Here is a 1,153,433-nt window from a genome sequence, read left to right on the forward strand (position 1 = left end):
GGGGACAATAAAGTCAATGCTACCTCATTAAAATCTAGACAGTCTTCAAAAAAGTGATCTTTGAATTATATCTCAGTAATGAATAAATGTGTTTGTCCAATAAATGCAGGAGTAGAGAAAGGCCTGGAAGCATAGTGTCAGGGTATCTTCCGCATATTGTGAACTGGTTCAGTATAACCAATGTCAAAATTGAGAAGTAGGAATGGAACAAAGCATAAAAGCATGAGAGTAAGATGGGCCAGAACACGAAAGCCTTGGGTGATCATATGAAGGCCTTCAATTTGATCCTACAGGTCAGAGATCATCTGCCAACAATCCTGGTCTAATTTAGAGTACCACATATTTTAATGAATCTAAATTCCCCTAGGAAGGACATGGTAAACTCTGATTCCCTTCACCAGAGTCTCCCCTACTCCTTTTTGTCTTGAACAAAGCCACTTCATACATTTGAATTACCTATTTGGTCTGGATACCAGTTGACTTTAGAATGTGGGCAAGGAGAACCATCAAAAACTTTTATTGCAACAATATCACGATCAGATGTCTGTTTTAGAATAGATCACTCTTGCAGCAGTGTATGATTGACAGAAAGATGTCGGAACGGACATAGGGAAAAGAATTAAGACTGGATGTGAGGTGATGAGACCCCTGAACTAAGGCAATGACAAGGAGGAGGACATAGGAAATGTTGAGAAGCATATTCTTCTAGGATATTGACCCAGATTAAGTGTGGAGGGTTTTTCTCACAGGAAGTCTTTCCTCTCCTCGGCTCCTTAACCTTTCAGTTTGATTCTTGTCAGATTCTTCCACCTCCATAAAATGTTCCTTCATCTAAATTAGCACTTCTCAAATTTTACTATGTGTCAAGATCATCTGAAGGGTTTGTTACCACACAGATTGTTGGGCTTCTCTTTTTTGAAACGGGGGCTCTACAATTGTCTTTTTGACAAGTTTTCTAGTGATTCTGATGTTCTTGAAGGGCTGCAACCCCTCTCATTGCTGATGGTCTTTATTGAGGTCAACATTTTCTTTTTTGTGACAAACAAGAACTTGGGGAAATTTTAGTGGATTCTTTTTTACTTGAGAATAATGACACTGTGTCTCAACTCTAAAGAAATTTGTACTCTATAAAGCTGAATTCTCCAGGGGAGAGTCATTATACTGCATTGACAAATCAAATAAAGAATAAGAAGTTCAAAGCTGGTTTAAGACATACTTTAGTTGTTTGAAGCAATAATGAATATAAAGAGATTAAGGGTAACTTAACATCTTTAACTTTTCTAAAGGTACTTAAGAATCAAAATATCTTCACCTTCAATGAAAGAAACAGACACGAGAGTGAGACAGAGTATGAATTACCTTACTTCGTTTGTAAAATGGTGTTATCCAAAAGACTGTACTCAAGAACATTTCCCCCGACTTTCTTTGCTTTTCTTTCTCTCCTTTTTCTGCTACTCCAAGACATTACCAAAATTGTTAGTAAAGAGAAAATTTGGAAGGTCTTAAATTGCGGGTGATTTAAAAAAACAAAATGGTGTTTTCAATGATTTTTGTGGATGGTACATTTTTATTGTAATAATAATGCTATGGCATTAGTGTCCAGACTTGGTTCCTATGGCTATCCTATCTTTCAAGGGGGAGGCTTAGCTCATAGCATTCGGACCCTCCGTTCCCTTCCCATGCTTCAGTTCCTGAGCATTTCAGCTGTGGTGTTTGGTATACAGAGATTCTCTCTGATTTGTTTAAAATAAAGGAGAAACGGTGTCTGTTGTTTGACTAGAGTCCCCTCTCTCCTCCCAGGTCGGGGCCGGACTTCAGGCCCCGCCCCTCCTGGTCCAAGGCCCCGCCCCCATGGTCAGAAACCGCCCCCCGACTCGAAACAGCCGCCGCCCTTGGCGCTCGACCCCTCCCCGGCGCTCGCGCCCTGCCGCTCGCCCCGCCCTCTCGGCCGGCTGTCGGGCTGGCCGCGCGCGGAGGCGCCTGCTCAGTGCGGCACGCGTCGCGCGAGGGGCGGCGACGCCCGCGGGCGCTCAGGCATGGCGGCGGCGGCGGCAGCAACGCTGGGCAGCTGCTCCGGCGCGGCGTCCCCGGCGGTGGCCGAGCTCTGCCAGAACACCCCGGAGACCTTCCTGGAGGCCTCTAAGCTGCTGCTCACCTACGCTGACAACATCCTCAGGTGCGCGCCGCGGGCAGCGGAGGCCCGGCCTGGGCGTGCCCGGCCGGATTCTGGAGCGCGGCGAGGCCCCGAGAAGGGACAGGGGCCTGAGGGCCTCCAGGCCCACCCCTCCCGAGCAGAGGAAGTCCCTCTGCAGTTGTGACTCGGCTCCGCTGTCAGGGTGCCGGGGCCAGCTGCAGGTCTCCCGGGTGGGGCCGGTGGCCGGGCGGCGGGCGGGCGCGCCCCAGTCTCGGCCGCTCCTCTCCCGGTTAACCGGCTCAAGTGTCCAGACGTTATCGGTAACACGTATGCTCTCCACGGCGTGGATTTTACCCAGCCGGGTGGCCTACATTGCCATTTGCTTCTCAGAAGTTAGACACTGATACAGTGATGTTTTCCTCCCATTTTGTGAATATCCTAGTACTAAAGCATAAGACAACTGAACGGTGGATTTTCAAATATTTGTGGCTTTTTTCCCTGCCCTTTGTTGTCGTTGTTGTTTATTGAAACGTTATAATAATTTAAAGTCAAAAACGATGATAGAAATGGCTGGATTCTATTTTTTTTTTTCCTACCGGGAAGTGAATCCAGGGACTCTTAACCACTAAGTCACATCCCCAGCCCTTCTTTGAATTTTATTTAGAGACAGGTTCTCCCTGAGTTGCTAAGTGCCTTGCTGTTGCTGAGGCTGGCTTTGAACTCAGGATCCTCCTCCCTCAGCCTCCCTAGCCCATGAGATTACAGGCATGCGACACTACGCCCGGCTGGATTCTATTTTTCAAACATGACCCTGTAATTGAGTACAATCACCTTGGAAGGGAATCATTTGTTTCATTCTCCTGTGAGCAGTACTCTGCTAGAACTCTTAAGGACCCTGTCAGATTGGGGAATTGGGAGGCAAGTTTGAATATTCGTTTCTTGAGTCTTTACCTCAACTCCTCAGATCAAATGATGTGCGTCTTAAAGGACGGTAGTATGTGGGGAGGGCAGTGGAACAGGAGGTTCAAGGAGCTCTGGGTGCTTTAATGATTATCTCTCTAGACCTCCATGATATCTAGGTTCTTTTTTCCCCCTTAGCACCTTGGTGCACTGACTATAATTGATGGTATATTGACATGAAGCCTAAAAAGAAATTCTCAAAACTTAAGGCTGTAGATTTCATGTGACCCAATTTTTAGAGACACTAGTTTCAAGTATAGTTTTAAAATTCTTGGCAGTTAGGGAACATTTACTTTGAAGTAAATTGAAGACTGAACATATGAGCCCTTGCTATGTGCCAGATGCTCTGAGGGATGCAGCATGTGGCCTGATCACAGCTGTATAATTGTGACCTGTGTGAGGGTCACTTTCCTCTTCTGTGACACCTCAACTTACATTTTCTACCTTGGGAGAACTTTACAGCTCTTCAGAGTACAGGGATGCTGATAGACTGTGAATGAACTCAGGCAAGGTTTTCCAGGCCCCATCAGCTGGAAAGCCACCAAACTCTCTAACCCTCACTGTTCTGTAAAGGGAGGTGGCCTTGTAAAGAAGACTCCTACTTTCAGTCCTGGAAACCAAAAATGCTGAGATTACCATTTTTTAAGGAAGGATAGCTTTGCTTGCAAATAACTTTTGGCATCATAATCATTATTGTGAACATTTACTAAACTTTTAAAAGAAACTTAGCCTGCTGTTAATTCATGTTATAGTCTTTTATGGCTTACATTTCTGATCTTAAAAGAGTTTTTTTCCTAAAAAGAGAATTAGGTGTTTGGAACTCATACAAATGGTATGAATAACTACCCTTTTTAGTTTGTCTCAAGTAATAGTGTCCTGATCCTTATACTCTTAGAATTGAAACTTTTTCAGGGTTTTGAGAGACTACCCTTTTTTCCTTGTCCAAATTCAGTGACTTCCTAACCTCTTAACAGAAAAACTTCCTTTTTGGTCCCCAGCCACACATTACAGACAAGCTCATTTAACTTGTTTGAAAGTAGAGAAAATTGAGACTGTTTTCTGTTTCTTTTGCTGTTTTGAGAAATCCAGTAACATTAGAGGTGAGGCACTATGAAAGGGTGTTTGTGTCTCTTGCTTCTAACTCAGTCTGACATAGTATTTTATAGAATGACTGTTGAAATGAGAATTTCATCAGTAGATTTTTTAAAACTATCCTTATTGCTATAAACACTTAGTTGCAAGTAAAAATAATATATTTGGTTAAATTTTAAATTTCTGCTTTAGATTATGTTTATCTTATCCCCATCTAAGATTCATAAATCTAATTCAATTACAGAACAAAATATAGTCTATATGCAAAGATGCCATTCACTTCTAGATAATCTGTCCTCTGATGTCTACTTTCTCAGAAAGCTTTACTAATTTCACTGACATCCTACATGAGTTTCTTTGCTAACTTGCTCCGTTCATTCTTCAAAATACATAAATTTGATTTTTCACTAATTTATTTTGCAAACTGCACACAGTAATTGATTATGAACAGCACAGGGTGTGACTAAGAAGAGTCAACAAAGTTGTTTCTTCAAAGAACAGAAATATATTGGGGAGAAAGATGGGTAGAAAGCAGCTGTGACATAAAAATCTAAAAATAATTCCAAGACAATATTTAAGAATTTACATGTTTATGTAAGGAGATAGCAGGGAGACATAATGTTAAACACTTTTGGGAATAGAGGTTTGGTAGGGTGGAGTTGCAGAGAATATATATCTGGCATGGTAGGCCAAAGAAAGCATTTGTAGTTTCTGGAGTCGGAGGCATATGAAAATTTCATGAGAAATAATAATATAAGAAGACATAAGTCTTCTTATAATAATATAAGAAGACATAAGACATTGATTTTAGTTGTGAAGCTATTGAGTAATTGTAACTACAAATACAGACGGAATGGAAAAAGAAGTATTATAGATAAGGATTGACAGTTCTTAATGACTGCAAGGAGTGGAACTGGAATGGAAAACAAAATCGAAACTATCTTCAGATTTCTAAACTAAGTTATACTGCCACCTGGAGAAATTGAAAGTGAGTAGTTAATTGAGGATTGGTGAGGTTGCAGGCAGCTTGTGTGGTGGAAAGTATGTAAACTTCATAATCTGACAGTAAGTTTATATTGTAGTCAGCTGTTTTCCTTAAAAAAATATATATGATCACATGCAATTTATGTACACTTTCTGGGTTTCATTTTCCTCATTTGTAAAAGAAAAGTGCCTACGTGATGATATGTGATGATCTTTTAGTGATCTGGAAACTAAGGTGTAAAAATTTTGTCTGATGATAGCAACAGAGAATGGTAGAGTTAGAACCAGAGATCATTCTCACATCATTCTTAAGGCTGGAAGCTGTTTTTGAAAAATTTAGGTGTATCTCAGAATAGCAGTTTTCCTTACAGATAAAGTTTTTAAATGAACCACAAACTGGCTTTTGTGATTAGTAATAAAAATAGACTATTGGATATACTCATGTACTATTGGATATACTCATGTACTATTTTTATTTATGTGAACCCTTTCTGGGATTAGGCATTCTAAAGAGGAAGATGGCTAATAAATGATCAGATACACTCAGTTCTCAGCATTTGTGAAATTCTGAAATAGGGATGAACATTTTTTTCCTGAGATGCTATTGTTACTGTCTTCTGTCTTACAATTTTAGAAATACAATTGATTTTTACTTTTAAAGTGAAAAGTATGACTTTCTTACCACTCAATTATAAAAGCAAAGTATATTTTCCCATAAGTTAATTTGGTAGGTAACTATGGGAGTAAGACAACTAAGAAGACCCGAAAGTATGTTCAAAGTGATGGTGCCCTCCAAAAGAAAAAAGAAAAAAAAAAACCAAGCAAAGATGCAAAGTAATTGCTAACAAGCAAGATAAATATTACCAGTTGCAGAAATAAGTTAATGGACAACAGAGATTGAGAAAACACACACACACACACACACACACACACACCAAACAGCAAAACTGAGAAAACGAAGTTAATGGATGAAAATCAAGGAAAAATTAAGGTGAGCCTTAGGGGTATCTTATATAGTGCAGGATAAAGAGTACAGTAATGAATGAGCTCAAGGATGGTGGACATGCTGAAATAATGCTGAAAAGTACACTTTTCTAAGGACAAAAAAAAAAAGTAGGATCTGGTGTGTTTGAGATCTGGTGATCCTTACTCCAAATAATCCAAGTCTTTGAAGGCTTTGGAGGCAAACTTTTTGTATCAGTCTGTGCTTAAGACCATGCAAGTCTGCTCAACACATTACTAGAAAAAGATAGGATTGGGGAAATTGGACATGACTCTCATTGTTGGATCCTGTTTGTAATATGAACAAGACTAATGAATGGTATGTGATGATCATGTGGAGATCTGGAAACTATCGGGAAAAAATAGATAATTAATAGTAGAATATGATAATTAATAGTAGAATATATCATCTGGTGTTACTGACTTTTTTTTTTTTTTTTAACTTTGTGGCATGTGTCAAGTATCATGAAAAGTTGTTTCACTTATTTATAATAAAATAGATATATAATGCATTTTATAATGTTTGATTAAAAAGGGAGATAACACTTATGACACAATATGGCATGAAAACCAGGGATGCTGAACATTCTGCTATGCACAGGAACTGCCCCCAGCAACAGTGACCCCAAAAGTCAGTAGTGTCAAGATTGAGAAATCCTGATCTAATCTAATACACTGGGGGGATGGGGGAGAGGAAGGATAAATTTTTCTTTGTGTTTTTCAACTACCTATGATCCTCAAATTACATGTGGTGAATGACTTTTTAAAAATATTTCCAATTCTTTGTGGGCCTATAACTTTATAAAACACAATGAAAATATCAAATTGCCATGAAAATGATTGAAAACAATTTCTGTATTTCTCACAGAATGGTAGCAAAGAGTTTGTAGAACAGCCACCAATCAGTGACATTTTGAATAACACTATTTAGAATTTTGTCTCTGAATATTCAGTAATAAACAATTTTTGAAACTGGGGGAAAAGGTTTAAAAATGATTGATTTAGTACTTATGACAATTTGGCAATAGGGAATTATTTGATGGAAGACATGCACATTTTGTTAAAACTTGCACTTCAATTAAATTTTTTTTTTTTGTTTTGCTTTTATATCAGATTATCTAGAGAACATAGGTAGTTAGGACAAGGTAGTTAGGACAGTTGCTAGCATTTGCTTACCCCCTATTCAATACCCTGAGCAGATAGTCTTAACCTTCCTTCCTGTGAACCCCTGAGGTAGCCACAAAATCCAGCTTAACTTAGTGCTTATGGGATATAGTACCATTTTAAGGCAGTTGGTATTATCATCCTAAACTATGTTGTGAGGTCTTTTAAGTTTAATACTGTGATTATCTTGTGTTTTCTTTCTGATTTTTTTAAGTCTTTTTTTTAAAGAAAGGTTATTAAGAGATTATTAAAATTCTCACATCAAAGCTTTTCATGTACTGATTATTCAGCCCATTTATACTATTCAAAATCTCATGTATGAAATTTTTTTATATTTTCCTTTTACCACCATACCACCATACTTCCTGTGTCAATAATATATCTTGAACTAAAGCAGAATCTATATTGAAAATGGTCCTTAGTCTAGGGAAGAAAGATCAGGTGAGTATAAAGGTATATCTAGGTTCCATGTTTATTGGGAATAAAGTCTTTGAGAAACTGTAATCCATTCTTATATAGATTTTTAGTTTCTTCTATTCATTCATTGCACAAATATATATTAACCACCATCTATGTGTCAGGCATCATACTAAATGATGGGGAGTCCTTCAGAATAAAACAGACAAAATCTTCCACCCCCTGTCTGGAGCCTATGTGGCTGTTTTGTTTTGTTTTGTTTTGTTTTGTTTTGTTTTGTTTTGTTTTGTTTTTTAGAAACCTAAAAAGACTCAAAAAAGTGTCAAACTGTAACAGCACAGAATTAAAATGTCTCATGGATTTTCCTTATGGTGGCAATAGTACTATTAGCTGTGACTCGAAGACTAAGGTTATACTAAATAAATATGTATACCTAGGTAAGAATCATAAAATTATGCTACTTTTCCAGACTGCTGCCTCTTTCATTAAAGTTGGAGTCTGTATTATGTAGGAGTATAGCCAATACAAAATGCGAAATGGAATGCAGAATGACTGTGAAAAGTATAAATTGTTATATGTAATCTAACTTGTTTTCTTGACAGAAACCCTAATGATGAAAAATACAGATCTATCCGGATTGGAAATACAACTTTTTCTACTAGACTCTTGCCTGTCAGAGGAGCTGTTGAATGTTTATTTGAAATGGGCTTTGAAGAGGTAAGTATGTGTAAGGGTTTTCTCTCCCCTCTTCATGTACAAAGCAATCATTTTAATGTTGGTAAATAATTGTTTGCATAAGATAATATATTTTAATTAAATATATTATAAATATTTTATAAATATAAAAAATTATTGAAATATAAAATAAATATATTATAAATATAAAATGATATTATAAATATTAAATATCATTTTGAAAATCTGTAGAACTAATTATTCCTTTACTTATTAGGTTTTGAAAGTTACAGTAAATGTATTTTAAAGTCAAGAGTAAAATAACAACTCTCCACAGGAAGTTTCTTACAAATCTCGACACTTAGGAAACATGAAATCCATGGACCAAATGTGATTCACTTCAGACTTTTAGCAAAAATATGATTCATTAGTAAATAAGAATACTAGTAGGATTTAACCACCTGTCTCCAGTAGGAATGAAGAGTCTGAAGTAAACAACATCTGAGTTTGTTTATCACACAAAAGATTTTCTTCTGTGACAGGAGTACTCTCAGTGTGTTTTCTTGTCTTATTTCACAAGATGACTGTGTTGTTTCTGTCTTTTGGAATCTTATATAGTTTACTTTTATAACACAATAAAAGTAGTTGTAAAAATTATGAATTTTTGCACAGTATGGTGGCAAACACCTGTTATTCCAGTGGCTCATGAGGCTGAGGCTGAGGGAGGAGGATCAGGCGGTTAAAGCCAGCCTCAGCAACTTAGCGAGGCACTTAGCAACTCAGCGAGACCCTGTAAATAAAATATAAAAAAGGGCTGAGGATGTGGCTCAGTGGTTAAGCACCCCTGGGTTAAGTCCTCAGTACCAAAAAAAAAAGGAAGAAGATTATCAACTTTCTTTGTATATCCTTAACAGTTGAATCAGATTATGGAGATTCAGTTGTCTTGTCTGCAGCAGTCTGACTGCCGAATTGTTTAAGAGATACTTTGAGCTACTATAGGATTCACTTTTTTTCTGTCTCTGCTTTCCTCCCAGATTCTATTCCAGGCTCTGATGAAACAGTAGTAAGCATATATGATCAAGTATATATGGAGCTTGTATTCTAGTAGATTAGACAGTAGACATGGACTCGAGAGGTGTGAAGAAGAAAGCTCAGGGTAATGAAATTTAAAAAAAAAAAAAAAAATGACCAGAATGGCAGACAGCTGTATAACAATGGTCTTGAAAGCCTCTGATGAGATAAAGCCAGGAACTGAATGACAAGAAGCAGCTCAGGTACTTGAAACTTTTCAGGCAGAAGGATTAACATATGCAAAGGTTTTCTAGTAGGAATAGCTGTGACCCAAAGTGGTTACAGAGGTAGGCTGGCAGGAACCAAAATAGGGTTTGAGAACTGTGGTAAATACTGGACTTTATTCTAAGATATAAAAACACTGAAAGGTGTTAAGCAGGGAAGAATATTTTTTAAAGATTTTTCTAGGTATTTTAAAGGGAATATTCTGGCTTTTTGGGAATAGGGGCAAGGGATGGTGCAGGAAGACCAATTAAGAAAACTTATTAGTTTACATAAGGGATCGTAATGGCTTGTAAAAGTTCCTTGAGGACAGAACTTTGAGTATTTTTTTGTTTCCTGTGTTGTTAGCTCCTGGAGTAGTGCTTTTAAACATTAGGTATTCAGTATTTGTTGAATTAAGTACTGATAGCAGTGGAAATGGGGAGAAATCGATGGATATAGGATTTCTTTTTGAAATGGAATCAACAAGTTGTTGAATTGGATGTGGGGTATAAGGAAGGGAAGGAATCGGAGACTTAGAGGTTTTGGTTTGTGAAACTAAGTGGACAGGAATACCATTTAATCGAGATGGAAAATTCTTGGAGAGCAGGTTTCAGGAGAGGAGTCACTACCTGTGTTTTGGACAAGTGTAACTACTTGACCGTTAAATACTATTCATGTACAGGTATTAGGCAGTTAGATATATGAGTATACAACTCTTAACAAGGGTTTGGGCTGGGGATGTAAGTTATGGTGTTACCTGATTATAGAACACAGAGACATCCAGACATAGAGAATTTGAAATTATAGAGGGAAAAAAATGAGAGCATCACTGATTTGTTCAAGGAGATGCAGATATTGAAACTCAAATTAGGTAGGAAAATTGGATAGTTGACAACTGTAGACTGTACCCATATCTCATTGTTGAATGTTGTCACAGATTTGGGATCATATTTGTCTTTCATTCTGTAGATGTTTGAGTGCCAGGTAGGGTAACCAACTGCCCTAGTTTGCCCAGTTCTGTCCTGGTTTTAACACTGAAGTTTCTATATACCAGAAAACCCATCTCTGGCAAACTAGATGGTAGGTCACCCTGGTGCCAGATAAAAAACTATTCTGAGAATTGGTGTTGTATTTGATGCAAATAGAGTTAAAATTTCAGAAAAGGTTGGCATGTTTTGATAAAAATAAATTGTTCTTAAAATACATTATCTTTAAACTTCACATATCAGGACATAATATTAAATAAATGTTTTATCAGGGGGACTACATAGTGAGAGGAACTAATGGAGCAGAAAGTAAACTCTACTATCAAAAATAAATTTTTAATTTTTAAGTATGAATATAAGATCTACCCTGAAATTTGCAACTGAACGTTACAGTCCTAGACACTTATAGATCCTCTTGTCTCTGAAGCTGATTCATTTTAATGAAAATTGTGAAAACAAGGTTGAGAAAGACTGGATCCAAATGGATATATGACCCTATAGTTTAGCTTAGTAGAGTGGTTCTCATACAGGAGCCATACCTGCTTTCCACCTGCACCCTCTTCCTCATCCAGTGAAGATGGATCATCAGAGATTTGTGAGGGCAGTTTTTATTGTCTTAATATCTGAAAGATACTGCCAACATTTAATGAACAGGGGCAAGGTTTGCTAAGCAGGGAAGGAATCACTACCTATGATTAAGAATTATGTGCAGTGAAAATTGTCTCAGCAAAAATTCAAGTTTGTTGAATCCTGGAATTCTTGTTGACTTTTTAAAATGTTCTTGGATCTATTGCATTAAACCTGTATTTTTGCCCTTTTCTGAAATGATGGTGCTCTTGTTTAAACGTTTGGCCACACCCATATATTCTTTGAGGACTGATTGTGAAACACAGAAAGAAAAGGAGCAGGGCAGGGACAGGGCAAGAGCAGCATCTCTGTCTTACTGGGGCCCTCTCTTAGGTGTCGACTGAGATCTACATCCAGATACCTGACCTGCTGTTTTTCATATTTCAATTCAAAATCTCACCAAATTTCTTTTTGGTAGTAGAGTTCAATTTCAGCTCCTTTAGATCCTTCCATAACCTGTTTACCTGCCTTTCTCAATGCTGCTAAACTAACAGTGTGTGACCAGATGTCTCCATATCTGGAAGCTACGTATCTAGTCTCTTCCCAGGCTTTAGCATAAGATATGAAGTGTTTCCTTTTTTAAAAAAATTTTTATTAATCTTATTTTTTATTTGATACATGATAATTCTACGTTTTTATAAGGTACCATGTGATATCTCAATTGCTATGTAAATCAGGTAATGATCAAATCAGGGTAATTAATATATCCATTACCTTAACCTCTCACATCTATATGGTGTGTACATTAACTATTTTGAGATATTACAATACATTGTTATCAACTGTTATTTTGCCATAGAACATTAGAATTTATTTCTCCTAATTATAGCATTGTACCCATGTACCCTCTCCCCAGTTCCCTTACCCCTGGTTTCTATGTTGGAAACATCATTGTGTGTGAATTTTTGCCAAGCATTTTGTATGTAGTTATCAAAGTTGTAGATATGTTCTCTATTTGTACATCTCTTGAACTGTTTGTGCAAGCTTATGGTTTTTGATCTCCGTTCAGTCTAAGATGGGGTCAATTATAGCAAAACAATTAAGATCATACTGTTTGAAACAGCAACTTGGGAGGATAAGGTGGGGAGACTGCAAGTTTGAGACCGGCATGGCAACTTGATGAGACCCTGTCTCGAAATAAAAAGATTCAGGGATATAGTTCAGTGATTAGAGCACATCTGGTTCAATCCCCAGTACAGCCAAAAAAAAAAAAAAAAAAAAAAAGATCATTCAGTTTGAATCCTTCCTCTGCTAGTTATTCTGTAGCATCAGGTAGGTTATTTAACTTCTCTGAACCTTCATATTTTCATATAAAATGTGAAGATAAACATAACAGGGTGGGTTCAATGTGATTGTGAAAAATCTTTGAGATAATGTATGTAAAATGCTCGAATAGTACCTGTAACTTTAACGCAAATGATAGCAGTGTTTTGTTGTTGTTGTTTTTATTTTTTGTTTGTTTTTTAAGCTATTGTGGATAACACATGGACCTTGCTGACCTCTTCTAGCTTTTTTAAAATGCTCACCATCTACAAGTCTTTCTATACTACATAATGCAAAAACCTTGTGTCTCATTTGCAGTTGGCAAAATTATTATTTTATCACTGTAGGTTCTTAGCACTTTGAAATGTGAGTATGTTTTCATTTCACTGTTTTCTTGGTTTTCTAATTTGCCAACTATTTTAATTGTGTGTTTAGTTATATTTATTTCATCTTAAAGCCTTCTGATTATACTATGGGTATTTATTAAATGATTCTAAAAGTATGTTTTTGTTTTGTTTAGACCACATTTTTATTACTGTTAATAACCCATAGATATGGGCTGTAAGCTCAATAGTAGAGCACTTGTCTAACATGTGCAAAGCTCTGGATTTTGCCAGCATTGCAAAATAATCCAGTTTTGAATTGACTCGTAGTGAATACTTCGAAGCTAGTCTTTAAAGACCTGAATTTAGAAGAGTCATAGGCTCTTATATAACTTCCTTTTAAAATATATTTTAATTTTTAATTGACATAGTAATTACACATGTTTATGTGATACAATGTGACATTTTGATGTGTATACAGGGTGTAATGATCACATCAGGGCAATTGACATATCCATTACCTTAGACAAGTATCATTTCTTTGTTTTGGAAACATTTAAAATTTTCTGTTAGCTAATTTGTTGAAGTAGTCAATTAATAATTAATTGACTACTTTAATTATTAATTATTGTTTTAGTAATTAATAAAACAATAATTCAGTTAACCATAGTTATCCTGCTGTGTTATATAAATTCTTATTGCTCCTTTAGTATGACTTTCTCTACTATTGTTATTATTTCGTAGGGAATAGGAATATGTATTTTGCAACTCTTATTCCAAAAAGATATTTTTCTAAAGGTCTTTTGAACTGTATTAAACAAGCTGAGTGTTATTTACTAACAAGAAGACAAATTTTCTTAATTTTCTGGTGTGGGTTTAGGCATTATCTAGCTTTGTATTAAAAAAGAGTTATTATGTTTAAAAAAAAAAAACACAGTTGTTAAAATATGATGCATTCATTGATGTATTAGGCCAAAGGGCATGTTGGAGGAAAACTGTTCAACTCTTGGTGGCCAGGAAGCAGAGCGAGGGAAATGTCACTTCAGGAAAAATGGATTCTTCCAGGTCTTGCCCACAGTGACCTACCTCCTCCAGCCATGCCCCACCTACCTGCAGTAATTGCCCAGTTAGTCCATTTAAACTAGGATGAATTGATTAGGTTATAGCTCTCATAATCCAAACATTGCACCTTTGAATATTCCTGTATTAACACAAGAACTTTAGGGAATACCTCATATCCAAACCATTACATTTGTCTTTATTATATATATCAGTATAAAACAAAGATTAAAATTTTTTCCAATTTTATCCATTCCAGGGAGAAACACATCTTATATTTCCTAAAAAAGCTTCAGTTGAACAACTACAAAAAATTCGTGACCTGATTGCCCTAGAGAGAAGTAGTAGATTGGATGGATCAAGTAAGAGCCACAAAGTAGAATCATCTCAGCAACCTGCAACCAGTACCCAGCTTCCTACAACACAGTCTTCAGATCCTAATGGGGTAACTCAACACACAGGGGACCATCAAGGGCAGTCATCAAATCTACCCTCTGCTTCAAAGGTAATGTTAGAATTAAATCTTTTTTTTAACCATTCTCTCAAAGCGTTGGAACAGGAAAAGCTTTAGAATATGTTATGATTTTTTTCTGAATTTATGGCTCAGATATTCTTGGTTCTTACAATTCTAACATATCCAGATTTCTTCAGTGCTTTAAATTGTTAAATTTGTGCAGAAGTAGAAGAAGAAATAACTTTTATTTATATTTTACAACTTGTGGCTTATTGCTTCTGAGGTTTCTTTATCATTTATAAATATATCTGTTATCTTGCCTTAGGACTTAAATCAGTTATACAAATTAGCATGTTTTTAACTTAAAACAAATGGACTTGCTGAATAGGAGTATCAACATCAAATTAAATTTTCTCTAATTCACTGACATTTTTATTTGGTGGTGCTGGGGTTTGGCTCACACATGCTAGGCACACACTCTACTACCAAGTCACATACCCAGCCCTTTTTATTTTATTTTATTCTCTTTTGAAACATGTTGTCACTATGTTTCCTACATTGACTTTGAACTTGAAATCCTTTTGCCTCAGCCTCCAAAGCTGCTGCAATTAAAGGTATGTGCTATCTCACCCAGCTTATTGCATTGATGTTTCTAATCCAAATTTTACCTACTGTTATTTGCCATGAGAATTATTAATTCCAACAGCCCAACCATTGTCAACATCTTAACTAAATGAAAAATTAACTTATTTGGATTTTAGGTAAATAAAAATACATTCATATATTAATAGTGGATGCTGGAAAATTAGTGAAGTTTAGTTATTGGCATACATAGATGTATACTTCAAAGAACTGAAATTGATTTTTGGTATCTTACAGATATTCTTTATAAGCCTAAATGATTCCATTTTTTAGAAAATATTCTTTTATAAAAATTCCTTCTGATAGAGCTCAATAAGTATTCTCCCAAAAAAAACTTGACCACATTTTATTTTACAAAATATCTTTCCTGAACTAAGTTGTATTTTGATAGTGTTCTGGCTCAGGAAATCTCTTTATATTTCCTAAATCTTCTTTAACGTTCCTTTTTTTGCTTCTTACCCTTGCAGTTAACCTGGGCACCATTAAAAAACATAAGGTCATTCTATTGCCAAAACTAACTCTATAGTTTGGAAGAAAATAAGCTTTCTCAGAGATGTATGCGATTAATAATCTATTTTTTATCAACTCTTACTTCTCCAGTCCTGGAAACAAAATATTTTTTTCTGTGTTCGGTAAAGGAGTTGGAAAAAAATTGAATGACTCTTGTTTTTTTTTATAGGATCCCTGGAATATACATTTTTTTCAACATATCTGTAACAGTTTATTTAGAGAAATAATAGGTCACCATCAAGTTGGATTCCAGTAATGCAATATATTTTTATACTTTGTGTAATTTTTCATCTTAGGCGAATAAGTAATGAGCAAGTCACTGTGAGGGAGTGTGGCACATAAAAACAAATAATTATATAGTCTTCAGGGATCTTAAAATTTTGTTGGAGAAACAAATTGAACAACATCAGAAATGTAAATAATTCATGATATGTATAAGAACCATTTAAAGGTACTAGGTTGCTGTGCCTTTTTTTTTTTTTTTTTTTTTTTAAAGATGTTTATAGTTATACATAGTAGTTGGGTTCATCCCAATAAACTTACACCTCTATGGAAATTGATTTCAGTTCATTGATCACCCTGTTTTCCCACCCCTTTTCCCTCCTGTCTTCTCTCCCGTCTCCCATCTCCTTCTGCTACTTCACTTGACTTCCTTTCACTCGTCTGTTAATTCATATTTGACTTTTTTTATTTTATCCTATCCTTCCCTCCCCCTTTCCTTTATTTTACTTTAGCTTTGACATATGAGAAAACATTCTACCTTTGAGTTTCTGAGTTTAGCTTATTTCACTTAAATATTCCCTTTTCTATCCATTTAGCAGCAAATGCCATGATTTCATTCTTATTTTAATTCATTCATCTATTGATGGACATCTGGGTTGGTTCCATAATTCACCTATTATGAATTGTGCTGCTATAAACATTGAGGTGACTGTATCACTGCAGTATGCTGATTATAGATCTTTGGGGAAAATACCAAGGAGTGGGATAGCTGAATCATACTTTCATCCCTAGTTTTTTGAGGAATATCCATACTGCTTTCCAGAGTGGTTGTACTAGTTAGCAATCCCCCCCAAAATGTTCAGGTACCTTTTTCCCTACAACCTCACCAGCATTTATTGTGGTTCAGTATACATATTCCTTAAAGTATTTTGTTATTTAAACTTTTAATCACCATTAGTTGCTGCCATACAGAACTTAATAGTTATTTTCTCCTGCCTTGCCCATCTTGAGTGGGACTCCAGATAAGGTTATGATGGACCAAAGTCAGGGAGCAAGAGAGAGATTTAAACATTTAACCTGTATATAAACTAGATAAATCCTGATGAACTTGTGTAATTGTAGTTCTTTGGTTACAACTGTATCAAGCAAAATTTTGAAAATATAAATCAAGATGATAGTCATTGTTGAAATATGCTCTAGTGCTTTTCCTTTAAGATTCAAAACAGCAAAAACAATTTTTAAAAGTTAAGAGTTCCAGAATATTAGATGCATTATTTCCAGTTTTATGATTTTGTCTAAATTGAAAGCGTTCTGAATTATGATTTGCTTAAAATATATATTCAGCAGTTTACACAGTCCAAATGTATGCAATTATTTGACACATGACTACTTTTAGAATGTATACGAAATTAGGAATTTTTTATGAACTCTCAGTTACAGTTGTCTTTGAGGTGTACTGGCATGTATTTATTTAAAAGGATTATAATTTGTGATTATTTCATTGAAATTTTTAAAAGAATATAGTATTGACAGTACTGATCAAAAATAAAATGAACTTGTTTTGTTTGGGGGTTTTTTTCATTTGCTTTTGCAGTGCTGAGGATTGAATTCAGGACTCACACGTGCTAGGCAAGCATTGTTCCTCTAAGCTATGTCCCTACCAAGCTAGTTAATTTTTAAACTAATTTTACCTCATAAATCAATAATAAGGCAGCATTTTAGTCTGAATCTTTATAAGAGAAAAAATCTTCTGTTTGGTTATAACATTTAAATGTTCAGTTTCTTGTTTATGAAACTACCACTCTTAAAGTAATACCTATATGCCCTTCATTAGGGGATTGTTTAAATTGCAGTATGTCCTTATATTGGCATATTTAGTATCTGTAAAAAATGATATTGGCTGTTTTGAGATGAAAAGCATTATTATATGGGAAAAATATAAACTGAGAATTCTAAAATTAAACAGCATAAATAGTTTATATGTGTGTAACATTTCAATTTCTCCTATTTAAAACATGCATTCTGTCTCCTAGAGATAAACCCGCATTCTCCCTTGAATGTGTATTCCTTGCTTTACCCCAAAGGTTGTTTTCTTTTGAGATCTCCCCCATTCTCCCTTGAATATGGATCTACTTTCCCAGCTACACCACTGTCTGTGCCCTTTAGAAAGTAATAAAAATAGAAACATACATACATATATGTGCAAAACAAGAAGGTTTAGAGAGCACTACATGGACATAACCATAATTTCTTCTGAGTAGTGAAGTTATGGGTTATTTCATATTATTTGTACCATTCCTGAATGTTTTGCAACAACATTTATTACTTTTATCAATAGGAAAAGAAGTTTTTTTGGTAAGAAGTAAGTTTATTGAATTCCAAGTTGATTAAAAAGGTCATTTAAAATGTATTATTAGATAGAACCTTTGTTTAAAAACAGACTTTAAATTTAAAAGCCACAAAAATAAAAGGATGCATAAAGGTTGAAAGAGGACTAGTGGGCTTATAAAGCCTTGCTCCTTTATCAAAGAAGTGAATTTACTAATCCATCTTCCACTGATGATATCACATGATTTGACAGAATTACATGCATTGAACTTTTCTTATAAAGGCTTAAATATATCTCACATCAGAAACCAAAATAATTGGAAGTATGATTAGTGAAGAAAATGTCTCTAAAACAGATTTCACATTTTAAACTACCATTTATACTCCAAATAACTTTTATTCTGTCAGGCAATTAACTGCTGCCTTATGTAGCATTAGTACATGGTTACCCAGCTGCTGTAATCGCCATGCAATCAGCAACCTTCTATTTTTATGGCTTAGTTGTTTTCAGAGTTGTGCCAATGAATATGTAAAGAAATAAGGCAAGAAAATAAACTATTGTTCAAGATCATTTGGATGCCATTAAAACCACAATGAATGAGGTAATTTCCAGATTGAAAAGGATTAAATTGAAAATAAAAATACTCTGGATGAGTTCTTACCCTTTCAGTAAATGAAAATCTGCATATAAGAAAAAGATACCACTTTAAATACCTCATTTTTATAAAAATTCTGAATAAAAATGTAAATTTTTTTTCTGGCTTTATATTGGTTCTGCTAAAGAAGCATATTCTTCTCCATGAAAATTCCCTGTATTTCTTATCACCAAATTAGTATCAGATTTCTTCTGTCTGCAGTTGGCATTCATCCCTTCTGTTTTTAGGGGTTTTGTTGTGGTGGTGGTTTTGGGGTTTGGGATGTTTGTTTGCTATGCTGGGGATTGAACCCAGGGCATATGTTCTACCACTAAACTACATCCCCAGTCCTTTTTGTAGTTTTATTTTGAGACAAGGTCTTGCTAAAGTGCCCAGACTGGCCTTGAACTTAAGATCCTCCTGCTTCAACCACCTGAGTTGTGAAATTACGGGTATGTGCCACTCCATCCAGCTCATCCCATAGTTCTTTATAATCTGTTTAAGCCATAGTTGAGGCTTAGTTAAAACTACATCATATAATCTATAATCCATTTAACCAGGCACATTTGAACTTCAAAACTTTGTAACATGATAACTGCAAAAGGAAGAGTGAGCATGCCATTAAGCATGTTACTTTGAACCCCCTCTATTTTGTAGCATTTTCTCCCTTCCTCAGAGTAGCTTCTCCAATCTGTGAGGGAGCCACTATTAATCCACATATTAACTATTATTATAACTTAACTGCTTTACTTTTTGGACAAAAAACAAACAAACAAATAAAAGTTCAGATATTGTTTTCCCACATCCCAGTGGAGTGTTCTATACTTATTACCAAACCCAGGTTAGGAGGCTCATCCCATGGAAAAACCAAGGTCCTTGGGACTAGGGAAGAAAGAAAAGCTTTATTCAGTGACTAAAGAATGGACGAGTGGAAACCTATGCTTACAAGGCAACTTCTCAATTCCAGGGAGTTGAGGGATTATAATATAGAGTAAGATTAATGAGGGAGTCAGGGGCTATAAAGGGCAAAAATATTTATGTCTTTTCTGGGAATAGGTGCTACTTTTTTTTACTCCCTTCATGGTGTAATGTTTCCAGTCACTGTGGCTGGTAGGTGTCTTTATCTTTGATGGGGAGAGTGGACTTTTGAGAGATGAAGCAAGTCTAGGTCAAGTTAACCCTATGTTATTATATTATTATAGTATTAGACAAAACACTTCTTGAAAGATCAACATGTCTGCTTACAGGGCTGAGTAGAATCTGACCTTCAAAGGTTAAACTTAGAAAGGAGACAGACACAGTATAAAAACAGATGCTAAGCCTTTTCATCCTATTCTAGTCACCCATCAACATCCAGCAGAAGCACACTTCAGGTCCCTGAAGAGTAACCTAGTCGACTGCTATCATCATAACCCACACATTAGAGGTGTTCTGGTACAGTAAAGATAATGGGAAACTAATGTATTTCCCAGCTGTGTGATATCCCAAATCAGTGATTTTTAAGTCAACTAAAAGCAAATGAAGCTAGAGAATTGATTCCCACCCTCCTTGGTACCACCTTGGTGCACTTAACCCACTCTGAAACACCACTTGTACAACTCAGTCTTTTGAAACTTGCTTTCCTTGTTAACACTATTTATTACAAGACTGTACTTATTAAGATCAATGGTCTCCACTGTTGCCAAATTTAATGGATTTATTTCAGTTTATTTTTACTTAACTACTCAGTGTCTTTAGCTCATTTGGTCATTTTCTACTATAAGTGATTCAACTACTGATCCAGTTGCTCATGTCAAAAATCTGTTGATCATCCCTGACATATTTCACTCCTTTTCTAACTGCTTCTTGATTCTACTTCCTAAGGTTTTTTTTTTAATGTCCATTCACTTTTTCTAACAGTATTTTATGAGTACTCTAGTTTAAGCCCCCACCTTTCTTGGAGTTCTCCAATAAGCCACTCTCAGATTTTCTGATGTCCCCTTTTTCCACATAAAAGGTAGAGTGGTATTCCAAAAAAATACAAATCAGATCCTTTTATTCCCTTGCTTAAATCTCTTTAATGTCTTTTATTATAATGGAAAGAGACCAGAGAGATCTAGCTACTTCTCAACCCAACCTTATTCTCAAATTTCTCTTTCCACCATTTTCCCCTTAGTGTTTACTCTGTGTACTGAATATCTTGATTTCTCTGAGCCTTCAGACTATGCCAAGTATATCCTCCTATGTACATCCTCTCCAGCTGCCTTCCCTTGATTATTCTGACAGGAGTGGTCTTTTTCCTTTCTCTCTGCTAGCCTTTTCTTTTCCTTTATATTTTATCACAAATGTCATTTCTTTAGGGAAGTCTCTATATAGAGCCCCAGTTGTAAAGTCTCATTTTACCCTTTGTATTTGCTTTATAATGCTTACATATCTGTGAATACAGTTATTTAACTTACATTATATCCCCAGTACCTAGCAAATAGAGGATCAATAAATATTTGAGTAAATGAACTTTGTTGTATTAGTATATATTCATAGATTGCTTGCTCTTTGAAGGTAATGTCCCTGTTTATTTTGATCTCCATTATTTTTCCAATATCTAACACATTCACACAGACAAATATTTGTTGAGTTACAATAGTAGTTCTGTCATGTAATGCTTTTTCTGTCTTACATCCATCCCAGTGCTTACTTAACTGTATTTGACAATGGTTTGCATTTTTTAATTGATATCTCTACCTTTTAATATGTATATTTAACCAATTCATATTTACTGTAGTTGTTAATATGTTTGAATTTATTTCTGAACCTTATTTTGTGCTGCTAATTTTTTTTTTCCTCTTTTTGTTTTGTTTGGCTCAATCAAGTTTTCTTCCATTATTGCCCTTCTTTAAGAGTTAGAAAATCATCATCCTTTCACTTTTCTAATTATTGGTCTAAAATTTCTAATGCAAATATTGAATTTTGTATTTTTTTTCAAAAAAAAATTTTTGTTCCTTTGTCACCTTGCTTATGAAAAAAAAAAAAAATGGGAGATTTTGCTTTCCAGTTGTGACTAAGTACTTAGACCAATCAAAACTTAAGTTTTGCCAGTTTTTGTTTGTTTAATTGATTACTTTTAATCCCATTCCTACTCTTGAGTGTCTTATTTATTTATACTATTTATGTAGGCTGCATATTCACATACTTTTTAGTGGTACTGGAGATTAAACCCAGTATATGATATTTTTTGACTAATTTACCTAATAATTCTTTTAGGTAAGATTTTTGGAGTGACATTTTTTGTGTTATGCTACATCTAAAAGTGTATTTATTTTGTTCTACATGATTTGTTTGGCTAGGCATGAATTCTATTATAGTCATTTTTTTTCTCAGAATTTCAAAAATTTTGCTTCTTTACATATGTTTCTTATTGCTTAATGGCTTTTAGAAATTTCTTTTTTAATGATGAGCTACCACCATATATGCCTAATTTTTGTTTTGTTTTCCATTCATACTGGTTATTCACTATATGAAATTTACTTCTATTATTTCTTTGAGAAGTTTCTTTCTTACATTGTTTCTACCCTCTTTCTAGAATTCCTGTTAACCAGATTTGGAAACTTACAAATTTATTTTCAATGTCTATTCTTTTTATGTCTCATTCTTAGAAAATGCCTTTGCTAAGTCTTCTGATTGATTGATAATTCTTTTTTTGTTCTTTTTGGTATCATCTACGCTTTCATCATTTTGGTGTTTAAATTTTTATTTCTACGATCCGTAATTGAGTCTTTGAATACAGATGGCTTGAGTTAAGGTTTTCCAACTTTACGATGGTACGAAAGAAATACAATACATAATCAGTAGAAACCATACTTGGAAGTCTGAATTTTGACTTTTCTTGGGCTAGTGATAATGATGGGCAGTGGCAATGACAGTGACCTACAGATTCCAGGCAGCCATCATCACAAGGTAAACAACTTATGCTCCAAAGTACTGTCTTGCTACACTATAATGTTCAGTAGGTTGGGTATATTAAGTGCATTTTTAAGTTAAAGTATTTTTAATTTATGATAGTAAGTTTATCAGGACATAACCCCTTCAAGTCAAGGAGAATCTGCACAGTAAATCTCAAATTGCTGAAGGTACCCTTTTTTTAGTCTCTTCTGTTTAAATTTTTTTTTCCATTTTTTAGTTGTACATGGATATAATACCTTTATTTTATTTATTTTTGCTGGTATTGCTGTAGGATTAGTTCTTCTGATATTGATTCTAATAACTCTCCTTAGCAGTATGAGTTGCTTTTGTGGATCCATGTGCACTTGACAGTTCCTGCTTGCCTATATGTAAATAATTGCATTTGTTTCCAGGAACCTTGAAGGGGGGTCAAGGCAGGCTGCATGATACAAAGTGTCAGAAGCGACTGGTTCAGATAACTTGGTTACTCCTTTTCTTTTAGGAACCTAAGCATGCCTCACAGCTCAAAGGCATATTTTTTCCCTCTATTGAGGATATATTTAAACAGGAATATGCCATAGATTCCAACAGCAGAAAGAGACCTTGAAGTAAATAGTAGAACGGCTGGTCTCTACAGGAAAATTATGTAGTCATTTTGGCTTTTCCCTCATTGACGTGCCAAGACTCCTTTGCTCTTGGAATTTAATTTTTTTTTTTTTTTTTTTTTTTTTTTTTTTTTAGTTGTGGATGGACACAGTGCCTTTATTTTATTTATTCTTTATTTTATATGGTGCTGAGGATTGAACCCAGAGCTTCACACATGCTAAGCAAGTGCTCTACCACTGAGCTATATAAACACAGCCCCATCTTAGAATTATTTTGAAAACATTTTTAACCTTTCATCACCACTCAGTCTAGGGGTGCATGTTGCCTTGGTTCTTCCTTTATTCTATTCATGTCTGCTTTTCCTCTTTTAGGAGTTTCTAGATTTCCTAATCCCTTAAAATCTTGCCACCTGTGTTAGTATCTTGATTTAAGCAGCGGTTAAGAATTCTGCATATTCTTGTTTAAATATGTCCTCAGTAATATAAGTAATATATTTAGAGGGAAAATATAGATATATGTTAGATTCTGAACCAATGTGGCTATAAGGTATTATATTTGGGGTATAATTATTGTATCTCAGTGAATCCATACCATTTCACTCTATGAAATCACAGAACTATAGAGGTTTTAATATGTTTCATTTTTGTAGCACATAGTGAAAAGCTAATTTCAGAATTTTTTTTTTCCTATTAGGTTACTGCTGATTCATCCATTCTAAAAGTTCTTCAGTCCAACATTCAGCATGTGCTACTCTATGAAAATCCTGTTCTCCAGGAGAAAGCATTGACTTACATTCCGGTCAAAGAACTAAAAAGGAAATCACAAGAAAAGTTGTCCAGAGCTAGAAAACTAGATAAAGGTAGTGGCTTTCCATAAGAATATATTGTTAAATATGCATCATTGCTAATTAAATACTGGACAGTGCCTTTTTCTTATACTCTGTAAATAACCCATTACTATATAGATTTTTTTATGCTGTTATTTTGTTTAGTTTTATGTGGTACTAAGGATTGAACGCAATGCCTCACACATGTTAGGCAAGTGATCTGCCATGGAACTATAGCCCCAGCCCACTATATAGATTTTTAAGAAGTATAATTATAATAGATATATCTTAACTTGTTAAGAAAATTATTAAATTATAAAATATGCATACTATTCTAACCATTTTTAAGTATAGAGTTTAGTGCTGTTAAATGTATTCATGTTGTTACAAAATCATGACCACCATCTAGCTCCATAATTCTGTCTTATAAAACTGAAGCTCTGTGTCCATTAAAATGATCATCTGTGTTCCATCCACCCCCCAGCCTCCAACCTTTGGTAATCACCTTTCTACTTTCTGTCTCTACAATATTGACTACTGTAAATATCTCATACAAGTGGAATCAATGCAGTATTTGTCTTTTGGGGACAGGCCTTTTTTCCCTTATCATAATTTCTTCAAGATTCATTCATTTTGTAACATTGCAGAATTTTCTTCATTTTAAGGCTGAACATTATTCTGTTATGTATATATACCACATTTTGTTTATTCATTCACCTGTTGATGGATACTCAGATTACTTTTATGTTTTTATCTATTGTGAACAGTGCTGCCATGAACATGGGTATAAGGATATCTCTATGAGACCCTGGTTTCAATTATTTGAGGTATATACCCAAAGGTAGAATTGCTGGATCATATTGTAGATCTTATTTTTAATTTTTTTGAGGATCTGCTGTACTCTTTTCCATAGAAACTGAACCATTTTCTTTCCTTCAGTGCCCAGGGGTTTCAGTTTCTTTACATCCCATCCAGCATGTACTATTTTCTGGGGTTGTTTTGTTTTGTTTGTTTCCTTTTATAGTAGCCATAATAAGGGTAAGGTGGTATCTCATGGTAGTTTTGATTTGCCATGATGTTGATTGGTCATTTGTATATCTTTGGACAAAGAGCATTCTTTTAGAAAGCTCTTTTTTTATTTAACAAATATGTATATTCAGTTTAATCATTGATAATGGAAATGTTTTTAGGTAAAGTAGAACTTTAACCCATGAAACAGATGGTAGCATTATTAGTAAATTTAAATTAGTGAATTTTAAAGTGAATCTGACAAAAACCATTTTCAGAATTAATCCATATGATCAGATCACTGACTTTTTGTTAATAGAGACATTATTGAGTGGATTTTGAAATTGTTTGTATAAAGTCAGTGCTGATACTTATTGTTTCACCAAGCAAGTAATTTAATCTCTATGCCTCAATTTCTATTGAAAATGGGAATGATAATTTTAATAAGATAGTACATTTAAGCGACTCAGATACAATGCCTGCTGCATTCATCGTCATTGTTTGTTATTGGATGGTTGGTTATTGGATATTTGTTGTTATTGATGGTCCTAGGATTTTAATTGTTAAATTTTCCAACTACAGTATTTTTACTTTGAGTTATTATGTAATTGGTTCTTATCTCTAAGTCATTTTCTAATACTGTATTTTCTAGGGCAAAAATTGGGGGTGGGTGATTGCTCTGGTTTATAATAAACAATTTTAACTAAGTCAACCTTCAGAAACACTATACTGCTTTATGTTTAGTGCAGGTACTTTTTAAAAGAATTGTCCCAGTTCTTTCCACCTATCCCTTGTGATGTTGCTGTCATTTATTTTTGCTTTTCTGTTTATTGTGATTACCCAACACATTGCTATTGTTAAAGTCATGCTTTAGATCAAGTAAGAATAAGAAAAATGTTTTTATTGTACCTTCTCTTATTCCTTCTCTGTTATTCATTCTTTTTGTAGACCCACTTTTTCTGACCTATATCATTTTCCTTTTCCCTAAAGAACTTCTTACCATATTTCTTTCACAGCAGGTCTGCTGGAGGTGAAGTTCCTCACTTTTTGTTTACCTGATAAAGTATTTATTTCTTCCTCACTTTTGAAGGATAATATCACCAGAATATAGAATTATAGGATGGTGGGTTTTTCTTTTAACACTTCAAATATTTCACTTTATTTTCTTTCTGCTTGCATTTTTTCTAATGAGAAGTCTGTTGTACTTTCTGTCTTTATTCCTCACTCAAGATCTTTGTCTTTGTTTTTCTACAGTTTGAACAAGATATGCCTTGGTGTAGATTTTTTTGTATTTGTCCTTTTTGATGTTCTCTGAGCATCTTGGATCTGTGGTTTGGTGTCTTTTGAGAATTATTAGACATTATTACTTCAAATATTTTTATGCTTCCTCCTCTCTTCTTCTCATATGTCAGTACATTTTATTTTACCTTCATTTATCTCTGTGCTTCAGTTACCAGAGTTTTTAGATGTTCTGTTTTATTTTGAAATTTTTCTAGTGTTCTACAATGTTCTGTGTCTTTTTCTTTCTTTTTCCTTTGCATTCCATCTTGGGAAGTTTCTGTTGATCTGTCTTCAAGCTCATTGATTCCTTGACTGTTCCCAGTCTGCCTATGAAAGGCATTTTTCTTATGTGTTGCAGTGTTTTTAATTTTTTGCATTTCCTTCAGATTTATTTGTTATTGTTGTTAGGGTTTCTGTCTCTCTACTTACATTACTTATTTGTTCTTATATGTCATCTACTTTTTCATTAGAACCCTTAACATTTAAATATAAACCATGTAAACATAAAACATATAAGATGGTTATTTTAATTCCAAAATATATGCTATATCTGAGTGACCCTAATATTTGCTTTGTCTCCATAGACTGCTTTTCCTTACCTTTTTAATATGCTTTGAAAGTTTTTTGTTAAAATTTGATCATAATAGGTAATAAGAGCTGAGGTAAACAGGCCTTTTGGGTAAAGATTTATGTTACTCTGACTCAAAGACCATGTTTAACATGTTACAGCTGTAGGTATCACAGGCTTTATATTCCTGAGGTGCTCTGGTCATACTAGAGCCCTTGTTGGAGTATTGGTGAGGTACTGGGAGGGTGTGCAAGATCCTTCGTTCAATCCCCAGCATCTAAAAAAAAAGTACAGGGGGGGCTTGATAGTGTTTGGACTAAATCTCAGTGCTTTAGTGAGCTTTTATCCCTGGGTGTTGCCCTTGTTGATGTTCCTTGTTGATGTAGCTTCTCTTCCTCCATAGGTTAAGACAGAAATCTATTGGGGGCTAGATTCAGGGAAATGCCGCTTCCCCAGTTTAGTTAATACTCTCGTAGAATCCTTTTCCCTGGATATTAGGCCTTAATTGTGTAGAACACTTGGGGTATAGCTCACAATTCTTATTCTTCCCTTCTCTTTCAGAATCATAAGGAGTCTTTTATGTTTATTATGAGACCCTTGAGGTTCCCCAAAGCAAAATGCACAGAAGTGTGGGAAACTCTCCCAGTACTGTATTTCTTATTCCCAAATTAGACCATACTCAGTCTCATACTCTACATTTTGTCAGTGTTATCATTTAAGCTGGGTAGTGGCACATACCTGTAATCCCAGCTACCCAAGAGGCTGAGGCAGGAGAATTGCAAGTTTAAGACCAGCCTGGGCAACTTAGTAAGATCCTGTCTCAAAATAAAATGTCTTAAAAATGTCTGGAAATGTAGCTCAGTGATAGAGTGCTTACCTAGCATATGCAAGACCCTGAGACCAATTCCCAGTATTTGGAAGCAGGGGTTACCATTTAAGTGTTCTTAGAAATTTATAGATCCAGGTAAGCACATCTTGGACACAGTTCTCTGAGTTGGCCTGTTTCTTAGGATTTGGGGGTGACCCTTGCTTCTGTGACCTCAGCTCTCTTTTGATTTCAGGAACAGTCATTGATTTTCAGTTTGATGGCTACTTGGAAGAAACCAGAGCTACAACTGAAAATGCCTATGAGAGTTAGTTTGGTTGTATTTATTTATTTATTTATTTCCTATTTTAACCTTTTTTTTTGGGGGGGGGCATCAGGGATTGAACCCAGGAGTGCTAACCACTAAGTCACATTCTCAACCCTTTTTATTTTTAGAAAGGGTCTCAGTTACCTGGGGCCTCACTAAGTTGCTGAGGCTGGCTTTGAACTTGTGTTCCTCCTGCCTTAGCCTCCCAAACTGCTGGGATTATAGAAATGCACCACCATGCCTGGTCTTTTTCATCACTTTTTCCATATGTCATTTGCTCCCCCTTGTATTTTGGTGGTCTTTTTATTTTAGTGTTACTCTGTGCTATTTTTCATGTTTTTGATGACTGACCTAAGTCTTAGACATAATTCTGCTTTCATTCTGCTGACTTTGAAATCATTCTTTTCTTCTTATAGTAACAGGTTTTTTTCCTACCATAAAGTAACAGTGCATATCAGTATGTGCTCATGCTTCAGTGTAATATCATCTTTTATACACCCTATATAATTGCCTATATATCAGGTACTTACTGAATACATTCTGTGTTTGAGTCATTGGTCTGGGCCTTACAGAAGAGAGACAATAATGTAGCCTTACCTTAAGATGCAACTGAACAGGGAATGAGAATTAAAATAAATTAGCAACTGGGTGTGAGGCAGGTTCCAGAAAATGTAAAATGTGAAGTGCAAATTTAAAAAAGAATATGTTGCCAAATGAATAAATTGCTGGGAGAAATATATCAGAGACAGAATGCTTTAGTTTTGTTCAGTACATTCTTTCTCTCTAGGCCAATAATGTTTAGGAAATAGCTTAAGGAACAAGAATCCACAGAAAAGGAGCCTCAGGTGAATGGTGTGGTTATCCTGATGTTTTTGTGCATTTGTCCTCACCATAGGAATGGTCATGGCAGTGTACTAAGAACCCTTCAAGTTCATTAGTTTAGACTTTAGGTCCATTTCCCATAAAATCTACTGATGATCCCTGTTGACATTTGTCCCAGAATTTTTCCCCCTCAATTGTTATAAATGTAATTGCATGGGTGTGTTTTTGTTTGTTTTGTTTTGTGGGAAATAGGGTTGAAGATAAATAGTTCACAACTTCATCACATAGGAATATGACTTTTAAGATCTATATAGATACTTTTTCACACTTAAGAAGTTTTAACTGAAATAGGAAAGAAGGAACATATCAGTTGGTAGTGGAGTAGAATGACAAATGAGTAAAAGATCAGGCTTTTCTTTAAGGGCCAAGAAAATCAGTGGGATTTATAAGCTGAGATGTTAAAGGCCATAACAGGACAGGAAATTTTAGTGAACAGCATGTGTGTGAAGGCAGAAGAGTGCAAGCTATTTGGGAACAGTAGTAAAGTTTGGCCATGTGTAGGGTAGGATGTGTGTAAAGCAGTAATGGCAGATCAGATAGGTTGAGACCATATTTTGGTTGATTTTCAGTCTCAAGTAGATCATTTGATACTGAATTTGTCTTTAATTTTTCCAAAAAGAATTAGAGTTAAAATGAAACAAATGATATTTCTAATAAAGTTTGAAATATAAAATAAGGAACCAAGAAATTAAGAGGGATCACATATCTTAGCCAAATAGCTAATCCATATTGTTACTGATTGAGCATATAATTGATATAATATATAATTCATTCATCAGAAAAGAGGAAATAAAATGTTTCTTAGGAAGTCACAAAGTATGCTTAACTGTTGAAGTTTTAATGAGGGACATCAAAACTGTGGTTAAAGATTCATCTTTAATAGTTTGTAAGATGAACTGAACAAAAATCAAGAGCATGGAGAGAAGAACTGAAACATGATAATAATAGAATTTACATAAGAGTGTGAACAAGGTGACTGCAGGGAAGAAGGCAGATATAAAAGTTGTTTTGGTGATAGAAAATATGGTATAAGGAGGCTGGGGTTGTAACTCAGTGGTAGAACACTGGGTTTGATCCTCAGCACCACATAAAAATAAGTAAATAAAATATACTGTGTTCATCTACAACTAAACATTTTTTTTTAAAAGGAGCTATGTATACATGAGGAGGATGTCAAAGATGACTGTCTAATTTTGAATGTAAGTAACTAGAAAATGAGAGGTGTCAATGAGAACAGGGTTTGAAGAAAAAAAGTGACCAGTTTGAGGTATATGTTGTACATTTTCTGAATTGCCAAGTGAAAACATAGGCCTGAGATTTTGATAAGGGGTCAAGTCTTGAAAGGCACTTTAGTGTGGTAGGAAATGAGGTTGCTGAGATTGAAAACAAAGGGATCTCAGAGGTTCTTGAAAACACTGTAGCACTAGCCACGTATGGGTATTTGCATTTAAATTGGTTTAAATTACGTGAAATTAAAAATTAAGTTATTCAGTCACATTCAAAACATTCCAGGTACACAATAACTACAGGTTGTTAGTGGCAGCCCTGTTGGACAGTATACTTTGAAATTATTTCCATTGTTTAAAGTTCTGTTAGATGGCACTGTTTTAGAACAGGATACAGGAATACGAAGAGTAATAAGTAATTTTGAACATTTAGTTAAATAAGTGGTGTTAATGGTATAATGAATGTATTAATTAGGTAATGTTTGGTTAGGCTATTAGTAATAATAACTCCAGTGGCTTAAGGATTATAATTTTGTTATGTAACAAATTATTGAGATAGGGCCGGGCACAGTGGCGTACACCTGTAATCCCAGCAGCTCGGGATACTGAGGCAGGAGGAGCTTGAGTTCAAAGCCAGTCTCAGCAAAAGCAAGGTGTTAAGCAACCCAGTGAGACCCTGTATCTAAATAAAATACAAAAACACAGGGCTGGGCATGTGGCTCAGTGGTCAGGTGCCCCTGAGTTCAATCCCCAGTACCTCTTCCTCCCAAAAAACTATTGAGATAAGAAGTGTGTTGTTATTGGTAAGCTATTGTCAAAGACCTATAAGCCCTTCTGTCTTTTGGCTCAGGCATACGTGGTTTTCATCCTCCCCATCATCTCATAACCTAATCTGTCTGGTGGAGTACCAGTCATTACATTTGCTGACCAGACATCAGGAAGTAAGAAAGGAGAAAAAGCAATAAAGAGTATACCTCGGATCCGAGCCTATTCTCTTGAAGTAGTCCTTCTTTGGAGTCACACAAAGCCTAGTCATTTGGCTAATCTTAGGTATAAGAGAAACTGGGACCTATAGTCTTTTAGTTGGTACATTGTCCTCACCTCAACATTGGAATTCTATAAATAAAGAAGTAGGAAATGTACATAGTGTGACAATTAGCAGTCTCTGCCCTAGTACTTAGCTATCTGACTGAGATGATGACAGAGCCTCTACTGGCTAGGTTGGTAATGTTCTTTCATCTGTGCAGTGAGTTCTTTTGTTCCTTTCCAGACAAAAATCTTACTTGGTTTTATGAACTAGCACAAATGTTCTTATTTGAAGTAGAAGTGTGGTCCTTATTGGCCTATGCACTGAGACACTGCTAGAGGTAGTTAAAGGCTCAGAAGCATGGTTTGATAATCAGCCTGGTAGAATAAAGGTTTCTCCTGATGAAGTGCTCCAGACACAGGTAACGTACTATTTTGGAGAAGTGATAATTTATGTTGGCCTGCTAAATTGAGTATGAGTACATGGGGTATAGACTGTTGAGACATAGGGCAAGACTATGTCTACTGAGGATTCTTACCTGTTTTTTTCTTATTCACTCTCTTTTATACACTGATGTCATAAGTTTTCAGACAGTCGAGTTAGGGCCTAAAATTGTTAAATTTTGTTACTGGGAAATTACTAGAAACCCATTTATGTTTATATTTATGTGGTATTTTCGAAGATGCTAATAAATTTGTAAATGTGAAGTCTTAGTTGTATTTTTAAAATAAGCTCTCCATTCTCTAAATAGTGTCTTCATAGGATTTAACATCTAAATCAGACCTCCCATTAACACTCATTATCTCTTAGATGAATGAGTAATTATCCTGTACAGACTGGGATCCACCTTTCAGAGCTGCTATTTAGGATATTATTTAACCTAACCAAGTAATACTGACCCTTAAGTGGGCCTGACTTGGGGAGTCATACTTCTCAGAAATACAAATATACCGTCTTCCTTTCTCTTCTTTTCCTGTCTTGATAATGCCTATTTGGGGAACAATATCAATTCTAAATAATATCTTGAGAATCTTCTGTTTGATTTGTCATTCAGATATGTACTGAGCATCTCTAGAATAGCAAGTGCATCTCTAGAATAGCAAGCGCATCTCTAGAATAGCAAGCGCAGCTCTAGGTATTAGGTATACAGCAGAGAATGAAACAAAGTATTTGCTATCATGGGGAGAGACAGACAAGGAAAAATAATAAATACTTAAGTATTTCAAGTAATAATGAGTGCTGGAAAGACAAGTCAGGATAACAGAAAGGAGAGTGAGTGACTAGGAAGGATGCTGTTTGGTATAGAATTATCAGGAAGTTCTTTCTGAATAGCAGTTATTTCCCTTTTCAGTAGAGAGCAGTAACAATGGCCTCATGAGGTGAGAATGAGTTTGGCAAATTTAAGGAATGGTGGGCTGGGGAGATGGGCATTGTGGCTATAGAATGATCAAGACAGGTAAGAAAATATATAAATTTCTTATGTCTTACTAGAACAAATTATCACAAACTTGATGACTTTAAAAAAACAAATTTATTCTCATAATTCTAGATGCCAGAAGTTTAAAAATTGGTATCTCGGGGCAGAATCCAAGTATGAGCAGAGCCGAGCTCCTTCCACAAGGTGGAATTCATTCTTTACCTTTTCCAGCTTCTGCTAATTCCTGGCAATCCTTGGTTTGTGGCTATATAACTCCAGTGTTCAGGCCAGCATCTTCAGAAAACTCTCCGCCCCATCTTCACACTGCCTTCTCTTCTGTGTGTAAAATCTCCTGCTTTCCTCTTATGAGGATATATGTGGTTATTAAGGGTCCATCCATATATTCCAGGATAATCTCAGCAGTGAAGAGCCTTAACTTCATTACATCTGCAGTTTTCCCTCCATATAAAGTAACTCTATAAGCTCCAGGGATTAGGATATGGATATCTTTTGGGGTCTGTATTTCAGCCTATACAAGGGTGAACTAGAAAAGCAAGAGTAGAGATTTTGAATTTTATTCTGAATGAAGTGGGAGGAAACCAATTTATTGGTTTTGAGTGACATGATCTGGCTTTTCTCCCTACTTTGGTTTTGGAGATGGAACCCAGGGCCTTGTAGGCAAGTGCTGTACCACTGAGCTATCCTCCAACCCTTGCTTAATTTTTAATACGATCACTCTGGCTACTAAATGTAGGGACTGGACTGAAGAAGAGGATGGCAGTACTCTATTTCTAAAAGTTTGGTTTTAATGAAACTAAGTCATATTTAGCTTCCTCTCAGAAAACTTTCATATTATACAGGAACTCTCAGTCTGTCCCATTATTCTTCTATAGGTAACAGCTCTTATAATGTGTTCTTTCTCATGTCTTGTGTGTTCACACATGTAAGTAGCTACCTATAAAATAAATTTGGGTTTACATAAAATTTTTAGATTTTGTCAGCTTTAGGTCTTACTTGGTTCTTTTTTAACTTCTCAGGTACTAATATAAGCGATGAGGATTTTCTTTTGCTGGAGCTTTTGCACTGGTTTAAGGAGGAATTTTTTCACTGGGTGAATAATATCTTGTGTACCAAATGTGGTGGACAGACTAGATCTAGAAATAAATCATTATTGCCCAATGATGATGAACTGAAATGGGGTGCAAACAACGTAGAAGATCATTACTGTGATACATGCCAGCTCAGCAATCGATTCCCAAGGTGGGTACCTAGAAAATAAAGTCAGAGTAAGCTCTTAATGAAATAGTTAGAAGTGAATTTTTATTAAATGAACTTTTTAAATCTTCATATTAATTATGAGAAATGTATTTCTCTGGAACTGAAGTCTGCAAACTGACTGGCAGGCTAAATCCTGCCCACATTGTGTTTTTATAAATAAAACTTTATTAGAACACAGTAATGCTGATTCATTTACTTGTAGTCTGATTGTTTTCAGGCTACAACCACAATAGAATACTATTGACAGACCATATGACCTGCAAAGTCTAAACTATCTACTGTCTGTCCTTTCACAGGAAGTTTGTTGTATCTTGCTTTGTATTTTGAATTTTGAGTGTTGGTTAAAGAAGTATTTTTAATCCTGTAAATCTTGTACTTTTAATATATAATTTACTTTTCAGATAACTAATAATGATACCTAATAACAATACTAATAATTCTGATTATTGTGATACTAAATATAATATGCTGTACTTAATCATAAAATAATAATATGGAAGATAAAAGTATATAGTACAGTATGGTCATATTTTCTTAACAAAGACAAATTTGTTTTAATTAGGAATTTCCTCTGCCCAACCTCACCTACTCCTTTATAGCTCTAAATTTTAATCTACAGAAGTTTTATTTTTCATTTAACTTTTCCCATCTTTCAATATATATTTTATATGTATATATCAGATTTTTCTTAATTGATAATATTTGTAAAATTTGGTTGTATTATCAGGCAAGATAAGATATCTTATTTTTGAAATACTTAATTTTGGGGGCTTAGGGGCTCATTTCTGTATCTAATTTGGAACCAGCTCTATGTTATACAGAATCTAATATCCAATAATTATCTAAAAATTAGTGTTATTTCATCAGTTAGCATGCTTTTATTTGCATAACCCCTTTACAGAGGTTAGTAGATAAATAAATAAATAAATATATATATATGTAATTAAATCTTTCTCCTCATAAACTTTTTCTAGGCAGTTGGATTTAAATGAATAATGCTGTGTGTGGGATGGCAAAGACTAGCATAGATATTTATGCAAAGTGTTATTTTCCTTTCTGATCGTTGCCTTTTTCATTGCTAGCTGGTCTCTATAGGATTTGAATAATAAATTTTTTTTTTTTTTTCTTTCAGTGCTAGGGATTAAACCTCAGAACCTCAGGCATGCTAGTCAAGCACTGTACCACTGAGCTATATCCTCAACCCTGAACACTATTAATTAGAAGCCAATCTTGTCTTTTTAGTGCTAGGGATTGAACCCAGGGCCTTCCTTGTGCCTGCTAAGCACAAGCGCTACCACAGGGCCCCTAATCTGCTCCATTTGACTTTGGCAACAGTAGTGTGTATAGAAGAAGGAGACGTACGATGCTCTGATTCTGTTATTACCCCTTGATGAAAATTTATACTTTTTTCAATTACTTAATTACCTAAGTTCTAAATTCATTTAGCTTAGCATTGGCTTAACAAACTTGTTATTGCAGGGCCAGTTCATTCATACCACTGTTCCCTTTTCTTCCCAGGTTCATAGCTGACATCTCTGCTCAGCTGGGGTACTTGTACCTGCTTAGTTACATCAGCTCAAAATTCTTCTCAGATACTTTTGATGTTTTCAAAGTACCATTCTTTTGATACTTTTATAATTAATTTTTGAAAAGAATGCAGCAGGCATCTTTAAAAAACAACTTCCAAATAAGCACCCTCCTTTAAATATTTCAAAGGAATAAAGTTTTAGTCAATTTTAGAAATAAACATACCTTTTTAAGTAAAGTTAAACTAAGCTGAAATCTTCATTGGGTAGTTTGTTAAATACCTTTTAAAACACAATGAGCTAATTATATCACCTTCTAGAATAATGTTTAATAACTTAAGCAGATTTCCTAGAGAATCTGCATGTTCAAATCTTATCTTTCATAGCCCAGTTCAAATACAAGCTGTCCTCCACAACCACTTTCCCATAATTCCAAATCTGACCTTTCGTATGTTTTGTATCACATTCTGCCATATAATAAAATCATTTATGTTCATTTTTTCTTTCTCTTAGGACTATAAACACCTTAAAGGATATATCACTGTTAAGTCATTTTTCACCAAAGATTCTAGCATAGTATCTTATATACTCTAGGCTCTTTAATCAATATTTAAAAATAAGAAATTAAGAAACATAATGTTTAGCATAGAGGTAATATAAATTATTTTTAAACCTTGATATTAGTAACTCAAAACTAGTTTCCTTTTTTTTTTTCTTTGTTTGTTTGTTTGTTTGTTCTTGTTGTTTTGAACCAGGTATAATGACCCCGAGAAACTTTTGGAGACCAGATGTGGACGGTGTGGCGAGTGGGCCAATTGTTTTACACTGTGCTGTCGAGCTTTAGGTTTTGAAGCTCGCTATGTTTGGGATTACACAGGTACAGAATGTGGTATGAGAGGAGTGGAGTAGGGCTTTGTAGACTCACATTTCAGGTTTATAGTCTGAACCCGTCATTTTTCTTACTCTCTGGCCTTGTTATTCTGAGTTTGCATTTGCCTTCTATAAAATAATAGCAGTACCAACCTCATAGGTTTTTTTGAAAAAAATCACATGATTTTTGTAATATACCTAGCACTGTCTGGTACTTTGTACTCTAAATATTCTTTTATTAACACTTTACCATAGCATTTATAATAATTTTTTAATGTGCTGTAAAAATCTTTTTCAGAGAGATTACCATAAATGATTTAGTAAGTTATACAAAAATAAAGTAAGAAAAGCATGTATTTTTGTATTGTCTTTGTTTAGAAATGATTCATTGTCTACATGTTAAAAAGTTGTCTTCTTTGTTTAGAGTTTTACTTGTTTCCATTGTTTTCTTGAATCAAATGAAACCACAGTTAATGGTTCTTCTCTTTACAGTCAAATACAGAACATCACTATCAGGAGATCCTGTTAGATCTTTGAGTTCTGAGTCTTAGTGTCCAGAGAGAGACTACAATTTGAAAAGTAGCATTAATTTTTTTTTTTCTTTGTATTGGGGATTGAACCCAGGGGCACTCTACCACTGAGCTGTATATTCCCATCACTTTTTACTTTTTATTTTGAGACAGGGTCTTCCTAAGATGCCCAACCTGAACTTAAATTTCTGATCATCCTGCCTCACCCTCCCAAATCACTGAGATTATAGGGGTGCATTACCAGCTAAGCCAGATGTTTTTGATGCTATTGTTTAATATGTTTATCTTCCTTACAATTACAACACATTTTTAATTAAAACTAAAACTGTATGAAAGGAGAGTATTTCAACAATGTTCTCAAGGATTTCAAAGAGAAAGAGAAATTAATACAAGTATGCTTGAGTTGTATGGCACAAAATACTCATTAGCTAAAATTTAGAATATTAAATTCATTAAATAATTTGTAGGAGTTTGTATATAGTTATTGATTTTATAAATTTCATTTTATTTCCTTATTTTTGTTCTCTTGTCTTACTCGAGTAGACCATGTTTGGACAGAAGTCTTTTCTCCTTCTCAGCAGCGGTGGCTGCACTGTGATGCATGTGAAGATGTCTGTGACAAACCACTTCTTTATGAAATAGGATGGGGCAAGAAGCTTTCCTATGTCATAGCATTTTCTAAAGATGAGGTAGGGCATGTGAGAAAAGTTTTTTCAAGAATAAAATATATATTTTAACTGTTTAATGGCATATAATAAGCTGCATACATTGAAAGTGTATAATACATTTTTTGACCTATAAAATCATTACTACAATTAGTATTCCACTGTTTGGATGCACCATAGTTTGTTTATCCATTTACCTATAGATTCATACTTAGGCAGCTTTGAGTTTTTGATATTTTAAATTATCCTGCTTGAACATTCATGTATACAAATCTTTATATGGACATGTACTTGCTTTTCTCTTTGCTTAATTCCTAGGAGTAAAATGACTGAATCATGTGGTAGGCATACATACAACTTTTTAGAAAACTACTGACTGTTTTCCAAAGTGATTATACCATTTTACATTCTCACAAGCAGAATGTGAGAATTCCCAGTTTTCCACATCCTTGCTAACCTTTAGTATGGTTTAACCTTTTAATTTTTGTTCTTTTAGCAGATATGTGTAGCAGTATATTATTGTACTTATACTTTCCTAATGACGAACACTATTTAACATCTTGTTATGTATTTATTTACCATCTGTATGTCCTCTTTGCTTATTTGTTTTCCATTGATGAAATCTTACTGTTGTGTTTTGAGAGTTCATCATATATTCTTACATAAGTCCTTTATCAGATATGCTTTGCAAATATTTTCCTCCTTATCTATAACTTTTCATGTTCTTTTGAAGAGAAGAAATCAATGAAGTCCAGCCTATCAATTTGTTCTTTTAGAGATTGTGCCTTTTGATGTGGCTAAGAAATTTTTGCCTAGCTCAAGGTCACAATGATTTTCTCTTAAAATTTTATATTTACAGTTTTACATATTAGTGTGTGATCTACTTTGAGTTAATTTTTGTATATGGTCCAAGGTATAGGTTGACATTCATTTTCAGTGTGCAGATAGTGAATTATTGTAATATCATTTGTTTAAAAGACTATTCTGATTTGTTGAATTGTCATTGTACTTTTGTCAAAATCAGTTGTTTTGTAATATAAATTTAGTACAATAAAAATGGAAATTTGTTTAATAGTATAGAATCAATTTTATAGATAAATTTTGACTCATTCTGAAAAGTTCATCTTTTAATCTTGGAATAAACCTGTACTTCTTGAAAGTACACCTGTACAGAAATGAAGAAAACATTCTTTTCGGTTTTCTTTATAGGTTTTAAAATTTTAAACAAAGGATAGTGTTTTTTAAATTGCATTTAAGAATCATGCATTCTAAATATTTATCTAATAAAAGTGGATGATTATAATCTTTTTAAATATTTACATTCTATAATTTATTTCAGGTAGTTGATGTTACTTGGAGATATTCTTGTAAACATGAAGAGGTGATCTCCAGAAGAACTGAGATTAAAGAAGAATTACTTCGTGAAACTATTAATGGAATTAATAAACAGGTATATGATGGCTATTTGTCATTTTTGAAAGAACATTAGAAATTTTTTATGTAATAAAGAATAGCCAACTTTTAACCCACTGAAATGTTTAAAATTATAGCTTTATTTTGCAAGTAAGAATATTTTTCTTTTGTTGTTGTTGTTGTTGTTTTGTGGTGCTGGGGATTGAACCCAGGGTCTTGTGCTTTGAAGCAAGCACTCTACCAACTGAGCTATCTCCCCAGCCCAAGTAAGAATATTTTAATATATTAAATGTCTTCTTGTTCATTGGAAATTTTGAGGACTCACTTAAAATATTATGGATTTTTTAGACTGAATTTTCAATGAAGTTCAGTGAAACAAAATTTTAATATTTGTCATACTTAAATAAAAATGTTTATGAAGGCAGCTGTACCTTTATAATAATATATACATAGTGTTTTTTTATGTATGTACATACATATACAAACACATTAGTGTATGAAAGTTTCTGAAATAAGGCCAGGAAATTACTGTGACTGCCTCTGAGGAGAGGAAGAGCTTTCATCTCTTTGGTAGTGTTAAAATTTTAAATTTAAATGTGGTTTTTTTTCATAATTTAAAAATAAATAAGTTTGTTTATGGCTAGCAACTGGAACAGGGCAGATCACCTTAATTCATTTATTGATTGGCCTTCACAGTTTCAGTTCATTTTTAATTTGCTCTTCTAAGATCTCTATTCTGTTTGCTCTTAATTTTCTATAGCCCTTCAGAGATCCCACCCTGAAAACCCAGAGTATTTTTTGGAGCCCTTTGTCTCAGAAGACTCTGAATACCATTTTATTTTCTTCCCTGCACTTTGATTTTGCTAAGAATTTTGCTTTGGTTTTCAGCATTTGGGTCACCATTTCGTACTTCAGTTCCCAGACCTTTCCCTTAATGCCACTTCATAATTGGCAAATGCCTAGAGGAAAGGAGAGATGCAATATGTTCCCTTCACCTCAATTCCTTTCTTCTCTTGGGATCTTGACTGGCTGCCTTGGTAGCTTTCTGTTGCATACAAACAGGTGTTTCGTATGTAAGTGTCAGTGTGCTTCTCTAGCTTTTCTTCACAAGACAGTTGGTATAACATAAGCTAATTCATCACAGCCAGAAGCAGAAGGTGCTACCTCCATTTGAAATCTAAAATCATAGAGGTGTGGTGAGTTGGAAATAGTTGTTAAATGATTTCCCAACACGAAATTTATAAAATCAAGTTTTCCAGTGTCTTTTTTATTTTCCAAATAATGTATGTATGGAAATAACATTGGTTTCTTCTTTTAAGACCTCTTAAATGCAAATGTTTTAAGTATATTCTTGCTTGGAGATGGACTTCTACATTCCCCTAATCTTAACTTTGTTTTTTGAACATTAATTACAGAGGCAACTATCTTTATCAGAAAACAGAAGAAAAGAACTTCTTCAGAGGATAATTGTAGAGCTTGTTGAGTTTATATCTCCCAAAACTCCTAAACCTGGAGAACTTGGTGGAAGAATATCTGGATCAGTGGCTTGGAGAGTAGCCCGAGGCGAAATGGGTCTAGAGGTATTTAATTTATTCTAGAGTGATAATTTTTTTTTTTTTTTTTTTTTTACTTTCCTGCTTCCTTTAGTGTGCTTACAGATAGAATAGATCAGTAATGACCTTTCAGTTAACTTTGCAATGTAGTTATTTAGAAATGCACACATTTGACAAAAACCACTAATTGACTAACCGTATAATCACATAAAAAGCAAAGCATTTTAAAGTGGGAGTTTTCTGTTGTTTATGTTGTATTCTTTTTTGCAGGACAACTTGTACTGAAGAATATACAGAAAAAAATGTACAAATTAAGCTACTTAACAATTTTTTACAAATTTAGCACCCATGTAATCACTAGCCAGAATAGGTAGAGTACCAGAACCCCAGAAACAAGCGTGAATTCTTTCCCAGTCACTACCTTCCACCCCTGTAACGATTGTCCTGACTTCTAACATCACGTCTTAGTTTTTCCTATTATTGTACTTTATATAAACGGAATCATATAGTATATACTCTTGCTGTATAGCTTCTTCCACAACAATGTATAATGTTCCCTTGTGTATTTTAGTTCATGTTTCATTGCTGATAGACATTTGGACATGGGACTTGGATGTTAAAAATCGTACTGCTGCCAACATTTATTATATATGTGTTTTCAATGAATATATTTATGCATTTCTGCTCTGTGTATACCAGGAGTGCATTTGCTAGGTAATAGAGTATTAGTGTGTTCAGACTTAGTTCATACTGACAAACAATTTTCCAAAGTGGTTGTGGCACTTGAATGTAAACTAGTAAGTACTAGCAGTATGAAAGATTTTTTCCACATCTTTACTTACACTTGGTATTGGTTGTCTTATTCAGTTTAGCAGTTATGGTGGTATATAGTACCATTATAATTTTAATTTGTATTTTGATGATGACTAAATGGAAGATACATGCTGATTCTTCACATCTTAGGTATCTTTTGTGACATGCCCATTCAGATCTTGTAAAATAATATTTTGGTACATTTAAGAGAATCCTGTTTTACTTTTTGTTTCTCCCCTAAGAAAGCTTTATAATGCACAGTGCGGAAAATGTACAATTTGGGTGATTCACGTAACGAAAGTGTATATTTCTTCAGATGTACTTGATTACGTCTGGTATTAGCAAAAAATTATTGTTGGTGTGATAACTGTTCTCAGATTTTTAGATTAATTATCATTTGGTTAATCTTCAAAAATTAAATAACAATGGAAATTTAATTTCTTAGTTAGGTTCTATAGTTAGGGACCAGGAGAAAGACAAATATGCTAGGTTCTGTAATGAACATACAGTATACTTCTGTAAGAAAGTACAATGGACTATCTCTTTCCTTAGGGACTTAAAGTTAAATCACTGGACAGTAATTAATATAAATATCTAGGAAGATATGTAATGAACAGTACAAAAGGACAGTAACCCATCGCATGTTCAAGATCAACAGTTCTAAACAAATTAAAGTTTTATATCGACTTTCTCTAAATTTGCTATTGTTACAATTCTCTAATGAAGGAATACATCCAAAAGGAGTGATTGTCCCCAATAAATTTTATGTTTGCTTTTTCTTTTTAATGTTTGCTTTTTAATTTGTCCCATCATCTGTAGCAGGCAGTTAGAAGTGTTGGTTCAGCCATAGAATTACAAAACTAAACTCAACAAATAATTCAAATTTACTGCTGATGCAGTGCAAGTTACAAGTATAAATCTAAATGAAGCCACTTAAAAAGAGCTAATTTAATTCACAGCTGTGTTCAGTTTAAAACATGGATATTATTTAGGTCTCCATTTCTTTCTTTTTTTTTATGGATCTGTGCGCTTTCTCTTGCATGGCATATTAAGTTGATTAAACTTTAAAAGTATAAACTGTGTCATATATCCAGATTGTTTTCCCTTTTGAAAATTTTTAGAATTTCTCAATTGCTAAGGACCCATCTTAGTGCCATAGATTAAAAAAAAGAAAAAATTTTCCCCTTTAGAGATGAATGTTTTATAAGGGCATAGAAAAATATTAATCCTAAACAGTTTTGGAACTAAATCTCAGAATCATTTGGAAAAATTTCCAGGAAGCAAAGGTTTAATCTTTTGTGAAATGTTAGTGTTACTCTTACCCCACAATGCTTTTGTCCAGTTGCATACATGATATGTTTAGTTATATACAGTTATTTTTGTTTTCCCTTTAGTGATTAGTTATCATTTATGAAATAGTAGATAATCCTCCTAAATTTTACTTCCACTTGATTTGTATCAGCACTCTGAAATATCTTTGATAAAGAGGGGAAGAAGGTCTGGGAATGTGACTCAGTGATAGAGCTCTTCCCTGGCATGCTTGAGGCCCTGGGTTCAATCCCCGGCACTGCAAAAAAAAAAAAAAAAAAAAAGAAGAAGAAATTGGAAAGTATTGTTACATGCTCATTGTGACATGTATACTAACTCATAGTTATAAAATAAATTTCCAAAAGTAATAAATTACCTTGTTTTCCTTTATTGCAACAATACTTAGGTTCTGCTAGAGAGTCATTATCTTCCTTCATACATTTAGTGTTACTATTTTCAAATTTTGATAGTGATGTTGATACATATATAGATGGAGTTTAATAGATATATATTTCTCTACTTGTGTTTAAGATCTTTTATATTGTGCCCAGTGCTTTGTGTTCATTTGATGTTTTTATGAATTTTGTAATACCTAGTGCCCAAAATTTTTAAAAGAAGCCTAGTGTACTATCTTGGTCAGTTAGCATATACTATAGCAAGATGTTGACACAGATTATCTCAACAATGGATTTTTTTTTTCTTCTCAGGGGCCCTTTAGCAATATCTGAAGACATTTTAATTGTCACAAGTTGGGGGAGGGTATGTCACTGGCACCTAGTGAATAGAGGCCTAGAATGCTTAACAACCTGCTCTGTACAGGATAGTTCCCACTACAAAGAATATCTGACCCAGAATGCTGTTTGTGCCTGTATCTTAAGGGGGATAAAAGCCACTGAGCCAGGGCACTGAAAGACACAGGATAAATCTATCTTGTCTTTGAAATGTTAGATGAACTTAGTGATTTCAGGAAGTAGGAATTATTTTAGATTAAAGCAAACAAATTTATTTTTGGAATAAAACATAAAAATTGCCTGGAATTTTAAGGTAAAACTTGAGCTTTTGTGTAATCTCACACATTAAAAAGACTACTTTAAACCTTACTTCTCATAGACACTCTCCTACCTTAGGGTATCAGGAGAGGAAAATGATAAAGTAGCTTTAGGTTGAGGCCTAAAGGATGAGAAAGAATCAAGTACATGGTGATTAGAAAGAATACCAGCCTAGACAGGGAGCTGCATGTGCCAAGGCCCTGAGTCAAGAACCAACCAGACCCTTTTGAGGAACTAAAGGAGAGTAATGTGATAGGAGCCTTAGAAACACTGGAATAATAACATGGGATTTCATTGGAGAAGTTGGACAGGGTTAGAACACCTGGGGCCTCTGAGTCTTGGTGGTAAGTTTGGAGTTTAAGGACTGCATGAAATCAGTGAAGTGAGTTAGGCAAGAAAGAGATATAACCCAGTTTATAGATTTTTTAAAAATCACTTTCAGCATGGATAGAATAGGTAAGAGTTGAAAGCTGGGAGTCAACTTTTAGAGACTCTTGGAGTAATCCAATGAATAGACGGTAGTGGTGGTGGTAGAAAGGGAGAATAATGAATGAATTTAGATACATGACGAATCACAAAAATTAAGAGAGCTCATTGTTCTTTCTCTAGTAATGTCTCTTATTATATCAGCATCATACTCATATTTAACCTATAAAATTTAACCAGTGTGAGTTTTCCATTAGCACAATTTTTTTTCCCTTTTCAAGTTGAAGATAAATCTCTTACTTATAGATATAGTAGTTCCTCTAATGTTGAAAAACTAATTCTGCTTTCTTTTTAAGAGAAAGGAAGCCCTGTTCATTCCCTCTGAAAATGAGAAGATTTCTAAACAACTCCACCTTTGTTACAATATTGTGAAAGATCATTATGTCCGAGTTTCAAATAACAATCAGACCATTTCTGGATGGGAGAATGGTGTGTGGAAAATGGAATCCATATTCAGAAAAGTTGAAACAGACTGGAACATGGTAACTTAATACATAAAACTATTTAAAATGTTTGTCATTGTTTAAATAAATATAGATTGGCTTCATTTTTCAGTTTTGTATAATGGAAAGCTGATATGCCAAAATTGTTTTTACTAATTCTTTAACTGAGGAAAGAAAGTCCTCTTTCTAATGTGTAATCAAAAGTACATTAGGAATTCTTGCATTTATATCAAGAAAATATCCATTTTCATCAAAGAGTCTGAATTTATTTCATGGGAAATAGGTCATCAGTTCACATGACTGTGTTTTGCTTGAGTACATAAAGTGTACTGCTATTTGATTCCTTCACAGATGTCTGTTACATTAGGAGTTGTAGTAGATTTAGTCCAAAGGCCCAGGAAGCTAACCATCTAACAGGCTTTCATTTCATAAAAATATGAGTGAGTAAGCAACAATACTGGTTATTTTATCTCTGTGTCTTAAAAATACATAAATAAAAGGAGGCCTGGACTATAGTAGTTCACTTATAAAGTCAGATTACACATTATTATCAGTAACAAGATAACTGACATCTTTAAACATCCCTGCTGCTTAGAAGCATTCCATAAACAAACTCTGAGCTATTCAAGTGACCCTAATACATATTATGGATTAATTTTAACAGGAGCCAGTTACCTTACAGGGCGCTTTTAAAGTTAACTTGCTAAGATATTTAAATGGGAAGGGAAGTTGGTCATTGTAAGACACATTGGATAGATTAAAAAAGTGAGTCACAGATGGAAGGACTGCTAGTGTTTATGAACATTACTGTATGTTATCATTGTAGTAGGTATTACTCAGGTACCAAAGACAAAGAAATAAGGTTTCTACTTTCTTTTTTCCCCAATCATAAGATTTTTTTCCAAAACTTATCTTTTACTTAACCTGTAAATATCCTGTTTAAATCACATTCTCTTTTAATAAAAGTAAGGAACTTTTTATACGAAAGCAAGAATAACAGGATTACTAAAATTGTAAATTTGGGGATTTTCTTCTTTCACCAAAGAAGTACATAAAAATTTTAACATTTTTAATTTCAAGGTGTGTATATCTGTAGTTTATATAGTTAATCTTTTGGAATACTATCTTTAGCCTAAAAAACTCCTAAATAGAAAGCAGGGTAGAAGTATTGTATAGTTAAAGTCTCTGTGTTGGCTAACTGAAGAATAATCATGCATTTCTTCCTAACCAACAGTGTTAACAAGGAAAGTAATGGTGGAGAAAATAATGATGTGTTGCAGATATGATGTTCTGATAAACAGGGCAGTCCTGAAGCATATTTCTTCTCTGTTTTATATATTTATTTGTCCATCAGCAAATATTTACTGAGTATGTTGTGCCAGGCATTACTCTTAGTTACATGAATAATAAAATGAAGATACGGTTCCTGCCCTCACAGTCTAACAGGGGAAACTGAAGTGTTAGCATCCCTCTTCACCACCATACAGAGTGCTATAATAAGAATATCAGCACATTACTATGGAAACACAGAGGTGGAGTGATTAGCTCTAGCTGTGGGAGTTGGGCAAAGCTCCACAGAGCAGGCGACATTTGAGCTGGACGCTGAAGGATGAGTAGGTGTTTCTCAAGGAAACAGTAGGAAAAAAGCATGAAGTACGAAGCATGTTTTGAGATCTCTAAATAGAACATTGTGGCTAAAAAGGGAGTATTGTATAAGAAAGAGTTAGATGATGTAAATGAGATGTGAAGGCATTAAATGGAAAACAGACCCTTATTTGAAAAAAGCTTATGCCTTGAAACACTTTTATATAAGGCATCATTTCTTAAAATTTGAATGAATTAATTTCTACCTACAATATTTAGTATCAAATGAATAAAAATACTAGAATCTTGTAGAGAGTGACAACCCAGAAGTAACAGTCATTATTAAGCGTGTATATTCCATTTTAAAATCAGTAGTTCTTCACTAGCCTGTCTGCAGTTAGGAATTCTCTGGCTCTGCATCTTTCCTCAGGAATCTCCAACCTCGTATCATGACAGATCACTTACAGCCTGCTCTTGGATTTTTAGAACATATTTTTACCCTCTCAAAGAGGTATTTTCCCAAGGTCATGTGGAATTACTTAGCAAGAACACTGTTCATTGATACCTGAATTAAAAGGAATATAGAAAACTAAATCAAGAAGACCAGTATACTTTTGGTGGGAGGCAAGTGATAGCACCTTAATAACAGTGATGTTAATAAATTCCTAACTGGTCTCCCTACATCTGCCCTGGTCCCTTTAATGATGCACTTCATTCTAGTAACTAGAGAAATGTTTTCAAAACCTGAACTGTTAGAGTGCTCTTAGGGTAAGAAACGTCTCTGGAGGCTAGCTTCCTTCTGTGACTTTGCGTTGCTTTATGCTACCCGTTCCTCTGGGCATTGCATCTGCACTGTCCATCTTCTTCACAGAACTTCCTTTACTGCCCCTTTTATTTGGTTATTTGACTCTTATCCTTAGAACCTCATTTAAACCTCACTCCCTCCAGTCCCAATAACTGGATCCATTTCACCCTTTAGGATTCATTGCACCACAGTCCTCTCCTTTGTGACATTTGTTCAACAAGATATGTATAAGATTAGATTATTTGTATCTCTTCCACTAAACATTCCTCAAGCAGAGACCTTCAGGAGCTATTACAACCCTTCAATTGCAGTTATAACCACAGTTCTGACCTAGACTTTTGTACTCAAGTATCTAGTATAATGCCTAATCCCTAACAAAAGATAAGTAAAGATTTTGATTGTAAGAAAGAATGAATGCCTATGGACTATAGATACTCTACATTATTCAGTGTCCCTTGGATGATCGCAGATACTTTGGATTTTTGAGCAGTTTTATCACTCTGTCACTAACATCATTTAGGACTTTTTGGTGCATGGGCATTTTGTCAAGAATTCATTCATTTAGTCATTCAGCAAACATGCACCTCGCCAAACATTGTGCTTGGTGTGCAGGGAGGAATGAATTTAAGAGGCAAGCCTCGAGGTGTACATTGACTAATGAAAGACATGGGGGCCAACTGTTGAGATTAATGGAGTAAGTGCTAGAAGAATATGAATCTGCATTTGATGCCAAGGAAGGGAAAACAAAAGGAAGAGCTACTAACTTCCTGAGTCAGAGAAGTCCTTGCAGAAGGAATTATATCTGAATGGCTTTTGTAAGAGGAGAAAGAGGGAGCGTTTCTCAGTATGAGTACAGAATGTAGAATGGGAAGGTTTGGGGGCATGAGAAAGAGTATATGCAAAAGCACTAAGGTAAGAAACATCTGGTACATTGGGAAGAGTAGGTAGTAGGGAATGTGAAGGAGAATAGTGGGGAATGAGATTAGAGCAATAAATAGTTGCCAGGTCCTAGGGATTTTTGAATTCCTGACAATTATGTACTAGGAAACTATGGAAGGGTTCAGGCAGGGGAAGACATGATCATAATGGTGTTCCAGAGAGGTAATTCCAGAAACTATAAATGAACAAAATCAGAAATATATAATAGATTTAATTACAGTGGCAACAAAGTGGATTCATGCTTAATTTCAGTGATGAAATGGAATAACCAAAAAGAAGATTCATGAGAAATGCCAGTTTACCAGCATTGCATTAAAATCCCTTGAAGTACAGCTGCTCTGCTGGATATCTTGTAGGAATGACTGACTGCAGGGTGCCTGCTGTATGGTGAACTTAATTAGAGCGAATGTTAGCAACCTAAGCAGAATAATTTTAATAGAGTACTGAAGAATGGCTTCAAACAGTGCACTAAAAACCAAACCTCCAGGAAATCATAGCAGCCTGACATGTAGTAATCAAAAAATCTTTAAGCAAAGGTCTTCTGTATTCTACACAAAAAAACATAAGAAGATACTTACGGATTGTTCTCAGTCCCAGAGATGGTGATCCTAGACCTTATATCACAAGTACACTGGTCTTGTTCTCACCCACAGGTTGTGTATGCCTAGCTTACAGATGCCAAAGGAGGGGCAAGGGTGGGTCACTGGTGATGGGGTAGGTGATATATATATATTTACCTGGTACATTGGGAAGAGTAGGTAGTAGGGAATATGAAGGAAAATAGTGGGAAATGAGATTAGAGCAATAAACAGTTGCTCTGATCAGTCTAAATTCAGTCTACAGGAGACAAGCTGCATAATTTATGATTTTACTAGCACTCTTAAAGTAGAATAGCAACGTTTATCTCCTAAGTAGATCCACAGATTGCAAAACTGAGCAGGTGGTACTATACATAGTAAACTAAACCTGTGAATTTAAAAAGCCAGTAAACAAAAACTTGTATATCAAATAGGAAGTTAGGAACAATCAACAATTGCAATAAATGGGTTTTTCCCCCCTCTAGACAAATGAATATTTGAGAGCTTAGAAAATGTTTTCCTCTAAGATAAATTACAGTTCCTGGTTCTGTTGGTATTTATCATGTAGAGACAGGACCATGATTGGATTTTATATAAATCCTATTATTTTGGCCTACTTTAAATTACCAAACAGTGAGTATCTTCTTCATCACTTCCTATCATCACCTCTACATAATTTCTTTCAGTTGGTTAAAATGATACAGACATAATGTATTATGTAAAATGATGTGGATTTTCAATCTGATATCCATAAACTCTAGCATAAAAGAACTCTTTATTTCCTCACATTATGTTTGTGTATTGAAACACTTAAGAATTCAGTCATAAACTCCATTACATCCTTTTAACTTTCTAAGATTTTAAAAGCTAAAGCCTTTAGGACATAATTTAAGTCCTCAAACAAGCAGTTATTTTAGGTGTGTTCAGGAGCTATGGCAATTTTTGGAGTAAGCTAGAAATCTAAAGTTGACCTGATTTCAGACTATCATATATCTATATTTTGGCGGCAGCGGGGGGCGGCATTTGTAAACTACTGAGCTGTGAAAAATACGCAAGACCTAGAATTACATATTGAGATGTAAATATGAGTTTATCTGTTTCTGCCTTAAGATTACTTTCCCCAAGTCTTCTGGTTTCTTCCAACTTTCTTTCTTTCAGGAACCCCTTTGTTTGTCTCATCTTTTCCACATAACCGCCTTTACTAGCCACTTCCTTGAAAGAGTAATGAAGCTATGGGTAGTCCCTAGACAGATAGCCAGTAGTTTAGGGTTGGTAAAACCAGCAACTTTAAGGGAACACCCATGTAGTACTGAGCCCCACATTCTCCTTACAAACAGCTGTAAGAGGAGCACACAGTAGGTTGTTTTTTTGTTTGTTTGTTTGTTTGTTCGTGATGCTGGGGATTGAAACCAGGACCTTGTGCTTGTGAGGCAAGCACTGTACCAACTGAGCTATGTCCCCAGCCCAGGTGCACATAGTAGGAACATGTGAGCCTGAGAGGGTGTTACAGCGGTGGCTTTCAATGTGAGTGTAGCAGTCACAGTCCATACATCAGTTTATCAACAATGAATAACAGTTGACTGTACACATGTAGTCTGAGAAGTTCAAGACCATTTTCCTTGGAGAGTGATTGTTCAGTTGTTATGTGAGCTCTAACTTATTGATCCTAAAAACTTTCAAATTAAATTAACCTGGTAGAAAACAGCTATAGGTCACCAAATAGAAACTAGAATGTTAGCAGTGATGGATTTTTTTAACTTGATGAGTAAAGACTAGAATATATTGTAAGATACTTTCATAGCAGGTGTTTTATATGATACTTTCAAACATGTTTACCCCAGACTAAAGAGAGTGTGGGTTAGGTGTCTAAAAGTATGGAGTCGCTTGAATATATGCATTTGTATTCAAATTTTTAATAATTAATACTTAATATTTCCTCCTTTTTATATCCAGAACTTGTGCCTCCAAAGAGTTTACAATTTGGTTAAATTCAGTCAGACAAAAACACATGTAATAGTTATATTTAGGTAAAGAAGTATTGGAAGTTCAAGGTGGGGTGAAATTATGGAGGATTTTGAAAGTTAATAGTTTAGACTTAAGGCAGAACCAGGTACTTGCTGGGTGTTCTAGACCAGACAGGTGACATGAAGACAGTGGAATTTTAAAAACATTAATTTGATCAGAGTAATAACTAGAATTGAGCAGCATAGGCAGTTGCAGTAAGACGAGTATAAACTCTTTATACAGTATAAATATAAAAGTTTTTTGTTTTCGTTTTAAAGACATTTCAAAGAAGTACGTAGATTTTTGTGTGAATGTAGACATGAGGGATAAATAATTGAAGAGTCAGATCCTTTAGGGTTTAAGCTTTAATGAAAAGTTGCCTGTGATAGACTAAGGTTGTGGATAACAGTTTTCATGTCACCATATTGAGGAGTATAGATGAAATTACAAGAGGGAATGAGCTGGAAGCATCCAGTAAACTTGGATGCCTTAAATTGTGTACATATAACGTGGTAAAGAGTAGCCAAGCATGGTGGTACATGTCTGTAATCTCAGCAACTCAGAGGCTGAAGCAGAAGGATCATAGGTTCAAGGACAACTTCAGCAACTTAGGCCATAAGCAATTTAGCAAGATCCTGTCTTAAAAAATAAGAAGGGCTGGAGATGTAGCTTAGTGATAAAGGGCCCCTGGGTTCAATCCCCAGAACCAAAAATAGAAGTGGTGAAGGGAGGTATTGATGAAAGAACAGGGAGCTAAGTAGAAAAGTGGGTGTGGATGTTACCTCTTGAACTAGTAGTTAGCAATGGTTAAGATATCTCAATTTAGAGACTGACCCGTCTCACTCTAGGAAAGCTTATGTGAATATCCAGTCTTAGAAGATAAATTAAGGAATAGTTACATTTAAAATAATACTTTTTTCAGCAATATTCATTATAAAGTTCATTTTATTTATTTTTTAATTTATTTTTATTGTAAACAAATGGGATACATCTTGTTTCTCTGTTTATACATGAAGTAGAGGCATACCATTTGTGTAATCATACATTTACATAGGGTAATAGTTTTTGACTGATTCTGTTATTTTTTCCCCTCCCCCCCACCCCTCACCCCTCTTTTCCCTCTATACAGTCCCTCCGTCCTCCATTCTTGCCCCCCTACCACCTCCTATTATGTGTCATCATCCGCTTATCAGCAAGATCATTCGTCCTTTGGTTTTTTGAGAATGGCTTATCTCACTTAGCATGATATTCTCCAGTTTCATCCATTTGCCTGCAAATGCCATAATTTTATTATTCTTTATGGCTGAGTAATATTCCATTGTATATGTGTATCACAGTTTCTTTATCCATTCATCTATTGAGGGGCATCTAGGTTGGTTCCACAATCTAGCTATTGTGAACTGAGCTGCTATAAACATTGATGTGGCTGTGTTACTGAAGTTTGCTGACTTTAAGTCCTTTGAATATAGGCCAAGGAGAGGGATAGCTGGGTCAAATGGTGGGCTGTATCTCTGTAGTATGCTGATTTTAAGTCCTTTGGGTATAGGCCAAGGAGTGGGATAGCTGGGTCAAATGGTGGTTCCATTCCAAGTTTTCTAAGGAATCTCCACACTGCTTTCCAGAGTGGCTGCACTAATTTGCAACCCCACCAGCAATGTATGAGTGTACCTTTTCCCCCCATCCTCGCCAACACCTGTTGTTGCTTATATTCTTGATAATCTCCATTCTAATTGGGGTGAGATGGAATCTTAGGGTAGTTTTGATTTGCATTTCTCTTATTACTAGAGATGTTGAACATTTTTTCATATATCTGTTGATTGCTTGTAGATCTTCTTCTGTGAAGCGTCTGTTCATATCCTTAGCCCATTTGTTGATTGGGTTATTTGTATTCTTGGTGTAGAGTTTTTTGAGTTCTTTATAGATTCTGGAAATTAGTGCTCTATCTGAAGTATGAGTAGCAAAGATTTTCTCCCACTCTATAGGCTCTCCTCACATTGCTGTTAGTTTCCTTTGCTGAGAGAAAGCTTTTTAGTTTGAATCTATCCCAGTTATTGATTCTTGCTTTTATTTCTTGTGCTATGGGAGTCCTGTTAAGGAAGTCTGATCCTAAGCCAACATGTTGAAGATTTGGACCTACTTTTTCTTCTATAAGATGCAGCATCTGTGGTTGGATTCCAAGGTCCTTGATCCATTGTGAGTTGAGTTTTGTGCAGGGTGAGAGATAGGGGTTTAGTTTCATTCTGCTGCATGTTGATTTCCAGTTTTCCCAGCACCATTTGTTGAAGAGGCTATCTGTTCTCCATTGCATATTTTTGGCACCTTTGTCTTGTATGAGAAAATTGTATTTATTTGGGTTTGTGTCCGTGTCCTCTATTCTGTACCATTTATCTGACAGTCTATTTTGGTACCAAAACCATGCCGTTTTTGTTACTATTGCTTTGTACTATAGTTGAAGTTCTGGTATTATGATACCTGCTGCTTCACTCTTCCTGCTAAGGATTGCTTTAGCTCTTCTGGGTTTCTTATTCTTTCAGATGAATTTCATGATTGCTTGCTCTATTTCTGTGAAGTATGTCTTTGGGATTTTAATTGGGATTGCATTGAATCTGTATAGCACTTTTGGTAGTATGACCATTTTGACAATATTAATTCTGCCTATCCAAGAACATGGGAGATCTTTCCATCTTCTAAGGTTTTCTTTAATTTCTTTTAGTGTTCTGTAGTTCTCATTGTAGAGGTCTTTCACCTCTTTTGTGAGATTGAGTCCCAAGTATTTTATTTTTTTCGAGGCTATTGTGAATGGGGTAGTTTTCCTAATTTCTCTTTCTGAGGATTCATCACTTATGAATAAAAATGCATTATATTTGTGAGCATTGATTTTATATCCTGCTACTTTACTGAATTCACTTATGAGTTCTAAAAGTTTTCTGGTGGAATTTCCCAGTTTCTCTAAATATCTAAAGTTCATTTTAAATAGCCTTATTTAACTTCTTAATTTAAAAGAATGATTTACCAAAATTTTATTAGTATGTTGTCTTTTAGAGCTGTACTTGTGGGGCACCTGCATTCAAGTGACTGGTCTATACCAAAAGAAAAAGTTGGAATAAAGTGAAAAAAGAAATGTTAGCAGGAAGAATCGTTCTTCAGCAGGGCAAACTTAGTTTTTAAATAATTGTACATTGTGCCTTATGGCAATAAAAGACCTTTCACTGTTTTTTACACTATTTGATTATTTCTGAGAATTCCTTTCTCCCCTACCTATTTTATAGGTGTATTTAGCCCGAAAGGAAGGATCATCTTCTGCTTATGTTTCCTGGAAGTTTGAGTGTGGGTCAGTTGGCCTAAAAGTGGATAGCATTTCCATTAGAACAAGTAGTCAAACCTTCCAGACTGGAACGATAAAGTGGAAATTGCAATCTGATACAGCCCAAGTAGACCTGACAGGCGGTAAGTAAGCATTTGAATCATGAAGTGTTTATTTACCACATAAGACTGCTCGTACTTGTAGCTGACCTTTTCATAATGAAAAGTTACTCATACTATTGAGGTAAAAATATTTTAAAAATAAAAACCTGTTTAATCTCATTGGATCAGAAAGGCTGATGTTTTTTGTGGTGGAGCACAAATGCAGAGAGAAAAAACATTTCTTTGCGTCAAAGGATGCATTTCCTCCATAGAGAATAATATGTATTTGTTTTTTTAAGGGTTTGATTTTAACCTACAAGTCACCCTATAGAAAATGCATTCTAAAACTATTTCTTCTATTTCTTTATGTCTGTAAAATACCAAAAGCAAAGTGTTAATTTTTTTTCCCCCTCCAACAGATAAAAGTCTTCGCTCCTATCATGATTTTTCTGGTGCCACTGGAGTTATTTTGGAAGCAGAATTAAGCAGAGGAGATGGTGATGTTGCTTGGCAACATACCCAGCTGTTTAGACAAAGCTTAAATGACCATGAAGAAAATTGTTTGGAGATAATTATAAAATTCACTGACCTTTGAGAACCTGAATATTATACAAAAGCTGGCAATAATCAAGGACTTACCATGGCCTAAAGTAGTCTGTTGATTCAGTGCATGCTTAGTTGGCAATTTACTACCCTCTGCTAGCATATTTCTTTTGCTGGCTGTCCATCATGTAACCCTCGTTAAAATATATCTTTATACTGTGGACCATAATGAAATCTTGAATTAAAAACTCCCTTCCATATGTGATCGTATTGGCATAACATCTTGTGCCCCCATATAAGATTTTAATCTAAATAATGTAAGTATAGTTTTAAAAGTAAAATGATGGTATTCATGATTAAATGCTGTTCATGATTGTGATAAAATCTTGGGCTAAAAGTAATTTAACATTTTCTGATGAGCCATTAATTTCTTTATAGGTGGTTGAATTAGATTTTCCTAAGATTCTTAATTTTTAACAAATGTGAAAGTATAGTATGTCATAAGTTATATAATGCATGAAAATTTTTATGATTGTAAATATGTAGGCATTTAAGAAATAAAATGAATTATTTTGCCTTACATCTTTTTAGTGGTTCCTTTGGCTAAATATAAAACTTTACTATGTATGCTAAACCTTGAAAACCACTTAAATAGATGTGATTATGAGAGCATCTAACATTGACAGCATGCATCAAATATGCCTTGTAAATTCCATAATGTGGACACTTCAGTGCTTTACCTTTGAGTTGTATTTTTATCTACCTCATTGAATAAAATAATCTTAACTTTGAAACTTTGTAATTCTATTATACAGTATTTATATACTATATGAAGTTTTTTCTAAGTGTTCTATATTGCCTCTCTAATTAAATGAACACCTATTAAGCGTGTGTGTACAAAACATTATGACAGTACTGTGGTGGAAGGAGTAGTAAAAAAGACACAGCCCCAGGCCTCCACATGCTTTTGTGATATTCTATAAAGGAAGTTCTCAACTCTTCATACATGAAAAGAACATTGCCCAGGCTGCCTCAGCCTCACAAGAAGCTGGGATTACAGGCATGCACCACCATACCAGGCATGTTAATAGACACTATACAAAAGAGTTTAGAACAAGTAGAGAGATGAGATGGAACAATTCTCCAATAGTGTATAAAGTTAAATCGCAGTAAACTTGAAACTCTTAATTTATGCCAAAAAAGTGTGATAGTACAAAGCCCTTGATAAACTAGTACTAAGTATAGGCTCTACTATATGTAGTAATCATTTAGCATCTTCTAACTTAAAAGCACCTAGTCTGTTGTGACTAAAGAATGAATGCTAAGGGGCTGGAGTTGTGGCTCAGTAGTAGAGCACTTGCCTGGCATGTGTGGGACCCTGGGTTCAGTGCTCAGCACCACATATAAATAAATAAAATAAAACATGATCCATTGATAACAAAAAAAAATTTAAAAAAAGAATGAATGTTAGAGCACTGCATGAATAACTACACCAAGTTCTTGATCATACTTCTGATTGATTGACTTTTCACTGCTGTCACTCATGTTTAAGACAGATTTGTGCCTTGATTTCGGGTGAGATCACATCATGATGAATTCCACAGTCTGCTTTATATTGCAGTGTGTTTTGGGTTATTTTTTCTTTCTTTTTAAATCTTGCTACAAATTACATTCACAGGGTGAACAAGATATATTTCTGATGCTTTGATCAATTTATAAGGAAAAGAAGTACCTCTAATTAAGGGAGAACTACAGAATATTTTATCATCCTATACTTTTGTGGCAGGATAGAGGTTAGAGAGTAGAGGTTAAAGATTTAACCCAAACTTCTCATTTTTCACTGAGAAAAACTCAAGCACAGTGGTGGTAAATGACCAACTAAATAAATTCAGTGATAGTGAATAGTGAATAGAATAGTGATGTAGGCAAGATTTACTTAAGTATCTTTATATCTATCAAATTGCAAGATTATAGAATCATGGACTTGTGTGTGGGTTGCTGTTTTAGTAGGTGTTTCAGGAATACAGAGGTTTTTATAGGAATGTTCAGGTTGAGAAGGTATTATGCTTAACTTCTCAAAGATTTTTCTTGTATAGTTAAGCTTTTCTAAAGATACTTTGTTCAACAACCCAAGTTGTGTTTTGCTTTACAGTCCAAGCATATAAACTCTGACAAACTAATAACTCTGATCCTATTCTGCCTTCTTTAAAATATTCTTGGGGAAGAACAAGAGTAAACAAGTTTATCATGATTTTTTTTTTTTTTCTGCTCTGTTACAATGACATTCTCTTTTGATTAAAACAGTGCTTTATTTCTGATAAGAGGTTTAGAATGGGCCCAAACATTGTGACCGCTTTTTGAGTTTCTAATGAGAGCCAATGACTTTTGGTGTCTTATTTGGTCATAGTGACATTGGAGATAGTAGTCAGTGTTCCATATCCCTGTTGTACAGATGAAGAAACTGAAAGGCCAAGGGGGGCCAAATACTTTGGTGTCTGCATATCTGACATCCCTTTCCTATTTGTTTCAGTGCAAGTAAAAACAAATTTGAGGGCAGCAGACTTGCTCTCTTAATTTTTTGACATGCTCTGAGATCAACAAAATTGTAGGTAGCATCAACTAGAAAATAAATAAGCCAGAAAGACCCTCTGAAAAACACAAATCAGAAAGTCTGACCACATCTTTTCTACAAGAGGACATCTCAGGTTGTCATGCAAGCCCTGGTCACAAATTTAAAATGTTTAAATTATTAAAGCCATTTTTGTTAAAAGTTCAGTCAAAACAGTCATAAAGTAAAAGTGCTGCTTTCACTCCCCATACTACACTGCTTTCTGAAATAACTGCCAAATTTTTTATGTGTCCTTTCAAAAGTTTCCTGTGGATTTTCATATCCATACATGTATACACACAAATCAGTTTTCATGTGTTTGATTTATTTCTATTTCTGTAAATGAATGTGTATTCTTTTCTTCTTGTGTTTTGTTTTTTATTTTTTGTGGTGTTGAGAATGGAACCTCTGGTACCCAGCATATGCTAATCAAGGGTCTACCACTGAATTACATCCCCAACCCCTGTGCTTGTTTTCTTAATAATGTGTCAAGATACATAGATTTTTTTTCCCCCTTGTTGTTATAAGCACTGATGCAATGAACATCCTTTTTACATGTTTCCTTAACATAGTATGTGTATAAAGACGTGCTTTTTAAATCTTAGTGGCTATTGTCAAATTACCATTTAAATGAGGTACACCAATTTACACACCCAGTAATAGGCATGTGAGGGCACTCATTTCCTCCCATTTGAGCCAAAACTAAATTGTAATTGTGATAGCCAGCCAGTGGTCCTTGCCTGCAAACTTTCATGCCTTTGTGCTGTCCCTCCACACCATAGAGCCGGCCTGTGTGTCTGGTGGAAGCAACTGTGGTATTCTGAGACTGGACTTTGGCTCTCTTTGTTCATTCTTCAGCAAGCCAGTTGCCATGCCACCAGGACAGTCAAGGTCTGTGGAGAGGAACTGCAGCCCCTTTCAACTTGCCGACTGTGGAAATGGATCCTCCAGCCCAAGTCAAGCCTTGAAAGATTGCACCATTGTGAGAATGAGACACCCCAAGACAGAATTGCCCAGCTAGACCCCCGCTGATTTCCTAATACACACAGAAACCATGAGAGAAAATAAATGATTTTAAGATATGTGTTGGAGTATTTGCTTATATAGCATTAGGCTTCTAAAATAGCAATACTATTTTTGCCATTGTGAAGGGTAAAAAATATCTAGTTCTAAATTACACTTCCTTGTTTACTTGTGAGATTAAAGTTTTTTATGTCTAAGCCATTTTTGTTTCCTATTTAAATTTCCTATTTATAAATTTTATAACAAAAATACATATTAATGTATATCAAATACATCCATCTCTTAAGTATTGTTTCCTTCCTGTCAACTTGAGTTTGCTAGATGATGGTAATGTCTATCTGTCTGTCTCTCTCCCAGACTAATTAGAACTTTCCTAGACATCCCTTGAGTTAACCTGTTTTCTCCTGGATTCTATCCCGTTGTTCATCTTGGTTCTTTTTCATGTTACCAATGTTTTCGAATGTTTACTCTGCTATATGTGTGGTGAAGGACTATGCTGATAATATCAGGTAGCTGTCCTGGGATTCCCATTCACTGTGTGATTATTTGCTCAGTAGAACCCCTGAATTGGAAGGGACAACATAAGTGAGGGACCCAATATGCCAGCCTTGTGCTTCACACAGGTTGTGTGAGCAGACTTGCTGAGAGCCCTCAGACCATCTCTCCCTGCTGAATGTTCATTTTGGTTTGTTTCAGTGAATTCCTCTTTTTATGATTTAACTTTTTCTTATGTAAGACATTTACCTAATTCCAGAGTTAACTGTATATCAAGGTGAGTTCCCAGAAGTCTTGACTTCCACCTGTGTTCTCCCTTAGTTCTGCCCTTCTTTCACCCACCTCACCTTCATAGGTAACCATATTTATTCATTTGGGTTTATTCTTCCATTTTTTTCCCTTTTTGAAAATAAAAACAAAATTTCCCCCTTTCCATCACGATAGATACAATACTATATACTGCAATATTTTGCACCTTGCAATTTTTTGCTCAGTATTTTAGAGTGTCCCCATCTTTACAGCTGTGTAATATTTTGACGCCGTCCAGCAGCATTGATCTGGTGCAGGGATAAACGAGTAGCGAGGCTCTTGAATTCAGAACGGTTTATTGTTGAATCAGGAAACCCGGGAACCCTGGCTCTGGAACCTGGAACCTCTGACCTCGAACCTGGAACTCGAACTCCGAACCCTGGCGCTCGCCGCGAGAACCGGCTTATATCCCCTCCAGGAGGTGACGGTTAGGACTGTCGCCAATTATGCGAAGATTAGGCAAGGAGCTAGATGCCCAATCATGGCAAAGGTCAGAATGAGCAGGCACGATCAGGAGCACTTGGGAACACTGTGCACACGTTGTGTGCGTGGACTTAATTGAATACGTACAATGATAAATCACCTGGGTGTGCTTATGTTAATCAACCTCCTCACTACCGATGTGACCAAAACAACTTCTGGCTGGCTACCAGGCGCCATCTTGGCGAGTCCGCATGGCATAGCCCCCAACAATATTTCTTCATACAATAGTTCACATTTTGAGCTGCCTCCAATCTTTTTCAACTAATATTTAAAATTAGTATATTTAATATAAAGTATGTGTCTTAGCTATTTCATTGCTGTGACTAAATGATCTGATCAACACAATTATAGAGGAGGAAAGATTTATTTGAGGCTCACAGTTTCAGCGGTCTTAGTCCATATAAGGCTGACTCCATTCCTCAGGGCTTGAGGTGAGGCAGAAGGAACCAACATGCATCATCAGGAAGTGGGTGGGGAGAAAGGAGAGAGTGAGTCCCAGCCACACCCTACCACTTCAATAAATGCCATCAGGGGTTAATTCACTGATTAAAGACTCTTACAACCCAATCATTTCTCTGAAGAACTTTCCTGCATTGTCTCACGTGAGCTTTTGGGGGACACCTCACGACAAACCATAGCAGTATGCATTTTCAGCTTATGAAAAAATGGGATAATGTGACAATGCTTTGTCCATAATTGCTACATGGAAGCAGTTGACTGAGCCTAACTAGTAGCTATGTCTCCTTCAAAACAGGACCTGGCAGCACGAAGTGGCTCACACCTGTAATCACAACTATTCCGGTGGATAAGGCACAAGGATTGCAAGTTCAGGGTCTTTTTTGGGAAAGATTGCTGTCTTTGAGTTTGCAGGAACTAAGAACCTATCAGTAAATTACTTAAGATCGTGGGAATGATTACTTTTATTAAATACAAAATGTTGGAGATTTACCAATTCTTGTCTTAATTTCTGTAACTTGTACCTTTCAACTTCTTTCAATTTTCCATGAGGCAAATATACTCAGTTCTTGTAATCATCTTTGGATTTTTGTAATGAGTAATTCTCAGATGCTTTGTAAACATCACCACTAAGTTTTGAGAAACTAGCTCTGCTAAACTGGCTAACAGTTTGAAGAACCACCCCTGGTAGTTGTCCCTCCTCCCCCAGACATCCCCATATTATTTGTATCCTAGTTTTAAAAGTCTTGAAAAACACAGTGAAGAACAAAGAATAATATGACATAAACCAGTTCACTCTTCACTCAAGAGTAATATAAATTTCATGATTCATTTGTCTCATCTTCTGATGGAAAGCAGACCAGCACTGATGAATCTGAGGTCTCCTGTGGACTCTCAGCCCCATTCCCCTTTCTGCCTTCTCCAGTGGCACCTGTAATCAGGAATCTTGAGTTCATTTATTCCATATCTTTTGCTGTATACATATGTTAACTGATACATCATATTCACTTGTATGACTTTATAGAAGTAGTAATATATACCATACACAATATTCTGCAACTGTTTTCAATCATTTTCTATGCCCATGTTGATACACACAGATCTTAACCTCACTGATGAATAAATGCCACACCTAACAGCACCTCAGTTTATTTCTCCTACCAACTTGATGGAACTTGAGATTAGTTCTCAGATATAGTATCGTACAACAGCAGCCATCTTTACCAAATCTATTTATTTAGATATGGCAAAATCTATTTATTTATTTAGAAGGAAAACAACCCTTGACTTCTTTTATAAACCCTGAAACCGATCCCCCTAGGAAAAAGGCTTTGTAAGAAGAAATAAAAGTGGTATCTGGTGGCAATAAAGAATAATGTGCTAAATTCCTGGTGACCTTGAAATATAACACTGAATGGAATTCCATGTGTGATGGCGGCATGCTCATAATTTGGAGAATATTTGGGCTTGGAAGTAAATGTTTGAAAATGAAGGCATTTTTCTCATGCTGAATTCCTTGGTGGAAAGACTGTCATCTGAAATGTTATGTCATCCCTTGCAGATGTAAAAGATTTTAAAAGCAAAGAGGGTCTTTGATCTTCAGTTAATAAATACAGAACCATCAAAGCTCTTATACTTCTTGTAAACTTAAATTTGAAACAGATTAAATGCTAAAGGGGAATGATGGCAGGAGAGCTTTGTAAAATTAATCATGGAAGTCAAATTTCAAAAAATTCATGGTTGAGGAAATAAAGGCTGTAATTTCATTTGGATTCAAATCATCTCACAGGATGAGGAGTGTTAGCATTGAATGGCCATGCAATCAAGCCATGCCTTTTTGCTACAAAGGGACAATATAGTATTTTTATTAAAAAAAAAAAAAAAATACTCTTTCCTAAAAATGCCCTGTGGCAGAGGAGTTGCCCAAAAGATGTCATGCAAACCTAAGTTACCATTTTCTTCACATCCGGATGTAGGAGTATATGTGCCTACATACAAGTCTTAGGTTCCCAGGCTGCCTGATCCCCTAGTTGGGGACCAGGATGCTTTGCTTCCTGTTCTTTCTTCCATTCCTCTGTAGAATACTTCCATGCCAGTCCCTGGGTACACACAGAAGCTGTATGAATGCCTATCATGCATACTAAATAACCATGACTCCTAAAATGTATTTTTCATGGGAGAGTGGAAACATTCTGCATTTGATTTCTCAAACTTTTCTCTCCACATCATAAATCGTGAATTTTGTGGAAACTTTGTTTTGTTTTTGAGTACAAGTTAATTATTTTTCTCAGTTTGAATGCAGCATTGTTTATGCCTCATTTTTGATAAAAGTACAATTCTGATTTCACTTTCAGCAGAAGAAACTGCATACGGATTAAATTATACTTCGATTTGTGAAATAATTCCTCCTGTAAATGATGTGTGAATGTTTTACAATAGGAATACATAAATAGATCAAAAAGAAAGAAATGACAAGATGAGTATTTAATATTTCTGCTATTTCACTTTTGTAAAGGAGCTTTGCCTAGGGCATGAGTTCTTGCAGGCAGGTCCCCTGAACAAAGAGGCATCACACCATATTATAGGGGTTCGTTTAAAATGCAGACTTCTGGGCCTCATGCAGGAAATTTCGAGCCAAAATCTTTGGGTCAAAGCTAGGAAATTTGGTTGATTAACAAGTTCCTCATTCTTATATGGACAATTGAGAACTGTTTTGATGCTCCCCTTTTTATGATGAGGAAATTGAGAAGTTTAAGATACTGGCAAAGGTCATACGACAAGTTAGCAATTCCTTGACTAATGCCTAGTATTTGAAAGACTATAATGAATAACCACCTCATGCTCACTTTTACCAATATGCTACCAATGTGTTTTGTGGTGGTGGTTTTCTTTGTGTCATTCTGTGCTGGCTACTTTTTTAAAAAGTATTAATGAAGGAGTATATTTAGCTTTTAATGAAGGAGTATATTCAGCTTTTTCTGGTTTTCCCAACTCATTTCAAAAGGAGGAAGGGATTCCAGCAGCTCGGGAGACTGAGGCACAAGTTCAAAACCAGCCTTAGCAATTTACCGAGGCCCTAAACAACTTAGTAAGAGCCTGTCTCTAAATAAAATATGAAAAAGGGCTGGGGATGTGACCAGTGGTTAAGTGCCCCTGGGTTCAATCCCAGGCACAAAAAAAGAAGGGAATGGGGTGAGAAATGTTGTTCTTGACAAACTGTTCCCATTTCTTTCCACCCTTTGTCATTTGAACGCACCACACTTTAGCTTTTACCCATCCACTCTGCTGAAATGTAAAATGGCATGCCCATTACTTCCAAAAATCATGTGTAACTCTCTTTTTATAACCTCTACTAAGCACAGCACCCAAGTGGAATATAATAAGAGGCATAAAACAGTAAACAAATGGCAGAATAAAAAGAACCCAAAGTGGATTCCCTGCCTTTCCAGGGAGTTGCTGGTCCTTTAAGGTGTATCTAACTGTTTAGCTCCAAGATCAATTCCAAAAATTTTGCAACTACCATGCTGTAGATTCTTACACAAATTTGTGAGATGTATTGAAGATCCATTTTTGTTCTCTGCTTTATTTTAGTGTTTAAGAGTAGTCTCAGAAATATGGATCTCTGTCAACCTGAGATTTGATTTCTTTTCTGATCAAATCTCTCAGCATAATTCAAGTCGGCTTTCTTATATCCTACTCAGTTTAACAAGTACATTCATTTAGTAATATTTAAGTTTAAAATCTGTGGTTAGAATCATCACCAGGATAGTTCAATGGCTAGTGGCCCATGCTATCTCTCTCAAAACTTTTTTAGTCATGGTCAATTCTGATCCATCTTTCAGATCTTCCTAAGTAAGTTCCTTTGACAAAGCTCAGTTTTGAGTCTTCTTTCTAATTTCAGTATTTCTCTTAAAGAACTGGACATATCTCTTAGTTTTACTGATGAACCTAAACATAGATATCTCCTATAATTAAACTTAAAACTGACATCGCAATGATGACTGAGTTCCAAGCCTCCAGCCAGCCACCAGAGGGCCATTTCCATACAGATATCTGGATCACTGCCATTCTCAAATACAGTCCAGTCTTCACTATGGCTAACTTCATGTTAGAAACTGCATATGAGCCATCTTGATGTCCATCATGTAGTTGATTCATTCATTCAATAAATACTATTGACAGCTTACCTGCATCAGGATTTACTTTGGGTACTGTGTATACAGCAATGAATAAAACAGACAAAATTCCCTGTTCTCATGAAATTTATATTGTACAGAAGGAGATGAATTTTAAGCCAGTCACACACATATTTGGATAGTGATGGATATTTAGACAGTAGTAAATTTCCAAGGGAAAAAAGTGGTGATTATTATTTTTCCAATACACAAAATCCAGCTGAACCAGGAGTCACTCACTTGACTGATGAACCCAGTTCAAAGCAGAATGATTGACAATGTGGTGGGGTTTTGTTGTCTTTACTCTCCTCTGCTGGTTACCAGGAGGACACTACTATCTGAGAGAGATTTCATATAAAGCAGTAGCATAATGCTTGGGGACAACAGGATTCAGTGATGGTGGTCAGTGTGATTGATTTTTCCTCTCCTTAGAGGAACAGACCTGGACAAATGGCACTTCCTTCCAGAATTTCAACCTTGATTGTACCTCTTCAGATGTCTTTCTCCTCATTCATAATTGCTTTGATTTTTTTTTTTTTTTCAGTGCAGGGGATTGAACCCAGGGCCTTGTGCTTGACAGGCAAGCACTGTACAAACTGAGCTATATCCCCAGCCCAAATTGTTTCAATTTTAACATTTCTTTGTAAATCTGCAATTGTTATTTTCAAAACTATAACAAGAAGAGACATTTATCAAATTGTTAGCCCCAAACAGCATGCAGTAAATATTTTAATAACTTGAAATAATTAAAATTTGTTTTGATTTTTTTCTTATAACTATTTATTAAAAATGACCTGTAATCACATTGCTTGGTTAGATTTTGGTATGTGTCTTTATCAAGACACCTATTTATCTAAACTACAGATGCATATTTTTAATTTTTTTTTTTACAGAAATAGATCACACCATGAATAATGTCTTGCATTATTTTAAATGTGGGAATATCATGAGCTTTTTTTGTACAATTTTTTATGAGCGGGAGGTAATCAACTATATGGATAATTGTAATTTGAAGCAAACCAATCTCCTGCTGCATTTTTAATGTTCAATTAGTTTGCTGTTTTGTTTTTGCCAGTATTTTGTTTGTTTGTTTGTTTGTTTTTGTACCAGGGGTTGAAGCCAGGGACACTAAACAACTGAGCCACATCCCCAATTCTTTTTATTTTTAATTTTTAAAAGTTGAGATGGGGACTGAGGTTGTGGCTCAGTGGTACAGCACTTGCCTAGCATGTGTGAGGCACAGGGTTCAACTCTCAGCACTATCTAAGAAAATAAATAAAATAAAGATATTGTGTCCATCTACAGCTAAAAATATTTTTTTTTTAAATTTGAGACAGGGTCTCACTAAATCGCTTAGGGCCTCACTAAGTTGCTGAGGCTGACTTTGAACTTGTGATCCTCCTGCCTCAGCCTCCTAAGCTGCTAAGCTACTCAGATGACAGGGGTGTGCCACTGCACCTGGCTTTTGCCAAGTTTTTTTAAAAGAAAGAAGTAAATGGCAAAAAAAAAAGCGCAAATTTAAAAAAAATCCAAACTTGTCCTGAGATGTTATAGCTATAGTCCAGTTACTTTAGTAACTTCTTACTGATGTCACCAACTTCTTGATACTGTCACCAAAACACTTCATTCCTCCATTTCTCTTTCTATTATTACTGGATAACTCCCAAGACATATCCCAAGTACTATAGTGGGAACTGAGCATACAGCTCCAACTTTGAGGGAAGCACTCTGCTCATTAGAATAGAACTAATACCTTCAGGGTGGGAGATTTTTTTTTTTTTTTTTTTTTTTTTTTTGGGTGCTGGGGATCGTACCCAGGGCCTTGTGCTTACTAGGCAAGCACTCTACCGACTGAGCTATCTCCCCAGCCCCTAGGGTGGGAAATATTTAAGCAGGGTTTTAAAAAGATTTTTCTGGTTTTCTTTACTATAAATGAAATCAGTCGGATTTTGTGGCACATAATTATAATAGAAATGTTCTTTATATATGAATCTCAAATTTATTAACTAGTCTAAACATACAGAACATCAAACATACCATTTCCTGATTTTTTTCTTTCCTATATTCTATGTAACAGAGATACATGAAATATGAGAATTGAAAGGACTTCCATAATCTGTGGCAGACATGTTTGGCATTGCTGGATGACAGTGATTTTGAAAGGGGAAGTGAGATTAAAATCAAGCTTGATGGCTAAGTGCAGGCCTGGTGGTCCCGGAATTGTAGTCTGTTTACATGAAAGCATACGTGTGTAGGCTCCAATTTCTAGAGTCCAGAGTACCACACAGACCTGAAGTCACTGTTCTCTGAGCTGTTTTAAAGATTGTGGCAGGCTGTGATTGGCTCAGCCTCATGCAATCTAGCATAGGCCCCACTCTCCTGACAGGTTACCAATGGGGGCAATGTTTGAATCTGCCAACTGATTGTATATGGATAAAATATAAACAATATTTATTATATAAGAAAGTAAGGGCTGGGGAGATAGCTCAGTTTGTAGAGTGCCTGCCTCGCAAGCACTAGGCCCTGGGTTCCATCCCCAGCACTGCAAAAGAAAAAAAAAAAAAAAGTAAGATTTCGAAGATATAATTACACCTACCATCCCAGCATTCAGAAGGCTGAGGCAGGAGAAGAATCAGAATTTCAAGATCAGCCTCAGCAATGTAGCAAGACCTTGTCCCAGAATTTTAAAAAAAAGAAGGGCTGAGAATGCAGCTTAGTGGTAAAGCACCCATGGATTCAATTCCCAGGATGGGTGTGGCAGAGGGAGGAGGAAGATAGTTAAACTCCAGGTTTTGGCAGTAGATAGTACGCCTAACTAGTATTACTTAGCAGAAGGTGAATGTGTAAAAATATAAATAATAGATTGCTTCTTTCCAAAGTCATCCTCATTACTTCAGAAAATTGTAATAGGTGCCACTGGGAAGCAGTCACACATTTTTGGGGTTCTTATTGTAAATTAAATTGATCCTACCAACCATTAGATGGGCCATCATCATCTGTAATTGAAGGTATTCCACACCAACCCCAAATCGAACCCTCTCATCTCCAAGTGATTTCCTTTCCCATCCTTCCTAATTCTCTCAATGATGTTTTCTTATACCATGAAACTTTATCAAGTTCATCTCATCAATTCTTCATATAAAATATCCCTCTTCCAATCATTACTTCCTAATTGCACAAGATGGTACATGTCCTCCTGCTACCCTGCTCAGGTATCCCTCTCTTATAATGATATTCCACATATCACTATAGAGCAAACTGTGACCTTTCAAAAACGTTTATTTGATCAGATCAGTTCTTAGCTCAAACTCTCCTTGGTTCTTCACCAGAAAATTTTTAATTCAATCTGTGGCAATTGTTGATTTTCCAGATATGTTGACTACCTGATAGACTAACTTACTGATTGTTTTCCAAAATGTGACATTTTTGTTTTATTTTACCTCATGTCTGTGAATCCTAAGCTTGAACTTAAAACTGATACTTTACTTCTTCCAGGTTATTTTCATTTACCACTATTAAGTGAAATTGACATCATGAAATGATTATTAACAGAGAAATAACACAGGAGATTAAAGCTTTAACTATACCTCTGTCTTAAAAAATTACTTGAAGTTACCTCATTCACATTATTAAGATACTGATTTTTATAATCCTCACTTGGAAACCAGTTTCATTATTTTCTACTTCCCTATGTATACTCAATCCTTCTCATTTTTTTGTTTGTTTTTAGGCCCAGCCAACTTGTCAATCATCTGAGAGCTGCTCATGAGCAAGACTATCACTTAAAAGGATTTTAACATTAGCGTTTTCAGTCACTGCATAAATGTTTGTAAATCAGTTGAATACATTGAGCATGTGGAGTTTGTTTTATATAGAAGAGAAATTTTAAATGCAATGTAAAATGTTTGTGGGATTGGTAGTGTTTTGTCTTTTACCTACTGTCCCATTTAGGATTTCCTAAACTTGTGATAACTTAATTGCAAGCAAGACTTAATAAAAGTTTTAGAATAATTATGTATCTCAGATAAACATGATCAAAGTTTACGAATGGAATAAAATTAATGAATTGGTTGCAACAGTTTCTAGGATGATCTGATGTATCACCACCTCTCAGTTCCCCCAGCTGATAACCACTACTAAGATTATTCATCAGAGTTGGGTTTCAGAGCCCTAAATAATAGCTGATAAGAGAAGCTCCACTTTTCCTCAGTTTAATTTTCTGTAAGTACTCCTGGAAGATATGCAGATTGCTGATCACTGACTGAAAATGAGGGAAATGAAATATATATCAATGATTCTGGCTAATATTGGATGATTCTGGATAATTGACTCCTGAATAATTGATTGAAATATGTGCTTTTTAAAATTTCTGGTTAGAAGCTCTTTTAACATTTCTGATTGCACACTCCATATTTTCTAATTGCAGGGTTAGTGTCGAGTTGCCCATATTCCAAACACTGGGAAGAAATGTGAGAAGTTATGTTTCAAAGTTATTTAAGATGTACATAATTCTTTGAAGTGGTAGGAGATTATTTTTGCTAATAAGCTAAGTATAACATTTCCCCTACTGTACTCCAAATTGCTATTGTGTAGATTAGAACATTAAAGATTAATTATATGTTCAAGAGCTTCAAGTCAAATACTATACATGTTTCTTAATAGTTTTGCCTACAGTCAGTGTGATAATGCTAGAAGTTAACATTCTTTTTTATTTTTAATATTCAATTATATATGACATTAGAATGTATTTTGGCAAATTATATATACATAGAATATAACTTATTCTATTTAGGATCCCACTCTTGAGGTTGTACATGGTTCAGATTTACCCTGGTCATGTATTCAAATATAAGGCTAGAAAAGCTATGTCTGATTAATTCTGTCTTTCCTATTGCCCTCCCACATCCTATTCTTTCATTTCCTTTGTCTAATCTAATGGATTTCTATTATTCCCCTCCCCAATTCCCTTGTTTTGAGTTCGCATCCATAAATCAGATAGACCACTCAGGCTTTGGTTTTTTTGCGGATTGGTTTATTTCACTTAACATGATATTCTACAGTTCTGTTCATTTACCAGCAAATACCATTATTTCATTCTTCTTTATGGCTGAGTAATGGTCCATTGTGCAAATTTACCACATTTTCTTTATCCATTCATCTGCTGAAGGGCAACTAGGTTGGTTCCATAGTTTAGCTATTGTGAATTGAGCTGCTATAAACATTGATGTGACTGTGTCACTGTAATATGCTGTCCTATGTAATATGTTTTTAAGTCCTTTGGGTATAGAATGAGAAGTGGGATAACTGGGTCAAATGGTGGTTCCATTCCAAGTTTTCTGAGGACTCTCCAAACGGCTTTCCATACAGGTTGCACCAATTTGCAGTCCCACCAACAATGTATGAGAGTACCTTTCTCCCCACATCCTTGCCAACATTTATTGTTACTTATATTCTTTATAGCTGCCATTCTGACTGGAGTGAGATAGAACCTCAGTGTAGTTTTAATTTGCATTTCTCTAATTGCTAGAGATGTTGAACATTTTTTCATATTTTTTGATCATTCATATTTCTTCTTCCATGAAGTGTTCGTTCATTCTTAAGCACAAGACAACACCTGTATCAGAATCTGTATAGATCCAACTAGATAACTAAAGTTATTCCTGCTGTGGAATCAGCAGAAATGGATGATGTAATAGATGAAAGATGCCGGCACTTCTTTGATATGCCTAATGGTGGGATTTATCTTTAAAAATCTTTTTAAGGATGATTTTTCCATGTCTTCTGCAGAAGCTTTTATTTCTAGCTCACTTTAATATTATCATAATAGCCTGTTATTGGGATTAGAAAATGTCAAAATAGTGTGTCCCACTGTTGTTCAATTCAGCTTGTAGCAAAAAATGAAGAGCATTAAATGTGGTAATCTGAGGAATATTTACTAGAGATTTTTGGAAGAGTTATAGTAGGATTTTTTATTCTTTTAAAAATATGACTTGGTTCTGACATTCGTGAATATAGGCTCCAATTTACTGATTTTTTTTTGTTCCCTAAATCTGTTCTGAAGTCAGTTTGTAGACGTAATAGAAAGATAAAGGATTTGGAAGTAAGCCAAGCCTGGTCAAATCCTATTTCTATTAGTTCTTAGCTGGGTTGAGTCCTTTTGCCTTTTAGAATCTCTTTTTACATGTGTAAAGAAGGAGTCATATCTTCCTTACTAAGTTATGAAGATTAAAAAAAACTGTGAATAAAATGCACAGCAGTTTCTGGGATATAGTAAATTCAACTAATAATGGTAGATTAGCAGTCATAGATAGAGCTATAGTTGTTATTAGAACTTAGAATTAATACCAGAATATAGGTTACTACACTATGAATTAAACTAAGTGTGGAGCAACCTAGAAAAGCCATCTTATTTAAAACCAAGGTGAACACAATTTTTTACAATGTTCAATTCTAAAAAAAAAAGTCAATTCCATAATTTTTAAATTTCATAATGAAATTAGCTTTAGCTTATAGGGCAGAATATGTATTTTTACAAGCTAGATAAGCTGTGTGTGTTTGTGTGGTGAGGGGGCTACTTGGGGTTGAACCCAGGGCTTCTTGCACTAGGCAAGCACTTTACCCCTGAGCTACATCTCCAGACCACTTTTTAAGTTAATTTTGAGACAGGGTCTCACTAAGTTGCCCAGACTGGTCTTGCACTTGTGATCCTCCAGCCTCAGTCTCCTGAGTAACTGGTATGACAGGCCTGCACAAGCATGCCCAACTTAAGACCCTTTTTGTTGAGAAGAAAGCCATTAAGACTATCGATACTGTTTTTTTAAACAATAAAAGTTGGATATCTCGTAATATATGAAAATGAGCAAAACAGCAGAAATAAGTAATTCTTCACTGCTTTGTGTGCATAAAACTTTAGGGTTTGTAAATATGTTCCCAGACCTTATCTCAGGGTAAATATGTTCCCAGACCTTATCTCAAGGGTTGTTCCCACTTTGTAGATAAATACACTAAGACTCAAGCAAAATTACTTACCTGAAGTTATATAAGCTAACAGCAAAATAAAATCAGTTTATTTAATTTATGGAAACATTTCCTGAGTGAATGACAACCATGGGGATTTGAAAATAAATACATATCCCATGACTTTCTCCTGCCAACACCATACACAATCCAGGTCTTCCTCTTCAATGATTTTTAATTTCTTCTCCATTTGGGCAAGGAATGGGAAGCCATGCAATTGGGAACAATCACTGCGCATGCTAATTATAAAATGTTCAGTAGTTGTCTGTCATTAAGCAAGAAATCTCTTGGTCAGGGGACACATGTTTTTTGTGCATACATATCCCCAAAAGGTCCTGGAACGGAGAGATTTTCTTTTACAACAAGGTGGATGTTATGGTTTAGATATGAGGTATTCCCCAAAAGTTCAGAGGAGAAATGATTAGGTTGTAAGAGTCTTAACCAAATTAGTGATTTAATCCCCTGATAGGGATCAACTGAGTTGTAAGTGAAGTGGTAGGATGTGGCTGAAGAAGATGGGAACTGGGTGTGGCTTTGGGTATGTATTTGTATCTGGCAATTGTAGTCTTCTCTGCTTCCTGATGATGCAAGCTGCTTTCCTCTGTCACACTCTTCTACCATGATATTTATCCTCTCCTCGAACCCTGAGGAATGGAGCTGGCCTTCCATGGACTAGGACCTCTGAAACTGTGAGCCCTCAAATAAACTTTTCTTCTATAATTACGCTGGTCCGATCCTTAGAGTCACAGTGAAGTATCCCTGGGATTCTCCCAGAAAGTCTGCATCACTGACATTTGGGTATTTTGTTAACTCCACAATAGTTGAACACTGACAAAACTGACAAGCTGGTATCTCTCAGTGCACCTCAGTTAATGCATTGCATTTTTCATAATTTAGTTCTATGGTGGTGGTTCTCTTTCATAAGGTTTTTAAGAAGTTTTAAAAATTTTAAAAATGCATTTTAGTTTTAGAAGGCTGTAGCTCAAAGTTGCAACAGCATACAGAAAACATGTCTAGGATATGTCTTAGTTCTTAAGATCAGGAAGTGTGGCTTTACCTTTTTTTTTTTTTTTTTTTTTTTTTTTTTCTTTTTGTAGTGTTCACAACATTTTAAGTACAGAGCCCATGATTAAATAAAATGAGGCTTTGAGGTTTTAAGAATTCAGATCATGAATGGGTTTTATTACTTTTCTCCAAAACACAATATATTACTGGGTTTTTCTTCCAATATCCAAACAGCTAATAGCTTTGTTGAATGGTGTTCTCTTCCCCAAAAAGGAAATTCTAATTAACTCAAGCATTTGATTCAACCTCTAAGCAATTTTAAGACTGGGGGTGGTGCTAGAGTTGGTCTTAGTTTTTCTAATGTCCTTTGTTAGCCTCATAAAAACTCCTATGGATATGAGTCTTAATAGATTTCAGTTCTCTTCCATTTTCACATTCCTGCTTGTCCTGAGGGAGTAGTATAGTTTGGTTATTGTTGGTCTGGCATGCAGCTGGAAAAAGAATGTGGAATTTATGGGAGCAAGGGGCCTCTCTTGCTTGTTGCTGCTGCCAGAAATGTATATCTTGCAACTCAGAGGCTTTGTACAAGACTTGTGTTATAAATCGAACCATGCACCTTGGCGGCTGCCAAGTGAGTCCATCAAAGTTGGACTTAGTTGTGTGTAACTTATTTTGCCAAGGGGTAGATAGAAAACTGCCTGTATTCTAGAGTATCTTCTCCCCTCTTTCCTCCTCCTGTTCTTTCAAATAGCCTGGCTTCAAACTCTGGAGCTACTTGTTTGAGTTGAAGAAATGTCTTTTTTTTTTTTTTTTTTTTGGCGGTGCTGGGGATTGAACCCAGGGCTTTGTACTTGCAAGGCAAGCACTCTACCGACTGAGCTATTTCCTCAGCCCAAGGAATGTCTTTTGAGGAGTTCTCTTAACATGTCTGTCAGATAACTTGCTCATCCAGCAGAGGCTGGAATCCTGGCATAGTTGCACATGCAATGCATGAATTTTGGAAAGGGCATTAAGGGACGGATTTGGGATTACACAGCTGGTAAATGTAGCTACACCAAATCCCTGATTTCTATATTTTCTCCAAATCTCTCAACTCACTCATGCCATTGCTTCCTTTCCTACTTAGTCTGGACTCTGAGCGGAATCATTTCAGATTCTACCTCACTCACTCTATGGATCTTCATCCCTCAACTGGTCCATTCTCACCTGTACTACCTGCTCCTTGTCAGGCTGCTAGTGAAAATTACAATCAAGTAGACCTTCTTGCCCTACAGCCTCACTCCACTTTTCATGCTTTTCCTAGCCAGTGCAGTATAACTTCACCTAAGAGACTTTTGCTGGCATGTTGCAAATTTTTACCTGCAGCCCAGGCCTCTGTCCTGAGTTCCAGACCTATCTCCTCCCATCTAGTGGAGATGCATTTATATGTCCCTGATGGAATTCACTTACTCCTCTCAGATCTGACTCTCCTACTAGAGACAAGACCCTACGATCCCTGGAGAAAACAAAAACGGCCAAGAAATCAAAAGCCAAGAACACGATGTCCTTAAACTCCCCTCACAATCAAGCTTAATTGAAGCCTAGTGTTGTCACAGGTTTCCAGCCAGCATTCTCAAACTTTCACCTGTAACTCCATGATCTCAGCCACTGTGGGCAGGCCCAGGGCTTCAGGATGGGACATGTTGCTTCATTCTTTAGGCATCATTAATGATGCTAGCTGTGGGCCTTGGATAAGGAGAGTTACTTAGATAAATAGTGCCTGGGTGTGCAATTTTCTTTATAGGCACTGGGATGTGTTTTAAATTTCCTGAAAAACCAGTCTCCCTGGAATATGTGCACAGTTCCCCATCCCTCCCAACATGTGAGTCATTTGTATTTAAAGCAGGATCCTGAACATATACCTCTGGAAAGGAGAGCACTAAAGACCATTGATTTCCTTTGGAATTGATATAATAAATGGCATATTTATTGCGATTGGGGGGAAAAAATCACATGTTTCCATAAGGCAAGAGCTATAGGGTTAGATATGATTAAGTCTGCCTGCAGGGCTGAGCTGTTTGAGGGGCCTTCAAGTTGTGGGGCAGGTTTTGCTGTGTGACGTGGCTTGGTCTACCATATTTACTCAGACTTACACACTTCTGTGAGCTTGGTTTCAAGGGCTTTGGGGCATGCCTCGCCCTTGCCTTTACAATTAACATGTCTTGCCGATCCCTCTTGAAGAAAACAAAATGATGATTTAGTGTTTACTTTTTCAAAAAAGGTTCTTTAAAAATACAGGCACACCTGCCGCACTTTGACTTTTCTTCAGGGACACATTAAAGTGGATGAAAGCAATCAGCCAGGAGGCAGAGTGCATTCCTGTGAGCTGTGTGCTCTGAACCGGGTGACTTCATTTCCCCAGCCTTGGTTTCTTGTTCTGTGAAATGATGATTTCTGTACTTCTTGTCAAAGTCCCCTCAGATTTCCAACAGAACACTCAGGAAATTCATGGCTTTGTGATAAAGATGTTTTCACAATACAGAAAGACCAACTATTTGACTTAGAGATCTCTGTTACTCGGATTCTAAGACAATTCCCCGATTGTCCTTTATAAAAAAGTTTTTTTTAAAAAAATCCATCAGTTTAAAGTGTTGCTATTATTTATTGGATTTGAAAAAAATTAATGTAAAAGCTATGGTTATAGCACTATAGGGCCTCCAAAAATTATAGTGTATTAAAACTGAAGTACGGTCCCATCAAAAGACCAATGACGTTCTTTATGGAACTAGAAAAACAGTCCTAAAATTCATTTGGAAGAATAAAAGAACCAGAATAGCCAAGGTAATTTGAAGTCAAAAAAGCAATGCTGGAGGTATCACAATACCTGGCTTCAAATTATACTACAGAGCTATTGTAACAAAAACTGCATGTAACTGGCACACAAATAGACATATTGATCAATGGAACAGAATAGAAGCTATAGAGACAAACCCACACATCTACAGTCATCTGGTCCTTGGCAAAGGTGTCAAAAACATTCACTGGAGAAAAGACAGCCTTTTAAACAAATGGTGCTGGGAAAATCTGAGTGTCCATATGTAGAAGAATGAAACCAGACCCTTATCTCTCTCACACTGCACAAAAATCAACTCAAAATGAATTAAAGACCTAGGAATTAAACAAGAACCTAAGAAACTCCTAGAACAAAACATAGGATCAACACTACAGCAACTTTCTCAATAGAACCACTAAAGCTCAGGAAATAATGCCAAGACTTAATAAATGGGATGTCATCAAATTAAAAAGCTTCTGCATAGCAAAGGAAACAATTAGGAATGTGAAAGAGAATCTACAGAATGGGAGAAAATCTTGGCTAGCCACTCTATTGACAGAGGATTAATATCTAGGATACATAAAGAACTCAAAAAACTTTACACCAAAAAAATCAAATAGTACAGTGAATAAATGGGCAAATGAACTAAACAGACACTTCTCAAAAGAAGAAATACGAGCAGCCAACAAATGAAAAAAATATTCAACATCAGCAGCAATCAGAGAAATCCAAATCAAAACTACACTGAGATTTCATCTCACATCAGTCAGAATGGCAATCCTCAAGAATACAAATAATAATAAATGCTGGAGAGGATGGGAGAAAAAGGAACACTTACACTGTTGGTGGAATTGTAAATTAGTACAATCACTGTAGAAATAAGTATAGAGGCGCCTCAAAAGAACTAGGCACAGAACCACCATACAACCAGTTATACCACTCTTCAGCATTTATCCTGAAGAATTAAAGTCCGTATACTATAGCAATGCATGCATACCTATGTTTATAGCAACACAATTCACAGTAGCCAAAATATGGAATCAGCCTAGGTGCCCATCAATGAGTGGATAAAGAAAATGTGCTATATATACACGATAGAGTTTTATTTGGTCATAAAGAAAAATGAAATTATGGCATTTCAGGAAAATGGATGGAACTGTTAAGCAAAATCAGAAAGGGACATGGATAGAGTTTGGGTGTATTTGAATTAAGTCCAAACATAGCACACTCTTGCTCAAAACTCAGGTGACTCCGATTCCATTCACTGTAAAAACAAAGCCCTTCCTACAGCTCACTAGACCCCTTTTCACCTGGCCCCTCAGTCTCCTGTCATTGTCTCTTCTCATCCACTTGCTCTTGCCTGTTGTTTCTGGGAGGCATCGTGCACTCCTGCCTCATGCTGCCTCAGGGCTTTTGCACATGCTCCCTCATCCTGGAACTGTTCCCCTCTGTTTCAATGCCTTCAGGTCTCCATTCACATGCCAGCTTACCAAAGGGGGCTTTCCTGACCACCACACATAATAGAACACACCTTCCTCCACTCCTGGCTCCAGCACCTGCTCTCCCTTGCTGTTGCTTGATGTGGATTATTGTTTATTGCCTATTCGCATAGTGCCCCCCACCATAAGCTTCAGGAGCTCGGTGGGGGTATGCATTCTTATTACTGTATCCCCAGCACCTAGAATAGGCTCTTGGTAGGTACTCAATAAACTTAATATATATTTATTGAAAGAAAAAAGAAATTAGTTTGGGACATGCTGCATTAAAGTTGCTTCAGTTATATCTGAAAGGAACCACACATAAGCACTTGAGAGGGCTGAGGACCAGACTGGGAATCATCAGCATGTAATGGAAGTAGTTGAGATCATGCAGTGAGCAATGAGAAAAGGGAAAGGCCGGGGAAAGTATCTTTGGGAACACCAACCTAGAGAGACAGAGAAAACAGATACATAAAGGAGCATTAGAAAACGTAGCAAGTGACTGAAAAAGAAAACCAGGGGGCAAGGTATCCTGAAAAGAAACGATCCCATTGAAAGAATGACAAACAGCATCTGTTAAATGCTGCAGTGAGATTGGTTCCTTGGAGCAGTGTCCTTGGGATGACGAGAGGAGAGGCCAGGCTGTATCAGAGAATGAGAACTGACTCAGAGTTGAAATGGTGAGGACAGAAGCTGGAGGAAAAGAAGAGAGTTAGTTGAGGCAGTAGCAGAGGCATAGTTAAATGAAAATGGTAAATTAATTTTGTTGAAACAGTCTGGAGTGAGGGAGGAGGAGAGAGATGGATTTGAGTATACAGAGGACTAGGTGTGGGTTTGTCTTTGTGTTTTCTACGCTGTTCCATTGCTCTATATGTCTATTTTTATGCCAGTACCATGGGAAAGCCTCTTCTATTGCAAAAGAGAGGGAGAAAGTAGTGGACACAGTTGTAGGAGAAATTGAAAATTGAACTGGAATTTGAGCAGTGAGGACTGCAAGAAGAACTTCCTGCCAGAGGCCTTCTATTTTTTTCAGTTAAAAAAAAAAAAAATGCTTATTTGCTATTTTTGACAAGAGCGGGAAAGTAATGGATGAGTTTCCATAAAGAGGATCAGGTTTTAAATTGTAGTTCTGGGGAAAGGAGTCACATACTGTCTAGGGTGTCCAGAAGGGCAGAGGTCGCTTCACTGGAGACCGTGATTCCTACAGTAACACCTGTTTTCTGTTATGTTTGCTAATTTCAATGTACATATAAATCACCTGGGGACCTGGTTCATTTGCAGGTTCTGATTCAGTGGACCTGAGCAGGGCTGAGATTCTGCCCTTCTACAGGTTCCCAAGTGATGCTGATGATCTCCGAGTACATGATTTTTGCCATTTTCTCTAGCACTGCTCAGGCCTAGATCAGATTGGAGCTCAGGGAGAGTTGAAGTCAGGGCTGGAGTTTTGCCAGGTGGACACAATAGAAGGAAAAGGAGGAAAGGGAAGTTGAGAAGGTTAAAAGGAGAAGCAGGAGCAAGGCAAAGTACAGTTTGAGGAGGGTGAAGATCTTGAAGACTGGAGAAGGTGGGGTGGAATAGGAAGTCAGAACTGAAGGTAAGTCCAAGTTGTCAGATATACTTTGCAAGGAAGGTCAAAAGCAAGTGATTTCTGGGGCTAAAATAGAAATTCAGCTTCCTAACATTGGCATACAAACTCAAGGAAGAATACTACTCACAATGGGTTTAGACTTGTCCTACACACACAAAATATTAAACAGTGTCTTAAAATTCTTCTTACCCCTTTCTTTTAATTAGTCCTTTTCCCATGTTATCTTCACTTTAGATTTTAAATTTCTAATGAGAAGAAATTTTATTTTGGGGTTAACAATTGCACAGCACTGCACTGCACAGGGAGCTCGGCTGATCAACGTGCTATCTTAATTTTTGGACAAATAAGTGGACTTGACTGATCCATGAATCTACTAATGCATTGTCAGAAAAATGTTACCATAATGTAATCCCATTATTTTACAGTTTATTCTTCTTTTGAATAGGGCATCACCTCCATTCTTAGAAACATAAGTTTTTTCTATAAAAGACTCAAATTATGTGACAAGCCCATGGTCCAAGTATTACACTTAATTAAACTGTACTTATAACGAAATTCTTTTATATGTGAGCATATTATCAACAATCTTTAGGAAGTGGTTCTGCATGATGGGAATACAAAGAGATATGAGGTGCAGTTTTTTTTCTTGGTTCTGTTTGGAAATCAAGATATATGTGAATGAAGCTATATAATACCAGGCCGAATGTTCATTAAGAGCCATAATGGAGGAATGAGAAGTTCAAACTCAAGGGTTTAGAAAGAAAAGGTAAATATAGGTGATTCAAAGCTAAAAGCAGTTACAGAGTTTTTGACTTTAGAATTAATTGAAGGCATAATTTTCAATTAGTATTTATTCTAAATCTGCCTTAAGCACTATGCTTTTTCTTTCAACCTGGAATCAATAATATTAACAGTTGTTATAAACCAATGCTAAAACTGAATAATTTGAGTACCACCTAAAATCATTCATTATAAAATTTCAGACATGCAAAAAGCATAAGGAACAGATAATATAAGAAATACAAAGTAATTGTTTCATATTCACCAATCTTAAGCCTAGCAGGTACTCAGTAAATGTTTGTTGAATGAATAAATTATTATCATTTATTATTAAATGACTTGTCTCCATACTTATAATATCCTTGGAGTCAAGGACAATGTTTCAAATTGGTCTTTTCTACGGTGCCTATATAAAGATGGTTACATGGTTGGTGCTCGATAAATACTTTTAGGTTGGTTGATTTATTCAAAGTCTGTTTGTAGGTCTCATTAAGCTTGAACCCTAACCCTTAGCTCTCTTTACCCTAACCTAATATTAAGCCTAATTGAAATTACTTTAATTATAACACATTCTGATGAACTATACCTCTACAACACTAAATGAGAAAAGTTGAAAATCATTTAAACTATGGCTTTTCATTTATTATAACATCCTTTATACTGCATCCTATGTTTAGTGCTTGAATTAGAGAGTTGCTCAAAGTCCTGATTTTTTTTTTTTTAAATTGGAATAAGTAAAAATCTTACATTGCAAAGTGGTTAAGCATAGATTTTTCTTTGGGGCAGGGGGCGGGTACTAAAATTTTAAGAGCCATCCTGTAACTACCCCGGATTCATCTCCATAAAGTTCTAGAAATGATTCACACAGTTCCATTTGTTTGATGCTGCTGCTTATAGTTCACTGTTTTAACATGGAGTTCAAGGGCTGATTGCATTGGAATTGTCTTCCAGTGCTTGTATAGGTTTAATGGATTACAGCCAGGGCAATAAGGGTGACAGTTTGGCACCCACATTTTTTCAGTTTTCTAGGTGCTGCTTAAAGATGCTAAATTATAAGAAATTGGCATTGATTTTGTCTTGGCTGTGCTTCTCTTGTTTAACTTCTCAACCTTACATTATCTTCATATTCCTGCTCCTCTTCTTTCTCTCCCCAGTCCCTTTCACATCCTACCTGCCTTCCAACTCTGATACCTTCCTCAGGCTCCACCTGCCAATATGGAAACTCTGAAGGAGCCACTCATGCGGGATTATTTGCGCTTCTCACTCTGCTCTTGGGACCTGCAGTCACCAACCACACAGGAAAGAAAGTTTTCTGTTTGGAGTGAATGTTGTGCATCGCAGTTACTGACCAAAACCTGTGTAGGAGACGGAGCTTGCACTTTGTGGACTGATAACAAAATGGTTCTATCAGGGGAACCATTTCATTGACCAGGTTTTTGAGAACTGCTACAGATTTTGGAGTGGAATGGCTTCCTTGAGATACAATTCATATATCATACACTTACATCCATTTAAATTACACAAAAAGTATTCACATTGTTGTGCAAACTTCATCACAATCAATTTTAGAGTATCTCATCCCCTTAAAAAAGGAACCCTGGCCCCTTAACCTACCACCCCTCAATCCTATTTTCCCCTGCCCTGAGCCTTAATTACTATTCTACTTTCTCTCTGTATTTTCCTGTTATGAATATTGCATATAAATGGAAACATATAATATGACCTGCTGTGTCAGGTTTCTTTCACTTAGGATAATGTGTTCAAAATTCATCTATATCGTAGCATGTATTAGTACTTCATTCCTGATATGGTCGAATACAAGGAATTTTGTTTTATACATATGACACATTTTGTTTGTTCAGTCATCATTTGATGGGCATTTGGGTTATTCCCACTTTTTAGATAATATGAATAATGCTGTTATGAACAGCCTTGTACAAGCTTTTGTGTGGGGACATATTTTCAGTTCTTTTGGGTATACACCTCGGAATGAAAATTGCTGAGTCAAACGGTAATTACGCATTCAAATTTTCAGGAACTGTCAGACTGTTTTCCAAAGTGGCTGTACCATTTTACACTCCTACCATCATATGAGTGTTGGCTAGAAATTTTCTACATGCTGGCTACCATTTGTTATCTCTTCGTTGCCATCCCAGAGGTGTGAAGTGGTATCCCATTTTGGTTTTGATTTACATTTACCTGATATTGAGTCTCTTTTTAATGTGTTTGCTGGTCATTTGTATACATGCTTTGCAGAAATGTCAGTTCGGATTCTTCGCTCATTTTTACATTGGGTTGTCTTTTTACTGGAAATTTTAAGTTTTCTTCATATATATTAGATATATAATTTGGTGAATATGTTCTCCCATTCCATGTGTTATCTTTGCACTGTCTTGATAGTATCCTTTTCAGCATAAAAGTTTTTAATTTTAATAAAGTCCAGCTTATATTTTTGTTGCTTATGCTTTTGATGCTGTATTTAAGAATCCAATTCCAAATCCAAGGTTACAAAGATTGGCTCCTAAGTTTTTTCAGCTTTACTGTTTTTGACTCTTTCACTTAGGTTCTTGATATTTGAATTTTTGTATATGGTATGAAGTAGGTGTCCACCTTCAGTATTTAGCATGTGGTTATGTAGTTGTTCCAGTACCATTTATTGAAAAGACTAATCTTTCTCGGATGAGATTAGTACCCTTGTTAAAAAGTAATTGGCTATAGATAAATGGCTTTATTTCTGGAGTCTAAACTGCATTCCATTCATCTGTATGACTGTCCTTATGCCAGCTCAACAAGCTGTGACTTTAAGTTTTGAAATTGAGGTGCAGGTCCTCCAACTTCATTCCATTTCAAGATGATCAAGTCAGTCTAGGTCACTTGAATTTCATGAGTTTTAGGATCAGCTTGTTAATTTCCACAAAGAAACCAGCAGGGATACTGCTAAGGATTGTGTTGAATTCATAGGTCAATTGGGGAGTATTGCTATCTTAATAATATTGTCTTCCAATCCAGGAACTTCATGGGAAGTCTCTCCATTAATTTAGATCTTATTTCTTCCAACAGTGTTTTGCAGCTCTGAGTATACATTTTGTACTTCTTTTGTCAAATTATTCATAAGTATTTTACTCATTTAGATGTTACCATAATGGAATTTCCTAATTTCATTTTGGCTCATTCATTTATAGTGTTTACTCCTTAGGGATATATAGAGGAAAGCTCGACTATTGCAGGCAAAAGGTGGCTGGTGGTTTGTGAGCATCTCCAAAACATGGACTTCTTGAGATTCTGTGTGGAGGTAAAAGTTCTATGGTCAAATAATTTTGGAAAATACTGTGTATATTTATGAAGTCCATAAACACAGAAGGCTCTTAGAAGTCAGGCAGCATCTTGAAGCTTTAGATCCTATAAAAATCAAATCCCTTTGTCTATTTTGAAATGTTTAATCAGGAATGCAAATGATTCCTAGATCCTTCTTAAAATGTGATAAGATAGAGTTTATGTGGCTGAGGTCTCAAAAAATCAAATTATTTCTTAATTTTGTCTAGAGTAGAAGTTAATGGTTAGCCATGATTTGTTGTAAAATGCACTGTAAGTGCCAGTAAAAAAGCTTCTTTTTTAAAAAAAGTGACATTCAAATCAACTAGTAAAATACTGTTTTTTTTTTTTTTGTTGTTGTTGAATTTCTTAGAGTCAAGTGTCCTACATGAAGATTCTCAAACTAAATGTTTATATCAATATTGTACAATGGAAAGAGTGAGATATTTAGGAATGGGAAAATGGGGCATGGGTGAGCGAGTCGATGGACTAACATACAATCATTTTAAATTTAAGAAGGTAAGGTTTCAGAAAGTAATGTGGCTTTAGGAGCTGGACATAGTTCTAGTCCTGTATGTCTCACTGAGTGATGGTAGACGTATCTGATGGCCTCTCAAAATCTGTTTCATCACTTTAAAATGCTCTTAATAACAGTAACACTTTATAAGGTACATAGCACAGAACATACATAACTCAAGTGTAAATGACTTTACCCTTTAAAAGAGGGGTAAAGTATTCATAATTCCATTTTGCCCAGACTTTGCCTGTGTCCTCAAGGTTTAGCTCTGGAGATTTGTGTCTGATTTGAAGGACCATCAAAGACTGAATTCTGTGGCCAGCTTAGAATGCTTAAATGAAGAGAATTCAAGGATCCACCCATCTTAACAACACCCAAACCTGTCCTCAGGCAAACTTTCTCTATTGTTCCCCCAACTCTCGGTCTTCTTTCTTTATAACTCATTCCTTTTGTCAGGGAGCCCTGACAAAATCAACTTTCTGGAAAATGAAACACAAAGTCAAATTGATTCAACTAGTCACTTACAGTAGGGATATTTGCAATTTTTCTGTCTAGTCACTTACAGTAGGGATATTTGCAATTTTTCTGTCTTCTCCAAATATGGAATGGATAGCACTATTTCTAGTTAAAGAAATTCTGAAAGTTTGTCATGGATATGGTGATAAGACATGGAACTCAATTTTGATTGGGTATTTTCTTTTTCCTATGCTATTTAAAAAAAAAATGTTTGCCTAATGTTATGGGTTAGGTGTGATGGGTCCCCAAAAAGCTCATGTATGAAACAATGCAAGAATGTTTAGAGATGAAATGATTGGATTATGAGAATTGTAACCTAATCCTCCATTGACATGGATTAACCGGATAGTAACTGTAAGCAGGTAGGGTGTTACTGGAGGAAGTAGGTTACTGGTGGTGTGCCATTGGGGTTTATATTTTGTCCCTGATGAGCGGAGATAGTGTTCTGCTTTTCTGGCTGTCATGTCTTGAGCTGCTTTACTCCACCACAATGTTCTGCCTCCTCTTGGGTCCAAAGATATGGAATCAGCCAACAGTGCACTGAATCTCTGAAACCGTGAGCCAAAATAAACTTTTCCTCTAAATTGTTTTAGTTAGGTATTTTGGTCACAGTGACAAAAAGCCAACTAAAACTCCTGATCACCAATTTCAGTATACTTCTTCTATATGATGCTAAATTACCAACTTTCTAGGGCAAATAAAGCATCAAACTTGGGTTCTTGATTTTTTTTTTCTTTTTTTTTTTGGCTTTAACTCTGGCATTAGGAAGTTGGGATGGGAGGTACAAGAATAGTTAGTTATAAAGAAACTGGGCAGACAGATGGAAAATATGAATAAAATATAGGCCCAAGAATAAGTCACAAAATTGTTGCTGCTTGTCTTCATTATTACAGTTTCCATAAGTTTTCTCTCCTCCCCACCTTTGTATTAGTGATAACTTTCCAAACATATGTTTATATGAAAATGGGCTTGTATAGTTAGTTACTGGGGACTATGGCATTGTTTCTTATTGTTGGTTTCTATTTTAAACTTTGTATTCTTAACGATCCTATGATTTGCATTTATTAGCAAATGTTCTGATTTTTTTGAACTGATGAAAACAATATAAAAAAACTAGTCAAGTAATAGAACTAAGGAGCAGCCAAAAAAAAAAAAAAAAAAAAAAACAAAACAAAAACAACAACAAAAACAACAACAACAACAACAAAAAACACCAAATCAACCTAATAAAAATGTATGCATTCTATGTGGAGACCTTTAAGAGATAAAATCTAGATGTCTCTTCTTTGGGAGAAGTGAGGCAAATGGTCAGCTCATACAAGGCCCAAACTCTAGCTCTAAGATACTTGAGGCTCAATTCTCAGTGGAAAGAGGAGCTAGATGACAGATGGGAAGGATCAATAATTTCCTAAGTGTAACTTTTTGCTAAATGACCTTTCAAGAGGACACCCTAACAAAAGAGCAATATACCAAATTTTTAAAACAACCACAGGCATTTTTGACATTTCAAAAACCAAGCACAAAATGGATCTAGTCACAGGTCTCTCTTTTTCTCCTAATTGTTAAACTAGAATATTTTATTTTTGAGCCCTAATGGTAAACAATGGATGCTCTCATTCAGTGCTGTTGAAAGAAGTCTGGCTGTATTCATTCTTTCAGAAGCCAACAACATGGGTAAAATATGAAATATTGGGTATCAAGTTACAGAAAAGAAGGTTCTCAAAACAAGTTGGGAAGGGGCAAATGTAACTCATTGGTCATATTTCTCAAATTATTACTCTTCAAATAATGAGAAGAGTTAAAAAGTTAGCTAGAAGGGAATATCAAGTTCAAATCCCTTTTGTTTTATGAATGAAAAAACTAGAAACCGAGAGAAATTATACTTTGAAGAAATTATACTTTGAAGAAATACTTTTATAAGAAGCTTCCTTATAAAATTGAGGTTGAGGAATTAAAAACAGCTGTGAAATTTCATGTTCAGTTTGTTATTGGAGACAATTGAACAAACAAGAGACATAAAATGAAAGTAAAGGTAGGAAATAGCTTAATTAAAGAATAGGAATTGTGCAGTGTGATAAATGCCTGAGAAATTCATAACAATGGTAATGTCAAAACACTTGAAGATTTTACTCTTCGGTATATCAGATGTTTGTAGTCAAGTGAAACAGTCCTCACAAGTTCATCAAAGACCCACTGGAAGGGTCAGCTCAGCGATTACAGAGATTAGTTCACCACCAGTAAGATAAGAAAGTAGTAAGTTTATAGATGAGGTATTCAGGAAAACAGACTTTAAAATGATGGCCCACAGTGGTGGTTGTCCGGACTTCATATTAGTCTCACTGGGGATTTTTCTACTTATAACTTTATTAGCAATCATTCTTTATCTATTATATTATACTTTAACAGGTTATTCCTCATAAATAATATTCTTATTCACAGAACAAAATGGAAATGGAATCAATAGCAACATTAGTAACACATCCTGTGTTAGGCTTTCAAGGGCTTGGTTCATGGTTTCAGCAGAAGTGACAATCTTCATAAGAAGACATTTCTAAGGGCAATATTGTGAAGAAGTCCTCAGTTGTTCATAAGAAGGAGATAAGAATCCTGGCCTATGTTATTTTTCTGGTAATGAATACATTTGAGTGAGCAAGCTAGTTTAATTTCTCTGATGTGGTCTCTGATCTTAGTTTTTTGGAAGACTGAGATAATCAGAATATTAGAAAATAGAAAAACTCCAAAGGTAATTATGACATACCACTGCTTAAAAATTCTTCAATGGTTTCCCTTTGCCAGGGGTGAAGAGCAAAGATAAGAGTCCCTAACATGAACCAGTTGGCCCTGCTTGATCTGGTCTCTGTTTTCCTTTCTTTTAGCTGTGGTTGTCTTCTCTCACTTTCTCGACTATGCCCTTCTCCATCCTGCCTCAGAATGTCTCCCATGTTATTGGAGAGTTTGGAAATATTAGCTCATATTCCCTCCTCAGAGCTCAATATAATTTCCTTCAGAAAGTCTCCTCCCTCCAACCCCCACCCTTTTTATGTTTCCCCCTATTTATTCAAGCAACTAGTTATTTCATGTCTTTTTTCCCCATGTGCTTCATAGAGGTGTGCCCTGTCTCTCGTTTATTCCTCTATGAAGCACTTGTGACCCATCTGACCACACAGAAGGCACTTAATAAATATTTGTGGAATAAACTGAGACAACCGATATAAAAATTTTAAATGCCTGCTACATAGTAAGTATTCAATATTAACAGCTCTACTAAATTTGCATTTGTTTCACTCTGCCTCTGTTGCTTATTTGTCTTGTCATCTTTCAAGATATATGACCAGCATTGGGGATGAAATCTGGAGTATGTGGGACTAGCAGTGTATCCTGATGGTGATAATGATTCCAGGCTACCAAGCCTGGAATGCTACAGGTTACTGATCTTGGACCGATTATTCCTCTAAATTAGACTCACTCTCAGGGCACTTCAACATAGTTAAATAAACAATCTGTGGTGAGAGCACATTAACTATTTGTTTAAAAATTCTTTGCATTTTTCTGTTTGGTTAAGATGTTTATCACAAAGAACTTTTTCTGCTGTGAGAACTTTATAGAAACCTGAAAAAAAAAAATTCTGAAGTATGCTGTCAGAGCTAAGGTACTTTAACATTTATTTTTACTCTCAACAGTACTAATATTCCACTGTTCTGACCATACCCTTTAGCGTGGTCTCTAAAACCTGCTGGGTAGTAAAACTTGAGGAGAATGGGAAAGGAGATGGAAACCACAAACTATGGAGGAGACAGATCTGTGTTCAAATCTTACATCTATTTCTCATAGTAATGGAATTTTGGGCAGAACCAGCCCCAGTGTTCCCATCTGTAAAATGTGGTTTATAATGAATGATAAGGTGAATCCCACTGTTGAAAATAACACAAACATCCTTTATACTAGTGGTTCTTGGCAGTGAAGGAAGGGAAGGATATTTTCCTCTCATGGGACAGAATGTCCGCAAATGTTTTGTTTGCCACCATGAGGATAGTGGTGGTGGCGGCATGGTATACTACTAGCTTCTAGTGGGTGAAAACCAGTTACATTGATAAGCATCTCGGAATCCCAAGGCATAGAACAGGTGTTTAGAGAAGTATCCATTCCAGAAAGTATCCATCATATGTACATACAATGTATCCATTCTATTATTGATGGTCATGTGCACTGTTTCTAGTTTGGGGACTACAACAAATAGTGTTGCTATGTACAATCTAGTGTGTGTCTTCTGGTATATGCATTTCCATTTGAATATATTTAGGAGTGGAATTTCTTGTTCCTAGGATATGTGAATGTTCGACTTTAGTAGATACTGAGAAATGGTTTTCCAGAGTGTAAGAGAGCTTGTTACTCTACATCCTCACTGATAGCTGAACTTTAAAAGCCTGACAATGCCAATGATTCTAGTGAGAAACATTTATTTTTAATTTGAAATAATTTATTAATGCCTATTGTTAGTGTTTTTTTTTTCCCCACCAGAGATTGAACCCAGGAGTGCTTAGCCACTGAGCCACATCCCTAGTTTTTTTTTTTAATATCTTGAGACAGGGACTTGTTACGTTGCTTAGGGCCTCACTAAGTTGCTGAGGTTGCCTTCGAATGCATGATCCTCCTGCCTCAGCCTCCCAAAGCTTCTTGTATTACGAGTGTGTGACTCCACACTCAGCTATTTAGTTTTTTTTTTTTTTTAAAGTACATGTTTTTGAACACTTATAAAAAGGAGTGAAAAGATATTTACCAAACTGTTGATAGTAATTTTCTGGGTGGCAAAATTGAAGGTCATTTTTACGCTTAGCTTTTTATTGGTACTTTCTAATCTTATAAACATGTTCTAATAACAAATATAAGATGGCTGTCATTTTGCAAATCTTTTCTGAAAAGCACAAGTTTCAAGGATGTTAATGGATATTCCTAGAAATAGTTTCAAGACTAAATAGGGTTGACTTATTTATTATAGGTTTGTTCAGAGATTTAAAAAATATCAACAGGCTTTATGAATCTTTTCATGGGTATTTTACAATAATGTACATGGTCTCATGACTTATAATTCACCTCAAGGATCTAATGTACCATTTTTAAGGATTATTTACAAAATGCTAGCATGGGAGAAGCCAAAATACAAGACATAAAATAGATTACAAAAAAGCAAATAATCCTTGATAAGTGATGGAATATCCACAAATAAATGTTTCCTGTATGACTAAACACCTTGAGACATTTTTATGCTGTTCTAAATATCTATGAACTTGAAGTTGTGCAAAATGTGAATGCAAGAGTGCCATCCCAGAGTGTGTCTGTGTTTTTACCTCTGCATTTAAGTTAGCCACCTAGAAGATATAGCCTTCCCAAAATAAGGACACTGGATTTGGATTATGAAGTTTAAAGTTGCACAGATGGTGAGATGTTACAAGAGCTGCAGGACCTTGGGCCTCAGGTTCTCTTTGATGATCTTTTGGATATCAAAAAGCAATTTACTTATAATAAGGTAAAACAAAGTGGATTCAGGCTGGTTTCAAAGAGAACCTTTAGTCAATGATTTGTAGATACTTGTCACCATAGCTCAACAATAAAATTTAACAACCACAGGATTTTAGTGAGGGCCAATGGCTAAAATTATTCACTGTTGTTGCCAACTTCCTCACACATCGCCAAATATGCTAAATGGCCAAATGTTAGTCAGTGATGCAGTATGACAAAAAGGTGTGGTTTGAAGTAATAGGCTTGGGTTTGAATTTCAGTTCCACTACTTATTCAGTTCTGTGACTTTCTATGGCTTTTCATTTCTTCACTAAAATTCAAAGGATAATACTACTTCCCTTAGGGTTGATGAAAATTAATTAGGCTAATATGCATGAATGAGGCTGCCCATTACCGTTCTAACCAGATCCTGGGGTACTTGATGGGATTTTCCTTCTTAGTGAAATGAGGTGTAAGCATTGGCAAAGGCTGTAGCTGATCTTCCATAGACAGAATGTTTCCTTCTTTCCACTCAGTTTCACAAAGTTGGATGTTCTGTTCTGACTCCCTTTCCTTGTCCTCGATTCTTTCTCCTGGTACCATTACTTCTTCTTTTCCTCATCACACCATCCCATTTTTCATTCCCACAGAGAAATGATGCTTTAACCAATTCTTATTTTTTATTTTATTTATTTATTTATTTTTTGGGGGGGTTCAAGAGGGCTGGGCGCTGGGGTCGAAGCTCAGTGGTGGAGCGCTTGCCTGGCATGTGTGAGGCCCTGGGCTTAATCTTCAGCAGCGCATAAAAATAAATGTAAAAAGCTACTGTGTCCATCTACAACTGAAAATGCTTTAGGAAAAAAAAGACGTGGTGCTGGGAAGGGCCACAAGAGGGTGGCGGAGTGGGAAGTTCAAAGCCGTCAGCCTCCCTGGCACCCTCACGGAGCCACCCACTGGCTGGGGCTGCCATATGGGGACTTTGGTTGGGAAGGGTTTGCTTTTTTGGTACCGGGGATTGAATCCAGGGGCATTTAACCACTGAGCCACATCTCCCTAGCCTCAGCCCTTTTTATTTTTATTTTAATTTTATTTTATTTTTTTATTGTAAACAAATGGGATACATGTTGTTTCTCTGTTTGTACATGGCGTAAAGGCATACCATTTGTGTAATCAAAAATTTACATAGGGTAATGTTGTTTGATTCATTGTTATTTTTCCCCTTCCCCCCACCCCTCCCACCCCTCTTTTCCCTCTATACAGTCCTTCCTTCCTCCATTCTTGCCCCCCTCTCTAACCCTAACTCTAACCCTAACACTAACCCTTCCCTCCCCCCTTTATGTGTCCTCATCCACTTATTAGCGATATCATTGGACCTTTGGTTTTTTGAGATTGGCTTATCTCATTTAGCATGATATTCTCCAATTTCATCCATTTGCCTGCAAATGCCATAATTTAATCATTCTTTATGGCTGAGTAATATTCCATTGTATATATATATATATATATATATATATATATATATATATATATATACACCACAGTTTCTTTATCCATTCATCAATTGAAGGACATCTAGGTTGGTTCCACAATCTGGCTATTGTGAATTGAGCAGCTATGAACATTGTTTAATCAATTCTTGATCTGATAAAGTATTTCACCCTCTCTGGTATTTAACCCAAGACCTCTGAAAAAACACAAAAGACTTTAGAATCCTGAATGAATCTCAAGTGGCTAAGTTTCAGTGTCATCATGCATGGTGGATGAGATGTTTTCCTTTGATGGGTTTATATTAACATTTCATATTTATTCTTTGAGCAATTACTTACTGAACACTGACTATATGCTAGTCATTTGCTAAAACTAGCTAGGACCATGTAGAGTACCATTTACTGAGCACACTGTTCTTGTTCTTTTACTTTTCCCAAATAACATTTTAAACAAGAAATATATTCCTTTAAAAAAAATCTGCATTCTTCAGCTTTCTTTCTTCTGGATTGTTTTACATTCCGACACTCTCAAAGTAAATAAAGTTAATAGACAAAATATTAGTTATATAAAGTAGGTGGGCTAATCTCCTATTTTTGTTAAATACCATACTAAAATATGGTGTCTTTTCAAAGTTTTGGTCTTTAACACCTTAGATAATTTTCAGCTACCTGTTTGGTTTTGTTCTAGAAGCTCCTCTAATGTAGAAGCTTTACATCCTAAATTGTTCTGGGGCCAATACTTCTAACCCTTCCTGACTCCCTCAACCTCTTTGTGTGTGTGTGTGTGTATGTGTGTGTGTTTTGTACTGGGAATTAAACCCAGGGGCCCTTAACGACTTCCCTGCCCTACCCTCCCCCCTTTTTGAGATAGGAGGTGCTAAGCAACTTAGGGAAAACCTAAGTTGCCGAGACTGGCTTTGAACTTGGGATTCTCCTGCCTCAGCCTCCAGAGCCATTGGGATTACAGGCATGCATCACCATACCTGGCCCAAGTTAAAAAAATTTTTAATATATCACAGAATGAAAGCAACTTGGCAACTATCTGTAGTGTTCCTTGCTCTTCTGAAATCGAAATGGCTGAGTTAGTGCCTGTCATTGCTATCTCATTTCTTTAGGTCTGAATCTTATAAACCTATGGAGTAACTGAATCAGATGAAACAGTAACCAGAAACTTCAAATACAATGTAGCAACACACACATGCTAGGATTGTTCAATGTTCTGTTGAGGTAACATCTGATGTTCCCTAAAGCAGGGTTTTCTAAGAAAAAGATGCTTCTCTGAAAGTCCAGCCTATTATGAGCCTCCTTGCAAAGGCCAAGAACTGCTTTCTCAAATAAGGCATATCTAAGTATATTCTCCACTTTATATAATTCAGTAGAGCAGCTAAGAGCTCTGAATTATTATTGATGTATATCATATAAAATAAATGAAGATGGTCCTTCTGTCTATATAGGTAATTAGAACCTTATGAAATCAGTATAGCTTACTTGGACAAACCTAATAAAATTAAACACTTGCAAAATAAAAGTCAAGCAAAATACCCTACAATTATAGATCTTAGTTTTTGTCTTCACTGTGGTAATAGTACTCAGGAATATGGTTGTCAAAGAGATCTTCAGTTTTCCACAAATACTTGCTACCTTTAGTACTTAAGTACCTTTCTTTTTTTTTTTTTAACAAATTTAAAAATCAACTTATAAAATGTTTGGAGCAATTAGTCTGAAAAATCAATCTAAATTTACTACATAAATGCTGAAAAAGAAAAAAAAAAAAAAAAAAAAACCAAAAACAAAAAAAAAAAAAACACCTACTTTGAAAGCTTTTTTTCCCCTTGAGCTCACTTCTAAAGAAATGGAGCAAACCAAATTACATTTAAACATTTTGTCATTGTTCAGATAACCACATAGTATATTCTAGTCCAGATGTTGCAATTTTTTTTCCTGTTCTTAACTTAGCAACTTTGTATAAAGTATACACAACAACTAACAATGAGAAGGGAGAGGACAATGACAGACATTGAATTTTGAATTTATTTATTAACTGCTTTAAATGTTCACTGCGTTAGGATTAGGCCTCTACCTTCTAATTGAATCTCAGTGTGAACAATGCATGATTTTAGTAGAAACAATTGAAACTTTGCTATATACTTCAGGTACTTCAAATGCTTGCAAAATGAGTGTTTTGAATTGCTGTCTTAAATAATTTATTGATTAAATTACCTACTGTGTATAAAAGTGTAATGATTCATGTAACTCATTGAATAAACTATTGACTAGCAAAGGAGTAACTATAAAACTGCCCTTGGACCTAAATTACTAACTCAAAATTATATAGGTATGAACTCAATGCAGAAACTATTTCCATCACCTTTTAAAATTCTCAGATCCTTAGTATTTAACACAATACACTTTTTTTTTTTTGATTGATGCAATAGGGAAACACGATCTAAAAACAAATTCTGAAATATTTAAGATAAACTCTCATGGAAGCTACTCAGAACTTTTGATTCAAGTTATTTTTACAGTTTACAGAAAAAAAAACTTTGATTTCTACAATTTTTCATTTTGGCTTGTGCTTGCTATGGGGTGGAAATTCTTTAAATGTTATACATAGGGACTGGGCAAGGTGGCACATACTTGAAATCCCAGAAACTCAGAAGGCTGAGACAGGAGGATCCCGAGTTCAAAGTCATCCTCAGCAAAAGCAAGGCACTAAGAAACTCAGTGAAAACCTGTCTCTAATAAAATACAAAAAAGGGTTGGGGATATGGCTCAGTGGTCGAGTGCCACTGAGTTCAATCCCCAGTACCAAAGGAAAAAAACAAACATATAAAAGAACACAAAAAAACAAACATAGGTTTGTTCTGTTTTTTGTTTTTTTTTTAAATATTAATTCCTGCTATAGAAGCTTCTTAATGGAGTAATTATTGTTTTTATAAATGAAAATTATTTGCTATTACCCCAGAAGGGCAAGCTGTGCTCAAGTTGAGAACAATTAAATTTGTTATAAAAATGTATTTGCTGCTCACAGTTAAAGACTAACAGTTTTTTAGAAGCTGGGATGCTTTTTATCTAGATACTTTTTACCATTTATCACAAATCTCTGCTTTAAAATGTTGGTTGCTATGTTGTATTCAGTAATTCTTTTTTAAAAAAATTTTCGTAGATGTTGATAGACCTTTATTTTATCCATTTATTTATATGTGGTACTGAGAATCAAACCCAGTGCCTCACACACGCCAGGCATGCACTCTACCACTAAGTCACAATCCCAGCCTCAATAATTCTTATTTGTGAGTCTCATAGGTAAGTCAGCATTTAAGAAATAAACTCATTTATTAACAGGTTTATTTATACTTAAATGGCTAAAGACACAATACTGCCTCAAAAGAAGTGAAACATGGACATTATTTGCACTAAGCATTTTAGTTTTGACTATATTCTCTTCAAAATCTGAAGCTGAATAGTTTTGAAATTGAAGTTTAAAAAAGGAGATAGCTATATTTTATAATTGGGCTTCTATTTGATGTATAGATATTTATAAAAATTCCAACCCTTAAAATTATTCCCTTTTCAAATATGAAATATATGTGTACTTGAAGATGTCACCAAAAAGAGTAAAGAATCTCATTTTTAAAAAGCCATAAACTGGAGAAGTTAAATAACAAAGCCATGGATATTTAGTTGGTCAGGTTCAAAGCTCAGATTGACCCTAGCCTGTCTGATTTACAAGTTTGCATCCCAAGTTCAAGGTAAAGAAAGACTTCACTGTTCTGAACCAAAGTACCCCAAAATGCCAAAATTATATGGCCTCCAGGGAGCTAATTAGGAACAACTATGTTTAAATTATTTCCATGTTTCGGAGCTCCCCACCACTGGACTCATAGTGCAGTTGAAAAATGTGACCTGAGACATTTTTGTTTTCCCTCAAAAGGAAATACACAGTTGGAAGAGAAGTTCACAAAACACTTTCATGAAGCAGAGATTGTGTGTGTGTGTGTGTGTGAAAATTTTTGTGATAGTTAACTCCCTTTGAGTCTGTCTTACAAAAACAGATTACAAAGGGCTTGAAACCAGAGGCTGTTATAATTTTGAACCCATTGCAGAGCCTGGCACAGCGTGACAGAGTGTGTGCCCAAAGAAATACTTGTTGAATGGAATTACATTGAAAAGCGGGATGAAGTAAAGCCATCTTCCATCTGCCAAAGACTTTGGTGTTGCTGTATGGGTAATTTTTTTCTTAGAAAGCTTTAATGTGAATGAAACTATTCCTTAGTGTGCATTTGAAAATCCCACTGAAAGCAGTTGAAAGAAATTAAGTGGTCCCCTTTTGAGGTAGGGAGCACATCTGGAGAGTTGAAAAAAGTGACAGCGACACCTCTGCATTGTTCGAGGAGAGAAAGGTCAACCAGGAGCACAAACAGAACGCTCAGCTCTCCCTACATTCTTTCCCTGGAAGGCTCTCTGAGCGTCCCTTACTTATTTAAGCTCTGTAAATGCAGTGGTCTTGAGACTGACCACCTCCCTGTTTGCGGGTGGGTTGGGCTGAAGGGCAGGAAAAGGAGGAAGGAGATGAAGAAGGTCTAAGTAGATGGTTTTGTCAACAGCAGTGTCTACTTGGGGCCTTTCTTACTCTAGGGGTGTACAACATCTTGCCTGCGGTTTATAACCGCTCTTTAAAAATAATTTCCCTTTGGGACGGCCCCAGGCTGCTTCCTGCCACCCCTACCCCCACCCTTAGAGGCCCCGGGTAAAGAAACGCCTTGGCTTTCCGTTCAGGTCTTTAGGAGTAAACAGCACGCTCGAAGGATTACAATCGACCCGAGGCCAATTCGACCTTTTCCCTTTGCCGCCCTTAAATGACCCTTGACAGCAGCCCCTGCTCTCCCTTCAAATGGAAAACCCACAAGACACACACACAAACAAAAAAACCCAAGTCTTCCTTTCGGTTGCTACCCGCAATGACGTTTCCCCCTCGGGTCCCGCCCCTCCGGGGGCTTGGAATTTGGGGATTGGTCAAGAGGCTGTGGAGACAGGACTCCGATTGGATGCAGGGAGCTGACTGACAGCATGGGCGGCCGCCGCGCCCTCCCTCCCTCCCCGGTGTGCGAGTGAGTGTGTGCGGTGTTATGCCGGACAAGAGGGAGGCGACCGTGGCGGCAGCGGCTCTGTTTATTGTCCCTCTCCGTGTGTGGATGTGAGGAAGCCGGGGCTGAAGCGCGGCGGACGAAGGCGGCCTTTGAGGCAGCAGCAGAGACCTCGTCGAGGACTCGGGCGACCTGAGCAGCCTGCCTTCCAGGAGTGTGAGAAGGACAAGGCGCCTCTGCATCCCCGCCACGTCCGGACGCCTCGGGCTCCTCGGCCGCACTCGCGCAGCTTGCACCTCCCGGAGGGCTTCGGTCCCGCTTGCTGCTGCGCCCGCGGGCAGGCAAGAAGGCAGCGCTGCGGCTCAGCCGCCGCCGGCCGCCTCCCGCTTTCTCTTCCTTCTCCTCACCGCGGCGCTAGGCCCGGGCGACGCGACCGCCGCGCCTCGAGTTTGAGGGCGGCGGGCGGCGCGGCCTTCTCGCCGGGCTCGGCCGGACGTCCGCTCCGGGTTCCCGCGATGGGGCGCGGGGGCCGTCGAGGCTAGGAGCGCGGTGAGCCGAGTGGTCGGTGCAGAGCAGCGGGCCCGGCGGACCCCAGGGAGGCGGGAGCGGCGGCCGCGGCCTCGGGGCCTGTGAGCGGGAGGCAACCCGCCATGGCCAAGTCAGGCGGCGGCGCGGGAGCCGGCGCTGGCGGCAACGGGGCACTGACTTGGGTGGTGAGTGGTGGGCCTCCCGGGGCGGGCGGGGGTCCGGGCGGCCGCATTGTTCGCGGGCCTCGGCGGGGGAGGAATTCCGCGGCGCGGGTGGGCGGGGGAAGGGGAAAGAGGGAAATCCCGTCCAGAACGCGCGCCCCATCGGGGCTTCTGCCAGCAGAATCCCACCCCCGCTCCCCGCGCCTTTTCTTTCTTTCTTCTCTTAACCCCCTGGAGGCTCCGGCTGCAGGAGCGTAACGTGCAGTTGAAACTTTGGGGTACGAACCACGAAATGTAGTATGTAGCCTCTGTATCTTCTCTCCCTAACTCTTCTAGGACAGTCGGGCAAGAGATGGTGGGGATAGCGAAAATGCATGTGTGTCTGTGTGGGTCAGTACTTTCTACAAGTGTGGTTTAAGAAAATACTGGACAACGGGTGTGTGTGTGTGTGTGTGTGTGTGTGTATTCTAAATGCAACCGTTTCTGGTGGTCTTATCTCTCAAAGTACAATGGATTTGGGCGACTACACCAATTTGCGTTTAAATTTGCAAAGTCTGATTCGATTGATAGGGTATTTTAGATGGCTGTTTCTTCGCAGTTAAAATATCGTACATATCCATCTGTCAGGTTGAGATTATTGAAAGAAGTGCTTACCTACGTCATCATCGCAGGTGAAACGGGGTGGGAGCTGAAGCGATGTCCTCCAGAGGTGACTAAAGTGCTTAGTTCTGGAGTTAAAGGATTTTGGCGCCCTGTTCCTTCTGGGAAGTAGAAGCAGCACTTGAGGGGAAGAACTGGTGAGACCGGATTCCCACGACAGATCGATAATTCACCGGCAGGCATTTCACTTGCTCAGCATAGAGTTCAGACCAGGGTCATTTCCTATACGAAAACCCCAGCTAAGTCAACTGACTCGGTATTCTAGAGAAGAATAAAAAGTGTTACACTTTGTAGGAACTCAATGCATTACTACCCCAGGGAACTTGTATATTGGCATTTTTGTGACTTAATTCTTCACTTTCTCTGTCTCTCTGTCTCTCTTCTCTCTGTCTCTCTTCTCTCTCTCCTCTCTCTCTCTCTCTGTTTAGATGAGTTGACTGAGAGTTGGGCCATACTGACAGGTGTTCTTTGTAAAAAGGTCATTACATCAGAAAAACATTTTTAACCATTTTATATTTGGGTGCCAAAGTATTTTGCAAAATAATTTGCCAGTTTCTTGTTGAATCTCTGAATTTTGTGTACCTCTGTTAATGTATGAAAGTATGAACCGAGAGGAAATGTTAATAAGGTGGTGGTCCTTGTGAACATGAGGAAGGGAGATGGCATGCATGAAAGGAATGACTTCTTTTATTTTTTTTTTAATAGATGACCTTTTACCTTTGTTACTAAAATCAAACATCCGAAAAGGAAGCTAGAGAGCTACAAAGTACTGTGAGTTTTAATTCACTCTTTGGAATAGTTGAGGCCTAAAATGTGTTTCCTCTGAGGTCTTCTGATTCAATAGCAGTAAATATTTGCTCCAAGTTGGATTGGTTGACTTTAACATTTGATAGCAATATTTTAATTTACTGTTACTTAACCTTGCAGATAATTTAATGACCACTTTTCCTTTCAAGCTCAATAGGAAACTTTCATTTATATAAGAAAGTTAGTAAAACTTGATGGATTTCATTCAACATTAGAAAAAATCCACTAGAAACGAAAACTAAATTCAGCATTATACTAATTAGGGGAAATACTGTAAAACAGAAGTAAAATCACTTGGTCTTTTATTTATAAAAATTCTTATTGAATTAGAAGTCTATTTAAAAGATGATGATTATAAGTTATCTTTCATTTCATGCTTTAAGTTAGGTTATATAAACATTCTAGGTCCATTATATATCATTGTTCCTAAACTGACTTTTCTGGACAGTAATATGAGCTGGTTATGGACTTTGGTGTCAGATTGATATAGGTTCGGATTCTGTTGTTAGCACATATGTATAATAGATTGACTTTTTGCAAAAAACCTAACCTTTCTAACCCTGTTTTGTCAGTAAAATAATGTTGCATTGAGAATTAAATGAAATAATATATGTAGTATAGTACCAAGCCTAATGTTTGTTATTAATGGCAAAGTTAAAGAAATTCACCCCTAGGAATAATTGTTCATAGTTAGTTCATTTTATATAAAATGTGTGTAAAACGAATTAATTTTTCCTTTGTAAGAATTTGGGGTTTATTGCAATGTCATCTATTTTCAAAGAGGGGTAACTTTATCTGCATTATAGAAGCTGGTGTTACGTTGCCACCTGCTTGTAGATAATAGGAAGAAATAAAAATGGAATTAGTCTGTTATTTTTTTCTGGGTGAGGAGTTGATGCCATGTGTTGCTGGTATTAACAGCTGTTGGGATGCATGTCAGCATGCATTAATTTTGTCATTGTGTGAAAGTTTACTTTTCAGTGTCAGAAAGCACAAAGCAAAGTGGTTTAAGATTGGCATTATTTTCTCCCTTTAATAATTTATTTGGTTTATGTTTGATTTGCAGTATTTCAACCAGATTTTTTATAATTAAAAATGAAAAATATATATTTGGTCATCTATTTTGAGTTAAAGTTAATGACTATAAATGCTTTTTTGAATCAAACGGAGTTTCTTGAATTCTTAATTTGTAAAACCTTGATTAGTAGAACCCTCAATAGTCTGTTTTATTCTCAGTCTTTTATCTTGTTTTGAGTGCTTGTAGCACATTTGTGAAAATATTAGAATATAGTTATGATTATAGATTTCCTTTTTCTAGTAATATTCTAACTTACTGGATTAAAAATTCTGTAATGGAAGATGTTAAGCCTCTGAAGCAATTGATAGCCAAATGATATGATGATCCTCCTTCTATCATCAAACTCCAGTAATACTCTCTAAAAGTTGTTTCTTATAAAAATGTAACCACAATTAACATAGTGTCTGTTAAATTCATTGTATGTAACATTTCTTCTGTGACTATTTCTAATTAAGGAAACATGACTGTATATTCAAATGCCATCTAAAGATTTGTTTTAAGAACCATTCTTTAGGAGTTCATTATTGCAGGTCCACATTCCATAACCAGACTTTCATAAACAATGTGCCCTCCCTATTAAAATGTATTTCCTATAGTCCCCATAATAGACTTATCTCTTCACTCTTTCTTACAACAAACCATGCTCGTTTTTGTCATTTTTACCTTTCATCAGGAGTGCTTCTTTTTCTTCTCCTTAGTAGTCTAAATCTTTACTGCTCTTCAGGGCTTTCTGAGCCTCACCAAACTTATTTTTCAGCTTATCCCCATCTTTTTCTTTCATTCAATTTCTGTTACACTTATCAATCACAAAACATATGTCTTTTAATGCAACTTTCATGTATAATTTTGTCTTTCAATGATATACACTTCTGAAATTAGATCATAAAATTTTCTTTGTGGTGTGTGTGTGTGTGTGTGTGTGTGTGGTGTTTTGCAAAGATCTGGATACATAATTCAATCACAGTTATTGTTAACAAATTGGATAACTGACATACTAACTTTCTGAAATCTACTATTAGTAAGATAGGTAGCAATGTTCTTTAGGTGTATTATCAAGTAAACATAGCAGTATTTAGAAGCACTTTGTATAAACTGAACTTTTCCTGAATAGAAGTATTTTGTTCACCTGTAGTTTCAGCTCTGTTAGGTACTTGAGTGGTGACAACAGTTGCATTTTACCAAATACATTTTTTTAAAAAATGTCTTGTATTATTTTTAAACCTTAATATAAATAAGACCCCCATTTTAAAGAAAAGTTGAGATATAGTTTTTGTTATTCCCATTTTCAGAGAAGGAAATGGGGATTGAGAGATTTGGGTAACAAACTGTTAGGCACATGACTAAGGCAAAAGTGGGTTTTAAACCAGGCTTGTGTACTTAACTATCATTTACATAGTCTTCCAGTTTATAAACATTTTTAAGAAACCCTTACTTTTTATACCCTGATATGACAGAAAAGAGACTTCTAGGATATACATCTCCCTTTCTCCTAACCTTTTGCTTTCACACAAAAAGCTAAGAAATATCTTTTTCAGAGTATACATATCTAGTTTAGCAGAATGCTAGGAGGATGGCTTATGAAATCAGATTATCTGGTTTTATAATTCAGCTTCTTCCAGTGCTATCTTGTTAGCTTTGGCAAAACACTTTTCTGGATCTCAGTTATCTCATCTGTACAAAGGGAGTCGTCATAATAAGTAGCTATTTCATGGAACTCGTATAAGGTTCAAGATTATCCATATAATTTTCCATAGGGCTTGGCACATGGGTGCACTTGTGTGTATATGTGAGTGTTCACTCATTTGACATCTTTTTAAATTCAATTGTAAGTATTTTCATACCTTTTACAATAGATAAACATTTTTTTTTCACAGTAGAAATCTAAGCTTCCTTGCCCATTACAAATATCCGTCATTTTCTACCTCTTTCCTTATCCCTTGGTATGGGAGGGTATTTCTGGAGGAGCATAGATAGGGGACAAATTGTTGTGAGTAGATTACATGGGCCCTCAACACTTTTATATAGGTGATACATGGTTACAATGAACATTAAGGGATGGCAGCCTTGCGGGAGAAAAGACATGGAATAGATGTTACGAAGGTTAAAGTTAAGTCTGAGGGGACTGTACAGATGGTGAAAAGAAAAGGTTTGTTGCTAGGCTGCCAGCCCCCAGTCCCGTTCTTGTTGGCTTTGCTGATTATATGAGTCCTTTTTTAGTACCAACTTGTAAACATCTCTGTTCTGCTATTTGGCATCATTGTGTTCTTCCACCAAAAAACAGGAATTGCGAGTGATTGCCCAAATTGCTTAATCTCAGGTGACAACTCTGTGCAAGAATCTTTTTCATGAAAAGATTTTTGTTATGTACTCATTCTGAAAAATAGAAGCTTTTCTTTTGGTAGTTGAAGTGTTCTTGATAAAGGTCAAGTCACGGATAAAGATTGCATCTGTTTTTTAATTTGGAGCTAGCAATATTTCATAAGTGTTACAAATAGATTAACATTTAAAATGATTTTATATAATTGTTTTCATTGTCATTTAAAACTCCCTTAATAATGGTTTATTTGTCAGCTACCTTTTGAACTTTAGAAAAAGTCAGCTAAGACATCAACATACATATAGATGACAGTTAAGAACATCTTTCAGATATATGTAGGATATTTCTCCTAATGTGGAGATTATTTTACATTTTGTCTTGAGTTTTATTTAGGGTGAACAATATTGCCTTGTTTTCTTAGATTTCAGTGTAATTGAGGGCTTGACTTATTTTTTACTATATTTCGGTGATTTGACCATCCAAATAATTTAACGTAGTTAAATAAATTACAAATGAACTTAAATAATACATTTTAATTATTTAAACATAATGCAAATTTACTTGCGGATGCTCTTGGTCATTATTTTTAAAGAAATATTGCTTTTTTATTTTTATTTATTTTTGTGGTACTGCGTTTCAAACCCATGGCCTTGCACATGCAAGGCAAGTGTTCTACCACTGAGCTAAATCACCAGTCCCACACTATTAATTTTTATTGACTGTGGAATACTGAATGGTATCTTATTATTATGACCACATAAGAATAAGAAAAGGTTAAATCAGAAGACCCCAAATTAGCATAATTCTCTTATGCTGGAGGTATCAAATATACATTGTTCTTTATCATCTGAACTTGAGCATGCTTTTATAAATGTATAGATGTGAATTTGCTGGTCTGTTTGTTCAAGCTAATTTTCTGTTTTCTCTATAGTGTATTATCAGCAATAGTGTTAAAATAGAAAAGTTACCTACGGCAACATTTTTGTTTTTAAGAGATGGAGATTATGATGACAACAGTTGGGGAGAAGATGCAAAACATATTTCTTATTAGCTTCTCTCTTCTAAGACTAAGGGTGTTTGTATTGTATTTTTATCTGTTCTGGGGATAGGATCATCCCATAAACTAGGGGAAGAAAGTTGCCTTCTCTCTCCTTACCCCCAGATTTTGACTTTTAGTGGCCTGGATATTACTTAGGAGGCTTCTTTCTGCTAATATGCAGGAGTTGAAAGAGCCCATTATTCCAGTTTGTTGGAAAAGCTTATAGACATTTCAGGGGGCAAACCTCCTCTGTTGGGTGCTAGGGAGCCTGTGAACTGTGCAAACTACATTTGTTGAGAATGGGAACATAAAGACAAATCCGACTGCAATGTTAGTTTCTACTCTGTACCTTGCTAAGGCTGCCAGTCTTATTTGTTTATTTTGGTTTCACTTACCTGTTTGCCTAGATCTAGTGAGAAAATTGAGTCTGCGAAAGTAATAAGTAGGTATAAACAGTGCTCTAGAAAAAGAAACCTTCAGTTTTATTTGAACGTGTTTTTTCACAGATATGGAATAATAAACTTTTGGCATTTGTTTTGTATTCATTGGAGAAAAACTAGAAAATATGTATCAAAAAAGAAAAAGAATGGCCCACATTTCTACTTTCTACAGATAATTTGTTTTGGTCCTCTTTTGGGTATCTTATTTTTTCCTATGCATACATACATTTACATATATTTTTTCCTAACAAAAAGGGCTCATGTTTTATATTCTTTTGTAATTTTGCTTACTAAACAGTATAGTTTTAATTTATTGCTCAACAATGTAAAAATACTTGATTACTAATGTAAATTTATATAAAGGCTGTAGCAATAGATGATTCAAATTTACACAAATATTTTTCAATATGATAATTATAAATATTTACTAAATGAAATATCCAGGGCTTTACATCAAGTTTTAGAAATTATTTTAATATCATAATTGAGAGTTGATTTGATATCTACAAATAACATTTAAAATATCTATTTTATTATAATATTAAAAAAATATATTCTTTAATGCTTTTTGTTACTTTAAATAGAAAGGTACCTCTTTGTATTTCCCTCAACAGCTTGTCATATGTCATTTAGGAAAAATTTTTGGCATAAAATGTTTTAAATATATCGTCAGTTATAATTTACATATTCTTCATAGGGGAAATTATGAATAATAATTAGAGAAAGCAACCTACATTTCATATTCTGATTTTTTTATAGTAAAAATTTTATTATAACCATTTCTAAATATGGAGTTCAATAGTGTTAAATATATTTACATTATTATACAACAGAACTTTAAAACAATTTCATTTTGCAAAACTGAAATTCTACACCCTCTAAACACCAACTCCGCCATTACTTCCTCCAGCCCTTTAACCACCTTTTTACTTTGTTTCTGTGATTTTCACTTAGCTACTTCATCTAAGTGGAATCATACAGTTTGTCCTTTTGTGATTGACTTATTTTGCTTGTTCATGAGCTTCATCCGTATTACAGCAGGTGATAGAATTTCATTGTTAAACCTGCATAATATTCCATTGTTCTTCATACCAGTACCACATTTGCTTTATCCATTCACCCATTATTGAACATTTGAGTTGCTTCCACCTCTTGGCTATTGTGAATAATGTTGTGATGAATGTTGGGTATGCAAGTACCTCTTTGAGATTCTGCTTTGAGCTCTTTTGGATATATATACCCCAGAGGATGATTAGATCATATAGTGATCCTATTCTTAATTTTTGGAGGACTTTCTTATCATTTTCCATGATGGCTACAACATTTTGTATTCTCACTAGCAGTGCGCGAGAGTTCAGATAGCTCCATATTCTCATATTTCTTATTTTCTGATGACTGTCTTAATAGATGTAAGATAATACTTTATTATGGTTGAGTCTCTTTTTATTTGCTTGTTGGTCATTAGTATTTGGAGAATTGTCTATTCAAGCCTTTTGCCTATTTTTTAAAATCCAGTTATTCTGTTGTTGAGTTATAGAAATTTACATATCCTGGTTATTATTCCTTCACGTAATTCATTGATAATTTCATTCCATAGGAAGGAAGGTCTGGGGTTTCCTCTTCTGCCTATTCTATTTTAATGTGTTCTTGAATTAGGCTTAATGGTATTTTATTGGGAATTTTTGTATCAATAGTCATCAATCTGTAGTTTTATTTTATCTTTTCTAATTTTGGTATCAGAAAACGGATAAAATGCTGGTCTTATAGAATGATTCTAAAAGTGTTTTCTGCTCTTTTTTTGTGGGAGGGAATAGATGGGGGAAGAGTTTGAGGAGGATTGATGTTAATTCTTGGTAGAATTTCTAGTGTTGCCATCTGATCCTGGGCTATTCCTTGGGAATAGATGGGGGAAGAGTTTGAGGAGGATTGATGTTAATTCTTGGTAGAATTTCTAGTGTTGCCATCTGATCCTGGGCTTTTCCTTGTCGCAAGGTTTTGATGACTGCTTCAATTTCCTTACTTGTAGGTGTGTTTAGATTTTTTTGTTTCCTCATGAGTTAGTCTTCTAGGACTTTTTCTATTTCCTCTGTGTTATCCAATCTATTGGCATATAATTGTTGAATTAAATCTCTCATAATTCCTTTTTTCCCCTTTGTGATGTCCCCTGGGCAATTTTAATTGTCTTATCTCTCTCTCTTGTTTATGTAGTCTCACTAGGAGTTCATCAATTTTGATTTTAAAAAAAGCAAATTCTTACTTTCATTGACTTTTTCCCTATTTTTCTCTTCATTTATCTCTTCTATAGTCTTTATTATTTCCTTTTTTCCACAATTTTGGATTTAGTTTCTTTTTGTGGTTCTTTGAGTATAAAGTTAGGTTGTTGATTTGAGATCTTTTTAAATGCAGTATTGCTTTAGCTGCATCCTGTAAGTTTTATTTTTATTAACCTCCATATATTTTCTAAATTCCCATGTGATTTCTTCTTTGATTCATTGGTTGAATGAGAATGTGTTAATTTCTGTTTATCTGTGCATTTTCATTATTGATTTCTAGTTTCATTCCATTGTAGACAGAAAAGATTCTTTGTATGATTTTGTATGATTTTAATCTTAAATTTGTTATGACTTATTTTGTGGCCTAACATGTGGCCTGTGTTAGAGAATGTTCCATGTGCGCTGGAGAAGAGTGTATTCTGTTGTCGAGTAGAGTGTTTTGTATGTCTATCAGGTCTGATTGGTCTGTAGGGGTTGTTCAAGTCCTGTGTTTTATTCATCTTCCATCCCGTAGTTCATCCATAACCGAAGGTGGGCTGCTGAAATTTCTTACCATTATTGTGTTGCTGTCATTTTCTCCCTTTAGTTCTGTCAATTTTTGCTTCAGGTATTTGGGTGCACTAATGTTAGGAACATGTACTTTTATAACTATTATCTCTTGTCCTTGTCTCTTGTGACAGTTTTGTCGTAAAATCTATTTTGTCTAATGTAATTAGATAAATTAGATTTCTGTGCATGGAATATCTTCTTCCATCCTTATAGCCTTATAGTGTTCTTAGACTTAAAGTGAGTCTCTTGTAGACAGCATGTAGTTGGATGTTTTTATCCAGTTGACCAGTTTATTTCTTTTAACTGGGGCATTTAACCATAATATTTAAAAAGTAATAATTGATATGGAAGAACTTTCAATGGCCATTTTGTTGTTTTCTGTACATCTTATTGTTTTTGTCTTATCTTTCCTCCCTTGTTGCCTTCTTTTTATTGATTTTTCTTTATAATGATATGTATTAGTTACGTTCTCATTTCCTTTATGTATATCATATAGATATTTTCTTTGTGGTTATCATTGCAATTACATTAAACAGTTTAGGGATAGCAGTTAATTTTAACTTGGAATACCCTCATTAGCATTTCTTGTTGGGCAAATCTAGCGATGAATTCCCTTCCATTTGTTTTATCTGGAAAAGTATTAATTCTTTCAGTTTTGAAGGGCAGTTTTGCTAGATATACTTGCTTGGCAATTTTTATCTTTTAGTGCACTGAATATGTTGTCTCACTCCCTTCTAAACTGCAAAGATTTCTGCTGAGTACTTGGCCGATAACCTAAGAGAAACTCTCTTGTACATGATGATTTGCTTTTCTGTTGCTGCTTTCAAGATTCTTTGTGACTTCTGACAGTTAGATTATGATGTGTCTCAGTATAGGTCTCTTTAGCTTTATCCTTGTTTGAATTCTTTGAGCTTCTTGAATTTGTATATACATTTCTCTGCTCACATTTGGAAAGTTTTCTGTCATTACTTCTTCAAATAAACTTTTTACTTATTTCTCTGTTCTCCTTTGTAATGTGTATATTGTTTGATTGATGTGACCTGTAAGTCCTGTAAGTCCTGTAGGCTCTCTTTTTTTGAAAAAAAAAAAAAAAAAAAAAAAAATTTAGTTGTAGATGGACACAATATCTTTATTCATTTATTATTTTTTAATATGGTGCTGAGGATCTAACCCAGTGCCTCACACGTGAGGCAAGCGCTCTACCACTGAGCTACAGTCCTAGCCCTCTGTATGCTCTCTTCATTTTATTCTTTTTCATTTTTTCTCCTCTGACTTTCAAATCCCTACTTCAAACATTCTGATTTTGTTTTTGACATTTGCCTTTTCAAGTCTGTTGTCAAGTCCTTCTGTATTTTCTGTTGTTATAATATTTTTCAGTTTCACAAATAATGTTTGATGTTTCCTAATAGTTTTTAAAATTTTGTTTTTACTATTTTGTTTATGCATTCTTTTACTAATTTTTTTTTCTTGAGATGTCTATCTGCCCATTTAATTTGTTGAGCATCCTTTTGACAGTTATTTTGGGTTCTTTGCCTGGTAGTTCATGTGTCTCCATTCCTTTAGTGTCAGTTTCTGGAGATTGAATTTGTTCTTTTGAATAGTTGTTATTTTCCTGTTTCTTTGTATGTCTTATTATTTTCTGTTGAGACTTTGGCATTGAAGTACTCGTCTACTTCACTACTCTTTGCAGTTTTCATTCTGGGAGGACATTTGCCATCCAAAATTATTCTATCCAGAGAATCTGGAGACTTTACAATTTCTGGAAATGTGTCCTCTCCAGGCTTGTGCACATAACCTCTTAGTTGCCTATATTTACTCAGGAGCACTCCCTAGTGTCTGTCGCCCTTTCTGTGCCTTCTTGCACAGGCTGTCAGTAAGCCATGGAACTTGGGTTCCACCTCGTGTCTGGTTTTGGTACTGCAGATTGTGATGCTAAACCAAATGACTGCTTTTGTTCTGTGACTCATAACCTAGAACGCTGTTCCTGTCATGATTAGATTTAGGCAAGATGAAACTAGTCTCTAGGGGTAGTTAGTACTCCTCTTACCCCTTCATTGGATGTACCATTCCAGTTCTTTCCTGCCATAGGAGAAGTTGGAAGTTGGAAGTCTCTTCTCAGTCTTGCCTTGCTGGGAAGGGTGGGACAGTAATGGGTTTGATGTAGTGTAGGATCTCTTAAGTGGTTTCTGGATTCTCACAAAGGGAAGTAGTTCATATATTGTTGTTTAATCCATGTTTACATGGGGAAGAAAGTCCTGGGCTTCCCTGTTCTGCCATCTTGCTGACATGTTTTCTGATTTTTGAGACATCCTCTGTAAGAATGACCACTTTCTGAACTTGACTGAAGCATTCCTTTTTTCATATATCCGTTTAGGATCAGGCATAGAACAGAAGAGGCAGTGACTGTTTGAAAGGAGGATGTAGGGAAAGAAATTTGAGCAAATTGTATCCTGTGCTTGTATGAATATAGCCTAATAAATCTCATTAAGTATAATTTTAATGCACCAATAAAAAATAAAGAAGGATGTTGGGAGCTGAAGAAATAGCTCACTTTGGAGAGCGCTTGCCTACCAAGCCCAAGGCCCGTGGTTCGAATCCCTGGTGCCTCAGATGAAAAAAAAAAAAAAAAAAAAAAGAAGGATGTGGGAAAAGTGGTAAATTGACAACAGAATGAAGAGGTAGGGCTTTTATTTTGTTGCCCATTCCCATGTGGCACTTCACTGTACCTCAGTAAGGCCAACTTGTGGAAGTCCAAATTACATAGAAATGAGACTTCAGTTGAATTAATCTTAAAAATATTTTGTTGTGATTGAGTTTGTTTTGAGGAGTATCTTGGATAAGAAAACTTTTACTTATATAGTTATTATATGTACCAAACCTTGTTGTTTTTTGGGGGGGCATGGGGTGAGCTTCTGTGGATCCAACCTAGGGGCGCTTTATCACTGAGCTGCATTCCCAGACCTTTTTATTCTTTATTTTGAGACAGGGTCTCGGCCTCCCTAGTTGCTGGGATTACAGGCATGCACCACCATGCCTGGATTGCCCCTAACCTTTATGCCACTAATCGAAAACTTAGAAGTGTAGTTCTTTTACTTTTGCTTTTTTTTCCTTTGGTACCAGGAATTGAACCCAGGGGCACTTTTTCTTTTATGTACTTCTAAGTTCAAGTAGTAGAAAGTTACTCACCTTCGATTCTGTAGCTCCTGTCATCTTTAAGTATTTTCTTAAAGAGAGTGATCTTGGTCATTGTGATCTTTGTCATAGCTATTCTAGGATCCATTTTAAAAATCAACTGCTTTCATTGTTAAATTTGTTTTTATAAATTAATCACTTATCTCACAGTTAGAAATTTGGAGACTTTTTAGTGTTTTAAACATATATTTCATATTCTGGCCAGCTAGTTCATCATTTAACTCTTGACAATAATAGATTTTGAATAATTATTTTCTTTTGTCCAAAGACATTTTAAATGATGTCAGCAGTACTAATGATAACATTATTAAATAATTTATATAAAATTTATGGCATTAGGAAATTATAGTTTGAACTTCCTTAGTGTTTGTATAATTGTTAGGTTTGGCTACTCAAAATCATGTATTTTTATTTTTGAATGTAATTACATCTTAAGATAATAACTTTAAAGATGATGCTATGTTTTTGTCTAGGAATTGGATTCAAGTTGTATACTATTTGTTTAAATGTGCAAAATCTGCCTACTATTATTTATCTTGTATTTTTTCTACTAAAGTTCAAAGGCTCATGAAGATATGTCAGTTCTCCTTGTGCTTGAGTTTTTTGACTCTGAAAATATAGGCCATCACAATATCCTTTCTAGTGGAATGTCGTATTTGTTAGTATTAGGAATTCCAAAAGGATAATGTTCTCTACTGCTATTAAGAATACTGGGAAATCATTAGTCTTAGGAATTTGATTTGTAATTGTTAGCATTATGACCTACTTCCTTAGAACTGGCAGAGAAACTGAAATCATAGGACGTCTCAACGTTGAGGCACCCAGAGCTGATACTGGCATGATCTACAAATGTGTGACGTTCAAGTATTTTATAAACCATGCTATATCTGCCATATCAAGTGTTTATTAAATCCATAGGTTAATATTTGTGTAGGTTAACTTTATCTACATTTTACTAAAGTCTTCAATAACTTAATGGTAGGGAACCTACATCTAGAAGCTTTTGGGACTCCTGCAGCCACCCAGATTTAGTGGTTGTGATCCTATACCTGACCTGAGCTCACATTTCTTGGGAAGTTTTAAGAACACAAAAATTAACTTGCTATCTTATAGAATTAGATAATGTTTGTATTCTTAATTGAGTAAATGGAGGCTATCCTAGTGATTCTAGTGACTGTGAGTACCCACATTTTGGGCTCAGTCAAAACTGCCACTTCAAGTTGTATTGTAAACAAACAAAACTAGAACTAGATAGATTTGTGTTCTTTAGGTCTCAAACATCAGTGATCTTTGAAATTTTTTTCCATTTAAAATAAAAAAACCCATTTCATGTGTCCATACATATTTTAGTTTACCCCTTGATAGGTTATTTAAATTTGATTTTTTGGTTAATTTTAGACTCTTTTTGATCAGAACAATGCTGCAAAAAAAGAGGAGTCAGAAACTGCAAACAAAAATGATTCTTCAAAGAAGCTGTCTGTTGAGAGAGTGTATCAGAAAAAGACGCAACTTGAACACATTCTCCTTCGTCCTGATACATATATTGGTTCAGTGGAGCCATTGACACAGGTAATTGTCGAAATTGGGAAATGTGTATCTCTATCTACTTTTTAAAATTTAAATTTTTTTAATTGATTACACATGACATGCATTTCGACTCCTTATACATAAATGGAGCACAGCTTTTCATTTCTCTGTTTGTACATGGTCTCTACTTTTTAATATATTGACCAAATTATTCTGATTTAATGGGCTTTGTAAGTTCGTAATTTCGTATCTCTATGATCATGAGTAAATAAGGGAGAGAGATCTAGGTCTTTTTTTTTTCCCCTCCTGGAAATAAAAACTATCAGAAGAAGTGTAGAGTAAAATGGTGCCTTGTGGACTTTTTAAAAAGATTATAAGTTCATGCTGTGGTTTAATGGTAGTACCTTCTAGAACATCGAATGTTATTTAATGCTCATTATGCACCTGTTGTACATATATTTGTTTGATCCTAACAATTTTGGGAAGTAGATACTGTTATTTCCATTTTATAGCTGAGGAAAGAGAAACTTAAATAAATTAAACTAACTTGCCTCAGATCTCTCAACTAGTTAGAACTGGGCTCCAGGATAGGACTCTGAGTTCAAAATCATGTTTTGTTCATATCATTTCACTCTGTGCTCCTGTACTATAGAAAAATATAGAGCATGAAGTAAAAATGTAAAGTAAACATGTACTTATACTTTTCTATTTTGCTTAACTACTGTTTCTAATGATTCTTGGTGCCTTAAAGAAGAAGACAGGGAAATCACTAGACTTTGGGAATTTGATCTGGGGTCTTCATTTTCTGTAGGAATGACTAGAATTAGGATCACTGAACTGGCAGAGAAACTAGAATCATCATAGTCATTGTTGCTTTTTGTTTGTGTTTTCTTTGTTGGATGGAACCCAAGGCTCCATGAATGCTAAGCATGAGCTCTCCCACTGAGCTATATCCCCCATCCTTGTACCTTACATTAAAGCTGACTTTATGTATGAATAAAAATATAGATTGTAAAAAATGAACAACTTCTCAATTTTGAGGCTAAATTCAACATGAATAGTGAACTTGATTATAGCTGAAATGGTTTATGTTCCTTTATTTTGAAAGCATATTTCCATAGAGTAAATGACAGAATGTGGATTTATACTATGTAAAATTGATGTTAAGAACTTATGAAGTAAAAATATGTTTTTGAATTTCTCTCAACGCAGTTAATGTGGGTGTACGATGAAGATGTAGGGATGAATTGCAGAGAGGTTACCTTTGTTCCAGGTTTATATAAGATCTTTGATGAAATTTTGGGTGAGTACTTGCTTAGGATGTAATGCATCTATTAATGTCATTTTAATGTCCCTGTGTGTATAAAGCTATATTTATAGTATACAATTTAAAGGTATACCTCTGGCTTTTATGCTGAATATAAATGTTTTTTGGAAAATTTATATCATTAGCTGTAATATTTTCATATTGCTCTCCTCGATATCTTTGGATTTCACTTTGTTCATCTGTAAAATGATTGTGTTGTATTTGTAATCCCATAATTGGTTTGTGCTCCTGTATATGTAGTCATCTGGGGTTTGTTAACATTACAGTTACATGTTAAATATGGAAATTATAGGGCCTGATCTTGGTGGATTCTGGGAGTTGGAAGTAAAACATTTAAATTTTGTTTTTCACCAACAAATCCAGTATTTTTGTTGGGCAGTCAAGTTTAGTAACCGGTGTTCTAAATGCTGTGTCTCTTCCAAATCACATGATTGATTAGAGTCAAGTCTGACCACATAATTGACTCTTAAGAATGCTTATACTTTGAAAATGGTTTTAACCTTAAACTTCAGTGTAGAAATTATTCTGCCACCTCATTTGTATAACTTGAGGTTTCCTGGACTGTGGGGTCATGTGTATTTCTGAGCTTCTTCCTGTTGGTACTTGGAAAAAGAAGAATATGATTGGTTACGTTTTGTACTTTTACATTTGCCTCCTGACTGTCCACTTGGTTTTACTATTTTAGGTTTATTACACAGTGTTTGTCAAGGACACATTCCTTCTGTGTTCGAAGTTCAACTTGACAACTAACTTGTGTTCATATATTCTTCAGGCAGTAGTTCATGAAAACAAAATATTTTTATCTTCAGCTATAGTTCATAAAGTTAAGCATTTTTATTTCTAGGGGTGTTAAAGATTTTAATTAAAAAAATAACTGGTTGGTTTCAATTCAATCTGCATATAAAATCACTAGTTTATTAAAGGAGATTAAGATAAAGTAATTATTATAAACAAGATAAAATATAATTAAACCAAATTTTTATTTTTAGGACTGAATTAGGGGATTAAGGGTAAATGTTTTTGCTCATATTTGTTTTTACATATCACTAAAACATATCCTCCCTCCCTTTTTTATTTTGTGGTAGAAAACAGGAAATTCATTTGGGGTGATAGAAACTTTACATAAGACTTTTTAGAAGTTAATTTGCACTAGCTATTATTACCATATAGATGTTTATATTAAGTAGTGATACAGTTATGTTCAAATATTTGTTTATATAACTGTATATTTTATTACACATTGATATGTTTAATTTTGTAGTTAATGCTGCTGACAATAAGCAGAGGGATAAGAACATGACTTGTATTAAGGTTTCTATTGATCCGTAAGTATATTTCAAGTTAATTTTTTATACTAAGTTGTTGTCAGTTAATCCCCAACTTATGAACACTTCTCAAATGCATAGTGTGTATGGTTAGTACATTTTTGCTTCAGACTTTGTTGTTTTTGCCTTTTTTCTGTCATTTATGACCTTTCCCGTCACAGTTCTTCCCTATGGAAGCTATTAGAGACGATTTCTCTTTGATGATATTAGTGTCATTTTAGCTGCTAAAGTAATCACTTTATCTTTTCTTTCTGCCCTTACTTTAGGACTTAAGACTAAGTGCTATTAATGCTATTCCAGGTACTTAAGTTAAATCTATCTTTTATGACCAGCTTTTAGACTTTTACATTATATATGTCATGGTTGAAGATATTAGGTATGGCTGATTTTCAGAATATATAGTAGGTGTTTATGTTGACTTTTTTGAAGGGTGAATACACACAAAATAATATAGTTTTACATTATAAACATAGTTTTTTTTGTTGTTGTTGCTTATCCTGTTTTCACCTGAATCCCTTCTATAAAATATTTCTTTTTAAATTTCATTGGAAACTTGACTTTAAGATTAAAGTCATTGGAAATCACTTTAAGAATTTTCTATAATAAACATGAAGGATTAACAATTCAGGTATAGTCTTACTGTCTGTAATTTAATTCCAGAAGATATTGTTAAGATTATTGATATAACAAAACTATATTTGGTAATATCATGAAATTAACTATCTTATATAAAAATGTTACCATATGACTGTGTTACTGAAGGACTTGAGCTTTCAGTCTTTTATTTTTTTCATTTGGGTCACTTCTATAATGAAAATAATCTTGAGAACTGATATGGTTAGATGTACAGAATGTTTAAAAGTTTTATAGAAGTTTAAGACTTTTCTAAGGAAATTTTGTCTGTTAAGATTTCTCTTTTATTTAGGAAATTTTCAGTTAAATACAATACCTTGATCATATATGTTTTAGGAGGTCTAGTAAGATATAATAGATATTAAATATTTAATAATTTTTAAAATTCAGAATTAAAATATTCTGATTGACAGCTGAGAATTTTGCTTAAATCATTCTTGGCGCCATTACTTAATACCTTTATTTTGATTGTTCTAGACGCATTAATCCAACAATATTGAATTTAAAAAATGGATTAAGAATCTTATCATAACAAAGTGAAAAAGAAGTGAGATATACTACAACTCTTTAGACTGGATAAGGCTTATCAATTTATTACACATTCTATACAAAGAGTGATTCTCTGTAACTGGTGCTTTTATCATTACCTTTTAAATTCCCTTTTAGTCAACAAACATTTTTGTGTAGGCATAATAGTGAGACAAAAATTTTAACTTAAGTTTATTTGTTTTTTAATGGCAATGAGATGTAAGTTCTTTTTTTCTTATTACCATCATTTCATTTTTAATTACCTCTGATGCAAAATTCTTTCATTTCAATATAAAATAAAAAGTATTAACTAAACCAAGTAAAAAAGGATGGAGATGGTATATCTTTCACCCCTCCTTTTAAAATTTCTGTTGCTGCTATTTATAAATCATTGATGGGAGAGTTGTTGAGTCTCTGCCCTGTATTTTATATTTACCCAAAATGGATAATCATATGCATTTTGTGAGAGGTTGCAGATTCTTTTATTTTTAAATTTTAAGTAACATTTTGACTTTTGTGAATTTTCTCCCATAAAACAATTTTATTTACTATGTAGGCTATAGAATTAGTGTTATTTCTATTAAAATAAATTTTATTTCATAGTTTTAATTTTTGCTTAAGTTTTTCTAATTTACTAATTCATTTTTTGAAACAATTCAAATAGGACAGAGTGCTTGTATGGTGTTTATTCACTTGACCCATTTTCTCTGGCTTGTTTATGTGAAAAGAAAAACCATAGCTGATTTCTTGTAAAAATGTTATTCCTTTTATCCTTTCCTTGGAGGTTGAGAAGAATTATTTTTCCTGAGAAATTTTGTAGTATTATCTTATAGATCTTAGTGATCCTAATTTGAGTGATGACTCAGGAACTGAAATGTGTGTCCTTAGCAAGTATTTTCTTGAAAGATAAGTTTGTGGCTACAATTGATAATGACTGGCATCAGACTTACAAACAGTAAGATTTATTCAGGATAAGATTACTTTTTATGAAAATTAATGTATGTTTAATTTTAAGCTCTATACTCTGTTATTTACAGTGAATCAAACATTATAAGCATTTGGAATAATGGGAAAGGCATTCCAGTAGTAGAACATAAAGTAGAGAAAGTTTATGTTCCTGCTTTAATTTTTGGACAGCTTTTAACATCCAGCAATTATGATGATGATGAGAAAAAAGTTACAGGTAAAGTCTGAATGGTATTTTGATTGAAAAATACTGTTTTTTTTTTTTTAACATAAAATCTCTCAACTTTCTATTTTTATATAAAATATAAGAAAGGAAACTTGTGCAGTATTGGGAGAAAATCCATTTCAGAATTACCATTTATATAAAAAAAAACTCACATGTAATTGTTGTCTTCATTGTATAATCTTGACAGTAACATTTTAAAAGTCTGATAATACACTAGCTTTTAAGTTACAACTGCTGAAACTCTTAATTTGACTGACAGTTTGAGTTATATGTTAGGCAAGACTATTATGGTACTTGTATATATAAATCTGTTATTACAGAAGCACATATCTTTGGGTATTAAACTACTTCTAAACTCTTTTCCTTAAGAGGGCCAAAATTAAAAGTCTGGACTCCGTAAATAAGGTAGAAAGGGATCAAAACAAATGTTTTCCTACTTATGTTGCTCAAGTAGATTGATAGTTTCTTTTAAAAATCAAGACTTGGAAAATGATACAGTTAGTAGAAAAGTGATTTTGATTGAAAGTTCAGATGTCATACTTAACAGAGATTTACTGTGTTTTAAGAAATACCAAGTTTAACTGGGCGTAGGGGCACATGCCAGTAATCCCAGGCTAACACAGAAGGATTGTGAGTTCAAAGCCAGCCTCAGCAATGGCAAGGCACGCTAAGCAATTCAATGAGACCCTGTCTCTAAATAAGATACAAAATAGGACTGTGGATGTGGCTCAGTGGTTGAGTGCCCCTGAGTTCAATCCATCCCTGGTACCAAAAAAAAAAAAAAAAAAAAAAAACACAAACAAACAAAAAAAAGAAATACCAAGCTTAATTGTTTTCAAATTATGATGAAGATAATCTGTCTTAATTATACTACTGTATACTAAATTTTAATTTTATCTTTAAATGGAAAAAATATAAATATGTTAAAAAATATTCAATGTTTGATAAGATACAATAAGTCAAACTGTTTTGCAATAGATTTTTCTCTATGATAGATAAGTTATCAAAGTTTCTTTAAAATAATTTTCACTAAATGTTTCACATTTAATTTAACAGGCGGTCGTAATGGTTATGGTGCAAAACTTTGTAATATTTTCAGTACAAAGTTTACAGTAGAAACGGCTTGCAAAGAATACAAACATAGTTTTAAACAGGTATGATTGAAATTTGTATTTCATTTTAAAAATATTTTATTGTTTTGCTGATACCTGTGTAACTTTTTTTTTTTTTTTTTAAGTATTAAGTAAGTCACCAGAGTAAAGAGAGACATCAGAATGCCTGGGAGATTTTATATGTCTATCTTCCTATAATTCTCTTAAAGCAAAATTATTTGTTGAACAGATTTCTTTAACCTTGTCAAGTATTAGTGAAAATGTTCTAAATATCATAGACTAATTTAAATGCAACCACTTAGCATGCTTGAAATTTTCCTTAATACAATGAATCTTCAAATTTATATTTGGAACTTTTTGGCAGGCCATTAAAAATAGTTTGAAATTTTCTGTAAGCTTAAATAATTTTGTCAGAAAAAGCATCATACTTATTTTCAATATTGTTCTGATAGTAATATTAACATTTAAAAAAACTCTATTAGTTTTGAGGATTTGTTTGATTAGTTGTAAGGTTGGAAAAAATATACATGTAGTTGGTAAATGAATGTATTTCATGAACTAAGTTTTTATGTTTATTAAGTAATGAACTAAGTTTATTATAAAATGTGAAAGCTTTATAGAAATACTTGAATATTTTTTTAAAGACATGGATGAATAATATGATGAAGACTTCTGAAGCCAAAATTAAACATTTCGATGGTGAAGATTACACATGCATAACATTCCAACCAGATCTGTCTAAATTTAAGATGGAAAAACTTGACAAGGATATTGTGGCCCTCATGACCAGAAGAGCATATGATTTGGCTGGTTCATGTAAAGGGGTCAAGGTCATGTTTAATGGAAAGAAATTGCCTGTAAGTATCTTCTAAAATAATACAATGTTATATTGTAGATAGAATATAGTTGGATCTTGCATTTTAAATTTAATCTGACAATCTCTTTGACTGATGTGTTTAGATGATTAAAGTGACTATTGATTTATATGGATTAAATTCTATCATCTTGCTGATTTCTGTTCCTTGAATTTTTTCCTTGTTTCTTGGTCCTCTGGTTTTGAGTATTTTTAAAATTAATGTATTTTTATTTTTTCTATTTACTTATTTGTTCTTTTAAAAACCTTTTTAGTGGTTCCTATAGCATTTAATAGACATACTTTTCTCAGTGGTTTGAGCCCACCTTCAATAAGTAATACTTTATATGTAGTGAAAGAACCCCAGGTTCTCCCTTGAGTTATTCTCATCATAGATTTCACTTTTACAATGCTGTAAACATCAGACAGAGAAGAAAGAGAATGAAGTAGAAGAAATATTTTAAAATGTAATGGCAGAAAAAAATTTTTTTGAATAGTGACATTTTTATTGCTTTAAGCAATTTTTTTTTCTTTTCTTAAAATTTTTTAGTTGTCAATGGACATTTATTTATTTATATGCAGTGCTAAGAATGGAACTTGCCTCACACATGCTAGGCAAGTGCTCTACCACTGAGCCACAACCCCAGCCCTTAAACAGTTTTCTTATGGAGAAATTAAAAATATAATAAAAGATTATGTTTCACATTTATTCAGTTTCCATTGTTCTTTATTCTTAGAGTAGATTTCAGTTTCTGCTCTTTGTGTGTGTGTGTGTGTGTGTGTGTGTTTGAGTTTGACAGGGTCTTGCCGTGTTATGGGCTGGCCTGGTACTCCTGGTTTCAAGCAATCTTCCTGTCTCAGCCTCCTGAGTAGTTGGAACTATAGACATACACGTACCACTGTAAATATCTAGTTTGTTTCTGATCTTAATCATATTCCTTCTGCATGAAGATTTTCCTTTAATGTTTCTTATGGAATAGCTGGCAATGAATTCTGTTTTTGTTTGAGAAAGTATTTTTTCACTCTCAAAAGATATTTTCACTGAATATAGAATTGTGGATTAACAAAGTCATGTTCCTCTCTTGGTGTTTCATTTTCTTCTAGCTACCTTAAGAATTTTCTGTTTATATACATTTTTTAATATGATATGCTTATTTATGCTCATGTGATATTTTTTGTTTTTGTTTTCATTATCCTTTTGGGTGTTCTTTGAGTTTCTTGATTCCACCATTTGTTGTCTGTTACTAATTTTGAAAAATTTTAGCCATTACCTCTTCACATTTTTTCTTCTGACCTGTTCTTTCTTTTCTTTTTGATATACATTATGTCTAAATTTTATTGTTTGATACTATCCCAACCTCTTGGATTGTTTCCTTGTTTTATTAAAAAAAAATTTTTTTTTTAGTTGTTGACAGACCTTTATTTTTATTCATTTATTTATGTGCAATGCTGAGAATCAAACCCAGTGCCTCACATGAGGCTTGCTCTGCCACTGAGCCACAAGCCCAGCCCAGTTTCCTTGTTTTATTGCATCTATTTTCTCTTCGTATTTCAGTTCTCTTCCTTTTGCACTGTTTTCAAGTTCATTGGTTATTTTTTTCTTTTATTTCTTTCAGTAGACTTAATCTAGTCTACTGATGAGCCTGTCAAAGGTGTTATACTGCTTATTGGATTTTTAGCATTTCTATTTGGTTCTTTCTTATTTCTTTCTCTCTGCTGAAGTTGCATGTTTTTCTACCTTTTCCACTAGAGACCATTAACATAGTAGTCACAATTATTTTAAATGCCCTTTCTGATGCTTGTTACAACATCTGTGACAGTTCTGAGAATTGATTCTGAAGATAGCTGTCTTTTCAAACTTTTCTGCCTTTCATATGCTTGAAATTTTTTGTTGAAAATCAAGTAGGTCATATAGGACAGTAGATACTGAGGTAAATAGGGTTTAGTACGGAATTTATGTTAATCTATCCATAAGTTGAGGTTGTGTTTGAAGTTTTTTCCAGGGACATTAAAATTCTTCCTTATTTTTGTCTTTCCCTTTGGCTTTAGTATTTTTCTTCGGGCTGCCTCTCAGAGGTGGTTTGTCTCTTCTAGCTTTTCTAGCTGAAACCTCTTATTATTGGAGGCTTATTAGCATGGGGGTAATTGTGGGGGAGAAATTCTCTGTCTGATTAGAATCCCAGTATTTGGAGTGTGCAGTGAGCCTGTATCTCATAGATTAAACTTCAGAAACACTCATTCTCCATAGTAGAAGTTTTCCTCTGTCTTCTATTCATTTTACCCAACTGCAGCAGATATCTATCAGTGTTCAGTCCTTGTCCTTTGGGCCCCCTGCCCTGCAGAATGAGGAATAACCTTTTCTTTTTTTTTTGGGGGGGGGGTAAGGAAAATAGATCTGGGTAGCTTTCCCGGTAGCTGCTGTCCTCTGTCCCTGAGCAGTACCATGGGGGATCATTCTTTTCTTCCTAATCTAGAAAACCTTGCATAGTAATAGGAACTCTTTATGACTACAGTCTTCAGAAGCTTCCTATGCTCACTAGTCTACACAATTCTGTGTTGTTAAAAATTCTAGTTTAAGCTTTCTATTGGTTACTAAACTTCTGCCTCAAGTAAATAAGTGCTTAGATTCTGTGGTTTTCTACAGGCACATATCTCCCTCCAAACTGATCTAAATTCTTTGATGGGTTTGTGAAAAATTATTAATTTATTTGATACTCTGTTTTTTGTATAAGGCCAGAAGTGACTTATGTTTCTTCTCTTTTTGTATCTGAACTCACACTGGCAATCTCCTTTGTCAATAATTTACCCATCCCTTATTCTCTTTATCAAGTACAATAGAAATAAATCATTTTTAAAGAGCAGGAATTAAGAAATAGAATAGGGAAAAGTCATGAAGGTTTGTATTTGTGGGGTTAGAGTTATTGCAAATGAGAAGAGGTGAAGGAATGAGAAGTACCTAAAGGCATTCACCTATTTGTGTTGCCAATATAGGATTGTTTATTATTTTTGTTTTTTAAATTAATAGGTAAATGGATTTCGCAGTTATGTAGACCTTTATGTGAAAGACAAATTGGATGAAACTGGGGTAGCCCTGAAAGTTATTCATGAACTTGCAAATGAAAGATGGGATGTTTGTCTCACGTTGAGTGAAAAAGGATTCCAGCAAATCAGCTTTGTAAATAGTATTGCAACTACAAAAGTAAGTATGCAAATTCTTTGTTTCAAGGTCATTTGTAAACAACGCTGTATTAAAAACAACAAAATAAATACTAATAAAAATATGTTTTTGTTAAAGAAAATTGAGTTATAAAAGTGAAAGCTTATTTTCTATACAATAGATAATTTACGATTTATTTAACTGTCCATTGAGAATTAAGTTTATGTGCTTAATGTTTATAGTTATATATATTTTATGAAATTTAGAATAACATTCATTTTCTGCATTCTGAGTTTAGGGTATAGTATAGAATAATAGATAAAATTTGGGAGGAGTCCGACTGTGGAACATGTTATTTTATTTGTCACTCTGTTCTGTAGGCTTTTGAAGTTTGAAATCAAAAGACACCCTTCTCGTCTAAAAGCACTTAGTGTGCTGGGGTGTAGCTCAGTGGTAGAGCCCTTGCCCAAGTGCGAGGCTCTGGGTTCAATCTCCAGTTCCATTTCTACAAAAAAAAAAAAAAAAAAAAATTATCTACTGACCATAATAAATTTCTGAGCAGTACAAGCATATATCCTGAAATAGTTTAAAGCGGTGATTTGTTACTCTTGTTCAAACAAAAGTTTTAACTTCTTTTAATGTATAATTTTTTTAATAGCATCACTTTTTCTAGTCAGCAGAAATTCTGAGTCATTTATGATTGCATTTTCTTGTGTGTAATAGAAATTTAATTAAACTGTGAGTTAAACATGTGAAGGTTTTATTTTTTTCCTGATAACTAAGGACTAGGGATAGGCAGTATTAGGCTATTGCTGTGTCACTGCAACACCACCAGGGACCTATGTTCTTTCTGGCTTTCTTTTCTGCCACGTTTAGCATGTGATTTCATTCCCATCCCCTCAAGATGCTAGCTGCACCCATATGCCTCATTTCTAAGTTCTAGGGAGATGAAAATTGGTTTGAGCCAAATCCCTCTGTCAGTTGGAAATACAATACTTTTTCTAGAACACTCACATAGTAGATCTCTGCTAACATTTTACTTGCTAGAACTGGATCATATGACTATCCCTAGCTACAAAGGAGTCATGGTTTGTGAATCTTTATAACTGGGTGCCAGTTAAAAGCAATCTGTGTTTGTTAAAAATGTAATGGGAGAATGGATAATGGATGGATAACTAACAATGGTTGCACAATTCCTAGGCTCAAAGCCACCATCCATGTGAGTTTTCATTCTTACTTTCATGTCTTATTTTTTAAATTTTTGGCAATGCTGGAGATGGTACCCAGGTCCTTACATGTTAGGCAAGTGTTCTGCCACTGAGATACACTCTCAGCCCCTACTATATTGTTTCCATTGCATAATAGAGTTGGCTGTGTGGAGTTTTATATAGTTGAACAGAATAATAAGAAATATACATTTTGGTCTTTGTCTCTGATTCCAGCACAGAGCTCCCTGAAACTTATAATTTCCTGAGTAGTAAGGATCATAGGAATATCTTTTTTGTTCTCATATTTGATCGTTGTCCCTGGTTCCTAACACAAAGCTCCTAAATCTGTTAGGTGATAGGAGTGTCTTTTGTTCTAATATTGCAGCATGTGGTGGATGCACAGATGCCTTTAAGATGAGGCTGGTTGTCTGAAATAACAAACATTGATTAGTAAACCCTAACCACTTTTGGTTTCTGGGAAGGGAAGAGAGATTAGAGATTGAGTTTAAGATTATACTTATATGATGAAAACTTCTGAACAATGAGGTTCTGAGAGATCCCAGGTTGGTGAATATATTGAAGTGTTGGGAGGGTGGCATGTTTGGAGAGGCCATGGACACTCCATGTAATCACCACCTACTGCCCCATACCTCTCCCTCTGCACCTCTTCCATTGATTGTTCATGAGTTATATATTTTGTAATAAACTGAAAAATGAAATTAAAGTGTATTCCCGAGTTCTGTGAGCCATTCTAGCAAATTATCAAACCTGAATAAGTCATGGGAACCCCCAATTTATATCTGTTTGGTTTGAAGTATAGAAGGCCTCACTCTTGAACTGGCATTGGTTTATTGGTGCTGTAGTCAAAAATATCTAATTTAAAAAATCTTGATGTTGTCATTCTGAGACTTATATTACTTTTCTAGAAAACAGGATTAATAATACCAAAATCACTGAAAGTTGTTGGCTACCCTAATTATAGAAGTTTGGGGATTCTGAGATCTTTTTTTTTTTTTTTTTTCCTCTTTAGGGTGGAAGGCATGTGGATTATGTAGTAGATCAAGTTGTTGGTAAACTGATTGAAGTAGTTAAGAAAAAGAACAAAGCAGGTGTATCAGTGAAACCATTTCAAGTAAGTGATGCTTTATATATTCTGTTGAATTTCTAAATAATTTTAGTTTTGATGTTGACTTTTTTTCCTGTTTTTCACAGGTGAAAAACCACATATGGGTTTTTATCAATTGTCTTATTGAAAACCCGACTTTTGATTCTCAGACTAAGGAAAACATGACTTTACAGCCCAAAAGTTTTGGGTCCAAATGTCAGCTGTCAGAAAAGTTTTTTAAAGCAGTGAGTAAAACTTGTATTATATTTCAAGGTGGGAGTTAAGTAGTTTTCTTGATTTTTTTATTTGTGATTACTTTGTCTTATATTAACTGTGAATATAGCCATGTTTGCACCACAAATTAACATGCTTAATTCTAATATTTTCAAAGGGTAGACTTTATTGTTTCATCAAACCACTGATTGTTTACTAAGGATTAAAGTAAGAAATTATGTGACTAATTGTGTTTTTAGTTTTGCACTGGTCACTGAAAAGCTCAGATTTCCCTTTTAACAAATGTACAGGTCCTTTTGGGGCTCAAGTTTTCATCTTTTCTACTCTCATTTCAAATTCATCTTGTGATTTTAACATTGCACATGTTTTTATTATAGTAAAATACATGACATAAAATTATTATTTTCTACATACTTTAAAATTTCATTTTACTTTGTACATATTTATTTAGGCTACCTTTTTGAAAATAAGATGAGGGTATAAGTCAATCTTATATTTGCAGCTGAATCTTATGGTACTGTTAGCTCCTTGTAATCTATTTTATATGATCAAGATTTGCTTCAGTTCCCTTGTTCAGCAGTGCCATCAGTAAAATTTATTAAATATGTGTGAAGTGCCTACCCTTAAATGTGTTTGACAGTGGAAATATAAAGATGAGTAAACCACAGCTTTTCCTCTTTGGAAGTTTAAAGCTTGGTGGGAGAATACTATATAACTGCCATAGAGATAGCAGATTCCATTATTGAAATTTCCAAAGGAAGTTTCTCAGAAACAAGGTTTTAGGTTCTGGCTTACTGCCTATGGAAACAGTACTTTTGAATCTAAACATATTACCTTTTTTTTACCTTCTATTAATGCCTCCCCAAATTTCTTGTACTTGTCACACTAGTTCTCACAATGAAGGAATTTGATTTTAGATTTTACACATCTTCTTTATAGGTGGAGTAAGTTTATATTTGCCAGCATAGTTCACAAAACTCTTTTCTTTATGTGTTAAACAATCCAGAAAACTATTTTGTATATCTTAAATAAAATTATGCAGGAAGAGGGATTCCCAGCTCTGCAATAAACCTACTGCTTATTAAAAAAAAAAAAAAGAAAGAAAGAAAGAAATTATATAGAATTGGAAATGCTTAACTTTTTTGGTTAATATCTTGTCACATGCTGCAGGGTATAAACAGTATGTAATGTTGAAGTCCTCATCACCAAACTAAAGAAAAAGACCAATTCATAAATTTCCAAGTTTATTCTAATGTTCCCTTCATATTAATTTTTATTTGTTAGTGAATTCAAGACTCATATTTTATACTGAAGGATATCAGGCATATCAGTGTCTAGAATTTGCTAGTTAGTAAGTTCTTAGGTGGATCGACGTTTACTCTTATTAATTTTACAAACTTAACTTACAACTAGCAATGCATATTTCTTGTGGAGTTTATTACAACAGAATTTTCTCATGTGTAGTACATTGGCCCTTTTTCATATTTATACTTCAGTATAATAGGTCATTGTATATATTGCTGACCGAGCTGATTTTACTGTAGTTGATTAGAATTTACTAGCATGTTTTATTATTGTCATCATTGTTTTACTGTAAAATTGCCCAGATTCCAGGTGTCACAGTAAGCCTTGTAAATTTTAATTAAATTTGTGAACATTTGGCTTGTTTATATGCAAATTTTTTTTCTTCTTTTTTAGGCCTCTAATTGTGGCATTGTAGAAAGTATCCTGAATTGGGTTAAATTTAAGGCTCAAACTCAGCTGAATAAGAAATGTTCCTCAGTAAAATATAGTAAAATCAAAGGTATTCCTAAACTGGACGATGCTAATGATGCTGGTAAGATTCAGATTATTTTCTTTTAAAGATCTTTATTTAAATTTAATTTTTAATTTATCCAGTTACAGAAATTTTCATTTAGATTATAGTTTTCTACCTGTTAAGAGTATAATGTGACTTCATTGAAATTGCCACATGTACTACCCATTACTACATTTTAGGGAATAGAAGTTTATTTAAAACTGGCTTTGTTTTTCTCATCTGTAAAGTGAGAAATTCAGAGTACATTTACTCTTTACTTTTTCTCAGGTGGCAAACATTCTCTGGAGTGTACACTGATATTAACAGAGGGAGACTCTGCCAAATCATTGGCTGTGTCTGGATTAGGTGTGATTGGACGAGACAGATATGGAGTCTTTCCACTCAGGGGTAAAATTCTTAATGTACGAGAAGCTTCTCATAAACAGGTACATATATTTACATGTATATATTTCCCCACACATTTATGACATTTTAAATACCAAAATTGTTGAACTTTAAAATGTAAATTCTGACTTAATTTTTTGTATATTTCAATGCTTTTGAAATACTTTCAATAATTTTCCTTTTTGTACAGATCATGGAAAATGCAGAAATAAACAATATTATTAAAATAGTTGGTCTACAATACAAGAAAAGTTATGATGATGCAGAATCTCTTAAAACTTTACGTTACGGAAAAATTATGATTATGACTGATCAGGTTGGTTTGAAAGTCATCGCATATTTAAAATTGATATGTTCAGATTTTCCATTTGATAATTGTTTTATTGGACTTGTTCCAAGTTAACATTAAGTGAAAGTGATTGTACATCAAGGAGCAGAAAACACATTTTGTAATAGAAACATTTGTGTTGAGCACAATTTATATCATTTAATATTTGGGTATTGATCTTGGTTATTTAAATTCAGTAAATTTGAGAAGAGTAGGACACAGTATTGTATTATAGTGACTACGCCTACACATGAGTAGAAATGAAATGATGGAGTTGACAAGTGGGAAAGATTAATCAATAGACTAATGGTTAATAGTGATATATGATTGCATAAGTTGGGATTCACAAAAATCAGGAGGACTTCAATAGCAAAATGGGAGTAATCAAGAAAGAAATAAAAAGTTGAAAAGGAAGAATTTCATATGCATCTAAGTGTTTTATGTACTCTTGGTAAAGCATCATTAGAAAAAATTTTAACTGACAAAACTGCTATATGTTTTTAAGCAGAATATTTATAATTTCTTTTTGTCAAGTGAAGACTTGTAAATGCCTGTGCTCCTTGGATTTCCTCTTCCATTGTACAATGAAGTGGCATTATAACCAAGTTTTATTTATTTTCCATCCTTAAAATCATTCTTTTAGTGAAAGAAAAAAAATGATAAAACAGTCATAATTATATTTTATAACGATCGGAGAATTCAGTATATTGCTAGTTATATCTTTATTTGCATTTTAAGAAATATTCCTTTACTGTGGTCATCTAATGTTTTTGTAAATGCAGTTCTAAATTTTTTTTTTTTTTTTTGCATGGTGCTGGGGATTGAACCTAGGGCCTTGTGCTTGTGAGGCAAGCACTCTACCAACTAAGCTATATCCCCAGCTCCAGTTCTAAAATTTGAATGGAATTTTGTCTCTTTGCTGCCTTCATGTATGTATGTTTTGAGAGCTTTATTTTTTAAATTTGTTCTAATTAGTTATACATGACTTTGATATATCATATATAGATGGAGTATATAATTTCTTATTCTTCTGGTTGTACGTAATGAATCCCGCTGTCCTTCCTTCCCCCATACACCTCCCTTCTACCTAATCTAAAGTAACTCTATTCTCCCTAGCCACTTCCCCCTTATTGTGAATTAGCATCCGCATATCAGGAAAAACATTCAACCTTTGGCTTTTTTGGATTGGCTTATTTCCCTTAGCATATTTGGCTCTACTTATATAGTTACAGTTTATAAAACTTTTATAGGAGGTTTTATACTTTTTTTTAAAAAATTTTAGGATCAAGATGGTTCTCACATAAAAGGCCTGCTTATTAATTTCATCCATCACAACTGGCCATCACTTTTGAAGCATGGTTTTCTTGAAGAGTTCATTACTCCTATTGTAAAGGTACTATTTACATTATTACATTTTTATATTATTGTCTTAATGAGCAGCAGAAACACTAATTTTCTTTTTTAATTAATTTAAGGCAAGCAAAAATAAGCAGGAACTTTCCTTCTATAGTATCCCTGAATTTGATGAGTGGAAAAAACATATAGAGAACCAGAAAGCCTGGAAAATAAAATACTACAAAGGTTTGTGTTTTAATATATTTAAGTTTTGTGAAATGACTCCTGACATAAATTTGTTTTTATAAGAGCAATATAAAAAATACTTCAAAAGTTTCTCTTGTAGACTTCAAAAACATTTATTGCTGATCTTTAAGCAATTTTCATAGAAGTCTGTAAAAATATAAAGTTATATAATGAAATCCTCATGCACTTTAACAATCACTATTTCATTAGTCAGTCTTATTTTATCTAAACCTCTTATCACCATCCCATTAGTTTTAAATAAAACCAATACTTTAACATATTTAAAAATCCAGTCAGTGTTAAAATTCCTCATTATTATATTAATATATAAATAACAACAAAAATATAAACGTTTTTAGTACAATCATGAGGAATATATATTACATATTTTATCTGTATGATTGAGATATATCTATGTATCTACATATATATGTACATTTTTTTTTTTTTTCCTTTTTGTTAAGATCCAAACACAGTCCATTTGATTGATAGGTCTCTTAAATCTTTTAATATATTGTTTCTCTTTTCATAGTTTTTCTTGTAATGTATTTATTAAGCTAGTTGAATTGTTTGTCCTGTGTAATTTCTTACATTCTGGATTTTGTCCATTGTATCCCTATAGTTAAATATGTTCTTCTGTCCCCAGCACCATCAAAATAAAACAAAAAACAAAAACCCTTACTAGATAGCTTCATGTACTTATGTTAGGAAGCATGTAATATCTGGTTTGTCTTTCTTTGTCTATTGAGATTGATCTGTTGTTATGGTGGTGCCACTTCATGTTTTATCTTTCCCAACAAGGTTTTCATTCAGTAGTTTTAATAGTTATTGATATTTGCAACTCACTTTTATTTTTTAAATTGTGCAGGATTGGGTACCAGTACAGCTAAAGAGGCAAAGGAATATTTTGCTGATATGGAAAGGCATCGCATTTTGTTCAGATATGCTGGTCCCGAAGATGATGCTGCCATTACCTTGGTAATTAAATTAATTTTTAAAACTCTTTCATTAGCCATCACCTACCTGACATATATTTCCTCCCAATCCTGATTTCCTGTGATAAGTTTATTTTGAAATTTAGTGCCCAAAGAGTAAACTTTTAGTTTTTTTCTGAAGATTATGCCTGTCATTCATATTTCCTTAATGGACTAAGTTCAGGCGTATTTTTGACAAAAGCATTAGAAAATACCTTTAATTTCCCTGAGGGTAATAGTTAGCTATTTGCTGTTTGTGAATATAAATTTTACAATTAGTTTTATTTGTAACATAAGAAATTATTACTTGGGCTCTTTCAGGCTTTCAGTAAGAAGAAGATTGATGACAGAAAAGAGTGGTTAACAAATTTTATGGAAGATCGAAGACAGCGTAGGTTACATGGCTTACCAGAGGTTAGTCATAAAGAACAGTCATAAAGATTTGGGGAAGGAGAGAGACTAAAATTTTTGTAGTAATGACAATACTGCTATGTAACTTTTCTCCTAGCAATTTTTATATGGTACAGCAACAAAGCATTTGACTTATAATGATTTCATCAATAAGGAATTGATTCTTTTCTCAAACTCAGACAACGAAAGATCTATACCATCTCTTGTTGATGGTGAGTATCCTGTTTAAAAGGGTTTTTTGGGAGGTGGGGATATTATTGAGTATTGTTCAATTTCATGTATTTTAGGTCATCCTTAATGATTTATTTAAAATTCTTACAAAACAGGTAAAGAACTGATTCAGAGGAATTAAACCTTTTTGATATTGCTTTTGAGATATGTTAAGGCTAAAGTTTTTAATATTCCTTATTTGAAACTTTAAAACCCTTTTTGAGTTTAAGGAAATTTGACTTTTAGGCCAGTCTTTAAAGCTTTGTCTCATTGATTACAGAATTTCTGAAATAAAAAGAGAAATAGAACATTGATGATTTCTAAAATCTTTATCAGAGAATAAACTTTAAGAATATACTCCATTACCTAAAACCTAGTGTTTTAACTTATTTGGCTTTGACCTAGTTTAGAAACTGTTTCCTATTAGAGAAGCTTTTAGTGTCTTCTATTAGAGTTCGTTCGTTCGTTCTTTCTTTTCTTTCTTTTTCTTTCTTTCTTTCTTTCTTTCTTTCTTTCTTTCTTTCTTTCTTTCTTTCTTTCTTTCTTTCTTTCTTTCTCTTTCCATTTTAGAACTTTTTAGCAAATTTGTTGGACTTTGTAAACCTTGTTTTTTTCAGCTCACAACAGTTCTGTCCATCTGTTACTTTTTAGCCTAAATTGCCTGCCTTTTATGAAGTCTTTTCTACCGATTTCAGTCTAACTTAATTTCATGTGCCTCAATTTCTAGTCAATTATTGTGCACCTCTTACTTTACCTATGTTAATTTTGCCTCCTCAATTAGATGATAACATTTTCAAGGAAGTAGACATATTTTATCATCTTGACTTCCATTCTCTGGACATGCGATGCTGATGACAATAGTTAGTGTATACTAAAAAGTTTATTACTAAGTTGATTGCCCTAGAGCAAGAAGCATGAGAAGCAGAGTGCTTACATTATCTCATGTAATCCTTAAGATCACTCTATTAGAAAGGATATTATTTCTATTACTCTGAGGACACTGAGACTTATTGGTTTGATCATTTGCTCAGTTACCTGGTAAATGCCAAGTTGAGAAGAGTATCTAGATTGGTTAAATTCTAAAACCTACATAAAAAAAACCACAATGTATCTTTATAAGAATCTTTCTGATTTGGGATACTTTAGTAATAGTTGTCAGGCTCATCAGTGATTTGATGATACTTTAGTTACATTTGGCATTTTGGTCTTATTGTTTGGAGACTGTTGGGGAAAGAGTTGGTACCACTGGGCAATTCTTTAAGATCAGAAGATTGTCATTCTGATCATTGGCAATTCACTTTTACAATAGAAAATGTATTAGTGACAATAGAAAATGTATTAGTGTATAGTCATATTGTTGTAGAATTTCTAACAACTTTAGTCAACTGTTCTTCAAAGTCAAACTGCATCTTTCCTTTTTTTTCCTCCTGTATATAGAGTATTGTTGCCACTTAAAGAATTGTTACAACTATATCTTAAAGTAATATTTTTAAAAGATAACTATTCTTTTTTAAAAAACAGGCTTTAAGCCAGGCCAACGAAAAGTTTTATTTACCTGTTTCAAGAGGAATGATAAACGTGAAGTAAAAGTCGCCCAGTTGGCTGGATCTGTTGCTGAAATGTCTGCTTATCATCATGGAGAAGTAAGCATTAAGTTTGGAGTGAATTGAGAACTTTCATTATTGTGTGAAGAGTGATTGCTATTCCTAATAATAAAGCATTGTTCTTTTTATAAGGTCTTTGGAAATGTAATAGAATTATAAATTTAGATTTTAATACAAATTGAATAATTATAGAAAACTTAGAATATTAATGGTATATTCTGTTTCTGTTTTATAGCAAGCATTGATGATGACTATTGTGAATTTGGCTCAAAATTTCGTGGGAAGTAACAACATTAACTTGCTTCAGCCCATTGGGCAGTTTGGAACTCGGCTTCACGGTGGCAAAGATGCTGCAAGCCCTCGTTATATTTTCACAATGTTAAGGTAAATATTTGCTGATTTAATACTATAAAGTTAAATTTGAAGTTTATTGGAATCACCTACATGTTTAATAGAATTATAACTGTGGAGAGATGATTAGTTAATTTGCTGAGAGTAAATGTTCCAAATTATTTTATCACAAATAGAATGAAATCCATTGACCTTAGTTTGTATAAATTCTTGACGAAATCAATCCCAATGAATGTAAAGATTTATTTCTGACACAACCTTATTCTATAGGTTAAAAATGGATTATATGCTGTATTCCAAATAATAGGAAATTACTAAAAAGCTGTTTAGCAGTATTAAGAATTTAGGTAGAAAAGTAATAATGTAAGTAATAAAATAGAGCCGTTTCACTTTGCTTATGCCTAAGAGAAACATTTAATATTAACATTGTTAATTTTACTGTTAAACCCATTGAGTCAGTGATAAAAATTTCATTCTTTCTAGAAGATTTTTTTGAAATGTAAAAATCTTTATAATGTTTAAAGTATTATTCCTCAAAGCCATGCCACTTTTCCATTTTCTTTTTCTTTTCATTAGCTCTTTAGCAAGATTACTTTTTCCTACTGTGGATGACAACCTGCTTAAGTTCCTTTATGATGATAATCAGCGTGTGGAGCCTGAGTGGTATATTCCCATAATTCCCATGGTTTTAATAAATGGTGCTGAAGGTATTGGTACTGGATGGGCTTGTAAACTACCCAACTATGATGCTAGGGAAATTGTGAACAATGTCAGACGAATGCTAGAAGGATTGGATCCTCATCCCATGGTAACTTTTTAGAATTTATTGTTTATTTAACAATAATGTTTAAACAGTAAAGTTCAGTCATTTTAGAAAAATAATGGAATATTTTCACTTTAGACCTACTGCAGACAATAAAAATATTTTATGGTATAACTTCATATGTACTTTTATAATAAAAGATATAAAGGAATAAGTCTGGAAGTAAGATTTCTGGGGAGAAACTGTTGAAATTCAAAAATACCCCATATTCCAGGCTTTCACATCTCTGAAGTATACAGAGAATAGTGCTTTTGCAATAAAATTATATGTAACTTTGTTTTTGTTCTCAAACTACCAAATCTTGGAAATTTCCCTTGCCATGTTACACTAAACAGGGTATTATAAAAATAATAATACTCACTGTGGAAAACACAAATAAGCAAAGAAGAAAAAAAAAAAAAAGCCATAAATCTACTATATAGACACAAACTGTTAACATTTTGATGTATTGATTTCCAAGTATTTTAAAATAAAAAGTGAATTATTACATGGTTTATGTACCACTTTATCCATACTTATTTCTAACAGAAGTATCAATTTACTTTTATGATGATAGTGTTTCATTTTGATTATTTTAGATACATGTTAGAATTCTAAGCTAGAGTTTTATCAGTACATGTTTGTTGTGTACCTGCTATATATATGCCTCTGTGCTGACTGGTGAGCTAGAGTATACTTCTGAAGTGTCAGAGGAAATGCCCTATGCTATTTGCCTACTTTCTTGGTGACAATAAAGACATGAATTTTAGAAGGAGGAGTAGTATTTCTTAATTGGGTTGGGAAGGATAAGTAAGTTTGTGTAGATGAATGGAATTGGGGGACCAAATAATGTATTCGGGTGAATGGATAGTGTCTTATTAGTCTATTTTTGTTACTGTGATGAAACACCTGAGGTAGGCTGTTTTTGAAGAAAAGATGTTTATTCTTTCTCATACATCTGCAAGTGCTAGGTCTAAGAGGTACCATCTGGTGATAGTCTTCTTGCTGGCACCATCCTGAGGTGGTGCAGAACATCACCTGAAGAGACAGCACATGTATGCATCTGTGTCTATCTGACCTCTCTCATTGTTCCTATACAACTTTCAGGATTTAATTATGAGGCTCTGTCCTAATGACAGTGTCCAATCCTAATCAGTATCCAAAGGTTCCAGCTCTAAACAACATAGTCCAATTAAGTTTCAACCCTCTTAATGCCTAACAATAGGAATTAAGTGTCAACATGTGAAGCCTTGGGAGACACTCAGACCATATCCAAGCCATAGCAGAGAGAATGAAAATGAGAATATTCAAAATATTCAAGCAAACTATAGGAGAAAAGTAATGATTCTGCAGGATTCAAATCATCTGACAAAAATTAGAACATTACATTTGAACTTAAAAGGATATCATTTAAAGGAAAAGAAGTTATGGGGCAATAGACTGAAAAAAGTGCTATTCTAGAAAGACTAGGAAAGATGATGCTAAAATGTTGAGATTGGGAGATATTCAAATTATATTAACAGAAGCTGTGAATTCCTTATTGAATTATCATCTAGAGAGGGACTGTTGAGGATTAGGAATTCAGTTTCAGTCATGTTAATCTGCCACTATCAGTAGACGTTAGACTAAGGGGCTTTCAAATATGGGACCTGGTACTTGAGCAAAGTCAAAGCTTAAGTTTTGTTTTTTGTTTTGTTTTTCTGTAGCTTCCAAACTACAAAAACTTTAAAGGCACAATTCAAGAACTTGGTCAAAACCAGTATGCTGTCAGTGGTGAAATATTTGTGGTGGATAGAAACACAGTAGAAATTACAGAGCTTCCAGTTAGAACTTGGACACAGGTTAGTATAAATATGTGAACTGCCCATAAGAAGAGCATTGCATTAAGCAAGTCTTTATTATAAGACTGATCCATAATTGTTCTGTATAGCGTTTAAAAATTCCTGTATATATTTTTATCCATTCAATTGAATTTTGCATTGAATTTTCAAATAGTTAAAACATTTTAATTAAAACTTATCCAAATAATATAGTATGACTTATGTTAGATGAGTGCTTTTTTAAGAGACTGTATCTTTGTATTTACCTTAAAATGAAAGGAATAGAATAACAAGTAGTGTTTTGAATCCTTATAAAATGGTTAGTAAGTACAAGTCAGTGTCAGCTGTTATAAATCTAAATAGATGCATATAATTTTTGTCAGTTCTAGTTAATATTATCCTCTGCATACTCTTGGACTGTATCTTGCCCTTTCAAGTATGAGTAGATCAGAACCATTACCTTATATGTCTTCTCACCACTGAGGATATCCTCACATGTTCTTTTCTATAGTGTTTGAGCAAGAGGCAATAGACAAAAATTTTCCTTTCCCCACAGGAGTTGAGAATTTTTGAAAGATTGCATGACTTCTAGTTAGAGAACATGAGATAAGTCATAAAAAATTGCTGATTTTTAAATCTTTTATAGGTATACAAGGAACAGGTTTTAGAACCTATGCTAAATGGAACAGATAAAACACCAGCATTAATTTCTGATTATAAAGAATATCATACTGACACAACTGTGAAATTTGTGGTGAAAATGACGGAAGAGAAACTAGCACAAGCAGAAGCTGCTGGATTACATAAAGTTTTTAAGCTTCAGACTACTCTTACTTGTAATTCCATGGTAATATATCAGATTTGCTATTAATCTTTCTTGCATGTCATACAGGGGTTTGTTGTTGGATTCATGATAAGAGTGACTATATGTAAGTTTGCATGCATTTTTCCACCTGTATAGTTGTTGAAGAATCTAGGAATACATTCCTTTCTTCAATTATCCACTACCCTTACTTTCAACTTTGTGTTTATGTATCTGGGTGTAAACACACAGGATACACACACCTTTACTCACACTCACTAGGAGTTGTAAAAGTGATTATTGCAGGGTTTGTATGTACTCATGCCCATTTCTATTAGCATTTTAACTGTAGGGTACGTATCTTTTTATAACTCTAATCAGCTTTGTTAAGCTTTATTTTTTTTTTTTTTTGGCTTTGTTAAACTTGTACATTTATGTTTATATGTATAATTGGGGAGCAAGGTAAAAAGTTGGTATGATTACCCAAGTTCCATTCCTAATTAACTTTTAGATTTTAAATAGATTAAAAGAAAAAAAATCTAGTAGTAGCACAGTGGCTGAAAAAATGTGTCATAATCTACTAAGAAAGACTAATACAAAAAGAAGAAAAATGATAGAGTTTGAATAATTGAGTTATAGCACAAGTAATTATAAAAGAATGTGGCAAATGCACATTTGCTGAGTACCTGAGGGACTGAGAACTTAGAGAATATGTATGTTTTTAGTTTAAAGCAAAAATATTTTGTGGCTCTATAGCTAATTTAAGAATGTGTTTTAAAAAGGACTTATTTTTATTTATGAAAATTATTATTTTAAATATTTTCATAGTTTTTGAGAATTGAATTTATTGGTTTCTTATAGCACCAAAGGAATAGAAATGTGCTTAATGATTTGTTTCTGTTTAATGGCTTTTAGGGGTAGTGTTTATATATGTGTATTATGGTTATTCTACATACCATAGATGTTATATAAATTAATATATCAGTATGAATTTATATAATCTAAAAAAAGCTTATCTTTTGCTTAGGTACTCTTTGATCATATGGGATGTCTGAAGAAGTATGAAACTGTACAAGACATTCTGAAAGAATTTTTTGATTTACGATTAAGTTATTATGGTTTACGTAAGGAATGGCTTGTAGGAATGTTGGGAGCAGAATCTACAAAGCTTAACAATCAGGCCCGTTTCATTTTAGAGAAGATACAAGGGAAAATTACTATAGGTAAGATGCAACCTTTAAAATTTTGAACATTAGTTAAAATGGAAAAAAAAATCTTTATTAATAGAAGACATTTTTATCAGTAGAATATAAACAAATACAAATTGAATCTCTTTTCTTGATCCTAACTTTATTTTTCCCTCACATAGAGAATAGGTCAAAGAAAGATTTGATTCAAATGTTAGTCCAGAGAGGTTATGAATCTGACCCAGTGAAAGCCTGGAAAGAAGCACAAGAAAAGGTAATCATTTGCAGAAAAAAGACATTCAGAGAAGCTTTTAAAAGCAACTTCCAAAACAAACAAAAAAACCCAACCCCTAAATTTTAAATTTAGTGTTGATTGGTAAAGGTGCTGAGTTGTGTTTGGAGACTGAAGTCTTCTGTTTATCCACAGAACAGATACATTACAGGAATTTGCAGTGCACAACCCCCACAAAGCACTTTGCCAGTGTGACTCAACCAGGGCCTGGAGAAATGACTCCAGGTGTGAGAAGGTAGCTCAGTCTCCTTGGCCTTTTTTTGTTTCTGAGCTTGCCATTAAAAGGGTGTCATTTGTGGTGGTGGTTTTTGTGAGGTGCATGTGTACTATCTGGGAGTCAGACTGGTAGCACTCAAAATCATTTGGCAATATTGAGTCTATGATCACAATATGGCATCTGGTCACAGCTCACTTGATCTTGTTTTGATTAAGACTGGGAAGACAAGAGACAAAATGGTTATTATAATATTTATTGACTACCAACTATGCACTCTACCTCCATGCTTAGATTTTTGATCAGAGATTATATTTTAGAACTTAGATTTAAAGTCTGATGTCTTATTATTTAAGTTGTCCATTTCAGATCATAAAGTAGTAATATTAATTCAATGAATAGAATATGGAAACTTTGAGAGTCCCTTCAGGAGTTAGTTACTTGATTTTATATATAATTAAAAGATTAAAAAGGCACATAGCATTGTGATTGAGAACAGAAATGTAGAAAAGGAAGAAAATTTGAAATAACTTTTTAGATATTTAAATGGGTTAATTGAATATATGATATTGATAATGTTAACATCTTTTGAAAATAGTTGACTATGTGACATAACTTGAACTGAAATTTTAAACTTTCCTACACTTTAGAGTTCTCAACCATAATGTTTTCCTGTTTTCCACCAAACTACATTGAAATTCTGCTTTTGTTCACATTATTTAATCTTTTTTCAATTTTTAGTCAATAAATGCCTAATATTAAAGTGAGTAAAAGTTAAGTAAATTGAATGTTAAGATAATAGGCTTGTTGATCATTTGAAGAAACTAGGGTAGGACAAGATGGGCAACACTTAAAATTAAGATGACTGGAGCACTTTGTTTTCCTCTTAGTGTGTTTTATTGTATTGTTAAACTCCAAATTATGGTTTCTGCACTACTTGCCCATGTCTGTATCACCATTGGTTTAAACTATACCTTTAAAATATTGATTAGTAAGCTAATGATTTTAATGCTTAGTTTGGAAGGGTAAAAGTGGCTGTGGCTTGAGAATGCCCTTCTGGTAAAAGTAATATTTGTGGGTAAAGGCTAAATTGATATAAGTAATTGCACTATCATCATCAAAATTTTTTTGGCATGTTGGCCATGTTTATACTTGAGAGGGGGTTCAGTACTAAAAGATAATGACTCTTACAAGAGTGTTCTTTTATATCGAGTTGAAGAGAGTTAGAATGATAAAGGAATTAATTAGAAGATTGAGGCTCTTCCTAAAACGTAATGAAATTCTGACATTAGAACTCGAAAATCTAATTTTTATTCATTTCTAAAGATGTTCTTAGTTATATTCCTCTTAACAATGAAATATACTTATATTCGTAGAGTGCTCATTTATAATACTTAAAGTGTCATTAAAACCTATGCAGAATGGACTTCTCAAGTATGGGTCTAAACAGGATTTTATGGCATCCTAATAATATCCTTCAGTAGTCTAACAACCTAAGTTCTCCCTAGCAACCCATTGTCTCATGAATAATTTTTAAAAACTAGAATAATTGATTTGTCATGAGTTATCTAGGCACTTACCAATCATCTATTAACAACATTCCTTATTTGGCTCATGTCGCTTAATTGAGTTAGTTTCATTCATATAATGAAGCATCTTGCTTTGCATTTTTAATTTTTATTCTTTTATTTCTAAATTATACCCGAACCCTATTTTATATGTATTTATATGTATTGTTAAAATTTTTTAATTGTAAAGCTAAGTTTTTTTCTGTTACAAAAGTGAATTTTTTTGCTTGATGGAGTATCATTTTTAATTATCTGAGTGCCTTAAACAACATGGATGCAATTTTATGAAATGTCTACTTTTAAACTTTTAAAGGCAGTGTCACCTAAAATAACTTTTACTAAATTCATTAAATTTTGAAATTTAATATTAACACAGGAGGAATTTTTTTGCCAGTTTTTATGAAAAAAAAAAAAAAAAAAAAACCTTATGAATTAAATTCCAGTAAAGCTCTAACACTTCTAACTCTAACCAACTCTTAAATTCTTGAGTGAATTTACTTGATTTCTAACATGAATATTTTTGCTTTAGAGAATTTTTATTAAGAATTCATCCTTATTGATTATACTTTATTATATTACAAGTAAACACATTTTTCATAATGATATTTATTTTGCCTTTCAAATTTCTCATTCATTCATCAGTATAAAAATCTGACAACATGCAGTGTTACAATATTAGTTCTCAATAATTTTTTTAGATAGTATCTTCTTGTTTCATGACTCAGTTTCTGGGGAAAGCATTTAAATTTTCCTCAGATTCCTGGGTGAATAGGAACCAAATATACTATTGCTTCTAAACATTTTATTGTGCATCTTTAGAAAAATCTTAATTTCCACCTTCCCTGCTTCTGGTACTGATCAAATCCAGAGCCTCACACATACTAGGCATATGCTATACCACTGAGCTGTATATCCTCAGCACTTAAACATTTTTTATAGGAAATATATGCTTATAGGTAATTTTGCAGATAATCTGGAATAATACCACCACCCTGAAGGTGTAGCACTTGTATAGTTTTTAACTCGATATTCAATAAATTAAACACTCATTTGATGTTATACAGAACTTTAATATGAAGTTTATTATTTTTTACAGGCAGCAGAAGAGGAAGAAACACAAAACCAGCATGATGATAGTTCCTCTGATTCAGGAACTCCTTCAGGCCCTGATTTTAATTATATTTTAAATATGTCTCTGTGGTCTCTTACTAAAGAAAAAGTTGAAGAACTGATTAAACAGAGAGACGCAAAAGTATGAACTTTTGTGGGTTAAATAATTTGAAACTATTTCAGTATTGCCCATATCTTTTTCTTTTTACAAATATAAGTATTTTGATTTACCCTTTATACATTTAGAAGTTATTGAATGTTAAACTCTACTACTTTTTTATTATAGGGACGAGAGGTCAATGACCTTAAAAGAAAATCTCCTTCAGATCTTTGGAAAGAAGATTTAGCAGCATTTGTTGAAGAACTAGATGTATGTTAAGTCTCTATTAAAATATATTTGGAAAAGTAATGTTTGTGAGATGAGAATGAAAACCTTTAAAATCACCTCAGTTTCCTTTACCTTTATTCACTTAACAGCTAAGTTAGCTCTAAGCTAAGCTATAGAGCTATAAATTTATAAAGAAGTTATTTCAAATGTGTGTGAATATAAATGCTAGAAATTTAGAATAAATTAATTCTAATACTTTCTATTAGTTAAAATTTCTTAACTACTTCTTATTCAACTAATTGAGTAATTTTAATGCTTTTCTGGAAAGGGAGCAATATGTATATATAATTGTATATATAATTGACTTCGGGAGTAGAATGATAGTCTCTTTAGACTTATAACAAACAAAACTATTTTATAGTTTTCTCCAAGTAGAATTCTAATTTTAAAATAAAAGAAAAAAATGTATACAAAAATATAAAATGCAAACATTTTCTAAAATTGTCCACTTAAAATATTAAATTAATGGCAGCAATTTCAACAACTGATTTTGAGTAGCAAAAGGTAAACTACAATTTACTATTACTTATGTAATACTACTTTTTTTTTTATTCTTTTTTGTTACTGGGGATTGAACTCAGGGGCACTCGACTACTGAGCCACATCCCCAGCCCTATTTTGTATTTTATTTAGAGACAAGGTCTCACCGAATTGCTTAGGGCCTTGCTTTTGCCGATGCTGGCGTTGAATTTGTGATTCTCCTGCCTCAGCCTCTCAAGCCACTGGAATTACAGGCGTGTGCTACCACGTTGTTTTTTAAATTGTTTCACTGATTCATTGTCTACATGCTCTAGTTTTTTATAGTTTATGTCAGAATTAGAATCCTTAAGTTTGATATATTACTTGATAGAATTTCTGAAATTGTTTAATGCTACTATTGTTGTTCCCTCAATTGATCTTTTCAGTGCTACAAGTATACCTTGATTTATGCTTGTTAAATATTTTTCATTAATTATACTTTTTAAAAATCTGAGATACATTTTTTTTTTTTTTGCTGGTTTATACATTACAAAATTAATATTGGACTGACTAATGGGTATATCTCAGAGGTAGTGAACTTGCCTAGCATGTATGAGGCCCAGGGTTGGATCCCCAGAACTGTGGGTGATCCACTTAAATGAAGCAAGTCTATGTTAAAAGGAAACTTACTGCTCCTGATTAATATTAATGTTATTCTGATATTGCTTTAAATTTGATCACTGACTAAGAATGAAATGGGAAACTTTTTGTGGTTATTCCCATGAATTTTTTCATTACTGAAAAGTCATCATTCAAAGCAGTCTCAGCCAAAAAAAAAGTGTTCATTTAACTTTTAATTCATCACCTTATCTTATTATAATTAACAAAGTAGATCCAAGCAACTTATTTAAATTCTAGTTATAGTATTCTTTTAACATCTAAAACAATTTAGACTTAAATTTCACATCTTTCTGTATCATTTACAGTCTAATGATAACATTAATTGAATATTGTATGCTGGCACTATATTTTATATAGTTCTCAAAGTGACCTTACCCCCACCTAAGATGAAAAAGATTATTATTAAACTATTATACAGATAAGGATCCAGACCCTAAAGAATGTAAGTAACTTGCTTAGAGAGGAGTTATATCATTATGCTTAAGAACAAGTATTTATTCTCTGAGCCCCTCATCACAAAATGAGGATCACAGAAATTTTTAATGCCTGGTACATGGCTCTGTAAATTAAATAATTTTATAATTAAATATCTTTTTTAATGATACATATTAGTATGTGGAAATGCCAAGGTCTTGAAATCCAGGTCTCTGATTAAAAAACTTATGTTATTTTAATTAAATTATTGTGTTTATCAATCTCTTTAAATATCTTTCAAGAGATATCATTTTCCCTTGTATCTTTCAAAACTTAAGTATTTCAAAGAATAATTTTGTAAAACAGAATATATGACATTAATCATGATTATATCATCATTTATTGTTACATAGAACCTCATAAATTCAATCTACATTTCTTGGGACTTTGAATTTTTCATACTTTCTGATTTTGCATTTTGCATAATGAACCATTATTATGGCTAAAACAATGGAAAGTAGCTTTACACTTCTTAATAGAATTGCCTTTGTGTGATTTGTTGGGCTTCTGATGATACCAGGTCATCAGAGGTCTTGATCCCATAATAAATTTATCATAGGGTCCTAGAATTGGAAGGGTAATTTCAGTCATTTAGTCACTACTACCCCTTTGTATTAAAAATGAGTTAAACGAATTGGGGTTACAACTTGGGTCTTCTTCACTTAGAATTCTTTGGTTTCTTTTCCTTTACTTAATTTCAGATTGATTGAAAGACAAGCTTTATTTCTTAGTAAAATTTGTTTTAATTTTTTATGCTGTAGTTTATCTTTTTTTAAGGTGTTGTTTATGCATCCCCTATCCCCTTATAATTATACTTCAGAAAGTGGAAGCACAAGAACGAGAAGATATTCTGGCAGGAATGTCTGGAAAAGCAATAAAAGGTAAAGTTGGCAAACCTAAGGTGAAGAAACTTCAGTTGGAAGAGACAATGCCCTCACCTTATGGGAGACGAATAATTCCTGAAATTACCGCCATGAAGGCAGATGCCAGCAAAAAGTTGCTGAAGAAAAAGAAGGTATAGTACATCTCTTGTGTTAGCTTATTGGTAGAGTCTATTTCTATATTATATAAAAATATATTTATTTATATCATTTTAATTTTACCATGTGCTTAATCATGCTGTATTTTTTTCTAATATATTTTAGTTGTGATTAGGAAGTCTTATTCTATGAGAGCGTTGATCCATGGAAAGAACAATATATTGATCAAGGATCACGTACATGTGAAAAACTTGCTTACTTTTAATTCAGGATTTTTGTTTTTGTTTTTTTAAGATGGAGGTCTCACTCACTATGTTGAACAGGTTAATCTTGCACTCCTGAGCTCAAGCAATCCTCAGTCTCCCAAGTAGGTGGGACTTACAGGTGCATGCCACTGCACCCAGCTTTAATTCATTTTTAAAATGAATTATTCAGTATTCCACTTAGCAACTTTCTAAATTAAAATCTTAGAACAAAAGAGTTTATTAGCTTTAAAATAAAACTTCATTTCTATATCATGACCTATTAAGGAATTTTTATAGAAGGGTTGGTTTGGCTTTCAAAGTAACTGTCATCTTTTAATATTCATCTATTTGTTTTTGCCCTTAAGTAGTAAGCACATCATTGGCTCTAGTAGGTGTTATTGAGGATTTTAAAAACAACGACGTTTACCTGTCCTTGAGCAAGATGGGCCAGGGTTAGTCAGAAGAAGGAAAGGTTGGAAAGAAAACAGGATGTATGGTATGTTTAGGTTAATATTTGTGGGCAGGTTGATTTTAGAGTCCAGGGAATATATATGTAGATATGTAGGTATGTGTGTGTGTTGGGGGGGAGGCACTGTATATGGATATAAATGTAGGTGCATATGTATGTATATATAGATAGATAGATACATATGTAGATATATAGATAGAAGCATATAGCTACATATGTAGGTATATATAGGTAGATATGTAGGTAGTTTGGAAAAGAGAATTAGTCTAATAGAGCTAAGAGCTAGAGTTTGGAGAGTTCTCTGTACAGAGCTAGTATTTGAAGCATAGTAGCATTGTGACTCTAGAGTAGGCAGTCTCTTCTATTCTGATAAACTGTGGTCTTTACCACTCTCCTCTTGGCTTTCTCATCACCACATGCACACTTGCCTTTCTCCATAGGAAAAATAGGTTTTCTTCTTTTCATTTGTTATTTATCAGCTGAAGTTCTCAGCACTCTTTTCTCCATTTTATACATCTTCTCCTCAAAGAACCATGTGTATGCTCAGAGCTTTTTCCACTCTCAGTGATGACTCTTAAATCTGTGTCCCTAAGCCAGAAGATGTTTTCAGGAGTGCCAGGCTTAAATGCCCCTGAAAAGCCCCACACTCCTCAGACTTAGCATGTCTAAAACTGTACTGATTGTTCTGATTTCAAAACCTGCTCTGTGCCTTCTCTCATGCCAGCACTAATGGTCAGAAACACAAGTTTTCTCATTTAAACAATAAATACTCTGGACTGCCTACTAAGTAATTCCAAAAATCCACACCCCTTACCTTTGGTGCCCTTTGACACTGCCTTAGAATTATGTAAGTTTTCTCTGAGTACTTTAAAGTGATCCTCTTAACTAGTCCTCCATTTCTAGTTAGTTGTGATGTCTGCTTTTTTTCTACTTCATTCATTTCAGATTTTTCTTTTACCACCAGAATGATATTTCTAAAAAGTAAGTGACTCTCCACTGCCTACACGCAGAGTCTGGTATATAGTGGTTTTAATACCTGCTCGCCTCCTTATGTTTATCCTCCAGGCTTCTCTTCCTTCTCTCCTTTCCTTGAATCACAGTGATCTATTTCCTATGTTTAAAGCCTAATAGATTAAACATATTGTAATATTTCATGCCTCTTTGCCTTCTGCTTGTGATGCTCTTCACTCTTCGCTACTTACCTAGCAAACTTACATAATTCCTTCGAAACTCAATCAGAATGGCTTCTCTATCGACCCTTCCCTGACCCTGCATTCAGCAGTTTCTCACTTTCCACCTTGTTTCACTGCCATTCCTCCTTCTGTATTTGTTATTTGTATTATAATGATTTGTCCTTCTCTCTCTTTGCCCCCATAGTCTTAGGGTTGGGGACTTTGCTTTATAGTGCCTAACCTTTCATGACATGTGTTGCTTATTTCCCTTCAATAATTTCAAGGTCTTTTCCAGTATATATAGGCCTTGACTATAGGAACTTATTTTGCAAGTGCCTTTTAGTGTACTTAGCTATTTGAAAGTTCCTTTGATCCTCAGATGCTGACTTCTTACTTTTTATGGTTACTTGTAGGCATAAGCTGTGATCTCACTGAATGTACCAGAAAATTAGATTTGTAAGCAATATCATTTGCTACTGATAAAGTAAAACATAATCAGATCATAGTCATTTTTTAGGACCTCAGCAGGATACAGATTAGTGGAATTTGTTATTACACATTCATTCATACATGCATACAACATAATTTGGTCAATTTCATTTCTACTTTTTCTTTTTCTCCCTTCCTCTCTCCCCTGTTCTTCTACTTTTCTGGTCTCCCTTCTATTTTTATTAGATTCCTCCCCTGGCCCCTTCCTTTTTTCTCCCCTTTTTTCTTTCTAGCTTCCACATGAGAGAGAACATGCGGAAAGCCGCTGCTGTTTGCCAACGGGTTGCTTCAAGCGGCTCATGCTGCTCTTACGAAAGACCGCAGCTTCTTTGCCCATCGGCTCCAAGCGGCTCCGCTTATGGAAAGCCGCTTCTTGCGCTTTTGCCCAACCAGGGGGACAAAAGACACGTACTCTTTAGAAGTTCATGAAGCAGCTTCCCATTTATTCCAATAACATCCTCAATATATAAGCAGTCTCATGCATAAGCAATTGTAACCAGATATGTCCATCCAATCCTGTTAAAGGTCAAGCGATCCCGAGCTCAAGCACACATGTAAAGTATATCTGTCCACATGCTAGGCAGCTGAACGGATTATCATACAGCCAATTGTAAACCCGTTCTGCCTTTCTCCATGCATATTCAGAAGGCCGTTTGCTCTCTGCCAGTGGCCATCTTTGGATGCACGTGGTGTAACCCTGGGCCCCAGGTTCTGCCTGCCACATGAACATACAACCCTTCACTTTGAGTTTTCCTTATTTTGCTTGACAGAATATTTTCAAGTTCCATCCATTTTTCTATAAATGGCATAATTTCATGGTTCTTTATGACTGAGTAAAAAACTCCAGTCTATGTATTTCACATTTTCTTCATCTATTCATATGTTGACAGGTACCTAGGCTGGTTCCATAATTTGGCTATTGTGAAATGTGCTACTATAAACGTGGGCATGTATGTATCGCTATAGAATGCTGACATTAATTCTTTTCAGTAAATACCAAGGAGTGAGATAGTAGTTCCATTCTTAGTCTGTTGAGAAATCTCCATAGTGATTTCCATCAAGGATCACATTGTTAAAGAACATACTCCATGTAAAGAGACTATTTATTAACTGGAAGTATATTTCTAAAATATTTTGTGTTAATTTAATTTTTATGTTTCTTCTTGGTTTGATTTTCTTTTCAATATGTAGGGTGATCTTGATACCACAGCAGTGAAAGTGGAATTTGATGAAGAATTCAGTGGAACACCAGTAGAAGGTACAGGAGAAGAGGCATTGACCCCATCAGTTCCTGTAAATAAAGTTCCCAAACCCAAAAAGGAGAAAAAGGAACCCGGTGAGAAACTATTGGGGTGTGTGTGTGTGTGTGTGTGTGTGTGTGTGTGTTATACACAGAGATAGAGAACACTGTGTACAGGGTATTTCTAGCATTTTTTAATTGTGCTTTTTTTTTTTTTTTTTCAAATAGAAGTTGCCAGTAGTTGAGTAATATTTTCAATTTTCATGAACATTTGTTTTATAATGAACTTTTCATTAAACACTTATTACTAATGACATTTGTATAAGTATTTCTATATATCTTATTACTGTTGTTTTGCTTTTAGGTACAAGGGTTAGAAAAACACCTACATCATCTGGTAAACCTGGTGCAAAAAAAGTGAAGAAACGGAATCCTTGGTCAGATGACGAATCCAAGTCAGAGAGTGACTTGGAAGAAACAGAACCTGTGGTTATTCCAAGAGATTCTTTGCTTAGGAGAGCAGCTGGTATTATGATATATTTTATATTTTTTGTTTATTGTATAGTTTGACCTATAAGTTAAAATTAGTATTATCTATGTTGCTAAATTTATAGTAAGACAAAAGAAATTATAGTAAGACAAAAAAAATTCCAGAATAATCTTTTCTAGAAAAGTTGGACACATATTTTTCTAAAGTTAATCACATTTTCTTATTGAATCTTATGAAGTTTGGGATATTTTCCCTCTATAACTTTTTTAAGATATTTGGTTTAAAAAAATGTGCCTTGGTAGCATGCCAGTGATGGATTAGAAGACCTTTGTACTTTTGTTTTTGTTTTCTACTACTTGTGTCATAAAATTTTTTCTCCTAATTTGTCTTTTTCCATGCAAATAGGTCTCTTAGATAATCACAGAGGTAAGGTTAGGCTGTAGAATCCCATTTTGTTATTTTAAATTTCTGAAAGCATGTGACTTGATCCTTTCTGTATATACAGGAACTCAAAGAGTTCAATTAAAATTTGATGTGTGTCTGGTTTTATCAATTCTTCTCAAATTTTCCAAGTCCTAATTTATTGAAGTGAATGATACAATATCATGGTTGTTTAACTCTGGCAGATATATTTTTAATTATATGTCAGTCCTTGTAGTCTTTGATTTTCTAATCATTAGGTGATTGAATTTCTTTTCCTAATGTGTGTGTGTGTGTGAATCTTTTACAGAGGTAACATAAGTTACATGATAATTACTAATTAAGTGCTTTAAAATATATTTAGGCTTTTCTATACATGAAAAGTGAAATATAAAATTTTATAGCATATAAATGATTTAAAAATTTTATTCCATAATACCTGCTAGAAATTATAATAAAACTAATTTACATTATACCCATGTCTTTCCCCATACTTGGTATCTTTTGCATTATATTATTGTTTTATTAACATATTGAGGTTTAATGTTTCCTGTCTTTTCTCATTTATCTGAAAATTTACTGTCTTTGTTATTTCATAGTAAAATGAACCCTAAAGATGGAAGTTTTTAATCTAAGAGGTTAATAGAAAGCTTAACACTTTAAAGAACCATAAAATTTGTCATTTGTAACTGTAAAAAAATGGGAAATCTTCATAGTAATTTGTACAGGGTTATATGGGATAAGGCCTTTTGAATGCTTTCCTTTTTTTTTTTTTTTTTTTAGTAATATGTAAGTATAACAAGCAGCATCCTAATCAAACAGTCCCATCAATTTATGTTTTAATATGCAGCATTGTGTACCCTCCTGGAAAGTGTAAGACGGATTATAACACTTTGAGGCTAAAATTGTTAGTTTTTATTCTCTTAAAGCTTGTTTTTTTTCCTCAAATTTTAAAAAATATTTCATGTGGGTAAAACTAGGATTTAAATTAACATTCTTTTGTCTCTTTTTGAGATGGGATCTCATTATGTTGCCTAGGCTGGGCTCAAGCCATCCTTCTCCCTTAGTCTCTCAAGAAACTGGGACTATAGGTCTGTACCACCATGCCTGACTGATAATCATTTGTATTCTTGTAGCTGAAAGACCTAAGTACACGTTTGATTTCTCTGAAGAAGAGGATGATGATGCTGATGATGATGATGACAATAATGATTTAGAGGAATTGAAAGTTAAAGCATCTCCCATAACAAATGATGGGGAAGATGAATTTGTTCCTTCAGATGGCTTAGATAAAGATGAATATACATTTTCTCCAGTCAAATCAAAAACTATTCCAGAGTAAGTAATGAAGCAGCTGCTGTTCAATAATATGATACAGTTGTTACAGTTGTTCTAGGCTTTTGCCAAAGATCTTATAGTGAGTTCCAAGAAATTATCATTCTAGGTAAGGTTTTCTTCATGAATTAATCTTGTGACTATTGTAACTGTTCCCACAGCTGTTGCTGTAATTTAGAGGAAGGTTGGTAAAGTTTTTATAAAGTGACCAATAGTAAATATTTTAGGTTTTGCAGGCCATATGGTTTCTTTCATAGCTACTCATTCCTGCCATTGTAGTGAGACTTGAGCCATAAACATTATGTAAATAATTGAGTGTAGTTATGTTCCAATAAAACATTATTTGCAAAAATACACAGTAGGCTCATGGGATATTGTTGGATAACTCTTGATTGTGAGAAAGGTTACTAAATCTTTTCAAACGGGGAAGTTTGTTTCTTCTCTAGATTTGACCTTGATTGATTTTTCTTGCTATTAGTGACTATCAGTACTAAAATGCAAACTCTTTGAGGTTTTGTGAAGAAGTATTTTTTTCATTTAAAATAATTGGCCTTGACCAAATCCTGAAATAATTTCCTACCTGTGGCCTAAGATAAAAAAAAAATAATAATAATAAGGTTATTGGCTGCTCTAAAGGGGATTCAGCTTTCTCCTTGGGTCTTTGCTAATAATTTGCTGATGTTAAATTCTGGAATGATTATTTCTGTCAGCCATAGAATTTAGTTTAATGGTATTCTGAATAACTTTAAACCATTGCCCAGTTCTTATTTTATGTTAAATCATTGATTTATCATGTGTGTCTGTGTGTGAACATCATTTGTGTACAAGTGCACACTTGTAAAAAGGGTTTTTTGGTCCTGTCTTTAACAGAAAAAGAGAAAGAAATTAACAAAAGTTTTACACTCTGATAATAATCCTTCAATAGATATTATATAACTTATCAGGGTTAAAAACAGACATTTTAATTATATCCTCTTTGTGGTGTTTATTTTCTTTCTAATAGAAAATCTTCACATGACAAAAAAAGTCAGGATTTTGGAAATCTCTTCTCATTTCCTTCATACTCTCAGAAGTCAGAAGATGGTATGCTCATTTAGTCTTCTCATTGTTAATTATTATTGCTGTGTTTTGTTGGAGGGAAATTGGTAGATAAATTGTTAGGTCAGGATTTAATTAAGAATGATTTATGACTAGGGAGCTTACTTTTTCACATTTGCTCAGTATAGTAAGGTTTATTTACTTTTCCTGAGGTGATTCCCAACTGATTTGGTCGGAATAGGTGTTATGGAACATTTAACATAGACAGCTAGATGCTAACCTATTTACGTTTAGGGTATGTATATAGTGTTTTAATAATGAGAGAAATTTTAAAAATTTTGGAAAATGGAAACTTGATTATCATGGCATTGTGAATATATGTATAAATTTATAAGGGTACCAATATAGATGCAGATTTGTTCACTACATTGTTAGCTAAGAAACTAAAACCTTCAGAGGAGCAAATTTAATCAGGGTGTATGTTTTTTATTCCCTGTATTTCTTATGTGTGATATTTTCACTTAATTGATTCACTGTCTTGCATTTTTAAATATACATGAATTTAAATACACACAGATAGATATTACCTAGTACATGTTTTATATGTATAGATAGATGTTCATTTTGACAACATGTCAAAATAGTTATGTAAAAATATTCACTTAAATCCAAGTAGCCATTTTAAAAGTTCCTGCTATGGTTTGAGGGAGGAAAGAATTGATTGTCTAATTAAACTAATTTGTATACAAAAATTAACTGAAGGTAAGTCTGCATGCATGCCTTTTAAATTAATCTCCAGTGACTTATTGATTTTAAAAATATGGAAGCCTACTATTCTTTTACATTTGAATATTATTACTAATATTCCTGAAAGGTTAGTGGTATTATTTGTTTAGATACTAAGATAATCACTATGGAGTTTTTCATATGTCATTTTAAAATAAGTCAGCAGTACATATATTTTTAACTAGTCAAGTTTTAAATGATTAGCTTTTGGGTACTACTCTATGCATTTCTGTATTGTTTCACAGCAGAGTTAATATTTTTGAGGTATAACATTGATATATTTTTTATTTTCAGCTGTTTGTATATTGTGGATTATATGATCACAAAATAGAAACTTACAAGATCAATTATCTAGCTAAAGAGAAGTCATCAGTTAAAAGAATCAAAGTTTACTCAGAGGTCTTTATAGAATCTCTTTACTAAAAACAGCTTTGAAATTTTTAGATTCAGCTAAATTTGACAGTAATGAAGAAGATACTGCTTCTGTTTTTTCACCATCATTTGGTCTGAAGCAAACAGATAAAGTTCCAAGTAAAACAGTAGCTGCTAAAAAGGGTATGTGCTTTTATATGATTGTGTTAAACATTGCACAAATCATGTAGAGATAATGTAAAATGAAATTTAATATAATTTGAAACTATTTGCACTAGGATGTCACTATAAAAATGTTAAAGTTTAAATGACTATAAGGAGAATCCCTCATTTTAGAAAATTGGAGACAATTTTTAAAATGTTTACAAGATTACATTTTAAAGCTGTTGTAATTATAATCTCATGCATTGATATCTAAAAGTAGTTTTCTGATAAAGTTCCTTGTTAGATTTTAAAGTGGATTGAAATTTTCTCTTGCTCTAGTAAGTAGCCTGATTATTTTATCTATGGCAATCTTGCCTCGACTCCTTACATGGCAGATTGGTCAGTTCAATTAGATCCTCCTTTTCTTTGTGAGTCATGTAATTTTCTTCTTTTCCTTAGCCTTAGATTGTCCATGAAACACTGAGTTGGTTTATAAATCTATTACTAGCACCAAAGTATATACCTTGGTCTTTTTGAAGATCAGTATTAGATTTTTTACGTTTGAAAGATCATACTTTACTTTGAAAGATTAACTGAGATGCCATATAAAACAACAAATAAACAATATGGGCTGTTCCCTCAAGGATCTTAAAAATTGACCCTGTGCAACACCATTATATACACTTGTGTGTTAAGTGTAGTAGAATAACTATAAAAGTCCCTACTTTTTCTGAATATCCTAGGACAGTAGTGACATTGGTTGTCTATAAAAGAGTTTCTCTAGCCACACTGGGTGACATATCCATATCCAGTTGCCCTTACCTCTTCAGTACCCATTGACCAGTGTCTACATTCTTTGATGGAGGACTTTCTCTTCACAGCTTTGCTGGAATATTAACACTTTCCTACCCCCCAGCTGTCCTTAACCAGTGACTGAAGTATTCTGGTCTGTAAATAGCTTAACCCTCAGGTGAGCTAATTCTGGGACATATGTTTTACATTGGCTTTCCCAAATTCTCCCTGTAGTGTTCTTCCAAAATATAATTCCATAAAATATTTCAATAAGAAGATATATCATGTCTCTCATTCAGATTTTCTGTATAATTCCAAATTACACATATTACTATACAAGTTAAATTCTGTAGTCCCAGTTGTTTATGGCAAAAAGGCAGCCCATGTACTCAGATAATTAACTATATTTGGCTTTTAGTGTTGAAAGTGCCACTGCACTACAAGTTTGGAAAATCTGCCAAATAAAAACATAGTCACTATTACCCAGCTATATCACATTTTTGTTCCTCCCATAAGGAACCTTCTTATGATTCTTGTGGTAGATTTAGTCATTAGGATTCAAAGCAGGGAAAAGCCATAGTCCTTGGCTGCTGCCACCATAAAGAAGTACAGTTCCTCCTGCTGTTGGCTAGTGAGGGACCTTATCTCTACCATCTTAATTGAGATTTAGGAATATGTTTTTCACAGAATCAGCACTGAATTTTAATTTTCAATAGAAAAATCTGCAGTTAACTTGGATCTATTCAGTACATTGATTTCCAAATCAGGTTTTACTACACAAGTAAAAATCATAAGTTTTTCTAAAGAACTGTAGATGAAACTAAAAAAATATGATCTATTTTTAAAACAAAGTAGAGACTTTCTATTTCTTGTCTACTTATCTAGGATTTTCCTATTTTTTTTTTTCTACATAAAAATGCCAAGTCTGGATTTCACTTTTTTAATGGAAGTGAATTCCTTTCTATTCATCATATTGGAGGATCCTATAAAAATGCACTTTTCCTGGCTGGAGCTGTGAATCAGTGGTAGAGTGCTTGCTGCAGTTGTGTGAGGCACTGGGTTTGATCCTCAGCATCACATAAAAATAAATAAATATATTGTGTTCATCTACAATTAAAATATTTTTTAAAATGCACTTTTCCTACTGTTTTCAAAGTTAGAACTTAATGTGGTTGTACTTGGATTATAATTTTTCAAATGTTAATTTTTTGTCATGACTGTTTAAAACTTACTGTTTAATTCATTTTAATAGCTGTTGCTTGAAATATCTCAACTGAATTATCTAAAAGCAAATTATGCATGATTAAATAAAAAGCATGTTGTCATCTATAAGAAATTGTTTGCCTTTACACTAGCATCATGCAGAGAGAAACCATTTTGTTATTTAGAGCCACTCAATTTTTTGGTCAGCAGTAAGAAATTTCATTGTTACAGAACTCACTTCAGCTTATTTTGTTGGTCAGTATATTACATTGACCAATGAAATGGATATTTGCTTAATAGGCAAACCATCTTCAGATACAGGCCCTAAGCCCAAGAGAACCCCCAAACAGAAGAAAGTAATAGAAACTGTGAACTCTGACTCTGATTCAGAATTTGGCATTCCAAAGAAGACTACAGCACCAAAAGGTGAGGATTAACTTCCTATAACCCTTTAACATGTGCCATGTGGAAAAGATTGATTTTTTTTTCCCACTGGATTTAGAGAATCTGGTACCTATTTTAAGCTGCTTTCCTCCTCAATAAGCAGTCTAAGAATCAGTGTTTAGTTAAAGTCTAAAGGAAATAGAGCAATTAGTCCCATCACTTTGTTTTACCCATTAAAACACTGAGACATAACTAGGTTAGTTAAGAATTCCTAAGAATTATTTAAAGACCCCCACACAATTCACTAGAAGTTGTTATTAGAAAGGAAAATTAGGACTCAACACTTAAGTGTGACACTCACTGAAGTGGACTAGATCTAGGACTCTTAGACCAGAACCTTTTCCTCATCTACAAAACATGGCTATAGTCAGAGCCACACAAGGAACTCGGTGCTCAGCCTTCTATAAAACTAAAGAATATTTTTATCAGTGTATGTGTTTTTAAATAATTTTATCAGTGTAGGGGTCTTTAAATAATTCTTAGAATTCTTAACTAACCTACTTAAGTCTCCGTGTTTTAAAACACTTAAAGCATTGGTTGGGATAAGGAGCTACAAACCTACAGGGAAACTCGAACTCACAAGAGGGTAGAAAAGATTCATGGACTTGGGGGGACAATATAGTTTGAAACCTTCATAAATTTAAAAGTGCTGTTTCATTGATTCATGAGATTAACTATGACACCCAAGATTATTTAGGCTGTTTTTTTTTTTTTTTTTTTTTTTTTTTAACCAGTACAGTGTAGATCATAACTGTCATGGAATTTAAGATTTAGAATTGCGGTACAGTTCCATTTTCTTTTCCTGGCATTATTGTTCAGTGATTATCCACCACTTAAGTATTATTTTTCCTTTCCTCCTCCAATGATGAGAATACTCCAGTGATAAGAGGTTAAGTAGGTTAAAAAAAAAATGTTGACAGTGGTAAGCATAAGTTTGACAAGAAATATGGATTTGACATGTTATTTTTATAATACTGGGAAATTTATTCTAACACTGCTACTCTGAGTGGGATCTATAGTTTTACTTATCTGTGATAAGTAAAATTGAGACTATGCATTTAAGGCTTTATAATAACCAGGTGTTAATTAAACATGCTAATTTTTAGTAATTCATGTTTTATATTTTTAAAAGTATTGTTCTATAACAAATTGAAAATTAAAAAAGTTTTTCCCATCACACATACTTAAACACTCTTCAAAGAGATTTCCTTCCTAAGCCCAAGGACCACATATATAAAATGCCAGGATTTTATTATCAGGGGCTTGGTCATTAAAATTTGTCTCCAGTATTTTTCCACTAGTTTTAATGTATTTATGAAATATTCTTCAGTCATACTAACATGCCAGAATTAAAAAACAAATTGTATGTCTTCTTAGAGATCAGGATTACAATGCTCCATTGATTGGACATACCTAAGAAATGATGTTTCGATTTGTTTTTATGTTGCACTTACCCTTGGGAGGAAAAAACCTTTTGTATTATTTTAAGGTAAAGGCCGAGGGGCAAAGAAAAGGAAAGCATCTGGCTCAGAAAATGAAGGCGACTATAACCCTGGCAGGAAAACATCTAAAACAACAAGCAAGGTAATAAAAAAATATTGTTTTAGTGGATGGTTTTATTTGATAATCTGACTTAATTGATTTATTGTTGTCTTGTAACACCTTGAAACCTAGCACCTCTTATCAATAGGAGGCTTGTATAGAGTTAAAGAATTACAAAGTACAAATTTATATAATTAGGTCTAGTTCTTAGATAAGTGTGCTATCAATTAACTTACTTAGAATCTTCCATTTTATCTGTTGAGCTGTAGTGGTTTTTATCTTACTTGAAAAATAGACTTTCTTTTTAACTTCACTTGAGGCTGATTTTCCCAATTAATCTGACCCCTCTCCAGAAACGCTCTTTTAAAGGCATCAGATGTTTCTCCCCACCCTGTTTTCTCTTCCTATTAGAACTTAAAAATACAAATGTAGACAATTATAACTGTGCTACTTTTTACATTTATCTATTCAGTTGTCTTCTGTTCTTCTCTGGTTCACCTTAGTGACTCTTCTACATTTTTATAAACTGTTTTATACACTGTTCACATTTTTCTCCCATGGATTCTGAGACATACTCAAAAAGGGACAGTTTGAACTTTTACTAATCTGGGCATTACGCATACCTGTTGGGTAATGTATAATTTCAGAATAGTGGTATTAAATGTACAAAACCACCAAAGTGGCAAATTTTATATTGAATCCTTTTATTCCTTCCAAAATCAGTCTTAGGCTTAGCATTGCAATTGATATTAAAAGCACCTTTATTTGTAATACTTGTTAAATGTAAGTGAAGTGAATGTAATAGTTCTTAACACTGTATTTTCCTTTATTTTAAATCAAAATGCCTAGAAACCGAAGAAAACATCTTTTGATCAGGATTCAGATGTGGACATCTTCCCCTCAGACTTTACTTCGGAACCACCTTCTCTGCCACGGACTGGTCGAGCTAGGAAAGAAGTGAAATATTTTGCAGAGTCTGATGAAGAAGAAGACGTTGATTTTGCAATGTTTAATTAAGTGCCCAAAGAGCACAAACATTTTAACAAATACCTTGTGTTGTCCTTTTGTCTTTTCTGTCTCAGACTTTTGTACATCTGGCTTATTTTAATGTGATGATGTAATTGATGGTTTTTTATTATTGTGGTAGGCCTTTTAACATTTTGTTCTTACACATACAGTTTTATGCTCTTTTTTACTCATTGAAATGTCATGTACTGTCTGATTGGCTTGTAGAATTGTTATAGAATACCGTGCATTAGCACAGATTTTAATTGTCATGGTTGCAGACTACAGACCTGCTTTTTGAAATGAAACATTAAAAATGGAACTGTGTTCTCTGTCTCTTTACTGAAGATTTAAAAAGTAGTAAAACCTCCCACACACCTTTAAAATAAATATATTTTATTCTTTGCCAGGAGACTCCATGGAAAAAGGTAAACAGTATATGAACATAGAAAGCATTGTTAAACAATCTCAATGTACAAACAGAGCCAGTGAAAGTACATCACAGACTTGCTAATATATCAAAAAAAAAAAAAAAAAATCCACTAGTGCTTAAATGAGAACTAAGAAACTGACACTTGTATTTGTTAACCACTCTACCACAGCTTTCACTCTGCTTCATAGTGATTGAACAAGGTCAAAGGAGGCAGATTCAATGCCCATGCCTTTGGGAGTTAATGTTAGCCCCTTGGCATTTAAAAAAAAAAAAAAAAAAAAACTGGAAAAAAAATCCAAATATCAGGCATGAATCAAGAAAGACACTAGTGTTACATGGTCCAGGTGGTAGACCAGCCTGCTAATTATCCCATGAAATTTTCCTAATGGCTTGTGAAACAGGTAAACAAAACCTTATTAACACTGAAAAGTGTTTTTGCCTTGAAGGCTATCATTACTGTAAAAAATGTATATTTTTTTTTGTTTTTATTGTGAAGTTATGTCATTGAACAAGTAATAAACCACTTTTAAGTTAAAGTGACATTAACAATCGAACAAATGACATTTGATTAACTGAACTGGCAGTTACACTGATACAGAATTCGCTTCTGCTAGTGCAGTGAATTTGTATACTTTTACTGGGCAACATGAAATAAAAGATGCAATTTGAGAGCATCAAAAAGAGCAAGGACAAGCTTCCATACTAACTAAATTAGAATATCTTGTCATACTGTACAATAGTCCTATTTCCTTACCTTGATGTCTTGAGTATCCATGAAGAAAGCAAGACAATTATCTTTCTGAAACGTTCTTAGGTGGACACGTACAGTAGTCTATTTCATAACCTTGGTGTCTTGGTTATTGAGTATGCAAGACAAAAGGAAAGCACCAAACATACAGTATAGAAAGAACAGAGCCGTACTTCTGTATGTACAAAGTCCTCAAACTTAACCAGGGCTAACTCATTTTGACTGGGTCTTTGCCATGCAATCTTGACTGTTCAAAGAGGAAAATAGAAGCTTTTAGTTAGTTTCTGGTTGCATGAAATGGCTGATTTTTAAGAATTTGAAAAGTCTGTATTTCTAGGTAAGTTACACAGTGAGGAGTATATATATTGATACATACGAAACTTCTTGGTCCTTCTTGAATTTTAGTATCTTTTCAGTCCAAAAACTAAGCAGCAGTAAAAATGTTTTTCCTTGCATTTTAAATCCCGGAACTGAAGGTACTGAGGAATGTTTGAAGTAGCTGGGAAATGTCTTATTGCACCAGTGGTGACTGACTGACCCCGCTGTTTTCCACTGAGCTGGGTGAGATGCTGGGACTGTGCTCTGCTGTGTTCCCACTTGAACTTGGGGTCAAGGGTTCATGTCCTTCAGAATTCTCCAGCATTTCCTGAATGAGAGGTGGCATTGATCCAGGAATTTCCATTTTCAAGGTAATTACACGTTCTGCACCTTTTCAAAAGAGATAACAGAAATCTGGCTGAGATAAGGACTCATGCTAGATTAAAAAGGGATCAACTTTTCATCTACTTTAACAAGGGTGTTTCCTCAGAATTAAGAATGCATTATAAAATAGAGACATCAAGTGGCTTTTATCTTTGTTGAAAATGATGCATTTATTATTGTAGTTCTCAAATACAAACACAAGAATATTTGGGAATAGCATCCAGCAGAAGTGATATTAATGCATTGTGCAGTTTGAATCAGATGGGGTTCTTTTTTTGGGGTGTTCTGGAGATTTAACCCAAAGGCACTTTACCACTAAGCTATATCTCCATTCCTTTTTTCAATTTTGAGATAGTTGATTGGGGCCCAAGTTGCTGAGTCTGGCCTTGAACTTGCTCAGCCTCCCATGCTGCTGGAATTATAGGCATGCACCACCATGCTCAACTTCACACTGGGTTCTTAACCAGCTCAGGGTCACAGCATTTTGATAGAGGGCCTGCTTCTGTGGAAGCAGCAGCTCATACTATTGCTCCTCTTGAAAACAGAATATTGTGCAGACAATACCTCCAAAAGGCTATTCTAATTTTACAACAGTAAAACATTTTTACAGAAAAGCAGCAGAGATGTGGTGACATGTTTACATTTGATAGTTCCAATGCCTTAGTCAGTTTCAGGAGACAGCATAATTCACACAGGTAAGTTCCCAATAAAAGATGAGAGTGTGTCTTAAAAATGAGACTCTTGGAAAAATGCCAGCTATCCACAAACGGAGGGATTGACTCGCATAATCAATGTGTGGTGGTTTTCAAACACTTAATCTAGCGTTGCAATATCCCATACAAAAGCCAATAGCCACGTGTGGCTAAACAACTCCATTAAAAAAAATACAATTAGAAAAACAGTGCCTCAGTTGTATTAGTTACATTTTGATGCTTGAGAATCATGTGGCCAGTAACTATGGTATTAGTGTACATTGTGGAGTATTTCTATAATCACAATAAATTCCCTGGCCTATCTCTAGAAAATGGTAGTTTAACACTCTCATTTAAAAAAATAAAGATCTATTCATAATTCCATTTTTTCAAGCACTGGTATCTGTTTTTTGCTTCTTCATTCCATGTTAGGGATGAACTTAGAATCTCTCATTGAAGAAAGCTCTTAGGAGCTTGAAAATTGAACCAAGCCAGTTCACTGGTTTTAAGCATTCCGACATGCAGTTTGTTCCTTTGCTTGGCAAGGTCTTCAGGTATAGATGATGCAAAAGAAGCCTGACAAATAATAGCACAATTGGTAGGGGGTAGAGCTGCCGAGTGATCGCTTTACATAGAAAAACCCTACTCTTAACAATTGTAATATGGCTCTAGATACGTGTGTAATTCCTCCAGTAGCCACAAAAATTGAAAATCACTAAATAAAGAATATAGTCCTTAGGAAGGCAAGCAGTCCTTTGCTTACAAAAGTGCAAAGTAAATCTACCTTTGCACAAAAGAGCAATGGGTACAACGATGGAGAAAAGCTTAACCAGTAACAATATTCCCAAATTCTGTTCATTTTTCTTGGGTTTGGATGTTCAGGGAAACTGATCAAGTTTATATAAACCAGAAATGTCTGGAAAGCTGGAGTGAAATGTATAAAACCAGAAAATTAAAAGGGCTGTCATTGTATATTCTCTTGAAAACAATGTTTTTCTAATTAGGCATCTGAATTTTAAAACTCAATGATCTATTAAGATTACTGAGAACTGGTATGTGCTTTTTTTCTCCTACTCTTAATCCCATGCTAGATATTAACTCAACATGTCTCACTGAAGAAACTTCTTAGAAGAAACTTACGAATTGAGTAGGGTAAGATTTGAGGTTTTCTTTTGTGTGTGTGGGTGTGTGTGTGTGTGTGTGTGTGTGTGTGTGTGAGAGAGAGAGAGAAAGAGAGAGAGAGAGAGAGAGAGAGAACTTAATTCCTTCTGATTTCAATGAGATATAAGTTCTAACACTTTAAAAAAGCGGCTACTAAACATCCTGAATTAAATCATGGGGTTTGAAGAAACATGCAACCTGGTAAGGCCCTCAGATCCACTTTGTGACTATACAGTGCCTCATGAAAAGACATACCTTTAGCACTGATGCTACGGAGATCTGTGATTTTCATTAAGATCTTTGGAAACATGTGAGGCTTGCTGGGTCGTCTTTTTCTGATGTAAATTTTTAGCGCTTCCAGCAATGGTTCTTGTAGTTTATCTACCTTTGTTGGTTCCTCAAGGTCCTGGCGGTCTAGATACCAGAAAAGGGGTATTAAACAGTATCAGGATGGAAAGGTTAGAGGATTCCTGCCCATTTCCCCTCTTCCTCATTTCCTGTTCCTACTATATCATGACTTTATGAATTTGATGATTCAGTCATATTAGTTTGAATACATGTGCATTTGCTTTAAAAAGTGATTCTTGAAAATTGTCCCACTCGGTCAGAAGCACATTGGATGCCTTGGTGACTTTCGTTCCAGGGAAAAAATTACTTCTCATGACCAGGAGATGTCACTACTTAACTGAACCTTGAGCCTTATGGTTAGAAAAGCAAGGTAAATCTGCCCCTTAATTAAAGCCATTACTTTTTAACCACTTGAGATTCAGCCTCCTGAACCAGCAGGGGTCACTACAAAGAAGAAAGCCATATTTCTTCGCAGTCCTCGAAGGATTGGCAGAGGAGCCCATGCAATAACTTGTATTCCCAGCTACTATATTAACAAACAGAACATGCACGTCCCTGGGGTCATCATTAAAATGTCCCTGAGCAATCTATTTTACAATTGTCGATCCTCCCTTTAAAAAGTACTGTGGCAATTGGAAAAATAGCATTTTGGCATTTCTTTCAAAGCAGAAGGATCCCAAACACCATTATGTAATTTATCTCAATATGGAAAAATACCACAAACCCAGGCATGAATGCTTTATTCGCATGCTGTTCCCCATGCACAACTCCAAAATACAGAGGAGGGGTTTCCCATAAATTATAAGCTGTTCATGGAATCTCATGAGCATTTTCTAGTTAGTTGGTACCTCCACAGATTAAGCAGATGGCACTGAGAAGGCCTGTTTCTGTGTCATCCATTTCCAAAGGCAGGAGCTGGTTGGCAAAGGTGAACACAAGATCAGTCAGAGGGCCAAATCCAGCATTGTGCATCTGAGTTCGATTTAGAGTAAGGCCATCTGAAAATGTCATGGTGTCTTGTTCTGGGGTATACCTGGTGCAAATTCTAAGAATCTGGAAGAAAAAACATATGTTTGATGGATTATCTATGCCGGCCTGTCCTGAGATAATCAAGCAGATGTAAGCAGGAAAGAAGTGAAGATTTCCAAGGAGCGCAAGCATGACATGGGGTAGTCTGCTCCATTCTGGGATGGTGAATGTCTTCTCCAACTCTTTTCATTAAATGACTACAGAAGTTTAAAAAAGAAAAAAAAAAAAAAAAAAGGCTATTTAGGGAATAATAAATAGAACACAAGACATTGAGCAATAACTTTGTACTGAAAGTAATCCATTTAATTCAAATAAACATTTACTGAGTACCTACTTATCTCTTGGGCACTGGGCCAGGTGCTAGGGATAAGATGAATAAGATTCTATCTTAAAGAGCTTATTGTGTACCAAAAATAAATAATAACTACCATTTATTAAATGCCAAGTGTTGGGCATACCCTGTATTCAGTCTCTCAAATATTTTGGTAAGGTATTACTTTTGTTTTAAGATGAGGGATATAAGGCTCAGATAAGCTATGAGAGGTACCTGATGTCACGGCATCAACATGTAACTGAGTCTGACTTGAACCAAGTTAGGCCCCGTCTTCCGTGATGCCTCTGCCCACACAGACACAGGAGCAGGACGGGTAAGGCACGAGGGAGCTCAGAAGGAAAGCTCAGGCATAGCCAGGAGGGAATCAAGGGCAGATCCATGAGGAAGTGCCATTTCAACCCCGCCCTGACATCTAGGCAGAATTTCTATGCGCAAGAAGCCTGGGTCACTGCAGTTTCTTGGTCCTACTAGATGTGCCCTTCCTGGGAAGCCTGTTGCCAAAGAGACTCAGCTCACTGCACTGTGCCCCCGGGCCTCACTGGGACCGTCATCAACTCATATGAACACCTTGCTTCCACGGACTGACTAGTTCTCACGTTCCCACTGCCCTCAGTCCTGCCAAGTGGCTCTGTGCATTCCAGAGCACTCACCCACCTAGAACCACACTTCTCAGCCAACAAGGGGGAAGGGTCTCTGCAGAACAGGATTCTGAAGGAAAAGTCTCAGAGCTGCCCGGAGCACAGAGAGATTGAATGCACCCTGGACAGAAGTGACTAAGCCAGAAGATCGAGGGAACTCAGAGGGTTTTTTTCTAGATGCTGTACCCAGTTTAGGAGTGACCCTCATGAATGTCCACTTTCGTGTTAACCTGGTGGAGGACAGATGTGATCAGAAAGGCCTGCGTTCTTGCAGCTCCATGGCCATGAGCAGAGAAGTGGCCCTCTGAGGAAGACGTATGGGGGCTACCTACCTGGGAACTGCTCGGAGGAAAGCCCCCTCTACCCTGCCCGCAGTTCTACCAGCCTTCCTAAAACAAATACTCGTGCCACACCTTTCGTCTTGTCAGGGAACTGCTGGGGCTTGGAGGAAGGACGTTTCCATGGGAAAGACCATCTTGAGAGGCAATATGACTAGCAAGAGCCTCATGTCCTCTGGACTCCATTAACCAGGGGGCAGGGCTGTTGCAACTAGAAAGGTCACATGCTCCTGTCCTGGCTCTGGCAACCTCCAAAACAGTGAAGCAGGAGCTGGCCCTCCTTCCACATACAGGATGCCAGTGTGAACCTGGAAGGCGGCACCAGGACACCCTGTGGAGAGACTTTGCTCTGCCAACAACAACAAAAATCTACTGGGAGCTAGAATCCTGAGAAGAGCAATTAGCACTTCTTCTCCCCCCCAACATCTAAAAGTCAAGGTTTTATTCATCTCCTACTACATTCCAGGTCCTGGGCTAAGTAAGAACTTGCGTGTACTATTTCTCATATCGATCCCTGAGGGAAGTAATACAGTCACCCCATTTGACAGGTAAGGGAACAGAGCTGAAGAGCTTATCCTAGGTCACATAACTACTTGGAGGTATGATTTGATTGAGGCTTGTTCCCTTACCCATTGCTCCAAAGTTGCCTCCTCTCTTTATACCCATATCCAAACTCGGGCCCCTCTCTGAGGTTAGCTGGCTCCTGGCCTAGCGTTGACTGGAGGTCAGCCTTAATTGTCCCATTGGCTCGTGGCTCTGTCTGCGCAGCACACAACCTGTACAGCTCTTCTGGTGGCCTACCTGGTGTACAGGAGCCTGGAAACAAAGTTCACTGGCTATGGGGAGGGAAGAGTAGAAATACCTAAATCAGGACCTGTTCTCAAAACTCCTTAGTGTCCCTGTTGGATGACCATGTGGCACAGTGAACTGGAAAGGACCCACTGAAAGATGAACCTGAATGATTATCAAAATACCACAGTGATTTTTCATCTCACCGGATGGGTGGTCATTTTTACCTCTCAGATATTTGTCTAAGGACCTCTCTGAGGCAGTCCAACCATTTCCTGTAGGTGGCCAGCTGGCTGATCTGTTTCAGCTCATCTTGGTAGCAGATGGGGTACAAAGCCATTCCCCACCTGAGTAGCAAGGAAACCCAGATGTCACTGGGCACACGCATTCCCTGAAAGCCCAGGACATAAAGCGTGGTGCCCAGAATCACACAAATGACAAAGATGGAGAGAGCCTAGGATGCAGGTCTCCGAACCTCTGCCTCGAGTTCCCTGAGCTCCTGGGAGGAACATCGGGAAACATGTCTACCAAGAAAGTTCTCATGTGACAGAGTCAGCAAGCGCAATACCTGTGGGCTGGAAATCTCCAGGCACATTTATAGTCTGGAACCACCTGGATAAATAACTCTCTGCACCTTTAACATCCTGCTGAGATGTGCACACATAGGGTCTGTCCACCACGAGAAGGAAGGAACCCAGGGATTGGCTGGGAACAGAACATCAGGACTTAGGTATTTGAAAGTTGTCAATGGCTCACTTGAAATTCAACTGCAAACTGCAGCACACAAGCCTTTCTATTCTGAAGGATTTTCCTCCTCGAACGTTGGAACATATCTGAATTCTGATGAAGCATTGAAACTATGCTCTTTCTCCCAGGAAAGTTCAGAACCGAGCATAAAGGGTGCATCCAGAGACAGATGCACATGGCCTGAGAAGGGAGAGGTTCAATGTCGCCTTTTATCCAAGGGGCCTGCCTTCCCTGGCCCTTTCCTGAAATAGGACAGGCTGTGTGTAGCAGGCGCCCGCTGAACAGCTCCTGGTGGTGGCGGCTGCCTTTGGAGAGAAATGAAGCAGTTTCATTCTGTCACACTCAAGTCAAATGCCAGCGGCAACCACCACGCTCTTCTCTGGGATGAAAACGATCTTTGTTTGAAAGGAGGGTCCCTCCTCTAGGAAGACCAGCACGCAGGCCCCACGAGAGGGATGGAAATAGCCCGAGCAAGGCTGACGCACCAGAGGAGGATCCTGCGGGACAGCACAAAGCTCTCTTGATGCTCCAAGCTGATCCGCTCCAAGGCAAAAGAGCCCTTTCTTCCTGCCTTTGCCCAAGACAACCACGTGTCTTTCCAGGACTGTGGATGAGCACGTGCATGCTGCGCACCTCCTAGGAGCAGCCTGCTTGAGACCGGAGGCTCAGAGTCAGAGACTCGTCCAAGCGGCCATCGCTCTCCTCTGGTGAGCGCCTCTAGGGAATCCTTTACTTCCACCCCTGCTCGGGGTCGATCCACAGCAGACAGCACACGCCATTCAAGATGTTCACCAGGGGGAAACCGTTCCTTCTCAAACAAGCCTAACGGCTTCCAGTTGGTCATCTTGAGATGCTGCAAGGCACACTGTTCCCTCTGCCTTGAGCACTTTTCCCTCCATCTTCACGTGCCTGGTTCTTCTTAAGCAGAGCTCGGCTTAAAGTTCACCTTCTTAGAAAATGCAGTGGATGTGTTTCCTAAAACCCATTTCTCCCTGGCCATAGACTGTCAAGTCCCCATCAATCCTTCTGACAACTAGGGCTCTGGCTGGGACCTGGACTGCAACTTTATGCAAGGTGCTGAGCCAGGACCACCCTGCTAAGTCAGCACCAGACTCCTGACCCGCAGTGACATGTCAGATGATGATGCTCATTTTTTAAACTGATAAAGTTAGTGGTTATATTATTATGTAGCAACAGATGACTTCTTAGAGCTGTTTATCCTGTTCTTGAACTAAAGACAAATGAAACTATGCTGATATTCTCTTTGTGCCTGACTTTTGTTCACTCAATATGATGTCTGTAAGACATGTTTGGTGCATGCAGCAGTATTCATTCTTTTTCTTTGCTGTATAGCATTCCACAGCATGACCCACCAACCTATTTTATTTTCTTTATAATATTTTTTGCTTTCTGGGTTTATTGGCCTATCTCCCTTCTAGAATATAAGCTCTGAAAATGAGATTTCTCTTGATCTGTCTTGTTTTCTGTAGTGTCATTAACATCGAGGACAGTATCTTCCACACTGTAAGTGGTTAATGAATATCTATTAAATAAATGGACAGGATTCCCCTTTCAGACCCTCTTCCACCTCATAAGCCCTGGAGTGGGGCATTCAGGAATCGCTCAGCTTTTCATCAAAGTAGAAAGTGCAAATTGCTCAACCCTCTTGGTCTCTATGCTGATTGTATTTGAAAGTTATGGGAAGACACTGATCTGATTTGACTGCTTGTCCCCAAGTGCCTGTGAGAAAGTTTTGGCAAGATAATGACAACAATGACACATATAGGGCATATACTACTTGCTCTGACGAACTCATGGGAGCAGGACATTTTCTCAGGGGGCCTGCCTTCCCTGAGAAGGAAATGCACGAGCCGAACTGTACTGTACCTGCTTTCTAGACCAGCACTCTAGCTGGCAATTCAAAAAAGAGAAACAGGTGAAATTATTTTAGTGATATACTTTTGACACAGTATATATCCAGAATTTTTTCAAAATGTAATCCATATAACAGTATCATTAGAGTGGAACAGACATTAGTACCTCCTGTACATGTAGACTGCCTGACCCATGTGATCCGCAAAACGAATAATCAGAAAACCGAGAGATGGCACTCCATTGACACATGATCTATCAAAATGAATAAACGCAGTCTACTGTCATGTACAGCTAATTAGAACAAATACGATTAAAAGATTTTAAAAAGTCATCAAGAAAATGGTCACACTTCTGAATACTAAGTCAGGAACCCAGTGTGGTTTCTGCGATTGCAGTACTTCAGCCACGGGGCAAGGTGCTCCCCGTACAGGTGACAGTGGCTACTGCAGAGGGCGGGGCAGCGTCCACGCCGCTCAGCACCCCACAGGCCAGGTGACAAGGGGCTGTCCCAGCACTCATGGAGACGAAGACGCGACTTGCTTGAAGAGGCCCTTGCTAAGCCAGGGATTCGTGCATTCTCCCAACAACCTAACCGGGAAGGCGCCACCATTACTGCCATCTCACTGACGAGTGCCTGAGGCTCACCAAGGTCGCTTAGCGCCGAAGCCTGACGGTTTCTACGCTGCAGAGCTGAGCTCACTGACGCAGACGGAGCCCGGCCGAGAAGCCTGCTCCTCGCTGGACTTCCTCACGTGGCTGGGCAGGAACTAGGTCCAAACCCAAGTGGGGAAACCGAGGCTCAGAGAGGCACCAGACCTCCGCCTGCCGGCTTACTGGGGTCCAAGACAAGAACTCGCTTCCCTGCAGCCTGGGCTCTCGTCTCCATCAAGTCCCTGGGAAGGGGACTCGGGGTTTGCACGGGAACGACCTTCCCTGGCTGCCCCATGGTCTCCAGGACCTCAAGACTCACAAATCACGTTTGGAAGTGATGCAGGCAGTCCTTTCTGCGTCACCGGGAGCCAGGTGCCGCTGTGACCCGCCTGGGAATGTCTGCCTTGGGGGAAGGGCGGGCGGCCAAGCCTCCCGCAGGGCAGGACCTCACCGGAGGCTGCGCAGAGGCCCTGCTCAGAGCAGCCGGCGCGAAACTCAGCCACTTACCCGCCCTACAGAGTCGCAAAGGCCTCTTCCTGCCTCAGAAGCCAACCCCAACATAGCTGCTGCCTCCCTGAGCCACCGGTCCCAGGCAGAAGGTGCAGTCAACCCCTTTCTAAGTACACAACGTCTTCAGGGTGGTGAGAGCGCCCCGCAGTGAGGCCGGGGACCGGGTGTGGGCAGGAAGACTTTTCTGGAGACCTGGCATTGAGGCCAGGGAAAGGGCCGGGGAGGCTCGGGGCTCCAGACGGAAGGAGTTGAACGGGCGGAGGATTGGTCCAGGGAGGAGGGACCTCCCGCCTCCACTCCTGAGCAGCCACGAGGGCTGATGCGAAAACCCTGACTTGACAGTGAAGAATCCGTGTTCCCATGTGGTTTAAGCTCAATGTAAAAACTAAATCCACCACAGACTTTTTTGGGGGGTGTGGGGAGGTACCAGGGATTGAACTCAGGAACCCTGAACCATTGAGCCACATCCCGGCCCTCTTTTGTATTTTATTTAGAGACAGGAGCTCACTGAGCTGCTTAGTGCCTCGCTGTTGCTGAGGCTGGCTTTGAACTCCGGATCCTCCTGCCTCAGCCTCCCGAGCATCTGGGATTACAGGCATGTGCCACCACGTCCAGCTTCCACCACAGACTTTTAACAAATCATCTTCTCATCAGAAAATTGCTCAGGGTATCCATATTCATGCAGGTAATTTTACTTCCTATTATGGTTTGGGTATGACGTGTACCCCCAGAGGAAGAAGGTTCAGAGGAGAAATGATTGGGTTATGAGCGCCTTAACCCAAACAGTGAATTAATCCCAATGGGATTAATTGGGTGGTAAGGGAAGGTGGACAGGGTGTGGCTGGAGAAGGTGGGCATGGGGGCGTGGCCTTGGGGTCTATATTTTGTATCTGGCAAGTGGATTCTTTCTTTGTTTTCTGATCATCATGTGAGGCCCTTCCTTCAGCCACACTCTTCCGCCATGTTCCGCCTCACCTCCAGCCCTGAGGAATGGGATCAGCTGTCTATGGACCAAGACCTCTGAAACTTTGAGTCCCCAAATAAACACTTCCTCCTCTACAATTGTGCTGGTTGGGTCTTTTAGTCACAGAAGCAAAAAAGGTGACTAAAATACCTCCTTTATCTAAAGGAGGCTAAAAAACCCACACAGGACCCCTATGGGTCTTTGGTTCCCCTTGCATCTCAGGAGCCTTGTTTATAAAATGTGGATCATAACAACCTGTGAGGATGTACTGAAGCTTAACAATTGTAACATGTAAGGTGACCAAGGCCTACAAGGCACTGAACACTGTACTAAACCCCAGGAACCACATTCCACTTTCTCCAGACCCTAAAAGGAAACTAATTATCATCTTCATCTTAAATATGAGGAAACCAAGGATCAGAGAGGGGTAGTAATTTACCCAAGGTCACACAGCTAGTAGGCAGCAAAGCCAGATTATGAGATTTCAGAGCCCACTTCTGTAGCCACTATCCAGAACTGGGGCAGGATGAATGTGCAGCCGTGTGTGTGTGTGGATGGAGTACAGGGAGAAAAGTGCTGTGGTAAAACTGGGGGCAGGACCAAGCCAGGCGGAAGGCCAGGGCCACTTCTCTTCTGGCCACCATCATGTTCCCAGTGCCTGGCACATAGTAAGTGCTCAGCAAATATGCGTGAGGATCATCTCTTCAACTAATAGGTACTCAGGACCTTCTGATGATACAGAATGAACTTTTAAACCACAGACAGACCGTGGCATGGCCTGCTCAAAACCCAGGATGTTTATGGCCCTGACAATGGCAATGGACGGACATCCCAGGCTCCACGTCCTCCTCATCTCAGCTCCTTTGGTTTCTATTTTTCCGGGCAACACGTAAGACGCCGTCCGATCTATTGATGTGCTTCTTTACTCCCGAGAGAGGCCCGGGAGAAGGAGCGCGAGAGGGAGGAGGAGGAGAAAATGGATGAAGATGATGCAGGAGAACCAGCAAGAACCCAAGGAGACGAGGACGGAGCTCAGGTGAGGGCCGCCCCGGGAGCCCCCTTGCGGTTCCTGACCGTGTGCCAGGGACAACGCGAGTCGTGGGCGAGGGAAAGAGGGTCGGTCTACCTGCCCTTCTTGTGAAGAGCTCGCCCACCAGAGCAGACATTTCGGCTGCCTGGGCTCTAGGTGAGGAGACCGTGTGATCAAAGCCAGGCCGGAGCACCCCTGTCCCAGCCCCGTGTGTGACGCCTGGCCCCGAGCGCCACGTGGAAGGGAGGAGGTCCCCCTGGGGGTGGTGGGCAGGTGAGGCCTTCCTCGCCCTTCTTCCTGGGTCACGGGCTCCTGCCCAGAGACCTGCTGCCTGAGCAGCGGCCGATCCTATCTTCCTGGTCCTCGTGTGAACAGAGACAAATGGACCTGTCTTCTTGGGAGGCCACACACAATACAGGGGGATGGTTGGCTCCAAATGGGTGGCATCTGAGCCTGGTGACCCTTGGGACAACCTCCACTTTGCTTTCTAAGGACTGAGAAATCTCTATCTGGTCCGTCTAGCTCACTCTGTCCGTCCCTGGCTTCGATGATAGTCATCCGAAAGATGCTCTTTGAAGTTGTGCCTTGTCTAGGATCTTGTGATTAATTTCCTTTGCTACAAATTCTTAGAAAGGAGCTCTTGTCTAGGATCCAGTACGAATGCCTTCTTCTCTGTCTCATGTGACAGGAGGTCTCTGCCCCCCCCCCCCCCCCCCCCCCGCCCAGGACTTTGTCCTCCTCCATCAGTCACACCCCAACCCATGCCCTTGAGGCCAGGAAGGAGTGGCTGAGGGCTTCCTGCACAGTGTGTCCCCAGCTTTGCCCTCACTTTCAACACCAGTGGCTGAGCACGTGGTAGGTGCTTCTGTCCATGACCGTATATCATCCCATTTAGGAACCGCTATATTCAACATCTTAGTTACCTGTATTTCCTTCTTTACATAGGTAAACGGAGGCCTGGAGAGCTTCCGCTTTGCTCACTGAGGGGCTGCGGGCTGATCCTTGGATGCACAGGTCAGCGAGAGGAGCTCTGCAGGGTGGGGCCAAGATGGCTGCAGGAGGCTGGGAGGGGGTCTTAGGGGAGATTTAAATCTCATGGAGACCACACCCTGATTACTGAGCATGTGACTTTGCAGAAACAAGATGCTTTCCTAGAGAATCTCAAAGCATCAAGCATCTCTCTTATTCCATCTTTCCAAAAGGCTTGGGCTGGGGCTGGGGGCAGAGGTGGATCACAAACTATTACCATCTTGCAAGACTGAGTGAGAAACAAGCAGAGGCCCAAGGTCAGAGCAGGAGCCTGGGGAACTACAGGATGGCTCCATCATGCAGGGGTGTCAGAATTACACCGGGTTTCCTGGTGTGGGGCTTGAATTGCCGTGTCACTTCCCAGATCACTCAGCCACTGTGGGACTCTGAGGCCGCTCTTATGTGGCAGTAACCCCAGCACTGCTAATATCTTAGAGGGCATCCTGAGGCTTAGCTGAAATCCTACTGGGCCTTACATTTTATGTCAGGAACGCACTATCAAGTCCAGCATGGCTACTTAGGACTCTGATCGCTCACTATCAACATTCTTAATGATTTGCCGAAGTGTCTGTCAGTCTGGCTGATTCTCTCCCTGTGGCCCATACCTCTCTCACCTCTGCCACTCCCAAGGGCTCCTGTTCGTTTCCGTCCTCTTTTATACCTTCTTTATGACTCTGGAGTCAACGTGCGTGGGTTTGGAGTATTGGCTCCAGTACTGACCTGACTCGGTAACTCACCCAGCCTCTAGCCCCGGATCTGTAAAACGGGTGAATGTCCATCCCTGCCAGAGTTCTGTGAGGCTGAAAGGATGAGGTGAGCAAACTCTACAGGAGAGCGCTGCTCTGATGTTTGGCTCTGCTGAAAGCTTCTGAGTTCACCCCAGACCCTCTGACTTCTTTCAAGAAGAAGACATATGCTCTCAGGATCTCTGGCACCTGTAGGCGACTGAGCCTCCAACAACACCCTTCCTCAGATCGAGCTAGAAATTCGAGGCCCACGGAGACCTTTGTTTCCTGAATGGCTATCCTATGACTTGAATGTGTCTTCTAAATTTCAGGTGTTGGAAATGGACATGAATTCATATGCTGATTAGAGGTGGGTCTTTGGGAGGTAATGAAGACTAGATAAGGTCATTAGGGTGCGGCACTCATGAAGGGACTGGGGCTTTATAAGAAGGAGTGAGGCCTGAGCTGACACATTGGCTCTATATCACGTGACATGCTCTGCCATGTCATGATTCGGCAGAAGGCCTCTGTGCATGCTGGGCTCTTGAGCTTCTCTCTGGAACCAAGAGCCAAATGAACTTCTATTCTTTGCAAATTATGTGTCTGGGGTATTTTGTTATAGCAACAGAAAATTCATCAAGACATACCCCTGAGTGGACTGTGTATGTGTGTGTTTAACTGTAATAATGGTATCTGCTTTGCAGAAGGGTTTATACCCAAAGGTTTGAAAGACATAATAAAAAGAAAACTCCATGCTTTCAGAGCATGGAACTCAAAGGTTCTCTCTTTCCTGATCCATCCCTTCCACTGCCTCCACAGGCCTCTCTGCACACCCTCCACCCCCAGGCAGGGCACATCCTGCTCTCGTGCCCAAGGAAACAGTCCTGGGCAGAACTGGCCACCCCATGCCTGAGGCCTCCACCAGGCAGAGGAGAAATGGACATCTGGCCAGCAGAGGCCAGCAGAGACCAGGCAGGATGAGATGTGGCAGCAGCTTCACCCTCTAAGGCTCTAGAAGCTGCAGTGTGACCATGGCAGGGAGCCCAGAGGCGTCAGGAATCCCCCTGGTACACTTGAGGAAACAGGCCCCCTGGTCTATGGACTAAAGGTGTCCTGTCTCTCGTATTCTGAGGTTGAACCCCAAATGCCCCAGGAGATGGTATTAGGAAAATCAGGTTTAGATGAGGTCACACGGGCAGGACCCCATGAAGGCAATGGTCCCCTTGTAAGGAGATGAAAGGACCAGAGGCAGGCTCTCTTCTCTCACTCTCTCTCTCTGCCTTGTGAAGACACAGCAGAAAGCCATTCATCTGTGACCCAACAGAAGGGCCCTCGCCAAGCACCCTCAGTCCTTGCTCCCTGAGAACTGTGAGAAAAACCTGTTGTTGCTGAGGCTTCCTGGTGTCTGGCTGCAGTAAGGCAGAGGGAAGGGGTTTCCCACGGCCACAGACACAGAGGGCGGTGGTGTAAGGCTGGGCGTAAGGGGCTGGAGCCCGGGCGCCACTGTGCATCTCCAGTTAGCTTGGCCTGGAGAATTCTAATGGTCTCTCAAACACCTCCATGGCTGTCACATGAAGTGTCCCCTGAGGCAGGGGAGAATGAGCAGAAGAGAGGAAGGTGGTCTTTCTAATGGCTGGCCTGGCCTGCGCTGGAAAGAGGTCTCTTAGGAGGCCTGGGATGGGCCCCTCTCCCGACATCACACAGGGGAACGTTCCTGCACTGGGCATAGAGGGAAGGAAGGTCTGTCCAATACCAGGGGGCCTCTGAGCTTTTGGTTATCAATGGAGAGAGGAACAGATAGGATGGAACTTGGTGGGCACAGGGGGCAGCAGACTCCCAGTTCCCTCCTTCCACCTGACCACCCCAGGAGAGTTTATAAAGCTCATACCAGGATGTCCAGGCAGGCAGCCTTCAGCAGGGTGATTTGGTCTGCGATGGTCAAGCCGGTGAAGCCTGGTAGGCGTTTTGCAAACTCCACGATTTTAATAATGCACTTGGTGGCCAGTTCACTGAATTTGTCCCAGAGGCCCAGGTCCAGTCGAACTCGATGGTCAGCACTGGAATTCTTAGAGAGAGAGAGAGAGAAAATGCAATCAGGTGTGGTTTCTGGAAGCCCAACACAGGCAGGGAGCTGAACACGTCTTCTACTGATGGGCTCACACTTCAGCTGTGACCTCGGAACTTCTTGGTGGCATGGATACATTTTTAGCCTGGATTCATCCTTTTCAAATGCTCAAAATTGTCTACCTGTACCACCAGATCACCGCAAAACAGATGAGGACAAGTTTCTGTGTGTGTAGTTATCCAGAGAGTAAATGAAGAAGAGATGACAGCATTAGGATTTACTACTCATAACCCTGTGAAATAGTGACACTAGGCATGACCATCAGTGGTTACTAATGTCTTAAAAATGGGTAACTGAGGGCTGGGTGTTGTGGCGCATGTCTGTAATCACAGTGACTCAGGAGGCCGAGGCAGGAGGATCACAAGTTTGAGACCAGCCTCAGCAACTTGGTGAAGTCCTGTCTCAAAATTAAAGTTTTTTTTTTTTTTTTTTTTTTTTTTTTTTTTTTTTTTTTTATAATTAAAAGGTCTGGGAGTGTGGCTCAGTGGTAAAGCGGCCCTGGGTTCAATCCCCAGTACCAAATGCACACGCGCGCGTACACACACACATGTAGCTGGCCCACGGGGATCCTGGTGAAAATGCACACCCCACCACAGTCTGACCCAAAGCACACTTGCATCAGATGGAGACTCTGATCTAACTGGAGGAAATCCAGGAACATGGTCAGTGACACTGTGGATATGCCACTGTCCACCTCCAGCATACCAGAAACCCCACGGAACCAGTGAATGGGTTTCTTTAACAAAGGCATTGGGGGAAAAAGAAATGGAGAGACAGTTATAGATTAAAAACCCAAATGCTCCAATATTGACAGATGATAGATCTGGAATGTTCCCCAAAGCTCACGTGTTGAAGGCTTGATTCCCCAGCGCAGCAATGTTTGGAGGTGGCCCTGGGGATGTGATTGGATCACGAGGGCTCTGACCTCATTGGTGGATTAATCCATCAAGAGATTCATAGCTGAAGTGACTCTTGGGCGGTGGTGGAGGCTGAAGGGGGTGGGACCTTGGGGACATGCTCTTGGGGGCTCAATATTGTTCTTGACCCCTTCCTCTTGCTGTGCTTCCCAGATGCCATGAGGTGAGCAGCTCTGCCCCATCTGTCCCATCTGCCATGATGTTCTGACTCACCACAGGCCAAGCAATGGAGCCAGTCAAAGCTGGACTGAAACCTCTGAAACCATGAGCCCAAAGGAAACCTTTCTCCTTTAAAATGCTTTTTCTCGGAGATCATGTCACAGCGATGAAAAACTAGCATGATAAATAAATCACGCTAACGATTATGCGATGGCTGCTAGGCAGCATTAACGGGAAGAAGACAGGGATACACGCCATGATGTGGATGAACTTCCAAAGCATCATGCTAAGTGGAAGAAGGCAGACTCAAAAGCCAACACACAGCAAAGCAACTCCATTTAAACCGCACTCTGGAAAAGGCACACCTATTGCAACAGAGGACGAATCAGTGATTTCCAGGGGCTGGGACTGGGTGGTGGTCAGGTTGCCCATGAGGTGTATGAGGGAACTTTCTGGAGGGAAAGAAAAGTTCTGCATCCTGACTGTGGTCAGGCTTACCTGACCACACTTTTACCACACTCATTGAACCACCGTATCCTTTAAAAAGATAAAAATACACCACGTAAATCATATTCCAAAAACTCAATTTCAAAAAATACATATTTAGGAGATTTGTCAGATGAGGTATAAACCTTATCCGAATCCTGATTCAAATAAACTGTAAAGAGATTGTGACAGATATGAGAAAACTAGAAATTTGAGAGATTAAGGCATTTGAGATGTCCTTTTTATTTTAGGAGGGTAAAAATGGCACTGATGGCTTGCTTTTGTTTGCAGAAGTTACTCTGCTTTAGAATAAATGTTGAAATATTTACAGATAACATGATGAGAGGTGTATAATTTACTTCAAAATGAGACGTAGTGAAGGCTTTGTGTGTGAGGGCTTTAGAGATAAGATTGCCCATAGAGTGATCACAGGGCTTCACGATACTGTTCTTCTAACTTTCAGGTTGTATTTGAAATTTTTCACAATAAATATAAAAGACAAAAAAAAAAAAATCCTAATCATCATCATAATTCCACAACTAAAAGGCTGAGATTGGGGCTCTGGGTGCTTCTGTGGCCTCATGCGTAGTAGCAGATAAGCCAAGGCCCCCAAAAGGGGAGAGCTGTCCCGTGGCCTGCAGCTGACCTGGGTCTCGGGGAGACTCTGGTTTGGTCAACCCTAGTGCTCCGGCCTTATAGACGTGGTGACTGGTTAGGGAAAGAGTATGTGATCCAGAGCAGGCCAATGAGGCTCAAGTCTGAGACTTTCTGGTTGGAAGAACTGAGAAGAATTCTGTGTCAGTGAGAGCAAGCCAGAAGCTTTCAGGCTGCCTACAAATGAGAAAAGACAAGATGAAAGATTTGAAGGGAGGGGAGGGAGGGGTGGCTCAGTCTTAAAAACGATGGGCTGCTGGCTATAGCCTCACTTGAATCCATTTAAAAAAAAAAAAAAAAAAAAAAAACTAAGTTGATTTGATTTCTATCCCCTGCAATAAGAATTCTGACCAATGCACAGTTCTGGCTTATAAGCATTTAGGTCTGAGAGTGTCACATTCTTCCCCCTCAACCCCCAGGGACCATCGAGACTCAGAGAAGAGGTTCTGTCTCCATTGCTACTCTTGCCTCCTGCCTGGATTACTGCAAAAGCCTCCTCACTGGTCGGTTTTCCTCTTCCCACTCTGTTCTCATCAAAGCAGTTCGTCCATTCTGATCAAAGCAAAAAGGGATCCTTTAAAAACACAAGTCAGAACAAGCCACTCCTAAAATAGCCCATGCTTTCTCATTTCACTCAGGCTAAAGCCAAAGTCCTCTCAAGAGCCTGCAGGGTTCTCCCAGATCGGGTCCCTCTTCCCTCTCCCTGTTGGTACCTTGCCCCAGCCACACAGCTCTCCTTGCTCTTCCTGAACAAGCCAGGCATCCTTCTGCCTCAGGTATTTGCCTTGGCTGTTTCTCTACCCAGGTTGCTCTTCCTCAGATTTCTGCTGGGTGCTCTCCCGTCTTCCTTCAAGTATTTGGTCAAATGTCACCTCTTGTGCCTCCCCTGGGTCCCTCTAAGAGGCTTCCATCCCCAGGAGGCCACAGCAGGCCACAGCAGGATAAATCTGAGCAATGCATAATCATCGGTTCATTCATCAGCATCTCTTGTCCGATTCTGTTACTGCCCAGATTGGAACAGTGAGGGTCCAGTAGCAGCTCAATAAATACTGTTGAGTGACTCAATGAGTGAAGCTCCCACAAGCTCTCGCTTGTCCGAAATGCCCCAGGATGACTAATTTGGAGGCTGAGGCTCAGTGATGCTGGGTGCTACCCTGGACCTGCTGGTGAAGCCTGGAGGTCTGTTGCCTCCCGAGGCAGGACTGAGCCACCCAAAGAGATCAAGGTCCCCAGGGCTGGAGTGTGGCCATCTGACAGACACATCTAGCTTAATATAGGAAACTCTTGCATCTCAAACCATCATCTTGAGTTCCCCACCTCCGTTAAAATCAGTTTGCAGGCATCCATAAACCCAGTGGTTGCTTTTTGCATCAGCAAGGAGACCCAGAAGAGTCTGCATGAGGGAGGGCGGCCACAGAAGCCTGACCACGGTGGTGGCCGTCGCTGCCTTCTACAACATTCCTTGCAGACAGTAGGCATGCATCCTCCAGATTTATTTCACTCCTTCCTCAAGGACCTTGGTGAGATACAGTACACTCGGGGGAACATAAGATCAAGATGTGTGGCCATTCAGGCTGTAATTAAATTTAATAGGCAGTTTATCCGGTTCGTAGGAAGATGACACGAAAGAGAGGGACAGAGAGGCAAGCTGACGGCGGAAATCATTTCACAATGGAGTATCCATCTGGAAAGAAAGACATTGCCCGGCCCAGCAAGTGTGAACGAAATCTTCATCAGCGTCCATGGGGTCCCTTCATCATGTGCCCGGCCAAGGCAGAGAAGCCTGTCGCACCTTCTATTAAAAATAATGCACAGCCGTCGTAACGGCATGTAAATCTAACTCACTATTATGCAAACTGAAGGGAAGAGGCAGTTAATAAAACATAAAATAACCTGGTGTTTTATTATACTGGTTGCTGGATTCATAGGCACGAGGCTTAAAATGGCTTATATATGATCTTCCCGCTGCAGCACACACAGCCCTGGCCTCTTTGGACTGGTAATGAAGGCAGCCGTGGGGAGCATGGGGATCAGATGGAGGGTCTCGGGAGCATTTCTAACTGTGCAGGGAGGAAAGCCAGGTGAGGAAGGAGGGAGACAGGAGGGGACAGGAGGTGATGGACGGCTCCAGCAGAAGGGCAGGGGTGGCTGATGGGCATTCGCGGTCCTCCCTCAATGCTGAGGGATGGCCTGGGCTGGGCCTCCCCAGAAAGACCCCTCGGGCAGGAGCTCAGGCCTGCCTTCCCAGAATGCCACGCAGCGGCAGCCCATATGGAGGAATGAGCTCTAAGGCCCCCCAGGGCCATCTTAAGCCCAACCCCACTATGCAATCCAATTAAATGGTAATTTTTTGCCTGGCAAATGGGTCCCTTTCTTCTGTTGGTTTGGTTTTCTGCTGCTTTTCTGGCTGGCATTACTCTCAGGAAAAGACCCACAAATGGAGGCTGAATCGACAGGGTTTTTAAAACCATGCTGATGGCAGCTTCTGGCTACTACTGTGGTTTATTCCAAGCTAAGGAGGAAATGCAAACTTTTTTTTTTTTTTTAAAGAAAAAAGGAATTAAAGTTCTGTAGGAATGTTGGGAGCATCCATGGGGGCAGCCTCCTTCTTCCCGAGGCCTCAGGTCTCTGGAGCATTCAGAGAGATTGCAGTTTTCTCAAGTTCTAATTGCAGGATGTTCCTACTTTTATTTTTAAACACACTCTCACACATACAGATAGATATCTGTGTGTGTATATATATGTGTGTGTATGTGTATACATATATGTGTATATATGTAAATTATATACATATAATTTACACACATGTTAATTAATAATTAATTAAAATTTATTTAATATTAATACTGACAGTCACTCATTATCTAAGGCTTACCTCGTGCCAGGCACCATTCTGTATGCTTACAATTAACTTATATCCTATAGCACTCCTGTGAGGTAAGTACTATCCTGGTTCCATTTGGCTGATGAGCAGGCTGAGGCCCAAAGAGGTCCAATCACTTGTGCAAAATACCTCAGGTCGAGCAGATTCAAAATGTGATTCGCCAAGGTGGGCAAGCTGTGGCATCTGTGCTTCCCCCCTGTTTACCACGTGATCCCTCTGGCCCTTGATTCTTCATGTATTCTACTTTCTGCTCTAACCTTGTGTCTCCTACAGTCTGTTGCAACTGTGATCTGGCTTCCTGGTTGGAATCTCTGGGTGCTTCCTTGAGATGGCTACAAGGTCCCCAGCACTGTTATGAAGAGAATGTGAGGTGCCAGACCAGTATCTCTTTGTGATTAATGTATTTCTAGGCACTAGGACAACATGGCTTCCAGAACATACCAGTGGAGGATGAGACAGAGGCCCCCACTCACTGGTGGCTTTCTCCTGTGAGCCAGATGCCTCCACCCATGAGCAGAGGAAGCTCAGAAGCCACTCTGGAAAGGTGGGCATCATCTTAAAGGCACAACGTGGCACATGGTGGAGAGGGCTCTGTGGAGTAGGCAATGGGCCGGGGGCAGGTAGGGAGGTCCCTAAGAACTTCCAAGTGTTTCCTGGCTGTCTGGCTAAGAGCAAGATGGATGGTAAAGAACTGTCTTGAGTGTAATGCTTTAGGGGTACCCCTGGACCTCTGTTGCCTAAGATTCTTGGCCCTGGACCAAGCCTGGAGAGGCCCCTCTGCATAGCAGTAGCCTCTTCACTTTGCAGGTCTGCAAAGCTCCAGGCCCGTTCCCTTTGTTCCCTTTGCTGGGAGTATCTTTTCCTTTTTCCACCACCCAGCAAGACCCTGGGAACTTAATAGTGCCTAGAAAATACTTTTCTTCAAAAGATGAGGACCTAAAAGTTCACAGCACTCGTCACAAAATTTGATCTTCAGCCAGACTTTGCAACAGAGCTGCAAGTATAGAAGGGTCCACACTGTCACTCCAGGTCTGCTCTCATAGGTGTTATAGATTGAACTGTGTCCCCAAAAAGATAGGTTGCCATCTGAACACCCAAGACTGCAGAGGACTTTGCTTGGACATAGTCTTTAGGAAGGTAATCAAGTTTAAGTGAGGTCACTAGGGTGGACCCTGATTCAGTATGAACAGTATCCTCATAGAATGGCAGGAACATGGGTACATACACTGGGAATGTGACCTGAAGACCCAGGGGGAGAGGAAGGCCACAGGAAGATGGAGGAGCAAAGTAATACACCTATAGGTCAAGAAGTGCCAGAGGCGGCCTTCGGCATCAGAAGGTATCAGAGGCGGGAAAGGATTCCCCCGAGAGTTGCTGTTGGAAGGAGGGAAGGAGCGTGGCCCTGGACATGCTAATTAGCTAGTGTCGGGAGAATTAGCTAACGTTGTCTCAAGTCCTCCAGTGCCATTCCTTTATTGTGGAAGCCCTAGGGAATGGACACAGTAGGTAGGCAGTAAGCATGCACTGGAGGATCAAAGAAAGTTCTAGGGATATGCACCAGGCAGGTATGCTTACTGGCAGGAAACAGAGGCCTATGAAGTTACGGGCTGGTTCATGGTGAGGGAGCTGCGAGGGGACAGAGCAGGAATCAGGATTCAGATCTCCTGACTCCCCACTTACCTTTCACCTCACCTGGTGCGCCTTTCCTGGGAGACCAACCACCCCGAGTTTCAGGTTTTGATTATCTGACTGATCACAAATGTTACCTGCCTAAAAAGAAAGCCAAGTCCACAAATGGCTGGAATTGCTTACGTATCCTTCGTTTTCTAAAGCACAGCCTAGATAGTCTTTATATGGCTTAATGATTCGGCTTGTGGTCACTTTTTTTCTTTTTTTTTTTCCTAAATGCTTATTTTTTTTAAGTAACTTTATTTTTATTTATTTATTTTATGTGGTGCTGAGGATCAAACCCAGGGCCTCACATGTGCTAGGCAGGTACTCTACCACTGAGCCACAACCCCAGCCCTGTTTGTGGTCATTTTTCTGAGTCAATTTAGGATTCCTTAAATCAGTTCAAATTCACGAGCCCTGCAGAAGTCGTCTTAGGTGCCACCAGCCCTGCAGGGTGATGAACGGCGGCACAGGGCTGGATGGCGGGAGTGGAGAGCACATAGCCCGGCTGGGGCTACGCTGCCTGGAAATCTGGGCTCACACCTTCCACCTCCCTCTGCTAGAACCTGGGTACATGACTTTAAATAACGACAGATGCTTTCTATAGGCTGGAGAGGAGAATGCTTGTTCCTCTGTACACCTCCTGTCCTCCAGAAACTGCGTGAGACCCTCAGATGCAATGTTCTCATTGAGCCTCTCGGGCAACCCCATGAAACAGGCGCCATTACAATTCCCATCATACCAGCGAAGGAGCCGAAGCTCAGATGATGGTGTAAAGTTTACAAGGTCGTGCGACTCCTAAGTAGCTCAGGCGAGGTTTGGATCTGGGTTTATGAAGCCCCCCGACCCCAGTGACATAGTTGCTAGGGGCAACAGAAGGAGGCAGAGTCAACATCCTCCAAGTGAGGACATTTCCTCCGTTCCCTTCTTATACAAGCTACTCCTCCGCTTTCTACCTTTACACAAGGAGTTCACCCCACTTCTTTTAGTGGAGAGGGGTCTTTGGTCAGACAACTTCCCAAGAAGGATGCCAAAGCTTGTAGGTGGGCACCCTGCCTGGGGCTGGTGGGCATATGTTTCTGCTTCCATCATCCATTCCTGCCATCTCCTGGTACCTGACCGTTTGTCCCAAATCAGCCCTAATTAGGGAAGGAAAAGGAGCTACTCTGAAAGATTCGTAGGTGGGCGGCTGGCTGCCTGCCTTTTTATATTCCTGTCTACCCACTTATTCTGAAGGCATCTGACAAGGATGCCACTTTGGTGAAGGTGGCAGGAAGTTTCTTGCCATGGAAGCAACTGCCTATCTAAAAAAAGCGCTTTGAAAAACGGCTCAACTGGGAGCTGAGTGGCAGCAGAGAATGTGTTATGGCTTCTGTTATTTATTTATATTCCCACCTACTTCCAGAAAGGATCTGAAGTCACTTACAATAAAAACAAAGCTCGATATGTTTGGAGATAGTAGAGTTACAGAGAAAGGCCAGCTGAGATATGGCTTCCAAGCATCCCAGGGCAGTGAACGTGTAGTGTGCATCTCAAAGGAGGTCGGGCTGCCCAGTGCTTAAGGTCTAGCCTCTGAGATGAACTTGTATTTCTATTTTCTCTGCTTGATTGAAGGAGGTACAGAAATGTCTCTGTGAAGTTGTTGTGATTATGAGGTATCCTCCAAAAGCTCATGAGTGAGACAAAGCAAGAATGTTCAGAGGTGAGATGATTAGATTATGTGAGATGTGACCTAACCATGGATTAATCCACTTGAAAGGATTAACAGGGTGGTAACTATAGGCAGGTAGGGTGTGTCTGGAGGAAGTAGGTCACTGGGGGATGCCTTTAGAGTTTATATTTTGTCCCTGGCACCTTGTACGCATGCTCCGTCTCTCCACTTCCTGGCTGTCATGTCCTGAGCCACTGTCTTCTGCCATGCCCTTCTGTCATGATATTCTACCTCAGCTTGGGCCCAAAGCAATGAAGTTGGCTTTGGACTAAATCTCTAAAACCCTGAGCTTAAAATAAACTTTTCCTTCTCTAAGTTGTTCCTGTCAGGCATTTTGGACACAGTGACACGAAGCTGACTAAAACAAAACTGCTTAAGATGATGGTCCCCCACTTGATAGATGGTATCTCTTCCCCAAAGTGGGGTGAACAGGAAAAGGCCCAAGAGGCCCAGTGGACAGCCCCTCTGTCTTGGGCCAGAAGATAAGACTGAAACTAGAATTTGAATGCAAATAGTTTCTGTGGGAGGAGATTCCAGGAAACCATGGACAGCAGTGGGGAAGGGTTGAGGGAGGATGGTAGTCAGTAGATCATCACTGGGCAGTCGGGCCTGTGCTTCCTGTGGAACTCTGGGAGATGGCTTAGAGAGTGCCTGAGAGTCATCCTGCCCACAGGGTGAGAAGGGGTGCTGACCCATCGGCTTCTGTTTATCTGTGGTCGGAGGCTGCTCCCAGGAGTATCAGCGCCCCACATGTGAGCCACCCCAGAAGACCAGTCCACACCAGGGGGTGCTCTAGGGGGAGGGCAAATGTTATATACACTGTGTGCAACCTGACCCTCTGCAGATCAGAATGGGGGCCATTGCACCTGGTTGCCACATAAGTCAGGGACTGGGGGACTGACTAGATCACTCTAAAAAGAGGAGAGATGAGGGAGGATTAGTATTTCCAGACACTGGGTCTCACCTCATGACCTGGCTCAAAACCTCTTCCTTCAGGAGGGCCTCCTTACTCTGGTCTCTTTTCCTTTGCTGGAGAGAAAAGATGCCTCCAGTGGTTCCTGCTTCCATTCTACCTTGTCCACTGACCTCTTGGTCTAGTCTGTGTGGAGAGCGGTAGCTGAAAGATCTGCCCCTGGAATTGAACTGTTCGGGTTCAAGTCCTGCCTCTACGGCTTGACTCGCAGGCAGTAACAACCGAAGAGACTTCTGCTCATAGACTGCCCATTTTCCCCACTATTTACGGATGACACACAGACTCCTGGAGTGGCGTTCAAGATCCTCTGGGACTTTCCCCATCCTCACTTCCACTTTCAACTCCGCACAGTCCTGCCATCCCATAGTATTCTACTTTCTTAGTCTCTCCGTTTAAAGAGGCCAAACAGCATTACAGTTATATCCATTCATTTGTCAAATATCTGCGGGTACCTGCTATGTGCCACAAGCCAGGAATAGATAGCCCTGAATATAATACATGCAAAAACCCCTTGAAAAATTAAAGCGCCTCGTGATATCTCCAGCAGCACCTACTAGACCAGCCGACCAATGCCTCCCACATTGTCATCTCACCTCTCTCCTTTGCCCCTTCTCGATTTCTAATGGTGGTGAAAACCATTTATCACAGAATAGTGAGAAGCACAGGGGGACCATGCACCCATGGGGACTTCTTGATCTTGCTTTTCCAGGCCCTGACTTGGGTTTATATACACACATCGACTCCCCAAAGCCAGACCCTGTCCCAGGAGATGTTCTCAGTAATCTTGGTTGGGTTTTAGAACTGAATTGGTGTTTTTAAAAGACTGGGCCCCCACTAGGTTCTGTCCAGGTGTGTGCATGATGCATGTAATTCTTTGCTGGCTTGATTGATTTCCTTTGTTAGACCAAAGTCTCTGAGAGCAGAGGCAAATAGTTAATGTAGCCTAGCCTACAACCTGGCATATAGTAAATGTTCAATCAATGCTTTTTTTGCAGTGCTGGGGACTGAACCAGGGCCTTACACATGCTAGGCAAGTTCTCTTCCAGACCAATTACTGCTTCTTGAGCAAATGCAAGCATGCATGACTAATTGAACCAAGGAAACATCCATCTACTCAGTGACTGGCCACCCACTGGGGAGAAATGGCCACTGTGTAGCCCCACTTGGCTGACATGCAAGTCCTGGGTCAAGTCCTGGGATGTTCCTACCAGAGCCAAGGCAGTGTGTGTGTCAGTGAGGGTCCCTGCCCACACTCTCAGCAGCTGAGAGTCCCTGCCCACCTCTCAGCTCAGGTGGGAGCGGCTCTTACCGTGGTGTATTTACCCAGCTGGCAGAGTGAGGGGAAGGTTTCCTGGTGAGCTTTTCGGATCTTCTCTGTGAGATCGTCCAGCTCTGCAGTCATCTCATAGCTCTCTGTACATTCCTGCTTCGAAGGCTCCTTCTTCTTCTTGTTTCTGTCATTCCTGACAGCTGGAAATGAGAGAGAGGACAAATCAGAGATCCCTAAATGCTGCCTGGGCCAGGAGTTTCCTCTCCCAAGGCCGCCCTGGAATCATCTAACACTTGGAATGGGAACCGAAGGGACTGGTGGGAGAAGAACATCCCAGGGGAAGAGGGGCCGTGCAGCCGGGGGCCTGGACAGAGAGCCGTACGTCTGTGTGTGCACAGGCCAGTCAGCTCTCAGGAAAGCTTAGAACAGCCAGAAAGCCGAGTCTTGGCTAGTGTGAGAGAACTTTCCATGTGGACTGGTTTCCTCGAAGAGCGGAAGATTCTTCCAAGAGCACTGCTCCAATTCCAGAAGGGACGCCCTGAGAGACACCATGAGGGTACCTCCTTTGCCGGGGAGTCAGGTCCTTGAACAAAGCCCCTGTGGCTTCAGGGCTGATACTCCCCAGCCCAGCAGCTTGGCTTCTTTGCTTTCCAGCTTCCTGACTGAACTGTCACTTGAAGAGATGTGTCTTAAGAATAGTAAGATACTGGTTTTTATCTTCTCATGTTTTTCTGCTTGGAACATTTTCTTTAATAACCAGATAGTCTTTTGTTATTTATAATGTCATTTTAAAGGAGTATGAAACCCTTGGCCTGGAAACCCGTCCATTCATTCACCTGTTCATTCACAGGTGCTCCATCCGGGCCCTGTCTGGCCTGCTGCACCTCAGCACGGCCAGTCGGCTCCTGCACAGCTGGGCTCAGGCCTGGGTGCTGCAGAAGCCTGTGCTTCTTCCCACAGCATGGGCCTCTCGGATGACGGCAAATCTGAGTGTAACTCAACGCTCCAGCCCCTGGCTAGGATCTCCTGGGGAAGGAAACTGAAACCCAGGAAGGCAGACAGGTGAAACCAGACCATGCAATCCTCTCGGGGGAGTCCATGTTCCCTGGGGACCCAGGGGGGTGCCAGGCTGGACACTGCCTGGCTGTGTCTGCCACCACTGTGACCTGGGAATCTATGCTGCAAAATGACCCAGGGCATAATCTGATCTGTCCTAAGAGGATTTGGTCTGGGTTGCCCACGCAAGGGCACGCCCGCCATTTGAGAACTGGCAGGCCCCTGGGTCCAAGCTGGGTGAGTCCCCAGGCTGTGTTTGGAACAGAGTAAAATAAAGACAGGAAGAGACGAGAAGAAGTGAAAGGAAAGCGGGAGCTGAGAAGGAGGACGGGAAGAAGGAGAGGTGAATGGCCCTGAGAAATTAGAGCCCAGGAAGAAGGGCAGTCAGGGAGAGGAGGGCTTTGCTTGGATATCTTGGACACTTTCCTGGCAGCTTGGTCTCCAGAATTTCACTTAATCCCCTTATCAGGCGAGCGATTTTAAACCCATTCTACAGGTGAAGAAACTAAGTCCCAAGGAGGCTGAGGAATGTGCGCATGTTTATGTGACCAACAAGTCTCTGCTCACTTGGACTCACTTATTCCAAGGAAGGGACATGTTTGAGGAGAACGTGGATCCCTCAGGACCCTGAAATATCACTGTTCTAGCCCTGGGGGTGGGGTGAGGGGGATCACTGGGTACTCGACCTCAACCGTACTCTTTTCTAGTACGAATCTGTGACTAGGCCCTTCCAAAGGCGGAAGCTTCCTAAGTTGATGGGAAAATCTTCCAAATATGTGGCTTGGCAGCTACTTTGGTGTGGCAGGGAGGGCAAAAGGCATCACATCGGGTTTCAAGGCAGGGAGAAAATAAAGAATAGAGAATAGAAAATAAAGTGGGCAATACGTGGTGCTTCTAGGGAGGGAGTCAGGGTGTCGCAGAGGCTGGGTAATCATCAAATCTAAGCAACAAAGGTTTCCTGCAAACAGAGTCCCAAGGAAAAGTGTGACGGTTCCTCCCGAAGTTACACCATTATCATATGGATCCAGCCATTCCTAGGTAGATACCTAAGAGAACTAAAAATAGATGTCCAGGTAAAACTTGAACCTGACTCTTCATAGCGGCATTATTCATAATAGCTCAAAAGTGGAAACATGGGGCTGGGTTTGCGGCTCAGTGGTAGAGCACTTGCCTGGCACGTGTGAGGCCCTGGATTCCAGTCTTGGCATCACATATAAATAAAATAAAGGTCCATTAACAACTAAAAAAAATTAAAAAAAAAAAAAGTGGAAGCAACCCAAATGTCCATCAAATGATCAATGGCTAAACACAATGTGGTCCAGCTATACAATGGGGCATTATTTGTCATCAAAAGGAACACAGTAGTACTGATGCGTGTTACAACACAGATGAACCCAGGAAACATGCTTAGTGAAAGAGACAGTCCCGTGTTGTATGATTCTATCTACAGAATCAGAATAAGCAAATTCATAGGCCCAAAGTGGACTGGTGGTCGCCGAGGGCTGGGTTACGGAGGGAAGATAAACAGTGAGTGCCAATAAGTATAGGGTTTTCTTTGAGGAGATGAGAATGTTCTGGCCTCTGTGGAGAAGGTGGTAACATTTTGTGAATTTGCAACATTGAAGTGTTTACTTTAAAATGAAGTATACCAATACCATGTGCATTACGTCTCAAAACAACCACCCCCAAAATTCTAGGGCCACAAGTGACTGAACCATGGGATCTGCCTTAACTCGACTCAGAAGCCAAAACAGCACCTTCGACCACTCAAATGCAAAGTGGCAAGAGTAATAAATACTAGTTAATGATCGTGTATTCCAGGGCCAGCCAGCACCTAAGGAAGTTTAGGTCTAGCTCATGGAATTCCCGGGGTAACCCGGGTGAGGTGGCCATTATCATCCCATTTCCATAGGCCCGAGAACACCCTGTTTGAAAGCAGCCCAGTGAGGAGTTCAGGGGAACGTGCAGAAAGGCAGACAGGGGCCATCAAACAAGCACCCTGGCATTATCCAGTTACCCACGGTCCTGGGCCAGCAGGTGTGTGGGCCTGTGCTCCTGCAGACTCCACCTCACTGCTCCAGCTCCAAAAACTTACTTGAGCAAATACAGCTCTACCTTCCAGGGAGGGGACACTCTGAGCTGTCACCATGGGGCATCTGAACGAAGCCAAAAGAGAGAGTCCAGGTCACATGGGAAGCAGACCTTGGTGAGGTTCAGTGGGGCACCAACAAGGGGAATCCCTGGGTTGTGTGGTGACAGCATCCGCCATTTGCAAGACACCAGCTCCAAAGCTGGAGCACCATCTTTTGTGCTTTGGGGTCCAAATATGAGCACCCTCAGCAGCTGGTTGCCAGAGACCAGTGCATAACCCCAGGTCACCCTCCAGACCCCTCTCATCCTCCATAAGTAGCATCCCACCACCTCTGCCTATCTGAGGATTCCTGGGACCCCAGAATCTCCTCCACACCTGTAACATGAAGCAATGCTACACGAAGCTTCCTAAGCTGAAGGAAAGTCTTCCAAATATGTGCCTTTGGCCGCTACTTTGCTCCGTGGTTTTTAAACTATGGTGGAAGACAGATGTGGTATTTGGACCAGGCATGGGGATGACTGCCAAGGAGCATTAGAATCAATGAGATGACGCAGTGCACAGGAAGCCATGGCCCTGAGGATGGGGGCTCTGGCCAGCTGCAGGGGATGATTGGCCTCTCTGAGGCCTCCTGGTCAGGAGCTCCTGGCAGGGAGAAGGGCAGGGGCTCACCACCTGGTAAGCCAGCAGTGTGGGGAGGGGAAACCAGAGATCTGCAACAAGTGCCAGCTCCACGCTCACCACCTGGGGTGGAGCCCAGCGGTGTCACCTCCTCTCATAGCCCAGCGGCATCACCTCCTCTCATAGCCCCTCTTCCCAGACCGCAGTGTCACCCACACAGAGTTGGACGGATGTGGCGCTAGACGAGAAAGAGGAAGTGCACTGTAAGGGCCAAGGAGGGCTCGTTATGCAGGAAGAATTTAAGGTCCTTCGTTGTAGCGATGGGTGGACCTGAACCTGGAGAACTTATGGGGGTCAGTGTAGGGCCGTGGCCCATCGGGGGCAGAGGAGACTTGCTGTAAGAAATGATGCTTTCAACGATGCACAACAGCCAAACTAGGGAACCAGCCCAGGTGTCCGTCATTAGATGAGTAGATAAAGAAAATGTGGTGTATATACACAATGGAGTTTCATTCAGCCAGAAAGAAATATGATATCATGGCATTTGCTGAAAAATGGATGGAACCAGAGAGCATTATGTTAAACGAAATAAGCTGAGCTCAGGTCAAGGGTCATGTCATCTCTCAGAGAGAGATCACCAGGGGAGGGAGGAGAGGAGGGAAAGGGGAAATATTGCTATATTGTGTGCATGTGCTAATATGTAGCAACAAATCCCATCATTATGTACGACTCTAATGCACCAATAAAGTGGGGAGAAAAAAAGAGATGATGCTTTCAGAGCAGCTATCTGGTGGTGGCATCAAATGAGCGGATGGACTCATTTGTTCCTCCACTGTTCTGTTTATTTGTTCATACAATGGATGTTTACTGAGCACCTACTATGTGCCATCTGCTGTGGGGGGTGAAATAGCAAACAACACGGGATGGCTCCGGCTATCAGGGAGCTCTTTTATGTTGAGACAGACATTACTCATAAAGTGCTATCGGTGCCACTATTATTATAGGCACTGTGATTCACAACCTGGGGTATTTTTATAACAATATTGGAAGTGTTAATTATAAGTATGGTAGGTGCTACCAGGCACTTACCGAAACCCCCTGTTCATCCTAGGTTATTCACCCCTCACCACAACCTGAAAGGGTGGGTGTCCTCCGTAGGCCTTGTTATGCAGATGGGAAGCAGACACACAAAGGGGAGGACTTCCCCAAGGCCATGCATCCGGTAAGCGCTGCCACCTGCCGGGTTCTGAACTCTGCAGGCTCCGCTTCAGGGCTGGCCTGCGCTCTGCTGCGTGTGTCCCACGCGTGCACGGCGTAGTGAGTGCGTGAAGGAGGCTGCGGGGAGCTCTGCACAGGTGTTCCTGTGCCGGTGGGGGTTCCCCATCCCAGAGCGGGGAGGTGAGGCTGGGAATGGGGACAGGCGTGGAGGGCAGCGCGGGCTTGCGGGCAGGGAGCCTGGGCTGTGCAACGCTGCTGCCTGATGGCCACCTCCCGTCTCGCTCCAAATACACCTGGCCGGCAGGCACGAGCACCGCATATCCACGATGGGGCTTGACGAGTAGCTTTCCGCCACAGTCTACCCTGGAAGGCAGCGGGCGGGGTCCGCACTGTCACCTCTACTTCAGAGCCGTCTCCGCCGCCCGCCCGCCTGCTCTGCGGCTGTCTGGGTGGCAACAGCCATATTTCATGGGCCTGTCTGTGCCCGGGGTCCTGATAGAGCACCTGGTCCACAGTGGGGGCTCAAAAACTGTTTTGTGAACCACAAAGTGGCCACATGGCCAGATGTGACGTTCTACGCACTATCAGAGCCTGTGTGGCAAGTCAGAGCTCACCTGAGCCTCCTGCTTCCAGAAATTAAGGGTTTCACTGTCACCTTGGCAGCCACAGAGGCATCACAAACTGCTCTCTACCCCTGCGGCAGTGGCCAGGAAGCGGGGTGGGGGGCATCCACAGGGTCACGAATGTGATTTACACACCTGATAGAACCCAGCCCGATGTTTTCCAAGCGCTTCTTGGACTAAAGGTGCTCCATAAAATATCAAGCATTCTCCTTGTGAGGGGCTAAGTGCTACAAATCAGATTTGGTGGCATAAAAGTAACATATTTATGATCCACTATCATATTGCAAATGAAATGAATGTAATAAAAGTGTCACTTATACAAATACCTCTGATGTACGGATCTCGACCTATGAATATGAAAACAGACACCCAAGCACTTTTATTTGAATGTCTAATCATGGAAATAAATGAAGTCGTGTTCATTTTAATGTGTGCACTTGTGCATGTATCTGGAATATTGATTTCCATGCACACAATAAAAATTTAATGCAGGAAACATGCAAAAAGATGTGGATCTCTCTTGGACTCTGGAAAAGATGAAAACAATGCTTCGCTACAAATTCCTTGGCGTCAAAAATTTTAAAAAGAAAGAAAATGCAATCAATGGTATTTTTTTTGTCCATAAAGTATTTTATATTCAGTTTAGCAAGGGGAGCATAATGGTCTATTTATTCTCGCTTAAAAATTAAAGCCTGAAATTTGCCCATCTTGACTCCTCAGCTCCTTGCTAACTACAAGAATAATGGGTCACAGTTGGTGATTGGAAGCTATCTGCTTGTCGTGAGTGGGGGAGGGCCCGTAACGAACATACTGATGGACTCAAGAGAAAGCCTGCAAATACTGTTTCATCTTAGTGTAAAAACCATTTTCTGAACTAATTATGTAAATGAACGACCACGGATCTGAAGGCAGGTGGGGCTTTTCCTAATTGCTACAGACACACATTTCCCACTATTTGAGGATTTGGGGATTAGTGCTCAGGCTATGAACACAGCAGTTCCTGAAGTAAAAGTGGGTACAGGAGGGGTGAGTGATTACTCCCTCCACATCAGACTGTCTTGAAGGTAGAGATTGTCCCTTTCCTGATACAGTCCCTGCCTGCCACAGTTATGCGCGGAGATTCAAACACACACGCAGAGAAAGAAGGCCAGAGAAAGAGGCTGGGGCTCTATTTTCTCACCACTAAGACAGGTGCCTCTTGGAGCAGTGTGAGGGCAGGGCACCCAAGAGTGTGTGTTGAACGAATAAAGTCCTTTCCTTCCTTGGGACCTTGATTTCAGGGTTTGTGAAAATGGACTTCGAACACGTCTCCAAGCCTGCAACATGGGTAGGCACGTGCGAGGACTTGCCCAGGCGACAGGGAGCCCCATCCAGCTGCAAAGTTTAAGGGATGACCTGGCGTCCACGGTGCCAGTGAGCAAGCAGGGAGCATACTTAGGATTTTTATAGACTATGAAATATTCCAGTCTTGCGGGAAATCGTCTGGACGTAGCATTTCCAGAGTTTAACAAGGATCTTCTAGCCTAGCTCAGCTTCGTAAAGTTATTCAGAGCAGTTGCGGAAAATCCCTGAAATATCTGAATGTACAGATGCCAGAGGCTTCCTATTAGTTCGAGTGGTAGGCTATACGAATGGAATGTTCAAAACAATTCTAAACACATTTCTCATTCGCGGGTGGCTTTTGTATAGAGTCTGCCTCTGCTTGAGGGTGGAGGGTCCCAGATCCTCGTTTCTGCCTGTCTGGGCTGGGGTGAGCAGGGTTGCCCTGAGTGGGTTCCTTTCAGACAGGCCAGCGTGGTGGCCATCCTTGAAAGGCAGGGGACCTGGAGTCTGGAGGCTCCCTTTTAAGTGACATATTCTTTTCTTGAACTCTAGAAGATATCTTCAGTTCCACTGCAGAGATGGGCAAGAGAAAACATCCCAGAATGCCCTGCAAAAGCGGGAGCTGGTCGTGTGTAGCTGGGAAATGGCACACACTCTCAGATGCTTCTCTGCAAAATCAGCAGTACTTGAATCCTGAATCCTCTCAGCAACAGGCCATTCTTGACATTAGCTTTTCCTAAGTCCTGCCTACAGGTGGCAGACCTGTTTGTAGTTTCGTGTTTGTGACAAAAATTACCCAACGTGGGCCACGAGGAAGGGCACACACCTGTAATCCCAGCTGCTCAGAAGGCTGAGGCAAGAGGATCGCAAGTTCAAGGCCAGCCTCAGCAATTTAGCAAGGCCCTAAGCAAGTTAGTGTAGACCCTATCTCAAAATAAAAAATAATAATTAAAAAAGGACTGGGGATGTAGCTCAGTGGTCAGGCACTCCTGGGTTCGATTCCCAGTACCAAAACAAACAAACAGTAAAAAAAAAAAAAAAAAAGAAAATTCCCAAAGTGAATGGGGCTGAGATGAAGACCTTGGCTGAGGGTATAAACCTGAAAGATGGAAAATGGAAATTTAAGACCTTGGTGCTGGCCCCTCTGCTTTTAAATCTGGAGTAAACTTACACACATACGCCATGATCAATTCACTTGTTTTTAAAGCTTTCCAAACAAGAAGGGGAGTTCAACAGTCACTTCCACAACCCATTTCCACAGGCAGGAACTTCTTTGCTACGTGAAGCTGAAGTTCACCTTGGCTGCAACCCCAGCTGCCCTCATGTCTCTGAAATGATGTTTTATGAGTCTTTTAACTTTTGGGGGAAAAAAGGCAGGCAACCTCAGAGTCAGGAATCAATAATCTTAAAAGAGGGTCACATATATCTCAGGTAAAAAGTTGAGCAGGCGTACACACATGCACACACACACACACACACACACAATTTATATTTCTTTCATGGAGTGGGTTACACTGCCTTTGAGAAACAGCATCTGATCTGACAGGGGGCGGAAGGGCAAAAAGAAATTTCCTGGTAGCAGATGGTTCCAGATAAACTGGTATCTTGTTCTGAATCATATATGTTCTCTATAGCAAGTTATGGGCTTTCACATATTAAACAATAAAACCTATCATGATAAATCCTAATGGCTACATTTTTCATTTCCTACTGTCCTCTGAACCCAGTTAATTTTCAGCAAATGAACTGATGTTTTCCCTGACATTCACATCATCCTTTTCACTTAAAATGCTTTTTAAAAAATTTTTAATAGAAATGATTTTTTTCTAAGCTGGGAAAAGTTCTGAAAAGCAGAAATTCTGAGAGACCATGAGAAGGAGAGCCTAGTTATTCCAACCAAGACTGTCCTAGACCATCCTGGAACCAGCCTGCCCCTAAGCCTGGGAAAGAACATGGGTATGGACAGCCAGAATTGCCTACCCAAACGGTAACTGACCACAGACTCATAAGGGGACCAAGCAAGCCCTGAAGTTCAGCCTGTCTGACCCATTGTCTTGTGAGCAATGACAAGTGCTTATTGTTTCAAGTCACTGAACTTTGGGGTGATTTGTTATACAGCTACAGCTGACTGATACAGTCTGTGAAAGAGTGGTTTCATATAACAGCAGCACACACCCACGTGCCTTATACCACATGGGGTATTTGAATCAATGATTGCCTTTGTGCAGCAGTTAAGGCAGAAAGAAAATAATTTGTCACTCCTGCAATTCAAAGTTTCAGATTGTGCCCAAATCAATTACCACACATGGAAATGATGGAACTGTTCTCTGTAGATCTTAAAATGGAAGGAACTCTGGACATGTGAAAAGGAGACAGTGGTAGAATTTCAAAGGCCTGCAAATTCATGATAATCTCTTAAGGTCTTTGAGTCTCAGTTTTCTCATTTAAGAAGTGAGGACATTAATTTTTTCCCATCACACATAGGATTTTCATATCTACTTAGGTCTATAAATGCAACACACTGTAACATATTCAAAAATAGTTGGAGTCCTATACCAAAATTCACTTATTCAATGAATAATTATTGAGTCCTGGAGCTACTGGAGATAGTGAATCAAATAAGGAATGAGTTTTTCTCATGATAAAGGAAAATAATAATAAAGAAAATGCTCTTGACATATAAATACAAGTTTGATGTATGTGGAATGTGCTGAAATGTAATAATATTAAGGCAGCAGTGGAAGAAGAAAGAAACAAAAAGATATTAAAAAAAGAGAGGAAGGAAAAAGGGTGGGAAGGAAAGGAGAAAATGAGAAAAGTAAGGAGGAAGGAATTTTTATCTAAGGCAAGACCAATGCTACAGACTGGTGTCAAATTACTGGAGATTAAGGGGAAGACAAAGCATAGGGAAACCAGTTTTTATTTTTTCAAAAGCTTCAACTCTAAGTAGAAGGACTATGGATCTGAACTTGGCTTAGTAAACAGAAGTGACCATGTTTACCTCCTTGGACTTTAAACTTTTAAGAACAGCTTGACACATTTGATGAATCTCTTCATGAGCTATCCATGTGTCAAGAAGGCATTTGAAAAAGATAAACAAATAGCCTGCAAGTTTTCCGGATATTTGCCAAATACCCTATCTAGGATATTAATGTGGAGAAGTTCTTGCACATTGTCAAATAAATTTTAGAAACGCAAATCACTGGAGAAAAGTTCTACGCGTAGCTGCGTGGGTGTCCATATTACATATTTAGTTGAAATGGAAAAACGAAAAACTCTCACTTGACAGCATTTCAAATGGCTTATGCCTGTTGTGTACCCAAACGATTCTCAACAGGGTTCTTGAAGCTTTTCCTAAAGGTCTTCAGAATCATCAAGTGTAGTTCTTTGGTATAACTTTTGCTCTAAACACATTCTATTAATTTTATTTTTTAGAGAACTGGCAAGTGATGTACTAAATATATGCCAGTCCATGACTGGATTTAATTATTCAATTAACCATAGGTTTTTCACTAATAGTGATGAATCTGAGTATATTTTAACTGTTTTTCCAATACATCTATCTGTCTGGCCATCTCTTTGTCCACATATCTATTCATCCATGTGTCTATCCAGTCTTTCTGTCAGTCATTCATTTAACCATCCATCTGTCCATCCTTCCATCTACCCACTTGTTTACCCATTCAGCTGTCCATCCATTTGTACCACCTTTTCATTCATCAATCTGCCCATCCATCTATGTGTCCATCTATTTATTTGTCTGTCCATCCATCTGTCCACCCATCCATCCATCTGTCCACTCATCCATCCAGCCATCCCTCTATTCATCCATTTGTTTCTTCTTCTGTTAAAATAGGAATATTTACACTGTGTCTGGTACTGTGGCCAATGTTAAAGAAATAATCGAGGGTATTGTTTTAAGAGATTTGCATCCTAGGGAAGGCAAAATCAACTAACAACTGACTGTCATGCACTAAGCTATACGCCAGTCACTCATTGATTCAGGTAACAGGCAGACCACATCTAAGGAGTAGGCGATGAGATGGAACTCAGATGATAGGACCGATGGTTTAGCCTGTGGGGTCTTGAGCTCTGTGCCTTGGAGGGGTGTGCCGGTCTTATTCACTCAGTATCCTTAGTGCACAGCGCAGTACCTTTCCCATATGGGATGCTCAACTATATTTCTTAAACAAGTGGAGCTTAGAGGCAGTAAGAATTGAGGGTGAAGAGGAAAATACTATTTTTACTTTTCAGAAACACTTTTTTTTTTAATTGGTGGTGTTGGGGATTGAACCCGGGGCCTTGTCCGGGGCCTTGTGCATGCTAGGCAAGCACTCTACCAACTGAGCTACCATCCCCAGCCTCTTGGCTGAAGAGAACAATGCGTGCCAAGGCGTAGGGGTGAGACGCAACATGGCTACCTGACGGAAGTTAGTTTTGGGATGGCCTCAAAGGATGGGGTGTCATTGTGGGAGGCAAAGAGGAGGAGGGAAAACATTCTGAATGTGAGAGATGGGAGCAAATAACCCAGGAATGACAGCATCATGTGGGAAAGAGAAGGGGGTGTCTGGTCTGACCATAGCACACAGTGGAAACCAGGGCCTGGTAAGGAGAAAAAGACGGGATGAGCATACAGAAGAGGGAGCAGGAGGGACATGGAAGGAGGGCCTGCAAGGAAAGGTACCGTGGCCTTGAGAACACCCTCAACAGGGGGACAGAGAGTGAGACTTAGAGGGAACAGTAAGCTTTTAACCCTGGCACGGGGCTACCCATGGTACCACACCAGAGGAAAAAACTGGTAGCCTGTAGGGAGTAGAAAATTATGGTTTGAAGAGAGGTAAATAAAAAATCCAGGTGACAATTCCAGAGGCTGTTAGAGAGATAGCACTGTGAATTTAGCTAGAGAATGGCTCTTAAATTAGATCATTTCGGAGTCCAGCCCTTAAAGATGATCGTTGAAGTCATGGGAGGAGATTGATAATGTAAGAGAGAAGGGAGAGGTGGGGACGGGCATGAGGAACTGACCTTCGGGAGTGGCCAGTGGTCTGGTGGACAAGGGAACAGGCCACCATGATAAGAAGAGATGAAGAATGGGCAGGAATCCGAATAATAAAGAACCAGAGAAACCGATAGAGAAAAGAATCTGAAGCAGCAGCAGAGTCTGGCCGAGGGTCCACTGTAGCTGCCGGTCAGAGAGAATGAAGAGGGAGCAAAGGTCACTGGTTTTGGCAATGGAGAAAGTAGACACTTTCAAGAGAAGATTCAAACCAGAGCACTAAGGAAGGAAGCCAGACTGAGGGTAAGAAGGTTAAGAGGAGGCCAGAGAAAGTCCTTCAAAAATCAACCTAGCACCTAAACTGAAGTCCAAGCACTTGGAAACATGGGTTTCCAGAATCAAACCTGTAAGGGGTCAGTAAAACCACCCAGGTTGACAAGCACGAAAAGGATACGTGAATTGCCCAGAGTCTGTGATGGCTGATTTGCAGAGGCTCCCTGCAGAGTCAGCCTGGAGCAGCGGGATCTCAGAAGATGCCTTCACTTAAGAGTTGTCTGCAGCAGGATCCAAAGCCAGAGGCGGCTCTGGCCGGCCCCAGGCTGGAAGACCAGTGCTTTCCCGGGTGCAGACAGAGGCAGAGCAGATCTGCAGGCCCGGAGCAAAGGGCTGCGAGGAATGGGGGCCGGCCATGCGGTTCAGGCTTGAGGCTGGACCACAGCTCGAGCTTCACGTGTGAGCTAGAAGCCCTGCCAAGGTCATTGCGGTGGATGCGGGCAGTGATATTATGAAAAGGGTTTGTTTGTTCATGATGAAGAAATGATTGGGGTAGAGAGATAGGCTGAGGTGGCTGCTAGAAGTTGCAGGTGGAAGAAGAGGGATGTCTGAATTAGGGAAGGGCCAGAGTAAGGGATGCCAGGAAGGGTTCCATATGACAGCCTGTCGCAGCCTGCACGGTGGTGACCAAAGAGGGAGGAGCAGACGTGTGGGGTCCAGGTGCCGCGCGCCTCCAAGTGGCCTTGTGATCTGCGCCATGGACAAATGGTGTCCACTGAGGACCAGAATGGTCGCCATGGGAAGCGATGGCGAATCCCTTCGTCCTGCATTTTGCTCCTTCCAGTTCTTGTCTTCTAGGAATTAACGTGATGTAAAAGAGGCTTGGCACAAAGTCAAACTCCCTGCTTTCAGGGAAATGCGTGGGCTACATGCGTGGGGGAGGAAGAGCATAATGGCATGTGGAAGCAAAGCGCGGCCGGGACCTTACGGACAAAACGTTAACCACCCCTTCCCGTCCTCTCTGAAATGCAAAGATGGGAGAGATTCCAGCCCACCTTGGAAATTCAAACTCCAAACATCCCTCTGTCACAGCTTCTCAAATCACTAATTTGGTACGTGATCCAGACTTCTTGCACCTCTGCCTCAGCTAACGGGCAACCCTCCCTCCAGGGGATTTCCTCACTGTGCTGTGCTAAGTGCTTATCATATATTATCTCATTTAATGCTATAGCAACTCTGTGGTAGGTGGTACTGCTACTGGGTTTCACATGACAAAGACGGACCTTAAAAGTCACATAGCCATTCACTTAGAGGGGCAGGATTGGAACTCAAATCTACTGAATTCCAAAACTACATAGTGCTCCTGAAAGAATTCTTCAAACTTTATTCTTTCTCCAAAGATTAGTGTTCCTAATGAGAATGTAATGAGGACTGTAACTAAGGAATTTCTCCACTTGCTCTTGGCTACCCTGAATGCCACTGCGGGGTCACTTTCAGGCCACATGTGCTACTCAAAGAAAATGTTAGAAAAATGAACCAGCAGAAATAAGCCACGCCCCCAAGTCAGTCTGAGCACTTGAAGTGTTGGCCAGAATTGTAGACAACTGAGCCTTCCCCCGAGGGAACTTACCAGTTTCTCAATATAAATAGATCATCCTCAATTGCCTCCTCTGTAAAGGATTGCTGAATCCTATTTAGTGCACAAAAATCCTCTTACTGCCCTATAGAACTTTAATTCTCAGGTATTTATTCCTCCAGAGAGTCATTTGGAAAAGAAAGCAAGCCATCTTTACCATTCTCTGCATAGTTTACAGCCACAGACTTGGATGTCTGACTTTAACAGAGAATCCCTGGGAATGCTTCTGCAAGGGGTCAAAAAAGTGCAAGACGACCAAGAAATAACACGCAGAACGTCCCTGCCAGAGCCTCACAGTGCACTTCCTGTGCCCTTCCTCTAACACCAACGCCCAACACAGAACGTGCTTTTCCCCCATTTTTAATCAAACGGACATCTGCTAATGCCTTCTACGGTAGAGAGGAGGCTACGCCACCCCACGAAGAGCAAAGGCAGCTCCCGGAACAGGAAGCAGGGGAGCCGAATCCCAGCACCCGTGGCCACCAGTTTATAGGTCCATACCTGGAGGTGGAAAATCCGCGCCAGGCGGCATTTAAGTGTAGCAGGGAAAACTTGGGTACTTACAAAGAAGTCCCAGGGTGCAGCAACCTATGCTACATGTGCTCGGCCATACTGACTGAGTACCATGTCCCAGGGACCGTTCTAGGCCCTGGGGACAAACAACCTACTCAACCTCTTGACATTCATTTCCTTGTAGAGGGAGGCAGACAATAAACAAATACATGTCCAACATTATGTCTGATACTGGCAAGTCCAATAACAGTAAGAATAAAAAAGTATAGGAGAAGGAGATGTGGAGGGGGCAGCGGTCACGAAGCGTGGGCAGAGGAGATGTCTGCAAGGGCCGGGGAGCAGGTAAGTACAGTTGGTCTCCGTTCCTGTGGGCTCCCATTTGCAGGCTCCATGGAAACCATCTTTCAACAACTGCATCTGTACTGAACATGCAGAGACTATTTTTCTTGTCATTATTTAAGTAATACTGTTTAACAACTATTTACACAGCACTGGCATTGAATGACATATTGAAGTAATCTTGAGGTGATTAAAAGTATACAGGAGGGTTTGCACAGATTATAGGCAAACATGGCACCATTTTGTACAGGGGATTTGAGCGGCTACAGATTTTGAGAGCCTTGGTATCTGCAGGGGTCCTGGAACCAACTCCCAGAGGATACCCAGGAATCTACTGTATCTATTGATGGAGATCTCTTATAGATATTGATGAACAGAAAGGTTTGCTTATATTGGGGAAAATAGCTTTCCATAAATTAAATACACAAGCTAGAGTGGCTATCGGTCAATTTAGTTATTTGTCCACTCCCTAACCTTACTCACATATTCATAGTGACCAATGCTATGCTGTGCCGGGCACTGCAGTGGATGCAGGAGAGGTTAATAGTGAAGGAGGTGGATGTGGATGCTCATGGAGTCATAGCTACACCAGGGAGGGGGGCTTTCCCCCTAAAATATTGTCCACACAGAAATATTTTAGGCTCTGAGGACTGTGGTAGTCTCTGTCACAACCTCTCAACTCTGATCTGTATAGTCCAAAAGGAGCCAAGGCTCTGTAGACAAATGCACTGTGTTCTCAGACAACTTTCTTGACTAAAACAAACCACAGGCTGGATTTAACCCATGGGCTGCCATTTACCAATCCGTGTGCTAAAGAATGTCGTTAATTGTTTAAAAAAAAAAAAAAAAAAAGTTATCTATGCAATAAATCCAAATTAGGGAAGAGAGTAAATGTAATAAATAGGAAAAAAATACTCATCACTAACCCTGCCCCCCCCCACCCCCCACCCAGTGTGCTTTTCAGGTTATTTCCATTATTAGGCAGTGGAGTAGAAGTCAATCATTTTTTTCTGCACAGCAATGGGGACCCACCCTCAGCTTCCCCCAGACATTTTCTATTGAGAAATCCCCTTTCCCCTGCTCTGATAATGGTCTGCAGCGTTTCCAGACTCCTGGTCTGAGGTAGATGCAGATGCTCCTCACCCAACCACACACAGATGGATGTACCTTTACAGCTGGGAACATTGATGGGGGAATATTATAGCAGACTTGTGTGACGTAGGCTTCTGCCCAGTCAGAGAAGCAGGGAGGCGGTTGACCAGAGAAATCTTCACAGGGCAAGGAACATTTGAGCCAAGTAGCAGATAACGAGGTGAAGAACATTCTGGGCTGAGGGAAAAGCTTCAGTCAAGACCTTGGTAACAAGGAAGGCCAGGAGCAGAGGCTGAAGTCTCTAAAAGGTGTGTCAGAAATGCAGAGGATGTTTCGGTTCTTAGAAAGCTTAGCCTCCAAAACGGCTGCGATGCAGTGAGGACCCAAAGACAATTCCTACAAAGGCATTTAACACGTGGGTACCAGACACTGGAGGGGACAGATGTTAAGGTTGAGGGAGCATCAACACAGAAGATATGATGAGTGGGGTTATTCTTTGCTCTAAATTGTTAGGAGTGACATCTCAGATGATCTGGGGTCAGAGACGGAGTCCTCCTCCCGAAATTCTTCCTTCATAAGCATTCAAAGCCTTTGCATGGCCTATTGCTCTTCTGGAAGGTAAACTAACCAAAAAGGGACCCTCACGAATAGCCAGATGTGATCCACAGAGATGGAGAGGAAGGCTGCAGTGATCCCAGGTACTCTTTACAAAGATGTTATCTGCTACCCTATCCATCATTCTGCAAGTGACGGGGAGACTACCTGAGTGCCAGAGGCAAAGACCACCCCCACCCTGCCAGACAGAGGCTCCCATCCAATAAAAGGTCAATAAGAGACTAGGTAGCCAGGAAAGTTCTACAGACAGCAACCAAGATAGCTCTTATATGTACTCAAATCTTTCCTTGAAAAAAAGAAATGCAAAATAGGGCAGAAAATAAATCATCCTCCTAGAACTAAAATTTTAAATATTTAAACACTTTTACTTTTCATAATATTTGCATTTCATAATATTCAGCAAGTGAATTATACGCACCTTCTTCTGTAGGGTCTCTGTTTTTCATCTTAAACCTTCAAAACTCATAATCATCCTTCACGGCATGTTGTTAATTTTTCTACTCCTGACAACTAGAATATTTATATTTAAAGATGTTTATTATGAAAGTCCAAATATCCCTAGAGAGCATGATAAGGAGCCCCATTCATTCAACCTCCAGTTTAGTGCTCAACTCATGGCTCATCCTTTCTCCTCCCCCTAGACTATTTTTGAAGCCAACCTTAGAAATTGAGTCTTTTTCATCCATAAGTGTTTTAAAAGTTTTTCATAACTTTTATGGCACCCTTGCTTCATTTTAGGGGAGGGGAGAAGTATTACCTCCTTCATGGAGATTTTGGTAGAGAGAGAGAGAGGTCAAGGGTGAGACTGACCTTCCAAAAACCTGAGCTGGGGAACCAGACTGGAAGAGTTGTGTGGGGGTGTCCACCTGATGGACAGACTCCAGGCAGAGTCGGCTATTCTGGAAACATGCCCGACACAGGTGGGGTGGTCAAGTTGTGAGGATGGTCTCCCTCCCCTTCACCAAGTCCCCTTTACTTAACAACCAAGTCACTTCCAATAAGAGCTGACAGCCCTCCCCAACCCTGCCAATTTCATTGTCCTGAGGCCTAACTCTGCATGCACTGAGGGTTGGCCAGACCTTAAGCTGGAAAGGAACGCTGGACTCTAAAATAGTATTTTTCTCATTAATTTCACCAGACTTTCCTTCCTCTGTCTAGCCTGTTCTCCTACTTATCCCCTAGTCTTTTAACCAAATTCAGGAAATTGCATCATGGTTAGTCAGCGCTAGTAACTGCCATTTTCAGTCATGTAGACTATTTTTACTACCCTGCACCTTAACTGCAGAAGGACTCGTGGTCAGGTATGATTATTGGCTTGGACATCTCGTCCTAGGGCTCTTGCTCATATCCACGTTTATTTAAAAACAAGGCAAGATCAGTGGGCTAAGGAACCTCTTAGGTTCCTCCTAACTTTAAAACAATAGCCAAGAATGATGAAACATGGTTATTAAAAAGTGCCTCAAGCTAACTATCCTCAAAAGGATTCCCCATTCCCCCTCTTAGAACTATTGCTGACTCCCAGGTTGATGGAAAAGAGTTTTGAAGACATGATGGAGAAAGCATAGGAACTTCAACTTGCTAAGCCTTCATCCTGGGATTTCTTCAAGGCCTATCTCCCAGTCCATCCAAAGGATTCCCTATCTCTGGAGTGTCTTCTGTCTTTTTTCTTTATTTTTTGGTGGGTGGGTAGGTGGTGGGGGAGCGGTACTGGAGATTGAACCCAGGGGCACAGAACAACGAAGCCACATCCACAGTCTGTTTTTTTAATTTTTTTATTGATACACAGGATCTTGCTAAGTTGCTTAGGGCCTCACTAAGTTGCTGAGGCTGGCCTTGAACTTGTGATCCTCCCGCCTTAGCCTCCTGAGCAGCTGGGATTACAGCCATGTGCCACTGTGTCGGGCCTTCTCTCCTCACTCTTGAAGTGATGATATATGTGGCCACTCTCTCCACCAAGGAGCACATGTATTCCAAAGCCTCAAATCTCCACCTCTAGGCCAGATGAACTGTTGTCGGCAAAGCATCATCCAAAGAAGGAATGGAAGGGTGTGCTGAAACCTAATCCCCCATGTAATAGTATTCAGAGGTGGCTGGCTAGGAGATGAGGAGGTCATGAAGGTGGAACACTTCTGAATGGGGCTAAGGTCCTTCTAAGAGTCTCGACAGAGTTTACTTCTCCTTTCCAACATGTGATGTTGCAAGAAGATAGTTGTTTATGAATCAGAAATAAGGTCCTCACCAGACATCCCCAGAGCCTTAATCTTGAACTTCCCAGCCTACTGAAATGGGAGAAAATTTCTATTTTTTTTAATGATCTACCCAGTATACACTATTTTTGTAGACTGAGTAGCTCATCTTACAACTTAGATGGAATAACAGAGAGACAGATGCATACACCCTTTCCTCAAGGATCTAGGAAATCTTATGTCCCAAGAATTGCTATTTTCCAGTGTGGACAATTTTTACTGCCAAGTATCATAATTATCAAGGGCTCCTGTTTATTCAACTTCACTTACTTAAGCAGCAAGTATTCTCAGATTAACCTCATCTTCTTTTGAGTCCTATGAGAGTATTCTCTCTTTATGTTTGGATTGCTTCCAAATATCAGTGATGATTTTGAGCACACATCCTGAATAGAGACATACAGAATTCTGCAGTTGGATCACCTAGAATTGATCTACAGAGAAATCTCAGTTATGGTAAGATCACAAGATCCAGGTGGGAGGGACAGAACTGAGTTTAAATCCTGACTCTGTAACTTTAGCAGTTATACAAATGTAGGCGATTTACCTGGTGTTTGTCACCATGACTATTAAAAAGTGGGAATCTCGCAGAGGTGCTGCAGAGATCTGTACTTGACGGACAGCAGCAGACTTTATAACTTTCCTTTTTCTCCTAGGCCCTCAAGTAGTTTAGAGGAGGGAGCTTCTCCTTACATCTACTTTCTTCCACCTATGAATTTCCATGTGTTCACTTGCATCTCAGTCCACAGCCTCACAATCTCACGCCATCTTGTTCCACTGCTTTGAAAGATGTTCAGTCCTAGGTAACTTCCCTCTTAAAATGTGGCGCTAAAAACACAAGACAATTATGTTTCAAGGTGCCCCCATCAGCTGCAAACACAGACGGATATGCGGACTTTCACTCTGATTAGTCAAACACCTTAAGAGTGAAGACATCAGTACTGAGACACACCCATGGTGGTCAGATCTTCAGCTCTGCTCTTCCCCAGTCTGTGTGTCCACCACTGACTTAGCTGAGTCTGACTTAGGACCTGACATTCATCTGTTAATTGGTATCTTGTTTGGACTGATCTGTCATTTACTTCAGCTTTAACCCTCTGGAAACTTCAGATCTTCTGCAGTTCTCATATGCCAGGGTCCTGTGTGTGTGTATGTGTGTGAGTGTGTGTGTGTGTGTGTGAGTGTGTGTGTGTGTGTATATATATATATATATTTTTTTTTTTTGGTACCAGGGATTGGACCCAGGGGTGCTTAGCTACAGAGCCACGACCCCAGCCCTTCTTATTTTTTATTTTGAGACAGGGTCTCGCTGAGTTGCTGAAGTCCTCACCAAGTTGCTGAAGCTATCTTAGAACTTGTGATCCTCCCGCCTCAGCTTCCCAAGCCGCTGGGACAACAGGTGTGTACCACCATGCCTGGCTGCCAGGGTCATATCTAAGACCAGTTTTAGAGTGGGTCTTATGTCTAATCTTCCTTTAATCACAGAATGCCCTTAGGCTGTGTACCACTTTATTCCCCTTTGTTCTACCTGCTGCTCCCTCAGGTCCCTCCCCCTGACCATAGCATAAAAGGAAAAACCCCTTCAGCTCTACTGCTTGGGGGCCACCAGGTTGTGATACTATTTCATACCTGCAAGATCATCTAACTGAGCGGCACACCATGAGAGAATTCATAATTACTGACCTAGATTTGGACTTGACTGGAATTGGTTCCAAACCACAAATATAAAAAGCACAACTTACTTCTCAAAGTGAGTCAGTTGTCAAAAACAAAAAAAAAAAAAAAAAAAAAAAACCAAAAAAAAAAAAAAACAAACCCACAGTAAACATAATCAGGTACATATTAGGTTCTAAATATAGAGCCAGGCCCTCCTCCAAATTAGACACTCCAAGGCTTCCCCTAAAACCTCCCTAACATCAGCTGCTGCCACCTTGGATACTGGGAAAATATTTAGAACTAAAATATGGTATTTCTCCAGGGAATGTATATCAAAACTGAGGAGAAAGCAGCAATTACTAGAGAAACTCAATAAATAACTTGGCAAACTGTCACTTTTCTCCAGGTGCACTGATAACATATATTAAAAGGATTCAAAACTTGCTGTTTCCTCCCAAGAATTTTTCCTTGGTGGGGTGAAGTTCTCTGGCAAAACTCCATTTGGATCATTATCAGGAAGAAAATACCCGATATCATACAGGTAAAGATGCAAAATGTACATCCCATTTAAAGGAGCGGATTCATCCAAGACCTTCCCTCAGCATTGCTTTAAAATCAAGCGAAATTGAATGCTGGTCTTCCTGTATTATTCATTACATAATTGCTGTGTTTTATTAGAAATATGATCTATTATAACCTTGAATGGAGTACATTAAATGACATTGAAAATTAGATTATTCTGATTATTAGAGAAGTGAGAAATGTGCTAAACATTTGTACGACTGATAATCAATCAGGGTATCCATTTGAGTGTAATAAAAATCAATCTAGAGCCAGTGTGTTTAAATCTAATTTTTTAAGCATGACATTTTCCTTAGAGTTTCTTTCTAAAATGTCACCATCTTCTACAACAGTGATTGATTCTGTCTCTAGGGAGAGGCACTCACTCCAATTACTTCATCCACTGCACACAAAACATGGTCCACTTTAAAAAAAAAAAAAAAGCCAAATGAATCACAGTAATAACAATATATTTTATGGGGGGGGGGGGCGCACAGATTTACGTCACTTAAGCTGGAAAGTCACCCATCTTCCTCTTCTAGGCTCAAACAGATAAAACATGTTCCCTAGATCATAATGTGGCTCTTACTTTCATACAACAGAAGTGAGGGATTTTATATTAGCTTTTTCTTTTTTGGGGTGGGTACCAGGGATTGAACTCAGGGGTACTTGACCACTGAGCCACATCCCCAACCCTATGTTGTATTTTATTTAGAGACAGGGTCTCACTGAGTTGCTTAGCACCTCACTTCTGTTGAGGTTGCTGAGGTTTGAACTCGCGATCCTCCTGCCTCAGCCTCCCAAGCCTCTGGGATTATAGGCGGGTGCCACTGTGCCTGGTTATATATTAGGTTTTCATTTCACCTGAGAAAAAAGATGAAACTACACTGGCTTATGTAAAGTCCTTGTTCCTCTCACACCTTTTCAAAGAAAACAAACAAACAAATAAACAATGATATAATGACATCACCTTAACTTGCCCTTCCTTTCTTCTATCCACTCACCCTCTGCCCTTCTTTCCTTTCTTCCATTTTCCCATCTTTTCATCCATTCATCCATCCATCCGTCCATCATTATCAAACTCCAGCTGAAGTCACTAAGATACTAAGTGGCTTGGGGAATCCTTGCTTTTATCTCTTAAGTATGTTCAAATGCACACCTTGACTGCCTTCGATCATTCGAGAGCGGTCCCACATTCTTTACAGGGTTCACTAGGTTGACACAAATAGAAACAACTATCCAGTAATTCATCTTGGTCCCTTAGATTGGCACAGAGATATAGTCACTTTATGAAATTTTGGTATTTCCTGGCAATAGTAGGGAAGTGGCATTTGCCAAGGCCATGTAACTTGAAATTCATTAGTCCACTGAGTTCCTGGTGTTCAGAGGGCACCTCTGCTTCCTGCCTTTGATTTTCTTTCACAAGGGTGATGCTTCTGGCCTCTTTCCCCACCTCGCCCTCTCACTGCCAGGGGAAGCTACTTTGTTGAGTCTCGGGGAAGGCTCCTGGCCTCGTGGGTTCCAGCCCTTCAAGCCTTCTCCATGTCTGCCTGCCTGAAGGAAAGGGCTCAGAGGCCTGCCCAGAAGGAGGTATCAACCCTGCCTGTGACCAGGCAGCTAAGCTTATTTGATCTGGAAGTTTTAAGAACTGCAGCCAGCTGTACTGATAAGCCCCATTTTGCAGTAAGCAAATGTCTACATAAATTAATTCACAATAGTCTGAAGGAACATGATACTGCCAACAAAATGATTTTCTCAAAGACATTCAATGACACAGGGAATATTCCCAAGGTTAAGTTTAACTAAAAAACGAGGTCAGAAAAATTTGACTATGTACACATGCAGAAAAAAAGGGACAGAATAAGTAAAGTATTAATTAACAAGGCTTATTTCTAGAACATGGGGTGATGGCTTCTATTTTCTTCTTTATAAATTTCAGTACTTTCCAAATTATCTGCAGGATCCTCCATTGCTTCAATTAGTGTTAAAAACAGTTTTTCTTTTTCTTTTCATTCAGAAGATAGTAGCTTTTCCCTGGCACTAACAAGGCCCTGGGACTAAATGGTGACTTGGACATGAGTGGCAGATTTTGATCTCTGCCTGTTTCCTGCAGCTCTTCAAAGCTGGGCCTGGATGCGCCAGGAGAAGAGAGGGCGTGAAGGACACACCGCGGCCTGCAGAATACCTCCCAGGCTCCGGGCAAACAGGACTGCTTCCTGTGGCCTCCCTGACTCCTGAGGCCCCGTGTGCACACAATGGCCTCCTCAAGGGTCCCCAGACACATCCCAGCTGGGCAGGAAGGAGCAACTTGCTAACCCTCCCTCTGGGGCTTCAAGTGGCCCAGGTGGGAGCTGCAGGAGGGGAGCAATAGCAGAGAGGCATGTGTCTGATCAGCCAAGCCCTGATCCCAGAGGCGTGGGGTGAAGGAAGGCCAAGAGCGTGCAGTCATCTCGGGCCTGCAGAGAAGGGTCTATTCTGAGTCACACTGGTATAACAGTCTTCACTCTGGTTCTCCTGTAGCTTTGGGCTTTAGAGGGGAGGATACAACAGAAAACCTCAACAAACCGCAAGGCCTGACTAAGGCAGATGCTTGAGCCACACAGACCACCTCTGAAATGTGCAAAGACTTTTCCTGAGATTTGATAGGACCCATCATTGCCAAGGTATGCACGCCAAACAGAAGTGTAGAGAGAACAAGACACACAATTCTCTTCTATCCTAGTTCTTAAAACTAATGACTCAGGTTACATTAATGCAACTATGACAAGAACGGATTCTGCCACAGGCTGCTGCCTGAAAAGCTGATCCCAGTTTAGGACAAAAATCTATAGACTCCAGAGAGAGAGCAGGGATTAAAAAAAAAAAAAAAAAAAAAAAAAAAGGAATGGGAGATGCTGAGAGACAAGCGTGGCCCCTGGGAGGCATGGTCTGCAATATGACTTCTGGGGACAGCTCCTTGGGGAAGGGGTGAGAAACAACCATGTCCAACACACCAGACAGCTTCACCTGTTTTCCAAATTCCAGATGGGCAGTTATGCAGCATACCAGCAGGAGGAAGAGGAGGGGCTCTCTGGCATGCTACTAAACATTGGGGTACATGTGACAGAGGACATAGGCACCGGATCAACTGGTTTAAGTAATTCTCCAGTTAGTATGGGTCAAGTGTCCTTTATTCAAAATGTTTGGGAGCAGAAATACTTCAGATGTTGTACATTTTTAAAAAAATTTTGAAATATTTGTATATACATCATGAGCTATATTTACAATGGACCCAAATCTAAGCAGGAAATTCAATTTTTTATTTTTATTTGCTCTTTTTAGACATACATGACAGTAGAATGTATTTTGGCATATTATCCATACACAAAGTATAACTTATTCTACTTAGGATCATATTCTTACGGTTGTACATGATGTAGGGTTACCCTGATTGTGTATTCAAATGCAAGGATAGGAAAGTTATGTCCAATTCATTCTGCTGTCCTTCCTACTCTGTCCTCCCTTATTTTAGGTCTATAAGAAAGGACTTAAAGTCAGCATATTATAGTGATGCAGCCACATCAATGTTTACAGCAGTTCAGTTCACAATAGCGAAGCTATGGAATCAACCTGGGTGTCCTTTAACGGATGAACGGATAAAGAAAATGTGGTATCTATACACAATGGAATACTACTCAATCACAAAGAAGAATGAAATTATGGTATTTGCTGGTAAACAGATGGAACTGGAGAATATCATGCCAAGTGAAATAAGCCAGTTCTAAAAAAACAACGGCTAAATGTCCTCTCTGATATGTGGATGCTAACCCACAACAAGGAAAGGTTGGGGATGAAAAATTGAAGTCCATTTATGTTTTATGTACACCTTGCACACAGCCTGGAGGTGATTTCATACCATTTTTTTTTTCACAGTTCTGTATACTTAGCCTATAATCCATCATGTGAGGTCAGGTGTGGGATTTTCTACTTGTAGCGTCACGTCAATGCTCAGAAAGTTTCCAATTTTGGAGCATTTTGGATATCAGACTTTAAGAACTGGGATGCTCCACATGTAACTGGTTTTTGGAGAGAACAGCTGCTCAACTAGGTATTCACAACTAGTTTCGTAGCGTCTCTGCACAGTATGAGAATCTCAACAGCTGCAGGAAGAAGCTACTTTCTTTTGAAAGAAAAAAAAATTACCATTTAAAACATGGCAACATAGGCTCACTGCCTGTTGGAAGTACCGAAATTTACAAAGAAGAAAATATAAATCATGATTAATCCATGTTCCATAAATAGGCACTATTAACATGCTGATTTATTCTGCTCTTTCTTATGTGTAATTTATAGTTTTTTTTCCAACACAGATAATACGGTTTTCAAATTTTCTGATCTTGTTTTTCAAAAACTTAATATCAGGGATATCAAATAGCCTTTGAAAACACTGCTTTCAATGTCAGTATGATATTCCCTTCTATGAGTGTGAATTAATTTACACAACGATTCTTTTTTGGTAGTCCCTTATGTTACTGCCCATTTTATGCTAATGTACATAATGCTACAATGAACATCTTTATACATCATACTGTACATATTTTTATTTTTTTATTTTTTTTAAACTAGTTTCTGGGAAGGAAATTTTAAAGGCTTCCGAAATGCCTGACTAAATCACAGCCAGTTTCTAGGATTCAGCTTGGATCTCTCTTGCTTTCTTTGCAGGTCAAGGGATGCAATCTAAGGAAGGAAGGAGGCTACTCTTGCAATTTCCAGTCTCACTCATCTTTTCAGGAGAGCAGAGAGCTCTACTCCTGGCAGAGCAGCCCATGTGCCAACCCCCACTGGCAGGGCTATTACCCTATCCTTCTGGTCAGCCCATCTATCATTCCAATGAACACTGCTATCATTCATCTCACTTAGGTCAATGCTACTAGCTTAAAGTTTCCCCTTGGGCCACAGACGGCCAGGGGGAGGGTATGGCAACCTAATCTGATTGTGAGATAGCTGTGACGCCCCCCCCCCCCACTTTGGTCAACCTCAGAGTTGCTTTGCAAACAGCTACCCACCTGGTGGGAATGGATGGGCCAGACTGCAAAGTTCTTGAGGTACCCCAGAAGGACCCTCTTGAAGTCCAGGGGTTAGTCAGTTTCATGGTCTGAACAGACTCATTGAATTCTGGTTCTCTCTGGAAGATGTATGTCAAAGAGAGAAGCAGGGGGTGCGGGCGGGGAACTTTAGGAGGGACTTCATTCTGGCAACTCCTAGTTCAGGATATCTTAGTAGCCAATTCTTATTGAGAGTAAGCTTCCATTCTGAGAGTCATGTCATTGGCATGTTCAGATCCCAAAGCTCTGTGGCTACATTTACACGGTCCCTGACCATGTGCACACATGGGTTTCTCCACCAAAGCATGACTGACAGCTGTGACCAGAAAATTCTTTGTTGTACGGCCTGTGCTCTGCAAGAGGCTGCTTAGTGGCACCCCTGGCTCTGCTCACCTCCCAGTAGCACCTCCCAGTACTACCAGTAAGAGCCAAAAATGTGAAAAGACATTGCTAATGCTTCCTGGGGGTGGGGGGCAAAATTACCTGCAGTCACAAAAGACACCTGGCGTGCACAAACGTTATGCTCTTGCATTAGTAAGTGGCTAAGAGTATAGGCTCAGGAATAGGTGCATCGCCATCACCGTGGAAGCCAATCACGGAGCTGCCATTACTTCCCACTTCTCTGTAAGCAGGAACAATCACACGTGCTGCAGAGTTGTAAGGAATATGCAAGAAAATGGATGGACTTGCTCGGGCCCTTCATGAGCGCTCCTTGAATGGCCGTCACTAGTACTATTAGGCATGTTTGCCCACGGACCCAGAGAACTGCCAGCTGCGCTAGGGCCCAGGTGCCAACGACTTTCTCAAAAGTGCCTGCAGGCTCAGGCGCAAAGGTTCATGGCACTGGATTTTGGGTTTTGGCTACATTGCAGCCGTCTCCAACCGTTCTGAGATTAATTATGACGCGGCTGAACAGTTTTTGCTAAGACTACTGTTGTGGGAGGATCAGTTTCTAGGATCTATTTCTCCTCCTTATCATCAAAAATTACAAAGATCATATAAAAAAAAATTGTCCAGGCTCAGCAATAGAAACATCCTGATTCCACTGTATTTTTTTTTTTTTTTTTTGCTTGCTCTGTTCTCTTGTGACTTCCATGAATTTCTCTCCTTCCATCTTCCCCAGACTCACTCTGCTCCAGCTACTCTGGCCTCCTTGCTATTCCTTGGCTACATCAGGCATGTCTCTACCTCGGGGCCTTTGCACTTGCAGATTCTCATGCCTGGAAAACTACTCCTGAGATTTCCACCTTCCTCATTCCCTCATTTCCAGTTCTTCACTTAAATTTCACCCTCCCAGTGGAGACATGCCTGATGTAGCCAAGGAATAGCATGTCACAGTTATGTTTACTAACCTCTGATTTCAGTTAATATTACTAAACTTAAAAAATTTTTTCCCTCTGTAGAGTGGTTGGATTAGAAATCAGAATGCAAAGCTTTAAGAAATGAGTGGGTTACATTGCTGGTGGGGTTGCAAATTGGTGCAACAACTCTGGAAAGCACTATGGAGAGTCCTCGGAAAACTTGGAAGGAACCACCATTTGATCTAGTTATCCCACTCCTTGTCATATACTCAAAGGACTTAAAATCAGCAAACTACAATGATAAAGTCACATCAGTGTTTATTAGCAGTTCAATTCACAATAGCTAAACTATGGAACCAACCTAGGTGCTCTTCAACAGATGAATGGATAAAGAAAATGTGGTATATATACACAATGGACTATTACTCAGCTATAAAGAAGAATGAAATTATGGCATTTGCTGGTAAATGAATGGAATTGGAGAAGATCATGCTAAGTGAAATAAGCCGATCCCAAAATACCAAAGGCTGAATGTCCTCTCTGATATGCAGATGCTAACACATAATAAGGGAGTGGGGAGGGAAGAATAGAAGGTCATTGGATTAGACAAAAGGGAAATAAGGGAAGGGAGGTGGGTAGGAATGGGAAAGACAGTAGAATGAACAGGACATAACTCGCCTATGCTCATATATGAATACGTGAACAGTGAAACTCCACATCATGTACAACCACAAGAATGGGAAGTTATACTCCATGTATGTGTGATATGTCAAAATATTCTACTGTCATATAAAACTAAAAAGAATAACATTAAAAAAAAAAAACACAAAAATAAATAAATAAATAAAAAGGATTGGGGATGTGGCTTGGTGGTTAAACACCCTTGGGTTCAATCCCTGGCACAAAAAAAAAAAAAAAAAAAAAAGGATGAACAATTAGGAAAATGAAATGTCACTCCAATGTGGCAGAAATGCCAACTTGCCAAGTTTCTGGATGCCTACTCTCAGGTTTTGGCCCTGCCTCACTGGCTCTGGTAGCAGTTTACCAACCAGCTCTGATCCACCAACCACACTTTGAGTAGCTATACTCTAAAATGTTGAAAAATACCATAAATGGCACTGCTGTGACATTAAGACTTGGGAAAAAAAAAAAAACATGAAAAACCCCCGACAAGAAGATGGTAGAATTCCAAACGATCTTTATCAACCAAAAGGCCCCCTTTCTCTTTTGATAACCAAATGGGTTTAATGATATTTGCTGAGCTAAATTACAGGAATAATAAGGAAATTCCACAATTGGGAAATAGGTTTAAGTCTCACGTTCTGTCAGGTGGATTCCAATATTCCTGGACGTTGATAAAGCATTAGCGATTTTACTTAAAGACCTCTCACGACCAGAAATGTTGATTTTGCTTAGTATCTGATAAAACGGTCACACAAATAGCCACGTGTGACTGGGAAACACCATTTCTTTCTACAAGAAACTAAAAAAGGGTGTTCATTGTTGATTTTAAACCCAAATGATGACTTAGAGTTCTCTGAAAACTTCCAGAGACAATGCCCTGGACACAAGAGACTCCATTTAGTAAAGCAAAGAGGCAGCAGTTTGTGCAGAGTTAACTCAATAAAACAACACTTTCTACTTGGATAAACTGACCTAGATTTCCTGATTTCCATGCAGAAACAAAATAGTCAGGCTGAGATGGTGGGAGTTATCTGTGAAGAAAAGCGGGTGGGAGACCAGGGTGGGGTAGCCCTGGGTGATGAACAGCCGCATCCTTCACTTTCTTATAGTTAAATCTTCTACCCTCCTCCTTGTGAACGGAGGGGGCCTGTTCCAGGCTTTGACGGAGAGGTTAGGAAGTCAAATGCCATCATGACTCACAGTTTTCCCTTGTCTGAGTCAGCGTTTGTATCCCTGTGACCAGAAGACCTGAGAAGAACAACTTAGAGGAGGAAGTTTATTTTGGCTCATGGTTTCAGAGGTTTAGTCCATGGACGGCTGGCTCCATCGCTCTGGACCTGAGGTGAGGCAGAACTTCATAGCAGAAGGGCATGGTGGAGAAAAGCTGTTCAAAATACAGACCCCAAAGGCACACCCCCAGCAACCCGCTGCCTCCAGCCACACCCTCCCTGCTTACACTCGTAACCCAGTTCATCCATATCCATGGATTAATCCACTGATTAGGTCACAACCATCATAATCTAATCATTTCACCGCTGAACATTCCTGCTTTTGGGGAGTATCTCACAGACACACCAGAGCAGGTTATGGAAGGGCACTCCCTATAAAAAGGGGCTGCAGAAATACACAGTTATTCATGCCTTCACTTCCCCCTGCACTCACTCCTTCCCCATGACCTGGCAATGTGGAGTTAGAATTAAGAAGCCACAGTCAGAGTTGGGGCTGTAGCTCGGTTGGTAGAGTGCTTGCCTCACATGCACAAGGCCCTGGGTTCAATCCCCAGCAGCACACACACACACACACACACACACACACACACACACACAACCACAAACAAAACAAAAAAGAAAAAACAAAAAAAAAAAACAAGCCACAGACAGGCCTGAGAAGCCTCCGTGTTTACATCTGCAACATAGGAATTACAATACCTGCTACATTAAATAAACTTTTGTGAAAAGTAGAGAAATCCATGTGTAGTGTTGGGAATGTAGACCATAATCAATAAATGGCATATGCACACCTGCACACACCCACAACACACAATACAACTCACTCAGGGTCTATTCAAACACACAACCAGTCTTGAACTGCAGTGTAAGGCATCCCAGGGGAAGAACTATATACAGTTGAAATAATTTACAAGAACATAAGCTCACATTACTCAATTAGCTTGGCATGAGTTTAAAGCATGACATGGCCCTTTCCAGATGCTTCTTGTTTTCAGCTGCCTTCCTGTCAGCAGGCCTCTCCCAACCAATCTCCCTTCCTCTCCACTAGACCAAACCACACTTTCAACTCTCCGTCCCTATGGGTTTGGGGTCTTTTCTTGACTCAGTTCCAAACCACCCTCTCCAGCCTCCAACTGCAACAGGCCCCTCCTCATCTCCTAGAGAGACCCCTTGAGTCAGCTTTTTGATCTGAGTGCTCCCCAGAGGAAGTCTTTGACTAGTTTGTCTTGTGATTCTGGAAATTCCATCTCTTACTCAATTTCTCTGAACCGGACTCACCATCTTGTGTGGCACAATGCAAGTTTCATTTCTTTCTCAATCCAAGATTTCACTGGAAAACTCCCCAACTTCCTTTTCCTGGGCTTTCTAGTAGTCTTGTTTCAGGGGGACTCGCCTTTCCTCTCAGCAGCTCATAAAACTCCCCATCACTTCCTCATAAACCTCACCCCTTCTGCCTCCAACGATGAATTTCTGAGAGATTATTTCTTCCAGAAATATCCAGTCAGATTTGCTCAGAACAGTAACACATCTGCATTTTATTTTTCACTGCAGTTTAACTTTTTTTTTTTTTTTTTTTAACTGTAATGAACTAATTCCCCCATATCCACCAGAGCTCAGAGATAAACATCTTTGATTAGCATTGTTCTTGTACTGCGGATGGAACCCAGGGCACTGTGCTGCTGAGACAGGGTCTAAGAGGCTGGGACTGGCCTGGAGCTCATGATTCTCCTGCCTTAGCTTCCTGAGAAGCTGGGATGACAAGCATGCACCACCAGGGCTGGCATGTTTGTTTTTGGAAGCCACGAATCTTATCCAGTTTTGCACTCCACTTCCTCGGGAATGGTTTGATTTGGGGACATTTTAGTATCGTGATGGGTGAGGATGGATGGGGGACCTTGATATCACCAAGGCATATAAAGGTTATATGCCCAATGTCTCAAGTCATTTGGGGCTCCAGCTACTTGGGCCATGTTCAGATGGTGGAGCCAGGAGCTAGGAGTCAAAGCAAGGTTGTGCTCCTGAACCCCAGACCACACTGCTGTGTTGGACATCAACACAAGCAAGTGACTACAGACCCCAACCAAGAGATTTCCAATTCAGAATTCATTGACACTGATAAAGAAACAAAACAAAATATGTGTGTGTGATATGCATATAATAGGACTGAATAATAGTTTACAACTATTGGCCCAGAGTCCTGAGAAACTAAATAACCAACAGACATGGAGCTGAACCTATTAATAGCTGAATTAAAACCCAGCCTCTATCCTTCCTTGCTGATCCACTGGGAAACCCAAATCTGACTTCTGTCTCTTCCATATCATTAATACAATAAATCTAACCTGCTTTAATTTATTTCTCCCACAGCCACATCAATATTTTGACCATTCTCATTCACTTTACTGGCAAACACACAAAATATGGTTTTGGCTTCTGAGTGGCACCGCTGGGTCCTCCTGTAGGAAGACTCTCTGAAGGGGCTAATGGGGTGCCACGCCAGCAAGAGCAGGGACTTCTTACAGTTTTTGGAGCACTGGCAGCCCAGCTTTGGTCTGTCCTTTTAATTAAAGATGACCAACTATTTGATGCTGATTCCAAAGTCAGCGACTGAACACTTTGCATAAAGTGAAACGTAAACTTGAAATGTTGTCAGACGTGGTTTAGAAAGTCTTCTCTGAAAAGGAATATAGCCTCTGTCAAGAATAATTCTGCATCCAAACAGGTGTTTTCAGCAAACACTATTCCAAAGGACAACAAAGTCACTGATCAGGGAACTGGTTATATCCAGATACGTAATTGGGCACAGTGGTCATACCCATAATCCCAGCGGCTCAGGAGGCTGAGGCAGGAGGATGGTGAGTTCAAAGCCAGCCTCAGTAACTTAGCAAGACCCTGTCTCTAAATAAAAAATAAAGGGGCTGGGAATATGGCTCAGAGGTTAAGCATCCCTGGGCTTAATTCCTAGTACCCCCCCCCAAAAAAAAGAAAAAAAAATGTTAGATATTTGATGGAAGGAGAAGTAGAAAGACTGAGGAAAGCACATGTGATCATCCCTCAGAATCTGTGGAGCAGTGATATTTCTCTGCTTTTACTTATGGTATAAAAAAGAAAAAGTGGACTGGAGTTGTAGCCCCTGGCAGAGGGCTGGCTTGTCATACTGGGGCCCTGGGTTTGATCCCTAGTACTGCACAAAATTAACTAAAAATTACATAAAAGCCTAAGAATCCTAATACTCCTTAGATTCATGTAAGGTAATTGAAGACCCACTAATAATAGTAATAACTAATGTTTATTGAAGTGATCTCTGGCACACACTACCTAGCATTATAGGTAGGTTCTATTCAATCTCCTCTGCATTTAAGGTAGATGCTATTATCACTTTAAGTTTACAAATGCTCTCAATTATCTGCTCCAGATCTCACGGTCAGCAAGTAGTAAAACTGGGTTTCCAACTCACATGGGCTGATTCCAACATCTAATACCTGCTTTTTTTTTTTTTTTAAGTTGTAGATGAACACTATACCTTTATTTTATTTATTATGCAGTGCTGAGGATCGAACCCAGTGCCTCACACATGCTAGGCAAGCGTTCTACCACTGAGCCACAACCCCAGCCCCTATACTCTTAATATTCTTGCTTTCTGATGCTGGGGTATGAGAAAATAAATTGAATGTGCAATTCCATAGGAAACTAGGACTGGGTTGAGTGAAATATCATCTGGGGATCCTTCAAATGGTACATGATGAAATCTTTTCTTAAACTGGGAGACACGGAAGACATGAGGAGGAGGTTAACTTTGTATCTATGGGGACCTCTGAGAAGCTTCAGAACAGCCCTGAAAGTTTCAGTGGGAGTCAGTGTCACAAGAGAGAAAACCAAGGTCTAATTAAAAATTAACCCAGAAAAGTTAAAATGTTAGGAAGTAAGGTATTTAATTTTTCGCAGAAGTTCACATTTGTTTAAATTGTGCTCTGTATTATATAACTTAATAACTTACTTACACAAACAGTTCTTGCTTCTAACTGAAACTTGTAAGTGGCTTTGTCGTTAAGTACTTATCTGCTAGAAGATAAGTTGCAAGCCTACATTCCTTTCAACCAAACATTACTGTTCAATCCATGTGCTGGTACCCCCCCATGGAAACCTCAAAGCCTAGGATGTAAAATGATAAACAATGCTACCCCTTGTAAAATAACAAGCAACGGAGCCAGGCGACTCATCAGGTGTTAAATTTGACTCACTAACTTGGCGTTTTAGATTTACTTTAGTACTAGTATAATCCTCCTATTAATTTCTTTTCTTTTTTTTTTTGTTTTTGGGTGCTGGGGATCAAACCCAGGGCCTTATGCTTACAAGGCAAGCACTCTACCGGCTGAGCTATCTCCCCAGTCCTCTCCTATTAATTTCTGAAAGAAATATATTATTTTATCTATGGGATTCCATGTTCATTTTTAGGGTTAGTAAAACATAACCATATAACTTGTCATGTCTTGCTGAATTGTGGTATAAAGTATAATATTATGCTGGGCATGGTGGCACGTGCCTATAATCCAAATGGTTTGGGAGGCTGAGGCAGGAGGATGGCAAGTTCAAAGGCAATCTCAGCAACTTAGTGAGAACCTGTCTCAAAAATAAAAAAGGACTTGGGGATGTGACTCAGTGGTTAAATTCCCCTGGGTTCAATTGCTGGTGCCAATAAATAAATAAAGTATAATATTATGCTTATGTAAACAAAATTATATATTATATCTCCATACAGAATTTCATTATAATTATTTCAACATATTTATAAAAATAGAAATTTTTGTTAGTCTGCACTGATACAACCTTTACAACAAACGCATTAGATTTAAACATTGAGACAGTCTCTATAGTATTTTTAGCAAGTCATTTTCTTTCACAAAGAATTCTCTTTTGAGTCTAATATCTTTTGACTCATTATCTGCATCAAGCTGTGTATAGTAGGAAGTGTGGTGTGCCCTCAGTCCTGCCTGCCACCTGCTGTCAGCATGCCTAAATTGCAAGCATAGGACTTGAAAGCTGGTTCAGAAATGGTAGAAACTAGACTCTAAATGAATCTTAAAAGGCCCAGAAAGCAACACCTTTCTTTCCAAAATGTCCAATTGTGTTCCCCGGAAGGAATTTCCTCATTATGGCACCGTCTGGACCACTCTCCATCAAGATCGAAGTTAAATTCTAACTTCAGAGACAACTAGTTACGGGAAGCCTCTTGGGGCTCTAGCCATTTGAACCATAGTCTTAATAATCCAAGAGCCGGATCTTTAGCTCTTCTTCTTGGATGTTAGCCAGGGACCATTTGTGAACCAAATCAGTTGGTCAAGCATTTTCACATAATATACGGCAGATTTCAAATATACATGGCCCTTGGGAGGCAAAGTGCTACAAAAATAAATTATCACTAGAGAAACTATCACAAGCGTCTAAAATACTCTTCCCTCTTTTGCCTTGGGAATACAGCATCATAAATAGGAGACATTTCTTTTAAAATAAAAAATACTATTTGTTTTTTAACAGTTCCACCCCCTCCTGTTTCCCACCCCCTCTGCTGTTAATAATATCAGATGCTACATTTAAGCAGGAAGAAAATGTAGTCACATGATTTAAAAAGCATGTGTTTATGACTTGCCATGTTTAAGCACTGCTGAATAAATGTATATTGAAAACATATTTCAAGTGAGAAGCCATAATAAGGGGTTTAGGGATATTCAATATTACTCTACGAATTCATAGCACACCATAATTATGGAATGCGTAGACTTTCTAGATGTAAATTATAATCCACGACTCGGTAAGAGCCCTTTGCAGTCTCCCTCCGTGCAATGCCACCACATTACACACTTCAGGCAAATTGACACAAAATAGAATAAATCACGTCAAGAGCTGTATAGCACCATTATTTCAGTCTTAAACATTTCATTAACACTAAACAGTTCAAAATTTCCTCTCCCCACCCCCACATTTCAGCCTGGGTTGAAATGAATAGGTTCGAAGATTCTGAACAATGCAGCTTTTTACATTTTTCCAGGGGAAAGATTATTTTTACCAAGGAAACTAAAACTAAACTAGATTTCTGTTCTTGCCCCTTCAGCAAAGACCCTGAGGGAAATTAAATTGAGCTTTTCTTTGCCCCCTTCCCATATTCCTACCTGGCAGAAAAGATTCCTGACACACAAGTTTTATAATTTGTAGGTCAAGAAAGTGGTTTTCACTTAAAAAAAAAAAAAAAAAAGTCTCTTTCCTTCTTTTCAAACAAAATCTATCAACATATGAAACAGAAAACTGGAGCACTTCTGGTTGAGGTGGAGATGGGGTGGGTACTTTTAAGGAGCCTCCAGAGGTCTCTATAGAATCCTTTGGAAAACTGCTAGAAAGTTCCAGAACTCTCATTAAAGGATGCCCTTCAGTTATAACAGTCAGATTTCCAAATTCTAATACAAATTCTAACAGATGTTGTTGGTACCATATAGCCTATCCTTCCATCCATCCATCCATCCATCTCCCTCCTTCCCTTACTCTTGACTTTTTCAGTACATTCTGACCTTACTTCTAACTAAAGCTCATGTTTTCTTTGACCCTGGTGTCTGAAGGGGTTCACAGGTCCTGGGAATTAAGTTCTCAGGAGAACAGCTCTTGAACAATACCCAATATTTGTGGAGGGTAATTGTGAGACTCGATTTTCCGCCACCTCTCACCTTCTCCAGGTTAAGCTCCACCTGCACACAGTAACTGCCTTGGAAACACACTCTTTATTGTCTGTGCTTGCTCCCCTGCCACCTTCCCCTTACATACCAGTGTTTCCAGGGAATATGCAAAATAAAAAGGAAATAAAAGAAAAACTATACACACTCAAATCCTCATCTTAGCATCGGCTTCTGGGGTGTACCAACTGAGACTTAAATCGAATGTGATCCTGGAATCTAGGAGGGAGCACTTTCTTCATGCTTTCAATCTCTTAGATTTCAGAAGTTAATTTTATTTACTCTTTACCAGTTGGTATACCCCAACTCAAAGATGTCCGCAATCCTAATCTCTGGAACATGTTCTGTTACGTGACAAGGGAGAATTAAGGTTGCAGAGGGAATAAGGTGGTTAATCAGCTGCTCCTAAAATAAGATTATCCTAGATAATCCAGGTGGGCCCAATGAAGTCACAAGAGTCCTTAAATGTGGAAGAAGGAGGCTAGAGAGTTTGAATCTGAGCAATGCAATAGGAGAAGAAAGTGACCCGCCTGCCATTGCGGGCCTTGAAGATGGAAGTGGGCCAGAAGACAGGGAATGTGGGCAGCCTCCAGGAGACAGAAGAGACCAGGAAGTGGATTCTCCCCTAAAGTCTCCAGAAGGGAAGGCAGCCCTGCTAACTTCTTCTTTTATTTATTTTTATTTATCTTTTAATTTTTTACAGACTGCATTTTGATTCATTGTACACAAATGGGGTACAACTTTTCATTTCTATGGTTGTGCACGATGTAGATTCATACCATTCGTGTAATCATACATGTACATAGGGTAATGATGTCTGTCTCATTCCACCATCTTTCATACCCCCCTCTCATTTCCTTCTACATAATCTAAAGTTCCCCCATTCTTCTCTCTCTCTCTACCCCCTAACTTCTTCTTTTAACTCAGTGAGCCCCATTGAATCAACTTTAGTCCTCTAGATCTACAGGATAATGAGGTTGGGTTGTTCAAGTCACTAAATTTGTGGTAATTTATTACCAAAGGAGTAGGAATCTAATAAACCATGTAAACTGCAAAACTGACACGTTTGAAGTGCTTATCACCAGGTGTATTTTTCACTCCCACCATATCTTTCCATTAATTTTCCCTCCTACAGAATCAAAGGGGATGCCCATCTCAACAAAACCGCATCACGCTTCACTAAACTCCCATTATGTGTCAGGCTGTGTGTGAGATGACACCATGTGGATACTGCCCAGGCAACTTTCAGTCCAGTGGCACACAGGTCCATGGACAACTACCATACAGGAAGAGCAGCCCTGTGACAGCCAGAGGGGGGCAGCTATGTATATGTGGGTAAGGCAGGGGCCAGGACATGAAAGGTACCATGGGTCACGTCAACAGCTTAATTCTAACCTGAGGAAAATGTTGAATCATGGAGGGGTTTTAAAAATCACTTTTTTGAGTAAATTGAGTTGATAAATACAATAAATAAATTGATTAGGCACATGTATGTGACAACCACACACTGTAACAAGAAAAAGGTTTTTTTTTTTTTTTCCAACTGAGCTATGATTTAATATCAAATCTGCCATTTTGTCATCAGACATATGAGTTCTGACAAATGCATACATCATGGAAACACCACCACAATCAGATATGGAATAGCTCCACCAAGACCCAAACTCTCCCACATACTTTGAAGACATGGTATATCATGTTTAACTTTGCCATTCCTGGATGCCCTCCCCATTCCCTTCCGGAATAACCTTAAATTTTGGCCTTTTCATTTCCTTAGTTTCTTTTTTAATTTTAATTTTTTAATTTTATGAACTTTTTATCCATAAAGGAAAGGTTGTTTTACATATTTCGAAATTCATGTAAGTGAAAATATTTATTTTTCTGTAGACCAACCTGACATTAGGGTGAACCCTAAGATTCATCTATATTCCCTCCTAAACAATTCTGTGTTGTATTTCATTGTTGCACAGCATACATCCTACTGCTATTAAAATTTGAGTTGTCTCTAGCAGTTTTCTACTTTGAATAGAGTTGCTAGGAACATTTTTGTACACATTTTCTAGGGCAAACAGACATATGGACCTAAGAGATGTGCATATATATATATATATTTATATTTCCTGGTTACTAGGTATATGCATCTCTCACTTTATCAAATAACATTAAATTGTTTTTCAAAACTGTTGCAACCATGTGAATCATATTCTAATTATTTCTCATCTCATTATCTGCTGACCAAGTTTGAACAGGAGAGAGCTGTGATTTTTTTTTTCCTTCGCGAAGACCATTCTGACGAAGAGGAAATAAGAGAGAATGGTGTGGTGGAAAACTTCTAACTTGGGGCGGTGAGAAGGAAAGAGGGTGGAATGAGACAGACATCATTACCCTATGTACGGGTATGATAGCCCGAATGGTGTGAATCTACATTGTGTACAATCAGAGAAATGAAAAGTTGTACTCCATTTGTGTACAATGAATCAAAATGCATTCTGCTGTCAGGTTTAACTACATAGAACAAACAATAAAAATAATGTAAAAAACAAAAAACAAAAGAACAACTTCTAACTTGAAAAGATTAGATCACATCCATGGGTGGGTTCCTAGTGAAGTGGGTCTTTCTGTTTCAAGAACTCTTGCCTATTAGATGTTGTTGGCCACTTCTGGAAGTGGCCATATTGGAAGTGGCCATATTGAGTTAGTCTGTGCAGAGAGTTCCACTAGAGATGTGCAAATGTTGAAGAAGCAGCTTTCTCTTCCTCAGGACTGCCCACTTCCAGCTTCCCTCCTGCAGGGAATGAGAAAGCCTGGAGAGGAAGAGGGTACTTTCATTCAGACCCCAACTGCAGGAGGAAGGGGAAGGAGACCACTTTGAGGTTTCCCCTGATTGGATCATATTTGAGGTACTGCAGGGCCTTCACCTGCTTACATTCTCCTCCAGAGAAAACCAAGCATGAAAGAGGGAAGCAATCAGGCAGATGAGTTACCTCAGCTCAACAGCCAGAAGAGAGGATCCAGATGCCACACATAGCTGGCCCTGGAATTCCCCTGACTTGCCTTCCTGGCGGGTGCCACTGACACGCAGCAACAGGGACTCAGGCCAGTTTTGAGACCTGGCTCACATTCTGACCTCCGTCTCCTGCAGTCCCACACTGCTGCAGCAGATTCTGGCAACCTGGGCGTAGTGTCCTTCAGAGCCTTAACTGACCATTTCAAGACAGTTTGACAAACTTCCTTGACTTCCACATTGACTAGGTAGGGCCTTTCTCCAGAACTGCCACACTTGGCTTTAAGTCTGTCTTCCTTCATCAACATCCACCGCCTTCTTAGTTTCTTTTCTCCTGGTGCCAGCTCCCCAGACATTACCAATTAGTCAAACATGGGTGTTTGGCAAGCTCTTCTCTAAAGCTTCTGGCTCTGCTTGTGGAGCACCTCGTTGCCGGCTTCCCGCCTGGCTTTGTGAAGGCCTCACTGCTAAAGCAAAAACAGTGCTCATTTCGCTCTCAGCAGAAGAGGCCGAGGAAAGAAACAAGTGGTAAGAAACTGGGAGAAAGGCTTCTCTTTTAAGGTTTACAGAACATGTTGTTTGTTTGTTTTCCTTAAGATCTACAGAGGCATAGATAATTGCCTACTGTTCATTTTTACTCCCTAAAGGAGACATAATCTCATTTAGGTCTGTTAGAAAATGCCAAGAACATCTTACCCTGAAAAAATCTCCAGAACCCCTTCTTAAGACACAGGCTATCATAGTTGCTCTTTGTTCTGTTTACCCTGTGCTTGGAAGGTTCCAGACTAAATACTTCACGTACCAGCAAATCCTCTCATAACACACTACCCCATTTTGTACTTGAGGAAACTCCAGTTTCCAGAGTTTGAACTTGAGTTCACAGTCCAATTTTTTTGACCTCTATCCTAACAGGAGTTGGTTTACCTAAAAAATGTAATACCCTTTCATTACCCTTCTCCCTACTTCTCAATCACAGCCTTCTCCAGGTACGTCTCCCCATGGAGTGAAGTCATAGACAAGGGTCCATCACCAAGTTTACAGAAGCTGCTCAAGTCTTTGCCTCAACAAGGAACGATGCCAGAACAGGGCGTAGCTTAGGGCTGAGATGCCGACTTTTGGCCACCTAAAATGCCATAGAGAACCAGAATTTGAAGGACTGGCTAGGGAAAGTGGACCCTGCAGCTGCTTCTCACCTGCACACCTGGGTCTTGGAGGGAAACATTCCAGCCACTGACTTGCCTTTTCTAGGCTTTAGGTTCTTCCTCTTGACAAGAGGCTGGATGGCCCTGGGATGAAGTGGCCCATGAATAGCGGCTGGCACAGTGCCTCACCTAGCACACAGTCTGCAGAAGCTGCCATTCACTTGCTTCCTGTGATCCGAGGATCACAGACACAAGAACATGGAGCTGGGGTATCTTGGATACTGACCTCATGGACACCGAGGAATGGCAAAAGCCCTCTGTCAGAAAATGGTGAGTCAAGAGCCCAGTTAGGCTGGGGTAGGGCATGTTGCTCACTTCTTTCAGTGCTAAAACTCCTGTTCAGTTTTGTCCCCATGGCTTCACCTTAAAGACAAAATTCCAATCTCTAGATCATGATTAAGAAGGAAAAGACAGCACTAATTTGCACCAGGCACTAACTTGCATCCTGACTTTCTACAGGATGCTTTATGCTTTTATTCCTACTTTCATCTCTTGCCCCAACAGTGCCCAGGGAGGGGAAATGGCAGGTACCTGGGCTGAGGGAGGCTGGTTCTCCACATGCCTTGCTGTGTTTGGCAGCTCCTGAAACCTTCAGCAACTGCCCCATCACATCACCTGAAGCAGCTCAGAAGCTCCTCTTACACATCCATGAACTACAAGGTGCTCACCCCCTTCCCCCATACCTGTTCCTTGCAGGCACATTCTAGCCCCCTACAGACTCCCGACCCCACTTGTATGCAGTGTTCAGGGACAGATTTTCTAAATTAAGAGGATTCTTCTCCTTGTCCTGGGCTCCGCTCTTTCTTCTTCATTTCTCTTTATTCCTTTTCCTTGTTTTCTTCTTCCTCCCTTTCTTCCATCTTGTCTCATTTTCCTACTATCATTGTTCCAGCTTCTCCACTAACTCTGTCTTTAATGCTTTCTCTTTAGTCCTTGATCCCCTCTCTAAGGCAAGGTCAGCCTGGTGGACTGGCCCACTGCCTAATTTTATAATAAAGTTTTACTGGAATAGAGCCACATTCATTCCCATAGGTAGGGTCTACGAGGGCTTTGATGTTATAATAAAAGATTTGAGTAGTTGTGACAGAGACCATATGGCCTGTGAAGCTGAAAATATTTGCAATCTAGCCATTTGCTGATGACTGCTACCCAAAATGGGCTTTGAAGACCAGAAGCACCAGCATGATGTAGGAGCTTGTCAGAACCCAGAATTTCAGAATAATCAGGATCTGCATTTTATCAAAATCTCCGGATGACTGACATGTATCATTCATTTGAAAATCACCCCTCTAAGCAACTCCACCATTCACTTTGCTGGCTCTGAATCTCTCTCTCTCTCTCTCTCTCTCTCTCTCTCTCTCTGTCTTTCTCACACACACACACACACACACACACACACACACACACACACACACACACACACACTCGCACACAGAAGACCACTTCTCCTAGTTGCACGCTTAACTACAAAGAAGGTTTTCTGGCAAGATCATTGCTAAATAATGTATACCTTCACCAGATGAACTACCACTAACGTCACAAGTATGGAGACATGGGAAACCAGGATGGCCTGAAGGAGGGGATACCATTACCCACTACCTTAGACTCCCCCTGCTCTCATTAAATTTTGAGACTGGCCATCAAAATCATGCTGGAGACCAGAGAGCAAGTGGCTGCCCACACCCCATCCACCCATTCACTTACCCATTTACCCATCCAGCCATCATTCTCAACGTGCTTTTATGTGTCATGTCACGTTGGTTCATGTCCACTTTATTCATCAAAATCCATTCATTTCCCCCTATTTGGGGATTGGGAGTTACTGGGCATTGAACTCAGGGGCACTTGACCACTGAGTCACATTCCCCAGCCCTATTTTGTATTTTATTTAGAGACAGGATCTCACTGAGTTGCTTAGCACCTCACCATTGCTGAGGCTGGCTCAGAACTCAGGACCCTTCTGCCTCAGCCTCCTGAGCTGCCAGCATTACAGGTGTGCACCACCATGCCCAGCACATCTCTGTATTTTTAACTCAGTTTTTCACTTCCTTTTACCCCACTGCTACCACTTTGCCCACTATCATCTCACGCCTGGACTTCTTAACCAGTCACTCCACTTTCATTCCTGGACCCTTCCCCAAACTACTGCACAGCAGACCGAGGCATTCATATTTTCAAACTGCTACTGTGATCATGTTGTTCAATGTTTATGACTGATCAGTGGTGCCATGTTACCCTGAGAACAAGAATCGGACTCCTTCCAGTGAGTCCAAGAGCACTGGCCTCTGACTTCCTCTCACTTCTGCCTCGGGATCTTCTTTCATTTGGGTTCCTGGAAGACTCCAGCCTCAGTCCAGCCTTGGAATCATCTGTGATACCCTCCCCTCCACTCCATGTATATGGTCAGCTCCCTCTCCTCTTCATCCTCCCTCATAGAGGTCTTCCTCCATTAACCAGTGTTAAGTCCCTTCCTCTACTTAATCGTGCCTTGACTTTCCACTGCATATGTATTCTTTGATTCCTAGTGTAACGTCTACCTTTCCTATAGAACAAAATTGCCAAGAGCATTAGCCATGATTGTGTCTGAGTTGTTCATTCTCAACCCCCAATACAGAGCACAGATTCTTCTTTGCATCTTTCTTTCTCTCTGCCTGGAACACCCTTTCCTTAACATCTGCCAGGTTTGCTCCCTCACTTTCTGTAAGTTTCTGCCCAAATGTTACCTTCCCAGACAAACCTTCCATGATCACCCTGTACTAAACATCTCCCTTCGGCCCCATAATGCTCTGCTCTACCCTTTCTTTACAACTTATGTGGCTATCGCACTCTACAGCACAGTTATAAGCAGTGAGGACCACCTTCCATATCATCTAATATGGCTTATGACTTACACCCGTCTCCCGTCTCCCCTACCCTGACTTCAAGGAAGTCTTTCTTTGAATGTTGACTCTAAGTAAAACAGCACCCAAGATAGAGTAGATACACAATAAGTACTGGTTGTTGAAAGAGTCAAGAAATACGTGAATAAATGAGTGAACTCATGAAGACAGACGTCAGAAACTTTGTTTGCTTAGAGGTCTATGAAGACAATGAAGGTGAGTTTTCTGACCTGGAAGAGCTTGCTATTGGAGATGGAAGGTGGGCACTCCGGTGACATAGTGTCTACCCTTAGTCCTCTTTCGGCACGCTCTCTCCACTTCTCCACACCAGCACCCTTGGCCCCTCCGTCCCTCTCTGCCTCTCCCCTAGAACCACACCAGGCTTCAGTTTTGCTTATTTTGTTTTTGCCTACAAGATGCGTAGGATAACCCAGCATCCTGGGAATTTTCTGCCATACAAATATCTTGGCATGTTCCATTTTTCCCTCTCCATTTAACATCAACAGCGTGTGTACTTTTTGAAGAGCTTTGTCAGTACACTTTAGGATGTTATGCAATAAACTGAAAATTGAAAATTTCCACATGAAATATAATTCCTGATTTTGTTCCCATGAGCCATAAAAGAAAACTTTTTAAAAAACGTACAGAGGAAAAAGGAAGAGAAAACAGAGGAGCAGGGAGGGAAAGAGAGCGAGAGGACCAACTTCCTTTGAAGGTGTTTGTTCGTCTGTGGTTTAATTCCTTAAAGCTTCCTAAGATGAAAGAGATCTGCAATAAATTACTTAGAAGCCTCATCTCTATTCCCATCAAGATGAAGAAGATAATGGTAATGGTGATGCTGCTGGTACTTTTCAAAACCCACCCTAATTCCTGCTGGAGAAAGGTTCTGATTAAATTATCCTTTAGATCTTATTTTTCTGTCCAACACCTTGACCTTGACTTTAAAAGTACTTTTTGTTCAATCTGATTTTTCAAGTAGTTTCAAATGAACATTTATGCCTGGTGCCGTGGTAACTAAAGTAGGTCGCCACGATTTGGTCGCGCGTCTTTCTGAGTCCATTAGAACCGTTATGTTAGGTGACTGCCCACACGCGAACTCCTCGGAAAGCGTGTGTTTCTATCAGCCACATGCTGTGCAGAGGGAAAGGCCACGTTCCATTTAGTTCTGATATCAGAATGCATCTTGCACACTTTAAGATTTCCCTTCGTTTTTTAAACAAATGTCCTACTCGCTGCAATGAGCAACTTATTCTGGATTGAGGGCACAGCAATGAAGCCCACAGAAAATTCAATGGGCATCAGCCTTAAGCATTGCCCATAGGATGTAATGCTATGACTTTTTAAGAGGCAGTTTTCAAATCGTACTTTATATAGGAATGGGAATGAGGTCTTTATTTTACCCCCTAAAAATGACTCATTTTAAAAAGTGTGCATTGTGACTGATTGGTCCTGTGCAGCAGAAAAAGAGTCTGTAAAAATGACTGCAGAAGTTTTACGTTTATTGTCCCCCACCCCTTTGATTCTAAAATGGGGACTGAGGGCTAATTCTTTATTCAAATAGGGACATGTACCATCCTTTTCTCATCCTTTTCAAAATGCATTTGTAAAGCTTGTTCTGAGGGAACCACAAAAAGGACATGGGGAGACATTGGTCCCTGACTTCTAGAAGCTTCTAAACCATAGTGTTTTCAGATCAGCTGGTGAAAATGTTCTCTAGAGAGTAAGATGCTGTGGCAATAAAGGAACTTCCCTTAGGGTCAGGACAGCCAGGCTGCATGCATCGCATAACTGTTTATCAGCCATCAGCAACACTGGCCAAGTCATTATACTTCTATAAATCTGTATTCCTGAGTCTTTAAAGAGGATCTTCAGTATTTCTCTTCTTCACCTTTCATGATACCTGCTGAGACCAAATATCAGGAAGTGATTACCAGTACCATGAAAGGATCTCTCAGTTTGCAAAAAAGTTCACTCCTTACTGTCTTGAGACACTGATAACACCTGTATCTGAAAAAACTAAATAAATAAAAACCCTCCCTATTTGTAAGGATTTAACTTGTATCATAGACCAGAAATCAAATACAAACAAGGGCAAAGAACCACTCCCCTAGGCAAACCTCTGCCTTCCCTCTTATATAAAGAGGTCATGCTTCTGATCCTGCTGGCAGAACTTATTGGTAATCAGCCATATTATCAATATATTCAGACACAGGTCTATTCTGATCTCACTGTGTGTTGAAGACTGGGTGTTTGAAAAAAGTTGTGACCAACTCAAACATTTCCACGTGTAAAATACGAGCCCTGGTGACTAACAGAACTTTCCAAGATAGCCCCATAAAACAGGAGAACGAGATTCTGATCACGTGTTACTCTGTTCCTTATCCTGTGCCTGCTGGAAGTCATGCCCTGGGGACTGATCATCTGGGATCTCCTGCTCTGCGGACAGAGTTTTGAGTCAAGAATCCCATAATCCGTAAGACCAACACCCCCAGGTGCGGTATAGGTTTGGTCAGGAGGGCGAGACAGGGGCCTCTGGGGAATAGAGATGCCATAGGGTTCTGAGGGAGCTGCGGACCTCTCACTTGTCCAGGGCTGGCTTCCAGACGGGAGTCCTGTGCTGCAGCTGATTCTGAGCCTGACCTTCCCAGAGTTCTGTCTCTGCCCCTCCCCTTTCTCATTTGCTCCCTCCTCTGAATGTGGTCCTTCAAAGGAGACAGTCTTATTTCCCCTGACGTGTTAAGAAGCGATTCAACCTGCCACCCTTGGAACATCCGATTTCATGGTATTTTTAAAGAAACAACAGATTGAAGCCTGTAATGTTGAGGATGGGGAGCCAGTAACAGAAGGCTTTGGTCTGGGACTTGGGTAGTGGTAATGGATATATAGTGTCACCTACTCGTAAGCTGTGCCCTGCTCTCTGTGCCTCTGAGCTTAAGCCCCATCCTCTTAGCTTCTCCCTTCCAACTAGAGTCAAATTGCCAGGGACAGAGTCAAATGGCCAGGGACAGAGCAGGGACAGATCTTCTGATGGACTTAAAAATCTACATATTCATACTAGAACCCTAGGAAATTTATTTTTAAAAGTGCGTAATTATAACTTTATCTCCCACACCAAGCACGCAGGTCTTCCCCTCAACCACTTTTGCTTCAAGTTTTTTTTTTTTTTTCTTTTCCTATATTTTCTCGGGCAAGATCATTAGCCTCTTTGTGCCTCAGGTATTTCATCTCTAGAACAGTGATATTCCTTTACAGCACACCATGACAGAAATGTTCAGAGATCCCCACATAAAAGGTGACACACGAGACAAAAGCAGCAAGAAAAGTCAATCTTGGCACATCATTAAGTTCGAAAACCACTTAACAACTCTCTGTCTACTTTATTAGGAGAAGAGCACAGTATGAATTAGGTTTCACTGTAATTATGTCCTAGAAGCAAATATGATTTTCAATGAAGTGATTTTACTGACTCTAATTAAAGGATGTTATGAGTCTATTGTCTCAGATGGTGGAATGTCTGGAAGGGCTCTTACCAAGCATTGCCTCAATGCCCTTGTTTAACAGATGGATAGCCCCCAGAGAGGTTAAGTGACCCACCCATGGTCACCCGGCTCAGGGCATAGCCGGCTCCTAGGTCTCACATTCTGGATTCACAGTGTAGTGCTTTTCCAACAGACTGCCATTCCATTAGACGGAGGGAGTATGTTCATGCCTAGTGCGTGGATCACTTCTCCTGTTTACTAATGGAACCAAAACCCCAGTGGATTCTCAATTCTCATTTTTTCCCCATACATCCTAGAAACTGTAAGAGAAACCAGGAATAGCTCAAAAGCTGCAGTCAGCTCTCTGCAGCAGCAAAGTTCACACGTTGACTCACGCTTGGAACAGGAACCTGGGTGAGGAGTCTGGATGGGAGGCGGCGCTTGGTGTGTACGCCCTGGTTTCATATAGTTAGATCCAGGAGAGAACTCTAAAAAAAATGATTCTACCTTTTAGATGGGCAGAGTTGGAGAGCTACGTGGACCGGGGGAATTCTACCGTGACAGGAATAAGTACAGCATGTGTTTCTCCCTGCAGACATGCTCTGCACTGCCCAGAGGAAGCCCTGGTGCTGTGGGCTTGGGGAGGACAGCAAGGCCCTGTCCTGCTAGGGGAATGTGCATGCAGTCTTTGGACCAGGAACACTTACAACCCAATTCTCTTTCTAACACAGTTTGGTTTGTTAAAGTGCTTTCGCAGTCTTTTGATAGATGCTCCTGATATTTGTTCTTACAAACTCCCTCAGAGGCGGGAAGGGTGTATATCTGTGTGTTACGGGTGACAAAATGCAGGCAGGGACCAGCCACTCTGTCTTAGAGTTCATGTTTAGAATGGGCCAGTGCACTGTGCTACTTTGCTTAAGTGGATTTGTTCTAATGCCTTTTGTTTGTTAAGGGCATCAGTGAAAGGTAATAAGTTTGTCATGAGCTGGATGCAACTCTTACAGCATTTCACTACATATAATGTGTGGCTATAAGTGGGTGAGGTTTTACATAGTATATGGCCATTTCAAGCAGAAAAAAAAAAAGTCATTCTGGGATTATTTATCATTCCAACTCTAGTGCCACTGCCAGAGTATTTTTCTCTTTCCTTTTCTAGAATTACCTTCAGGGCCAATTTCTAGAGTCTCAGGTTCATCTATTTGCGGTCACTACTTATTTTTAAAAAAGAAAACGTTCTGCATCTGGAACGTCTAAGTTCTCCTCTGTGTTTTAAGAATGACATGACATCACAGCTGCATGCTATGCACAACTGACTCTTTGTGTGTCTCTTGTACCTAAAATGACTGGATTTTGGAGTGGAACCGGGAGAGGATTCGTTTATCAACTTTCAGTCCAACAGTGAAATCAGAAGGTCCCCACTGAGTGATCAAGATATAATCGTAAGGCATGTTACCACGAGTAGGTTTTATGAGTTGGACACGAAGGAAGTCTGCAGCTATGAATGGTGCATATGTTTGGCATGGAATGGAACTCTCATTATCAGAGTCTGAATTAAAATAGAAAATTTAAAGAGAGTCAATAGATTGTGGCAGTGGTTGGCGAAGTTTTTCTGGGAAGAGCCAGACTGTAAATATTTTAGGCTTCACAGGCTCTGTGGCTCTATCATGACTCCACTCGTGTTGCTATGGCAGAGAGGCACCAGCAGACAGCACATAAACGAACATATGCGGCTGTATTCCAATAAAGTTTTATTGTTATTGCTAAAAACAGGCAGCAGGCCAGATTTGGCCCGCAGGCTGAAGTTTGCTGCCCCTGGTGAAAGTCTTTGATGTTGAAGTCAATGTGGGTATTGCTGGGGTTTGGATGTGTCCCCCAACGTTCATGTGGCAGGAGCTTGGTTCTCGGTGTAATGATGTGAGAGGTGGTAGGCCTAGTGGAGAGAGAGAGAGAGAGAGAGAGAGAGAGAGAGAGAGAGAGAGAGAGAGAGAGAGAGAGAGAGAGAGAGAGAGAGAAAGGCAGGCCTATATTCTGAAACTTCCGGAACTGTGAGCTAAATAAACCTCTTTTCTTTGTAAATCACCCAGCCTTAGGTATTCCATTATAGTAACGGAAAAAAAAAAATACAGATGCTATCTTCAGATCCTAAGATGTCTAAGTATATAAGACTGGATTTGATCCTCTCTGGTAAAACAAATGAGGAAGTCAGTGCAATTGCAGTAATGGTATCAATTTCCTCAACCATAATCATCTAAAGTACTGTCAATAATCAATGTTACTTAAAGTGTTAGAAGCTTAGTAAAACCAAAGTTCCACCTCTTTTTAATCTGTTAACCATTTGAAGACAGCTTTACTTTTTATGTTAACACTAACAAATATGCAATACAATTAAGCAATAAAATAAAAATTTAGATAAGCTTCAAAAAAGAATAGCTTTTACCATTTTGAACTGTAGCTTTTAAACTTTGCATCTTCCTAAATTCAAGATCAAATTGTGCATACTTTTGCTTTATATTTTCTAACTCGACAATGAGTTTTTTGTTAAATTAAAAAGAAATGTAATGTCTTTAGTCATTAGGAAAATGCAAACTAAAACCACAAAAAGATGCCACTTCATACCCAGTGAAATGTCTAAAATTAAAAAGCTGAAATATCAAGATTTGGCAAGCACATGGAGCAAGTGGAATTCTCATATGCTGCTAATGAGGTGTAAAATGATAAATGGAACATCAATTTAGAAAACTGTTTTTATTAAAATTAAATGTGTGCGTATGACCAAGTAATTCTACTCTGGGTGTAGATGCAAGAGAAATAAGTGCCCGTGTCCCCCCAGAAAGCTAGTACAAAGAACTGAGAGCAACTCAAATGTCCACTGGAGTGAGAAGTGTATATCTATAAAATGGAATACTATGCAGCAATCTAAGGAGCAAACTGTCCACACATGTACGAGCATGAAAAAAATAAAAAATCCTATAGACATGATAAAGAGTCAAAGAAGCCAGACACAAAAGAACAAAGAAATTCCATGTCTTTAAAGATCAGTGAGCAAAACTAACCCCTAGGGACAGACTTTGGATCCCTTGACTTTACGCAAAACCACCACCAGACTCAGATGTGAAATGCCCAACCCCAGAAGCTCCCGCAACACTCTTTCTAATATGTTCACTTGGGAGGTGGTTCAAAGCATGAAAATATGTATCCAAACTAATTAAACAGTACACTTAAGGACTGTGCTATTAAGATGTTTAAGTTAATAAGGAGAAAAAGTGTTCATGAGAGAGGAAAAAGGTTCTAAAGTATATGGTTGATTTTTACCTTAAGAACAAAAATCAAATAGAAACCGAGATGATATCTGTAAAGATGATATTTGAAGGAGTGAACTTTTAAATGAAAAAATTTGAAGTGGAATGAACAGAACAGTCATCTCTTGTTTTGATGAGGCTGTCTATAATGTGCTCTCTTCAATTTCATGCCTGTCATTATTTCTTTTGGGATCTAGGGTCCTAAAGATCATCTTGTTTTTCTATGCCATTTTTTATTCCAGCTTGGAAAAGAGATGAGATTTAACTTCATGGAAAGATGTCATCAAAAAAAGAGCCACGGGAGGGGTGGGGGGAAGGGAAAAAAATAACAGAATGAATCAAACAACATTGCTCTATGTAAATTTATGATTACACAAATGGTATGCCTTTACGCCATGTACAAACAGAGAAACAACATGTATCCCATTTGTTTACAATAAAAAAAAAAAAAGAGCCACGAAAAAAATGGTCAAGGATATCCTAAATGATGCCTTCCGTATTCTTTTTATAAGAACCCATAGGAGACATTCTTCTCCCATCTCAGTATCTGAAACATCTGCAATTCTTTGGCCAAACAGTTTTCCAAATCTTGGTTTGATTTATACTTCTACCAGCCACTTTTGAGAATTCGAGTTGCTTCCATCTCCCCAACACCTGCCATTGTCAATCCTTTTAAAGCCAGTTATGGGGTGGAGAAAAGCACTACATTTCAATGTGATGGACATAATGCTGTTATTAGGGACCACAGAGCCACACAGAGGACACTGCGCCTGCAAAGCCGAAATGGGCCTCTGCATTCTACACACCTGGAAGAACTATCATCCGGGGGACTGTGGAGAAGACCATCTCCACGCCTGATGAAGCCTGATGTGCCCCTTTCTGAAACAACTCGCTCAGCCGTGCATTACAGCACAGCAGAGGACATTCTGAGCCTGCATATTTTCAGATTTCTGAGAGTTCAAAGTCCAAGGGCACCATAGCCAAGTTTCCATTCCGTTTAAAGTTGCTCAAGAGCTTTGTCCAACACTTTCAGGAGACAAAGTGGGAATCCTTCCCTCATTACGTTTCGTGCTTGATTCTCTCCCGCTCTCCTTATATCTCCCCAGATAGACAGAGTTAACTAGAAGCAACCTGCATCTTTCCCTCTGGAAGGTCTATATCATGACTGGCTCCCAATGGTCCATTTGGAAATGGCAGTGAAATTCCTTAGTTCTATTTAAAGATTTAAACAATGTGGCTGAATCAAAATATTGTTGACAAGTCAGATCAAGTGGTGAAGTAGAAGTTCTTCCTCCAAAAAAGTAAGGAGGAATTTGCATTTTCTACATCAAGATAACATTTCTCTGTTCTAAAATCATTCTGAAAATAAAACAACAAGAATTAAAAAAAAAATCATGGAGCTATTTAACAATGGTCAAATCAAGTGTTGAAGCAACTGAGTGTGCATTTGAAACAAAACAGTCCTTCTCAAGAGGAAAGAGGATGTGGGCTTTCCTTGGTCCCAGCACTAAAAGATGCCTGTCTCCATGAATCTACTTCATCAGAAAATTGCTCTACTCTGTTTTCCAGCTGTAAAGGGAGAAGGATGAAAGAAGGAACTGGTGTGAGATAGTTAATATTTTGCAATGGCAGAGGGAGAACAAGCAGGGGTTAAGAGCTTGATGCCACTCCAGGAAGAGCAAATTCCAGACTGTACTCTATGCATGGATTTATTGAGCAATTTAGGTAGCCACCCTCCAGAGAATTGCTGTCACTAGGAGAAGGTACTTAAAGGGCCATGTTCATCGCCCCAGAACACAGGGCCTGCAGGAGGATTTTGGGTTGCTATTTTCACAGAGACATTTGTTTCCAAACAAAGGGCTCTCTGCCAGCTATTTTAGAAGCACTTGCATATTTATTCAGCCAACTCTCTGTGCTGGGGATTGTCTCTGGGCACCAAGGTTTTATCAATGTCTATTTAAAGCAGATTGAAAAATAGCTCAAGATGAAAACAGAAAATTTCCAGTCCAGAATGTGAGATGCTTCCTTTTTCTTCTGGTTTCTCCCTCTCTGAAATCACCACCTGTCTTACTGTGTTTGATGTGTCTAAGCCTAATTGGTGCTGTTGTCATTTTAGGGGTCCATAAAATAATAACACATTCTAACAAATTACAGATTTGATGAAATATTTGTGCATGCATGTGTGTGCGTACAGTTTTGAGACAAAACAAATCTCTAGTACAACATAGTGGTAAGCTTTTTCTGTTTATATCCACCATGGAACAAACACTGGGGTGTCATGTCATGAAAGGGTAACATGCTATTATTACTCATGTGGTACAAAATAGGAAAAGAGAGAACGTGGAAATGGGCTCATTAAATCAATGGGACCTAAAGTTTTCTTGAAATTATATTTAAGTTCATGTGATTCAAATCTCTAACTCTTGGAAAAATCAGCCAAAAGTCACTGATTCAGAATCTACAGGCCTCAAGTACCCCTTGATTCTAAGGCATTCCAGAAATATCTTTCTAGTACAAAGCCTTGAGGAAGCAGGCAAGCAAGAATCAGACTCTGTTCCTGCCCTCAAAGTACTTAGGGTCAGCAGCAAGAGATCCTGTGAGGTGCATTCTCTTTCACACACACACACACACACACACACACACACGCACGATCTCCTGGACTTTAGAACAGTGTGACTTCAAAAGTCATCTCAACAGAAGTGCCACAAACCATCAATCACACTGGGACTTGGTGAGTGGTCCACTCGCTGTCTTGGCTGTCAGCCAAGTGTGTTCTGTAGTGCGTGCATGCATGCATCTGAGTGCAGGTGTGCATGTATGCTCATTTAGATGAAGGTGCCAGAAGGAGGATCTGGGAACGTGAGCAGGGGAAGGACAGTGCGGGCAGAAAGAGCAACATGCACACCCTGAGGCAGCAACACCTGACACCAAGTGGCTCCCAGTGGCTAGTGCATGGCACCCTGGGGGAGTGTGACAAGAGATCAGCATCCGGGCAGAGTGGGGCACCTGTGCTGGGTTATGCCCACGCTGAGACATTGGAGCCAATTCTGCAAGTAATGAAGGGCCATGAATCCCAACATGGGATCATCTGACTCAGAGCAGCAGCTTTGCCCCTGGTCCCATCTACCTATCACTTTGCTTTGTGGGCGTAGATCTGAGCCCCCAAGGACAAATTTCAAGTTCAAGAATACTTGTTGTTTTGAGTAAATGGACCAGTGGACCAGCAGGAGCATTAGCTGTTCTGTATAGTTACTAAAGACCAATGATGATCAAATAAGCTATTTTTTGGAGGCCAGCATGGCTCAGTGGTATGGTAAGAGGAATAGTAACAGGAGCTAACACTTAGCTAAGAACTGTTTTTAGTCCCTGCCACATATCAATTCATCTACTCCTTGCAATAGCCACATGAAGAAGGTACTATTATTATCTTCATGTCACAAAGAAGCTGAAGCACACAGATAATCAAAACCTGCCCAAGATCATACAGAGCCAAATGGCAGGCAGGAATCTGAACCCAGGCTGCCCCTTGGGCCTGCGCTCTAAGCCGTCAGCTTACCATGTTGCTCTTTAGGAGATGGAGTACACAGAGCGATCTGGGGGCTCCCTGTTTCTCATATGCCTTCCATCAGTTCACCAGGATGCTTTAAATCCCACCATGAAGATCTGCCTATTCAATTATCCTGTTTTATAAGGATAGTACTCAACCCCAAGGATCCAAGGAAAGCAAGACCCAGTCACCCATCCTCAAATTGTGCACAACTCTGGAGGTGAAGAAGGGTTGGGGAGGAATATAGCAGGATAGAGGCAACTGGGGGGTGGGGGGAGGATGACCAGAAATCAAGGTACTACAGAAACTCTGGAATGGGCCCAGACTGCAGCTCCAGGCTCTGTTTCCATCCTTGTTAAAACACAAGAATGCTTACTTGACCAGCTAATGATGAATGCAGGATTTCCCAAACTTCAGCCCTTTCCTTCACAATTTCTCACATATTCACAGACTACTATCCTCTTATAATTTTATTTTCAATTGATTTTTTTTTTTGCTTGAATAAAATTAAGAGGATTTTGGTGCTGAGTATAAAGGGAAAGGTAGTATCATTTATCATAAATGCAAAGGTTAAAGATAAACAGGGTTTTCATGTCAATGGTCTGTTTTTGTAAATAAAATTTTATTGGAACAAAATCACGTTCAGTCGTGAAGTTCTCATGCTGAAAGAGTAGAATAGTGAAAACAATCGCCAAGAAGCCCTGCAAGGTTGAAAATATTTACTATGGATAGCCATTTCAAAATAAGTTTAAAGATCTCTGAAGTAATTACAATTCAATCCTACCTAGATATTTTTGCCTGTCTTCTTTCTGTTAAAAAGAGAGATTAAGAAAAGCTTGAAAAGTATTAATTAAGATGTACTGGCATCAACCTGAGATTTTTCTCATTGGTAATAAAAGATTAAATGAATATTGAATAGGGAATAACTTTATCACTATATGACTTGATACTACTCCATGCCAACTTCAACATGCTCTAAAATTATATTTCATATTACTGTGGGCAGTTTACAGAGAAGTCCTGCATTAAACTAGTGTATATATCAAATAAAGTCACATTTAAATGATAAAACGCTTGATCTAGGAGCAAATATGGGTGAAGATGCAAGCATGTTATTGTTAGAAAAGCAAAGTGTAGATGAAAGAATTCTGGGATTGAAATTAAGACACAGTGGTATAAGTCAGCAGTATGACTTTAGGTAGGTCTTTTTATCTCTCTGAATTTCAGAAAACTGAGGGCGAATATCACAGCTGTCTTATCCACCACACAGAATGACCTGAAGTCTTGGACCCCTATTAAACTTAGGATCTAAAATGTCCTCCAGCTAGGAACGGTGACTCAGGTCTGCAGTGTTTGCTGTTTGCAGAGCTGAAGGTTGAGGCAGGAGGGTTGCAAGGTCAAGGTCAGAACCTTCCACACTTGGAGAGACCCTATCTCAAAATAAAAAAAAATAAATAAAAAGGGTAGGAGTGTAGCCCAGTGGTAAAGCACCCCTCGGTTCAATTCCCAGAACCAAAAACACAAGTAAAATAAAATATCCACCAAAGACTCAATTGTTGAAGCCTTGGTCTCCAGAGTAGCACTAATGGTAGGCATGGAGCATTCAGGATGTGGGGTTTAGTAGAAAGAAGTTAAAGGTGTGCCCTTGAAGAGGATGTTGGGACCCCAGACCCTTCCCCTCTCTCTCTCTCTCTCACTTTGCTTCCTGGTGGCCCTGAGGTGAGCAGCTTTGCTCTACCACAAACTCCCCGCCATGATGAACTGCCTCACCACAGGCCCAAAACAGTAGAGTCAATCAAGCATGAAATGAAAACTTCAGAAACCATGAGCCAAAATAAATCCTTTTCCTCCTGTTGTCTATCTCAGGTGTTTATCACAAGAACAGAAAGCTAACACAGACACTGTGCCTCTGGTAAAGTACTTTGTGACTATCCACAGTCATGGTACTAGTGACATCCTTCGTGGCTTTCTTCATAATGACTGGCTGCAAAAGCAGCCCTGCTGAAGAGGCCAAAGGGTGGCTAAGATGTGATTGGAGAGGGGAGATGACATGGGGAAAGCGGGTCACAAAGTCCCAAATAAAGCATGAGGAGATATGGAAGGTGCCAAATCAGACAAGAAAAGAAGATGCTGGGAGGGAGGGAAGACTATGCCTCCCTGTGACTCAGCACTGCTTGGGAGACCCTGATGGCCTCACCTTGAGATGACTCATGCAGGAAGGGGACAGGCATCCTTTCTAATACCCTAGTTCGGTTTTCTTCCTGGAGTTGGGTTCCATGATACCAGGATACTTTCCCATTCTCTGATTACACATGTCTCGGCATCTCCAAGCAAATGAGCCATCTGTCTCCTGGTTTACAGTAGCTGAGGAAGATGGTTATGTATTTTAGAAAGCATGCTGGCCAACTTTATGTTTCATGCTTTGACATAATATTTGGGTCTGTCCATCTATATTGTGGCATTAAAAACAATTCAAAACCAACAGGAGCGCCGCTCTTCACTTTTTTTTCCTAAAGTGCAATCAAGGTCATAGTTATTATGTAATAACGACCAAAAGCTGTGCCAGCAGCAATGGCACCACAAAACTGTGTCACCACCGAAGAACCTGAGAGAATAGCTGCCACTTTTTAGCACCTACTGTGTGCCAAGCCTGTTGTTAAAGGCATTACCCTCATGAAGTTGGATCCACAAAACCACCCTGCAAAGTTGCTGGAACAAGCCCCATGGGTGAGTTCGCTCTTTGCAGATGAAACAAAATTATGCAATTGGCTTAAACTGAGACACTTAGTGGGTAGGGCTAGATCTGAACCCGCTCAGGCGAACTTCAAAGCCCTTTGTTCTTTCTCTCACTCTGTTCTGTTGTGTAATGGAAATCTCTCATTTTTCTAAGGTGAGACTCTATTGAGTGTCCCCTCTCTAGGAGAGAGGCAGCGGGGAGAAATGTGTTAGTAAAGCTGAAGGAATTTTAATACTTCCTCTGCAGTCTGCGTGTTAATGGGCCTCAGGTCCCACAGTGGCATTGACATCACTGGTCTGCTGGTGCCCAAACGGAATCTGCTTATTTTTTTGGTATCTCCAAGACGGATGCAGGAAAACATTAATATCTGGCAAGTGGAAAGGGACAGCAGATTTTTATTTTCCAATTTCTATGACATTTTTAGATATAAAAGTTTCCAGCCTTTCACTTACTTTGGGGTTGGGGTTCTTTGGGGACTCATGTGCCTTGGAGCAAAAGGAGAAGGTGGGGGTTAATGGTACATCTCTGTGGAGCAGAACAAAATGATCACAATGAACCTTGGAAATGCAGTAACAAGCTGGGATGTAACATGGGGACAGATGAAGAAATAAACTAAAATTAGAAAGACATTAAGTGTCCTGATGATGATTTTTATGTAATTTCCCAAGTACACAGGGCATCTTACAATATGAATTTCCTTGTTATTAAGCCAGTAAAATCCAGCAGTAGAACCAATGAGCACATCAATATAATTTGTACACCAGCAAAGGTGATTTTAACTGGGGTTAAGTGCTTTTGCTCCAAAAGGTTTGTTTTAATGTAAGTTTAACACTAAGCGAGAAACAAGAGAAGCACAGAACCACAAAATTCTCCAGTGGAAGTTTCTAAGCGTCTGTACACAGCACATTCATTTCATCCCATCTACCCAAGGGGGAGTTCATGTCAAAAGTATAAATCAGAATTTTGAGACTTTGTAAGAAACTGTTTTTAAGCTCAATGTGCCCCAAATGAGAGAGTGTCCATGAGGGCTTGGGGACTCCTAAATTCAGAGATAATTCAATTGCTCTCTTCTACAAATACATTTATGAGACTGTCAGAGAACAACAACAAAAATATGCTGTGAAATAAACACTAAACAGCATCCTCGAACAAAATCAAAGATAGGTTTTGTCCACCACTCAAGGATGTAAACCACATAAACATAATCTCACAAAGCCATGTAAAGAGGTTCCCTTGGTGAATCTGTGGTTCTCAGAAAGAAAAGCAGAAATAGAACATGGGTCGTCCCTCCCATAGCAAGATCGTTCCAAGTCCAAGGTGTGTGGGGGTCCAATCTGTGAGGACAGTGGCCATGGGAACCTACTCAAAGGTTAGAGGCCCTCAGGATCCACCATGGACCCTTCCTCGCTGCTCATGAGACACGATTCTGCCCTAATTCTTATCTTCCATCTTCCTCTGTACCTCCAGATCTCCATGTACAGCCTGTCCCAGGGTCCCCTTCTTTTGTTAGTGAGCAACTTGGCAGCCAAACTATAGCAAAGGTGAGACCCAAGCCCCTCCATCGGTCCTCTCAGCTGCCTCACTCAGCTGGGCTCTTGCCTTATACGGTTAAACAAGATGCCTGCTCACTGGCAAACAGGCTAGAGGATCTAATGTCTTCCAGGGAGGGGACTGGAAAGAGGAAGCAGTGTGTGGAGACAACTCTTGTCTAAACAGGATTAAAAGCATCAATTCTCATGCCACACCCGGACTCTTGGCCAACACTAATGTTCCTCTTATCCAGGTAGAAAACATGAGCCTAGCAAAGTTGAATAACTTGTTCTGTTATTCAACAGATGCGGGACGACATTTGAATAGATACACACCCAGAACTGTGTGTCTGACCACTTTTCAGAAATGGAAAGCCAGAGAGAAGCTGGGTTTGGTTGTCTTTGCAAAAAGGCCACATTCAGCCATCTGCCCAATCTAACTTCCCCGAGCAAAGCATGGTGCTAAGTTTTGAGGTTAAAAAGAGAGCATGACATGAGGCTTACTTTTCAGGGATTTCTGCTACATTCAGTTTTAGCCAAAAGGCCAAGAGGGATAATTTAGGAGTTTATAAACAAGCCAGGAAGACTCCCTGAAGAATGACCTTGTAATATTAGGAGTTTGTGGTCCCTGGGGAATGTGGGAAGCACCTAGGGAGAACAATACCTTGGCGAGCTGGGTGGGGTTGAGGGGAGGCTCCAAAGAGGAAATGGTGACTACAGTCACCTGGAGTTCCACTGGAGGAGGAGGAGTTGGGTGTGAATGAAAATATAAGACTGGTGGTCCAGGGTGGCTAGAAGTGTTGTGTCCCCTGGAGAGCCCCGACTGAGATGACGAGCAGTCATAAGTGGCAGATAGGCACTAGATAAACCACTTAAAGGGGAAGTTGCTTTACTATAGCCAGTTGGCCAAACCCAGTCCTTGTCCTGTTATTAAAAATAAAGTTTTATTGGAACTTTATAACGTTTGCTTGTTTGTTTAAATATTGTCTATGACTACTTTTGTGTTCTGATGGCAGGGATCACATTGAAATTTTCTAAAATTTCAAACATTTTAAAAATGTTTGAAAACATTAAAAAAGCCCTTAAAAAAAAAATTGTCTGGTCGGTCGCAGTGGCACAGACCTGTAGTCCCAGTGGCCCAGGAGGCTGAGGCAGAAGGATGGAAAGTTTGAGTCCAGCCTCAGTAATTTAGCAAGGCCCTAAGCAATTTACTGAGAACCTGTCTCAAAATAAAATAAAATAAAATAAAATAAAATAAAATAAAATAAAATAAAATAAAAAGGACTGGGAGGTAGCTCAGTGGAAAAGTGCCCCTGGGTTAAATCTCTAGTACCCCCAAAAAAAGTTTTTTGACTCCTGGCTTAAGGATCTGAATGATTCTTTTGAATTTCTGTGACTGCTTATGATAGAACTTTCTAGGGCCTTATTTCTATCGTCTCCCAATGCATCATCTCAAATTTTCTCCCACATCATGGACAATGAGCTGTTCATCTATATCATAAGCTGGTTGCCTGGACACCTTTGCAATCCCAAATGTTATGGCTTCGATTATCGTTTCTGTTTTTAATTTCTTGTTGATACTATGGGTTTTGGCACACACTTTCCTTGGCTGGTGTTGTTACAAGTCCCCTACCCCACCAGGAGAAGTTCATCACTCAACATGGACTCATTTTGCTTCCTTTTCCTCCTCCTCCAATTCTTCATAAATTTTTGCACCACTTTTAGAATGCTGCTAAAAATCGATTTTTTTCACTTGCCATTACCACTCTCAAATTCCATGCTCTGACAGATAGCTATTCCTCTGAAAAAAAAAAAAAAAAAAAAAAAAAAAGAAAGAAAAGAAAAAGATTTCCCTGGCTCTATAAAGCCCTTGGAAAATGTAAGTTAAATCCATCAGCATTTACAAAACAGGAAAATGCAGAAATAATCATAGCTTTCCAGTAGGCCATGCTAAAGAATTTCTTTTACTAGTAAATCCCCTTACACATTTAAAATCAAATTTGATCTATAAGAATTAAATTTGCACATGATTTTCTAGGGAATACATCTCTAATATAAAACAAGGAGTGTGGTTATTGTTTTATTAACCACTGGCAATAAAATAGAAGAGAAAAAATAATTCAGAGTTTTAAAAGCTGCTTTTTATAGCATGTGGTATATATTTGGTTTGAATACAGACTTTATAATCAAACTGCCTTGTTCTAAACCCCAGCACTGCCCCTTACTAACTGTGTTACCTTGAATAAGATAATTAACCTCTCTGTGCCTCACCTTCCACAACTGCCAAAAGAGAAAGGAGAAAAATTATAAATAAACTATCTCCTAGGACTGCCACCAGATCAATGGGATAAGGCATTAAAGGTGTGTGATGCAGTACCTGGGACGTAAAGAACACTCTGTGTGGTTAGCTATGAACGATGGGTCTCCGGCATGCTAGGCAAGTGCTGTACCACTGAGTAACACCTCTAGTCTACCTCCTGTCCTTCTGACCTCCCACTGAGGAACAGTTCTCCCATACTCTGGCCCATATGGTTTAGGTGGAGTCAACCTTAAGTCTGGGCTTGGGGGACTGACTCATGATCCACACCTAGCTAATGACAATGTTCCTAGACAAAGCAAGCACCCAGAGCAGGGTATATGACCCAAGTAAGGCCAGTGAGGATGTGTCTCTAGGCTTGGAGGGATGCTCAGCACAGGAGAGCTTTTCCCTTTGCTGGGTAGATGACCACCCTGGCACTGCTGCTGGTGGCTGATCCAGCCAGCCACAGGGAAGATCTTCCAAAGGAAGCCCACATGCCAGAAAAGAGCTGGAGAGAGACCATGCCCTAAAAACGCACATATGTCCTTGCATTCAGATGTGCTCCTTTGGACTTTATAGTTACATGTGCTGACTTTATTTTTTATTTTATTTTATTTTTTTAGTTTAAGTCAGTTTGAGCTGGGTTTTCTGTCACTGGCAGCTAAAGGGTTCTGACACATACTCATGAATTACCACGTCCTCTGGTGAGAATGGAAGGTGAATCTTACTGATGTTTCTGTGGCAGAAAAAGGGGGAGAAGAGGTGGCGGACTTGAATTGTGGACTTGGTTCTGTCTTTAGCCAGAGATTGCTGGGAAAACAGGTTCATCTTTCTGGGTCCTGCTGTACTTGTGTGTCAAATAAGAGGGGAGTGAAAACCAATCTCCAAGCTCCCTTTTCAGCTCTCACATTCTGCAAGGATCTATTAATCTTGGGTTCATTTCAGTGGCGTATACTGTGGTATAATTGGTTACTGATTCTCACATTTGCCTGCTTCCCTCTGTTTCAACTTTTAAAATATTCTATTAGACTCTCCATTCCTATACACCAAGTGTTTATTCCCCCTTCAATTTCCTTCTAAGAGAAACATATTTATTTTTGTGTACTTGGACATAATGATTCCATTTTCTTACCATTTCTATATTTTTAAATCTAATTAAGGTGATAAGTTTCTTGAGAGTTGAAGCTAGAGTTTTCCTGTGGGTGTAAACATTATTTTTTTTAATTGCCAACCAAGCTGCCAGTTTGTACAGAGCAGCAGGATATGGGTTTTAAGTAATGTAAGCAGGAAATGGGTCTCCGGCCCACACAGAATAAATGTAAAAGTACTGATTTTCCCTGAGTTCACATCTGGCTTACTCATTTATAATTTCAGTCTGAACTGAAATTCTCCCACAGAAAGGCAGTGTTGACATTCATGTGTATGGAACGTCAGACCAAAATGGAGCATTAGGTGAACCATCCTGTGAAGCTCACACACAGAAATAATCTGGCTATTTCAGGTCATGTTTTTCTCTCTCATGTTAGAATGTGGGCCCAGAGAAAATGGAATATTAACTTCACATCTCCCCATTCATTGATTTCAAATAATGCAATAGCTCATAAGTTAGAAGAGATCAAAAGAAACTGGATGAAATATGGTCATCCATATTTCAAAGTAACCCACTACCTGCAGGAGAACTATCTGGCAGGGAGTGGTCTTTGCCGGATGCTACCTTGACTAATGACCTAGCCTGTTCTAGCTCATGGGGAATCTAAAAATGACCAGGATCCCACCTCTGAAGGACTTAATGGGTACTTGTGGGCAAATAGAACCTTATGGCCTGGAGGCAGTGTTTCAGCAGGCTGGATGGTTGAGCCATTCAAGGATGCTATTAAGGGCTTAATGTCTGTCTTTCCATTTTTCCATTCACAGCTGCTTTATTCTTCGGTTGACTTCCCCTGGGGTAGGAGCAGAGCTTACAGGGGCACTGGTACCTACTTGCTTCCCTGTTTACATGTGTTGGAGAGGAGGGTGCTTCCATTCCAATATTCTGAGCATGAGTCTGGAATTGCCTTCTCCTAGACTGGCCTCAGTTTCATGTTCACACACAAGGAACTGACAATTGTGGCCAGAACAGAGAATATGCTGGAACTGCCTTGAGAGTTAACCCCAACCCTGCAGTGTAGAAACCCAAGGAGTTCAGAAACAAAATAAATCTGAGTACAGTTATGAAAGAGGGCTGCAAAAAACATCTACTACCAAGAAACATGCACTGCAGTCCCTGACTTGCTGCAAGCAGAAAGAGTCTCAGCCGAGCACACTCAGAACAATACTGCTTGGTACAGGCACTTTCCTTCTTTGGTCAGTCTTCTCCCCAGGGCCCCATTTCCCAAGTTCCAAATCAAGGAACCTTGGATTCATAACATGGTTCTTCTAAACCCATTGTATAATCAGGGTTGGGGGCCTGGGTTTTTGTCCCATACTCTTATAGGATGCTAATACACCTCAGGCATCTCCAAAGTCCCTGTACAGCACCCAGTCCAACGATTCACACACACAAGGGGTCTTCACAAATCGTCAAATGATGGAATGAATTACAAAGTGCTTTACCCAGCATACATCCCTTTGACTTCCTTAGCCCAGTCAAGTTGTTCCTCTCACTTTCTGATTTCCTACATTTGAAAGCATCAAAGGGAAAACACAAATAATAAAAAAAATTGTAGCTTACACAACCTTGTTTATATTGAAGCATATATATTTCAAGTTCCCATTATTAGATAAGTATGGACCAATAATCAACTTTTAATGTATTAAAATGTTCTCTCGCACATGTATGATTACATGAATGGTATGAATCTGCCTTGTGTACAACCATAGAAATTAAAAGTTGTACCCCATTTGTGTACAATGAATCAAAAATGCAGTCTGTAAAAATAAAAATTAAAAATAAATGTTCTCTCGCATTGATAAAATGTATTATTGTTTGAAAGGGGTGACTTGAAAGAAAGAAGCTAAATCAAGTTGGGGAAAATGTCCATGCCCCAAATTTTCAAAATGTTCCTTGTAAAATAAAATCTATACAATCCTTCCCAAAGTAGGGCAAATGACTACATCTGCTAATATTCAGGTTTCTCACCTCATTTTTATCCTCACTGATACAAAGTTCCTTATTCCCACGGTCAAGATGGGAAAATGGAGTCACCAAGTGACTTATGGTATGCCTGGGCCACTCACAGCTCTGCAGTACACAGTGAGTCACTAACTGTTGTGAATACAGATCTGCCTTCCACAGCACCCGACTCCTGCCTTTCACCAACTGCCACTCAAGTCTTATCTGAAAATCTCCATAGTTATTCAATTTTCATGCCATCTCTGTTTATACCTACCTTTGGCAATATATCATTAGTGTCATGTCTGAATTTTACATATTGTCGTCCTTCATGATTTGACTTTGGAAGCTGAGCAAATATATTTATAGATAAGGCAAACAGGGAAAAACTTTTTTTTTTTTTTTTGAGATTCCACTTACATTCTTTGGACATTCCCACTTCAAAGCACTTCTGGAGTCGACAGTACTGGCATCGATTCCTGGTGACTTTATTAATAACACAGTTCTTATCTCGGTGACAAGTGTAAATCATGTTCTTCTGAATACTTCTGCGGAAAAAGCCCTGCAAGCAACAAGAGGATGAGCAAACTAAGTGAAACAGCTCAGTTTCATGAGAAACCAAACCAACCTGACCAATGCATTGACTGCTTTTTTTGATTAATATAGTGATGGCAGCAGAAAAGTTAACTTATTAAAACTTGAAAACCCTTGTGAAATATTAATAGCTCTCCCTTTGTTGTAAACCCAAAAGCCCCTTTTAATCAAAACTAGACAAGACCATTATTATCTTGCTAAAAGAAAATGAATACCAAGCTGATTCATTTAGAAAACATCATGCGGAGTTGGGATCCCTCCAAACTGCCTGAACTTAACTAGCTCCCTTGCCAAACAGAACAACTTCAGGGGAACCCGCTACCAAGACACCCAATACACGAGGCATTGCATCTGCAAAAGAAATTATTTGCTTCATGAAAGAATTAGGTTTTTTCAAGGAGTCTTCTCCAAGTTCTTTTACACATTTAAATTCTATCATAACATTTAAAATATGACTTAATCTATACAGTGTTTAGAAAAAAGTATCCAAAATTGAAAACAGAGCATAAAAATGAATGCCTGCCTATTTAATGGCACATTGGAGGCACGCCAACCAGTATGGTAGCTATTAGTCACATGTGGCTATTTAAATCAAAATTAGTGAATATTAAATGAAAATTTAGTTCCTCAGTTGTACTAGCCACATTTCAAATGCTCAACAGGCACACCTGGCCAGTGGCTGTTCTACTGGGCAGCACACAAAATAATTCCATCACTACAGAAAGTTCTACCGTGCAGCACAGCGCAGCAGCACTGACTGACGAGCCCACCGAAGGGCATTGGATGATGTTGCGAAATAAAACTTTGTTCAACATACTTTTTACTACTGACTGAACCCAGATTCTAATTATTTAAAGTATTATTTATTTAGGTAGGTAGTTCTGGGGATTAAACCCAGGGCTTTGTGCAGGCTAGGAAAGTGTTCTACTATGAAACTATACCCCCAGCCTTGACCCAGACTCTATAAAGATTGTAGAGGACTGGCAAATTACAAAAATTTTTATCTTGTGTAAGTACAGAGGAGTTCTGTCCAAATGAAAAGGAATTCCTACGATTATTATTACTGTTTTCTTGTCTTGGAGGACAGTAACCACCTTTGCACCTATCTCTGCAATCTTATTCCAGTATTCTACTTTCCTTGCTCCATATCTATGTACCTGCCGACATACCTGGGTATTTATCTCCTACCAACATTTGAACAAGGTTTCACATCTACTATTTCCCTCATCAATGAGTTAAATACAGTTTTGACATGTGCTTACTGAATACTTTCGGATTTTATTTTTTAACTCTTGAAAATTATATTTTGACCAAAAAAAAAGATTTATCTCAATTTCTGTGCAACATTAATGGACTAACACAGACTTTAGACCCAACCAGCAAGAGTTCTTAATGTCTCTTTCCCTCCTTCATTTCTACCATACTGTTTGGCAGATGATGGATAATCGAGTGATGCTTACTGAAATCATAGATGAATAACTGATAAGTGGAAAAGGACATATCTGCTATTTTGTCTCTCTTTCTCTCTCTTTGGTACTGGGGATTGAACCCAGGGCACTGTACCACTGAGTCATATCCCCAGTCCTTTTTATTTTTTATTTTGAGACAGGTCTTGCTAAGTTGCTTAGGGCCTCACTAAGTTGCTGAGGCTGGCCTTGAACTTGTGATCCTCCTGCCTCAGCCTCCCCAGCTGCTTGGATTACAAGCATGTACCACTGCCCTCTGAATCTTTTCTCTCTTAATTTCCCAGCAGAAGCCTCTCTGTTGCTGGACGTATTAAAAGCCAGTAGTTTCACTTTATCAGTTGTGACATGACTATACTTAGGCTAGAAATAATTCTCGTGAGTGGAAAATACACACTAGTGAATGTACTGAGCAGAAAGTGAGTCTTAGCATCTGAGTGCAGCTTTCCCCAAAGTACATTAACACTGCAGGAGCTAGAACCAGCACCGTGCAAAGCTAAGGCACATGAACAAAGAGAGCTCGTGGGACATACATTGTTTAGGATATTTCTGTGGGCACCCTAGGATTCTAGTGTCTAAACACACATATTTTTACTGGCATGGATCAACTGCAAGTACCTGGAAACCTGGTTTAAAGCTGCACCTCCTGTCCCATATCCCACACACATTTTCCAAGAAAATAGAGTTTATTTTTATACCTCTGGAGCTACAAATAGGTTCAGAATCTAAAATAACAGGTTACGAGTATTCTAAAACCCTGATGGAACCTCTGTGGAGTGGTCACCTCAAAACCTGTCTTCCCTTGCAAGAAATACCGACGGGACCACTTTTGGCTTCCAGATGCACAAATTCAATTTACAGAAATTTCCAGTGCTTCCCTGCCAAGTAGCATGGCTAGGATGAGAGATCTGGCCTTTTCTGAACGCGTGGGAAAGGTGTGGCAGAGCAAAGGTGACCTTCCCTGTTTATTAAAAACCAAATATTCAGTTCAGCAAATTCTTAGTGAGTGACCAGGGAGCAGAGCAAAACAATCTCATGATACTCAAGTGAAAGAAGAAGAGAAAAAGAGAGAATTAAAGAACTTTATATGTCACTAATTAGCCAGTTCATGTGGCTCAGTAACAACGACGGCAGAAACTGAATAGGACTTCTTGGTTTTCCAAATCAGATATTTGGCTGGATTTCAGGAGAAGGTCTAAGTTTCAGTAAATCATTTCCACCATGGTAGGATTCTTGCTGACTAAAACATAAGCAGTAAGGTATTTTATACACAGTTTGGATAAACAGAAATGTCCTCTAAGCCTCAGAGAAGTTTGCATCTACAAAGCCTTCTCCTCTTCAATTGCCCTTGTAAAGTGCTAAATAAATTTTTCTCCCCTGTAGATCACTGCTTAGAGAACCTAGTGTTTGTGGGGAATGGGGGTCATATTCCCATTATTAATTTTTTTTTTTTTTTTTTTTTTTTTTTTTGGTGCCAGGGATTGAACTCAGGGACACTCAACCACTGAGCCACATCCCCAGTTCTATTTTGCATTTTATTTAGAGACAGGGTCTCACTGAGTTGCTTAGTGCCTCACTTTTGCTGAGGCTGGCTTTGAACTTGTAATCCTCCTGCCTCAGCCTCCCAAGCTGCTGGGATTACAGGCCTGCACCACCGTGCCCTACATTTAATATTTTTATTAATATTTTATTTAATAATATTTTTATGTAAGTTGACACCTCCCTTTTAACATTATTCAAAATGGAAACTTTAATCTCTGGCTTAATTGGAAAGCCAGCACCAAGTGTCCACATGAGAAGGTACTCATAAAATAAATAAAGTCAAATAATACAATATTCAGATGTTATTTCACTCTCACTGGATACTGGATCTACTGAAGGCCAGGAACCCTGGGCCTCCTCACTCCTTGCTGAAATGGGAGCTGAGCAGGTGTTAAGAGACATATCAGCACTGACATGAGACTTTCTCCTTGAGGAATTCTGTGAAAGTAAGCTTCTCACGGTGGGATTTGTTGGGATTGAAAGTCACAGATCTATCCAATCTCAAATCAGGAGCCTTATAAGTTAAGAAACAAAACTTTGATCCAAAACTTGTCATATGTAAAAATAGGCTTTAGAAGTATATACTACGTTCAAGTGTAACAGTTCATGGATGGGGGACACATCTGGAGGAGAAAGAACCAAAGAGCTGAGCATGTAGAAAGAAAGGATTTGGTTCCACTTGGAGGACTGAGCGGTGGGGGAGGGGAGATAGCAGGCAGTGGAGGAAGAACCCTAGAGTTGCGGGGTGGAGCCCCTGGACAGCAGCCTCCTCGTTACCACTGTGAGGACTTCAGTTAGTCACAACTCTAAGGAGCTAAGCTCTTTCATCTCCTAAATGAGGGGCTGGGTGATTTATCTGCAAAGTCCTTTCCAGCTATAAATGTCTGGATTCCAAGTGTGCCAACACAATAGGGAGTAATGGGTTGGAAGAGCTTGGGAGTGAAATGAGGGAAAAAACATGGAAAAGGAAGAACTGATGGTAGAAGACTAAGGAAAAGAGACTCTCCACCCCACAAGGCAAGAATGGTCATTTTTTAAGACCAGCCCAGAGCTGAAAGGAGCCCAACAAGAGGGCTTTACATTTATCTTAGACATGAGTCATCAGGTAGTAGTACCTTAGGCAGGTAACCTATGACTAGATTGACATTGCACACTTCTATACTGTCCCAGTGGCTTGCAGTAAGAAGCCTTGGGACCTGATTTTCTGACACTAAGTCTAGGGCTGCTGACACCATGTCATTACTCCTTCATTTTCTTGGAAACCGGGAACATTCTATGAGGTGCCCTGTCAAGGAAGACTTCCCTGGTAGATCTAAAGACACACAAATACTTCCTCTTCCAGGCAACCTTGGTATTTTGCTTTTCCTTTTGTATTACACTACTCCAAGGTGATATTTAAAGTATTAAACAGTAGTCCTACTGCAGAGGTTATATGGATGACATATAACCAGTCTGTGGTCAGTGGTCAGAGCTTCAAGGAGCTCAGACACTGTGCCACCACCAAGGAGCTGACTCCCTACTGTTATCCATGCTTCTCTGCCAGGGGAGAAAGATGGGCAGGGAGGCTGGCTCCCACAAGCTACAGCAGACAAGTTGGTGGCCTCCAGGCAGTATCCAGTATGGCTTCCTCAAAATGAAGACAGTGAATATGGAAGCAGTAAGGGAAAGATACAAGGCAATGGTCATCCAACAATTGGTAGGAAGTGTTTCAATTTTCAGCTTAGTGAAAATATATTAGTATATACCATAAGAGTATCCTAGGGCTAGGAGAGAACTCGAGACATAGAATATATTCAAAAGATAGTGGTTGATTGATTTAAGTCCCAGCTCTAACCAGAGTAAACACGATAGTCCTCAATTTATCAGACCTTAGTTCTTTAAAATATTCCTCAATATTAAACATCTCTCTCAAGGATGAGATTACCTCTACTTAAGAAATGAAAGCACAAGATTTCTGATATTAGTGGAAGACTCACTGATTTGAGTAGTAATCAGGTTTGTCAGTAAGTACTTTAGTTGGTTAACCATGACTTGAGCAAGTTAACTATAACTTGTGTTGTCAATCATACCTTCTATCAGCTACTCATGCTTTCTTTTAATCAATCACGACATCTTTTGGATAAATAAGGTTTTGAGTAGTTAATTATGACTTTTGTTGGTTCATTTATGACCCTTATGATTAACCATGATTTGCTAAACATGACTCCTGTTGTTTGTGACAGTTAAAGCCAGTAACACAATGAACCCTAACTATCCAGTTCAAGAAGATAGTTCTACATCAAACACAGACGTACCTGAAAAACTGAGTTGTGTTTTCTAACCATGAGTTATTTTTTTCAACCTTTCTTATCTCACACTCTTCTAATCCTGCTATCAAAGAACCAGAGTCCAACCCAAAAGGTGGGGACCCTCATATGGTGAATAAGGCCATGTGTGCAGATTAGAGTTATTTGGTTCATATACAAACAGTAATCATAGACTAATGCTCACTACTCAGATTCCTTTCCCCTCCCCCTGGGGTATGAAGTATCATTCTTCCAACATATCCCCTATTGTCTACAGCACAGAAACCATCCTAAGTCAGAAGAAAAGATAACTTTCTCTCTTTTATACTTAACTATCCTCCTATACCTAAATACTTTTAATTTCTAATTCTTTTGATGGACTAGTCTTAAATTCCGATCAAGAAAGGACATGGAGAAAAGTGACTCAGCTCCCTCCTGTCTTCACACTTTGACATAGGACCAAGTTGGGCCACCTTCTCTCTTCTAGTTCTTTGGAATCAAGCTCTGGGTCCCCCCACCCGGCTACCCAGGGCCTCTGTCACCTCCTAGCTTTCAGATGTTATCATGCATCACATTCTCGCCCTTCTCCCAAAGAGGAGGACTTTTGCGGGTTTAGATAGTAGCCTACCAAGTGGGAATTAGGCTTTTGTTCAGGTGCACGTGAATCTGAATTCTGACTTTGTCATTAACTACCTGTGTGACCTTAATTGAGTTATGCTAAGGCCTTAATTTCCTCACATACAAAAAGAGAATGCCAAAACTCTCCACCCTTTCAGGTGATCACTGTATACATTCAACAAGGGAATGCATACGAAATGAGCAAGGCCTGGAACATCCCAAGTGCCCAATTAATGGTAGTGCTTGTTCTGGACAAAGCCCCTTTACTCAAAATTTTCTTTTGGGAAAATTCCCATACATATTTTGTGATTAGAATGAAAATTCCCAAGCAGAATAGAACAGTGTTCTGAACCTCTGAGCAACAGAGGCTTTTGTAGGTAGGCAACCTCATGATTCTCAAAGTCAACTCCAAATTCACTCATTCACCTATCGATTCAATCACTCATGCCCATTGGTTGGTGGATGTGGCAGGCTTTGTCGGGGCCTATGAAGATATCTGAGGTGTGGTCCTATCTTTCTCAATCTATAAGAAACAAAGACAAGTGAACACTAAAGAGCAAATGCCACCAACCAGTTTGATAAGAATTTTAATGGAAATAGAAAGTGAAAAAATGTGTGGTATAGCGTTTGGTGCCTAGTAGTTACACATCAAGTATTTATTGAGTAAAGGAAGGCCATGGGAGTTCAAATGAGTTAAAGGGGAATTGATACCTGATCCTAGCCCTAATGAAGGGGTAGCGTTTGAATGGCAGGCTTTTCCCCAAGGAGAATACTGAATGTAAGCAGCAGAGGTCAGAGATAAGGAAACACAGGAACAGCCAGTGGCCCAGGTTGGCTGAGATGCAAATGTTGGGGTATGTGTGTGTAAGGTCCAACTGGAAGAGAGGACTAATGTTCAGGCTGGGGAAGGTCTTGAAGGCATGCCAAACATTTTTAGGAAGACACTGTACCCATCTGTGCAAGAAAAGACAGGGTCAGAATCATATTCTGCCAAGATTGTTCAGGGAGCTCTGTGTCATCGACTCAGTCATGCATTTATTTAACACATGCTGAAACACATATCGAGATCTGGTACCAATACAAATACCCAATACTCTGAGCTGGCCCTTGGGACTGGGCAAGAATGTAGCCCAAGAATCCTTGCTTTCTGAGATAACAGTGCAATGTGCTGACTCATATTTAATCATACAGTTGCTTGTGAGGGTTCAAACTGTGCCGTTCTAAATGGAAGTTGTTTTTAAGCCTTACAGCCATTTACATTAGGTTTAACATGTGTGGAATGCATTCTGATTATTTGAAGAAAGACACTAAGTAAAAACTTTTTTATTTTTTCCAGAAAGACGATTTGGCATCATACCTAGTCATAAAAAGTGTGTTGGGTTAAGAGAAATTCACCCAAAAAAGCAGTTTGAGAAGCACATCTATTTGAACCAAGCTGCTGCCAAGTTAATTTCTATCCCATGCAAAGTCCAAAAGGGTCATTTCTCCTTCTAGAGCGAAAGAAGAGGGGGAAAAGCAAGGGGCCTTACTTAGTCCTTGTTCCTTGGTGATCAAGAGGCAAAGATTCCAACCCCATCTCCATTAAAAAGTAACCAGGTGACTATCCCAGGTACTCCTCCACCCACCAGCAAGCCTGTGTAGTGGGACCCAGGCTGGAGCAGAGCCTCAGGTTCCCCCTTTCCAGCCAGAAACAAAGCTGCTGCCAGTGGGAGGTGAGTTTGGAATAATCCCATCGCAGCCACTTTGGGAAGCACGGTTTTAAGACCAGGAAACAGGTTGCCTTAAACAAACAAAAAAACGCCCTCCAGAGAGAGTGGAAGCCGATGCGTGACAACATCTGAAAAGTTATTAATAGCAAGATTTGGGGGGAGAGAGAGAAAAGTGAAGACCTTTTCACCCCACCGAAAGACAATGGGTGCGAGGGAGGGAGAAAGTAGAAAAACAGCCTCCTATTTTGATGACAGAGGGTTTCCGCCCAAGCAGGGAGGGTGGGCACCAACCTAAGGCAAAGAGCGCTGAACAAGTCAAGTTCAGGAGGGGACTGGACTCGGAGCCAGAAAAGGAAAACAACACAAAACTCATATTCCAAACAAGAAACCTGAGTTGTCCCGGCGGTAGGGGTTCAGAGTTGCTTATTTTTGGTTAAAATAAATAAATAAAAGTACATAAATAAAGCAATCCATCCCCACCTGGACTTGGTCCCAGGATTGGGAATTCAGCAAAGATGAATGAATGACCATGGTAAAGAGGGAGGTGCCCAGACTAACTGCCATGGTTTCCAAGATTCCATGGCACCTCTTGCTGCTAACTTGGAAGGCGCCTTCTGTCCTTTCCCTCAGAAACTGACTGTACATTTTAGGCCTCCCCGTCTCCTTTCAGCACCTTTGGACCAGAAGCTTCCTCTTGCCCAAGGTAGAAAACCATATTCTGTGAGATGCCTGGGAAGATGGTTCTAAAGAAGGCAGTGATTATAGATTTAGCAAAAACATTGTCTCTGTGGGAACTAATCTTTCCGGAAGAATATGATTACGGCATTTTCCCGGACTGTCAGGTGAACCCCTGAGAGCTCAACCCCTGTTAGATCCAGAGGCTACAGCTCTCAATCCTTTTAATCCCCAATTAATTAAAACTCCCTGGGAATACCAATGAAAAAGTGGCCCACATTCTTAACTGAGAACCTGAACACACATCGTCAGAGATCAAGGTCTAAACTTCCAAAGTCTATGATGTCCCAGGAAGGCCCAGAGCCAAGGCATTCAGTTTATGTTCTGTTTTAGAGGAACATGATCCAGAGAAGAAATGCTACTGGGCAATATAAACTGGAAATCAACAATAAAGGGAGATTACTCATTTGGGTAAAATACCTTTTAATTTAAGTGGAAAAGAAATGTCTTTTTATATTTCCAAAGCATGACCTTGGCTAAAATCATTTTTTCAAAATGACCAGGTATAATACCAGTCTGATTATCACAATCCCATTCTAATTGGTAGGCATGGAATCCACCAGGTTTTGTGACCAATCATTTTAAAGCAAAATTTTCAGGGAGACTGTTTCCTAAGGCAACTAAACAGTGCTAGTTAAACTGTTGCTAAAAGGTGAAGAGGTCTCTCCTGGGCAGGGTTGGCTTCAGGGTGTGTTATCCATGCAGCCTTACAGGGTCCCTTATTCAGAATGACCCTGGGCTTGGCTTACGCCTCTGCTGTCACTGTCTTGGAATTTGAAATCACTTTGGAACAAGAGACAAGCATTTTCATTTTGCAAGGAGAGCTGCAAATTACATAGCCAGCCATGACTCTAGAATCATCTATAGCAAGAGTTTGCAGCTTTTTTCCTTCATGAGGCTCTGGAAACCTCTGGCAGTCTCTCTTCTCCTCTGATTGACCTTAGGGTTGTTTAAAGACTATGGATCAGACAGAATTAAGTAGTCACCACAGTCACACTTATTCTCCTCAGGAGCCCCCTGGGATGCCTCTGAGAAATTCCACTACCTCAGCAAGAGCCAGAAAGGAAAACCTTTGGGGAGGTATTTTATGTTTCACTACCGCACTTTATTTCCCATGTAAGGGACGCTGGGAGCTGAGGGAGTGGGGCAGGGGGCCAAGGAGAACACAAAGAACATTTTCAAAATTGGATAAAATTTCCTCCCACAGAGCACACACATCTAGGCACGATTTCAAGAAGATGCCCAGAAGTTCACTCAGACCTCCAAGGTGTCCCTGAACCCCACTGGGGGACCATCAGAATGAAGAATTAAACAGAAGGTAAAGAATATGGGGTTCAGTGATTAATTGCTTATCCAGAGAATTTTTTGCAGGAGGTTGGATATTAGAAAGATGCTATCTGGAGAACCCCTTCACTTTTCTTCAAGAGTTTGTGTTGAGGGGAGATGAGATAGAAGAAAAAAAACCAGTGGGACGGACAGGGAAAGCCCCCTAAAATGGAAGATTTCACTGGGCTCCACAGAGCTTTCTTTAAATCTGGTCTTCAGAGTTTACTTCAAACCAACTGAAGACATCTGTTTTCTAGATTACTTGGGTCAGTTATTTTGTGCCCTTCCACAGTGAAACCCATAGTTACCGATTTATTATCAGGATTACTCTAAATATAACAGGGCAAGAAGCCAATGAATCTTAAGATTTTAAATTCTCAATTACTTTACTGAGAAAAAATGCACCAAAATAGCTCCTAAGCTTCAGCCCAGGAGTTAGGAGACCCCTGTTGCTTTTCACATTAATTACTAAATCTTGCCTGGATCCAAATTAAAGACTCTCATCTGTACTGAAAAGGTGGGTGGGGGGTTCAACAGAAGGAAAAAGAGTCAAAACATACTCAAATATACTTAAGCTCCTTGCCAAAGAGCATGAATTTTAAAATGTCTTTTAGAAGTCTGGTGTGCAACATTCGCCATCAACAAAGCCCGGGCTCAGCTCTATCATAACACACGAGTTGGTGACAATGCACATCACTATGGCAACTCTGCATATTGCACAATTCAAAGGCCTTTCATAGACACCAATAATTATGATGTACTTGTAATGTTTTAGGACATGAAGGACCTAAATTAGTACAGGGGGGATTAAAAAAAACAAACAAAAAACAAAAATGCTTGTCCACAATTTGGTGTATTTCTTGTAAATGGACTAATTTGCAGAGCCTTTTGGATTTTCCCAGTGGAATTTTTCTCCCTTATTTTATACCTGGCATAAAATCTTGAACCAGAAGTAAAAAGGAAGTCAGAGAGGATGTGAGGGCGGGCGAAGGAAGCCAGTCAGGCATTCACACTTAAGTCTTCAAAAGTCGGACAACTGGAAAATAACAGGATTTATGGGATGGGGCCTTCTGCTTCTCCTCACCACAGACGTTGCTCTGACAGAGCAAAATCTCACTAAGTTTATTGGGAAAATATTGCTTGAGCTCCAGCTCTGCAAATGGATTTTTGTCCTTGTATGGAAAAACCATGGCGACTCTAGGTTAAGGGCTGATAATGCTAAGAGCATCCCCCCAAATCACAGCCTGGCAGCACCGAGATGGTCAGCAAAAGCATTGAGAGGTGCCCGCTCCTTGAAGCTGCTCATGCCTTTGCCCAATCATATTATCCAGGCACCCCAAGCCCACAGTATGCCCCCTGCTCTGTGGCTTTTCAGGTGCCCTGTGACTCCAAAGCACTTCCCAACCTTGCCCTTCAGTTCACACCAGCTTATGCTCCAACACCCAGGAGGGTTCAGGTCCCAAGAAGCCCATGCCATCAGCACATCCTGTGGCAACCCTCTACAACACTGCAATGATAGATCTGTTTGTCTCATTCTTCCTCAAGACAGGAGACCTATGCAGGCAGGGATATGCCCATATCATGTGAGGACAGAGGACATGCCACTCTTATAATCAAAAGCTAGATTGTGATCTAGGGTATGGCTATTCCAAGTGGAAGGAAATGTAAGGAGAGAGAGATCAGCAAAGAAAACTATATTCAACATCTCCCTCAACCACCCAAATTTTTTAAGGAAAAGGAAAAAGGAAGTTATGTTTTCAGTAGTAAAACTCCAATATCATAAATTTAGGCAGTTATGTTAATTTAATGATTTATTTCAACCTCCTTCCTTTCTTACTCCAAATTAGCAAAAAACAGGCTCAAATTTCACCCGCCGGCTCCTCTTTCTTGATCTTTAAAATTAAAGTAGCTGTATTATATCAGCACGGTGCCAAGATTTGAAATCAAATAGGTCCCCAATGCAAAAGGTAAAGTTCTTTTAAACAACATGAACTTGCCTGCAATTAGCACATTATAGCTTCCACCTAAGCACCAGGCTATATAAAAATACACTCCCAGAGCTACTGCTATTTCAAAGACCTTAACTTTTACCCACCCTGATCCTATTTTGTAAAAGAAAATTTAGCAGAATACATAAAATTAATTTTTTAAGTGTACCTCTCTGCTTTTCCATTCCATACCTGACTCTCACTGATAAAGAGTAGCAGCCTTTCCATTACACCGGAGAGAAGGGGAAAAAGCCCCTGTAATAAAAGAGGTACCTGCCAATTAGTTAGATTGTTCTCCAGTTTTCAATTAAAGGCAGCCTAATGGATGTTGGGGGACCTGTTTTATTTTCCCTTACAGAGCTCTTATTTTTAAACTCTTCGCTTCATTTTCCAAAATTGCTGGCTTTGGACAGAAGAAACATATATCATGAGTGAAAACCTGTACTGATCTTCTTCCATTTCCTGTATCAAAATTGCATTTTTGTCCTCGGTGACTACTTCCCATCTGGCTTTACAAAGCTTTCTGCTGCCCAAGACAGGCTTGTTAAGGGATGGTGGTCCCTGACAGACTGCTCCTGAGATTGGGGTATCAGATCCCACCCCTGGAGCCAGCAAAGCTCATCTGGGTGCCTCAGGGGTATTTCACCCCAGTTTTGCTCTCTTTGGATGATAGTCCCAGAGAACTTCATTCATCTGCTAATTGTCTCCAGAAGGACAAAGAAGATAACTTCGGAGGGTGTGTTTATTTTGAACTCATCCAAAAGTACTTTAGCTTCTCTGAAGCATCTGCCTGTGCATGGAATTTGGGGATTATTTTCCTTAGATCAAACAGGACTGAAAATTTCCTCGGACATGGTTGGCCTCCTTCCTTGGAACACACACATTTTCAGGGTGGATATTTTTATCCATCGTTTTCTCAAATGAATAATTAGAAGATGTCCACAGGCAGGTGTAGGAAAAAAAAAAAAAACAGAGCTAGGCTCCCATAAATCATGATTAAACTATATTTAACCACCGAAGGACCAGATAACCTTCTGTAAAGGAGTTAGCACTTTTGCCCCTAGCCATGGGGTACCTGTGGGGGTAATACCCTTACCACCAAGAGGAGTCACGGCAGCTGAGTCCATCCTACAGGGTTGGAAAATAAATTCTGAATCCCATTATCCTGATAATCTGATGTATTATATATCTAAAGAGGGGAGAAATAACGCATCATATATTGATTCTTTTTTTTTTTTTTTCAACATTGAGGTTTACTCAGTAAAGACCAAAGAGGCTGGACTGGGGTTGGAGCTCGGTGGTAGAGCGCTTGCCTAGCATGTGCGAGGCACTGGATTCGATTCTCAGTACTGCATGTAAATAAATAAAATAAAGGTCCATCAGCAACCAAAAAAATATTAATAAAAAGAGATCAAAGAGATTCCAAGACACCCCCAAGGACCAAGCACCACATACATCCTCAGGAGCATTTGAGCAGACTCCGAGAAAACGTCAAGTAGTGACAGAAACGCTTTCAACTTGCCAAGAGAGCCGAGAGTGCTTTTAGGAGCCCCTCAGAAATAGAGTCTGAATGAAGTGTAATTTTGAGTTTCCAAATGGCTTTTATGAGCTTGCTTACCCAAAGTATTCCAGAACAGCATCTCTTTAAATTTTTAATTTTTATCTGCACTGTACACCAAAAATACACTGATCTGAATCATTGCCTTTCGTCTTGTTATCTTAATGGGCAGAGGATAGAGTGTCACACAGGCCATTCCGCATTAGGTGTCCTCATTTACAGATTGGGAAAAAAAAAAAAAAAAGTGCCTGACATAAATTATTTAAAATCTATTGTATCAGTGTGTGTTCTGTAAGCATTCACTACCGGCAAAGCAGACGGATGATTTTTCACTTTTAATTGTGTTGATACCTTATCTGCTTTGTTGAAAGTGGAGAGTGGTAGGTGAAACCGCATCACGCTCTGAGGAACGGCGAAGCTAGGGGGTCTATTATTTAAAGCCAGAGTAACCCATTTAGTAGACGTTAACTTTGACACACTGCTAAGGAAGGGGAAACCTGGAGCTGCTGTTTACGTTTGTAATGTGCGTCTATTACCATGTCAGCATGTAGGAGGTAGCACAGGGCAGGGCCTCTTAACGAAGCACTCTGAGACTGAATCATTGACACCAGACACATCCCATCGCCACCCAGGCACAAAGGAAGCCACTGTGTATGAATGAAAAGCGGAACTCCCCTGTCTTCCTCTTCCCCCTCCAAATCTCAGGTGTGTAGTAAAGTAACATAAATCAGGGGAGAGCCAAAGTAGGTATGCTTGACCTAATCTCGACCTTGTCCTAGTCTATATATTTGAAGCAATAAAATATATACCTACAGAATACATTACTAACAAGTGATTGGAACCTGATTGAAATAAAATTGTACATAAGGTAGGATTCATTACAAGAAATTCAAAATGAGCCTTAACTCTCCTTCTCCATTTGACTTCCAAGACCATAACCAAGAAATGTACAAATAAGCCAGGTGTAGTGATGAGTACCTGTAATTCCAGCTACTTGGGAGGCTGAGGCATGAGAATTGCAAGTTGGAGACACGGCTCAGCAACTTAGTAAGACTCTATTGCAAAATAAAAAGGGCTGGGGATGCAGCTCAGTGGTAAAGCACCCCTGAATTCAATCCTCAGTACCAATAAATAAATAAACAAACAAACCAACACCAGCCTACTGGATATGTCAGTATGATGTGCCCAGATACCTCACCATTATTGAATTTCATTTGGCTCAGGAATTCATTTGGATGACCGAAGAATGGGAGGGTATTTACAGATGATGTCTATAGGACTGTTCTGAGCTTGTTTATTAGTTCAAAGATCTGCCATAACTCTTTAGTCTCTTATACCCTCAGCACCAAGTTCAGTAACCTCTCTGGCTTATAAGAATGGGTGGAGGGAGGCAGGGGCAAAGACTCCACTTGCTCAACACCCTCTACCAAGGCTGCAGGAGGACTGAGGAGCGGAAGGTGGAAATCCAAGCAGCTGTGGGCTAGTTCACACTCTGCCTCTACCTGGCTTTGGGACCCTAGGCAAAGTGCTGAACCACCCCTGTGGTTCCATACTGCAAGTCTAAAATGACCGCAATGTGCCCTAGTCTAGCACTGAGGTCTGTGATTTCCACGTGTCTGAAGACGGGAGAACTCCTTCATCATGTCCCCAAGATGATCTGCCTTTTGTGGGACATGGCTGATTTGGCAAGATACAAAGAGCGAAGAGAGCCCAAAGTCTTCCACAGATGGGTCCTTTTGGCATTGATACAAAACCCAGCCAAAGGACAACCCCCAGCAAAAGACTCAAGTTGACAACAAGACACAAAAATAAACTGCGTCGTATGTGACAGTTATGAGTTTCATTTCCACACTGTCAAATATAATTTGTGGCCACCCACTTCAGAGAGAGGCCAGTGTTAGCCACCACACTGTTCCTAACCCTCCAAACTTTGCCACCCCAACCCGAGTGAGCTCCAAATTGAACTCCTGACCTCTCCAGCAATTTCCCTCAGAATCTAGATAGCCCCATCATCACCTCAAGCCAATGTGTGAGAGCAACAGCAGCCAGGAATGTTCTGCCTTTGTTCCCGAAGGGGAGCAGAGTGAGGGAGACGATCCTGCTTTCATTTCCATCTGGTTTCTCCAATAAAAGGGAAGAAAATAAATGGAAATGAAAAGTATACAATTAAAAAAAATGACATTTAACTTCCTTTTGCTAATGTCTGTAAGATGATTTTTGGCCTGGCAGGAGACTCCAGATGGGCTGTATAATGAATATAATTTAATACGGAGAACCAGAGTTCACAGAAACACATTTCTTCAACTCAGAAGGTAGTGGGTCGCCCCTCACTGTTTAATGCACAACACCGGGGCAAGTCCCTGTATTTCTTTTCTTATTGCACATTGGCCTTTAAACCTAATATTGGAGTGGTCAGACCTACAGCCATCAAAACCAGAAGCCATCACTGTCCAAGACCGGGCTGGCGCACCACCCAAAAGGCTAGAGACCACTAACCGCTCAATGTGTTTTTCCTCCGGGGTCTCAGGATTTATACCACCAATTAAGGCCATAATGAGTGCCCCAAGTTGACCTCCTAGGAGCAAGAATTAATTAAGCACCGTATTTCTTAGTGAGGAATGACATTTCTCCAAATGAGTTATACTTGGTAGCCCTATTTCCTGATATTACCGGGCTTCTACGTGTGATTCCGAATTGTTAACACAAACAGAAAAAAAAAAAAAAAATTCAGGGAACACAGTTTTGTTTATGTTTTTAATTTGACAATAAAAGCAAGCAATTTTTATTTTTATCCTTATTTGGGGGCAAAGGGAACGCTTTGAGTATATATTGTGAGGATGAAGCACGAAATTATTTACATTAGTAATATAATGTTACTTCTTTCAATTATTAACATCACCACAAAAGGAAGTAGACTCAATCTTCCCAGTTTCCAAAAACTGGAGATTTGGGTTTTCTATATATTTGTCACTCCCAATTCTTATGCTCGTTGTGAATTTTTAAAATTGCGGTGAAAAATTAGGTTGTAAGTTTTCATGTTGTAAACTACACCTGGGGTAGTCCAATCTGGAGGTAGGTGGACTTCTCTAAAGGGCTACATACAAACATTTTAGGCTGTGGACCATACAATCTCCATCTCAGGTAACACAACTCTGCTGTAGCAAGGTGAAAGCAGCCATACACCACACAGATGTCAATAAATGGACAAGCCTGTCTTCCAGGAAAACATTATTTATAAATATTGAAATTTGAACTTCATATAATTCTCATGCATTATATTATACTTTAAATTTTTTCATATATTTAACATATTAAAACTATTCTTCATTCTTGGCCATATAAAAAGAGGTAGGAGACAAGATTTAGCCTGTGGGTCCCAGTTTGACAGCCTCTGGTCTAAGAACATGTACATTTTTAAGTAATTAGTGAGGTTTGAGAAAGCCTGATCTCCCCAACACACATACACACACACACACACACACACACACACACACACACACACACATGTAGGCATACATACACCCTAATTATCAACATCATGGTCTCAAACTGTTGATATAGTGCTGAAATTTAAAAAAAAAAAAATGTGCTTCAAGCATGTCTCCTTATTACTCTGATACAGGACATAAAGAAAAAAGCTCAGCCTTGAAGAAACAAGATTAAGAGCATAAGAAAAAGAAACCTCCCCAATGCAGTGGCACACACCTGTCATCCCAGTGACGCAGGAGGCTGAGGCAGGAGGATGGCAAATTCAAAGCCAGCCTCAGTAACTTGGTGAGGCCCTGTCTCAAAATAAAAAATAAAAAGAGCTGGGCACCTAACTCAGTGGTTAAGCTCCCCTGGGTTCAATCCCAGTTACCAACGAGTAAAAGAAAAAAGAAACCTCTTTCCTTCCTGCCCTTTCTCCTCAGGAACACCCCCAGTCTATGTTAGAAATCATCTCCTCTCCTCCTTTACGGAGTGAACGTAGTCAGCATGGATCTGGAAATCCCTGCAGCCTACTTGCCAATTAATGTATTTAACTCTAAAGAGCAGGGGCTTTTTAATTTAGCTCATCCATCACCAACAGAACATTTTGGTAGAAAATATTAGGATTTCCAAATAACTTTATAGCTCTGTAAATTGCCAACATACCATCTGCAATTGAATTAACATTTATAACCAAACTGAAATAATAAATAAAGCAAATTACGCTGCAAATATTCGCGAGTGCCCAATATGCACTTGAGAACGATAATTAGCATTTTATAATCACGCTTCATTTTCTTTATCCAACTTCCTGTCACATTAATGATAAAATATTTTAAACTATGCTCTATCAGCAAGCGGCAGTACAATCTCTAGATTAGCCATTAACTAACACGGGGAATGAAAAGTTTGTGTTGCTGACATTATTTGTTCAGAGAAGTTTCACTCCCAGTCACAGACTCCAGTCTCCCTTGTTTCTTATCTCTGGGTTTTTGGGGGTTTCCTCTCTTTGCTACCAAAACAAGACCCAGAAAGCCAGTGCTGATCTGCACCATCCAAAACTGAAGTTCTATAGGACCCAAAGGCACCCATTCACTCATCAGCAGGAAGAAAAGAAATATGATTTTAAAATTTATTACATTCTGTTGATCTAGAAGACTGAAAAGGGTCTAGAGGTCGAAAAGCTTAAGTCACTCAAAAGGAATAATTTACTCTCAAATAATTCTTTCTGAAGTTCTCATTATGACCTGACTTTAGAATGTGTAACTCTTTTTCTAGCCCAAGTTGAAATTAATTCAGCTACATAAATCAATAAATACATACACAGTTTCAACTAGATTTAGCACCAATTAGCAGAATTTCCCCAAAGCTTCCCATTACCTTCCTCCGAAATCACTTCCTTAAAATATCTGTATCCGAATTCTTTCTTGAGTCTTCTACTTTGTCCTCCATTCCTGTTTGCACTTTAAGGTGCTTCTTGGCTGCAATTCCAATATAGCACCAGCCCGGAGTGGCTGTTAAGCATTTGAGATGTGGCTAGTTCAAATTGACATGCATGGCAAGCCCGGAAGTTCCTTCCAGTTTTGAAGACTGAGCATGAACAAATAATGTGAAAAATCTCAATAGTTTTATATTAATTGTTGGAGTGATAAACTTTTTTTTATTTCAAGTTAGAGAATACCTCTGATGGAATTAATTTGGTTTTTAATTTTAAAAAGTGTGGCTACTAACTGGGCATGTTGGCACACACTTGTAATTCCAGGGGCTCAGGAGGCTGAGGCAGGAGGTCAAAGCCAGCCTCAGCAACTTAGGGAGACCCTGCCTCAATATAAAAAAATGTTTTAAAAGGGCTGGGGATGTGACTCAGTGGTCAAGGACCCCTGGATTCAATCCCAGGTATCAAAAAAAAAAAAAGGGGGGGGGGTGTGCTACTAGAAATTTTAACTTGCATTTGTAGCTATCTTTCTATCTGTTGGGCACCTCTAGCCTCTGGATGCTAAACGCCATAGTGCCTGAAATTTTTATTGATGTATTGGTCAAATATGGTTATTTTAAAAAAGTCAAATCAAGAGAAACCTTTTTTTTTTTGGAGGGGGCTACCGGGGATTGAACTCAGGGGCACTTGATCACTGAGCTACATCTCCAGCACTATTTTGTATTTTATTTAGAGACAGGATCTCATTGAGTTGCTTAGTGCCCCGCTTTTGCTGAAGCTGGCTTTGAACTCACGATTCTCCTGCCTCAGCCTCCCAAATTGCTGGGATTACAGGCTCATGCCACTGCATGCCATGTCAAGAGAAGTTTTGGATGAAATACATTTTATGAGTTCTATCAGGCAACTTTAGATATCTCAAAAGGCCATGATCCTGCATGTAGTACACCATCAAACTTTTATTAAAATAAAGATTGGATGAGCCAGGAAAGTAGAAGTGACTCTGTAGGCTGCTCTGTGATCACCCTCCCCATATCCAAGCTCAGTAGCAAAAATGAGGGTCTGGAAGTTGTACTGCAGAGGCAGTCTAGTGGCCGTGGGCTTGAGTGTTGCAGATGGACAGCATGGGTTCCAGGCTTCTCTTCGCCTATTACTACCTGTGTGTTCTCAGACAAATCACCTAATCTCTCTGAACCTTGTTTCTCTTTTCACTGGGGATAATACTATTTTCTCATAGGTTGCTATGAAGATCAAATGAGCTAATACATGCTAAGAGCCATAACAGTACCTGGCACAGCATAAGTGTTCAAAAAACATTAACAATAATATATATTAATATTACCAGTGTACCTTTAGGAGTAGATGGAAGCTTTCACAAAACAAATGGAAGTGGCAAAAGGTGTGTGTAAAGCTGAGGCAAGAGTTGGGCGAGATCAGGAAAGAAAGCAGGTGAGATATACCTGCAGAGAAGGAAAAAAAATGACTAGAGGGTACCACATGCCTAGTAAGGGGAGAAGAAAGGCAACTCCGTGCTGCCGGGACCCTGTATAGCAACAGGCTGGCCTCCCAGTGACCACGATTCACAGGCTGTACCCACACAACTCAGGCTATGACCTGAGAAAGGACCTGCGGGTTTCCAGACCAGTTTTACCTTAGTTCTGCTAATGTTCTTCGTGATAGTTTAAATCGCCATAAGCACAGTCCTTGTATTCTCCTCCATCTTATCTCCTCTGGAGTCTAGAGCAGAGGCTGTGCACTGCCATCTGCAAGCTGAGTGGAAGGAACAGACGTGTTTATTCTGGCTCAGACGGACACGGCCAACGCCGTCTTTTACAAAAACCTTTTAAATTTGTTGCTACTACCTTAAAAGCAGGAGATTTCAATGGCAAAGGAGGTTGACTTGATGTTCTTTCTTGACATTTTCTTGCCAGAGCATTATGTAACCTGAGTACTTTGCGGTAGTGAGAGGTTTGGAGAACCAGAAGATGAAGATGCCTCAAAAAAGTCATGGTCGATGAATAATAGATTCTCCTGAAATATTGGAAACTGTCAGTGCTAGTCCACATCCCCATAAGGCAGGGACCTCAAAATGTGGTCCCTGGATTAACACCCTGAACAGCCTAGAGATTTTTTTTGATTCAAAATTCTGGCAGCGAGACCCACTAACCTGTCATTTAAGGAGCCATCCAGTGATTTGAACCAGGTTAAAGCTCCCACTACACTGATTGAGGGTGGTGACGAATTAGAAGAGAGCAAGGACCCTGCCACACTCTCCAAAACAGCCAGCATTATTCACTTACCGCCTGGTGCTCCCAATGAGCACCTGAATTCTCAACTCCAATAGTCAAATTGACTCCAACAAGAAAAATAGTCAAATTGACTTCTCAAGGGACTGATTTCTATAGCTAATGATCAAGCATCCTTTTACCCTAAACTCAGGCAAATGAACTGAAATACAGTGACTCTTATATTAAAAACTGAATGAGACATGACCAAATGCATCCTTGCCTCAAGTCAGAGAATGAGAAAGACAGATGATAGAATAACTTAGCTACCGTGTGAACCTATCCCGGCTCACATCACAGGTAGAGAATCATATTCACAAAGGAGAAGGAAAAGAGAAGTAACCTGGAAGCCCACTGACTTGGCCCAGGTACCACACCCTACCTGGGAAATGTAGCATTAACAGGACCTATTTCATAAAGCTGTTATGAAGATTAAATGAGTTAAAATAAGTTGGGCATACAGTAAATGCTAGACAAGTGCTTAGTTACTACTAAAGAAGATCTGTGTGTGTGCATTATTTATTTTCCAAAATAATTGCAGTGCACAGAGGTTATTATTCTTATTCCACAAAAGATCAAACTGGTTTCAGTGATTTGTCCAAGAAAGTGATGGAGCCAGGATTTGAACTAAGACCCCCCAATTTCTCGTCTAAGGGAATTTTTATTAGCAAAGACTAAAGAGATACACATAAATAATAGCAAAAGCAGGAACTATATCAGACTATTATTTCACCAAAATTAAGTCTGCTGAGAAGTATTCAAATTTTCCCTTTTCAAACAAATCCAAACAACCTTTCAAATTATGGGGTAATTGTCATTTTGTGGGCTATCCAGATTTTTTTCTGTCTTCCTGGTCACTGCACTGCTCATAATCACTGCACAGGAGCAAGGAGCTGGTGGAACCTGTTAGTCTGTTTCTGTGGTTGCTATTCAAAAACATCTTGGAGGGGAGAGGTTGAGTCCCACAGAGGGATCTACGTGACCTGTGGATTCTGTGATCAGGGACCATTGAGCCTCCTTTACAAGAGAAAGAAGCCCTGACAGATGGTATCCTCAGTCGTTTGAACCAAGTAAGACATCTGAAGTCTTCAGAGATCTCACAGTTCTGCCTAACCAAGTAACAAAAGCTGCCAGGAGGCTGTAATCCCAGCTTCTTGGGAGGTGGAGGCAGGAGGATTGAAAGTTCAAAGCCAGCCCCAGCAACTTAGTGAGGCCCTAGGCAACTTAGCGAGATCCAGTCACAAAATAAAAAAATAAAAAAGGCTGGACATGTGGGCTCAATGGTTAAGTAGTACCTCTGGGTTTAATCACTGGTACCAAAAAAAAAAAAAAAAAAAAAAAAGCCTCCAGGAACACTTTCCTCATTCTAGAGATGTTCTTGAAATCTACAAAATACTATACATTAAAGATTCATTGTTCTGGGCATGGTGGCACATACCTATAATCCCGGCAACTCAGGAGGCTGAGGCAGGAGGATTGCAAGTTCAAAGTCAGCAATTTAGCAAGGACCTACACAACTTAGCAAGACCTGTCTCAAAAAATGAAAAGGGCTGGGATTGTAACTCAGTGACAAAGTGGCCCTGGGTTCGATCTCTAGAACAAACAAACAAATAAAAAAATTCATTGGATGTACTTTATTTATAACAATGTGAATAAAATTCAGCACAATTTCATTTGATTTTGTGCTAAAATTTTATATAGGAACAAATAATAAACAACTTGGGGTTAATTCTAATTTGAAAGTTAGAAAAAGTTCACGTTCAGAGAGAGGCATGGATTGTGTGATAGTGTGCACAGCAAGACTGAGATTTTTTAAAGTAGTCATTTAAAATACAGTGAGATGGGAATTTTAAATTTTCAGAATATGGTATTAAAACCAGTGTGAACACACCATGATGAACTCACCGAGTAATTTTTAAATAAATACCCCTGCATATTTTCTCACTGCCCTTCCCTTGACATGTTGTACCTCACAAAAATTCATGTCCAAGTTCAAAGAGGGAAAAAAAAAAAGACAGACATACAGCATTTTTTAAACAGCCCAGCCTTAGAAATATGTACAGAATTTATGCAGGTTTATGCTCTTTCTCCTTTGCCAGAGGGTGTAATTAAAAGCCCATCGACAACTTCCAAACTGAGGCCAAAGAGAATTTCGGATGAAGTCAACGGGAGTTCAGCAACCTGGTTGTGCTCAGAAATAGATCTCAGGAAGGAATATATTTAATGAATGCTTTTGGTATTAGAACCCACACTTAGTAAAAATAGAAATTCATTAAATGGACTAGAGTCAATACAATAATGGTGGTACAATGTGACGTAAGCCAGGAGAGAGCAGGGCCTGAACCCAAGACCACTTCCTGGGTGATAAGCAGGCAGAGCTGGGCCTTGCTGGGTCTTGACTGACTCTTCTCTTTGTTGCTGTAGGCATCACGTACACTGTAAGTTAACTGTGAGGTCATACCACTCACAGCAGTTTAAAGGCAGGTGGCAGCCACATGCCCACCTGCCACTTAGTAAGTCTGTGCCCAGAAGTGGGGCAGAATGGGTGGTATGAACCCAGGGTTCCCTCAGCCTGTGTCTGTTCCCATCTGCTTTTCAAATTGAATCACAAGCCTTTCTAGTCCATAAAATTACATATTTTTCCTACATTTTCTTAAAAACAAGCCACCTTCTTAATTTGGTACATAATGGAAGAAGGAGCCTGTGGTTCAGAACAAAACCCAGTTTGCAGCAGACTGGATTTTCCAAAGATGGCCATGATGATGTCTTCCATCCCAGCTGTTCTTTCAAAGTGACTCTGGTACCATTCCAGTAAGAGAGAGTTTGTGTGCCCTTCCATTGAATCTGGTGGGTTTGTGACTGCTTTTATCAAATGAATTCCACAGAAGAAATTGTGGGACAGAAAAAGTCACCTGGTTTCCACCCTGTCCTCTATAGATTTTGCACCTCTGAGCCACCATGGAAGAAGTTTGATGCCTCTGGAGCTGCCATGTTGTAAGGAAGCTCTAGCCATGTTGGGAAGCTACTCATGTTCTGGTATATAGCTCTAGCTGAGAACCTGCTCCACGGGAGATATGACTTATCAGAACCATTAGTGAAAGCATCACCCAAGGATTCTACCTTCCAGGCATCAAATCATCTCCAGATGCTGAGTCCTACCATCTGATGCCACAGACTGCATAAAATAAAAATGAGCTATCCTCACCTTATCTAGGTTAGTGACCCAAAGAGCCAGTGAGGGAAAGGTGGCTTTTTTATACCATTTAGATTTGGGATGGCAGCCAGGCATGATGGTGCATGCCTGTAATCCCAGCTTCTCAGGAGGTTGAAGCAGGAGGATCACAGTTTCAAGATCAAGAACGGGAAACTTAGTGAGACCCTGTCTCCAAAAAAATAAATGAAAAGAAAGAAAGAAAAATAGGGCTGGGGATGGAGCTCAATGGTGAATTGTCCCTGGGTTCAATTCCTAGTATGAGAATCAGGGGAGATGGAATGGTTTGTTATGCAGTAACAGTAACTGAAACATAATGTGTGAAAGATCTAAGGGTCATTTTAATCATATGCAACTTTCACCTCATACTCTTATTTTAGATGTTAAACCTTGGGCTGGGGTATAGCAGGTAGGTCAGTGGTAGAGCACTGGCCAGGTACATGTGAGAATCTGGTTTCCATTTCAAGCACCTCAAAGCAAAGCAAAGCAAAGCAAAGCAAAGCAAAAGCAAAGCAAACCAAAAACCCTTATGTAGACATTAAGCCCTAAGGAAGAAGACGTTCGACTCTTTCCATCTTACCTTCCTAAGAGGGCAGTTATAAAAGACAAGGAGATGCTGTTTTCATAAACCCTCAGGAAACTACAATATGTCCTGTACTTATAGGATCTATCATTTCAAATTGAAAAGAAGGCATCTATTATTTCACTGTTGTGTGTGACAAATGGGGAAAGACCAATATATGAAATTAGAACCAGTTCAACTTGGGCCTAAGAAGTGACCCTAGTATTTGGTAAGTTCAACCACCCTATCAAGAAAATAATTATCCTTGGCCGACACCAACAGGCCATATCATCATGCAGCAAATTGAGCCCAAATGTTCTCACCTTACCTGCCCCATGCCCAGAGCAGGTGGAAAGGGGAACAGGGAAGAGACAGTAAGACAGATGGAGAGGGCAGCCTGCATAGCGCTGGATGTTCAGAGGAGAACACGTCTCCTAAAAATAAAAATAGAATGGAGAAGGATTCCTACTGAAAGTGTCAATCTTCCTTTCGTTTCTGTTGGGACACGCTTGGCTGGCATTGTCCTAGACATGTCCTCCATCTGCCCCTTAGCCTGTGCTCTATGATAACTTGGACCAAGCACACATGTGTTCTAATCCTGTTTTCTTCCTCCACCTTTTCTGCATGTTATTTATTATTGATTCATTAAACAAAGTTTTTTTAAAATTTTGCTTTTTAATTTTTTAAAAAAATTAATTTGTTTAATTAGTTGTACATGATAGAATGCATGTGTACATTTTGATAAATCATACATAAATGGAGTGTAACTTCTCATTTTTCTGATTGCACATATTGTAGAGTGAAACAAACATGTATTGAATGCCTACGTCATGCCAAGCTTTGTTGGAGATGCTTAGACTACAGAAATAAACAAGACTCACAAAGTTCTTATTCTCCTAGTATTTATATACTAGTGGGAAAGGAAAAGCAGACAATTAACAAAATAATTTCAAATGACAGTAGGTACCACAACAGAAGTTACACTACAGGAACCTGCCTGGCACATCGGGATGGCTATTAGTGACGACTCAGCACGTCACACTAGAGAAACGGTAATTATACAAAATAGGGAGGGTGTATTTCTGAGACAGGGTTTCCCACATATAGACAAAGATAGCAGCTTCCCCTTAACTTTTAGGGGAGTTCCCCAGAGAAAGAGGGGGAGGTGGGAAATTATTGAAAATTAAAATGAGCCATACATTAGGATCATGAGTTTGGGTGTGATGCAATGCTTCTCTGTAAACTTACTCTATGAACTATGCTTAAGGAATCTGTAAAACCACCTACCAAGAATATCAAATAAAAGTAGAGGGCACAACCAAATACAAAGGTTTTGCTCAAAGGGTTCTACACAAGTGCCTGGTTGGGTCTGATGCTGAAGGGACCTGTCCTCTACGTTGGGAACCATATAATCATGGGGAAAGAAACAACTGTGGTGATTCTTGGGGAAGAGGGAGGGATAAACATGACTAACTGTCCATTCTCCTCCCTTTAGACACCTGGGAAGATTGCGTTTCTCTATTCCATTTGGATAGGGCAGGGACAGGAGAGTTGGTTTCATCAGTGAGCTGTGCATGGAAGTGACAATGGCAATCAGAGATCCAGTAAAAGGAGAGAAAAGCTGAAAAAAATTTTTCAAAAGATATTTCTCACTCAAAAAAAAAAAAAAAAAAGAGATAATGATAAAAATAAATAAATAAAACTTAAAAAAAAAAAAAAAAAAAAAAGCAGCAGGCAATGCCCCCTGGTTGTTCACGCCTTGATGCAAAGGACAGTGATGTTCTCAATGTTGGTGACACTCAGTCTTGATTCCCCCAGTGAGGATGACATGGAGTAGGGCTCTTGTCTATCCAAACTAGACCTGTGGCAGGAGGGACCAATAACCACTGTTCTCAGCCACTGTAATTTTGAGTATGTTCCTGCAGCATCATCTGGCCTTATCTTGACAAAAATGGGAAGAGTTATGGCCCCAACTGGGATGGAAGGAAGGATGTTACTGTGAGAATAACAAACCACAGACTCACTTCCTGCAGGAGTACCAGGACCACAGAACAGGGGGGAGCAGACTCACTTCCTGCAGGAGTACCAGGACCACAGAACAGGGGGAGCAGACTCACTTCCTGCAGGAGTACCAGAACCACAGAACAGGGGGAGCAGACTCACTTCCTGCAGGAGTACCAGGACCACAGAACAGGGGGAACAAGAAGGAGACTGAGCTTGAATGCCACCTCCAAGGCAAAGGGCCCTCCTAATAGAAGAAGAGAGTTGAATCATAACCCAGCAAGGATTCAGAACCAGGAATTACCCACACCTCTGTGACTGAGCTCCTCTTATGACCTAAAGAGAAAGCAAATGTTACAAAGATAACAAATTCCCCCAAATTTTGCTAAACCATTTTTCTTCCCATTGAAATTGATTTATATGTCCTTGCAGGGATTTCAGTTTTATTATTTAAAATGAGTTATTACTATACTAGATAATTAATACCAATACACTTAAATATAATTTATCTTCAGTCATTTTGTCCATCTCTCCTGTTATGTGGACATGATAGTCTGCCCGCTCCAGCACAGTGCTACAGGATTCAGCTCCATGGAGGTCACTGTTATCATCCCTCTTCTGATGCTCTTATTTCAAATAATGTACATGACAGAGAATGGGAATACTCTTTCTGAGGCCCAGGACTCATAAAAGAGGGATGAAAAGAATAAAATAACAAAGGAAGAAGTACTTCATCCAGACACACTCACTCAAAAAGACTCTTTTGAGTTTCTTGCATCACCAGGTCTATGACATTAATCTTGTGAAGTTTCTAAGAGCATATGTCTTGCACATGGGTATAAAGGAAGAAATGATTCCATTATGAGTTCGTATATTAAGTCAAATATACTCTCTGTGATGACAGTAAGACTCATTTAGGCTTTGTGATGTGTTCGATGATTTTCTGGCGCTCCTACGTACCACAAATATCTCAGAAATAAATCTCTTATCGCTATGTGTTTTCATCAGCCTTTTTGTCACTGTGACCAAAAGATCTTACAAGAAAACAGGAAAGGAAAAGTTTATTTTGGCTCACAGTTTCAGAGGACTCAGTCCCTAGAGGGCTGACTCTATAACTCTGGGCCTGAGGTGAGGCAGAACATTATGGCGGAAGGGCATGGTGGAAGAAAGCAGGTGAGGACATGGTAACAAGGAAACAGAAAGGCAGTACCACTCATTAGGACAAAATATAAACCTCCAGGCACACCCCAGAAACCTACCTCCACACCTTACCTGCTGACAGTTACCACCACCCAGTTCACCCCTATCAATGCACTAACCACTGATTAGGTTATAGTTCTCCTAATCTAATCATTTCACCTCTGAACATTCTTTTGTTGTCTCATACATGAGTTTTTGGTGGACGCCTCATATCCAAACTATACCAGTATGTACAAGAAGCAACTCGAATTTTTGGTTGACTGGCAAGAATGAGCACCAAATATGCATTTAAAAAGGCCATACTCTAAACTTCTTAAACAGGCAGTAATAATTTAAGACTCAAATACAATTGGATGAGGAATTGTACTTTAATTCCATTTCAGGGAAAATAACCAGAAATAGCAGAATCACTGAATTTCTGATACCCTGTCTCAAAATTGCTGATATTAGACTGAAAACTTTTATACTTCTTCTACCACACTTCAATACAACAAACATATTGAAAGATATGCAAGAATTTTAGCATGGGCTGGGGATATAGCTCAGTTGGTAAAGGGCTTGCCTTGTATGTACAAGGCCCTGGGTTTAATACCCAGCACCACAAAAAAAAAAAAAAAAAAAAAAAAAAAATTAACATAAAGCTTTGGATGAAATTACCAATATGACATATTGTGGACTAACATGGAATAGATGCCATCAACAGATACCTTCAGAGCATCAGGATTATGGACTGGCTAACTTAGGGTCAGAACCAGTTGAAGAAGCTTCAGCGGTGACAGGACATGTCTCTGGAAACTGATAAATATCAATGACCACAGCTCCCCGCAGAATATTACTGAAATGAATTATTTATGTTACTTAGAGGCAGTATATATAAATTGGGGCAGCAGCTTTCAAAGTATTTCTTGGCAAAAAGTGTGCCCAAAAGGGACACTCCCAAAGTCCCTCGATATAGCATAGCTCATCTACAATTTGAGTACAATATAGAGGCTAAAACTCTCATTTCCTTGAGGGACAATCAAATGATCTCTGCTGAGTTTGAGTAACAAGGACAATTTTCATGATTTGGGGGACTTTCCGGGGGCTGTATGAATGGTGGTGTTGTGTAGTTTAGAATGCTGCTATTTTCAGGTTCAAAAGCCCAGAGAATTAACATTGCTCGGTCATTCCAGCTTCTCCAAATTTGTTTAACCATGAAAATCTTTCATAAAACCAAAGCATTCTCCCTGTCACTGACCTACCTCGGAGTTTTCTTCTGCTCATTACTTTAGGGCTCATAGAACCTGAGAAGTACATTACATGCTCCACTTCGGATGCAGACAGGCAATTTAAAGGACTATTTTTTTCCCCCTAAGACATAGAAAAAGCCTCCATAGAAGCAGAACTGAGAGGGTCAGTGAAGATTTTGTTTTTTCTTACTGGGATATTTACTTTGCATATCCACCAAGCTCTGTTATACATGAAGCATTACATGAAATCCTGAGAGAGGAGGAGCTTATGTTCAGACCCGAGGCTGCCTCAGAACATTTGAGAACAAGGTAGGAAGCTCAACGTACTGCACACGACTTCTCGAATTTTGACACTAGCCAACGGGAAGCAGACACCCTGGCAGAGGGACCACCTGACTGTACTGACAAGTTTGACAACCAGCTCTGCAAAAACAGTTCTACCTAGTACAGATATACAGTCTGCACTTTGCTGTTTTTGAAGTAAAACTAAACCAACCCAAACAAAAATGCCCCAGGCGACAGTGCTGGCCACAGAACTGGTGCCAGAAATCCGGCAGGACATTGCTAGCAAAGGAATGTCATCTTTTCAATATGGAACAAGGGACAAGGCTCTAATGGGGCAGGCTTGCCAGAACCCCAGCTTTTCCCCTTTACCCCAGACAATGCCAGCATTGTGCAGGCAGAAGAGGCACACAGATTGCAACTCCCTTCTCCAGATATTTTTTTTCCAGGGATGAGTTCTGGGGTCCACAGAACTTAAGTTTCCTCATTCTGGTGTTGCTTATCCATATCCCACATCTAGTCTTCATTCTGAAGTGGAAAAATACTGAACGACAATAACAAGAAAAGGCATAGTTCATAAAAAACTCAAGAGAAATTCCAGTACCGAAGAAATTATGATAGGTGAAGTGCAGGAACAAGGAAACATCCAAAAATAGTGTGGTTTTCATGACACGTGCATTGTGTTATATGGTACGATTCTTGTGCTTAAGGACACATACCTTTGGCACGATGAGAACAGAAAATAACTATTTCACCCGGTATTTCAGGGAGGGGACAGCAATCTGCAAAGCTGAAGGAAGGACTGGCTTTGTAGGACCTAATGAGAGATATATTACAGACTCTAACAGTTTACTCTCCACAGGGATTTTCTGGGGTCATTTTGTGTGTGTGTGTGTGTGTGTTGTTGTTGTTGTTGTTTTTTTTGCTTTGTGGGTTGAGACTGGAATCTAACTCCGAGTAAGATTTTTCCCAATCTCTCAAAATGTCAAAACATAGCATACTAGGAATTTGGAGATGTTTAGAATCACAGGCTTTGAAAAGACAGTTTGATGAGATTCAGGGAAAATGTAAGTGCAGAAAATATATCCAAGGAGATATGGATATATCCAGTGGTTCTACAGTAACCATTCAGTCACAAAATCAGATCATAAGTCAAGGCCACAAGCAAGTTAGAACTTTATCTTATTAGTTCCTGTTTTCCTTATCTGTGCAATGAATGAGGAGAAAAAAAAATTCCACCTTCTTTTCTATAATTATTAAGGTCAAATAAAAACCAAAGAACAAAACAAAACAAAAGAAACCAACCAATGGTAGAAATTATTAACCCCCACCCAACATCCATCACTTCTTTCCATGAGGGCTATACCCAGGCACATGGTTGGACTACATCTCCCAGGCTCCTTCATAGTTGTGTTGGTCACATGAACTGTTCTAGCCAATGACATAGCGCTCCAGGACCAGCTTTTAAGAAGCAAGTGTGCTGCCTGCTCCAGGCTCTTTGACCCATTCCAGTAGTTAGAATCAGATGAACTAAGGAACTAGCCAATGCCAAAGTACAACACTGGATGCAACCTGAATTTCTAGTTCCTATGTGGAAAAGAGAAGGTTTCCAGCCAGAAATATGTGCCTTGAACTGTTATGTAAGAAAGAAAGAAATTCTTTGGAGTGTGTGTGTGTGTGTGTTTATTATATTAATATATTACAATATATTAATTTTTTAGTTGTAGATGGACACACCTATTTATTTATTTATTCATTCATTCATTCATGCAGTGCTGAGCATCAAACCCAGGGTCTCATACCTGCTAGGCAAGTGCTCTACCACTAAGCCACAACCCCAGTCTCTGGAATATATTTCTATTTTAGCTAAACCCAACTGAATTTCATTACATACATGAAAATGCTTTCAAAACACTGAGACTATACAAATATATTTTTATTGTTTCTGTGGTTTTACACAGATGATATGTTGGGACAGATATACAGGTGGCAGCTGTGGAGAGTGGGAAGACCACAGGCTCATGGTATTGCCCTGGTAAAGAGAAGGTGAAGGGAATTAATAAAACAGAAGGGCCATATCCAGGCACAGTGGTGCATGCCTGTAATCCCAACAGCTAGGAAGGCTGAGGCAGGAGGATCATGAGTTCAAAGCCAGCCTCAGCAACTTAATTAGGCCCTCGGCATTTAGCAAGACCCTGTCTCAAAATTAAAAACAGAAAGGGCTGGGGATGTAACTTAGTAGTTAAGTGCCCTTGGTTTCAATCCCTAGTACCAAAATAAAACAAACAAACAAAAAACACAGAAGGGCCTTCCCAGATAATTTCACTTCTTTTTACCTCTGTACACAGGAGAAGGGAAAACAGAATGGAAGGCTCTCTATTCAACATCTTCAGTAAAAGGGTCATAAAGAAAGAGGACTGAAATACTCTTCTTCTAAAAATGACTAAAGCATTATCTACTAAGGTATACATTTTTTTTGACGGAAAATTATTTTCAGTCATGATTTCTATCACTCTTAAAAGTCCACTTTAATCTCGATGACAAAAATAACATTTTTAGGGTTGTTTTTGTTTTTTGGTTTGGTGTACTTGTAATACATGGTTACCATGCAATTTTAGAAGATGATCCCTAGGAACTTTGAGAACACAACTTATTTAGTTTCCTACCTACTATTTGCTTGAAATTAGAAAATGGAGTATTGATATTTGGTGATTTTTGTAATTGACCAAAATCATCATGAAACAGATCCTTAAGACATCACTGGGAGGTAAGCCATTTTCAAATTGATAGGTTAACCATGAATATTGGGAATTCTTCCTGTACTTGATGACAAGGCAAAACCTTCACCAAAAATTGTAGACCTTTAGTTTGTTTGATATACAAAAAGAGCAAATGAGAGTAATCTAGATGTTTTCAAATAACAAACATGGAAAGTAAACATTTAAATCAGCATTCCTGAACTTTCAACCATCAAAAAACTATAAACCACTTAAAACCACCAAATTTAAATAAACTATTTCACCCGGGCAACATGAGGGGGAAAAAATACAGGGTTGCAGACTAATTCAGAATTTGCCCTCTACTTCCTGTTTATTCATATACCAGAAAAGGGGGTGAAGGGGAGCAGAGTATTCTGCTTTTTCTATCCAAAGTGATTTCTCAATTTAGAACAAAATTCATGCAGAAGAAAAATGTTTTCTCCTCCATGGGATCTATCATTAGAAAAGATAGACTGTCACTCCAGCTGCCCTGATGTTCCTGGATATGGAACTAGATTCTACGTGCTGAGATTTTTCTTCTTTAAAACAGAGTCCCCCCACCCCAATTTTGATACTGGGACTTGAACTCAGGGGCATTGAACCACTGAGCCACATTCCCAATCCTTTTTTATATCTTATTTAGAGACAAGGTCTCACTGAGCTGCTTAGGACCTTGCTAAATTGCTGAGGCTGGCTTGGAACTCGCCATCCTCCTGCCTCAGCATCCCAAGCTGCTGGGATTACAGGTGTGGGTCACTGCACCTGGCCCTTGGGTGCTCTCAAGTATATCATTCCAGTTGCTAGTTCTTGAAGACGATAGCAAACAGAACGTATCTTTTGCAGTGAAGAGTTAACTTTGAGGTAGAAGGCAGAAATTACTAAGAAAATCAGTTGGACTTTGGCCACCAGAGGCCTCATCCTGTTTATAAAATTTCATGAAAGTTTACATGAATGTATCATTGTAAACCCTATGTAATTAGGTATAATTTATTATCTAATTGGACAAAATGAATAAAGTTATACTTTTATATGTATCATTATAACTGATTTTTATGTGCAATGTATGACTCTACTAATTACTGAACACTAAGGTTTGATTTATATTTTACAAGCACATGCACTGAGGCCCTACTATGTGCATCACTTGTGTTATGCTACCCACTGGCAATTGGGTTGTGAGGAGAGAGACGGGCCCCGGATCTTCTGGAGTTGGAAGTCTGAAGGAGGAGACTGATACTGAACAAATGACTCAAAATAGTAACATTTTTGATTATGAAAAGTGCCACAAAAAATGTAAAGAAAGGGAGTCCAGCTGGGGTTCCAGAGGTTTCCTTGAGGAAATGAGAACTAGCCCTTTTGAATGTCTGGTGCCTTGCCTGGTGGCTTACACAGAATGGCCTTTCCATTCTGTCACATAATTCTTCCTAGCTGTTTCATTCTACATTCTCTTATCTTCCTGTCCCACCTTCAACACTTTTTTTTTTTTTTTTTTTTTTTGGTACCAGGGATTGAACCAGGGTGCTTCCCACTGAGCCACATCCCCAGCTCCCCCACCTTATTTTATTTTATCTAATACAGGGTCTTGCTGAGTTGCTTAGGACCTCAGTAAGTTGAGGCTGGCTTTGAACTCTCGATCCTCCTGCCTCAGCCTCCTGAGCCCCTGGGATTATAGGAGGAGCCACAACACCAGGCCCTGCCTTCAGCTCTTGCCTGGACCGCTCCTTTCCCCTACCCGTGTGGAAAGTGCTTACACAGCTATAAAATTAACTTTTCTGTACAGCCTCCCCTGAATGTATGAGGGGAATCCAAGGCTCCTTCTTGGTGCCTACCAGCAACTCCTCTGCCAGTCAGTCATTTGCAAATACTTATTATGGCTCTGTCCTCTTGACAGGCACTGTGTTGGGTACTTTCTAGGCTCTAGGACATAACACTGGAAACAAAATACTCCCAGTATTCCATTTCTATGTCCCAGAGCCTGCTTCAATACATTTGATGAACCAGAGAATAAATCCATTCTCCACTGGTGGCTGAGGGAACCTACCAAGTGTGATTCAAGGACTATCCACGATAATGAACTTGAGGGATGGCTTCATGATCCAGTTTAGTACATGGACACCATGGTATTTTTGCTACTGTCTTTAGTAACGTTATATTGTTCTTGGGGCTCAGTACTATAGCGAACCCCTAAACAGAAACAACTCTTAGGGTGAAGAAAGCGGTTCTCCCAACAGAGCAGAACGTTCATGTTTATCCACGCCAATTCTTAAAAATATAGTTTCAAATAGCCTTGGTCAAATAAAATCACTAAGCACATTTATAGTATTTAATAGAAGTTCTAAAATTAAGTGCAGACATCCATCTTCCTGATTGAGAACCTTTTTGTAAGGGAACATTCTACTCGCTTCTTGCCAGGAAAAACCTTGCCCAGCAGCCGAACACTGTCACGGGGATGGGGGCCTCCTTCTCCTCAGAGGCAAGGAAAACAAAGGCGGATGAGAAAATGGACAGAATTAGCCCTGAGGGACTGAGGGGGCTGGTGGAGTTGAATCTTAACGGCTGCTTTAAATAGAAGGTGACCAATGTGACCTGCAACAGCATTTCCTCTGCACCCTTGTGGAGATGCCCCATCATGGGGGTGGGGGGTGGGGCAGCTGCCTGCTAACTGTCCCCTAGGGAAAGACCATCTAGGGAAAGACTGTAAGCTCTTCTTTTTTTGATCTTTTGTGACAAAGATGTCACTTCTTTTGAGATGATCAAGGTGATAGGGTGTTTCAGTCTGCTCCTACCTGTATTTAGTGGCCCATCAAAGCCCCAGACCATAACACACCACCACTTCCTACCTCCTATTTGAATGCAACTGACCCAGTGGGGTGTCTTACAGCAAGTTCAGAACTTGAACCCCAGCTCCAGCAGAGGGCAAGTTCTTAAACTTCTCTAAACCTCAGTTTCCTCATCTATAAAATGGGGTCAGAAAGCCCACCATGCAGAGATGCTATTGGAATGAAATGGGCTACGGGTAGACAATGCCCAAATGCCTGGGGAAGAGGAGATAAGCAGCAAGGGTTCCCCTACTCCACACAGGGACTTGGAGACAGTGGGACTGCAACCCCAGACAAGCCATCCCCAACCCTGCAACGACAGGGTACACTGCTTTTATGTTTGTGTTTGGCATGGGATGGGGGTTCAAGCTTGTGGATTTGCTAAGGCCCAGAAAAGTCAATTAACAGACACAGCTGGTGGAGGTAGAAATGACCCTAAAATTCACGTGACCTACAATGTGTCATCTGATTTCTTCTCAACCCTAAGATTCTACCTCCTCCTATTAAATCAAGTACCCCTCAATTTTTTTCTTTATCAGACAGTTTTGTTAATTTTCTTCCAACTTTATCCTCTGTCTCTGGTATGAGACAGCAAGTTCAATGTTCCCTAAGGAACTTTGTTGTATTCACTAGCACCTGACCGAGGCCCTGAAACCCGGTGGGTATTCAACGCAAAAATGCTAAAAGGTGACTGAAGAGTGAACACAGTTGTAAGAGACTTGCCCACGAAACTAGGGAATAATAGAAGACAGTAAATAAGTACAGGTTGGTTCTGGTGGGCTCGCCTTTTTGCAAGGTGGTTTTGTCACTTGTCCCCTAACACATAGGCTGTTTCTCCACCCACTGAATCTAGGTTCAGTCATGTAATTGGTTTAGTCGACAGGACACAGCCAGACTGCTGCAAACAGAGGGTGAACAGGGTTGACATGTCCATGATGGTCCTCTCCCTGGTGGGAAATGGTTTGACCCCCTTGTCAACAAGCCCCGGTGAGGCTAAAGGTGAGTAGCAACTTTTGGGAAGAATCAGAAATCTAACCAAGGCCCCAGTCAGGTGAGTGAGGCCATCATAGACCATGTGATCCAAGCCCAGCCAGCGGAGACAAGAACACTGCCCAGTATTGTGATCCAGGCCCACTGCAGTTAGCCAATAAGCAACTGGGTTATTTGCCAAGCAGGAAAAGCTAACTGACACAGCAGCTCATAGTACACAGTCTAAAAACCTTTCCTAAGTGGGATGCCAGTTATTTCTGAAACTAACTCGATCACAAGGAAATCACTGATTTTTCTGATTTTTGGACAATGAGAAACTACTCATTGAGTGTAAATGAGGGGGAAAAGGAACAACCAGACAGTGAGAGTGGTCTGGAGTCTATCAAGTCATGAAGCCCTGGGCAGGTATGCAGCATCGCTTTTTGCAGTGACGAGCGGTTCAGCAATCCCAGGCCTCAGGTCCACCAGAACCAGCTGATCTGCATCTGTCACATGAGCACTTTGGACTATCAGCTTCTGAGTGTTAGAAATTGTGAGAAGGAACATAACACCACGTCTGTGGCAGGGGTCAGAGAACCACAGCCCAAGCAACAAACTTGGCTCATTGCTTGTCTTCCTAAGTAAACTTTTGTTGGAATAAAACCACACCTATTCTTTTGCATCTTATATGTGGCTCCCTTCCTGCTACAATAGCAGAGTTGAGTCATTATGACAGAGGGCCATATGACCCTCAAACCCTAACATATTTACCCTATGGCTCTCTGCAGAAACAATTGCCAATCCCTGTTCTACAATAATCCAGGGAGGCTCAGATTGGGTCTTGAGTGTTGAATGAATGAAAGAGGCAATGTGTTTTCCTTTTCTTCTTTTTTTAATTTTGAATAAAGGAATGAGGAAATGATGTAAGAATATTATGTGAGGAGTCCTAAGATTAGAACTGATGTTACCATACCGTGTGCAAAAGTAATTATTATAAATTCATGCTAATACTAATAATAATTAAGCACAAATAGTCATTATGTGCCAGCTACTCTTCTATATGCCTTATATATAGAACTAATTTTATGCTCACAACAGAACTGTGGAGGAGGTAACATTATCTCCATTTTTCCAGATAAGAGAGAGAAAGAAAATTTAACTTGCTTGGCCAAGAACACCAAGCAAAAAAGTAGCCCAGCTAGGGTTCAAGTGGTGTTCTCACACTAGACTCTACACTCTTTGAAAGCTAAGAAAAAATAGAAGTGTAAAATATGATTAAGGCCAAAATTGTGCATAAATTTTAGCCCTGAGTAATGAGACTGTTTCCTAAAGACACATTATTTTATATTGTCTTAATTTATTTTTTATTGTCTTATTATTTTATTTTAACATTGCTTTATGATTTTATATTGCCAAACCTTCCTGGCTAACCACACTGAATGTTCATTTTATGTACTCTTTGTGCCCTGCATAAAAAAGAAACTGTCATTGCTCAGCTGGAAATCCCCTAAACGGGACATCCCAAGGGCGTGTCTAGAGGTTATGTTGCCATGGTGATGTTGTGTCAATACAGCAACCACTGACCATTCCCAGAGGTGAACCACAACCCATTCATTAAATTCTGACCATCATCATATGTCTGCAACAGTGGCTGAGATTACCACCTGGTCCCTAGGAAGATGAAAGGTTCTCTTTCCCAAATAATGGTCAATAAGGTCATCCTGGTTATGACAAGCAGAAGCCACTGTATGCATTATTTTTTGAAGATATATTCTGAGTTCTGTTTGGGAGTCATACTTTAGAGAAGAGGCTCCCAGACCAGAGCAGTGACCTTGGTCTCCAGACAAAAGGTAGACCAGCATCTATAGGTCAACCATGGGTTCACTGGTGAATCTGCTGGTTGCCCAAAATGATATCATACATATGGCCCATTCTAAATATCACATTATATATAGGGAAAACTCCAAAAGAAAAGTTGCTTCTCCATCCATGACCCACTTATTACAAGGGAGAGAGTCCAAATAGTCTTCAATAGGATTAATTTTTTCAGACTAACAGAGCATAGATTGACATGTATTTTCTCAAGACATTTTGGATATGTGTATCAAAAGCCTTAAAAAAATGCATAAAACCACTTAGAACGTCCACTTCTACTAATTTATCCTAAAGAAATTATCAGAGGTACACTAAAAGGCATATGTTTCTAAGGTTTTATTTATAAAAGAGGCAAACTGGGAACACCCTATATACAATTAAAAACCAATATGCAACAAAAATCCTATTTTTATAAAACTTTTAAAAAACAACAATGCAAATACTCATAGAAAGACTGAGTTTTAACAGGGGTTTTCTTCCAAGGTGTATGTATACACACACACACACACACACACATATATATATATGTATATATATACATACACACACACACACACACATATATATATACATATATATATAATATACATACACACACACACACACATATATATATACATATACAAATATAATAAACTCTTCGCTGTGTTGGTAATTTTTAAAAATAATCCATAAGATTGTTTTATACTTTAAAACTTGTGTGTCTTTCTTAAGCTGCTATATTCTATATTTGCCTTCTCATGTTTTTTAGTTTTGTGATTTTTTTTTCACTATAGATTCCCAGAAGTAAAAATGCAGACTAAGTCTTTCTCCACAACCAGGAAGAAAGGCATTCTGCATGTCCAGAGGCCCACCAACAACACAAAAATGATCAGATTCAACATCTGGCTGGAGAATTCATCTGATCTGGCTGAGTTTATGGTTCTGTTAAAAAGATATACCATCCTGTGTCTCTGGACCACTTAGCTGAGTTTATCCAAGCTATTTGTGCTGGTATGGGTTTTGTTTTAGTTGGGGTTTTTCCTAAAGAGTCAGAATCCCAAGTTAAACCAAGAGGTCAGAGAACGAGCTGACTGTGGCTGGTAAAAACCGTTTGCACTGTACAGACTGGGAAATGGCTCACTCTGCACGTCCTGGCCTGGGCCACAAGGGAGGACCACGTTGGATTGTTTCTTTCCCCAGGACATTATGAGAGCAGGCAGACAGAGAAACAACACACTCTTCTCAAATTTCTGGACATGAGATGACTTAAAAGTTTTTGGATATAGAAAAAGCATCTTTTCATTTGACTTTTGAATGAACACCAGAAAATGATTTATTTGTAAGTTCACAGCAAATGGACAAAGTGAACTAGCATTCTGCTGAAGCCTTCCCAAATCTCAGGATACATTTCATTAGATGCAGCTAAGGGGCACCGATAGTAGAATGATAATTAGATGCACTTGCTCTTTAGCCAATAATCAGCTGGCTTCCCATTTAACTCTTCTCTCCACCACACTGAAAGCTACTGGAAGAAAGGGAATTCCTTGAAAAAGGCATTCAAAATCCCAGAGGGCGAGAGGTGTTCCTAAGTCTTCGGTGAATTTCCCTGAGTTAGCATTACCCTGTAAAATGACACATGCTTATCTAAATGATCTGAAAAGAAGGGGATGAGTCCCATCATTACTTTGAAGGGCTGAGTGGCATTTACACGTTTGTTCGGCCTGTATTTTTAACACTTACTATATGCCAGATCATGTGTGAGGAGCTGGGCCACAGAGCTAGGGTCCCTACCCACTTGTGTTCACAGGAATTAGATAGACAAGGAGTGGGTAGACTAAATACAAAAATGACACCTACTTTTCTTCCCCTACGTCCATTCCCTTTATAATGTGACTTTGAAGCTCCTCCCACTAAAAATATTCCCACCCATCGAATCTAGACTGACAGGAAGGGGTTGCTTCTGCAGCTAGGCACCTGTGTGCTTCTGTGCTCTCCTCTGGACTCCTGCCTTTGCCAATAACCTGGGCTGACCAGAGACACATGGGGCAGCACAGCTGAGACCAGATCAACCTACCAGACAAGCCTGGCCCAAACTGCCAACACAGAGAGTCAAAGCTAAATAAAAGACTGCTGTCTTGCTGGGCATGGTGGCGCACACCTGTAATCCCAGCGGCTCAGGAGGCTGAGGCCGGAGGATCGCAAGTTCAAAGCCAGTCTCAGCAACTTAGCGAGGCCCTAAGCAATTCAGGGAGACCTCATCTCTAAATAAAATATAAAGCAGGGCTAGGCATGTAGCTCAGTGGTTAAGTGCCCCTGGGTTTGGTCCACAGTGAAGACTGCTGTCTTAACTCATTAAGATTTAGCCTTTTTTAAAAAAATACAACGGGGCCTAACCAACACATAGAGTGAGTGAGGAAGTACTAATTCTGATAAGCCAAAGGGAAAAGCGCTGTGGAGCACGCGTAATACTACTCCAACATGTTAACAACTACGAATGAATCATGCAATTTAGATGTATAAACAACAGAGCTGAGCGGCCATCCAGAGAGGACTTAAATTAAATGTCTAGGGAAGGACTGTCTCAAGACAGCCACAGTTCCTTCGAGAAACTCTGATATGGAATTTGCCTATGAGTCTTTTTTGTTTTGTTTTGTTTCTTTCTCTTTTAAGAAACCCAAGCTCTTTCACTCAATTAAGCCTGTTGGACTTGATAACAATTGTCTAGCTTGATTCAAAGCAGCCATATCCTCTCTGACACACGTTCAGCCTCCAGTACTCTGTAGGCAGGAACTCTAAATCCAACTCTCTTGAATTTATGACACACATACAGTAGCAAGTCCCTACAGGCTGAAAATCAAACTGTAATTCAAAGGCCACAGGGCTGAGGAAACAGCCAGGAGATAAATCCTAATTTCAACCTTGGATTGTCTGCAAGTTGATTCAGCCGACTGTCAGTCATATTTAAAAATAAAATAAAACTACAAAGATACCAGATGGCATGTTCTAAAAAGAAACAGGATGATGCTTTTCAGGACTCCTTCAAAAGGTTCTTATCATCTAAAAAGAACTGCTATGTGGGGTGTTTTCAGGGCCGTAGCATCTTTAACCCCAATCAGTCATTTGCAGATGTTTCTGAATTTTAAACTAAAAAGAGATACAAGGAAGCAGTGAAAGCCATCAAATGCAACCTCACCCATCACACTGACTGGAGGTGACCCTACAGATGTCCGAGCGGCCCATTTCTGGAGCTGAGTAGGTCACCTCTTTCGAGCGCTGGCAGACTGACGGCCCACGAGCGTGGGTACTCACCTTACAGCCCTCACAGGCGCTGACCCCATAGTGGTACCCTGATGATTTGTCCTGGCAGACGAAGCAGGGCTTGTACACCCGAGGCGGGGGGAGTGGAGATGGAGGGCTCGGGACCAGTTCCTCAGAGCTGGTGCTCTGGGTTTCGATCGCTGCAATGGAGGTGGGCGGGAGAGAGAAAAGAGAAGACGCATTTCAGTTCCTTCATTGTCAGTGAACTCGCGTGCCTCTGCCCCAAGTTCAGCAAGAACAGGAGCGGGGATACGCTCATACAAACAGCTGTCACTGTAGGCCTAGCAGGAGTGACGCTGACATTGACGTGGTACCTGTGGTTCACAGAGCCATCTCATGCATCTCTAATCTGAAGCTCCCCGTAGCACCATGGGGGTGATGATTTTTATCACCAATTTGTCCTCAAAAGAAACAGAAACTCAGGGAGGGCAGGGACTTGTCTGAGACCAGCAGGACAGTGGCAGATCCAAGGCCCTAATGCACATCTCCTCACTACCATTCCCCGGAGTTTTTGACTCTTCTGTTTCACCTAGCTTCTGCCTCATGTAGTCTCAGAGGACTTGTCTGATCTGTTGCTCACTTAATCACAAGTTAATTTCCTTAGGCAAAAAATGAAGACAATTCCTAAAATTGGTCATTCCATGAGTATATGGCAAAGGTTTTTTTTTTTTTTTTTTTTTTTTTTTTTTTTTTTTTTTTTGTGCTTGCTGGCAAAGGTTTTTAACAACAGCTTGTAGCTGAACTCCATTGACAGAAATACAAGTAAGACCTCTGCTTAGAGAACGGTCTTTGGGCCAAAAGCATCAATATCACTTCAGAGCTTATTAGAAACTATAGTATCAGGCCTATGAAAAAAAGTTTGCATTTTGACAAAACACCCAGGTGTCTGAATGTACAATTAACGTTTGACAAGCAGTGGGTTTTACCTAATGATGGCACAGAGGGCCATGGCTCACTTCGGATTATGTTGCTCTTTATTCCAGATTTTATAATAAACCTAGCTTAAATGACATGATCCCCCATTTCATTATCTAACCACCCAAATTCCAGGGGATATGGGAATTCACAGAACTGAGACCAGAGTGTCCTCCCACCCCTATTCTCTAGGGTTATATTCAAAGTCAAAGCAAGAACTGGCCCTACTCCTACTGCAGTGTGTGTGGGGGGACATATAGAGGATATATGCCATAAAACATACAGAGGATAAATAAATAACATTCCAGGGTTAAGTAACGTTCCAGAATCTTCCAGCCTCCAAATCACTTTACAATATACAGAACATTTCTCATAGTACCAAAGTTGCTCCGCTGCTTATAATTGGCCAGATTAGATATTTTACTGTTTTCTCCACTAACCAAACTTCTACCAAGTCAGGTAAACTCCAACCAAAGAACATGTTGTTAATCCATCCCCATCTCATTACCCAGCTCCTACAACCAGGCCAGCAGTCACCTCAACTACTACAACAGCCTTCTCATTGGCTTCCTGTGCCTGCACTTGCTACCCTAAGAGATATTCTTCAATCAAGCAGTCGAGATCGTTATTCAAAAGTTAAAACTGGCCAGGTGTGGTGGTGCACACCTGTAATCCAGCAGCTCAGGAGGTTGAGGCAGGAGGAGAACAAGCTCATAGCTAACCTCAGCAATGTAGTGAGGCCCTAAACAACTTAACCAGACCCCGTCTCAAAATTAAAAACTAAAAAGGGCTGGGGACGTGGCTCAGTTGTTCAGCACCTCTGGGTTCAATCGGGGGTACCAAAAAAAAATTGAAATTAACCTCTCTCACTTGGCTATCTAAACCCCCCACCAGTCACGAATCTCATCTAAGTCAAACCCCTTACTGTGTTCTACAATGCTTTTCATAACATGCCCCCTTACCAACATCACTGTGTTCAATGATTCCCCTCAATTACTGAGTTCTAAATAATTGGCTTCTATTCTGTCTCTTGAATAGGCCAAGCTCTTTTTTTATATTTTTTTTATTCTTTTTGGTACTGGGGATTGAACTCAGGGGCACTCAACAACTGAGCCACGTCCCCAGCCCTATTTTGTATTTTACTTAGAGATGTCTCACTGAATTGCTTAGTGCCTCTCTTTTGCTGAGGCTGGCTTTGAAACTCACAATCCTCCTGCCTCAGCATCCCAACCTGCTGGAATTACAGGCAAGTACCACTGCGCCTGGCTAAGCCAAGCTCTTAATCAATTTGAGACTACTGTACTGCATCTAGGTGTAGTGGCCTTTGCCTATAGTCCCAGCAACTGGGGAGGCTGAAGCAAGAGATTTCTTAAGCCCTGGAGTTTTTAGGGAAACCCTGTCTCAAACAAGCACAATAATAAGCAGATAAATAAGACCATTGTACTAACAATTTCCCCTACCTGGAAATTCTCAGAACTTCATGTGTCTGGCTATTTTTCATCTCTTAGATTTCAGAGCAAATGTCACCTTCTCAGAGGTGATTTCTGTAACTAAAATGCCCTTCCGAGGTTGGGGGAGAAGCTCAATGCTAGAGTGTGTGCTTAGCATGTATGAGACTCTGGGTTCAATCCCCAGCACAAGAGAGGACAGAAATGACAGAAAATGTCCCTTCCACTCCCCATCACTCTATTCCATTATTTTATCTTTCGTTTTATAGCACTTTAAATGTTGTCTAAATTCATAAAATTTATCTGCATACATATTATATTACACACACACCCCTGGCCCACACATACTAAATATGGATTTCTCGGGACTAAGAAACCTACCTGCCTTGTTTACAACTGTGTTCTGGGGCTAAAAGAGGTCCTAGCACATAGCAGATAATCAATAAATATTTGCTGAATTAATTCATGAACTTTTTCCTTTTCCTTTCTCATTTCAAGCATTAAGTGCCCCTCGAAGTAGTTAAATGAAAAAATTAGAAATCAAATAGCTCTCTTATACTCATTTGCTTCCTTAAAGAAGTAATTAATTAGCCCTTTGGAACAGAATCAAGTATAATTATAGTATTTTCATAATTCAGAAGAATCTTGGAATGAATTCATTGGAGCAATGAAGGTCCTAGTAGATAAATCTATTAGTCTTTATTAGTTAGACCCAAGATGTTTGGAACTCAGACACCAATCTCAGGTGCAACTAGAAGCCCTGATCTTGTGGTACAGAGATGCCAAGTGTTCACAGAAGGGTAGCTTCTGAGATGTCACTAACGCTTACCAGCTATCCAGCTGTAAATGCAAAAGTGCTCCTCATGCTGAGCTAATCAGCTTCACTGAAAGCAAACGAGGAATAATGACATCAACAAGAAAACACTACTTGTTAAAATTAAAAAACAATATACTGATCATAGCTAAAATCCAAGAAATTGCACACACAGTCACCCACATTCTTTTACTCAAAGACACCCTCTGCGGTCATCTCCAAACACATCCGGCCAGACTTTTTCTGTGCACAGAAAAGTGGTTTTGCCTGTTTGCTTATTCACCAAAGTAGAATCATCCGAAGGTTGTTTGGGATGTTGTCTCTTTAATTTATGATGCCCTGAGTTCATTTCCTTGTCGATAAATATTTTTCCTGCAAAACATTCCATTGTGACGAATATCTTTGCAGCTGATCTCAGCACATCTCCAACTATGTCTTCTGATAAATTTTCAGAAGCAGAATTATTAAAAAGGATGCTATTTCAAAAATATTTTGTTAGCTTTTATTTCACGTTGATAAACTGACTTCTAGAAAGACTGGCAATTTACACTCCTCCTGTTGACATGAATGAGTCCCTCACTATATCCTTCCAAATCTTGGGGGTTGGTTTGATTTGTGTGCTTCTACTTTCACTCATATGTGTCAGCGGCTCTGACAGAGCCATGTCATCACCACTATGATCAATCCTGCATTGTGTTCTTCAGAGAAACAAGGTGTGTGTGTGTGTGGGGGGGGGGGTAATGTTCTACTTGCTCCTGTAGAACAGCTAATCTGGCTTGTCTAGGAAAGTTGTAAATAGATTTCTGTTAGGGCTGGGTTCAGCTGTCAAGAGTTATGCTCTGAATTTTAAAAGTGGGTGGTGATTTCCATAAATATGCCACTTCCAATACGTGCACTGAGGAGAGTCCAACACGTCCTCCTCCCAAAGAGAGGACACAGAATTATAGGCAATGTAATGCGGAAAAATTCAGGGCAAAGCAAACAAAAACGCAGAGGCTTATAGGATGTTGAAAAATCCCAAAACATGTTTATTCACACACACACACACATATTTTTGCCCCGCTTCAGTGCTGAGGATGGAACCCAGGGACTTACACATGCTAGGCAAGCACTCTACCACTGAGCTACATCCCCAGCTTGACATTTTACAAAGGTTGGTAAAAGCTTTTTTCTAAAGATGAGAGTCATTTGTAACACATGAATGAATCCAGAGGGCTTTTCCTAAACAGATGCCATGAATGAAAATGTCCTGTTGTGAACAATCGATGTGAGAGCCCTGGACTTTTAAGGCTTTGGTGAGTTCACCAGTAACGCTAGGGGCTTTCCCATATTAGCACAGTGGAGTCTCCGATTGTTTATGTGTTCAACTGTTTATTTCACCGACTAACATACCAGGCATTGTGTGACACGCTATGGAAAGTGCATGGTGTAATCCCTCATCCTTGACAAGTTCCACCTAATAGAGAATAAACCGATGATTAGAATATAATAAAGCAGTTCCCAATTGAGGTTTCACATTAGAGTCACCTGGGGAGCTTTTAAACTATCTAACACCCAAGTTATAACCTAGACCTCTTACCTTAGGAATGAATCTCTTCTTAAAAAATTCATTCCCACAGTAGAATGAATTGGACATGACTTTCCTATGTTTATATATGTACAACAAAAAAAATGGGAAGTTATACTCCATGTATGTGTGATATATCAAAATATATTCTACTGTCATGTGTAATGAAAAAGAATGAATTTTTTAAATTAAAAAAGGGATACTTAAAAATTTGAATAAAATAAAATCATTTCCAGTGAATCCAAATTGAAATAGTTTGACAATCACTGATATAATGATAGGGCCCTACAGGCAGTATTTAGCTCAGAAGAAATCAAGGGAGGCTTCCCAGAGCGGGAGATGGGGCTATGCTCTGAAAGATGAGTTGATTCTTCCCGTTGTGTTTTGTAATTTAAGTCCTACAAATGTCATTAAAGAATCCAACGCTGAAAGAAACAGAAAAAAAAAAAAAAAATCTTACATATAATGAGTAACAGTGATCTTCAAAAAAATTTTCCCACTGAGGGTAAAGAATTAAATATTTAGCTATACATATTCAGATATGATCCTCAGAATTGGCAGTCTATGGTCCTTTATTTCGTCTATGTGGTCTATAACTATGAAAATAACACAATCCCAAAAAGGAAAAACGAAAAAAAAAATTCAGTGGTATACTCAGATCACTAAAGCTGGTCTTGGGACAACATGCCAAGACAAGTTCTATAATTATAAGCAGGATATGGCAGCAAGATAAAAGATCTGTACTTCAATGCAAACTCTTGCCTCTTCAGTAATGTAGCAAGAACGGACCCTGACCAGGCTTATTCGGGATATCTGCTGTGTTCTCCTCCCCAATAAAGACAGTGGGAAACACGGTGGGGGGCCAGCCAGTGGCTCCCCTTTCACTGGGCATTTTTGGTACTTAAGGTAGATACAGAGAGCTCTGCCATTGATCTGTTCACTGTCATCCTGCTTAAATCAATAATCTATTAGTCCCTTTAAATTAGAGTTAGATTCATCAAATGCCCTTGAGAGGCCTCAAACATTCTGTTCCTTATTCCAGGCAAGTACAATCAGTCTATGGAATGATAAAATTTTTGCTCAAAAACTCTGCCGGCTCAGCAGACAATGTGTTCTGTATTAGCTCATTCAGCGATCTCAGGCAGGCCAAAAAAGCAGTTTTGAGGCTTCCCAGGGGGAAAAGAGCCTTGTGTCATTCAATAAAACAACTGCACTCCAGCCATCCTGATGTGATTTCAGTTTGGGGAAGCAGTCTTTGAGGAATAATTCGGATCTGCTTTTCGCCTCCTGCTTTTATTTATTTCCTTGCTTACTTATCGACTTATTCAGTTCTGTTTGGCGACTGCTTCCCCAAAAGGCAGAGAGGGTCCAATGTGGTATTCAAACAGCTAAGCAGATGGACCACCTTGCTTGGTCAGGGAATGGCCAAGGCAATGGCACTTCTTCTGCACCTTTGGGCAAGATGGATGCTTGGATCTCTGGGTCCCTGCCCAGAGCAGCGTCAGCAGTGGAGATGCTGAGAGAGCATCTCTGAGCTGCAGGCCCAGGGAACATTGAGCCTTCAGGTAACCTACAGTGAACGAGCTTGCACTGGCAGAAGCTCCTGGCCCACATTTACACCTTTACAGCCCCATAACAGAGACGACAGTCACTGAAGAGAACACAGCTAGAATCATCTTCCTTGTAAAATTAGTCGAGAACCTTGTTTGCCTTTAAATCAAAGTTCCTTCAAGTGTGGTCCAGACCAGCAGCAGAATTCTTACGGGTGGAGAGACAGACATTGTGATTTTCAGGCTGTCCACGGTGAAGGATCATCACATACTTTCTCCCCATCCCCCATCCCTCATGGATTGCTCAAATTCAACAAAAGAAAGTCTCTGGAAGAAAGCAAATGAGGAAAAACTAAGATGCCCAAAGCACAAGCTCCACCTTTAAAAAAAAAAAATTGTATTTGACAGACATAGAAATCTTCTATCAAATTGCTATAAAAGTTTCAAAACACTTGCTCTCAATTTCTGCATTTCTCCTGCTGTGAGCCAGCAACAGGCAGCTCAGACACCAGTCCCTGGACCAAATTCTGAAAAGCTCTGCTCTAAAGCCACTTCACACTCAGAGGTTGTTTGCAGACAAAACAAAAATAAAGCTCAACAAAACCTGCGCCGATTGGAACTGTACAAAAGCAGAATACCAGTGTTCCCACTGACGCAGCTTTCTCAAACACTGCCACAACTCTGGGGGTGATTCACTGCCTAAATAAAAGCATAAGAGTAATGACGCTGTTGCCTGTGAGGAGGCCTTGGCACCTAAGAACTCAACTCACCTGAGAAAACACAGTATAAATGTCCTTGTCGTTACAACACACCTGAGTGTCATTTAAACACAGAGAAAGTCTCCAACAATAGTTCCCTTCACGATTCCTTACATGCTTGGCATTTTTCTAAAGGTTAGATTAAGCAGCAGATAACATTTTTTAAGAGTGCTCAGTATACTTTTCTTTCTTGGTGAGACTTAATTTACGGCTGGCTAACCCCTGTTGACAGACTGCAGGATTTTATGTTGGGCCTGATTAGAGAGAGGCAGGCAGGCATCGGGCATTATGAAAGTCCTGACTTTTTACTAGAACCTTCTATGATTAAGACAGTCTTTTAATGCACTCTCTGGGCAGCTGAGCCTTAAAAGAAAAAGGACTTGTAAAGCAAAAGGCATTTCCTGCATGGCCCCAGGGGAATTTTGAGCCCAGAGCTCCGGGGTCCCGGGGGCGGCAGTAATTTCAGCTAATTAAGGGAGAATAGCAAAGTGTTGCATTTGATCGAGACTTTCAGTTGGGCTGCATTTTTGTTGGCACCAAGGAGGGCCTATCTGGATGCCCCCTTCCCATTTTCTGCGGATTCACTGCAGGATCGCAAAGCCCACAGCTCACATACATTAAGGAGAGAGTCAAAGGAAACGCCAAAGTTCAACTAAAGTACAAGTAATTAGAACCAGATTCTCCGCTGCCGCTGGTGGGTGCGCATGCGTGTGTGAGCGCGTGTAGACGTTTTATTAAAATGTCATTTACATGCCTCCAAATGTTCAAGTGTGGGGGGGACTGTGTAGTGTCGCTCATTGCATTTTCATGTCACCTCTTCTTGAGAGGTTCTGCTTTTAATCGTCTTTCAGGAGAAGCGGTTTGTTTCCACACACATGGGTTTTGCAAATCTGTGAACCGCATTCTGAAATTAGGTAATTGTCGAACAAGAAAAGCTCTGCTTTGAAATTGTCTTGCCTCACTCTGTGGCTGCTTTTGTTATTATTAAGCAGCTCCAAGATTAGTCCCGGGTTTGGGGCAGGCGAGGAAGGGAGGGGGCGGGAGCGAAGGAAAACATCGTTGCGGCCCTTGGCAGTCTTGACTCGGTAACCTGCCCGTGACCCTGAAGAAGTGTGTGTTTGCCCGGGTCACTGTGGATCCTGGCCGAGGGCCGGAGCTGGGTTATGAGAATCCCTGCTATTCTGACCACACATGTAACAGGTGCTGGACACAGGCAGGGGACAAAAGGAGGGGTCTGGGGGGAACACTTTGATTTTTGCCTCTTTAAAGAAAGCCTTGCTTTTCAAAGTGTGAACCTGGACCAACAGCATCATGGTCATGATCTGGGAAATTGTTAAAATGCAGAATCTCAGCTCCACCCCAGACGTGTGGCATCAGAATAGGCATCTTAGCAAAATCCCCTGGTAATTCCTACACACATGAACGTTTGAGACACTAATATTAATTAAAAAAAAAAAAAGGTCTTTTCATTGCCCTACCTGCCTCTAACCTCAAATTGTTTGCTGAGTCAGTTTGGCGTGGGAACTCCATCAGCTTCCCCTCTATACACGTCTGTACTAAGTACTCCACCTTGTTAAGTGCCTAATACATTAAGATCTTCAGGCTGTGTTTATCCTCACCGTAAACTAAAAGCCTTCCTTCTCTCCCACAGAATTTTAGAAGCAGCTGTTAGTTGGCAGTGGGTTCAAAGTTACACAGGAAAAGCCTGAACTAATAGTAACTACTATTTATTGAGCACTTACTATGCGTCATGGGTCCTGCTAAGTGCTAAGTGCTTAATGCATATTAACTCATTTGCTCCTCCACAGAGCCACAGGAAGAGGAAGGGCCAGGAGCTCTTCACCTTAGGATGAGGAGATTTAAAATACAACAATGCTTTTAGCCTTTCCAATTGGCTGAAATATGCATGACTATTATTTCATTAAAATCCACAGCTTTCTAACTTTACATTTACCATTTTCTTTGTTTGTTTAGGCTTGAAATGTCACCGGGTGGGGTCTGCTTGGGCCTGCTTGCTCGAATTGGAAAACTGCAGAACTATGTAAACTCTCTTTCTTTTAATTCATGGTTATGATTTTCCAGAGCCTGATATGGTTATATGTGACAAGCCAGTCTGGGCCTCAGTAAGAGGGGAGGCTCAAGACCCATTCCTCACTCTGGCTTGTAGCTGTACCTGTCTGGGCTCATGACCAGCAGGAACCTTGATTCCTGGGACTGACTTTTACCATGGGGAGCGCTTTCATATTGTCACAAGTGACCAGGACACATTCAATACCTACATTAAGTTTTCATAATATGTATTTTTGCTTCAAGGAATTTGTTCTAAAATTATCTCATAGGGAGTTTTGTGTGATGCTTTAAATCACTGTTTTCTAGAACATAATGAGATAGCTTATGAAGGGGTTCAAATAAATTCTCCCTTAAAATCACTTACCGGGCAGACACATTTAACTGCTTATTAATGATCTGAACTGGGAGGCATCAGAAACGGAACTGCATTAAGGGAACAAACGCTGAACAGGTCTCGGGAGTCATGTGTGGATGAAGCTAATTGCATAGCAATATTAAGGTCCCCCTGAAGAGTTTATCTCAACACCAAATGATTCAGTTCCATCGTCCCCTTCTAATCAGGATTCCCATAATTTTTAAAGAGCAATTATCACAGTAATAAATGGCATTCTTTTATCTGTTCAAATTTCCCGCATGCAAAATAGGCTGAAACGAGAGCATTAAAGTCTATGTCACTTCAGATACATATTTTTTTTGCTTATGTATTGTAAACACATTTGAAAACCATGTTAGTATTAACCTCATCAAAAAGTAATGGAATATTTAAGGAAGACAACAATAGAACTATGTTTTGTTACATGCCTTATCCACTTCTGACTTCTGAGCAAGTTCAAGTATGATTGATTATGCCAGAATTTAGTCAAACCCTTCTTTCTTGAAAATAAATATTGCTCTGGGTGTTTAAGCTACCAGTTTGCTACAAAATAGTTCTTCTGTTTTGACTTGTGTTTTACAGGTATGTGCAATGTTAACAACCTAAAATAACTGTGAAACGAAACGAGTTTACTCTTCCCAGTGTACGTTTTCTTGGTTCCTAAAAGGAAAGAGAACATCATGAGCTTACGTAAAACGGAGGTGTTGGGAAATTCATGAACTTTGCTCCCAGGTGAACTTGGACTTGATTTCCCTTCTGCCACTTGCGAATGTAATGGCCATAGAGTTTTCTTTACTTTTCTGAACCTTAGTGTTTCCTCCTTGAAAATTCAGATAATCCTAAAATTCTTGTTGGTAAAAGGGAAACAATGTTTGCGATTTGCATGGTATACAGCAAGTGCTCAATAAATGATAATCACCTTTTCACGCATATCTCCAAAACATTTCTCCTCCATTGTCTTTAATCTGGGACAGGGTTTCTAATCTAGGGCAGGATTTCTTGACCAGCACCAATTTTGCCTCTTAGGTATACATTGTAATAGCTGAAGACATTTTTGGCTTTTGCCATTAGGGGCTGCTACTGGCATCTATTAGGTAGAGTCAGGGAGGCTGTGAAACATCTCACAATGCATAGGGCAGGTCCCTTCCCCCTGCCCAAAGAATTATCTGGCCCAAATTATAAACAGTGCTCAAGTTGAAAACCCCTGATCCAGGGTGAGTATACTGCTCACGGGGAGGAGTATAGACAGCAAAGAAAATAATTTCCTATCGTTAAGGTGAAGTGAAAACTGCCGAGTCCTAGAGGACGGAAGGCAAAAATTCAGCTCCTAATTCTGGCTCTTACCAGCAGTCACTCGATCTTCCTGATCCTCAGGCTCCTAATCTAAGGAATGGATGGTGTGCATGGGTATAACATTGCAGGGGTTACACTTTGTAAACTAAAAAAGTCCGAAAACACACAAAAAATAGTTGCCAACATTTTTATTATTAGAGTACTGGGGAGAAGTGGCTAAGTCCACACCTTAATGATACAACTAAAATTGTCACTGTCGGAAATGACAGGAAAATCTGTAGTCTATCAACTCTGTAGAGTCTATCAAATCTGTAGAGTCTATCTGTAGAGTCTTCAACAAGAGGAGGAAACATTTTAGTACGCTAAAAATCGCCCCTATTCTGCTTTAAGCATTTTACATATTTTAATTCATTTGATTCCCACAGTGACCCTATGAACTAGCTAGTTTTAGTATTTCTTTTTTACAGAAAAGAAACTAGAGGCTGAGGGAAGCTAGATAACTTGCTCAAGGTGATGCAGTTGGCAAGTGATGGGTATGAACTTGAACTTAACTGGTCTTCAGATCAGGAGAACAGGTTTGATCCAGGGGCTAAGAGAAAATGGTGGCATCCTCTTTTCTGACTGCCCAGAACTTTTAGGAGCAGCTTTTACCAGCAACAAGTTCCAGAATCAGAGAATTAGCCCTGCAGAAGGACTAAAAGTAAAACCGAAAAACTACAAGGAAAGAAACTAAGGAGATAAAAAGAATGCCCTTTTTTTCTTTCCAGTCAGGGCTTTAAAGCAGGAAAGTCCCCCAGAAGCAGACAGGGAGTTAGAAAGCACTCTGCACACCCACCAGCCCCTCCCACCAAGAAATCAACTCCCAAGAGGCAGAATGTCAGCCTCAGCCTCAGGTCCCAAAGGACGTGGGCATTGGTCCAAGGGTGTGTGACTGAACCCCAACAAGGGATCAGAGGCGGTCACCAGGCCCAGCCCAGGGCTGGAGGGCTCAGCTGAGAGGAGCAGGGGGAGATTCTGAGGCCACCACCCCTGGCTGGTTCTCCCTCCATCACCTGAAGGCCACACACACTCCCTTAACCAAAGCTTTTTTGGCACAAGAATGAAAATAAGATCCAGAATTCTGAAGTTGTGCTCTTCTGTCATTGTCTACAGAACTGGAAGGCCCCAAGGGAGGCACTGAATTGTTCTCTTCCCAAGAGAACTGGGGAGGGTGGGAAGAGTGCCTAGAAACAGACACAGAGGGAGCATCCCTACAGTACCTTCTAGCTGATTCACAGGATGAAGATTTTATTACTCTTGGAGCCCCGCATCATGCATCAGTGCAAAAAGACGTACTTGCTGATATTCCATTTAAAAAGATTCTCTGCTTTCTCATACGCAATTATTCAGATTATAGAACAGTGCTATGTTTTCAATTTGCTATGATGATTTTGATTTTTTTTTCCTGTTTCCTAACAGTCTTTTCTTTCTTTTTTTTTTTTTTTAATGGTTTTTAGTTGTAGATGACACAATACCTTTATTTTATTTATTTATTTATTTTTTATGTGGTGCTGAGGATAGAACCCAGGGACTCACATGTGCTAGGCAAGCACTCTACCACTGAGCCACAACCCCAGCCTGTAACAGTGATTTCTTGCTATGAGAAAGTTGAAAGTTTCAATGCACTTTAGTTTTATTTCTTTAAAAACTTCCAAGGAAAACTTGAAAATAAAAATTAGTCGAAGACATTCACAAACCTTCCAACTGTGAGGAATTTCCCCTACTCAAGTTCTTTTGGGATATTCCCAGAATTAGTTCATCTTCACAGACCACTTGTTTGAGACAAATGGTTGGAAACATGAACTGTGAAACCAGTCCTCCTAGATTCAAATCCTAACTCTGCTATTTATGAACTGTGTGACTTTGGGCAAATTACTTAACCTCTCTGAGCTTCAATTTCAGCTGGTATAAAATGATAGTGTGTCTGTCAGTGGATCATTGTGGGGATTAAGTGATGCAGCACTACAAAGTGCTCGTCACCAATGCCCACCACCTAGTAGTGCTACACGGCACTATTTTCAATACTGTGTCAAACATGTGCTGAGGAATCTCAATGCCATTCACCTTCCCATCTATCTCCTGTACATCAGTCTCGCATCTTGAGTTACTGACCTTCACTTCCCTTTTCCCTCTCAAAATAGTCTTCCCTCCTCTTGGACCCAAGAGATTCTCTAGAAGCTAAAGTGAGTCAAAAAAAAAAAGTGGTGCCAGTTTTTCCTGCTCATACCCTCCCTCATCTGTCCCTTCCTTCCCAGACCTACGGGCATCGATCCAAAGTACGGCCACAGCCCTCTCCTCACGGTTTTCCCTGGTAAGTCCCCAGTCCGGGCTGCCCAGCACCCTCCAAACAGCTTCTTTTCACACTCCCTTCCACTGTGGCCTCTCCTTTGAGAGCTCAGACCCACAATCTGTGCTGCTGTGCTGGATGCAGGCGTTGCAGAAGAGAGGGTACGAGGGAGGGGGTGGAGGAGGTAGGAAGGGTGGGGAGATCCCGGAGATGAGCAGTCAAGCATGCCAGCGGCTGACCAGGACTCTGCGCCCCTGGCAGAGGCTGAGATGGCCACAGATCCCGGGGTCCACAGAAGCAAGAAGACTCTGTTCCCTGTCCACCAAACAGACAACTAAAAACTACCAGACATCAAATGTGGCCCAAACTAGAGGAAGGATTTGATTTGGGCAACATCGCAGACACACGCATAAGCCTTCAGCTGTCTTTTCTCCCTGCTGCCCACCCCAGGGACAATCTACCACTGAGCTCCATCTCCAGCCCTTTTAAAGTTTGAGACAGGGTCTTGCAAGATTGCTGAGGGTCTCACTCCATTGCTAAGACTGGTCTCAAACTTGAGATCCTCCTGCCTCAGCCTCCCCAGTCCCTGGCATTACAGGTGTGCGCCACCACACCAGGCAACTTTAAATACCCAGGGCTTGAAAAAGGTGCCCGGTACCTAGCGGAAGCTCCATAAATCCTTCTCTGTGCTATCAAATGAATGGCGATAGCTCCAAACGACTTGGCGGATCCACATCCCACAGAGGCAGAGGGAGGGTCTGAGGCATTCCCACATTGCCCTACCTGCACCTGCCTCAGGGCAAAGGTGTGAAGGACATCAGAGATTACTATCATGATCAGTTTGTTTTGTCTTCCATATTCATAAGGGGGAAACTGAAGTTTATTTTTTACAGATTTATTTATTTTCTTGGGTTCATACACAGAAGTGAAATTGATAGATCATGCTGTAGGAACTGAAGATAAGAGAAATTAAATGACTTGGTCAAGGACACATGGTTAGGAAATGGTGTGATCCAGAATTAGCCTGAATCGACATCTGGGATTAGTATAAAAGAGCAATCAGGAACTCAGTTCTATTCCTAAGAGCCCGGTGAATATTTGTGTTTCAGGCAGGGTCAGCCAACATGTGTATAACAAAGGATCTGACAGGAACTATGTCCAGGCTTTGTGACAGCCCCTGAACTCTGCCACCGAGAAGAACAGCTATAGCTGAGATGTAAATGAATAGGTGGGGCTTGTTCCAATAAAACTTTATAAAAACAGGCCACAGACCAGAAATGGCTCAATTTGCTGACTCCTGTTTCAAGATAAAAGAAATTTAAACTATTTCTTCTTACAGTGACTACACGTTACTATAAAATTCATGCTTTTCCCCCACTTTCAGGGTAAAGATAGTGCATGATAGCGTATGTCACAGAGATGTGGGTAATCTTTTAAAAATCCAAACACTACAGTGGGCTGTAAGAGGCTGCACATTTCCTTCAAAACTAACCTCATGTATACATTTTTATTAGTTAGGGAGGTCAATATGTCTACCATAAATACACTTTAAAATTCCTTCCTACATATTCTGTCTATTGGGATTATTTATCATGCCTTGTTCCCTGGCCTAGAGCCAGGCAGAATATGGGAGTTTTAATACCTTTAATCCATTACATGGACTTTTTAGAGCTCTATAAGACAAAATAAAATGCATGCTCATGGTCATATATGCAATAAACCTGATCTGTCACTTAATATTTCATATCCCAATTTATATTTCAGTTGTGACTATTTCCAGCTTACAATGAGCACAATGACCCGATGTCGGCCACCTTCTTGCTCCGGATTTTTGTTTATTCAGAGAATTCCCAACAATTCATAAATATAAATCTCACTGTGGACTTCAAGGGGTGATTACTATTGCTCCCCAATATCCTGATGTTTAAAAATAACTGTCCACAGCTATATATCACCTGGTATATGATAATATGGCAAATTGGTCATGTTTATTTTTATTGGGTCAGGTCACCTTGTTTTTATTTTGTTCATTTTATTTTGAATTTTATTGCCTTGATTTTTATTTTGTTCATTTTAAAAGTTTTAGTCGCCTTGTTTTGAAAAAGAGGCACGTATTATTTCTACACCTAGTTAGGTCCGTGACATTGGTCCCCAAAGCAGGCCTCCTTCATGAACCACACCTCCCAGCATGCAGGGGTCTAGTTTTTTTTCCTCAAATGGTTGATAAGATGCACACATCCTCCCAAACACACATGCGAATGCCACCTGCCTGTCACCTGCACACCCGCTTTTATTGTGAGATGCAGATGTTCACTTATAAGACTCTTGAATTTTCATTGGTTCCTCCAGGGGACAAATTGAACTCTCTTCACACTGGACATTGCAATTCAAAATAATAGCAAGAGACCTGCAGGTAATGGGCCATAATGCTCACTTGATGCCCACTAACATAGGGTTTAGATCACTGTTCTCTGTTACCTTTCGTGAAACATCTGTTTCAGATGAGCCAGTTAAAAGTGCATACATCTGTAAATAATAAGCCTGTGTGTGCACATAATTTAATGAATTAGGACATAAAAAGGAATTGAACAGTAGGGGCACAGCAATTAGAGTAACTGCCCATTTTGTTAAAAATGTATTGTTTTCAGCTTTCACTTGGGAACTCTTATTACCGTGGGTTCTGAGGCTTCCAACCTTCCCTACCCACCTCCCCCACTCCTCGCAAGGAAAATAGGCATTTACTTTGTATGGCGGATGCAGAGAAGGACCTCGACATTACGCAGAGCAGAGAGGGCAACCCTCATCTTCTTTTCTACTACTTAGGAGGGATGAGCTACTGGAACCTCTCCGTACTTAGGAATTGTCATCTGCAAAATGGGGGTAATCGCCGTGCCTGTCCCTTTGGGCTGCTGTAAGTGTGAGAGGACGTAGATTATTTCAAGCCCTTGGCACATAACCCGCACTCAGTATTAATTGTGATGATGGTGATTGTTTCATTGTAATAAAAATCAATCACAACCTGAAACCATTACAGGGAGGAAGCACGCCTTGATTCAGAAGTTTCTCCTGATGGTTTTACTTTCATTTTGTTTACTTTCTTCACACCGTTTCTAGGGATGGACAAAAAGGGGGGAGGAGAGGCCCGGTAATGTCCCGGTTGACAGAACCGTCAGAAAAACTATTTGCATGACACCCTTGTGAGTGCCAGAAGCCCAAAGAAAATATTTTCCCATTTTCAGGGGGTGAGTTTCCTAGAAAACACATTTGCAAGGACTGGCCATAACAGCCAAACTTGAACCTTCCAAGTTTTTTGGCAGCCTCCTCGAGATTACTTATGGTGTTTTGAGTAACCCCCAAACAGATAATCAAACAAAAGCAGAGACCACTTGAGATGCTCTGAATTTCAAGTCCATTTCCACTGAACTACACTCGGCATATTCTCTGAGTAGTTAGTATACGTCAGGCAGTGGGTTACAAAGCCAGGCACACAGATGTGAGCAGAAGGCCTGCCTAGCAGAGAGTGCATGGGACTTTCTAGAAGGCAAACTAAAGTTTCCATAGAGTATGGCCTGTTCACCTCCCTCCTCCCTGCAGTTTGTTGAGCTGTTCAGGTTGATCTGAAAGTACCTGTATGCATTTGAAAACCAAGCGTATGTAAAGCTAAGGAATACGAGTTATCTGCCACCATATTACTGCTACAAGGAATGAAATTTAAGTCCAGCCCACTGGGATTCTGTCAAAATCTTAGTTTTGCTTTGCAAAACAAATGTTAACAAAAAGAAGTGAGAAATACTTGCCAGGCCCCAGGAAAAACTGTTCCACCCAGAAGAAAGAGCAGTTAAACAATGACTGAAATCACCACCCTTCAGTATTCTGTTTACCTTCTCCTGCAGTCTATTTACCATCTACATAAAGACATAATTAGACCTTGCTAATAGCAACAGAAGAGAACAGGCTAAAGGGAAAAGGGAATTAAACAGAATGAACAAACACGGGAAAGAATAACAGCTGGAGTATAGAGAGCTGTGTTGTCCGACACAGTAACTACTGACCACATATGGTGATTGCAAGTTAAATTAATTACCACGAACTAAAATTAAAAATTCACTTCCTCAAATATATCAGCTACCTCTCAAGTGCTCAGGAGCCACATGTGGCTAGTGCTCACCACATGAGAAATGTAGATTTGACCGTCTCTATCACTGTTAAAAGCTCTGCTGGATGGAGGTGGGGGGTGTACCTGAGCATGCCCCTGATGTTCCAGTTTACTGAGTGCTGGCCAGGGACCAAGACCCATACCAACCCTGGAGAAGCAGGTAACACACACAGCCTGACCTCAGAGACTTTCCAGTTTACTGAGGGAACCCGGTCAACAAAACACACACCCCAAGGGAGAAGTGGGTAGAAACACAGAAAACAGTCCACAGTGGGCTGGACTAATAGTAAACATGGTGTCAAGAATCCAGTTGTCCAAGGTAAATGTGCTCCATTTTTCCACATCTAAAAAAAGTTTTCATAATACAACATTGGGGAAATAGTCTATTTATTGGGTATAATATGTCAAATATACTCCTTTTGAATAAGACTTGGATCGTAAGGGTTATGGATCCATTTTGCAGTTGAAGCTTACCCACAACAGAGGCAGTGGGTAAAGTCTCTGCCTTCCTCTGCCAAATCACATGGCCTGTACCACAGGGCCCTCCACCAATGAGTCAGCATTTTCCCGGGTCAGACCTGCTTCCAGCTGAAAGCCACTACATCACTTCCAGCAAATCACTCCACTTTATCTGTCCCTATTCCCTCAAAATAGATACTTCAACAGCAATTCCATTTCTTAACATGGTGCATAAAAATCCAAAACACTAACAATATATTTAAAGTCACTAAAAAAGAATATTTGCTGAAAGACCTGGACTAATCATTATGATGCACAGAAGTTTCGCTGATGAGTATCAGTTAAGCTAGGTTTGCGATCCTGCCAACACAATAGAGATTTAAAATAGGTGGCAAATATAGAAATAGCCATTCAAGTCCACTCTTAGAAAGTTTTCTTCCTCTTTTTTTTTAAACATTGTAGCAGGGCTGATCAAAGTGCACCCTCTTACCTGAACACTAGTACCTGTGTTTAGATGAACTACACTAACACGAAAAGCCACGCTTCCCATCTCTCATCTTCCTGAGAATCCTGGGTAAGTACTACACTAATCCTGCCCCAGCCCTGGGAGCTTCGGCAGCCACGACTCAGCCAGCACAGTCCTCAACAACAAACAGGATGTCAAAACAAAGGGACAAAAGTGTAAAATCCTTTGGGCAGAGTTTCCTCCACAATTTGAGGCTGTGGTTTATATTAGAAAAATAATGTAATCAGAGGAAATTATGTGAGCCACAGTTCTTCACCTCGAGTCTGCCTTTTCCTCACACCAAAATACTCCCTGGCTCATGGCATAATTAGGATTTTTTTTTTTTTTTTCGGTACCAGGGATTGAATCCAAGGGCGCTTAACCACTGAGCTACATCCCCAGCCCGTTTTATATTTTATTTAGAGACAGGGTCTCACTGAGTTGCTTAGGGCCTCACTAAGTTGCTGAGGCTGGCTTTGAACTCACAGTCCTCCTGCCTCAGCCTCCTGGGCTGCTGGAATTACAGCATGAGCCACCAGGCCCAGCTATAATTAGGAATTCTTCATTGAGCTGGAGGAGATGACAATCAAACTGCAGAGGCTGAGGACCCCTATGGGAGAAGTTGGAGAAAAGAGCACCTGGGATTGGAAACCTGTCTCTATAACTTACTATCTGTGTGACCTCAGTCATGTTCCTTACCTTCTCTGAGCCTCATTTTCCTCATCCATAGAATGAGAATTTGGTATCTGCCTCATAGGGTTGTGGGGATTACCTAACAATGTATACACACTCATGAGGACAGAATTTTGTTAAATATTTAACCAGTCAAAACCCAAGCTAACTGTAACTCCACCATCGTGTAAGCCTCTCTCCAGACAAGATTTTCTTCTCAGACTAGGGCTCTTATGCTATGATTGTTAGGGTAAACTGCCACATCCCCCCCCCCCCCAACTGAGAGGCAGATTTATTGAATCTGGGCTGGTCCTGTGACTGATTAACCAGAATACAGTGAAAGAGACTGTCCATTCTGGACCTTGAAGAGCACTGGAAACTTCCATTTCATCCTCCTTGGGCCACCCCTCTCAAAATATGGCTGCCATGCTGTGAGCAGCACAAACCACATGCTGACACTCCAGGCGACAGCCCAGCCAAGCTCCCTGCCAGCAGCCAACATCAACACCAGGCCAGCCCCGTGAGGGAGCCTTTCTGGAACGCAGCCCATTTAGCCCTGGATAATGTGGCCCCGTGAAGATCTGCCTGGCTGAGCCCAGTCAGTCCACGGGATAATGAGATAATAAATTGTGAGGCCACTAAGTTTGGGGATGGTTTGTTACACAGCAATAAATCGCAGAAGCAATCACAAAGAATAAGAGAACTTAAAAAATCTCATCGCATCAAATTCAACCTAAAAAGATTACCATTACATTACAAACACTCCAGAAATATACGTATGATATTTTCAAGAAGCAAGCTCTGAAGGTGTGCATTTATTGCACTGCTTATGATAGGTTTTTTTCCCTTTTCTTTCTTTCTTTTTTTTTTTTTTTTCTTTTTTTGCAGTGCTGGGGATCAAACCCAGGGCCTTGTGCTTGCAAAGGCAAGCACTCTACTGACTAAGCTATTTCCCCAGCCCTTCAGATAGGTTTAAAACTCCTTTTTGGACCACGTGTAGGGGTGCACACCTATAATGCCAGCTACCTGGGAGGATGAGGTAAGGGGATCACATGTTCAAGGCCAAACTGTAACTCAGTGAAACCCTGTCACAAAACAAATCAAAAAATAAATAAAAAAGGGCTGGGGTTGTAGATCAGGGTAGAGCACCCTTGGGTTCAATCCCTAGTGCCGCAAAACAAACAAACAAACAAAATCCTCTTCCTGAAATCCTTTTAGAGATGATCTCTGAGTCCTCATTTTGTGACAAAAATGAGCACCCCACTTGACCACCTGCCTTGGGCACCAGCTGTGGTTCCCAATGTGTTCTCGTTTCCACCATCAATCTTGGGTCCAAAGTCCTGAGAAGATGTTTGTGTTATCAGGGGGTTGTGTCACCATGACCTGTGTGCTAGTCTCTTCCATTGTATTGTGTTTCAGAGGGAGCAGGGACAGTGTCTGATTTGTCCTCTCAGGTCACATCAAGAAGCCGAGCACACGGTAGATACCCGAGACTGAACACGGTGAGGTCTAATCCATCAGTGAGCCATAAAAATGAAGGGTGCCACCATCAGCGTCTCTGGACTAAGTATACTGCGACAACTTTTGACAACATTGAAGGTGACAAGGCTCACTTGTAAAAGTCAGTCATTTGTAGAAAGTCGGGGGGCAGGGAGAAGTGGGGTTAGGAAATGGATGTCTCGGAATCAGGACCACAGAGCTTCCCAAACTTTGACAAACAGGAAGGACTGGTACCTAGGTCACGAGCTTCAGGTAGAGGAACCACTTTACTGAGGAAAGGTGATATATAATCTAGAGAGAAATTTAGAACTATAATTTAGAGAGAAATTAGAATTTGCTATCAGCAAAGGTGCATAAGCCACCTTTGGTGTCACGCCAAAACGAGAGCAGAAAATCTACCAACGTCTGTGTGTTTTCATGATGAGAACAGAATGTTAATCTACATGATCTCTAATCCTTCTACGAATCCTGCAAAGGAGACCTTATTATTCCCATTTCGTACCTGTAGAAATCGATCCTGTGCCAAGTCAGGCTATTTCCATCATCTCAGACCATCAGGCACTGAGGAGGAAGCAGGGGTGGAGAGGGGCAGGGGAGGGTCATGGATGGGAGAAGTGGTAGAAGAAGAAATAAAACTCTTAGCCCATGACTACTTTTCATAGCCTCTGCTGAGGGCAGGGAAATTAATACACCTCTTCTCTAGAAGGCCGTCGCTGCCCAGGTGATAGGGTATTTGTAACTTCTGCCCACTAGAAGCCCAACCGACATGGGTCTCTGGAGACACTTGCCCAGTAGCAAGAGATGCCCATTCATCTGCATCCTCCAACTTTCCTCGCAGACTCAAACCTGTTCATCCTATCTCTAGTTCTCATTGTTTCCTCTGATAAGCAGGGCCCCAGTGAACAATTAAAGCTTTCAATAAATAATCTCTAAGCACATTCATGTGATTGACTGTTATTTGATACAGCAGTTAGTTTCAATGGGGCAGTTAATATTGATCACATAAAGTACTCCAGACAAACATGAAACAGTTCCAGAACTCCATGGATTATTACCCTTTATCTGCCAGTCATCTGGGTTACTTGTAATGGTCATGGAATTTAAAATCAATAATAACAATTAGTGTTCTGTACACCAAAACGGATGAATCATGTGAAATGGGTTTTCATATAAAAATCAAAGGGGAAGCAAGCCTGTAATACTGAAAAGGCTCTCGGAACTTCCAGTGCACACTGGCAAAGGCACGTTCATGCCAGCTTTCCGCGCAGGCAGCTAGAGAGAAGGAAAGGTGTTCAGGAGAAGACATGGCCATTGAAGACCCATGGGAAGCCCCCAATGGTATTAATCCAAAAAGATGAAGCATCAAAGATAAAAGTGATCACAGAAGAATGCTAACCAATGTAGTAGAATTAATGGAGCTGCCAATTTACTTCCGCAGAGATGGGCATCTAGCTACGTTTTCCAGCTTTCAATTTGTCGGCATTAATTGTGATTATTATTATTATTTTGGTAGTAAAATGGCAACAACGGTATATTAGCTCCATGGTACCAGTACTGTGTTGTCTCCATAATTAAAATGCAAAGCAACAGAGAAATGTTTCATTGTTAAACTGTAACCAGCACACTCTGTGAAATCATCCATTCCAAAGACTTGTTTTTCATCAATTATTTGTTATTTATCTGATGTAAATATAAGAAGGACTAATTAAAATGTATGTCTTTTTATACGGCTTCTTGTCATTAAAGCCAATGAAAGCATTTTGAGGACCATAATGAAATAATTATGTTTGCCTTTAAGAATTCTCTTCAATAACACATGGTAGTACTGAGCTAAATTAAAACATCAGGAACTAAATTTCGCTGCCTCCATTTCCATTTTAGTTAATTATACCCCCAAGCTTTCCAATAGACCAGACCCTAAAAAAAATCTTTTGAAGCTGAAACGGCCTTCAGACCATCAGCCTTTTTTATAATTATGGACTTGGATGACATGACAAAGGTAGTATTGTTGAAAGCTGTAATATTTTTGAGAAGGATTTATTACATGATGTCTTCATTTGCTCTGGAAATTGGAGAAAAATTGGGATAAATATGATCCAAATCTTTTTCTCACGTTAACTGATGCTCTTATCTAATTTGCTCTTGATCAGCAGTGTTTTAAATTCAGTTTTTTGGGTTTTTTTTTTTTTGGTCTGATTTGGTAAAATTTTAATCTGTGGCAAATCAGTAATTGATCAAACAACAAACATTTCACAAAATCTGGGCAAATTAGAATAACTGCTTATTCAATGTGAAAACTTAAAAAAATTGCACACAGTTTTAAGACAGTTGTGGACTTAAAAAAGAATCTCGGAATTAAAAAAAATTAAAATAGGACCTTTTCATTTGAAATTGTCCTTCTCCAAACCTCAGATCAGAGATACTTCTGAAAGAAAAAAAAAAACAAAAAAAGAACCCTAAGTTTAAGAGAAAAGGAAGACCAAAGAGAGAGAACTGCTGTGATTTCAGGGCTGGCGCAAACGAAATGGCTTTAGTAATGTTGTCATATGATGCAGATGGGGGTGGGAATTTTGTACTTACTAAAGTAAATAGGAGTCCCGGGGATTAACTCTGACAATGTGAATTCCCTCACATTTTGCTCTACACGGAGGGCTGGCAAGGTTTGTGGGTGGATAATATTTGGTGATTGCAGGATAGATTGTCTTAGACAACAGCAGGAAATTATTGACAGCTGGGGACAAATGCCTCTGACATGACAACGTAAAACTACAACTGCAATCTCAGAACCGGCATTTATTAAAATCACACGCAGTCCCACGTTATCTTGCATTTCATTTAGAGAAATCTGCTTTTGGGAATCCGGGGCACGATCACCCACCATCGCTCTGTCAAAATCAGCCTTCTGTCTCCTTTTCCTGAGCTGGTTCGCTCCATCAGATGCTTGTGGGAGGCCTGGGCCTCTTGGAATCAATGTGCCCCGACTGGAGGAAATGCTCGGCCAGGCTGGGTCGCCTCCCTGACGTCAGTTCCTGTTATCCTCGCCTTATCTTACAGGGGGCCAAGAGTCTTATCTTACTGAATGGCCCCCTTTAGCTCCCTGCCCGGCAAGGCCAGAGAAAAGGCAAGTCAGCAGTTCCAGTGCCTGTTTGAATTCTAAGAAGTTCTGAAAGCCCAAGGCAAATAAAAGGCCGGGAGACTTACCCTCTACTGCTTCCTAGTACAAAGAACTTGTCCAACTTTATTTTTCATTCATTTGAAGGGGTTGGGGGTGGGGTGGGATGGCAGGGGAGTCCTGCTACTCAATGATAAAGCAAAGAAGGCAGGGAGGAAAAGAGGAGAACTCAAGCAACACATTGACTGATGAGGTGGTGTTATGAGATCTTACAGATAGGGCAGGTTATCACATTGCCTATTTAACAAGAGGTACTTAGGCCAAGCCACTTACAGACAGGATACTGATAAATCTGAAACCCGAGTTGACTCGGCCCTCCTTCCTCTAGCACCTCTAAGTAGAACTTTTTGAGAAGCTGGCAAAGGGCTGGTACAGATTTGTTCATGACGATTCAATTTAATTCCCCCCCCCCTCCTCCATCCCAACACACACACACACACACACACACACATACAGAGCACAGAGGTGCTCGAGAGGCACAGTCCCGTCCATTTTGCAGGGGATGCTTTCTATTTACAGATCCACAGTTTGCTACAAAAGGAATTCATGTTCAGAAGAATGACCCAGAAACACAAGGCAATATTCAGTCATAATGGAAAAATTAAGCTGTGAGCGCTCTAGTTATATTGACCATAGAATCCAAACAAAGACTTTCTGTGCCACTCCTGAGTTCAAGGGGCGGACTAGGAGATGTCGTAATAGTGAAATATCTGGCATATTTCAATGATTTATGTGGGAACTGTGGCAGTAGATTTGAAAGTGGGTTATTCTAGAAAATCAGAGATTCATGATTGCGATAACCATCCAGTAATTTGAAAGGCAAGAATCTACATTAATATCTTTGGAAAGGTTTTTAGTCAAGGTTTTTCTGATTAACCTTCATCAAAAACTCCCATTTCCGAAATAATGTATTTAATTGATAGTTAACCGGATTTATATTAGAACATTTAAAGTATAAAAATGTCATTTAGGAATGAATTTATTGGCACATACATGTAACTGAGAAGCTACAGAAGATTTTTAAAAAGAGGTTCTAAAATGAACACTACTTTATTGTTAAATTCCTGTGCAACTTAAAAAGAGCTTTATACTTTGTATGTTGGTTTTTACATCTCTGTCTTCCTCCCACATGATAATCTTCTAATTGAAAAATTCCCAGCTTCTTTTTTTTTTTTAATTCCTAGCTTTTTAAAGAATGCTTTAAGAATTATAAATTTCTTGGGAGCAGAATTTATCATCTTTATCACTTATTGTATATTTACCTTCAGGGAAAGAGTTTAGCGATGTTTGTGGAATGTGAACAGGAGAAAACAGTAAGGTTTTCTTTCTTTTTTAGCTCCTGGGGTTTAACATATGTGGAAGGTAAGTTATATGTGTCTGATATCTAGAGGAACTTTCTTTAATGTTTAGGCTTAAAGAAATATAAACAAACAAAAAACCTCCCTGACAGTATTGACTGGTTGTATATGGTCAGAACCAAGCTTCCAGAAAAGAGAATGAAACTTTTTGATTCACGTCCCTCATTTTACCCGAAATCAACATTCTGGCCATTTATCTTTTAAGGAAAAAAAAAAAAAAAAAAAAAGGTCAGATTCAACGCAAGGGCTTTCCATTCTGGCTGGCAAATCAAATTCTAACTAAAGCTTCCAGATCAATTCCATTGCTTGAGTTTAAACAAATAGATGTCTATCTCATCCACTGTTTCCTCTGGTTCTTTAGAATCCACCCTTTTCTGGTGATAAAACTTAAACTCATGCATTTTTTTCCTTATAAGTTACACATCAATACTTCCCTGTCAAACATAGCAATTTTTTCTAAATATTGACAACAATTTAATATTTCTTTTCTTCTACAGCAAAGGAAAACTTTGTGAATCTTCCGCTTATTTTCAAAATGACCTTGTCCTGTGCTCTTTTTGAGACTTAAGCAAAAGTCCCTGTTCTCTTCTTTCTCATGGTATTAGTTACCACAGTCATGTGGCGGAGAAGCAGAAAATTATGTCCTACTTTAGAAAAACAATTGGGCCTTTTCACCGAAATATTTATTCAAAACCCCATTCAATTCATACTGTGGCTGTCAGTCTTTATTTAGTCTCTCTTTCAGAGGGTATCTTTGATTTTGCCACTTTGACCCCAATTTATATCTCACTAGGAGAGGATTTAGATACTGTTTAATACTTAAAATTTAGGTCCCAAGGCTTGGAGAAGAGGGCTTTTCTTGTTCCTTAATCACACATCACTGTTTTAAAAATAATTTCTTCTCATTAATGGGCAAAATCCTATTTCAAAAAGAAAATATTTTTTTTTTCCCCTTTCTCCTTTTGATGTGTTGAGTAGGGAGAAGACAGGGAAAAGGGCCAAGAAGTTGTCACACTCAAAATTTCACCAAAAGCAACTATATTTAGAACAAAAAGTATTAAGATTTATCCCATGCTCCCTGAGCAACTGATGCTGCAAACATCTGGAGCAGCCTTAAACCAAGATAATCCTGGAGGCATCAGAGTAGAAACTTGGCGACTCGCATACCTGCCAGGAGCAGTCTTCCTTCCTATCATCAATACCACATTCCCTGAGTACACCCCTAATCCTGACTTTGCATGTTTATAGCAAGCAATTTGGAGGCCTTGGGAGAGACACCCGGCAGCTGGTTGGCATGCCATTTTTTTTTTTTAAATTAAAAAGAAAATAAAAGGCATATCCTAGCATCTTTCAAAGTGAACTTGGGGTGTAATCTATGTTCAAAGGTTTGATTCTATTTCCTACACACACACCCTAAAAATCGAAGTAGGATCTCAAAGTAGAAAGCAGTATGGGTTGGAATTTAGTAGTATTTTTTTCCCTTTCTTTACCCACTGTTCCCTCTATGTTAAGAGCACAAACAGATCTGCTTCTCATCAAAACGGCCATTAAGTACAATGGAAAGGGCTACGTTTTTTATGTTCTTACTTATACAAATGTACCCTAATGTACTTTTATTTCAAAAGCCCCAACTAGCTATTCCACTGTGACCCAACACGGCTGCCCCGAGTGGCTGCGCAGACATTTGTTAGAATCTCTTTTTAAAGTCTTTGAGTTTTGTTTATGCTTAAAAACTTAATCGTTTGAACCAACTAAACTGACTAGTCATACAGTGGTTTGGAGAGAATAAAGCAGCTCTGCAGGGGCACAAACAATATTTACATTTTATTCATTTAACCTGAAGTTGGGGTGTGGGATTTAAACCCTTGTGAAATTGACCACAATAAGCACTAATTGCCCTGCTTACAAAAATAAGACACTGGAATTTCTGAAATCCTTTTGTCAGAAGGCTTTATTTACTTTGTCTAATGCAAGTTTCTTTGATTAGCTAAACTTGGCTGTTATCAACACTTCTTGCTTATCGGCTAGCCCTGGGCAAATGACACATTCACCACTCGCTCTCCCAGATAAAGCAAATCCCTTGTTTAACTTGTTCAAGAACAAACAAAGCTTTTCCCTCTACTCTTACAACTTAATAGGCACGTTTGGAGGGCTAATTACAAAAGGGAGATTGTCTTTGCATAAAAGCTCTATTAAGTTGAATAACTTTCCAAAGGATACCAAGCCATATTTTTCGGGTAGAAAACATGTTTCCTTACAAGTTTCTGCAACAAAAGTTTCAGAGTGCCCCAGTTCCTTGGGATCCCAACTGAAATTGTTCATACTGTTTTAATTGCTACAGAGAGAACTCATCTAAAAGATCTGTGAGCGACTGGAAAATTATTTTGTAACATTTAGTTTCTCTGAATAAGAAAATAGGCAGCAAGAAAGAAAAGACATTAGGGAGGAGAAGTTAAAGATTAAGACGCCTTCTGAAAACATATAGATATAACTACATATATATACTATATATAATATATATATATATTTTTTGCTCTGCTCATGGCTGTATGAAATGTTAAGTTCGACAGACCATTGACATCAAATGGTTATTGATTTTTCAACTACAAACCTGTTGATTTCCTGGTCCAAGAACCAAGTCTTTTTTTCCTTAAAGAAAAGTTTCAGACAGGGCAGTTTAAATCCCGTCTTGTCCCTTCCTCTTTTCCTTCTCTCTCTTTAGATAAGCCACCATGTTATTAGGAAAACTCAATTTCTTCCAGTTAAACTTTGACCTCTTTGAAAACAAAGATTTAAAATGTCATTTTCAGGCTAATGCTCCAATGAATTGTCAAATAAAGTACTAAAAACATTTTGATAGATAGCTGAGCCATTTATCTAAATCACTGTCAGGGCGGCAAAGCATCCTGCAGCTCCCACTGCAGCCACCCGAAGGTGGAATTCTCTGGGACTCCTGGTCATTTCTCAAGCCTGCAGCCAAGCTACTGTTGACCAGATGCGTGCCTCGGCACCGTGTCAGCATCAGATAACCAAATAGTCAATATTTTTTTAAAAAACTGGGCTACCCCACTTATATTTCCTTTCATTGAGCTCATGTCCAGGCTCCCGGCTGAATAGAAAGATATGGAAATAATGGATGGCTCAGCCCAAGGGGTGTTCATTGCCAGTAGTTTTCTAGCAAAACAGCAACTTCTTAGACCAACAAAGTGACTTGGAAAGGTGGCAGCAGGGTCAATGCTAAGAAATATTGCCTTTCCTTAGCAAGGAAAACATTGGAGGCAGCAGCCTGAACTGGTGGTTTATGAACTTCGGGAGCAGCAGCCACCTTAATTAGGCTAAATTCCTTGCAGGGAAGATGTCATATTTTAATTACTTTGGACTGCTGAAATACACAAGAGGGGGATATATACAACTAGGAGCTAATCCAAAGAACAGCAAAGTTAAATTCCTCTCGGCACACATCTTAGTAAAACCTGCACAATGTGTCAAACTGCCCTACTTGAAGAAGGTTTCAAAGTCCTGTGGTCACCCTCCATTCCCCCCTCCTCCCTCCAGGCATATTTTAAAAAACTGTTTTCAAGAGATTATAAAGGGGTAAAGAGAGGAGCATGGGTTGTGGGAGCGGTTATTTGGGAAGCAAACATCTAACAGGAAATTTTCAGCAAAGGGAATCAATATGCATGCCTGCATATCACACCCCTTCAGCATTAAATCATTAAATCCTTTGTCTTGCTAGCAATGCAGTTTATTTCCAATGTCTTTATTGCATGCAAGAGAAACATTTTTTTTTTTCTTGGTAGAAGAAGGGAAAAAATAAACCTACATTGAGCAGTGTGCCGATGCTGCCATTCGGTTTGGGTCAATCCACTGAAGCATGCTTTGAGAGCTTTCTCCTGGAGCATGCAGGAAGACGGACTCGCAGTGTAGAAATCCAGGATTTGCCCAGGACTCACTGACAGAACATCCATACAGTCAAACATGATCTCCCCTGCACCGAATGTCTGTAAAAGTGCTTATCCTCTAGGTGTGGAGGCAAATGGCATAGAAAAGTCCACCCAACTCCATCAAACTCTGCCCCTTTTTTGGCACGTAGGCTGTTGGTCTTTTTCCCAGCCCCGAATCATGAATTATGACAGACAAGCCAGCTAAAAGCCTGTAATTGATCCAAATGATCATTTACCATTTTCCAGGCTTGCTCGGCCAATCCAGCCGGGGCGGGGGGTTCCCAGAAAGATCCCAAGTTCTCCTTCCAAGGAAATGCCTGCAAAAAGCCTTCCGAATGCGCTCCGGTTCCTACCCCGACGGTGCCCAGACAGACCCTGCCCGGCTCGCTCGCGTCCTCGGCATCCCAGTCCTCAAACTGCTCGCCTGGGGGAATTCTGGTCCCCCCTTTGGCAAAGAATAGACCCTCCTGCCTCTGAACAGCTCACTTCCTACTACTTCTGTCACACAGAATGAAAGATTGAATTGCCTAATATATGCGAGTGAACTTTCGGTGAACCCTTCCCGGGCTGCTAACCTTCAAATGACCCAACTAGTCTGACATCACCAACTCCCAGGATTCTCACAGAGCTTAAAAACTCCCAGCAGCCCTGCAAAAGCAGACAGCCAGAGAGGCAGGCAGCGAGTGCACAAGCCGGCGCTTTCTTTCCCATTTCTCACCTTAAAAACAATGCAAGAAGTGCTTTTAAAACGAGCAGGGGAGGAGCCAGGCGGCCGCTCCCGGCTCACGTTGAGCGCCAACTTCGCTCCCTTTACGCCTTTTGATTCGCGGCGCCTCGGCCAGCGTGCAATCGGGCATCCCCCCAGTCGCCGCTCGCCCCCAGCCCACCCTTTCAATTCCTCCCTGCGCCTCTCTGTCTGTTACATTCCTCGTAACTTGTGTATTTTTCCACTGTCGAAAAAGCACACGCAAGCCCTAAACTGTAGAACAGAGGACGGCCACCCCTCGGGGAAGCCTTGGGTTAAGAAACTTTCCATTCCCTAGTTCCTCCTCCCCCTTCTCCCTCTTGCAAGCCAAGGCCGAAGGGATTGCATTTGCTCTGGAGTGAAAAGTCACCTTTCTGGTTACTTTGGAAAAAATTTTCCAGTCTGTAAGCCACATATGGAGTAGTCTGGAATTACCAACCGTCCCCCCGCCACACACACAGAGTCCGTCCCTCCCTCCCTCTCTCCCTTTTCACACACAGACGCACATAGAAACAGGATTTTGGAATCTGATCTAAGAACACATAGCATAGTGGTCAAGAGCATGAATTTGGGAGTCAAACTGAACTGAATTTCAATTCCAGCTCTACCCATGACCAACTGTATGATTTGGGATATGTATTTAATTTCTCTGGGTCTCAGTTTCTTCATCTGTGAAATGGACATATAATACCACTCATGTCTGTGAGTTAATGCAGGGACGGAAGTCGTGTTGGTAGGGTCCTCAATAAATACGCAGGAACAAATATTAGCTCTGACTCCATCTGGTTCAACTATGGGAGCAGTCTACCAGGCTGACAGACCAGCCCTAGGCTGTGCAGTTTAGACCATGATTAGAATCCCGATCCTGCCATCTCAATTCAATGTGAAAGTTACTTTGCTGGGCCCACAGCCACATACCCTAAATAATGTGTTGGTGGCCTCTTTCATCTTAGGCGTACCACACTGCATAATTAAACACATATTTTGAAAACTGGTTAAGTTTGAGGTTTTTTTTTTTTTTTTTTTCTAAAGGCCATACCAGCCTCTGCCCAATCTTGGCTATTTATGAAAATAATGTTTAGAGAAATGATTTTTTTTTTTTTATACCTCTCACACTGACTCAACAAAGAAAGAGATTTCCAGACAGCCTTAAAACTGGGAGAAGAACAGAGGCAATATATACAAATAAACCGAGGCAGGGAGAGGGCTTTAAAAGGGAGACGTTCTACCCTGCAGCCATTTCACAAGGCTTGCCTGGAGAAGCTAGGTGCATCAAAAAAAGGAAACTCCCTGGGGGAATTAGCATGCTCTCCTTCCTCCACTGCCTCGCTAATATTTGCTAATCATTTTCCCACAAAATAGGATGGGCAAGTAGGTGTGAAAGGAGGGACAGGCCCTTGCCCCTCCCAGGGAGGAGCACTGCTCTGGTCATCTCCTCTTTGTGGACAGTGCTGGAATGTGCATCAGCATCTAGGTGTTTGAAAAGCCTGTTGGGATGAGGGTGCACCCCATCCGCCTGTGAAATACTGCACTGCCCCGTGGAGTTGCTAAGTGGCACTCCTGGTGTAAATAAAAAGTATGCCCTGCACACACAGTGACCAAGCCAAAGAGCCTTTCACGAAGGTACATTAAAACAATCTTCAGTCCAGCATATTCAGCTCTTGTCACTGAAAGGTTCAGGGTGATAAAAGGGTGAGATTTTGCTGAAGCTATGTGATTGTTACTTTGTTTTCTCTTTCACTTTTTTTTTGTAACAGAGTCTTATTGTAAGAAGCTTTTACAAAGAAAACACACACTTTAAGAAAGGAAACTCAGAAGAATTTGAAAACATTCAACACACAGCCATTAAGATAGCCGTAAAGATACAGAAAGCACCACATCATGTGCCAACTTCTACTTGGTCCCTGAGACTTATAACTCCAAATGTTTAATGTAAACTCCCCAGAGGTCCTTGGAAACTGGGCTCATTTGGACCCAGTAATGACGTGGATGAAAAGTTGCTGATTGACAGAAGAAAAAGGCACGAAGTATAAAACAAGGAGCTTAAGTCAGAGCTGAGAAAGAGGCCACCATGGAGAGGTGTGTGTATACAGGTATCTGCTACCTGAAGCAGGCTGCCGTGATTTTTTTTTTTTTTTTTTTTTAATTTATGTTTTTTTTGTACCGGGATTGAACCCAGGGGCACTTAACCACAGAACCACATTCCCAGCCCTTTTCGGTTCTTATTTTGAGACAGGGCCTCACTAAATTGCCGAGGCTGGCTTTGAACTTGTGATCCTCTGCCTTGGCCTCCAAGTCTCTGGAGTTACATCTTTGTGTCACCATGCCTAGCTTGTCATTCATTCTTACTGTCATATTTCCAAAGGGTAGGGATGCACGAGTTATAGGGAGGTGAACCTTAGGTAAGTATCTCCCAAATTCTGTTCATTCTCATTTCATTGCTAGAAAATAGGCTCATCTAGGAAGGAAGACAACTATCCCTGAATTTCTTCCCCCCTACTGTATTTTCACACAAAAACAACAACAACAAAAAGTTGGTGTGTCTAAATGTATGATGTGTTTAGGGGACTTGATGTTTTCTTTTTTTGGACAAGAAGATTTAAAATTGATAATCACCTTGAGATTCTTTTAACTGTAGGGAAATGAACTTGAGCTCCGAAATGAATGATCAGTACTTAAATCCTTGTGAATAGAATATTATGGGTTTCTTATAATGTAACAGTGTTCATTAGTCAATTCATCATTTCTCATCATGAATTAATTATGCTGATAGCAATGATTAGAGCTATTACATAATCCAAGTACTAATTTATAAAGCTGACTCACAATTTAGCCACACGCTTCTTATCTGTTCTTCTTCAGTAAATCTAATTCTTATACTTCTTGAAAATGTGATTCTTCCTCTAAATTCTTATTTATGTAAAATTAAGACACACAAATAAGCCACAATTCCTTAAGTATATATATATATATATATATATATATATATATATATATATATATATATATCCCTGTACTCTGAAGATTAAAGAATAGGGCAGAAATTTAAAAATGAACTAGTTAATTTGTTCATAATGAAGTTTAAATTATTGACACCCATTGTAAACATTAGTCAAATAGTTGGAAGAAACCTTCCCAAAATACCTTCCTACTATGACCAAAAAATAACATTCTAATATGTGTCATCTCCTATATTTTCTTTGTGTTTGATCAATGATCTAATAAAAGTTTTCTCAACTAACAATCAAACAAAAAGCAAAAGTTTGAGAGCAAAATCCATTTTGTTTCAGAGTAACTGTATATTTGTCAGTGTGACACAGCACATTTGAAACCCATAATCATAAAACAAAAATTTATAGCCAGGGTTCAGGGTCTACATCTGTTTCTCTGGTTTTCCGTACAGCAATTACCCACTGGACAATCCAGAAAGAAACACCATGAATCATGCTCTGCAAACATGTTTGAACTGGAGAGTTTCCTGAAGAAAGAGCAGGCATCTCTGTGCACCAGTTTTGCAGCCAGAGTCTTCAAAATTAGTTGAATACCTTGTGATGTCTAAATAAGAAGAGTCTCACAGGCACAGACACATCCACCCAGGCCAAAAGGCATGCAAAGTGCAGGCAGACCCAGATTGTTTTTAAAGGCATGCCTACCTCCTTTGTGGTTTTGGACTTTTTTTTTTTTTTTTTTTTTGTGGTACTAGGATTGAACTCAGGGGCGCTTTACCACTGAGCCACATCCCCAACCCTTTTTTGTATTTTATTTAGAGACAGTTGCTCAGGGACTTGCTAAATTGCTGAAGCTGTCTTTGAACTTGTGATCCTCCTGCCTCCTCCTCCTGAGCCACTGGGATTACAGGTGTGCACCACCGTGCCTGGTTGTGGTTTTGTTTTATTTTTATTTTGTAAAAATGTTCCTGTTAGCGCCATATAAACCCCCCTCGCCACAGTTTTGTCAGAAGAATACATGGCTAGTACTGGGTGATGTGTGTGCTTCTGCAGGGAAGCCAAGGCGGGGATGTCCCCAGTGCTGATAGTCTGGACTATTCCCAGATCTGCTTTTCTGCCGGTACCTGGGGGAAGTTCTAACACAAACCAGCACGTAGAATTTTTGCTTCTAGCCCTTCACTCAGAACTCCTGCTGATATAATAGAGTTGTGTATGAACTAATGGACATGGGTATGTTTCATAAAGCTTTTTTTTTTTTTTTTAATATTTTTTTTCAGTTGTTGATGGACCTTTATTTATTGATTTATTTTTCTTTGGTGTCACCTGTGTTAGGCAAGCGCTCTACTACTGAGCCACAACCCCAGCCCCTTTAATAAAGCTTTATATATACAAAAACTGGTACTATACTAGGTTTGATCTATGGCAGTAGTTTATCTGTGTTTTAGACCAACATTTCACAATTTCATTAAATTCACATTGCCTTGTATTTTTCCTAAAAATACCTAGATATATATAGACATTTGGGTTTTGTTAATGATTTTTTTTTTTTTTTAAACAGTAACAGGGATCAAACCCAGAACCTTGTACTTGCCAAGCAAGTGTCCTACCACTGAGCAACTGCATCCTTAGTCCCCACCCCACTTCTTTCTTTTGTACTGGGGATTAAACCCAAGGTGCTTCCCCACTGAGCCAAATCCCCAGTCTTTTTAATTTTTTTTTACTTTGAGACAGGGTCTCACTAAGTTGCTTACAGCCTCTCTGATTTGCTGAGGCTAGCCTCTAACTTGTGATCCGCTTGCCTTAGCCTCTTAAGTTGCTGGAATTACAGGTGTGCACCACTGTACCTGGCCATCCTTGGCCCTGTTAAAAATTGCTAACTTTCAGACAAGGTCTTGCCCAAGCTGGCCTGGAACTTGTGATTCTCCTGCCTCCACCTCCTGAATAGCTAGAATTACAGTATGCCACCATGGCTGGTGTAATTTTCCTTCTTCTTGAAAAGCCTTTCAACTTGTGTATCACAAGACAAATGAATCATGTGGTTCCTGTTATATTATTTATCCAGAATCATCTTTGTCTCTTGACTCAGTTTCCCAACTCTCTACTCTCTTCACTTCCTTCCATAAGACAGGGTACTGCATCTCCACCCTCAAAATGTGCACAGATGCCCTAGTTCTTTCTCCAACACCAAATCCTGCTTGAAAGCCCAGAATTTCAACCCCCCCCCCACACACAACATTTATATGATGAGAGTATGTGGGAGATGGAAAATATAACAATCACACCTGAGAATGAATACCAGTGGAGCCACCGAGCAACAACCTGTTCACAAATGCCCTGTTTTATTCTGCCTGAATTGTTTTTAATCTCATCTTAATACATTTTCCAATGAGCTAAGATTAGATGTACCACCTACTTGGCAGAGTGCTTGGAATAGCTAGAGTCTTCAAGGACATAAAGAAGTACAAAAGATTCTAAGAGTGATTTGCAATTATTTCATGTTAATATTATTAATAAGGGATATTGTCTATTACTGAGATGCCTGCCTTAATTCCTAGTTCAGCACTTCATTTTTTGAGATCACATGTATGCATGGAGACTATTAGTTGTCTCTTAAACTGTGCTGCTTAAACTAATTAAAAAACAATGAGAAACTCAGTTCCTCGGTCACATTACCAAATTTCAAGTGCTCAGAAAGCTCGTGTGTCTAGTGGCTATCACATTCATATGATGGTGAGGACACAGACTGCTTTTTCAGTTTTAAATTGGTGTATTATAATTATACATAGCACTGGAAATTGGTGTTACATATTTGTACATGTCCATAATAGACACAGACATTTCTATCATTGTGGAAAGTCCTGTTGGACCATCATGCTTTAAAAGATGAGCTTCATGATCAGAGAGGCAGTGTCACAGAGTAGGTGGGACACAGAGTCTGGGATACCAGCCGACTGTGTCTAAGCCAGGGCTTCACCCTTTACTAGGTCTCTGACCCCAGGCAAGTTGTTTAACCTCTGTGTGCCTTAATTCCCTCACCTAAATGATGGAGATGTTAATGGTACCTATGTCAAAAGATTGTGGTAAAATTAAATGAGGTAATACAAATAAAAAGCACTTAGAACATCACCTGAGATATTGTAAATACTTTTAAAATGTCAGTCTGAAGTTTGCAAGGAGAAATGAAGTTGAAAAGACATGGCTTAATACTACTCAACTACTACTGCTACCAGTTCTAGAGACTCTTAGTCATAGCATTTATTTTCAACCATGGTGAATGTTTCAGGCTGCAGTATCCAAGAATATGTATGCAGTTAGGGCAAATTTTCCAAGATGGTTTCTGCAAATGCCAGGTTAAGTGCTATTGTGTATATAGTTGCTAATTTATGAGGGTTTGACCTATAACTTTTTGACTTTACAGTTGTACAAAAGCTGTAAGCATCCAGTAGAAACTATACTTGGAATTTTTTTTTTCCTGGACTAGCAATATGTAGCAAAATTTTCTTTTTCTTTTCTTTTTTCTTATTTCCCTTCCTCCCTTCCTCCCTCCCTTCCTTTTCTTTCTTTCTTTCTTTCTTTCTTTCTTTCTTTCTTTCTTTCTTCTTCCCTTTTTCCCTCCCTTCCTTTTCTTTCTTTCCTTCCTTTCCCTCCCTCCCTCCCTCCCTCCCTTCTTTCCTTCCTCCCTTCCTTCCTTCCTTCCTTCTTTCCTTCCTTCCTTCCTTCCTTCCTTCCTTCTTTCCTCTTTCTTCTTTCTTTCCTCTCCCTCTCCTGGTACTAACCCAGAGCTGCTTTACCACTGAGCCACATGCCTAGCCCTTTTAATTTTTTGAGACAGGGTCTTGCTAAATTGCTTAAAACCTCACTAAGTTGCTGAGGCTGACCTCAAACTTGTGATCCTCCTGTTGCAAACTCTGGAGTTGCTGGGGTTACAAACGAGTGCCCTGGAGTCAGGCTAGCAAGATACTCTACTAATACAGCAAGCCACATGATCATGAGAGTAAACAACTGATGTTCTAAGTGTGCTGTGTTGCTAAGCCATGATGCTTGGTACATTGGGTATATTAAATTTTTTTTGGTACCGAGGAGTGAACTCAGGGACACTTAACCACTGAACCACATCCTCAACCCTTTTTTGTATTTTATTTAGAGACAGGGTCTTACTTAGTTGCTTAGGACCTTGCTTAGTTGCTGAGGCTGGCTTTGAACTCGCAATCCTCCTGCTTCAGTCTCCTGAGTCGCTGGGATTACAGGCATGTGCCACCGTGCCCACCTTCATTAAATGTATTTTTGACTCAACTTATATTTCCAATCTAAGATGAGTCCATCAGGACACACCTCATCGTAAGATGAGCGGCATCAGTACTACATGAAGAAAAATGGTTTCTTTTATCTTACAGCACAGACATGGAGTCAGAATAGCAAAGAAATATTTGACAAGCCTGACCTGCTATTCCTGTGGGGGAGTCAGGAAATAGATCACGTGACTTACTCTTCCCTGCAGAAGTGGCGTTCAGTCTCAGGAACCAAAAGTCCATTAGAGTTAATTAAATGATATTGCATAGGACAGAAGACTTGCATTATTGCCCTCTACCTTTCTAGTTATCCACTCTCTTGTCCATCCTCCCCATCCAGTCATCAATCCATCTGTCCATCTGTCCATCCATTCATCCATCCTCTGACCCATCTTCTACCCGTGGATCGAACCACCAAAGGTGATTTCTTGGCAGACAGTATGCAGAGTAGGTGGAGGGACTAATACAACACTACTCAGCTCCTGCATGTATCTTTCTCTAGAATTCTTGAAAAGGATTTGCTGAAAAGATGTGTTGGCAGAAATAAAGTCAAAGGCATTGACCCCTGGGGATTTCACTTAAACAGGATTGATAAATCCAGTTGGGACTGGAGAACCTCTAAAATCTAACACCCCTCTCTAAGAGCATCCCTGGATTTGAAATGCTAATGAAGCCAGTTTATTAGCAACACAAAAGTTTCTGACTCTGAGGCAAAGCGCAAAGCCCAGAGGAATTTCCTTCAGATTCTTCTGGGAGACGGAATGTAAAAGGGACAGTGGGGAGGGAATGGAGTGTGAATTCATCCTCGTCTCTGACAGGAAAAAGCAAATAAAAAAGCCCAATGTGATTGAGTGGGAATCGTTTGAGTAAAACAAAGCCCACCAGAAATCCCTGTGAAATTTCGGCTGGGGATACATGATATGTATACAAGCCCATTACACATACACATGTAATATGGATACACTAAAAACATTTTTTCATGAAAAAATAAGTTCTCTTTTCAAATGGCATGGTGTGAAGTCACCTTCACAACATCTCCCTCAACCAAGGCTTTTGAAAATTTCTCTTTAAGAAGACAATGAAGTGGCTTTCAAAAATCTGTTTTTGGCATTTTTGCCCTCGTTTCTTTCTTGTTTTTGAGTTTATGATGCTTCGAAAGAGATCAACAAAGCTATTTCAGAAGGCAACAGTTCCAAACTCTAAGGTAACACATAAACATGGGCGGGCCAGAAAGAAAAAGGACAGGCAGAAAGATGAGCTCTCTCCCCTTGAAATGGAATGTGGGCATAAAAGTAGGATCGAGTAGTTTGTGCCCAAGTGTGGCACGCCCAGGGCCACTTAGTGAAAATTTCCCGGGTTGGAGTCCAATAATCTGCATTTTAATTACACTGCCAGGCGCTCTGATCTGATGGGATATTCCACTTGCTGGAAACCACGGCAAGGGGAACCTTTAAAGAGAGTTCCATGTGACAAGGACCCCCTTTGACTGAAAGTTTAGTTAGGCCACACTCAAAGGCACATGCCTGTGATTCCAGCTGCTCAGGACGGGAGGCTGAGGCAGGAGGATCACAAGTTCCAGGCCAGCCTGACAACATAGGGAGAATTACCAATGGGTCCCTCTGAAAGATTGGGTAAGGCTACCCATTCCCTAGGCCAGGGGTTGGTTGACAGACTCCAATAGACAATTCCAGCTATCGGAAAATAAAATTTTGTTGAAGTACAACAAACTGTTCTTTGTTTACATATTGTGTGTGACTGCTTTTGTAAGATGACAGAGTTGAGTGATTGCAACAGAAACTGTGTGATACGCAAAGCTAAAAATATTTACAACCTGTACCTTATTGGGGGGGGAAATGCCAGGCATGGTGGTACACACCTGTAATCTCAGCAACTCAGGAGGCTAAGGCAGGAGGATCTCAAGTTAGAGGACAGCCTCAGCAACTTAGCAAGGCCTTAGCAACTTAGAAAGACCCTGTCTTGAAATAAAAAAATAAAAAGGACTGGGGATGTGATTCAGTGGTTAAATGCCTCTGGGTTCAGTCCCTCATACCAAGAAAGAAAAAAATAATTGCCAAGTATAGGCGTTTACTTCAAATCTACTGAATAGGCCTTGCAGAGGAAATCTATCAGCAATCCTTTTTTTTTTTTTTTTTTTTTTTTTGCAGTGCTGGGGGAACCCAGGCCTTGTGCTGATGAGGCGAGCACTCTACACTCTACCAACTATCTAAGCACTCTACCAGCTGTCTCCCCAACCCAGCAATCCTGAAACTAGATAATATCCAGGGTTTTTTCAAGGTCTAAAATTCTCAGTTCAAATACCCTAAGAATCTTCTGTAGCACCAAATACATTTCTTCAGTGCCTTTGAGTTTATTTTGTTCTGGCTGAAAATACTTTTGCTTAAATATCAACATGACTAGGTCCATTACTTTCTTCAGTTCTTTTTGAATATGTTACCTTAATTGAGATAGTAATGACTCTAATGAAAACAAGACTGTGAGTCTTATTTATCACTGTGTGTTCCTTGGCCTTGTATGTTTAATTTATAGCTCTCCCTGGCAGATATTTACTCTTTACCAGTCTTTACTGTATGAGTTTGATAACTGAACATAGTTTCCTCAAGTGCAACAACTCATTCTGGTTTACTGCTCTGACCCCATAATGAGAACAGTGTACAACACACACAAAAAAACTCTCAATAAATACTTGGTGAATAAATGAAAGAATAAATAGTCCTTCTTGGAAGATACTGATTAGCAGAATTTGTGTACAATTTGTACACAAATTGTACTGGGCTGCACTTGGAGAGTATAAATTGTACAATTAGTGTACAATTTGGTAGAAATTTAAAATTGGCAGAAAGTCCTATTTCAAGGCAATTAGAATAACCCTACTGTAAATAAAATAAAATTAGGATCAATTATTAGAATCAATAATGAAAATCCGTGGCTTAGGCCTCATACTTTGAACTCACTGATCAGGAAGTTTTGTCTATATGCAGATCAGGGAAAAGTATTTTTTAAAAAATGGTGCTGGGGGCTGGGGAGATAGCTCAGCTGGTAAAGTGCTTGTCTTGCAAGCACAAGGCCCGAGTTCGATCCCTAGCACAGCAAAAAGAAAAAAGAAAAAACAAAAAACAAAAAAAAAACCAAAAAGGTGCTGGAACAATGACATATCTATGGCAAGCAAATAAACAAAAATAAAATCAAATGATTCATAGCCACTGTATGCACAAAAAAATAACTAAAATGGATTATGGGCTTAAATGTAAAATACAAAACTAAAAACTTGTAGAAGAAAACATAGGAGAATATTTTGTGGCTTTGGGTTGCATAAAAATTTCCGAGATATGACATCAAAACATAACTCATAAAAAAATCAAAATTAGAATTGAAATTTATTACCATTAAAAACTTCCATTATTTCAAAGAGTCTACTAAAAATGATCAATTAAACCCTAGGATAAAAATTGTGCAAAGCTGGGCATGGGAAGAGGTGTGTGTTGAGGGGAAGGCGGCACACCTATGATCCCAGCTACTCAGGAAGCTGAGGCACGAGGATCTCAAGTTTGAGTCCAGACTCAGGAACTACTGAGAGACCCTGAATCAAAATATAAAATAAAATAAAATAAAAAAGAAGGATCAGGGGGATCTATGAGTTTAGCTCAGTGATAAAGTGCCACTGGGTTTAATCCCCAGCACCAAAGAAAAAAATTGTGCAATGCATGCATTTGATAAAGGATTTTTATTCAAAATAAAGAAATCCCAAAATTCAGTAATAAAGCAAACACCTTGCCCCTACCCCAATGGATAAAAAAAATTTGAATAGAAATGTCACCAAAGCAATAAACCCATGAAATGATACTCAACATCATTAATTATTAGGGAAATGCAAATGAAAATCACAGTGTGAGATGGCACTACACACCTACTGGAATTGCTGAAGTTAAAAAAAACTTCCATACCTAGTGTTGCTGCATGTGTAAAGAAATGGACTCCCATAGACTGTTGCTAGAAGTAGAGAATCCTGCAACCACGTTGAAAACAGTTTGGAAATGTCTTCAAAATTAAATGCGCTCTTACCAAAAGTTTAACCATTCCACTTCTAGATACTCAAGAGACATTAAAGTCTATTTCTAATAAGTAGCATGATTGTTCATAGAAGCTTTATTTGTAATGATGCTAAACTTAAAACAATCCAACTGTCCATCAACAGGTGAAATGATAAACTGCACTACATCCAGGCGATCACAAACTTCTTGGCAATAAAAAGGGTAGAAATGTTTGCTATATGGTACAATATAGGTAAGGATCTCACAGTAGTTACACAGAGGGGAAAGAAGATGGACATAAAGTAGTACCTATTTGTATAAGGAAATTCTAGGAAATGTAATTTAATATCCAGCAGCAGAATGCAAATCAGTAGTTGCCTGGAGACAGGGCCTGGGGAAGAGGGAAGAGCAGGAGGATGAGATTGCAAAGGCACACGGAGAAACTTCTGGGGTCTGGTGGTAGATATTTTCACTTGGTGACTGCCAAGATGGTTCTACATGTTTATGCGTGGGTCAGATCCTACAGATTTCGCTGTTTAAAAAATGTGGTTTATTGTATATTGATTATACCTTAATAAAGCTGTCATAGGAAATAGTATTTAATAAAATATTAAAGAATCTATAAACTTCAGATACTAATCCTTAAGAATAAATACTGGCCATGCCAAATACCAAGCAGCCTTGTTTGGGAAGGTGATCAAGTTTACTGGTTGAGAAACAAGGTCTAAGACTCTAATGCAATAGCAGTGCACATCCAACAGTGTAGCTAAACAGAAAACAAGGAAATGAACAAGATACCAATGGGTAATGAAGATGTGGAAAAACTGAATTTTCATCGAGTACCAGGGGAAATGGAATTTGCACAGCTCTTTTGGAAAACCCTTTTTCAATATCTGTTGAAATCTGACACACCTTCAAAACTCTGGGACTCAACAATTCCAGTCCTACACACATAAACAATAAAAACACACCCATTCATCCATGCAAAATGCTACATACAAAAAAAAAGGGGTGGGGGGGCTAGTGAGATAGCTCAGCTGGTAGAGTGCTTGCCTCGCAAGCACAGGGCCCTGAGTTCGATCCCCAGTACCGCAAAAAAAAAAAAAAAAAAAAAACCAAAAAAATAAAATAAATAAAAAAAAAAAAAAATAAAAAAAAAAAAAAAATGGTCACAGTAGTACTAATTGTAAAAGCTCCAGACAAGAAAACAATTCCAAATAATCATCAATAGAATGAATAGATAAAATGATATAGTCTATTATGGTTTAGATGTTAGGTGTCCCTCCAAAGAATGCTGAGGTGAAATGATAAGATTATGAGAAGTGTGACTAATCTGTGGGTTAATCCACTAATAAAGATTAACGGATGGTAACTGTAGGCAGGTAGGGTATGGCTGAAGGAAGTAGGTCACTGGGGAATAACTTTGGGGCTCTCTGCTTCCTGGATGGGAGGTCCTGAGCTGCTTCCCTGTACCATCATGTTCTGCCTCACCTTGGGCCCAGAGGTGTGAAGCTGGCCAACCATGGTCTGCAACTGTAAAACCATCAGCCAAAATATACTTTCCCTCCTCTGTGTTGTTCTTGTCAGGTCTTTGGGTCACAGTGACACAAAGTTGACTCCAACAGTTACACAGTAGAATGCTGAGGTCCAGCAATGGGAATGAATGAACTACAAATGTGAACTTCAGTGTGAACGGATGGCACATGCATGAGAGAAGCCAGGGACACATGAAAGAGTGGGGACTCTGGTTCTAGTCATATCAAGTTCAAAAAAGAGGTGCAGCAAATCTATGTCATGAGAAGTTAGGCTACTGAGTCAGGATCGGAAGGAGGGTTGTAGAGGCTTGGGTCACATTCTGTTTCTTGACCCGTGTGCTGGGTAAATGTTTGTGCTCAGTGGTAAAACAAGAAACCACTTGTGATTTGTGCACTTCTTTCTATGTATAGTTCCATAAAAGTGTTTAGCTAAAAAATGAAGAATGAGGTGACTAGCAGATTTTTAAAAACTCTCAACAAGGTCCTTGAACTGGAAAAGTTTGAGAACAACCATTAGGGTCAGCAATCTTAAGAAGGTAAAGAGCTCTGGCCATCAGCAAGCCCCATACTGGGGGTTGGGACAGAGAAGACTGGGAGTCTCTCCAGCATAGCTTTGAATATTTAACTCCAAAGTACAAAGGGCATGTTGAAACCTCATTCTTAGCATCTACATAATTGTCCCCTTGTTAGTAGCAACATCCAATGAAAAAACACTGAGCCCTCCATATATTAAAATGCTAAAAATATATAGCATATGGCCTTTAAAACAAATATATAATGAGTTAAATTCAGAAGAAAGAAAGAAATGAGGGATAGAGGACAAAAGAAAAATAAAATAAAATATCCATTTTCCTCTAGGTAATTATCTACTATCAATTCCAGGTTAAGAAGCACCTTGACCACTTGGTATTATTAAAAGCCAAGAGCCAATAGATAATCTGCAGAGTCATTTCCAGGGAGTCTCCAGTTCTGTAAGGCCCCATAATGACTGCCACTCATACAATTCCTGGATGAAAGACAATGTTTAAAAGCAGAATAGGCAATTCATCTTTCAGTTTCCCGTTTCCCCACATGGGCTGCTTCCACCCTCTTTCCACCCAGCCTCCCAGTCCTGTCCAGCACGTTGCCCTGTCCCTCCTTCACTAGGACCCTGTTGTCTCTCCTAAAGTTGTTCCTGCATCTTTTGGACTTGTCGAGTGTTTGGGTAGCTCAGGGCTTTCTCTCTGGATGTCCAGGGATCACTGTCCTTGCAGCCAGTAAATTTTCCTTTCCTATATCCACCCACCAATACAAACCAATGCAAAGGACACCGGCAATGGCACTGAAGGGGAGGGTCTTTGGCCTTGACTTAGAGTACTGAACCTCAATCAGGTTGGCACTGTTCTAGGGAATCTTTGGGAGATACTTTTGGTTGCTTCTTTGGGGCTTTATGAGCATTGAGTAGGTAATGCCAGAGATGTCAGCGATTCTGTGCAATGAATTATCCATGTCCCACATGACTTTAGAATGCAAGTAATTTGTGCAAGTAAATTACCTGAGCCTTGGACCTAATTCCTTTTTTTTTTTTGCGGTACTGGGGATCGAACTCAGGGCCTTGTGCTTGCGAGCCAAGTACTCTACCAGCTGAGCTATCTCCCCAGCCCCTAATTCCTTCTTATATGAACTATTTTTTTGCATGATTTTAACATGTATTGGACTTTCCATGTTTCAGTTACCTTATGGATTGAGGGAAGATTGTACTTTGCATTGTGCTGCATTGACCAAGAGTTGATAATTTCAGAAAATCATGTTGATTTACCAAAACTTCCCCTGTCAATCTGCATTGTGACTGCAGTTTTCGTATGGGTTCTATACAAATGCAGGCATATCTAGCTTTATCAACTTATTCAACTTATCTTCTAGCATAATCATGCTTAAGCATTTGCATATTAAAATACAAACTCTTTTTATTATAAATTACTTTCCTTTAATTTTTCCTATCTAATATCATTGGAATGTTATATCAATTTTTAAAAAGTTTTTACACAGGTAGCTTATATTACCCATGAAATTGGATATGTTGGAATACATTCATTAAACAAAGACCTGGGATTCATTGATTTAGAGAAATAGTTTCAATTTCTCTGAAAATTGTTCAAATGCCTCTGTAAGGCCTTGACTTCTTATATCAAATATAGTCTGACCTTTGCCCAGTGGTGTGTTGGTAAATATTTAACAAATGACTAGTAGGAGAGGTAAGTGGGGGGAGGAAGGGGACAGCTCTGATTTGCAGTGTTTGCTATTTTTCATGATATAAAGACTCAGACTATGGTCAATTGCAAGAATCAAACAACATGACATCACTGGACATAGAATTGGATAGATATACCAAATATTTATTCTAAAGTATTTGTAACAGGTGAGGGGACCTGAGAAATCATGTGCTATCAAATTTCTGCTTAGACACCCCAATTTTTTCTAGGTTGCTCTAACAGGACTCAGGGGATCATATAGCAAATTAAGCAGAGCAAACCAACCAACCCCAAACTTATATGGAAAGAAACCAGAGGCCATGAGTCTTACGTAGTTCCCTGCTCCAAGATGCAAAGGGAATAGAGTCAAGTGAATTAAGCAGTACTTTATAAAGTCAGCTAATGTCAGTCATAATTCCAGGATAAAAAGAACTGTCACGTTCACATGAGAACTATAGGACCCAGCAGTACGTTCCTAGTATTTGTTCTGCTGCCAGCTCCAGAGAAAACACTGGAGACAGATTTGCGATACTGTTTAAGAGCAACACCCTTTAATTCACGAGGCAATGGAAATTCATGGAAGGCAGACTAGGCCTACTTAGCCATATCTCACCGTCTACTTGCTAGTCAAAGAAAGGGATGCCTATTGTGAGTGACGAGAATAACCCACACTCAATTGTTCTGTTATCAGTCATTTTCAGGACTAGGGCTTTCTGGCCACGGTACAAAATCTCATCAAGAGAGAATGATGAATGGATTATTGGCAAAGGACATTGATGGAAACAAGATCTGAATTGGTGTAAATGGTGTTCAAACACAAAAAAGTGGCCAAGAGCCACGACAATGGGAAACGCACTACAAATACTTGTCTGAGCATCAGGCTAGGACCAAAATTAGCAATATTTCTATTGTTTCTGCAACTCCCTGCTAGAGAACACAGATGGATTCCTGGACTGTGAAAGAAAGACCTCATTACAGAAAAGGCATTACTTTCTGTACCTCTGGACATATAAACAGTGACATTTCTAGAGAGTAGATGTGGGAGAATCACTCCGTTTGCTTGCACCTGGACCTCAGTTTTATTGGCTACTTTGAATTCATCACATTATTAGAGAGGATACCAACACAAAGTTCTTAGTATTTAAAAAAAAAACCCAAATTTTGCAGTTTACATTCGGCATATCCCTTTATTGCTTTCAAATCTTCAGAAATGTTGAGTAGAGTCTCACATTGGAGGTGCTACTGGCCAACATTAAGAGGGATAATATTCTGGGATTTCACATTCTCTATGAATTCCAAATATTCAGTTGATCAGAGAAGATGCTTATACCACATGGCACAACAGAGTTAATTCAAATTCTGAATAGTCTTGAGTCTATGATGAATGTATTACAGACACCAAAAAGTTTACAGAGACCATCAACCAGGAAAATGTGCGATCCTAGCAGATAATGGCATATGGTGTGTAATCTGATGGGAGGGAAGAAGGTTAGCAGAGACTTTGCTAACAGATGCTCAATGACAAAAGGAAAGTCAGTCGCAAGGTCTCTCGGGAAAACATCAAAAAAACATAGGTGAGATGATTTTTTTTGTTATGTCAGTGGAAGATATTTATGAGCTATACATTTTTCTCTGGTTCAAATAATGGACTCATGGCAATGGGCTTAGACCACTGTGATGGAAGGGTCCCAGGTCATCAGAGAGAATCACAAAGAACCTGCTGCATTGACACTTTCCAGCTTGAGCATTTAATCGCTTTTGCTGTTTTTACTTGTTAAGTACCATAGAGGCATTTATTCTGTATTAGCTGGGTATGCCATCTGCCCAGAGCCAGGCAGGTCTCCCTTAGTAATTCTTTAATGGCAAAAAAACTTCTGGTGGCACTGAAGATATGCGTGAACCATAACTTTGACTTTCTCATGGTGACTGTCTGGAGTAAGCACCAGCTGTTTGCACCCTATTGTTAGTATTACTGAGGAATCAAGAAATGAGGGATTGGATCTGTTCAGCATAAATGATGAAAGATGACACCTTTTGTTTGTGTTTTAGAAACAGACACTGAGATGAGGTTTTGAATGCAAGTAGTTATATGAGAGCTCCCAGGAAGCAGTGGTAGAAAAGTGAAGAAATGAAATGCCGAAGTTTTGGAGACAGGTAGAAGACATGCTATTGGCAAGTTATCACTTTAGGCAGTTAGAGTTCAGTTCTGCTGGGACCTTTGAGAGACCATGTAGAGTACCCTTGAGTTATCTTCCTAAAGAGAAGAGAGCTTGAGAATTTATTTACCAACTTCCCATCTGTTCTTATATAGGAGTAATCACTTTTGGGCGGGGGGGTAAGAGCAGGGATTCTCAATAAGTTGGTACTCCCACCACATTAGTGCCTGATACATCACAATGCTTATAAAATGTTTGTGGGCTGATTATGGCTACAATTTTGTCTTGGATTATTGACATAGAAGATTATTTGCCAATCTTGTAATCCCAAAGAAAGAGTTTTCAATGATATTCATGAATTCTACTAGCTGCCAGATCTCTTCTCTAGTGTCCAGGAAGCAAGGGATAGCTAAAATATAATCTGGGCTCCTCAAGGCTCAGGAAGAAGGTAGAGAAATGGAGTTAGGTTCACCTCACAGACCTGCAAATGACATTTAGCTAGACCTAAGGTCAGCTTTAGGATACCCATGATTATATTCATCATATATTTTTTTCCCCCTCAGGTTCCCATAGAATCAATTTTCTTTTCCACAGATAGGATAAATGTGGAATAAACGCTGACTGGGCAGGAAATCATCTGGATTCCTTAAAAAATGTAGTAAGCAAATTATGATCTTTCAGAAACAATCAATAACTGGGGTTAGGGATACAAGAGGAGTGAGGGGTGATAGCCCAGGGCAGAAACTTTGAAATCCTTCATTTGTTTCATGTGACTTGACACGACTTGATTTACTATTTTAGAGAGCCTCTCTCTTTGTGGGCAACCTTTGAAATACAAAGGCCATGACTATGGAGTGTTGATCAGAGTCCCCTTCCTGCCATCCCATCACCAGGGCCCATCCTGGGGACTTGGCCACAGTAGGTGCTCAAAAAATATCCTCTTCATTCTCTAGAAAAGAGAGAGAGAGAGAGAGAGGGAGAGAGAAAGAGAGAGAGGACTATTTACTTTCCACCTGGGTCAATTTTCTACTCCTTTTGGTCTAATGGACAGTAACTCTTAGGAAAAACAGTGGCTCTGTGAGTTTAAGGAGGATAAGCATTAGCAAGTCAACTCTCTACCGGGGAGCATGTTACTGTTGGCTGTAGACACCTCAGGCCAGCTAAGCTAACCCTGTTGGAATGTGAAAGGAGGGAAGCCAACACCTTGTAACCATGGAAGGAAAGCATGGATGCTTTGCCAGCACTCATCAGTGAGAAGGGACCCTGGAAAGAATGAAGTAACGAAAATCACTGCAGAAAGCTGACAGCAACCCGAGACTCAAATGACATGTTGACAAATATCACTCCTCCCCACTTTCCTCAAATCAGAATCAAGCAGTTGAAGCACAAGCAATTTCTAAATAGGGTTTCCGTGGTCCAAGATGGGGCTCCCCCTTGCCTTATCAACAGCTGCTGAAAGGTTCCAGGTGGATCGCATCCAGGAAAAAAAAAAAAAAAGAAATCCTGAAATATTCAGTGAAGAACCATTAGAGAAGCTTTTCCTTCCAGCTATAAGCTTCTGGAAAAACACACTCAGATTTCTTTCTTTCTTTCTTTCTTTCTTTCTTTCTTTCTTTCTTTCTTTCTTTCTTTCTTTCTTTCTTTCTTTCTTTCTTTCTTTCTTTCTTTCTTTCTTTCCTTCTTTCCTTCCTTCCTTCCTTCCTTCCTTCCTTCCTTCCTTCCTTCCTTCCTTCCTTCCTTCCTTCCTTCCTTCCTTCCTTCCTTCCTTCCTTCCTTCCTTCCTTCCTTCTTTCTTTCTTTCTTTCTTTCTTTCTTTTCTTTGTAAGCTTATAAAACCTGGAATCTTTTTAAAATTTTAAAAAAGTTTTAAATGAAGATTAGAGTTGATTATTTTAAAAAAATATTTTTTGGTTGTAGGTGGACACAATACCTTTATTTTATATTTATGTGGTGCTGAGGTTCGAACCCTGGGCCTCACACATCACACATGCTAGGCGAGCACTGGACCACTGAACCACAACCCCAGCCCCTAGAGCTGATATCGTAAAAGAAAAAAAAAAAAAAAAAAGGAAATGACAAGGTTAAGTACTGGTGAAAGGAGGCAAGATTTTCCAGGAAATTATTAGAACTGATAAAAAACAAACAAACAAACAAACAAAAAAAACCTGAAAAAAGTTATTAGGAAGATAATATAGGCTGAGACATAGTCTCTTCTTCAGAGAATATTTTTTTTGAAGTGAAATCACAGAACTGGAATTTTAATTTTTATTCTGGCTCTAAAATTAAGCCAAGGGCAACTATATCCCAACCTGATCTGCCAAGATCACTCTATTTTATAGGCAAAGGTGAGGCCAGATTCGCCACTAGCATTTCATTCTCTACTCTGAATCACATATATTCAAGTGACTTCATATGATGTTACGTCTAATCCATGAACAAATAATTAGAGTTGGACAAAACTGGTTTTGAGTATTTGGGTTTAATCCAGTTTTGGATTTGAGTCATGTGCTTTAACTTTTACTGGTATCTTCTTTGAATTTTGGGAAAATTTGTGAACTTTTTCTCTTTAAAATTCCTTCTCTTCTTCTGGAAATTTCAATATGTACATTAATATGTTTCTTTGCCCTTTTCTTCAATTTCTGTTCTTTAACCTCTTTGTGACTTACCCTGAATACTTTCACATGACCTGTCTTAGAATTCACTAATCCACTCTTCAGCTGGGTCTATCTGCTATTAAACTTATTTACGAGATCTTCATTTCAGTTAATATATTTTCCAGTTCTAGAAATTCTACTTGATTTTTTTTGTTTGTTCATTTCCTTTTTTTTTTTTTTTTTTTGTGGTGGGCAGGGATCAAACTCAGGGCTTTTTGCCTGCTAGGCAAGTACTCTATTCTTTAGCTACATCTCTAGTCCTGTCTTTAAAAATCAAGTTCAGTTTTCTGATGAAATTCTCCATCTTACCAAGTATTTGATTATAGGAACCCCATTTATTTTAAAAGAAAGTCCTATATCTGAACCACCTGTGGGTCTGTTCTATTTATTTTTCTTGGTCCTGTTTCTTAGTAACATCTGCTAAGTTTTGACAGAATAAGGTACGTGGTATATAAAAATTTTCAAAGGCTCTGGAAGGTGATACCTTCCTCAAGAAAACGCCCTGGGCTGGGGTTGTGGCTCAGCGGTAGAGTGCTCGCCTAGCATAAGTGAGGCACTGGGTTCGATTCTCAGCACCACAAATCTATCAATCAATCAATCAATCAATCAATCAAATAAAGGTCCATCAACAACTAAAAAAAAAAAATTAAAAAAAAAAAAAAGAAAACACCCTTACTGAAAGACCAATGTAGATATTGAGAGTGGAGGGAGCTTGCCTCAGTCTGATCAAGGACTTAGCTCCAGAGAAAATGCTTTATCTTTCCCAGGCTGAATCTGCCTGAGGTCTACCTACTCAGGGAATTGCTCTCTAGGAGAGAATTGGGATGTTCATTCACTACAGTATCACCTTCTGAAATGCAATTTGTGTCTTTTTGACATTGTAAGGTTCAGAAAACATCTGATCTTTAGCAGCTATTCTTTTTCCTGTCTTCTTAACCTCTTTTCTTATACAACCAAGAATGAGATCATTAACCATTAAACAAGAGGAAAACAGTTTGGGGTTTTCCTTTCATAGAGGGCTCAGTCCCTCCTTAAGTATTGGATACTCTGGCAGATTTCCGATGCTTCAAATCAATTTTTGTTTTAATTTTGTCTGCCTTGTTCTTCCTGAGAGCAATGATCTACTAAAGGTTACTTCGTAAGACTCCAAAGAAGAAGTGTTAAGAATTGTGCCTTTTGCAAAGGTAAAATCCCAGCAACAGAAAGTGATTAAAAACAAACAAACAAACAAACAAAAAAACCCACTAGGGAAAATTAATGCCAGGAACTGTATATGTACAGGGGTTTTAAAATAAATAATATCTCTATCCTGAGGGTATTCACATTCCATCAGGTTTTCTAATATGCATTTAATTCCATTCTATTCTTATTCTCTTCTTTGTTCATTTTTAATACTTAGTTCAGGACCTCAGATAAGCTGGTACTGAAAGATTTAGGCAAATATTGAGATATTCTTTCTCTGAAACTGATGCTGCTTATTATTAGCATCTCACTGAGCAACATGTCATAATGCTTGAACTGTTTAGTGAACTGTTCTTTATTCCCATGCCCTGCCCCACCAGACTGTATTCCTTGAAGAGCTAAGGTTTGATACTCTGTAACCTCTGTAACCTCTGTAACTAATAGATATCATTGGTGAATCACTAATAGATATCATTGGTGAATCTTTAATAGATATCATTGGTGAATCACTAATAGATATCATTGGTGAATCTTTTTCATAGGATCACTCCTTAGAAAAACTTCTATACTCTATTTCTAAAGTGTGGAAAAGAATGTGGAGAAGAAAGGGACCTCTTTATGGGGTCCTGTCTATGGAAAGGGAGTAATTAATGGGACTGTGTCTCTGGGAGTTAGTTTTTGTTTGTTGGTTTATACAGGGTCAATAATGACTGGTTTCTCTGTTTCCAGATCATAATACTAATGGGTAGCATTTATTAAATATTTCTAGTGAGCTCGATATTATTCTAAGCTCATTGCTTGTGCTATCTCATAAAATTCTTAGAATAACCCTAAGGGGTAGGTTTTACTATTATTCCCATAAGGAAATGAAGACATGGAAAGACAGACTTACAAAATCCACCATAAGGCTCATTTCTTTGGAGACATCAGTGAGACCCTATTTCAGTGCATTCCTGGTGGTGGGCCCTAACCAGAAATGGGTAGTTGGTAAGAGACTTGCTGGTCATATGCAATTGTATGACTGGAAGACAAATGTTGGATTTTTCTACTGGTTCCGTCTAACATTTTTATTCTTCCAAATTTTAGTTTATTTTATTCTATCAACCAGGACTGAGTTCAGTCACAGCAGTACAGTGGCTTCACTTGGATCCATGTTTTTCTGAGAAGAAGAGATGCAGAGGTAGGCAATTTAGGGCAATTTATGGTGAACTCTCTAATTCCCCAAGGGATTCAGGCTCTTCCTACCTTTCTATTCTCTTAATTAAATGTGTAACTTTTATCTGCATTTTTTTATGTTGGCTGCTACCTCTTCAGCATTGTGTCTACATTTCAGGTAGGAAGAAGAAAAGTGAAGAAGATGAGTAAAGTCATTACTTATGCTCCCATCTAACCAGTTCTCCCAGAACCCTGTGCAGTGAACTTTCTTTACAATATGGCAGCCCATACTATGTCAAATGGCTACACCTAGCCGCAAGACAGCCTGAGAGATGGAATTCCTTGAATGGGCACAATGCTACACTGAAGAAAATCAAGATACTTTTAGTAAGAACAAAGGAAGAACAGCAATCCAAGATATTTGCCAGGGTTATTAAGGTTTTAATTGAAGTCAAAAGAAAAAAATTATCAAAGACCAGCACACCCAGTAGGGCATATTTCTTGGTGAAGCATCACAGTGATGCACAGAGTTAGAATAAGAAACCCTTGTCCTTCTGGATCAGGTCTATCTATCTTCCTATTTGTAAATGATCTTATGCTGCAACCCCAGGGTGGTATAGTGAAAAGAATCTTGAATTTGGAATTAGAGTAGAACCATATCCTGCTTTTGCCACATGTAACCTACGTGGCCTTGGGCAAGATATTAACTTCACAATTCTTATTAGTAAAATGGGCAGAGTTGCATATGTCTTATCCATGTCAGAAAAATGGAAATACCAAAACAATGAAAGTGGATATGATTTTAAATCTAGTTACCTATGTTTTAAGGATTCGCTATGCCATGTTTAAACACTAAGAATGGAGAAGTATAAACAGAAACATAATTATTTAAAATAAACTTTCCTTTATATAGGTTATCTTAAATTACCCATGAAAGTAAGTTTATAACATTTATACATCTAAATCATATACAAATATAGACAATTTTATAATGATAGAATGTATACACACACATGCATGAATGTGTATGTAGTTGCTTAATAAAACTTTATGATCTCTCTCATGAAAATCAAATGGAGATCAGTAGAAGAGAAGAAAGGGACCAGGAATCAGGGAGGAAGGAAAAGAAGGAGAAAGTGCTGGGAAATAATTTTGGGCAAATTACATTGTTAAATTATGTGCATGCATGTACAAATATGTAAAAACAAAACTCACCATTATTTACAACTGTAAGATACCAATAAAAAATAAATTAAAAAAAAAGAAATTTTATGATATCTTTATAATGGAACTTGGTAGAATCTATAGTGTTTCACTTTAGGACTTAAGCTTCTGGAACATACCTGGTTGCCTAATCCACTTCCCATATGGGGGGTGGGGAGGGGAAAGAGGCCTTGGAATTATCAGTGTATCTCAGCATTAAAACTGTCATCTCTCCCATTAGAAATATGGCAAGCGTGTTGTGTTTTCCAAGATATATGCCAGCAATATTTCAAAATATGATTAACAGTGCCAATAGCTTGTAAAGTTGGGCACATCTTTTCTTGTTTTGTCTTAGTGATACCGTCTATCTTTGTGAAAGCTGATACATTAAATAGCTTTTTAAAAGCCTTATTGCGGCCTTTCTTTCCCCTTGGTACAGTAGTATAACTTTTATCGATAATAATGGGAGTTATGTTGGAGCATACCGGGTGGTTATGTGGCTTGTGTAGTTAATGGTGATGGACCAGCCTTTAACACACAGCCTGGAGTTCAGGAGCCTGTCTCAATTATTTAAACCCTCAGGGGGGATGGGAATGTGTCTGGTTACATTTCTTTTAGCTAGACCCCAAACCTGGAGCTTTTTTGCCTTTTCAATCTGGCAAAAACAAACACGATGGACACATAAATTAAATGAGATGGAATGAAAACAAATTTCACGTAAAATCATGTAATACCCAAATCCAAAATCGGGGAAACTTTTCCCCCCAAAATTGCTTTACTTCAGCCTAAATTTTAGTGAAAGAACACATTAAAAATTATAACCTTATAAAAGTTATATAAAAGTTCCAACCAGTTAATGGTTATATAAGCCAGCCCTTAAAATGTAAGAAAAAAATTTTCTAATCAAGAGTCCACTCATTTTCACACAAAAAAGACATTTTTGAGTTGCTGAAGGGTTGTGAAATGGACTCATTTTATAGATGAAGAAAACAAGGTCTACTGGGATTCAATGAATTACCTGAAGTCATGCAAGTAATTCTAATCTCTGACCACAGACACAGAAAACATTATGATAATTTGGAACTTAAATGAACAATATATATGCATGCTTGGAACAGAATGAACATTCAGTTAATACTTTTTAAAAATCAATTCAATAATGGGGCTTGTGAAGTACAAAGTACAGAACTAAACTAATATAAAACCATTTTTGTCAGGTGTGGTGGCTCATGCCTAGTGACTCGAGGCAGGAGGATCTCAAGTTCAAAGTTAGCCACAGCAACTTAGAGAGGCCCTGAGTAACTTAGCGAGACCCGGTCTCAAAATAAAAAAATAAAAAGGACTGGGCATGTAGCTCAGTGGTTAAGCAATCCCTGGTACCAAACATAAATAAATAATAAAATTTTCCTGTTTTGCTGAATAGTACTAGAAAAAGTCAAACTATTAGAGTCACAGAGGACTTAGTAGGATGTTCAACATTTATCATAAGCTGAATACATATTTGTTGACTAAAGGATGTATATTGAAAAGTCATTGTAATGAAATACCTGAAAAGAGTAATTTTTACAGCTATACATTTTTCAATTGATGATGACTTTTATTGTGAAGTCAAAAGTTCATGAATATAATTGGTTGTGCATTTGGTTATTCCATTTGGAGTAGATTTCTACTACATATTCTAAAACCTGTACAATTTTTTGAAAAGGAAAGATCATGACTTCTATTACTCATACAGCTACCTTTGTTTTGTTTTGTTTTTCTTTTACATCCCATGAGTTATCTTTTACCCAAAGTCTTAGTCCATTTGGGTTGCTATAACAAAACACCTTATCTTAGGTAATCAATAAATACCAAAAATTTACTTTCTCATGGCTCTGGGAGGCTGGGAAGTCCAAGATGAGGGCCATGTAGACTTGGTGTTGGGTCAGGGCATCTCCCTCATAGACAGTGCCTTCTCTGGGTCCTCATTGGTACAAAGGTCAGTTAGCTCCCTTGGGCCTTTTTGAGAAGGACACTAATTCCACCTGTGAGGGCTCTGCCTTCATGACCTGCACCCATAGAGGATTAATTTTCAACATAATAAATTTGGGAGAGACACAGAACATAAAACTCTATAGCCCCAAGCTGTCAAACACGTTTCCCAGTCCTGCCTTATCTTTTTAGCCACAGACAACCCAAACTTCCATATCTCTTTAATGCCCATCTTTTTATTATTATTATTATTATTATTATTATTTTGCTGTACTGGGGATTGAATCCAGGGCCTTGCACTTGAGAGGCAAGCACTCTACCAACTGAGTTACATCTCCAGTCCATAATGCCTGTCTTAAACCTTCAATTTTGGTCGGGTTGTAGCTTAGAGATAGAGTTCTTGCCTTGCATGTGTGAGGCACTGGATTCGATCCTTAGCACCATGTAAAAATAAATAAATAAAATAAAGGTATTGTGTCCATCTACAACTAAAATTAAAAACAACAACAACAACAACAACAACCACAAAATCCTTCAATTTTGCTATACTATCTGTGTTAGTATTTTTCCTCACCTGGTTTGCCTTTATTTGAGAGTGAAATGCTATTTTTTTTTTCTCTTTTAGGCCTCTTTGAGCACTCTAAGGTTTTTCTTCCCTTCTGTCCCTATGCAGTCTAAAGATTTATTTTTACTTTTATTTTTATTTTTTTGCAGCATGGGGGATGAAACTCAGAACCTCTCATATGCTAGGCAAATGATCCCTGGCCCTTTTAAAAACATTTTTTTGGTACAGGGTTTTGCTAAGTTGCTCAGGCTGGCCTTGCACTTGGAATCCTCCTGCCTCAGCCTCCTGAGCAGCTGGGATTATAGGTGTGTACCACTGTACCCACTGATAACTAGTTATTTTGATTATTTCAATGCACACCATTGACTATTCTGTTAGATTGTGAATTTTGAGAGGGTAGATACCCATATGTTCTATTTCTGGGTCCATAGAAAATTACCCCTGTATTGAAAACAGAGTGTGCGCTCATAAGTATTTGCTGAATGAATGAGTTACGAGTGTCAAGGCTTCCTACATGCCTGTCACCCAGTTTTCTACACTGCTCCTGTCCTCTGAGTACTATGACATGTTCAAGCAGAGTTGGGCAGAGCTGGCTGCAATGCATTACTGCTTTTTATCCTCACAGCAACAGCACATACTGGCTCTATTCTTGACCTTTTTTTTTTTTTTTTTTTTTTATTGTAAACAAATGGGATACATGTTGTTTCTCTGTTTGTACATGGCGTAAAGGCATACCATTTGTGTAATCATAAATTTACATAGAGCAATGTTGTTTGATTCATTCTGTTATTTTTTCCCTTCCCCCCACCCCTCCCACCCCTCTTTACCCTCTATACAGTAGTTCCTTCCTCCATACTTGCCCCCCTCCCTAACCCTAACTCTAACCCTTCCCTCCCCCCCATTATGTGTCAACCTCCACTTATTAGCGATATCATTCGTCCTTTGGCTTTTTGAGATTGGCTTATCTCACTTAGCATGATATTCTCCAATTTCATCCATTTGCCTGCAAATGTCATAATTTTATCATTCTTTATGGCTGAGTAATATTCCATAGTATATATATACCACAGTTTCTTTATCCACTCATCAATTGAAGGGCATCTAGGTTGGTTCCACAGTCTGGCTATTGTGAATTGAGCAGCTATGAACATTGATGTGGCTGTATTTCTGTAGTATATTTTTAGTTGTCAATGGACCTTTATTTAATTAATTACTTTATATACTTGTAGGTGCTGAGAATTGAACCCAGTGCCTCACTTAAGCTAGGCAAGCCCTCTGCCACTGAACTACGACCCCAGCCCTATTCCTGGTCTTTTATTGGTGAAGAAATGGATTCAAGAGATGTGTAGCAACTGTCTCAAAGCCACACAGTTAGTTAGAGCTATTTCCCAAGTAGTTGTTTTGTGGAAAAACTAGTGAAGAAGCTTAGACAAAATGGAGCAGGTTGGGTAAAAGCCACAATAGTAACCAAAGCCATGTAAACCAAGCTATCACTCAAACAGCAGCAAAACCAAACGGCCCCTTCTGGAAGGTCTGCATGCGGGAATGCGTCCTTCAACCAATCTAAAGGAGGCACGCTGCACTCTGAGATCCACACGTTCTCTGATGCTATGTTCACCTTCCTCCTTTGCCCTTCCTCTTGCAATCAGAAGAAATATGTTTCTGTCCCCTAGATAATTTGGAAGGATCAGGTGTTCCTATTCCACAAAACACATCAGTGGCATTGTCTGCCCTGAAGTAAAAAATCTTTGTTCTTATAATTCAGAGAAAAACCTGGTAATGTTCCAAATAGTTTAAGATTTTTTTTTTTAATGTCCAGAAATTCACTGGCAAAGGAGATAGAAAAGAAACTTTCCCTACCTATGCCATGCATTTGTGAACATTTATGAATAACACTGTTGTGGTTTATGGTGAATTTTATCAGCAGGCTTCCCTAGTACAGTTAAACCTCTTTCTTACGCTAAGCCCTCTGTGAACTGTCAGGATAGTTAATGGGGAATTCTCTATCAAATAGTATTTAATTTTAAAGCATTTCTGTCTAATTTATTACCAATTACAAATTTCATTTTGCCAGGGCAAAAGACAATTTGTTTGTTTCATGTTGAAAATAGTTTTTCAAATAAATTCTGATGGTACACTTATCAGGCCCTCTTATCTTTCATTAAACTAATGCTTTCAAGCATAATTAAGAATGGGCTAGAAAGCTAAGTATATTGTAATGCTCTGATATTAAAGAAGACATATCAAAATGAATTTGCAATCATATCATGACATCAATCTCTACTATGACTGCAATCGTATTATAACCATAATTAATTAGCTATGGTACGAATCTCTAATAAATCTTTAGAAATTAAATGCCTAATTTTTCAAAACCATATGTCTTTGTAAATTGATTATTTAGAATTTAGAGGCTTTTTAATTAGGAAGAAATTTATGCAATGCTGTATGTAATAATTAGGAATCAGCTTTTCTGCAATACTATTGAACATCAGCAAAAAATTAAATCTTTGGAAAATAGTCTAGGTTAATTACAGTATTTCACTGTCAAATAACAACATATAGGTAAAATTTAGAGGTTAATGTGGCCTTTCCATTTCTTTAACTTCCACCTAGCCTTATGTTCTCAGGGCTGGAATCATTAACCGAATCCAAAAATCAATAGGGGAGGGAGTGGGACTCTCCCCAGTGATTTATGCCTCTAAGAAAGTTTTCATTTTATCCAATAGTTTCAGCAAATCTCATCAATCCAGGTTAAACATTTAACACTTCTTTCCCCTCCTATTCCCTAAGGATAAAGCATGGATATTTCTGAGCCTCACCATCGTTTTTTTGGCAAGTGATTATTTTGACATAAAACACAAAAGCTGCTTTGTCAGGAGGGTGGGAACCTCATTTGGGGTCAAACAAAGACATTGCTGAAGTGAGACCTCATTATGTGTGTGGTCAAAAGACCCAAAGAAAGGGCAAAGAGGACCTGATGGGTAAGCCACTTTACAGTCACAGGGCCTGTTGGGAGTGGATTTCAAAGCCAAGGCCCTCTTGTGTCCAGAAGATTGGCAGGAGGTGGCCTGGGACATATCTTGCTTGCCTCCACTAAGAAGTTCATAGAAGATACTATCAATGAGAAGGGAGACTATACAAACTGAAGGAAGGATGGTCCACGCAATCCAGAAACCAATTTGTCTTTTCTTCCTGCTTATCTCTTCCCTACTTCAGTTCTCAGAATGGAATCCAGTATGTGCATTTGGCACCCTGGGGTGCTACAGGAATAAGGCCAAACTGGGGGAAATTCAATTTTGCTCATCTAAGCACTTTCCCTTATGTCTTCCTTTTGAATTCATCCTCCTCCATGAAGAGCAGGCTCCCACATTCTTCCCAAACAGTGTCCTCTTGTCTACCCAGGAAACAGAACTATTCTTCCCTGCTAGCTCCCAAAGTGAAGTCCTTGTTTCCTCCCATTGGATTTCCTCTGCGTTTCCATACCGTTTCTTCATCTGAAGAACTCCTGGCAAGCCTATTAAGCCACCTGAGCATATGACTCAAGAGTGACAGTGGTTCCCAGATGCATTTGTACTCTGGCAGAATTGGTCTTTAATTGTTGCTCTTAGGAGAAAGGAAGAACAACCTTGGTGCCTCCGTTCACTGCTGCTGGCAGATAACAAACTTGAGATGAAGCCACATTTATGGGGGAAAAATTGCTTACGCCTACAGAGTGAAATTTCAGGTTTTGACAGCTGCTGGTAAGTAAATGAGAATCATTTTATTCTGGGTAAATGCAGCACCTAGTACATCTTGAACAATGAGGAGGAGTTGGTGGCCCCGAGGGCGGTGACACCCCAGATTGACTCAGAGGAGTCCCTCGGGAGGAAAATACCCAATAAATGGCCAAACAATCACCCCCTTATTGAAACATGCTCCTCACAGGGAGCCTTGGAAAATGGCTTCAATTCTCTAATTTTCAATTCGACAGATAAACATTGCCCTTGGAGTCTGAGAAAGTCCTGTGTGAAAAGCTCAGGTCCCTGCCCGAGTCCAGGATTCCTCTACTGCCTGCATGCATGTGTCTCACAGCCTTGCAGTTGTCCTCCTGACTCCAACCTCCATCCTACAGCCAGGGCGAGAAAAAGCCTTCCAAAAGGCTACTAGTCCCCTTTTTTATTTTTATTTTTTACAGACTGCATTTTGATTCATTGTACACAAATGGGGTACATCATTTGATTCCTATGGTTGTGCACGAAGTAGAGTCACACCATTTGTGTGATCATACGTGTACATAGGGTCATGATGTCTGTCTCATTCCACCATCTTTCATAACCCCCTCCCTCTCATTTCCCTCAACCTAATCTCCATAATCCTCCATTCTTCTCTCATCCTCCACCCACATTATATATCATCATCCACTTATCAGGGAAAACATTTTTCCTTTGGTTTTTTGGGATTGGCTTCTTTCACTTAGCATATTCTCCAATTCTTAAAATCACTCTGCCCTACTGGCAGAACCATCCCACTTCTTGAAACTTACACAGTTCTTGATGAACTTCCCAGCCTCATTTTTACTGTAACTCCGTCCCCCCCGACCCCCCAGGCTTTTGAGGGGCTATGCCCTCTGCCCACCTCCCATCTACTCTTATGGCTTCGGTTTTCATTTTATTTCCTCCTTTCCCCATGAGGCCTTTGAGTTCCTCAGGGGGGTCCGGTGGCCCTATCCTGTGCTCTCCCACCCCTCTCTGGACCCTCAGTGTAGCTTCATCAGACTGCAGAGTTCTTTCTTTGGTGTCTGGATTTTTCAAGGTTGCAAAGAACAGAAATCCGACTTGTATCGGCTTAAATTAAAAAGGACTTTAGTGGAAACTGGAAATTTAGCTCACAAGATCAGACTAAATTCTAAATAATCTGAGAAAAGCAGAGATGGGAGCTTCTTCCAAATCCCCAGATCCTGCATCAGGGCCCTGAACACTGGTCTTGGTGTGCAAGAAGTCTGACTGCTCCTTCTTGGGTCACGTGTTTGCTCTAGACCAAGAACTATGGCCCTGGTTTAGGGACAATATAAGAAAATGACAGGTCCCACGAAGACCACTTTTCAAGTCTCATATAGAGGAAGGCAGATGGAGGAAAACAGAGCAGGGTAGGATGGGGCTGGTTTGTAGATCATGTATTGCCATAAAACTGACGACCATAAAATCTCAGTGGCGAACATCAATCAGCAGTTATTTACTTTTTTACGTGAGTGCAGGAAGTTGACCGGGGAAGTCTGGTGGTCAACTTGCATCTGCAGGTGTGACTGAAGTAGGCTTCTTGCCGTGAGTGGAACTGAGGCCTGTTCCATGTAGGCTCATTCTGGGGCCCAGGTTGAAAGAGAAGCTCTTCTTAGAAGGCAGCGGAGATGCCAGAGAGGAAGGGAAAGCCTAGGGATCTTAAGGACCAGGCTTGACGGCAGCACCCTGAATTCTCCATTGCTCTTCTATGTGCCTGAGCAGGTCGTCATAGGGGTGGAGGAGAGCGTAGCGTCTCTGGTAGAAAGCACCGCAAAGATGATGGTTTCTCAGGATCCTAAGTCGAAGGCACAGCTCCTCTCATGGGAAGCCTATGAAAATGGCTTTGATTCTCTAATTTTTGGTTCAACAGAAGGAGTGTGGGTACTGTAGGGGGTATGTTTCAGGGAAATGAAGACTGGCATGTGATTTCCCTAGGACAAACTGAGAGGAAAGAGCATTCTAGAGATTTTCCACATGTGGTTTGTTAGGTTGAAAGCACAGAGAGATGTAGGTAGAGGCTGACAGAACACGATTTGGACACAGGAAGCTAGTCTGCACCTTTTCATTATCTGGGTCTTGCCTAGTGACTAACACTTAGCATGGGTGCTCCCTAAATGTGAGCTGAATAAATGAGAAAATGAATGGTTCTTTCTACAGAACATGGAGAAGCCAGGAAAAATCACTTCAAAGGGAATAGTCTGAATCTGGTATAACAAGAGGCAGGGCACACCTCAGAAATGCCCAACAGATGTCCACTTAGACTACCAGGTATATGGAAGGTGAGGCAAATGGCAAGGTCAAGACCATAATAGGGGATGAGTGTGGAAAGGTGTTTATGTTTTATTCTGTGGATAAGTATTCATTAGGGCTGGGTTAGTTAGTTTTCCATCACTATAACATAGTACCTGAGATAACTTATTAAGAGAAAAATTTATTTTGGCTCATAGTTTTGGAGCTTTCAGTTCCTGATTGATTGGCCTCACTGCTCTGGGCCTGTGAAGAGGCAGCACATCATGGTGGAAGCACATGATGGAACCAAAGTGTTTGTCTCATGACTGGGAAGTAAAAAGGAAGAAGGGAAAGGGTCCAGGGTCTCACTATTCTCTTTAGAGGCATGCCCCCAATGACCTGAACACTTTCCACTGGGTCTCACGTTTTAAAGGTTCTACAATCTCACAAAAATGTCTGACTGGGACTAAATATTTACTACATGGATCTTTGGGGAATATTCCAGATTTAAGCTATAGCGAGGACCATGGGGAACAATTCAATGTATGACCCCGTAGAAAAGAGTTTGGAATGCATTTGTAGCAGAATGCATTGTAGATGCTATGCAGTATAATTTGAAAGCTGTGCACCTGCACCATTTTTTATTCACAGCCTGTTAATGCAGGAAAGAAATGCACAAATAATTGGGTAAACAATTTATTTCTTATCCTCTTTTTACTTTCTGAATGAGCAGAATTTGGCTAGCTGGTCTTCTACCCTTCACAGCATAAAAAAGACTAGACTGTCTGAAATTGTTCTTTTCTGAAGAGTACATAGACAGGCGAAATAAACTGCAACTCACTAGTGCCAAATATATCACACATCAGCCCACCTCCTGCCACTGAAAGCTCCTAGCAGAGAAAAGCATGTTCTCAAGTGAAGAGGGATGTCAGCTTTATTCTAGAGAAAGGGGAGCCAGTCCTGTGCGTGGGAGCAATTCCACAGCTAGGGTTCTGATGCTCTGAGGAGAGAGAGAGAGCTGAGGATCAGGTCCCTGCCCTGGTTTCTAACACCCAGGCATCAAACCACTATGTGTGACCATTACCATCTGTATCTTTTCGTGTTTAAAGACAGAAGTTGAGAGTTCAGTTTATAATCCTTAACACAAGGCCTCTTCCCAACACAGAGGGCAGCCCTTTCGTTGTTAGTTTATATACTGGTTCTTATTCCATCCTTGTTGGCTAATAGGAAATAACAACAATAAATAAAGCTTGCTCTGTGGGTCTGTGCGTGAGAGAGAGACAGTCGATCAATCAGCGTGGGCACACATGAGCATGTGTCACTGGACTGACGTTTTGGGTAACAGACAACTTAGCAGCCACCATGCAGTAGTTGAGACGTTCTGTTGGGAGCACTTGAACCCTGAATCATACTAAACAAACTAGATGTTTGGGGGGAAAATGGATTCTATTTGTTCAATCATTTCAAGAGGTTAAGTGAACAGAAGTTAAATTAGGGTTTTACTGCTAAAACCCAAGGGAGGCAAAGGAGCAAGAAAAGGAAGGGGACCCAATAACCCCTTTGGAGGGTACACTGATGACCTGGGTCCTGCCTCTTAAAGGCTCCATTAACTCCCAATAGCGCCCCACTGTGGAGGACGCCTTTAACACATGAGCCTTGGGGGACATTTCAGATCCAAGCTTTAGCAAGTGACTTGCCCTAAATACTAACAATATCAAAAAAAATTCCAAAAGGGCCAACCTGCACAGGTAATTGAACAATTGCTAGGTAACCTGGTCATCTTGAGAGGGAAAAGCACTGATGTTTAAGTCTGGCTAGCCATGTAATCTTCTGGCCCATTCCATGAGGATGAAAGACATAAAGACATGTCTTTTTTTTTTTTTTTTTTTTTTTTTTTTCCCTGTGCGTGGGAGCATGTGAGCCTGTGGCGGGGGAAAGGGGATTGAACCGGGGTGATTTACCACTGAGCTACATCCCCAGCCCTTTTTATTTTTTTATTTGGAGACACAGTCTTGTTAAATTGCCCAGGTTGGCCCTGAACTTGTAATCCTCCTGCCTCAGCTGAGATGCCCCAGTCACTGAGATTACAGGCATGAGCCCCCACACCACCCAGGTCCTTGTTTTGCTCTGTCTTCATCTATTACATCATTTTGGAGTCCTATTCTTTGGAACCAAAGAAATAAGCAACTCACCACCACGGGCAAAAGGAAGAGATTATTCTAATATTCTTCGGTCAGAATGTTACTACCTTGTCTCCATAGCTTCTTCCAGTGGCTTCAAAGATCATGACACAGACCACATAAAACCTCACCATGATGTTGGTGGTCGTGGTGGGGCTCTGAGGTGGATACAGTTATATTCTGCATTTTCTAAGTATCTTTAGAGTAGAGAGGGTATCTACCAGATGGTGGCAGTTCTCAAACTTTAGCAACATCAGAACCAGTTGAAGTTTATTAAAACTTAAATTTCCCAGCCCCATTCATTAATTCAATTGACCAGGGGTGGGTTAGGGGCAGGGTCAGAGAACGTGTATCTCTAACAGGTTCCTAGATGATGCTGGTTCATGAACAAAACCGAGAAATCACTGCTTTAGGGCCTTCTTAGTCTTGATCCCAGATGGACTGTGCAAAGGGAAGTGATGTCTCAGACTGTCTATTTCCTCAAGTTCAATACTAACTTGCTCAAGTTAAGCAAATGGTATACTAACTATACATTAATAAACAGTCTTAACAGTTAATACTATATGTAGTCATGCTTACTATAAATAGACCATACTGTATTCCAGACACTGTTCTAAGTACTTAAGCATATTAACTCATTTAATCCTCACAAAAGTTGTATAAGAGAGGTATTATATTCTCATATTTATTATTATGTGCTCCAGAAAAGTGATGTTCCTGAGGTTCAAGGGTGCATGGGAATTGCTATCTGAGCACAGGACCTCTACCCACCAGAGAACCCAGCTACTGTTCTACCCTGCCTCTCCCACCAAGCCCCTTTTCTTTCTCAATATTATCCTCATCCTGGGCAAGTAACCATGTTCCTTTAAATGAGGACCTTCTTGGAAGCCTCCCTTAAATGTGATATGAACAACCTCAAGGCTGTTGGACCTTAGGCTTGGTCAAGTTTATTTTTAATACATAGTAACTCATAACAGAACAGCTTCTCATTTGTCTATTCTCTGTCATTCCAGGAGTAGTCTTGACTCAAAAATTATTATTTTACAAGGGATGTATAAACACTTGACAAATAGAAAAACGGAAACCGAGTGAGGAAAGAGAAATAATAAACAGGAAATGGAAAATAATAAAGCAATAGGAAGGAGGGTAAAAATAACTAGATGGAAAGGTCAAGGTAGATAAAGCGTAGGAAATAAGGATTCTGTAGGAGGAAAAAAAAATCTGGAAACTAAACATGTGTGATATAAAAGTCAAACTCTGATAGATATACTTAGAAAATGAAAATATAAACCCAGAGTAAAATTAATCAAGAGGAGAGAGAGCAGGGAGGAATGAAAGATGCCACTGACTGGCTTCGAACTGCAGTTTTAATCATTGTAAAGTTATGCTGTCTCAAAATTCTTCTTCTTTTAAGGACATCGTGTAAGTTTAAAATACAGGAAATGCCATTTGATTTTGTCCCAATGCTGGTCACTCAAGTCCTCGTTTCTTGTTTATTTTTTCTTGAGCAAAAGACGTTTCACTAAAGGTTGGCATGTGGGATAAATCTTTGAGAGGAAAGAGGGAGAAATAATTCAATAGGAAGGAAGGATTCATTATGACAAGGGCTGGGTCAAGAAAATGGCCACATAGCTGCATTCCAGAAAGCAAAGGCCTGCGAAAAACTAAACCTGCTTGAAGGTTGTGTGCTCTGCCCTGGGACTGAGCTGGGGTCGCTTTGGAGGCCAGTCAGAGCCTCTGAATGTTCTGGTTTAGATTAAGAAGTGGGTTCACTCAAGGGGTACAGAGTGGTTAAGAGCAGGTACGATGCCTGGGAGTCCGAGGGCCTGCATCCCATGGACTCTCGTGAGATGGTGGGTGGGGTGGAGGGCAGTGCTCACCTTTTATTATTCTTTTCTCAGTAGCTGTCAGATTTTTTTCTTTATATTTCTATTGTGATGTAATAGGACATTCTTAAATTTTTAAAGTGATAAGTTTGCAAAATTCATTACCTTTTCTCCCCAACGAATCCCTATCCAGTCCAATGTTAATTTCCAGTTAATGACAAAGTTCCTCTTTCTGTGGTCTTTCAGAATCTGTCTTTTGGAGATCCATCTCCCTCTTCCTTTGGGTCCCTTGATCCCAGAGGAGAGTTATCTGTGAGGCCATATTACTACATTTATGGAATCAAAGTGTAAGAAAGAGGCACCATTAGTTAGTTCACTTGCCACTAAGAAAGAGAAGCTTTGTTCACTAAACCAAGAGACACCTTCAGTTATGAGATCAAGCTCAATTTCAGAGATTCTTCAATGCTAAGCAAACACTGTCTTGAATCCATGAAATGTGCCATCTCCTCTCCCCAAATGTAGGCTCCTTGAGATGGTGGCTGAGTCCTTCACTTCTGACTCACTCCCAGGCAAACAACCTTCTGTATTTCCCAAGTCAGCTTGCTAACAATTTAGAGGAAAGAGTGAGAGAAAGAATGTATTTGGTCATGCATTTGTCTAGAGCTTATACCCAATCTTGTCCTTAAAATTTCCCAGGTGATTCAGGAACTGGGCAGGCTTTGAATTATTCTCCCGTTTTATAGCTGAGCAGCCTGAGGCTTCCTTAAGGACATGACCTGATGTACCCCTGGTCATATCACCAGGAAGAATTGAAACCAGGACCTGAAGCTAGGTTTCACATTTAAAAAATGCTAAACTTTCCATGTTCAGGAAATTGTAGAATGGAAAAAGAAGCAGACTCCCCACTTCCCACGACAGCTCCTGAGGAAAGCCCTGTATCTGTTTAGAAAATAACAAATGTCTCCATGCCCCTGGATGCTCTGGCATGGGTTCCCTTATTTTATCTCTGTCAACATGTGATGCTTGGAGCTGATGGTGGGGAGTTTGTACACACCAAGACTATCTAAACAGACCATTAAGTGGTAGTAAAGCAACACATGTGAACGACAGGTCAATAAATCCCCAACAACTTATGTTGCTGCAAGGGGCTGGCTGTTGCCCAGTGTTGGTGTGTTTACATAAAATCAATTTTACAAGTGATCTTAAATAATTAGGGAAGACATCATCATAGAGAGCATATTCCACATTCACTTTAACAACTTTGGCGTTTGTCTCATTGATCCCTTTTGTTTGATATTATGTGTGGGCTTTTATTTTTTTTCTTCCTATCCAGCTTCTATCTTCTCTGATAGCTTCTTTATGAGATACTGAAATACTACCTGGTGAGGAACCAGGAAACACATCCTTATCAGCATTTTACAGATGAAAGACCTTGAAGTTGCCTATTAGCTGTGTCTTCATGCTCTATTTTATATGTATTTCCTTTAATTGTCTCATCTCAAAGCCCTAAAAACATCTGGGGACAGATTAATTGGGGGAGGAAGCAGGTATTATACTAAGCAACAAAAGTTGGAGGGAAAATAAAAATTATGTTGGATTTTATAATAGCAGAGACTATTTAAACCAATGTGGGTTTTCTCTCAATCTTGTAGCTTTCTGGGTGACATGCATTTGTCCTTTACAAAGCTTCATAAAATAGACTTTTCATTGATATCAAACATCCATTGATGATAAATTGCAGGGATACAGGATGAAGCCAATGATCCCACTTAAAAAAACAACAACAACAAAAGAGTTTCCTTTAGGGACTCCTGTGCCAGTGATTCACCAGCCAGAGGTATTGCTCCACTTTAGCTGTCCCATCAGGTGGAAGGGAGCCACTCTGGCTTGTGACTCTGCTGCCATAAATCCACATTTACCATGGGATGCTGCGGGTTCCATCTGTTCCCTAAAGTACCCACATAAACTAAGTCCCTGCAAGCCATCTGCAAAGTGCCCTTGTGCATGCACGCCAGAGTCTTGCTAATGCAACATGGTGATTTTGCAACTTCCAATAAGGTTCATTTTAATTGTCATTGTTAAGATCAAATGCTTTGCAGCTGTCTCTCTTCTGCGGCTGAACAAACATAACTTTGATGGCTAATGTGATCACTCCTGTGTTCTATTTTTTTTTCCACCTAAATTGCCATACTTCGGGGTCTGTGTTTAGTAGGTGCTTAACAAATATTTTTGAATTAAAAAAAAAATTTTTTTTTGATTAGGGAAAAGTGGCGGGTAGCCATATGGGATAAATCTAAGATGCTCAGATTTTTGAAAAATGGATTCTGGCTATTGCTTGGCTGTAGATGAGTCATGTGATCTTGGCTGTGTGACTGAGCCTTAGGGGCCTCGTTTTGCCCACTGGATAATGGGTATGTTGAGTTAAGTGACTCAAAGTTCTCTACTGACTCCAAAATTTGGGCTCTAAATTTTAACTATATTTTTTAGTAACTTTAACTTTGTTTGAATTTTCTTGTTTGGGGAATGTGACCCAATTTAGAAATTGCATCTTCTCCCTTTTTCTTTATTCTTTAATTTCTCAACTAAACTTTTAAATAAGCCAGCCCAGAGATTTTCAGCAGTCATTAATTCTCTATTTTAAATGAAACTACTTGCTATAAAAGATGACTTCATTAACTTTGGTTGGACATTTTTAATCTGCTTAAGGCAACCTATTTTCTGTTACTGTACTTTCAAAATATAAAAGCAATTTATGTAAAGAGATACCTGGCCCACACTGTGCCACACCTGGTGTCTAAGAGTGCTGTGGGGATCATCTCTGTGATCTTTGCATGTGTTGATCTGCTGCACATTTCTCCCTCTACTTGCCTTGCACAGTAGAGAAGCTATGCATACCTGTTTTGTTGAATTCCCTTTTCAATATGGTTGGTATTTAGTCTAACAAGAAAAGCAAAGAAGGATTAGACAAAGTCCAGGAGTACCTGTTCTTTTACTGCTGATAAGCTCAGTTGCGTGGGGCATGTCTGAGCAGAATCTGTCACTAACACAATGTACTATTTGTCTAAACATCTGTAGGTCACATTATTTCTCTACAAGCCAGTGAGAGAAAAAGCAAAACCAAGACAGGTTATTAATCACTTACTCAGTATTTCTCAGCGCGCGTGTGTACGCGCGCACACACACACACACACACACACACACACACACACACACACACACAATGAATATAACAGATTTAAAAAAAAGAAAAACAGGGCATTTTTTCCTTATTGTGAAATTAGACACCCAGATTCCACCAAATCCATGTTTTACACATGGCATACTGGGTAGGCTCTGGGGCCATGAAGGGTTGGAAATGGGACCAGTGCCTAACTGGGGACATCCTAGTAGTTCTCATTTCTTTCAGAGGGAAATGGAAATTGAGATTTGCACATCTTTTCTATTTGTTTTGGAATTGCTTCCACTGGGGATATAGGAAACTCAAATGGATGGAATGAGCCAAGCCAACTTTAGGGATAGCCTGATATCTTTAGAAATAGGAAGACCAGGGGAGAAAAGTTCAAGTGTCCATTAGTGCCAACTGAAAAGAAATAGTGTGGTTTCCTGGCTATCCACAGCTGTCATGGTGATAGGGAATTTTATAGGTAGGTACACTTTTACACATCTGCCAGGAGAAATCTGTTTCTAAATAACAAAACAAAACAAAGTGCAGTACTTGGGAACAGCATGTGTATTGTTGACCCTCCCAGGAGGACTTCAGGTTCATAGAGCAAGGAGTGGATTACAAAGTGACATAAAGATGTGTTGGATCTGGAGTCCTAAGAGCCTGGTAGTTACTCAGAGACAAAAATTTTCTCCTTCCATGTATTCCACACTAACAAAAAGGTAGCATGTTAGACAAATTGGAATTGTGTCCTATTGGACTACGTGCATACCCCACACACAGATGGAGTCCCTACTATGTATTCTGCAGTAAGGGAGGTTTCTGGGTGTTTGCTAATGAATTTCTGAATAGGAAGGGAAGTAGCATTGTTATGGGTAAGGAGATGGTAACATATCCAAAGTGGACTGAGCAAAATATCATTTTATGAGGCCAATCCTATGTAAGTAAATTATAGCTTGACTTGGAGGTTTTCTTAATAAACAGTTCAATACAACTTTAAGCCTGCAATAAAGAATACTTTAAGAGGTAACATTTACAGAGTACTCCCTGTGGGCCAGGCATGGTTTTAAGAGTTCTACATAGATTAGCTCATTTATTCCTCATTAATCCTGAAGAGGTAGGTGTAACATTATCCCCATTTCATAGTTGAGGAAATTAAACCATGGGGAGGTTCACTAAACCTCAAGGTCACAGAGCTAGTAAGTGGAGGTGGAAATTTGAATCCTGGGTGTCTGGCTTCAGAATCTCAGCCTCTCAAAAAACTGACTATAACTGACCACAAATAGTTGCTCATTTTATCAAAATGATAAATGGGTGCCTGTGCCCCAGCAATATACCTGTACCTTCACATATAGAGAATTCACAGGTAGAAGGGAGTGTACACATTCTCTCAGTGTGTGAACATCTGGCGCCTGATAGATAATGTAGACCCCCCAAAGGATTTGAGTTATCCTGAAATGCATTCCTCCTTTAATTGATATATATTATCCCATTAAGTCCATTTATCTATCAAAATTGTAGAAGGGGTACATCTTCAATCTCAACACTTAGTCACAGGAACCAAGAAAATACCCCATAGAAGGGACCCTTTGCCTAACTCAGCAGTCGCCATATTACTGCAGAGTTCCTTGGCATGTGGTAATGTTGAATTTAAAACAACAGTGGCATCAAGTGCAGAAAACCTGCACAGTTAAGGATCAATGCCTACAACACCCACTATTTCAAAACACAAAATAGATCACCATTATGAGTTCACGGGGCTCCAGTGACAGGGTGGTAGAAATATGTTGTTATTATTGAGAAGATGTTGGCTACCTAATATGCGTAGGGTCTAATATTTATTATTGTTTTTGAGACCAATGATTTTTCAAAGGTGGATATGCTGATGGAAGACAATTTTCCAGTCTTTATTTCTACCTAGTAGATTTTCTGTAACACAGTTTTGGTGGCTAGTCCCATGAAGCAATGACTTTTTATTGTTTGCTGCCAATCTGGTTTCTTTCTCTCTGCTTAATTTTTCAGGAGCAGCTCTTATTGGCCTGGAAGATAATCAGGGCACCCTGTACTAAATAAATGGTGTGAATTTCAGAAAAGATGCCCAGATACAAAAGGATAAACATGAAATAATCTTAGAGTCTTCCCCAAGATGTTTTGCTGGATATGGTCCTGTAGTTCCTTGGTAGGCAAAGTCAAGGTTAGAACTGTTCAGTATAGAGAAATATCTGCTGAAATCATTAGCATCTGAAGAAAGACACCTGCTCACTCTGAAGAGCAGAACACATGTGTAGGCTGAAGGCATCATGTGAGGGGGAGTCTGTCTGGGATGTCTTTGTCCCTCCAGATCTGTTTTCTGCTCTTTGTCCCATGAGGCTAACAGTGAATCTGGCTTCTGGTTGACGATTGATTGGCAGTAAAAAAGCAGACTGAGGTTGAGATGTTGATTCTTTCAGCTCCCTCCCACAGGCTGGCTGTGTTCTGTTACTGAAAGCCTTTAGCTTCAGTGGGGTGGCTCTCCCCAAAATGCTCCAGAATCTGGTAACTTCCCCTTCACTTTCCAACTCTTGGCATGACCATGAAGCTTTGCTATTGCTAGTCCTAGGACACTTCATTATCTTATTGATCTCTCTTAACTCCACTCACATCTTTAGATTCTCCTCAATGAGTCTACTGGTTTCCTGCTAAGAACTTCCCTGATGCAAAGTCCTGTCCTTGGTCAACTGGTCCTGAGACTTTCCCACCTACCTGTTCTTAGTTCTCAGACCCTGTTTCTTGGCATATTCTTGGAGCCAAAGTGTGTGAATGTATGTGTGTGCCTGATTGCTCTCTAGATACTGACCCCAGCCCCAAGTTTCCACATCTAACTATATCTACTCAGTCCTCTACTCTGACCATCCTGCTTATCACTCTGCTTGGGCCTCTGGAGGCTAATTAGGATTCTAATTTGAACTTGACTTTATCTGCCAGTAACTTGAAATATCAAAATATATCTAAGAATTAATATAATCTTGAGCATCCCTCACTTTGTTTTTGATAATTTAATATATGAAGTTTTCCCAATCATGCACTCTATATTTTGTCAGGAATTGTTACAGTTTCTTATCTGTGAGGTACTCTGATTTCTTTTTCATTCTTTTCCCAAATATTAGTCCCTGGTCACCAAGAGCTGGATATCAAGTCAGGACAAAGACAAATGCTTCTCGTCACTGTCTGGAAAAGTTCAAGTCACTGACAGATAGCTGTAAGAGCATTGATTCACAATGGTTATTCACAAGGGTGAAGGGTTATTTGGTCTATTCCTGCCATGGTAGTAGAAGGGAGTTTATATTTTTCTTTCAATTACCAAGGAAGATGATCACCAAAAATTGTAGATAACAAGTATATGAAGCAATTAGTGCTTTAAGTGTGAGAGATCACTGGGCAATTGACCCAAGACTAGATTTCATGGCTAAAAATGATTAGGGAAGAAGAAACAGTAAGAAAGAAGAATGACGGTGACTTAGCATCGTTCCTTGTTTTTCCAACTCAACAAATTCAACACCTCAAACGTGTAGAGGTCTCCCATGAACCTTCTTATGTTCTCCATTGCTTTTCTGGAGGCATCTCATTCATTAGCTTTTCTTTCTTGATTTCCACATTGATTTTTGCCTGACAGAAACTTAATTGTGATAGACCCCAAGCTAAATTTCCCTAATTCCTTGTTCAATTCCGTCGTCTTCTTCCTTCTTCCTCCTTCTCCTCTTTCTTCCTCCTCCTTCTTTCTCTTCTTCTTTTTCCCCCTCTTCCTCCAAACTTTTTTCTCTTCTTTCTCCTCTTCTCCTTACTCTTTCTCTCTTACTTCGTCTCTCTCAGAAAGGTCATCTTGACCAAAGTCTTAAATACCATTTACATGCCAAAGACTCCCAGAATGGTTATCTCCCGTTGTGATCTCTACCATAAACTCTAGACTTCTATATGTAATTATCTACCTGATTTTTGTGTCCTTATTTTCCTTGTCTACCTATATTTCTAAACCTTCAGTAAGTCCTATAACTCTACCTCCAACATATATTCTAATTCTAGTCCTATAAGTCTCCCTTTAATTAAAACTAGTATCTTCTCTTGCCTGGAGCATATCACAGTCTCCTAATTGGTCTTTTGGCTTCCATTATTACCTTCCCTACAAAAATTTCTCTTTGCAGTAGCAGGCAGTAAGTTAGTTAAATCAGTAGTTTTCATCTGGGGGTTATTTTGTACCCCAGAAGGCATTTGGCAATGTTTGGGGATATTTTTGGTTAACATAATCATGGAGAGCAGGTTTTACTGGCATCTAGTGGGTAGAAGCCATGGACACTGCTAGACATTCCTACAATACACAGGACAGTCCCTGCAACAAAGAATTGCTTGTACCAAAATGCCAAGGTTGAAAATCTATGATTTAAATGAAACTGGACCATGTCATGCTCTTGTTTGAAATCCTCCAATGACTTCTGTTTGTATTTAAAATCCAAATGTTTTACCCTAACCTAGATGGCCTCAAATGGCACTTCGTGGGGCCAAATTACCTGCCTCTAGTTTCCATTTTCTGTGACCCTCAAACAGGTTAGGCTTGTCCCTCAAGATGTTGGCACGAGCAATGAGCCTGAAATGTCCATCATGCAGATTTTCCCAGGATTCCATGCCAAAAAGCACCTCTTCAGTGAGGCCTTCCCTGACCACCCCTCGTACACTTTCTCACAACTGAATTTACTTTTTGTATGTATTATTCTACTTTCTAGTTTACGTATTATTTATTGATTGGTAGCTCATGAGAGCTGGGAACATTTTCAAACTTTATCCATAAAACCACAGTAAATGCTCTATAAATATTTGTTGAATGAATTAACCTCATGTTTATACAGTAAAGGCTGACTGGTTAGTGTGTTTTTGAGAAGCCTAATAAGGAACAACTATATGCAAGGATAAATTTTACCCCAGAGCCAGCAATCATTCAAAAACATACTGAGTACCTCCTACAGGACAAGCGCCCTCCTTATCTCCAGACATTTGCAATCTTTTCTTCACTGGTTTGCAAATTCATTTATTTATTTTTCTCAATTTAATAGTTAGCAAGTTGGAAATTGTGAAAGGTGCTTTGTTCTTTTGATGACCAAGAAACATTGCTAGTCATTGAGATGCCCTCAGGATTGACCTGCCAGCACCATCTTCAAAGAAATAAATCTGGTAAAAATTATTTGCAACGTGCTCCAATAGTACAATAATGGGTTGAATGGTGCTATCCCTCCCCAGAGATTTCCCCACATCCAAACCCTTAGAACTTGTGGATGTGACCTAATTGGAAAAAAGGGTCTTTGCAGGTATAATTAAGTCAAGAAGTTATAGATGAAATCATCCTGAATTATTCAAGTGAGTCCTAAATCCAATGATAAAGGCCCTCAAAAGATACAGAGAAGAGGAACACATGGATGAAGAGGAGAGGGCCATGTGAAAATGGAGTTATGCCGTCATATGCCAAGACAAACCCAAAACTGGAAGACAAAGAAGATGCTATGGCTTAAAAGTTTTCCCTCCAAAATATAGGTCTTGCCAACATGATAATATAAAGAGGTGGCCTTTGAAGATATGATTAGGCCATGAGGACTTCTCCCTTGTGAATGGGATTGAAGACCTTATAAAAGTCTTCCTGCATTGTTAGGTTAGCTTGCCCTTCCACCTTCTCCCATGTGAGGGCACAGTTTCCCCCACCTCCAGAGGATGCAGGATGGAGGCGCCATTTTGGAAGTAAAGAGTAACCATCACGAGACAACTAAAGGTGCCCATGCCTTGATTTTGGACATCCCAAGCTCCATAACTGTGAGCAATAAATTTTGTCCTTTATAAATTATGTAGTCTGTGGTATTTTATTACAGCAGCACAGACAGAGACAGAAGGATTCCCCTGTAGAACCTCTGGAGGAAGTGTGGCCCTGCTGTATTTGGGAGTTTTGATCTTCAGAACTGTGAGAGAATAACTATCTGTGGTTTTAAGCTATGAAGTTTGGGTAATTTGTTATGGAAGCCACTGAAGCTCCTACAAGTACACTCCCAGCTCCTCAGCTTGAGGCTGAGGCTTTCCTGGGTTTACTCTGCCTGTTTTCTCAGCCTCATCTGCTTTCAAAGCTGTGCTCTGCCCCCAACCCAACACCACCACACAAGCCACCCTTGAATCAGATGGGATTATTTATGCTCTTCGAAACCCTCTTCTAAAATCCTCTTCTATACTTAAGCTAGTCTTTTTACTTGCTCTGATCCTCCCATTCCTTTCCACTCTAGTTAAGCCAGAAATCTCCTCACATTTCAAGGCCCAGGTTAGATTTCCCTGTTTCTTTGCTCTCCTTTAAGGTGCTGCTGTAAGCACCTTACTGCCCTCATGGTACCAATTACTCCTTTTTCCCCAGTTTGGAGTTCTCAATGGAAGATGGAACTCAGGGTGCTCTACCACTGAGCTGCATCCCCAGGTCTCCCTTCCATTTTTTTAACTTTTAATTTTGAGATGGAGTCTTACTAAAATTCCCAGGCTGGCCTAAAACTTGCAGTCCTCCTGAGTCCTCAGCCTCCAGAGTAGCTGGCATTATGGGTGTGCACCACCGCGCCCCTCTGGACACACATTTTAAATTTCAGCAAATACAATAAAATCTCCCTTCACCATGACCTTGACAGTAACCATCTTAGGGAGGTAGTTACCTCCACCTTGAGAGGTGAGAGTAACCACCGTAGGGTTTTCAATTGACTTACCCTCATTTAAGCACCATGAGGACCAGCACGTTGCTTATTCTTTTCATGGTCATGTTCTCAGCTCCCTAGAATCGTGCCTGGCATCTAGTGGGTACTAGATAGAAATGCTGTGGAATGGATAATGATTTCTCATCTTGTGAACTTCTCTCAGGCAAATTTAAATGGCTCACTCCTTTCTGTGTACCCAATAACTAACAGTGTATCAGACAAACTAAGTGCTCAAAATATTTGTCGTTGGGTTCATAGAAACATACTCAGCACTATCACTGTGTGCCCTGCTCTTCAGTTCTTTGCAATGACCACCTATGCACTTATCAAAATCAAAATAGGTAAAAGAAACTGCAATGTAATTTTAAGATGGAAAGCATGTTCTTGACCTAGTGCTGCCCCCATTGAAAACAATCATAATTGAGGATTTCACACATCTAGCATAAAAAAATGCCACCAGCATTTTAAATGCACAATGTTTTATGTGTAAGTAGGGTTATTTTGAGAGTATGTACCAACGATGTGGCTCAACTTCCTTGTCATTTCACAAAAGTGTATATGGACAGTTGAGTTTACATCAGGGAATTACTCAAAGGGGTCCAGATTATCTGTTAGAATTTGCAGGTGAGAAAAAGAGGTTAGGGATAGAAGAATAGAAATGGGTTCCATTGGCTGAACCCTGGGCCAGCACCAGGTAACATCATGCAGAGTCCATCTGAAATATAACCAATATACCTGGAAATCTACTTGCAATTAGAAATGGATAATGAGTTGACCTCTTAAGGCTCGGGTTTATTTGTCAGGGGCTCAGGATGCAGAGCAGAATCAGGAACGGCTTGGGATGATGCATTTTCGATGTGAAAACATGAACAATTCCTTAAAAGCAGACTGCCACCTTTTGCATTTGTATGAAGATATATTGATGGTTTTAGGCTAAATGAAAGTGTACAGATGCACATTTAAATAATGTATTACAGTGAACATCCCTGAACTTGCCTGCTTTTATATATGTGCAGTATACATTACATTCCTAATTATGACATATATAAATATTAAGTTTTTCTCAAATTAGGTGGTATACCTATTGATTACCAACTTTGATGCCTATTGTACTGTTTAGAGTGCTTTAGATTTTCTTTTTTAATGCAAGAGAAAGGTTCTCAATTGCCTAGTCATAGAAATTCCAAGACCTTCATATGCCATGGAATGATTTAAAAAAACAGCAAATGAATAAATTAATTTAGAGACAACTATAGCTTGCCAACTGTCAATTCTGCCAAGGAAGAGTGTTACAAAAGAAAAACAATTCTTATTTATTGCTACCACCAATTCATAAAAGGAAAAAATTTTATGCCCTTACTGCCCCCCTCTATAAGAAAAGGTCAAGAAGAACATTCTCAGAATCAAGAGAAGTCTTTTAGTTTCCAGAAATTGAAGTTTATAAAAACTTAAAGTTTGTATCTAAGTTTTCTTATATTTTATGGAGGCACGCTGTAAAAACTTGATCACTCGTAGAAGAACCACTATTGGAGAATCCCAGTCTGATTGCCTCAAAATAACACTCATGCTTCTGGAATTCTCCTGTGAGATCCCACCACACATTTTGGTTAAGAGACTGACACACGCCCCCAACATTTATTGAGACCCTTCTATGGGCTCAGCTCTGATGCAGGTATTGTAAGTTGTCTTCATTCCTACTCTGCCTTTTGCATTTCAGAAGGAAGAGCTCCTGGCAAGAACCAGAACATGGGAAGAAAATTCTTATGACAAAGTATGATTGATGCTATTATCTTGGGTGCCCACAGCAATTGCTCAAATGATATCACAGCTTGGAATTGTCTGCCAATGATACCCTGTGCCAACACTGAAAACTCAATTTGTTTTTTCAAGTAAGCATTGATAAGCATGTCTGTCTTTTGCTTTTCAAGCGGTTATTCCAACCTGAGGAAATACAAGAGAGAATCTCTTCAGCTTTCTAGTTTCATGTGTCTAGACTGACAAGAAAGAAACAATGAACTCTCTTTCACTACACACTCCAGGCAAATGATTCCTGCTAAACCTCTAACTCATACCTCTGAATCTTTGCCTATGCTGTTCTATCTGTATAGGACACAGATTCTTTATCCTTGAGTTCATGGATGAGTTGTCAGGTGTGTATGTGCCTCCTGGAAGTGAAGGCAAGGTTTTATGTAAACCTACACATGGGCATCATTCTGGGAATAAAGTATCTAGGCTTTAAAGGAGGCTATAAATGAAGGTTGTTTAGAAATGTCTCCTTATCTCCTTACTTTGGAGTAACACCAGCTTCCCAGGAGTTCACTTATTCATTGATTGACAAATACTTATTGAGAGCCCACTATGTATCAGACACTGTTCTAGGCACTTGGGAGGGGATATATCACTGAACAAAAACAAATGAGAATCTTTCCCTCTGGGAATTCATCTCTAGCAGGAAAATGTAGAGAATATATTATAATAAAGAAAACAAACACAAAAATGAATAAATAAATAGCATGCAGAAAGATAATACATGCTGTGCAAAAATTTAAAAAGAACCAATACAGAGAATCAAAAGTGCTAAGGGGAGAATTGGAATCTTAAATAGAAAAGTCAGGAAAGAACCAATTAAGAAGATGACATTTGAGCAATGCCTTGAAGGAAGTTAGGGGATGATCTTCATGGGTATTTGAGCGAAGGAGCATTCCAAATGGGGGTGGGGAAGCCAGCTCAAGGATCCTGAGATAGATCCTGAGATAGGAGTCTGTCTGGCATAGAACAGCAATAGCAAGAAGATCAGTGTGGCTGGAACCAAGTCAGGAAAGGAGAGAGCGGAGGTGAGGCTGAGGGGACTGGAGAACATGTAGGACTGTGAGAGAAAGAGGGCCATAGGAAGATTCTTAAAAACAAGTGATGTGATCTCATTTGTGCTATGTTGAGAAAAAGGTGTAAGTGTGGAAGGGTGGAGGTAAGGAAAACAGTTAGTGGGCCACTTCAATAATCTAGGTGAGAAATAATGGTGGTTTGGATGAAGATGATGGGAGCAGAGACATGATCAGATTCTGGTTGAGGAAGAAAGAAATGAGACCAAAATGATTTCATGGCTTGTGGCCTAAGCAACTGGAAAGATAGAAGTGCCATCAACCAAGATGGGGAGAACTGAAGGGGGTCAATGTTGGGAATTCAGCTTTGGACGGGCTAAGTTAGATATCTGAGCAGACATGTCTAGTTGGTAGCTGAATGTCTGAGTCAGGAGTTCTAGGCAAAGATTCTGATGGAGAGAAACCATTTGGGATCTAACAATTATAGTTATTATGGTGAGACACTGGCCCTAGAGCCTACTTCCCTTCTCTGACCCTCTATGTGCTTTACTTGTACTTTCTAAAGAAAAATTTTACACTTCTCTTTGTATTCTATTTTTTTTTTTTTTTTTTTTTGTATATACTTTCCACCCTTCCAGGAAAACAAAGTCCTCAAATTATGTCTTATCCAATTTTATAACCTTTTATTTTGCCTATAAAAATACTGGATACAATAAATTATAATATTCTTTTAAGTTTTTCATTACACTTTCATATTTCAAGTGCTAAGACCTGTAGATGGGTTGAAAATAATAATTTTTCTTTTTTTCTTACTCATTAACATTTGCTATAAAACTCAAACTGTTTTCAAAAACTGAAAATTATTAAGGTGACATTATTAAGATGGTTAGAGGTACCTAGTGTATATCACTCAACAAGGGCCAAAAACAAAGGAAAAATAATTAAATAAAAAAAACCCCATTCAGCTATATTAATGGAGTGCTCAAGGCAGGATGTTGAACTGCAGTGGAGATATGGCAGAGAGGTGCAGAACATGGAGATACATGATGACCTTATAAAGGGAACTAAGCACATACTATCTACCATTTCATCTCTGGAGATCAACCCTGAACTAAGAGGAACTTTGTTCTATGGGAAGAAGGTTAGCAGAAGAACCTACTCATGCCACAGGTACCTGAAATACTTACTGTGGGAGAACCCTGCATCCCCATAGGCCCTGATCCTAGTTTATGGGGCTGCTGGGCTACCATACTGAAAATTGCCCTGAACAAAAAGCCTAATATATGTTGTACTTTGTCCACCCAGGTTCTCATTACATGGGTTGATTATAAGACCAATTTTTCACAGGTCCTGTGAAACAGCTGGACAGGTGCCCTTAGAAGCTCTGCTGACCCAGACCTGTTAGTGAGTCAGAAGATCCTACCCATCTTTCCACAGTCCTGGAAATAACCTGTGTGACCCACCTTGAGTGTCTTGTTCTATAAGTTACCCAGGAAATAGTCAGGGAGCTCTCTGTCCACCTTCTGGGTAACCCAAAAGCAACCAAGGGGTTCACTCATATATTCTTAGCTCCAAGAAGCAGACAGTCAACCATCTCTGAGCAGCTAGGGCTGCCAAGTATCCCAGGAAGCAGCCAGCTGGCTATAATGCTGATTAAAGCTGATGAAGCTACAGGGACCCTAAAGAACCACCTGGAATCAATGCCAGTGAAGCATATTCAACCAACACCCTAGGAAGCATTGTTAGCAGGGAGTCATTTACTAGAAAAAACCCACAGAAAATTGGTAGAGGCAAAGGACCTACCAGATGTACAAATACCAACATAGATACACATAAGACATGAGGGTAAAAACAAAAAGCAACAATAACAAGTAGCATGATGCCTCCAAAGGAACTCATTAATTTTCTAGTAAGAGACCTCAGAGTAAAGGCAACTGATGGGTGACCTGACAAAGAACTTAAAGAAAATGATTTTAAAGAGAACTTAATGAGATACAAGAGAATACAGACAGAAAATTTGACAAAATTGGAAAGACAATTCATAAGCTGGAGACTATATGAAAGAACCAAACAGAAATCTTAGAGCTAATATTTCAATAAATGGAACAACAATCTAAAACAACAAAGTACAATTAATAGCTTCAATAACGAATGAATCAAAGGGGAATAAAGACTTTCTGAGTTTGAAAGCCCAGTCAAATAAAAAAAAAAAAAAATCAGGGAATGAAGAAAGTCTTCAAGATCTATGGGACATCATTAAATAAGAAAACTTTTACATTGTGGGTATTCCAGAAGAGGAGGGAAAATACATATAAAACTTAAATAAATAATGGCTGAAAACTTTCCAAATCTTGGGAAAGATACAGATATTCAGAGCCAGGATGCTCAAAGAACCTCTAATAAATTTGACTGGAAAAGATCCAGTCAAAACTGTCAAAAGTTTAAGATAGAGCTGGAGATGTAGCTCAGTTGTAGAGTGCTTGCCTAGCATGCATGAGGTCCTGAGTTCAATCCCCAGAGCCAGAAAAAAAAAAAAAAAAAAAGGAATAAGACAAACAGAATTATTAAATTAGCAAGAGAATACCATTAAGTCACATATGGGTGAATCTAAATAAAAAAAAATCTGAATAAAAACTTTACAGGCTAGGAGGAAATGGAAGGATATATTGGAAGTCCTGAAAGAAAAAAACTGCCAATCGAGTACACTATACTCAGCACAGGGATCCTACAGAAATTAAGGATATATACTTTCCAAAATAAGCAGAAATTGAGGGACTTAACCACTTTGAGGCTGGCCCTAGAAGAAATGCATAAGGGAGATCTACCTAGAAAGAAAAAGATGTTAACTATCATTATGAGAATATGTGAAAGTATAAAACTTGGCATTAGAACACATGAACAGAAGAGAAAAAGAACTAAACTCAACCTGTACAGAAAATCAGTAAACCACTAAGATGAAAAACTGGAGAGGAAAGAACAAAGCATACACAAAATAACCAGAAAAATTTAACAGAATGACAGAAATGTCTTTACTTGCCAATGATAACCTTGCATGTAAACATATTAACCCCCTCCCCCATTAAAAGACAGACTGGCTAAATGGATTGACAAAACAGTAAACTAGACTCAATGATATGGTATCTATGAGAAATGCACTTGAGCAGTAAAGATAAGCAGATTGAAAGTGAAGATATGGAAAAAGAGATAACATACAAATGAAAATGAAAACTGAGCAGAAGTAGCTATACTAGTACCATAAAAATGGACTTCAGTCAAAAGGTGTAAAAAGACAAGAAGGTCACTTTATAATGGTAAAAGGATCAATTCAAGATGAGGAAATAACAATTGGAAATAACAAATGCATCCAATGCTGGAGCACACAATTATATAAAGCTAACATTATTATATCTAGTAGAAGAGAGAGACTTTGATATAGCAGTAATTTTGAACTTTAATACCCCACTTACAACAATAGATAGATCATCCAGATAAAGAAAATCAAAAGGACACATCAGAATTAAACTATACCACAGACCAAATAGCCTTAACAAATTTTATACATAAAATGCAAATACTTATTCTTCTCATTAACACATGTAATGTTCTCCAGCATAAATCACATGTTAGGCCACAAAACAAGTCTCAAAAAATTTTAAATAAACTGAAATTATAATGTTTCCTCTTTGATAACAATAGAATAAAACTAGAAATCAACAAGAAGAACTTCAGAAATTATACAAATACATGGAAATTAAACATTCTCTTGAATGACAAATGGGTCAATGAAAAAAACCAAATGGGAAATCAAAAATAATTTAATGACCCCATTTGTTTATAATAAAAAAATTAAAAAATAATTTAATGATATAACTCAAGGAACTAGAAAAGTAAGAATAGAACAAACACCAAACTAGAAAAAAATAAAAAAGGCCAGAGCAAAAATAAATGAAATAGTAAAAAGAAACTATAAAATTAATGAAATATTTTTTGAGATGATAAACAAAACAGACAAAACTTTAGCTAGAATAACCAAGAAAAAAAAGTAGATGCAAGTAAATAAAATTAAAGACGAGAAAAAGAAACATTGCAATGGATAGCATGGAAATACAAAGATCATTAGGGACCATTACAAAGAACTATACATGCACAAATTAGAAAACCTAGAAGAAATGGATACATTTCTGGACACATATAACTTATCAAAATTGAACTATGAGAACAAAGGAAATATGAAGAGATGAATAATGGGTAATAAGACCAGACCAGTAGTAAAATTCTTTCCATCAAGAAAAGTCCAGGATAGAAGGCTTTACTATAAAATTTTACCAAACTTTTAAAGAAGAGGTAATAATTTTTCTCTATTCCAAAATATTAAAAGGGAAGGAGTCCTTCCGAACTCATTCTACAGTAAGGCCAATAAAGAAAACTATAAACCAATATCTCTGAAGAAAAAAGGTGAAATTTTTCTTCACATAATACTAGCAAATCATATTTAACAGCACATTAAAAAAAAGAATATACACCATGATCAATTGAGATTTATCTGAGAGGTGCATGATTGGTTTAACATATGCAGATCAATAAATGTAATGAATCACATCGATAGAATGAAGAACAAAAACATATGATCATCTTAATAGACACAGAAAAATAGTTTAATAAAGTCTACTATCCCTTCATGATAAAAACTCTAAAAAAATTAGGTATATAAGGAATGTAGCTCAACACAGTAAGGGCTATACATGACAAACCCACAACCTACATTATACTGAACAGAGAAAAGATGGAATAGTTTTCTCTAAGATTAGGGGCAAAAAATTCACTCTTATTACTCTTATTCAGTGTAAGAGTGAAAGTCTTAGCCAGAGCAATAAAACAAGAAATAAAAGTAATTCAAATAGAAAAAGAGGAGATCAAATTACCCATTTGCAGATAACATGATTTTTAAAAAATTATTTAGTTTTTTATTTTTTATAGACTGCATTTTGATTCATTGTACATAAATGGGGTACATCATTTCATTTCTATGGTTGTGCATGAGGTAGATTCATACCATTCATGTAATCATACATGTACATAGGGTAATGATGTCTGTCTCATTCCACCATTTTCATATCCTCTCCCTCTCATTTCCTTCTATATAATCTAAAGTTCCTCCATTCTTCTCTCACTCCCACCCCCCACCCCCATTATATATCATCATCCACTTATGTACGTTGATTTTGTATCCTGCAGCCTTATTAACTGATTTATCAATTCTAGTGGGGTTTTTGGTGGAGTCTGGGTTTTTCTATATATTAAAATCATGTTCTGTTTTTGATGGAAGGAATTGATAAATCAGTCAGTAAGGCTGCAGGATACAAAATCAATGTACAAAAATCAGAAGCATTAAAAAAATACACCAATAATGAATAGCTGAGAAAAAAAATGGAGAAAGCAATTCCATTTCTAACAAAACAAGAAAAAGCAATAAAGTAAATTTAACCAAGGAATTGGGAAGCAAATAATCTCTACAGTGAAAATACAGTACAATGATGAAAGAAATAAGGACACAAAAGAATGAAAAGATATTCCATGTTCATGGATTGAAATAATTGATATTGTTAAAATGTCTATATTACCTAAGGTGACCTACAGATTCAATGCAGTTTCTATCAAAATACCAATACATTCTTCCTAGAAATAGAAAAACAAAAGACCCTCCTCACATTTATTTGAAACTACAAAAATATTCAGAATAGCCAAAGCAATCATGAACTAAAAGAACAAAGCTGGAAGCATTACAAGACTCAACATTGAAACATACTATGAAGTTACAATTACCAAAACAGTATGGTACTGGCATAAAACACACAAACAGACCAATGGAACAGAACAGAGAACTCCCTAACTTATATACCTATTTACAGTCAGTCGATTTATGACAAAGGCAACAAGAGTACACACTAGAAAAAGGAAAGTGTATTCTATAAATGATGCTGGGGAAAGTGGCTATCCATACGCAGAAGAATGCAACTAGATGCCTACCTCTCACCATATACGAAAGTCAACTCAAAACGGATCAAAGATCTAAATGTATTAATGAAAACTATGAAACTACTAGGGAAAATATAGGGGAAATGCCTTAGGACATTGGTCTTAGCAAAGAATTTTTGGAATATGGCCCCAACAGCACAGGCAACAAAAGCAAAAATTGAGAAGTTTGAGTATGTCAAACTAAAAAGTTTTTTTGCTACAAAGGAAGCAATAAGAGTGAAGAGACAATTTACAGAGTGGGAAAAAATACGTACAAACTATTCATCTGACAAGGGATTAATTTCCAGAATGTATAAGGATCTCAAATATGTAAATGAGTATAGTCGTTATGGGAAACTGTGTGAAGGTTTCTTAAAAAACTAGAATTAGCATGAGATCTAGCAATCCCACTACTGGGTAGGCACTAAAGGAAATGAAGTTAGTTTATTCATGTGACGTTTGCACATTCATGTTCATTGCAGTACGACTCACAATAGCCAAGACAGGAATTGACCTAGGTGTCCCTTCAGAGATGAAGGGATAAAGAAAATAATGTAAATATATACGTGGAATATTATCCAGCCATACAAAAAGAATGAAATTCCCTAATTTGTGGCAACAGGATGGAACTGGAAGACTTAAGTGAAATGTCAGGCACAGAAAGACAAATATTGCATGTTCTCAATTATAGGTGGAAGTTAAAAAGTTCATCTCATAACAGAGATCTCAGAACACAGTACTGATCACCAGAGCCTGGGAAGGGAGTCAGGGAGGGAGGGAGGATGGTTAATGGATACAGGGGTACAATTAGATTGGAGGAATAACCTTTTAATGTTCTCTAAGACAGTAGGCTATCTATTGTTGAAAATAATTAATTAGGTATTTCAAAATAGCTAGAAAAGATTTTGCATGTTCAACACAAATAAATGATATATGTCTGAGGTAACGTGCCAATTATTCTGATCTAATCATTATGTGTTGTATACATTAATTGAAATGTCACACTGTATCCCTAAATATGTATAATTGTGTATCATTTAAAATATATTTAAAATTGACTTCTTAAAAACTAAGTATAGGTATTGCAAATAAAACTTAGAAGAAATGTCAAAAGGCAATTCTTAAACCTTTTTTCTTTCCCTTTTAACAGTCTTCTCGAGAATTAGCTTTCGTACTCTGCTTTCATTTAACTGTATGTGCTAGCACGGTGGGTTTCAAATTTCTAGAGAGAGAGAGAGAGAGAGAGAGAGAGAGAGAGAGAAAGAAAGAAAGAAACTGGGCTAGAGGATTCTAAAATTCCATAAATTCAGAACTGCTCTGTCAAATCACTAAATTTGCTAAAGATAACAGGATTTGTGCTACTTAAAGTTCAATATGATCAGAACAAATGTCAGTAAGAAACAGATTTTTGCACTCAATGATCATTACTGCAACTTCTATTAAACTTTCAAATAGAAGGAGGCTTCTAAGAATCATATTGAGCATTTTCTATGTAATGGTTAAAAAAGTTTTTGTTCAAAGTTACTGTATAACATTTAAAAAAGTTAATAAAAGTTAAGTTATAGCCACATCTGATTAAAAGAAAAAGAGACTGAATCACAAGGCAAGTAACACTTAGGATACAATTTACATGACTAAACTGGATCTTGAGATTTGTGCATTAAAACTATCATAGCTAATTATAGAGTTTTAAGAAGTGTTGTGCTCACAGTGTTTTGCCTTTTTTTATCTTCAAGTTTAATAAAGGAGGTTTATATTTAACCATGAACGTTGTGGTGACTTACAAATGGCTCTTCTCAAAACCGATTTGGAGACAATATCTGCAGAATAAAGATAATTAAGGAAAAGAAGGCTCAGTGGTGGAAGGCAAACACAGGCAGAGACAAACTGCAAAGAGACTCCTGTCAAGAGAAGGCTAAGTGGCTTTGACTGAAGTGCCTCATTGTGTGACAAAGGGGTTGAAACACAGGGATTCCATCAGCTTATCTCAGATCTGAAAGTCCTTGGAGCTTGGGATACCAGCCAAGGAAAAGCTTGCCTTCAAATGAGATGGGTGGAAAAGATTAAAAACAACAACAACAACAACAAAGCCAAAACCACCCGCCCCCAACCAGAGAGAGAGAAGGAAATGGGGTGGGGGGGAATAAAGACCCACCAGAACCAAATATTAGACCCAGTGGTGGTAATCAGGTTTCTCATGCTGGAACCCGTAGGGATGTACCAATACCAACCTCAACATTACCTTCTATAATCAGATTTATTTAAGACATGTACATAGCACTCTGTACGTACGTGCTGGGCTTTATTCTAAGAGCTTCACAATATTACCTTATTTAATTTCCTTCTAAACCCTTGGAGGTAAAGAGTAATAGTACTGCCTTTATCTAAGCAGACACACGGAAGTCCTAAAACCCACCCAAAGGACACAACTCACTAAATGGCAAAGCTGGGAGTCCAACCTGGACAGTTGAATCCAGAGTGTATGCTCATGGTTACTGTGCTAAGCTATGCTGGAAGAAAATGGAAAAAAGACATTGCAAATGAATGCATGTGGTTCAAAACTCCTACTTTTCCCACTTTGTGAAACTCTGTAATCCTAATAGGGTCTTTCAAGAGTCCAATAGCAGCAAAGCACAAGGTTACTTTTTAAAGGAGGGTCACTTCCATGATCCCCAAACATGTCTAGTTTTGTTACCAATAAATCAAACCCAGTAGAGGCAAAACAAAATAACTGGGTTATTTAAGGCAGGAGAGGCAAGTGGGACACACTTTGGTTTTCACTGAGTACCTGACGGGTGGGTGTGGAGGGAGACCAGCCAGTTCTATAGCATGTGAAGACCAAGGATCACTTGGTTACTTGTACTATGGGAAGTTTTCCCATTACTTATCATAGTTCCTTTTCTCCTTTGTCCAAAATAACATCAAATTAAATAAATGAGTAGCTTACACTTCTGGGTCCAAAAGGATGTTGATGTAAGTTTTGGAAATGAGAAGAACAGACCACCCCAAGAGGAAATTCCAGAGAGGAAAAGCATACCATCAGGGCACACACGATCATACCCTGCTTTAGCATCCTTTAAAACCACATTCTCCTCAAGGATTTTCCTGATTACTGTCTTCAGAAGCATGAAAAAGTTCAATGGGATTTTCCTGATTATTGAATGCAGAAGCATGAGAAAGTTCCACGAGTCACATAATATACTTGTCTAATTTGAAGTTTACTGCCAGGCAGTTTGGAGGGTTACATTTTTATTACTGTACATGACAGTTCTGAGAACAAGAAAACATGTTAGTCATAAGAAATCACATTCTCCAAGTGGACCAGAATTTTTTAATTGTATATTCTTAACTTTTGGGGGTGGGTAAGAAAGGAGATGGGAAGATCATGAATTCCTTTGTGAATCTGATAAAAGTTATGAGTGTACTCTCCAGAAAAATGCATGGGAATATAGCCATGATAGACTGCACTTTATTTTTGGAGTTCACAAAGCTCTTAATACCCTGTGTCTTTAGAAAACGTTTTATGTATTCAGGACCTAATGGAATTCTATAGATGGCTTAAAAAGATAGTATCAAGCTACTTGAAGGATCAGTTTATTGTTGAAACTGGGTCAAAGACTGCTGGGATGATCTTTAGTAACTCTCTGGTCTCCTCATAATTGAAGTATGGAAATATTCAACTATCATGGCCACCTTCAATGTTAAGCATTGTCAGAGAAACAAGGCATAATTTGAATTTTGCTTTTGATTATTTTGTTTTTTAACAAACATTACCAAATCTACTTAGGATAAAATTAAAATATCTCAGCAGATGCTTTCCCCCAAAAGATACTGGTTTTCTTTTAAAAAGAGAAGGGGGGTGGGGCTGGGGAGATAGCTCAGTTGGTAGAGTGCTTGCCTCATAAGCACAAGGCCCTGGGTTCAAACCCCAGCACCACCAAAAAAAAAAAAAAAAAAAAAAAAAAAAAAGAGACAGGAAAAGAAAAATAAAACAAAACAAAAACCCTTCATAGGCATCCCTATTGATAGTGGAAAGCTCAGGATACTAATTTAAATGATCCAAAGTAGAATTTCATCATTGATTGGCCCATTCATGATATAATCATGAATTATTTAAGTTTTTCTTGAGATTCTACTTTGAAATGGTCTTCATGATACAGTGATATGCAATTAATTATTCAACAAAATACTGTGGGATTCTAGAGCCAGGCCCACCTATTGATGTCAACTTCATCCTCACCCATCAGTGGAAGTGGTGAAGAAGACAACCAAAACCAAATTATGGGCACCACATTATTATGGTCTGGACTGTCAGGCAACTGTGTGTTGAAGATGACAAAACCACCTTCAAAGGGCAGGTAGGGAGCTCAGCTTATTTCTCCATTCTAAGTCCCTCTTATGTTATTTGGCATCTGATAGGTGCACAAAAGGGTTTGTTAAGAAGATGAAAGCTTTTGGTTCTCATTTGGTTGTTCTGTGATTTGGTTGTTCATAAGAGTGAGAGTAATCATGATCATTTCTATTATATAGATGAGAAAACTGTGTCTTAGAGAAATGAATGTCCAAGTGTAGCACAGTCTGGATACTCAGATGAACATCTAAAATTCCAATCTTTTCAGCTCTTAGTTCAATATTCTTCCCACCAGGGAAATAGAAAGTAATTGGTGATTTTTGGGTATTTCTAAAATAGATGCAACAAATCATGGAAGGGGAAGGTTTGTAAAGTTGGACTGAGTCGCTCAGAGCTGCCCGATATTGATGTGCCGTTGATATTGCATGAGTCAGTTTTGAGACTAATAAGGAATAAGCTAATTAGTTACCAATCTGGAAGAACAGAAAGAAACAGACGAAACAGAAGAAGAGAAAGAAAAAGGACAGGCAAATTGTTAAGTTCTTTACAAAGTGGGGCAGGTTAAACCTACAAAAATCAGAGGACCAGTGGTGAAGGCAGGATTGTCACACAGGGGGAAATAAGGTGATAACACCAAGTAGTTTTAGGGTCAGGAGCGTAGCTCAATAGTACAAAGATTTTCTAGTATGCACAAGGTCCACAAAACTGAAAAAATAAAAAATAATAAGATTTTAAAAAATAACAAGTAGTTTTAAATTAGCTTCTGTTCAACTTCTATCATCAGAGAACTCAAAAATGTTGCCACACCCAAGAAAATCTAAAACTGTTTGCATCTCTCTGTTTTTGAGAACCAGGAGGCAAGTTCACATCAAGAAATATGGGGACTCAAGTAGAAAGAGAGGGAGGAAGCTGATGTGATTCCAAAGGGGACTGGGGTCCACGATCTTTCTTATGTCTAGGTCTCGCCCTGCCTGTGGCCATCTCTGGGTTGACTTTTGGGAGTGAGACTGGTCTATTTCAATGCACAACTCCAGATTCAACAACTTATAAGAGGCCTGGAGTGGTATCTGCATTCATGGTCCAAATTCTGGGGGACATTGTTGGTCCTTTACTTGGGCTTAAAATATACATTGTATTCTATGGACGCTAGAGTCTGAAGTACCTCAGAAAGTTCTGGTTCTCAGCTATCCCACGTTTGAAGAACTTGGTTAAGGTCACTGTAGTGAGAAGTGACATTCACATCCATGCTTCTGAAGAGCACTTTTTGCTAGATTCCTTTCTCCTGCAACCAGAAGGACTGGGCTGAGGCGTCTGTGGGTTGAACAGCCACACGCCCCCAATATGAGCAGAGGCATGAATCGAAGTGAGATGGGAGATGGAAGGAGAAAAAAAATACAAGGACTTGGAGGAGAATAACCAGGACGCTGAACATCAGAAGCACATAAAAATCATTTTTTCAAGGCAATTTATCAACCTCACTTGAAAACACACAAATGCCCTCAAGGCTGGTCAAATGGTTGAAAACCACAGCACTGAGGATCGCTTTGAATGGAGCCAGGATGAATGGGTTTCAGACGAAGACTCCATGAAAGATAAGAAACAGACTGGGCATTCAAAGGAAAGGTCCCTCAATGACAGCTACGAGTGACCTGTAACCACATCAGATGCAAGGACATAAAATTCACGGGGGAAATCGTAATCGTTTTTTCTGAGATCGATTACCAGTCAAAAGAGCAAATGGACAGGAGCATGTGCACAAACAAGGATCCTAGCCTACAAGACCCAGTTTTCAAGGGGACCTATGGAAGAAAAACAAAGAGAGAAACCCACAGATGGAGAGGGAGAGACGAGAGCGTACGTGTGCACAGAGCAGCCCTTCTCTGTATCTCAGGGAAAGGAAGAATATAATGAAAAACTATCTGGTTAAGCCTCTTTTTAGGAATGAATAGCTAATGCCCGCTGACCAGTTTTAGCAAGGATGAGGATAGCCAAGTTTTAATTGGAACTAATATAGCATTGCACTAAAGGTTTTTTCCTTAAAACCGAGGTATTAGATAAAGCCAGTTCACGTTTCTGCCACCACCCTGTTTGGAGGGGAACACAAAGCCTAACAGACCAAATAAAGGAACTAGAAGCTGCACAGAAAACACCCTCTAAACTCATGATTGATGTCCACTGACACCTCGGAACAGTGACACCATGGGAACTGGCAGAGGGTACACATCATACCCAACAAGGGGACAGGTTGCTCAGGACCTATAGAGGAAAGGCCATCCCCAGCCACAGCCCTGCATCTCCGCAACTTATTCTGGAGTTGTCATGTCTGCCTCACAGGCATATTCTCAAATATGAAATTTATATACTCATTCATTAAATATTTATGTAGAGCCTTCCATGGGCCAGACAGTGACCTCAGGGCTGGGCATCCCGCTGAGAGAAAAGGAGAGCGGGTGCCTTCTTCTGAGAGTTCTGTATTGGAGTGGGGGGAAATAGATCATCATCAAGTAAACAATTCCTTAATAAAGCATGAGGCAGTGGGGGAGCTCTGTGAAGAAAAACAAATCTGGCAGGATAATGGGAGAGAGAATAACTGGAAGATGGTTGGGGCAGGAAGTTGGAGATGCCTGCTCAGTAGATACACATTCCACACCCTGACGATTCTCTCTCAACTGAAGTCAAAGCTGCTTTTCCCTCTTTGGTAAGCACTATGGTCCACCTTGAGATTAACGACCTGACTCATGTATGCTGATCTGACCCACCAGTGGTATGGAAGGCAAAGAGCTCTGATTGAGAAAAAAAATCCAATGTCACGATTATGGCAGATGGTTGCTTTGGTGCACAAACCTCTAAGACCCATGCTTCCTGGTGTCGGTGCCCTTGTGCAGATTCTCCCCTTGAGTTTGGACTGGCCTAGTGACATTTTTTTTTTTTTTTTGGGTGCTGGGGATCGAACCCAGGGCCTTGTGCTTGCAAGGCAAGCACTCTACCAATTGAGCTATCTCCCCAGCCCTGCCTAGTGACATTTTAACCAACAAAGTACAATGGAACCAATGATGGGACAGTTTCAAGTTTAAGCCTTAAGAAGATCTGGTAACTTCTGCTTTGTTTGCTGTGCGAGGCCAGGGACCCTGCAAGTCCCACTACCTTGAGACCAACTTGCCATAAGAAGCCCAACCTTATGATGTGGCGAGGCCAGGAGAAGAGGACCAACGCCCAGTTCACAACACCAGCATAGATGTGGAAACAGATGGTCATGCTTCAGCAGAGCCCCTAGCAGACCCCACACAGAGCAGAGCTCTTTCAAGACTGGATAAATCTGCAGAATCGTGGGCAATGAAATAAAATGGTGGATGTTTTACTTAAGCCATTATGTTTTGTAAAGTTTGGTTACTTAGCATTAGTTAATCAAAACAATGAATTGCAATTTCAGATATAACTTTTTCACATATAGCCTTGTGTTTTTGTTGTTGTTGTTTGTTTGTTTAGAACTTTCTTCATTCCTTGTCTATGCCTTTGATTTTAAAATATTTCATTTGAGGACATGAATTGCTAGATGTCAAAATCAGGGAAAGATATGCTCTAATTTCAGGCTTAACAAGAGGTGTCTGCTATCAGGAGGACAAGAATACTTTTCTGCTGACCTATTCATCTTATGCGGGCCAAACTCATGTCCTGTCATAATTTTGTAGGTAGGAAACTGAACTAGAATTGACCTTGCTTAGCATTTCCCAACTCAAGTGACAATACCCCACCCTGCAATTCCTGAGGACACTATCAACCTCATCCAGCAGCCACTTGCTGGCCATTCTCAAAAGTGCTGGCAATAGGTCTCATTCAAACAGAAGAGACAAATCTGCCTGGCTTCATGCAAAGGAAAAGGAAAAGCGAGGCAATTAATTCACCCCAGGGAAACATGCTGAGGCCATGAATTCACCAGGTAGTGCAAACTGACAGCTGCTTGCACAAAGAGGATGCTCTATCCTTCCCTTGTCCCCTGGGCCTTTTCCGTCCATTGGGGTGGCAGGGAAATTTAAGACACGAAAAGGTAATACCAATTGAAATATAAAAACACCATTTCTTGATGGTTCTGATCTTAACAAGATTTGTGTTACATCAAAGATCTTGGAGAGTTTGCAACCCAGCGAGTCTTCAAGATGATCTACAGCAGTGTTTCTCCAAGGGCCGTCCCTGAGAACAGCAGCATGAACATCACCTGGAACCTGCTAGAAATGTAAATTCTTGAATCCTACCTCAAACCAACTAAATAAGAAATTCTGTGAGTGGGAAGCAGCAATCTGTGTTTTCACAAACCCTCTAGTTGGTGTTCATGAACATTCAAGTTTGGGAACCACCAATGTGTTGAAATTCAGGAAGAAAACATTAACATTCCTATTTATTTTTAATCTTAGAAGGAAAAACATTATGTTTTACTAACATTTAAATTTACTAGTCTTTAACATTACTAACACTTAACATTGTCTTTCCTGTCATTTGATCTGTAAGTTCTTGTGTCCTATGTGATGTGCAATTTATAAAATCCCAGAGATTTGAGATTATTATCCATTTGCTGTTTACTATAAAGTATTACTCTTATGCCCAGTGGTGGATTTGCAAATTATATTACCTAGTTTTAATTTTGCTAACCTGTCTCAAATGACAAAGTGGTTTAAAGGATTCCTGAAAAGAAGCCACTAACGGCTGGGGAAGTAGCTCTGTCGCACAGTGCTTGCCTAGCTGGAGGCCCTGGGTTCAATCCCCAGCACCACAAAGTTCAAAAAGAAGTCACAAAGCCCTAGCAATAAAAAAAAAAAATAAATAAATAAAAGTAGAGTTGACACTTTTATAATCTGCTCTCCAACACATTGTTCCCACTATAATTATTATTGAAAACAATATTTTAGTGAGCACTAATATATTTAGGTTGATTATACAAAGTTGGAATCAGTTGAGCATTTCTGTTAATCAGAGTTTGGGAAGATACTGAGAGGACAGGTCAGTAGTGTCCTCAGGGAATCTAGGCTAATTGACAACAGCAAGGCCAGATCGGGTAGAACTTTCTGGAGATTAGTCTCCCATGATTTTTACCAATGTAGGAAGTACTCCTGTGATATCACCAGTGCTGGGATTTGTCATGTGTCTTTTGGGCAATGAATGACCATGTGTGAATGACCAGCATTGTCACTGTATTAATTCTTCCATATGTCATATTGATTGCTTTCTCAATAAAATGCATATCCTGAAAACTGGCATGGATATAAATAGCATGAATTTCCAGGCTTCCACAAATGTCACAAAATTTCTAAACCTGAAGTTTCTGTTACTAACATATCTTTCCACCTTATTTTGCCTGCTAATTTGGACTCCTTTGCCATAGTTTGGAGAAATAAATTAGAACAAAATAAAGTTCATAAAATAAATAATAAACGAGAGAAAAATTAAAAATCTAAGTGTGTTGAAAGGGCATTTTGTTCATTATACGTGATTGATGATTTTCTTGGAACCCTGTCATCGAGTATTGTTTTCAGGTGAATTGAATGTCTAGCTTTAGATAGGTTGGACCACAGATCAAGACTGCCAGCTCCTTCACAGCTCAAGATGGCTGGCCAAGCCTTCCACGGAAGGGGGGGCCCTCGTTCTTTTTTCATTTGCACACCTGGGCTGGCGGCGACATCACATCACATCACTTCAGAACCCCCTTGCCTGTGCTGGAAATGCTCCTCCACCTTGGTCATTTCATCATATCAACCAGTATCACCCAAGTCTCCAGTATATCTACTTGTCCAATAACTTGGGTTCCATATCTTAGCAGCTGAGCCTTGCAAGGGAAAAATTCATGGTAGATGCATGGAGTCAGTTTACTCTGATCATCTGGTCTGTTTTCCTGGTCAAGCTGCTCTTCATGTTCAGTCACCACAATTTTAAGCCTTCTTTCCTTTCCTCAAGCTTATATTCCTAGTGCTTTCTCTTTACAACAATCATCAGAATTTATACCAAGATAACTAATCAGCACTTCTCTTACCACCTTGAGAATAGCCTTTTCCAGGGCAGAGTTGGCATGGATTCTGGTCAGAGGAGAGTCTCCTTTTGGGAGCCCAATACACATCTGAGTGTTTACTGCTTGATGAGAGATGAGTGGTTGCTTTCAAACCTTGACCCCTGAGCCCTGCACCCCATCCTGAATGCCAGCAAGCCTTGTAGGGGGCCTCAAACAGCCTTGTCCAAACAGCTGTGTCAAAACATCCTGTGTTGATGGAGGCAGCAATCAGTCACTTTGAGCTTCCTGATTAACTGGTGAGGGACAACCAGGGCACATTCTGCAGTGGCTGCAGAGTTTATAAGTGGTGTCCCACATTAGCCACAGGATGAAGTTTCAAAGGGCAAAATTGTCAGGGACTGGTGAGTTCATCTGAAACATACAGGAAACAGGGAGTAGAAATAAAAAGCAATAGATTCAATAAAAATGATAATTCATTTAGCCATCAATTTTTAATCATTTGACCATCTAATTAATTAATAAATTAGTGTTGTTTGGACTATGACTCCTTCCTGAAAGCAATTGGAGTCGATGGCTATAAAGGACATAAATGCAATAACCCTAAAGGTTATTAAAGGTAAGTGCAGAGCAGTGTTGGCTTTCTTTTTACTTCTTTTCTCAAGAAAATCCAGGCAACAGAACCAAAGGTTGTTGTCCCTGGGGATGCTTTAATATGATCCAGATGAAGAAAATTACAAAAGGAATTCAGAAACATGGAGAGACTAAAAATAAATGCATAAGGTTTGGAACTTGTGTCTGAATAAGAGAGCACATGGGGAATGTCCTCAATTTCCTTGGCCATCCTACAGCAGACAGCCCACAACTAACCCATCAGTTGACACAGATGCACGAGTGGACCCAGTGGAGATCAGTCAGCACTAGTCCAGTTCATAATAACCATTCACGGGAACAATCCCAGCTTCAGACCTGCAGACCCACGGGCTGATGAAGGGGTGATTGTTTTAAACAGCAGCTTTTGGAGGTGTCTCTTATTCCGCAAAAGCTGTCTGATAGAGTTCATTTCACACACAATCAACTTCTGAGAAACAAATACTAATTTACTTTAATCTTCAGCTTCAGAGAATGGAAAAATCTTTTTAGCCTTTCCTGAGTCCATTTAAATTTAGACTTTTGATGAATTTCTTATGGTGTAATCCTATCTGCCAATATTATGATTATTGGTCATAATAGCTAGAAGGGAAAAGTAAAGTGCTCTGAATTTCTACTCAGCAGGCTCAGTTGCTTCTTTTTCATGACAAAAACAAAAACAAAAATTCTCCAGAGGTTAAATTTGACACCCACAGCACTGAACAAACAGCTTTGGTGAATTCTGTTTATTTAGGCTTTTCGTGGTTCTGGGGGCAGGGTGATGGTAGTATTAATACTCTTGAGTTTGGGTTGAAAACACTTTTTTCTCCTTGGGAGCTTGAGTCAGGGACTAACCTGAAAATCAACACCCAGTTATACTCTACAGGGTGGCAAATTGAACAATCCAAACTTTGGCATGTCAGCTCTCCCATCTTAAGATAGTCTACATTTGTAAACCAAACAAGCATAAAGGAAAAAGAAAGAAAATGCCTAAGAACAAAAATGTATACTTTAACTTCCAAATGCAAACATGCCAAATACTTTTCAGAGAGCATGCATGAGAATGACAATTTAAGCGTAAGCCCTAAAAGCTTTTCACTCTCTCTGGCTCCCACATGTATATGAAAGGTTTAAATGAACAAGAAAAACATGTTGGGATTAGGATTCGATTCCAAAAAGCTTTTATAGTCATATAGAATGACTAGGAGTTACACTAGCTTCAAAAGGCACACCAAACAAAAACTGATATTTATCAAATAGCATTAATACTTTATGGGCCAAAGTTGTTTTCACAGAGTATTTACATAATAAGGAGCTTGCCAAGCTGGGTAAATGTTTATGGCTTTAGGGTTCCCATCTTAGAGCTTTCAAATGCAGTCCAAAGGGAAAACCATGTGTTTATTTGAACATTAAATTTGTCAACAGAAATCAAACTCAACACTTCTGAAACAGAAATTGTAAGCTCAGTTCTGAGTCAATTTACTACTCTGACATGGTTCTTCGACTACTTTGACACATACCACTCTAGGGTATGGCAGACACATTTTGATATAATTTCATTTTTAATTGGTCCAACCACTGGAAAAATCTCTTAGATGTAAAGGTTACTCAGAATTTGTTCTTGATGTGTTAGTATGAAGACTTGCCCAATTTGGCCTCAGACAAAAATTAATTGTTTTTAATACAAAGTATGAAACCTTATCATTCCTGTTATTTGACTGTGTTCTTGAAATAATGCAAAAGTTCTCCATCAACTGAGTTTCTAACTCATTTTGAATGTGATTATGTGAAAGAAGAAATGAAGAGCTGAATCATGCCCCTTACTCCTCTGGCTATCAGTTCAGAAAAGTGACCCAAGACAGTTAGAAGATGATTATGGAATATGCTGCCAGGCTCTTGAGTCTCAGCTTAAAGTTTCTGCCTTTCTTTGGTTTCTGTTATAGTTTGGTTATGGGATATGTCTCCCAAAAACTCATGTGCTGAAGGTTTAGTTCCCAGTGCTGGTTGTACTAGGAGATGGTGGAAACTATAGAACTGGGGCCTAGTTAGAGGAAGTAAGTCACTGGCAACATGTCCTTGAGAGGTTTACCTTGTCCCCAACCCCTTCCTTGTGTGGGTTCTCTCTCTCTGCTTCCTGGTTTTCAGGAGGTGTATAACCTTCTCTGCCACACACTCCCACTGCCATGATATTTGGCCTTGCCTCAGGCCCAAAACAATGGAACCAGCTGACTTTGGACTGACACCTCTGAAACTGTGAGCATAAATAAATTTTTAAGTTGATTTTCTCAGGTATTTTGTCACAGCAACAACACGTTGACTAATACAGTCTCATGTTTAGAGATTATTGTTACAGGCACAAAACTTCCTGTCATTACTTTTGTCTTTTTTTTTCCTTCCTGAAATTTCCCATTTTTGTTCTACCTTCTCCTTTTCTTTAGTCCCTTCTTCCATACCTCTCTTTATTTTCCTCATTAAAATTCTTATCATCTAAAATGGTAGTTCCCAAACTGTGCCACAAGTGAGCAAATGACTAAGCATTCTTCCATTATTTTGCTTTGTTCTTAAATCCTTCTCTGAGGGCTGGGGATATAGCTCAGTTGGTAGAGTGCTTGCCTCACAAGGCCCTGGGTTCAATCCCCAGCACCACCAAAAAAAAAAAAAAAAAAAAAAAAAAAAAAAAAAAAAAAAATACAATTTAAATCCTTCTCTGAGTTACATAGTTCAACAGAAATTTAAAGAGTAGAAAACCATATACCTCTTAAAAAGACTAGCACACACTAGCATATCAAATATGGTAACTGCTTAAACCAGTGTTGCCCAAAGTAAAGAATTTATTTATTTAGAATAACTGGATTCTGGGGAATATAATTTGTGAAAATTTCCTATTAAAAATGTTCTTTTCTTGGATAAAATTTTTTCTTAAAGCTATTTCCTAACTCCATATTCCCTTCTATTTAATAGATAAAAATGACTGTTTGAGGAAAAGAAACAGAGATAAGGGGAAAAATTAACCTCTTCCTGATTTTTATCATCTCTTCTATGTGCAGCTATGTACTTTAAGGACCCTGGGCTAGAAAATCACAATACAAGGATTTGATCAGGAAAATAATGACTGAGAATATCCTGTAGGCATGGCACACTGCTGGCACAGAGAAATTGAGAGCAACATGACGTGGGCCTTATCTCTGAGGTTCTCAATTCACTATAGAAGAGTAGAGTGAAAGGCAGAAAGAAGCATTTATCTGCAAAAGTTTACAGAGCAGCCACTTCATGGTAAGGTGTTTCCTTCTACATAGAACCTTTTAAAATGCGTCTGAAAGTCTCACCTTTCAACCACCCCTCGCTACCAAGGGGAAAAAAAAAAGTGCCTGCAAATGGGAAACCAGCCAGATGCACACTGTATCATGAATACTTGATTGTTTTGTCTCTTCTTAAACTGTGAGCTAGCATGTCTCTTTGTTTTACTCTCTGCAAAGTAGTACTGGACATCACTAGTCATCATCTGTCAAGACCATAGTCTCTATTAATTTAGATTCTTTTATTTTCTTTGGGTTTCAGAGGAGTTTAAACCCACGCCATGTCATGCTAGCTACCATTTCTGTTTCTGCCCTTTTAATGCTAAAAAGACTCTGGAGAAAGATTAACTGCCACAGCACAAGAAGGGAGCATCAGGTGGGACCGAGCCCAGTTGCAGGTAAGAGAAACATGACTTCAGTTAGCTCAAACAGAGGCGAGTCATTTTTCTTACTTATTAAATAGTCCAGGTGTGGAAAATTTGCTGATGTAGGTTCCAACCAGGAGAAAGAAGGTGGTCAGTGTCTGTTCGTCCCTGTCCTTCATGAGGAAAGCAAAAGTTCTCTAAGAACTCCTGCCTCAGAAGATCTTTTATTCCATTAACTAAGACGGCATCACGTGGCTGTAAAAAATAATGGGACACTGAGCTGGAGTAGGTGTCATGGTAACTGATGGGTTTTGGCCACATGATCAACCCTAGTTCAACCTTCAAAGATTTTTTATTTTTTCATGGTTGGCACCCAAGTTCCTCCAGTGATATAGTGACAAAAGGCCGAAATACTGCAGTAAAACTATAAATTAAAAGTGTGTACAAAATGGAGTTTCTGTATTAGTTCTACCTTCCCACCATAGCACTGAGAAAATCATCTCTCTTGAAGTGAAATAGGGGAGAAACTCAAGACCACCTGACAAACTCCTTGGGCTTCCTGAAACCACAACTCTACATAATAATCTGAGGGTCTCTTTTGCTTATTTTCTAATATTAATCACTTCTTGATTCATTCATTCAATAAGTTTTTGCTGAGAGTCTACTCTGTGCCAGGCATTTTGATGGGTGCTAGAATGTGTGGGTGAATGACATGCACACACTTTGTTTGGCTTTGGTAGAAGAGACACATACAAAGTATTTCATTATAATTGTGATAGATGCTATGGAGGGAAAGTACAAAGTAAGATGAGATTAACATAGTTTGGAGTGTGTCAGGAAAAGCTTCCCCAAAGTTTACTGAAACCAAGCTTTCTAAGTTTCAGTACTTCTAACATTTTGGGTGAGACATGTCTTTGCAGACCTGTCTTGCTCCTGATACAGTGGTTAGTAGGAATGGTGGCCTCTACTCGCAAGATACCAGCAGCTTTCTGAACACCGATATATACCACTGGGGGACAGAACAGTCACCAGTTGAGAACCACTGACTTAAAGTCTTGAACGATGAATGGGAGACTCAGTCACACCAACGGAGAGAGAGGTCATCGATTCCTGCTCATCTTTTACCCCAACCTCTTTCCTTGGTAAATTCTTTAACCCTCTCGCTTTATTCAAAGAACATTAAAAACTACTTCTAAGAAGTCTTTGCTGAATAATCAAAAAATGGATGACAAATGCCTTCTGGTTCCCACACACAATCATCAGAAATCCTATGACTCTTTTTCTGTATTCACTATTTCACAAACTATAGGGTGTCCTTGAAGTCTGGAGACGTAGGTAAGACGATCTCCCTTTCTCACGATGGAAGATGTCCTTAATGACATTACGAATATTCACCTCTGTTTCTAGATTTTATGGAAATCCTTTGAACTTATTTCTTTGAACTTCATCAAGGGCCTGCTTCATGCCAGTCACTGTCAGGGATCCTCCAGTGATGGAGGTAAGAAAGGAAAATCCTGTCTGTGTCCCGAAAAAACTCACGTTCTAGTTTCACTTGTGTTCAGTGTGAGAGGACTGATAGAGTCTATGCTGAATATTTAAATCTGTTATTTTCTGCTAGCTTCATGGTCTTTCAAATGGAAACAGATTGAGAGGAATGGCAATTCCTACTTAGCTCACATTTCAGCACCTACGACATTATAGAGGAAACAGCGGAAGATGTGATTGATGATAATTCTGATATGAAATGATTAATGACCATGATTCTGTTCTCTGACCATATGCACTGAAGTGGAAGTCCACTAAGCTTGCTTCTTCATAATCATTTGCTGAATAAATTGATACTTGATTTTCATTTGCTTCAAGCTCTATTGACCAACTCCCCCAAAGTGAGATTCTCCCCAAAATTCCTCGCTAGGCTTTGACCTACTTCCTTCTTGTTCCTTCTCCCCCAGACAGGGCTTCTCCCTGTAATTTCTCTTGTTTATCACCTGTCTAACTAAGTCCGCAGCTAAGGACAGGAAAGCTGAAGTGAGGTAAAGTATTTCTTTCCGGTTTTGTAGAGCCAGATACTTTTAAGTGAAACAAACAAAAGTCCTCTCTTGCTTTCGAAGTAATGGTTTGTTTTGGTCAAAACCACATGGATTCACATTATCCCAGCTGTCTGAAAAATAAAACCAGAGATGTAAAGGCTGATAAGAACACGTATTTGTATTTCCTTTCCTGCAGTGATGGTGATGGTTCATCTCTTGTGAACTGAAGAATGGTATGGGAATTTTAAAGATAACAGGGTTCGTGAAGGGAGGGATGGTTACATCTAGTACTCAAGTAATTGAGAAATTGAACTTCTATTCCTATGGAGGTGAAAGCAACTCACCCGGGGAATTCCTTAAAGGAATGTCAATTGCTAAAACAGCAGGATTAGGTAAGTATAGGAGTACAGAAAGACACCCCATTTCCTTCCATTGTTCCTTTAGAATCCCTTGGAGTCAGCTGTAGGGAGTGACTGAGCACATGAGCACTCTTTCTGAGAGGAAGAACTGTATCAGCAGGCCTCTGCAGTTTAGTGTCAATGACTTGTGTCCTGAATGTTCTCTCTTGCTTTCTGTGTTTGTTGTCCATAGCCAGCAGGCAGAAATTCTTTTTTATAAGTTCATTGCAGGGACCTTTAAACTCATCTGGGGGCTTCTGCACGCCTCAAGCTCATAGCCGACTCCCCTGAGCGGCTCTTCTTTTTTCTGAGAAACTGTCTGTATCAGAGCACAGAAACTGTGGCCAGAGTAATTGAGATTCAAGCAACCACACGGAAACACCCAAGGGCTAACTTCTTTCCCAGAAAACAAGCAGGTTGCCGAGTGTTGCTCACGTGTGAGATGGACCCCATTCTCTGGAAGTGCAATGCATGGGGCCTGGGAAGGAAGTGCAGTTACAGCGACGCCTGCATCCCAGCCGTGGCAACAGTACAGGAGTGGAGAGAGAGGGAGCCCTGCGCATTTGGGGGTGCATGTGTTAAGCCCTGAACATTTCTTTAATGGAGATGCTCTCAAATGAGGGTGAAGGCAACAAAACCAGAACGAGGGAGCTTTTTCACCTTTGGGTTATTGTAATATTTTCAGATCACATGACTTCCATCTCTGTTAAGTTAGCTGTAGATTTGTTACGTATGAAAGGACACAGGATTTCCAAATGAAAGTTTTATTGCTATTATGGTCCCAGATGGGGTGATATTCAAATATTTATCATGCAAAAGGTGGTAGGCACTAATTCTCAGAACAGACTCAGCTCTTCTCTCAGAGACTAGTTCCTAAAGGCTCCTGCTGTACCAGGTTAATGTCTGAGTGGAGTTTGGGGAAGATCTGGTGAAGGGTTCTCTTGGGAAAAACCCAGGTGACGCTGTGGTGGGAGGCTCAGGAGAGTGATTCTTTACCAAGCAGTATATAAGTATTTCAATATTTAAAACCGAGTAGAGCCATACTGGCACAAGTTGTTGAATGTCAACCTTTCTGGATGAAATTGAATGAATGAATGTTTTAGACTGACGAATAATCAGGTTGTCCTGGGTCTTTCAGAAATCCATAGAAGCGTTAATGGGTGAGTTTGGTTTATTGAGTCTTCCCTTTTGAACTTTCCTGTGGCGAGAAGGGAGCTTCCTAGCAGCTGGCAGCTGCCTTTTGGCCACATGTCAAAGTAACTAGAGAGTGTAAATGATTCCAGCCAAAGCTATCAATAATTGACAGTCAGTAATTCAGTACATGCACACCCCAGCCACCCTGCCTCAAAGGTGGCAAGAGATGGTCTCTGTTTCTCTTCACCCATTCAATTTAGACACCAGCCCACCCTCAAATAGTGCCACACATTCCAATCATGAAAAACAAATGGTGTGACAATAGCCAGGGGACTTGCAGACCAGAACATCCCCTCAGTAAACACAGCCTCTGAATGTTATCTCCAGTTCTCCCACGGGATGCGAGCTGCCAAAGAGGCCGGAACTCAGAAGTTCACTGGATTTGGAAACCCAGTGGATTTTAGCATCTCCATGACCAAAATGTAGTTCATGAATCCCAGATACTTTCATATATTGTTACTTAGATGTGTCTAAAGTGCCTTCATTCTGAAGTCTGAGTTTCAATGAAAAGTACAGAGTTAAATATTTGTAGAGATAACCGACACTTTTTAGAGCTGATTTTCTAGATATTTAAATTATTCTAAGTAACTCAGTTCAATGAAGTTTACTTATTTATTAATTCATCAAATCCTTACAGAGTCTTCACAGAACATTATCTGTTCTTCTAGGCCTTGGGGATACAGAAGGGAAGACGGCAGACAAACCTATACCCTTGGGCCTCACGTTCCAGTGGGAAAAACACAGTAAATATTCATTTTATAATTTCAGGTACCATTAAGTACTGTAAAGAAAAATACAGCCGTGAAAGGGGTTTAGAGGCCGTGAATATCTTACTAAGACTAAACATAGAAGGTCTTTGTAAGGAGATATGATTTGAAAAAAGAACTGAAAAATGTGAGATGGGGAAACACGTGAAGATTTGGTAGAAGAACATTCCAGCAGACAACAAAAAGTGCAAAAGCCTTGAGTGATCTTGGGGTATTTCAGTCCTATCAGGAAGTCCAGAGTCCTGAGTAGACGGGAGGAGGATGCAGGTGTAGGAGACAAGCCAAATGTAAGTCTTGCCAAAGCCCCTGCAGATAAGTTCTGCCAGATCGAGGGAGCTTCCCATTAAATGCTGTGCATTCTCTATGAAGCACAGCATACTTTCTAAGTTTACTGCAATGGAAGTGAACAGGATTCTGAATTGGAGAATCACCTTCCTAAAAAAAATGCTTTATCGTGTTTTGCGTGGTGTGATTTGCCATGCTATTCTATAGTGAACATCTTTTGAGTGCATGTATGTTTGGGGACGGGGTAAGGACCAGGATGGTGGCAGCAGGAGTGGACATGCCTGAATATGAAATAAATGTGCATGTTACTTCCTGCCTCTTCCAATTTAGTGCACAGTTCCAAAGTCCTCATTGACATCCCGTTTTAATTGACACCCCATTTCAATACACTGAGATCTAATGGAGTTTCACTCTGTGAAAATATACTTTTGTTTTAGCCCCAAACTAGGTTTTATTTTTTTTAAATTCATTTTTATTGTAAACAAGTGGAATACATTTTGTTTCTATTTGTACATGAAGTAGAGTCATACCAATTGTGTAATCATATATTTACATAGGGTAATAGTTTTTGATTCATTCTGTCATTTTTTTCTCCCCCTCCACCCCTCCCACCTCTCTGTTCCCTCTATACAGTCCTTCCTTCCTCCAGTCTTTCCCCCTTCCCACCCCCTATATGTGTCATCATCTGCTTATCAGTGACATCATTCATCCTTTGGTTTTTTTGAGATTGGCTTATCTCACTTAGCATGATATTCTCCAACTGCATCCATTTGCCTGCAAATGCCATGATTTTATTATTCTTTATGGCTGAGTAATATTCCATGGTATATATATATATATATATATATATATATATATATATATATATATATATATCTCACCGATATATATATATCTCACCGTTTCTTTATCCATTCATCAATTGAGGGGCATCTATCTTGGTTCCACAATCTGGCTATAGTGAATTGAGCAGCTATGAACATTGATGTGGCTGTATCTCTGTAGTATGCTGATTTTAAGTCCTTTGGATATAGGCCGAGGAGTGGGATAGCTGGGTCAAATGGTGGTTCCATTCCAAGTTTTCTAAGGAATCTCCATACTGCTTTCCAGAGTGGCTGCACTAATTTACAGCCCCGCCAGCAATGTATGAGTGTACCTTTTTCCCCACATCCTCTCCAACACCTATTGTTGCTTGTATTCTTGATAATCGCCATTCTAATTGGGATGAGATGGAATCTTAGGGTAGTTTTGATTTGCATTTCTCTTATTACTAAAGATGGTGAACATTTTTTCATATGTTTGATGATTGCTTGTAGATCTTCTTCTGTGAAGCATCTGTTCATATCCTTAGCCCATTTGTTGATTGGGTTATTTGTATTCTTGGTGTAGAGTTATTTGAGTTCTTTATAGATTCTGGAAATTAGTGCTCTATCTGAAGTATGAGTGGCAAAGATATTCTCCCACTCTGTAGGCTCTCTCTTCGCATTGAAAATATAATTTCTGGGAGGGCAGGGGCTTGTCACCGCATCCGTGGTGATTGATAAACAGTACTTGAATCCATGCACACGCTCTGCCCAGCTTAGCTTACTTCCTTGTCATCTGAACCCTCCCAAGCCTTACTGTGTTGGACGTTGCTCTGAGGGGAGCACAGCAGGACACTCTGGGTCTCCCCCATGAGCAATTCTACAGTGTCAATCATATCTTCTCATCCTGAACATAATGTGCTACAGACCATTTCTTAGAAAAAAACCCCAGTCCCCCCGGCACTGTGTGGCCACATTAACCTTTAGGTAATGGGCACTAAACTTAGGAACAGTTCAGTGGAGTTCCAGGTAATGAGAGAGGTGGCCACACTTTGTCCAAGTGGTTCCTGTCATTGTGGAGGATTTGTTCCAAGTGTCTTAAGTTGATTGGCAGAGAGGAAGGGAGACACCCCTTCTCCTGTTCAAAGCTGGGATGTTTATAAACAACTTCCATCAAAAAGAATCATGAGATACTTGGTTCTTGTCCACAAGAGGTTTAAAATCTACTGAGAAAAAAAATGGGTGTAATAAGATCCCATTAAATGAATACCAAATGAATAAAATACATTTCATTACCAAAGTGCTCTGAATTCTAAAAGCACCTAATAGAATATTAAAAAATATTATTTTTAATATTTGTATGAGTATTATTTGTGGAGTTAAGTTTCATTGGGTTGTTGGAGGTTAATACAATTTTTTAAAATTTTACTTTAATATTTTTAGTTGTAGATGGACACAATACCTTTATTTATTTTTATGTGGTGCCGAGGATCAAACCCAGTGCTTCACACATGCTAAGCAAGTGCTCTACCATTGAGCAACAACCCCAGTCCAATATAATTTATTTTTAACTCACATTTTTTCTTGTGATAAAATGAACTTTCTATATCAAAAAGAATAAAGAAAGGGAGGAAGAAGACAGAAAAAAAAGGGAGCAAGGAAGATACTAAAAAACTACTCAATCTCTGAACTCAGAATTACTTCTGTCAACATTTTGGTTTATTTCCTTCCAATTGTCTTTTTAAAAATTCTTATATAATTAAAATCATATGGAATACATAATTTTATTTGCTTTTAAGATTAGCATGTTTTTCAAACCTCTGTTTTAGAAGCTGAATAATATTTAAATAAATGAAATGTTGTAACTAGATTTTGGAAGCTTAAGTAGGACTAGATTATTCCATATCTCAACAGGTCTCTAGATGTGGAATACTTGACATTTTCTACTGTGCTTTCTGGTGAGTCGTTCCTTAGTTATATGGGTGACAAAATATCAGTTCAAGAAAGGAATGCAGCAGAGATCATATTAGGTGAGGCCGCCAGAGGCAGAAGCTCAATGCTTCCCTGTCTGGCCTTACAGAAAGTAAACATGTGGGATTCTGGCAATTTGGCTGGGTTATCTGGTCTCCAGCAGGGCCCCTCTCAGGAAGTGAACTCACTGTGGCCTTTCCGTCGCCTGCCAGAAGATGGGGTGAACGCAGTTAGCAGCTACCCTAGGGCAGAAGCCTTAGGAGGTGGCTGCAGGAGGGCAAAGCCAAGAGAAGGTAATGAAGTGCCAGACCTGGCCTGAAATGCACAATGCAGGAGACAGAAGCCAAGAAAATACAGGCCCATGTGCTGGGCTTCCGAAGTCTGCGAACAGGGGATGACTTACTGCAAAGCTTTGCGGGTCAGATTCAACGCCCTGTACTTAACAATCTTCTTCATCAGGGAATTGTTGTTTTGGCAGTCCATGGACTCTGCTTCCTGAGCATTAAAGTGGCCTGGCACTGCACTGACCATTTCATGATGTGTGTGTTATTAACCAAAATAGAACAATTGCTGCTTACTGAGCATTTAGTATGTGCCGGGCACGGAAGCACTCACTGAAGCCCCCCTATACAATGTGCTTGATCTATCCCAACCCCACAGACGGCTGAGAACGAGAACGAAGCCTGAGCCAGCCAGCGAGCATGTGTGGAGAATGGAATCACACCTGTCCATCTGTTTGACACCAGGTTCCATTCTCTTTATTGACCAAGTGGGCCCCATGAGGACCATAATTGTGTCTGAGCTCACAACTCACACTGCCTTCAAAGAAGAAGGTGAGCAACAAAGAGAGGTAGATTAAACAGAATCAAGATTTTGAATAGCCTCCTAATTTCCTTTTTAGTTTCTTTGTCCCAGTCCTATACATACATACTTAAAAATAAAATAGTGACAAAAGAAATAGAACAATTAAAACAAAATTCCTCATCAACATTACTGAATTCCCACTTCTTTTCCGTCCCCATTCAATTTCTCAAAGGCAGCCACTTAAATCTCTTAGCAATGTATTCTGATCTCCAGATTGACAAATATCTTATATTGTTATTTCTTAATACATCAATTTTATACTATATAATGTATATAACACATATGTTTATATCTTTATGAGAAAAAATGATGGAATTCTTTTATACCATTCTCAGTCTCACCCCATAAAAATATATCCTGATGATACATTAGGGATACAATAATTTCCCCTTATCTTTAGTTTTATTTTCTGTGGCTTCAGTTACCTGCAGTCAAATGTGGTCTAAAACTATTAAATGAAATTTCCAAAAATAAACAATTCATTAAGTTTTAAATTGAGCCCCATTACAAGAAGCACAAAGAGAGCTCTTTTATTACAATGCATTGTTATAACAGTTCTATTTTGAGCTACTGTTGTTCATCTCATACTGTTTGTAATTTATAAATTAAAGTTTATCATTGGTATGTATGTTTAGGAAAAAACCCCCAGAAATACAGGATTAGATACTATATCTACAGTTTCAGGCAATCAACGGGGGTTTTGAATCACATTCCCTGTAGATAAAGGGTAACTACTTATATTTGTAATTCCTAATAAAGTTCTTAAATCAACAATGTTTATAAGAACTGTTTTATTTACCACAGAGTCAACTAGTATGTTTAATTTCTTATACAAGTGTTCATTTTTCCATGAGTTCATGATTGCTTCTCTTTTTAAATTTGCTTAATTTTCTATGTTATCATCATTAATTTTCTTTCGTATGCTCTGTTTAGTATTATCTTCCAGTAGTCAAATAGACCCGGTAATATGTCGATTCATTTTTTTAAAAAATTCAGTTTGAATTTGTTTCTTTCTAGATCCATGTTGCTGCTGTCAAGTGGAACTTTAACTTTTCCATCATCTGATTATGGTTTTCTATTTCTGATTTCCTGTGTTGGATACTTAGTTTCATGGAATCTTTCTATTTCAAAGTTAACTCTCATTTGGCTGAAGCCCAAACTCCAGGATCAAAGCAGGAAAAAGGACAAGGGAGAGAGATACCCGGAGACCTTGCATATCTGAAGGTGTCTTTATTCCATGCTCCTCCTGATTGAAAGTTTAGGCAGGGTATAGAATTCTAGGTTGAAAATCATTTTCTCTCAGAATTAAAGAAATATTGCTTTTATGATTTTCTCTTTTAATGTAGCTATTGAAACTCTGATGTCTTTCTGATTTCTATAACTTTGAGCATGACTTTCCCCTTTCTTTTTGAATGTTCTCAAACTTCTTACATCTGTTATTTTGAAATATCCTACTAATGATCCTTGATGTGGGTCTTCTTATTTATTGATGTTTTGATATTCTACCTAAGTTCTTATGCTCTGAAATATTATACCTTTCAGTTCTTAGAAATGCTCCTCTTTCTTTTAAAGTAATTTCCTCCCATTCATTTTCTCTCTCCTCTTATTCTGAAACTCCTTCTGCTTAAATGTTAACCCTTCTAGGTTGAGTTAAATCTCTATTCTCCCACCCACTCCCCTTTCACAGACCTTCTGTCTTTTTGGCCTACATTTCGAGAATTTCTTGGTACTGCTATTTAGCCTACCTACTAAATACTTCCATTTCTACAAAAGGGTATTTTTTTTTTTTTTTTTTTTTTTTTTTTTTTTGTGACTTTCAGACTGTCTCATCATTTCCAGAGAGACCCTGAGAGAGTTGAGAGTAGAAGTACCAACAGATCCTCTCAGGAGATGCTAAAGAAAAATGAAACCACAAGTGTAGCTAGTTTAATGGGAAAAAAATGTTGAACATGTAAGGTGTAAATCATGAGATCAGGAAGTTGTTTAGTTTATTTTTTTAATATCGTGGCCTGTCAACCATATTATTTTGAATATTTTCTTCCTGCCCTTGAAAGGAACTTGGGCCATATCCAGGTATTAAAAATAGTCTCAATTAGACAATAGTCTCAATAGACAATTGGGGACATCTTGCCCTTCCGGGGGTCGCCTTCAGGATGACTGTTTCTGCTCTTTCCCATGGTTTTCACATGCAACCCATAGAAGCTTTTGTCCCTTCATTAGAGAAGTGCCGTGAGCTCTCATTGTGTCCCTTTCTCTCTGTTGATATGAAATGTGTTGATTTGAAATGTGTTGTGATATGAAATGTGTTGATCTTGGACATAGCTAACACTGAGTCCACAAGAAAATGCTCATTCTGCATTACTATGGAAATTCTATATTTCTATAATTCTATCTTTCTTTTTCTTTTCTGATACTAGGGATTGAACCCAGGGGTGCTTAATCACTAAGCCATACCCCCAGCCGCCCCCCCCCCCCTTTTAAATATTTTATTTAGAGACAGGGCTCTCTAAGTTGAGTTAGGGCCTCACTGAGTTGCGGAGGCTGTCTTTGAACTCAAGATCCTCCTGCCTCAGACTTCCAAGCCATTGGGATTGCAGGCCTGTGTTATTGCACCTAGCTGGAAATTCTCTATTTCTAAGAACTCTTTTTTGTATCTTCTTTTCTACTCTTCGTTATGTATGCTAACTTCTAATTTATCTGAGACTCCAAATTAGTAATGTTCACCTCTTCCCCTTATTTTGTTTGCTTTAGGTCCACATCCTTTGTTTCCATTTACTCTCCAGACCTTCAGAGGTTTGCTCATGTGTCTGGTGTCCTTGTTTGGCCACTGTCACTTAAGACTTCAGTACAGAGATGTGAGTGCATTTAGAAAGGTGATAACCTTGTTAGATTGGCCACTTTTAACTGATTGGGATTTGGGATCATCCATTTATTTTAATTTCTAAATTTATCACTATATCCATGCATTTCAAGGCAATGCTTTGTGATTTTTCTACAGATCTTTCTATGGTGTGCACAGAAGTCCAGTATATAAATGTATGGCCCTCTGTTACCCAGGAAAATATGAATTTTCCCAAAAATCCCAATTAGAACTTTCTACATTACAGACAAAACATTTCATATAAGTGGATGAAGTGTAAGCCAAAATTATGGCTTCCACTTTCCAATTTCATGCACAATTTTCATTGGGGGAGATTTGGGATAAGCTGACAAAAACCAAAACCAAAAACAAAAACCTTTGGGTATTTAAATTGAGTGACTTATGATAGTTTACAGTCATTCTTAGATGACTATGTTTTGTTTAGTATGAATGTCGGGCACAAATGGACAAATTCATCTGTTGGCTAAATGTGGCACATATCAGAGAATTACATTGTGATACATTATATGAATGTATTTATTTATTTTGGGGGATACCAGAGATTGAAGTCAGGGGTACTTGACCACAGAGCCCATCTCCAGCCCTATTTTATATTTTATTTAGAGAGAGGGTCTATTGAGTTGCCTAGCAGCTTGCTTTTGCTAAGGCTGGCTTTGAATTCAAGATCCTCCTGCCTCAGCCTCCCGAGCCACTGGGATTACAGGCATTTGCCACGGTGTCTGGCATAAGTATTTATTTTTAATTTTTTTTTATTGGTGCATTATAATTATACATAATGGTGGGATCCATGTCATGTTTATATATATTCATAACATAATTTGTATTTATTTTTGAGAGGGGTCTTGCTATGTTCCCTAGGCTGGCCTCAAACTCCTGGGCTCAATCAATCCTCTTGCCTCATCCTCCTGAGTGGCTGGGAGTACAGGTCCAGGGCACCACGCCTGGCAGATTGTTTTTAAAAGTGACCACAGTGGTTCTTTCCATCCCATGTGTCCTTTTTCAGCGTGACTGTGCCTTGTCTCCTATTATGAGTTCATTTCCCCTTGAATCTGGGCCAGCCCTGTGACTTGCACTGAACAGAAGGTGGGAAACATGATGTGCTATGACAGTTGAACCCCAGCCTTCAGCAATTATATGGCTTCTGTTTTTTCCCTGAGCTTTCAGGTAAGTAACCTGGGGTATTTGGTTAGAAAGGGCTGATAGGAGAGCACTAAGGCACCCCACTTAGAAGCATGACCAGGACCCCAGACAGGTAAGTGGGGCCCTCTGACCCCAGTAATATGCAAAACTTGAAGCAGAGATAAGTTGTACTTGCCAAATACTGCCTGAATGTCTGACATGCAGGATCATAAGCAATAAAGTGGTTGTAGTCTTAAGCCATTAAGTTTGGGGGTGGTCTGCTATGTAGCAATAGATAACTGTCACTAGCTCACTTCAGAAGTATTTAGGGCGGGATTCACAACTCACACAGCATCTTGGTATCTGTACGTATGCACACTCATTAGGGGATAGGGCCCAGAACTTCTGATTCTTAAAGGAGTCTTTGTTTCCAAAAAGAGTAAGAACCACTGATTTATGGGCCAATCACAAAGTTAATGTGTTTTAATTTTTGTTTATTAAAATAATGCATGCCTGTACTATTATAAAAACATGATTACAAAACTATATTGAATAAAAGATTACCCTAAGGCCATGATGAAAAATTTGGTATAAATCTTCTAATAGCACGTCAACATTAGGAATCTATTTGGAGAAATTAAAAAGGTATATGTGCGTGAGTCTCCATGTGTTCATATATCAATGATGCACTTGGTTCAACGAGAATATCAGACCTTTGAAATATATATTGCAAATATACTAGTTTGTTGTTGGTTTTTTGACTTCTGATGAGAATTGGACTTTGTTTTGTGGTCAAATATATCGATATTGTACTTAATAGCTCCTGCACTTCATGTTGCTTCTAGAAAAGTCCTTGTTTTCTAAGTATAATATGCATCGTTTCTTTTAGAACTTTATAGTATCAATTTTTTTCTATTACTTATCCCTATGTGGTTTATTTAAACCTTACTTTGATGGAAGGAATGAGATAGGAAGGTTGCATTATTTTTTCCTCTAATGTTTATCAAATGAAACATCTTTTCACCTCTCATTTGAATATCCACCTCATGTACTGAATTTCTGTATGTGTGTGGGTCTCCCTCCTGACTCCCCGCTGCTCATTCACTTGGCTACTCCTGCAACAATGTAATAGTGACTCACTGTTTTGATTCCTGTTGCTTGAAACATAATTTATTATATAAAAGGAAATCCTCCCTTCTTTTATTTCTCTTTACAATCTTTTCCCCTCTAACAGACATCTTTTAATTTTTCCAGATGAACTTAAGAATAATTACATTACATTTGCATCCACCCTCCAATTGCCTCCACAAATTCCCCAAACATCCCCTCTCTCGCTTTTTTTTAAAGTTTGGAGAGCATCACACTCAATTTGTAGCTCTTTCTGGGGAGAAGTCATGATTTCCCAATACTGAGCTCTCCTCCCAAGAGGAACGTATCATTGCATTTACTCAAGAATTACAATGACTGGTAGTAGAATTTCAAAGTTTTCTTCATTTGGTCTCCACTAAGTTTGTCCATAGATAGTCTAACTATTTTTGGTCAGCCAAAAAAGCAAAAAAGAGTGAATACAAATATTCAGCCACCTCTGGCTTGGATGAAATAGATGCATTATCACTCTATGCAAGTATATGTGCATGATTTCTCCCCATATACTGTAAAGTCATTTTGGTAAAGTTCTCAGAGTCTAAATGCATCACATATAACTTTTAATGAGTCATTTGTCCTGTTTAACTCAGGAGTAATTGAATTTGACAGTTTCAGTGATTCCAAACTTGTCCTAAACCCATGTGCCTAGTACTGAAAAGTCTGCCTGTTAAACCCTGGTAGAGTTCCACACTGGGGGTGTCACACTTGGAAAAACAGTGCTCCCAAAGAAAAATCCAAAGATCCCTTGATGGGCTTATATATCTTATAATTTGAAGGAAGATATAAACAAAAACATTTTTAAATATCAATGTTGGGCAGATACTTCAAATTTCTCCAATACCATCCTCTGTTCTATATATCAAAGTTTTCAAGGAAGTTAAGTGACACATGGGGCTTTATCTGGGATCCTGCTACATGCTACAAGACCGATGGAAGGAGTCATTGCATGAATTCCTTGGGAAAGAAGCAAAAGCATATTTCTGGTTGAAAAAAATATGTAAATCCTCAGTTTCAATAAACAACCCCATTAGCACTTTTCTGAGAGATGTTAAAATCAGTAATTTTACCTATGAATTCTCACATAAGTGGAGGTCTGGATTCTAAAAATTACTTCAGTGTTAGAAGTAAGACAGAGAACTTAGAAGGAATAAAGTAGATATTTGGCATGATGAACAAGTTAAAATACAAGGCTATGAGGGAAGCACAGTCAAAGAAATGGGAGGGAGGAAGAGAGAAGGAGAGAGGGAAAGAAGAGGGAGAGAGGGAGAGAGGGAGGGGGGGGGAGAGGGGGGGAGAGAGAGAGAGAGAGAGAGAGAGAGAGAGAGAGATCGATCCTTGGAAATACTGGATGGTGTGAGTGTGTGTGAGAGAAAGGGTAGGGAGAAGAGGAAGGGAGAAAGAGAGCGAATAGGTAATGGAGCCAAGGCAAAAGGGTCTCCCAGTGGCCAAACTTCAGGATTATGTGCTCTTGCCCCAGCAATCTCCTTTTCTGTAGTTACAATTCTATGGATCAGTTCTGAAGATGATCAGATGATCAGATTCAAGCTGCAGCTGACGGGAGAGCTTTGAGGCAGAGAAAACAATACCTTGTGGGGTGGTTGAGAGATCTTATGAATCATTTCAATTTACTATAATATTTTGAGGGAAAATAATAAAGGTATAAGAAGAAATAAACCCCTCAATATTCTTTATGAAAGCATCCTGACAGTGTTTAATGTCTACATAGAATTTGATGAGGAGGGAAATCCTAAAAAAAAAAAAAAAAATTCTAAAATTCAGGAATGGGGTGTGGAGGTTGTGGTGTTTGGGGGAGTTTTTATGGTCAGAGGTATCTCAGCAGATTTTGACTTAGTCTTTTCTAGCATTATGAAGAAATCCAAAAGCAACACATCCGTAAGTGAAAATGAGTCCTTATTCCTTTCATTTTTAGTTAATTGTAGAATGTGCACACTTTCAGAAATGCTCATTCACAAGCTTTTGACCATCCAAATTAAGTTACAACATTATGATTTGCTCATTGATTTCTACAATGAATATTTTCAGGCTACATCACCTTATCAATACAAGAGTAATTTAAAAAATGGCCTGCGAACATATCCTGACTAAATAAACATCTGCCATCCACACAGTACAGAAGGCACTGTAAACATTTTCCTGTTCTGGAATGCAAACTCCTTAACTCCACAAGCACAGTGTTGTCTTTGTTATCAGATTGCTTTTTCATCATGACCCATGTCTTTTCAGGCAGTGGGCCACCCTGCTATTGAGGAGAAAGAAATTAAAATCGCCATGCTGATTCAAAATCAGTATGATGAACTGGGTTCTTGAACTTGTGAGGGAAAGACCCTCAACTGTGGTTGTGTATTATTTGATAGCCCCTCAGTTTTGTTTGGGCAGATGAGCTTGTCTGGGCTGAGGGATGCAGGAAGACAATTCAGAAAGTGTTGAGGAGGACAGTGGTTAGTGGAGTTGATGACAGTGTTACCCATAATGCTGTGGTTGGACTCAAAATGCTCAGGGCTCTCACCACTTCCTAGCATGGCCACACCACAGGAGGGAAGCTAGCTATCTTCCCAGGGAATAGGGGTGCTATTAAGATTATCCCTTAAGAATTTAGTTGTTAGGTGGGTATTGTCTAAGTCATTGAACTGTTTCTCAGAAGGGTCATGGGACTAAGATCACAGGATCACAAGGATCAGAGAGTCAGAAAACATTCCTATCCAATCCCTTATTCCTCATGCTCCCCCCAGTTTTTGGAAGATAGGACTTAACCATTGACCTGAATCTGTCATTTGCCAGGTAAGAATTTCCTTTCTTCTCCCAGGTTTGAGAACGCAAACTGGCCCACTCTATCACTGAAAACCATTGTTAATGTTGTAAATAAGAATGAAAAGCTAACTCAGGCCTTCTTAAATCTACCTTATTGTCAAGTAATGAAACAGACATGGAGTCAGTGAAAAGACATAGGATGAGTTACTACATATCTGGGCATGACGAGAGCTAGAAAGTTGGTGAACAGACGTGTAGGGAAGGACATTAAGGATATTATCTGAGGACAATGGTGAAAAAAAAATCAAAATCTTTCTGCAATTCTGCTCCATCTAGGCAGTCATGAGAGAGTCTCAAGGTGATCATTTTAAAATGTGGGGCCACTTACTACTTTGCTGCTCAGCACTGTTATTATAGTTGCCTTGTGGTTGGATGGAAATCATTCTTTTATGAAGATCAAAGAATTCTGCATTTTCTCCTAAAGAGACCCTTCTTTAATAAGGACTTGAGCAGATCCCTGTCATTGTTCTAGATAATGGATTACCTACACATACATTTCCAAGTGTAATGACACTCCTGCTTATTAAAGACCTCTCAGCTGAAGGGGCAGAATATTATGAACTGGCCAAGCCATTCATTTTCTTGAATATGTTATTCAGTATTTTATGCTAAACCAGCAATACACCATCCATTTTAGTACAATGATCCTTATGTTCAATAAAATTGAAGTGTCGCATCATAAATCATTATAGTCATTTATTTTACATTAGACACATTAGCCACTATATTCCATAATCTATTACAATAAGGTGGATTTAAATGTACCCCAAGGAACTGCAATAATAACTCGAGAACCAAATATAGCAATTTATGGATAAAATATGCTTAACCTAAAACTGCACTAGCTATCATGACGGCTGTGAACTCTGAATGGAATTTAGTGCTGATGGCGACTGAACTCAGCTACATATCAAGAGAGAGAGAAAAGAGGGGGGAAATGGCAGACCTTCCTCTAATTTTCTGTTCATTAGTTTAAAAAATGTACAAGATTAACAATTACACAATTAATCAGCGAGACTGATAAAGTTTGCTGGAGGAATTTATGCTCACTGAAACTTCTAAGTAATACATGCTCATGATGCCTACTTAACTGTTCTATGTTATATTGTGTCCTAAAACAGTAGCAATCCTGGAAGGTTTCATCATTCAGACTAATTCCACTAATCCAAATTTGTAAAAATTCACACAGGCTGGGTAGAGTGCAAACAGAACAAAACATCTGCTTGTTTAATTAATAGTGTAAAAGAGATGCCAGGAGTGTGTTTTTATGCCAGAGAACTATTTAAAACATCCTTAAGTTCATAGGAGGCATCCTTTTATCTATAATTGAGATGATAATTAAGAAGTGTTATCAATAATGAGAGTTTTCTCCAATGATCTCTCATAGGTGATTTTTTAAGCCTATTTTCATTTCTTATCAACATATCTAAAAGCAATAAAGCCGTGTTACATAATTCAGTTTCTTCACTAACTTGGTATCCTCCACTTACTCATGGATAATTTCTTGTTGGTAATCATAGGCAAATGGTTATTGTCCAAGCTACGGATATTCCTGGATACCGTTCTTGGTAATCTCAAGACTTTGAGATTTGATTATGCAAGGAGATTACTTTATTGTATTTACTAGTAGAAATGTCCTTGCTATTCATGAATTGCTGTGTTCAATTTGAGATAGCATGGCCCAGAACGGGCACTGTCAATTCTTCCTCAGGAAATGAGAGAACAGATTTTCCTTTGACAGTCACTCATTCCTCCATCAGTCACCCACCCACCCTCTGTCTTGTCCCTCCTTCCTTTCTCCCTTCCATTCATTCAACTATCCAATTATCAACCATCAACCAACAATTCAGTTGGCAAAAATCCAACATCTACTCAATGCTGAGCACTCAGCACACAAGGTGAGCACTCAGGACCCAATAAGGAACTAGACAGGGCTGAGACATTTCCAATGCTTATGTTATTCTTTTAGTCTATGCAACAATGCTGTTGCTATGTCACAGCATTTATAATCATCAAATAAATAACTTAAGATCAGTTGTAAGTTTTCCTTTAGTCAACATTTATAGAGTTAAAAATTCAAATGTCAACCAAATTCTGAGTGGCATGGGGAGAACATGTGTGGCTGAATGACCTGTAGTGAGTTACTATCCCTGACCCTTATTCCTCATCTGCACATGGAAGGGATTAACCAGGTAGTTCTAAGGTTCCTTCTCAAATTTTAGGATGTGAATCATTATTTTTGTTCTTCCTTGTAATTATCAGTTTCATTTATTGAAATGCTTCTAATGTAAAGAGACAAAAAAAGTAAAAGAAAAAAATTGTATTTTTTTCATTGCATCTCTTAATCCCTTGCAATTCAATTCACACTTCTATTATGAGGATCAAATTTGATTTTTGCTTTTTTTTTTTTTTTTTCTGCTCTCTTATTTGTTTTGCCATCAGTTTATGCCCTTTAAATTGTCACCATCTGAGTACAATGCTAATGCCAAATTTGCTCTCCTCTCCATTCTAATCCTCATTCAGCATCAGTATCATCCTGGGGTTTCTCTTCTACTGTTATTTCTGAATTATATATTCTTTCCCCCCAGGCGTGTTTTTCCAAATGATATAAAGTTTCATTTTGTGTTCCTCACTCTAATCCCACTAGATTACTTAGCTTAAAATATTTACAGACACAACTTTGCACCACTATTTGTTATAATTTGGCCTTATTGTATGCATTATTATGTCATGTGTTTTAGGGGGTTCTGGATTGTGCTCACCCACACTTGAGGCTTCCTGCTAATACTACATGTCACCTTTTGAGTGCTGTCAATTATGGAGAAAAATGATGCTATCTGTAGTAGATTGAATAAAATTTATATAAATACGTAATAAAGATAGGAAAACATAATGGCCCACAGATTAACCTGTGGGCTCAATGAGGTGCCTCATACACAAAGTTCACTAAAGACAGCAGGAATCTATCTGCATGAGAGCTTTAGGCCAAATTCAAAAATGTACCATTATTTCTGAGCATATTTCTTTAAGCAAAAATGAGTGTAGATTAGGTCACACTTAGGAAAGCAACCCTACTCTAGGTGATCCAATAGAATGAATACAAAACTTTCACTAGTTATAAATGTTTTAGATGATCTAAAAATGGAATGGGATGGTGATAGAGGTGACCACAGGCAGGAAACTCTATGTCCTATAGCCAGAAGGGCAAAGGAGGAAGTGGCTTTAGCCAAAAGGTCAGGAGCCCTCCCACCCTTTGCCTTGACCTCCTGTAGGACCAGGCCAGGTGGGGGGTTGTGAAAAATGCATTGAGAGGGAAGCATGGGAGGCATAAGCTTCAGGGCCTCTCACTGTGCAGAGCCTTTCCAAGACCAGGGAGGTGAACAGGGTCACAGACAGGCCACATGGCTATGACCACCTTCTTCTGGCATCACTTGCACTATGTCTCCTCTTGAGTTATGAGGGGTCGACTTAGGGTTTATCTAGGGGAAGCTGAGCTGGGGATTCATTTAGCTCCAGCCAAGTGAGTCATGCATATGTGGTTCACAGTTACTTCTCTACAGACCTTAGTTATTGGCTGTGGTTGTCAAAAGGATCAAGGATTGCTAGCACCACTTAATTTGGGGTTGCTAGATATCCTGTGGGCATCGGATTGCCCCACGTGCCTAAGAATGTTTCCTCACCTGGAATACTTTCTTGGTGTCTTGTGGTGGGAATAGATTATATAGTAACACGTGACTGCCTGAGAGCAACTGTACCTGGTGTTGATGTTAGGTGTCAATACCAGGACAGTGAAGGCAAACTCGTTGATCATAATTTAAAGACGTTTAAATTGCCTTAAAGTCTTGCTAAGAAAGCAATCTGACAGACACGACTAACAACAATCCTAACAATTTACGGTAACCCTAATAATACTATAAATGAAAACACCTCTCAATTGCCAATGATAGAGAATTAAAGTCCAATCAGCATATTGAGAAAAGACTGAATTATATTTCTTCTTTTTCTATAGAAAATTATTGTCATAGGAAGAAGCAAGCAAAGAGTAAGCCAAACATTCTACTTATGAAATTATAAGAGCTCTATCTCAACAGTTAACTAATAAAATGAACTTATTTTACCAGCTTTGTGATTATCATTTGTTCTAGTTTTTTTTCCCTATCCTAAGTAATCTTATAAGATTCATAATTTGTCATGACTTATTTTCTCACAAAAAATAAACATTCCCTTTTGCACGTAATTTTGTATTTATAAATTTTTATTCTTTTTATTAAAGAAGGCCACCACATATAATAAGCTTTATTTAGCCTCTACAAATCTGCCAACCCAAGAGCGTGGGAAATGAACTTGAAAATGGTCCTTTCATATCTCACAGGGAGGAACAGAAGGTGGGGAGTGGATCTGAGAGCCAATAGGCAAAGGAGAAGCAGTGCAGTGCACTAAGGTGCTCACAGATCTCTGAGGGCCCAAGAGCCAGGCATGAAAACTCACAACCAGATAAAATCATGGCAGGGAGCAAGGGGAGTTCAGATGTCTTGTACCCTGACCGACGCAGCACAGCTCACACCAATGTAACATGAGCGATGGATTTCAAATGGCACCCTGACATATCAGCTAGGCTGGCCCTGAAAGCTTGAGGGAGCCACAGGAGGAACACACACAGGTACGTTCCCTTGAGTCACCACCTGTAATTCTGCATCTGCTTCATCTGCATTTGATCAGAGGAGCCAAGGTCTGTGCAACCTGGGAAACCAGGTTGGGCCTCCTTATCCCCATAGGATGGAAACTTCCAAGAAAGGAATAGCATAGAAAGGAAAATAAACCCAAATAGCCACTATAGTGCCACCACCACCATTTCTGTCCTATAGAAGTAATCTGCCTACATCCATACAGCAATAACTGGACAGAGCCAAGAGGCTGTTTCCAGATCCAAGGACACAAATTCCAGGATCTCCAGAATCCAAAGAGAAATGGAGAGGGTCAGGAGAAACACAGTGGTACAGGGTGATGAGAAATATCAAGTGGTCACTGGTCCCCTCGAGAGCTCACATTTAATGCGGATGGCTGCTGCTAAGCTCCTTGTCTCTCTATCAGGAAATACTAGTCCATGGGGCCAGATATACTAGCTGGAACAGAGAGACCAGAAATTCAAATTTTATTGCAAAATATTTAAATGATTTTTAAATGCTATCAAAAAAGTTGAACAAAACTGTGGATACTGTTTAGGTCATAATGGTGCAAATGCATCTGCTACTAGATTCCAACCCCAGGCCTCTATTTGCTCTTGCTGCCCCAGAGTGAGCTTTGCTCACTAAATTACCTTGCCACAAGTCCTCTCTTAAACACATTGCCTTTTATAAACCTACTGTTAATTCCCTGACTTTGCTTCCCTTCTATATTTGACCAGATTAGAGTTTAAAGGCCTGGGTGTTTAATCTTGACATAATTGCCTATTAGTTGTAGAGTCTTGAGTAAGTCCTTTAGTTTCTCAAAATCTTAGATTCACATCTGTAAAAAGAAAATGAAGAAAAAAAAAATTGTCTTTGCCTTCCTTCCAGGGTCATTTGCTGGAATCATGAAATAACGGTTGTGTATATTCACTATGCATCAATTAAATGACAATATATTAAAAACAACAGATCTGAACTCACTTTGAACACTCAAGATTTATAGAAAACTCAGCATTTTATTTTTAATGATTGCCTTAATTTTTAGAAAGGCAATTAGCGAAAATTCCCCCTTTGCATTTATGGGAAATAACACCTTAATTTTTCTTCCGTCTCTGATTCTATGCCTGTTCTCCTTGGCATTTCAAAATGATTGCCTTGTATTTCAGGAAGGTCATTAACTACTTCCCTTAATACTGCAGGAAACAACTCTTGTGCCCCAACTAACTTGCCTTTTGAACACAGAATTTTTTTCCACATACATTTTGCACTTTTTTAACCAAGTCAGATATGAGTTATTAGTTATGTTATATGAGTTATGTCTTTCTTGAATTTTTCTTCAGCGACTCAGAATTCTCTAACTTGGAAGAGGAGGTGGACGGACTTGAGGTCAACAGACAGGCAGAAAAGGGGAGCATGCACGTCAGTGTCTAGATCAACCCATTGTCATTCCTTGTGTTTTCTGAGAGTGTGTCCTGAGCCTGAACTGCCTCTGGACCCCTCATGCCCTGGAGAAAGCCACTTTTGTTGAAAGGCTAAATGAACCCATCACTTATGTGAAGAATGGGACCCCAATGGTGTCCTTCCCATATTCCCCCTCCCCAAATACCTTGTTACAGCACAAGACAGGCTTACGCTTCTGGCTGCCTTCCTGGTGGAGGCCCTCAGTTGACCTGCATATACTAACCTAGCAATATCTGACACCAACATGAGAAATGTCCAGAAAGAACATCTCCGTGTCCGATACTGGCTATTGTGTTAACTAAATAAAAACTGCAAATGAACAGAGAACAGAGAATCTGTGATAAAAGGAAAAAGGTTCAGATCCCTAAAGCTCATTTTTTCTTTTTCTTTTTAACTGTGGGAGGCTCTGTGCTTGAGAAGGGCATGAAGATATCTTTTCCTACAGAGCCAGATAGTAGGGTAGCTGGGATTACATCTTGTAAAATCATGTCAGTGGAGTCCTCTAAAAATTCTCCACACAGAGCAGACTCCGAGCCTCAACCCGTTTTTTCTCTTGTCAGATGAGACTCCTCACGCTTTCACAAATATATCACATTCATCCCTACTTTGCCATCCCTGGGGCTGCTCATCTAGTCTTATATACCTTTCCCTATGCCCACCACCTACCTATGATCTAAATCTTCCATGACTTGGCACTAATCCCATACCCTCCACAAAGCCTTCCTTGATTACAGCAATCCACACTAAACTTCTTTCCCCTGAATATGACCCACAATTTAATAGCACATGTCATGTCCTAGTACCTAGAGGACAGACTTATCTATCCGTTTGGACGTCAAGTTCAGGGCTATTGCATATACTTCTCCTCTTATGTCCACATTGCCTTGTTCAAGGCAGTGTTTGGCACAGAACAGGAATTCAGTCAAAAAATTAATTTACATGAAAATTCTGGCCTTGAGTTTCTACTACAAAGGGTAATTGGCTCTATCTATAGGTTTCCAGAGCTAAAAAACTTCAGAGGAAAAAAACACTGCAGTAAGTCCAGAGACAAAACTCTGCCTAAGGAAATGATGAGCATCCCATTTCTGAAAAGATTCAAGCAGAGGCTAGACAACCACAGGCACAGATGGTACAGAATGGAATGAAGCAGGAGTGGACAGGGGTAAAGGGAAGAGTGGCCCCGACAGGTGAAAGGATCAGTCCATACTCACACTGAAATATTAGCACCTGAACCCTGGCTCTCCAGCTCCCGCCTTCCTAAGGGCATTGACGATGACTCACCTGAAGACACTTGAGCACACTGCTTTTATCTCTGCCACACTGTATCTGGGGCTTTGGGTCTGAAGTGGCCCGTCCATTAAATGTTCAAACTTCTGATTTGCTCACTGTGATAGATCAAGTGCTTTTTCATATAGCAGGTACTTGCTATTGTTTGTATCTGGTATGTCCTCCAAAGGCTCATGTGTTTGAAGGGTTTGTCCCCAACTGGTGGCACCATAGGCAGAGGGAGGTGGCAACAAAGGTAGGACCAAGTTGGAGAAAGTAGGTCACTGGGGGTGTGCCATCAAAGTATGCATCTTGACCCCATTCCCTCTCTTTTTCTGCTTCTGGCTGCCATGAAGTGAACAGCTTTGCTCTACCAGGCTCTTCTGCCATGCAGTACTGCCCCAACTCAAGCCCAGAAATAATGGAACCCAGTGTAACATGAACTGAAACTTCTGATGCTTTGGTGCCCAAATAAATCTTTTCTCCTTTAAGTTGATTTCTCTCAGGTATTTTATCACAGCAATGGACGGCTGACTATTACAGTATTACATAAGTATTCACCTAATGTTGAATAAGTACCTGGAAAATGTTGAGTATCAGTTAAATAGGCTCAGTTAAGTTCAAAAACAAACAATCCCAAATTCTAACCATTTTACAAAATGAAGGATTATTTCTCACTTGTGCTCCACAGCCACCATGAGTTAGCAGGACTCTCCTCCATGTTATATTACTCTGGGATTCAAACTAGTGAAACAGCCAGCTTCAATGCTGTTGGTCACCAAGTCAGAGAGAAAGAGAACACTAGAGGGTTTAAATCAGCAGCTGGTCTGGAAGTGACACTATCATTTCCACTCAAAATGTAAAAGGCCAAACTTCATCACAGGACCTGCCCAACCAAGGGCAATCCTGCCATGCTACCCAAAGGAGAGGAGTCAGAATAAACATAGAACTGCCTTTGTGACCCTCACGATTGCTCTTGATTCCTCTACTTCTACTTACTATAGGTAAAGTAGGTGGGACAAGAGTAAATAATTTGGAAGAAGCCACCCTTCTTCACATGTATGGATGAAGGAAAAAAGATTTGGAAAAATATGTTTTATTCCTTCCCAGGTAAGAAGAAATTATGAGATGCCAAGGAATCAGATTCTGCTGCACAAATAGGAGCAGAGTCTAAGCAGGAATGAGGGGGTACAAAAAAGAGGGACAAAGTTAGGAAAAACAGTGAGATGATTTTCTACACATCAACAAAGTGTTTTGATTCCATGCACAGTGAATCAGCAGGAATATGTGGTTTCTCCAAAGGTGAATTAGATTTTAGTTTAGCAGATCTATAATTTCTAGAAGAATGGAGGTGATAATTCTGCCAAACCTTACATTGGTAAAACCACGTCTGCAATACTGCATTAGTACCTGAGGAAGGATTAATGCCTCCACAGGAACATGACTGGATTGTCCAAGTACTCAATACTCTAGCATAAGAGGAACAAAGCAAGTAAACTGGAAAACTGGATTTGAAGAAGAAAACACAGAGAGAAAATAACAATGGATTTCAATACGTGAATGACGACGGCACTGAAGAGCATCCATACCTGCCAAGGGAAAGAACTGCACAACTCTAGAGATAAGTAAATACAAAATGGCATGTTTGGAGATTTAATAGTTTCCTCAATACCAGAAATACCATTGCAGTAATCAAACATCAATCTGTTGGGAATTAGGACAAGGTCATTTCTAAGATTTCACCTTGCTCAAAATTTCATGATTTTGAATTCTATAACATCTCTCTACTCCTATGCTCACTGCTTGAGGTACAGCAGTGCCTACTCTTGGACACTATAATTTAGGAAAAAACTGTAAATGAACACAATACTGGAGGCTAGGGATTGGTAGACTTTTTCTGTAAATGGCCCCACAGTTAGTATTTTAGGCCTTGCTGGATATATGGTCTCTATGACAACTCTACTATTGCAGTTCAGAAACAGCCACAGAGAACACGTAAACCAATTGTGTTCCAATAGAACTTTATTTATAAAGTAGGTGTTAGGTGGCATTTGGCTTGGGGAAACCATAGTTTGCTAACAGCTGTAGACCATGAGAACTCTAGCTAGAGAAGCTTCTTAACTGGGGAAACTATGCTCTTTGAATACTTTGTGCTCATTCTAGCAATAAAGATGTCATGATAAGGAATGAGGTCACAGTATTATAGGACATATTCATCTCTGTCTCCAATCAAGGAAATCAGGCAATCTCTGGTTTAACAGGAGGGAAAGATCTGAGCAAGACACAGAGATTTGTGATAATGGCTTGAAAGTACAGAAGAATACAGTGAAAGGAAATCATTTTTGAAGAAAGATATTTCTGGTAACTTTCAAACCTGGCACATGGCACGTGGCTAGGAAACAAAGACTGCAACCCAAGATGTGATTCAAGCATCCACGTCAGTTGGGGACTTTGGAGATGGGCAGGAACGGTGAAATGCAACCAAGACTGTGCCAGGAACTCAGGTCTGCGATCCTCAGCTAACTGATGCATAACCAAGAGGGACCATCCATGTTTCCAGACCATGTCAAGACCACGTGTATGGAGGTCTCTGGCCCTAAGGCAATGAGAAGGGATTTGCCTTAGCTTGGATGCTTAATGCTCAAACTTAATGAGCCTGGACAATGAGCAAGTCCTGCCAAGGATGAAGCCAGACAAGCAAACAATTAAGAGAGACAAATGGCTTTTGATTTGAAATAAGAAAAATGTTCAGCCCACTCTACTATCAGCATGTTTAGCTCATAATCAGGCATTATTATAATGGTATGCAAATTATGGAAACAGCAGACATTCTTTCTGACTACGTTTTCATTAAAGATTCCATTTTTTTTCCTCCAGAATAATAGTAAATGACATGCGAACTTCATATGAACTATAGGTCATGAAAGGATTTAGTATTGGCATTTTTAATCTAAAAAGTCTAGCGCCAGAAAATCAATATGTTTCAGTTGCAGCATTCGGGATGCAATTTTCCTCACGTAACAGGGTTTCTTTCTTTCCTTCTTTCTTCTTCTTCTTTTCCTAAGTCTTTTTTTTTTTTTTTTTTTAAAGAGTGAATAATTCCTGGTTTTTCTATGAAACAAGCCGCTGTATTATAAGGTAATGACATCAATAACACATTACATGTAAACAGAAAATGAACAAAAAATCATTCAAGGCCCTTTTGAAACTGGAGTGCTTTCCATCAGCCCCATTACAGGTTCCATTCACATTATCGGATTGAACCATCCTGCATAACCGAGGTGCTGACAAGTCCTGATTACCCAATAACTCCTGTATCCCTTTCAGGCAGGTTCACGGAGAGGACAGGAACACTAGGCCTTCCTGGGGGGCAGCCGCCTGCCACGCAGACCCAATCAATGAAACTCAATGCCCTCTCTCTCCCCTTCTCCAAAAACTGGGTGCTGTGCTTCCTTGTGTGTCGTGGGGCCTATTCTTCTGTGTTCTCACTTGTTAACAACTGCTTATAATACACTGGAGAAGAGGCCAGGCTGAGACTCCTTCCCCCCAATAGTTAAAGCCTCTAATTAGACCACCTGTGTGGCAAACCGGAGGGTATTGTTCCTGGGTTACTTTTTTTTTTTTTTTTGATACCAGGGATTGAATCCAGGTGTGCTTAACCACTGAGCCACATCCCCAGCCCTTTTAAATTTTTTATTTAGAGACAGGGTCTTGCCGAGTTGCTTAGGGCTCGCTAAGTTGCTGAGGCTGGCTTTGAACTTGCAATCCTCCTGCCTCAGCCTCCCGATCTGCTGGTATTACAGGTGTGCACCACTGTGCCAGGCTCCTGGGTTATTCTTAAGCAGCAGAACCAGCAGAAGCACCTGAGCGCTTGGGACAGGAGGAGACCCAGACAGCGTGAGTCTGCATGAATGCATGTTTCCGATCACCCATCTCTTGCCTTTTTCTTCTCAATCTTGAGTGTGTCACAAACTCCATACCCCAAGACTCTTCTCCTTCCCTGATTTTTATACCTCTGGGTAACATCTTACTTTTTCAACTCCACTTGAAGCCCAAGCTCTTCCTGCTACTCCACACATGGAATCCCTGCCCTTTACAAGAGGGAGTGCAGGGGTGCCATTGCTCAGGTGTGGCTGTAATGAAAGCCAGCTGCCTGGCTGGCCTGCCCGTGAGCCTGGGCCAGGGGTGATCCTTCCAGCAGTGCAGAGCCTCTGGGCAAGACCACAATTCCTCTTCTCCAGACAACTTTTCAACCCTCACACAGAAACTGCAGCCCTTTGCTTGTGGTGTAGCTCTGAGAAGCAGCCAAGCCAACCTAAAACAAGCCTTTAAGCAAGCAAACTGTGGTTTTGCCTTTTGGGTGGTATATCACCATATATTTGACGTAATCTTCGGCCTGGGAGAGATCATATTTTTAAAACAAATTTCTTGGCTCCCAGCTTGGCTCTGGAGCATTGCTGTCGGAGGGACGTGGGCTTCCCTGATTAACGCAGGCTCCATCCTTTCAAACTTTTTCCTTCCATAAAACCTTTCCTGGTACAGTTAAATTCACATGTTGATACATTTGCAAATGTAAGAAACCGAATACAGTGTTGGACTCCTTACTGAAATACTTTAAATTAAAATGAAGTTCTGTCAGCATGGCTTATAGCACATTTTAGTATGTCCAGAGATAGGATGGGATAATAGTTGCCAGCGTGGACTCCTGTGGTTCAAATCCTGGGTCACCCCTTACTGGCTGTACACACTGTGAAAGTTTCCTAACCTCTCTGTGCCTCAGTTTCCCAATTGTGAGGCCAACCCTGAGAATACAAAAGGCTTAGAATAGTGTCTCATGCAGTATAAACCTTTGTAAAATGCTATTCTAAACTTCAATAGTAAAATCAATGGAAAAAGTATGGATTGCTATTTTAGCTTGCTGAGATTTGGATTTACTTCTAAAAGTGATGGGAGCGTAGGAGACCTTCAAGCAGGGGGCAGCATGATTGAAATCACATTTTAAAAGGATCACTCAAGGTGCTGTGCAGAGTACAGTCCATAAGAGCAAGAGTGGCAGCAGGAGACTAATGAAGCAGCTATTACAATAATCAAGTGGGTCAAATGACAACTTGGACTGGTGGGGGCTGGCATGGTAAGCAGTGGCTAGATTCTGGAGAACTTTAAAGGTAGGGCTCATGGGACTTACAGGAGGATCCGATATTGGACACGAGAGAAGATTATTCTAAGAGAGGGTAACATTGAGGAGAAACTTCAAGGAGTAAAAGTAGAGACAAGGTGAATCCTGAAATTGGACTTAAGGCCATTTGAGAAAACAATACTAGGCACTGATACGAATGGTGGATACAGCACAGAGTGGGTGGGTTTGGGGTCACACGCAAATGGAAGGGATGTGAAAGGCTTTCTGTTATGGTTTAGATGTGAGGTGTCCCCGAAAAACTCATGTGTGAGACAATGCAAAAGTGTTCAGAGAAGAAATGATTGGATTGGAGAGCCTTAACCCAATCAGTGAATTAATTCCCTGATAGGGATTAATTGAGTGGTAACTGAAGTGTTAGGGTGTGGCTAGAGGAGGTAGGAATTGAGATGTGACTTTGGGTATATATTTGGATCTGGCAAGTGGAATCTCTCTCTGCTTCCTGATCAACATGTGAGCTGTTTCCCTCTACCACACTCTTCTTCCATGATGTTCTGCCTCACCTTGAGCCCTGAGGAATGGAGCTGGCCTTCTATGGACTAAGACCTCTGAAATCATGAGCCCTGAAATAAACTTTTCCTCCTCTACACTTGTGCTGGTCGGGTCATTTAGTAGTGAGAAAGCTGACTAAAACAGAAATTGGTACTGAGAGTGGAGTCATTGCTGTGACGAACCTAAGCATGTGGTTCAGAATTTTTTGGAGCTCTTTGGAATTGGTGGGAGGAATTTTGAGATGTGTAGCAGTGTAAGCTGAAAATGCTTTAGGTTGCTGTAAGTTGAGCTTAATGGCAGATTACTGTGGGATTCAGAAGATCAGCGTGTCGACAGGACAATGGGCAATGAAGACAGGCTCAAGAGGGTTCAGAGGAGGACTCTATTAGAATTTGGAGTAGAGACTATTCTTGTTATGTGCTAGCTGAGAAGTTGTCTGCATTTTGCCTGCATCCTGAGACTTTCTGTGAGGCTGATTTTAAGTGTGATGGACTTGTTAATCTGGAGGAAGAAATTTCTACAAAGCATAGCATTCAGCTGGTGGCATGGATAGTGCTGGCAGCTTTTAGCCGAATTTATTGTGGTAAGCAGGAGCAGAAAGAAGAGCAGAGATTTGGGAAAAGTAGACTTGAAAGGCCAGAGTACAACTAGGGTTAAGGAAGTTGCAGTTGTTAAAGACATTACTGCCACTACAGAAATGCTAAAGACTTTGCCTAGAGACAATATGAAAGATGGCTTGAGGCCATCTCAGGAGATGCCAAGACCACACCTGTCTCAACTTCAAGGGAGTAAAGTTGAAATTTCTCTTGAGAAGAGACAGTGGGACATCCTTCTTGCACAAGGGGGCCTAGGGAGCTTTTTAAAACATGTTCAGCCACCCAGACAGTCAGAGGCTGCTGCAACCAGGGTCCCTGGAGGCTGGGCTACTGCTCAAGATGGCAGCAGACCTTGGCACCAACAACGTGGTGCTGGTTCTGCAAGAATGCAGGATACTGGAATTAGGGGTTCATGGAGGTTTCCACCAAGATTTCAAAGAAAGGCATAGGAGGCCAGGCAAAATGCAGCAGGGCCAAAGTCCCTGCAGGCACCCCGCTGAGAAGTCAAAGTTTGGAGATGTGAGGAGGAAGCCGAGGCTGCAGTGGAGAACCCCGAGATTAAGAAATGCCAGTAATATCATCCTAGGAAAGCTGCAGGAAATGATCAGAGACAAGCCAACAGAAAGGCCACTTGGGCTGCAACAAACAAGGCCACAGAGGCGGAGTTACACAAGCCCTTTGGAGAGAACATCAAGACACCATGTGCCCCAGATGCCAGTCATGGAGCTACAGGACTTGTTTGCCCAGCTGGATTTCAGTCTTGCTTTAGTCCTATCCCTTCTTTCTATACCCCCTAATTTTGTGAATGGAAACGTTTTTTCTGTATCATTATATATTGGATAGTTGTAAATTGCTTTCAATTTTACAGGTGCTCACAATGAGATTGCCTTGAGCCTCAGAGAAGACTTTGGACTTGAACTTTGAGCAGTCTCAGAACTGATGAGTATATGGGGACTCTTGGGAATGGACTAAATGCATTTTGCATTGTCAAATGAGTGTAAGCTTTTCGGGGCCAGGGGTGAAATGTTTTGGATGTGAGGTGTTTCCCAAAAGCTCACGGGTGAGACAATGCAAGAAGAAATCTCCAATTTCTTTGGAGAAGAAATGATTGGGTTATAGCCTTAACATAATCAGGGAATTAATCCCCTGATAGGGATTAACTGAGTGGTAACTGAAGTGGTAGAGTGTGGATGGAGGTGGGAATTGGGGCATGGCTTTGGATATATATTTCATATCTGGCAGTGGAGTGTCTGATTCCTGTTTATCATGTGAGCTGCTTCCCTCTACCATACTCTTTCGCCTCACCCCAAGCTTCAAGAAATGGAGCCTATTTCTATGAACTAAGATTTCTGAAAACATGAATCCTCAAACTTTTCTTCCTTCAAGTTGTTCTGGTCATGTTTTTAAGTCACAGATGTGAAAAAACTGACCAAAACACATTCAAAGCAGGAGAAGGTTAAGCAAAGATATGGAAGTGGGGCAGGCATTTTACAAGTAAAGTGGAGACTTGAACAAGGAAGGGCTCCTAGGAATCACCCAAGACCAGGCTAGAGGAGTCAGTGCAGGAGGTTTGGAAGGCCTGACTGCCTGCCAACACTGAGTTCTGCTCGGTGATGGACTGGAAGTCTGCATACTTGGTTTCTGGATCTAGCTAGGATTGGTACATCACATGAGGGATTGCTTTATCCTGTGAATCCTAGGAAACTTGTTTAAAATGCTTGTTTCTACCTGAGATCTGCTATGAAAACTCCCAGATCTTAAAATCGACACTGGGTCATTCAAAAATTGATTATTTAACAGCTGTTACCTTCTACATTTGGATAGTAGAATCCCATTTTCTGTGCATTTCAAGAACCTGAATTCCACTCAGTGTGTGCGCTTGGTTATTTAATTAACATAGCACATTTCTGTTTTGCATATGTACCATTTACTATATGCTGTACATTTCTAGGTGCATTAAGCATCCTCACTTATATTAGTTCTTCAGGGCTATAGACACAAAGCCACTTATATTCTACTTCATGGGCAATTTAAAGGATTTTCAAGGGTAATTTTTTCTAGTCTCAATTTTTGCCTTCGATATTAGTATGGAAGCCTTGAATAAGGATGCAAATCTGCTTCAAGACACTGGCTCACAACCTTGACTGCACACTGGAATCACCTGGGGAGCTTTAAAAAACTAGTGACTCCTGAGCCTGAGGCCTACAGATCCCCATTTAACTGATCTGAACTGAGACGTGGGCATTGGTATTGTTTCAATCTGGGGTGATTTTATTGTCAGCAGAGCTAGAGAACTACTGCTCTACATCTATTTTGTTTATTTTAAGGATACATGTCTTTTTTTTTTTTATGTTTTTAGCTTTGAGAGGTGAAAACTTTTTTATATATACTTTTTTAAAAATTGTAAACAAATGGGATACATGTTGTTTCTCTGTTTGTACATGGAGTCAAGGCATACCATTTGTGTAATCATACATTTACATAGGGTAATGTTGTTTGATTCATTCTGTTATTTTTTCCTTCCTTCTCCCTCCCACACCCCTCTTTTCCCTCTGTACAGTCCCTCCTTCCTCCATTCTTGCCCTCCTCCCTAACCCTAACCCTAAACCTAAGCCTAACCCTAACACTAACCCAGGATACATGTCTTACTCATGTCATGTCATGTCCTGATGCCCCTATAAGGATCTACATGATTCCTATTTTTCTGGAGCTTTGGAGCTTCTCTGTATTCTTTTCATAGCAGGTATCACCAAGCCTCAGGGGTGTCTTGGACAGGACCTGGTAGTACTTACAAGCCCTGTTAAACCCATGGACCACCCACAGTCACACTTTATCCTTGAACCCTAGACTCTGCAGTTTGCAATTAAGGAACAAACCAAAAAGCAAACAAAATAAAGTAAAACCTTCTGCCAGGCTGGCTATGGCTCTATGGTACTCCAAAGTAGCTCCACTGAAATTCTGCCAGAGACCGTGGGTAAACTGTTACTGTACCCAAGCGCCACAAAGAAGGAAACCTGAGCATCTAAACAACCCATTTATTTAGACAAGGAAGATGATGAACACCAGTATGCAGAAAAGAAACCATTTTTACTTGATGAGGTTTCAGCCATGTGGTGGATGCTTTCTGATATCTGCCCACTGAAGATCAGAGATGAGGGAGAAAAACTTAAGTCAGGCAGGATGCCGGTCTCTATTTCATTCTGTCACAGGATTTGTTTCACTATTTGGCCTAGTTCAAAATAGTTATTTGTAGTTCAGCTTTGCTACTGTTGTTAAATGTTATGTTCTGGGTTAACTAGCTATTCCTAAACAGAAAGGCCTGTGACAAATTAAGTCAGCCAGAGTTTGTAGTTAAAAGCACTTGAAGAATCAGATTAAATGTGCTTAGCAAACTGTGAGGATAAAAATCAATGTCAGTTTTTTGTTTTTTTGTTTTTGTTTTTTGCTTCTCAGGTCACTGTCTCCGCAAGCTTGGATTTTCTCATCTGCAAATGAAATAATGATACTTAAGTTCTTCCCATTGTAATAGGCTTTGGGGTTAGAATGCTATGTACGTCATGTCATGACATTGTGCAAAGGACTAAGGGGCCTCCTGGGAAAGAATTCAAGGGAATAGGGAATAGAATCAAGCTCTGATAGCCCATCAAGAGTTGGAGCCATTCTAAGGAGAGCATTGAGTTTGACTCTCAGGTTATCTCCTGGTCTGGAACCCTTGGAAATTGAGAAACTAGTATGCAAAGGGAAAAACAGGAATAGTGTGTACACGCTCGCTCTCTCTCTCTCTCTCTCTCTCTCTCTCTCTCTCACACACACACACACACACACACTCACACACACACACACCGAGGAATAAATTGTTACACATGCAGATTAGCACTTTAATATGCCAATCACAGAAGTACAGATAGGAATTATTCTCCCGGGATTCTGCATGCCCCCATCAAGCACCACTCAACTTTGGCAAGACCATTCTTTTGAATAACAGTTTAAGACAAAATTCATACAAGATAAAAATCCACCCCTTTAAGGTGTACGATTCTATTCCCACAATTATGCAGCTACCACTATCATCTAATTTTGGGACATTTTCATCATCCCCCAAAGAAGCCCCAAGCCCATTAGCAATCACTCCTCATTTTCCACCATCTCCAATCCCTGGGAACCTGTCGTATTAACTTATTTTGGAATTTTATCTAAATGGGACCCTACAACATGTGTCCTTTGGGGACGGGTTTTTTTTTTTTTTTTTTTTTTTTTTACTTCACATCTTATACCCCAGTCCGTCTGCATGTCAGCAGGTATGAGTGTTTCACCTCTCATTACGGCTGAATACCATTCTACTTTATGGATAGACCACATTTGTTTATCTGTGTATCAGGTGATGAACATTTGGGTTGTTTCTACTATTTGCTTATTGTGAATAATGCGGCAAGAATTTTCATGTTCAAATTTTCAGGCAAACATGTTTACAACTCCCAATTCCCCTGGGAATATCCTAAGAGTGGAATTGCTGGTTCACACTCCTCTTGCGTGTTTATCCTTTTGAGAACTGTCAATCCCCCAAAGCTACTGCACCACTTCACAACCCCACTGGCACTGTGCGAGGGCTTCCTGTTCTCATCTGAGCTAATACTTGTTATCCTCTCACTTCCTGGTCTCAGCCATGCTAGTAAGAATCATATCTCATTGTGGTTTGCCTTTTTTACTCATCCTGGCATTACTGTGAATTTAGCGTGAGGACTCATGTCGTAAAGAATTCACAGTCACCATTGTTTCTTCTTGTTTCTATTCTCGTTCTGTATAATTTATTAGATGATTTCTGGAAGTTCTGGATTTTTTTTTTCCTATACTTCCTACATCATTATTTAGCTCTACGTCAGAGATTTACTCCTCACTAGATTCCAGTATTCAAATTAATAATATTTTGCTGGTTGAATCTTTTATTTTTTCTAAGTGCTCTCATTTTTTTCTTTTTACTATATAATCTATTCTGATTTTAATGATGGGATTCCCTTCTTTGGCTCTCTGAGGCTCTGATGTTTTTCACAAGTTTTAAAGTTTTTTAAAAATGACTTTCATATTCCTATTTCATCTGGTCTTAGTTCTTCCACGGGCTGAGCTTGTAGCCTTCCTGGGGAGTCGGGGGCAGGGGGTCTCCTTCGGTTACTTGGAGGCTCTTGGTTTTATACTCATCTTCCACAGGAGAGCTCTCCTCTGCTGGGGCTGCCTACAGTGGCCTTGTGACACTGTGGGCCTCACGCTGTCATGGGAGGTGCAGAGGTACAGGTCTGTGGATGGACAGTTGCGGCCACCTTTTTATAACTGAGTTCTCTACTGTTTCATGGAATAAATCCCTCTTTATGTTTTATTATAGCGTATGGATACGTATTTGTTGATCATATTTTTTTTTTTTTACTTTTTTTTATTGTAAACAAATGGGATACATGTTGTTTCTCTGTTTGTACGTGGCGTAAAGGCATACCATTTGTGTAATCATAAATTTAGAGTAATGTTGTTTGATTCATTCTGTTATTTTTTCCCTTCCCCCCACCCCTCCCACCCCACTTTACCCTCTATACAGTACTTCCTTCCTCCATACTTGCATATTTCTTATTTCTGCATTTTGTGCATTTGTAGGTATAGAGTTGAGTTTTTGCATGTTCCATCTGCCCTCTGAAACTGGAAATCTAAGCGCACTTTCAAGTATTCAGGAGTTCAGAATATTAGTGGGAGTTAAGGTGCCGGTCTGGGCGGGGGAAGATTCCTCTGATCCTAACCCTTGAGGTCTCTGGGGTGGTAGTTCCCACTAACTTTGTAACTGGTGCCACAGTGGGAGGTATCAGCAGTATTAGATCCCTTGACATGGGGGCCAGTACCACTGCATTACCATTGAGGTCACAGTGTGGGGACCACTCCTCCAGCAGGTCCAGAAATGGCAGAGAATTCACTAGTCACCACCCAACAATGACCCCCATGTGGAGACAGTAAGCCTAGATCAGACACCTGCAGGGAATGCCAGGAAGCTGTTCTCTGTGTGGGGCTGGGGCTGTTGACACAGAGTGACAGGGGATGAAGAGACTCCTATAAAGAATCCCCCAAAAGAAGGCTGGCATCAAGAATATTGCCTTGTATGGCCCAGGGGGAATCTGAGGATTAAATGAGACAACATATGAAACATTATCTAACACAAAGTTACTCAAGTCAATAGTCCTCTTATGCTCTCTGAATAAGCATTTGAAATAATGATAACAGCTACTCTGGTCATCTTGCTTGGGTTTTGACGCCAAGCAGGAGCACCAAAAGGATACTCTGTCATTCTTTACAGGACAGTGCAATGGTTTATAGGCATGTATTCCCTAGAATTCATACATTGGAACCTAAAATAGTATTGAGATGATTAAGTCTTGAGGATCCTTCTCTAATAAATGAGTGTTAATGCCCTTATAAAAAAACTCAAGGAAACCAGCTAAGTCCCTTTTGTGTTTCTGCTTTTCCATCATGTGAGAGCATGCTGTTAGTTCCTCCCACCACAAGGTCATGCAACCAGGCACCATCTTGAAAGCAGACAGCAGCCCTCACCAGGCACTGAATTTTCTGGCATCTTGATTTCCAACTTCTCGGCCTCCCAAATTATAAGAAATAAATTTCTGTTCTTTACAAGTTACATAGTCTCAGGAACTCCGTTAGAGCAGCAACAACAGAACTCAGGCCTCGAGAATGGATGTAGCCCTGGCCTCCCTGAGTAACCGTATGGACTCCCCTTTTGAAGTCTTTACAAACCTTTTTACAGAAAGTTTTAACTGCACCCATTCTTGTCAGAGACCTGCCCTTCTACACGGGTGTCTGCAGGACTGTTGGTACTGTGGGACCTTGTTTCTTTGGCCTCCCAAATGGATCCAAAGGACATCAAACTTGGACAGCCATATCCTAAGATTTGGGATTCATGATTCAGAAACTAGATTTTCCTCTGTTAATGGTCAAAGAATGTGTGGGCGTAGAAGCTATGGAGTAACTGTGTTTCCATCTTGTGCACTGTGAAAAATTGGAGTACTGTTCAGCCTTATTCCCTCTCCTTGCGCTACAAAAACACAATCTACAAGTTGTGCCACATTTTTACGGCATCTTAATCATTTTTACACATTGAGGAGTGTGTGTTTGTGCTGAACAAATTATAATACAAGGACATTTTGTAGAAAACAATGTCATCTTCTGTCATATAAGAGAGTGTTTATCAGACGCAGCGCAGCAGTGATAATGGAAACAGAGATTAAATTTAGAACAGTGGTTCTCCAGTTATTTCATATGATACCATCTACTCCTCAACCAAATCTCACTAAGGTATAAACTATGAAACTATGAAGACTATGCTTCAGTGAACAGAGCTTGCTGTTGAAATCAAACCAAATGAACTAAAAATCAATTTGACACATATTTAATGCTGTGCATAGTTATAATTACACTGCATGGCAATTAGACATAAAAGGCAAACTGTTCAGGTAGATTCCTACAATTATTATGCCTTTTCCATAGTCAGTTGAGGAAGGTAAAAAATTCTTGAAAAGGAAAAAGGATTATTATTTCTTAATCTTTAACTTTTTACAACAAAATCTGCCCCCCTCCCCATAGACCCTATAATAGGCTACCAGGGCCTATAAACTCCTTCTCAAAATATTGTTTCTAAAATAAAATATACGATCACAAAAGAAAATAATAATATTAAAGGACAAGTTTTAAAAAATTTGTGATCTGGTAATAGATGCTCCTCTTTACTGACTCATCAATAACATATTAGTGGCAGGGCTTCATGATCAGCATGACTTTGAAATAGTGATGAATGTGAACAATATTTTAAAATATGATGACAATTAAGTATAGCATCAAAACAAACAAACAAAAACAACGAAACCCAAAATACGAAACAAAAAACCCACCAGGCATGACTAGAAATACTATGGTTGTTCATTATTCCAAATTTTAGTTAGGAGTGAGTGATAAGGAAGATGTGTTTTTCTCCCCATATTAAAGCTGAAGGATCCTCTGAATTCAAGTTAAGGAATCTGTCCTGAGGGGAGACATCAAAAACAATTAACTACCATTTTCTAGTAAGTAGTCATTAAATGTTAGCTCTTACATATTATAAAAACAACTGCACAAATAACAACAGTTTTTATGTTATCTAAACCTGGACCAATAAACTGACCATGTTAGAAGTCACATTAATGCTGTTGGCCACAAATCTGTTCTAATAATATTCCAAACCTCTGATAGCGGTGCTATGAACGGTGTCCCCTTCCATGTGGGATGCCCGTTAGCACAGTCATACATGGTGCTGTTGGTGTGGGGCAATGGCAGCAGCATGCAGGACTGACTGCAGCTGTTGTGATTTGCTAAGATTTGGATTTCCCCCTTAGTCTCAATAAAATCCTTGGGAGTTCTCAGATAATTTGGGGAAGGGATTGAAAGAAGAGGCTTGAAATTCTACAAATCAGGTTGTACCCAGCAGTTACTGGAAAGTGTTCTGGAACGTTTTCATCTCCACCCTCTCCCAGGGAAGCTGAGAAGTTTCCCTCCTTGGAGTCAGCAACCCCCTGCATCCAGTCTCCTGGGGCTCCCAAGAGTAAGATGGGTGTGGGAGTGGGGAGATTGCTGGAATCCCCAATGTTTTTGCTAGAATCCCCAATGTCAGCCTCATACCTGGGACTAGAAATCTGAGACCCGTCTGACCACTATGTAAATCACTGTCCTGAGGTTTGATTCTAAAACAGGGACACACAATGGGTTGTTGAATTAAAGGAATGTGGGAACAACCAGCCCTGGCTCTTTATCACTGTATCTAAGACTAATTTTTAAGGATACACTAAAAGATTTGGTAGCAACTCTTAATAAAATTATATGAGTGTTTACACAGTCGAAGTCGTCCTTGGGTAAGCTGTACAAATAAATACTATTCCCCCTACCCTGAGCCTCTGCTTTGAAGAAAGAACACATGCTTAGCTGTCCTTTGTCCTATATTACAAAAGAAAAGCCCCTTTCTGTGGAATATCTGAATCACCCACTTGGCAGTTTCTCAAGGTAAACAGAGTAAATTAAAAATTAATGTTTCTCATATGTACACACAAACACAAGCAAATGCAGTTCTTCCTGGCCCCACCAGGCATTAAAGCAGCTGAGCCCCTCTGTCCTTCCAAAAAGCCACTAAAACATAGAAAAGCTAGGGCAACATCAAAAAAATTCTGAAAACAATCTTCCGGATAAAGATAAATGTTCTTACAGTGATTTGTCTTGTCTAATTAGTCCCATGCGTGAGACTAGACTGGAGGATGAGGGAGAAAAATAGAATGACTCTTGCTTTTAATAGGGGAGAAAACAAAAGGAGAAAATATATAATACTTTAGAGTCCTGATATCTTAAAGGAAAAAAAAAAAAAAAACCAACTCATGAAGATCTATTTTTTCCCATATATGATTATTCTCTCCTTATGAATTAGGTTTTTGATAAAAGCTGCTTCAGATTACAAGAAAACAAACCAACCATGATTCTCATGAGTTCATATTGTATTACATCTCTGTGGAGGAGGCAGAATGCCTTTGACCAGTCTAAATCCAAAATAAAATTAAAGGTAAACTGCAAGATGGGAAAAAGAAAAGTGGTTTTTAGGCCTTCCGTTTGTTGTTGTTGTTTGTTTGTTTGTTTTCTCAATTCTGTAATGTGAAGAGTAGGGAGGAGAATGTCGTAGGGTTTAATAAGTTGATTGTGAGTTCCTTTCTCCTGCTAATATCCTGTTTCAGCTATAGGTCTGATTATTCTGATGGTAGGAAATCTAGACCTAAATTCCCTTACTTTATCCTAAGCCAGTTACTTTTGAACCATTTGGGAGTATGAATAAAGCAATAAATCCTCTCTTAAGAATGATTTGTTCTAGCTAGTCATGGTAGCACAAGCCTGTAATCCCAGCAACTCAGGAGGCTAAGGCAGGAGGATCTCGAGTTTAAGGCCAGCCTTAGAAATTTAGCAAGGCTCTAACTAACTGACGTGACTCTGTGGTAAAGCACCTCTGGGTTTGATCCCTAGTACAAAAAAATCCCAACCAACCAACCAACCAAAACCAAACTGATGTATCCTTATGTGGACAAATTTCGTTTTATAAACCAACTGAAGTTTGGGACCCCCTAAAAGCCTATTTACACAGAACTTTTGAAAGTCCACAAAGACCACATGAAAGGCCAAGATCACCAGCTGTTTTAAAATCCATTTAATTCTTTTTCCAAATCATGGACTTTGTCTACATAGGGAATGGGAGCTCTATAGAAAACTCAAATTCCACAGAAGTCATCCAGGTCTCCGGGCATCTCCTTGCCCCTGTGGGAAGTCTTCCCCAGAATAGCTGGGGGTAGCACGCTAATGAGATGTCAGCTCACTTAAATAATGGATGCAGGTGGCAGGAAAACAAAAATGACAGAGACCTAAATTCTAACTAGCAAGAAGGACATGGGCTAGTTCATGAGCCAGGTTAGAGACTCATTCTGTGAACAAAGGAATTCAACAGTAAAATAGTTTGGACAGGGAATACACAGATTCTCGCAGGTAAAATGAGGTTACCCCTTTCAGTGATCCAGAACATGCCCATCCTTCTCTTCTAGGTCTTTATCACCAAATAATTAAAATAACTAAAATAAGAATCATTTAATCTTTATAAGCCCACTCATGTACAAACTCATTTTAACCTCACATCAACTTGAAGAGAAAGACACAATCAAAATTGTCATTCTATAGGTGAGGAAATGAAATTACTCACAAAAGGATAAATTACCTGGATTTCTAGAGCCAGGAAATGGTAAAAGTCCTTCCCATCCTATCTTTCTTGTGGAGATGATCAACCCAATTTTCCTTTAAGCAGCAGTTCCAGCAAGATCCTAATTCCCAGCTTCTTCAGGAATTTTTTTTTTTTTTAAATACTTCAGCTGCCTTGTCCTTCTGATTTTCTACTGCAGGATGAGACGTGAGAAGAGTTTGCTGTCTCTGGAATATTTCAGGATGTATTCATCTTCCAACCCTTTCCTAAGTTTCTTCCAAGGCCCATCTCAAATTCTGCTTCTTTTCATGTCTGTCCCTAGGATTCATTTTCTTTTCTTTTGGCAGGGGGTACCAGGGATTGAACTCAGGGGTACTCGGCCATTAAGCCACATCCTCCGCTCTATTTTGTATTCTACTTAGAGACAGGTTCTCACTGAATTGTTTAGCACCTCACTCTGGCTGAGGCTGGCTTCAGACTCTCCATCCTCCTGTCTCAGCCTCCCAAGCTGCTGGGATTATAGGCGTGCACCACTGTGCCTGGCAGGATTCATTCTCTTATGTAATATTATGCATACTTAAATGTATTTCTCTTAACCAACTCAACGAGTCTGTCAGTTTCTGATATTGAAAACTACTGCCATTCATCAAGTTAGTTAGCCAGACAACTTTTCGAGAAACACCTTGGTGTCCGAGAGAGAGCTCCCCTTTCTCCAAATAACCCCTCCACAATTCTTTGCCTCTCCTGTCACGATGGAATCCTCCTTGAGGTTGTTGCTGCAATGGTGTTTGCAAAGTCCAGGAATTCCTTCTCAACATGTTTGTTCCTGCTTTTGATGATCAGCTTCATACTTAGTTTGACATTTAGAATCTAACCTATAGGTGCCTTAGTCAAAACTGAGGCATTTTTCATCTTATCACAAAAGGAAACTGGGCCTCTGATGTCAGAATGTGAGGCAGGACCTAGAAAAATGGTCAATTAATATCTAGGAGAGTAAAGCCCTGCCTATTTGGATGGATAAAACTTGAACACCCTGATGTTAGTGCTCTTCCTAATCCTATTGACAAGAAAACGGAGGAGCATAGAGTTTAATGTCTTAGTTCATTCAGGATTCTGTAACTATACACTTTATATGACCTTGAGACTAGGTGAATACAGAAAACAGAAATGTATTGCTCAGAGTTCTGGAAGCTCAGAGGTGCAAAATCAAGGTGCTACAGATTTAGTACCTAGCAAAGCTCCGATTCTCACAGATGGTGACTTTTGCTGTGTCGCCACATGGTTGAAGGGTCAAATGGGCTCCCTCAGGCCTCATTTGTAAGAAGGCTAACCCCATACATAAAGGCTTTGCCCTCATGATAAATCTCAAAGGCTTCGCTGCTCAATACCAGCACTTGGGGATTCCGTATTTCAACATATCAATTTTGGAGGGACACAAACATTTAGACCACAGCAGTTGAACTTGGCCCAGCAGGCACAATTAGGATTTGAACCCAAGCACTGAAGGTCTTTTATTCCTAACCATTCCATGGTGTTGACTCTAGCAAAGAGTTAGATGGCAAATGGTAACTTGTAAGTCTAGCACTTAAGGTTACATGCCTTCCTTTTGGGAAAATGAATGGATTATGTCTATATTTAGAGGAAAAAACAGAGATGCTTTCTGGTACCCTGTGAGATTTCAGGACTGATCACATAGTACAGAGGTAACTGAGGCACTGCTGTCTACATGTATGCCGCCTAGCCAGTGATACAGAGCAGAGCAGGAGGGCAGGGGATGTATCTGAGAGCACATCTTTAAGGCTTAAGAATATTCTTACTTTTTCTTTTCCTATAGGATCCAGAGGGAAAAGATGGGAAAAGCATGACTCCACAGTCAACTGGCTTCCAAGAAGTTTCCACCAATGGGCAACAGGAGAGAGGAGAAGCCAGGTCATCTCTCCTATCTCCCTCTGCCCTGGGTGGCTTCCCCCACAGTGACAGAATCTCCCCCATGGTTTTGGCTCCCACTATCTTCTCAGCTCTTACCCTCCAGTGGAACCCTCTCTTCCTGATGTTACATTGCCTAGGGAGGTAGAAGCTTGTTGCAGCTAATGTATGGGCTGTCCCAATTTGGCACGTTCCTCTTTTCAGCCCTTCCATGAACTGCATAACCAATTTCCTATGTTAAATGCCTTCTGTTAGAAATAGCTAGAATGAGGGTCTGGGGATATCCTTCTATGGTAGAGTGCTTGCCTAGCATGCATGAGGTCCTGAGTTCAATCCCCAGAACCAAAAGAAATAGCTAGACTGGAGTTTATTTTTCCTTATGAGATGCTGACTGAATAAATAGCTGGAATGAATTCAAGACTGAGACTTGCTGAAAGCCATGTACTATGTACTGAAGTTCTTGGGGTTCAAGAGTCTCTCTTGAAACCACTAGCATATGCTGCTTCTCAGTGAATACCTAACATGGGCACATTTAATTCTTCACTAATGACAAAACAATACTGTCATTAGTTCCCTCTGGTTTCTTAATTCCATGCATCTTTTTGGCATGTTCTGATTTGCTCACAGTAGTCCTATAGATGTGGAGCTCCTTCCTGGGAAGCAGGCTGTATTTTCCTTGGCAAATCCTTTGGTGGGACCCCAGCTCACCTCTTCTGAAGTTATTGTCTCTGATGCTTGGGCTGAAGCTGGGGAGGCTTATTGAAAGGAAAAGAGTCTTAGGACAAATGAGCAGAGTGAGGACTCATGAGTCCTGAGTAGCCACTCCTGGTCGTAATGCATGTGAGATGAAGCCACAGTGCTCTTGGCTTGAATTCCAACAACGTAACTAGTTCGTGATCTTATAAGACTGGCAAAAGGCAGGGGCAGAACCCGTTCTTCATTTTGGTGGCAAGAACAGGCAGAAGATGCACATAGAGCCTCCTCAGCCCGAACTCTGAGCCCAAGGTATTTCCATCAATTGTACTACAGACAAGATGGACCAGACCATGGTTCTAGGCAAATGGAATTAGTTATTGTCATAGACACAGCTGCTTCCTATCTCTGGATTTGTGTAATGAAGTAAAGGAAATTCTCTTTTTATGTCCAGTGTTCTGCAAAATGTCATCTGAACTTGAAAAGATGTTGTGTTGTACGTTGGATAATAGGAATTTTTTCCCATAGTCAATCATATCAATAATACCACAGCATCAACTATAAGAGAAGCATGAAAAATATTAGTAACAACTTAACAGTTGAGGGCTCATGGTGTTCCAGGTACTGTCTCATGGTACATTATATAGCCTTGCCTCTTCCTAAGGACTCTAAGAAGTAGGTTTTGTTATAACCTCATCTTACAAATGAGAAAACTGAGCAGAGAGAGGTGGAGCCACTGCTGGTGTCTCTCAGTCAGTCTGCAGCAGAGCTGGGGACAATTCAGTGCCTTTGCCCAAGTTTTTAGCTACTAGGTTGTACATGCTGTCTCTCCATGAGGGTGTGTGACCCCACAGGCAGGCTGTGAGTCACTAGTGTTGCTAACGGTTTTACTCGGCTTTTTCTGCTGCTGTAACTAAAGGACCCCGACCAGTACAACTGTAGAGGAGAAAAGGTTTATTTGAGGGCTCATGGATTCAGAGGTCTTAGTCTTAGTCCATAAAAGCCTGGCTCCATGTAAGCACAAGGCCCTGGGTTCAATCCCCAGCACACCAAAAAACAAAACAAAACAAAACAAAACAAAAACAAAAACAAATACAAAAAAAAAAAAAGCCTGGCTCCATTCCTTGGGGCTCAAGATAAGGCTGAACATCATGACAGGACAGGGTGACAGAGGGAAGCAGAGAGGGACGCCACTCAACAGATATAAATATATACCCAAAGCCACACCCCAATTCCCACCTCCACTAGCCACACCCTACCACTTCAGTTACCACTCAGTTAATCCCTATCGAGGGATTAAATCACTGATTGGATCGAGACTCTCACAGTCTACTCATTCCTCCTCTGAACCTTCTTGCATTGTCTCACACGTGAGCTTTTTGGGGACACCTCACATCCAAACCATAACACTAAACATTTGTCTCTATGAGATTCTGAGCCACAGAAACAAAATGCCAGTCCCCTTAAATGTGTTTCTAGGTTTTCCCCCCAAGTTCTTGTGGGGATCTCTGTGCTTAGTCTAAGCTAAATTTGTGGGGAGGCTTCAGACCTGAATTATTTTTAGGCTGATGCTAAGGCCAAAGCTATTTCCAAATGACCAGCCCTGAATAGGGCAATACCACTTTTTCTTATAAGACAATGCTGTAACTAAGATCAAGTTTCTAAAATAAATTTTTGAAAAGAGGTTAAGAAAAAAAAAAAAAAAAAAACATGTTTAAACACACCACACCCATTTTGAAATCTTCCCAGGCCCCTTCAGACCCCACTTGCCAGTGGGGACAAGTGACCAGATCATAGGGAAGGCAGCCCCTGGTTTCTGAAGACTTTGGTTTCTGAGGATTTGAGACAGCTAAAGAAGAGGCATTAATACAAATCTGCCCTTGCCCAACTGTATCTGTGATAGGGAGCTACACAGAGCAATACCAGCTCCCTCTTGTTTTAGAAGTACTTTTTCATCTTATAATCTACTTACAATAAAAAAAAAAAAAATCAAAACACACACACACACATAAAAACCCACGAAGGTTTTGTTCCTTCAGGCTTTCCCATCTCCTCTCCTTACCTCAAAAGTAGACAGGGCACAGGCATGGCACCCGCCTTGAGAGAAGCTCACCCTTTGCTCAGTGATGTCTCAGTGATGTGTATGGAGGGGCTATCTGTGTCCCCACTTTGCCTTGTACTTAGTGGCATTGGGCCGGGAGGAGAGGTGCTTTCTGGACTCAGAACATTTGTTGAAGACATTTTCCCATTACATTTTGGTGTCGCGGCAAGGGTGCAAGGGGACCACTTTGCCGTCAATGACCCTTACCTCACCGTGTCACAGTGAAGAGTCCCCTGTATCTTTGTTCGTCAGCCAGACTCTCCTTTGGGGAACAAGAGAGCTGACTCCCCTCATCAGCAATCCCCGAAGCAGAGGACTCTCCGGGCATAGGGCAGGGAGTTTGAGAAACAATCCATCTCTATCAAGGTTTGGCACAACAATGGGAGGAAGCCTCGCTCCCCTCTTCCCACATATGAGAAACGATGACGGATTAGATTGGTAAAATTTTAGCGAGAGGAGAGGTTCTGTCCAACCCCACAAGAGGGGGAAAGTTTAAGTCCTGGGTTAAAGATTAATATTCAAAGTTTGGAACAAAAGGTGCTCTTTTGTGGCTCTGTGCTTATGCCTCTGAATGTAAACATTGTTCTGAGAGCCATTTTTTCTTTGCCAGATCTTTAAAGGGTAATAAATTAGCCCGTGGACAGCCATACAAGCTGCTACTAGATGTGAATGCGAATGCGTCTGAAGAAAAGGCTGACTTTCAATCAAAGTCTATTGAAAGAATGGTTGGATTTTCTAAAGAAGCATGTTGTGCCTATTAACCAACTTACAAAAGGGGCCATTTCCTTGATTTATGTTTGGTTGCTATAGAGATCCTGCAGCCCAGACTGGCAGGTGAAGCTCCCCTCTAACAATCTCAGAGGTTTTTCTTAGTTATCCTCCAAGTCCGAATCACGGCAGCGGGTAGAAGACAGTGCACAAGCAAGTTGTGTTAAAAAGAAAAAAAAAAAAAAAAATCAAACATCTGGCTTAAGCATTTTCACACATATCTCTTAAATCATGACTTATTATACCCAAGACTTAGAGCGAGCAATTTTTTACAGCACTTAAAATATAAGAGTACAAAGAAAAGTTCATTGTCCTATTTTCAGCCATTAATGACTGGTTTCTTCAAGTGCAGTTGAAATTATATCACAGAATGCAGAGCATTCCATGTTTGAACTCAAACTGATCTGCACGCATGAGTTGTGCCTTCAGGACGGGAGGGAGACAGCTCTGTGTGTAGCTATTTGTGTATTGGGGTATATTTTGGTTGAGCAGATGGATTTGAATCATTGCATGACAATGCTGGAAGGATCTTAAAGATAATTTTGCCTCCACTCTCAGAAAGGGAAACTGAGGGATTTCAGTAGGGGATCCATGGTAGAGGGAAAAAAGTCTCTTGGCCAGTAATACTCTTGCCATCATTCCCCTACCACAGTAGTGAGCTATAGAAAATTTTAGGTTCAGAGGTGAGGAGACGACTTGGGTATTGATGGTGGTGTCATTTCACATATAATTTGCAAGAAAAGTATTATCACTGGGACAATGACAAATCAAGAAAAGGGGGAAGAGGAGAGGGAGACACAGAGGACTGAGCAGAAGGCTAAGCACACTCTCCAGTGTCAAGGAGAAAGATGTCCTAGAAAGAGGCGGGGAAGAGGCTCTGTCACCTCAGGGTGGTAATGGCATGACTCCTCTGCCTTGTTCCCAAGTGTTCAGTGGACCTTCCTGATGTTGAGGTCCAGTTTGTCAAGCTATCTGAATGTTCAGGGGAGGACCAAGAAGGAGTCCTCTGCCCAGTCATGAGGCTATGCTACCTGCATAACCTCCACACAGTATGTGAGTTTCCTAGGGCTGCCATATCAAAGCACCATAGACCAGGTGGTTTGCATAAGTTAATTTACCCAGTGTGACATCAAGGTGTTGATAGGGCTGTTCTTCTGAGGCCTCTGACTTGTAGCTGTCAGTCTTCTTTGGGTGTCTTTGCATGGTTTTCCTCCCAGATATGTCCATGCCCTCATCTCAGCTTCTTATAAAGACATGTTGTATTAGGGCCCACTATGATGACCTCATTTTAACTTTGTTATTTCTTTAAGGACCCTCTCTCTACAGTCACTCACATTCTTAAGTATGGGGAATAAGGCTTCAAAATATGAATTTAGGGGGAAAGATTTTAGCCTATAACATATGATTAAAGGAAATTTCTATGTGAACAGGCCAATACTTCATTAGTCTAAAGAAGAAGGGAGCACTTTCCAGAAGGTTCTCTTAAATTCCTCCATCCCAGGACACAGAAGGGGACTTCCACAGGCCCTACCAGTACGTACCAGGGTCTTTTTTCTTGTTTCCAGTAAAACCAAGATTTCTTCACAAGCTGAGAGCTGTGGTGACAACTTTCAGTCACTAGAAATTCCTGGTAGCCTTTCCCCACAAGACCTTGGCATCAGGCACAGAACTGTTAGTGACAGAAAAATGATTTCCAAAAATAAATTATTTATGGATTATTCCATTGCTCTCTTGTGTTTCCAAGAAACTGAAAGGAATGATCCAAATAGGCGGAAAAAAGTCCTTTCCCTCCCACTCCTTTATTATGCTATAAACATTTGTTAATAGAGCAATTATCTTTTCAGTTGTAAAGGCTAAGTAAGTATGAGGAAGAAAAGGGGGAAGGAAAGTGCAATTCTTCAAGCTTAATGAAGTCCGGTGGAATTATTTCAAGTGGACAAGAGTTATGCCAAAGTTTAATAAATGAGAGCAGGCTATTTTGTTGACCCAAACCTCCTTACAGCTTGGGTTTGTCAGATAACATATACAAGTACACAATAAAGTCATCTGTGGACAAACCTGGCCTTGTGCAAAGGAAACTCTTTGTGCAGGAGGGGTGGTTGGTGTAATGGGGAACACGCATGCTGTTTGTTGGATGGCCCCTGGTGAATGAAGCCAGCTTCCCTGAGCTTTTGCCAAATGTCCACCAATGGGTTCAGTATATTACATGCAAATCTCATTCCATCCTCACAGCATCCCCAAAGGGGAGATCTTATTTATCATTTTTGGCAAATAAGAAAATACAGTCAGATATACTACAGATGCTGGGCAGGATTTCACAGTCTACGGGCAGTGGAGCTGATATGCATGTTAACTTTGACTCTGAACCTGGTATCTAACCCACTACGTGATGCATGTGAAAAGGCTTCTCAACTGGTACAGACACCTGCATGCACTTGACCTTGTAAAACATGGCCTCAGTGGGGGAACTGTACAACTGAATTATCATCATTGGTTCATGGGCTTGTTATTATAGAAGTTAAGGTCTCCAAATACAGGTATAGTACCACAGGTGGAACGTGTTAGAGGATTCCTGTACTCAGTCCTTTTGGAAAATGGCCACTAGATGGGAAACCTGCACAAAAGGGAGTGATGAGGAGAAGGGGACAGATGGGGGTAAAGATCAATGTCTCAAATTGTTTGGCTCTCCTACTATTTCTGTTGCAGGGAGTTATTCAGGATGGTCAAGAATGGAAGCATCCTGAGTGGAGAGAGTGAGTCTGTGGCCAGGTAATCATTCACCCAGTGGACACCAGCTCAGGTAGAGCCTATGCAAATAGGTCTGAATCAAATCCTGTCCTCACGGGTTATTTGGCTGAATGAGGCTGGATCTGATTTCAAGTGGCAGCAAAAATAGCAAAAATACCAAGAAAGTATTTAATCCTAAAGGAAATAATGCATTGATTGTGTCTCTTCTGCTTCCATTAGCTCCAAAATTCTTACAGTCATTCTCACTAGTAGCTTGGCTTAATTAGAGAGAGAAGAACCATCCAACTGTTTAATGATCTGCTTTTGAACTCAGCTCCAAAATTTCTCCAGATCATTTCTTTGCTGCTGTTTTTTTTTTTTTTTTTTTTTTTTTTTTTTTTAAATATTCTGGGCCATCTTAGCCATTTCTTTCTTTTCAAACTGGGGTTACGGTATAAACAAAATTTACTGCTAAAGGCAGCATGATCTAGAACCCACACTGGACAATTTCCCTGCACTCATTTTATAGTATTTGCAGAACGGATTTCTTTTACAACATAGTGCTACATTTGACACTTGCTTTGAATACTAACCTTGACATTTTAAACTCTATGGACACTCTCGATTCTTAATTTCTATTCAATATGAATTTTCTTTTTAAAAATCTATGGACTTTGTGGAAAATTTAATAGTGAAAATTCTACTGCCTTTAATGTACACTGAATTAAGTTTTTGATTCTATGGATGCTCTCTTAACATTTAGAATCACAGCTCATCTACTTTTATCAAGCTCTAGGTGAATATGGCTAAGAGCGAATGGAAGATAAATGCTTCTATCAAAAGCTGCAATTATTTCTCAAGTTTGCATCTTTCCTGGATGTAGTTTCTTGAAAAACTGAATAGTGGAAAATATGCTGTATGCAAGACATTATATTTAAGTAGGATGCTTTCCAATTTACAAAGGGTTTTCCATGCATTTCATCAGTCGACAAAGAAAATCCTGTCAATTTTCTGAAACCCACACAAAAGAAGTTGGAATTTGTGAGGTAACTCTTGAAGCTGAGGAGTGCTGCTTGGCCCCACACTAAGAGAGTGAGGGTGTCTATCACGTGTGGACCAGGATGGAAGGATGGAAGCCGTTACCATCCACACTTCCCCCTCCTGCCCTCCTAATGACCCCAGCTCTGGCCGGAGGGACCAACATCCCTTAGAATGAGAGGTTATTTAGCTTTGATATGAGTGCAGCCTTGGGACTCCCTGCAGAGAAATTGCTTATTCCAAAAATTTAGCTTCTTTTTCTTGTAACTGGAAACATAGGAAGAAATGTGGCTTGGTATATGGGAAAAACAAAGCTGTGTTGGAAATGAGTTTTGGATGGAAAAATGAGGATAAATGTGTGTCTTCTGCAGTGAGGAGCACCAGTGACTACAGAGAAGTATCATGGCTAACTTGGCTCAAGACAATATGCATTTCAATAGTGCATTTATTCCAAGATGCAAGACCTGCACCACTGGTAGGATGTGAATTAATTTATCTGGTCCCAAATACAAATGACAAAACTGAGTCACACTGAGAAACAAATCGCCTCTTCCACCACTTCTAATTGCAGCCAGGAGGAAGCGCTCATCTTTGCAATGTATCCTTCTCTCTCTGAGCTCCCCTTAACAAAGAGAGAATATCATGAGCTACAGGAGTTCTAATTAGTGGCCATGATATGCAAACTTTCTTATAAAATCAATATATTAAAGTAAAAATTATAGATTTATTTAAAGAGAAGCATTGAAGTTCAGGGGCCACTTATTGGCTGTGGACTTAATCTCTTTGAGCCTTGATTTCCTCCTCTGAAAGGTGAAAATGCTAACCTTGCAAGGTTATCATGAATCTTAAAAAGAATGTTGTCAACTCATTTCCCATTCAAGCATTCAAATGACCAGTTGGGAGGAGAAAAGATAAAGGCACTTTGGGGGAACCAAGAATCATAAAGAACAGATACTTGGGGAGTAGACTCTACAAGGTCTGAGTGTCAGAGTGAGAGGCAGAACTTCGAATTTAGGTTGTAGGGGGCAATTGATGTTTTTGAACAGGGTGCGTTCTGATGAAAGAGGTGGCTGAAGAAAATCCATCCAGCAAGATCGCACAGGACATGCTGGAGGAGAAAGAGGCTGGAGAGGAGAAACATCAGAAGCCACCATACTAGTGCTTCAGAGGTGGCAGTTGAGAAGGCAGCAGGATGCTACATTCAAGAGAGATTACAAGGGAAGAATCATGGGAGCAAGATGGCCTGCTGTGCTACTGTAGAGCAGGTGATTATAGATAATAATTTTGTACTGTGTATTTTGGAAAGCTGAAAGGATTCTGAATGTTTGCCCCACAACAAAATGATCAATGTTTGAAGAGGCACATATGTCTAATCTAACTTGAACATCACACAATCTGTACGTGCATCAAAACATCACACGGCACCCCAGATATATGTACAAATTTTACATTTTTATGTATCAATTAAAAATAAAAATAAAGCTAATACAAAAAAAAAAAGAAAAAAGAAAAGGGTCAAGATTAGCAGTTGGTTTGAATGGGGTGGGGTTGACAGATTAAAAAACAGAAAATAAGGAAGGCAGAAAAAACAACTGAGTTTAGAAAAAGAAAACTTTTCTGAGTTTGTGTGTATGGGCACACACATACCTATGTTATTGATCATGTGTGGATGTATTTGTATTGTGTACTAGTAGTTTTAGGGATGAATATAGGAGGAAGAGAAAGGCCGCTCTCATGTCAATTGTCTAAAATGGAAATTAACTTAAACCTTGTTTCTTCTTTTGGCTCTGCCATTGACTTTCACACCCTCTCTCTGTCTGGATGCCTCATCTGTAAGGTGGAGAGGTTGGACCACCTCTTCAGTATCGCCTCCAATCCATCAACCAACCTGTCTACTTCACTTGGTAAATCTTTCTTAAAACACTCCCCTCTCTCCAATCCTCAGCCATAACTTTGGTATAAGGAATCACTTTCTCTTATCCAGGGGACTTCAAGAGCATTTTCATTGGTTTTCCAGGATTAACCCAAGTTTCTAAGTAGTTATCCACATCGTAGCCAAAGTGACCTTTTCAAAAAGTAAGTCTGATCATACCACCATCAACTGCCACTCCTACCCCCAATGGCTTCCTTTTGTCATATGTCCTACAAACCCCTCACAACCTGGTTCCCACATGCATGTTCCGTTTATCTCCTCTCCTCTCTTTCCAGTACAGAAGAATGGGCCTTCCCAGCCTTGGGTCTTTGTAAATAATACTCCTTTTGACTAGAATGCTTCTCCTTTCCCACTGCCCTTGGTTAACCCACTCTTCTGAATTTACCACAGCACTTCCATGGCAAAGCTATCCCTGTCCCCAACCCAATAGGAGTCAAGGTCCTTTGTTGGGACTATTCCTTTCCTTCAGAAAACTCATTTCAGGATTTAATTGTATGTTCATGATTGAGATCATTGAGGTTAAGCTATGCTCAGCTTTTTAACTGTCTGTTCCATGAGGGCTCCATGTGTCTTATGCAGTACTTGAAGACACAAAGGTGAATAAATGAGGGGACACATGAATGCACATGGAAAAGAATGACTACCTGGGGAGCTTATGTGACAGAGCTACTCTAAGGGCACTTGGTCACTACAACTACTATTCAAATATGAGTCAAGTTTTTGACATATAATCATGAATGTTCCCAGGAAGATCTCAAAATGGATAGTAATACCCATACATTTGGTACCTTTCCTCTTATTGGGATTTATGGAATACTGAGTGCCCATATTTTAGAATGTCATCTCTTTCTCTATATTAGTTATCTATGACTGCATAAGAAAATGACTCAAATTTCAATGACTTAGAACAACAGCATTTATTATTTCAAGTTTCTGTATGTCAGGAATCTGGGCACAGCTTAGCTGGGTTTTCTACTTCAGGGTCTTTTACAGGCTATGGTCAAGAGGTAGACTCTACTGCAGTCATCTGAAGGCCTGATTGGGGAGGTTTACTCTGAAGTCCTTTGAAGGACTCAGTTCCTTAGGAGCTACTGGACTTAGTCTTAGTTCTTCAACAGGTGTTGGTTGAAGGCTACCCTCAGCTCGTTCCCATCTGGACTTCTCAAATATGGGAGTTTGTTTCCTCAAAGAAAGCATGATAACAAGAAAGGAGGGGAGGAGCCCTCAGCAAGACAGAAGCCATAGCCTGTAATAACCTCATCTTGGAAATGACATCCCATCACTTTTGCTGGGTGATATACTTGTTAGGAGAAATTCAAGAGGCCCATTCCATGCATACAAGAGGAGGAAGTTGTTCAGGAGGTACAATATCAGGAATTAGGGATTCACTAAAAGCCATCCTAGAAGGTTGCCTAAACTAACCATGCAAATGCTCCAAGGTGGAGTTATATAGCAATCATGTCTCCAATCCTGCTTGGGCCTTCAGTGCCATTCACAAATGGGCCCTTCAGAAATACTTGTGGCTATTTCTCATGATGGAATAATCCAACTTAGCACAGTAGCCCCACAGCAGATGACCTTATTGATTCACAACTTAAAATTTCTCTGTTTCTTCACAAGGTGTGTCAGGGAGAGAAACAGTCAATCTGACCCAGCAAGGTCACAGTTACTCCATTTCCATTAAATAAATATTCACAGACTCTAGCGGCCACCTCTAAGGTGTCAGATACTGTGTTTTAATTTCAGCAATTACATGGCCTCCTGTCAGATTGATGTGGCTCTGGTATTGAGATACAGAAGAACTAAAGAATTTCTACTTGGGGTCAGGCCCAAAATAGAGAGGGAAGTCATTTAATGTTCTTCAACCTAAGTGGATTGGATGTGATAGCAAAAATGACCTGCCACAGAAAAGGCCCATGCTGTGAGTTACTATTCTCAGAGATCTGATGGGTTTCTACAAGCTCAGCTCTGTTTTCTTGTCTGCTTCATGTTGGCCCAGAGGTCACCACCAGAAATCCAGGAAAGGGCAAAACCTTCCTGAAGAAAGACTTAAACTCTTGATTTTGGCCTTATTAGTACCAAGTTGTGAGTAGTCACTACAGAATAATGTACAATAAAAGAAGGACTTCAGCATCAGGAGAACCAGATGGGTAAATACGGCTGGGTGACTTACCTGAGAGGAGCAAGTTGTAGGACCTCTGTGAGATGCAGGATGCTGGTTTGGAAAGAGGTGAGACATAGCCCAGGCCATGTCCTCCTGAAGTTCAATGGGAGATGGTTGGATTGACTTCCCCAGCCTCCACTTCACCCTTCTGGCATTGGAGGAGTTGGGAACATAAACTCTATATTTGTCAGATTGTCTTCCTTAGGTTTGGAAGGTGGAGGTGAAGCAAAGGCCATCATCCTGTGGCATTGCAAGCTGACTAGGAACTTCCTAAATATGTGAGTGTTTGCTGTGGTGAACTGTCTGGGTGGTTCATTGATCAGCGAGTTCCCTGCACTATGGGGGTGTGACCCAGAACCCTCAAGCCCTGGCTTCTGCTCACTCAGCTCTGCTAATGGTGCTGTCAGCACCTAATTCACTCAGCAAATATTTCTCAAGCACCATCATTATTTCAGGCACTAATTTATGTCCTTAGAACGCATCAGCAAACAAGAGACAGAATTCAACCTATGGAGCTTACACTAGACTATGTGAGGGAATAAACACAAACCATATTAAGTAAATATTTTGTATTTTAAAAATTAACTGCTATGAAAAAATAGGAAAAACCAATACAGTATAAGGGGCATCAAAAGAGTTAGAAGTGAGAGTAGCAATTTTAAACAAAGTGGGGCAAGTTTTGCTGTACAGGTGACATTTGAGGAAAGATTTGAAGGAAGAGGGAGTCAGTCACATGGCACCTGAGGGAGGGACTGTGCAGACAGAGGGAAGAGTGAGTACAGAGGTCCTTCACTGAGGGCATGGACTGGGGAATTCAAAGAAGAGAAAGGAATCAGTGTGACTGTAGAAGGGTAAGGGAGGCAGGGAGAATAGATGAGGTCAGTCAGGTAATGGAGGGTAGGGTCTGTGCCTAAGTCCCTATGTTAAATCCCTTTCTGTTCAAAACAACTAGAATGATATCTTTTTTTCTTTACTAAACTGGGACTGAGACATACAGTCAAAGTTTTATCCTCACCCTTATAGAACTGAATTGATACTATGCTTGTGTGTTTGTACCAACTCCAAAGACAGTGCCTCATTAATCTCAGTACTCTTAACACCTAGCTTGGGGCCTTCCAGAGCAGGTACTTAACACAACCTGAGCATAGCTCTTTCCAAACCACTGCCTCTTCCAAGCAGGACACTTGTGCGTGGGAAGATGAAGCCTCCCAAATGGCTGAATGTGTGGGGGGATAAAGATCTTCCTTGTTGAAGTAATACGTTTAGTATTCTAATGAAGTAATTATAAAAGTAAGTAATTATTGAAATAACCACATCAACTCCCAGTCATTAAAATCCTCCTAAACAGAGCTGGCATGATGGCTTAAGCTATTAGAAACCCTGGCAACCACCCAACGCCTACAATAGCTTCTAATTAATTGATCTCACCTCTAATCTGCTATTGTTAGCTCAGCGCTGATCATTTGTTTGGCCTACAGATCCTATTGCCCCTTCCTTTTGATTGTATTTGTTACTGTACCCTCTCTATCTCTTTCAATTAAGCACAGGTTAAGTGGTTCACCCGCAAGAGAATAGGAGATAATGGCACCAATCAAAGTAATCTCTTTAATTTGCTAAATGGATTACAGGGAAACCCCAGCCAAAGTGAAGTCATAGCTAGTGGCCTTCACTTGAACTATACACAAGGAGTATCTAATTATTAACCCATCAGAAGCCAAACTTCATTGTGGAATAAATGTCTACGAAGTTAGCAAGGTGTAAGCAGTCTTCAGTAGAAGAGATGGCTTGTCCAACTAAATTGTTCCCAGGGGAAAATCTTCCCCTGGCTCCCTTCCCAAATTTCTCGCTTGCCTTAACTTTCAAGTGCAACACACATCCTCATAGACCAATCAAAGGCCTGGCCAGCACTCCAGTCAAGAGAGTGGATTTATAATCTCTTTAAGGACATGCTCCAGCTAGAATTCATTTTTCTTATTTGTACTATAAATGCAAATGCAGTTTCATAGGCACCATTGCTCTGGCTTTTGCTGACTCTGAAGAAAATGTATATTTAAGAGTAAACAAGTTTGTCCTTAAGCTGGTAAATGATCTTCCTTCTTTTTGTACCCCCTCCACCCTACCCGGAGACTCAGGGTAGGGTAGAGCACATAAAGATTCCACGCACCAGAATTCTGGCTTTTCTATGTCTTTGGTTGATCGTGCAAGCAAGCTAGCAAAAAGTGTTAAATTGAGTCATTTCCAGAAGAGTAAGAGCGAGGGATAACTGCAGAATAAAATGGAAGTTGAAAAAATACAAAAATAAAACTCTTAAACTTCTGAAAGATTGAAGTACCTGGATCCCAATTTGAGTAACTCAGTTATTGCTGAAACCTCGGTCTGTCTGGGTTTGTGTGCACATTGCTTTTCTCAGTGTCCAACTGGGAGGATTTGCTCCTCCAACATCACAGGTTCTGCAGGAAATCTAGAGACTTCCAACATTCTGGAGCACTCTTAAGGGGCCTCACCAGCAGCTTGTCTCTCCTCTTCACTTGGATGGAGTCCAGGGCATGCTCTAAGTACAAACTGTGGCAGCCTGGCATTGAAGAAAGTGTCTCCCACCTTCCCCTGCCCTTCTCCCCTTAAACAGGTCATGAAACTGTCATCGAGAGGTGCGTTCCTGTACCTGGAAGAAAGGAGAGTCTTTCTTCCTGAATACGAAGTATCACAGAGAAACTGGACAAGAATGTCTTGCTAAGTTCCACTGATTTATCACTTTCAGAACACACCTACCTTGTCCAATCACACTTCCTCATAACTGTTAACTTCTTCATCAAACACAGCAAAATATATACAAGTTTTCCTGTATTGTTTTGGGGGGAGGCAGGCGGAGAATCTTTTTATGCTTACGAAGGCTCCTATGTCATATAAAGCTTATATAAATCCATATGTTTTTCTCTCATTAATCTCTCTTTTGTAACAGAGGAACCGTCAGGAACCTAGTGATGCTGAGGGAAAGAAATCTCTTCTCTTCTACAACTCCATCCCTTAACCCACCCCTTTCCTGCCACCTCCCCAGAATTTGACCGGATTCTTGTCTTCCCTCTTCAGACCAAACCGACCTAACTCACTTCCTTTCATTTCCTAAAATGCCACTGACACAGGATTATGCAATATGATTTTACTGACATTTAGGGCCAAATCATCTACAGGGTTTTTATAATACAGAACAGAATAATGCCTAAACCTTAATACAGGTGTTACCAGTCCCCAGCCATCCTCACCACAGGGACATTCTCACTGGTTGCACTTCCTCTTGGATCCGGCACACACCTGATTCCACACAGCACTCGAACCTTCTTGCCCATTTTTTCCCTTTAATCCCACCTTTTCTCCTAAGCTGTTAGAGAAAAATATTAACAGTTCTTTCATAGATCAGTAATAATCTGTCTTTTCTCTAGATTTGTTTTGGGACCTATTTTTGTACATTAAAAAGTTTCCTTAAAATCTTTTCTCTATCAGGAGTCTCTTTCTTTTCCAGAGAATACAAAACTGAACAACCCAGCACAACCTATTTAAACTGCAAGCAGTTTATATAAATAAAACAGTATATGATAAATAAACATGCGGTGGATAGGCACCCACAAATCTAGGCAGAGAACAGAAGGGAATTGGGGGACAGAAGGTTCAAGTTTCAGTGTTGGTTTTATCACTTGATAATGCATCCACAGACAAGACAGGCAACCTTTCTGAGTTGTGGTTTTAAATAAAATAGGGACTTGAATTCTCCATTCTCAGCCTTGTTTCTGAAAAGATAAAAGGGAATAATGCATATGGAAGGGTTTTGGGAATCATAAAGCCCCACATAGGTATAGGGTGTTATATGGAAAATGTGAAAGTAACAGAATAATTAGTTCTAAGTAAACTCCCCTGTGCTGCACAATCTTTCAGGGTTCAAATGCTAAACATGTTGGTGTCATGCTTGGAAGAACTCAAGAAACTACACACTAACCTTGTTAAAAATCATTACAATAGAACAGAGCCACATATATCTCCCCAAATCTTCACAAGCATTTAGCTTTCATGAATGATCTCCTTTAGTAGGGTTTCTAGGTAGAATGCTGTTGCCTCAACTATGTTCTCTCATGTGCTCACATGGCCAAATTCTCACACTCTGATAAATGTTTTAGTTGACTTTTTCATCACTATGACCAAGAGACCTGACAAAAATAATTTTGGAGGAGAAAAAAATCTATTTGGGGCTCACAGTTTCAGAAGTATCAGTCCATAGATGGTCTATTCCATTTCTCCATGCCCAAGGTGAGGCAGAACATCATGGTGAAAGGGTGTGGAGGAATAAAGCACAGGGCATGATAATCAGAAAGCAGAGAGAGAGAGAGAGAGAGAGAGAGAGAGAGCAAGCTCCACCAGGTACAAAATATATACCCCAAGTCAGACCCCCCAGTGATCCACCTCCAGCAACACCCACATGCCTAAAGTTAACACCCAGTTAGTCCCAATCAGTGGATTAATGCACTGATTAGGTTAAGACTCTTGTAAACCAATTATTTCACCTCTAAATTTTCTTGCATTGTCTCACAGATGAGCTTTAGGGGGACACCTCATATCTCAATCATAACAACATGCAATTGTGACATGTAGCCAGACTGATTTTTCATTGTATGTTTCTGCTTCTTCCAAGAAGCTGTGTCTTGGTTTCCACCCGTTTAGATGACCTACCAAGGGTCTCTTTGATAAAGGTCTGATAACCTAATGGATTCTTAGACATAATAGAAATAAAATCTACATATTAAGACAAGTTTAATGATGTCTTTTCATTAGAGAATGATGCTGGCTGAGAATCACTATCACAGATCCTTCGGACTACATGGGTTTGGGACACCTAAGAGTGGTTAGAAAAAGATGTTGGACACTAAACAGAAGGTGTATCTGAAATACTTTTGTTCATATCATACTTAAAACTTACATAGTTCACTATAGATCATCTCATGTCATCTTTACAACAAACTATGAGGTTGACATCACTTTATATTTCCCAGCTCCAGGAATGGACATTAAGGGAGATAAACCAACAGAAATGTGTACACAGTCACCCCCAAAGAAATGTATAACATGGCTTGTAGCTGTGATGTTCATAATGACCTAAAGTTGAAATATCCTGAATATGCGCCATTGTGAGGATGAATAAACTCAAACAGAACACAGTTCAAATATCATGGTAGCAACAAGAGACTCAACCACAATAACCTGCACAAATGCAGTTAAGTCTCTCAAACATCATGTGGACAGAAAGAAGGCAGACACAACAGAAAACGTGGTGTGGTATTATTCACATAAATACAGGAGCTGACTGTCATAAGTCAGGGTGGTCACATCTGGGAGAGAGTGGTGCCTGGAAATAGGATGGAGGTCTTTGGAGGTATGAGAACTTCTTTGTCTTGACCTAGACTCTGTTACTGCACCAATATTAATCAAGTGGTGTTCTTATCTGCTATTCTTCAGTAAAAATTTACACTAAAAATGTAGGAAGACCCAAATACAGGCTGGGCAACTTCCAGTTTGCTGTTTTGGGGTGGGGGTGGGGGTAACACTGATTACCTTATGTTATTTTCATAGTGTGTGTGCTGCTAGAACAGAAAACCCAAGACTAGATAATCTATAAATAACACATTGGATTGTTTTCATTTCTTTGACTGTTGTAAAAAGTGATTCAATAGTACAGATATTTCATTAATATGGTCCTTTTATTCCTTTGGAGATATATACATATATACTAGTAGATTGCTGAATCATCAGTAGGTCTACTTTAACATAGGTTGGCTGAATCCAAGGCAGAAACATGGCTGAAGGGATGACAGACTAAAGATGCTTAGCTCAAGGCCTCTGAGAAGCAGAGAGAGAAGAGAAGAGGAGTGTGGGGAGAAGCCAGGGACAAGATATAGCCCCCAAGGGTACTTCCACAGGGACCTACTTCCAACAACCATATTTCCCCTGCCTATAGTATCCTCTACCTTCCAGAAGTCCATTCAACTATCAAAGGAATAATTGACTAATCACTTTTTATAAGCCCCACCTCTGAACATTGATGCATTGGGGACCAAACCTTTGACACACGAGCTTTTGGGGGACATTCCTGATCCAAACTATTACAAGAGACACATCTTACCTACTATTTCAATCATCAAAATATTAATTTGTCTCTCCACTCATTCTTTTTAATATTTTTTTATTTGTTCTAATTAGTTGTACATGACAGCAGAATGCATCTATACCTTTTGATAGATCATATATAAATGGAGTGTAATTTCTCATTTTTCTGATTAGACATACTGCAGGATCACATCAGTCACGCAGTCATACTTGTACAGGAGGTAATAATGTCTGTTTCACTCTACTATCCTTCCTTCCCCAAGACCCCTTTCCCTCCCCAAGACCCCTTTCCCTCCCTTCACTCCCCTCTATCTAATCTCCACTCATTCTTTTCCCTCTAGTCTTTTCTCCTTTACTGTCCAATCTCTTATCAACCAGAAAAGATGACCAGAGCTAGAAATGGGACATATACTTCTTATTTATGGAATGTCATACCAACTACAGCCAAAATACAGTGTATCTGTTTTGTTTTCTTGATCCCCAGACCAAACAGTCACAGAAGGCACTGATCTGACCAGACTAGTTCTTCACATAGACTTTGGCCTAGTACTGAGGACTCTTGTCTTCCTGGTAACAACTGGAGTTTGAACTGGCTTTGCTTCTCTCTAGGTCTTTCCTATGCTAAGCATTCATCCCATCATCTCTATGATCACTCTTTGAAATTTGAGGTACAGCATCTTTTTTTTTAATTTTATATTTTTAAATTTTAATTTATTTTTATTGTAAACAAATGTGATACATGTTATTTCTGTTTGTACATGGAGTAGATGCATACCATTTGCGTAGTCATACATTTACATAGGGTAATGATGTTTGATTCATTCTGTTATTTTTTCCTTCCCCCCCACCCCTCCCACCCTCTTTTCCCTCTATACAGTCCCTCCTTCCTCCATTCTTGCCCCCTCCCACCCCCCATTATGTGTCATCATCCGCTTATCGGCGAGATCATTCATCCTTTGGTTTTTTGAGATTGGCTTATCTCACTTAGCATGATATTCTCCAATTTCATCCATTTGCCTACAAATGCCATGATTTTATTATTCTTTAATAATATTAAAGAATAATATTATTATTCCATTGTAATATATTATTATATTGGAATAATATATTATTATAATGGAATAATATTATTATTCCATCATATATTATTATATTGGAATAATATATTATTATAATGGAATAATATATTATTATTCCATTGTGTATATATATTCCATTGTATATCTACACCACAGTTTCTTTATCCATTCATCAACTGAAGGACATCTAGGTTGGTTCCACAGTCTGGCTATTGTGAATTGAGCAGCTATGAACATTGATGTGGCTGCATCTCTGTAGTATGCTGATTTTACGTCCTTTGGGTATAGGCCAAGGAGTGGGATAGCTGGGTCAAATGGTGGTTCCATTCCAAGTTTTCTAAGGAATCTCCACACTGCTTTCCAGAGTGGCTGCACTAATTTGCAGCCCCACCAGCAATGTATGAGTGTACCTTTTTCCCCACATCCTCTTCAACACCTATTGTTGCTTGTATTCTTGATAATCGCCATTCTAATTGGGGTGAGATGGAATCTTAGTGTAGTTTTGTTTTGCATTTCTCTTATTACTAAAGATGGTGAACATTTTTTCATATGTTTGATGATTGCTTGTAGATCTTCTTCTGTGAAGCATCTGCTCATATCCTTAGCCCATTTGTTGATTGGGTTATTTGTATTCTTGGTGTAGAGTTATTTGAGTTCTTTTTGATTCTGGAAATTAGTGCTCTATCTGAAGAATGAGTGGCAAAGATATTCTCCCATTCAGTAGGCTCTCTCTTTGCATTGCTGATAGTTTCCTTTGCTGAGAGAAAGCTATTTAGTTTGAATCTATCCCAGTTGTTGATTCTTGCTTTTCTTTCTTGTGCTATGGGAGTCCTGTGGAGGAAGTCTGATCCGAAGCCAACAAGGTGAAGATTTGAACCTACTTTTTCTTCTATAAGAGGCAAGGTCTCTGGTCTGATTTTGAGGTCCTTGATCCATTGTGAGTTGATTTTTGTGCAGAGTGAGAGATAGGGGTTTAATTTCATTCTGTTTCATATGCATTTCCAGTTTTCCCAGCACCACTTGTTGAAGAGGCTATCTTTTCTCCATTGCATATTTTTGGCCCCTTTGTCTAGTAGAGAAAATTGTATTTATTTGGGTTTGTGTCTGTGTCCTCTATTCCATACCATTGAACTACCTGTCTATTTTGGTGCCAATACCATGCTGTTTTGAATTCTTTATATATTCTGGAAATTAGTGCTCTATCTGAAGTATGAGTGGCAAAGATTTTCTCCCACTCTGTAGGCTCTCTCTTCGCATTGCTGATAGTTTCCTTTGCTGCGAGAAAGCTATTTGGTTTGAATCTATCCCAGTTATTGATTCTTGCTCTTATTTATTGTGCTATGGGAGTCCTGTTAAGAAAGTCTGATCCTAAGCCAACAAGTTGAAGATTTGGACCTACTTTTTCTTCATAAGATGCAGGGTCTCTGATCTGATTTCAAGGTCCTTGATCCATTGTGAATTGAGTTTTGTGCAGGGTGAGAGATAGGGGTTTAGTTTCATTCTGTTGCATATGGATTTCCAGTTTTCCCAGCACCATTTGTTGAAGAGGCTATCTTTTCTCCATTGCATATTTTTGGCACCGTTGTCTAGTATGAGAAAATTGTATTTATTTGGGTTTGTGTCCATGTCCTCTATTCTGTACCATTGATCTACCTGTCTATTTTGGTGCCAATACCATGCCGTTTTTGTTACTATTGCTTTGTAGTAGAGTTGAATTCTGGTATTGCAATACCCCCTGTTTCATTCTTCCTGCTAAGGATTGTTTTAGCTATTCTGGGTTTCTTATTCTTCCAGATGAATTTCATGATTGCTTGCTCTATTTCTGTGAGGTACATCATTGGAATTTTAATTGGAATTGCATTGAATCTGTATAGCACCTTTGGTAGTATAGCCATTTTGACAATATTAATTCTGCCTATCCAAGAACATGGGAGATCTTTCCATCTTCTAAGGTCTTCCTCAGTTTCTTTCTTTAATGTTTTGTAGTTTTCATTGTAGAGGTCTTTTACCTCTTTGGTCAGATTGATTCCCAAGTATTTTTTTTTTTTTTTTTTGAGGCTATTGCAAATGGAGTTGTTTTCCTCATTTCCCTTTCAGATGAGAGGCACAGCATTTTTTGATATCTCTTCTCTCTCAAAACTCTTACAAGTAGCGATTGAGAGAGAATTTCTTTGACTAGTTCATTATTTACTAAGAGAGGGAAAATGAAGTGAGGGATGAAAATAAAATTTTCTAACGAAATCCCTTTTATTATGTTTTTCTTAATTTCAGCTTTCTAGGTTTCCATTCTATGAACTGTTTTACTTAATGGGTTTTTATAACATACACATATTCCAAGGTTTTTACATGAATTATCTCACTTAATCCTTACATGTCCCCAAGATGTAAACATCATATTCTAAACCTCATTTTCTAATTTTATTTTTTAATTTGTTCTTTTTAGATATACATATAACTGTAGAATGTATTTTGGCATATCATACATACACGCAGTATAACTTTCCTTTCTTGTGGTTGATCATGATGTGGAGTTACACTAGTTGTGTGCTCATGTATAAACATAGCAGAGTTATGTCCCTTTCATTCTACTGTCTTTTCTTTTCCTATCCTTCCTCCCTTCCCTTCATTCCCCTTTGTCTAATCCAATGAACTTCTGTTCTCTGCACCCCTTCCCCCTTATTGTGTGTTAGCACCTGCATATCAGAGAGAACATTCAGCCTTTGGTTAAACCTTATTTTACAGAAGGGAGACTGAGCCTCAGAAAGAGTAAGTGACTCAGAGATACCATAACTTCATATGAGATCCTGTATATGGCTTTGGTCTTGCTGCCAATGCGGGATTATTTCATTCAATCTTATCAATGTTGCTATTATTATCAACATTTATAAATCAATGTTTATTAAAGGCCCATGACATATCAGTTACTGATCTTAGCACTAAAGACTCATAAACAAGATGTGTCTAGTTACAGCCCTATGGGGCATGTAGGTTACAGGATAGATAGATATTTAACATGTATGTGTCTAAGGCTGGTACACATTATCAAAGAGGACAGAGCAAAGTGTTCACCCTGTGACTAACAACATAGGGAGGCTGCTTCTAGATGGTTCAGGTAGTGAACCAGGTACTAAAAATACCCAACTAAATATGTGAGGGCTTGGTTTTCTCAGGGTGTTGCCTTGAGAGCTGGTGAGTACAGACTGATAACTACTATAACTGAAAATGTGCAGGGACCTCTCAGCACAGTGGAGGAGCACCATGGGCATGGAGTCTGGAGCTAAGCATTGAGAGTTGATTGCACACCACTGGCACGTGGGGAGAAAAGCTAATGTGCCCGTCCCAGGCCTGGTCCTGATTCTTTACACATTACTTATCCCCCTTCCACTATCATCATGAGAAGAACATCTAAGCAGCCAGCTGCTGGTGCCATGTACAGCAAGGTCAAGCTCAACTGAAGTTTGGGCCTGCAAAAGCCTAGCAGAGCCCAGCCCACCAACAGAAAACACTGTTAAGAACCACTAAGATTTGTGGCTTGATTTCATAGTCGTCTTATGGCCCACGTATACAGGACATGTCTTATACCTTTCCAGATAGTCAAAATCCAAGTTTGTCCAAGTTTTTCTACCCTCTCAATAGCCTTGGATAGGAGAGAACTTCCTTATTGCCCTCTATAAAGGCAAGCACCCCACAGTCTATTCCCTTTCCTCCATTGTTTCTTATAATGTAAATGACCATCAGACACACACACATACACACACATATATGATACGTGTGTATGTTTGTGCATGCATGTATGTGTATGTATATATATGTGTTTATATGCGTGTGTGGTGTGTATATATGTATATGTGTGTGTATATGTACACACACACACACACACACACACACACACACACATATGTAACACATCTATTTGTTTTCTTTCTCCACTCCACCAGAGATCATTAGTGGATACATATTTTGCTGGGTGAGTGACTCAGTCTAGAAGGGTTCCTGGCCATGGCTGCACATTGGAATCAAGGCATTTAACACACATACTGCCCTGTAAGCAAAAGCCTGCAATCCAGCAAGATTCTGATCTAATTGGTCTTCAGTGCAACCTGACCTTTGGGTTTTTAAAAAATCTACAGGTGATTCTAATACTGAGGACCAGAGAGGAATGAAGATATTGAGAGGGGAGATCAGAGAAGGTTTCCTAAATTACATGGCACCTGATCTGAGTCTTACAAGAGGAACTGGGCGAAACCTGGTGAAACCAATGGGAAGCATTGCACAGACCAGTTGTGTAGCCTGTAGTCATCAGCCACATGTAGCTAGTGAGCACTTGAACTGTGTCTACTCCAAATTGAGATGAGCTGTAAGTGCAAAATACACACTGGATTTTGAGGATTTAGTACAAAAAAGAGAATGCAAACTATTTAATAGTTTTTTATACTGGTGACATGTTTAAATAATACAATTTGAAAAATGCTGGGTTAAATGAAATGCAGTTGGCTCTCTGTCTCTCTGTAAACTGAGCCACCCATGGAAAAATATATTTGGAAAAAAAATTGTGTCTGCACTGAACATGGACAGATTTTCCCCCTTGTCATTATTCCCTAAAAAATATAGTTTAACAACTGTTTGCATAGAACTTATATTAGGTAAGTAATCAAAAGATGATTTAGAGTACATGAGAAAATGTGCATGGGTTATATGCAAACATTATGCTATTTAATAGAAGAGATTTGAGCATCTGAGGCTTTTGATATCTGTGGGAGATCCTGGAACCCATCCCCGACAGATACAGAAAGAGGACTGTGTGTATTGCTGAAATTAATTTCACCAGTTTCTTTTTCTTTACTTCAGTGACTAGAAAGTTTCAAATTACATATGGGTCTCTGAGTATGTCTACTGGCAAGCTTTGTGCTAGAGGGTTTTCCAGGCAATGGATCAACATGAGCGAAGGCCAGAGTGAGAAAGTCCCAGGGTGGGGTGCATGCAGGGTGAGCCATGCCAGGGTGGTAGGCTGGGAGGGTTCACCCAGGGCAAGCCAATGAGGCCGGAATACCTTTCTTAGGGGCTGCAGCCATATCCTGGAGGGACGTGAAAAAGATCTTTCTAGAAGCAGGATGCCTGGATGTTCCGTGGTGAGTTATGAGAGGCGACTGGCAGACATTGAGGAAGTGAAATATTTGTAATAGTGGAGTCAAGTGCTGGCTGGCAACTGCTTTCCTATTCTAAGGCACTTACAGGTTGATTCATGGGCAATTTGAAACCATAAGCAGTTTCGGTGATGAAACATACAGACCAAATGATATCACATTCCTTATCTTTGCCAGCGAGCACACTTTCCCCTCCACCCGCTGTCACACACACTGTCACCTTGAAAGGTGTTATCCTATCACTGTCTCTGACGGGCCGAGCAGGGAGACGTCACTTCTAACAGCACCATGAAGTATGGGCCCATTCAGAGAAGTATTAGGCAGCCTCTCAGAAAGTTAGCCTGCTTTGGTGAAAGGCAAGAGAGAAGAAACTCCAGCCATAACCACATTAGAATATCATGATAAATAGCACTTTCACCTTAGTGCCCAAGAGGTGATGATTTCAGAGACGACTTATAACAACTTCTGAAGTAATGAAACGATTGCACAGGGAAACAATGGGGAAGACTTTGAAAGTAAAAAGAAACATTAATTTATCACATATAATAGCCAAGGCCAGTGAGAACCCTTTGTTAGAATCATCACAAACATCAGTGAGATTCTACACTTACTACCACACCATGATCCACACAGAAGCTAATAAATATGTTGGCTTCTAGACACAGGGTCTGGAACTGTTAGAACTGGTCATTTCATTCCTTCAGGACTTTGAGCAAGCCAGGGGCTATTTGGGTAGGCTCAGAGCAAAGCATCATCTTACAGGGAAAAGGAGAGGGCTGGAAATCAAACCTGAATCTCCTGCAGCCCTATTCAGTGCTCTTATGTAACTTGCAGCCTGCAGCTGACCCAGGGGCTCCAATGTCACAGAATCAAACTATTTGAGGTGCTGAGAACAGGCCTTTGGTGGTTCTCAACCCTGGATGCACAGAATAATTTTCGAAAAACCCTGGCCAGATACCAGAGCAATTTAAAGCTCTCTAATATGTAGTTGAGAATTACTACCTGAAGGGAAAACACCCAGCTTCCAAAGGCAGCAGCCCCTGAGATGACTTCCATGTCAGGGTCTATCCACAGAGGCCACTGTTAGGGTATAGATGTCAAACCCACGATATCATGTTGACCACAATATTTTAATTTTTTCTTGCCAGATAGACACTATTGAGTTGCAAAGTCACCTTCCTGTTGCCCATAGAAGAAGCATGGAGCACATCTGCCAGTGCTGATCAGCTTAGGAGCTTTGTTGGTGTAGAAGTGACTTTTCCCATGTCACTGCTGCATGCTTAGCATAGTACCCAACCTCAGATGGACAAGATTTTAAAGCAAATATATTCAGCTCTAAAAGGTCTGTAATAACAAACAGCAGGCACAGAACTTTTCTGCATTTGATGGAAACATTTTATATTATCTCTACTCTCGAAAACAGTTACCACTAGCTATTAGTGCCTGCTAAGTACTGTGAACATCACAGGTGTGACTAAAAAAAATCCCTAAAGTTTAAATTTATTTTATATTTCAAACACTCATATGTGCTTATCGGACAATGCGAGGAAGATCTCAGAACTGCCCCAACCAAATGAGAGACAGAATTTGTAAATGACAAAGAAAACTATTTTAACCTGTGTTGTTTGCCTGCCACGACTTTAGCTTATTCAGCAAGATGGACATTAAAAAGAAATACCTTACTAAACAATGGTTTTGGACAACAAAGGCACAGATAACACTAATTTTTAAAGTGCTTTTGTGTGTGTGTTTTAAAAAATAAACAAGATTACTGCATTGAATGAGAAAATTCTTACCTTGAATATTAAAGAAGATAATGAGAATGGATTTTAGGAATAGCAAGTATTGCATAGTCCTCCTACCAGATGCTGCAAGGCCATGCTGTAAGAATGCTGGAGCTGTTATTTCATCTAATGACCACCTTTCCACAGACACTCTTCCAAGAGAGAGTGAGTTGTATGCCAATATCAACTTATTCCCCCAGCAACAGAGAGAGCACCAAAATCTCCTAATGCAGTGACTCTTGGCCAAGGAACATGACTCAACTTTCTGCTCCTTTATTTCAGCTGAAGAAACACTCATTCCTTTGTAGAGCCTTCATTTGAGATGAGATTCTCGAGATGCTGGTATGCTTTTTCTATACTGCATTCCAATGGTTAGGTTATTATTTTTGGTTAGCACTTTATTTTTCATATGAAAAACCATATTATGCCCTTGAAACTGCACATCGGCTGCCAATTTTATCTTGCTATTTGATCTCCTTCTCAAATACTTGACAGTGTTTCTTGATTTACACTGATAAAAACGGAAGGAACAAAAATAGGAGACAGATTCCAGCCTACTTGGAGAATGTAGTACCTCTGACCAACGTCACTCTTAGATCGTAAAGTCGCAGGTTGTAAGAGACCCCTATCTTTTTGCCAATGCTAATGTCCAGGAGTACTGCTTATATTTCACTGAAGGGTAGAATGATCGATTCATTTACAGAATAAAAGAAGAACTGGTCAAGGAGCAGCAGGGAGAGAGCACAAGGGTGGGAACCTTCAGGCTGTGGTTTAAGTCCTATCACCAAACTTACCGATAACAACCGTTCGACCTCTGCCCCACCACCCCCAACCCCTGAGGTCTACTTTCCTCATCTGCACTAGAAGAATAACAAAAGGATTACTTCAAGAGGGGTCCATGAGACTATCATGAGGCGATGATGTATGTTCTTTGTAAACCCAAAATATCATCCAGGTGTTGTCAGTGTGGGATGACATGGCCACTTCTTTCCCGAGTGATTCTATCTATCACCCTGTTTTGTTAGGTCTGTGGTGGATTTGAATCAATGTGTATGCATTCTATTTACCTCAAATATGACAGGTTTTTAAGAACGTGTGTGATGGTTCATGCCTGTAATCCCAGCAATTCGGGAGGCTATGGCAAGAGGATCACATGTTCAATGTCAGCCTCAGCAACTTAGAAAGACCCTGTCTCAAAATAAAAATTTTCTCAAAAAGGGCTGAGGATGGAGCTCAATGGTAAAGCACCCCTGGGTTCCATCCCCAGTATCTCCATCTCAAAACTGTATGTTTTTAAAATTGTGGTAAAATATACATGACATGAAATTGATCGTTTTAACCATCTTAGGGCATATTGTTGGGTGGTATGAAATTCACATCATTGCACAATCATCATTACCATCATGGAACCTTCTCATCAGGTCCTATAGAAACTCCATACCTCTTCACCAATCACTCCCCTCCCCTCCCTCCAGCCCTGGCAACCAGAGTCTACCTTCTCTCTGAACCTGACTACTCTGGGTTGTGGAATCATGTTTGTCTTTTTGTATCTGGCTTTATGTTCTCAAGCTTCATCCACACTGTAGCAAATATTGGAATTTTATTCCTTTTAAGATCTGAGTCATACTTTATTACATGCTTATACTACGTTTTCCTTATCCATTCATCTACCAATTGACCTTTGGGTTACTCTACCTTTTGGCTATCATGCTGCTATGAACACTGGAATACAAATATGTTGTGTCCTGGTATATACTCACATGTTGAACTGATGGACGACATGTAAATTCTATGTATATTGTTCTTAAGATTTGCCATACTGCTTTCCACAGAAGCTGCAGTATTTTATGTTCATACCAGCTGGATACAAGACTCAAACTTTTCTACATCCTTGTCAATACTTGCTATTTTCGGTTATATATATATATACATTTCATATGTATGTTATAAATACATACATGTATGAACATAAATATATACACACATGTATATGTGGCATGTGTGTATAAAAGTCATACTACATCTTGTGCAGTGGTAACTCCCTGTAGTTTTTGACTTGCTGCTCCTTAATGATTAATGATGTTGAGTCTCTTTTCATGTTCGGTTTGCCAGTTTTTTGTCTTCTTTGGAGAAATGACTATTCAAGTTCTTCACCCATTTAAATACAACTTAGTTGGCATGGATAAATGTATATACATTCTGTTAAAAATAGTTTAGAATCTAACAGCTAAGTCATAATACCCTTGAAATGGTTAGTCTATCATTTTTACTACTTTTTGATCTTTTACAATTATTACTGCTATTTTATCTAACATGACTGAAGACTGTTGTAGGCACTATATAAATTAATTTATTGGTTCTTCACATCTATTGCATAAAATTAGTCTAGCTAGCATTCCTGTTTTATAGCTGAGGAAACTGAGGCATAAATAAGCTAAGTAACTTGCCTAAGGTCATGCAGCTATTAAATGGAAGAAGTGGGACTTAAATCCAGGCAGTCAGACCCCACAGTTCTTGTTCACTCCCCAAGTATATTACTACCTATCATTGTGGATGCTGCTGAATGACCCACTGATGAATCTTATAGTGCATGTGCATTACAGAATTATAAATAATAGGTTATTTCTCATGATCTGTCATTTCAGAATGCATAAGAAGATTAATAGACTCATTTCTATGATGAATCTATGGACTTGTGAAGTGAACCACCAATGTGGCTATTCATTTCCTATTATTTAACAGCCCAGAACTGAGATATGTTTAGGCACATACTTAACTTGGCACCTACTTGAAAAACATTCCACCATACCACACTGCACAGGCATGACAGTTTACTAGAGGGTGAAAGACAAGGCCATAATTAGTTTTGGTATTCACCATTCTTAGATACTACGGAAAGAGAACATTTGCACCTTATCTATTTATCACTAAATCTTTATTGCGAGCATATCATGTCCTAGCTACTCTCTCCAGTTCCAGGTGTACAAAGGGATAAAGCCCTATTTAAGTGGGTTGGGAGTGGGTCATAATAGGCAGTGAGCACACAATGACACAAGTATTTCAATGCCAAGTAATGGTGTGGATTAGGAAGAAGAATAAAGCAGGTAAGAGGAGAGAAAGATCCTAAAGTATTGGAGAGAGGTGGACAGACAGTACTCTTGGGGAAGGCTTCTGTGATTCCATGATGCTTGAGAGAGACCAAAACAAAACAAAACAAAACAAAAAACCAAATCAAACAAACAAACAAAAAACCCCACAATGAATAAAAAGCATCTCGGACAAGGGATCAACCAATGCAAAGACCTGAGTCAGGAACCTCTCAAATATTTATACAAGGAGTGTAGTGGGAGTGAAAGAGCGTGAAAGAGGGACTCAATTCGTTAACCCTGACATTCCTGAATTCTTCATGAGAATAATACAATTTGTCAAATGAGAAACTTTTGCAAGGACCAAAGGTCAAATTATCCCATTTCTAAGACCTGAGTTAGGGGAAATAATATGGGAAAACATGGATGTGCTATTGTAGAGCTCATGGTACTTTGATTATTTTTTATATTTTTCAGGGAAATGTGAATCATAACAAAAAGTAATTATCCAGGGAGTATAGTATTTCTTAGTCTGGATTAAAGATATTATACTCATTTACTCCCATCACATATGTCCAACATTAAGTTTAGGGACATTCATCCTCTATCAATGAACTCTTCAACTGTGGATCCACTTCCTCTGTCAAGAAACCAATGATGGTCACCAAATCCTCTCTAATGGAGAAAGGAAAAAGAAATCCACCACTGAGATTTGTTAAAAGATTACAAGATGAGGGTTTATGGGATTCATGCTAAACTATGAACCCAATCAATTTTTTGTCAGACTGTAAAGTTCTACTTTAAAAAGATCTACCATTAAATTATATGTTCCAGGAACATATAATGTCAAGAAATTTAACATTGTAATCAGTAAAGATTTAAGAAACATAACCTTCTCCTAGATTTGATAAAAATCTGAGATTATCAAAATTAAGAAAATATGTTAGCTTTAGCATTACATATTTTCATTACCAACTTTCCATATTAGCTTTCCAAAGTCATTTCTGAAGATCTCAACCTATAAGAACTGGAAAACATGAGTACTTAATTCTATGCCATTATTATGTATCATCTTCTGTTTTTTATTATATATTTAATGCTAGAGTAACAAAGTATAGACCTTCAGTTCATATAGAATGAATTCTTTCCCAGAAAACTTTCAATTTGAAAAAGTTAAAGGACTGAAGTACAATACTCAAATATTAAAAGTATTTTTCCAAAAGGAGTGTATTGCATTTACTACAGAATGAAAATAACCCCCCTTAAGTGTGGGGAAGAAAGGCCTCTCTGGGATTCTAGCCTCTCAGCACCACTGTTAAGCACACTTTTATCCTAAAAAGCACAAAATAACAAATAAGAGATGAGAAAACCAAGACAGAGGGATGAAATAGGTGGAAGAGTGAAGGAAACGGTTTAAACATAGCCTAAAACCAAGAAGCACATAGGCCTTCTGGGAAGGGAGCAGGCATGGGTGGAGGGGGCATGGTGGGCACTGCCGAAGACTGGAGGGGAGGTGAGCACCTGTCTGGGGCAGAGGGGCGGCGCTCCACTGTGGCTGGGCTGCTACTCTTTCCTCACCAATGCTTAGTATCCCACAGCAGCTCAGAGTTAATACTCTCCACCCTGTAAATGAAGTCTAGGTAAAATGCAGTTGGTTAATATCAAATCAAAGCCAAATTCATCTTCCATCTTCAGAATGTGTCACAAGGAGCAAGCAGCACAACCCGCCGGGGCTGGCTGAGGACTCCGTCAGATGACTGGCAGGAAGTTTTTCTTACATATTTATTCCTGGAGAACTTTAGGAATGGAGTCATGTCAGAAAAAAATTAACTATGGACAGCTAGTAACTGCATACTGGTGACTATGTGGGTGTACTCAGGCTGCCATGACACAATGCCATCGGTTATGGGGATTAGGCAACAGAAATTTATTGAAATTCTCAGGTTGGAACTCTGAGATCACACCCGCATAGTCGGGTTCTGCTAAGGGCTCTTTCCCTGGCTTGCAGAGATTTCCTCTTTAAAAGGACACCAGTTCTCTGGGATCAGGTTCTACCCTTAGGACCCTGTTTATCATTAATCACCTCCTTAAAGACCCTACCTTCAACAGTCACATGACGTTAGGTCTTCAACATATGAACTTTGGAGGAACACAGTTTAATCCATAATCATGATGGTTTAAATTCAAAAATAGAACAATAAATCCTGAAGGAAAGGCCCAAGGAATGTGGGCATTAACAATTTTAAACTTCTGAACAGAGACCATAAATAAACCAAAAGAATGTGAAATCGAGAAAAGTATTCACACTACTACATGACATACACATATAACATATAAAAATCTCCAGTAGATAATTAATAAATGCAATGTAATAAAGGGAAGGGGTATGAATAATCCTGTGACAGAAAAAGAACAAAAATAAAAATGAAAGGATGCTCACATTATCATCAAAATTTTAAACTAAAGTAATATAAAAAAAATGTCCACTTTAACTTCAGGAAGTATAGAATCTCCAGTGTTGTGTTAGTTGGACTAACACCCAAAGATGTCAATGTCCTAATTCCCAGAACCTGTGAGTATGCTAGGTTACACAGCGTTCAACCTATTAGGTTCCAGATGCAATTAAATTTCCTAATCATGACCTTGATAGATTGAATTTATCCTGGACTAGGAAGGTGGGTTTAATGGAATTACAAGGATCCTAAAAAAATGGAGTAATGAAAAGGGAAAGCTATGGAGAAGGCAGCATTAGAAGGACTAGGCTTAACACAGCTGGCTTGAAGTGAAGGATTGGGCTATGAGCTAAGAATGACCTCCACAAGCTGGGAAATAGCAGAGAAATGAACTTTACCCCAGAGCTTCATGGGAGAACCTTGCCCTGCTGATGCCCACGCCTCCCCTCCCTGCTTCTATAGCTCAGTGAAACCCATTTGGATTTCTGACCTCAATAATTACAAGATAATACATGTGTATGGTTTAGGTCACCAAATTTGTGGTCATTTGTTAAAGAAGCAAAAGGAAACAGCAAGAGGGGAGACTCTCATTGGGTTATAAATTGATAAAAAAAAAAAAAAAAAATTTGTACAGTGGCCCCCACTGTATTGGGCTACTTTAGAGCTGATGTGAAGTGTCAGTCTACTGGGGTTGCTGTAACAAGATACCGTATAGTGGGTGACTGAAAACTAACAGGAATTTGCAGGGCATGGTGATGCACACCTGTAATCCTAGATACTCAGGAGGCTGAGGCAGGAGGATAGCAAGTTCAAGGATGGCCTGGGCAACTGAGCAAGCCCTGCCTCAAAATAAAAGAGAGCTGGGGATGTAGCTCAGTAGTAGAGCATACCTGGGTTCAATCCCCTGTATATTCCCCTTCCCCGCCCCTGCCACAAAAAAAGAAACTACAAAATTTGTTTCTAGCAATTTAAGAGACTAAAATGCCCAAGATGAAGGTGCAAACAATATGGTGTCTGGGAAGGGTTTATTTCCTGGTTCATAGATTATAAAAAAAAAAAAAAAAAATTTAATCTTCTCATTGTATCCTCATGTAGTGGAGGGGGAGGCACTCTCTTGGGTTTCTTTTATAAAGGCACTAATCCCATTAATGAGGGCTCCACCAATGTGACCTGAGCACCTGCCAAGACCCCATTCCCAAATACCATCACCCTAAAGATTAAGTTTCTAAATATGAATTCTGGCATCTACATTCAGTTTATAGCACTAAGGATGAGAAAGGCCAATGAATATTCAGAGCAAAAGCTCTTCACTGAGTATCATTACAGAAAACATGTTCTCTGTGATTTTAGTTTTAGGCAAAAAGGGTATATACACACACAGAAGGGAAAAGAAGTCTGGAAGGATATATCCTCCTACTATTAGTAGTGTTCTTGTGGATGGAAGCACAGGGAAATGCCAGATTCTATTGTAATTATGCTTTTAGAGTGTTTCAGCTTTAAAAAAAAATGATAAATTTGTTAATTTCTCACTTTATAAAAAGAAAAGACATTTGCATTAAATTACACAAAAATGAAACAGTATGTAAATCTGGCATCAAGGTAATTAAGAATAAGTTAATCATGAAAGCGTAATTCAGTTAGTACTCTCAGGCTGTCTGAAGATGCCAACAACACAGCAGAAAAAGACTGAATTCACACAGCATTGCAAGAAGCTGTGCTTCTGCCCTTGCGCCACCCAAGAACATCAAGCAGTGGATCTTGCCCACCGTGTACTCAATGGAGGGAAGCCAGTTTCCTGTTTACCTCAGGGTTGATGGCTTCAACTAAATGTCATTCATGCTTTCTTCCCTGCTTCCTCAGGTTGCAAATCAACCAGGCTGCCATTTAGCAAGAGCTTTGAATTTAGTGAAAAACACCTTCAGCTTTGTAAACAAAGTTGTTTGCAACAAAACGGAATGAACCTCTTAAGGAAAGAAACCAAAAAAAAAAAAACAAAAAACAAAACAGCATCCAGACTAGCAAATGCATATTTTTAGTGTATCCTGCCACTAATTAAAACACTGTTATAAGTGAAGTAGTCATCTGAAAACTTATGAATTCTGTTGCTGTCGCGGAAAACAACCTCCTAATATCCATTGCCTTTGATGGTTTCTATTACATTCTAGAGCTCTGAGAGAAATAAGCTTGTCAGTACCAAATGCCTTAAAGGGCTCTCCGCCTTCAAAACGGCTGAGAAGACGTAGAATTTGTTGACTGAGAGAAGGCGATCAGTGTGTCCCCCAGAGACAGCATCAAAGGCAGATGCTGTAAGCAACCGCAGATTTAATGTGCTTCTTCCCTCCATCTTTCCTCCCTGGCACACTGGCCTTCCCCTGAGACCAACTCTCATCAACCTGACAAAATGATCATATGTGGACTCACCGTTAGGCCCAAGGATTTTCCCAAAGACCAAGGTGGCTTTGAAAGATAATACACAGCTCATTTTTACACTTGAGGCCCATAGCCTCTATGTCTTAGAAGTTGGCTGGCTGAAAAATCTCAGATGGAGCCAGCTAACTCCCCCAGTGTTTCTTCTTAAACCCATGAGGCTAGAGGCTATTGGGTTTCATGAGAAATAAACAAAATTTCAAATTAACTACAATGATCTCCCATTTATGTAGACTGGCCACAGAAGGGATTGTTTGGGTTGGCAGAATCCAGTGGTTAACTTAGTTACTGTACACTAAGCTGTCTGACATCAGGCAAGTTATTTAATCTTTGGTGTCTTGGTTTTCACATTCATAAAATGGACAATAATAATTGCACTTACATCAGAAGTTTCTTGTAAAAGCTAAATAAGTCACTACATGAAAAGTATTAAGAACAATGCCTGATATGAGACCAATGGATTTTAGCCACAACAAAGAGTAATGTCATTTATATAATAAATGTCACATATTAGATGATACATTTTCATAAATGGAATTATTAACACAAATAACTCTATATACTGGACACAGGATAATCTCTCTCTACTGTGCTAACCCTAGGTTAACACTAGGTATTTGAATTATCTATATTATTTTAAAAACACTTGGAATCTACTATTTGCTTTTATAAGGATTCAAAGATGAATAAAAACATTAAGAAAGTTAATCAGGGATATTAACCAATATACAAATGCTGATGATAAGATTTATTATACAGAATGATAGCTATAAGCGGAGTTTTATAGGAGCAGGGGATGAGACACTGGTGGACTGAATAACAGCCCACCTAAAGATGTTCATGTCCTAATTCCCAGAACTTATGAATATGTTTCCTTGCAAGGTAGAAAGAAAGAAAAAATGAGAAACCAGCTGAACTTAAGATAGGAAGATTATCCTGGATTTTCTGAGTGGGCAGAATGTAAACATGAGGGTCCTTAAAAGTGGAAGAGGGGACAGAAGACTAAGTGGTCAGAATGATGTGACATGAGGAGTCAGACAGGAAGTACTGGACTTCAAGGAGGAGCAAGGGGACCATGAACCAATGAGTGCAGGTGGCTTCTAGGATCTGTAAAAGACAGGGAAACAAACCCTATTCAAATCTTATAGTCAGGAATGAGCCCAGGTGACACTTTGATTTTAGTCCAGGGAGACCATATTAGATTTCAGACATATGGAACTGTAAGAAATTTGTGTCATTTTCAGACACTAAATTTGTGGTAATTTGCTTTAGCAGATACAGAAAATAACTACAGAATAGAGCTGAACCAACCAGCAGACTAGAGCAGTGGAGGACAGAGGTCAGAGGATGGAGGGGGAGAAGGAAAGGGGAGACACTTGGGAATGAAATTGAGCAAATTATGTTACCTGCATGTACAAATATACCACAATGAATCTCAGTATTATGCATAATTATAACATACTAATAAAACATTACAAAGTAATTTAAAAAAAGAGTAGAGCTCTACATGTAGGTGGAAAGGAAGATGAGTGTTGGGACAGAGAGAAGTTTCCTGGAAAGGTCACATCTGAGTTGAATGTCAGAGGATGAATAGTAGATATGTCCCCAATATTTATGTACAGTGAGGGCACTCACTGTGGGCAGGGATGCCAGTTTGCATAAAGACTAAAAGGTGACAGTTCCACTGATCCAGTGGATGTATTTTGAAATGACTGAAAATGAGCCTGAATTGATAGGCAGGAATCCCATCCTATTAGGGAATCTGATCTTAGCCTACAAAATATAAATAAACAGAATAATCAGCTTTCTGTTTTGGTGATTCTATTGGGGTAGAAAGATGGAGGATGGGTTTGAAAAGGGCAGGTGAAGAGAAAGGAGGCTGTGTAAGAGGTCCAGGTGAGAGATGGTAGAGATGGTATTAGGATAGTATGGGTCAGGAGAGAAAGGGAGCACCAGATTTGAGGAACACTAGCCAGATGGTGGCATATATCAGTGATGATCCAGAAGTGAGGCAGGAGGGTGAAGAAAGAATCCAGAATGACCCCTGGACTTTTTAGCATGGTGATCAGGGAGATGAAGATGACCTCAAATGAGATACAGAATGGAGGAGGAGGAATTGGTTTATGGGGAAGGCAATGAGTTTCCTTTTGGGTGATCAGATGAAGACACACAGCAGACAACCAAATAGGTGCCTATGGAACCTATGGGAGCCTGGAGTGATGAGATGGATTTGATATGTGGAATGAGGAGTCACCATCAATGTAATGTATAAATCTGCTCCCCCACCCTTTCTGGTGCAGCCATTTTCCCCGCCTCCCAACCACTTGTCAATCTGTGAACATCCTAGCTAGCTATTGGTTCATCAGTCAGCTTGCAAGTATCCTCTCTGATATTGGTCCCCTGTTAGCCCGGAGGAATTCAACCACCATCTTTCCTCTCTTGCTTTTCTCTCCCCCTGACTCTCTCCTCCTCGCTTTCCACTCTCTCTAGTGCGCGCCCTTTCTCTTTCCTTTCTCTTTTCCTCTCATTTTCTCTCTTACCCTGCAGGGAGACACTCCGCTTGCTTAATAAATTCCCTTATGTGATTTCCCGTGTCCGGCGTGGTTTCCTGGGATTCCCTTACAATCAACATATGGGGGATACTCACTCATCATAGTGTAGACTGTTTAACAGACTGGATGACCTCACTTCAGACTGTGAAGAAGAGTAGGCTGAAGATAGGACTTGGGTGATGGCAGCACACAAGAGATGCTACAAAACAGAGATGGTCATGAACAAGATGAAAGAGAAATGAATGGGAAACAGCCCAGAGAACTAGTAAGCATGGTATCCCCAGAGCAAAGGGAATAGAGAGTTTCAAGAAGAGAAGCAGAAATAGGATCAAATACAACAAGTTCCAGAAAGATAATGATGGACATGAGCATTATCATCTAATTAAAATAATAACTTCAGCTAGTACTTCTTGAATATTCATTGTGCAGTAAAGATCATGACTCTGTTAAGCAGGATATAAACAGTATGTACCTCCTACCAGACTTTGTGAGTTTTAATTCCTTAATTCTTAGAATGATCTTGAGAGGTAGGTACTATCATTAGCTCCATTTTACAGATTAAAAAAGTAGAAACATGGAGCAGTTCAATGACTTGCACCTAATTACCCAGCAAACTCTCCAGAGGCTGTGTGTTTCACCACTAAGCTTTGCTGTCTCACGTCCTATCTCATTTAGTTTTCACTATCCTTAAGCCAATGTGTGGGTTCCACCATCATGTCGATTATATATAAAACAATTACCAACTTGCCCAAGGTCACCCAGTCCCAGTGGCTGGCCTGGACCAGGTTGAATATGGTCTGCATGGTGAAGCCAGTCAATGTGAAGAAAGGAACAGAGGAGGCTACAGGTCACCTTTCTCGGGACAGATGGTATCCCCTTTCCTCTGGAAGGCATACAAGTTCAGGAGCTGGTTGGGATCAGTTGCAGTTTTTAAGTGGTTAATCCTGGTTTGTTTTCATCCCTTGGGTGTGGCCTCTGTGGTTCTGCTTGAGAGCCAAGTGGGTATCTATCTCTTTTGGGGTTGTGGGAGATTCTGTTTTGCACTTTGGAGATTTAATTTTTTTCTTTCACTTACAAGGAGTGTGAACAAATCCTAACTAATTGAACTTTTTGTTGTTTGGTTTCTGTTTACACGGTAGGCTAACCTATTTTGGGATGGTCCTTTTTTAAATTAAGCATTCTTTATTGGCTTAAAATAGAATGTAGAGGTTCCAAAAACACAGATCTGCATGCTTTTTACTCAACACAAATACCGCCACTCTCCTCTGTGAACAAAGCCTTGGTGTTCTTGCATGAGCTGTCTCCCAACCAGGCTTAGAGGAATGCAGCTGGGGGTCCCCTATTCCAGGGAACGCTGACCACCGGGTATCAGAGACTGATCTCAGAACAGAGTCAGTACAAACAACAAACAGAGCTGAAACTCAGCTGGGCCTGGTGCCCAAGAAAACCAACCACACACGAACTCACACCATGGGGGAAGGAGAAAGGGAAGAAAGTTCTAAAAACAAACCAAGGGGAGAAAGGAGCTAGCTGGGAAGACGGCTCCATACTGACTGCCTACCCCCATGGGTGCCTGAGAGACAAAGGCTGAAAAATGACAGCTCCCCTCTTCTTGCCCAGGAAAGACACTTTAGGCTCTTCACTTATTTGGAAAGCAGTGACAGAGAACAAGACTCTGGCTCTGCTGAGAAAGGAAATGCCTTTGACTCATGCATAAAACAAAATGTGTTACTTATAAACTTGGCAATGCTTTAACACCTTCTGTATTATGCATAGGTAGAAATCACCTTGACGGAAGCATTTATTTGAACATGGATAAATTAGTTAAGATGCTGTTAGATAAACCTGAAAACCTGGTAGCTTCACACAACAGAACTTTATTCTTTTGCTTATAGAAAGTCCAATGAGTAGATGGGAGGAGGTGGTACAATGGTGTGTATCCGCCTGTCACAGGGACCTAGGTTAAAAGTAGCCCTGTCAACTGTAGCAGGTGGCTTCCTGGGGTGTTGATATCCAGCTGGCAGTAAGAAGAAAGAGAGGGAGGGTTTTACAGGAGATTTTCAATCACTGGGTCATCAAGCAACACCTGATATTTTTCATCAGTCAGACAGACTCAGTCACATGGCTTCATCTAAATGCCCAGAATACTGGGAGACGTAGTCTCTGCCTGGACAGTCACTTAAACTTCATTGTATAGAAAGTGGACATTAATCATTGGTGGAAGCAAGGTGGCTCTTCCAGAATAGACTTGCTGTTCTTCACCACATCTATTTATTGCATTGATTTAGTGTTTCTTGGGAGGAGTACTATCGACATTTTAGCTGGACATTTTCTCATGCTAAAATATGATTATTTTCTTGATCCCTGTCTACTAAGATCAGAAGCACTCCCAGCTACCATATACTCCAAATGCTCCCTTTGAGGTTGGTACCCCATGGCTGAGAACCACAAATAGAATTTCAAAGTATTAGTTATTTCTTTTTTTTTTTTTAAATATTTTTGGTTATACATGGACATAATAACTTTATTTATTTATTTATGTGGTGCTGAGGATTGAACTCAGTGCCTCACACAAGCTAGGCAGGCACTCTACCATACAGTCACAACCCCAGCCCATTAGTCTTTCTTTCTCTCTCCCTCTCTCCCTCCCTCCCTCCCTCCCTCCCTCCCTCCCTTCCTCCCTTCCTCCCTCCCTTCCTTCCTTCCTTCTTTCTTTCTTTCGGCAATGCCGAAAATTGAACCTAGGGCTTGTGCTTACGAGGTAGGCACTCTACCACCTGAGCTATATCCCCAGTCCTAGTTATTTCTTAATCCTTGCGGATTCAGGTTATCAGAATCATCTCATCAAGTGAGCTTCCCAATGGTTTCCACTATGGTTAACAGTTCCCCAAGTTGTCATGCATTCTACCTACTTTATATCATCACTGTGACCATAAAACAATGTGTAAACATCACACAAAAATGGTATCCACTCAGAATAGTCATCTTGGAGCAACTAGACACTCAGCAGTACAAAGTGAACATTTCTTCAAATGCTTTTGCAAGTCTCCTTTTGGAATCACCTTCAGAGACGGTACTGTAGGAACACCGAATTGTTGAGTTTGGGGGAACCTCAGAGGTTCACCACTCCAATGTTCTATCTAAAGCTTCCATCCTTTCCACTAAGCCTCTGCAAGCTGTTTTTCAACCTTTATTCACTCTTTCATCATGTATCTTGGGGCACTTGAAGCTAAGGATGAGGTGGTAATGAATAGCAGGATCCCGGACTTCATAATTTAGTAAGAAAGACTATTATGCAGATAGATTATTACAATATAAGTAGGTGAATACCATGGCTGAGGCAGGACATACAAATACTGGAGGACTGTACTAACATTAGGTGTAGATATTTGATTTGTGTTTTGATGGAAAAGACTCTCAATTTTCCAGACTGAGAAACTTGGGTTGAAGTAGGGGCATTGTCAAGGGCTTGGGGGCAGAGAGGGGTTAGAAATAAATAATAAATAGCTAAGGAAAGAAAGGAGGAGAATGGGAAGGATAAAGAGAAGTTGGAGAGGGAAGGTCTGAGTGGTTCATGAAAAAGTTGGCAGACAGAGGGAAGGAGTGAAGGCAGCAGGTGAACCATAGGACGTAGACAGACCTGGAGATGGGGCAATCTATGCAGCCAACTGCACATCGGGACAATTTTAGATGTTATCAAGGTCTTCCTAACATTTATCCAGAACCTGCCCCACATTAGTTCCTATTCCTTTGTCCTGATTCTGCTCTCCTTGACACAGAAATCAATTGTAACTGCTTTTTCCAGAGCTCAGTCCTTCTAGAATCTGAAGACAATTACCACATCTCCATGTATGTCTCTTCTCCTCCAGGCTAAATGCCCTCTTCCTGTGCACTTTTCTGTGAGGTTGTTTGCAACTCCCTTTTCCTGCTTATCTCAATCCCTCTGTGCTGGCCATACTCCATTTGGTCAACATTTCCCTTAAAATGTGGTACCCGGAGTGGAACACACACTACTCCAAGTGTGGTTCACTAGCACAATCTTTGATCTGCATTCAAGCATCAAATTAAGTTACCAAGCAGACATACCACACCACTGAGTCATGCTGAACTTACTGTCAACCACCATGTGTGCTGCTGGTAAGCTCATTCCCTATTCCATTTAGGGGCAGATGTTTTTTGAATGTGAGTGCATAATTTTACATTGATCAACTGACATTTCCCTTGGTAAAATTTGCTCCATTTTTCCCAAGCTGTCAAGAGCTTTTAGACCAGTCCTCTTAGTTTTATGATGCTTTGGGCAAGCATGACAAGCATGAAGCCAATGTTCTTTTCCAAGTTCTTAATGATGAAATTTTATGAGAAAAGACTGAGACTCCTCCATAAACTACCACTCCAGACCTCTCAAAAATAGGCTGACTGTTCCACCCTTATGCTTCATCTTTGGATCTTCTTATTTTTCTCACAATTTAATATCCTCCATTTTTATATGTGGGTGCATCAGGGAACTTGATTTGCAGCTAAAATGGCTTCTTAAGTTTCCTTTGTCTTTTTGCTTCATGGATCAGTCAGAATTTCACTTCTGATACCCTCCTCTCCTTTTAGAGAAGAATTGCATTTGTCCATCATGCATTTCTACTTATAGTGGCTAATATATTTAAAAATTCTGAAATCCTGGTCATATGTCTGATGATGAACCATTTCCTAGCACACTGATTTTTGCCTCTTCCTATGAACCTTAAAACAAAATGGACACCCCTTGAAAGGATCTCTCCCTTTAATCAAGCTCTTAATTCTTTTAATTCCTCCTTAATGATTAAAAAAGTTTCCTTCATAATTTTTCTTGCTTTCTAGGAGATTATGTCAGCAGAGTTGGAAAACAAAGAAACTGACTACCTATACTGAAAGAGGATCATGGGAAAAAACAGAAAAGGTAACAATGTTTTCTACAGATTCATTTTTGTTATGGTTTGGATATGAGGTATCCCCCAAAAACTCATGCAAGAATTTTCAGAGGTGAAATTAGATTATGAGATGTGTGACTTAATCAGTGGGTTAAACCACTGATATGAATTAACTGAACAGTAACTGTGGTCAGGTGGGGTGTGGTTGGAGGAAGGTCACTGGGGGTGTGCCTTTAGGATCTATATTTTGTCCTTGGTTAGTGGAACTCTTTCCTCTACCATGCCCTTCTCCATGGTGTTCTGTCTCACCTTGGGCCCAGAGCTCAGAGTTGGCTGATCATGGGCTGAACCTTTGAAACTGTGAACCCAAATAAACTTTTCCTCCTCTTGGTTGTTCTTGTCAGGTTCTTTGGTCATAACAAGGAGAAAAAAAAAAAAAAAAAAAAAAGCTGAATAAAACAATTGTATCTACATGTTTGGCTCATTCTCCTGAATAGACTGGAAATTTTCTTAAAGGCAATAAAAGGACCACCTCTTTTCTGTGGAATACTGGTTCTTTTGCTTCTATCATGGTGGAGTAGCCACACAACTCAATGACTATTTATAAATAATGAAAGCACAGTTTGTTGTTTAAATAGATACACTTTCATGCACTGGTTGAAGGAATTTAGGTACTAGGCATTTTGTCAATTTGTAATGCCATTCCCACATAGAAATATTGGTAGACAAAGAGAACATTTACATGTTACCTCAAGAGATAGTCACGAATAAAATTTAGAAGGAAATGGTCACTCTTAAGAAACCTCACTGATGATTCAGGTAAATACATGTGAAATAAACACCACACATGTATTTTTGCATTAATAAATCTAAATGGATATTAATTATTAAATGTATTTAAAATATACATTTTATTTGTACCAAGTATATAAAAGTAATATTTCTTAATCTATTAAGTTATAGATTAAGAAAGACTAGGTTCTGGTTGCCTTTGGATTTTATCAGCTCAACAAATAAATTAACATTGCACAAACTAATATGATATGAAATCTCTATAAACAGAATCTAAGAATGTTTTTAAAAAATTCGTATTATGAGCTATTTGAGAGCCCTATATGGCAAGTACTGACTCTTGTTCACCAAGATAAAGTATTAGCTTTTATGTTTTTCACCTACAAGGTGCATAATTATTAAGGATTCTGGTTGCCAAGGGTGAAATGCTGTTTCAAATTTGAAGTACAATTGTTTTTTGAATTTGTAATTGTACCCTTTCTGAGGGATGGGGAAGGCAGAGGAGGAAATTCACAAAATGACACAAAGCAGATAATAACAGAGCCCCATGAAGGATGCTTAATGATATTCAAGGTGTGAGGGAAACAGTTTTCACCACAAAGAGTAATCTCTGCTCACCCATCACTAGTCACTGCTAAGGCTGTAGATCTAAGGACATACTTTATGTTCCCCAAACAGATTAAACACCAAGTTCCTGACCTCCAGAGAAAATTTGTATTTGTCTGGATCTATTCCTGTGTTTGTGAAAGTGGGGAGAGGATTATATGAGAGAACTAACGAGTCAGTCACTTGGTGCTCAGGCCTGGTGACAGGAATGTGTGGGTGTTATCCAAAAGACAAATCCAAATATAATCTGGTCTGCAATACTGATCTCTTAGTCCATATTGAGGAAACCCCTAGATCAGACTGCAAGTGAACTGCAAGAATGCTAGTATTTATTGAGAATGTTATGGGTAGCACTGTATTGGATGGTCTTTAAAAGTCCATGTCAATCAATTCGAGAAATGATTGAAATCATGCTCGTTCAAAGACAAGAACATTAGCATGGCAGTAACGTATAGGATGCCTGGAGTTGCAAAGCAAGTTAGTAGTAGAGATCACAATCAAAGGCAGTTTTTTGTTTTGTTTCTGTACCAGGGATTGAAACCAGTGGCACTTAACCACTGAGCTACATCCCCAACCCTTTTTTATATTTTATGAGAGACAGGGTCTCACTGAGTTGCTTAGGGCCTTGCTAAGTTGCTGAGGGTGGATTTGAACTTGTGATCCTCCTGCCTCAGCCTTCCGAGTCACTGGGAGTCGCCACGCACCTTCCCACACCCAGCCCCGACAAATGCATCCAAGGTTTTGCCTTGATTTAAAACATTTTCAGCATGATTCCAATAGCTTTCGTTCAGGTGATACATTTAGGGAAAAATATCTGACAAGGTAGCACCTCAATGATGACACTATTGTGGTGGGATTCTCATTATCCTGGACCAGATTCTCAAGTCTCCAAAGCCAGAAGCAGGATGTCATTCATTCATTCAGAGTTCATCAGGCTCTAGCTGACTAGCTTCATCCAGCTGGTAAGAAACTGATTCCTAACATAGACACTCATTTAGTAAGTTAAGTGGAAAAGCTACTTGTTAGAAGATGTAAATCTTGATCTCCATGGACCTGTTTCTCAGTATAGGGTACCAGAGAAAATGAAGAAGAGAGGAAATACTCCTGAATCTACCATGGTGGTTGCAGTGAAGCCTGATTAACAATCTTCATTACACAGAAAATGTGGACCTCCACCAGCTATGCATATTTTTCTCCTTTGCATAGTGCTCAGGAAATATGGACAAATTTTAAATATTACATTCCTTTTTCTTATGACTCATCACAGTCTCGTGGTATTGTGCCATCCAATTGAAGGGGTTGTTTTCTTTCAGAGCATTAAACTACAATTTCCTTTTAGACCATTCCACCATAGAATATATGAATCTAGCAATGTGTTTGCAACTCTTCTCTTAGGCAGTGTGGTCTGATTAAGTTCACTCATTACGTGTTGATTTTTCAATCTCAGAAGGTGCATTTTCTTACTTTGTAGATAAATACTAGGATGCACCTTAAATGAACTCTTTAAGTACATTGACGTGTTTTGATTCTCTAAGGATATAGTTCCCCCGCTGATATTCAAGTCCTTCTAGGTAATGTTTGTTTTTATTAGGGGCTCCCTAGAGATATTGTTTTAAGCTGAAGATGTGACTCTGAAATATAAGCCATTTGATAGACCACTGGGTTGGTTGGTTAGCATCCTTCAAATAATATAACCTTTATGGCTTTCTTGTCAATGGCAACTCATACATGTATAGATAATGGACTATCTATTGTGATAAAAAATAGTTTTTGACAATTTTCCTACAAGTAGACATTTTTTCAATTTTATAGTAAATATAATTTATTCTTTTCTTTCTTGACTTGTGATAACTCATTGATCCATTTTTTCCTCTCCTTTCTACTATTTCTCTCTACCACATTTGAAAATTCAGTGTATTTCTATTCAGAAAATACATAAATTGCAATTGGGGCCCCTCCCATTTTATAGTATTGTCTGCTGCTCTTTTTATTTTATTTTTTTAAATATTTTACAGACCTTATTTTAGTTCATTGTACACAAATGGGGTACATCATTTCATTTCTATGGTTGCACATGATGTAGATTCATACCATTTGTGTAATCATACGTGTACATAGGGCAATGATGTCTGCCTCATTCCACCATTTTTAACACCCCCCTGCCCCTCATTTCCCTCTACATAATCTAAAGTTCCTGCTGCTCTTTAAAATCTAGTGTCTGGCCATTTGCTACTTCTTTCAGTTATTTTACAGATCCTTTATGGTAAAGGGATGTCAAACACAACCTGCAGTCTAAGTTTTTTAAGTTTTTTTTGTTTTTAAGTTAAGCCAAGTGAATAGGATTTCCCAGAATATTGAAGCTTCCTTGCCAATGCTGGCTGTTTAGAGCTGTTCTTTTAAGAAAGGAAAATGCAGACCTAAGACTTGGCCCTTTTTTCCTCCAGGTTTTGATAGTGAATAAACAGTAGAATGAACAGCCACATGTAGATCAAAGTGTCAACATTATAGCGATTACAAGTGCCCCACGTCCAGAGAGCTCCAACCGTCCTCGTAGTTGGCAGCACTAGAAGGTAGATTAGAGACAAGGCAAATGGGATAATGGAAACTTTTGCCTGCCAATTCCCATATGTGATCTAGGTTTTGAAATCCTAGTATCTTTGGAGAAAGCTCAGCTTGACTTACAGACCCAGCCACAGAGAAATTAGTGCAGAGAGCAAGAGAGTGGGTCACTTCCACTCCTTCACAGACTCTGTGCAGTTGGCATAACACATGGAGTCTGGTTGCTGAGGAGAAGGCAAGATGAGAGCCCACTCTGCTAGAGAGAAGAAGATGCACAAGACAGAGCCTAAATACTGACTCGCACCTTGCGTGCCGGGCTCCCATCAATCAGATGAAATGCTATCATTCTCCTGGAGAAGAGGAAGTGTGGGCTATAGATGGATTGGAAGAGCTCCCCTCCACAAGAGCATTAGTACAATATGTGAGTTCAGCAAGGTTGCAAAACACAGGAGCAACATACACAAATGAACTCTATTTCCATAAACTGATCATGAAAAATATGAAAATGAAATTAAGAAAATAATCCCAATTATAATAGCATCAAAAGAATAGAATACATTACAATAAATTTAACCTAAGAAGTGCAGAACTTATACACTGTAAACTACAAAACATTACTGAAAGAAGTCACAGAAGACCTAAATAAGCAGAAAGATAACCCCGTGTTAATGAATTGGAATATTTAATATTATTAGGATGACAGTATTTCTCAGATTGATCTATAGAATCAGTCAACCCCTGTCAAAAGCCTAGCGGCCTATTTTTTTTTGTTTTGTTTTTGGAGAGATTAACATACTGATTCTAAGATTTCTGTAGAAATATAAAGGTTTCCAGATAGCCAAAAAAAAAATCTTAAAAAAGGAAACCAAAGTTGGAGAACATACACTTCCTTGTAAATTTACTTCAGTGATAGCAATCAAGACATTGTGGTACAAACAATAATAGATGTTGGCGTGCATGTGGGGAAAAAGGCATACTTGTACATTGCTGGTGGAGTGGCAAATTGGTATAGCCACTCTGGAAAGCAGTATGGAGATTCCTCAGAAAAGATGGAATGGATCCACTTTTTGACCCAGCTATCCCACTCCTCGATTTATACCCAGAGGACTTAAAATCAGCATACTACAGTAACACAGCTACATCAATATTTATAGCAACTCAATTCACAATAGCTAGATTGTGGAACCAACCTAGATGCCCTTCAACAGATGAACCAATAAAGACACTGGTATATATATGCAATGGAATATTGTTCAGCTATAAAGAATAATAATATGGCATTTGCAGATAAATGAATGGAATTGGAGAATATCATGCTAAGTGAAATAAGCCAATCCCAAAAAACCAAAGACTGAATATTTCCCCTGGTAAGTGGATGATGATACATAATGGGGGTGGGGAGTGTGGGGGGTGAGAGAAGAATGAAGGAACTTTAGATTATGTAGAGGGAAATGAGAGGGAGGAGGGGGCGGGGCTATGAAAGATGGTGGAATGAGACAGATGTCATTACCCTATGTACATGTATGATTAAACAAATGGTATGAATCTAAATGGTGCACAACCATAGAAACAAAAACATGTACCCCATTTGTGTAAAATGAATCAAAATGCAGTCTGTAAAAATAAAGAAAATAATTTAAAAAAAGACATTGTGGTACTTGTGTAACTATAAAAATACAGATCAAAGAAACAGATGCAAAGGTACAGAAATAAGCCTGTATATTTCTGGTCAATTGATTTTTGACAAGGGTAACAAGACAATTTAAGGGGGAGGGTGTAAATAATCATTTTTTTCAACAGATGCTATTGGGACAATCGAATATTTACATGTAAAAGAATAAGACTGCATCTCTATCTTGTACCAAATACAAAAATCAACTAAAAATCAATCAGGGACTTAAATATAAAAGTGAAAACTAGAAAATGTTACAAGAAAACATAGGTATAATTTTTATAACCTTGGATTGGGCAATGATTTCTTAGCTCTGGCACAGGAAACACAGGCCAAAACAAACAAATAGGATTTTAGCAAAATTGAAAACATCTGTGCTTGAAATGATACCATCAAGGGAAAACATAACCCAAAGAACAGGAAAGTATTTTCAAATCACATTCACTTGGTCCTCTGCATCCACGGAATTCACATCCCAATTCTACCAATCTTAGATTGTATATGATATAGTTAGGTATAAGATGGTTGAATCTAGGGTTGGGGATATAGCTCAGTTGGTAGAGTGTTTGCCTTGCATACACAAGGCCCTGGGTTCAATCCCTGGCACCACACACACACACACACAAATGGTTGAGTCTGGATATTTTTTTCTTGTTATTACCTAAATAATACACTATGTCAATTATTTATATAGCCCTTATGTTGTGCTGTATATTTTAAGTAGCCTTGACATGATTTTAAGGTCTATAAGAAATATATTCATAGGTTATATGAGAATATAAAACCATTTTATATAAAGGGACTTCTGTGCCTATGAGTTTGGAATCTGAGAGAAGGTCCTAGAACCAATTCCTCCATACCGAAGTATGATTGTATTTGGTAAGAGACTTTAATTCAGGGTATATAGAGAACTCTTAACACTCAACAAGAAAAGGACAACCTAACTAAAAATGGGCAAAGTATTTGAACAGACATTTCTTCAAAGAAGATATGCAATTGACCAATAAAATGCTCAGTATCATTAGTCACTAGGAAAATGCAAATTAAATCCATAAAGAATGCTACTTCACATCAGTTAGGATAAATAAAAATTTAAAAAGGTGGGCAATAACATGTGTCAGAGAGCAAATGGAGAAACTGAAACCTGCATATATTGCTAGCAGAAATGCAAAATTATGAGATGCTTTCAAAAACAGTTTGATAGTCCCTCCAAAAGTTAAACATGGAGCTATCACATGAACTAATGATTCCATTCCTAGGTATATATCTGAGAGAATTAAAAAAATATGTCCACACAAAAACTTGTACACAAATATTTATAGGAGTATTATTCATAATAGCCCCCTCAAACAACCAAACATCTATTGAATGAAGAATGGATGAACATTGTACTATATTTAACAACAGAATATTATTTAGCCATAGAAATAATGAAGAACAGTCCTCCATCAATATATTTGGGGACTGATTTCAGGACCCTTCCTGCATACCCAAATCCATGGATGCTCAAGTCCCTTATTAAAAAATGGTATAATATTGGTGTACAACTTATGCACATCCTCTAGTACACTTTAATCTCCAGATTACTAATTATACCTAAAACAATATAAATGCTATGTGAACAGCTTTTATGCTGTCTTGTTTACAGAATATTGACAGGAAAGTCTGTAATATTCAAGACAGATACCACCAAGGTAGATCAAACTACATAATAATACATGTCAGAAAAAAACCTTTTCCACCAATATTTTTGATATGTGGTAATTTGTGGATGGGGAACCTGTGAACATGGAATCCATGGATATGGAGGGTTGATTATATGGATGACATGCTAAAATATGAATAACCTCAAATCTATTATGGTAAGTGAAAGAAGCCAGTCACAAGAGATCATTTATATGAAGTCTCCAGAACAGGAAAGTACATAAAGACAGAGAATACAACAGTATTTGCTGAGAGCAGAGCAGAGGGGAGATGGAATGGAGACCCACTGTTCACGAGTAGGGGGTTTGTTTTGGGGGCGATGAAAACATCCTGGAATAAGAAACTGGTGATAGTTCTGTCACTGTGAAGAAACTAAAACCCACTGAATTGCACACTTTAAAATGATGAGTTTTATGATATGTGAATAAGGGTTCAATAAGGCTATTTCAAAAAAGAGTATCGAGTTACTGACTGAAAGTTTGTACATTTTATTTTTGGAGGGCAATTTTTAAACAAAGATTAGCAGCCCGTGTAAAACAAAACAAAACAAAACCTCTTTAGAGGGTACAATTTTCTCCTTTGTAAGATAACGTAAAATGTCATATGATATTTCAAGTATTGCTGTGAAAAGAAAATACAAGTGATCAAATAAGGAAAAGAAATAGTGTGTTAAAAGATTATTCTCCTTACTTTAGGATCACTTTATAGTGCTGTTTTGGGAATCACCCCAAGGGACTAATAAATGACACCAACTTATTATGAGATCATTTTAGTTCTTTGGTAACCAATTCTCTAAATGGATTAGCTCAAGTATATTGAATATTGTTCTATATAGAATTCCTCTGTTGTGAGGTATTAATGCAGGAAAGCTTTTAACTGTTAAAAAAATCTTTTCAGATAAAAGGAGACCTTTATTAAATGGAAAGATAGCAATTATGATAATAGCTTAAGATATCCTCTTTCAAGCATCCCCAAAGTACAGAAAATATCAAATGTGGAAAGTACATAGATTGATTGACTCAATGCTGGAAGACCTATAGCTTGTATTTAGAGTCAGGTAGGAAAATCGAAGGATAGAGAGCAATTACCAGCATAATGCTATTTTTAAAAAACTCTACCATTTTAAATGAATATCATAATCTTAGAAAAACATATTAACCATAAAATAATGCAAGAACTTCCAGATAAATAACAACACCTGAATTCCAAAAAAGGTCCTGGCATTTATAAAAATGAACAGCATGAGGAGTTCTGCTGTCTTTTTTTCTTATAACCCATACCAATACTAAGTATTTGAAACAGTGGTAGGAATATGTTGGGGTGAAAGTGGGCGTTTATTTTCTCTGTTGAACATGTACATGTCCAAATTAACAGAAGCACCAGCACTTTCGCGTGTACTAAGGTATGCAGCGAGGGGAGAAGAACGCTTCTCTCCTTTTCCTCCCTCCCATCCCTCTTCCCTCATCTCTCCCACCCCATTCCTTCCTTCCATTTTTATAAGATAAATAACTTCTATTTTTATATTGTTTGCGGTTTTTGTTTCACAAGGATTCAAGACTGTTGAGAGGAGGACTACTTGGTCTTTAGAAGATCAGCAGAGGGGCTGGGAAGATAGCTCAGTTGGTAGAGTGCTTGTCTTGCAAGCACAAAGCCCGGGTTCGATCCCCAGCACCGCAAAAAAAAAAAAAAAAAAAAGATCAGCAGAATGGATATTTGACCACAGATATGTAAAGTGACAAATGACCTGTTAATATGGGGTAAGAATAAATGGAATACTAGTATCTCAAACTGTCTGGAGCTTAAATGCTGCTGCTGAGTACAGTTAGGTGGGTGCTCACATAGTTATCACATCTATTATTTTGCTTCCAAATTCTAGCAATTAGCACACTGTTCTTGGTACAATTCATATTTGTTGAATGAATGTAGTCAGGCACATAGCTGTATTTACAGGGTCACTCATATGAGATATAACTACACTATCAACATCTCAGAAACATCAATGCTATTTCTGAGAAATACACAAAGCAGATACCTACAAAGATCAAAGAAGAAAGAGCTGAAACTAAGATCCCTTGAAACAATTCCTTTATATCTTTTTGCAGGCTTTGTGGACTTTAAGTTGATAATCTCAGAGTTTCTAGACAAGTTTGACTTATATGACCCTAGAGATAATTTTGATATAAAAAACAGAAATGATGAAAGTCTAATATTTGGCATTACTTATTCAAAGATGCAAGTACTATGGGGAAATTATGAAATTTTTATTTATATTTCAATGCACAAACAAGCAAGCAAATAATAATCAAAGAAAGGCTTTTGTAACAAAGCCTGGGTGTGTGCACACTCTGCCCTGTTACCTTGTACCCTCACTCGGGCTGAAATAAGTAATAGAAAAGTGGTTGACCACATGAGACAGCAGACATGCTCATTACAGCTATGAAATGTTTTGTCTGTGATTTGAGTAAAAAGCATGATGACTATTACAGACACAGAGGAAAAAGGCAATTGAAATTCAACCATAAAGAAGACATCCCCCTCCTTTTTCTTTTCTTTTTTTTTTTTTTTGCTGAGACTCTGAAAATACTTCCAGTCTGTTTTTGGTGAGGAGAAAGGGATTTTTATCGTGGGTTTTTTTTTTTTTATCTTTCAGTATTCTAACTTACCTCAAATGTCTCCAACTTAAAAAAAAAAAAAAATCTACTATCATTTTAATCCCAATTTCTAACAGCTCCTCAGTCATCTAAGTAGAATTTTGCTTAAAGGGTTTGATGCTGAGAATTTGCAGTGCTGACCAAAACAGAGCAACTCCACCGGATGCTCTCTCCACATATTGCAATCAAATAATTTTGGTAGAATACAAAAGACAACTACATCAAGATCCTGAAAAACCAACTGCAGGCAGATGAGGAGGGAAGTAAAAACTGAAAGATTGGCCAGTATCACTGTGTTTTCTGGTTTGTCAAGGACAAGTCTGGTGGCCTGAATTGAGCAGGGGCACAGGTGGCAAAGACTCTGAAACAATCCTGTTTCTCCTGTTTCTGGATGGATGCAAAAAAAGGAGAGGAGGGTGTTCTTGAGAGTTGGAAGTTGCTGGGGGAGATACCTGCTTCCCCCTCACCCACTCATCTTCCTCACCTCCCCACCAAGTCTGTCCCTCAGAACAGATCTAACTCTGGAGATGCACTGATGTGGCAGGGACATGGGTGTGTAAAGCCTACGAGAAAAGCCTGCCTCTCTAGAGAGAAGAATCAGAAAAAAAAAAAAAAAAAAAAAAAATGTCCTGAGCTTTGAAGAATGTGTGGAGTGTAATTTGGAAGTCTATCTTTTATCCCACTTTTCTCTTTTTGCTTCACCTTAAAAGCAGATCTAGTAACTCAGAAATGTGCAAGAGTTTAAGAGAAGAAACACATGGTCAGAGGGAAGCGGGACCACAGAAAACGGGAAAATCCTACAGAGAAGGCTATTGGAGGTGATCCTTGAATCTATACTATAAATGGAGGCGAGTCCCAGGCCCGACCTCAGCCATGCATGCATGGAACAGACCCAAGCAAAGAAAAACAAAATTATTGATACTAGCAGAATTGGAATGAAATTGAAAACAAAATCTATAGAGAAAAATTAATAACAATAACTGGTTCATTGAAAAGCTCAACAGAACTGTGAAACATCAAACCAGATTGGCCAAGAAGATGGAGGAGCACAAACTTACCAATAGTAACAGTAAATGAGGGGATATCACTGGATGAAATGGATCAATTTCTTTAAAGACAAAAACTACTAAAACACATTCAAAAAGAAATATGTAACCTGAAAAATCTGTCTCTCTCTCTCTCTCTCTCTCTCTCTATATATATATATATATATATATATATAAAACATTCAATATACAGTTAAAAACCTTCCAACAAAGAAAACACCAAACCCTCATGGTTTCCCTGATACATTCTGGCAAACAGACTAAGAAGACATAGTAATTCTACACAATATGTTTCAGAAAATAGAAAAAAAATACTGCCCAACTCTTTTCATGAAAAATACACCTTTCATTATTCTGACAGTAAGTTATGGACTAATATCCCTCATGGGCAGCCATCAAAATCTTCAATGAATTTTATCAAACTATATGAAGAAAAATGTAAAAATAACAATAGATCACAATAAAGTAAGTCTATCCTATATAAGGCCCACTCAATATTAATAGATATTTAAAAATTATGTTAAAACACTGCAGAAAAATATTCAAGAGGACACAAGCAAACATTAAAAAAAAGTGAAAGATACGCCATATTCATGAATAGGAACAAAGGAACAAAGCATTTTGTTAAAATGACAATACTACTCCAAATCACCCGCATCTTCAGTGTAATCCCCACTAAAATATCAATTATATTCTTCATAGAAATAGAAAAAAATTCTAAAATTCATATGGAACCCCAAAGACCCAAAATAGCCAAAGCAATTCCAAGGAAAAAATAACATCAACAAGAAACACAAAATAAAAACCCTAGAAGTATTACAATATCTGACTTCCAAACATACTATCAAGCTAACATAACTAAAAGAGCATGATATTGGCATAAAAATTGATACACAGAACAATGGAACAGAACAGAGAATCCAGAAATCAATCCACATATAGAGAGTTCATCAATATTTTTTTAAAAAACAAATGCAACTAGAACAAACATTCAAGAGAGTCTCTTCAATAAATGGAAAACTGGTTATCCATATGCAGAAAAATGAAGTTAAACTCCTAACTTGCACCATATACAAAATTAATTCAAAATGGATCAAAGATCTAATTGTAAGATTTGACACTATGAAGTTACTATAAGAAAATACGGGGTTACTTTGGCTATTCGGGGTCTCTTATTCTTCCAAATGAATTTCATGATTGCTTTCTCTATTTCTATGAGGAACATCATTGGGATTTTAATTGGAATTGCATTGAATTTGTATAACACTTTTGGTAGAATGGCCATTTTGACAATATTAATTCTGCCTATCCAAGAACATGGGAGATCTTTCCATCTTCTAAGGTTTTCTTTAATTTCTTTCTTTATTATTCTGTAGTTTTCATTGTAGAGGTCTTCCACCTCTTGTTAGAGTGATTCCCAAGTATTCCATTTTATTTTTTTAAGGCTATTGAGAACGGGGTAGTTTTCCTAACTTCTCTTTCAGAGGATTCATCACTTAAGAATAGAAATGCATTAGATTTATAGCCAAGGCAATCCTCAGCAGGAAGAGTGAAGCAGGTGGTATCATAATACCAGACTTTAAGTATACTACAGAGCAATAATAACAAAAATGGCGTGGTATTGGCACCAAAATAGGTAGGTAGATCAATGGTACAGACTAGAGGACACAGAGACAAACCCACATAAATACAGTTATCTCATACTAGACAAAGGCGCCAAAAACATACAATGGAGAAAAGATAGCCTCTTCAACAAATGGTGCTGGAAAAACTGGAAATCCATATGTAGCAAAATGAAATTAAACCCCTATCTCTCACCCTGTACAAAACTCATCTCAAAATGGATCAAGAACCTAGGAATTAGATCAGACTCTGCACCAAATAGAAGACAAAATAGGTCCAAATCTTCATGATGTGGGCTTAGGACCAGAGTTCCTTAACAAGACTCCCAAAGCACAAGAAATAAAAGCAGGAATTGATAAATGGGATAGATTCAAACTAAAAAGCTTTTTCTCAGCAAAGGAATCAATCAACAATGTGAAGAGAGAGCCTACAAAGTGGGAGAAAAATCTTTGCCACATGCACTTCAGATACAGCACTAATCTCCAGAATCTATAAAGAACTCAAAAAACTTTACACCAAGAATACAAATAACCCAATCAATAAATGGGCTAAGGAAATGGGCAGACACTTCATAAAAGATCTATAAGCAATCAACAGACATATGAAAAAGTGTTCAACATCTCTAGTAATAAGAGAAATCCAAAACTACCGTAAGATTTAATCTCACCCCAATTAGAATGGCTATTATCAAGAATATAAGCAACAATATGTGTTGGTGAGGATATGGGGAAAAGGTACACTCATACATTGATGGTGGGAGTGCAAATTGGTGCAAGCACTCTGGAAAGCAGTATATATACACAATGGGATACTACTCAGCCATAAAGAAGAATAAAATTATGCCATTTGCAGGTAAATGGATGGAGTTGGAGAATATCATGCTAAGTGAAATAAGCCAATCCCAAAAAACCAAAGGCCAAATGATTTCTCTAATAAGTGGATGATGATAAATAATGGGGGAGAGGGTAAGGGAAGAATGAAGGAAGGATGGATTGTGTAGAGGGAAATGAGGGATTGGGAGGGAGTGGGGAGAAAGAAAGATAATGGAATGAGACGAACATCATTACCCTATGTACATGTATGATTACACAAATGGTGTGACTCTACTTTGTGTACAACCAGAGAAATGACAGTTGTACCCCATTTGTGTACAATGAATCAAAAAAGGAAGGAAGGAAGGAAGGAAGGAAGGAAGGAAGGAAGGGAGGGAGGGAGGGAGGGAGGGACGGAGGAAGGAAGGAAGGAAGGAAGGAAGGAAGGAAGGAAGGAAGGAAGGAAGGAAGGAAGGAAGGAAGGAAGGAAGGAAGGAAGGAAGGAAGGAAACAACACAGGGGCAACACTTAAGACACTGGTTGTTATGGTTGAGATAGCGGGTGTCTCCCAAAAGCTCATGTGTGAGACAATGCAAGTAAGTTGAGAGGCGAGATGATTGGGTTGAGTGTCTTAACAGTCAGTGCATTAGTCCCCTGGTGGGGATTAACTGGCTGATGACTGTAGGCAGGGAGTGTGTGGATGGGGAGGTGGGTTCCTGGAGGTGTGCCTTTGGGGTTTATATTTTGTCCTAGTTGAGCGAAACTCTTTCTCTGCTTCCTGGTGCCATGTTCCCAGTTGCTTCTCTCTGCCACCCGCTTCTGCCATGATGTTCTGCCTCACCTAGAGACCTGAGGAATGGAGCCAGCAGCCTGTGGACTGAGACCCCTGAAGCCATGAGCCCCCAGATAAACTTTTCCTCCTCTAACTGCTCTTGTCAGGTCCTTTGGCCACAGCGGTGAAAAAGCTGACTAAAACATTGGTCTAGGCGAAGATTTTTTTGGATGAGACCCCAAAAGTATAGCCAATGTAAGTAAAAATAGACAAAAAGCTGACACACAGCAAAGGAAAGGATCAACATAATTCAGAGACAACCAGAAGACTGGGAGAAAGTATTTTCAAAATGTTCATCTGACAAGGATTATCAAAGAGAATATATGTTGAACCAAAACCCTTCAATAGGAAAATACTCAAATACTCCATTTTAAAAGTAGGCAAATGATCAGAATAGACATTTCTCAAAAGCTGACATTCAAATGGAAGAAGTATTCAAAATCATCAATAATTAAGGAAATGCAAATCAAAACCACAATGAGATATTTCATCCTAGTTAGAATAGATACTATAAAAGACAAAAAAAAAAAAAAATACAAAAACAATGCTGGCAAGGATGTGGAGAAAGGGGAACCCTTATACACTGTTGGTGAAAATGTAAATTAGCACAACCATTATGGAGATTCCTCAAACAAACTAAAAACAGAATTTCCATATGATCCAGCAATCTTACTACTGGGTATGAAAATGAAATTATTACATCAAAGACACCACCAGCACTCCCAAGTTTAGGGTAGCACTATTTACCATAGCTGAGATATGGAACAAAGTTGTTCACAATGGATGAATGGATAAAGAAAATAACACACACAGAGGAATATTATTCAGTCAAGAAAAGAATGGAATCTTGTCATTTCTGTTAAAGCAGATGGAACTGGTGGATTATGTTAAGCAAAATAAGCCAGACATAGAAAGACAAATAGCACATGCTTTTTATTCATTTGTGGAAACTAAAAAAAAAAAAAAAAAAAAAAAAAAAAAAGATTTCATAGAAGAGAGTGGAAGGGTAGAGGGGACAGAGGATGGAATGAGGCGATTAAGGGACACCAAAACACTAATAGGTGGAATTAGTTCTTTGGTTCTGTAGGGTAGTAGGGTGACTGTAGTCTACAACAATTTAGCTTTCAAAATAAGTAGAAGAGTCCAAAGTTTCCCCAAAGAAATAACTAATGCTTGAGGGGATGGAAATGCTAATTACTCTGATTTGATTATTACACATTTTATCATGTATCAAAATACTGTATTATACCTGTAAAAATGTGCAAATATAATTAATAATTGCTCTTAAAGAGCAATTAAATTAATCAACAGGGCAAGGAAAAATACAGAAAAAAAACCACTGGACAAAATTTAACATCCATTCATGATTAAAAAATATGAGAAAATAATTCTGTCATGTATAACTAATTGAAACAAAAAATAATTTAAAAATACAAGAAAATAAGGAAACCAGGAATAAAATTGAATACTTTAATAAAGAGCATCTACGAAAAAGAACAAACATTATATTTTAGAAGGAAAGACTTAAAGCTATTTTCTACTATCAGAAACAGGACAAATATGTCTTTTCTCACTATTCCTATTCAACATTATTCTGAAGTCCTAGCCATACAATAAAATAGACAAAGGAAATAAAGAGCACAAAGACTAGAGAGAAGGAACAAAACTGTTTCTATTCACACAGGAGATGATTACCTACATGAAAAATTCCCCACCTCCCCAACACACACCTCCTAGAATTAACAAGGTATATTAGCAGAATTGCAGGATATAAGGTCAATATAAAAATATGTATTTCTATATAGTAGCAATCCATAATTAGAAATCAAAAATTTTAAAAGTACCATTTACAATAGCATAGACCAAAGTCTAAAAAAATGGAATGGACAGATTAATATACTGAAAATCACAAAACATTGGTCAAAGAAAGAAAGTGTAAATGACTAGATACACTATATATCTATATTATACTCTCTCTATATATATATAGTATCAGAATACAGTATACTATTTTATATATATATATATATATATATATAGTATAGTATCAGAAATCTTGGTATTTTCAGGATACTATAGTCCTTCCCAAATGGACCTGTAGATTCAATGGAACCACATTCAGAACCAAAGGAGGTATATCTAACACTTACTTGGAAAGTCAAAATGAAAAACAAAATTGAACCAATTATACTTTTTGATTTCAAGATTTATAACAAGCTGTATCAATAAGTGCAGTTTAGTGCTGGTAAAAGGATAAAGACATAGATCAAAGGAATAAAATAGGGAGTCAGAAAACAGAACCACACAATATGGTCAATTAAGCTTTTGCAAGGGTGCAAGGGTGATCAAATGGGACATTGATATTTGTTCTTAACAAATGTTCTGACATCTATATGCAAAATGCAAAAAATTAAAAAGAAAAGCCCCCCAAAATTCAATACCTCATAGGCCTAAATATTAAAAATAAAGCTATATTACTTTTAGAAGAAAATCTTTGTGACATTGTTGAACAAAAAGAACTTTAATAAGATACCAAAAGAAAAAAAAATGGATAGATGAGAAAAATTAGACTTCATCAAAATCAAGCACTTTTGCTATGTGAGACTATGACAAGATTAGAAAGACCAGCCATAAACTGGAAATACTTCCAATTTCATCTAAAAAAAAAGTTATAAAAATAGATTATGTAAAGAATTGTTAAAATTCAAAAGAAAGTGGGCAAGCCATCTCATTTTTAAAAAATGCACAAAAGATTTTAACAGATGACTCCTAAAAGAAATATGGGAGGCAAGTAAATATGAAATCATGCTCAAGTTCATCAGTCATTCAGAAAATGCAAATTGAAATTGAAATGAGATAGCATTACACACCACAATGGCTATGCTTAAAATAAAAGATTTTCCAGGTGCTAGTGAGATGTAGCTCAACAGGAACTCTCTCATGTTGATAGTCAATGATATTGTGCTTAACTTCTCAAAGGAACAACCTTCTCAGGGAACAGACTGCTTTCTAACACTGTAGCTTGGTTGTTAGGAAGTAAAACTAAAAGTCTCCTGGGATTTCTAGGTTTGATTTCAGAAAGCTGGAAGAGACCCAGCAATCCAGAAGGCCTTGCCATGGTCTTGCTTCTCAACAAGAAGGACCAGCATGCTAACACCAAATAAGCTAACTGCAAGGAAGATGCGAATTCTTCCATTTGCTGAGAAAGTCTGGCGTAGCTTCACTGGGCTGAGTCTTGATGCATCATTTCTGTAGTAAAAATTTCCAGAAGTATTGAGTTCATTTCAAATGACTTTTCAGAATAACTCTTAAAATGTTAGCAGCAGACTGTAAATTTGTTCTTGATTATGAGTGTAAGATATTTGTTTCCTTTTTCTTTTCTTTTCTTTTCTTTTTTTTTTTTTTTTAAAGGGGGAGGCATTCAAAGACACTTGGGGCCAATAAAACAAACTGATAAAGAGCGTTCTTTATTTTGTCAAGATGTTCTTATTTTCATAAGAATTTTATGGCTACAGGAATTTATAGTTATTGTAGTTCTTGCTCTGTGTACTGGTTATTTCTATGGCTTGAATATGTCCCCCCAAAAGCATGTGTTGGAAACTTGATCCCAATGCAAAAGTGCTAAGAGGTGTCCTAATGAGAGGTTATTAGGTCACAATAGCAGAGAGAAATGGGTTCATGCTGTTATTCCAGGGGTAACTTTATGTAAAAGGGGAAGGCTGGCCCTGTTTTAGACTCCCTCTTCCATTTTCTTTGCCTTTCTGTCTTGCACCATGGATGACACAAAACAGCCCACTTCAGATGCAAGTCCCTCAACTTGGACTTCCTAGACTCCAGAACCGTGAATTTTTTTTTTCTTTATAATGTACCCACTCTGTGATGTTTTATCTGCACAAAACAGATGAAGACAGCTGTCTACCATTGTAAAACTGAAGACAAAAAAGTGAATCTTAAAGAAGACCAACTGCATACATTTTCTTTTTTCTTTTTTTCTTTTTTAAATGGTAGTTCTGTGTGGCTATTTAAGTTTGAGAGGAAATAAAGTTAACAGCTCATTTTTCTCAGTCACAGTAGCCACATGTTATGAGTGAGTATAGGCAATGTGCAATAGCTCCATGTGGCTGGTGGCTACCACACTGGACAAAGGTTAACAGTACAGTATAGAGATGAATACGGTTGGCCCTGCATCTGAAAGGCTATGGTTTCATTCTGGCTGTAAACTTCAACTTTCTGCAAACTAACAAAGAATATCTCTTCTCTGGTAAGATTAAACCCAAGGATGTATGTAAAATGCCTATTAGTGTGTTGACACATCATATTAGTGTGTTGACACTTAATAAATATTAACTATAATGATCTCTATTGTTAGAAATTGATCACTAGGCACATATAACCTGCCTGGACTAATTTTTGTTTGAAATGGTCTAATCCAAGGTTCACTAACAATTTATGTTGGTGAATAGGACATTATATTTGTTTGTTTACATCTGAGATTTGGAAATTAAGGGGAGAAGGAAAAAGTATGCTCTTTTTATTTGTGATTCTGTAAAACAGGGAAGGACAGGTTGAACACTCACTTGACCTCATTTTCTATGAATTCTGTGAGTTCCCAGTATGGGAAAAGGCATGAGATTTTGGGTTTTGGGGGAAAAAAGTCACAATCCAGGTGTCCTGAGTAATGATAAAATCACATTCCTCCAAATAATTATTATAAAAATAAAACCATTTGCAATGGAGTGTGCTTGTACAGAAAGAGAATGGTAGAAGGCACAGAGAAGGGACTCTTATTAATTACCAGGGATTCCTAGGCTAAAAGTTGAGGATAAGCCTATCTCATTCATTATTTTTATTTCTTTGATGTCACCAGCACCATCATTCATAATATATTTACTCAAGATCCTTCCCCACTCTAGAAATATGTTTTACAATACAAGTCTTTGATGATCTCAAAAGCTATAGTCCACTTCATTACAGAGTCCACTGAAGGAGAGGATGAGCTTCAGTGGGGTGACCTGTCACACCCAGCTCATCCATTACATCTCTTGTCACAACTGTTTACTTTTTCACACTGTGCTGAAGCCATTAGGAAGAAACACGAAGGTAGGATTGGCTACATGCTGTTCTCCTCTTGACCTGCCAGGGAATTAATCTTGAATGCTCAATTTAATGCTTTCTAACCACGGCTGTTGGGGTGGGGTGGAGGAATCTGTTGCATTAAAAAATAAAAGAGAAGAGAAAAGAAAAGAAAGGGCATCCATTTAAATCACAGAGCTTAATTTCACTGCAATAACTTCTCAGCATTTTATCTTTGATAGGGAAATAGCAGCAAAAATTTATACATCTTCCTACCACTATACCCTATAGCCAGTGATTACTGGAATCTAATGCTTACTTATCAGCAAAAGATACCAATTTGTAAATCATCACTGCACATGGTCCTAGTTTATGGAGAACTATAATTTTGTACCATTGATTTAAGAAAGAACTTTAAAGGTTTTAGATTTATCAAATTCAATGTAGGAATCTTTTTATTTTTGTATGCCTTTAAGAAGTCACATGATATTCACACAGTTAAAGATGATAAAGTAAAAATACATCTATTCTTTTTCCTGCAATTGATGGAAATGATCAAAAGGAATAAAAAGTAGGTTAGGAAGGGTTATTTGTAATTAAATGAGGAAACAACTGCAGCCACAAATCATAGACTAAAAAGAACTTGTCCAAAACTGTGACATTTGCTCCAAATTGAGGTTAAAAAAATACAAATACAAATTTCTCTAGCATGATGTAGATCTTTCTGATAGTGAGGTGGCAGGTCCTGAAAGACCTAAGCAGCAGTTTAGCCCTCCGAAGACTGAGGACTGAGTTAATAGGACATCAGTGACAAAGAAACATCCCTGAAGAGCAACCTGGAGACACTTACTAGGGAGAAGATGAACCAAGAGGAAAGGAAAAAAAAAAAAAAAAAAAAAAAAAGAAAGAAAGAAAGAAAAAAAACCCACACACACAAAACAAAACAAAAGAAAAAAAGGGAAATGAATCTACTTAGGAAATTTCACTAGGAGTCACCACATTCACGGCCACGGTGATTTGGTCTCTCAGAAGAGCAATATTTTTCTAAGGCAAAAGGTATTTTGTGAGGGTGTTTCTGCAAATCTCAATTTCCTCTCTGCATGCATGATTCTGCTTATACCAGGGGTGAGCAGACAGTCACACACAGAGGATGTACTCAGCCAGGACCAACGAGGCACCTGCACATAGTAACTGGGGCTCTTCCTGTCTCCCACCAAAAAAAGCCAAAAGGGAATATAACTAATCCATTCATTATAGGAGATTGGAAATGAGGAGAACTACAGATAAATACTCCTCTAGACTCTTAAAAAATGCAAGGAGACATGGACTCTGGAAGTTGAGGAGAGTATCAAAGAATCAATAGAGAAGAAGAAAGAAAAGATGAAATTAAGAGATGAAAGGTACTCTGGTCATGCTTAGGAAAGAAATGAAAGAAAGCCATGAAACCATTATTGAAGGAAAGGAAACCATATTAGAAACAGAAGTAGAAGGGATGCAGCCAAAAATAGAGACAATCACAAGGAAGGCAAGCATGAAAAAATAATACATATAAATTAAAACTAAGAGAGATACCGTTAGTAAGATGACTTCCTGTGGAAAATGAGGAAAGCTGCTAACTTACATTTCCACCATTCCTATCACAACCATGCTATGTCTGCTGCAGACTGGCATTAGCGGAAATGAAAGAAAGCTGCTGTGTAGTATGATACTAATTATGAACATTGGCAGTGTCGGGGGGATCGGCAAGAACAGAGACCTGTTAACACTTAGAAACAGTATGAAATTTCTGCAGTGCTTTTATAATTAACATCAGATAAATTCCCCTTCTGAATGGGACAATACATCATCTGTGCTTAGTCAACATGTTGAGCTGATGATTTTAGTCATTTTGTGTGTAACTTATTTCCCTTGAAGCATTGAGTCTAGCTAAGGTGCGATTCTGCATGATTGGCGAGTTCCACAGTCTCTACCCTTGGCCCTCCTGAACCTGTCACATCTTGATCTGTTTCTGGTGTGTCTCCTTGTGTTTGCTTCACAGTGCAGCCTGATGAGGAAGGACATGGAGTTTGGGAGAACCTGCCAGAAAAGTAAAGGGAGATACTATTTTTGATTGACTGTCCAATGGCAATCCAGACAGCAGGCAACTTGCTTGAAGACAGGTGGAATGTGAAATCAAATTCATCTTTCTCGGTAGATGCTGTACTTGTTGCCTGTCATGTATGTGGTATCAATTGAATTAAGACATTAGGATTGGCAGCTTTGCAGGTTTTATTCTGAGAAAACAAGAAAATTTGTATAGAGAGCTCCACAACACTTTTGAACAATTCATCATACAGCTGACTTTAAGTATTCTTTCAAGAGACACTGGTCCTAGTATATTTTTCCCTAAAAAGAAATATTCCAATAAGGCTATTTAAGGGTAAAACTAAATTATTCTGAAGTCAGAGCAAGTTCACTGCTATTTTAAAGTAATTGTAATCTAGCTTCATTGTTTGTATAATAAGGGCTCTTCTAATACCTACTAAAATAAACTTCAATACTGTAATACAAGTGCCTCATTTTACAGAGTAAACATGAAGTCTAATTGAAGATATTTGTAACTCAACTGATTATCTGAGTGAATGAGGAAAATGCGATGTTCAGAAAAAAAAATCTCGTGGCAAATCTTTTAGAAAAGTAGAAACTCACTTCTCTTATGTATCCTAGAAAACTGAAGTTTCACGTGGGGTAATCTGCATAAAAATTGGTCAAGTTGTCTTTATCAATTCTAGCTATCAAAAACATTTAAGTAACCAGGGATTTAGGCATTACTGTTCTTAAAGAAAAGCATATGATTTTAAAATTTTTATGACATTACTTTTATTATATATACATTTTCTGGTTTTAGAGATCATAAAATACATCCTTATTTAGAAGATGGCCAAACAAACTTCCAAAACAAACATCTGTAGTAAGTACTCATTTGTTGGGTGAGTTGATGAATTTGTTGGGAGAGGTAGTTCAAGTCTAACTTTCCTTTAAAGGTCTACTCAAAGGTATCATCATGCAGTTGAAGCAAATTAAAACAATTTGGTAGTCAGAAATCACTACTGTCAACACTGGCGTTGGTGATCTCCATCCCAAGTATGAGTGTGCAAGCGTATCTGTCTACATCACCTGTACCTAGTTGCCAAATGGCATGTCAAATTCTGTATTTCCTTTAACACTGCATCACGAAATGCCTGGCAATCCTTTCTTTTTTTTTTCCCTCCCAAGTTAGGATAGTCTGCTCTATCAATATCCTATTTTGAGAGACTTCAAGATTTTTATTATGATGCTGCATATTAATGATTGGAAATTAAAGGATTCCAGACAGTATAGGGTTTTTCAATGATACCAAGTTTTTTTTCACTTTGTGTTGAAACACAGTCAAAGTCCTTTTGACCTACATTCATGCACACCTCCCTTTGAAATCACTTATAGTCTTCCCAGATGGAACCCAGATTGAAGACACCCCAGACATGGTCCTTTCCATAGAGGTTCTTTGCAGCCCCTCGAATTCCCTTCCTCATGTGAACTAAAATGCCTTTCTGCTCACACAGGCCCTGCTTACAAGTCACCTCCTCTTGAGGTCTTCTAACTTCCTTTCCACATGGAAGACCTCTTCCCTTTGCGCTATCCAAGCATTTTATTTTATGCTACATGTAGTAAGCGTTTCTTGGAAATTTTCTGAATTGCTTGATGAACGAATGGTTCAGGGAAACCAGAATTTCCTCTAGTGGCAAGGGGCCACCTAAAGCCCTGGCTTGGGCATCACCTTGCTGGACTTGTAAAACCAACACAATTTTAATTATCTTAACTGTTCACCGGATTTGTAAAAATCAGAGAATAACAGAAACCTACACCTGAAGTTGTTTTATCTGCTGAATTCAAATCTTTGTGGATGATAAACTGCATAGATATAAGTAACAAGAGCCAAAATTAATGTATTAAGATTTTAGGTGAGAGGCTAGGGCTGTAGCTCAGAGTTTGAGCACTTGCCTAGCACACGTGATCACTGGGTTTGATCCTTAGCACTGCATAAAAACAAGTAAAATAAAGGTATTGTGTTCATCTACGACTATTTTTTTTTTAAAGTTCTCTCTAAAAAATTAAATGGAATTTATTTTCTACTTGAAAACCTAGGTTTTGACTTCACAAAGAAAAAACAAACAAACATCTTAAAGGCCAAACTAAGTAAAGTTTACCTTAAAGTTAATTGATTAACCTAAAGCTGTTGGTTTATAGATTGTGTCATTCACTGAGATGTCTTGGAGAGGTGAGACTTGGTCTGCTTCCAGCACCAGTCTTGGCTTTCTCTTATCTATGTGTTGTTCTTGCCTTGACATAAATTCTAATTCAAACCCCACAGCTGGCTCCTTGTGAAAGTTTTTCTTCTTCATGTGCTACAAAGTGTCACAGCACCACAGAACACACACTCCCAATTCTCCTAAGTTTAGATATGAACAAGTATACACAGGAAGAGCAGTTCACTTCTGCAAGTTACTTGCTTACTGGGATTTACAGACGATTACAAATTTATCGTCAACTACACAAAATTTGCCACCAAACTTTGTGACTGGGCGCTGCTCATTCTCTAGACTTTCATTTCCTCCTCAGTTAAAATGAAGACATTAGAATAAACCATCTTCAAGTGCTGATATGCGATGGGGTTCTGTTTCCAAGAATACCATTTCTGGGTTATACTTTCATATGTTTAAAACATCACTTAGAACTGAAGAGTGTACATGATTCAAAAAAAAATTAGTAAATATTTAGAAATACTCTTGGGGCCAGTAAAGGACAATAGATGGTAAATGAACTGAGAGGGTTGGGTCAAAGCTGGGAAGTCAGGATACAGCACACTGAGTTAAAAAGGTTTTAAAAATACAAAGGTAATAGAGCTAAAAATAGGTCAGCAAGGAATTCGAAATATGCTTAGCATTCCAAGTCACTTTACAAGCACTCCTATGATAAGGGCTCAGGGAGTGGTGACCAAAGGAAATTTTCTATTTTACTGTTACGTATTTTGTGGGACTCCTCTGCTCTCATTTGATCAATATACAAAGATAATGAGCATCTGTTAGTGTCACTCATTTAACACTAATTTATTAAGCATCTAGCAAACGTAGGCACTAGGCTAGATGTTGCAGATATAATGGCAAGCTAAAGAGCACAATTCTTACCGCTGCTTGATTTGCAAGCTGGTCATTGTAACGTATGAAAAGAAACATTGGAATAGAAGGGCATTTGATCTCCATGCAAGGACAAATACAAATGGCCACCTCCCTGCTTGCTATCGAATTCCTGTGCATATTCCTTGTATCTACAAGGCTTAATATCCTTTAAGTTTTTTTTTTTTTTTTAATAAATTCTAATGAAGGGCTGGGGAGATAGCTCAGTTGGTAGAGTGCTTGCCTTGCAAGCACAAGGCCCTGGGTTCAATCCCCAGCACCGCAAAATCAAATCAAATAAATAAATAAATAAATAAATAAATAAATTCTATGAGACATTACTTAGCAATAAAAATAAAGAAAATATGGATGCATACCATTATATAGATGCTATCTGAAATTAGTCCAACACAAAAGACTGCATACATGATTCTCTTATATGAAATTCAACAACAGGCCACATCACAGGAACAGAGAAGAGACCGGTGGTCTCAGGGCTGGGCCGTGGATTCATTGTGAAGTGGCAGGTATCTGATGGTGATGGTGGTTACCTAATCATATACAGCCACCAAAATTTACCAGAATGCATCCTTGCAAAGGGGGAGGTTTACTACTGGTAATTGTACCTCAAGAAAGCTAAAATAAACCATGAGTTGCTATTATGCATCATAAAAAAAAAGTTTTGAAAGAAATGATATTAAACTGTACCAAAAAAATAATCCCATTTACTTCTACAGGTTTTCTAACTCTGTTCCCAAAGTCATACACTTGAAGAGCATTAGCTTTACTTGACACACAATCCTTAATCTGATAATGTTCTAATTATAATTACCCTTAGCTTTATCAAAAATTAGAATTACTATGAAGAATGTGACTGCATTTTCAGTGACTTTAACCACTCAAGGCAAAGTCTGTTGAGTTCTTTAAAGTTCCCTATATAAGGATCTAAATAAAATATTTTTTAGAGTTTAACATTAGAAAGTTTCTAAACAACTAGTGTTTGTTCTTTCAATCCATCATCCCTTTTTTTATTTTGCTGCTAGGGAGCTCCAAGACAAATATACTCCATGGCACCAGTTACATTATTAACTAGGACTTTAGTATCATTTGTTCTCATCTTATTTTTATTAGCACTGTATCATTGTGTAAGAGCCTTTTAGAAAAATCTTACCTAATTCAGAATTGTATTAGTTAAGAGCACTAATCTCCAAAATTTATAAAGAACTTAAAACACTTTACACCAAAAATACAAAAAGCCCAATCAATAAATGGGCTAAGGAACTGGGCAGAACTTCACAGAAGAAGATATACAGGTGATCAACAAATATATGAAAAAGTGCTCATCATCTCATAATTAGAGAAATGCAAATTAAAACCACCCTAAGATTGCATATAACTCCAATTAGAATGGTTATTATCAAGAGCACAAGCAATAATAGGTGTTGGCATGGATGTGGGGGAAAAGGCACACTCCTACATTGCTGGTGGAGTTGCAAATTGGTGCAGCCACTCTGGAAAGCAGTATGGAGATTTCTCAGAAAACTTGGAATGAAGCTACCATTTGACCCAGCTATCCCATTCTTCAGTTTATACCCAAAGGACTTAAAATCAGCATACTACAGTGATGCAGCCACATCAATGTTCATAGCTACTTAATTCACAATAGCTAGATTGTGGAACCAACCTAGGTGTCCTTCAACTGATGAATGGATAAAGAAACTTTGGTATATATACATAATGGAATATTATTCAGCCACAAAGAAGAAGAATATTATGGCATTTATTGGTAAATGGATGGAGTTGGAGAATATCATGCTAAGTGAAATAAGCCAAGCCCCAAAAACCAAAGGCTGAATGTTTTCTGTGATAAGTGGATGATGATACATAATGAGAGGGGAGCAAGAGAAGAATGGAGGAACTTTGGGTTGTATAGTGGGAAATGGGGCGGGAGAGGGTGGGGGAAGGAAAGATAGTAACCTGAGAGACAATATTACCCTATGTACATTGTGTACATCTACAGAAATGAAAAGTTGTACCCCATTTGTGTACATGAATCAAAATGCAGTCTGTAAAAAAATAAATAAAATAAAAATTAAAAAAAAGAATCTCATAGTGATTCATAGGCACTTTGACTATGATAGCTATGAAACCAACTTTTCTTGAATTATAACTCTTCAGGAAAAAAACAAACAATGCAATCACACAGTAATATCCTTGGGCAGTAAAGGGATCAGGGATTAGACTGAAATAAAGACCAAGAAGAGTTGGAGACCTTTGGTCATTAATGTGGAGACTTGAAAACAGCAAAACTTGGCACCAGCAAGGAGGAGGTTGGGGGAAGTCCATTCTGTGGAGCCCGAGGCTATCGTCAACAGACATCTGCCCCTGGATGCTTTCTATACAGGACAGCCCTTGTTAGTGGGCTTCACCTGTTGATGGATTACACTAATGCATCATTAGAACAGCAGGTCGCACCGGCGATGTATTGCCAGGCAACTTAACGAGAGTGATAGCTCATTGCTATTACACTCCCACGTTAAGGCAGGAGAACTCATCAACAAGTCGATTCTGCTTAATTACAGGATACTACACATGCTAATAGTAATGTCAAGATGTTCCCTGGCACCAAGTTTTTGGCACTGATCAAAACACAATTTACTGCTTTGCTTCATGTACTTGGAAATCTTCGCACAGGATGTACAATCTCGAGATGAGGAGCAAGACCCCCTGGAATCCACTTGGTTTCTAGGCTGGTGAAACAGCCCATTTCAACTGTGAGTCTGAGTGCTTGTGTCAATCAAGTTGCCCTAGAAGCAGCATTTGGCTCAAAAGAGATGGGGTTGGGGAGACATAATACGACTCCTCTTTAAGCCTATTCTGGCAGAAACTGTTTATTAGACAAATTGCACCTTCACAATGACAGATTGCTTTGATATGGATTAGATGTAACCAATCCACTAATGTTTTGGTCTTGTGCAGAATTTTGACCGTTCTGGCATCAGCATAAGCATAAAAAACATAATAGAAAAAAAGAGGATTATTTATGAAGTTTCTAATGATTATTTACTATTAGTTGCCTACTACGGGTCAGGCAAGGGCCCAGACCAGACACCCTAGTTTTATAATTACCCTAAGTACATGTATGATTACATGAATGGTATGAATCTACATCGTGCACAACCATAGAAACGAAATGATGTACCACATTTGTGTAAAATGAATCAAAATGCAGTCTGTAAAAAATAAAATGAAAAAAATTTTTAAAAAGTATTTGAAATGACTTATCAAGCCTGTGTTAAGATATAAAGCAACCTTAGTGGCACTTAGTTATGAACTAACATAAGCACAAGGAACAGCAGGTTCTCTCAATCAGACTGGGAAAACCATGACAAACATGTGTTTTCCCTTTTACCATGACTACTAGGAAGCTTAGATAATTTTATGTTTGGTGTGAGTGGTTTCTCCTAATTTCTCTTGGCTTCATTATCAGACAGCTATTTCTATATACTTGGTTTTTCTTTTTTGGTTCTTTTATATCATATTGTATCAAATTGACTTCATTATTTTTAGAAGCGGAACACAAGTTACAACTGAGAAAGAATGGATGTGCAAAGCTGCTGAGTGTCTGTTCAGTGCAAGGGCTTAAAAGCAAAACCAAAAGAATCACATCTTACATCATCCGTTGCTTTATGGTTCTGCAAGTGCTGTTTGTTCATCCCACTTGACCCACATCAGTGACCCCATTAGGTAACCAAGCCCAGGAAGCACCATCCCTGCTTAATAAATGACTGACCCAGTATCACGTAAGGAATAAGTGGTTGAGTTAGCTTAACTATAACCCTATCACTTAGTTCTCTCTCCCTTACATAACACTTTCTTGAAAAACGAAAACACCCCAAATAACAATACTAATCAAATGATTTTTAATAACTGCTAAATATTGGTTAAAAACATAACATTTAACTGATTGCAAGATAAATTATCAGATAAATGATTCTGATTTTTCTAAACCAAAGATGATTATCTATTCGTTGGTATCTGCAAAGGAAAATACAGCTGTCAGACTGACGGACTTAGAGTCAGTCAGTTTATAATATTATAATATTTAATTATAATATTTATAATATTTATTATAATATTTAATTGTAGGCTGCACCTGAGGATTTACAAAACATGCATAGTAGTGGGTTTCTTGTTATGTGAGATGATATAGATGTATTCTTTTATTTAAAATAGTCCAAATCCCTATCCAATAATCATATTTAGGAAAAAGTAAATTCAACTCAACACATTTTTCTGAAGTATTATATTCTGAGCATAGCAATCCGGTTTTAACGTGAGCTGTGCATACCATACTACATTATGTAGATTCACTTTGGTTCCCGGGTTACTTTTGCTTATCAAGGATCACACTTAACTCTTACATGGATCTAAAACCCTTTCTGGAGTGGCAAGGTGTGTGTAGAAGCCTGTGTTCTGACTTTCCAGGCAAATCTCCTGTGACTCCCTGAAGCCCTGAGAGGTTACATAAAAAGTCACATAAGGGGTGGGACAGGCACATGGGTGGTGGGTGGAGGTGTGAGGCTGACAGACAGCTTCAGTGTTTTTGAAAGCACCCCCCTTGAGGCCGGGTCCTTCCGGCTCCATGAAAGTGGGGTCCCTCTCATCTGCCTGGGAAGCCCAGGGTGCTGGAGTTAAGAGCAGTCTTTTCAAACACAGAAGCTGGTTTGCCTTGTGGCTTCTAGGAAATGCCAGTTAACTCACCTTGGAAAACGAGGGGAAAGAAAATAAACTTTATTGACGGGCAAGGATGAAAACTTCATTGAGAAGAGAACAAGAAAAAGGAAGAAAAGAGGGGGAGAGTGGGGACTCACACACATGTATGGACTTAAATCTGAACATGTCGCCCAGTGGATGACCCCATGCCTAAAGAACTTTCAATTTCTCATACACTCGCCCATGGCTAGGCAGAGCGCTCACTGCCTTTAGGGCTCTGCATGCATCCCAGGAGATTGCCAGGTGGGGCTCAGGAAAAGGAAGAACCTGCACCGGGCATCTGCTATGCATGCGACAGTGTCCTCTGCACATTCTCAATTCACAGTTACATCAAGCTAAGGCAAATGTTACTGCTGTCACTCTTGCAGATGTGGAGAGTCTCAGAGAGGTCAAGGAGAGACAAAGGACACACAGCTAGTATGTATGAATAAACATGGAAGACCGGGGTTCCTGTCAGGGCTCTGAAATCTGGACTCTCTCCACCTTGCCTCCCTCAGCTGTGACTTTTAAGGATCAGGAGGGAAGGGTGGAAATGATCAAGCTCCCTTTGTTCTTTCTGCATCATTCCCCAGGCGATGGCTAGATAGGCATCATGTTGGCCATGTGTAGTCCTGAACACATTCTCCAAAGAGAGGGAACAACTGTGATAGATTGAAACAGATAAAATATTTTTTATGAGCTCCTAATAATATAAAAATTTAACTTATGATCTTTTGGGGAGCGTGCTAGGGAAATGGTGGTTTTTTAAAAAAATTTTATTTGTACTACTTAGTTATACATGACAGCAGAATGCATTTCAATTGATTGTACACAAATGGAGTACAACTATTAATTTCTCTGGTTGTACATGATGTAGAGTCCACACCATTGGTGTGATCATATAAGTACTTAGGTAAGTGAAATCAATCACATTCCACCATCTTTCCCATTCCCTAGCCCCTTCCCTACCCTCACTCCCCTCTGCCCAATTCGGAGTTCCTCCATTCACCCCCGCTCCCCATTATGAATCAGCATCCACATATCAGAGAAAACATTTGACCTTTGGTTTTTTGGGATTGGCTTATTTTGCTTAGCATGATATTCTCTAACATCATCCATTTACCTACAAATACCATAATTTTATTCTCCTTTAAGGCTGAGCAATATTCCATTGTATATATATGCCACAATTTCTTTATCCATTCATCTGTTGAAGGGCACGTAGGTTGGTTCCATAGTTTAGCTATTGTGAATTGAGCTGCTCTAAACATTGATGTGGCTGTGTCACTGCAGTATGCTGATTTTAAGTCCTTTGGGTATAGACCAAGGAGCAGGGTAGCTGAGTCAAGTTAGGGCTTATTTTGAACAGTGGTAAAGTGAAATATTCAAGCATTTATTCTGCTGTTCTTCTGCAAACCATATCGCTAGGGAACAAATTGGTGAGGAAGTTTCTTTGTGTAGAAATATTCCAACAAATATATGAATTATGAAAAGATTGCAAACTCATGCTTTTACTCCTCATCCCTGCATTTTTGGTACTAGAATTGAACCCAGGACTATACCCCCAGTTCTTTTTTATTTTTTGAGACAGACTCTTACTAAGTAACTGGGGCTGGCCTTGAACTTATGATCCTCCTGCCTCAATCTCCCGAGTTGCTGGGATTACAGACACCGTGCCTCCTTGCCTGGCTTTATTATTTATCCCTAATGAATTCAGGATGTAAGGATGGATACCAGTAGCTGCTTTTAAGGCAAAACAAGAATTAAACAGTATGCACCTCTTGGTGAAGAACACACTACCTCCAAGAAGGCATCTTCAGATGATCAAATGTGAATGCAACCAGACCAATTGGGGGAAACTGGCCAGAGATAGATGGAAATCTCCATGGTGACGGTGCAAGGAGCAAAATCTCAGCTGAGGAAAACTATATAGGTAACCTGGTTTCTTTGACAGATTGTGAAGGAGTTAAAACAAAAGCTAAAAGAACAGTGCAGGCCATATAGCCCATCTCGTAGAGTGCCTGCCTCTCATGCGGGAGGCCCGGGTTCGAGTCCCCAGCCCTCTGAGATTGTGGAAATAACAAACAAACGAAACCAAAAGCTAAAAGAGCAAAGCTATAGATCGGAAGAATTTTAAATATTAAAAATAAAACAGACAATGCTAACTGTAGTGTTGATGGTTATACGTTTGGATAAGAACATAAAGAGAAGCAAAAAAAAAATTGAATATCATAGAAGTCAAGAACGTGTGGTTTCTTCTGTGGGAAAGGAGGCTATGTTTGGAAGGAGGCCAGAGGAAGTTTCCTGGGGTTTCTAGCAAAATCCAGACACTTCCATGGAGGTGGTGCTGAGTGTCCATCTTTAATAACTACACTAAAGGGCTGGGGATGTAGCTCAGTTGGTAGAGTGCTTGCCTCACATGTACAAGGTCCTGGGTTCAATCCCCAGCACCATAAAACCAACAAACAAAAACTCTAAGCTATACATTTGGGTCATTTTAACAGCAAGTTTTCTGCATACCTGCTCTTTTGCACTTGCTCCAGGCATCTATTTTTAAATCTGGGACTCTGAAAGGGTTAAGCCTTGTCCTGGAGTGTGAAACACACCTTTGTGGAGGATTCCTTTAAAAACTGTTTTTTTTTTTTTTTTTTTTTTTTTTAATTTTTAATTGTTCTAATTAGTTGTATACGAGAGTAGAATGCATTCATACATTTTGATAGATCATACATAAATGGAGTGTAATCTTGCATTTTTCTGATCAGACATACTGGCTTATTGAAGGTGGTCTGTCTCTGTAGGTTTTCAGTGTTGGGTTGCTTTAACCAGTTCTGGGGTCTGACACCACACATGCCAGGCATTTGCAGAGCTGCTCCATTCATAGGGCATTCCAGGACACACTCTGCCCCACTCACTCCAAGGGGCCAGTGGCCTTTTGGTCTTTCCCTTCTCTGTACAGTCTACTGCTGGCATGTCTTCATTCCACAGAGGGAAGGCCAGAGAGACTATGATGGGCCGATCATCAGATAAGGTTGGCTTCAAATCACCAAGAAGACAGAAGCCTCAGCCTTCAGGTGCCCCATATCTGGGGGACACGTCTTCCCAAGCCTGGCCTTCCTTCTGCTTGTTCCAACTCCAGTGCTTCTTTGCCCTAGCTGGAGTGATAAGGCTCACACACTTTTTAATTTAATTTTATTTTAAATATTTTTTAGTTGTCAATGAACCTTTATTCTACTTCTTTATACATGGTGCTGAGAATCGAACCCAGTGCCTCACACATGCCAGGCAAGCGCTCTGCCACTGAGCCACAACCCCAGCCCAAGGCTCACACTGTCTCGGGTCCACATTGATAACCAGGTGGACAGCAAGCACTGCAGACAGACTGCCTGTCAGATGGCTTTCATAAATCACGTTCTGGATCCATTCATTTATCATTTTATTGAAGTACCAGGTGTAGGACAGTTTATAATTTAACTCTTTCCCTGAGACATTTTCATGCTTTAAAAAAAAAAAAAAAATAAAGTCGCATTCATGATTGAGATTTTTCAGTGTCCGGATATTTAATATCAATTTGTGGTTCTCAACTCTGGCTGCAAGGAATCGCCTGGGAATTGTTTCAAACATACCCGTGGCTCAGGCTTCATGGTCAGCTGAATAAGCGTGAAAAGGAGGCGCTGACACCTGGGCCCCAGTGAGCCTGTGCGCTGCTGGGATCGGGATCTGCCTTACTGACTGGGCAAAATCAGCCAGCCCCATTTAATACATGGATTTCCCCTCTTCTTCTTCTTCTTTTAATTTTTCCTTTGTGGATTTCAACTTCCATGTGTTCCAAACACCATTCTCTCCTTACCAGTCACTTACTGTTGTGTATGGTTTAAAGTCACCCTCAGAAAAGGGCTTCCTCCCCGAGTTAGGAATGAGATAACAGACAAGGAGTGAAGGTCATGGCTGGATTGGGTGAAGGTCATAGCTCTACAGCCTGTTAACCACAGGTGTGCTGTGGGCACCAGGGAACAGGCAGGAACTGCGACAGCTGAATATATGCATCCCCTATGACTCAGCAATTTCATTCAGTGGTCATTTTGTGCATCCGTGGTCACCACAAGACATGAGCCAGAAAAGTCAAGGTCATCTTATAGGTAATAGTCCAAAACTGGAAACTGGTTCCTGAAGACCTATTAAGAACAGAGTGGATACTGGGCACGGTGGGACAGGCCTGAAATCCCAGCAGCTCGGGAGGCTGAGGCAGGAGGATCTTGAGTTCAAAGTCAGCCTCAGCAAAAACAAGGTGTTAAGCAACCCATCTCAAAATAAAATACAAAATAGGGCTAGGGATGTGGCTCAGTAAGCACCCCTGAGGTCAATCCCTGGTACAAAACAAAACAAAACAGAATAACGAATAGAATGTGGCACATGCATACAATGGAATAATCCATGTGAATGAAAAGGACAAGCTATAGCTACCTGTGACAATATGGATGAACCTCACACACATCATTTTGAGTCAAAGACGTCAGATTTTAAAGAGCCCAGACAGTGGGACTCTAGTACCAGGAGTACAGGAACAGGCTGCCCTAATCTACAGTGGTGACTCTCGGGAACCGGGACAAAAGCGGAAGAAAAGCTGCTTCTTGGGTGTTGGCATTTTCTTTTTTAACCCTAACACCGGTTACACAAGTGAATCCATTCAACTGTAGTCTTTTAGATAGATAGATACAGACAGATAGATACATATATATTTAGAGGTATTATTCTCTATGTTGATCATGCTTCCATTCAAAGTTAAATAAAAAAAGCTGTAGTGAGCTAAGTAAGAAGCAAAGGATGGAATTTAAATTTAAACTACAAGCCCTCTGAGGAAAGCCCATGCGGCTCACATGAGAGCCGAGCTCAGGATCAGGATGCTCAGGGACAGCCCTTTTTGACCGAGGTCTAGTTCGGGTCTCAAGCAAATGACTTCTGTAATTAGCATTTTACTCTTCGTACCTTTACTTGGAGATTTCCTACCTAAATTGCTTTGGTCTTTTTGTTCATGGAGAATTGGACTTCCAGCCATAATCAGAGGTTTTAAAAATATTTTTGCTTTTCCATACATAAAAAGAAATAAAACAATCCATACATTCATGGAAATAGCACCAGACTATGATATAATTTGATAGATGATATCAAGATTTAGAAACATAATCATCAGGATGGCACACTGTCTCAGAGTTAACAAGATATATATTCTTTTAAATAATAGAGTTGATGTAAAGTAGCAAGTTGTTGGAATTATTGATGCTCAATTTAGCATAAACAGTCTCTATTACTGAATTTATTTCTGCATTGAGCTTATTTATTTAGGTAATTTTTTTCATTTTTCTTTCAGTTTCATTCTACAAATGTGAAAAATGAGAGAATTTAGGTAAACTTTTTAATAGTAGTCTATTACTGTGTTTTCCTCTCCATTTGTATTTGACAAAGTCATTTTAAGTTATTAGCAAAAAAATGATAACATTCACCACTCCTCCAACCCACTTAAATTGCAATACTTGACAAAGAAATTTGAAATTCTCTTTTCTTTCAGATACACCTATGATCTAGGCAAATGGGTACATTAAGGGGGAAATAAAGTTGTATACATGAGAATCAAAAGAGTCATGATAAAAGAAAATGAAAACACCATTTGTCATTATTTAAATCATGAGCCTGCAAATTATGGAGCATGCATCAAATCTGGCCCTGTACCTAATTTTATAAATAAAGTTTTATTGATACACAGTCACAATCATTCATTTACATATTATTTATGGCTGCTTTTATGCTACAACAGGAGGCAAATAGTCGCAAGTGCTATCATGTACCCCTACCAAAGCCAAGAATATTTACTTCCTGGTTCTTTATAGAAAAAAGTTCACCAACCTCTGGTTGAAATCACTAAGCTTACATTTATATTTCAAATAGCAGATTTTATTGCTCCTGCAATATATTGCAAAATACACTATATGCAGGTACTGTGTCTTCTAACACTTAGCAATTAATCTCCAAGGCACAGTGATGATACATATTTTTTAAAAAAACTTCTTTGTAGAATTGGCTCAACTCCATGCTAACCAAGAAGGCTTATAAAAATTATTTCCTTTTGCTTAGCACACACCCTACTGTCAGGCAGCTTTTGTGATCTTGTTCCATTTCATGCTCCTTCCACTCTAAAATACAAAAATGTGATAAAGTGCCTTGAATGTGGTTTGGTCCTTGCTAACAGGAACACATTTTCAGATCAATCTAAATAAAATGATCTGATGAATGAGAGCTACCATTTGTTGAGACCTTACTAGGTCCCAGACATGACTCTGAATTCTCTCCTTAATTAATCATTTCAACTGCATGAGATAGGTAGTTATCTCTGTTTTATTAAGATGAGGAAACAGTCACAGAAGGACACTCCACCCAAAGTCACATGCTAAATTAGCACCTGTACTAGAATTCCTATCAGTCTTTAAAAAATAATACTGTATGCTCTTTCATAGGGTGGATCTCTAGATAAAATTAGCTCCTCTGACAGAAACATGAATCTTCCAATCAAATCCAAAACAATAAAAAAGTGCTATTCCTATAAAGTGTCTGTATTACATTCATTAATTCAATGAAAATTTACTGAGACTCTGGATACTATTCTAAGTGTTTGGAGTATGGCAAAAATAGTGTGCATGTGTGCACACACACACACACACATACACACACACAGATTTCTTATTCTTTGGGGAATTTCATTCTAATAGGGAAAAATAAATAAATAAATGATATGGTATATTCAAAATTTTAAGTAGCATAGAAAAATACTGCAAAAGCATTAACATTTCATCCCAGCTTTGGGAGGCCATTGATCTCGGTGTAAGGAGTAAAACTGGATGAGGAAAAGTACGGCCAAGGCTTGGGGAATTTCCAGGGATAACGGAGCATCCACATCACCCTAACACTGTGGTAGCACTCATTCTACCATGCTTTTTTTCTGGAGAGAATAATTTAGGTGATTCTAGGCTACCTCCCTCTACCATAATTCCCAGTGTAAATTTTGTGTATCTCATTAACCTGTTGCCTTACCCAAATATTATTAACTTAGTAATCTACTTGTCTTTAAGTGGTTTTGCAAGCATCCACAAAACTTAGAAAGAGAAGCAATTTGGAATGGGTAGGTGAACACAGGGAATATCCTTTACAGAGTTCCTCAAAATGAACACATATGTAGTAGACCTGAGCTGGAACTCTACCTACACCCAAATGGTCCCATTATTTTTTCCTGATCAACCACCCAAATCTCCAGCACAAAGCAATAGTGATTTACAAAGTTTGACCTGAATGTTGACATAGGCCATGAATGGTTCCGGAGTAAGAACTAGCAAGCAACAGAAATTTCCTATTTGGAATCAGATATGTCACTTGGAGATTTTCAAATATCAACTTAATCAAGAATGGCAACTCAAATTCTAGAGAAAGATTTTTACATTGCAGGAGCAAACTGAACCAGAGAATGGTTCATCTGAGACAGAATTTCCAAACACCAGAAAACTGGAGTCTTGGGCAAACATTTAGTTATACTATTTCTCATCTATTGTAATAGTTGGGCAATTAGATACAAGAGATTAATTTTAAAAGTATTGTAATTAACATTCCAAGGGTAGGTATCATAGACACACACACACACACACACACACACACCTATGTATTTTGGGGTTATCATTGACCTTAAAAATGGCAGAGTACTTTAAGGATCAAGACTAAGTGGACACTAAGTAGTAAGTCTCCACTGTGGGAGACCAGCCCTTATCTCCATGGGATTGATCCTTTCTATATATCTCAACTGCCAGCCTCTGCAACTCTTTGCCAGAGAGCTTCTCTGGCCACCCAAATCCAGGGCACTATGGCTGTGGTAGCAAGAAGTGCTAGGGTTCCCTTCCCCAGCCCTTTGCATTCAGTCTAAGGTGCTTGCCCCTTGGGTGGAGTACCTCCAAGATGCACTTTCCCTCAAAGTATTCCAGAAGGATTAAGCTCTAGTTGCTCACATAATAACTTGTGTAATGTGCGTGTTATAGGCTTTTCCTTTTTCCCTCTCTCTCTTTCCCCTTCCCATATAGTAATTTCTTGCACATCTTAATATAAGTACTTGCACATGAATCTCTGTCTCATAGTCTGCTTCTTGGGGAATCCAAACTAAGAAACTACCAGATCCATCTGGAATGCTTTATGTCTTCCTTTCTTCCTGGTCTATAATAGCTCACCTTCAGTGACCTAACAGCAAGGTTTAAGAATGTCCCACTTAAAAGGCAGGCACTATGTAGCAATATTCATCTACAGATACAAGAAACAGCAGAGCAGGTTCTATTAATAGTCTACATGATAAAGTAAGCTGTAAGTAGATACTGACCATGATGAAGGGTTTTTAAATGACTTGAAACCTACAGAAGAAGCAAATATAACCACGAAACAACCAAATAGCCTCTTTTGCATTAGCTCGCTAACATAATAATTGATTTAAAATAGTCACAAAGACTGCTTCTAGGAAGTTAAACAGATTGCACAAACTTCAGAGATATTTCTATATTTAGCTCTGGGTATCATACAGAAGATGTTTACACTTTGATATTCTATCACTACCAATATTTTATCAAAACATTATGGTTTTTCTTCAAATCTGTGATTAGATCCACAAAACTTCAACAGATAATTTTAACTTAGACCTAACATTCCTTTCCATTTGAGAAGTGAAGCTATAATCTAACAATAAGTCGATAGTCAAATACAATCCCTTGAACTGAAATTCATTATTGAGTTAAGTTTTTAACGTACCTTGTTCCATCAAAAGCATTTTAAACTTGCTAAACTTTATAAGGTGCTAAGAAAATTCTTGAGAACTCAGTCAAGATGGAGAATATGACATTCGAACAAAATTTGATGGGCTTATCTGGAATAAATTCATAAATATGATATCAGGGATAACTAGGCAAATCACACAGCACTTTTTTTAATGTTTGAATCATATTAATAAATATTACTTTCCTTTGAAGTCAGGTAGTATGATTTCTCCAGCTTTGTTCTTTCTGCTCCAGATTGCATATTGAGGTTCCAATATGAATTTAGATATATATTTTTTTTAATTTCCGCAAAGAATATCATTGGTATTTTGAGAGGAATTACATTGAAGTTTCCTTTGGGTAATATGGGTATTTTAATGATGTTGCATCAATCCACATACATGGTTTTGTTTGTTTGGTGTCTTCAATTTCTTTTATTAATGCTTTAGTTTTCATTATAGAGAATTTTTACCTCCTTGGTTATATTTGTTCTTAGGGTTTTTTTTTTTTTTTTTTTTTTCACTATTAAAGTTCACAGACTTTTTTTTGTTATTGTTCTTAGATTTTTTTTAATGATTGTAAATGGGATTATAGAAAGCTAGAGTAACCAAAACAACATGGTACTGACAGAAAAACATAAATAAAGATCAGTGGAGCCAGGGACAGTGGCCCACACCTGTACTTCCAGCAGCTCAGGAGGCTGAGGCAGGAGGATCTCAAGTTCAAAGCCAGCCTCAGGAAAAGCAAGGTGCTAAGCAACTCAGTGAGATCCTGCTTCTAAGTAAAATACAAAATAGGGCTGGGGATGTGGCTCAATGGTCGAGTGTCCCTGAGTTCATTCCCCAGTACCCCACCCCCCAAAAAAAAAGATCAATGGAAAAGAAGAGGGAGACAATAAATGAACTCACATCTCCAACAAATTGATTTTTTTGGCAAAGGTGCCAAGAGCACACATTGAGTGGGAAAGAATGTGGTTGGGAAAACTGGATAGTCACATGTAGAAAAATAAAATTAGACCTTTATCTGTCACTGTTTGCAAAAACCAATGTGAATGGATTAACGACTTAAATTTAAGATGGAAAACTGAAAAAAACTAGAAGAAAACAGGGAGAACACAATCTGAAGGATTTTTTTTTTTTTTTTTTTTGATAAGGAATCAAAAACACAAGCCAGATTGCATTAAAGGAAAAAGCTTCTTCAGGGCAAAGGAAACAACATAGTAAAGAGATAACATACAGAATGGTCTAAAATGTTTGTGAACTGCACTTCTGACAGGGGCGGGGGTTAAAGTGCAAAATATACAAGGAACTCAAACAATTTAATTGAAAAAACAAACAAATAATCCAATTTAAAAATGAGTAAAATTTCTGGGCACAGTGGCACACACCAGTAATCCCAGCAACTTGTAAGGCTGAGGCAGGAGGATCAAAGTTTGAGGCCAGTTTCAACAATTTAGAGAGACTGTTATCAGAAAGACAAAAGACAGCAAGCATTAACAAAGGGTGGAGAAAAGGGAGGCCTTATCCAGTGGTGGTGGGGATGTAAGTTAATATGGCCATTATGGAAAATAGCAAAAAATTAAAAATAAAGAATATTCTATGATCTAACAATCACAATGCTGAGTATATATCCAAAGGAAGTTAAATTAGTATTTTAAAAAGTTATATGAACTCTTTTTTTATGAATTCATAGCAACATTACAACAGCCAACATATGGAATCAACCTCAGTGGCCATCAACAGATGAATGGATAAAGAAAACATGGTATGTGAAAGTAACAGCCAGAAGGAAGAAGGAAATCCTTCCATTTTCAACAAACAATATGGAAGAACCTGGGGGATACTATATTATGTGAAACAAGCCAGGCACAGAAAGACAAACACCACATGACCTCATTCATAGGTGCATTCCAAAAATGTCGATCTCTTAGAAGAAAATAATGGTGGTTACCAGAAGTTGGGGTGGTCAGAAAAAAGGGTGGGGGAGGAGATGTTGGTTAAAGGATGCATCATCACAGATTAGTAGAATTAATTTCAAGAGACCTACTGTGCAGCAAGGTGACTGTGGATCACGACAGACTGTGTTCTTCTTACACTTTAAAAAATGTGTTCTAGTTAGTTGTACATGACAGTAGAATGCATTTATACATTTTGACAGATTATACATAAACGTTGTGTCATCTATTATTTTTCTGATTATACATATTGCAAGATCACATTGGTCATGCATCATACATGTACTTGAGGTAATAATATCTGTTTCACTCTACTGTCATTCTTTCCCTCATACCCCATAGCCTCCCTTCACTCCCCTCTACCTAATCTAAAGTAACTATTCTTCCCTAGATATATTGTGTTCTTAAAAGAAGGTAAACAAAGTAGATATTAAGTGTTTTCACTGCCACGCAGGAAAGAAATATTAACGTGCTACTACTGAAATCACAAGTCCAAAGCCATTGAAAACCTATTTCATTAGCCCAAGAATAACTACAAAAAACTTAAAAATCTTTATTTTTATGTGGTACTGGGAATTGAACCTGGTGCCTCACACATGCTAGGCAAGCACTCTACCACTGAGCCACAACCCTAACCTAATTTTTTTTTAACATATTAGTGAAATTAGTGTCAGAAATTGAGCACAAAAGACATTGTAAGTATAGACCTCAGTTGATGGGGAATTAGTAGGCACCTGGGAAACACCTAAAGGAAAATCTGGAAGAGAAATTCTCAAGGCTGACAGGGCAGATAGGCAACAATCTATGACAGGATTTCAAGTGGTCTTATGAAGATCTTCTGTACCAAGAAATATTCCTTGCCTTCAATTACTGATTTATATCAAACACCTGCTTTTGGAGAAACATTTTAAAACTTACTTTTTGCTAAACTTTTGTTTTTTGTTAAAAGAAGACATCCATGACAAGTATAAGATGCCAAGCCATATCAATCATTTACCCTTTAGTATGAATTATTACATAACCCCCTACACTTTCTCAAGCATGCTTGATGAAAACAGTCAGAGGAAGAAAGTTTTAAGTAGTGTTCAGGAAGCCCAGATCAGAGTAACAATCATAAAAATGTGATACTGGAATTCACAGACAGCAGCAGCATATATCAAACATATTTTTTTGAGTTTACAAAAGCAGAATTTTGTTCTTTTGAGTTCGGAATGCTCATAAAAATATATTACATGCTTCTGGTCGGTAAATATTTGTTTGGAACTTCTGAACCATAAACTGGAGATTTAAAGATTGGAGAAAGAGAGACCCTGTCCTTAAAGAACCCATATCAGTATTTATAGCAGCTCAGTTCACAATAGCTAGATTGTGGAACCAACCTAGATGCCCTTCAACAGATGAATGGATAAAGAAACTATGGTATATATACATAATGGAATATTATTCAACCATAAAGAAAAAGAATATTATGGCATTTGCAAATAAATGGATGGAATTGGAGAATATCATGCTAAGTGAAATAAGCCAATCCCAAAAAACCAAAGGCTGAATGTTTTCCCTGATGAGTGGAGAATGATATATAATGGGGGTGGGGGATGGGAAAGGAGAGAAGAATGGGGAAATTTTAAATTATGTAGAAGGAGATGAGAGGGAGAGGGTATAAAAATGGTGGAATGAGATGGACATCATTGCCCTATGTACATGTATGATTACACGAATGGTATGAATCTACATCATGCACAACCATAGAACTGATGTACCCCATTAGTGTACAATGAATCAAAATGCAGTCTGTAAAAAATTAAAAGATTAAAAAAAAGAACCCTTAGTCTGATAGAACTGATACTCTTATGAGTATTTCTTATCTCCAGACACTAAGGCCTTTCACCATATACATTTAATTGTACATCTTTAAGGTGGAGAGCATGTTTTGATATACACATATAGATGTGTACAGACATGTGTGTGATAATTGTATGTATCATCACTGTGCCTTGGAGATTAGTTGCTAAGTGTTAGAAGACACAGTACCTGCAATATAGTATATTTTGCAATATATTGCAGAAGCAATCAAATCTGAAATTTGAAATATAAATGTAAGCTTAGTGATTTCAACCAGAGGTTGGTGAACTTTTTTCTATAAAGAACCAGGAAGTAAATATTCTTGGCTTCGGTAGGGGTGCATGATAGCACTTGCGACTATTTGCCTCCTGTTGTAGCACAAAAGCAGCCATAAATAATATGTAAATGAATGATTGTGACTGTGTATCAATAAAACTTATTTCTAAAATTAGGTACAGGGCCAGATTTGATAACTGTCAAATTATCCTATCCACCACTTTTCATAGTAACCTTTTTTGTGTGAATGTGTAAGACATCTAAAACCTATTCCTTAGCAAATTTTCAGAATACAATATTATAGTTGCATGTGTCATATTAGCTCTTTAAACTTATTCATCCTATGTAACTACAAGTTGATACCCTTTGACCTTTCTCTTCATTTCCTCCCCTCCCTACCCCTAGTAATGATCTTTCAACTCTATTTTTCTGTATTCAGTGATTGTATAGACTCTATATAAAAGTGAGATCACTCACTATTTTTCTTCCCATGCCCAGTTCCTTTCACTCAGCCTAAACGAGTCAACCAGGTTTTTCCTACTAGCAGCATTTCTTTTTTTAAGGCTACTTAATACATCATTGTGCATTTACACACACACTTGTGTGTGCACACACACAATTTCTTCATTTACTCCTCAGTTAGTGGATGCTTAAGTTGTCTCAGCTTGGTTATTCCAATTAACATACAGTCTAATCTTAATACACAAAATCTTCCATCTTTATTATGTAAGTAAATTATCATTTTACTGACTGCTTGATATTAAAAATGATTTTAAAAATTAATTGGTATGTATTTTGAGACTAAAAGTAGATAATGCACATGTACATAATATAAATACACAGAATGTGTACTTTGTACATGTTCATATAGTCTCCTTCACTTTCCTTTTCCCTTTCCCATCTGATCATTTTCTTTCTTACTCTGAATAGCAATAATCTACATACATAACTGGAAGAAAATCACAATGGAAATTGTTAAAGTATCTCCCAATAAAATACATCACAACAGCTGCTAACAAAGAATATATCCCCAAGTACCAGGAACAGATAAGAGGAACAATAAAATAATAAAATGATGAACAATAAAATTTGATAATTTCTACTCTTTTTATGACAAATTTATTGCTGAGAATGAGATGCTGACAAGCAATTACAATCAAGTTAATTGAAACATATAAAACAATAAAAAGCCAATGAGATGGAGGGCTGATGAAACAGAGCTTATTCAGAAGTGGTTTCTCAACTTTCTACAGACTTAATGCTTTGGTGTTCCTCTCTTTTTACTCCCTGCAAACAGATATGTTGATCGGCCTTAGATTTAATTGTAGAAGATTTCTTTCTGTTTTTGGACAATCTTTTAAGAATCTAAATACACAAAGGCAGTTGGCCTTCGTTCCACCAGAATATAATTTCCTTTGGATTAGGAAGAACCTAAAATCCAGGGGCTGGAAGAAGTTGCCAGCAGTGGTAAAGGGAGACACCTAGCAAGCCAGCAGGGGTGAGGTCCAAAGGGGTTGGTGGCACTCACTTTGAGGTCCTCATTTCTGTAACTCAAAGTTGCCTTTGCCATATTTGGTTATAGGGTGAGTCAAAGTTCACTGCTTACTTTTTACACCTAAAAGGTCCGAAGCAACTTTTATGAAGGGCCCCTCTCTAGAATGTGAGCGTTAGGAGTGTTGGCTCTCAGTTGCACACCTAGAAGAGGATCTGCTGCCCGTAGGTACTCGGGAGTATCTGTGTACAGTGCGCAGGATACAGGCCAATGACTGGGTCTCAGAGTCACCATACTTATATTGCTCAACAGAGGTTATTGGAGTTTGCACAGAGCAAGTTTTCTTTTGGTTGGTTTCCTTGTGGGGCAGGATTGTCGAGAGCAGTACAGACCCTGCCAGGTCCTCAGCAAGGTCTCCCCCAGTTATCAAGCAAAGCAAAAATCTCCCACATATTTTCAATTGCCTTCTATACCCTCACTGAGAATGGCTGGTGGGAAAGTCAGATGAGTGCAGGGAGCTCCTCAAGGTCAAGTTACCAAATAGCATGATGGCGTTTCGTAACAAAGTTGCGATTCATATTATAAGCATATTAAAAGCTCTTTCAGTGTCTGGACAGTATTTTATTGCCTTGACATCTCTTATTTTCAATCATGTGTCTTTCATTAACCAAAGAGAATATTTACATTGGTTTTGGATTTCTGCAGCTCAGATTCATTTTGGCCCAAGTCACACAGAAGTAGTACCTTCACTGAGCAGGCTGAACATGCAGCTTCAATTACTTCATGTCGCAAGTAAATTTTCCATAACAATGATTTCTTTTTATCTCCCTGTAAATACTATTAAGGATTCATTCTCTTCCTACTTTAAAGAATAAGATAAAATGAGGTTGGGATTGGTAGTCAGTATAAAATCTTTGAACCAATCGTTTCCTTCCTGAAAGTTTATCCAAAGAAAGCAGTTTGAAAGAATGGGATAAAAATCTGAAGGTGACAGTTTATTCTATTATTTTTTTGCACTAGTTAAAAAGGGGGGGGGCACTCAAATGCTGGATGTCATGGTTCATCTACACCACAGATATTATGCAGAAATTAAAACTATAATTATGAGGAGCATCTTCCAAGAGATAAAAAAAAAAAAAAAAGATTTCCTCAAGAATTTTGGGCAGTTTATATAATATAAATAAAAGGAGATGTAAGAAACAGCAAAATAGCAAAGACAGTAGAACTGGATGTATGAAAAAAGGAATATAGGAGAGGAAGTTAATATGAAAAGTGTTCATCACAATTATTGTACTTAAAGTACTGGTGCCTTCTAGGGGCAAAGAGAGAGATGGGATCAAAGGATTCTCAGTGGCTTAAAAAGTACATTTTTTTCTTCACGGTAGGTATGGTTATTTCTCCTGTTGAGATCAGGAAAGATATTTCCTCCATAATGACTCATAAGGAGAATGCTGTAGGATATAGCAAGCCCTATCCTCAATGTCATCCAACATAGCAACAGTCAACAAGCATGGATTCATAATACCTAGTAAAAAAGAAACCACAATTTAACATTACCTTTCCCCTAGGACTATAATATAAATTTTATATGCATATGGTCCAAGACCAGAACACATGTGAGGAAAAGAAATACAGCTTGCTTAATTTTTTAGGGTTTATTTTAGATGAACCCCTTATCTCTACATCCTAATATTGGGACATTTCTGAACTATTTCTATTCAGTAAATGCATGCGTTACATAAATTGTAAGCTACGGTATCTATTAATGAACATGAGAAAATAATCTAAGTATTAGCAGCCAATATCTAACTACCTTTACTGTAGATTCAGTCCCTGTAAACACAGCTAGCTCCAAAAAAATTATGAACCAGCAGTTTAAAACTAATTACACTGATTTCATTCAGAATCTTTTAAAAGGGTAGCAGGAAATCTACAGATTCATTAGCTTATGAGAGGCCCCAGGAGGCTACAATACTTTACTTTGTTTGATCTATAAATTATTTAACTAGGAAATGTTTAAAGGATCACACCATAATGGTTTATTATTCCTATTCTGATATTTAGAGTCATTATTCATAGATACTACCTTTTTGGCCTATTAGATCCCGAGATGAAGAATCATGTCAATATTAGATTTTGAACATTTAAAGCTCTCAATCACCATTACACTTCCACAAGGCTGTTTAAGTACTTCCAGAATAACGACTGTGACTCTGCATTGTATTAATGCTCCATCTCCTCTTCCAGGCCCCTACCTGCTCTGCCTACTAGACCTTAAGGAAAACCTACACATCAGCAAATTCACAGGATTCCTTGACTATGTAATCAAGACAACATGGGAAAATTTTCCCCAAAGATTTACCATCAAAGCACACTACTGTTGCCTTGTTTACCCTGGATTATAGATATTTTCATATCCGTTGAGGGACTACAACTTAGGAACACAGAATTCCTGGTTTAAGAAGTGCCATTTCAAATCCTTGCAGAGATGATCCTTGCATAAATTGAGTTAAAGTCTTCCCCCCAATGCAAGTTACTTAGTTTCTGCCCCACTTAGTTACTGTAACACAATCTAAGTTCTTCAAAAGCTACCTATGAATCTTTTCATTTATTCCCCTGCGTGCTCTGGAATGAATGTTCACGGTCATCCAGTTTTGCATTCTTTCTTTCATTCACCAAAATCCGTGAGACTGTCCCTGGTGAAAGGCACCATCCACAGTGAGGTAGGAGATAATGTGGTACTTTCTCTCAAACAGGGATGATTTCATGGGAGGAATGAACATATCAACCAATGACCATGTCATAAAGTGAAATGAACAGAACCCTTTATTAGAGACATAAATTCCTCTGATGGGGGCCCAGATTAAGTAAAGATGGATTCTGTGGGGATCTTTCATTCAAAAGAGAAGAGAGCTATTCCATGTGTAACTTGTGAGCATTTATGAAGTATTGGCACTAACGTTCTGAGCCATGTCCATATAAGAAATCCATTTGTCTGGGACTTTTTAAACTTTCTCCTCTTGCCCTTCCATTAAACTGAAATACCCTTTCAACACATCAGAGCAACATGGACGTTGAATCAGCTCTGTAGTATCTGGTGGCAACCTTCAAGAACTCTGTATTGACAGATTTCTTTGTTTTCTACCTGCTGGAACAAGAGGATAAAGAAGAAACTGGGCGAGGCCGTGACACAAGTCCCTGCAAACCAATCAGTTGTCTTCAGGGAATTAATTGACTCTGACTCGATTTATCACAAGTTTCTGAACCGGATGATTTTTTTTGATGGCACATCTGGCAACATCATAAAAAGTCCAGATCCCAAGCGATTAGACAGGAATTACTTTTGTAAATCATTTATGACTATTACTGATGTGAGCTCAGCCTGTGCAGCGAGCGACAGAAGTAGCCAAGGACAAAGGAACACAAAGCTGAGGGTGGGGAGAGAAGACCCCTTCTCTTCCAGAAGCCTTTTAGAAGGGACTGCCATTTATCATTTGAAACCAGAAAATTGCCGTCATTACTAGATTGGAATTAATTAAGCATACCTCGAGGAATCACTCAGCAGTCTCTTTTTCATTTGGCTGTTAAAGAAAAGCATTCTTTAGTTGAGCAGTTGAAGCTTTCTATGAAAAAAATGTGGCACCCTGTGACCTCAGACAGAACTTGCCCGTGGAATATCCCCTGCTGTGCTCTGTAGTGGAAGACCCGCAGTTAGATTAGAAATACTTTTTATTTCCCCCCCAAATTAAAATAACACACATTGTTGCACATATCAGTACCTTAATGATCAGATGAAAGAGGGCATTATGGTTTGGAAACCTAAACCAGCTTTTCCCATGAGTGTTTTTGTTGAAAGTGTCTGTCGGGTGTGGATCTGGGAGGGGAGGGTACAGGAGCGAGGGAGTACATTCATCGACTGTTCTTCCTGGGTCCCAAGGGAACTAATCCAATTGAGAAAAATGTACTCTTGAATCTATTTGCTTCTATCTACTAAGACAGTGGTGCTTCCACCAGTCTTAGGTTTAGACACTCTGATTTCCTATTTGTGCTTAATCTTTCTTCAACTTCTTCATTTTACTCTTCTTCTCCCAAACCCTCACTGTCCAAATCAATAAACGGATCCATGCTAAGGGATCGATTGGGCTTTACTAAACTCTGGGCCAAGCACCTCCCGTGCATTCTTGGGTCCTAATAAAGCCCAACTGTGAGGCAGACACACACACAAAGCCAAGAGTGGAGCAACAGGGGAAGCGTGCATCAGGAATCACACAACTGGGCTGCCATGGAGATTTTTCTGACTCCAGGGTCTATACTTTTAAACACACTGCTCTACATTTTACATAGTTGGAGCCGATTCAAAATAGTTCTAGAGGAGAACACTGTGGGCTTTCTCTGGGTGCTGCCTGGGCCCCTGTTCCTGGTTGGGTTGGGACTTTGTCTCCTCAGGTCCTCCTCCAGGAATTTAACCTCAAATCCAAGGCTTCTCAATGCTTGCAAAAATCCTTCGCTGAGGAAAACAGTTCTTATGGAGAGCTGCCTGAAGGCTACAAAGACCATTTATTTATCTTGACACTCTAATATTTATTTTTGGACTAGGTTCAGATTGTCAGAGAGCTATGTACCTGGAGACACTGTTTTGGACCCCTGCAGGGACCTGCTTTCACTGACGGAGCTTTGGGATGATTAATTTGGCCTATACTGAGGGATGTTATTAAAAACACTACACACATAAAGACTCATATTTACCGTAAAGACAGAGTTGGGATTTGATTCGCTATACAGTCATTTGTGTTCCTCTGAGTCTGGGTGACTTCATTTTATGAACCTCTTAACCTCATGACTGTGTGGCTCCTCTTCCTGGGATGGGCTTCTAAGCCATTTGAACATTTATCATCTCCATCATTGAATGCACTTTCATGCACTGGCCTCATGTCAGTTTTAACCCATTTCTGCATATTTATTTTCTCCCCCCCCCAATGTTCTCCATTACAACTTCTAAAAAGTTATGCAAATAATTTTTTGTAAACAGTCAAAAATCTTTTTTTCCAAATATGGTATCATAAAAAGTTAATTCAAAAATTTTTCATGTATCTATTGTGAAAAAAATGCATTAATGTATATAGCTTCTCAGAGAGGCACTAATTATGATTATTATAGTAATGATAACACTTATAATCTATCTGGAGGTCTGCTAAAACAGAGAGGGCCTTAGTGGTAGATGAAGTACATAGATACCAGATGGTATAATTTTTAAAGAAGCTGACAAAATAGTTTTCTACTCCAAATTATCTCCTTGGAAATTCTACCACTGCAGAGTCAGGACCTTAGCTTAAAAGTTAGTGTTTCAAAATGCAAATGTCCTTCTGAAGGGTTAATTCTCTGGAATGAAATCAGGAATGACTCTCTTCAATGTGACATGTAGCTCTTGGAGAATTAAGGATCCTGATTTAGGTAGCTGGTTTCAGCAGAAGGCAACAAGCTTAGCTCCTTTGAAGATCTTCATTCTTTCATTTTAAGTATTTCCACAAATTATTATTAAACACATTCATTCATACGACAAACATTTAGGAGGTACCTATACTATGTGCCAAGCACCAAGAGATGAGCAAGATGTCCTGGTCCCTCAACAAAGAAACTCTCATGGTAATCCCATAACCCAGAAAAGAGCCTAGTAATATGCCTCCTGAACTCTCCCCAACCCACACACCCCAAAACATATGCAATACACATCTGCTAACACACAGAATGTTAAGCAGTCTTAATACTTAATTCTTAATATTTAATTGTATGATGCAACTTGTTTTTACCATTGAACATTTTCATGTCAATATAGTAATTTCTCCATCTACTCCATTTTCTCAGAATCAGTCACCTTTCATTAGCCAGGGAAGTTGCTTCCAACTTTTTATTTTAATTAATTAATTGTCTCAATTTTTGAACCCAGGGATGCTTTACCACTGAGTCATATTCCCAGCATCCTCTGCCTTTTTTATTTCTATTTAAAATTTTTCATTTTTTAAAAAATTTTTTTTTACCAGGGATTGAATTCAGGAACACTGAACCATATTACTTTTTGAGACAGGGTCCTGCTAAGTTGCCTTGGGCTTAGCTAATTTGTTGAGGCTGGCCTCAAACTCATCATCCTCCTGCTTCAGCCTCCTGAGCTGCTGGGATTACAGGTGTGTGCCACAGCACCTGTCCTGGTTCTATGTTTTTAGTTATAAATATGTCTGTACTAATATCCATATTCTCTCAAACACACTAAATATTGTTTTTATGGAAAAAAAAAAGAAACAATATGCAAGTCCACAGTTAAGAATATTGCAAGGCCCTTGATGATCACTGCAAATTATCCTAGAGAAAGGAGATATTTAAGTTCCTTCTCCCCATCAAGGCCATAGATGAGTGTTCATTTCTCTGAAGCCTGTGTAACACTGGGAATCTTTCTTGTAAATCTTTGCCTCCTCTTAAGCAAGAAATACAAATCTCGATTTGCATTTCTTTTCAAAATTGCATTTGTATTTCTTTTCAAAATTGCATTTGTATAATCACTTCTAAGACTGAAACATTGAAAACATTTTTATTAGACACTTTCCTTTTTATAGCATGCAAATACTCTGTTCAAGGCTATTGCTGTTCTTGCCCTTTCTCCTAACTCATGAAGGATATCTTTTCTGTTTTTAGTGTACAAAAAGTGTGACATGACGTATGCCCACAGCAAAGCCTACTGGAGAGAAGAATACCTGGTTCTTTACAATCTTATCCCTCCTTCTGCTTCTGCCCATGTGTTCCTGCCCTATTCCCATACTGGCCTTTCCCACTGGACTACCAAGAAGCATCTGTTGTCTGAAATTTAGAGTTCGTGATTCCTTGATTTTTTTAATGTGTAGTTTTGTTAAAATACCTATTGTTCTAAATAAAGTTTATTTTAAATTTTGATAGGGGATATATCTGCAAAATATTGTGTCTTAGCATTTCAGAATACAGTTGATGCTGAAAGCCACTTCCCCTCTCCCTTCTGTCCTGAAGCAGGCCATAAATCCTAGGAGGGGTCATAAGATCCTCCACAGAGGAGGACCCTCCCTAGACCTGGAGGAAAGGAACATCCTTATCTTGGAGGACTCAAGGACACAGTGAAGAATCTAAACTTAGCAACACACACACACACACACACACACACACAGAGGTTTCCTTGTTTCTTTGGGTTTTTATTTGCTGAAGTTTCCAATGTCACATAAAGCTTACATTAAATAAAATTATATGTTCTTCTCTTGTTGATCTTTTATTATAGGTACTTCCACCATGAATCTAGTGATGGGCGAAAAATCATTTCTCAAAACTTATTAAAATGTTAGCATCCTGCATGTAGTCTTAAGGAAATTGCTTTTTATTCAATGTCATATTTCTATAATGTATCCATGTTGTTGCCTGTAACTTCATCTTCTAATGAACTAATGAATAATATCCAATTTACTGAATATACCAGCATCTTTGCCTTCATCTACTCTTAGATAATTGGATGGTATCCAATGTTTAAATTCTATGAACAGTGCTTCTATTAACACTCCTAAAAATGACTCCTGAAGTACACATTAAAAAGTTTCTGGATAATGCCTAGAAGTTCAATTGTTTGGTTATAGGAAATCTGAATATTCAATTTTAAAAGATAAAGTTCTCAAAGTGATTATTATAATATTGATACTCACCAGGAGTATGTCTCAATAAATCTTTTGATTTACAACCTAACAATTTTTACAACTTTACTGACTACAAAATCGCATGCCTGGTTGTCTTGATTTGCATCTCCTTGATTCAATGTGAGGTCAATATGGGATGCTTGAATTCGCATAGTGAAATAAGGTATTATTTTAGTCAGCTTTTTTGTTGATGTGACTAAAAGACCCAACCAGAAAAATTGTAGATGAGGGCTACAAGGTTTCAGAGGTCTCAGTCCATAGACAGTAGGCTCTATTCCTTGGGGCTCAAGATGAGGCAGAATATCATGGTAGAAGAGTGTGGTGAAGGGAAGCAGCTCACATAATGATCAGCAGAGAGAGGTCTCCATTTGCCAGACACAAAATATATACCCTACAGGCACACCCTCAATGACCCACCTCCTCCAGCCACACCCTACCCGCCTTCAGTTACCACTCAGTTAACCCCATCAGGGGATTAATTCAGTGATTGGGTTAAAGCTCTCACAATCCAATCATTTCTCCTTTGAACCTTCTTGCATTGTCTCACATGTGAACTTTAAAGGGACACCTCACATCCACACCATAATAGGTATTTTATTTTTTGAGTGGCCTATTCTTCTGATTTATGCGTATTCTCTACACATTCTTTTATATTCTGTCTTTGTCAGTTGCATTTTTCAATCAGAGTGCAGTGATTCCTCAAGTCAAATCTTAGTCCTTCTGCATTATTCTGTAAGTTTTACTGTTACCCAGTACTAGACCTACACTTCTGTATTCTGGTCCCAAAGTGAGGATCAAAACATTATGACGAGTACAATGTTAAGCTTTGCAGATACACACACACATGTACATGTGTGCAACTAATGCATTTATGCTGAAATCTAGTTGAGGATTCAGAATTAAACAAAATAATATTACCATTAGTTAAATATGCATGCTTTGATTTGTCGTTTGGCCTTAATCAGTCCTGGAATAAGATTAGGAGCAGAAATGCCTACAAGAGGTCATCACAGGAGTCAATGGGGTTTAGAAGGTCACTTTGTGTCTCAGTTATCTCTCAGGATGCACAGAAATTCCTGTGTTGTCAAACATTCTGGGGAAAAAAAAAAGCTTTGCCAAATAGACTTAAGGGTAGTGGTCTCTTCCACCATCTGGTTGTTATTAAAGTACTATTTACTTGTGTGAAATGTCAAGGTTAACTTTTTCCCTTAGGTATCTTATTTTGGATTTGCTAACTTCATAATCATTAAGCAATTAACATTAGATTCATTTGGTATTGATACAAACAATCCCACAATGCGTGATAAGTACGTTATTACAAACATCTCTAAAATGAAATCAAGCGGTAGTAGACTGTTTACAGAGTGAGCTGCAGATCCTGTAGGTCTGAGGAGAAAAGAGTTCAGCATTTGACTAAGTTCTCTGACTCCAAAGGAAGCTCATCTGTGAAAGATAACCTTAAATGCATGTGCTTTTTTGGAATGCAAACTCTGTTACATATACCGAATTATTCATCAGGCCATGCTCACTCACAAAAAAATATCTTTACCAGTACCCAAATTTAAGTTATTCCCTGGAGAATTTTAAAATTTAAAGGCAAATTCTGGTTGTACATAAACTCTATAAAGTGAAAATTTCCTCACAGAGTCTGCAGAAATATGTAGGAAAATACATACGAGTGCAAAAACAAAACAAAACAAACAAAACAAAAACAAAACCCCTTTACATTTAGTGCTAGGCAGTGCAGCATGCCTGTAATTCCAACAACTCAGGAGGCTGAGGCAGGAAGATCACAAAGTCAAGGTCAGTCTGGGCAACTTAGTGAGACCCTATCTCAAAATAAAAACAAAAGGACTGGGGATGTAGCTCAGTAGGAGTGCAGGGTTGGGGATAGGGAAAGGAATGGAAAGAAAGACTTTCTCATTTTGGAAGCAAATGTTAGAATGCACAGTGGATGGATGACTATCTAGGGATAACAAAGGGTTTTTCTTAGAAGAGGACAGTTTGTGATTACAGAGCATGGACAAGAATAACGATTAGTATTTGCTGAGTTGTGACTGGTGTAATGTTGTTATATGTAATTTCCACCTGTGGACTGTTGAACACTTACCATCTTTGGGCGGGGGATGCCATTGTTATCCATAGTTGACACACAAGCTGAAGCAGAGAGATGGAAAGTCTTGTTCAAAACTGGATCTGGAAGCAGCCACCTCTTTCTGACCCAACTCCAGTTCCATCCCTCTCCCCTGATTATCTTCATGAACACCATTTTTGCTAGACCAGAGCTCCTAGAGGCTGGGGCAGCCTGGGCACAGTACTTCTCTCAGGGCCACATGAAATTCACTGTGAAACAACGACTGGATAACTTCCTGCCATGGACAGTGACCACAGGGCTTGGGTAACCACTGTCCTTGTTCTCACAATATTCCCACATTTGTTCATTTTGTCTGTACTTTTTACAAATTTTATGAGCATTTTGGCAAAATATCCCATCACTGAAGTAAGAATAATATACATTCTCAGTGGAAAATGGTCATTTTCAATGAAAACTATATGGCCTTTTAAAGATTTGGGCACTAATCTAGAGAAAAGTCATTATATTTGCAGATTTTCATACTACGTTTCATTCACTTTATTATATGAGAAGGCAGTGGGTAATGAGGATAAAGCTAAGCACGGAAGGGTTTAGTTAGGCTTGGAATTCTTAAGTAAAGTTTATATATAGTGAAAACTTAGGTTTCCTCAAAAAACCTTAAATTGGGTTTTGGCCATAAGAAACTAAAAAAAAAAAAAAAATCTCAAATAATAGAGAACTAATGGGGGCATAGATACACAAGCAGTGGATAAAACAAATTAAATAACAAAATAAGATTCAAATATAAAAGAGAAGAGTTCATCCTGAAAGGAGAGATACCAGGGGCTACACAGGGAAGTCTTTAAAATCCTGCTGCTACAAGACAAGAAAGGTCACCAAGAAATCTGGACACTGGAAGGTCAGACAAAGTCAATTAAATTTACAGCTCACCGATGCTAAAGAGAGACTGTCTGGTGAGCCAGTCAAGTGACATTCAAGATAATAAAGCACTGAAAATTATAGTGATAAGATCACTACCACCAATAATCCCTCAGTGACTAGAACTTGAACATGAACTTGCAACCTGAATGATTCTTCTGGAGCATCTCACCATAGGGCAGTGCTAGGCAAAACCTTCAAAATTAAGAGTTAAAGGTATTTCAAAAGTTCATGTTGCGGGCAAGATGCATTTGCCCTGAAATCATAAGACAAAAAGAAAGCTAGAAAAAAATAAAGAAAATATTCATTAAAACAAAATTGTGAATGTTGTGTCATGACCATGTCCTTATAGCTGCCAGAATCAAGAGAGATTAGCTACATTGGTTATGTAGGGGGAAAATGCTTTCTTCAAATATTACTCACTAGTTCAAGGCAAAGGAGCCACATAAAATTGAGAAAGTCATTGTGAGGGTAAATTTATGAGAATAGGTATTTTTGGAGGGGGAAGAAAGATGGAAAACATTTTTCCTTTCTCAGTGGTAATAAGTTATAATTCCTATATTAGTTTCCTATACCTGCTCCTACAAAATACCATAAACATTTCTGGGAGCCACAAGTCCAAACCCAAGATGTTGGCAGAGTTGGCTTCTCCTGAGGGCTGAGAGGGAGGATGGGTTCCATGCCTCTCTACAAGCTCTTTGCCAGCAATCCTTGATGTTCTTTGACTTGTGATAGCACATTGTGCTTTCTAAGTGTGTCTATGTGTGAATTTCCCCTTTATCTGAGGACACAGTCATATTGGATTAGGACCCACCCCCGTGACCACCTCATAACTGGAACATCTGCTAAGATGTCCAAGTATAGCTTTATTTGCTGGTAGTGGGTGATTAAGACTCCAATGTCTTTTGGGGAGACACCACTCAATCCACAAAAATTTCATAGTTTTTCCCAGCAAATCCTAAAATGACATCTCATGAGAGGTAGAATCTGCCATGACACACTAGTGAGAACTGGTCATGCTGACAAATTTACCTACGCTGTGAATCTCATGCTGTGAGATTTACCCTCGCAGAGTCTGAGATGCCCAATGCAATACCTGCCACATGTGTTGGATAAATATTGAAAGAGTAAATTCATGAATAACAATGCCTTTGATTCCCTTTTGTACACTGTGGGGGCACTGGGTACACATCAAGGGTTGGGTGGTTCATCCCTACACCCACATATTGTGCAAAATAAGAAACTTAAAATATGTTATTACTTTGCTGGGTCTTCTGCACACGGCTTTACCCACTACCATGTCCGCTGCCCGATGCCTACCTGGCACAATTATCAGGTGTGATTTTATAAGCCTTTTCTAGTTCATTCCACTTATAAACTACCTTCCTCTCTTCTTATCAGTTAAGGAAGTTATTTTCTAGGCAGTTTGACACTGTTGGTTATTTTTACCTAATTTACTCATTCACTTCAGTGATCTCCAACATTTTAGACCCAATGATCCTTTTAGTAATGCAGTTCACAAAACCATCTATATTATTCCAAGATTAAAGTCACAGGTAATATAGTTCTCCTAAACATATAGGCTCAAAAAAGTTAATATGATGCCCTGAAATGTCAAGGATAAATGAAAATGAAATAATTTATAATAGTTCCATGTGTAAATGCTCAGATATAAAGTTTGCCCATATGTGCAAAGTGACAGTGCATGCTTTAGCTACAGGTGCAGATTGATAACAGTGTGTGGCATTGATGATTCCAATACTAAGAACACACTGGCATCTGTGACATGGTTTTCTGAAGTGGTGAATGACTCTTAGAAAAGTTCTAAACAGAACAAACACTATCTTTACAGCACCATCAATTCTAAATAATTCAGGGTATAACAAAATCATATATCAATATATTTCATTTGGGTATAGAATGAAGTTCTGGTTTAGGTTCAGCTTATCATAATTTTTTTTTTTTCTGGGAGGGACAAGTTTATAACATGAGCATCTGATGGGATACCAGCAAATCAAGAGGATGCGAGGCAATTCTTTATCACTTGCAAATACCATGTTGCAGGACATTCAACCTTCTGGCCTCTACCCAAGCTCCCAATCAGTGTGGCTTCCAAACATACATCTATGAGTTTCCAAAATTCCCCCACCAGCAAGGACCATGAATTCAGTCATTCCACAAACATTCAGGTACTATGTCCCAGGTATCAGAAGAACAAATGAGCAGAAGAGGAAAAGCCATGGAATCAACTGAAGTTAGCAGAATAAGACAGTTCTAGTAAATCGAAGCATGTACAACGCTCAGTGGGTACCCTGGGGGAGTGGATGTTACAAGATTTTCAAACTCCAGGTCTCAGAGGGCAAAGAGCATTCGGTTTTAGATCTAAATGATTTTAGGTGATTATGACTGCCCAGGAGGAGAACATGATGCTGAAAAACAGACAGTGTTTCAAAAATCTTTGCATGTCCTCCCTACGCTCAGCAAACATGGAGCTGTGAAAACAAGACTGGCCTTGGTCAGAACATGAAGAGTTCAAACCTATGCTCACCATCTTGGTTCGAGCAACTTATGCAAACTTGGTTACCTGGGTCTTACTTTCTCCATTGCCTTTTCCTACTTGGCAGCTAGAAGTAACATGTATAGCATGCTAAAAAAAACAATGGTTATTTTAAATGCTTATTATCATGTTGAAGTAAAAAATATAAGTAAAAGCCAAGAGAGATGATGTTCATTGGTTGGTCTTGTGGTTTCAAGTTCTTGGAGGTGGCCTGGATCTCAACTAACATGGTTAACTAGATTCATTTTCTTTCTCTCCTCCCTTCCTCTTTCTCTCCTCCCTTTCTCCTCTATTCTCTTTCCAGTTTATTTTTTGATTGACATAATATCTGCATATATTTATGAATACAATGTGATGTTTTGACTCACATTATGTTTTGGGTAGTGATCGACTCGGTAATATACCATATCATTCAAATGTCAGAGCCAAAGCAGAGAATGAAGCAGAAATAAACCTTGAAACTGAGCTCTTTAGTGACAGAGTATAAGTCACACAGCTTCTCTGGACTGCCTGAGATGCATCCTAGAGGTGGCCCCTATTCTCATGTTCACCTACTTATATGGAGGTTCATCTTACATTACCCAAGACCATCTGAATACAGTTCATCTGAAATCTATAGCAGCAGAAGTCTAGGGCACAACTTAGGGACACATAGGAAGTTTCATATCTCATACCTAAGTCAGCCAAATCAAGTCTGTTGTGTGATTCTAATTTTTCAGAGATTTTCATGAGGTAAAAAATGTTCTATTAAAATGTTTCTGTTTAATATAACTACCTAATAAATATTAGAATATTTTTTGAGGAATTAAAATCCTAAGTCTAAATTCTCTCTCTTCTCCACTCTTGGTCTTTCTTTCCTTGTGTATATTTTTAACATATTCCCTTAAGAAAAATTATTGGCAAGAATGACTTGGAGAAAAATCTATTCCTGTTCTTATGATCATCTCCATGGACCAAACAACTACTTCCCTTCAAGAACTCATGTCCGTCCACAGTTGGGACTCTCCATTGAGTCTTGTAGTTAGTTTGATGAAATGGAACAATAGCCTTTTAGTTTCTAATTCATGTTTATATATTTTTGATGCCTTTAGGGTTAAGTTCAACAAACAGCAGGAGCCCTACTCCCCATGAGCACTATGCCAAGGACCTCGGTCACACTCATGCAGAGTTTGGGGAAATAGTAGAGACATGGAGAGACACAAAGATTCCTTTATTTGGGAGGAACATAGGTACTGAAGTATTCAAAGCCTGTCCACCATTAAGGAATGGCTGTGGGCCTAGGCAAGACACTAAAATAGTTCTATCACATCAAAAGTGAAAACTCTATTTCTCAAACATTCAGGGAAAGCCTTTGACGTCCATAAGTCAATAATCAAAGGCAGATGAAATGGGCAAAGTGTTAAAACCAGGTTTGCAAATTCCTCACAAGTTTCTTTTATTTTTATTTAGCTTAGCAGTGAGGGATGCATGGATATGAACCATTCTATTATATTTAATATCCATGAAAGAACAGCAATATATTAAACCTCAGTTGTCTTAAAATCAGGTATGATCCCTGCTCAGTGGGGTCATTATGTAAGTAAGTTCAAGGACAAATAAAATTCAGCAGAAAAAAAACTAGAGAGCAAAGGGTGATGGATAACGGGAAGGAATGAATTGGCTTTAATTGCCATCCATCTGCAGGTATCTAAAACAGGAGTCACACCTCTGGGTCTAGTGTCCTTAATATTTTGAGTAATATTTTGGCTGCATACCTTGCTTCAGAGGAGCTAGGTAACAAGGCTCCTCTTAGTTTAAGACAAGAAATAGAAATAAGCCTCGTTTTATGTCCTGTCATTGGTAATTCTGAGACTGCACAGCCTGTCTCTCCAGAAGGTTGGGATTTTTTAAGCAAATACACTATTTTGTGATTTTGACAGGAGAGCACTTTCTGAGCATTAAAGAAGCAAGGGAAAAGAGCTCTCATTTTAAGATGCCAGAGTTAAACTGAGATCATCTAGGGAGAAGCTCTGCAGCCAAAATGCTTAACAATATTTTCCAGCTTGTAACAACCTATAAAAAAACACATGTGCAGCAATAAAACAGAACAGGCAGCCATGCAAGGAACATAAAGAGAGACAGACGGACAGTTGTCCAACTTTCAGAAAGCCCTGGAACATAAAATTTTGAGTGTTCCCTGGCATAGCTTATCAGGCTGTCCTCCCATTGGAAGTCACGCCCCCCAGAGGCATCTGCAGGAGTGCCCTCACCATGGGTTCCACCCAGAATGCCTCATCTGATGAAAAATGGACAGCTGCTTCCACAGTAGTTGGTGAAACTGAAAAGGTTGTAAGGTCCCTCAGATGTCCATCATCTTCAAGGAACTCCCTGAAGCATCATGGGAAAGAAACTCCTGGTGGAGCTGTGAACTATCTAAGGGTTAAGTTGGCCTCACTGTCTACCACAGCAGGAGGGGCATGCACTCTGGAGTCCTGAGAGCTGGCTTTGGAACTCAACTCCAATGTTAACTGGCTGTGTAAGTTCTTTACTTTCACCAAGCCTCACGGTCTTTATCAGTAAAATGGGATTTTTGCTCATGGCCTGATGGCAAAGTCACAAGGCCGCTACAAAAATTAAGAATGACATACATTAAATGCTGTCTGGTTGATCCAGGAGGAACTCAATGCATTCTCGTTTTCCTTACTACACATGCTAACTCAGTCTTTTATCATGTTCCCCACATTCTAAGCTTATAGAGACTCCACAGTTTTAAAGTCGTCAGAATGCAGAGGCAAGGACATGCACACAGAGAAGATGGTTTCAAGTTCACTTAACTCCAACAAATAATTTATTTTTAACTTAAGGTAGAAGATTCTAGAAATTTAACTTTAAGTGACGAAATCTTTCCCTGTGAATTGTATGGGGTCCTACCAACAGCCAAGTACTCCATGCTGTGAAAGAACAGGGACCAACTGGAGCACAAAACCAAGGAAAGATGAGTTGTCTACCCACTGGAGGCATGGGGACCAAGAGAAGGTCTAAGTGATACAGAATCATCACCTGTGGAGTTGGAAAGATCTTGGAGAGGATCTGGTTTCAACCCTTCTGAGTACAAGTTTTGCTTCTAATTTATCCCCTACTTCATCCCCAAAAGATTTAAATAATTAATATAAAATACTATCCTATAAATAAAAATATTTCATAGTTGGTAAAAACAAATTCAGAAAGGTGACATAACTGTAACCTGGAGGTAGAGTCAAGGATATCTTTATAAGTGCAAAAGGGGACATTGTACTACAGACAGAGAGAAGTTAGTCTACAGAGTTCATCAGGCTATAGGTTCTGGTCTAGAAGACTAGAAGTGAAGAGGTCAAGAATAAGGAGCAGGTGTAACATCAGGAGCTACTCTGGAAATTGTTCTCACTTGCTTTGAGGTAGGAAGGTTTTGAGTCTTCACAATTATGTGGTGCTGACAGAACCTCATTACAGGGGCAGGAGAATTTATTCGTTCTGGCTGAGCTGCAGAATACAGATGTGTATAGATTGTGGAAAAAAACACCAGCAAATCTCATAGTTCAATAACATGAATCTCTTTATGGAGTCATTGCCCAACACGTCTGTTGCCTTTTTAGTCTATAATTGCCACCTCTTCCACCCAAGTATGTGTGTCATTATTGAGGATTTATGACATTTGGCTACTTCTCGAACTAATTTCAGAACATCAATAAAACTCTAAGTTTACTTTTAGCCAAGAGAAAGTCTGTGGGTAACTTTTAAGGCTTCACCCTTCTTCTAGGATCTAAGAAACAGGCTTTAATAAAGACAATTCCCTCTTTGAGGGCCAACTAACGGACGTCTTAACAGTGGCTTCCTTTAATGAATTTCATCTGAGCAGCTTTCATGTGCTTTGACTGTAGCGAGAAATAATAAAACAAAATATTAGGGAATGAAGTCAGCCAGCTTTGAGGTTCCCAGCCTGAACTTTCTGTACCTCCTCATTTGTCTGCCCCTTCCCCCACCATCTTTCAAATGTAGTTATTTGGCAAGGCCTTAAAACAAAACAAAACAAAAAACCCAAAACTTGTCTTCAGTTATTTTACACACACACTAACTTCAACCCCTCTCCTTCCAAAGGTTGAATCCTAGGTAATTGCCAATATCTGACCAATTCTGACCTACAAAAATGGCTATGGCATTATGGTTCAACTTAGTAGTAAGAACATGTTGTGCATCATTGGTAACTGAAACAAAAAAAAAATAGTTGCCTTGTATTTCGGAGTGAATGGAAGCAGGGCATGGTGGGCTTGGCTGTGATCCCAGTGACTCGGGAGGCTGAGACAGGGATCACAAATTTGAGGTCAACTTTAGAAACTTGGTGAGGCTCTAAGTTGCTTAGAGAGAATCTGTCCCAAAATAAAATAATAGAAAGGGCTGGGATATAGCTCAGGGCAAAGGACCCCTGGCTAAAATCCCAGTATCAAATTAATTAATTAATTAAAAAAATAATGAATAGAAAATGGAACCTCAGATATGATATATCCTGGCTCATGCAGGGTATAGGCTGAGCCACTGAGACTCAGACTGGAAGAAGGAATTACAACTCACATCACCAGTTGCAGAGCCTGGGTTAGATTTGGGATGATTTGACTATGTCAATGATTATATGTCCATAGCAGGGCTCAGCAAACTGTGTCTTTAAAGGAGAGCAGTAAATATTTTAGGATATGTGGGCTTGAAAGTCTTGCTGTAGCTTAGGAGCAGCTGTACCCAATATGTAATCAAAGCAGCATGGCCACATTCCAATAAAACTTTATTTACAAAATCAGAGGGTGAGTTGGATTTGGCCTACAGGCTGTAGTTCATCAGGCAAAGCTCTATAGAATTCTTAGACCAAAGATAACTGCAGGCAGATGAGTGAGGAGTTTGTATACCGAAAGCCTGTTCAAGGGTTCAGGAATAAAGATCAGCAGAAAGATTTCAACAATCCCTCCGTTGCTGGGCTCTGCATTTTCCTTAAGATCAGTACCTGACATAGCCCAAAGTCATTTGATCACCTTGGGGCCACAGGCTACCTAAGTGTTTCTAATCTTCTGGATTGGATCACCCAGGAAGGGAATTATACTCATGCCTTTACTCCTTGATTTCATTTACAAGAAATGCTTCTGACATGGGAAAAGGAGCATGTTAGACTATTCCTTCTATCTGGATGGCTGAGCTATGGAATGAGATATGCAGGCTCTTGGGTGACTTGTCACAGCTTTAACAATCCTGGAGATCCCTTGTGTTATCTGAGAAGTAACTCCATTATATCACTTACATACTGGTGGAACATACATGGTTTAAATTGGCACTTGGATCAGCAAGGTATTTTAGGTGCACAAACTCTTGCCAATTCTCTGCAGCTGAGAAGCCATTTAAGTTACATCTACTTTTAATCTGAACTTCACAAGCATGGGAGAAGGTCATTATGCTACTTCAAAGACTTTATTGGTTCCATACTCAGACCAGAAATCCAAAACACAGAAGGGACAAATTATATTCAGGTCATTCCAAGAAAAAAAAAAAATGAGAATTTACCAAGCATGATAATACTAATGATGGCCATTGACAGGCCTGCCGTGAAAGTCTGTCCATCTGTCTGCCCCTCCCTACTATTTTTTAAGGAATTGCATCAATAGCTAAGGGATACTACTTAGGTGGAACAGGATTCCTCTGCCCTGTGAGCTAAGGATGTATTGGGAGGGAAATGTTAAGGCACGAGGAACACAGTACAACAAATTAAGGCAGAACTTCAGATGATGAACTTTTAAGTGACAAACCAATGTTTGGGGGAAATCCTTAAAAAGAAGCAGCATGTGAAATGTCATCAGCAAGAGTTACGCAGAGGTCCAGTAATGATGTGAACCAGGAATAACTCAGAACACACCGTGGACACAGCTTTGTTGAGTCACTATGCCTTTTCACCCCAAGTACCAAACCACACAAACTTCCTAAAATATGAAAGTGCTCACTGGCAACTATGGCTTGTCCACAAATAGGAAGGACTTTTTTTTTTTTTTTTTAAAGTTGCATAATGTGGCAAAGCCCATTGGTCTTGAAGAATTCTCTTACTTTATAGTACTTTATATACACAAATTGTGGTAAGAAACAGCTTAGCACAAAATCCAAAGCCAAGGGTGGAGAAAATGCTTAATGCAATCTGAACTGACAGCAAAGTTCTGTGGGGTGTGGAGAACTACTGCTGATACTACCCACAGACAGTGAAGAAGAAGAGACCTCATGACCAAAACAGATTTGAATTCTAGTGACAACAGTAGTGATTTTTATGGTGTCATCTCCTAATTCAAAGTTCACATTATGAATCACCATATTAGTTCACTCTATTAGTCACAGCTGCTGATCAATTTTTGCAATTGCATTGTATAAACAGAGCCAAATACCAAAGCAGCTTAGAATGTACCAAATTCAAAAATTCACCATTTATCTGGTCCAAAGCATCTTTCCTCACACAGTACTAAAGGTAGAATTCTAGACCAAGAGAAACAACACCAAAGTAAAAGCTTAGCCTGGATACCAACCACCCTGATTTCTGAGACCCATTAAGCCAATCAATCAAGAGTGTAAATGGAAGCAGTACTCACTTGCTGGCGAGGGGGTGCTGCACCCACTTGGCGGAGGGTGGCCGTGAAGACCATGGAGGGGAGGCAGGGAGAGTCCTCCGATGACAGGTGGGAAGAGCAGCGGGTAGGGGGTGGCGGGATAGTGAGCCATGTGTCCGTTCACTGCCGGGACGGGGCATGAGTGGCTACTGGTGGTCATGTTTCACAGAATAAAAGGTGCTCTGGGGCAGGAATACATCACGCCAGTCCCAGTGAGAGGGAGGTAAAACGCAGGGCAGGAGCTGAGACCCAGTTGTGCTTCAAGTCAAAGGCGAGATGGTTCAACCAATGACCTGGCTTCTCCCCACCATGATTTCTCCACCTCTCATTTTGCCATGTTGACAAGAAGGATGCCTTGTTTGCTCAGCTTCTCAGTTTAAGGCCGGGGCGACACAAGCACCTTCAAATCCCAGGACAGTTAATCCTGTAAGAAAAAAAAAAAAAAAAAAAAATATATATATATATATATATACATACACATAACAAAATATTCCCTCTATTGAGTTATTGTGCTAAAACCTCTCATCTTAACTCAGCTCTCTGAATTCCTTGTTGTTTCTCTGCACTGACTATTTTGCAGTCTTAATTTTATTAAATTCTCACATTCTAACGTAGGCTAAAACTTCTACGATTCTCTCATTTAAAAAGAACTGATCATCCTTCATTGGACAGCAAAATCCCCACTCCTCTCAAACCCTTTGGTACCACTCAACCTGCTAAATTTTTCTTCATGGCTTTTAAACAACTTGACACAATATATGTGGGAGTGTTTGTTTTGGTCTGTCTCCCCCATTAGCAGGCACTCAGAGTGGTTCTCTATTTTGTTAACAGTTATGCTTCAAGATCCTGTAAGAGCACCTGATAGAGGAGGGACACTTGGTAAATACTTGTCGAATGAATGAAATGTTTGTCCTGTTCTTTAGGGAAATTGATTGCTTGCTATTTTGATCCATGTGCCTCCAAGACTGTACATATTTTATATGAACAACTTTGGATTCTAAGGCAGCCATTTGGAACCATATACCCAACAAAATAAATGTAATTATAGGAGAAAAGTACAATATAACTTAATGAAAGGTGAGAGCCAGGCGCGGTGGCACACACCTATAATCCCATCAGCTCCGTACGCTGAGGCCGGAGGATCCTGAGTTCAAAGCTAGCCTCAGCAAAAGTGAGGCGCTAAACAACTCAGTGAGATACTGTCTCTAAATAAAATACAAAATAGGGCTGGGAATGTGGTTCAGTGGTCAAATGTCCCTGAGTTCAATCTCTGGCACCAAAACAAACAAACAAAGATGATAGACACAATTATTAATTATTAACATATATACATTTCTTGTAAGAACACCATCCATCCATTCATTCATTTCTACAACCATCATTCAGTCCTTTGTTGTCTGGCCAATCACCTATCCATCAATGAAAACTCAACTTACTATCATGTCCTAGGTACCAATGTAGTGGCCAGAGATAGATAATGTGGAAGAACACTGATGTGATTCCTGTCCACACTGAGTTTCTAGTTTTAACAACTCATGATTAAGGTCATATCCATAAGTCTAAACTGCCCGTGCTCCCCACAGGACTTTCCAGGGATGCTCACCACCTAGGATTCCTTGAGAATCAAAATGGAAAAAGCCTAAGATACATTGTAGGGTGGACTGGCTGTGGATTTCACATGCTAACCTTGCTTTCAACAACCAATATTCAGTAAGAGCTCTCCAACTCTGGATCCCACTGAATGGCAAGCTCTGGATAGACTCTGGTGGCACTGAATAAGAGCAATACCTCAAGGCCAGCAAAAAGCAGTTAAGAGTGTGATTCTAGGATCAGACAGCTTAGGTTCAAATCACGATTCTGCACCTTGAAAAACTGTCTTACCTCTTAAGGTGTCTGTCTGTTCTGCATGATGAGGTTAACTATAGAACTTACTTCAGAGGTTTACTGTGAGGATTAATGAGGTAAGACTACAGAAGTAGAGTACCTGGTACATAGTCAGCACTAGGTAAAAGTTTGTTATTAATATATAAGTTATCTCATTGGTGGTTGCTTCTGAGAAAGAGGCTGCTGGAATCCACAAGAGACTTTGGGACTAGGGCAGGAAGGAGACATCACAGTAGTCCCAGAAAAAGAATATTAGGTTTACGTCAGGGAAAGGAGAAAAGGCGGGATCTGGATCAAGTGAAAACAAGGAGTTATTACTGATTCCTCAGTTTGTGAAGTGAGCCAGTTTGACAAAGTGTTCTCATCAATAGGTACTTCCATTTGTTCTTTCCCGTGTGTCAGATACTTTACTTATAAGCTCCAAGTTCTAACCCTCAGAATGGTCTTACGAGGCAGCTCTTATCCTTATTTTCCAAATGAGTAAACAGTCTGTGAGAGGTTAAGTCATATCTCTGCAATGTCACAGAGTCGGTCTGTGACTGGGTCAGAATTTGAACCTGGGTCCGGATGCTTCACTATCTCTGTTCTTCTCCCCTTCTCGGGCTGTATTTATAGACATCAGGTGCCCGTGCCTGGCATGACCCCGGTTGTAACCTATAGAGGAAAAGCTCTGGAGCAGTTGAGAGGTCAGCTTCTGTCCTCCTCTGATAACATCAGCCCCAGAGCCTTGAATCCCCAGCCTATCGACATTCAGAAGAACACTGTCAACAGTGAGACTCCATGGTCTCAGGCTCCCCAGAGCTATGCTGAACCTCACAAAGCAGACCACATTCCCAGCTGGCTTACGTAACAGCTAACTCCAAAAGTGATGTTCCATCCAAAATACCAACAACCCTTTCAGACTTTCAAGACACAACTTATTTCTCAGATGGAAGGAAAGTTAATGGATTGTGCATCCATTTTATCTCAGAGGTAAATGCTTTTGGTGCTTTGTCTCCTAAAAAGCACACACCATTCAACATTTTAATACTTTTATTTTGTAGTTTGTTGCAAATTAATTAGAAAATAAACAATGCCATTTACTATTTGCTGCATTTCCACTCAATTTGATTTTTAAATCCCACACAAAGCCCAGCATTGTTATAAGTGGTCTTTTTTATCTCCATTTGACAAACTACCTCATTAACGGGTGGAACTGACAGTTCAGCAGACCCACCCCCGCAGGGCACAATTCTCGGATTTTTAAAGCTGTTTGTTTGTTTTTTACCAACTAGGGACTCTTTCTACCCTCAATAATCCTCAATTTCTCTTTGCTTTCAAAAGCTTCAGATTGTCAGCATCCTGCCTGCCAGGTTGAAAGGTCTGGTATCATGCCCGGGATCTTAAAAAAATAAAATTAAAACAACAACAACAACAACAACAAGCTACTTATACTGATAATAGGCAAAAGAAAGAAAAAAAAAAAATCAATGTGCTGGGAAAATCCTGTTATGTCCGTGGAAGATTGAGCAGGCCTCTGGGTCTGTGTTCACATATGTGACTGATTAAGGCTATTCCTGGAAGCAGAGAATTCCCTTTGTTTCAGGCTTTTAGAAACAAAGATGGTTACTGGTATTTGCAGGGCTTTTTTTTCTTCATGCTTGATTTGAGTCTGGGCTCATTTGGGGTTCTTTCCCTCGCCACCTGAGGCAAAGCAAACAGGAGGTGGGTGGAAGAGGGGAAGCAAGCGGGTGGGGTCAGGAGGTCCTGGATCTTTTGAGGTTTTTCAATATCAGTTTCCTTATCTGTAAAAGGGGCCACCTGAATAGGAGGATTTAAATCAAGTTTCTCAACTGCGGTGTCCAGAATTCAAGTGCTTTATAAGAACCTACTAACTTGAGGGGGGAAAAATTTTTAAATCATGTTTTAGATGAACAAAATAAAAAGGATTTTTAAATAACTCTGTGCATTGCTGACACTGTCATACAATAATCTACCTTTGAGGAACAAGACGTCAGACAGAAGGTAGCATGATAGGCCTACCCACTGACCTTGAGGATGATACAAGCACATGTAAGGCTCTTGGCAATCTTAACAGTCATGCTATACCTATGATATTTTATTAATAAAGCTATGTTTTCTTAATGTTTTTGTTACTTTAAAAAATCATTTTAGTGGCATTTAAAAGTCATTGTCATTCAGAAGTTTTTTGTATTACTTTAGCTCAAAATAATATGCATACTTCCAATCTTGTACTTCTCACCTTTTAAAATTCATTTTGTAGTCATATTACTTATATACAATTAAAAAAAAAAAAAAAAAAAAAAAAGTTCAGATAGTCCTGGAAGACCAGTGGTTCTCAAAGTGGGTCCTTAAGCTGGCAACATCAGTATCACCTAGAAATTTATCTTACAGCCAAAATTTCCAAGCCCCACTCAGTAAGAGACTGAGTGAATCAAACACTGGGGTGAGTCTTGCAATCTGTGTCCTAGCAATTCCTCTGGAGGATCCTGAGGCACCCACAACTGGAGAACCACTGCTGTAGGCAAGAAGTTGGCAAATTTCTTCTGAAAAGGGCCAGGAAGGAAATATTATAGATTGTGGGTCATACATTCTTTGTCACAATTGCTCAATTCCGCTGTTGTAGCAACCACTTATGGCACAAAAGAAGCCACAGACAATCTATAAATGAGTGGGCCTGGCTCTCCTCCAATAAAACATGGCTTACAAAAAACAGGCAGCCAACTGAATTTGACCATGGCCTGTGGCTTGCTGACCCCTGCTTTGGATCGACACAAAACAGCTCTCCAACTTCCCCCATCCTTAAGTCCCCTCCCTAGACGCCACCTACTACTTGAAGCTATTTTAGCTGGGCTTTTCCTTGTTGTTGTTAGCACTCGTATCTCAATTTCTGGATAATGTACTTAGAATCTTTTTTCATAATTTGTCAAATTTTCTATCTTTTGGTGTCTACTATAAATACGATCTAGCTCTTTACTCTGAACCACTGAGCCACATTCTCAGCCCTTTTTAAAATTTTTTATCTTTTGAGAAAAGGTCTCACTAAGTTGTTTAGGGTCTTGCTAAGTTGCTGAGGCTGGCTTTGAAATCATCAATCCTCCTGCCTCAGCCTCCTAAGTCACTAGGATTTCAGGCATGTGTCACTATGCCCAGCTCAGAAAAATTATTTTTCATGTTTCATTCTTCTCACTATATTGACTGATTTCATTCATGTTTTTTTGTTTCCCTTCATTGTTTTTCTGTTATTTTATTTCTTATCAGATAAACTTCTAATATGTCATATGCCAAATTCTTTAGTCTTATCCACTCATATTCAAAAAAGAAAGCTTATTACAAGCTACCTTCATAATCAGGCCTTGTCAAATGAGTTTCATGATAAAGTGATCAAATTGGGAAATTTCTTTGTGGAATTCCCCAAATGTCAGATTTATGAATTATTATTATGTGTGTGTGTGTGTGTGTGTGTGTGTGTGTGTGTATGCAGGGACCTTGATAACACTTTTGATAAATTTCTAAACATCTGCCTAGAGTGAGAATGAAGGAACAAATGCTATTGAAAGGGTCCGGGTGATTGAATGGACGAATGAGGCTGGGGTTGCTGATGGACTTATTATTAAATATTATTATTAAATTATGTTGACTTATTATTAAATTCTTCTTGCTATTTCAGTCTATTACCACCTCCCATTCTATGTTCATGCCTGGTGTCCAGGAACACTACTGGCTCAGTTTCTTCAGGGAGTAGACTTACCTTCTTTACCAGGGGTGGGTTATGGTAACTACCAGAACATAACAGGCAGATGAATAGATTTACTTGCTCCTTGTTCAGAACATCAGCACATGTTCCTATCTCTGTCATCACTTCCACTTTTCAAGATGTCTGATACCTTTACTCTCTGGGACTGGCCAAGAAGCTTGTACATTTTTACTTCTCCTTTTCATTTCTTTCTTTAGACACTTAGTGATGACTTTCTGTACCTTGTTAATTTATTCACCGCTGCATACCTACTTTCCATCTTCAAAGTTGTTACCATCTCTTGTATGTGATTAGTATCCTTTGTGTTGTTATCTTTGATGATTTATACTTCTTACCTCTGCCTTTCCATTATTTTAGTAAGTGAGAATGGGATAAATGCTTGTCTTTAATTCATCAGATTTCACTAGAAGTTTATAAAATGGGGAAAAAAAAGTGATCTCTGGCAAATAAGTTTGAGAAATCTAGAGTGGTTTGTTCTTTATCCTTTCAGATTTAAATTCCTCCTGTAAAAGAGGAGCTAAAGAATAATGTAACTATGAGGAAAGGATTCACTCAAGACTGTAGTTGTGTTAAGATGTGGTCAGTGATGACTGAATTGCTAATCCCACGTGGCAAGAGGAAGACAGTCATGGCCCCACTCTGAAACTGAATAAAAGTAATATTTCTCTGCCATCATGTCCATGCGGGGGCTGTGTCCAATGCCTTAGGTAATTAAATAATAAAGGTGAGATGTGACCTGCCTTATCCACGCACCTGCAAGCATATTGGAAAATTAGGAAAGCCATTTAAAATCATAACTTGACATGTGCTTTTTTGAAGATTCCGACTTGGAACAAGGACTTCATCCTTAGAGCCTGCGTAAGACACAGGAGCCAAAAACTCAAATATGGTGAGAAGTATTAGTTCTATCCTGAGCTCACTTCAAGTGTAATCCAAGCCACCGACAGGATTTCTAAAGAAGGTGCATTCATTTCTTCCTACTGAAATTCAGTGGCAACAGGATTGATGTGACTAACACCAAAAAACAGGAAGTGAAAAAGATAAATTTTTAAACATCTTGTGATGTAGTACACAAATGTTTCTTTGTGTCTTTGACTGCTTTAGAGCTTGGTTTGTGGTGATCTTTGCTTCAACACATATTCCATGAATATTCCCTCTTCTTCCAATGTACTTTAGCTCAGACCTATTTATTTAAGGCACTGGTTTCAGGTAATGCCACTTAAAATATTTCAAATGTATTCGGTTAAATACCTGTTTTCAGCAAAAATACCAAGCTCAGCACAAATCCTGTCAGTTGCTTTTGCTGCTGTTTCTGATAGAAAAGAAATATGACTGTAAAGAAGTCAGGTTCGCCTGCCTGGTGGGTTTGCATTCTTTCTTCTATTCAATATCATCATCACAAATATTGCCAAAAAAAATATGTTTAACCTAAACCAAAGAGAAGCCACAAAGGAAGAATTAAAATTTGGTCAAACTGATGCATCTCTTACCTTTTTAAAAACTGAATTTAGGAATGAAGGAGATAGGAGAAGGTGGTCTAAAGGGGACAATGCATTTAAAGGAATCTCTTAGACGACCAAGTGAGCACAGAATGAGATCTGAATACCTTTCTCTACAGCAGGAGAGGTCATCTGACATATTAAATATTCCTTTTTAAAAATAATATACAGAATGTCCCTGTATTCCCTTTTTAGGTCATTTTTTATTAGATTCCATCTGTTAAAGAATCACAAAGTGAAAATAGAACTTTCAGAAAAATAGTCAGAAATACATATACATTAGAATGTATAACAGTCTAAGATTTTAGTTCTATAAATTGTGGAAGCAGTGATATAAATATGGGTGTTTAGGAAATCAACACTTAACTCAAAGTTATTACACATGCTAGCATTGTATACATATCCTAAAGAGACAGGTTTTACCTAAAATCTTTCACATAACATAAAATACAGGGTATATAATGGACTAAATTTCTGCTAGTACCTTTATTGATTTTGAGAAAAGATGGTCGCAGGCAATTCTCATACAATGGTCTTCATACTTTGTATCATGGACTTCTGTCAAACCAAGTGGAATGACCAGAGAAGAGATTCACTCTGAAGGGCAAGTCAGCCATCTCCAGACTGGTGAGTGGACTGTGCAATAGTCTAGAAGTTTTCCCACTGAAGCCTCTACCCTGCATAGTGACCCACTCATCCATTCGTCTTTCTGGTTAATGGTTGTGAATGTCCAACACACCCAAAAAGACAGACAAGACTGGCATAGAAATGGAGAGATAAAAAAAGAAGTTGAAAGGGACCAGGAGGCTAGAAAACCAGGTGTGAACAGGAGACACCAGACAGGACAGAGAACCTATGTATTTGTAGATAGAAATCAAACAAGTCAGTAGCTACAAATATGCTTCTAAGGTTAACTTTAGGGTCAAGAAAAGCACTGCAGGTTTCTTGAGGTCTGAGTTTTCAACATTCAAACTGTTGTGTATTTTTTCTTTCATCCTTAACAACAAATTCCAAAATTGTATCTCTAATCTTTGCTAATCCAGTACTTAACTCTACAACTTTTGGTAGGACAAGACAACCAGTCTTCAGTCAACTGTGGCTATAGACCAGTGATCGACTGTCAACTTGCTTGTGACAGTTAAGATTTATACAATGCTATCAAGTGGGACTTGTAAGTGTCCACTTATGAATGACACTGTGCCGGAAAACAGCTAAAGAAAGGTTCCTGGCCCCTTGCAATTTATAATTTTACCATGGAGAGTATACAGACAAACATAGCAGACCTTGCTAGAGTCAATCAACTCAGTATAGGTACATATCCATTTTCACTTAAAAAATCAACTTATGGCACCTTTGTTTATTCAGTTTAGAAAAGGAAAATTCAGAAAATAGAAGTCATGATCGGGCCCCCACAGTAGTGAATTTAAATAACAAGTATTTAGTATTGTTTACATAGTATAGCATGTTTATATTATGGGGGAACTTCTCTATCCTAGAAAGTAAGATCTAACTCTAAATACATTTTTTAACAAACATAGATACTTGCATTCACAAAGTCAAGACAACAGAACAGCCAAAATTTTCAAGGTACATTTGGGTTGGTCAAATAAATGATATGGGCACAGATGGTTTCCAGATTAATAAGGAAAACTATCAGAACTACTGCAGAATCTCTGGGCACTGAAGACACAGGTCGCACATGGCCACTCCAGATCTACTCCAGCTCTGGCACTCAGGCTGGCCTCGTCCCCTACATTTGAACATCAGATTGTTCTTGCTGTTCAGTGTCCTGTGGATGAGCAATGCTTGGACCCATTCTCATTAGGATTCCTGTCCCCTGACCCACTTCCCCTCCCGCCTCCCCTGCACATTCTTGCTAAGGTCAAAATACCCAACTCAGCTCTTGCCAAATGCCCTCTCCTCAGTGGCTGGACCTCATCCCTGTGCTCCCGAGACCTATCTGTATATTTCTGTCAATCTGGAACTATCACCACACAGCCCTGACCTACTACCTCAGTCTATACTCTTTGTAACTTGGTTCGTACTCCTTGGTCCACTCTGGGCCACCTTGGAGAGGGATCATGCCCATTTTAGAGACCATGTGTCACACTGTTAGCTATCTTGAGAACAAGCCCTATGGCCAGACAAGTTACCTTGGCTCAGGTCTTTTGTTGTACTATGTTCTTTACATTCTCCATTACCTTTACCTCCTGCGGTCAAAAGAAACATCATAGCTGTATTTAGTACAATACAGCTCTCTAATTGGTTCCAGAAAATGAATTCAAATATATGCCTGTGACTTTGATCTCCCCAACCTCTCGTGGCTTTGCAGGGCTTGAGGGTGAGGTAGGGAGAATAGAGCCCTAGGCTCACTACATTCCTCCATTAGCAGACTGTTCCCAACATGGGTCATGCAAACATTATTAATTTCTGCTTAACATGGCATAAGAAAAGGCTGGGAAGCCCTACATTAGAACTATGATGTTACACAGGAAAAGCACAATCAAACCAAAAAATTGATTTTTTTAGGTGTGGAAGAAATGGTTACTTTCTGTATTTTCTTTAAACCAGATTTGATCAGACTCTAAATCCTTACACTGGCAAATGTCAGGGATTTCATTCTATTGTTATTAGGATCTTCTCCCCCTTTCAGGGTTATGCAAAAAGCCAGGGTTTCACACAGTGCAAGCCACTGTGGTGGCTTATAAGAAAAAAAAGACAATAGCAATAGTTGGAGGCATGCGTGGACATTGGAACACTTCAGCATTGCTGGTGACCAAGTACAATGTTGCAGCCAGTTTGGAAAACAGTTTGACAGTTCCCCAAAGTGTTAAAGATAAGATATCACATGGCGCAGCAATTCCATTCCCAGGTTTTTTTACTCCAGGAAATATTTTAGAAACCCATATAAAATCTTGGACACAAGTGTTCATAGCAACATTATTTATGATATCCAAAAAGTAGAAACAACCAAATATCCATCACTTGCTCAATAGACAAAATGTGGTTTATTCCTACAATAGAACATTATTTGACCCTAAAGAAGGAATGAAGTAGTGATACAAGCTGCAACATGAACTTGAAAAACATTGTGCTATGGGAAAGGAACCAGATATAAAAGGCCACATAGTGCATGATTCCATCGGTGTGAATCATCCCACACAGGCAAATCTCCTCACAGATAGTACACCGTGGTTCGCAGGGACTGGGGGCAGGAACGAATGGAGAGTGATTGCTAATGGGTAAAAGGTTTCATTTTGGGGTTATGAAAATATTCTGTAGTTAGACAGTGATGACAAAGGCACAATTCTGTGAATATACTAAAAAGCCACTGAATTGTATTTATTAAAACGGTGTCAGGTGAGTTACATCCTAATACTTAAAAAACAGAAATAGATACGTACACACATTCACCCACCAAGCAACCAACCAAACTCTGGGGTTGGGCCTAGGTTCTGCTAATATGTGCCCAAGGACAGAAGACAGACGGCCCTGTGTCTGGCTGCCTCGGTCTCCAGACACAGGGTCCAGCCTCCCGCTGAACGCCATGCAGTCATTTCTCTTGGACGGGCTCCCACATCCACGGGCTTTGTCAGATTAGGCTCGGGTCTTTATCACTTACAGGCCTCATGGATTTCTATCCTCTACTCCAGGAAAACTTCCTTTCCTTCCTTCTTCACTTCTTATGCATTCTCTTAAATTCTTATGTTTAGGATTTTTAATGTCTTTTTATAATTTTTTTTTTCCTGGAAGGCATTTTGTTATCAACCTGCATCTGTTACTTAAAATATACTCCACATTAAAAAAAAAAAAAAAAAAAAAAAAAAAGAATGGAGTGACCAAGATACTCATACAAGATACTCATACACAGAAAACTGGCTCTGCAAAGAGATATGCATTAAAATACATATTATGGAAAGTGGGAAGAGAATGATGTCAGTTCTGCATTTTTGAGCCACTGGAGGCTCTGAAGAAAGGCTGGCAATGCAGGAAGGGTGTTGATTTACTGTCCTATGCTTATAGAAGAGGATGTGAACTTAGGTCTATGTGGGACAGAAGCAGCTGTGGCAGATTGAATAATGGCTCCCCAAAGCGTCTATGTCCTAACTGCTAGACCCTGGTAATGTTACCTCATCTGGTAAAATGGAGTTTGAGATATGATTAGTTATGCATTTTGAAATGAAGTTTCTATACTGAATTATCCAAGTAGCCCAGTGTAATCACAGGGGTCCTTATAAGGAGACGCAAAGATAGATTGGACTAAAGAAAAGAAAATGGTGCGAGGGAAACGGAATTGGGGAGAAGTGCTCTGAAGGTGGAAGAAGGGTCACAAACCCAAGGACTACAGGCCACCATTAGAAAATGAAAAGGTTAAGTAAACATTCTCCACAGAACCTTCACAGAAGGACCAAATCCTGGAGACACCTGAACTGTAGCCCAGTAAAAAGAATTTTGGATTTATGGTTTCCAGAGTTGTCAAGATGAGAATATATTTGTGTGATTCTAAGTCTGTGGTAATTTGTTATTGCAGCAATAAGAAACTAATACATTGGTCCCCTCAGAACCTTAAAGGACCCAGTCAAAAGATGAGCCACAAACAATGACAAATCATGCATCCTAGAGCTAGTAGTCAATTTCTTCCAGATTTTTTTTTCTTTGCATAAGGAAAAAGTCAATGATGTGGTTGATATTGGTCTGTGAGGAAAATCTTGAAGATGTTCACCACTGGCAACTAAAATTGCTACAATGCTGAAAGAGAGGAAGCCAAATTATATCATTTGTACATGGATATGAACTCTAGAAGCCAGGACTCAAGTAATGCCAAGAGGAAAGGCAAGAGAGTCGTAGCTTTGTTGGGAATGCACAACTGTTCTTGAACAAATAGTTAACAATACTTGACTATTCTACTTTTCTCCCATGCCATGTGGAAATTATGCAAGGTCACTTATATAATCTGTGGTGTGAGAGCATCTCTCTGGAAATTGCCAGAATCAAGACATAAAATGCCAATGTGTAATCTGAAATGTACACAATGGGGACAGTTAAAAGAAAAAACAAGAGGGTTTGTATATCTATGTGAATTTGTAGAGTCTGAAACAAAAACAGCAAATTTGGTGGTGGTATTCTTATTTTTTGGTACTAGGGATTGAACCCACAGGCGCTTAACCACTGAGCCATACCTCCAGCCCTTTTTATATTTTATTTTGAGATAGGATCTTGCTAAACTGCTTAGGGCCTTGCTAAATTGCTGAGCTTGGCTTTGAACTTGCAATTCTCCTCCCTTGGTTTCATGAGCTGCTGGGATTACAGGTGTGCCCCATCATACCTGGCTATTTTATTTTTTTACTTTTTGTACTTTATTTCCCTTCCTATCTTAATTGCCCTACCTATGGTCTCAAGAGATTTAGTGATAGGAGAAAAAGAGTGATGATCTCCCTGCAAAAAAAAAAGAGAAAAGTGTGTTTGAATTATCTGCTCTTAACTCCTTAGGGGGAGCAGGCTGGATAAAGCCAAGAAGAAAAAGGAAAGGTTGAACTTTATTCATACACTGAAGTTTGATCTCCCATGTTTAGGAAAGACTTATTTTCTTTGTAGGCCAACCCAATGCTTTCCTCTCCCTAAGGTGAATTGTTGTATGGCCTCCATCTCCTCATAGGATCCCCCCGCCCACAACCTCCACCTTGCTCCAACCTTTCTCTTTTTCAGAAAGACCTCTAATTTAACGATTGACAAGGAGAATAAATCTGGAACTTCTTTGCTTACCTCCACGTGCAAAGTGGATCAAATGTAAAACCAATGTAAGAAATCTAGCAGAAGGCACTTCTAGATGCTCCTTTCCTTCTAGGTTACCATCCTAAGAGACTCAGTCCTCTATTCAGATCATGCCACTATTTCTCAAGATATTTTTAGGATGTTTTTGTAAGGGGACTGGGTAGGGGGGAATACCACTGGAGGCAATACGGCAGAGATGCTGCTATAGTCTCACCAATGCCATCTCCCTTTCCTTTCCGGGCATACACCTGAACTGTATTTCCTAACTTTTCCTGCAACTGGGTGTGGGACCTAAGACAGAGCTGTGGTTGGTGGGAGGTGGTGACTGTGATCAGTGCCACTCACCCCCACAGGTGATTCTCAGTGAATCCTTCAGGCGGTTTTCCTTCCTTCACTGGTGGGACACAGAAGGTCCAGGACAGAACTCAAGGACCTCGACATGAAAGCAGTCTGGTCCTTGACTGGCTGTGTGGAGCAAAACCTTCCTACTGACTGGCATTGAACTGTGACCTCAGTGAGAAATAAACCTGTACTATGTGAAAGCCACTGAACTTGGGAGGTTTGTTAGAGTGAAAATACCAACACCGCTGATGATATCAAAAAAATCATGACTTTAAATTTGCACTTCAAGGTTTGATTCCCAAATCTTCCCCACTATTGATTAAACTTTTTTTCTGAAAAAAAAAAAAAAAAAAAAAAAAAAATTTTGTAAGGCAAATCTATCTCAAGGATGAAGAACTGCCACCTTGCCAAATAAACAAAGACTTGCTACAAAGGCAATTAAAAAGAAGAGTAGTTCCAAAAAGAGTTTGATCATTAGTGACACCACTGAAGCAGTTCCACAGCTTCTCCAAGAATTGTCGTCTTTTGAGACCCACAGCATTCCCTTTCGAATTCATAGGAAAGTGAAATTAGTGAAGGCCTGGACACATCTAGACATAGCTTTCCGAAATAACCAACTGCTTTAGTTGTTTTTCAGGAAAAGCCTCCAGAATTAATTCAAGGACAGTTTGAAATGAGCATTTCAAGAATGGACATGGATAGAATAAGCCAGCTTTTCTGATCAATGACCTTTTCATGTCATGAGCTCGAAATCTTCTGCACAGATCATGGTAACTGCCCCCACTCTCACTACCCGCCCCCCCCCAAAAATAAAAATAAAAATGTCACTGTGAAGAGGCATGATGCTGTATGCCTGCTTCTAAGAACTGGAAAATTCCCACATCTGGTCATTCATCAATATACTTCTCCCCTCCCATAAATTCCCTGATACCAGCTAACTTGGGAGTCAGATTTGAGTCTTTTCCCCCACAGATCCTGGCCTCCTGTACTTGCAATGACAAGTTCTTTCTTTTTGTAAATACTAATGGCCACGTGCCTGGGGCAGTGAGACCTTGCTCAGTATCAAGCGTTTCTAAGGAATTGTTACAGTAAGAGCTCAAACCATGGAGTTACTGTATCTTTCAATGATCACCATTTAAATAATCATTCTACTAATCATTCTAATAATGGGAGCATGGTTTGTTTTCTGTATGGTATAAGGCAGTGACATGATCTCCCAACTATGGCAGCCCCATCCCCAAGATAAAGACAGGAGAGGGATGTTTATAAGGACATACAGCAATATGATCTTGAGACTTTGGCTGGTTGCGCATGGGCAGTAGTTTCTCGATTGTTTATATGTTTGAGCAGGAAATTGTGTTGAAAGCATTTACCTGCAATTGTGCAAATATGAAATTAGGGATAAAATGCTATTTACTAACTGTTACATTTTCTTTTTTTCAAAGTCAAGATATTTAGAAAAGTTTCTACCTTTTGGAAAAGTTATTAATTCAGAAATGTGTCAAATTACAGACATTGTTGATCGACAGTAGTCTGCTTCATCGGTTTTGGTGTGTTTAGTTAAAATTCATAGGCACATTGGTTTGCAAGTTCACACCTTGCAAATACAGGTAAGTCTTATTCTAGGAACTGAGGCACACCAGGAAAGCAACTCTCAGAGGCAAAGGGTGAAGTCTCAATTTCATTGAATCTCAGTTTCCTGATTTAAAAAATGAGAACAACAGTACTCGGCTTACACGCTTAGGATGAAGATCAAATGAGTTAATGTATGTACTTGCAGCTGTGTCTTGAATCTAGGAAGCACCAGTCATTCTTAATATAGTGGATTCCATGAAAACGCCTGATAGTTTAAACATATTTGATTCAACCAGTTCATATTCATGTGTACCTGGAAATAGAACAAAGCACTTTCCCCCCATATTTATTTTTTTAAAAATACTCTAGTGTTTCCTATATTTCCATCTTTCTGTTTATATCAGGTTATATTTACATACATATATGCATACGCACATAGATTCTTTTCGATAGTCCAATTTCTTGACTTAAAGATCAATTTAGGACATTTCTTAAGAAAATGACAAATGTATGAAAATGATCCTTATTTCCCCTGAGGTTTTACAAATGTTTACTGCGATCTCCAGTCAGACTTGGCTCCAGCATTCCAGCTGTCCAGCTAGCCAGATCTTCAATGGAAGGCCTGCCACATTCTTAACTATTGTGTCACTGCAGCAATCTGCAAGAGACAGCCTCTTTTAGCCCTGTTCTAGTTAACACTTGGCCTGTTTGTCTATTGCTCAAACTGCATTTCCAGGAGGAAAAAAATTTACCCTCAAAATTCCCCTGGGCCAAAACAGAGCCTTGGGCATCTTATGCTAAGAAGAACTCAAAAGATACTGGCTGAGGCATTTTTCAAATCTATTGGAGGGTGGGGAGCATCTCCATTTAGAGTCTGCATTCTTTTTTTTTTTTTTTTTTTTAACTATTTATTTCTGTCTCTATGAACAAGCACTTTAAAAATTAAGATAAAAAATTAAGCAAAAACTTCAAATGCTGCTTTTATTTATATTTTTCCAATTGGTACAAGAATCTGTGTGATTAGAGTCACTTAAAACTAAGAAAATTAATAGCCAGAAAGCTCTCACTGGTGATGTGAATGAATGGCCACATTTGCATGACATTTTACTGCATCCACTCAAACAGATGGGATTCCAGGGCTAACTGGCCTCTGTTGAGATGAATGAGATTCCACAACTATTAGCACATTGGCATAGAAATGGGCCAGATTCGGTTGCAGGGGTATTCTTACAGAAACAAAGAAGATCACAAAGCTATCCTGCCCCCAGTGTCTATCAATGCAGACCCATTCGTTATCGAATCCCATTCATTCCTGTTACGGCTACATTCAATATCAGATGACACTCTGCAGGCACCTCGTGGAAATCCTGAGGATTTGATCATCTATTAACTACTATTGATGCTGATGTGGCTGATTTGGCTACAGAAGACCAAACAGCACTCTCACAACTGGTGATACAAGTCAAAAAAGTCTCAGGCAGAAATCAAACAGGCAGAGAAAGAAAAGAAAGTGGACTCACCCATAAGCAAATGGACTAAGGCCTCCTGTGTTGGCAAAGGTCACCCAGACATTGAAATTCAATGAAGGGGGTTTTAAGTTAAGGAAAACAGGCAAGCACCAGGGAACCTATCATGTAAAAAGGCTGGGGACCAATGCCCCCTTTCCTATAGAAAGGCACCAGCATGGGGTATGCTCTGCAGATGGGCTGGGGTAGCAGACAGGCTACAGAGCACATCTGGCACACAGGTGTATGGCCTGGTATTCCTAAACCAGTCATCAACAGTCATGTGCAAAGAGTCCTATTGCTGTTTTGGGTGGAAAGCAAAAGGAATTATAGCTTAGAGTTCATAATGCTTTAAAAAAAAAAAAAAAAAAGTACGTAGATCCTAGCCAAAACATTCTTCCTCCAGCATTGTATTTTCAATCCACCTACTCAATTAACTAGCTCCTCAGTGGATCAAATGATATTAGTGAGTTAGAGTAATATTGCCACTGGAGCAGCCATTTAATTCTGGCAACTCTAAAGCAAATTATTTCATAAATGGAGAGTTTATTCAATTCAGTTCAGTTCCAATTCAATTCTGAGCCCCTTCTATGACCAAAGCCACTGAGGTGGACCCGTGGGGAAACAGAGCAAGGGAGAAACAAACCTTGCACACAACCTAACAAGGGAAGGGTAACCTCTTCACAAATACTAGCAATGCAAATAAAGCATGTACTCAGTGGGTGGGTGGGGGGCATAGTCAAAGAAGGGAGGGATCTCATTCCCCTGTAGGAAGGCAGGAAAGGCTTGATGGAACAGAGAGCATGGAAGATGAATATGGAAAGAAACCAAAGGAGGAGTGGAGCAGATACAAGGTAGACAGAGTGGTAGATCGTCCATTTTGGGTGGAATCTATCCAAGAAGAGAATAGAGTGAGGTAAATCTAAACTAAAAAATAGCAAAGAGAATAAATAATGGGGGACAGATATGAGAATATTGTAAATTTAACAAGTGACAGAATGAACTGGACAAGTGTCCTGAATGTTTTCAAGGTGTTATGTCTTACACCGGATATTGGGATACAAAAATGAAAGACATGCTCAAACCATCCATTTCCTCCCAGGTAGCTCACAACCTCATGGGAGGAAAATAACTCTGCGGGGTTGCTCCCGGCTCTGTTGGAGGCAGATGCCCATTGTGAAAACAGAGGGTGAGCATCTGAGCCAAGAAAGGGCTGGTGGGTGACAAGTGAACTGGGGCAGGGTCTTCTACAAAGAACGTGGAAAATGCACAGCATCAGGCCGAGAGTAGTAAGAGGTGAGGCTGGAAGGGAAGGAGCTAGATGGACGGACCCTGCACACATCGTCACAAAGACTGGAATGCCGTCCTGTGCGTGCCCATGGTGAGAAATGAGTGGGTTTGAAGCAGGGAAGTGACATTATAAGATGTGCACATTACATCTGTGCCATTTTGGCAGCTGTGTGAATAATTTGCTGGCAAAGCCCAGAGGCTGACAACCAGATAGGAGATGGACAACTGGACAGCGGTTCCCCTGAGGGCCTGAAACTTTGGTTTATGGCCATGATGAATTCAAAGGATATTAATGGAAGTGGAATGGATAGATTGGACACAGGGGGTTAAACAGAGTGAAGAATCAATGCCGACTCTGGGATTCTGGTTTTAGAAACTAAGCAAGTAACCTTCATCACCAGGGATCAACAGAGAAAGATGAATGTAGTTTTGAATGAGTTGATCTGAAATGCCTGCGGAGCATAGAAGCAGAAATGTTCATTAGCAAAAGTTGATGCTAAAACCAGGCAGAATTCTTATAGGAAAAGGAAAAAACAAAACAAACCAAACCAACAGGGTATCTCTAATGGCATACCCCCACCATAACTAGCTCCTTAAAAAAATCAGTGTTATCACAGAGAATAAGTGAGAATGAACAGGATACAAGTGAAAAGCACACAAGGGTAAAGTTCAAATACCAAACACTTTAATGCCTGGTGAATTCTCTGCACTCTTTCAGGTACCTCTATGGTGACAATGGTGTTGACATTTACTGAACCCTAAACAGGGTCTGATCTCTAATTTGCCTGTATCTTTTATTTAAAAAGCACTCAATAAGTGGTTGTTAAATACAAGACAATGCACAATATTGGGAAAGGTGAGGAATATCCACATGGACAAGCTCTTGTTCCTAATAGCAGGACTTCGCCCACTGTAGCTGACAAATGATCATAACACACAATAAAATCTGGTTGGAGATGAGGAATGAGCCAAATGCTCACTTTAGAGCCATGTGAGTAAGAGACAAGGTCAGAGTAAATGGGTGTCATTGAGCTGGTTCGTATTTAAATTTTGACATGTTTTCATTATGGAGGCTTTTTCATTAATTGTGACTTAAAATTTCACATCAAAATATTATTTTCAGCTGGAAACAGTGATGTATGCCTGTAATTCCAGCAACTTGGGAGGCTGAGGCGGGAGGATTCCAAGTCCAAAGCCAGCCTTAACAACTTAGTAAGGTCCTAAGCAAATTAGTGAGACCCTGTCACTAAATAAAAAAAATTAAAATGGGGATGTGGTTCAGTGGTTAAGTGACCCTGGTTCAGACCCCAGTACAAAAAATAATAATAATAATTTAAAAAATAATATTTTCATTGCTGAGTATACTGGCACCCCTTTATATTTTGTTTCTGAGGTGAGTGCCTTACTTGCATTATCCCAGTCCTGGTTCAGAAAAGATTCTCCATGATTTAGATGAGGCACTCAAAATTATAACTTTCCCCTAAATTATTCTAATTTCAGAATTACTCTATGATCCTTAGGTGAGAATAGCTGCCCCTTCAAACTAATTCAAACAAGGACTAATTATATGATCTGAACATTCTTTTGGAAAAATCATCTATGATGAATTATAAGGAAGAAGATGATACAATTCTGATATCATTGATTAGCTCAGATTTTACATTTTGCTTCTTCTAGGAGTAATTTTTAAATCAACATACATACATGTTTTGACTTCCTTTAAGACTATTATTTCCCTCCATCCTCCAACAGGTCTATGCATTTCAGAACCCTATAAAAAAATTTTGAGCAAAGAAAATTAAAGTGTGCTGCCTACGATCCTGAGGATCAGAATTCATATAGCACATGTACTGCTGCATCCCCAGGTTTGGGCCTGGACCATTGGGTACTTCATAGACATTTACCTGAATGTTGAGAAATTGGAGATTCTTAACTACAGTAACTTTATAAAAAGAAAAATCAGAGGTTATCATGTTGTTTATTTGTTACTTTTTTATAGTAGTCTTTTACCCACACATATTCAAGGTCCAACATTCCAACCCTAATGTCCACTGCACATCAGCCTAGTGGTCTTTGGTCAAAGCAGCTGTACAAATGGACTGGGGTCTTTATTACTCAATGGGTACTTTATTATTCAATGAAAATAAATTATCTCTGCATGTTCTTGGTAAGAATGAAAATTTGAGCCATGTTTGGCAGACATATGGTATGTTAGTGATATTTTGATCACCAAGAGTCTATGGGAATTACTTATTAAGATTCTGGGAATGATGAGCATCAAAGAAAACGTGTCTGGGTGCCTGTGTCCCTGTGTGTGTATATAACTGCTACACTCTTATTTTCCAGCGAAGGACCAGAGTTCAGGACCTTTATCCACTGAAAACATATACAGCCACATTCACCAGTCTTGACTCTGCTACTCAGTTGGTGTGGATTACAAATGCTGGGAAAGGGATAGAGCATTCCATGAAAGTAATAAATGGCACTTATCAATAGATGCAAAATTCCTCTGTGCTTTTCCCTTGAAGAATCTCACTCCTCCTCTCCCTTTAAACACTTTGTCATGGTCCCACCCAAAATAATGTGCAGAGAAAGCTGTTTAGCACTGTAGTCCACATACTTTTAGAAGCTTTGGATTTTCTTGGGCATTATTGTCTGGCAGAGGCCCCACATGACTCTTTAGTTTATGATTTCTGATGAGCACATAAGTCAAAGCATTATGCTCTAAGTAGTATTTTAAATAATTTTTTTTTTTTTTTGTACCAGGGATTGAATTCAGGGGCACGTGACCACTGAGCCACATCCCCAACCCTATTTTGTATTTTATTTAGAGACAGGGTCTAAGTTGCTTAGTCCCTCTTTTTTGCCGAGGCTGGCTTTGAACTTGCAATCCTCCTGCCTCAGCCTCTGGAGATGCTGGGATTACAGGCTTGTGCCAGCTGCCAACAGTCACATGTTTGGTCTCTAAAGTATAGAGACTGTAAAGTCTTTGAAAATATCTAGTGATTTTAATGTATCAGGCCTTGGTATATCTTGCTCTGTGTGTGTGTGTGTGTGTGTGTGTGTTTATAAATACACACAACATAACAGATAATATTGTATACACACAGATACTATACATACACATATAGGGTTTTATGGAATAGAAGATTTATTTCCTTCCTTAGTTAAAGTTTTTATCTAATAAATTACACTTTTCTTTTCACTTTAAGTTCAATATAAATAAAAGAAAGAAAGACAATGGTCATTACCCCTTAGTTGTTTTATCTTTACAATAAAACAAAACTTCCTTGGACCTGACCAGAACCGAAAAGTATCGATTACTCATCTACTTTATAACATAACAGTTTCTACCAACATCAAAACAAGTTAACCACGCGTTCTCTGGGAAAGGCTAAAATCTTCAACTAACTCTCCCTAAAAAGACAAGTGAGTTGAGAGCACAGCAATTTGAAATCAAAAAAAAAAAAAAAAAAAAAAAAAAAGCCCCAACTTTCCCAACGCACAGACACACACACATCTAGAGAGTATTTAAACTATTTCACTTTATAAACTTCAACAGGGATATGATTTCTGGTGTTCTGGCTTATAGAATCACTTGGGAATGAATAATTCATAGGCATTTTACCAAGCCCCAGTGTAAATCAGTCAAATATAGCAACATGATATTCATGCTGAATTTTTAAGTACTTAAAACATTTAGATGGAAACTTTTTCTTTTTAACAGAGAGTAAGAATGTCATTTTCCCTCTGCTCACGTTGCCCAGACACACTTTCATTACATACTTAAAAAAAAAAATCTATAAAGAGGGATTTAATTAAACAATAAACCAGTTAATGGGAGAAGTAAAGAAAAGCAACAACAACGAGAAAACTTTCTCAGTGTTATGTTTTCTTTATTAACATACTGATGTGAAACTAAACAGAAAAAGCAATCTAATAACAAACATTCCTTTGAGACATGTTCAGGGAGCAAAAGGACATCCACTTATTGTTCCGCCCATCCGATTGGTCCATATATGGCAATAAAGGTACAATGGACGGAAACAGGAAACAGACTGGCACATCTGTAGTATCTTATTAGCAGCTAATGGATATCTGAGAAGAACACGCATATAATGCTGAATCGTCTGTACCAATCTCCTAAGCAATTACTCTTAATTAGTGGGTTCTGTTTATAGATTCAACTTAGTGTACCCTTATGTATCAAAAGAGACGAAGGCAGCTGGAGAGGAAGAAATGACGCTCTTCAAGGCAAAGTATTGCAAGATGTTAGAGGATTTCTTTTTTGTGGAGTAATACTTAATTTCTCTCCCTGCCCTGGCAGAAGCAGGCTTTCTCTTTTTTGTGTGAATGATTCAAAAAAAGGTAGACAACATCTACCAAGGCAGGCAGGGTGAAAAAGTATTCCTGTCACTTGCCTCAGGAAAATGCAAAGAAAATCAGTGCATGCAAATAATAATGCAGGACAAAAATACTCCCTCTGTACTGTAACTCTGAACACTTCCAGAAGGCTCCATCCTCCCGCCTCCAACCAAATGCAGTGCTTTAATTCAGAGATGCGGCACCTGCATTTAGCGTCTGCCAAATTGGAAGCCAAGGGGCAAAATGGGCGGTGTGACCAGCTGTATCTCCATAAAAGAGAGAACGCAAAATGGGTTTTCCAGGCCAATATAGTCAAAGGGGATCTGAATATATACATAGAGCCACAGAGCCAATTGCCCACTTCTGTAAATGGGAAAATATTGTGTACATCGGCTCCACCCCTACCCAGTGCGACAGACCTGCCTTATGAACAAAATGGAGAAATTCCTTGTGGGTCATAGATAACTCCATTTGTGTGTTACTTGTTCCCATGCTAACAGCTGTTTAGGTATATTTCTGAGAGCCAAAACTGGTTCTGCCTCTTGTGTTTCCTAAAGTACCAGAAGACTGGATTCTTTCAGCATTTCTGATTATTTTGACAACAAACTGTTCCACTCCCTCAAAAGTCAGAGGAGTTCTTTCCTGGTCTGTTGGAATTCTGTTTAGGAAGACCATGGCGAATTCACAACCAGTATATTAGTATATAGCCTGTGATTGTTCTCTTGGATGATAGTACTCTGTGGATAAGAAAACTGGACTTTTTCTTTTTTGGTTTGGGGAAAAGGTAAAAGAAAATACTTGTTATTTCTTCATATTTTACCACAAGTAAGCATAGAACAATCTTTTGGGGATCTGTCATTCAGAAGGTCCAGGACTCTGATAGTATTCCTTCACTATCAAAAGAATCCAAAGAATTAACCTTTTCTGATGGCATGAGTGTCCAGAGAAAAGACTGAGGAGTGTGAGCCAGTTGTGGGGGCTGTAGGAGCTGGTGACATTCGTGGTCTCTCCTGGGAACCTTTTCCCTTCTGGTAACCAGTTCTAGAGTTGCACCTTTGCTTATCAGATGAACCAGTCTCTGTCAAAACAATTGCTCTGATTCATCATGTTATACGTTTGAGTTTCCGTCAAGTGCAAAATTTCAGATTTTCTGCAAAACGTGCCACTGCTGATGGAGATGGGCAAAGGTGTTAAAATGAAGTTTAAAAACATTTTTCTGACTTCATCTTCTGAGGGGTATGACAGAGTCTGAATCAAAGAATGACACACACTTAGAGAGTTTCTAATTCACACACAAACTGTCTGAGCCATGTGAGGTAAGTGAGAGACAGAAACCACTCATAATTCCATCTTTGCTCTGACTGAGTTTGAATCCCAGCATCACTGTGCGATGGGGAGACAGAATGTGGCATATCCTAGAAAGCCTCTCTCCCCATGGATCTTTATATATGTATGAATATTGCCTTACCTAGTACATGATGGCTGGCTCACAGAACCAACTTGTCTATGACCGCATTTACTGTCAAAACTGTGGTTGGCATATGTGCTCTTTATTATATACCATATATTAGTCTAAGCTAATATACTTACATATTTATGTAAGTATATAAATATGTATATGTAAATATATGTTTGTATATATATTATATGTATATCATATATACATATAATACACACACACACACACATACATATTACATTACTGCACAGGATTGAAGATAACAAGCCACACATAAATGGTCCTCTTTATGAGTGATCTCCTTTTCTAGGTCACATTGCCATTTGTCAAGTAGAATCATTCGTCACAAACTTTAGAATCCATTTCTGTGGAAGATTCACCGTAATGGTGTCCGTATGTTCTAAGAGCAGATGACGACTCTCCCCACTCTTCTCTCACCAAAATGTATACGGTTGGTAATGAATTTCTCTTCCTGGCTCAAGAGTGTTATTTCTGGAAGAAGTTCAGAGGGTGGCAATGGAGTGGCCGTGTTGCTAGATGGTTTCCAGAGTATCTCCTGAGCAGGTTAGAATGAAACTCATTCTTCACTTATCAAGTGTCTTTCTCCTGCTCAGAGGCTGTAAGGACAGGTCAGACACAAGGAGGAATGTTTGATGTAAGCTCAGGGGAAGGAGATAAAGTGGGGAAAGATAGAGGAAGAAGCCACTCACAACCTCTTTGGAAGGGTAAGCTGTGCAAGGTCAGGCACGAAGCTGCATCTGTGAAAGCCGAAAGGAAGTATCTGGCAACTGCTTACTGCATAGAAGGCTCTTCAGTATGCATCTTACGTAGAGAGAATTTTTTTTCAATCCTTTCAGTAATGCTTAGAGTCAATGCATTATCAACTGTATTTTACATTTAAGGAAAGTGATGCACAGAGAAATTAGATAATACATTCAAGAGCACAAAAACAGAAGGTTTTAAACCAGGGTCTGTACCTATATTTTCCATACCACATGCTCCCATTAAAGAACAGCCATAATGATGACTTAGTAATTAGTGATCAGCTCAATATTATGTCCCTATAAGTGAATTCAAAAATCCATTACAGAAAGCTGTAAAGTCTTGAAAGAACCGTCTAAACTCACCAATTCAATGGGATTCACTAACCCAATGATTTTTGTAACACATCAAGATTAAAATTTATGATACTTTTAAAAAAATTATTTGTTCTAATTAGTTGTTCATGATAGTAGAATGCACTTATACATTTTGATAAATCATACTTAAATGGATGATTAAGTAATTTCTCATTCCTCTGTACATATTGCAGGATCACATTAGTCATGCTGTCAAATATGTACATGTGGTAATAATGTCTGTTTCACTCTACTATCCTTCCTACCCCCATACAACTTCTCCTCTCTTCATTCCCCTCTACCTAATATAAAGTAACTCTATTGTTCCCTATTCCCCCACTCTTATTGTGAATTAGCATCCACATATCAGAGAAAACATTTGGCATTTGATTTTTTGGGTTTGACTTATTTCACTTAGCATGATATTCTCCAACTCCATCCATTTACCATAAATGTCATAATTTCGTTCTTTTTTAAAACTGTGCAATATTCCTTTGTATAGATCACATTTTCTGTATTCATTCATCTGTTGAAGGGCACCTAGGATGGTTCCCTAGTTTAGCTATTGTTAGTTGAGCTGCTATAAACATTGATGTGGCTGCTTTACTGTAGTATCTTTACACAAGCACCTCATATAAAGCACTAATCTCCCGGATATATAAAGAACTCAAAAAACTTAACACCAAAAATACAAAAAACCTAATCAATAAATGGGCTAAGGAACTGAACGGGAACTTCAAGAAGAAGAAATACAATCAATCAACAAATATATGAAATAATGTTCAACATCTCTAGCAATTAGAGGAATGTAAATCAAAACTACTCTAAGATTTCATCTCACTCCAATGAGAATGGTAATTACCAAGAATACAAGTAACAGTAGGTGTTGGCAAGGATGTGGGAGAAAAGGTACATGCATACATTGCTGGTGGGAGTACAAAATGGAGCAACAATTATGGAGAGCAGTGTGGAGATCCCTCAGAAAACTTGGAATGGAACCACCATTTGCCCCAGCTATCCCACTCCTCAGTTTATACCCAGAGGACTTAAAATTAGCATACTATAGTGATGTAGCCACATCAATGTTTATAATACTTTCATATACTATTTTTGTAAAGTAGCTCCCACATTCGTTGGCACATAATTTTCTTTTAGAATTTCTGCCCATTATTAAGTGAAAAAAGCCTGCCACTGGTGAATGCATCAACAGTGTACTTTTTAGACCTGACAGCAGAGTACCCTCCTGGCTGGCTCATTCAGAAGGTTTACATCATTACATTATTGTGTTAAACTCTCTTAATCACCGCATCTTCTGTAATATAGGAAGGTGTAGTTTAAGTATTCCAATTAGGAAGTCTTTTGGAAGCAAGTAATAGTATTTCCAGGTGGTTTAAATAGAAGAAATGTTTGAGTTGGTTACGTGAACAGCAACCTGTTGACCAGACAGACCAGAAAAGGAGCAGAGAGTATTTTTCTACCTTCATTAACACATTGCTTTTAGCCGCAGGGTGACAGATGGTAACTATATCCAATGTGGGAAGAAAGGGGAGAGATTATAAAAGGGTATGCATATGTAATCAAAGCCTTCTCAACAGGACTCTGAAGATTTCAACTCACATCTTACTTGTCAGAACTGAGTCTCATGGCCAGCCATCACTACTGGGGAAACTGGGGAAATGAATACTTTTTCCAGTCTCTTTAGAAGGCAATAGGAAAGAATGCCTGAGTATACCTCACACCACCTTACTATCACTTATAAAGAGATGGCAGGTCTTGCATGATTTCTGTTACTCTTCCATACCCACAGAACAATGACCATCTCCTTGGTTCATACAGTAACGATTTTCTTTCATTTAAAACTTGGATTCTTACGTGAAAATGGAAGCAGCATAATACTTCAACTCAGTCACCCAGGAAAACCTGTGTCACATGGTGACTGGTTCTTATTTGAAGCATAATTCGAAGTTTCTTGTCTGGAAGTAAGTCCCTTATCTAGTATGCAGCTCCACCAAAATGTGGCCACAGTGTATCTAGAACAATAGGCTGCCCTAGAATGGATAAAGTTACAGGGTGGAGGGAGGTCATAGTGTTGGGAAGAACATGAAGAAAAAGTAAGATTTAATAGAATAAGAAGGGAGGAAAACATTCCAAATTTGCCTCAAAGATAAGAATCATGTAGAGTTCTTGTTTAAGATAGAGATTCCTGGGTTTCAGATCAGAATTGAATCAGAATGTGGAAATCTGTTTTGTTGTTGTTGTTGTTCTTGTTGTTTTTGTTGTTTTTTAAACTAGATGCCTCAGAGCCATCAGGGGCAGTTGGAAACATGTAGTGCTGGGGTTCTCAAGCCTGAATACTCCTTAGAATGACCTGGAGAGTTTCTGTAAAGAATAAACAGCCAGAGCCCTACCTACAACCCAAATATTAGAGCATACAGCAGTCGTATTATTAAAAACATTGCTGGCAAGGTCACTGTGCAGGTTGATAGCAGCAGCCTCCATCAAAGGCAGAGGACTGGTATAGAAGAGGATCTGTATAGGGGACAGGTATATACCACAGCTTGAACAAAGAGCTGGGTAGCCAAATGAGCTATTTCCAGGGTTGGAGAATCATGGCTTATGGGTTACCTCCTTCCCCCATGGTCTTTTTTATTTTTTATTTTTGTACTGGGGATTGAACCCAGGGGTGCTTTACCACTGAGTCACATCCCCAGTCCCTTTGTATATTTTATTTAGATACAGGGTCTCACTCAGTTTCTTAGAAGCTCGCTTTTAACTCAATTCTCCCGCCTCAGCCTCCAGAGCTGAGGTGTGCACCATAGTACTCAGCACCCCATGTGTTTTTGTAAATAAAGTTTTACTGAAACATAGTCATGCCTTTATAAATACACACACACACACACACACAGAGTCTATGGCTAACTGACCACCCTATATTGATGAAACAAGAGTTGCAGTAGAGATGATATGTGGCCCACACAACTCAAAATAGTCACCATCTGGCTCAATATAAGAAAAGCTGACCAACTTCCAAATTAATTCAATACTTAGACCAGGAGTAGACGAATAATAATAGCAATCATTATACATAAGACATAGTTCTGAGTGCTCTGCATCTATGTAGTCTTTAATCTTCATTACAATAAGGAAATCAAATATCTGGGAATTCAGGAAATTGGCCTGAGTTTTCAGAGCTGGTAAGAGGCAAGGCCAGGCCCCGATGCAGGCTGTCTGACTCCAGGACCTGTTATATAGTTTTGGCTTCATCAGTAGGTCTCTTAGGTGTGAATTTTTTGACAAGGTGTAAGAAGCGCAATATCCTCCAATTTTGTAGCTAGTGGTGAGTCAAGAGGACAGGCAGATGTCTGAACAATCTAAGCTGCCACTTGTCCTTTTCCTTGTGCCTAATGTCCACTGGAGCAATCAAACTGAAAAGGACTCATTCTTTTAGCAAACTTGAAAAAATGACAAGTGCTGAACTGTACAATTTCTTTTTCTTTTGTGAAATTTACAATGTTCAATATGACTAACTCTATAAGCTGGAGCTCTAAGAATCACTCAAGGCTCCCAGACATATGGCATTATGATTACTTCCTTGGCTGCATTAAGCCTCACACCCTTAATTTGTTCCGTGATATATTCAATATGTTCCCAGTTTTCCACAGGGTCAGCAGGATAGACAGTTTGCTGGTAAAGATTACAGACATTATTCTGGAGTCACCATTTGCCGTGACTCTTTGTCAAGGGAACAGTGAGGCCATTGGAAGAGAAGAACACGCATCCATTAAACACAGAGGAACAAAGACAGTGCGGCAACTGGGAAGACAAAAATAGCAATTTTATTGTCAATGTTTTGCTTTACAGGGAGCCAATAAAGCGATTGAAACCTATGAACTATATGCTTCAATTTTGGAGATAACCAGTTCACAGGAGGGCTTGGGAGAGCTTCTGCCTCCAACTATCGAGCCCACCTCATCTTCCGTGCAAAGACAATATAGCCCACAGGAGGTCTGAGATTCTCTAATCCATTTGCATTCCACAATGCTCTATTTCAAAGATAGGCATATTCTACTCCAAAATGCCAATCAGATAAGATAAATAAAGTTGGACATAGTCCTGAGGTTCATACCCCACCACCAGATCCCTGCTCTCATTGAATTTATTGGACATTACCTTGTGCAGCCTTAAGATGCACAACCTGACCATGAGCTCAGATGGCCCAAGGGACCAAGCTCTACACTTACTTATCACCCATTCATGCCAGGAAGTTAAAATAGGAGACTCTTAATCAGCTTTTTTGCTGCTGTGACTAAAAGACCTACCAGAACAACTTCAGAGGAAGAAGAGTTTATTTCAGGGCTCACGGTTTCAGAGGACTTAGTCCATGGAAGGTCAGCCCCATTCCTCTGGACTTGAAGTGAGGAAGAACATCAACCGGGAGAGGGTATGGAGGGAAGCAGCTCACATGATGACCAGGCAGCAGACAGAGACTCCACTTGCCAGATACCACATATATATACCCACCCCAAACGCACACCCTCAAGGACCCACCTCCCCCAGCCACATCCTACCTGCCTTCAGTTACCACTCAGCTTTAACCTAATCAGCAAGTTATTCTTCTGATGGGATTAACTATCATAACCCAATCACGTTTCTCCTCTATACCTTCTTCACTGTCTCACACATGAGCTTTTGGGGGACACCTAACATCAAAACCATAACAGAGGCTATGGGTAAGGCTGTCAAAATGGTTACTTGCCAACAGGGGAACTTCACTATGTCTATTGTTATCAACATCAGTTCAAACATCCCTGGTGAAGCTCAGGCACTGTATGCAGGAACCAGGCATTAATTTGTAGAATATATGCTTTAGTCAAACTTTTTTTTTTCTGTTTTGCTCCTTCCCATTTATTCTATCTAATGTTGAATTATGTGGATTTGGTCTGAAATCTTTAACCAGAGGATTCCGATCTCATTGCTTGCTGACCTTCTCCTGCCTCAACTTGCCTTGTGGCAGCCCTCTCTGCCCCACTCCATAACCCCCTACGCCTTGCTTTTGTCGCTCAGAATTCCAGGAAAGGGACCATTAGCCTCTCCTCACCCTGAGGGTGGCAATACTGTTTTCATCAAGAAGCCCCTTTGATTCTCAATCCACGGTTGTACCGGGTCCACACTCTTTTCAAGCCCTCTGCCATATTCTGTTTGAATGAGCTTCTCAAACGCTTGTTACGTCTCCCCTGCAAGCACGTACAATCCTGAGGCTAGACACTTTGCTTAAAGAGCTGCTTAGCAAACTGTGCTGAATGGATGAATCAAAGGTTGTCAGCAACAGATGAACCCACCTGGATCAAGAGGAAAGCAAATCCATTCCGAGAGTAAACATTTCTGTTCTGGGACCCTGGGCTCCTGCAAAGTGAGGACTATTTTAGGGAAAAGGAAGGAACATTCCCAGGCTGACCACTGAACTTCAGCCACTGTGTTTTCCCCCTCCCATTCGTTACTCCGTTTATCCTTCACAACATTCCACTACCCAGATCAGAAAATTAAAGCCCCTAAGAAATTAAGCCATATGCTTAAAGTCACATAATTTCAGGGACCAGGGCAGTATGTCAACCTAAGCAGTGTAATTCCCAACGGCACTGACTCATCCACTGAGTTATACTGCTTCTAGGCCTGAAGACAGGATGGTTCTGGGTCCTAAGTGGCAATATCATCACAGAAGGAAGGGAAAAACCTAGAGAGGCTGGTGGGTTATGTGTGGGCATTTCAGTCAAGGAGGGGTGCCTGGCTTTGCCTCAACTCCAGCCTGTACTTAATATGCTCATGCAACACACCTTTACAGTGTCCCCAGGGAGACTGCACTGGCATCTGTGGGGGTGGGTGGACCTTGGTGGAAATCGGAACACTAGATCACACTTAATTACACAGCTTGGCTAAACTGCATGCTAGAAGGGTTTTAGAAATGCTAACAAAAAATACATACACATTGTTTCTAGTTGGAATTTACACAGGAAATCCAGTTCTTATAGTGCCTCAGCAATTCACCTTCCCTCTTCATCCTCACTGTCAGGCTAGCTTAGGAGCTGCCTCTTTCAATTTGCCTCAATGCATGAGCAGCTGCTAGCTAAATTACAACCTCGAAGAGACTAGACCGCTCGCGGTGCAGGGGAGAGTGTCGAAGCACAGACACCTGAATGGCGGAGCGAGCAAAGAATCCATTGGCAGGAGATGATTTACCTGCTATCAGTGGGTTCTCTAGGCTACCTTCTACTCAGAATAAATGCCCCTCAGCTAAAAGCTCAACTTTTCTGCCTGCCCTAGCATTTAATTCCTCTTTCAGAAACAGTCCAGAAGATTCATATCACTGGTATGACATTCTTTAAAAAAAATTCATCCATATTTCATGTATATATCATTATCTCTGAGGTTGGTTCCACCCCTCCAGCAGAGGCCCAGGCATGGAGATGGCTCTGGTTTTGTTTACTGAAGTCTGTAATTCCTCAGAGTTTCCATTTTCTCCCTGGTCTTGACCACAGGTCCTGAGGTCAAGTGCAGACCTGCCAGCCATAGGACTGCGGCCTGTTTGCTTGGTTCCCAGAGGCTTTCTGGGGGCAGCATTCCCTATGAAAAAGGCAACTATACCAGGTACCTGCCAGCCCTGTTACCTTTCCCCAAAGCTAATACTGATGGTAAATAGCCTTGGTCTCAGATGTGCCACTTATAGGATATTTACAGAAAGACACCGACGGTGGGGTCTTGCACTGGGACAGAATGTTAGCAGACATGGGAAGGACACAGAGCTCATGGCTCTGCCTGATAGTGCCGTTGTGAGGAATAAATGAACCAGTGTAGGCATAGTCTATAAACAGGGGCAGCGGGTAGCAACTTCCCAACTTCCCTGTGTGTGACACTCACAGTTTTTCTTACAATGCAGATTCTACCTCAGGATTTCTGAGGTAGGGCCTGAGAGTTTGCATTTCTAATAAAGGTTAAGGGTTGGGTGGGGAGGCCCATGCTGCGGGTCCTCCAACACCACTTGGAATAGCAAGGCTATAAGAATATGCCACGAATGGATGTCATGAGTATTAACATTTGCAATGCCAATCTTATAGTCCACAAAGGTGTCAAACACAAATACCTCACTGGCCCAGTTCCATGCCATTCTGCTGTCTGTAGGTGAGGGAGTTGCTTCACTGACTGTAAAAGCAGCTTCACTTAATAAAAATCTAGATTTATCAAACTGACTTAGGCCTCCTGAAAAAAAAAAAAATTCCCTTTGGGAGTAGAAAGCTCTCCTACTAGGAAATACGGTTTCCTTTTTAAAGTCCTAATTCAAATACAGATGTTTTAGAAGGCTTTCACAATTACATTGGGAAAGCGCCGAAAGGAGTTACCACCACTGGACTGAAATGATAGCCCTTTTATGGTCTCACCATTTGGACTGCTACATCTGTTGTGATGCTAAGGCTGGACCATGGCATGCCTTGAATGCCAAGAGTTGGGTGGATGCTGGTTCTCCAGAGACTCCCTGAAGCTGGCAGGTCATTGTACCTACCAGGGGCCACCTGGGAAGTGAAGGGATTGGGCCACTACAAATGTGTCAGGGGCTTCTTCAAACACTACCTAAGATCTAAAGTTAACTGAAAAGAAGCCAAAGGAACCAAGAGTGATTTTATTTTTACCATCCTTACACCTCCAGTATATTGAATTCAGAGAGTAGCAGAATCTATATTTGTCACTGTCAAAAGTTATCCTAGGAAAGGGAAACATCTTCTGGAAACATTTATCCATTTCCAGATACCCTGAGTTTCATCCCACAGTGTTTTTGACACATCTCTTCATGAACTGTATAATACGTAGCATCATAGGACAAAAGAGATAAATTTTTTGTATATAGAATTTTTACTGTTAACTAATTTAGTCAAGATCAGGTCGAAACTAACAGTTCTACTTTTTGTTCAGATGTGGTCTCAACAGGTAATGATTGTCTAAGCAGATACATGAAATTGATGACTTTTACAGAAAATTGACAGTTGTGTCAATCATAAAATAATCTTGCACGCCCACCTTGATCTTCTTCTCTTAGGAATTAGCATTGTTTTTCATGTCCACTCTCACGCAAACCCATTAAGAACAACGATTCCCATTCCTAGTTAGAATGCTGAGTTCAAAGCTTAAACAGAAACAGTAAAAAGGAAGTGCAAGTTGAATATTGTTGTTTTGCATTATTCTGTACACCTGGGTACAACGATCCAGAGGTGGGAATTGAGAGTAGTCCTTTTTAAAGCAGTGTTTGAAAGTAGTCCTTTTTAGAGCAATGTTCAATCTGGAAACTGGTGAAGTTTTCCTTAGGCATTTTTCAATATCTCAATCATGGTGCTATTTTTAAAAGGATGTATCATAGCCTAGAGGCAAGATATAAACATCTAACTTTTAGTAATTTCTTCACAGATACATCTGCTTTCATCTATACACAACTGTAATTTGAGCATTCGCCAACAGTTTCCAATCACCTTGTGACTCTTGAGCCATGCCAGATGTTGTGGGATTGCTTGAAAGGCAGGCTTGTAGTTCCCTGAAGACTGGAATTCCCAATAACCCCAAGGTATATCATCTGAAGTCAAAACAAAGCCTTCTTGACTTGCGCTGCTAGAGTCTTTTATCTCTGTAGTTGCCCGGCCATGCCTGCCTGAATGAGATCTCAAATTTGATCTTAGGTAAAAAGGATGTTTTGAGTATCTTTACTTCTGTGTAGACAATAGCTATTTCAGAAAGCTCTGGTCTTTCAAAAGCAGAAACTTCTTTTAAACTCAACTCACCCCTGCCTTTGGGTTTTACAAAGTGGTTCCGCTCCTCAGTCACGGCAGAGGCTGAAAAGACGGGGTCACTGCGGATTAGAAAGGGGGACTCTTTGGCCAACATTCCTCATGAAAGTGCCAATGGGACCTTCAAGTGAGTACATGGCTTCTTATTACACAGTTATTTAAATAGCAATGAACAAAGAGGCACTCATGGTTCTGGCAAATCTTGCTCTAAGACACTAATTTCCCCTAGAAATACAGAATCAGGGTCAAATTCAGCAAGAACATATCTACCAGATATGAAGTGCTTCAAACTTTCACCTCCTCAAGGAAAACAGGAAGAATTGCTACTGAAACCCAACCTCCTTTGCTTCCTCCATACCTGACCAAGCTCACCTTATTGGGCTTTTCTAGAAGTCACTGCAAAATATTAATAAATAAACTCAAAACTCACAAAATATATAACCCAGTATTTCTCCATTTTAACATTAATAAGCTTTTTCAAGGTAAGAATAAGGTGACAGAAACCACATCCTTTGCTCATGTTTCATTCCACCAATGAAGCAGAACTCATATCTTATAATATCAAGCTACATCTTTGGAGAGAAATTATAAGCCTTACAGCTGCTTTAAAAATTCCTTGAATTTTAAATCCTTGCCACTTGTTTTCTTTGGCTGTAGAAAACTCTTCTCAATGCAACTCAGTCACAGTGAAAAATCTTTTGAAATGGGAGAAATATTCCGTATTTCAAGTCAATTATAGGACTTGGGATTTCATTCAATGGCCTGAGATTGGCTCACCTTCTTTGGAAAGTGCCATTTGAGTACCTTGGTGATGACACAGTGTGAAAATCCACAGGCTGCCAGCTCTTGTTCCTTCTCCAACAATTTAGGTACAATCAAACCACTGGCTCTTTCATGCTCCCAATAAATCTGCTTGGTATTTGACGCCATTAACCATCTTGGCCCAACTCTCCAAAGATATGGCCCTCCACTTGCCTACTTAATGATCTGCTATGGACACCACTACTTCCTCTCCCACATTTCCTTAACCCAGCTTCTAAGCTGAATATGGTTCTTCTAAGACCTTCCCTCTTCATACAACACTCATCCCATTCTTCGGTATGAAGTCTAGTCCTACCATAGCTATTTTCTTCTTTTTTTTTTCCTTGCCAGTGTAGCACACTGCCTGTGTGCACATATTTATTTTCAGGGCTGGGACTGAACCCACAGCCTCTTCCATGCTAGGCAGGCACTCAACCACTGAGCTACATCCCCAGCCAGACCTATGTTCTATTAATTGAAGGTCTGTGCACATGTTATATTGAGCTTTGTGCTGATTTCCTCTATTGTGGGCTTTTGGGGCCACATCAATCATTGTCACATAATTGGTGATGCGTTATATTTTCACAAAGTTGTTACCTTACTAATGGAAGTCCTACCATTTATAAAACGATATATTCCAACATGCTTTTGGGTTACATATACATAAATATTAAACAGATGCCTCCATTAAGGTAAAAAATACATCTTTTCACAACAGTTGTATACTCACTAAAAGAGGGACTATGATGTGACTTGTATGCAACCATTTTTCTTTTTTACATATCAAAAAAAAAAAAAAAACAACAAGAAAATGGTTCATCCATGCATTCCCTGGCTTTTGATAAGTGTCAATCATGCAGGTGACCTGCACGTACTATCTGCAATAGGGCCTTTAATAAGCCCTTTGATGAAATTTCAGCCATGGCAATATGCTTGCCAAGGGTTCAGTCTGTTCTCCGGGCATTCTGAGGGACAAATGGGCCAACAAATACTTTCCATTCTGAGGTCTGTGGACTGCATGCCACTCTTCTATTGTAAGATGAGTCAGCAAGGAAGCTGCTGAAGTTAAGAAGGTGGGGGCAGATAACCAGTGGTTTCACATATCGATATTGCTTATCCCTCCAAATGCCAAGAATTCTCTTAAGCATTTTATAAAACACTTAAAATATTATACTTTGCTTTATGGAAGGAATTTCAAAGAATTTTTTTCTCCACAAATTTGTTTCAACATTAGGAATGCTGCTCATGAGACTGTGACATTCACTGGAGCTTGTGCTAAATTGAGCTTTTCCCCTTGGTGAATGGCCTCGGATTGATAGGTCCCTATAGTTCTACTGTCTACTTTTTCTGTTTTATTTCATTTTTATTTGTGCTTCAAATACTGCCTGTCTCAAAAACATGACTTAATGCAGTACTTGTTTTTTAAGAAAGTCTTTTGCTCTTTTCTTTCTACCATTCAGCTCTATCTTCTTGCTGACATCCAAGTTTCTGGCTTCGCTGGCTGTTTTATTTCACACACAACTGTTTAGCTGAGAGTCCCAGAGTGGCTCAACCTATCATGTTGAGAACACACTTTGACATCATCAAGAATCATTTGTAGTGAAATATTTTGTAGCATTATAATGGTATTTGACATTCTGAGGCTCTTCCTACTTATCTCTTGTTTCCAGCTAGCAGATGAATGCTTACATTTCCTAAAAATCAGATGCCCAGATAAGTAAGGTCATTTCTATGATTTCCAAGAAAATAGAAATGCTTTGAAAAATGCTTTAGAACTGTGCCATCCAATATGCTCATCATGTGTTTCATATAGCTATTAAAATTAAAAACTAAAGTGAATATTTAAATTTCCAGTTACACTAGCTATATTTTGGGTGCTGGATAGTTATATATGGTCAGTGGCTACTACATCATATCAGAAAAGAAAATATTTCTATCATCACAGAAAGTTTTGTGGAATAGTATGCTCTGATGGATTATGGGAAATATGTTTCTAGGCCTATTAAGACAAAAAATAAAAAAAGTCTTTAAGAAAAAAGGCACAGGAAAAAATGTTACACCTGTACTAAATTCTTGCCACTTAATTTTTAAACGGTGCCATCACGAAGTAAAACCTAATTTTCATATAGCATTAGTAGATTTGAAGTTCATAGAACAAAAAGCTATTCATGAGGAAGTTGGTAATGGTAAGAAAGCTTCACATGTAATTTTTGGTTTCATGATTCAGACCATGGAGAGACAGTGGTAAGATCTGGTTGATCCTTGGATACATTTTCATTGTTCTATAATGAATATGTTGCCTGAAATAAGTCAAGAATCCAGTTTGACAAAAACCAAAATCCACACCATTCTAACCCAATCTGGATTAAAGTAGAACATGGAGCTACTGGGAAGAATGGAAAATCATGTGCTGATAAAATAAGCATATTTTAGTTGACATAGAGTAACCATATAGAATATTACTATGCTATCATCACAGATAACACATTTGAGTGATTTTTATCGACCAGTACTTTACACGTATTGGTTCTTATATGTCTTACAGCAATTCTGTCAGGAAGGTCCTTTAATAGCCTTTTTTTTTTTTTTTGCATCTGAGAAACAGGCACAGGAAAAAATAAAACCCAAACCAAAAACTTACTGCTATGACTTAGTTGTAGCCTAAGTGTTCCCCAAGGGTTCACTGGGACTAAAGGCTTGGTTTCCAGTGGTGATATTGTAAAGAATCTAGTGGAAGGACCCAGGGTCATTGGAAGTACCCTAGGAAGAGACTGTGGGACTATCTCTGACTTTCTGTTTGGTGACATAAGCTCTTACACCACACACACACACACACACACACACACACACACACACACACACATACACACATTCTATTTCACCATGATATGCTGATATCCATCACCCTCACCAGAGGTCAAAGCAACAGAGCTGCCCAATCTTGGACTTTGAACCTCCAAAACAGTGAGGTATATAAGCCATTTTTTTTCCTTTATAATGTAGGTGTGTCAGGTATTTGGTTATAGTAAAGGAAAGCCAATATGCTGACCCATGTGATTTAGCAAATAAGCCATAAGAAGTACTCAGAAGCCCAGGTAGAATCTGGGTTCACTCTACTCTATCTTTTGTGCCATTCAAGAGCTTTGGAGTTCTTCACCAGACAAAAGACTTCATATCATTCCAAAATCCTACCAAGCATCATTTAGTGTTTTCTCCATTGGCACAGAAAATAGTTAAAATGTTACCAAATCTCCTGATTTCCATCATAAGCAACAGTTTCCACTAAACTAATGATTTCCAAAGTGTGAGTAACCAAAGAGATTTGGTTAATAAAATGCCAAACAACTAGTTTACTCCTCTATCCATGCAAGTAGGAAGAAAACATAAAAAGTAGAGCTGAAGATCAATAGGGATTGCTGAAAGAAAGGAATGCTGTTTTACATTATAGCAAATGCCCCCTTTCCTTTTCTTTTCTTTTTTAAACAAAAACAGTGCTCTCCAGGAAATCTCAGTTTTTGTTTTTGTTCAACTAGGACTGTAATATTTAATTAACTTCACAGCTGGATCAACATATTTATGACATTTTATACTCATTTTTCTTAAATGTTTCAGTGCCAGGTGAATAATATTTCCAGGGATCCTTTCCCTTCTCTCCAGTTCACACACTTGCTTTTATTTCTATCAGTGCTGATCAACCCTTTTACTTGGAAGAAAGTGTGTGTGTGTGTGTGTGTGTGTGTGTGTGTGTGTATACAGCTTTTCCAATAACTATTGAATCATACTGTCAGACTCTACTCTTGAATTTTTAAAAGGCTGCTATATAAAAAACAAAATGGATTATGTATAATTATAGAAAACATTTTTTTAAATGGACATAAACTTTTTAAAGGCTAAGTTTTATCATCAGAGTGAATTTTCTAGATAAGTTAAACCAGAATAAGAATTTGCGATTTATTCTCAGCTCTACCTCAAACCAAGGAGGCAGTAAACCACACCTCATTGATTCTAAACCACATTCTTGCTCCCCTTTTAACATTTCTGCATGCAGTTACCATCCCCCAGGGGGCACTGGTAATGTGATTGTCATTGCCTATGTGTGTCTCTCAAAACTTGCAGAATAGGTATCAGAGGTTGTGGGGGAATTCTGGCTAAGGTGGTGTAGCAGGGTTTCAAGGTAAGTTGTATACCCATGTTCTTGATCATGATCATCACAGAGGATGGTAGTATTTGGGCAGCAATCGGAGATTCTGAGTGGAAAAGTAATTGAGAACAGTCTCTAACTGTGGAGTCACTTAGGAACATCTTAACTAATTTATTTCACCTATATTTCCCTTTTTCATATGGTTAAAGGTGACGTATGATTTTAAAAAAAATAAAAAAAAAACAGCTGTAACTCTGCTTTAAAAGTCCTCTTTCCATGTTAAAAAGTTAAAAAAAAATTCAAAGTGATAAAAAAGCATTGTACCATGGTTTAACTAGGAGTATTTTAAATTTCTTATTGGCACATAAAATAGTGGTGTGTCTTACAGTGGTACTTTCTTAGATTTAATGAAGTACCATAAGAGAGTGCTTTAGAACATCAGTCACACACACCTAGAGTAAGTCCTCAATCTTTACTTCATTCTTGTGAATCCTTGGATGAATTACTTTACATATTGATTTTAAATTTCATTGTCTTTTAAATGAGGACAGAAAAGTACCAATAATAGTTTGAACACAGTAATGCAGGGAAAGTACCTGAGCACAATACTGCCACACAGGCAAGACTCCATAAATGCTAACTGCTGCTATATTAAATGGGTTAATGTGGGCAAATTGTTTTCTTATATTTTTTTCTTTTTTTTTTTCTTTTTTTTTTTTTTTTGTGGGGTACCGGGAATTGAACTCAGGGGCCCTCAACCACTGAGCCACATCCCCAAAGCTATTTTGCATTTTATTTAGAGACAGAGTCTCACCAAGTTGCTTACCACCTTGCTGTTGCTGAGGCTGGCTTTGAACTCACAATCCTCCTGCCTCAGCCTCCCAACCCAAGAACACTTACCACTAAGTAACACCCCCAGTCCTTTTTATTTTTATTTTTTAATTTCACAACAGGTCTCCCTAATTTGCTTAGGGACTCGTTTAGTTGCTGAGGCTGGTCTTGAACTTGTGATCCTCCTGCTTCAGCCTCTTGAGTCACTGAGCTTGCAGGCATATGCCTCAATGCCTAGCTTGGGGTACTGTTTTCTCAATTGTCAAGTTGAGTCTAAAACACCCTGCTGACCCTAAGAGCTGTTGGGATGGTCAAATGCAATAATACTCATGAAAACAAGAAATGACAAACTAACAAACAAATATACTATTACTGTTCATAATTACAGCAGCAATTGGTGCTATGAGCAATACAGATGATTCTTTCAGGATCGTGAGCACATGGGAACTGAAAGGAATGTATTCCTTAGGCTCAAGTGCAAGTTGCAAGAAGGAAGAGATTGTAACCTCTCCTGGAAAGAAGAAAAGGTGGGACAGACCATTCCTAAGGTCCCTTCCATTTGTAAAAATTTTTGAACTTGAGTATCAATATTGTGTCATGAGTCAAGACTGAGGAATTTGCAACAGGCAAACATATAAGTTCCTGAAGGAACCACAATCTTTAGATATCTGGCTTCTTATTTTCTTGTCTTTAATTCCTTCTCTTCTCTCACCCTACCTTCTTTTGCACTCTCAATCCCATTTCCTATCCTTTCTTCTAAAATCCCACAATTTCCTCTGCCTTATTCAGTTTCAAATACATCTAGTGCTGGTAACCATGAGAAACTTCTTAGGTCTATACTTTGTTTCCCATAATTTTATTTATTTATTTATTTTTTGGCGGGGGGCGGCCATTCCTAATGGGAAGGGGCAGAACTATTGATCTTGGCACTGAGTCTCAAATCAGAATTGTAAATGTGATTCAGTCCTTGGGGTCCTCTGCCACTGGCCAGCCTGGCAAATGGTTTCCCTCTACTCCCTCAATAAATTTCCTAGGGCGAGTGGGATCCTTCATAGATTTTTGATTCCTGCAATCTAAAATCTTTACAAATAGATTTTTCTTAGCAGATGAGGAACTTCGAAAAATTATAGTATGCCAGACGGGTTTAAACAATTCATCTGGTATGTTGAAGCTAATTAGACATGCAACATAAACACCGCCGTGATAAAAATGTACAGAAAAAGGCATTTTACAAACAATATGGCTATAAAACCGTACATCTGATCAAAAATGTTTAAAAAGAAACAAGACTGTGCCAAGATTATTTTCCAAAGTCCATTATTTTTAGTGCAATATCTGCAGAGGGAGCCAAGCACTGAAGAGCTCGATGTTAAAGGGTGAACGACTCTAGCTAAACAGAATGAGGAGGAGCTGAGGCAGGCAGCAGGCCTCAGCCGAGTCTGGCTATTCTTGACTCTTAGCTCATGAATTTTGCTCAGAAGGTGGCTTTTTCTGTAGGCACTTCACTTTGTATAACTTTGGGTTTGACTTCTGGGTGTGTCCAAAGATCTTCATTGACTCACTTCGGAAGAGAGAGGTTGTTTTCACGTTAAGTAATAAAGATTAGAAGAACTTAGGATGAATGGCTGCTGAGGTCTTTGGACACACTGACATACAGTGAGAAGACAAGTCATTCCTTCAGAATTTCTAGATCAAAGAGATTCTGTATGCAAGGGTGGGCAGAGTGAGATGGTACTTTGACCTCTTAAGAATTCGTTGCAAGGAAGTGACTATGAGAGGTGGCACGTTGCTCTGCATTGAATTCAAGCAGAAAAGACAATGCCACCCTCCCCCTTTGGTTCTCCAATACACTAAGGTTTGATAGGAGATGTAATCCAGGGTAGCAAGAGTGAGAGAAGAAACTCAGTGAGACAGGTAGGAAGGAGGGTCAGTACCAGGTGGCACATTGCTAATCTGCCTGCAGTTTTATTTTTAGAAATTCGTAACAGGCTCACTCTTACTGAAAAAGTGGGATAGAAATGCAACACCTTAGAAAATAGTCTTTAGCAACTCACCATCCAAATTGGTTACACAGGGGGAATCTCAACACACTCTCTAATCAGAGTTCAGCCAAGAGTGTTCAGAGAACACTGCATGCCATTTTAGCTGTAGCTTAAAAATTAGGAGGGTTCCAGTAGGTTCTACAGGAGAAGGGCATTCAAAGATAGTAAGAGGCATGTGGACACGTGCTCAGCTGAAGATGTACTATTAAAGGAAAGATTGCTTTGTTCTCCTGAATGGAAAAGAACAAATCAGGCCACACAGACCATGGGCCTGTCAGTCCTCTGCCACAGGCTTCTTTGGAAGGGAAAAACATATCACTAGTTTCCCCATACTAAGGTAGTAAAATCTAGACAGGGCCTTTAATGGGTCTTGCTACCAACTACTCCAAGTTAAATCCCTGAGTCCAAAGATTTGATCCTGTGACTGTTCAGTGAAGGAAAAGTGATATGAAGGGAAGCTCCCAAGTAAAATCATGCAGAAATCTATTTTCAATTAACGTAAAATTTTTCTAAACAATTTCTAATCATGTGCTGCCTTTCACTACTCTACACCCAAAGGGTATGAAGCTAACACCAAAAATGACAACACATGGTAGTTACAACACTTAGGGAAAAGAGCAGATTCAACCAGAAGTTAAAACATCTTTTGAGTTTTTAAAACTTTTTAAAATTAATCTTCCTAAATTTTGATATTGATAGGAGCCATTAATTCATTTGACAAGTATTTATGAGGTAACAACTATTTGATATGGTATAGTTATAACTCTGACCTTAATGCTTACTTACAAAGAAATATTTTAGAATCTATATTTTGGATTGAAATGTTAATGAAATAATAAGTCTAAATACTGTGACTGGGACTATTGAAGCTATTCCAATTTGGTCTTGATAGTAGTTATTTTAATATAAAGTGAAACTATATAACCTGGATCTAAATATGTCTATACAAAATGTATACTTCAAAGTGTTTTAAATAAATAGAAGCTCAGGAAATTTGAAACCACTTCTGTACAAAAAAACACAAACTCTCCGATGTTCTAACATACATTGAGGATAAAGGAAAAAATCTATCTTTGTAAGAAAACTCAAATAGTAATCATGGAATAGAAATATTTACAAACAGGAGAACATTGATTAAAATTCTGGAATTATTGAAATAATCATTTTCCCACTAAACTTGTCTTCTGCTTTTAATAGTTTGCTCCTTACCAACACACAAAGTAAGAAACACACCTTGTGTAATAATAAAAGGAGAAAAAAAATTACTTCCCAAACATAAAATTTTAACTTGTTGAATTTCTAGAATGGGATAAGTATTGTTTTTTCAAATATGACCTTGTCTGCATTAGGACTTACATTGGACCTTTTTACCCTTTCCTTCATGCCTTTAAGTTTGTTTTGTATTTTATATTCCATCACTATGCCTTCTTCAACTTCTTATGTAATTTCTTCTCTTCTAGCTTCCAGTTAACTCATTCTCCCTTTAGCACAATCTAATCTCTTAATTGCCTCAGCCATTGAGGTTTTATTTTTAATTATTGCAATGTTTGACTTGATTTTTCTTTAAAGTTTCTTAAAACTTCCTCAAGTCTCCATTCTTTTCTTTCTTTCTTTCTTTTTTTTTTTTTTTTTTTGGTGATCAACTTACTACTTCCCCACATAGTTGTTTCCATGGCGAGGACTATTCGGAGTATCTAGACACCGTGGCTGCCTCCTTATATAACTCCATGGCACCATTTAAGTCCTATTCCATGTAAAGTGATGTCTCCTAAACTAGTGCTCCTGGGAACCATTTACATAGAAATAATGTAAATGGTCAGGCTGATTACATAGATTGCAAAATAAAGATGTTCCTGGAATGTTCTGGGCTCCATGTCTGCAGAAGTAAAAAGTATTATTAGAAATACATATGTATGTTAGAGAGCTCTAAAGGCTTCAAAGAAATGTAAGGCTAGGTACTTTCCACAGATGATTTAAAAATCTCAAAAAAGAGCCTTATTTTCATGTTTCACCATTTAAGACAATGGTGGCCCAGGATGGTGTAGGAACTTCTGCAGTTAAATGACCATTAACTACTGAGCCCAGATTTGACAAGGGAATTTTGAAGTGCACATTCTTTGCGACACCTGCTATGGACCTAACTACTTCAAGTGATTTCTGCCACTTGGTCATGGGTTGTCAGCTGACGGAACTTGGCTAAGGCCAAGATGAGGGACCAAACATCCGAGCCAACCGGACCGCCTCATTCTGCCCTAAGAACCACAGACTGATCCTAGCCTGAGGGGACCATTTAGCAAATATTGGCTCTTGCTTCCCCCATAGGAGGCCTAGAACAAAGTCATTATCCACAGGGACAAACTTCATTAGGAGTGCCATTTTTATGTACATATCCCCAAATGCTGCCTTTCCCCCCCACTCCAATTCATATTTGAGTTTCAGAAAACAAAAATTAATGATGTTACTAAAACTCAAGGTAGGAACACATTTTGTAAAAAGAAAAACACTTTTTGTTAAAAAAAAAAAATTCACATTTAAAAGTCTTTAAATTGTACATGGTAATTTCTGTCACTGTCTCCTAGAGCATGAGGAAAGAATAATTGCAAATAACACTCAGTAAATTGAAAGAGGGCACATTTTGATCGAAGGTAGGTGGATTGGCTGTGCGCCTTCACCTGACTCCCTCCTTCCCACTCACTCCCCTCTTAATAAACCCCAGGCCTTCTTGGAGTTTATAGCCTGGTGTGGTGCTGGGGAAGCAAAAAAAAAAAAAAAATGATAGAGATGTAAAAACAGGTATTTTCAGACAATGCCAAGGGCTAAAGAGGATGCAAAGTGGGCAGATGAAATATGAGACAGAAGGTTATCGTAATTTAAATGGGTCTTCTAAGGGACTGCTACAGGATGAAAAGACACCAGTGCCATAGGACAGAGCCAAGCACCAGTGCACAGCTCAGAGGCCGGAAGGAGCTGGGCCTGCAGTGTTCAAGGAGCAGAGGCAAGCCTGGCAGACAGGGTCAGACAAGGAAAGGGGCTGGAAAAGAAGAGGAGTGTGGACACCACACGCAGCTCTTACATGCCTTCTCATTGGTTTGAGTTTCATTCTGAGAACATAGGAAACAGTCGGAGGGTTTTAAGCAGAAAGTGACAGTTTGCTTTATAGTCCTCAAAGCTCACTCATAGCTGCTGGTTGGGCAAGAGTTGAAGCAGGGAGAAGAGTTACCAGAGTCTTTCAAGCCTAGCTGAGAAATGCTGATGGATCTGACTGCAGTGAGGTAGCAGAGGTGGAGAGAACAGGATGGAAACCAGGGGCCATTTGAAAGTATGGTTGACAGAACTTGCTTAGGCACTGGATGTGGTGTGTGAAGGAGAGGGAATATCACAGATGACTGAAGGTTCTGCTCTGCTCTGAAGGTTCAATTAATTCTCAGTTGAAAGAAGCATATGCTGATTAACTCACCTGAGAGGTCCTGGCAAGTTATCCAAGACACACTCCCAGGACATGCAAAAAAAAAAACAAGCTAGATTGTAAACACAAAGTTCAGTGTTTCACTGACCAGTGATGCATGTTCCCTTTCCGGGGACGCAGAGTTATCATTTACAAACTTGGTACTTAAAGCACACAGGGCAGACCAACTGTAGGATGACCTGGTTGGAAATCCACAGACTTGGTCGCCACATAAGATCCACTGAATCAGAATCCACTTTGAAATGCTGTGGGAGGGGATGTCAAAGAGATTTTCCAGTTGATCAGAGAACACCTCCTTTGTTTTAAGAAATTTGCAAGAACATCATGCTTATTTAGCATTAGTGTCATCAAAAAAGAAGTTATTTTCATGGAAACAACAAAAATACAAAATAGAACACTAAACCCAGCTTCTACCAGCTTGCTTCAAATCACCTCACTTACCAGATTTCTTTCCTTTTCTGGTGGTCTTACTCTCCCATCATTTCCATAATTGCACACAAGAGGATGGAAATCTGCACAAATCTGGTTAGCAGGCTTCAGCGACTTGTGGTCAGAAATACCGCTCTCCAGTAATGTTTTAAAGGAAACATTACTTTCTTCAATTATAAATAGAGGTCACAGCAATTTCTGCACAGACCCCTAAATGTTTTATGATGTTTTTAATGAAAAAAAGGCAAAGGAGCCAGCACTTCAATATATCACACCAACCAGAGCAGCAAAAAAAAAATTATAATAAAAATCTATGTACTCCACTATATTTTCAACTGACAGTGAATCTAGTGTGAGTGGAACCATTTTTATGTAGCTCATTCCTTACTTGAGTGCAGGGGAACCTCACTGAGAGGCACACTTCCCCCAAATCTGGGATTCCTTCTTAGAGAAGTCATTAAAAACAGAATGCAGAAGCCATGTGTTTAAGAACGAAATTGAGATGTTTTCCAGGATACTGATGCTAATATCACTGTGTTAGCTTGTGCAGAGAGGTTATTAATCAAAGTTTGGAAGAATCAAAGTTCAAGTCAACAAGTATTTATTGAATACCTATAATACTTAGATTTGTTTGAGTCATGAGCCTGTAAAGCTACTGAAATTTGTGGATTGAGAAATGTCCACAGTGAAAATGTCAAAGCCAACGGAGTAAGTAACTTTTCTTAAAACTTGTAATTATGGAGATTCAACTTTGAGAGCATTAAATTATTACTTTTTGTCCTCTTGTTTTAAAATATCTGAACCTAATGATGCTGTTCAAATGCCTACTCCTCAGAGGAATGTTTTTGCCCACCCAATGGAACACTGATTTTTCTCTTGGTTATTTTTTCATATAACCTAGTACTTTCCTTTCATAGAAGCTCATACACTTAATTTTATTATGCTTTATCTTCCCACTAGAACACACCTCATGGGAACAGGGGCTTGTCTGATTTTCTCTCCAATGAATACCAGTTGCCTAACTGAAACACCCTCCAGACAACAAATATTTGTTGAACGAAAAAACATGAAAGTGTTGAACTATCAAAATCTTGTCTGTCCCACTGAGTACCTCCTCATTTCAGACACTCTGATTAAACCTAACCTTTTCTCTGAATTTCTTACTCATCTTTTTGTTCACTTAGCGAGAGCACAAATGTCTGGGTAAAGTGTATTTTTTTTTCCTAAAAGAAAATAAACATTTTTGAGGCCTCTTTCCCTAAATTTAAGCTCTCCTGATCCATAATTATAGATTAATAGAACACTTTCATTGCTGTAAATAAGTTCTGATTTTTCTCAGTAAACTCAATGATCTCCATCAAGAATTTTCATCTGTTACTAAAAGCTAAACCGTTGAGTTCAAACTGTAAGTCAAGAGTAGCAAAATTCCCAGAAACATTTGCCTTTTCCTATACTAACCAAATGAATTGCATATTCCAAAGATGAAAACTGAAAAGATTGATCTATTCGGAAAACATGTAGGAATACAGACAAAGGTGAGCTGATGGTAGGGTGTCCAATTTGTCTCTGGATTACAGTTCAGCAGCAGAAAGGCTGACAGCAAATATGAGGCAAATAAAACCAACGGGCCACAAATAAGGACCATAAATCAAACGGAAAAAGAAAGCAAATACCTCAATCTACACTTGTCTCCAGGTCAAAACCTCAAAGCTGCATTCAGCGGATATGTTTAAATGGTTCACAGGGAGCCAAAACAGAAGTTTGGAGAAATATTAAGAAAAATTTCTGAAATGATATTGTTTCCGGGGGCAGGGGTGTGGGGCATCTGTAACAGGCCATATGAATCCCCAGATCTATTAGGGTAGGAGGAGGAACTCTCAATGTACTTCCCAAGAAATGCCCCGTACAGGTTCCAATTCCTTTTAATTTATTGAGTATTTTTCATTCAAAAATTAATAAAGATTATTAAAGAGAGTTTGGGATATAGAGAAATAAAGGGTACCATCTCCCATTGCTAACATCATGAGGTCACTAATTGACTGATCATGGTAAAAAGGGGCAGCAAATAAAGTTTGTCTTCCATTTTTCAGCTCAGTATACTTGCCTGCCAAGATTATCAGAAGGAGCTTAGTGTATTGATTTTAAAAGGGGGCCATTGAATGCATTTAAGTTAAGAAAGGAAGTTTTATTATAGTTATTTATATATCCTATCTTTTCACAAATTCATGGCTAAATAATCAGAGGTCTGACACTGGAGAGATTTTGAAAGACCTTTGAGGTCATTATCCTAAGTGTGTTCTCTCAGTTCTCATTTGTAGTGGACACAGGATGGATATATTATTTAAATATCCATTCTGTTCCTCTGTGGCTGAGTATGGGTAACACAGTTTGAACAATTTACCTCTACTAAAGTGATGAATCTGATTATTCTAAAGTTATCCTTGGTACTGATTGGTTTGAAGCTGAACTGTTTGGGCCAATAAGATATAAGAAGATGTTTGCTATTGGCTTTTTGAAAGTTTGAGAGAAAATCACAAGATATGAGCCTTTCCCATAGTCATGTCAAGAACTGTCTTTAAAAATAAATCAGCATTATAGCTAGTAGATAAGGCAGATGAAAAATATCTAGAAGACATGGTTGAACAGATGGATTTCTACCCTGATAGATTCTAAGAGCCAGAGTATAGGTGGGTGTTGGCTGCTCTTTGCTGTTTTTCCTACAAGAGGAGCTTCAAGAGGTTCCTAGTCTTCAGGTAGAAACACAAGGGAATGAAGTTCATCCAGTAAGTAGGTGCTAGGTTATATGGTGAGAAAAGGTGATACAGCTGCTATTTTCCTCCCCAAAAGACATGTGTTCAGTGGCTTTGATATAGACACCATCAGTGTAAATGAGAGGTAGAGGTAGAGCCAGCAAAAAAAAAAAAAAAAAAAAAAAAAAAAAAACAAATAGAAGAAACACACCTCATAAAGAGAAATTGGTGTGTCACTTCCTGGCACTGGGAAGTGACATGGCACAAATAAATGAGAAGCCTACTATGATTTTGAGGCCAAGAAAGGGGCAGTCAGGGAAAGAGTCAAAGACACCAGAAAGCAGTGGGTAAGGGAGTTTTATTGAGATGACAGAATGGTAAAGGGACTCCTGCCTTCCAATGCCCTGGCCAAGCCAGTGTATCCCAACACCTGTGCAGGAGAAATGCTGTGGAGCAATTCTCCATCTGATTGGCAGTTCTTACTGAAGTTAAATTACCCTTGGGAGACTGCTGTGTTTGTATGTGTGTTGCTGTGGTAGTGGGTAGAAAACTTGTCTTTTATCATATAGATGCCCAGATCATGATGGAAATAAATTAGCATCACCAGAGATCCTGGATTTAATCTTGATGCAGTATTTGGGTTATTTATTTATTTATTCATTTATTTATTTATTTATTTTGGTGGGAGGGGTACTGGGGATTTACCCCAGGGGTGATTTTACTACCGAGCTACATCCCCAACCCTTTTAATTTTTTTGTTTTTGTTTTTGTTTTGAGACAGGGTCTTGCTAAGTTTCTTAGGGTCTCACTAAATTGCTGAGGCTGATCTTGAACTTGCAATCCTCCTGCCTCAACTTTCCAAGTCATTGGGATTACAGGTGCATGCCACTGTGCCCTGCTGCTTTTGGGGTTTCTTACCTTGGGGAAGGGGGAGGTATTTTACATGTGGCTACAGGGATGGACTGTAGCCAAGGCTCAGATATCCACCAAAATCTCTTCTGTTCTTCTGTAGCTGCCTGGCCCATGACTGTGCTACATTTTCTAGCTGCATTTGCTATTCTTATGATCACTGAACTAAGATCTCGCTGATACACTGTGAGTAAAGCAATATGAGGACACCAGTTGGGACCTTTGAGAGAGTGGACTTGCCTCTCCCGTACTTTCCTTTCCCTTCTCATTAATCTGAGCATGGACAGGACCCCAAGGCAGCTGTTACCATGCATCTGCATACAGTCATGCTCCAGGGCAGAGGTTCCCAAACTTCCTCATTTTAAGGCATCCTTAGGCTTAAGTCATCTTTCCTTAAGAAATATCTAAGGATTCTACTTAAAAGTAGTTAGGTTCAAAAATAGGTTCTTCCCAGCGCTAATACGCAGGCATATGGATTCACACACTTATTTCTCTCACAGTGCTCTTCAAACTTCGCCATCATTTTTGGGTTGATGACCTTTCTTAAATCAGGGGTTGGCCGACTCTTTCTATAAAGGGTCTGATGATAAATGTCGTAGGCTCTGTGGGCCAAAAGATCTCTGTAGTAACCATTCAATTCTGCCTTAGGATTGGGAGAGTGGCCACAGACGATATGTAAACAAATTGGTGTGGCTCAGTTTCAGTAAAACTTTGACTGTGGCTAGATTTGGACGAGAGGCAGCAGTTGAGGACTCCTCATCTAAATCTGTAAGACAGTTGGTCCCCTGTTGCTTATGAAGTCTGCTTAGGTCATTTCTCTGCAAGGAATTTGCTGGGTCCTCTTCAGCCATTTCCCAAAATTTTGTGGGGATACTTGAAAAAAAAAAAAAAAAAAAAAAAAAAAAAAAAAAAAATCCACTTTGGACTGAAAAGTTTTGGAAATGGCTTAGTATATAATTCACAGTCAATGTGAACCAGGTGAACTGTGTGTACCAGGAAATCACGTGCCTTCACACCCACAGATGTGTTTTCTTTGGTCTATGGTGTTGACCCAGAGAGTGTCTTACATTTAATTGGTTAATACTTTAAAATAGAGGTATTAACAAATTGTTAAATAATGTGCTTCCTATTTTTCTTGCTAAACTGGAAGGCATGGCTACACTCTCTCCAATTTTACTTATGCCAACAGTCCACTGGATCTGAGCAGCAGGTGACCCCTTGAACAAAAAAAACATGTATGGACTGGGGATGTAGCTTAGTGGTACAGAGCTTTCCTATCATAAGCAAGACTCTGGGTTCAATTCTCAGGACAGGGGCGGGGGGAAAGACCAACATGTAATCTCTAGTTTATCACCTCCAGTTTGTTTTTTCAGTCATCTTGTACTCTTAGTCTCTCCAACATCCAGTGCAAAAGCCAGTTGCAAACACCCATTTATCACCTTACACCTGCCCAAACTCTTTTCCTTATGTTATGTCTGGTTCCTGTTGTCAGTTGGGTTTATAACTCGTGGTATAGGTAGTAAAAATTGCTATGAGATTTTGACCACAAATCCTTCACTTCTCTTGGACCCATTCATGCTAGCTTTCTGTTCTGTGTACTCAGGATTAGGCACGCCAAGTTTTCTGATGGGTGAATCTTGAAACTGCATGCTGTGAAGCTGGGAAGTTCCCCAACTTCCCTTTATGTTCTGTATTAGTCGAACCATTGCTGCTTCTTGATTGTTCACAACCTTATTTATTATCTCATTTATCTGCTTGTCAGATTCCTTTTTAAAAATGTAAATGTTCATTTATTTTTTCAATCATTAAATACAAATACCAGGTATGAGCCTATTAAACTGTTAGAAAATGCATCTGAATGTTTGTTGGAGCCATTTCTTGTTCCTATGGGAATGACTAGATTTTTAAATAGGAAGGCAACTTTCTAACTATTGGCAGGCGAGCAGTGTCCTTGAGATCACTTTCTCACTAGCAGCCTTGGGTTGGACTGAATCACACCCATTCATCTGGTTCACCTCCTGCCCTGTCCTGCAGTCGACATCTGTGAGATGGATGGGGTCAGGGCTTATATTTTCGGCAAGACCAGTGACAGCAGCCAACATATATGGAGCAGCGTGTGTACTTGAGATCGCCCTGAAATCTCTTATTTTGTTTAATCTTCACAATATAAACACTGTAGGGTATACTATTGTTACATTCATTATATTGCTATGGAAACTCTAGCCCAGGAAGTTCATTTGCCAAGGTCAAATAGAGAAGCTGGGATTCGAACCCAGGGAATGATTTTGAAGCCTATTCTACTTCCCACTGACCCCCAGGTATGGCTAACTGTCTACTAAGTGAGCTATCAAACTAAAATCTGCCTGTTAAAAATACTGCATTCCGGAACTACCCCTATTGTTGACTGTCTTGCTTGGTAATGAAAAAAGAAATGATTTACTGTTTCTAGGTTTTCAGCAACCTGGGATCGTAGTGAAATTTTTGATGGGAACTTTAAAAAAAAATTGCATTATATTTTTTCGGCCTACACTTGGAACGAGACTGCACAGAGCTGGAAGTTCTCCGGATACTCTATTCACTGAGATTTTTATTTTTTTATGGGCAAAGTGGGCATTTGGTTATAGCTGCTTTAAATTTTTTTTCTGAAATAAAGATTAAAGTTGTACCTTAAAACAGGGAACTCTGGGACCTGCATTTCCCATTTGTCTGTATTGTAATGGACTCAAAAGGACTTTCTGGGGAGGATTCTTGGTTGCCTGGGACTACGCCTGTGGCTCATTGCTAAGCAAAACCAGGAATTCTTCTATTCAGACATATCTCATTGTGAAATGCTAGAACTTCCATGGGACATTATTAATTTCACCCCCAGCTTAGCTGAAAAAGCACATGGCTTAGCACTTCCTGACAAAACCGAGCAGCTGTCCTCTAAGTCCTTCTTGAGAAATAAAACCTTCAACTCATTATTGATCCAGCAATATCTTTAATAAACTTGACTGAGAGAAGATGTATTTACAGAGTGTTCCCCGCAAAGCTACATCTATATCTGGGCACCCTGTGGCCTTTACTGTTTTGGCATTCACAAAACAAAAGCCCAAGAATGTGTGTACTCTTTACCAAAGTTCAGGGACCTCACAAACCAAAAAGGTCTTCCATTTTCCATTCGGGGATTGATGGCAGACCACAAGAAAGTGACAAATCTGGATTTCTGGTCGAATCTGATGAAAACACTCCCTTTTTTCATGAAATTGATTTTCAATCAATTTTACCTTGGCGAATGCTCTGGTCCACATTGAGGGACAGTACAGGAGAGAGCTGATGAAGGTTGTCACTGTGTTTATGATATTATACAGTGTCCTCTCTAGAAAACCTTATTGGAGAAATTTCTCTTTGGGTTCAATATCAGGTAAGATGGAGCCTCTCCAAGCAATTGGTTTCATTTCACTTATGAAAACGATGAATCATGTTCGCCTCCTACCTTGGGCTACTGAGAAGCTCAGTGTCACATGTGTGGTCCTCCTCTACAAAGGAGGTTAGAACTCAGTGATGAGCAGGTCCAATCCTGACCCCGAAGGGTGATGCTTTTGGGCATCATTTTTGTCTTTCTTTCATCTACTGATTTTACTTTCTCCTGTTATACTGAACAGATTTTAGAAACACATTTCAGTAACATTTTTGGAAGAAAAAGAATAATTCCTTTGATGTGTTGTCCCCAGTGAACTCTAAAGATCCAGTTGCCAATTGGGCATGGTGGTGAACACCTGTAATCCCAGCAGCTTGGAAGGTTGAGGCAGGAGGATCGAGAGTTCAAAACCAGCCTCAGGACCTTAGGAAGGCCCTATACAACCCAGCAAGACCCCATCTCTAAATAAAATTTTAAAAAGAGCTGGGGATATGACTCAGTGGTTAAGTACCATTAGGTTCAATCCCCAGTACAAAAAAAGAAAAAAAAAAAAAATCCAGTTACTTTCACTAAAACTCTGAAAGTCATCTTTGACCCTTCCTTCTTATGCCTGCAATTGGTTCTGCTTAAATTTAGTCACCTAAATCCTCACTGCTACTACCCTAAGTCCAGGTCACCAGCTAACCTCTCCAGGGTCACTGCAATAACTTACTTGCTCATATCTAAGCCATTCCATGCCCAAACTCTGAGCTTCAGCCATGCTTGAAACCCTACATGACTTCCTGTTATCCTTAGGATACTGTGCACTCCCTAGCCAACATTACTAGCTCCCAGGAAATCTGTAATGAGCATTCTTGGACCTGGCCCATGGAACATCTCTTTGCTATCTCCCACTTTGGACATTTTCCCATTCTATACCCTTTGCTGGGAAACTCTTATGCTACTTTCCTGGTTAACTTTTACTCAGTTCTCAACTTAAATGTTGTTTCTCAGAGAGAATTTTTCTGACCCTTAGACTTGGTTACTGATTCTTGTTATATACTACCAGGAGTGGTTATTACCTGAGAGGTATAAGCAATTGCATTTGATTTGAATTACTTCCTGCTATGATCTAGGACAGGTACCATGTCTGTTCACTACTCTATTCCCTGTGATAAACACAGGACCTAGCACATTACAAAAACTCAATAAATACTGGTTCACTGGATGACTAAATGAAGTAAATCATCAGTAAAGCATTAAGAAGAAAAGGCCAACACAAGATGTCTGCTGGGTATTGCTTTAGTAATGTATCAATAAAAAACAAAATTAATCTTCAGATATTGTTCCTCCTATTAAGGGATACTGAGGCATTTAGACTTAAAGGTAGGCATTGATTTTTTTGTGTGTGAGAAAGAATTGAGGAAAGAGATGGTAACCTCCTTTCCTGTATCCTCTGTACTCAGCCAATACAATAAAAACTAGGTATGACATCAAACATTTCCATATTTTCTTCAAATAATTATTGTTACCTTTTCTGCATATTCCACAATACACGACAACATTACAGATGTCCATTTTGGAACAAAAGTGCTCAAGTTGACCTGGGATGGACCAGTCTCACTTCATTATTTCTTCTGTTCTCAACTTGCTACTGAACTTCAATAAGATATTCCTGTTTGATACATGTGGGGGGTCACTTATATTATGGCCTCCATAAAACACAGCAAAAGTGGGTCTAATTATTTTTGTTTCTGTTAAAACAAACATTTTTAACTCAAGGTTGCTTATGAAGCATTTCTAAACTAGTTAAAACTACTACTCAATTTCTCCAACTCAACTGCATCTTCATTGCTGGGTTCTGTGAGATGCCTTCTGCTCTGTAGTGACTTCTGTTATTTGCAACAGAGAGAACTTGAACTACTAGAGCAAGAATTTAGTCAATGAGATATCAAATACACAAGTTGCCTGAAATACAAGCCCTATTGAAAAAGCCGAGAATCATATCTTGAAATTATCTTTGTGCGAAAGAATCCTCAGGGCTCACCTTAAAAAGAAATGAAAATTATCTTCAAAAATGTAACAAACAAACAAACAAAAAAAAACAAAAAAACTACAGAATACTAAGTATAATTAGAAATGCTGACTTCTGCACATAGGTTCAGTCCAATTAAATAACCATCTCTTCCACATGCATAGACCCTCAACTTGTTATCTGCTTTTTCTAACTACTGACTTTTATAGACTTTAAAACATCATTACAGTAAAGCACACTGCTTTGTATGTTCTAGTAGGAAACAGAAAACCCTGCCAATTAAATGGTGATACAATGCTTTCTTGCTCTTATTTTAAATTTTATACTTCTTAAATGGCTCTTCTATATTCACAGTTTTTTTTTAAAGAACTTATCCTATAGCACCTAAAGGGATATTCAAGTCAAATACATTAGTTGAGGTACTTGTTAAAACTTATTTTCAGAGTCCGAAACTTTCCAATTGCTTTTCATTTTTCCACAAGTATTTTTTTTTAACACAGTATCATCTTCTATGACATTAAAATCAGTGGTAATGTAGTATTTCTTCAGAGTGCCAACCATCTTTTGGCAGACATTTAATGCTGTAGTTTTCTTAATTTTATAAGAAGGTGTTCATATAGCACCCAGATTATGATTTTAGAAACAGTGAACGTGTGTGTTTGTTGGGGCAACAGTTTATCTTACAACCAGTAAAATACAATGTTAAAGACTCACACCAGAATACAGAGTAAAATCCCTACAAGAAAGGATCATTTTTACTTCTGCTAAAGCAAATATTTTAGTTGCAGGATACTTTTAGAGCTTTCCCAAACGTAACCAAATTCTCAGTTACTTGCAAATGTAGACCAGCTCAACAAAATAATCAGCTGGAAGCGTCAACTATCCTCCAATGACGAGTTTGGCCATGTAACTCTTCTTTAATAAAAAGAACCTGGGGGCAAGTAGGACTGATTCAGAGGAGACAAAGGTCATGAAGAACAGCTCCCACTTCCCTGAGCTACGAAGAACCAGGCAGGTGGAATAGAAAGACTATTCATTTTTTATTTTCAGACAGAGTCTCACTACATTGCTTAGGGCTTCACTAAGTTGCAGAGGCTATCTTTGAACCTGTGATCCTCCTTCCTCAACCTCTAAGCGGCTGGGATAACAGGTGTGCATCACTGTGCCAGTCATGGAATAGAAAGACTTTAAATACCAATGTCTCAAATACATCACTGCCTGTCTCCACTCCCCATTCCTCCCACAAACAGTGAAGAGGATTCAAGTTGCATTCTTTTTGAACACTTAAGAGATAAACCACTTAATGAACCACTTAAGTTGACAAAATACCTTCTATGTACCATATTTGAATTTCTCCATCATTTTGGGTTAACTCATAAGCTTCCTCAAACTTAAAATCTAGGGATGATGCCAACTATTTTCAGGGGAATAGGACAGGCCTTTCTAGCCTCAAGGGATCCTTAACACAGTCTCTGAACTCTGCCCTCTCAGGGAGAAGGGCATTGTCAATGCAGACAACCGTTCCTTTTCTCCACAGGGTCCATTTTTCCTGCCTTGGTGGCCTTTGCTTGTTGCTGGGGAAATTTTCAGAACTGCTTTCTAATCATCACCCTATAAGATTCTTTCCTAAATCTATTCTCATATCTCCACTGGAAGAAAAGACTGTCTGACACCCCACGGCAGTGACTATCCCAGAAGATTCCAAGGACTGGGAACTAGCACTCAGTGAAGATTATCAGAAATAGACAATGCTAATGCATTAAGCAGCAGTTCAATTATTAGCAGGAAGTTGCACAGAAAAAATAATCACATATTATTCTTTTCCCGCAAAATAAAGCAATGATCTTTTTCTTAGACCTTATCTAAGACTTCATTTGCCAAAGAAGAAGAAGAAAAAAAGAGTATTTCCAGTGCATTTTTATTAAGAAATCTTTGGTTTTAGGATTGTCAAAATAAACTAGATATAGATAATATTAGACTGAAGAAATTCACAGTGATTTTGAAATGTATTGTACCAAGTGGTAATTTAATTTCCTTATCAGACTCTACCAAGAGAAACAGGGAACAGAATGTGTCCAAGTCTAAAAATTCCTGAAAAGAATGCATAAAAGAAACTAAATTGCTTATTGAAGCAATTGGGACCAGACCACATTGGTTCAGATGATACAGATACAAGGGGGCAAAAGCCAGGAAGGGATCAGTGAGCAATGAGAAGATGAAGAAAAAAAAATCATAATAAAAATAAACAAAAAGGCAGTTTTCCTTATAATGCGATTCATTTCTAAATAAATGGCAAGTGAAGATAAAACCATGTGAAAACAAACTGACTGTCAGTCGTGCTGAATTATCTCCTATCAAGGACATTGCAAAAACAGATACTTGACAGATAATGAAAATACCCTAAATTTCAGAAAAAATCTTTTTAAGGATATAGCTAAAGAAAGAATGCAGAAGACTTTATGGTCCATGTAATTTTTAGGCATTAGACTGATGTGATTCTGCTCCCAAAACAGAATACTGGATATTGATTTCCTATACAATCAGAGTTAGGAAAACAATTAGTTTTATATAGTTTTAATACCCCATAACACAGTCCAAAACAAAAGTTAGTATATAGTACAAGGAGACATCTCTAATTTTAGGTTTAATTTTCAATGAAAATTTAAATTGCTTCATACGGTTTTGAGAAATGTATTAAAACTGGAACATAGCAGTTCAAGTGGATTATGTTTAAGAATTTGAAGGTTGCTGGTTGCAGGTATCAGGAAACCATAAATGTCACAAATGCTCCTGGGCCAGTGTGTTTGTTCGATCAGCACTGCTCAAATTATACACTGTGCACAGATCATCTAGGGAGCATTGAAATGCAGAGTGTGATTCAGCAGGTTAAACTGAGACCTGAGAATTTGCATGTGCAGGAAGCTTTTCTTCTGCAACCTGTGACTTGAAAACAAGGCCAACCTTACCTAAGGGCCTCTATCATGGGGTCCTTCACCAGTGACATGTGGACTAAACGGGTGGTGCATGTCTGGCTCAGGACCACGTCAGTAACTTGACTCTGCTGTCAATTGTGGGCCTTGCTTTAAAATATCCAAGTCTGAATAATTGCCAACTTTTATAAGAGCTGGTCCTCTAGTTTATTTAAAAATCATTATCATAATCAAAACACTGAACAGCTGCCTACTATCTTATGGGTGGCAGGTTGGACTGTAAAAGGAAATATAGACTCCTCCACTTAGGAGTTTATCATCAAACATGAATACATTGGTGTTGATATGTATGTGATATTTCAAGGAGGACACCATAATGAATTGATATATATCTTCAAATGACATCCAAATCAAAGGCTTAATTTGTTTTTGGAATAAAATGAAGAGATATGAATACAAAATGTGATAGAGATCAAGGTATCTTGACTTAGGAAACAAATTGCATTGCAATGTATATTACAGAGTTGTCAATTTTCTTTTGGACCATCATGAAAAAGAAGTGACTTAAAATTCAGTTTGCTCGGGTGCTAGGGAGAGAGACTTTCCAAATGTACACTGTGGATATCAACAGCACTCTAAGTGCTTAAAAGAGATACCAATAGTGGTTAAGATGATAGAGAGCTAAAGAGTAGGTACTAGTAATCAATTCTTGAAATAAAATACTGTTCTGACTTTAAAATATACTTCCTAAAATTATGCCACTAAATTTTCCTCCAAGATTAATATAAATATATCTCTTACTTAATGAAATCAAAACAGTATTAGGATTGATTACTTGCATCTGAAAAAACAAGATGGATCTGATAATGGATTCTGGACTCCCTTGCTGCCACAGCCCTACATGTATTTAACTGGTAAGAAAATAATCCTGCCAAGCCCTCAGGAAGACTCTGGAGGCTGGAAAGAGTGCCAAGATGTTAGAAATATCTCCCCAACCCCACTGTTCTCCTTTCTGTCAAACTCATAAAAACGTACACAATCTGTACACATTTGTAAAAGTACACTCTATGTATGTCAAAGTAAACTTAAACTTGGAGCTCATATGTCTTCCACATAATGCAGCTCATTGTTTCCTTGAGAAATGAGGATGAGATATTTTGATACCTGGGGCAATGCTAAGATTATTCAATTTAACTGGAGTAATTAAGAACAGATTCTTAGTAATTACACTTGATCAGCTTAAACTAAGTTACAATTCACAAAATACTCCTTCCTGAGATTTTGAAATTTAATATCTTATAAAATGGAAAAGCCAAAAATTATTTCTTTCCCAGAATAAGACATAATTATAGACTTCTGAGGCTAGCTGTAGCTACAAGACTAAACTGAGCAAATTTATTGGATATGGTTCCCCTTTACTATGTCAACTGCTGCCTAATTCCCTTGCTGAAGTCTTAATATTTGAAACAATTTGCTGTAAAGTTTAAAAAAAAAAAAAAACTGGTACCTTTAGAACACTGAAAGGTATTTATAGTGTAGAGTAAAACACATTGAATTAAAACATCTGAACTTGAAACCGAGGTTCTTCCATATACTGATTTTGGCCATATCATATGATGAGTTTCCTCATCCTTAAAGTTCCTCAGAGACATGAAACAAGAATTAAAAACACATGTGAATGCTCTTGGAAAAATAAGTATGTTCTAAATATGTTGTTTCATATCATATTAAGTCATAACAAGAGCAACAACAATTAAAAAACATAGAATAAGAAGTGTTGACATATAGTTAGCTTAAACACAGTAAACTGTCAGCTTATAAACAAAACAACCACCATGTCCCATTTTAGGGTTTGTTTCTGGGGCCATTCCTGATGGGAATTTCCACATAAGTCAGGAGATGGAAACACCACCAGATAATTTAACAAATAAGATTCAATGTCATGAATTGTTAACCAGACAAGAGAGAAGAGAAAATGTCCTAAGATAATAATTGCAGGACTTGACTGTCACTCATAGGACGGGGAAAAAGGGGAAAAAGATGGAATCCTTACACCTTAGATCTTCAAGGAGGGATGTAGTGGGGCTGGGACCAAATAAACTCTTCCTCTTCTACAGTTGTTCTGGTCAGATCTTTTAGTCATAGTAGTGGAAAAGTGACTAAAATACCCACCATTTCTTTATCTCTTTCCTCCTCCTCCTCAGGGTGGACTTTGATAACATGGAGATTCTAAGGGGTAGAGGATACCTGGGTTGAAAGAGGCCTGGAAAGCTAGATCATCAAGTGAAAGATGATCTACCTGGTGAGTCCATTCTATGTTAGACTTTTCCGTTTGTGAGAAATAAACTTCTATGCTGACTTAGTCATTTCACGTTTAAGCGTATTTGTTCCTATTACTTAATTAGCCAACACACACACATACACACAGACACACACACACACAATGTTTAGTAATTATACTACTAAAATAATATCAGCTGATATTTACCAAGATCTTACTAAAATGTTAGGAAGTGCTATAAACATATTCCATGTATTTATTTGAAAAAGAATTTGCCAGGCTCTTTCTCAGAACCTCTCAAGTACACAGCATAAAAGAGCCTAGTTAGCTGGTCTACAGTTAAAGTTAGACTAGAGGAAGAAAATCAGAAAATAAATAGCAAATCAATCTATACATAAAAGCACTCATAGAAGAACCGACAGCTGATAGCTTTACCACCGAGGATGAGGCAGAAGGAAAACAAACTACTGCATTCGGAGGCCACTTGGTGTAGGGTCATAGCTCCACCAATCCTTTCCAATAACCTTTGAGGGAAGCACAATATAATTGCTTCATTCAATACTTGATGTTTATAATGGCTAAGTCATCAAAAATTAAATTACATTCCCCAAACTCAGTTTAAGAAAGCAGGAAAATGTTACAATATATCTATGAATATTTTCCTACTGACATGGTCAAGATAAAAAAGAAAACAAAATCCTGCTACTTAAAGGATTTTTTTTTTTTTTTTTTTTTTTTTTGAACAGGGATTGAACCCAGGGGCACTGAACCACTGAGCCATGTCCCCAGTCCTTTTTATTGTTTTTATTTTGAGATAGGGTCTTGCTAAGTTGCTGAAGCTGGCTATGAACTTGCCATCGTCTTGCCTCAGCCTCCAGAGTTGTTAGGATTACAGGCATGCGCCACTATGCCCACCCAGGAATGTGTTTTTGTTAGCTGGAAAATTTACTTACATGAATAGACATTTCTAAACGACAGTTCATTTATCTGAGAAGCCATCTTTGAAACATCACAACTATAAAATTCTGTTGGAAACTCAGATTGAGTATAGATTTGATACAGTGCTGAGGATCATTAATAGTCTTCCTGTTTTAATGCATTCCTCTTTTATGGGAAACAAGCCCTTCAGCTCATGTGAGTCATTCTCACAAGATGTTGCCTAGGCTCACAGTCTGCCATCTTCCCATTGCTGTCATTCTGGGGCATCTACTGTGAACTGTGTAACTGATCTGTGCTGCTTTTCTGCTGGAATCAGTAATAGCCATACTACCAAACAGTACTGTGCAATTGACCTGGGTGCTGCATTTAGATTACATTGGATTTCCATACCTGCGAAATGCATGCTTTAATCTTCCTTTTATGTTAAAATTGGTAATGCATAGAAAAGAAGATGCCTGTTCATGACGCTCACTTTACAAAGGAGGTATGATGTGCTCCTAATAGCAATGCCTATACCACCAACTTCTGATTTAGACCAGCCGGCTTATGGAGGAGAGACTGTCCAGTGAAAATACCAGAAATGGGACACGATTCAAACCACAGGGCATGTAAAAGAAAATGCTTCCTCTGACATGGCAGGGAAATGTCAGCAGAGTGCAAATTTGGTAATCATATGTTCCCAGTCCCTCCCTCCAAATGCACTGAGGCCTATAAACAGCAAAATCCATTATTCACAAGATAAAGGCCAAGGAAAGAATGAAGACTATTATATCAGAAGCAGTGCAGTCTTACTTGGCAAAGCGTATGACTGATGCCCTTTATGACACCACAAATCTTGTAGTTTTTTGTTTTTTGCACATGTATACACTAAACAGCTGTCACTTCTTTTTATACCTGTTATGAATTTTTTAAAAGTGCTATCAAAGCACTTGTTTTACTATCTTTTCTTTTTACTGTCTTTTTTTTTTTTTTTCCTTCTCTTTTTACAGTGGGTCTCAGAGAAGCCTGGATGCACATCCTAAAGCTCATTAGGTAGGGGTGGAATAAAGTCCAGCCGTGTGTAGGTTCTCTGTGGGGATTCAGGATATTTGTATGTGGTGTAAACTGTGGGGAGCCAAAATAAAAATTCCCTAACTCTGAAAATAATATAATTATGAAAATATTTTACCTTTAGAGTAAAAATGTTTGAATTAGAATGATGTCTTCATCATTAAGAATTTTTAATATTTTATACTTTTTAATTAAACTATATATACTTATGGAAAAGTGCACAAAGTGTGTAGTTCAATGAATTTTGCACCCAACACCCACATGACCACCATTCATATTAAAAAATAAAGAACATGATCAATAAATAGAAGCCCCCTGAAAATTACTACCTCCATTCCCCAGGGTAAACACTCCCTGACTTCGAACATGGGACATCAATTTGCATATATATATATATACATATAGGCATCAAATCATATGCACTATTGTTATGTATGAATTCATCTAAATTGCTTTATGTCTCTATCATTTGTTCATTCTCATTGATATGTCAATATTTCATTGGGATACACCTCTATTTTTCAGTTCTAATTTCGATGGGCATTTGGGTATTTTCTAGTTTAGAGTTATTAGGAATATTATTACTATGAGTATTTTGTACTTCTTTTGGTGAACATACTAACTAATGCTTTTTGTTAAATTTATACCTTAGAATGGACTCAGTGAATCACAAGACACATACACATTCAGATTTTACTGTTACTGAGAGTTTTCTAATGTGTTTCTACCAATTTAGTCTCAGACCATCCATGTATGGTAGTTCTGGTTGCACCTCATCCTTGCAAAAATTGTTGTTTAAGACTTTTTTTTTCCACTGTGACCAAAAGACCTGACAAGAACAATTTTAGAGAAGGAAAAGTTTATTTGGTGCTCACGGTTTCAGAGGTCTCAGTTCATAGTTGGCCAACTCCATTGCTCTGTGCTCCTGTGAGGTAGAAATCACGGCAGAAGAGTGTGACAGAGGGAAGCAGCTCAGACCATGACAATTGGAAAGCAGAGAGTGTTCCTCACCAGGGACAGAATATAAAGTGTCTAGGCACGCCCCCAGTGACCCACCTCCTGCAGCCAGACCCTACCTGCCTATAGTTAGCACCCAGTTAATCCCTATCAGTGGATTAATGCACTGATTAGGTGCAATCATTTCACCTCTATATGTTCTAGTATTATCTCACACATTAACTTTCGGGGATATCTCACATCTAAACCATAACGTCTGTCTTCTTCATTTTAGCCTTCACATAAGTGGGTGGCAAAATCACACTGTGGTTTGAATTTGCATTTCTCTGCTGATTAATGCTATTGGACACACTGAGATTTTTAAATATATTTCCAAATAAATGCATATTTTACATAATCCTGAGACAGTAAAAGATTTCAAAAGTGCACCAGTCCAAAGAGAGCCCCGGGGAGCCCCCACACCACCTCTGCCAATACTGTTGCAATACATCATTGATCAATCACCCAAATTCAGCTTCAGAATCCTTCTCAGCACAATTCATCATACAGGCATTTTCAAGCAATCAGAATAAACTCTCACAAAGAATCTTGGTGGGCGGTGAAACTCATCAAAAGCAGAGGGGCAGGAAGAGTGGAAAAGGATAAAATAGACTGTTCTAGGTTCAAATTTCAGGCATACCATTCATTATGGAGGAAAAGAAGATCCCTATTCATGATATTAACTTTACAAAGTGGATATGACTTGATGGATAGCAGCATATTCAATTTGCTGAGCTGATGACATGGGCAAATGACTTCATTTCTAGGAAATGTTTTGAGGATTAGTTGAGAAAAGATCTGAACTGTTTCTAATTCTATTCTTCCCCCTGCTCAAGGGTGGTGTTCTGTCTCCTGGAGACAAATATTTCTTAATTTCTGCTAATCTATCTGTTCTTGAATTAGTATACTCTTGAAAATCCTGCTGAAGATAGCATGAGTTTAAATAATTACTAAGTCATCAAATGAGTAAGAATCCCAAATTTTATCTAAAGCAAGGTACTTTCATTTGGGTCTTTTAAGTCATCCCTAATCATTTAAAAGAAGGAAAGAGGTTTAATGATGAAATTAGGAGAAGGTATGACCTCATTTACCCATCACATACAATAGTGCTTATCGCCTTTGATATATTTTGGGAATTACTCATTTACTGAGTTCTTAGCAGAACTCCTCAAACTGATAGTCAACCATTGTTCAATAGTACAAAGTTGTACTTTCCCTCCAGAAACAATACAGAGTAGAGGAAACAAATCAGTTGCTTTTTATAAAGAAGCAGTTCTTTATAAAAGATCACATTATCTTAACTGCAATTCTGAAATCCCAAAGTCAGAATGCCCAAATTTGTCTTTCATAATTCATTTGGAGGCAAGACCTTCTTTAATCTGAATGTATTCCATGTCAAAAACCTTTTCTAAACCAATGCAAGGGTATTTATTATCTTTAATGACACCATTTTGTTGGGACATCTGTGTACTTAGTGGTAGAAATATTGGTGTATTGGCTTAAGGAAGTGCTGACTTGGATTGGGTTGTGAGTTATACCTTACTTATGGCATCTGTATGTATTATCTTTTAAAATTTGAAAGATTTTTGATTTCTAAATAAATCTGGTCCCAGGAATGTGGCTTGAAGGACTAGGGATCTATACCTGGCTTAAAACAGACCTCCCTCTCAAACTCCATATCCTAAGAGTTTACCCTTTAATTTGAACCATTTATTTATTTAATTTGAATTATTATCACTTCATAGAGCAGTTGAAATGTAGCCAGGTGAATTACCCAAGGTAGAAGCAGACATGGGGAAATAAAGGACCTCATCTGCTCTTGGTGGAAATGCATGTCGATGAAACTTTTTGAAAAGCTGTTTGTAATTTTCTTTGAGGATTTAAAATACATATGCACTTTGATCCAGCAATTCCACTACAGGATTTCCATGGGATCATGAAAATAAAAAAAAAAAAAAAATTGCCATGGATATGCCATATGGAAAATAGAAAAATATGAAACAAGTTTACCAACAAGAGACTGGTTACATATAATTGGGTGTAACTACACAGAATAATATAATGCAGCCTTTAAAAAAGTGAAAAAAAAAAAAAAAACACGGATCTGCATGGAATGATATGGAAGGGCCTCTAGAATAACTCTTTAAGTGAAGCAAGTTTGTAGAATAGTATATATTTCACAAGTTCTTGACCACTCTTTCCTTCCACATATTTTTCTGGAAGGTGCCAGGCAATGGTGGTTGGAGATGAAAACAAGAGAAGGAAGCTTTTGTCTCTTGTATGTGCTTATTACTGTTTTTCTTTCCCATGTCCGTGTTTTGCTCTTCTTATTGGTTCTCAGTTTTTGGAATTCTCACAGGCTCAGGTATAGTACAGATTATTGACTGTCTTTCCTGAGACTAGGAGTGCTATGCAGGGAGGCTTCTAGCCACCTGATAAACCTCACCATTTTCTGACTAATCTGATTTCCACTAAATGATATCATGGAATTCCAGTGAGGATCTTCTGCCAAAACAAATCTAATAACCATCCCCATCTCCTCATTCACTGCACCCTGAGCAAGACAGGCCAGCTGTATTTTGGTCTCTACTCCCATTGCATACTCTCTGCTTAAGCTCCAAGTGTAGTGCTAAATGCTGACAACAGCCCATGTTGGATGAATAGAAATGAATCTCTGCCTGGGTGCAATGTTCACATTCTTCCACTTCCTGTTTCCCTTTTTCACCCCGTATGTAGGAGATAGCATAAACCTTGGTATGTAATGACCTGAGTGCTGTCCCCTCCAACATGTCCTGAGTGGCCAAAGGAATCTCATTTAAACAGGACAGTAATTACAGATTGAAAATTTCCTATGGACTCTCTCAAATTTATTCCAAAAATTTAACTTTGCTCTAAATTCACCTGGTATTACCATTGGAATAAAAAGGCAATAATAAATAGGAGAATGACCTTCCACTGCCAGACCATAATACTGTGTTTAATACTACCACTTCTGTCCAGCAGACACATAAAATGAAAGAAAGCAATTTGATGATTGGTTATGCTACTGGCAGAAACGTGTAATCTTAATCAGATACTTGGCTATACTTAGGTTCTATTATTCTGAGTTTAAAGTCTTCTTTTCCTAATTACTCATTTTCAAATAATTTTTTAAAAATCTAAGTATACTGCAGGCTTCAGCTGACTTCTATATCTAGAACATCCTTCCTGATACTGGTCAGGTTGGTCCCTTTGTTATTTACATCACAGTTTAAATAGCACCTACATTTGTTCCTCCAACCAAGCACTGTCACATATAAAATTGCATAATACTTATCATTATTTCTTTCACTTGCTAATTATTCAATTAATATTGGTTTATCCCCCACTTGCCAGGAAATAAATGTTCTAAAAACAGAAATATGGTCTGCTTTGTGGCTCTACTCAAAGTGACTATTGTGTTGTCACTTTTGGAAGAATGTTTCAATCAATAGAAGGAGGAGTGAATGAATGAGTACTTTGTCACCTCATCTCCCAGGAAGTACCCAGACGCTTCAGTGGTAAAAAAGCTTTTGTTTAGTAGAAACCAGGAAAAGAGATTTTCAACGAAGACCTACGGCCATAGTACATCCATAGGAAAAGCATTTACAAACAGACACTGATGTCAACCCACTACTCTCCTGCACACCTGAGTCAGAGGAATATACTCATACATGCAGGAAAGTGTGCAGAGTGGAGGGAAGCCCAGCTCTCTAGGAGCACTTCCAAAATGCACTGAGTTCAGATCTGTCCATGATTACTAAGCACTGGAAGAACCGAAACAGATAGCAAAGGCCAAAACGGAGAACTCCAATGACCTTCCCTGGCCTGGCTGGCATTGATAAAGTCTTTACATAAATGTTTAGGCATCATCTACCACAGAATGAAAGCTTTTCATTTTTATCCTGAAAATACGCATGAGAAAGTTAGAGGAAAATTGACAGTAATGGAAAAATGTTAATAGTATCATAATATCTAAGAAGATGTAATTTGATTCAATGATACATATGCATCTTAATCTTGGTACTTTTCAGATGAACTTTTTCCCTCGGTAGGTTGTTCTTTTCTAAGACATTATAAATGAAAGGCTTCACTCAGAACATTTGAATTATGTTCTGTTCATATTTTTCCTTTGAGAGTGAGTCCTGGCAATTCAGCCCTCCCCTTTGCTCATGTTGCAGAAGAAAACCCAAGCACGTTCACAATAGGTCCACGTCTCCCCAGCACAATGCTGCCTCTAGGTAACATTGGAATTTGGTCCAGAAGGCAGAGAAGGTAAGCGAGGTAAGGGCAATTGTCCACAGGGATGAGAGACAAATGAACTTGCTCTAATACCAAGGGGCTGGAGTGCTGCCAGTTTGTTCTGTTACTATCTCTCCTTGAGTGCAACGCCTCCAGTCATGACTACTTGACCACTGTCTCCTCAGGGTCTTCTCTTGCATGCCTACTCTGTGTTGGTCACATGGTCAAACACTCATGTTGAAACTGGGGAAGGACCCAGGCTCCTACTTTCATGGGGCTGACATTCCAGTCCTTAGAAGTAAGGGTGCCACAGAGTGGTGGCACCTTAAATATCTTACATGAAAACATTTTTTTAAAAAAGTTCTTAAGTGATAAAGCAAATACAATGAAGAATATTTATAATTTCAGTTGGACTCAGGGGTAGAGGTTTGGCATTGAGGAAAAATGAAGCAGTACTGATCAGGTTGACTCAAGACTAAAGATAATAAATATGTGCTAAGTGTATAGGCCAAGGTCACTAATACTTCAAGCTTTGTGGGCCAGATAGTCTCTACTGCAGCTATGCAACTTTTCCATTGTGGGACAAAAATCATCCATAGACTGGCATCATGGCTGTATTCCAATAAAACTTCATTCACAAAAACATGTGGCTGGCTGAATTGGTCAGCCCTATTACAATTTGCCAATCCTGACCTAGGTTTTTCTTTCCCTAGCAATCCTTTACAATGAAGAAACAACTTTAAATAGGTGGAATTCTTACCCATGTTACACTGGTAGCAACTGCTCTGGCTCACCTTGCTTCCCTGACTTTATGTAGTTGATGCATGAAGTCAAAGAAGCAGAGAAATAAGCATTGATGATACAACATGGTAGAGGTCTCTGATCTTTAAGTTATGCACTATAATTCAGGTAAATCATTGCCATTAAGAGCATCAGTTCAGTTCAAGCTGAGTAGTTATGGAAATCTTTCCAGAGAAGGTAGGCTGCAAGAATTCCTGCTGTGGAAAATTTATTCTTTCTTCTCCCATCTACTTTCACCTGCCTGTGAAACAACCACTCAATCCTCAGGTCTCACCTCCAGCTTCACCTACTACGAGAAGCATCCCCAGATTCTCAAGGTACACTAAGAGGTTCCTTTATGCAGCATCTCCATCACTCCTGAAGAAAGCCCACAGCACTAAATGACTCAAAAAATTGACAGTACTTATCATGGTACTGTGTACTGTTATTTCCATGCTTGAAACTCCAAAGAACTGTGGGAAACTCAAGGGCAGGAACCGCCATTTTCCTTTTTAGTTCCCATTCCAACTCAATGTTGGCAAGTGGCATATGTGCAGAATTCATGAGTTAAAGTAGGGTAAGACTCACCTGAGTATTAATGGGAATGAAAGTACATTTCCTAGTCGGGGAATCATCTATGACATAAGACTATGACCTTCAGGACTGAGCATGACAAGGCAAGAATGGTGAAGAGTTGAGATGGATTGCCTTTTGGGACAATTCTAGAGAATGCCCAGGAGTATACTGTCCCCTTATCAGTGTACTGCCATGTTCCATGAGGTAACATTTTGTGGTTACAGAGCTGTGAAGTATTTTTTATTTCAGGCATTTCTTTTTGAAATGTTAAAATTGATTTTCCCTCCATCCCCAATGATGAAGCTATATTACTATCTTATAAAAAACATGCAAGTAACCACCTACATGTTTTCATGTTGCTCTCTTTTCAGTACCTGGGAATTTCCCTTGGCAAGATTTCTGATTCAATGTATGCTTCTTCTCGCTCCTTTATTTTTAATTTCTTCTTCAGTTTTTCTGAATGGTTAGGGCAGCCATCAAATAGTTTTTGGTCTTGTTTCAATGGGTCTTGGAGTTGTGGTGCCATAGTAGAAATAAAATGGGAAGAATCCTCACTGTACTCTCTCTGATTGCTTGTTCTTCCTCTAATCTTCAAATCGCTAGCACCCTTTAGCTAAATTACTACAAAAAACAAGAAGGAACAACGTGCAAAGCAAGGTTACTTCAGCGTGGGAGACTCCTCTTTTGTTCTTCATTATCAGCAATAAAGTTTTGTCTACCTCTCCTATTCAACCACACAGACTGGGAAAACCTTGATCAGAGAGTTTTCAAATAACTAGAAAAAAGCACCCTTTTATATCCCACATCACTTCAAAGTTGATGAAGTAGTTGTAAGTCATTTTCCTAATATAGGGCCTCTTCTGACAATGTCATGCCTAGTGCTTATGAACACATTAGTCTTCCCAAGAGCCTCAGCTGGCAGATAATTCATATGTGCAAGCCACCCCCAATTCGTCATCTGGAGGTACAGAGAGATGAGACACATCTGTCCAGCTCAGGTAAAAGCTCCTAACCTGCCCTCTTCCCCACCCTTCATTGCTTCTTTTCCTCAGTACATTTTAAAACATAGGTTCCTCACTACCTGATACAAACAGAAAAAAACAATGATATCGAAGTCAAAATAAAGTCAGTGATTGGTTAAAAAATGATAAAATTAAAAATAATAATTTTCTAAATTATCGGGGGATGTTCTGCATTTAGAAAGCATCTTAGAATTGGTAGCTAATGACTAATGTCAAATACCTGAAAGTTCTGATTTTGTACAATAAATTTAGATACCATCTCTCCCAAACTTTTTCTACAATCTTGCCAGTCTGGCATAGATTTTTCCCTTCCCTCTCTCCCTTCTTGAGGCTTCATGTGAGTTCTCAGTTTAAACAATTTCACTCCATTAATTTGCCCACCCAATTTCCCAAACTCTTTAGTTCTTTTATAAACCATTGTCATAAGGACCAGTTAAACCTAACCCAAGCAGCCACTGAGTGCAGTCCAGTGGGGACTGTGTGTACTATGACAAAAGCCAGCCACACTGAGTGATCGTGCAACAATGGACGTTAGGGAAATTAGTTAATATACTCGTTACTTAAAATTATAATGTTGAAAAAGTAAATGCGGCAGTGGGGAAATGATGCCAATTAAGTAGTCCAGTAATAGGAAAGAGGCAGGACAGAAGTCACTTCAACATTTATAACCCAGTTCCTTCACTTCCCAGGCATTTAGTAAATGCCTATTTTCTGCCACCAGTGCAGAACTACTTGGAAGATTTCAACCATATTAAGGTTGGTTTTTTTTTTTTTTTTTTTTTGAGAAAATAAAGAGTGCCAGCTATGAAGACCTCACCCTTAACTTCAAAGCACAGGAAGGAAGGACTGTAAATGACTCAAGTGAAGTCAGATGACAATACTTCATGCTTTCCTTTTCTCCAGAGGCCAATTTCTTCCTTTTCTTTTTGATGGTCCAGTACTCTGGCCACCCCCAGAAAGATTCCAAAATCCTCCCTCAGTTTTTTATTCCCACTGTTGGCAACCTACTCCATCAGGAAATCCATCTTTTAATACAAATCTAAATGCCTTGTACTGTCATTTGGGTTTAAATATATTTCTCCCAAGCTCTGACTTCAGTAAAAATAGCAGACAGCTGGTCACCATGTTCCACATCATAAACCTGTTGGGAGGATGGATGGCCAAGAAGGTTGGCTTGCATCAGAATCACTTGGAAAGCTCATTTCTGGCTCCACCCCCAGAATATTTGTTTCATAAGTCTGTTGTGCAAACTGAAAATTTGCATTTGTCACTTGTTCCCAGATGATGTTGATGCTGCTGGTCCAGGGACCACACTTTGAGAAAGACTATTCCAAAACAATATCAAAACTATTATCTCAAAAGCTAGAGCAGTGGTTTCCAAATTCTGCTGTGTAGCAAGGTTCATTGGTGAGCTTTCGAATATACAATGCACTCTATACCAAGTAAATCGGAATGTCCAGGAGTGGAAGCCAAGCATTCGTATTTTTCAAAGGTGTCCTAGTGATGGCATCATAAAGACAAGCTTAAGAACTACTGATCCTTGGGACTAGGCCTTGAACTAAAGGGACAACACGTGAGACTAAAGACCAGGAGGAGAAAGAGTGATCTTAATTAACTGTGATCTTTGTAAGATCCCTCTATTTCCTTAGGCTCTCTTTCTTCATCTGTCAAATGAGACAACCATCCCTTACATTCCTTTCAAACATCTGTAGGAGGGAAATACATTAAACAAAAGGAAAATGAAATGAAGTGGAAATCAGGCAACAGCCCAGAGATGTGAAGAATAAATAGCAAGGCAACCTGTCTTGATGGGGTGGAAGAAATGCAAGGGCTTTGGCATTAGGAAGACGTGGGTCAGAACGAAGCCCGATACAGAGTAGCTCTGTGACCTCAGCAAATTGTGTAACGACTGTGATGCAGTTTGTTTTATGAAATGAGAATGGCAATACCTTCCTCACGGTGTTCCTCCAGAGTAATTTTGCCGTTTTCCCAGATGGAGAAGGTGTCCAGTAAGTCACTAGGAGGCACGTTTGCTGGGTATGTCTACTGTACATGCCATCACCCCTTGAAATGGAGACGGCATTCTCTTGGGAGAATATTTACTAGAGGCTGGTGATATTAACAAAGGACAGGCCAGAAAATAACATCAACTAGATTTCCTATGTGAGGACAGTGACAACTGTGGACACATAAAGAGTCAGCTCAGTTTAAGTAACTCAATGGTGAGGTTTTAAGGCAGCAGTGTCTTCAGAACTGCTGGGTCCCATGGCCCTCTCCTCTGGGTCTGGACAATACCCACTTCCAAGCTAGCTTGCTTCTCAGACATTGTGTTCTGAATTGTCAGCCTGAACGTGGGGGAACACACGGATCTTGTATGTGATATTTTGTTTTGTGTATATATGTTTCTCCTGGACCAAACAATAAGCTCCTTGAATTTCATGACATTCATGTATTCCTAAAGCGCCTACAAGTTAACGATTCTAGGTGATCTGTTATGGGCTGGGCTTATGGGCAATGACCAAACAGACTCCAAGTCATGTAGGAAATGCTTTTCCCGTGGGAACACCCCCATCTATACCCATCAACAGTTGCTTAGCATAGCAAGTTTGGCAACACAAAATGGCAATTCTTATATAATGTAAAATTGTTCTCTTTTTGGTTCCTATTTTTCTTGGACAATGTCCCCTGTCAGAGAACGATTGTCTAGATGTTAGTAACCATTCTTTAATTTGTACCCAGCAAACATTGTTTTGATTCACTTCCCCTTCTGCTTATGATTTTAGATCTCATGATGTTAGTTCATAGTTTTGAATCGTAGCAACAGCCACTAATGATTAATGCACTGACATGCTTTACTTATGGTATAAAAGGTGTAGTCTTACCCCCGGAGGGGGGTTGAAGGGTGTAGACTTTCAGGCTGCCCCTCCATCCCGCCAGCTGGTGAATAAATATGGTTCCATCTTCTGCTTTAAGATTGATTCGGTGATTAATTGCAATCTCACCAGATTAATAGTTATAAATTTCTCATCTGTTTCCAGAAGACCCCTTTTTAATTGAGCTTCTACAAAGTTTCCAGAATAATCTTTCAAAAGTCTAAAAGTCATCTCTCTACTTAAAAGCATTCCATGGTTTCCTGCTGGTCTTGGGATCCAATTTAAACTCCCTGGTATGGTTTACAAGGTTCTTTGTGATCTGGCCTTTGCTTACTTCTCCAAGCTTGGCAGGGGTCCATACCCAGGGCTTGCTGTGATTGTGATTTTAGCTTCAAGTCCCCCTCAGTCTGATATTATGTGTATCTGCCAGCATATCCTGCAATCTCTATGAATCTCAGTTTATCTGAAAAAATGAGGTCACTATCACCTTTCTGGGGGTTAAGATCAGAACTAATGCTTGTGAAATGCCAGATATATGACATTTAAAAAATGAACACAAATATGAATTTTAAATAAATAAATTCTTATAATTCAAATGTGTAGCTCCTGTACTGGAAAGTTTAAGCTCTTTCAACTCTCTATGCTACATTGTGTCTCTTTACCTTTGAATGGGCACATTACTCTCTCTCTACCTCAGCAATTTGGAAACTTCTCACCCTTTCATAGAACTATATCACCTGAAATGATTCTCTTACCCAAAAGGAGCAAAGCTGCTCCCTTCACTAATGTCACTGCCCAGTTCTGCCATCTCTTATTTAATTGATGGTTCCATGATTGTATCTCAACCCCAAAAGATGGCTTTGTAAAGATTGGAAACTATTCCACATTCATTTAACAAAGTGCATGACTTGCACGTATAGGTGATTTATGTTATCGATTATGGTTTAGATATGTGGTGTCCCCCAAAAGCAAGTGTATGAGACAGGACAAGAATACTCAGAGGTGAAATTATTAGATTGTGAGAGCTGTAAACCTGGTCAGTGGATTGATCCATTTGAATGGATTAACTGGGTGATAACTATGGAAAGGTAGCCTATATGGCTAGAGGAAGTAGGTTACCAGGGTCTTGCTTCTGGGGTTTATATTTTGTCCCTGGTGAGTGGAGATCTCTCTGCTTCCTGCCTGTCATGTTCTGAGCTCCTTTCCTCTGCCATACTCTTCCATCATGATGTTCTTCCTCACCTTGGGCCCGGAGCTATGGAGTTGGTCCACCACAGACTGAACCTCTGAAACTACGAAACCAAATACATTTTTCTTCCTCTAAACTTTTCTTGTTGGGTCTTTTGGTCACAGTGATGAGAAACTGACTAATGCATTAGCTAAATGTCCTCCGCAGTTTCTCCTCTGTCATGTGCATGAACTCCTAGATATGCCGTAAGTTCAGACTAGGAGTCATCTTATAACAAGGTGCCTTTCAGAGTCAAAGAATATCAGGCCCCTCCCCAGCTTCCTGCATCAGAATCTGTATTTTTAACAAGATTCCCAGGTGATTTAAATGTGCATGAGTTTGAGAAACACTGTCCTAAATACCTGTACCCCCAGAAGCACCCAGTAGGCATTTGATAAATGGAAGAGAATGTGGATGATTGATCAGGTATTAGTGAGGAAGTTAAAGAATTCAAAGTGCATTTCAATCCCAGCTAAATAGAGTCCTACATTTTAGTCCATGTAACACTGTGTCAGTGATTCCCAAGTTCCATTTTCACAGGAATTCCTGAGAAGTATTACTCCTAATTTTCAGTAAAATAAATACATGAAAAACAACAGCAACAACAGTATGTCCCAACCTATACACTTGCATGAAAGGAGACATAGCATAGAGATTTAAAAAGGGCTGGATCACAGAACTAAAAACATAACAACTCAAACCTCATTTTCCAGTGGAAAGGGTAACAAAACTCAGAGTAACTTGTCTATCATGAGCATGAGAATTCCAATTTACTACCTGTATCAGAGCATCCATGATGTGAGTGATCTAGAGTCAATGTCATGTGAGCAACGCCAGTGCTTTCAGTGGGAGTGGAACTCTCAATTGGAATATTGTAGTCTAAAACCCTCTTCCAACAAATCTATAATGCTATAAGGAATGCCTTAGTTTTTCTAAGTTGCAGAATCAGTCCTTTTCCCCTACCTCCCAAATGAACGTTAGAGACCAAATAAGGACACAAAGAAAAATGACAGTTATTCCTTACCCTCAAAACTCATGTTCAGGTGTCATTATCTGGGAACCCATTCAGAGGGAAAATGTTCCCATAATCAATAGCAATTACCTAGCAAGATAGCATACTTCTAGGGGCATATTTTATCAAAAATAAAATATTCACAAAGCTGCACAATTATATTTCAAGCTTGTAGAAATACATCGAAATGATTTCTACTGTCATAACGAACTAAAAAGAAGAAATAAAAATTTTTAATAATGTCCAATATTCTTTGCTTTAAAGAAATATTGGAGCAAGCGTATAATTCAAGTGTAAGTTTACAATTTCCGAGTAGCAGCTGAATTTGGTGGTATGGGTAAAGGGCTGGAGTCAAAAGAGATTATATACCTTACGGGCACAGTGAAAACAATAGGATTAAGAAATGGCAGTAAAAATTTTAAAAAGAGAGAACTCGTTTTTGCTTAAGTTTCCTCTAAATTTTGGAAGAATGCCTGCTTACAAACTAGCAGTATAGAAATACCTTACATGGGAACAGAGCCCCACTTCTCCCACCCTCTTTGGTTAAGATCTTGGGCAAACAAATGAACAACAAAAGTTCTAAATGAAACTAAGAGAAAAAGGCATTTGGAGTATTTGCTTGGCTATCCCGTTCTCAAAAGAACTAAGCCTCCCAAGACTTTGCAACCTTTTTGGTTGGACACTTTTTTCCCCATCACTTAACAGATGGGAAAGATTTTGTGAACATTTCTGAGCAACAGACAGGACCGCCTCTTCTCTAAGTGCCTTGTCAGCAGATTCCTGGAGCCTGGCTGTAAAATCACTTGCTTCCACTTTTCCCCAATCTCAGAAAGATGCCTCTTAAGCTATAGTGAGGCAGAGCACAGGCATTCAATTATCCAAATACCACAAGTCTATAAAAGAACATCATACTGCAATTGGTTTCTTAATTTGAGTGAAACGGTATGCCCCAACACCTTCCCTCAGATCCTGCAAACCAATCTCCAAACACCACCATCTGATTCAACCACCTTGCAGGATGCATTTTTATCAATTTTGAGATAACTTGCAGAATATGCAGACCCAACCAACATGATCACAGAGCACCACAGAGGGAAACATAAACCCTACACTAAACCTTTTTACATGAAAACTGACAGTAGCACTAACATTATAGTTTTTGCCTTTTTTTCTTTTTTGATACAGATGTTCAGATTTCAATTTCCAGGAGGCTTTTAAATGTATCCAACTGTTTAATGTGACAAATGTCTTTTAGTGCCCACTCCACAAATATTCCAGTCATACTTAGCTGCATGCATTTATGTCTACGACCACTCAGAGAGTAAGTGGGGGAAAATCTAAACAAACTAAAATCTAATTGTGAAGTCTATAAAATTTATATCTACCCCATGTGAAACAGATGGTGGATTCTGTAGAAGGCATAAAACAAAACGAGCTGTCCAGTTTAAAGTTTGGTTGGAAGCCGCTATTTTCTAGGGGAAAAAAATAGAAAGGCAAGTCTTACTCCATTGCTCTTTCCTGATCTCCACAGATTCACCTGTGCCTAAGAAGAGAGGAGTAGCTTGAGAATTCATTTCCCTAAGAAAATCCTAAAATCCCAGGGAGAGGCTGATTTCAACTTCCAACCTTTGCCATCAGGAGACAAGATCCCCTCAAATCTCAGGAAGCATCCGGATAGCACTGCACACTGACGTCTCCGCACACCTTGCAATAAATAAATACCTCTCACTCACCCATGCCCATCTCTTTATTGTAGTTGACATGGGCTTGCCCAGGGGACCAGCTTGTTGTTCCATAAAGATCCCTAAGTAGGCACAAGTGATGAAACATTTAATCCAAGCCCCAGGATCAAATGGCTACTCCTTCCAGAGACAATGACAGAAAAATCTACTCTCCAATTAAATAACTGTATGAGAAGCTATAACAGTTCATGGTGTCCTTTCACCTAGTTCAACTTTCCTGGAACACAGCCAATCATCTTCATGTTTTATTTTAATAATAAGCATGTAGTACTTATGAGATCATGGACTACTTTAAACCTTTCTTGAAAGAAACCATCTCTTCCCCCTGACGTGAAAAATGAGGTGCAAGTTTGAACAAGAGATGGTTATTGAGACACACCACAGGACAATTTTTCACGTACATACTGTTTCTGAAATTCTCTGCTTATGGATAAAGTTTAGACTTAATTTGTAGAAGGGGATTTTTGTCTCTTTGGTATCATTATTAATATTTTATTTTTGTCTAATCTGGACTTTGCATAAAAAACAAAATTCAGTGCCCACGTTAAGGGGTGGCATACTAAAAGTCTAATAAAAATATTTTCCTCCAAGGGAGAAACATCCACTTTATATGACAGTACAAGACATCAGGAAGGTGTTCAATAGAACATATTCACAAAGATATTTTGTTCTGGAACTTTAATCTTCAGAGCACAGGGGAGTATAATGGAAGTGACAGTGGCATTTTTTTTTTAAAGTAGGGAAGTTATATATTGAACAAAGGTAGTGAAATGTTTCTTAAAATGAAAACATTATACAAAACAAGTTAAATATTAGTTTTGCAATGCAAAGCTGTTAGAACAATGAACAAATACCAGAAGTATGGAAAAATGTTTTGTTTTGTTTATTTTTGAACTCAGGGGTGCTTAACCACTGAATCATATGTCCAGCCCATTTTTGGATTTTATTTAGAGAAGGAGTCATGTTGAGTTGTTTAGGACCTCACTAAGTTGATGGGGCTGACTTTGAACTCTCGATCCTCTTGCCTCAGTCTTCCAAGCCGCTGGGATTACAGGTGTGCGCCACCACACCTGGGAGAAAGAGATCTTATTAGAAAATTTCCTCAAATTTTTATTTTTCTTAAAGAAAGAACTAAAAAGCACTAGAGTGCATGGGTTATCACCTTTACAGAAGGTTTATTTTGAATGAAGTTTTATCCAAAGGTGCCAAGAGGTAAACTGGCTCCTCAGAGCTTGCCTAGTGCCTTAAAGGGAATGGATTTTTAGTTCTTCAAAGATGACCAATATCTGGAGTACTGTGTACGTGCATTTGATTAACTATGGATTTTAATTATTGCTTTCTGTCATTTGTTTAATGAAAAATTTTCTAAGGCCTATCAGAAGAACTGGATTGAAGTTACATCCTATATCAGGTCAATGTTAAGGAATTGTTCTCCAAGGCCCATTGATTCTTGAGTCAAGTGGGGACTCTGAGGACCAACAAACTGACATCTGGGAGCTATCTTTCTCCTAATTTCAAAGGATTCAGATTTAACTAGGAATCTAGCAATTTATCTAGCAATCTACGAAAGCACTCTTTCCATTCTGACTCCCAGCATCATTCATATGGAAACTATTTATCAGTTCAAACTCCTTTAAAGAGGAGGAAATGAATTGTAAATGATCTTGGCTTCTCTTTCAAAGAAAGGACTTGCTATTGCTGAAGCTCACTGAGAAAAAACAATGCAAGATAAATAAAAATAATGCCTATACCAACAGGTGAATGAAAGAAAAAAAATGGACCATAACATCTTCACTTCAGACCACTTCAAGGTACCAGCTGTTAACTTACTAAATAGAATGAACAGATATTAGCTAGCAGTTCAACCTATTCTTATACTTTGGGATATATTCATGGAATATGATCCAGTGTACATCACTGCTTATATATATATTTTTTGTTGTTACTTCTTTTATTTATACACCAGAACAATATTCTCAATCACTGAAATACTGGGCATAAAGAAACCATGTAAAATTTGCGGTACACTCTAATGTACTCTGATTTTGTGTTTTTGTGATCTATTATTCAAATTTGGGCATTAAAATTCATTTGCAAAAATATATACTTTCTCTTGATCATGAAATATCTTTCACTTGCAAGGTGACTTTTATAGAAGAAAACAAAAATAAACCAAAAATAAATTCTGTTCTTCTCAATGGACATTAAAAAAAAAAAAGTCTCACTCTATTTTCTTTCTTTCTAACCTTTGTGAAGAATCTGCAGTTACTTTCAGAAACTTAGTATCAATCTTTGCATTCTAAAGAAATGTCAACACAGAAAGTTCTACAGCCTCCTTTTGAAGTTCCACTAGAGGGGGCAGGGTGGGGAAAGAGTGTGGCATTAAATTCAGAAAATACTAGAATGACGGGTCTGCAAGCTACCCTGTGATAAAGCTTCCAAGAAAAAAGTCTGTATTTTTCTTCTTTTTCATTATCAGGAAAAAAAAAAAGAGACTTGTGCCGTTTAAAAAGAGCTTTCAGTGGCTCCCCAGTCAATGACTTAGCAACTTGTCAGGGACTGGGGAACAGCTTTTCAATACTAATAACTTCAAGTACTAATGTCAAATTTTGTTTTTGGAGTAGCAAATATATCTGGTTCAGCCAATAGCTCAGCATTTCTTTGGAAATGCCCCACAATGAATACATTAGCTTTAACATCTATTCTTTGATAAGCCATCTTGAGGTGGTCTGACTTTTGTTTTCTTTACTTTCACAAACACACTCCTCACCATGATTAATGACCTCCCATTGGGTATATGGAAAATTTCCCAGCCCATTCCCTTGAGAATGCTCCACTACATGGATTTCTAAGCAAAGCTAGATTAAAAGAGGAGGAGCATGAGCTATAGTCCCCCTACCCCACAGCCATCAATTATATACAGTTATAAATCAAAGTTTTCAGCCTGAACAAAGACCAGTGTGGCCAGCAAACAAGGGCGTTCACGGCAGATTGTTTTGAGAACGAATAAAACTCTTGACAGAACACAATGGAGTTGGGAAAGCCACTGCCAATATCACTCTAGAGTTGAGCTGATTTATGAAGAATTAGACATGGTGTATCAAGTCACTGCAGGATTGATAGAGAAAACAGCAAAGAGAAGTGTGAATGAGCTAACGTGAAACCAGATGAAGCTCTTCCTTTGCTGCAAGAAAGATAAGCCAAATAACCTTTCCATCCGTACAAATTTGACCCCTTGCCTTAGATTCCTATTGCGAAATCTGGATCCCCCCCCCCCCCGGGCCCCCTGAAATTTCCTACAATTTTTGGTCTCACTGCTAGCAAAACCCTTTGCAACCATCTTGTGAACCGTGATCTCAGGCTCACACCTTCCTTCTATTTGGTTCCTACACTTGGGAGACTTTAATTTCACTTGTTTCAGATACTGCTTACATGCTCCACATAAAAATCTATTTTAAATGGAGAAACAGGAAAATATTGACTTTTGTGAAAATAAATGGAAATACCATCAGAAGGCAGTCAGCAGCAGAGGGCATGAAATTAAATAGATGATGCTATAGTTTTTCGGGTTTTTTTTTTTTTTTAAATCAAGTCCTCCCATATATCAAGAGTTTTCTTTTTTAGAGGTAAAAATGGCTCACACCTGTAAAACATGTATGTACTCAAGTGAGAGAAAAATAATTCTAATGAGAGCAACTACTATTACTATTAGATAACATGAATTGAGCACTTACTCTAGACCAGGAGTTCTTCAAAGACATTTATGTGTATTTTCTCATTTATTCATTAGAAAATAAAACCCATGAAGTATTTACTATTATCCTCCCCAATTTAATGGTAGAAGAAATAGATATATAAAATGGGTAATTTTATACAAGACACCAGGGATTCTGATTTTAACCAAGGAAGCAGGGCTTTTTGAAAACTTTAATCTTAACTTCCTCACCTAATCTGACCTGTGGGATAAAAATCAGCCATGCGTGTTCTTGCAATCACTCAAACTTGATTCCAAATCTTTATGAGGTAAACAACTTTCCTGAGAGAAAAAATATCCCAACTTCCCCCAATCACTTTCTTACTTTATAGCAAGTTGTAAGAATCAAATCAAATGACAGAGTATACAAATATAAAAGGGAAATACCTTTAGGAAGAAATGTAAATCTCAAGTTTTCTTGCTCAGTATTGTTTCCCTTGTCCTGATTAAAAAAAAAAAAAAAAAAAAAAAAAAAAAAAAAAGTGGTCTTTCCTATGGATATCTCTTTCCATGTTCTCCCTGGTGGCAGGGGGTGGGTGGGTGGGGTGAGAAGGGGCTGAAGATGGGGTGGGTATATGATGAAGGCCTAATTAGAACTCACTATTTCCACAGCTGGGTATAATGTGAGTGGATAGAATGTGGCTCACTTCAGGCCAAGGCCATTAAGAGGTGAATGAGTCCCATTATGCTCTTTGTCTCCAACCAAAAACCTGGATCTGATGCCTCACTGTGAACATGCTCACTCACCAAAGGTACAAGAGCAGGGGAGGGTGGTGGCAAAGTCACAAGATGAAGGAGGCCAAGCCCCTGGATCATTGTGTAGAAAAGAGCTGCTTCCCACCTATTGCAGGATATTGTAGACAAGAAATAAGCTTTGTCAGGCTTAAACCTTAGCTTTCTGGTCTAGGTGCCATAGCAGATTGGCCTCTCACCATGAATGCAATAATAGCGCAAATCAAGTTTAACTGCACTTGAAGTCATTAGTCACAATGAAAATCATGGCAATGGGTTTGAAAGAAATCTGAGCCATTATGGAGGAGCTGGGTCACCAGCACACAGCAAAGATGATGCATATGGGAGCTTCTTAGGTGATCATTTGGGAGGAAGGAAGCTGTAATCCAGACAGAGAAACTGTTGGTTATTTGTTTTATTGTTTAATTTTGTTATACCAATCATTTCCAAAGCATGCTCCTTATCAGAATTTTAAAAATCCCTGAGCAATGGTTTAGTCAGTTTTTCCCCAGTCCATGAAAGGGTGGATAAAAGTAACTCAACTGAGAATAATTAGTTCTTGCTTCAAGGTAGGATAATGCAATAGTGTGGATCTGGAATGTACCAAAAGGCCCCTGTGTTGAAGGCTTGGTTCTCAGTGGGGTGCTACTGGAAGGTGGTGGAAACTTTAAGAGGTGGGCCTAGAGGGAGATCTAGCAGGCTGCTGGGGTATCACCTAGCAGCAGAGAATGGGATTGCCCTTCTCTTCCTTTTTCTTTTTTTCACTTCCTGGCCATGAGGTGAGTAGTTCTGTTCTACCGCATTCTCCCTGACATGCTCTGATGACTTTCTGCAGGACTCAAACTAACAGGAAGATCAACTGATCATACACTGACACTCCACAACTGAGCAAAAGTAAACCTTTCCTCTTTATAAACTGACCATCTCAGGTATTTGTTATAGTGATGGAAAACTGACATCATTCTGTTATCTATATCTCACATTTGTTAAAGAAATTGCTTAATTTTCAAATTCAGTTACATTATTAAATAAATCCTAATTGATAATCCAGTATTTTTTTTTTTTTTTTTACCTCACGGAGCACATCTTCTGTGATCACCTCCTGGCATTCTGCTTTTGAAATAATGCATGCCTCATGCCATCTTCGAATAATGGATCCTATGAATCTATAGCTAATCCAACTTTAAAAGCTGCAAGCTCTGCTTTATAATTTTATATTGAAAGGATAATATACAAATGATTTCTTGTCTGTCATGATTATTATAAAAATGTATTGTGAAGTGGTGGTGAAAATGCTGATATTTAAGGGATAAATCAACTTATGTTGGGGGTCTATACTTCTTGGTAAATGCTCTTTTAAAATGTACTCAAAATGAGTTGACAAAATACAATTTAATATTATATATTTAAATAAACATATATATGTAAATAAACATATATATGTATATAAACATTTATATATGTATGTAAATAAACATATTTATATATGTAAATAAACATATATATTTACATATATAAATTTTGACATCAAATTAGAAATAAAACCCAGGGATCTGGAAAAAAAAAATTAAAAGTCCTAAACAGATGGGATATAAAAAAGGGAAAATGCAATAGTAATATGAAGTCAGAGAAATAACAGCAAAAATTTCTCCTTGCATTTTCCAGTGAATCCCAAAAGAACAGCTCACACATCCCTTTTAAAATGGAGTTTTATAGATTCCTCCCCAAATGTCAATAATTTTCTAGTCATAAAAATATCTGAGAATAGTTTGTTGTATATAGAAAAGTTAATTATGTGTAAAGAATAAATGTGGATTTCAACATATTTCCAATTCACTAAACAGATGATTAAAAATCAAGAAAAAGATAAAAAGTTTATAACTGCATTATGAATTTAACAGCCAAAAAAATAAATAAATAAAGTATCCTTATAGATAACAGTTATGACAGGGTGACATTCAACCTCTTGTCATAAGCAAGTCTGAAGCTGGACAAAACCCACAAAGTCACTGTTTTCAGGCAGTGGACAGTTGAAGACTGTGGTCATTGAGGGAAGTGAAACACATGGCTGAACAGTTTCTCCAGGAAAAATTTTATCTACTGTGTCATAGAGAAAAGGAACTTGAACAGAAAGCAGCAGGTTCTCTGGACAGAACAAAAGAAGATTAGAATTAGAAACTGCTGAGTTACATGTAGTTCAAGGAGTAGGGTACCAAAGAGGAGGAAGATGCATAGGTGGGAGCCCTTGAGAGTACATAGAGGTCCAGTTGAGTTATTAGCCAAATGGTAAGATGTCCAACCAGAGGATGAGACTGAATGAGGTCTTCCTGAGAATAGCCACTGGGAAAGTAGGACACGAAAGATTCCAAAGGTCACATGATACTGGACATGCCAATTATACCAATGTGGACAGACATTGCTCAATGTCCAGAGCATCTAGCTGAAACTTTATAAAGGTCACAACTTAGAAACATGTCAACTCCAGTCCAATAATAAGAATTACGTCAAATTTTCCTGAACAAAACCTAAAAAGTAAAATACTTGGGAATCAATCTAACCAAAAAGGTAAAAGATCTCTACAATGAAAACTTCAAAACATTGAAGAAAGAAATTGAGGAAGACCTTAGAAGATGGAAAGATCTCCTATGTTCTTGGATAGGCAGAATTAATACTGTCAAAATGGCCATACTACCAAAAGTGCTATACAGATTCAATGCAATTCCAATTAAAATCCCAATGACATATCTTACAGAAATAGAGCAAGCAATCATAAATTTCATCTGGAAGAATAAGAAACCCAGAAATGCTAAAGCAATCCTTAGCAGGAAGAATGAAACGGGGTATCGCAATACCAGAACTTCAACTATACTACAAAGCAATAGTAACAAAAACGGCATGGTATTGGCACCAAAATAGACAGGTGGATCAATGGTACAGAATAGAGGACACAGACACAAATCCAAATAAATACAATTTTCTCATACTAGACAAAGGGGCCAAAAATATGCAATGGAGGAAAGATAGCCTCTTCAACAAATGGTGCTCGGAAATCCATATGAAACAGAAAACTGGAAATCCATATGAAACAGAATGAAACTAAACCCCTATCTCTCACCCTGCACAAAACTCAACTCACAATGGATCAAGGACCTTGAAATCAGACCAGAGACCTTGCATCTGATAGAAGAAAAAGTAGGTCCAAATCTTCACCTTGTTGGCTTAGGATCAGACTTCCTTAACAGGACTCCCATAGCCCAAGAAATAAAAGCAAGAATCAACAACTGGGATAGATTCAAACTAAATAGCTTTCTCTCAGCAAAGGAAACTATCAGTAATGCGAAGAGAGAGCCTACAGAGTGAGAGAATATCTTTGCCACTCATACTTCAGATAGAGCGCTAATTTCCAGAATCTATAAAGAACTCAAAAAACTACACCAAGAATACAAATAACCCAATCAACAAATGGGTTGAGGATATGAACAGACGCTTCACAGAAGAAGATCTACAGGCAATCAACAAACATATGAAAAAATGTTCACCATCTTTAATAATAAGAGAAATGCAAATCAAAACTACCCTAAGATTCCATCTCACCCCAATTAGAATGGTGATTATCAAGAATACAAGAAACAATAGGTGTTGGAGAGGATGTGGGGGAAAAGGTACACTCATACATTGCTGGTGGGGCTGCAAATTAGTGCAGCCACTCTGGAAAGCAGTGTGGAGATTCCTTAGAAAACTTGGAATGGAACCACCATTTGACCCAGCTATCCCACTCCTTGGCCTATACCCAAAGGACTTAAAATCAGCATACTACAGAGATGCAGCCACATCAATGTTCATAGCTGCTCAATTCACAATAGCCAGACTGTGGAACCAACCTAGATGTCCTTCAACTGATGAATGGATAAAGAAACTGTGGTATATGTATACAATGGAATATTACTCAGTCATAAAAAATAATAAAATTATGGCATTTGCTGGCAAATGGATAAATTGGAGAATATCATGTTAAGTGAGATAAGCCAGTCTCAAAAAACCAAAGGACAAATGATCTCACTGATAAGCAGATGACGACACATAATGGAGGGTGGGGGGGGAGCCAGAATGGAGGAAGGAGGGACTGTATAGAGGGAAAAGAGGGTGGGAGGGGTGGGTGGGAGGAAAAAATAACAGAATGAATCAAACATCATTACCCTTTGTAAATATATGATTACACAAATGGTATGCTGTTACTCTATGTACAAACAGAAACAACATGTATCCCATTTGTCTACAGTAAAAATAAATTAAAATTAAAAAAAAAAAAAAGAAACCAAGGTCCCAAGAAGTCAAATGATTTGATCAAAATCACATGACTAATAAATAGCAGACCCTGACTGAAAGCTGACTCTATGTTACTTGGAAAAAAAAAAAAAAAAATACTAAAATCAAGTTGAAATTCTGGTCACTTAACAGCCTACCAGAACAAAACTCAACTATTTTTTGAATAAGATAGGATAGTTAATGGGGTTCCAATTAAGGCTTTTTTTTTAAATGTAAATGCCACTCTATTACATTAACCTGTAGAAATATTCCAAATATTCCAGCCGATTTCTTTGTCCCTGAGCAGCAGGAAAATGGAAATGCAGGTGCACCAAATGTAGATTACAGGAAGGTTCAAACTCAAGGGCTAACAGGGCACAGCCAACCAGAAGGTCATGGGCCAAGCCAACTGCTTTGGTACTTTCCCAAAACCTGTTTAATGTAGATTTTAACCACTAATCTTAACGCTTCTCCAATACCTGTTTAGCATGGACTTTAATCCACATCCTGACCCAGAAGTTACATAAGTTCGTAGACTAGTACATCTAAGTGAGAAACCTGCTATCAGGTACCCTCACACATCACAGGAGTTATCTCTCTTCATCTCTAATCCTACTCCTTCCACTCTTGTCTTCTATTATTGTCTGTAGATTTTGTTCTTCAAATTTGTGAGACAAGAACTCAGAAGAAACTGGCAACGAGCTGGTGGGATTGACTGTGATGCTGAAGGGCATAGCCCACCATTAATAGCTACAAGGCACCACTAAATAGTAGTGGAAAAGAATCTAGCTTTGAAGGCTGAGATCTTTAGAACTGCCACCAGCAGGCATCCCCTGCAACAGTTAGCTGCTGACACTAAAATGGGCTTTCTCAGCTGCAAAAAACCTGCAATTTAAGCAGACCTCACCCACCAATAGAAGCAGATAAATCTAGTTTCATCTCAAACTCCACTTGCATTTTCAAAGGATGGTATTACAACCCAGAGTCCCAACAATAAAGCATATACAATATCCAGCCTATACTCACTAATTACTGGACAAGAAAAGAAAAAATGATCATGAGAGATAAACTGAATATAGAATCAAAGGTGATACAGATGTTAGAATTAACAAGCAAGGATTTAAAAAAAAATTTAAATAAATTTAGTATATTGAATAAAGGACGACCAAGAGTAACCAAATGGCAAGTCCCGTGGGAGAAACACCAACCACAGGAGAACCAAATAAAAATTCCAAACCGAAAACACTGTCTGAAAGGACAAAAATAAAATAAAGCAAAAATCAAACAGAAACAAAACAAAAGCCACTGTATGAACAACAGACTAAAAATGAGAAAGGAAAAGGTCAGTGAATGTGCCTAAAATTAAACACTGAAAAGGTAACAGGAGTTGGGGGGAGTAGAGCATCAGCCTTAGTTCTGTGGAAGAACATAAAATGGATTATCATACATGTAAATGGAGTCTCCAAAGAAGAAAGCCATTGAGGTAGAAGAAATATTTGGGTCTCATATTATATGTAATATGGATAGGGTAGCTTATAAGAATTTCTTTTTTCTACATTTCCTGATTTAGGAAGGATGAGCAGGTGGAGGTATAAAATATGTAGTATGGCTATTAGTGAATCTGTATGTACTTAGGTTTAGTACTGGCAGCCTATGCAAAAGAACAAAAATCTTGTTCAGGTCCCCAAAGAATCAATGAAATCATTCTCCTTTTCTACTAAATAAATTAGATTGTTTTATATGTAGTTGTATGAATTCATAATTAAAAATATACAGGTTATTTAAAAAAAAAAGATAGCTTCTAAGTCAGGATTTGGTATCCTACAAAAACTTATTCAAAAGTTAAAGTGGCATAAAAATATTTTTGGATTATGATTGTAAACTTCACTAGTAGACTTGTAATATCTATCTATATATCTATTTGTATATCTATAGAGAATGTTATATAGATATAAATATAGATATATACAAATAACTCCAACACCTGGAGACTAAATAATAAGCTATTGAATGAAACATGGATAACAGAAAACATTAGGGAGGAGATAAAAAAAATCCTTAGAGGTCAATGAGAACGATGATACAACATATCAAAAATCTCTGGGACACTATGAAAGCAGTATTAAGAGGAAAATTCATTGTATTGAGCCCATTCAAGAAAAGAATGAAAAGTCAACAACAAATGACCTAACATTATAGCTCAAAGCCCTAGAAAAAGAAGAACAGAATAACAGCAAAAGTAGTAGAAGACAGGAAATAATTGAAATCAGAGGTGAAATCAATGAAATTGAAACAAAAGAAACAATTAAGAAAATTGACAAAACAAAAAGTTGGCTCTTTGAAAAAGCAAACAAAATAGACAAACTCTTAGCCACACTAACAAAGACAGAAAACTCAAATTACTAAAATTCATGATGAAAAAGGAAATATCACCACAGACACCACTGAGATGCATAACATGATGAGAAGCTACTTTGAAAATCTATATTCCAACAAAATAGAAACTACCAAAGACATTGACAAATTTCTAGAGACATATGCTCCTCTCAAACAACCAGGAGGACATACACGATTTAAACAGATAACATCAAGCCAATGAAATAGAAGAAGCCATTAAAAACCTACCATCCAAGAAAAGCCCAGAACCAGACAGATTCTCAGTCGAGTTCTATAAGACCTTCAAAGAAGAACTCATTCCAATACTTCTCAAAGTATTCCAGGAAATAGAAAAGGAGGGTACCCTACCAAACTCATTCTATGAAGCTAATATCACCCTCATACCCAAACCAGGAAAAGACACATCAAGGAAAAAAAATTTTAGACCAATATCCTTGATGAATATAGATGCAAAGATCCTTAACAAAATATTGGCAAACTGTATCCAAAAACATATTAAGAAAATCGTGCACCATGATCAAGTGGGGTTCATCCCTGGAATGCAAGGATGGTTTAACATCCGTAAATCAATAAACATAATCCATCATGTCAATAGACTTAAGGATAAGAATCATATGGTTATTTCAATTGATGCAGAAAAAGCGTTCGACAAAATACAATACCCCTTCATGCTCAAAACACTAGAAAAAATAGGGATAGTAGGAACATACCTGAACATTGTAAAGGCTATTTATGCTAAGCCCATGGCCAACATCATTCTTAATGGAGAAAAACTGAAAGCATTCCCTTTAAAAACGGGAACAAGGCAGGGAAACCCTCTTTTACCACTCCTATTCGACATTGTCCTCGAAACTCTAGCCAGAGCAATTAGGCAGACCAAAGAAATTAGAGGGATATGAATAGGAAAAGAGGAACTTAAGCTGTCACTATTTGATGATGACATGATTCTATATTTAGAGGATCCAAAAAACTCCTCCAGAAAACTTCTAGACCTCATCAATGAATTCAGCAAAGTAGCAGGCTATAAAATCAACATGCATAAATCTAAAGCATTTTTATACGCAAGTGATGAAACATCTGAAAGGAAAATGAGGAAAACAACTCCATTTGCAATAGCCTCAAAAAATAAAAAATAAAATACTTGGGAATCAATCTAACCAAAGAGGTAAAAGATCTCTACAATGAAAACTACAAAACATTGAAGAAAGAAATTGAAGAAGACCTTAGAAGATGGCAAGATCTCCCATGTTCTTGGATAGGCAGAATTAATATTGTCAAAATGGCCATACTACCAAAAGTGCTATACAGATCTAGTGCAATTCCAATTAAAAATCCCTATGACATTTCTCATGGAAACAGAAAAGGCAATCATGAAATTCATCTGGAAGAACAAAAGTCCCAGAATAACCACAGCAATCCTGAGCAGGAAGAGTGATGCAGGGGGTATCACTATACCAGATCTTAAACTCTACTATGGAGCAATAGTAACAAAAACAGCATGGTATTGGCACCAAAATAGACAGGTAGACCAATGGTACAGGATAGAAGGCACAGAGACATACCCACGTAAGTACAGTAACCTCATACTAGACAAGGGAGTCAAAAACTTACAATGGAGAAAAGATATCCTCTTCAACAAATGGTGCTGGGAAAACTGGAAATCCATATGCAGTAAAATGAAACTAAACCCCTCTCTCTCACCCTGCACAAAACTCAACTCAAAATGGATCAAGGATCTAGGAATTAGACCTGAGACCCTTCACCAAATAAAAGAAAAAGTAGGCCCAAATCTCCATCATGTTGACTTAGGACCAGACTTCCTTAACAAGACCCCCATAGTGCAAGAAATAGACGCAAGAATCAAATAATGGGATAGATTCAAACTAAAAAGTTTTTTCTCAGCACAGGAAACAATAATGTGGAAAGAGAACCTACAGAGTGGGAGAAAATCTTTTCCACACACACTTCAGACAGAGCACTCATCTCCAAAGTTTATAAAGAACTTAAAAAACTTTACACCCAAAATACAAAGAACCCAATTAATAAATGGGCTAAGGAAATAGGCAGACACTTCACAGAAGACGACATATGGGTGATCAACAAATACATGAAAAAGTGCTCAGCATCCCTGGTAATTAGAGATATGCAAATTAAAACCACCCTAAGATTTCATCTCACTCCAATTAGAATGGCTATTATCAAGAACACAAGCAATAATAAGTGTTGGTGTGGATGTGGGGGAAAAGGTACACTCATACGTTGCTGGTGGAGTTGCAAATTGGTGCAGCCACTCTGTAAAGCAGTATGGAGATTCCTCAGAAAGCTTGGAATGGAACCACCATTTGACCCAGCTATCCCACTCCTTGGTTTATACCCAAAGGACTTAAAATCAGCATACTACAGAGATATAGCCATGTCAATGTTCATAGCAGCTCAATTCACAATAGCCAGATTGTGGAACCAACCTAGATGCCCTTCATTTGATGAATGGATAAAGAAACTCTGGTATACACACACAATGGAATATTACTCAGCCATAAAGAACAAGAAAATTATGGCATTTGCTGGAAAATGGATTAAGTTGAAAGATATCATGCTTAGTGAAATAAGCCAAGCCTAAAAAAATCAAAGGCCGAATGTTTTCTCTGATAAGTGCATGACAAAATGTAATGATAGGGGTTAGCAGGGGAAAGAAGAATGAAGGAACTTTGGAGGATGTAGAAGAAAAGGGGGTGGAGGAGGTGGGAATAGAAAAACAGTAGAATGAAACAGTATTAGCGTATATATGTGTATGATTACATGAATGGTGTGAATATACATTGTGTACAACATAGAAATGAAAAGTTGTATTCCTTTGGTGTAGAATGAATCAAAATGTGTAAAAATAAAAAATATTAAAAATATATACAAATGTATATATATATAGATGTGTATATAGATATATACAAATATATATCTGTATTTATATCTATAGAGATATAAATATACATATATGAAACATAAGAGAAAATTCTTCAGGTTAAAGTGAGATAATTTCAAAAGAAATTTAAAATATGTCTGCAGAGATAAAGATCTCTAGAAAAGATGAATGTATGACTAATCATAAGCAATATTTTTTGTTTCTTAATTTTTTAAAAGAGTGATTATTAAAGCAAAAATAGAAACAATGTGACTGAAGTTGATAAGATATCTAAAATGAAAGATATTAGAGCATTGACATAAAGGACAGGGGAGGTGATAAATGAAAAGCTAGGGTTTTTAGCTTTATACTTGGAGACATATAATATTAAGTCAAGATAAACTAATGTGAGTTAAAGATGCATACCATTATCCTTAAAATAAGAACAGATATGTAAGAGGTATAACAAATATCTAGAGATAAAATGGAATAATGAAGAAGCAAAACAAAACCTGAATTATCCTAAAAAAGGCAGAAGAAACAGTTACAAAGAAGAAGTCGGGGGAAAAAAATACAAACAGCAAGATGGTATATATAAAACTAATCATATCAATAATTACATTAAATGTAAATGGACTAAATCATTAAAAAGAATACATTGACTGACTATGGAAGGAAGCAAGTCCCAATTTTACTCTTTACAATTATTTTCCACTTTACATTTCATACTTCACCTTCTCCATATAGAACTTTAAAATAAAACTTGAAAAAATATATATTGAAGAGGCATTTTAAGAAAGCTGAAGTGACTCCATAAATATCATCAAAGTAAACTTCAAGACAAAGAGAATTAGCAGAGATAGGGATAGTTCATTATGATGAAGAGCATACTGGTCAGGAGGAGATAATAACCCTAAATGGATATGTACCTAATAACACTTAAAAATACAAACAAACAAAAAAAAAGCAGTAAGGGTCATAGAAGACTTGGAAAACAGTACTGATCAGTTTGGTCTAAGTGATATTTAACATTACAAAATACATATTCTTTTCAATAGCACATGAAATGTTCCCTATGTGAGACCATATGGCAGGCAAAGAAGTCTTAATAAATTTAAGTTGTCAAATACAATATAGTCTATGTTTTGATAGCATGCTAGACTATGGATGAATCTTGAAGACATTCTGATAAGCCAAATAAACCAAGGGCAAAATGGTGACTATTTTATGAGTCTCCATATATGGAAGACCTACAGCAGGCACATTCATGGAGTCATGAAGTAGATTAGAGTTTAACAGGGACTTGGGGCAGAAGTGGGGACAGTTATGGCTTACCTGTTAGAGTCTCTGGAGTGATAAACACATTTAAAAAATAATGGTTATGGTTGTACAACATTATAAATTTAAGTCACTGAAGTGTACACTTAAAATGGCTAAAATGGCGAATTTTACAAGGAAGAAATATCACATTTACACAAACATTTTCAGAAAATCATGGGAATGACACTGTGCAAGTCAGATGAGGCCCAGATAATCCTTTAAAGAAAAACAAAAAAGATCACAAGAGAAAAAATTTACACGCTAATATCCCTCACAAACAGTCAAGAAAATCTTAACAAAACTTCAGGAAGTTGAGTCCAGCAATATTAAAAAAAAGAAAAAGAAGAGATATCTCATGCCCAAGTTGGTTTTATTGTAAAAATAAAGTCTATGTTATGGTTTCAATATTAGGTGTTCCCCCAAACTCATTTGTGTCGATGCAAGAGGGTTTAGAGGTGAGAAGATTGGGTTATGAGTGTTTTAATCTAATCAGTGCATTAATACCTTGCCAGGGATTAAGTAGATGGTAACTAATGGCAGGTTGAATGTGGCTGAGGAGGTAGGTCCCTGAGGGCTGCCTTTGGGGTTTGTATTTTGTCCTTGAGCAGAGCTCTACCTCTGCTTCCTGGTGCCACATTCCCTGTGGTTTTCCTGCACCGTATCCTTCCACCATGATGTTCTGTTTCACCCCAGGCCCAGAGGATTGGAGGGGGCTATGGAGCTTTGAAACCATGAGCTCCCAGTTCAACTTTTTCCGGAGAAAATAAACTTTTCCTCTAAATTTGTTCTTGTTGGGTCTTTGAATCAAAGTGATGAAAAACTGAGTAAAACAGGCTAGAAATACATTAAGAGTCTATTGGTGGTTATTCATCATATCAACAGAATAAAGATGAAGAAACAAAGGATCATCTCTGTAGATGTAGAGAAAGCACAGGCCAAATTCAAGGTGCATTTATGATAGACACTATCAGTAAACCAGTAATTGAGGGGGCACTTAGTCTGAAAAAAGGACTCTATGTCCAAGAAACATTAGCATAATGCTTAAAAAGAAATTACTTTAAAAAATTAGTTTTAAAAAATCTAAATGCAGAGGTATATCAAGTTCATGTCTTATCAAACTCAATATTGTTAAAATGTATATTTTCTTAGACGAATCTATATATTCGACATAATTCCAGTCAAAGTCCCAGCAGGCTTATTTGTGGTGTTTGACAAGCTGATTCTAAAATGTGGAAATTTGAAGAGCTACAGTAACCAAAACAATCATGCAAACACCCCACAAAGTTGGGGGACTAGAACTACTTGATTTCACCTTAAAGTTACTATAATCAAGAGAGTGTAAAATTGTCATAAAGTTGGACAAATATGAAAAAAAAAAAAGCCTAGGAAATTCAGAAATTTAATTGTTTTTTTTGTTGTTGTTGTTGTTGTTTTTGTGTTTTTTTTTTTTGTACCAGGAATCAAACCCCAAGGATGCTTAAGCACTGAGCCATACCTCCAGCCCTTTTTCTTTTCTTTTTTATTTTGAGACAGGGTCTTTCTAAGTTCTTAGGGCCTAAATTGCTGAGGCTGGTTTTGAACTTGCCATCCTCATGCCTCAGCCTCCTGAGCTGCTGGGATTACTGGCTTGAGCCACCGTGCCCGACTTGGCCAACTGATTTTTTGACAAAGGAGACTTAACAATTCAATAGGGAAACACGCATCCATATAACAAATAGTGTTGTAAAACCTGAGTACTAATAATCAACTTAAATCCTAATTCTATACATAAAAATCAATTTGTAAAGAACCTAATATAAAAATGTAATATTCTAGCTTCTTGAAACTAACAAAAATATTTTTTAATCTTTTGGGTAAGCAAAGATTTCTTAGGATACTGAAAAAAATAACAATTAAAAAATGGTAAACTATATTAATTAAATTGAATAACTTCTACTCATTAAAGTCAAGAAAATGAATTAGAATCCCATAGACAAAGTATGTTTATACAACTATATTTATCTATCACTATCTGTATGTGTCTAAAAGCTTTATATCTACAATATATAAACTTTGAACTCAGTAATAAAACTCAATAATTAAAAAGAGAAAACAGTTATACAGCCAATTTCAAAGGAAGAATTATTAATAAATAATAAGCACATAAAATGGTCAGCTCATTGCTTTGCAAGGATATTCAGATTAAAACCAAATTCAGCTTTTGCTTCATAACCAAAACGAGGCTGCAAGAATGGAATACCAGGCATTGGCAAGAATATGGACAATCAAAGGTGTCATTCATCATAGGTAGTACTGGAAGGTAAAACCATCCTGAAAATGTATTGGTAATTTTGTGTAAAGTCATATATATTTGTGTGTATATACACACACACACACATACTATATACACATATATATTATATAAATTATATGTACACACATATACAATTTTTTATATAATACAATTCTACTTCTATAGACATTCAAGAATAATGAAAAGATAACCATCAAATTTTGTATAAAAATGTTCATAGAAGTTTTATGCATAAAATCCCATGCTGGAAGTAATCAGATGTCCATCCATGAAAGAATAGATAAATAAACTGTGGTACATTAATACAATGGAATGCCCCTCAGCAGGAAGGAACAGACTGCTGAAACATTACCACATCATGGACACGTGGATGAATCTTACAAAACAACAACAAAAACCTTAAGGCATTGGGGAACAAAATTGATCGAACTATGTCCAGATGCAAATATGGCATCATGAACCCCACTCTTATGTACAACTATAATGCACCAATAGAGAATTAGATACAAAAATGTAAATTAATTTATATGAAGTTTTAAGCCAGACAGCATTGATCTTGGACAACAAAAATCAAAACACTGGTTGATTTGGAGAAGGGAGAGAGATTGAGGACAGGCACAGGAGAACAGAGGCATAGACATCGATTTTTTTTTTAATTACTTCTTTTTATTTATGCATGACAGTAGAATCCATTTTAATATAATTATTCAAGCATAGAATATATCTTATTCTAGTTAGGACTCCATTCTTGTGGATACACATGAGGGTGGGATTCACTGATATTTTCATGTGTGTATATGGGAAAATTATGCCAAATTCATTCCACTGTCATTGTCTGTTGCTCATGTAAGTGTGTTGAAATTCCTCAAATTCTATCATGGATGATCTGTGCCTTTTATTGTGTGTGCATTGCATATTGTTTATTAGAACTGCAAAAATAATGCTCCAATGTACTTCATTTATAAGAAACAGTTTAGAAAACAGGAAAATATGCCATTTGGAGCATCTTAATTATCAATACTGATTTTGATTCTATGGGGAGGAACAGCTTTTTTTCTTCTAGGTGCCCACAGTACAGTTAGCTCAGTTTAGATGGCATGCAGCAAAGAGAAATTGTTCTTTTTCCATACAAAGATCTAAACAACTGGGAAAGTAAAAAGAGGCCTGACATGCTTGGCTACAGTGATATCCATCTGTAACTCACATCACGTGGGACCAAAGTTTCTCTCGGAAATCTCTTCCTAAAGGAAAAGGTCTTCTGGGAAGCACTGGGGTTCATGAGATAATTCCATGTTTCCTCAACACAGTGAGGATGGTTTGTTCTCCACATAATTGGTCAGATTGGAATAAACACTGCAGTGTTAAGAAATCTTTGAGAACACTATTTTATTTAAAGAACATTTGGAGTTTTAAATTAATTTCAATATGACCTTAGAATACTTAATAAGCAAATGATCAGGTGACTTTGAAAATGGGAATACCCTGGGCAAACTTCTCAAACCTACCTCATTATGGAGTCTTTTATTCATTTAAAATCTCAGCAAGAGGCTGGGTGTGGTGGCACATGCCTGTAATCCCAGCAGTTTGGGAGGCTGAGGCTGAAGGATTGAAGGTTCAAAGCTAGCCTTGGCAATTGACTGAGGTCCTAAGCAATCAGCAAGACCCTGTCTCTAAATAAAATCCAAAAAGGGCTGGGGATATGGCTCAATGGTTAAGTGACCCCGAGTTCAATCCTTGGTACCCCCCCAAAAAAAATCTCAGCAAGAGAAGTTCCATGGAAACCACTCTTGAGAAATTCCAAGAGAGTTCAGATTGGCAGGTAAATTTGTATAGTCAAAAAAAATAGTCAAAGAATTCTAGCAATTGCCATTTTCTGTGCAAAGCATATATAATGCTCCAAATTGAAATATCAACTTCTGCAGATACTACTGAGTGTTCAATTTAAGGGTTTGTTAATTTCACTGAGGTCTTAAACCATTGATTAGATTACTGATTCATCTTTACAAAGTTACTTAAGATCAAACCACAAACTATATCTAATTTTTAAATATTCATTTTGGTGAGGACTCCTCAGCAGTAAAAAGGATCAGACTGCTTAAACATTACTGTAGTATTAATATACCTCAGTGACTTATTCTCTGGTGGATGGGCATTTGTAGGTTTTCTAACCTCTCTCGGACAGCCAATGGCACAAATAAGCAATTTGACAGTCTCAACTAAAATATCAGGGGATGATTCATCAGTCTGTTGATTGCTATGGTCCTCAGCCTGTTGATGGACCTAAAATCATTACTTTTTGCATACAAGCTCTTCTACAGAAAACTCCCAAGTTCATCTTTTTTCTTCCCTGCCAAAAAACTCCCAGTGTGCTGGAATAAAATTGTATCAGGGGATTCTGCAACAAATGTCATACTCATTTGCTTGTCAAGGTTTTGAGGGCAATTTTCTCACTAAATGGTCTCTACACCACAACCCAGACTCTCTATATAGATAATAAAAGGGTTCTTAGCAATTAGCTGAGTTGCAGTAAAATATTTTCCTGAGCTATAATGTAGTAATGACCAAGAGAAACCAGGAGAGGGATTTTTTTTTTTTTTCTATCTACTTTAATAAGTGTACATCCAAGTGGGGCCATGCAGGGTGTCAGCCCCAGGCTGAGCATCCATCTCTCTGCTGCTTTACCACTTCCAGATTGACAGCTAAATTACTGCACAGAAAAAGGTTTTCCTGGGCTGTAACCATAATGCTGCCACTGAAACTAGTTTGTTGGCTAAACGATAAATGGAGATTTGAAGGACAATTTTCATTAACAGAGAAAGATGCTGTATGGGAGAGCAGAGCAGGATCTGCATGGGAAAATGAGCTGAGCGACTGCAAGGACAAAATGCAAATGACATACGCTAATTGAGTGGTAATTTTCCTGTCAAGTGGCAGGCACTTGCAGAATTCTTGGATGATCCCCAAATCTGCATCCTAGATTGTGTTACACATTCTTGGTATCCAATGGCTAAGCAACAGAGGAGTTTCTTACCTATAAATGGAATTAAAATTAGAGCAGTAAACTAAATTGACAAATCGTTTGCAGGAAAATGAACCTTTGTTGAAATGTCATCGAACAATAGGACTGGGAACGAAGATAGAGGAATAGGAGGAAAATTGAGTTCATGTTCAGTAAATTATTTGGCTAATATGCAGAAATCACTGCACTAGGTGTAGAGGAGATAGGGGTCCTGGCCTCCGTGATCCTGTAGTTTAGATGGAGCAGAGGGAAGATAAAGTCGACTCTATACTAGTTTACAAGTGTCAGGCTGGGAGGAATCACATTTATCTTGGGGTCTGCTTCACCTCCAATTGCCAATAGAACAGAGCAATTGTGCAGCACATATGAAGGGCTCTTAGTATACATTAAATAAATTAACGAATATTTCTTATAATAAACAATAAGATAACAGCAGCATGAGACAGTCACAGATAAGTGACTTGATATGTTATGAAGGATAAAGCATTTATTTCCATTTGGAAGGTCAAAGATGACCTTATAAAGATGTGACATGAGATTTGGGCCTCAATGTTACATTTGGAGGTTCAGAGTGACCCTGAGGAAGACTAAATAGCAGCATGAACATAGAAGTGGAGAATTCCTAGGGATTAACAGAAAAAACAGCCATTGTATTCTTAATTGTTAGCAGAAACTGTCTAGCATAAAATGAGCACATCTTGTTATTCTGATGGAGAAGCAAGTGTGATTTGTAGCCACTAGTATAACTGAAAACCACCCATTCAGATTCTAGCAGGACTCTGTAAATGGTGTAGACCAGGCTATTTTTTCTTTTTTTTCAAAATGTCAGAAAAACCCTATAGAAGAGTTCCCTTTGTATGCGAGTAGTTTTCCACTGTAATAAATTATGAATTGAACACACACATTTTAATTGATCTCTGGTTTTGGGTGGGAACTGGCATTAGCTGTGGCAACAGTTTAATTCAGACTGTACTCAGTGCCTGGCATATTCCCTGGCACATAGCAGGTGCCTGAAAAAATTTGAATGATTAATGTCAGAAGTTAAGATTTTATCATATACTAGGGAATAAAGGATCTTCAAGAGAGATGAAGGCTTGACTTTATTGTCTTTAGTCTCACACTCTCAATTTAAAATGTGGAAGTACGAACACTGTTAATGGTTTAGATACGACGTATCCTCAAACGCATACATGTCAGACAATGCAAGAATTTTCAGAGGTGCATGATTAGATTATGGGAAGGATGATCTAATCAGTGGGTTAACTGGCAGTAGCTGTAGGTGAGTAGAGAGAGATTGGAAGGAGGAGGTCACTGGAGACCTCTCCTTTGGGGGTTTATATTTTTTCTCTGGTAAGCAGAGCTCTGCTTTCTGGTGGCCACGTCCTGAAATGCTTTCCTCCTCCACACCCTTCTTCTATTATTTCTGCCTCACCTCATGCCCAAAGTAGGGGAGTTAGTCATCTATGAACTGAGACCTCTGCAACCGTAAACCAAAACATACCTTTCCTTCTCTAAATTACTCTCGTCAGGCATATTGGTCACAGCAACAAAACCTGACCAATACATACCGTGAATCAGACACCATTACCCTATGTACATGTATGATTACACGAACAGTATGAATCTACATCTTGCACAACCATAGAAATGAAATGATGTACCCCGTTTGTGTACAATGGATCAAAATGCAGTCTGTAAAAAATAAAAATAAATAAATTTAAAAAGTCTAATTCACAAGGTGGCTGATGAAGAGGTCAGAATCATTTCCCACTTCTACCCTATATGATCCAGTGTGGTTTCTAACTTATCAAGACCACTTATAGGTATCCTAATAAGTAAGAGATACTATTTGCTTGGTTTTCAACATCTACCATTCCCCTAGGATTTTCACTTACAGGAACTACACTCCCATTATTTATTGCAAAGCAAATCATTGTGTGGTTTTCTAAAGCCCTTTGATGAAATATCCACAGAAAGGGGGTGCAAGGGTCAGAGGAGTTTGGGAAATGCTCGATATTCTGAGCTTACTCTCAGAGGTTCATTTTGTAAGTAATATGCATAAGGTTCTGAGAAACTCTGTGGTAGAAAATCTGATCACCTCTGTTTAACCCAGTGTTTTTCAAACTGTTTCAGACCTATTCTGAAGGGCTTTCACTATCTTGCAGAACGAGTGTCCCGAGGTCTATCCTTGAGACAAAAAGGATCTCTTGTGGAGATTACAAATTGATGACCTGCATTGTATTTATATTTTAAAACAGAGTGACCATATACATTAGGATAAAAAGCAGGGAGAGAAATGTAGCCCCATTGGTCCGGCAACACAGGGCCTGCGTGTTCAGGTAGCTTCAGACTATCTCTTTTATGATGGATGTGCTTCGTCTACTTCATGACGGCTCTGACATTCCCTTCCATTACTCCCAAATCACTTCAGACATGCCCATCACTTGTAGTCCCCATAGATATGATTTTGGAATTTTGTCCTTGGGAGTCTTAATCATTTAGTTGTCCCAAATACTCTCTTAGAAATAAGTAATGCCAGCATTCTAGTGATAGGAAATGTCAGTGTTATATAAGATGAACACCCTTTTGTAGCAAGAAGTCTTTGCTATCCATGTTGGACTTTATGGAAATAGAAGTCCCTAGATCAGAACATTGGCTTCCAAATGATCTTTATCCCCTTCTCTGCATCTGAAATGCATAAAGCTCTTACAATTATATGGGGGTATTGGAATGCTACCAGTTAGTTATCTCTATGAAGTAGTTTCCTTGTGTTCCCCAGAAATGGACTTCCAATGAGATGGCTCCTCACTTCTGGTTTTGTGTCTTCTTAGGCTCACACCTCAGTGGCTGGCTGTTCTGATGGTCCATGGAGTTCCAAAATGTACTGTCATCCACTAAAACATGGCCCTGGGTCTTCACTGCACGTTACAGTCAGAGTGAAACCACTGGCTCCCCAGAATGAGTTTTTAGTTCTCATTTTCAGAAATATCATCCATACTTTTCTGAGCTAACATGTTGAACTGGTCAGTTTTGTGATTTAAAAGCTCTCAGCTACTGAACTTATAAGATCAGTGCCTTCTCTAAGTATTTTCCATTTTGCACCTTTTACCATTTTAAAAATGGCAGAGGTCAGTGTCCCGTGATTCATTAACATCCCTCAAAGCCAACTGATTATATTGTCACCAGAAAGGATGTGACCTTATGGTCTGGACAGGAAGTCAAAGGACTATGGCTGTAAAGAAGGTATTTCCTGTTTATATTTCCCTCTTCTGGCAAGGTGGAGTTTAAAGCAGGAATACCACACACACAACCAACCCCTCAGGTCAGGCAAGGCACCTGACTTATTAAACAATGACTTGGTTGTAGAGGGAAAAGCACATTGCTTAGCTTTCTAGGCTGCTTTTGTTTCAGACAAGTCTCAGTTCCAATATCTATACTTTTATCTTATTGTTTAAGTAGATCGTTCATGGTTATCAAAAGCTAGTAATACCACTTTCTCTAGTATGACCCAGACTTTGGATCCAAACTGCCTGCTCTTTACTGGCATTCATTTGTTTCACAAATATTTATTGAGAACCTACTAGGGGGGCAATTATTCTTTCAGGTGCTGCAGAAATAATAGTGAAGAGAGAAAATTCTTAGCTTTCAAGGAGTGGTGTTATTTTTAATAAGACCTTTAAATTATTGTATGTTATTGACTCTACTTTGCCTGCCTTTCGTCAGTAGCAATCAGGAAGTAGACAAACATGGTGGACCCAGTCTAATGCCTGAATCCTCCCTAAACTGCACAAAAATGCAATGGAGATAACACTGCTAGCACATTGGCCATGATAAAGTAAGACATGACCAAGGAGTTCATTTTACAAATGGAATGACTGCAGGAACTTAAGAAAACCTTCAGGATGTAAACTCCATAAAAAAGACATTGCATAAGGTGGGGGATAGGGAAGAATAGGGTTACTTTATATTAGGTAGAGGGGAGCGAAGGGAGGGGAAGGGGTATGAGCGAAAGAATGATAGTAGAGTGAAATGGACATTACCACCTCATGTACATGTATGATCGATGACCCATGTGATCCTGTAATATGTATAAGAAAAATGAGAGATTACACTCCACATATGTATGATCTATCAAAAGGTATAAATGCACTCTATTGTCATGTATAACTAATTAGAACAAATAAAATAAAAATTTTAGAAAAACGGCATTGGCTGCCTTGTACTTACCACATAGGGGTATCACAAGGGTGGAATGATAGCAAAGCACTCAGGGTTGTACCTAGGAAATATTTTTAGGCTACATAAATTTTAGTTGCTATTATTAATCACTACTGCATCCTGTGTGTTTGGGGTTTTAAGTACTAAAATGTTTATGTAATTCTATTTCTATCTAAAGATCTTTAATAAAGGGATACTGTTATTCGTATTCAGAAGGTGTGTGGGCTTTTATTTTGATCATCTCATCTAACTCTTAGCAAAGTCCTTCAATGATTCCTAGTCAACTGATTATTGAACTGGATTAGAAGAGTGGCTCCAAGTCTGTTCAACTAAGACTTCAGACAAATGTCTCTTATAGTGACTATTATGGGTTAGATTACATTTATGCAATCCCTACCACCCTCAAAAAGACAGAAAGACAGATTTAAGTCCTAATGTGACCTGCTGCAGATGCCACTTTTAAGATGAGATTATACTGGAGTACGGTGGGCCTCTGATTCAATACGACTAGTACCTGACAGTAAGACAGTCACATGAAGACAGAGGCATGCAGAGAAGGCCATGTCCTGGTGCATGATTGGAGCAATAATGTTGCAAACCAAGGAACTCCAGAGGTTGTTGGCATACAACCAGAAGCTAAGAAGAGGCAAGGACAGATTCTTCCTTACAGGTTTCAGGAGAAGGATGGCCCTGTTGGCACCTTGATTTCAGATTTGGAACCTCTAGAACCATCAGACAACACATTTATGTTATTGTAAGCTAAACCATCCATGTCATTTTGCTACAAGAGTCCTAGGATCTACAGTCATAATTTAACCTGAGTAATTTGCATCAGTAGTTGGGTCAGATGGTCTTCCCCTGCAGAGGCCAAGCCACAAAAATGCACTATTTATTTTGTAGCTAAACATTTGTGCATGAAATACTTGTTATGGAAGGGTCAAAACAGACTCAGTTGCCCCAGCAAAAAGATGGCTCAATCATTTAACTTTCCCTGCCGCCCTCCTGTTTCAGATGTTCCTTGAAGTATGCCAGATAAAACATCATGACAGTGTATATGCAAGAGTCTCACGGGCTGTCACGGGGCAATCCCACTGAGATTTACAGTGCCCTCACCTTGCATAGCCAGGCAGGTCTTCAGTGAGACATGGGGTATGTGAGGCCAACGTGGGAAACCAGACTGCTCTAGGAAGTGAGACTGGTCTGGGAAGTTTCCAGAGTTCTCTGGGTTCCCTGAGAACTCTATTCAATATGAAATCATTCCTTGTTTGGGTGGAAAGATGAAGGATATAAATTTGGTACAATATATGCCAGTTAATTCAACAAAATGTCAAACTGTCTGGGAAAGCCCTTAGAAAGGTTTACTTTCTGTGTCACCAAGGAACTGAGTGATAGGGTGGAAAGCACATGAAAATGAGATTTTCTCTAACTTCTGCCTACAGTGAATAAATCAGTGGGATTTTTCAAGTCCCCTAAATATCAATGAGTTTATTTCATAAACAGGCAAGTATTTACGGACTCAAAACATCTCTCTCCAGTCTTTCTTCTCTTCTCATTCCAGTCTAATTTCTTGCTTTCTTCTTTCCCCCATTCCTTACCCTCAGCTTTGCATAGCTATAGGGGAAAGACCTGACCATGGATCTCATATATCCTAGCTTCTAAAAGCCATGATGAGTAGGGGGGGAAGTCTTGACTCTTAAAAAAAAAAAAAAAAAAAGATTTAGTCTCCCTGCCCTGAACTGGGTTTAGGGTAATTGTGTATCTGCTTGAGGGCTGAATGCAGTCTCTAGCCTTTTTCATAAAGTTTATGGCCCTGGTGCCCCTTTAAAGGTCTCATGTGGCTGATTGATAGGCTCATTTCTGATACTAACCATAAAGAATTGGCCATCCTGAAGATAAGCCGTTCCTCCCCTGAGCATTACAGGAGGTAAAGGCAGGCCGCCATTATAGATGATGCCACTGTTATGGATGGCGTTTCTTTCCTCAATCAGATTCATCCTTCAGCAGTCCAGGCAGCTCTCTGTGCTGGGGGACTGCACCACAGGACATATCCACTCAGTCCAGTCCTTTTAGTTAATGGGTATCTAAGGATTAAAGCATCATCATGGATGAGTGGAGAAAGCAACAGTTAATACTTCTTTTCATAACTTCTGTTAATTTTCTCTTGGTGCCATTAACCCAAGTGAGCAGAACCAAGAATATGTAACATGAGCCTTTTTATTTACTCTAAGTATTCCCCAGAGATCACCACTTTAATATTGTCCTGTTTCCATCTCAATCTATCTTTTTCTCCTCATTTGAGTGTCTCTTAATGGGATAAGTGTGGTGATGGACGATGCTTATTTTTGCAACTTATATATTCTATACCTGAGATGTCTAGGTCAAAATAGCTTTTGAATTCTTAGAGAAAGGCAAAGGAGAGGAGGAAGGGAGAAAAGAAGGAAAGAGAAGATGAGTTGAAAGAGGGATGAGACATTCTTGGGATGGAGAGAGGAAGATGTTACGAATGTTTAATTCTTAAGAGTTAATTTCATAGAGCAAGGGGAGTTAAATTGTCCCTTTTCCAAAACTGACACAGAGAGAGATGCTGCAGAGAGCCAATATAACCTGACAGTCTACTGCTTGCAGGAAGCAGGGGCAGGAAAAGAACCAAAGAGTAGAAGGAAATAGAGCTGAAAAAACAGAGAAGCACATTTGCGAAGTATGAGTTGCCACAAAGATATTGCCTGGACACTTTTCACAGGGTAGATATGACTTGAGGACTAGCAATATTAGAGATAAGACATAGCCTATGAACATAAGGAACCCACCGTGGTTTGAAAAATGGGAACATTAGAACTATACATCAAGTAATTACATTTAAATGTTAAAGTGTAATAAAAGGCATGTAGAAATGGTTTCAGCACCTCTACACCCACACCTGTCTGGTTCCTTCTTGGCATTCCATCCTAAAATAGATCTTGTCAGTGTCTGACTTGATGGACCACTTCCTCCAGCTCAAACATCCTTTTCTTGTGATTTCTGTGTACGACATTACTTCTTTGTTTCTTTTGCAAGTTTAACTTCTCTTGTCAACTCTTAAACATGATTTCACCAAGGTTTGGTCCTGTGCTCACTTCTCTTCTCCATGCTCTTAGGCTGTGCCATTCAACCTTTGGCTTCAACTACACTCAAAAGATCTCTTCACTCCATTCTCTGCAGGCCAACTTCTGCTTCCACAATCATCATGTGGAACGTTTCCCTCTCCCAGCTGCCCATCCAGTATTAGCAACACCCTTGCTGGGGAATTTCTCAATGGGGTGGGTCTATCTTTATCTGTCAGTCAGGAACTATGCCACTTTTTAGTCGTGTGGTGTTTTCATTGTTCAACATGGTGTCTGGCATGTGTCCACTGGTTACTCAACTGATGTCTAGCACTGGGACAGGGCTTGGGGGAACAAACCAGAGTACCACTCTCCATACTGGCTCTGGGTCCCTCTGCAGCTGCACTGTGACCACAATCAAATGAATGTGCTAAGCTAGTTAATGAAAAGAATAGCTTTTCAGATGGTAATCTATTCGTTATGAGAGTTTCAAATAAAATGAGAAAAAAGGATTGGAGAATCATCTCTTGGTATTGATAGGGGTTGGTTCTAGGACTCATTGTGGATACCAAAACCTGTGGATGTCCTTTTGAGTCCCTTCTATAAAATGTGGAATATTTGCATTTAATCTATGCATAACCCCCTATACTTTAAATCATCTCTAGTTACTTTTAATATCCAACACAATGTCAAGGCTCTGTAAGTAGTTGTTGTACTACATTGCTTAGGCATAATGATAAGAAATATAAAGATCTGTACATATTCAGTCCAATTTTAAAAATATATTTTGGATATGTGGCTGGTTCAATCTGAGGATGCAGTACTCATGAATATGAGGGCTGATTGCATCTGGAATTAATAAAGATAACTTTTACTTTAAAAATTTTTTGTATTATTAGAATTTTCCACACTGTAGATACACTACTTTTATAATGAGGTCCTCTTAAAACTTGAAGTTCTTTTGAAATTAGCTTTACATATTGATGGGCGAGAGGTATATGCATGTACACGTGTAGATACACATGTGAGTGAAACACAGAGATCAGTGAGATAGAAAAGAGGAACTTTAACCAATAACTAGAATTCTACGAGTTGAAATTCCAGGAATTAGGACACATTCTTTCATTCTAAATCGTGTTGCCCCAATTCTTCCATCAACAAGCTTCCCAAATTGCTTTTGTTTGTAAGTGACTCTTAGTGGCAGGGGGTAGGGGAGGCAAAGAGAAATTGTATACTCAAATGGCCTGTCACTTCTTATTTTCAAGTATTAAAAACAGAAAAGTATTTACAGACACTAAATTTGATAGTAACGTGCTCTCTCAAATTTTAACTCAGTAAAAAAATCTTGATGATGAGGACCAGACACGGACATCCTAGTCAACTAATTGAAGCCATCAAAATAAACAACCCCTTATGAAAATGAAAATTGAATATCACAGTGGAGAAATTGAAAGTATGTTTTATCACAGGCAATTTATTATCTGACGACTTTGGAAAATGACAGGAAAATTATGTTTCTCACATTAAATGGAAAAGGCAAGAGTTTCTTTAGGCAACACAGTAATTATGAAACTTGGTCATTCAGAAAAAAAGAAATGTGCTTATTGTAGATTCTAGCACTGTCTGACTTTTTCTTCTTTGCATTTGGTTGGGAAAATAGCATTTTACTATGCTAATTAATGGATGACAGGAGAAAGCAGTACCAATCTATTTTCAAAACTTCTATCTTTATTACATAAAAGAGTGATTCCACGGAGCTACCTCAAAAAGCCATCAAAGTGTTAAAACTGTGGGGTGTACCAGGAAATAACAGCTTCCTTCTCCATTGGGATCAGAGCCAACAGCTACCCTGCCTCCATCCAGTTATCAAACTCTAACATAGTTCCTCCTGTACATGGTCCATGTGAGCTAGGTAGTGTGGGCCTTCACATCCTACCTAGCTCCTCTGCTATGGTACCAAATGTCACACTCTCATTTGATGGATTTCTAATCTCTGTCCACCGGGATAAGAAAAGCCATGAATTCTGGGCAGGCTGCAGGTGGAATTGTCATGTTCATGCCCATGTCTTGCTCAGAGTTGTTGATTGTATGTACAGCCACAGAAATCTTTACTAGAACGTCTGGTCCAGCTAGTGAAAACACTTCCATATTGCTTGAATTGGTGAAATACCAGCAGTGGTGCTCATAGCTAGTGATGCTTGTGTACTTCAAAAACTCATTTATTTTGCTACATTACTTCAATAACATTATCTGAATAACAAAACATATTGTTTTTCTTTTGAAATGGACTGCCAACCCAGTACCTGGCTTTTTAATGCTAACATTTCAGAAATCTAGAGTTTTGCAAAAGCACTACTTGATATAGGAAAGAAGTGGATGTAAACCAGGAGAATTCCAGATACTTTGCAAAGGATTTTAATAATTAAAGTGATTAAAAAAGTCTTCATGATAATATAGGAGTGATCACAGAAACTTTAACAAATACATAATGTTCTAGAATAGTACTTAAAATCAAATGCAATTAAGTAAATTGTTTTCCTCCTGTTTTTCAAGTAAATAAACTCATTGACTATGGCATTGGAGTGGCTACCTTGGTATCGGACAGTGTCTTTGAGTGAAATATTCCTGCGACTAGGAAGGCTGACCCATGTGGCAGTGATCTGGGTACAATATTTAGAACTGCAAGTCTAGTTGGGAAAGACAGACACAGGGCCCTGCCACCTTTTAGCTAGGTGGTCTCAGAATCTTAGTTTCCTAAAATATAATTTGGAAAAAAAAAAACCACATTTGCTTCTAGTACATAAAATACTATCAAATAAAAGGATTAATTCCCTACCTAAGTTTTACAATAGTGCTGGGTGAAGCTTCCTCCTCCCATGGTCCCTCCCCAACTCTCAGAAAAATTAAGTACGTGAGTCGTGAACATGACTTGTTAACTCTATAAGGGAGTTCCAGGAGCACTAAGCAGGAGTCCCTTTTCTGGATAACTTACAACTGAAGGTAAGAAAATAAAAAAATCTTTTTTAAAAAAATGCTGCTTTTGATTGCTGATGTCATGGACATTGGCAAGAATATTGCAGCTGTACATCAAAAAGATATTTTAGGAATAAGTCAGCATAAGAATAAAATAGAGCTCTCGTAAAATTGAGAGATCTCTTTTGTATCAAAGTATATTTATGAGGTAATATTTCAACAGAAATGGAGAAAAAATGGAAATCCATCGCCATTATATTACTATTTTGTTGAGATGGCAATCTTATAATGAAATCTGAAATTCCAGCTCTCATATCCTAAAGTGGATGTCTGCTTGCTTTAATCTTGGTTATCATTATAATATTGAAGCAATCACCAAAATTAGCTTTGACGTTTACAAAAAGGCAGGCTGGGTTCAAATCTTCTTCTTCATGTAATCCCTTCTCTAGTTCTGTGGCTGCCCCGACAACCAAAGTTCAAGAACACCCAATTACAACCAGAAATGAGGTGAGGATTGTGATTTGGTATTTGGTACTTAAAGTCTTTCCTAATAGTCTCACTAAGTCAAAACAGAGTTCTGAATTCTGGTTCAGCTCTTCCAACTATAATTTCTGATTTGCTCCTTAGAGGTGAGAAGGAGGAGGAGGAACCAAAGTTCTGTTCTCTTGAGGCTGAATCTGAAAATGAGACCATGGTGATCCCCTGCAAGGTCCTAACCTCTGGGTTCTGTTTCCTGTTGAGAAACAAGTGTTTAAAACCTGGTGGTCTATGGACCCCTCTGAACGCAAAGATTTCACGCCTGTAGAGAGTTTAAGCTAGTACTTCGGCTTCTGCTCTTCAAATCCCACTGTATGAATATGCGTTTGTCCAAGCAACTCTCACTGTCGTTAAGTGTTTTTATTTAAATTTGCACGCTTTTTTTTTTTTTTTAACTTTATTAAACACAGTTAAGATGGACAAGTCATAGCACTGCCACAAATAGGACCCTGTCTTGTCTTATCAAATAAAAGGAAAAGGATGCAAATGAACAAGACAGAGGCAAAACAGTGTCATTGAGTACTGGTTGAAGGCGCAGCCTAAGCAAAGCTGTGAGTCTCAGCACTGGGATCTCTCTGTTAGGAAGAGCTATAGTGTGCAAGGCCATCGAACTTCCTTTGTTTCCAGTACTTTTGGAGAACCAAAAGGGGAATAAACTAATTTCCTTACTACAGGACTTAATATGATTGCAGGTACCACCTCTGGGAAAATGTCTGTGACTACTAAAAGATTATTCAATGCTTTCACACTCAACTCCAGACCCCTGAAGCACAGACACTGGTAACATTTCTTACTCTTTGTCTCTGAGAAGCTCTCGGAAGTTGTCTTCATTCACACAATTCTCATCTTTTTGTTGTCTGAAAAGTGACAAAAAAAAAAAAAAAACTTCGTGGACTCCATGAACTGTGTATCCCCAGTCTCCTCATTGTGAATTTTAAAAATGCACACTTGAAAAAAAATCTTTATGGGGACATCATTCACATATTATATGATGCACTCATTTCAAACATACAATTCAGTAGTTTCAGCATATTCACAGAGTTTTGCAACCATCACCAGAATTTAATTTTAGGACATTTTACTTTCCCACAAAAAAGAAGCCTCATACCTATTAGTAGGAATAAATTCCCATCAGACCCATCCTGGCCCCAATTGTAGGTAACCAAAATTCTCTTTCAGTCTCTATTAATGTGTATGCCCTGGACATTTATTTTGGAGGGGGTGGGGGGGTTACCCAGGATTGAACTCAAGGGCACTTGACCACTGAGTCACATCCCTAACCCTATTTTCTATATTATTTAGAGACAGGGTTTCACTGAGTTGTTTAGTACCTTGCTTTTGCCAAGGTCAGCTTTGAGCTTGCTATCCTCCTGTCTCAGCCTCCTGAGCTGCTGGAATTACAGGTGTGCATCGCAGAGCCCAGATGGAATTTTCTTATAAATCAAGTCATAACAGTGTTATTTTGTGATTGGTTTCTTTTTACTTAGCATAGTCTTTAAGGTTGGTCCAGGTTATAGTTTGTATTGGTACTACATTTCTTTTTAATGTTGAATAATATTCTGAGTTATGGAAAAACCATGTTTTTATTTATTCATTCATCAGATGGTAGACATCTGGGTCATTTCCCCTTTTTGACTATTATGAACATTTCTGCTACCAACATGTGTTTAGGAGTTTTGTATGGATGTCTGTTCTCAGTTTTCTTGGTTACATCCCTAGAAGTGAAACTTCTTGAAGAAGTGCATTTTTCATGAAAACTTTAAGAGTAATATATCAAAACAACTTTACAATCAAGCAGCACAAGAATAAAATAATCCATGTATCTATTATCTTTTTGTTCTACTTTTACTCTTCTATTTTCCATGTTTATCTATTTATTTTATTTGAAAAACAAAGTAAAAAAGCACCTATAATTAGAACATGTATTAAAAATAATAGAAAACAAGTGGATGGAACTGGAGAATATTCTGCTAAGTGAAATAAGCCAATCCCAAAGATCCAAAGGCTGTTTTCTCTGATATGAGGATGCTAATTCACAATGGGGGGCAGGGGAGAATAGAAGTATTTTTGTACTAGACAGAGGGGAGTGAAGGGAGGAGAAGGGGCAAGGAGGTAGGAATGAGAGTAGAATGAATCTGGCATGATTATGCTATATACATATATGATTACATGACCTGTGTAACTCTACATCATGTACAACCAGATGAATGAGAAGTTATACTCCATTTATGTATGAGGTGTCAAAATGCATTCTACTGTCATGTATAATTACTTAGAACAAATAAAACATATTAAAAAATAAAAAAATAATAGAAAACAAAATGGGTCATCTACCACCCACTCCTTTAATTCCATACCTGGAGACAAGCATTATTAAAACTATTGTTTTGAATACAAATAAAATTATGCTACCTATGAGGCTTGCATTTTTCACTTCCCATGGATGTATTTCCATTTCACCTGATGTAGATTTATTGCATTTTAATGAGAATTATAGATTATTTCATTATACCAATATAGTGATTAATTTATCCATCCTTCTATTTTATTTTTTCTACTATAAAGTACAAGGAACATCTTGAACACATTGTATCTTATGAACCTGAGCAATTATACAGACTTCCTGAGAAGTGAGGCAGTTGGGTTTTAGGATGCCTGTAATTGAAATTTTAATAGATATTGGCCATTTTTCACTCTAGGAAAAGTTATTTCACTCCACATCCCACTAACAATGAGAGAGAGTTCAGATTTCCCCATGGTCTCGCCATTGCTAGATATTATAAAGGACTCATTTTGCCAGTAGAAGGCAAAACACAGTCTAAAATAGAAAATTCAGTTTTTATATGTATTCAAATCTTAGTGTATTTGAATACTTTTTTCATTTTGTGTACAGGTCATTGATATTTCTTCTGAGGATATCTAATTGATATTATGTGACTATTTTTCAACTGAATTGTTTATATTATCCTTAATGGATTTGTTTACATAAATATGTTCTATTTTTGTTTCCAAAAATGTTTTAGCTTTATTTTTCCTTTGCCATAAGGATATTTTATATTTTTATGTTCCCCATTCTCTCTTCACTGATCCTTGATTCTACTATTAATTTCCTATTAAATTGAAAGAACATTTTTATCCTTTGTTAAAAATCCCAACATATAAATTTCCTTCTGGACTATACTCTGTTCCACTGACCTCTTTGTTCTTTAGCCAGTGCCAAAATATTTTAATTACTTAAATTTTATTGGAACATGTGCTACAATATTAGGTTGGGCAAGTTGTTTTTACAAAAATGTCTCAACTATATTCACATACTTATTCTCACAAATGAACAATTTATTAACTTGAATCACTTAACAATTTTTCTCTATTGGCCACAGGCATTATTGATAACATTTAACTAGAGTAAAATGCTATTTTCTTCAAAATATAAAATTAAGGGGATCTATATATTGGTGTTAAACTGCAAGAATAAATTAATAAAATTCTTACTACAACAATAAATCAATAGAATTATTTTAGTTTAGGTTAGGGTGAAAGAAGCTAAGTCTGAATTCCTAAAAAACAACAACAAAACAAAACAGAAGGAAGCAGTCTATGCTCAAATCTTTAAGTACCCAACTGAAAGTTTTACTACACTAAGCAGAGAAGAAAACGAAGTCATCTAGTCGTAAAAAATACATTAAATTCCAAATGAATTAGAAAAGGCAATAAAGTTATTTGGAAGTGCTATAGAAATTGTCTTAAAAACAACCAATGGAACTCACCAATGGGGTCACTCAAAAATTAAATAAAAATATCATTGCAGTAGGGCAAATTTATAGTTAGGCATCATTATAGTCATTTCTTATTTTCTCCCAATACATTTTCATGTTTTCCTTTAATATTCTTTGTACATACTTATCTTCCCAATAAAAAATAATGAAGGAAATGATGGGCAAATGAAATTTTATTTTCAACATAATTAGATTTCCCCTCTCAAAAATCTTCTATCTTTTTAAATCACTGTGAATTAAACTATAGTGTTTCCTTTATTGCAAAAGTTCCATGCCAAGCAAGTTAATCCTTTCTCAGGAAACATCCAGACCATTCTGGCATAGTTATATCTACCCAACCTTTGCCAGCAGTTTGAAACACAACTTTGAAGAGAATCTTTGTCATAGAATCTTTGACTTACTGAGATAACAGTAAATGTTGCCATTCCTTCTTTGCTTAAATGTTTCATCCATGTGAGTATATAAATTTTGTGTTTACCCTCATCCCACAGTGAAGAGAACATTCATTCCTACCTACCCATGTGATTTACATAAATTATTTGATTTAATCTTTACAATAGCCCTCGGATCTCGAGTATTAGTGCCTATACTTTATTCATCAGGCCATTGAAACTACTTACCTTATCCAAAGTCACACCTAATAACAAAAACTCAAACCTGGTTTCCTGCTATCTATACCAGGGATGTAAACCATGCTTCCTCTGCAAGCTACATGGTTTACTTAAGTAATTTAACTTCTTTTACTTCTATATTTCAGAAGTTAGCTGCTAAGTAAAATGTACTAGGCAAATGTTGCCTGCTTTTTTTTTTTTTAATAAATGAAGTTTTATTGGGACATTGGCACACTATTTGTTTACATATTTTCTGTAGCTGCTTTTGCAGTACAACAGCAGAGGGGACGGGTTGTGAAAGAGATTGTAGGGTCCACAAAGTCCGAAATGTTCGCTTTCTGCCACTACGAAAAAGTTTGTCAGCCTTTGCTCTATTCCACCTACATGTTAGCTAAGAGAGTATAAGACACTCTAGCTATCCAAGATATATGCAAAAGGGCAGTATCTATAATATTTTTTTCATGTAGTATAATTCCAATTTGGAGAAAAAAAGGAACATATACACACTTTTAAAAATGTACATGACAAGTTATGGTTGTACTTGAGGTGTTCGACTATAGGGAAATTTCATATTGAAAAATATTTTTTAATTAATTGATTTCTGCTGTCACTTACCAGGTTTGGATCTTTGAGCAAGTCACTTCATCTCTGCAGTATGCTATTTCATCTGTAAAATGAAGGGCTTGATTAGACAGCCTTCCAAATTTCTTTTAATTCTAACATCTGTCACTGCAGTTAACATAGCCACTCAATTTTCTGGGTATCATTTAATTTTGGTAACCACTGGTAATAGAGAAAGATGTTTGTCAGGGATCCTGTGATTTAACATTTTCCATTTATCATTTCTAGCAGAAGGCATAGACAACTCACTTCTTTCAGATTGTGCCACTTTAATCTCCTTTGAGGGACTAGCTCCAGGAATTCTGAGATACCACCAAATTTATCACATTCAACCTAAAAATTGATTTCTTAGAGATTACAGCTAAGTCTGATTTGGGGGGACAAGGAATTTCCTATTTTGATTTTATTCTTTAAGACTTCTTGTTGTATCCATTCTGTTACTTGTGCTCTCTTTTTTAATATGTTGCTCTGCTTTTTCTGAACAGCATGACCTTGAACTTTGTCTTCAGAATGCTCCTATATTAAGAAATTTCCATTTCCTCTAAATTTGATTGTTTCCAGTTTTATTGCAAAAGCAACATTATGAATATTAAAGCACTATTAAATATATATTATAATTTCACAAGAAATAGGAAAGTGTAGAACACTGGGGGTTTTTTGTTGTTGTTGTTTTGATTTTTTTAGTCATTTTGTGACCGTTGAAATGACAATGTTAAAAATCAAAACAAGTACCTAGTAAAAGTGAAGTATGGTAAGAGTGTGCCTGGTTCCAGCGAGTGAAAATCCACAACATCGTGGGCTTGAGGGGGATATTTTCATCATATATCCAAAGCCTCAGGAGTTTCACCAAGCAATTCCACTCTCAGGAGTGTGCCCTGAGGAAATAATTAAAATAAGGAAAGAGATAGACTTGCCCCAGTATTTATAAAAGTGAAAAAATGAAAATAACTTACATGTACATAAATAGAGGATTGAACTAACTCAACTGAAATAACAAATTAAATATGCAACCATTAAAATTATATTATAAACATGTAAAAGATCATAGGAGAGAATCTCCATTTAAAGAAGTGGGAAATGACTATAAAATCGTGTATGCACTAGAATTTTATTTCTTGTACAAATGCATAAGATGCATGTGTCAAAAATTGAGAATACTGGACAAAAGGTTAAGACTAGTTACTGCTTGGTGGTAGAATTATCAGTTATTTTTGGATTTCTTTTTAACTTCCAAGTTTTTTTGTATTGATCCCATGTTACAGTATTGTAAGATTTAGAAGCTATGAACTATAAAGGTAATTTTTGAATGTCTAGACCTATTTGGAACCAATCACTTCAAAAATTCGAGAAACATTGTTTTATTAGAAATAATTTTGATCTACTACATAATGAATAGTTTTTATTTGTATAAAATAAAAATTAATAATGAACAATAAAGTGAATAAGATAATAAGATTATCTACCTCCTCAAGTCCCTCTCTTTCTTTATAGATACCCAGTCCTTAATTTTCCAGCATTTTTTCCCTTTTTCTGCAAGTTTAACAATTGAATTTCTTTGTTTTTTCACTTGGTTTTCACCCACTAAATTGCGTGAGGAGAAGGACTGTATTTTAATTTATGTTTTGGTTCATTTAGTAGAGATTTCATTAAATATTTGTTCAATGGGAAGAAAAAAGAACAAAGTTATGACTTTTAACAACTTAAAATCCAAAGTCATTAGCTTGGAAAGATTCTGTAACCTGTGTGACCCAAGGTTGGTAGACTCTTCCCTGAACTTGGAGCTGATACAACCCAATCACACAAAAGCCAAGGGCGCTATATCAACATTCAGTATGTTGATGAAAAACAAGACCATCAATCATGATGATTTAGGCAAAGTTAACCTTCTTTACCTGTACTGTCATTATTTAATTTTATGCCTTTAAAAGATTGCATCTGATAAATCAACCATAATCAAAACTTTGAACTCTAAATATAATTAACCAAATAGCAACCCAGTACCATTTAGGTGAAAGTTAATGGACAGAAAGTTTATGCTCCAAGTCAATTTTTATAACCTTGGCAAAGTGGAGGTGCATAATTAAATGCTGGCGTGTGTGGTGTCAAGAGGGAAAAAGTTTAATTCAGAGAAATAAAATATAATACTAATTGTTCAGGATTGTATCTTTGTATCACCTATAAAGACAGATTTCCAGTGCAAATTAATAGTGTAGGCAATCTATTTCTTAAGCATATATACTATATAAATCATTCTCATCTGAGTAATAATTCAATTTCTTTAAAAGCTTTTTTAGAGGACTTTATTGGTTAAGCTCCGAATACATTGTCCATGGTAAAAATATTAAATTGCTTTTTAAATAATTAATTCAAATAACTGTCCAATGGCCAGAGACAAAGGCATTTGGACTAATCTACCTCTAGTAAATCTGAATAAAGTTTCATGATATTCCTAAATCATAAAAGCAAGCACAAATGTAATTAAAAGGCCAAGAAATTGAAGGAACAGAAGTCCTTCTCAGTTTTCCTCTGAAGTTGCTCTCATCCCATAGGATCCACAAATGAGTCTTTCCTAGGCCAAGCCTCCAAAACAAAAACCGAAGCAGAAAGTTACTGAATTAGCTGGCACAATGCAGTCAGCAAGGCAAGCCGACCTTAATGAATTGAGGCTTTACTTTTGTACCTATTTTTTATTATGATTTTTCTAAGAGATTAAGAAATAAAAATTTAGTCTCTAGGATAAGTATTTTGTTTTGAATTTTACACAGGAAAACGTGGCTAGGATACCAACCCAACCCCCATTCCCAAATATAACTAGAAAAATTAGGGAGATAACCCCAAGTTTCTTAATGATGAAGCATCGTACATTCAGTCATAATGTGTACATGAGAACGCTTATTGCAAAAGATTCTTAAAACTCTATTCCTACTGGTTGATAACTGCCAACAAGAGCTATTTTGTGTGTTGAATGCAACAAGCATAGACGTTTCTGGCAGACACATTTAAAATGCTTAAACGAAACAGCAGGATCACTTAGGCTCAGTCCATAAGCACCAAGACTAGAAGTTAAGGCTTTCAATGATCTGCCTGATTGTAGATGGCAAGAGAAAAAGTCCATGCCCTCGCATATGGGGGTGGGGGGCGGATGGACACAACTAGAGAGCTCTACCATGAAATACAATTTTGGGAAGATCTAACAAGAAAAGTTCACATACTCATGGCATGGTTTATTTTAAGGCTTAGTAATTAGTGCTGTATTCAATCAGTTTACATGGACTTTACTGGGTTGCTGGCCATTAAGGAGGTTTTTCTCTAATGATTGAGGAGAGGCAACAGACAGATTGCACAAAAATAGTATTTTATCTTTAAGGGACAAATAACACACTCTTCCGAATAACTAAATGATTTCTATCCTCCCAAAATGTACCTGGAAAAACCATCAGCAAAAATAAGGTTTTAGAGGTGTCAGAGAGAGAATATTACAGACTTAAAATATGAGAACTAAACCCCAGATTCAAATACTGATTTTGTTCTAAGTAGTTACACGTGACAGTAGAATGCACTTTGACATCATACACGAATGGAGTATAAGTTCTCATTCTTCTGCTTGTTTATATGAGAGGATACAATTCCAACATTTCTGAGAAAGTGAAAGGCACTAAGGTTTCAGTCCCTAGAGTTATTTGGGGGAAAGCTTCCAGGTTTTCCCACTATTAAAAATATACATTATGTAAGTGCACTAGTGGCATTAAAATCTAGCATTTCCCTTTTTTTTTTTTTTAAAGCCTCAAAGTATGTTGGGCATCTCTGTTCACAGCAATGCATTAAAATTTATTTTACCCCTTTGGATGGCTGCATAGAATTTTCTTGCACAGCTTTTCTTTGAGGGGGAGGTGATCACAATGTTCTCATCTTTTTTGTGCTGGTGGTGACACAAGCATGTATGTGTACCCAAACTCAAGGAACTGTACATGTCAAACAGATGCATTTTATTTGATGTAAATTGTGTCTCAATAGAACTGGTTCAAGAAAGCTAATCCCTCTTTGAAGTTTCTACTTTGGCCATGTAAAATAAATCATTAAAGCAAAAAAAAATATGTGGTTTGGATTCTCTTATTTTACATACATGTATATAAAACATAAGCAAATATATATATTTAATGCAATGCACTGCGATACATGTAAATACATACATTGTATATGTATTATGTATATGCATATATCATATACACATATGCATATATATATGATTTTCATTACAATGAAACTCACAAATGATATAAACTATTGCTCTGGAGCAGAGTCCTAACTTTTATTCTTTTATTTAAAAAATTTTGTGTGTTAACTGGGGATCAAACCCAGCAAGGTCTCACACATTCTAGGCAAACACTCTTCCACTGAGCTATAACTTCAGCAAAATCCTAACTTTCAAACACATGGTAAGAATTCAGTGGATTCAAGTACTTTTCACCATATACAGTAGTCTCCCTTTGTCTGCAGGGAATACATTTCAAGATGCCCAGTAGATGCCCAAAACCTTGAACCCTATATGTTTTATATATGTATATGTCAATACTAGATATATTATATATGTATACACAGATAATATATGTGCATGTACTATACACATGCACACACACACACCCACATACCTATGATAAAGCTTAATTTATAAATTGAACAAGATATTATCAATGATAACTTACTGTAGACCTTAGCAACATCAGCATGCAATTTTCCCCCCTCAACTTGAGCACATTTTTACCTTTTCATTAAAGGCAACACTTTTTGACTTCCCTCTGGCATATCCAACAAGACACCATCACCTCCCTTGCACTTCTGAGCCATGTTTAAGTAAAACGATCATTACTTAAACACAAGCACTCAGGGTCATAGCCATTGATCTGATAACACAGATGGCTACAAACTGACCGACATACAAGGTACATTGGGATACACTGGAAAATAGAATGATTCCTGCCCCAGGACCAAGTGAAATGGCCACTTAAATTGCAACATGTGATTTAAAAACCTGTGAATTACTTCTTCACTTTGCATTTAATATTTTTGGACCACAGTTGACTGTGGGTAACTGAGACTTCAGAATCAGAAATCGCAGATGAAGGGTAATTACTGCAATGTTCTGTGATCTGGGAAATTTCCTACCTATGTCCTAACTGTATTTATGCACACCTTTAGGCATTTAGACATTCATTGTTGCTAACTCTTAGGCTACTGGGCAAATTGTGTTCACAAGTGTATTTTGGGGGTAGCACCCTTCAAGATTGAATTCATTGCTTTCAGGTGGGAATATGTCTCTGGGATTTCAGAGTCTCTCCTTTCCCCTGCTGCCAAAGACTGAGCCATTCGAGAGCTTTCTCTCCTTGATGCTATCTGCCTGGCCTCTCTGAAGGCAATTGAGATGGCGCCTCTTCTCATTTGTTTCCTAACTGAGCTGCCTACCACATATGGAGCCTTTCTGGCCAGCCTGTTTTCAGCAGAAAATTGGTTTCTTGGTCCCTTGGAAATCAAGTTCTGAATCAAGAATGCCAGAAGATGGGCATGGTTTCCTAGCACAGTGATAATGAGTTTTTCAGTGTTGCCACAGATTGTTAAAACGAAAACTGTCCCCAAAGCATTTGAAGATACTCAGAGTATGTGATATGGCTGATATGGCAGATGCTGCCCATGTTTCCCCAGATCCCACTACCATCTCACCACAAGCCAGTTCCTCATGCCCTTACCCATCCAAGAGCCAGCACCTGTGACTGTTGGTAGATCAGCACCCAGAAGAGATATAAACACAGCAACTTCTTGTCCCTGATTAAGATGGTTCTGGGGTATGCCCTGCACTAACTAGAGCAGAATGGAACCAAAGTTACCCTCTGCATAACTTTGTTGGAGACCACTCCCTGTATGGTCTCATTCCCTTTACAGTCCCCTCTTCACCCTAACTTTTCCTCATTACCTTCACTGAAACCTCTTCACAAGCTCTGTATCCAGGGAAACTTAACAGTTTTCAGAAGTGACAAGGAAGAAGGCTAAAGGGTGAATAACTCTTCCAGAGACCTGTGTTATTCCAATAAAATGACTCAGTGGGGATCTGTATGAGTTACAGAGTATGTACCATCCCTGTACATAGGGATGCTCCTCAATCTAGAATATGGTTAAGACTTGATAAACCCCTTAGTTGAATATGCATTTAATACATCTGTTATGGTTTGAATGCTCCCTCTAAAACTTATGCTCAAATTTAATTTCCCACTGGGATGGTATTGGGAAGTGGGACCTTTGAGAGGAGATTGACTTGTGAGGGCTCCACCCTCCCAAGAGGATCATACCCTTATCAAGAAGTGATTTATCACAGGAGTGACTGTTACCCAAGTGAGTTCTCTTTCACACAGATATTTTCTTGCTTTTGCACTTCCTTTTTGTACTTGTCTTTCCACCACATTATAATGAAGCATGAAGCACTTGCCAGATGCTGGCGCCATGTTCTTGGACTTGCCGGCCTCCAGAACCATGAAAAATCTCTTTTCTTTATAAATCTACCAGTCTCAGGCATTGTGTTAGAGCAGCAGGAAATAGACTAAGGTGGCACCTAACCTACCAAGTGTCATACCTCAACCTAGCCAAAAGTAAGCATGCTCAGAACACTTATACTAGCACACAACTTTGCAAAATCATCTAAAACAAAGTCTATTTTGTAAGAGTATTGATTATCCCAAGCACTATTGAATAGAAGTATAAAAAAGAAAAACAAAACAAAAAAACCCAAAAAACCAAAAAACAAAAACAAAAAAACTCGCTCGCAACACAGCACTCTGTTGTTGTTTATTCTGTGATTCTGAGGATGACTGTGACTGTGACTTGCTCCCACAGCCAGGCATCTTGAGTACAGTACCATGTATGACTAGCCCAGGAAAAGATCAAAATTCATAATTCAAAGTATGGTTTTTACTGAATGTGTGTCACTTTTGCTCCACAGTAAGGGTGAAAAAATCTTAAGTCTGAACCATCCTAAGCTGGAGACTGCCTGTGTATTGTAATTTCAATTCTTAAGGGCTCTCAGTACATAAATCAGTTACACAATGATGCTTGTTGTCAATAGCTGAACCACTTGTCATATGCATGTACAGTTCTTGGCAGCAGGTACTCCGAGACAATGCCAACTTTGTAACAATATGCAAAAGTTTTCTATGGCTGTCAATAAACTCAGAATCTCTCACAAGGTCAGCTTCATCTTTTGTTTTGCTTTAAATTCAGTAAATGACAGGATTAATGTACAGCCCCAAATCTCAACATGAACACGTCTTTAAAATTTTGAATAATATATCTGAAACTTTGACTTTTAATTTGTTACTCTTGAGAATTGCTTTCTGGCAAAAGCAGAATGAATAAATGCTAATGATCTAGAAGACCCTGGTTCAGAGACTGGTGTTACAATTTTCTAATCCATGAAGTATTTAAAGACTGATGAGACAGTACATTATATCTGCATGGTAATTTAGTTCAGAAGTTCACAATTATTTTATTTTCAATATTAATTGCTTTTGTCTCTCAATAAATGACTCTGTAGGAAGTGGAATTCAATTTCATTCATTTTCAATAATCGAGATTGCTTTGAACTAGCTCAATAACTCTCTGCTCCTCTTGGCCTTCGATATATTGCTGGTGGTAGCACATAAATAATCTGGGTTTTCTTTTCAGATTCCTAAGCAGGGCTGGCTGGCCTTTGGCAAAAGAGCTAAATAGACACAGTTTTCTCTGCACATTCCCACCCTTATTGCTTTGTCCACTTCAGCATCCACAGTCCCTCTGCTTCTCAGATTTCTCCTGCCCTGCTTCCTCCCAGGGGCAAATGGTAGGAAAAATATATTCACACTGTTGAGATTTCCAGCTTCCCTGCCTTTGCTCATCCTGTACCCTGTCTGAAGTAGCCGTCTGCCTGCATATCTAAACATAGAAAGGCACAGTTCACACAAAAGACCACCATCTCCACAGAGCCTCCAGAGACCCCCACTAGGTAGACTTAGAGGTACTCACATGGCTCTTTCCCCTAGTTGACTACAGTTTCCCAAGATTATCAACCACGAGTCATTCATCCATATATTTCATGGAGTGCTTAGCTATATTCCTTGACCTCCCACCCCAAGAAAAGTCTGAATGAACAAACCAACCAAAGGATGAATTAAGGAGTATTTAGTTTGACAGAGGTTGATCTAAGACTATTTTTTAACCACATGACCTATTTTAATTATTGCAACACAAGTCTCACTAATTAACCTCAGAGGCTTGTTTATACATACTAGTAACCCTGACCAAGTGTACTAGAACTGTGTCAACATGGATCCCCATTTGGCCCCCACTAGACTGGGAATTCCTCAAGAGCAAGGGGAGCCTTCTGCAGCAGGTCCAGTGCAGGAGCTCAGGCCATTTCTGCAGAATGAACAAGATCATGGTGTCCTGTGATTTCAACAGTTTGCTTTTCCCAAGGATACATTTCAAGACGTTTATAGGCAGGGACTTCTTGGACCACTGCACTGGAAGTCACATTATAAGGTCAGTGAAGGAGAGAGATAGTAGCCTTATCCACAAATCCCAACCTTGCCCCAGTTCTCTATTGGACTGAAGCTCTCTACAGAAGCTTAAAAAACTTTTATCTGGCATTCAAAGCAAAGTGACTTTCAAATCCACTAACCTATCAGCACTCCATCAACGTATGGAGCACATGGTCCATATTTACTGGTGCGGGATTTCCTTTTATCTATTTGCAAGTCATTTTTAAGAGGGCCTGCAACTGTTTCCTTCCATAGATTGTGGGTTCCTACAGGAAAGGATATCTGATTTTTCTTAAGTACGGTCCCAGCTGGAATGTCAGTGCGATGTTTTGCATTTATATTTTAAGAACTGCTGCCAACTAAATTATGTTATGTGCATGTACAAATATGTCACAATGAATCCCACTATTATGTATAATAATGTACCAATGAAAAATTAAAAGAACTGCTGCCAAGGATTCAATTAGATTCAATTCAATTCAGTAAATATCTGTGAACATGCTAAGCAAAACAAACTGCTTTTAGATCAAGGATGATGCAAATATAAATAAAATCGGATAATTACTCCCAGAAAGCTAACTGTTTTGTAAAGCAAAGATAGGTAAATAACTATATTTGATACAAAACAGAGGCAGGAAGTTGTAGCAGCTATTCTTAAGAAGTTCAATGTGATTGTGTGAGGAGATTGAATTGAATCCTATAATTCAGTGCATATTCAAAGACCTGGAGTTTTGCTATGTTCCTGGTCTTGTTCCCTATAATCAAATAATTATCCAAGAACCAAGCCAAAAAGTGTCATCTGACTAAGTCTTTAAAGTCCTAAGATAGGGAGGAAAAAAAAAAATGTGTGTGTTGGGGAGGGGACCTGGCATGTCCCACAATGTTTCTGTCACCATCTGAGTTAGCTAGCTTTCCCTTATTGTAACAAATGCATGAGATAATCAACTTATGAAGACAAAAGGTATAATTTGGCTCACTTCTATAGGTTTAGTCCATGATTCATTGGCCCCCCTTGGTTTGACCCTCTGAGGCACATCATGCAGGGAGCATTGGGCAGAGCCAAACTCTTTGATTCATGGCCGGGGTCAGAAAAAGTGAAGCAGGGGCCAGGGTCTCAATATCCTCTTTACAGGCATGGCTCAATGCCTGTAAAGTCCCACCAAGTCCCACCTCCTGTGGTCTCCACCACCTCCCAATAGCGCCAAGCTTGGGACCACACCTACAGAGTGCCTTAGGAGCACATTCAAATTTCAACTATGGCACCATTAAACCCTGTCATAAGCCCATGTGGCTCAGGGTACAACTATTTACTAGGCTTCTAGGTGCTTCTGTTTACCCCAAATCTGTATCATTGCCCTTCAGCCTACTCCAGTTCTTTTTGCCTTTCCTTATTAGTATACATTCCAATATCAATTATTTTCAACATTATGCTCTGAACTCAACAGGAATATCCCAAACTATAAGTAATAAACATGGCTAACAAAAATTGAGTCCAGGCAACCTAGAAGGATGATGATCTCATTGCTTCTGCCCAGACTGTCTTTTTTCTCAGCATCTAAAGGTCTAAAAATCTTTTTCTTTTTTGAAGAAATTTGATTATTTCACCCCTTACTTATACTCCCAGCTTCACTTGTCATGTACAAGAGGCCACTAATAAAAAACATATCATATATATGATATGTATTATATGACATATAATACATATTTCTAGATGGAAAACATGAAACTATCTCTGGCATGAGGAAAGGGAATTTTGGGAAAAGGTAAGAGAGAAGATCACTGTTATCTTCAGTATTTGTCCTTGAAGGCACTTGCTCCAGGAGATAATCTTCAGGAAAATACTTACAATTATAATCTGATCCACTCCTTTCTACTGCTCATTGGTTGTCCACCAAAAGAGTTGACATTTTCTATTGTTTCAGTTCTAATAGGCTGTACTGCAGGATTGTCACATAATGGGAAGAGCCATCCAGTTAAATTTGCATTTTTGATAGATCATTTTTATTGTAGTATGTCCCATATATGATATGGGATATTCTCAAACTAAAAAGTACTTGTTTTTTATCTGAAGTTCTAAATAGCTTTGGTGTCCTCTGTTCTACTTGCTAAAGCTAACAAAAGGTACTTCCTTATATCTTGAGATTGGGTTTCAATGATCTTTTATGAAAATTTGGGAGACAATTTAGTGATGTCAAGAATGGAGGGCCATTCTTGTTTTAAAAACAAATGTTCTTTTGCTCCCCTCCTCAAGAAGCAAGGTGCAATTTCACTTCCTCTGGTTTACATTAGATGTGACCAGTTAGCTTTTGCAAATGAAATGGGTGTAGGAGTCCCTTCCCTTTTCCCTCCTTTCGTGATCCAGGAAGCATACTGAAATGGAGTCTGGGGGAACCTGGGTCCCTGAGAACCTACAATATGTGGGGTCTCTTACACACTGGCCATGTAACATGAGAAACATATTCAAGGTGAGAGTAAACAGAGCTAAGTCAGTGAGTTTTGTAGGATAACCTAGCTTGGGAGTGAAGGTGTAATGAATTTTAAATCACAAGACCTACACTTAAATCTTATTAGCTCTGCTACATTTGGCAAATTGAGTCTAAACATCAATAGTAAAGTGGTGCTGGGGATTCTTTCTCAACCCCAGGTGAAGTTTAGTGAGCATTTACTCAGTCCTTATTTTTTATGCTGGTTGATGATAAATATAAAATGTAATAAGATATGACCACTACTTTTTTGTAAAAGTCAAAGTTAACCAAACCTGTAAGAGCTAGAACACTTTTTCTTTGTTCTAAGCATGTTACAAATCCAACTCAGGTGATTCTCACAACAGCCCCTTGGGGTGCTACTTTATCTCCATTTTACCCAGGAGGAGATAGCCACAGGGGAATTAAGCAGCTTGCCTCAATTAATAGACAGTCTTCATTATAAAGGTTTGGTAATAATGTCAGAGGTACTAAGAGCATCAGCTGATGATGAGACAAGGCACACCAGCCAGAATGTAAATCAACCCACTAAGTATTTCACTGATAAAGTTTAAATTGCTTTTTGTGGGGGAGGGGGTCATTTGAACTAAGTGGGATGTGATTTACCTTCTGGCTGATGCTCATTTTCACTGGACTCACACTTTTAGCCCTGATGGTCTTCCTAGAGTCTAGATCTGCATTTCCATGCTCTTGTGGAAATTTTCCCAACGTTAGCCCATCAAGACTCCAAATTCATCATGGCAACAAACAATTCATGTTTCTCCCCAGTTGCTGCTTCTAATAACTTTTCCATTTCTATGAATGGAGGGAATATTGATGTAGTTATCCAGATTTGAACCCCTGACCTCTCACTGTCCTCTCTGATCCCTCTTGGACCTGCCCTGGAGCATCAGTCTCTGCCCCCACATCTCCCATCTTTCCCCAGTCACTGTTCACACGCTGCTTTAAACTTTCCTTCCTACTTTTTAGTTTTACAGACTGCATTTTGATTCACTGTACACAAATGGGGTACAACGTTTTGTTTCTATGGTTGTACACGATGTATCCTTCCTACTTTTATCCTACCTTCTGACTCTACCTCTATTTCCATCATCCTGTTCTAGGCTATTTTACCTAGAGTTGCCCAATTTTTCTTCCTAAATGAAAGTGGAGGACACATCCTCCTTGAAAGTTTGCATTGGCTCTCCGGGCTCAACTGAACTCCATACACACTCTTCAACCTGTAGTCAGTGCTCCTGGGGATTGGAGCAGGGCAATTCTCCACATCGTATTTCCATCGAAGGAATTCCCGTCTTTCATAAGAGCAGTACTGGCAAGAATATTCACTTCTGCCAAAGGTCACTGTGTGGATGAGGTAACAGAGCTCTGGCTTGACTGCCTGGGAAGTGGTCTCTTATGAGATGCCCCTATTCTCCTTTTATCCACAGATTCCACCCATTTGATCCATATACCTGTGGTTGTCTACATGCTCTGCGAAGACCAGGTAAGCAAAAGTCAAGGAAAGCTGACTCACCTGCCCACCCCCCTTCCATAATACATTGCCACACTGGCAATTCTCCTGGTAATGTAATCTACATGATTCCTATTTCTAAATGTCAAAATGTTCAAAACCCATAGGTGAAGGAGTATGGCTGATGCCTTACAGACATTAATAACATCCCGCCAAAATTTGTTATCGATCAATCTCATCAGTCATTTTAAAATCAACCTTTCAAAATATCAACCTGAAGCAGTATTGGTATTGATATCGGCTGTCTTCCAAGTGCATGAAGGTATTTCATGAGTTTATGGCATTGGGTATTTTGTGTTCTTCACAATGTGTTTCCATTTCAGCATCTAGAAAATGCCGTTTCTTTCAAAGCCCACCTAAGATGTTGCATCTTTCAACATGAAAGAAGTTCCTCATCTGCATAAACTCTCAGCTCCTTTTCCCTCTGTCTTTCCTCTGTATTTACAAGAGTTTGCCTTGTATTCTTTATACACTTGTGTCTCATTGATCTTTTCTGAACTGTAACTTTTTTGAGGTATCTGTTCTCTGGTAGCTCACCATTCCTAATGAATTAAAAATAGCAGCTTTAACAATATTGATTGATGGTGTAGATGTTTTTCTTTTTAAATTCTAATTGCACAAATTTATAAGGTACAGCATGATAATTCAATATGTGTGTGGCATGTAATGACTGAATCAAGGTGACATTTCCCTCTCAAACTTCCTCAAAACTTTTTTGAATAACACTAGTGTACACATTCATGGGGTACAGAGTCATACTTCAATACATGTAGTCTTCTGTAGGTAAGTGAAAAAGCTCTACTCAAAATTCTAGTAATAAGAGAAATGCAAATCAAAACTACCCTAAGATTTCATCTCACCCCAATTAGAATGGCGATTATCAAGAACACAAGCAACAAGAGGTGTTGGCGAGGATGTGGGGAAAGAGGTACACTCATACAGTGCTGGTGGGGTTGCAAATTAGTGCAGCCACTCTGGAAAGCAGTATGGAGATTCCTCAGAAAGCTTGGAATGGAACCACCATTTGACCCAGCTATCCCACTCCTTGGCCTATACCCAAAGGACTTAAAATCAGCATATTACAGAGATACAGCCACATCAATGTTCATAGCTGCTCAATTCACCATAGCCAGATTGTGGAACCAACCTAGATGCCCTTCAGTTGATGAATGGATAAAGAAACTGTGGCATATAGATGCAATGGAATATTACTCAGCCATGAAGAATGATAAAATTATGGCATTTGCAGGCAAATGGATGAAATTGGAGGATATCTTGCTAAGTGAGATAAGCCAATCTCAAAAAACTAAAGGATGAATGATCTTGCTGATAAGCGGATGAGGACATACAATGGGGGGTAGGAGGGGTTAGCGTTAGGGTTAGGGATAAGGAGGGTGGTAAGAATGGAGGAAGGAAGGACTGTATAGAGGGAAAAGAGGGATGGGAGGGGTGGGGGGAAGGGAAAAAATAACAGAATGAATCAAACAACATTGCCCTATGTAAATTTATGATTTTTAATAAAAAAAAATGGGAAAAAAAGATACAGTTATATAGGAAGATAAAGTTCTAATGTTCTACCACAGGTAGAGTGATCATAGTTTACTACAATTTATTATTTATTATATTTTTTATAAATAACTAGAAAAGTTTAAAGCTTTTCAATGCAAATAAATAAAGTTTAAGGAGTGAGAAATGCTAAAAAAAAAAAAAGAAAGGTAGATGCTAGTGATAAATCATGTAAGTTTGAGAGCAAAAATTCCATTTTAGAGAGTGGACAACATGATAGGAAATAAATGTGTGTGTATGTAAAAAAAATTAAAATTATTCCTTTAATTCAGAGATTTACTATTTGATGATTGCAAATATTCTTAGCCTCCTCTCATTCTTTTGCATGTGAGATTCAGAGGTTGGACTCTTGGTTTTCAGAAATGTAGCTTCTTTACACAGTTCTTTGAAAGTATTAACACGTTTCCTTTTTCTTTCCTTATAACCATCTGATCAAGACTTATACCAGAAACACTCCCTTCCTCCTACATTAACAAAGAGAATGTTCATAGTGACAATCATACTTTTCTATTCCTCCCTCAGATGCGTACTCTATCTGTGTTTCTTAGGATCCCTGGCCAGGAGTTTAGATTCTGCTTTATCTCAACACCTACTTTTCCTCTGTGATGGGCAGTCCTTCTCAAAATTCTGTTGCTTGCTTTTCTGTGGCCCTGCATAGAAAGCCTCTTCTACTTTGTTAAATGCAAAACCAAAGATACACATTTGTCTCTACCTCATTCCCAAAGGCATGAATTCATAAGTTTAATAGGAATGGGAAAGGATACCACAGCTAAAAAACAACAACAACAAAAAAATTGTACTTGTGAAGCATATTGGAAACTTTGAAGACTGGAGAGAATTAAAACATTAAATTGCAGAATTGAAGAACAGTTGATGATCAACAGGCACCAAGCACATTTATATGACAGGTAAAGTATTCAAAGTGAATAGCAACATCATGTGCCTAGTCTTATGTATATATGTTAAATATTGGTTAAAAATTGAAATATAAATAATTTTGACAATAGAGATGGGGAAGTGAGCATACAAGATGGGAAAGAGTTAAATTCTTGTCTTCTGTGATGGGGTGCCAGTAAATGATGCCTAAAACTAAAATTTTAAATGTGTGAACAAGTAATTTAGAAGTACTAAAACAGAATAAAAGAAAAAATGCTGAAAAACTAAAAATGGTTGCCTTAGGGGAGCAGGAATCAGTGCTGGAAAATGGTGTAGCCTGGAATTGCTGTGTTGTGCCTTGGAGAACTATCTGACATCTCATACCGAATACATGCAATACTTTTTTTCTAAGACCAAATCGCTTCACTGAAGTGTAATAGGATATAATTTAAAATTTTTTAAAAAATGAGCATTTTGAGAAGCAAAATTTTTGAAGTATTAGCTCATGGGTTTTATCTTTGGGATGGACCCCTGTATCCAGTATTGACCATTTCACAATGGTTTTGGGGGTACTTTGTGTCTCCTGTACTCCAAGGCAGCTAACCCTGCCAAAGAGAATGAGCTGCCTTCTAGAACAACTTCCAGATTTCTAAGTTCCATTCTTCAGTCATTCCAACATGATGTCTTCTGTGGTGTCATGTGACATTGATTATAGAAGTCTGTCACACACAAGCTTGGCATATGCTTTCCCATCTCCTCAAAATACCTTCCTCACCTACCTAGAAAATGTTTGCCTTTAAAATTTAAACTAAATGCTCCTCCTTCTGTGAACCTGCCCTTCCCCAAATAGTTAATAGTGTCTTTCTCCCATGTGTTTGGTTATAGCGTTTACCACATCATAACCACACCACATCACTTGTAATTCATATCACTGTCTTCCCTTTTACTAATCTTTGATATCTTTGGGAGGTAAAGAACTGCATCATACACATTTTTTTTATTCACTGTACCAAAAATTTTTATATAATGAATAAGTTCAGGAAGTTAGGCAGCTCTTATCAAATATCTGAAATGTTCATTAAATTTACGGGCAATCAGCCATAAGCCATAGCTCACCATGAGCTTCTATCTAAAAGCCCAACCAATCTGAAGATGCTAAGCTAAATAATATGCTTTACATTTTAACACTACATTAGAAAGCATGGGCATGAATACAACGACAGAGCCAAAATGCTCTTAGTATGCATTCCAGCTATATAAATCTCAGATTGTCCCAGAAATTTTAGCAGCTTCTTCATGACAAATATCTCAACTGGAAAAAGGTTGAAAGTTGTGTAAATAAGCAAGGATGATTTGCTAGACCGAAATGTACAAGTTCCACCAGATTCAGTACTGGAATTCTTGGAACCCTAAGTCAGTATTTGGTGAACCTTTGACCATTCTGAGTCACACTACATGAATGCAAGATAAGGCAAATTTGTCCAGAATTGGCTTATCTCCTGACGAGCCTTAGCCTGCCCTCTCAAGCCTATTTCCTTTCTCCCAGTTCCTGGATTTCAGTTCTTCATAGGTTCCCCTAAAAGCACCCCACTGTATGTTTTGAGTTACTTCAACCTGGCCTATTCCACAACATTTTCCCACATCAGCTGAAAACTGGCTCATATTTCTGTCCCAGGGACAATTATTATTGAACTAAAGGGAAACTTAATTTCTTTCTCCATTATGTAATGCTTTTTTGTCCCCTAAAACTATAAAAGCATGGCTGAATTAAGCAATCAGATGAAAATTTTAAAAATTCTGACAGTAAGGATCATGGGCTAAAGAAACAAAGAATCTGTTATCACAAGAATTACAAACACATCCAGAAAGACCAGGGACATGTAGACACAATTATAAATATTTTTACCAACTAGAGTAAGCAAATCCACACAATGAAATAAGCCCATTGACAACACAATACATTCCCTCAAAATATCAACATTCTGTTTTTATGGATATGTATTAGTATGGGAAAGTTTGATGTGTTTAATGAAAGTTCTATATTGGGTGGGAGGCTGCTTTGTACAAAGCTTTTATCAAGATACAGCTTTTCACAACAGTACTCTTCCATGTAACCTCTGAGGCAGTAGAGAGGTAGATGTGGGGTCTACTGGGCTATGCCTCAGGGTTAGTGCCTTCAGGTACACACAGGGATGAGCCCTGAGTTCAAGTAGACTAGGGGCTAAGGGATCACACTAGAAGCAAAAGCATTCATTATATGACTCTTCACACCAAGAAAATATGTAAACGATTTCTGTTTCATACCAGACCTTACTTCCCTGGTTTCCTGAAAGTTCCAATCTTCCCCCATTGCTGCTAAGGCTAGAAACCCTATCTGCGTTTAGCTTGTTTGGAACTAGAAAGTCCCATTTCTATCACCTGGCAAGGAGGAAGCCCGGGAGTTACGGTAATCCCCACTAAATATAGGGCTAGATGGTGGAGCAGTGATTAGAAAATCACCAAAACTTTGCATTGACTCTCAAATACATATCACAGTAAGCACTGGTTATCTCATTGTCTACTGTACTTAGTGTTGCATTATCCAGGACCAGATGAAGTATTTGTCCCTAAACTGAATGCATGAACTACCTTAAGTATAAAAATCAACAAGTGTTTGGTGATATAATTGAATTGTTAAAATGTATATATATGTAGCCATATCAGAGCATACAGAATTTCTCCTTTTTTCCAAATAAGTTTTCTCGTTATCCTTAAAAAAAAAAAAAAAAAGAAAGAAAGAAAAAAAAAGACATACCTATTCAGAACCACCATGTACACAATCCAATGGGTAAGTTAGATGGCTCAAACCACCAAGTTAACTATTTTTCAGTTCATGGTGCAGACAATATTTATAAATAGTGAGAGAAATGAGCAATTATCCTGCTAGTCCAAACAATGGAACAAAGGGCATAATTCAGCCCCAAAATGCTGGCCATGAGTATAGATTGAGTGGGAAGAGCTACTGCTAGAACCAAGGACCTATGTTCAAATTCTTTGAACCTCTCAGTTCATTCATCTGGAAGATGAGGGAGAACAAAAGATTCACCATACTGAGTGATTAGGAGAGAACACCTAGCATGGACTCAGTGGATAATGGTGATCACCCCTAAATATGCCACTGGCCCTCATTCACCCATGTACACATGGGCTGAAGTTACTATAAAAATACCACTTTGCTTCATGTTAGGCCTGGCATCCAATATAATGGGTGTAGAGTCTGCATGTCTTTAAAAAATTTTTATTTTCTACTGGGTTCTTTTACATAAACATTTTTTTTAATGAACTCCCCCCCCCCCCACCCCACTACACCAGCCTTTCCTTATGGATTGTGCCCCTGACCTAATTACATAAGTACCTGATGGGCTGGAACACTTCCAAAAGGGCCTCTTAGGAAAAACAATCTGAAGGGTTTTCTTCCCCTTCTTTTGTAATTACATAATTACTCAGCTGACTAATATGAGTCACCGTGTGCCATTCTAATCTCCCAGGCACAAAATAGTTTTATTATTTTCCTTGGAACTACCTAATTACCCAATGGATAGCAATAACTCCCGGGCTCTTTTCAGTAAGTAATCTGTAAAGCTCAAGGCTGAAATTCCTCTAGAAGTCTTTTGCAAATGGAGGAGAATTTAGAATAACAATCATTTGCCACAGGAGACACTGGAGGTCTTAGTGACAAGGGTGGTCTAATCATACACCACAAATAAATCTGGAGAAAAGTTGAAAGACTCTGGGCACGAGTAAGTTAATGAGGCAGATTCTCCCTGCTGGGTCCTAGGAAGTAAGTGTTCCTGAGCCAAAGCAGCAGCAGCCCTTGAATGAACATCTCAAGTTTAAAAAAAAAAAAAAAAAAATTGTAAGGTACTTATTTCAAATTTTCACTGTATACCTAACTCATTTGAAGATGACATATATCAGCTATGGTTGACCCATACATGAACCATTCACAAAGCTTAATAAACATTTTGATAAAACATCAATTCTAATAGGAATTATATTTTTCCACTCCACAATGGTATCTTAGTGTATCTGTTTCAAAGAGTGTTGTTTTCCAAATACTCAAGTCTTCAACATGCTCTAAAATTGGTCTGTGACTGACTGTGGTTATTCAGTCTCTCTTCACTTAGGGAAGTATTTAGGAGACTGTCAATTTTAATTCTCCACTGCATTTTTCAAAGGGACACAGGAGGAAGTTGGGCAACCCTTTGAACACATCAGTCTACCACAGGACACTTCCCAGGGGATGCTCAGGAACCAGCAGGTACAGTATTCTGCTCTCCATGCTTTTCCTGACCTCCCTCTTCCCCTAATTTCCTCCAGAAATGGACTTTGTGAAAGCCTCTTTCTAATCTGAAGTCACAAGGGTTGGGCAGACTACATGATTTACAAAGCCAACATGTTGGCCTATGCCCTAGATATGATAGCTTTCTAATAAAAATGAATGCATATTTATCCAAGCTATTGAACAGCTGGGTCTAATCGATGTTAAATCTGATCAAACCGTTTTCCAATGTATAATAAAATACTAAGTCATGTTCATGATTTAACTGTATTTAGAACTATCCTCTAGAGTTCACCTCTTTTAAAACGTTTTAAGAAAAAGGCTACATTAAATTTTATTTTAGAACTAATAAATATTGAGCCTAAAGAACTTGGGAAGCTTTGCTAGGGCAGCCAAACTTAATACACTTGTAATTTACTGAAGTAATTGATTCAAGTCCAGGACAAGGAATTTTGTATTCCACAGCTTCACTGCTTACATAAAAAAAAAAAAAAAAAAAAAAAAAAAAAAAAAGTTTCATAAGGCTTTAGAAAATATAAATCTGGGGAAGCACTCAGTCAAGTTTGATTGTTCTGGTACACAAACCAATTCATAGACAGCGGAAGTAGCAACACTGAAGTAGTTTTGACAGTTGAACACAAAGGGAGATCCCACAGAGTAGTACACTCCCCTGCAGGGAGAGAGTGAGCTCTGGCATTGCTTGTCCCTGTCCATGAACTTAAACCTTTCAGACACCAACAGTTGTCCAGCTTGCTCTCATGGAACAGTCTCCTGATCAACACTCTGCTGCCCCAGTCACAGACACCCCCCTCCCCAATCTACTTTAGCTCTGCTAATTATGAGACAGAAAAAGGAGAAAGCAAGCTTATAAACATTCCCACAAATGCACAACATCGCCTTCTGTCTTCCCAGAAGACAGAGTTGAAGACTCACCTTTCTCCATCAAACAGCTAGGAAAGATGCTTTTGCAAGGAGACCCTTCTACCCCTGCTACCCCAGCTTTCAGACAAGTTATTTCCTAGATAACAGACCTGACATCCACCTGTCTTGTCAGACCCCCCGGTGCCACCAAACTCGACTTTTCAGATTTTTTAACTTTATCTCTTACAAATCCATTCCTTCAAAACAAAAACTGCCTAGAGGCTGATGATTATGCCGCTTATGATTCCTCTGCAAACTATAAAACTTCAGATGTAAACAGGACATTCACTGAGAAGAATGGAGATGAATAGAAAGATAGGATGATGTCTTGGGGAAGGAATGACTCAAATATTCCAGAACTGGCCTTACATAACCAAATGGCTATTACGTCCTGTAAGTCCCAGAGCTGTTAGGAACAAGTTTTCTATAGCTGTAGGTTCTTTTCAGTAATAGGATATTTATTCATCATGGATAAAAAATTTAAGTACCTACTATTTTCCAAACAATATTTACAAGATACAAGAGACACATTCATTTACATCTCTAAATATATTTCAAATATTTACTAAATATCAGGCATGTGGTGGTCACCCACCATAGGTCCCAGAACACAGAACCTCAATGTGTCAATTCCAGGTTGGAATTAGTATAGTAGGGCCTGACAAGGGATAACTTGGTTTTTTCATGATCCCCAGAACACATCGAAATAGACTTGCTTCCTTCCATCATTTCCATATGTATAATGAAGAGTATATGGTGGGTGGAATGCTGAGTACTGAGACTCCAACAGTTGGCCAATCTGGATTTGTTACCTGCTTGACATTTTCAAAAGTTGACACAAGGCCAATTTCTCACACAGTTCTTAATTGAAGAGTAAGATATTAATGTAAGAACCACACATACATCTAATGTCACAGCTGTCATTTAGTCCTTGAAGGTGAGGTAGGGAGAGAAGTGTGGCATTAAATACAAGTTTGATCAAAGAAGAGAGAAGGGAGAGCTGGGGCTGTAGCTCAGTGGTAGAGCACTTGCCTAGTACATGTGAGGCTGTGGGTTCAATCCTCAGCACTGCATAAAAATAAGTAATTAAAATAAAGAGAGAAGGGTTATTAAGAATTGACTGAAAGGGTCTTGCTGTTTAAAATTCTTCCCTGGATTTGTTTTACTTTCTGTTGATTCATTTTCACTTACTTTAAAGGATTTCATTGGACTGAAACTCTCATTTGAAAAGGAGATGGGAAAACCTGAGAGGTCTGCAGAGCATCAGTTCCCCGGTCAGGACGCTCCACGTCCTCACACACATGGTTTCTATTAAAGTCATTGAGAAGCCCTTCTGAACAGCGTCAACCACACATTTCCTCAATGAGCCACAGAATCAAGTGCTATTAATTCTCACCGATATTCATGCAATGATTGCCTTTTATTGCATACGTCTAACCTCCTCTCATGGTCTTGAGGTTTCCCGTCTCTTCCTGACCCATGAGCAAGCCTCTTTTGCATCTTAGGGAGCATGGTCATAAAAATGTTTAAGGCTGCCTTTAGTTAAAAAGTCTATATGCCAAGCAGATAGAAATCATCTTGATGCTATTATAAATAGCCTTTTTTTTTTTTTTAACGGCAACACGTAGTGCTTATTTTTCCTTCTTTCTTCCTGAGCTCCATTGTAAGAGTAAGCTTTCTTTTCTACAGAAAGACATTCTTTTTGAATCTATTAATGCATTACTCAAAAATGTCCTTTTTTTTTTAAATTCACTTCCAAATTCTGTTAAAACCTTTTTTTAAAGTTATTTAACACACACACACACACACACACACACACTACATTTTACATTCCCTCTGACCATTCTCAGGTTACGAGCCTCTGAAGTGTGCTTGGCTTGTTGCCGGGTGTATTTATTACTATTAATAAATGAGTCACCGGTGTAAGAATGCAAATTTTATGTGGCCCATGTATAAATGGGCCTGTTAAGAATGACCAGATACACATTTTATGTGACTGCTAAATAATTATGTCATAGAAGTACAGCTTGTGAATTCAACATTAAAAGAAGAAATGGATTTCAATAACGTTGGAATGAATATTTGTCAAAACACGGTTTTGGTGAGTTAAGGCAATGAAGAAAAAGAACAAAGTCAAATAATCAGGTTATAGAAAGAGGGACATGGAAGCTTTGGCTTCCCACGACAGCCTCTGGCTGCCACTTTTCTGCCTCCACCCCACTGTAGCATGAAGCACATGGGCTCGACAAACCCGCTCTTTGGTTTTCCACATCCCCTTCTGTAAAGACATGCACTGGACAAGGCATAGCTGGATGCTCTGCCTGCACTGAGCAGCAAAATCTTCCCATCAGAACTGGGAGAATTAAAAAGGCAGAGAACAGAATGGCGGTTGCCAGGAGCTGGAGCAGGGTGGATGTATTGGTCTCATGTACAGTGTTGTGACTACAGTTGATAATACTGTCCTGAGTACTCAAAATTGGCTGAGTATATCCGAAGTGTTTGCATCACACACACGCACACACATATACAAAGGCAACTGTGAGAAATGCTGTGTTAATTATCAAGTGGTGGTGATCATTTTGCAATGTTTAGTTGTATACCTTAAATTCATACAATTTGTATGTGTTGATTGTGCCTTAGTACTGTTGGAAAGATGAAAGGAACAAAGAAATGAGGACAGGCTCTGGATGACTAACCTCCATTTTCTCTACAACCTCACAAACAAAATGACAGACCGTTATTTGCTGCGGTCTACTCGTTATCTGCAAAACTAATTTTAGAATGAGCAAAGCACTGTCAAGGTGGTCTTTAAACAATGTGTTTCCTTGCAAAAATGGTGACATGATTGGAAAGTAGATTATTTGGTAAAATAATTCTGGAAGACAGAAATGTTGACATTAAAGACATATAGGAAAATGAGCACGATTTCCGAAGAGTTAGTTCACATTCATTTTGGCTTTTAATCGTAACAAGGAGTGAAGTGGTAAAGATAGTACAACATATGGAAAAAATCAAAGTTCAACTTAAGAATTTGGGAAAATATCTCCAATAATGGAGCCATGGCAGTGAAGGGGACAGATATGATCTTGAGCTCACATTCACATTGAGGTGGACATTCAGTAACTAATCACCCAGTGGATGATATTCTTATAATTGTGTTGCTTTATTTGGTGTCTATCAAGTGGCACAAAGATGGGCTCTCCAAAGTGGCATTTCTATATTAAGCTGTCCCCTTCAATCAGAAGCCTGGGAGTTAGTTTCTACCATTTCTCTAAGTCTAAGCCTAGCTGGACAGCTTCAAATAATGAGAAAAGACCCAGATCAAGTAGTCAGAGACAGGGTAAGGAATAGGCACTAAGGTGTTCTGTAGAGCAAAGGACTATGGAGCCAAAAAACCTCCTGCTACACGAGTTGTGTTCTACAACATCTAAGTGTGACAGTAGTCGGTCTTGGCTTTATACACGGTGTCAGAACTTCATTTCTATTCCCAATGTCTTCACCAACACAAGTGACTCAACACTGCAGCATCCCATCTCTTTAATTGGCAGACCTCTTGGTAAACAAATAGATCTTGGGACAATTTGGCCATGCAATATTTTTAAAATATTAGAAATCACTGGCAATGCTTACAATCAGAGTTCATGTAAACAATTAGATATCCAGCTTATTTTGAGGAATGAGGTCTGGCAACATTTCCATATTAGCACCAATCAGAAGGAGCACAGTGGCATTTGACTTTTGAAGGAGATATACCATCCACTTGACCAAAACCTCTCTTAGGTGCTGTCATGGACTTTATGTGTGCCCTGCCCTAGGGACAACTTATTTGTAAATTAATTAATTTATTTATTGTAGATGGACACAATACCTTTATTCCATTTATTTATTTTTATGTGGTGCTGAGGATTGAACCCAGTGCCTCACACATACAAGGCAAAGGCTCTACCGCTGAGCTAGAACCCCAGGCTTATTTGTCAATTTCAATCTTTCATCACATCATTGATTCACATAATCTGCCCCCTTGAGTGTTCTGTATTCCCCAGTCCCAAGGGTGCAACATTAACACCCTTCCTGTATTCCTGGGTTTCTGCAGCAGTTCCAACCCAACCTCAACTATGCATTCATCCCATCTATTTTAGTTGCTTTATTTCATTATTTTGTATTAGGAGGAGAGGGGGAAATGATATATAAGGCATACTCTCTTTTTTTTTTTTATTTTTGGTACTAGGAATTGAACCTAGGGGTGCTTAATCACTGAGCCACATCCCAAGTCCTTTTTAAATATTTTATTTAAAAACAGTCTCTGAGCTGCTCAGGGTCTTGCGAAGTTGCTGAGGTTGGATTTGAACTCCTGCCTCAGCCTCCTGAGCCACTGGGATTACAGGCATCAGCCACCATGCCTGGCAACAATCTCTATCATTAAGAACTCCATAATCTGAAAGAGGAGTTGAACAAAGTAGCAAGGATTTTTTTTTAAATCCTTATTTAGAAAGCCAAGCATCATTCTATAAAGTTTGCACTTCTGTGTATCATAGAATGACAAGGGTGAAAACTTTTATTTTCCTTTTTCAAATATCCTCCCTCTCAACTCTCTATTCTAAAGTCTTCCCCCACCTCCTTCCACTTTAAGGAAATAAGACAAGTTATTTGGGATAGGGGGCAAACAGAGTATGTATTTGAGAGCTAGATACACAGATCTTGTTCTACGAATTTTCCAAATTAAAGTTCTTATGATGGCTTCCAATATTTAAATTCTAACTGGCAATCTTGAAAAATTTTGTGCGGAGCATGAATCAGCAGAAAAAATTAATCCAGAATGGAATGTTAGAGTTAGAAAAGACATTTCATTTTGCCAGTGGGGAATTTAATATGGTCAGTGGTATCATGGTCTTGAGATAGTTACAGCCAGAGCTTAATCTCTGGTTTAAACATTCCCAAAGATTTTTTGCTTTTAAACACCAATGGCAATACAGAATGTTCGATAATCTCATTACTTACCACCCTACCCCCTTTTTAACTTCTAAGGGGAGAGTAAAATTAACAGTAAGATTTTAATCATTAATAAACTCAACAGACACTGAGGGCCTTCCCTCTGGCAGGCAATATTCTGGGTGCTGGAGATACAGCAGCAGGGACATGGCCCTAAGTCTGTGCCTTTAAAGAGCTCATGTTCCAATAAGAAGCTGTCTTTTCACCGTCCAGGCTTACAGGACTGTGGACAGACCTCATACCAGGCAGCATGTCCAACTCCTAGAACTGTTATGACTGGCTAAGAAAATGTCCAGAAAATTCTTTTTAACATTAAAAGGTTCCACAAAGTTTGGTTTTAAATTTTAATATTTCAAGGACTGTCTCAGCTCATGTGGACAGTCATGATGTAACAGAACCCACAGTAATGGATTTCATCTTGTTATGAACCACAATATGTACAACATATTCCAACAGGCTTCATCTTAAGCCAAATCTGATGCCATTCTGTTGAACGAATAGGACTAAAAAGAAAGCATAGTCTTTTTTATCAAGTCTTAGTGCTCCCACTGAAACATCCGAACTGAATCATTTGTTCCCTAAAGAGATTCACTTCCCACTTCACTTTGATAGAATTTTTTCCCCCGTTGCTTCCACAACATTTCAGACCAGATAACAATGGATACACAACCCACATTACCATAAATGCCCGTGGCCTGGCCAGCAGGGCTTACCTTCAGGACATCAGGAGACTGTCACCACTAAGTTTACTTTCTCCAGTTAACATCTCTCTTTTTTTAGAAAGTCAAACTCTCCTCTAAGCACAGTTGCCTCTTCTTCTATTTTCCAACCTGTAAGAGCCTTTTGTCTTCGTTCCTGCTGAGTGGGTCAAATCTAATTTTCAGCAAAAAGTATAATAAGATTCCCTGCTTTCTCCACTTCTCTCCAAAGAGGTCCCTGTGACCACACTTGACATTTTGGGAGAACTTCTAGCAGACAGGACTCGGGAAGATAAAAGCTCTGCTTGGTACCCAGAATTCCACCTTGAAATTAACTGTAAACAGGTAAACAAGAGTTTCTTATCCTTTGAACCTCAGTTTTCATCCCCAAATGGTTTCTTGACTTTCCATAATTTTTTTTTTTTTATTTGTACTGAGGCAGCCCTTCAGAAAGCACAATGTTTTAATGTTCAACACCAACATACATATAACTGATAATCTTTTTTAAGTTTATTTTTTTTAATTTTTTTATTCTAATTTGTTGTACACGACAGAATACATTTATACATTTTGATAGATTATACATACATATATACATACATACATATAGATAGATCTGATTATACATATTGTAGGATCATCCTGACCAAAAGTAATTAAAACAGGGCCATAAAGGGAACTAAGATTAGTAAGCACCTTGGCCAAACACATGAAGGGAATAGTTCCCACATCTGTCCGTAAATTTTAAGAGTGCACAATGTCAATAATTTAATCCACTTGAGATTAGTTGTTTAATGTCCTGTCCTGCCAGAATGTGAGCTTTAAAATTATATCTGTCTCTTACTACTAGGGCTCTATTGCCTGGTGAGTTTCTTGGAAGATTGGAGGTGCTTAAGTATTTGCTGAATTAATAAATGAATAAGTGAGGGAACACATCATTTGAACCAGTGACTCCCTCTGACCAGGCTTACCTAGAACAATGTATCTTTCGTCATCAGAATAAAAAGTCGTAATGACCTGCCTTGCCACTGTCTTACTTAATTCGGAGCCTATTTTCCATTGGGGTTTGGTCTCCAACCATTTCCTGCTATTGCCACAGGACCTACCGTCCTCAGCTCTCCTTCCCTGCCCCCTCCCCTCTTTGTTTCCTAAGTATCCTTCTAATCTAAGGCAGAGTGCATGAAATATGATATGTGGTTACATTAGCACAGCTTTATTTTGATGTATTTTTGTCAAGCCTGTAGAGACAAGTGGAAAGAGGAGTGAAACAGAAGCTGGGAAAATTCTGCCAGAAATTATGTCAACAAATAACTTCAGAGTTTGCTTTCCCATTAGTTATCAACCCTTTAGGCAAAGTAGCTAGTCCTTTGTCTACAGGTCAAAACCTGAACCTGAATTAGGGGGAGAAAAGGCAAAGCAAATCCTCAACAGAACATTTTTCATCCTATGGTCTCAGAGATTAGATTTCTTTCTATTTTTACTTAAAACAACAGAGGTTTATGCTTCCAGGTCTTTCGGAATATTACCCAGAGGTTGGCAACAGGGCTCCAGTTGTAGTTAATAAATCTCAAGTAATGTATCGATCACTCTTCATGAGTTTTTCTATTGTTCTTAAAACATGAGAACTGTCTCATTATGTTAAGAAAAAAAAGGGACAAGTTTCCACACTTAAATGCCAACCAAGGAAAGAAATCCCTGGGAAGCTAATAATGAAACAAAGGTGGTTTTCTTCAGCAGAACTGTGTGTGCTAAATTGCACTTTTATGTGATTTTTAGGGCAATTTGCCACTTTCTTGGCACCACTTCATCACTTTTCCTTCAGCAACAAAGAGAGAGAGAAGGGCCACAATGACCCATATATTACAGCTCTAACAATGTGTGGGGGTCGCTCGCCCCCAGTGTATGACTCACACTTAATCATGGATAGTTCATCTTCTTTCTTAGGATAGGAAAATTTGAGGGTACATTCTCATTCCCTATAGAGGGTCCCATTCTTCCCAGCACGTCCAGAACATTTTTTTACCTTTAACTATTGCCAACAGTGGTGTTTCCAACATGTTCCTTAGACATTATGATTCGTATGCAATATGTGACTCCATTTTTACATACATCCCTTGGCTTCCCAAGAGGTTCAATTCTGCAAGTATCTACCAATTTCCTCATCACCACCATGGGGAAACTGAGACCCAGAAATATAAGGTGACTTATCTTTACCCATGCAGAGCATCAGTACTATAAGACTCTGGGTGTTCAGTTAGCTTGTGCCTAACAATGGTGATGATGGTTCATGGCTGGGTGAAACTGGACAGGTTTATAAGCAATTTGAATCTCATCTTCTCCCTTTATATGGAAGAATGCCTACCTTGCTGGGTTGTTCCATCTCTGGGGACTTAAAAATAAAAATCTCCTACTCCTGCTTGAAATGTTACAGCTTTCCTCTCTTTGGTCTTACTTTCTCAGTTAGGTATGACCATTTTATGTCTTGTGTCAAATTTCATGTTTCTAGGAAGCTTTTACCTGATCTTCCAACTGAGACAGGACCACCACCAGCATGCAGTACAACTGGGATATCTCCATTGCATGTCAATCACAATGGTGATTAAATAATGTGTAGGGACATAAGCCCCATGAGGCAGTGGTCCGGTCTTCATGGCTGGGCTCTTGCACTCTGTACAGTGTCCTGCCCCAGACTCCCTCCCCTTTCCCATAGTAGGTGCCCCATAAAAACTTGCTAAGTGAACACCGCAATACAGAGGCAATAACAACTTTTCCCCAGTTCTACTTGTTGTGTTGAGAAACACATTTGTGACTATTTTTTTTTTTTTTTAAACCTTTCTTAAGTCAATCCTTTCACCTCTGTTAAAGTTACTCAGTTCATGATTTCTGGTAGAGACTGCAGCTTCCTGATGTCTGAGGTTTGCTCTCTCATTTCAGTGTGAACAAAACAGCTGAGGAAAAGTCACTTCTGTGCTTAGCTCTTTTGGCAAAACAAATCTCCCTCCCCCTGGCTCCCCCTCACCCTACATTTGCCCTGAATTTGACTTCACCACAGTCTACATTAAGAAGAACAGCAGCTAAAAACCTTCTTTGAAACTTTATTCACCATGGCCAACAGGGAAAAAAAAAAAAAAGCTGGTAAAATTCCTTTAAAATGCGCTTTAATCTAGCTGGAATGCCATAAATTGCTTCCAGATGTGCACGATACAAAAGTCAATCAAAGCTATTTATACTGACACTCTACAGTCCAAACAATCTGAAGCCAAATGCCATGTCTCCGCTTCAACAAAGCTATAAATGTCAGTTTTGTTGAATTTGGAAAGGTGTTGAAGAGTTCATGCAAGTTTGAGTTCTTGACTCTTGTAGAGCCAGCAGTGATTTTGAAATAAAACCATCACACATGCAAACTTTTGTAAATCCCCATCCTCACAGAGCACACCTCTCTTATGTGACCTTGAAAGTACCACAGGTTAGAAGACAAAACTCATTTTTATAAGACTGAAGAATGCAGTTCTTACACAAGTCACCAAAGAGGCCCAAAGAATCTGGCTGGGACCTCAGGCCCCACCCTGAATAAACAGGCACACTTAGGAGTTCGTTGGCTGGCAGTGATGCCTTTTTGACACCCTGGTTGTCCCATTGCTTTCCAGAACACCATGTCAAACAAAGACAACGTATGCATTGGCACCATACTCAGGAACTGGCATGGGCAGAGCCTGAGTCCAGGAAGCTGATTCAGGGGTTGGACCACTTAGAGATGTTTGTCTTCTCCCTCCCCTGCAATAATTACCAGATTCTTGTTTCTACTTCATACAGCCTCACATGCCCAGTGCCAGGCACATAGAAGGCCATTGATAAATAACGTTGAAAAATAAATACTTAAAGGAAAAGATGACCTGTTAGTCTAGTTGTTTCTTTTCAGGAATATATTGAAGATAGGTGAATTCAGAATAGAAATGTCATACATTTTTATGGTAAAACAAAAAGTTTGGGATCCAGGTTTATGCTAACTTCCCATGAATTAATAGCTTATTCAGGGTGGGGCTGGGGTTTTGGCCAGATTCTTTGGTGTCTTGTCTAAGAGATGCATTCTCCTGTCTTGTAAAATGCAGTTTTGTCTTCTAACCTGGCTACCATCAAGGGCAGGTATGAGAGGTGTGCTGAGGACAGGGGACTTAACACACTGTGTATGTGGCCTGTATTCTCTCCACAGGAGACAGACATGATGTTTTTTATTTCATCCAACTGCTGCAAAGATGCCATTTCTTTGTAGGCCTTTAGGATGAATGTCTTCATACATGCCCCCATAGATGGCATTTCAAGTGTTTGAAAAACCCAAAGGATCAGAAGCAACTCAATTTTGAGACTAGTAATAAGTGACTCAAAAACAGACACCACCCAATTTTCATCCACAGAATGGCACAGTATTTGGGTTCAACAATATGAAATTTCCAGTAATTGCAGACAGTAATTCCACATGGTTTAATGTGCTGTGAAGGATCATCAAAGACCACATTACAGTGTCCATCATCCTCTGTGGCAGAGCATTGTTGAGGATCTGGATATATATCCACCTTTGGTTCTTAGTCTCTGAAGCTCACAGGCTCTGGCATAGACTAATGGTTCCTTCACAAGCTGTAGGCTATAGACTACACTCACTCACTGCCTCTTTTGGGGAATGAAGTTTTATCGTAATACAACCACACTCATCCACATCCATTTATAAATATTTATATGTATTCATGTATCTTCATATATACCATATTCATATGTGTTTACATGCATGCATGCATACACATATAATTAGGTATTGCATCCTACAAGGGCAGAGTTGAGTCACTGCAACAGAGACTATAGAGCTCACAAAGCCAAAATTAAATTGTTTACTATCTGGTCCTTTATTAAAAAAAAAAAAAGTCCACAGGTTCCTATGTAGACCCACTGCTTAGGTATAGCAAGGGCAGCATAATGTAGGCAGCCCTGACATACAATGGTTCCACTTATGATAGTTCAACTTTATGATGGGGCAAAAGCCATATGCAGTCAGTAGAAGGCATATTTGAGATTTTGCTCTTTTCCCAGGTTTATGAGACACTTGTACAATACTCTCCCAGTCAACCAAGTGATCCAAAGGGCAAATGAACAATCTGTAGTATACTGTGCAGCTAAGCTATGATGTTTGGAAGGTTAGGTAGAATCAGTGCATTTTCAATTTTCAATATTTACTGGAACACAACCCTATCATTAGCCGAGGAGTAGCTGTATTCATAAGCAAAGGCTCTCAAGTTAGTGTTTTCCTGTACCCTAATTCATATATATGAGAATAAATTTGTGAATACATTTCTAAATGCTGGTCACTGATGGAAAATGTTTCAAATCTTTCTCTAAGCCAAAAACAATACATGCAGGTTCATTCTTATTTGTGTTTTTATTGATATTTGGATAGACAAGAGAGAGGAAGAAGGAAAGGGGAAGAACTTTTTGTATTTGGCACTGAAGATGGCATTGTGTTGGAACTGACCTAAAACAGGTTTGAAGGTTTGCTCTTTGCACATCTACTTTTGTGATACTTTACTATGAAGTGCATGTTCATGTTCCTCTGGAGAAACCACTGTCCATACACTTCCATCTACTCATGTCCATTCAAGCATTTGTTTTGCATCTACTATGTCAAAGACAGTGCATTTTAATGTGAAGTTGTGAAACACTCTCCAAGTCACAAAGCCCTGGTCCTCTTGACACACCTGAGTGATCTGAGACATATTCAAGCATCTATCTTTGGCTTCCATAGTGAGCAGAAGAGTGGAGGCCCAAACACATCCTCAGAGTGATGCAAGTTCAGCTCAGGGTGATCAGGTCCCACAGATTCACAAAAACCTGAAGATTTTTTTTTTTTAAATCAGCCATCGGGGTCCCTATACTTTAACAACACTTAAAGCATCTACTTCTAACTTCCTCATGAAGAGGTGAGGACTAGGAAAGGAACATCCTCATAGTCTCTTGAAATACATTTGTTGAATGGGGGATATAGCTTAGTTGGTAGAGTGCTTGACTTGCATGCACAAGGCCCTGGGTTCCACAAAAAAAAAAAAAAAAAAAAAAAAAAAAAAGTACAGTTGTCAGTAACATAAGCTAGGAGGCTAAGGCTGATAAATACTTATTGCAATACTTTGAACTGTGTTAACTTGGCTAGGCTGAAAATGGTTTTCCAGAATTCCCCCTTCCCATAGAGCTTCAGGTTATAGTTAATATAAAAAAAAAAAAAAAATTCACCCAAGAACTGGAAGGTAGAAGTAAAGCAGCAGCCAGTACTCTCTGAAGTCCTTGTGATTCCATGGCTTGTCCTTGCCCTACCTTTCATGTCAACTTCTTGTCAGCAGTTGGACCTGCCTGTCCAACAGTGTCCTCATGTGTCTCTGCAGATGCCTAGCAGCAAACCCACGCAGCAGTAGCTACATAGACACACAACTTCCTCCAGATTCCTTCCTTCCACTGGTTCCTTTTGAAATCTCAACTGGGGGTCTGGAATGTTTATTTCTCAGAGATATTGGTTGGTTTCTTTCTGAGTCACCATCCCTCCATTTCAGACTTTTACTTTTTCTTCCCAGCTCCTCCCACAATTGAGAAAGGTTTGATTCCTACATTAAATCACTTATTCCAATACTCAGGATGGGCCTCCCAGACTGAACCCTGATTGATACAGCTAGCCTATAATTGATGCTGCTTTATCACAACTCCACTCCCTGTAAGTTCCTGGGGACCGGGACTCCCTTTTCCTTCCTAAGGCTCTAGATCCACATAAAAGTATCCACACAAATACTAATTGAATAAAGGAAGCAAAATCATTAAAACCATCTGTACCACCACGCCACCTCTTCGTTTTAAAAACACAAGTGCAAATTTAATTAGAACAAAAACCTAGATGAATACCTGGCAACCAGAAGACTTTTAATAATTACCTGAGTACAAGGAATGACTTAAGCTGATAGGATTGACTTTTCAAGTCAACTTTAACAGTTTGCACTGAAAGCCTATGGTTGCAAAATACTACATTCATTGCATGAAGTACATTTTTAGTTTTGTTTTCCCCCACCAACAGAGGATTTTACTTTTTAATACTTACAGACTGCATTTTGATTCATTGTACACAAATGGGGTACAGCATTTCCTTTCTATGGTTGTGCACAACGTAGTTTCATACCATTTGTGCAATCACACATGTATATAGGGTAATGATGTCTGTCTTATTCCACCATCTTTCATACCCCACTCCCTCTCATTTCCCTCTAAGTAATCTAAAGTTCCTCCATTCTTCAACAGAGGATTTTATTGGTGGTAATCTGCTGCATGGGTTTGAGGTGCTTGACTGGCAACTGCTTTTTTTTAAACAAACATTGTTACCACCACACAACCTTGTTCTTTGTAAACTTTTATGAATCTTTTTAGGAATTCTCTGAAGTCAGTTACTAGAACAAAGGATTTCGTTGTAATTCCCGCCCTGGCATACTACCTCCCTCACCTCCTGCTAAAATATGCTCTCATGTAGGTCTACCAATTAAGTCTTCCACCCAGTGTTTAAAAGTGTCTCTCCCACACACCCTGACCAAAACTATGCATTTTCCAATGTTTTGTCCTCTGCCCATCTGATAGAAGAATAGTACCCCGCCAGTGTGGTTGAAGGTGAACACTGCTTTTGAATATGCAATAGCACCTGAAGGTCTGTCTCTGCTTCACTTCAGATCCACATAATCAACGAACAAGTCAGTCTCATCCTGGGATGGGATTAACTTTATAAACCAACAAGGGATACTTAGCATTTATGTAGCACTTCAACTAATGACTGGAACTGGCTTTGGGGAAAAAAGTGCTGCTACTAATGTTCAAAGCCCACAGGGACATTAGCTTTTACTGTCTTTGTTTTACTGTTCTCGTCTTAGGTATGTGGAAGGTGGGGGAAAGACAGGCTCCATTATGGGTTAATTAAGACAAATAAGACAGTTCACTGATTGCCCATGTCTTTTACGATCCAATTTTAATGGTGGCCATCAGGGCCGACACCGACTAGTGTTAGGACCACAGGAAAACAATTAGCAAATTTATGAATTATGGACCTATTAATAGTTTTTTTTAGGGGAAAAGAAAATAATTTCAGCTTACTTGGTCATCTGTGTTTTGACTACAGCCTTTGTAGATGGGTATGGATGTGTAGGAGAAAAAATTCCTTCTGATGGCTTTTCATCAAGACAGAAGTCTCCTAGGAATAATAAGGAGAGCAATAGGGTATAATGAAAAGTCAATTTTATTAATTTTCTTGTTGTGTGTTTTTCCTATTGTGGATTCTACTCAGGTCAGGCTTAGATTTCAGTTTTTTTGTTTGTTTTGTTTTTACTAGAGTAAAAACTTGGAAGAAGTACGTAAACATGGAATTATTCGCAACTGCCTTCTTAGTTGTTCTCCCTTCATAGGGTGGTAAGACAAAATAAACCGATATCCTCAAGTGTGGATGATGGAAACCAGACTGTTTTAGGACAGTTTTCTTCCCTAAGTCGCCCCAAGTGCTTTTTACTTAGTGAGGAGAAGTGGGGAAGAATCCTCAGGTAAGAGGAAGCTAGGGGTCAGTGGAGGAGACAAACAGGATTCAACCTACTTAGTTTCCACTGTACTCTTTGCCACCTCACCCCCACTCTTCCCAATTTTTTAAAATTTTAAGCAAAAGCAAAAATATCCACTTCTAAGAGGTGAGGCTTAGAACACATTTAAAAAAAAAAACCAAAAAACAACAACAAAAACCATTCTCTTCCCTTGGCAATTTGTAGGAAGATCTTATGGGCCAAGAGGGCAAGTAACCTGGTTCAAGGACTGCCCCACGTTTCCATTTCCTGAATTTTACAGTGTGAAAACTGAGCTGTGTGTTTTAAATGGCATTAAACTAGGCCAGCGATTCTCAGGAAGGGTGTGGGTATACGTGTGTGTCGGGAGGAGGTGTTGCATAAAGAGTAGTGATTCCCCCCCCCTCCACCTCCAGGGGACATCTGGCAAGATCTGGGCACATTTCGGGGGGAAATCACAACTTGGGGGAAGGTATGCAGTTGACACCTGGTGAGATGATGCAAACATCCTACAGGACACAGGATAACCCCTCGCAACAAAGCTCCTCATGCTCAAAATGTCAATAGTGCTAAGTAACCCTACATAGCCCATCGGAAGACAGGGTCACCCTTCTGTTAGAAGATGACTAGGAAGAGACCTCCAGAATAAATACTCAGAGACTTACTTTCTGCTTCCTATCAATATTGAAAGGGGAAAGATGTTCTTCTTTTGTCTTGTGGTCCTGTGGATGGAATCATTTATACTAGGCCAGTGCTTTACCAATGAGCTACATTCCCAGCCTTATTGTTTTTCAATTAACATATATTTCAGCATCTAAAATGCACTGAGAACAAACCAGAAAAAAAATTCCGAGATACTTGATCTTCAATGACTTAGATTTAAGGTTGTAGAAGCCCCAAAGATCCATGGTACGCTGAAGAAACCCCAGAATATGAAACAAGAAAGAGTCAGATCTTCAACAGGGCCCCAAATTCTCCACAGCTTTTCCAAAAAGCTACAGGATTTCCTCAATGTTACGTGACAAAACACCAAAAATTCCCTTAGGCATCTCAACTCTGCAAAAAGCTCAACTTTTCTAGAACTTAATTTATCAATTTTAATGGTTGCCAAGAAAAGGCAAGAGATAAAGTAACAAAAATTATAAACTTCTACTAAATTAACCCTCAGAACTGTTTTCCTCATTCAAAAATTTATTAACCATCTTTGACATCATTATTACGAAAAGATCATGAATATATTATTTAACCAAAACTGAATCTACAGGAGAGAGAGAATTAAATATTGGTATGTCCCACACTCTTGCTTGATTATAAATCCCATAATTACATTCCCAACTAGCTTAATGACTTAAAAAAAAAAAATAAGACAGACTATTTTGGGGTGATTATTTAAAAAAAATTAAAACCATCTTTAGTTAGCTTTGCTGGTTTCCACATGTATAAAAGCAGAACATAAAATAAAGTTGAACAATTTAGTGCTTTTCCTCTCCTCAGTCTTTCTCCACCTCACAGACTCAAGCAGAAGATAATAATTATTTTCTAGTAACATAATAATAGAAAAGGTATTGACCAGCAATGCAATCTACTTGATCACCCTGCATGACTCCATTCTCAGCACTGAAACTCAATTTGATGGCATAAGATATCTGTCTCTCAGAGGAATAAAGGGCTTTCGAACTGCACTATAACTGAAGGATGTGATTTGTCTCACCTGACACCATATTCCATGTGTCCCCAAATTCAGTGGCCCTGCCTCATACATCATCAAGCAGGTATTTTCATTCTGGCAAGGTTTCTTGGACCCAGCGTTCTATGGAAGCTAAATGCAACTAAAGGATTTCTGGCTTCCACTCTGTCCCATGTTAATTTCCCTTTCCCATTTGGATGAAATAGTAGCATGACCCTCATTGCCCATTCCTAAAATGAAAAGTGCCCCTGCTGTGCTACACGTGACTTATTCCCTGGTTTATGGACCCAGATCTCTCAAAGGGTTATCTTTAATACACACGGTATCCTGGAGTGCTAAATGGTGCTTCAGGGTGTCAGTGAAGTGGGTGAGAAATGAATCAGAATCACGTGGAGCAAGGAAGCTCCCCACTGGCCACACATTTGAAAACGCTAGGAAGACTCATCAGCCAAGACCTAGTGAAAGGCTCCCGTGGGCTATTTATCTATAAACAAAACCTGGAAATACCTTCCACTTGGAATTTATTCCCAGGTCACTCGTTTTGAAGCAGTTATGCAAATCAGAGTTGAGCCAAACTAAAGACCCAGTCATCTCATTTATCTTTGGAGTTTGTCTTATTTTTATGAGGGGTTCTGCTTTCTAAGGAGACAATTTTCAGTCCTTGGACTCAGGTTCCTCAACCCTGACCTATGGTTTTATGAGAGTTGGAAGGATATTAGTAGGGAAAGCCCTGGGAGGAGGAAGGGTTACCTGTTAATTTCAGCTGCAGATTGGGATTAAGTGCTGTGCAAGACAGTTTCCTCCCCTGGAAAATGTCCTCTTTGCAATTAAAGAAACAATCAGTTCACTGCCTCTATTTCACACACAAAGTCCTACAATGAGGTAGAAGTTAGACTATTACAATCAAAGCCATGTTTTTCCAGGAGCCTGTTCAAGGATATGCCCTTCTGATGCTTTACTGGAGCATGAGAAGGGATCCTGTCCCAAGGTTGTGGTGAGACCACATCTGGGTCCTCCAGGGCCACCTCTGTGCTGTGGATTGGAGCCGAAGAAGAGTCTGGCAGGGTGGAATGGGGATGACAAGGTTTAAGCACATTTGGTAAATTCAAAAGTGTCCTGACATAAGCGGAAGCTAGCTCTGCAACAAAGCTCTTCTAGAAAGCTGCAGGATCTTCTCCACCACTTTTCCAAGAAAACTGCAGGTTGTGCTTAAAGTTCTATGACAAAACACGGAATAAGCCCTTAGGCACAGGAGAAGGTGGGACAGCTGCACCTTTGACTTCCATGAAAATGGACCTCTTACACCAGCTTCTCTCTCCCCCAATGACCAGTTATCCTAACACTCAGAACCAGCCTTTCTCCTCCTCCTAAAATCCGCTCAGATATATTCCAAGCTTGTATAATTATACAACGTATTCTATTATCATGTATAACTCAAAAGAAGCAATAAAATAAAAATAAAATACACGTCGTCCACCAAGTTCAGACTAAGGTTTTCCTCTACCTGACTCCAAAGGGAGTTACCCAAATCTATTGTGTCAAATAACATCTTGGCAACAATTCTGCCCTGTTGAACCCCAGCTTTTGGATTCCTTTTGGAATAGTTCTGGGTCAGACCCAGGAATGTGCCCTTCTAGAGGTGCCAAAGCCACTGCTGGTCCAGTGGCTCCAGGTGAAGAGCCACTGGCTGAAAGAGGTGAAAAAGTAAGAGAACCAGAATCGTTCCAGTTTTCTATGGTAGAGCTTGCCACCAGTTGCCTGCATCAGAAACATCTGGAGAGCTTGCTAAAACAAATTGCTGGGCCCTTTCAGCAAAGATTCTGTTTTCAATAGGTCTGAGGTAGGACTGAGAAGTCCCATTTCTAACACAGTTCCAGGTGATGCTGCTGGACCAGGGAACACATCTTGGAAAGTACTGAAGGAAGGATCCTATCACAAAATGAACCAGGCAGGGTGACCAACATGTTATAAGCTGATTATTTTGGTTTCTAGAAAATTATGTTGCCTAGAACCATTTGAGACAACTTAAAAATGTTTATAAAGACATATTATCAGAGATTTTTTTAAAAAAATCCATGAGTTAATGAAGGTCTTTTTTTTTTTTTAAAGAGAGTCTTAAACACATGAACTCTCCATTTTTCTTTTTAAATGAACTTCTCAAGAGTGCAGCAACAAGGCACCGTGCCATGATATAGCCAAATCATAAAGCACACTCAGAGGCTTAACCACTGAGCTGAAAGCAGAATCCCTCTGGGGTTGCACACCGAAATGGGTTGCTTGTAACTGTCTTTGGGCGTCATCGGGGGGAAAGCATTTTGACGGAAATCTCCTTTATGATCTACTGTTAGGTCCCACAGAATCAGAATCGTGTTTTCCCTTTTCTTCAGCATATTTTCATAGGTGAGACACACACATATGCCTCAATCACAAATTTTTTTCTTTTTTTTAATTAAAAATCAAATTTAAATAGGGCAATGTTGTTTGATTCATTCTGTTATTTTTTTCCCTTCCCCCTACCTCCTCTCACCCCTCTTTTCCCTCTATACAGTCCTTCCTTCCTCCTTTCTTACCACCCTCCTTATCCCTAACCCTAAACCTAACCCTAAACCTAACGCTAACCCCTCCTACCCCCCATTATATGTCCTCATCCGCTTATCAGTGAGATCATTCATCCTTTAGTTTTTTGAGATTGGCTTATCTCTCTTAGCATGATATCCTCCAATTTCATCCATTTGCCTGCAAATGCCATAATTTTATCATTCTTCGTGGCAGAGTAATATTCCATTGTGTGTGTGTATATATATATATATGCCACAGTTTCTTTATCCATTCATCAACTGAAGGGCATCTTGGTTGGTTCCACAATCTGGCTATGGTGAATTGAGCAGCTATGAACATTGATGTGGCTGTATCTCTGTAGTATGCTGATTTTAAGTCATTTGGGTATAGGCCAAGGAGTGGGATAGCTGGGTCAAATGGTGGTTCCATTCCAAGCTTTCTGAGGACTCTCCATACTGCTTTCCAGAGTGGCTGCACTAATTTGCAACCCCACCAGCAATGTATGAGTGTACCTTTTTCCCCACATCCTCTTCAACACCTATTGTTGCTTGTGTTCTTGATAATCGCCATTCTAATTGAGGTGAGATGGAATCTTAGGGTAGTTTTGATTTGCATTTCTCTTATTACTAGAGATGTTGAACATTTTTTCATATATCTGTTGATTGCTTGTACATCTTCTTCTGTGAAGTGTCTGTTCATTTCCTTAGCCCATTTGTCGATTGTATTATTTGTATTCTTGGTGTAGAGTTTTTTGAGTTCTTTATAGATTCTGGAAATTAGTGCTGTATCTGAAGTATGAGTGGCAAAGATATTCTCCCACTCTGTAGGCTCTCTCTTCACATTACTGATGGTTTCCTTTGCTGAGAGAAAGCTATTTAGTTTGAATTTGTCCCAGTTATTGATTCTTGCTTTTATTTCTTGGGCTATGGGAGTCCTGTTAAGGAAGTTTGATCCTAAGCCAACAAGTTGAAGGTTTGGACCTACTTTTTCTTCTATAAGATGCAGGGTCTCTGGTCTGATTCTGAGGTCCTTGATCCATTTTGAGTTGAGTTTTGTGCACGGTGAGAGATAGGGGTTTAATTTCATTCTGTTGCATATGGTTTTCCACTTTTCCCAGCACCATTTGTTGAGGAGGCTATCTTTTCTCCATTGAATATTTTTGGCACCTTTGTCTAGTATGAGAAAATTGTATTTATTTGGGTTTGTGTCCATGTCCTCTATTCTGTACCATTGATCTACCTGTCTATTTTGGTACCAATACCATGCCGTTTTTGTTACTATTGCTTTGTAATAGAGTTGAAGTTCTGGTATTGCGATACCCCCTGCTTTGCTCTTTCTACTGAGGATTGCTTTAGCTATTCTGGGTTTCTTATTCTTCCAGATGAATTTCATAATTGCTTGCTCTATTTCTGTAAGGTACATCATTGAGATTTTAATTGGAATTGCATTGAATCTGTATAGCACTTTAGGTAGTATGGCCATTTTGACAATATTAATTCTGCCTATCCAAGAACATGGGAGATCTTTCCATCTTCTAAGGTTTTCTTTAATTTCTTTCTTTAGTGTTGTATAGTTCTCATTGTATAGGTCTTTCACCTCTTTTGTGAGATTGATTCCCAAGTATTTTATTTTTTTCGAGGCTATTATGAATGGAGTAATTTTCCTGATTTCTCTTTCTGAAGATTCATCACTTATGTATAAAAATGCATTGGATTTATGAGCATTGATCTTGTAACCTGCTACTTTACTGAATTCACTTATGAGTTCTAAGAGTTTTCTGGTGGAATTTCCAGGTTCCTCTAAATATATAATCATGTCATCAGTGAACAGGGATAGTTTGAGTTCCTCTTTTCCAATTTGTATCCCTTTATTTCTTTGGTTTGTCTAATTGCTCTGGCTAGAGTCTCATCCTTAGTGAACTTTGATGCAAAAATTCTCAACAAAATTTTAGCAAATCACATGCAAAAATATATTAAAAAGATAGTGCGCAACGATCAAGTGGGTTTTATCCCAGGGATGCAAGGTTGGTTCAACATCCGGAAATCAATAAATGTCACTCACCATAACAACAGACTAAAAGCTAAGAATCACATGATTATTTCAATAGATGCAGAAAAAGCATTCGATAAAATACAGCATCCCTTCATGCTCAAAAACACTAGAAAAAATCGGGGTAGTGGGAACATTCCTAAACATTGTAAAGGCCATCTACGCTAAGCCCATGGCCAATATCATTATAAATGGTGAAAAACTGAAAGCATTCCCCCTAAAAACTGGAACAAGGCAGGGATGCCCTCTTTCACCACTTCTATTCAACAATTTTTTTCTAAACTTACTTATAGAGAAATGCGCTTGGCAATTATGTACCAAGTGATAGAATTTCAGGATTTTATGGTCCGAAGTCTGAGGAAAGAGGGTCCTGAAGAGATTGGTCCTTGCCCCAAATCATCCAGTTTGTTGGGTACAAATAGCTTAGGAATTCAGGTCACCTGAACCCAGGGTTCACTTTTCCCATCATGCTCCATGAATTCCATAGCCTTGTCAAAACTAGTTCCCTTTCTAAACTTTTTTTACTCATTCACTTTTGATTCCTCCAGTTTATTTTTTCCACTATCATTCCAGTTACTATGTCCATTAGATCACTCCTTTATAGTTTCTGAGTAATCTATGCAAATTTTCTGTCTTAAGGACAGACTTCTTTGGGACTCTGTGACTCAGTGGTATCTTGGAGTTGGTTTGTACTGGTTTTTAAAAGTTCTCTACTAAATTTTTCAGGAATTTTGCTACCTGGTTGTTAAAACACAGCCATTATTAAAGACCATAAACTTAAAGTTTATAATGTTATGATAAATGACATTGGTAAGAAATATATAAACTATGAGCTCATTCTCTTCTTCCTAATTACTATTAAATATGTCCTTGAGATTATTTATGTCTACTGCATCTGAAAGGTGCAATTACTACGTAATGAAGTGCTATTGCACCTATCTTCCCAAGTGTCTTATTATGGTTTGAATATGAGGTGTCCTCCAAAATCTCCTATGTTAATGCAGGAATGGTTGGAGTTGAAATGATTAGATTATGAGAGCTGTAACCTAATTATACTATCCTAATTTGAATGGACTAAGTGGGTGGTGACTATAAGCAGGAGGGGTATAGCTAGACTGTGGGCATACATTTGGTTTTTTTTTTTTTCCCCCAGGTGTCTCCTCCCTCTTCTTTCTCTGCTTCCCTGTTGCATGAGCTGAGCAGTTTCCTCCATCATACCTTTCCACTCTGATGCTCCACTTTACCTCAGACCCAGGGCACTGATGGTGGCCAACCAGACTGAACCTCTAAAACCATCAGCTAAAATAAATCATTCCCCCTCTTAGTTGTCTTGTCAGGTATTTTGGTCATCATGACAACAACTTAATCAATACATCCCCATTCAGTAATTTCGTGTAAGTAACCTCGAATCAGCTACGGTGGTAGTTATTTCACCACAGAAATTAGGCAAAGGCTATAAAAAAGGATTTTTCTCTTTAGAGAGATATTTGTGAAAATTTGCCAGCCCCTGACTTGTTATAGGTTGAACCGTATCCTCAAAGTTCCTGTGTTAAAATCTGATCCCTAGTATTTGAAAACGTGATTGGCCTTGGACATATGACTCTTGAAGAGGTAATTAAATTTAAATGAGGATCTATGAATGGTGTCCTAATCCAACCTGACATCTTTATATAAGAAACAGACACACCAGGGTGTACACCCAGAAAAAAACCATGTGAGGACACAGTGGTGAGGGTCATCTGCAAGCTAAGGAAAGAGGCCTCAGAAGACATCAAATCTGTCAACACCTTGAGCTTGCCTTTGTAATCCTCCAAAATGGAGAGAATCAGTTTGTTGTTGAAGCTATTCTGTCTGTAGTATTTGTTATGATTGCCCTACCAAACTCATTCACCACTGAATATGGATCTCCTCACACATGGATCCCTAACTGGAAGGCCCTCAATTTTTAGGATTTCTAATTCCATTTCCTTGATTTTATGCAAAAGTGAAGATGTCCAAGAAGGTCCATAGTTTTTACCAATTTTTTCGGGGTACAGGGTATGGAGGTGGTTACTCATAAGAATTTAAAACTCACTGTGTGCTTTTCTTATATTTCACCTAACTTGCCCATTGATTCTGACAATGCAGACTATCAGTCCCTGTAATTTTAGAATTTGTAATTATTAGGTTGAACCTACTATTGATATTTATTCATTTTTGAGCTATACAACTGATGATTTCATATGGTTCAATTTAACAGAGTTTGACATGTAGATTGGGATCTCCCTTCAGATTTATTATTATAATTGGTTTTGCCAGCTGAGGCTGATGGAATTCATATAGGTCACAGGTAAATATTGTCTGTTCTTCAAAATGTTTAAATTAATTACCTACATTAAAAAATGAGTAAGTATCATAAGAACCTTGAGATTCTGAATATAATCTCAGCAGCTCAAGCAACACTGGGCACATGTCCCTCTGGACACCTGATTTCTCTGGTGTCCCTCTCTACCCTGTCCCCATCCATCTACCTAGGTCATTTTGCTCACCTGTAACATCTGCCTGGTCTTACACCTAACTGTGTGGGTAACCTTTGGAATGCATTGTTCTTACTCTACTTCTCTGACCAGGTCTCCATCTCATCAACCAATTATATATGTACAAAGAAAAGTAATGAAGTATCTAGGGTCAAGACTGGAAACCCAGAGAGGTCAGTTCCCTAAGCCTCTGCATAACCTTATAGGGTTGATGTGATACAGACATCATTTAATATCTGCAAACAAGTCAAAAGGAGAAAAGCTTCGAGACCCAAAATCAACTGATATCAAAGTTACTACTGAAATAATTTGTCGATACCTCCCACCAGCATTTGCTATCATCTGAATTAAATCATATCACACTTACCTTTGTCTTGGAGTGGTAGCTAAAAATGTCATAATTACTCTATTTCAGAAGGACAACATCAAAGGAGAAATATCAAGTCTTTTTTCATAGGAATGCTTAGATCTTCCCTTGGCAGATACTTTCTCTAAACAATTTTATTTTAATTTCAAGATTTCATTTAATTTCTTATCTTACTGTAGCTGAAATTACTGTCTAATGGTTTTCTAGTCTGTTAGTTAGGCTACATCTCCTACTATTTAGGGACTATTTTAGGTCACTTTATTGATAAAAAACTTATCCTAGGCCTCTTATCTGTGAAGAAGATAAATAGAAATTGATCTCAAAGGCACCATTTGTCGCCTAATTAATGTTCATGATAGTCTCTATAATTACTCTCAAATGTTATTACTTTTAATCATGTCAATTTATATGGATTAAAAAGTGCAACACAATTGTATCCCCACAGTCTTAATGTTAGGGTAATTCACACTCCAAAATATTTCCCAAGTAGCCTCAGCTTTATTGACTGATAGTCAATAAATAATATCAACCAAATCATTGCATTTTGACTCTATTTATGAAATCAAACAATTATCAAAAACTTAACTCAAAAAAACAAAATTGTGCAGTGTTCCTTAGGCCCTTAAAGAGAAATCTATAAGCATTTTATGCCTTTCTGAATTTTAGTTATTTTAATTTTCCAACCTGAGAGTCAGGGATCAGCTCTTGGGGAGGATGCATTGGAGAGCATGTTATTGTGGCGGACTAGTGATGAGAGACCCAGACACTAGGACTTGATTGTCTATAAGGATTATCTAAGACTGATTCTTTCATTTTGCAAAGGTGGGAACTGACATGAGGAGACAATCTGTGAATTGTCCCCATTGACACAAAGTTAAAGGTAAACCTCAGAGAGTAATAACACCACATACCCTCCTACAGTCACCCCCCACACATATCCTCTACTTGCCTCATGTAACACATCTAGAGAGATGTCTGTATATGTTACTTTTTAATTTACTCTCATATCTCTAGCTCCTTACATTGTCATTTTAATGGCTATTTGGATAACTATTCTTATATATTGAGGGGTCACTAGTGAATGTCACGTGCAGAACTGCCACTCTGCCCTAACATAGCAGTCATGTATAAAAGCATCACTATACCACATTTATATTCCATGTTCATGGCTAATCACAACAGCAGAGACTCATCCCAAGTCCCTAATAAGAGTGAGCCAGCACCTACCCACCCAAACTGTTTTTGATGGGTATGTGCCCAGAGCAGGCTCCCTTTGTGATTAAATCACGTCACCTACTGATGCAGGAATACACCTGAGCTGCCTCGGTGTGTCCCGTGTGTGCTCATAAACACATGCTGAGCTATTAGTCCCCTGTCTTCATTCAATCAATAAGACAAAGCCAGCTTTTATCTCAACCTCAGCAAAGAAAGAAAAGACAAGGAAGCCATCATTTTAACAGTGTTAATTAATCTCCCACTCAAGTGCTTGGAAATTGTGAAATAGACTTCTTGATTAAACAGACTGAAGCTAGGATTGTGGTCATACTTTGCTCACATTACTGTGGAGTACAGTCCAGTCCCCAAGACTTTGAGTTATTGATTATACATCTCTCAAAGTTGTAAGGCTGTGGTGATATCCAGCTCTTAAATTTGGCCTAGTATGGACTTCTTCGTACAGGTAGGCTGACTAGTCACAGAAAGAGACCTCTTTACTCACGATCTGGAGCTGTCCCTCTGGGTTCTAAAGTAGCAGCCCATCCATACACATCTCCCTCCCTCTACCCATTCACCTGGTTCAATTTGCTGTCCAAGCAGCAGTTCAAGTAACCTGAACAAAACTGTTTACCTCTTGTCCCCTGTTTAGAGTCCAGTGATGACTTCCTGTTGTCCATAGTATGAAGCTCAAGCTCTGTAATTCCCCAAGACTCTGCCCCCTCCTGATACATGACTCATGCCACTCCTGATACAACCATTCCCATCTCCTCTAATTGTCCATTCCTACTGCTCCAGGCATACCTACACCATGCTACCTTCTCCCACTAGATCTTTGCATGATGCTGTCCCTTCTTCCAGCAGTGCTGTTTTCTTCTTCCTCAAATTAATCACATCTCATTACTGCAAGTCTCTGTTCAAGTGTCAGTTCTTCAGGGGAGCCTTCCCTGCCTGCTCTCTTCTTGCAGTGCAACCAAATTCACATTAGGGCACCACTCTACAGAATTGTTAGCATGAAAAAGACAGGAAAATGCCAAGGGCAGTAAGCATGTGGAGGAACTGGAACTCTTGCAATGCTGGTGGAAAGAAATTATACTGTCAGCTATTTTGGAGAACAATTTTGGTGATATCTACTCATGATGAACATCTGCATAGTGATCTAGCAATTTCATTCCTGGAAAATCCATATACCCACCAAAAAGTGGACGCATTTTCATTCAAAGACATGGACTAGAATGTTCCTAGAGTATTTGTAACAGATAAAAATTAGAAACCACTCCCACTGCCCACTAAGAGATAAAACTGAAGTGCACATATAGAATAGTGTGTGTGTTTATATATATATATATATATATATAAACACATTATATTAAAAATGTACTTATGTACTTATATATAAAAATAGGGATAAATCTCACAAAACTAGTGTTGAGTAAAGAAAGTTGATACAAAAAGTATAAGCTATGTGAATCTTATTACATGAAGTTCTCAAATGGAAAAAAATAATCCATAGCATTATCAGTCTGGATATTGGATCCCTGGACATGAGTAAAGAAGAAGGTAGCCAAGTGAGGATTCTAAGATGCTGCTCATTGTGTTTGTGGAAATTTATTCACCAGAACATTTATGATTTGTTTGCTTTTCTTATTTAAAATTTTAAGAATATACATCCCCACTTCAGTACTACAAAGCATGAACCTGGTAAGCCAAAGATCCGTGTGCTGCAACCCACTTAGTAAGACCAGTTCATGTTTGGCTGAGGGAAAGAGTGATTTGTATCCCTATGACTTCCCACTTTTTTTTTTGGCATTGAGTACAATGTTTGCAACATTTCAGGTCCTCAGCATTTGTATTTTTTTTTTAAACAAAGGAAAGAATGAATTTGACTGTATATTAAATTGGTTTAAGTACTTTCCCAGTATACAATATCCTCATGAACAAAAAACACCAATATGAACAACTTGATTTTATTTCTTCCATCCTGGTTGCAATAACCAAAGTGCATAGTCTGTTCCTACAGTCATTGGACACTTTCTCTGCCAGACTCTACTCATTTTTCTTTACTCATCATTCCTGGGTCCCAGCTCCTATTAGCATCTGGTTGTTCTAGTCAGTTTGCATCTTATGAGGTGATTCTAAGCTCATCTCAAGCAGATATGTGTTAGTCTGCTTTTCGTTACTATGACAAAAACACCTGATGCAAACAACTGAAAGGAGGAAAGATTTATTTTGGTTCATGCTTTCAGAGGTTTCACTTCATGGTCAGTCAGCTCCATTGCTCTGGGCCTGAAGTGAGGCAGAGCATCATGGCAGAAGGGCTTGGTGGAGGGAAGCTGCTCAGCCCATGGCAACAGGGAAGCAGAGAGAGGAAAGGGGTCAGGTACAAGATAGAGCCCCAAGGGCACACCCCTCTTGACCTACTTCATTCAACCCAGCATTCCAAATTATTAATACTTAATGATTAATCCATGGATGAGGTCAGATCCCTCGTGGTCCAATCATTTCCTGAGAGCTCCACCTCCGTACACTGCTGCCCCAGGGACCACAGCTTTAAGCACATGAGCCTTTGGGAGATCATCTACATCCAAACTATAAACAGGGTACTTCTGATCTAATTGGAGAAATAAGCAAGGAGCTGACCTCTGAAGACAAGATGATAAATAGATTTTTCTGCTTTCTAAGTCAGATCGTATCATAAATTCTTGACTGACTTGAATACAGAAGTTTTAAGATATGGAGACTGGATGAATGAAATACATACTTAGGGTATTTAAGATACTTAGAGTATTGGATTAGTAATATACCACCAGAAATAATATCCATTCACCATTTCAAACATGAGTATCGAAATTCTTCACATGCATCTTTACTTCAGAGTCTTCACCATCAAGAGAACTGAACTTTCGTCATCTGGGAATTCTCCAGGCTATACTCTTTTGCTTCCATCTGTCATGCTTACTTTTTGAATCCATGTACTGTGTGGTACTGGAAAATGCAAGCAAGTCTCAAGCATTCAATTGCAAAATATGAGGTTATGGGACTTATTCACCCTCTAGGTATTTATATGTGATCTACACAACATAAGAACTTGTTTTATTGCCCCTGAAAATAATCCTTAAAAGTCTATATCCAAGTAAATCCAACATCACGTTAAACTTTTTCATTTTTTTAGACAGCCATTCTTTCCTTGAGAATTCTTATTAAATCCCTCTCTCAATCTGCACAAAACTCAACACAAAGTGGATCAAGGAGCTAAGCATTAGACCAGAGACTCTGTGCCTACAAGAAAAAGTAGGTCCAAATCATGTTGCCTTAGGGATTGACTTCCTAACAAAACTGCTAAAGCCCAAGAAGAAAAATCAATAATGAACAAGTGGGATGGTATCTAATTAAAAGGCTTCTTCACAGCAAAGGAAACCTTCAAGAACATGAAGACAGCCTACAGAATGGGACAAAATTTTTGCCACCTGCACCTCAGATAGAGCATGAATCTCTAGGATATATAAAGAGCTCATAAAACTTAACACTGAAAAACCTAAATAACCCATTTGATAAATGGGCAATGGAACTGAACAGGCACTTCACAGAAGAAATGCAATTGGTCAACAAATGTTCAATATCTCTAGTGGTTAGATAAATGCAAATTAAAACCACACTGAGATTTCAATCTCACTCCAATCAGAATTGCAATGATCAAGAATACAAGTAACAATAAATGTTGGTGAGGATGTGGGGGAAAAGTACATTCATACATTGCTGGTGGGACTGCAAATTGGTGCAACCCATTTAGTAAGCAGTATGGAGATTCCTCAGAAAACTTGGAATGGAACCACAATTTGACCCAGTTATCCCATTCTTTGGGATATACCCAAAGGACTTAAAGTCCACACACTACAGTAATGTGGCCACTTCAATATTTATAGCAGCTCAGTTCACAAAAGCTAAACTATGAAACCAGCCTAGGTGCCTCCTTTCAAAAGATGAATGGATAAAGAAAACGTGGTATATATACACAATGGAGTATTTTTTTAGTCATTAAGACAAATGAAATTATGGCATTTGCCAATGAATGAATGTTAGTGGAGACTATCATGGCTAAGTGAAATAAGTCAATCCCCCAAACCAAAGGCCTAATGTTCTCTCTGATAAGCAGATGCTAAATCACAATAAGTGTGGGGTGGTGTTAGGAAAAATAGAAGTACTTTGAATTAGACAAATGGGAAGGAAGGGAAGGGAGGGGGACTGGGATTAGGCAAGTTAGTAGAATGAATCATACATTACTCTCCTGTGTTCATATATGTTCATATATGAATGCACAACCAATGTAATTCCATCTCAAGTTCAAGCAGAAGAATGAGAAGTTGTACTCCAGATATGTATAATATATCAAAATACATTCTAAACAGCACTAATGGAGGAAATATTAGACTAATTTGTTTTCTCCAAGCAGGATTCTTGATCATTCAAAATAAACAACTATGAAACTGCATCACACATTAGTTGCTTCATAAGAACTTGAATATACATCTGTACCCCTTATTCTGAGGGCTTGCTTTGGGCGAAACATAAGGAAGGCTCCATTCTCCCTGGAGGTTGGAAGAGGTCACCAATGAGACATGCAAAAGAACAATGTGGTCCTCTTTCCCAAGGCTAAAAGTGCGACCGTTTGGAATCTCATCATTCTCTAAGTCCTAATTCTGAATTCTCCTGCTGCCTATGAAACTGAGGCCCCATGAAAAGACCCCAGAAAACTCAGAACCCACTGATGCTCAGCCATTCAGCCTGGGTCAGACTGAGTGGGATAACATTGCTTTCTAGAATATCCCATCTTCCTTGAATCCTTTGTTGTGTATCCTCCTAAGCAGCCAGGGAATAATTGTCTTATGCCTCAATTTCCTCCACCCTCCTCCTGCAGAAAAAGGAATGAAAAATGAACGCCCTACCTGTCTGTCTTTTGAGAGAGTTACAAGATTTGGTTATTGTCTATGCTTCTCTCTCAGAGGCACAGATAAAAAGCCCTGATATTCACATTCACAGCACATCACGTATTAACGCAAATTATGCTTTCTGAACCTTGAGTTACAAAGAATTATTTTTAGGTCATAAACTCATGAAGGAAAATGAAGGGAATCTGGTATTGCTGGAAGCTTCATATGTTCAGAGTGGATTTCCTATGTCAGTACCTACCTGGCCATCTACAATTGCCTGGCTTGTTTTCTTCTATGACACCCTTCATATATCACTTTAAGGTCTAACAACCACATTGGTTTTTAGCACCTTATTTTTATTTCTTGTATTTCAAATATAGTTCTAAATTTGATTCAACATTTTTTAGAGCATTAAAAAATAACATATTCAACAATACTTGGCATAAAGTTCTCTCTGCCTGGTACAGCTCAATGGATGCTACACTGAAATGTTCAAATGAGGTCTGACATGGGAACTCTATGGCTCTAATGAAAAGGTGATTTCCCAAGAGTCACCTCTCAATTGAAGCCATTTAACTTTAAAACGAGCTCAAGTTCTGTTTTTCCCTCTGTTCATGGTTTAAACAGGCAGTCTTTTGAAGCCACTCATAAAAGGGAACATGCTTCATTTGGAGTCTTTAGGTTTTTAGATGGGTTTGTAGCATAAACTCTTGAACTAGATGTACAGAGAGAAATGACTGAAAGGAAAGAATTTTAAAATGTGCTTCCAGTGCAAGTGCTTGCAAAAGTCTTTTATAACATCAATCACCCAGAAACATGCTATTTTAAGACAATATGATGGGGGTAGAACCCCAGAGCTGGAAGGAATCTTGTCATTTTACATATTTGCAAACTTGAGTTGGGCAAGTTGGTGCCCAGGTGACTCAATCACAGATTGGCAATCGAGTTTTTTACATTTTCCGACCTCACATACAATGGCTTTTCTACCTACATAGACCATCATCACCTTAACATTTTAAATGAGAATGATTTGCTCAGGTGTCCTATGTTTCAAGATACAGCCTTTAAAGACAGTTTCTTTTTTTTCATTTTCTTAATTTGTTCTTTTTAGATATACATGACAGTAGAGTGTATTCTGACATATTATACATACACAGAGTATAACTTATTCTAATTAGGATCTCATTCTTGTGATTGTACAAGGTGTGGAACTTCACTGGTCATGCATTCATATCAGAACATAGGAATAAAGGAGATATCCTTTAATCATTAAGATCTTGAGACTTATTTTCAAGATAATACAATTCTAGACAACTTTTAAAAATGATCCTTCTAAGCTGCCACATTTGATCCCAACCTATCGCAACCAAGCCAACAACTGGGATTTCAGTTTGTGAGAGACCAGAGGGTAAAAATCATTACACTACTTTTTGTTTGAAACAATGCACTTAACCACTTATGATAGCCTATACTTCTGGGAAATCTGATTTGAACATATTTGCTCTGCTCTGCATAATGCATTTGTTCTATCACAACACACCTGCCTCTGTGGTTATTATGCCATCCATCCTGTTAAGCACTAGAAAATAGGCCTTCCCAAACTTCCAGTCTACCCAAATGTCAACTGTCAGAGCTTGTTTGAGGTTCTATAACAACCCTATAAATGCCATAAATTAGAAACTTAGTTCTCACAGTTCTAGAGGCTGGGAAGTCCAAGATAAAGATACAGAAGATTCCATATCTGGTAAGAGCCTGTTTTCTTGTAGATGGCACCCTCTTCTTGCACACTCATGTAAGCAATGTGTCCATTGTGTAAAATGGACAAGCAGGTGTCCTGGGGACTCTTCTATGAGATACTAGTTCCTCATGACTGTTGCTTCTTCAACACCCCACCTATTAATACCATAACTTTGGGACCTAGGTTTCAATATTTGAATTTTGAACAAACAAACATTCAGGACATAATATTAGAGGTTGAGACTATTTCTGAACTACCATTTGAAAATGAAGTGATTGGCCCTGACTCGAACATTAAGTTCAGTAGTACTTATTAAAAGTGCCTTTTATTCTACCTTACAAGAATTACAGTTGTCGCAGTATTAACAAGCTGTCTTCCTGTTTCCACCTTATCTCCTGTCATATAGATAGTCATCTTAAACACAAAGGTATTCAATCAATCAAATAGCTCAAGTCAAGGTAGTTATAAGGTGTACTGCTTTCTTAGAACATTATATAAAAAATGCTCCTGATAAGCCAATGCTCTAGGGGAACTGTGACCTTTAGAATACTTTTAAATTTTATATTTGAATTGATATTGATGGCAGATTCATCAAAATGGCAGAATTTTCTCTTTCCTTCCATCCTTTTCTTTCTTTTTTTGTTAAACATGTTGAATGACTTATTTAAACTTTGGAAAGACATATGCTGGGTTACATGGGGTCTGTGTGGAAATAAGAACATTTTATTTATAGCCAGAATAGAAAGTCATATTTGAGTTCAACTCTTCTTTTAGAGTGTTGGGGGTTTAGGCTTTGAAGGAAAAACAATAGCCAACCAATAAATGGCAAGGCCAACCTGAAACATGGGTGTAGTGAACTATATTTTCCAGCAACTGTGACAACAATATGTCCCATCCTTGTGCTCTCTGCTGCTCCACTGCAAGAGATGAAGTCTAGTCCTGCTGTCCTTGAACATGGGCTGCCTTCAGTGACCCACTTACAATAATAAAAATGATGCTGTGTGTGCCTTTGAAGCCAAGGTCAGAAGAGCCCTTGTCACTTCTGCCTCAGTCTTTTGGAATGAATGCTCGTTCTCAGAACCTGGAGATGTCAGAGGATCTAATGAGCCAGCTTACGTTAGATGCTAGTATCTGATGAGCTATAATCAATATTTATTACTTGTGTCATCCAGAAGACTGGGTATGGCACAGAACAAAAATGGTCACAGAAGACCCCTACCCTTGATTCCTGGGTACTATATCTCTACACTTTCCCTAAATAAAAGAAAAAAAAAAACCCAGACTCTTCTGACAATGATAAGTGTCTGCCACCCTACCAAATGAGGCTGGAGGGAGGGTCACATAGAAATTGAATTATATTCTTCCAAAATAAGTTTATATTTCTGGCACACCTACATTTGTAGTCAGATGATGGTGTGCACTGCACCTTTCTTCTGAACCTCTACTTTGTATGAAAACTGATGTTTTTAACTGATTTCAATGAGAGTATTTCATGACATGTGACTGGAAGTCACCAGTGTGATATATGCCGATATTCCAAACCAGTGGTTCTTTACCTTAGGTGATTCCCTTTCCCAATCTCACCCCAGCAGAAAGGGGTCAAGACATTTCTGCTTGTCCCCGTTGGGGAAGAGGAGGGAGACTACTGGCATCTAGTGGGTAGAGGCCAGGGATGTTGTTGACATCCCTTAATCCATGGGCAGTCCCTCAATACACAATTATATGGCACAACATATCAAGAATGCCAAGAAAAGCAATTTAACCTTTGTCACACAAGGCTTTCTTTGAACATAAGTTAGTACAGGTTGAGTACTTATCTGAAATGCTTAGAACAAGAAATGTTCCAGATTTTAGAATCTTTGCATATTCATAATGAGGGATGGGATCCATGTCTAAACATGAGATTTTTTTCATATATATTTTAGTCTGAATGCAAGTTTATAAAATATTTCTAATAATTTTGTGAACAAAACATTATGGGATGGAATTTTCCACTTGTGCATCATATCAGCATTTTGGAGTTTTGAATTAAGGATGTTCCACCTGTATGAAAAATTTATGTGCACCTGTGAAACTATCTGAAATATCATTTATTTCATCTTCAAATTTGTAAGTACAATGTGCTCTATATACTATCCAATAGAAGTAGTACTTCCAAAAGTTGTTACAATCTACAAGTAGGTAATACTTGTCTCACCTAGATCAAATTTGCCCTTGACCAACTGCACTTCCATTATTTCACCTCCAAATAGCTTATACCTATTTCTTACTGAAGACCTTATAAGGAGATCAAGGAAAAAATTAATAATGTTGGAAAAACATTCTAAGCTTTGGCAGAATGCTATGTCTATAAACAGAATAAAGAAAAAAAAATCAAAAGAAATAATTCATTGGGGTCAGTTGAGCTGTGGTGGCAAATGTTAACATGGTATGGCTTGATTTACTTGTGAGTCAAAGCACTTTGGGTTGGTCAATATTTACAATATTTATAATCAGTTCTTTGTTCTTGCTGCATGTACTGGTCCACTGACTTCTTGAAATGCCTGGCAGTTAATATTCATGTACATATAGTCTAAAAGCACTAAATATTCTTTCTCTATTACCAGAAACAGAGAAAACAGACTCCTTTCTTAGAATAACTAGAGAAAAAGAAATGGCTTTTAGAAATTTAAGACATCAAGAGGCAGGCTATGGAACCCAGTTTTATTGTGTTGGCAATGACTAAAGATCACAAAAGATGAATTCTTCATATAAATTTGGAATCACTGATATATCCTACTGAGGAGTTCTCTATTTTGCCTAGTTTGGGAGGAAAAAAATCTTACACATAAATGAGAAAGGGTGTCACCCACATGGAGTTTGTTTCAGTTTCTTTAACAAGTTATAAAAATAATCCACCCACGAAAGAGTCCATTTCTGGTAAGCATCAAGTATTTTTTATACCTCTCCATGAAAGACACTGTAATAAGACATTTAGGATGAACTAACAAAACTCAATGTGAAATTCTTCGGATTTAATGGATCCTAACATGTAAGCATTTTTAATTTCCTCCTGTGCTTTTTTGAGCTTCTGGAAGTTACTACAGTTGGCTTTCATGGGCACTCTTGAGGTGAGGTCACGTTATCATGTGAGGTTCTTCTTGGCTACAGAAGTTTAGTTCTTCAGCATGCTGTAAATATGGGCCATCATCCTCTTTATACACACACTCTGAAAGCCATACTTTTAAAGACAACACAATCCAAACTATGGAAAGGTCTGGATTATGAACACTTCAAATCACTTTGTAGATAAACAACATCCTTCTCCTAAATTTATTCCTCAGAGAAATACAAAAAGGAAAGAGAGGTGAGCTTATTCCTTGTGGGTTCCATAAATTCAGATAGAAACAACAGTATAGAGAAAGTTAGGGAAATATAACCAAAATAGGCAGGGAGGTAAACATCTGAGGGTTTTGCTGACATGATTACTGCTAAGATAATATTCTATTTTCACCCTGGGGCCACACAACACCTACTCTCAAGTCTGGTATTTCTAGTAAGGTTGATTTTACCCTCTGAATTCAGTGAAGGGTGGGTACAAGATAATTATCCAACAACTTGGTGGGTTAAAACAATAATCATTTTATTACTCATAAGCCTGCTGATGTGGAACGTGAGCAGGGGGTAGTGGAGTTGGCCCATCTATCCTCCATGTAGCATTGACTAGATCTACTCCGTGGGCTTCATACTGGATGTGGGTTCAACAGAAAGGCTGAAAATAGATTCCCTTATGTGACTGGGGCCTTGCTCTTGGTTGTTGATGGGAAACAAGTCTCCTCTGGAAAACTTATTTCCACACTCTCTTCAGAGGCCTTTACTCTACAGGTGGTTACTTTCCCCATGGGCAGCTTAAATTTCCTTTCATGAAGGTTCAATGTAGGGAGAAAAAAAAAAAAAAAAAACTGAAGTAGAAGTTTTCAAGACTCTTGAGTTCTAGCCCAGAACAGGTACAACACCACCCTGGTACTTTGTATTGATCCAAGCAAGTCAAGGACCAGTCCTATTTCAAGAGCAGGGAAAATAAACTCACTTCCCTTGATGGGAAAAGAAATGACATTATATGCAAAAGGGTATGTGGAATTGAAAGGCACTTTGTGCTGGAGGGAATGCCACAAAACAACCAAAGCATATATAATAAGAGAAAACACATTTGGCTTCTGCTTCAGTTGGTACTGAGATAGGAGATGTCTGGAGTCTCTGGCTGCCATCTTAACACGTGCATAGGGAACCTATCCAAGAATGCAGCCAATCCAGAGTTGAGACAGGGAGAATGCTAAAGTCCACAATGTTATTTAAGCACCTTAACCCAAACCATGCCCGAAGCTGATTCTACCTGAACCTTGAAGTTTTGTCTAGGAAAAAAGAGATAGAGTCCACCCCACCTGACCATATCCCAATCTTAAAACCCAGGTGAGAAAGAAATTTGATCAGCATTTGGTTCCTGTTTATTCCAACTGGGACTTCTCCATCAGCATCCTTGAGCAAGGTTTTCAGTGACTGTAGGTTGCATTGTGTTGATCATCCTAACTTAGAACTGGTTGATCATTTTGTTTACCTGAAAGAGCTGACTCTCATATTGCCAGTGAGAATGAGAGCAAATGGTAGTTAAGGGCCAAGTCAGTCCTCAGGGTTGAAGAAGCAGTACCAAGCATAAGGAGCTTCATAGAGGGCAATAAGAAGCAGGAAAATTAATCGCAGGGTTACAAGACGATATGGGAAAGAACAGATTAGGATAAGAGTTCAGGGGAAATTCAGTGAAGCCACATGGGGTTTCTGGAGACACCTGTGATAGTCGCATATATAGCTTAGGCACATACCATCTAGGCTAAAAACAATCCACTTTGGGCTAAATGCATCTTTCATTTGGTCCATTTCAGGGAGCCAAAAGTAGCTACCAGACTGACCTAAGAATAGTTCTGAGATTCTTAAGCAATACTGAACTTTGGTCTTCATGCCAAAGTTATTCTTAAACCCAAAGTTCACTCCAGACCTAAGGTGACCACTTAGTCATTTTTTTCCCTTTTTAAAAAAAAAAAAAAATATTTATTTTTACAGACTTCATTTTGATTCATTGTACACAAATGGGGTACATCTTTTCTTTAAGGCAATGCTGTCTACAAATTACCCACTAAGTATATAGTGGTTTGAATGGGCTAGGACTCAAGTAGAATCAATCAGGTTTGCAAAGGTCCAGTGGGTCTGTGCCAGAGGAAAATAATTTGCTGAGGTTCCTTCAAAGTCCATTGATAGTACACCAATTATTTTATGGAAAATTATTTTATGTAAAATATGCAATCAGATTTTAACCTGAAAATGTATCAAGGAGATTTTTAAATACTAGCATTATTTAACAGTCCTATCCAGGGTGTAAGAAACTAACCAAGTAGTTCACGGTCAATCTCTTGTTTAGTCTATGGAATTGGCTTTAGCGTTTTACCATTTTTCAGATGTGCCCAAACTATTTATGGACCAAAAGGCCAAGTAATGATTCATACCATTTTATGAGCACTGACTTTGTATATCTATCACTTTATTTGTGTAGATTACTTTTCCCATAGAAACAAAATAAAGCGTCTCATTTTTTTTCTGCCACCTAAAGGAAAAGATATGTAAATCACCCCAAACACGTAGAAGCTCACTCATTAGAAAGTCAAAATATGCCAACCTGTGGAAGCAATGATATAGGACACTCTCCTTTCAGGTCTTTCATGTGTATAATAAGACAGCTAAAATTGAAATCAGTATATCATTCAAGTTTCTAACACCTAGTTGTGAGCAGCTAACAGTCCTGTAAAATGCCACACCCTCTAGTATGCTTTCTGAATCTGGCTGATTATCTGAATTCATGTAGAGCTCATTAAAAATATGCATTCTGTTGCCCTATGCAAGACCTTCTGAATTGAAACATCTGGGTGTGAGTTCAAGGAATAGCATTTCAAAAACTTCCCAGGTGATACTGCTTGTCAGATTTGTGAACCACTTTCTTTTTAATAAGAAACAAACTACTTTAAGAATCAAGATTCTCTACATATTATTAATATTTTAGGATGTCAATAACAGCCTGGAATATTTTAACATGTGTATCCAAATGCTTCTGAAGGGCCTTCCCATTCCTGTTCAGTGTTTAGCTTAGATCCATATAATCCAGAGACACAGAGACATGCAGACATGTACTCTGTCCATGACTAAAATGAAACAAAGCTTAATCATTTTCTCCACAGACACTAAATTTATACATTGAACTAGACATGGTTGCCTCTATTTCTCATTATGAGATATCCAATCTGGTTTCGTTGATGTTACTTTTGTCCGCTCCACTAACGTAGAAGTTTCCTTGAGTCCTTTCTTTGGAATGGATAACGATTTCTGTGCCTCTTTTCCTAGGAACCTAGCAGGATGCAAGAGCTCTGATCTACTTAGTAACCATTCTCTTAATTCAAATTTATATTTTATCTTAGATATGTCCGATTCATGGGTGTGCAGTTGATAAAGTCTACCAAGGATATGACAGTTCTTATAAAGTCCACCAAGGATATTTGATGACACATTTCTAACTATGGAGCAGAAATTTTCAAAGTAGGTTGAGAACTTGATGAGTAAGCAGATGGATGACATAAATCTGTATTATCAGCAGACTGTTGAAATTTATTGGTCAATCAAAGTAAAAGAAAAATCACGCACTTGACTTCAAGTCTTAGTTTCCTTGCTTACAGAATGGAGAAAAAAGAGGCAGAACAAGGTAATTCCTCAGGTTCATTTTAATCTAGTATCAACTAAATGTAGGTATAGCTGGATGGAGAAATCCCTCAAACTTCGACTTCAGCATTTAAAAAAATCTAAAGTTTGCATTAATAGTAAAAATGTATACATGTATATATATCTATGGTTCTCATTGACATATATATATGTGTGTGTGTGTGTTCATTCACACATGTGAATGTATGGGTGTCACTGATATTTTATACTCACACACACTCCCCTGCCTCCTTCAAAGATTTGTTCAAATCTCACCTTCTCAGTGAGATTTTCTTTGGCCACTCTATTTAAAACTACAATCTTTCCCCAACTTTTCCCTTATAGCACTACCTCCAGGTTGTACTATATAATTTACTTCTTTATTCTCTATTACTTGTTTCCCTTTACTAACATGTAAGTTCCCTGAGGGCAGGAATTTCTATCTGCTTTATTCACATCTATTTCCTTAGTACCTTTCTAGCCATGTTATCCTTATTCGATAGATACCTGTTAAATGAAGCAAACAACAAATAATGGAACAGATTCAGGTTACCTCGATTCAACCTAAGGAATATTAGCAGAGTCACTATTATAAAGAGGAAGATGCCTGCTGAGCATTGGAGAAGACATGCTCCAATCAAGCCTTGATCTTGATGGTCACATGGAAACAAGGGTAAGTCTGGAGAGACAGATATGGTTAGAAAGACAAAAATACAAGTAAGAAATGCATAAATGGTTAGAGAACTATAAACGTTTTGTGTCAGCTTAAAAGAAGGAGTGATTAGTTCTGATCAGAGAGGGACCAAGGAGAGTTCATGTCATAGGAATTGCTCCCAGAAGAATTGCAACTCAGGACAAATCATAACCCCTCCCTATGCATCACTTTGTTCTTCTAGGAAAAAAAAAAAAAAAAAAAAAGAAGGGGGACAGTAAGTTCCCCTCACAGAACTGCCCACTTTGGTGGAACCAGAGAGAAGATTCCCCAATGTAGTTGAATGTGAATCTGACAATAATCTGTTGCTTCAGATATGAAGGTATCTAGTACAGTGGTGGACAAAGATTTAAACTGATAGAAATATGTTATGCAACTAAATTAAATGCTGCATGCAATGTAGAAGATAATTCTTTTAATTCTTACATATTAGGCTCATTGTACACTACAATTATACAGATATTTTAAATCTTGTGCATGCAGTTAGGAAATTGTTATAGCAATTCTTTTAAGTCTAATTAGTTTTTTTTAAAAAAACTTATTACTTGTGTTAATTAAGCAATGAAAAGAACAGAATTTTTAATTTAGGTTTGGTAAAGTCATGGAATCACTGTAGGAAAAGGTGATTAAGATACAGAGTCTGATGGAGTAAGGATGTAAAACGAATCACACGTGTTTCTCAAAGCTTTCTTTAGTTCTTCTATCCTCTGGATGTAAAAAATACTGGGACCCTACAATCCAAGAAAGAAAAAAAGCTGAATTACATTAAGACAACCTTTACCTGAACTAAGGTTATAAGGAGCAATCAGGCAAAGGTCATAACCCAACATTTCGGAGTGGAAGAAGGCAAGAGGGGCTACTTATGAGACAGCCTGGCTTTTATAAAATAAGAAACAGCTTTGACGTCAGTGCTGTCCCTGAACTGAACTGCTTAAAGGTTCAAATCAGGTTCAGTTAAATTATCCCTTCCTTCCTGCTTGCTCCCTTCCCTTGCCTCCCCTAACCCTGACACCGCAGTGATTCCACTCTGACCCTTTCCAGACAGAAAAAGGCCACCAAGCACATTTCCCATCTCCCTTCCAGGTCTCCTGGAACAAGGCTTATCCCAAATCGCACCCCAGGAGCTGGTAAGAAAGACCTGGTGAAGAAAGGTCAACTGTGGTGGGCTTGGGGACTGGAGGGTCAAGCTGTGGAAGGGCTCACTGCTGCAGGGTGCTGCCAGCAAGGAACCAAAGGAAGATGTGAGAGGGGACTCCCTCTTGACAGCAGAGGAGATTGCTATTCCTAAGGGAATGACCTGAAATCAGAGGTCTTAAGACAACTCTCTGAAGTTAGCACCACTTATTAGGTCCAAAATATTTGAATGCTTATGCTAATGACAATTAACCATTTTATTTACAGGGCAAAGAGAAAAAAATTAAGGCCATGATTGCTTTAAGTGAAACTGCAGACATGTGTAACTATGAAAATATTTTCAATGTGAAAAAATGACACACACAGCCACATTTAAGGGGAAAACTGCCCCTTAACTAAGTCATAAAATGATGGACTCAAGAAAGTATGTATCTTTTGTCAATCATTTGATCCCTCACATAGCCCCTAGTCTCTCAAGACTCAGAATTCTAGACATATTTTGTTGTTGGCCAAATACCTCAGAGGCAAGTGATTTTGCTCCAGGACATCTATCACTTGTGGCAAAACCTGGATCTGGTTTCCTCATTCCTAGACCAGCAACTTCTTAACAGGTCAGATTACTTCTTTGGCAAATAGATTTTATTTCATTGCTTTTAATTTAGAAATAAATTTAGTAATACTAGAGATATAAGATCTGGAGAAATTAAAATCAATTAAGGGATCATTTGTGGCTACAGTAAGGATTCTACAATAATATTTACTAGGAAAAGTTGCACATAGTGAAGGTCTGGAAATGATATATAAGACTGGGAGCATACGAAGGAGGAAGGCCATTGTTTGCATAGCCTAAATATTTACCTTTAGCTCCATTACATTGGGAGTGCCCATGCCTTGCAGGCCAGGCTGGTAATGCGTGTGCAGATCATACAGGGTTGAAGAGAGTGGGGAGATTGCTTCTAGAAATGGACTCACTTGAAGAGAACAAAAAAAATTTTTTTTTTCAGGAAAGGTCTAGAAAACCTGGAAAAAATAATGATTTTCATTATGATGATCATTCTCTGCTTCAAGTTGCAGAAGAACAGAAGTGCCAGGGCAGCCAGAGCTTAAGAGACTAGGAAGGATCCTTACCGAGGTGAGACCAAGGCTCTGCACCAATTTCCCTGAAACGGATGCAAAGACTCTCATGCAGTACTCCTAAGAGGGTTGAAGAGAAGAGAGGGCAGCTGCTCAGAGGTAGGACCCAGGTGAGACCTTTCACCATCCTCCCAAGATTGAAACTGGAGTTCAGTGCTACTCTGACGGCTAGGACTTGAGAGGCCAGCCTCCTGCAGTCAAACAGGCAACATGATGTGTGCGGGCAAGAGGAAATAGGGAGCTGTTTCCTCCTGGGCTTCTGTCCCTTCAGAAATGAGAGAGCGCCAGAGTTTGTGCACATTGCTAAAATGTGCAAGCCCGGTACAGAGGCATTCAAATTCACATTTCCTAAAACCTCTATATTGCCCAGGCAAAATACTTCTGAGAGTCACATTGCAGCCTGTGGGACAAACCATCTGTGTACAGGCTATTATAGAAACTACAAGTACCTATGCAAGAGATTTAAGATTTAATTATAGAGCATGTCATTTGCCAAAATTGTTGTGCTCAGGTCTAACACATACATTTTCTTATTTTAACATACTGGCACCTACCATGTAAGTTAGGCAGAGTGGTCAGGGGAGTATCAGTGCCCAATGCCCTTCTGTGGGTTATGCTGGGACATTGAATAAAACTGACCATCTGACCCAAAGTCCAGAACTCTCTCCACCACTGGGACACAATATGGACTACAGAGCACTGAGGAGCTTGAAGCAGTAGAATTAGAAATGAAGGCCAAGCAGCACTGAGTCCTAAACCATAGAGAAAATGTAACTTTGGGGGATATTTATTGTACCGCAGGAACTGGAGGCTAAACAACCCAGTACCCAGTTGAAGTTTCAAAAGCTAATTTTCCTTTTTTTTTTTTTGTTTACTGACATGCATGCATTTAGTGTGGTTCTGGTGGCTAGCATGGAGTTCCACATTTAGAACGGCATCCTTTATTAATTAGGTATTCCTCAGTGACACCAACTGACTTGGGCAAGATCAAAGGGTAAAGGCTGCAATTTCCGTTGCCTTCTTAGTTTTAGTACTTACATGATTCAGGCTCCACGCCCTTTGGCTTTACTGCAAGTTTCTTAAGTATCATTGCATTTGTGTTTTATCTTTTAGGTTTAGCAGATGCTATATAAATCAATCTTAGGGTTGAAAGGAGCTTTGACTTTCTGGATTCTTTGCAATATTCATGCTCATTCAAAAGACACTAACAACCAAAGGGTTCAATACATAATATGTATTATGACAAAATATTCAATGGGAAGATGTCTATTCACTTTTCCCTTTCACATAAGGGACTCTAAGACAAAAAAAAAATTAAGTGATCACTCTTTAGTGAATTTATAAATCAAAGAAGTGCTGTAAATAGCAACCACATAAGACTCTAAGGTGTAATACCTGCCCCTAGAAAAGGAGCCTCAACAAAAAGAACAGAGGGGGTTAAAAATCCATGTTCAAAACCTGTTATCTTTTTATCTTATTGCCTGAGATTAATTTATTAGGCTATTTGATAAGCCTTGATTAAATCACAAGTAACCAAATACTGCATCCTTTTTGTTTCCTTCTCATTTTAAAAATAGAAAAAAAAAAAAAAAAACCTCAGAAACCTCATTTCTGAAGGCTGTTCAATGTCCACCTCAGCACTACCCAACTAGAAGAGAATGCCTAAAGATTGTGTTCTAGAGGATTTTTGTTTGTTTTAAGTGGTATCGGGGATTGAAACCAGAGCTTCTCACATAGTAGTAGGCAAGCACTCTGCCACTAAGCTACATTCCCAGCCCTTTTTATTTTGAGACAAGGTCTCACTAAGCTGCCCCAGGCTGGCCTCCAACTTTCAATCTTCCTGCCTCAGCCTTCCCAGGACCTGGGATTATATGTGTCCACCACGGTACTGAGATGTTTTTAGGAAATTTAAAAGAGCAATACCATTAAAGAAATTGCAGTTCCATGACCAATTATAAAATGTCATTTTCCTTATTTGAGAACCTCAAGTCAAGATTTTCCCTTCCAGGTATCTCCTGATCACACAGGATTCTGTTTATCACCTAGTATAAGATAAGTCAGATGGCAATTTCTTATACTTCACTCTGGGATATAGCAACCATACTTACAAGTCCTGAGGTAGACCAGGAACAAAACATGCAAAATATTTATGTAAAGATTGATCAAGTTTAGAGAGAATCTTAAACATGAGAGCTTGTAAATGTTACATGAATGCAAATGAAATAGGGTGAAAGGAGAGTGGGTGCTGGGCTGACAGTTCAGGAGCTGCTCACCAGGGACCTCATAGAACAACCGAATAGAAACCAAAAGGAAGTGAGGGCTTGAATCCTTTCAATTAGTGGTAGAATATTTTGGGTAAAGGGAATAGTTAGTTCAAAAGCCCTAAAGTGGGATTGTCATTGGTCTTTTCAAGGAATAAGAAGGAAGTCTGTGTGGATGGAGTCTATGAGAAAGGGGGGAAACATAGGAGAAGATGTAAGGGAGATAGTTATAGACCCTGTAGTATAGGACCTTCCAGAACTTTAACTTTTGTGTTAACTGAAATTGGGAAACCATTGTTAAGTTTTTAAGCAGAGAAAATGATCAATCTGATTTACATATTCTTGTCTGACTGCTGGGTAGAGACCCTAGGAGTGTAATGGCCAGCCTTCAAGCTGGCCTCCAATGATCATCACCTTGAATATTCATACTCTGTATAGTCCCCTCCCACATTGACTCATGTAACCAATAGGACATTGTGGAGAGGATGGTATGGGACTTTCAAAGCTCAGTCATAAAAGACACTGTGGCTTCCATATTGTTCTCTTGGATGACTTGCTCTGTGGAAGCCAGCCACCATGTTTGAGGATGCTTCACAAAAGGCTCACATGTTGAGTCAATTTCTGCTTATAGTCGGTACTAACTCCGGTTATTTGAGTTGTCTTAATAGTCAATCCTTCAGCCGCAGGTAAACTTTCTGTCCTGGCTGATAGCTTGACTGTGACCTCATGAAACACCTTGAAGCAGAGCCACCAGCTAAATTTGCTCAAGAATTCCTGACTCACAGAAACAATGAGGTGATAAATCCTTGTTTTAGATCACTAAATCTTGGTGCCTTTTCTTACAGAGCAATAGATTACTGACACAGGCAGGGTAGAAACAGGGAGGATTTTTAAGTAATTCAGGATACCTGGTGATCTGGAATAATTGGTAGCAACAGACACAGGGTGCTAAACATACAAGTAGGACTAACAATTTGCTTATACATTTGACATAGGGTGTTGGAAAAAGAAATGAATCAAGATTGACTAAAAGTTTGGCCTGAATGTCTGGCAGAATGGAATTTCCATTGGCTCAGGGAAAGCTGCTGAAAGGAATAGCAGGCAATTATGATGCAGAATATTCAAATACTGAACTAAATGATGGTTCCCTAATTTTTCAACTTTAAGATGTGTTTTCAAGATATTAAGTGCATTTTCAACTTTGATAAATCGATAGGAAAATAACCCTGATCCTAACTTGAGGGACATCTATCTATATGCAGACTTGCTCTATTGCTATTTGAAGATTCACAGTGGTATTTTTCATAAAATTTGAAAAAAATCACTACGGAATAGTTGATTTTCACAACTAATGTATCTCATGAAACTTCTACTTAAAAATTTTATTTTAACATTTTAAACATTTAAATATCTCAAAATGTGGGAAAGGCTGATGAATAAGCATAATTGGAGGCTGGACAGTGTCATGAAGATCTGAAGATCACACTGCAGAAATGACAGTACTATAGTTTCACTAACTCCCATTTGATTTTTCTGGGTCACAGAATATTTTCTAAGGTCTCTTGCTATTAAAACGGTGTCAAGTGACTTCATTCTGGCTAATAGTATATGGCTATGAATGATGTCATCATCTCTGGCTTGATCCTTGACATCCTAAGCCACCTTGCATATTCTTTCTTCTCCTCCCTGGTATGATTTGTTGAAGTGCTGGTACAATAATAAGGAGCAACCTTCAATCTATGAAGGTCCATAGGAAGGAATCTACAAGAGTTTGTGAGAAACCTTTCCTAGGCTCAGTTACTGAGATTTTGGGTTTGTTATCGCAGCAAAGCCTACCTTATGTTATCATTCATAATCTGCATACGTGGAGAGGCCAGTCTATCTATTTTGGTTAATTATGTGGCCTGAGGGAATCTAATACTGCTGTCCAACTATGCCACTTTTCAAACTACGGGGCGCCAGGAACATGGATCCCATCAGTGAAAATGGAACTCATTTTCATAACTTTTTTTGTGGCATTTTATCTGTCTATCTGTCCATACCTCCCCCAAGCAAGAAAAGTACTTTCTTACTCCTTTAGCCAAAGAATCTATGTTTAATAAATAACTTTATTCTAGCAAAGATTGTATTTTATTTTATTGTAATTATGAATTCCTGTTAGGCAGGATCTTTACTTTCTGCCTTTTGAATGCCAAGCACATAGAAGGTGCCAAGTAAATGTTGGACAAATTGATGAGGCTGGTAGTCGTACTCATTAAAACATGTAGGTGTATTATTGCTTCCATAATATGAAATATCAAAAGAAACTGACAAGACTGTAAACTAGTGCTAACATCTCCCTGACAAAGGTAGAGATAAGGGAGGACCAGCTCATTAGATCAGTATTATTTTTGATTTAATAATAGGCTATTTTGTAATTTCAGTTTGACATTAATAACTGGCACTTGATCCAAGTTCACTGATAAGCTCAGCTTTGCCTGCCAAGTTGTTCTGACTACTTCTCAACGTCTCTTCTACTTTTCCTTCTTAAATGAAGAATTATTTCTAATTTACTGGAATTATTTCTAATTTACTTCATTTCAATAAGCTGGTCTTTCCCCTTACATGAATGATTGAGCAGAGATATAAAGCAAGCAAAGGCCGTGGCCATGGGGAATAAGATCAAGGATGGTCTTCACAACATTAGATACCAAACAAAATAAATAAATAAAAAATGACTGAATGCACAGCAATTAAATAATAAATTGCTGCCTCTATTCAAAGAATATGGCACAGCCACTGAATTTATGTGGAATGATCTTTTACTACAATGTGTACCATCATGCCAAATACTTACCTAACATTACCCACGTACCAGGTGCTTTTATGAATATTTTATATATAAGCTCATTTGATCTTTCCAATAACTGTGAGATAGATATTCAAATAACCATATGATAAATGATGAACACAAACATTGAGAGGTTAGTTACTCTTGACTTACCATTACTCATCTAATGGTAAGTTGAGTATATACATACAAAGTGTAATTTTGTCACCTTTATGGGGTGCAGTGTGATAATTTGATACATACATATATGTACATATTGTAATGATCCAATTGGGTTGTTAACATTTCCATCTCTTTAAACAAATTTTTTAAACCTTTCAATCCTTTCATGAGGATCTCCTTTGTGCTATTCCTCTGAGCATTAAGGATACAATATGTGGATATTTTCAAAATAAAAATAACTCTCTCTAGGGTGGGTTTCACAGTGCAATGTAAATGTTCTTGTCTACCTCCAGAAGCAGGCAGCAAAACCACGGAAGGTGGGAACTGTACCCTCCTTCCCTTGGTATCTTCACACCAGGACACAATGGTATCACAGAAGGTGCCCAGCAAATGTGGAGTACCTATCGACTTGCATGAGGGAGATTTTACATTTGAACTTGAGCCCAGATTAAATGCAAATTTCCTCCCTGAACTCACTGCTCCATGAATACCATAGATGAATATAGAGATAGGATCCTGTGAACACATTTCCACAATCAAGTAGTTATAAGGAAGAAAGAAATTTGAGATGGGAAAAAAAATATATGTGCAATGAGATGGGGCAATGTGTACCCATGTTTCTCAAGTTGGGCATCCTTTTCAGTAGATTTCTTGTCACTGGAACAGCAGTGAAACAAGCATGTTAGGACATAAGTGGTGCCACAGGGCTACTAGCTTTATGCTGAGGATAGCCGCAATGACTCACTGAGGTGCCTGCCCACAGCCAACATGGAAAATGGACCTCACCCACCATGGCCACCTTCTCCCCAAGGGAGAGGCAATAGTTGAGGAGAAGAAAGGCGGAAGCATCCATGTCACTCTCCTGTTCAGTGTTTGGGGACACAGCAATACTTCTCATCAAAGTCATTTATTCCTTAGAAGTCCGAATGGAAAGTATTCACATCCTTGGAGCAGGGCCACTGCTGAAACGTTCTCAGGCTTGGCAACCGTTTTTCTTTAGAAATACAAACCACAGCTGGTTTTGTATTATGTATTTTGGTTTAAAACATTTTAAGACTTGCCTTTATTTATTTTTAGCTGTGTTAGTAGAGAAACTGTCTCATCTACTTAAGATGATTAATTTGCCCCTTGTTCACCTCCTTGTCTTCCCGCTCTCACATACTTCAACAGTAGACAACAGATTAAACAGCATCGCCACGGAGATGCTTGCAAATATCCATTTTTTTTTTTTTTTAATGGTCCAAGTCCATGATTTGGTAAGCCCTCTCTTCCCAATTCTGCTTACTTCAAATTCAAGTGCAATTCTCAGTATCAACTGCCATGGAAAAACTACACATAGTTAGGACAATTGCTCTACTGAAACAAGTTGCAATTTAATCTTTACAAATGCTCTCAATGAATTGATAGGTGTATATACTGTGTTTTTTATATATATGAAATCTATAGCACTCATACTTTGGAAAGCTGGGATAAACGCTATAGAACTGGTAAGGATAGAATTATTGCTGATAGATTTCTGAAGTAAAATTATATTTTTTCCACTTACGGGGCACTTTTTTCTCAGTCAGACCCCTGATGAGGAATGGGGAAAAAGCATTTATACACTTACATAACACTTTGTGTGCACATTTGCAAAATACACATGTACATACTTAAGATTTTTCTTACACAGGAGTCTAAAAATAAATGATAGCCACCATTTTAAAAAAAACCAGATTTATTTAAAAAAAAGGCAAGGGTAATATAATTTTTAAAATTATATTAAATATTTTAAATACTTTTAAAAATGCAATAAAAGGGGTGTTTCTCTAAGTAAAAGACATGAGCCAAAACAACATAGCCCAGAAGTAATTTAGGATAGGAAAATTTCTGGGTGGTGGCCTTGGTATTACTGGGCCTGCCTCTTCCTACCCCTCCGAAATTTGCCAGGCCCATGATATACTTCCATCACTTTTTATTCAGGTAGATGAAGTCAGTCTAAAATGTGCATTCTAAAAGTACTAGTACCATAAATTTATGAAACAACCAGAATCCCTAAATTATATCCATATGAAAGTAAAAATTTTGTAGTGGAAATCTGTTGTTTTGGCTGCTTAGCATCTTGTCTCTCTTCTGGAAACATAGCACCTTTTCTTCCCTCAGCAAGTGTCCCTCTCTCATTTGAGTGATGAAGCCTGATCCCCGTGCCCAATGAACTGGGCATGTGACCCCCAAGTAGCCAACCTGTCCCCCTCTCCTTGTTGCAGATCTCAGGAGGGAGTTCATAATTTAAGTAAAAAATATTTGCAAGTCAAAATATTTTCTTAGATTGACACAGTTGGAGAAAAATGGTCTCCTCATCTTGTAGCAAAGGTTATTAAAGTAACAATCCTACCACTGCCCATGGTTGTTTTTGGTACTGTGGAGAAATTGTTGCTGAAAATTAAATTCACACAATAGAGGCAAGAGAAGGAGTGAAGAATGCCCAGTCTACCTCCTTAGAGATTTTGAGCTAACAAAGGAGCTAACAAAGCCCTGTGTGCTTCAACAAGTATAAGTTGCATTGGAAATGCACACAACCAAAAGAGTCCCCAAATAAATGCATTCTCATTTTTCCATTGTTTTCTTGGGTCTTAATTGGAGCACTGTGATCCAAGAAACATCCCTGTTTCTCTTTCTTCTCTGACCATTTAATGTCATCAACTACTGACTTTAAGCAAGGTTAGGCAGACACATACAAAGTTCATATGGGAAGATCTGGATTATTTAATTATATCTACTTTATAGCACAGCACTCATGAGATATGGGTTATGAGCAAGGAGGAGCAGTGTCATTGCTATCCTGAAGGTCACTGAGGCATTCTCCCCAAATTTAGCATGCCCACTAGCAGAATATGATATCTCATGGGAATAGGTCTACATGAAAGTAAGGGACAGAATAGGTTTTTGGAGACATCCATATATGCTCTATAAGGTAAGCTTTTGTAACATGAGTAGCCATATACTACATGATACACAATAAGCACATGCCTTACTTCACATCAAGAGATGAAAATTCAGCACATATGTAATAACTTATTCTAATATGGGGTTCTAACTAAAACTGGAGTCTACTTTATCAATATAATAGAAAGAAAAGATGTTAAAAGCTTGATGCATGCAGGAAAATGCTTCACACTGACAAAAACCTATGTTCCAGCTGGGTCCACTAGGGCTCTGAGGTCATACACAAGTTGATTAATCTCCAAGTCCAAGAACTCTCACTTACAGAGTAAGGGTAATACTTCACAGATGATTTCTACAATACAGCCAGACACATGGAAGTTTCTAGGAGGATACCCAGCATGTGGCAGGTATACGTAAATGTTATTTTTCAAGAAAATGGTGTGAAATTAAAACAAATCAAGTTTTCAGTGCCAGTATACAATATCTGCAGGAATTTGGATTTTTTTTTTTTCAAAGTGTTAGGACTTAAGTTTAAACAGACATATGTAGACTAGCTGAGTTTCTCAGAAAAAGTGAAATCCTAGAAGACAAATAAAGGAGGTACTCCCCGAAGATGATAGGTACATAGGTGATAGCCAACTAGACATAATTCCTTTTGATTAAAGGCAAAAATCAGAACACGGGGGGCTATGATCCATTAAAGCCGACACCTTCAGGTTGTTGTCCCAAACACTACAGGGAACATAGGTTGAGTCTCCCCAATCAAAAATTCCAAATTCTGAAATGATCCCAACTCTGAACCTTTTTGAGCATGGACTATTTCAAATTTTTGGATTAGGAATACACTACCAAGAAAAGCTATGCAAATATTCCCAAATCTTAATTCCAAAATCTGAATTTTGGATAAGCATTTCTTAACCTGTTCTGTAAGGATCTTTTTTTTTTTTTTTTTTAAATGCAGCAGGGATAGTTACTGTCACTCAAGGTTCTTGACTGGTGATTGATGACAATGAGACTTTCATGAAACACACACATTTTATCTGTACCACAGCACAGGAGGCTTGAACCTAGTAACATACCTATGTTAGAAGAACTTTTCTATAACTTAAATTCCTAGGGTACAAAGGTACAGAGGACTCCAAATGGGGGGAAACATATTTCAAATGAAAACAAATAAATAAAATGAACCACCATGAGTGAGTTGAGGGCACCCAAAGGGTGAATTAACTAAATTAGCCCTATGTGCTGAAATAATCTGAGAGCCTATAAATATTATCTTTATAATTTTTGAAAGACCAAACAAAAGATTAAAACCTGTTTTACAAGGAAAGGAAGGAAAAAGAATATGCTGGTTTGCAAAGAAATTTAAACCTCTAGAATTAAAAGAACTATGAAAACCAATTTAAAAAAAACAAAGAAAAGAAAGTTTATATTGATGAACAAAATACACTGAGGCTAAAAGTATTAATTATCTCCATCACTGGAAAATGATAAAAGGAATCTTTTTCTATTAATGTTAAAATAACTAAGAATTGCACTAGAACATAGACATAAAGTGAGAACAAGGAAGATTTCAACCATTAAAAAGTTAGGTATCATTCATATGTGTTTAGAAATATGTATTTTCTACTAGTATTTTAAAACCTTATGCAGGTTATGCTGCAAGGTTCACACAAATACTCAAATCAATGATGGGCAGTCCCATATATTTAGGAATGAAGTATCACTGGAAATAAATGTCAAAAAGGAGCAAAATATCCCTGTGTTCAAACATTTTTAAAATGTACTTACATTTTATGAATAGTAGTCATGCTAGAAATATCAAAATATTTAACTGAATAAGAATGAAAATACAAGTCATTTCTAGGTGACCTAAAGGCAGGTTAGAAGTTTTACATTCATATAATAAAAACATTGAAAAATTAATGAGATTATTTTTCAACTCAGAAATGTGGGTGGTGGGGGGAAACACAATAAACTCAAAGAAAGGAAATGGTGTAAATAACACCTCACTAAAAATAAATGAAATGGAAAAAAACAATAAAATTTTAAAAGATTAAAATGAAAAACTCATTAGATACAATGAAATAGATCTTCAGATAGTTATATAAAGAAAAAAGATACTAATAAACAGTATAGGAATGAAAAAGGAGACATAAAAATAGTTACAAGAGGGAATTTTGAGGATAAGAGGATCCTATGAATTGCTTTATTCCATTATTTAAAAACAGATGAAAAGCTTACTAAAATATTACCCAAATTTGGCTCAAAGAAAGTAAAAAACTTATCTTTGCTATTGGTTTTACTGTGCTCCCGCAAATTAGAGGTGAAAATTCGAAACTCTGATACCTCCTGAAGTGACTATATCTAGAAATGGAGCTTCCAAAGAGGCAATTAATTAAATGAAGTCGGGTGAGTGCCAAATACCATCCTAACCAAGGGATTAGAACACAGAGGGGTGATCATGCAGAGACACTGGGAGAAGATGGCTAGGGAAAGACTCCAGAAGAAACCCCTTCACTGACACATGGACCTTAAATCCTAACCTCTAGAATCATGAGAAAATTAATTTCTGTTATTTAAACCACCCAGACTAGGATACTTTGTTGTGGCAACTCTAGCAAACAAATACAATCTATAACCATAAAAAAGATCAGTAATGTTTTCTCGTAATGTGTCACAAAAGAAATCTGTCAAATTTTCTTTGGTGTTAGAGATAAGAGCAGTAGACTATTACTGAATGGATAACTCCCATCTTACATGAAATGTTTAAGAGGATAGAAAGACAAAAGCTCCTCAATTATTTTAGGATTTCATTATAAAAGATGAAAACCAGGTGAGGAACAAATAAAAATATGTCAGTTTTCCTTATAAACAAAGATGTAAATATCCTAAATATAAAAGAGTAAAATATATTAAAATGCAGGGTAATTTACTGTTAAAAATTTTATTCCTACCTCTTCTTCTCTCAACAATAAAATCTTATGAGAGGATATTTTAGTAAGTTTTGCATCCCTGTGACCAAAAGACCAGACGAGAACAACTTAGAGGAGGAAAAGTTTACTTTGGCTTATGATGTCAAAGATTCAGTCCATGGTCAACTTCCATAACTCTGGCCCTGAGATGAGACAGAACATCATGGTAGAAGGGCTTGGTGGAGGAAAGTAGCTCAGAACATGGCAACGAGGAAGTAGAGAGCTCCATTTACCAGGGACAACATATAATCCACAAGGCATGCTGCCATTGACCTCCTTCCTTCACCTACACCCTGCCTGCCTGCAGTTACCACCCAGTTAAGACATTCAAGTGGATTAATCCACTGATTATGTTACAGCTCTCATGATCTAATTATTTTTTCTCTAAATATTCTTGTTATCTCACATGAGTTTTGGGGACACCTACCTCACAGCTAAACCATAACAGAGAACAAAGCAAAATAAGAGTACACTTTGAGGTGAGGGGTGTGAAGGAGTCAATTAGGGTAACCAAGAAGTCATATGACCAAGAAGTCATAGACCCAGTGCAGGGGGTGGGGGAGTCTTGCCCCACCAGAGCTATGAGTCCTTGGTCTCAGTTACACCTGCAGAATGCCCTGGTCTAAAGAGAGTCAAGTAGGCAGCCAGCGTGGAGTTGGATGATACAGGGTGGTGCAGCCTGAGAGGGGAGCAGTATTCGAATGTGCAGGGAGTTTGGCATGGGGTCCTGGAACTTATTCTGAGCAAAGCAGTGTTCCTGTGGGTGAAGGGTTCAGTAGTGAACAAAATGGCACAGAGTGTGATAGTCCCAACCTGAGTGAGGAAGAATGGCTGATATGCAGAGTCAGAAACCACACCTAAGAAGACTAAAGAGGGACAAAAAACCTCCTCTGGACTCCATAGATGCATAAAAACATTTGATTAAAAAAAGTGGTATCCATAATGCATTTAGTTTTATCCAACTAGTAGTGAGAAATTTTCTAAACCTTGATGCAACTTAATAAAGATTCCCAGAAAATCATGAAAACTACAAGGGTGTTGAAAGATTAGCATTCTATCCAACATTGTATTTTACTGTGATGTAACAGAAGGAAAAAAAAAAAAGAATGCGGTCAAAACACTTTTTCAGCAGAAAGCATAATTATCAATTTAGAAAATTCAAGAAACTTTGAAAACTATAGAAAAATAATTGAGGTAGGTTGCTGGATGGAGACTGTAACATTCCTATCTACTAGAAACTGACAATTAGAAAATGTGCAATTTAAAACCACCTTATTCACAATAGTAATGAGAGCAATGAAGTATTTCAGAATTGATTTAACAAAAATATCTAAGATCTTTATAGAGCAAATTTTGAAACTTTGCTTCAATATTTAAAGGTGTTAATTTTGCCTAAAATTAGCCTATAATTCACTGCAGTTCCAAACCAAAATCTCATTATGGTCTTCCTAGATGAGTTGAAAATTTTCAAAATCATGTAGAATAAGTAAGTCAAGAAAAGGGTCAAAAGAAAACTGAGGAAGTGATGAGACAGGACTTTGAAGAGCAATAGGTAAAACAGGCACAGTAGCACACGCCTATAATCCCAGTGGCCCAGGAGGTTGAGGAAGGAGGACTGCAAGTTCAAAGTCAGTCTCAGCAACTTAGTGAGGCCCAAATCAACTTAGCAAAACCCTGTCTACAAATGAAATAAAAAATGAGCTGGGGATGTAGTCTAATGGTCTGATGATAAAGAACCTCTCCTGGGTTCAATCCCAGAACAAAGAAAAAAAAAAAAAAGCAAGAGATAATATAAAAGCAGTAATAGACACCAGGGTAAGGGTACATCACACAGACAAAATGCAACAGAACACAAGTGACAGAGTAGACCTATATATATATGACTTATCAGAAATGCAAAACAGTGAGAAAAGAAGTTCTCATGTGGTATTTAAAAGCTTCAAATGAATTAAGGATATAAAAACTTTTTAGAGAAAGCATACCTAAGTAGACTGTAATGTTGGATTAAATATGATCATTTTATACAGATACAAAAAATTCAACTACATTAAACAAATATGACAACAGATAAAGTTGAAAAATCAAGCAGTATACTGGACATATAGATTTACTTTGCATATTCATAAAGATCTGTTTAGACAATTCTATACAATTCAACACCATAATAAAATTATGCTTAAATACTAAGAAAGCAAATAATCAGAGTAATTCACAGATGGGATGATCTGAAAGGTGAATACATGGAATGATGTTTAACTTTGGTGACAGAAAAACAGGCATGAGAGAGAGATACTATTTCAAACCCATCTTCCTGGTGAACATTAAAATATCTTCCAGTATCAAGTGTTTCTGATGACATTAGAAATGGGAACTCTAATGGATTGCTGCTGGGAGTAAAAATTGACACTACAATGTTGGAGATAAAATTGAGTAATTCAGTGTTTCCTTATGGCACAATAACTCCTATTTCCATGCACTCACCTGAGAAGAACTCCAGAACACAAGACGATTATCCAGCTGGCACATGCCATACAGCTGGGACAACTGTCTGCGGCCACCATCCACTCTTCGTTCAGTATAACATCCTAATGGGTTGTCATGTGGTGCAGAGCTAAATATTTTTTACTATCATGGCAGTAATAGATGTGTAAAAGATAAATACAAGGAAATGTTCTATAGAACTGTATAAAAATAAACAAGTGGCCATCATCAACAGAAGATAATTGTATAGTCACAGAATAGATTAGTATTATATAGCAGTTAAGCTGATGAATTGGATCTACAATAATTTGATATTACAGAGCATGTAACATCCAATTAAAAAACTAAAGAAGCAAAAGAAAAGCACAGTGTTCTAGTAGGAAGGTAAATTTTTCAACAAAGAAACCTGATCAAGCTAAATAACACATATAGAAGGATAAACATACGGACCGGAGTGTACTTGCCAACTTCAAGATTGTGACGGCTTACTCTTGCAATGAGGAAGCATATGGAGTGGACAAATCTTCAACTCTACATGGATTGTTTAATTTGCATGTTTTCACATCAATATTAAGTCCAATAGACTTAATTTGAATTTATATTTGAAATATTTCATAATTTTAAAACATGTTACTTAAAAAAAAAACAATGTGACACAGAAACTTGGCATTTTTTGTTTGAATAACAGATGTTTTTATAGTACATCAACATCCATACCTGCTTATAGTGGCTTTGACTTTAAATCCTCTCAGATACAAAGCAAGTACAATTGTATTATTCAGACTTCTAAAATACTGCAACATACAGGAAACACATGGTAACCATGGAAGACACATGAGATGAGCGACCCAGAGACAGGATCACATTTCTAAGGTGGTAGTTGGGCATTTCACCTGTAACAATGACAGTGCATTCAGCATCTCACACATTCCCATCTCGAAGTGAAGGCGGTTTCTCACGTACCCTATCACTGTACAATGTTCCAATTACAGCTAAGAGTAAAAATTAGGAAAACTACAGTAAGAATTCATCAAATACATGCTAAAAGGAGAGAAGCCAAAGGCTCTATTGTGTTGTTGTTATTTGTACCTTGCTTGGATTTCGCTTCTGTGTGCACATACATATAGGCATGTGTGCATTTGAGATCTCTGTGTTTACATCTGTTTTGGGGGCAGGAAGGTTCACATAAGGGCTGAAAGAATTGTACAGTCAAATCTCAAGTCCATTACCACATTTTCGACTTGCTCTTTAAAAAATATGTGGTCAAATTTGGAAAATCTTTTCCATTCTCCACCAGGATTTAGACCTAAATAATCTCTCCATATATTTTTCTCTCACAACCCGACTGTTAACTGTGTAGTACATTCCCTCAGGAGGGATATAAGTCTCTTGTCTTAAAAATGGAATATATTTCTTACATTGCCCCAAGGCAAGTGAACAGTCTAACAGGTTTGCATCACAGGAACCATCTCTTTCTCCCCTGACCCCCTTGCAGTGTATATTTAAGACGAAGATTCCATCTGCCCCTCAGGGGTCATCATTTTTCACACTGCACCATTTCTTCTTCTCTCTGGCTTTCTTCTTTGCTGGTCTCCTTTGATAAGCACTAACCCACTTTCCTGTTAGACTTCATCCTAATGACCCCCGCCCCATATGCTTAGTTGGTATGAGTCTTTAACTTGAAATGTTTTACCAAAAGAAAAAAAAAAAAAAGGGTAAGGAGGGTCAAAAAAACATGTGATTTTGTGATACGAGATTGCAGGACAACAGAAAAAGCAGATTATTAAAGGTTGGCTTTCTTTCACAAACAAGTTCTGATTTTTGCACAATGAACATATAGTCTACTCACTGGCCAAAGATTGAGACACGTCACTTCCTGAAAGTGAAGGAGAATTATAGAACCCAAACTGGTTGATTCAATTAGAATTTTCCTGAGAGACAGATAGTGTTTCTAAACCTGAATTTTTCTGAATAAATCCGATTTTTGACAATGGATTCTGAACTATCTCTGATCATGAGATGTTGATAGGCTATTCTGAGTTTCTTCCTCAGCCCAATGGGAGCATAGAGCCCCTAGGGATGGTAAAACCCTTGAGGTTTGCTCTTCTGCAGTTTTGGGGAAAGGGTTAGGAGTTCCTTGCACAACTATCAGGAGTTTAAGGGGATAAACCACCACGTGAACCAGCAGTCCAATCTCAAGCGAAGCTATAGTACTGCTTAGCTTCTCCAAAGTAACATCTGTTATTTGAACCATAAAACACACATGCTGCATTCTCGCAGAAATTAACTACAAATTGTTTTTATTCTCTTGTTTAATGATCTTTATGAATCAATTAGAACAAAAAATAGCATTATGCAAGCAGAATCCAGAGAAGACAAATTAAATTTCAGCGACACAACATTAACTACTATTAATATGTCTTTAACTAAAACCACGAAACCCATTTGGACATTAATCCCAAAGTAATCTACAAACAGCCAAGACAAATTTTGGTAAAACTCTGGCAAGAATTTAGTGCAGAACTAGGCCTTCTTTGTATTCCTCAAATGATTTTTGTGTTCTGGATCTTTGATCTGTGCCTGACACAGATTTTCTCATGAAGCCAATAGAAGAGATAGAAGTGTGGATTTGATTAGTAATGCTGATTACTCATACACACACACACACACACACACACACACACTCATTTTGCATTTTTACTATATTGAAAGTATTTATCAGAATTGAACATGTTCTGTGCAATTTTAAAGTTCTGTCTTTCCAGCCTTAGCAGAGGGCAGGAACACACAGTCCATAAATATTTCCTGAGTCAATGAACTGTACTACCCAGTGTTCAGAATCAAACAATTTATTGTTTAGCACTTAAAACCAGCTTGTCACCACTCCAGGTGATCTTACCCATGGTTCTTAAAATTATATTCAAATATTCCAAGGCAGGGGAGAAAAGCAGGCTCATATTTAATCCCATAAATATTTTATGGCATATTTAATATGGACACAGACGAGCGCTAAGTCTCTGTTCTTAGTTTATTATTTTTCTCTTTGCAGTTGTGCCCTGTCCTTTCTGGTAGTCTGGGATGGTGACGGCAGCGGGATACTGCCATGCATGGAGGCTCGTGGCTGCCAACATGGCAGCAGGCACCGGTCTCAGTGCTGTGACATATCTATTTAATTAACACAGCTGTTGTAGCTACTGTGTGAAGTACAAAAGAGTGGAACTGTTCTGGAAAAGGCATGGTTCATAAAATGGGAAAAAATGAACAAAATTTCTGGAAACAAAAGATCTGCATCTCCCCCTTTTCAAAAAGACAAACATCTATTCCTTTTTGCCAATCTAGAGGCTCAAATCAAAGGGCTCTTGATGTGCATTTTGCATTTCATGAAGCATGATCCCATTTAAAATTTTCCCCATAAGGAGAACTTGTAAAGTATAATGGCTTTGTGCAAAAATTACCCGCTGACATCATACCAAGGGTTGGTTTCTCTGATTTTCCCCTTCAAGTTAAGCTGAAGAGTCACAGGAAGTATTTCCTTACCTGAAACTAAATATAATATTGTGTATTTGGGAAATAACAAAGTAAAACAGCATGGCAGTAATAGAAATGGGCCAAGTCCAGTTGCTGCTTTTAAGGTTTCAACCCATGTGTCTGCAATCTCAGTGACCCATGAAGCTTCAAGGCAAGAAAGAGAAATACTTATGTGATCAAAGGTAAGTAGCAAGTTAGAACGTAAAGTGTAAGGGTACAAACTGAAATGACCTGCTAACATGCATTTTGAAAAGAACCCCTCATTGTTTCCACAGGAGCTGTAGTAGAGATGAATGAGAGGTGACCACTTACAACATAATGGAGAAGAAAAAGTTAAATATGATTTAAGGCATTTGCAGAATAAAACAAATAAGATGATCTCTTTGAATTCTGAAAGTCCAAGTCCCCACTTACAAGTGAGAAAATGCAGCCCCAAAAGGAGAAGTCAGTGGTCCAGAGAAACTCAGATGTCTGCAGCACAGTTCAAAATAGAAGGTCATGACTATTGCTTTTGAGTTTATAGGCTTCCTCAGATCAACATGCGTACATGATGTTTGACACAGTGCAATCATGACTGCAAGAAACAAATTACTTCAATAGTTTTGTCAATAGAGCACCCAAAATATCTTTTAGCAAATTTCCACTATATGATACAGCATTATGAACTACAGATACCAAGCTGTTCAATTATTCATTCTATGTGACTGCAACTTTGTGACTTTGTACCCTTAGAACAATGTCTTTCGATTTCCTCTAGTTTCCCGCCCCTGGTAAACACCATTTCATAGTTTCTGTGTATCTGACTTGTTTAGATTTCACTTATCAGTGAGATCATGCAGAAGAAATGACTTAAAGAATATAAATTTAGCAAACTAAAAAACAACAAAACAGAACCGTTCTGAGAATTTTAGAAATTCTACTCACGTGCATACATGTATTCCCTTTTCCCATCTTTTCCTTCACATATTCCCAGCACAGTGCTTCTAACAAGTATATACTAAATATTAGTTCAATAAATGAGTAAATGAACAGTCACAGACATGTTTTTGTAGTGTATAACACAGTCTTATGCTTGTTTTCATGTTGCTGTTGCTTTATACTTATTAACATCTCTACCTGATCTTTATCATTTAGGTTACTTTTGCACTGCAATGAACACCTTCATTTGTTTGGTTTATTTCTCCTCTTTTGCTTGGCTTAGCTTAAATTTTCAGGAAAGAATTACCAGATCAATAGAAATGTGCATTGTAATGACTTTGGATTATATAGCTAAATTGCCTTCCCAAATAATTTTATTAATCTATAATGATACCAGTGGAGCGGTGGCAGAACAATTCCATCACAACCTAAATTAGAATTAGTGACAATCATAAAAAATGAAAGCTAAATAGAAAATTAATCGGGAATTGCTTGCTCTTTTCATTTGGTTTATTTTATTGCATTGTCTATTTCTTCATGTCTTTTTTATAATTGTCTTTATCTCATTTTGAATTATCTTTCATGTACTACAGCATCTATTTTAAGGCTTAGGTAGAAACCTCCCTCTTTCTCTAGATTTGGTAAGGTAGTCACCATCTTTCACACATCATGATTTAGCCATGAGGTTCAGATCAAGAAGGAGGACAGAGAGAAGTTTCCCTCTTTGTAGAAAATATAAAATATCCTGAAATGAAATTCATTAAAAATATAATCTATTTATAGGCAATTTTTTTCTAGAAAAAAAAGTCAAGTTCTCTAATGGTGTGATGAGGGTTAAACCCAAGGACTGTGCATAAAGAGTAAGTATTTTAGCATGTAAACGCTCAGATACAATTGTACTTCATACAATCCACAGACATAATGAAGTTGGCCTACACATGTCTCTCCATGCAATATCATCAGGAATGTGACAGCAAAAAATGGCCCGTGTGTTTTACTGGCAACTCCAATACCGGGAGTGATACTGATATCAGTGATACATGCAAATTTTCAAAAAAAGAAATTTCTTTCTCAATTTGTCTAGTTAGATTCTTGAAAAATTCAATACAATGTAATATGTATAAATAGAAATTACAATATAAACCCAGATAATTTTAAAGAGCACTATTCTTTGTGGGGATCTCAAGAAGGACATTTGAAGGTCATGTAGACATAGGACCTGTGCATTGCTGAATGGGGCTCTCATGCTTTGCAAGATGTTCACATCCCTGGACTTAGTGCTCATAGAGTCATCCAATCATTATGATAGCTCAACCCTAAAATAGCCCAACATATTGTATTATCTACCCCACACCAAGAGATGACGTAACTTTATGAAGAGCCACTGATAGGAGAAATTGGGGCTAAGCAGAGGGTTAAGCAATTCAACAAATTAAAACCACCAAGGAATTATGGAAAGAAAAGGGAGGGAGATGTAGCCATCTGTGCTTTTCTTTTCTGTCCAGAAGAGAAAGTATTACTCAAGTAGACAGGAAAACCAAGGATCGGGAACCGTACTTCCCATAAAGGACTTGAAAAGGAGACAACCTTGTAGACCAGCCCACCCCAACCCCATGTGGATAACGACCACATCAAAGCTAACAGAGCAGCATAGTGTGATCATGCAAAAGAAGAGCCCGAATTTCGCTTCCCTAAGCCAGCCTCAGCTCCTCTGTGGTTTGGAAGGAAGCCTGAAACTTCCCACACACTCTGAAAGGGATGTAGAAATCAGCTATGATTCTGGATAAGAATTAGGCCAGAAGGAGTGATCATAAGGACAAGTGGTCCTGTGCAGAGAGCGACAAGGTGATCCACCTGGGTCAGAGTCTCAGCCAGATATCACAGAGGCTGTGTAACCAGGGAAAGCAGCAGTACAGCCAAAGGAACAGGTGGACCCCGACTAAGCAGAGAGAGAGAACCCAGAGCATGCCTTCCACCAGCTGCTGATGTCACTGGTCATGCATGTCAGCAGGAACTTCGGTGATGATGCAGACATGTGTCACCACCCCAGCAGGGACTGGCCAGTACTCACAGTAGAAACAGGATGCTGACAGGAGAAAAATTCCCTACCTCTTCCCATCATGGGTCACAGGAGTCATATCCCTACAGACATTCAGTCACCAACCAAGAGAACACAGCAGCAAGAGGACCAAAATGAAAGACTGAGGATTTTTCCCCAGAGAAGCCAAGTTTAAATTACCTTCCAAAAGACACTTTCAATTATTGCTTTGGACTGTCACAAAATTGCTAAAGGAAACAAATTAAGTACTTCAGTCTTTCCTTTCTACCACAGGAGAAGAAACTTCAGAGCAAAACATCAAAAAATTTACATGCATTCGCTTTGCATAGTTCAGTGTGGCACAAACAAATTTGGATCTCATGTAATCGTTTCATTACAATTTAATCAAACTTGACTGGAATATAAGCTCCATGAAGGTAGGCAGTCTGTTTAATTTTGCTTCTGTTACACCCAAAGACCAAAAACAGTGCCTGGCATGTGATAGGTACTCAAAAATTATTCCTGAAGAAATAAAATTACATTAATTTTAGTAGTAACATAATAATTAGAATAGCAACTGTCATTGAGCAATGAACATTAAGGACATGGAATTGGAATTATAGATCCATGCTACCTTTCACCATGAGTGCCAAGATTTCATGTTAATAATTCAGTTATTTTTCACAGTACTGATTCTAGTCCCAAATCCTTATGTTGTTCACTATGAATGGGGTAAAAGTGCAACCTGTTTCAATCGATTTCAGAACCCATTTCCATTCAATTCATAAACATTAAGAAATGATTTAATTGGTCACACCAGACACATTTCAAGTGGCCATTCAATAGCCACAGTGTGACTTGTGGCCACCATACTGATGGTGCAACGTGGCTCTAGAAGATAAACAAACCTCCCAGAAAATACCCATCATTGCTAAAATCTTTACTGGGCAGCACTGGTTATAGGGTAAGCAAATCTTCCAGCCATTTCTCAAGACCCCTCCAAAGCCTTCTTCCTCTTCAAAATGTCAATGGTTTAAAGTATTCCCTGTGCTTCTTCCAGTGGCTGAGAACAGCTGTAAGTTTTATGTCTGCTAATACCTATTTGTAATTTCTTATGTATTTCTTTCTGTATTAAGGCTTAGTGATACTGTACATTTGTTTCTGCCTATATTGATTAACTTGTCTGTAGTAGGAGCCTAATGACTCCACAGACAGCTTTATCAGGAGAGAAAACCATTAACAGAGATGGTAGGAGTGATAGTAAAGAAAATCAGGAGACTCTCTTTACCTGTCCTTCAGAGGCCTGTGCTGTCAGGTCAATACGCTTCATCGTATATTTTCACATCCATAAGACTAAGAGCCGAGGAGGAGACGTGAAAAACAAATGGAGTAGCTACTGTGCAAAACTCTCACCCTCCTGGTGGACTCTGTTTCAGAGACAGGACTTCTAGAAGTCACTGTTTATTTGTCATATTGAGAATACGTTAATGCTGAGCATAGAATCAATTTTCTTTCAGCCACAGCATACCGAAAGATTATAGGACAAAATTATGTATTATGTACACTGAGCTGTACTAATAAATAAGTTAATTGAAAATCAGAAAATGAACATCCTTACTGTCCCAGCAAGTCAAAGTCACTGCCCTCATCTGGTGACTGTCTCCTTCTTCAGCACTTCCTTAGGTAGCAATGTGCTACCAATTTTAGAAAGAGACTAAAACTGCCCTTTTTCTTTTTTTCAATTTAAGTTTGGCACTTAAAGCATAAACTTTAATTATCTAGAAACACCATTTGCAAGAAATGCTTCACAGTATCAAACATATAAGGAATTAATGGTATGGGATATGTCCAATTTACAATAATACTAATTTTTTTTCTAAGTATTTTACTGGAGCTGTATCTGTGTTCAAAAACTTCTAAGGACTATTATGCAAAACGATATTTATGTGTAAGACTATGCTTCTACGTTTTTCTTTCACAGAACATCAAGCTCGAATCCAAACATGAAGCTGAAGGAGAAAAGAAATAGCAAAGGATTAAATGTTTAAAATGAATATCTGCCTAACCTCAGTTTCCTCATCTTTTTAAGAATGATTGTATCCATTTCATAGATTTGTGTGTGTGTGTGTGTGTGAAAATACATGACATTGGCATAGAATCTAACAAATCACAAGCCTTAAAAAGGCAACAAGGATAATGTCACTTACATCAGTGACCTCACCTCTCAGGCTGTCATGATTGCTCCCACGTTTGAAATGACATCCACGACTCCTAAACAGGAGGGGACCCAATCAGAGTACAGCACAACTCTAGCCCGATAATACTGAGAGCAACAAGTTTTAGAAGTTCTATCGGGACACACAACAGGAAGCACCCAGCTCTTGAGTGGAAATCTTATATGTGAATATTCATTTGTATTGAGGGTCTCATGACAGCTACGGGCTGCTGCCAACAGGAGCAGCAGTTGCAAGAGATACTTGGCATGATGGGGGAGGGTTCCAACCTCAGCTCAGACTGTTGTTAGTTACATGAAGTTAAGCAAATCCCTGGGGTGCTTGAAGTCTTGGTTCCCTCTATAACCATATGGTTTAAGAATGCCAAGCTTATAGAATTTTTAAGAAGACTCAGTCAGAATCCTCGAGTTTTAGGCAGAGGTCAGTGGTCACATCATTTATATAATCTGGCAATTTCACTGGCAGTTTGTTGAAAAAGATAACTGCAAGCAATGAGCTGACTTGGACAATGTAGTTTGGGCATCCAGTACAAAGTTATTCTACTGACATCAAAGCTCTAAGTTCCTGAGAAGTGTTCCTGTTCTCACGGCTTGGAAAAAGAAGGCGTAGATCAGCAGTCTCTAAATCAAAGTCTGAAATATAAGTTTACGAAGTAGAATTACTCTGTGGCAAAGTGATCGTGAAGACCAAGGAAAACAGACAATGTGATGTGTGATTTTTCTCTCCCTCTTTGAAAAATTTTCCTTTATATCTTTCTCTGCTCTGAGCACTAAAATGAAATATTTTTCTCAGGGGTGCTAGAGTAAGTGGTGGCAAAGAGGATATCTGAATGTGTTTAAATGACTTCACTAGAATTTAAATTATGTTAGTTCAACATACTTTCATTTATTGGTCTTTGAAATTCAAATAGCAAGCTAAATACACCATTATCTGTATCCTATCTCCAAATACAGGGGCTCCATAGAGAAGACCCCTGAATGTAAAATCATTGTAAAGACAACCATTATATGCTCTTTTGGGTCAGCCACACAAAGCTGGACTAAAGAAGGAATGCACGGCTAAAACTGTTCATGAATGGTACCACACTTGGGAAGGAAGCTGGGACACTGGGCATAGTTTACGTTACTACCACAACAAATACATTACATCTAAAACGTCCTTAGAACATAGGTGCTTTTTTTCTATGATTTTACATTCCTTCTAGGTCAAGAGTGGGTAAACTTTAGTCACCGGGCAAACCCAGCTCACTGTTGATTTTGTCAATAGTCTCATTGAAACTCAGCTACATCCATTCATTTACCTACCATCTATGGTAACCATGGCTACAAAAACAAAGTTGAGTAAATGCACCAGAGCCCTTATAGCCCCTACTAATTACACTCTGATCTTTTACAGAAAAGTTGTCTGACTCTGGCTGAGTTTATTTCCCCTCTTTTAAAATTAGGTCCTGGAACCTAATGTCCTGTCCAATGCAAGATTTAACCCATGACTTTGACCACCTTGTGGTAGACAGAGCCCTTCAGCCACACAATGCTGGGCTGAAGGAGGAATGCACAGCTAAAACTATATTTAACAATGAAACCGTAATGGTCTAAATGGACACGCCACTCTCTGAGGAAACATCTTCCCCACGTCTCCTATTATCCAAAGCTCTGAAGCAGAACTTCTTGCCTCATCTCCGTCACTGGGAATTACAGAGAAGGCTTAGTGAGGAAATGGTAATTGAAATTCAGCCCACTTTCTACCTCTCTTCTCCTTCTTAAAACAAAATTAGTTGGCAATTTGATGTATTGAGAAAGACATAATAAGTATCTAAGCTCCAGCACACTGAAATGAAATGGCATATAAATAAAACAGGCCAGGCAGCCTTATGTAAAATCATACAGACACTGAGTTGAACATCTAAAAGGTGGACACATTACAGAAAAACAATGACTGGCCAAGACAGATTTGTGGCTCTTGGATGATCAAAATCTCAGCAGTGGTTACTGACATCATTATGATGGTTTAAGGACACTAGCAGCACACGGAGAACCATGGCTGTATCATTTTGTCTCTAACAGACAGCATTGAGAGAGTGCTTGCTATGTGCTGGGCACGACTCTTAAGCTTTTCATTGGTCTATTGGTCACCCTAACAGCTCTAAGGGGATGGTATTTTCTCTTTCTATTTTTGTGCATATATATATATATATATATATATATATATATATATACACACACACATTTCTATCTACAAAATATATCTGTATTTCCCTATATCTCTCTATATATGAGAAAACATGAGAAAAAATAAACATGCATAAAAATGTGACAAATGCAATACAGTTGGTCTTTATATCCATGGGTTCTGTATCTGTGGGTTGAACCATCTGCTGATTTAAAATATTACAAAATTGTACACACAGAACTGCTAATATTATAAAGTTGTGTGTGTACTGAGCATGTACACTTTTTATTATTACCTAATCAACACAGTGTAACTATTTATGTAGCATTAACATTGTATTAAATATTATAAGTTAACTAGAGATGATTTAAAATTCCACAGGAGGATGTGTATAGGTTACACACAAACACTATGCCATTTTATAAAAGGTACTCGAGTGCCCACAGATTGTTATCTGCTGGGGCTCTTGGAACCAGACTCTAATGAAGATAGAGGGAGTATTATACATTCACGTTTATATAATATTCTTATGCATGGATTTATTCAACTTCAAGAGAATTATTTTACATCATTTCATAAACCATTCAAAATGAAATATGTATCAGAATTGTAAACCACAATTTTTCCCTCCCTGTGCCTAAGCAAGTAACTCATTGACTTTTTCTTTTATTAAAGGCCAAATATATTTAAAATTACCAGAAAGTGGTCAGGACACAGGAGGTGGTGTTCAGTAAGTGTGAATTGGTATGAACCTGAAAGAAAACCTATGGTGGATTGTCAGAGTGACCATTTCTCATTTGTACATCCTTCCTGCATCCAAGTCCTCAGGTAGTAGTCTATGGTCACTTTGATGCTGGGCTTAATCACGTGACTTGCTGTGGCCAATGCTTCAACAACAAGGGTGAGACAGACTTGAAAAGTAATCACAGACTGAGACTTGCCCTCTCTTACTGTTTTTCAAACCCCATGAACCCATGTGAGTAAGTCTGAGCAAGCTTGAAGGGGAAAGAGAAATATACAATCTACTTGCCTGTGATGCTCCGTACCAATGACCAGCCAGCCATCATATATGTGAGTGAAGACATCAGGGATCCCCAGATGGCCTGACAATGACCACTAAAGACATACCCCAGTTAAGCCCTGTCCAACTCAACCCAGCCCAGATTAACTGTTCAGCAGAACCATGAGCTAAATAAATGGTTGTTATTTTAAGTCACTATGTTCAAAGGGGGTTTGTTGCATGGCAAAGTTAACTGGTTTTCTACCACTAAAATAAAAGCATGCTATTTTTGTTATGGGAAACAAGAACACTATAGTCTTAGGAAAAGAATGAAGATCTTTTAGCAGTCATTACAGTGAACATTGCCTCAGGGAGGCCTCTAAACCTGATTTATGTGGTAGGCATGTAAAGGCAACTCATGGAGTTGGACAATGTGGCAGATGGTTTTAGATTTATAAGCATTTATGCAGCACATGCTTAATTGTCTACTTTGCTGTCTATCTTTTGTCCCTCAAGTAGGTGGTTATTCATAATAACTGTGATACTTTAACTGGCTGATGCTTCGAACACAGCTTCTCCTCTGGATACACTAGGAAAAAAACCAAACCAAACAAAAAAAGCCACCAAAGCTCCAAAGAGCTATTATAATTGTTTTACAGTTTCATTAGAAAACATCCTGTCTGTTATGCTTGCTTCCGGAAACTCTAATGATAATAGTGTTTGTTGCTACTGCTTAATTCCCCCTTAGGGTGTCTGCCTTTTACAGTTACAATTACAATTGGAAAGTCATTCAACCACATGTTCACATCAATTTATCCATTAATTTATTTGACCTGTTAATCCATTAGTTACTCATCCAATAATCCATTAAACTGCTTAAAATAATATTTGCAGTCTCTAGTGTGGGATGCCTTTGGGTCAAAGATGACGGATCCAAATTATTAATGATGAAGCTATTTTATTCATTTTGGAAACTTTGATGGTGCTATAAAGCAAACTGTGAATGCCTTCTTAATTACATGACTGCAGAGGAGCTCATAAAGGCCAGTGATAGGGTAATAACTCATTCCTAGGCTCTTACTATCATTCAACCAGTTCATTCTCTATCCTGGCAAATATGTTGAAGGATACATGGATGTGGGACAGACACTGTACTTGAAGGTATCAGAAATAAAGTGGGAAAGGCCTGGATTTGGCTCTTAAAAGCTGACCCTTTAAGGAGATAAATTAATAAAGCAACCACTTATAATTTGGGACGGGGGAATAACATGCTGTCCTAACAACTTGCTTTGGGAAACAGGCTTGATCAAACCTTGGAAGCCTTGCAGAATGATCTGAGTCAAGGACATCCACTGAAACCTTTTAGGAGACAGATACTCCCAGGGAATCCATCTAGCCAGGGAAAGAAAAGTCAATGCGAGTGATGGCAACAGTGACCAGCCAGAAAGTTTATACCCTGCCCCAAGTGGCGGCCACCAAGCAGCTCTGGTCCTACTATGGAAACTCAGGGACCTGCAACATCTACCACTTCTGATTTTTTAGGATAATAGGGAAGTCCATAACTCTTTGTGAAATTGTTTACTTTTAAAGTGTATATTTCTAATTCAAATTAAGTTTTAAACAAATGACCCAAAGCAAATGAAGCACATGAAAGCATTACATTCTGAATTGGGCATCTGTGTTTGTGACTTCCATGATAGAAACCCTTCCAAGATGAGGATGGTATGGAAGAATGAAAATGTGTAATGAGTTCGAGGTAGAGTGTGCCGTTCAGTACAGTTGAAGGATGCAGACCATATCAATGTATATAATGACCACCGGAATACATTAACATTTTACAGTTATCTAAAGAACATTTTAAGAATTTATACCAATAGTCAGAAAGGAAGACATTAAGTGTGAATTTTGTTGTTGTTCTTTAAAGTAGGTAAGCCACTACCACAGGCATCCCTGGTCTGTTAAACATCTGTCCAGTATCATTGCCGCTCTGCTTCTTGTTAGGGACTTCAGAGAGGGAGACGAGTGTAAACCAAGGGCAGTCACAGATGAGGGTAGAACTGACCCTTGACATTCCTGTACTTAATCAGTCCAAGAAGTGTGTTAACAAAAACACATAGTGAGGTGTGGAAACCATAAAATATCACCAGGGAAATGAGAGAAAGATTGGTTAGAAATGCAAGCCACCTGCTAATATTGTGCAAGTGATAGCAAGAGACAAATAGGAATAGAAATCCTCAAGTATTAAACCAACACCCACCCCCTTGTCTCATTTGTAAAAAATTGTTTCTCTAAAGTAATTAGGTACTACTCACCCTCAACTCCCCACTCCAGGCCTATTTAATCTTATTTCTGGCTGACCTAACACAATCTCTCCCTGTCTCTCTCCTTCTGACTTCCCCAAATTCCAACAATAGATATATGTCCATTCTCTGCTTTGGAATGTCTCTACAATTAAGTACTAAAAATGCCAAAAGTTAATGCCTCAGAAAAATAACTGTTAGCAACAACCCAAAAAAAACAGAAAAAGATTCAAAATAGAGGTTCCATTTTTGCTGTATTTTTAAGCTTTTTAATAGGTTTCCCAATTCATGCACTTGAAGGAAGCTAACCAGGCTGATGTGTCCTTCCACACTGAGCTGCATTTTCAAGCACAAAGCTAAGATATGCACAGAAACAGAAACACTAATCCATGACTTTTCTTCAGTGCTTTGCAATTAGATTCGTTTGCAGTTATCACCCTTAATTTTCACAAGATTTTAAGATCATAAGCTCATATTGTTCTTTTTCGAGGGTTGTCAGGGAAGTGGGAGTTGGCTAAAATAACAACTCTAATAAAAGTGACAGAACCAGACCCAAAGGCATTTGCTAGGCTTACCATTTAGTGGGCACCTTAAGAACATTTTATATGTATTACCTCATTTAATCCTCACAATGTGAGAGGCAGGTACTAAATTTTCCTGTATTTTACACATGATAAAACTAGGTAGAATAACTTGATGAAGGTCATCCAGTGGGTGGTGCTGAAATTTAAATGAACAGCACTGTCCAGAATGTACACTTCTTGTAGCCATAAAATACTACCTCACCACGATGCCAACTCGGTTTCACCATTCCAAACCTACTGCTCTTTTAATTCTGTACCCCAAAGTCTGGGGGACAAAGTCAACCTAACTTTTTCCAATAGATTGAGAAAGGTTGTTAGCCTTCCTCAAAATGATACAAAAAATATATTTGTGGTTTCAAACTTTTTGTTGTTGTTTTATTTTGGTTTTGTCTTTTTGCTTTGCTGTGGCATGATCCTTCTGTTCCAGGATTTGAGAATTCAACATATTTACTTTTATATCTTCATAGGCACTCAAAAGAATACAATTCACCTGGTGAAAATATATTAGGACAAAAATATATGTGGAAAAAACAAAGACTGAACCCATGTTGAGATCATGATCCTATATGCCCTTCCTGGAAGCTGACCTAGTAAACAAGACTTTAAAATTTCTAGCAGCCAAAAATGGAAGGTTGATTCATTGAGGAGTAGTCTCTATAAATCCAGAATTTAGTTCCAGTTCTGTCTTTAGAATCAAAGCAACTCACCTTCACATTATCTTTGGTGGTCAAAATTTCCAGTCTGAACAACTCATAAGTGATACCAACACAAATAATTTTGTTTCTTTAGCACTGTCTATGTGGTGTTAACACCAAGGAATCTGTCCATGTATATCTTCCCTGCCCAGCTCAGGGGACCCAGATCATCTGCTAGCAGAGAACACCCTTAAGAAAGAACATGGCGCGCAAGTGATTCCTCTGGAGCGCGTCCATGAAGGGATAGCCATGGCAAGGGAACAATGCTGGGATCTTTCTCTACCCACCTCCAACTCTCACTCCCACTGACTAGTGTATCAGATTAACCAGGGGTCACTCCTAACTTCACGGGCTCCTGGGTACCAACATGCACACCACTCATGCATCAGCATCAACATACCCAGAAATCATCTCAGTCTACTCCTTTAACGGGCTCACAATGATCATACAACTGCACTTGCCAGTCTTGGGTGTTCTTTCTAAAGCTTCTCAAACATTAAAAAAGGTTAAAATACAAAATAGGAGTGGTGGTCTAATAAAAGATGTTCCCTCAGGCAGCCAGTTACTGAAAAGATTCATGAACAGTTACTGGAGGCAAATACAGAATTATGTTGATGCTTCATAAGATATATGTAGGTGGGGGAAAAAAGGATATTTCTCTTTTAATGAGCATTAGCAATGAGCAGATTCCCATGAACTTGTTAGATTTATAAATTTCTACAAAATATCAATTACCCTAGGCATAGCCTTTATCTAACCAAATAAGCATATAACATTCCCACCATTCTATCTTTAATGTTCTACGAATGAAAGAGGGATTTTACCTTGCAGGGTGTAATGCATGATGAAGGAGAAGAAAAAAAAAAAAAAAAAAAAAACACTTTGTAGTTCAATAAAAACAACTTGAAAGGACCTTGATGATCAGACCAGGAGAAAAAGCAAGAAGGAAAAAAAAAAAAAAATCCACAATGTAAAATATTCAAAAATTCTGTCCCTTTTGTTCTGTTTGGGCCTCATTTTTCAGGTATGGAAGCCCTCTGCTGGTCAAGACTATACACAAACTGATTCAAAGAACTTCTAAAAAAAGCGTTTAAAAGGGAAGGCGAAGAAAAATTCCCCCATCCCATCCCCAAATTTTCAGTTAGGCTCATCTCTGAAATTTCTCTTAAAGATTAAATGTTGATTGAAGTTGAAGTAAGTTGTTTTCTAAAAAGGACAGTCACCCATTCTGGATTCCTAATTGTGTCTCTGTGACTGAGTCAGGGACTCGTCTGGGAGACCCTCATGCCGACACCCACACTCACTAGCTCTCTACCCTTGCTCTTAGGAAATGATGCAGGACTGTGTGGCTGGTGAGCTTTAGCCAGGTTTCTTGAATTCTCTGAGGCCACTGTTTTCCACAATTTAGAGGGTTTAGTCTTAAAAGTTATTCTGCTTCCTGAGTTTGGTTCATTAAACAAATAACGGTCATAATGTAATGGAAAATAATCTCATTCTCAGGGGAGGCCAAAGTAAGAATCTAGCCAGCACAAGAAGGCAAACCAGATCAAGGAGCCCTGAGCGTGACAAGAAGGGGAAGCCATTAGGCACTAATGCTTTGGATACAGCACAGCTGACCAAGGACGAAAATAGATGTGCACCCGGAGCCTTAGCCTCTGCAAGAGACTCTTTAATTAATTCACTGGCATTTATATTAATGTACTCCTTTGCTTGATGTTGCAAAGGAATTTGCCCAGAGTTTACCCCATTTCAAACAGCCACAGGGCCAAGGAGAGAGAGAGATCTGCCCTGCTCTGTGAAACAAGATACAACTTGATTTAAAAGGAATAGGAACCACATCAAAAACAAATGAGTTTTAAAAAACAGGAACAACATCAAAAACAAATTCTGAGGCATCTAGAAAAGAGGACCGCAGGGGTATTAAAATGCATGGTTCATTAGTAGGCACAAATCGCTTACTTAGAACCAAAAAAGAATAAATTGGGAAGATTGGAGGGCTTTGTAGCAAGACTGAAGGGATTAAAGTAGAGTTGGGTGACCTCTGCAAGCTTCTTAACCTCTCTCTCAGAGATCAGTACCTCCTCTATAAAATGGGGATGCTGATAATAGAATCCACCTTGTAAAATAGCTCTCAGGACTAAGTAAGTTAACACACACCAAGGGCTTAGAAATGTAGTAGCAATCATTCATACCACTTAGTGTACCATCTAAGGTAGTATTCACCCCACGAGACATTCAGCAACGCCTGAAGACATTTTTGATTGTCAGCCTTGGAGGTAACAACTGGAAGATAGGGAGCAGAGGCCAGGAATGTTCCTGAATATTTTAAATTGCACAGGACAGTCCCGCCCCCAAATAATTTGGCCCCAAATGTCAACTGCACCAAGATTATGAAACCCTGATCTAAGCATAAACTTTAAAAGGCACCCTGAGGGAATGCAAACAAAGCCCATCATAGCTATTTTTCCCTCATACTTCAGAAAACTGAAATACTTTCTTTTTGTAGAAGGTAAAGTACATGATATTCTCAAACCTAGATTAAAAGGTGATTCCTTGAATTAAACCAATTTAGTCATCTGTTTTGTTAGTGATCAATTGGTGTCTTGGAGTACCACGATCCTGGCCAGCCCAGTAATCCCACTGAGTTGTTGTCATTTCCAATACTCCAGGACAGCTCGATCATGCTAACTCCACATCCCACTCTCTCTCCTCAGTGCAGCCCGTTTCCCTGAATTCATCACTCAACAATCTCGAAAGCCTCAAATGATTTGTCCCACAGAAATCAGGAGTTATTGCCATTTTTAGAAGGTTTCCTGATCTAAGAAAATTAATCCTGCTTTTATAAACTCAGATACAGAGACCCACCAACTGTAATGTGATATATCATCTATGTCTTTGGTTAATACCCACAACCTGAGTGATGAAGCCATCAGTGTGTTAGGAAGATTTCAGTGAGCGTGTGAATATCTTATCTCCAGTTATTCATTGCACAATATTTATACATTTGTTCTTCGTCTTGATAAAATGGGGGAAATTAGAACAATTGTATAATTACCCTAGCAGGGGGGCCAGGCACAGGAGATGCTCAGCAAATATTTCTTTATTGACTTGAACAACAGAAACTCTTTGATGTCAACCAGAATTTGCAATCAGATTCTAGGCTCCCATATTCCATTAATAATTATCACAGCAGAGTAGCTCACAATGATAAAAGAGTGCCTTGCAATTTACCAAGACGCTCTTTCAGGTCTTTCCCCATTCAATAGTTTCAACAAAGTAGTTTTAACTAAGTGTGTGACAAATAAGGAAACAGACTGGAGAGGTTAAACCTACTCCCTACCCGCTCCCAACACAGGCCCCACCAGGATTCATGTGGAGATTCCATAACTGCTTCTTCCATTCCGCCAGCTCTCCTCATAGTTCCCAATCCCAGCAAGCATTCTCTACATTTATGTCAAGAAACACACTGCCTAAAACCCATGTATAATACTTTATCCCAAGTTTTATCTGAAACAGGGAAAATAATGCAAAGGATAAGAATTTGACACTATTAGCCTCCAAATACGCTTAAAGTTTGATGCAACAAGGAAAAAAAAAAAAAAAATTTTAACCCCAAAGGCCTAATTCTTAACTGGCAGTTGCATTTTTTTCTATTCTTTTATGACATCCATGGCTGTGGCTATATTATCAGGCATGAAATTATTCTATCCATGGCATTTTATTTTGACTTTGTTTTAATCAGAAGCAATAGGTTGCATATTTCTATTTGGCATATCTGGGAGGTGCCCACAATTTTTGGTTTTCCACACTGTGTCTTGCAAACACCTCTTCTGCCTTGCTCTTTGTGCCCAGAGAGGTACACAAAAGGTACGTGGGTTCACACACATACTCACAAACTGGCTAATTGAAAAAAATGGTGCTCATTGCAGGTGGGGAGGAAATCTTTTCAGTGAGATTTTTCAGCCCTCTCCCCATCAAAATAGTTCCCCCAGAAACACATTTCAACATTATAAAAGTCATTGTGTGGTATCACTTACTTTAGCAGGCAATTCTATGTTGATACATCCCTAGAATATCAATTTCATAAGAATCTAAATAACATTTTGAAGGTGATCTTCTGACATTCAAAGGCACGTGAACTCAAATCTCTAGCGTAAGTATGAGATAAATTTCCCGCACGTAGGTTATAACCCCATTACAGCTCTCAGAAGCACTCAGGCCCAGAAGAACCTGAGAGGGAAAGAACTGTGCACAGCCCATCAGGATAGAAGGTCTCCACGTGTCTGCTTCCTCCTCTCTCTGGCTGTGGTTCACGCATGGTCTGGTACATGGCACGTGCACCATTTCTTTGGGGCATGAGACACTGTCTTGAGATCAGATAAACTTGGATCCAGGTCCTAAATCCCATTATTAACTGCTAACTCTTAAATCTCCCAAGTTGGCTGAACAAACCTTTTCTCCAATGCAAAAATGAAGATGATAATGCTAATTGTACAGGGCTCTTGTGGAGATTCAACAAAATGAATCTAAACAGAGGGATTGGCCTATAGAAGGTGTAGTTTCTTCTATGACTCATTCCCCTTGTCCTTTGCTTTTAATCCCTGCTTTAAGATGAGCATTACAATCTCATTATCAAATGATCCCATGTTTGTTTTTCTTTTTAATAAAGCCACATTGTGATAGACTTAAAATACTCCTGTAAAAGATGTGAAAAATCTCAAGAGCAAATTCTGCTACAAGTATCGTTAGTACCAATGCGCTATTCAAGGCCAAAGACCTTATTCTACTAGGCATGAAGAAGCATCTCATGGGCAAATCTCAAACTTTATCAACTTCAGGACTTTATAAATTGTGTTCAATTCACACATATCTGTATCTTTTCAGAGAGCAGCTAGTTCAGTGAGATTTACTTCTGAAGGCATAATGAGCAATGCCTACGGTCAGCATGAAAGTAATAACAGGAAAAATTCCCAAAAAATGACAAAGGGGAAAAAAAAAAAAAAAAAACCTAAAGTGAGTGGCATTCATTTCTAAAACCTAGGATGAGAGAGCATTTTAATGACTTTTTGTTGTTACCGTTTAATTAAATTGTCTTTATGCTTGCTTTGGCAGTCATCTTGGAACCAAATGACTAATTAAGGACAGAAAGAGTGGTTTTCTCCATGCCTTTATTAGAGGGCATATAAGGAGAACCGAGTTTTGAGTAGACTATTAATTCTGAAGTTCGTGGTGTATTCCAAGATGGCCAATGAAACCTTATAAACGATTGCGGAAGGCTCAAGTCCCTCTCAAGTTGGTGATGTTTTTAATAAGACCATCACTTGAACCACTTCCTGATACTCTTTAGTGGGCACAATGGAGTTCAAAAAGCTGACTGACAAAAGCTACTGAGTTAGGATTCCAGTAGTCCTGATAGTGTGTAAGGAAGCATGTTTTGGGTCATGAGAGATGTTAAATTTTCAGGGATTTGTTGAGCAGGTTGTTAAACACAGGCACCAATAAAAATCATATACTCTAAACTTAATTATTTTTAGACAATGACAATAAATCCCCCAAATTCGCCATTAGCCATTTTTTTGTTACATTGTACTACTTAACTTGGAGTTGTTCATACCTTATCTGCATAATATGTATGCACTATGTTGGGAATAAGGACTAGGTTGATTGTACTGGAGACATCAGTGGGTTTTTGTCCCACCTACCCACATTTTCCTAAGTGAGTCTCCTTTGCTCACATCATAGGCAGCTGAGAGATTGGACCCTCTCAGTTGATTGGAAATCAGATGACACCAGACTCAATCCATCAGCCTCTGACATGATACAGTATGGGGAATTTCCAAGCTACCTGGGGTCCAGAACTGTACTCTGCTTCATATTCCCAGAGTCTACCATGCATGGCAACTCTTCTTCTTAGGTTCTGTCCCCCTCCTCATTTCCCCACATACATGCCTACAATGAACACCCCTTATCTGAGATAACTTGAGTGGCTTTCCTTTTCAGACAACAAGACACTGTGACGATTTGAGGAGAAACCAGACAAAATGAAACTAGACAGAGTGTGAATTTGTAAATTACATTACTGTTTTGGTAGAAAAGGAAAAATAACTACTCTCCATAGCTGTAAGAATTCTAAACACTTTACAATTAATCTGATGAGAAAACTTTATTTTTTTTCATTTGACTACAGAATTATCTTTCAATTAAGTCAAATTTCTCTGCCTTGAAGAAGCTAAAAACATTGTATATAACAGCCTCATCCACTTATATGTTGAATCAAAACTCCTTTATGTATAGGTATTAAATGCTACACATTGTTCTGAGCACTATACATACAAAGAAAAGGGTGATTCTGCCCTTCAGGTTATTTTCTTTCTAATCAGGGATAGAGACCATTAAATTTCTATGCAAGTTGAATTCCTTGACAGACAGATGGAAACAGAGCAGGTGGGCAATTCGGCTAGCAAGGGATGCGGTCTCAGGGTCATTGGAGAACTGCATGGAGAAGCTGATGCTGAAGTTGAGTCTGGTGGTGAGTGGGGGCAGCCTGGGAATGAAGGGCAGATCTAGCTGTGGAAAATATTATGGACTCTAGGGGGAATGACTTGGGGTGAATGGAATAGAAGTTCATCAGAGTGGGAAAAATCCAACAAAGCCAGTAAGGATTAAATCGTGAAGAGCCACCTTTGACATTCACAGGGATCTGAAACTGTTCCAGGGGATTGAAGGGGAAACAATGAAGGGTTGAGATCATTCTTGTGCTGGTGGTAACGGAAGGTGGTTGGAAGGGGCTGAGATAGGCGATAACCCAAATATTTTAACTACTTCAGACATGATTGCATCCAAAGAGAGAGAGAGAGTGAAAATAGAATTTATGACATTGATGAGCTCTTTAGAAGATGAAATGGGCAGAGTTTGATGACATACTAAATGTACAAAGTACAAGAGAAATAAGTCTGAGATAACTCCCACATTTCTGCCTTTGGTAAATGAATGCAAGATGGTGCCATTTTCTGAGAAATGGAATGGATAGCTTCAGCAAATATTTACTGTTAGGCACAGGCAGTAGGAGATGGAGAGGAGAAATGAGAGAAGTTATCTCTGCCTCAGCCATATTCAGTCTTTTCTTCTAAAAGAATGTCTTTTAAACAAAGCAATCAGCTGTGGAAGGAAATACCGACTGTACCATTTCTTGTGAAAATGTTTGGTCTTAAAAGCAGGGTCAAGGTTGAATTATCCAAATTGTCTTTGTTGCTCAACACATTAGTTTATACATATTTTAACCCATCCATACCGAATGCTTTACCTTAATTTCTCTTTGCTCATGCAATGGACAAATGAGTGGGCTAACTCTATTAAATTGATGTAGTTTGTTACACAAATAAACAGAGATGAGACCAGAGAAAACTGTTAGGAGGGTGTAAACTCTTGGTAAGTGTGTGAGAAGATGATGGCTCATCCTAGAGAGAGGATACGAGAGCAACGATCTTGAATCTCCACATAAAAAATGGCAGCCAAACTGACTGGAAAATTTTAACACTCCACAAACAGCTTTTCTTGGAATCTCCAAACAACCAAAATAACAGATTAGTTTTAAGACGCACAGTCCCTGAGTAGCCATTTTGTTTTTCCAAATTCCTAAGTAATCATAGCTTTATTCAGAATCCCTTTTCTTCCATTTCCCCAGCCCCTGCTCTTTACCATCTGACTGCTTAGACTGAATCTGTCCCTTGACCATTTGGTCCTTCTCCCTACAGAATGCTGAAGAAAACTGGGAGAATGTTTGGCAGTCTCCACTTGGGCAGACTGACAATTCTGATGAGCCTATTGTTAGCCAAAGCTTCCTGCTAGTCCTCGTAGGAGGTTTATTAATAATGATTTCTTAAAACTTGAAAGACGGTTTCAAGCTTCTTGGGGAGGACAAATGCTATTTTTGTTTGGATTCTAAGGGACCTCATCCCTCTCCTGGGACTCATGTACACTGAGAACAGCCAACCATCATGGTCTGAGCTGCTCTGACAGATTGAGAAGATGGTAAGGGCTTCTGAGTTGGACCCTTTACTGCTCTGTCAGATCCTTCTGCACAGGGGAGGCACTCATTTCCCTGCTGCCTGGTTGTTGGCTGCTGGTGGTTCTTGGCCAAGACCCCCTCTGGCAAATTCCAACAGCAAAAGGAAATTTACTCCTGCTTCCCAGAGATACTATCTAATAGCTGATTGGTACCAAGTAGAGAGTCACCTCTTTTCTTCAATTCAGGATAATTTTAAAGAACCATCCCAGCTCCATTAACTCAGCAGGGCTGGCTGAGAATGGACTGGCTGGTTCAAGTGTGTTGAAGTCCTCCTCTTGTCTGATCCAGTTTTCCTCATTACCTTACAGATATAGAACCTAAGATTACTTTTCAAAAACCTTCCTGCGTACAATATCCAGCAGATGGCCAGTTTCTTGGGGAAGTTGACTTAAGTCCACTTTCTGGTTCTTTGTATGGCCTATGATCATGAACAGTTACTATAAAGTTAAAAAGATCCAATGTATCAATCTTCACCAGTATTGAGACCTAGTTATAGTTTCATGCATGTGAGATCAGTTAATTTTTGGCAAAGAGTCATTGTGTTAATCTGTTCCTTTCCCCAAGAACTATTTCAGGTGACCTATTGTGGCTGGGATTATAACAACAAGAAGCTAACAGCTCAAGACCAGGATTCAGGTCATCATGCTAGAACCAGGGAGAATTAGTTTGCATTTTGATAGCCTTCAGTATGTCTAAAAAGAGTCTCAGCAACTCCAGATCATTAACACATGAGGGTTAGCTATTCTTCACATGAAGGTGGTTATAAAGACCATTCAATCACAAATCCAAAATCATGACAGGTACTATTTGTTGAGTGCATGCTATATATTAAACTATTCAAATCATTTTCTTCTTTTATCATGACAGACTTGTATAAAGATATGCACATTTGACAAACGAGAAAACTGAGACCCAGGAGTGCGTCCAATTATCTTCATTTCCCCCTCCACTTTCATCCTCCTCAGAATGAACTTCAGTGTCTCTCTTTTATCTTAGAAATATTTTCTTTCTCCATTTTCTCTGAACATGGAGAGGGCCCTCAATTCCACTACAATAGAGGTAAAGACTCGTTCCCCCTCTCACCTTCCTCCTACACCTTTCTGTCTGTAACCTGGTAGGTTTAAACAGCCAACTTCATTGTAAGTCAGAATTCCTAGGTTCTACAGTCTTCGTTTGGCCACGGTTGTGACACTGGCTCTCTGAACCCCAATTATTGTATATGTAAAATGCAGGGACTAGAATTTATTCTGCAATTTCCCGAAGCTGCCCGAAGGAGCACAGCTTGACTTCTGATTTTTCTTGAATTCCTGTGGCTTCTAATACCACGCACAATTGTTACTCCTGATGGCACTTGAGGTGGGGTCTGATTTCCCAGGCTGTGACAAGTTACACTGCAAACCTAATGGTAAGCCCCTGTTCTTACCACTTATTCCCCAGAGTTCTTTCCTTGATCTGAAGATCAAGACAGAGGAAGAATTATAAGGTGGGCTTTTCAAGGTCCTAGCTCACTATCATTTTGTAAAACATGCATCTTTATCTGCTGTTATCATCCATTGTCATTTCAAGAATCAAGTGGGCTTTCAATCTGGCATGAGTGCTAGAATTTCTGGAATTCAGAGGCATCTGTAAAAGGAGCAGGGACAGAAAGTAAAGAGGTAGAAAAGTCAGGGTCACACCGATGGGAAGGATGTGGACGTGAGGGGACAAGGAAATAAGAATAAAGAAAAATCAGCAGAGAAAAAGTAAAGAAAATGAGAAAACTGGAAGAACTGTAAAGAATAAATTAAGCCTTTACTAATTATAAGGAGACCTTAGTGGCCATCTGTCATCCGTCTGGCCCTAGCACTAGTAGTACATTTAGCCTTTTGCAGAAAGTTAATCCTCTAGACAAGAAGTCAAGTAGGAATTGAATGGGCGGAACACATCATAAATGTGATAAGAAAAAAACTTTGAAGAGTAGGGGAATGCGTATAGGGTGGGAGTAAAGCAAAGAGTTCTATTTTTGATTTTGACAGTAGAATTGTTTTTGAAAAAAAAAAAAATCTGTAATTTCCTAGGCACAAAGGCCTCTTCTGACATATGAGATCATTTATCTACTATCTATTCAGTGTCTATCTATCATCTAGCTATCTATCATCCAGTTATCTCTATGGCAACGATCACCATCACACGTAGGTGTTTTGACACTCCAGAACCAAGCTTCGGGTTCATGGGATCTGTCGCCTGAGGTGAACACAATGCAGAGAGAGTGTTCTCGGGCTTTCTCATAAATGTGATAGCGTTTCAAAGGTTGTGTTTAAAGAAGACTACATTGCTGAGGGGGTTCAAAGTCAGGCCCTGGCCCTTTAAAGCAACTCCAACCAAGATGTTTCAATTTATTTTATAAAATAAATCACATATAGATTGCTTTTTCAGGTTTTTGCCTCTTAATTTTTTTTCCTCCATCTCCTTTTGAATATGCATTTCTTCCTCCCACCGTGCCTGCTGGCAAACTTCCAAGGATTTTTATCAAATGTTCGAGGGAGTGAATTACTCATTTTAGGTTATTTAAATGAAAGAGATGCATAATACCTCTTCACATTCAAATTTCATGAAACCCTGCCCATGAACTCTTCTCTACATGCATCTATATGCCCCAAATTCCTGCTCGTGCTATTTACTCTCCCTGGAAGGTGCTAAGCAGCGTCCATTTCATATATTAAAGTTTGTTTTTTTACAGCGAGGTTTCAGTAAGAATACATAAATATTCTTTCATAATTCATGTGCATTGTGAGCTATGTCCCTAAATTATACAGCTTCTGATGCAAAACACACACACACACACACACACACACACACACACACACACACACAGTTTTACTGTGAAGTTCTGTTACCTTTTAACATAATTCAATGAACTGCAGACCATGAGACATTGCAGGTTTGGTTTAATGTCTTTGTAATGAATTCATCAGGGAAAGGGGGAGAAGAAAAGGAAAGAGGAGCCAATGGGAGGGAGAATAACTTCAAAAAGCAGGTACACAGAATAGTCTTTAGTAGCAGTGAATGTTTATTGAGCACCTACTGTGTCAGACATGCTAGAGGCCAGGAAGTTTAGGGTGAGCCAGTACCTCCCAGTTCTGCCGACAAGGGAGAAATCATTTCAACTAGGGCTAAATGGCGGTAAGTGGTTAGCTTTGCATGGCAGCAGAGAGCTGAATGGATTTTAGAAAAACCTGGACAAGAAATCTTAAGAGTCAAAAACACTCTTAAAACCCCAAAGAATGTGTACATATTGAATTCTCTAAAGTTTGGGGGAATCCATTAGTATGCAAATATTCATCAGACTACATCTCCCTAAATCATTGCATACATTTAAACCATTGCAGAAGCAAATGTTACTTTTAATTGAGGGAAGTTAGGGTCATGGTTGAATTTTAGTTGTGTGTAGCTGAACAGCAGTATAATACTATGATAATCATCCCCAAATTCAGGTTAACTGCAATGCATTGCCCACAGAAAGGATGTACCCTTCTTTCCTATCATCCAAATTTGCGGAAAGCTACTCTCCACAAGAAAGCAAACCCAAGGCAAATCCCTCTTTGCTTTACCTGTAAGGTTAAATGAAAAATTGTTTATCCCAAACGTGTTGGTAAATATGAAAGAGGACCGAATGACCTGAAGAACAGGATTGCCTTTTATCATCTGCTCATGGGGGGTGGTTGGCATCGGCTTCCTAGCAACTATATAATTTTCATTCTCTCAAATTATTAGAGACAATTCCTTTTGAACCAGATCAAAGCCAGGCATTCCAGAGTGAGTATACTAGAGAAAGGCCCTACAGTGGCTGCCTTAGAGGAGACTGTAACAGATTATTGATGCCATTTACCATGGGACCCAAAACTTTGTCCTTAAGAACACTGATCTCCTGAGACCTCGCAAGCAGGTGATTATACTCTTTTATCTCTTGCAGACCCTAACCACGTAACTCTCAGGATTCAAAACATCTTCCCTCAGTGTCCAGGGCCCTGGGACACAGTCCAAATCTTCAGCACTGCATACCTGACCTAACCTCTGGCTATGGTTCCCTTGTTCCTCGCAGCTTAGTGACTTGCACCCAATTCCCAGAGCATCCTGTCTTTCATTCTCTGCGTGGGTTTTATCTCCTATATGCAACCATCTCTCTGCCTTCCCTCCTAGAGTCTGGCCTAACTTGATCCTGGGCAGTTGTAGCAGGAAGGACTTCCCATCACTGAGTGGTGAGAGTGGCTACATAAAGCCAACTGTTGACAAGCTCTCCACACCTTTTGCTCAGACCCTTTACCCAGTGGTGTAATTCTGTTATGTCATGTTAACTTAAAAATCACTGAAGAGGTGCTTCAAAAGCATTTGACCCAGAGGGAACGACAGTTCCCATAGGTCTTTTTGACTGTGCTCTGGTCTCACCCTCTTCCCACTCCAGAAGTTGGGCTTGGAGTCTCTCCTCTGGACATCCACTGAATCTCCAAAATTCAACACACTATGTGGAAGCTGTTGAAACCCTCCCTAGCTGCTTCTCAAACGTCAGTGTGCAGCAGATGCACCTGAAGTGCTTGTTATGGTAGATTTCTGAGCTCTCTTTAAATAAACAGGTGGGGGCATTTGCATTTCTAACAAGTTTCCAGGTAATGCTACAGGTCCAAGAGCCACACTTTGAAAAGAATCAATATTCTATATCGTGCCTTCCTTGTATTAGTTTCTATGGCACTCAAGTTCTCATGTATATACTATTTCTGTAGTAAAATCCTTTTACTTTGCTCTGTCTCTTGCCTAATAACCTATTGTGTTTTTTCCCATTCTCCCCCACCCCTTTTCCTGCTTCCTCCTCTCCTTCCCATGCCTTAGGTCTTCGGTAACCCTGCTGGGCTTTGTTTAACTCTGCTCATAGCACACAGAATAACAATGGTTTCCCCTCTTCATCTCCATTATGTTCACCTCTAAAATATCAGACATGGCGGTAGCTGTGCATTCTGCCAGACAAACTAATCTGTGATATTTCAAATGCATTTCATGGACCAGAATAAACTGGCATATTTGAGCAAAGCTGTGTTCTGGATATATTAAAGTGTAAAAAACTGGCATGAAAATCAGGTCTCATGTAAACAGGAGATTATTATTACTTAGAATACTATAATGTGCCCATCATATGGATCTCTAGGGCATTTGCAAACCCATTTTTACATAATTATGTGAAGAACATGTATTTTATATGAGATGGTGAAATTAAATACAAAATAGGGCATTTTGAAATGGCTGTAATGTTTTAAATGAAGAAATGAAGCTGTTTCGAGACATATGTAGGAGAGAAAATTTATAGACAGCAGTTTTTAAGAGGTCCTATTAATTCCAAAGAAAACACAGAATGAAAATGAAATACCTAAGAATAAAATAAGAGGTCCCCATAAAAATCAGTCTTTGTGATTCCGGTAGTGAGGTTTGCCTTCTAACAATGTGGATTTTACAAGGGGATGCTCACCCCCATTAGCATTTCAATGGCACAATATTTTTGTTACAGGAGGTTGCTACTGCTCTGATCTGCCCTCTTCGCTTTTCCCGCTCATCTTGGGTGCCATCCAAAGGTACAAAAATGTTCCCGGCTAGTGAATCTTGTGTCAGTTTCCTACACCTGTGCCATCCGAGGCTAGCATTTTTCACCCAGTTGCTCGACACTGGAGGAGAAATTCAAAGAGCAAATCGAATTCAACTTCCAAATATTCAGAAAGCATCCCATTTATTAATTAGCTTTTGGAACAGAGGAGTACTCTATGTTATCTCAGAGAGTTGAGTGTTAAGTCCTGCACAGAAGGAAATCTCAGGAATGCTGACAAAGATCTAAATCAGTTATAAATTCAATCAAAGGATTCCTGAATTATATACTCTCTTTAAAAAGATCTAAATCGGTTTTAGATTCAATAGAAGGGTCCCAGAATTATATAGTTCTTTAAAACTTAATAGCAATTTTTAATTAGCTAATGCAACATATGCCCTCATGGAGAGCAAAAACAAAAGTGAAGTCACTTTGCAAACTTCAAATGGCTATAAAGTTGCTTTGACAATTTGTCATTCCCCCCCCAACTTAGTCTTCCATATTACCATGTACCCTCTTCTGAGCAGGTGATTTGGGGGTCTACCTATTTGTCATCTACTCAAGAGGAAAAGGAGAATTTTATGTTTTCCATATTTCAGAGGAGGTTATCAGGATGCCCACCTCAGCTGTGACCAGGAAAAATGTGTCTGTGACACTTCTCAGTGGTGCCATCTGCAACACCACCGTGAGTCATGGCAATCCCCTCAGCCATAGGCAGAGTCTCCCACAGAGTGTAATCGATTTGCCTTCTACTATGGAAGTTAAAACTGTTGCTATAACATTGCAGAGCTATGGTTCTTAAAGACAAGGAGCAGGAAGTTCTGGGAAATTTCCTGAGTTGGTAGGAAGCTCAGGACAGGGGCCAAATGATAACCAGGGTTAAGAATTCTGAGGCGGGATCAGGGTGTATGGCTTGACCTTGCTGTTCAGAATTGATGATCACTAAAAGAGTATTTCTCCATTGGGAATAGGTAGGGAAGGTGATTACAGGGGTTATGTGGATGTGCCTTTAAATGACAATCACAACATAAGAAGAATTTTTCCTATTACATTTTCTTTCAGTCTGGATTAGTAGAAAAGAAACACTAAAGCTTTCCTAGCCTAAGATAAAAGGACTTTATGGAAAGGAGGAGCATAAATAATCATCTCTACAACTTCTATGCATCCTCACACTGTGTGGTCAACTTTTCACACCTTACAGAGAAACCCAAGTCTCCTGTTGTTTAAGGTTTGGATCTGGAATGTCCCCATCTCATGCGTTGAAGGCTTGGTCCCCAGTGCACCAATGTTCAGAGGTGGGGCTTTGGGGAAGTGATTGGCTCATGATGGCTATGATCTCACTAATGGACTAATCCACTGATGGGTTCATAGCCAAATGGATGACTCCCAGGTGGTAGAACGGTAGGAGGCGGGACCTAACTGTAGAGAGTAGAGTCCTTGGAGGTGTACCCTTGAGGGCTTTATCTCCTTCCTGGGACCATCCCCCACCTCCACCCCACCCCTGCTTCCTGGCTGCCATGAAGTGAGCAGCTTTTCTCCATCCCATGCTCCCCAGCATGCTCTTCTGCCTCACCACAGGCCCAAAGTAACAGAACCAGCTAACCATGGATGGTTAATCTTATGAACCAAAATAAATCTTTCCTTCCCCAAGTTGATTTTCTCAGGTGTTTGTTACCGTGAAAAGAAGTTACATACTCATCGAGGAGATGGAAGAGCTAGAATTTGAAATTGGATTTTTGGTTATATCTAGTTCCTTTTACTCACCTCCCTCTGACTCCCCTTGCCTGAACTTTCCAATGCTGAGGGCAAAGGGATCTATTTCCTACTCCTGGGCTTACTGGAGTGGACACATCTGGGCTTAAAGTCCCAGAAGGTGTCAGTACTTCCTTCTCCAAGGCCCTTTCAACAGTGTTCAGTAATCTGAGCATAACTCAAGCCAGCTGGCCTATGAGACCAACCTTCAGTCATGATCACAAAAACTTCACAGGATTTATTTGAATTATGGCAAAAACATCAAGTGGGTACATATCCAGATAGAAAAAACAGGGATCCTAAGTGGATTTACATACACATTACTTACACAACCACCTTTTGAAAAAATAGTTGGTAAAGCTGTTGAGCATGCATTATAAACCTTGTCCAATTTCTAACAAGCACCTTAATCAGGTATGTATTTAACAGATATGAAAAGGAAGATAAGACTCTAAATGACTGAGTCAAAGTCCCAAATAACCACCCAATTGTAGGATTGGCACTTGAGTGCAGCTCTATTTAACTTGAGAACTTGGATTCTCCATTCTCATCAACTTGCTCCTCTTTGCATTCTGTAACTAAGAACTATGCTTTCATCAGATATTGAAATCAACCAGGCTGCTGTAACCCTCCCAGATGGAATAGAGAATCTCTGTCCCAATTCACTGTCACTGAAGGTCACCTGCACATGTGAGGCTTCCTGGCAACCATAAAAACACATCCCCTGGAGCATCATAAATAAAAATGTACATGTTTCCACAGAATGGAGATGTTGGCTCATAGCCTGAGGCTCCCTTGGCCCGACTTCATGATTTACACTTATTCTATTTCTCAAAATGAAGCCACATTCCTCTTCACACATAGAATGTCCAAGATTCAATCAGGTCAATTATCTTTCCAATATCCTGATAAGCACAGTCTGTTTTGTTACAACATGTACACCTGTAACTAATTAACACTATGGGATTGGTAACCAGAGGAATAGTGTCATCTTAAGGAAGACATGAAGAGTCATATAGGACTTTTCTCAGTACATTAATCACTTGCAGTAAATCGTACATGTTGAACATGGGACATTGTACTTCAGAAAGCTGTGGGTGAACACTCTGCAGATTGCCCATGTTCCTGCTCTTGACACCATGGTGACACAGGCCTTGTCTTGCAAAGGCTTAGCTTATGGGTCTCCCCATTTAGTCTTATCTCCACAATTCAGCAGCCCCAACCTCTCACTTTTTTTAAGGCAAATTTTCATATACATGAAAAGCACTGTTTTATAAGGAATTTAGAATGTTTTTTCAATGGCACTAGTATGTTTTAAATTAGGCTTATTCATGCTGAGAAATGCCGAGTTGCATATCTTTGGAGTGGTCTGTTTTAACTCTATTTTCCCATGAGCCTTGCCATTATTACTGTATTATTTCTCAAGGCTCCAGGTTTTTCCAAGAATGTATACATGGTGTTAGAGGAGAAACATCTGCATTAGATAGAGCTTGGTAGCCATATTTGCAAAACATTCTGCAGAGAAAGAATAGCACTCTTCACTGTATGCATCTCTTAGTGTCCAAACATGGTAGATTTGGTTATGTAATTATCACTCTCAACTGGCTGGGATTTCATAATATTAACATTCTACTCTGGAGAAGATATTCTATTGTCCACTCTGCAACCACTTGAATTTCAATGATGCTTTTATAGCATGTTACAGGGTTCTCAAGATGGCTTGAGAAATTAGAGTCAGTGAGTACCAAAGCAAATAAACTTCTGAGGATGAATTATCATCAGTTTGAAAGCAGAACAATAACTACTACAAACTGTCCTCATTGTGCACCAGCCCTAAGCCCACAGATGCCTCACTGAGTTCGGAGAGAAGTAATGCCACAGGGAGCTGTATAGTGTGTCAAGAGGAACAAGAAATACATCCACGTTCAGGTTTGCTGCCCGGTGGCTGGAGGCCAGCATATAAAGATGTTCCAGTGATCAAGTGTTCCAAGGGAATTCCCTTTTGATTTTTGGCAGAAGAGGATCACCAAGAATGAGATTCTGGAAATACACTTAATTCAGGGAAGCCATCTTTCTTTGGTATTATAGGAACTCAATCAAAAGACACCTAAAGAAAAAAAAATTATATGGGAAATGAAAACTGCTGCATCAATCGTCACCTGAATAAAGATCTAAATAGGGGGATCCCAGGAAACGCTAATCAGTATATGGTCCAAATTTCCACCATAGCGTTTGTGTTTTGGGGACATTAACACGAGCATGCGCATGCAGAGAGGGCACTGTTATCTCTTGGCTTCAGTTCAAACAGTAGGGATGGTTTGATGGCCAAAGACAGGTGTGTGTGCTCTCTCACCTGAAGGCATGTAATTCCTGGGTTTTGAGGAAAAAAATAAACTAAACAAAAAGAGAATGTACATATCTCCATGAAAGGGAGAAAAACCATGTAAAATTATAGCTCCTTCCCCAATGTTAAGTGATGCACTTTATATCACATAAATGTGTACAAACATGAAATTTCAAACTTTTTATATTTGAAGTACACTGCAGTGAAAGAAAGTTTCTAAAGAAAAACAAATCCATAAGACTAAAATATTAAACACAGGAACATAATGGATAATACTAGTTTATTGAAACTGTCACTGTTCACCATGCGAATATGGCCCAACTGGAATGACATAGTTGACACCATAGTGTCCTGTGGAAACTGACTTTTTTTGCCCTTAAACTCCTCCAGACTCTTGATGTCACTGACCTTTCATTGGCACAAACACATTTCTATGTTTAATCTACCTCTCTTCCCCCCTGAAAAACAATTAAAGTAATGCTACAATTAAAGTAATGCTATTTGGCACTGCTGTAGTAAACACCATCACAATATGGTCATCCAGATGATCAAGGATACACTCATATCCATTCTACTTCGATTACCATTGCAATAAAAACAAGTACAAGACAACCCACCCAAGGAAACACACCAACCCTCCATATATCAAGACTCAGATTTGAGGATGTCAATTTAGCACAAAAGTGAATCCATACCCTACATGGCTAACCAACAGGCTATGTCGTCTGGAATTTCAGTTCTATCACTCCCATTTGTGTGAAGTTAAGCAGGTTGTTTACTCTCCCTTAGCTTTAGTTTACATCTCTAAAGCAAGAGCAGCACACATCTAAGAAGGAATTAAATGAGATATTGCTAGTCAACTACTTAAAAAATCAGTTCAGTCCTCCATAAATGCTAGCTATTTCCATTATTTCAGCAACATTCCTTCAGCAAACATTTACTGTGTGCCAGGCATTAGACTCTGTGCTGGGGAATGAAAAACAAAGTCAGTTTGGTTCTCAAGGGGATCAAGATCTGAGGAGAACATGAGAAGACAGATAAACCTCAAGATGTCTGGGAGTTAAACAAGAATGTAAATTAGATCTGCCAGGACTTTACAATTTCCACGTAAATGCAGTGAGTTAGACTTCAGCTGTAACATGATTTACCATCCCAACCTCCCCTGGCCACTTCAATCAATATATTCCAAGGCACTACTTTCCTGAATTATTGCACACTTACAGAAAGGGTTGGATATTCACAATATTATTCTATTCTGCTTCGAATCAGAACTATTATTCCTCCCCCCCCCACTTGCATTTTGAAAATTAAAATTTAGGAATGCTGGATATTGAAATATCCTTTTACAAGCCTCCAGCCTCCAGGACATAATGACCATGACAAATGACCCCACTGAATACTAAATTTTCAAATGCACAAAAGACTGCTGCTGATTCTAACCTTTGATAGTGTGTCATTCCACTCTGCTTATTCAGAAAATGGATCCATCTGTAGGTGCAAAATGCAATTTTCACAAAAATGGCACCTTAAAATATTCTGACACAATGTTCCATCAGCAGTCCTTATCGTTAGACAAATAAAGACAATGAAGAGTCATGCAGACCTGTTAACATCTGCTCAAAACCTGCACCCGCATTTCCTTGCCTCTGCTAGTACTAACTCAAGCTAGAATTCATTTAGATAATTCCTTAAGCTTGGAATGCTTAGCATGTCACATTTCCACCAAGTCTCATTTATATAATTAGTGCTAACATATGGCCCACAATCAACATTGGAGATTTGGAATCATTTTTAGCATGCCGTTAGACCTAAAGGGGTATGGATTCAATATGGAGGGAAGAGAATTAGGCATGCAAATTCCATTTACGATAACAAGAGCGTAGCAATGGAAATTTACCCCCAAAAGGTTTGGCTGCTAATCACATAGCAAGCAGAAAGAATTACATTCTTAATAACCCTTACCAAGTGCAATAAAAGGAAATAGAAGTTTGTTTTATGTGATGCTTTTGGTTACTATGTCTCCCCCTAAACTCAGAAATTTTTTTTTTACAAACTAGTGCTAACTACTAAGATTACCCCAACAAAATTCTCTTATGTGGGCTGATTTAGGAATCTAAGTCAAAAAAAAACCCTCTCGGTCATCATTCACTGAGTCATGGTCCTCAATGTAGAAACCACATAGCCACTCTTTCCCTAGATTGCATTAAATGCTCTTCCTATTGATGTTTTCATTGAATCCATGTTCTAAATGTTGGCCTTTTCAAAACTTCTGATAGTCCAAACCTCTTCTGGCTCCGTTACCTTTTTCTTTTTATTATTATTATTATTATTATTTTTAACTGATTAGAAAACAGAGCAACAAATATAAAAGCAAAAGAATGGCTAACTGATGAATCCAGGTTATAGAAGTTTTGCAATCAAATATTGGACCAAAGGTTATAAAGAATTCCCCTACATAAATATACTTCATTTATGTTCTTGATATTAGTACTTTCTGAGTACTATGTGCTGGGCAATGTAATACACATTAAAAATATAGTATCACTGAATCCCCAAACCCTCCAAATTGAAATGACTAGATTTCACAGATGAGTGAGCCAAGGGGGTCTGACCCTAGTGAGGTCACTCAGATAGAACAGGCAGAGGACCCCTGGGTCTATGCTTTTAATCACTGTACTTTCCTGTCCAAGTTCTTAATTCTCTGTATACCTTTAACTTCTCTATTGTTATGCTTTCACAGTTAATAGCATGTTTCACTGGCAACACCAGAATTGATTCAATCTGTGTTCATCTCAATCCACTCCGAGATGAGTACATCATTATCTCAAATATGAATTAGAGTAAATAAGTCCTAAGGTCCTTTTCGAATTTAAAAATTGATTGTTCTATTTAATTGCCTTCTGGATGGTATCTTTCCCATCTCAGCAATTCTGAACGTGGCTACGGCGCTGTTTATCATCTTCTCCCAGCACCTAACGCAATGGCAGCTTGAAGATGTTTAAATGAGCGGATGTCCAACAGAAGCATAAAAGTCAGAAAACTTGGGTGTCGTCCTAGTTCTATCACAGAATTATTCTGATCTGAAACAAACCATTGAACTCTTAGAAAATTACATAAAAACATCTACAAAATGAGAAGAAAGGCACGAAATATACAACACACTTTCCACATCAATACAGCCAGATCATGCCTGGGTTGTGGAACCCTCTTCTTTCCTTTAAGAAAAATAAAATTTGAATCATTCAACCTGGGATCCCAATTAGACACTTTTTTTTTTCCTCATGAGAAAGTCTGATGAGACACACAAAGAAGTCCAATTCCAAAGTTGGAATTTACCCTCCAGGTTTCAGTCTCCAGACCTTGTAAACTGGGCAACTACTTGACATAGATTTCAGTCTCCCTAGCTTTCAGAGGAGGGATCTAGATTCAAAATTTGCGAATGCTGGTCTGTGCCTGAAGTGTTTTACATTCCTCAGAAAGAAGAGGCAAGCTAAAGATAATATCCTGAGGTTTTATAAAGCCACACAATCAGCCCTCTGTATCTGTGGGTTCTACATCCATGGATTCAACCAATTAGAGAAGGAAAATACTGGAAGGAAAAAAAAATGCATACAGACTTTTCTCATTGCATTCCCTAAACAATAAAGTATAACAACTATTTACATGGCATTTACATATATTAGTTGTTATACGTAATCTAGAGATGATTTAAAGTATATGGAAGAATGTGTGCTGGTTATATGCAAATACTATGTTATTTTATACAACAAATGTGATTATTTGCAAATGTCCATGTTTGTGTGGAATCCTGAAACCAATCCCTGAAAATACCAAGGGAGCACTGAATGTATTCAGTTTAAAAGACTTTTATTCCAATTGCTTATCACTTATACTTTTACATTAAAATATCCTTTCTTTTGAAAATATCCTTTCAAGAATAGTTTTGAAAATATCCCATAAGAATTCTTTTTTTTTTTCACAATACACTTTAAACATAATAAAAATCTGACTCCCTAAAGTTAGTCCAGTATTTCCACTAATGCTCAGGAAGGCTCCATTCCCCTAATAATTCCTTACCTTATTTTCTGTTTCTCATGATTTCCTTATTCACCCTATATTCTTTTCCCATGACTGTTCTTTTCTCTACTAATCCCTTCCTTTTATCTTAAAGATTCAGCAATAAAAAATGTTTTCCCTTACCAGTTAGCAGTGATGGAAGCAGAGGTGTACTACAGCATAGGATAATGAACAATTTAATGTTACCTTGTCCTGCTTTCAGAGGTCCCGGGAGCAAGTCCACTGCAGGGTAATTCCTTACTAAGTTTCTTCTTTTCCTGGCCCCCACTTCTTATTTTTTTCTCCCTAAATTCCTCTAGTTCTCACAAAGATAACATCAAATTAAGAAGTTTGATGCTTTAAGATGTTGACTAATTTGCCCAGGTCAAAAAAGTCAGTTGGGGACAAACACAGCCCCCAAACCCAGAGCCTAGTGACCTCAGAGGCCAAGGTTCCCCACTTCCCATCACTCTGGAGGAACAGCCTGTGGCCCAGGAGAGCCTAGGGTCCAGGTCTCCCCTAGCATGCAGCAGGTCAGGCTGGCTGATTATTTTAAGCACATACATAGACAAGAACTCAGTTTGGTCCAGCTGAAGGAGGGGGCCCCAGGGAGTACTGCCAGAGAGATGCAAGGTAAGGAAACAACAAAGGAAAGGAACAGGGTGGAGATGAAGTCAGAGCTGTTGCTTAGCCAGGCAAGTCCACTTGAATGACTTTTTTAAACTAAACTGGTATGAAATTCTTTCTATCCTTGTCGAAAAAAAACAAGATGAAATAGAATTTAGATTTTTTTTTTTTAACCCAACAAAATAGCTCCTTCTCTTTCACACTGAACCTCTCTCTCTCTCTCTCTCTACTGTTGCCAACATCACGGTATCTTAGTCCTGAGTCTTTTCTGAGCCAATGAAGAAATTCCCACCCACTGGGCTGCTCCCATTATTTCCATGGCTGAATAGAAAGGACTACTCGGTATGAAATTGTCAAATGAAACTCCCTTTGTACTATGCAAAGATGAAATGATGTGCCACACCTTTGATTGCAGACACAGACCCCTGCCACCATTTAAAGGAGACGTGTGTAGGTTACTGCCAACAATGACATGTCTTTTTACAGAAACAAACAATGAAGGACTGACTTACTCTATAGTCATTGCGCAGCTCATTTACATAATAACATTAAAATGTACTTCCATGAATAAGGGTGCTGGAATTACAAAATTTGATGGGAATTATAAAATTCATCTAAAACAAATGACTTTTGCTTATAAGGAAAAGAACCACATGAATATTTGTGTTTAGAGATTGTATCATGAACTTATTCCTTAGTGTGTATGTGTAGTATTTTTTGTGGTCAAAACACATGTCTTCATGCACAATCACAGAAAGGCACATTTATGTGGAATATGTTATGGGGTGTTAATGCATTAACTTTCAATATTAGACAAATGTGTGCTCAGTGGATCATAACTGTAAACAAATGTTCATTAATAGATGAACAAACAAAATGGGATGAGTATACATACTGAAAAAATGGAGTATTATTCAGCCTTAAAAATGAAATTCTGATACATGTTATGATATGGATGAGTCTTGACAACATTGTTCTAAGTGAAATAAGCTGGATACAAAAGGACAAATAACGTATGATTCCTTTTATGCAAGGTATCTAGAACAGGCAATTTCACAAAGAAAAATGATTGAAATGGTAAATTGTGCATTATGTTTCATTCAACACAAGAAGTACATGCTCCTCAACATGTGATATGGTTACATAATGACAAACCTATCATAAAATGAAAATAATCATAAGTCAAAACTGCACTTAATATACTTATCAATCACTATAGTTTAGCAACACTACACTGTAGAGTACCTGTGCTCTCTGTATCCAGTTTGTGAATGGCAGGCAGCTGTAGTTCACTGCCACTGCCCAGCACAAGGTCATACAGCATATCACTAGCCCAGGGAAAGATCAAGATTCAAAGTGCAATTTCTATTGAATATGTACTACATTCACAGCATCATCAAATCAAAAACTCGTTAAGTCAGGGACCTTCTGTATATAGTGATCTCTGTGGTTTTCGAGTTATTGAAGTGAAGTGTCACAAAGAAACCAGTCAGCCTATAAGATGCTATTATTAAGTTGGGGAGAACAATATATCTAACAGGCTGACCATGAGAAATATATCTGATCACAGGATGAAGAGGGACAGACACTCTAAAACAGGAGCATGAAACATGGAAACCCTAAGTTCTAAAAGGAAAATGCACAGTGCTCTAACAATCCCCAATGGGCAGTGAAAACTCTAAGGTCATCATAGGTCCTTTTAAAGAGGGTAAAGTGGATTGAAGATAAGACATTGCCAATACTGGACCTGGGAAAGTGCCAGCTTCATAGGGTTTAGCACTTGGAAGGCCTCCTGGCCATTCTCCCTACTTTCACCTTCATAATGGCCCAGTAAAGGTTAATTTTGATTATTCTCAAGTTATCCATCTCTCCCTCAAACAAACTCCACCAATACCATGTCAGTCATGACCTGGGTTGCTGTGTGCAGGTGAGGGGACACATGCTCCAGTCCACGTAGAGACCAAGCACTGTTGCACTCAGTCTAGCAAATCATTAGTATATACTGCCACCCCTGTCATCTCGTCTGTCCAGGGTTAGTGGGGAGGATACAGATACCATGTCTCCAATCTTTTGATTTTTCCAAAGAATCTAGAAATCTGGGTTTGAGATTGAATGTCTTAATGTTTAAAATGTGGGTGCAACTTTTTAAATCACCCTGCATGCCAGATAAAACATCTATGGCCCAACTCTATCCACCTACCTACTAGATACAGATGAACAATTTCCAGAGTACAAGTTTGATGCAGCCCCCATATAGGTCTAGAGTTTCCTTTGCTGAGTAACACCACAAGAGGAATGAGGACCTTTCCCATCTTGTACCCTATTCCTTCCCTTCCTACATCTTCCTTTCCTTTTTAGTGGGTCTAAGTCCTAGAATCTGCCTTGGGATCTTGGAATGGAAACAAGTTTCATGACATCTAGCACATATGTGCATTTGGATGGGTAGACATTACTGGGAGAGTGGAGTATGCATGAAAAGTAGGACAAAGTAGGACAGTCTCACCAGATCCCTGAAGTGAGGGCAGGTCTGGCTCCTGGGTAGGTTCTCAGGCAAGAGAGTTGGTTGAGAGTCCTTCTCAGCATGCTGCACTATACATAGAAGGGAATTCTCAAAGGTGCATTGAATCAAATTGAGTGGCTACTAATCTCTTCTGGCAGAGAATGGAGATTTGTTATAGGGAAAGAAAAGATGACAAGACTAACTTTTGTTTCTGTATGATAAGTCTGCTTTACCCGTTATTAAAAACCAGGGCATGCCTCAAATGAGACAATCAGTTTTTGAAAGGATATCCTTAAATTATAAAAGATGAATCTTACATTCTTTTACAGACAATAGTCAAGAAAGATTCCTTTTTATTTCTCATAACAGCTCTAACAGTCGTATATGACGAGCACTGAAGACTTATCCAGGCTCCTCATAGATATTTAACCCAGAAATGGCCTTTCCCTCTGGAATTTTGGCAAAGCACACCCTACACACTCCACAGCATTTAATTAACTGGAGACCATTCTCAAGTTCACTTAATTATAGGTCAGTATTCTGACTCTATAAATCATGGAAAAGGAAAGGAAATGACACAAAAGCCCTAGACTAATATAATTTATAGCTATCTGAACTAACACAAGGAAAGAATGGTACTGTTCTATAATTAAAGATTAGGTTAGTGCCAAAAATCATAATTTTCTGCTTGGCTTTAAAAGCGAATGTCATGTTAATGACAGTTAACTTTTGATTACACGGAGATGATTATATATAGTTTGTGGATTATCTATGCCCTCATTTTCTTTCCCTCTTTCTCATGTTGCTTTATTGCTAATTAATCCCTCTATCAGAATCCTGATTAAGGAAAGGAAGAGAAGTAGAAAATCAAATTAGTCATTTGGGCTGATTGTTAGCTGCCTCAGTTAGGACTCTTGGTGAAAATAATGTGAAAAATGCCTTTCTGAATTTCAATCCTCTATTCTATTTTTTTTTTTTTTTTTTTTGGTATTGGGAATTGGACCCAGCATTGTTCAACACGAAGCCAAATACCCAGCCCTATTATTTATTTATATATATATGTATATTTATATATATACACACATATAAAACTATATTATATATAAATATACATTACATATAATATATATTATATATTCTATAATACATACATACACACACACACACACACACACATATATAGTGTTTTGTTTTGCTTTAAGAGACAGTGTCTCATTAAGTTGCTTAGAGCTTCACTTTGAACTTACAATCTTCCTACCTCAGCCTCCTGAGCTACTGGAATTACAGGCATGCACCACCATTCCAGGCTACTCTGATTTTTTTTTTTTTTTTTATTTTAAACCAGGATTATCTGAAGTTGAGTGTCCTGAGAGAGAAAATCCTTGGGTTACTAACACAGTATTTGGATAGTTTTATTGTGTGAGCTCCAACACATAAAATTCAGAAATCCTTTTTCCTCATTATCTAATAGGTATAGAAAATAGAAGCTCAGGAATAATTCTGCACCCCACCACCTTCACACATCTTGAAATTACAATTTTATCCGCAAGGGATGTGCTTCTGTGCCATATTTCATACAAACATGGGCCATGAACAGGGTGAAACCATTTATCACATTAAAATAAATGTGATGGACGGTTTCTGGAATGAAACTCTGGGAAGCTCAGGGACTTTCTTTAAAAGGTCTATGTTGACTCTTCAGCAAGCACAATGTTTCCAAACATTCAAGTTCCAGGAGACAGGGATCTAGATAGATGCCCTCCAAGTAACTTTTCCATTTATATACATCCTCCTGGCATCATGAAACAAAATTCACCTACTCTGTGCCAATTCAGTGGTTAAAACAAAGGTTCAAAATGGAGTAGACACAATGATCAAAGCTGCCAACTGGCCTGCAATAAAAAAATAAGCCAACAGCCTGTCGAGCTGCAGTCCAGTTGTGATTACGTTGTATTAGAGCAATCACGTAGAAAAATGAAAATCAACAGCGCAAATTTTGCAACTTGACGAGATTCCCTCATCCTGCCAGAACTGCTTGAAAACAGTGCAAACATTTCCCATTGTAAGTCGTGTTGCACTTACACCAACATATGGTGGGGCAGCCTTATGTCTTAGGCATTGTGAAAAATCAGCACAAATCTAGTTTTCTGGAATGGGTCTACAGAATTAAGGGTGTGAATTTTTCATAACAGGAACAAATTTTTAAAACTAAATTTCCTTCTGCTATGAAATCCTAAGAGTACTATATGCACCAGGGTCGAAGTGATACAAGGGAAGAGTGAAGATTCAAAGTAACGAGCTTAACAAAACAGGTTATCCTAGATTGCGACAGTTTTTTCTGTCTTAAAGGTTTTTGTTTGCTTTCTTTGGACATCACATACCTATGGCTTCCCAGTGACGGAAAGAAATTATTATTTTCTTTTTTGAATGCCTGGAGCTCAGTGGGATGCACACGTGTAAGATGACATAATGCCTTTGTTCTATACCCAAATTTAACAAAGCAATTTGACTTCTGTTCAAAACCTGCAACAAAGTATGCAAGTGCCTCATGCAGTAAGCCAGCCAGCTACAACCCATTACCAAGCTTTATGCAGAAAATGACAAAACATTAATAAACAGCTACCCTTCAAAAATATCCACCTTTGGAAAATACAAGTTAATGCAATCATAGTCCAAAAGGAATGTAAACTAACATTATAATACCACATGATATGGTTCGTTAAACACTTCAAGTCTTTAGGGTGCATTTTGGAATTGCAAAATATTTCTATCATATCCCCATTGTAATTTGGTATTCCAAAATACCATTAACTTTTAAATGTACCAATTTGCTTTTTGCTGCTTGATAAATCTTAGTTGTCATTCATAGGCTCTAAATTCATTTTATGCTTTATGATAGCTCACTGAAAAACTTTTCCAGTGCGGCAAATTCCTCAATAAAAAAACTTGGAAATGAAATGGTATTTGATCAAAACACTATAGCAATGTGGTCAAGTATTTTCTTCTTTGACATTAAAATTGATATAATTAGGATTACAGGAAAAATTTATTTTTATTTTGATTATGCAAGCAACTAAAACTTAAATATAACTAGAGCATTAGCAGACTGCAATTATCAGTTTTGTGTATAAAACCACAAAAGGATAGAAGTTTCTATCAGCAGAATTGAGCTGTTGGGCTTATTCATACATAATTTGAAGACCAAGACCAAATCCAACCTGAGAAAAGATGTTCACAGCATAAGATTCCTCAGCAGATATGCAATTAAAGACCTGAGCCATGTAAGTCTTTAAAGTCCTTTAAAACAATACACTAAAAAGAGGTCTTCTTACAAGATTAGCCAGAATATTTCTGGCTACACTGATTCAGCCTGAGATGTGGTCATTTTTCCACCCCTCAGCAGGGATGGTAGCAGCAGTTATCAGACTACAACTTGTAAAACAGGGATTTTTTCAACAGGACCAAGGACAGAGCTGAACATCACAAGTCTGATGAACACAAAAACTCAGACAATACCTTTTGGCAAAGAACAATTGAAAAAGCTCCATTATTTATCATGTTACTCTTCCAAGGGAACTCCATTGAGAAGCTGTGGGAAGTCTGCCTAACAAAACAAATGTTGCTTGATAAAGTTTCCAAGGATATTAAGAAAGGTTTTTATTCTCTTACTAGAATGTATGCCACTTATTTCCTTGCTGGAATATACTTAGAAATATAAATTCTTTATATTTTCATGTGTACTTGAGTTCATTCTAATTTTTTGTTTACCATTTTGTCTGATGCTGTTATTTTATTCTATCTTACCACATGCAACAAAAGCAAGGGATTATGGGAAAACTCAAAATTCTATAATCTTGATTTATTTCTTTATCATTTTAAAAATCATGCAAGTAGCCATTTTATAAAGAATAAGGTCTCTGGCCTTCTAGATTGCTCGGTTCTTCTGAGAGCTGCAATCATTTCTGCTCTTGGAGAGATCAGCAATAGATGTTTGCTAGTAGAATCCCCACTTGCTCTGACCAGCAAACCACAGTCTCTCTCCTGACTGGAAGGGTCATGATTTCAAAAGACACACCCCTGCTCAAAGTTAAGACTGTAAAAGGCAAGGTCACTAAAAAAAAACCAACAAAGTTAACAAACTTGAAAACTCAATTTTGTTTCCCAACTGACTTCTTGAAAATTCCCCATCAGTGTTCAAAAATTACCTTTGAGGGAATTTTTAAAAAGAGACTTAGAAAAATAGAAGAGTCATAATACATGTTTTTACTAATAGATTCATTTTTTTAATACTATAGTGATATACTGTCTTATTGGTCTTCTCTCTCAATTCCAAAGTTGTTGATTCTTGTTTTAGAGATTGAAAAGTTGTAGTTATTTGAAGGAATGTTTTCCAGAATTATCCCATATAAAAACATAATTGTATACAGAGAAATAAACTTGGTTTTGCTGTTCAATTATGCTTCTTTCTTTCTCCTAGAAAATTATTTTCCCCTATTGGTAGTATTATAACTATGCATTCAAATATCAGATTAGAATCATATTATTTAAATTTTCAGAAAAAAGATTTCTTCTGCCCATTTAAATGAATTCACCAGCTCCCTTATTTAAGAATATTTTATTCATTGGTAAATGATATGAGCTGCTTTGATTGCATAATCATTTATTACTTTGAGTAGAGAGAGAACTACAAATGGAAGTGAGATTAGGACCTCCAGAATTCTGTCAGTGGTGGTTTTCTTGACCAAAACAATTGAGTAGGATTTAATACTACTGAATGTTTCTTTTTTAATAAATAGTATGTTTGGCTAAACAGCAAAGCCTCTCTCAAACAGTCTTCTGAAAAAATTGACTACATTATTGGTCCTCATATTTAAAAAAATATTCCGAAGGCATCAGATTAAATAAATCTGAACCACTCAGCCTATACTAAATAAAAGGCTGAAAATCTACAACAGAAAAATATAGCATAGCTATGCATCTATGTGTATAAATGTATGCATGTGTACTTAAGAACATATCAGAAATATACATATAATAAATTCTTTAAAGTCACTACTGAATATGACTTTAGTGTCAACCAAAATGGTAAAAGATGTATTAGCAACTTAAATTATTTTAGTAAGTAGAATAAGAGTTATTGTGACCTTCAGTGCCAGATCTTTCCATGCCACTCATTCTGGTGATGGGGAGATGGGAGAGAGGCCCAGTCCAATTTTAGGATGGTTTCCTGACTTTATCCCCTTTTTCTGTGTTTGCCCTTGAAATCAAAGAAATGATATCATGCTGAATGGGAGGCCCAAACCCTAAATCACTTCTTTCTCATCAGAATATACAATACTTGGAATAAATAAAAGGATCAAAACCTTTTTCTTTCAAGCATGCTCCCAAAGTTGGGCATTTCTGTTTATCATGAAAATTTGAATTACTAAGAATATAGTTTTACATTCAACTGGAATCACTTCAATTTTTCTACCAAATAAAGTTTCCTGGAAGTTTCGAAATATAAGTTCAGAATCTGATGGTAGTCAAAACCTTACAAACAACTACCAGACAACCAGGTTTGACACACTTTGGCCTTGTGAAAGCAAATAAGTGGCTCTCATTCTACAAAACCTTAGTAAGCCCCTACTGTTCACCATCAAGACTGGCCTGTACTATAACACCAGTGTGCACTATGCAGGTCAAGGGGCAGTGTTCACATTGTAGATCATGGTAATGCCAGAGGTGGGTGTGAAGATATGTGCAGAGATGTTGCACAGATGTGCATGACGGTCATGGCACTTGCTCACTACAAACCTTTGTGACCATATTCACCAGTATTTTGTGACAGACACTTTGCTAGACCTTGGGTCATACATAAAAATCATTGTAGTCCTCCTATTTAGTTTGGCTTTCTAGTTTCAGGTACCTGAGGTGAAGTACAGGCCGAAAATATTAAATAGAAAATCCTACAAACCAACAATTTATATGTGTTAATTGTATGTGCTGTTTTGAGTAGTATGATGAAGTTTGGGACTACCCCATGTTGTCCAGCTCAGGACCTGAAGCGTCCTTTTTCAAGCACATCCACAGTGTATATGCTACCCTCCTATTAGTCACTCAGCAGCCCTCCTGGTGATCCAATCAACTTTTGTGGTTTTTCAGTGCTTGTGTTCAAGTAACCTTCATTTTATTTAATAATGTCCCCAAAGTGCAAGAGTAGAAATGCCCTGCAATTCTTATGTACATAAGAAAAGTGAAAAGGTGAATGTTTTCAACTTAATAAGGAAAGAAAAACAACCGAGATTGCTGAGATCTACAGCAAGAACAGATCTTTCATTCATGAAACTGTGAAGAATGAAAAAAAAAAAAAAAAAATCCATGCTAGTTTTTCTGTCATACCTCAAATAGCGTAAGTTACGGTTACAATGTGTGACAAGTCCTTTAAGACGGAAGAAATATTAAATGATAGGATTTGGTACAATCTGTGTTTTCTGGCATCCTCTGGGGTGTCTTGGAACACATTTCCCACAGATAAGGGATGCTCCTGTAGACAACTTCTGCAGATTTCATCGGAGAGATGACATTCAACCTTTCTTGATGGATCTGTAGTTTTATTTAGGATAAAACTAGATTGGGACAATGGGAGGACACAATCACTGAGGTATAAAACAGCCTATTCAGGGCTCTGGAGTATCTTATATCCAGAGCCATAGTGGAGAAATCAAGTGAAAAATAAACCTAGACCAAGTAAGAAAAAGTCTTAAATGACATATCAAGAAATTTAAGGTTTGTCTTGTATTGTTGGATGATAGGGGAATTTTCAAACATCAGAGAAAAATAATCAGGGGTATATGCTTATAAAGTATCTGCATACAGAGTGGAGTCACTAATTATATGAATCAGTGGCCTTCCCTAAATTCTATCTAATTCCATAAGGGCTCGCAGGGTAGTTCAAGTATAGACCATAGAGTCAGAGTACCTGAAATGGAATCAGATTCCCCGACTTATAAGTTGATCTTGAGTAAATTTCTTAACTTAGTATTTGAGTTTCTGCATCTTTAGTGGAGTGCATGTTATAGGGCTGTTTTAAGTAACTAATATTTGTAAAGCACTCAAACAGTGTCTCACACATAGTAGGCACTAGATGTATGTTTGGTCTATTGCAAAGTATTAACTAAACTTCTATCATATGCCATGGATGGGGGATATGAGGTTAAAAAAGATAAGGAACCACCTGCTGTCACAGAATTAACAGCAAGGCAACATTTAAGGCTCTATTCTTTAATGATTGTGAATTACAATTACTTTGGTTTGAGGAATAGAGATTTTTATGATGCTAGCTAGGTACAACTGTACTTTGCAATTCCAGCAGCACTCAGATACAAAGGTAATGGTGATAAAGCGTATGCCCTGATACATCCCACCTCTTCTCTACTTCTCGTCTATTCAGAATCATAAAAGGGGAAGACTCCTCAAACACAGCCCTCCAAGGACAGCTCTCTGCACTCTGCCTAAATTCAGACAGCTGTTGTGTTAATTTTACTTTATACTTGCTCTTGTCATTAATTCTGTTTTAATGGACCTGTTTCTATTTTCAGCGTGCTAGAATGTTCTTTGACAGTGTGATCAATCAAGCAGCTTCACTCTCATTTTTCCATTCAAATTAAAATATTCCATATCAAATTCCAGAATGCTGTCAATAGCCTTTTGAAAACTATCTCGACTTATAATTTAGTGCATTATCATACTCTGTACCAAATCATCAATTAACAGATCAGAAATGAAGAAACAAAGACTTAAGAAAGGAATATTAAAGTAGGCAGAATTAGATACATTATTCTTTATAATTGTTAAGAATCTACTCTTCATAATTACTTACTTCATCATAAGTATTAAAACAGAATTTAAGGAATCTGCCCAAAGCAGTAGCATTGGCCCATGTAGCCCCCTGTCCAGGCTTTACGAATAGACCATATAGACAATGCAGCTGTTGGCATCAGGAAAGGTCTGGAATCTGTTCCCTTTAAAAAATGTTAGGGACTGATCTTTGAATAAAAAGGAGAGAGGAGTAAGAGTTGAGTTGCTGTTAATGTATTTTAACTACATCTTCAGAATATGTAAGGGGATTCAACAATTATTTGTTGTTGAACAAATGAACAGCGGCCACTGTTTGTTGGTTTTTGTGCCTGAAATCATATTCTCCAGTAACTGAAGAAACCACTCTCCTTTGCTCTTCGTAAAGGATAGCTCCTAAACCATCATATAATAAACTACAGCTCAGGACATTTTCCCCCTAAAATGCATTTTTATTGAAGATCATCAGTCACTTTTCTGCTTATTCTCAGAGCATGGTGAGATCTTCCTATAATTTATCCATAAGAACAGCTAGTGTAAATTGCAAACGCAGAGATTCCACCATGCACTCTAACTTCCAAATCATTTATTAAAATATTAAGTAAAGCTGGTAGCCAGGTTCATCTCCTAGGAGATTCCATTAGTAACTTGTTGTTCTCATTGTTTCCCTGTGGAATATTTGAAAATTCTTTGTGTTTGCTAATTAAATTAAATAATTTATTTCCAAATGATATTGTAGATTTGACAAGAAGCTATTAGGGAAATTATTCCTACCTTTGCTTCAACATCAAATCTTTTCTAAAGATCCCTTTCTTAACAAAGTAGGCACATCAGTGTATATAACAAACTAGGATAAAAAAATGACCAAAACACTAATAATGATCATTTCTGGATGATAAAATTCTTTCTTTTCCATCTCAATGTATGCTATATCTGAATATGTAATTGGTTTCCTAAATCACTCTGACTCCTAGGAATTGCTCATGAAAACTAAGAATGGTTTGTTGAACCATATTATTTAGAACCTCTACATAGGGTCTAAAAAACAAGACAAGAGAACATCTAAATGGAAAGAAAAATGTTTCTATAATTGAAGGGAATCTGAGTGAGGATATGAATTAACCACAAGTATCTGTCTGTGAAAGAATATTACAAATCTTACATGGTTGGCTAAATGCCTTTGAAATCATAGTGGACAGTGAGGTGACACATTTTTGCTGAAAACCCATGATCACAAAGTAAGAACAGTCACAGATTGAGTCTAAATTAAAAATGATTAGGACCACAGGAAGAAAAGAAATAAGCACTTAGCTGAAAAGAAACATCCTTTCAAATTGGAAAAGAATCTTTGGAGTACAAAATATCTCAGGAGCTGGAAATCATCTGTTGGACCCAGATCTTTCCATCTTTGTACTTAAGGAGAAGTTACATCACAAATGGGTTGTATTTTGCTACCAGTATTCACTTTAGATACATAATAGATGGGTTATGCTCTTGGCATAAAAGGTATTTGATCTTCCAAATCAGGGAGACCAAGGATACTTTTATAAGGGGTTAATGAACTTGACATGGTATAAGCAATGAACATACTGATGACTGACATTGACCATTTACCTGTTGACTTTTGATGTCATAGACTCACTTAGACCTCAACTCTTCACCATGAGGCAAGTTCTGCTTTTGCAAATTGCTTTCCTACTCTCAAGTATTACCTTTGACTTAAAAACATCCTGCTTAAAAATATTTATAACCCCTTGGGTCTCCTTTCCTATTAGATCCAGCAATAAAGCAATCCCTTTGTAGAAAGATGGTGAGGATTTGGTTTGGGGCTACACCTCTATTGCAGGAAACAAAATTATCCTTTGGTATGTATTTGTCACTTTTGCTGCAGAGTACAGTAAATTTTCTCATTCTCTGCCAGTTGGCACTAGTGTGTATTGAAAACATTCAAAATTTCTAGCACTTTCACTGACTCATTCAAATACATACCAATATCAGCCTAAGTGATATACATTTTAAGATATATTTTAACAAGGAAAGTACACTGAGGAAAAAGATTGGTGAGTCTATATCAGACACAGATATAGACTGTGGGTAGCAGTATTTCTCAGTATGTGTAATGAGTATGAAATAGATCTTGCCCATAGAAACTTTGAAAGCCAGAGGTTCCTTGGTATGTTTTTGAGCTCTGGTCATACATTTTCAACTTTTATCATAACCATTAGACACCAAAATGCTTAGGACCTGATAAATAATCAGATGTCACATAGAGCTTTCAACTCCAATATCCCCTAAACAAAGACAAAAATCAGGGCAAGTGCATTCCATGGCTGTATGTGACCACAGGGGCTTCAGAACTTCCTTATAAAAACTGTATGCAACTCTTTTTAAAAATCATTCTTTCAAGAACAATGGAATGCAGACTTACTCAAGGACCCAGAACTAAGGAATCCAGAACAATTCAAGTTATTCCTGTGCTACTGACAAACGTAATGATAATTAAACTCCTTCATGGAAGTTTCTAGGTTTTATTATTTTAGTGAAAATCCTGGATTACAGTTAAATGTAGATACTGGATAAAGCACATGACATGACACTATAAGGACAAAAATGATTCTGCAAGAGAATTTGAAGATGAGGCAGTTTAGGTATGAATCAAGTTACCCTGCTGGGGAAGTAACTAGGGGGCAATGGAAGGAGCCTCTATTCATCTCCCTCTTTAATGAATCTTATGTGTTGCTCTTTAATAGTATCAACCCTCAATGGCTCTTTTTTGGAAGTTTAGCTCAGTTATGATGAGAGAACATTCAAGCTGGCCTCTTAATTTAAGCCAAGCACATTTGGCTTGAGATTGAGGTAGTGCTAGGAGTATCTAGTTAAACTTGGTTTGGATAACCTTCCTGATGTAAAAATACTGTTCTTACACAAGCCTAGAATTATAGCACATGCCAGATTTGGTTTTCCAATGTACACTGTACATGTCCATATGCCTGCCCAGTTATCTCTAGTATGATCTATCCAAATTCAAACTCCTCACTCTTACTACAAAAAATAAAAATAACTCTAAATTTCCCTTTACTTGGGACCACCATTTTCTCAATCAGGTCCAAACATCTCAGAGCCACCACTAAGTCACCCATTTGATTAACAGATGTGTCATAAATTCTGGTGACTTGCCATTTCTCAATTCAAATACATTTGTAGGTCAGTAGTATCTCTCCAGGTGAATTTGTATTTGAGGGTAAAGACTTTACCATTTGTTCTCAAAGTGCTTGAAAACAAATCAATGCATAACAATTTTTAGCAAGTTGGGGAGAATAAATTAGTTCCTGTGAAATGATCCAGGAATAACATGGGTATGCATTGCTTCTCAGTCTATAGAATACCTTTTCCAAAAGCAGACTTCTATTTCACATGCTCTCCAATGCAGTATTTCTCAGTGTTGCTATTATCCTCCCTACCTCTTAATTTTTAATATACAAATATCTTACTGTTTTGCTTCATTATCTTTGTTCAAAAAGGATTCAATGCTATTAGAATCTTATAAGTCAAATCAGATGAAGAAACTGGGGACTTTGAAAATATGCCAAAGACCCTATTTTCTCTCATTGTCAAAGGCTTGTGAGTTGCTCAACTACAAATTCATCTCACAAGGCAATCTCCTTGGGTTGCCCACTGTGTGCCGCTCAGTTAGCACTGTGTGTTCCCACAGACAGCAGACATCAACTGTGAAGGACCAATTATAAAACCAAAATAACTTTCATGTTGATAATTACAAACTACTTGACAGACAAGCCCACTTTGGAGAAGTTGAGAGGGAAAAATTGGGATGAGACTGGAGAATAATCTGAACACTCTTTTGCTTGAAATTTATGTTGTAGGCAAGAGTGAGCTATTGAAATGTACGAACATGAAAATACCAAGAAAAATCCTCTATTGACAGCCTGCTGTACTCTCAACAGAATAGAGGGGTGTTTCAAACATGGACATACCATATGAGATTTCCTTTCAAGGAGATAGCTAAGGCAAATATGGCAAACTATTAATAAACTATAAACTTAACTGTGGGAAAGGGAGTCTGTCATTTTCTGTATTTTTATAACACTACTAATATTTTATAATCAAAAACAAATCAATGCATAACAATTTTTTCACTGAGCAAATATTTGAGGATCTTGGGCATGCCAGGTGGAGTTTAAGGTCCTAGGGATGAAACTTTTGTTTCACTAGTTAATGCATAGGAGAAGACTAGGCAAAGAAATGTGGGAAAATGACAAGATTAAACATTTGTCATGAATTCATTTGTGCTGATATGATTCTGGGGAGGGGGCAGCAGCGTGAAGCCTGAGAACAAGTATGAAGGGTTACATTACTGTAGTAGTTGCTTACTATGTATTCTGAATTTTGCACATGCCATACCCAGCCCTAAGCATTTAACTTTGATTACCTCCTTGACTCTTCTAAATACAAGGTAAGGGTGACTACTCTACAAGAAGTTAAAACATTTGTCTGACTTCACACATAGCTAGTAGAGCTGGGTTTTGAACCCAGTTGCTGTAATAGATCACGGCCAATTCTGTAAAGGGAACGCTACACTCCTCCAAAAATACAGGATTTGAATTAAAACATGCAGGCATATCCAGAGGCAGCAGTATAATACCTTTGAACACAGACAATAGTTACGTTGCTCTATACATTGACTAAGTAAAACTATTTTAGGGCTTTGCTGTCCAATACAGTATCCACTAACCACATGTGTCTCTTTTAAATTAACTAAAAATAGAAAAAGTTAAGTTAAAAATTCACTTCCTCAGTTACATTAGCCCATGTTTCCAACACTGGGCAGCCATACCTGGCCCATGGATTTAAAAGAATTTCAATCAGTACAGAAAGTTCTTAGACTGTCCTGTTGTAGAGTCTAAGTGGATTTTTTCCAACCAGGGTTCCTCAGTTGAGCCAACATAATTTCATTTGAACAACTATTTTCTTAAAAATGGCAGATGGTCATTACCCTCTAGACACAAAACAAACCTTCAGACTTTGAAGCATCCCTCTCTCAGAATTCCTGTTATGAAGGGATTCTAAGTTCTGATGAAAATGGAGAGCTCAGGACTGGAGGATTGTGCTTTTGCCACACAGACACTTGGAGTTTAGACCCAGCTACATCACCAGGTTGTGCACTTTAACAAGCTTTTCAACCTTAATGGGCCTCAGTTTCTTTTAATTATTTATGGTTGACATAACTGTTTTACGTATTTCTGGGACACACTGATGTTTTAATATATGTATATATGGTGTAGTGATCAAATCAGGATAATTGACATAACCATCACCACAAACATTTACCATTTCTCTGAGGTGAGATCATTCAAAATCCTTTCTTCCAGCTGTCTTGAAATATACATTATGGTTAACTACAGTCACCCTACCATGCAATGGAACTCCAGAACGTATTCTTCCTATCTTTGTAATCTGTGCTGTCTGACCAACTTCCAGTCCCCCTCTCTGCTCTTTTCTCTCCAGCCCCTGCAAACCTCCATTCAATCTCCACCTTAGGAGATCAACCTTTCTAGATTCCACACATAAGTGAGATCATATAGCATCTCTCTGTGTCTGGCTCATTTCACTTGACACTATGCCCCCTGGTTCAGAAATGAGGGCCTTTTTATGATTTAAAATGATATAATTTGGCTGTTAATTTCTACGATCTCGTTCTGTTGAAATACCTAATCATCAACGAACACAGAAACCACCTTCTTCACCTCCTCTTGTTCCAAATTCACTGTCAGTACTTTGGAGAGATTAAATATTTACCACAATCCAGAAAAAAGCATTTCTAGGTATTCCCTCGTGATCGGCCTGTCGCTAAGCTTCATAATCTATTAAACTACGTTTGCTCTGTCCTGTTTACTTTCTCAAGCCTTCCCAATAATTCCACGAGATTTGGCCAGCTGCCTTTAGGATTAAATAGCCCTCTTTCAGGCTATTCTTATGCCTTGCCCTAAGCAAAGAACCTCCAAGGTTACTGCTAAGTCTACTGGGGGTTTATCCTTGATACCTTTGCCCAATATCTCAAAAGGCAAATTGTCAGACATGAAACTTTACCTGTACGTGCTACAGATTCAAAATAGCAAAGAAAAAAAAAAAAAAGAAAAAAAAAAAAAGGAGTGCCTATATAAGGTTTTAAAATAACTATTCTATAATTATTGGTAGATCTCAATGGATTTAGTACATCACTAATTATACTGCATTACTGTCAAATGAATTCTTTTAGCATGATTAATGTTATTATGCCAAATCCCAAATTAATTCACAATGAGTATCTTAAAGTCTCAGCAATGCTTTAAAAGGAGGGGGGTAAGAAGATGACAAATTAAGCTGGGCCATTATAGTGAAATACAGAGAGGTTTGCTATCTAAGCACTTCAAATATATTGCTAGAATTAACCTATATATTTATGAAGCACCCTTCTGATCTTAGTTCAGTTTTGCAGTAGATTTCCCAGCTGGGAAAATAATGTGCTAAATGAATAGCTCAAATACCCAGTCTCTTGACCTTTTACCCTTGTCTGAAGATTTCTATTGTTTGTGTGTCTTTTGTTATAACCTGCTGCAAGTCATCATTTTGGAAGTCGGTGGGATATAAATAAAGGCTCCAGGAACAAAGAATATAATCTCTTTGTCAGTTACATGTTTTAGATTTATAATTACTAAAGTATTTCACTGATAAATTTAGTCTTCACTCAACGTTGCAGGATGTGATTATCCCTGGGTAAGTTGACCATGAAGACCCTAAAGCTCTATAACCCTGACACTCCCCCCATCCCCGACTCTTTCAGAGGGAGATGCTCAGAGTGGAAGCAGCCAGCTGTAGCACTGGGCACTGAGTCTTTCTATTCAGAAATGCAAGCTCTGTATTTCACTCAAAATTCTAAATGTCCTGCTGTAACTTTCCTTCCCTGGATCAACCTCTGAACTTACCCACCATCCACACATCTCCTCTTTCCACACCCATGAGGCAGCATAATTCAGTGGTTAAGAGAGATTAGTGGTTAAGAGGTAGACTTTTCTGTATATCCCAATTCTTCCTAGCTACATGTGACTTTAGATAAGATACTTAATGTTTGTCAAACTCAGTATTCCCATCTGTGAAATGGGGATAATGAATACCTCCTAGGTTATAGGATTGTTCTAAGTATTAAGTGACTTAATTCACACTCAGCACAATACCTGAACAAACATTAAGTGTTTAACATAAGTTAGCTCTCATATTATCTCTTCTCTGCAGGTAAAGGTACAGTCAGAGGTAAAACTCCAGTATTCCAATAGCAGCAGCACCCATGATTCAGAGTCCTACATGGCAGGTATTGAGCAAATATCATTTCCTCCAACCATCTGTATCTCCATTTCATGACCTACACAGATGGTGGTGTAGAAACAAGATCTGAACTGTGTTGTTGAACTCTGTCTATGTTCTTCATCCATTGACACAACAAGTGTTTTAACAAAACATTTTCTTTTACAGAGAAGGTGGTAGTGTCCACTTCTCCACATTAGGAAATGAAACCTCATAGAAATAAGCTTGCTTTAGCTCACAGAGTAGAGCGTGCAGAATTACAAACTTAACTACACCACCCAATTCTAGGCTAGGGATAAATTCCACAGGACAGGACTGTCTACTAAGGTCTAGAAGGGAAAACGCTGTGGTGGGCAGGTAGCATGCATGAGATCTGAAGTCTCTAAGTCAGCAAATGCAAGAATCACTTAATTGGCTATCTAAATGTATCCTTTCTTAGAGTTGTTGCAGCATTAATGCTTTGATCACTAGTTGAAGAGATCATTCTACACTAATATAATTCTTTCTGTTTTTAACTTCTTGGTCTAGGTCCAGAAATAATTTCAGTAAATCTCAACATAAAAAAGGCAAGGTTAGTGAATATAAACCTCATAAACCATAACAAGCCACTCCTAAATTCCTTTACAACATGTCTGTGGTCCTGAATCTTAGAGAGACCATGGTGGAATTGTGTGCGTATGAACTTGTAAGGGGCCGCGTTGAGGATGAGAGGTCCAGTGTACTTTCTGTGGGCGGAGGTGATGGGGATTCTACTAGACCACGTGGGAAGAGGATGAAGAAAAGATGAGGAGCTCCATCAATAAGAAAGCTTGCTGCAGGGACCTCCTTGCTGATGGGGTCCTGGGATAACCAAGGGGGAGGGGCAAAGATCTATTTGAAGAGCAAGGCAGGAAGCTCATTGGTAAGCACAGGGCACGCGGTCAGCAGAACCAGTGGCCAGGTCTCCTGAATGCTGCCCTTGCCCCTGAGCCCCACCCAAAGGCAAAATGTCAAAATGTACTCCAGGGTTTGGGACAGGGCTGATCTTGAGTGAGGCTGGAAGGAAATAGGGAAGAACAGGGCATTCCTCCTGTAACTCCAACTTCAGAGAGCAGAGTGAGGCAGAAACAAGTCCACTGCACTGGAGTAAAACAAAATCCCCCCAAAACATACCATTAGTTTCTCATGGACTATAGAATACAAGTCTGCTGCATATTGCTGGACACACTAATAGGCTCTCTGTTCTCCATCTACTCATTTGGAATGCAGTCATGAATCAACTAAAAGCAGAAGTCAAACTGATATCCCTGTGGGCTCAATTCAAGAACCGCTTGAACTACTTGAGTTTTTAAAATATTCAGAATTATCTTCTACATACACTTTTTGGGAGATTTGACCTGAAAACCTGGACTTACCATTTCTTTTCAAAAATGAAGAGATCTCCAACTGAGTGGTAACTGTTCCCTACTGAACAGGCAGGTGCCACCTTCCTCTGTTCCACCTGCTTGGGTTCGGTGGCATGCACGCGGTGAGCCTTGATCTCCAGGCGTGGTTATTATAGTGGGAACTGGAGGCCAGCAGAAGGGAAAGTGATGCCATGAAGGCTGAGGACAGCTAATTAGGGGCAAAAGGGACTCACATCTTATTACCCAAGAGAGATCGTCTCACTCGGCTTCCTGTTGGGCAGGTTCTATAAACACAGCACCCACTTAGAAGATGATTGACCAAGGGGAGTGAGACCGACACTCAGCCATGGGCAGTAAGTTGACTCTTGAGGAGAGTTTATGACTTATGGGGCTGAAGACAGAATGGAAACAGACAAAATGGTCATGGCATAATCACAAACAGAACTCCACACAAAGCCGTGGACAGTCTAGTCCAGTGTCCACTCAGACTTTGGTTAAGTCATGGCAGCCTCTCCTTAGTTCTTTATCTGGAAAAAGAGAATTGATGATTTTAACCTCCCATTTTAACCTAATTTGAAATCTTACAAAATAAATAGCTGTAGCTAGGATGTTTCAGAGAGACTAAAAAACATTGGTAACCATGGGCATGGGGAAGACTATCATTTTTGATAACAGCATTTAGATGTATTGATTCAAAGTTTCCCAATTTTAAATCTGACTATCCTTTCTGAGCTTGTTGGAATACTCTTTCCATTATATAGTAAGAAAATATTTGCTCTACCAATTAAGAGGGTTAATAAGGATTAAGAGGACATTGACCCTAATTGGGGGTAGAGTTGGATTGTTTTTAAGGACTTCCGGCACATTCTTGATTTGTATGTAAATAGTGCTGTTAATTGCCAAATTAGAAGAAGTCCCAGCAGGACCTCTTCATGAAAACACTTGGATAACAGCTAGTTCACGTTGTTAGTGTTATTGAAAAGTAATGCAATTGCTTTTTATTTTCAAATAATCTTAAATTCAGTCTCTTCAATTTGTATGACTAGCATTCTCACAACCTCTGTTAAACAGAAATTTAAATCTTAACCCTCTTCCCTACACCTGCTCACTCCCTACAAATTTGAATATCCCACTATTTTCCTTTGCTAGGATTACCTCTCCATTCCTATCAACCCCAAATGACATTAAGAAAAGCCAAACACACAAGCATAGCGGTTCTTAATGAAGTTATCACAGAAAGCCTGTTAAATAAAACCCACAGGTTTCACTTTGTAAATGAAGATCTCAGTCAGACCCTCCTTTAGCTACTCTGGATTTCTCTTTTATTCTTAATTGTGTGAAGGTTGCTCCCAGAGTTAAACAGCACCACAGGAAACTGCAAATGAGCGGAGGAACAGGAAGCTGCTAGAACCAGCTTTTCCAAAGTTCTAATGAGAAGAAATTAAATGCGCAAGGGCAGAGAGGGAGAGAGAGTAAAATTAAAAGCCAGCGAAGGCATTAAATAAGGCAGTAGAAAAGCCCACCCTTCTAAGTCCTATAGGAAATAATATCCACACAGCCCAAGATCAAATTCAGGGAATAAATGCATTCATTCAAATTTAAGAACTCTGAGGCAAAACAGGAGATGATGGCCAGTCCCCCTTATAGGTACCCAGGGCTGGCATTTATTAAGCTCTCGGGGTGCCGAATGTTACGCTAAGTGCTGCTTATCTCATTATATACTGTTAACATTAACACAAGGTATTAACACAAGGTACATAACAGTATTGCCATTTTATTGGAGAGGAGAATAAATCGGAGAGGTTAAGTTACTGAATTATCAGAGTAAGGATGAAGGAAATCATTAAATTCCATTCTCTTTGCCATACAACTGTATCATTTTAGAGCAAAGCCAATTTTGTTTGGGTTTTGTCACTTTTATATGTTATAAAACGTGTTAATATGCCATAACATTCACCTGTTTTCAGCATACAATTCAATGATTTTTAGAAAAATTTTCAGAATTAAGCAGCCATCGCAATTCAATTTTAGAGATTTCTATCACCCAAATAGTCCCTCTCCTGGTCATTTGCCATAAAACTATGTCAACTATTTACCTGCTTTCCATCTCTATGGATTGGCATCTTCTAGATATGTCACATAAAGGAACAGTTGTACTATGAAGCCTTTTGGTATCTAGCCTCCCAGTTTGCTCTTTGCTATTACTGAATAATATTCTAGTGCAAGAAGGTACCATATTTTACTTAGCCACTCATCAGTTGACAGAATTGTGGATCATTTTTCAAAATGTGTTTGTAAAAATAAAAAAAAATTTTTAATAAAAAAAATTTTTTTAAATAATAATGCTAACTGGGTGTGTGACACATGCCTATAATTCCAGTGGCTCTCGAGGCTGAGGCAGAAGGATCCCGAGTTCAAAGTTGGACTCAGGAACAGCGAGGTACTAAACAACTCAGTGAGACCCCGTCTCCAAATAAAATACAAAATAGGGCTGGGGATGTGACTCAGTGGTTGCATGCCTCAGAGTTTAATTCATGGTACCCCCTCCCCTGAAAAAAAAAGAAGAAATGCCATGGTGAACATTCACTTTCAAGCCTTTGCATATACTACGTGTGTATTTTACCCATTAGACCATCAGATGTCATGAGTGTCAGAGTCAAAGAACATCTCTACAATACACCCAGAAGAGGTGCGTGGTAACTAATCTCCTCAATGCAAACAGGAGACCAGGACCATCCCCTCAGATCTTGGAAACAAGATGCTGCCAGTGAAGTCCTGGAATAAACATCACTGGTCAAGGGACAGGAGATGGGGTTAGTTTTGTTTTTTTATTGCTTTTCTGTGGGCCTTAGGGGACATTGAACTTAGAAATGAAGGTTGTCTGGTTCAGTGGTTCCTCTTTGCACCTGTGACTGAAGTGGAGAATACTGGACTCCCCTCTAAGGCACAAAGAGGGCTCTCTCTTCTTTTCACTGTACCCTAATGCTTCCTGCAAAAGTTTTTTTTTTTTTTTTTTTTTTTTTGCCTATGCTCTCATTACACAGAAGTAAACCACTATTGGCAGGCCTGGCTTTTATTAATCTTCCTTGTCCACCAGAATCAACAAACCTCCTTAAAGCTTCTAAGTGCTTTCTGCTCCTGAAGTGCTCTATTGCTTCACTCTGGCATGGTGAAGTAGCCTCTCTCCCCAGGTCCTTCTCTGAACCTGCTTCTGCTCAGCCTCCCCCTCGATGCACTACAGCTTCCTTTTGCAGCTTCATTTCCTGGCTTCAGACATCCACTCCTTCTACCGAGATGGTATCTGTACAGACTGATCACTCCATTTAATGCTTTACCTCCTCACCTATGTTTTTACAGACCCAGGATCAACATATTGGCTTTTCCAGAAGAATGCTATTGAGTGAGCCCACCATGGCTTAAAAAAAAGAAAAGAAAAAGAAAAACCGCTTTATCTCATATCAATGGGAACATATTCAAAGTCACATACAACACCAACAATGTTATATGCAAATTCATACATTAAGTCTGATTTTTTTTTTTTCCTGAGGGGTTTAAAAAGCTTTCCCATGGAACAAAATTTGGACATTTCTCTTTAGTTGGAAATTACTCCAGTGGATTAGGAATGGTTTCCTAGCAATTCAGGACATGACCTTTTGTCTAGAGCTGCCTAGTTCAGTGTGACAGCCACCAGCCACCTAAGGATATTAAGCAGAGGAAATGTGATTCCTCAGACTTAAGATATACTGTAAGTGTGAAATGCATACAAAGTATTTAAGTAATGCAAAGAATGTAAAATATATTGGCTAATTTTTAGTATTGATTTCAAGTTGAAATATTTTAGATAAGTTAAGCTAAATGATATAGTATCACTTGTGTTTGTACTTTTCTCTATGTTAATACTAGAAAAATTAAAATTACATATTTGACTTCTATTACATTTCTACTAGACAGCACAAGCCTATAATATTTTAAAAGAAAGTTTTCAGGATTGTTTGTGCTCATTTACTACACCGTCAGCCTCTCCTGTCTACAATCAACAGAACTAGTGCTTCGGAAATGCCTCCTCAAGTGGGGTTTTGTCCCTTCCCTAAGTGTACAGTTTCAAATGGCTAATTCCATTTTTCTAATTAGTTTTCTAAAGCCAAATAATGCTACACATGGCAGTTGGATCTACTATGCAAGGTGAAAGTGCTATACCCACTTTAGGAAGGAGGATAATAAACCTGAAGTGTCACAAACAGATCAGAGTTAAGTATATTTGCAATGTGCATGGGTTAAGACAGGCTAGTGGCCTCTGTTAGTACTGGGATCACCCTGTCATTCTGGCCATTGTATTCCATACATAATTAGCAAATAGTGTTAAATATGCCAGATCCAGGGGGCTTACTTGCCTCCTTCCATGAGTAGGTGAGGCCCATATGACAAGACATCCCTGTTCTGCCCTGTCCCCAGTCATCCTTCACCATCTCTCTCTTCAAAAACATTGAAGCTTCAGTGAGTATCAATATCTCAGAGACCCAGACCCATTCATCACTGAGATGCCACAGGGAAATCCTGGGAGATGATATCATCAAGAGACATGAGCATGTTCTGGTCCTTGTTGTGCCACCAAGAGATGTTGATAAAATTATTTAAGTTCTCTGTGCCTCAGATTTCCAAACTACCACTCGCTAAAGCATATAGAACAAGGAACAGGGCAGGATTTGGGCTGAGGGTCTTTCAGATTCCATCTCTACTGAGTAACTAATGTTCTTGACTATATGATTCCACATGTGAGTATAACAGTCCTGCCCAAGCCTATTTCCTGGTGGCAAAAGTCACTTTACACATTTGACTATGTTTTCACTGCATAGAAACAAAGACAAACTGACTTTAGAGAGTAGCATTCATTTCTAAAATAAGCTGTTCCATTTCTAAGACATAATGAATGAACTCAGAATGTTAGTGGGTAGTGTTGGAGGACCAATTTAGAATGGACATCCACTATTTTCTTATGATGCTTTTAGGTTGACTTATAAATTCATCATTACTGACTGATTGCTAAAATTAATATATCTTTCTTAAAACAAGTTGAAAACATGGGACTGTAAAGACCAATGCCCATGACCAGCCCAATCTTATGTGAACATCTGAAATCAAATAAGACATGTGATTCATTTCGATGGAAGAAATTCCTTGTACATTATCATCTAATAATTGTGGCAGACACAAGTAGGAAATCACTTTCTGTAAATATTTTCTGATGTGGTATCTAATTTCAACCCAGATGTTCTATAGAGAAATTATTCACAAATTCCCTCTGAAATTATTTTTTACTCTGTTCTTGAGTTTAGAGACATGTATTAGCTATGTTACCAGATTCACTAATACATCTGCCTAAAAAATGAGAAGAGGGCTGGGTGCAAGTGACCCACGCCTGTAATCCCAGCAGCTTGGGAGGTTGAGTTAGGAGGATTGCAAGTTTAAAACCAGCCTCTGCAAAAGCAAGGCACTAAACAACTCAGTGAGACCCTGTCTCTAAATAAAAATACAAAACATAGGGTTGTGGATGTGGCTCAGTGGATGAGCTCACCTAAGTTCAATCCCCAGTACAAAAAAAAAAAAAAAAAAAAAAAAAAAAGAGGCATATATCACTATTCATTTTTTTTGTACCCCTACAGTTGTCTTAAAGTGAATTAATCCCAGTGGGAAACCTGTTAGGCAAAGAATCACCACCTTATGTATCATTTCTTAAGATAATCATGCATCAAGTATTCTCGAAAGATCCTTATAGGATAAGATTTTCCTATCTTTCAAATTTCTTGCTGAAATTGAGAAATTTAATGCATTAGTCTTTTAAAGCCTGTTTTTCTTAAGGGTAAAAACAGATACAAACCAAAACTCTCATCAGCCCCTACTTTTTTCTAACTACCTTATCTACAGGGTAGTTATTGAAGACACAAAATACAAATTTCAGAAGGAACATCGGACGCAATTTTGTTTAATCCCATGGATTTTCTCTTACTCTGAGAAGCAGTGACTTCTATTTATATCATCCTAATGATGGGAGTTCATTGCCCTCTGCCCTGGTTCTATTTTTATCCATTTTTATAATTGTTAAAAGATTCTCTAGTTAAGCTGAACAGCGCCTTTCTTGAATCTAGATCCATTGGCTTCTATTCTCACCACAGGGCCACTCTTAGGAAGCCCAATCCATCTCATGCCTAACAGGTACTCAAATATTTCAAGATATTTCACCAAATAATAACTACCACTGAGATTTTGCTGTGTACCAGGCACTAAGGATATAACTTATTCCTTTTGGCAATGCAAAGAAAGAGGTGCATGAATCTTCCTTTTATGGATACACAAACACAGGTTCCCCATTTCACTTAAGATCACACAGATAATAAACAGTAGTAGTAGGATTTGCACTTTCGTGTGCCTACTACCAACGCTTGAGCTCATGGACATCAATACGTGTTCCCCTGCCACCTGCCACCTCCTCATTGTCTCTGGAATTCTCAAATTGACAGTATCTTTCCTTTCATCCATTAGGGTATTTAAATACAGCAGGAGGAACAGAAAAGTCACTCAAGCTGTGTTTTTTTAATCAACGTGTGCATGGTAAATGTTACTAAAAATGATGGTTCTCACGTCCTTTTTTTTTTTTTTTTTTTTTTTTTTTTTCCTTTTGTACTAGGGAATTAACCCAGGGGTACTAGTCCACTGAACCACATCCTCAGCCCTATTTTTTTTTTGTTTGTTTTTTTGAGACATGTTCCCACCGAGTTGCTTAGTGCCTTGCTTTTGCTGAACTTGAGATCCGCCTGCCTCAGCCTCCCAAGTCACTGGGATTACATACATGTGCCACTGCAACCAGTTGATTTTCAGCATTTCCATCTGTCATCTAGTAGGCCTGCATACTAGAACATCTTTAAAGCACCCACATGTATAATCTGTTTTTTGCCAGTTTTAAATCGTATGTCATCTTCTATCAATAGAGCCCCAAGCCCTTTAGAGGGAAGATCACAGAAGAATGCTTTGAGAATCTAAGGATGACTATGGTCTTGTCCTAGGAAAATAACCCTACAGACACACATTTTAACCCACAATTTGCAACCTTTGTAGACCCTGTTCCTCCAGAGTATACAAGTTTGTTTATTAAGATGATACCACTACTTACCAGCAAAAGCAAATTGGAAGAAAATGAACAAATCTGACATTAGGTAACATTCAGGCTTACGCCCCAATGATGAAGCTATTCTTCCTCACTCTTTCCCCAAATGTGCATCAGAAATTGGTTATTTCTAGTTTTTCAGTCATATCATCACATTCATTCTGTGTTTAGAAGACCCAGAGTTGTTATTAAAACTTTGTACCTTTCATTCTTATCTTGGTACAAAGCTTTTTTTTTTCCCCCAACTCAAATTCTTTTCTTTTACAATCAAACTGAACAACCCTGTCAATGTCACTTATTGTGTGGTCTGTTCTTTAAGAATTCTAATTCTCTTATACCGAGTCTTGCCACTGTGAACAAAACCAATAGATTTCCTCCAAGAGAGAAGATGGTTTCATCCTAGAGATGCTTTTAATTATTAAGCAGTCCAACTTAATTCATCATTAGTGCCCATAATGAAACACAATAAGACAATTTAAAAGGAATGGAGCAGAGGTGCTATAAAATAAAACATAAAGTCGTAACATTTATCACAGCTTGCTGTAGAGAAGTTCATTCTGCTGGAAGCAGTAGTTTAAGATGTAAAACTTGAGCTGTTAAAGAACTTATGTCAACCCCATGGCAGAAACTGGCTGGCTGTGCACGAATTCTAGTTGCTTATCCTTCTGGGCACAGAATCAGAGGACCAGCCTCTCCTGTGGTTAGGTGCGACTGTCAGACTGAGTTCTCGCTGGTGCAACAGAGCAGCATAATGTGTGCTATCTTGGGGTCTCCACATAAAATCTTCCCATCATCTTTCCTGCTTCTGGCTGGCTGTAATGGAGAAGACCCTCAGGGCACCCTGAAACTCATTCATGCATTGAAATATATAAGGTTATAGAGAGAAGGAAATGGAATCTCAGAATCAAGATTGAAGAAGAACTGCCAGATAAGAGGCACCCATGCTGGACTGGTCAGTGAGGGACAAACTTGTCCTATGTTAAGTCTGTGAGATTTGGGGTGGAGCTGTTTTAGCAGTTAGTATTATTTTAACCAACACAGTTCCCCTTTGGAAGGAAGCACAGATACCCATTGGTAGTAAAAATTGTGAAGGTTATTATGTTTACCCTACATCTTTATCACAACACATCATTCTATTATTCAGAGTCAAATCACCTGAGGTTAGAATCCTTCCACATCCCAGTCCTATGTTGCTGTTATGAGAATTAAAAAAAAAAAAAAAAAAAATGAAGGGCCCAGCATGTAGAAGCTTTTCAATAATGGCTGGCTAGAGCAACTCAAAATAGATGCTCCTTTTCACTTTTATCACACCAATGTCTCAAAGACACAAGTAGTTCAACACTCTACTGTGGAGAATACCTACACAGACACACATGCATATTAATTACCAGCAAATACAGGCATGCATGCCAACATACAATATGTATTATTAAAATGAGACATCCCACAAAACCACGCATTAAAAAGGAAGAGGGAACAGAACGAAAATAAGACAAGTAGTTTATTTAAATGTAGGTACCTCATACCCAGAGCACAAAAATAATAACCCCCATAAAAATACTGTCATAGCAAAAAGACTAGAAAAGTTTCTGATAAATAAAATTAGGGAACATTAAAAAGGACTTTAATTTTCAAACAAAAGTTGAGGGGGGGGGTGTTGAATAGCTTGATGAGATAGTTTAAGAGAAGGTGAAAGCCGAGTCTTGAACACAAGGTAATGCAAAATGACAAAGACCACTAGCCTAATTTTGCTTCCAAGATGGAACATCTAGCCATACCAAGCCACAAAGGAGAGCACAGGAAAGGGGCACCATGCACACCTGTTCCCTGGCTCACTGCATCCAGCTGGACAGTGAATTTTAATACAGTAAACGTTAATGTGCTGGGAAAAAAAAAAAATTCCCCCATGCTTTACTGACATTTCCCCTCTATTTACCAACCTTGTCTGTGCTGATTCATATTACAGAAAGATGCATTACAGCAGACTACTGTAGGTGCTCAAATACTTACTGAATGGAGGAGTGCCCTAGAAGTTCAGCAAGGAAAAAGGCAGATCATGGAGGCTGGAGCAAAAAAATTTGTAAGATACATTCCAACTTGGATCCAGGTCTATGACTTACTGACTTCTAGCTTCTCAGTTATTTGACTTTTTCCTTCACAAACAGGCCATCATAATACAAACTTATCTCCCAGAGTTGTTAGGAATAAAAAGGGTACTTTTTTAAAAATGCTCTGACATTTCCATGCATTATAAAAATGAGAATTGATATTTTTAAATGGAATGTTTTTCCTGAAGTCCTCAGCAAATGAACACTTCACAGAAAAACAGGATTGAGCTAGGTCATGATGAAAATGGTTGGGGGGGAGCAAAAAGTCAATCAAAGTGGAGAGATAGCAAGACAGAAATTTAAGTTTCACTCACATAGAGGTGAGTCAACTACACTAATGGCAATAGTTCATAGAATTGGAAAAGGTAAGATGGGGTTAGTCTACTAAGTACTGGGCAATACATTTCCTTTTTCACTTTTCTCCAAATGTTTCACATCATCTGAATTAATTTTTCAAGTTAGTTAAAAAAAACACAGAATTGGTTACTTTAAGAATGATGAAATGATAGAGATAAAATGTCCGTATGTTTACCTAGTCAATTTATCCTTCATCTTCAACTGAACCTCATTTCTGCTCTTTAAGAAATCATTTCCAAACCAAAGCAGCTGAATTTTGTTCATTATGTTCAACTAAGCTGCATGCAAGTATTAGTCTTATCAGTGAGAAGATCCAAATTGTTAAGGTTCTTGCTTCATTGATTTTCCTTCACTGAAGCTGTGGGTGTATTGGCTTTCAATGTGCAAAGCATATGGTGACCGCAATCTCTTCAAGTATAGATTCTAGTGCTTCATATTTTTAAGAAAATAGATGTTTGCAGAAAAACAAAAGGAAAAAGAACACTAAAATATGTCACCTCTATATTTTACACAGAGATTATCTTTAACATTAGGCAGCTTTATAAGGAGAATTAAAGAAGCAAATACCCTCAATCAATCACTCTGACAATAAAAATCCAACTAGACCTCCAAAGAGATCAAATACCTGGGAAGGCATCAGTGTGTTTTCTCCACTGTCCATCATCCAAATAATGAGATACATCTTGGAATATGCTGTAATTCTGCACAGATAGAATGCTTGATACCTATGGTTTATTCATAGTCATGGGATCAGAAAAGGAATGCTACTCATTCCTGGTTTCTCTGGGAGGCTAATAAGAGTACGAGATTTCTCACCCTACTGACCTCTGTGAATCATGGTAAGGTTTACAATTGCCAAGGACCCATTTCCAAAGTGTGCTCCTTGGACCACTTTTTCATAGGACAACTGCATGGAAAACCATCTCCTTATCAAATAATTGTGGGAAACACTGCTGGATTTCTCTACTGATGGTATACAAATTCATTTGCATACTAAAGTTATGGATAAGTGTTGCAAAAAGTGAGTTTAGCTTTACTTCAGGCAAAGTTTGCCAGATATTTACTTATTGAAACTTCCTTCTCAATTCATGGAGCCCCAAAAATCCTTGGGGGAAAGTGTTCAAAAGTTCTGTTTGCTCAGAAGAGAAGCAAAGCTTTTAAGCCAATTACAAGGACCACCCTGTACCCTTCTTTCTGCTACTTCTCCACTTGTACTAATCTTGCTTTGATTTAGCTCCTTTTGCCCATTTTACAAAATCCAAGGGATGCTTTTGAATCATTAAGTTTGACCTCTCAGCAGCAATTTAACAAATACCTTTAGTGCTTCCTTTTAAAAACTCATGTTCTTGGCTTTTTCCTGTTTCTTTTTAGCTCTTCTTAGCTGTCTTAGAGCCAAGTTCCAACTGGACATGTAACCCAGTACTACAGAAGCTATAGCCCTAGGCTAGGAAGGTCAGATTCACCTAGGAGGCTGATTGAAGCGCAGGATTTCAGACCTATTGCATCAGATCTCTGGGGTAAGGTCTATAAAACAATTTAACAAGCCCTCCAGGTGATGCTGATGCTAAAGTTGGAGAACTACCACTATAGCCCTTAAATTTTCTGGTTCTGTAGTGGCTTTGCTCTTGCCCTTTTCTCCTGGCTTCAACTACCATCAACATTCCTGTGCCTGTCACAGCTCCAAGTGCATGGTGGGTGCTCCTTAAGTATGGGCTGATTAACAAATACTCTTACTGGATATCTACATTTGACCCTCTTTTTGGCCTCTTGAATTCATTCTATCCAACACTGATCTCACTTCCTTCTCTTAATAATTAACAATGAGCATTGTTATGATGCTCCAGGCTTTTTGTGAATTGTCTCATGTGATTAGTGTAGCTTTCAAGATAGGAATTTGAAGATTAGGCTCAGCCTTCCTAAGATCATGAAGCTAATAAAGCCCAGAATTCCAAATCACACTTGGGTGTTTTGATCCAACAACCATGTATCATCCATCCTATTTTTTAAAGATACCTTTATTGGTACCTTTTAATTGCACATAATAGTGGAATTTCTCATACATATTTGTACTTGAACTTATGGTGAATTTCATTTACCTTTATTATATCTTTAAATGGTGCTCCCTGACTCAGTCATTGGCTATTAGATTTTTGCCTAAACTTAAAACTGGGAAAACATACTGGATTTTTAGCTTGCCGGCGTCTTCAATATCCAACAGATCCAAACACAAGAATCCATGCACTCCTCTCCAAACCCACTTGCATTATTCCAGCCCAAGCTCCAGTCTCTCTCCCAGGAATCTAACGATGCTCTCCCACCTAGACCTCTTTTACCCATCTATCAGTTACTAGTCCCAGCAAGGTTTCTAAAATCAAGACATGATCACAAATCACTCTTCCTTCCCATCCCTGCACAAAACCCTTCAATACTTACCACTACCCATAAAGCCAAGACCAAACTCATCCTCATCACTTACCATGTCATGATCCTAAAACTTCTCACAGTTCTTTGAACACAGCAGGCTTCCTGTGGCTTGCAGGTCTTTGCCTACTCTTACTAACAGCCCTCCTTCCCATCCACCTGTCTATTTTTGTACTCAGGTCAGGAGCTGTCTTGTTGATGAAGCTTCCCATGCCTAGGCTAGACCCTCACATGCTATAGGATGTCTCAACATTCACTCCTTGGGTCTAATGTTTTTGTCTAGTAGTATTTTGTAAGAAGAACTGAGGCTCTACTTTTGTGTTCCAGGGTTCAGCTCAATGCCTTGAGCATAGCTGACTGCAGAAAATCTAACAAATAGTTCACTATCTTGTCTGGTGTAGACAAGAAACCAACAATGAAAACACCAAGCCACATGGGAGATCCAAGATGGCAGACTGAAGGGAAGCTATATTCCTTGTTGCTCTAACTCCTAATTTAAGTAGAGGAAATGCTATTTCTCTGCAAGGCATCATCACTGCTCACCAATCCTCTGCGATTTACCCTCCATTCATCTGCTGTGATTGGCCACTCTCTGCCAGCATCTCACCTGCCTTTTGAGTGCAGATGCTTTGCTGACTACCGCCTATCATCTGCCATTTGCCCACCTCTTGCCTGCCCATTGCCTGTCTTTCACCTACCCACAGCCCACCACCCGACATCCATCTGCTGGTCTTCCACCATTAGCCTGCGAACCTCCTATAGGCTGCCATCAGATTGCCTGCTGCCTGCCTTGCCTAGAAGTCCACTGTCAAAGTACCCACAGGTTTGGTTCCATGCAGCCATGGCCATCTTGGAACACCAACCAGGGCCTGCTGGTTACTGCTGCCACCGCCGCCATCTGAGGGTATGGCCAACTCAGTCTGGGGACACAGGCCAGGGTCTGGAGATATACTGGGATACCTGCAGGTCTGGTTGCACCTGTGCTCTTTCTGCCCCATGTGGTAGTGGCTCCCATTTGGCTGCCTCTTCACAGGGATGCTCCTTTGTGTGTGCACATCCCTGGTGGTCTCTCTGCAAATTGAAAGGGCATTGAAATATTGGACTGCAGGAAGACAGGGTCTGGGGAAGCTGAAGCTCAGGTCCATCAGATTGCAAGTGGGTTTGAATGTGCAGTCTGGGTCTGGCAAGCCTGTGGAAAGTTGGAGACTAGGGGTATTTCCCTGGGGGAACACAGGTTGAAGAATCTGTAGAAAACTGGGCTCTCTCCAACTCAGTGAGTCCTGAAGTGTGCAGGGATAGAAGGGGTCAGCTACAATGAATGGAAAGACTGAAAAAGGGTGTGAGGGGTATCTTGCTATCAGCTCACCCACCCAACTGGTCTGGCATTCACTGGATTGGAGCTAACATCAAACTTCAGACAACCCTACCTATTGCCAAAGAAGGAAAACTGAGAAAAATTTTGAAAATCAACAGAAGCAATCGCTCATTTTTTTTTTAATTTGTATAGACTACATTTTGAGTCATTGTAAACAAATGGGGTACAACTTTTCATTTCTATGGTTGTACATGATGTAAATTCACACCATTCATGTAATCATACACGTACATAGGGTAACAATGTCTGTCTCATTCTACTATCCTTATCCTACCCCCTCCCCACCTCATTTCCCTCTATACGATACAAAGTCCCTCCTTTCTTCTCTTATTCTCTTACCCCTCCCCCACCCATTATGTATCATCATTTACTTATCAGAGAAAACATTCAGCCTTTGGTTTTTTGGGATTGGCTTATTTCACTTAGAGACTTTCCTTTTTTTTTTTTTCACGTCCTCTCTTCTCACACCTCTACCATCTTTGAATCCAAATATTTTTCATGCATCAATTTATTGAGGAATGGGATGTCTGAAAAGTATATTACAATTTTGTTGTGTATTCTTATATTTTTACTTTTAAAAAAATCTGTATATATTCTTTTTCTCACCTATCTGTCTCCTTGGATTCTCTTTCTCACTTCTTTCATACTAATGCCAACCTTTATTAATTCTTCCCTCACTCATATTATAAAATTTTACCTCTATCTTCTCTCCTTCTCCCTCATAAACATCATATCTTACACTACTTCTGCTCCCTCATTGTCATTTGAAATGGTAAACCCTCATAGCGAACTTACTTTTTATATTGTAGACCATAGTTGATCACTTCATTTCTGTTCAATGTGACAAAACTATAAATGTCTTATTAGGAACCATTTTATTTAAGGTGATATATTGTTTGCATTGGGTGCTGTTAATATTGGTCTCACCCTTAAAGGTGAGGTACTGCAAGCCTTCCTGGACCCTGTAAGACAACACGGTAGAACCTGTACCACTTCAACTTCATACTGCTAGATAAGAATAAACACAAACAACAAGAAAAAAAAAAAAAAAAAAGGCAACAAAGCACCTCAAACAAACCAAGATGTTCCAACAATGGAATCCATAGACAACACAGTAGAAGAAATGTCAGAGGAGTTTATAGCATACATAGTTAGATTGATCTTTGAAATAAAGGATGGTATTAGAATACAGGAAGTGAAAGATTACTTCAATAAAGAGGCAGAGATTATAAAAGGAATTGAGCAGAAATCCTTGAAATGAAGGAAACAATAAACCAAATTAAAAATTAAATGGAAAGTATGATCAACAAACTAGACCACTTAGAACACAGAACCTTAGACAATGTAGACAAAATATATACTGTTGAAAATAAAGTCGAGCACACAGAAAAGATGGTAAGAAACCATGAAAAGAACTTCCAAGAAATATGGGATAACATGAAAAGACCAAATTTAAGATTTATCAGAATAGATGAAGGCATGGAGGTACAAACCAAAGGAATATACAATTTTTTTTCAGTGAAATATGGGATAACATGAAAAGACCAAATTTAAGATTTATCAGAATAGATGAAGGCATGGAGGTACAAACCAAAGGAATATACGATTTTTTTTCAGTGACATAATATCAGAAAAGTTTCCAAATTTGAAGAATGAAATGAAAAATCAACTACAAAAGGCTTATTACAGGACCCCAAATATACAAAATTTCAGCAGACCCACAGCAACACATTATAATGAGAATGACTAACACACAGAATAAGGATAGAATTTTAAAGGCTGAGAGAGAAAAAATTTAAATTACATATAGGGGGAAACCAATTTTAATTTCAGTTGATTTCTCAATGCCAGGAGGTCCTGTAATAACATATCAAACCCCGAAAGAAAATGGATGCCAACTGAGAATTTTATATCCAGTGAAATTAAGCTTCAGATTTGAAGATGAAATAAAAACCTTTTATGATAAACAAAAGTTAAAAGAATTCATAACTAGAAAGCCTAAACTACAGAACATTCAACAAAATATTCCCTGAGGAGGAAATGAAAAAAAAAAAAAAGAGAACCAGCAAAGGAAAGGTCAATCAAAAGAGAAACTAAGTCAAGTTACAAACCAAAGATAAACCAAAATGACTGGGAATGCAAATCATATCTCAATAATAACCCTGAATGTTAAGGTCTAACCTCATCAATCAAAAGACAGACTGGCCGAGTGAATTTTTTAAAAAATGAACAACATGCTATCTCCAAGAGACTCACCTTGTAGGAAAAGACATCCATGGACTGAAGGTGAAAGGTCGGGAAAAAACGTATTACTCACATGGCCTGTGTAAACAAGCAGGGGATTTCCATCCTCATATCAGACAAAGTGGATTTCAAACCAAAGTTAGTCAGAAGGGACAAAGAAGGACATGTCATACTGCCTAAGGGAATCATACATCAACAAGACATAACAATCGTAAATATATATGACCCAAATAATGGAGCATCTACATACATCAAACCAACCTTTCTCAATTTCAAGAACCAAATAGACCACAAAACAATAATACTGGGTGACTTTAATACACCTCTTTCACAACTGTATAGATCTTTCAAACCAAAACTAAACGAACTATAGAACTAAATAATACAATCAATGATTTAGACTTAACAGACATATACAGAGTATTTCATCCATCATGGAGTAAATGTACTTTCTTAGCAGCACATGGATCCTTCTCTAAAACAGACTGTATGTTATGCCATGAAGCAACTCTCAATGAATACAAAAAAAAAAAAAAAAATAGAAATACTACCCTGTATTATATCAGATCATAATGGTAGAAATCAATGATAAAATAAAAAATAGGAGCTACTCCCACAACTGGAGACTAAATAACATGCTATTGAATGATGAATGAATAAAAGAAAAAATCAGGGAGGAAATTAAAAATACTTAGAGATAAATGAGAACACTAAAACAACATATCAAAATCTCTGGGACACTATGAAGATAGTGCTAAGAGGAAAGTTCATTAAATTGAGCTCATACATTAAAAGAATAAAAAGTCAACAAATAAATGACCTAACATTACATCTCAAAGCTCTAGAAAAAGAACAAATCAGCACCAAAAGCAGAAGATAGGATATATTAAAATCAGAGATGAAATCAAGAAATCGAAAAAAACAATTGAAAAAATTAACAAAAAGTTGGCTTTTTGAATAAATAAAATTGGCAAACTCTTAGCCACACTAACAAAGAGTATGAGAGAAAACTCAAATGATTGAAATTCATGAGGAAAAAGGAAGTATCATGATGGACACTACTGAAATACAGAAGATATTTAAAAACTATTTTGAAAATTTATACTCAAATCAACTAGAAAATCTTGAAGACACAAATTTCTAGAGACATATGATCTACCCAAACTGAGGCAGGAGGACATACACAATTTAAACAGATCAAGTTCAAGCAATGAAATAGAAGAAGCCGTCAAAAGCCTACCAACCAAGAAAAGCCCAGGACCAGACGGATTCTCAGCCAAGTTCTACAAGACCTTCAAAGAAGAATTAACACTAATACTCCTCAAATTATCCCATGAAATAGAGAGGAGGGACCCCCTTCCAAACTCATTCTATAAGGCTAGTATCACCCTGATAATGAAACCAGACAAAGACACATCAAGGAAAGAAAATTTTAGACCAATCTCCCTGATGAACAGAGACACAAAAATTCTCAATAAAATTCTGCCAAATCACATACAAAAACATATTTAAAAGATAGTGCTCCACAATCAAGTGGGTTTCATTCCTGGGATGCAAGGTTGGTTCAACATATGGAAATCAATAAATGTAATACATCACATCAATGAACTTAAAGAATTACACGATTATCTCGATAAACACAGAAAAGGCATTCAACAAAATACAGCACCTCTTCATGTTCAAAACACTAGAAAAACTAGGGATAGTAGGAACATACCTCAACATTGTAAAAGCTATCTATGCTAAATCCAAGGCCAACAGTCATTCTAAATGGAGAAAAACTGAAAACATTCCATCTAAAATCTGGAAGAAGACAGGAATGTGTCTTTCACCGCTTCTCTTCAACATCATCCTTGAAACATCGTCCTTGCCAGAGCAATCAGACAGATGAAAGAAATTAAAGGGATAGAAACAGAAAAAGAAGAACTCAAACTATCACTATTTGCTGATGACATGATTCTATATTTAGAGGATCCAAAAAATTCCACCAGAAAACTTCTAGAACTCATAAATACAGGAAAGTAGGATATAAAATAAATACCCATAAATCAAATTCATTCCTATATATAAGCAATGAATCCACTGCAAGAGAAATTAGGGAAACTACCCCATTCACACTGGCCTCAAAAAAATAAATAAAATACTTGGGAATCAATCTAACAAAAGAGGTGAAAGACCTCTACAATGACAACTAAAGAACACTAAAGAAACAAAGAAATTAATGAAGACCTTAGAAGATGGAAATATCTCCCTCATTCTTGGATAGGCAGAGTTAATAGTCAAAATGGCCATACTACCAAAAGTGTTATACAAATTCAATGCAATTCCTATTAAAATACCAATGACATTTTTTATGGAACTAGAAAAAGCAATTATGAAATTCATTTGGAAAAATAAGAGTTACATAATAGTCAAGATAATCTTTAGCAAGAAGAGTGAAGCATTAGTCATCACAATACCAAACCTTAAACTCTACTATTGAGCACTAGTAACAAAAATGGCATGGTATTGGCACCAAAATAGACATGTAGACCAATGGTACAAAATAGACACAGAAACAAAGTTTATCTCATACTAGACAAAGGTGCCAAAAACATACATTGGAAGAAAGATTGCCTATTCAACAAATGGTGCTGAGAAAACTGGAAATCCATATGTAGCAAAATGAAAATAACCCTTCTGTCTCTTACCCTGCACGAAAATCAACTCAAAGTGGATCAAATACTTTGGCAGTAGAACAGAGACCCTGTGCCTAATAGATGGAAAAGTAGGCCCAAATCTTCATCATGCCAACTTAGGACCTGACTTCCTTAACAAGACTCCTAAAGCACAATAAGTAAAATTAAGAATCAATAAATGGGGTGGATTCAAACTAAAAAGTTTTTTTTTAAGAAAAGGCAATAATCAATAACATGAAGAGAGCCTACAGAATGGGAAAAAATCTTTACCACACACGCCTCAGATACAGCACTAATCTCCAGGATATATAAAGAACTCAAAAAACTTAACACCAAAAAATCCAAATAACCCAATCAATAAATGGGCTAAATAACAGACACTTCGAAGAGGAAATACAATCGATTAGCAAACATGAAAAAAATGTTCATCATCTCTTGCAATTAGAGAAATCCAAATCGAAACTACTCTATGATTTCATCTCACTCTAGTCAGAATGGCAATTATGAAGAATACAAGCAATAATAAATGTTAGCGAGGGTGTGGGGGAAAAAGGTACACTCATAAATCGCTGGTGGGACTGCAGATTGGTGCGACCACTCTGGAAAGCATTATGGTGATTCCTCAGAAAACTTGGAATGAAACCACCATTTTACCCAGCCATCTCATCCCTTGGTTTATACACAAAGGACTTAAAATCAGCACACCACAGTGATGCAGCCACATCAATGTTTATAGCAGTTCAATTCACAGTAGCAAAACTATGGAACCAACCTAGATGCCCTTCAACAGATGAATGGATAGGGAAAATATGGTACATATACATAATGGAATATTACTCAACCTTAAGAAGAATGGAATTATGGCATCTTCAGATAAATGAATGGAACTAGAGAATATCATGCCAAGTGAAATAATCCAGTCCCCCCAAACCAAAGGCTGAATGTTTTCTCTGATAAGTGGATGCTGATCCATAGTGGGGGCTGGGTAGGGAAGAATGAAGGAACTTCGGACTGTGCAGAGGGTAGTGAAGGGAGGAGCAGGGAGAGGGAGAGGGAGGAAAGGGAAAGGAAAGAAAAGACAAGACCAAGATTTTTCTTTTGACAGATAAAATAAGGCTGTGATAAATAGCCAGGATTACATTTTGACAGTGAGTAACAGAAAACCTGAGCAAACAGTACAAATGAATGTCCATCAAACTCACATCAGAAGGCTGACAAAGTACACATGGTTAGTACAGATGCTCAGGGGTGTTTTCTTTCCAGGATCCAAGTTCTAACCATGCCTATAATTAATTATCCTGACTGTGTGCTGGTGTTTCTCATTCCTTTTGCCTCACTTGAGATATAAACCCTCCACCCAGTAGTCTCTTCCTTTTCTCATTGGTCAGAATCACGTCACTTGGCCATCCCTAGAAAGAGAGCAGCCCTCAGTGCTGAGTGCCATTGTCCACATCACTGAAGCAGAAGATGAGCAGATGTGATCAGATACATAAAACAAGCAGAGATATTTTCCTGTTGAGCTCAAAGGGTGTGTTTAGCCTGAAGACAATGGAGGCGGCAAGAAAGAGACAGGTGGATCCACATTTTAGAAGACTCATCTTGACTACCACTGTCCTCACATCCAAGACCACCAAAGCAGGAATCCCTTCCCCAGGACCCAGAGCACGGAAGTGAGGGCCATTCTACTATCTAGGAAATGAATGAATCACTCACCAAGCTCTAGCCACCAATCCTTGTAGTAGAGACAAAAAAATTTTGTCCATTTTTTGAATGAAGTAAAGAGAAATATAGTTTAAGAAAATAAACTGAAGCTATAGAAAAGTGAGTCATGATACTAAAAGCAGCAAAAGCCACACACATTGGAGCAGAGTGTCTGCCATATGCCAGACGTTTTCATCTACTGTGGTGGCAGTCACTGTTCAAAGGCCCCAGAGGCTGTGCTCATCTCTACTTCAACTACATGGAGGTCAAGTGCTTCCTCTCAACTTTCTTCCCTTCTTCTCTTATACGGCCAGATTTGAATCATGGTGTTTCCTGGCTTCCTCCCTTTTTCTCTACAGACATTTCTCCTAATATTTAATACACTGGCACATTTAATCCCATTTTAGTGTCTGTTTCTCAAAATAGTCCCATGAAGCCCTTATCATCTTTCCTAATTTTAGAGATGAGTAAAGTCAGTTGGAAGTTAAAAATAACTCTCAGCCATAGTACTCCTTTTGGTTAGTAAGAGCCAGAGTACATTCTGCGTGGGTGGGTGGGGGAACTAGTGTTTGATTTTCCTCCACCCAAAGAAAAAGACCAATTCCATAAGACACAATTGAAAACTAAGTCCAACTTTATAATCAGAACTTATACATGATCTGGTGGTAGCACTGCTTCAGAAATATGACTCTCACTCAGGACTTGTGACTTTGATCTAGATAGAATGCAAAATGACTTTTTAAAACTCTATAGTGGCAATGATTTGGTTTTATTTATTTATTTTTTTTGGAAAAATTAAGTTCAAAGCTTATTTTTTTAAAAAAATCTATGTTGAATACATAACATAGATTCCCCAACAAATGAAAAATTTGACACAAAATAGTGTTGTTTCTCAAAATATGCTCCCTTTTTTGACCCTGACTTAAAAATTTATCAGAGACATGATCTATTCCACTTGATCATTAAGATCTCAAAACTCAGGGCTGTGTTGTGGCTTAGTGGCAGAGCACTTGCCTAGCACTGGATTCAATCCTGGGCACCACATAAAAATGAATAAATAAAGGTATAAAAAATGTTGCTTAAAAAAGATCTTAAGACTCTGTAGAAACCTCAGCATTGGACAAGGCCACTCGGTAGCCTGAGATAGTAGCAGAATTCTGAATGTAGTGATTGTGCAACCTCTAAAGATATTTAAGGACCACGCAATCCTCATATTAAACTGATATCTCAGAGCTTTTAATACAAGGACATAAAATATATCTGGGATTATAAACATTGACGAAAACATTGATTATTACTATGGGAGAAGAAAACTTGCAAAATGTGTTTAATAAATCTAAATACTAGAGGAATTTCATATCCATATTTGTCATTTTTAAATAGACATATTCTCTAACAAAAACCTTTTATTGTTACTGTTTCTCACAGTAGCATTTTCTTTTATATGCTTCACCTAGAAGTTTGCCTTAACATAATATATTTTTATGTCTGTGATTCCATTATACTTCTGTGCCATAATGAATCCTTTTTACATTTTTTGGGGGGCGGGTTGGGTACCAGGGATTGAATTCAGGGGCACTCGACCACTGAGCCGCATCCCCAGCCCTATTTTGTATTTTATTTAGAGACAGGGTCTCAACGAGTTGCTTAGTGCCTCGCTGTTGTTGAGGCTAGCTTTGAACTTAGATCCTTCAGACTCAGCCTCCCGAGCTGCTGGAATTACAGGTGTGCACCGCTGCACCCAGCCTTTTTATATTTTTTTTTTTTGTTTTCAAAAGGCTGTACTGTTGCAAAAAAAAAAAAAAAAAAAAAAAGTTTAAATTATGTTATATTATGTAAAAATTATTTAAAATTATGATAGCTATTAAACATGAGGAAACTATTGAAAATGTTTTACTGAGATGGGTGAAGCATTTTTCACAAGTTTTCAATAAACTTGGCCATCAAAATAATTATTTTTCTAAGATTTTTCAAATCACTTAATTATGACTGTTTCTTTTCTGAGGAGAGGCCCCTTGTTCATCTCAATATGCTTTGAAAAGTTTGGGGAAATATTAATTTAGAAATACCTTTACTAATATAAAGATGATCAAATACTTGAACCTTATCACATATTTTGTGTTTTGCTAAAATTTCTAAATCATAGATTGAGTAGTTAAAAATCCATGCTACCACCAGAAGGGCAAAACCTGTTCTCCATTTCAAAAATCAACCAACCCACCTAAACCCACTTTACCAAAAAAGGAAGGACTTCATTTTTTATTTGAAATCAATGTGTCGATAAATGTTTTTATGAGGACTGTATATATCATCCTTGAAAGGAGCATAACCCAAACCAAATTACCCATTTCTGTTATCTCATGTTGCCCTCAGCAGAGTATGTTTGAATCCTAAAGCTCTACAAATGAGCCCCCAGCAATATTTGGGAGGGCCATGACTGTTTTTTTCTCCTGTAAAGCGGAGGAAAAGTAGGAAAGATGGTCTCAGATGAGACTCGATGTGAAACCACTCCGTACATTCTTCCTTGGTCCATCTTCCTCTCCTCAAAGATTTATAAGCTAGGAAGGGCGATGTGCCACATACTTCAAAAACTAAGGAAAATCAGGAGGTGTGTTTTAGAAGCAATTGATGGTTGTAAACATCTGGTCTCCAGGGATAGATTAAGTCTGTTGTCAAATTCTAGATCCAGTGCTTCTGAGACACAGGAACATGGACAAGCCACTTAACCTAACCGACTCTCTAAAACAAAGATAATCATGTCGATTTCATATGAAGTTTGGCACATCGGATGAAGAAATACATATAAACACTGAGCAACTGGTATTGCCATCCTAGCCATATATAAACTTCTTGTTTTAGTCAACAAGAACAATTTTAGGGGAGGAAAAGTTTAGGGGCTCATGGTTTCAGAGGTCTCAGTCCACAGACAGCCAATTCCATTTCTTTGGGCTCAAGGTGAGGCTCATGGCGGAAGAATATGGTAGAGGGGAGCATCTCATGTGATGATGGAGAAGCAGAGAGTCTCCACTCATCAGATACAAAATATATACCCCAAACACAACCCTAAGGTCCACCTCCTCCAGCCATGCCTTTCAGTTACCACTCAGTTAATCCCCCTCTCAGGAGATTAGTTCACAGATTGGGTTAACACTCCCATAACCCACTCATTTCTCCTCTGAACCTTCTTACATTGTCTCACACACGAGCTTTTGGCAGACACCTCACATCCAAACCTAACAGGCTTTATGATTTTATCATTAAAAATTACTATTCAAAGAAGTGAGAGCCCAGAGACAGACTGCTGCCCCCTGCGGACAGTCAGAAAAAGCTCTGTGAAGGAAGGAGAGCTAGGCATCACAAGATGGGAACCTTCAGAGGAAGAGAAAGACATTAATGGACATGCTGGACTGATATTTGGAAACTTATTCACTATCATAAAATCTAAGCCTACTTTATTTTATACATATGCTGAAGAAGAGCCTTTGGTGATGATGTATTTACATTTTTATTTTTACAATCCCACAGTTTGGGGGTTATTCGACCATTCTGTCTTTCCACTAGAAGCCCTATGATAATGATGACTATTTCCCTTTTTCTTTGACAAAATTTTTAATTGGTTTGTGTCCACCCATAAAACTCCTGGGCTCCCTTAAGTATCCTCCCATCACACATTGACAATCACCAGCCTCATCTTCCCAGGAAAGGACGTGGCTTTTCTCAAATTTGTGTCTTACTGGTGCAATCATGTTTAGCACATTTCCTTTTTCATGCTATCTGCCATCAGTTTGCACCAGGGATTTTACCCAGTTTACACCAAGAATCATATACTTTAATTAATGGATATAACTGCATAACTACATTCCTACTGGAAGAGGGAAAGTCCTCAAAATGGGACGCGAACATAGAGTTCCAGTCTTGATTGGGTTATGTGAATTTACCATATTGTCTTCCAATACTGGTTCAAAAATTTTACATGTATGCGTTTGAAATTATGGAAACGAATCATTTATGAACGCTAAAGTTATATTATTTATTCTTTCATATTCCTATTATATCACCCAACTTTTTCCTATAATTGTCTTGTGCCATCAGTTTCATGGGTTTGCTACTCAAAACCGAGTGTGCTACTTGGTTGAATTTAGACGTGCTTATCAACATATTAAAAAAACTCAAATTATGCTTCAACACATTTATATCAGCCCTCTCATCTCATCTTTACAGACACAGGCAAACAACTCTATTGTGCCAGCTTCCCAAAAAACATTTTTTAAAGCAAGCTTTGGCAAATTAGATAATTATTAAGCAAAACAATGCAGGCCCCAGCATGATGCATTAACAGTTTCTAATGTTATTGAACCAAACGACAAGAAAGGCACTTTGTTCTTACTTACTTGGCAGACAATTATTCTTTGCTCCAGCAATACTTCATGTGCATACTTCCAAGGAAGACTCATGAATGCAAAGGTTCATTAAGGGAATGAGAGAATCGATTGTAAAATGGAAAAGGCCGGGTGAGGTCATATTTCAAAGAGATGAATATGGTACACTCCATTATGTTGTAATCAGCCTCTCTCTTTCATTCCACAAACTGTAATAGTTTATCCTAATTTTTTTAAAAAAACTAAAAACAATTCCTATGGCCTTCTGATCACCTTCCTCCCAAAGCCAGAGAAGGAGTCAAACATGTTGCTGATGCTTTCCATTCTCCACAGTCCTCAGAGTCCACCGAACCGATGTGACTGACCATTTTTCTCCTTAATAAGAAAAACATTCAAATGCTACTATTATTGCTGCCCTGGCAAACCACACTTAATAGATGGGACTTGCCCTGTACATGACACTTTCAACATCAATCAAGACTGAATTTTATTTCAATTTATTATGGTTGCTGTCTAAATGAAAAAATGCTTATATCGTAAAAATGTCTTGTAATATAAATGTGCCAATGATGTAATCACAGATTTCAGAAAAAAAAAAAAAATCCCGATTTGGGTTAAACATTGGCCCATCCTTCCTCCTAAATTTTTCATTGAAGTTAAACATAACAAAATAATGGTACCATTAAGAGGTGATGTCGGTACGAAGCAGAAGTCACATGTTAAATATTTTATATCTTTATGAGGGAGCTTTATTATATTTTCCTTCTTTAAGAAGGGAGTTGATATTTCCAAATGATCTGGGATAAATGACTTTAATTTCACTTTCATTGAAGACTCATCTGCAATTTTTTTTTTTTTTTTTTTTTTTTTTTTTTTTTTTGCCTGGAAACGACCATTCATCAGGGGAGCCACACTCCCCAGCTTATTAGTCTGGAATTTATCCTTGGCCACAGCTGTTGGCCGACAGAAGGTCCTCTGGGTCTACTCCATTCCCACTAGGCTTTTGTCCCCAACGAGAGGGAGAGACAGATGTCAAGAGATGCTTTTCACCGATGGCAAAGAGAAACATATAACATTCTGCCTCTTCTATAACCAACCTGTACCTGGACTTTTCTACAACCAGAGCTGGTTTCTCAAGAATCTGGGCGGTCTGGAGAGTGACCCTGATGTTCCAACCTGCCAACTCTGTTCCACCAGGGATGCTCACACCTGCGATCACCTGGAGGGCTGTGATTCTTCCTATTACAGAAGGGACAGCCAGCCTCAGGTTGTGGCCCAAGTAGTCACAAAGCCTCATGTTTGAAGGGCCCCATGCCTGGTTTAATGCTCAGGTCTTCTCTTGAAATTTGTAATAATTTTTGAACAAGGGGATCTACAATTTTCATTTTGCAGTGAGTTGCACAAGTTAAGTAGCTGTTAAGGTCAGATGGGACCTGAGAATGTGCAAATCTAACAAGATCCCAGGTCTTGCTGGGTGTGGTGGCGCACGCTTGTAATCCCAGCAACTTGGGGAGACTGGAACAGGAGAATCACAAGTTTGAGGCCAGCCCTAGCAACTCAGTAAGGCCCTAACCAACTTAGCAAGACCCTATTTCAAAACAAATAAAAAGGTCTGGGGATGTAGCTCAGTGGTTAAGTCCCTGGGTTCAATCCCCAGTATAAATAAATGAATAAATAAATAAATTAATTAATTAATTAATTTAATTTAATTCCAGTCTTGCTGTTGCTAGTTTGGGAGCCACTCCTTGAAAAATATGTGCTAAAGGCTTGATTTTTCCAAGCTACCTTCAAGCAAGAAGTGGTCGTGAAACAATTTCGGTCAATGAGTTGTAAATATAAGTTTACAAAGCTTTCCCTTCCTAAGTAAAAACACAGCTCTTCCAAACAATAGATTTTCCACTCTTCCTGCAGAGAATGCAGTGTGGGGCTGGTGATGCAGCGGCCATATTGCAACAATGAGGACAAAAGCCAAGTGCTAAAAGTGCTAGAGTTAAAAGTTAAATGTAGCTACCACCATAGAAGTTTTCGGAAAGTATACCCGCTATGTTTAAGAATTCCTAAAAAATGCTGACCAGAACAAGAAATCTATACAAAATAACTGGCATAAAAAATTGAAAGAAGAGAAGTACCCACCCCGATTCCTTACCAAAACAAAAATTTTGCCAACATTTGGGCATTGTATCTACAGTTGTAGATATAGGGTCAGTTTTTCAGCATTGCTGTAATCATACCATGGAATCCTACATAAAAATGTTTACATCTTGATGCCAACTCTGCTCTGAACCTGGACCCTCTACCTTTCTACTCCAAAGTGAAAAATAAGTCATTTTCAAGATCACAGAATGACAAGTCAGTCATGAGATTCAAAGACTACCTTCCATTTGTCCCATGAAGGAGGTTGGAATTTCTTAAAGTCCATTTTATTTACCCTTACTTCTAAGGGATGTTACTGAAGCATCAAGAAGTTCCGTGGTAAGCTTTGGGTGGCTGAATGAGACATCTCTTCCGGATAATTCATGATGCAAATTAGTGAAGTAAAAGTTCTTAGAACTTCTGTAGTTTTTAAAGTTTTTGATTAGATCAACATGTGCCAATTTGACTTTTTTTTTTCAATGAAAATTATCTTCTCTCAGAACATGTGTCTTATGGAACATGTAGTGGCACTTTCTGGACAGAAGCTCCTTCGGTTCTATGATTTCATTTAGAAAGGCAACTGAAGACTCAGGAAAGAGTGACAAGCTCATGAAGTTATTATGGTGCCAATGATACATCATCTTGAACCAATGATATTTGAATTTTATAGCTTATAGTTTTTTTTAAAAAAATTTATATATGATTTCATCATTCAGAGTTATAAATAAGCAACCTAGTCACTTCAATGTTGAAGCTCATTAAAATACAAGTGGGGTATTTAAATCCAGGAACAATTTCCCCCTTTACAAAAGCAGAATTCAGACAGAAGAAATTTATTTGTAAAATGTCATGATCAAGAACTGTATATGCTGTGCAAAGTTAATAGCCCTAACTTGAGTTGAAGAAATCACCCCCGAGCGCTTCACTCCACGTATTTATTTTACTATTAGGTTTTTGGGCAAAGTTCATTTTGGTCATGTTTAATTGAGTTAAACAGCTATGCCTAAGGTTAGAAATTATGAAATGATGGATACAGACAACTACCCTAAATGGCAAAGCACTGGCTTATGAAGGAGGAGAGACGGGGCATGAAGCTGGCTTTACACGTTTATTTAATTAGCAGCAGTCTAATTTAGACATAAGTGTCAGAGACAGAGTTCTGGGATGCCAAATCAGACAGCCTCTGACTTCCAGCTGTTTTCTATGAGCTAAACTTACAGACAATGGCTTCCCATTCAGACAAATCAAGATGTGTTGTTTTCCTAAAAGCCCGACTGGTGGTTGGATGTGAAGGGTTAACTTGGAAGCAAGTTCAATATGTGCATTATATTCCTAGTTCGGTTTCCCAAAGAGTTCTACTCTTAATATGAGACATCTAAAAACTGGGGTGGGAGGACATACTACTGTCCCATTGCAAGTTCATCGGTGCAAGACTATCTAGACTATTCTAGCACATTGTGGAGAAAAACTGGGAATAGGGAGGGAGGATATGGGCAATAATTTTGACAGTCCATTTTTTTTTCACTGTAGTAAAATATACAAAACAAAAGGTACTCATTGAACCATTTGGAAGCACACAGTCCAGTGATATTGAGCACACCACAGTCCACCTCCTAAACTTGATCACCCCAAACTCAGACTCTGTGTCCTAACACCTCATTCTTCCCTCCCCCAGTCCACAGAAAGCATTCAACTTCATGGAAATTGGAAAATCATGATACAGGAGGAATTATGCAATATTATTTTCTTTTGTGCCTCATTTCACTTAGCATATCACCCAGGCTCATCCATCACATTGTACCATGCATCAGATTTTCACTCTCATTTAAGCCTGAATAATATTTTACTGGACATATAGGCCACATTTTGCTGAGCCACTCAACCAACCATGGATGTCTGGTTCATTCTCAGCTTTTGGCTACTGCAGATAATTCCATGAACACCGAAGTAGAAATACCTGCATTAGTCCCTGCTTTCCATTCTTTTGGGCATATACCTAGTAGTAGAGTTGCTGGATGATACAGTAATTCTAAGTTTAACTTCCTTAAGAAATGACCTCCTACTACCTTCCACAGCAGATGTGCCCGTTTACATTCCCATCCGCAAAGCCTGAGAACTCCAATTTCTCAACATTCTCACCAATACTCGTTATTTCAGTTTCATTCGGTAATAGACCCCCTCAAGTGTTCACAGTTTCTTTTAAAATGTCCAAGTGTAGACAGCAAGTGAGATCAAGATAACTAACTAGGTGTGGTGGCCCACACCTGTTATCCCAGTGACTCAGGAGGCTGAGGTAGGAGGATCACAAATTCGAGGCTAGCCTCAGCAACTTAGTGAGATCCTGCCTCACTAAGGACTAGGGGTTTAACTCAATGGTAGAATGCCCCTGCTTCAACCTGTAGTACTAAAATAATAATAATAATAATAAAATAATAATAATAATAATAATGATAATAATAGGAAGAGTAAGTAGTAGTGGAAAGAGAAATAATGTGTAAATTTTGCATTAATCCCTGAGTGCATTTTCTACATGAACCTTTAGAAAAATAAACCTTTGATCTAGAGTAGTTTTAGATTTGTGGACCCATATTTTAGGACTCTACTACAGATCTACTAAAGCAGAAACTTTGGGGGTAGGAGGTAGGGGTGTGTACCCTCCAGGTGACATAATGTACAAAATATTTGAGTACTAAACTTACAGTGTTAAAGATTGGTAAAAAGTAATCCCAAGTCTAACAGGGAGCTGCCTGTAACCTAAACAGATTGATGAAATCTCTTTTTACTCCACCTACTTAACAAATGAGGTGTGAGATTTCATTTCTTTATCTGAATAGATAATGCTCATTTAAACATTTGATTAAAATCAAATATTTTTTTTAAAACACTTATCACCTGGCAATCCAGAGTTAGCTTTACTTTCCTCAAAGGTCATAAAAGGAACCAAGTCCTCTAGGATTCACTTCTATCTTATATATAACTTAGTATAGCAGTCAATAAACTAAATACATCTCCTGTTTAAATCATAAGTCTTTCCACAAATGTTCTTCAACACTTTGGGTAGCTGTTTGAGAAATTTCCTTACTTTCCTCCTACCCCATAGTCTTATATCAAACTTCTGCTATAGCTTGTACCACATTGTTTTATTCACATTGGACACAGGTCTCCATGAAGGGAAATAATAAATTGCCCTGATTTTGGTATTTCTGTATATTGTGGTTCCTCTACAGATATGTGAAATAATTGAATTCATTCTATGGGTTTAATCTCATTAGCTGAATAGACTAGCTAAATCACAGAATTTTCTGAATAATTATCAAAAAGAATGGGTTGTATTAAGTATATAAAAACTTTTTTCTTGAGCTATTATAGTCACTGACTTGTTTGAAAAGCAAAGTGTTTTCAACATTTTTTTTCTGCACATGATAATATGCATAAAAATAAGTTTACATATGCAGGTGTTTTTATTTCACTAGGGTAAACTCTTTGAAGTGAAGAGTTCCATCTTATATCTACATCTCATAGCACCTTGTATGGAGTGGGTGGTCAAAAATTAAAGCTATCGATACCTTAACATTGAATTGAATATTAGATAATCCATTCTCAATGGTCCTTTTGTTCATCTGTTTTGAGATCGTGTTTGACAAACCCAAAATACCAAATACAAATGTGATTCTTCTTAAAATGAAATTTTCCTCATGGACCACCTCTGTATTTGTCAAGGTCAAGACAGAAAATTGGTAACATCATCTCTCAACACAGTTCAGGTGCAAATTCCAAATGACTGGTGAGAAATCTCTGAATCTGCCACTAAGCAGGTTTCCCCCAATTATTGGGGCTCATTCAAAGCATCCTTTGAGCAGTTATGGAAGGAAATCTATCCCTTGATAACTAAATATCACCTTGATGTCACACCTATGTCTAGTACAAAAACAAAAAACAACACCCCCCCAAACACACAATTCCTTTGAAACTCCTCCTCTAAATGTGGCACCCAGAAGACTCAGGATCACTATGCCAAATGAAAAACAAAGGCCAAGAGATCACCTACATCATCATCTCCTTGTGATGACTCAATGGCAGACAGGCTAAGTACTCATTGCTTCAGATTTTGGACATCTGTCCCCATATTGTTAGATTATCAACTGAATTTAGCATGTCATGTTGTATGTGTAATATTTCTTTAACAACACATATTATATGTGAACACATACTACTAAAAAATACAGAAGTAGTGACCATTACACTTAGGATTATGCTTCAGATACACCGGTCTGACAATTTTACTTTGAAATACTCAGGGAATTTTCTTCATGAAGCTTTGGCAAACTCCTAATTCCCAACTCCTTAAGTTCCAGGATACAGGATTACTGACTCCTTTGAGAAAAAAACAGATGTGCTTCTCCCTGAAAAATTCTCATAGACAAATTCACAAAATTCCCCTATCTTGCCTGTCTATTGAGGCTGCAACATTTAATCCGTAGAAGTTGAAAATGCAGAGAATATATTTATTGTCTTAATTAATCTGGCCTCCTCCATAAATCCCCTTCACTTGGTTGGTGTAAATAAATAATTGGCCAGTTCACTCTATCAATTGGACTAAGTTTAATCAGACCCAAAGGATGGTATTCAACCTCCCTTGGATGAAAAGGTACCATCTCCCAGATAGCTCTCGGCCTCCTCCTCCAACTCATTCTCTAAGAGAAGGTGGAAGGGAAGTACACCCTCGTTCTTCATTTTTTTTCCTAAAATGCATTCCAGTGAACTAGACAAGAGACTTTATATCAGTCTCAGGATGGATTGACTGGGGTCCTCCTTCATGTGACTACTTCTAGCCTTATAGCATTCTGATGACATGCAGCAATGACTTAATCCACCATCCGTCTCCTTCACAGGTTTAACTGGGCTACCCTGGGCTTCGTACCATCTTTGAGCAATCTGCTTCTTCTTACTTGCCAGCCATCCCTGGTAGCAAATGTCCAGTTACTCTCTCACCTGCTTCTATGGGTGTAGTTCCAGGGTCAAAGGTGGCTCAGCTAAGTTGAGCCTTAGGATATACCCCCCAGCAAACTCAGATAAACAGAGAGAAGCCTAATACTTCAATTCTTCCTCAACCTCAACACTTCCAGAGTGCATCACCACCTTGTTCTCCTGGTTCTATCCAGTTATTGAAATAGGAAAGCCCAGTAGTCCATTTCAGAATATTGTATTTAGCCTTAAAAATAAAATTGGGATGTAAGAAAGGCAGCCAGAGGGGAAATACAGCAGAATGGAAAGTTACACAATAGCACCATAGCCTACAGATTGACAGATCCAAAGTCCATGCACCTGAGTAGCCCCTTAACAAACAGGTGGGGGAAGGGATCAGCCTCACCAAGAGATAGAAATCACTGTTAAGAAATAGTAACCTAGGTAAAGAAAAACTTCTTACAGGTTAGAATGCATGCATCCCATGAAGGCTTTCCCCCCACAGGAGAACAAAGGAGGGGGGAACTACTAAGGGTATATTTATTTAAATAAACCACTAGGTGACAGTAAAACCTAGGGAGGTTCTGAAAGACTGTACACCCCACAGTACTCAGCCAATAAGGAACTGGGGGAGGGATCTTGTGTTCTAAGCAATAAAATGCTGGATGTACCCAATCTGTGTATGCTTGCTTGCCAGACTTTGGTAACCACACCCTTCTGCAGAAGTAAAGTTTGCCTTGCCAAGTAACTTTTGAGCACATGCACGATTTCTTGTGGCACCCTAATAATTCTAACACCATAGACTACAAAATAGCTTTTTTTCCTTTAGTAGTCCTGTACCTGTTTGTGTTTCCATGACTTGTCCCCTTGCCCAAACTGTTAGCACCAATGTTTTATTTAGCTACTGTAAGAAATTCTTATGAATTTCAAAGCAAATGTACATTTAGCGTTGACATGCTAAAAATCAAATTTTATGAGCTGTATTGGTCACAATGTTCCGGACGGATTTAAATAAAGGTATTGAGTTTTTCCACATGCAGGTTAAGCTTGGTGCTGATTTATCCACAAATGTTGTACCTTGGTCTATGAGGCTGCTGATGGGTGTCCATCCAATACGATGAGGATAGGTAAGAGGAGATAACATTTACTGGAAGTTTACTATATGCTGCAATATGCAAAACCACTTAAAACAGTATCCCATAATATAGCTAGTTTAAAAATTTGTTATTTTTCCCATTTGGGAGATAGGAAAATGGAAGCACAATGAGGTCAAATTTACTTGTCCGAAGTCCCTCAGCCCAAAAGTGAAACTGACAAGATTGCTGTGGACAGTCTGGACTCCACTACCTCTGCCATCAGCTGGATATACCCCATGCCATCTCTAGCATGAATCACTCATAGCTCAACTTGGAGGACAATCTAAATGAAAGACAAACATGTGGACAGGCACTTCAAAGGCTAATATGAAAAATCATCAATAACTAAACTTCACAGTTCTTGGTAGGATTACTTCTTATATTCAGAACTTCACATGCTAAAAATCAAATTTTATGAGCTGTATTGGTCACAACGTTCCAGGCAGATTTAAATAAAGGTATTGAGTTTTTCCATATGCAGGTTAAACTTGGTGCTGATTTATCCACAAATGTTGTACCTTGGTCTATGAGGCTGCTGCTGGGTGTCCATCCAATATGATCCTATATTATCCCCATTTTGCAGATGAAGAAACGAAGGATTAACAGGGTAATTTATTCAAGCTCGCATAGCTGGTAAGTAAATGCAAAGTCAAGTCATATCTGTCCATTGCTAGAGCTCCTACTCACATCATGCAATATTGCCAAGGCACATAGGAACGGACCTATAATTCCTGCCCAGAAAAAGACAGAATAGAGACCTCTCTACACAAGAACTGGTTTAAGACCAGATATTCCTTAGATCTTCCCATTTTTCTATTCAACCAGGTTTTCCTACATCCTGTGGTCAGTTAGAACCATGAGAGTCATTATTTTTCCCTTGGAGCTGTTCAAGAAACACAAATCCCAATTTTTAGAAAGACTGAAACATGGTCAACATGAATGTGGGTCTCTCTCAAGTTTCCTGGAATCCTCCATCAGTAACAGACAAGTCTAAGGAACCTCAACAGCCATCATGCTCAGTGACTCCCCAAGTCAGAAATGCATGCAGGCTGAGGCTCAGCACCAATTGCCAAGAGAGAAGTGACATCTCTGCTCTCATTGACCCACTGCAGTTAGCACCAGCAAGGCTACTGTCCTAGAGAGTGCTTGTACAGGACAGGAAAATGACAAAGCACCTCTAGGAATGAGAAGAGCATATCCATGTAAGAAACTGCAGTAAACCACAGTGACACCTGTGTTACCCTAATTCTTCACTGTTTCATCTGGAAATGGAGTTGTTATAAGTGTAATTACTGTGTGTATTACTGATCACATTATAATAATGAATGTGCACACAAATATTCATTAAGGTTTTCTTTCATGGTAATCCAAGAAACTCTTTTGAGTTTTGTTTCTTTTTAATAATGTTGCTTACTCTTAGCCTGAGGGTGACTTCTTTGAATCATCTGCCAAAATTCAACAGCTCTTTTAATAATATACAACTTTTGTTTCTAGAACCCTTTCATAATCTGGCCACATTAAATTTTCAAAACTACATATACTTTAAAAATTATAATTTGTGCTTTACTAATCTTTAAACCCATTTGTGTGCCTATGATACACACACATTGTAAGAGGCAACTGCACTTGGAGGGAGGAGGAGGGGAGGAGAAACAATAATCATGGTAGCAAAAATTGAAAACAAATTTTCTAAGCACATGTACATTATGAAGATTTTATGAGCTCTAAAGTTGGCCAAGACCCATACTGGATAATCTTATCAACATAAAAATTTCTTTGGAAATAGTAAAGTTATGATTTGCTCCTGCTATTTCCTGAGCTAATTTTCTTCTCCTTAACAAACAGAAGGTAATGAAAAATGTAAACACTGCAGTAACTGGGAGGTTGCAAAACTATGGTTTTCCAAAAGTTAACGTTATTTCTTCTGCTTTGGTTCACTAAACGAACAACCCAGATTTAAAGCCCTGAGGTTGGCTCTTATTAGTGAGACATCAGTTGCCCCAGGATGAATGAGTCACGGAGAGCAAGACTACTAAAAAAGGTGATAATTTTAGTTTGTGGTGCTAGCACTCCCATCAGCAGTGAAGGGAAGTCAAAGCAAAGGCCTCAGATGGCAGTGGCAGGGATGCGACTAGCTCACTCACTGGGGGCTGGATGGTGCGCATGCGCCCTCAGGAAGCCCCCACCCCACCCCAGGCTCTCACTTCCTGCCCTCAGCAGATCTTCCCATCTTCTATTTGCAAAATCCCCAATAATTCTGTTATCCAGTTACAGTAGGAAATTCACAATATTATCAAGAGGAAATTAGTCTGACAGTTGCTGTTTTCCAGTTCAATAAGATCCAGGACTGTCAGCTATAAAGTGAGGTGAGCTTGCTAAACACACAGGAAGCTGAAGCTCAGGCCCGAGGCAAAAAATCTCTCCACACTCTCCGCCACTGTCAACGTGTGGAGAGGATTCAACTAGAGTCAAAAACGAGAATATGGGAACTTCTCGCCTTGCTCGTTCTACAGTCCCCTCCTGTGCGCCCATAATTCAGGGAACGTACCAGCTTACACCAGTCGGGGGAATAGCTCATCTCTCCATCCTTATCAGTATACTAAGCTAACATACTAAAGATGTCACAATTCACTACAACATTATACAATTAAAGTCTGTTATTAACCTCTTTTAAAAATTAATTTAAAATGAAAAAAAAAAAAATCCAATGTCAAGTAACACAGGGCTAGCATTTAAACCTGACTTTGATTAACCACAGGTCCTTGGCTAACATGTACAAATTAGAATCGAAGCTATAATCAAACTGGTTTCAAATCCCAGCCTCACCACTAATACCCACACAACTTACTCAGCCTTTCTGGCCTTTATTCTCTCAGGATTGTTGTGTCAAATAAATCAATATATGTGAAATCATTGCTTAGCATGCACCAGGAGCTACACATGTGTTTGCTAGCGTTATCCACGTTATTGGTATTACACTTTATAAAAGAAGTGAAGGTCCTAGGTGGAGCCACCTATATATCAGGCTTCAGGATGTGTGAAAAGGGTTTTACATGGCTATTCCAGTGTTTGTCTGTAGCAAGCCTGGGTATCCTAGCCCTCAAAATAGTAGTTTGATTACTAATTGAGAATCATGTAATCCTAATAGCAGCCAACAAGTGTCATGGCACTCCAATGATGCGGATGAACCAGCTAGCCACACAGCACAAATGGGCCAAAGTCCAGAAACGCCCACCGGGGGTGCACGCCCTCAGTCCCACTCACTGCTCCCCACCCCAGGCTGTCAGCTCCCTCCTCTGACATGCTCAGAGCCTAACCTCACAGTCAAACCACTGCTGGCAGAAGTGGACCCGACAGACAGGCTGCAGCTAACCATACCCACCTCCGTGCAGCCCATAGCAGAGGTCAATCACAAGGTAAAGATGGAAAGGAAAGCGATGGCAATCTAAGCCTTAAGATGTCACAATGTACAGTCAACCCTAAGACTGTTCACCATGCCTCGCGATGGCAGCCATGCAATTTGTGAGAACATTCCAGAAGTCGGCACACAGACTACATTCTTTCATCATAGTACGTAACATTACAAGCAATATATCTGCTATCTGTTCCTCAGTGGCTGCTGTGTCTCCTAGTTAAGTATTTACCAGCCACTTAATACAAACAACATAAGCATCACCATGAGATCCTATCATAAAATATTGCTAATCTTTAAAAAAGGCACAATCACTATTGTAGCTCTTAAGGACAATGGAACTTAGAAAAGGGAGTGTCAATATGCACTTACCTGAAGCACTGCTCAGAGTTAATGCACTAAGATATACTACAATAAATTGGTCCCAAAGTTTACCTTCCAGTTCTTTACAGACTTAAATCTTTCATTGAGATGACAGCTTATAAAAAAAATATTTTCCTTCGTATTCAAAATATCCTTTTCACTCTCCTCTCTCCCACTAAATATTTTCTTCGTTCTCATCTTTTCTCATGCACACTAGTTAACAGGAGATATGCGACTTGAAATCCTTTGCAATCCCATTATGTGCAGACTATTTTGTAATTGATGGGCCTTACTTATGAAACCTCAATCTGCAGGTGTTTGGAATAGACTGATTTTCATGCCTCCATGACATTAATTTCAAAAAGCAGGAATGGGAGAGAAGGAGGAGTCTATGGTTCTTATCTGAGAAATACTTTTTCATACTTTTAATAGCACATTTTGTGTAAAATATGAATCTCAAATATGAATCCGTAACTATGAAATCAGCTAGTTTATATGCAAAACTCCCAAAGGGAAAAGAACATTCAAAAAACAATTCAAAGCCTTTTGTGGGCACATGGTCTATATACCACGAGCACTAAAAGTTTAATATAGGAAAGCAGTCAAAAACTAATCTAACAAATAGAATTTCTCCTTTACATTACTGCCTATAACAGGCATCTTTAGCCTTTCTACATGGTTCAGTCTGCACAAGAGCAGCAAGTTTCATCCACAGGTGTGTTCAGCTGCCAGGTGGTGGGCAGAGCATCACCAGACCTCCTCTCCTGCAAGGGCTTTTTTCTGTTAAGGATCAGTTGAGTCCAGCACCACTGAACAACCACCCACAGAGCATTTGACACTAGAGAAACCAGACATACTCAGCTACAAATAAAGAACAATAAAGTCAAGTGTATTTCGGTGCCAAAATTTTTCTTGCAGACAAAAAGTACCAGAGGCTAAGACAGGATTTCTCAGCCTTAGCCACAGCAGGTAGAGAAGATTTTGCAGAGAACACAGGATTTAAGCTGACATGGAAAAAAAGAGAGAGAGAGAGAGAAGAAAGAGAGTGTTGTTGGACAGATAGGAGTCAGAAGCACCCCAGTGTGCCAGTTCAGATCTGTGTCAGCAATATAGCCACAACCACAAAGTCAAGATTACCCTTGAAATCCCCTAAATCATCCTATAAAGTACAGCGTAATGTATAAAGTAATAGGTTTATAATGTTTAAAATATAGTTTTATGTACTTTCAGGTATAGAATTCAAATTGCCTAGATGAATGCACATAGGGTATGACATCACTGTAAAGAACTTCAGGTGGACTATTGGAAGCATTGACCCCGGTTTCCCAGAAGTTCAGTAGAAAAGCATTCTCTGGGTTTGCAGACCCTGCTTCAAAGGGGATGTTTCTTAAAACTTCAGTCTCCAATCTATAGCTTAACTTTGTGTCTTAAACAATTCCTTCCCTAACTTAGGAGTACTAATTTTGAGCCCAGATACCCAAAATTAAGATCCTGAGGTTTCCTAACCAGTTCATTCTTAACGTTAAGATTCGTTTTAATATTTTATCGTTAGCAATTCAGAACTATCCCCCAGACACGCTAGGCTGCACTCATGCTAGAGCGCAATTCTATGAACACATCTTGAAACCACTTGACTTAGAATTTACAGCTCTCCATGGGAATTTTCCATTTAAAATTTAGAACCACAGATTCTCAAGATTTGCAGTAACATTAAAGCTTATTTGGTCCAACTATAATTTTGATGCTCACATCCCCACTAAAATGCCCCTGTCAAATTGCCTCACAATCTTCCTTTGAGCAACTCCACTAACTGGAAGACACCAAATTCCTAGAGGCAGTTCTTTTCAGCCTCTCAACAGTTCCTTAGATGTCTGTTCCTTATACTGCAATCTTCTCCTTTCCCCTTTGAGGCCAGCAGTCAAACTCATTTTTTAAAACTAGGAAGACCACACAACCTACGTGTCCAGTGCAGCTCCTGCGTTTTCATCTCTAATGCCACCTTTTCTTCCCTGAGGTGCCCCCACTTGTAAAATAAATTAGTTATTCTAACATGATAGATCTTGGCCACCTGGTAGACTACCAGAGTCTGAGTCTCCACTATTCCTAGCTAAAATCTTCTTTGATGTCCTTAAAATGTCCTTCATGTAGCGTAATTTTGTCACCATCTTGCCTTGTCTGTTTGAAATACACAGTAATTGGTCTCTATGTGGGTTTGGGAAAAAGATGTCATATCCCTAATCCCATGGGCTCCCAAGCATATTATTTTGCATTTGACAGTCAATTCACTTCTTATATTGAGGATCTATTTTCTTTCTTGTAATAACTTCTATTTGACTATTTTAGCAGAGGCCATTGGTATCTCATCTACTCTTCAAGATGGGACTCCTACAAAGAGTTAATCCACCTGTTATTGAGGCAAAGACAACATCAGATGCCACTTGATGCTACTTGATCCTCTGATAATGGTTACCATGTTATATAGCCATTGAATATCTTCACAAAGAGGTTTCATAAAGAAATCTAGATATAAGAAAAACAATGCACTAAGGAAAAAAAAAAAAGTGAGTGCAACTGGATGGAATTTGAGGACACAGTACTAAAATATGAAAATCAAGCCAGAACTTACCAACACTCCATCACCATTCCTTGGTCACTCAAGACCATCCACGGGAAAAACTGTGCAACATCATTTTGAAGAGTTTGGGGATACTCTTTTGAAAAATGTGCCCCTCATATTCCATCCCTGCCCCAGCCTTTTAAAAAAAATCACATATTATCCTTCTAAGCAGTCCTTCACAAGATGCATGATGGACATGGCCCCACTGTCTCACACTGCACTGAAGGAGAACACGGCATGCCCTCCCCACCTCCTTCGCTGGAGAATCAGCACAGTCTGACTGACACATTTTCCTTTCAGTAGACTCCATATGTGGTATTCACAGGACACTGGCATTAACATTTAATAGAGTCTGTGAGCATAAAACACTTTTATGGACACCTGCTAGAGAGCTTTATTTTCCTTAAAAGTTTCATTAGAGCCGTTACATTTTTCTGCAGTGTTTTATGTGACTTGCTATAAATGATTATTGTATTGCATTAAACACAACAAAATCATCAGTGTCAGGCAACCAAGAAAGTATGTGACCAGATGCTTGTTATCTCTTTAGAAGAAGGAGGGAGAAGCAAATCTAATGATACACAAAACCCCCTGGATTTTCTGGAGAGGATAATGAAAATTAAATAACCACATAGGACCTAAAATGAGAAATTTGATATGATGATACATAGATACAAATGAAGTATTAAAACACTAACAACTTACACAAAAATCATTGATTTTTTTCCCTCTGATTACTATTTCAGTGATCAGAGTATATTAGGTACTTGTTTGCTTGCAATGTGTTTTATTAATGCTCTGTATCTGACACCCAATTTGGAAATCAATGCTTATTTCATCATTTTTCTCTGAGGGGTTCTATTATTTACAATTGATTTAACAGGAATGAAAGGCTTACCATTAACAAGACCCAGCTGCTGACACTTCACAGATGAATTATTGAACTTCAAAAAGTGAATTAACTTAACCATCGCCAAGACTGATGGTTTGATGATTTTTTGCGCCAAGTCTAATGTATTTATAATTAGAATGTCAAAACAATAGTGTTCCTGCTTTGCCCTCTCTCTTGATTCTCGCACTTCATAGTATTTAAAAGTTTGTTTGTTTCACAGACCACCACTCCTGTGAGTTTAAAAGTGTTACCGTAGTGGCTGAAAAACACAAAAACCAAAACACCACACCATTATGACTGTTCAAAGTCTAACTGCAAATATGTCAAAGAAAATGTGAATTTTTCACCCCTAATCATCAAATGGCTGTATGCACATAAAAGGATTTAATTGCAGGTCAATGCAACTAAAATACAAATTGCTTTTAGAGAAATATCAATTAAAATTACTTCAGTTGGAATGAACAACAAAAAAAATCCAGATTTAATTGAGGGGCTTTAAAAAGGGAACTTTTTTTTTAAATTTCGCTTTTAATTTTTTACAGACTGCATTTTGATTCATTGTACACAAATGGAGTACATCATTTCATTTCTATGGTTGTGCACGATGTAGACTCATACCATTCGTGTAATCATACATGTACATAGGGTAATGGTGTCTGTCTCATTCCACCATTTTTCATACCCTCCTCCCTCTCATTTCCTTCTACATATTCTAAAGTTCCCCATTATTCTCTCATTCCCCCCTTATATATCGTTCTCCACTTACCAGGGAAAACATTTGGCCTTCGGGTTTTTGGGATTGGCTTATTTCACTTAGCATGCACAGGCAATTAATGAATGTATGAAAAAGTGTTCAACATCTCTAGTAATTAGAGAAATGCAAATTAAAACAACTCTAAGATTTCATCTTACTCCAATTAGAATGGCTATTATCAAGAACACAAACAATAATAGATGTTGGCATGGATGTGGGGAAAAAGGCACACTTTTACATTGCTGGTGGAGTTGTAAATTGGTGCAGCCACTCTGTAAAGCTGTATGGAGAATCCTCAGAAAATTTGGAATGGATCCACCTTTTGACCCAGTTATCCCACTCCTTGGTTTATACCCAAAGGACCTAAAATCAGCAAACTACAGTAACACAGCCACATCAATGTTTATAGCAACTCAGCTCACAATAGCTAGATTGTGGAACCAACCTAGATGCCCTTTAACAGATGAATGGAAAAAGAAACTTTGGTATATACACAATGGCATACTATTCAGCCATCAAGAATAATATTATGGCATTTGCAAATAAAGGAAACTTCTAAAACATAAAGGTTGTTTGTTAAAAACTGGAGTGAGGATCTAGAGTTGATGGATTTAGTATCTCAAGAGTCATAAGGACTCAGATTCTTTCTCTGTTTCTGCTTTACCTATTCAGCCCCCTCAGGGCTGCCTGCAGTTCCAGTCACCACATCCAGCCTCACATCACCCCTCAGAAAACTATCCAGCCCTATGTGTCTTTGTAACAGGGAAATCTTTCCCAGACTCCCCATCACCACAATGAAGACACTTCCTTAGGCCTAATTGGTCAGAACTCTGTCACACATGCATTCATCAACCAATCATTGATCTGGAGAATGGGCATTCCAGCTCTGGTGAATCACTAGTCTGGGGGAAGGTACTATTGCCTGTGGGAATAAGTTTAGCCTTCTACAGACTTGAAGGTGTAAAGGTAGAGGAATGGAGGAAAATGTAAGCAACTCTTCTTCTTCACATAATATTAAATTTGGTGTACAGTTGTGCCAAGAAGAGAAAATATTGAAACCAAAATGGATGTGGTTATGTTCCCACAGACTTAAGTAAAATCAAATCATCAGTTATATTCATCACAGATCTTGCAACTTTTTCCAGCTATTTCTTCTGCCCTTTCCCTTTATACATTTTAAATTATATTTCTATTGAGTTTTTAATTCTAAATGCTACTTACTAATTTCCTAACTCTTGATTGCCATCCTATTGTCCCCAGATATTCCCTCTTCTCTCGTCATTCTCCAAATTTAATATGTGAATTGAAAATGTTTTATTTGTCTCACATTCACTTTTTCATTTTGGCAACTATATAAATATTTACAGCTGAATTATATGACCTGTGAGTACATATCTTTTCCACAATGCTTCATTTCCCTAGAGTGAAAAATTGAGCCCACATTTTTGGTTTAGTTTTGTTAGCTTCATAATATGTAAACTCTGCTGAAGGGTACCACTCCCCAATTCCAACAATTCTGAAAAATGATCATGAATTTCAACATTTCTGGCAGCCATCTCTCTTGGGACCCCTTTCCCCCCAACTCTGTGCAGGAGGCCTTGGGATAATGGTTTAGCCATTGTTGTGCTCACACCATGTACTTTTTGAGGTTGGACCCCCCAAGTTTCCTCCATTGTCTTCTGCCTTTCAGTTTTGCTTTTGAACAGACCGATGCCATTATGACTCTCAATACTTACATGTCATCTGTTTTTTTCTTTTGCATTACTGGAGATTGAACCTGGGACATTGTGCATGCTAGACAAGCACTCTAGCACTGAATTCTATTCTCATCTCACCCATCTCTCTTTATTTTTATATTTTATTTTGAGACAGGGTCTCACTAAATTGCCCAGGCTGGTCTTGAACTTGCCATCCTCCTGCCTCGACCTCTCAAATAGAATAGCTGGGATTATAAACATATGCCACTATGCCTGACTCTGTTTATTTTTTCTTTATGAAAATATTCACAATTATATCTTGGATTCCAGATTTTTTAGACTATCATAATGTATGGTGCATGTAAATTAATTCATTTTGCTAACTACTACATGAGTCCACTCGATCTGGAAATGCTTGTCCTTCACTCAAGTTCTTCTGAATTATTTGAGTTCTTTTGAATTACTTGAATGATTATCTTTTTCTCAGTTCCTGTTTACCAGATGGTGGACCACCTGGGTAAACTGAATAATTCAGCAGTTATCAAACATCTTGATCTCAGACTCCTTTCATTCTTAAAGATGAGGATCCCAAAGAGCTTTATGGAGGCTATATCTATAGGTCTTTACAATAGGCATAAAAAGCAAAAATATCTAAAAATAAACTCAGTAACACATTTTCATAAAACTATTATGTCAAATAAAATTGAGATGAATTGCATTTTCCTTTTTTTGCAAACTTTTTTGGTCTGGTTTAATACAAGATACTCAAATTCTCCTCTTTGCCTCTACAATCGAATTTTTGGGATATGTTCTCATCATAGTCTTTGAAAAATTTGTGTTTGTACAGATGTGAATATGGACCTCGTGAAACCCTTCCAAGGATCTTAGAGAACTTCATAAGTCCTCATAACCCACTTTGAGAACCAATGATCTCATTTTCTAATACTTTTCTCCTGTTTTCTATCTCTTTTCTTTGTTATATTAAATAATATGTATCAATTATTGCCTACAATTTCTATTTCAATATTTCCATACTTTGGAAATTCTATGTTTATAGCTTTATATTATTTCAAGGAGCAATTGCCTTCTTTTATCTTTCCACAGATATAAATTATAGGTTTGGGTCCCTCTGCCCCATAATTTTCTTTTGCTCCCTTCCTGCATTAACTTCACATTTTCAAAAAGATTCCTTTTTCTCTTTCTTTTGGTCTCTCTTATGCTATAGGTATTCCTCAAATATCTGGTAATCTTAGATGTCTGCTCATTTGCTACAACAGAATAAAAATGAAACAATGGAATTACCATTTGGGGTGAAATAACAGACCAGAATCTGTGACCGAATCCCATAGACAACAACTAAAAATTCTAATGTGTTTTTGAAAGTAAGTGATCAATTGGTAAGAAAGAAATACAGAATGAAAGAGAAAAAAAAAAAAAAAAAAGAGGAACACAGTGCTAAGTAAATATAAACTTTACCAGTTTATATTTTCAGAGCTTTTTAGAATTAGCCCCAGTTTTCACTACTTTGTAGGGTACTGAAGGCAAAAGACAAGACTCGGGAACTTTGGAAGATGGGATTCCAACAGGACAGAACCCCCGGAACTCACACTGCTGATGTCATTGCAAACAACAAAAAGAAAGAGAACCTGCCCAAGATTTGCAAGGAAACCCATCTCTTTTGAATCTTGGTTCAATGTGACAGAGAAAAATCTCTCCATGGAGAATTGGTACATCCTAGTAGAATGTCACGAAGGCTTACAGCATATGTTAGCCTCTACCAAAGTGACCCTAAACCCCAAATTAAGAACTTACAGTAATTCTTAACCGATAGTCCTCTAGGTAAAAAAGTAGTAGATGCTTCCTGGCAGAAGTAACTCAGCTTTAACTGAGACCTTAGAGATTATCACAGGTAAAATTTCAAGAAACTTAAGTTCACTGTGGGCAAAAAAATTAAGAAACAATCAGGTAAGAGTCAGTAGAGATATAACAGATTGGCAATGACTGTAGATTTTCAAATTGCCAGATTTCAATGTAAGTACTTTTATATTTTTTAAATGAGAAGATATGAAAGTTAGTAAGAGATTATGCAAATGAACATAGATTTGAAAAATAATCAATTGAAACACAAAATATCTCCAACCAGGTCTTTATCTCTATTAAGGAGAAAGGGTGTTTTCTGCTCAATCATATCAGTCCCTGAGGAAACACAAATCTCTGACATCAAGGTCCAACAACAAATATGTGCAGGTCACTTTCAGTCATGGTCCTCAACCAGGTCAATTTCTTACTGCACCAGTAAATATTTGGCACATCTGAAGACATTTTGGGTCATCACAGCTGGGGGTTGCTGCTGGCAGAGAATAGGGAGAGACCACGGATACTGCTAAACATCCTCCAATGAACACAATAGCCCCTGACAGCAGAGAACTATGTCAATAGTGCTGATGTTTGAGAATCCTGCCCTCAGTCATTCTCACCAGGGACATACCCAGGCTCAGAGCCTCTAGTCAGTTCTTTTATTTCCCATTATTAAATCATAAGCAGTCAACCAAGGCTTTTCCCAGACACCTAGGGAAAGACGTGTAAAATGGAAGATGGAGGAAAAAAATAACAGAAAAAACAAAAGGCAACAGGCAACTTGGTAACACACCAATGAGGGAGAAAAAAAAAAAATTGGTCTAGCTATGTGGATACAGGCAAAAGACTTGAAGACAAAAGCTCAACTAGAGAATGACTATGTAAGAAAAGACTTCAGGGCTGGGGTTGCGGCTCAGTGGTAGAGCACTCGCCTAGCATGTGTGAGGTACTGGGTTCAATCCTCAGTACCCCATAAAAATAAAGGTATTGTGTCCATCTACAATTAAAAATTGTTTTTTTTTTTTTTTTTAAAGAAGAGACTTCATTCACGAGATGAAAATAGTAATTCTAAACGTTTATGTCACTAACAACCTAGCCTTCAAAGTACTTATTTGTGCCCTTCCTCCCTGTTGTCATTCTGGAGCCTTGTATATGGTTTACTTTTATCGCCCTTCTGTGTTAGTGGGGGGCTATCTCAATGGTGAAGTCATAGATGGTACTGTTTCTGTCTAAATGCCTATCTGTGTTCTGAAAACATCTAGACAATGTCATGTCAAATAAAAGGACAACCTGATGATATTCTTTAAAAGCTGATTAGAATACACACATGCCCTGGGTCCATGAACAGGCAGATTTCCCTATGTGGTGATCTGGGGGTCATGCCTTAGCAAGTCCTCTGCTGTCACCACCTCCAGGTCTCCCTGCTCCCTTCAGAAAAGAGGCCTTAGATCTCCCTTCAGAGAGGTCTGTCAGCTTATCACTCCCTTTTCTCAGAAATCAGTTCAAGACAGGACTTGGAGACCTTCCTCTTCTGCATATAGATGTCACTGAAATCCCCTGCTTTTAGATTTCACCCTTCTGATGTACCTCATATTTTGGTTGCATTCTAGTTGGATCAGCATCTTTACAAGTGAAACTTTAGGACCTTATAGAGGACACTGAAATAATTGTTTCTCTTATAGACTTTAATTACTTTTATTTGTTCTATGGTCATACATGACAGTAGAATGCACTTTCATACACTGTACACAAATGAAGCCTAACTTCTCATTCCTCTGACTGTACATGGTGCTGAGTCACACAGGTAGTGTAGTACACATTTATATAAGGTAATAGTGTCTGTCTCATTCTACTGTCCTTCCCATCCTCACTGCCCCACCCTTCCCCACACTCCCCTCTGCATAATCTAAAGTTCCTTCATTCTTCCCAACACCCCACATACACACTATGAATCAGCACCCACTTAGAGAAAACATTTAGCCTTTGGTTTTTTGGGACTGGCTTATTTCACTTAGCGTGATATTTTCTAATTCCATCCTTTTACCCACAAATGCTATAATTTCATTCTGCTTTATGACTGAGTAAAATTCCATTGTGTATATGTACCACATTTTCTTTATCCATTCATCTGTTGAAGGGCATCTAAGTTGGTTCCATAGTTTAGCTATTGTGAATTGAGCTGCTGTGAATTGAGCCACACATTGGTGTGGCTGTCTCACTGTAGTATGCTGATTTTAAGTCCTTTGTATATATACCCAGGAGTGGAATAGCTGGGTCAAAGTTTCTTTTATAGACTTTCAATTCTCCTGTTTTCAGCTATACCTGAAACCCAGTTTTAAAGGTTTTAGGAAACTTTCTTAAAATGTCAGAAAATTTAGTTAATTCATAAAAAAATGTAAATTAAGAAAAACTATTCTCAAAATTTATTTTGACTAAGTACAAATGTGCATGGTAATAAATCAGTTTTTCAAAGTTTAATGTATTTCTTTTGCATAGAAATGCTAAATCTATGTATATTTTGCTTTTGAGTATGTTTATGCCTGGGAATGAGATTATGTATTGTAATTCTTAAATACTTTCACAGTAATATTAATAAAACACTACCATCTAAATTCTATTTTTCTAATTGTTACCTTTCTTCTACATTTGAGAAAACGCTGCATTTGGGCATAATGTGCCATTATTTTTCAAATCTCAAAATTTCTAGCAATGAATATATTTACAATGTTGCTGTGGAAGACTTTGGTTATATGAAATTTTGATAAGTGTGTCATTCATAATACCAATACTATTTCTCGTATATTATGGGTTAAAAATCTAAAATATATACTTGGTAAGTATTTAACCATTTAACCATTTCAGATTTGATTAAAGTTCGGTATGTTTCATGGGAATGATCTTCCTGTCCCTCCTTTGCTTTCACATCACTGCTATAACTGACTTTCATTGGATTATAGCCTATAATGATAATTGCATTAAATGAGGAAGACCAAATATCTTTTATTTAATATAAATTTTTGTGTTGATGTAGAATAAAATAGAAAACTGCTGTTAAGCACATGGTGAAGTTAACTGTTGTAGGCAAGATCTACCAATGGATGCTATAATCATTCTAAGTTTGAAGAAAAATGGGAATTTACATAGTCCCAGTATCTTCTCCAATATCTTTATTAATGACAATGTAACTTCACAATGGAGAAGCCAGCAGATACCATCTTAACCAGGTGATCCAAGTTACGAGTTATAAAACGGCATTGCCCAACTCTGAAATTGTGCATTGGAAAGACCACATCACTTTTGCGGAATTCTGTTCCAAAATATACCACCTCAATCCAATCATAGGAAGACATCCTATTAAACTTAGGGAAATTGTAAAAGATAACTGTCTAAGACTCTTCAAATTGTCAAGGTTTTGAATGACAAAGGGAAGACTGAAGAATTCTGACTTTAAGAGACTCTGAAGACAACGTCGGATCCCAGAATAGATCTGGGAAAAGAAAGAACAGCAGTCAGACAACTGGTAGAGTTTGAACAAAGTCTGTCATTTAGTTAACAGTGTTGTGTTGATGTTATTTTCTTGGTTTTGAACATTTTACTTTAGTTATGAAAGACATTAATGTGAGGGTAAGGTAGGTAAAGATACAAGAACTCCCTGAAATATCTTTGTAACTTTCCTGTAAAGCAATTACTGCACACTAAAAGATGCTTAAAAGTCATAATATAAACAAATTAATAATTTAATAGCTTACATTAGAGCACTTAGATCAACAAACATAGTGTTCTAATCATTTAAACACATTAACTTATTTGATTCTCACAATAAACGTATAACGGGCAGTGTAATTATCTCCATTGGACAAAGTAACTGAGGTTTCAGTTGTAAGAAACTTGCCTAAGATAACACAATTGCCATATGATGGTAAGAACTTTGAGCCACAAACTAGCATGCTCAATCATTGCTCATGACCATCAAGTCACTTTATAGATAACCTCAGCCTGGAAGAACAACTGGCTTCCCAAGCTCTGGGAATTTTGGCCTTGGCCTTAAATACAGCAAAGGTTTCCTAGCTATGGGATCATCCCAGATTCTCAATACAGGCTTCACTAAAATCTACCAAAAAAAAAAAAAGGGGGGGGGGCTTCAAGGAGGAGGAAAATGGTTCACCTATATATGCAAATCTCTAAAAAAAAAAAAAAAAAAAAAAAATCATGAACTAGGCTCCGCAGTGCACAACTTCCATCCCAGCTACTCAGAAGGCTGGGTTGGAGGACAACCTGAGCAGTTAGTTTATCAACAGTTTCTCACAATAAAAAATTTAAAAAGATAGCATTAAAATAATCCCATATAATAAAAGCATATAAATTGGGAAGCTATTTATTCCTTGAGTGCATTAAAAGGTCTAAATGATATTTTGGAGGAAACATTTTAATAGCATATTTTGATTTATTAAGCATAATTGTTCATTTCTAAAGTAACTTCTATTATAGAAAAAAAGACTTTTCTTGAGTTAATAAGGAAAAATTTAAATAGAAGGCAAAAAGAAAATATAAATGCAAAAATTACTAGAAATTATGAAGTAATAGTAATTACCATCAATATAAATTGACTATAAGACAGGCTAATTTTTAAAAAATCCAGTTTCGTAACATTCATCCCCTCAAAAAGCAAACCCCAAATATAAAAGGGCAAAGTAAGATTGAAAACAAAGGTAGGGAAAAATGAGTGAAAGTCTAATTAAAATGATTTATAATGCTATATTAATAGATTTATAATACTGCTAGCAAAAAACTCACAATAAAATGTTAGGAGTTAATCCACTGAGAAGATAATACGAACTATAAACGTACCTGTACCTATTAATGTAACTTGGAAATATTTAAAAGGCATTATAATACAACTACATGAAAAAACTTACCATCCTTCTGGAAGTTTCTAACAAACCTTAGTGGTAGAAAGAATCAGCAATGAGGAACACAACTGGTAGGCTTGATTTAATGAATATTCTTAGAACAAAACTCATCATACATTTCATACAAACAGAAAATTGTAAAATTGAACAGCGTGCTGGGCCATAAAGGCAAGTCTCAACCACTTTCCAAAAAAAACCCCAAAACCAATAATACCATTTCACTATTCTGATGAAAACAATTTAGTTAAATAAAATTTAACCTATGTCCAGAAAATTCAAAACACACCCTACCCAATTGTCCAAGAAGACATTGTAACAGATTAATATTGAAGGCTAAACAAAAATACAATACATGGAAATACATGGGGTGAAATAAAATCACTTGCTTGAAGAAAATTTATAGCTGTACATGCTAGGGAGGAAAAAAGACTGATAAATAATGAGCTAATTATCCAGAAAAAAAGGATAAGCCCAAAGAACACACAAAAATGAGAACAGAAATTGACATATTAGAAAAATGACCTGTAGAGAGCACCAATAAAATCCATTTCATCCTCTTAAAAGACCAAAAAGCAAAAATTTCTGGAAAGAATACTTTAGAAAAGAAATAGACAATATTCCAAATAAAAGAAGACATGACCAGAGAGAAATAAAAGATAACAAGTTTTTAAATTTTTTTTTATTTCTACAGACTGCATTTTGATTCATTGTACACAAATGGGGTACATCCTTTCATTTCTGTGGTTGTGCACGATGTAGATTCATACTTGTACATAGGGTAATGATGTCTGTCTCATTCCACCATCTTTCATAACCCCCTCCCTCTCATTTCCTTCTACATAATCTAAAGTTCCTCCATCATTCAATTTAAATAATAAATTCGGGGGCTGGGGTTGTGGCTCAGTGGTAGAGCGCTTGCCTAGCATGCGTGAAGCACTGGGTTCAATCCCCAGCACCACATATAAATAAATGAATAAAATAAAGGTCTATCAACATCTAAAAAAAAATTAAAAATAAATAAATAAATGAATAAATAAATAAATAATAAATTCATAGAACTGACTCAAGAACAAAAATACTTGCCTGGTCATGAAACTGAATAAAAAGTATTTCCACTAAGAAAACATCAGGATTAGTAAGGTAATCTACTCATGCAAGAAATAATTCCACTCTTACAAAAAGATAACCTAATAAAGTGTAATTCAACAAATGAAGACTTATGGGCCAAATTGGGCGCTTTATGCATTTTTGTAAATAAAGTTTAACTGAAACAAAGCCAACACACTCTAGTTTTTACGCATGTATACGACTGCTATCATGCTGGAATTGCAGAATTAAGTAGCTGTGACCCTGTATGAAGCTGAAAGTTCTATCTTAGCGGTTGTTGACTTATAATACAGAATATTAGAAAACTATTGGGGAAAGAAGTAGGGCAGGAAAAATAAGAAAGCAGTGCAATAAGATGCATTCATCCACCCCTGTCCCCTGGACACCCGTGAAGGAGAACCACAGATACCATGATCCCCCAAAGCTAGAATTATTAACAATCTGCATTTTAAAAAGTTTTCTCTATCTAAAGATTGATTCTATTTATATGCTATGACCAAATAGAAAACATGTTTAAAAGCGGTCCCTTTTAATACCAATAAAAATTTGTAGATCTGACCTAAGCCAAGCAGTTGGGTAACTTCTACTTACAAGAACATAAAAGTTTTTCAAACACATTCAGAAACCAATTGAGAGTAATACCATATTCAGGAATATGGTCACATAGGATGTTTGTCTAGTTTGAGCTACACAGGCAAAATTAATCCAATCAAAATTCCTACAGAATTTTTTGTGCAACTCTACAAGTTGATTCTGGAAATTAGAAAAAAAAAAAAAAAAAAAGTCCAAAATACTCCTAAAGAAGCACAGGGTAGGAGTCTTACCCTGTTAGAAATCAGAATTTAGTATAACCAGTAATTTTAAAAAAGCAGTATTGAAATAGAGTAAGTTTATAAACAATGAGAAAAAAACCAAGAGTTGCAAAATTTCACTTATCGAAATTTTACTTATAACAAACACTGTCTATGAGACCAGAATGGACTATAGTGTTGCAACAACTGGTTTCCATATTAGAGGAAAACACAAATACTTGCCTCAGATCAGTTTTAGAAATCAATCACAAATGAATGTCATAAAAGGCAAGACCTGAAGATGTTTATAAAAAACTAAAAAATGAAGAACTAGGTCATAACAAATAAAATTAATAAGCTGTGTTCATCAAAAGACACTATAAAGATAATAAGCCAGGCTTCAAGCTGGAAGAAGATATCTGCAAGACACCCTTAACAAGAAATTAATCTCTAGGATATATAAAGAGCTTCCAGAAATCAAAAGAAAAATATCACAGGTGGTGAGACCGAAGCACAAATGCTCATTAAACCTAAACTTATGCACAACCTCATTGGTAAATTATGTAAATGACAACGAGGACCAAAATGAGATATTTCCCACATCAACCAAGTATAGAAAAGAAGTTAGGCAATACAAAGTGATGATGAAAATATATAACCACAATATTCATAGGCACAGTATATTGTTTCAGTTTGTGCACAAGAAGGGCAGAAAGAACAAAATTCGGGAGAGGACTAAGTGCTAAGTTCTGTTAGGAGGAAAAAGATACAATTATAGTTACCCCTTATTTTTGAAAGGCAAAAATTAGAAATGTTTTCCTGTATAGAAATGGTTAATATGTGCTATAATATTTCTGTATGATGGGGTATTAGGCAGACATTTAAAAATCACAATTTCAAGGAATATTTATTGACAAGAAATATGTCATTGCTTATAGAACTGTCAATTTGCAATGTAATCCAAATTTGGGAGAAGAAATAAGTTAATATGCATGTACATTTTAAAAAGCTGCAAAGATTTATAAAGGACTCATTCTCTCTCAAACTCTTCAATATTCCTTATTTTTTTTCAACCTCAAACTTGTTATAATTCTTTAATCAAGAGAAAGTGAGTGTTATACTCAATTTTCTAAGGATCATGCACCATGATTTAATTTAGTTCAGGTAAATTTCATATTTCTGTGATAACTAAATTCTGAACTCTAAAAATGTGTTCATTGCATTGCCTTTAAGATCTTTTCAACATATTTCAAAATTTTCAATGCCAAATTTGAACCAGGTTTATAAACCAATACCATTAGACACAATATTATGAAAAATCTCAGATGCAAACTTTGTCATTTGTGATTTTAATTGTCCATTCAGTGTAAGACATTTAAAACACTCTAGAGATGTGAATAAATGACTATACTTCATTAAAAATCATTCCATTTCTTGGACAAAAGAGAGACATAACATGAAGAGTGTCAATTTTTTGCTTCATGGAAATAGAAATGGAAAGTTAATGAACAAATGAAGTTAATTATGAAGTATTTTGACAATGATTCATTTTTTTCAAAGCTTTTTATAAGGCTTATAAATGGATTAAACACTAAATTTGGCATCATGGGTTTCTGAAACATCTTCTGTTCTTGTTATGTATTAACTAGATTTTTTTTAATCTCAAAAACCTCTATTTTCTATATCCAGACAATACCATCTGGATGCATTTTAAAAGACACTAACACTCACAAGTAACATGCACATTTTACAATGCGGTATTGAAACACCATTGAAAAGATTGAATTGTGAGTGCCAACATGTCCCCTGCAAAATTATTGTAATTTCATACATCATTCTTACAACTCAGATATCAAACCCCATTTTTCTCTACAGCCTATCCAAAGATGGGAAATTGCATTTCCTCAGGAAGGATGAATTATCTCCAACTCTGATCACCTCAGCAGGCATCTCAAGTGATCATGGTGAGTCCTTTATCTCAATGGGGACTAATTGGACAGTCATTTTGGAGATCTACCCAGTGGTTGACTTGATCTCAATGGTAGAAACTTCCTAAGCCTCTACTCACTCTCTTTTGCTGTAGGCTTTTTTAAGACAATTTCCAAAATTGATTTTTTTTTAAATTCAAAGGACTACTAAAAATCTGGAAGGACCTGAAAAGAAAAAGGGTAGAGGTGGGAACATATATACATGAAAATGAGCCTGAGATCTCATTCCAATTGCCTGGACATTGAACCAGCTCTTCCTCCTGACTGGTAAGGGGACTGTACCCTAAAGTTCACTTCCCTTGAGATCAATCAACCCTCAACACAGAAGGGGAAATGCAACCTCTCCTGGACTTCGAGATGCTCGGGTGCTATGAAACTGGATTTCTGGGACAGCTCCGAGTGACTATTACTACGAAAACCAGATTGTCTGGGACCAAGCTAGCCTGACTGTTCCTCCACTGACAATGTTGCTCCCTCAAGCTTTGCCTAGAAAAAGCCCAACGAGTATACCATGAGGTCATTGGATAACCAGGACCCAGAAGCATCTTGACAGGTGAGGGGTGCTGGGGGAACCATCTCCCCTTTGCTTACTGATCTGGATTCATTTTTTTCTCCTCAAAGCCTCCTTCATATCTGAAATCCATCTTGAGCCCTGGTGCAAGAAGATAGTCCCAAGGGCCTTGTCTTGTGTTAGTCATTGGCTGGTTTCCCTGGAATCATGTCAGTGTAACAGTTTATGAGGTGTCTGTGCCAAAGTAGGATTTTAAACAAAGTTGAGAACAAAGTTGAGATTACAGTGGACCTGAGGGGGTGGACTGGAGGATTGAAAAACTAGTCAGAGGAAAAGTAGACACCAAAGCCTAGAGAAATGGGAGTTCTGGGAGTAGTTGAACTTACCAGCAGTCTAGCACTGGAGAGGTGTCAAGTAAGGGAGAAGGAGTAGGAGACAGAGGAGGCAGCAGGATGGGGCATGAAGGGGCTACAATGTCTGCCATTCCTCAGGTTGGGGTCTGCAACTAACCACTTTAAAACCCAGCTTCCCTGTGGGATTCAGGACCAATTTTTTAAACTGGTGGGTGGTAAGTTATACTATGTAGAAACACTTTAATGAGGGGGAAAGAGGTCAACTTAATATTTATATGGCATATTCAGGCCAAATGTCACCCTATGATGGTATAAAATAAAAATTCCACAAGAGCTTGAAAGAGAAATAGGATAACAGATATGACATGCCTCAGGCAGCACAGTGAGATCGCACTCAAGAATCTCACTGTAGCAAACGAGCGCCAATTCATGGTGCAAAAGAGTCTAATATTCAGTAAAGCAACAGTAATGCATCATATTAATTTAATGTTAACTTAGATTCTATTGTGATTTTGTTTGTATATTCACTTTGGTTTGGTTTTACCGTCGCATAGGAATTATTAGCATAGACTGTATCTAGGTTTGCATTTGTATATGTAAGAATATAATAATAACAAAATTGCCTGAGGCTGAGGGGTAAGAAAGGGTTATGAGAGATTCCCTGTATCATGGTCTCTGGAGTCAGACTGCTTGGTTCAAAGCCTAATCCAACAACCTTCCTGCTGTGCAACATTATTGAAACTCACTTGGCTCATCTGGAAAATGGGGATAATAAAAGTTCCTACCATGCTCGGTCATTATATGAGTTCCAAGAGTGAATGCTGGATGCAAATGAAATAGCTGATGCTCTCGTTAATGTGGTGCCCATCCTTCTGCTTTTATCGGGATCCATAACTTACTCAACTTGATAGAACATGTGTAGGTAATTGGGAGACCTTAAGAACTTGTCATGTTGTTGACAGATGTGTTTGTCTGAACAACACCTTCGCGGCAGCACTGGAGAGAATAGATTTGATGTAGAGATTTAGCACCTATTTAGCAGGAACAGGTGAATGACAATGTGATGTGAACACCGTCACGAGTGCTTTCAAGGTACAGATTACCTGGAAACTTGATAGAAGGGCACATTCTCAGGTCCCTGAATCAAACACTGCCATATCCAGAAATCCAGGTTTTCAGTAGCCCTCCAAATGATTTTGATCCTCTTGGTGAAGAGATAGCAAAACTTTTTGTAAAGCATGAGAGTTAATATCTTAGGCTTCACAAACCCTGTGGTGCCTTTAGGAAAGGAAAAATGGGCCTGGCTGTATTCCAACAAACCTTCATTTGCTAAAACATGTGCGGGCTAGGTTGGCAATACGTTGTACTATCTAGAAACACTTTCATGAGGGGGAAAGAGGTCGACTTAATATTTATAGTTTGTAGTTTATTGAGACTGGCAATAAAGGAGGAGCAAGGTTGAAGGGTTTGAGGTGGAAAGTTTAAGGTAGAAATGGACAGTTACCTGTTGATTATCTGATTCTGGACCTTGAGGTAAATGGCAAAGGATGACAATATAGACTTAAAACAGGGTGGAAATGCATGCAGACAACTTTGCCCAAGTGTTTTAGTCAGCTTTTTCATCACTGTGACCAAAAGACCTGACAAGAACAACAAAGTAGTAGTTTATTTGGGGTTCACAGCTTCAGAGATCTCAGTCTATAGATGGCCAAATCTACTACTGTGTGTCCCAAGTAAGGCCGAACACCAAGGCAGCAGGTGCGGCAAAGGACAGTTGCTCAGTACTTGGCAATCAGGAAACAGAGAGACTACTCATCAGGTACAAAATACATATCCCATAGCCACGACCCCAATGGCGGGCCTCCCCCAGCCACACCCTACCTGACTAGGGTTATCACCCAGTTAATCTGTTCAACTGAATTAATGCACTGATTGAGTTAAGGTTCTCTCAACCCAATCATGCCCCTTCTAAATTTCTTGTATTGCCTCACACATGAACTTTTGGGGGACACCTAATATCTAAACCACAGCTCTACCTAACACAAGGAAGGAAGAGAATCCAGAGGACCACCCATACTGAACAGCAAAGGAAGAGAAGACATCAAACACCAAAAAGAATGGAGGATGCATCTCACATTAGGGAAAGATATAAACAGCTCCAGCCCTTGCAGTAATCTAAGGATTTCATAGTGGCCATTATGCAGGCCACCTGCACATCACCCATGGCGCTGAGCCACTCACAGCTAAGTGCACAGGTGAGATTAAGTTCAAAGTAAAGGGGTGAAAGGCGGAGAGACATCAGTGGGACTTGTCTGTGTGCCTAGGCTTAGGCCAAAAAGAACCCGTAAGCAGACAGACTGAAGATAACAGAAGACAGAGGAGAACCTGAGGGATGGAGGTCACTGAGGAATCTAGATAGGGTGGCACCAAGGGGCTGAGGAAGGGAATATCCTTAGACAAGGAAAAACACACTCACTGCCCCACACATAGGAATGGAGTCGAGAGGTTTCAGGATGGGCCAAGTTCAGCTTCTTCATTTTCCATAACTTCCATTTTATCAAAAAACTTGGGGAAAAAAAAAGTTCTCCAAAATGAGAAAACTGTTAGGTGGCAGGTCAGGAGTCAAATGAAAATAAAGCAGCATTTTTTTTTTTTTTTAAATAAAACCAGATTAGTCACTAACTCAGTGCGCATCGGATTTTCTAATCACACTGGACTAATGAAGAGACTAGCTCTATGACAGAGTATGTCCCCCGTTCTCTATCTTGGCGTCCACTCTGTGATGTTCTCCTTCACCTCGCCCTGGTTATGGGGACATGATCTTTGATTTCCCACGGAGAAGTGCTCATTTTAACTGGCAGGCAAATGATATTGCCCTCTGAAGGCCCATCATGCTAAATGACCATTAAACCATTACACTTCAGAACTGCCTCTCAAGGCAGAGGCTCCAAGAGCTCTGCACAGTATCACTGTTTAAACACCAGCATTTTATAGACAGGGAAATGTCCTAGCGAAGCCCACGTGAATTCCTCCCATTATAAACAAAACATCTGTGGCTGGTTAGCTCGGTTGGTTCATCTGTGAAGCTAAACGGCCAAAATCTTGGGTGGAATCCTTGTAGGGCTCTCTTCAGAAGCCATATATCTGCAGCCCCAGTTAGTCGAGGCAGTCCCCAAATGGATGCTCCTGATGGGAGAGGGCCTGGCTGTCACTGCCCCATCCATCAGCCTCCATCATCTGCGCCCCACATTAACGAGGCTGCACTTCTGGCCTTCCCTGCCTCTGTGCCTTCCCCCCAATTTGTTCCTCCCTCCTTGGTTATTCTTGCTCCTATTCCATCCTTCCCTGCACTTTGAAGTTTGTCTCAATTCCCTTTAAAGTCCTAGTGATTTTCCTCTGCTGACTCCAGCCTCCCCAAGTCTCTGTCCAACTGAATGGCCACCCTTGGGATCTGTAATGTCCACCCTTAGGAACTATACCCTATAATTCACAATTACATCCTGTTTCAGAGTCTAAGCTACCTGGGGACAGGTGGCACAGGTATAGCACTGCATTATGTAAAAAAGAGATCTTATTTCTACTTCAAATTCATTACTTCCTAGCTGGGTCATCTCGGGCAATTCACCTAAGCTCATTGAACATTCACTTGCATTGGAAGGATAAGAAGCCACACAGCTGTAATTCTCTATCTTCTCCATTTTAATCTTTGCAAAGTTTAGGAGCCTTCAATAAACACTTCACTGATAAGTGAACAGTATCAGTACAAATCTATAACCAGTGGAAAAACAAAGCCCAAGCCTTATGGACGACATGGGTCAGGGTCAGACCAACAGTTGTTCTTTTTCTTTACTTTTCTTCTTCTGAGTCATACCTTCTGAGGCTGAGAAGAAAGGCAGTCTTCATACATAGGTAGCAGAGACTGGTGGAGCGCACGTTCTGCTGACATCTCTTAAGCATAATCATTTGAAACCCATCCTGAGGCGACAACTTCAGGAGTGCAATTGAAATGCACATTTGTGCCTGGTCAACAGGACGGTGATAAAGCTACATGGAGGCCCCATAAATCGAACCTTGTTCATGTTTTACTTCTGTATCACAGGACCTCAAACTGGTCTGGCATGTTCCGAAAGGCCCCTTCAGGGCACCCAGGAAGTCAAAGCTACTTGGAGAATAAGATGTCACTTGCCATATTCACTCTCCAAAGTGTACAGTACAGTTCTCCAGAATCCTCATGGCAAGGGTCATCTAAACTGTTTGAACATAGAAGCAGATACGGGGCGTGGTGACACGCACCTGTAATCTCAGCAACTGGGGAGGCTGAGGCAGGAGGTTTGCAAGATTAAGGCTAGCCTCAGCAACTTAGCAAGGCCCTAAGCAACTTAATGAGAACCTGTCTCAAAGAATAAAAAGGGCTAGGGATGTGACTCAGTGGTAAAGTGTCCTTGGGTTCAAACCCCAGTACTTAAAAAAAAAAAAAAAAGAAATTAAAAATCTGAGCTCATGTATCTGCCTTTATTACCTCCTGTGAAGCCAAACACTAAATTGACTTACTGGAGGGGGAACACTATGACACTATGCTTCTCATTAACCTTTTTTGCTTTGAGAAAATTATTTTTCATTAAAAAAAAGAGCTATTCAGCATGAAGTTATTTAGAATTTTTCACTTGTTTTGATTTCTAATATGACTATTACCAGTAGATAAAACCCACAAAAAGAACTGTGAAGTTTTCAGTGATTTAAGAGTGTAAGTCCTTACACTGACCCTTTTGGAGCTTCTTCTTACTAGCAATGAGGGTATGAGATAATATTTACCAAATGGAAATGCAAGTTTAACTCCTTGCTAAGATGCATATGAAAAGTACATTTACAGCAGATGACAACTGAATTTTTCTTTTTTTTTTTTTGTTCTGGGGATGGAACCCAGGGGCCCTTAACCACATCCCCAGCCCTTTATTTTGAGACGAGTTCTCAAATTGCTTAGGGCTTTGCTAAGCTACTGAGGCTGCCTTCAAACTTGCAATCCTCCTGCCTCAGCCTTCTGAGTTGCTGGAATTACAGGTATGCGCCACCACACCAGGATATGACTTTGGTTTTTTTTTTTTTTTTTTTTTTTTTTTGATCAATGTCTAGAGCATTGAGCATTTCTCCCAAGGATGGCAGTCAGGTCCACACAATCTAATCACTTGTGTTTTCAAACAACGCTCCAGACTCATGGGTTGCAGGGTGGGTTAGAAAAAAGCAATGCTGCCACTGTTCCCTCTGCCCCATGAGCTCAATACAAGGATAGTCCCTTCTATGCTTATTCCTTATATTTAGGGGTGTGTGCTAGTTGCTAGGGCTGCTAACACAACACCAGACTGGGTGGCTTCAATTTTGAGGGGTGGGGTAGCAGGGATTGAACTCAGGGGCACTCAACCACTGAGTCACATCCCCAGCCCTATTTTGTATTTTAATTACAGACAGGGTCTCATCGAGTTGCAGTTGCGAGGCTGGCTTTGAACTCACGATCCTTCTGTCTCAGCCTCCCAAGCCGCTTCACCACACTTGGCTTAAATGAATTTCTAACAGTTCTGAACACTAGTCAGAGATCAAGGTGTCTGCAGGTTAGATTTCCATGAGACCACTCACCTGGACATGCAGACACCCTCACGGGACCTTCACTGAGCAGGCACATCTTGGCAACTTTCTTGCAAGATACCAGTCTTGTTGAATTTAGGGCCCCATTTTATTGGCCTCCTCTTAATTGACTCTTTGAAACGCCTATCTCTGAATACTACCCACATCACCTTATTTAACCTTTATTATCTCTTTAAAAGTCCCACTTCCAAACGCACTTACTTTCTCAGGTACTGGGAGTTAGAACGTCAATTTAAGAATTTGGGGGAAAGATAATCCAGTCCCTAACACCATGTTTAGAAATTCATTCTCCTCCATTTGGCAATTTCAAAAAGCTTGTCTTTACTTCACATACTGTACTATTGTACCTTTCTAGGTCACAAACACACAAGAAGCTGTTGAGTTCACATAGTCCGAGTTTCTCATTTCACTAAAGCAACTCAGAGAGGTGAATTACCTTATCTCAGGTCACACAGCACATTATTAGCTGACAAGAGTAAGCTATGCCTTCAGTTTTTAAAAATAGTCTTAATTTCAACCTATTTAGGGAGTAACTAGAGAAAGCCTGCAACTTAAGCTTCCTTTGTAATTTTAAAGTGACATTGAGGGTACTTGGAATGATTTCTTTTATAAAGGAATTTTTTTCTTCAGTTATGATGTCCTTACTTATCTGTTTATTTACTGTTAGTCTCCCTACTGGGGCTTGCCTGCATTGAGGTAGACCTGTGGTCACAGGCTTTGCCAAGTGTTTGAAATGAAACCATTTAATAACAGAAAAGAAAAAAAAAAAAAATACCATACACAAATGCAAAGAAACCTTCTGCCAAATCAGCAGCCATGCTGACAACTCACTGCTGACTGAGGAACTAAAAGACAGACTCAGAGTGGAAGGGGTTGGAGACCAGGGGCCAGGAAGGTAGAATGACTCAATTGCAAAAGGTCTGTTCCCAGTCTAAGTGGAATTCGCACCCAAAGTGCTCTGGGTGCCTTAATATCAACACTCCTTCCTTCTCCCACAATGTTCAGCTGAAGAGATGATGTCTGACCCAGGAGGCACTAACTCCCCTGATTTGGACCCAGTTCTCAACAGCAGCAGATCATTACGTATAACATGACATACTAAAGGATCTCTGTAGTGTCATCCAATGCAAATTAAGTGGAGATTGGCAGACCTTGACTGATCTCAAGCAAGGGTCAGCAAACTACAACCCGCGGACCTAGTCCAGCCTTCCACCCAGCTTTTATTCCTAGTCCTTGAGCTGGGGATAAAAAATTCATTATGACAGGAATAGGTATCTGAGGAGGTCCCCCAGACAGGAGAAATCAGCCTCAACTCAGCCCTGGCAGCTTCTTAATTCATGCCACAGAAATGAATTCCAGGATGCCTCAGAAAGTACGAAGACTTCAAAAAGCAAAGAGGTTTATTTAGGAAAGCAGGCAATAAGTAGGATACCCAAAGAGGAGGAGTACAGGGCTTGAGAATGAGATGCACTTTTGTGGTCTTGGGATCTTTATTTTTAGCAGTACTGGGGAATGAATCCAGGGCACTCTACTTCCGAGCTGCATTCCTAGGATTTTAATTTTTTCTTTGAGACAGGGTATCACCCATCGGCCCTAAGGCTGGCCTCGAACTGGATATCCTCCTGCTTCAGCCTCCCCAGTAGCTGGCATGACAGGCATGCACTATCACAACCAGCTTGGAATGATTCCTCTCAGGGAATCTCTGTAAACAGTTCGCATGAGGCAGGTGGGGTGGGGGTGCTGTCAGGCCGGTGAGCTCAATTTGCTTAATCAAGCAGCACAGAGTGGAACATGGTAGTCTGGTTCTTTCAGGATCTTGAGTTGATATCATCCAGAAAATGATAACACATGGCATACACCCATATCATAAGTTTCTAACAACATTTTACCTTTTTTCTATTTAGTCTAAAGAAAATGTGTTGTGTAAGCTAGCAAAGTATGCAGACATTAGTCACAGAGACTCACAATTCTCTAAGAGTCAAGGGAATTGTGGTCTGGAGGAAATCGGGTCCTGGGGAGTGGAAGTGGGGGTATTCATGAGTTTGTTAGCTTCTATTCCCTTGTTAGCCTCCTTTCTACCTAGCCTTACTTCTACTACCTCAGAAACACATGAACATTATAGAATTCAAATTTTAGTATCCATGGATAGTTTTATGGGAAGAAACCACACTCTTTAACATATTATGGAGGCTGCTTTACTGCTACAATGGCAAAATCGAGTGACTGAGACAGCCTGAAATATTTATATCTGGTCCTTTTCAGAAAAAGTTTGCAGCCAGGCCCAGTGCTGCATGCCTATGATCCCAGCAGTTTGGGAGGCCAAGGTAGGGGGATCACGAGTTCAAAGCCAGCCTCAGCAATTTAGCCAGGCCCTAAGCAACTCAGTGAGACCCTGTCTCAAAATAAAATACAAAAAGTGCTGGGGATGTGGGAAAGTGGTTAAAGGGCCTCTGGGTTCAATCCCTAGTGTGAGAAAAAAAATCCAAGTTTGCCAACCAAGTCCCACAACTTTGGTCTCCAACACAAAGTCTAGAAAGCCATACTTCAGAATTTAATCTTTGTATATTTTACCCTGGGAAACCTTAACCATCAGGCAAAGCAGACCGATTGCATTGGTTGAATTTAGAATTTTTAAAAATATGCTACACTGTAAAGATGATCACATTTGGAAGTACCAGAATACAGTGGTTTGAGACCAAAATCCTCTAAGCTGAGAGTTGCTTTAGAATATTTTGCCTAACTTCCAGGTGAGCACAATAACATGGCGCCTGAAGTCATTCTGTTTAACTATTTATTACAACTGCAGGAGCGTCCTAATGAAAACTCAGTTCACGTTTCATCACCTAGCTCTGAGACAGAACTCCATGCCCCAAAACCATTCTTCCCCTTCTCAGTTGTAACTTTCTCCCCAATTACAAACAGAAGCAAACCTCTCAAGCCCCCCAGAACCACTTTGTTTCAAGAGACACTTTGAAGAGTATCAGGAGGTCAGTTCAATTCTGGTCTCTGAGCTCCTCTGGCAAGAAATTGTTGCCGTGGGTCAAATTGATGAACTGGGATAAAAATCCCCTGAACCAGATAGGATTGATTACCAAAGGAATTGTTGAACTTAGCTGCACAGAAGAATATGAAGGATGTTAAAAAGAATAAAATCAGAACATACCTCCTGTCCGTAGATCCTGAGAACGAGTCTCCAGAAGAGCAGGAATGGCGATTCCCTTTCTGGTGATATTCAGGATCCTGCAAAAGCAATTAACGGTCTTAAGCACCATCATGCAGAAAAAGAACAGATTTGCTTATTCGGAGTCTTTTGCCTGCTTCTTCACTATACCATTTCCATGGTGCCACTGTTCCCCTCTTAAAATCTGGAGGGACCACCAAGCGCCTGTGCTAAGCCTCAAGCCAAGCTGGGACAGCGCCACTGAAGCTGTCACCATCAGCAAGGAGGAAGCCATGTGACGGGTGTGGCCACCTTTGTGCTGAGCTTTATGGTAAATGGGGTCAAGCGCGCACTAAGGTACTTAAGTATGCAAAAGCATTCACACAGGTGACAAACGTTAATTACACCAGTGCATATCCCATGAGAACTGGACTTTTCACCTGATCCCAAATTAAAAGTAGATTGGATAGAAGTTCTGTTATAATCCAGATCCATGAAGATTTCAAAGGAAAGAGGTTGTAATATTCTTGGTTTTATCATTTCTTACATGATTAGAAAAAAAAAGTCCTAGGTTCTACTGAGAAATATCTCTAATTACTGCTTCAGTCATTTTAAGGAAATATGACAATAGCTTCTAATCCTGGTTTTTCCTCAAAAATACCGAAATCTTAGGCTCTAGTCTTTAATTCAGAGAACACGATTCAGTTTTCTTAATTTACCTCTGGTAAGGAAAATAAATAACCTATATCAAAATTTGCAAAGATTTTCTTAGAGATTGAATGATCTTAACTAACTACTACTGAAGTCCAAATAGCATTGATTCATAGAGAAGCAATGGAGTTAATGGAATTAAGAAGCAATACTAAGTTAAATTTGAATTTCTGGTGAAAAACAAATACATGTTTAGTATATGTGTATATTCTATGTAATATTTGGGACATAATTATGCTAAAAATATTTATCATTTGTCAGCAATTCAAGTTTAATTATGTGGCCTGAATTTTATCTGGCAGTCCCAGAAGCAATTTTAATTCAAAATGCTTTTGGGTGGACAAGTAGTGGCGGGGAAGTTTTGTGAGCCTGTGTGCCTAATCTTGGAAGATAAATATTCTTAAAAACATTGAAAGGGGCCCAGGTACTTTTAAGCCTCAGTTGTCCAATCTGAGAAATAAGGGATATAAAACCTATTTTTAAACTTCCTATGTTGCTTGTGTATGAATCTCAATGATGAGTATCATTAATTTATCATACTTATATAAGTGAATTAAATGAACAAAAACTGGGTGCTTTCAATTCTAGTCTGGGACCTGGTCATGAACTGTCAGATACAGCTTAACAACTAAATAATGAGAAGGCATTTTCTCTTCAGCTTTGGTGCATTTTCTCTACCCAAATAAATCAATTTAAAACTCATCTCGACATGACTCCATTTCTTCTCCCACCTCATTTCAATGTGAAAAAAAGAAGAGGGATTCAAACCAAGGAATCCAATTGCTTTCTGAAGACATGGAGTCCTTAAGTGTTGCCTGGGACTATGTCTGACCTCTTGAACTCACAGACGGGAAATTAAGGCAGAAAAAAACTAGCAGTTCAAACCATTGCACCTTCAAGACATGGTAAGATTTCATCTTTGCTGTTCCCTAAGGAAAATAAGTTTGAGCAAAATAAACAGGAAGTAATAATATGTCGAAGAATGGTTTATTTTTAAAGAGTGAAGAGGACTCCAAATACCAAGCATTTGCGGGGGGGGGTGGGGGGGAGAGGGTAGAAGTTATAGAAGTTCAAGGTTATCTTAGTAAGTTACCAAAGCATCATGACATGAATAGGTCAACTAATCTAGGAGAGGTGAACTTTGGAAGACTGTAACCAACCTCAAGGACATCATTGTGGGCATAATACCACATCTATGTCAGAGTTCATTTCATTACACAATGGAAGGAATCATTTTTATTTAATAATTGACTGGTTTGAGCAAACCAAAAGGAATTCGTTCCTTCTGAGGAGTCCTCTGAATATTTAGTCCAGCAAGCCTCACCAGAACATTCAAAGTCCCTCAGTATCATCCTCTGAGCATGCCGTGGTGGATCTAAAACTTAAGCCATCCACGGGAAGCCCTTGGAATCTCACTCTTAATTTTTGTTCTTGGAAATTCCAATACTAGGGTACTTCAAATAATTAAAGGGGGGCTGGGATACAAATACATGCAAAGAATGAAGATTCTCAAATTATCATTCAAATTCAAGGCTCACCTGGGGAAACTTGTTATAAATGCGATTTCCCGTCCCCATCTGGAAGACTGAATTAGAGAGTTTTCATTTTTCTTTTTATTTTATGCATGCAATTGTTATTATGTACGATGAGTTATATAAAATGCTAAGTACTAGAAGTTTAGACATATAGCTATGTACTACAGTCTCTCAAAAGTTTATCTATTATTTGAGCTTTTAATTTCTCAGAGCAACCTATAAGGTACAGGTATTAATCCTGCTCTACAGAAGAGAAAATTAAGGTCCAAAAAGACCACAGTGTACTCAAAGGCATGTGCAGAAGTCAAGTCCAAAAAAGAGTTAAGTTCATTCATTCATTCATGATTTAACTGCTTTCCTGCACACTGGTCAACTCTATCACTCTGACTGACTCTACTCTAAACCTCCCAGATCACACCACCCCAGAAGTTACTTTTCTTCCTTTCTAGCCTGAAGCACTATCTCTTGACTCCTCCCCTTCACTTCTTTTAGTCTCTGAGGAAAGATCGCTTTTCAGTGGAGTCTTCCTTGTTCCATTTAAAATTACAACCCTCCCCAGAACACCCTGACCTCCTTCCCCATCTTCCTCATCCTTCTGGAGTTGAATGGACAAATCTTATGTGTAGCATGCTCCTCACTCATTGACTGACTTTTATATATACACTCAATCCTGTGTTTCCTTTCTTTCCAACTGGGATGGTAGCTCTCACACCCTAGCAGCATCAGAATCACCAGAAGCAATTTTTAAAACACAGATTCCTCATTGCTACCTCCACAGATTTGATTGAAGTGAGGATAATGGTGCTGTCCAATAAACTCTTTTAAACAGACTCACCACTTTTTTTCTATTCAGGGATGATTTTCAACCTATATGCTCCAGGACAAATTTCATAAAATCTGGAGAAGTTTTGTATTGTCACAACTGGGTGAAGAGTTACCTGGCATCTTGAGAACAGTAATCAGCAAGGATGCTAAACGTCCTACAATACACAAAATTTTCCAAGCCAAATTGTTCATAGCTCTGAGGTTCAAGGACTCCATCCTTGGATATTTTCCCAAACACAAGTAGGCATCAAGACCTGGAGGACTGTTAAAAAAAAATATCTCATCAGACCAAACCTTCAGAAGTTCTGACTTGTTAGGTATGCCTAGTGTGGGGCCTGAAAATCTGCATTTCTGCTAAGTGCAGCAGATGCTATTAATCCAGAGTAGACACTTGGAAAACAACTGTAGTGGAACAAAAGCAGCTTGAAGTAGGAGTCAAGGTCTCTTCACTTCTCTTTCCCAAGGCAATCAGTCATTCAAATTTTTAAATACCAACCACAACCACCCTCCTCCACCCAGTGATTCTGATACTAAGGATTCTTTATCATACAATGAAAAATAAGAGTTGTCGGGGAGGTTTTTTTTGTTTGTTTGTTTTTGTCTTATTTGTCTGTTGTTTGAGCAGCAAATTGGATACTCCTTCTATTCCTATTGACCCTTCAGCTTTACCCACCGAAGAAGTGTGTTCAGGGTTGGTATGTTTGCTGCCTGCCCCCGTTGCTTAACAGTTTGCCTGGAAGAGAGGGGGGGATGCGTCCATTACATTCCCAGAGTGAAATCCACAGAAAAGAAACTGCCAAATGCAATTCCCTGCATTTTCTATTTATGATGAAACTATGTAAGCCTACAACCAATTCCCTTTTTCCAAAAGTAAGACCAGAGAATTAACATGTGTACGCATGCACACTCTCTCCTCTCTCTCGAATTCTTCATTCTTGGGCTTGAAAGAGGCCCCTAGCATTTAACACAACTGGGAATCTGTGCGTCCTGAATGTACTTGTGCTTTCCTAACTACATCTCTGGTAGTTGTTCTCTTTAAGATGGAATCTTCCAGGTGCTGCCAATTACCTCTCCTTACATCATTTTCTGGGGAATATTAAATTCAGTTCTTTTATCCTATGCCCAAGGCCAGTCATGAAGCAGTTGATCTCCATAATTCAAACATGTCTGATATCTGAGATTCAATTGCCCTCTTTAAGACAGGCACTTAATGAAGAACTGGTGAATGAGAAGTTTAATGGCTAAAGTGAAGACACTCCATCTTACAAATCTCTTTTTACTCATGTGGCATCATCGGCCAGTGTTATTGATTTGCATTTACTGACTGGACTTTCTATTGTTTTCAGATGTTAGTATCCCCTGCTAGTGCCTGCAGGCTATTAATTGCAGGGTTCAGCTTGCTGTCCCGAAAGCCAAGGACTTCTGCAGTGAATTAGAAAAGCTGAAGCATCCATGATAGATTGGAGAATCCAACACATTTCGAAAAGCTGTAAAAAAGTATTTCACTAATTTTCACAGTGAGAATCTACATAGAAATCATGGAAATCTTCAAAAATATGATTCACTCTGGAAAACAGCATTATTGAGGGCAAAATGTCCCTACTACAGAATGTACGCCTGTAAGTGTACAATCCAGTGATTCTTAATCAATTTAGAGTTGTACAGCTATCACCACTATCTAACTAGAGGATGTTTCTGTCTTTTTAAAAAGAGATTTCAAATCCATTTGTGGTTACCTACCACCAGCCCCAGCCAAACTCTTATCCACTTCCTGCCATGATAGACTTGCCTATTCTGAGAATTCCATGTAAATGGCAGCATACTTCTGTGTCTGACTCCTTTTGCTTAGCAACATGTGTGTGTGTGTGTGTGTGTGTGTGTGTGTGTGATCCATGTTGTAGCATGGATTGGTACATCATTAGTTTTGTTGCCAAACAGCATTCATTGTATGGACATATTACAATTTGTTCATCCATTCAACCACTGATGGACATTTGTTTTATTTGGCTACTATGAATGATGCTGCTATAGAAATTTACAGAGCCTTTATGTCATAGAGTCCTATGTGTAGACATTCTAGGTCATATGGTAAATCTGTGTTTAACATTTTAATAAAATGCCTAACTGTTTTCCAAAGTGGTTGTACCATATTACAATCCCACCAGCAATGTGTGAGGGTTCCAATGTCTCCACATCATTTCCAACATTTGTTACTCTCTATATTTTGACTATGGCCAACATGGTTCATTCTTAATGTTGAAATGTATGAAAGAGTGCTTTCAAACTTGTACCACAAATACAAAAATATATCCAATAGTTATTGAGGAGCTGCTCTGTGTAATGTTCTTTAAATATAACGCTGCTGAGACTAGAAGTGTAGGTCAGAGGTAGGGAACTTGCTTCACATGCATGAGGCCCTGGAGTCCATACCCAGAGGTACAAAAAAATAAGTCGATAAGCAAACAAAAGAAAAAGAAAACTGTTAACTTATCATTGACATAATGAAATCTCATCCCTAGTTCACAAGGCTCAGAAAGGTTAAAATTTTGCCTAGCAAATCACATGGCAAAAATCTAAATTCAATGCCAAGGATGTCTGGCATAAAACCTTGATGCAAAAGTTCTTGATGCTGAAGTCAAGAAACAACTAAATCTAAGGGTAGGTTTCATCTTAACTACATCATGGCCTAACCACGTCCACTAAGGTCATTACAAAGATGATAAATAACAACAGATTTGCTTGCTTCTAGTAAGTACATTTTCCTTTGAAGAAACTTTACTGAAGTTCTGCAGAACAATTTCACCTTGAAATTTTATCTTCAAATGTCAAATCCCACGGTTGTAGTTTTGATTCAAGATTTAACCAGCAAGATATTTATGACAATCAAAACTCAAATGAAACATACTTCCTATCAATGAAAATGCTGAATGGTTTTTATTAACTATACTGAATCATTTGCTACCCTCTAAAGATGTGAATTCTGACAACTGCTGTTCATGTGTGAGTGCGCAGAAAGCATTTATTGCCAGTTTCTGGAGTCCCTGCCTGTGATTGAAGACTATCGATGTTTCATCTGGCTTGTTGTATTCCATTTCAAAAGAGGCTGTTGGCAGAATGGTAGACAAAGTCAGGGGCTGCAGCTGCTTCAGCTGAAAATTAACTCACCACCCCCGTGGCCACAAACTCTTAACCACCTACCCACTCTCCCACACCCAGTCATGACTCCATGACATTGTCTTGAAATGCTCAACATTTCTGATCAGTTGACTTCCTTCTCTTCGGACATTATTTGGTTTTGTGTGTGTGTGTGTGTCTGTGTGTGTGTGTGTGTGTGTGTTGAACCTGAAGGGTTTTCTACCACTGAATTACATCTCCAGCCCTTAAATTTTTAGTTTGAGACAGGGTCTCACTGTGTTGCTGAGGCTGGCCTGGAACTTTGCAATCCTCCTGCCTCGGCCTCCCAAGTGGCTGGGATTACAGGTGTGTACCACCCCTCAACCCCTACTATGGTTTAGAGTATCTGATGATGTACAGCTTTGCTACTCAAAGTCTGACCCACAGATGGGCAGCCTCAGCATCCTCTGAGAGCTTGTTAAAAATACAGAATTTTAAGCTTCGAAGCTGACCTATTGATTAGAATCTGCATTTTAACAATCTCCCCAAGTGACTCCCATGTGCTGTATCATAAAATTTAGCATAGACTCCCAGGTCTAACCCAGAGACCCAGAATCCCACACTACTGAGCTAAAGATCTTTCCCTACCAAGACAGCAAGGGGCATTTATTATGCAGAGATACTTCCTTCTCTCTGCATAGGTTCCTTCCTTCTATCTCCAAACATGCTGAAGCCACTCCCTTTCAAACAACAACAAAATCTTTGGACTCCATTAACCCTGTGAGGAAGAGCATGGCATTGTTCACATTTATCTGCTTCCTCTCACTATCGGAGTGTTAAACATCCCCATCCTGTTGAACTCAGGTTTGCCTATATGACATGCTTAGACCAATGGCATGTAAGCAAAGTGATATGTCATTTCTAAGCTTGGAGCTGATGCCTTCTGTGCTCGTTCATATTCTCATTCTCTCCCCCGTCCCTTCTTCAGCCTGGCAATGACTCTCATGGAGGAGGTACTGCTTACTTCAGTCCAGAGAGGACAACATGGAGCAGAACGAAAGGTGATCTATGAAGGGCAAGCAGATTTGCTGTTGAAAGCCACAGAGATTTGTGGCCCTTTTAGTTACCGCAGACTTTAGCATAAGCCTACTCATAGTTGTGTTTGTCAGCTTTTTGTTGCTGTGACGGACACCTGACATAAACAGCTGAAAGGAGGAAGGCTTTATCATGGCTCATGGTTTCAGAGGTTTTAGTCTGTGGTCAGCTGGCTCCCAAGCAGAAACATCATGGCACAAGGACACAGTAGAGGAAAGCTATCAGCTCACGGCAGCCAGGAAGAGGAGAGAGTAGGAAGGTGAGACCACAAAGGGGCCATGGACAAGATATAGTCCCTAAGGGTTTGCCCCTAGTGACTCACTGTCTACAATTATGCCCCATCTACCTACAGTTTATACCACCTCCCAGTAGTCCATTCAAGTATCAATGGATTAATCCACTGATGAGGTCAAAGCCCTCATGATCCAATCACTTCCTAAGAGCCCCACCTCTGGGCATTGCTGCACTGGGGACCAAGCCCACCCATGAATTTTTGAGGGAGCAGTTCAGATTCAAATCCTAACACTACTGTTGATTTTTTTCTCTTTCTCTCCCTGCCCCCTCTTTTTGTTTTGTTTTTGTTTTCTTTGGTACTGCAGATTTAACCCAGGGGCCCTTTACCACTGAGTCACATCCCCAACCCTTTTTACTGTTTTTTATTTTGAGACAGAGTTTCGCTCAGTTGCTAAGAGCCTCACCAAATTGCTGAGGCGGGCCTTGAACTTGCAATCCTCCTTCTTCAGGTTCCCAAGTCCCTGGGATTACAGGTGTGCACCACCGCACCTGACTTTTTCTCTTTTTTAAAGAAAAACAAAAGGAATAAACACATGTAAAGACAGGAACGTTTTTTAGAGATGCACTCACATCTGAATTTGCCAAAAACTAAAGTGATCCTTTAGTTCTCTGCCAACTCTGCCAAAATTGTTCTACGGTTATCATTCATCTTCTAATTTCCAGATTCCTCCCAGTCTGCATTATTTTTAGTCTACAGCAGGGATCACCAAATGTTTTCTGTAAAGGTAGATTCTCAGCTTTGCTGATCACATGAATGTTCTTGTTAATGCACAGTTTTAGAGTGGTAGTATGAAATCAGCCTTAGACACTACAGGAGTGAATGGATATGATGATTGCCATGGATGTGCCCCCAGAATTCATGTATTGGAAACTCAATACCCAATGTGATAAGATGGGAGGCTGGTTGGGAGATGTGTAGGTCATGAGGGCTCTCAATGGATTAATGCCACTGTATAAAGGGTTTGCTGGATTAGGTTGGCTCTCTCTTGCCCTTTCACCTTCTGCATGTGATGATACCACAATAAGGCTGGATGCCAGTGGCTTCACCGGAACTATGAGAAATAAGACTCTGATCTTTATAAATTATCCAGTCTCAGGTATTCTATTATAGTAGCATAAACTTAGCTGTATTCCAATAAAACTTTCCCAGTTGCAGGTTCAAAACTTAGGGGTTATTCTTAATTCATCTCACACACTAATCCATCGAAACTAAACCAGGCATCTAGTACAAATAAAAACCACAGGAATTTCACCTGCAAAGCTATTTGACATCTTTTAATTCAGCCCCATAATTTTACACATAAAGAAATTGTTACTCAAGATAATTAAAAAGTAATGTCAATACCAGAACACTTATTAATGTTGTGCAGGCTGAAATATTGAGGGAAAAGTGTAGTGATGCCTTCAATTTACTTTGTAAATTCATTCAGAAAATAAGATGGATTAATGACTGGGTAGAGAATTATTCAAAAGGTATATGAAAAGCAAGGATCGTAAAGTGTTATTTACAGTAGATGATACTGTAAATATTTCCTATAAAATTATTTTAATTTTTCTCTATTTGAAAATATTCATGATAAAATATTGAAGGGGAAAAGTGTATCAAAAATAAAAACTGTAAGTCCTGGGACATAATCAGTTGACTTGTGAAACAGAATTCTCCTTCATAAATATCTTATGGAAACTTATCAAACAGGGTTTGAAAAAATGATTTAAATAAGGTTTTGAGATACCAGCCCAAAATACCTCTAAGTCCATTCAATATATACTGCTTTGAGCTGATACTATAAGCAGGGTACTTGCTATAGTTTGGATCTGGAAAGTCCCAAAGTTCCATGAGTTAAAGGCCTTGTCTCCAGGTTGGTGCTCTTGGGAGGTGGTGGAAACTGAGGGGCAGAGCCTGATGTGAGGTGTTTAGGTCATGGGGTCATGACCTCAAAGGGGAATGTGGGACCCTGGCCCTTCATCTTTCTCTTTTTTCACTTCCCAGCCAGTTTTACTGTGCCACATACTCTTACCATAATGTGTTGCCTCCCCACACCTCCCCACCAGAGGCCTAAAAGCAATAGGTCGGCCTAATCATTGCCTGGAGACTCCAAAGTTGTGAGCCAAAATAAACCTTTTCTCTTCATAAGTTGATTATCTCAGATATTTGTCATAGTACTGGAAAGATGGTAACATAGCACTAACACTTCACAATGAAAGACAGATATGGAACCTAATGGGAGACAAATATTAACTAACCCTTAATGTGTTTGAAATTCTCTAACATCTATTGTACCATCCATTTAGGCACTTGCTATTTACCATATTGTATTTGCACCTCCTTTCTCATAGTGATTGCAAGCTCCTGACATGAGTATCTATCTGTGCACAGGTCTCAGTGTTTTGCATGTCATTTCAAACAAGAACCTCATGCTAGGCTTGTTCATAAAAGTTGATCTATAAGGTGGTATGACCAAGGCGATGACACACCTCCATTTATGTAAAATACAGACTCTACCCACATGCTGCTAACTGTTGGTAAACGGCTGGAGGCAAGTGCCTCCAGCCCTTTGCATGAGATTAAGAGAACCAGCTGTGGAAGAGACACTTGTATGACAGTGTCAAGTTCATTATCCATGGATTTGCCTATTCACTAAATGTATTTGCAGCCCCCAAAATCAATAGTCATGGTGCTTTCATGGTGACCTGTGATCATGTAAAAAGCCATGAAAATCTGAATTGCCAAGTGTGTGCAAGAAGTGAAATCCAGCCGGGTAACATCCGCCTTCTTGCTTCAGATCTTATACAGGAAACAAGTATTCTTTCTGTGATCTTTAGGATGCCATGATTTTTACATGTTTTGTGCTTTTTGCTGGTGGTTTCACTGTTTAAAATGCCCCCAAGCAGAATGCTGAAGTGCCACCCAGGGTTCTTAAGCACAAGAGAACCACAATGTGCCTCATGGAGAAAATACGTGTGTTACATAAGCTTTCTTCAGATACGTGTTATAATATTGTTGGCTGTGAGTTCAATGCTAATGAATCAATGTATAGTAAATAAGTTATCTTTATCAGAAACACATGTAAAATAAGATTATGCATTGATCACCTAATGAAAAAATGACCAGCAGTTCACAGTTACCTAATCTTATATTTCCTCTAGGGACAGTGATTCAGTATTTGCTAATTCAGCATTCTGGGTGACTTTATAGAACAGAACTATCAAGAATAATGAGAATTAACTATAAAGCAAAACAACTTTATACACGATCAGCAACTCCTATGACCAGTAGTTTCTCGGGAGCCATTATAGAGCTCTCCATGGTCACAACCATGCTCACGTTGTCTATAAACACATAAGGCTCATGGCCAGAAAGGCTGAGTATGGGGAATATAAGCAGAGTAGATGTCACAAGGAAACAAAGTTCATTGCAAGTCTGTCCAGAGTGAGCAGTAAGGAGAAATTGCATAATCAACATCAAATAAATTATTTCTTATTCCTTTGGGTGGCCATAAGGTGTAGAAAGTCATGCTCAGATACAAATACAGCTTATGATGATCTGAAAGGTCACACTGAAGCCTGATTTTCTTTTTAAATAACCCTCGAGGACATCTTGAACTAAAAGACAATCAATCATGGAAACAGATGGGATATAGAATGTGCTGCTGTGTTGCAATTAGTAAAAGGGGTTATGGAGAAAGCAAAACTCATTATGCCGAAAAGCCGAAGCATTGCACACAGCAAAAGACCTTGTGGTCAGCCACAGCTGTACACTGAAGGACAGATGTGCCATTCGTGAGGCAGAGACAAGGCCAGCAATGATTAATAAACACATCCCAAGTCCTCTGCAGATGCTTGGCCCAAACAAGGAGAAGCATTAAGGATTACTCAGACATGAACTGAGAAGCCAACAGACTTGAGAATCTCTGTTCATGACTCAGCAGTAGTCACCTGTCCTTGTATTAAAGATAGATTAAGAAAGAGAGAGTATTTGGATTCTATGGGTTAAAGACTTATAGCACAAAGAACTGGAGAGTTCTTGGTATTTGGAACACACAGGTAAAATTCACAATCCTAAAGGATTGATAGTGGGCCTGGAATTCTAAGTTTGTCAGGGCTCATCAGCCCATTTGCAGTTTTAGCAGCCATGGGGCACCCTGATCTATCTACACATAGGCCAGCTCTGTGTCCTAAGAATGATGTACTGCCTTGTCACTCCAAGTGTGGTCTGCAGACAAGCAGGATGACATTAGGTGAGGTGGGGGCTGCAGGAAATGCAGACTCCTCAGCTCTAACCAACATGTGCTGAACCACAGCTGGTAATTTGATGAGATCTCCCAGTTATTCACACTCTGAAGCTGGAGCAATGGCCCACAGTTAGGGTGAACAGCTGCCCAGAGCCTGGTGTAAGTTCCCACCATGTGGAAAAACTCTCAGGTTCAGCATCACATCTTCATTCTGTGACCACAACCACAGGATGTGGGAGACTCAAGACTTGGGGCCCATTTTGAGATCATTGCTCCCACAAACAAAGCTTCCCAGGCTTTGTTTTGGAGTCACATCTGGTTCTCTCTGGTCCCCACAGAAGGAAAGTAGAACAAATATTTAAGGATTCATATGAAAAACTAAGACATTGAAGAACATTCTGCCTCTACACCTCATCATCCACTCCAGGAGACAATGGTCCAAAGAACCCCATTTTGAAATGGAGCAGAAAAAAGACCAAAAGACATTCATTCCTCAGGGGCCTAGAGCCATTCTATATGACCAGTCCCCTTTTAAAGTCCGAATGGATCCACTCTAGAGCACAGGTTCTCAAACTTTTGCGATGTCAAAACTACCAGCAAGGCTTGTAAAGCACAGATTACTGAGCCTTACCCTCAGACTATCCGAGGTCCCACGCCAGCAGCATCCAAGTCATATGGGAATTACCCAGAAATTCAGGCCCACTCCAGATCCACAGAGTCAGAGTCTGTATTTTTCCAGGATTCCCTGGTGATTTTTGCTTGCAATAGTAAACTTTGAGAAGCTCCGATGTGGGAGGTATTCTTAAGGGGTTGCTAAATTGGCATCCTGAGTATAAATACAATTGTTTAATCTTCCTTTTGAGTCAATCCATATTCCTTGCCCCCGCTTCATTTTAATGTTTGCTCGTATTTTAGAAACAGAATAAGACAAAACTCAGTCTCACGACTCCACACACTTATTGGTCAGAATGGGTGAAATGACTTAACGTTCAGCACCAAGGTCAGAAAGTGCTGTCCCGACAATGAAGGGGCATTCACGCCAGCACAGGGCACACGAGGTCTTCTGTTCTCTACAGGGAAACAGTCACTCAGAGGAAGCTGCTGCATTCAGACTGAGGACATCTGGACACAGACAGTGCCAACACACCTTGGAGTCCCTGCCCTCTGCAAAAGTCCCTGCAGTTTGTTGTCTGTGGTTGATGCAGGAAGGCTTGATTCCTGCTAGGTGAGCCTACTCAGAAATTGGCATATTCCTTTTTGCAAGTAGATAATGCTGTTTTCACATGTGCTACCTCAACTTCCTTTTTACCAATAATGTAAGGCTACATATTCTGTTATTCTTCTTTGAATTCCTTGAACTAGATAACAAAACATATTTTTAAATGGTAATAGCTAATATGTATGAAGCATATGCTATATCCTAGATATTGTCTTAGACGCTTAACAGTCTTTCTTGTTTAATCCACACAACAACCCATGAGGTAGCCACTATTATCTGCACACTTTACAGATTAAAGAATCCGAGGCACAGAGAAGCTAATTAATTTGCCCAAGGTGACCCAGGAGGCAGATTCCAGAGTCAGCACACTAATAAGGATGCTATATAATTATTTCTGTTTTACCCTTTCTTTCCAGAAAATTCTATGTTTTAAAAAGAAATCATCATAATAATAGAAAGGTTTTATATGCAGGAGTGACCCTGTGGCACTGAATAGAATATATCTTTTAGCCTGTGTACATCTCAGCCTCCTCCCTTGGTAAGAGGGACAATAATTAGCATTCTGCCTTATACAGACGGAAGCCTGCACATACACTGTGAAAACTGCAAAAGCACAAGATAAAGACAATGATCAAAGGGATAGTAATCACTCAAAATCATTCATTAATTCTCACAATATCCTTGTGAAATAAAAGAACTTGAGCCTGGATTAATTGTTAGCAACTGTTAAAATATGGCATGCCTGGATTCTATTCTTATTCTTCAGGTGGGTGGAGGGGGACTTTCTGCAGCAGAGAACTGACTCTCAAGTAGGGGAAGGGAATGTCAAATCTCTCTGAGGATTTACAGGAGAAAGAGACAAAAGAAACAGGGCTGTTCCTACGTGTACTGGAGTGCAGCAATGACTGACAGATGATCGCCAAATCTGGCACATAGCTAGGTTAGATTTCGCAGCCTCCTTTGCAGGTAGCATAGCCATTTGATTCTGTTTTAGACAATGGTATGTGAGCAGAAGTCATACCCCATAAAACCTTCCATGCATGATTCTCTCTATCTTGCCCCATCTGCCAACTGATGTCAATACTTAGAGAAACCCAGGAAACCACTCAGGACGATGGCAGAGCCTTTATCAGCTGGGTCTGGAATGATGCATGGAATAATCCTTCTCACCTTCTGCTCCTCTCCAGTACAGGTATGCCATCCTTACGGTTTCCTGTTACTCAGTAGAAAGTACTACAGAGTAGTACTTAAGATTTATGTACTACATAAGATTTAATTTTATTAAGCCACTGAAATGTGGCAATTTGTCTGATAACCCAGATGGTATTATCCAAACTATTACACCAACAAATGTCCCATTTACTGAAAAATCTGCTTTATGCTATTTTAAATATGTTGTTCAGATTGTTGCAAATTCCTGTGAAGACAACATTCCATGTAAGTTGGGGGAAATATCTTTAAAGGGGTTAAGGGAGATTTTTTTTCCTCCACAAATGTTAATCTGATTGCTTTCCTCCCAACTCCTATCTGAGAATGGTCACACTGGGTAAAAGAGAGTTTTGATTCCTCATGAGATGAATAGGAAAAAAGATTTTGTAGCAAAAATGGAGGTATTTGAGAAGGGCAATGTGTTGTTCAATTTGAGTTCATGAGATTTCCAAGACCAAAGCAGAGTCAGAAAGTGAAGTGAGATGGTTTGGAAATGAAGCCTCCAGGATTGACAACTTATGCCAAGACAGGCCTTGGGTGCAGGGAGTTGAAAGCATGTTAGAGCACTCACCATGAAGGAGGTTCCAGAGCTAAAGGGCCCAGGGACTACTGGCATGAACTTCACTGAAGCACACTCTGATAAAAATTGTTAGCATTTAGTTTAGATATATTTTGCCACACTTTGATGGATTAAGGAAGTACCATGTTTAATTTGCCCATGCATGGCAATTAAGTTCTCAAAGCTTCAAGAGCCTGTCATCTTCTATTTCTCACCTTTCACAAGATAACAAATTCTCTCCAGCAATTCCATCTTTCTCTGGGTAATAACTATTCCCCAGTTTTCCTCTACTGCAAGCATACTCTATGCCAACCTGAGACCCAGAAATTAGGAAATTCGAAACCCAAGAGAGACATAGGCCAGTTAGAACCAGATATGGGAAAACACAAAGGTACCAGGCCATTTCCCTACAGCTTTGTCCTTCATAAGTAGGAAAGACTATCCCCCAAAGAAATTGCTCCCAAAGCATAGGGTCACCAGCCTTTCCAGGCAAGGAAAAGAAAGAGGAAAGGAAACGCCTGTCCTTTGTTCTGGCTGAGTTTGACAAGCTTTCAGAACCTCAGCAGATCCCCTGGCAAGAACAGAAGAGAGCAAACCCCTCCTCCCATTGGGCATGGGTAATGCCTCCTGGCAAGGACCTCAAGCACATTCATCTCTCTCCAGGCCCTCCTAGGGCTGCTGTGCATTAGCAGAACAGATGGGAGAGTCTGCTTGTCTGACTGTTGGCTGTTTTATCTCATTCAATAAACATTTATTGAGGTTCTACCTGTGCCAGGCCCTATGCAGAGGGATGGTCTACCCATGTGCATGTGAGCATATGCTGACCCACCCCAAGGAAGAAGTGCCCTGCTGTCCATCACCACTAAATCCATAAAACAACAGGCAGATGATGAAAATGAACGGACAACAAATAGCACATCTGGTTGACTCTAATGAGAAAAGTGTCATGGTCTGTCTCAGGGCTTCTCAGACTTGGCCACGCACACGAATCCCCTGGGGTTCCTGTGCAACTGCAGATTCTGATTCCACAGGTCTAGGGTTGGGCCCTGAATTCTGTATTTCTAGTAAGTTCTCAAGTGAGGCTGATATTGCTTATCAGAGGACCACAGAGTAGTACAAGGCTTATCTAATTTTGATGTTTATCTAATTTGATCTCATATATTAATGTGATGTTGTATGGATAGGCAGGAGGTACCCATTTTATTCAAATCTGTATGTGCCCATCAGGGAAATGAGTGTATGGAACTCACTTTACAAGGGGCCTAACTTTGCCTATGTAAATTCAATGAATTCTTGCAGATTGATGCTGTTACGTCTCTTTCACAGGTGAGAAAACTTAAATTCAGAGCAATAGAGCAACGCATCTGAGATGCCACAGCTACTATGAAAGGCAAGATCTGGGATGGTCTCAGGGTCTCGTAAAATCGTGTCCTGCCTACTCCCCTCAGGTGACTCCTCATCCATTTTGGTTGCCTCTGGTCTGGAATAAATCATTTGATGTGTGACAGATTTAGAAGTGGGAGTTGTCCTCATGTGGCCCTTGACACTTAGTAAAACCTACTAGGTGATTCTCTACTCTGAAACATTAATCCAATTTTTAAAAAACATGACTCTCAGTAAAAGCTTTGGGTGGGTGTTAGGGGGAAAAAAACCAACCACAACAACACTGAATTAGCTGGTTGCTGGCTTTTCCCTCCTGGCAATGACCTAACAGCAACAGACAGGTATCAATATCTCGAAGGTGATGGATTTTTGTCATGTCAGAGCACAAAAAATAATCATAATAAAGGCCAAGGGTGAAATACTTTCCATTATAAGAAGAAATACGATGAGGGCTGTTTACCAGGAGGCCTTTGGCTCAGCCCAGCCTCCTTCAGAAAAGGAACTCAGGGCCATTGTTACACAGCCCAGCCAAGTATTCAAAATATATTAGGTTTCATGGTTAAAGAATTATGTTTATTGTTTCCTCTAATCAATTTTACTTCACAAAATAAAGAGTGATATATCATTCTTAACTTCTCGGAAGAAAGGAGTGTCAGAAACCTTACAAATAAAGCGTGTGTTAAAGAAAATGGGTCTGGAGTGGGTTCTTAACCAAGGAGAGGATGTATGGCCCACTCCTTAAGCTCATAGGAAACTGTGACCTCGAAAAAGCACCCATGATTTCTCAAGAGAACTATTACTTAACAAAAATCTCCACAATAACAATGAATAATGGCCTGCCAACGAATATAAATAGAAAAGGATTTAATATATATCCCTTAGTTATGAGATTATTGGCTGAGGGAGTCTTGTGCTAATACGATCACTCCCTCAACCCCCAAATCAAATTCCTCACAAAATAATATTCATATTACTAACCCTGATAAGGAAGGAAGATAGTCCTCTCTAATTTGCAGCCCAATTGGCATTTATTTTTCTATAAGGGAAATAAAGAAATCAAAATGATAAAATAATTCCATCTCGAAGTAGTTTTTAATGTGCTGATCTAACTATAGCTTTGAATTTATAATAGGAGAGCTTCCATGTTTTATATCTAAATACAATGAATCTCTGATAAGAACTAAAAATGAAAATAACCTGAGTTATTTCCCATCATTTGCTTATTTCCATAACTGCAGCCAGTCCTGGGCAGTTCTCAATTTTTTCCCTCTCTACTTCATTCAATTAGTCTCAGGAATGTTGCTCAATAGAAAATCGAACCAACAAAAATGAAGAATCCTTAATGCATCATTAGGTCTTTGGAACACAAAAATAGACGGCATCAATTAAAAAAAAATGGGTTCCGGAATATATTTTCTGTCTTGTGATTATTAAAACTAAAAACAGGCCATTTCTAAACAGGTTCCTTCATGTCTCATGAAGACGAAGTATATAAAATCCTTGAAAGACATGGATTAATAAGTAAACATATAATAATTTATATAATTTCACATATTTTTTATTTTCTAAACCTATTGTCCAGTCATCATCATTCACATACAACTTTTATTTATAGTCTGTTGATTTTTTTCTTTAATAGAAAACCATTTTATTAATTTGTTATTTGTTACATTGGAGACACGTAAAAAAGATTTACTAAGGTAAGAACAATGTGATGAATTTGCCTTTTGTTCTAATTTTCTTTTTTACTCATCGAAAACATCAGACGTGCAAAAAAGTGTTCTTTTTTTATACAAAAGGGCACGATAAATTTGGTTGAATTTTTTTCTCCTGGAAATCTAGTGCTCAGCATAACCTTACTATATATGGCATTTTGCAGTCATCAAAACTGCCACAGACCTTCTGGAATATCCTAAATTAAACAAAGACTTTGTGTTTCACGGCAGCCGTTTGAGTAACAATTACAGTAACCTCCTTCTACACAGCAGTGGTGATGAATTGCAAGCAGGCAGCAGATCGCTGAGGCGGAAGCCCAAGGATCGTAGGTGCACTATGCCCCATCTATGCTGGGCAACTTCCTTGTTTCCTAGTTATTGTGTTTTAAAATCTTCACCAGTGATATCACCTTAGGTGGAAAAAAAAAAATGGAACCATTTCCATGGAATTACTGAGTTGGGTATATAATAACTAAAGCAAATGAGAAAATATTTGGCTTTGTTTGGTTGATGTCATTTTGTCTTTTAGCGCATCTTCTGGCTACTGAGCTCAATCTAAAAAGTATTTTACTGATATTTAAATTAGAATGTCTTCCAGGACTCTCTCCCCAACACACACACACACTACTGCCCCATCTCTCTCCAAAATATTTTGCTAGCATGTGCATCTGTGCATGTATCACATTGTATTGGTCTTTCCAGCCAACATGACCTCTAGGAGGTTAGTAACTGGATAGTTTATCTGAGTGTGTTGTTTTGTGTATATCCCCTACACCTACTATAGCTGGAAGATGAAAACTATTCAACAAATATGTATTAAATGATTCAGAAGTGGCCATGCTAGGTCATCATTACATATGTGCTGCACATTACCTTTACATTTTTCTATACACTTAATGCATGTATTCCTGAAGAAAATGATCCAGTAGGGGCAATAACAAATACTAACCATTTAGATTCCAAGGCTATAAAAAGCACTTATATATATTGCCTCAAGCCGAGGGCATCTAAAATTCAGAGAATTTGGGTATACTTCCCAAATTCACATGGCTTGCCTGGAATGTTTGAAAAAGCAATAGTTGCATCCAGGTCCTAGGCACCAAGTCAAAAACTATTGCAATGAAAACAACAGCATTCCCTGTGGGGACCTTCAGGGAAAAGGGGAACATCCCCCCAACACACTCCTCAACTAAGGCTGCAACAGCTAAAGAAGTCATGTAGGTCAATCTAGGATTCAGATTGTAACTACCCAGTCCTTAGACATTCTCTCTGCTTCATTTAATAAGTCACAGATAAATACTGGTTCTATATACATACTGACATTTAAAAACCCATAGCATGAGAATTGATGGCGATTGATAAGCTGCTGCGTACCCAGATCTAGAATCACATGACAAGAACAAAATCAGTTTTCAAGGCATGTTTCCATTGGATCCTCATGATGGCCTCTGAGCTAGGTGCTCATTTCCCCGTTTTGCAGATGAGGAGATCAAGCCTGAGCAAACTACAATGACCCTGCCAAAGGTGCTCATTGGCTGAGTGGCAGAGCCCTCACTCAGTCCCATTAGCATGGCTCAGCTGGGCTCTCAGCCCTGATCCCCTCCCACCTTTGCTCCCACCAAGGTGGAGACCGGTTTTTAAAACTTAGGAACCTCAAACTCTACCTGTAGGATAAATTTTCTGAGTATCCTTGTGCAATATTACATCTTATAAAATAAAATTTCCTTTTGAATCAGTATGAGCTTTAAAAGTACTTTCCCTCTTAAGCTTTTAAGACAAACATAATTTTGTGACTACATGGATTTGTGCTTCGATTATCCAAACTGTTCCTTCACGTTCAAATTCAGGGATCATTCATCACACTGGATCCTGATTCCTTCTGTTTGAGTAAACCCGAAGAGAATATAAACCAACAGAAAGTGGCATTCTAGATCCCCATGTGAGGTGAAACACCCAAGAACATCATTATGTATTAATTTTCTTCTTTGTTGCTTCGTTGTTTTATTACAGGTTGAAGAGAGTAGACCATTAAAGTCGCAATGCTAGATCTAGAAGCTGACGCTAAAAGCTTCTGAATCTCACTATATTGCAGTGATTTAATATCTTTGTCAATGCCAATTCCTTAATTGAGTACTTTCTATCATATTGAATACTTTTGTACTCAAGCATGCACTTTACTCAGCATGAGTAAAATCATAGATTGCTAACTGGCAAGCAACAAGCCAGATCTAGCCACTATATCTATTAGGTTTTTGTTCTTCTATTATTCTAAATTTTGATTTAGTTGGTATTAAAAAACAAACAAACCAACCCTCGAAATTTCACACAGGTTTCCAGACTCACCCCTAAAATCTGGATTTCTAAACCTTCACTTAAATGCAGACACATGTCATTACTAGGCTGAAACTACTCCAGCCCAAAGCAAGTGCTTGGAGCTGAGTTGGGGCAGCCCTCTTCCAAGCTCCTAATCTACTCTGCTGCTGCCATGTCCTGCTGCTTCCTGCCCTGGAAACCTGACTCCTGAAGGTATCTGAGTGTTCCACTCTAGTGCATGAAACAGTTCTTCATATATTTAAGCCTCCTTTTCAGAGGTCAAATAATCAATTTTTGTTTTGTTTAATACAGTGGGCATCTTTACTTTTTTGGCCCAGGACATACCAAAAGACCACCACTTTCACCTTAACCAAAAATTTATAGCTTTCCACAAAAGACATTAAAGTTTCCAACAATTATCAGGTTATCTGGTAGGCCTCAGTTGATCATCCATATTTCCAAAGGTAGAGTTCATGGACCTTGCAATAAGCAAAATGTTGGTCCCACTAACTTTCATTCTGTTGTCCCTCCTGTGAATATATTAACTTACATTGCAAAATGCCCTTTTCAGATGTAATTAATCTTATTATTCAACTGGGAGATTAACCCGGGTTATCTGGGTAGGCCTAATCTCATATAGGAACCCTTAAAAAGCAGAAAGCATTCTCTGACTGCAGGTAGAAGAAAGATAGGAAAGAGGAAATGGGAGAGATTTGAAGTATAAGCTGAACCCGACCCATTGTTACTGGCTTTGTAGATGGATGGTACTTCATAAACCAAGGAAATAAAAGCTGAGAATTATCGCCAGCTTACAACCAGCAAGGAAATGGGGACCTCAGTCCTACAACCACATGGAAATGAATTCTGCCAACAACTTGAATGAGTCTGGAAGGAAATTTTTTCCTAGAACCTCTAGATAAAAGCTCAGCCAGTGGGCCCCTGGATTTTTGACCTTTTAAGACCCTAAGCAGAGTAACCAGCCAAACCTGCCTGAACGTCTAACCTATGGAAACTTCAGAGGTCATGAATTGGTGATGTTTGAGGCCACTAAGTATGTGTTGGTTTGTCAAGGCAATGCCAGCAAAATAATACAGGCCCCAGAGCCACTGGTGACCCTGATCAGTAGTATCAGAAAGACAGAAGCATCCTCAGCCACCATTGTTTCATTTTCTGATGTGATGCTGTTCATTTATTTGTTTCTAAGCAAATCTGAGTGAATTGGAGTCTGCATGAGTTTTCTATCCCTGCTGTAATAAATAAACACAAGCAAAAATACAGGGGCCAAAATTGGTACTAAGATAATAAACTGATAAATGAGCAAGCCACATGGAAATTTTATCTCTGCAATTTAAACTTTTCAGCCTTGTCTCTTTGAACTATAATATTCAATGGACCAATGTATGAAGCAAGAAAAAGTTATCTACCCTTAGTTTGAATTTGTTAAGTTATTTATGAAAAGAAGGACTACTTTAGCAAGTGTGATGGTGCACACCTGTAATCCCAGCTACTTGGGAGGCTGAGGCAGGAGTATCTCAAATTTGAGGCCAACCTGTGCAACTTAACAGGACCCTGTCTCAAAATAAAATGCAGAAAGGGGTGAGAGTGTAGCTGAGTGATAAAGCACCCCTGAGTTCAACACCCAGCGGCACCAAAACAACAACCAAAGAATCCTCTATATCTGTAACAGGGAAACATTTATACCATTTGAAAATTAAATGCAGAGTATTTTCACCAAAATCACTGATTGGGGATCTTCATTTGTTAAACTTCATTTTCCACTTATTATTTGAAATTATTAAATATTACTCGTTAAAAGTAAGCTTTATCTCACTAGTAGAAATATGGTAAATAAGACAAGACTATGCATTCACTCAGTAAGACTGTTTACTTGTCTCTGAGATCTGAGCAAAGTTTTACCGCACAGGGGAGAAGCAGATAGATGACCACAGCACTAATTGCTTAAGACTAGGAAAAAGAAAGATCCGCTATTAAAACTGTATTCCACCTTGGATATTCCCTGGCTCACTCATGAGGCAGTCATTTATTCAATAAAGGAGACCCATGGATGAGGTCAGAGAGACAAACTACATGTTGAGGTTTTCTTCATAGGATGTATTGCTACCTGGAATCATAGTTTTATTTGTCTAATTTATCGTACTATGTCTCCTAATAGAGTCTCAGTCCCAAAAGGCCGGTGAATTTACTTTCTTGGTCGCTGATGGGCATCCAACCTTTAGATGGATGCCTGGTGTGTAGTAAATGCTCAATATGTACTTATGAGATGAATGATCAAATAAGCAGTGAAAATTTTAGGGCAGCATTCAGCAGTTCTAACAGATAACTTGCATCCTTATTTATTTGCCAAATTTCATTCCTGTATCTCTTTTTTATTCTCCAAAGTGTCTCCATTAAAATTCTTTATTATTCTATAAACACTGCTGAGTACCTTCGATATTCCCTGGCTTACTCAAAAATCATTCATTCATTCATTCATTCATTCATTCATTCATTCATTCATTCCAAAAAGGAGACCACTCATGAGGTCAGAGAGATAACAGGGATCTAGATCATGAGGAGCCTAATAGTATATGGCAAGGCCTGAGGCTTTTAGTAAGTGAGCGGAGAAACCATTGGAGGACCCTGACAATGTGTCATATTCTTATTATCATTTTAATGAAACCAACCTAGGGACTATGTGGAGCAAGGGGGAAACAGAGTTGCCAGTCGTCAGGAAGTTGTTGGAACACTCTCAATTTTTGTTTGTTTTTTGACAGCTCATGCTTTTCTGTATTTCAAACCAGGTTCTTCAATAAGCTTTGTTAGAAAACGGGATTCATCTTGAAAGCCCTTATAAGACACTGAGCACAATCTCCTCTCTTTTATAACCAGTCGCTCCCTGTGCATAGGATTATGGGTATTTCCACTGCAGAGAACTGAAGAGACCTCCTAAAGCCAATTGCCTCCGGTTATGGAAAAGGAGTTTCCATTTTGCTCACTAACCCATAAGATTCACTTCACCTATACAAGGCCATCTTATTTCTTCTCCGCTCAGACCCAGTGTTATCTACCATTCATGTCCCAAAAAGACAAATGGTATCAGATTTACCCCCAAATTAGATATGCACTGCCTTTAGAGAGGATGGAAAGCATTTGCAGAAAACCACTCAAAACTTCTACAGAGTCTGGCCAGCACAGTGGCACAAGCATGTAATCCCAATGACTGAACTCCAGAGGGTGAGGTGGGAGGATCACACAAGTTCGAGGCTAACCTAATCAAGTTGGTGAGACCCTGTCTCAAAATAAAAAATAAAAAGGGCTAGGGACATATTCAGCGTTAAAGCTCCCCTGGGCTCAATCCCCAGTACCAAAACAAACAAATGAAAACTTTTTTACAAAGCCTGTGATACTTAGGTCATCCCAGATGGAAACCCACTGGTTTTCAACTTTCTTCAGTAACAATATTGGAAAGAGAGTCAATGATGAACTGCCTCTCTCTTGCTTTCCTGCAAAGGATCTAAGCCTAAGATCTACCCAAACTTAGCCAGGCACGGTGGCACAGGCCTACAATCCCAGCAGCTCAGGAGGCTGACTCAGGAGGATCACAAGTTCAAAGCCAGTCTCAGCAACTCTGAGACTGTCTCAAAATATTATTTTAAAAAAGGGGGGCCAGGCTGGGGATGTGGCTCAGTGGTTAAGCACCCCTAAGCAGTTACTAGGGTTTCTGGGCTTTCCTGCAACCCACAATCAACAGGTTCTATCTTCATAGATGTAGAATCTGGGTGTTGCTAAAGAGGCCCTTCTATAGTGGTGTAATGTACCACAGTTAAGAGAATATGAATTGCCCCTTGCAAACTATTAATTCTGCAACCTTTGCTCAATTCAGTTAACCCTGATTAGTCAGCTTCCTCACTTAGAATATGGGCCTGTTAAGAATAAATAAAATAATAGGTATCAACCTTTTAGCCCAGAGTCTGGCACATGCCAGCACTCAGTTATTAATATTAAGTATCATTTAAACATTATTCTAATTTTACCATTCCTGTGAAGGTGGCATACATCTTCCAAAATGATAGCTGAACTCAGGATGTTATTATTTGCCTGTTTTGATACCTTTGTATCACCTTGTTGTAAACACTATTTATGGGGAGAAGGTGATCCTACAGCATGGTAGTATGGATCCATAAGGACATTTTATCATTTCTCAGGCTATAGAAAAGGAAGTTCCATTTTCCTCACTAACCAGTCATTTCACCTATACAAGGCCAACAGTTCAGAGTTGACTCTGATATTGCCCAAATTATTTTGCTTTCATTTCTTCCATCTCTTATATGTTTATTTGTTGACATGTAGAAAACAAAGGAAATAATTTTAAGGTATTTTTGTGGTACTGAGGATTAAACCCAGGGCCTACACATGCTAGGCAAGTGCTCTACCACTAAGCTATACCTTAAGCCCCTTTCATTTGTGTTTTGAGACAAGTTCTCACTAAGTTGCCAAGGCTAGACTCAAACTTGGAATCCTCCTGCCTCTGCCTCCTGAGTAGCTGGGATTCCAGATGTGCAAAACTCAGGTTTAAGGTTCTCGATATAAATTTGAAATACTGCATGCCATGACCACCAAGTCCCAAAGGTGTTTTGTTTGTTTGTGCTCTAATAAGAATGACCAAGAAAGAAAATATAAACAAGAAGAGACACGAGAAGGCGGGAAAGAACCGAAGCAACAGAAAGTCAAGAGTAAAAGGAAGAAGCTAGGGAGAAGAAAGGAACTAAAAAGTGGGAAAGAGGGAAGGAGGAAGGCAGAAGAAAAGGAGAAAGGAAGCTTAGTAGGAGACCTGAATACAGGCCAGTGCGAGGCAAGGGTAAAAGCCAAGATGGGTGCAGGGAGACCAATGAACGATGTGAAGTGTATTTACCATGGAACACAGTCTTCTTGTGTTTCTGTGACTCTTTTTTTTTTTTTGTATACTTCAAATATATGCATTTTATTGTACTTCAATTTTACCTCAATAAAGCTATAAAAAAAAGAAAAAGAAATAATGAATTTAAAAAGCTGTACAATCTGATAATTGTTGAAATGTTTGCTTTTTACAGATATTTTGGTTTTATGAGAATTTGCTTATTGGTTACTAATTATTTATATGAAACATAATTTATCAGACTATAATCCAAAAAAGCAAAGTACTATTAGGTAAATATACAGACTGTTAAATAACACTTGTATTTTCATGTGTAAAAAAAATAAAATAGTGGCTGGGGTTGTGGCTCAGTGGTAGAGCATTCACCTAGCACGTGTGAGGCACTGGGTTTGATTCTCAGCGCCACATAAGAAAACAAATAAAGATATTGTGTCCAACTACAGCTAAAAATATAAAAAATAAATAAAGTAAATTAAAATAAAAATGCTGTCAATGGAATGAGTAAAATTGGAAAACTTTTAACCAGTGATGTTTCATTCTAAATTATATAATAAAATATAATCAAACATGATAATTTAGATTTTTTTTTGTTTCTTTGTACAGAGGTCATACATTATCCTGTGACTCTTTTAGGGAAGAACATGCCTTTTCCGAGACTTTTCTCAGTTTGAGTTCCAATGACGTCACTGATCCCTTGAGTCTTGTGTGTATGATGATATTACTATCCTCACTGCCCTTTTTGGGTAAAATCTTCTACTCATGGATGCACAACATACAAACAACAGTGCACTCAGCGATGCCCAATTTTGCTAAGAGTAGTGACCTGTTAGTGAAAGAGGGGAAGGCGGGGACAACCCACAGTTTGAAGTTGACACTGATGATATTTCCCAATCAAATTATTTTGCTTTCGTTTTCTACTGACTGTCAAAAAAAAATCTCTTGCCAACATTTACCATCTTTGATAATTAGTCTCTTAATTCTATTTCTAGATCAATATTTGTATTAAATGTACTCTATTGGCCTAGGAAAAAATAGACCATTCAAGATTATGACTACTTAAATTTACTTATTCTAGTGGCAGAACTTTTAATCTGACTTCATTTCTGAAAAGTAAAAAGCAAGAATTATATTCCAAATTTGGTAAGAGTGAAATTCCATCATCCAGTGTGTTTGTGAGGGATATGCCAGGCATCTATTTCAGCCCATAAAGGACTTTTACCTTTTAAGGAATGTAACCTCTTAGCATTAAATCGAGTTAGCATACAAAATGGGAGTCCTTTCTATATTGTTATCCAACTTCTTACTATTAGATTGTGTGAAACTTATTTCTTGTCCTGTGCAAAATGCAGCAAATAAATTTAAATAGGAATACTAACAATTTGAATACAAATCTATCATATCTAGACAAAAGTAATAGGTGAGAGGTAACCTTGGCCTGGACACTGGGGGTTGCAATGGAGATACAAAAAGGCTGATAGATACCAACAGGGGTAATATTCCAAAGTTATTTATTGATTTGGTATAATCAGAACATTGGCGAATCAAAACAAGTGAACCACTGTTCAGGGGGTCAACACCCACCTTGAACACAAAGTATATGCCCAAGAATAAAGAACTATGTGGAGGTAAAAGGGATGGATCTGTTTCTGGATTGAGCAACAGGGTGCATGGGGCTGTCATTTCTCAATATAAGAAAGAATAAAAGGGAGAATAATAATTGAGTGTTGTTGATAGTGGAAACACAGATTTTAATTTTGAATGCAAGAAATTTGATATGCATGTGAAAGGTCCAAGTGGAGAAGTTAAGTAGACAGTTGAATACATGTTTCTGGAGATCAGAGGCCAAGTATGGACCAGAGACATTAAATTAAACCAGCATACAAGTGAGTTGGAAACCATGAGAATGAAAATAATCTCCAAAAGGAGAGGAGAAAGAAGGGAGGAAGGAGATATCAAAAGAGGGCCCACCATCAAGTCCTAAAGTTGAAAAGAGCTGAACTTTCTTCAGAAATAAGGTAATGAGGGAGGAACCAGCTAAGAAACAATACAAATCTAAAGAAGAAGAACCGCAGTACAGAGTCTCACAGAGGCCTCACACCTCACTGATGCCAACAGAAGATAGCTAGTCCCAGGAAAAGGATAAGGAAAACCCCTTCAAATGCTCCAAATGGTTGTATGAGAATGTAGCTCAGGGGATCTGAACACATGGTGGTCTCTGCAAATGTCAACAGAAGTTGTCTCTGTAAGTGGTGGGGGCAGAAGCCACACTGGAGAGGATGGACAGGGAGGTAAACAGGAGGTGGGGCTGACATCACCAGAAGTCTGACAATGACATGGAGCAGAGATATGAGGTGAGGGATGCTGACAAGGATGGGATTCAAAGTTTATTTTCAAGACAGAAGACATGAAAATAGGCTGTCATGTAATCTTCATAGCAATGCTGTGGTTTAGCAAAATGTCACTTCCCCATTTACCAAGGAAGAAGCCACACACTCAGAGAAGTCAAATAACTGAGTCAAATTCTGATAGGTAGTAGGAAGCAGAGCTGAAAGTTGAACTCAGTCTATCTCATTCCAATCTTCTGGGGTAGACTGCCACTTATTACATCTTATTGCATTTATTTACACATATAACTATCTCCCTCACTGATTAAAAATAGTTTTATTTTATTATTATTATTTTTTTGTACTAGGGATTGAACCCAGGGGTACTTCACCACTGAGCCACATCCCCAACCTTTCTTTGTATTTTATTTAGACACAGGATCTCACTGAGTTGCTTAGGGTCTCACTAATTTTCTGAGGCTGGCTTTGAACTCATGATCCTCCTACCACAGCCTCCCAAGTCACTGGGATTACAGGTGTGCACCACTGTACACAGCTAAAGAATTTTATTTTTACTTGACAAATAATTGTATATATTATGGAACTTACAGCAACTGAGTAACTCATTTTTGAACCCCCAATACTTGGTACAATATCTAGTTGTTAATGATGGGCACCTAATAAATGCAGGCAGCAGGGATGAATAAATGACTAACAAAAGTCAGATTTTGAACTTTAAGACAAAGAAAAATACAGAACTTCTCTACAGAACAATGTGATAAAGAACAAGGGATGTACAGTGAAATTGGTCAGCCTTCAAAATATTTCGAATACAAAAGTGAAAACACAGAGAGAGTGACTTTAAGGGAGCATACCGTAATTAAACTTGTATTCAAAATGTTCTTTGTTCACATAATTGTACTTCCCAAGTTTGTCACCAGTAAACTGTTAAGGACTTCACCCCACCATCCACACACCAACCTTCCCTGTAACAAACAGCTTACTTGTCATGTATTCTTTTATTTTTCTCTGTACTCAGAATATATACAAGGTTCTTATTTTCACATGGAAGCCATTCTCAGGTAATACTGATTTCATTGTGTTGTTCCACATGAGACCAGCCTATTTGTATGGAAAGGAAAAGGTGCATTCAATCATTGTGATATTGTGTGTGCCTGGTAATAATAAATGGCTTTTTTTTTTATAAGGCATTCATGTGATTGACTGATCCCTCCCAACCACCACATGTTTTGCTCAGCTGTTTTGCTGGCATGTTACTTCAAAGCCCTTTTAATACAGTTATTAATTGTTCCCCTTATCATATGAGTAAAGCCGTTTTAACAAATATTCTACGGTTTGAAAATAGGGGGCTGAGTTTTTGGTCTTAAATTGTTAACGATTTAAGTTTCTGCTGAATTTTGTTTTGAGCTTCTTCCAAAAAACTCCCTCCTTCTCACATTCAGAAAATTTATCCTTTGAAAGTTTGAACACCAAAAACAAGCTTTGCAGGTTGAAGTGGAGCACTTCAGTTTGATTTGGTTAAAATTAGCTAGAAAAGAAGTTTAGGATCTGTCCATCTATTAATTACATATATATTGTTAATCACTTCTTGAGCCAAGTTAAATAAAAGAAGGATGTCTGAGGAAGGTTGAATTTGCATTCTGATTATTGAAGACTGGTTCTTATTCCACAAAGTTTCTTTAGTTCATGTTTAATGTAAGGATTACCTACCATTTTTCCCCCAGTATATCTATAAGCATCAAGGTTTTTTTTTTTTCCAAAACGAGATATACTATACAATTTAGCTATTCATTTATGCAAATGATGGTAAACAGAATTATAAAGACAGATAATAAACAGCAAATGAGGTTATTTTGTTTCACGCTTTATGTTGTCAGAGTTCTGAGCATGGTTTAGTGTTTTCTATTCATGACTTTATATTACCAAATTACTCCCTGATGGTGTCTCAGATGTGCTTTTGTCTGCAAATGAGAAGGAATAAAATACCAGGACATTAACGTTAAATTACAATCGTTAATGGCGTAAATACGAAAATAATTACTGCATCATACCATCAATTGTTATGTGTTCATTACTGAAGTTCTTGTAAAGCCTTCATTTTCTTGTTACAATTATTTTTTTCCTTTATTTTTGTCTGGCTATTTTATAGCCCTGACAGTACTTTAGCAACATTCAGCAGTTACACAAGCCATTTAATCCTGCTCAAAGCTTCATTTAAACTTCATTTAGCTGCATTTTATTTGTGTATATATGCCTTTTACTTCTTTCTGACAGTCAAAAGGTACTTCTGGAGTAGGTGCTGGAAAGATGTGTCAGGGAGATTACCTAAAGCCAGCAATAAACTTCAGAGAGGATTTCAGACTTACTATAACATCACTCGATAAAATGCTTTTATTAAATAATCAAATTTACTGTGCCCCCATCCTCTAAGATTTTAGCTTTAGGTTTTTCTTTTTCTAATACCTTTTTTAAAATCGATTTATAATTCTACAGCTTATCAGACAAGAAGCTTTAAATCTTGGCTCTCTTCACCCAGTTTTGTTTCTTCTTCTCTGCCTTGACTCACCTGTCTTTCTCCCTCTCTCACCTCATCCCTCTTCTCTCAATGTTCTCTCCCTAGCTGGTAGAAAGGACCCCTTTCCAGATATACACACTCAGCTGCCTCTCCCTGGGAGAGTCATCCAAATGCACCCTTTTGTCCGCTCCATTCTGCGACCATCACTCCTGCCTCTTGCCTGTCAGCCTCAGGCGGGAGTGGCAGGGAAACTCACGCCGCTGTCAAAAGCAGGAAGCAGGAGGGGGAGTGGAGGCACAGCGGGCGGTCCAGCACCGAGCGCATCCCTAGCTCCTGTGCGCGTTCGCGTGCGCACGCACACACACACACACACACACACACACATACACACACACACACGTCTGCTGTCACCTGTTCGCTTTCAAAGCCAGCTCTAGCTCTGGGTAAAACTTATATCTCTTCCCCATCCCCAAATCCACTCCGGGAGTTCAGGTACAAGGCATCCCAGGCACAGCTTTTCCAAAATTCCCGGAGAGGGGAGGAGGGAGGGCTCACTTGGGTATGCTATAATTACATATATTCCTAGTACCTCTCTTTTCCTCTCTCTTTTAACCCATTTCTCCTGCAGTCATATACAGCTTCTTCCTGCCAAAGCACGCACACAATTAGAAGCACCCGGTTCCCTCTGAGAGTCCCGACTAGGAGCCTCAGTCTCCAGGGTTCTCTTCCTGTCCGGTTCCTCAGTCTGTCGCCTACCCCTAGCACTCTCTCCAACTCCTGCCATGTGCAGTCTGACGCTGCTGGTTCCCAAGGCCCAGTCAATGATCCAAACTTTTTTTTGCCCTTCCTTCGGCCCCAAGTCATGCGTAACCCAGAGGTCTGACGGCGGATCCCAGATCTCAGGTCCCAGTGGGGAACGGGATGATAACCTCTGCTCTGGTGGACACTGGCTCTCACAGCGCCCAACCCTAGTGCGCGTAGGACAGCGCTGGACCCGGCAGGATGCAAAAGGAGCCGGGACAGATCCGGCTGGCAGGTGCAACTTGCCAGCTACTCCCGAGTTCACGCCCTTGGGGACGGCGGGTTTGGCCTGACGAGAACAAAGCTGGAGTCCGGGGAGACTGTCTGACGGGAGGCGCTAAGACAATGGCAATAAAGGGAACTTGGAAAAGGACCGCTGAGCAAAGTTGTCTCCGAGTCCTGATGTCCTCGAATGGCCGCGGGCTTCCGCAGCAAACCCGCAAACCCCCAGCCCCGGGCGGGCCCCACCGCCTCACACACAAAACCCCCTTTCGGCAGCGGGTCCCGGGATGCAATGTAAATGCCCTGGGTACCAAGACGCTGCTTGAGGGCTCCAGGGACGCTTGGGACTTGGACAGCAGCCACCCAGCAGGAAGACCCGCCAGCGCGCTCTCCTGGCTTTACCTTTCGGCGGGCTGCTTGGGAGTCCGCGGCGCGCCGCTCTCTGGCTGTGCCCTCAGCCCCCGCCACCGCCGTGGAGAGCAGACAGCGGGAGCCCGGTTCGCTGCGCCCCGCCCCCGGGTGCCAGACCCCGCCCCCTAGGCGCCAAGCCCCTCCTCTCCACGCTGGCTCGCAACGGCTCTGAGCCACACTGGCCCAGTGGGGTTTCCGCGTGAGCTGCCGCGGCCAGCGGCTGCTGCTGCTGCTGCTGCTGCTGCCCTCACTTCTGCTCTGGCTGCTGTCCCCGCTGCAGTCACCACCCTTGCTAATGCATGCCACAGACCAGGATATCCCAATTTGCCAAAGATATCCTCCTACAAATAAGAGGATTAGAAATGACCTCTATAACATGGCAGCTCCGAGTATGGTCCACACACTTTGCAGCGTCAGCACCACCTGGGAGCGTACTAGAAATGCAAGTTTCAGGACCCCAACGCAGACCTACTCAATTAGAATCTCTAGGTCTGGGTCCTAGCAGTTCATATTTTAGCAAGCTCTGGAGCGATATCAGGCACATTAAAGTTGGGAGATGCGCTGCTTCTTTGCGAAGAGAATTAAGTGGCTTAAGTAAGTGGCAAATACATGCTTTCTCAGTCCTGAGACCCACTCGGGCAGAGGGTTCAACTTGGCAGTGTTTGCAAAGCACAAGAGTACCTCATCTGCTCCTGGATGTCATTCATCTTGTTTTATTGACTGAGAAGTCTGTAGAGATAAACAGAGGGGGGAACACATTTACTTTTGATCTGACAGCTCTAATGAGCTCGAGGAAGAATTATGTAAACATTATTAAGTGTAATAAACACGTGTCGGCATCAGGCAATCTTCTCTGGAGAAGGGTTGGCAAAAGCAGGCATGAGCCAACGTTTTATTCATAATGTCTTTTTAACTTTATGTTGCCTGTGTAATAGGCCTTTGGCTTTGCTGTTGCCCAGACGGAAAATCATTACACCAGTAATGGATGAGCCAGTTCAAAAGGAGAGCCACTGGGATGCTGAGCACTTTCATTCATAAATGCTATGTTTCAGAGACAAGGGGAACCATCTCCTGCCAAAGTAGTCGTTTTAATTATCCAACTATTGTCCTGGTTTCTTGTGTCAACTTCCTGAGGCATCACTTGCATCAAACTATAAAAAATAAAACAAGTAAGAGTGAGCCGTTCACTCACCTTACTATTGATTTATAGTGAGTTCCCCTCCCCACCCCCCTTTTTTTTTCTTTACCTACTGCTCTTTCTGAAGCTTCAGACATTAAGTACTGGAGAAACTTATCATTTGCCAAGGGGAGCACATGATGGTACTGCCTTGGTCTCCACAGTTAGCTCTGCAAATGGATTCTGCCTTTGAATTCATAGTTCGGGAAGAGTTGGAAGCTTGAAGTTTCCTTCTCAACGAAGTTTCGCCAGTGTTATCAGCACTGGTGGTCCTTCAAAAAAAAAATCTTCTCTACAGCTTCAAGTTCCTTCTTCATATAAAAATCTCAACCAATAGCATAATCTCCTGCCGTAATGGAAATGAAACTTATTATCAAGACAATCACTCCATCAGCCCCCACTTCCAAAATTCCATGAATGTTCTGAGAAAAGATTTGAAATGTGGTACAAGGCATTCTAGAAGGGAGGCAGAAAAGGAAGGAAAAGGAAGATAAGAAGGAAGGCAGGAAGGAAAAGAAAGAGGAGGAGGAAGGGAGGGAAGGAGGGAGAAGGAAGGAAACGAACATTAGCAGCTACTCAGACCTTTGAAGTGAATCAAAATTGAAAATTGGGCAATGGTGGCAAAACTCCCTACTTCCCACCTGCATATTAAGGGTAAATTCCTTAGTTTCCAAAGGAACAGACCCTGAGTGAAGATTCAAGTGATTTATTAAGAAAATGTTCCCAGGAAAAAACAGTTAAGGGGGAGGTGGCGCAGGAAAGGGAAGGGGAAGAAGCCTAACAAGGGTCCAAAAGTCCCACAGCAGCAAGTAGAGCTTGGCCTGATTCTGTAAGGACATTTTGAAGTTTAAGTGAAGCCTCCGCATCATTTAGAAGTGAAATAATTCCTGGATTGTTTATTGGTAAATAGCCTCCCAGGGGAAATAAACTCCTAGACTCTTCTTTAGGCTCCAGTAACTTGAGGGTTGTCCTTCAAAAAAAAAAAAAAAAAGAAAAAAGACAATGAAACTCAGAAATCTGGGGAGAGGGTTTGGTGGGATGTTACACAAAAATATTCAAAAGAACTTTGGAGTATTTTAGTTGATTCCTGACTTTGTCTACTACAATACGTGAGGTTTCCATCTGGGGCACTAGGTGTGAGCTGAGAGACTCAACCTCACCCAGGAGGGCCCAGGACAAGGATGGGAACCTCAGTAGCAAGCGGCTATAGGATGTCCTCTAGAGTGTGATAGTGGAGGCGTGGATGGAGCTTGAACCATGTCAACTCAGAGAACTGAGCTGTCCTCATAACCTTGAACCCCGAGAACCCTGCATTTGGATGCCCAGCATAAGAATGACAGGAATAGATTTTTAAAATGTGGTATTTATACCCTATGGAAAATTAATCAGCCATGAAAAGAATGAAAACCTTATATTTGTAGCAAAATGGAGAGAGCTGAAGGACACGATGTTAAGTGAATTAAGTGATACAAAAGACAAATTCTACATGTTCTCACATATATGGAAGCAAAAAACTACAAAAATAAAAACATTGATCTCATAAAAGGAGTAGAATACTGGTTACCAGAAACCAGGGGGTATGATGGGCAGGAGAGGGTAGAAAGAGGATGACCAACAGGTACGGGGATCCAGGAGGGAGGAGAATTAATGTATAATATTTTACAGCACAGTAGGATAGCTATAGTTGCCAACAATAAATTTGTATATTTCAAAATAGCAGGTAGAGAGGATTTTTTAATGTTTCAGGAGAAAGAAATGGTAAATGTTTAATGTGATAAATATGCCAGTTACCCTGGTTTGATACATGCATATCAATATATCTCACTGTACCCCATAAATATATGTAACTACATGTCATTCAAAAATAATAATAGAAAACCTTTCAGCCAGCTAGGGAAAAAATATACAACCAACCAGTCCATCTTCACCCCAGAAGCCATGACAATCCACATAAAAGGAATTATATAGCAAAAATTTGCCCTTCCTTCTCTTTCTTTCCCAGCCCTTATGATCAGGGGAGAAGGGAGTTATGCCTTCAAAAGTGGAGGAAAAGAGAGATGCTATAATACCAAATGGTATAATATTCCATCATCTCTCTCTCTCTCTCTCTCTCTCTCTCTCTCTCTCTCTCTCTCTCTATATATATATATATATATATATATATATATATATATATACACATACCATTTGCTGGCAAATGGATGAAGTTGGAGAATATCACGCTAGATGAAATAATCCAAACCCCAAAAACCAACAACTGGATGTTTTCTGATATGTGGATGCTAATTTACAATAAGGAGTGGGGGGCACTAGGGAAGAATAGTTAGTTACTCTAGATTAGGTAAAGGGGAGTGCAGGGAGGGGAAGGGGAATGGGTATAGGAAGGATAGTAGAGTGAAACAGACATTATTACCTAATGTACATGTATGACTGCATGACTGATGTGATCCTATAATATGTACAATCAGAAAAATGAGAGATTGCGCTCCATTTATATGTGATCGCTCAAAATGTATAAATGCATTCTACTGTCATGTACAACTAATTAGAATAAATTTAAAAAATTTTTAAAGATTGGTTTTGCTTGAATTCTTGGTGCTGTTTTGAGAGGAGGAATAAGGACACACCATGTCCCCCTCTCATAAACATTCCTTAGGGCCAAGCCTGGCCTGTGCACAGGGACAGAGAGCTCCAAATCAGAGAAGAACTAAAAATTTAACTTGATGGATCTTATAGCTGGAAGTGAATAACTCAAAGTGACCCAGGAGTTATGGAATCTTCCCAGTGTCTTGTTAAGGGGTCTTCCAACAGGGAAGAGAGATTTGACATAATGCATTTGACATTTGTGGTTGGAGAAAACTGTAACAGTTCCATGTTTATACTGCAGCTGGTACAATAAGTTGGTTATATTTGGAATTGTTTACTTTTTCTTAATACCTCCCTCCATGTGTCCTTAACTAACTTCTCTACCTTAGATGAGTCTCAACGCCAGTGTACTCTGGGATCCCTGTGGCCTGACATGGCTTATCCTGTCTGGCCACTGCTTACCCTGAAACATTGGAAATACAAGCAAGGCACAAAGGAAAAACTCTAATATAAGTATATGTGGTTAGATAAATTTAGATTTATATGTCTAAATCCAATTACTTTGGTTCCCTTTAAGGAAAAGCACTAGTTTAGAAATATACATAGGATGGTTTCCTCTTCTCACTTTTAATTTGTCATTTCCTTTAGAACATCTATTCTAAATAGATAACAGGCTGCCTTTATTGTGGTTGGAATATTTGGTCCTGGGTATATGCACATGGGCTTGACACTTGGGGAAACTGTTAGGACCATAAGGTGGAAACTGATTGGATGATAACCTGGAGCTGAGAGAGTGTTTTATAGACGTGGTCATTTTGCCACCACGCAGATGGCAGGAACCCACTGTTTCTTTTCATTCGTGTTTGGAATGCTCTGTGAAGTCCCAGCTCGAGATTCCAACTCAAGTTTTCTATCTCTCCCTCCTTCCTGTTCAGCATTTCCTAACCAGCCTTCCAGCCAGATTCTATTCCCACTCCACACTTGCCCCCATTTCCCATTTGGACCACAAGGCTGAGATAAGATACGCAGTACATCCTGTTCCAAAACAGAGTGTGATAAATATGACTCATTAAACACAGTGTACATCAATATCAGGTCAGGATAGAAAATATACAGTATAATGAATAGTCTATGGTTTGAGATTCAAGACAGTACAGTCGTTCCATGGAGGGTTTTCAGTGGTATCATCAATCACGAAAATAAAAGTGGAGTGGTTTGTGGTTTACTAGCATGCCATAAAGATGGGCTCTTTCCCACTTCCTTCCCTACTTTCCACCTTCTTTCCTTAACAATGGTAAAATCAATCCTCTACCTGTGAGTAACTCACAATTACCGTTTCCCCCTATGGAGACCACTTTTTAGGGCATCAATTAGGGTCATATTACTATCCATGGAAAGCTTTCTAAGAATAACTTAGTACAGAGATTGCCAACATTTATTCGCCGGCCATACCATTAGACCTCAGCACATCAGAAGGGGTTGAGCTACTGACCCCCCAAAGACCAGAATTTCTTTGAAAAAAAAAAAAAAATCACAAAATCTAGCTCAAACTACCCACTTGAAAAAAAAAATCTCCTTCTCTGGTATTTTAAATTATTTCTTAAAGGCTCACTTTTTAGGATATTAATAACAGTGATAGGGGAAAATATGAGTCTACTGAGAAAATTAATATTTATGGAGGGTGTACTATGTGTCTAATATAATTGACTCATGGAATTTTGTACCCATAAATTCCTTTCCTTGTTGGATTTAGCAATTTACAAATGTAAATTCATGTTTATTTATGTATAAATTGTTAATATCAATTTAAAAATATGTAGATAATATCCCAAATCTCAGATGTAGAGTGCATTAAAATGAGTGTGTGAAACATACAAAAAAGTTTAGTTAGCACATAAAAAGGATCTTATTTCTTACATATTTCTATTAACTTGTATTAATTATATATATTAGTGGGATTCAGTTTAATATATCGGAATATGAATACAAGATGTACTGAATACAGCATGTAAAGATTGTGTTTTTATTCTTTTTAACTTTTAAAAATAGTGAATTAGGTTAACTGTACACAAGAGGATACATCTGAAAAAAATTATTGTTTCTGTAAATTGTATACCAGTTGTGTAGTGGATTTCTAATAAAATTATAAAGGTGATTTAACTTCAGTTTAAAGATCATTTTCAAATCATGATGCTTCACGCTTGAAGTTCTTCCCTTTCTTCTCAGTCATCTGCCTATAACCTCTTTGTGAAGTATTAAACACTGTATACAACCAACACACAAACATACTTGTGGCAATCACTAATTTAGAGAACCCTGGTAGTAAGCTTAGTTTTAATGTTTTATTTGAATTTTAAAATAGAATAAGAGTCCAATGCAAAGCTCTAGAGATTTTGGACTGTATACATGCCTATGTACTGTATATGTATTGCAACATGGTATCCTCAAGGACAATTCTCTTGATCTAAGGTTGTGATTTAATCGTTTGCCCTTCTTTCATTAGAAGAGAAAACTGACTTCAACACAATGTTCCCTGACTGCTCCCTGTGCCCTAGGTGCAGCTCTCGCGGGGGTGAATCAGACATTACTCTCCCTGCTGGTTGTGGACTTGGGGCCCAGTCCCCTGGTTCACGAGTTCTTACGTGGATAAAGGTGGTAATTCTTCCCAAAGGGCATATTCCAAAATGCTAACACATATTTTTCTTTATATTCAAAATTATGAGTTTGTCACTCAGATGAACTTTAAAATTATAGCCATTGATTACCAAAAATTAATCCTTGGGATTTTTAGTTGGAAATGTTATATATTATTATGGTACAAAGCATTTAGAATTTCAACCTTGTTTAATATTTTAAATTCCTATTCCTCACTAGTAGAATTAAGTATTTCCCCTCTGTGTTGCTTTGATGATTCGGAAGGTATAAGGGCCAGTTTGTAGTCCATATCATTAAATGACATTTTAACCTATATTTCATTATCTTTATCAGGAATTAAACATATTAAACTACCTTTGAAGACCATAATTTTGTACATCTTTACTACCTTCTTCTCTCCAAAGAATCCCAATTAAAAAAAAATCAGATAAATGTGAGATCCATATATTATTATTATTATATTAGTAATTCCAGACATGTTCTACCAAGAATAATATTTTACATTTGCATCAGGTCTAAAAATCACATTAATGGTGTATAGGTTAAGAATTCTGATGCAGTTATACATGAATGCTGGAATTGAACAGTTAAGTAAATTCTTGATTGGCAGATTATGGGAGATAGCTTTCTCACTGTTGGAATGAGAGATTAGAGAACAGCAAGGAGAGGAGGCTAGAATGATCCATGAGATAATGAATGAGAGTTGGAGACATCAGTATAAACTCATGTTTAGTATGATTTGGATACAGATGGTTCCAAACAGAAATATTTAGAGGTGCTAAACTCAGTCGTAGGACACTTGCCTAGCATGCACAAAGCCCTGGGTTCCAACCCCAGCATCACAAAAAAGCAAAAAACAAACAAACAAACAAAATCCCACAAACCCCAAACAAAACAAAACAGACAAAAGAAAGAAGAAAGGAAGGAACTAGATAGTACACACATGCGTATCTTCTTGCTTTATCAACTGAATGGGACTAGAAGCAAAGACACCCCAGCAGCAATGAACATGCCTAACTCCCAGATTCTTCTTTCTAACACTTTGCTCCAGGAAACAGAACCAGAACTTCTTGGAGAAATGACTGATAGTAGGGTTGAGGCAGGAAATATTAATAATAATTAGTAAAATAACATTTATAGAGTCACTTCTCTACTGCAAATATGCTAAGATATATATATAGTATTACATACACAGCATTAAGTGAGAAAATTACATATACTTAATATGAGAAAAATAACCCTATAGGGAAAATACTGAGTCTAAATTTAAACTTCACTGCTCAATGTCATTCCGAATACAACTCCTTTTCTGTTCTTACACTTTTTGTTTATTTTTTTTTTTCTTTCATGACTAGGAAACCAGGAATACTCTTTTTATGCAATTTCATTTTCACTGAGATTCTTGGAGTGGTAAATTCATTAGTCTACACACCTGTGACAGTGTATTTTGTTGTCTCTGACCACAAACAATGACCTAACTGGAGATACATACAATGAGACATAAAGACTATTTCCCCCTTGAAATTTTGTAGTGGTTTCTCCTTGTTTTCTAGCATTTAGATTCTAATACAACTTGATTATGTTTCTTCTTTGGGTAATACAGTATTTACTTAATGATAACGTAATTTTAAAATGAATAAGTTACGTTAGGAAATGCTTACGCATGAACCATATTTTTGGTAATATTGATTAATATTTTGAGAGTACATTCATCCAAAGATGCAAGCTTTTCAGGGACATTGTCTACATTTTAAAATTTGTGGCTGACAACAGTCATACTTCTTTGTGCTATCTAACTGAACCTTGATATTATTAAGTTATCTGTACTCCCTCCCAAAACTGTGCCTCAGGGGAAGTGACAGGTCAAGTCTCACACAGTAAAATATAATTGATCTATGTCAACCATGGTGACCCCTTTCCTGCATTGGGGCGTAGACATTGGCTACAAATTCCACTGATGAATCAAGACAAAAAGTGTGTGTGTGTGTATACACATGAAAAATGTTCTCTTTACTATTAAAAGGGGACACTCTGCTCTACATTTGTGAAAAACATTCTATAACTATGAGATAACATAATTTGTTAGTGAATTTTCCATCACTCGAAAAGATACCTGAGATGATTAACTTAAAAACAGTAAAGGTTTATTTGAGTTCACAGTGTTAGAGTTTCCAACCCATGATCAATTAGCCCCATTAGTGTGTGCTGATAGTGGAGTAGCACATCATGGCAGAAGTGTGAGAAATTGCTCAATTCCTGGTCAGAAAGCAAAATACAGCAAGGAGAGGGCTGGCGGTGCATAACCCCCTTTAAGGGCTACCAGTAGGCCCCGCCTCCTAACCCATCCACACTCTTCCACTACTACCAACTGGCAGACCAAGCCTTTCACAAACGCATGGGTCTTGTAGGGATAGTCAAGATTCAAAAATAGCCTATAATATGATGAAAATTTCAGAATAGAAAGAGGAAAGAATCCTGACACACTTGGGCCCCTCTATTAATCAAACCTGGATTCATCCCATTTCCAGATTTCTCGCTTTATAAAATAAACTTACTGTTTCAATTATTCAACGTATAGACAAAAGCATCATAATACATTTTAATGCTGTTTTCTCCATTCTCTCCTGATTTCCTGTTTCTAAAAGTTTTTATTGAATCTTTTGACTCTCCACTTTAAAAATTTCAGCAAATGATACAACACTTGAGTGTGGAGTATAATGAATTGCTACAAAAATACCCCTGAAAACACCACTGCAGTCAAGAAATTCAACTGCCAGTTACCCAGAAGCCTCAGCACACTGCTCTCCAAATCCCTGTCCTTGCCTTTGGTAACAACCACTTGCACTTCCTTTGCTTTTCTCTCTAGTTCTCTCCTTCTACATGCATTTTTGTTTTGACTCTGAAGTATTATGAGTAACACAGTAAGTGTTATTTTAAGATTGTTTTCTTTCACTTAGTATTATGCTTCTGAGATTCACCCCTGTTCTTTTGAGTAGCTGCAGTTATTTTTGTTGTTTTTAAAAACAGTATGCCTTTATATGGATATAAGTCAATGTCCTTATCCATTATGCAGTGGATGGATACTGAGTTGTTTCTTGGTTTTGACAATTGCAGGCAAGGCTGCAGTGACTGTTCTTGGTTTTGTGTCAATTACCCACCACTTTTCTGAGGGTAGATACTTTGGATTTGCAAAGTTGTTGAGTATGCATACAATCAACTTTACTAAAACCTGTCCAGTTGTTTTCTAAAGTAATTGCACCAATTTGCATTCATTAAAGAAGTTATATAAAAGTTTTCTGTTGTTTCATATCCTTGTCAACATTTGGTATTGTCAAACATTTAAAAAAATTTTGTCAATCTGTTGAACAGGTAGTGACATCTTAGTATGGTTTTATTTTGCATTTTCCTAATTAATGATGGGATGTTCAAAGCATTGCACTTTTCAGAAGTTTATTGACCTAATATATTTCCTTGTTTGTTAAATGCCCATTCTAGTCTTTTCTATATTTCAGTGGAAGCATTTATCACAGTAAATTCTGATTTAAAAACTTTAACACTGACAACATGGAAACTTTAAAAGGATTTGGTGATATTAATATGAATATAACTCATCACTCCCAATGCACTTAAAAACCGTTTCACTTGGACCTTGAACCCCTTTTACCTTCTCACTGCCAAACCAACCCAATAATAAATTTAAAATGCTAGAGGAAAACTAATACACTTATATTCATTAATGTGTCTACATCTGCAAGATGAATTGTGCAAAGCTCTTAGCTATAATCAGTAAAATATATTGTAAATACTTTAAAAACACATTCAGGTGGTATTCTGACAATTTTTTGTTAAAGACAGATATGGCATTCTGTCTTTTTATATAGGTTAAGTTTTTAACAGATTGTGAGTATATAAATACAGAAGCATTAGTGGAAAAATCATTTACTGAGCTTACTGAAAGCAAAGGTGCTGGTAGAAATCGGTTTGGTTAGTTAAAATGCTATCTTCAATAAATAAAGATCTATATCTGAATTAGTTACAATTTATAAATGTTAAATAGATAATTTTCTGAACTGGAAAAATAATATTAATCCTCTTCCCTAGAGAAAGATGTAACTTTTTAAAGTATAATTCATAAACTATAATACATAATTATATAAATATAATTTATAGAACAGAAATATGAATATATAAGGTTCTCATTTTATATCTCTAACTTTGTGTATAAATGCAAAATATTGGCATTGACCAAATTTTGGTGCATGGTACGTTAATCTAGTTTATTGAAATAGTTAATCTGTTATACAAAAAGACTGAAAGAGCACTCTGTTTTGATAGTATATATGACAATTTGTAAGTATTGGGGATTATTAACTTTTTGTTTGTTTCCTTGGATAGTTAAATATCTTAACATGCTATTCAATTTATATACTTTTAGAAAGTATATAAATGTTACAGAAAACTAGTCTAAATTACTCATTTGAAAGTGACTTCTACTTTTAACTATGACTGAGTATCTGGTACCAGACACCACCATCTTACCAGAAAGAACTGTAAAATAAGATAAAGTATATTAAAACATTGTTTTTATAAATTAAATAATAGACTGGATAAAACCAAAGCCCTTGAAATAAGATCAATATAAGAAGTTAATCCCATGATCACTTCATTGGCACCCCAGTTTTCCCAATGGCAGTAAAGCAGAATTAATAGGATTGATGGGCTCACTGATCTGAAGCAAAAGAGACTGGTGAACTAGGCAGTTGAGACATCTGAAATTTGCAAGATGTTACCTCAGAAGACAGAGCTACGCTAAAGGAGGGCCCCACTATGTATGTGGGGATTGACTGTGGACCCTTAGCCAAGGACTGGGCTGCATAAATTAGACCGAGACTTCACAAAGTCCAGCACATGTTCTTCTTTCAGGGTTGAGAGTTGAAAAAGTAATACCAGAAAGCATATAGTCCTGAAAATCCTTGGAATACCAGTCGGACCAAAGTGAAGAGACCTCATTTGTCATATAACTGAGATTCAGAAAAATGATAAAAAATATATATATATTAAGAGTAAGGACCATGTTCGAGAATAAGGGCATGACATCAGATGAGGTTAAAAACCAAAAAGTAAATGCAAATGAAGTTCTAATACAAAATAAATTCATATCTGACAAGAACAAAAATATCTACCAGTGATTTAGTTGCCAGCCACAGAAAAGCCAACATTGTTTTTTCAAAAGGCAACATAATCTAGCTTACCTATATTTTGTGATTCCTAGTGTCCTGAATACAATAAAAAAATTACTAGACATAAGAAAAACAAAAACAGAAAAATGTGAGCCCAAGATGAGAAGCAAAATACATTCTTTAAAAATCAAAGACAAATACACAGCTATTGGAATTGTCAGACAAGGACTTTAAAGCAGTTTTTATAAATATTTAAATAAAATATGACCATAATAAATGAATAGATGGTATATCTCAGAACAGAAATGGAAACTATGAATATAAAGTAAGTGGCAATTATAGAATTGAAGAATACATTTTTAGAAATTCACCTGATAGCTTTAATTATAGACTGAACATATAAGAAAGATCACTGAGTTTAATGACAAACTGACATGCAATTATACAACTTGGAGAAGAGAGAAAAAAATAAAATAGAAAAAAACAAACAAGGACCTGTGGGACAATATTAAAAGTTATAAAACAAAAATTAATGAGTTTTATAAGAAGAGGACACTAAAGAGAAAGGGGGAAGGGAGCAAGAGAAATTGAGAATATGAATAAGACAATAAACAAAACTAAAAGAATAAAGGCCCAAATTTTTATGGATTTTTACAGAACCTAGCAGTTAAGAGAACATCAAGTATGACAAGTGAAAAAAAAAAAAAAAAACTGATAGGTTGTAACCAAATTGATGAAAACTAAAGATCAGGGAGAAATCTTGAAAATAACCAAATTGAAAACAAAAAATCATGTTCACATGGAAACAATCACTATATGACACCTTACTTCTAGTCAGAATTAACGGAAATAAAAAGCAATAGCATGATATTTCAATTGTTGAAAAAAAGCTGTCAATTTAAAATTCTATATCCAACTGAACTATTCTTCAAAAATGAAGGTGAAACAAAGCTATTTTCAGATAAATGAGGATGGGAAGAATTCAGCAACAGCAGACCTGCACTGTAGAGGAATATTACAACAGAAATTCAGATTTACAGGGGGAAAAAAAGAGACCCGAATTTTAAATATGTGAGCAAATAAAAAGATTATAATTCTATATTTCCTTTTCTTTAATAAACATATTACTCTTTAAAATAAAAAAAATTGTAACAAAATTGTGGGCTTTAAAAGGAATGCAGTGCACACATTCATAAATACAGTATCACAAACGACAGGGGTAAATGGAATTATAGTGTTCAAGATTTTCATGTAATATCTAGCTGAATCATTGAAAAATATTACCAAGAAGTATAGCTACAGTATCCATTTTTCATTTTACTTTTAACTGCATAGAAATGTAGAAGAAAAAAAAAATTAATCTCTCTTCCCACCATCCAAGGGTCATGGCCAAGACTCCAAAGACAAAAGATAGGTTAGTAAGAGAAAAGCATAACAAATTTATTTAACAAGACTTCATGTGACACAGAAGCTTTCCTCCAGATTTGGAAACTCCCAAACCCAGGAAAAATGGGTTCTGATGCGAAGTCTGATAAGAGAAGTTGATAGTTGTGGAGAAACATGAAAAAGAGTTTGGTCTAATAGTAATAAACTGGGGGAGGGTGGGCAATAGGCCTGTTTGTTAAGATTCTTTTCTTTGTAAAACATTCTTTCCCTGGGTTTGGGGCAGGACACTTGTCACATGAGGACCTTCAGGAAGAAGGAAGGATGTCAAGAGATATTCTTAAGTTTTATGGCTTGCTTTTAGAGAAGAAATTCTGGTTTCTGTGACCATCCTTGTGATAAGTGGGAAAGAGGGTTTTCTCTCCCCTGCCCCACCTACTTTTCCATGCAATTAAAAGTAAAATGAGAAGTAGATACTTTGGGGGAAAAGGACAATGGAGAGAGGGAGGTCAATAAGACCATGCTAGGCACATCCAGTCTCCTTCAAAGTACTCAATGTGCCAAGGTTTCATAAATTGGGTACACAGGGCTCAGACTGCCAACAAAAGAAAGTCACAGAAAATACCAAACTCCAAGAGCTATGATTAAATAGCTCTTAAGTCATTGCGTACTGTTGAGAGAGAGAGAGTCTGTGTGTCTGTGTCTGTGTGTGTAGTAGGTTAAAATGTACATATTTCAAGATAGCTGAGTGTGCCTGAAAATGCTAAGTTGTGCTGATACCTAAAGCCAATTTGAGGTATTCAAAACCACATAACCAAAGTGCAAACATTTTTGAAAGAAAGCTTTTTGCAGGCCCATTGTCTAGCTACATCTGACTTACAGAATGATGTTAATAAGTGGACGTTGGGACTATGATTGGCTTTTATATTTTGTGCACATATTTTTTAAGCCATCAGCATAAATAGTTTTTCAAGTTTTTTTTTTCAAAGCACTCCTTCTTTAAGAGAAATCCTTAATAAAAGAGCAAGATACAAAGACAGATGTGATAAGCAATGCTGTTTTGTCAAATGGTTGCTTTGCAGAGGATTTCCTATCCTGTGGATCTGGCGAATTTCCCTCCAATGCCCAGAGAAGCTCTATACAGTCACTGATTTGCAGTATTTTCCTTTTGTACTTAACATTTCAACTGATGCTTAGATTCTATTAATTATTTCTCTTGGAATCAATGTTAGAATCAGGATAATGACCTCTATGATATTCTACTTTGGGATAAAAATGTATTAAAAATAGGGTACATATTTTGGAATATATCTTAAAATCCATTTTTATTTCTTTTATGTGTTACAAATAAAAACTGAAGTTTGGAAGTTAATAAAAGAAATCACCATGTCTGTCAATTTACCAGCTCTCACTTGTCTACCAAAATGACCAACATATTGCTATGTTGCAGACATTAAAAATGGCTAAAATCACCAGTTGCCCATTTATTTCTGTCTTCCAATTTTTATTGTGTCTTCATTTTGCCAGGTCATTAATAGCACATCATCACCATTGGTATGAATACTCAATATCAGAAGGAAATTGGTGATTGGTAATTTCCTAATTTTAAAATAGAGAAAAGAGTGAAGGTCTCAAAATTTCTCAAAAGAAGTTTATTTTTTTAAAAAATTATAGATTTTTCTTTGACAGCACACATTTTTCTAGTTCCTTGACTATTTTAATTTATTAACACACTTAACAAAATTCTCTTGCAGTGGATATGCTTAGTCAAAGCTCTGCCATTTTTACCACATAGACAAAATCATTCAATTTAAAGTAATGAACATTCACTTTCATGGTATGTGGATTTCTTTTGTCTTTGCAATTTTTTGCCAGTTTGTACAAATAGATGAAGAAGTAAAAACATCACATACTCCTAAGATAGCATGCTGAAGTTCAGGGTACACAAAATTGCAAGTCTGAAATATCTGTGTGGGATAAATCAACATGACTATATCATAAGTAAATCTATAATAAATATATTTTTTGAATACTGAACATCTAGTTTCATTTTATAAGCTTACACCTATTATCTTTATAGCAGATAATTGCATAATTCTTTTATTAGTGATATACGGTAAAGAACTGCTGCAAAGACAGCACAGTCATTAAGACACATGTGTATCATGGCCTGTCACATTTGATGTGTACAATACCAGCAGAAAACATGTCATCTTTTAGCTAACTACACATGAGTAGGTACATGACACTGATTTTACAAAAGAAAATCCTCAGTACAACAATATTTTGAATTGAAAATTTCACGAACCATCAAAACAAAGCAAAACAGAGTGACATCATTTTTCTCATTTTCATTTAAGTTAATAAATAATTTCTACTGTTGTAAAGTTGCTTCTTTAATAATCACAATCAACTAAAACTGACTTTGGTATAACAGAGTTGGTAAGTGGGGTGGGCCTTGGCTTGTAGGAAATACTGAATCAAATCCAAGGAAATACTGAAGGAGACTAAAGAAGCAAAGAGCAGCCCAAGAAGCTTCAGAAAGTCTGGAACCATGAGTTGTTCCATAACTCTATTAGTTATCTATTGATGTTTAATAGATTGCCCCCAAACTTTGTATCCCAAAATGACAATAAACAGCATCATACCTCACAGTTTCAATGATAAATGATTTGGGAGCAGTTTTAGGGCTTATGGCCTAGGGTCTCTTCTGATGTCTATGTCTGATGTCTTCTGATGCCACGGCTGTGGATATCTGAAGACTGGAGGATCCTTTGCAGGTGGTGCACTTAGGCATTGTCAAGCTGGTACATAGCAAGAGTCTCAGAGTTTCTTCACAGGGGACCCTTCCAGGTTGGCTTGAGCGTCCTTACATCATGGCGGCTAATTCTCCCTAGAATGAAAGAAGAGAAAGAGAAAAGGAGGGAAGAAGAGAGACAGAGGACAAACTAGGTGCAAGCTGTGTCCTTTTCAGGACTCAGTATTGGGAGTTACATAGAAATTAGGCATTCTATTCTTTGAAAATAAGTTGCTAAGTCTGGTTCAAATTTAAGGAGAAGGGAATGAGTTTCCATCCTTTTAAGGGAATGATGTCCAAGGATTTGCAGACACATATTGCAGCTACCTCAGCAACCTTGCCAAGACTACCATTGGATTCAATCAGAGCCAGGCATTTTATTCTGATTTTCTATTACTCTGGTGAAAGTTAAAAGTCAAGGTAAAGTCAAATGATCATATTTTGTTTGTGCATATGCCCTTTGGTAAGGGAGTGGCATGACATCTTGGATTATATATTGCTCCTAAAATTGCACATAATGGAAATCACATATACTTTCCTAAAACGAATTAAGAGTTTTACTATTTTGACAGTGTAATATCAGTGGTTTTGATGTTAGGTCTCCCCAAGACTCTAATTAGAGTCTACAACTTATGGGAAGAACAAAATTGCAAATTATTCCTGTAAAACAAAAATTAAGTATATCAAATGCATACATGCCACACATGTCTCCAGATCACCTTGCACATTGTTTGACTAGCACAGGACTGGAAATAGTGTTTATGAGATTTAAGACCTGCATTGCTTTTCAATCCAATATCTCAGCACAGTTAGGTTTTCCATCTTACACAACTATGGATTTCCATTCTTCAATACTTTTTTCTGACATATGGTGTAACTGTTCATTAAATTGCTTCCTCTTCCAACTGTATTTCAATTAGTGGTAGCATTTTTCTGTTACAAACTCTTGAAATGAATTCTACTACCAATAAAACAGTTCTTACTTTAGAGAGGAATAAAAGCTTCTCAAAATACTTTCTGAACTGACCTCTCAGGATATGAGATATTTTTATAACGTTGCTTTTTTTGGTATATCTGTAAACCAGAGTAGTTAGCTTCTACCTGGTTGCTGCTCATATTCATTCTCTCTCTCTCTCTCTCTCTCTCTCTCTCTCTCTCTCTCTCTCTCTCTGTGTGTGTGTCTCTATTTCTTTCTCCCTTCTTCAGTTCTATCTCTATTTTCTTCTCTCCACCCCTCCATCTCTACCTCTATTTCTCTCTCTCTCTCTCTCTCTCTCTCTCCCTCTCTCTCTCCATCTATATTTCTCTATCTCTATTTCCACAGACCTCTTTGCCCCTCTCTCTCCATCTCTACCTCCTTTTCCCTCCCTCTCCCCCCCTCCCCTACCATGTCCCCTCCTTTCAGGGAAAATCAACCACCATGATGTGAGGACACTCAAGAGCAGACCTGAAAAGACCCACTTGAAGAATTCGTTCCAGCTTCAAGAGTGAGGTCAACACTTTGGCAAAACCAAGCATGAAGCAAAGGCCTCATCAAAATTTTGCAACAATAAAAAATGAAATCAACAATTGATTTATTCTATCATGAATTTGTCAGTTATAAAAACCAAACAATAAAAGTTCAAGAGAGAACTTTCTGTTTCTTTGACTAAATGAATTTGGAAAGATGGTATAAAGTATCCTAGGCATATATTTAACCTCACAGTTCACTTATATTTTTTGCAATTATAGCAAGGAGTTGAAGGTTAACAAAAGAAGGAAAGAATGTCCAACACCCATACATGGCAAAAGTGAAGTAGGACATCTAATATATTTCCAAAATGGAATAGGATGTGAATTGCAAAGGGACAAAGTTGGAGTGGTCTCTAATTTGACATCACATGATTTGAAACTTCTAATTTAACTCATAAGTCAACCAAATAGGCTGGGCACAGTGGCATATACCTATAATTCCAGTTACTGAAGTGGATTAGCAGGAGTATAGCAAGTTCAAGGCCAGCCTGGACAATTTAGCAATAACCTGTCTCAAAATAAAACATATAAAGGGCTGGGGATGTATTTTGGTGGTAGAGCACTTGTCTATCATGTGTGAGACTCTGAGTTCAATCCTTAGAACCCAATACTCCCCACAGAGTAATAACAATAATAACTACCTCTGAAGAGGAAGAAGAGGCTAACCCAGGAGTGCTTGACCACTGAGCCACATCCCTAGTCCTTTTTTAATACTTTATTTAGAGACAGGGTCTTGCTGAGTTGCTTAGGACCTTGTTAAGTTGCTGAGGCTGGCTTTGAACTTGCAATCCTCCTGCCTCAGCCTCCCTAACCATTAGGCTTACAGGCATGAGCCACCAGGCCCAGCAACTTTTTGTCTCTACAGATCTTCATTTAATCTTTAGATTCTCAATAGGAGGTATCTTCTTTTGCCATCTCCTTCAATAATATGTCTGTCATTGCTGCATGATGTTCTTTCATCTACTAACCCAAGAAAAGAAAAACTAATTGACATCCAGATTAGTTGTGTGTTCAACCAAAGATGCCCTTAACTTCTTCCAGCCTTCTGCATGTCAACATGCTTGACTCACACCAGCTCTCTCTTTCTTACCTCACTGAAGGACTATCTGACTATCTCAGTTCAATGTTTTCATTAAATCATGGCCGACTTAATAAAAATAAGAATCCTTTTTCACAAAAATCTTATTATGCAGATTTTCAAATATGCAAAAGTTGAAAGAATAATATGTTAGTCAACTCTCAGTGCACCTCCTAGTTCTACAGGCAGCATTTTACTCCATCACTTTGCTATTGTCTTTCTCTCTACCTAAGCACTACTTCAGAAGAATCGTAGCAAGCAATATTCCAAATGGGATCACATTACCAAATTCGGTGATAAATTACTTGGGAAAGCTCATAATTTATCTTTTGTCATTATATATTCAAATAGAGTACAGTTTTGTTCAAGGTATTTTGTATTCATTTTAAATTACAAGGAAAAATTGATATTATATTATGAAAATAATTTCTATGTGTCTGAGAATACATCTTCTGATTCACTAAATAGAGGGGAGGCTATGTTTTTCTGTTTATTTTATTTATATATATATATATATATATATTTTTTTTTTTTTTTTTTCCCCAGTGCTGGGGATCAAACCTCAGGTCTCAAGCATGCTAAGCGGGTGCTGTACCAGTGAGCCACATGCCATGCCCAAGATGATGTTTGTTTAAAAGAATACTTTGGGTATTCCATTTAATACATATTGACTGGGTGCCTCCTATGTGCCAGATAGTCAGGACAGACATAGCTCTTACCCACTGGAAATACATTGTCTGAGAAAAGCCATAAAATACAGCAATGTATTATATGTGATTCTTATAGCATTTTGTTAGGGATGCACAATAGATTCCATGGTGCATCACCCACTCCCTCTTTGGGACAGTGGCAGTCATTCCCCAACAGCTGGGAGCCTTTGGTGACCGGAAGCTCTCAGTTGAATCTACCTCAGCAGTGTCCTCAGCAGCACAGAACCAACCAGAGTTAACTCTTCTTAGAGAGAGACCACGTTCAAATCTGGTCTATGCAGGACTATAAAGGCCCAGCCCCTTTGCCTTAGTGGACATCTGCTGGAGGGTATCAGAGTTCCAGAACTCATGAGATTGAATAAAGTGTGCACTGTGAGTGCATCAGCCCAACTTATCCAGTGTTGCTTTCTTTATTCTTTTAGGGGCTGACCTTTAGGAGCTGGTTAATAAATTTTCTGCATGCCAACCTCCATTTCAGAGTCTCTGTTTCAGGGAATCTAACCTAAGGCAGAACCTTACCGAAAACCCGTTGCACTAGAATGAGTTCTTTCTCTGTCATGCTTTAGTCATAACGATAACATTTTCATTTGGATAACATGATAATATTGCAATTAATATAATAAGTGCTTTATATACATTATACATATAATCTTAAATTAATTCCTACAATGACTTTATGTAGTAGGAATATTCTTATCTCCATTTTCATTGATGTATCAGTGGAAGGTCAAAGGTTAAGCTACCTCTCCTTAATTATATAGTTTTTCAGGTTAATTCAACAATTTGTGTTTTAGTCATCCTACGTGTTATCACCCTCCAGATTTATTTAGGGGGCTCCTTTATATTACACGTGTTAAACCAGAGATGACTTCAAGATCAAAAGCATGAAGAGTGATGTTGACTCCCCCTGTTCTGATTTCACAGTTTTACCTGTGAAATGTTGAAATGTTGAAAATGTTGCAGATGGAAGCAGATGAGAACAATCCTGGCTAGCTGTTTTGTAAAGGAAAGCAATTTTGCCATTGAGTGACTGCTCAATGATTTAAATGTGAATGCAAGTCAGCAGGAGAGAGAGGAGGAAATGTGAAAACGGGGAGGGAAATGAAGGACAAGGAAAAGAATCGTAAAACTGTCTGATTTAAACAGTGGATGATAACTCCAGGCTCCAAAACAAAATATGTCAGGAAGTTTTGGGCCAAGCAGGGTATGATAGGTTTGGTTCATAATAAAATGAAGTTGATATAATCTCATCAAATCAAATTTCCATGGGATCACAGGTAGTCTTTTTGAATTATGATGCTTTATGTTTAATGATGTTCCTTGCATACAAAAAAAAATCAATATTCATTTGTTCTCTTCAAAAAAAAAAAATAGTCAAGAACAATTCCTAGAACTACTCCTAGGTATGGTAGGTAAAGTAAGGGAAAGGAAATCTGTGGAGTTTCTACAGTGCTTCTGGCATCGTACTTGACCTACCCTATGCCATGTGTTACTTCATTTTGTCCTAATGAGATGGCAAGATCTGTACAAATAAATATACCACTTTGCCCTCAGGAATTTTCGAAATACTAGAGGTGTCAGAATTGAAAAGGCAAAAGGAAAAAAAGGTAATAGCCAATGTGTGAAAGTGTACATTTGTTTTTCTATATTTTAATTATTTTAATTCTCAAAATAGCTCTATGGGATAGATCACCATGATGGGCATTGTGAGTCAAGAGAGGTGAAGGAAGTTGCCAGAAATAACACAGCTAGGACATAGTAGTACTGGGATTTTGACTTAGGCAACCTGGATCCAGAGGGTATGCCCTAAACCATGACTCTTTCTGGCTCCTTTTTGTCAGGAACAAACATAATTCATTTTATAACCGATTGGAGGAGGCTCTGTCACCATACGAATGTGACTGTTGCCTCTGCAATAGAAGCAGCAGCCATAGAAATATTTATGGAGCACTTACTAGGTGTCAAGTCTTGTGTGAAGCACTTTACATGCTTTTTGTCATTTAAGATCTCAAGATTTTTTTTTTTTAAATGTCTTAAGGGAAATGAATGTGCCTGACAAGAGGTGCCCTAAGACAACATAAGTGGAGAAATTATCACGAGCTGAAGTGAGGGTGGGAGGTAGGGGGAGTGTTCTTCATAGCTAAGGGGGAATTTATTCAAACTTCAAAGGAACATACAGAGAAGGCAAATTAGAATTTATTAAACACAGTAAGCCAGACCCTTTACTAGGCTACTTTATAGGGACAATCTCATCGGTATTGTTAATCATTATTATTTACATCTATACATGAGACCCTTGAGGTCCAGCCAGCTTAAGTAACTTGTCCCAGGTCCCATGACATGGGGTAGAGGCTAGAACCAGACCTGGTCTGTTTGATTCCAAGGCTGCAGAGTTCTGCTGCTCCTAAAATTTGGATTGCCTAAAAAATGATGGAGAAGTTCTAGATGAGTGATCAGGCACAGAAATGAGCATGTTCTGCCCAGATGACTGTACTTCAGCTGCCCGACCACAGCAAAATATTAATGTAGGGCTGGTAAATATGAAAATGTAAACTGAGGCAATTGTGGTGAACCAGGATTTAGAGTTTAAGTAATTAACCCTAGAATTTACAAAGCATTTTAGAAAAGGAGCAGGAAGCAAACAAACATCTGAAAAATACATGTTTAACATTCTTACGAACATATTAAGCTATCCCGTACGTGCCTTTTCTCAATATATGCATATAAATATTCCACCACTTTTAAGCACATTTTTTTTAACTGCAATTTCCTTTTCCCAGGAAGAATAATATAAAGTGAGTCCATCAGCCACATTCAGGCTTTTGGACACAAAATGGCGTCTTTTTCTTCCTTTTTCTACCACCAGATCTTAAACTGCAAGGGCACTGTTAAGATCCTTAAAATTCTACTTTGAAATATGCCTTCCATGATCATAGGATGAATAATGATGAATAATAAACAAACAGATGCACATAGATATAGACAGATGTGTCTCAACTTACAATGGGGCTGCATATGATAACCCATCTTAGTTGAAAATGCATTTAATCCACCTACCTTTCCAAACTGAGATTAGCCAGAGTCCACTGTACAGGGTGGGTTCTTTGTCCTCCTGATCGCAAGGTGGACTGGGAACCATGGCTCATCATCATGGCCAGGATCCTGTATTTCATACAGCTACCCTAGGAAAAAGCCAAATTTGTAAAAGTGTGGTTTTTACTGAATGCGTGCATCTTTCACACCACTGTAAAGCTGAAAACTTGTAAGTTGACCCCACCATATATCAAGGACCATCTATATCATCTTTTTGAGACCTTTCTATGCGTAGAAGAAGGTTAAGAAATCAAGGTTAGTAGTTTAGTAAAAGTTGGTAGGTTAGAAAAAGTTTGATTAACCTTTGATTTTTGTTTTTTGGGTTTCTATTTTTTTGTTGTGTTTTGTTTTTTAATTCTGTATTTATCTCTGAGTCCCTGAACCTGTTGATTAAAACCAACTTCTTTGTTGATGCCTCATGGTTAAAGGCTCTCCATATCAGCACCTGAGGCATGCCTGTCCTGCATACAGGCAGGGTTCAGGTCAACTGAAAGTAATGGCTGCTTTCTGAGAATGCTAAGGCAGTGCCTGTTTTTCAGACTCCCAGTTTCTACCTAGTTGTGAGGAACACCCTCAGTAAAGGAAAAACATGGAGACACAGGAATCAAAGTTTCTACCTCACCATCAATCATTCTCCTGGCTTTTGGACAAGGTGGGGTAGTTGAGAACCAGAAGGAGTTGGTAGCAAAGGCAGAGCTGCAGGGAAAGAGATGCTTCCAGTACAAATGGATCTTCATGTCCATCATAGAGGAGATGGATTTAGTCACTGTCAAGAAGTGAGGGCTAAAGCAACCAATTCCTTTACTCCCAAAACATGCTGGACCTTTAGCTTCTGTTTTTAAAGTGGGAAACCTTTTTTTCTGTTATTGATAGGTATCTCTCTTGGCAATAATTTACATTTATCTCTCAGAGCAAGAAAATAAAGGCATGTCTCTGTGGACCAATCCTCCCCTGGCTCTTTAGATTTCCAGAATCCCACCCAGGACACCACCACTGGACGATGGCTCAGCCTTTACCAGCTCTTTCTTCAGCAGCATTAAACAAAGAGTTTAATTCTGGAGACAAGCTTCACTCACCAAGAAGAGAGATCTCTCTATTGCAATTATATACTTCTGAAATAACTTTTTTATCTGGGCAGAACATGCAAAAACTTTTTAACAAGGTCTCTAAGGGTGCCGACAATATGCTATGTGTGACCACTTAGTTATTAAACCCATGAACGAAAAATACAAAGGGGTCTATCACCCAAGAGAATGTTCTTTTCCTCACTGCAATTAATTCAGGACATACACACATTCCATGAAGCCAAATCAAACAAAAAGGCTCTGCAACGTTTGTCGCATCCATGCTCCTCATTTTGCTAAAGTGTATAATTTAATCCCAAGTGACCTGGTACCATTGCCTCTGACATAAGGGTGCAATGAGTGTTCAGAACTCCACCTCTGCAGGTAGCTAGATCGGGCAAGCAGCAGCATCCCCTCTTTACACAGAGACGGAGGTCGTGATGCTAAGATTCAGTGAACACCACGGAGATGGTGAGCCTCATGATGGTTCAGGACTTGGGTGAAGTTGACAGAATAGATTTCTAAAGGCTCACTTTTCTTCTTAGTGATTTCTGTAATGGTCTCATGTGCGAAACAAAACAAAACTTCCCATCCCAATCCCACCCGCAAGGTAGAAAATCTTCCAAATTCTTCCTTAGTTTATAATCGTTAATGTGAGAGGATTGCAATAAAGGAATTAAGAGCATTTGGTTCATTAGTCTCCAGTGCTTCCCAAGCTATAGACACATAAAGAGTAATTACACTTTCCTGACACCCCTGAGAGAACAGGGACCTGAGAACGTGCGATCACAGTGACTAGAAATGACTGATTTAAATTTAAAAAAGTATCTTCCGTGACTTCATCTTGTATTACATCTATTTAGCCAGTTGTGCTAAATGACATGCTAAGGGAAAAGTTTATTATATTTCTTTTAGAAATTTCTCACTTCTATAATTGTTTATATTTAATTTTGAAGCTATGTATATGTTATTAACAACTGCTTCTTAATCTTGGCTAAAATCTGAGTATCACAGATGCTGCCTCTCAGGGAATTGTGAGGAGAGGCCTTGAGAAAGGCCTGCCAGCCCTTGTTTTCTGTCAGCAATTAAAAAAAGGTGCCAGAAGATGGAGCTGTCAGAAATGGGCTCTGCCTTCTCCACACTTGAGAAAGAAATGGGATTATCTACTCAGCTACCCTCTGCTAGAGTACTGTGATTGGCTTCCTCATGACCTGTTTTTACATAATGATGGAGAGTTTGGGTGTTAGAGTCAAAGGCAGGCATTACAGCCAGTCTCTACCTTTTAGTCTTTAGGTGACTACAGTCAGGCAAGGTAATCAAGAGAGGTAGTCTCTTATGAAAGCTTCTAAGAGACGAATTCCATCACACTTAATGACTATATGCTCTTTTCAAATGATGACTACCTTCACCATTTGAAGAGTTTAAAAAAATGAAAGAAAGAAAGAAAGAAAGAAAGAAAGAAAGAAAGAAAGAAAGAAAGAAAGAAAGAAAGAAATTAAAGATGTGTAGATGAAATAAAACTTTGAATAACTGATTGGGATAAATTCCCCATTTTTGTAGATTTTCCCCAGAGCAAATAACAGCTAAGTTATAGCATGAGATAACTAAAACTCTTATAGAAGATGTGGCACCTTTCTATTCAGAAGAATCAAAATCTGGAATTACAACAGCCACTTTAAAGTAAGGAGGGTATCCCAGAGAAAAGAACCCCAAATTCTGAATATAGAATCTGTCTGTCTTGGGTTCACCACTAAACTGTGTACTGTACATTAGAGATTCCGTGAAGATTATAGCAAGTCAACAAGAACTGAACTGAGGTTTGATCTGCCTCCCCCTATGTACAAAAGACAGTGCTTTCAGTTTGAGTCTAACCAAGTTAAGTGATTTATAAAACAAAAACATCCACACTCTTAAGAAGAACATAACAAAATTTAGAGTCTTTACAACATACCAGTTTTTACATTTTACAACTCACAATTTTTGGTATACATCCAAAATCGAAATATGCAGAATCAAGAAAATGTAACTCATTCTCAAAAGAAACAACCATCAAAGGAGGAAATTCTCAACTTTAGCCCAAATGGTAAATTATTAGGTAATAAGTTCAATATAGTTATAATAATTATAACCAAAGCAAAAATATGTAAAAGGTAACATCATAATTATTGGACATTTACATAAAAATGAAAACAAAGTCAAACAGAAATTCTAGAACTGGTATTACAATGCCTCCTGCTTTGTTTTTCTTGCTAAGGATTGTTTTGGACATTTTGTGTCTCTTATTTTTTCATATAAGACCTTAAATTATACTACAGAGCTATAGTAACAAAAACAGCAAGGTATTGGCACCAAAACAGACACAAACACCAATTGAACAGAATAGAAGACACAGAGACAAACCCACATAAATACAGTTAGATCACACTAAACAAAGGTGCCAAAAACATACATTGAGGAAAAGATAGCTTCTTCAACAAATGTTACTGGGAAAACTGGAAATCCATATATAGTTGAATGAAGTTAATCCCTATCTCTTACCCTGCGCAAAACTTAACTCTAAGTGGATCAAGGACATAGGCATTAGACCAGAGATCCTGTTGCTAATAGAAGAAAAAGTAGGCCCAACTCTCCATCATATTGGCTTAGGAATGACGTCCTCAACAAGTCTCCTAAAGTATAAGATGTAAAATCAAGAATCAATAAATGGGATGGTGTCAAACTGAAAAGCTTCTTCACAGAAAAGGAAACAATTAAGAATGTAAAGAGAGAGCTTACAGAATGGGAGAAAATCTATCCAAATGCATCTCAGATAGAGCGTTAATCTCCAGGATATAGGCAGAATTCAAAAAACACCAAATAACCCAATCAATAAATAGCCAAAAGAACTGAAAAGATACTTCACAGAAGAAGCAATATGAATGATCAACTAATAGATGAAAAAATGTTTAACATCTCTAGCAATTAGAGAAATGTAAATTAAAACTACACTGAGATTCCATCTCACTCCAGTCAGAATGGCAATTATCAAGAATACAAGTAACAATAATGTTGGCGAGGATGTGGGGAGAAAGGTACACTCACATTGCTGGTGGGAATGCAAACTGCTGCAATCACTCTGGAAAGCAGTGTGGAGATTCCTCAGAAAACTTGGAATGGAACCACCATTTGACCCAGTTATCCCACTCCTGGGTATATACCCAAAGGACTTAAAATCAGCATAATACAGTTATGCAGCCACATCATGTTTATAGCAGCCCAATTCACAATAACTAAGCAATGGGATCAACCTAGGTGCCCTTCAACAGATGAATGGATAAAGAAAAAGTGGTACATATACACAATGGAATATTATTCAGCTATAAAGAAGAATGGAATTACTGCCTTTGCTGGTAAATGGATGGAACTGGAGACTATCATGCTAAGTGAAATAAGTCAATCCCCAAAACCAAAGGCTGAATGTCCTTTCTGATATGCAGATGCTAACTCATGATAAGGGTGGGGGAGGGAAGAATAGAAGTTCATTGGATTGGACAAATGGGAATGAAGGGAAGGGAAGGGAGATGGGAAAGAGAAAGAATGGAATGAATAAGACATAACTTTCCTATGTTCATATATGAATATATGACCAGTGTAACTCCACATCATGTACAACCACAGGAATGGAATTCTAATTAGAATAAGTTATACACCACGTATACATGTCAAAATATACTTTATTGTCATGTGTAGTTAAAAAGGACAAATTATGAGAAAGAAATTCTGGAACTGAAATATGCATTATGTGAAATAGAAAACTTACTAGCTGAATTCAGATGACAACAGCAGAACTGAGATGACTGAGGGAGGAGTCAGTGAAATTGAATTTTGCTCTTGAAAAGTATATTAATAAGAAAAGACAAGCCATACAATGGAAAAATTATTCCACATACATATAATATATATAACATGCTTTCTATAATACAAAAATATTATATATGTATAGCCAGGCAAATGTCATAATCTGAATATGTGAAGAACTCAAGCCAGTTATATAAAGAATAACATTTACAGCATCCTATTTAGTCACTGGAAAGGATGTGGTTCATTAGCATGAATTAACATGAAGAGATTATTAAAACATGTTATTAAACAAAACAAAAACAAGACAACATCAGGACACACAAAATGTGTGTAGTATGATATAATTTGAGGAGGGGTGGGGGGCATATACATATACATACAAATATAGTGCACTGATAGGAAATTGTTCTAGAAATACCCACACAAACTTAATTGTGGTTACTTTAACAGAGAAACCCACAGAGAATGTGGGGGGGGGGGGGAGTTCTACTTTAAGAATATATACACAACGGAATATTACTCAGCCATAAAGAACAATAATACTATGGCATTTGCAGAGAAAAAGATGGAATTGGAGAATATCCTGCTAAGTGAAATAAGCCAATTCCAAAAAACCAAAGGCCGAATGTTTTCCCTGATAAGCGAATGATGACATACAATGTGGGTGGTGGGGTGGGAGGTGAGAGAAGAAGGGAGGAACTTTAGATTACATAGAAGGAAATGAGAGGCAGGGAGGTATGAAACATGGTGGAATGAGACAGACATCATTACCCTATGTACATGTATGATTACATGAATGTTGTGAATCTACATCGTGCACAACCACAAAAATGAAGAGTCGTACCCCATTTGCATACAATGATTTAAAAGGCAGTCTTTAGAAATAAAAAAAAAATTAAAAAATTCATATGGCACTACAAAAAAAAAAAAAAAAAAAGAAATCCAGATCTACCTCAAGACACAGAGCTTTTCTCCTAAATGACTTCCAACAATTTATTATTTTTTTATTTTACGCAAGTCTTTAGTCCATATGTAATCTTTTATTGAATAAAGTGTCAAGGGGTTCAGTCTGTTATCTTGTCATTCAAAATTGAATTTTAATTTTTTTAAAACTTCTCAAATCCATTGTTTTAATCTCTAGAAGCTCTCTGTAGCGTTCGCCTTTTTCGTTTGTTTGGTTTTTTGTTGGAGACAGTGCTCCCCTGTTCCCTAGGTTGCTCCTGGTGTCAAGCAATCCTCTAGCATCAGCCCCAGTGCTAGGTCTACAGATGTGTCCTGGTAGCACCTATCTTTACTCTCTATTTCTTAAAGATAATTCTAGTTTTGTGTTACAGATGTATGACCTTACTACATCATCTTTGAGAATACTATTTAGGAATAAAAATATTTTCTTGGATCAGGTTTAGTCTCTGTCTCTTCCCTTCTGTGACACTGGCTTTCCTCTAACACAGAGTGGTCTTTGGGCTCTAGTCACAGTCTGAGTGGCTGGTGGCTGGGTGGGCCTGGAAAGCACTTGCCAATGGCAGGCTACTCAGAGCCCCAGGTAGCGCAGTGTTCATCCTTACTCTGGTACCCAGAAAGGGAAAAGCTGTAACCTAAGGTGCTTCCACCAGCATACACTGCTCATGTTCAAGGGTCATTCTGGTATTTTCTTATATATTACTCTGATCTTTTGACCCCAGAGCAATTTTAGGATGCCTCTGCTCTCCTCTGGAGGTGGTAGAAGGAGATGGAGAAGTTGCCTGTTTCAACTTTTAATTATCCCCCTGTTCAGCTGCACATCTCACTTCCACTCTGTTGTGAATCTCTGTGAGGTTCTGACTGACTCCCTGGAGCTCCTCAGGGTGGACTCTGGGCTGTGACTTCCTCCACTCAGTTTCATTTATTGTCACTCTTGCTCTTGTTTTTGCATCACACAAACGAGTGGATGGTTTTACCTGCCACAGCACTCCTGCTATTAGCTTTGCTCCTGGGGGTTAATTCAAGTTTTATACCTTGGTTATAACTTTAATGTAAAGAGATGGGAAGTAAATGCAGTTTTGCAATTAACCACCTGTAGCTGGAAGCTCAAGAATTAATTTTTAAACAAAGCGGAGTTGGCTGTTATTTTAGATAGTATTGTTATGTGGTGGTGACAGGCATGTAGGAGAAAATATCAAAAAGGATTTTTGAAATAAGGAACTGGAGAACCAAAGGGAAAATGTCACTGCATCAGGTTTAAGTTCATGGGAGAACAATTTGTTTGTATTGATGGGAGTGAAACCCACATTTTAATAAGAGTCTCAGCGCCTACCCACAAGTACCATGACACTTGATATTAAAAACCTTGCTTCTAACTGCTGCTTTCGTGCCATTTTAAAAGTCTTGCTTCCACCCTTCCTAGGCCCTGTTAGACATTGATCTGAAGCTTGTTTTCTTGTTTTTATTTTTGATTAGCATACAGACAGATGAACTGTCCTGGTTCTATTCTGTCTGCTACCACATAGAGTAAACTATTAGTCTCAGCCCGGGACTTGTCTACCTTTGCTTTCCCCATTGATTGCCCGCCATGCACAAGCTCTAACCCATCCTGATCTGGCCCCATAAGAAAGAAATGAGGGAAGAGTGAAGCAAAGGAGAAAGAGGAAAATAGGGGTAAACATAGCAAAGCAATGATGTGATTATCATCTCCTTAAGGGCCGTGGGAATGTCTTGTATTTCTTTATACCCCTAAGAACTTAGCAAACCCAATAAGCACTAATTACACTGAATTCAATTGAATAAAGCATTTTCTACCTCTGTGGTACATAAAAGTACCAACTGAATAATCCTTTCAGTATACCCACAAGGCAGGTGATTATCAATGCCTCTCATCTTGGAGACTAAAAACAGAGCACACATTCTCCAGTTCACCAAAGTTATCTCATACAGCCTAATCCTTTTAGCCAGTAACATCAAATGTAACCATTGCTCCATTTTTACTTCTTTCTTTCACAGATGTTTTTGGAGTACCTCTCATGAGCCTACACTGCTCTAGGCACTGAGAATATAGCAGTGAATAAAGTAAAAAAAGAAATCTCTGTGCTGGTTCTTCTTATTACATCATATTTAGCTGCAGGTGATCCCTGCAACACCAAAATAGCACCTTAAAAAATAAAAGTCAAATTATCATTGATCATTAAACAAAAATGAATCCACAGAAGTTGTACTTGCCTTTTATCCATGATTGACAATTCAGGGACTTTCCCAAAGTTGTCATGGCTGGTAACTTGGGTCAAACAGAGGCACTAACAGTATTCACATAGGCATTAAATTAGCACCCCTAGAGAGAGGAAAACTGCAGAAAGAGGCCAACTATGTTTATAAGCTCCATTCTTCAGGAGTACTTGTAGCATTTAGTCACAAATCAAGTCATTGATAGGTGTTCTGTGGGTGTCCACATGCCAGAAGGAGAGAGTGATGTCTGACAGCAATTCTGAAGTAATAACCTGATTCTCAACATGGCTTCATATTCAACTTGCCTGAGAAGTCTGTGATCCAAAGTAAGACCAAGATGAAGAACAACTCAAATTTTCTGTTATTCTACTGAAGGTTACTTGGTTTTATGTCATTCCTGCAACCCTACAGAGATTATCAATGATCCAGTAACAACCATTTCTATTATCTTATGTAAATTAAATCAGAATTGCTCAACAAGCTCGCCTTGCTAGTGCTGCCAGTCTTACATGCTTCCAACTCCTTAGAAATGTCCAAGTTTAAAGGAACCAATTAAATTTAGCCATAGACTTTTAAAAGAATCTTCTATTTTCCTTCCCTATCGTTTTAATTTGTGCCAGTCATAATGTACCCTAAAACAATTAGCTCATAAAATGTAGTGGCTCTACAAATTACACCAGCTAACTTTTATCTTTACTTTTATTGTGTTTACTTTCAAAAGCATGAAGCCATAAATCACAAATAATAGAGTTATTTTAGTAAAACCAAATGTCGCCCTGTTCATTTGGCTCCCAATCATGGCAAAAATAAATGAGGAGATGGGGGAAAAGATGAATCAGATCTATAGAGCGCAATGCATTTACTCTTTCCATTTATCTCATCACGTCAGCTCATACCCTGCAAAGATGTTGCTATTAAATTGTAAGGAGGAATATCTGTCAATATAATCTTGGAGACAACTACAAACAAATTTAATCAAGTGAGAACAAGGATGACTAATAAACTCCAATGAGAATTAAGAAGCTGTTCAAGAAGCAGATTAGATGTTGATGTATTACTTGAAAATATGACTACCGTTTCCCTGAAAAGTCTATTCATATCATGCTCTTTAGATGTCTGAATTTTGGCAACAGCTCCCAGAAACCGATGGAAAGTGATCACACAGGTAGAATGCATTAATCTCACCACCCATGATGGAGAGGCAGGCAGGACTTGGGGATCTGGCATTCCGTGTACATCAGGCAAGGAAATAAGAGCAACTGGGGACAGGTTCTCTTATTCCTCTTTGCTTGCTAGTACACAACCATCTGTTTCCATCTATTGGGGATGAATAATGCAATTAGAGTGTGAGAATTCAGGTGAGTACAGGGAATAGACATGTGTTCTGCTTTGATAATCTTCTCTCAGGACCATGGCAAGTTCAGAAACAATCAAATCATCTTTGCAGAAACCTGGACAAGTCTACATGTAGTGCAGGGACTTATAAAAGGAACTCTGGACTAGTTACTCTTGGGGATCAGACCCATCTGACAATAGAATTCTCCAGACATGCCAGACTGATGACAAACAATATGGTCTCCAAAAGAAAATCAGCAAAATGAAGAAACAAATAAGACATCATGGAATGATCTTAAATTAAGGCTCGTTGATAAGGAAATGATAATTCCAAGTACAGTGTTAGATTGAATCCCTCCCCACCATCTTTCTCTTCCTGCTCCCAGAAAGTATGGGTGTACTCTGTAGGAGAGACATGTGATACAGAGCAGTTCTTCTCAACTGTGAGGAACAGAAAACCCAGCTAGGGGTCTTGTTAAAAAGCAGATTCTGATTTCATAGGTTGTGGGTGGAAGAAGGACAGAAAGACTAAGATGAGTTTTTATCACCTCTCAGGTATGCTGATGCTGCTAGTGCAGGAACATGCTTCCAGTAGCAAGGGTCAAGAAGATTGCTAGGTCACAAGGATAATCACTCTGCTGTGAAGGCCTGGTCATAAAAAGCAGAAGGTACTTTCCTTGGGCTAGAGGGGAGAATAGTGGTCACCAGTGCAGAGGAGAGTCACACCACCAAGGGGAGCTGGGAGCATAAAGAATAGTTCACTGAAGACCTTTAGGGAGCAAAATGGCTAAGAGTTCAGGACTTGGGATCAGAATGATCATAGGGTCCATCTTCCTAGCTCTGTAGTCTTAGCAAAGTTATTCAACATCCCCGAGTCTGTTTCCTCATTAATCAAATTTGACCAACAGTGATACCCACTATCAATGACTATTGTGAAGATGAAATGAGATAATGTAGGCATAGTCTTGGTACCTTCTCAGTGCCTGAGCAATGTAGGTATTGGCAATTTGCCTTCAGATATCCACTCCATCCCCGTGCCTGAAATCAATGTCACCCAGACTTTCTTGCTAGTTAGTTTCCCATGAACCTCTGCTAACCACTGGAAGACACTTACAGAAGAATGAAAGTCAGAGGAAAAGATAAGTCGTTTTTCCTTTCTTCCTTATTTGCTTGATTTCCTCTCTCTGTCTTCCTTCTCTGGAAGTGGGAGCAGCAGAATCCCAAAAGTCTTGGAAACATGGGCTCATCGACTCTGATGGCAGCAGCTGCAGCAGGGACAACAGCAAGACACTGTAGGTGACTGCCAGGTGCTGCATTAGTGGCAGGGTTATGGCAGCTGTAGCACGGGAACCAGTCATTGACTATAATTCTAGCAGCATCAGCAAGACTGGGCTCCAGGGTGCCTGCCAAGCGACAGTGGTGGTAGCTCTGATAACAGCTGTGATCCTAATGATACTCTAACTCCTTCAGCAAGACAGCTCCATGGATGCCACGAAGCACCACTGTCCCTGTTCTCCCTCCAGGTCTGAAGGTATAGGGGATTCTCAGGTTCTAATCTCCAAATCATATCCTCTCCTTTCCATTCTTGATTCCCCAGTCCTTCCAATACATTCCTAAACAATTCCCCTGTGAAGTTCCCTCTGAAATAACAGAGTGATTTCCATCTTCCTGACTGGGCACTGACAGGTCCCATGACTGTTACTGAAACTAACAATTTTATTGGGCTGTGGTAAGATTAGGCCAAGGGAGTAGCAGTGGCCATTGAGCATTGGCCCAGAGGAAGTTTGTCCTCTGAAGCCACATTTTGTCCTTTATCTTCACTAACCCTGCCATAAAAACTCTCCACTAAAAATACCTAAATGTATCTAGATGTTATAAATCCAGACTTCTGGTCATAAGTGTATAGTTTTGAAATCCAACATATATCATATTTTAAATAAAATAATAGAATGATTGACAGAGTTGTAGGATTGTCCCATAGAACTTAATAAAAGATGGATATAAAATTTTTAAAATAATGGAAATCTGAGAACCAGTCAGGAGTTCAAGATTCCAAATAATGAAGAGTGCCAGGAAAAGAAAAAAACGTTAGGAAATTATTTTTAAAAATGAGAAAAGTTTGCAAATCCAAAGGGTATGAATGTCCAGGTTAAATAGTTCCTGGAATACCCCAAATCAGTAAATGAAGAAATATCATTTAAACACCACCAAGGCACATGATTATTAAGTGCAAGAAATCCAGTTAAGGAAATGTTTCTAAAATCCTTCAAAGAAAAAATAATGTTTAAGAGATCAAAGATGATGATGACATTGAATTTCTCATGAGTAACCCTGGAAGATGGAAAAACAATGGAATAAACATGCATTTGAGAGAAAAGTAAAACTTTGGAAACAATTATGTTTTATATGATTCTTCATTATAATTACTAAAATATTTATCATTTTTTGCATGTATCTAAATTAAAAATCCAGTGTGAAGGAAGAAAGTATAAATCTAATATTTTGGGGTACAAAAGGTCTCTAAACTTTTTTCCTTCCATTTGCCTTTTCCAGAAAACTATTAGAGGTTGTGCTTCAAAAAAATCAAGAGAGAAACATGGTGTCAAGAGGGAAATGGAAATGCAGTGCCTTAGTTGGGAGGTTCCAGAAGCAGATTCTAAGACAAGGAGGAAGTGAGACAGGAAGGAAAAAGCAACCACTAAGGGCAAGTTACCCAGCAAGGAAGCCCTTGGGCAGCCAGAGCTTATCCTGCTGGAGAAATTCTGGAAAACAGTGGAGATCACATGGTTGAGAGCCATCCCACTTGAGGAAGTAGAGAGATAGTTTTAGATCCATCTTATTGAACATTTATATAGAGCTGCTTCCTGGGGCCATTAATTTCCAGGCACTGGCAACCTGCTTGTGTGAGGGAGCAAGGTAGGCCCTGGAAGACAAAGAAAGTCCTCGGGAAAAGAAATACAGGTGCTGACAGTTGGGAGTTGGACAGGCAAGTGCAATAAGCATAAGCAGTGACATCACTCACAGTGCACCTAAGAACTAGTCATCTGACCCACCCAGACATAAAGGATGCTGGGAGATGTAGTTCTGGCAGGATAATTTTCACCCACCCCCAACAACTTCATATCATGAATGATGGGGGCTGTGGGATCCTTGCCAATCATTGGTAAACAGCTATCTTCTATAGCAACTGATTTCTTTTTTAACCCACTTAAAAGGAACAAGTACTATGGGAAGTTTTGGGATGCCATCCTTATTCTTTTTTCCCTTCTAAATTGATTGTTTCATCAGAATATATTACTAATTACTTAGCACTTACTATCACTGTAAATTCTAATTAGTCTCCAAAATATATCAATTCCCAGGGACTCTTTAAATATTTAATTTAATTCAACAAATATTTATGGAATTCCTTCTTTGCTGTAGACTCTGAAAATACTATGATAAATAGGATACTTTGTCACTTTCTAAATTCTAAATGCTGGGAACTAATAATGCCATGTGATATCTAACACTGATGCCATATTAATTTAGCTAAAATTTCCTGTGCAGGAAAACTACTCAGCTGTCAATACCCACATCAAATGTCATCTGTTGGGTGAACCTGCTCCTGCAAATACCAAATGCAATTGCTGGCTCATTTGTAGGTAATCCTTGGTATTGCATGGAGAACTATAGAAAAGAATTTCTGGATTGTATTTTCATTACATTTCTTACTTCAAAATTTTCTCCAGAAAACTTTTAGCTTCTCTGGGGCAAGGATTGAATTGTTCTTGTTTGTATTCCAAGCACCTAGCATGAAATGTACCTAAAGTGTACTCTCACATGGATTGTGAGTGAAGTGAGATTCACCAGTTTCTCCGAATTTTACACCTTATGTTCCTGTCTGTAAAGAAGGCTCTTTGTAAGCTATTTTAATTGCTAACACCATTCATCCATGGATATTTGGTAATAATTGCTAACGAATAATGAATGATGGAAGAAGAAGATGATGATCTTATCAGCACTTTTGGTTTGGCCATATAGTGGGTAAATACAGAAGCACCACTCCATAAAAGTTTATGATCACATAGTGGAGATACTGTGCCCTAACCCGGCTCTTCCACTAAGTAATTATTTGACCTTGGCAGGCTACTTAACTCCCCACAGCCCCTATTTCCTCCTCCATAAAATGCAAAGGATAATAGCTTATACCATTGTAGTAAAGAATTGCCAAAACTGTAAATAATTTTTAACTTTGCAAAAACTGGTCAAATGTGTTTAGCTCCCATGCTGAGAGTTAAACTAAGAAATATCTGGCATAATCTCTCTTAAGCAGCTTATCATTGTGTTACAAATCAACATGAGAAAGACAAATAGCCCTTTAGAGAAATCTACAAATGGCACAAGCACTCAAGTTGCAGAAAAAGAAATATAAATGTCCCAGAACACCCAAGAAGACACACAATGTCACTAAAAATCCCCAAAATGTAAATCCGAACAAAATGAATCTATTTTTCATGGACTAGAATGGGAAAAATTAACAATTTTATGATGCCTTAGTGTCCATGAAGATGTGAAGAAAGGAGGCATACCCAAATCCTACTAAGAGGAAACAAAACCAATACACATAATTTGAAGAAGTTGGTGTCAAAGCACTACCGTTTCTGAAAGTGTGTACCACATTTTTACTGTTGAGAATTTATCTTATGGAAAGACTCAGGATTGAAGATGTACATATAATATTATTCATAGTGTCATTAATAACAAAACAAAAACTGTTAGCAATTTAAATGCCTATCAGCAGGGGTTGGAGACATAGCACAGTGGCAAAAGTGCATCCCTAGCATGTGCACAGCCCTGGATTCAATTCCTGGAATGAAAAATAAATAAATAAAAATAAAAAAGTCTATCAATAAAGAATACTCAAGAATTGCCTAAACGATGGATCTTACACACACACAAAGTTAAGCACTTCCTAAACACCAAAAACAGCCCTACATGTGTGTACAAGTTTGAGGTAACACTAACTGCAGACAATAACCCCAGAATTTCAGTGTTTTCAACACAGTGAGATTGATGTCTTACTCTTGTCATAGCCCAGTGCAGGTGCTCTGTGCTCTGGTAGTGGCAGGGTGGAGGGCTCAGGGGGCCATGCTTTCTGCAGTCCTTCCAACATCCAGACCACCCTCAACACCTATCCCCATGGTCACTTTTCTGCTCAACATCCTGCTGACAGGACATGAGGAGAGGATCATATATGAATATTTATATGGATCTAATCTGGAAGTGGCACACACAACTTCCACTCCCATCCTACTGGCTAGCACTCACTCAAGTGCCCACACCTAACTGAAAGGGAGTACTGGAAATGTAGTCCACCGTGAACCCTGGAAGGAGAGGAGATGGGTTTGAAGATAAAGACCATCTCTTAAGATCTGCTGTGATGTGTTAATGCCAATCAATTTCCAAATTAGAGAGTTAAGAGGAAAGTGTCATGTAGAGACAGCATACGCACATGTTTGTGTGTGTACACAAGTGTATGTATACAGAAGCCATGTCCTTAGATATCAAAATGAAGTTTTAGAAAAGTAAAAAGCAATATGTGCATTCTGTTTTTCTGTGTGAATACTCGGGGAAATAGCAAGTAGTTTTATGATGAGGTTATAATGAGGAGAGATTCTTTACTTTTGGTGTTACACATTTCTTTTTCCTTAAATGTTTAAAAATCATGTGTGTGTAAATTGTATTTTTAAACATGATTTTAAGCAATAACAAAAAATAGCCACTTTAATTAGATTCATGTTTTAATTAAAACATGATTCCTGGATAATCTGAACCCATTATGCATCTATCCATCCATCCAGCTATGGAGAAAGTGCTTCATAAATACTGAATGAGTGAAAGAATGGATCAGTGAATAAACTGCAAATGAGGTGAAGAAGAAAAGAAGGCAAAGAAAGGAAGACTCAGTAGTTGCTGCAGTTGTTACGGAGACTTCTTAAAGGACACAGAGTATGAATTGCAGTCTTGAAGCACACGTAATGTGGCACAATTAACTTTAGCATGAGTACTAGAGCACAGTTATGGGCAGCAAGATGCTTAAACGCAACCATCACCACAACAAAGATGGCGGCATCCTGCATTTCTAGAACCATTTTTGTGCTCCCCACATTGAGACTGCCATTACTTTCTTTCCCTCTCTCACAGATTTTAGGACATTATATCCTACTCTGTTGTTTTATTTTCTCAGCCTTCAACATGACCAAAATTTTTCATTCCTGTTCTGTTTTCTAGGTACTTGCTCATTTGTTATTTCTCACCATCCCCTGGGCCTCTACTACCTCTTATATGAGACTTCCGGCTTTTATGGGCATCATCTTTCTGTAGTCCATTACCAGGAAAGGGGCTTTGGGATTTCCACCTTCACTGCTTTCTCTTGCCTTCAACCCTCCTGCTTGTAATCATGTGAGTAATGCAATTTTACTGATAGAGGTATATTTTCCTTCACTTCAGAAACCTTTGTTTTGTGTATCATAGTTAAAAAAATATGTACACAGTTATGACTATTGTATTTTATCAGCCAGAAGTAAGGACATTATGTGGGAAGGAACGCGTGGCTTGTAAAAGATATTATACTGCTTTCTGCTTTTGCTCTATATCCTGCAGGTAAACTGACTGATATTTTAATTTCCTCAGACTCTTTTGAAAGCTCTCTAAATGAATGTTCTGAAGAAAATATATAACTTTGGTTATCATTCTTTATGGTTATTACTGTGTACACATTAAATGTGAATTAATGCAATAAAACAGTGCATTTCACATAAAAATACTATGAATTTCACTGCTGCCACTGACATAGCACATGTATCAATGTAATTATGGGTTACAAATCTTTGCCAAGAGAGGAAGTAACACTTATTTGATATTCACTTATTGTGAGAATTCAAAACTAGTAATGCATTTTGATACCACACTATGATACCTGATCTCTCCTCCTTTCCTGAGGTGACTTTTAGGAAATTAGCATTTGTTTTAGGCTTGACTTTAATTTGATAACAGATGGTGGTTTGGGAAGTGTTTAGGAAATACTGGTGCCAGTGGCAATCCACACACTACTAGAAATGAATGAGTTATTCTCACCACTAAAACTTAAGGAGATTCTGTTATCTTTTCCAGATATCATCCATTTTAGCCAAATATTTCACACCCTTAAATAAAATAATATGGACATCACACCCAAATAGTAGACATTAGCTAGTCTCTATGACACCAGTAAAATATAATAAATGCATTTATGGACATTCAATTATATATATATACACATATTTATATATAAAATTAAGTATACACACATACACAGACATTCTCCTTTAAATGGACATTTAATCATATATATATATATGTGTGTGTGTATATGCATAAATATATAAATATAAATATATATATATATACACCAAACTGAGTATACACACACACACACATACACACACACAGTCTATTTTAAATGAACTAGTCAAACTTTATTAAAAATGGTGATATTTATCAGTAACTGGATTTCACACATTTTTAAGGCAGAAAAAAAAGTTCAGATAATAGTTTGTGAAGATTGTTCTCTAGAACTATGGAAGAATTTCTTCATATTCCCTGTAGTATCTAGGATCAAATGTGGGTACTGATAGTACTCTGTCGTGGTTTCTCAGAATTCCTAATGCTTACTTCCTGCTACGGCTATTATACACCACCAAGACATTGCCACTGTGGGCATGAATCTGAGGGTGCATGTCTGAGTGTCCTACAAAGAAGGGAGCATGACATATTTTTACCAGAAGTTGTCTCTCTTCATTAGATGCTTGTCCACATAAGTCATTCAATTTCCTTTATCCTCAATAACAGAACACTTATTTATGTCAGGGTTTGGGCAGAGATCTCATTTCAGTGAAGGTAGACCAGTTGAGCAGGAGTACAAATCTGGACATTGTCATATGAGGAGGAATCATCTGAGAAATAATTTTGTTCTCTAATAAGAAAGGTATTAAATAAGGACAAGTACTCTTTGCAATACAATCTTCTGTTTTCTACCCAAAAGTCTGTGTGGAATGAAACTGTGGTACTTCCAACTCTGCTGCCATCTTGAAACTGTATTGGAAAGACCCAGAGACATGAACTCAGCAAAATGACATCAATCAGCCCTGAAGTCAGCTAGCAGCTGCCTGCCTCTGGATTTCTTAGTATATGTGAAAAGTCAAGGACTATCTTTAAGCATTATTTTAAGCCTTATTTTTAAGCTGTTATTTTCTGTTACTTTTTGTTATTATCATTTAAGTATCTATCTCAAGCTCATGGTCATTGCCACAAATTGAAAACAGTCATCTGGGAGGTTTCAAGATGGCGGCCTACAGGGTGGCTGCATTTCATGTTGCTCCAGGACTCAGGATTCAAAAGAGGAGATATTGAGACACTTGGGACCAACTCAAAGCAGCCGGGTGACTCTCACCCGTTGGGAAGGAGTCCCGGATGGGACGGTGGTCCCGGAACGCAGGGAACTTTGTGAAGTAGAGCTGCCGGCGAGATGCCCCTCCCCCCGCTGGAGCAGTGAACTTGGACAACTGGGAGCGTCGTAGAGGAGGCCGCTCAGCACAGCGCTGGGACTCGGAGCAACCACTGGGGCTCCGGGGCTGCCCAAGGGAGGAGTGGCGAGGAGAGCTGTGTGGACTCAGAACACCGGGGCCTGCCCTGAGGAGGAGGAGGAGGAGCGTGGCCACTTGGATTCGGAGTGACTGCACCAGAGCTACAGGCGGTTGCCAGAGGAGAAGCTGCGCGGCGAGCTGTTTGGACTCAGAACGACTGCTTCTGAACCCCGGGGCCTGCCTTGAGGACGAGGAGGAGGAAGAGGAGCGCGGCCACTTGGATTCAGAGTGACTGCACCAGAGCTGCAGGCAGTTGCCAGAGGAGGGGCTGTGTGGCGAGCTGTTTGGACTCAGACCACTTCTGAACACCGGGGCCAGCCCGGAGGAGTAGGAAGAGGAGGAGGAGGCGCGCGGCGGGTCATTTGGACTCGCAGTGACTGCATTAGCGCTCCAGGTGGCTGCTCAGAGGAGAAGGCGAGTGGTGAGTTGTTTGGACTTAAAGTGACAGCTCCTGAACACAGGGGGGCTGCCTGGAGGAGAAGCGTGGTGGGTCGCTTGGTCTTGAGTGGCCGCAACAGAGCTCCGGGCGGTTGCCCAGAGGACCCGTGCAGCGGGTCACGTGGATTCAGAGCCACTCAGAGCGACCACTCCTGAACACCCGGGGGGTTATCTGGAGAAGGAGGAGGAACGGGGAGGGTCACTTCGACTCGGAGTGATTGCCCAGGGCTACGGATGGTTGGTGGGAGGTGGAGGCACGCAGTGAGTTTCTTGGACTCCTAGTGACCGCACCGGAATACTGGGCGGCTGTCTGGAGGAAGAGACGTGTGGCGGGTCTCTGGGACTCAGAGTGATTGTACGGAGCCCCAGGTGGCTGCTCAGAGGAGGGGCCGCATAGCCAGGTGATTAGGTGCAGACCAGGGTCCCAGGATCTAGGAGGCTTCTTGGTGGAAGAGCCGCACAGAGACAGGCTTAGGGCGGAGCGAAGGTTCCAGGCCTGCGGGCTGATTCTCTGAGGAGGGGCAGCCTAAGGAGATTCATCTGCGAAGGGTGAGGCTCCCAGGCCCAGGAGGTAGGGCTGGGCCCCTGGGAACTTTGCAGAGGAAGGCAGCCCAGCCCAGGCGGTAGCTGTAAATTGAGGGGAACCTCTAGGAGGGAACTGACCAGCGAGACCTCCCCACGGGGTGAGTCTTCCCTACAGGGTGAGGTTTCCTCACAAGGACGGTAAAACCAGAGACTCAGGCCCAAACAGGCCTTCCCTCAGCCTGCAGCCTAGGTCCCCTTTGGATGACCATTGGTCAACAAGTGGAGGCACCTCTGCCCACTAGCAGGGATTATACCCCACCTGAAGGCCACCACTCCTAGAGAGGCAGCTTCCTTGTGGAGCACCGCATTATCAACTTCCTCCAAGACTTCAGGCTACTGAAGGCTAAGGGGGGATATATATAGAAATCTTCAGGGACATTGTAAGTCAATAGAGGAAATCTGCAATATCTCAGCGGTCCACTGATACCTGAACAATATGAGAAAACAAGGAAAGAAAATGCTGCAAACAAATCTAGATGTTACATCAATAAAACTCAATGACAGCATGGCAGAAGAAATGACAGAAAAGGAGTTCGGAATGTACAAAATAAAACTGATCAGAGAAGCAAACGATGAGATGAAAGAGCAAATGCATGCACTGAATGATGAGATGAAAGAGAAAATGCAAGCACTGAATGATCGCATCAATCGACAATTAAAAGAGCAAACACAGGAAGCAAAAGATCATTTCAATAAAGAGTTAGAGATATTGAAAAAAAACCAAACAGAAATCCTTGACATGAAGGAAACAATAAACCAAATTAAGAACTCCATAGAAAGCATATCCAATAGGATAGAACACCTGGAAGACAGAACCTCAGACATTGAAGACAAAATATTTAACCTTGAAAACAAAGTTGAACAAACAGAGAAGATGGTAAGAAATCATGAACAGAATCTACAAGAACTATGGAATATCATGAAAAGGCCAAATTTAAGAATTAATGGGATTGAGGAAGGCCTAGAGAAACAAGCCAAAGGAATGAACAATTTATTCAAAGAAATAATATCAGAAAATTTCCCAAATCTGAAGAATGAAATGGAAAATCAAGTTCAAGAGGCTTATAGGACTCCAAATACACAAAATTACAACAGACCCACACTAAGGCACATTATAATGAAAATGCCTGACATACAAAATAAAGACAGAATTTTAAAGGCTGTGAGAGAAAAGAACCTAATTACATTCAGGGGGAAACCAATACGGATGTCAGCAGATTTTTCAATCCAGACCCTAAAAGCTAGAAGGGCCTGGAACAACATTTTTCAAGCCCTGAAAGAAAATGGATGCCAACCAAGAATCTTATACCCAGCAAAACTTACCTTCAAATTTGACGATGAAATAAAATCCTTCCATGATAAACAAAAGCTAAAAGAATTTACAAAAAGAAATCCAGCATTACAGAACATTCTCAGCAAAATATTCCATGAGGAAGAGATGAAAAACAAAGAAGCAAATTAGCAAAGGGAGGAATTATCCTAAAGGAATTGTCAAATAAAAGAGGAAACAAGTTGTGTCAAATAAATAAATAAATAAAATTTAAAAAATGAACCAAATGACCGGGAAACCAAATCATATCTCTATAATAACCCTCAATGTTAATGGCCTGAATTCATCAATCAAAAGACATAGACTGGCAGATTGGATTAAAAAGAAAGATCCAACAATATGTTGCCTGCAAGAGACTCACCTCATAGAAAAAGATACCCATAGACTAAAGGTGAAAGGATGGGGAAAAACATACCATGCACATGGACTCAGCAAAAAAGCTGGAGTATCCATCCTCATTTCTGATAATGTGGACTTCAAGCCAAAGTTAGTCAGAAGGGATAAAGAAGGTTATTTCATACTGCTAAAGGGAAGCATAAATCAGCAAGATATAACAATCATAAACATCTATGCCCCAAACAGTGGCTCATCCATGTATGTCAAACAAATCCTTCTCAATTTCAGAAACCAAATAGACCATAACACAATAATACTAGGTGATTTTAACACGCCTCTCTCACCACTGGACAGATCTTCCAGACAAAAATTGACCAAAGAAACCATAGATCTCAATAACACAATCAATAACTTAGACTTAACGGACATTTATAGAATATACCATCCAACCAAGAGTGAATACACTTTCTTCTCAGCAGCATATGGATCCTTCTCTAAAATAGACCATATATTATACCACAAAGCTAATGTTAGCAAATACAAGAAGATAGAGACACTACCATGTATTCTATTCAGAACATAATGGATTGCAGTTAGAAAAAAATGAAAGAGTAAAACACAGAAACTATTCCAACATCTGGAGATTAAACAATATGCTATTATATGATGAATGGATAACAGAAGATATTAGGAAGGAAATTAAAAAATTCTTAGAGGTAAATGAGAACAAAGAAACATCATATCAAAATCTCTGGGACACTATGAAAGCAGTACTTAGAGGGAAATTTATTTCATGGAGCGCATTTAATAAAAGAAATAAAACTCAACAAATAAACGATCTACAACTACAGCTCAAAGCCCTAGAAAAAGAAGAACAGAACAGCACCAAAAGTAGTAGAAGACAGGAAATAGTTAAACTCAGAGCTGAAATCAATGAAATTGAAACAAAAGAAACAATACAAAAAATTGACAAAATAAATAGTTGGTTCTTCGAAAAAATAAACAAAATTGATAAACCTTTAGCCACACTAACAAAGAGAAGACGAGAGAAAACCCAAATCACTAAAATTCGGAATGAACAAGGAAATATCACAACAGACACGATTGAAATACAAAACATAATTAGAAGCTATTTTGAAAATCTATACTCCAACAAAATAGAAAATTTCGAAGACATCAACAGGTTTCTAGAGACATATGAATTGCCTAAACTGAACGAGGAGGACATACACAATTTAAATAGACCAATTTCAAGTAATGAAATAGAAGAAGTCATCAAAAGCCTACCAACAAAGAAAAGTCCGGGACCAGATGGGTTCTCAGCTGAGTTCTACAAAACCTTTAAAGAAGAGCTCATTCCAATACTCCTCAAAGTATTCCATAAAATAGAAGAGGAGGGAACCCTCCCAAACTCATTCTATGAAGCCAACATCACCCTGATACCTAAACCAGACAGAGACACATCAAGGAAAGAAAATTTCAGACCAATATCCTTAATGAACATCGGCGCAAAAATTCTCAACAAAATTTTAGCAAATCGCATACAAAAACATATTAAAAAGATAGTGCACCATGATCAAGTGGGTTTCATCCCAGGGATGCAAGGTTGGTTCAACATCAGGAAATCAATAAATGTAATTCACCATATCAATAGAGTTAAAGTTAAGAATCACATGATTATTTCAATAGATGCAGAAAAAGCATTTGATAAAATACAGCATCCCTTCATGCTCAAAACACTAGAAAAAATAGGGATAGTGTGAACATTCCTTAACATTGTAAAGGCCATCTATGCTAAGCCCATGGCTAGTATCATTCTAAATGGTGAAAAAATGAAAGCATTCCCCCTAAAAACTGGAACAAGGCAGGGATGCCCTCTTTCACCACTTCTATTCAATATCGTCCTTGAAACTCTAGCCAGAGCAATTAGACAGACCAAAGAGATTAAAGGGATACGAATTGGAAAAGAAGAACTCAAGCTATCCCTATTTGCTGATGATATGATTATATACTTAGAGGAACCAGGAAATTCCACCAGAAAACTTTTGGAACTCATAAGTGAATTCAGTAAAGTAGCGGGATATAAGATCAATGCACATAAATCTAATGCATTTTTATACATAAGTGATGAATCTTCAGAAAGAGAATTTAGGAAAACTACCCCATTCATAATAGCATCAAAAAAAATAAAATACTTGGGAATCAATCTCACAAAAGAGGTGAAAGACCTCTACAATGAGAACTATACAACACTAAAGAAAGAAATTAAAGAAAACCTTAGAAGATGGAAAGTCTCCCATGTTCTTGGATAGGAAGAATTAATATTGTCAAAATGGCCATACTACCTAAAGTGCTATACAGATTCAATGCAATTCCAATTAAAATCCCAATGACATACCTTACAGAAATAGAGCAAGCAATTATGAAATTCATCTGGAAGAATAAGAAACCCAGAATAGCTAAAGCAATCCTTAGCAGGAAGAGTGAAACAGGGGGTATTGCAATACCAGATCTTCAACTCTACTATAAAGCAATAGTAACAAAAACGGCATGGTATTGGTACCAAAATAGACAGGTAGATCAATGGTACAGAATAGAGGACACGGACACAAACCCAAATAAATACAATTTTCTCACACTAGACAAAGGGGCCAAAAATATGCAATGGAGAAAAGATAGCTGGGAGAATTGGAAATCCATATGCAACAGAATGAAACTAAACCCATATCTCTCACCATGCACGAAACTAAACTCAAAATGGATTAAGGACCTCGGAATCAGACCAGAGACCCTGCAGATTATGGAAGAAAAAGTAGGTCCAAATCTTCACCTTGTTGGTCTAGGACCAGACTTCCTTAACAGGACTCCCATAGCACAAGAAATAAAAGCTAGAATCAACCACTGGGATAGATTCAAACTAAAAAGCTTTCAGCAAAGGAAACTATCAGCAATGCGAAGAAAGAGCCTACAGAGTGGGAGAATATCTTTGCCAATCATACTTCAGATAGAGCACTAATCTCCAGAATCTATAAAGAACTCAAAAAACTCTACTCCAAGGATTCAAATAATCCAGTCGACAAATGGGCTAAGGAAATGAATAGACACTTCACAGAAGAAGATCTACAAGCAATCAACAAACATATGGAAAAATGTTCAACATCTCTAGTAATAAGAGAAATGCAAATCAAAACCACCCTAAGATTCCATCTCACCCCAATTAGAATGGCGATTATCAAGAATACAAGCAACAACAGGTGTTGGCGAGGATGTGGGGAGAAAGGTACACTCATACATTGCTGGTGGGGCTGCAAATTAGTGCAGCCACTCTGGAAAGCAGTGTGGAGATTCCTTAGAAAACTTGGAATGGACCCTCCATTTGACCCAGCTATCCCACTCCTTGGCCTATACCCAAAGGACTTAAAATCAGCATACTACAGAGATACAGCCACATCAATGTTCATAGCTGCTCAATTCACAATAGCCAGACTGTGGAACCAACCTAGATGCCCTTCAATTGATGAGTGGATAAAGAAACTGTGGTATATATATACAATGGAACATTACTCAACCATAAGGAATGATAAAATTATGGCATTTGCAGGCAAATGGATGAAATTGGAGAATATCATGCTAAGTGAGATAAGCCAATCTCCAAAAACCAAAGGACGAATGATATTGCTAATAAGTGGAGGATGACACATAATGGGGGGGAGGGAAGGGTTAGTGTTAGGGTTAGAGTTAGGGTTAGGGAGGGGGGCAAGTATGGAGGAAGCAAGTACTGTATAGAGGGTAAAGAGGGGTGGGAGGGGTGGGGGGAAGGGAAAAAATAACCGAATGAATCAAACAACATTACTCTATGTAAATTTATGATTACACAAATGGTATGCCTTTATGCCATGTACAAACAGAGAAACAACATGTATCCCATTTGTTTACAATAAAAAAAAAAAAAAAGAAAACAGTCATCTGAATCATGTGATAATTCTTCTAGCAATGTTCAGATGAGGCAGTACGGATATGTTGAATGGAGAAATTAGGGTTCAAGAGGACTGGGGTTTTGTCAGGAAGGACAATATAAGAAGAAGACAGCAGGGGAGTTGAGGATATTTGCAAAAAAATGAAACAAAACAAAAATAACCTGCAGCAATTATAATAAGAATTATGAATGGAATCTAAGCAAGACTAAGACAAAAGTGTACATGGGAGGGCCATCAAAAGAAGTCTTAATGAGGTTGAAGAACTCTTGCAGAGGGCATACCGGAATACATCATTTGGAAATATAGCAGAGGATGCTTACGTGCTGGGATGCTTGAAATGCTGGAAACTGGGGCATTACTAATGATGACAGTCCTTGAACATGACTCCAGGAGTGTGACTGAGCCAGAGCAAATAACCTTGGAAATACATAGGTCAAAGCCCAGAGAGATCGAGTTGACACCCACAGCTATCTGTGCACTCCATCACTTGGGTTTCCTAGTTTTGTGACTTTCGTTGCGTTTGGAGATACACTAGAATATTCATCCTCCTTTCTGACCCCTTGTTTACTGTGTTTCTGGTGGAGTATCAGGGTTACAGGTTGGGTGGAGGTGGTTATCCCTCTTTCAGGGCTCCACATTGTCCTGAGACTCCTGTACCTCCTCACCCTCATCTTCATGCTGTCCAGCCTAGGCATGGCAGTGGCTTCCTGCTGGGTTCTTGATCATTCCTCATTTGCTCCCTTAATGCAGCTCATAGCCCTCAAAATATTCCTGCAATGGTTTGCATGTCTTCTCCAAAACTCAGGTTGAAATGCAGTTTGCCTCATGATGGCATTAAGAGGTGGCATCTCTGCAAAGTGTGTAGGCCGTGAGGGGAGAGACTTCGTGAATGAATGAATGCCATTACCAAGGGAGTAGGTGAGTTAACCTGGGAGACTTCTGCCCTCAGAATGAGTGTGACTCCCCTCCTCTTCCTATCTTGCATATTTTTTGCCCTTCCCCTTCTGCCATGTGGCAGCCTGAAGGCCCTCACCAGATTTCAGCATCATGCTCTTTGACTTCCCAGCCTCCAGAACTATGACTCAGATAAACTGAGAGTGTTTATAAATTACCCACTTGGAAGTATTCTTTATAAGCACCAGAAAGTGAACCAAAACAATTGTCTTCATTGACTTTTCTTCAGTTAAACTGTTTGAATAAGCTATGTATTTACAAACTGTATTTGCAGGCTAGTCAACAACAGAAAAAAAATACATATTAAGTAAAATGTCAAATATTTTGATCCATAAAATTAAATAATGTGATATTATACAAAATTTGGATTAAAATGAAACTGCAAAGTTTTCCTAACTGGGACTGTTCTTCACTAGTAGTCAAAACCCAATTTAAGTGCTTCAAATTACAATTAATTTTGTTTCAATATGGAGAGGTTAAATGGGAAAATGTGAATCATGTAGACACAATAATATTTTAATTTTCTCAGATGATATTGTGAAATGAGAAATCTCACAATCTTCTTATTTCCAACATAATTTTACCTGGAAAAGTAAATGATTTTATTTGTAAAGTAGAATTTTTTTCAAATTTTACTCAGGGAAAATACACTGAAAATGTTTTATCTTTTAACTTATCCTAATTTTTTATAGCTTTTGCACCTTTCCTTTAAGATATTTCTAGAATTCCTAGATAGTATATTAAAGATCATCTGAAATTTTTATCACTTATCACATCACACAAGCAAAACTAATTCCAGACGATTACCTAAAAGTAATGCCACAGCACCCAGAGGCCAATGAAAAGACACAATGACACGTGATTCCATGCAGCTATGATGTTTTGAATTTTGAAAAATTTTTGTCACTTCCTCTTCTGTGCCATAAGCATACTTCATTATTATTACTGATGTGACAGCAGATACTGAAATTTACCTTCCTGGTGGTTAGAAACTCCATGTGAGGTTGTTATATCTCTATAGAAGTTACCTCCATAAAGATGAAGCTCTGATAGAAATATTCACATGTACTAGGAGAAAGAAGAATAAATATCATAAGTCTTATCTTTCCTCTTTGTACAAGCAGCAGAAAATATTTGATGACATTCTTATTTCCATTTGTCACACAATGCTTTTAACAATGTGTTATTATCAGCTCATATACCAAGAGGTTGCCATTGATGTTCGATGTCAGGAAGATGCTTTTCTGATGACCTTTGAATACCACAATCCCAAGTGATGATGCAGAATGATTTTCTTTTATCCCAAGACCTTCTTTTAAAAAATTCAAATGCTTTGGGGTATATGTCACTGGGCCAATGATGCAGTGTTATATCTTTTGTAAGATGTGAGAGGAAGGAAAGGTTGTTAAATCTTGAATGTCAATTGTTACCTTTTACCAAGCTATTTTTACCTTGCTTATTTGTAACATCTTTCTTATAGGGAGCACAAAGGACTTTGTGCAAAGGAGTACAAAGGACCCCCATACTCTAAACCTTTAAGAGAAGGCGAGATGTTGGGAGTAGGGGAAGGAGCTGTGCATCAATACAGAAGTTCTGAAAGCAAGTCATCCCCTATGGCGATGGCAATTAAGACAAATTTTATACCAGGCTGTCCCACCCATCAGGTGCCACATTTCTTGGATGCATCATGGAACTCATCAAATCACACACAAATCAGATTCTCAGACTCCCAACAGGTAACTTGGATAGTGAACCAGCTGTCAGTATGTACATCCCACATGAGGAGAGGGGTATTTCTTCCACTTTACTTGTGTAAGTCAGATCGCATGGGATGCTAATAGAGGTCAGTGTTTTCTTTTAAGATTTTTATCTCTTGTCATTTTACCTGTAATATTTCAGGGATAATTATTTCCCAGAATTCCTCTCAGGGAAAATACCTTGGGTGTCTGTAAAAGATCATTTATTAAGTCACTTAATGCTGAGAAAAGACCCAAAAGACAAACTGGAGGTAATCTATGGTCAATAAGTGTCTTCTAAGGAGTAGGGGAGGGGATATTATAGCTAAGGGGCATTCTGACGGCTGGGCATTGTGCTCAGAGGAACTCACACATGTTGGAGCTGATTCGAATTCTCCCACTTAATAGGGAAGTCGAAGCATTTTCTGTGGCTTAAATGCCATTGGGATAGTATTAAGAGGTGGGAACTTTAAGAGGGGATAAAGTCACAAGGGCTTCTCCCTCATAAATGAGGTTAAGGCACATGTGATTTTATTGACCCCAGTGTGAACTTAATTTTAGAAATTATCTCAAAAGGATTTTTTAAAAACTTCTGATTTTCATGAGGGGTGTAGAAATCTATGAGAAGAGATATAAGCCAAGCTTATAATGACAGTCATGAAAAAAGGCAAACAACCAGCAAGTTCATGATATTTCTCAAAAGCATCCGAAAATCGATGCTGCTGGAAACCAACCAGTCAACATCTCTAAGCAGGAGAGATGAGAGGTGAGGACTTGTTACCTGGAGTAGATGTAACTGGATGCTGTAAGAAGAAGCCAACTGGCACAGTTAACACATTGGTGGAGGCTGGTGATGGGCTGGTTAGAGCCTGCAGACCTTAGAGGGTGACTATGTAGGAGAGTTCATGCTTTCTGGGAAGCTTTTCTCACAGATCCTATCAGGTTCCCCAAAAGAGACTGGACAGAGTCCCAAGGAAGTATGCCTCTTGGTGCAGATCTGGGACAAGAAAAAAACCAGCCACTGTGGGAAAAGCCCATGTCTAAGCCCCCTCATCTCCTCTCTTGTCTCCCTTATGGAAATGAAAGCCAAACTCTGTGAAACAAAGGACAAGTAGCTTTTTCATACTGAGAGCAATGGTGAAAACCCATGGTACCCCTGTGAAGATAATGGAAAGCAACACCCTCTACATGAGGGAAAGCGCAAGAGTAGGTGCTGGATTTACAATTGCAGTGGAAGGATGGAGAGGAGGTCTGAGAGGATTTTGCCTAAAACCCATGAATAATACCTGTTTAAGACTCAGGATGAGCCAGAAAAGCAGGCTAACAAACTCATTTAAAAAGTAACAACAGAATACTACTAGAATAGTTGCAAGCGTATAGAGAGAAAGGATGCAGAGCAAAGGGAAGACCTAAAACTGAGGAGGGAGCAGAAAAGTAAAACCCACTGGCAAACCAGCCCCATTCCAAACACCAGATTTCATCAGAAGAGTCTGAAGTCTTTGGAGCACTAAGGGTAACCCTAGTAACAACAGACCTAAAATAAATCCCAATACCTGGCTAGATTAATTTACTTATGCACATTAAAGGCCTAGTAGAAAAGAAAAAAGGTTTAGCAAAAGGAAAGGCATAGACTAGTGTAGGTATAAAAGATGTTTATCTTAAACTCTACTTTCCAACACAAGGAGTCCCGTTTTCAACAAAGTCATGAGACATACAAAAGGAAAACGAACAGTCCACTACCAAGACTTAAACAGCAATCAACAGAACCAGACCTAGATGTGACAATGATATTGGAGTTGAGATGTAAATTATCTATGATTAATATGTTAAAGTCTCTACTGTAACGGGGAAATAAACAGAACCAGATGGGAAGTTTCAACAAAGATTCAAAAACAATAAAAGACATATTAAATGGAAATGCTACAAATGAAAAACAGTAACAGAGATGAAGACTGACCTCAACAGACTCATAAGTAGATTTGACAGAGACTAGGAAAAGAATCAGTAAGCAGAAGAAAGCATTAGAAATTATCCAAAGTGAAAGTAGAAAAGAAAATGTGTGAAAATGAAAATAGAAAAGAATGCTCAAGAGCTATGGAATGATTTCAAACAGTCCAACAGTCTCATAAGGATAAAAGAGAAAATGGGTCAAATGAAATATTTGAAAAAATAATGGCTCAGAGTTTTCCAGAAGTACGTACTGACACTAAATCACAGATCAAATCAGAAAGCACCAAGCAAGATAAACATATTAAAAAACACACCTAGGCATATTAGTCAAACTGTTGAAGACAAAAGACAAATAAAAGATATTAAAGGAGCCAAGGAGGTAGGGGAAATCTTGATACAGATAAGGAATTTGGCTTCTTCTTTCCAGAAACCACCCAAGACAGAATATAATGAAGGGGCATTTTTAAAGTGCTGATAAAATGATTTACTTGTTAAAAACATGTTTACCTAGGACTTATAGCCAGTGAAAATATTTTTCAAAAATGAAATATAGAAACATTAAGATAAAACACTTTCTCAGACAAACAAAAACCAAGAAAATTCATTGCCTAAAAAACTACACTAAAAGAAAACGTAAGGAAATTCTTCTGCAGAAAGAATATGATGACCAAACAGAACTGAAATCTTCATGAAGAAGTGAATCACACTAGAAATGGAACAAATGAAGTTATTTTTTATTGGCTCTAAATTATAACTAATTGTTCACAGTGAAAATGGCAGTAGTGTGTTGTGTTTATAGCAAAGGTAAAAGCAAAACACATCATATCAATGACACAAACTTTGGGAGGGAGGAATTGGGAATCTACTGTTTAAGGTTCTTAAAGTTTTAAAATTAAACATTAAATAGTATAGTCAATTTTGAAGATAGACTCTTATTAAAGTTATAGATCATAAACTGTGTAGCAACTCATAACTAACAAGAGGCACAATATATCGAGTTAGATAAAAACAGAGTAATAATAAATAATTATTCTGCTAAGAGAAGGCAGAAAGCAAAGGAAGATAGAAACAAAAATAGATGCAACAAATAAGTAGCAGATACTAAGAGGACAGACTTTAAACTCATTATGCTAATGATTACATTACATGTGAATGGTCTAAACATACAGATTAAATAAAAGAGATTGTCACACTGGGTATAAAAGCAAGTTCCAACTACATACTGTCTATAGAAAATCCATTTTAAATATGAAGATATAGATGGGTTAAAAATAAAAGGATGGGAAAAGATACTATGTGAACACTAATCAAAACAAAGGTAGAGTGGCTATATTACTATCACAGAAATTAGATTCTAGAACAAAGAAGATTATCAGGGGTAGACATTAGAGAGTGTTCAATAGGTCAATCATAGTCTGCTCATCCAACAAAGAAAACCTGATGATTTTATAAGCAAGTTCTACCAACCTACAAAGAATAAATGATACCAATCCCATATAATTCCTTCCAGAAAAGAGCAGAAGACAGAAGACTTACAAATTCACTGTATAAGATCACTTAGATGGTATTTAGTCATTCTAGGAGAAAAAAATTAATGAGCAATATTCCTCATGAACAAAATAAAAATTTTTTCAACAAAATATTAGGTAATCAGATCCAACTCTCATATAGATAGTTACAGATATAGATACCGATACATTTATCCCAGGAATACAAGGCTGCCTCCATATTCAGGTAAAAATCATTGTAATGTATATTAACAGCTAAACAAGAAAATGCAATAATTATCTCAGTAGATGTGGAATCAATAAATTTCACTATAAATTCAGAATAAAAACTTTCAGTAAATTAAGAATAGAAGAGAACTTCATTAACTGATGAGGGCATCAACAACTTACTGGAAGACCTAACCAGGGCAGTTGGCAAGAAAAGAAATAAAAGTTATTTTTTAAAAATTTTGTAACTATCTCTACTTGCAGATAACATGACTGACCACATAGCAAATCCTAACAGAGTTACAAAATTAGAACAGTAGTTGAGTTTACCATAATTTTAGGGTGTAAGATCAATAATTAAAATCAATTGTATTTTTATATGCTAGAAATAAAGCAATGAAATTAGAAAAATTTTTAAAAGACCATTTACAATAGCAACAAGAAATGATATAGTTAGCAATAAATCCAAAAGAATTCTACATTGGCATGCTGAAAACAACAAAACATTGATGGAATAAATAAGAGACCAAAATATATGGAGAAATATGTCTATGAATTAGAAGATACAAGTTTGTTAAAATATCAATGATCAAATTGATCTCTAGATGTAACACAATCCCAGTCTGAACCCCCTAGGTCTCGTATATACTGAAAAACCAATTCTGAAATTTGTGTATAAAAAGGGCAAAGGAACATGAATAGCCAAGACCATTTTGGAAAAGAAGAAAACTGAATGACTCACATTATCTGATTTCAGTACTTATTATAAGTGTATAGCCAACAAAGTTTGGTATTGACAGGGAGAGATAAGAGATCAACGTAACAGAATAGAGAAACCAGAAACAGATCTACACACACACACAGTTAACTTATTCCTTTTTCCAAAGGTGTAAAGTGATTTAATGCAGAGAAAATAATCTTTTCAACCAATGTTACTAGATCATTTGGATATACACATGCATATAAATGGGCCTTTTCCCATTCCTCATACCTGGTCAAACATTAATTCAAAGTGAACCATAGAATTAAAAGTAAAATGTGAAATTATAAAAGCATCTCAAAGAAAGAAAATAAAGAAGAAAGTAGTTGTGCCATTGAGATAAGGAGGGTTCTTTAGATACAGCACCAAAAACATGAGTCAAAAAATATATATATCGTACTTATTAAAATTAAATATTTTGTAAGCAAAAGGTATTGTTAAGTGAATGAAGAGCTGAGCCAAGGACAGCAAGAAAATATCTGCAAACCAAACCATGTATTTGCAGAGACTATAGTATAAAAACTCTCAAAACTCAATGAACAAGCAAACCCATTTAAATAATCAAATAATTAGACAGACTTTAGTAAAGAGAATGTACAAATGACATGTAAGCACCTGAAAAGATACTCAATGTCATTAATCATCAGGGAAATACAAATTAAAATCACAATGAGAGGACTGGAGTTGTGGCTTAGTGGTAGAGTACTTGCCTGGCATGTATGAAGCCTTGGGTTCAATACTCAGCACCACATATAAATAAATAAAATAAAAGACCATCGACAACTAAAAATAATTTTAAAATCACAATGAGAGTAGTATTAGAATACTGTAGCTAAAAATTTAAAAATCGCTAATACCAAGTGCTGTTGAGGATGCAGAGCAATTCAAATTCTGACTCCTGTTGATGGGGAAGCAAATTGATTTTGCTTCAGTGGGGAAGCAGTGTTTTAAATACTTTGGCAGTTTCTTAAAAAGGTAAACATACTTTTCTATGGTCCAACAAACCCACTCATAGATAATACCCCCAAAGAAATGAAAATGTGGATTCACATAAAAACTGATAGGTGAATGTTTATAGCAGCTTTGCTCATACTGTCTTAAAGTAGAAACAACCCAGACATGGTTCAGTCAATGAACAAATACACAGGATGATACATTCATATAGTAAAATACTTCTGAGCAATAAAAGATAATGAATTATTAACATATTCAACAACCTGGATGACTCTTCAATATTTTTGTTAAGTGAAAGAAACCAGACTAACATGTCATAAGGTCAAACACAAGAAGAATTGTACTGTATATGATTATTATACTCCAGGCAGTAACTTTTTTCATGACAAATGGTTAAGAATTCTGAAACTGCTTTATGAACCTAACAGAGTTGAACAAATAACTGAGTATACTGTAGATTTCAGACTTTTAGAGAAAGAAGTTAAAATTAAAAACAGGGACCATCTAAAATAAATCCTGCAATGTTGGATTGGAAGGCATTATCTATATGAGTTCTTGTTTATTATTATTCTTGTATATGGATATAAGTACTAAAATCAATATGGATATATGTGTCTGCCTGGATTTATATATATACACGCATATTTTTCCGATTCTGTCTACTAAGTGGACCTGAAAGCAACACGCCCTAGTAGTATCTAAGATACCCACCTTCCAGACCTTAATTAAGAACCCAGGGCACCTTAGATATGTGAATGATTTCAGGCTTAAGACTCAGAAGACAATAGCTGAGTCAACTGCTTCATGTGATGCCCGGAAATAAGGAAGTGCTCACAAAAAGATAGGACATGTAGGAAGAGCACAAACAGGAAGAACTCCAAAGGCCAAAGCTGGAACAATGTGAACAAGAAAACAAATAATAAGAGATATAGTAGACTAAAACTCATAGACTAAAATAATGTGCATGCACCCACCATATTCATATAACCAAGTACATAAATGGAACAGCCCTTCCTTACAGAGGAATTCTAACTAGTAATTTTAGAAGGAACAAAGAAATTAAAAAATATTAGAATACATCAGTAATAATAAAAAAGAGACAAGGCCCACCAATGAATAATAAAATAAGTGGGTGAGTGAACAGAAACAGGATAGTTTCATAATCTCAAAGTATCTTACCCAGATAGTTACCAATGGCAAAGGGAAAAACAGAAACTTCATGGTGTAGAAACCCAGCAGATACTTCTTTAGTCCCAGTGATCAAGGTTCATATCACTTATAGTAAAACACACTGGACATGATGCATTTCCTTATACGAGTCACAGAGCAAGATGCATTCTATCAAGAGTCATCTTCCTATCCCTTTCATCATTCAGAGATTCTTCCACGATTAGTCTCTCTAATCCATTATTTTATGCTCATTGCCGTTTCTTACAGATCTTCTTTTGTCTTAATCCTGTATATTTTTAACTTTCACCTTTGTGTTGCTAACTTCTTAACCTAGGTTTGTCCCAAGCTTCCTTTTTTTGATATTAAGTGAAATGTAAGTTTTGAGAAATGCTCTGTTTTTAATAATCATCTATAACAGTGCCAATTCAGTTGAAAATTAGAATCAATAAGTGCTTAAAATAGCCATTACCAGGACCTCAGCCTCGGGCTGTCTGGCAGTCTCTCCCTCCTTCCCAGCTTTCTCAGTGTCAATATCTGTCTCAGACTTTCTCTCCCCCACCTTCAGTTTTGATAGGAGAAGCGTGGATCTCAGCAGTGAAGCGGAGCTCTAGCGCCCTCTGTCAGGACTCCCACAGAGCTACTTTGCCATGTGATTTTGTAGGAACCATTTACCTCTTCTGGCCTTCCATTTCCTCAGTCTGCAAAATGGAGATACTAATAGCACCTACTTCATTGTGGCACTGTGAAGATTTTAGGAAATCATACGATTGAGGTCCTCAGAAAAAAGAATAGCTGTAACACAGCCAGTTCTTAGTAACTATCATCACTTGTTTTACATCAAGGCTCAGAGAATTAAGCTCCTTCATCATTAATTTGGATAAATCCACCTTCTCATTTACTCTTTCTTTTGCTGTTCAGTACTTCCTCATGATTGACAACTCCTCTCTGACAGCCACTACCCTATTTAATATATGGTTTCGGATGTATATTTACTAGGAAAATGTAGTGTGTGTGTGTGTGTGTGTGTGTGTGTGTGTGTGTGTCCTTCATTTACTGAGTATGCAAAATATATGATACATTTTAATTTTTAAAAGTTGTATGCACATTGCTGTCCATCTTGTTCAATGATTTTCAACAATGAAATCACTTGGGGGCCTTTTACATGATACCAGTTCCCACTTTAGACCTATTAAGCCAGGCACAAGAGCTTAGGCACTGTTTTGACAACTTCCTCTAGTATGTGGCCAGGGTGAGATCCACTGATTTAGTTCATTGCTTCTTATTGTTCCATAGCATGTCTCCACCATCATTCATCATTCTTCATTCATTCTTTGGTAGTGGATGCCTCACTTTCTTCCTGTTCTCTACTATGACATGCAATGCTTTAATAAACAGCTTCATAGAAATCTCTCTGTGGACCTAGAAAAGTTGAATTATGGGTCATAAACATAAAGTTGAATTACTTGAGTCATTGTATCTATGCATGTGATTAAATAATGCCAGGTCTCTCCAGGATGTGTGCACTCGCTGACTCTTCATGAGGGTGTACGATGAGCCTATTTTCCTCACATCAGAAGATCCTGGGTATGCAACTTGGGTGGTCAAGAAGAGCTGCACACTTGGTTTAATGCTTTCTTTTCACCTTCTTGAGAGTCTTAATTTCAGCTTGGAACTAGTGTTTGGTAAGTGAAGTCAGAAGGGACGACAGAGCATGCAAGTGAGCTGAGGAGACGCACCCTCCTTCGGGTTACAAGCAATAAAGTGGGGGAATTGTCTGCTGAGCATTTGAAAATGACATTAAAACTGACGAAAGTTTGGTTTATTTTTATTGTCACACTGAGTCTACATTTTAAACCATGTCAGTAATAAAATACTCCTCTGAGAAGAAGATTTTTTTTGTTCTAAGTTCTAAACAATTCCTATTGTTTCTGCTGAACCTTAGTAGTAAGCATAAAAGCTAAAATTTAACCATTTTAAAATTTCTTATACTTTAGTAAACATGATGTCAAATGAAGTTCTTTCAGAGAACATAGTCACACAGTTGGTCTTTGACACACGTGGACTTGGCTGCCCACACTGGTTCTGAGAGAGCTTTGGGCAGGGTGTGGGAAGCATTGGTGCCCCCGTTGAGGAGCACAGTCAGGTGAGACACCTACAACCGCAGCTAAACAGAAGATGCCAAATACAAGACAGCACAGTGATTATACAAAGAAGCAGAACTTGAATTATTTCTATCCTGTAACTTGATGTAATTTCTTGGAGTTCTTATGTATGCCCTAAGTTCCTAGGCTTTATTATAAAATGGAATTTTTATCTTTAAGTCTTTTATGACCATTATTTGGGCACTTATTAATTCATGTCACTTAAATTTACAAAAAAAAATATGTTTTTTGATCAGTATGAAGGAAGACTGACAAATCTGGCCCTACTCAAACATAATTCATGAAGAAAGTCAATTTTGTCAGTTACCACAAGTTTGAAAAAATTGAGGCTCAAAACTGTCAATAATGCAAAAGCCAAATATGTAAGTATAAATTGTCTCTATAAAAATAGTATAATCAACTATTTTTTATCCATTACTTTTTTCTTTTATTAACAGTAATAGATTTGTATTCTTTTATTTTTGTTTGTAATATTTACTTTTTTATAAGGATGAAAGAAAAGTCAATCTGCATTTCCTTTTGGTCATTTGCCCCCCTTCATGATTATTACTAAAATAATTTGTTTATATAGATAAGAGATGTTTAAAAAAATATTCACTAAGGTTGTCAAAGTCCAGTACACCATCATGCGTCATTGACCAGGGCTTGTAAGGGTTTTTGGAGGACGATCAGTGTCAAGTGACATTGTCCTCACATCATATCAACATGATTCCTGACTGCTGATGCTAACCTTAGTTACCTGGCTGAGGTAGTGTCTGTCAGGTTTCTCCACTGTAGAATCTCTGCTCTTTCCACACTGACCTCTTTGGAAGGAAGACAGTGTGTGCAGCCCACCAGTACCCAGTGGGGAAAGACACTCTCACTTCTTTAAGGCAGAATGTACAGAAATTATTTGAAATTGTTCTGCATGGAATATTTGTTTATCTCCATAACTTATTTATTTATTCAATCATTTATTTATACATGGAGGGACTCATGGACTTATTTTACACTTTGGGTAACAATTCTTTTTAAAAAAATTTTGTTGTTAGAATCATTCCAGCTTTGACCATTAGCAGGCTCCTATGTCCCTCTGAGCCATTATCAATCAGGGTGGGGTTTTGATTTCTTTGGGGATTTCTTTTTAGCACTTCTTTACTTTATAATACTGCAAGATAGTCTAGGCTCGTCTTATATATTTATATATTTCTTGCCCCACTCCTAGAATAAGTGAACTTTGGCTCCTCTGATTGGAAAATGAGATTAGAAATATCAATTTAATATTCTATCATTCTCTTTCTTACTTTCCTTTAGGCAAACTTTTGACCTGATCTTTCAGCTCAGTAACACTTTCTTGATATCTCTCTTGCTATTTACCTCATATGTTGAGGCCATTATCTTAATATCTTGAGTTGGTTCTTCTCTACTAGCTTCATGTTTTCATTATCCTCTTCTATTTTTTTCAGGTTATATATGATGTTTGCTTAAAATTCTTCTTCTAAATGTTTCTTGTTTCATCTTCTGGTTTGTTCAGTTTATTACTTTTGTATAGTGGTTGTGCTCCTTGAATGCCTCACTAATCACCCCTGTGAATTTATATTCCATTTAGTATCTTAACTCAATTAATAATGGCTACCTGGGGAGTTATTGAGATCTAGGTTCTCAGCCCAGCTTACGCTCCACCTTCCTTGGTGAGGGAGTTAGGAGGACCTTCCCTGAATCTGAGAGACCTTTTTTCAGGGGGAGATAAGAAGCAAGAAGATTTCTGTACTGGATATATCAGATCTGCTTACCCTATTGATATATAAAGTGACTTAACAACAATAATATAAACTGAAAATATATCACATGTTAATATATTTATTATTAATATATGACATGTTTTATAAAACAGTTATATAATATTTAACATTAATATAATATACTTATATATTATACAATATATGATATATACTATAATACATGACATTATAGAAAACATAGTTACATACTACATAGTAATATGGCATTAATATATTATACATTACCAATAATAGTATGTTATGAATTGTTATAATTCTAAGGTTGACTTTTCTCAGCTAGGAGGTTCTTTCTTGCTTCTGGTCTGTCTTAAAATCCCATCAGGCAGAGGTGGAGCAGAAGCACAGGGCTTTGCTAGGCTAGATGTCCAGGATGACTCTTGCAAGGTTGGCAATTCTCCTTCCCCATTGGCTAGGCATCTCAGTCAAGAGGGCTTCATGGGATTTCCCACTGTGACTTGGACTTCTCAAAGAATGGTGGCATTCCCAAGGTCAACTCTCTGGGGCATTCAGGAAGAAGGTTAACAGGCTTATTAAGAGCTAGGAAGTCCCAGAAGGTCACCCCTACTTCATTTGCTTGGTCACACAAATCCCTAAGGCCAGCCCAGATTCGAGGGAAGAGCAGAATACACATGTAGGGAAGAAGAGGATTGGTGGTGACATCACTGGAAACTAAATTCCACATAAGCTTTATTTATCATTTATTATTATTTATCAACACAGAATAATTCTTATGGTATCCCTAAATGCAAGCTGCTGACTATTATTTTTCTATAGCAAAGGAAATGAGCTTCTTCTTTGCCTATCATCTTTATTTTTGGTTACTGAAAATGAAAATTACCATTATGTCAGCAGAGTATCTGTCAGAATTCTCTTGAAGCCGTGTCTGCTATACAGTGTGTGTGTGTGTGGATGTGGGTGTGTATGTTTACACATAGGGCCCCTCCCCTTCTCCTGTGCCACACACACACACACTCTCACACACTTCCCATGCACATATCTAGAATTGCAAATATTTTAGTCACAGTCTCTTTTAGAAATTAACTATATATATAAACTACTTACACTGACATTCATTTTCACAAGAACTTAAAGAAACCACCTCTTTGTTAATCATAAAAGTGGATCATCTGGAAATATCTCATTCGATGATACTGTATTGTGACAAATAAAAGTGATGGGAAACCTAAGGCATGTTTACTATAAGAAAAAAGAAGAAAAATATGTTCAAACCACAACTCTAAGCAGCTTTAAATTCCATGTTTGGCTCAGAGAAGATATAATTTGCTCTCATTTTGGTGAATTAGAAATGGCTGACTTTAAGATGTAAAACCCTAATCCTTAATATAAGTATTTTCTTTCCCAAATATATTAGCCTCTTTGTTATGTGTTCTTTGATATCATAGATACTTCATTTTATTTTAAAATCATAAAACCCATAGAAGATCCTACATCATCATCTCAGGGCATTCTTCAGATCATCTTCTATGAGGGGTTGAACTTCTGGGAGTATTAATTCTGATTGTAATATTAACACTAAAACAATATAAAACAGGGTCTCACCGATTTGTCAAGAATTTTAGCAAAACCTTACTTTAAAATGTAAATGGTCAAGGAATAATTGACAATTCACAAAGAATACTTATAGGCAATTAATGAACACAGGGAAAAACATTTAACCTCACAGTTTATGGGAAAAAAGCATATTAAAATGGAAACAGACTCCATTTTTCCTAATGAATTGGCAAATTTTAGTTAAATTGTATTAAATATTATCACTCTATATAGGCATGATCAGAGAATAACTTAAAACTGAAATTTTCCCCAACAGTTTAAAACATTCATCTATGAAAAAATTTCTTATTTTGCAATTTGGAGAAAATCTATTTAAACAGGGGAAAAAAACAGATAAAAGTGTTCCTTAAAGCATAGAACCAAATTATCAAAGTGCAATTGGACATTATCTCCTTCAGTTTACTGGTCTTCAAGTTTGAGAAAGTTCCAAAAATAACACTACTAATATTGTTCATTGGGTAAATGTGATTGAACAACTACTTCTTAGAAGAAAGATAAACTTTTTTTGTAAAGGGCCAGACAATAAGTGTTTTAGTCTTAGAGAGTCATAAAAACTTATAATTACTCAACTGTTGCTGTGTGGTGTAAATGACCATAGAGAACACAAAAGTGAATAGATGTGGTTCTTCCAAAAAAGTTTTATTTATAAAAACAGTCAGCAGACCATATTTGGCCTGTGGGCTGCAGTTTTCTGAACCAAACTATAAGATACCTAGTGCAATCCTTAATTCCTAGTATAGAGTGTATTTGTATATATTCATCTGAGAAGGTGCTGGGAAATCCAGGGTGCCAGTGGGGAAGGAGGGGAGGATTTGGAGGCCAAACTTTACCAAAAATAAACAAAGAAAGAAAGGAACTCTTCCACAGTAATCTCTAGGTTTTTAATAACCCAGACTCTACAGCATTGGCTACAATGGACTATCACCTGAAAATGTCTAGACACTAGGTATAAACCAAGAAAACAAATTTATTACTGGTGATAATTATACTTGATTCTTTCATAATTGTTTTAAAAAATTATACTCTTAATAGATACCCCTAGGACTCTACTAACTGAGCAGCTGAATATGGAATTTGAGAAAGAAGAAATATAAATAACCAGAGTTTAGGACTGGCCAACTCAGAGAAGTGAAATCAGAGAAAGTAGTCTTATAATTTTCTTGAGAAATAAAACATTTTCTTGAGAAAATAAAAATTTTTTGAGAAATAAAAACTCTTGAGTGTTGGAGTTTATGCATTCAAATACTGATATAGCTTTAGAAGTTCCTGTTGCAAACTTAACCTCCACATAGTTGGAGAAAGCAGACCCTCTGATAAAACCCCTATAGTGTGGGTCAGCATTTCTCCTTCCCCTTTTCTGTTTTTTCTTTTTCCCTCCTGAAACTGCGTTGACCTTCCAGCTCCCTGTTTGGGGGCAAAGATTAAGTTGACAGGAGCACCCCAATCAGAAGTCCCTGATCACCAAGTCCTGCCGTGGTTATTTAACCGTGATGGTATTTCCCAGAAGGTCATCGTTACTTTCCATCGCAATGAATGATGGACTCAACAAGGAGTTCATATTGCACCAAACACTTTCAAAAATGATTCATGTTAATGGCATGTCTCAGGGGATTGATGCTAAATAGGAGCTACAACTAAAGCTTAAAAAATGATTTAGCAATACGAAAGCCCATAGACCACAGCACACGTAGGCACGGTTGATGGTAAACATCAAAGAATAAATACAACTAAAAGTCATAAAATCGGATAGACAATAAATCTGACAGTTCAAGACCTTTTGGGGCTTGAATCATAAAAAATAAAATTACTTACTCAGACATTCCTAGGTTTATTTATTTATTTATTTATTTTTATTTATTTACTTTTGCCACACCATCTTTTATAGGCAGTGAACTGAAGACAGTTTCATATTTCTGACATGTTAGTGTGGTTTACAAAGGTAGTTGCTGCACAGAGTAAAATCAAATGGACATATTGAAGAAATACCCCCTTTTGTCCATAATACTGATCACTCTTTGAAGGGGGAGCTTGTGGGGAATTTATTCACCAAAATCAGACTTGAAGCTTTTATAGTCTTCCCCTGGCAGCCACAAAAATGTAACAAAAAGAGAGAGAGAGAACTGATATACCCAAATCATTCTCATTTTTTTTTATCTGCCTGCAGTCTTTTTCCTTTCCAAAGGGGTTAAAATTGGGTTTGTGGAGCCTGTTTTATAAAATAACAAAAATGAAAAGAATTGTAATGTTTTAGATGAACTAAAGAGAGAGAAAAAAAAAAAAAAAAGAACAGAGATATGAACGAGGATTAAATTGAAGAATATATTAACATCAAAAAGACATTTTTCCCCAAATACAAAATGTTTCCTTTGGAAGAGCTTCTTTTAAAAGATCTAAATATAGAATATTCTAAATGTAATTTTTACATAAATGAAGAAGAAAAGAATAAGCAGACATCTCTCACATAAAGACTTGCTTTCTGCCTTAATTACTAATTCATAATTCAAATGATATTCAACCACCATGGGAGCCATTGTGTCAAGACTCCTGAGGCACTTAATGCTGAGCAACACAAGGTTCCATTCTTGAGCGTTGGTCTAGAAAGCTCCTCAAGGTAAGGACTAAATCCTTGCTCAGTAAAGGAAAGATGACCTTGATTGTCTTAGCTCTTCCTGCATCTTGCTACTTCTCATGTACAAAACTAAATAAGCTCATGTCAACCTTCATTTTTACATGTTTTGCCTTCTTTTTTCTTATAGACATTAAAATTCTCATTAACATATTCAAAATGATGTCTACTTTGCATCAGAATCCATTCAACAATGAAGGAAAAATGCTTTTCACCACTACAGAGAGCATGCAACGGAATAAGAAAGATATTAAGCAATAATTATACAATGAATGATTTAAATAATTCTGTCATAAATAGATCAATGTGCATTGCCCCACAGAGCCACCTTAAACAAGTGCCTTGAACCCTTACTGAAACTTTCCTCTTCAAAAACCAGCAAATGAAGTTGTCAGGTATCTGACAAAATGCATTTTAGGAGTTTTCTTAGACTGCACATTCTAGGCACGCCCTGTCAGTAAGGGTTATACTGCCTTAAGGGGATGAAAATTGGTTTTGGTATAAGCCAGGTGCAGTGGCACATGCCTGTAATCCCTACGGCTTGGGAGGCTGAGGCAGGAGGATTGCAAGTTCAAAGCCAACCTCAGCAACTTAGTGAGGCCCTAAGCAACTTAGTGAGACCCTGTCCCTAAATAAAAAGTAAGAAAAGGACTGGGGATGTGGCTCAACGGTTAAGCCCATCAGGGTTCAATTCCTGGTTAAAAAAAAAAAAAAAAGAATTAGAAGAAAGAAAATTGGTTTTGGTGAAGGTGAACAAAACTTACTCTTAATGTATAATACAGATAGGCATATAGCATATAATCAGATATACAGTATATCTGAGATATTAAAATATTATGGGGGGAATTAGAAATTGTAAAGAGTGTAGACAGAATAATGGGAAAAAAGGTTGAGAAATACTGCTCTAGGTAAGTCCTGCTTATGAACATTGCATTTGTGCATACCTCTTCTTTACAACATTCTCACACTCATCTTCTCAGTCATGGTAAGTGCTGCCACCAGAAACTCTTGCCAGAAAAATTTCTTACATTTTGACCCTGCCTGCTAGATCCCAGGTGTAGGGCTCATAGGAAATGAAGGTTATGATATAACTTTGAGATATGGGGACCCTGGGTTTTATGAGTGCTCTTATCGGTACCATAATATAAATCTTCGATGGGCAAAAATAATAAGCATTACATTTATTGGGCATTGACTGTCATGTGTTGGGCTCTGTGCTAAGTATTATGGGTATATTATCTCATTTAATCCCTCAAACTCTGTTATGGAAACTATTACTATCCCCATTGGGCAGATTATAAAACTGGGACTGGAATTGGCCAAACAACTTGCTAAAATGCAATTTAACTACCTATTCTGAAAGTCTGTTGTCCTAACCTTTTTATGTTATTATCTACTTATAAGCTAAACTATAGTTTTAAGTATCTTTTGCAAAATGCTTTCTTTGAAAATATGATCTGAATTCCAAAGACTGAACTATTAAAAGTGTTATCCAAGGGCATATGTTTCCAAGAAACTTAGAGTATATATTTGTTATTGGTTCCCTTGGTGAATTAAAGATGGTCCTAATTCTAGGTTTCTGGGCCCCCCAAGAGGTGGACTGCATGTTTTCACTGGCCTGACTCTAAGTTGAGGCCTCTAGGGCTTTCACTGATAGAACCTACCGTAAGTGATGCTGTGCCAGTTCTGTTCTAGACTTGTAAAAAGACTGGTAGCTTATGCTGCCTTCATCTTGGCATTCAGCTGCCATGCTGTGAGGAAGTTCAATAAGCATGCCAGGCATTAAAATTAAGGACACCAACTAATAGTCTCGACTGAACTCCCTACTAAGAGCCAATACCAACTTGCCAGCCTCATGAATGAGGCCCAGGTGACCTGTTGAAGCTTATGTCTTGTTCCACAGGAAGAACCTATCTCTACTGCGCCCTGTTCAAACAGTGAAGTCCTGAGCAAATAATCAGCTATTATTGTTTTAAACCCCTAAGATTTGGGCAATAGATACTCACAATAGTGCCCCAATAAAAGTGGAGTGACAGATAAATGCCTAACAACCCCCAAAAATGAAACTGGGAAATTATCCTAATGCCAAATCATAAAGCTGAAATTTCAATCTCTTAATGTTCCATACACCCCAGAGTCAGGCACTACCTTCTGCCATGCTACCCCCAAAGAGATCACCATTAAACCCTGAAGTTCTCTGGGTTGTCCTTGCTTCCTGAAGCAGCAAAGCTCCAGCACTCTCTGCTCTGGGAAGTTCCTCCCTGACCCCATCCACCTGAGACACTGCGACTTGCCGGGTCACTCTCACACATCCCCCTGACAACATCTTCCCTGATTTTTGCCCAAGCCACACCCAGGAGGTGTTTAGTCAGGACCTGCCCCCTCTGTGTTGTATGGTTTCCTGCTCATTCCGCTGCAAAGCACTTAGTGCGCTTTATCCTGATCCTGTGCTTTTAGGCTTTCCTCATTATTCCGCATGAACCTAATCATTCCTTAAGGCCCTGGCTTGTGATTTTTGCTGATGCCCGGATATCCACATACAGTTTGAATTTAAAAAAATCTTGAGCAAATACATGAATAAACAAATATGTACGTGCAGTGTGCTCTGCATTTGTCTGATGGCCTCCAATTACCCTCAAATGTCAAATTAAAAGCCAAATCCCACCTGTTTTGTCCCCTACTCCTCCACAGTTGTGAGCATAACAATAACCATTAGTGAATTCGTGTCTCAGACAGTCTGGCTGGCATTGCTGCCCTCTCCTTCAAACAACAGCACCTCTGATTTATGAACTGCCACTTTGAACTAACTCCTATTTCAGTTCAAATGACTCAACGGTTATTTGAATAGCTCTATGAGGGTTCAAGCCTTTTTAAAAAATGATGCCGTATCTCATAAAACTATGGTTGATATGGTTATAAATTTCAGGAATGAGACCTGGGCTCCTTGTGCTATTACATTAGGGCTCAGGGCACATTCCAGCCATAGCATCTCAATCTGCAGAGGGGACAAAGGCCCCTACTCTACACTAATTATCTGGCCACATTAGAATCCCCTCCTGTTATGATAAAAGCTTTGGCTGCCTTTGAATAAGGCACTTCAAAGTCTCCCTTTCATAAGATTTTTGAAATCTTAGCCATTGAGACTGTCACAGCTTGACACACTTGTGAGTTTGTCATAGTTTCTGGAAGCCTGCCTCCAACCCCAGACCTGGGCTATGCTGGAAGCCCCAATACTGATAACACTTTCTTAAGGAGAGAGGGAGAGACAGAGAAAAGACAGCACGCTGTCATAAAATAAGGGGGGGATATCAGTCCATGTGGTCTAGGAATTTTCAACGTGGATGTTTGCCCCTGAAGTCAGAGGGAAAGGATTATGTCCAGCTAAGAGGTTTCTTTGGGAAATGCAGTTCCAGGTCCCAAACAGAGAGCAGGCTGGTGGATGTATGTCAGGATCCTAGTAGAAACCAGGAGATGTTTGAAAAGAATTAAAGCAAAGAATAACTTAAATAAGTATAAATAGCATTTAGGGAAGCCAACCTGAATGGTGTAGTGCCCTGGGACTACCTATACTGAGGGAGCCACTGACACCCCAGACTTGAAGTGGGAAAGAGCAAGAGAGAGTGGTTATAGAAACCTAGAAAGGTCATGAATGAAACCAATCACCTAACAGGAACAATAACCTTCTATTAGAGGGATACCATCACCCATTGCCACTCAGCACAGAGACAGTGAGAAAAATGAATGTTCCTACCTCCCTTTTTTCCCCATCCTTTGAAGCTTGTCCTGCACAAGCTTCCTAATTGCCTGAACTTGAAGGCAGAAGGAAAGGGAGTCCACAGAAAATGTCCTGATGGGCCAGCCTCCTGGGCCACCTGAGAGGGTAAAGTTTGGCTTCCAGGGGCACAAAGAAGTCATCCAACCTAGAGGTTATGTGGAGGAGAGAGGTGAACATGAGACAATGGAATGTCCTTCACTGCTGTTGAAGGAAGTGATGTCCACTTACTTTCCACACAGTCTAATGAAGAAAGGCTACCTGACCCTAAAGATCCCATTGAACTTGTACTTTCTTTGCTTCAGGTTCTAAATCTGGATCAACGATATTGTGTGAATGCTATAAATTAATTTTTAAGTAACATACTTAAAGGCAGTAATAATAAATGTTTAACTTGATAATTATCTGAGAATGGTTGGTACCAATTTATATGACAATAATTCAAACAAAATGCAAGAACAATAATAGCTTTCTACTTCATATTTCCAGATGTGGTTATGGTGGAGACCACTGACGTTAGCACCTGCACTAGCCAGAAACAAAATCAATGACCAGTTCCATGAAGTGAGTCAAGCAAGGAGTGAGTCTACAGTACCTACTGTCCCACATTCTCCCCCAAACCAATCATTCTTGCCTGAGATTCTGCCACTCTAAAACCATCTTTGTATTTCAGATGCCCAGGGCTTCTTCACATTCTTTCTTAAAATTTGTATACTCCTAAAGCAATATATGATTAGTTATCACACTATAAGTCAATTAGTAGTAATAGAAATTAGATTATAATTTGGGGGGCTATGAGGGATTGAACTCAGGGTCACTCAACCACTAAGCCACATTCCCAGCCCTATTTTGTATTTTATTTAGAAACAGGGTCTTGCTAAGTTGATTAGCACCTTGCTTTTGCTGAGACTGGCTTTGAACTCACCATCCTCCTGCCTCAGCCTCCTGAACCACTGGGATTATGGGCATGCACCAAGGAATTAGATTATTAACCCAAGCACTATCAACAGATTTTGTGTGTGCAGTTCCTTGTTATTCATTAGTTGGTTTGCTTTGGTACTGGACCATCTACTGCTGAACTACATCCCCTACCCTTTTTATTTTGAGACAGGGTCTCCCTACCTTTCCCAGGCTGGCCTTGTACTTGTAATTCTCCTGTCTCAGTTTCCCATGTCTCCTATGAGTTTGTCGGTGTGCGCCATTTGTACCAATCTACAGTTTGAAAGGGAGAGTAGAAGTCTTGTTGCTCAGGCCATTGTTTAAAGAGGACAGGCTTAAAGGAGTCATAAAAAGATCATGAGACAATCTCTAAATAGGGAGGGAAAACCAGGTGGTAGGTAGAAGTCAAGGTCAGAAGAAAAGGAGAGAAATGAACCTAAAAGAAAAGAGGGGTATCAAGTAGATTCAGGAGATGGTATAGCTTATATGCCAGGTGTTTTGTGCAAGGTATCATGCTAAATCATTTACCTTCATTGTCTCAGTCCTTACTTAAATTCTCTAAAGCAGGTCCTATGAATACCCCCCTTTTATCCAGGGACATAAAAGAGGTTTAAAGAACCTTCATAACTTGCCCCAAATCACAGAGACAGTAAATGATGAGAGCAAATGAGAATTCCAAAGCCTATGACTTATTTCTTCTGAGGTATATTCACATCATCTCTATCTGTGCAAGAGATCCAATGAAGCAAAAACTAGAACTGGTAAGAATTTTTAAAAAGAATTAAAAACAAAGGGGCTTGAGTTCAAAATACTTGCACATTATCCTCAAGAGGAACATTTTGCCATCCATTCTTTGTTCAAGAAACTTTTGTTAAATGCTCATTGTAACTTGGGCTTTTGCTAAGTTCAAGGGCTAGAAAGATGAGGAAACACGATTCTCTCTTTTACAAGCTAAGAGTAAAAGCTTTAATCCCAGAGTGTACTATGAGAATCCAATGACAAGACTTGTCAGAGTGTTGTATACCAAAGGGGAAGAGATTAAGCCTTTGAACACTTCCTAGATCAGTATTCAGTGCTAGAAAAAGATGAGGCAGAAGAGAATGCACTTTATATTAGTCAGTATAAGCGAGGCTATGGCACAATAACAGCAACAAAAATTTCAGAGGCTTCCCAAGACCAAGATTTATTTTTCAGATATCCAAATTCCATTGTGGGTCTGAACCTCTCCAGAGTGATTCCCCAAATGATGACTCAGAGGTCGACAGAGCTTTTTTTTTTTTTTTTTTTTTTCAGGACTATAAGGAGGTTTTCATTATCCCACAGATGACCTCCTTGACCATCACCAGAGTAGGGGAGAGTGAGGTGAGAATAACACATGAGATTTTTCCTGACTCAGCCTAGAATGGAGCTGCACTACTTATGTTAACATTTTATTGGCCAGAAATAGTTACATGGCATCCAACTACAAGGATACTGAGAAGAAAAGGAGAACCATAAGCTGGGGAATTCAAGTAATATCTACTCTGGTACTTAGTGAATGTATACCAACTCCCTAGATATTTAAAGCTTTCTGTAGTGCCAATGCTATTATTAATGATACTTCTGACTTTGATGTGGCAGATGGGTGACTCAAGGTACCAAAGAAAACCAGAGATAGGAAGGTGGACCAGATGCTGACAAGAGGAACATACACAGCAAAATCCAATCACCACCCTCACCAGATAGCATGGTCCGTCTAGAGAAACAGCTTTCAAGACTTTAACTGGAGAGAGAAGTATTCATTTGCTTCCTGGCTGCCACCTGATATCCACAGGCCTCCTTTGGCAATAAAGGACTTTATCTTCAAGTGCAGTTTTGTAAAAGATGGTTCAGTTTCAGTAAATTGCACAGAAAACAAAAATGGCACAAGTTTCAATTCACAAATCAGATACATTAAGGGCTTGAACACATTAATTAGTTCTTAGTCAATACGCTGTAAGGCTACCTTAAAATTATAGCTAAGTGGCATTCAAAGAAACATGCCTGGATCTGAGGGAGGAAATTGAGAATTTGGGAAATTAAACTCATTACTTCATATACTTCTGTTATGACTCAATTCTTTTTCATTGCCCCTTTTTGAACCTTTTCTGTGTCTGTTTGCTCCTGAGCTGAGTAATGGAATTTAATATTAGGCTCTTTTTTTCTGCTTATAGGTGTTATTTGCTCTTGCACAAGAGTAGCTAGATATTTAACAATCTGCACAAAGAGCCTTAGACAATATTCAAGGAAATGTTCTTTCCTAGTGTGCTGGGGCAGAGTTGCTCCAAAGGAGAATGATGAAAAAAATGTTTGGGGGTACGAGGTGGAATTTTCTAGAAGCAATGGAAAAGAGGCTAAATGGGAATGGGAAGGGTCCTGAGTCAGCAGTCTGGTGACTGGGTTCAAGTACCTATTGTTCCATCAAATATTTTGTCATTTTGGATAAGTCATTTTATGTGGTGGATTCAGAGATGTGTTCTGCAGAGTCTTCCTTCAGGGTGGAAGAACTCATCTCCCCACTGCTGGAAGCAATCCCAAAAGATAGCCTCAAATATCAACCTGTCTAGGGATTGCCTCTGCTGAAGAGTGCCACTTCACCCAGGGAGGCTCACACCCAATGGTTGGTCAAGGAAGAGCCTGGTACTCTTGCTCCAAGTTGGGACAATTCTAAAAGGCCATTTTAGCTCTAGAGGTCTCCAACTGAGTCAACTGAGGCCTTTGCTAAGAGGGCATCAGACTTCAACTTCTCCTTTTGTCCAGTTCTGCTTCCTTCCTCTCCCTTGCATAGAGGAAGAATCAAGAGTACTTCCTAATAAAATCTTTTTCACTAGAGTGCGCCTCTAAGTCTCATTCCTAGAAATCTCATCTGATTATACAGCTAACTTAAGTTTTTTAATCTAGAACTCAGTTACCTCTCCTGACCAGAAAAAAAAAAAAAAAAAAGATGGAGCTGTAGATTTGGAATATGAAGCCCCTGAAAGAACATGATAGGGACTTTGGAGAACCTAACACTGCAAAACCTGAAATTTTGTGTGGGGGTGTCCAGGAGCACTTTCCTGGGGAGATGTGCATAGATCTCAATAAACTGTCCCAAGTGGTTTTCAGTCCAACAGGCGAAAAGCCATTAATAGAAAATGATCTACTGGCGGTACTATAATGGTAATGATACCGCCGTTTACCAGTGATGAGTTCTGCTCCTTCTAATGTTGAAGACTGAACACTAGAGAAGCACGCCAAGGCAAGCATATTAAGCAGGTTTTATTTAAAGGTAATAATACAGACTTCTCCCGGCAGGAAGAAGGGGGCCATGGCTGATGTTCTAAAGTCCCAAGAAGTGAGCGCACCCTACATCTTTTATAGGTTAAATTCTCTTTTGTTCTCCAGTTCTCTCCCCACTTATCTCTTCTTCCTGCCTACCTGACTAGGCCTGGTTTTGCATTAAGTGAAAAGCCATGGGCAGGGGGAGGGCCAAGGTGATTCAGGCAGGCAAGGGCCCAGGGGGCATTAATTAGCAGCGCCTTGCTTGCAGTCCTTGATAAAGGCAGGTAAATTTGGTAATCAATGGGCTCGGGAGATCCTTGACATTCCATTCTTCCAGGGGCAGTCTCCAACTTCCAGAGGCAGATGGCTTCATGGCTTCATTTCCTCGAATTGACCGGATTCTCTATTTCTACACTAATTACCTGTCCTTAATTCTGGCTTCAGTAACATTCCAAGATTCCACAAGGCATAAGGTGGTGTTGAAAGAATGGACATTTTTTTAAGCTGTCTGAGGTCACCCTCCCAGTTATCTTAACTCCCTAAGGTCACCCTCCCAGTCATCTCAACTCCCTAAGGTCACCCTCCCAGGAATGGGAACAAAGCCCTTAAAGCTGTTCCAAGAAACAGCCCCCAAACAGAGAATAAAAGGGTAAATTGAGCCAGATAGCCAGATAGTGATCAAACAGAATGATTACCAGAAACTATTGACCAGAATCTACGCCCTGTTGTAAAACATTGTGAAACATGTTGTATGTTATCAGCAAACCCAGACCCTCTTTGAAATTTCCCGGCAGCTTTGTCCCCCTTTTCCCTTTCATGTGCGACCCCTCCCGATGTGTGGTTTCTGCCTTTATAAACCTACAAGATTTTCTGCTAGGGACTCGACTCCTGGAGTTGGGTCCCAACGCGCTGGAATAAACACCTCTTGCGGTTTGCATCAAGTGACGCCTCCTGCTGTTGTTTGGGGTTGCCGTGGATCCATGGGACAGAGTTGGGGTTTCCTTTTTGGGGGCCTTACAGTGTCTTCAAATGACTGCACTCTGTGCCTCCATTACACCAACATGAAAGTCATTTCATAGTTAAAAGTTAATGATAAAGATCTACCCTCACAAAACATGTGTTCGCTTCAACCATGTTCTAGAAATAATGCTTCTAACCTAAATTGTTCAATCTTTGAAAGGTTCTATGTATGGACATCTCAAGGATAGAAAAGTGAATTCAAACAGGCTGGTGAGAGGGAGAAGTTGGGGTAGACTTGTAGTCCTTGTTCCTATGCTTCTAGAATCCATCTAGAACCAAATCTGGAAAATTTAGCATCCTCCTATCCCCACCCCAGCCCACTACTTTGAGAAACAGATTTGCTTATCAGGGAGAAAAGCCACTGCATCACTTACTGTGTGCCTACTGCATACCATGCACTCTAGAAACTAATTTATTACTAATTTATTTAAGCCTCAGGCCAACAAGTGAGCAGCCATTATTTATCTCCCTTCTACACAGAAGCAAATTGAAAACTGAAGAAGTTTTCAAAAATTTTTTTCAAGGTCACAAATGTAGTAAAACGGATTTTGGATTTAAATTCAAGTTCATCTTGGACTCTGAGTTTGTCCATTTTTCTCTAAATTCTGGGTCTCTCTGCTCCACCATCCTGTCTCCTTAAGGTGTCAGATCCACATTCCAAGTTTCTGACAGGACACAGATTTTTAGAGTAAAAACTGACAGTAAATACAGACAGCCTCATGACCCACACCTACTGGAGGACCTGACGCCAAATGAATTCATGAAAATTGTCTGTAAGAGCATTTGGCTACTGTAGGAAAACAATCCAGACAGACGGATGAATATTTTCCTTTATTTACAGTATAGGGTCAGGGATTTTTCTTTTTCTTTCTTTCTCTTTTTACGTTACTCATTTTCAGATGTATTTAGACTATGCCCACTGAATCCAAGCAGTTCATGGGTGAGTTAACGTAATAATAGACGTAATGTCTCTCCCATGACATAGAATTACTTTTGTAAACCTACAGTCGTAAGGCCCCCAAAAAGGAAACCCCAACTCTGTCCCATGGATCCACGGCAACCCCAAACAACAGCAGGAGGCGTCACTTGATGCAAACCGCAAGAGGTGTTTATTCCAGCACGCTGGGACCCAACTCCAGGAGTCGAGTCCCTAGTAGAAAATCTTGTAGGTTTATAAAGGCAGAAACCACACATCGGGAGGGGTCGCACATGAAAGGGAAAAGGGGGACAAAGCTGCCGGGAAATTTCAAAGAGGGTCTGGGTTTGCTGATAACATACAACATGTTTCACAATGTTTTACAACAGGGCGTAGATTCTGGTCAATAGTTTCTGGTAATCCTACTGTTTGAGCACTATCTGGCTATCTGGCTCAATTTACTCTTTTACTCTCTGTTTGGGGCTGTTTCTTGGAACAACTTTAGGGGCTTTGTTCCCATCACTGGGAGGGGTGACCTTAGGGAGTTGAGACAATGGGAGGGAGACCTTAGGAGATAACTCCTAAGAGATGACTGGGAGGGTGACCTTAGGGAGTTAAGATAAAACAGCTTAAAAAAATGTCCATTCTTTCACAGTGTTCACTCTACTCAGTTAAAATGGGGTACCCAGGAAACCCACAGTGCTCTTTTCTAATGTCTGATTTTTTTCATTTACTATTATATCCACTAATACTTAACCGATTGCTGGTGATTCTGTTGGTCTGTGGTCAGGACACTGTGGCTCAGGGTAGTCCCATTCCTATGGCTTCCTTTGGAACATCCCACACTGCTTGTTTCTCTGGTTCCCATTCCCAGGGCACTAAGGTGGGGACATGCCATCCCACCTGAACCACAGAGAAGGTGGTTCTGATGTACCTCACAAATTTTTTTCAGTTTGTACCCATGTCCCAGTCCCAAAGTTTTCACAGGATTTTTCTTTGTTGTAGCAGCACCCTAATTTTTATACCAGTGTCTGCCTTAGTACATTTGCGCTGCTATAACAAAAATATCATAGCTGGGTAGTTTAAATAATAAACTTTAATTGCTCACTGGAGGCCAGGAAAACCAAGGTCAAGGTACTATCTGATCTGTTCTCTGATGGAGGCTCACTGCTTGGGTCATAAAGGACCCTCTTTGCTAGTCTTCACACTATAGAAGGGCCAGAGAGCTCTCCGAGACCCCTATTATGAGGGCCTTCCCTGGCCCCATGGCCTAATTATCTCCTAAATGGACCAAATACCACCGCACTGGGAGTTAGGATTTCAATATATACATTTGGAGGATTCATGGACATTGAGTCTATAACACTGATTTTAATAATAAAAAAAAAAATTCTCTTATGTGTGCCTAAACAGGACTACTTGAATTTACACTATCTCATCTAATCACCCAAACAATACTGTGAAGAAGGCCATCAGGTATGATTATCTCCACTTTAAAGATGAGGAAACTGAAATTTAGATAGCTCGTGGAATTTAGTCAATACTTGATATTAGAATTTGGGCTTCTGGGCATTCCCAAAGTTTACCGTAAATACATAAAGGGAAAACAGACCCGTATAAGTTAGACCAAACTTTGCACAAAAATAACCTCATGATGCTAGTCCCTAACCCTCTTAGCAACCAAAGCTATAAAGTTCCACATACTAAATGGGGTGATGGCTTCAAAATGTTTATCAGATCACGTTGCTTCCCTGCACTCCACCTTCCAGTGGCTTCCTGTCATGTTAAGTAAAATCCTAAACCTTCTCTCTAACCTGCACCATCTCATAGGATAAGTGCCTGTGAACCTCCTTGACTTCACCTCCTCCCATCCTCCCCTGGCCTCACTCACCTCTAAATTCCTGGCTGTTGAACCAACAGCAATGCTCCCCGCTCCTTCTTTTGCACCTGCTCTTCTCTTTTTCTGGAACTTTCTCTCTCTTGATAGTCCCTAGCCTAGTTTCCTGACTACCCTAGCTGACAAACACCCCCATCATTCCCTATCCTTCAACCCTTACTGCTAGTCACAGCTCTCGTAAGTACTTAAATATATCTGTATGTTTATTTTCCTATTCGTTATGTTCATATTTGTTTTTTTTTTATCTCTCCTGGAAGATAAACTCCATGAAGTCCGGAAGGTCAGTCATCTCACTCTTTGCTGTGGGCCCAGTGCTTAGCACAGCGTCAGCTTCACAGTTCATGTTTAATAAATACTTGCTGAATTTCAGCAGATAAATCAGTCTTGCTGAAAATGTCAGGTAAGTAGTTGAGATTGCAAAGAGAGTCTGAGATTTTCTGCAGTCAACATTTCCCTTGTCGTTAACTGGAAGTCTTTGTGAAATATATGATGTGTTCCGAGACTTTTATAAGAAACGATGCCATCCCGGCTTCCCCACCTACATGTCATGGGCATCCATGAGTTCTTTAACCTTTCTCATCATCTAAGACTAGATTTCCACATTGGCGAAACTGGCAAGATTGTAGTCACTATAGAGGTTAACAAGTAAAATATAAAAAGCAATTGCAGTGCCTGAGACAGGGTAAGTACTCAATGAATGTCTGTACATGGAACTAAGATTGGCATGAGGAAGAATGACAAAGACAGTTATCTATTTATTTACTTACTCATCATCCACGTACTGAGGAGTGAGACACTGCAGATACAGAAAATAATGAGATCGACTGCATGCTCTTAGAAGGACCAGGTCCTTGAAGATGAGAGTGTACATCATCATTTGCACACCACTGCATGACCAGAAACTTTACTCTATGCATAGGGATAAAGCATTCAATGAAACAGTCTGAGCAAATCAATCATTCATTCATGTATTCAATATTGCATTGAATATTTTTCCCCATTTACTCCTCCAAACCCATTGAAGATAGCCATGGAGAAACTGATACAGCTCCTCACCTGAAGAGGGGTACAGCTTCATAGGGAATGCGGGCTGTCGGCAGCTTCCACACTGAGCCTGCCTGAACACCCGGTTTGTATGGCCTGCACACTCAATCCGATGTTGCAGTCTTCATCTGTCACAAGTTCATATCGGAGGTCTTACCAAAAAATCCTAACTCTCCATTTCTTTTGAGAGATCTGACATTCTAGCAATACTGGGCCTGCGTTTCCTTTTGACAACTAGATTCCAAAGCTAAGTAGTGATTACCCACTTTAAATGAACTCACAAGATTGTTTAAATTTCTACAATGTATCTATGTTTACCATTATTTTTATACTGTTTCAGGCAGTCAGATGTTAACTCTCCTACAATGAGTTCAAGTTTTTCATTTCCTTCTTATAAAATCAGTGATGTGTTTCATATTTTAAGACTGTACAGTTAGGTTCATATATATTAATAGTGGTAAAATATTATTTTTGTGGATCACTTTTTTTTGTTATCATTTAGTGTCCCTTTGTGTTCCCACCCGTTGTTTTGCTTTAAAATATATTTTTGTCAGTGAATAGAGCCATGCTGGTGCTCTTTTGGTTATTCGTCAACTGTATCATTTTCCATTCTCTTATTCTCCCTACCAGCCAACTCCATTCTAGACACCATTCCTTCCTGTCCAGCGGTGTTGAAAATTTCTCCCACTGTGCCTTCAGAATCCAAGAAGCAGATCTCATGTCAGCTTCTACTGCTAGTCTGAGAGGTTATGAAGAACCCTGCAGGTCCAGTTCCTGTTGACAGGCAACATGGGCAGGTGCTGGTGGAGGTGACTCCATTTCCAGTGGCCCCCTTAGTAACTCATCTTGATTTGGATTTGGCTATAATCTTCTCTTTAAAAATTTTTACCTTGCTGGGCGCTGTAAGCTCAGTGGCTCTGGAAGCTGAGGCAGGAGGATTACGTGTTCAAAGCCAGCCTCAGCAAAAGCCAGGTGCTAAGCAACTCAGTGAGACCCTGTCTCTAGGTAAAATACAAAATAGGGCTGGGGATATGGCTCAGTGGTCAAGGGCCCCTGAGTTCAATCTCTAGTACCCCCAAAAATAAAAAAAAAGAAAAATTATTTTTTTTTACCTTAAAAAATAGTATCTATTCTGATTATGCATGGAATTTGGAGGTGGCTGTGACTATTTTTTGAAACATAAATTTGCAAAAACATAAAGACTAACCATCTAGGGACATGGTCAGTGATTTTGACAGATAAATACAGACAGATTCTAGGGCTGTGAAAGGAAGATGACATCTTAAAAGTCCTTCTGTGGTAAAAATCAATGAGGCAGGTTTTCTAGTTTGGAGATTCCAGGAGCAGTGCTTTCTCCCAGCCTTTCTAGTTAGAGAACAGACATTGGAAGGAGCATCGTTCCCAGGATAATAATAAAATTTAAAGATAAATGTCTTTGAATAAGTTTTATATTCTCATTTTAGGGCCATGTAAGTACAACATTTGATGATTATATCTCTAGCCTCAACAGTTTATCTCAAGCACCTCATCCACATTATTAGCACATGGTTTTATTATTTAATAATACAATGATATTAAAAAAAAAAGATATACAGAAACAAAGAGAAAGTAGAGACTAGGGTAAAGGAAGGGCCCATGGATAGGAAAAAGGAATTTATCACAAAGTTGAAAAATGTATATGTATTTGGAAGCCTAAATTTAAATAACTCAATGCTTCTACAAACTGAAAATCAGCGTGTCCTGCAATGTCCAAATTTCTTTAATCTAATTGCTTCGATTTATTGTTTACTAATTAGATAGAATTGTTGTCCAGAATAAAGAAATCACCACCCAGTAATTACTTCATTGTAAACCATAATGAGCATCCAAACACTGACACATACTGCAAAAATCGCAGCACAATAAATAGAACACTGTTTTCCAACAATAACCCAGCAGTGAATTCTGCTAGTGTATTTCTTCGTGAAACATGTTTATGTGATAGTCTTCCAATTTTATGGCGGAAGTTTATCACCATAAGGTGCATTTCATGACAGCCGAATAACTACATTCAGTTAGGCTTGTCACCACGTGCCTCCTGTATCAAGACACATGCTGATTGTATCAAATACTGTTGACTGTCTTAGTGCTGCAAAGAGAAAAGATGATTACACTGTTCTGTGTAGATATGATGCAATATTATTCACATTGAAAGGAACTGAAGGTCAAGGTTGTCTAACAACATTAGAAAGATTGGGTATTGAAAGCCTTTTAATGCGGGGATGATTCACTAATGGGCAGATGACAGGTGTGCCTTAATATGTGGATGATTCTTTAAATAAACGGGCAGGATAGAGGTATATGCACATCCAGTCATTGTGTGTTGCTGGGTGGGGATATGGGTTATTCATTTTCCATTTTGGAAATAAATCAAAGCAATATTTTAAGCGCCCCCTTTCAAATATGTATTGATTTATCCCAGAGGATTCTACTAGAGGGCAAGAGATAAAAAAATTTGCCTCTGCTCTGCACAGAAGTATTTTGTGATGGCTTTAGCAAATAATGAGTTTGCATTCCATGTTGGCATTCATGGATGTTTTCTAGATTCAGCACAGGTACTGTTGACCCTTACCCTTACATAGTGAACTATAAAATATATCTTCAATAGGCTAGACAATCAAGTCCACATTCCTAAAATAGCAAAGATTATTAGCAAGTTGATCAAATTTGGAAATTATTTATATTCCATTATCAAAGAGCTATTAGAGTCTGGTTCTAGGTCTGTCACTGATACGAAGTCTGTGATCCCAGAAATTTAATTTCTCAAAATCTCATCTTGAGATTTGATCAATAGTAACTGTGATCTTGTCCAGGTCTTACAATTATTTTAAAGTCATGTTGTATACCACAAAAAGAGAACCAAAGAGAAAATGTATTCACTAGGATGATTTTCAGAGCAGTATATTTTCCTTTATTTCCACTTACTCATGAGCTGACTTAAAACATAATGAAATTATGATTTTATAATCTATAATTTACTAGATCAATATACCATTAATTTAAGAATTGAGTAGTCATCAATACTGAATTCAGTAACAGGGTTAAATGGTAATATTGGAGATTCTGTTGACATAACAGCTACGTCAGAGACTTTGCATTGACTTTCAAAGAATGAGTCTGGTGTAATTAACAACAACCATATTTTGACCATTTAACTATAACTTTAAATTCTCTAATCCATGGTCTTGTCCAGCATGATCCACAATATGTCCTGGCAAGAACCTGTTTGGTATAGTCCAAGGCGAGAGGCAACTTAATCTGTAAGGAGAGCAGGAGAGATACTTAATAAAGGACCAGTTCATGGTGATGGAAGGAAACATTCAGCTAGATCAGTCTTAAGGAACAAGATATTCAACATTCACCATGAGATGGTAACTGGAGAGACTGCCTTTAAAGAGGTCAGAGAGGAATAATAGGTTGTTCCAACAATTGGACGATGACAAGAAAACTAAGAGAGGGACATAATGGCATTTCCAGGGTCCTGGTTGGTTATCATTGCTACAGTATTTCCTGGGTATTCAGGCTTCAACCAGTGCTACAGGCCCTGAGATCCTACACTATGTAAAATCAGAAAAATGAGAAATTACACTCCATTTATGTATGATCTATCAAAATATATAAATGCATTCTACTGTGATGTACAACAAATTAGAACAAATAAAAAAATTTTAAATAATGGAGAGACCACAAGGCAAAGGTAAACTACATGAGCAGTGGTGCTGTGAACTGGGTTGGACATTGAAGTAGATCTCAAGGACCAGCCAGAGGAACCTGGCATAGAGAAGCAGAAGGTTGTAGAAAAGAGCCAGGGAAATCATTTGTTTCACCAGGAAAAGATGATGGATGACTGGGGAAGAAAGGATAACACTAGACTCCAGGAGAGTAAGAACTGGATGGTCTGAGTCTCAAAGAGTGTGTCAAGGCCAAAGTTTAATATTAGATTTCTACAGCAGAGGGATATTACTTTTTCCTCAATGTCTAATACTCATGTCCCTGGGGTGGACTCTTTGGCTCCATAGAATCAGTCAGCTGAACACTGTGAAGAATCAAAGTTACTTATTTGAACAGTCTTTGCCTAACTGCTTGCCCATTTGGTGATTTAATTAAATCTCATCCATCCAGTCATGATGTCAATCATAATGAATGGAAATGACACAAAAAGTGTCAAGACAAATCCCAATCATGATATACTGGCAATATGGGGGTCTTGAAAGAAGATGAATTGAAACCTTATAAAAAATACTTATTCTCAACTTACGTTGGAGGGTGTCTTCTCATTATTAATAAATCAGAAATGGTTGGTTTTAATGCAATAATTCAAGAATTACATATTGGTACTATTGTGGTAGCTGTATTTCCATAAGTTAAAAAAAGAATGCAACCTTTAATTTGTAGGCTACACTACTCTGGATAGTTGCTAGAAAATAAATCTCTTGTTAATGAATTCATAGATCCTAAAGCCTCAATAAAGAAGTATAATTTAACTACTTTCTGGGTAATACCACTCTACATCTCAAAAGAGTTTAGTCTAATCTAGGAATGATGTCCACCTTTTAAAACAGATACTTCAACAGGGGTTTATTGCAAACTTAAATACACTTAAATCAGCATTTCCTATAGTGTATTAGCTAGTGTTCTCCAGAGAAACAGGACTAATAGGATTTGTGTACATAGGGAATTGGTTTATATGATTATGGAGAATGACAAGTCTCAAGACTCTGGAGTTGGCAAGTGGAGGACACAGGAGAACCCGTGGTGTAATCCCAGTCCAAAAGAAGGTAAGTTTGAGACCCAGGAGTCCATGTTTCAGTTAAGTGTAAAGGCAAGAAAGAACTGATGTCCCAGCTTAAAGGCAGTCCGAAAGGAGGAATTTCCTCCTACTCAAAGGAAGGTCAAACTTTGTGTTCTGTTCAGGCCCTCAGTTAATTGGTTGTCCCATCCATTAAGGAGAGTCATCTGCTTTGCTCAATTTATTGATCCAAATGTTCATCTCCTCATAGACACACCCAGAATTATGTATCACCAACTATCTGGGCACTGGCTGTTCCAGTCAAGCAGATACATAAAATGAGGCATCACATTTAGGAACTAAAATTTTCATCACTGATTCTAAAGTATGTTATTCCAATGGAGTTTGTCTATGCATATATTTCTGTGACATAATTCAGGCTTCTCTACTTGTTTTGCATTAAAAACATGAGTGTTCACGTATTGCTCAGTCAAGTAGCCAGATTTTGAGTTGAAAAAGAGAAGTTTCTGGAAGGATAAGAGGTCATCTGCCCCAACCACTACCTAAGTTGAATCAAGAACAAAACTTCATCATTATTGTCATAGAAACTGATTGATACCCGTCAAAGGTATGAAAACTATGAAAGTATTGGCTGAGCTTGGCTCCCTGGTATGAAATTGAAATAAAAATCCTTTGTTCATTTTTAGCCACTCATTCTCTATTTTAATTTTTATTTTCTTAGTTGTAAAACTAGAGTTTGGGGGTTTCAGATATTTCATAATTTTTAAAGTAAGGATCTTAAAAATATTTAGATATAGGAAAAGAGGTATAATGGAAAATACAACAAATTGTTCTACTCAGCCCTTATTTTCACATTACCCAGCTTCAGATAGTTAACCAATGTATAAGGATTGGTAATTTCCCACTATGTACAAGGATTGATAAATCTCCACAATGGTAGCAATGTTCCTGCAATATGAGAATTCCTTACAGAATGCTGTCAGGGAGAAATTGTGCAGAAAGGAGAAGGGTAAGCAATACCTACATTCTGAGCATAAGTAGAACAGAAACTTCTAACCATCATCTGAAGATCGGGTATATGGCTAAGGAAAGAGAGAAAGAAAAGCAGGGAAGAAGAAGGAAGGAAAAGATAGGGGAAATAAGGGAGAAGACAGAAAAAGCAGGCCTGAAAGAAAATCAGCCAGAAGCTAGCAAAGTTCTGACCTCTGACAAGGTCATTTCAATAGCAGAACTGGAGGCCGGGCTGAAGAGGCCACTGCCCATAGGCACAGGCAATGATCTGACCCTCAGTGTTTTCATTAAAACTTAAGTATACATCATGTCTGAGACTGTGTCAAAAGCTCAAAAGGAACTGTCTCTGCCCTGAACTTTGTGGCCTCCAATTAATTCAAAGAGAGTTGCTCCTCAGAAGGAAGATGCCAACAGAAAAATAAGAGAATAGATGCTGACTTATTTAGGATATCACAAGTCAACCTTTTATGTATTCTTTCATTTATCATTAGTTGCCTGCAATCAGGAATAGCTAGCTGTAAGTCAGATCTAAAACACAAATATAAGAAAGCACCATTTCCTATCGTCTCCTTCCCTTGCATGAGTCCTTCCCTGAAGTCAATGTGATGTGTTCAAGATGGAGCAGAGAATGGTTTGGTGACAGCACGAGTTTTTCCAGACCAGCATGCTGCAGAGTGAGCTCATGGAGCAGAGTTAAGTTGCCCCAGCTGTCTCAGCCTAGCCAATCTCTGACATGGACACCCCTACATGGGAAGACTCCCCTACATGGGAAGAGCCCAACCCAAATCAACAAAACCACTAGCCAATGTGTGTGTGCAGTGGGACCAGAAGTACCACTCAGCTGGCCTGCAGATTTTAAATAAATGTATATGGTCTTGAGCCACTGAGTTTTATAGTTGTCTATTACCATCACTGTGGCAATAAATCACAGCTACACTGCCTTTATGCTATCATTTGTGTTATCAACTGGTGCTTTTATATTAACACTTGAATTGATTCCTCGTACTTCATATAATAGTAATAACAATATCTTATGTCTGTATGCTTTCTATATGCCTGGCACAGGGTGTGTTTTTGTTCATTCATTCATAATTTCCACCAATCAATATCTAACACTATTGTGTACCAAGCAGGGTTACGTGTTAGGGATACAGACAGGGGAAAAAGAGAAAGTGACCCAGACATTACACATTTATAGTCTGGATGGGAAAAAATGTTAATGAAATTATCTTACAATTGTATGAAAACTGCCAGGAGGGTCATGAAGAAAATATAGGGAGGTAACAGTGCTTAGAAAAGGGATTTTTTCTCCTTGTATATAAGGGAAAGAGAACTGTAAAAAGGAAGTTTTGGTGCAGGGAAGGGAAAAATGCTGCAGGCAGATGAAATTAAGCAAGACTCTGGGAGGGAGCAGGGCTCATTCCAAGAACTGAAAGGCCAGCACGGGGGTGCAGCTGAGTTATTAAATGAGACACGTGGGGATACGGGGCGGAGCTGGATCACGCCCTACGGAGGCCTTTGGGATTTTATTTTCATGCGATACAGGGCTTGAAGGAGTTTCTCATTCAATACTCACTGCTCCCCAGCAGGTATGTAATTTTATTATGTCCATTTCACAGATAAAGAAACCGAGACACAGAGAAGCTAAGCAAGCTGGTCAAATTCACAGTTAATAACTCACACTCCAGAGCGAGGACCTGAGCACTCAGCCACACATCTTTTCCCTGATAATTGTGCCGACATCAGGGGAGCAAGCTGTGGGTTACACTTTGTTTGGCCTACCTCCTCTGGTACTTAGCAGAGGTCTCCTAGAGAATTAGCACAGCCTACGACTTGGGCAGACAGGGGTTCAAAGGCTGGCCTTGCCCCTGGGTAAACTTGAACAAATCCTGTACTTTCTCTGAATCTCTGTGATTCTTACTCTTTGATTTTCAAGGTTAAAATAGGTATGGAGTCTCTCTCTAGAAGGAGCACAGAGAGGCATAACTCAAGGACCTAGAGGGCAGTGGCTATGTAAGATATGCCCATTGTTTTTACAATCACCAGAGATGCAGTAATGGAAGTGGATCTAATGTTTACTCATTATCATTATCATCAAAAGGCAACCAGCCTTATGACACTCATAAGTCCCAAATGACACTGACATTGGACTGCAACAAGGATTAAACAGCTCAATTAGTGAGATGCCCTGCTCATTTCCCAATCCACATCTAAAGCTGGAAAAGTCTTCAGGTCTGGTGCCCGTGGTCTTTATGATTGACAGCCACAGCCATCTACCTCCCTGCTGCATTCTCAAGGTTCTCTCCCAGGAGGAGCATCAGTCTCGAGGTGACCCCAGGGAAACACAAGCCTCTGACCTCTTATTATCCACTATCTCCACAGTCCTTACTTCCGTCCACTTTCTTGCTAGTTTGGGTTGAAATGCCCATTTGCCTGTTAGGTAATACCACTGGGAAGAACTTATAGCAAGCCATATGCCATCCAAGGAAATGCTGGCAAAATGGAAAACCCACATCAAGTAACTGACCCTTGACTGACAAGATGGAAATCCAACATCAAGTGACGGAAATCAATATAGCAGCCTCTTTGTCCCAACACTTGATGCAATCTGTGGTCCATGGAGGGGCTCATTTAGTTTCCATTGAGTGATTGCTGCATTTTGGGGTTTGCATAGCACAGTAGCAGGCTTCTGGATCCTACACTACCCTTATAGTTACAAGCTGCATGACTTTGTATTACAGTTTGGATGAGAGATGTCCCCCAAAAGAGCATGTGTTAGACAATGCAAGAAGGTTCAGAAGAGAAATAATCGGGTTATGAGAATCTTAATCCAATCAGTGAACTGATTCCCCTGATGGGATTGAGTGGTAACTGAAGGTGAGTAGAGTGTGGCTGAAGGAGGTGGGTCATTGGGGGGCGGGGCTTTGGGTATATTTTCTTTTATCTTTTGAGTGCAGTCTCTCTCTGCTTTCTGATCACCATGTGAGCTGCTTCCCTCTGCTACACTCTTCTGCCATATTGTTCTGCCTCACCTCAAGCCCTAAAGAATGAAGTCAGCAGTCTATAGACTGATCACTCTGCTATCATAAGCCCCCAAATGAACTTTTCCTCCTCTATGATTGTTCTAATCAGGTCTTTTACTCACAGCAGCAAAAAAAGCTGAATAAAACACCTTGGGGAAGTCACTAACCCCTCTGAGCCTGTTTTGTCTATAAAATGGGGATAATAACTGCTTTACGGGTTCACATGAACACATGAGATCATGTATATAACGGTCTTAGATAGGAGCCTGGCACACTGGGCATGCACTATGGTTACTCTTATCCTGAATATGGAGGAGACTCAGTTTTTCCCAGTAGGAAGCAGAGGCTCTCAGTGGTCAGTGTGTTTACTTGCCAAATCCAGGAATACAGCATGAAGTTTGGAATTAATATGCAAAGAGCCTCTTTTCCTAGGCTCTGAGCTACTAGGAAAAGGTTACAGTTGCTCAGCCCCATGGTCACATCTAGCCATGGCCTTGTGGTTCTCCTGGATCCCCTTATTAATAAATTATGGAATTTTGAAGACATAAGTTATTTTCACGATTTATCCCAAAGAGTAGGGGGGGAAAATCGAACTTCATTTCTCTATAGTGAGAATCATAATGTGCTAATAACACTAAGGGGGAAAGTATGCAATTGCTATTTTTGAACATCAATATTTGATTGTTGGCTAATAAACTATTCCAGTGAAAACTGGTAGCCTACCAGACTAAATCAGGGTAAATCAGTAAAAGTTTGTTAGATTTAATTACATGTTTTAATATTCTTCTTTCATATCAGCCAGGAACGGTACAACTTGGATTTCTGTATGACCCACTCTATTCCACAAGACCTATTAAAACCAGCTCCCTCAGATAGCATGATTTCCTTCCAGTATCACAGTCATTTCAGAGTCTCCAAGAGCCACAAGGGGCAAAAGACCACAGCAGGTGAGCCCTCCCTCCAAACCCAAACCACCTGGCACGTGCCACCCACACTTAGCCTCTGAAAGCCCAGATGACCTGGTCTTACCTTGCCTTGATGATTTTTTCCAGGGGTCTGCAAGTTTTTTGGGATCCCAGGCACATCCAGATTCCTTCTCCATATTCCACTTGATGCTTAAGGTAATTCACAAAGCCAGTGCCTGGACTCCAGAAGTCTCAACTCAACCATTTTTGGCTTTGTGACCCCTCAGTTAGTTGACAATTCTTTGAGAAACTGGAAAAATGATATATGTGGTATTGTTCTCCCTCACTGAGCTGTGACGAGGCTCAGATGCCATCTCATCCAAAAAATGTTTTGAAAAATTGTCAAGTACTCTGAAAAAGTTATTACTCATACCTGGACACATAAATAGAGATTAGAAAAACCTGTTTCCTCACTTCCTTGATCCAAATTAACTTCAAGATGTAATCTATTTTGTGCATGTTGATTTAAAAGTCCCAGGAGGGTAAGGTGAGTGAGCATTGAAGTAGTACTACAAGACAGGGTAGTGCATTTTAAATGGCTTCCAGTTGCTACACAGGTTCATGAGGTCAGAGGCAGGACTGAAAGTTTAAGGTAGCTAATCTTAGCCAGGTAACCATGTTGCTTGGGATTATGGAAATATGCAAGAAAAAGAAAAAAAGAGAAGAAAGGATATATTGACTGCTTTAAATAAGAGGAATATTTCTATTTCTTTAATGACAGATTGCTTTTTTTTTTTTTTTTTTTTTAGTGAATGCAACCAAGCAGCTCTAAAATGGGATCTAGCTGGACATGGTGGCACATGCTTGTAATTTCAGAGGCTGGGGAGGCTAAGGCAGGAGGATCACAAGCTCAAAGTCAGTCTCAGCATCTGAGTGAGGCCCTGTCTCAAAATACAAACAAACAAATAAATAAATGGACTGGGGATGTGGTTCACTGGTTAAGCACCCCTGGGCTCAATTCCTGGTACCAAATAATAAATAAAATAAAATAGATCTAATAATGTAGTTATGATTATTAGGGAATTTCCTCAGTTAAAAACAAAACAAAACACAATGCAAACAACATACAGCCCCAAGCCCAGTAGATTCTATTAAGACTTCCACTGCTTTCTCACAATAAACAGAAATGATGAGTTCAATTATTGTCTGCAGTATATACACTAAATTTGCTAAAAGGGTTTAAAATTTCAAATATTGAACAAAGAGAGAACAGAAGTGGTATAGGACATGATGTCAGCGAGGGAGTAGGCAAGCCAGAAGGAAAAATATATAGGAAGAGTAGAGGAGGAATTGATAGAGATTGGCCAGTAGTGGGAGAAAAGATAGAGAATCCAAGAAAACAGATAAGCAAGAGGAAAAATAAAGAAAAAAATTAAAACTATAAGAATATACAATAAATTACAAAATGCCATTCATATATCACAATCTTCAATAAATTGATGCATGAAAATACCTAATTTCAAATATGGTAGAGATGCTAGAGAAGAAAAAATATATTTAAAAAAAGAACAAAGAAACAAACTCAATGGAAAATTGAACAACTGTTTGTGTCAGTGTTCAAAGGTTTCTAAGTCTTGTCTCTGACTTTTCAAAAAAAAAAAAAAAAAACCCTGCACCCAAACACCCAGGAAAGCTGTATCTCTGTGACAGTCACTCACTGTTCACTCATTCGTTCATTTAGCACATATTTATGGAGCATCTGCCATGAGCCAGATACATATTATAGGTGCTAGGGAGATAGCCATTAAAAATAGAAGAAGGAAAAGATGAGCTCTGTATTAATTCAAACCGTCTGGTCATTTAGATCATCAGGAGGACAATGAATTTGATGTGAGATGCATAGTACTAGCTAACCCTAGGTCTCCAGTGCTCAGTGAAGAGTCACTGACCTTGGGAGCTCTCGTCTCTTCTCCATGTACCATGCAGTGCCATGAGGGGCTGTAGGAAGCTGCTCAGAATCCCCGGGTCCCATGTCTTGCTGAAAGTACACTGTGTGACTCATCAGGTCCCCTCTTCTTTTCTGAGCTTCTTCTTCATCCATCTAAGTGGGCTCTTTCCCAGTTCTAATGTATATGAGTGTCTGATTCTGTGACTTTTCCATTCAGCTGCTGACTGGCCGTCAGTGAGGCCTCTGCTATTTTGTGTGGCCAAAATAGAGCCACCTTATGATTTTTGTTCTTGTCCTTTTTTATGTAATTTTATCTGAATGCATAAAAAGTGAGATACTTATCAATCTAACAGTCCAACTTCTCTGGTAACAAGATCTGGCCACCCAGGAATGCTTTCTTGGGACACCAGGGTGGTCAAGTGCTGAGAGCTACTGCACCCTTTGAAGATCTTTTTGGCTTCCCAGTTGGCAGGGGTCTCTATCTCCCCCTTCTGTCTCCTGAAGATCCACTGCTGAGGATTTTCCTTATTCTCAACTCTCCATTTGCCCATGGTTCCTGCTAGGCCCAAATAGAGGTGCTTCCTATGCAATGCCTCAGCTTGAGGATCTCTGGGAGAATTCTAGAACCAAGATGTCTTCCTGAGGATTCTTGAGTTGATTAGAAATCAAACCACTTTACAAATAACCCAATCAACAAATGGGCTAAAGAAGTGAACAGACACTTCATAGAAGAAGATCTACAAGCAATCATTTTCATCAATATGAAAAAATGTTCAACATCTCTAGTAATAAGAGAAATGCAAATCAAAACTACCTAAGATTCCATCTCACCCCAATTAGAATGGCGATTATCAAGAAAGAATACAAGCAACAATAGGTGTTGGAGAGGATGTGGGGAAAAAGGCACACTCGTATATTGCTGGTGGGGTTACAAATTAGTGCAGCCACTCTGGAAAGCAGTATGGAGATTCCTTAGAAAACTTGGAATGGAACCTCCATTCGACCCAGCTATCCCACTCCTTGACCTATACCCAAAGGACTTAAAATCAGCATACTACATTGATGCAGCCACATCAATATCCATAGCTGCTCAAGTCACAATAGCCAGATTGTGGAACCAACCTAGATGCCTTTCAATTGATGAATGGATAAAGAAACTGTGGTATATATATACAATGGAATATTACTCAGCCACAAAGAAGAATAAAATTATGGCATTTGCAGGCAAATGGATGAAATTGGAGAATATCATACTAAGTGAGATAAACCAATCTCAAAAAAACCAAAGGACAAATGCATTTGCTGATAAGCGGATGATGACACATAATGGGGGATGGGAGAGGGGCAAGAATGGAGGAAGGAGGGACTGCATAGATGAAAAAGAGGGGTGAGAGGCGTGGGGGGGTAAGGAAAAAAATAACAGAATGAATCAAACACCATTACTCTATTTAAATGTATAATTACACAAATAGTATGCCTCTACTTCATGTACAAACAGAGAAACAAGATGTATCCCATTTGTTTACAATAAAAATACATTTAAAAAAAAAGAAGTCAAACCATTTTTCTCACTGCTGCACACCTGAATCACCGGGGGAGTTTTCAAAATGCAGTGAGTACCTGGACCCCATCCCCAGGGATTCTGATTCAATTGGTCCAAGTGGAATTAATATTAGTCAGAGTTCCCGGTGGTTCTAAGGTGCAGCCGTGAGCCATGCCACAGCTTCACACTAATCAAAGTGCTATAATGACCCTGTCTCAGACCTCAGTGTTCCAGACTGGCCAGAAAGGCTAGGCAGTCACAGCAGGTCCCATGCCTGGAAAGGCTCTGTGCTCGGTTACACACTCTGCTGTCGCCATCAGGATCTTCTTGTTGATTTTGTACATGGGACCCTGCATTTCCATTTCGTCCTGAACGCTGTGGATTGTATGGACTGCCTTCTTGTCTCCATTCTGGGGCTGACGTCCTCGAAAGGTCTTACCTCTTGGCCTTGGATTGCGGCACTGGCCTTTCTCACCATTCTGAAGAAGTGACCTTCCCCTGGAGGGCCAGACCATTTTCTCACTCTCCTGTCTCTTCCTGGCCTGTGGGATAAAAACTTCCATCTTCTTGGAAGAGCACTGGCCCTGCTGGGGTGGCATCCCAAGGAGTGGCTCATCTTGTTGGTGAGACAGAAGACGCATCATTAGGCCCCTGCCCAGGTCCCCATCTGGCCCCTCACACCCTCCCTGACTGGCTCTGCAGAGGGAGAGGTTCCCCTGCCTGGCCTCCTTGAAGCCAGTATTCTGGCAGCACATGCAGCTGCTTTGCAGTGGGGTGTCCAGCCATGAGTGTCGATTCTGCACATGAACTGTGTGACCTTGGACACCTTACTCAGCCTATCTGGTCTCAGCGTTCTCAGCCATAAGACTTATGATTGTATCTACCTCAAAGGGTTAGTGTTAAGAATCAGCTGAGTGTTTTGGTAAAGCACCTCTGGGTTAAAAACCCAGTATGCTTCCCCCTCCCCACCTAAAACAAATAATTAGCTGAGTTTTTAATCTATGTCAAGGACTTAGGACATATTATATACTAAGCATAAGGTACTAAGCTGAGGGGAGGGTGTGATCTGGGAGAGAAGGAGTAGGAAGTGCATTGAGACTCAGGCCTAAGCCAGGTTTTCTTGCCAGTGTTGCCAATAATCAGGCTGACCTTTTGATCCTTTGCTCCTGCATGTATATCTCAGACAGTTTTCAATTTGTAAGAGGAAAGCACATGATTAACAGTCCCCTTAAGCCAACAACACAGGCCAGCTCTAAGCTTCCCTCTGCCTCCTCTCTAATCCCGCTCTCATTGTGCAGGTGAGCAATCACCAATTCCCAGAAGCTCCACTCTGCAGGCCCACTATGCAAAAGTGCCACTCATGGGCCTGCAATCCCAGAGTCAGAGCAGCTTTTAGAAACAGCAGGGAGCTAACAGATTGCCTTCCAAATCAGAGGACTAAGCAGAGAAGTTCAAGGTTGTCCCCATTTATCTGCAGCAAAGGAAGAATGCAGTGCCAGGCAGTTGCCCTCACCACTGAGCCATGCTGCTGGGCACTGTGGGAAATTCTCCTATGTTGCATATGGGATGAAGGTGCATCTGGCTGTGTGGCCATCCCTCTTCTTCCAACTACTCCTGCAGACCAGGGCATTCCACAGCACCACATGGGGTGACTGAGAGAAGACCCTGGTTCATCAGCACAGCATAAGGTGGGGAGAAGGGACACGGAAGGAAAGAAACAAGAGCTTGTCTGAAATGACGCCTGCCAGTGTGGGCTGTGAAGGAGCCGCATCCAGGCGGTGTGGTGAGGAAGCAGGTCACACAGGGGTCTTCCCTCCAGGAAATCGCCTCTGCTCAGCGACGCTGTTTTCTAATATGGAGGATAATGAACACCACTGTTGATCCAATTTGCTTTTCCTCTCAGTGTAGAACTTTCCCCATGCTGTCAGCCCTCTGGATTTATTGGTACTTTAGGGAGTTTGGAGAAATATAGATATTACTATGGCTTTTGGGTTCTTTGTTTCAAAAGAAATGTTTGAATTGTCCTATTGGACAAAAATAAAAGAAAAGACTCTTGACAGTTTGAATGGCTCTTTCTTACATGGAAAACAAGGGCCAGGGAAGATAGAAGAGGGAGTAAAATAGGTTTTTATTCTATGGTTTTTCCAATTAATGACATAGAACATCCATGATTTCAGTGGGAAAAGAATTACATAATAAACAAAGAATAACCAACCACACCTAATAATGGAACAATCTTTATTATTAGCTTGATGGCTTTTCACTGTAAATACCATCAGAGCAGCTGACCAGAGTGGAATGTGTTAAAATATATGTATGCACCTACCTACGTCCCTACCACTGATAGTGCTCAACAACTCAGGTCAGGCCCCATTACTGAACACACCTCATATTGTTTTCTAAATTTTCAACAACTATTCAAATAGAAGCCAGAAAAGAAAAATTGCCTCTCACTGCAAAGCCTTAAAACACACAAAAAGGCACCATATTGCCACTTTAGGGACACATTTGTTCCCTGCTGTTGCTATTTTATATGTCATTTCAGTCCTGCAGTTAGCTATAAAGCAAATCTTTTCTTTTTCCGGAGAGGAATAAGAGCTGCCTGAAGGGAAACAAGAATGGGAAGCATCCTTAAAATGACTGATTTACAATTGGCAAGGAGATACAATATGAAAATTATAGCTTTCCCATTTTGGAGGTGGGAGCCTCAGATCTTGCTCTAAGAACATCCCCTGGGGGCCCCCTATTGGCACAGGAGAGAGGCTGTCTCCAAGGGGCTGAGCGTTCAGAAGACAGAGGGGCGAGATGTGCTTGTGTGGGCGGGGGTGTGCAGTGGTGGTAAGGGGGGCGTGCAGTGGCAGTAAGGGGGTGAATTCAGCAGGGGTTAGGCAGAGTAAAAAAAATTCAGAGAAGTTAGCACACGCCACGACTCATCAGGCGCCAGAGGTGGTCTAGTCTAAATGTAAGTTTGGAATTCAGATACCTTGAGTTATAATCCCTCTTCTGACAGTGACATATGGGTACCTTTGGGCAATTCCCCTGACTGTGTTCTGACCCTAACTTATCATTTGTAATAAGGAAAATAATCCCCACTGAAGAGAGATATTGTGGAAATTTATTTGTGTTGCCAAAGGACATAGGGGACCGTAGGTGAAAGGTTGAAGATATGTCAAAGACTCTGTCAACAATTTATGTGTCACTTGTGTCTAATTCCCCATAGATTCAGTCTCTTCTACACCAAATGCCCTCTGGGGTACTGCCAAGAGAACAAGACTCTGATTCCTCTCTCAAGGACAAAGGGGAGGATTTCTCCAGCCTGGGGCGGGACTAGGACTCCAAGATGACGCCATGAACTTTCAGTATTTTCCCCTGCATGTTCTCTCCCACAGCGAATTGTGACTGGTCTCTTTATCCAATCAATATTTGGGAGTATGGCTTCCAAGGCCAGGCTACAAAGACACTGCAGTTTCCACTTGGAATTCACCTTGGATTGCTCACTGAGTGGGAAGTCATCTGTCATGGGCAAGGTATTGAAGATGCCCAGGAAGAGGACCAGCTACCCTAGAATCAACTTGCCAGAGCAAGAGTGAGCCACCTGTTAATGGATCCAAACCCCACTCAAGCCTTCAGATGACAGCAGCCCCATTCACTGATCTGCAGAGAGATGACTTCACAAACCTGCTGTGGACTGGGGTGGGGGTACATCCTACTGCCATCCGACTGAAGAATCCACCCCCAAGTTAATAATCTTTGAAACAGTGGTTAGAGTTGGTTTTGTGAGTCTTCTCAAAATGCTGAGTCTACTGATGATTCCGTCTTCCTTTCATTCACTACATATTTACTAAGCATATATCCACTGGGTTCTAGAACTGCAATAGGTTGTAGGAGAACAGAGGTGGGTTAAACACATCCCCTGAAGAGATTTCATCAAGAGTCCTGTTGGAGACAGATAGTCATGACAAAGTGTGGCAAAAATTCTAATGGGAATCACACAGAAGTTATTGTCAGAGCTCTTGATGGAGAAAGAAGCTAACTGGATCTTGAAGAATCAGGAAGGACTTCTTTGAGGAAGAGACAGTTAGGGGCCTTCCCAAAGGTCAAGTCGAAATTTTCAAAGTGAAATAGAGGGAAGGCAGGAGGGACCACAAGATGAAGAAGAATGAACAGTGTGTGCAAAGACAGATTGAACTGTGGTATATAAAGGAGAATGCCCCAGTGTCTCAAACTTATCCGGTACACTCTGCTGTGGAGAGTCCCTGCCTTGCTTTACATCTTAGGTAAAGGTTTCTCACATAATTATGTTTTCTTCTGTAAAGTCAAAGTAACATTCTACAACATGAACTTTAGGACAAGCAATAAAAGAGAAAGTCCTTCCTTCGATATTCAGTCACCCTCTGATTCATTCCCCCAGCTCTCTGCCCTCACCTGGGCTCACGTGCTCCTCATTCCCTCTTGCAGGTAGTGGAAGGAAGTCAGCCATACTTCAGGGAAGGTGCTGAGTACATTGTCATCCTTCCTGGAATGATCAAGCTCTGTCAAGGTGATGTGTCACCTCCAAGGAGGTTCTTCCAGTTAGATGAGGTTCCCCGGGGTCCCAGGAGCCATCTTTTATGGGGGTTATTACTGAACCTATTACACTGGATTGTCACCTGTTATTCACCCATCACTTTTCTAATGAGACTGAAAATCTGGTGTCTCAGTCTTGAATGGCACCTCTATTGTCCCAGCACTGGCACTGTCACAGGAGGCCCAAAGAAATGACAACCTCCCCTTGTTTGCCTCATAGTATCTTATTCTCTCCTTTAAAATTTTCCTTTATAATAAAAAAGAATATTACAAAATTTTTTCTGTATCATTACTTCATTCAATTCATGGATGCATATTTAATATTATCACTTGGTTATTTGTTCAATTTTTCTCACCTCCCACCTATGACGCTCAATTGTTATTGATGTTCTGGGAAATCTGGGATCTTGCAGTTTGTTTCCCATTATTTACAAAGCATGCCATGATAGGCAGGTGGCCCCAATAAGTATTTTTAAATAAAAAGTAACTTAATTTAGTGCTTGCTAATCACTATTAAATAAAAAACCAAAAGCAATGTGGCTCAGTATTCTAGTACATTGATGGATTTTTCTCTCTTTCTTTCTTTCTTTCTTTTTTTTTTTTTTTTTTTTTTGTACCAGAGATTGAACCTAGGGATGCTTAACCACTGAGCAACATCCTCAAGCCCTTTTTATTTTTATTTTGAGATAGGATCTTGCTAAGTTACTTAAGACCTTGCTAAGATGATGAGGCTGGCTTTGAACTTGTGATCCTCCTGCCATAGCCTCCAGGGTCAATGGGTGGTGAATCTTATGGCCTTCTTGAAAATCAATCTTAGATACCAACAACATGGATGCCATTTCTCAGTGAAATGCAATGAGTTTTAATTTGGGTTCAATAAATTTGTTTTTATTAGGCTCATTATCTACCAATCCCATTTTCAGAAAAACACCCACAGAGCCTTATAAATATGCAGAACCAAACTCTGTGTGTCTTTGCTTGAACTGCAACATTAAACTTAATTATATATATTTTAATAATAAATTACAATGTAAGTTTCAGATTAAGAGTTAACAAGCTAGCAATGAAGTGGCAAGTAGTGTAGCCAGATGCACCCATGTGTGTGCAGACCACGTGCTTTCACACCATGTTTAATGGACACGAACAATGCCTTTACATGAATCTAAAGCTATTCACCTTGGATTGTTTTTCTGGAAATGGGTGTGAGAACCAAGCTGCAGGTTTTTTCTTTAGGATAGAGCGAGGCTGTGGTTGCTGCAAAATCCAGACATCCCTCTTTGTGTTGCTGATTTTCCAGCAGAGGTGAGAAAACAGACAGGCAGGCATTCCTGAGGTACTGAGGAGGAGCAGGGCAGGAGAGGCAGGAGCTTGTGTGGAAGAGTCTGGAAAGAGAGAGGTCTTCTAAAACAAGAAGTGAGCTTTGGCCACCAACCTCAAGGAGTCCAATTTACTTTCCAACTTAAGAGTTCAAGCCAGATGCAGTGGCACATACCTGTGATCACAGCATCTTGGGAGGCTGAGACAGGAAGAGTTTGAGTCCAAAACCAGACTCAGCATCTAAGTGAGGCCCTAAGCAACTTAGTGAGACCCTGTCTTTAAAAAGTATATATATTAAAAAGGGTTGGGGCTGTGGATCAGTGGTTAAGCACCCCTGGACTCAATTCCCAGTACCAAAAAAATTAAAAACTAAAAAGAGTTCAACATCACCTGCTGATGAAATTTCCAGCCTGCTACATTATACTCTACTATATAGATCTCAGATATCCTACCTTCCATGATTACCCAAACCAATTTCTTGACATCTCCATATCTCTTTCCCTCTCCTCTCTCCCCCTCTCTCTCTTTCTCTTTCTCTCTCCTCTCCCTCCACCCTCTCCCCCTTTTGTATAGACAGTTTCTGTTTAAGAACCCTTATTATGCACTTACTAACCAGAGTTCGTACTAATTTCAGCCTTTCCAATGTTAGATTTTCTAAACCATTTAAATAAACAAGTTTTCAACAACAGTTGACAGTTGAAATGCCACAAGAGCATGGGTACGTCCTTTGCCAAACAATCTGAGCTCCAACAACCTATAATTCATTGAATTTCCTTTCAAGTAGAAAGTCCTGAACAGCTCTTGCGATAAATACTCAAATAAATCTCAACCAAAAATTTTAAATTTGTTTTGCTCTTAACTAGTTTCATAAACTAAGATGTGAGTTATTACCTTAAATTTGTGATCTTATGAAATCCATCAGTTAGCATAGAAATCTTTTTTTTTCTTCATTTCATGTGTTGATATCCAATTCCTGAATATATGTGTTTTTGAAGCTAGGATAATTCTGTTAACCAGGAAAACCATTTAAATAATTGGCTTGTGGAGCCCACAAAAGAGTATTAGTTGGCGAGATACCAAATGAGGCTTGCTTTATTGCTGGACTCTAGTTGGACTCAGGTAATCTCAAGCGGTGTTCTCACACCTGTGGTTTATGAACCATTTACATCAGAAGTATGAAGATGCACCTTAAAAATTGAGGTTCATAATGATGGGATCCAGGAATCTGCATTTCATAGAGGTGGCCTGATGATTCACTGTGTACTGAGATCTGAAGACAAGAGATGATAAAGACAGGTTAATACTTATGTAGGCAGATATCCTTCTTTAATCCACAATCTAATGGGCTAGATAATATCGCTGGGTATTGACATAGTAAAGAAATCCAGAGAGATTCAGGGTTTGTCATGGAATGTTAAGTTTCCTATAAATCCCAGTATTTAGGATTTCTATAACACAAGTACCAAATAAGATTTGCTTACCAGATCACAGGGCCACATCACTGGAGGAGGTGACTAGAAGCCCCAATAATGAGAAAGGAATGCATGTGGAGAATTTCAACTTCAGAAAAATTGCAAACAGCACCAGAGAGAAAATTCACAGTTGTTGTAACCCAAATAGACACATAATTCCTTAAAAATAAGGTAATGTTCTGACACAAATAAAAAATAAGGTGAAAGTAATGGATAATAAACTAATGTGAATATCCAGTCATTGAACAATGTCCCCATGAATTACACAGCAGTCACCTCCATGGAAAAATGATTTCTCATAAACCCGTAAAAAAGTACGATGTAGTCCAATGAGCTGAAAAGCATTCTGCTATCATGTATAACTAAGTAGAACCAATCGAAAAATTTTTAAAAATTTTAAAAATAAAAAGTACTATGCATACATCAAAGGTAGTGAAAAGTTTAAGTTCAGATAACTACCAAGAGTTTATTTTAACCTAAACAGTTGCCCAGCCGAACATCCAAGGTTGTGTGGGATGCCATACAGTTGTCCCTTTAAGGTCTCCCACACAATGCAAGGTGTCTGAAACCAGCCCCTGTACACAAAACACCAGACCTCATCATTACGGGAATGTTAAGGAGGTCCTGAGTCTTTTGCCAACTGCTATGTTTTCCCTTCTTTATAAAGTGCCTTCCAACAGGACCTGTAAGGATTAGACATTCTCCAGCAGGAAGGGACATTCAAGCCCGTTTTATCCCACCTAGAGCTCGAATCTCTTCTGCAACATCTCCACCAAGTGGTTGTCTAACCTAGTGTGCTGTTCGGCAATTCACATATCATCACCATAATATTTAAAGCTCAGTCCCCCTCCCTTCTCTCTCCCCGAAAAGCACGTGACAGTGCACACACGGAAGGCCAATTCACACAAGTCCCACTGGAAGTCCATGTCGTCTGTAGGTCCATGGTACAGATGGCTCTGGTGACGGTTTCAGTTTTCAAACTCCGTTAAACAGTCACAGAGATGCTTGAGTACACCATCTATCAATTTTGCCACTTGCTAACTTGTGTTGTGAAATTGTGGGTTTGGTGTAGCATTATCTATGTATTTTAGTAAACACGAATATATTTAAAATAAAAGACAATTTAGGTACCACCTAAAAATCAACTCACAGTCCCACACTTGGGGACATATTTTGGACCCTACTGGTCTCTTCTATCCTTGAACATTTATGGTGTAGCTTTTTGGTCCAATTATGAAAACTATCACTCAGGCATTAGCTGGAAGGCCTATAAATGCTATGAGGCTCTGGGGCGGACCTGAGTATCGTGAGTCCTCGCTTTTACTCAGCTACACTGACACTTATCTGTGTAACATTTTACCTCCTAAACTGCCTCAGTCATAAATAGATCACATCTCTCTCTAGGCCATTTTGCAGAGTTCTGGTCGCCTTTCCAAGGGTGCCTCCTCCAGCTCGGGCTTATCTCTGTTTAGCTGTTCTGAACATGGGCTTTCTTCGCCCTCTGGGGTCTGGGAACTGTCAACTTTTCTCCTTGTCACCGAAGAAGGATGGAGAAGCATGATCTGAATTTCCATGCTGCGGAGGAATACCTAGCTGTTTTGATTACCCCTGAGGCTATGCAGTGGAAGGCTCAGGTATGAGTGCAGGTCTAAGAGGCCTTTAATACTCGGGTCCTTTCCAACCAGTCAAGTCATGAGAGTAGAAAAACAAAAAAACCCAAGTATTAAGCCTGGCTCGAGACTGGAGTCATAAGTTTTCCAAAGATTATCAGTTCTAACTGAGATTGTGGATTAAGAAGTGATAGTGGCCAAAGAGAAGGCCTCTCCTTCAGATGTCCCTGCAGTTCCTAAGGACACATTCTTTTATTGTGCAATCCTAGCAGAAGAGGTCCAATTCCATGCCTAAGGTAGTTCCTTCCCAGACTTTCCAGGAAACTCTTACTATTTGCAAACCTGCTTCCATTATAATCAAGCTTTTTGTATCTCTACTCCAGCAATGTTTATCAAACCTCTACTGTATATGCGTTAGTGTGCTGTCGCTGTTTCAGGAAAACCAACTATAAAAAATCGGAAGAAAAAGGTTTTTCCACCTTAATTATTTGTTTGTAGTTGGCTGACGCTGTATTCATCTAAGGAGGGTAGAAAACCCCAAAACACTAATCAGAGAAACATCTGTAACTCTGACTGGGCAATTTCATAGTAAAGCAAGGAGAGAGGGAAATTAAGGGGTTGGAGACACTTGTGTTTTCTGTGGTGTGACTACTCACAATCAGTCTTCCTCGAAACTATGAATGGCTTCTTTCTGCCACTCATGAGATGCTGTCATGAATGAATATCTTGAGAAACTCAGAAGAGCACCTAAGCCTTGCACCTGGAGCAATATGGAGTGAAATCAAGACCATGATTTCAGACACATGAGTCAGAGGCATAGGGAAGCATCGGATGACCCACCAGACACAAAAGAGTCTTTGCCTTAAAAGAGCTTGAAATCATTAAAGGAAAAAGGGTGGTATTCATAAGTCCGAAGACAGGATGAAATATATAAGTGCCCAACTATAGTTTGGTTGGTATTCAGAGGACAGAGAGAATCGTTGTGAACTGAAACGGTCAAGAAAACTAGCATTGCAAGATATCTGAACTGGCCTCTGGGATGAATTTTTGCTTTAGAAATCATTGGCTCCATCAACTTGCATTGGAAGAATGGAAAAGGCAGATTGCATTATTCTCTCATGGTTAAATCATTTTTGAATAGTATTTGATCTTAAATAAGACATAAATCCTCAGTAACTTCCAAAAGGCGATTCCCTAAAAGGAGGATAGGGATATTTTCATTCCTAAAGCTTCTTAGTACATCAAAACTTTCACAAATGTCATGTCAGGTTTATAAAAGCTGTAATAGTACCTCAAAGAGATATTTGTATTCCTCTGTTTATTGTAGTATTCTTCACCATAGCCAAGATATAGAAACAGACATCCATAAATGGATGACTGAAGAAAATGTGGGTGGACATGCAATGAAATGTTATTTGGTCATGAAAAGGGAAATTTTGACATATTACAAAGTGAATAAACCTCAAAGACATTCTGCTAAGTGTTATCTGTCAGTCACCAAAGAACAACACTGTTGTTCCATTTATATGAGATATCTATAATTGTCATAATTAAATAAAAAGCAAGTAAGATAGTAGTTACTAGAGGTTAGCAAGTAGAAATTAAGGAGTTTTTATGCATGGGTGTAGAGTTTCAACATGCTTGATGGAAAAGTTCTAAATACCTACTACATAGCAACACGCATTTAGTTAACAAGACTGAACTATCCACTTAAAGTTTTAGGAAGGTAGGTTACACTTTATCTGTTGTTTACCACAAACAAGTGTGCTATGTTTTAAATGCTATGATTTGCAAATACATTCACTTTATATCACAATAATAGCCGATGTTTTCCATTTCTGATGATAAAAGGGTATATTCTCACTATACACTCAATGACTCCATAAGGCATTTATTATTCTTGTTATGCAGATGAGGAGATTGAGACAGAAAGAGAGATTATGTGAGTGTCCTTATGTCCCTTAGCACTCAGATGTGGACCCAGAGCTGGAAACCAGGCAGGCGAACTGTAGAACCCACACTTTCCATGACTATATTGTGCAACTGTTAGTAAATCCTCACCGGGAGAAAACGTCAAAGTCTACACTCAAGGTCTTCCAGAAAGTGGCCCCACTTTCTGTAACAGACTCTGAGGATATGTAAACAGCTTACAGAGGCCTGGACATCCAGACAAGCATATTTTTATACTTACCAGGACAAAGAATTGAGGCCCAGGCCTAAATGCAGCACAATAGTATTTATGTGGGTTCATCTCTGTGTCTTCTATTCTGTACCATTGATCTTCATGTCAGTTACCTCATACTAGACAGAGGTGCCATAAACATGCATTGGAGAAAAGATAGGCTCTTCAACAAATGATGCTGGGAAAACTGGAAATCCACATGTAGCAAAATGAAATTATACACTTACTTCTCACCTTGCACAAAACTTACCTCTAAGTGAATCAAGTACTTAAGCATTAGACCAGAGACCCTGTGCCTACTAGAAGAAAAAATAGGCCCAACTCTCTACCATGTCAGCTTAGGAACTGAATTCCTCAACAAGACTCCTAAACTGTGAGAAATAAAATCAAGAATCAATAAATGGGATGGTATCAAACTAAAAAGCTTCTTCTCAGCAAAGGAAACAATTAAGAACATGAAGAGAGAGCCTACAGAATGGGAGAAAATCTTTGTCACCTGAATCTCAGATAGAGCCTTAATCTCCAGGATGTACAAAGAACTCAAAAAATTTAACACCAAAAAACTAGATAACCCAATCAGTAAATGGGCAAAGGAACAGAATAGGCACTTCACACAAGAAGAAATGCAATTGATATACCAACATATGAAAAAAAAATGTTCATCTTCTCTAGCAATTAGAGAAATGCAAATTAAAACTACACTCAGATTCTATCTCACTTCAGTCAGAATGGCAATTATTAAGAATACAAGTAACAATAAATGTTGATGAGGATGTGGGGGAAAAGGTAGATTCATATGTTGTTGGTTTGACTGCAAATTGGTGCAACCACTCTGGAAAGCAGGATGGAGATTCCTCAGAAAACTTGGAATGGACCCACCATTTGACCCAGTCATCCCACTCCTAGGTTTATACCCAAAGGACTTAAAATCATCAGACTACAGTGATGCAGCCACATCAATGTTCACAGCGGCTCAATTCACAATAGCTAAACTGTGGAACCAACCTAGATGCCCTTCAACAGATGAATGGATAAAGAAAATGTACAAATACACAATGGAATATTACTCAACCTTAAAGAAGAATGAAATCATGGCATTTGCCAGTAAATGGGTGGAACTGGAGACGATCATGCTAAGTAAAACAAGCCAACCCTATGAACTAAAGGCAGAATGTTCTTTCTGATGTTAACTCACAACAAGTGATGGCGGGGCAAGGGGAGAATAGAAGTTCACTGGATTAGGCAAAGGGAATAAAGGGAAGGGTGGTGGGATTTGGAAAGACAGTGGAATTAATCAGACACAACTTTCCTGTGTTCTTATATGGCTACACAACCAGTGTAACTCCACATCATGCACAACCACAAAAATAGGAATTTATACTACATGTATGTATGACATGTCAAAATTCATTCTACTGTCATGTGTAACTAAAAAAAATAAATAAATTTTAAAAATTCTAAAAAAAAAAAAAAATGTAGCACTACAAAAGTTCCCCACACCAAGACCAAGCCCCCATCTACACCTCTGTCCTGAGCTCTCCCTAAGGCCTGGCGGTCTACGCTCATACAAGCATGGAATTGAAATGCGCCAACCGATAGTGTTTTGAACCCTGCGTAGGTCACCATAAGTGCCAAGGGACACTATTTCTGATAATTGTTAAAATTAACTCTCCATTAAAATAAATGAAGGGAGTTCATTCCTCTGAGTGATATTGTTTTATTCTGTCTGCTGATTCAGCTAACTTAGCCGAGATTAATTTACATTCTCAAGAAAGGAGGTGAGTCAGGAGAGAATCAAGGTGCCTCATGAAAAAGAAAGCAAATTTAGGTCCTGGTTATAGGTCTCAACCAAATGGAACCAAATATAGCTTCATACTATATTTTAGTTGTAGGAGGACACAATACCTTTATTTTATTTTTGCATGGTGCTGAGGGTCAAATCCAGGGCCTCACACGTGCTAGGCGAGCACTCTACCACTGAGCCACAACTCCAGTGCCAAACACAGCTTCTTAGTGTCTGTTAACCCCTAGTTGCTGGGCATCTGACTGCTGTGTGATAGGCTGAGAATCAGGGAGCTGGAGTCCAGGTCCTGCCACTTAGGAGCACCCTGACCCTGGAGGAGACATTCAGACGTTCTGAGTTTCATGGTCCCCACCATCAAGATGTGGGTCTCATGGCAACCTCATAAGGCAAGGGTGAGTGTTAGGAGGGTGTCCTTGTGGATGAGTGGAAAGTCCTCTGCAAACTCCAGCGGTCACGTGTGATGTCACCTTATTTATTTCAGCATTCGTGAGGACAGGGATGACCATCTCTGCATTTCTAATATTTCTTCCACCTCAGTGATTCAATGCAGATGACAGATTTTTACAAAGGGGTTCCAACAAGAGCAGAGGATCAGAACCACTTGGTTCTAATTGTCACAGTACTTCCAAGTAGCAGAACCAATAGTTCCTCTCTTAGAGCAGGACCCCCCGCCCCATCTGGTTAAAAATAGTTTTCTCATTTCAAAACAAAACTGAGTCTGTTCCAGGTAACCAAATTAACCCTTCCCTAATTATCGAGAACATTAACTGTCACAAGCTGATCTCAAAGTGTTAGTGCAATAAGAAATTGTTCTGAAATGCAGGAAATACTATTATGCAGTAAAGATGGGGGAAAACAAGACAATTGAAATACTGTATGAACCAAGTGCTAACTATGGCTTCACAGGGGGAAGGTAGGAAGAGACCCATCTCCCTTCCATTGTTAAAAGCTGGGGACAGTGGTGCAGGCCTGTAATCCCAGTGGCTAGGGAGGCTAAGGCAGCAGGATTGTGAGTTCAAAGCCAGCCTCAGCAACTTATCAAGGCCCTAAGCAACTCAGTGAGACCCTGTCTCTAAATAAAATATTTTTAAAAGGCTGGGGATGTGGCTCAGTGGTTAGGTGCCCCGGGTTCAATCCCCGTACCAAAAAATAAAAACTGGAAACATACCAAGATGGAACAGAAGCAGCTCAAAGTGTGAAGGAGAAATCATTCCAGGTGGGGAAACAGGTACAGGCTTTTCCAAAAGTGGGTTATCTTTGTCCTCTCAAGCTCACAGGAACGCCCTAGTTTTCCTGAAGCTTTTATTAAAAATTGGTGATTATGACCAAAGGGTAGGGCTGGGGAGATAGCTCAGCTGGTAGAGTGCTTGCCTTGCAAGCACAAGGCCCTGGGTTCAATCCCCAGCACTGCAAAAAAAAAAAAAAAAAAAAAAAAAAAAAAAAAAAAAAATGACCAAAGGGTACTAAGTTATAGTTAGGAGAATAAAATTACTTAGTAGGTTAATAGTAGATAACAATAATATATAATATATAATAATAGATAACGACATACAGTGTATTTCTAAAAAGCTACAAGAAAGAATTCTGAATATTTTTCACCACAAAAATGATACATATTTGAGGAAATAGCATTATACAATGTATACATGTATCAAAATATTACATGATATCCCATAAATATGTATAATTTTTATGTATCAATTAAAAATAAATATAAAATTGACATTTGACTGATAAATGTAAAGTACGAGAACTCAACATATAGATTCTACATCATATAATTATTTGAACATTTAAAAAATATTGCCTTGAACTGGATGTGGTGGCATATACCTGTAATTCCAGCCCCTTGGGAGACTGCTGCAGGAGGATGCCAAGTTTGAGGCCTGCCTCAGCAACTAAGCAACACACTGTCTCAAAATAAAAACTTCAAAGGACTAGGGATGTAATTCAGTGGTAAAGCCTCCATTGGTTCAATCCCTAGTACCAAAAAAAAATTGTCTTGAAAGAATATTTTAATAACCCATTTCCTATACATCCATCTCCACTCCTCTTAGATCCCCCATGTTTTACTTCTATTGTACCTTCATATCTTTCTTTTTTTTTCTTTTTTTTTTCATTTCTTTCTTAACGTTTATTTAAAGTCTCTCTGCAAAAATTCCATATTACAATGAATTTTCTCTGAAAGTTTCTTTATAGCTGATAGATATAAATATTTCAATGTACGTGTTTATGTATACCCCTATTATAGCAAAGTAGAAAGGAACTGAACAACTGCCATAATTCAGCAATTGTCGTAATAGCTCTGACAACTATTTTTCAAAACATATTTATATATGAATAATTATAGTCAGTTTAAGTGTGATTTTGAGTTCTATTTGCATGTGTCATGCTATATCACAAATATTTCCATTATATACCTCCCAATAAAAATCCTCAGTGGCCATATCTTAGAGAGCAAGCAGATTAGCCAACCTTTTCAAATACGTAGGGCACTTTCTTAGCCTTAAAACTCTAAGACATGAAACATTAGTATGAAGAATGATCGTGACAATAGTGGTTCAGAATTGCCACAGAGTGATTTTTAATGTAACTAGAGGCCACCACTGACATCTGTCATCACCATAGTTTTATGCTTTCCTTATGCCAATATTTCAAAAGATGGCAGAAAAATATCTGGATAAGATTAGCATTACCTAACATGCTTGGTTGGACTGAGATGAGCGGCTCCCTTCTACTAAATGTTTGCCACGGGCCACATGCTTTCTCCACATTATCTCATCCAATACTCTCAACAACTCTCTGGATGTAGGAACTACTGTTGTCGGTTCTATTTTACAGACGAAGAACCTGAGACCTCAGTTCACACTGTTAGCCAGTAACAGGGTGAGGCTTAATCTAAACTTATTCCAGCTAAACTTGAATAATCCAAGTCTGCCCAACTGTTTCACTCCATGCTATCCTGGCTTTTAATGAAAATTAATCTACATAGTCATATGGATCTACATTTTCTTTTTTAAAAATTCTTTCCTTAAAGGTAGAATTATAAGATTAGAAGGTAAATCCATTTTAAAGTCATATAATTTACATCGTTACCAGTATTGCAGTCAAATTCCACTGCAGCTTTTCATTCCTCATTTGGCAAATTTTTATTGATCAACTAATATGTTTCAGGCACTGTAAAGAGAGATTAAAGAATAGTCAGCAAATTGACCTCTTTCTTGTCTTAAAGAGGCTTAAAATTAAGCGAGAAGCTGATGAGCTATCATTATTCTGCTACTCTTTGATCTATTTCCTAATTTGATCTGTATAAAATGTAACCTCATCATTTAAATATACTTTAATAAACAGTAAGGGTTAATTTGAATCCCAGTCAGATTTAGTAGTTATTGGCATGGTGAATACAGAGGAGTGGTGGAAATGGAAGCAGAAAAGGTAAAAAGGGACCAGAAATAATGTTCTCCTTCAGAACACTCCTATAGCACTTTTTTTAAAATACATTATCATCAGGCTTACGATTTAGTTACTTATGTGAGTGTCAGAGCTAAAATTCTTTCAGGCAGGAGCCATATTAAATGCAACTTTAAAAAGATATGGTTCTTGGTGGGCATTCAATAAATATCTGTTAAATGAATGGAAACACTATACATATGAAAAATAAAACTATTAAAAATGAATAAAATGGAAGAGTTAATAATTTATTCCTGTATATTCCACATATTGCGTGCCTAAGTCTTTTTTTTTTTATAAGAGGCTTTGGAAATCAAGACTCCACACACATAATTTATTTGAGCATACCAAACATGGCAAGCAAATGCTATCAGTTATGTGTAATACTTCTTTGCAACATTTCCAAATCTTACCTCATCATAAAGGTCAGGTTTTAAAAAGTAACTCCTAGGATCCTCTTCACAGAATGTGATATAGTTGAACTAAGAGTCTATTTTAAGCAAGTATACGAGTTGAGTCTTATAACCTGGCAACATTTTTTAAAAACAACTCATATAGTTGTGAGAGAGATGTGTTACGGTTACCCAGTACTAGTGTGTTGTGGTCTATTTGGTTCTTGAAGTTGAGAAGGGGTTGTACATAGATACTCCATTGTTTGGGGTGTAAATATTTATGATTATTATGTCTTGTTGATTATAATCCCCTTAATCAGTATGAAATGACCTTCTTTGTCCCTTCTGATTAACTTTGGTTTAAAGTCTATTTTATCTGGTATGAGGGCAGAAATCCCTACTTGTTTATGAGATTCATGTGAATGATATGTTTTTTCCCATATGTTTTCGAGCATATTGTTTGTTCTTATTTTTTAATCCAATCTGCCATTCTATGAATTTTGATTAATGAGTTTAGGCCATTTACATTCAATGTTATTATGGAGATATTCTTTTTATTCCCTGTCATTTTGATTTATTTCTAATTTGAATTAATTTCTCCTTTGATTAACTATTCTTCTAATGTAGTTCCTCCCTTTGCTAGTTTTCACTTATATTTTTCATTTCTTCTTGAAATATTTTACTGAGTATGCTTTTGTAGTACAGGATTTCTAACTGTGAATTCTTTGAACTTTTGTTTATCATGGAAAGTTTATATTTCATTGTCAATTCTGAAGCTTAGTTTTACTGGGTATAGAATTCTTGGCTGGCATCCATTTTCTTTCAGAGATTGGTATATATTATTTTAAGACCTCCAAGTTTTGAGGGTATGAGTTGAGCAATCAGCTGAGATCCAGATTGGTTTTGCTCTAAATGTGATCTGTCATTTTTTTTTCTGGCAATCTTTAAAATTCTATCCTTATTGTGTATGTTAGGCATTTTCATAATAATGTGCCTTGGTGTGGATCTGTTGTAATTTTGTATAAATAGGATCCTGTATATTTCCTGTATTTGATTTTCCATTTCACTTTTAAGGCTTGGGAAATTTTCAGAATACACAGAGACAAACCCTTTATATATATATATATATATATATATATATATATATATATATATATATATATATATAGTTATCTTATACTAGACAAAGGTGCCAAAAACATATTGGAAAAAATATAGACTCTCCAACAAATTCTGCTGGGAAAACTGGAAGTTCATATATAGTAGAATTAAATTTAACCCCTATTTCTCACTTGAATAAAACTCAATTCTAAGTGGATCAGGATCTAGGCATTAGACCAAGACCCTGAGCCTTCTAGAAGTAGGCCCAAATCTCCATCATGATGGCTTAGGAACCCACTTCCTCAATAAGCCTCCTAAAGTCGTAGAAGTAAAATCATGAGTAAGTGAGATGGTATCAAACTAAAGAACTTCTTCACAGTGAGGGAAACAATCAAGAATATGAAGAGAGAGCCTACAGAATGGGAGAAAATCTTTGCCACCTGCACCTCAGACAGAGCATTGATCTCCAGGATACACAAAGAACTTAAAAAACTTAACACCAAACAAACAATAAAACAAAACAAAACAAAAACCCTATCAATAAATGGGCAAAGGAACTGAATAGGCACTTCACAGAAGAAGAAATATGAATGGCCAACAAATATACAAAGAAATATCCAATATCTCTAGCAATTGAAGAAATACAAATTAAAACTACACTGTAATGTCATCTTACTCCAGTCAGAATGGCATTTATCAAGAATACGAATAACAATAAATGTTGGTGAGGATGTGGGGGAAAAGGTACACTCATGCATTGCTGGTGGGACTGCAAATTGGTGCCATCACTCTGGAAAGCAGGGTGGAGATTCCTCAGAACACTTGGAAAGGAACGACTATTTGACTCAGTTATCCCACTCCTCTGCATATACTCCAAGGACTTCAAATCAACCTACTACAGTGACACAGCCACATTAATGGTTATAGCAGCTCAACTCACAGTATCAAAGCTATGGAACCAACTTACGTGCACTTCAACAGATGAATGGATCAAGAAAATGTGGTGTAAGTATATGATAGAATATCACTCAGTTATAAAGAAGAACAAAACTATGGCATTTGCCAGTGAATGGATGGAACTGGAGATTATCATGCTAAGTGAAAAAAACCAATTCCCAAAATCCAAAGGCCAAATGTGCTTTCTACTATGTGGATGCTAACACACAATAAGTGGGGGAGGGGAGTGGGGGATTAGGGATGAATAGAGGTTCATTGGATTAGGTAAAGGGGAAGGAAGGGAAGGAGAGGAGATGGTATTAGGAAAGACAGTAATAAATTTGACATAACTTTCCTATGTTCATATGTGAATACACAATGAGTAAAATTCTACATCAAGTACAACCACAAGAAAGGGATCCCAATTATAATGTTATACTCCATGTATGTATTATATGCCAAAATACACTCTATTGTCAAGTACATCTAAAAACAACAAAATAAATAAATAAAATCCTTAAAAGTATGGGCTGGGGAGATAGCTCAGTCAGTAGAGTGCTTGCCTTGCAAGCACAAGGCCCTGGGTTTGATCCCCAGCACCGAAAAAATAAAAATCCTTAAAAAAAAAAAAAAAATGACATACAAAATGTAAGACTTTTCATTGGATTGAAAAAATAAGGAGTAGAGAGTTCTGACAAGGTGATCAGTTTCTGGCCTCTTACTTATCATAAATAGAACATACAGGATTTGGAGATAACCTACATACCTGTTAGTAGTGGATTGTCATCTTAGTTTTGACAATGGAGTCACAGGGTGTCCATGAATAGGAGAAATAATAATTTATTAAATTCCCTAAAAAATACATACTAGATAAAATAGTAATTATATAATTAGACTAGAAGAAGGGGTTACCATGGTAGAAAATGCTCTTCAGGTAATTAAATTGCATTAACTGACACTTATGCACTCATGCCATCCTCTCTTGAGTTGCTCATGTATAATTGCACTTATAAACATAAAAAATCCAAAAGTAATATATGTACAAGAGGTAAAAATGTGCATTTCACCCTACTATCCTTCCTACCCCCATACCCGCTCCACTCCACCTAATGTAAAGTAACTCTATTCTTCCCTGACTGCCCCCTTACTGTGAATTAGGATCCACATATAAGAGAAAATATTTGGCCTTTGGTTTTTTGGGTTTGGCTTATTTTGCTTAGCATGATATTCTCCAACTCCATCTATTTACCAGCAAATGCCAGAATTTCATTCATCTTTAAAACTGAGTAATATTCCATTGTGTATATATACCACACTTCCTTTATCCATTTATCTGTTGAAGGGCATCTAGGTTGTATTCATAGTTTAGCTACTGTGAATTGAGTTGCTGTAAACATTGATGTGGCTGTGTCATGGTAGTGTGGTGATTTTATGTCCTTTGGGTATAAACCACGGGGTGGGATAAAGGGGTCAAATGGTGGTTTCATTCAGGTTTTCTGAGGAATCCACACCCTGCTTTCCATAATGGTTGCACCATTTTGCATTCCTTACCTCATGTATTATTTATGGTGGCATGACCAATGTGATCCTATAATATGTACAATCAGAAAAACAATTATACTCCATTTATGTATGACTTATCAAAATGCAGAAAATGCATCCTACTGTCATGTACAACTAATTAGAAAAAATTTAAAAAAATTTTTTTAAGAATTGGTTTTATCAATTTCATAATTTTTTTTTACCTCAGAAAGAAATTATTTTCATGTGGGTTTTCATAGCTGGTTGTTTCAGGAGATAATAATAATGCTATCAATTATATGTATGTATCATGTATCATGTATCCTCTAAAAATTTCAGAAGTAACTCTATAAAACAGCAATATAATTCCTAGGTATAATTTAGCAGAAAAAACTTTACATATTGCCAGATAGGTTCAAGACTGCAAGAATGTGTATGCACGAAAATGTTCATGACAGCATTATTCAAAACAGCCCCAAAGTACAAACCACCCAAATGTCCAACAACTATCAACCAATTTAATAAATTGAGGTATATTCACAAAAGGTAATATTTTAAAGCAATCATGATGAACACATTTTTGCTCTATATATCACAGATGAATCTCCAAAAACATTTGTGAAGTCAGACACTATTAAGTATATATGGTATGATTTCATTTATATGAAGTATAAAAACAGCCTAACTAATCTATGTTATCAGAAGGCAGGAAAGTGACTTTGTGGGGTGGCTACTTACTTTGAGAGACACAAAAGGTCTTCTGCTAGTAGTTCTTTGTCTAGATGCCAGTTATATGGGTATGTTAATTGTATGAAAATTTTCTGAGTTGTTCACCTAAAATTTTTGCACATTTCTGGATGCATGCCATACATTGATATATCATTTACTTTCCAAAAGTCTGAAAGGTATTCTGAATTTCTCCCCAAATTGTGTGGCTGCTACGAGGGCGGAAAATTGTTGCTGGTTATCTTCCCTGATGTACAGTCTCCTGTCCTATAGAGAAGGGCAACAGAGAGTTTGTACAGGAAATGCATGACAATTTTCAAATGCAAAGATTATGCCTTTTATCTACTTCCAGCCTATTATTTACTTTGAATGTGTTTTCCAATAATGGCCCTATATATGTGCTGATTCATTCTCATGACCCTGCCATTTCCCCTGCTTATTAAGGGGTGTACTCTGTGAAGATAGAACAGAAGGAAGGATCCACAAGTCATTCAGGTCAGCGGTTCAATGAAGTCTTTAAGAAAGAATAGACAAAGATTTGGCTCCCCAGGGGTCGCCTGTTGGTCTTACCCCACTCAAGAGCCACTTTGAACACTGTTCCTTCTGTGTCAAGGACCCTGTGTAATTGTGTGGATGTTTTAGTCAGCTTTTTTTTTGCTGCTGTGACTGACTGACTTGACCAGCACAACTGTGAAGGAGGAAGAGTTTGTTTGAGGGCTCACAGTTTCAGAGGTCTCAGTCCTGAGAAGTCCAGCATCATTACTCAGGGCTCCAGGTGAGGCTGAACATCATGGCAGAAGAGCGTGCCAGAGGGAAGCAGCTCACATGGTGATCAGAAGGCAGAGAGAGACTCCACTCTCCAGATAGAAAATATATATGCCATAGTTACGCCCCGATTCCCACCTCCTCCAGCCACGCCCTACCACGTCTATTAATCCCACCAGGGATTAATTCACTGATTGGGTTAAGACTCTTACAACCCAATCATTTCTCCTCTGAACCTTCCTGCGTTGTCTCTCATGTGAGCTTTTGGGGGACACCTCACATCCAAACCATAACAATACACATATAGCCCTATGATTTGAAGGTGAAGATAAGCAGTCAATACAATTATTGAGAGATGAGATCAGGGTGATCAGTGCTGAGATTGAGTCGACGAGCTTTTGAAATTTCAGTATTGGAAAAACAGCCACTATTGCAGTTCATGTGAGTGCCGTCCCCAGATTTCCATCCATTCTTTGGTTATTTTGAGGCATCTCCCTTCCCTACCTGTCTGCTCTGTGCTCCCATACCCAAAAGCAAGCACCTGTGGCTCTTTCTCAGAGGGTTTTCGAGGACTCCTAAAGCTGCTTTATCAGCATTTGCAGGGAACTGGGAGTCTTGAAATGCATCCCTGGGCGGCACTTTCCAACAACGCTGGTTCCAGTTCTTGGTGGCTGAGTTTGAGACCAGGAAAGGGGCAAAATAAGAGGAGTACACAGTTGAAGGAGGTGCCCCAAACCTCAGCCACCAAGATAAACATTTTCATGCAGTAATTTTTAAAACTTCAGAATGAATGTGAAATCCACTGGGATCAAAACAGGAGCATTTCAAGTGAAATCAGGATCATTATTGCCATATTTTCCTTTCTCCCCAAGTTCCAGTATGGCCCCACACATTCTCCAGGGCTCCCCTCTAGATGTCTGCCCCCATGCTGGAGTTGGGGTGGGCAGTGATGAAAGGGGTCAGGTGTCCTTTTACTTTTTCAGTGTTTTTTTTTTTTTTTCTCTTGCAGAATCTTAAATCCTTCTCTGCTTCACTCCAAATCTTCTTTCCTCATCTCCCCATTTCCAAAGGGAGATTTCCCCCTGTGTTGCTTTGCCAGTACCACTTCTTCCTATGACGCCTTTCCCTGAGGTCCATTTGCTGATCCTCCAAGACTCTTTTTTAAATATTATTATACTTCTTGTGCTCTTTTCTCTTTCCCTCTAGTGATAAATCTAACTCAATCTCCTTAGGCATAGAATCTGTAAAATCACATTTCTTTTTTTCCTTCATGTTCATCTGTACAATTATGTGGATGTTTGGAGGGATTTGGATTTAGTCAGCTGCTGTTATATTTGATCCCCAAAAGCCCACCTCCTCCATTTTTGACCCCTCTAAAGGGTAGGCTGGATCCAAAGCCCTTGTCCACTCAGCTGCTTCATTTTGATTTTTTTCCTAAATTTTCCTCCAATCCCCAGGCTGACAACCTCAGAAGTAGAAAATGTGAAGTAAGAAAGAGCACATAGAACTTGACATTCAAAATATAATATTCTTTCACAGAAAATAATAACCCTCCCTAAAAATATTTTACAATTCATTACAATTCATGCAGCTCTACTATGAAAATCAAAACCCTGTCACATAAAAAGGCCTAACTACACATGTAAACAACTACACACTCTAAGTGGAATGTAATGTTGGATTCATGCCTTTAAATTTATTTCATTACTAGCTATATTGTAGCAAATGAAATGCTGGGAAACTGAAATGAGAAGTGACTGCACAAGTTTCCTGGTTCATGAGTTTCATAACGTACATTTAAGGTGCCATCTCCTGGTGATAGCTTTTCCATACCTCTAGTCCACAGCACGCATTTTATCTTTATGTGCTGAAACAGGCTATCATAATGGCCTCTGGCCCATTTATTCGTAAAATAAATATAAAAATGAAAAAGTCTTTTGTTATTATTTAATCAGTGAACAGTATGAATCTTCTGAAGGAGCTTGGTGGATTCTATCAATGTCAATTTCCTGGTTTTGGTACTGTATTCCAGAGATAGTCAAATATTAACACTGGAGAGGCTGGGTGAAGAGTATGGGATCGCTGTGTCCGTTTCATCACAACTTCTGGTGAATCTAAATAAATGCTTAAAAAATGTTCCTGTTTTATTATATTTCTTGCGCTATGGAGAAAGTTTTTGGTTTGGAAAGACAGGGCAATGCAAGGAATCCAAGAGGCAAGCAGAGAGCCAAGAGATCAGCTGTGTAGACATCTTGCCCAGTGTCCTAAATTCCTTGCAAGATGATGTCATCTATAAATACATTTTACATGACTCAAGACTAACTGTGTACTGATATCTGGTGCTACAAGAATTACTAGGTCCATACTTCAGTTGACGATTGTCCTAGGACTGCTGGTCTTAATTCTGACCTGCCATGTTAGTACATCTTTCTAAGTACAACTTATGAATCATAGGGCTAGTTGGACATGTGTCGTAGGCTAAATAAAACTCCCAAAGTATCAGGTCCTGATACCTGGAACCTATAAATATTACCTTGTTTTGAAAAACAAAATTAGAAAATATGCCTTTGCAAATGTGAGTAAGTTAAGGTTAAAGTGGGGAGATCATCTTGATTATCCACATGGACCCTACATTCAAATGTAGGAGAAAGACTGAGGTCCCATAAGACTCCACACAGACACTCGCAGGGGAAATGTGAAGACAGGACAGGAAGAAAGTTGACAATTCTGGACTTCAAAATTGGAGCAATGAGGCCTTAAGTCAAAGAATGTCGTCAGCCACTACAGGTCGGAAGAGACACAGAACAGATTCTCCGGGGAGAGTGCAGCAATCAGCGTGACCAAACTCTGGGGTCCAGCAATGGGTGAAGGGGGATTGGAAAATAAATATTCACAGACACAGATCTTGAAGATTAAGCTGGGATCAGGTGGAGCTCTGCTTTCTGATGGAGATGCAGATCTAAAGAGTTACGCCAGCAATCTTTATTTCTATATGTCTCATCATCAGGTTAAAGATTTTGCAACTGTTATTCTTTGTGTTCAGGAACATTACAGAAACTAGGACATTTATGTAGCTTTTCAGCAATAGCAATCCACAGTTGAAAAGTGCAATGTTAGGAGCTTTGTGTAGCTCTTAAGAAAGTCCCTTGTTTAAAATTACTGTAAGGTGGGCAGGAACTGGAGAAGCAGAGCTGGTGAAACATTGTGGTTGTCTAGTATAGGAATTCCTTCCTTCCAGGGAGCTGTGTGCCTGAGATCAAGGTCAGAGCTGATAAAGCTCTTGCACAGAGCCTGCTCATGCAGGGCATTGCCACAGTAGCCAGGCATCCTGTGCCCTTGTACAGAAACATTCCCAGGAACCAGGCATGCTGTAGCCATGAGGGCATCAGAGACCCTTGATCTCAGTAATTGCTCTCCCATCCTCTGTCACTCTTTCAACAGGAGAGTATGGCCCTGTGTATAACTTGATTTCAGAACAGTCATGTGAGTCTTGGAATTCTGACCTCCAGAACTGTGAGTGGGTAAATTTCTCTTGTTTTAAGGTACCATGTCTCTGGTAATTCGTTACAGCAGCCTCAGAAAACTCTGATGGAAGGGAGTTCTCTGCACTGACATAAGGAGGGATACTTTGGGCTGAGGTCTCTTCTAACACAAAAGCACTAGTATTGCTACAGTCTGCTTCTGTTGCAACCTCTGTGCACAAGAAGGGGCAAAATCATCTTCCAAAAGTTACTGCAACCTTTTCTCTCTATATTTCCATAGGCACATTCAAATACTAATTCAATTCTGTCATCTCTTCCTACCATATCCTGAGTATGTGACCTAATTCATTCCAAGTCCACCCTTCTCATTTCTCAGTGCATTGAGATAATGTGTTCTAGGTATTGCAGCTCCAAATGTGGTTGATGGGCCAGCAAACTGGTATTACCTGGGAGCTGGTTAGAAATGTAGATTCCCAGGTTCCACCTGCTGAGATCTGCAATCAAAAGGATCCCAAATGATTGGTTAGGGATATTAAAGTCTGAAAAGCTTTAATCTAGGACTCAGGAAATCATCAATATTTTAAAATGGTCTCCAACAGCCAAGTCTACAGGTAAATTCACAACTGACTGCAATTATTAGCATACGGGGGAAACTCAGTGTTTTATAGAACATCCTAATGATGCAGAGATATAGCACCTACTTCACTGACTAGCAGGAGACTGTCTTGACATAATACATACTATTAGTTACGTTGCAAACACAGAATTTTCTTTAAGAAATAAAGACTGTCTTCAGCCCAGCATTTGCTAAAATACAGCTTTTAGTTGGGGCTTTCATTTGCCAGGTTTCATGTTGTTTTCTTCAAGCAATATGGTTCTGGTGCCAACTGAGAAGGACAAACTTAGGCCAGCTGAGCTTTCTGTTTCTTATTGTTGCTCACTTAGAAGTCGCAGCCTCACCCCTTCAGTTCCCAGTTTGAGAGTTCGTGGGTGTTCTCCAGGGGCATAATTGCTTGGAATTTGTTTGGGCACAGCAATATTTCCACAGTTCCAATTGCTCTGTTTGTCTGGCTCTCCATTACCGGTGTTTTGATCTCACTGAGGCATGCCAGGCAAACTTGCCTGTATTTGTTTCTCGGTAAACTTGAATTGCAACAATTTGCAATTGCAGTGTTTTGACCAGATATCACAAAAAGGCATTTCTCTGAATCTTCAGTTTAAAATGTTTAGAATTTCATCTATTCAGTCAGGATTACAGCAAAAGTTGAATTCAATATTTATTTAGCCATTTCAACCTGCATCCCATGGACACAAAGGGGTATTCTTGAAGCTGATACATGTGGACGCACTCAGTTTTCTTCCTATTGGTTTTTAGATAAAAATCTTTTGCTGATCACTGTCTGTAGGAAAATAATCAGTGATCTCCAAGGGAGAAGAAACTGAAAGGTAGCTAATTATTCAGACTTACTGAATATGAGAAACACACCAAACTGCCTGTTATCTTAATTCTCTCCTCTGGAACATGCCCTGCTGGGGGTGCAGACTATGCCATCAAAGCCACCGATGACAAATAATTCAGGAAAGCATTAGGGTTAGAGGACAAATACAAGCAAGCGAAGTTTAATTCTCTTCTCTTGGCAAAGAAAAGCAATTAGAAGAAAAATAGGAATGGATTCAAATGTTGCCCATTCTTCAAACCACATATTTATTTAAATAAGCATATGGCAAAAAAAAAAGTTTGGTTGATTTGATATTTGCTATCTATTTCTTTCTAGGCAAACTGGGAAATGAGTGGCTGTGTTTCTAAATAGAATAAACCGTCTTTACATGCAAACTATATGTGAAAGTAGATGTATTTGGATGTGAGAATCTTGCAAAAGTCAGAGAGGGTGTTACTTCTGCTTCAGAAAGAAGGTTTTCTAGTAGATAGCACCTTGACATTGCCATTTTCTAACTAGTATTTCTTCCATTGGCTAATATTTCATATTATGCTTTGCCAGATGTGGATTCTAATTCAAAATTAATACAGATTCTTTTACTCATATGGTAGGCAGCCATCATAGAAGTGAAGATACCTTCAGTGTTGCTGGAAGGTGTTACTTTCAGAAGCCATATCTGAAATAAAGGATGATAGCCACAGAGAAAGCAGCATAAAACTGCATTGTGGTTTTCATTGTAGAGGCCTTTCACCTCTTTCATTAGATTGATTCTCAAGTATTAATAAGGGTTGGTGTGGATGTGGGGAAAAAGGCACACTCATACATTGCTGATGGAGTTGCCAATTGGTGCAGCCACTCTGGAAAGCAGTGTGGAGATTCCTCAGACAACTTGGAATGGAATCACCATATGACCCACCTATCCTACTCCTCGGTTTATACCCAAAGGACTTAAAATCAGCATACTACAGTGATGCAGCCACATCAATGTTCATAGTTACTCAATTCACAATACCTAGATTGTGGAACCAACCTAGATGCCCTCCAATTGACAAATGGTATAAATACACAATGGAATATTACTCAGTCATAAAGAAGAATAGAATTATGGCATTTGCTGGTAAATGGATGGAGTTAGAGAATGTCATGTTAAGTGAAATAAGCCAAGCCCAAAAAACCAAAGGCTGAGTGTTTTCTCTAATAAGTGGATGATGATACATTATGGGAGGATCAAGAGAAGAATGGAGGAATTTTGGATGGTATAGAGGAAAATGGGGTGGGAGGGGTTGGGGGAAGGAAAGATAGTAGACTGAGACAGACATTATTACCCTATGTACATGCATGGCTACATGAAAGGTATGAATCTACATTGTGTACAATCATAGAAATGAAAAGTTGTATGCCATTTGTGTACAATGAATCAAAATGCAATCTGTAAAAATAAAATTAAAAAATTGAGAAAAAAAAACTGCATTGCAAAATCTGCAGTAGCCATCTGAGATGAGGAGGAAGGGATGATCGACCTGACCTTGGTGAGGCTATTTACCTTTGGATGAAGAGCCTTGCAGAGACTCAGTTTATTGTCATGTAAAATGTACCCTGGAAGGTTAAACAAGATGCCCAAATCAGCCACCTCATATTATGTCTGGTGCATAGTAACTCAGATCCTGCTTTGTTGGTCTCCTTATGAGCAACTGCTTTGTCAAGGACTTCGCCTTAGTGCTTCACACCTGTCACATTTCTGTCCCCAGTAGACACCTGCACAACATCATTTTTTAATTCGTTTAGGTCTTGGGTCACTGTGCTTAAGAAAGAGCCTTCTTTATAGTGAGACGGTATAATGAATGTATAAATATGACCTGAAAGTCACATAACTTGAAATGAATGAAAAAGAAAACTATGGAAAATGATAAGAGCTATATGGTGAATATGTAGGTTAGTTATTACTGTGTCACAAATGACCCCAAATACAGTGACTTACACCAATAAGCATTTATCATTGCTACTGATCAGTCAGATGGTCTTTCTGGACTCAGGGTTACTAGTTTGTTCGTGGTCAACAGTGTGTGGGGTCAATGGCTCTGTTGATCTTGGCTCAAGTCTCTTTCATTTATGGAAATCCACTGACCATGACTGGGACAACTGAGCTTCCCTGCACAAGGACCTTCACCTTCCAGCAGGCTGTGCTTGCCCCCATGACATTTCACCTTCATGCTACCAGCCAGATGCTATCTACAAGACGAGCCCAGATTCCAGTGGTGGGAATCTGGATAGGAGGTCAAGATTTTGTGGCTTGGACTATGGAAAGCAGTATGGAGATTCCTAATAAAATTGGGAATGGAAACACCCTTTGACCCAGTCATCCCACTCCTAGGTTTATACCCAAAGGACTTAAGATCGACAATGTAGTGTAATGTAATGTAGTCACATCAATGTTTATAGCAGCTCGATTCACAAAAGTTAAACTATAGAACTACCTAGATACCTTCAATAGATGCCCTTTCAAAGAAACTGTGGTATATATACACAATGGCATATTACTCAGCCATAAAGAAGAATGAAATTATGGCATTTGCTAGTAAATGGATGGAACTGGAGAATATTATGCTAAGTAAGTCAATCCCTAAAAACCAAAGTTCAAATATTTTTTCTAATATGTGGATACTAATTAACAATAAGGAGGGTGAGAGAATAGAGGTATTTTTGACTAGACACGGGATTAAAGTGAGGGGAGGGGGGATGGGAGTATAAAGAATAGTAGAATGACTCAGACATTATTACCATATGTGCATATGACCAGTGCAAGTCTATATCACATACAACCAGACAAATGAGAAGTTATACTCCATTTATGCATGATGTGTCAAAATTCATTCTACTGTCATGTATAACTAATTAGAACAAATTAAAAAAAGAAAGGGAAAACAAAGATTGTGTGGCTTGGTTGAGCGATGTGGCTATAGAGAAGGATGAAAAAGTGTTTCCATTCTTTAAATCAACCCATACCAGTAATTTTATGTCCATTTTAAAGGTAGTAATCAGAGAATCTACTTGAGGTCGGTGACTTTTGTGCTAAGAATGAATTTGGCTTATAAAGACTTGGGAGCCTGTCAGGCACAGAGCACCATGTATAAAGTCCTCTAAGGGGGACCATGGCTTAATGTTTTCAAAGTATGAACCAAAGATCACTGTGGCTGTGTGTGTGTGTGTGTTTCCCTCCATAGTACAGGAACCATATCCACAGATGGCACATTTGGTGGAGGAGATAAAGAAGAACGTAAGAGTAGAAGCGAATAGATGAAGATCCAAGATTCTAAGGACTAGAAAGAACTTTGTCTTTTTTGTCATGATCAAAAGTAATCCCATGCCTTCCACCCAGAACTCCCAAACTTATAAAGTCTTTTCATCTCTCAAAATCTGCAAGGGTATTCCAGGCTATATTTCCACATGAAATCATAAAGTTTTTCATTACAGAAGGCATGAAATAATGTCTCCTCCATCTCTGTCCTCCATCTCTGTCTTCTACTACCATGGAGGTAGTTTTATTTGATTCCTTTTTTTTTTTTTTTTTTTTTTTGTAATATCCTCACAAACTTTTCCTTCTAATAATGCAAAGTACAGAAAACTAACTCATTAGTCCCAGGAAAAATGGAAATAGAAACTGTAAAAGGCAGAAGGGCCATCCAGGATCAAACCACATTTTTGGCCCACATTCCAGCAACATCCTCACAGAAAATAATCTCTTGGTTACTTGAGTATGTAAAATCAGAATCAGAAAGCTTGGGCTCTAGCCCGGATCAAAGTCAAAGAGCAAGTTCTATGCCTTGTTCAATGATATATGATGAACTCTTCCAAGAAGATTTAATGAATGATCTAGGGTGCATTGCAAAATAGCCAGGAGAGAACAAAAGTTTTCAACATGTAAAAATGCTAAATGAGGCTATAGAAAGTGTTTGTTACCCTTGTGTGACAAGTATGGAATGATCATTCTACACCTGATAATTGTCTCAACAAAAATCATAAATATTTTTTTCCTTTCCTTTATTTTATTATTTTGATTTGATTTGATTTTTAAATTTTTTTATTTTTTTCTTTCTAATTAGTTGTACATGAGAGTAGAATGCATTTATACCTTTAATAGATCATACATAAAAAAATTAACTTTTTAAAGAAGCAATTATCAAACACTAAATGGATAGATGGCTGAACGTTGGCTGGATGGTTGTGTTGGCTAACTGGATGAGACTGGAGGGAGACAAAGAGCCCAAGTCAGAGTGAGATGGTTCAAAACCAGAAAGAAAGGTCTACTGAGAAGGGCTGGGGAGGTAGCACAGGGGTAGAATGTCTGCCTGGTACCCCTGAGGCCCTGGGTTCAAATCCCAGCACCACATACAACCACAAGAAAATAGAGGCACAGCTGATAAGTGATTAATTTTATCTTACTTGGCCATGTATTAAAAAATTCTCGTGGATTAATTTCTAACTATATACTTTTAGGCCTAGAGGCAAAGGAACAGCCATGTGATTTTGAGCAAGTTTATCAAATTCCCTGGGCGTCAACATTCTCATCTCTGAGACAGAACAGCTGACATAGATAATTTCTAGTTTTTCTTCCAACTCTAACACTCTTAAGTTTCTTTGATTTTTTGCTTCTGAGTACAAGAAAATCCTTTCTGATGAGGACTATGTTTCAGGAGCTCTGTGTAGAGACAGTGGCTCCTTCTGCCATTTTCTTTTTTCAATTTGGTAAAAAAAAAAAAATGCTTGGAAAACCTTGACTCATTGACATCATTGTTCAGTCTCCAGTAAACCCCATACACACACACACACACACACACAAAATAGAATTAGCAGTTTAAGTATACTAAATTCCTTTTATCTGTGGAGACCTTAATTCTATAATCCATCCCATTTGTGTGGTCAAAAAAATCTCTTTAACAAGGAATTAATTTCACCCCACCCCTTAAAAATCTCCATCTTACGTATCTGTCATTTGTTCTGAATTCTGTTCCTTGTTTAAAACACCTTTCTCCACTGTCCCTCGGGGATCTTCCTTTCCTCATTCCATATGGTTCTGGTGGCTGAGAAGGGGATCTGTTAAGCATATCACCAAGTTCCACTGCCAGACACAGGAGCGGGCACATGACCAGAGGTGCCAATCACATTCCACTTTCTAGCATCTGATTTGTGAATGGAGACACCCAGGGACTTAGGTATATTTACAGCTCAGTCATCCAAGGGCAGCTAGAAAGTGCTGGTTCCAATAGTCCAGGCCGCAGTTTTTCGACTTGCTCTTACATCAACATCACCGGAGAGCTTGTTCTAACATAATGAATGGGCCCACTCCTAGATTTAGTAGGTTTGATGTGTGGAGGAAATTTTCCAATTCTAATATGCTCCAAAGTGATACTGATGTTTAGGGCTTACAGCCACACTTTGAAAACGACTTATTTCCAGAAGTACCCTGATCCTTTCTTTTCAGGTCTGGCTTTCAGATCGCTTTCCTAATCTATGAGCTATCCAGCATCCTTCTCTCAAATCCACTTTTCTTATTTAAGTTTTTTGAAGTTAGTCACTCTATAAAGTGTAATAGTATTTTGAAAACACAGATTTCAGCAGCATAGGATGTTCTGGTGCAATGGCTTGAGAACATCTTGGTCAGTTAAATATTTATATTTGCAAGGTCCACAGAGCATGGGTGAGCTCTGCGATTCACTTTTCCCTCTTTGGCTTCCAATCTGCTCTGGTTGACACTTTTCCATAGTCCTCATAATCCCACACTAGCTCTGCCCAAACTTCTTCTGTCACTCGATCCAGCTCCTAGTTTCCAAGTCACCCACGCTGGATCCCATCCAGATGGGCCTAGGCTAAACCCAGTGCCCCAGGAAGTCTTGTGCTTTTGTCCCACTTCTTTGGAAATAACTCTTACTTTGCTAATTTATTTAAATCTTGATTTTGTTTCACATCCAAAATGAATCTTCGTTTATGGTGCTAGCCTTTCTAAAAATGTGTCTACAAGGCATCGCCTAAATGAGTGCTCATAACCAGGACATTTTCCCTCTCCACTGGGAGTAGTTCTTCAAATTTAAACAACATGCTTCAAAAGCCAGCTAATCTCTTTCTGTATTTTGTGAATTCAGCATCACTCAAAGCTCAGCTAAAGATGCCTGATCTTGGCAGGTCTGTCTTTGTTGTTGGTCTTTTTAGATATACATGACAGTAGAGTGTATTTTGACATATTATACACACATGGAGTATAACTTATTCTAATTAGGATCCCATTCTGTGGTTGAACATGATGTGGAGTTACACTGGTCGTGTATTCTTATATGAACATTCTAGAATAATTCATTCTACTGTTTTTCCAATTCCCATCACCCCCTCTCTTCTCTTCATTCCCCTTTGTCTAATCCAATAAATTTCTATTCTTCCCTCCCCCACCCCCACTGTGTGTTAGCATCCACATACCAGAGAGAATATTTGGCTTTTGGTTTTGGGGACTGGCTTATTTCACTTAGCATGAAGTCTCCAGTTCCATCCATTTACCAGCAAATGCCATAATTTTATTCTTCTTTATGGCTGAGTAATATTCCATTGTGTATATATACCACAGTTTCTTTATTCATGCATCTGTTGAAGGGCACCTAGGTTAGTTCCATAGCTCAGCTATTGTGAATTGAGCTGCTGTCAACATTGATGTAATTGTTTCATGGTAGTATGCTGATTTTAAGTCCTTTGGTTATATGCAGAGGAGTGGGATAACTGGGTCAAATGGTGGTTTCATTCCAAGTTTTCTGAGGAATATCCATCCTACTTTCCAGAGTGGTTGTACCAATTTGCAGTCCCACCAGCAATGTGTGAGAGAACCTTTACCCCCATATCCTGGCCAACATTTACTGTTACCTGTATTTTTGATAATTTGGCCAATCTTCTATAAAATGATGAGATTCAAGCTCACACGGACTTACTTAACTGCTACTCTTCCTCTGGGATCTCAGCTTGGTTGTCAACTCCTCTGGGAAATGTCTTTCTGCCTCAGGCAGATGTTGTTGGCCTAACCTGTGATTCTCATAGCAACTTCTTTTCTATTATAAACTGATTAATGAAAGTAAGATCACCTATTTTTCTGTATTCCCTGTTCCTTGTAGCCAACTCTAGGCTTTCTAATAACTCTCTTATTATATCACCCATGTCTACAAGAGTGCTTTAATTGCTGGAGGTACAAAAACATTATATAGATATAAAATTTCTCAGACTCAGTATGTCAGGTGATATGCTAAGTATCCAATCCAAGTTTGTTTTTACTGCCCACTATTCATTTTCGTCCTCTGGTAACTGTATCCTGGTATTACTTTGGTGAATTCATCCCTCCATCCTCCTTAATTAATGTGCTTTGAATGGGGCAGACCCCACTCTATGCTCTTGGGAGAGACAGATGATCAAAGCATACTATTTTAAGCCTCTTTCACCAAGAGTCTAAATGAATTTCCTCCTTGGTTATAATTAATGAAATGGTTCTCTCATAAAGTAGTGAAGTAAACAATCAGAACTCTGAAATAGCTTGAAGGTGTTTTTCAACAAAGGTCCTTTCAACTTCTGCCCAAGAAGAATTACACATTTAAGAACAAAGGTCCCTCCTTGGGGTCGTTATAAGCCAAATTTTTTAAGCGTCTCTGGCAAACCTGACCAGTTCTAAGGTTCCATCCTTATAAATTACAGTGATTCGTTCAGAAATGGAAGTGAGACAGAAGGCAGGAAATGAAGAAGCCACCTGAGATTTTAACTGGGACTCTTTGCAAAGAGGTCCCCTTTACCTCTGAGTTGACAAAGAAGTTGCCGGTGGCCTTCTTTACCTCCCTGTAGGAGTTTGCCTGGGGATTAAGCCAACATCAAGAGAGAAAAAGCAGAACTGAAAATGAGAGGAGAAAAATTCTGATGAAATTTTGGAGCAACTGGACCCATCTAGGCTTGAAGGGAGAGTGGACTTTGTATATGCAAGAGCCAATAAAATCTTAGTTTTTAAGATTTTTTTCTTTTCTTTTTCGATTGAGCCAATTTGAGCTCAACTTCTGTTGTTTTCAACAGAAAAGTCCTAACTAGTGCAATATGTAATATACTTAATTACCATTCTCAGATCATTGATTTTCTGATTTTAAAGGTATAATAATCAGTAAAAAGGGACTGTCTCCTATTCCATCTTCCCCAAGGTCAATTTAGTAAGTGATAGAATCAAGAAACAGAAGTGGGTTCACTGTGCCTAAAAATGCCAATTTCCCACCACTCTGAGACACTGCCATCCAGGAGGGAGATACCAGCTGAAAGGCAAGTTAAGGTGATCCATTTTGAGGGTGGACAGTCAAGGAGGACTGTTAGTCTTTGGATCCATACAGCTCCATTTGAAAGATGGAACAGGATGGAGGTGGGGAAGGAAGTCCACCATATTTCCTTACTTGCAAAAGTAACATATTACAGGTAGCTTTCATGAATATCCATTCACAGTAATACAAGTCTCCTCTCAGTAACTCTCCTACTTGAGATCTTACAGAATCGGGAATTTCCTCTTTAGAGGTTGTCCTCTTATTCAGTCATTTATATGTCATGAAGAAGCCTAGAGAAAGAAAATCAATTGACTGTTAGGGCCCTGGAATTCACTCTCCCTGACTGGCAGCCTGGAGCATTTCATACCACCGTTCAGGGTGAAGCTTCAGTGGGCTGGTTCTGTGCACATTTCACTGAGCCCTGCTAAGGAACATCTGTTATGCTGCCGGAACCATATCAAGACACACTGTCATCACGAGTACTGTCTGAGTGATACCCCAGTTCTCCCAGTGAAATTCCTATTATACCCTGACTTTGACAAGAGAGCTGTCATAACCTTAGAGGTCATCAACTTCCATGGTCTCCAAACTTTTTATTTATTTATTTTAATTTTGATTCATTGTACACAAATGGGGTACAACAGTTGTTTCTCTGGTTGTACACGAAGTAGTGTCGCACCATTTGTGTAATCATACATGTACATAGGGTGATGATGTTTGTCTTAATCTGTTATTTTTTCTTCCCCCTCCTGCCTCCCCACCCCTCTTTTTCCTCTATACAGTTTCTCCTTCCTCCATTCTTGCCTCCCTCCCACCACCTGTCATGTATCATCATCCGCTTATCAGAGAGATCATTCGGCCTTTGGTTTTTGGGGATTGGCTTATCTCACTTTGCATGATATTCTCCAACTCCATCCGTCTACCAGCAAATGCCATAATTTTATTCTTTATGACTGAGCACTATTCCATTGTGTATATATGACACAGTTTATCCATTTGTCAATTGAAGATATCTAGGTTGATTCCACAATCTAGCTATTGTGAATTGAGCAGCTATGAACATTGATGTGGCTGTATCTCTGTAGTATGCTGCTTTGAAGTCTTTTGGGTATAGGCCGAGGAGTGGGATAGCTGGGTCAAATGGTGGTTGCATTCCAAGTTTTCTAAGGAATCTCCACACTGCTTTCCAGAGTGGCTGCACTAATTTGCAACCCCATCAGCGATGTATGAGTGTACCTCTTTCCCCACATCCTCGCCAACACCTATTGTTGCTTGTATTATTAATAATCGCCACTATAATTGGGGTGAGATGGAATCTTAGGGTAGTTTTGATTTGCATTTATCTATATTAAGCATTTTTTCATATATATGTTGATTGTTTGTACACCTTCTTCTGTGAAGTGTCTGTTCATTTCCTTAGCCCATTTGTTGATTGGGTTATTTGTATTCTTGGTGTAGAGTTTTTTGAGTTCTTCATAGATTCTGGAGATTAGTGCTCTATCTACAAAGATTTTCTCCCACTCTGTAGGTTCTCGCTTCACATTGTTGATAGTTTCCTTTGCTGAGAGAAAGCTTTTTAGTTTGAATCTATCCCAGTTATTGATTCTTGCTTTTATTTCTTGTGCTTTGGGAGTCATGTTAAGGAAGTCTGGTCCTAAGCCGACATGATGAAGATTTGGATCTGCTTTTTCTTCTGTAAGGTACAGGGTCTGTGGTCTGATTCTGGGGTCCTTGATCCATTTTGAGTTGAGTTTTGTGCAGGGTGAGAGATAGGGGTTTAGTTTCATTTTGCTGCATATGGATTTCCAGTTTTCCCAGCACCATGTGTTGAAGAGGCTATCTTTTCTCCATTGCATATTTTTGGCCCCTTTGTCTAGTATGAAAAAATTGTATTTATTTGGGTTTGTGTCCGTGTCCTCTATTCTGTACCATTGATCTACCTGTCTATTTTGGTGCCAATACCATGCTGTTTTTGTGACTATTGTTTTGTAGTATAGTTGAAGTTCTGGTATCGCGATACGCCCTGCTTCATTCTTCCTGTTAAGGATTGCTTTAGCTATTCTGGGTTTCCTATTCTTCCAGATGAATTTCATGATTGCTTGCTCTATTTCTGTGAGGTACATCATTGGGATTTTAATTGGAATTGCATTGAATCTGTATAGCACTTTTGGTAGTATGGCCATTTTGACAATATTAATTCTGCCTATCTAAGAATATGGGAGATGTTTCCATCTTCTAAGGTTTTCTTTAATCTCTTTCTTTAGTGTTTTGTAGTTTTCATTGTAGAGGTCTTTCACCTCTTTTGTTAGATTGATTCCCAAGTATTTTATTTTATTTTATTTTTGAGGCTATTGTGAATGGGGTAGTTTTCCTAAATTCTCTTTCAGAGGATTCATCACTTATTAATAAAAATGTATGCCTCTACCTCATGTACAAACAGAGAAACAATATGTATCCCATTTGTTTATAATAAATATGAATTTGAAAAAAGAAAATTATTACTTAATCATTTTCAGAAATTAGTTACTGAAATTTCTAGGAAACTGTGAAAAGAGCATATGTTTTCAATGTACCCTCTTCAAATGTCAATGTACTTTGGATTAATAATTATATTATAATGAAAATGATGTTCTATATCTCAGATGCCGTATGTGGAATTATAAGACTTTTTGATAACCATAGGCAGGTGGGGCATGGCTGGAGTAGGTATACCCTGGAAGGGTTCATTTTCCATGTGGGTCCCTTCCCCATTCCCTCTCTCTGCTTTCTGAATGAAGTAGTGCTCCTCCACCATGCCTTTCTGCCATGATGACCTGCTTCACCTTGAGCCCAGAAGCAATGGACTTGACCAACCTACACTCTAAACCTTTGGAACCAGAAGCCAAAATAAAATTTCCTCTTTTCTGTGGTTAAAAAATAAATAAATAAATAAAAATAAAGGTCATAAAGCTATTGCATTAACAAAAATGCATTAGATTCATGAGCATTGAGTTTATATCCTGCTACTTTACTGAATTCACTTATGAGTTCTAGAAGTTTTCTGGTGGAATTTTTCGGCTCTTCTAAATATAGAATCATGTCATCAGCAAAGAGGAATAGTTTGAGTTCTTCTCTTCCTATTTGTACCCCTTCAATTTCCTTGGTCTGTCTAATTGCTCTGGCTAGAGTTTCAAGGAAAATGTTGAATATAAATGGTGAAAGAGGGCATCCCTGCCTTGTTCCAGTTTTTAGGGGGAATGCTTTCAGTTTTTCACCATTTAGAATGATATTAGCCATGGGCTTAGCATAGATGGCCTTTACAATGTTAAGGAATGTTCCTACTATCCCTATTTTTTCTAGTGTTTAGAGCATGATTGGGTGCTGTATTTTATCAAATGCTTTTTCTGTATCTATCGAAATAATCATGTGATTCTTGACTTTAAGTCTGTTGATGTAGTGAATTATATTTATTGATTTCCAGATGTTGAACCAACCTTGCATCCCTGGGATGAAACTCACTTGATCATGGTGCACTATATTTTAAATATGTTTTTGTATGTGATTTGCTAAAACTTTGTTAAGAATTTTTGCATCTATATTCATTAGGGATATTGGTCTGAAATTTTCTTTCCTCAACGTGTCTTCGTCTGGTTTTGGTATCAGGTGATATTATCTTCATAGAATTAGTTTGGAAGGATCCCCTCCCCTTCTATTTCACTGAATACTTTGAAGAGTATTGGAAAGAGCTCTTCTTTGAAGGTCTCAAAGAACTCAGCAGAGAATTCATCTGGTCTCTCACTTTTCTTTGTTGGTAGGTTTTTGATGGCTTCTTCTATTTCATTGCTTCAAATTGATCTATTTAAACTGTGTATGTCCTCCTGATTCAGTTTGGCTGGATCACATGTCTCTAGAAACTTGTTGATGTCTTTGAGATTTTCTATTTCGTTGGAGTATAGATTTTCAAAATAACTTTTAATTATGTTTTGTATTTCAATAGTGTCCGTTGTGATATTTCCTTTTTCATCCTGAATTTTAGTAATTTGAGTTTTCTCTCTCCTTCTATTTGTTAGTGTGGCTAAGGGTTTATCAATTTTGTTTATTTTTTCAAAGAACCAACTTTTTATTTTGTCAATTTTTTTGATTATTTATTTTGTTTCAATTTCATTGATTTCAGCTCTGATTTTAACCATTTCCTGTCTTCTGCTACTTTTGGTGTTGATCGTTCTTCTTTTTCTAGGGCTTTGAGCTGTAATGTTAGGTCATTTATTTGTTGACTTTTCCTTCTTTTATTGAATGTACTCAATGCAATGAATTTTCCTCTTAGCACTGCTTTCATAGTGTCCCCGAATTTTGTATGTTTTATCTTTGTTCCTGTTTACCTCTAAGAATTTTTTTTATTTCCCCCCTGAAGTCTTCTGTTATCCATGTATCATTCAATAGCATATTATTTAATCTCCAGGTGTTGCAGTTTCTGTTTATTTTGTCATTGATTTCTAATTTCATTCCATTATGATCTGGTAGAATACAAGGTAGTATCTCTATCTTCTTGTATTTACTAAGAATAGCTTTGTGGCATAACATATGGTCTATTTTAGAGAAGGATCCATGTGCTGCTGAGAAGAAAGTTTATTCATTCATTGATGAATGGAATATTCTATGTATGTCTGTTAAGTCTAAATTATCAATTTGTTACTGAGATCTATGGTTTCTTTGTTCAATTTTTGTTTGGAAGATCTGTCCAGTGGTGAGAGAGGTGTGTTGAAGTCACCTACTGTTATTGTGTTGTGATCTATTTGGTTCCTGGAAATGAGACGGATTTGTTTGACGTACATGGATGAGCCATCGTTTGGGGCATAAATATTTATGATTGTTATGTCTTGCTGATGTATGCATCCCTTAAGCAGTATGAAATGCCCTTCTTTATCCCTTCTAGCTAATTTTGACTTGAAGTCTGCTTATCTAATAGGAGGATTGATACCCCCACTTTTTTACTGAGTCCATGTGCATGGTATGTTTTTTCCCATCCTTTCACCTTTAGTCTATTGGTATCTTTTTCTTTGAGATGATCTATTGAAGGCAGTATATTGTAAGGGCTTTCTTTTTAATCCAATCTGCCAGTCTGTGTCTTTTGATTGATGAGTTCAGACCATTAACATTCAGGGTTATTATTGAGATATGATTTGTATTCCTGGTCATTTTGGCTTATTTTTGGTTTTTAACTTGACTTGGTTTCTCCTTCATTTGGCTATTGCTTTAGGGTAGTTCCTCCCTATGCTGACTTACATCGTTGTTTTTCATTTCTTCCTCATGGAATATTTTGCTGAGAATGTTCTGTAGTCCTGGCTTTCTATTTGTAAATTCTTTTAACTTTTGTTTATCATGGAAGGATTTTATTTTGTAGTCAAATTATAAGATTCTTTGTTGTCAATCATTTTCTTTCAGAGCTTGAAATATGTTATTCCAGACTTATAGCTTTTGGGGTCTGGGTTGAGAAATCTGCTGGCATCTGTATTGGTTTCCCCCAAAAGTAATCTGATTTTTTTTCTCTTGCAGTCTTTAAAATTCTCTTTGTTTTATATGTTATGTATTTTCATTATAACATGCTTTGGTGTGGATCTGTTGTAATTTTGTGTCCTGTAAGCCTCTTGTATTTGATTTTCCATTTCATTCTTCAGATTTGGGAAATTTTCTGATATTATTTCATTGAATAGGTTGTTCATTCCTTTGGTTTGTATCTCTGTGCCTTCCTCAACCCTAATAATTGTTACATTTCTTAATTCTTTTCATGATATCCCATAGTTCTTGGAGGCTTCATTCATGATTTCTTACCATCTTCTCTGTTTGGTCAACTTTGTTTTCAAGATTAAATATTTTGTCTTCAATGTCTGAGGTTCTGTCTTCCAGGTGATCTAGCCTATTGGTTATGCTTTCTATTGAGTTTTTAATTTGGTTTATTGTTTCTTTCACTTCAAGGATTTCTGTTTTTTTTTTTTTTTTTTTTTCAGAATATCTCTATTTATTGAAATGATCTTTTGCTTCCTGCTTTTGCTCTTCTAACTGTTGATTGGTGCAATCATTCAATGTCTGCATTTGCTCTCTTATCTCATCATTTTCCTCTCTGATAATTTTAATTATGTACATTCTGAACTCTCTTTGTGACATTTCTTCTGCCATGCTGTCATTGGATTTTATTGTAGTAGCATCTAGGTTTGTTTGGGACACTTTATTCCCTTGTTTTCTCATATTGTTCATGTATCTTCCCCTCTAGGAGTGCAAATCTGAGGTATTGCAGTCCCCCCCCCCCATAGATTTATAGTCTCTCTGCAGGTTTCCAATACCTTACCTTGAAGTGAGAGATCAGTATTAGCAACACACCATACAAACAATATGCATCCTTAACTCAAATCGTCCCTTTTAAGATATTAACTATAATTGTCTTAACAAACAGAGCTTATGCGTTCGATTATTATCACAGCTTAGTCAACAGGTTTGCAATAAGGACCACAATTTCTAATGGTGGACAAAGAGGACAGGGGGTAGTAGGATATAATTTTAATGAGATAAGAAGTTTGTTTTTAGAGGTATTATGTCAAGGAGTAGTGAAAGTGGAATGAAATGAAATTGGTTGTTAGCATGTGAAAAGGGAGAAAGAGTCTCCAAGGAGACAGATAAGAGGAAAATAGAGAGGATGAGAAAAATATTAATAAAAGAAAAGTAGTAATAATAGTAGGTATAATAGGAATAATCAGAATATTACTACTAATTTTAAAAATCTACCATAAAACTATATAGTACTGTTCAAACCTCCTAGTCTTCAGCCCGAAGTCTTGGAGGAACTTGATAATGCAGTGACCCAAGAAGGGTGCTACCTCTCTAGGAATGGTGGCCTCCAGGTGAAGTATAATCCCTGCTAGTGGGCAGAGGTGCCTCCACGTGTTGACAGATGGTCAACTGCAGCACAGGCGCTAGACGGGCTGGGGCCAGGACTCCGGTCATGGAAGGGCCTGGGTCTCTGGTCTCCAAACTTTAAAGACATAGCTCATGAAAAATCCATCTGAGGGCCTAGGTGTGCAGGAGGAGGGAGGAAATGGCTCCACCTGGAAGGGCCCAGCTCATTTGGTTCCTCACTTGGCTAAAAAATTCACTTCTGGCCGTTTACTGTGGTTTAGGTTAGACCAATTCTTAAGCCTTATGGTCTGTTGAACTCCAGTGGAGAGTTTTGCGTGACCATGGGCAAATTACTGAATGTCTCTGAGCCTCAACTTCTCATCTGTAAAATGAAGTTAATGAAAGCACCTGCCTCAGAGTATTGTCATAAGGATTAAATCACTTTCCAGCACATGGTAAAGACTTAACATGGGTTAGCCATTGTTAGTAGGCATGCCTCCTGCTCATGGGCTTTGACTCAAAGGCAACAGAGTACTTCATTTATTGGTACCTAATGTACCACTGTTCCCTGAAACATCTGGAAATTTTAGTAATACTCCAAATCTGTTTGTTGAAGATTTTACCACTGTATATGCAGTCTGAAAGACCCCTAATATTAATTTTACATGTACTTCTCTCTTTCCTGAATGTTGAAGCACATGCTAGTTTCTGTGGTTATTTTAAGACCCAGGTTAATGCAAATGTTCATGAATTCTAAGTAGATACTATCTGTCTGCCTTCCTCCATTCTGCACAAATTATAAACCTTCTCTTTGTTCTTAAGATGTCTTTGATGTTAAATATCGTAGGTCTTGACTCCACTTCTAGAGCTGATAAACAAATTTAGTAAAGTAGCAGGATTCAAAATCAACAACATACATAAATCATTTGCTTTTGTATACTCCAATAATGAATCCATTGAAAAAGAAATTCAGAAAACTATCCCATGTACAATAACCTCAAAAAATAAAATAAAATACTTGGGGATTAAGCTAACAAAGCAGATGAAAGATCTCTACAGTGAGAACTATAGAACAAGGAAGAAAGAAATTGACAAAGACTTTAGAAGATGGAAAGACCTCCTATGTTCTTGGATAGACATAATTAATATTATCAAAATGGCCATACTATCAAAAGTAAAATACAGATTCAGTGCAATCCCCAACAGAACACCAAAGACATTCTTCACAGAACTAGAAAAAATAGTTCAAAAATTGATTTAAGAATAAGAGACCCAGAATAACCAAAGCAATGCTGAGCATGAGTGATGTTGGAGGCATCATAATATAGAACCTCAATTTACACTACTGAGCTATAGATACAAAAAAAACCAGCATGGTACTGGCACCAAAACAGATACAAAGACCAGTGAAACAGAATATAAGACACAGAGACAAACCCATGCAACTACAGTCATCTGATACTAGAAAAAGGTGCTAAAAACATTCTTTGGAGAAAAGATTGCCTTTTCAACAAATGGCTCTGGGAAAACTGAACATCCATATATAAAACAATGAAACTTGACCCTATCTCTCAACCTGCACAAAAGTCAACTCAAAGTGGATCAGACCTAGGAATTAGGCCAGAAACTCTGCAATTGCTAAAAGAAAATGTAGGCCCAACATGACAAGATATTGGAACAGGCACTGACTTCCTAATCAAGACCCCTAAAGCATAAGAAATAAAATCAAGAATCAATAAGTGAGACAACACCAAATTAAAAAGCTTCTGTATAGCAAAGGAAACAATAAAGAGAACCTACAAACTGGGAGAAGATCCCTTGTTCCTCAGATAGAAGACTGATATCCACAACATAAAAAGAAGTCAAAAAAACTTAGCATCAAAAAAAAACAAATAACCCAATTAATAAACAGGCAAAAGAACTATAGAGACATTTCTCAAAAGAAGAAATATAAATGTACAATAAATAGATAAAAAGTTCAACATCTCTAGCAGTCAGGAAAATGAAAATCAAAACTGCATTGAGCTATCCCACCCTTTGGTATAGGGATCTTAAATCAGCATACTACCATGATGCAGCCATATCAAGGTTCCGAGAAACATAATTCACAATAGCCAAGCTATGGAATTAACCTAAGTGCCCATCAACAGATGAATGGATAAAGAAAATGTGGTACATATACACAACGGAATATTACTCAGCCTCAAAGAAGAATGAAATTATGGCATTTGCTGGTAAATTAATGGAACTGGAGACCATCATGCTAAGTGAAAGCGACTCAGAAAGTGAAAGAGTTAATGTTTGCTATGCAGAAGTTAGTCTAAAATAAAGGAAAGAAAAGAAAGGGAGTGGGGAAAATTCCGAGAAAATAAAAGAGAGATCAGTGGAGTAAAGGAAGGGAAATAATGGAAAGGGAGAGGGATAGGAAAAGTGAAGAATGGTGGAATGAATCTGACCCAACTTTTCCTATGTAGATATATGACTATACCACAGTAAATCTCATCCCCTGTATGTCCACAAGGCACTAATTTAAAAAAAAAAAAAAAAAAAAAAAAAAAAAAAATGTAAATAAATAGAAGAAAGATCAGTGGAGCAGAGGGAAGCACACAGGGAGGTAGAAGGGGAGGGAAAGGAGTACTGGGGACTAAATTAGAGAAAATTATATTCCATGCTTGTATAATTATGTCAAATGAACCCTGATATTATGTGTAACTAAAAGGAACTAATAAAAAATAATTGTAGGTCTCTAAGGTATCTCTTCATACCAAAGATGGTGAGGAAGACTCTTGAATCTCCAATTCCCTCTCCATCCCTAGGTTTTGGCTTAGCACAAATTACTCAAAGGCAGGTAATGCCAAAACCATTCCTCAGGCATTCCCTCCTGGAGAGAAAGCCCAGGGTTAAATAAGGATCTCAAAACACCTTTTAACTCACTGGGTATGGAAGATTGCTAGACCATGAGATGCTACTAAAAGCTTTATAGAGGAGGAAAAATGGAAAACCGGAGCTCTCAGAGAGAAATTCCTGCCCCTCATTCTGTAGGAGCAATCGCATTTTGGTGATGCTGACTTAGTTGGGTAATGATATGAAATTCATTCTCTTCTGACACTAAGAGCGACCAGTTTTGCACAGTGCCCCCCTCCCTCCCCCATCATTTACATGCCCTTTTGCTGATGACTCTGTGAGTTGCCAATGTCTTTTCTATGTTTTCAATTCTGTAGGATGAAGTTTTTTTTTTTTTGTGATAACCACTTGGCACTTGTTGTCTTAGAAGGTCGTACCATTTCAGCAGAACTAGAAAAGGCTTTTGGAATGCAACCAAATTGGCAGTGTTCTGGCAAGAGCTCTTGGCCCTCATAGTACATGACCAAAATGAATTAGAAGGTTAAAACCTTCTTAAGTGTATGTTCCCAAACTCTTTTTTGAGAAATTCCAAGAATGTTTGCCCAAACCAAAACAGAAACCTGTGGGTACAAGTAGGTGAAAGATCCGTTTACTTTGTTTACTTTTAAATGGAATATTATTTATTTCACCAGGAACCTAAGAAAATGGTTTCTTGAAATGGTGACTGACTTGATCTCAGAAATTTTTAAAATGTGACATATTCTTTTTTTTTTTTTTTTTTTTTTCCAAAAGAATGATACTGTTGCTTACTTTGGAATTGTAAGATACTTGCTCTATTTTAACATATTATTATAATTCAAATATCTGTCTGATATTTGCTTCATGCTAGAACAGTGTTTTCAAGCTGGAGACAATCTCTCCCCCACAGGGCATCTGGCAATGTCTGGAAACATTTTTAGCTGTTAGAACTAGCGGGTGGGTTCCACTAGCATCTAATAAGCAGAAGCCAGAGATGCTGTCAAAAGTCCTTTGTCAGAAAGTGATGGTTAGTTAGTTGTCCTCTGGGTTTTAAGGAGGACAGAGCAAACAATAGTGCAGCTAATTCTCAAATACTCACCCTAATAAGGGGGGAAAGAAGTAAAAGATCCAAATTCATCGTCCATAAGAATGAATCAAAGTGTGCTCAGAATGGATTTTATGTAAAGTTGGGTAAAGTTATAACGGGTAATGTGAAACAGACCATTCTAAATATGTGTGAATCATAAAAGCAATCGATAGCATGTAATAGTTAAAAACATTAAATATAAACCAATTGATGAAAACATTGCTCCAAAAGTATTCTCTATTAAAATAGTGCATTAGTTCCTGTTTCTTGGCAGGCTAGATTGAACACACCTATCCCCAAATATTAAAAAGGAACCAGAAACAGGTCCAGGTTAAAGACAGTGTCCCAACTATGTGCTCCTTTTCTTGCTCACTAACCCTTGCTTTCACCAAATGTGGTGCCACAGGGGTACGGTCTTAGCTGTGTTCCTCCTCTCCTCCTCTGTGTGGCCCTACTGTGGTCTCAGATGAAGTTGGGATCACAAAGGAAGGGGTACTCTAGCTAAGTATGGAGATGAAGGCTTATTCCCCAACTGTAGAACACACGTCTGACACCAGTTACTCAGAAATTCAAAACTAGTTGTGCTTTGTAAGATAGAATTTTTCTTTCTGGTTGATTAGTAGCAACATCAATTTGCTCCAGGTACTGGCTATTTAAACATAAAGCCAGATTAAGATAAGCTGTTAGATCCTCAGCAAAACACCCCAAAGGAAGACTGATGAATGGAATTTCCTTTTAAAAGAGCCAATAAACTGAGTTAAGTTCCCATATGTCTAATAGTTAGATTGAGAAGCAGAAGGATGATCTACCACTACCTTACCACCCCAAAATCCTATCATTCTCTCTGTGATAATGCCCTCATAAACCTAGCTGGACCACAGTCAGTACATGTTGCTAATATCTTTATCTTTGACTCCGAATGGAAGTAGTACCTTGAAAAAAGATCACTTTGTCTGATGAAGAGGACAAAATTTGGGTTGTAGCTCCTGCCTTGCACACACAGGTCCTGGGTTTCACCCCCAGTATCATAAAAAGGAAGACATGAAATATCAAATACTCCAAATTCCTAAACAAAAGACAGGAGCATTTTCTCCAAGCTGAGCACCTGCTACCTCGATGTTTGAGTGGCTCCAAATTGTTGTCTAAATCTGCTTCTGGTTTCTGATATCATCTGGTTAATCTCCCAGTAGTGACTTTTGGTAGCACAAGAAGAGCGGTCTTCCTTCTTATTCTTTTAAAGATGTCAGTCCTGTAGGACTAGAACACTTTTCTTATGCACTCATTTAACTTAATTACCTCCTAAAAGTTCTGCCTCTAAAAACTGTTATGTGAGGGATTGGGACTTCCAAGTATAAATGAGAGGGCAAAACTCAATCAGCAGCAGAGGACTGTTGAAGGACACATTTTTCAGGAACTAGACTCAAATACCAGACATTGATTAGGAAGTGCTCTTGAGATGAGCACCCATTGGAAGGAAGAAAAAGAATCAGGACTGTGCAGAAGAAGTCGGGCTGAAAGGCCGGCTCTGCAAAGGCCTCAGCTGACCCCACAGGCAGCTCTGGAGCTGAACTTCAGAGTTGCCTCAACTTAGGACAGAGTTGTGTCTTTGTTCCCCTACACTGGCCAGTCATTAGATGTCAACTGCCCTGGAAGGGGGCATGACTCTTCAGCAGAGCTAGTTTCAAAGACAAGTGATAGCTGACAACCTCCCCAAAAGTTGGCTGAGTAAATCCTTCATCTTGATGGAGGATCTGGACAGTACTCCATAGCATCCTGGAGTGTGCACTGCTTGGGACAGGTTAACAGCTCACCTCTATCCTTATGACAGGTCCTCAGCCTAGCAGACTTGGAAATTACAGCACAAAAAAGTCATTCTGACCAGGACTGCTAGCTCAACTTGGTGAAGCTTGTGTACAAAAACCTGATGTGTACAACCTTCATACCCATTCATTAACTTGCAATAAGCTCTCTATCAAGGTGAAACTTAGGAGTTGCCCATCTATAATCAGAAAATTCTTGCTTAGCCAGGAAACAAAACAGGGCCAGCTCGTCATATGATTTAAATGTTTAATGACATCAGATGCTGATAACATAATGTCTACAGAATGACGTAGACTCAGAAGGGTGCCAGGTCTTCAGGAGAATACAAGACTCATGTTAGCCATGTTACAGAACAGTTACATTGATTTCTGATGTATTTTTGGCTTTCTTGCTTCCTCCTCCTTGTCTGTAGTAATTAAAGTAAAAATACTCCAAAACTTGACCTTGAGGGACATTTCACAGGCTACTCCGTTCAGAAATCAAACAGAATGATGAAATCAGCAAGGCAGAAATAAATGAATGACTTTAAGCCTTGGGTTCACAGGGAGCCCTGCTGCTGGACTTGTGAAAATTTCACTCCCTTGTGCGTGACTGCTAAATGACAAAGCCTGACAATCTAACAGCCACTACCAAATGGAGACAGGATTAGATGATGTCATCAGGTATGATGAGCAGGCTCCACCAACGGCAAAAATGAAGAGAAGGGGATCACAGGTCCCAATCAGGAAAAGATTCAGAAGGCAGAATGAAGAATAGCCAGTCTACCTAGGTGATATTAAGGGGGGAAAAAAAACTATATAGTTTTTGGGGGATGGGATGAAGAGATATCTTTGTGAAAATAACTCTTTCTTGGTCAAATCTAACACAGTTCTTTTAAAAACAATGGATAAATTCTATGAACGTAGAAAGCTAAACACAAAACTGAACAGACAGTATTTTTCCATTTGTGATGAAATTTACAAAAAGTAAATAAAATAAAATTTTTTTGTGTGTATCATGTTTGCTATAGTTAACTAATTTGGGACAAATAACATGCTCTTTATAAAAATTTGAGTTAAGTGCTGATATTTGATTCATAACAATCAAAGAACTACAGAATGTCAGGATTCCCTGGATTGTTCATCTGGCACCTGGCATGTGCTAGCTACCTAATGGGGTGGCATTGTATATATAATATATTTGAAACTTCACAACTATCATCTCCAAGTTACACGTGGGACAAAAAGAGTCTTAAAGTGGCTACATGAGATCACGGATTTGGTAGGTGGCAGAAAGAGGTCCCACCTCAGACCAACCATCTCCAGTTCAGACTGCTCTCTTGTCCTCTCCATCCATAGTTCCGCTATGCTAACGTCAGCTGGGATGGCACTGAGCACACTTTCTGTAAAATCATGATGCTTCCAAATGTTAAAAATGGGACAGGGAGAAAGAACGCTGAGACGTCGGCCTCCGCGCAGGCGCATGGCTGTGTGCATGCCCACTTCTCCGCGGATCCTACAAACCCGGAGTGTCCTCCAGGCTGACAGGCTCCTGACCAGAACTTTTAGTTCCTTTCAGGAATATTCTTAGATGAGACTATAACCCAAATCCTAAAAGTAGAAAAAATTCACCTGGAAATTATGAAAATGGATGTTGGTTAAGAAGCATCAGGTAATATGTTGCAAGATGTCTCTCTCAATCTCAAGTCATATTTTTGTGTTAAAGATAAGAAAAAGGAATAAAAGATGGTCCCAGCTACATCTGTCTCCTTTTATCAGTGTTTTCTGCCGACGATGGGTTTGTCTATATATAACCCCATCACAAGTCCAGGAGCATCTGTGTTGAATTCCTTTTTCAAGCAATAAAAGGAACAGGACTCCTTACCCTGTCATTTGTGCCTCTGAACAACATGATCCCACTATGATTTTCCACATTTACTTCTTCCTCTACTTTTTATTCCTCAACAGCAGTGTTGTTCTTAAGGTATGCCTCCCTCTGATCAGATCTCTCTCATTCAGCTTTGCCTAGAAATGATCCCTATCTTTCAAAATCTATCTTAAATGACATGTCTCTTGAAGACATTCTTAATTGAAAATTGTCTTTGGTGCCACTGAGTCTTGTGGCTATTATATTTGTAGAATAACCCTCATCTTATTCTCTCTGCTCTTATAGGTATTTATGTATTTGTTTCTCTTATGCTGACTAAAACCTCCATGGGAATAGGGACTTTGTCTTGTCAACAAGTATCTCCAATATACACTTGTATATTTATTTTAAAATCATGTTAATTATATTGTCGTGAAAAATACAACATTGTCCCAACCATGACAAATGTTTCGAAATGAATTTGAAAGTTATTTATTTTAAAATACTGTAAGCTTTTTAATGTCTGTGCAATGCCACAAAACAAAACCCACTATGTGCCTTTATTTATAATCACATGAAATTCCATATGCAAGTCCAATAAAATTTCAAATTACCCTCCACTTTTAAATTTTAACCTTCACTCTGTCAACCACAGATAATCATTTGAGCTCTAGTCTGAACAGAGCTCAAGGACTTCAGCTCTGGTCTGAACTTTTTAATGGTAGTGGCACCATCAGCTGGGCACTTATTGAGTGTGGGAATGGTAACAAGAGGGTATTATTCCATAATTTATTCCTTCTTTACCCTTTGCCCTGTAGCATGAACCTCTTAGGACTCAAGGAAATCAACAACAAAGTCACCTTTGCTAAATGCCAAAAAAAAATCTGTGTGATGTTATGAGGAGAGTAGAATTTTCCAGTTCAAATTATTTCCTAGGTGTTACACAGTTCAGTATCTTTTGTTAATAATTTAAAGGAAAATAACCAGGCACAGTGGCACATTTCTGTAACTCCAAAGACTCATGAGGCCAAGGCTAGAGGATTGCAAGTTTGAGTCCAGCCTCAGCAACTTAGCAAGACCCTAAGCAATTTAGTGAGAACCTGTCTCAAAATTTGAAATAAAAGTTGAACAGTGGGGACTGAGATGTGGCTCAGTGACTGAGTGACCTTGGGTTCAGTCCCAGTAACACCCCCAAAAATGTGTTGCAAAGAAATATTTTTTAATTTCAAAATACGTTTGCTGAAAGGTTTTCAACAGAGGTATAAAAATTCATTCATTTTGGACAACCTCAACTACTTCTAAAATGTCTCTCATGCTCCTGGAATAAAATATGACACCTCTTTTTTAATCCATAGAAATCCTATAAGAATGTTTAAAATTGTTAAGTCCACAATGGTAAATATAGAAGAATGAAACAGTGGAGTGGAGAAATGGAATCACATAGATAGAATACAATTATTTAGGTAAAAAATTTTGTAGAGAAAATAAACAATAGAACTTGAAAGTTCAATCTCTTTGAAACCAATATTTTTATAGAATTCAAATATTTTTTACAAAATACAATGAAAATAGAGTGAGGGGTTAAGTTCACTGTTATTTTATAAGTCATATAACTTTTATAGTGAATAGTTAATATTACATGAAAATTTGTCACAATTGATGAGTTCCATCTTCTGAATGAAATGACTAAAAAATTTTTAAATAATTGCAGACCAGTTTGATGTTTCTCAGATTTTTTTTACACGAAATAGTTCCCACTTGGGATAGAAAGTTTTTTAAAGCCACAGAGTAACCCAATTTGAAGTCAGTTTTATGCAGTTCCTGCTCTTAGACCTAGATCCAATGTCAACTTTGGAGAGAAATAATTAACTAAGAAATACAAAAGTGAAGACTTTTAATTTTGAAAATGAAACAAAGGAATCTCGCCTGACTTGAGATATTATTATTGACTTTAAGAGATTATGAAAGATTCAAATACTAACTTTTTGTTGCATAGGAAATGTGCCAAAGATCAGTAAAGTGATTTCCCTTGTGTTTCACATGAGAATTTTATTTTAGAATAGTTTCAGACTTACAGAAAAATTATAAAGACCTTACAGAGAGGTCCTGTACACCCCACACACTCAGTTTCCCATATTACACTGTTATAATTAATGAATCAGTATTGACATATAAGCATTAACTAAAGTCCATACTTAATTCAGAGATCTTACCCAGGATATCACATTATACTTAGTCCTCATATCACTTTAGACTTCTTTTGTTTGGGATCGTTTCCCAGACTCCTTGTTTTGCTGACCTGCACAGTTTTGAGGAATACTACTCAGATATTTTGTGGAATACTCTTCTATGGGGATTTGTTTGATATTTTCCTTGTTATCAGGTGGGGGTTGTGGAGTTGTAGAGTGTCATTTCTATCACATCCATGGAGGGGGCATACTATCAACATGACCTGTTACTGTTCATGTTGCTCTTGGTGACTTGGAAGAGGAAGTATGTTGGATTCCTCTACCAGAAAGTTTTTCTTCCAAAACCCCAGTACTGTACTCTTTGGAAGGAAGTCACCATAAGCAGCCCACACTTAAGGAATGGGAAAGAGTTTCACATCCTTGACATTAAAGTACCTAATTGATTATTTAGAATTCTCCTGTACCAGATATTAGTTCATTCTCTCCCATTTACTTATTTAATCATTATTTATATCAATATTTTCTCTTGAATATTTATCTTATGCTTTGAGTTATAATTAAAGCTGTATTATTATTTTACTGCTCAAAAAAATAAATAAATAAATGGAACAGGACACACGCATCTAGACCACTTCTCAACCTCCCTACTTTTATAACCTACTTTTATAATTCTTGCTCAAGATGATGATTATGGATTAGCAGACAAGCTAGTATCCAGTGTGGTATGATCTGAGGGATGCTAGAGGGTCTCACCATCTATCTTAGTGCATTTTCTGTTGCTGTAACAAAATATCAGAGATTGGATAATTGATGAAGACAAGAAGTTTATTTGGTTCACAGCTCTAGAGCCTGGGGATCAAAGAACAAGACACTGGCTCCTTCTGAGGGTCCAGTGAGAGCCTTGTGCTGCTTTGGAACATGGTGGGGGCATCTGAGAGGAAGACAGAGCAAGCACATTTCAGTTCAGGCCTTTCCTCCTTTTCTCTTAAGCCACCTCTCTTATCACAGGGGCTCACCCTGAGGGGCTTATCTAATCCTAATTATCCCCCAAACACCCCATGTCCAAATAAACCATCGACATATGAATTTGGAGATTTAGTTTCCAACACATGAAACCTAGGGGACACATCCAAACCACAGCAGCACCTAGACAGAGAACATCCTGATCCCTCTTCACTCCCATCCCACCAGGACACCCCAAATACAACATGTAAAAATTAATACATAGCTGGGAATCATAGGACTTTTTTGTTTTCACTTTTTTTAACTTTAGTTGTCCTTAGGCTATGCTCTGAACGTTTGGGTGTCTCCTAATCTCATATTGGATCCATAACCCCCCACTGCGATGGTGATTGGAGGTGAGATCATTGGAGGTGATTAGGTCATGAGGATGGAACCTTCGTGAATGGGAATGGGACCCTTAGGAAAGCAGCACAAGAGAGAGTCCCTGCCCTTCTGCCACGTGAGGGTTCAGCAAACACATAGCCAGGTATGAACAGGAAGTGAGTCCCCACCAGAAGGCTTGGAATCTTCCGAAAGCTCCATCTTGAACTTCCCAATCTTCAGAACTGCGAGAATTTTCTGTCATATATCCAGTCACACAATCTGTGTTATTTTCTTACGGTAGCCTGACTGAACTGAGATGCCTTACTAAAATTCAAATATCCCTGGTGGGTTTAGAAAGGAGAAAGAAAAACTGTGTTAAGGTTGTCACCAAAACCAAGCTTTATCTTCTTGATAAACTTGCTTATGGCTATCTATGCTCCTGCATATCTAAATAACACCAAAAATAAAATTCTAGCAGTCTACATCCTACAGTATAATTTTAATTTTTACAGCAATAGCATGTACCATTATTTAAGTTATGAGAATGGTGTTATAATGGTCTTGACACTACATTACCAGCACTTAATTAACAAGTTTTATTGAGCATGTGCTATGTATGCCTAGAGCTAAGCGTGGTGCTTGTAAGTTAGCAACAAATAAGCAGGGCCTCCTCCTTCTGTCCCCAAAGAGTTCACAACAACGAAGGAGCCTTTATATACCAAATAAACAATAGTAACTACAAAACAGTAATTAAGAAATCACAGAATTTTTCAATCACAGTAGTTGCAAAATTGAAATCAGTGTTGTGAGAGAAAAGTCTGCTGAGATAATAATAGCAACAATAATAGAGAAAGGCCTGCTTTTTTATTAGAGGTTGTAGTTATACACAGTAGTTGGGTTCATTTTGGCAAAACCATACAGGCATGGAATTCGATTTACTCCATTTTATTCTCCACCCCTCTCCTTCTCTCTCCCCTATTCTCCTCCTCTACTCATCTTCCCTTCACTTGTTTATTTTTTATTGTTGTTTTTCTACATATACATTAAGGTGAAATTCCATGTGGTATATTTATATATGTACATAGCATGATTTTTTAAAATTCATTCCACATTTCCTTCACTTTCCCATCCCTCCTCCCCCACTTTTGATCTTCTGTTTCACTGATCTCTCCTTTATTTTTATGATATCCAACCCCCCCCACATACTTTTTCCCCATATTTTGCTCTAGTTTCTGCATATCAGAGAAAATATTCAACTCTTAATTTTCTGAATCTGACTTATTTTGCTTAACATAATATTCTCCATTTTCATCCATTTACCAGTAAATGCCAAAATTTTATTCTTCTTTATGGCTGAGTAAAACTCCATTGTGTAGGTATACCACAATTTCTTAATCCATTCCTCTATTGATAGGCATCTAGTTCCATAATTTGGCTATTGTGAATTGTGCTGCTATAACCATTAATGTGGTTGTATCCCTATAGTATGCTGATTTTGGTTTATTTGGATATACACCAAGGAGTAGAGATAGCTGGGCTATATAAAGTCTCATTTCTAGTTTTTTTTTTTTCTTAGAATATGGACACTTTCTTTTTTTTAAATTCATTTTTATTGTAAACAAATGGGATACATCTTGTTTCTCTGTTCGTACATCAAGTAGAGGCATACTAATTGTGTAATCATACATTTACCTAGGGTAATAGTTTTTGATTCATTCTGTTATTTCCCCCCAACCCCTCCCACTCCTCTTATCCCTCTATACAGTCCCTCTTTCCTCCATTCTTGCACAACTCCCACCCCCCACTATGTGTCATCATCCACTTATCAGCGAGATCATTCGTCCTTTGGTTTTTTGAGGTTGGCTTATCTCACTTAGCATGATATTCTCCAATTTCATCCATTTGCCTGCAAATGCCATAATTTTATTATTTTTTATGACTGAGTAATATTCCATTGTATATATATACCACAGTTTCTTTATCTATTCATCAACTGAAGGGCATCAAGGTTGATTCTACAATTTGGCTATTGTGAATTGAGCAGCTATGAACATTGTTGTGGCTGTATCTCTGTAGTATGCTTATTTTAAGTCCTTTGGGTATAGGCCAAGGAGTGGGAGAGCTGGGTCAAATGGTGGGTCCATACCAAGTTTTCTAAGGAATCTCCACACTGCTTTCCAGAGTGATTGCAGCAGTTTGCATTCCCACCAGCAATGTGAGTGTACCTTTCTCCCCACATCCTCTCCAACACCTATTGTTGCTTGTGTTCTTGATAATCACCATTCTAATTGGGGTGAGATGGAATCTTAGGGTAGTTTTGATTTGCATTTCTCTTATTACTAGAGATGTTGAACATTTTTTCATATATCTGTTGATTGCTTGTACATCTTCTTCTGTGAAGTGTCTGTTCATTTCCTTAGCCCATTTGTTGATTGGGTTATTTGTATTCTTGGTATAGAGTTTTTTGAGTTCTTTATATATTCTGGAAATTAGTGCTCTACCTAAAGTATGAGTGGCAAAGATATTCTCCCCCTCTGTAGGCTCTCCCTTCACGTTACTGATAGTTTCCTTTGCTGAGAGAAAGCTTTTTAGTTTGAATCTATCCCAGTTGTTGATTCTTGCTTTTATTTCTTGTGCAATGGGAGTCCTGTTAAGGAAGTCTGATCCTAAGCCTGCCTGCATTACGGAGCTAGCCAGAGGCTTCTTTATAGGCTGGTGCAAGCATTTCAAATTATTCCTGAGTGCGTGGCCATCATCATTGGAAGGGCAGCTCCCTTCCTGAGACACCTACAGGAGGCTAGAGGACCTTTGATAAGACCCAGGAGTTGAGAAGGTATTGGGAGACTCGGGACCAACTCAGAGCCACCGGGTGAGTCTCTCCCACTGGTCAGGCTCCCTGGACGGGTCAGTAATCTCGAAATGCAGGGAACTTCGTGGAGTAGAGTGGCCCAGTGAGACTCCCCTGCTGGAGCCGAGAACCCAGTCAACTGGGAGCATTGCAGAGGAGGGCCACACAGCGAGAGGCTTCGACGCAGAGTGAGGGTCCAAGGCCCAGGTGGTAGCTCCGGTCCCCAGGAAACATAGCAGAGGAGGGCTGCTCAGAGAGGGAGTCCCTCACAGGGACAAGCTCCCCAGCCCAGGTGGTAGATCAAGACCCCTGGTGGAGGACTTCCAAGTCCAGGTGGTAGTTCTGGACTGAAGGGAACAGCTCAGAGGAGAGCTGCCCAGCGAAACTTCCCCACCAAGTAAGTCTTCCCCACTGGGTGAGGCTTTCCCACCAGGGCAGTAGAACCAGAGACACAGACCCAGATCAAATGTGCCCCCGTCTGTAGTCTGGTCCCCCTTTGGCTGATCATCAGTCAGCAAGTGGAGGCACCTCTGCCCACTGACAGGGAATATACCCCACCTGAAGGCCACCACCCCTAGCGGGGCAGCTTCCTAGTGGAGCACTGCATTATCAAGTTCCTCCAAGACTTCAGCCTACTGAAGGCTAAGAGGCGAGTTATTGGAAATCTACAGAGACAATATTAGTCAATAGAGGAAATCTGCAATATCTCAGAGTTTCACTACTAGATGGGTAGATACCTGAGCAATATGAGAAAACAAGGGAAGAAAATGTCCCAAACAAACCTTGACGGTATAGCCATAAAATCCAATGACAGCATGGCAGAGGAAATGTCAGAAAGGGGGTTCAGAATGTACATAATTAAAACAATCAGGGAAGCAAACGAGGAGATGAAAGAGCAAATGCAGGCATTGAATGTTCGCACCAACAGACAGTTAAAAGAGCAAATGCAGGAAGCAAAAGATCATTTCAATAAAGAGTTAGAGATATAGGAAAAAGAAACCAAACAGAAATCCTTGACATGAAGGAAACAATAAACCAAATTAAAAACTCCATAGAAAGCATAACCAAAAGGATAGAACACTGGAAGACAGAACCTCAGATATTGAAGACAAAATATTTAATCTTGAAAATAAAGATGACCAAACAGAGAAGACGGTAAGAAATCATGAATAGAATCTACAAGAATTATGGGATATCATGAAAAGGTCAAATTTAAGAATTATTGGGATTGAGGAAGGCTTAGAGAAACAAACCAAAGGAATGAACAATCTATTCAATGAAATAATATCAGAAAATTTCCCAAATCTGAAGAATGAAATGGAAAATCAAGTACAAGAGGCTTACAGGACTCCAAATACACAAAATTACAACAGACCCACACCAAGTCACATTATAATGAAAATACCTAACATACAAAATAAAGACAGAATTTTAAGGCATTTCTAGTTTTTTGAGGAAACTAAAATGCTTTCTAAAATGGTTGTACTAATTCATCATCCCACCAACAATGTATTAACATTTTTCCTCACATCCTCACCAACATTTATTATTCATATTCTTGATAATTGCAATTCTTGCTGGTGTAAGATGAAATCTTAGTATAGTTTTGATTAGCATTTTCCTGATTGCTATAGATGTTGAAAAAGTTTTCATATATTCATGAGCCACTTGTGTTTCTTCTTTTGGGAAGTTCTGTTTAGTTCTTTTGCCCATTTACTGATTGGGTTATTTGGGGTTTTTTGTTGTTGTTGTTGTTGTTATTGTTTTGGTGTTAAGTTTTTTGAGTTCTTTGCATATTCTGGATGTTAATCTCCTATTGGAGGAGTAGCTGGCCAAGATTTTCTCCCATTCTGTAGGCTCTCTCTTTATGCTCTTAATCATTTCCTTTGCTGTTCAGAAGCTTTTTAATTTGATGTCATCCCAGTAGTTGATTCTTGGTTTTATTTCTTGATCTTTAGGGGTCTTGTTAAGGAAGTTAATACCTGCACCTGTATGATGGAGTATGACCCTGTTTTCTTCTGGCAGTTGCAAAATGAGAAAGAACTACTTTTGACTAGGTGACTATACCTTGAGATTTAAAAGATAAGTATATACAAGACTTGTGATGAGCAGAGGGAAGACTTCTACTCCTGCAGATTGCCTGTGAAAGGCCCCTTTATGGAGAAGTTGAGTGACCCTTCTTTTTCCAACCATCAGTTAGCTGTATTCACCTTACTATGTTCGACCAAAGTATATTACTTTTATATTTCTGCTAAAGTCTGTAAACAGTACTTTCTCCAAATAAAAAAAATTATAGGGTTATTTTTCCTTTACCCCAGATGTTCAACAATTCACATTCTGTAAATTTGTTCTGAATATAATGTCTATAACCAATTATTATGTGATTTAAATGGGGCATTAGCAGTTACTTAAGAAAAGAAGTGAATATGGCAAATAATTAGTAGAATTAAAAAAAAAAGATCATCAAACAGCAAAGATTCAAACTCAGGAAATGAGAGACAATTACAAGAGATATACAGAGAGAGCAGCTGCCTCAGGTGGTACAGGGTCAGGAGGGGTCATTGACATTCATTCACATGCCAGTTCAAGTTGGAGTGAAGTCTCAAAGAAGGGTCATTGACATTCATTCACATGCCAGTTCAAGTTGGAGTGAAGTCTCAAAGAAAAGCTCACCATAAAATGCCAACAGACAAAGCTCGTGTTCCACAGTGGTGCCACCAATTGTGCCTTGAAGGACAGAAACGTGGGTGTCATATTTGAAATTGTTATGGGCTTATAAAATATGAATACTCCTACCACCACCATCAACTGTTCTTGTACTCTTCACCAACCTTTTAACTAGCATCCTGTCTGGTGACCCTCCAAAGTTCCCTCTGGGCAAATGGCAAGCTGGGCAGTTCTTGCTTATGGTCTGTAATGTGATTGTGGTGGGATATCACTTGGAACTGCTGTCACTCATGTTTGACGAGCTATACATGGAAGACGGCCACTCGCGTGGCATACCATTCATTTGGCTATTGTCTGGGACTGAGATGGGCCATCAATGTGGTGCCTATACATCTTTCTAGAGTGGTGGTCTCAGTGTGGTTGGATATCTCATATGGCAGCTGGCTCCTGCCAGAATCTTCTGAGTTTCTAGATCTAGAACAATAAAACCCAGTTGTCCATAAAGTAGGAGATGACTCTTATTCTTTTAAAAAAATTGGTAGGGTGGGGTAAGAATGAATGCATTCCTTCATCAAATGGATAAGTTTTGCAAAGACTAAACTGTAGAATCAAACTAAGTATATTTTCTCGAAAGTACAAGACAACCCACCCCACTCTAAGCTTTCAGAAACCTGAAGTAGGAAGCACAAGATTCATATTCATATTAAGAGGAAAAATAGATAGCTCTGCCTACTTGTTTGACTAGAAAGGCTTTTATGCATCAATAAAATGCTGGTTTGTCAACATTATGTGGCATGCAGGCCCATAAAGAACAGTTGCTGAAAGTCTTTGCACATTCAGATTAAAATAAAACTGCTGAACAAAAGCTATATTATACATAGCCCTAAACTTGAATAGCTAGAGGGTGTTTTATATGAGTGTTTTTAGTGACACACACTGAGAATATACCTATTTCTGGTTCAGTGGTTATTGAAAAGGCAGAGGTTTTTATGAGCAAATGTATTTGAGCTGTGTGCATCCTCTAAAGGATTACTTTGTACTTTCAAGTGCACTGAATTTACATCTAAAAGCCAAAGGTATCTGCCAACAAACAATAAGCTGATCAGAAGGTGGGAACGTGACTTAATGCTTTATTTTTTAAAAACATAATTTCTGAACATGAAATCAAAACTACTAAGGGGAAACCCAGTCATATGTAAACTTTGGGGACAGCATAATACAGTCCCTGAGCTTAGTTCACAGCTCAGAAATTTAGGAAATCCTCAATTGAAATTGTTCTAGTTACAAGATTAAAAATGCAATTTTTAAAATGTAAAGATAAAAACATACAAAAATAATATATGTACCTCACCCATTATCCACATTGACACTGGCCATTTTAGAGTCTAATATACTTCCTGTCCCATGGCTTCTTGTCACTGGTCTCCATGATGCTCCATTCAACCTGTGTTCTAGTATGGCACCTTCTCCAAACAATTCAGGAGGATGCAGCACCTCAGCAATTACTCTGGTAGGACCCTGAAGATTTCTGTATCTAGCAGTGTATAGGCAAAGACATCAAAAGGACCTCTGCTGTGGTCTGAAGGTTTGTGTCCCCACCAAACTCGTATGCTGAAATCCTTATTTCCAAGGATGGTGTATTAGGATAGGGCCTCTGGGAGATAATTAGGTTATGAAAGCAGAACCCATGTGAATGCAATTGGAATCCTCAAGAAATAAGCCTGCAAAATTTACTTTGCTCCTTCTGCCACTTGAGGACACAGAAAAAAGATGATCATCTAACAGTCATCTGCTACTCGAGAATATGCCAAAACATTCATTGGAGAAGAGAGCCTTTTAACAAATGGTGCTGAGAATACTGGATATCCAGATGTAGGAGAATGAAACTTGACCCCTATTTCTCACCCTGCATAAGTCAACTCAATGTGGATCAGACCTAGAAATTAGACCAGAAATTCTGCAACTGCTAGAAGAAAACATAGACCCAACACTCCAACATATTTGCACAGGCATTGATTTCCTTATCAAGACCACTAAAGTACAAGAAAGAAAATCAAGAATCAGTAAGTGGGGTGACATCAAATTAAAATGTTTCTGCTAAGCAAAGGAAACAATCAAGAGCATGAAGAGAGAGTCTACAGAATAGACAAGGGAGAAGCTCACCTGCTCCTCATAGAGGACATTGACATCCAGAATATATAAAGAATTCAAAAAACCTTAGCATCACACACAAAAAATAATCCAATTAATAAATGGAACAAAAGAACTAAAGAGACACAGCTCAAAAAAAGAAATATAAATGGCCAAAAATATATTTTAAAATGTTCAATATCTCATTCAATAAGGGAAATGAAAATCAAAGCTTCATTGAGGGGGTTTTCAAGATGATGGCATAGAGAAGGTCACTTTCCTGGCTGCTCCGTGGTGTGAAACCAAGAAAGCAGATTGGCAGCTTCTCAAAGAGGCAGGTGAACAAAAAAGAGGAGGGAGGACATTACTGGAATGTAATACTGGACATTCAAAGCAAATTGGGGACTCAGGAGGATGGATATAATAAAATAAAGAAGAAATTTCTAGTGCTACAGTCGCTGCCTCAGCCAGAGGCACCTTCCAGAGTGATCCTTCCATGAGCAAAGTGGAGGGATAAAGGAACTAAAAGAATCTGAGGCATGTCTGGGTACAGGAAGTGTACAGATCAAAGACACTGCCCGACTAAACTGAAAGGCATGCTGCACAATGTCCTTGTCCAGGAAAGAAGCTCCATCTCTCCTGGCTGCATGCAGAAGACAGAAAAAAAGAACCATTTTGCAGCTGTGTTGAGGGGGTCTCCTGGAGGAGCCGATTCCTGGCAAACCCAAGTTTGACCTGAAATACAGGCCTGGAAAACCCAGATTGCATAACATAAAGTGTGCGTAAGTGGCCAGGAGAAAATCAAATGTGCTTAAAGGTTTACAAAGAGGACAACTGGTTGTGGAGACACACCCACCTCTCCCCTTCCATGTCCAATATGGCTCTTGCAGGACTGGCTGGGAGAGATGTTCCTGGATGGGAATTTGAAAGGGCAGAGGTGAGAGAGATTGAGTTTGGAGACTGAACCTGAGACAAGGAAACTGGGGTCCACAGGTGATATAGTGGACTAAGAATTGACTCCTCTATCACACAAGTAAACACAGGGGAGATGCAGTCTTCCAGCATGGATCAGCAATTGCTGGGCATGGGAGGTGTGCTTATTTAAAATCTCCAGTCAAATAAGCATCCAGCAAAGAGCCTGGAGCGTACCTAAGCCTAAACCCCACCTCCAGGAGTTCAGCCTACAGGATCACGTCTCTCATTCCAGCAATCCACCTGGAGGGTGGAGCATCACACTTCAGATGACTACATTTAACACTGCTGAAAAGGAAAGTTAAAATCTTTTGAACTACAATGGAAACAATTCTTTAGCTTTCCACTGAGTTTTTTTGTTTTTTCTTTGGTCTGTTTAATTGTAACCTTAATGGTTCATGGACATTTATATGTATTCATATTTGTTTTTTCCCATTTCTAGCATTTTTGAAGCCAGTTATTTTTCATGGATCAGTTCTGTAAGGATTAGGATATTTGACTAGTATATTTCAGTTTTGTTTTCTATTCTTTTATTTTTATTTTTAATTTTTTTAAATCTTTACATATATTTTCTCCTCACTTATCTGTTTTCCTTGGTTTTCTTTTTTTCTGCTAACAACCAATCTCTATGTTCTCACTTTCACTCCTTTAATTTTTTACTTCTATCTTCTCTGCTCCTCCCTCATAATCATCACATCTTACAGCACTTCTGTTCTCTTCCTGTCCACCATTCAAAATTTTAAACCATTTTGCAAATTTACTGTTTTTATTGAAGTCAATAACTGATCAAATTTTTTCTGTTTATTGTGACAATTGACATTGTAGACATCATAGCAGGAACTATTAAACCATAGGAGGGTTTAATACTCTATCTTGTTTTCATTGGTTGTTGTTATTGTCTCCACCTAAACATGAGGTACTGGAAACCTTCAGGGATACTATAAATTCACAGGGTAAAAACTCTAATGCCTTGAATCCATATTGTTAGATGGATAGACACACAAACAAAATGAAAAAGCAAGGGAACAAATTGTCCCAAACAAAATAAGATACTTTGATAATAGAATTCATTGACACCACAGTGGAAGAAATGTCAGAGAAAGAGTTTAGCATGTATACAGTTAAACTTATCTGTGAGGAAAAGGATAATGTAAGGAGTGAAATCAGACAGAAATATGGAGAGTAAAAAAATCACTTCAATAAAGAGAGATTCTGAAAAAAATTAAATAGAAATCCTCAAAATGAAGGAATCAATAAACCAAACTGAAAATTCAATGAAAAGCATCACTGACAGACTAGACTACTTGGAACACAGTTTCAGGCAATGAAACCAAATATATATCATTGAAAATAAAGTTAACAATGGAGAAAAGATGTTAAGAAATCATGAATGGAACTTCCAAGAAATATGGGATAATATGAAAAGACCAAATTTAAGATTTATCAGGATAGATGAAAGCTCAGAGATACAAACTGAAGGAATGCACAATCATTTTAATGAAATAATATCATAAAATTTCCAAAACCTGAAGAATTAAATGGAAAATCAAATTCAGTAGGATTACAGGACCCTAAATTACAAAATTACAATAGACCTATACCAAAGCACATTTTTATGAAAATGTCTAATGTACAGAATAAAGGTAGAATTTTAAAGAGTGCCAAAGATAAATGACAGGTCACATTTAGAGGGAAACCAATACAGATCTCGGCTCATTTCTCAACCCAGATACTCAAAGCTAGGAGATCTTGGAATAATATATACTAAACTGTGAAAGAAAATGAATGCCAGTCAAGAATACTGTACCCAAAAAAATTAAATTTCAGAATTGATGATGAAATAAAAACTTTCCAAGATAAACAAAGGTTAGAAGAATTCACAACTAGAAAGCCTGTACTACAGAATATAATAAAACATTTCATGAAGAATAAATGAAAAATAAAAGGGAAAACCAGGAAAGAAAGTATCTACATTATTAAAATAGTCAATCAAAAGAGAAACTAATTCAAATTAAAAACAAGAAATAAGATGATAGGGAATAAAAATCATTTCTCAATAATAACACTGAATATAAGACACAGACTGGCAGATTGGATTATAAAACAAAACCGAACAATATGCGGTTTCAAAGAGACTCACCTCCTTGGCAAAGACATCCACAGACCGAAGATAAAAGAATGGGAAAAAACATAGCATTCACATGAATCTCATGTACAAGCAGGGTTTTCTATTCTCATATCAGGTAAAGTGGACTTTTTTTTTATTGTAAACAAATGGGATAAATGTTGTTTCTCTGTTTGTACATGGCGTAAAGGCATACCATTTGTGTAATCATAAATTTACATAGAGTAATGTTGTTTGATTCATTCTGTTATTTTTTCCCTTCCCCCCACCCCTCCCACCCCTCTTTACCCTCTATACAGTACTTCCTTCCTCCATACTTGCCCCCCTCCCTAACCCTAACTCTAACCCTAACACTAACCCTTCCCTCCCCCCCATTATGTGTCATCCTCCACTTATTAGCGATATCATTCATCCTTTGGCTTTCTGAGATTGGCTTATCTCACTTAGCATGATATTCTCCAATTTCATCCATTTGCCTGCAAATGCCATAATTTTATCATTCTTTATGGCTGAGTAATACTCCATTGTATATATATAACACAGTTTCTTTATCCATTCATCAATTGAAGGACATCTAGGTTGGTTCCACAGTCTGGCTATTGTGAATTGAGCAGCTATGAACATTGATGTGGCTGTATCTCTGTAGTATGCTGATTTTAAGTCCTTTGGGTATAGGCCAAGGAGTGGGATAGCTGGGTCAAATGGAGGGTCCATTCCAAGTTTTCTAAGGAATCTCCACACTGGTTCCAGAGTGGCTGCACTAATTTGCAGCCCCACCAGCAAAGTATGAGTGTACCTTTCTCCCCACATCCTCACCAACACCTGTTGTTGCTCGTATTCTTGATAATCGCCATTCTAATTGGGGTGAGATGGAATCTTAGGGTGGTTTTGATTTGCATTTCTCTTATTACTAGAGATGTTGAGCATTTTTCCATATGTTTGTTGATTGCTTGTAGATCTTCTTCTGTGAAGTGTCTATTCCTTTCCTTAGCCCATTTGTCGAATGGATTATTTGAATTCTTGGAGTAGAGTTTTTTGAGTTCTTTATAGATTCTGGAGATTAGTGCTCTATCTGAAGTATGATTGGCAAAGATATTCTCCCACTCTGTAGGCTCTTTCTTCGCATTGCTGATAGTTTCCTTTGCTGAGAGAAAGCTTTTTAGTTTGAATCTATCCCAGTGGTTGATTCTAGCTTTTATTTCTTGTGCTATGGGAGTCCTGTTAAGGAAGTCTGATCCTAGACCAACAAGGTGAAGATTTGGACCTACTTTTTCTTCCATAATCTGCAGGGTCTCTGGTCTGATTCCGAGGTTCTTAATCCATTTGAGTTTAGTTTCGTGCATGGTGAGAGATATGGGTTTAGTTTCATTCTGTTGCATATGGATTTCCAATTCTCCCAGCACCATTTGTTGAAGAGGCTATCTTTTCTCCATTGCATATTTTTGGCCCCTTTGTCTAGTGTGAGAAAATTGTATTTATTTGGGTTTGTGTCCGTGTCCTCTATTCTGTACCATTGATTTACCTTTCTATTTTGGTACCAATACCATGCCGTTTTTGTTACTATTGCTTTGTAGTAGAGTTGAAGATCTGGTATAGCAATACCCCCTGTTTCACTCTTCCTGCTAAGGATTGCTTTAGCAATTCTGGGTTTCTTATTCTTCCAGATGAATTTCATAATTGCTTGCTCTATTTCTGTAAGATACATCATTGGGATTTTAATCGGAATTGCATTGAATCTGTATAGCACTTTAGGTAGTATGGCCATTTTGACAATATTAATTCTTCCTATCCAAGAACATGGAAGATCTTTCCATCTTCTAAGGTGTTCTTTAGTTTCTTTCTTTAGTGTTGTATAGTTCTCATTGTAGAGGTCTTTCACCCCTTTTGTGAGATTGATTCCCAAGTATTTTATTTTTTTCGAGACTATTTTGAATGGGGTAGTTTTCCTAATTTCTCTTTCTGAAGATTCATCACTTACGTATAAAAATGCATTGGATTTATGAGCATTGATCTTGTAACCTGCTACTTCACTGAATTCACTTCTGAGTTCTAAGAGTTTTCTGGTGGAATTTCCAGGTTCCTCTAAATATATAATCATGTCATCAGCGAACAGGGATAGTTTGAGTTCTTCTTTTCCAATTCGTATCCCTTTAATTTCTTTGGTTTGTCTAATTGCTCTGGCTAGAGTCTCAAGAACAATGTTGAATAGAAGTGGTGAAAGAGGGCATCCCTACCTTGTTCCAGTTTTTAGGGGGAATGCTTTCAGTTTTTCACCATTTAGAATGATATTAGCCATGGGCTTAGCATAAATGGCCTTTACAATGTTAAGGAATGTTCCCACTATCCCTATTTTTTCTAGTGTTTTGAGCATGAAGGGGTGCTGTATTTTATCAAATGCTTTTTCTGCATCTATTGAAATAATCGTGTGATTCTTGACTTTAAGTCTATTAATATGGTGAATTAGGTTTATTGATTTCCTGATGTTGAACCAACCTTGCATCCCTGGGATGAAACCCACTTGATCATGGTGCACTATCTTTTTAATATGTTTTTGTATGCGATTTGCTAAAATTTTGTTGAGAATTTTTGCGTCGATGTTCATTAAGGATATTGGTCTGAAATTTTCTTTCCTTGATGAGTCTCTGTCTGGTTTAGGTATCAGTGTGATATTGGCTTCATAGAATGAGTTTGAGAGGGTTCCCTCCTCTTCTATTTTATGGAATACTTTGAGAAGTATTGGAATGAGCTCTTCTTTAAAGGTTTTGTAGAACTCGGCTGAGAACCCATCTGGTCCCAGACTTTTCTTTGTTGGTAGGCTTTTGATGACTTCTTCTATTTCAGTACTTGAAATTGGTCTATTTAAATTGTTTATGTCCTCCTCGCTCAGTTTAGGCAATTCATATGTCTCTAGAAACCTGTTGATATCTTCGAAATTTTCTATTTGGTTAGAATATAGATTTTCAAAATAGCTCCTAATTACGTTTTGTATTTCCATCCTGTCTGTTGTGATATTTCCTTGTTCATTCCGAATTTTAGTGATTTGGGTTTTCTCTCGTCTTCTCTTTGTTAGTGTGGCTAAAGGTTTATCAATTTTGTTTATTTTTTCGAAGAGCCAACTATTTATTTTGTCAATTTTTTGTATTGTTTCTTTTGTTTCAATTTCATTGATTTCAGCTCTGAGTTTAACTATTTCCTGTCTTCTACTACTTTTGGTGCTGGTCTGTTCTTCTTTTTCTAGGGCTTTGAGCTGTAGTGTTAGGTCGTTTATTTGTTGAGTTTTACTTCTTTTATTAAATGTGCTCCATGAAATAAATTTCCCTCTAAGTACTGCTTTCATAGTGTCCCAGAGATTTTGATATGATGTTTCTTTGTTCTCATTTACCTCTAAGAATTTTTTAATTTCCTTCCTAATATCTTCTGTTATCCATTCATCATATAATAGCATATTGTTTAATCTGCAGATGTTGGAATAGTTTCTGTTTTTTACTCTTTCATTTATTTCTAACTTCAATCCATTATGATCTGATAGAATACATGCTAGTGTCTCTATCTTCTTGTATTTGCTAACATTAGCTTTGTGGCATAATATATGGTCTATTTTAGAGAAGGATCATGTGCTGCTGAGAAGAAAGTGTATTCGCTCTTGGTTGGATGGTATATCCTATAAAGGTCTGTTAAGTCTAAATTATTGATTGTGTTATTGAGATCTATGGTTTCTTTGCTCAATTTTTGTCTGGAAGATCTGTCCAGTGGTGAGAGAGGCGTGTTAAAATCACCTAGTATTATTGTGTTATGGTCTATTTGGTTTCTGAAATTGAGAAGGATTTGTTTGACATACATAGATGAGCCACTGTTTGGGGCATAGATGTTAATGATTGTTATATCTTGCTGATTTATGCTTCCCTTAAGCAGTATGAAATGTCCTTCTTTATCACTTCTGACTAACTTTGGCTTGAAGTCCACATTATCGGAAATGAGGATGGATACTCCAGCTTTTTTGCTGAGTCCATGTGCATGGTATGTTTTTCCCCATCCTTTCACCTTTAGTCTATGGGTATCTTTTTCTATGAGGTGAATCTCTTGCAGGCAACATATTGTTGGATCTTTCTTTTTAATCCAGTCTGCCAGTCTGTCTTTTGATTGATGAATTCAGGCCATTAACATTCAGGGTTATTATAGAGAAACGATTTGGTTTCCTGGTCATTTGGTTCATTTTTTAAATTTTGTTTATTTATTTGTTTGACACAACTTGTTTCCTCCTTTATTTGACAATTCCTTTAGGATAATTCCTCCCTTTGCTGATTTTCTTCTTTGTTTTTCATCTCTTCCTCATGGAATATTTTGCTGAGAATGTTCTGTAATGCTGGCTTTCTTTTTGTAAATTCTTTTAGCTTTTGTTTATCATGGAAGGATTTTATTTCATCGTCAAATTTGAAGGTAAGTTTTGCTGGGTATAAGATTCTTGGTTGGCATCCATTTTCTTTCAGGGCTTGAAAAATGTTGTTCCAGGCCCTTCTAGCTTTTAGGGTCTGGATTGAAAAATCTGCTGATATCCGTATGGGTTTCCCCCTGAATGTAATTTGGTTCTTTTCTCTCACAGCCTTTAAAATTCTGTCTTTATTTTGTATGTTAGGTATTTTCATAATAATGTGCCTTGGTGTGGGTCTGTTGTAATTTTGTGTATTTGGAGTCCTATAAGCCTCTTGAACTTGATTTTCCATTTCATTCTTCAGATTTGGGAAATTTTCTGATATTATGTCATTGAATAAATTGTTCATTCCTTTGGCTTGTTTCTCTAGGCCTTCCTCAATCCCAATAATTCTTAAATTTGGCCTTTTCATGATATCCCGTAGTTCTTGTAGATTCTGTTCATGATTTCTTACCATCTTCTCTGTTTGTTCAACTTTGTTTTCAAGGTTAAATATTTTGTCTTCAATGTCTGAGGTTCTGTCTTCCAGGTGTTCTATCCTATTGGATATGCTTTCTATGGAGTTCTTAATTTGGTTTATTGTTTCCTTCATGTCAAGAATTTCTGTTTGGTTTTTTTTCAATATCTCTAACTCTTTATTGAAATGATATTTTGCTTCCTGTATTTGCTCTTTTAACTGTCAATTGGTGCGATCATTCAATGCTTGCATTTGCTCTTTCATCTCATCGTTTGCTTCTCTGATCATTTTAATTATGTACATTCTGAACTCCTTTTCTGTCATTTCTTCTGCCATGCTGTTATTGGGTTTTACTGATGTAACATCTAGATTTGTTTGCAGCATTTTCTTTCCTTGTTTTCTCATATTGTTCAGGTATCAGTGGACCGCTGAGATATTGCAGATTTCCTCTATTGACATACAATGTCCCTGAAGATTTCTATATATATATCCCCCCTTAGCCTTCAGTAGGCTGAAGTCTTGGAGGAAGTTGATAATGCGGTGCTCCACAAGGAAGCTGCCTCTCTAGGAGTGGTGGCCTTCAGGTGGGGTATAATCCCTGGAGTGTGCAGAGGTGCCTCCACGTGTTGACCAATGGTCATCCAAAGGGGACCTAGGCTGCAGGCTGAGGGAAGGCCTGTTTGGGCCTGAGTCTCTGGTTTTACCGTCCTTGTAGGGAAACCTCACCCTGCAGGGAAGACTCACCCGGTGGGGAGGTCTCACTGGGCAGTTTCCTCCTAGAGGTTCCCCTCAATTTACAGCTATCGCCTGGGCTGGGCTGCCTTCCTTTGCAAAGTTCCCAGGGGCCCGGCCCTACCTCCTGGGCCTGGGAGCCTCACCCTTCGCAGATGAATCTCCTTAGGCTGCCCCTCCTCAGAGAATCTGCCCGCAGGCCTGGAACCTTCTCTCCACCCTAAGCCTGTCTCTGTGCGGCTCTTCCACCAAGAAGCCTCCTAGATCCTGGGACCCTGCTCTGCACCTAATCGCCTGGCTATGTGGCCCCTCCTCTGAGCAGCCACCTGGGGCCCCGAACAATTGCTCTGAGTCCCAGAGACCCGCCACAGGCCTCTTCCTCCAGACAGCCGCCCAGTATTCTGGTGCGGTCACTAGGAGTCCAAGAAACTCACTGCGTGCCTCCACCTCCCACCAACCACCCGTAGCCCTGGGCAATCAATCACTCCGAGTCGAAGTGACCCTCCCCGTTCCTCCTCCTCCTTCTCCAGATAACCCCCCCGGGTGTTTAGGAGCGGTCGCTCTGAGTGGCTCTGAATCCACGTGACCCGCTGCATGGGTCCTCTGGGCCACCGTCCGGAGCTCTAGTGCGGCCACTCAAGACCAAGTGACCCACCACGCTTCTCCTCCAGGCAGCCCCCCTGTGTTCAGGAGCTGTCACTTTAAGTCCAAACAACTCACCACTCGCCTTCTCCTCTGAGCAGCCACCTGGAGCGCTAATGCAGTCACTGCGAGTCCAAACGCCCCGCCGCGCTCCTCCTCCTCCTCCTCCTACTCCTCCGGGCTGGCCCCAGGGTTCAGAAGTGGTCTGAGTCCAAACAGCTCGCCACGCAGCCCCTTCTCTGGCAACCGCCTGTAGCTCTGGTGCAGTCACTCCGAATCCAAGTGGCCACGTTCCTCCTCCTCCTCCTCAGGGCAGGCCCCGGTGTTCTGAGTCCACACAGCTCTCCTCGCCGCTCCTCCCCTGGGCAGCCGCCGGAGCCCCAGTGGTTGCTCCGAGTCCCAGCGCTGTGCCGAGCGGCCTCCTTTACGGCGCTCCCAGTTGTCCGAGTTCACTGCTCCAGCGGGTTAAAGTGGACTTTGAACCAAAGTTAATCAGAAGGGACAAAGAAGGACATTTCACACTGCTTAAGGGAATTATTCATCAACAAGATATAACAATCATAAATATTTATGAACCAATCAGTGGAGCACCTACATACATCTACCAAACCCTTCTTAATTTCAAGAATCAAATAAACCTCAACACAATAATACTGGATGGCTTTAACACACCTCTCTCATCACTGGATAGATCCTCCAAACAACAACTAAATAAAGGAGCTATAGAATTATATTAATATAATTAATAATTTAGACTTAACAGACATATATAGAATATTTCATCCATCAGTGACTGAATTCACTTTCTTCTCAGCAGCACATGGCTCCTTCTCCAAAACAGACCATACCTTAGGGCACAAAGAAACTCTTAGCAAATACAAAAAACTAGAGATAATACTTTGCATTTTCTTAGATTATAAGGGAATGAGACTAGACATCAACAATAAAATTTAAAAATAGAAACTACTCTTGACATCTGGAAACTAAATAATACATTGATGGATAGTGGAGGAAATTAGGGATGAAATAAAAAAAATACTTGGAGGTAAATGAGAATAGTGATACAACATTTAAAATCTCTGGGACACTATGAAGGCAGTTCTGAGAGGAAGGTTCATTGCATTGGGCTCATTCATTAGGAGGATAGAAAGTCAACAAATAAATAACCTAACACTACTTCTCAAAGCCTTAGAAAAGAAGAACATATCAACACTAAAAGCAAAAGACAGGAAATAATTAAAATCAGAGCCAAAATCAATGAAAGTGAAAAAAAAATCCAAAAAATTGACAAAACAAAAAGTTGGTTCTTTGAAAAAATAAATAAAATTGATAAATCCTTAGCTAAGCTAATGAAGAGAAGCAGAGAAGAAACTCAAATTACTAAACTTTGTGATGAAAACAGAAATATCGCAACAGACCCTACTGAAATATAGAAGATAATGAGAAATTATTTTGAAAATTCATACTCTAATAAAATAGAAAACTTTGAAGACATCAACAAATTCATAGTGATATATGACCTACCCAAATTGAATCAGGAGGATATGGAGAATTTAAACAGACCAATTTCAAGCAATGAAATTGAAAATTTCATCAAAAGTCTACCAAAAAAGAAAAGCCCCAGGACCTCAGAGATTCTCAACTGAGTTCTATCAAACCTTCAAAGAAGAACTAACACCAATTATCCTCAAATTATTCCATGAAATAGAAAAGGAGGGAACCCTTCCAAACTCATTCTATGAAACTAGTATCACCCTGATACCAAACCAGACAATGATGCATCAAGGAAAGAAAACTTTAGACCAGTATCTCTGATGAACATAGATGCAAAAATTCTTAATAAAATACTGGCAAATCATATACAAAAACATATTTAAAAAGATAGTACACCATGAGCAAGTGGGGTTTATCCCAGGAATGCAAAGTTGGTTCAACATCCAGAAATCAATAAATGTAATTCATCACATCAATAGACTTACATACAAGAATTGTAAGATTATCTCAATTGATGCAAAAAATAATTTGAAAAAATACAGCATCCATTTATGTTCAAAACACTAGAAAAACTAGGGATAGAAGAAACATACCTCAACATTGTAAAAGCTATGTATGCTAAACCCAAGGTCAACATCATTCTAAATGCAGAAAAACTGAACACATTTCCTTTAAAAACTAAAATAAGGATCCCCTCTTTTACCACTTCTCTTCCACGTAGTCCTGGAAACTCTAGCCAAAGCAATTAGACAGAAGAAAGAAATTAAAGGGATAAAAATAGAAAAAAAAGAATTCAAACTATTCTTATTTGCTAATGACATGATTTTCTATTTAGAAGACTCAAAGAACTCAGTCAGAAGTCTTATAAAACTAATAAACAAATTTAGCAAACTAACAGGATATAAAATTAACACCCATAAATCAATTATGTTCTATATATCAGTGATGAATCAAATGAAAGTGAAATTAGGAAAACTATCTCATCAATGATATCCTTGAAAAAGATAAAATATCTAGGAATCAATCTAAAGAAAGAGATGAAATTCTCCATAATTAAATCTATAGAAAATTAAAGAAACTGAAGAGGATCTTATAAGTTGGAAAGATCTCCCATGTACCTGGATAGGCAGAATTAATATTGTTTAAAATGGCCATACTACCACCATTTGACCCAGCTATCCCACTCCTTGGCCTATACCCAAAGGACTTAAAATCAGCATACTACAGAGATACAGCCACATCAATGTTCATAGCTGCTCAATTCACCATAGCCAGATTGTGGAACCAACCTAGATGCCCTTCAGTTGATGAATGGATAAAGAAACTGTGGCATATATATACAATGGAATATTACTCCGCCATGAAGAATGATAAAATTATGGCATTTGCAGGCAAATGGATGAAATTGGAGAATATCATGCTAAGTGAGATAAGCCAATCTCAAAAAACTAAAGGACGAATGATCTTGCTGATAAGCAGATGAGGACATATAATGGGGGGTGGGAGGGGTTAGCGTTAGGGTTAGGGTTAGGTTTAGGGTTAGGGTTAAGGAGGGTGGTAAGAATGGAGAAGGAAGGACTGTATAGAGGGAAAAGAGGGGTGGGAGGGGTGGGGGGGAAGGGAAAAAATAACAGTATGAATCAAACAACATTACCCTATGTAAATGTATGAAGATGGTAAGAAATCATGAACAGAATCTACAAGAATTATGGGATATCATGAAAAGGCCAAATTTAAGAATTATTGGGATTGAGGAAGGCTTAGAGAAACAAAGCAAAGGAATGAACAATCTATTCAATGAGATAATATCAGAAAATTTCCCAAATCTGAAGAATGAAATGGAAAACCAAGTACAAGAGGCTTATAGGACTCCAAATATGCAAAATTACAACAGACCCACACCAAGGCACATTATTATGAAAATACCTAACATACAAAATAAAGACAGAATTTTAAAGGCCGCGAGAGAAAAGAATCAAATTACATTCGGGGGAAACCAATAAGAATATCAGCAGATTTTTCAATCCAGACCCTAAAAGCTAGAAGGGCCCGGAACAACATTTACCAAGCCCTGAAAGAAAACAGATGCCAACCAAGAATCTTATACCCAGCAAAACTTACTTTCAGATTTGATGGCGAAATAAGATCCTTCCATGATAAACAAAAGCTAAAGGAATTTACAAAAAGAAAGCCGGCATTACAGAACATTCTCAGCAAAATATTCCATGAGGAAGAGATGAAAAACAACAATGGAAATCAGCAACGGGAGGAACTAGCCTAAAGGAATAGCCAAATAAAGGAGAAACCAAATCATGTCAAAAAACAAAAATGAGCCAAATGACTGGGAATACAAATCATACCACAATGATAACCCTGAATGTTAATGGCCTGAACTCATCAATCAAAAGACACAGACTGGCAGATTGGATTGAAAAGAAAAATCCAACAATATGCTGCCTGCAAGAGACACATCTCATAGAAAGAGATACCCATAGACTAAAGGTGAAAGGATGGGAAAAATCATACCATGTACACAGACACAGGAAAAAAGCTGGAGTATTCATCCTCATTTCAGATAATGTGGACGTCAAACCAAAACTAGTCAGAAGGGATAAAGAAGGACATCACATACTGCCTAAGGGAAGCATAAATCAGCAAGACATAACAATCATAAATATCTATGCCCCGAACATTGGCTCATCCATGTACGTCAAACAAATCCTTCTCAATTCCAGAAATCAAATACACCACAACACAATAATACTAGGTGATTTTAACACATCTCTCTCACCATTGGATAGATCCTCCAAACAAAAATTGAATAAAGAAACCACAAATCTCAATAACACAATCAACAATTTAGACTTAACGGACATATATAGAATATACAATCCAACAAAGAAGGAATACACTTTCTTCTCAGCAGCACATGGATCCTTCTCTAAAATAGGCCATATGTTATGCCACAAAGCTACTCTTAGTAAATACAAGAAGATAGAGATACTACCTTGTATTCTACCAGGTCATAATGGAAAGAAATTAGAAATCAATGACAGAATAAAAAACAGGAACTTCTCCAATACCGGGACAATAAATAATAAGCTACTATATGATGAATAGATAACAGAAGACATCAGGAGGGAAATAAAAAATTTCTTAGAAGTAAACGAGAACAATGACACATCATATCAAAATCTCTGGGACACTATGAAAGCAGTACTTAGAGGAAGATTAATTTCATGGGGTGCATTCAACAAAAGAAGTAGAAATCAACAAATAAACGACTTAACACTACAGCACAAAGCCCTAAAAAAAGAAGAACAGACCAACACCAAAAGTAGAAGATAGGAAATAGTTAAAATCAGAGCTGAAATCAACGAAATTGAAATAAAAGAAACAATCGGAAAAATTAACAAGGTAAATAGTTGGTTCTTTGAAAAAATAAACAAAATTGATAAACCCTTAGCCACACTAACAAAGAGAAAGAGGTAGAAAACACAAATTACTAAAATTTGGAATGAAAAAGGAAATATCACAACAGACACGAGTGAAATACAAAACATAATTAGAAGCTATTTTGAAAATCTATACTCCAACAAAACAGAAAACCTCCAAGACATCAACAATTTTCTAGGGACATATGAATTACCTAAAGTGAACGAGGAGGACATACACAACTTAAATAAATCAATTTCAAGCAATGAAATAGAAGAGGTCATCAAAAGCCTACCAACAAAGAAAAGTCCGGGACCAGATGGGTTCTCAGCCAAGTTCTACAAAACCTTTAAAGAAGAGCTCATTCCAATACTCCTCAAAGTATTCCATGAAACAGAAGAGGAGGGAACCCTCCCAAACTCATTCTATGAAGCCAATATCACCCTGATACCTAAACCAGACAGAGACACATCTAGGAAAGAAAATTTCAGACCAATATCCTTAATGAACATCGATGCAAAAATTCTCAACAAAATTTTAGCAAATCACATCCAAAAATATATTAAAAAGATAGTGCACCATGATCAAGTGGGTTTTATCCCAGGGATGCAAGTTTGGTTCAACATCCGGAAATCAATAAATGTCATTCACCATATCAACAGACTTAAAGTTAAGAATCACATGATTATTTCAATAGATGCAGAAAAAGCATTTGATAAAATACAGCATCTCTTCATGCTCAAAACACTAGAAAATATTGGGGTAGTGGGAACATTCCTTAACATTGTAAAGGCCATCTATGCTAAGCCCATGGCCAATATCATTCTAAATGGTGAAAGACTGAAAGCATTCCCCCTAAAAACTGGAACAAGGCAGGGATGCCCTCTTTCACCACTTCTATTCAACACTGTCCTTGAAACTCTAGCCAGAGCAATTAGACAAACCAAAGAAATTAAAGGGATACAAATAGGAAAAGAAGAACTCAAACTATCCCTGTTGGCTGATGACATGATTATATATTTAGAGGAACCTGGAAATTCCACCAGAAAACTCTTAGAACTCAGAAGTGAATTCAGTAAAGGAGCAGGTTACAAGATCAATGCTCATAAATCCAATGCATTTTTATACATTAAGTGATGAATCTTCAGAAAGAGAAATTAGGAAAACTACCCCATTCATAACAGCATCGAAAACATAAAACACTTGGGAATCAATCTCACAAAAGAGGGGAAAGACCTCTACAATGAGAACTACAGAACACTAAAGAAAGAAATTAAAGAACACCTTAGAAGATGGAAAGATCACCCATGTTCTTGGATAGGCAGAATTAATATTGTCAAAATGGCCATACTACCTAAAGTGCTATATAGATTCAATGCAATTCCAGTTAAAATCCCAATGACGTACCTTACAGAAATAGAGCAAGCAATTATGAAATTCATCTGGAAGAATAAGAAACCAAGAATAGCTAAAGCAATCCTTAGTAGAAAGAGCAAAGCAAGGGGTATCACAATACCAGATCTTCAACTCTATTACAAAGCAATAGTAACAAAAACGGCATGGTATTAGTACCAAAATAGACAGGTAGCTCAATAGTACAGAATAGAGGACACGGACACAAACCCAAATAAATACAATTTTCTCATACTAGACAAAGGGGCCAAAAATATGCAATGGAGAAAAGATAGCCTGTTCAACAAATAGTGCTGGGAAAACTGGAAAACCATATGCAACAGAATGAAATTAAACCCCTATCTCTCACCCTGCACAAAACTCAACTCAAAATCGATCAAGGACCTCGGAATCAGACCAGAGACCCTGCATCTTATAGAAGAAAAAGTAGGTCCAAATCTTCAACATGTCAGCTTAGGATCAGACTTCCTTAACAGGACTCCCATAGCACGAGAAATAAAAGCAAGACTCAGCAACTGGGATAGATTCAAACTAAAAAGCTTTCTCTCAGCAAAGGAAACTATCAGTAATGTGAAGAGAGAGCCTACAGAGTGGGAGAATATCTTTGCCACTCATACTTCAGATAGAGCGCTAATTTCCAGAATATATAAAGAATTAAAAAAACTCTACACCAAGAATACAAATAACCCAATCAACAAATGGGCTAAGGAAATGAATAGACACTTCACAGAAGAAGATGTCAAGCAATCAACAGATATATGAAAAAATGTTCAACATCTCTAGTAATAAGAGAAATGCAAATCAAAACTACCCTAAGATTTCATCTCACCCCAATTAGAATGGCGATTATCAAGAACGCAAGCAACAATAGGTGTTGGCGAGGATGTGGGGAAAAAGGTACACTCATACATTGCTTGTAGAGTTGCAAATTAGTGCAGCCACTCTGGAAAGCAGTATGGAGAGTCCTCAGAAAGCTTGGAATGGAACCCCCATTTGACCCAGCTATCCCACTCCTTGGCCTATACCCAAAGGACTTAAAATCAGCATACTACAGAGATACAGCCACATCAATGTTCATTGCTGCCCAATTCACCATAGCCAGATTGTGGAACCAACCTAGATATCCTTCAATTGATGAATGGATAAAGAAACTGTGGCATATATATACAATGGGATATTACTCCGCCATGAAGAATGACTAAATTATGGCATTTGCAGGCAAATGGATGAAATTGGAGGATATCATGCTAAGTGAGATAAGCCAATCTCAAAAAACTAAAGGACAAATGATCTCGCTGATAAGCGGATGAGGACATATAATGGGGGGTGGGAGGGGTTAGTGTTAGGGTTAGGGTTAGGGTTAAGGAGGGTGGTAAGAATGGAGGAAGGAAGGACTGTATAGAGGGAAAAGAGCGGTGGGAGGGGTGGGGGGGAAGGGAAAAAAATAACAGAATGAATCAAACAACGTTACCCTATGTAAATTTATGATTACACAAATGGTATGCCTTGACTCCATGTACAGAGAAACAACATATATCCCATTTGTTTACAATAAAAAAAAAAAGATACCAAGAAACTTGTAACTCTATAAAATTATAAGCACCTTTTAATCATTTCTGACTTCTTTGGTTAGGTTTTTCTCTAGCTTTGTTAAATTTCTTAAATTAGTACATGATTGGCTTGATTTAATACCTATTTTTTCCCCAAAGCTATTTTCACAATAGAATTATGCTTGGCTAAAGACTCTGTGAAATAGTAGATGATGATATAGAATTCTTCTAATAAAATTGGGAAGGTTATTAAGCTAAAAAAAAAAAAAAAGGAAAGAAAAAGAAAACAGAAGAAAGATCAGTGAAATAGAGAAGAGGACTGAATGAGGGAGAGGGAACAGGGCCCAGAAAAGGGAAGAATGGTGTAATAAACCTGACCTAACTTTCCTATGTACCTATGTGCATATACCATAGTGGAAAACCTTCATGTGTATTCATAAGGTGCTAATTTCAAAAAAATCTATAGGTACATAGCAGGAAATCAGCAGAGTAGAGGGGAGGGAACAGGAGAGGGAGAAGGGAATGGAGGAGGGGAAGGACTGGAGACTGAATTAGAGCAAATTATATTCATTTCTTATATAATGATGCCAAAATGAACCCTAATATTATACATAAGTAAAAATGAACTAATAAAAATGGTCATCTGTGGACTGGGGTGGTGGCTCCATGGAAGAGCACTTACCTAGCACTGGGTTTAATCTTCAGCACATTAAAATAAATACATATTAATTAATTAATTAAAGGTATTGTGTGTCCATCTACAACTAAAAATATTTTTTTTAAAAGTGGTCATCTATGATTCATTCTGGAAGCTTACCCTCACCAGACACACAATCTGTCGGCACCCTCATCTTAGATTCCCCAGCCTCCAAATCTGAGAATAAATTTCTGTTTTGAATAAACCACCCAGTCCCCAGCATTTTGTCACAGAGCAGTTGAAACGTTCCAAGACACCCTAACAGAAAAAAAAAAATGCATGTTGAGGATTGTTTTGTCATCTTCCTCACCTGCCAAAGCCATGATAATACCGGATTGGCACACAAATCACAGCAAAATGTGCCCCCACCCAAGTGACTTCAGGAGGAAATGGACCAAATTTAAAAGTAATAGAATGTTGGATTTATTTGCATGTAAATCATTGAAATTTACATTGCTGATTATGCTTGGAATTTCTTTAAAATTGTATTGGCTAGTGCACAGAATACAGCCAGTCAGAAATCTGGATCTGTGCACTTCTTCTCTTCTTCTCTTTCCCTAACTCTGATCTTGGAGAAACTGAGACTGTTTTCTGTCTCTTAGTTTCTTTGTGTCATGGGGTAGATTTTTTTTTTTTTTTTTTTTTTTTTTTTTTTTTTTTTTTTTTGGTGCCTTCCAGTTCTAAAATTATATTGCAACATGAAGCAGAAAAAGACTAGTTTGGCTGTCAGAAGAAGCATCTTTTGCTGAAGAAGCTAAAAGCTCTGGAATAAAGCTTTACAAAGATACACTGTACATTAGCACACTGGCACCAACTAATTAATCCAATTTCTAAAAGACTTCAGGATACTTTATTTTTTCCATCTCACCCATAAGCATAATACAAAATGACTGGGAAAATGAGCTGCAAACTCCAAGTACGTAAAAATGGTATGGGAAAGATAAAACAAATAGTTTGTAAGCATTTAGTGTTCATGTCTCTTTAATTAAAATTACATTCTATTTCTTTTCTGCAGACTAATTATTTTCCAGCATTTTTGATAATTTTTTGACTAACAACTAATATCAACCTCTTTTTTTTCAACTAGGAATTTCCAAGCATTTAGTATTCATTGTACTCTAATCAACAAATTGCACCCCGTCTTCTTTTGTGTACTGGATGCTCTTTGTATTGAGAATAAATGCTAATTATATGTTGATATTGAGTAAGTCAAAATATTCAATTAACTCTCCACAAATCATTTTATTTTCCTGTTTTTCATTTTTTAATTGTGGTTTGACTTGAAGATAAGACTATGATGATTTGGAATCTCCTTTTTCATTTATAATTTTGTGTTGAATTTTTATATAGTAACTTTTCTTCACTGCTTGGTAGAGTTTGCCCTGAGCTCCAGGCAAAGATATTTCCAAGACTGGAGGTTAAGAAGAAAGAGAGATGACCGCCTTTAAGGAATCCTGAGGCAGAGGCCAAAATAGACAAAGCAGGTTTTAGAAAAGCTGGCAACTGAAGGACTGGGCCAGTGTTGGCCAGACTTTCTCATTTCTTCAAAGAAACTATAGAGCAGAGATGGTATGTAAAATCTCCATGATTTGTAGAAGGGCAGAAAGTTGAAGATCATTCCAGAAACACACCCAACAGATAACCATTCTTAGCAACATGAAACCAATTTTCATTCATTTCAAGGGTACAGTGGGCACCACCTGAGGACTCTACCAGAGAGCACCCAGATGGTCATTCCGAGAGGAAATTTTTAAATGGCATTATTTTCTTTCAAGGTCTGACATCGTAGCAACTAATGATCCTTACGTCTAAATAAATATCCAATTCAATAGAACTGCAGGTCTTGCTTTTCCATTTTAGATAAAAGGTAAGTGGTCATGTTATTTAACATCACATAATTGAATTTTAGAAGCAAATTATTTAGTAGAAATGAAACGCTGTGGTGTATAAAAAGAATCGCAAGCCATTGTTCTGTTTTAAACATCAAATTAAAAAAATGCAGAATCACCTAAGAATGTGACTGGATGATCAGAGCAGTAATGACCTTGAGCAAGTTTTGTCGAAATGACTAGTGGGATGAGGGACAAATGAAAGAAAATGTAGCTCAGAAGCACCACCAGATGGCAGGAGAGGAGAAAGAATTCCAAACTTGACAAGATGATCGGCTTACCCGACAGAAGGTAAAAATTTTTTAAATGAGTATTTGTCTGTTAAATCATTAATTTAATATTTCCACTTCTCCATCTGTTTTGAGGGCTTATGCAATCTCCAACATTGTAAGTCAGGAGTTCAGGACATTTTGCAAAACCCTTAGAGTGAAACCCTGACACGTCTTTGAAGTGAAATTTGGTCTGTGGAAAATACCACTAGGTATCACACCTACCAGTCAGAGTCTGCCTTCTAGTCTTAGATCAGCCATTAACTGGCAGGGGGATTGGGAGAGCTCATGCCCTGCGACATTTTCTCCTTCCTTCTTTCCTTCCTTTTTTCTCCCCTTTCTTTTCTTTCCTTTCTCCTTTCTTTCTTTTTCTTTTTTCTTTCTTTCATCTTTCTCCCCTTCTCCTCCTCCTTTTTTAAAATTGAAAGCATCAAATATTGCCCAATACTCAAGAGAAACAAGGGCATCCACTGAATATTTTTCTAACTTGTCTTCTTTTGAGACAATATCTAGCAGGATCTGTGAATTGGTGGCACTAATGCAGGGCTGCCATATTGTCCAGTTCCAGAAAGGTCATTGCCTTACCACCGGCACACAGAGCATCCTCAGCTGTGCCTTGATCAGAGCACTCTGTGGCTCTGTCCTGTTGAACTACAGGCCGAAGAACATAATGATCCACAGATCCTCTGAAAGCTTTTAAAACAGCCTCAAATTGCATTTCCTTTACAATTTCCCTGGACAGGTCTTTTTTCCCCAAAGGCGTCTCTGTGTGTGTTTGCATGTGTAAGATACAGTATGTATGTTACATTGTTGTGTTTGTTGTGTTACTTGCACTCACAAGGTCAGAATTTCTGGGTTTAAATTCTCCCCTACCCATACTTAGCTGGGTGGCTAAAGATTTCTTAATTCCTCTCTGCTTCAATGTTCTTAACTATAAAATGAGGTTAACAAAAATTTCTATCATGTAAAGTTGTGAGTAGGGCCATCTTAAGACAGTCATAGACACTAGTCACTTAGGTAATACTGTCTTATTAAACAGTAAGCATTTATTTAAATTGATTGCATTCCTTATTGAATATAAGCAGCCATTTAAATTCATTTAAGGGAGGAGTTTTATTATTATTTTATTGTCAAAATGATTAATATTCATTTCAATTTTTCAGTTTTCCTTTTGCATTTGGGAGCCTTTTTTTTTTTTTTTTTTTTCAGTTTCCACACTTGGCTTCAGAGTCACAGACCCTGACACTGTGCCTGTAGGAGTAAGAGATGAGACCTCACTCACTGCGAAGTTTAAATGAGATAATCCACATGAAGGGCTTCAAACTGGGCTGACCCAGAAAAAGCTTTCGACAAACGTTAGCTCGGATTCTTCCTCATCTTGGTTCCATCACTTCTGAGGCTTCTCCTGAAATATGAGAAAAGACTAACGGGAACCAGGATGCTCGCTGGCTAATGGCTCTCAATTCTGACTGCATATTTGAGTTACCTGCAGATCTCAAAATCCTGGTACCCAGCCCACTTGCCAAGGCAATCACAACAGACTCTGGGGGTATAACCAGGACTTTAGGATTCCCAATTCACTGAAAATGATTTCTATGTGCAAAGATGACATCACTAAGATAAGCAGAGAGCTGAACATTCTGATGTGCCTCTGCAACCATCGATTATTCTCTGCCCAGAATAATAGAAATGTTACCTTTAAAGCAGTGGTTTTCAAAGGATAGTCCCCAAACCAATAGCATTGGTGTCACCAGGGAATTTGCTAGAAAAGCAGATTCTTAAACCCCCTGAATCTGAAACCCTGGAGTCTCAGGTATCTTGCCTTCTAACAGACTTTCCAATGCACACTTAATCTTGAGAGTTACTACTTTAAAAAAAAATCTGTGTTTTGTTAACTTTCAGGACTTAATAATTGACTTTTTAAAACTGAAGAGTAAGGCGACTTGAAAATGACCCATATTATTTGAATCACAGCACACAAATTCAACTTCTTCAAATGATTGACACAGAATCTTAAGACCTCCACCTCACTCCATGTACTCAGGTAGCAAACAGATTGACTTACAAAATGTCTTTCCTCCTGTAATGTGGTAAAGGCATCAGCTCATGTGGACTCTCCTCAAGAGCTGAGGGTGGGGTAAATTCTTTCTCCCGTTTGCATGATTTTTTTAATTCTACAACCTGTAAGTCCTCCTTCCACAAACACTCCTTAAAAGTTTCTCTCAGTTCATTTTTTCTAAGTATCAAGGTTTATATGCACTTCCTTGAACTTGCTTCTGATTACTTTCCTCCTGTTTAAAGACAAATCATACCCTGAAAATGTCCTGGGCTCAAGCTAGTAGCAGGACGGGAGTGGTCTCTTATACAGGCTCCTGAGTGGGTATTTTACCTTCTCCTTATGACTTCCAGCCTATGCCTTTATTTTCATTCATATTCTTACCAAATCTGTCTGCTTTTATTTTTGTAGCTACCATATCTCATTAAATAGCCCTATTGAATATCATCTCATTTATCCAACAGTTCCAATGTGTTTGAAGGGTAATCTTCAAAGTACTATGAAATCCTTTTAATCTGATCACAATTTAGAAACTCCAAAGCCCTCTTCTCTAGAATAGTGGTGATAATCTGAGTAATGAGTCTGGCTGTTTTTTACTTGTCTCTGTCCCAGTCTATTCCCAATTTCCAAACTTGTTCCTTTAGATTTCTAAGGGACTGGTTCATATGCCACAAGTCTCTTCCAGGTTAGTGTCCTTTTTTTTTTTTTTTTTTTAACTGCAATTAATTATGCAAGCTGGGCATCCAGGGTCCTTAAAGCTTCCTAGGAGGTTCTAACATGCAGCATATGTGAACCACCCACCTGCTAAGATGGATCCACACTTTCTGTTAATCTGTCCTTGGCAGGGCTCACTGCTTGGCACTTTGCTGCCCTCTGCTGGCTTCTCTCAGTTAAGCTCTGACTCCACAAGACAGCCCTCTGAAGGTGGCAAGAGACAAAAACCCTCTGGTTTGAAGCGATCGGGAGGTTGCCCGCATTCAGGAAATGTAATGTACTTGAAATTACTGTTTTTACTTCCTTTCTGTTTGCTTTTTCACCTGAAACGGTATTTGGGCAGGAAATTTTGACTGTTTTCTTTAGCCAGATGCCTATTTTCCTGGCTGATTAAGAGATCTTGACCACCCAGATGGGTCAGGAAAGACGACATCTGTTCTCAGACATTCCCTATGGTAAGGATAAAAAACACGTTTTGTGAAATTCACAGATTTTTCTGACCTTGCTGACAGTGCTGGAGTAATATAATTTTAATGTTCGATGATTTCTTCTGTGCATTGAACTGTAACTCACAATGTACTTGATCAACAATAATAGCAATATTTGTTGATGTTTTTAGTTTTTAATTATGTAATAGTCACAGTTGTAGGTGATTTACCTCTCATATTACAACAATCTTTTGTCCCTATTTTAAAAATGTCTCAGAAGACTTGACTTGACCCCACCTCCCCACAAAAACAAACAAAGGCAGTGAGTATTATGGACTGAATTGTGACTCTCCCAAAATTTGCATGCTGCAGTCCTAACCCCAGTACCTCAGAGTGTGACTGTATTTGGAGAGAGGTTCCTAAAAATGTAACTAAACTAAAATTAACTCATTAAGATGGCCCTAATCAATATGACTGGTGTCCTTAATAGAAGAGGAAATTTGAACACAGACGTGTAGAGGGGAGATGATGTAAAAATACAGGGAGAAGACAGCCAGCTACACCCAAGGAAAAAGGCCAGGGACAGATTCTTCCTTTGGGCTCTCAAAAGGAACAAACCTGCTCACATCTTGGTCTTGATTTGGAATTCTAGCCTCCAGAACTGTGAGAAAACGAACTTCTGTTGTTAGAGTCACTCAGTTTGTGGTACTTTGTTCTAGCATCCCTAGCAAATGAATACAGAGACAGAATCAGGATTTGAACTCAGGCCTGGCTAATTCCAAGATTTTGCTCACATAACCCCAAGACCGAATCCCTGAAACTAACATTATCATAGATGAGCATAAACTAAAACTTTTGCATAAACTAAATATTATGCTCATACATAGTAATCTGTCCTTATTTTCACCTTTCATATGTTTATTTTCTTCATTTCAACAGCCAAGAACAGTCTTCCTATGGTGAAACTGTCACTATAAGCACCTCACTATGTTTCTTTATATATGTTTTTGAATTCTAGATTTTTCCATTTCTGCCCTTGCCATAAAATTGCCTGTCAGTGTTTGAACTTCAGTCCCTTCAGGTCCAATTCAATCTAAAATTGTTTTCATTCATCTTCCTAAGATCATAAACATGCCCTGTTTTTTACTCTATTATCTGATTTGGCTTTCTTGGTTACATTTTCAATATTTCTTCCCTATTCATGAGAATTCTGAATAGCCACATATTTTTCATATTAAAAAAAAAAAAAACAGATAACCATGTTCTAGCTAACATTTTTCCAGTAAACAACTAGATAATCCAAATTACCCCTTTGGCCAAGCCCTGTGATTAGCTAATTATCTCAAAGTTCTGAAAAGGATTTCATTTTTTTTTTTTTTTTTTTTTTTTTGCTCATTTGGAAATTTGCCTTTATCTCCTCTTTATGTAACAAGCTCCTTGCTGATTTCTACTCTATCAGAAAACTGTCCAACCTTTGATCATTTTTACTGTTGCGAATGGAATAACACATTTTGGGATCCCATTTCTTTCTACTAGACCCCTCTTTGGTGTACTCATTTGTTTTTTAAAACATTTATGTTAATGCCTTTCTGGCATTTTTGAGGCCAGCAGACAGGATTTATAGATCATATTCCTGTTGCAACATCAGGAAGAAAATACCACAAAAGTTTCCTGGGGCTTCACAGCCCACCTGAGGTTTTCCTATGACTCAGAAAATTGAGGCTGTCTCTGTGAATTGCATAGTTCAGGCAACCACAGGATTATTGGCACTCCTCAATGGCTGAGGATAAACATTTGTATTTGGACACATATTTTTGCACAACCAAGCAGGATTGGGGGCTTCTGAGTGAATGGGGTCCTGGGGGTCCTTTGGAAATACAGCCAGCATCCCACATGCCTGTGGGTTAAGAATGCTCATCTCTCAGAGAAGGTCTAATGTGCTCCTTATGGGCTACTTAGGACATAACTCCAGCTTCTTATTTGGAGGAAATGGAAAGTGACTCTGGATGACATAAGCAGAAAAATAATTTACTGACTATACAGGTACCTTCCAGAATTACCATGAAGCTCAGGGAATTGGGAACTGGGCTCAGAAGACAGCAGAACACAAGAGAAATAGCCATTGCATGCAGTGGTACAGATTTGGTGCCCAGAGGATAGCACTTTCATGTCCATTAATGATTAAATGCTAGGGTAGCTTCAAACAACTAGATGCTGCTTAATGCAAAATGTATTCTTCACTGGTTGTAGCTTCTTTGCATCTCTACCAGCAGACTCAAATTAAATCCAGACCATGCAAGTATGACTGACCAAAGCTTAGCCAGGCACCTGCTTCTCAGCTTCCAGTCTTACTAAATAATTGAATATCCAGTCTTTAAAAATATTGAGTAGAAATACTCTCTGCCCACTTCCAGGACTTATAAAATAGAGACTTCCCAAATGCAAGAGCAAGGATTTGGATGCTGGGCAGGAAACAGAAAGTATAGATGTCCTCTACATTCCAATTTTCTAGCTGGCCAACATCCTACTTTATGAAATTGTTCCTAGCTGGTATAACGCATTTACCCTCATACAGGTTACACATCCTTTATCTGAAAATCTGAACTCCAAAATGTTCCAAAATCCAAAACTTTTGGAATACCAACATGACACTCAAAAAGTGTTGAATTTTGAAGCATTTCAGATTTCATATTTTTGAATTGAGGATATTTAAATAATAGTCTATGTGAATATTCCAAAATCCTAAAAACTCTGTAATTAAAATGGTTCTGATCCCAAGCATTTCAGATAAAGAATATTCAACTTTTATTTCCAAAAATTCACCCTTGCCAAAGGGAGAAAACTTAAAATCTCATTATTTAGGATCTGTGGGTGATGTAATTCTTCTGATTCTGTCATGACCCTGTTTCCATATCCCTTTCTGGACTCAACAAGATAGTTAACCATTTTCAATACATTTTACCCAACACAAAAGCATAAAGGGATGAAAAGATAATTAAGTTAATAAATAGTATAAATTTAAAAGCTAGACTAAGTAATTATGTATCTCTCGCTGAAAGAAAGGAAGAATGGATAGAAATTATAGGGCTATAATATCCATGTTCATGAATGGTCGCTTGGCCATAATTGTACTTCTGACTTATTTCTGCTAGACTCCATTGCAAATTATTATGACTTTAGCTGATCAGAGTCTTTAACTGATAAGATGACCCTGACCTCCATATCTGAGGGTTTGGGGCATCAAAGGAAATACCCCACTATTGCACTCACTCCTTCCTGTCCTCATTGTATAATAGAACCCACTTCTCCTTGATGCCCAGTATCAATTATCAAAGCCAACACTGTAATCCACTTTGACCTGTTCACTGAAAGGCAACAGGAACTCAAAATGGCCAGGTGGTTGCACTAGTCCACAATTCAAGGAAGGAACATTTGTGTAGAAGCATTTACTTCTAGAATGCTCCAACACCTGAACCAGCAGCTCCTAGACCAGGAAAAGAAAGCCTATGTTTTCCAACCAATTTATTAGAAAAAGTAATGGGCATACCTTCATCTCTTGGTACTTGAACCCCTATATAGGTTATCAAAAAAATTCAAATATGCACATCATTTATTCAGAGTATGTGCACATCTTGCAAGATAGCACCTAAATCCCATGATGTTCAACCTCCCAGCCAGTGATATAACAGAGTTTTCAATAATCCATTCCACCACTCTATGGAGGAAACATTTGCCATACTGGAAATAGAGCCCATGATCAGACAAGTTTTATAAGCTCATTGTTTTACTTCTCTTACTATGAATCCGCTCCTCATTTGTGAATTCACAGACTGAGATGATGGTGTATCGGCACTCGAGAAGTCCAAGGATGGTGTTACCGAGAGAAAGAGGTAAGACAAATCTAAACCCACAATGAGAGTTTGCTCCCTTCCATGATCAAAAGCACTTAATAAAAAAAATATAATGTTTAAGATCTACAGTGAAATACTGAAGGCAACTCTTGGACCAAACATTCTTAAGTCTGTGAAAGGAACAAACTAACCTTAAAATAAAAATTAGAACTGTGTAACTTAAGACAAATGAAAGCTAGGTCCTGGAATTTGGGCTATATGGAATATGTTGTTTCTTTTTATGTTTTTTCTGAGAATGGGACTTAGTTGGGACTCAGAAACATAACTGATTTGTTCATTTATATAACAAACAGATTGTACAACACATATCAAATTGTGCATGTGTGTGTGTGCGTGCACATGTGCATGTAGGCCTAAAGGAGTTCAGAGACGAGTAGTTTTGGACTAGGGTTAAAAATCTTTGGGCAATTTGCATATAGCTAATACCTAAATGGGTGTGAAAGAGACCCAGGGATCAGGAATAGGAGAGGAGAGGAGAGGAGAGTGGACATTTATAAGCATGGATAATGTGGTGCATTATGAAAAAAAAAAAAAACCACAAACAGGGTTACATAATGGATAACAAAGAAATGTAGCACATAGAAAACTGAGGGTTGAAATAATTCTAGGTGCTTCCAGTACTAACCAAAGGAAGATAAGTCTGTTTTGATTAATTTAGAGCAAAGTGCTGCCTATAGTAGAGCCATTCATCAGTTTATGATAGTTAATAGAAATGATGTGTAAAGATTCCTAACTTGGAAGGCTGAGGCAGGAGGATTGCAAGTTTAAGGCTGGACTGAGCAACTTAGTGAGGCCCCAAGCAACTTAGTGAGACCCTGTTTCAAAATAAAACATAAAGAGATCTGGGGATGTAGCTCAATACATCCAATATGTATTGGAGAAACTGATGGTCCAGAGACAAACTTGGAGAAGAGGGACTTCTCACCCTGGAGTCTGCAAAAAATGAAGTTAAGACAGGTGCCAGGTGTAAAAACAGGCACACCACAGGAAAGGAAAAAGAGAGAGGGCAGGCAAGGTGATGCTTGGTTGGTAGCAAGACCTGAGGGACAAGGTGGGTATCAGCTAAAATAGGGGCTTACAAGAATGAGGAAATTTGGTTGTTTGGCAAATAAGGGAAATGAGACAGGCAGCTGGCAGAGAACAGATAAGGGAATGTGCAGATGACATTGAGGTCTGCATTAAGTAAATGACCACAAGTTTTTAGGTAGAATTGCTTTATACACGCTTAAGGTAAGACTGACTTAATTGAGTAATTAAGTTGCCATTTTTTTTTTTTTTTTTTTTTTTTTTTGGTACTAGGGATTGAACCTAGAGATGCTTTGCCATTGAGTTAAATGCCCAGGACTTTTTATGTTTTCTTTCTTTTTTTTTTTTTTTTTTTTTTTTGACACAGGCCTCACTAATTTGCTGAGGCCAGCCTCAAACTTGCAATCCTCCTGCCTCAGCCTTCTGAGTCACTGGAATTCCATGCATGTGCCACCACACCCAGCTAAGACTGCTTTAATAATATTAGCAGTACATTAGCTTATAGTGGTTGTCCCTCCAACAATCAGTTATTTAAAATGTTTTAAACACCAAGTATTGGATATGTGGTAAACAAAATTATTCAACATCGGAGATTCTACTTTGGAACTACTTGCTTTTGGTGATACAGACAGGCCTCAATTTTTTTCCCATGATCAAAAAATAATTAATCTTCTACTTTATGGATCTTCCCTAAATAAATTGGAGAGGTAGACTGAGGCTGGAAGAAAAATTTGTGACATAAATTCACATTGCCATTAACAATTCTCTATCCTTTTGGTCCTCTGTCCACAGTCTGCACACCTGCAAGCAAGAGCCCAATCATAAGATGCCAGCAAGGGGGAGTCTTCCCATTCAGAAGCAAAGCGGCTGATCTTAAAAAGACTCTTGCCAGTGCTTCTTGCCCCCCGAATTAAATCAAGGCTAGAAGAAATTTAGGATATGTTTACATGCAGTCGACGGGTAAGTAAAATATCTGATCTCATCCTGTATTGCCCATCTCTGTCCTAAGCAACATAAAACTTTCTCCTACACTCCTGGGTACTATTCTAGAGCCTCCTGGAACTTGATTTTCTTTTTCTAAGGAAATGTTACTGGTTCCTAAAGCCAGAAATTTTTTCAGAATGTTAATACTGCCTGTTTTTGTAAAATACCCATTAGGCAAGGAATTCATTGATAAACCCATTTTCTAAGTTATTCGAGTGTTATTTTGAGACTGTTAAATAAAAAATCCATTTTCAGATATGCATTTCTCCAAGAAGCTTTACAGGAAATTATTGAATTATATCAGTACACTGTGTTTTCCTACATGTTTTTCTAGCCAGTCTCTCCATTAGTGAAATCAACTTGAACAGTCGACAAAATATTTCAAGGAGATAGCAGAATTTTAATATTGGCTAATGAAACTAATTTCTTGATTCATCTATTTGCTTTTTCCAAGGGCATCCAAGCAAACAGGCTTTCAGAAAAATTAATATGTTGTCTTCCTTTTATTAAATCAACTCTGAGAGATTAGCCAAAAGCATTGCAAAAAAGAAGTCCAGTTATACCCTGTCAACCCTGCTGAGCAACGAGACTGAATCCACTGTTTAGAGCTCATCAAAAAAGCAGCCTGATTAAGATACATATGATTTTGCTGGAAAAATGGCATTTTAGCACTGATTTGCTCCCAGTGAAGGTTTATGCTCCTCGTCTGCTTCTTTTCTTTGGATTGGAGAGTATTTCCAGTCTGTCTGGACATTAAAACTTGCAAATGCCACCAGTATTATTTTGAATTTAGTGTTATTTTGAATTTTGCAGCCATTCCTCTTCAAAAATATTATTTAAAATGACTTAAGTGTTTATGTTTATGTACTGTTATGGGCTTATTTTTATTTTAGAATTATATGTTAATACTTATTAATATATCTTAAAGTTAAAATATATGAACTGTATTCCCACTGCAGGATCAACATTCCCCCTTTCCCTTGCTTTCTCTTCATCACTCCTGATTTCTGAATTACTAAAACTACCTCTGTGGGAACACTGCTGTGCCCTCCCTAAAACTTTGCAGAATTTTTGTCTGTGTTTTTGTTTTGCTTTTGCTTTTGTTTTTGTTTTTTTCGTATTGGGGTATCGGGGAATCCTAGCGATGCTTTACCACTGAGCCACATCCCTAGCCCTTTTCGATATTTTGTTTTGAGACAGGGTCTCATTAAGTGGCTTAAGGCCTCCCAAAGTGCTGAGGCTGGCCTTGAACTCGTGGTCCTCCTGTCTCAGTCTCCTGTCACCAGGATAACAGACAGACGCCACCATGCCCAGACCTTTGAAGGTTTTGTATTCTCTCTTCCAGTTCTTCTGTGTTTTGCCTCTTACAACCTGCACTAGTGAGCTACTTCCAGAGAACAGCCCTTGGCCCACTGAGGCTGCTTCACCCACAGAGAAAGAGAACAGGGAGCACACAGAAGTTCACATATTCCTGGGGCAAGCCCATGACCCTGACTGCTGGGCAGGAGTAGGAAAGTCTAGTTTCCTTCCTTGGAGGTTGGTGGTCTTTATTTTCAAAGGCTGCCCATTGGGCCAGGTTGAGGCTGGGTCTCTTCCTCCAGCTGGACACTGGCTTGCCCTTCTCCCTTTCCCTATGGTCTCCTCTGGCACTTCCTTAATTATCATTTATACAAAAATCCTCAGTTCTCAGCTGGCCTCTAGAGGGACCTAAGACAGTCACGTAAGAGGTTTCCATGTGTCTAATATTGCCCTTTATGGTCCCTTCTTTATAACAAGAGTAACCCTTTCAAAATGCAAGTCTGTTTGTGTAGGTGCTCTGCACCACACCTTTTTAGGATGTGCCACTCATCCCCGGAACATCCTGACACCTGACACGGTGCATGCATCTCTTTATGACCCTGCCCTAGCTGGGCCTTCACCCCCATTTCTCCCCACACCTTAGTGCCCCTGGATTTTTTCTCAGTTCTTTGAACATTCTCTCTTCATGCCCTCTCTTAACTTTCTCTATGTCTGTCTGTTTCCCTCCCTCTCTCTCTCTCTCTCTCTCTCTCTCTCTCTTTCTCTGTCTCTCTCATATTCCTAAATCAGTCTAATCCCTTCCACCTTCCACAATCATTTCCTCCCTGCCTGGTTCACTGGATCACTCCTTCTACTCATGCAGGTTCTCATTCTTTCTGGGAACCTGTTCCCAGCTACCTTAGATCACTGTCACCTGCTCACAGAACATCATGGAGTTCAACCTACCTTGTGCCTCAACCTGCTCTACTGTCTGTCTTTCCTGCCATGTTGTAAGTTCTATATGTTGATGGGCCCAGTGTTGCCAGACAATTCTCCACTGATTTCTTGCACTCCTGTACTTCCCAGATCTTCTAAAGAAATGACATGTCTGTGGAGCATGCAACATCAGAAGCTAGAGCTAGTGTGCTCTTTAGAAGACAGGCAAGGATAGTAAAGATAAAGCGCTCTCTCCTCCTGAGAGATTTTCTTACTTTCAGGGTAATAGGTACTCCCGCTGAAAGGGAGGGCAGGCAGATGGGCCAGCAGCCCCATAAAAGCTTAGAATCTTCAGATTTGGGGATGCCCTTCCAATGGAGCACGGCACATGCAGCTAAAGACTGGGGACATGTCCCATTCTTTTCTGGGAATCAGGGGATAGGAAATTGACAAGAGAAGTTTCTCTGACAGCTCTCTCTACTAAGAGTAAAAAGCAGGTTTTACACAATTCACAATAGCCAAGCTATGGAACCAACCTAGGTGCCCTTCAACAGATGAATGGATAAAGAAAACATGGTATATATACACAAGGGATTACTCAGCGGTAAAGAAGAATGACATCATGGCATTTACTGGTAAAAAAGATGGAATGGGAGAATATCATACAAATTGAAATAAGCCAGTCCCCAAAACTCAAAGGTCAAATGTTTTCTCTGATATGTGGAAAATAATCCAAAATAAGGGAGGGAGATAAAAAATGGAAGAAAGATCAGTGGATGAAGGAGAATGACGGGGAGGGAGGAAGCATGGGAGAAGGACAGTGGAGTGAATCTGACCTGACTTTTCTAGGTACGTATATGAATGTTCCATCAAGTCCGTCCACAAGACACTAGGTGCAAAAAACCTATAAATAAATAGCAGAAAGTTCAGTAGACTAGAAGGAAGGGAACAGGGAGAGGGAGGAGGGAAGGAAAAGGGGAAGTATGGGGGACTGAATTAGAACAAATTATATTGCATGCTTTTATAATTATGAATCCATGCCTTTATGATTATCAAAATGAATTCTAATGTTATGTGTAACTAAAAAGAGCTAATAAAAAGGAAAAAAAAAAAAGTTGACTTTGTGTCTGACTGACTCAAAGTCCGGTGTTTATCATATGCATATAAAATGATGGCAGACCAACTGGTTGGTTTGTAATAGGGCAAAATCTCAGACCCTTCAGTTTCAGCCTTAACACTAAGTTTTCAAAAAATTTTAAGAAAGTGATTAGGGAATATTCTGATGCATTCTCCCAAAACACAACACTGCTAAGCCCCCTTCTGTGCAATTTACTACAATTAATAATAGTCCTAATTCTAAAACAGTGTCATGTACTCTGAGAAGATAGAACTTACCAAGAGTCATTAAGACTTTTTATATGAAAACTGACTATTTTAGCTTTAGCTTAGCTTTACTTAGACTTAACTCAGGGTTTCTCGGATGATGGCGGCTAATGATGTGATTTATGTTCCTTAACAATAGCTTGATATTCTATCCTCATCTGTTTGCTTTTATTTGAAAGAAATGCGTTCATCTTTAAACTTTAAGAAATCGGCAAGTATTTATCTCATGCTATTTTGACAAGAAAATTATACTCTAATTTGAATGTTGTTATTCTATATCCCCTAAAATATTTTTGTGCTTCGTGGACGACAACATCTACCATTCATTGTGCAGGTTTTGCACAGTGGAGGAAGCGAAGCCCAGGTCCAGGGGATTAAACCAGCTGTAACAATTTCTATTTGTCAATAATGTGCACAGAACTGGACAAGTGACCCACTTTGGGCTAAAGACATATAAGGAAAAACTTATGGGGAAGGGGTGTTTCATTCCAAATAAAAAATCTAAGCTTTCTAAGGAGAAGGCTGTCTGCCCTTTCAAAAAGGAGCCTTGGTTTGTCACCATCATTTGGGAACAAGAATGAACATAAGGGAGGGTTGGGGGCGGGGAGGAAAAAATTAACAGAATGAATCAAACACCATTATCCTATGTAAATGTATGACTATACAAATGGTATGCCTCTATTTCATGTACAAACAGAGAAACAGTATGCATCCCATTTGTGTACAATAAAAATAAATTAGGAAAAAAAAGGACAGCATACTTCCCCATAGCGACAGAATGCTTTGTTAAATTAAAAAAAAAAAAAAAAAGAAAAAAAAGAATGAACATAAAAGCAGGATGATGCAGACAATAATACAAAGTGCTCAGCTCAAGAACTCTATGGAGCAGTGGGACCAGTTCTAGTTCTAGCAACGGGGCTTCTCTACTAACTTCTTGCTCTCTGAACAAAACAAGCTTTTATTAAAGTCACCAAAACCAAAACCAGATTCTCTGTTCTTAGCAGCTGAACACAGCCATCACTGATAACAGAAAGAGCTTATGGAGGAGACAAGTCGGTAAGAAAACAACCCAGGAATTAATTTATTGCCTTACCATTTTAATTTTTTAAAGCATTTACATCAGATAAAATGGTTTTTGCTATAGTGATGATTCTTGGCTTTTATCACAGCCTATACAAAAATATTTGATTAAGCTCTCGTTTGCAGATTATCATCAGTGAATATAAAATTTGGCTTTTCAACCATAAAGGGACATTTTATTAACAAAACTCTTATCTTAATCTTCCTTTACATTTAAGAATATCCCTGTTGCTTTAGATACTTTTTCATTTAGTAATGGTATTTGATATGGAGATATGTAAGTCAACTTTGGTCTTTCTAAACAATTAATGAACTGTAAAAGAAACACTGATATTTTCTAATTAGTAATTTTACTAAGGGCAATGGGGGCAAATACTTGACAATTTCATCCAGTATATGTAGTCCGTCTGAGCAAAACACAGCCTGAAATTCCTTCTAAAAATGCATGGGGTGGGGGGCCGGATAAAATTCAAAACCTCTCTACTCAAGACAACTATTACCAATCTACCAAAATCAACATACAGCCTAAAACTATGTACATCTTGTTTTTATAGTAGCAATTACTTTAAACATGGTTATTTAGCTTTATTTTAGTCAGTCAACAGATGATTTAACCATAAAACTCTGGTTTCCCCTACCTTATGTCAAGTAGGATAAATAAAATAGCTGACGACTTCACCAATTCTGAAATCCCAAGGTTCAAATAGTTCCCAAATACATAACCACCAAGAACAGTAAAAGCTTTATATCACACCATTCATTTTTAAGTTGATAACGAAAGGAGTCTACCACTTAAATATTTTGCTATAGCAATTCTAGACAGTTAATTGAAGACATAATTTCACTTGACTCATGATTATCACAATGTGCATGTATGTGTTCTTCATATAAAAACATCTATTATACAGATGCATTTTCAAGCTTCTGAAATGGTTCGGAGAAAGGTAAAGACAAAAATATTGTTTTGACTAAAACATTGAACCATGTAACCAAAATACAAAACTGACTGATGCAGAAGAATGTAGTAGAAAGAATATCAGTTCTGCAATTTAAAAAAAAAAAAAAAAAAAAGTGAATATGAATTGTAAATCAGATTTGCTTAAAGAGTTACTATCAGGCTTGAATAAAATCCTATTACCTCACAAACAAAGTGCCATAGTATGATAGGCTCACAATAAATGTTCACTCCTTTTTTTTTTTTTTTTTTTTTTTTTTTCCTATTAGAATGGTACTATACACTCCTGGAGGATTAGGATTGTGCCCTATTTATCTCTATATTCACGAACTCCAGATGCAACATCTATGTTCACAGTTTGTAGAAGAAACAATCCAGCTGGCCACTTTGAAAGACCAATAGTGTTGTTCTTGGCTGGCAACAGTCACCTAAGAAAGATTTCCCTCCTGTTAAGGCTCACATGCTCCTCTGGACTACACCATGCAGAAGACTTCATGAGAAAATTCATCAGCATGATGGCAGCCAGGGCAATTTCAATGTCAGGGTGGCAACCCCTTCCAGTACTGCTTTGCTTCCAGAAACTGGTTTACTACCAAACCACATGGTGAATTTCTTCTTGATATGAAAGGAGAAGTGCCTTCTCTGTGCTCTATGCAAATTTTAGAAACGGCACAGTAGACTAGTTCTAAACAATATATGAGGAACAAGGGAAAAAATTGGATGCAGGTGACTATGGTCTGTTTGCTGAGTATGATGAAGTAAAAGCAGCTGATGCTTTCAGTGATGCAGATGTTTTTATAATAAAATGAGGACCTAGAAATGGATTTTTCCCCTGCTCATTGATGGAACCCACTGAGAGAACACATATTCTTTGATTTGGATGCTACACACAGTAAAAATGCCTGTCCCAGCCTAAAAACCATAAGAAATTTCCGTTCCTTCTGCAGCCTGTCTTTGAGAAGGAAAGATAGGATCTTAACCCTACCTTGGATCTGGGTCACTCTTGTAGTTTGCCGTGTGTGTGTGTGTGTGTGTGTGTGTGTGTGTGTGAGAGAGAGAGAGAGAGAGAGAGAGAGAGAGAGAGAGAGAGAGAGAGAGATCCTAAATGCAGCTCCATCTGCCTAACCCTAACCCTGGAGTGGAGTTGAAGGCAGTCTCCTTCCAGAAAACCTGGTGGGAACCCATAAGTTTCCAAAGACATTCTCAGTGGAGAACCTGAGTGGCACTATTATTTGCCATTTTTAATATTTTTAGAGACTTATATCTGAAATTAGAGCAAGGGCCCTTACACATTCAATGCTTGCAAGTTGTGGGTGGCTGGGAACTGACAGGTCACAACTCTGGGATGGTACAATGGCTGATGGTCATATTAGGTAAGAGTCATTGAATAAATAATAAGTGGTGTTGAATATTGTCTTAGAAGGAAGGAAAATGTATCGTTTGTGTTGTAATTATAAAAACCTTACAGAAAAAGAGATTTTGAGGTATTAAGGGAGATTCTGATAACCAAGGTTAAATACATAATTTTGAACACTAGATTTGCGGTCATTTTAATTTCTAGAGGGATACCGGATTAAATGCCTAGAAAGTCTTTTTGCTAAAACAACTAAAATTATGGGGAAAATTTTTTAAGTTATACATTTTATGAAGCAGATAAGAAAGAAAATAAGGGAGAGGAGAAGAGGAAGAGGAGGAATGAGAAGAGGAAGAGGGGGAAAGGAGAGCAAGAGAAGAAAAAGAAAGAATGGGAAATGTGGGATATAGGCAAGCTCCTCAGTTCACTTGTGATTTCTGCAGAACCCTGGTGGCCTCCAGGATCTGCTGTTTGATGATAACAAAGAAGACAGAGGTGTGAAAAGGGAACCTGCAAAACTCTTCTCAGTCCGTAAGAAATAACTGTAACAGGAGCTGGGGTTGTGGCTCAGTGGGAGAGCCCTTGGCCAGCATGTGTGAGGCACTGGGTTCGATTCTCAGCACCACATGTAAATAAATAAAATAAAGGCCCGTTGACAATTAAAAAATTATTTTTAAGAAAAGAAATAACTATAAACATACAGGAGACAATGAGGATAGCTGGCCAGTAATTCTGCCTGGGATTTATGACAAACCAGCCAGCTGTGCTGGATCCAGAATTTCTGGGGTTCAAAGCTTGGTTTTGAAAGGAGTCTGCATTAAGAAAAGGAGTAAAGATTACTTCTGAGGTTTGAATGTGTTTCTCAGGTAAATGTATTAGAAACTTATATACCTAAATTCATACACTGGTATTTGAAGGTGAGGCCTTTGAGAAATAAGGAGAATTAAATGAGGTCACTAGGATGGGGTTTCTGTGATAAGTGGCTTTATATGAAGAGGAAGAGAAACTCAACAACTTGACCTTGCCAAGTGATGTCCTCTGCCATGTTATGACACAGCAGAAGGTCCTCAGCGAAAGCCAGCACATTCATATCGGCCTTGTTAGCCTCCAGAACCTTGAGAAGTAATTTTCTTTTACGTATAAATTACCCAGTCTGGGGTATTCCGCCATAGCAGCAAAAGACAAAGACCATTATGAATATAAGCATTTTTAAAAGCATTCAGATTATGAAATCACAACAAAATACACATTTTGAAAAAGTTAATAAGTATCCCAAACATCAGAAAGTCCAGAAGAAGAACATAGCATGGTTCATTAATTGCCAAAACACCAATTTAATAGTATTTTCTGACACAAATTCTGTGATCATCTCTTTGTATGATAAAAGGTTTGTCACACCAATTCTTTTGAAAAGATAAAAAGTTAATTTTGTCTTTCTTCCAATATGTTTAATCAAGAATAATTTTTAGCCTGGAGAGGTGGTACACACCTGTAATCCCAGCGACTTGGGAGGCTGAGGCAGGAGGATCTAGAGTTCAAAGTCAGCCTCAGCAAAAGCAAGGTGCTAAGCAACTCAGTGAGACCCTGTCTCTTCGATAAAGTACAAAACAGGGCTGGGGATGTGGCTCAGTGATCGAGTGCCCCTGAGTTCAATCTCTGGTACCACCCCTCCCAAAAAAGAATAATTTTTATAAGAATTTAAAATAGTTTAACTGGGGATATAGCTTAGTGCTAGAGTGCTTATTGAGCATAGTCAAGGCCCTGGGTTCAATTCCTAGCACTGCCAGAAAAAAAAAAAAAAAAATTCAAGTAGTTTCCTTCTGTTTATAACTTCTTGTTGGTAACGATGAAAATTTTAAGCCTGCAGTCGAGAATGCTAAAACTTCTATTTCACATTTCTGAGCCAGCAGGTTCCAAGGCATTATTGCCCTTTCCTGCACAGTGACCAATCTTAAACACACTTTGAATTGATGGTGTTCATTAAGTAGCTTGTCATCTATATCCTCATTATACCGACTTATTATGACTTTTACATTTTCATCTTCTGTGTTAATACCTCCTGTCCAAACAGCATGGAGCTTAAATCTTTTCTCAATATTTATGTGTGTTATCTCTGTTCATCAGTTGGGTTATAAAACATTCCAAGATTCTATTCACACTTTTACTTGAAATTTATCTTATCCTTCTATGAAATAATACCTTTAGCATGATAGATTTAAAACTATTTTCTTACAATTTACTTCTTGATGTCAGCATAACTTCTGATTTCATCACTCATTTTTTATTGTTCTTGTGTCAAATTCCATTTTTTAATCTTAATTTTATCTCAGTCCTTTAGGAAATAAATTTGAAGAGGACAAAAATGTGTGTCTTTGTCTGTGCAGCTAAAACAAAATTGTCAACACTGGATATGTAATTTGTTTCTCATAGTTTTGAAGGCTGGAGAGCTCAAGATCAAGGCCCTGCCAGGTTCCATGTCTGATGAAGGCCCTCTTTCTGCTTTGAGAGGCACCTTGTTGTCCTGTGCTTTGGAGGGGACAGAGGCTGTGTCCTCACATGACAGAAGGCAGGAGGGGCAGAAACCTCTCAAGTCATTTTACCAAGACCCTGATGCCACCCAGGAGGGCCTGACCCTCATGACATGTCAATTCCTAAACCCCCACCTCCACTACTACATTGGTGCTTCCGTTTCAACATTTGAGTTGGGGGACACATTCAGACTGTAGTAATATTGAAGTAGAAGTCTATAGTGAATTATTTTATTAAAGCATTCCAAACTGTCCTTCCAACTTTAGCAAGGTTGTTACATCCCCAACTTAATTCTTGCTCAGATCTCAAAAAAGCCTGAGGCTAATTCAACAGTACCCAACAGGAAGGACAGTGTGCACTGGAACAACTTCAGCTGAAATATGGTACTTTTAAAACAATGACCAAACAGGATCCTGTGAACAGCTGCTGGGACTCTTCTTGCAAGCAACAGTCCACAGGGACCTAAAGATAAAGTTTGTTTTTGTTGTTGTTGTTTGGGGTACTGAGGTTGAACCCAGGGGCACTTTATCACTGACCTACATCTCTAACCCTTTCCATTTTTAATTTTGTGAGAGTCTTGCTAAGTTTCTGAGGAGGGCTTTGAACTTGCCTCTAACTCCCAAATCACTGGGATTACAGGTGTGCCCCACCTGCCCCACCTAAAGCTTCTTTATTTACAAGGATATCTGCTTTCCAAGCTAACCCTCAGAAGAGTGAAAATCTGAAATTCCTGCTGCATGTGTAGTACAAAAAGCCTCGATTGTAAATTTCAATTTAAAGTAATTCCGAATCCTAAAGTAATTCCCAGCAAACTGAAAGGGGGGGGAACTTGAATTCTGGGATATTACCTTTTATATCCTTATCTCAAAATACTTCTACTTTACTGTGACTGTGCTAGAAGAAACCACAGACATCATAATGAAAGCTACAAAATGTCAAACATTGGAATTATGGTGTATACAATAGAAATAAGTTTATGCTGAGTATGTTCAAAAGTTTCAAAAATAGGCAGGAAAATATGATCAAGGAATAAGATGCAGTTTTAATATATTTATTTTTAAACTGATACATAAAATATACAAAAACAGTACATATTAATGGGGTACTTAATGTGATCTTTTGATACCTGAATACACTGTGCAATCAGGTTAAACATATCTGTCTCCTCACATGCTTATTAATTCTTCATGGTGAAAATATTCACCTTCTTCTAGTTTTCTTAGTATTTACAGTAAACAATTGCCATCTATACTAATCCTGTTAGGCCACAGGACATTAGAAATTCTTCCTCATATGTCATTGTAATTTAGTACCCATCGATCAACCCATTCCCATCCATTCCTTCTCTCTGTTCTCTCTGGCCTCTGGTAAAAACCATTTTCCTCTTAACTTCTATGAAATCAACATTTTTCTATTTCACATAAGAATAAGATCATGGGGTATTTGCCTTTCTATGTGTGGCTTATTTTACTCAACGTAATAATCTCCTGTTCCATCCATGGTATCACAATGACAGGATTTCACTCCTTTTTTGGAGCTGAATAGTATACCACCATGGATAGGTGTCATGTGTTCTTTATCCATTCCTCAGTTAATGGATACTCAGGTTGTTTCCATTTCTTGACTATTGTGAATAGTGCTGCAATAAAAATAGAAGCACGGACTTCTCTCTGACTTACTGATTTTATTTCCTTTGGATATATACCCAGTAATAGGATTTCTAGATTGTTCCATCAATGACAATTTGGATGTCATTAATTTCTCTTTTTTTCTTGCCTGATGATTCTGGCTAAGACTTCTAGAACTATGATGGACAAAAGTGGTGAAAATGGGCATCCTGTCTTGTTCCAAATCATAGAAAGAAAATTTTCAGTGTTTCCTCAATCAGTATGAGGTAAATTCTTCTCTTTTCTTATGGTACCGGGGATTGAACCCAGGGCCACATGCATGCTAGGCAAGCACTCTACCCCTGGGCAACACCCCCAGCCAGGAAGGTCCTTCTACAGCTAATTTGTTAGGCATTTTTATCACGAAAGATGTTGAATTTTATGAATTGGCTTTTCTGCATCTATTGACAGGATCTGGTGGGTTTTAGCCCTCATTTGGTTAATGTGGCATCTCGTGTTTATTGATTTGCATGTATTGAAGCATCCTTGAATCCCCTCAGATGAATCCAAATTGATTGTAGTAAGTAATCACTAATGTGCCATCGTATTCAATTTGTTAGTATTTTGTTGAGGATTTTTGTATCTAGTTCATCAAGAATACTGACCTTATCTTTGGTTTGTGTCCTTGTTTGGTTTTAGTATCAGGCTAAAACTTCAATTTTTTTGTATAATTTATGAGGAATTGGGATTAGTTCTTCCTTAAACGTTTGTAGAACTTAACAGTAAAGCCATCTGGCCCTGGGCTTTTTATTACTGATTTAATTCCATTGTTATTTGGTCTGTTCAGTTTTTTCTATTTCCTCATGATTCAATCTTGGTAAGGTGTATGTACTTAGGAATTTATCCATTTCTTCTAGGTTATAAAATTTGTTGGCATGTAGTTGTTCAGGATAATCTCTAATGATCTTTCATATTTCTGTGTTATCGGTGGTAATGTCACCCTTTCCATTCTGTTTGAGTTTTTTAGTTTATTTATTTACTGCAGTTCTGGGGATTAGACCCAGGACTTGCACAGAATAGGCAAGTGCTCTATCACTGAGCTACGTGCTGAGCTTTACTGGAGTCTTATGTCTCCTTAGTCTGGCTATTTGTTCTTTCTATTTTTTCAGGGAACCAGCTCTTTGCTTCACTGATCTTTCCTTTTGTTTTATTAGTCTCTATTTATTTCTGCTCTGATTTTTATTATTTCTTTCCTTGTACTAATTTGGCATTTCTTTTGGTCTTGTTTTTTCAAGATGTGGCAATATAATCATAGGAGGAACTTTAGATTACGTAGAGGGAAATGAGCGGGGAGAGGGCAGGGTATGAAAGAGGGTGGAATGAGACAGACGTCATTACCCTAGGTACATGTATGATTACACGAGGGGTGTGAATCTACATCATGTGCAACCAGAGAAATGAAAAGTTGTACCCTATTTGTATACAATGAATCAAAATGCTGTCTGCAAAAATTAAAAAAAATTAAAAGATGAAAAAAAAAATCATAAGTCCTTTCTTCTTTTTGATGTAGGCATGGCTGCCATGAACTGCCCACTCCATACTGCCTTTGCTGTGTCCTGTAGGTTTGGGTATGTTGTGTCTCCATTTTCATTTGTTTCAAGAAATTTATAAATTTCCTTTCTGATTTCTCTTTTAAATTTTTTTTAGTTGTACATGGACACAAGACCTGTATTTTATTTATTTTATGTAGTGCTGAGAATCAGACCTGGTGCTTCACATTTGCGAAGCAAGCACTCCATCACTGAGCTACTATTCCAGCTCCTCCTTGATCTCTTCCTTGATTTGTTGGTTGTTCAAAAGTAAGTTGTTCAATTTTCATGGATTTGTATAGTTTCCAATACTTTTCTTGTTCTTTATTTCTAGTTTTATTGCATTGTGGTCAGAAAAGATACCAAATATGATTTCAATTTTTAAAAATTTGTTGAGGCTTATTTTGTGGCTTATCATATGATCTAATCCTGAAGAATATTTCATGTGCTGATGAGAAGAACATAAATTCTGTACCTGTTGGAAGAAATGTTCTGTAGATGTCTGTACTCCATTTGGTGTAGAGTACAATTGAACCCTACTGTTTCATTGTGGGTTTTTGTCTGGATGATATGGCTATTGCTGTAAGTATGGTTAAAGTCCCCTATTGTTACTGTGTTGAATCTACCTGTCCTTTTCAGTCTAACAATATTCACTTTACATATTTGGGTGCTGTGATATTGGCTTCATACATATTTAAAATTATTTTCTCATCTGTTGAGTTCTCAACTATTATATAATGATATTGCCTATTTTTCATTGTTTTCAATTTAAAGTCTATTTATCTGATATACACATGACCACTCCTACTTTTTATAGATTCTGTTTCCATGGAATATCTTATTCTATCTCTTTGCTTTTAGTCTTTCTATAGTCTTAGAAGTGAAATGAGTTTCTGGTAAGCAAGCCATACTTGAGTGTTTTTTTCTCCATTCAGTCATTCTGTCTCTTAATAGAGGAATTTAACCCATTGACATTTAATGTGATTATCAATAGGTAAGTTCTTATTACATACATTTTGTAATTGTTTTCTAGTTTTATTATAGCTCCTTTATTTTTTCTCCCTGTCTTACAGTCTTCCTTTGTGGCTATGTGATTTACTCTAGTTCTGTGTTTTGATTCCTTGCTTATTATCTTTGATTTGTCTGTTACAATTTTGGCTCTGTGGAAACAAGGTTTACAAAATACATCTTTTGATTATAACTATTTTAAAAAGAAGCAACTTAACATGATTGTACAGATAAGAAAATAAAACAGAAAATATAGTAATAAGAAATTCACACTTGCATTTCACTCATTTCTCCCTAATTTTGGGATTTTTGCTCTTCTATTTTGTATCTTTCCATATTGCCTATCTCTTACCATATTACTATTATTATTTTAATTTTCATTATTATTTTTAATTGTGTTGGTGTTTAATCACTAGGTGGGCCTGGAAAAGATCAAGCTCTGACAGTGGACTAAAGGCATCTCACGTGGCTAATCCTGTGGGTACCTGGCACGGCATGTTAACTCCCCTCAGAGGAAGATAACATCCTCCTCAGTCTTAAATTATTTACATAGATAATTTAGTACAATATGCATCCCCAAATTACCTATATAAAGGCAAACCAAGAGGCAAATAAAAATGAAAACCAAAAGACAACCCAAAAAGATACATAAGGATTTCAGGCATTAGAGCTATTAAGCCAAGATTGAATCAGCTATGCTTATAAAGGTTAAGAAGATAAGAAAAGTTTGAAGTTTTTGTGACAGAACTGAGGATATACAAGACATCACAGAAGTTTTGAAAAATAACTAAATAAAAAAGCTACAATTGAAAAATTTTTAGGAATTCAATGGATATGTTTAACAGAAGATTATACAAACTGAAGACAAAATTAGTGAAATGGAATGAGACTTGTTTTTGTAATAATCGTTATTAAGGTCAGTCGTCTAATTTTTTTTTTTTTTTTTTGTTCCAGGGATCTAACCCAGGGGCACTTAAAACTTAATTACTGAGCCACAACTTCAGCCCTTTTTTATATTTTATTTACAGACAGGGTCTCACTGAGTTGCTTAGGACCTTGCTAAGTTTCTGAAGCTGGCTTTGAACTCATGTCCTCCTGTCTCAGCCTCCCAAGCCACTGGGATTACAGGTGTGCACCACCATGACTGACCAGACCTCTAATTTTGATCCTACTTGGGCAAGTCACTAAAGGAACCCATAGTTTACCAATAAAATGGAACTCAATTTACTTTTTAGGTACTTCTAGTGTTATTATCCAAATAGTGTTAGTAAAAAGCATGTTTAAACTATAAACAGGGAACTGAATTCTAGTTAATGATATGCATGCTGGAGTATTTTGAGAGAAAAGCACTAATGTTTGCAGCTTCCTTTAAAATACATAAAAATGTGATATGTTTATGGGTGGATAGAAGCATGGATATGTGATCAAGCAAGTATATGAAAACATTAATTGCTGAATCTAGGCGGGAGTCTGGATGCCTACCATACAATTCTTTCAACTTCTCTGTATGCTTAAAAGTTATATGATGTAAATGTTAGGAAAATATGAAATGCAAACATGTTAACAAAGATGAAATGAATGTATACTTTTAAAATATGTAATATTGTTACTTTTTTGAAATTAACGTTCAATTATGATTATTTTTTAATTATATAATTATGCACAAGTATATTCTCATAAAAATATTCCAACCTTACAGATAAAATATTCCTTGATCTCTCTAGATCTAAACCTTATTTTTAAATTTATGTTTTCTACAGATTCATCCATATACATTTATTTTTAGAAATAAAAACTCATTGGATTAGACAAAGGAGAAGGAAGGTAAGGGAGAGGAGTGGGATTAGGAAAGACAGTAGAATGAATGAGACATAACTTTCCTATATTCATATATGAATCCATGACTAGTGTTACTCCACAACATGTACAACCACAGGAATGGAAAATTATACTCTAAGTTTGTATAATATGTCAAAATACATTTATTGTCATATATAGCTAAAAAGAACAAATAAAAAATAAAGTAAAAAAAAAGAAACAATATTAGTGTTGCTCTCATTTAAGTAGGTTATAAGCTCTGCAAAGACAGAAGCCATTGTGTTTCTACATTGTATACACAGTATCTAGAGTTGTATCTGGAACATAGCGGTTGCTCAAGATATATATGTTAAATAAAAATTAGCCTAAAATAGACTAATAAACCATGAATTCCAACAAAAAGTAGTACATTGCAGAAATCCACATTTTCCAGGACACTTGCCTATCAATTTGGAGTTGGTCTCTCCATTCCAACTAGACAAAATGTCCAGTACAGTGTCATATTTAATGGATAAAGTACTCATTTTCCAAAATAAGTTTTAGTATAATTCATCATATACTCACACTCCTGCATGTAGCAAACATTTATTAACATCAACATACAAGGCCTTATGCTTAAGACCTCGGGTTACAACAGGGTTTTTCAACCTCAATACTACTGAAATCTGGAACTGGACAATTATTTGTTGTGGTGGCTTCCCTATGCATTGCAGATTTAGTGACATCCCTGGCCACTACCCACTACATGCCAATAGCACCACCTTCTAATCATGACAATCAAAGATATCTATGGACATTGCCAAGTATTCCTTGCAGAACAAAATCACCTGCCGCTGAGAATTGCTGGGTTTCATTGAGGCTATGGTCTCTATCCTGAGCACTGGCCTGGGGACAGTAAGTCTCCCTTGAGACACATGCTTCCATAAAATGAGGACACGGGCTACTGGGACTTCAAGCCCCTTCCCAAGCTCCAAGCTCTTTGGAATCTAGCAATTACCTTTATAGAATCATAAACAGGAAGATATATCCTTATAGTCCATTTTCAGATAATAATGCTACCATCTCTCCCTTTTCCAAATGTCCTATGTTTCTGGGGGAGAGAATGTAGGTGAGATTGGAGAGGCTGAGAGGAGATCAGAAATTATCCTCACTTCATCGAAGATAAATTTTAATCTTCTGTAAAGGAGAAAACTTCCTGGTACCTCTTCATAGAGCTGATTACAACAAACACAAAGTTTATCTTTACTAGAGCATCATGCTATATACAACTAGTCTCCCTAAGTCACAAGAATTCCCCAAGGATCACCTGATAAGCTGGAACCTAACTCCTCAAATGCAATACTGGAAGCATAGTACTTTGTATATAGGTTGGTACATAACAGACACTCACCAACTATCTGTTGAACAGATAGATGAGTCATGCTTCACAGAAGGTAAGAGCAATGTGGTCTCAAACTGGCTATGGTTTGTAGAAATGTTGTCCACCCTATTCTGTGATTAAAGATCTGTACTTCTTATCTTCATTTGCTGCACTAACAGATTCATTCTTCACTGGACTTTGGTTAACTACTAAATGATGATTCTAACCTCAAAACCAATTTGATAAAGAATACATGTATATATCTTTGAAATTTATTTATTTTGCAGTACTGGAGTTTAAACCCAGGGGTACTCTACCACTAATATACACCTGTCCTTTTTATTTATTTATTTATTTGAGCTAGGGCCTTGCTAAGTTGCTGAGGCTGGCCTCCAACTTGCAATCCTCCTGTTTTATCCTCCCAATTTGCTGGGATTATAGGTGTGTGTGATCCCACCTAGCTATTAAGAACATATATTAAAAGAATCATTTTCAAAAATTTTGAAATTTGTATGCTAAAATCCCTAAGTTTTTTAAAAGAATATTTCAGCTTAAATCTATCATAAGGAATATTTCAATTGTATTCTATATTGTTACACATTTCTGATGCATGTTAAAGTAAATGTGATTCATTAAAACCTCATTCATGGGGCTGGGGATATAGCTCAGTTGGTTGAGCGTTTGCCTTGCAAGCACAAGGCACTGGGGTTCAAATCCCCAGCACCACAAAAAAAAAAAAAAAAAAACCTCATTCATCGTGAAAATAGAATAGCAACTTGTATTCCTTGTAAATAGACTCATAATGGGAGTAATTTGTAGACTCTATTAAGTTCTTACTTTCTAAAGGAAACTATATATTTTATTCATATTGCAAGGTGAATATCATTTTAAAATATGAAAGTATTTTATATATTTTGTTGTGCACGATCTCTCAAGTTAGTCATATCTTTTACATAACAAATTACATCATTTATATCTGCTCAGCAGAATTACAATTTTATTAAAGTTTGAAATAAAGGTAAAAATTCTCATTTAGTACATTCCATATATTCAATTTTTTCCCCTTTCTGATTGGTATATTCCTGCCTTAACCCTGGGAAACTATAAAATTATCTTCTATTTTCTTTTCTATTTTTATATTATATCATTTTTTAAACTTTAACCTTCAACTTACAATTCAAACTGCAAAAGAACCTTAAATGGTTTAACCCTCTTTGGAAATATAAAGTCCATCACCCAAAGCAGGTTTTATGTGTTTTCTGTTACAAGACTTATATTACTGTTTATAACTGGAATAGGCCAGTACAATTTAGTTTCCCAAGGGGAAGAAAAGAGCTCTATTTATTACTCATAGAGAAGGACCATACAGTAAAGTCAGTCATTCTTCAGCAGCCCTAATTGAGAAGCCAGAAGATGTTATTTTTGGAGGATAATTTACCACCAAAAGCAATCGTGCCAGATTTCTTAGAAATGGTCTCCACAAGGACTGGCAATGACTGGAAGCGGGGGATAGGTGGAACTGAGGGACAGGCTCACTTCTGCTGCCTGCTCCCTTCCCTGGGTCTCTCTGTGCCTCCCTGGAGACAGATGACCAGTGGCACAAAGGAAAAGTGGTGGCCTTTTTGCTTTATTACAATGTTTCACAAAGAATTCCAGTTTAGGCAATTATGGCTATTTAAATCTTCTTGAGGAACAGGATGAAATGTGGCCCCCAAAATCCTGGATGTTAATGTGACTTAGTAGATACTAAATTTAAATAATAAGTATAATTTAGGGATCATTTATGAGGATGACTGAAATCTTTGGGGGGTAGGTACCAGGGATTGAATTCAGGAGCACTCGACCACTGAGCCACATCCCCAGCCCTGTTTTGTATTTGATCTAAGAGACAGCGTCTCACTGAGTTGCTTAGCATCTCACTTTTGCTGAGGCTGGCTTTGAACTCTAGATCCTCCTGCCTCAGCCCCCCAAGCCACTGGGACTACAGGGGTGTGCCACCTCACCTGGCCTGAAATCTTAATATTTGAGTTAAAGCGTTGCTGTTTTAATAATTAATATCCACTGATGGAAAAGAATGTTCATTGATAGAGAACGAAAGTCTATTGATAGAGAAGAATAAATGATGTCTGACAGAGTGACACAAACGTGGTTGATTATGTTAGTTTAAATTTTTCATTTGTCTAGACAAGTCCAAGATCAACACCAGTGTTACTTTCCTTGGAGTATATCAGAAATTATTGGTAAATTATTCGAATCACAACTAATTCTAATTCATCTTGATTTTTCTTCACAGACCTCTTTTTGTTTTTTTTCTTTTATTGTAAACAAATGGGATACATGTTGTTTCTCGGTTTGTACATGGAGTCAAGGCATACCATTTGTGTAATCATAAATTTACATAGGGTAATGTTGTTTGATTCATTCTGTTATTTTTCCTTTCCCCCCGACCCCTCCCACACCTCTTTTCCCTCTATACAGTCCTTCCTTCCTCCATTCTTGCCACCCTACTTAACCCTAACCCTAAACCTAACCCTAACCCTAACGCTAATCCCTCCCACCCCCCATTATATGTCATCATCCGCTAATCAGCGAGATCATTCGTCCTATGGTTTTTTGAGATTGGCTTATCTCACTTAGCCTGATATTCTCCAATTTCATCCATTTGCCTGCAAATGCCATAATTTTATCATTCTTTATGGCGGAGTAATGTTCCATTGCATATATGTGCCACAGTTTCTTTATCCATTCATCAATTGAAGGACATCTAGGTTGGTTCCACAATCTGGCTATGGTGAATTGAGCAGCAATGAACAATTGATGTGGCTGTGTCTCTGTAGTATGCTGATTTTAAGTCCTTTGGGTATAGGCCAAGGAGTGGGATAGCTGGGTCAAATGGTGGTTCCATTCCAAGCTTTCTAGGGAATCTCCATACTGCTTTCCGGAATGGCTGCACTAATTTGCAACCCCACCAGCAATGTATGAGTGTACCTTTTTCCCCACATCCTCGCCAACACCTATTGATGCTTGTGTTCTTGATAATCACCATTCTAAGATGGAATCTTAGGGTAGTTTTGATTTGCATTTATCTCATTACTAGAGATGTTGAACATTTTTTCATATATCTGTTGATTGCTTGTACATCTTCTTCTGTGAAGTGTCCATTTCCTTAGCCCATTTGTTGATTGGATTATTTGTATTCTTGGTGTAGTTTTTTGAGTTCTTTATATATTCTGGAAATTAGTGCTCTATCTCAAGTATGAGTGGTAAAGATATTCTCCCACTCTGTAGGCTCTCTCTTCACATTACTGATAGTTTCCTTTGCTGAGAGAAAGCTTTTTAGTTTGAATCTATCCCAGTTGCTGAGTCTTGCTTTTATTTCTTGTGCTATGGGAGTCCTGTTAAGGAAGTCTGATCCTAAGCTGACATGTTGAAGATTTGGACCTACTTTTTCTTCTATAAGATGCAGGGTCTCTGGTCTGATTCCGAGGTCCTTGATCGATTTTGAGTTGAGTTTTGTGCAGGGTGAGAGATAGGGGTTTAATTTCATTCTGTTGCATATGGTTTTCCAGTTTTCCCAGCACTATTTGTTGAAGAGGCTATCTTTTCTCCATTGCATATTTTTGGCCCCTTTGTCTACTATGAGAAAATTGTATTTATTTGGGTTTGTGTCCATGTCCTCTATTCTGTACCATTGAGCTACCTATTTTGGTACCAATACCATGCTGTTTTTGTTACTATTGCTTTGCAGTAGAGTTGAAGATCTGGTATTGTGATACCCCCTGCTTTGCTCTTGCTGCTAAGGATTGCTTTAGTTTTTCTGGGTATCTTATTCTTCCAGATGAATTTCATGATTGTTTGCTCTATTTCTGAAAGGTACGTCATTGGGATTTTAACTGGAATTGCATTTAATCTGTATAGCACTTTAGGTAGTATGGCCATTTTGACAATATTAATTCTTCCTATCCAAGAACATGGGAGATTTTTCCATCTTCTGAGGTTTTCTTTAATTTCTTTCTTTAGTGTTCTGTAGTTCTCATTGTAGAGGTGTTTCACCTCTTTTGTGAGATTGATTCCCAAGTGTTTTATTTTTTTCAAGGCTAATGTAAATGGGGTAGTTCTCCTAACTTCTCTTTCTGAAGATTCATCACTTATGTATAAAAATGCATTGGATTTATGAGCATTGATCTTGTAACCTGCTACTTTACTGAATTCACTTCTGAGTTCTAAGAGTTTTCTGGTGGAATTTCCAGGTTCCTCTAAATATATAATCATGTCATCAGTGAACAGGGATAGTTTGAGTTCTTCTTTTCCTATTTGTATCCCTTTAATTTCTTTGGTTTGTCTAATTGCTGTGGCTAGAGTTTCAAGGACAATGTTGAATAGAAGTGGTGAAAGAGGGCATCCCTGCCTTGTTCCAGTTTTTAGGGGGAAGGCTTTCAGTCTTTCACCATTTAGAATGATATTGGCCATGGGCTTAGCATAGATGGCCTTTACAATGTTAAGGAATGTTCCCACTATCCCTATTTTTTCTAGTGTTTGGAGCATGAAGGGATGCTGTATTTTATTGAATGCTTTTCTCCATCTATTGAAATAATCATATGATTCTTAACTTTAAGTTTGTTGATATGGTGAATGACATTTATTGATTTCCAGATGTCAAACCAACCTTGCATCCCTGGGATAAAACCCACTTGATCGTGGTGCACTATCTTTTTAATATATTTTTCTATGCTATTTGCTAAAATTTTGTTGAGAATTTTTGTGTCAATGTTCATTAAGGATATTGGTCTGAAATTTTCTTTCCTCGATGTGTCTCTGTCTGGTTTAGGTATCAGGGTGATATTGGCTTCATAGAATGAGTTTGGGAGGGTTCCCTCCTCTTCTATTTCATGGAATACTTTGAGGAGTATTGGAATGAACTCTTATTTAAAGGTTTTGTAGAACTCAGCTGAGAACCCATCTGGTCCCGGACTTTTCTTTGTTGGTAGGCTTTTGATGACCTCTTCTATTTCATTGCTTGAAATTGATTTATTTAAGTTGTGTATGTCCTCCTCGTTCACTTTAGGTAATTCATATGTCTCTAGAAACTTGTTGATGTCTTCGAGGTTTTCTATTTTTTTGGAGTATAGATTTTCAAAATAGCTTCTAATTATGTTTTGTATTTCACTGGTGTCTGTTGTGATATTTCCTTGTTCATTCCGAATTTTAGTAATTTGAGTTTTCTCCCTCTTTCTCTTTGTTAGTATGGCTAAGTGTTTATCAATTTTGTTTATTTTTTCAAAAAAACAACTATTTATTTTGTTAATTTTTCCAATTGTTTCTTTTGTTTCAGTTTCGTTGATTTCAGCTCTGATTTTAACTATTTCCTGTCTTCTACTACTTTTGGTGTTGGTCTGCTCTTCTTTTTCTAGGGCTTTGAGCTGTAGTGTTAAGTCGTTTATTTGTTGATTTCTACTTCTTTTGTTGAATGAGCCCCATGAAATAAATCTTCCTCTAAGTACTGCTTTCATAGTGTCCCAGAGATTTTGATATGATGTGTCTTTGTTCTCGCTTACTTCTAAGAAATTTTTTATTTCCCTCCTGATGTCTTCTGTTATCCCTTCATCATATAATAACATATTATTTAATCTCCATATATTGGAGAAGTTTCTGTTTTTTATTCTGTCATTTATTTATAATTTCAATCCATTATGATCTGATAGAATACAAGGTAGTATCTCTGTCTTCTTGTATTTGCTAACAGTAGCTTTGTGGCATGAAACATGGTCTATTTTAGAGAAGGATCCATGTGCTGCTGAGAAGAAAGTGTATTCATTCTTTGTTGGATGGTATATTTTATATATGTCCGTTAAGTCTAAATTGTTGATTGTGTTATTGAGATCTATGGTTTCATTATTCAATTTTTGTTTGAAAGATCTATCCAGCAGTGAGAGAGGTGTGTTAAAATCGCCTAGTATTATTGTGTTGTGGTCTATTTGATTTCTGGCATTGAGAAGGATTTGTTTGACGTACATGGATGAGCCAATGTTCGGGGCATAGATGTTTATGATTGTTATGTCTTGGTGATTTATGCTTCCCTTAGCAGTATGTAATGTCCTTCTTTATCTCTTCTGACTAGTTTTGGCTTGAAGTCCACATTATCTGAAATGAGGATGGATACTCCAGCTTTTTTGCTGTGTCCATGTGCATGGTATGTTTTTTCCCCATCCTTTCACCTTTAGTCTATGGGTATCTCTTTCTATGAGATGAGTCTCCTGCAGGCAGCATATTGTTGGATTTTTCTTTTTAATCCAATCTGCCAGTCTATGTCTTTTGATTGATGAGTTCAGTCCATTAACATTCAGGGTTATTATTGTGATATGATTTGTGTTCCCAGTCATTTGACTCATTTTTGTTTTTTGACATGATTTGGTTTCTCCTTTATTTGGCTATTCCTTTAGGCTAGTCCCTCCCATTGCTGATTTGCATCATTGTTTTTCATCTCTTCCTCATGGAATATTTTGCTGAAAATGTTCTGTAATGCTGGCTTTCTTTTTGTAAATTCTTTTAGCTTTTGTTTATCATGGAAGCATTTTATTTCGTCGTCAAATCTGAAAGTAAGTTTTGCTGGGTATAAGATTCTTGGTTGGTATCCATTTTCTTTCAGGGCTTAGTAAATGTTGTTCCAGGACTTTCTAGCTTTTAGGGTCTGGATTGAAAAATCTGCTGATATCCTTATTGGTTTCCCCCTGAATGTAATTTGATTATTTTCTCTCACAGCCTTTAAAATTCTGTCTTTATTTTGTATGTTAGGTATTTTCATAATAATATGCCTTGGTGTGGGTCTGTTGTAATTTTGCATATTTGGAGTCCTATAAGCCTCTTGTACTTGGTTTTCCATTTCATTCTTCAGATTTGGGAAATTTTCTGATATTATTTCATTGAATAGATTGTTCATTCCTTTGGTTTGTTTCTCTAAACCTTCCTCAAACCCAATAGTTCTTAAATTTGGCCTTTTCATGATATCCCATAATTCTTGTAGATTCTGTTCATGATTTCTTACCATCTTCTCTGTTTGGTCAACTTTGTTTTCAAGATTAAATATTTTGTCTTCAATGTCTGAGGTTCTGTCTTCCAGGTGTTCTATCCTATTGGTTATGCTTTCAATGGAGTTTTTAACTTGTTGTATTGTTTCCTTCGTTTCAAGGATTTCTGTTTGTTTGTTTGTTTGTTTGTTTGTTTTTCCAGTATCTCTATCTCTTTATTGAAATGATCTTTTGCTTCCCATATTTGGTCTTTTAACTGTTGATTGGTGCGATCATTTAATGCCTGCATTTGCTCTTTCATCTCTTCCTTCAATGCCTGCATTTGCTCTTTCATCTCCTCATTTGCTTCCCTGATTGTTTTAATTATGTACATTCTGAACTCCCTTTTGACATTTCTTCTGCTGTGCTGTCATTGCATTTTATTGATATAGTATGTAGGTTTGTTTGGGACATTTTCTTCCCTTGTTTTCTCATATTGTCAGATATCAGTGAGACTCTGAGATATTGCAGTTTCCTTTTTGGCTTATAGTGTCCCTGTAGATTTCTAGTATATCACCTCCCAGCCCTCAGTAGCCTGAAGCCTTGGAGGAACTTGATAATGCAGTGCTTCCGAAGAAAGCTGCCCCTAGCCCCCTACTGGGTCCAGGGCTGGGGCTGGCTCTGTGTGGAAAAGCTCTTACTGGGCGGGTCTGCTCCCAGGAGCTGGCTTTACAACGCACCTGCCGCCGGAGGGAGCAGGGCTGCTTGGGGAAGTCTCTGTCTGCCCTGCCGTGGCCCCAGAAGCTGCCTGCGGGCCAGGGCCCTCCGCTGCGTCTGGGGCTTGGAGCTGGCTCTGTGTGGAACAGCTCTCACTGGGCAGCCTGCTCTAAGAAGCTGGTTGTGGACCAAGCCTGCTGCCGGAGGGAGCGGGGCTGCTTGGGGAAGACTCCAGCTGCCCTAGAAGCTGCTCCGAGAAGCTGCCCCTGTCCGGGCCTGCCACCTGGGCCAAGCTTCACTCGGAGGGAGAGACTCACCCTGTGGTTCTATGTTAGTCCGAGTCTCTCAATGCCTCCCTTTCTTGAATCCTGGGTTCTGGAGTGACTGGAGATGTTGTTCACCCTCTAGTCTGCCATCTTGGATCCTCCTCTTCACAGACCTCTGAAAATTTAAACTACCAAGCAGGAGTAGAATAGGGAGTTTCAAAGTGTGCAGGAAAACTTGTTACATGTGGAAGATGGTGCATCACAAAAGCTTTGGGGAATGTAAAATTTTTGTTTCTTTATTTAAAAAAATATGTAGCCAGTCTCAGGTCACAAAACCAAGTATACCAAAAGACAACTTAATTTTTTTTTCTTTAATCGAACCTGCCATTCTGGTAAGGATTTTCAACCTTGGCCTTTGTGAGCTACCCTTACCAAACTGGTTAGCATAGATTTCCTCTTAGACCCAAATGATCCTGTTCACACAGTTCTTCCTATTACATCAGTGTTTTGTGGGCATAGACATGTTTGTGGATACTGAGAAGCCAAGGGTAGGATCCGCACTCCTACATGTGCCACATAAGCATTACCTGCTTAGTTCCGGCTACATGCCAGGGTGACAGCTGATAGCGCTGACTCTGACTTGTGGCCAGTGACACTCTATTTTATGGTATCTGGCTAGGACATCATCACTGGCTTCTCAATAAAGTGGCAACCTGATTCCAAAGATAGATCCCACATGAACCACGCTTCCTGGGATTCAGACCCTTGGAAAGTCACTTTCTTCATTGCAGGGGACAAACCCTGTGGTTTGAATCAACAAAATGTGGTGGATTGTGAGAGGTATTCAATCTGGGCTAAAGACCAAAGGATTGGCAACTTTCAATGCTGCTGTCTGGGGAGCCCTGAGCCACCATGAAAAAGTCCAGCCATGGATGGCTCACCAGGATAGGCAGGTAGAGCAATGCTGGGGATCACCTGTAGATCTGGGTGGCTCCAGCTTCCTGGCCTTCTAACCATCCCCACCAGGACCTGTGAGTGAACCCACCCAACTTGTTCCAGTCCTGGCCACCACCATCTGGCTTGAGTGATCCAGCCAGCAAAAAGACCAGCAAAAGTAGAGAAGAAATAAAAATAAAAATCTATTCATCTAAGCCCTCATCAGCCCCCACAGGATCCTGAGAAATAACAAAAGAGTTCATTTTATCCCAAACTTTCTGAGTGGTTTGTTCTGTAGTAATTGATAACCAAAAACAATGAAGACACTTGCCATCTTGTGTTAAGTGTGGGTTGGTTTACTAGGGCCACTTCTAACCATTCCCTGGGCAAATCTTAGCTATACTATTGCCTACCAAGTATGACTAGGAAAAAGCAACTCAGCCCTAGTTATTTCCCCATTTCTGCCTCTTCCAGAAACAGGGGGGAGGTGGTCAAGCCACTTGATACCAGAGAATAGGCTTTTCCACCACCACCCGTTCTACTCGCTCTCCCTGTCCCTGGTTGGTTTCGGGCACAGCTCTTCGTTCTCCTGTGCAGCTGCTGGACTCCTGTATAGAGGGAGGAAGTTCTCAGGGAATTGCCAGTGGACACTGCCTGGCTGGGGCACACTGGTGGATGTGCTCTTGCTCTCCCTGTTGGTGCTGGCACCGCTTCCTGCCAGCTCGCAGGCCCCTGGAGGACACAAGTGGCGATCCTTCAGTGCCCTGTGTCCTGGCTGAGCTATCTGGTTCTGGACCACTGTCAAGAAAAAGCAGCTTCAGTCATATTAACACAACTGCTTCCATCTAGGGCTTCAAGGCAGTGGTAGAGAGAATCCCAAGACTTTTAAAACTCCTCTTGCAAAGCCTTCTGGGTGGAGTGTGAGGGGCAGGGTGCATGGTGAAGTTCAGGGTCAGCCCAGGCCTTACCCTTCAATCCAGGGCTAGAGGAGTCACCGCAGCGGGACCCTGGTACAGCGTAGCTCCCAGCACAATGCCTGCCCCGCCTGGTCTCTAGTCTCTCCTGACCTCTCAAGCACTGCCCCACAAGTAGGCTCCTGGGGTCAGAGAATCTTCCTGAAGGATCTGTTACCATTGGAGCCTTTTCCTACCATCCCCAGCTTCAGTGAAGACAAGTTTCTTTTCTAGTTCACCTCTGCACACTATGTCAGGCGAGAGCAGCAGGCTGAATGTCATTCGAGATCACCTATTATCTTATGGAGCTGGAAGAGAGGATGGTAAAGCCTCCAAATGAAGAGAAAAGACAAGGAGAGGGAAACGTTCACTAATCCGGTTTCATCCATGCATGCTGTGCTCACGTGTTTGGAGACACCACGACGTACTCCGTTAAGTAGTTATTACACATGAATCAAAAATTCAGAAATTAGAAATTAAGTTCTCAACTCCAAAAAGTAATGTAGGTGCCTTCTCTCATCAGATTTTCGGAAACAAAAACAGAAACCCACAATCTTCTCTTCATTGGGGGCTTTCTTTTGCTATACAGGACATTATTAGAACAATAGACACAATCTCAATAAGGTCAATGAATAAAACCATAGTTTTAACTTTCTGATTTTTAATAGTTACTCTAACGTTTTTGTATGAGAATTCCTTGAATTTGGAAATCATTTAGCGGTTAAAGAATATTATATCTGCAAAGTACTCTTTTATCTTTTTTCCCCAATCCCCAACCTTTCTTTTCCATTTTCCTCTCTAACTTTCAGGTATGAGAGAAAACATGTTACCCTTGACCCTCTGAGTTTGGCTTATTTTATTTAACACAGTGGTCTCTAGTTCATCCATTTTCCTGCAAATGACATCATTTCATTTTCCTTTGCAATGTATGCTTAAAGAGGTATAAAAATTATAGAGGGGAGGAAGGAAAAGATTTGGGTGAAAGTTGTCTGGGACTCCTTTATCGCATCTTTCTCTAAGTCTTAAATTGGATCAAAATTCAAGATTTTTTTTTTTTTTAAACAAGATTCATGTCTGGGTCCCACTGAAATTGTTTAATTGGAATCTCTGGGAACAAGGTCTGGACATCAGTATTTTCATATCTTTCAGATGATTCCAATGTGCAGCCCAAATTGAGAAATACTACACCAAATTTGTTTGTGGATCCCCTGTGAGGGAGAAAAGGAAAGAGCGAGGCCAGCAGCTGGGCATGGGAGCCAACTCAGGCAGCTGAAGTCACATAGAGGTAAACTGTCAGAAAGATGGTTTTCTATCAGCATCTCCTGGATTTGCCTCAGACATGTGGATGACAAATGACAATTACTTGACAAATAGCACTATTTAAGAAACAACCATAAGCACTATTAGTAGTGGCGCCCTGTTATTATAGGGAGCAAAGAAATCTATTGCACACAGGGTACCCCACCAGGCACAGCCCTCTAAGCTATCATCTGGGTCTGTCCACCCTTGGGATTTCACTCTTTTGAATAAGAATTAACCCATCATATCTTACAACAATTGATTTCTTTTTAAGTTTTGATATTTTAAGTTGCTTTCAGGAATTTTTTTTTCTCTAGTCTGAGTTTTCAAACGATAGATTTGTTACACTGTATATTTTTTGAACATGAATTGAAAGGAAGAAATCTTAAGGCAGAAATTATGTGATGACTTTCCAGCTGCTGCAAGATTTTGAAACTGACAGTGAATTTGCCAACAGAATATAAACATCTTTCATAGAAAGGTATGGATTTTTATCAGCTATAACTTCTAAGGCCAACATTTCCACCTCTGAAAACTTCTAACCATTCATACAAATGTTTCCATAAATCATTAACAAAGGCACTGAGTTCTTCCTCCTGAATTGGGATGCAATTTCAATTCAGAAACTCAAAGCAAGTGGCCTAAACAATAAGAAAGCACCCTCTCACTCCATGAAGTCTTGAGCTCAGCTGACTCCAGGATCAGATGGCTCTGTGGGTGGCAGATGCATCTAAAATTGGCTCTTTCTATGCTTCCACTGTGACCCCCTACCTAGAGCAGCTTTGCGCCCAGGCTGGCTCATCTTATGGTCCCAAAATGTCCACTGAAACTCTAGGACTCAAACAGACCCAGCAATGTGAGGGAAGGAGGGACTGTTCTATGCTTATTTAGGAGCAGTAAGACTTTCTCAAAATACCCCCAGCATAATTACCCTCATATCATATTGGCTGCAACTGGGGCACACTTCCATTTCTAGTCTACACATTGGCAAGGCAGGTGGAATGGCCATCTTTGGTGTTGGCTATACAGGATCCACACTTTGGAGCTGGGAATGAGGTCCACATCCAAAAGTTTAGCGCTCAAAGTGTGGTTCACAGAGGAGCAGAACCAGCACCATTGTAGGGAGGGAGCTTGTTAGAAGAGCAGATTCTTAGTCAGAATCTGCCTTTTAACTAGCTCCCCAGGTGGCTGAAATGCACTCCACAGTTTGAGAAGTACAACCCTCAAGGACAGAGCTGAGTAGTAGAAAGTACCGTGAATGTGTCTGTGGACTTAAAAGTGGTTGGAGAAAATCATCACTAGGCAGAATGGGCCACCCCTCCTAATTCAGTCTGGATGTCTAAAGTACATGGAATTAATACACTCTCCCAAGGACTTTATTGTTCTTATTTCTGCTACAATGGGTAACTTTTTATCCTGTAGATATATTAGATAGTGTAATAAATGGACCAGAGGAAAATTTTGTTTTTAACAAATGTATTTTAAAAAATACACTTTGCCCCCTCCTGAACAGTGTTTTCAACAATAATAACTTGAGGGGGGTATCCACCTGTTTGTGGAAACAAACTCTTTGCTACTAGAATTGGTAGAAGTTTTGATGGTGATTATTTTATTTTCTTCCTTAATTTGAACTCTGGTATTGTGGATATGCATCTCAACACACATGTCTACTAAATAGTTATGATTTGTTCTAACTAAGCTTCATTTCTATGTTGAAGATCAATTTGCTGGATCATAGGTATGGTAGGCTGAATAATGACCCCTCCAAAGTATCAACATTTCTAGAACCTAGGGTATGTTATCAAATGGGACAAGAGAGACTTTGCAGATCTGATAAAGTTGAGGACCTTGAGATAGAAAGACAACCTTAGATCATCCAGGTGGACCCAATATGATCACAGTGTCCTTGTAAGACAGAAGGCAATACGAAGATGAAAGCAGAGAGAGGAGGTGCTACATGGATGGCTTTGATGATAGAGGAAAAGACCTTCCAAGCAAGGAATGCAGGTGATTTCTAGAAACTAGAAAGGGTCCAAGGCCTACAGCTCTGCAGACCTGTTTGAGACTTCTGATAGTCAGAACCGTAACATAAATTTTCATAGCCTTAAGTGACTAAGGGTGTGATAATTTGTTATAGCAGCAATAGGGAATTAATGTAGAGCTTTAAACTTGGCCTTGTTATGTCTCTTCCCCTTCCATAGGCATTTGTCAAGCTCCTGGGCATCTGACAGTGCTAGATGCTGGGATAGAGGCCCAGCTGGCTGTCAGTCATCCATCTGTGCACTGGCTGCTGAGAAACTGCCATTCCTCTCTGTGTGACCCCATCAGGTGCACAGATCCTTCCTCCACCTCAAGCACACATTCTGGATGAATCTACATGGACAAATAGTCTGCTATTTCAGAGGCAGTTATATAATTTTATCAGAAAAGCATCACTAGAAGCACTAAATAAAAAAAAAACTATTCCTTTTTGCTGCTTTTTCAAACTTGTCATGGTGCATTTTATTTGCTATCTAATGTTATTCTAAATAAAGAAAAATTAACATTTTAAATAATTAGCATGAATGTTACCGTTCATCTTTACATTGTGCAGTGCCAGTTTTAAGTGCAAATATGGGAGCATTTAACACATATACACAATCACCTAAATTACACAATTTGGCATTTGTAACTAGCATATACATATGCATTTCATGTTTACCAGGACGGCAAAAAATGTGGCACAAAATCAACTCAACTTTTTTGTTCCCTTCTTGATATCTGCACATCATGCTGGCATTCTACTTCCAGGTTACTGATGAGTAAGGGACTAAAAGGAAAAGGAACTAGGGATCCTCTTTCTGAGTCTTTCCCTCTTTCTAAGGTGCCATTTTCGGCCTAGGTGGTTGGCTAATACAGGAAGTAACACACGCAAGGTGGGATCTGTAAAGTCTCTTGGTTGGGGTCATTTGTGTTTCCTAGAGAGCCTTCTCTCTTGCTCCAATGGACTCTTGGGGTTGCTACTGTCCCTGCTTCCTCAGTCAATGACAGCATCACTCATTATAAAGTCACTGGAGTTCCGAGCTCTGGTTGCTAAATGTGTCCTCTGGTCATCTACTTGTTCCATTTCCCCATTGGTCTTCAATGATAAAACACAAGTTTGAAGATAAAATCATTAAGCTTCCAAGAAGACAGCCATAGAGCACTAAACCCAGCATGACCCCTCTAAGAGCTCCTTAAACCTGGCATTTGTGTCCAAAATTCTCCCCACTTCCCTAAGGGCCTAGACCATTTGTACAATCTTAGAAAACACACAGGCTTTCTTTGTCCTAGATCCTGCTACCCACGTCTTAAGCTTTCCCAGGTTGGTCACTGCAGAGCTTCTTGGGATTTTTCCCTGTGTTTTCTGGGTCTTCACTTCTCCTGCTGAGTCTGGAGGGGGTTTGGGGGTTCAGGGGTGGGAGGCTATCTGTTTGGTGCTTAGTGAAGGACTCCTCCTCTAAGTTGTTTCCCCCCACCCCCCACCCAGGAGTCTGTGGTCTTGACCATTTGTTTCCAGTTGCAAAATCCCTACCTAGGCCTTACTTCTTAGGACTACAAAGGCTGTTGTATTAGGTCCCCAGGTATGGAGAGACTCTGGATATGTCTTTAGGCAACTTCGCTCCCCAGGGCTAATGCATTGTGGTTAAACAGAACTGTGTAGGACAGAGCAAGCTGGCCATATGAGAGAGATAATGAGGCACTGAAAACTATGTCACTGATTCCTAAGTTTGTAATAAAATATGACCGACACCAAATAAATTCCATTTCTACTCCAACTCACATTCTTACGAAACTCAATAAAACTGCTTTTATTAAGAGCAGATTTTGATGTTTCTTTTAACCCTCTAAATAAATAGCCAGATTTCTTTTAATCATAAATTGCATGGACATAATTAAGTTTATGTAAATGCAAATATATTTAAAATATTTTGATATAAGTGATTAGATAGAAGCAATGTGAAAACTTTATCAGCTGAAAGTATTTTCATTTTAAAATTGTCTGCCTTGCAGAAGGAAACTGGAGTAGACTGCTAAAGAAAACAATTCTCTCCTAAAGATTTCATCTAAAGATTTCATTGGTGTGCCTGTGTACATTAAAAAAAAAAAAAAAAAAAAAAAAAAAAAACCTTCTCCTATGGGAATGTACATGCATAAAGGTATAAAGGTAGTTGAAGGGACCCTTAGAATCATTAAAAGATCATTTGTTTATATGGTCATGGTTCATAAATGAAGGAAAGAAAATTCCGGCCAAGTAAAACTGAGTTTAATTGCTTTTCTCACTTGTATTATCAGAGTCAAGTTCAGAAAGCTCGACTCTTCCAAGTAAGAGTAAATTACTTTGCATTTTCATCCCTACTTGGTTCTTTATCAAAATTCAAATGAGGAGCATATGACATCAAGAAGAAAAAGCATACAATTTCTAGATCACAGGAGAAAGAATGACAGACAAAAGCTTGTGCTATGCAGGCTGTGGCCCTGTGCCACTCCAGAGGACACATTTGCATCACACACTGCATCAGTCAACACAGTGACCCTGGTGTTAACTTTCCACTTTTTCTTTTAAATTGTTTCTTATTATTGCTAAATTTGGAACAGAGGTTAGGAATATGGCGACTGCTTAGTTTTTGAATCTTCCCACTTCACCTCCTGGAAACTGAATACAGCAACAAGGAGAACAAAAATAAAGCCATGAAATACATCTTTGGTGAAAGTAGGAGACAGAGAAAAATCCACAAACTCCAAATTATGTGTAAATGTGGCCAAAAGAAACTGAGATCAGCAAGTCCTGTGCAGGAAGCTGCACAGTGTTATGGGGAATCGAGAGGAGATCCTGTGGCATCAAATGTCAGAAATCAACAAACATCCCACTCCAAGTGAGACCTATTTTTAACAGAAATTAAATATACTGGGCATAATTGCTGGAGAAGGTGAAGAAAGGCATGAAAATTCTGAGTGGAATCCACAGAAATATGATCTCAAAATATGTCACCTTTTGAAAAAGAAGATGTCCTAGATGACAGGGGGCTGTGTCCTGGTGACAGCAGCCATGCAGGACTCCACCAAGTTCATGGTGGTGACAGAAGCACTGTGGAATTCAGTTAGGTTCTTGGAGCAAGAGGAACTGAGATACCCAGTTCTATTACCAAGAACCCTCATGGTAGCAGCAAGGAGGAAGTAGAAAACCTGCAAACTCACTTGTCCTGCTGCCTCGCCATATTCTCTGCACACAGAGAACCTCCTGCAAAAGTTAGTGCAGGAGAATGCAAGACAAATTTGGTAACACGAAAAAAAATAAACAGACTTCTGCTTTCAGCTCTAACACGAAGAACTCAGAAATCATCACTCTGTTCTTAAAACAAAGAAAAACCTGAATCAGCCAAAATAAATCAATGACTTATTTTACTTAGGACCAGACTTCCTTAACATGACTCCCAAAAGCATAAGAAATAAAAACAGGAATCCATAGATGGGATAGGTTCAAACTAAAAAGCTTTTTCTCAGCAAAGGAAACATTCAACCATGTGGAGAGAGAGTCTAGAGAGTGGAGAAAATCTTTGCCACACATACCTCAGATAGAGCACTAATCTCCAGAATCTATAAAGAACTCAAAAAACTCTACACCAAGAATACAAATAACCCAGCCAATAAATGGGCTAAGGAAATGAACAGACACTTCACAGAAGAAGATCTACAAGCAATCAACAGATATATGAAAAAATGTTCAACATCTCTAGTACTAAGAGAAATGCAAATCAAAATCACCCTAAGATTTCATCTCGTCCCAAATAGAATGTCTAATATCAAGAATACAAGCAAAAATAGGTGTTGGCAAGGGTGTGGGAGAAAAGACACACTCATACATTTTTGGTGGGCTTGAAAATTGGTGCAGCCACTCTGGAAAGCAGTGTGGAGATTCCTTAGAAAACTTGGAATGGAACCACCATTTGACCCAGCTATCCCACTCCTTGGCCTATACCCAAAGGACTTAATATCAGCATACTACAGAGATACAGCCACATCAATGTTTATAGCAGCTCAGTTCACAATAGCTAAATTGTGGAACCAACCTAGATGCCCTTCAATAGATGAATGGATAAAGAAACTGTGGTATATATATACAATGGAATATTACTCAGCCATAAGAAAGAATAAAATTATGGCATTTGCAGGTAAATAGATGGAGTTGAAGAGTATCATGCTAAGTAAAATAAGCCAATCCCAAAAAACCAAAGGCCTAATAATTTCTCTGATAAGTGGATGATGATACATAATGGGGGTCGGGGGGAGGCAAGAATAGAGGAAGGATGGATTGGATAGAGGAAAATGAGGGGTGGGGAGGGGATGGGGGAAGAAAAAGCAATAGAATGAGACAAACATTATTAACCTATGTACATGTATGATTATGCAAATGGCGTGACTCTACTTTGTGTACAACCAGAGAAATGAAAGTTGTATCCCATTTGTGTACAATGAATCTAAATTAAAAAATTAAAATTAAAAAAAAAAATCTAATGTCTAATGACATGATAAGTCATGTCACTCCCCTGAAATCTGGAAAGCCAAGTGAAGCTACAGAGTTATAATTAAGATTATTTACCTGAAACAGTAGTCACTGAAGTCAGAAAGTGGTAGGAACACATAAATGTTGATTCTGATTAATTGTTGGAAGTTAGGGTAGACTTAGCTTAAGAATGAGAGCCCCTTGGAGGCTCTACTCTTTACTAAGTTTTATCATAAGGAACCTCACCAGGTTCTCATAGTAAAGATGCAAAGAGCCCTCCCCTCCTCCATCACTAGGAAGAAGGAGGAAGAGTAAATATTGAGAAATATGCCCAGAACATTTTCTATGGAAAAGACCTATTCCTCAGGGTAAACCTTATTACTAGAGCTGTGTCTCACCCAAGAGAAAGGCATTCTCTGACTCTGTCCTCTGTCCTCCTCTAGACTGTCTCAACTAAAGTAGGAAGTAAAACCTAAGAAACACTTGAGAAGGTCATGGTCCAGGGATACAGACTCAAGAATGAGATTTAATCATAAGATTACAGAATGCTTCTCCAACCCCAGACCTTGTATCATATCAGCAGGACTCCAGTTTAATAGTGCAATAAAATCAAGAGAGTTACAAGATACACTGAGGAGTTGTTAGAGAGAACTAAACATGATGAGGCAAAAACAGGGATAGAATTTGAAGAACCTGGCAAAATTAGCTATGGCAAACATGAAACATGGGCCAGCTCCTAGACAAATTAACATAAAACCTCATACTTAAAGCTGATTTACTTCAATTCTTATTAAGTGATATATTATGTCTAGCTTTCAACAAAAAGTTACAAGACATACTCAAAGACAAGTCAAAGTTGTCTGAATAGATAAGGAAAGCATCAGAGTCAGAAATGACACAGGTGTCAGAATTGTAAGACAGGGAATTTAAACTAAATATAGTTAATATGTTAGGGCCTCTAGTGGGAAAATATACACCATGCAAGAACGAATGAATAATGTAAACAGACACAAAGATGAAAATTCTAAGAAAGAAAAAAAAATGCACTAGAAAAGAAATAAAGAGTACAGAATATCTTTGATGAGTTCATCAGTAGATTAGACATGCCCCCCCCCCAAAAAAAAATAGTGAGTTTGAAGTCAATAGAAACTCCCCAAACTGAAAAACAAACAGAAAAAAAAAATAACAGGATATCCAAGAACTGTGAATTTTTAAAGGCATAGCATAATTGTAATTGGAATACCCAAGGAACATGAGAGAATGAGTAAAGGAAATGTTTAAAGAAATAATGGATGAAAATATTCCAAGACTAATGATAGTCATTAATCTACTACTTCAAATTCCACTAATCCTGAAAACCCAGAATATCAAGCAAGATAAGTAAAGAAAATCATCTACACCTATCTATATCACACACAAACTGCAACACTTAATAAACAAACAGAAAATCTTGGAAGAAACCAAGGAAATAAAGCACCTTACTTGTAGAGGAAAAGGGTAAGAATTATAGTAGACTGTTCATCAAAGATCATGGAAGCAAGAAAAAAACTGGAGTGAAAAGGTTAAAGTACTGAAAGAAAAAAAGTGCACCAACCCAGAATTCTATATCAAGAAAAATTATCTTCCAAAAGAGAAGGAGAATTTAAACTTTCTCAGACCAAAAAAAAAAAAAAAAGCTAGAAGAGAATGGTGAAAAATTTCTTCAGAGAAAAGAAAAATATTATGTTAGACACTCAGATCTCCATATATATGTATATATATAAATAATTTATATATATAAATTTATATATTAACTTAAATAAAAGAAGAATCACAAATGTAAAATATTTTATTTTTCTTATTCTTCACTTATCTAATAGTAAATATTGTTCAATGTCATAAATGTTTGTTATTGAGTATTGAGTGATTATAGTATATTATTGAATGAAATGAATGACAATGAGTTTCTAAGGGGGTCGGGGGAAGGATTTGGGAATGCCTCATTATAATACCTTCTCTGGCAGTGAAGAAGTATAGCATAGTGTTACCTGAAGGTAGAATTATACTAGCTGTAAATTTATATTGTAATAGTTAAGGCAATCATTAAAAAGGTTTCTAAAAGAAGCATAATTGATATGCCAAAAGAAGATATAACACTCAATCATATAAAGTGTTCAGTTCAGACCAGGTTAGACTGAAAAGGAGAAGGAGAAAAAGAAACAAAGAGCTAGTGAAACACACAGCCAAACATCACTTAATAACAGGAATAAAACCTGGGAAATACGCCTTTAGAAAATCCCTTCCTTGTGAGACCATCACAGAGTGTAATGAACATACCCAGATGGTGTAGGGTAATCACTCAGTGTGGACTCGTGTTATAACAAGAGCCTCAGCAAACGGGAGGTGGAGGAGGCTACTGCCTCCTTGACAGTGAACATTTTTAGATAAGTAGAACACTTTAAAATAACAATAAAAGCATAGATAGAAAATACATAAGCCAGTATCATAGCTATTGTTATGGGTGGTATGCATTGTACATAACTGTGTGTGCTACAGTTTTATAGCACTGTCAGCGCTGCAGGCTTGTTTATGCCAGAATCAACACACACATGTGAGTAATGCTTTGAACTACGTTACGACAACGACAGCTGTCACTAAGTGAAGGGAAATTTTCAGCTCTGCTATAATCTTATGGGACCACAGTTGCATATGCTGTCCATGATGGACCAAAGTGTCATTATGTGTCAGGCGATTGTAGTTACGAACATAGTGGCCGTTAATGCAACTTGATCAGTGATTAAGTATCAATGCTCTAAATGCATCAATTAAAAAACAAGAGATTGTGAGAGGGGATTAAAACACCATAAGACCCAGCTCTATGTCATCTACATGATCACATGTTAAATATAAAGATTAAGATAGGTTAAAAATAAAAGGATGAATGGATAAAGAAAATGTGGTGTGTGTGTGTGTGTGTGTGATATATATATGTGATATACATATATATGATGGAATATTACTCACCTTTTAAAGAAGAATGAAATTATGGAATTTACTGGTAAATAGATGCAGTTCGAGAATATCATGCTAAGCAAAATAAGACAAACCCCAAAAAAACCAAAGGCCAAATGTTTTCTCTGATACCCAGATGCTAATTCACAATAAGGGTGGGGGGAAAGGGAACAATCGAGTTACTTTATATTAGGTAGAGGGGAATGAAGGAAGGAGAAGGGGAATGAGAGTAGGAATAGTAGAGTAAAATAGATATTATTACCTCATGTGCATAAATGACTGCATGATTGATGTGATCCTACAAAATGAGAAATCAGTAAAATGAGAGATTACACTTTATTTACGTATGAGCTATCAAAACATAAATGCATTCTACTGTCATGCACAGCAAATTAGAATTAAAAAATTTTTTTTAATTAATAAAAAAGGATAGGAAAAGATAAACCATGCTAATGTTAATCAAAGGAAAACTGGAATAGCCATGCTAATTTCAGACAAAACAGACTTCAGAACATGAAAGATAAGCAGGAATAAAGGTGGACAGTGCATAATGATAAAAGATCAATTCTTCTAGAAAATATATCAATCAATAGTTTTAAAACTGATGATTGCATCAACTGATGCAGGCAAAACATGTGACAAAAATTTAACATGCATTCATTAAGAAAATTTTCATCAAATTAGGAATAGTGAAGTTTCCCCAATTTGAAAGAAAACATATAAAAGATCCTACACCTATCATTATATTTAACAATGGGAAACTGGATGGTTTTCTTCCCTACAACTGGAAAAAGGCAGGGGTATCCTCTCTCACAACCTCTGTCTATCATCCTACTGGAAGTCCTAGCTGGTGCAATAAAGGGGGAAAGTAAGACCCACAAACAGGGAAAAGAGAAAAAACTCTGCTTTTGTTTTCAGATGACATAATGACTGTGTGTGTAGAAACCCCTTCTCCACGAAATATCAACAAAGAAACCACCGTCAGTTAAGAAGTGAGAACAGCAAGGTCACTGGATACCAATTCAATGTACAAAATTTATTTCCTTTCCTGTACACCAGCAGAGAATAAGTCGAATCTGATGTTTTAAAATTTTAAAACATACCTAAAATTGAAAAAAAAAATAAGCAGAAATTTAATAAAACATGCACAGAATCTAAAAGCTGAAAACTGATGAAAGAAGTCAAAGAAAATCTAAACATATGGAGTTCATGATCATGGATGGAAGACTGTATATTTTTTATAGGTAAATTATTCCTAACTTGATTTATAGATTCAATGCCATCTCAATCAAAATCCAAGCAAGATATAGTATAGGTTTTGATGAACTGAGTATGAATTTTACATAAAAATTCAAAAGACCTAATATAGCCAAGATAGTATTGAAGAACAGAATTTGAGAATTCTCATTACCTGATTTCAAAACTCAATATACATCTGTAGTAATTCAGCTAGTGATACAATGAGCTAATAGATCCATACAGGAAAAGGAAAGAGACTCACACAAATACAGTTAACTGTATGGTATTTCAAAAAAAAAAAGGTATTTTGATAGAGAAAGGACAGATTTTTTTGTTTGTTTGTTTACAAATGCTATTGGAACAATGGATGTCCACATGCACAACAATTAAATTAGAGACAGATCTTACACCTTTCACAAAGATAACTCAAAAAGAATTGTAGGCCTAAATGTAAAATGCAAAACTATAAAATCATAAAAACCATAATACTCAGGAAAAATCCAGGTGACCTTGGATTTGTCAATAAGCTTTTAGGTTAAACACCAAGAGCATTATCCAGTAAAGGAAAAAAAAATGATAAGGTGGACTTTTTCTGCTCTGTGAAAGACACTTAAAAAAATGAAAAGGCAAGTCAGAGATGTGGAGAAAATATTTATAAAGCATGTATCTGATAAAGAACTTGTATCCAAAACATTAAAAAAAAAACTACTAAAAACTCAATAAGAAAACAACTCAATTTAAAAATATGCCAAAGATCTAAAATAAATACTTCAACAAAAAAGATGCACAGGGACTGGGGTTGTGGCTCAGTAGTAAAATGCTTGCCTCACAGGTGTGATGCACCGAGTTCAATTCTCAGCACAACATAAAAATAAATAAATAAAGGTATCATGTCCATCTACAACTAAAACATTTTTAAAAAATACACAGATGGCAAATAAAGCATATGAAAGCAGGATTAATATAATTTATTATCAGGGAAATGCAAAATATGACAATAACAAGATACCACTCCGTAACTATTAGAATAACTGAAGTACAAAAAACTGTCAATACCCATTGCTAGTGAGGATTTGGAGCAACATCAGTTCTCACTTATTGCTCTTGGGAAAGGAAAATCATACAGCTACTATAGAAAACAGTTTGGCTTTTTACATGCTAAATAATTTTTTACCACATGATCCAGCAACCACATTGCTTTGAAGACATGTCCACACAAAATCTGCATGTGTATGTTTGTAGCAGTTTTATGCGTAATCACCAAAAACTAGAAGCAACCCTGACTATAATAGATGAAATAATGGTACATCCAGAGAGTAGAATATTATTCAGGAAAGAAAAGAATGGTACAATTAAGCTATACATATGGATGAAACTTAAACACATATTGCTAAGTAAATGAAGTAAGCATGAAAATGATACATCCTGGATGTTTTCAGTTGTGTGACATTTTGCAAAAGATCAAACTAAAACAAGAGTGAAAACATCAGTGATTCCCAAGTGTTCAGGAAGAAGAGAGGGTTAAACCACAGGGAATTTTTTAGGGACTTGAAACATCACACTCTGCACTTACTAAAATGCATAGAACTCTAAATAGTCAAGAATAAGCCTTAACGTAGGCATATTTTGAAAGAGTCCTTCAGGATGATGCTATGACTTGTTCCCCAAAGGTTCACATGCTGGAAACTTGGTCCACAGTGTAACTAACTGTATTGGGAGGTGATGAGACTATTAAAAGGCAGGGTCTTGTGGGAGGTGTTTAGGTCATGGGCACCACCTAAATAAACGGATTGAGGTCTATCTGGAAAGACTCGATTAGGTTCTGAAGGACTGTATTAGTTACTGAGAGATGAGGTTGCTATGAAATAGGTCAGCCTTCATCTGTCTTTCTCTTGCACACATGCTCCCCCCAGACACGCCTGCTTCCCCTTTCTGCTTCTCCACCATATTATGTAGCAAGAGCCGCTCTCCAGAAGCTGAGCAGATGTTGTTGCCATGGTCTTGGGCTTCCAGAACTGTGAGCTAAATAAATCTTTCCTCTTTATAAACTACTCAGCCTTAGGTATTTTGTTATAGCAACGTAAAATGGATTAAGATAGATGGTGACAATAAACTGTGTTAAAATGTATGAAACAATCTTACCTAGAGATTGGGAATGGGAAAGACTAAAGACAAAAAAAAATTGTACATAACTACTATACTCTAGTTGATAAAAATTTCTTATCAACACTGGGAATACAAACAATTCTGACACTGCTGTATGTATATATTTATATATTTAAATATATAAATTTATATATTTATATATAAATTCTTATAGATATTTATATCAGAGTTATAAACTAAAGTAAATGGATGGTAAATGGTTGGAGCCAAGTTTCTCATTGTTGGAATGAAATGTTTGACATAAGAGAGGGAAGGAGGTAACACTGATCCGTGTGGTAATGAATTAGAGTTGGAGACTTTATAAAACCATGCTTAGTTGAATTTAGACACAATAGTTGCTCATAGAAATATTTACATATTTGCCTTTACACCCAGTTAGTGTATATTTATTTCCTTTTTCTGTTATCTGAGAGGGCCTAGATGCAACAGTCATGGTAATAAGGATACCTAGTACCTAAATCTTTATTTCTAATATGATTCTATAACAAAAGTGGAGAAATAGCAGATTTTAGGACTAGGGTAGGAAATGCATAAGATAAGCCGGGAACACCACATAATGCTAGAAAGTAAGGTGGTTCAAATAAATGAATAACCAACTCACAATGATAGAGACATGTAAAAGAGTTTCCAATTGCCAAAAAGGAAATAATTTGAGTAACACATTTAAGTAGTTTTAGATTATAATCCATGTGTAACACCAATAACCATGAGTATATACTGATAGAAATGACTGAACAAATAAATGAGGGAGGAGACATGTTGGAACACATGGAAAATTACAAATAATTTATATAAATACTCTGCCTTCAAGCAGACGATTATACCTCTGAATGTACTATTTTTCTTCTAAAGACCACAGCTTGGAAAACGAGGGGAAAGTATAACTTTGCAATAGAGAAACTGACAAACACTACCTCAGTTAGGTTGTCAAGATCAGCATCAACAATTCACAATAGCTAAACTATGGAACCAACCTAGATGCCCTTCAACAGATGAATGGATAAGGGAAATGTGGTATATCTACTACTATGGAATATTACTCAGTTTTAAAGAAGAATGAAATTCTGGCATTTGCTGGTAAACGGATGGAGTTAGAGAATATCATGCTTAGTGAAATAAGTCAAACCCAAAAACCAAAGACCAAATGTTTTCTCTGATACGCAGATGCTAATTCACAATAAGGGGTGGGCAAGAATAGAGTTACTTTATATTAGGTGGATGGGAGTGAAGGGAGGGGGAGAGGTACAGGGATAGGAATGATAGTTGAGTGAAGCAGACATAATTACCTCATGTACATGTATGACTGAATGACTGATATGATCCTACAATATGTATAATCAGCAAAATGAGATTATACTCCATTTATGTATGAGCTATCAAAATGTATGAATAAATTCTACTATCATGTACAATTAATGAGAACAAATAATATTTTAAAAATTTTCAAATGCATAACAAAAAAAAAGAATAAAGTGCTGAAAAGTTAAAAAAAATCAGCATCAATAACGTAAGCCATGTTAGCATACACTCTTCATGTGATATGATACAAAAGGAATTTTACCTCTTTGGTCTACCTCCCAAAAGCCAATAATCCCAGTGTAACTGCAAGAAGAAAATAAGATAAATTTTAATTGAGGAACATTTTAAATAATATGTGATAATCCCCCCCCCCCCCAGTGTCAAGACCAACAAATAACACCTGAGAAACTGTCACAGCCCAAGGGAGACTAAAGAGAATGACAACTAAATGTAACATGATATCCTGAATTCTGGGACAGAACAAGGATATTAGCTAAGGAAGAGAAAGGAAATTTGAATAATGTATAATCTTAAGTTAACAATAGTGTATCAATATTGGTTCATTAAGTGTGATAAACATGCTGCATACTAATGTGAGATGTTAATAAAAGAGAAAACTGGGTGTGGGAACACAGACACTCTCCCTGCTATTTTCAGCATTTTTCTATAGTTCTAAAGCTGTTCTAAAATGTGAAGTTTATTTGCAAAAAAGGGCAAGGAGCAGAACAATTTTAAAAGACACTAAACACATTATTCATACTAATGAGCTATTAGAAACAATGTTAAAAAATAGTAAAACTGTCTGCATATGAAAATGATGATGCTTTTCTAAAATAATTTTTTTTTAATTAGTGCAAGGGGATAAAAAAAGATGGTGGAATGAGACAGACATCATTACCCTATGTACCCGTATGATTACACAAATGGTGTGGATCTACATTGCACACAACCGTAGAAATGAAAAGTTTTACTCCATTTGTGTACAATGAATCAAAATGCAGTGTGTAAAAATTAAAAAAATGTTAGTTCAAATATAGCCATGAAAACTACAGAGCAGATACACATAGAAGGAATCAGGAGAAATAAGGTCAACTAATGGGAGAAGGTGGGAACGTGCCTGGCAAAACTCAGAGAAGACACAGAAGGAAGAGACAAAATCATTTCTGGATAAATTCTAAAGCACCAGAAGCATAACAGAAAATAGGTACCATAGAAAATATAGAACACATGGGACAGAACTGGCATTGGCAAATAAAAGACACGTGGCAAAACAGGGTAAGAAAAAGGAAAGAGGAGAGCTACCTACAGGAGACAGCAAAGGACACAAAATATAACCAGAGGTGAAAAAAGAAAACCAAAACAATGGAATAAAACAAGTATGAAAAAATGTGATTCAATACAATGTTCTCGAAATTAAACAAATCATTTAAATTTATATATGAATAAGAATCATCATAGTAGAGTTAAAATTAACTGGGAATAGTTAATGCTAAATTATGTACTATTATGTACTATTATTCAAGTTTGAAAATAAAGAATCCTTTGGCAGCAAAATAATGATATCTTGTTTTTTGTTTTGTTTTGTTTTTTTTCCTGTGAAGACAGGGATTGAACCCAGGGCCTTATGCATGGGAGGTAAGCACTCTACCAACTGAGCTATTTCCCCAGTCCTAAAATAATGGTATCGATTCATCTGTAAGGGAAATATGCTAAGCAGGCATCAGACCATTCCATTGCAACATTTAATACCAAACTGCAGGAAGCAAATACAAAATTCCCATGAGAAAACGTGCATGCCAAGCATTTTGTATCCAACCAAACTGTCTTTTAAGAATAAGGGATAGAAGCAGTGAATTTTGAAAATCAAAGTTAAGACAAATGGGTAAGGAGAGGACTGGGGATAAAGAAGAAGGGACTAACCATTATTTTATTGTTACCAGTAAAGGTCTAACTCTAAAATCTCATCAGAATCACTAAAATACAGATTTGCATGAAATATGTCTAGGATAAGTGATTAAAAAGTTACAGATAATTCTTAACTTCTGCCATCCTACAGTAATGGAAGATGATTTACAGCTCTGCACCTTGCCAAAGATTGCTCAAGAGGCTTTAAGATGTGTTGATTAAGGATTCTTGCAAAAACTGAACTGACAGCAGCATGTTTTCATTTTAGAAGAGATTATAAACAGACTTTGATGAGTGACTCTTATCTCACTTATGTCCTAATATCTGTAAGCAAAATATGCAATACAAAAACTAATCCCTAATAACAATGCCCTTAGTTTTGCTAATAATATAATCTAATTTTGAGTCTTAATCTTGCAATAACATTACTAAAGCACAAGGACACTAGAAGTGTCTTGACAAGGCTTTGGCAAGGAAAGAAAATTTAGTTTTAAGTTTCATTTGTCATGTGAAATTTTTTTGCAGACACAAATCTTCAAATTCATTTTATCAAAAAAGGGATTCTTCTCTTGCTCAGTGATTTAAAGTTGGAATGACACTTAAGAAAATAAGAGTTTATCTCCTCTAAGTAGAAAGTTCCATAATTTCCCTGGATGTGTATCCCAGTCTTATTTGGCAAATTTGTCCAGTAAGCATTATATAAAAGTGGCAATTCATTTGGGTATAAATGCTTTCAAAGAGCCTGATGATACAGGTGAATTACTATGTCACAATTACCATTATTTTGAGGCACCAATATTTTCAGTCATGTATGTTTCCTGAATTTGAGAATTAATCATTCTACATTGTCCTTAAATTTGGACATGATAATCCTACAGTTGTTACTCCTATCTATTCAAACAGTATCTGTGGCTTGGTCAAATTTATATTATACCAAATGGAACTACTCATAGTTTTATGAAAAGCACTTAAGACCAGTACTGATTTCTGTCAGAAGTCTAAAGGAAAAAAAAAAAAAAAAAACTTATTTTATGCAAGTCACATAGACAAGATGAATATATCTGTTGTACTGCCTGAATGAAGTTATTAAGAGTGTGTGTGTGTGTGTGTGTGTGTGTGTGTGTGTGTAAGTTCATTCTTTAATCTTAGCAACTGATATTTTTCCTATACCTTATTCATTTTTATAAAAAAAAAAAAGAAATTATCTACGATAAAAGATGATAAAAGGACAAAAGAGAATTTTATTAGATTAGATTTTATTATTTTAGTAAAGGAATAATATGATTTTGGAAAATATATTAAGGTAGTATACAGAGTTGATATTAAGAGTTTTATATCTATGTATGTGTATGAATTCATATCAGAAATTATAAAGATATTGATTATATTTTTAATTGATTAAAAAATAGAACATGCTGGATAGAATGTAGAAAAATACTTTCCAAGTCAATGAGTTGCATAGGAAATAGACATCTTCTGTCATTTTTTTCAACACTTGTGACTTTAAGTGACATGAGTCCAGAGTACAGTTGCAGTTCGCCAAATAGAGCTGAGGTCTTGGCAAAGACTGAACTCACATGCACCAATTGCCTCAGCAATGACCTCAGTCCCAGTTGCTATAGTAAAAGGTATGGTATTAAAACTGGGAGAGCTTTAAGCAAATAACGTGAAAAGCACAAACAGGTAGTCTCATCAGCTCCATCTTGGGGCAAACACTGGAAAAGAGATTAGGAGAAATCTGTATAGTATACAAAGTCATGATTATAAGGGGTGGAGTTGGGTTTTTGCATAAAAGTGGTTAAACTGGACCTGGGTGCAGAGAACTCTGGTTACCACTCAGTTTGTTTTTCCCACATCTTTGTTGCAAGCAGTGCACTAAATCATGCAGTCCCAAATATATGTTTGTCTCACCTACTTTGTCTCACGTTATCACTGCAAAAAAGGGATGTTGAATTGAAAGTTCAAAGTCTGACTCATGGGTTTCTGCAACAATTCACTGGGAATTACACTAACCAGTTTCTTTTGCAGCCTGTTTCTTTGGCTAGTACTCCACTAGTCTTCCCAGGGAAGACGGGCAGAGCCCAGAGGATAACTGTCTATATTTGCCAAGATTTTTCATTACTTTTGTTTAGTAATGCTGTATGTTCTAAAGAGTATTTTTAAGTGGGTTAAGAAAATTTGAAGGGAAAACTTTTATGAGAAGATTTTGAAATCCTTTTACACATTGAATATACACTGATTGTCCTAGGTCAATTCATCTTCATCGATAGAAGAGAAAATTTACAAAGCCATTTTTCACCAGACTTTTGCCTAAATATTCTGCACAGAAACTGATCCATCGGCTTTACTCATAATGTCTTGAAATTCTTGAACTTGCATTTGAAGTTTGAGTAAGATGATTGCTTTCAAGAATGATTACAGAAACCTCCATTAATAAACCTGTTATGGACTGGGGATGTGGCTCAATGGTAGAATGCTTGCCTGGCTTGTATAAACCCTGGATTCTATCCCCAGCACTGTCAGGGCAGTGGGGGTGGGGAATGAGATATTTTGTAAATATGACTTGTCCACCCTCACCTCCCAGTGAGAGAAGCAGATGTCAAATATTAATTTTAATTAATATGCACCATGATACAGACACAATGGTGTTCAACATAGACATAGCCCTTCCTTCTAGCAAGATATAGTCTTTATGCTCATCAGAAAGTTATTTACAAATAGATTAAACAAAATAGACCGCAAAAATGACTTTTATCATCTTCAAAATTAGTACTGTTGATTGTAGCCAAATTGAATTAACATTTGATTTTGATGATGACTTGATCACAGAATGAAAAATTTAACTACCAGTATAGGCACAACTATCACTAAAGGTATAGATTTAGTAGGTTTAAAAGCTGAAAAAAATGTCAAGAGACAAAGATTTCTGATATTTGTGCACTTTGAAGCCTCTTGGTTTAAAGCTTTATGTCTAGGATGGTCATTTATGCCATACACGTGATACACTTGTGCTCAGTGATTTAATTTGGGAAATGCAATAGATTTTAACTCATCCTCAAAATATAGATTTTTCAAATATTGGATATTTGTACTAAGTAAGGAAGATTCTGAAATTAAAAGACATATGGATGATATGAATTATTGACGAGTTATAGTCACTGATTCAAAGAATTCTTAAATAACAAATGCATTATCTTCACTGTGTCTAACTGCTATAAACACTTATTCCTTCAGGATACTGTGACCTTAATCTCATTTAGTTGAAACACATAAGATGAACACTTTTGTTGTTTGTTTATTCAAACTGCATTTCTCTGTTTCAAGATATGTCAGAACAGCTAGAATCAAACCAACCTTCCAGCAGAGAGCCTCAGTAACCCTTGTATAAAATTCAAGAAAAATTGCAGTTATTTTAAGGTACTAGAGACAAACCCAGCAGCCAGAAAAGACTTTTAAAAACGTAAGATCTAACAACATATTATTTATAAGAAATATATTTAAAATAAAGTATCAGAAAGACCTAGAAGAGATGGAAAAAATTATAAAAGAAAAATATTAAACAACGAAGGGCGACCAAAGAAATTTAATATCTGAAAAGTTTTCATTTAAAGCTAAAGAGAGTGTGAGGGACAAAGACAAACATTATTTATTGGTGAAAGATTCAGTAGAGCAAAAACTTTAGCCACTGTAAACCTACACTCTCCCCACAATCAGCTTCAGAATATTTACAAAAGCTTAGAAATGTTTACCAACAATTAAAGTTGAGGACTTTTATATACAGTCTCACAAACTTGGAGATAAAAGGGACAAAAAAATCATCAGATTTAGAACATTATCACAGCAATTTAATTAGCAAGTTCAACATATTAGAAACGCATGAAATCCTAAATGCAAAGAAATAGGAAAAACCATATTCCTTTTAAGAATATAAAAAATATTTAGGAAAAGTTGGCTACAGATTAGATCACAAGGGGAACTTGAATAAATCCTACAGATTTGGGGTCATATTGATTATATTATCAAAGTAAAATAAAATTAGAAATTACCAATGAGACCAGATTTTTTAAATTCCTGTATGTATAGAAACAAAATAACATATTGTTTTAAAGAAACCCTCTTGAGGTTAAAAAGAATAAAATGCTTAAAATCAAACGGCAATAAAGCCTTCCATGTTCAAATTTCTTTAACACAGCTAAAGCAAAACATAGGAATTGATAACTTTAAATTCACTGACTAGAAGAGGAGAGAAGGTAAAAACCATGAGCTAAATATTCAACTTGAGAAGTTAAAAAGCTAGCACGGAAAAAAGTGCAAAGAGATCTTTGCACTTATTTGAAAAATAAGGACAGAAAACGATGCACTAAGAATAATTTTTTTATTTTTTTATTTAGCTTTTAATTTTTTACAGACTGCATTTTGATTCATTGTACACAAATTCATTGTACATCATTTCATTTCTATGGCTGTGTACAATGTAGATTCACACCGTTCATGTAATCATACACGTACGTAGGGTAATGATGTTAACAGAAAAGATCAATAAAATTTAAAGATAGTTCTTTTAAAAGATTCGCAAAAATGGTCGATAGCATGAATGCATATGAAAATAAATAAAATAGTAATGGGAAAAGAAAAAATAACTTTAGATAAAATGGAAATATTTTAAATGGCAAAAGGAAAATGTTGGAAAAAAAATGTGCTAATAAGTATGAAAACCTAAATGGAATAATTCAATTGTTTTAAAAGCTTTATAAAAAGTCCAAATTGAAACAAGAAAGTCATTTCTTTCATGCAATAAATGTAGAAATTAAAAGTTTCAAATAAAACATAACCTTTCTAAATAAATCCAAAAAAATTGAAAATAATTAATCATGATCAAAAAAAATTTATACTGGGAAGAAGAGAATGGTTCAACTTCCAAATATTTATCAGGTCATTCTCCACATTAATAGGCTAAAGGGGAAAATTATGACTACCTCAGAAGACTGAGAAAAAATTTAATAAAATTTTTAATTGATTAAAATTTAATAAAATTTGATAAAATTTAGCATCTGTTCACAGGAAACCCCAAACTCCCATCTATTTGGCAATGTTTATAAACAACAACAACAAAACAAATTAAATTGAATAAAAAGAAATATGATAATTAATGGAAAAGCTTTAGATGCCTTCTTTTTATGATATTAAAAAAGATAAGGAGCCCATTTTCCTCTCTGCTGCTTAAGTACTGACCAACTTCATGAAGACATAAAAATTAAGAGGTTTAAAAATTACAGAGTTTGAAGTAACACTGTCAATGTTTAAAGACGATATCAATGATGCACTGAGAAAACCCAGTAAAAAGTTTTTAAAACTACTATAAACAATAATAATGTTTAGTAGAATTTTGGATACAAATTTGTATAAAACATCAGTAAATTTTGTAGAAAAATCTCCCCATACCAAGTAAGATCCAACAGAAATTATAAATGAAAATAAAAACCCAGCCCCCATAAGACCAGAAAAAATGAAGCATTCAGAAATAACACAATATACACAAATACCTAAAGAGAAAAATTTTCAAAACTCATACAAAACACAGAAGATGATCCAAATAAGGGGAATTATATCCCATGCTATTGAATGACTAAATACTATAATAATGTCAACTAAAAATTATTTAGATTTTTGGAATAATTCAATAAACAAAAGCATATATAAAATAACAGTTAATTTCCAAAAGGAAAATGAATTGTCCTACCAGATGAAAAGCATATCTAGAAAAAGAAGAAAAGACTTCCAATTTTTTAAAAATCTTATTTATTTATTTGTTTTGGGTACTGGGGATTATACCCAAGAGTTTTTCACCACCAAGGTATATCCCAGCTTTTTTTATTTTATTTTTTTATTTTGAGACTGGTTCTGGCTAAGTAACTGAGAGTCTCAGTAATTTGCTGAGGCTGGCCTCAAACTTGTGATCCTCCTTCCCAGCCTCTGGGGTCACTGGCATTACAGTATGTACCACCACCCCCTGCAAATTTCCAATTTTATACTCTAAAATACAGAGTTAACATACAAAATACCTCTTCATGGATATTTCTTCAAGAATTCATTTGCATCCTATATGCCAACATTTTTGCAAGGGTGTGTTTAGGTGTTTCAGGTTGTTCACCTCTAACTGGTTACCATTTATGTCATAAAGATCATTATTATTTTGAATTTTTTGTTGTAATCAATCAGTTTTATATCACAGGTTTTAAAGCTTTCTAACATATGGCACTAAGTGCTCTTCTGCTAGTCAAATAAGTACATATTGTCAGCTCTGATTGATGGAAATAAAATGCTTTACTCTAACATGAGGGAATTTATTACTCACGAAAACATACAAAGAATTGAAACCCCATGTTGATGGAATGACATCTCAAGTAAACTGTGTGGCTAAGTTAAGGAGCTGTCGTTGTTCATTGTTGCTATTAGTACATTGGCCAAATTTGATGTTTCACATTCCTATCTATATATTCTACATATATATGTATATACATATATAGTATATACATATATTACATATATATGACATATATGTAATATATGTATACATACATATACACACATATATATGTGTATATATTATACACATGTAATATGTATATTATATATACAGACACATATATATGTATATATTATATATATCTCTCTATATATAAACCTGAATGGAGTTGCTGAGTGTCAAAATAAAATCTACATGTACTTTATCATGCTGTTAAACATTATATAACAACTGGATTCATTTAACTTTAATGATTATAAATAAATGTTATTAAACATAATTACACTAATTATATTTCAGTAATTATATTTTAATGGAAATTCCATTAGTATAAAAATTAATCACTCTTAAAATTAGGCAAGTTAAAGTGTTATGAATCATAAGATAAAATTATTTCCTGATGCAAAGTAGAAAATTTTATAGAGAAAATAGAGAAAATCGGGATCGGAAAACAGAAAATGACAATATGTTAAGAGGAAAATTTTTTAGATGGGTATTATTAGGTAAATTTTGAGGAAATAGTTGGAGGTAAGAAAAATCATTTTAGTGCCAGTAACTTCTATTAGGGTATTTCTAATTATTTATATTGTTAGAACTAAGAACTCAGCTATATCACAAATGGAACAGAATATGTATTTATCATATTTACTTTTGAACTCCATCTCAATCATAATAGATAAATTTCAAGGAAAACCAGATGAGGAAAAAACACTCCATTAAAATCAATATTCTGGACAGGGGTTGTGGCTCAGTGATAGAGTGCTTGCCTAGGATGGGTAAGGCACTAGGTTTGATCCTCAGCACCACATATAAATAAATAAATTAAATTAAGGTTTATCAGGATCTAATAAAAATATTTTTTAAAAAATCAATATTCTTCCTGCTGATAGAGATATATGACAATATAATTCAAACAACTTCGCCCATCAAATGTTACCTATCTAAGGTATGAACATTTAATTTCCCAAAGATGGAATAGATAAGACATTTTCAGAAACTTACTAAACACTAATTCTTCCTAATGGCGAAAATAAATCGACTTGATAGAATTCTACATGGTAAACTTCTAGGATTTAAAACAATATTTTTTCCTTTGTTTTCTGTGCTTTGGGATCATATTTAAGAAGTCATTGCCAATTCAGTGACATGAAGTTTTCCTCTAAGAGTTTTACAGTTTTATCTTACATTTAGATAGTGGATCTATTTTGAGTTAACCTTGCACATGGTGTGAGGGTTCAACTCCATCCTTTTGCATGAAGATAATGTTTTCTCAGCACTGTTTGTTGAAAAGAATCTTCTTTCCCCATCAAATGGTCTTGGTACTCCTGCCAAAAAAATCACTTGATCATATATGTAAAGCTTTATTTGGGGGCTTTCTATTCTATAGCATTGGTCTATATTGTCCACTCATCCTCCATCATAACTACTTTTCATTCAGTCATCACATATTTCCTCAGAACTTTGCTAGTTATCCACTTGTGCATAATCAATTACCCCAAATATAGCAGCTTAAAATAATGAACATCTGTGATCACACAAAGCCTGTGAGCATCAGGATGCAAGAACACATCAGCTGGGTGGCTCTAACTTAGGGCCTCCCAGGAGGTTGCAAAAAGGTTGTCCATCCTGTCTGCAATCATCCCAAAGCTCTCCTTGGGCTCAAGAATCCAACTGACAGCTGACTCACATAGTTGTTCAGAGTCCTGCATTCCTTTCTACCGCTAACTAGAGACTTCAGGTCCTTTTCTCATGAGCATTCACAGGGCTCCTCACAACTTGGCAGCTAGCTTTTCCCGGAGAAGACAGAAAGCAACAGAACACTTAACATGAGAACTGTAGTACTTCCTAATCACCTAATCTCAGACATACCTCCACCCGTCCTGTGTTCTATGGATATAACAGATCAATTCTGCCATAGGCAGGAGGGATAGGATGTGGACATCAACAGGTGGAGATCAGGGGCATCATCTTAGAGAATGACTACCAAGGCACCCTCTACTGGCTAAGCAGTGCATTGACAGGGAAACAGACAGATCCCTTTCCTCATGAATCTTCCATTCTAAATGCAAAATTCACAGTAACCTCCCCTCATCCCCACTCCTTCCCCACCAAAAAAAAAAAAAAAAAAAAAAAAAAAAAAAATCCTGAAAACAGAGTTGACCAAGGAGGTAATAGAATGTGTAAAAAAAGAAATTGAAGAAGACCTTACAAAATGAAAAGATCTCCCATGTTCTTGGATAGGGCAAAATTAATATTGCTCTAATGGCCATATTACCAGAAGCAATCTACAGATTCAATCTAATCCCAACCAAAATACCAACGATCTTCACAGAACTAGAAAAAGCAGTCCTAAAATTCACATGGGAGAATAAAAGACCTAGAATATCCAAAGCAATTCTAAGTCAAAAAAGCAATGCTGGAGACATCACAATATTTGACTTCAAATTAAACTACAGAACTGTAGTAACAAAATCAGCATGATATTGGCATAAAAATAAACATAAAGACCAATGGAATATGAGACACAGAGACAAACCCACAAAGATAGAGCTATTTCATCCTTGACAAAGGGGCCAAAAACATATGTTGGAGAAAAGACAGGCTTTTTTAACAAATGGTGCTGGGAAAACTAGTTATGTATATGTAGAATGAAACTAGATCCCTCTCTCTCACCCTGCACAAAAGTTAACTTCAAGTGGATCAAAGACCTAGGAACTAGACCAGAAACTTTGCAGCTGCTAGTAGAAGACGTAAGGTCAACACTCAGACATATAGGAGCAGGAACAGACTTCCTTAAGACTCCTAAAGCTCAAGAAATAAGAAATAAGATCAAGTGAATGGCTTTAAATTTTAAAACTTCTGCACAGCAAAGAAAACAATTAAAAACATGAAGAGAGCCTACAGAATGGGAGAAAATATTTGCCAGTTACTCTTTTGACAGAGGATTAATATCAGGAATACATAAAGAACTCAAAACTCTTTGCACTAAAAAATAAATAGCCCAGTTAATATATGGGCAAGAGATTTAAATAGACATTTCTCAAAAGAAGAATTGCAAATGGTCAACAAATAAATGAAAAAGTATTCAGCAGCTGTAGCAATCAGGGAAATAGGGAAATACAAATCCAAACTATTCTGCGATTCCATCTCACCCCCCCGTTAGAATGGCAACCATCAAGAATATAAATAATAGTAAATGAAGGGAAGGATGTGGGGAGAAACACTTATCTATTGTTTGTGAGACTGAAAATTAGTACAACCACTGTAGAAATCACTCCTCCAAAGACTTGGATGGAACCACCACCATAAATACCACTCCTTGGGATTTATTTAAAAGAATTCAAATCAGCACACTATAGTGGTACATGATTTCCAATATTTATAGAACCACAATTCACAAGAGTTAAATTATGGAATCAGCCTAGGTGTCCATAAACAGATGAAATAATAAAGAAGACATGGTTTATGCACACAATGGAGTTTTACTCAACCATAAAGAATGAAATTATGTCATTTGCTGGGAAATGGACAGAGCTGAAAATCATCATGCTAAATGAAGTAAGTCAGACAGAAAGTCAAGGGTCAAGTATGCTGGAGCTAGGGAGGAAAAAGACATAAGAAAGGGATCTCATGAAAATAAAAGGAGAATAGTAAAGGAAGGGGATGAAGATGGAGTAAAAGGGAGGAAAATGGAAGGTACTTGGAAATGAAATTGACCAAATTATGTTATATACATGTATGAATATATCACAATGCACCCCACTTTGAGGAATAAAAGAACTAAAGAAAATAAACTTACAAAAACTTGACCTTAAACAGCTATGCTTCTATGCTGCACACTTGTCTGGAAGAACAAGCTCAAGGTGCTACAGGTAAGTGTAACAGGGAAATCACTGAAGGCTTCTCCCACAAGGTGTCTTGTCAACTAAGCCTGTGGGATGCACAGGAGAAGTTGGTGAAGCAGGTTTCCAGATGAAAGGAAGGATTTGGTTTTGAGGAAAGATGGTGGAATAAGTCTCAGAGCTGAGACTTATACATGTTCAACTTTAGAAAAACGTAAGATCAGAAATATTTTTTCTGAAAAAGTTTCCTGAAAATAACAATAGCTTTGTAGCTAGATTTCAAAGCCTGTGCAGCTAAATGTCTCCTTTGACTAAATGTGTTCTTAAGCCCCTGACACCCAAGGACCAGGTGAGAATGTTCCTAGTGCTATTAAATCTGTTAATTTACTTTCCTGTTGTACACATAAGGCCCTTTATGTAAATGGTTGTTTAAAATGCTTGTGAAGCACGATTTAGTTAATTAGTTGAGTCATAAAACAACAGCTATTGTGAAAATTAATGATGGTTAACAACTATAACTGTTGTGAATAATTAACAAGTAAGCTTACTCAGCTTTTCCCAAAGGTGTACTATATTCAAAAACGATAAAAATACAATTTTGAAAATATGTCATTAAAAGAGGTGTTCTATCATTCTCTTTCCACTGAAAAATTTCTTAAAATAATTTTTTAATCAAGTGATTTCCTTATCCCATTTTCTATAAAGCTGAGGACCAAAGATGCTATATAAAAAGAGGTAAAGCATTTTTTTTCTCTTTTTGATAAATCTTAGCAATTTTTTATGTAAGCAGTACTACACACATTAAGATAAATGTCTGACCTGACCTGTCCGCCAAAAAGCAAACCTTGCCTTATATGTGGGGTGTATATGTGGGTGATGCTGGAGCATAGCAGAGGTTCTCCAGCACAGTCCCACACCAGCAGAAGCAGCTGTAGCACTTGAAAATTATGTTAAAAATATAAAATTTGCCTCCTTCCCCATACAAAAGCATTGAATCAAAAACTTTGTGAGGTTAGCCCAGCAATCTGGTTTCTAACAAGCTTCCTACTAATTCTGAGGCACTGGAGTTTCAGACCCACCAGGGTATGGACTTTCAACACCTTATTATCACTTCCATGACTAATCAGGACTTGTCTTGGGGGTTGGAATTCAGCATAGAGTTTCACTGGCTCTTCCCTTCCACCTCACAAAGTTTCAAGAAGCATGAACCATGAGTACACCTGTTGATAAGGAATTAGGTACAACTTCCCCCAAGCCTTGCACAAATGTACATTAAATTTAGGGAAAACAGTCCTTTGTCACAACATGATTTAACGTTGTCAACTTTGGGGAAAAAAAAAAAAAGAAAATGGTCACAGAAGAAGATCATCTGAACTGGCAGTCAGAACCTGGGCTCTCAGTGTATGTCTACTGCTAGGAAATGGCACGACCCTACGTGGCTGAACCTCCCCAGGCCTCTGTTTCCTGTCCTGGAGGACAAGAGGTTTCAACCACTGTTTGACCTGCAGTTTTCTACCAATTTTTACTTTCAAAAATGATCCCCTTTTTGCATTACCCTTAAATATTCCTTCATAAATATATCCTGGGTAAAGTAGTAAGACATCCCAGGCTATCTAGGGCTTTCCATGATTAGCACCAAAAAAAGAAGAAAGAAATTCTCTACCCTTAGGAACTCCTGCCTCATTTCTACCATGGACCCTGTTCAGCTTTCAATACTTACTGGTTATCTTTTTTTCCAGGATGAAACTTCCATTTGAAGGTGCAGTCAGCCATGTTCTGACCTGGTAGGAATAGACTTCCCCCATGCATCTACTAAAGCAGGCCATTCACATTTTTGTAAATTTTAAATTTCTCTTAGTATTTTATTTATTTATTTTTAATTTGCAAGACATCTGTATTTTCTGGAAAATATGAACGCATGTTGCAATTATTTTTCTAACATTATTTTAAAAGTATTTTATAGTGTGTTTTTCTATAGAGAGGGTAAATGTTTTGCAGCTAGATCTAGAAATTTTTTCTTTTATCATTTTTACCTTAGATATAATGTAATATTACTCCAATTTCTGTGGTTCCCATGTTTTTGTTGTGTTTCATTTTGTTTTTTTAGAAGAGTTAGGAATAAGGAAAGATGAGGACAAAATGATAGCTTTAGGTTTTTGTTTGGTTTATATTGGTTTGAGCTAAAATACGTTTTGCCTCATTGATTTTAAATGGTCTTTTCTCTTTCATCAGTGGGTTTAACACTGTGCCAGCTAACATGTTTATATGATAGGCAAGTCTGTCTTCAGTACTCTTAATATTTCATCATTTAGTTTTTTCCAATTTCCCTCATGAAAAATAAAACCCTTCTGATTTCTCTTGAAAATAAGGGCAATTTTCTGATAAATTTAGTAGGACAGCGATTTTCTACAACAATGCATTTTCTTAACAATAGCATAGTATGCTTCTATTTAAATATTATAAATGGCTACTAAGTCATGGTGAGTAGATAATGCTTATCATTTAAGCAGGATTAGTGAATTGGGCCAACAAAACACCCTCACACGTGTTGGAAGTGCCTTCCCTCCTTTCTGACCTCACTCTCCCCGTTCACACCACTGCATCTCCAAGTGCCCTCCAACGACGAAGTGCACAAATAAATCCATTTGCTCTGCTTTCTGAACAACCCAGGCTTAGACAGTAAAAGCAGGGAAAAGGATAAGGGCACTTCACAGAAACCCAAAGTACCAATAAACCAATTATCTACCACATATATATTTAACTAAGCCTTACTGAAAATTAGCAGGGAAATGCAACCTAAAACCACCCTTAGATACCATTACAAAGCTACCAGATGACAAATAAGAAGTGTGGATGAGAATCTGGAAATTCTTTTATACTACTGCTAACCCTATATATTGATAAAACCACTTGAGAAAACCATTGAGCATTACACCACAAGGCGAAAAAATGCCCGTATCTTGTAATTCTGTGATCCCACCATTAATATAATTGGTGCAAAAATATAGCATGTCTCCATCAGGAGATGCACTCCGAACATTCATATCAGCATCATTTGCAGCTTCCAAGTACTGGAAACCATCCCTGCCTGAGTTCATCAGCAGAATGGACAAGTAAATAGTGGCATGTTCATACAACAGACCACAACACAGCAATTGAAATGAAAGAAATGCAACCACACAAAACAAAATGGACAGATTCTACTACCACAGTGTAATGTGGAAGAAAAGACCCAAAAGAATATATGTTGTAAATTTGCATAAACAGGAAAAACTACATGCTGTCTTTTAGGGATAACTATATAGATTCGTAAGCAATAAAGGATAGAAAAAGAGTGGTTATCACAAAAGTTAGGGAAATAGTTGCTTCTGAAAGGGAAGGAAGAAGAAATTAAATCAGGAATAGATGTGGAGTTTTAGAGGATTGGTAACACTTTTTAGTCTCTTTTCAATGATGGTAGTCCGTGCATTTGCTTTATTATTATTCTTTAAAAGTCATAGACATTTAAGTGCTTTTTTGTATGGGTACTATATTTCTCAATTTTTCTGAGAAAATGTAAGTATCCAGCCCACAAAAGTTTTCCCCAAGCATCTCAGAAGATATGAGGCATCTGATCCATCCACATTCTTCACATGAGAAATAGGCTTTTCAATCAAATATAGAAGAAACAACATCAAACATAATTAATGCATAATTCTTTGAATAGTGCAAGTATGGTTTAATGAAAGGGGATGGGAAACGGCTCAAATACCCAAAGAAATTATCTATTTTGCTCACCAATTAATTCTCCAGATTTGGGGCACACAAGATGTTTTGAGAATAATTGTTCCATTTCAGTGACATTTTGAGGGCTCTGGACCCAGATCAATCAGTTGCTCCATTGTTCAGCTCTGTGGGTTTTTTCAAGGGCCAAGAGAAGATCTCTGGGAGTTCAGAGATTTGTCTCCCGCTCAGGGCATTTGAGCATCTTGGGCCTCTTCTGCCTGGTTAAAATTTATCCATGGCTTTGACCAGATAGGGTAAGTCACAGTATTTGTTCACTTTCAATACACGTGAATAAAAGCCACAGGTGTTATTTTAGTTTGGATTCTTACTGGCAAGCAACAACAATGTCTTCTGGTTTACAAAGCAGAAAAGGAGTTTATGAAAATAATGTTGGGCATCTCACAGAATTGCTGGGAGAATGGAAAGTCATATCTGAGCTTATCTTCCAGAAACAATGTCCTAAACCCTGCAGCAGAACCACCTGGTAAGGAAAGGACAGTTGCCTGGCCATTCCATCAACGCCTCTCCCAGGGCAGAAACTCAGGTTTGCAATTGTAGTTACCGGGCTGGAGGCTTCTGCTTCCACCCTTGTGGAATCCATATGGCACCTCCTTCTCAAGTTGCTCCCTCCAAAATCTCCCAAATCATAGTGGTTGTGTCTGACTGGTGGAACCTGGTCACACAGTCTACCGGCTAGAGAGGAAGCTGAGGTGGATTTTCTGGACAGCAAGAAGTCATGAAGAATGTCTACTTCAGGTGGCTCATCCGTGCCCTTTTGCTTATAAAATGCTCTGTCTGGTATAACTCATGGAATAACATAAATTCGATTACTGCCAATTCCTAAGTACATGATTGATGGTATTTTTAACTCTCCAGAAAAAGCATGAAATCTCACCATCTGTTTTGCTCTTTTGTCCCTTGTGGGCAATAAATTTCACAAAGTCCTCATGATTCAGAAGTGACAGAGGTGGGTCTTTTTCTGAACCTGCATACATATGGTAAAACTCTTTCCCATATGACCTGGGAAGGTTTTGGTAACCAGAAATGTCTAATTGGACCATTTGGGGAAAGTGGCTAGCATACAAGAACCCTGAGGTGGTGAAAAGCTACCTTAACAGGTGATTCTCAAATTCCAAAGCCTCTAGGTGAGGGCTGGTAAAGAATGGTCACAGGCTGGATCAGCTGCCAGCTGTTGAGGCCAGCAGCCAAGCCACGCCCTCGCCACCTGCTGTGGTTTGAAACTATCTTGAAAGAATTTCTGCTGCGTTGGAGAAGGATTTAAGAGTGTCAAGGGCAGGCTTCTTGTTTTCTATTCTGGTTGGTAATTTAAGATGTTTGCTTTCTACTCTGGGACCTTCAGCATCGAAGGCTGCCATCTCTGCACATTTAAAATCTATTTTTACATAGGAACTGAAGGTACCTGGTACGAGTGAGAGAAAAAGTGACAGGAGGAAAAGCAGAAAGCTTCTGGGAATTTTTTTCTTACTTAAAACAATTCAAAGTATTTTTCTCACTTTTGATATGTTATTATCATTATTATTGTTGTTATTGCTACTTTACCTTAGAAAATAGCTCAGGGGTTATCATCAATCCAAGCTTTTTTAAAAGTGTTAGGGATTTAGATATATAAGGGAAATTTGATTTATTTCCTGTTTTAAATTTCAAAGTACTTCAGGCAAAAACTTTTTTTGATTTTTTTAATTTATTCTGATTAGTTATATATGATAGTAGAATACATTTTGAAACATCACACATAGTTGGAGTATAACTTCTCATTCTTCTGGTTGTACATGATGTAGAGTTACACAGGTCATATAATCATATGTACATAGGATAATAATGTTGGGTTCATTCTACTTTCATTCCTATCCCCACGCCCCTCCCCTCCCATTGCTCCCCTCTGTTTAATCCAAAGTACCTCTATTCCCCCACTTGCCTTATTGTGAATTAGCATCAGCATATCAGAGAAAATATTTGGCCTTTGGTTCTGAGGGATTGGCTTATTTCACTTAACATGATATTGTCCAGTTCCATCCATTTACCTGCAAATACCATAATTTCATTCTTCTTTAAGGCTAAGTAATATTCCACTGTGTATATATACCACACTTTCTTTATCCATTCATCTGTTGAAGAGCACCTAGATTGGTTCCATAGTTTAGCTATTTATTGTGACTTGAGCTTCTATAAACATTGATGTAGCTGAGTCCCTGTAAAATGCTGAGTTTAGGTCCTTTGGGTATAAACCAAGGAGTGGGATAACTGGGTCAAATGGTGGTTCCATTCCAAGTTTTCTGAGGAATCTCCATACTGCTTTCCATAATGGTTGCAACCAATCTGCAGTCCCACCAACAATGTCTGAGTGTATTAAGGCAAAAACTCTTTACATTTTGTGGTGTCTAATTTATGTGGATGGTTGGATCAGGGTGAGCCTATACGAGTAGCTATGGGATGGACGAGGCTGCAGATGGCTGCCATGGTACTTGGGACTGGTGACATCAGGGAAGGTCTGTGTTGGGTCAGAGAGAAAGGCTGATGAGTTGCACCTTGGGAGAATAGATGGGAACCCTGATGGTCATTTTCCTGAGAGACTCTCCTCTCTCCTCCTTTCAGAACATTGGGAGGCAATATTGGCATTATTAGAAGTCACAGGGAAGTAAAGGGCTATGTTTAAGACTTTGGAGGATTCCACTTACATCCCTCGAAATCTGGAGAGTCCTTCAGGCTCCAGACAGAAATGAGAAAACATGTTTGTTAAAGAGCTTATCCATGGACCAGATATGTAGATAAGTTACAGTAGGTTCTGTTCCAGAAAATTCTAAGAGGAAGCAGATACCACATAAACCAATAAAGTGATGAGTGGAAATGGAGTCCAAAAATATACCCTATAATACAGGGCAATTTGATATATTATAAAGCCACCATTCCAATTTACTGGGAGAAGTGGGTGATTTAGTGAATTCAGTTGGCCCAAATGTCTATCCAACTGGAGGATAAAAAAAGGAGACCCCTTTCTCACATAATATGCAAATGAAAATGAGGAAGCTAAAGATTTAATATGTTTAATATATAAATATGAAGAAAATATGGGGATTTATGTATGTAATTTAGAGAGTGGATGGATAATGTCTTCTTAAGTATAAAAACAAAACCCCAGGCATCACAAAAGGAAAAGTTGACTGAGTGTATCAAGATAAAAACCTGTCTTGAAAAGATGCCATAAATAAAATTAAAAACAAATGCCAGATGGGAAGAAATTATTTCCCACCTATGTAGTCAGGATCCCTAACATATTTAAAACTGCATCATACTGATAAATAGAATACAAAAATGTGCAAGGATATCTCTGTGAAGCACACAGTGTCTAAACATGGACATGTGCTCAATCTCATTCCAGTGTGCGAAATCAACACAAGGAGATGCAATTTTCCACAAGAAAAGAAGTTATAGGTTTTTAAACTATATTTATAGCATAATCCTATTTTTAAAAGAAGAAAAGAGGGATAAAGGGAGGGAGGGAGGCCCTGTGTGTGCATTTGGAGGACACCCAGGAAATGTTACGTTAGCTACCTCAGAGTCAAGAGGAGAAACGAAAACCAAAGAGCAGACATTTAGTTTTCCTCTTCATAATCTTTGTAGTATATTGTTGGGAGGATTAAATGCTTTCACATTTTTTAAATTCACCAATAAAGCACTGTTTTCAAATTAAATAGGTGAAGCTGGGAGTGGTGCACACCTGTAATCCCAGTGGCTCAGGAGGCTGAGGCAGGAGGATCACAAGTTCAAAGTCAACCTCAGCAATTTAGTGAGACCCTGCCTCAGTAAAAAAAAAAAATCAAAAGGGCTGGGGATGTGGCTCAGTGGCTAAGCACCCCTGGGTTCAATCTCTGGCATAAAAATAAATAAATAGGTGATTGTTTTAATAAATTAGGGCAAATAGAGAGTCAAAGTTGACCCCACAGCTAGTTTGGTTAACTGGCTGACTACACAGTGCTGTTCACTGAAATAGACATTTCCATCAGCAGTAAACAGTTGTTCTCATGTGATAAATTCTTGCTTCTGTATATAGGAGGTAAATATCAGTTCACAAACTAAGGTTCAAGAAATATGATTTTCTTTCTTTCAGTCAGAAGAACTTGGATCCTGGAATCTCCCATCACATGAGGCTGTTGAGACATTCTATCTCCATCATGACTGAGCCCTGTCGCCATCTCCAAGTTCCCACCAGACATCTGGAAAAGGACAAGGCTGCCAGAACTCTAAGAAGCATTGGGAGGAGGCCTGGACTTGGAGACAGAAGATGTGGGTGGAGGCTGTCTGACATCTTCCAAGGGATGTTGGGCATGTTGCTACAAGTCTCTGAGCCTCGGTTTCCTCATCCGTAAAATAAGATTTCCATTATGTGTCTGCGTGTCTCACAGGTGTCAGGGGGGCATGTCCTATAACTCTCACCCCAGTGCTTTCCTGGTCCTGCTGAAGTGATGGGCTTTGAAGCTCATGGTGATCTAGGACTCAACTGAACCACTGCCAGAGGGACTGTGTGGAGAGAGCCAAGCCTTTGGGAAGATAATGTGTTTATAATTAAGAGATTCTGGAGAATTCAGCAGAGGTGGTGCAGGGGGAGGGCAGGGGTGATCTGGAATTCAGATCTCAAAAATTAAGTCATCAGAAGCCTCAAAGACCTTTCTAGAACTAAGATCCCCTAGCATCTATATCAGAGCTTCCTCCAGCAAAACTTTAGCAGGGAATGTTTTATTCTTAAAAGAAAAACAAAATTCTAAATGAAATTAGCTTTTTTTTTTTTTCCTTTTTCTTTGCTTGTCACAGAAATTCTTGTAGCATGACCAAAGACTTGATTTTAAATTTCTTGGATAGCACTATAGAGAGATGTTTATTGTCTAGATCCTTCTCCCGAAAGTCTAGGAAAACAAGACAATTATTTATGAAATGTCAATGAATGTCTGTAATATCTGATTGTGTTTACAGCCACAAGTCAGCACAATTTCTTTCACATGCAGTGAGAGTCTTCTGAACAAGGAACACCCTGAACTTGAATAGTGTTTGATTAATGCCTTGTCTACCCTGTAGAGGCAATGACACAGAAGAATTCTATGCTGTGTAGAAATAAGAGCACTGGTTTTATCCCGAATTGGCCAATTATTGAAGTGCAGACGTTGGACCAATGACTCTCTCTTAAGGCCTTTGTTTCCCTCAGTTTAAATGAGACGGTTCTACAACCTGGGATTTAGGTAATTATTTTCTGCTTTAACATGATAATAAAAGGTGTCAGCTGGTAGATTTTGCTTTCAAATGAATTGTCTAGACTCTGTTTCAATTTGTGTTTCTGGGGCAACTTGTAATTTCTACCTATCATAGTATCACTGAAAGGTAAATCATGAATGTGTTGGGAAATTGTTGCTTTGAATCCGAAATTAAATCCATTGTAGTAATAATGGATGTTTACTGTTAATTTTATTAGTAATAACTAACAATGAGGCTAATAAGACAGGCTCTGTGCTATTATAATTTCTAATTGACAAGCTATAACTTCACTCCAAACTTTGTCACCCACTATGGTTTACTAGTGCAGAAATCAGCAAACCATGACCCATGGGCCAAATCCAGCATGCTGCCTGCTTTTCCAAAGTGAAACACAGCCATGCTTGCTTCGTCACTTATTATCTGTAGCCACTCTTGTGTTGCAACAGCACACTTGAGTAATTGCAACAGAGATCAGATGGTCCACAAAACCTAAAGTATTCATTATCTGATCCTTTACAAAAGTTTGCCAAACCCCTACATTAGTATATCTCTCACCTTGGTTGGAAGTCCTTGCTCTAGAGGGAAAAGCCTGTACCCCCTGGGTTGACTTGCAGGGTCTCACTTGCTTAGTTATCCAAGTACGCTTTTATTTCTCTCTTCCCTAAAGCCTCTATTCCAACAAAGCTACTCTAATTCCCTTCCTACTTCCTAAAGATAAAATAAGACTCCATCCAGCCAAAATACAGCTCAGCCCATATTGAAGCCCTAATTCATATACAGCCATGTTCCCTATATCCATGTTTCTCAAATTGTAGTCCGTGAATTCCCCAGCATTTCTGTCTCCTGGGAGCTTCCTAGAACAGCAGAGTCTCATTCCTCAACCCAGAAAAAACTGAATCAGAGTCTGAATTGTAACAAGATTCTCAGATAATCTAAAGCACTGCTCTAGAGCAGCTCTGTCCAATTGAAGTTCCTTGGTGACAGAAATGTTCTTTACCTTCAATGTTCAATATGGCAGCCACTGGTCATATGCAACTACTGAGCACTAGAAATGTGGTTGGTAAGACTGAGTAGCTTGCCACTGTTTTCCAGGCCTCATTGTCCCTTCTATACTTCATTTCTGACCGTGACAATTATTTTTCTGTAAACTTCCTTTAACTCAAGTAAACCCAAGTGAGTTTCGATTCTTTGCCACCAGTTATCAACATTTCTGGTTTATAAGTTACCCTGGAAAGATCAATCCAGTGGAAAAAATGTGGAAAAAAGATATAAGAAATGGGCATTCGAAAAGTTGCTACTAAAAGAATAAGAAAGCAACAAAATAGAATGAGACGCCAGTGAGCGAACTCTTCTGGAGCCAATAATTTTTCCCTATTTTTCCCAAGTTGGCACTATGATTTATAAAAACTTATAGAAGTTTTGTCAATACCCATGATTCCTCTCCCTCAAGAACCTGATCATTCCTGGATGAGTTGATGAAGTTATGCTCCTGACTCTAGAATTTAAGGTGAAAGCCATGATAATTCCAAAGACTTGATTTCACACTTGGTGGCCCTGCACATTCTCACTACATCTTCTTACTGCCAGAGGCTTGCCAAAGACAGCAAAAATAAATAAAACAAAACAAAATATTAAAAAAATTGGTGAGGAGGCCAAGCAAGTGGTACTTGATTTTAGATAAAACTGACTTACTTAAAGATCAGATTTGGATGTTTATATTTGTCTAATTGTCTGTACTTTGAGGGTGCAGAAGGAATAAGATGTCCATGATAACATTTTGCCTGTTCAATATCTTCCTCTTATCTACCCCATACATCAACAAGGAACCAAGAGAATCAAAGGAAATACACAACAATACCAATGGTAGATATGGAACTGTTAAAATTGTCCATTTTTTATGGGAGAGAATGAATGTCTGAGAAAAAAATGATTCAAAACTCTCATTTTTTATAACATTAAAATCATGTGGAAAATCTCTGAAACGTCATCTTAGTGTGCCCTGTTTTCAAAGTTTATATATTGGGCAGGGGGAGGGATGGGAATATCTTGATATTTTAGTCCTTTATATAATGTGACATTATATAACTATGTAAGATTCATTAAACTCCCTGTCATGGCAAACCTGTAGAACTTCAGCAAATTTGCTAAGATTTTTTTTTTTTTTTTTTTTTTGCTTAAGTAAATCTTCTATTTTTAACCTCACCACTATAATTGAATTTTATTTTACTTTCTCTCTCTCGATAGTTATATAGATTTTTCCATGGAAATCCCCTGGTCTCACTGGAAGTCTTAAGAAATATGGATTGATGGGAAACCCATTAGACTTAAAATTTTTGAAGATATTGGTTCAAATCTTAGCCTTAAGCTGTCAGGTTTTGATTTGTAAGATTATAATGGCAAGGCCTACTTAGGAAGGTCATCAAGAGGACTGAATGGAATGAAATAGCATTTTTCTGTGTTCTCAACATTGGAGCCTCATTACAATTCCCTGGGAAACTTTAAAAAAAATAGAAATGCCTACACTCTGTTCTAGTACCAGTGACTCAGGCTTGGTGAAAGTGGAAACTGAGAATCAATTTTTTTTAAATGCCTCAGACTTCACAACTGTTAAGCATCCAGCACAGAGTAAGAACAAAGGCCCACTTCTCAAAACTATTGTTAACCTGAGATTTTTAGGAGGGGAAAAAATGTGTGTGTGTGTGTGTGTGTGTATATTAAGTGTAACCAAATGAGCTAAGTTATAACCTACGAGGGCCTAGCAACCAGTGGAGTTTTGAGTGGCTCATCCTATTCACATGTTCCACTCATAGGACTATGTCAAATTACAGTTTCACTTGACACTGGTTATAACTAGTGCGTCATATTTAGTGGTTCAAGTGTCATTTGTCTAAAAGGACACCAAGAAACTAGAATATTCTGGCTTATTCCTGATCAAAGGAGAATAGATGGGAGGAAACGTCTACAGATGCTTCCTCCCATTGAGGTCATAGGGCACCCTCCTTTACTAAATGTGGGATTCTCTTAATGTACCAGGATGGTCAATTTAAAATTTCACACATCTTAAGTATACGTGGACTTCTGATTATGTGGACTATGCTGAAAATAGTTGGAGCTCCCACGTTAGACATCAATTCAAAGTTGGATGTATCTTCCCCTTTTCCACTTGAGTTAGGTTCTCCATGGGCTTTTAATGTAACTCATAGCCTGAACCTCAGCCTGGGTTTATGGTTTCTCTGAATCTTGGGTGCTCCCAGTTCTTCAAGGTGAGCCTACTGAATATGTTACACAAAAAGGAACCGAACTGTGAGTTTCATTGAAGATGCTCTTCTTCTAATTACAGAAAGAAATTAAAATTAAATCCAGCCTATTAGAAATCTATGCTCATCTCTAGTTACATGTCTACCATTCATGCAAGGTATCAGATTTTAGAAAATTTTGTCCTCTCCCCTTTTTTTCTTCCCCTTCCCTTCCTTCTCCTTTTTTCCTCATTTTAAACAAACTAACAGCTCTTTCTTGCTAACGTTCTTGTAAAAAAAAAAAAAAATCACCATTATTGTCTTCAGCAATATTGAGTTTTGCATATGTGTTTGCAAAGGTCTAATTTTGAGAGCAAAGCCTAAGGCTTAAAACTCACTCTTACCCTGCAGAGCAGATGTGATTTTTAAATGCTGTTTTCATTTAACTCTTGAAATTTTTAAAATAAAATGCAAAAGTAAAAATGAAGTTATTGCTAGCAATATTCATCTTCTACTATCAATCAGTATAAATACATATAGAACCATTGAATTCAAGTAAAGAGATACTAAGCATCATAATTTATGGCCACCACTCAAGGAAGATAAATGCCCAAGTTTGAATCCTCTAAAACAAATAATTTTATAATAAGCTAGGGTAAGACTGTGTTTATATAGTCTTTCATTATTGCAAAGCACTTGGCAAATTATTTTACAACTTTCTTAGTGAATGGATTTGATTAAAAACTATCACGATACACACTCCACATCACTCCCACATTTACTTACTAAAACTATTACCAGCAAATTACCTAATCAAAACGTTCATTTTCCTATGATCATTGCCCATGCTTTGTCCTGTGTATCAGTGCTTATAAAACGATTCTGCTCTTGTGAGGCTTAAATGAATAGGAGGTAAGGGAAAAAGGGATAGACGGGAGGAGGAAAGGAGGGGGAAATGAGTGAGTTTTCTCAGAAACTTCTTCCAGCCTAAACTTGCAGACTTATCCCTGACCTTGTGGTCTATTCCATATACTTCTGGGAAACCATCTTCCTTCCTTACCTCTGTTTCCATGTACCTTATTCCTCTTAGCCCCTACCTGATACCACCTCTCAGTATTTTATGTTCCCTCCATCTTACATTCATAGCTTTGGCTGCTGTTGCTCTGACTTCATTCAATTCCTTCCATCCCTCTGTACCCTTAGCTCCATTATTACCTTATATAATTAAAGAGGTACAAGCTCAATATTTTAAATATAGCAAAAAAATTTTTTTAATTACTGTATGCTTCTAAAGCTCAGGCACCATGCCACAGGGATGGGAAAACACTGGTAAGCAAGAAAGATCCAGATACTATTCTCAGGAAGCTAACAACTAAGTATAGTAGGAGACACACTTAATAAATAACAGCAAATTGTAATTTAATCCTGTGGTTATGAGGAACGCTATGCAAGAGACATAGTTGCTGTAAGAGTGAATAACTGGAGCATAGGCCCCACTCTGGGAATCTTAGAAAGTTACTCTAGAAAACTAACATTTGGGCTGAGTTCTGAAGAGTTCTTGGCCAGGTAAAGATGGAGAAGAGGAATTCTATATGTGGTAATAGCACACACCCCAAGGTCCTGTTCTGAGTGGAGTATAATAAAAAAGAGAATCATAAGAAAGCCACTAAAGCTTGGGTTAAGTCATAAAAGTAAAGAAAGCTTAAGATGAGGCAAATTAGAGAGATAGAGAGGGAATCAAATTTGGCAGGACCTGAGCGGACAGCCAACAAAGGATTTTAGTCATGGAGGAGACATGGTAAGGTTTGCATTTTAAGAACATTCTAGTTACACTTGGAAGAATGGACTGCAGAGAGTGGGGGGAAACTAGAGGGAAAGAGAAGAGTTAGGATGCTATTGAGTCTGGAGGGAGAGGATGGTGAATGGGACTAAGGTAGCTGTGGAAATAGAGAAGGATTTGAAATATATTTAGGAAATGGAACCACCAGAGGTAAACGTGTGATTCTACAAATAATATAAACCCTAAATTTTCCCCTTAATGCTTGTGTGCTCGTGTGTGTGTGTGTGTGTGTGTGTGTGCGCGTGCACTGGAGTCAGATAATTTAACAGCTCTAATATTACCTCTGGACTTCCATCTAGAAGCTATTACTCAGAGAGGACTCTGATAGTAGATGGGTAGACCCTGAAAAGACAACAGTATTCAATCCCATCATTAACTGCAAAAACTAACTTGCAACCTGTATTCTATGGACCGTGGGCAGCTTTACATCTGTATAAAAGGGACAACCGATATGTATAAATGCAAATAAATATTCTGGCCTAGCATCACTAAAAGTGAGGTATTCCATTTTACTAAATATGGACCACCAACTCTCAAAAATGACAAAATTCGGAATTTAAGTGTTTCTGGGTCTTAGGAGAACACCATATTTTCTCACCACGTGAACATCAGAAAATTACTTTTAATTCTCTGGCATTTGTTTGTTGCATTTGTAACATAGGAGTCCTATGACCTAGGCCATAGAAATTTCTATTATTTAAATAAAATACTACAGTAGAAACTATATTTAAACTCTATTAGAAAATCTTCTGCCAAATAATGAATATGAAAGAAATGGTATCTAAGACATTTACACTGAAAATCATAGTGAATATGAAAAATTAGAAACTTGGCTATTTAAAGCCAAGTTTGCAATATATTTTCATGGGTTTTGGTGCATCCCACACCCTTCCAAGGAATCTTTAGAATTTTGATTTCTATCTTTGCATCTTCAGACAGTGTCACAGGTAGCAAACCTTATCAATTTATGGAGTTTGTGTAATGTTTTTAAAAAAAAGTTTCCATCAGAAATTATGCTACCGAACATGTTCTTCCTGAAAGATATAACAGGTCTGCACAAAGCTTTTTCAGAACTGATTACTTTATCTAATTTAAAGATATTCAGATATCACTAGTCTGCTTATATAGTCAAGATGACAGCTTAAGAGTATTTAAACCAAAAAGGTAATAATATACTGGAATATCTCTTTAGTTATGCAATTTGATTAAACTGGTTATCTCATGTATATTTGTCCAAAATAAAACTAAAATAAAAACTTACAACAATTATTTCTGTTTTGAAGTTTAAATGTTTGATACCATCTTCAATAAAAAAGTACATGTTTGAAGTAGGAAAATAAAAAAAGATTTGCGAATGTTCTTGAAAAACAAGCTGCTTTGGTAGCATGCCTTCCATGTTTTATTGCAAAACTATTTCCACACCATTGACTCTGGAGAGTAAATATATTAACATATAACATAATATGATCCAATTTTTAAAAGAGGGGAAAAGAGTAAATCTATTGTGATTTTAAGTGTAATATGTCATTTTTAATAAAATCATTGGCAAAATGAGAATTATGCAACATATAGTAAACTCTTATAATAAACCCAATTTGAGTAAATAGTATTTCCCTGAAGCAATAAAACCTAGACTCTCCTTGGCTTGTTTTGCAAGCAGCCCCCCCACCCTGGCCTGCCTAATGCCTGGCTCCTCAAGCCTTTTTTCTCCCAACTGATTCAGGCCTCCCTTCTAATTCCTCATAGGCATCAAAGTCCCATGACCCATTCTTCTAAGATTCTGGCCTGGGAGACTGTGAGTGGCAATGAGTGATTAACAGATAAATGTGCTTTGCTGAGGCATCAGCCCACTAACATGGGACCCCTCTCTGGTGGCATTACGCACACTTCTTCTAGGGAGAACTCACATAAAGTTGGTGGAAATGTCAAACAACATGGCCAGCCAGGGGTAGAAACAGTGAGTCACACAGGTAACTATCCAGTTCAGAACATTCTGCCAACCCTGGCCTGAACTGGCTACCCCTCTCCCCACCCCAGCTTAACCTGCATATATCCCCTGCTTATAGAGATCTGATATTATTTTTATAAGGATGACCCTGAAGCGCTCCCTCTCTATCTAGGTTTAACTTCCAGTATGTTCCAATCTCTAATTTGCTCCCTACCTGCTGAACATTTCCAAGTAGGAAATGGCACTTCAAACCCACATGGAACTCCTCCTTCTCCACCTCCATGGCTTTAACCTTCTGCATAATTTCTTTGTATTCTCTCCATTGACTCTCCCTGTTTGCCTTTTTTCTCTTTCTTATACACTCAGCTGTCTGCAACATGAATGGAGGTCAAAGAAGTACAGCAAGAAATAATCTCCCAAATAAACTCGGAGCTGGCCAGTCTCCACATAGAGTGGTTAAGAAATTATACTAGGTAGTAACCGGATGGTTGTCACAGAGAAAATATGTATTGTAGTTTACGAGATACCAATGTTAGCTGGGAGCAAAATCCCTAAGAAACAAACTTTCAAAGAAAATATCTAGAACTGGTTGCAGGATACATGGACCTTCACCTAGATTGAACATTTTTAAAAGAGCTAGATTGTTGGATTAAGGAAAGAGGAACAGGGGAGCTTTGTGTCTAAGTCGTGTCTAAGGACAAGTGTCCCTTTAGAGAAAGTTGTGTTCGATGTCAAAGTACTCATTCCTAACTCAAACCTACTGCATGTTCTTCAGTGTGTTGGGAGAGCTTGATTGATATGAATTCCCACATCTAGAAGATTGGGGGATTGGGGCTTGACTCATCCCTTGGATAGTTACAGTGCTCTGTGGCTGCTTAGCAAATAGCCATCAAGGGAGTACTAGTACTTATGTAAAAATAAAGGTCCAAAGTAGTGAATCCCAGGGACCAGATGTGTTAGCCATAGAAACTGAACCTCAGATTGTGTCAGACGATATTCTCACAAATGGGGTGGCCTGCCAGGGTGAGAGTTCCCATCAGTAAGAGATAGCAATGTGTACTACCTGGGGCCATGGCTGAGAGGTCATTTGCTGGTGGAGAGGCTGTGTCTGCATTAAAAGAACTACTATGAATGGGATCCAAAGGGAATCTCTAAACCTGAGTTATTCACAGCCTGAGCCATGAATTAGCACCAGCTGCATGTCTGCGAGCATATTAGAAATGCAGAAACTCAGACATCTCCCAAGACCTACCTGAATCCAAATCTCCATATTAATAAGATTTCCACATAACTCACATGAACATTAAACTTGGAGACTTAAGAGCCAATTTAGGGTGGAATTAATCAAGAAGGAATTCACTTGTTCCCCCTTATCTTTACTCCATCTCCTGCTGAGATCTCTGTTTTTTGAAATAGTAGTCATGGTGCTGAGGAAATGGAGACAGGGACAAGAACTGAAGAAGGTGGAGAAGGCTGCCACACTCTTACCCCAAAAGACCACAGGCAGGTGGGAAGAGGAGATGGTGATAGAGGAGGGGTGGGGGAGGAGGAGGGGAAGACAGAGATGACCTCCTTCCAGGGAAAATTGAAAAATAATTGGATGGGACACATTAAATCACTGGATTATTTCTGTGTTTTCAACTTAAAATGATACAAAATATTTAATTTCCTGAGATTGGGCAGATGCCATTGTCCTGTCCAGCAGGGGATGGGGCAGCACTTCTGTGAAGACCTGAAAGAAGTGGGAGACAAAAAGAAAGATAGGCCTTGAAGACTGTCATTAAGTGTCTGATTACCATTCCACACCAGTAACCCTGGTCTCCTCACATCTGAATGATTATCATGTTAAAAAAAAAATCACTGCATACTAGTCAACTAGTAGGTCTTATTAAGAGGGAGAATTTGGTTGGCAGAATATAAAAATCTTCTATAATTGCTCATGATTTCCATCAGAAAAGAGAAGTACATTGTCTCACAGACTGACTCATTCCTTACTTCAGCGAGAGCCAAATGACCCTTTGGCTCAAGATGTTACAGTGAAACTTTCTCCCTTGGGTAGGCAGTAAGGTTGACATCAACTCTAAGGTTTTAAAATCTGTGCTATCGTGCAGTTATGACCTCCAGGCTTATTAAAGTTCATGGAACATTAATTGGCTCTATATTGGTGACAAAAAACTTTTACCTTGACTTTTTCTATCTATGGCTTCTTTGCATTTTTCTGACTCTTTTCTTGATGTCAGCTTGTCAGCTATTAGATCTCACTTGCTGCCCACTCAATTTTAACTTGCTGTTTCTAATTGTCTGTAGGCTGCAAAAAACATATGGCCAAGCTCAGGAGAACTGTGTACAAACAAAGTGCTTCCTCTGAGGTCCTTTCCTATACAGAATTTAGACGTGTGGCATCTTCTGCATGTACCCTCTAGTTCTGGGGAGTGTGTCAAATAGGCAAAGTAGGTAGACAGCAATTCATTATTGCCACCTCATAGATTCAGCAAATTATGTTAAACTACTCTAACCATCCTTATAGAATAGGTAATGGAATGTGCCACAGATCTCTGTGCAAATTCAGATTATATTCCGAGTAGCTAGTAATCATAAGGTAAGACCCTAAACCTCCAGGGCCCTATTCTTCTTGTCTGTAAAAAGAAGTAATAATACTTATCTTACAGGGTAGTAAAAACTATATGGGCCAGTGTTTATGGTATACCTGGCATATTTATGTACCCGGCCAATTTGAGTTCCCTTTTCCCTGTTTTACCTTTCATTCAACTCTTGTACAGTGTGAAGTACTTACAGAAGGATGTAAGACTATGTCATGGCAAACTGTCCAAGATCTGCAAATGTTTGTTCTCAATAAGCAAGGACTCAGTGAAGAGCCATTGTCAGGCTTTGAAAGAAAGGCTGATGGCAGAAGGGTCAGCCTATCTGATCAGGAAAGGGATTCCTCCTCTTCATTTTTGGATTCTGTACCATTCTATCGGTCTCCACGGTTTCCACATCATGCCAGGTAGCCATTGTCTCTCCCCTGGGCCGCTGCAGCTATCTCTATACTGGCCTCCCTGACTCTATTCTCGTCCCACCTGCTTCCAATCCATTCTCCACTCTGCATCCAAATGTTGAAAATTCCTCAGGCCCCCTCTGACAAAGGCCACACTGCTTAGCACATGAGGCCGTATGTGTCTGTCCGTGATTCAGCCTCATCTCTCATCACTTCCATGGGTCCATCCCACCTCCTCTCCCCCACGCTTCCACATACGTCATGTTCAGCAAAACCAAAGCATGTGAGTTTCCTTAGAGATGCTATCAGTCTCACTGTCTTTGTGTATGCCTCCTGGGACATCCTCCAACTTGCCCATGAGGTAAAATGCTTAAAATCAAGTTACCTGCCCTGGGAAGTCTTCTTGTTCTGTCCTGTGTCCCATCTTCCACCCACAGAATCAATGGTGCTCTACTGTCAACAGCATATTCTATTTACATTCACCTGTGAGTGTCTCCGTGAGCTTCCTTGGCACACGTGAGCTAAGAGTATCTCTGGTGCTGGTTCAGTGCCAGGGGTACTCCAAGTGAACGCCAGAGCACTTGACATCTTAGGAGCTGCTAGGAGGATGCTCAGCAGTACCTGTCATCAAGTGCCCTCTCTCCCTCAAAGATTCAGCCTTTTCAGGTTATTAGAGCATCTTTTTATACTTATATTTTAAAATACACTTACATATTTAATATGGACCATATACTATATATTTATTTATGCATAAAACTGAGCCACTACACTTTAAGTGTGGAAATACTACCATAAAGTGGAAGGATTAGGCAAAAATAGAGCTTCTCATATTTAATGAGCTCAAGAGTCACCTAGGAAGTCTTGTTAATGCAGATTCCGATTCAGGGAGTCTGGCTGGGGCCTGAGAATCAGTATTTCTAATAAGCTCCCAGATGTTGCTGGTCTATAGATGATATCTTAAGTGGCAGGGACTTACAGGTTATCATATTAAGCTGGGATTGGGGATTAAGTTTGGGATAAATTAAAGCAGAAAACCTGAAAGTCAACATTTTAGAAATAAAAAAAAAAAAATCAGTTCAATCATGAGATCAGTGATGAAAGTGAAGAAGAAATGGAAACTGCTTTTCAAATGTGGGTTTTTAATGTGACATTTCAGAAATTTATCTGTTAAGAAAAACAGAAAAAATAAAACATGTAAATGATCAAAATCAAGTATTAAAAAGTGATTTGATTAATTCAAATAATCCTTTATAAGGAGTTGGCCAACTGTATGTAGAGGTAACAGTTCAAAGAGGCTTAAAAAAAAAATCTGTTACCAAGTGATCATTTTTAAATTAAAGTTTTTAGATTTGACTGGAAAATAAATTAAGTGAATTGCTTGTTTTTAAAAAAGAAAAAGAACTGTTCCTCCTCTAGAGGTTTCTATGGTTTCATTCAATACTTTGGCTATTAATAAACACAAAAAATCAGTTTTGAAACACAATGGACACTAATTAGGAATAGAATAACAAAGGTTCAAATCATTTAAAAATGAAGAAAAAAAATCAGTTTTTGCTCCTTGGGTCAGTGACTCATAAACAGAAATGCTTTGCAAAATATGATTCATTGGTATTGCTGCTAGTGACGTGGCAAAGAAGCAGTTTCAGAATGTCTAACTGGTAAATTCTTGGTGAGGAATAGAGAGGAAGAGCTATAGGTCAGGGACCTACACCTTACCAGGCTCAAAAGACAGTGGAGATTGAAAACCATCCAAAAGGCAAGAGAGCCCATGGTCCCTTCAGCAGTCACAGTCCCATGAATTAACCCCATATCGAGCTCCTCTCCTGTGAAACCAGAGCTGACAGATGATGGCCAGTAATACTGAACCACAAAAAGTAGCATTTGTACAAATGGATGTAAGAACATGGAGCCACAGCCAAAGAACAATACAAACATTTTATGGGAAAATGTCACGTGCTGCCATCTCTCATCAAAGGCAAATGTGAAACACTTCACCAAAAGACGTGCATTTTGCACTTTGTTCTGAAAACTGAGAGTTTTAAGAAAACATGAGTACTGTTCTGTTCTTACACAGACCAATGGATCCCTTAACCTTTACTCAGGAAAAAATGTATTTATTTACTCCATGGAATCATGTATGTTGTCTATAATGAAATGTGGACCTCCACATTCACTATGGGATTCCAGAAGAAAACCCCCTCCTCCTGGAACTGAGCCACACTCTACATGCCTATAACAAATCCTGCCACAGCAATGCCAAGTGTGATTCTATTCCAAGCTTCTGTCATCTTCTTTGGAAATCCTTCCAAACCCAGGGCCAGGAAACAATGATTATTTCTAAAGAGACTGAATTTACTTAATAGCCTCTTGACAGATGAAAAACCCAAGAATGTTTACATAAGACCACACGAGATTTGAACTGAAGATATCACAAAAAACACATGATCACTGATTTTAAGAGAAAAACATTAAAACAAGAACATTCTTCTCCCAATATCAATGCAAATTAACCTCTTTGATTTTTCTTTATTATCTAAGTCAGGAAACTGGAACGTCTTCCTTAAAAGATTTGCTCCCATAGGGAAATGTCTGTCAAAATAGGGAAAATATAAGCCCTGCTTGTGCCCCCCAAGTATTATGCTAACACAAAGTCATATTTTTTTCCATTACAAAATTTGGGTGCATGTTACTCTTTGGAAACAAAATTTTTCTTTGTTGTTTTTTTTTTTTTTTTTTTTTTTTTCCACTTTTCAGCAGAAGGGATTAGCATGAGTCTTTGTCACCCTCAGAATAGGCATCAGTGTAAAAGTTTATTAGCTTAGCTCTGTACAGCCAACTAATGAGGTCAATGCCATGAATACAATTCTGGGAAAGAGAAGGAAAACTTAGGTCAGAGCTTTATCATCTAAACCCTCCTGCGTATTTGAACACCCAAACCTGTGATTCTTAGCTGTACATATGAATCACCAAGCCTATCCCCAAAGTGGCATTAAGTTGGCCTAGGGTGGCTGGGTGAATCTGCTTTTTTAATTCCTGCCCCATGGTGTGCTGATGCAGGTGGTAGTTCTGGGGACTTGCTTTTTTGAAAAACTACAAATTCACTGGTCTCCAAGATTACACAAACTGGGACTCACATGATGGGGTAGAGTAAATACAGATCAGAACAAAGCCCTGGCCCACTGAACAAAAAGTTTGAAGGGTGATCATCATGGTCTACAGACTAGATACAGTTCAAATCAAAGGGAAAAATAGCTCTTCCTGGTATAGATCACGGATCTGCTCAGAAATAAATACTACATTCTTCTTACCCAGGATTTTGCCTTAAAGACTTTCCTAATGAGAGAATCCAGAGAGGACTGTCAGTTTTGTTCCGAATTGCTGCAGTTGGCTTAAGCTTTACGCATGAACAGTTCCAAGAACTGTTGGTCTGAAGGTATAAATAGAAAGCAATAACAGAAGTAATATATCGTAAGAGCTAAAGCAATGGTACTTTCAAACTATTTAAAACAATTTAATATCTCGGAGTGGGGGAAGAGTGGGTGGTGGGTGTAGAATCAGAGATTTGCTCTGCTTACTTTTATCCTAGCTGCAACAATCAAAGGAAATGTCTGGATTTCCGGATGTTCCTCAGAAATTCTAGTCTTGATGAATTGGGAAAGGTTGCGTGCAGGAAGCTGATATGCACCTATCTTTTCCATCTGTTATTTTATCGATGTGGATTTATTTTTTAGAACATGAATTAGCAATGGCTAACATTAGGAGGAGGAATGGGGGTTTGCATGTAGCAGTGAGGGAGTTGGGCCAGGGCGAGGGAGGAACGGAGCTGTGAGTGAGGGTACAGAAGGGACTGGAGCGAGGACCAGCCAGGAGAGAGAACATGACAATGAAGTGCCCCATTCCCACCTTACGCTAAAGTTCTTCTGACATTTCTTGCTCCAGGTGATTGGAGCTGGGAATTTCAAGGAGCTGGAGAGAATGAGGAAGGTGAGTAAATAAAGTTTAGCCTTTGGTGTTTATCCTAGGCTGGGTTTTTTTGGATGTGATTCAAGAGCCTATTTAGCAGATAATCTCAACAGGTGGAAAACTGGTAGCCAGTTCATCTGGGGAACTCTGATCAACTGTGTAGAACACGTTCCATAGCAGGGCATTTTTCCACCATCTTTCTTCAGTCTTGTTGAGGTGGCTCTCAGGTGTTGTCACCTCTAAGGCATTTCTGTTCTGCCATGTGCATAGGCCAGGTAGACCCTTGGGTCCAGAGAAAAAGGGAAAAGCCACAAGAGGTTACTGGTTGGGGTGCCCAGAAATGGGGAATCTAAGAGGATATGGATAGTGCACCAGTAGTAATTACCAGGGTAGAAGAAACAAGATAGTGAGTTCAAGACTGGATCATCCAGACAGGATAATTCAGTTTGCATATAAAAAACAAAAGAAGGTCCTCAGTTGAAAACAGATGTTCAGCTTAACTTCATTCTTTCTTTCTTCTGTAGGCAATCTGCCCCATGGAAAACAATCCTGCAGCAGCTATATAATCTAAATATAATATAATATAATCCAATATTATAGAGAGATTCCTTTTGTGGTGCACATATTCTTCTACTCACCCAGACTCCAGACTCTTTTTGTTTTTTTATGTTCCTGAGATGGAGTCTTACTGTGTTGTCCAGGCTGACTTTGAATTCCTGGGCTCAGGGATCCTCCTGCCTCAGCCTCCACACCCAGCACTCTAGTAACAGTAGCCATAGCAGGAAATGGAAGCAGTATTGTTCTGCTGCTTGCCTCAAAGAGTTGCTTCACTGCCACCACCATTTTTAAAATTATGCTGATGATAGTAATAATCTTACTATTTAATGACAATTTTTTTAAAAAAACAGCTAAAGATGTTCCCTAGCTGGCTTCCTAGTGGAACAGCCTTGTTTTCTCCCATAAGGGCTGCCTAATTATTTTTACATTTTATCTCTTCCATAGTTAGCTTTGTACTTGTGGCCTTCCTTCCTCTCTCATCCTTCCTTTCTATCTTTCTTCTTTACTTTCTCCCTGCTTTTTCTTTCTCTCTCACTCTTTCTCTCTCCCCTCTCTCCATTTATTTTACTTGTCTTTTTAATTTTTAATATTTGTTCCTATGTGAAGGGAGTTAGGAAGTTGAAAATCACTCTTGAGTTTCTCTGTGTTTCTGGCTTCAATCTGATTTGGGAATGAAGATTATTTCAGGTTTCCAGCACTTTCCAAAGGCTCCCTGCTGTTGGTATTTGAGCTGCCTGACTGCTGTGGTCTTCCTTGTTTGCAGTAGGTGCTGAGCAGAGGAAGGCTGAGTGTCGTGTGCTTCTCTCTTGGTGACCATCTGAGCTTTGTGCAGATTCTAGAATGGGCTATTCCCTTGCTGTTGCAACCTTAAGCCTGTGAAACCAGCCACCTGCCAAGGCAGCTTTGGATCTGAGGCAGATAGAATGGGGAGATAAGTCCAAGAAGAAGGCTCAAATAACAGTAAGCTGTACTTGAGAGTACCCTAGAGGACGCTGTGGAGGGAAGAAATCAGATATCAGATCCCCCCCAGTGGAAATTTCCCAAAGCACTCCACTTACCACTAACAGCTTGGTTTAAATGGAAATTTCCCAAGCCCCTGAGAAGCTTGGTTGAGAGCTATATCCATTGGAAGACTGGGTTTTAGAGGGATGGTTCAGCATGTCTATATATCAGATATTGGTAATCCCCATAACTCACTGCAAATCCACAAGGCTTACAAGCTCCTAAGATATGATCGTTCCAAGTTTCACAGGGAAACCCAGGTAAAAAGAAGCCTCAATGAACCAGAATGTGAAGAAATGAAGCAGGATGCAGTGGTGCATGCCTGCAATCCCAGCAACTTGGGAGGTTGAGACAGGAGGATAATGAGTTCAAGGCTAGTCTCAGAAAATTAGTGAGGCCCTAAGCAACTTAACAAGACCCTGTCTCAAACTAAAAATATGAAGGTTTGGGGATATGACTCAGTGGTAAAGTGCCCCTCGGTTCGATCCCCAGTACAAAAAAAAAGGGAAAGAAATTGAATTATTCTGCTTTATTCAATATTTCTGGCTATAAAGTTTTCTTTCTTTTTTTTTTTTTTTTTTTTTTTGTGTGTGTGTGCTGGGGATTGAACCCAGAGCCTTGTGCTTGACAGGCAAGCACTCTACCAACTGAGCTATCTCCCCAGCCCTATGACGTTTTCATTTGGTTTTGATTCTTACTTGAATATTTTTTTTTCATTTTTTTACCTTACTTAAAATTCTAAAAAAAATACTCATTTGAGTCATTTCAGCATTTAAAATTGTTCATTCTGAACATATTTTTCACCATATACTATTTTGGATGCAATTTAGGAAGGCAGATAGAATGTTAGCTTGTGAATAGACACTGATGTCAACTTTTTAAAAATATTTTGGTTCTTTTTTTAAGTCTCTAGGTAATTAAGGTTGTAGTTAGAAAGGTTATGATTAATCAGAGTTTTACTATAATACATTTACCTTTGTATTCTTGTACATTTACCCTCTTTTGCCCTTGCTTATTTTTTTCTTTGTTTTAACACTTAATAAATATTAATACTTAACAAATATTTCTAGACAGCCATAATATTAAGTTTTAAGAATATGAAGAATGTTGGAAATGTTTTAAGAATGACTTGTAATTTTGGAAAGTCTCCAGAACTTTAATTTCTTTTTCATGAATCCCAAATATTAATATGGGAACCTAGAAACACTGTAGTTGACTCTCCAACTGTGGTGAATAGACATTTACAGTACTGTGCGCTCAGCACCCTGCCTTCTGACCACTGTGCCATTATGCCCTCCCCTCCCACTGGGAGATCCTTTCTTTAGCTGCATGATCGGTCCAGAGTGGATCACTCATAAGTTCTTCCCTGAGTTTTTCAGATTGGAACTAGGAAATATAGCCTCCTTCTCCATGAGAGACATGAAGAAAGAGAGGACAGAAGCAGTTCAAGTACAAGTTCCTAGTGTCGTGAATCCTCCAGCACCCATATTTGGCTCAGGTTGGGTGTTCGACCTTGACCTCAGAGGCTGTCATGGTTTTCTCATTTTTTTGCTTAAGTTCAGGCTGGGTTCTGATTTTGACAACCAAATGAGGTCTTCAATAATACAGAGTCAATTTATTTAATCATAATGTAGTTGAATATCTGACCTCTGTAAGTAAATTCCAACAACTAAAAGGAGACAAAGGAGACTTGGAAATGGCGGTGCCCCCTGGATTAGACAGAAGGAGGGGAGGGAGAATGGGAATGGGAAAGACAGTAGAATGAATCAGACATATGTTCATATATGAATCCATGACCAGTGTAACTCCATACCACGTACAACCACAAGAAAGGGAAATCATACTCCATGTATGTCAAAATATGTTGTACTGTCAAGTATAACCACAAAGAATAAATAAAAAAATTTATAAAAGATAACTGGCAACGCCACGGGCAGCTGTGACACAGTAAGTATTCAACAGGCATTAACATCTGCCAAGACTGAAAATTTCCCTAGGATTCACTTGGAAACAAGCCACCAGAGGGCAGAATGAATGCTAAGGCTGGATGCTTGAAGTCTTGCCCCAGCATCCTTTACAGGTGGGGGACTGAGGATAGACAAAAATGTTTCTAGAACTTTTAAAATTTAAGACTTCAACTCAGGTGAGTTTATTTTCACTTTCAAAAAATAAGTGATTCTCCCAAGACTGGGAAGTCTACTCGGTAGATAAGAAGTTTGGCCTAGTTGGAGATGAAGAAAACAGGTCTTAAGGCTGTGAGCAGGAGAGAGGCCAGACACAGGAGCCTTGGGAATGCATTCTAAGGACTTAGTCTTCTAACTTCTCAGACACTCTACTCAAAAGTGTGGTCCATGGGCAAGCAGCAGCAACATCTTCCATAATGGGGGTGGGGCTGGTGAGAGAAGAATGGAGGAACTTTAGATTATGTAGAAGGAAATGAGAGGGAGGTGGGGTATGAAAATGGTGGAATGAGACAGACATCACTACCCTGTAAAAACGTATGATTACATGAATGGCATGAATCTACATCGTGCACAACATAGAAACGAAATGATGTACCCCATTTGTGTACAATGAATCAAAATGCAGTCTGTAAAAAATTATTTAAAAAAATGCCATCTGGGGCCCCAGACCTATTCAACCAGACATGCACTTGAACAACTTGCCCAGATTATTTGAATTCACATTAAACTCAAGGAAGCACTGGCCTAGGCAACATGGAGTCATTAAAATTTCATCTGCGAAGTATCATGATCAGATTTGGGTTTTAGAAAGGCAAGTATAGAGGATAGAGTGGGGGGGGGGTTGTTCACATAGAGACAGAGACCACTTACAAGAATATGACAATATTTTAGGCATAAAATTATGTGGCCTTAAACATTAAGATGAGATTGGGGGGGGGGGGGTACCAGGAATTGAACACTGAGTCACATTCCAGCCCTCTTCAATATTTTATCTAGAGACAGGGCCTTGCTAAATTGCTGAGGCTGGCTTTGAACTCCTGATCCTCCTGCCTCAGCCTCCCGAACTGCTGGGATTACAGGTGTGCGCCCACCACGCCTGGCAAGGTGCGATACTTAAAAAGAAAGAGAAGAAACATCTAGAATTAAGGTGTCTTTGTAAAATGGAATCAGCAAATTAGATACCGGACTTGGAGAGGAGGGGTGGGAGAAGGTGAGGTAGGCTCATGTACCAGTGATGAGGCCACTTCCTTTAGGATCAATGATCAGAAAGAAAAAAAAAGGGTAGAAAGGAAGAAGTATCATGTCAGCTTCGGTCATGCTGACAAGTGAAGCATGTCTAGGAAGGAGGTGGGGGCAGAGGCTGGAAACCACACAGCATCACTGTGGGAATTAGATAAGGCATTGCAGCAGAGAGACCTGACAGATCATAAAACACTGCACATACATAAAAGAGCATTGCAAATAACTTGCAGGCTTGTTCCCTGTGTTGTCTTTCATAGTCTCACTTTGGTGAGGGAAGGCATGATTAATAGGAATCATTATTGTTTTTGTAAATCCTGACAGGGAGTTCTAACAGCAAACATGGAGGTGGAAAGTCAAGGAGAAGTGCAAGGACAGAACATTTGAGTTGGGGAATCATATGAAAAACTGGTTTAATGGCAACAGAAACAAGTGGTGTGTGCACAACCAGAAGTCTCAACAGTCCAGGGTGCTGACACACTACAGTATGGTCACAACTAGACACATGCACCTACTGAGCACTGCAGTGTCACTTTCAAAGTGAGATGTGACTTAAGTGAAAAATGTTCTCAGGAGTTCAAAAGCTCTTTTTTTTAAAAGAATGTACTGTATTTCATTAATTTTGCATTATTATATATATAAAATAGTGATATTGGGGGTAGAGTAAGTTACAGAAAATACATCACTGACATGGATCCATCTATCGCTTTCCATGTCTGTGACTCATATTTGTGCTACACAACACAGTGCTGGAATAGAGTGTGACGATGAAAATGACTGTTATTGTGTCCCCAGGTTATTGTGTGCCACATAATATGCTTCTTTGCCTTCATCCTGTGATCTGACTTTCCAAAGGTTTCCAGGTCCGCCCTGGTGCCCTTCGTTGCTCACTGCTCACCACTGGAAGGCGAGGCACAGGCAATGGAGAGGGTCTGAGGCTTGCCAGCTCTCTTGGACACATCTCTTTGAGTACAGTGTTTTAGTCAGCTGTTTTGCTGCTGTGACTAAAAGACCTGACAAACACAATTTTAGAGGAGGAAAAGTTTATGTGAAGGCTCATAGTTTCAGAGGCTTCAGTTCAGCGGCAGCTGACTCCACTTTTCAGGGCTCAAGGTGAGGTGGGACATCTTGGGGTGGAAGAGTGTGGCAGAGGGGAAACGGCTCATATGATCAGGCAGCAGAGAGAGACTCCACTCACCAGAAACAAAATATATACCCCAAAGGCATGCCCACAATGAGCCATCTCCTCCAGCCACACCCTACCCACTTACAGCTACCACTCAGTTAATCCCATCAGGGATTAATTAACTAATTGAGTTAAGGCTCTCATAACCCAATCATTTCTCCTCTAAACTTTCTTGAATTGTCTCACCGTGAGTTTTGGGGGGACACCTCACATCCAAACTATAACACATGGTTTTTCCTATGATTTATCCATCAACAAAGGCAATCTTTTAAAATTGGGTCCAGATGAGTAGGGAAAGAAACTCCAGAGTATCTAACTCCATGCCCTCCTTTTATGGATTGAAAAAAAAAAAAAAAAAGTTCAGAATGGCCAGAAAGCATACCAAACTTGCTTTTTCCACTACCTGACACCTTCTCTCCAGATGGGCCTACCTGACCTGAAACAGTTCTATCTTCAAAGACAAAGATTTGCACATGAAGTGGGAGGAGGTGCGACGCTGATTTCACACTCCCTGGGAGATGACGGGAGAGGAGTTGAACAGATTTACTTGATGAACCACCATTTCATAAAATGTGTAGGAAGGCAGGTCATCTGGAGAGAGTTTACTTAGAAGGGAGAAAAGTAGTAATTTGCAGAATGTGGGAGAAATTAGAGGAAAAAATGGACAGGAAGTCAACAAGAGATGAATAAAAATGTCTCCATGCAGCAATGAAGGATTTGTCTGTGTGCATCACAGTCAGTAGGTGTTCAGGCAGAATATGTTATAAAAAGAAACACGTAGGAACTTCACTGTCCTGTGCTCCTTCCTTCAGAAATCGTTGAATACCATGCATGCTCACAATGGCTAGCAGCACTTGATTCAGTTATAAACTAGAAAAATGTATGACATACCTGTGACCTACCAGTTGCTCAATATCACAATCTGGCCATACTTTCTCTGGCTAGAAAAAATGCTCACAATAGAGGGTGCATTAGTTTCGTACTGCTGGTATAACTAAATACCAGAAATTGGGTGACTTAAAACAACAGACATTGATGATCTGACAATTCTGGAGGCTTGAAGTCTGAAATCAAGATATGGGAAGGATCTTGTGCCCTCTGAAACCTACAAGGGAGAGTCCTTCCTTGCCTCTTCCTAACTGCTGGTGGTTGGCAGCCACTCCTTGGCATTCCTGGTCTTATAGCTGCAACACTTCAATCTCTGCCTCTGTCTTTACAAACCATTTTTCTCTCATGTGTCTGTCTCTTCTCTTCTTCTTATAAGAACACTAGTCATATTGGATTAATGGCCCATCCTACCCACAGCAGTACTATGACTTAACAAATTACAACTTTAATAAGCCAATTTTCAAATAAAGTCACATTTGGAAGTACTGAAGGTAAGGGCTTGAACATATCCTTTGAGAGACACAAATTAACCTTATAGAAGGTATTCCTTCTATATGCATCCACTGTATTTGAATAAAAGACTTTTATTTGAACATGACTCTAGGACCAGACAAGAAGGTGCAAACTCATTTCTCCATGCTCCTTCATGCTTAGTAAAAAACTGGAAATAGAGACAAAGAACACTAAAAGGTGGCAGGAAGAAGGTAACTGGGTTTGAGACCTCAGAAGTGGGGAAAACACAGCAACAGTGGGTCTTATGCCCTCCACCCTACAGAGAAGGTGACCCAGAGCCAACATTTTCTAACCCCCGACAGAACAGAAGGCAGTCTAGGCAAGTTCACTCCTCCTCAAGGTGGAATATTTCCTCTGATGGCACCAAGGGAGTCACTGGCCCCACTGGGAATTGGAAATGTTTATGAGTCCCACTAATAGTAAGTGACCAGAAGCAGCAGTCTCTTTTCCTCTGAGCCTGACACTCCCCACCCCTGCCAAAAGACACATATAGTCCCAGCATCACCAAAAAGGCTCTTTGGATTTGCCTGAAGCCTCATGGTCTCTGCAGAACTGAGATCACCCTTCATCACCCAAAGACACAGAAGTGTCACTGGGGAGATCTTGATACCACAAGCCCCTGGCTGGAGAAATGCTCTCCATTTCTTCTGAGTAGGAATGAACACATCACTCCAGGAACCTGGCCAGGGAACTTCAGAACACTCAGAAACCCTAGATTCCTCTACCTTCCCCAGAAACACCTGGTGACCCCATGTGGAGAAATTCTACAAGCCTGCAGGCACCACCAGGAGCAACAGCAGTCACAGTGACACCAGATAAACTCATGGAGAACAAAATACCACCACAAAGACTTAAAAATTTAAACTCTGAGAGGAACCACAGCCCAATTATGCCAGGGTCTGCAGGGTAAACCTAAGCAGAGCAATTGCTTGCTAACATGGAAGATAAACATAGGATCCCAAATCTCTTAACAAAATAGACAAAATGTCCAAAACACAATGAAAAAAATAATCACCCATCATACCAAGAGCCAAGACAATGACAATATGAGTAAGAAGTCAGTCCACTGATGCAACACTGATGAATTGGAATTCTTTGATGAGGATCTTAAACCAGCTGTCATAAAAAGGCTTTCACAATAAAGTACAAATTCCCTTGAACGGAAAAACACAAAATCTCACCAAAGAAAGAGAAATTATTTAAATAGTACCAAGTGGATATTATAGAACTGACAAATACAATAATAAAAATTAACAAAATCTCTGGATGGGCTTCATAGTATGAGAGGAGATGACTGAAGACAGAATCTGTGATTTTGTGGACAGAAAAATGAAATTCATACACTATGAGAACTAAGAGAAAATTGGAAAATATATGAACAGAACCTCAGAAATCTGCGGGACCAAAAGTAAAGGTCTAACATTTATGTCATCAGATTTCTGTGATGTTTCTGTTGTTTCAAGTGGAAATAAATCATGAAGAAAAGTCATGTCAGAAAGGAAGAATGAACCAGGGAAAGAACACACATAGCCTACATAAAGTAGATTATCATTCTCCTCATGATTTTTATAGGTCATACTTCATATTTGAAACAAAATTCATAAACCATCTGATACTCAATGTGATGATTTTTTGAAGTGAAGAAGGTAAAAGGGAAACTAAGTGAGGTTCCATACTTCTCTCCAAGTGGCAAAATGTTGGCACTGGTAGATAGTAGTAAGGCATGTGGGCAGAAGGTAAAACCCAGAGTGACCACTGTGGAAACTATATAGATACACCCCAAAACCCTGCAAATAAAACAGAGCTCACAGGAAGGCAAGAAAAGAGAATAAGGGAATGAGAACCAGAAGAAACAAAACAGTAAATAAATTTGCAATGACAGATTTAATCAGTGACAGATCAGCAATTACCCAAAAGAAAAACAATTTAAATGCACCAATCAGAAAAGAGATTGCTAAGTACAAAATTGCATGCTTTCTACAAGAAACTCACTTCAAATTCAACATAGAGTGACAGGTGTCAAACATACAGATTATGTGCAGTGCACTGGAGGGAATATAAGTTTTCCTGTCCTACTCAATACACAAGCCCAACCCCTTTTTCCCCCAGAATAATTCATGACTGAGCACCAATTTCCCTTCAAATTGAAACTAATGGGAAACCAGAGATGATTTTGCTTATGAATATTAAAATCTGTTCTACATGACAAGTTATTTAATTTGCAAAATTACTTTGTGGATTTTTGTCTCTTTAAATTATATTAACTTATTTAAATTACCATCTGAACATAAGAGTAACTAAAACTATCTCAAGAATGGAAACAGAAAGAATACGGAGAAAACTGGGTACACAGTGAATGAGATAGGATGCACACGAAATTAATACTCAAATTGACTGACTAGGACAAAGTGAAGCACTCCACGTACCTGAGTCAGCGTGTCCTAAGCCTGGCGAGGCCCCCTGCTCCCCTCCAGCACCTTACAGACCCAAAAGCTGAGCTCTGAAACTGTTCTAGAGCCCTGAGTACGAGTGCCTAGAGGAAAGAATCCACTCTTCATTCTTACTCCTAAATTAATTCAGATGCACATGATCTCCTGACAAAATCGGGGATCAATGCATTCCATCAGGGTCAGAGAACTTTTCCTGAAAAGATAGAATTTTGCTTTTTAGCCTTTGTGGGCCACACCTTGGGCCACTCTTCACCTCTGTTTTAGAGTGAAAGCTGCCCCAGACAGAATAGATGAACTGTAAATAAAGAGTTGTGGCCGTGTACCAATAAAACTTTACTTACAGAGGCTGAAACTTGAATCTTAGGAAACTTTCTCATATTATCAAATAGTCTTCATTTCATTTTTCTGAACTATTAAAAAATGGAAGAGCCATTCCTAGCTCTTCTTCAAATAAACTACTTATAGGGTGAGTCCTGCAGTCTTAGCTTGACCTTGACATTAAATTATTAATCACATTAATATTTCCTTTGTGGTTAATGATCATAATATTTTATATTGTTTTAGATCTACTGGCATAACTCAACATCATTGCTTTTTTTCTGTTTGGAGTTAATATTGTTTAAATAGCTCAAAAGCCTATGTAACTTAAAAGTAGAAGGTGAAAAAGATTGAAATTAATCTGTCTACATAAGCAACACAGCATAGCAATGTATTGTCTAAATTTATGGATGACAAATAAGTGGGATTTGTGCCTAAGTCAATCAATCTGAGTGTAATCAATGACAAATTTAAAAAAAAAAATTTCTGTCCAGTTCTCCATTATGTTTGTATTGTTGCAATTACTACATGATAGGCAATGGTCTCTTTAATGTAACTTTAAATGATGTTCATTTAATTTGAGTAGTCTTTTAATTAAAGTAAACCAACATTTGCTGCTTCATTGCCTAACAGAATACATTAGGAGAGTAATGCATGAATACAAAATGTGAAAAATTTTAAGATGATGACTCAAGATCACTCTTCCATATATTATTTTCTCTAAGTGAAGTCCAAGGGTGGTTTTTAATTGCTTCAATAGGAGAGTGGGGAATCCTACTCCTTCTCCCCTTATGCTACTGTGAGTAAATATAGATTATAATGTATTTAACCTTGGGAGAAGAAGCATACCAAATGCAATCTGAACAATTGAACAGTTCAGATTTTTTAAAAAATACATACAACTGGGGGACTTATAATCACTGAAGGGCTATCTGACTTTTTGTTAACAAATTTGTATTGCTGGATCCAAAACTCATTCAACAAGCCCTTATTGAAAGTCTGCTGTGATTCAGGAATACATTATGATATTAAAAAGCATGGATAGGTCCTGTTCTCAGTTCTTCCATGTGAGTAGAAAGAGATGAACAAAGAAGAAATTCTATATGCAGTTTGTCATATGGCAATAATATTGGTAAGATAAAAGGGGGTAGGGACTGTGATATGGGGGTGGCTTCTAAATTATATAGAGTGGTAAAAAAACAGATTCTGTGTAGGTGATCTTTGAACATAAGGAACTAAATGAATTAGGGATCAAGTGATGTGGATCTATGGGGAAAGAGCATTCCCAAGTAGAGAGAACAGAAAATGCAAAGACCCTGTAATGGAAGCATGCTCGGGATGTTCCAGGAATAGCAGGAAGGCCAGTGCAGATGGAGAAGAGTGAACAAGGAGGGGACAACCTAAGGACAGGTATTTCTTCTGTTTTGTTCCCTCCCATATCTTCTTTTAGCATATAGTAAGCACTAAATAAATATTTGCCGAATGAATGTAAGTGGACAGAGAAAGAAAGGGTAGGTCATGTAGGGCCCCATGAATCATCATAAAAATTCTGCATTTTACTAAGAATAGCAGCCATTGAGGGCTCCATTCAGGGAAGTATCATGATCTGTCTTAGAGTTTTGAAGGATTTATAATAGATTAGACTATAAGGAAGAAGGACCAAAGCAGGCAAATGGGGAAAAGGCTATTTTAATATTAAACAGCATCAGACATCAGATCCTGAATAATAATTACTGAGGTCTGAATCACAGTGACTTATAAAGCTGCAAGGATGTTAATTTTTCAGCATGGGTCAGACTAATCTACACAGTAATGTAATTGGACAGGCTACGCATTCTAGCTAGATCTTTATGGGAGTGGGGGTGCAGCCTGTAATCAGAGCCTCCGTGTTGCCAATTGAGATTTTTTTTTTTATCAATTTATACATAACAATCAAGGTTTTGAAATGAACTCAGGTCCATCAAATTCTAACAAAGACCACTGTGGACAACTCCACAAAACTAATATAGCTGGGCATCAGCATCAACAGATTGATTAAGGGTGGACGAACAAGGCAGTTTTCACGGTGCCAACTTATAAGGGTTACAACAGCATCACTGGAATTATATCAAATGTAAAGAGTTGTTTTTATCTAGACTCTTTTCAGACTAATCTCTAAAGATAGCCCTCCAATCAACCATGCCTGCAACATTCTTACTTCTCATGTAATCATCCACCCTCTCCTTGAATCTAGGCCAGGCCTATGACTCACTTCTTACCAATAGAATGGGGTAGAAGTAATCCTGCATGATTTCAGAGGTTAAGTCAAAAGAAACCTTATAACTTCCACCTTGTTCTCTTGAAACAGTCTCCTGGGATTGTATTTCTGCTGAATAAAAAGTCCATCCACCCTGCTGCTATAGAAGTATGATGCTACATGGAGAAAAGAATTCCCAGTTGGGCTCGTCTGGGCTGACAGGTATTCTGGAGGGCACCAGGCATCTTGACCCTCCAGGCCAGATGAGTGGAATACCATTGAGAGACCCTAACCAAGACTTGCCTCACCAAATCCTGGCTTAATTCCTAACCCACACAAACATGAAAAATAAAATAATTATTAATTTAAGCCACTTGGTTTCAAGGTAGTTTGTTATGTGGCAATAGTTAATCAGAGCAATGGTGCATGTGGCTGGTAGGAATAATTAAATAAACCACACAGAGCAGAAGCAAGACCCCTTGGAGGGATGATCAAATGACCACTGGGAATCACTAAACAAACTTCCAATGAAAAGGGCCAGATGCAGTTATATATCAGTAGGGCACACACATTTGGATCCAGATTTTTTAACTGCTTGTGGCAGAAAATAGGAGACATTGCCACCAATGGCCTTCCTCCACTTCTCTCATAGCACAGGGTGCTCAGCATATGTGGGACCTTCAGCCACTGTTCAGGAAACCTATTCAGAAGAAGAACATTGTATATCAGAATGCTGCTCTGTATTCACCCACTATCAGCAGATATCTTCATTGAATGACTCCTCCATTTTGTAGTTGAGATAGAGTCTAAATGTTTGAAATTCTTGAAAGGAAAAAAATTCCAACTTAAATTTTGTAAGAGATTGGTTCTACTTGGTTTAGAATGGAAGCTATTAAGCCATGACTACTGATGGCCTGTTTCTAAAAGCGGTATGTATTTCCATTCTCAAAACACAACAAATAATGCTATCAAAATGTGATTTGGCTATCATTATCTAAGAGTTCAAGAGTAGGCATATTTTATAATTTTCTAAGTCACTTCCAAGATAATCCTCACCAAAATAAGTTAAATGTAGCCTTTGCCCTCAGTTATCAGATTAGTATGTAGTATCATTTGGTTTGGAAAACAGTTCTAGAATATCTACAACCAAAAGAAAACTTGTTAACTATTCAATTCATAATGATAATAATATCTAACAGTAGCCAGTTTTTAAGAAATGTTCATTCATGGTAAGCACTATGCTATGCAAGTCTTAAAAATGTCAAGAGAACTCTATAAAACAGGTATTTATAATAATTTACATTTTTTGGTATTAGAAAGATGAGGGTTCCAAAGTTAAATATTCACTAGAGTTTCAGTAAATTCCTAATTCCATATTCTTAAAATTCAGATATGTTGTTATAACAAGGCAAGATCCAGATGCAAGAGTATATAAAGATAATCTTTGGCCCTGAAAAGGGTGAATTTTTTTCAGTTTAGAATTTGTTTAGAGCTTCAGAATATAAAAGTAGAACATATTTTCATGAATGTCATCCATACTGGTAAACAATGGAAATATAAATTTGACATTAGATTACCATAATATGTTATATATAATTAATTACAAAGAATGGTTGTTGATCAAAACAAAATGTTTGAGACTTGAGAAAGCATTTAACTGACTATTGTAGTTTGGAATATATATGAGAAACAGACATAGTAAAATCTTAAAAGGCATCTGAACTCATTTCAACATTGTATGTGATTCTGGCTTGCATCCCTTCATTTATTTCGCCTCTAGCATTTTCCTGGTATTGATGACATGCCCATAAAAAGGAAAGAATAGTCATGGTTGAAAATATGGATCTTATTTAAACATGCATGAAAATTCCAATTTCAACACCCAATATTTGGTGGGTGTGTGTTTGTGTATGTGGCCAAAACACATAAATTTATTTAATGTGAAAACTGGTAAAGTTAGGCGTTTCCATCTTAAAGGGTGTTGAGCTAGCCTCTCTGCTTTCCAATGAAAATACCTTTGAAGTTCAGAGATTTAGAAAAGCTTAGAACAATGCTGAAAATTAACACAATTTTTCTAAGGCGAGCATTTGGAAGGAGCTTCTACCTATAAGGCTGATGAAACTAGATGGAGAAAAACCAGATGGTGATCTACTAATGCTTTGTGCCATGAGGCATAGCTTCCTTCCTGTTTAAAAGAATGGAAAAATAGAAGAGAACACTCCATCCTTTGTTCATTCTCCCTACGGGACCTGAGACAATAAGAAAAATGGATGACATTCTCCTGCACAAGTCTGCCTTTCAGAGTTTTCAAAGGGATGTTCCTGCAGCACTTTTATAATCATATTGAAACATTAAACTGCCAGAATATAGCAAGATGGGGATCCAAGCTATTACAAGCAGTAGAAAGTTGTGCTGACCTTGATAAGGTTCCTGTCTTAGGCTATTTTTTGTTGCTATAACAAGCTATCTGGGGCTGGATACTTTTAAAAGAAATAAGTTGGTTTAACTCACAGTTTTAGAGGTCAATGAACATGATGCTGACCTTGAATTCTAGTCAGGGCCTCCTGGAAGATAACATGATGGGAGAAGCAGCAAGAGAGTGAGTAAAGGAAGCGGAATTTGCTTCGGAAGGACCCAGTCTAGTAGGAACTAATTCAGTCTCAAAAGACCTGAACCCCTCAAGATCAACCATGAATCCATTTATGAGGGTACAGATAGGCCCACCATTTAAAGATTCTACCACCTCCATTGCCACACTGGGCAGCAAACATTTAGCTCATAATCCTTTGGGATCAAATTATACCCAAATCATATAGCAGTGGCTTTTGCCTCTATTCCCTAGAAACAATGAGTTATAAGAGTGAGGGCTTGGCAGCCTCTTACATGGAGGTTACCTTTTGTCATTTCAACCCTACAGAGAACCTGGCCATGATGGTAGGAACAGGCCCCATCCACTACTCTAAGTGAAACACTGTTGTGTTGAGAGTCATAAAATATTTAATGAATAACATTAAAGAAGACCATAGTAAATAAGGAGAATGGAAATGTTTGTGAATAAAAGACCCCAATTATTAAGATTTTTTTTCTATACATTCAAAAAAAAAAAGGTTTTCTATAGTTTGACAAATTTCTTAATACTTGTAAGGCAGAGTAAAAGACTAATACACTTTCAAAGAACATTTGGTAGAATTTGTTCTACCTAATAGTAAGAGTGATTACAAAATGAACAAGTAAGACTAGGACATTTTGTGCAAAGATAGATAAATAGACCTAAGTCGGGATCCCAGAACCAGTACCATGTGTATATGGAAACTTGTTATATAATAACTGATATTTCCAGTCAGAGTGGGGAAGTACAGATAGTTGACTCCATAGAGAAAATAAATAAATAAAATTGGATTCCTATTTCACACCACTTACATGTAAAAGCAAATTTTCAAAACTTTTTGAATAACATGAGTAAGCACCTTTTTGACAAAAGATTAATAAAACTAGAAAATGAATCAAACATAAACCTGAATAGCAATGTTAATATCAGACAAAACAAAACTTGATACACAGCCACGCCATACACTGGAAGAATGAAAAGCATACTGAAATATAGAAAAATCATGAACATACATGTATATAAGAAGATAGGCTCAAAGATTGCAAATCAATAACTGTGAGAAATAAAATGAAAAACAAATATATTGACAATTGGAATTGAAGATGTAAACACATCCCTCTCAGAGTAAATACATAAAGCATAGCAAAAATAGAACACTAAAAAATATCAAAACTAACATATAGATCTACATGGAATTTGATACCCAACACGTATTTATTTCTTGGAATGGAGAACCCTTGCAAAAAATTATTCAGTTCCACCATGCAAACCTAAATCAAGTTCAAAAATTTATACTATTATACTCTAGTATCAGTATGAAATATTGATAACTATTATGCTCTGGCCATTAGAAAAAAATTATAAATCAATAACAAAATAATAAACCTAGAAGCTTTGCATATTGGAACTAGATACTTAATACTAAATAACCCATCTACAGGAAAAAAAATCATGAGAAAGATCTAAAAACACTAAGGGGTAAAAAATAGTTTTAAAAAAAGCACATTTTACTAAAAATATTAGGCCACAGATAAATTGATATGCTGATATGCAGTAGGAATTTAATAAAAATGGTGAAAAATTGATTAAGGGGAATGCAAAAGAGCAATAGAATAAATCCAAAGAAACTAGAATAGAGACAAAAAATTAAGATAAATGAAGTAATTAAAGAACTAGAACACATAGAAACAATAGAAAGATTAACAAAACCAAAAGCTACAGTTTTGAACACCTTAATAAGATGGAACATAGACAAAAGATAATTAAATACCCTTTGCTTTTATGAACATGGATTGAATCCAAAGTTTCTTAAATAGATGATACATCAAAACCTCCTAGCTAATATAATTAAAAGAGTTACAAAGGAAAAACATCATAAGCAAGCTGGATTTGTCCCAGTAATGCAGGAAAGTTGTGACATTAGGAAATCTATCTATATAACATACCATATTAAGGAATTAAAGGAGGGAACATATATAATTATTTCCATAAGTCCTGAAAAAAGCAATGGTGAAGTTTCAACATTAATTTTTTTATTAAAAGCACTAAGAAAACTAAAAATGGAGAAACTTCCTAAATTTTTGAACATTCGTGTATCTACAAAACTGTAACAAACATTATAGCAAAATGGAAAAAAAACTCCAAAATTAAAATGCATTTTAATTAAAATTAGGATTTAAAGAAAATGTTGCTATCATCCCTACCATTGAACATGGGACCTGAGGTTTTTTCCAACAGTGTATGCAAAGAAAAAGAAACATTAAAATGTAAAACAAAAGATAAATATTTTCATTAATAAAGCCTTTAAATTAAACAGTATAGCCAAGTTGACAGATATAAAGTCTATGCCAGCAATAACCAAATACATAACAAGGTATTGATGATAGGTAATATAATGAAAAACACAATGCCATTCAAAGTAACTATTAAAAATATAAAACAAAAAAATATATATATAAAACATTTCTTGAGATCAAACACAAAAATATAAACCATTTTTAGTTTTGTAAATAGGGGGATTAAAGCTGTGAGTGAGTTTCAAAGGTAAAGAACAGCTAAGAAGAAAAGTAGGACAAAGAACTAACCCAGAGATTAACAATAGAAAGAACATAACTCCCTCCCACTCCTAAAATGTAAAGTGCACTATGCTGGAGCCCAGTGGGCAGGTCACCAGGCAGTAGGCTGGAACTGGAATGGACCTGTCCATCAGGCTCTGAAGCTGGGAAGCAGACAGGGAAAGGAAAACTCTCAGGCTTCTCCCTTCCCTCCAATCTCACCAGTGATTCTAACTGACCCTACCAAGTGGATAGCCAGAGGACCCAGAAGCTTCTAGCAGTCAGCCCCTGTGATACAGGGAGGGCTGGAGAAGGGAAGAGCAGAAAGGGGTTGGACCACTTCTTCCCCCAACTAGCTTGCTGGTAGACCATGCTTTTGACCTCAGATGTCTTTCTACCTAGGGTTGTGGCTTCTATTGGGCAAACCTGCTTCCATAGCTCTTGCCTGGATGTTCCACTAATAGATTCCTCTGATGGGTTCTTTGGCCCTGAAGAAAATATGTCTTCCAGCCGTTGTCAGTGCCTTGATGGCTCCATTCCTTTTGCTTGCCTTTAACCCTTCTCATGTGTCTATAAACAGCCCCTTCATTAAACTCTTCAATTAAATCCAGCAAGAGTATTTTTTCGGTTGCTTCCAGGATTCTGAGATTTCAGATAAGATATGTTAACCAATACATATAACGAGAATAAACCAGAAAAATCCTTGAACCATGCTTACAAATTAAATTTTCTCTGCAGCCATCTTCTACTGTCAGAGAAAATAAACATCAGACCATAGATTAACCAATGAGAGAATTCTTTCCTAAAATTTGAAGTAATATTTAATTTAGTTAACTAAAATTATACCTATTTTTCCCCCCCAAACTTCTTCCTCCAGTTAGGAAAATACTTCAGTACCATTTTGACACTTTTATTTTCCTAAGCAGCACTGAAAGAGTGATGATCTCAGAAAGCAGCCAAAAATAAATAAATAAAATTTAAAAAGCCCTTTGTAGAACATAGTGTACCAAGTACTTCCAATCACTGATTTCCAATTACTGTCAAACAAAAACTCTGCTGAGTTTCTTTAGCTATTTTCCTCTTCTTGATTTTGAATTTTTAAAAATAAATTATTCAGAGAGAATCGAAATTGTCAACTATTGATTTTATCATGTCTTCTTTGGATAGTTATGGCACTATGACTTAAAGGCGTTCATAATACATCCTCTTATTCATTACAGATATTCTCAATTTCTGAGCAAGCTTCTTGAAAACATTACCAAAAATTGGGTGTCAAGATTTTTAGAAGATGATATTACAAAACAAATCATTCTATATATGCAGGAAAATCATCCAAATCTATCAATGCTAATGTATGTATTAGTTTTAGGATTACAGTTGAACTTCTATTACTCAAACACTTCCAAGCTCATACTTCTGCCAACCTAGTCAGACCCTCACCCCAAAATTGTTTCCCTACCTAGGTCATTGGTTAATAAATAAGAAGCTATTATATTGACTGGTTTAGAACAATAAAAGAAAGGTCATAGAATTAGATGGCGTATGTTCAGGCTACTTTTGGTATAAATTTCACTATGTTTCCTCTTGGTGAATGTTGGAGCCACTTGGGTCATAAAATGGTCTGAAAATGTCTGACTCTCTAGTGAGTCTCTTCTGTCCCTTAAGGGAATATTCTCAAAGGTCTTTCCCAATGAAAACAAACAGGATGATAATTAATTTTCAAAGAAGTAATGCAGCAGTTCTTACTACTTGTTGAAAAGTGTCTAAACTCACAACCCTGTATTCAGCACAAGTTTCCTCTTCACTACAGAGTTTGATATCCATGACAAAAGTTACTGGCTAGATATAGGAGAAACATTTTAATTTTTCATCTGTGAAAAGAGAAGTCCTTCCTTACAAGCTACTCTGTCATTACAATAAAGAAGTTTATCCAGGGTTTTGCCAGGGTTATATCATTTTTTCCCCCAAGAGGAGAAATAAGAATTCAATTCTGAATCCAGAAAGTCCAAGCGCATCCTCCAACTGGCTATGCTAGTTATAGGGGAGAGAAAGGATTCAGGGTTATTTCCCATTTAAGTAGAAATGCATTGTTGGGGGGTGGGTAAAAATATCCTATTAAACACTCTAAGAAGACAAGCATGCAAATGGCCAGGCAAGTTCTCTATGTTCGTGCAGTATCTGTTGACATCTTCAAGAGGAACAGTAGCTTCAGTGTGATGAACCCCACCCCCCACAGTTTCTATAGATCTGCCTCAACTGTATCAGAGACCTATGTTTTAATTTATTTTATTATTACTGAAAAAATACACATGCATGATAAAACTTATTTTTTGCAATGGGATTTCAAAGCATCTTTAAGAATATTACTTTCAGAAAGCTATTGTCAATGATTTCTTAGTATTAAAATCAGCAAGGATAATTCTTCATCTACCACATAAAAGACAAAAGTTGAAGTATCTATGCTTCAGTTCACAGGCTGATGCTGCTCCAAATCAAATTACAAATTGGGATGAGAGATGTGTTTTATTTCCTTTCAAGGTCATTGTGAAATGCTTCATGGGGAAGGTGAATCTGTTATAACCTTAATAATCTCTAGTAGGTAGGAATTTTTCTCATTATCACATATTTAAGCAATATGAGTGGGCAGTAAGGAAATTAAGTCAGCAAATATTAACTTCCATTCTAGAAGTTTACAATGAAAAAGAGATAGATGAAGGAAAATTCAAAGAGGTAAAACATGGTCATGAAAACATATTATTTAAATTTCTTGGAGGAGCAAAATTTGAACTTGATTTGAGTTAAAAGCAGGGTTCTTCTACCATGGCCTTATTGGCATTTGGGGCTGTATATTTTTGTGTCATGGGCATCTGCCCTGTACAGTATGGGATGTTGGGCAACATTACAGTCCTGTAAATAAAAGATGAGAGAAGCAGCTCTGCCCACCAGTTGTGAAAACCCAAAATACCTTTGACATTGCCAAATATCTCCTGGGGGATAAAAATCACCTCCCATTGAGAACCACTACTTAGAGAAAAATTTCTTTAGAAAAAAGCATAAGTGAATTTAAAAAATGGCCTGCGAAGGAAAGTAAGTGATGAACAGGGTTTGAAACATGCAGAGGGGATCAAAGGCAGCTCTGTATGAGTTTATCTTGGAGAGAAAAGAAGACAAAGATAGAAGGGAAAGAACAGGAGCAGAGGTGAAGAGATTGTAGGAAAGAGAGGAGGCAAGTTGGCCAACCTCCTTCTTTGGGCAAAGTACATGCCAGGGACTCAGGTAGGAATTAGGAGTAGAAAATGGAAGACTGAAACAGCCCTTGCTGGGGCTCAAATGGGAATAAACTAAACATCATGGTAAATCATAGTTTTAGGAGAACATGAGGGTCTATGTACAAAAGATATCAATTCACAATAGCCAGACTGTGGAACCAACCTAGATGCCCTTCAATTGATGAGTGGATAAAGAAACTATGGTATATATATACAATGGAATATTACTCAGCCATAAAGAATGATAAAATTATGGCATTTGCAGGCAAATGGATGAAATTGGAGAATATCATGCTAAGTGAGAGAAGCCAATCTCAAAAAGCCAAAGGACGAATGATATCGCTAATAAGTGGATGGTGACACATAATGGGGGGATGGAAGGGTTAGTGTTAGGGTTAGAGTTAGGGTTAGGGAAGGGGGCAAGTATGGAGGAAGGAAGCACTGTATAGAGGGAAAAGAGGGGTGGGAGGGGTGGGGGGAAGGGAAAAATAACAGAATGAATCAAACAACATTACTCTATGTAAATTTATGATTACACAAATGGTATGCCTTTATGCCATGTACAAACAGAGAAACAACATGTATCCCATTTGTTTACAATAAAAAATAAAAATAAAAAAATAAAAATAAAAAAACTGCGAACTCAAAGTACTAGTCAAATAAAGTCATTTCATTACAATGCTAATAAAAAAAAAAAAAAAGATAACCATCAGAAAGGTCATGTGACTTCCTCCTGAAATCCCCAGGCCATCCTATGACCTTCTCCAGAAAACTTAGTTTCTCAGAGAGACAACTGAAGGAACTGATTCTGGTTGGTGTTCACCAAAAGTTTGGGAAATATCAAAGCCCACAAACCACACAGTCAAAGGAGATAGTATTTGTCTGTTGCTGTTAAGGACATCAATTGTTATGACTTATGAAGAAATGGCAGGGCTCTGGAAAGTAACAAAGGAGTGGAAAATAAGGGAGGGGAGGGTTTCAATGAAAGACCAGGTTCTGTAAGGGTAAAAGTGAGAGAGATGAATGGAAATCAGGGACAAAAAGCAGAATTTCAAAGCTAGGAATCTTCACTAGTCCCAGATGAAATAAAAGGCCTAGGGAAGTTGTTTGAAAATCAGGAGGGTGACAGAATTATAGACTCAACATATGGAAAAACTCATCATCACAGATGCTAAAATAACCAAAGAAAATGTTAGAAAAAGAAGTGTCAAAAAACATAGCAAGAAAATAGGAATAAAAATGATGTTAATAAAAACAATGCCCTTAAACTCAAGAAGTATTTAAACTTTGATTGTTAACTACGTTGACTTTTAAAAGAAAGAACTTTATAATCCATCATCTGTACCCAAAAATACTAAATGAAAATGTTCTATAAAGTGCCCACAAAATAAATTACTCAAACTTTAAATATGCTTAGCAATTTCTCTTCAAATTTGGCTTCCTTTTCATTTCTCATTAAGAGCCGAAATCCTGCCAATGTTGAAATGTATAGTTCTACCTATTTTTAGTTAAATTAAAGTTTAAACATATTTTCATGACTTTTTTTTTTCTTTATCTTTCCATGTAAAAAGAATGTGGAAAATCCATTTGAGTTTTCCCCAAATATGCTGGGATCTTGTTCAAGCAAAAAAAAAAATTAAACCCATCCCCATTCTTTGATTAATGACAGATTTGTTCTTAAATTTTTCTGACTCCTTTCATCAAATAAGAGGTACAATGGGGGGGGGGGGGTAATAGTCTTTAAATTAATTCTCTAAATTTATTTTTTTACATGTAAGTTAAACTACATTTTTTTTTTTTTTTTTTTTTTGTACCAGGGATTGAACTCAGTGATGCTTAACCACTGAGCCACATCTTCAACCCTTTGTATTTTTTATACTAAGTTACTCAGAGCCTCATTAACTGGCTGAGGCTGGCTTTGAACTTGGATCCTCCTGCCTGAGCTGTCTTGTTTACTTTTTACACAGCATTTTAAGACAAGAGTTCAGATGGGACTTGGCTATAAAGTAGAGGAAAGGACTGACCTCTAAAACTAAGCAGGTGGAATGAACTGGTGTATTAGTTCTATTTTAACCACATCTATAAATCCCCACTGAATCAGTGTTTCTTACTCAGAAAAAAATATATTTTTAATTCCTACTTTCTACCGTTGGTGTTAGAAAAACAAAAATCAATTGAATATGATTTTTAAAAGTATATTCCTATCCTATTCTTAATTTTCGCGTTCATTTCACCCTCCAATCAAGTTCATACCCCCATAACTGCCCTTCTGACTAGAGTGAGATGAAATCCCAGCCTAGTTTTGATTTACATTTCCCTAACTGCTAATGATGTTAAACATTTTCTCACATATTTCTTGGTCATTTGTATTTCTTCTTCTGAGACGTGTCCGTTTATTTCATTTTCCCTTTTATTAATTGAGCTTGTATTGTTTGGGGTATTGTTTTTTGAGTTTTTATGTATTCGGGACATTAATCCTCTGTCAGAAAAGTAGCTAGCAAAGATTTTTTCCCATTCTGTTGCTCTCTCTTCACATTCCTAATTGTTTCCTTGACTGGGCAGAAAGCTTTTAATTTTATATCATTCCATTTATTAACTCTTGGCATTCTTTCTTGAGCTTCATGGGTCCTATTGAGAAAGTTATTGCTTGTGTCTATATGCTGGAATGCTAACCCTATGCTTTCTTCTAGGAGTTACATAATTATGACCTAATTCCTCGTCTTTGATCCATTTTGAGTTTACCTTTGTACAGAGTGAGAGATAAGGTCTCGTCTCATTCTTCTACCTATGGATAACCAGTTATCCCAGCGCCATTTGTTAAAAAGGCTATTTTTTCTCCAACATATGTTCTTGGCATCTTTGTCAAGGATCAGATGACTGCAACTGTGTGAATTTGTCTCTGTACCTTCTATTCTGTTCCTAGTTTATGTATCTGTATTTATGCCAGTACCATGCTGATTTTGTTACTATAGTTCCATAGTATGATTTGAAGTCAGAATGATGCTTCTAGCACTGTGTTTTTAGCCTAGAATTGCTTTGGTTATTCCAGGTCTTTATTCTTCCAAATGAATTTTAGGAACATTTTTTTTTTTCCTAGTTCTGTGAAGAATGTCATTGGCATTTTGATGGGGATTACAATGAATCGATATATTGCTTTTGGTAGTATGGCCATTTGAACAATATTAATTCTGTCTATTCAAGAATATAGGAGGTCTTTTCCTCTTAATGTCTTCTTTATTTTCTTTCTTTGGGGTTTTATGTGTTCATTGTAGAGGTTTTTCACATCCTTGCTTAGGTTTATTCCTAGATTTTATTGTTGTTATTTGTTTTGAGATTATTGTGAATGGGATTGTTTTCCTGATTTCTTTCTCAGCAGATTTATTGTTGATATATAGCAAAGCTATTGATTTCATATGTGGATTTTGGACCCTTCTACTTCACTGAATTTATTTATTAGCTCTAGCAGTCTTTTGGTGAAACTTTTTGGATCTTCTAAGTATAGGATCATATCGTCTACAAATAGTGAGAATTTGACTTCTTCCTTTCCTATATTAATACTTTTTATTTCCTTCTATTGCCTAATTATTCTGGGTAGAATTTCTAGTACTATATTGAATGGGAGTGGTGAGATTGAAATCTTTGTCCAAATTCTTAAAGTTTATTCTGATTCACAAAGTAAGTATTTTTAAACATAGTATTTTCATACAATAACAATGAACAATCCAAAAATGAAATTAAGAAAACCCCCAAAGTAATAAAATTAAATACCTTTAACCAAAAAATTTCAAGACTACAGTGAAAATCATAAAACACTGTTAAAAAAATTAGAGAGGATCCAAATAAATACAAAGACACACCATGTTCAGACATCAGAAGACCTAACATTGTTAAGATGGAAATATTCCCCCAACTGATTCCATATAAACCTTATCAAAATCTCAGCTGCCTTTTTAAAATCAGTAACAATCTCATCTTACGGTTTATATGGAATGGAAACACAAGGGATCAAAAATAATTAAAACAATCTTGAAAGAATCAAAATTGACAGACTCATAGTTTGTACTAGGACAAAGTTTTAGTAATCAACACAGTGAGGTCCTGGCATTCAAAAAAGGACATAAACCATCAAGTATATCCATAAGACACTAATTTAAAAACTTACAGATGAATCACAGAGAGATCAGTAGAATGGAGGAAGGGGAAAAGGAGAGAGAAGGGGAAAGGGGAACATGTTGAAGACCAAATTAGAGCAAATTAAATTCTATGCTTTTGTGATTACATCAAGATATATCCTAATGTTAAAAATAGCTAAAAAGAATTATTTTTTAAAAAGCCATGGA

At 38.4% G+C, this 1,153,433-nt stretch overlaps 3 protein-coding genes and 1 long non-coding RNA gene across 17 annotated transcripts; 3 read left to right on the forward strand and 1 right to left on the reverse strand.

The window, feature by feature from the left end:
* The first annotated feature begins 1,979 nt into the window (after window positions 1-1,979).
* NGLY1 (N-glycanase 1) lies at window positions 1,980-55,230 on the forward strand. 2 transcript variants are annotated; one of them, XM_079114277.1, is made up of 12 exons: window positions 1,983-2,176; window positions 8,356-8,470; window positions 14,221-14,466; window positions 23,970-24,135; window positions 33,682-33,904; window positions 36,204-36,325; window positions 37,392-37,537; window positions 38,853-38,963; window positions 40,342-40,506; window positions 44,432-44,617; window positions 53,758-53,935; window positions 54,313-55,230. In XM_079114277.1, exons 1-12 carry the CDS (start codon window positions 2,037-2,039, stop codon window positions 54,486-54,488), a joined length of 1,974 nt encoding a protein of 657 aa, XP_078970403.1. In that variant the 5' UTR covers window positions 1,983-2,036; the 3' UTR covers window positions 54,489-55,230. The 2 variants fall into 2 exon arrangements, with proteins under 2 accessions (XP_078970404.1, XP_078970403.1); XM_079114278.1 differs by lacking the exon at window positions 53,758-53,935 and having other exon boundaries at window positions 1,980-2,176.
* Window positions 55,231-95,082: 39,852 nt separating this feature from the next.
* TOP2B (DNA topoisomerase II beta) lies at window positions 95,083-154,277 on the forward strand. Of its 4 annotated transcripts, none has more exons than XM_079114261.1 (36): window positions 95,084-95,793; window positions 109,523-109,693; window positions 110,864-110,954; window positions 112,240-112,303; window positions 114,502-114,647; window positions 115,713-115,810; window positions 116,413-116,625; window positions 119,647-119,820; window positions 122,017-122,118; window positions 122,199-122,336; window positions 124,024-124,162; window positions 124,412-124,569; window positions 124,719-124,844; window positions 126,139-126,249; window positions 126,332-126,437; window positions 127,306-127,415; window positions 127,733-127,825; window positions 127,920-128,034; window positions 129,554-129,675; window positions 129,872-130,020; window positions 130,564-130,795; window positions 132,496-132,630; window positions 133,256-133,456; window positions 134,439-134,634; window positions 134,781-134,872; window positions 137,769-137,924; window positions 138,069-138,152; window positions 140,605-140,799; window positions 144,331-144,475; window positions 144,744-144,905; window positions 146,426-146,627; window positions 147,628-147,707; window positions 148,893-149,003; window positions 151,275-151,385; window positions 152,893-152,987; window positions 153,795-154,277. In XM_079114261.1, exons 1-36 carry the CDS (start codon window positions 95,731-95,733, stop codon window positions 153,960-153,962), a joined length of 4,854 nt encoding a protein of 1,617 aa, XP_078970387.1. In that variant the 5' UTR covers window positions 95,084-95,730; the 3' UTR covers window positions 153,963-154,277. The 4 variants fall into 4 exon arrangements, with proteins under 4 accessions (XP_078970388.1, XP_078970387.1, XP_078970385.1 ...); XM_079114259.1 differs by having other exon boundaries at window positions 95,085-95,793; window positions 151,260-151,385; XM_079114260.1 differs by having other exon boundaries at window positions 95,085-95,793; window positions 109,538-109,693; window positions 151,260-151,385.
* On the reverse strand, window positions 154,116-870,448 carry RARB (retinoic acid receptor beta). 7 transcript variants are annotated; one of them, XM_079114292.1, is made up of 11 exons: window positions 870,378-870,448; window positions 838,977-839,053; window positions 644,296-644,347; window positions 531,889-532,330; window positions 285,682-285,830; window positions 244,901-245,042; window positions 181,583-181,743; window positions 170,582-170,758; window positions 158,883-159,087; window positions 157,942-158,100; window positions 154,116-155,839 (listed from the first exon to the last, which is right to left on the reverse strand). In XM_079114292.1, the coding sequence occupies exons 4-11, from the start codon at window positions 532,064-532,066 to the stop codon at window positions 155,643-155,645; spliced, it is 1,368 nt and encodes a 455-aa protein (XP_078970418.1). In that variant the 5' UTR covers window positions 532,067-532,330; window positions 644,296-644,347; window positions 838,977-839,053; window positions 870,378-870,448; the 3' UTR covers window positions 154,116-155,642. The 7 variants fall into 7 exon arrangements, with proteins under 7 accessions (XP_078970418.1, XP_078970419.1, XP_078970420.1 ...); XM_079114293.1 differs by lacking the exon at window positions 644,296-644,347; XM_079114294.1 differs by lacking the exons at window positions 838,977-839,053; window positions 870,378-870,448 and adding an exon at window positions 678,378-678,446.
* On the forward strand, window positions 249,030-273,041 carry LOC306646011. 4 transcript variants are annotated; one of them, XR_013759786.1, is made up of 3 exons: window positions 249,030-254,744; window positions 268,148-270,308; window positions 270,752-273,041. It is a non-coding gene; the product is annotated as an uncharacterized lncRNA (long non-coding RNA). The 4 variants fall into 4 exon arrangements; XR_013759787.1 differs by having other exon boundaries at window positions 268,148-269,485; XR_013759788.1 differs by having other exon boundaries at window positions 249,030-254,506; window positions 254,634-254,744; window positions 268,148-273,041.
* Window positions 870,449-1,153,433: the final 282,985 nt, after the last annotated feature.

Source organism: Sciurus vulgaris (assembly GCF_902686455.1).
Source record: "Sciurus vulgaris genome assembly, chromosome: 16".
Taxonomy (NCBI): Eukaryota; Metazoa; Chordata; class Mammalia; order Rodentia; family Sciuridae; genus Sciurus; species Sciurus vulgaris.

Excerpts from the sequence above, each read along its gene's own strand:
- NGLY1 (XM_079114277.1), top strand. The coding sequence starts at position 2,037 with ATGGCGGCGGCGGCGGCAGCAACGCTGGGCAGCTGCTCCGGCGCGGCG. Across the intron at positions 36,326-37,391 it reads CTATGTTTGGGATTACACAG|ACCATGTTTGGACAGAAGTC; the intron begins GTACAGAATGTG and ends TTACTCGAGTAG. Across the intron at positions 38,964-40,341 it reads TTAATGGAATTAATAAACAG|AGGCAACTATCTTTATCAGA; the intron begins GTATATGATGGC and ends CATTAATTACAG.
- TOP2B (XM_079114259.1), top strand. The coding sequence starts at position 95,731 with ATGGCCAAGTCAGGCGGCGGCGCGGGAGCCGGCGCTGGCGGCAACGGG. Across the intron at positions 110,955-112,239 it reads GATCTTTGATGAAATTTTGG|TTAATGCTGCTGACAATAAG; the intron begins GTGAGTACTTGC and ends TTAATTTTGTAG. Across the intron at positions 119,821-122,016 it reads ATAGTATTGCAACTACAAAA|GGTGGAAGGCATGTGGATTA; the intron begins GTAAGTATGCAA and ends TTTCCTCTTTAG.
- RARB (XM_079114293.1), bottom strand. The coding sequence starts at position 532,066 with ATGACCACCAGTAGCCACTCATGCCCCGTCCCGGCAGTGAACGGACAC. Across the intron at positions 170,759-181,582 it reads AGCTGGGTAAATACACCACG|AATTCCAGTGCTGACCATCG; the intron begins GTAAGAGCCGCT and ends TCTCTCTCTAAG. Across the intron at positions 159,088-170,581 it reads CTGCCTGCCTGGACATCCTG|ATTCTTAGAATTTGCACCAG; the intron begins GTATGAGCTTTA and ends TTTTTCTTCCAG.